The sequence below is a fragment of the Drosophila rhopaloa genome, unplaced genomic scaffold (genome assembly GCF_018152115.1).
Source record: "Drosophila rhopaloa isolate 14029-0021.01 unplaced genomic scaffold, ASM1815211v1 contig_178, whole genome shotgun sequence".
Lineage (NCBI taxonomy): Eukaryota > Metazoa > Arthropoda > Insecta > Diptera > Drosophilidae > Drosophila > Drosophila rhopaloa.
In genome coordinates, this window is record NW_025335059.1 from 4,132,220 (window position 1) to 5,248,576 (window position 1,116,357).

The 1,116,357-nt window shown below is 41.1% G+C and overlaps 133 protein-coding genes, 1 long non-coding RNA gene, 2 other non-coding genes and 1 pseudogene across 220 annotated transcripts; 73 read left to right on the top strand and 64 right to left on the bottom strand.

Annotated features, from left to right (window-relative positions):
* Positions 1–19,480: 19,480 nt before the first annotated feature.
* LOC108043518 (NADH dehydrogenase [ubiquinone] 1 beta subcomplex subunit 9-like) lies at positions 19,481–20,133 on the bottom strand. The gene has a single exon (XM_017122266.2). It carries the CDS (start codon positions 20,049–20,051, stop codon positions 19,626–19,628), a length of 426 nt encoding a protein of 141 aa, XP_016977755.1. The 5' UTR covers positions 20,052–20,133; the 3' UTR covers positions 19,481–19,625.
* Positions 20,134–36,563: 16,430 nt separating this feature from the next.
* On the top strand, positions 36,564–39,431 carry LOC123037573 (annotated as a pseudogene).
* A 21,488-nt stretch (positions 39,432–60,919) lies between these two features.
* On the bottom strand, positions 60,920–62,733 carry LOC108043639 (aminoacylase-1B). Its single transcript, XM_017122424.2, has 6 exons — positions 62,545–62,733; positions 62,036–62,380; positions 61,833–61,979; positions 61,496–61,779; positions 61,303–61,442; positions 60,920–61,246 (listed from the first exon to the last, which is right to left on the bottom strand). Exons 1-6 carry the CDS (start codon positions 62,633–62,635, stop codon positions 61,042–61,044), a joined length of 1,212 nt encoding a protein of 403 aa, XP_016977913.1. The 5' UTR covers positions 62,636–62,733; the 3' UTR covers positions 60,920–61,041.
* A 76-nt stretch (positions 62,734–62,809) lies between these two features.
* On the bottom strand, positions 62,810–64,818 carry LOC108043640 (aminoacylase-1B-like). The gene is made up of 6 exons (XM_017122425.2): positions 64,447–64,818; positions 63,902–64,246; positions 63,689–63,835; positions 63,325–63,608; positions 63,135–63,268; positions 62,810–63,077 (listed from the first exon to the last, which is right to left on the bottom strand). The coding sequence occupies exons 1-6, from the start codon at positions 64,535–64,537 to the stop codon at positions 62,873–62,875; spliced, it is 1,206 nt and encodes a 401-aa protein (XP_016977914.1). The 5' UTR covers positions 64,538–64,818; the 3' UTR covers positions 62,810–62,872.
* A 475-nt stretch (positions 64,819–65,293) lies between these two features.
* On the bottom strand, positions 65,294–69,031 carry LOC108043641 (phytanoyl-CoA dioxygenase domain-containing protein 1). The gene is made up of 3 exons (XM_017122426.2): positions 68,852–69,031; positions 65,993–66,650; positions 65,294–65,605 (listed from the first exon to the last, which is right to left on the bottom strand). Exons 1-3 carry the CDS (start codon positions 68,873–68,875, stop codon positions 65,421–65,423), a joined length of 867 nt encoding a protein of 288 aa, XP_016977915.1. The 5' UTR covers positions 68,876–69,031; the 3' UTR covers positions 65,294–65,420.
* A 6,551-nt stretch (positions 69,032–75,582) lies between these two features.
* LOC108044150 (protein Skeletor, isoforms B/C) lies at positions 75,583–86,710 on the top strand. Of its 2 annotated transcripts, XM_017123038.2 has the most exons (8): positions 75,583–75,937; positions 78,511–79,014; positions 79,616–79,875; positions 80,668–80,767; positions 82,288–83,064; positions 83,400–83,593; positions 83,852–84,259; positions 84,390–84,544. In XM_017123038.2, exons 1-8 carry the CDS (start codon positions 75,877–75,879, stop codon positions 84,429–84,431), a joined length of 2,346 nt encoding a protein of 781 aa, XP_016978527.1. In that variant the 5' UTR covers positions 75,583–75,876; the 3' UTR covers positions 84,432–84,544. The 2 variants fall into 2 exon arrangements, with proteins under 2 accessions (XP_016978527.1, XP_016978526.1); XM_017123037.2 differs by having other exon boundaries at positions 83,852–86,710.
* Positions 86,711–86,801: 91 nt separating this feature from the next.
* On the bottom strand, positions 86,802–87,443 carry LOC108044151 (transcription initiation factor IIA subunit 2). Its single transcript, XM_017123041.2, has 2 exons — positions 87,262–87,443; positions 86,802–87,188 (listed from the first exon to the last, which is right to left on the bottom strand). Exons 1-2 carry the CDS (start codon positions 87,331–87,333, stop codon positions 86,943–86,945), a joined length of 318 nt encoding a protein of 105 aa, XP_016978530.1. The 5' UTR covers positions 87,334–87,443; the 3' UTR covers positions 86,802–86,942.
* A 463-nt stretch (positions 87,444–87,906) lies between these two features.
* LOC108044116 (bromodomain-containing protein 2) lies at positions 87,907–89,631 on the bottom strand. The gene is made up of 2 exons (XM_017122989.2): positions 89,592–89,631; positions 87,907–89,531 (listed from the first exon to the last, which is right to left on the bottom strand). The coding sequence occupies exon 2, from the start codon at positions 89,492–89,494 to the stop codon at positions 87,914–87,916; it is 1,581 nt and encodes a 526-aa protein (XP_016978478.2). The 5' UTR covers positions 89,495–89,531; positions 89,592–89,631; the 3' UTR covers positions 87,907–87,913.
* Positions 89,632–90,525: 894 nt separating this feature from the next.
* LOC108044115 (serine protease snake-like) lies at positions 90,526–91,732 on the top strand. The gene is made up of 3 exons (XM_017122988.1): positions 90,526–90,624; positions 90,692–90,860; positions 90,927–91,732. The coding sequence occupies exons 1-3, from the start codon at positions 90,555–90,557 to the stop codon at positions 91,513–91,515; spliced, it is 828 nt and encodes a 275-aa protein (XP_016978477.1). The 5' UTR covers positions 90,526–90,554; the 3' UTR covers positions 91,516–91,732.
* Positions 91,733–91,872: 140 nt separating this feature from the next.
* LOC108044113 (serine protease snake-like) lies at positions 91,873–93,014 on the top strand. Its single transcript, XM_044458975.1, has 3 exons — positions 91,873–91,942; positions 92,001–92,157; positions 92,213–93,014. Exons 1-3 carry the CDS (start codon positions 91,873–91,875, stop codon positions 92,799–92,801), a joined length of 816 nt encoding a protein of 271 aa, XP_044314910.1. The 3' UTR covers positions 92,802–93,014.
* Positions 93,015–93,977: 963 nt separating this feature from the next.
* Positions 93,978–94,993, top strand: LOC123037564 (phenoloxidase-activating factor 1-like). Its single transcript, XM_044458833.1, has 2 exons — positions 93,978–94,231; positions 94,296–94,993. Exons 1-2 carry the CDS (start codon positions 93,987–93,989, stop codon positions 94,882–94,884), a joined length of 834 nt encoding a protein of 277 aa, XP_044314768.1. The 5' UTR covers positions 93,978–93,986; the 3' UTR covers positions 94,885–94,993.
* Positions 94,975–124,753, bottom strand: LOC108044137 (chromatin modification-related protein eaf-1). Of its 5 annotated transcripts, none has more exons than XM_044458829.1 (11): positions 124,619–124,753; positions 123,043–123,221; positions 121,564–122,356; positions 114,971–115,094; positions 104,170–104,584; positions 100,421–100,933; positions 98,287–100,217; positions 98,134–98,227; positions 97,933–98,061; positions 97,052–97,466; positions 94,975–96,287 (listed from the first exon to the last, which is right to left on the bottom strand). In XM_044458829.1, the coding sequence occupies exons 3-11, from the start codon at positions 122,310–122,312 to the stop codon at positions 95,822–95,824; spliced, it is 4,836 nt and encodes a 1,611-aa protein (XP_044314764.1). In that variant the 5' UTR covers positions 122,313–122,356; positions 123,043–123,221; positions 124,619–124,753; the 3' UTR covers positions 94,975–95,821. The 5 variants fall into 5 exon arrangements, with proteins under 5 accessions (XP_044314764.1, XP_044314763.1, XP_044314765.1 ...); XM_044458828.1 differs by having other exon boundaries at positions 123,043–123,280; XM_044458830.1 differs by having other exon boundaries at positions 121,564–122,374; positions 123,043–123,280.
* Positions 124,754–125,101: 348 nt separating this feature from the next.
* LOC108044149 (elongation of very long chain fatty acids protein F) lies at positions 125,102–125,977 on the top strand. The gene is made up of 2 exons (XM_017123036.2): positions 125,102–125,367; positions 125,421–125,977. The coding sequence occupies exons 1-2, from the start codon at positions 125,152–125,154 to the stop codon at positions 125,964–125,966; spliced, it is 762 nt and encodes a 253-aa protein (XP_016978525.1). The 5' UTR covers positions 125,102–125,151; the 3' UTR covers positions 125,967–125,977.
* A 109-nt stretch (positions 125,978–126,086) lies between these two features.
* On the top strand, positions 126,087–128,191 carry LOC108044146 (nucleoporin Ndc1). The gene is made up of 2 exons (XM_017123034.2): positions 126,087–126,635; positions 126,747–128,191. The coding sequence occupies exons 1-2, from the start codon at positions 126,238–126,240 to the stop codon at positions 128,083–128,085; spliced, it is 1,737 nt and encodes a 578-aa protein (XP_016978523.1). The 5' UTR covers positions 126,087–126,237; the 3' UTR covers positions 128,086–128,191.
* Positions 128,117–129,399, bottom strand: LOC108044147 (putative OPA3-like protein CG13603). Its single transcript, XM_017123035.2, has 4 exons — positions 129,170–129,399; positions 128,946–129,114; positions 128,747–128,889; positions 128,117–128,687 (listed from the first exon to the last, which is right to left on the bottom strand). The coding sequence occupies exons 1-4, from the start codon at positions 129,309–129,311 to the stop codon at positions 128,377–128,379; spliced, it is 765 nt and encodes a 254-aa protein (XP_016978524.1). The 5' UTR covers positions 129,312–129,399; the 3' UTR covers positions 128,117–128,376.
* Positions 129,400–129,598: 199 nt separating this feature from the next.
* LOC108044145 (putative OPA3-like protein CG43998) lies at positions 129,599–130,277 on the bottom strand. Its single transcript, XM_017123033.2, has 2 exons — positions 129,967–130,277; positions 129,599–129,905 (listed from the first exon to the last, which is right to left on the bottom strand). The coding sequence occupies exons 1-2, from the start codon at positions 130,275–130,277 to the stop codon at positions 129,764–129,766; spliced, it is 453 nt and encodes a 150-aa protein (XP_016978522.2). The 3' UTR covers positions 129,599–129,763.
* Positions 130,278–130,330: 53 nt separating this feature from the next.
* Positions 130,331–131,125, bottom strand: LOC108044143 (optic atrophy 3 protein homolog). Its single transcript, XM_017123031.2, has 3 exons — positions 130,791–131,125; positions 130,572–130,740; positions 130,331–130,520 (listed from the first exon to the last, which is right to left on the bottom strand). The coding sequence occupies exons 1-3, from the start codon at positions 130,930–130,932 to the stop codon at positions 130,331–130,333; spliced, it is 501 nt and encodes a 166-aa protein (XP_016978520.2). The 5' UTR covers positions 130,933–131,125.
* A 91-nt stretch (positions 131,126–131,216) lies between these two features.
* Positions 131,217–131,971, top strand: LOC108044144 (putative tRNA 2'-phosphotransferase). The gene is made up of 2 exons (XM_017123032.2): positions 131,217–131,399; positions 131,503–131,971. Exons 1-2 carry the CDS (start codon positions 131,310–131,312, stop codon positions 131,875–131,877), a joined length of 465 nt encoding a protein of 154 aa, XP_016978521.2. The 5' UTR covers positions 131,217–131,309; the 3' UTR covers positions 131,878–131,971.
* Positions 131,857–133,441, bottom strand: LOC108044142 (26S proteasome regulatory subunit 4). The gene is made up of 2 exons (XM_017123030.1): positions 133,308–133,441; positions 131,857–133,246 (listed from the first exon to the last, which is right to left on the bottom strand). Exons 1-2 carry the CDS (start codon positions 133,308–133,310, stop codon positions 131,930–131,932), a joined length of 1,320 nt encoding a protein of 439 aa, XP_016978519.1. The 5' UTR covers positions 133,311–133,441; the 3' UTR covers positions 131,857–131,929.
* Positions 133,442–133,657: 216 nt separating this feature from the next.
* Positions 133,658–134,761, top strand: LOC108044155. Its single transcript, XM_017123048.2, has 2 exons — positions 133,658–134,019; positions 134,081–134,761. Exons 1-2 carry the CDS (start codon positions 133,738–133,740, stop codon positions 134,675–134,677), a joined length of 879 nt encoding a protein of 292 aa, XP_016978537.1. The 5' UTR covers positions 133,658–133,737; the 3' UTR covers positions 134,678–134,761.
* LOC108044157 (40S ribosomal protein S19b) lies at positions 134,761–135,820 on the bottom strand. Its single transcript, XM_017123049.2, has 3 exons — positions 135,731–135,820; positions 135,355–135,668; positions 134,761–135,298 (listed from the first exon to the last, which is right to left on the bottom strand). Exons 2-3 carry the CDS (start codon positions 135,658–135,660, stop codon positions 135,137–135,139), a joined length of 468 nt encoding a protein of 155 aa, XP_016978538.1. The 5' UTR covers positions 135,661–135,668; positions 135,731–135,820; the 3' UTR covers positions 134,761–135,136.
* A 412-nt stretch (positions 135,821–136,232) lies between these two features.
* LOC108044141 lies at positions 136,233–138,699 on the top strand. The gene is made up of 5 exons (XM_017123029.2): positions 136,233–136,371; positions 136,461–136,634; positions 136,955–137,323; positions 137,417–137,685; positions 138,049–138,699. The coding sequence occupies exons 1-5, from the start codon at positions 136,338–136,340 to the stop codon at positions 138,316–138,318; spliced, it is 1,116 nt and encodes a 371-aa protein (XP_016978518.1). The 5' UTR covers positions 136,233–136,337; the 3' UTR covers positions 138,319–138,699.
* On the bottom strand, positions 138,689–146,311 carry LOC108044139 (glutamate dehydrogenase, mitochondrial). Of its 2 annotated transcripts, XM_017123025.2 has the most exons (6): positions 145,788–146,311; positions 141,106–141,540; positions 140,720–141,039; positions 140,226–140,430; positions 139,794–139,832; positions 138,689–139,386 (listed from the first exon to the last, which is right to left on the bottom strand). In XM_017123025.2, the coding sequence occupies exons 1-6, from the start codon at positions 146,203–146,205 to the stop codon at positions 139,115–139,117; spliced, it is 1,689 nt and encodes a 562-aa protein (XP_016978514.1). In that variant the 5' UTR covers positions 146,206–146,311; the 3' UTR covers positions 138,689–139,114. The 2 variants fall into 2 exon arrangements, with proteins under 2 accessions (XP_016978514.1, XP_016978515.1); XM_017123026.2 differs by lacking the exon at positions 139,794–139,832.
* Positions 146,312–147,077: 766 nt separating this feature from the next.
* LOC108044140 (putative fatty acyl-CoA reductase CG5065) lies at positions 147,078–152,962 on the bottom strand. Its single transcript, XM_017123027.2, has 6 exons — positions 152,878–152,962; positions 150,765–151,000; positions 149,021–149,415; positions 148,465–148,574; positions 147,948–148,398; positions 147,078–147,556 (listed from the first exon to the last, which is right to left on the bottom strand). Exons 2-6 carry the CDS (start codon positions 150,984–150,986, stop codon positions 147,139–147,141), a joined length of 1,596 nt encoding a protein of 531 aa, XP_016978516.1. The 5' UTR covers positions 150,987–151,000; positions 152,878–152,962; the 3' UTR covers positions 147,078–147,138.
* Positions 152,963–156,962: 4,000 nt separating this feature from the next.
* Positions 156,963–164,084, bottom strand: LOC108044134 (bifunctional glutamate/proline--tRNA ligase). Of its 2 annotated transcripts, XM_017123014.2 has the most exons (6): positions 163,920–164,084; positions 162,832–163,749; positions 162,364–162,535; positions 161,245–162,307; positions 158,294–160,147; positions 156,963–158,221 (listed from the first exon to the last, which is right to left on the bottom strand). In XM_017123014.2, exons 1-6 carry the CDS (start codon positions 163,960–163,962, stop codon positions 157,133–157,135), a joined length of 5,139 nt encoding a protein of 1,712 aa, XP_016978503.2. In that variant the 5' UTR covers positions 163,963–164,084; the 3' UTR covers positions 156,963–157,132. The 2 variants fall into 2 exon arrangements, with proteins under 2 accessions (XP_016978503.2, XP_044315088.1); XM_044459153.1 differs by lacking the exons at positions 161,245–162,307; positions 162,364–162,535; positions 162,832–163,749; positions 163,920–164,084 and adding an exon at positions 160,291–160,350.
* Positions 164,085–164,460: 376 nt separating this feature from the next.
* LOC108044135 (AP-1 complex subunit sigma-2) lies at positions 164,461–168,550 on the top strand. 3 transcript variants are annotated; one of them, XM_017123017.2, is made up of 5 exons: positions 164,461–164,605; positions 164,843–165,021; positions 165,241–165,349; positions 165,418–165,555; positions 168,056–168,550. In XM_017123017.2, the coding sequence occupies exons 1-5, from the start codon at positions 164,603–164,605 to the stop codon at positions 168,098–168,100; spliced, it is 474 nt and encodes a 157-aa protein (XP_016978506.1). In that variant the 5' UTR covers positions 164,461–164,602; the 3' UTR covers positions 168,101–168,550. The 3 variants fall into 3 exon arrangements, with proteins under 3 accessions (XP_016978506.1, XP_016978507.1, XP_016978504.1); XM_017123018.2 differs by lacking the exon at positions 168,056–168,550 and adding an exon at positions 166,468–167,659; XM_017123015.2 differs by lacking the exon at positions 168,056–168,550 and adding an exon at positions 166,884–167,659.
* A 1,114-nt stretch (positions 168,551–169,664) lies between these two features.
* Positions 169,665–190,453, top strand: LOC108044136 (diacylglycerol kinase theta). The gene is given in 19 exon segments (XM_044459199.1): positions 169,665–169,995; positions 172,173–173,044; positions 179,453–179,532; positions 179,605–179,707; positions 180,168–180,274; positions 180,334–180,418; positions 180,499–180,699; positions 181,570–182,745; positions 182,748–183,101; positions 183,760–184,029; positions 184,101–184,530; positions 184,587–184,908; positions 184,978–185,260; positions 185,263–185,415; positions 185,498–185,773; positions 186,636–186,921; positions 187,022–187,178; positions 187,240–187,347; positions 189,614–190,453. Coding segments are annotated over 18 exon segments (4,683 nt in total). The 5' UTR covers positions 169,665–169,995; positions 172,173–172,932; the 3' UTR covers positions 189,794–190,453.
* A 3,420-nt stretch (positions 190,454–193,873) lies between these two features.
* On the bottom strand, positions 193,874–195,179 carry LOC108044128 (transmembrane protein 179). The gene is made up of 4 exons (XM_017123008.2): positions 194,980–195,179; positions 194,772–194,915; positions 194,460–194,703; positions 193,874–194,336 (listed from the first exon to the last, which is right to left on the bottom strand). The coding sequence occupies exons 1-4, from the start codon at positions 195,087–195,089 to the stop codon at positions 194,133–194,135; spliced, it is 702 nt and encodes a 233-aa protein (XP_016978497.1). The 5' UTR covers positions 195,090–195,179; the 3' UTR covers positions 193,874–194,132.
* A 9-nt stretch (positions 195,180–195,188) lies between these two features.
* On the top strand, positions 195,189–197,325 carry LOC108044130 (uncharacterized protein CG5902). Of its 2 annotated transcripts, none has more exons than XM_017123010.2 (3): positions 195,189–195,314; positions 195,636–195,808; positions 195,866–197,325. In XM_017123010.2, exon 3 carries the CDS (start codon positions 196,022–196,024, stop codon positions 196,748–196,750), a length of 729 nt encoding a protein of 242 aa, XP_016978499.1. In that variant the 5' UTR covers positions 195,189–195,314; positions 195,636–195,808; positions 195,866–196,021; the 3' UTR covers positions 196,751–197,325. The 2 variants fall into 2 exon arrangements, with proteins under 2 accessions (XP_016978499.1, XP_016978500.1); XM_017123011.2 differs by lacking the exon at positions 195,189–195,314 and adding an exon at positions 195,356–195,551.
* Positions 197,326–197,911: 586 nt separating this feature from the next.
* LOC108044127 (protein UBASH3A homolog) lies at positions 197,912–201,865 on the bottom strand. 2 transcript variants are annotated; one of them, XM_017123006.2, is made up of 8 exons: positions 201,607–201,865; positions 201,220–201,460; positions 200,969–201,164; positions 200,683–200,784; positions 199,954–200,123; positions 199,582–199,894; positions 198,330–199,211; positions 197,912–198,268 (listed from the first exon to the last, which is right to left on the bottom strand). In XM_017123006.2, exons 1-8 carry the CDS (start codon positions 201,717–201,719, stop codon positions 198,030–198,032), a joined length of 2,256 nt encoding a protein of 751 aa, XP_016978495.1. In that variant the 5' UTR covers positions 201,720–201,865; the 3' UTR covers positions 197,912–198,029. The 2 variants fall into 2 exon arrangements, with proteins under 2 accessions (XP_016978495.1, XP_016978496.1); XM_017123007.2 differs by lacking the exon at positions 200,683–200,784 and having other exon boundaries at positions 201,607–201,864.
* Positions 201,866–201,931: 66 nt separating this feature from the next.
* On the top strand, positions 201,932–204,633 carry LOC108044131 (ras-related protein Rab-7a). The gene is made up of 4 exons (XM_017123012.2): positions 201,932–202,062; positions 203,034–203,269; positions 203,334–203,690; positions 203,752–204,633. The coding sequence occupies exons 2-4, from the start codon at positions 203,090–203,092 to the stop codon at positions 203,836–203,838; spliced, it is 624 nt and encodes a 207-aa protein (XP_016978501.1). The 5' UTR covers positions 201,932–202,062; positions 203,034–203,089; the 3' UTR covers positions 203,839–204,633.
* Positions 204,634–204,721: 88 nt separating this feature from the next.
* On the top strand, positions 204,722–206,672 carry LOC108044129 (UPF0692 protein CG33108). The gene is made up of 4 exons (XM_017123009.2): positions 204,722–205,049; positions 205,109–205,356; positions 206,247–206,343; positions 206,400–206,672. The coding sequence occupies exons 1-4, from the start codon at positions 204,816–204,818 to the stop codon at positions 206,622–206,624; spliced, it is 804 nt and encodes a 267-aa protein (XP_016978498.2). The 5' UTR covers positions 204,722–204,815; the 3' UTR covers positions 206,625–206,672.
* Positions 205,447–206,114, top strand: LOC108044133 (U6 snRNA-associated Sm-like protein LSm3). Its single transcript, XM_017123013.2, has 3 exons — positions 205,447–205,625; positions 205,679–205,792; positions 205,850–206,114. The coding sequence occupies exons 1-3, from the start codon at positions 205,605–205,607 to the stop codon at positions 206,024–206,026; spliced, it is 312 nt and encodes a 103-aa protein (XP_016978502.1). The 5' UTR covers positions 205,447–205,604; the 3' UTR covers positions 206,027–206,114.
* Positions 206,673–207,586: 914 nt separating the features above from the next.
* LOC108044126 (phosphofurin acidic cluster sorting protein 2) lies at positions 207,587–243,136 on the bottom strand. The gene is given in 12 exon segments (XM_017123000.2): positions 207,587–207,834; positions 207,896–208,012; positions 208,073–208,628; positions 208,691–209,174; positions 209,237–209,837; positions 211,655–211,780; positions 212,772–213,120; positions 215,274–215,581; positions 223,218–223,465; positions 223,527–223,847; positions 242,130–242,158; positions 242,160–243,136. Coding segments are annotated over 12 exon segments (3,486 nt in total). The 5' UTR covers positions 242,376–243,136; the 3' UTR covers positions 207,587–207,703.
* Positions 243,137–244,155: 1,019 nt separating this feature from the next.
* Positions 244,156–246,281, top strand: LOC108044154 (N6-adenosine-methyltransferase MT-A70-like protein). The gene is made up of 3 exons (XM_017123047.2): positions 244,156–244,375; positions 244,440–244,733; positions 244,797–246,281. The coding sequence occupies exons 1-3, from the start codon at positions 244,237–244,239 to the stop codon at positions 246,191–246,193; spliced, it is 1,830 nt and encodes a 609-aa protein (XP_016978536.1). The 5' UTR covers positions 244,156–244,236; the 3' UTR covers positions 246,194–246,281.
* Positions 246,282–247,308: 1,027 nt separating this feature from the next.
* Positions 247,309–250,884, bottom strand: LOC108044153 (mitochondrial Rho GTPase). 3 transcript variants are annotated; one of them, XM_017123044.2, is made up of 4 exons: positions 249,992–250,884; positions 248,650–249,854; positions 248,246–248,308; positions 247,309–248,004 (listed from the first exon to the last, which is right to left on the bottom strand). In XM_017123044.2, exons 1-4 carry the CDS (start codon positions 250,607–250,609, stop codon positions 247,869–247,871), a joined length of 2,022 nt encoding a protein of 673 aa, XP_016978533.1. In that variant the 5' UTR covers positions 250,610–250,884; the 3' UTR covers positions 247,309–247,868. The 3 variants fall into 3 exon arrangements, with proteins under 3 accessions (XP_016978533.1, XP_016978534.1, XP_016978535.1); XM_017123045.2 differs by having other exon boundaries at positions 248,270–248,308; positions 249,992–250,883; XM_017123046.2 differs by lacking the exon at positions 248,246–248,308 and having other exon boundaries at positions 249,992–250,869.
* A 515-nt stretch (positions 250,885–251,399) lies between these two features.
* Positions 251,400–256,242, top strand: LOC108044152 (spastin). 2 transcript variants are annotated; one of them, XM_017123042.2, is made up of 6 exons: positions 251,400–252,442; positions 253,053–253,223; positions 253,369–253,554; positions 253,771–253,937; positions 254,406–254,658; positions 254,720–256,242. In XM_017123042.2, the coding sequence occupies exons 1-6, from the start codon at positions 251,695–251,697 to the stop codon at positions 255,463–255,465; spliced, it is 2,271 nt and encodes a 756-aa protein (XP_016978531.1). In that variant the 5' UTR covers positions 251,400–251,694; the 3' UTR covers positions 255,466–256,242. The 2 variants fall into 2 exon arrangements, with proteins under 2 accessions (XP_016978531.1, XP_016978532.1); XM_017123043.2 differs by lacking the exon at positions 253,369–253,554.
* Positions 256,243–257,426: 1,184 nt separating this feature from the next.
* Positions 257,427–262,519, bottom strand: LOC108044119 (nucleolysin TIAR). Its single transcript, XM_017122994.2, has 5 exons — positions 262,410–262,519; positions 259,992–261,038; positions 258,754–259,665; positions 258,553–258,646; positions 257,427–258,489 (listed from the first exon to the last, which is right to left on the bottom strand). Exons 2-5 carry the CDS (start codon positions 260,217–260,219, stop codon positions 258,326–258,328), a joined length of 1,398 nt encoding a protein of 465 aa, XP_016978483.1. The 5' UTR covers positions 260,220–261,038; positions 262,410–262,519; the 3' UTR covers positions 257,427–258,325.
* A 191-nt stretch (positions 262,520–262,710) lies between these two features.
* On the top strand, positions 262,711–263,737 carry LOC108044122 (replication stress response regulator SDE2). Its single transcript, XM_017122997.2, has 2 exons — positions 262,711–262,881; positions 262,941–263,737. The coding sequence occupies exons 1-2, from the start codon at positions 262,786–262,788 to the stop codon at positions 263,547–263,549; spliced, it is 705 nt and encodes a 234-aa protein (XP_016978486.1). The 5' UTR covers positions 262,711–262,785; the 3' UTR covers positions 263,550–263,737.
* Positions 263,738–265,211, bottom strand: LOC108044121 (beclin-1-like protein). Its single transcript, XM_017122996.2, has 3 exons — positions 265,086–265,211; positions 263,985–265,032; positions 263,738–263,930 (listed from the first exon to the last, which is right to left on the bottom strand). Exons 1-3 carry the CDS (start codon positions 265,198–265,200, stop codon positions 263,825–263,827), a joined length of 1,269 nt encoding a protein of 422 aa, XP_016978485.2. The 5' UTR covers positions 265,201–265,211; the 3' UTR covers positions 263,738–263,824.
* A 214-nt stretch (positions 265,212–265,425) lies between these two features.
* On the top strand, positions 265,426–268,248 carry LOC108044120 (phosphatidylserine decarboxylase proenzyme, mitochondrial). Its single transcript, XM_017122995.2, has 2 exons — positions 265,426–265,535; positions 266,355–268,248. Exon 2 carries the CDS (start codon positions 266,700–266,702, stop codon positions 268,041–268,043), a length of 1,344 nt encoding a protein of 447 aa, XP_016978484.1. The 5' UTR covers positions 265,426–265,535; positions 266,355–266,699; the 3' UTR covers positions 268,044–268,248.
* Positions 268,249–269,338: 1,090 nt separating this feature from the next.
* On the top strand, positions 269,339–269,937 carry LOC108044123 (rhodanese domain-containing protein CG4456). Its single transcript, XM_017122998.2, has one exon. The coding sequence runs from the start codon at positions 269,439–269,441 to the stop codon at positions 269,904–269,906; it is 468 nt and encodes a 155-aa protein (XP_016978487.1). The 5' UTR covers positions 269,339–269,438; the 3' UTR covers positions 269,907–269,937.
* Positions 269,938–269,993: 56 nt separating this feature from the next.
* On the bottom strand, positions 269,994–272,249 carry LOC108044118 (heat shock protein 68). Its single transcript, XM_017122993.2, has one exon. The coding sequence runs from the start codon at positions 272,041–272,043 to the stop codon at positions 270,136–270,138; it is 1,908 nt and encodes a 635-aa protein (XP_016978482.1). The 5' UTR covers positions 272,044–272,249; the 3' UTR covers positions 269,994–270,135.
* An 899-nt stretch (positions 272,250–273,148) lies between these two features.
* LOC108044117 (structural maintenance of chromosomes protein 1A) lies at positions 273,149–277,676 on the top strand. The gene is made up of 11 exons (XM_017122990.2): positions 273,149–273,659; positions 273,717–273,865; positions 273,926–274,094; positions 274,151–275,173; positions 275,244–275,813; positions 275,879–276,134; positions 276,189–276,493; positions 276,553–276,653; positions 276,719–277,222; positions 277,286–277,463; positions 277,526–277,676. Exons 1-11 carry the CDS (start codon positions 273,261–273,263, stop codon positions 277,586–277,588), a joined length of 3,717 nt encoding a protein of 1,238 aa, XP_016978479.1. The 5' UTR covers positions 273,149–273,260; the 3' UTR covers positions 277,589–277,676.
* A 5,615-nt stretch (positions 277,677–283,291) lies between these two features.
* On the bottom strand, positions 283,292–332,622 carry LOC108046340 (eukaryotic translation initiation factor 4E type 2). Of its 2 annotated transcripts, none has more exons than XM_044458970.1 (4): positions 332,096–332,616; positions 330,436–330,895; positions 284,630–284,778; positions 283,292–284,202 (listed from the first exon to the last, which is right to left on the bottom strand). In XM_044458970.1, exons 1-4 carry the CDS (start codon positions 332,131–332,133, stop codon positions 284,178–284,180), a joined length of 672 nt encoding a protein of 223 aa, XP_044314905.1. In that variant the 5' UTR covers positions 332,134–332,616; the 3' UTR covers positions 283,292–284,177. The 2 variants fall into 2 exon arrangements, with proteins under 2 accessions (XP_044314905.1, XP_044314906.1); XM_044458971.1 differs by lacking the exon at positions 283,292–284,202 and adding an exon at positions 284,260–284,416 and having other exon boundaries at positions 332,096–332,622.
* On the bottom strand, positions 324,613–328,882 carry LOC108046338 (syntaxin-1A). The gene is made up of 2 exons (XM_017125968.2): positions 326,726–328,882; positions 324,613–325,284 (listed from the first exon to the last, which is right to left on the bottom strand). Exons 1-2 carry the CDS (start codon positions 327,595–327,597, stop codon positions 325,266–325,268), a joined length of 891 nt encoding a protein of 296 aa, XP_016981457.1. The 5' UTR covers positions 327,598–328,882; the 3' UTR covers positions 324,613–325,265.
* On the top strand, positions 330,930–332,073 carry LOC108046339 (UV excision repair protein RAD23 homolog A). The gene has a single exon (XM_017125970.2). It carries the CDS (start codon positions 331,066–331,068, stop codon positions 331,936–331,938), a length of 873 nt encoding a protein of 290 aa, XP_016981459.2. The 5' UTR covers positions 330,930–331,065; the 3' UTR covers positions 331,939–332,073.
* A 424-nt stretch (positions 332,623–333,046) lies between the features above and the next one.
* Positions 333,047–333,736, top strand: LOC108046341 (ADP-ribosylation factor-like protein 6-interacting protein 4). Its single transcript, XM_017125973.2, has 2 exons — positions 333,047–333,311; positions 333,385–333,736. The coding sequence occupies exons 1-2, from the start codon at positions 333,125–333,127 to the stop codon at positions 333,624–333,626; spliced, it is 429 nt and encodes a 142-aa protein (XP_016981462.1). The 5' UTR covers positions 333,047–333,124; the 3' UTR covers positions 333,627–333,736.
* Positions 333,656–336,477, bottom strand: LOC108046337 (RING finger and transmembrane domain-containing protein 2). The gene is made up of 3 exons (XM_017125967.2): positions 334,879–336,477; positions 334,058–334,273; positions 333,656–333,997 (listed from the first exon to the last, which is right to left on the bottom strand). Exons 1-3 carry the CDS (start codon positions 336,463–336,465, stop codon positions 333,764–333,766), a joined length of 2,037 nt encoding a protein of 678 aa, XP_016981456.1. The 5' UTR covers positions 336,466–336,477; the 3' UTR covers positions 333,656–333,763.
* Positions 336,478–337,051: 574 nt separating this feature from the next.
* Trnal-uaa lies at positions 337,052–337,135 on the top strand. Its single transcript has one exon. It is a non-coding gene; the product is annotated as a tRNA-Leu (tRNA).
* Positions 337,136–337,782: 647 nt separating this feature from the next.
* LOC108046326 (rootletin) lies at positions 337,783–353,878 on the top strand. 2 transcript variants are annotated; one of them, XM_017125956.2, is made up of 10 exons: positions 337,783–337,801; positions 345,083–345,580; positions 346,215–347,489; positions 348,282–348,433; positions 348,491–349,867; positions 350,114–350,289; positions 350,356–352,343; positions 352,574–353,002; positions 353,063–353,238; positions 353,299–353,878. In XM_017125956.2, the coding sequence occupies exons 2-10, from the start codon at positions 345,083–345,085 to the stop codon at positions 353,360–353,362; spliced, it is 6,135 nt and encodes a 2,044-aa protein (XP_016981445.1). In that variant the 5' UTR covers positions 337,783–337,801; the 3' UTR covers positions 353,363–353,878. The 2 variants fall into 2 exon arrangements, with proteins under 2 accessions (XP_016981445.1, XP_016981444.1); XM_017125955.2 differs by lacking the exon at positions 337,783–337,801 and adding an exon at positions 342,850–343,244.
* Positions 338,403–340,484, bottom strand: LOC108046329. The gene has a single exon (XM_017125958.2). It carries the CDS (start codon positions 340,373–340,375, stop codon positions 338,735–338,737), a length of 1,641 nt encoding a protein of 546 aa, XP_016981447.1. The 5' UTR covers positions 340,376–340,484; the 3' UTR covers positions 338,403–338,734.
* Positions 353,742–356,342, bottom strand: LOC108046330 (glutamyl-tRNA(Gln) amidotransferase subunit B, mitochondrial). Its single transcript, XM_017125959.2, has 9 exons — positions 356,333–356,342; positions 355,779–355,986; positions 355,582–355,726; positions 355,411–355,524; positions 355,039–355,354; positions 354,562–354,986; positions 354,368–354,504; positions 354,178–354,301; positions 353,742–354,114 (listed from the first exon to the last, which is right to left on the bottom strand). Exons 1-9 carry the CDS (start codon positions 356,340–356,342, stop codon positions 353,887–353,889), a joined length of 1,707 nt encoding a protein of 568 aa, XP_016981448.2. The 3' UTR covers positions 353,742–353,886.
* LOC108046327 (hamartin) lies at positions 355,984–360,288 on the top strand. The gene is made up of 7 exons (XM_017125957.2): positions 355,984–356,074; positions 356,164–356,434; positions 356,496–356,752; positions 356,817–359,124; positions 359,186–359,343; positions 359,543–359,672; positions 359,730–360,288. Exons 2-7 carry the CDS (start codon positions 356,341–356,343, stop codon positions 360,113–360,115), a joined length of 3,333 nt encoding a protein of 1,110 aa, XP_016981446.2. The 5' UTR covers positions 355,984–356,074; positions 356,164–356,340; the 3' UTR covers positions 360,116–360,288.
* Positions 360,289–360,571: 283 nt separating this feature from the next.
* LOC108046362 (exocyst complex component 5) lies at positions 360,572–363,285 on the top strand. The gene is made up of 6 exons (XM_017126011.2): positions 360,572–360,679; positions 360,741–361,645; positions 361,723–362,310; positions 362,369–362,558; positions 362,622–362,939; positions 363,014–363,285. Exons 1-6 carry the CDS (start codon positions 360,647–360,649, stop codon positions 363,110–363,112), a joined length of 2,133 nt encoding a protein of 710 aa, XP_016981500.1. The 5' UTR covers positions 360,572–360,646; the 3' UTR covers positions 363,113–363,285.
* A 105-nt stretch (positions 363,286–363,390) lies between these two features.
* LOC108046363 (NPC intracellular cholesterol transporter 2) lies at positions 363,391–366,686 on the top strand. Of its 3 annotated transcripts, none has more exons than XM_017126012.2 (5): positions 363,817–363,964; positions 364,248–364,259; positions 365,362–365,469; positions 366,241–366,410; positions 366,515–366,686. In XM_017126012.2, the coding sequence occupies exons 1-5, from the start codon at positions 363,817–363,819 to the stop codon at positions 366,599–366,601; spliced, it is 525 nt and encodes a 174-aa protein (XP_016981501.1). In that variant the 3' UTR covers positions 366,602–366,686. The 3 variants fall into 3 exon arrangements, with proteins under 3 accessions (XP_016981502.1, XP_016981501.1, XP_016981503.1); XM_017126014.2 differs by having other exon boundaries at positions 363,914–363,964; positions 364,212–364,259; XM_017126013.2 differs by lacking the exon at positions 364,248–364,259 and having other exon boundaries at positions 363,391–363,964.
* A 554-nt stretch (positions 366,687–367,240) lies between these two features.
* Positions 367,241–374,224, top strand: LOC108046369 (anosmin-1). The gene is made up of 7 exons (XM_017126020.2): positions 367,241–367,510; positions 371,755–372,426; positions 372,488–372,606; positions 372,968–373,161; positions 373,222–373,592; positions 373,659–373,725; positions 374,042–374,224. The coding sequence occupies exons 2-7, from the start codon at positions 371,786–371,788 to the stop codon at positions 374,216–374,218; spliced, it is 1,569 nt and encodes a 522-aa protein (XP_016981509.1). The 5' UTR covers positions 367,241–367,510; positions 371,755–371,785; the 3' UTR covers positions 374,219–374,224.
* A 58-nt stretch (positions 374,225–374,282) lies between these two features.
* LOC108046370 (serine--tRNA synthetase-like protein Slimp) lies at positions 374,283–375,795 on the bottom strand. Its single transcript, XM_017126021.2, has one exon. It carries the CDS (start codon positions 375,743–375,745, stop codon positions 374,351–374,353), a length of 1,395 nt encoding a protein of 464 aa, XP_016981510.1. The 5' UTR covers positions 375,746–375,795; the 3' UTR covers positions 374,283–374,350.
* Positions 375,796–375,950: 155 nt separating this feature from the next.
* LOC108046334 (putative mitogen-activated protein kinase 14C) lies at positions 375,951–377,257 on the bottom strand. The gene has a single exon (XM_017125964.2). The coding sequence runs from the start codon at positions 377,111–377,113 to the stop codon at positions 376,016–376,018; it is 1,098 nt and encodes a 365-aa protein (XP_016981453.1). The 5' UTR covers positions 377,114–377,257; the 3' UTR covers positions 375,951–376,015.
* A 168-nt stretch (positions 377,258–377,425) lies between these two features.
* LOC108046333 (mitogen-activated protein kinase p38a) lies at positions 377,426–379,105 on the bottom strand. Its single transcript, XM_017125963.2, has 2 exons — positions 378,815–379,105; positions 377,426–378,755 (listed from the first exon to the last, which is right to left on the bottom strand). Exon 2 carries the CDS (start codon positions 378,709–378,711, stop codon positions 377,611–377,613), a length of 1,101 nt encoding a protein of 366 aa, XP_016981452.1. The 5' UTR covers positions 378,712–378,755; positions 378,815–379,105; the 3' UTR covers positions 377,426–377,610.
* A 343-nt stretch (positions 379,106–379,448) lies between these two features.
* Positions 379,449–382,017, top strand: LOC108046332 (4-coumarate--CoA ligase 1). The gene is made up of 3 exons (XM_017125962.2): positions 379,449–379,678; positions 380,206–380,883; positions 380,943–382,017. Exons 2-3 carry the CDS (start codon positions 380,213–380,215, stop codon positions 381,904–381,906), a joined length of 1,635 nt encoding a protein of 544 aa, XP_016981451.1. The 5' UTR covers positions 379,449–379,678; positions 380,206–380,212; the 3' UTR covers positions 381,907–382,017.
* Positions 381,943–388,864, bottom strand: LOC108046331 (unconventional myosin-Ia). Of its 3 annotated transcripts, XM_017125960.2 has the most exons (18): positions 388,559–388,856; positions 388,051–388,253; positions 387,881–387,996; positions 386,779–387,817; positions 386,598–386,661; positions 386,510–386,523; positions 386,360–386,444; positions 386,211–386,305; positions 385,991–386,138; positions 385,614–385,936; positions 385,275–385,522; positions 384,521–385,217; positions 384,392–384,451; positions 383,980–384,311; positions 383,776–383,911; positions 383,564–383,716; positions 383,382–383,509; positions 381,943–383,267 (listed from the first exon to the last, which is right to left on the bottom strand). In XM_017125960.2, exons 2-18 carry the CDS (start codon positions 388,153–388,155, stop codon positions 383,144–383,146), a joined length of 3,867 nt encoding a protein of 1,288 aa, XP_016981449.2. In that variant the 5' UTR covers positions 388,156–388,253; positions 388,559–388,856; the 3' UTR covers positions 381,943–383,143. The 3 variants fall into 3 exon arrangements, with proteins under 3 accessions (XP_016981449.2, XP_044315135.1, XP_044315136.1); XM_044459200.1 differs by lacking the exon at positions 384,392–384,451 and having other exon boundaries at positions 388,051–388,855; XM_044459201.1 differs by lacking the exons at positions 381,943–383,267; positions 383,382–383,509; positions 383,564–383,716; ... (6 more) ...; positions 385,991–386,138; positions 386,510–386,523 and having other exon boundaries at positions 388,051–388,864.
* Positions 388,865–388,909: 45 nt separating this feature from the next.
* LOC108046335 (TBC1 domain family member 7) lies at positions 388,910–390,077 on the top strand. Its single transcript, XM_017125965.1, has 3 exons — positions 388,910–389,590; positions 389,650–389,881; positions 389,938–390,077. The coding sequence occupies exons 1-3, from the start codon at positions 389,028–389,030 to the stop codon at positions 390,019–390,021; spliced, it is 879 nt and encodes a 292-aa protein (XP_016981454.1). The 5' UTR covers positions 388,910–389,027; the 3' UTR covers positions 390,022–390,077.
* On the bottom strand, positions 390,023–390,761 carry LOC108046336 (28S ribosomal protein S24, mitochondrial). The gene is made up of 3 exons (XM_017125966.1): positions 390,663–390,761; positions 390,415–390,604; positions 390,023–390,358 (listed from the first exon to the last, which is right to left on the bottom strand). The coding sequence occupies exons 1-3, from the start codon at positions 390,678–390,680 to the stop codon at positions 390,069–390,071; spliced, it is 498 nt and encodes a 165-aa protein (XP_016981455.1). The 5' UTR covers positions 390,681–390,761; the 3' UTR covers positions 390,023–390,068.
* Positions 390,762–391,338: 577 nt separating this feature from the next.
* On the top strand, positions 391,339–395,886 carry LOC108046355 (adenomatous polyposis coli protein). The gene is made up of 3 exons (XM_017125996.2): positions 391,339–392,293; positions 392,426–394,645; positions 395,408–395,886. The coding sequence occupies exons 1-3, from the start codon at positions 391,655–391,657 to the stop codon at positions 395,756–395,758; spliced, it is 3,210 nt and encodes a 1,069-aa protein (XP_016981485.2). The 5' UTR covers positions 391,339–391,654; the 3' UTR covers positions 395,759–395,886.
* On the bottom strand, positions 395,793–397,689 carry LOC108046356 (vesicular integral-membrane protein VIP36). The gene is made up of 5 exons (XM_017125997.1): positions 397,449–397,689; positions 397,271–397,386; positions 397,010–397,207; positions 396,630–396,959; positions 395,793–396,278 (listed from the first exon to the last, which is right to left on the bottom strand). The coding sequence occupies exons 1-5, from the start codon at positions 397,588–397,590 to the stop codon at positions 396,072–396,074; spliced, it is 993 nt and encodes a 330-aa protein (XP_016981486.1). The 5' UTR covers positions 397,591–397,689; the 3' UTR covers positions 395,793–396,071.
* Positions 397,690–401,106: 3,417 nt separating this feature from the next.
* On the top strand, positions 401,107–414,030 carry LOC108046306. Of its 3 annotated transcripts, none has more exons than XM_017125916.2 (5): positions 401,107–401,183; positions 401,497–401,549; positions 409,681–409,840; positions 410,247–410,345; positions 413,817–414,023. In XM_017125916.2, exons 2-5 carry the CDS (start codon positions 401,541–401,543, stop codon positions 413,951–413,953), a joined length of 405 nt encoding a protein of 134 aa, XP_016981405.1. In that variant the 5' UTR covers positions 401,107–401,183; positions 401,497–401,540; the 3' UTR covers positions 413,954–414,023. The 3 variants fall into 3 exon arrangements, with proteins under 3 accessions (XP_016981405.1, XP_016981407.1, XP_016981406.1); XM_017125918.2 differs by lacking the exon at positions 413,817–414,023 and adding an exon at positions 410,574–410,879; XM_017125917.2 differs by lacking the exon at positions 401,107–401,183 and adding an exon at positions 401,206–401,434 and having other exon boundaries at positions 413,817–414,030.
* A 2,751-nt stretch (positions 414,031–416,781) lies between these two features.
* LOC108046374 (cysteine and histidine-rich domain-containing protein) lies at positions 416,782–418,167 on the top strand. Its single transcript, XM_017126026.2, has 4 exons — positions 416,782–416,937; positions 417,006–417,556; positions 417,617–417,811; positions 417,871–418,167. The coding sequence occupies exons 1-4, from the start codon at positions 416,877–416,879 to the stop codon at positions 418,126–418,128; spliced, it is 1,065 nt and encodes a 354-aa protein (XP_016981515.2). The 5' UTR covers positions 416,782–416,876; the 3' UTR covers positions 418,129–418,167.
* Positions 418,125–419,089, bottom strand: LOC108046376 (RWD domain-containing protein 1). Its single transcript, XM_017126027.2, is given in 3 exon segments — positions 418,125–418,531; positions 418,533–418,870; positions 418,923–419,089. Coding segments are annotated over 3 exon segments (735 nt in total). The 5' UTR covers positions 418,999–419,089; the 3' UTR covers positions 418,125–418,210.
* Positions 419,090–419,394: 305 nt separating this feature from the next.
* On the bottom strand, positions 419,395–423,944 carry LOC108046368 (structural maintenance of chromosomes protein 6). Its single transcript, XM_017126018.2, has 14 exons — positions 423,803–423,944; positions 423,448–423,736; positions 423,171–423,390; positions 422,838–423,111; positions 422,650–422,776; positions 422,505–422,582; positions 422,271–422,443; positions 421,800–422,197; positions 421,346–421,745; positions 420,816–421,278; positions 420,141–420,752; positions 419,857–420,075; positions 419,666–419,796; positions 419,395–419,607 (listed from the first exon to the last, which is right to left on the bottom strand). Exons 2-14 carry the CDS (start codon positions 423,721–423,723, stop codon positions 419,586–419,588), a joined length of 3,393 nt encoding a protein of 1,130 aa, XP_016981507.2. The 5' UTR covers positions 423,724–423,736; positions 423,803–423,944; the 3' UTR covers positions 419,395–419,585.
* Positions 423,945–424,210: 266 nt separating this feature from the next.
* On the top strand, positions 424,211–427,193 carry LOC108046317 (NFX1-type zinc finger-containing protein 1). Its single transcript, XM_017125939.2, has 5 exons — positions 424,211–424,338; positions 424,403–425,379; positions 425,445–425,612; positions 425,674–426,837; positions 426,897–427,193. Exons 1-5 carry the CDS (start codon positions 424,212–424,214, stop codon positions 427,191–427,193), a joined length of 2,733 nt encoding a protein of 910 aa, XP_016981428.2. The 5' UTR covers position 424,211.
* A 10-nt stretch (positions 427,194–427,203) lies between these two features.
* LOC108046319 (CCR4-NOT transcription complex subunit 6-like) lies at positions 427,204–447,619 on the bottom strand. 2 transcript variants are annotated; one of them, XM_017125942.2, is made up of 7 exons: positions 447,588–447,619; positions 447,272–447,400; positions 447,024–447,210; positions 446,357–446,532; positions 430,438–430,506; positions 429,685–429,997; positions 427,204–429,629 (listed from the first exon to the last, which is right to left on the bottom strand). In XM_017125942.2, the coding sequence occupies exons 1-7, from the start codon at positions 447,592–447,594 to the stop codon at positions 428,852–428,854; spliced, it is 1,659 nt and encodes a 552-aa protein (XP_016981431.1). In that variant the 5' UTR covers positions 447,595–447,619; the 3' UTR covers positions 427,204–428,851. The 2 variants fall into 2 exon arrangements, with proteins under 2 accessions (XP_016981431.1, XP_016981432.1); XM_017125943.2 differs by lacking the exons at positions 446,357–446,532; positions 447,024–447,210; positions 447,272–447,400; positions 447,588–447,619 and adding an exon at positions 431,260–432,110.
* On the top strand, positions 437,562–440,255 carry LOC108046321. 2 transcript variants are annotated; one of them, XR_001769380.2, is made up of 5 exons: positions 437,562–437,985; positions 438,644–439,075; positions 439,145–439,241; positions 439,440–439,724; positions 439,849–440,255. It is a non-coding gene; the product is annotated as an uncharacterized LOC108046321 (long non-coding RNA). The 2 variants fall into 2 exon arrangements; XR_001769379.2 differs by having other exon boundaries at positions 437,565–437,985; positions 439,162–439,241.
* LOC108046318 lies at positions 441,275–445,885 on the bottom strand. Its single transcript, XM_017125940.2, has one exon. It carries the CDS (start codon positions 445,093–445,095, stop codon positions 443,377–443,379), a length of 1,719 nt encoding a protein of 572 aa, XP_016981429.1. The 5' UTR covers positions 445,096–445,885; the 3' UTR covers positions 441,275–443,376.
* A 564-nt stretch (positions 447,620–448,183) lies between the features above and the next one.
* Positions 448,184–450,655, top strand: LOC108046320 (telomere-binding protein cav). Of its 2 annotated transcripts, none has more exons than XM_017125945.2 (3): positions 448,184–448,333; positions 449,247–449,520; positions 449,576–450,655. In XM_017125945.2, the coding sequence occupies exons 2-3, from the start codon at positions 449,398–449,400 to the stop codon at positions 450,488–450,490; spliced, it is 1,038 nt and encodes a 345-aa protein (XP_016981434.1). In that variant the 5' UTR covers positions 448,184–448,333; positions 449,247–449,397; the 3' UTR covers positions 450,491–450,655. The 2 variants fall into 2 exon arrangements, with proteins under 2 accessions (XP_016981434.1, XP_016981435.1); XM_017125946.2 differs by lacking the exon at positions 448,184–448,333 and adding an exon at positions 448,834–449,145.
* Positions 450,509–454,023, bottom strand: LOC108046316 (transcription factor Sp4). The gene has a single exon (XM_017125938.2). It carries the CDS (start codon positions 453,741–453,743, stop codon positions 450,870–450,872), a length of 2,874 nt encoding a protein of 957 aa, XP_016981427.1. The 5' UTR covers positions 453,744–454,023; the 3' UTR covers positions 450,509–450,869.
* A 2,728-nt stretch (positions 454,024–456,751) lies between these two features.
* On the bottom strand, positions 456,752–457,550 carry LOC108046303 (signal peptidase complex subunit 3). The gene has a single exon (XM_017125912.1). It carries the CDS (start codon positions 457,462–457,464, stop codon positions 456,925–456,927), a length of 540 nt encoding a protein of 179 aa, XP_016981401.1. The 5' UTR covers positions 457,465–457,550; the 3' UTR covers positions 456,752–456,924.
* A 521-nt stretch (positions 457,551–458,071) lies between these two features.
* On the top strand, positions 458,072–477,582 carry LOC108046311 (ankyrin repeat and KH domain-containing protein mask). Of its 6 annotated transcripts, XM_017125928.2 has the most exons (19): positions 458,072–458,189; positions 459,168–460,410; positions 462,827–462,865; positions 463,282–463,417; positions 463,486–463,729; positions 463,800–463,971; positions 464,311–464,610; positions 465,157–467,077; positions 467,166–467,230; positions 467,291–467,518; positions 467,600–468,827; positions 468,895–468,980; positions 469,075–469,350; positions 469,416–470,015; positions 470,081–470,366; positions 470,475–471,403; positions 471,509–475,486; positions 475,551–475,712; positions 475,838–477,582. In XM_017125928.2, the coding sequence occupies exons 2-19, from the start codon at positions 459,232–459,234 to the stop codon at positions 475,874–475,876; spliced, it is 11,868 nt and encodes a 3,955-aa protein (XP_016981417.2). In that variant the 5' UTR covers positions 458,072–458,189; positions 459,168–459,231; the 3' UTR covers positions 475,877–477,582. The 6 variants fall into 6 exon arrangements, with proteins under 6 accessions (XP_016981417.2, XP_016981413.2, XP_016981415.2 ...); XM_017125924.2 differs by having other exon boundaries at positions 470,475–475,486; XM_017125926.2 differs by having other exon boundaries at positions 463,803–463,971; positions 470,475–475,486.
* Positions 477,583–478,290: 708 nt separating this feature from the next.
* Positions 478,291–480,679, bottom strand: LOC108046314 (phenylalanine--tRNA ligase beta subunit). The gene is made up of 5 exons (XM_017125936.2): positions 480,333–480,679; positions 480,203–480,258; positions 479,981–480,138; positions 478,578–479,923; positions 478,291–478,521 (listed from the first exon to the last, which is right to left on the bottom strand). Exons 1-5 carry the CDS (start codon positions 480,388–480,390, stop codon positions 478,370–478,372), a joined length of 1,770 nt encoding a protein of 589 aa, XP_016981425.1. The 5' UTR covers positions 480,391–480,679; the 3' UTR covers positions 478,291–478,369.
* Positions 480,680–480,934: 255 nt separating this feature from the next.
* LOC108046312 (myosin heavy chain 95F) lies at positions 480,935–500,560 on the bottom strand. 5 transcript variants are annotated; one of them, XM_017125932.2, is made up of 18 exons: positions 500,142–500,560; positions 487,505–487,699; positions 486,610–486,683; positions 486,425–486,554; positions 486,200–486,361; positions 485,810–486,072; positions 485,344–485,750; positions 484,537–485,281; positions 484,044–484,476; positions 483,738–483,979; positions 483,462–483,682; positions 483,173–483,403; positions 482,778–482,822; positions 482,570–482,614; positions 482,185–482,305; positions 481,875–481,992; positions 481,715–481,816; positions 480,935–481,652 (listed from the first exon to the last, which is right to left on the bottom strand). In XM_017125932.2, the coding sequence occupies exons 2-18, from the start codon at positions 487,689–487,691 to the stop codon at positions 481,375–481,377; spliced, it is 3,804 nt and encodes a 1,267-aa protein (XP_016981421.1). In that variant the 5' UTR covers positions 487,692–487,699; positions 500,142–500,560; the 3' UTR covers positions 480,935–481,374. The 5 variants fall into 5 exon arrangements, with proteins under 5 accessions (XP_016981421.1, XP_016981419.1, XP_016981423.1 ...); XM_017125930.2 differs by lacking the exon at positions 500,142–500,560 and adding an exon at positions 491,794–492,493; XM_017125934.2 differs by lacking the exon at positions 500,142–500,560 and adding an exon at positions 487,824–487,947.
* Trnal-uaa lies at positions 494,010–494,093 on the top strand. The gene has a single exon. It is a non-coding gene; the product is annotated as a tRNA-Leu (tRNA).
* Positions 500,561–503,437: 2,877 nt separating the features above from the next.
* On the top strand, positions 503,438–506,000 carry LOC108046372 (organic cation transporter-like protein). The gene has a single exon (XM_017126023.2). It carries the CDS (start codon positions 503,859–503,861, stop codon positions 505,569–505,571), a length of 1,713 nt encoding a protein of 570 aa, XP_016981512.2. The 5' UTR covers positions 503,438–503,858; the 3' UTR covers positions 505,572–506,000.
* A 1,261-nt stretch (positions 506,001–507,261) lies between these two features.
* On the top strand, positions 507,262–509,345 carry LOC108046371 (organic cation transporter protein). The gene has a single exon (XM_017126022.2). The coding sequence runs from the start codon at positions 507,520–507,522 to the stop codon at positions 509,146–509,148; it is 1,629 nt and encodes a 542-aa protein (XP_016981511.2). The 5' UTR covers positions 507,262–507,519; the 3' UTR covers positions 509,149–509,345.
* Positions 509,346–510,368: 1,023 nt separating this feature from the next.
* LOC108046305 (putative flavin-containing monoamine oxidase AofH) lies at positions 510,369–513,344 on the top strand. Of its 2 annotated transcripts, XM_017125914.2 has the most exons (3): positions 510,369–510,777; positions 510,831–511,013; positions 512,389–513,344. In XM_017125914.2, exons 1-3 carry the CDS (start codon positions 510,398–510,400, stop codon positions 513,266–513,268), a joined length of 1,443 nt encoding a protein of 480 aa, XP_016981403.2. In that variant the 5' UTR covers positions 510,369–510,397; the 3' UTR covers positions 513,269–513,344. The 2 variants fall into 2 exon arrangements, with proteins under 2 accessions (XP_016981403.2, XP_016981404.2); XM_017125915.2 differs by lacking the exon at positions 510,369–510,777 and having other exon boundaries at positions 510,924–511,020.
* Positions 513,345–516,150: 2,806 nt separating this feature from the next.
* LOC108046298 (organic cation transporter protein) lies at positions 516,151–521,522 on the top strand. Its single transcript, XM_044459151.1, has 7 exons — positions 516,151–516,951; positions 518,703–519,149; positions 519,204–519,358; positions 519,535–519,703; positions 519,764–519,905; positions 519,994–520,147; positions 520,499–521,522. The coding sequence occupies exons 1-7, from the start codon at positions 516,836–516,838 to the stop codon at positions 521,026–521,028; spliced, it is 1,713 nt and encodes a 570-aa protein (XP_044315086.1). The 5' UTR covers positions 516,151–516,835; the 3' UTR covers positions 521,029–521,522.
* LOC108046365 (elastase-1) lies at positions 521,450–523,475 on the bottom strand. Its single transcript, XM_017126015.2, has 6 exons — positions 523,343–523,475; positions 523,134–523,281; positions 522,974–523,078; positions 522,678–522,796; positions 521,746–521,941; positions 521,450–521,683 (listed from the first exon to the last, which is right to left on the bottom strand). Exons 1-6 carry the CDS (start codon positions 523,473–523,475, stop codon positions 521,536–521,538), a joined length of 849 nt encoding a protein of 282 aa, XP_016981504.1. The 3' UTR covers positions 521,450–521,535.
* Positions 523,476–524,109: 634 nt separating this feature from the next.
* LOC108046367 (uridine-cytidine kinase) lies at positions 524,110–527,681 on the top strand. Of its 2 annotated transcripts, XM_017126016.2 has the most exons (6): positions 524,110–524,543; positions 524,927–525,072; positions 525,127–525,224; positions 525,286–525,334; positions 527,164–527,295; positions 527,443–527,681. In XM_017126016.2, exons 1-6 carry the CDS (start codon positions 524,170–524,172, stop codon positions 527,544–527,546), a joined length of 903 nt encoding a protein of 300 aa, XP_016981505.1. In that variant the 5' UTR covers positions 524,110–524,169; the 3' UTR covers positions 527,547–527,681. The 2 variants fall into 2 exon arrangements, with proteins under 2 accessions (XP_016981505.1, XP_016981506.1); XM_017126017.2 differs by lacking the exons at positions 527,164–527,295; positions 527,443–527,681 and adding an exon at positions 525,678–526,867.
* A 73-nt stretch (positions 527,682–527,754) lies between these two features.
* LOC108046315 (astacin-like) lies at positions 527,755–528,870 on the bottom strand. The gene is made up of 2 exons (XM_017125937.1): positions 528,478–528,870; positions 527,755–528,295 (listed from the first exon to the last, which is right to left on the bottom strand). The coding sequence occupies exons 1-2, from the start codon at positions 528,868–528,870 to the stop codon at positions 527,789–527,791; spliced, it is 900 nt and encodes a 299-aa protein (XP_016981426.1). The 3' UTR covers positions 527,755–527,788.
* A 535-nt stretch (positions 528,871–529,405) lies between these two features.
* On the bottom strand, positions 529,406–530,488 carry LOC108046300 (hatching enzyme 1.2-like). The gene is made up of 2 exons (XM_017125908.2): positions 530,096–530,488; positions 529,406–529,900 (listed from the first exon to the last, which is right to left on the bottom strand). The coding sequence occupies exons 1-2, from the start codon at positions 530,486–530,488 to the stop codon at positions 529,406–529,408; spliced, it is 888 nt and encodes a 295-aa protein (XP_016981397.1).
* A 1,052-nt stretch (positions 530,489–531,540) lies between these two features.
* On the bottom strand, positions 531,541–533,681 carry LOC108046301. The gene is made up of 3 exons (XM_017125909.2): positions 533,221–533,681; positions 532,858–533,152; positions 531,541–532,806 (listed from the first exon to the last, which is right to left on the bottom strand). Exons 1-3 carry the CDS (start codon positions 533,676–533,678, stop codon positions 531,541–531,543), a joined length of 2,019 nt encoding a protein of 672 aa, XP_016981398.2. The 5' UTR covers positions 533,679–533,681.
* A 3,158-nt stretch (positions 533,682–536,839) lies between these two features.
* LOC108046324 (protein crumbs) lies at positions 536,840–558,009 on the top strand. Its single transcript, XM_017125952.2, is given in 15 exon segments — positions 536,840–537,574; positions 547,734–548,078; positions 548,647–549,611; positions 549,613–549,640; positions 549,787–549,915; positions 551,112–551,644; positions 551,993–552,537; positions 552,597–552,702; positions 552,818–553,012; positions 553,084–553,855; positions 553,921–554,103; positions 554,184–555,947; positions 556,085–556,209; positions 556,274–556,687; positions 557,075–558,009. Coding segments are annotated over 15 exon segments (6,552 nt in total). The 5' UTR covers positions 536,840–537,357; the 3' UTR covers positions 557,306–558,009.
* Positions 558,010–558,085: 76 nt separating this feature from the next.
* LOC108046325 (zinc finger CCCH domain-containing protein 14) lies at positions 558,086–561,948 on the bottom strand. The gene is made up of 5 exons (XM_017125954.2): positions 561,731–561,948; positions 561,419–561,644; positions 559,082–561,364; positions 558,751–559,020; positions 558,086–558,682 (listed from the first exon to the last, which is right to left on the bottom strand). The coding sequence occupies exons 1-5, from the start codon at positions 561,770–561,772 to the stop codon at positions 558,456–558,458; spliced, it is 3,048 nt and encodes a 1,015-aa protein (XP_016981443.1). The 5' UTR covers positions 561,773–561,948; the 3' UTR covers positions 558,086–558,455.
* A 464-nt stretch (positions 561,949–562,412) lies between these two features.
* Positions 562,413–572,310, top strand: LOC108046322 (bromodomain and WD repeat-containing protein 3). 2 transcript variants are annotated; one of them, XM_017125947.2, is made up of 16 exons: positions 562,413–562,820; positions 563,072–563,130; positions 563,260–563,289; positions 563,638–563,697; positions 564,266–564,512; positions 564,599–565,406; positions 565,481–565,577; positions 565,644–565,958; positions 566,012–568,024; positions 568,100–568,359; positions 568,421–568,591; positions 568,678–568,951; positions 569,286–569,297; positions 569,401–570,537; positions 570,594–570,771; positions 570,829–572,310. In XM_017125947.2, the coding sequence occupies exons 1-16, from the start codon at positions 562,778–562,780 to the stop codon at positions 571,830–571,832; spliced, it is 6,708 nt and encodes a 2,235-aa protein (XP_016981436.1). In that variant the 5' UTR covers positions 562,413–562,777; the 3' UTR covers positions 571,833–572,310. The 2 variants fall into 2 exon arrangements, with proteins under 2 accessions (XP_016981436.1, XP_016981437.1); XM_017125948.2 differs by lacking the exon at positions 569,286–569,297.
* Positions 572,115–577,026, bottom strand: LOC108046323 (protein RRP5 homolog). Its single transcript, XM_017125950.2, has 5 exons — positions 576,842–577,026; positions 574,507–576,785; positions 572,880–574,441; positions 572,654–572,819; positions 572,115–572,536 (listed from the first exon to the last, which is right to left on the bottom strand). Exons 1-5 carry the CDS (start codon positions 576,920–576,922, stop codon positions 572,368–572,370), a joined length of 4,257 nt encoding a protein of 1,418 aa, XP_016981439.1. The 5' UTR covers positions 576,923–577,026; the 3' UTR covers positions 572,115–572,367.
* Positions 577,027–577,345: 319 nt separating this feature from the next.
* On the top strand, positions 577,346–580,703 carry LOC108046353 (exosome complex exonuclease RRP44). Its single transcript, XM_017125994.2, has 5 exons — positions 577,346–577,818; positions 577,874–578,318; positions 578,372–579,450; positions 579,509–580,177; positions 580,235–580,703. The coding sequence occupies exons 1-5, from the start codon at positions 577,439–577,441 to the stop codon at positions 580,608–580,610; spliced, it is 2,949 nt and encodes a 982-aa protein (XP_016981483.2). The 5' UTR covers positions 577,346–577,438; the 3' UTR covers positions 580,611–580,703.
* Positions 580,704–580,806: 103 nt separating this feature from the next.
* Positions 580,807–584,862, top strand: LOC108046354 (acyl-CoA synthetase short-chain family member 3, mitochondrial). The gene is made up of 5 exons (XM_017125995.2): positions 580,807–580,975; positions 581,684–582,701; positions 582,756–583,066; positions 583,133–583,278; positions 583,807–584,862. The coding sequence occupies exons 1-5, from the start codon at positions 580,930–580,932 to the stop codon at positions 584,317–584,319; spliced, it is 2,034 nt and encodes a 677-aa protein (XP_016981484.2). The 5' UTR covers positions 580,807–580,929; the 3' UTR covers positions 584,320–584,862.
* A 2,907-nt stretch (positions 584,863–587,769) lies between these two features.
* LOC108046307 (dromyosuppressin) lies at positions 587,770–590,284 on the top strand. The gene is made up of 3 exons (XM_017125919.2): positions 587,770–587,878; positions 589,240–589,451; positions 589,685–590,284. The coding sequence occupies exons 2-3, from the start codon at positions 589,241–589,243 to the stop codon at positions 589,774–589,776; spliced, it is 303 nt and encodes a 100-aa protein (XP_016981408.1). The 5' UTR covers positions 587,770–587,878; position 589,240; the 3' UTR covers positions 589,777–590,284.
* A 3,201-nt stretch (positions 590,285–593,485) lies between these two features.
* On the bottom strand, positions 593,486–596,602 carry LOC108046357 (glycine-rich cell wall structural protein). Of its 7 annotated transcripts, none has more exons than XM_017126004.2 (6): positions 595,947–596,602; positions 595,464–595,862; positions 595,205–595,394; positions 594,807–595,025; positions 594,555–594,724; positions 593,486–594,498 (listed from the first exon to the last, which is right to left on the bottom strand). In XM_017126004.2, the coding sequence occupies exons 1-6, from the start codon at positions 596,272–596,274 to the stop codon at positions 594,449–594,451; spliced, it is 1,356 nt and encodes a 451-aa protein (XP_016981493.1). In that variant the 5' UTR covers positions 596,275–596,602; the 3' UTR covers positions 593,486–594,448. The 7 variants fall into 7 exon arrangements, with proteins under 7 accessions (XP_016981493.1, XP_016981492.1, XP_016981491.1 ...); XM_017126003.2 differs by having other exon boundaries at positions 595,464–595,880; positions 595,947–596,601; XM_017126002.2 differs by having other exon boundaries at positions 594,555–594,727; positions 595,464–595,880; positions 595,947–596,601.
* A 513-nt stretch (positions 596,603–597,115) lies between these two features.
* LOC108046302 (protein HEXIM1) lies at positions 597,116–599,027 on the top strand. The gene is made up of 3 exons (XM_017125910.2): positions 597,116–597,284; positions 597,452–598,006; positions 598,237–599,027. Exons 1-3 carry the CDS (start codon positions 597,263–597,265, stop codon positions 598,698–598,700), a joined length of 1,041 nt encoding a protein of 346 aa, XP_016981399.1. The 5' UTR covers positions 597,116–597,262; the 3' UTR covers positions 598,701–599,027.
* A 115-nt stretch (positions 599,028–599,142) lies between these two features.
* LOC108046304 (cell cycle checkpoint protein RAD17) lies at positions 599,143–601,101 on the bottom strand. The gene is made up of 4 exons (XM_017125913.2): positions 601,023–601,101; positions 600,297–600,964; positions 599,774–600,234; positions 599,143–599,720 (listed from the first exon to the last, which is right to left on the bottom strand). Exons 1-4 carry the CDS (start codon positions 601,035–601,037, stop codon positions 599,269–599,271), a joined length of 1,596 nt encoding a protein of 531 aa, XP_016981402.2. The 5' UTR covers positions 601,038–601,101; the 3' UTR covers positions 599,143–599,268.
* A 156-nt stretch (positions 601,102–601,257) lies between these two features.
* Positions 601,258–603,463, top strand: LOC108046347 (septin-2). Its single transcript, XM_017125986.2, has 2 exons — positions 601,258–601,473; positions 602,135–603,463. Exons 1-2 carry the CDS (start codon positions 601,326–601,328, stop codon positions 603,244–603,246), a joined length of 1,260 nt encoding a protein of 419 aa, XP_016981475.1. The 5' UTR covers positions 601,258–601,325; the 3' UTR covers positions 603,247–603,463.
* Positions 603,464–603,628: 165 nt separating this feature from the next.
* Positions 603,629–607,879, top strand: LOC108046346. Its single transcript, XM_017125985.2, has 7 exons — positions 603,629–603,998; positions 604,071–604,219; positions 605,276–606,140; positions 606,200–606,319; positions 606,445–606,609; positions 606,679–606,787; positions 606,850–607,879. The coding sequence occupies exons 1-7, from the start codon at positions 603,953–603,955 to the stop codon at positions 607,082–607,084; spliced, it is 1,689 nt and encodes a 562-aa protein (XP_016981474.1). The 5' UTR covers positions 603,629–603,952; the 3' UTR covers positions 607,085–607,879.
* A 90-nt stretch (positions 607,880–607,969) lies between these two features.
* Positions 607,970–608,987, top strand: LOC108046348. Of its 3 annotated transcripts, none has more exons than XM_017125988.2 (3): positions 607,970–608,309; positions 608,364–608,637; positions 608,695–608,987. In XM_017125988.2, exons 1-3 carry the CDS (start codon positions 608,241–608,243, stop codon positions 608,985–608,987), a joined length of 636 nt encoding a protein of 211 aa, XP_016981477.1. In that variant the 5' UTR covers positions 607,970–608,240. The 3 variants fall into 3 exon arrangements, with proteins under 3 accessions (XP_016981477.1, XP_016981478.1, XP_016981476.1); XM_017125989.1 differs by having other exon boundaries at positions 608,364–608,641; positions 608,695–608,804; XM_017125987.2 differs by having other exon boundaries at positions 608,364–608,987.
* LOC108046349 (signal recognition particle 14 kDa protein) lies at positions 608,978–609,662 on the bottom strand. The gene is made up of 4 exons (XM_017125990.1): positions 609,548–609,662; positions 609,419–609,491; positions 609,249–609,349; positions 608,978–609,190 (listed from the first exon to the last, which is right to left on the bottom strand). Exons 1-4 carry the CDS (start codon positions 609,569–609,571, stop codon positions 609,059–609,061), a joined length of 330 nt encoding a protein of 109 aa, XP_016981479.1. The 5' UTR covers positions 609,572–609,662; the 3' UTR covers positions 608,978–609,058.
* A 351-nt stretch (positions 609,663–610,013) lies between these two features.
* Positions 610,014–611,573, top strand: LOC108046361 (elongin-B). The gene is made up of 4 exons (XM_017126010.2): positions 610,014–610,401; positions 610,607–610,700; positions 610,765–610,909; positions 611,018–611,573. Exons 1-4 carry the CDS (start codon positions 610,399–610,401, stop codon positions 611,130–611,132), a joined length of 357 nt encoding a protein of 118 aa, XP_016981499.1. The 5' UTR covers positions 610,014–610,398; the 3' UTR covers positions 611,133–611,573.
* Positions 611,574–611,643: 70 nt separating this feature from the next.
* LOC108046360 (esterase CG5412) lies at positions 611,644–612,760 on the bottom strand. Its single transcript, XM_017126009.2, has 2 exons — positions 612,207–612,760; positions 611,644–612,147 (listed from the first exon to the last, which is right to left on the bottom strand). Exons 1-2 carry the CDS (start codon positions 612,652–612,654, stop codon positions 611,756–611,758), a joined length of 840 nt encoding a protein of 279 aa, XP_016981498.1. The 5' UTR covers positions 612,655–612,760; the 3' UTR covers positions 611,644–611,755.
* Positions 612,761–612,807: 47 nt separating this feature from the next.
* On the top strand, positions 612,808–614,747 carry LOC108046359 (transcription factor A, mitochondrial). 3 transcript variants are annotated; one of them, XM_017126006.1, is made up of 3 exons: positions 612,810–613,026; positions 613,090–613,686; positions 614,378–614,747. In XM_017126006.1, exons 1-3 carry the CDS (start codon positions 612,959–612,961, stop codon positions 614,502–614,504), a joined length of 792 nt encoding a protein of 263 aa, XP_016981495.1. In that variant the 5' UTR covers positions 612,810–612,958; the 3' UTR covers positions 614,505–614,747. The 3 variants fall into 3 exon arrangements, with proteins under 3 accessions (XP_016981494.1, XP_016981495.1, XP_016981496.1); XM_017126007.1 differs by having other exon boundaries at positions 613,108–613,686; XM_017126005.1 differs by having other exon boundaries at positions 612,808–613,686.
* Positions 614,748–617,044: 2,297 nt separating this feature from the next.
* On the bottom strand, positions 617,045–628,737 carry LOC108046350 (fatty-acid amide hydrolase 2). 2 transcript variants are annotated; one of them, XM_017125991.2, is made up of 5 exons: positions 628,417–628,737; positions 628,297–628,351; positions 623,447–623,627; positions 619,413–619,460; positions 617,045–618,942 (listed from the first exon to the last, which is right to left on the bottom strand). In XM_017125991.2, coding segments are annotated over exons 1-5 (1,659 nt in total). In that variant the 5' UTR covers positions 628,418–628,737; the 3' UTR covers positions 617,045–617,568. The 2 variants fall into 2 exon arrangements, with proteins under 2 accessions (XP_016981480.1, XP_016981481.1); XM_017125992.1 differs by lacking the exons at positions 623,447–623,627; positions 628,417–628,737 and having other exon boundaries at positions 628,297–628,315.
* On the top strand, positions 624,761–628,279 carry LOC108046352 (succinate--hydroxymethylglutarate CoA-transferase). The gene is made up of 2 exons (XM_017125993.2): positions 624,761–628,035; positions 628,084–628,279. The coding sequence occupies exon 1, from the start codon at positions 625,828–625,830 to the stop codon at positions 627,148–627,150; it is 1,323 nt and encodes a 440-aa protein (XP_016981482.2). The 5' UTR covers positions 624,761–625,827; the 3' UTR covers positions 627,151–628,035; positions 628,084–628,279.
* A 534-nt stretch (positions 628,738–629,271) lies between the features above and the next one.
* LOC108046378 lies at positions 629,272–629,691 on the top strand. Its single transcript, XM_017126029.2, has 2 exons — positions 629,272–629,504; positions 629,562–629,691. Exons 1-2 carry the CDS (start codon positions 629,355–629,357, stop codon positions 629,613–629,615), a joined length of 204 nt encoding a protein of 67 aa, XP_016981518.1. The 5' UTR covers positions 629,272–629,354; the 3' UTR covers positions 629,616–629,691.
* LOC108046377 lies at positions 629,630–631,090 on the bottom strand. Its single transcript, XM_017126028.2, has 3 exons — positions 630,807–631,090; positions 630,200–630,749; positions 629,630–630,135 (listed from the first exon to the last, which is right to left on the bottom strand). The coding sequence occupies exons 1-3, from the start codon at positions 630,998–631,000 to the stop codon at positions 629,809–629,811; spliced, it is 1,071 nt and encodes a 356-aa protein (XP_016981517.1). The 5' UTR covers positions 631,001–631,090; the 3' UTR covers positions 629,630–629,808.
* Positions 631,091–631,481: 391 nt separating this feature from the next.
* LOC108046373 (mitochondrial coenzyme A transporter SLC25A42) lies at positions 631,482–638,871 on the top strand. Of its 2 annotated transcripts, XM_017126024.2 has the most exons (6): positions 631,482–631,721; positions 636,081–636,320; positions 636,985–637,288; positions 637,348–637,613; positions 637,927–638,113; positions 638,180–638,871. In XM_017126024.2, exons 2-6 carry the CDS (start codon positions 636,101–636,103, stop codon positions 638,331–638,333), a joined length of 1,131 nt encoding a protein of 376 aa, XP_016981513.1. In that variant the 5' UTR covers positions 631,482–631,721; positions 636,081–636,100; the 3' UTR covers positions 638,334–638,871. The 2 variants fall into 2 exon arrangements, with proteins under 2 accessions (XP_016981513.1, XP_016981514.1); XM_017126025.2 differs by lacking the exons at positions 631,482–631,721; positions 636,081–636,320 and adding an exon at positions 636,646–636,836.
* A 105-nt stretch (positions 638,872–638,976) lies between these two features.
* LOC108046342 (signal transducer and transcription activator) lies at positions 638,977–654,932 on the top strand. Of its 7 annotated transcripts, none has more exons than XM_017125978.2 (10): positions 638,977–639,196; positions 648,604–649,009; positions 649,131–650,152; positions 650,219–650,695; positions 650,756–651,013; positions 651,074–651,274; positions 651,317–651,458; positions 651,969–652,209; positions 653,194–653,469; positions 654,049–654,932. In XM_017125978.2, the coding sequence occupies exons 2-8, from the start codon at positions 648,885–648,887 to the stop codon at positions 652,162–652,164; spliced, it is 2,421 nt and encodes an 806-aa protein (XP_016981467.2). In that variant the 5' UTR covers positions 638,977–639,196; positions 648,604–648,884; the 3' UTR covers positions 652,165–652,209; positions 653,194–653,469; positions 654,049–654,932. The 7 variants fall into 7 exon arrangements, with proteins under 7 accessions (XP_016981467.2, XP_016981464.2, XP_016981466.2 ...); XM_017125975.2 differs by having other exon boundaries at positions 651,969–652,145; XM_017125977.2 differs by having other exon boundaries at positions 651,338–651,458; positions 651,969–652,145.
* A 370-nt stretch (positions 654,933–655,302) lies between these two features.
* Positions 655,303–655,691, bottom strand: LOC108046344 (metallothionein-4). Its single transcript, XM_017125982.2, has 2 exons — positions 655,560–655,691; positions 655,303–655,499 (listed from the first exon to the last, which is right to left on the bottom strand). Exons 1-2 carry the CDS (start codon positions 655,582–655,584, stop codon positions 655,390–655,392), a joined length of 135 nt encoding a protein of 44 aa, XP_016981471.1. The 5' UTR covers positions 655,585–655,691; the 3' UTR covers positions 655,303–655,389.
* A 178-nt stretch (positions 655,692–655,869) lies between these two features.
* LOC108046345 (metallothionein-2) lies at positions 655,870–656,274 on the top strand. Its single transcript, XM_017125984.1, has 2 exons — positions 655,870–656,004; positions 656,082–656,274. Exons 1-2 carry the CDS (start codon positions 655,980–655,982, stop codon positions 656,180–656,182), a joined length of 126 nt encoding a protein of 41 aa, XP_016981473.1. The 5' UTR covers positions 655,870–655,979; the 3' UTR covers positions 656,183–656,274.
* Positions 656,275–675,774: 19,500 nt separating this feature from the next.
* Positions 675,775–681,265, top strand: LOC108046379 (vesicular glutamate transporter 1). Its single transcript, XM_017126031.2, has 6 exons — positions 675,775–675,920; positions 677,886–677,967; positions 678,737–679,040; positions 679,491–680,031; positions 680,419–680,695; positions 680,755–681,265. Exons 2-6 carry the CDS (start codon positions 677,909–677,911, stop codon positions 681,080–681,082), a joined length of 1,509 nt encoding a protein of 502 aa, XP_016981520.1. The 5' UTR covers positions 675,775–675,920; positions 677,886–677,908; the 3' UTR covers positions 681,083–681,265.
* A 1,020-nt stretch (positions 681,266–682,285) lies between these two features.
* LOC108040012 (metallothionein-2) lies at positions 682,286–682,673 on the top strand. The gene is made up of 2 exons (XM_017117244.2): positions 682,286–682,410; positions 682,471–682,673. The coding sequence occupies exons 1-2, from the start codon at positions 682,386–682,388 to the stop codon at positions 682,575–682,577; spliced, it is 132 nt and encodes a 43-aa protein (XP_016972733.1). The 5' UTR covers positions 682,286–682,385; the 3' UTR covers positions 682,578–682,673.
* Positions 682,674–683,782: 1,109 nt separating this feature from the next.
* Positions 683,783–684,453, top strand: LOC108046309. Its single transcript, XM_044459028.1, has 3 exons — positions 683,783–683,903; positions 683,957–684,150; positions 684,208–684,453. Exons 1-3 carry the CDS (start codon positions 683,846–683,848, stop codon positions 684,244–684,246), a joined length of 291 nt encoding a protein of 96 aa, XP_044314963.1. The 5' UTR covers positions 683,783–683,845; the 3' UTR covers positions 684,247–684,453.
* Positions 684,253–689,994, top strand: LOC108038091 (mitochondrial dicarboxylate carrier). The gene is made up of 2 exons (XM_044459027.1): positions 684,253–684,898; positions 689,426–689,994. Exons 1-2 carry the CDS (start codon positions 684,471–684,473, stop codon positions 689,829–689,831), a joined length of 834 nt encoding a protein of 277 aa, XP_044314962.1. The 5' UTR covers positions 684,253–684,470; the 3' UTR covers positions 689,832–689,994.
* A 15,769-nt stretch (positions 689,995–705,763) lies between these two features.
* Positions 705,764–821,732, top strand: LOC108048164. Of its 6 annotated transcripts, none has more exons than XM_044458818.1 (20): positions 705,764–706,334; positions 709,141–710,027; positions 727,223–727,326; positions 786,890–787,012; positions 795,409–795,579; positions 795,634–795,781; positions 797,688–797,815; positions 799,072–799,666; positions 800,399–800,499; positions 808,425–808,480; positions 809,085–809,269; positions 809,344–809,535; positions 812,241–812,446; positions 812,752–812,975; positions 814,024–814,390; positions 816,199–816,263; positions 816,718–816,940; positions 817,741–817,868; positions 817,960–818,070; positions 818,740–821,732. In XM_044458818.1, the coding sequence occupies exons 3-20, from the start codon at positions 727,284–727,286 to the stop codon at positions 819,004–819,006; spliced, it is 3,333 nt and encodes a 1,110-aa protein (XP_044314753.1). In that variant the 5' UTR covers positions 705,764–706,334; positions 709,141–710,027; positions 727,223–727,283; the 3' UTR covers positions 819,007–821,732. The 6 variants fall into 6 exon arrangements, with proteins under 6 accessions (XP_044314753.1, XP_044314754.1, XP_016984161.2 ...); XM_017128672.2 differs by lacking the exons at positions 705,764–706,334; positions 709,141–710,027; positions 727,223–727,326 and adding exons at positions 745,132–745,181; positions 756,615–757,057; positions 805,266–805,601; XM_017128668.2 differs by lacking the exons at positions 705,764–706,334; positions 709,141–710,027; positions 727,223–727,326 and adding exons at positions 745,132–745,181; positions 756,615–757,057.
* LOC108048166 (serine/threonine-protein phosphatase 2A regulatory subunit B'' subunit gamma-like) lies at positions 784,759–786,513 on the bottom strand. Of its 3 annotated transcripts, XM_017128675.2 has the most exons (4): positions 786,435–786,513; positions 785,469–786,404; positions 785,196–785,413; positions 784,759–785,140 (listed from the first exon to the last, which is right to left on the bottom strand). In XM_017128675.2, exons 1-4 carry the CDS (start codon positions 786,438–786,440, stop codon positions 785,050–785,052), a joined length of 1,251 nt encoding a protein of 416 aa, XP_016984164.2. In that variant the 5' UTR covers positions 786,441–786,513; the 3' UTR covers positions 784,759–785,049. The 3 variants fall into 3 exon arrangements, with proteins under 3 accessions (XP_016984164.2, XP_016984162.2, XP_044314755.1); XM_017128673.2 differs by having other exon boundaries at positions 785,469–786,496; XM_044458820.1 differs by lacking the exon at positions 784,759–785,140 and having other exon boundaries at positions 785,265–785,376; positions 785,469–786,496.
* LOC108048168 (eukaryotic translation initiation factor 3 subunit G-2) lies at positions 789,350–790,388 on the bottom strand. Its single transcript, XM_017128677.2, is given in 2 exon segments — positions 789,350–789,722; positions 789,724–790,388. Coding segments are annotated over 2 exon segments (822 nt in total). The 5' UTR covers positions 790,273–790,388; the 3' UTR covers positions 789,350–789,449.
* Positions 790,683–792,228, top strand: LOC108048167 (trimethyllysine dioxygenase, mitochondrial). The gene is given in 4 exon segments (XM_017128676.2): positions 790,683–790,709; positions 790,711–790,873; positions 790,929–791,222; positions 791,225–792,228. Coding segments are annotated over 4 exon segments (1,092 nt in total). The 3' UTR covers positions 791,833–792,228.
* Positions 821,733–841,134: 19,402 nt separating the features above from the next.
* LOC108048163 (metallothionein-3) lies at positions 841,135–841,477 on the bottom strand. The gene is made up of 2 exons (XM_017128667.2): positions 841,367–841,477; positions 841,135–841,299 (listed from the first exon to the last, which is right to left on the bottom strand). Exons 1-2 carry the CDS (start codon positions 841,458–841,460, stop codon positions 841,193–841,195), a joined length of 201 nt encoding a protein of 66 aa, XP_016984156.1. The 5' UTR covers positions 841,461–841,477; the 3' UTR covers positions 841,135–841,192.
* Positions 841,478–859,878: 18,401 nt separating this feature from the next.
* LOC108037123 lies at positions 859,879–865,086 on the bottom strand. The gene is made up of 10 exons (XM_017113605.2): positions 865,035–865,086; positions 864,764–864,981; positions 864,536–864,689; positions 863,524–863,897; positions 861,786–861,918; positions 861,147–861,327; positions 860,858–861,085; positions 860,359–860,731; positions 860,168–860,299; positions 859,879–860,079 (listed from the first exon to the last, which is right to left on the bottom strand). Exons 1-10 carry the CDS (start codon positions 865,084–865,086, stop codon positions 859,879–859,881), a joined length of 2,046 nt encoding a protein of 681 aa, XP_016969094.2.
* An 8,820-nt stretch (positions 865,087–873,906) lies between these two features.
* Positions 873,907–875,496, bottom strand: LOC108037129 (NAD-dependent protein deacetylase Sirt2). Its single transcript, XM_017113631.2, has 4 exons — positions 875,285–875,496; positions 875,132–875,229; positions 874,967–875,063; positions 873,907–874,913 (listed from the first exon to the last, which is right to left on the bottom strand). The coding sequence occupies exons 1-4, from the start codon at positions 875,361–875,363 to the stop codon at positions 874,024–874,026; spliced, it is 1,164 nt and encodes a 387-aa protein (XP_016969120.1). The 5' UTR covers positions 875,364–875,496; the 3' UTR covers positions 873,907–874,023.
* A 542-nt stretch (positions 875,497–876,038) lies between these two features.
* LOC108037128 (zinc finger protein 501) lies at positions 876,039–879,696 on the top strand. Of its 2 annotated transcripts, none has more exons than XM_017113628.2 (3): positions 876,039–877,124; positions 877,198–877,677; positions 877,843–879,696. In XM_017113628.2, exons 1-3 carry the CDS (start codon positions 876,494–876,496, stop codon positions 878,364–878,366), a joined length of 1,635 nt encoding a protein of 544 aa, XP_016969117.1. In that variant the 5' UTR covers positions 876,039–876,493; the 3' UTR covers positions 878,367–879,696. The 2 variants fall into 2 exon arrangements, with proteins under 2 accessions (XP_016969117.1, XP_016969119.1); XM_017113630.2 differs by having other exon boundaries at positions 877,765–877,880.
* Positions 879,697–879,853: 157 nt separating this feature from the next.
* Positions 879,854–895,973, bottom strand: LOC108037127 (oxysterol-binding protein-related protein 8). Of its 8 annotated transcripts, none has more exons than XM_017113623.2 (11): positions 894,701–895,973; positions 888,208–888,309; positions 885,098–885,147; positions 884,440–884,586; positions 884,152–884,383; positions 883,571–883,807; positions 882,340–882,500; positions 882,270–882,281; positions 882,103–882,215; positions 880,858–882,039; positions 879,854–880,786 (listed from the first exon to the last, which is right to left on the bottom strand). In XM_017113623.2, the coding sequence occupies exons 1-11, from the start codon at positions 895,131–895,133 to the stop codon at positions 880,552–880,554; spliced, it is 2,904 nt and encodes a 967-aa protein (XP_016969112.2). In that variant the 5' UTR covers positions 895,134–895,973; the 3' UTR covers positions 879,854–880,551. The 8 variants fall into 8 exon arrangements, with proteins under 8 accessions (XP_016969112.2, XP_016969110.2, XP_016969111.2 ...); XM_017113621.2 differs by having other exon boundaries at positions 882,103–882,281; positions 894,701–895,405; positions 895,751–895,970; XM_017113622.2 differs by having other exon boundaries at positions 882,103–882,281; positions 894,701–895,405; positions 895,694–895,970.
* Positions 895,974–897,128: 1,155 nt separating this feature from the next.
* LOC108037125 lies at positions 897,129–898,377 on the top strand. Its single transcript, XM_017113607.2, has 3 exons — positions 897,129–897,293; positions 897,774–898,146; positions 898,214–898,377. Exons 1-3 carry the CDS (start codon positions 897,129–897,131, stop codon positions 898,375–898,377), a joined length of 702 nt encoding a protein of 233 aa, XP_016969096.2.
* A 1,644-nt stretch (positions 898,378–900,021) lies between these two features.
* Positions 900,022–900,897, top strand: LOC108037124. The gene is made up of 2 exons (XM_017113606.2): positions 900,022–900,280; positions 900,343–900,897. Exons 1-2 carry the CDS (start codon positions 900,107–900,109, stop codon positions 900,859–900,861), a joined length of 693 nt encoding a protein of 230 aa, XP_016969095.2. The 5' UTR covers positions 900,022–900,106; the 3' UTR covers positions 900,862–900,897.
* A 1,744-nt stretch (positions 900,898–902,641) lies between these two features.
* Positions 902,642–947,129, bottom strand: LOC108037126 (putative transcription factor capicua). Of its 14 annotated transcripts, none has more exons than XM_044459032.1 (19): positions 947,095–947,129; positions 946,075–946,295; positions 916,492–917,647; positions 916,281–916,421; positions 915,320–916,017; positions 914,836–915,060; positions 914,484–914,608; positions 911,080–911,853; positions 909,315–910,606; positions 909,029–909,245; positions 908,654–908,953; positions 906,562–906,707; positions 906,088–906,502; positions 905,693–906,014; positions 905,469–905,635; positions 905,310–905,402; positions 905,013–905,212; positions 904,768–904,954; positions 902,642–904,491 (listed from the first exon to the last, which is right to left on the bottom strand). In XM_044459032.1, exons 3-19 carry the CDS (start codon positions 917,524–917,526, stop codon positions 904,412–904,414), a joined length of 6,417 nt encoding a protein of 2,138 aa, XP_044314967.1. In that variant the 5' UTR covers positions 917,527–917,647; positions 946,075–946,295; positions 947,095–947,129; the 3' UTR covers positions 902,642–904,411. The 14 variants fall into 14 exon arrangements, with proteins under 14 accessions (XP_044314967.1, XP_044314970.1, XP_044314969.1 ...); XM_044459035.1 differs by having other exon boundaries at positions 914,836–915,048; positions 947,007–947,128; XM_044459034.1 differs by having other exon boundaries at positions 905,469–905,632; positions 947,007–947,128.
* Positions 947,130–951,228: 4,099 nt separating this feature from the next.
* Positions 951,229–996,918, bottom strand: LOC108046762 (neuroligin 4-like). Its single transcript, XM_044458990.1, is given in 15 exon segments — positions 951,229–952,827; positions 959,270–959,712; positions 971,842–972,196; positions 972,198–972,454; positions 973,078–973,587; positions 980,132–980,446; positions 983,490–983,608; positions 984,113–984,546; positions 987,064–987,444; positions 987,935–988,368; positions 988,540–988,689; positions 989,174–989,391; positions 989,993–990,417; positions 994,963–995,365; positions 996,847–996,918. Coding segments are annotated over 13 exon segments (4,359 nt in total). The 5' UTR covers positions 990,244–990,417; positions 994,963–995,365; positions 996,847–996,918; the 3' UTR covers positions 951,229–952,335.
* Positions 958,017–959,255, top strand: LOC108040999. Its single transcript, XM_017118748.2, has 2 exons — positions 958,017–958,588; positions 959,084–959,255. The coding sequence occupies exon 1, from the start codon at positions 958,062–958,064 to the stop codon at positions 958,440–958,442; it is 381 nt and encodes a 126-aa protein (XP_016974237.2). The 5' UTR covers positions 958,017–958,061; the 3' UTR covers positions 958,443–958,588; positions 959,084–959,255.
* LOC108046765 (uncharacterized oxidoreductase YjmC) lies at positions 991,700–993,328 on the top strand. The gene has a single exon (XM_017126643.2). The coding sequence runs from the start codon at positions 991,766–991,768 to the stop codon at positions 993,200–993,202; it is 1,437 nt and encodes a 478-aa protein (XP_016982132.1). The 5' UTR covers positions 991,700–991,765; the 3' UTR covers positions 993,203–993,328.
* Positions 996,919–1,028,563: 31,645 nt separating the features above from the next.
* On the bottom strand, positions 1,028,564–1,034,894 carry LOC108046766 (myophilin). The gene is made up of 3 exons (XM_017126644.1): positions 1,034,821–1,034,894; positions 1,029,453–1,029,773; positions 1,028,564–1,028,952 (listed from the first exon to the last, which is right to left on the bottom strand). Exons 1-3 carry the CDS (start codon positions 1,034,824–1,034,826, stop codon positions 1,028,770–1,028,772), a joined length of 510 nt encoding a protein of 169 aa, XP_016982133.1. The 5' UTR covers positions 1,034,827–1,034,894; the 3' UTR covers positions 1,028,564–1,028,769.
* A 50,043-nt stretch (positions 1,034,895–1,084,937) lies between these two features.
* Positions 1,084,938–1,088,643, bottom strand: LOC108046764. The gene is made up of 4 exons (XM_044459073.1): positions 1,088,532–1,088,643; positions 1,088,312–1,088,445; positions 1,088,211–1,088,253; positions 1,084,938–1,088,158 (listed from the first exon to the last, which is right to left on the bottom strand). The coding sequence occupies exons 2-4, from the start codon at positions 1,088,352–1,088,354 to the stop codon at positions 1,085,404–1,085,406; spliced, it is 2,841 nt and encodes a 946-aa protein (XP_044315008.1). The 5' UTR covers positions 1,088,355–1,088,445; positions 1,088,532–1,088,643; the 3' UTR covers positions 1,084,938–1,085,403.
* A 1,417-nt stretch (positions 1,088,644–1,090,060) lies between these two features.
* LOC108043936 lies at positions 1,090,061–1,090,886 on the top strand. Of its 2 annotated transcripts, none has more exons than XM_044459141.1 (3): positions 1,090,061–1,090,225; positions 1,090,281–1,090,504; positions 1,090,558–1,090,886. In XM_044459141.1, exons 1-3 carry the CDS (start codon positions 1,090,181–1,090,183, stop codon positions 1,090,712–1,090,714), a joined length of 426 nt encoding a protein of 141 aa, XP_044315076.1. In that variant the 5' UTR covers positions 1,090,061–1,090,180; the 3' UTR covers positions 1,090,715–1,090,886. The 2 variants fall into 2 exon arrangements, with proteins under 2 accessions (XP_044315076.1, XP_044315075.1); XM_044459140.1 differs by having other exon boundaries at positions 1,090,067–1,090,225; positions 1,090,552–1,090,886.
* The last annotated feature ends 25,471 nt before the right edge of the window (positions 1,090,887–1,116,357 follow it).

Below are 1,116,357 nucleotides of genomic sequence, written 5' to 3' on the forward strand. Positions count from 1 at the left end.
GACTATTTTGAAATATAAATGAATTTGCTTTCTAAGGTTTCTTAAGTTCAGAATGAAGTTCTTTGCCTTCCGGAATGTTAAAACCATTCGAAGGACACCCTTTTTTGAACAGTGTCTCTTGGACTCCAGGTCAAAGTGCGTTGGGTAAGGTGTCGTCTTACATGTGCAGCCAAGAATGGCAGGCAGGGGAATAAAATACAACGGAATGGAGTGCAGAGGAGTGGTTGGAATGGCAGGATCCCGAGATCCCGACATCCACATATCTCTCAAAGAAAGCGAAAGTGAGTTTTCAGGGTAAATGAAATTAACAACGCATCCTTTGCTGCGCATCGCTGATTGTTTTGTTTCAATTTCTGGTTGCGCCCCTCGATCCAGAAACAGAAAGGGACAAGAAAACAGAAAGCAGAGGGAGAGGGACAGGGACAGGGAGAGGTAAGGTAACCTTTAACCTCCGGATCGGTAAGTGTTGCTGTTATTTCCCCGAAGTCTCAGGCTGCATTTTTCGGGGGAAACAACGAATATGCTATTGCTGAAGTCCTTCTACCTGAACCACCGCTCGGTGGTTGTTTCGTTTGCCTACTTTGACGACAAGAAGTCAAACTCTCGATTTACGACCATTTTGTTTGAGTAATTTCGTCCTTCGTCCTTAGTCCTTTGCCACATGCTCGGCTGCTTTGTAAATTGTACAGTTTTACTTTCAGCTGTCGATCTTCGGCTGGGAGTGTATAACAAGATCAGATCCCATCGAGTGACTCAATCCCGAATAATAATAATTGAGTAACTCCGTTTTTGATTTTAATGCTCGCCCTTAACGAGTCGTCGATGTAAATATTTAATGCTCTGAAGCGATCGTAACCATATTTCATAGGCTCATTTGCCTGCTCCAATCGAATAGTTAAATAAAAACACAGAAAAAAACAAAATAAAAACATCATAGAGGAAATCAAAGCGAAAGATATGTTCACGATTCAATTAAATGGTCGTAAAAGTTCCTCTGAATGGCGGAAAATAAAAGTAGAAACAGAGTTGTTTGCCCCTAAAGTTATATTGTCGTAAAATTTCCTCAAATTGTTGTTAGAACATAAAAACCACCTAAAAATCGGTAATAAAATCAATCGAAACATAACTGGAATGGGACTAGCTGCTCAATCCCCCACCACTTCTCCCCCGCATTTTGGGGAATTCCCCTGACAGTCATAAAAATAACAACAATAATGAGGAAGGAATGTCAAGGTGATAACAGCTATATTTAAGGTATTTCGGAAGGTAGAAATTGGTGACTATGAAGTGGAAAATTACGAAGGCACTGTAATTATACAATTATTTTTGGCTTGAAAATTGAATTACTAACGAAAATATATAATTATGTTAATTGCTTTTTTTAGCAAGTATTTAATTTGTATTGAATACTTTTTGACCTTTACAAACAAAGTTAAAAAGTTAAACACAGTAAAAATAACTCACCAATTTTAAAACTAAAACATTTCTTAACTGAGTGCCTACAAGCGGATTTTTAAAGTAATATTAAATATATAATTGAGTGATTTCATTAGTTTTTTAAAAGCTATGGAAGACCTTATTTACGAAACATTAATATAAGCAGTTTAATTAAACAGTTTAATTTGAATTTCTTGAACTTAAGGTAACTGGTTTGATAAAGTTAAACTTGATATAGGCCGTCTCATAACATTCCATGTGACTTTCAGTATTTCACAGACATCGAAACCTGGTCCAATCCCCCTCTAATCAATTACCATCCAGACAAGATTCAATTAGAGGAATAACCCAAATCGGATGTGAAACCCGATGGAAATTGAAAACAGCGGCGCATGCAACAGTTGGGCACATTTCGCAGACGGGCAAATCAACATCAAAATCAAATTCATTGCATTGGCCATGGTTCAGGACCAGGCCCGAACCCACACACTGGCAAATTGGCAACGTACACAGACGCAGACAGATAGAAACCGTCAACACGGAGTGCCTCTAAATGCGGCGAGAACGCGAAAAACCGTTAAGCATCAATTTTGACGCATCATAAAACTGCAATGAAGTGATAAGTGCCGCTGCTGCAACGCAAATATGCAACAGGAATGTGCAGTTGATAGATTTGGTGGGATGGTGGGGCACATGAAGGATGTGGGGGTTGTGCAACCAGAATCTGTAAATGGATATTGACGAACTTTCCACTGAAAATGGGACGACCCGTATCTGGGCGATAACAATGCAAATGCAATGGAACCCACTTCACATGAACGTACGAGTATCTATGGATGGCTTTTGGGTCTGGGTATCTGTGAGTTCGTTCGTCTATCTGCGGAGCTCCAAACAAAACAAGTCTTTTATGAACACCGCGGGAAGTTGACAGCTTGCATCATTGTCGTGATATGCGAAAAACTGTGACACTCCCCTCCATTTTCCACTATTTTTCGTGGTTGGCCAATTTTATTGCCTCGCGTGCGCAATTATGTTTATGGCTATTGGTAACGTATAAATGACAGAACAAAAACTTTTCGCTCGGATGGAAATTGCTTTATTTCGCAGATTGAAAAGTGATTTGGTGTAGTGAAATTTAATCAAAGTTGTACAAGTTTTTAGTTTCAATTTGAATTTTCCATTTAGCAGTCTGTTTAGTTCTTTAAAATGAATAATAAATTATACAAATAACAAACACATTGTTTTTATATTTTCGTATGTTGTTTCAAGGAATGAACATTTTGTTTTCAATTTAAAAACCAATTGCAGATTAGTGACAAATCTTATTTAGATCGAATTTAAAATGTAAGTACCTACAATGTACTTTCTAACAACTGCTAATAAAATATTGTTGCTTGATAATTGAATCAATTTATTAGCTTAATTAAAAGAGGCATATGTGAATAATGTTGCTCTAAAAAAGGCATACACTTGTTTATACATAAATCTAAATTATTATTGCAAATAAAATGAAGACGTTTTCTAGTCTGTGTGAGCTGCAGCCTAAAAGTGATTGGACCAAAATCAATTGCATCTCATTTGCCAATCTTATCGCCCAAAAGCCGACTAATTGACTTATAGCCACAGATGGCAGAGCCCTGAACTAATCAGTCCGGCCAGAACGAGGAAACCAGCAATCCGGCAATCCAGCTAACCAGCCACACACACCCATCACACTTTTGAACACACATAAATTATATTTATTGGCAGGTGGAAGGAGCTGCGTCTTCGGTCTGTGGCAGGCAACACCTAAAATGGGGCTCGTTAATTGTTACTGGTCCGCTGGAGACCAAAGGCGACTGGCTGCCGCATCGTAAATCATGGGGAATCCATCAAAATGCGATCATTGTATTGAGATTGCAACTAAGCCCCCCGTAATTTCAATATTTTTGCACTCGCATCGTGGCGAAGTGCGGGGTGCACTATGTATGCCAGTGCCAATTGACAACTTAATCCTGCGACATGTCAGTGGAGGCTCAAATGAGATTTACGTGGCTCGCAGTCAGTTAGCCTGGCCCATTTGTGTTGACTCAATGAAATGTTGTACCGATTTTTCAACATGTTGTCTGACTCTGCCGTCTGCCGCCTGCCTCTGCCGTCTGGGTCGTGTTCACTTTGATTGACAAAGTACAAAGGTGTAATTATTTTTCATAAAAATTGTTGCATGTCGCTCCGAAAAAGTTTTTCGTTTTTTCTCTCCCGTTTTTATTTTTGTTTTTATTTTGATTTTTTACGTACGAACGTAGCTCCGTTGATTTTTGTTGTAGGTTTTCAATCAATTTGCTTATGTGGCGTGGAAAGCCCCTCCCCATCCAATTATGTCAACGATCTGAGCGCATAAATTACGAAAGCAAGCGCTCATGCCCGGAGCAAAGCGCTGAGCGGCTAAGATCTTTCGGACATCAGCAGTGTCGCCATCGCAGGGAGGCCAATATAGAAGGCCAAATGCAAAGGATGCACTCGAAAAAATTCCATTTAAAATTTAAGAAATTTAGACTGTATCCAAAACTAAACTGAGCTCGATTTTTAGCCCAGATCCAGGTGACTTGGATGGGTTTTTGTTTTCAATATTTAAAAGTTATAAAATCTCTTGCCCATATAACATATTTAAACACTTGAAAAGGTGACTAAAATATGAAATAGTACACATATCTGATTTTGGAATACGTCAGGCTTACGCCGGCATACAATGCATCTTAAAAATTTTGGAAAATATTGTGTGAGCATTGCAAGGTAATATAGTTTTTGGAAAATGTACCCATTCGTTTTATTTTTCCTAGTGTGCTCCAACTACAGCTGCTGCCCTGGGCCAATTTCAGACCCCTTTCCCAGTTGGATACCCATTCCACAATTCCCCCAGAGCGTCAGCCCATAAATCTTGAGTCGGCGGCGCGTTACTCATGCGCAGTGTCCTCCACGAACGGGAGACTCCTCGCCCAGTGTCCCAGACTCCAAGCTCCAGACTCCAGACTCAAGACTCAACTCCTGCTCCGGTCTGGGAAATGTTTTATAATCGCATTGCGACTAATTATCGTATCGGAGGAATTATTATGGCGCGATCATGAAGGCGATTTGCAAATTGCGTGCCCGCGATTCATCCGCTAAGTGATTAGATTTGATTCGGGACGCGGTACACTATATAGTACCCTGCTCTTTGGATTACGATTTATTCACGACTCTTGGAAAATGACTTAATTGTGTTCAAAATAAATACTACAATTTTGAAAAGATCATCGATGATTGTAAAACAATTTAAGCTATTTAGATTCGCTAAATTAATTACCAAATAACTAATTATGTGATTATCATTGAATTATTACTATTATAAAAAGATATATTGACATAATAATTAAATTTTCATTAATTGAAATTCATAAATAGATACAAGGTAATTGTAAACCCATCAAACTGCTAAAAACATAATTAAATTTGTGAAACTTTATATATTTTACGACTTTCATTAAAAGAAAGTATAATTTATTTAATCGGTTGTCCATCATTTTAAACTTTCCCATGATCCTCGTGGAATGATAAAATATGGGTGTACAAACGCAGGCAATTTGATTGAGTCGAAACTAATATGCCCGCCAGTTTATGGATCGGCATTATGGCCGCATATCGTCAATGATCGTGTTTTACTGCACTCTTCTCGCATTTACTATTTGATTAACCAGCTGGCCCGGCAGCCAAAAGCCCCCCACCAAACTCCTGTTTCCCAGCCGAAAACCACCGAAAGAAAAATAAATACCCATAACCAAAACCAAAACCAAAACCGAAGCGAACTGCGTTGAGCTGAGCCTGGTGATTTGGCTGGTTGTCTTGAGGCATTTTATTTGGCGCCATAAATCTATCAGCGCCGGCTAACTCGAACTCCAGCTCGAACCCAAACGCAAACCCAAACCCATACCCAAATCCCAATCCGAATCCGAATGCGAACGCGTGCGCATGCGCAAACACTGGACCGCTCGGAAATCTCCCTGCCTCTCTGGAGATGCTGATAGGCCCGAAGATTTACGGCTGGCACAAAGCCAATGTTCCGATATCTTGGCGGTTGGCCGATTCGGAGGGCTCGACGGCTAGGAGAGATCAATTTAAGTTTATGATACGAAAATCAGATTGCTTTATTGTATGCGAAATGCGATCGATTCGATTGCTCCTCCGCACGAAATTCATTTATATTTATGATTTGTGAATTGCTTTTTATGATGATGTTACTCGTATTTTTACTCCCCCCCACACAATTACATTTTTACTGCCTTTCGTTCGCAAAGGGGCGAGTGGTTTTCCAAAAGTGTGAATTTGCCACTTCATTTGAGAGCTGGTAAAGACATAAATTATGTTGTGAAGCGGGAGCTATTTAGGCGCAGTTTTTATGGCCATGTGAATTGGAACAAACGAAAGTGTCGGGGCCCCAAAAGTCAAATGTCGGAATCGAGAAATACAAACACTCGTAGATGAGGAAGGTATGAACGGAGGTTGAGGAGGAGGAGGAGGAGGAGTTGGCCAGGGGTAGCCACTCCTGGCAAAAGAACTAACAAAATATATTAATGACTTATCAAGGATAATTTGACAACGGGCCATAAATCAAATCGCGTAGCTCGCTCGTTGGCCCAAAACAAGGCGAGTGGTGGGCTCACCCCTCCAGCTCCCCTCGTCCTTTTTTGCCTCGCACAGAAAAAAATGTTATCTCTGGCTATCCAATAAATTGGCTTTTAACTTTAGAAATAACATATGTTAATTTATTTTTTATATAAAACAAATATTTTTGTGAAAAAAGACTATTGGAGAATATTAAATATTGGAGGAGATTCGATTATTTCCCAAGTTGTTATTATTAAGAACTTATTATCCAAAGTTATAATTAAAATTAATTTAGTTAAAAAATGTAAAAGTTGTTATATTCAGAAACCAGACCATTGCAAAAAACTAATAACTAACTAATGTGGAAAATACTGAGTTGACTTTTAAACATGAAGAAGAATAAGAAGTATATTCTTCGAATTATATCTGATAACTTTAATGTTGGTTTTCCCTCTTTTTTTCTGTGCATAGTGTGACAGCAGTGGAAACCACCCAGAGCCATTGGAATGTTCCAACAAACACGCCAAATGGCAAATGCGAAATGCGATGCTGATGCTTAATTTCTGTCCAAGGAGTTGGAGGTGTACACCAGTGGAGGAGGAGGAGGAGGAGGAGCAGCCTGTGGTGGGCCAAATTGGATGCCCAGCTGTGTGGTTGCAGACTGTGCCATAACTTAACACCTTCGCTGTTGTCTTCGTCGGAGTGGCCATGGCCATTGCAATCGCCAGGCAAATGCGTTCCCAAAAGGCGCCCACAAATCCTTTAACAGGGTGACTCAGGCTACCAAAGTTCGTAATTGTCTCAAATATGTTCATAAAAAAAGTTAGATTTTTTCAACTTGGTTTGCAAAATCTATTTATACTACCAGTATTACTCTTGTTTGTTTTTGACTGGATCTCTTTAATATCGCAATTAAATGACCTTTAATCTAATAGTTTTTTTCTGGTATTTAAGAAATATTTTCTAAAGAGGTATTTTGTTTTTATTTATTTTTAGAATAATATAAAATATAATGTTACGGTTTGAAAATAAAAACACATTTAGGGATCGAATTGATTTATTGTAATACTTAAAGTTCAAAAAATTATCTAATGATTAGTGATTTATTAAATTATCTTTAAGAAACTCTTCCGGGAATAATCAAATAACTACTAGTCCAGAATTAATATCCTTTTAGGAAAAGTCCTATACTTCAGGCTGCGAACTAAGCCCAAATTTCAAGTATATCTTTGGTTGTCCTGATAGAAGACATTAGCTCCCAACCACACAGAAGTTGGAAGACTCATTTGAAGTTCAATCTGCCTGCTGCGACTGCTTGGAGTTACATTATGACATCAGCTGGTAATTGTGATTAATGCTCTTGGCCCTCACACTTCGCATCGAGACACCCTCTGCGAAATGGCCAAAACATCTGCGACCAGCACAATCCAATCTTTAGCCACATGTGAGGCGACTCAAGTTTATTGTATTTCGCATGTTATTCGCGCTGATTTTCCTTTTATTTGCTTTTTTTTTTTGTCAGGCTCATACATAAAATATGATTGCGTTTTCATTTGCATCTACCAGATTGAGTTTCTTTTGAGGCGCGAGCCCGTGAGTTTATGAGCTTGTCAATTGCCTTTTCCCGGTTTCTTATTTATTTATTTGCATATCATGGCCAGAGTGGAGTGACCAATAATAATAATAATAGCAATGGGAGGACTGGCTCCTCTCAGTACTGCCATTCAGATCAAAGCCAAACCGAATTGCGAGGTTCACCTGGCCTCACCTTCGGCGTTTCGTTGTAATTAAGAACATGTTAGTTGTAAAGAGGAGGTTGTCCCTGCTGCTGTTGGCCCCACCTTATATGGCTGTCGATGTTGTGTCCTTAAGGCCTCTCCCCCCCATCACCGCCCCCCTCGTTTAACTCCTCCTTAAAATCGGACTCGTGTCTCGTTGCATTTGCAAATTTGTGGCGGCCGTGTGAAGTCAAGAGGGCGAGCCAAAGTCAATTGCATTCTTAACCCTTTTGAAGCTGATCAGCCTGGCAGACAACAACAACAACAAATAACAGTACAACTCTAATTAAAAATTAACACACTTCCATGTCGAGAGGAGGAGGTTGAAGTGGAGCCACCACCACCACAAACATTCGTTTAATCAGACGAAAATCAAGTCTATTATATGGCGAGGCCTTTTGGCCAAACGCAGCAGATTGGCTGTATCTGCATGAAAAACGTATAAACAGCGTCTCATTTGAAGTCATCATTAACAAGAAAGGAAAGCTAACTTCGGGCGGAGCCGAAGTTGATATACCCTTGCAGAATACTCTGTAAATTATATTCTCCAAAATTATTCATATGATGCATTCTTAATACTCATCAAAAATCCCAACTTCCTAACTTTAAAAACACCAAAGTTATGGCATTTCCAATCGTTCAGTTATATGGCAGCTATAGAATATAGTCGGCCGATCCTTATGAAATTTAATAGGTTGGATTGATTGGCTAAAAATAAAACCCATAGAAAATCCCAACTTCCTAACTTAACAAACACCAAAGTTATGGCATTTCCGATCGTTCAGTTATATGGCAGCTATAAGATATAGTCGGCCGATTCTCATGAAATTCGGTAGGCCAGATTGATTGGCCAAATATAAAACCTATAGAAAATCTCAACTTCCTAACTTTACAAACACCAAAGTTATGGCATTAACGATCGTTCAGTTATATGACAGCTATAGGATATAGTCGTCCGATCCCGGCCGTTCCGACTTATATACTGCGGCAAAGGAAAGAAGGGTGTGTGCAAAGTTTCAATTCGATATCTTTAAAACTGAGAGACTAGTTCGCGTAGAAACAGACAGACGGACAGACAGACGGACAGACGGACAGACGGACAGACGGACGGACGGACAGACGGACAGACGGACAGACGGACATGGCTATATCAACTCAGGAGGTGATCCTGATCAAGAATATATATACTTTATAGGGTCGGAGATGTCTCCTTCACTGCGTTGCACACTTTTGACCAAAATTATAATACCCTCTGCAAGGGTATAAAAACGACGACGACGACGAGGACTGCGGTGTTTGGTCCCTGGATCCTCGAGCCCCCGATCTTTCGATCCCCAATCCACAGTCCCCAATCCCCAATCCACAATCCCCAATCCGCTCTTGGAGGCGCACACTTGAGGCCATGTAATCAACGTTTGCTTACTTCATTTAGCGCGCGGCGAAAAGAAAAGCGAAACATGCATACAATCAGCGAGGCTTGCAACTCTGGAAACTGAAAACTGGCACTGGACATCGGACATCGGACTTCGGACGGGGAATGCAGATGGAGCTGCTTAAGCTGGACTTCAGCTCGAAGGCGATTGCACAGGGAAAAAAACCCATCACTCAAGGCAATTCCAAATGCTAATCACACAAATACAATAATATTTCCAAGAAGTACAGCAAAATTAAACACCTATTATTAAATTTATGTTTATAAATACTTAATCTTTCATGTTACAGAGTTTATATAGCTGGTTTGAGTAATTAAGAAAGCAAACAGTAGATACATTTTTATGTTAATTTCAAAATGTTGGTTCTAATATTTTTTTTATGTTTTCAGTTTCTAATTATATTGGAAAAGAAATACAAAAAAATAATTTTAATTGTTAATTTCTGCTCTTGGCAAATAAATAAAAGATTAATTAAAGCTCCAATTTATATTTTGTATTTAAATAGGAAAACTGTCCTCAAATAATTTAATTTTGTTCAGAATTTTGTCTTGATTCTTAATCTTATTATGAATATTAAAACAATTTTTCGCAGTGTGCCGATTCTTTTGGAAACTATGGCTGTAGCCTCTGCAGCCTTTGCTTGTTGGCAATGATGTATTTTTGATTTCGTATCTTATATTACCAACAACAAGCTGCTGGTGGAACAACAACAGCAACATCACGGCAAATGCCAAGTGTGAGGCTCCAACTGCAGAATAAAGCCGAGGAGACCACGACCAAATCCAAATCCCATCCAGGTCCAAGTCCATTTCTGTGGTGCGGGGTGGTCCAGGGGGAAAAAGTTGATTTCAGAATTTTTATTTTTTGATTGTGATGATTGTGCATTGAAATTTGATACATTTCGGCCTGGTCGGGGGGATGTTGCCGTTGTTGTTGCTGTTGCATGCAAAAATGTTGGCTAGTCGACAAGGCATTGGCATGGCCAGAAACTACTAACAACATTAATAAGATTGGCATCTGCTGCTCGCAGTTCAAATGTAATTTCTCATCAACAAAAGTGGGCTGACTCGCTGGGAATCCGCAACGGGGTGTGGTCGCATCTCCTCTGCTCTTGCCAACGATTGCATTCTGGCCATAAAGATAACTTTTGGGCGCGGTGGTGGTGGTGATGCTGGTGCTGGTGTCGTGTTTTGTGGTAGCTGGTTAGGCTTGTTAGTTGCCATTGATAAGCCAGAGATTGGGGGAAACTCGAAGAAGTCAAATGAGCACTGGATTTGATGCTGAAGTTGATCGAAGCCATACAATTGGTTGGCATTTAACCCATCTAGATGCCAAAATAACATCCCAAGACTCTTTGATTCTTCAAATTTATTTAGATCCTAACTATCAAAAAAACTTTATGATCAAATATTAATGATCCTATTTAATCATGTACAAACAACCTGATTTAGAGCTTAACTGTATTTAAATAAATTATAACGTGTTAAATTTGTAATTACAAGAGAACTAAAATTTAACGATCTTACTTACTACCTAGCTACTTGATATGGTAACAAACCATCCGTTCAATTTTATATCAACATTATTTAAATCCTAAACATTTATTAAGGTAATTTTAAAGATAATATGGCTGCAAATATTAATAGCCTCGAAGCTGATTTGCAAAAGTTTATGTATCCATTATAAATGAAATAGTTTCAATAAACAAACAAGTAACAAAAATGTTTATTTTTTTTTCGAAAAGATATAATTAAATTTAATATTTATTTTTATTGGTGCTGCAAGAAAATGCAATTTATTTAATTGTAATTTAATAAAACACCTTATGATATATGTGCAACTTTAATCGCATAGTTATAAAATATTTTTCTGAATGACGAGTGTTAAGTTTCCTTTTTCTTGTAACTACGACCTCTTTCGGTATCTCCAATTACTTTTATTTTTCCATGTCAGCAGCAAAGAAGCTCCAACAAAACATAAATCTTGCCTTGAAGAAATGCAATCTTTTTGGGATGTAGAAAACCCAGGTCTTTTCAAAAATGTCGTCTATCTCTTAAAGGTTTTGACTTAGAAAATATTTAAGCCCTCAGCTGCTTATGTTAATGTCTCCCTCCGTTCCCCTCGGGGAATCTCATCCCCCTTTTTCCACAAAAATAAAACACGTGTAGAATGCCATGCGATATGGGTTATTTGGAATATGGATGGGGCGAATGGAGACAATGCGTTTGAACAATATTTTCAACACAATATGAAAGAGGAAAATAAATCAAATTGATTAAATTTCAACAACGAACAATCTGAGGCTCGAGGGCGAACAAAAGGCAAAAGCCAGGCCGAAAAAGAACCCCGAGGCTTATTTAAATAATAAACCACTAAAATCGTAGAGAAGACAACGAATTTAAATAAAAAACCGTTCACAGCCTCCGCGAACAAAACCGAAAAGTAAACCATTAAAAATTACTACTAATGTGCACCTTACACAAAACCGAAAGAAAGATCCCATTGGGGATCACCGGCTCTTTCAGCGGAGACAAAGGCCACAAAAGTCACGAATCTCGGTTCCCCAGCTAATGCCCAATATCGGAATCGGAATCGGTTCGACCCACTGCGGCGACAGTGGATTCCAAACAAACGAGCACCGATTCATCTTCGGAAAAGCCTCTTTGGTGAGCCGACTTGGACTTCCACACTCGGAGAAAAATTTCATTTGTTTCAACACAGTATATTCTTTTTTAATACATACAAATTAATTTGTTATAGTTATATTTTATGAAAAATCAACCTAATAGTCGTAGTTATTTAGGGGATTTCATTATTTCTCAAGCTATTATTTAAATATATATTAAATATATTTTTGATGTTTGGAAAGGTTTTTAGTTAACTAGATAATATTAAGATAAACCTCATAAGCAAATATCTTTTAATTTTAAAGACCTGTTATTGTTTTTTAAGGATCGGCTTATGCAAATTCGTTTGCGAAAGTAGAACAGAAATATTTACAGTGCACGCACTCCCCAATCCAATCCTCAAGGTAAATGGAGGAAAACTACGAAACATAAATTGCACGGGGAGAACGATGGTGCTGGGGAAAAACTAAAACCACTTAACTTAATGAGCATCAAATATCTGACTTGCCTGTATATGCAGCCATATCGTTTTGGCCGCAATTCTCGATACAAATCTATTATTTAAGACAACTCTGCTGCTGCTTCTGTGGCCGCACTAACATTTCAATTAATAAACTGCCCGCAGAACTCCCAGCGAACTCCCGGCGAACTCCCAGCTCACCTTTCCGAGCAGTCGGAACAATGGCTAAGTATAATCACTTTGTTTGCACCTTTGGGAATAGCCAGTGACAGACGTTGTGTCCATGGATGTGGATGTGGTGGGGTGAGGATGTGGGTGTGGGTGCGGGTTCTGGAATGGGGTGGCTGAAATAGTTGCCAGATAATGGCGACGGATCGGGCAGATCGGGGAGCACTGGGGATGGTGGCCACGTGCAGCAAGTTGGTCGTCGCCACTGGCGTTGCATTTATGAAAATGAGCTCTGTTCTGGGCGGCGGGGCAATTTGTAAACGAGACAATTGACCAAATGCACGTTGCGACTCTTTTTCCCCACCGATGTGTGCCCACTGCGACTTGATTGCCGGGGCGGAGTTGGACAAAGAACAAAGTGTAACAGGTGACACATTGCCATCATTGTGGCCATAAAGGAAATAACTTTTATGCAGATTTGATGGTCACAGAAAAGGCTTTTCCGGTTAATTAAATGTATTCATTTTTTTAAACTGGAAAACAGTTTTTAAATGTAATAATTTATTCGGTTTTAATCAGTGTTATTTTGATTCAAAAAATAAATTAAACTTTTGAGGAAAAATAATATCTTATAAGAATACTTTACAGGCCAAAACATGATAAAGATCTAACTAATCTAACTGTTAAGTTTTTAAATGTACTACTATTAAATTAAACGAAATTCTTAATAAACTTGGAAAACCTATTGAAAAGTTAAATTTCTTTGTAAAAACAATTTAACTTTACATATTACAAAATTTGTATAATATTGTCTTTATAAGTAGTAAAAGTATCAACTATTTTCCAGCAATCTTTCCATTGGGATCTCAGTGTTTCACCACCTGCTTTCCATTTCGCCATTTCTGTGAAACGAGATCTCCCATTTCGGGCTGTAATCCATTTCGATTATCACCCACCAGGGTGGCCCACTCGAATGGCTGAAACAATGGCAAAATGCCCGGCTAAACCTGCCAATCTGTGGCCAAAAGGCCCCCGGGCACCAAAACTGCAACTGAAAGTCATCCCGGCAGCGACTAACAACCGAACTGTATGCCCATTTAGAGCGACTTTGGGCGACCTGCCACCGGAGGTCCTTCCACGGGGCTCAAAAGCGGCGACAAAAGACAAAGCCACCGACAATTGGCCAATGGCGATGCACAACGATGGTGGTAACAGCAACCACATCTACGGCGAGTGGTAATAAAAGTGAAATTAACAATCAACGAACGCTTTACGGTTGACATTTCACATGACAGGCTAGTAATGCGATTTAGCGGGATAAAGGACAGCGGAATGGTTTTTGTTTTTGCTGGCCAAGAAGTGCAACGAAATGGCAAAAACAAAAATAAATGAAAAGCAAAACAATTATTGGCTTTGCGTTGTCTGCACACGAAGTGGTCTGATTTTTTTTCGGTTGGTGAAGAGAAAGTTAATTAAAATAATGAAAAATTCCGTTGACAAATGTCTCGCCTGTCAGAAGATCCCCACCTCATCACCGTGCTACTGTCACATTGCATACTTAATAGATGGTAATAATAGAGTTTTAATTAAATAGATTATGTGTGTGCGTTGCAGTTGCAGTTCGACATTTGGCATTCTGCACTTTGGCTTTCTGCAGCATTTGCATATTTGCGTGTTTGCCCTCGGCGCCTTGGGATCTCTCCATGGCATTTTGTAATAAGCAAATTGATTTAAAATAGTCAGTATGGCCCAGTCGTGGTCAGGCTAAATTAGATTCTGCCGTGCGGAGGCGTTTGGTTTGGATAAATATTAGATAATGTGGGTGGTCCAGTCGGACTTGGACTCTGGCTTTTGGGCCATTATGCAGGATGGTGGCTCAAATCCGTAATGGCATTTGAATACTTAGTCAATAATGAAATGCCAATGATTTGTTGAACACAAGGCAAGTTCAGTTGTGTTTGATTTGAATTTGATATTCTACATCTTGAATGAAATCTTTAAATAGAAATTGCATTCCGTAAAATTAGGCTGTCCATATATTAAATAAAAGTATATTAAAAAATTAAATAAAGTATATTAATGCTGATTATTGATATAACCAATGAAATTGATTATAAATAAAATTATTTCGTTATTTAAACTTTCATTTTTGTGCTAACTTCTTTAACATTAACCACCTACAATGATAATAAAACATTGATTATTCTGATTAGCTAATCATTGTAATTATGGAGAAATACATTTAAGTAATACGCTATCATTATATTTAATAATATATTTTTATTTTTGAAAGAAAATATAAAATAAAATATCTTGCAACTTTTTGTTTACTAAAGATAGAAATATGTATATATTATTCAAAATTTCAAAGTAGTACATTTCGTAAGAGGGTAACGGAATGAAGTAAATTGTGGGAGCTTGGTGGAACTTAATTTAATTTTATGTGTACTTACCAATCAGTTTTTCAATCCACCGCCTGTGTCCCAGAGATATCCACTGTTGTCATGCGTCCTTTGTATCAGTTTAGTATCAACTAGGAACCATTAAGTGATTTAATCGAGTCTTATTTTTGTCATTTCACTGCATCTTCACATGCTGTTTGTCAACAAGGTTTTTGCGGAGGATTTTCCCGATTTTCGCCACTGTACACTGACAGTTTCGGCTGTCAAAATTGGCAACTGAGAGCGCCGTTGGTGGCCAAAACATAAACATGTCACGCCAGAGAGAGCGGAGAGAGTGCGGAGAGAGTGACAGTGCGAGAGAGAGAAAGTCACACACAAACACACACACGCGCGAGGGAGAGAGCGAGCGGGCGAGCGAGCAACTAAAACACTGTGGGAATTTCTGGGGGATACGGGGATTTTCCGGGGGGTCTACGGGATAACGTCTACGTCTAACGGTGCTCCCGCTATCCTCCGCTGGCGGGTATTCCCTCTAGCACTTTCTGGTGGAGATTACGGAGCTAGTGCCAGTTCCTGCGCCATTGTCCAATCCTCCGGGCCGAGGATGGATTATAGTTATCCTGGTTCTAGGAGCATCCAGGACCTAACTTCACCGACAACGTGGCGGCGACAACGACAACAAACACGTCTAACATGGCGACGCGATGTCCTTTCTCCATGTCCCATACACACGAACACACACTATCGCACACAAAATTTCTAATCTCGCGACTATTTCGATTTTTCTAACTTCGAGGCTCTGGCTTTCGCCACATGTAGTTGTTTGAAAAACTTATAGATTAACCGTGGGTGAGTTCACATCTTTTATTTTTATATATTTTTTTGTATTATTATTTTTTTTGTTTTATTGGGAACAACAAAAGCCTGGCCAAGAGCCCACTCGCGTCGCGTCGCGTTGCGTTGCGTTGAGTTTGTCAAAGAGAGCGACAAAAGCCAAAATCTCACAGCGTCTCCCAGCGAAACCCAAACCAAAATCAAGGACCAAAAACGTTGCCGCCATCGAACCACGCACACACACACTCGCACAGCGAAAGCATTTCTAAAAGTTCGGCCAAAGAAAATGGGTGAAAAAAAGTACGTGGAACGTGGAAAAGTGAAGTGAGCATCAAAGCGCACGGGACAGAATAGTTTTCAACCCGACCAGCGGTGCACGGTGGGCTGTGGGTCGTACTGTGCTGTGCCGTGCTGTGCTGCGCTGCGCCCCACCCGGCACCACCCCCCAAAGGCCACCCAAAACACCAAATCCCCACCCCCCGGACCCAAAACCCATTGAGCCACTGAACCACACGGCCAAAACATTCTCTCCTTTGGCAGCGGCTGCTGCGTCTAAACCGAAAACAATAAAAAGCTCTATGTGAGAGCTTGCCAATCTCGAAGACGACCTTGGAAATGCTCTTTAATTTATGGTATATTGATAAACAATATTAATTTTTAAAAAATCTACAAGTATATAACGTATATAGTCTATATTATTTAAAAATTAATAAAAAGACATTTGATAAGTTTCTACTAGTTCATTATCATAGAATTCCTTAGAAATTTGCAAAACATATTTGAAAATAAAAGTTTCATATTTCAAACAATCTTAACATGTTACTTTCTAATATTTTATAAGAATCGTATAGTAAGTATTAGGATAAAAATTTATGATCAAAAATATGTTTTTTCTTGGTATAAAATGTTAGAGTAAAAATGGGTTTTATTTTATTTAAGTTCCGCAAAAAGGTAAAAAGTCTAGGCTACACTAGAACTGTAACACATTTCCGGATACCCTTAAAATATTAATAGAATTTCCCCCTCACCTATACGACGCACAATAAAATGTAATGCTAAAATTGCAACCCCTGGCCGATAAGAACACCCACGCACATTGGAACCCTTCGATGATAAGAAACCCCCTGGCTTAAGGTACGCGTACAACAGATGGGATTTTTGCATAAATAAAATATTTATACAACTGAGCGTTGCCAATGCGCCCATCGATTGCCATATGCCCGGTTCGACTTGGAACTCTGGTGAAACCGGGAGGGGGGCCTTGGGGGAAAAAAAGCCGTAGAAGAATGCCAAAGCACGCGTTGACACTTTGCGCTCAACACTCGCACACACACACACACACACATGCTACATGCAGGACTCTCCTCTCCGGAGATTTTGCTCCGGGCCGTCATCAACGTAGGTCCTGCAGCCCCAGAGCAGCAGCATCCTCCCAAAATTGCTGGAGTTGTTCATTGTAAACAAAGGATGTGCGAACTCTCTTTTTGCCGTTTTTTAAATCGGTGAGATGGAGATGCTGAGCGGAAGCTCAGGCATCTCACTGCGCAGATTTTGGCAATCGAGAGGAAAGCTCGCGGAAAAGCCAGTGGCAACTGGTAGTCCGCCAATCGATTTTGCTCACAGCGCCAGCGCCGCAATTTTGACAGCTGTCAACGCGGCGGATGACACTTTGGGCACACTCCTGCTGCAAGGTAAACAAATTGAAACGCAAACTGCAGGCGCAATCATTTATCAAATGTCCATCGGCCGATAAGCAGGGTTCCCCAGAGCCAAAACCGAGCTGGAACTGGCATAAGTCGAGACCAGGAGCCAACAGGCAACCGTCGAGCTGGCCATGGCAATTAAACAATGTCAGAAAGCATTTAGCCGGCAAATGAATGTCACCAGGCGGCCCAAGGATGAGCTAAACTACATGCGAATTAATGAGCTGGTCGAGTGGGTGCACTAAGAGAAATCAGGGATTCCTACATTAGAAAAATTTTATCGGTTTTTAAAAACAAATAAAACATACAAATTATTTTGGTCTTTTGTAAATGTGGTTAGAAAAAAAAGAAGAAAATAAAATTAAATAACACTACTCCTATATTTATAATATCAAACGAATTATAGATTGGCTATTATTATATCTTGGCAAAGTAAGTCGAATTAACTTATTTTATCATTCAATAAGGATTGAAATTATCTGAATTAGATGTGTGCTAACAGAATTTCCAAAGGGTTTCAAGATTATATTTTAAGATTACCTTGTTAGCTTAGACATTTGGTTCATTGCAACTAAGCAAATTATTATTTTTATTAATTATTATAGCGTAGTGTATTTTAGGCTTAGCCATTTACCATGGATCTTGAATTTTGAGAAGCAATCGTTTTAAGTTGTTGGTGAAAATTTAATTCTCAGTGTAACGAGGTCAATATGGGGAATCCGTCGTTGGCGCGATCCCTTGCCCGCTGTCAGTATGAATTTTTGATAATTTAATTAGAGTGCCGCTGCGCGGACGGATGGAAGGATGGACAGATGGTTGATGGTTGATGGTTCGTTCGGACCACTGGCAATTGCTTGTAAAAATGCGGCTGACCACGGCCCAGCCCCTTTTTCCGGCCCTCACGCACACCAGGCGTTACAAAGGGAATTTTCATAATTAAGCAATTACCCATTTTTCGGTAACGGAGTCGGAATTTGTTGGGTCCTTCGAGCTGCGTGGGCGTTGCGGTCACTTAGCTGACCGCTTCTCCATTTGTTCTCGACTTCCCCTCCGCCGGCCAAATGTCATAACTGTTTTTCTCTTTTTTCTAGGCCTTCGGTCTCCGACGGATCGGTGGCCCAGCTAACGAAGACGAATTGGTTTTTTATTCAAATTTAATTTATGCCCTGCCTTTTTCCTATTTTCGGTCCCATTAAAATCGCCAAAAACAATTGAGACACGTGATTTTTGTGGCCTCCAATGTGTCTCCATGAGCAGTGCGTGCCTGTCTGTCATAACCAAGGCCAGAAAGGCCGGAGGGCGGTGGGTGGCTGGGGGCGTGGCAATGTGGCAGAGTGGCAGGCTGATGTCAACTAAATATCATCACCTAAGCAGATGGCCCAGAGCTGATGGCCATGTTGGCGACACGGACACACGGCGTTGGGGATATTTGTTAGGTGCAAAAAATTATGTTTGAGTTGCGGCGGGGACATGGCCACTTCGTCATAACGACATTGGACATTCATATCTGTTAACTGATAAGGATCTAAAATAGCTCAGTTGGGTGGGAGGAACGAGACAGGAAATTAAGGCTGGGGCTCAGGAGGATAAGGGGTTGGGGAAATGCTTTTGCTGGGATATTTTTATCGCTAGATTTGATCAAGAAATTTTATTAAATATATTCAGGAGTAAGTCATTTATTTAGTTCAATAAAAAGGTATCTAATAGTTTAGTTAAGGAATATTATTGCAACTTAATATTGAAACTATACGCATTTGGCATATGTACCTACACAAACAGCAGACAAAATGTAGACCATATCTGATGTTTTAGCTTAATATTTTCATATTCATTTAAATTTAAAAAGGATTAACTTTAAAGGAAACGTTTTATAAAAAGAAATATTGTATTAATATCCTATTTTTTCTCAAAGACAACTATTTGATTTATTTAATTTCCTACAAATAATTTCTTTTGTGAATCTTTTTTTCCCCGGGGTTTATTTTTATATAAGGAAATAATAATAACAAATCGCGATATTGGTTAAATAAGTATATTTCGAGAAAATATGTTCAACTGAATCCTGTTACATATCATGGCCATTATATAGCACATACTTTGAGCTCCAACAGATTTATATTTAAAAACAAAGATGGCATGTGACTTGATTAGGATACTCTTGGATTAGTGATCCTGTAGATTCGGCTTGCAGTACTGCTTCTCCCACCAGGTGACGTACTCCTTCTTGCGCTGCTCCCGCTTGGCGAAGTACTCGGGGTACTGGGCCTTCTCCAGGGGATGCCAGTAGTCCAGCATCCAGTCAGGCGGGACAACTTCCCGTTCGAAGGCGATGCCACCGATGCTATTGGTGAAGCATCGTGGCTGGTAGTGCTTCGTCTCGAAGAGCTCCTTCTCTCCACAGGCCACCAGACTGACGCCCTCGCCAATGTCCTTGCAGCGATTCTGGTCGAAACGGGCACGCAGCAGGACAGCTTGGTAGCGGTACTCGGGGCGTCGATCGTACCAGGCCTCCAAATTGCGAAGAGCCCTCTTGTACAGACTGCACACCTGGCGCTTGTGCGAGCAAGCTGCCAAAGGAACTTGAGCCATTGTTAGAGTTTAGTTAGTAATTTAATAGATTCTTTAAAATTGCTACTTCAGCCTCGGCAACGACAACAGCTGTCAAAAGTTTGAAAGTATAAGAATATATAAGCTGTATTTTATGTCATTTAAGGCTTTTTACACTTCAAGTTTCCTATCGATAACTGAGTTTACTCGCTTACTCCGAATTGGTTTCTGCACCTGACAATTTCCATAGCTTTAATTATGCATGTAATATTTTGTGATATTGATATGGATGGAAAACAGTTAATAAAAATTAAATGGAACTTGTAAAAAAAGGAAGAATAATATATGTTTTGGCTAAATGCAAGATATAAAGATACAGATAACATGGTTAAACCATAACTCATCCACAAATTTTCTGTAAACTGGGCCTTAGTTAAAGTCAAAAATATTTTTTGTTGTTAAAATTTTAAGTTGCATGAGACGATTTATCACGCATAAGATACCACTGTCTTACACTACCAACTTATTTGCCATCGATAAACGATTCGTTAGTTTTAAGTCGATTTGAACCGTTTTACAAATGTTAAACTTTAGGTAGATTTACAAAGAGAAACTCACTTATCATTATATATCCCTAGATCAATTAAATGCATTAAAAAACTAGTTTATCTTAGAATAAATATTAATTTTATTCGATTGTAAGCTTATGCAACATTCTAGTAAATCCTAAGCCGAGCTGCATAAATGGAATTCATTCAGGCTGTCTGTCCCACCCACAGCTAATCTGAGCGTCTTATCACGTTCCCACGCCACGAGATCCACCTTTCGCCAGGTAGACAGCCACTTGTCCCTGTGATTTCATCATTTGCGACGGAACTGGGGCTCCCGGAGTTGGGAATATGGAACAGGGGTACTGCGAGTGGGTGGCTCCATTGTATAATTACCAAACTAAACAATCACTGCACATTCATGGCGCTGCTGTCGTCATTGACATAATGCGACAAGGCGACCCAACGTCATGGCTAGCTCGGTGATATCTCATAGATAGCAACTACCGATTTTGGTACCCGACTCCCAGTACAGTCCACCCCCTTCTGGGTAGATATTGTACAAATAGGTGGACGTGTCGTACACTGGCCTGACAAGATAACAAAATTACTGCTGCCTTCTAAACGTTCCCGCTCAGATATTGTGATAAAAACGAATAGTATGAAGTGAGTGGGAGAGAATATAGTAAACCGACCGAGATTTATTGCCCCGCAAATCTGTCAACGCACAGAGCCGTGTGGCAAACACGAAAATATTTGAGTTTGACTCAGCCACAGGGACTGGTAATGGTACTGGTGCTCTTGTCATTATATCTGGGGATCTGTTTTTGGGAGCACATATTTGCATAGTGCCAGAACAGTAGCGATAAAATGTTAACTCGCCGATTAGCGTTACAGCCATGGGTAGCAGCAATGTATCTGTATCTGTATCGGAGTAACCGAGTATCTGTATCTGGGCAAACAATTGCAGTCAGTCTGCTGACGCTGCCGCTGCTGCTTCTGCTGCTTTTTCTGCTGCTGTTTTGGTGATAAGATAGCCTTTGGCTGGAGCCGAAAATCATAAATAACAAATCATTACGCAGACGGCGAACAGGAATCTCAGTCCGAATGCGTCGGCATCTTCAGTTATAACTTATAAGTAGCTCGACAACTCGGCTCTCATAATGCAATACGATTTTTGACATGTACATGAATTAGACGAGAGGATCCCAAATGAGTTGGGCAGACCAAAAACCATAATAATACAAAAAATAAAAAAAACCCGGGGGGAAACCATAAAAAGGGTAGTATAACGATTAATTTTTTCCACGTTGACATTTTAGCTTAATTGCACTTCAATAATCCCGAAAAAATACGAAAAAAGAGAGGGCTTAAACAAGAACAGATACAAGGCTAAAGCAAAATGGCAAAAATGCGTAAAAGGGCATGAAAAGCGGCAGCCGACAGCGCAGATACAATTTTAATCCCACGGACTTTTATGCTGCATAAGCACTGCCCGAGAAAAAATGGACAGAAAAAAACGGAAAAAAAAAATAAAGAAGTATCTGGAGGGTTTATCAGGCAGGGGGAGGGGGCATCCAGCGGATCCGAGGCACGTTGTCAGCAGAATCAAGCCGAGTTGCAAGTGGGCTGCGACCCCAAAAGCGGCCAGCAGTACCAGTACCGCTAACAAAGTTGACAAGAAGTAAAATGTCCGACGGACTAATTGGCTTAAACGCTGGCAAAATTTATTTAAGCACATTAGTGGGATTTGGTTTTTGCCATCGCCAACGTTTGTGTATCTGTATCCGTACATGTCGTGTATCTGTGTATCTTTCGCCGTGCAGAAGTGTTGTCCCCACGTCGATTCACTTGACCAGCTGGCCAAACTTAAACCCAAACCCGAGGTCTCTGGTTCTGGCTCTGGCTCTTCCCACATGTCGATGTTGAGCTGATATTGATTTAAACACTTTCTGCTTTCCGCGGGCTTCATTAGCAGAGGTTTAAGACAATCAGGAAATCATTTTTATTGAGACTTAAAAGAGTATTCTGCAGGTATACCAACACCACCCTTTACTAAGTGACATGAATTGCACTTAAACATCTTTCAAGATTTATATTTCTTTACAAAATAGTTTCAAATAATAATTTAAGCTTTGGTTCAAATAATGTATCTAAAAAGGTATTTTTCATATTACCAACATTATTTATTTATTATTTATTTATTATTTAAAACTAATTCTTTAACATATCAACAATTACTTTCTGAAATATAAATAAGATAAATACAAATATGATTTTACTGTTGATTCAACATTTGATAAGATAATTATGGACTATTTTCGTTTTGAACTATTAAAAATGGTGTTTGTCACAGCTAAATTACAGACTTATTTATATATATTTGTCACTCAAAAATGTCTTTTGCCATAACCCCTATTTTGAATACAAAGAAAATGCTTACAAATGAAATTCCAACAAAATATCTTAGCAGAAAAAGTACTCCCCTTGCATCTTTAAGTCCCTTGACTTAGAAGCCTCCCCGAAAAATCTAAGCCCAATGAATCCCCGTCCAATCCATTTTAATTAACCCCAACGCAATTGTCACTTCTGCAATGAATCTGGGCAAGGCATAAATCATTCAGCCCAAGAATCCCCAACATATTTTGAACCCATTAGACCCCAAATCTCAGACCCTTAACCCTCAGATCCCAGCTCCCCTTTAGCCCCATTTATATCCCCACCTTACGCAATTTTTTGTCACACTCACAAAATTTCAGGACTTTACCTTTTTATTTAATTAGCTAATTTCGAGTGACCTCAGTAATTGGTGAAGATATAAATAATTGAATAGGCTGATGGAGAGTGCAAAGTGCAAATGTATCTCACGGATACGCAGCTTAGCTCGATACATTTTTAATAAAGCAGAGAGGACAGGGCATTCTTAAATTATTCAAAGTGAATCGGTGGTACCTACACATCCCACCAAGTTCTGACTTTTGCAAGTTGCTTTTCCAATTTCTCTCCACCCCCACAAATGGATCTCCCCCTGACCCAAACATGTTTTGATCTATTACAAGGAAACCAAACCGTCGCATCCATACAAAAGAAATTAAAAATAAAAACAGCAACAAATTTCTCACGCTGCTCGGATGCAGAGATTTAAAGATTCGAGTTTCGATTCCGACTTCGAATCCATCTTAGGGTCTATCTATATCGGCCGACCCCAAAGTCACTTTCCCCGTTGTCTCTGTGTGTATACATTTCACACCCTCAAAAATAGAAATTATCTTTGTGCATTTACGCAAGTTTTTAATGCTATTAGTTCCATCTTAACATCTCGGGCCTTTCAGATACCATCCTCCATCCCTGCGGCCTCCTGCCCTTCCTGCCTGCCATCCGAAGTGAACCAAATTGTCTGTTTCTCTTACTGTTACTGTATCTGTATCTGTATCTGTATCTGATGCTGTAGCTGTAGCTGTATCTTTGTGTGTCCTGCTGCCTTTTATTTCAATTCTATTTTCTATACACTCACTCGCTGCGTTGCACTCAACAAGAGCGCTGGTCTGGACGCAATTTTGTTGGCAATAAATCACCCAAAGTCGACATTAAATCTTTTTTCCCTTCTTTCATTCTTTTCTTCTCGGTTTTCCTCCTTGGCATTTGCTTTCCCTACTTTGCGTTTGACTTTCACACAAACAGAGCGCATTGCACATGTCTCGGGGATTACGATTGGACCAAATCAGGGTAGCGATGTCCTTTCGATTTGTTCCTTTTTTTATGTTACACTGAGGGAGAAATACGGCTTAAAACATTTGTATAACAAAATTCCTTTCTTATAAGTAAAGATAATGATTTGTTTATTGGTTAGTTTAATTTATTTTTATTAATTACATTTAGGATACTTTTCTTTTGCAGTACCTAAGCAAATGTTTAATTTAAATGTATAGTTTGTAGGGAGTCACATATTCAGTTATCAATCAGTTTTTGAATCAGTTTTGGTATAATCAGAAATACATTTTGTTTATCTGGGGCTTACTTTTATCATAAATCGGTTGCCAATTGTATTTACATAATGTTAAATACCATTTTTTTCTGTTGAAAGTGATTTCTCTGACTAATTAGTTGTTAATAATTATATTGTTGAACGTTGATGCACTATAAAAAGTACTAACAAATGGTTCAACTAAACTAAGCTTTAGCTTGTTAGGCAATATCAACATATAAATAAATAATTTTGAAAAAATAAAATGACAAAAATTAATAATATTTTATTCCGATTAGGTTAGTATTAAGTTTTTAAACATACGAATTTCAAAAGTATTTCGGTAAATATATTAACAGTTTCCTCAGTGTCGGTAATAGAAAAAAAAGGAAACCGAAATCAAATTGAAATTGGAAAATTTCAAAATTTGAATTTGAAAAGACGCTGTGGCATTCGGCTGATTAACAATTTGGAAAAGGCCACAGAATCCGTTTGGCCTGGCCAGGCAGAAAATGAAACATTTCCGCAGCGCGGGCAGCACATTAGCACTTGCCGAACAATGGCCCAAGTGGCATCCATCAGATACGCGCTCCAGAACCAGAGCTCTGGGTTCGGGGGCTGTCACAGATCTGTCAGCCGGCGAGACTGTGAACAATCGCAGGAAGTTCGAACAAAAACAGCCTCAGAAAACAGCTTTCCAGGCGACCCGCTCTTCCTGCATTTCAATTGACGAACAAACAACAAACAATTTCGCGCTTGGAAAAACAAATGGAAGGCAGCCAAAAGAGCAAACTCAACATGCGTTCAACTAATAATTGTCAAAAAGTCAAAGTCAATTTTGTATTCAATGGCTGCAACAGCAGGATCGCGATAGTGTTGGCTAAATGGCTATTTCCTAGCCGTTTTTAAAGGTCGGAAACTGAAAACTTGCACATTTGGAACTAAGACATAAAAGAAAATTTATCAAAGTTTCCTTTTAATTAAAGGATAGTTAAAAGACAGGTTGATAATCAAATATGGACAGATTGATTTATGTTTTGATTGACATTTTTCTTCTTTTATATATACATCCTACCCACTATATTAAAAAACTGGAATGACCATTACCATACTGTATTTTAATGGAAATCTACCACTTTTTAAACTTACCAATACTTCTTATCCGTATAATATTAATGATTATTATATTATTTATTATTGACTATTTATCTATATTTAAATACCATTTTAATTCGCATTTTTCACGAATTATATTTAGCTTTTTAAAGAAACTTCAATCAAACAACTCTATAGCATTAAAATTCAGGACCTGAGTGGAAGGGTGAGCAAAGGATAAACCTGAAATTTGTGACGAGTTAGGCGGCTCAATGTCAACCACCAACTGCTGGGTATCCCTTTCATATATCCTTGTACTTTTTTGGTCCCGGCCAGCGATCTCAATCAAATGTGTTTTGTTGTACATTGACATTCATGCGCTTTGCCGCTTGTCTGTCAACAATTAGCACGCTATTCATCACGTCACTTGGTTGCATTTGGCTTTTCGACTTTTTTGGAGGGAGGGGGGGAGGCTCGGCTCGAGGAGGGTCAAAGATCCGCTGCAAATATCCGCCATCCGCAGCTGCAGCAGCGGATGATGTGGTTTCACAATTGCCAATCACACACGGGGTGCTCGCCTTTGTAAATACTAGTAATCTCTATCTAGATGGACGATTTACATAATTAATGTGAATACCAATACCACTTTCAGGATCTTGACTAATTTGTCTGTCAATGTCTCCGAGTGATCTTCTTGTTTCGTATGCATACTTAATAACGAACTGGAGGAGGGGTTAAAGTCAATAACCCAAATCGAAATCGACCCAATCCAGACTAAATTTAAAACATTAGCTCATTTGACCGCATCGGCCTGGAAACTTCATTGGCATTTAAAAGTCAAATTCGTTGATCTAACTTTCCTACAGCAACCGAGAATCCCATGAACTTGATTTGATTATTCAGAGGGAATTCGTTACGGATAATTATGCTGACCTTTGTTTAGCAAAAAGCTCAGGGAGTCGCATTACTTAAACAGTGCGTTTCGAAACTGCAAAACGTATCCAGGACGGCTGCATACTTAAATTGTAATAAATCTTGTTGAAGGTTTTTTACATAACGTTGTAAAAGATTAACTTTATTTATTTTCTAATCTCTTTAAAAGTGATCTGATTATTTTTAAATTTAAATATTTATTTTCCTGTTTATAACCTTACAAAATTTATAAAATATTCAACTGGCCTTACGCTATAAGTCCGAAAGACACTGTTTAGAAAATAGGTTACCTAGATATCAGTCCCAAGTGTTTGCCTTTCTGCCAGTTTCTTAATTTAAATTAAAATATTTAATTTTTGACTATTTTGCAAATAGAGTTTTTGCACAAATGTTTTTAAGCATATGCGTCAGCTCACAGAAATAGCTCAGTTCGGAATTTTTTTTGTTTCGGATTAATTTAACAGAATCGACAAAAAAAATGCTAGCTGAGTTTTTGAACTGTGCAGCTTCATTTAAATTTTTGATTGGCTTCCCTGCCGCCAAAAAAAAAAAATAAACAGAAACCAATATTATAAGGCGCCGAGCTCGTTTTGCCCAGAAGTTCCGAGAGATCCGCGTGGACCTGGCTAATGAGCAAATGGCGTTCATTGATCGCTTTAAATTAATCTTTTTTTAATTTTTTGGGGGTTACAGATTAGACGCTGTCGAAGCAAAAGTTCAGCGCAGTTCAGTCGGCCGCAGCAACGTAATTAATATGCAAATTATAATCCAGCCGACTCAATTCCCATTCGGCTTCTCACACAAACAAAGGGGCCATCGAAAAAGTTCAAGATGAAGATGGACATGGACGGACATGGTCCATCCAAATTCGGTTAAGATACTAAAGCCCCCGGCCCCTTGCCCCGCCACTCCACGACTTTGCACGTGTTATCGGCCGCGGTCCAAAAATGTTTGGAATAACTAATTGCCAACTCTCAGGTAGCCAAAAGCCAGGCGATGTTCCATGTTCGATGCTCGATATGTGCAATCAAATTTGATTTAGCCGCCTCGACCAATATTTATTTATGGACACATACTTGGCTTTGATTTTTAGCTGGCGCAGCAGTGTGGCGCATAAATCTGTTTGGTTACTGCACTGAGAAAATGAGTATCGCAAATGGTTTTTAAACTAAGTAAATCTTTGGGATACCACTGGTTCTTCGAATTTGGAAATTATCTGTTTAAAGAATAAAAAGCTTGAAAAACAAATAAAAATACTATGTATCTCAACACAAGTTAATGCTCTAAGACATTTAAGTTTTGATTACTAATTTATTTCCCATAATTTATTTATCGTTCACACTAAAACATTTTATACATAATATGAAAAATATGGAATAATATAGTATGGAATATATTATATATGAAAACAAATTAGATTAATAAATATCTATCTAAAGTTTAGTTTGGTTTTATTTCTTTAAGTATTAATATGAAAGTATCAAGTTAGCAGTACATACTTTTATTACTCCGCTAGTCACATTGGCTAGGGAAATTGTGAAAAATTAAAGCGGCTTTATTATTGACATGACGTTTTTCTCTCTGTTTGGATAAGTTTTTGGGAGGTGGATCCGCCGCCATCGGTGCCGTAAATAAGTCTGATGGCTGCACTTTTTGGCATGTCGGCAGACCCATTGCGGAACGCCCCGCATTTGCGCTAATGAAAATGGATCTGCTTGCATGGGCCGCCGCTCAATTGAGTGTGCCTGGATTTATGCCGTGGCGACAGGTGCCCCCGATGCCCAATATCCTGCACCTCAGGTCGTGTGCGTAAGCAGCTCCAAATATTTATGGGGATTTATTGGGGGGAGGCTGGAGCCGAAGATAAATGTGATATATGTTGGGGTAGGCTTTTAGTGGAAGTCGGGCCAAGAAATTCAACTTTACCCTCTTAATTATTTTGCAAGTCACAGTTATTCATTATTATTTTTATCTACATGTTTTTGGTAGGTATTTGTTAACTATTTGAGACTTCTCAAATATAAATCTTGCTTATAACAGCGGTATTTTCATATCTTATCATTACACTAGAAATTTCGTGGTAATAGCGCCTTGTTGTTGAAGTATGTACCTAAGAAGAAAAATAATTAATTTTATATTTATTTTGTGTTGTGGTATACATATATATTATTGCCATTTTAAATCAATATGTCAACGTACTAATTTATTCGTTTATAAAGAGATCCCTTCTCTTAACAAACAGTTAAATACGTATTTTAATAAGCTTAGACTAACAAACCAATCAGGCAACTATTTTGGCCTACTCAAATGACTAGGAATTCCTCAAAAAAGCCTACAAAATCTCGTAACACCCACTTCAATTGTTGGGGTCAGTGTGGATTGCAGATTTATAATCCCCGGGCAAGTTTGTTGATTTTTCTCTTACACCAAAAGCTGTCAGTTTTGTATGCGCATACTTTTCATGAAAATTGTTTTTCAAATAAATTTTCATCCAACCAACACATGCTCCGCATTTTACCATCGATCGAACAACAAATTCTGTTTTGGGATGGATTTGGATCGATCGAAGTTTCGTTTGGATCACTATTTGTTTATTTAGACATAACGCGCGAATAGTTTCACTCACTGGGATCGGGAATGGGATTGGAGCAGCGATGATGATGATGATGATCTGCTCTTTGATCTCTCGACCAGAGTGTGTGAAGCATTTCGTTGGCCCGCGATTAATCAAATGCTTAGAAGCCGAGTGGAAGGAGGAGTGCTGCCAGTGCCGAGGGATGGAAATAAAAAGCGGATTGGATGCGAAAATGGCTACGGCAATGGCTACAAAAATATAATTAAATATTTATCAAAATGTGTACGGTAACGGCAATCCGAACACTTGTCGGCCCGCTCCTCCTCCCGTCGAGCTGTCAAAAAGTGACATTTCCCACATCAACGGCCAGAGTCCGATCCGGGCGGAATCCTCATTTTCGCTACAACAATTTAACATTAATTCGCAGTCAAATAATGTTGCATTTTTTATGCGCAAATGTCGTCGTTGTCAAGTGCCAGCGGAAGGATGTGAGTTTTGAAGGGGGGCGAAAACAGCGAACTCTCTGGCAAACAAAATGGAACTCTAACGGATGTATTAACGCATTGAGTGCCCGAACCATGCCCTCCCGTCATCCCTGCTGGTACGTACCATAGTACATACAAACATACACATGATATGGTATATTAAAAAAACAAACAGGCCTGCACTCAAGCTGCTGGTGGTGGGATGGCAGCCAGTGCCAGTTGCTCATCCAACCAAAAGAGCCTGAGTCTGAGCCTCGGTCTGAACCTGGCAAACGGCGAAGCGTCGGCGGGCCTGGCAAAATGTCAAATGTCAGAATTTGACATGCGTGTGACATATCAGTGGCAGCTTTTACATTAATCAAACTCCCCTTTTCTTCGGGCCCACGGAGAACGGCAACTGAAACTGAAACATACCCAGAACCCGGGTCACACTGCGAGAAATCCTGCAATGCTCTTGCATATCTGTATCAATAAATAAATATGGTAAAATCACAAAAAGAAAGGCAAAAAATGTGGGAAATAAATACCTTAAAACGTAAGATTTAATTGAAAACATTCACAAAATAAAAACAACATAAATTATATTTAAATAATAGCAGTTCGACTTTGTCCTTTATTATTTTACGTTTCATAAAAATTCTTTATTTATTGTATTTAAACTATTATTTATACATTTTTATTGCCTGTTTCATTACCTCTAACACATTTTTATTATAATTACATTTTAATTTAGCTTTAATATACAAAGGGTTATTTCATTAACTTTATTTTATCTTTCAAGAAGAAATGACATTTTGTATTTTGAGTTAGAAACAAAAAAGAAATATATAGTGGCCTTTAATGTTTAAATGTTTTTAACAATTAAGTTGATTTTATATATTTCCTAAATTTCCATACCAAGTATTGAAACATTTTTTCCAGTGTTGCACCAGAGCTAGTGCCAGAAACCACCGCCAACGATGATGATGACGGGGTTCTCTGGGTATCTAGAGCCACTGAGACCCAGAACGGGAACTCGGGACCGCTGACGAAGATGCTACACAATTGACACATTGAATTAGGGACATGACGCCTTCTGTTGCTAAAACACACAAACCCTCCAATCATCCAAAAGCAACCAACCACTCACTACTCACAACTCACAACTCCCGCTTCCATATTCATTTACTCTCCGGCGTTTGAGTTCTTCATGCTTTTCACAGTTATAATCGAATAATCGAATCATGTGAAACTTATTTTTGGAAATGCGGTTTTCGCCCGTTACGCTCTATTATGGATTACGATTGGGTCATGGGGAAATTGAAGACCGTGAAAATGCATATGCCCTTGCAGTGGTGCAATTCAAATCGAAAGGATTACAATACAGTCGATGGGTGCGAAACGTAAGAGGGGCATTGGGATGATGAATTTCGATTATTTGGGAAATTAGATATATCATTTGTATCCCTTTTATTGTGTTAAGCTATTAAGCTTATAGCGTAGAACTTAGCACTTTTCTTAGCACTTAATGTTCATTGATTGCAAACTTATAAATGTCCGTGAGAATTTATTACATTAATATCAGTAATTGTCATGATCAAGGAACTTAAAGAAAAATCGTTTATTGTTCTACACATATTTTATAGTGTTTTGCGGTACTTATTTAATGGATTAATCTATAGTTGAATTAAATTGAATGCATGTTAATGTAAATTAATTGCAACAATATATTTTGCTCAACTACTGATGTCAACGCGGATGGACTGCGTGAGAAAACCCAGTAAATAATCTTTCTGTTACAAAAACAATTTTTAGTTGTTGTCTGTCTTAATCCACTTAATTTAACTTAGCAATTCAATTTGTGAGTTAGCTCTTCATTAGAGCTGCGCTTTGTCTTCATCAGTCGCCCGGTGGCAATTGTTGTCAATCTATGGTTCATCAAACGTCATTATAGCCGCTACTTATCTCAAATATTAAATTTGGTGGAATTTCTCGGGGCTGCCCGCATGCGCTGTCAACAGGAGCGTTGTGGGAACAAATCCTGAGTGGATCGCTGGAACCACGTCCATGAAAGCGAAAACGTTTTGCCCATTTGCCCAAATGGGAATGTCAAATCATTTGTCAAACGTTTTATAACCCGATGGCATGGCGCATGCGTGTGTTCCCCGAAACTCTAATGAGGGCTGGGCCACCTCCAAGGGGGGTTCTGGATTGGATCTCGTTTTGTTGGACTCCAAGCGGAACGATCCATCTTGAACTCGTCAGTTTGCGAGACGCCATGTATCTCGATGCCCCATCATGCGTAACGAAATGGCGCGCACAGTGGAATGCGCAACGAATTTCACAAAACAAATCTGTGCCATACGATACACTGGGGGAAATATCAATAGATCAAAATTTACTAGATTTTTTTAAAAGAATACATTTAAAAAATAAACAATTTTAAAGTGTAAGATTCATTTTTAAGTAACTTACGTTTTAAATAATTTAAAATTCAAAATAATAGGTAGTTGTCATTGTCATTTCAGTTACGTTATTTCTTTTCAAATTAAAATATTTTTAGCTCAATTTTTTTAAGGATGCAACGAATAATAGGGAGGATACTTGTAATAAAAATTTGCGCATATGAGAAGAAAATTAAACCATTTAAACATTTGACAGATAAAACCTAAAACAATATCGATTATCATTGCCAATTTAAACATATTACTTTATTCATTTTCATTTTAATCAATAAAATATTTTAATTTAATTTATAACCCTTTTCTTTGGGTGTAAACTCAATAATAGGGAGGGAAATTAGTGGAAAATTTGCGCACATGCGTGAAAAGCAACAGGGAGGCGCCACACAAAAAGCTGAGACAAAAGCCGGGCCCACAAGCCAAATCAATAAGAAATAATAAATAATCAGGCGGACGAGCATACTATTGGTGCTCGCTGGCTTCTTGGGCAGCCGAACAAACGAAACTCCCAATAGACATAAATCATGGCCCAGTCTCGGTTTCCTCATCTTTTCGGGCCGGCGGCAACCTTCAAATGCTGCTCGCCAACATGTAGAACATGACGTGGGACAACAACGGCGCACCATCACCAAAATCATCCACATCAACCTGAGCAACTTCATCTCGAGACTTCATCTTCTACTCGAGATTCGGATGAAGATTCAAGATGCGGGATGCGAGATGCGAGATGCGCGGCTTGATCAGGTTGCGTTGCGAGTTACGATGAAATTGAAAACGCTCTTAATGCGCCTTGATTTATTATCATCGCTGGAGTGTTGCCGTGCGTCTGCGGTTTCTTTGCCATCATCTACCATCTACCATTTACCATTTTGGCGCACAAGTGTTATGAATCAACATTTATGTGAAGGATCTTTCAAAGGAAATTCTTATTTTTATGCGATTTTGTGTCCCGTCATCGTCGTTGTCGTCTTCGTTTTCGATCGCCGTGGCGCGTGTGATCATGAGAATTGTAAATTTTGACATATTCATTTTGAGACGACACCCGAAAGGTGTTACATATCCATCCGAACAGAACGGCCCTCCGTTCCGAATGCAATGACATGCATTTATGCAACATCCATCCATCTACCCATCATCCATCGATCGATCGCGAGAATCCCCGGGCTAATTTGCTATGCCAACGGCCATCAAAATATTGTTAAACATTTGTCTGGCCGCGCGCTTGTCCTAACCAAATATCGAAATAAAATAAATTTCAAGGCGGAAATATTTAGTTTATTGCCAAGTCGGACTTGGAATTGGATCAGGTGCAAGGCGAGCCAGCCAGCTGCAGTTGAAAATTATAAAACAATTCGCTTGAAATGCGCATTGGCGGGTGCATTTAATTATAATAATTTTCGTCGGCCTCCTGTCTTTCGCTGCCGTTCGCTGGTGCATTTAATTATAACGAAAATTGCTCGGAACATTGCCATTTATTCAGCCATTCCCAGTATCTGTATCTGTATCTGGATCCTTTTGTTGCCGCCCCAGTGGCTCATCTCATCTGATGGTCACATCTGTGCCGGTTGCAGCTCTCCATGGGGTCCTCCGTTTGGATCTCGCATCTCGGCTCTTTGCTCAAGTTCCAATTGGCCTGCCTTATAATTTTCAAGCGATTTACATGGCAGAAAATTATACCAGGTCTTTAAGAAACTTCTTTTGAGCACTGAGCAACAGAAATGGTTTGAGAAATAGTTTTGCAAATTACTCCGTTTGGAAAGGCCTTTTTCTTGAATTATTTTACTTAAAAGCATTCTAAAATAAGCCTTATTTATTCTCCCAGATTTTTTCTTTTACGATAGAAACAATATATCTTTGTCAAACCTTAAAAATAGTTTGTTATGCAATACAACTGCCGTTACAAAATTTCAAAATTTACGAAATTTATACATACAACTATATAATACAACTGATCCAAAACTTTTGATGAAAAATTGTACAATAAATAAGATATTTTACAGACTTACGTAAAACTTAAATTTTTAATTCAATGCAATTCAATGTAGCTGAGTGTAATTGGCCTGACGTTTGATCTTATCTGAGCCACTGGCCAATAAAATTTCTTACGAAAACTGATTTGTAATTTAGCATACAAAACATACTACTGGCATCCTCTTCCGCCAGTGATCCCCCTTCTCCTTTCAACCAACAAATACGATTTTCAGCCAACATAAACTTAATGCAAAAAGTTTTCAATTTTGCAAACGCCTAGAATTCATGCTGAGTCTAGTTCGGAGACCAAAGTGACCAGTTGGCCAATTTTTGTAGTCACAGAGGAAAATCTTTTAAAGAAAACATTTTATTTCTTGTTTAATCCTTTAATTAATGAAATATTTTTTTTCTTAACTCGCAGCTTAAATTTGTATGTATTTTCTAATAAAAAAGAAGGTTTATTATTATTTTTATATAAAATCGTAACTATCCATGTTAATTTAAATGAGCTGAATTCCCTTTTATAATATAATTTTAAGGAACTATTTTGTGGGAGAAACAAAAATATATGGTAATGAAATATGCATTATACTAGTCTTAAAACTCTTATGACAAAAGGATGTAGCTGGCTTAAAAAACTATACAGAACAACAGTATAAGATAATTAAAATACTTTTTCAAAAGTTCCTAAGTAAAATTTCCCTTAGTTCAGAGAAACTTATAAATAGTATTTTATATGCCACGATGGCAAGTAGTTTATTGGCGAAATAAATATGCATTATTGCAACACGTTTCAGTAATATTTTTCTCCGTGTTCTAGGCCAAGTATCTGACTCGTTGCCAGTCCCAGTAGCCATGTATAGTGGTTGGCAGTAGTGGATGAGCTACTGGCTACTGGCCTGCCGCCGCCGTTCGGCTGATAAATCACGAATGCATTTGAGCGCGTATCAATGTGCAACGGGGGCCTGTGTTTAGTTTGTAATTATTTCTACGCTCTTTGCGCGAAATTTGAAATTCATTTCATAACTCAATGTAATGGCGACCGCAAAAGCTCAGCCAAACGCGGCTCAGCTCAGCTGGCCATGAGTGATGGGCCAATAAACTAAGCGACTTTATGTCCCCGACTCCGGCGACGCGACAGGCCGAGTAATGAAAAATAATTAGAAAAGCGTTTGGACGGGCTGCGGCCAGTGAAAGATCTCTCCCCGCCCAAAACCGAACTGGGAGTGAAACCTCAGGTTGGGTTTTCAAATCAGCATTACCCGCTAATTGCTTGTTAAATGCTGTCGGTAGTGTGCAAGTCTGAATGGGAATAAGGTCCGCAAATTGAATGTAAGTGCCTGTTTGTGCTGGTTTTACGCTGCGATGTGATGTGCAAATGTCAATGCAAAAATGCAAATCAAAGTATATAACCCGCTGGAATTTTCAGTCACACAGCTTCGATCTTGAGGTATGCTCAAATGACAAATATCAATTGCATGCGATTTAATTCATGGAATTTGTCGGAAGGTGAAGCTAAAGTGGAAATATTACTGGACAATTTGCATCTCTAAAAAACAAGATTAATCGTACAAATTAATCCACACAAGTTTAAGCTATTCCTTGTAAAATAGTTCTGGCATTCCTAAAAAGTCTAAAAACATCAAAAGCGCAACAAATTGAATAAAACGTTTTCATTTTTTGCCGGCACTCGCGGCCAAAACGAAACTAAACATCTATTAGAGTTAAAGCCAAACAAAAAGGTTCAAAGACAATGGACGGATAAGAGATGCCAGTAATAATGGGGCACGGCGGGGCAAGATACAAACAACAAAATCAATTACAAAGCGATTTCTCTTTTGATAACATCCAATACAGCATATGCAAAAGGCCAAAGTTGGTAATTGAATATTTTATACACTCACAAAAAGGGGTTGTATAAAACTATGGCACTATTTTAAAATCAATGATCTTATACCTAAGATAGAATCTTAAATCACAATTTGTTGATGTGTGTTTTAATAAGTTTGATAATAAAATATTAACTTAACTATGAAGATCACTCTATTTAGGTTTCACACTTAAACGTAATTAACGATTGTGTTAACAATAAATTTAGCGAAATTAAAATATTATTATTAAATCTAATTAAAAATACGATATATAATGTTCCCCAAAGATTCATTATAATCCCCAATAAGCTATGAAATTATATGAAGATGTAACCAAAATCGACTCGGGCTTTTAAATTTTTATCAAAACCAGATACCGCAAACCATCTTTATTGAGATATACAAATCGTTAAAACGACCATTTCTTTCCGTTTCTTTGTGTCTTACAGAAAGATTTCCATCGCAGTGTACAAATTCATTTGAATAAGGAGTACTTCTCGTCAAGTTGCGGCCAGATTACGGCGGATTCTGCACACTCACGCCGCAGACGCGACCACAAAGCCACCAAAGGCACCAAAAGCACCGCCACTGACACGCTGTCTGCCCCTCGCGCCTGACAAAAGTTACATCGAACATTAAACATCAAGCCAACTAATTGAGTGCCGATCACAATGAGCCATAGAGATCGCCGTGCCACCTCGGGACATGGACCTGCTCTGCGATCGGGGATCTCAGTGCTCGGTGCTCGGATCTCAAATCTCCAATCTCGATTCTCGGATCGATGGCCCACGGGCTGGGGCTGGGGCTGGGCCGCCTTTAATGTGAGCACCTATGACGCTTTTACGAATCGGAGACCCAACTTCCATACCAGAAAGTATCTGCAGCCCAAATCAATCTTATCAGGTTCTAAACAATCCAACCGCACATACAACACTGGCGGCTGTCACCTAAGCTATTAACCTGATTTTCTAGATTTTCAATCAAGTCCCAAAAGAAAGAGACAAAACCTATCGAAACCGAGGAAAAAAACAAAAAAAAAAGGCGGAAAAAACGAAAAGAGACACGCACACAAAAGGGTTGGAAGGAGGGGAAAGAATGCCACAAAGAGTCACAGAGCTTCGAGCCGCCACAGCCACAGCCATATCTACATACCAAAGGCAACAAAAAGCAACAAAAGGCCATAATCCGGTATTGTATCTCGTGGATCGACGCTCTCCGCCGACTGGATCTGGATATGCTATGTGCTATATGCCATATGCTATATGCTGGCTTAGACATCGACATCCCCAGCCATTATTATAAAGTCAAATTTTGTTTCGTTTAAATGCGATCTTTACGCTGAAAGCGTGTGTCCCTTTTTTTTCCCGAAAACCAAAAACCAAAAACCGAAAACCCAAAACCGACAAATCCAAAAAAACGTTTGAAGACAGAGCCATCCAGCAAGTGGCAGGGAGAAAGAGGGACACACCGAGCCCGAAAATTGAAAACACAAATCCCGAAAACAAAAAGGCATTTTTTGATTGAAATCAATTTAAATTGTTTTCTAGAAAAGACGGCCAAACCGACAAAAGGCAACGGGGTAAAGGCAACACAGCGCAGATAGATAGTATCCATCGGATAAATGTGCGGGTCCGCACAGGTACAACCAACCAACATTCGGATGGCGATGGTGGCAGATCAATCCCGAACACATCGGGCAAATATAGTCGTGCATGTGTCCAAACTGTTGGCAGCTATTTAGATGGATTAACATAAATCCAAATGCACGAAAAGCCATGTGAGAATTATTGGAAAGGAGATATGGCCTGGGGAAAATGTGTGGGAGATATCACAGGGCGACTGGAAAAGGGGGAACACTTTGTGGGCACAGATCATGACTTATGGCCATGAAAGAAAGTGATTATGTTCGCTGTTGGGAACTTAAGTTCTCATCTCGGTGGGTTTAGGTCACCTAGCTGAGGGTTAATTCCACTTGTATTTTAAGTAAAGGATTAGAATGTATTGTTTCATTTTAATGGAAAAATAAAACAAATGTACCCAAGATAAACAGTTTGTTGGCCAAAACAATTAAAACTATAACTTGGATAATGTGGATTGTTTTTTTTGCTCATAAAGAAATTCATTATTTCATTGGTTTTTATTTTGTTTAAAAAATATAAGACAACTTGAACAAATAAACTTGTAATAATATCTTAACAAATGTAGTTTCCTTTATAAACATATTTCTTCTGTTACAAAAGTATATTTACAATTTAGATCATTTATTATTCAGAGTAGTATTCAATATTAATATCTTTCATATTTAATTGATAACGTTTTCCCTACTTCTTAGCTTTACGAACAGGCAAGTATTTGCATTATCATTTTACCTTGGGACTTAAATAAGCAACTTTTAATTTCTTCTTATAAGGGTATGATAGCCAATGTTGGCAATTTTTTTCAAATATAGGTAATCTAACCAATTCTATACAAATGTTAAACTTACCCATGTGTCACTAGTTCTCTATCTGCCCAAAACTGCCCACACTAGCAGCTTGGTATCTTTGAAATCTATCAAAGCTCACATCCATCTGTCTAATTATGAATGCCAGCTCCCACAGTAAATTCAATCAAATTCTTTTAAAATCTAATAAAAGCCAGTGAACAAGAAACGACAGCCGAGACAATGGTTATATGGCTTTTGGCCAAAAGCGACGCCCTCGTGTCTCCGGTTTGCTGGGTGCTGGGTGACCGTTATGGCCATAACCCGGCCGATTAGTATCTTTGTTGAGAAGTACTGCCATTATGATGCCAATTCGAAAGAGCTTTCTGTGGAAGCAGTCCATAAAACGGGCATAAATGTCGCCATGACTCAGATCGCACGGGATGGCCACACACGCACACACTGAGAACGAACTTTCCGGTCGCGTTTGCCGGAAACGCAACTTAAATGGCAATTAAAACTATAACTATTAGATAATGCCCGAGGCGGAAACAAGGCGTAATGATGCTTGTAAACCCATCCCGCCTGAACTTTTAACCCGAACCACTGGCCACAGGTGCAGGGGGCCATAAACTGGACAACTTTCTGGACAAGTGTCAGGGCGTGTGATTTATGCGCGCGCTTCCCCAGAATTCGAGCGACTTCGGTAGGAGGCAATGGCAATGGCAATGCCAATGTTAATGCCCATGGAAAAGGCAGTGTCTCAGGTGAGGCCTTTGAGAAAAGAAAAGGAGGAAGGCGCATGCGCAACGACCTGCAGGTCGCAAAGTGGACAAATGGAGAGGGGACCTCGGACATGGGACATCAGACATTGGACACTGGACAGTGGACAGTGGACACTGGACAGTCGAAACTGGATTGTGGAGTGGGAACTGCGGACAGGGAACAAATGTTAATCGCTTTAATCTCTCAAGTGCGCCGAAAACATGCTGCCAAATGTCCCATCGCAAAGACACGAATACGTTTCCGTCACATTGACGCTCTTGTCCACTGGAAACAAATGTTCGAAGTCCCGTCAAGACAGGAAGTATATCTCAACTTAAAGCAGACCAATTAATATATTCTGAAATATTCATAGAATTTACAGCTTTTAAAAGATAAAAATGCCATTATTAAAACTTTTAAATATTATAATTTTAAAGTAGGGCTATATATAACATGCAAATGTCGTTGTTGAAAGTTGTAGTTGTGTTATACGCAAAGAATATTGAAGAATTAAAGAATATAAGAAAATACAACTGTAACAATAAACATTGTTAGTTTTTGAAATTTGACATAAAAAAGTTTGATGCCTTAGTAGATAGCCAGGCTACACATAAAAACATGAAAATATTAAAACAAGGAATCCTAGTATTTTTATTTTTTTTAAATAATAATATCCACTATATCCATAAATATTAAAAAAGGAGTTAAAATTTTTACACATTCTATAAGAGTAGATAACTACTCTTTTGGTGTGTGGTGTTAAACTATTTTTGAAGCCCAATTATATAGATATATAAAGGCGCTGTTTTCCTGATATTATACATTTTTTTCAGTGTCCAAGTGCCCGTTGCGCAATTTTCCTGCCGGCCAATGGCAATGGCCATGTGTATTAGGGTTGTTTAAACATCGATGGTGGACACTATCGATGTTTTCGGCTATCGATGGTGGCCACTATCGATACTATCGATAGTATCGAACATTTTGAAAGCTAAAAAAAATAAAACTAAATATTAATAGTAACAAATTCAGAATCGTATTTTATTTCACTGGACGCATTTACGATTATACATAACAAACGAAAAAATAAAGACTTCATATTAATAACAACTTAAAAAAATATATATTTGCGATACAAGTTTGTAATTATATTTAAAAAATAAGAAATTCATAATTCAACAAATCTGAACTAATAATATAATGTAAATATAGTCAAAAGTTTATAATATACTCGCTTACATTGATCCTTCTTTAATTTCGTGGAATTGCAGTGTGACCTCAAAGTGGAAAATTCTAGCAAGCTTCCAGAAATATACTACAATATACTAATTTTTTTGTTCAAATATACCACAAATACTTAGAAAAATATTTTTTTCTGAAACGATAGTATCGATGGTGGCCCAAACCATATGTTTGTAATTTTCGACCATCATACTTCGATAGTACCATCGTTTTAAAACCTAATGTGTATGTCACCCGAAGTCAGCGGGGAACGCAAAAGAATTGCCGAAAAGCAGCCAAGAACAGCAGCAGGTTGTCAGATTGCCCCGGAATGCCGACATTCCCGGCCCGATAAGCATAAGCCCAATCGAGAAATGCATTATCCAAATTTTCAGGGCCAACAGATGTTGTGGGTGGTTGTCAGTGGCAGTGGTGTGGTGTTGGTGTTGGTGGTGGAGTGGGTTCGTGTTGGCGGTGGTCATGGGGAACCCATAACTTATCCTTGGGTATGTTTGAAATATTAATGACCTCCTGGCCAGGGGCAATCAAAAGTCATCGACAGCCAACACTTAAAATGAAAACAGAACAGAACAGAACAGAGCAGAACCGAACAGAAGGGAAATGTATTAACATTCTGGGTGAGGAAAAGCCGAACTCAGCGCGATCGAAGAGTTATGGAGGGGCTGAAAGGCAGATTGGGCCATTGCCATTGCACGGCAGTATCTGAATCTGATTTAGATGCAAATCAAATCAAGAGCTGGCCGAGCTGGCCCGCCAGTGAGAACAAACTATGAATGTGGTATTGAATGGCTTATGGATTTCAGATTTCAGTTTTCAGTTTTAAATTTAAGACCTTACACATTGAGTATTTTAATGTGGCGGCCCCAAACGAATCAAATACAAAAATGCGGCTATCGACGATCCAAAGAAGTCTGATCGCATTTGGCTTGACCCATTGCCGACCCCTTTTTTGGGGGACAGACATACAGACAGACGGACGGGGAAAGAGAAACGCGGACGGACTCTTCAGATACGCATCTGAATCGTGTATAAGACTATCAACGGACACATTTATTTCATGTTTATGTTGATATTTTCAAATTTGATAAAAACAAAAAAACAAAAAACACAATACAAGACACAAGATTTTTCGTTTCGTTTTTCTTTTATTTATGTTAATGCCGCGGCAGCAGAAAGATTGTGGCTCATTATCATCATTCTTCTGGTAGTTTGAATAGTTTGCTCCACTGCAAAGGCACGACTTTGAGTCATTCCAAGTCACTTTGTGCACTTTATTGGCAGGAGTGGCGCTTTGCCCGGCGATAACTTGCGATTGATGGATGGTCGTTGATAAGGAGTTGGTTACTAGTATCTTTAATAGTCGCTACGCAAATGGAGCAGAGAAATGGGAATGGCCAAGAGAGTTTTAGATACTTAAGCTGATAAGTGGAGCGGAAAGTAAGATAAGTAGTTTGTGATTTTAAGTTGAAATAATATGATAAACGAACTCTTAGTTATAAGGAATTTGTTATGTATTTTGTATATTTGTATTACATCATATAGTAATCCTTAGGGGTGTAAACTTTTGAGGTTCTCAACACTTTTGCGACTCTTTCTTTTAAAGCTTATAAAGATTTCATGAACTTGAGTCTCACGTCAAGTTTCTTAACGTAGCTTTGTGCCAGGTATTTATACTCTCTTTTAAGGAAGTTTTGCAATCATTTTCCAAGCCCATTGAAGAGTTTTTCAAGCGAATCCCCTCAGGGCTCACAAGCTCCATCCAACTGATCCGATCCCATCAGATCCATTCGAGTGGTGCGGCCAATCAACTCTGTAAGGTGGGGCGCGAAATAAAAGAAACTTATTTAAATCGAAAAGCGCATATGCATAAATATTATTTAAGTTGATTTTTTGCGCACAATTAAAAAGGGGAAAAAAGGCGAAAAACGAGCAGAGGAGCAGGGTAAATCCCAGGGATCGGGGGACGCACTATTCAAATTAAAAATCGAACGTAAATGCGGTTCACAGCAGGATGCGCGATTTTTAGAGAGAGAGAGCCTCCAAAGCCGGAGGAGCTGGAATGGAAATGGGGATTGGGGATTGGGGATGGGAGGGGCAAGGGCAGGGGCATGGGGCATGGCGACTGATTGTTGTTGGACGGACCGAAAGACCGACGGAGGGACGGACGGACGGCGACTGCTGGGGCATATGATAATTTAAGGCTGCACAACGTCATGCTGTTGCTCCATTGCCATTTATACAAAAGATGGACTGCGGGGAGGGACGGAACTGAACGATTGGAGCCGCGGGATTGCGTGTTTGTATCTTACGGGTATGACTGACTGCTGCCCGCGCCGCATGGGATGGATGCGATCCGAGTGCCCGGCCTCCATTTGGGGGCCGCCGACTGTGCCGAGCATCCTTTGATGTGGCCAGCCCGAGATGCTCCCAGAAGGTGCAGGAACACTCGGAGAAATCTATACACAAGTGAGGAACAATTTTCCGGCCACATTACTCCTGCATCAAAATAGTGTTTTTCACTAGACTTGAAATCATTTTAATTTCAGCGTTTCTAATTATATCCTTTTTGAAATGAAATCATTTTAATTTTAGCGTTTCTAATGTAATAATTTGGCTTTATGCCAAACATGTATTTTAATAATGTCTAATTAAACAGATTTTTAAAGACTTACAAATAGAACAACAAAAATATTCGTTAGAGCGGCGAACATTTCTATAAAATAATTAATTTATAAGGATCTGTCTGTCCTTAGAACAGTTTACCTATTTCAATTAAGGAGTAATAAAATGTATAAAGTTTTTTAATGTTGGTATAATTGCATTTAAATTGTACTTCTCTTATTTGTATCTCAAGAGTTTTCAAATAATAAAGTGTTTCATATTTTTACAGAAGATATACACAATCTAATATAGGTAGGGAGATATGTAGTAAAGATTTAATAATAATGTAATAAATGTAATAAAGATAAAATAAATTCAAAATGTAAACAAAAGTAATTTAAATTATATTCCTAAAATAGTTACATTTATAAATATGAAAAATACTGGAGATAAAAGTAAAAACGGAATGAAATACTTAAAATTGGTTAATAAAATCGTTTCTTTTATCTCAAAAATCTATGACAAGGAGCTTACCATTGAGGGCTTAACTTAAATTGAACACAGGACTTTCGCTCAGTGCATCGCAGACACTGCTGCTCTGCTCATCCCTCCCTGTGCCTTTGATGCGATAAAAAATTAAGGCGATAATGGAATTGAAGCAAATGAGCTGGCCAACATTTGTAAGATTGCCCTTGTCCCGCTGTCTGCCCCTCCCCCTCCCTGGATCAGGCCCTCCTGCGATCCCCTTAACCCCCTCCGCCCCCTCCGCCCCATCATCCCCTCGATTGGCCAGCAACTATGCAGCTGTGCGACAAGCAAAAATTGGACAAGCGACACGCAATTTATGTCAATGTGCGCACCCAGCGCCGGCCCACACGGAAAATTCGTTGTAATTAATAAAGAAAACGGATCGCGGCGACTAAACCATAAATGCGGCAAAAAATTATGGGAAGAGAAACAAAAAAAAAATAACGAAAAAAATAAAGAACGGACGGTGGGGGAAAAACTTTCGACATGTCGCTGTGTGTTCAATTTACAAGCCACCTACGTTGCGCTTGACAAACGGTCGGCCATAAAAATTAAAGAAAAATAAAATCGTATATTATACGTCCCCTCGGCCCCCCTGCCCCCACGATGCCATCATGCCACAGCGTTATCCAGTGGTTATGGAAATGGCAATGGAATGATGTTGGCCCGGCTAACAACTTCATTTCGAGCGACGCAAGGCGACACTCATAAGGCATAAATTTGCTAGACTTAAGCCTAATTTATGCCGCGTTTCGAGCCTGGCCAGAAAGGGTCGCCAAGTGTATATATGCACATGTACGCAACAAGTATCCCTCGGATACGACTGCATCTGCATTCACAATTAAACAATTTCCACTAAATCTCGTTACTTCCTTGGCAATTTGTTACGCGCGGCAGCAAAGTTATGTGACGCTGTGCCATAAATTCATGCGCCAACCGAGGCAACCCCTGTTTGCCCCGCCCCTGGTTCCCCCTTCCCGCCCCCCACTTCAAGCCCCCCTTTTAGGCTGGCCATCCAGTGGCTGTGAAATCTCCTGCAAGCGGCACTTAAATCGATGGATTTATGTAGCCCGGCACGCCTGCGCAGAAGGAACCGCATCTGCGCCGAAACTGAAGGAATCCGAGTTAATCTCTGGGTAAGTCGACTGGCCAGCGAGCTGCAGGCGAGCATAAACTCCGATTAGGCGACACTCGGCAACGGGTCATATCCTGGAATGAAATATTCACCCACCTCCTGGATCCTCCGAATCCCCTCCCGGCATAACTGACCCAATGCCCAAGGCACTGGGAAATGTAGAAAATAAATACCGAGTGGGTGGAGCATGACAGTCATTCGAGCTGATGCAGTTGCAGCTAATTCAAGTTCAATTGCCAGATCAACTGGGGAATTAACTTGCATAAGGCTTATTAGTTGTGAACCCTGTTCGATGAGCGGAATAATGTCGACCTCGAGTGAGCAAGTCACATTTAAGACGTAGAAGAAAATATATATTTAAGATAACACACATTTCTCCATTCTTTTTAAAAGAAGATAAGATTTCCTAAAAATACAATTCCACTTAAATGCGATAAATAAAAAATGCAAACGTAATTTAATACTAATAAATTTACCCTCAATTACTGGAAAATAAAATGGCTTGGGGCAGAGTATTATATTCCTGTTTCCAACATTTTTTTTTACTTCTGTAAGTGCATATAAATTCTCATTATTTTGAGTTCCATATTTAGTGAGCTTGTTAGATGAATGACTAACAAATTTGTTATGAAATTTAATTTCAAAAGTAATCTAATCATATTATAATGTAATGAATTAACAAAAACTGTCTACAACAAAAGGAAATTTAACAATTTAAAGTTTCTTATTATCTGCAGAGTAAAGAAAGTATAACAAATTAAATCCCATTCCTTCATTTTCGTAAGCCTTTACTACTACATGCAAATCAGTTTCATTGTAAGTGGGATTTAATTAATTCAAATTAAAAACAATTCCCCATCGCAGTTTTCCGGCTAGTGTTATCCAGCCGATATCTCTAGACGTGAAATTGTTTCGCAAAATTTGCGTACTCTGTTTCCAGCACAACAGTTTCCAAATTCCGAAATTTCAGGGCAAAGTTTGTGCACTGCGCCCAAAAGCGGAAGGCGGGGAAATCGGGTGGAAAAACAAAAAGGAAAACAATGTTCCATTGGTCAAGCCGGCATGTCTGTGCGACAGTGCATAAAAATATTTCAGAAATGTTGCATGCAACACACGCAAGAAACAGTTTGGGGGGGCGAAAAAGGAAAAACGGGGTAAGAAAAACAGCGGCAAGAAACACTGGCATTTCATTCTGTTATCAAATCAAAGCGTCTTGAATACTTTTTGCAGCCATCGAAACGTGGGCAAAAAACGTTGCCTTTTGATTGGGGGAAAATCTTGCGAAAAATAATTTTAATTTATCACTTCCGCCGGCCATTGTGTCGTTTCGTTCCCCGTTCATTCATTGCCCTTCCCCTCCGTCCCCCCTTTTTGGGCCAGATCGCAATCTTGCATTTCCTATATGCATGCATGCATGCTACCATTACCATTACCACTGCCATTAGGCCCCGGCATTGCCTCCGCCATTGCTCCCCTCCCCTCCCCTGCATTGCCATTACCATTACCATTATGGCACTAGCAAACTGCCGATTGCTGTAAACTGGGCGCAGTTGCACCGGGTTCCGCCCCCCGACTTCTCTATTTTTTGTGCCACATTTACTATTCGTCTGTCTATGCTTTGTTTGCACCCATATGCAAATGCAATTTTCGCAGCTAACGGTGTGCGCGCTCTTTTGAGTTATGCCAGTGGGGTGCTGGACCCCCCTTGGAAAACCCCCCTCCCCTATTTTGGGCCAAATAGCAGGGCTTGGTTTTGGGCCTGACTTGGGCCAATGAGCCTTCGCCATGCAACAATGGCCACAAGTCTGGGCCACAGGAGCGGAGTGGCTAAGGCAAAGATCGCCAAATCTTTAAAAGTTGTAAAGAAGTGGAGTTCTAAAAATAAATTTAAGTACACAGAACATCGACTGAAATTATTTTTTTTAAGTTCACAATTTGTACTTATAAAGTTTAGCTTGTAAATTCTCCTGAGTTTTTAATTGGAAAATTAAGTTTACCTATTTTCCTTATTAATGAACACCTAGAAGTACTAAAAGTGTTATTTAAAACACATCGAGTATTTGAAATATAAGATTTTTAATTTATTAGTTCGTTAATAAAGACATTTTTTACATTTACTATGGTGTGAAGAATTGTTAAACTATTTTAAAGAAAATAAAAATTGGGAAATTTACGTTAAATTTCATGAACATGAATGTGAATATTATTTAATTTATTTATTACTTAGAGAAGTTATAGAACTCAAGTTAAATAAATGTGTAAATGTGTTGGGAAGATCGCAGTTATTTATTTTCATCAACCATTCCAGATTTACTTTAGCAATCTAATATTTACTCTTCATTTTATTATACCTATTTTTGTGTAAACAGATTTGTTTGGACATTATTCCGGTCCTGTTGGCGTCAACTGTCCGACTTGAACGGCAAGTGTTGACCCTATTTTTTCGGGGTAGTTACGGCCCAAGGGCCCTTCGCTAAATGGCGTAACATTTTTTGCATGTTTCGAGGGCCGCTGCCCCGCTCCTCCCCCCAGAACCCCATAGGTCTTCAGACGGTCATCGGTGGGCCCTTAACGTTGTCGTCATGTTGCCACAGACATTTGCTGCATTGCACTGCACTCGCTGCTTTTTCGCTCCTCGCTGTTGGCTAGCAAGTTAATTTAGACGGGGCAAAAAGACGAAGACAAAGGCAGCAAAAAACCAGCTGCCTGCCATATTCTTTTGGCCCGCAGTGCTGGTTTTTGTTGCTGCTAGTTGGTAATTAATCATCGGGCTGGTAAGCATTCGTGTAAGCGCTCTTATCGCTCAAAACACATCTCGAGTAGTTAATTTTAAAATGCCCCACGTAACGGCCTGCAAATTCATTTGGTAACATTTTGTGGGGGGGAGGAGGCCACTTGTCAACGCTTTTGATTGACAGCACTTTAAAAATTTTCGCCAGGCATTTCTTTTCGGGCCACACCCCCGATGGAAAAAAAAAGTAAATCGTAATCTACACCCACGTGGGTTAGGATTGTTTTTTTCACTTTGCCATTTGTTTCTCGGGGTTAATTGTAGAGTGGCGCCCCCAAGCGGTAGGCGGCTGTACCCCAGTGATTACCACTAGGGAAAAACGGAAAAGGAAAAAAAAACGAAATGTTCACCCACTGCATTTGGTGGTGGCTATGCTGCCTCTCCCTCTAACTTGCTCTATAGCCGTCTCTTTTCAAATATGGCGATGGACGCCATTGGCTGTTGCCTCGCCAAGGGGGCGTGGCCGTGCGGCCACTTTGCTTTTGGCCAACCAATGGCAGGCAATCAAATCGGAACTTTTTAGTTAAGTAAAACAAAATAATAGACGCAAGCAACAAGTGCAGATCAATATTGGCAACAAATCGAATTAAATCAAATCAAACAGTGCCAGTTTTGAGTCGATTTGAATCGACTCTGACAGTTGTGGGGCAAGTGGAGAAGGGGGTTACTTAACTTGGCCCAAAAACCCCCGCGGCCAAATGCAATGCGATATGGCAATTTAGCTGTCAGTTAGCCAGTCTTTGGGCCAATTAACCGGTCCGCTCTCATTGTTATTGCAATTTCGAGGCCCCAAGTGACCAAACAACCACTGATGATTTTGCGGTTTTCTCCACGGCCTTTTGTTTGTGTGCAAACAGCAATTATCTGATAAATGCCCTGGCGCTGAAAAATTGATAAATTGCTCATATAAACGTTACGCTATGATTATGGCATTTCGCCAGCGAATCGAGTGGAATTTTTTTCATGTTCTTCTCTAGTATCAAGTACACGGCTGACAGTTAATTGCTGTCAAAAAAAGAGTTGGCTGAAATTCAAGTGGCGATGAGTGCGGATGAAGAGGTCTGCAAAGGAGAAGTGCTTATATCTACGAAATGATAGTCTTTAGAAGGGAGCACAGAGTATAGAGACATGATTTATACATCAAGTGCTTATTAATTGGGTTATCTGAGTTGGATTCCATTCATGCATTCTTAGTAATTATTCTGCAATGCCTTCGATTCCTCCCCAATTTATAGAACAATTTGATTGGAAATTTGTTTATTTTTATATATTTTCCCCTAACCCAATTCTTACAACACCTGTTGCTGATTTGACTTTATAATTTATTAATTTTTAATCTTATTATTTATTACGGCCATATTTTTGCATTTTGCCATCTTAATTCCATAAATATTATTGTCAGGTCGAATTAAAAATGTTGTAATACGTGAAACTTAACAAAACACGTTTTATTTAGTTCCCATTTATTAGATGATGATACATATAAGTCATGGTTAGATGATAAATTTGAATTTACATAAATGAATATTTGAATTTGTCTACAGGCTATAATAGTACGCTTAGGTAAAATTGATGACAGTATTTTAATTTTTGGTGTATTTACATATTATTTACATATAATGTTTATCAAAATTATTTATATCGAACTGATAAGCGTTATTTATAGGCAATATTTTACAAGAAATATTTTTTATTTGAAAGCAAAAAAAATTATGTCGTGTATAAGTCGATAAATATTTTAAATTGGTCTTAAAATTCAAGTAACTAATATTGTTGACATGGCATTTTAAAATCTATTTAAGGTGTTTAAAATTCTTCCAGAAATCGAATCAATTAATTTTATAAATAGTTACAACTGCAAAATGAATAAATTAATAAAAGAAGCATGTCGTCTGCCTTTTGGCACATTTCTTAGACAATATTAGATCTTAATCATTACACCCCTGTTTTCTAATCGATTTATGGTTGGCCCCATGACAAATAGCCCATTGACAACCATAAACTAAACACCCTGCGAAACCCAACTCTTTGGAAGACATATGCCATGGCATTAAACATTTTGGAGATGCCAGACAAAGAAGCAGTCATCTCATCAGTTGATCAGCAAATCCATCATTTCGAAGGGCTGTGGATTGTTTTCCCCTGGATGTTGGCTGTTCTTGCCTCTGGCTAATTTGTAGCAGTTGGGTGTTTATGTTTGCCACAAGACCAAGAAGTCTGGCGCGGATGATGGCCACCAAACGAGGAGCGACGATGACGAGCATCGATATGCGGGAATGGGAATGGAATCGTTCGGTTTGTTTATTTATTTAATTCCAGTCAAGCTCAATTAGAAACCCAAATACACAGCCAGTCGGGGAGAGTGGTATAAATATATTCCTGCCGGGTCTCGTGGCGTTGTTTTTCTCGGGCTCTGGCGCTTTTAGCTTTATTGATTTAAAAAAATGAAAAATTTATGTTTAAACAAAGCGTATGCGCCATGCATCCAGTGCAGGGCGTTCGATCTGAATCCGAATCGGAATCGGATCCCCAGCCCCATTCGATTCGATTTTGGCCATTGGCGCCACCACTTAAAATCAACATGAGCAAGAAGCTTGGCGGACTTTCAAATGTAAATAAATAAACAAACAACGGGCAACCGGCAAATCGAAATGCTCTCGTAATTTGGCCGCAGCTTCCTCCTCTATGGGATATTGAAATATATATTTTGGTTCGGGGGGCCCAAAAAGGGAAGTGTGTGTTTTGCATTGTCGGCAAAACGCCTTTTGATGCCATTGGGTCGGCGGAAATAAGTTCACATAATCAAAAATGCAATTGGCGATGAATGTCAGCAATGCAACAATACAAATAAATTGCAATCATTCATCAAAAACAAAAGACTTGCCGGCAGTCGCTGCTCCAGCTTCAGTTGCAATTTCTGTTGTTGCCGCAGTTGCAACTTGCAACTTGCAACGGTGGCAACAGCAGCAACTGCTGCAATTGTTGCACCTTATTTGGGCAATTGGACGATGAAGATTGGAGGGGAGCATATAGTACCTATGCATAAACAGTGGTCGCGGGCAAACATATTTCCGAATTTTAATATAAAATGTTAATACTGTGGCGAAAATTATTAAAAGATATGAATCTTAATTTCATTAAGAAATATTTTTAATAAGTTCAAAGCTAATTTATGTGGTTTTGTACAATGCAAGCAATTAAAGTAGCTGTTTTTGAATATTTAAATATTGCTAATTTTATAAATCATTATTTATTTGCTTCCTTAAACCAATGTCTAAAGCGTTCATCATATTTTTACTAACTGAATACAACCATCGTCTAAGTAGAGACAAAATTGTTTTAATTAAATAAATAATTTTTCTGTTTAAATCTTAACAATAATTTATTTGGCATTGACTTGAACAAACTTATTAAAATACTGGTAGCCCAAGTATCTTAAATATTAATTTATACAATTATACAATTGTTTATATCTAATAAAGCTAATAAAGACTCTTATTCATTTTAAATATTAAAAATGACCTTTAAAAATTTTGACTGGAAAAGTTGTAAATAGCTTAAAATCGGGATTAATTTTTGGGACTTTTGCTTCAGATCTTTGTAGAAAATACTGAAAAATATAAGAAGTATACAAACCACAAAGTACAGCCCAAAAAGTGAGCTAGATTACAATGCAAATTCGCACTCTCAGCTGCGACATCTCAATCTTTTGTTTTTCCGGGATAATGGGTAATGCCGCTGTGTAATCGGCTAATAACACCCGGCTGACCTGATCTCGTTTTAGTTTTTGGCAACCACTGTGCGGCGATACAATGTGTCTTGTGGCGTTTTCTACGAATTTCAGGAGCCGAACCTCGCCAGAGATCAGCTCATAAAAGGAGGCACTCAACAATCAAGCATGACGAAATGGCCAAGCGGCTTTTCGCCTTTTTGCCTTTTTGCCTTTTGGATTTTGTTTTTGGTTTCTGCCGCGCTTTGCTGTTTGCCGTTTGCCGTTTGCCACAAAGCCGTATGCAAATGCAGAACGCCGGAGTGAAATAATGCGCTAAAGGCCCGCAAGACGTCTGTCATTGTCGATGTCGCAGTTGTCGCAGTTGTTGCCGCTGCTGCAGCGGAGGATTTGCCATTGTGCCACAGCCACAGCCGCAAAGTCAATTGTAAGGATATGGCTGCGTATCTGAGTATCTGAGTATCCGAGTATCTGAGTATCTCGAGCACCCAACTCGGATTAGTTAGCTCCTGCTGGGCAGCCATAAAAATTTGACTACCGCTTTCACTTCGGCCTGCGACCCTGACAATCTCTCTTCGCCTTTCTCTAAATATTTTGATAGTCTGTGTTTATCGGAGTGTGCGTGTGTGTGTGTGTGTGTGTGTGTGTGTGTGTGTGTCGACACATAACACGAGTGCCCATGTGTGTGGTCCAAATCCGAATCCATATCCAAATCACATTCCAAATCCGTATAGCAATCCAAAAGTGAAAGCATTTTCCTGGCCACTTGAGCCAGCCATTAACTTTAACCTACCGCAGTTTGTATATAGAACAGACAAAAAAAGAGTACACAGCAAGCAGACACAAATTAATACTAATAAAATGGGGAAAGGGGCGAGCTGAACTGTTAGGCGATTTACGACTTCCTCAACATCCTGCCCACCAAATCCCAGATCACAGATCACGGATCCCAGATCCCCAATCCCCGATCCCCAAGGAAACTCCCTAGACAGATAGACATCTTGAGTAGGGTTCGCTGGCTTGAAGGCTTTCAGTCAAATGCTTTTAATTGATGTTGGCCAATGGCCAGCAACAAATTAGTTCCAGCCAGGCCAAAAGTCGCCAAATAATTTAGTCGCGATTTCAGCAAAAGAAGCAAATGAAGAAAAAAGCAAATACCGAAAAGAAGCAAGGAAGAGGATCGCCTGGCGGAGAAACAAAGGCCTCTCCAGTCGAGGGCTGATCAGATTAAGTGCTTATAACATGGACATGACTCCATTGACCAGCCAGTCCAGCCAGTCCAGCATCCACTCCGTCGCATCCTGGTAGCCACCGCGGTTGCCCAGATCGAGGGACACATATAGATGGCCGCCGATGATGGCCAAAGTGCCCCCTGCACTTTTGTCGGCAATTGCTGGATGCACTCTACTTTTTTGGGGAAAGGCCATAGGAGAACTGAATTTTATGTATGAGTATCATAAATAAATGGGAAAGCATTAATATGTTAGTTACTAATAGTCAAAATAAATGCCATTATCATCTTAAAAATCTATAAGTATATTTTCACAATTCATTTGTTATAATAATCATAATCGTAGATGCTTATATTGCTTGCTTTTTTAAAATTTTTTAAAATATTTAATAAATTTATTTGCAAAATGTGAATAATTCTAAGCCAATACATTATTATAATTTTCGATGCTTTTTAAATATATTTTATATAAAATATGTTTGTTCAACAATATTGAAGTTAAAAGTGTTTTGTGAGAAGGTCCAAGTCACATTTATAAAAGTCATATTTTAAAGCTATTTTAGCTGTGTAAAGTTTCAAAATAGTATTTTGGAAAAAAGCTGTTGCTCTTTTTTTTCGATAAGCTCTTTCTTAATTTATTTAGTTTTGGATGATATCAATCCGCTGAATTTATAGTAATATATTTCAATCCACTTCTGAAATTATATAAATTTGAAATCGAAATCTCTCTCAAAAACTTTACCACCTTGTCAACTACTAAAAGTAGCTCATTCCGCGAGTCTTGCCAACCTAACCACCTGGCAGAACATCGAAACCTCGAACCCACACACCTGATGGGGACACTTTCAGGAGCAGAAGGAACACAGATCTCGCCAGTTCCATCTCTGTCGCTCCCCCAATTGTGGCCAAGAAGCTTCCCTCAATTGGCGGCATTAAACGAGGCCGAAAGCGGAACCAAAAGCCAAGTGCCCCGATCCCGATGCAATAATGCTACCCGATCCAGGGGCTATAGACTGGTGCTTGGAGCTGGGAGCTTGGAGCTTGGAGATCGACTGGAGGCTGGGGGCTGATGCGATTGTCGTCGCCACATGATGCCTGCCCACTCTGGCACATCTTGGCCATTGTTCTCGCTCCTCTGGCCAAGAAGCGATCCCAGTCGAGCCGAAAACACTGGGAGCCAGCGAAATGTAGCAAATGTTCGCCCCGCTGTTGTTGTCGCCGTTGAAAAAATGTCAATATTCTGATTCCACGAATAAAAAGAGCCGAACGGGCAGCTCCCAATCCGCAGTCCCCAGCCCAAATCGCAGGCTGATGTCGCAGTGCCCCTGACGGTCAGTCCATCTTGGTGAGCCGCTTAGTTGCATCCACCTTCTCAAGAGCACTGAAAAACTATTACTCCAAAGTCAGTTAGCCGAACATAAAGTGGTCGAATTTTAGTAACGTTTTATAAATTGGTGTATATCTATTTGAAAAGGGATGCCTTTCCTACTTAAAAATTGATTTATTATTTTGTATTGATTGTTCATGGCTTTTAAACTATATTTTTATTTTATTACTTAAATAAAATATTTAACACTTTTATTAAAAAAAAACACAAAGGGTTTTTTACACATTGTGGATTTTAACACACTTTGTAGAATAGAGTAAAAGGAATTTTATTTGTGACGTTTATAAGTGATAATAATCAATCATAGTCCCTCCCTTAAAATAAACAACGTTTCAACAATGTGATGTGTATACATATTTCTAAAATATGTTCCTTAATAACAATTTGTTTCTTTTTTAAGCCAAAAATTAATTAAGTTTCCTTTTACGTTTAATTGAACTACCGTTTAACATTGAAGGTGCTATAAAACTTAGCTTGCCATACAATATAGTTTTTATGTGATTTGAATGTTTTAAAATGTTTTAAAATGTTTTAACATTTCGTAAAATGATTGAAATGTGATATTTTTCCACAGTGCACTGATGCCCCCTCTCCAGGCAGGATCCATTCTGCGTAATTCAGTTGCAGTTGAGATTGAGTCGAGCGGCAAGTTGGCAAAATGGCGGGCATCAGGACACAAAGGCGGCCGACTGAGGCCAAAGCTGGCTAAAGGCTAAAACTGGCGGCACATCAAAAGCCGAAATGGCCCACAGTTCAATAGGCTTTGTGCTGATGCCGAGACTGAGACTCAGGCTGAAACTCAGGCTGAGACTGAAGCCCCGGCTTTGCTCGCTGGGAAGTAAGTTGGCAAGCGGCTATAATGCGCTTGGATATGCAAAATTGCATTGAAATTTGAATTCAATTCGCAGAGGCCATTGGCCGAAGAGGGGCCATCGCTTGGCCTTTCAGCTTTCTGCCCGCCTGATTGTGCGACGCTTGCCAATTGCCAATTGCCAATTTGAAGGAAATCAAAAACTCCGCCGCTCTTGAGCAAATTACGCAACCTTCTCCTTGGGGTTACATGCCCACAGCTGCCGCTGCCGCAGCTGGATCTGAATCTGAATCCGAATCTGCATCCGAATCCCGATCGGTAGCCAGTGGGACATTGGGACTTGCATTTGCATGCCCACATAGTGCAACTCGGCGAAAAATGAGTCGCTTAATAGCCGCCGACAGTTACAAAGTGCCAGGCAATTGTGGCAAATACCAAGTTCCCAGCTCTCCACACAGAAAGAAACCTAATTTTGGAATTAATTAATATGATGTGAGCATTAACATTTGAAACATTTGATAATTTAAAGCAATCTAAGCCGGAAATATACCCCTTTATAAGTGTTTTTTTTTATCAATTGATCATATCCATTGAAGAGCATCTTGCGAATATTAAATACAATTTTTTTTGTGTGGTATAATAAACAATAAATGAAATACAAAAATATGAGTACTTAAATATGTAATTTGCAATCATCAAGCTAAAAAAGGATTCTTAACTAAAAGTTAGGCTGAACATTATGTACATTTCACATCTATTGAAAATCAATTGTCTTAAGTTTATAGTTTTATATCCCAAAAGACAAGCAAAACAACTGCCGAAACTATTGTAAATGTACGAAATAATATCTAATGAAATCCAGTATTTTACTGATTTCTTTCAGTGCAGCTTGCATCTCGGAGCCATTGCATGGGCGTGTTGCTTGGGGGCGTCTTTGCAGTTGCATTTGGCTTTCAATTTGCATGGAGCTGGCTACACCTCTGGGCGTTCCGAGATCGGCAACTCCGAGGCAGCTGGCCACCGAAAGTCTGGCGCAATCATAATTGCAACAAGTAGTCAGGCGTTTTGCATTATCTAAATCAAGGCTGCAATATGAAACGAGGTTTTTCGGGGCTACAAGGATGGGCTCGGCTGATCTTGATATGTTAATTCATTCATGCTGGCATTTAAGTGGGCAACAGCGAAAAACTACAGCAGAAAATCTAGGATTATCGAAGGAAAAAAGGGTTTCCAATATTTAAATACCACCAACATTAAAAATAGCTAATTTTATTTGTCAAAAAAAAAGAATTAGAAAATTTATATTATTTACCTTAATATATTAGATTTAACAAAGTATTTGTTGAACTTTTAATTCTACAAAGAGCAAAAACAAGTGTTTGTATTCATATTTAATTAATACTAAATATCTTTATAACAATCTTATTCTTTAGAAATCCTATTTCAAATATCTAAACATTAAATGCAACTGCACCCTAATTTATTTTTTTAAAAGTTAAGACCATTTTACCACCACAATTCTTGGCTCTAAGCAATCGTGAATGATGCAGCGGAACAATGCGATCTCGGGCAGTGGCTGCAATTGCAGCCTTTCGGTTAATAATTGCACTTGGCCGGCGGGCAAAGGCGGCTCCTGCTTTGAACACTTTTGGGGCAGTGCTTCTGCGGCAAACAATTATTAATGGCCGTGTTAACAGCGGCAGGAGGAGCGTAATCAGTGGAATCAGATACGGGGCGGGTATCCGAGGATCGGGGATAAAAGTTTGCGGCTGTCAGGCGGATTGAAGGACATGCCAATGGAGGCCCGCTTCAATCAGACGTGTGCTATTATCCGTGTGATGTGGAACCCTTTTGGGTTAGGACTAGCCAATCTGGCTGGGCAAACAAACAAATCTTGGCTGTCACGGGGCCCTCACTTGCGGCATTCAATTCCAGAGTGAATGTGAATGGACATGGCCATTGGTAATGGTAATCCGAGTGCGAATGTGGAATTCTCGCACGTTAGTTGGCCAGCGTGTTGCGGATATGAAACATATCTCCGGTTAGCAGGCAGGACATTTCCTCCACCGGATGGCCACTCCATTCAGCTGTCATAAATCCCATGTTCGAGAGTTGGTCCTGCTCGGCGGCGGCAGGATATTGCCCAAAAGGATACGCATACGCATCCAAAGGGATGCCCGCTCGACTGTGTAACAACTTGATGGGCATTTGAATGCAGCAGCCTCGTGTCATTTAGTTGCCACAAAGAACGGCTCCCTCGTCCTCGAATTATCCGCCAGAACATTTCAATTGAGTGGCCCAAAGTGAGACACCTGACACTTAAGCGCCAGGATCGAAGGAGCAGGAGGATGAGGAGGAGGAGGTCTGGATGATGAGCATCCATCGGTTTGGTCGAAGGCGTTCGTCTGACAAATGAGACAAAGTGACACAAGTCAATCAAAGGCCACGAAAATGCGCCGCATATAAATTCCATTCGATTGGCCCTGACGCGGCCCAATTTACTGCCCATTCCACTGAAAGAAAAGTGGGTTATGTCTTTGTAAACCATTACTATAGCTCCTGTATTCGAAATAAATAAATAAGGTTTGTAATTCTAAGAATAGTAGGAGGCTTGTAGGTTATATTAATAATTTAAATGATCATAATAGGATAAGATCACAATCAAAATAAGTCTTTATTTAATAATGATTCCCCTTCAATTAAGATAAAAGCATTCTAAATAATATATATAAATTGTGTGTTATAAACTAGTGGTGGTGTAATTAATAATTTCATAATAGTCCTGATTTTAAACTTTACCCCTTCGATTTCCAGTAGATTTCTGATTCCTTTTCGATTTGCAGTAGATTTGTGTACAGTCTTACAGCTACATTTTGTTCAGTGCCCTAAACCTCTTGGGTAACAATGCGAACGGCCCTGTCTGGCCCCTTGGGGCCGAAATGTATTTAAATGAATTCCGTCAGCCTCGGCCGGGTTCAGGCCAAGTGATGGACGCATTTAAGCTGTCAATACGCATCCAGCTCGGGCTCTCCAGAAGGCCAAGACGAGGAAGGCGCGTAAGCTTGAAGTCACTGAAGTGGCGGAGACAATGAATCCTGTCAAATCAAGGCAACGCAGCGGAGTCGGCCTGGCGTGGCGTGGCGAAAACGTGCGAACCGGCCACCAAATATCCAGAATTCAGATCCAATGCCCACCATCCATCCATCCAGTCGCCAGAGTCCAAAATCCAGCACCCAGAATCCAAAATCCAGCAGATACCAGATAAGAAGGACCGACCAACTTGCCTTTTTGGGGGCGGGGCATCCACTCAGGTTGCCAAATCCATTAGAGTTAAATAAATTTTGATTTTGAATTCAATTTGCGAGTTAACTAGGTGGAGATGAGCTTCGGTGTGCTTGGGACCAAAGCTGCCCAGTGGGTGGTTTAAAAAGTTATAATAAATATGAAAAACATTAGGGGTGAGGTTTTCAAAATAAATTCATGAAAGCTAAGAAATAAGCAATTCAATTGTGGTACTTACTCTAGCTGTCAAAAATGGGATAGGTACATTAAATTTAACTTACTTATATAAACATTTAAGAAATGCACTAAGGTATCTTCTTATTTATTTGTTTAACAAAGCAAGGCTAAAATAAGCCTAAATTGCATTCACAATTATTTAATTATTTTGCCCTATTTGCTGATGATTAAATTGGATAACAAATTTCCATTCTTGGATACACTTTTCTAACATTGTAGTAGAAGTTTCTTATATGCTGATTTTTTCCAAACACCCTTCGTCAGGTATTTCGTTTCCCATTATTTTGCAGCTCAGCGATTTATAAGTTCAAAGCATTCGACGTTTTACAGGGGCGTTGTCAACAGTCAAGATCGAAGGGTGCGCTGATTAGTTTCCAAAAACCAATACCTCCCTTTTACTACTAGAATAATTTGTTAACCGATTTATGGTGAAAATATCCACTCAAAAGATCTTTACAGAACTAAATAAAAGTTGACATTATGAATCAAGCTTGTTAAAAATAACAAGCAAATATATTGCAAGTGTACTTATTATTTTAATTTTAATATTTGATAGCTGATCTTTGATTCTTAACAGTTTAAAACTTAAATCGATCCTTAAAAACCCTTTTCCGCAAATCTCGACCTTAGGCTCTCAAACCATACTAGTAGTAACTTAATTCTATACCAAGATTCTACTAAGGACTATTTGCTTTAACTTTAGATGGACGTGGACGTTGATCCCCTGAAAAGTACACCCCTGGCGAATGTCTCATGAGCGGCGAGGACAGACGGCTCGCCGGCGACAAGTGATGAGTGAATGCAAAGAATTTGAATATTGTGCCGCGGCGGCAGTTGACATAAATCGTCAATGACAGCAACATCGCCTCTCCGTTTGGCCTTAAACACGCAACCGGGCTGGAAGGGAAGGGGAGGGGTGTGGGGATATCGGCGGGACTGCCGATGGGTCCTGGCCCGGGGGAATGGGAATGGCTTTCGGAGGGAATGGGAGTGGCAAGTCCATAGAACACGACAGACAACTGTAATCCGCGCCATTGTATTGAGGATGATTGCTCGCGGGTCCGTTTGCGCCTGTCAGCGGCCCTTTCAAAATCAATTCTAATCGATTTAGGACACTTTGACAGCGCTTATTGGCAGCAAGCGCGTGGCCGCGATACCAACAACACCTTGCCGAATTTCCGAGTCCGTCCACGCCGCTGATGCCAGCGAAATGTCAACAGCATTTTGGCTTAAACGGCCACAAGGTAGTACCAAAAAAAAATATACAAAATAAATATATGAACGGGGGCCAAAAGAGAGGGAGTTGCGGAGGGGGGGGAACCCAAACAAGAACCAGGCTGCGGCAGCATTATCATTATCTCAATGGAAGCTGATTGAAAACAGATAATTAAAATCTTCTAATTAGGCGGCATGTTCACGCAGACACACACAGGCGCACAGATTGCCGTGTGTGTTACCTTAACCACTGTCGGCTGTCAGTGGGAACAAGTTCATAAATCTTGCCCCCAACAAATCGTTTTGCAACATGAGAGAACATTACACGTAAGAGCCAGCAGCAGCCAACAAAAGACCAGCGGAAAAAGTCGCAACAAAAAATTGGCCAACTAAAGAGGCTGCCGTGTGTGACAAAGTTGGCCAGATTCGGTGGCCGAATTATGGCTTGAGTTTTTATTTGTAGTCTGACCCTTGGAAGAAAATATATATCGTTTGGTAGAGCTTTGGCTGAGGAAGATTATGTACGTAATAGTGTTCTTAAAATACCTATTGGAAAAATCTGATTATCCAAATAATTGGGAAATTTAAAATTTTAGGACATTAAAGTATTTAAAGGGAAGCCTGAAAGTTTAAATTTAATTTAAGTACTTTAGTATTCAACATCAAAATACAAATAGTTAAATGGCAAATAAAGAAACGAACAATTTAGATCAATAAATATATAAAATTTACAAAAATTTTCTCGATTCTCTATACTTTAAAGTAAATTTCCAAAAATGTCTGGAAAAATAATTATTTTATTGAGTCCGAAAAGTCAGTTAGCCAATTTCAAGAAATCAAACCGTCAAAACTCAAATAAAAATGTACTAAAAAAAAGGTGTGTGTCTTTGCTGAGTTGATATCCAAATTAAACGTCGGTTTCGCGTCCACGCTGGAAGATGTAAGCAAGTGGTTCGAAAACTGGTAGTATAATTGGTGTATGTAATATGTATTATAAGTAATGTAAAATTATACGTATAATCGATTTTAGATCGGGTCAGTGTGACCAATGCAGACTATTAGAGAGTCAAACCACAAATTAGATCTAATCGGTTGGTGATGCTGATTAGGAATATATACTTATATACTTAAGAATATATATACTTATAAGTTTCAAACTTCTGACCATATATTATGACCATACAATGCACTCTGCAATGAGGATAGTCATTATAAGCGAAATTTATTTTAATATATAATATATATATATTTATATATATATTAATATATTAAAGAGAAAGCGATGCACCACTTAATGTTGCCGCGAGAGCAACGTGAAAAGAGCCTAAGAGTATGCAACACTTTAAAATCCCAATTATTAAAAGTCATTTTGTGAGCGTATACTCCGCAACCTCTTCGAAGGCTGAAGAGATTTCACCCCAGTGACCTCGCTTCCCGGGTCATCCAGTAATCCAAAAAAATTTTGTAAATTTTGTAAATAATTGTAAATAATTGTATTTAGTTTAAATAGTATAATATATACTATATATGTATATATGTCCTCATACGTCCGGTTATGTTCAAATGGCATTGAACGATTCCGGCGCAAATAAATAATTTAAAAAAAAAGTGAGCGTATACACGGAAAATTGGTACTTCAAATATTCGGGTGCATTTAACAATCTCTCAAAATTACTTTATTTCAGGGACGACGCTATCAAACGTTGGCTAAGTTGATAATGATTTTCTGATATATTTCCACACCTTTCAAGTACTTTATTTCAGGGACGATGCTATCAAACGTTGGCTAAGTTGACAATGATTTTCTGGTATATTTCCACACCTCTCAAGTAGGTATCTGCATGGAGGAATTCATCGTGATCGTGCAGCAAAACTGGCGTATTATTCATTGGAGAGAAGCCCAATGCTGGAATTCCCGCATGGCGAATGTAGCGACTATCAGTGCCTCCGGGAAATACCTGGAGTTTGGTTAGCAGACCTCTGAAAAATAAACATTAAAGACTCCGACCATCGGGTATATATAATTCAATACTGACAACTCATCCGTGGCCCTCTTGAAAGCCACCCAGAAAAGATTCGACTCGTTCGTGACAGTGGGTGGAATGTGTCCTTTCCTTAAAGATGCATTGAACCCAAGCTCAATACCGCCGCCTGCCTCCTCGCACCATTTGGCCAGCTAGAAAGGATTGCCATTAATACATCTAAAGATTATTGAATTTAAAGACCCACATTGGCTTCGAACTCCTCGACATCAATATCCAAAGACAATCGAATGTCGAAGCAGACGGTGAGAAGAGGAGGCACCACATTGCTCTGCACTCCGCCATTCACAGTGGTCAAGTTAATGGTGGTCACATCGCCGATCTGCAATTCCGGATTATCTCTCAAACGTTTAACTTGCCCCGCTCGGAACTCCATCATCTTGTTGGTTAAATAACTCAACTTCTCACCCGCCGTATTTGGCATCAAGAGCAAACCATGTCCGGCTGAACCACTGATTTTAAATATTACACCTGGAAAAATATTTGAATAAGGCAAATCTGCAAAAGATATTCATTCCACTTACGTTTCACAGTACGCTCCGCATAGAAAACTGGAAACTCTGAAGTGGGCGAAGCAATTCCTTCATCCAAGGAAAACCCAATGTTTAGGGATTTAAACTCCTTTGAGGTTACAAAATAAGCCATTCCCTTAAAGCCACCCAATTCTTCATCTGTGATATTTACATTGTTTTATTATAAAAGTACTTGGGATAAAATATGTACTCACCTGGCACGAATGAAATGTGAATGGTTCTCTTGCATCGCAATCCACTTTTTTTTAAAGCCCTGATGGCTGCCAAATACTGCATTCCCACACATTTCATATCCTGTGATCCCCTGGCAAAAATACGACCCTCCTCATCGATCTCAGCTCCGAATGGTGAATGAGTCCAGTTTTCGGGGAATACGGGAACCACATCCATGTGGGAGTTCAGTAGAACGCTGGGCAATGTTTTTTCAAGACCCTCCCAGGTCAGAACCACCACAGGATTTTCCACATTCAGTGGATGGTACACCTTAATAGGTAGATCCAAATCTTTAGCCTGACGCTTCAGAAACTCAACGCAAGGCTCTAATGAAAGAAATATTAATCACATAAGTTATATACAAAAATATATATGTTGCAATTTTTTTTATCTATTTAATTTAGTAAAATTTCAAATTTAAATTATGGTGATAAACTGACTTTTTTTTAAACACATATCCTTAATAAAAAAAGAGCTTTTAAATACCCACCATAATTCGGATTGGGATGCACACTTGGAATGCGCAGATATTCACGGAAATATTGTATCTCCTTGTTGGACTCCCAATTTGCGGTGGACATTGTGTTTCTATCAAAAGCTCAGATATAACTAAGACCAAAACTAGAAATAGGTCTGGAGCTATTCTTTCTTTTACTACTTGCGTTAATCTCTAGACATTGTCTTTATCTTTAAGATAAACGCAAGCGATAGATGCCAAAGGCTTGTTAAAACCTTTTCTTTAAGAACAAGTCATATATGAGTTTATTTATATTTAAGCCGTTATCAAGTACAACATCACACTAGATAATGGGTATTTACTAAACATTTGCAACGCTGCTTATAATTTTCTTAAATATTTCGACACCTCTTAGATAGGTGTCCGCTTGAAGAAACTCATCGTGATCATGGAGAAGTACGGGGGTATTATTCATGGGAGAGAAGCCCAAAGCTGGTATGCCAACCTGACGAATGTACCTGCTGTCAGTTCCACCAGTAAAAATTTGGGGCTTAATGGAGAGTTTCCTGAAAGGTTAATAATAATATAAGATAAAGGTCGTTTAAATTAGTAGTAATACTTACAACTCATCGGTTGCTTTCTTAAAAGCCAGCCAAAAAGGATTACTATCGTCGATGGCGGTGGGCGGAACTTTAGGTTGTTTTTGCTCATAGGTTATTTCGATGCCACCACCCACGTCGTCACACCATTTGTGAAGCTTTAAGAATGCATATAGATTAATTAAGGAAAACCAAAGTCTAGAAGATTATCTACTTTTTCTTCGAACTCCTGATGATCCAAATCCAGAGCCAATCGACAATCGAAACACACCATCAGCAAAGGAGGCACCACATTACTTTGAACTCCGCCACTAACTTTGGTCAAATTAATGGTCGTCACATCGCCAATGACCAACTCTGGATTATTCTGCAATCTCTGGACCTGAACCTTACGGAACTCCATCATCTTTCCAACTATGTAGTTTAGCTTTTCGCCCGCAGTATTCGGCAGCAGAAGGGATCCATGACCAGCTGTGCCACTGATGTGGAAATATACACCTTTTTGTGGAGGAGTAAAAGATATACACAAACTTAGAACATTTATAAATATTTATAAAATTATTTAAATAATAACTTACGCCACACTGCCCGCTCTGCATAAAATAGAGGAATATCTTCGCCGGGTGAAGCCAAACCCTCATCCATTCCGAATCCCACATTTAGGGCACGGAAATCGTCGGTGGTCACAAAGGGTCGCATTCCATAGCGACCGCCCATCTCTTCATCTGATTATATAGAATTGCAACCTGAGAATTTTAACCAAATATATCACGCTATGTATATATACTAACCCGCGACAAAGGAGATGTGGATAGTTCGCTTGAATCTAGCTCCACTTCTTTTCAGCGCTCTAATTGCTGCCAGATACTGCATTCCCACGCACTTCATATCTTGTGTGCCTCTGGCGAAAATGCGACCCTCCTCATCGATATCTGCCCCAAATGGTGGGTGAGTCCAATTTTCTGGGAATACGGGAACCACATCCATGTGGGAGTTGAGCAGAATGCTGGGCAGCTCGGGTTCAAGACCTTCCCATGTCAGAATAGCCACGGGATTCAGATCATTTGCTGGATAGTACACTGCTATGGGCAGATTCAACTGCTTTGCTTGCCCCCTGAGAAATGCGAGGCATGGTTCTATAGAAGTAAATAAAAATAATTATTTAATATAAATCTAATAAATGCATTATTAAAACCATTTACCGCATTACACAAAACTGATGTACACATGAATTGTTTGTCAAATAAGTCCTATTGCATATAGTATATTAGATTATAAATTGTGGTAAGCTTGTTATGTACCGTTATTTACAAGCTTTCATCTCGGAGATACTAACCGTAATCCGGATCGGGATGTACACTCGGAATGCGTAGATACTCTCGGAAATACTGGATCTCCTCATCAGATTCCCATTTGCTAGCCGACATTTTAGTGGCTTTAGAATTAGTATATGCGATCCGCTTCGCCCAAGAGCTGGCAGACTACTGACTTGTGTTAGCCAGTGTCCGCGTCGAGTTTCAGTGGTTTAGCACTAATAGACTTATCTACGATCGTAACGCCAACGCGCGACCCGGGAGGTGGCGGACACAGATAATTTTATCAAATTGAGAACGAGAATTTTGGATGGTGGAAAACTCGTTTACGTCAATGCCCCTGGGGGTATTACTTGTTTAACTCTATGACAAGAGTGGGGGACTTACAGTCGAACTCATTGATTGAACTTCATTGTGTCAAGTGTTCATATTTAACTAGCAATCTTCCATTGTTAAGGTGACTTTGATTATAAATAAATGCTATATACTACAATAACAGTTTTTATATTTTGACATTTTTATTATTTTTAATCAACATGATACGCCAGATATCTGGTCCAAAATAATATCTTGGGGATGATTAATATCCCATACATTTGGTCAAGTCAATATACATTTCTCATCTATGGTGTGTTTACTGTTGTACACTTGACTGCTCTTCTTGTGTCTCTTTTCCTCTCTGTTATCGTTTAAATTTGATAAGTAAATGTATTTTAAGGTCGGTCATTAGCTTTCTACAATCTATGCCGATCAACTGCTTGCATACTGCTTCAGCACAACCTCAGCTCAGAGAACTGCTTCCCCAGAGTTTTAAAACTGCCTTACCGCTGCTTTTGCCCTGCTTAAGTCGAGTTTAAATTCAAATCCAAATTAAATAGGAAATTCATTTATTACATTTACAATTACTGCATACATCTTGGCGGCGTGTACAAGGAAACTTAAAGATTCACTAGAAACTTATGTGCGAAAATACCGAATTGCGATCCCGATGAGATCATTAGGCCTTGCGCTCGAAAAGGACGGGGAATGGTTTGTCCTTTGGCGCCTGCAGCCAATTGTCCTCCGAATACTTGACGTTATTCTCAGTCTCGATTACGTGGAAAGTGTAGGCGTGGCGACTCTTTTGCGATCGGTTTGGCTCACTTTTGTGCACCACGTTTCCATGGATGAGGATGCAAGTTCCTGAAAAGGTAAAGAGCGGTTCATGATATGAAGTTCAGCAATATATATTTATGTATACAAAATCTAATAAGAATTTTTGAACTTCTATAAATATGGTAATTAAATAAATATTATATTTTCAATTAGTTGTTTCTTACATTTTATATCTTGCGTATTTTTGTTTGATCAATTGGTTAATTATTGACACAAGAAATTTTTAAGAGGTAAACCAGGTTAAAAATAGAAATGAAAAAAGTTGTGATGATAAAGCGCAGCTAATTAAATATTTGTGCTTAAAAAAATATTAGGTTAATAAGCCTTTAATTTAAAGACAAAACATTTAAAGAAATTGTATACTATTCATTTGTACGGGTATATTGAGAGGCAATTAAGACCTAGTGAACTCACCCTTGGAGACTTGCATCGGCGTGAAGCTGGACTGCGGATAGATGGGAGCTGCCCGGTCGTAGACCATCAGTTCACTGGCGTCCTTGTCGGGATTGCGGAGGTACCGCCTGTGGACGCCGCTCTTGTGCGATCCCTTGATGAACTGCAGGCAGCCGTTCTGCAGGGTGCAGTCCTCGAGGGCAATCCAAAAGCCCACCGCCGAGTTGGGGTCCGTGTGCAGGAACCACGAGTCCTGATGGGGCGTGACTTCGCCGCCCACTCCGGGATTCTTGTAGATGTACATACTCTGGCAGACGGCGGGACGATTGTAGTTCAACTGCCAGCAGATCTCGCGAACCCGGTTGCTAAATGTGATCGCATTGAAGGCCGGATGTTCCACATGCAGGGCGTGGCCCACTTTATTCAAGGCGATCATGGGATCCACCAGCAGCTGGCCCTCCTCGCCCACCGCCCCCTTTTCGAAGAAGTAGCGCACCTTGTCCCCGGACTCCATGAAGTACAGCTCCTTGCCCTGGGCATCCTCCTGCTTTATGGTGCTGAAAATCTTCCGGTTGTTCTGCGGAGCATCCAGGCACAGGGCTCTTCCCGCCTGGAACAGGGAGTCCACTTCCTCGGGCGTGAGGAAATCCTCGATGACAATGTAGCCATTTTCATTCAGCTGAAAAGAATGGAAGCGGGTGAAGGTCTCCGTTAAATCACGAACGTAATCTCCGAGCACAACTAATCGCCTGCGCCGTCTCGTCTGGCGGATCCGGCAATCTCCGACCGGACTCTACGGGGGCTGGCGGTCTTATCGCACCAACTGACCGATTGACCGACTGCATAATGGGCACGCGCTTTGCAATTACGAACCCTATGGTGTTCTACTATTATCGCAACTAAATTTGACCAAAAAAAATATAAAATAAATAAAAAAGCATAAAGAAGGTTTCAAAATGGATCTTCAAGATATACAAATCTCACCCTTTATTCGAAATAATAATAACATCTTTTGTATATCTTTACCAGAGAAGTAAACCTTTCCAGACTTTCGTTCTAATCTAAGGAATGTGTCTTGTGTGGACTAAATAAGTAATTACAATATGTGTATTAGTGCTCTTTGTTCACCTTTTTAACGTTTGCTAATTAACAAATTCCCGTGCTCGTCAAAGTGTTAATTCTGCCTGACATAAACCCACGGACCGAAATCCGTGCTCATTCATTGAAATCAGTCAACCTAAAATTGAAAATTCACACATTCTCTTGTTTCTACATACATTTCAAAAGGGGTATAATGGGTTGGCAATGGCGAAGGAAATCAAAACACTGAGAAATGACATCCAAACAAATAATGATTAATGTTCAATTTGTAGTAAAATCAATATATCTTAGGCGTTTACCAAGCATTTCATTTTCTGACAGAAGGGCAATAGAATATCGGCTTGGTAAACAAAAGATAAATATATCATTTTTGTTGTGGGTGCTCTCTTTCTTTTTTTTTTCTTTTCTCTGTTCCTGGTAGGATGAGTGTGGTTAAATTAAATAAATTTAAATTGCTTGAGCGAGCATTTTGAAAATGAAAAACGAGAGTAAAAATAGTCGCCGTGACTCAAAGGCAACCGAAGAAAAATCGCCGAACGAGCACACCTGAAGTGATCGAAAAGAGGGAAAAGATCGGGTCAGCTGTCGATCCGCGAAAATAAATCATTAGAAAAAGGGGGACGGACAAGTGTTCTATTTTCCGGAGAGCTCTATGCATATGGTTCCATTACAAAAGGCGTGTGCATGGAAAATTACTTCAGAGGGTCAACAATCAGTAGTTGCATTCATCACGTATGCTGCCCGTATGTCATAATAGCCTAGCCAGCTTTTTCTGTAATCGGTTGGAATTTGATAATGACAAGTGCAGTGAAGCTTGCATGCGCTGAGTGTATAGCATTAACTTCGTAATCCACATGTTAAGTAATAGCTGGTTGAACTAGAACTTGGGTGTAGTCTACACAGAAAAAACAAAGTCGTTCTTATTTAAAAAAAAAGGATCTAGAAATTAACGACAATTACATTAATTATGTCTGATTTAGACTTAATCTAAAATTTTAAATTCCATAACTATTACTTTGACAAAAAAATTTTATTTTTAGTTTATTTTAGTTTTAGGTCAATATTATATTTAGTTTATAAATATTGCTATAAATAGAAATTAATAATATGTATATTGACTTATATTTATATTTGTATTAGTTTTAAAAACGTACTTAAAACAAAGTTTTAATTTCATATTAAAAAGATTAAGTTTCAAATTTAGCTAGGAATTTTAAAGCAATATTTATTCAAGTGCATAGATTATAATCACCAACTCGTGCGCAACACTGTTAGTTTTTAAATGAGATAAGAAAACTAAATCAATTTTATGCTGACTTGAATATTCGATTTAATCGAAATTCTGCTAATTTGCAAACTAGTTTGTCAACAAACTATTCTTAACCATAATTAAGCCCAGACTGGGTGGTATATAATTATTACGAGCCCCACACTCCATTTGAAAACTAGTTGTCATGCTGTTTTTTGTTTGACCACATTTGGTATAATGTCCACAATATTAAAACGTTTCCTTAACCGGCAAATATGGCTTTGTCTTTTCTTTATTCTGCAGGAACAAAAGAATGCTTTTCCGCGATTTAATTTTCCTAGCCAACGAAATGTTTATGATTCTGATGGTTGTAAATAACACGATGACTCTGTGGGAACAAGTCATCCCAGAACGAGGATGACTAACTAAGAGTGCTTCCAATAAATAATACGATGCGTTCCAAAATAGATTTACGAAAATGGGGAAAATCGATCGATCGATCGATTGATTGATTGTATTTGATTACCCACCTCGTCCAACAATTTGCTGTGCATTTTGTGTGTGGCTGTGTTGTTTGTTTGAAAATTAATTAACAATTTTACTTTTGTTTTCGAGTCAAAAAACGCGAACTCCTTAACTTTTGTTTGTGTTCTGTATTATTTTTGCTATTTTCTCAGCGCTCGAGAACGTTTCGCACTGTTTGGCGTGTCTTTTAAAACTGATCGGTAGAGAAATTTTCGAAAACTCTTGAAAATATCAGACTGAAATCGTGGGAGAGAGAAAGAGAGGGAGAGTGGCGGCAGCTCCCACGCGGCGCTTAACCGTTACATATTCTAAACATAGAGAGCGGGCTGTTAGATAACAGCGAGCGCCTCTGTTAACGTTCAGCGCGTGTCGTCGCTTCTGTTCTTATACCCTTACGTATGAATAGGTATAATTGTTTTAATCAGACGTTCATAACTATTTATTTGATAACCATATTAAATTGTATAACACCACCCGGTAAGCAGAAATGTCGAAGTCAATGAGTTAAGAAGTAATATGCACTCAACAAAATAAAATTTTACAGTCATCTTAAATTGTTAATAATCATAATAACTTGTGATCTTGAATTTAGGGCCATGTGTGCCATGATTACTTAACAACAAGGAAATCGAAATAGAGTCAATCAGACCGAAAAACAATTTTGGTTATAAGTGCAAGAGTATTCAAACTTCGACTTGCCATGTCTACATCGCTTTCTTAAATATTATTCATATTTCTCTTTTCAGTTGGTTTCTTTATCAGCCTTAATGTGTGCCAGTCTAGCCATTGACTTTGATAAATAAATATCACTTTAGATTGTCCACTATAGTTCTGAGCTATTGCTATGGCGCAATCTTCTAGTTAATTCTGGTGTCCATCAGGGTGCATTATTAAATAGATCTTTTCCTCTTGCCCTATTGAAACCCAAGTCTTTTTTCTAGACACACGTGTGCCGGCAGTGTTCATCAGTCGGAGGTCTGGGTCTCCCACATGACTGCGTTGTCTATATGCATGTGTTTATAAGGCATCCTCAAGTCATATTCACATTTTAACTTTGGTACATTTGGTACTCGAGTTAGTACACGAAAAAAAAAGATATTGTAATCATGAGAAATGGTTTTAAACAATTATAATATGTACTCCAAATGTAATGGATTTTAATTTTGTATTTTCTAAAATTCGAATCCTCTTATTATTATATACACTATATTAATATATTATTTTTATCACAGTAGTGAAAGGTTAAGGTTCAGATTAAGGTAGAAAACCAAAAAATCTGAACAAAACCCATCTAGAAATATATACTTTATATATATTTCCAAGTGCATTTTTGTGTGTCTACATACAAATGTGCCAGTTAATTGCCGTCTGTGCGTGGGCCGTTATTCGTTTGTTTCTTCGTCTGACTTTGGTGTTGTAACTACGATTGCCTCATCGTCATTTCACGGCGTGCAAGAAATGTATGCAAAACTATTGTTGCTCTGTGGCTAATTGCAGATGCTTCAACAGTCGTTAACAAAGCTGAGAGAGTTGGGCTTTTCATAGTTACAAGTAATTACAAAGTTGTTGTAAACTGGCATCCTAATTTGGTTCATTCGCTTCATAAAATATGCTGTTTTAATTATTTTAACAAATTTAAAAACAAACAAATATACAGCTATAGCAAAACTAATGTGTTCAAAAATTTCATAAAACCTGCAGTTAGCTAAAACTCGAACTTTATTTCAACAACGATCACTAACGATTTAAATGACTCTAAAGGCAATGAAGCTATAATAGTTTTTAAATTTTTATTTAAATTTATTTATTTTAATTTTGTTCTAAGCTTAAATAATGGAGTTTTCTTTTTCTAGCTCCCACTATAATGATATTTTCTTATTTGCAAATACTTAAACAACACAAATATGCTTCCATATTGGTTCAACTCATTTCAATCAAGCTTGCCGCGTATTTATTATTATGTTTCCTTGACAACTTAATTTCTGACTGGTCTGCCGCACTTGTCTGTAAATACTCAAATATTTGCACCTCTTCAATGCTGTGTTGAGCAGTATGAACAAACAAAGGCCGCAAGTGCCACTTTTTGACTGCACCTCGACCCAACCAACATTCGGCATTCAATCGGCCTCACACACCCACTAACTAAGCAACTAGCCAACTAACCAACTGACTAACTTGCACATAAAATGCCATAAAGAGTCGCCAAATGAAAATGGCAAGATGATAAATAAGCAGGCAGGAAATTTATGCCAGCCAGCAAAAACGAATGGCTAACGTATGTATGTATTTATTCATCTGTGGCTGTGACTTAGTACTCGTTCTTCTGATGCTGCATTCGCATTTCGCATCTATTGCGGCTCCGCGGAAGATTAATTACACGAGCTGCGGCCATAAATAAGGCAGGCAAATGCAAACAGCATTATATTCGCAATGCAAAGCATAAAAGTAAGTGCATGTTGTAAAATTCAAATTAGAAGCGGTGACCTTGACTCGCCGAAGAAGCGGCAGGTGGGTGGAAAGGGGGCGGGCAAGGTGTTCGCAGCTGAACAATCAAGTCGTAAACAATGTGCACCCAAGGGGGTCCATCACCCATCACCCATCACCCACCGACCCAAGGTCATCTCTTGGTTCTTCTTGGCTGTGTGCGCGACTAATTAAATTAATTAACATCTGAGGCACGCGAATGGCCTGGCCAAACAAACAAGCTGATAACAAATTCAACTTTGCTTTGCTCACATTGTTTTTTACTACATTTTTTACTTTTTGGCCATAGAAGGTGAATGTTATTTTCGCTTCTGCTGACGACTCTCGCGTTTGATTAGAATGTGCCTTGTCATCGGGGCCGTAAATTAAGCTAAGCTGCCTTTCCAATTTGCATACCCTGTTAGTGGTCAGCGGTGGATCTGCTTAATATTAAAAACTGGTCAGCACCATTTATATTAATATATTTATATTGCAGCGAAGCTATTATAAATGTTTTTATAATCAAATTATTTGCAACCATATTTAATTAAAATATTCGGAACTGTCTTACCAAAAAAAACAGACAATTTAAATTTATATCAATATAAACATCATAATTAAGTACAAAGAAGAGTTGTTAATCCTACTTTGTAAACATTTAATGAGTATTAGATTCATTAGAAAATATTCTACTAAATCAGAAAATGTTTGAAGAAAGAATATTAATAATATAATATTTTACTGGAAACCGAAGTCAAGACATTGAGTTAACATCTATTTATAAGTTTAAGTCTAGATCTTAGGGTAATTTCATCTTCGATTCCCCCAGACAACCTTTCTTTCCGTGATTATTTTTTCAAATAGGATGTTAGATTTAATGCCTAATGATTAGACTACCTATATTTTTATTATTTCATTTTATTTATTTGGGACAGGCCCCCCATGCCGATCTGAACGACTTGAGCTTGACCTTAGCCCGTGTTGCTCGACAGCAGTTTTGAAAGCCTGCACCTTGATACCCGACGATATTTAAAATGCATGATGCAAGTGAGAGGAAATGCTGATGGCGAGCCAGGAAAGGGAAACGATCGCAGACGCATAGATAATGCACTAGATGCGGATCCCCGAAGCGGGCAACTTTCTCCGCACCAGAAAGATGATGAACTGCCAAGGTTTTCTTGAAGCCCTGTTCCCAGAGACGATATTCCACCTCCAACTGTCGGATATAAATCACCGATAAAAGCCACCCATAGAAATTGGCATAACAAAGGCTAATTACGCGACACGCTCGGACCTCATCGTGGATGGATATGGATGGTCGGATTTGTTTGGATCTCCTGGCTTTATCGTGCTCATGCATAATTTTCGGATCAATCAACTCGCCGAAAGAGCAAGACGGCGTCGACTTAGAGCCATAAATCTAATGGGCCCCAGCCGAGTTGGCCATGCAAATGCGAAAGTGGCCAGAAGAAGACCAGCTGGGCAGCCAAAAGTGGTAGCTAAATTAATAAAGTCTTTTCGTGTTTTTTTTTTGTGTGGCTAGTGGCTTAACCGGGGTTCGCTTTATTCCCAATGTCAGTTGGGAAATTAAAAACGAATTTGATGGCAATTCAAATTACGCACATTGAGGCAGTCCCACACTTGGCAAAAGAAGGCTTTAAAAACACTTTTCTTTTTCACTTCACACAGGAAAACCTGGACAAAAGCGTTGCAAAAATAATGTATTATTGCTCAAATGTTTTCTTTTTTACAGGACAAATATAACTACACATTGTCTTTCGTAATGTTGTATTTATAAGCTCTTAAGCACATATGAATTTCTTTAGTCTTAAAAGAGTTTTTTTCTAAGTGTGTATCAGGGCGAAACTCAATTTTGTTGGTATATTTAAGGGGATTGGAGGAGTGGAAAAGGCGGCTGGAAAAAGAGGTTCCCCAATGGCTCCACCTTCGCAACGAGTTGATTATGAAAGCGTTTTACAACAGCAACATGACTTTTTGTTCGTCTGCCGGTCTCCGAAGTGAAAGAAGCATTAAAAGCGACCTGAAACATGATGACTGTCGGTAATTTATACGAAATGTGCGTTTTTGCCTCATTTCAGTATTTCCAGCATTTCCCTGATAATTACATGCTCCCCATGTATAATCGCCAATCACGTCGCCAGCTGCTCCACCAAACACCAAGTTGCAAAAATAAAAACAGTTTTTGGCACCACTTAGGCAAATCTGTTGAAATCTAATTTGAATTTGCAAAAATCATAACGCCATTTGGGATACACAAAAATCATCATCGGCTAGAGGTTATTGATTCGCCGTTGGCTTTGTTGTTACCACAAAAGGGAGATTATAAGCCAAGCGGTATATGGCAAACAAAGCCCGAATGCAGGCACAAAGCCCACAAAAGATTCAGGGCCTTGGCCAAGAACAAAAGGATGCCCAAACCTAGACCTGATGTTCGCCTTGACTTCGTCCAATGTCGCCGCTTTGTTTGGCCACCAGAAATTATCTTCATTTCGGCCGAGGCCCTAATTGAATTATGTAAGCGGGAAGCAAACGGTTAACAAGCGCTGGTAACCGCACACTTATAGTCTGAGTTTGACCTTTTACGATCTTTCCCTTTTTTTCGGAGCCGCCGGCCAAATCGAGCGATTCCAAAATTGTGAACTTGGCAACGGATCACGAATTGCCAATTTGCTTTCTTTCACCTTCGAACCGGCGATTTAATCCAACACGAAAAATTAAAAGAGACAGCGGATTATCTAATCCGGTAATCCAGTAATCACGGGAACAATCGAAAGTGCAATCAAAAGAAATACATAAGTAAAAATAAATTGTTTTTAGGTGTTATTTAATCGAATAAATGAGATAATATCAACATTCGCCAAAATAAACTAATCTGCACTCGCCCCACATACAAAATCCAATTGCATTTAACTTATTTATGCTGAAAAAAGTAAATGTAACTGAATAATAAGCTTCTGTTTGAATAAATTTGTTATTTGCGATATTTTGTTTGTGTAATAAGCAGTTTGTTTATATTTTATTCTGTTTACAATATTTTCTTTTATTATTTTTACTAAATTCAACGACTTTTTGAATTATTTCACAGTCATCTTATAAATGGCTACAAAGTGAATCCAAAAATCAATCGGTTTAAAAGTGGTAACTACCAACTGTCGCGGAAATAGCGCCAAAAGGGAATACACAAATTAAACGTGCAGGAAGTAAAAACTGCATGTAATGCCAAACAAAAGTGGGTATCGAGCATTCGAGATTTCCGAATCACTCTGGACCGTAATTTGACAAAAATAAATTGCATTAGCAGAGAAACAAGTTCAACACGCAGAATAACATTTAAATTCACCAGCAACAAACAGTCAAATGAGCAACGAAAAAAAAAGAAAAATGATAGAGGGTGTGCAAAAAATGTATTTAACTTGGCCGAAAAGGCGCCGCGGCAGAAAGACTTTTGAAGTTCGTTTTTTTTAGAGCTGGCTACGACAGCAACAGCGCAATAATTATTGCCGACGCTGATGAGACAGGCAGCAATAACAACACCACAACAACAGTGGGTCACTGGTGAGCCGGGTGATCACAACAAAAAGGCAGTAACAGTGACGGCACAGCGGCAACAGCAACACTAAGAGACAAAAGAAGCAGCAGCATGAAGTGTAGTAGTAACAGCAGCAACATCAGCCATATTCATATCAGCAAAAGCAACACCAAGAGTACAGAGAAAAGCAGCAATATCAACAGTAACAGCAGTAACATTAAGTCGGAATATTAATTGTAATGGCTCAACAGCAACATCTACATCTAAGGATTAAAGACGCAGCAACATTAACAGCTGGAACAGTAACATCTCCTGCAGATATTTTACATTGGCCTAACAGTAACCCCGAAGCTTAAAAGTAACAACAGCTACATTAGCTGCAGGAAAGGCAATTGCAATGGCAACCGATATTGCAGCAACAGCAAAAGCTAAAGGCACAGCAGCAACATCAACAGTGCCAACAGCAACATCAACAGTCCTAGCAGCAACATCAGCAGTCCCAGCAGCAACATCAGAGCAGATATAGCAATATCAGTGGCACAGCAGCAGCAGCAACACCAGACGTTTAAACCGCAGCAGCAACAACATTGCCAGTAAAACCAGACCCCGAACAGTTCTGCCGGCGTCGGCAGAGAGAGCGGGAGCGGAGAGAAGGCGGTGGAGGCAGCGGGTCCAAGTTTTTCAACTCTTCGCTGACAGCGCAGACGCAGCGTCGTTGGCGATCAGTGCGGTTTTGGAGTTCGTTGCGTCCGGTCGCGAGATTCCAGGCTCAGTGGAACCCCCAAAAGATCCGTGGATTGAACCGATATCGTTTTCGATTCGCGAGTGCAGATCTTGTCCCAGAGTTTAACCAGTGTGTGTGTGTGTGATTGCCTGTGCCAGGATAAGCACATCCTGCTGAAATAAAGCCAAATAAAATCGGGGCTCCAGCCCAAGCAGCCACACTGTCTTGCCAAAATCCCCAGACACACACTAGCACAACCACAAGCACATCCACGAGCAAAGCAACCGTTAGCCATGCTGGCAATGAAGGATAAACCTTGGCTGCTGCTATTTGGCCTATTGGCCGCATTAAGCTGTAAGTACCCCGGGCAATGATTTATAAGTGCCATTGTGATGCAAATTGAACGGATAGCGATGCAGACACAGCTGCAGATAAAGATACATTTTCAGATACAGATACAAATACAGAAACTAGATTAGTGGCCTGTATTTATGGCCCAGACAATGAGCCCACACACCTCAATGACATGCCGAATACGAATCCAATGTATTTATCATCTTTTGTGAGTGCGGTGCCAGCCAGCCAGATGAATATTCATCAGTTTTTATGATCGCGCTGACCGTTGAACCGCTGACCAACTCCACAATTGTCCCACTGACGGACTGCATTAGCATTTCCACCCGAGATTTGCATAAATTGCTGGCTTGTTTCCTTGATACCATTTCGAAGACCTCCTAGCGACTGGAAAAGCCGCTGGGAAAGTAGGTCTCTGGGTTGCTTAGTCAGTGCGAGTAATAAACAGGGTTCACCAAATCGGTTAGTTGATAGCTTAGCTAATTAAATAGGCGTTGTGAATATGTACATAAATAATATTTAACAGTACGTGGAAATATCAGTTGAATAAGCTTTTTTATTTGCTATATAAAGCAATACAATTACAGAATGCAATAATTTATATGGTATTTTTTAGATGCTTTAAAATATTGTTTTAGTATTTGATACAGCCTAAATTAATTACAAATTCAAATATCATTTTTATTTAAGCTTAGAATTTATTATCCAATTTTAAAAGTTATTAGAAGTATTTTATAAGTATTATAGCTTATTGATTTGGATTTTTATTACAAACAGTACAAGAATATTTTACAATAAATATTTTATAGCCTCGCAATCTAAACGTTTATCAACATGAAATAAATACCAGTTCGATCATTTGATTAATTTAAATTTCGGAAGATCAAACGAAAGCATTACATGCGTTGGAATTTATGTGTTCTCGTTAATTATTTTGTTTTGATCATTTAAAAAAATCGAGCATTTAAAAATTTGGGTATACAAATATTTTCAATTGAATTATGTCTTTTTGTGTGCGATTTTATGCTTTTGGAGTCCATTGATTTTGCAATACGAGTCGCTTCAGATGATTGGCAATTGCCCCCAACCAGTTCGATGGGTTTGCTTGGCCAATAGCTGAGTGCCTAATGGCTCCGTCTGACTTTAGCCCGATCATCATTAATAAGCCTGCGATTGCTCCGCGTTTGTTGTTGCCGTGCGGTGCTTTTAATTACACCTTTGGCATTTTGCATACGATCGCGCAAGTGCCCCCGTGAGCTTTAAATCAATGATGGATTCTGGGACAGTCAGGCGGAAATCGGCTAGGCAGAACACCGTGGCCGACAAACTGGCTAGATTCTGGCGAACTGGAAACGAGAAAGACTCGTCCGCGTCTGCGCAAAATTTGGAGCAGTCGAAGCCATGGCCACGGAAAAGTGAACCGGCCAGCGGGTAAAAAAACCAATCGGGTTGTGTCAAAAATAAAAAATAACTGCAGGCCATGGCGACCATGTCGCCCCGACAAACCATTTGATGGCAGTTAAAAAAGCAAACGTGTTTATGGCCCATGCAAAAAACAAAGCACACACAACAGCAACAAAAAGATTGTAATAAAACACAGATAAATTGAATTTGAGCAACAACAAGAGGCAAACCAAACTCAACGGCCAAGTTTGTGAAGGTGAAGTGGGAATTTTTTAAATCGAAATTTTCCAGCCCACAAAGCAAACAAAGTTGGCCCATTAAAATCGGCTTAGAACCATTCATCTCCTAACGAGAATTAGTTCCCATTAAGACCTGGTTTTTTCGCTTTTGTTTTGGTGTTACACGCCTCACGAATTCTCGGATTGTACTCAAAATTTATTTGCCGTAAATCCGTAAATCCGAAACTTCCTGTGGTCCAAAGAACAAAGACTGCGATCGAGTTTAAGCTACGACACAACGCTTGCCTATATTTTTGTTTTGGTTTATTTGTTTGCCAGAACCCGTTGATATGGAAATTAAAAGCACTGAAAAAATAAAACGATGCTTAATATCGGTTCAAGAAATCGAAGACTGGTAAATTTAAAAATTGCCAATAAATTCACATAATTAAACATACTTAACCTCTCTAAACAATTATTTTTATTAAAGTTTATAACCAAGTGAGAATATTCTGATAGAAACAATAATGTTATATTATTAATAGTGACTAACAGATTATAATTTGCATAAAAATGAAATTAAAATTTTAAGGTTTTAGAGATATAGATCTAAAGTTATCTTTTGTTCTTTAGATACAAAGCAAGGTCTTGTTTAATTTGATATTATCAATGTAAATTAATAAAACTAAATTAATGCAAAGTGTTTTCAAGAATCGCCACGAAAGAGTTTTCAATATTTTTTTCCCATGTAAAATGATTTTGAAACAAACTTAAGCTTAAATTATGGATTTTCTTTCGGTGTACGACTAATTAAGTGGTCGCTAAGTGGCTGCGGAGATTTCGTGTGTGTATTCATTACCCAGTGACTCAGCTAGTGCCAAGTTTGTTGCCTAAGTCTTTTGTTTTGGCTGTTTGCCCCACCAATTCTTACTTCTGCCTTTGTGTTTGCAGGCTTAGCCAGCTTCGGTGACGCGGCTTACCCGTACTATGGCACCAAGATCGGAGCCCTGACCCGCCTGCACCACGGTGTCTCCGGCGATGTGTACGCCGTGGACTCGCGCACCATCTTCATCAAGAAGTTCAACTACGACGGCGAGGCGCCGGCGGCCTACTTCTATGTGGGCAACACGGCGCGGCCCAGTAACGAGGGTGCCGCCCGGCTGAGGGACGAAAGGGGCGGTACCGCCTCCCTGACCCGTCGCTACCGGAACAAGGACGTTACCTTGTCGCTGCCCGAGGGCAAAACGCTGCGCGATATCAAGTGGTTCTCGGTGTGGTGCGATGAGTTTGCCGTTAATTTCGGCGACGTCGCTATTCCGGCCAACTTGGACTTCCCGCGCCCGCAGAAGATCAACGCCCTGAGGGGAGTCCATGGGGTATCCTCCGACAACATTGTCATCGTGGACGCCCAGACACTGCTCGTGCCCAACTTCAGCTATGACGGCGAGGCGCCAGGTGAGTACTACTCCAAAACTCCAGGAACTCTAGGAATAAGTTATAGAAGTAGTAATGAGTTATATGAAATAGTGCAACTTTCTAAGAACTTTAGAACAAGATGTCACATAAGCTAATTATTGGGCTTACATAAGTATGATGAAGTTTTTTTTTGGAAAAAAGTCAACCGGTTTTTTACCCACAAAGAATCGTTTTAATACCAATTACTTACTTCAATATATGTATAATAATAAATAAGTAAACAAATATTCAGAAGTACCTTGGAACTCATTTGCAAAACAATACTTTCATAGACTACAGCAAATTTAAAACCTAATAATGATATGCATTATTTATATCGAAATGTTTTTCACTTAGGGGAATTCACACTGAAGTTCTTTCATTGAGTTGATAGCAACAAAAACTATATATACTGGATCAATAAAATGCTTCAGTCAAAAGTGTGGGTAAACAAAACTTGAAAGTAGATTTAAATTTTGATTTGCTGATTTCGGGTTCTAGAAGTCTGAAAAGTTAATTAGCTGATACAGAAGTACTTTTTTTTGCTACTAGTTAGCTGTTTTGTGCTGATCTAAGAGTTTCTCCCGAATATTACTTGCAGATGCCAAATTCTGGGTGGGTCGTGGCCAGCGGCCCACGTCCGAGGGTCTGAGGATTCCGGACGAGAATGGCAAGGAGAACCCGCTGCGCCGCTACGAGCGCAAGACGATCGTATTAACCCTGCCCGAGGATCTGACCATCTTCGATATCGGTCACTTTGGCGTGTGGTGTGAGGCCTTCACCGTCGATTTCGGCCATGTCCGCCTGCCGGAGGGCCTAAATGTGCCGCCCTCGCTGAAGATGCTCGGAATCAGTCCACAGGTAAAGAAGAACGCCAGACAGATCCTAAGCGAGCTGCAGCTCTGATTGCTGATCGCTGATCGCTGACCGCGGTAGATGGGTGTAACTGTGTGTTGTAACTCTATTTATGCAAGCGTATTTATTGTTGTGTAATTGCAAATATTTATCAATCAAATCGAATCGGATCCGGCATCACGAGTCGTGACCGGAAATTCCTAGACTGTAAGCTGGATGGACGGCGGAGGAGAGATCCAAAATATATATACTTATATACATACATATGTGCAACACATTCTATAATATATGTGTCTATGTAATACTCACCTGCTTGTTATTTGTGTTTTGTTGTCTTGATCAGCTTTTGCTTGAGCTCCGGGAGCGTCTTATACAAAATGAAATCTGTGTGGAGCCGAATCCTATTTGTTCCTCGAAACCCACACCTCGAAAAAAACCCACAACACACACAAAAACCAAAACCACACACACACACATACACATAAACAGAACTTCCCACACAACGACAAACATATATTCCTGTGATCTACTAACCCCCAAGCGAAATCAAAAACATTTTTCATTTTGTATAATAAAACCATTCAAAAAGCAAAAATCTTTCGATAACAGCAAAACAAAAATACAAACATTTCGGGTACGATCAAAATTCTGATTTTGGCAACGCTTTCTCCTCCTCCTCCTCCTCCAACCCCTCACCCACACCCACCCACACGCACACACATCCAACTCCAAATCCAACTCCAACTCCACTTCCGTTTCCGATCCAATCGAACCTTCCCTTAAACCAATCTCTTCCAGTCGAAGCTCAACTGCGAGGTGCTCTACGACGATCTAGCCTTCGAGGTTCGCTGGGCGGTGGCCGGCGAGAGCATCGTGGTCCAGTTGGTGGCCAAATTGGGTAAGTCCGGGGCGATCTTTGGGTGCTAATTGCTCGCAAAATGCGGATACTGTTCCGCCCTTGTAAACCATAAGAATTGTGTTAATTAAAGGTTAATTAGAGTAGTTAAACATACATTTAAGATTTTTAAAAAATTTTTTTAATGATTTCAAAGTCTTTAAGTTAAGATTGGAAAGTACCCTAAAGAAATAGTTCCAGTTTTTTTTAGGTTTTTTAAGATAAGCAATCAAACAATATTTTATTAACAAAAGCATCAGAAATTGAGGAAGTTTTATTATAGGTATTTCCGATTAGGGGTCATATTAAATTATTCAGCTTTCTGCTTTATCATTTTTTGTTGGTAAAACTAGATTACAAAATTAGAATCACTTTAAATTAAAGTTTTAATTAAATGTCCAACTTAAAATATCAAATCAATCATAAAACCGATTCTGTTTATCGGGAGTTTAATTTTGTTAAACTAAAACACAACTTCAGTAAATAAATCCAAAGGTTTTACGGCAGCCAAGCAGCATATTTGGAATTTACCGAGATTTCTTTTGGAGCCCAATCCCTTTGCCTGACCTATCCCACTTGGTGACAAGCCTTCGGCGGAGAGTCCATGGCAAGTTGGCTTCTGCATCTGCTGCTGGTGATTTATGATGCTTTGACATTTTATCGAGTACAGTTAGCAGGGAGGGGGGGGGGGGGGGGCGACGAGATGGCAACAATAAAATCCAGTTGGCATCCAAATTGACCGATCAGCAGCAGCATCGTCGTTGGCAGAATAACAAGTTGCGAATTATGACGACTGGTTTTATTGCGCAACTCGAGTGCTGGCTGGGATGGGGTGGACAAATGGATGGATGGCTGGTTTTATTTGTTGGCTGCATCTGCCATCACGAGCACCGTGGGCATACTTTGGCCATATCCATCCGCCACTGGTCTTACTCCAAGCTGGGCAATTTGCAACCGCTAAGAATGCCGCCAGGAATTTTCACCGGAAAACTGCCGGTCGACCGGTTAGCCTGGCCAGAATTGGGGCATGCAACTTTCATTGATTGCGAGGCTCCGGACACTTCCCGCAGAATTTGATTGTACTCGAAAAAGGCTTGAAAGATTGTTAATGGTTGTCAAATAGATATAAAATCACCATAATTACCGTACAAAAGGAAACATTTTTTTTCCTAAATCATTTTGTAATATTCTTCTTCTGACAAACAACATAAATGAATAATATTGATAGATCACTTTTTGATTCGAATTTTGACATAATTTTAATTGATTAGTCCAGTCTTTTCCGAGTTTGAAATTAAAGAAAGAAATACCCTTAAACAATATTGTTTTTGGTAATTGATTTGTTGATTGATTATTTTTAAAAGACCTTGTAGTTTGTCATTATCACAAGTCACACGAGCGCTTATAAAATAATTCTGATTTTCGTAGTTAGTTTCTCTGTTTCTTACTTTTTCTGAGCGTGGCTTTAAGTTGGCCACCAAACTTTTGTAAAGAATCCTCTCAATATCCCTATATTACCACAGAACCGAACCACTACATGTCCTTCGGCATCTCGCCGAGCAAGAACATCAGCCAGATGATCGGGGCAGATGCCGTGGTGGCTTGGGTGGATCCCCAAACCGGAAACGGATTCGCGACCGACTACTTCCTGGAGGGCAAGGCGCAGTGTTCAGGTGGACGTGGCGCCTGTCCGGACACCAAGATCTCGGAGAAGACCAACTCCATCCGACTGCTCAATGCTGCCATGGTGAATGGCTATTCGATTGTGACCTACCAAAGATCGCTGGCTGCCACGGATCGTTTGGATTTGCCCATCTCGATTACGGACGCAGAATCGGTAGTGTGGGCAATTGGACCGCTTAATGATTTCCGAGAAGTCTCCTTCCACACGTTCTACAATAAGCACCTGCACCAGATCGAGTTTGGTCGCCAGCCCAAGTGGAATTGTCCTTTGCCCGAGGGCGCTCGTCCTGGCAGCAACTCATCCGAGCAGGAAGACTCCTCTCCCGCAGCCCAGAGTTCGACGGGTGGAGCGGGTTATCCGCCAGCAGGAAGACCCAATGTCGAGCCTGATGAGGAGTTCTACGAGAATAGGGCGGAGGCACTGCATCGACAGCCCCCGCAGAGGCGCCAGGAAACCGCCATTCTCACCCAGCGGAGACCCGTTCCCACTCCAAAACCAGTGAACAGCAATGGTGCCTGGGACATCCCCGCAATCCAGTGCCACGAGCCAGAGGACGGAGTGTTCTACGCCCAGATGGGTCCCACGGGAGGAAAACACGGTTATCCAGCAATTACAGGTGAGCCCCTTTAAGGAACAACATAGTGATCCATGACACCGAATATAAATATAGCTTTGCCAAAATGAGAGCTAGATCTTTTCCTCCCAGACTTATTTTATGAATTTTCCATATATGAAATATGGTTTTTAATTATAAATATATTTGTTTGCTTTTTAACGTTATTTATCACTAAAAATTAATGGTTTAATATATTACAACAGCTTTATTTAGGCATAATATTTAGTTTTTTTTATTTAGTTGTAATATTGTGAATATAGCGATTTCTATCCCCTAAATAATATTTTATAGCTACTTTCTTGTACATAACTTAATTATATTTTGTCATACCTTAGGCCACGTCGGCTGGGGCATTTCCTGGTACATCAACGGACTACTTATCCCCGAGATCCATGTGGTGCGCGGCAGGACCTACACCTTTGTGGTGGAGGGCGGCAACAACCCCGATATTCCGGCCAAGTACCATCCGTTCTACATCAGTGATGATCCTGTGGGAGGATACGAACACAAACGCGAGGAGGAAAAGAAGGTGAGATTTATATTTTTCATAAATCGTTTAAAAACAACTTCTTTAAAATACACAGGGTAAATTGAACTATAAAGAGTTAAAGAGTAGAACATAAATAGTAAAAGTATACAAAATTTATTTAAAGCGGTTTAGTTTTTAATATGTTTTGACAAAGTTTTTGCACATCAAACTTTAGGTGGTTTTCTCTGTGTTGTATACCTAATAAAATAAATTACTTTTATAATTCACTATTATATTATGACCCTTCTTCTTTTTTAGGCCGTTCGCATCTACGCCGGAGTGCATCGCTCCCGATCTGGCCAGGTCACGCCTACCGGCGTGGGTCGTCTCTGCAACTGGACGCCCGACGTGGAGGGTCCTCCGGCCGACGACTACCAGTCCTTCGGCGCCTACCAGCGCACCCTGACCCTCAAGTGCGACGCCGGAGAGCCAGGCGTGATCAGCTGGAAGCCGGACAGGAACACGCCGGACACGGTGTACTACCACTGCTTCACGCACCGCTACCTGGGATGGAAGATCCACGTCCACGACGCCTGCGACTCGGAGGCGGGCGGCCTGAAGGGAGCGCCCTCCGAGCGCCACGAGATCCGGCTGCCGGCGGAACCGGAACCGGCGCCCGTGCACGAGGACTACGCCGGAGAGGCGTCCGTTCGGCACGAAACCAAGGTCAGCGCCAACGATAATTTTTTATTGAAGCACCAAACCGATTTGATTAAGAACCACAATATGAACGGAACACCGCCCAAACTGAGTTTTGAAATAACGAAATCTTCGGAAATAACCAAACTGATTTCAGATGGCATCCGCGCTGCTGAGGCTCTCGAGGAGAGCCTACTGAGGAACCCGAATCTGAACCCCCATCCCAACCAGAACCCGATTCCGCATCCGCATCCGCACCAGAAACCGAACGTGACCCCGACCGAGATCAGCTCGCGACCCGAGATTCTGCTGGGCGAGACCCATGCCCACAAGCTGAACACATCTCCATCCGCATTCCCATCCCCATCCCCATCAGCATCACCCTCCCCCGGCAACCTGAAGCTGCCCATCTTCGCGGCCGGTCCCCATCTCATCCACCATCCCCCGCACTTGCATCGCCTGCAACACCACCACCTCCAGCAGCATGCCCCCCACCCGCATCTCCATTTGCATCACCACAACCTAACCGCTAATCTTCCAGCGCTGGCCCAGAAAACCATCGGCCTGTCCGAGTTCCTGCGTCCGCCGCAGAACGCCCCGCTCTTCCATCCGGTGAAGCTGCCCGGCCGTCGCCCCTTTCCCGCGCCCATCAAGAAGGTCCCGGCCTCCAGGCCCATCCTCCCGCAGCAGCATCCGCATCTGCATCCGCATCCGCATCCCGGCCTTCTGCAGCAGCCCTCCTTGATTGTGAGTCACTACAGGAAGCCGGTGCCCGGATTGCTGAAGCCCTTCGTCAAAGAGAAACCCTTCCCGCTGCAGCCGCTGGCTGCCTCGGTTCTGCTCCTGGGACAGCCCACTGAACTGGGCGGAGGACTGGGGCTGGGCAACAAGGGCGAGCGACTGAAGGCCAAGGGTAAGCCGAAAATTCCAGTGCCCTATGTGGATCTGGAACCGCAGGGCTCGCTGCAAAACACGGCCTTCTTTAATCAGCCGGGAAAGGGGGATCAGAAGCCCATAGCTACTCCCGCCTCCAGCACCACACCCAGCTCAACCACGACCACGCCGCTGGTGAAACGTCCTCCCGTGAAGGAACCTTCCCTGGAAGAAATCGCCAGTATGCGACCAGCCGTAAATCAGGGCTTCAAGCCCGACACCGTGATCGTGGAAAGTGGCTTCCGACCCATCATGCGAACAGATGGCAGTGGGGTCCAGTTGCCCAAGGAAATCATTGAGCAAGTGGCCCATCGCCGGGAGGATCCGGGAACCGAAATCGATGAGGTGATGGAAACGGATACGCTATTCCTGACAGCTCAACAAGGAGGCAGTGAAACGCAGAGCTTTGAGCCCATGTTTATACCCTCTCCTTTGGACAGTACCAATGCCTCAAAGATATTGAAGGTTAAAATAAAGGAGGTGAGTCCCACGGCCTCGGCCTTAAGATTGCCCTCTGCGGCTCTGGAGCACGCCCTGCCCTCCGCCTCGGAGTTGAGGAAGCCCACCTTGGACGAACTCTTTGAAGACGAGATAAACGAAGAGGAGCTGGAACTAGAGGCAGTTCCCGAAGGAGATGATGAAGAGGTACTTGAAGAGACCACCAAGAAGGCAGCGCCGACCACTCCAAAAGAGATTCCAAGCAGTACCACCAAGAAACCGGAATCCGAACTCCTAGAGGACCTCTTCGGTCCCGAGGAAGAGGATATATATGCGGATGAGATGGAACTGGAAATGGATGACCGAGTGGCGGCTGCTGCGGAGCGGATTGACACCTACTACCTGCCGCCGGACAACCGCAAGGTTCCCCATTCGAGTCTACCAAGTGGAGCCCTCTACACCTTCGATGGCAAGTCCGTGGTGGACAGTAGCCTGGTGCTGCCACCCAAATTGGATGCGGCCGAGAGTGTAGGAGTCCACCAGCGTCATGCCCAGTATGGGCTTACGCCTTTGGAGCAGCTCGTACGAACCACTCCGCAGTTTGGAGCTTACAGAGGGGAGTTGCCACAGGAGTTCCGGGGAACTGAGCCCCAACCCGTGTCGGAGTACTCACATCCGGCGCCCTTCATTCGAACAAGCACCACTGCGGGATTTTCCACCAGCAGTGGCAACACAGTCTATCCGTACTCCCCATCGCCAGGAGCATCCACATCCACATTATCATCATCATCATCGTCGCCATTGTCCTCATCATCGCTGAGACCCATCTCCACCAAGTTGCAGCTACTGAAGCCAGTGGGCCGAAGGGCGTAGGAGCTGCAATAGCGAAATTATAAACAAAAGCTAGCATTTAACCGAACCGTTTTGGGGTGTACTCTCATAACCACGTTACATTTACTCGTAAACCTGTATTAGTCCGTAGTTTTCTTTTAACAATTATGATGCTCTTAATTTTAAACGAACGCATGAATTTTATTAGCTAAGCTAACCGATTGTGTTTAAGCCGCATTTTAGTCGTTGTGAAATAAAAACCAAGAATTAATCTGACTTCATTGTTTTACTAAACTTATGTAGAGGGTATACCAACCTTACAAGGGTCTTGAAAAATAATCCTCCAGGAATAAGGGATAGTATCCACTTGTTGAACTATGAATTAACAGTGTATTTCATGTAATGCCTGCAGCATCACACGGTCGGGTTTTAGCTTAACGTCTACGAATCTTACAACTATTTGTAATGGTTATAATGGTGTATGGTGTTCAGATCGGATCGGTAGTATTTAGAACTCGCTCTTGCCGTCGCAAGCCACGATTTTGACCTTGTCCACCTTGACGAACTCATGCACCTCGCGGAACTCGACATCGTTGAGCATGAGGGTCCAGACATTGTCGCAGAAGCGGTAGGTGTTCAGTTTCCCAGCCTTGAAGGTCACGCGGGCCTTGACCCGCTGGTTGAGTGCGTTGTTGATGCTCTTGTCGAACTGCAGCAGCACCTTGAACGCCAATCCGGGCGTGATCTGGCCGTACTGCAATATGGAGTCCCAAAAATTAAATTGCGCTCTGCCTAGCTGCGGTCACTTTCAAGGGCCCAATACCCACCTGAATCAGCTCATCCAGGCTCTCCTGCAAGGTGTTCCCCAGCGTGGTGTTGCGGTAAAGTTGGTACGACATGGTGGTTCCGTTAAATTCCACTTATCTTCGCTTTTTTTCCTGAAAATTTCCGCAGTCTCCACAATAGAGGTGGAGGACCATCGATGGCAACTTCGATGTCACCGATGTATTCAGAGCATCGGTATTATCGATACTTGTCCGGGCGTCATCGATGTTTTTCTATCTTAACGACTGTCAGAAGTCTCATTCCAGTTCTAGCATGCTCTGTTATTTTCCACTTCAGTTATAAATTACCGATGAAAAATGCACTTTTTATTATTTAACTAAAGGAAATGTTCGATATGACGTGCTGAGAGGGCGCCTGGCTCACGGTGTAGAGTTGCCAGATCTCGGTCTCAGCTCCATCTGATAGAAGTAACAAAATGTACCACTAGGGGGCGCTGCGTGTGCTCGAGCGTTATAGCTTAAAATTATTATATTCTTTTGCTAAATTTAATTTTTAAGTGTTAGGACGGTCAATTAAAATGATTTTACAAATGTTGTATGTTTATAAGTAATTAAGTCTTAAAATCAATCTTATTTAAGATATTTTTAAACTAATTAGAGCCTAGCATATATTTTCATGATAGGACACAGGGTTTTAAACTGCCTTAATATCGCTGTTGATTTCTTCCTTTACAATTGTATCACTCTTATCGATTTTCTCAACCACAGGCTCCGATTTAATGGGATCTCCTGAACTGGGCTCCGATTTGATAAGATCTCTCGAACTGGGCTCCGAACTCTTTTCAGTGCTCTGGTCATCACTTGCCTCCTGATCACGGGGCTTTTCTAGTCCTTCCATGTCCTTTTCCTTGGTGGCCACCATTTCCCGTGCTCTTTCTTTGGCCTTGGTTATCAGTTCCTTGTACTTGGGCAGCCTCTTCTCAAAGATCTCATTCGACTTCTTCACGGAGGTCTTGACCAATCCGTCGTCAGGAAAGCAGCGTAATGCATTCTGGAACATCTTTCGCACGGAGGCCACAAAGCCATCCAAGTTCACAAAGATGTCCGAATCCAAGCGCTCCTGCAGCACCTTCCAATCCAGTTTCTCCTCCCGATCGTGGTCGTACTCTGGATTCTGTGAGTATCTGCGCCAGTGATCCGCACGATTGAAGGCCCAAGTGAACTGGCGACGCTTTCGCTTCACCATGGACTTCAATAGATGATCGCAGTGGCTCTTCTCGATCAATCGGTCCAGAGATTTATAGCAGATGACTGGTGGCTTGGGCTTTGGGGGAGGTTGTGTCGGAGGAGGAGGAGGAGGAGGAGGTGGCGTTTTTGGCAGTGGCAAGAGCACGGGTTCAATGGGAGCAGAAGTCAAAGGGGGTGGCAGGACAATTGGTGGGAAGATAGTTGGTGGAGCAGCCTGCTTCCCCGACTGCAATTTTAAAGTATTCCCTATAGTATCGCTTCTTAATTGGGGCAACTCCCAGGGATTTCTCAAAGGATTCATCATTGAAGGAATGGACAGCATTGAAGTTAAAGGATTGACCAAGGAATTGGGCATGAAATTGGGTATCAGTGAAGGCGGCAGCATATTGCGAAAGGGGATTTGCAGCGGAGTCACACCAGGAATAGGTGTGGGGCAGTTTCTGGTAGGTCGACATAGGTGCCAGTCCGCAGGAGGATGAAGACTTGGAGCCAGAGATGGGGCCACTGTGGAAGCCGGAGCAGCGTCCAGAGTGTCGGCAGCCTTTCGCTTGCGCTTGTCCTGCTTGGGCTTCAGTTCCTCCTCCTTGCTCATGTCTATCGAGGCCAGTCGCGTGTAGAAGGCGCTCCTCAGCTCCTTGCCCGCCTGATGGACCGGGGTGCCCTCCAGATTATACAGCATGCAGTTCTCGAAGATCAGCTCGAAGTCATCCAGGGCCTCGTCCGCCTGCCAGTAGTAGTTGTTGTGCAATCGCTTCTTGATCGTACTCAGGTCCATCGGGTGCTTGATCAACGTGTGATAATCGGGCACACCCAAGGTCACCGAATCCACTGGGTTGCGGAAGTGATACGAGCAGCGACTCCGCCAGATGCAGTTCAGCACGGACTTGAGGTCCTCCAGCACATTGGTCCTGCGGCCTGGACGATTTGGCGGCGGAATGACCGGCGGCTGGACGATCCCATTCACCGGTTGGAGATCCGGCTCATTGCGCGGTGGAGGCTGCGGCTTCTCCAACTTCGGTTCATCCATAAACGTTTGGTTAGCTCAGCTAAGCAGATCTGAATATCTGCTCAAAACATTTCGTTAGCTGTTCGCGTAATTAATGTAAAAAAACCCGAATTCTTACATTTTGTATAACCGATTAGTCTCCGCTCCTTTCAGCTTGGAGTCCCGGAATATACTAAATATTTTAGTTAAGATTATCCAGTAATTCTATTTGACGTAAAGGTCCAAGGTATTGAGCATTACATTTTTGTTAATTTTTATACCCTTGCAGAGGGTATTATAATTTCAGTCAAAAGTTTGCAACGCAGTGAAGGAGACATTTCCGACCCTATAAAGTATATATATTCTTGATCAGCATCACCAGGAGAGTCGATCTAGCCATGTCCGTCTGTCCGTCTGTCCGTCCGTCTGTCCGTCTGTCCGTCTGTCCGTCCGTCCGTTTCTACGCAAACTAGTCCCTCAGTTTTAAAGCTATCTGCTTAAAAATTTCCCAAAAGTTGTCTTTCTATTGCAGGTAGTATATAAGTCGGAACGAGCCGGATCGGGCGACTATATCATATAGCTGCCATATAACTGAACGATCGGAAAAGCCATAACGTTGATGTTTTTAAAGTTAGGAAGTTGGGATTTTCTATGGGTTTTATTTTTGGCCAATCAATCCGACCTACCAAATTTCATAAGGATCGGACGACTATATCCTATAGCCGCCATATAACTGAACGATTGGAAATGCCATAACTTTGGTGTTTTTAAAGTTAGGAAGTTGGATCTTTTATGAGTATTAAGAATACATCATATGAATAATTTTGAAGAATATAATTTACAGAATATTCTGCAAGGGTATATCAACTTCGGCTCCGTCCGAAGTTAGCTTTCCTTTCTTGTTTTATAAAGAATCCTAATCATAATCATCGTTAATCTTCCACCTTGCATTCTATATTTACTTGTTCTCCTTTCAGAATCTCATACATGAAATGTGTGTAGAGGCTTTAACTGATAAGAAAACTGGTATTAGAATGAAATTATTTATTAAATTTAGTCTTTATGAAGCCTTTATTCGGTGCAGTTTCACTTTGGAAAGAAAATGTATATACGGATTTTTTCACTGCTTCTCCTATGGGTCTCTTGCTTTACTGAAATATCTGCCACTAATGGTAAGCGTTCTGCTTATAAATACCACTATATATTATATTTAGATAATTATCCATTTATTTAAGTAAGACTTAACTGTGATAGTTGGTGGCACTGGAGCCCATCCACAAAAATACCGCATGGCAGCTCGTCTCGGACATCACTATTCTACTCGCAACCAAACCAAGTGGTTTTGCGGAGGCACGTTGATTAGTAATCAGGTGGTTTTGACGGCTGCTCACTGCTTTTATTCTTATATGTGGGTACTATTTCTAATTCGAACTTTAAACTCGTATAAAATATCTTAATAATTATATTTCGACAGCGGAGCAGTGAATATTGTGCGACTGGGAGAACTTGTTTTCGATAGCAACAAGGACGATGCCGAGCCAGAGGACATTGAAGTTCTCGAATTGAAAGCCCATCCAGAGTTCCGGTATCCCGCTCTCTACAACGATATTGGGATTGTCCGTTTGCGTAGGAAAGTAACCTTTAGTCGTTACAAGCTGCCCGCCTGCTTGCCTTTGAATAATGGAGATCAGTTCGATGCCTTCACTGCCATCGGATGGGGTCAAAAGAGACCCGACGAGTTCGAGCCATCCAAGGAACTGAGGGAGGTGCTTCTCCGAAACTATGGTCAGACTTGTCAGGGAACAATAGAACCGAACGAGGACTTGCCTGAAGGATTTCACGCACAGTCCCAGCTTTGTGTTGGATCCCCGGAACATAAGGACACATGTAATGGGGACTCGGGAGGTCCTCTGCTCGTTAGTTATTCCGGAGATGGTTGCCAATATCAAGTAATGGGTATCACGTCAGTTGGAATCGCCTGTGATACTCCGGACTTTCCCAGTTTGTACACGAAGGTGCACTTCTTCCGGGATTGGATCAAAGGAGAGTTGACTGGCAGTTAAAAAAACCAAGACGCTGCTGTTAACAACAGTTTTAATACTTTATAGAATAGTTATTTTTTTACTCCATTGGCATTTAGAACATTGCTACGCATTAACATTTAGCAAGAAAAATGCAATTAACAATTATCGTTCTTATCATGATTTCAATAAATTTCTATTCTATATTTAGGAAATGTAAATTCCGACTTATCAATAAATCCGATTAGTGAATCCCAAAGAAATGTAATTTCCATTTGCAAAAAGCTTACGCATATAAAGAAACCGGTATTTAAATGAAATCATTGATTCCAATTATTAAGTTGATTTTAGTCTTCGAGAAATCTTCTTCCGATGCAGTTGAAGTCTGAAAAATACAAAATGGGAAGATTTATTTTGATACTGCTTTTCCTTTGTGGCTTTAGCTTTGCTCAAATATCTGTTAATCAAGGTAATTGTAATTTTATTATACAGTTATAGTTTTTGGAAATATTTTATTTTTTTATTAGATATTGGCGGGGTTCCTGCTGCCCCGAAGGAGTATACCCCGGCAGCTCGCCTTGGCCATCGTAGCTCTGCCAAAAACCAAACCAAGTGGTTCTGTGGTGGCACATTGATCAGTGATCGCGTGGTTTTGACAGCTGCTCACTGCTTTTATTCGGATGTGTAAGTTTAATATCACAATTGATTTCTAAACCAAACAATAATTATAATACTGCAGTGGTTCAGTAAATATTGTGCGCCTCGGAGAACTTGTTTTCGACAGCGACAAGGACGATGCCGAACCAGAGGACTTTGAAGTTCTCGAAAGGAAGGCCCATCCAGATTTTCGGTATCCAGTTCTCTACAATGACATTGGGATTATCCGCCTGAGTGGGGAAGTCAGATATAACCGGTACAAGCTGCCCGCTTGTCTGCCCTTAAGTGGTGGAGATCAGTTGGCTTCCTTTACGGCCATCGGATGGGGTCAAAAAGGATTCACCCAATACGAACAGTCCAAGGAACTGAGAAAGGTGGTTCTCCAAAACTACGGTCAGTCTTGTCGGAGGACAACAGAACCGAGCGAGGACTTGCCCGAAGGATACAAAGCAGATTCCCAGCTCTGTGTCGGATCGCCGGGACATAAGGACACCTGTAATGGGGACTCAGGAGGTCCACTGCTTATTAGTTATACAGGAGATGGGTGCCAACATCAAGTCATGGGGATCACGTCAATTGGAATCGCATGTGATACTCCGGAATTTCCCAGTTTGTACACAAGGGTGCACTTCTTCCGGGATTGGATCAAAAAAGAGTTGGCAAACATTTAAAGAAAATAAGCAACTACTGCTAGCATCGGGTCCAATAACTGTTTACTATATACAATAGGGGATTTTTTGTTGAAAATTTAAATACTTTTTTGCCAGATTCGCATTAGCAACAATTCTCTCTTTTCAGAGATAACTAGTTTCAGCATTATCGATGATTCAAGTCGAGCTGTAATAAACTTTTTACGTTTTAATCAATAAAATTCTATTCTATAATCGGTGAGTGTAAGTTCCTTCTTATCAAAAAATCGGATTATTGAACCCAGATAGAGAAATCGGTGTTTAATTTAAGTCAATATCGACATAGCTTCATTGTTTTCAGTAATATAGGCGTAGGAATCGAAATGTAGTCGATTTGTAATTTATGCTGAAGAGGAAATGCCAATTAAATGGAAGTTTCAGCAGGATAATGACCCGAACCATTCTTCAAAGCTGGCCAAAAAATGGTTTGTGGACAACGAAGTTCCCTTGATGGAATAGCCTTCGCAGTCCCCAGACTTAAATCCTATAGAGCACCTTTGGGGGATAATAAAGAAGAGGATTGGTGGGTTTAAGACCAAAACTAGGGAAGATTTGTGGAAGAAAGTGAATTATATTAAAATTACCATCAAAACTAATAGGCTTTGAAGCTACAAAACTGTTTTAAATAAAATTAACTCAGTCGTTTCTATTATTTTTTCCAGGCCTAAAAATTAAAAAAATTATTTTTTAGTTCATAACGTTTTTTGAAAATTATTGTTTTGGCATATTTTGACACATAATTGTATCGACCATAAATCAAAATTATTAAACTTAAAAAAAAAAAAATTTACTGAAGAAAAGTTTGAAAAATACGAAAAAAAATTGTCGTTTCTATTATTTTTTCCATGACTGAATATATTTTATAGGGTCGGAAATGTCTTCTTCACTGCGTTGCAAACATTTGTCTCAAATTATAAGGGTATAAAAAAACTACTTTGAAATTATCACAATAATAAAAAGGTAGCAATACAGCGGTAAAGTTGAAAGGCGTGGAGACAAATTATTTTAGTGATAATTTTTGAACTATGACTTCAAATTGACACAGTGCAAAGCTAAGCAAATTTCCTCTTATCAGTAATGACAATATATGGGGGTTCACAATTAGAATTAAACTATATATGACTGAAATTATTTACCATATTTCAGTCTGTGCAAAAACACCTTTCAATGCAGTCTAAAAAATATAAAATTACCCTGTGGATTTTTTCACTGCTTATTCTACAAGTTTGCAGTTTTTCTTCTTTAAAATGGACGTTAATTGGTGCCGAATTAGCACTAACGGAAGAGTTCCCAGCAGCAGCCCACCTTTGTTTTCGTCGTTCTTCCCTGGGAAAAATTAAATGCTTTTGTGGTGGCACATTGATAAGTCGTCGGGCGGTTCTAACGGCAGCCCACTGTTTTTATTCCGATGTGTAAGTATCACAAAAAGCTAAATAAATGTAAGCTACATTATATATTTACATTATATTTCCGCAGGGGAGTAGTTAATGTTGTGCAATTTGGAGAAACTTTTTTCGATGGCGTCAAGGGAAGTCCGGATCCACTGAATTTTGAAGTTCTTGAAACAAAGAAACATCCAAACTTCCGGTACCCTGTTCTTTACAACGACATTGGGATTGTGAAATTGCGCCGATCAGTAATATATACCCCATACATATATCCCGCTTGTCTGCCATATAATAATGGAGACGCGTATAATTCCTTCACTGCCGTTGGATGGGGTCAGACGGATGTTGGCCGATTGGACCAGTCCAGGAAACTAAGGAAAGTGGAGCTTCATAATTTTAAAAATAGATGTCGGAACACAATTGACCCTAACGATGAACTACCGGAAGGATACAGGAACAAATCTCAGCTGTGTGTTGGATCTACGAAGCACAAGGACACATGCAATGGTGACTCAGGAGGTCCTCTGCTTATTTCCTATTACGGGAAAAATTGCCGCTATCAAGTTATGGGAATCATATCATTGGGACTCAGTTGTGATACTCCGAACATTCCCAGTATCTTCACGAGGGTGCACTTTTATCGACATTGGATCAAAAAGGAAATGGGCAAAGTTTAATATCGTTTGGCATGACAAAATACAATTGGTAGTTATTGTCAAATAAATACGTTAGTTTCCTTTTTATACTTCCAGCAAAAATCAAATAAATTTTCTTTTTTAATTTTTATTTCTTTTGTGTGGTTCCGCTAAGTGTGATCTCGTTTCTTGTATTTTGTTTTACAATTATAATTTTACAATAGTTTCAACTAAATAAATAATAACAATTTATAAATATAATTTCTCTCATTTTTTCCTTCATCGCTTCTCAGGGTTTGTTTGTTTTTGACATAAATAATTTGTTCTTCTAGAGCTTAAAAACATTTTCGGCATACACAATAAATTAAAATCAGTAGCTGCTTTTGATTTGATGTTAAGTGCTTAAACAAGCAAATGAATGGTTAAACGCATTTTCGCGTAGATCTGTTTTCTTGATGATTAATCCGTTTTTAACTTAGTGGCTAAAGCTTAAGCTACCTATTTATAAAAATAATGGGTAAGTCTAAAAATTGCAACGAAAACAAAATCTATAGAAACCAAGGATCTATATGCAATAAATAAATACTTAATACTAACATCTGTAGCTTGGGGTGTTTACTATATACAAAACAACGCAAAACTTGCGCCGAAGCGCTTTCTAAGAAGCAAAACCTATCGCTTATGGTTAGAATTCTTCTTTGTAACTTGATTTCCATTAACATCATCTTGTTGTTTTATTGTCTATTTCGAAAGTGTGGCGCGCGCCGCCCAGCGACGCAACTAAGCGGGGAGTCGTGTGAGAGTCTGGTAAAGAACACAAAACAACAACAAACTCCGAGGCTGAGGCCTGACATCTAACACTAAACTCTATACTCGTATCGTATATGGATAGCTATATGTATGGCCCGCACTACTTGTGCCCGATGACGAGCGTGTAGTTGGCTGTGCTTACTGTCGACGACATCGCCGACAGTGTTGGTCATTTGGCCAGTTTGAGGATCTCGGAACGGGCCAGGTTGTTCCCTGTCCCTGTTCCAGCCGAGGCTACGGTCGCTCCAGCTCCTTGTATCGCTACCATGCTTCCTGGGCCCGTTGTGGTCACGGGTGGAGCCGGAGCAATCCGTATGGGTTTGGCTCGCTGCTGATTGAAGAGGCCACTCAATGTGGCCGCCGTGCTGGTGGTCAGCACCATGCTGGCCCCACTTGTGTTGGCCTGGCGTTTGCTCCGCGCGAGTCCATTTATTTTGTTGTTCGTTGAAGAGGGCGACTGCTGCTGCTGATATTGCTGTTGTCCGCCAATTACAGCTGGCCCTGATGGTGGAACAGCAGCTGTGGTGGCTGAGGATAAGGATGTGGCTGCGGGAGTCGAGGAGGCTGAAATGTTATCCAACTCAGTCATTGCTTCTTGTATGGCCCGCTCGAGTTGCGAGTTCAGTTTGCGGCTCCTTTGTGGTCGCAAGGTGGGTGTGTGTATGTGGTTGCGTTTTTGGTTGTTTTCAGGTTGGGTTCGGGTTCGGGTTTGTTTTTTTTTTCATTTTCGAGTGGGGTTGTTGGTCATGATGATGATGATGATTATGCATACACACACAGAGTTATTCACGTTGGGGTTGGCAGGTCAGGGTTTAATTTTTGGATTTGGTTCAGCGCATTTAAAAAAAGAAACAAGAACATTAATTAGCAAATTAAAAGTCAAAATAAAAACAATGATTAAATTAATTAATAATGCATTTAAATGCCGATTAAACGCTAAATTGCACAGCTATAAATATTAAATGTCCAATTGTCAAGATATAGCTACAAATACTGCAAAAATAAACTAACCAATTATATAAAAAGATGTAGCTTCTAGAGCTAAATAAAGACTGCAAAAGTAAACTACAACTAAAATAAATAATAACACAAAATAAACTACAAAATTTTAAAATTTACTTAAAATGTTAGGTATAAAGTCTTCAAAATAAACTACAAATGAAACAAAAATATCTATAAAAAATATTACTTCAATATTTAACCAATTTAGAGAAAAAGTTATTTAAAAAAATCGCACAGAAAACTAAGAGATACGTATTATATCTCTAGCTACAGTGCTGGTCTGGTGTTCACCTATAGCCGAAAGTTCCCTCATATTGTGCTGTTGGATTAATTCAGATTTATTATAAGCCTCCCCCTGATTTTTTCCTAGACATTCCCACCCTTAACCGATGCTCACTTTCTCGTATCCTTCTGGGCCTTGTGATGTGCTTCCAGACCCTCGGAGAGACTCTGCAACGAGTTGACCGGAATCAGTTCGGAGGTGGAGCGCCCGCCGCCGCCGAACCACTGAACCCACACGTGGTCGAACTGCTGCGACGGCGTGCACACTCCGTCGGGCATCTTGACGATCTTCCCGGGCCAGGCGGGATGGCCCCGGGCCGGACCCCAGATCAGTTCCCCAATGGCGAAGGAGCGCGGTGGCAACAGGAAGCGGCTACCGGCCGCCGAGGGCGTAGCACGGACTGCCCCTCGCTGCGGTCGACGCGTACGTTTCGTGGGCGTCCGGATTACCGCCTTCTCGACCGTTGGTGGTGCATCCTGGATCGGAGTGGTTGGACCCGAGGAAAGCTGCTGCGTTGTTGTGGGCGACTCTACGAAAGGCACACACACACACATAGAGACTAGGACTTTGGCTTTGGTTACTCGGGGGCATGGGTGTTCGGTATTCGGAGTTCGGTGTTCCCAGCACCAGCAGAGTACAAACGGAGGGCATAGATTACAAACTAAACAAAGGTGCAGGTGCCGTAGATGGTGCAGGCGATCATGCAGTGGCCAAATGGGTGGTGTTGTGGTGGTGTGTTAGCGTGTGGATGCAGTTAGTGCTGGTCAGCGATGGGGCCTTACCCTGGTAGTCAATGTTAACTACTTTGTGGCTTTGGAGGAAGGTGTTGGAATGGCTGTTGGAGATGCTTGGATTGTGATGCTGCATGGCTTGCTGGCGCTGAACAAGCTGACGGTGACCCGCCATCACAGTGGTGGTTAGTGGTGCCGATGATGACGATGTTATGGTCATGGAAGCGGATGTGGAGTTTGTGTTAGATGTGGCCAGTCGCATACCTTGACCCTGCATCAGACTAATCCCGTTCTCGGCCGTCGCCTGCGAGGTGATGTGAATACGCCTGATCTTGGGCTCCGAGTGCTTGTATATTCCGCTGGGCTGGGTAAACAGATTGTTGTTGCATATGCCTGTATGGTAAAGACATAATATAATTAGCAAGGTCTTTAAAACGTCGCATCCCAAGAGGGAGATGCACTTACTTCTCTCACAGTCCGTTGAAGATGGTGACTGCCTACTCTCCACGCTTTGGGGTGAAACAGCCGCATCAGGTTCCGAACTAGATACACATTGAACCTATAAAAATATATATTTTAGAAGAATATTCATAAATGGTAACTATGCCAAGCAATTACCATATCGCTTCCACTGCTACGATGACTAGGAGGTCGCTCCGGGCTCCGTGGACTGCAGGTGGTGGTGTCCGGCGGGCTGGACGCCGTTCCCTGGCGACTCATCGACGTCTCCGTCAGGTAGGTAGCCTGTGCCGGCTGCAAACTAATCTGCGTGGCCTGAGGGGCTGGCTGCTGCTGGATTTGGATGGTGGTAGTTGTGGGACTAGCCTGCACAAACGAGGCACCTCCCTGCTGCCCAGTCGGCATCACCAGACCCATGGGCGTGGAGTAGATCTGCCCGATGGGGCTCAGCTGCCCATTGGCACCCACTAAGTACTGCTGACCACCGGCGCCCGGGGAGATGAACGAGGGCTTGCTCTGCGGCGATGGCGTACGCAGCATCACAGGGCCCTGCGGCGTCATCAGACTGGTGGTGGGCATGTTCTGGATCTGTAGCAGAGTAGCATCCGGTCCCATCACCAACCCGGCCGGCATGAGAAGCTGCTGTCCAATGAGATTAACTTGCTGAAGGATCTGACCGTTCTGCAGCAAGAGTTGCTGCGTTTGCTGGGCCTGCGGAGGATTGGGCTTGTTCACCACGATTCCCTGGATGCCAGGACTCAACTGGAACTGCTGTTGGAACTGAGGATTAGCTGCAGCCGCCTGCTGGTGGAGCATAGCTGGTGCCTGGCTCGGGATGCTGGGCGAGATCTGGGGCGATATAGTTTTGGCGGGCGAGCCACTCGGCGGCGGTGTATGGCAAATAGAGCTCTTGCGCTTTCGCGCCCTTCGCTTGGTATCCGGCGAACTGATGATAAGGGTTTGCGCTGGAGGTGGCTGGGGCATGGCCAAGGTCTGTTCAGCCTGCTGAAGCGTCTGCGATTGCTGTTGCTGCTGGACGATGTAACCTCCGTTGGGCAGCGTATTTAGCAACACTGTCTGCGGTTGATTTCCTGGCCCTCCTCCAGTCGCCTGATTTATCTGACCGGCCTGCGAAGTAATAATTTGATGGTGCAGCAGCTTGGCACCACCAGAGTTCAAGATCACAGTACTGCTGCTACTGCTGGAACTGGCTGCCGCCACTGGAGCGGGTTGGCTGACAATATAACCTCCTCCTGGCTGTGGATGCAACTCCGCAGGCTGCTGCTGCTGGATGATGACTCCTTGTCCGGGCTGACCAGGACGGTGATGCTGCGCAGTTTGTTTATTGGGCGTGGGTATGACCAGTAGTTGGCCCGAGGATGTCATTATTAACTGCCCACCACCTCCTGCTCCACTCATTGCATTTGCCATCGATTGCAGCTGCGCCACAGTGGGATTTGAGCTGGTCAACGTGGTGGTTACTGGCCGGCCTGTAATCGTAGTTGGGCCCGCTGATGATGTAACTATGCTTCTGGTCATAGTGGCCATTGCTGCACTGCTGCTGGCCACTGGTATCCGCTGGCCGGGAATAATCTGGGCCTGCTGCTGGCGCATCACACGGACGTGGGCAGGCACGGAAACGGGCGATGGAGCTGGAAGATTCGCCTGGGTATGTGTGCGCATCTGCAGCAGCTGTGGCTGCAGCTGAACATGCATCTGGGGCTTGGGCGAAGCAGATGGCGTGCTCTTGGCCGAATCAACTGAATCCGAGGGCGAGGACAGGCTCTGTCGCGGACTCTCGTGACTGGTGGATATGGCTCCCACTTGCTCGGGTCGCTTCTCCAGCGGCTCGGTTGCACTACTCGATACTGGGGACTCCTGGGGAGCTGGCACCATTGTTACGCTGGTAATCTGCGGTTTCTGGGGTCGGGCAAAGGCGGCGGTGTCCACCTGCAAGGAGCGGGCACCAGTGGCCCGTTGAGAATTAACAGCAGGTGCTGAATCCATTTCCCATTTGCCAAAGACCGACAGGCGACGGATCTTCTGCTGCAGGAGGATTTCCTGAGTCGGTTCTTGCTGTGAACTCATTCCTGCAAGAAAAATAATATTAGAAGAAATATCAAATGTACAATTATTTCAAATAATACATACAAAATAAACTAAGAAATGTTTAGAATATAATTAACTTAAAAATAACGCAGTAAAACACTGATAAAATTAAATACCATTATTGAAATAATCGCCAATAATAAAGTAAAGCAATAATTAATTAGTTCTTGTCAATAATATTCACCAATCATATGCTGCTGCTGCAGTTGATGCTGCTGTTGATGCTGCTGATGTTGCTGCTGCTGTTGTTGATGTTGCTGCTGTTGATGTTGCTGCTGCTGGGAGCTGTGTACGACGGGCTCTTGCGGCAGAGCTCTCGCAGCGGAAGTTGGTGCCACCGTTTTAGCCCCATCCAAGCCAACTCCCAGGCTGCTATGCAGCAGAGCTGTTTGCTGCTGCAGATAGCCTGCAGGGTCGTCCTTGAAGTTAGGCTGTTGCTGGATGACGGTGGTGGAGCCTCCGGAAGCGGGTGGTGGCGTTGCCGGAGGAGCTAGAGCGCCGGTTGGCTGCTTTATCACATGTCCCGCAGCAAGACGCTTGGGGACGCCGCCAACTGGTACTCCGCCTAATGTTAATGCTTGACTAGTTGGCATCGCACTTGGAAGCGGGGGCGTAGGCGTTGGGGCCGGCGTGGGCGTGGTCGTGGTCCGGACCGAGGCAGGTAATTTGTTATTGCCGTATTTGTGGCAATCAGCGTCTGCAAATGGAGCAACAAATTGAAAAGGCAAAGTCAGTGAAAGGTCAAGATATCCTTGGTTTGCTTATGCAAAGCGCGTCGCGTCCTTAAAGTGCCCGCAACGTGTCCACCCGAAGAAACACCACCCACAAAAGGTCCTGCAAACTGTGAGTGGGGTGGTGTAAAAAAGGGGAGCAACCGGAATCCCAAAATCAGAACACACAAACGTGCGGCAAGAGATCCGAATGAAAAAAAAGCAGTTTAGGTGGAGCAACGTCAGTGGCTGGTTTTCCAGCGTAAGCATATAATGGCAGACATATAATTAAAAAGCTTTACCCAAAAAAAAGGGATGCATCCCTCGAAAAATAAAATTAAATACCTACACAAAAAAGCGAACAAAACCAGCCACAGAAAATTTAAATTCATTTAGCCGGGGTAAAGATTTTTTGATTTTTTGTTATTTATTTTTGCAAATACTTGCCACACCCACACAAACCGCAGTCTGACCAACTTTTGCACCACCTCCAAGGCACCACCTTCTACTCCCCCAATTATCTGCGATGGCCCGCGAAAATTTCTAAATCGTGGAAAACTTTTGCTTTGTGTGGGGTTTTTAATGCGACGCTGATTGGACTCTCCACCCGCCGGAGGATTGCAAGTGGTTGCCCCTGTCCTTCTGTGAGCCCGGTGGTGCGAAATGGCAGTGGGCGTGGCTGGTAGGCGGTACGCATTGGACGCGCTCGGTTAAACTTTTGCCATCAAGTCCCTTTTGTTTCAATTAACCTTTTCATTTTAAAGTTTTTAACAATGTTTGCCAAATGTTTGCCCAACTGCTGAGCTGTCTCCCTTGTGCACCTCGCCCCTTCTCCTGCCTCTGCCCCTGCCACGCCTACTCCATCTCCATCTTCGTCTCCACGAATAAATGAATGAATAAATGTGCGATAAATGTGCAAAAACTCCGCCAGCCTGCGGCGATGGCAGACAAGAGGGGACAGGTGGGAAGGGTGGAAATGCGGAGGCTGAATTGGTGCGGTGTCAATAGAATAAAAGTTTTTGCGAGTGCTTCCTGAATGATTGCAGAGGGAATCCAATACAAACAATCATCAAGCAACAGCGCAAAATATTTATACTCTTACACAAATTCATAACAAAATATTTAGAGATTGTTAAAGGTCTGGATAAAGGTGTTTTAAATCTGGCATAAACCAAACTCAGAATAAGAATGATCCATTATTTTATGCATTTCCATTTTCCAATTATTTCTCTTATTACTGTCTTTAAAAAGCTGCTTACAGCTGACAGATTCTAAAAATCAATAATTTCTTAAAGTCAAAAATGATTCATTGGGTTTATGTAAGCTAAACAAACAACATTTTTAATATACCCCACCAAAAAGTAAAGACACCTCGGATGCAATATTACATTTCCAGTATGAAAAGTTTTGTATTTCTTGCTAATTGGCTTCCTGAGTCACAGAAATCAACGCTGAACTTTTGCAGTTTTCCCTTTTCGTGTCACCTTCAAGAAGCTGCGGCTAAACTCAAATCTCAACCCAGTGAAATCCCCATCGAAATCCCATTCCCAGATGCGAGCTGTCCAAACTTCTCGGGGCGTTCTCAAGTGTAAATGTTTCCCAGCAGTCGGGGGTCTTTAATAAACATAACATTTATTTATCATGCTGCTCTGGTCGACTTAAAGCGCCTGCAGCTGCTGGTTGGGAAAATCCAGAAGGGGGGAAACCGAGTTGTGTGTGGGTGGGATATGTCTTTGACTAACGCTTTGGTTTTTGTTGGAACGCGTTAACTTCCTTTGACTGGTCACACAAAAGACAAAATCAAAACAAGCTAAAGAATCGGAGGAGTCGGATGGGTGGAGTTGGATGGGGGCAAACAGACGACAAACTGGGGGAAAGCATCCGAAATGCACTTCCTGCCAATGCTCAAATAACCCATCTCCCACCACCCGAACCACCCACAGTATGCTGTTTTAAGCTTGTTGAACTCGTTGCTTTCGCTGTGTTTGTTTGCTCGCTCAGTTTGCTCAGCTCGCCTTGCGATTTTATCCTGTTCTTTCCTTGAACTCCCCATCTCTACATCCTTGTGTATAGTGTATATCCATCTGTATCCCTCACTCTGCAGCAGCCTCAGTGTGTGCAGTTTCACTTTATCATTGTCTAGGCATCGTTTTTCACTTGGCAGCAGCCATAGTCAACATCGAGCACCTTTTCCATTGCATCTGTTTGTGCAACCACACACGTTCGCGTGTGCGTACAGGTGAGGTCAAAATACTAGCGAAACCATTCCAAATAGATTAGTTTTAGATTAAGCTAATTAAATTAGAAGATTTGTATGAAGTAGCTAAGAATTTAAAGTTAATATTGTAAATCCTTTTAAAATTTGTTGTATACCAAGTAATGGACAAGATTTCTGTATAAAAGATTTAAAGCCATTTATATGACCCCAGCTGTATGTGGAGAAATGTGAATGAGAGTGTGTTTGGGTGATTGTGTGCAGTTCCTGCTGTGCTCCATTTTGGTATGGCTTTGCTTTCGCTTTGCTTAGGATTTTCCTTGGCCCAGCCTGCACTTTTCGCACGTATCTACACTAGTTTTCCTTTGGCCTGACCTCACCTCCGTCTATATCCTGCCCCCAACTTCACCCTCATTTCCCCAGCCAGTGCATCCTTCGTCGTCTTCGACTTGTTCGGCGTCAGTCGTTGTCGTCGTTTTTCTATTTTTGCAGTTGCGCAAAAATGCAGGCATCACATTTTTCCATAGCATACTTTTGAGCGCTGCAAATGTACACCCGCAGGGGAGCTTTGACAGCCAGGGTTGCCTTGGCACCGATAAATAAGGAAAATGTCCGTCATTGCTACAGCTCTCAAATGAAATGGCAACTTATTAAAAAAAAGAATTTTCTTTGTGTGGCTCATTATTTGCAAATTTGCACATCTTTCAGAACTGATTGCTTTGCATTCTTCAAATTTTAAACAAAAACATTTTGTGTTTTACTCTCTATTAAGTTTCATGGTCATCTGGTTGGTAATTTTAAATTTATTTGATTGCCGAAATCTAGTTTGATTTTAAGAGGTAGGTCAGTTACTCTGTTTCCGCACTGGGAATCCTTAAAACCAAAACCAATATGTGTGTTGGCATGCTTACAGCCCCCGACTAAAATGGTTTCCGCTTATCTTTGACTTTAAGGGTCTTAGAAATTGTCCCCGTGCTCAAATAGATTTGTATATGTTTTACCACTCACCTTTGTTGGCCAATTCATGTGTTGTGGTGGTGGTTGCCACTTGGGCCGGTGATGTTGCTGCTGGCGTGGATGTTGCTGCTGTTGGTGTTGCCGTTGTCGCCGTTCTCGCCGTCGATGTCATCAGCGAGGAGAACACATCGCTGACAGGTGCTGGCCCAGATACGGATACGGCTACAGATACATCTTTGACAGCACTTTGCTGTTGCTGTTGTTGTTGTTGCTGCTGCGGATGCTGTAGATGTTGCTGTTGCAGTTGCGATTGAGGTTGCAGTTGGGATTGCTGCTGCTGCTGCTGCTGCTGCGGTTGTTGTGGCAACTGGAGCTGCTGAGATTCAAGAAATCGCCGCTGATGCAGGCAAGGTGTTGGCATTGACGTTGGCGCCTCCGTTGGCAACTTAAGCGGCATGTTGGGCACCTGCAATTAGCATAACGCAGCAAATTGGCATAATTAGTGTAAATGGTATGCAACAATCAAATTAGGCGCCGCCACTTGACAGAATCGTCGATAACGACAACCGCAGAACACCCATAAAACCCCACAACTCACAAAACCACCACAAACGCCGACCACGCTCGCTGTCAAATGTGAAATCGAAAATTTAATCAGCGCGTTTAGAATGCCAAACAGCACACCGAATGGTCCACTCTAAACAGATACATATGTATGTATTAGTGCAAATGCATTGTACACACACTCATTCACGATGGGTGTGCGCCATTAATTTGCATGGGAAACGTGAGTCGCATTCGTTAAAAATTAGATAAGCGCCCAAGGCGCAGATTGGCGTTAACTTTGCTACACCCTTTAATTAGGCGGTGAATACTTAAAATGTTTTCTAATTTTTATTTCCTTAAATAAATGTACTTTGTATCTTTCAAAACAACTTATAAAATTATCTCTGCTTAAGACAACTAAATGTATGTACAATATCAAGAACCCCTGATTTTAAATCACTACAGATGTTAAATCAATCCAAGACATTTAATAATTTAATGACTATTCATAGAAAATTTAATCAGATAAGTACGCTTGAATGGATTCCGTGCACTCAGTAGAACGAAATCAAATTTCGGTAATTGTATCCAAATTATTACCACCGCATTCAGCCTCCCTTCTTTTGTGCAAATTGATGAGATGCGTCAAAACATCGGGTTGATTAGAATACGACCTTGGCCTGAGGCTTAGGCACCGTTCAATTAGCATTTTGTAAATGAATATCTAACGAACGAAGCCCGGCCGCGTACATATGTAATCCAATCAAATGCATCACATTCATCATTATCGAGTTGAGCAGATCAAAAGACTGGCAAAAGTTGCCATGACGACCGCAGGGTGCCCTCCTCCTCTCCTTTCAGCAGCAGGTGCGCATGGAATTTATGCAAATGAATCGCCGGCAAAGGTTTCGATTTGCAGGCCTCCCCCGCAACAGACCCATCCCCCGCCTTTATGAACCATGACGATTTTATAAAGGAGAAGGAGGCACAGGGGGAATGGACTGTTGAACAGACGGATGGACGGACGACGGATGATGATGATGGACGACCCTTTTGGGACCGTGCACTTTTTGCCATTTCAATCAGTGGATGGCAATTGCTTCATTGGCCAGCCAAGCGCTGGAAACGTGTCGCAACCATTTTGGGTCAGCAATTTGTACAAAACACTCGGAACGGACCTTTTATGATCCGCCACTGGATTGCTTTAAGTGAACATTCCACAGACCAAAGTTGGTTATTAAACATTAAAATGTTTCACTGCCCCGCTGGTTCATCCGCTCCTCGGCTTTTTATAGCACTGACCGACAGACCGTGGAAAAGGAGCAATTGGAGAAGGCAATAAAGTGGCCCAAGTAACCTGACGAAGGCAAAAGCCCGGGGGATCTGGTGTGGGTAAGTGTATACTCTGTAAGTTAAAGTGCTGAAATTAAACGAATCATTGGCAAATAAGCAGGGGATAATGAAACGTGAAACTGGAGGCCATCTCTGGGGTAGCAACCTGATTGGAGTGCAAGATTTACTACTCTTAAAGCCTCTTTAAATGGTAATTAACGCGCGACGTAAAATAGAGCGAAAGTTTATTAATTCAATAAGCCAAAGTCAATTTATTCATGGTGTAAGTACAAGCAAAGTTTATTAATTGACCACGCCCAGCTAGACGAAATAAATCCATTAGAGGACACCCAACCCATTCCCCCAATACCATTTTCCTCCAGCAATGTCTGGGCTTTGGAGTGCAACTTGTGATTCTGGTGGCTCAAAGGCAACTTCAAGTGCTGTTTTGTTGCAGCTTTGCTTGCCACTTAGTCAAAAGGCAGTCAGTGTCCGCCTTGCCGCAGAAGGCAAACATAATTTCAACTTTTGAAATGCAATAAAACCACAGCTCATCCCCCTGACAACCCGAGCTCATCCGCTCCACTCTTGGCATAGAGAAAGCAAACAAACAAACAAATGGATGTAGAACATTTTGCAATTGCCAACTGGGTCGTCTGCCACGTTGGCCACCACCCATTTCGGTAGCTCGCTCCTCCCCCCCGTAGCCCCCATCCCATCGTTGTCTGCCTGGCAAATTATATACACATAATAAAATGGGGGAAAAAAAATTATACGCAAATCCAACTGCAATCAAACGTTGCCCTGGCAATGGCATAAGCCCATCCTCTTCACTGGCTGCACACGAAATTCAATGCGAGTTTCAAACATAATATCCAAATTTAATTGGCATTTAATGGAAAAATAATTAAGCAAAGGCTGTTCTGATGTTGCTTCTGTTGATGACAGCAACAGCAACTGCAACAGCAACTTCAGATGCAACACAATATGATAAACGACTATTGAAATACTCGTCACTTGCAATTAATCAATTTTCTAGGAATTTTTATGGTTAAATAGAGCCAGTTAAATAATAGAACTTGTTTCTCCCTCTGACATATTTATCTTGCTAAACCTAATTGTATTTCGAAATAACTCTTTGATTACTGTGGTAAGTAATTTATCATTCCTAATGAAATTTTATTTTATTTCAGGCCCCCTTAACGACACCAAACATTTATCCCATTTCCTTTCCCGTCACTCAAAGGTCTTTTCTCGGCATCTGTCTGCCCAAACCGAGCATATCCCATTGGCCCAGCATAATGGCCACCAAAATGGTTATTAGCACCAGCAGGAGCGCATCCAGCGAAGCGTTGAGACGACGCGTTGACACTCCATTCCACTCCACCAAAGCGTGCGGCTAATGAATACAGGGCATTACATACATGACCGGAGCGTCGTACGGATACATAATTGAAAATACGTATACGCGATGCATAGTATGTATTTGCATTATTTACATAAACCGAAAAGTGTCCAATCCATGTTGGTAAACATGCATTTTGCATTTTTGACGTATTAACTGAGCTTATTCCGGGCTGAGAAAGGGGCGTGTGTGTAACACGCAACAAAATGCCAAACGAAAATGCCAGTGAAATACCAACAAACATTGCACTTTTGCATGCATAATTGTGAAAATTAAAACGAACTTGTGTGCCAGACAGCCGTAACGTTTTTGGAGGGCGGAGGGGGTTGGTTCCTCCGGAAGGGGTGGCTCATATCCAGTGGGTGTCGGAGTGTCCAGGCCTGGCCAATATGCAAACGAGCTGGGCGAGACTTATGCTGGCGGCGGCGAAGGGCAGGTGCGAAGCATGCACAGGTGCACCGTCGGTGTTGGTTTTCATTAACGTCATAATGACTGTCGAGCGGCTGCCGGCCGACAGCTTTAATCCTTTGTGGTGTGGGTGGGCTCTGTCTCGGGTTCTCGGTCTCCAAGCTCGGACTTGTACATGGACATGGACATGGACACACGGACCTCCTTCGGGCAATTGTGCGCGCACTCACAACAGGAACTTGCGGCGCTGCCGGATATGAGTAATCGCTCAGTCACGTCGCCATCGCCAGCGCCACTGCAAAGTCCTGCAGGACTGCAGCAAGATTTTCCTGTTAGTCCCACCTCCCCAGCCCCCTCTTCCGCCCCCCGCAGGACAGCGAGTGCAGTGCATGACGTAACCCACAACGGAAATCGCTCAACGGTCGCCGGGCGCGCGTGCAATTCTCTGGGTAATGCTCGATTCTCTGGTTAGTTTCAGACGTGGGGGCCGTGGAGTAGGAAGTGGACGGGCAGCCAGCAGGATGCACATTTAAACTAAATTGAAAAGCAGAAACCCTGCAAGAACCCACAGAAAATGTGTAAGTTTCCCTACTTCGTTTGCAGTATTCGCCTTAAGCGGAAATTAAATCAAATCGAAGCGACACTGCACTTCAGTGCGCACGATTTTTAGTCCAAATTATATTACTTCTGTTCGTCCAAAACAAATTATAGAGGACACTCAGACTTTATATGTACCCAACGCACACTAAGTGATAGATTTATTGATTCCAGACTTTTCTTTCCGTATTTTCTACCATCCATAAAATTTAAAATCAATTGAATGGCTTAAAAAAATTTAAGTTTGCTTTAAAGGTCTTTGGACGCCATAAAATAGGCTATGTTTTTTAAAAAAGAATTAACTGATTATATTATGAATATACAATTTTATAGAACCTGTATAAATTCCACAAATTGTATATCAAGACTATTTAATACAATTTTTGCTGCGCGCAACTGCATTAAACCGATTGGGGAAACCCGAAAAATGCTGCTGTTGATATCGATTTATAGAGCACCTTTTTTTCGGGGCAGTTAAAGGATTAAACTTTCAACTCGATTTTCTCCGTTCGTGAGATGAACAACTTTTCCCATCCCGCTGTGACTCATTCAATTGCTGCGGTCCGAAAACTTTTCGCAGTCAACATTGGTTACCTGGATGTATCTGCACTTCAGCTTGACTGGCTGGCAACCACTCTTCAGCGGTTCAGTGAGGCAAAGCCCTCGACATGTCTGCTGGATGGGTCCTGTTGCACCCGGGGTCCTGGCAATGCCACGCTATCTGCTCACAACGCGTACAACATTTAATTTGGACTAATGAAGTTTCTATAAAAACGCCAGGCCAAATGACTGGGCAAGAACAGAGAGAGAGAGATCGCGACTGGAATTCAATTTTCGCCACCAAAACTGCTAAAATGCCCAGACATCTAGAAGTGGGGTGAAGTCGAGTCAAGTCAAGACAAGTCAAGTCTTCCTGCTCACATTCGAGTGACGTGCAAATTACCCCCGAAAAAAAAAACACAAAAAAACAAGAGCAAGTTGCGGATGAAGATGCGGCGCGAATCGGTGGAAACAACTGCCCCATCCCACCTGCCACCTGCCGCCTAATTGTTTTAGTTGTTGTTCCATGAATATGCTAAATTGTCTGCTACAGTTTGCCCTCGCCCGGCGTATCCGTATCCGTGGCCTCGCTCAGCAAATGTTTATAAATGCAAATTGGCCGAAAAGTGCAGCGGCAGTTGTCGAGAAGGAAAAGGTGGACGAGGATGAGGAGGAGGGAGGAGGTTGGAGTGCTCCGAATGACGGACGTGCTTGGTTGCATTTCAGTGTGCGTCAGAAACAGGCGAGAACTGGAAACGATTTTCAAGATTGGGGCCTGAGTTCGGGGCACTGTTTTCTGAGGACTTGCCCCGGGTCCGGGGATAGCCCTGAATGAATGAGTGACACCGAAACAAAGCGCCGCGATAGCCGACGTTCGCGGCTCACTTTCGATTTCTGGCCCTGACACCGCGTTACGCCATATATAGTACATACAGCCCGGAGCTCCCAGTTCGTTGCCGCGAATTGCTGCGGATTGCCGCTGATTGAAAAGCAACCTTCACGCACATTCAGCTCAAGTCAGCTGGCCGTAATCGAGCCACAAGTCATTCTCAGGCATGTTTGTGGATTCAGGGGCGAAGTCGTGTAGGCATTTTGGAGCTTACAACATTTTGTAATCTTTGGAATAATGTAAATGGAAGTCATCCAGTAGGTCAGACAAAATTATATTTATGTCTCCATAGTTTAAAATCCCCAAATAGAGACCACAAATTATTGAATTCACAATGTTAATACCAAGAAGGGATTTATAATTGTCATGACCTTCGAAATAAACTTTATTTTAAGCTATTTAATCATCATCGAGAGAACAAAATATACAACGTTTTCAGATTTTTAAAGCTATTAAGCTCAATCTTTTCGCAAAACTTATAGTAGATAATCAATATTGGTGCAAAGTTCGTGAAAACTTTAAAATTGTAGTGTTTAAATCCAAAAGCCTGCCTTCTTTAAATATTCAGGTAAGTGTGGCAATCAAGAAAAAGGTCAATAAACATTTTTTTTTTTAAAGAGCCCCTGGATAGAATATTTTATGCATGCGCCTCTGACATTCTGGCTGCGTGTGTTTGTGTATCGTAAACAACGACAACAACAATTAATATTGCCTTTATTTTTATTGTAAGCTGTAAATTTTTGAAACAACGTTGCCGACGCTGCTGACATCGTTCGGCGCTGACCTTCTCAAGTTTGTTTGTTTGCCTTGCTGGCACTGCTTCAGCTTCAGATTTTGATTTGATTTGCTTTTGCTTTTGCCTTTGCTGCATGCATGCCAGTGAATGGAAAACGAACTGGGGCCAAAGTTTTATTTGTTTGCTCAATTTGCCTGGGACCTGCCCTTGTCCCCTTCCCATCGACCCCTCGATATGCTGCGTGCAATGCTCTCGAAATAGAAATCCATTGGGGACGCCTTGTGGAAAATCAATTTCAATTGTCTCGCACTTATCGAAAAAAAATGAAAAACAAAAAAAGATAGCAAGCGGAACGTATGAATCGAGTCAATCGCCATTGCTTTGTTTTCGGTTTTTCATTTGCACTTAGCAATTGAAAATTTCAATTGTAAATAATTGTTTAATTATCGACAATTGCAGCTGACTGACTGAGAACCGCTCAATCGACAGACAACAAAGCGTTCGTTTAGCCTGCCTGCGTCATGGTTACCTACCCCACCTCTTTTCCGCCGCCCACTACCACTGCCACCCATTTAAAAGGCCATAAACCAAAATCTGAGTCATGGACTGCGGTTATGGACAAATATGTGCACGGTTTTATATATGGCATAATTAAAGACCCGCAGCTGAATGCCAAATGCGATGTAATTACCATGTATTTCACTCGATGCGTATGTCTAATTAACCACACGGCGTATACGCAATCCATATTACTTACACGCCGTGGTGTCTACGAGCCTAATATGTACATAAATTATACATCAATCAGTATGGCATGGTCTAATCCGATTGCATCTGCTTCCCTCGAAAGCATTTCTTTTCTTTTTTCTCTGTCCACTCGATGGTATCGAATGACTGGAATCTAGCCTGCTATTCAGCCGTGAAACTGCACTGAAAAATATCTTTTTGTATATATTGTTGAAAATTGAAATGTTCAATTTTTATTTGAATAAAGGAGGCGTCGAGGAGAGGAATAATGGAAACTCTCTCTTATATCATACACATTTTTTGTCTTTTATTTATATTTTTAATATAGTAAAAATATAAGTAGATGTTATAATACTATAACGTTTTATAAAACCCCTTTGTTTTAAGCAGAACATTATTTGTTGCATAAAAGGTTCAATTTTTTGATTTGATCGTAACCAAAATATTATATTATTACTTTGTGTGTACCTCAAAGACTTGGGCAATCTCTGCCGGGGCACTCAAAACTAGTTATGTCTGCAACTGCAATTGTCTTCCGTCCGTCAGCTTCTCTGCTCCACTTAGCATTATTTTGCAGCTCCAACTTTCCAATCGCAGCCACTAAAACACTCAAAGTTTGTCGGTTTGTGCCGCTTGTCCTCCTCGCTTCACCGTACCATTTCATGAATATACCAAGACGACATCATAATTTGCTGGCCCAACCTCGAGCGCATGACAAGTTGCGCCTGCCAGGCTATACGATGGCCATGTTCAATCCAACTCCATTGACTGACAGCCGCTTTGTCTAGCTCTGGCCAAGACTTTCACCAAACTTGCAATGGTTTGGGGCACAGGGGGCCAAAAAAGCCAAAGAAAAGAGAGAAAGACAAACAGATACCAAAAGAAATCCCTAACCTACCACACCTCGAAGCTCAGATCTCGAAAGAAAGGCAGTTAAGGCGACAGCAGAAAATGGTCGTAATCAAAACAAATCAGCGAACGTAGACTTCATCATGCTGGCCCATCAATCATGGCCAAAACGAAACGCGATGGTCGGGTTGAATGTGCCAGGCGCGTCGCAGACAAGACACACAAATAAAGAAATCCAAAACAGTTGCCACCAAATCCCCCAATACCTATACCCGACCCAAAGTAATGGCCAACACAGAAACCATACATACACTAACACACAGTCGTCGACTTGTGGTCAGAAAATGTGGGATCGGTCGAGAGAAAAAGAGACGGCGGAGAAAGAGGAAAAGAGTGGGGACTATCGGTGGCACAATGAAGTGTTTAGTAAACAAATTGCGGTTGCCTTTTGATAATACGCAGCTCAGCTTAGCACTCAAATGGAAGCTGTGCGGAGTTCTTTATGTGGGGAGTTAAACGATGCACAGCAAAGTAGGCGTGGCAGGACGGGAAGGGGGAGGTGATGGGGCAGGGATGAGCTAAGTTATAAGTGCATTGCACCGAAATATCGATTGACGGAGCAGCTGGAGCAGCAGCAAGACGACAATCAACGCTGGCGGGTTCAGACATTCAACTTAAAATGCGTGTGTGTGCACTGAGATGAATTTAAATAATAAAACTGATAAACCAATAAAGTGTAATTATTTGCAATTACCCATAAAAAAAATAACCCTAATAGTACGTGTTCAACAACTTTCATCTAACTATAGTAATAATAATAACTCAGTAAATTATATCTTTCAATAACATTTATCTAATTATTGTTATTGAAGAAGTGCTATTAAGGCTATGAAAATATATTTTTGCTTTTAATAAATCATAAATTAGCCAACATTTCTGTCAATTTCAAAGCACCTTGGAAATTCTTGGCTGAGGTCGAAAACATATTATAAATAGAACACACTAAAAAGACCTGCATCTGCACCTCTACAATTTATGGGTCACTTAAACCAGACACGAACGAAAATAAAACATTTTAAATATGTAATCTCGAGATATTTTGAAAGCTTTTTTATTGAAATTCTAAATTCAACATTTCATATCAATTAATTATAATTATAATTTATAACCTAACATTTTAGCATTTAATTATAAAAGTATTGTATAAAAAATAAAGAGATTTCAATTATTGCTGATTTTGTTTTAAATGTGTAGACAACGGTTTATTTTTATTTTGTAACTAAAGTTCTTTATTAAAATACAACACAGATATTTAAAGCAATACCAAGAAAAAATACATTAAACTCAGGTCACCTTTTTCCCTCCGTGCACTGCTCAAAGTTTGTTGGAGCATATTAAAAGGATATTGAATGTGCGCTGGTGGGACGGTGGCCTAAGGGGAGGGGTTCCAGTTCGGTCGGTTTGTCGGGCGTTGGCGTTGGCGCTTGACGGCATCAACGTCACGCAAAAAACCAAAGGGAAACCATAAACTCAAATTAATGACCTCAGCAGGGGGAGTCAGGGATTTGGGGAAAGGGGAAGGGGAAAGGGGACTCGGAGACAACGGACAAATGCTGAAAGGCGAGACAGAAGCCAATAAGACCTGCAAGAACAACAATGCCAGGGAGCGAACCAAAAAATAATAATAATAATGAGAGGAAGACCAAGACAAGACGAAAAAGAGCTAACAGAAGTCGATGTCTGGGCGTGATTTACCGTTAACAGTTTTTTGTTGTCGAAAATTAATCTTATTGCAAGCGATTTCACTGCGATTTTCACTGCACTGCAATGCACTGCACACACAGTGCCCGAAAACATATAGATGGTAGATATATACAAATTGGAGCTGCTCCAGAGCAAAAGCGGCAGATGGTCATGGAGAATCAACTCAGTTGGCTCCGTGATTATGCAGTCGACGTCGCTGCCATCGTCGTCACAGTCGATTTGTTGTCAAACTGGTTTTACAAATATTTTGCGTTAATCTGGAAGCCCCAGCGATGGGGAGGCTATTGAAGGGGGCGCCGCAGCAGTTACATTGCAGTCGAGTAAAGCTCAGTGAAAGTCGGCAATGTAGTCCCCTCGCTGTCACCCCAGTCCCCAAGTCGATCCACCAGTTTCCCCTTAGCCAGCTAGTTAGCTCGCAGCACATTCAATTAGATTTAGTATAGGTAAAGCTAAAGCTATAGCCATAGCTTTGGCGTTGGCTTCCCCCGTCTGTTGGATCAGCTCATTCATGGCTCGGTATTTACAGCCAATTATGAGACAAACAAGTCCAACTCGCTGTCTGGCGATGTCACCGTGACACGAACAATAAATGTGGGCTTCAGAACAGCTAATATGAACATAACTAATGGAAATGTGTTCTATAGATTTAGTTACCAGGTATAATCATTTGAAATTGAATTAACCAGTCCCCTAATACATTTTAATATCAACACAGTCAATCCTTAATATTAATGGACTTTATCAGTTTCAGTTATACCGCTTTAGGCCTAAGTAGTGTCGTTCTAAACAGATTTGATTTGGGTTTTTGCAATTTCTATTACAAAAAGGGGAATGTATACAGGAAGTTGAAAATCTAATAAATCAAATTAGAAATTGTTAAAAAATTAATTTTATCAAATTTATTTTTCCCAGTTTTTTTAAAAGTAAAAATCTATGTCAGAATTCTGTGTCACTTGGCTTCCAGATTTCCTAGCTATACTCAGTTTCTTGGGCCCAGAAAGTGTCAATGGCTAAGATTCAGCTGTTTTACTAGACTCACCTGGGCATTGAAGTCGAATAGGTATTCGGGGCGCAGCGGACACGGCAGGCCGCACTTGCAGGTACCCTGAGTGAGCAGATAGTCCTTGATCTGGAACTGTGTACGCATCGTTTTGCCCGAGGGGCTGAAAAAAAGGGTTAAAAAGATAAATGTATTAGTTGGCTGGCCGAGATTAATTAGGTGAAGGCAGTCATGCCGCTAAACGCCCAATTTGTTTTATGGAAATTATACAATTACCCAAGACCAGTGCTTTGAACGACCATCCTCCCACTAAAGCCCACTATTACGGCAATTAGCCGCAGTTAAGTGACTACAGAGGCCAACTGATAATGGACGAGTGCTTGATTAACAACTCATTAGCATAATGGGCATTAACATGACAATGTAAAACGACTCACATATAAATTAATCCCAATCAGAACCGATCGCATGGCAAATAAGTGCGCGTCGATCTGCGCATAATTCAAACTGGTTTGCCTTTTGCGTTATATAGTTATTTACTGCGAACCATTTGGGAAACTACGTAATGATACAGTTGGCATTCTTTGAGGGATTCTTATTCTGCGACTGGCATTGGCATTTCAGGGTTAATATGTCTTGAGAAAATACGCAACAGATATGCGACAAAAGCGAATTTCATGGGGAAACTCAACATGTGCGAGAACAAAAGGCGATCTCATACATATGCACATATTTACCGATCAAAAAAAAAAAAAACGCGCCTATGCGCCATAAAATTATGAAAAGGCAAAAAATTGATTTAAATTTCGGGCACTTAATGCCTAAAAAGGAAAAAAGAAACCCGTCGAATCCAGTTTTAATAATGCCAAGCCCCTTTGCGAAATGGATCGGGCGGTTTTTCCCTTCTCAACACACGTTAACCCTTTAAAACCCTCTCACCGCCGCCGCCCCTCCCTTCAATCAGGCCACGCATGACCGCAAATCTGCCGACACAAATGTGTTGTCGCATGAGCTGGGGTTACTTCGGTATATGTATAAAAAAAACATACGAGTGTACGCAAAATAAAGAACGCAAAAAACAAGAGGGGAAAAATCGGAGCTGCTTATTAATTGTAAAGTGTGAGCACGTTGAAGGAATCAAGGGCGCTGATGATGACGCCGTCCAAGGAAAGCGGTAGCTGGAGGTGAAGCAGTCGCAGTTCGGCGCAGTTCCTCACTTCCCCTAACCTTGGAGTATTGTCCAAGATTACACAGAGAACAAATACTAACAAATTATTTGGGAGTGAAACTCATTCTGTATCTGAAATGTGTTCGTAAAAAAGCTCATCTAAATGTACTTTGAATCAACAAGTAAACTCCATAGATTTTAAGATTGCAAGCTGTTTAAAAAACAACATTTTTTCCTTTAATTTATTTTACTCTTTTTGCGTCAGAATAAAATAAAAACCAACAGAGGAGAAATAATCGCGTTATAATTTTTTCAAAAAGTTATTAAAAGTGTACAAAGAAATTATTCCTTCCAATACAATGTTCAGTATCCATAACTGCATAAAATAATATTAGAGTGTAAACTGGAACATAAAAACCCCGTTTTTTGTAACTAAGTAAGATTATTAAATAAATTTGCTCAAACAGAAAATTAAGAGTTATATATCTGCCATTTTTCTCTGCGTGTTGATGTTTCAAGTCCGTATGGGAAATCTGAATAATGCATGAAGTGTGAAAGCGGCGAGGGCATTAAATGAAACGACGACGACAGCTACAGGAGCTGTGAGCTGTAGCTGGAGGAACAGAACAGAACAGCAGAGACAACAATATAATTGAGCGACAGCAACATCCAACAGCAACAGCAGCAACACAGGGACGACAGCAACAGCAACGAGAATCGTGTTACGGGTTAAACGAGTATACGAATTGTCAATTGAGTAGCCCTTTAAGCTGGCCAAACAGGAGATGCCTCCACATCGCATCTCATCTCATCCCATTCCATCCCAAGTGCAAGTCCCAGTTCCAAGTCCCAGCATCATCATCAATGGGGAAAAAGGAAACTGGTTCTGGTTTGTTTTATTAATTATTTTTAACTACTTACGAGACCCAGAGCTTTATGAGCAACTGAGCCACGTTCGAGATTGGAAAAATCGATGGCAAGTCGATTGCCAGACATCACGAAGGACTCCGAGAGAGAGACAGAGAGAGAAGGAATCGATTGAGCGGGACGGAGAATCATCAACGCCAAAAGCTTATGGCTCAATTTGTATGCAGCTGGCGTGGCGAGAGGCTTAAGAGCCCACCGCTTACCACCGCAGTTGAGGCAGCAGCAGCGGCAGCATTGCAAACACGCAGCAGGCATCGTGCACAGAGAAAAAATTAATACGCTGCAAAAGGTAGTTAAACACACCTCGGTGCAGATAATTGGAATCCCTTTAGCCCAGTTTATGCCATTAACTTTGTGAAGGCAAACACTTTCGTTAACTTTTAAGACTGTGATGGGTCCATTAAAAGAATTAATTATTATTTTTCTGTATTACTTACAATTTTAAGTTAATTTTCTTATATTAAGCAACTAAATTTATGTAAATATGTTTCTAAAGGTTTTTTGCATTGCAGATTTAATTTGTTAAGACTATTAAGTTCCAATCAAAGCCTTACAGTAATAAATTTCAGCTTTTTATTCTCTCTGTGGCAGCGAAAGATGTCGGTAGCTCATTAAATTTTTTCTTTGCCTTGTATTTTTTGTTTGTGGTATTTGCACAAAATGCGCTAATAACGTGAGTGCCTGCAGGGACTCCTTGCCCTCCAATCCCCGCCTATCCACCCTGTTTCCCACTCTGTGGCCACATGAAAGGCGTTGTGCTAACGAGTTAAAATAATTTAATAAATTACACACAAAACGCCGAGTGCCAAAGAGTTGCTGTCGAGTGGCCATCGCCCATTGCCCATCAGCCGCCATCAAACATCAACCATCGTCTTGCCAGGCCCTACAACACCCCCACCCACTGGTGACTGTGTGAAAAGGTGGAAAAGTTTTACGCCTCTGTGACCTTGAGTGCACCCTCGAGCACAGAAAAGAGTTGGGAGTGCAGACAGCTGAGACCGGGATTGCGATTGGAATTGGGATTTGGTGTGGGCCTCCAGCAGCGACTGAGCCTATTACTAAATTAATAATCCCAAACAGCGCAAACACAAAACCGACAGCAACAGCAACTTGGCCCAAAGGCATTGGCATCAGCAGTGGGCCAGCTACGCTGTGGCGCATGAAACTGTAAAAAATTATCGCACAAAGCCAGACAGGCCAGACGGAGGCCACTGCCCGAGGAGGGGTCCCAGCAGTCGGGGACAGACAGGCGGGCCGTCCTTTTGGCCGGGACTCTATCCGTTGTCCTTGTGCGTCATGTCCTTGACAACGCGAAAAGAAAGCGAAGAGCGAGCAGCCCACAAAAACGGACGAATGCGGCCAATCGCAAAATGAATCATGCCCACGCATAAAAAAATATAAACCAAAAGGGCGTTTCTGTTAAAGAATCGGGGGCCCTTAATACCCATTATACCCTTTAGTCATTTTGACATGTGATATTTAATTATAAATATTAATCTAGTGAAATCCTGCAATCCATATTATTACACACAGGTTTTATAAAAGTATTTAATCATTGAAATTTATTAATCATTTATTGAAATCGCAAATAAATAGATTTTCCAAATAGCAAATTAAGAATGCATAGAACAAAGAAATTTCTTAAAAAGTTGATTGAAGTATTAAAAAATAGTAACATTTTAAATTTTTATAAAAATACAATTAGAAAAAGAAAACCTAAGCAAAAAACATTGTTTGCTTTGTTAGATCCTTAGATTTCACATTGTTAATACTAAGTTTGAATTACAGAGTACAATTTTAAGGCATTATTTAAAGATCTTTAAGGAATTCACTCGGGAATTAATTTCACAACTCTGTCCCTCATTATCGCAAACTCCTATGAGTCAAACAAGGCTTTTGAGACAAAACTCTCTGGGGTTTTCCCACGATATCAGCAACGACAAATTCGCATGGTGGGCGTTGACCAAAGTCAACAAGTCAGAGAGCCAGAGCTAAGCTGGCGGATTCGCAACAAATGCCTAAAAGTGAGTAAAATAAACACATTTCAAAGGTCTGTCCGTCTCTTTATCTGTCTGCCACTCCGGCTGAATGACTGCCTGGATGGCTGGCTGACTGCCTGGCTGACTGACAATGGAGCCGAGCAGAGCCGAGCCGAGCGGTGCGAAGGTGGCCTAGGCAAACAGAGGAGGGACCGGACCAACTGCTGATGCAACCTACGCGCCCGCTGAAAGGTTCATCCCGAGGCAGGAGGGACAGAGAAGAGGCCTCGTGGCAGGGTGCACACACGTTAGGAAAATTGAAAACTGCTTGAATCGCCGGCCAAACTATTCCGCATTCTTTGCAGGCTAGCGGGGCGCTTCGGCCCGTTTACGTTTGCGTTTCCACTCGATTCGATCGGCGATCTCCAGCTGCCGTTTTGGATTTATGATTTATGCGCCCGATGCCGCACAGTGGGCGGCCTCCCCTGACTTCGTTGGCTTTGACCCGGTCACAGTCTTTATTTCGCCCTCTGCCGATGTCACGTTGCGCCACAGCATTTAGCACTTGAGCAAACAACTACGGCAACAGCCACGGCAGCAAGATTTAATGCTTGCGCAACAATTATTGATTTAGTACACAATTTGTGCAACATTCTTACCGAGAAATAGCCGAAACGAAGCCAACGAGCGAACTACTTGCGGCAAGGACGGAAGCTAAACAAAAAGCGGTATTCATGATGCCAGAGCTGTCGGTTTAGCTGGTTAAATAAGGGGTCTAGGCAAATAGGAAATGGGATACTCAACCAAATTAATTTCTACTATATCATTAGTACTAGTCAATTTCATTCATTGCTTATCTATAGCCTTACACAAATTTATTTCAAACTACCTCCTGCTCTCTATTAAATAATATAAAACAATTATTCAAAATGAATTTAGATAATTTCTAGTTAGCTGTAATACTTTATCACAAATATTTTATAATTAGGTATGATCACGCAGGCAATGTAATCTAGTTTAACTGCAATAAAAAGGTACTGTTTACTGCTACCCTTGTTTCGGACTTTTTCACCCTTTTTTATGGTTTCTTCTAACACATATTTTTGTCACCCAAATTCTGACAACACCGCTGGCAACCGACGGGTTATCTTGCTTACCGAAACACGAAAAAGAACGCTCGACTCGAAAATTTGCAAGGGGGCCATGGCGACCATCCGCTTGGGCAAACAGCAAATAGCAACCAGCAACCCGACAAAACCCGGCAGCAACACGCAACGTGGAAATGAGCAGCAGCTGCTGCTGTTGTTGCTGTTGTTGCTGTTGCTTTTGCTGCCGTTTGCGGACAATGACAACGCTTGACACACGATGTCATGTCGTCGCCGGGCACAAGTAAATACCATTGGGCACGGGCTCTGGCTCTGGCCAGCGGGTCGTGAAGCAAAGGACGTGGACGTGAACGTGGACGTGGTAGCCAGCGGTGCCCTCAAAGTGTGTCCTGGAAGGGTAATGGCCCAGAGAGTGACTGGCTGAGTGAAATGCGACATTGCCGGTAAATGGACTGCGTCGGATAAGCTGCAACTTCTTGGCACTCCGACTACGTGAGTCGAGTTCTAAAGCCCAATAATCATAATGATGCCTGTCATAATGAGAATCACGGCTTGGTGCTCAAAAACAAACAGGGATATATCCCTTGGAAGCTTTCAATCTGGCAATCGAGCAGGGTATTCGCAGCCATAATCTGCACAAGTGGTTCGAAAAGCAGTTATCCAAGAGCCAAAGAGACACAGAGCCAACCCTTTTTGCTGGGCAAATGAGCCCGGGGCAACAGCTGCGAGGTAAACTATCCCAACGAGACGAGTCAAGCACTCAGAAGTGCCAGCCACTTATAAAATCAACAATTACCCAACATCGGCAACAACGGCAACAGCCACAAACTCGCAAACTGTTTGCGCTGAGCCCGAAAAAACCACTGAAACACTGAGACACTGAGCCCCCCTTTTTGGCCCTGAGGCGATTGGACAGGGAGAACAATTACAAGTACCCAGGCCAGCAGATATATCCACATACTCGATGCCTTTCAACATATCTGAGTAAACATTTTATTTGAGTTTGTAATTATGTGTGCTTGATGATAACTCGCAGATAATGCCAGGTAAATATTTGCCCCCGCTTCGTTGATGGTTGCTAGTTATTGCTTGTGCCTCGTTGCAAAAACATTTCTGACACGACTACCACTGGCCGCAACCCCCCTAGACGCCCACTAAACAACCAAGAGCCGCCCCCCTCCACCTCAAACCCCTCGGACAGTGGCATTTCCTGTACCGAGAGGGGATCGCTGAACATTTTTATGGCTTCTCGAATGCGTTTGCGTTTGCCAGACAATAACCAGATTGACTTTTAGCCCGGGCCCCCAAAGTGCTGTAAATGTCATGTCCGTACAACAGCCCAGCGACAGAATCAACAAGCTCTTTCTCTGTGGAGAGTGCTCAACCAGGAGATATCCTGTAACCATAGATGTTCCCCGATATTCCCTTTTGGCCAAATGGGCAACTACTCACCTGATGTAGGCCACCTCATTGTTGTTGGTTAAGCGACGCCAGCCAGGGGCCAAATTTCCATTGTAGCTAGTCGTCTTCTTGTTGCTACTACTATTGCTACTGGCATTGTTGGCTTTGGCAACATTCTTCGCATAGAGCTGATTGTTCTGACTCATTTGACGCGATGCAATGGTTGTCGGCATGCAATGCGTTGCCGCAGCAGCAGCAACAGTTGCTGCCGTTACTCCTGGTGCCACCGTTGACTTTATTGGCAACTTTATTTGCGCCTGGCGCTGTTTGGTTTGTTGCTGTTGTTGTTGTTGCTGCTGCTGCTGTTGTTGATGTTGCAGCAGGAGTTGCTGGTTGCTAGTGGGGCAGACAAATATGTGCTGCTGACTGGTGCGCTGCTGTTGTTGTTGCATCGTGTTGCCGTTGCCATTGCCATTTACCAAGCCAGCTGGTAATATCTGTTGCGAATGCTGCTGATGTTGCTGCTGCTGCTGTTGCATCGATGCGCTTGTAACGACCCGCGATACAAATTTTGTCTGCTGCTGCTGGAAAAACTGATGATGTTGCTGCTGTTGCTGTATCTGCTGTTGATGCATCGGCAACATTTGCTGCTGCTGCTTGAACATGTTGATCTGTTGATGCTGCTGCTGCTGCTGCTGGTGATGCATTTCGCTGGCCACAGTCTCAGCACTCCCAGCAATATTGAGTTTATGCTGGTGCTGATGTTGCTGCTGTTGCTGACCAGCAGAAGCGGCGGCCATGGCGATAACAGCAGCCGTTTAGTAGCTCCTCCGCGATTCAGGGCCTGCAAAAATTCAAGATACTTCGCCTATTAGTCACACCGTATCACAATATTTAATTATTTACATTTTATTTACTTTTTCGTATTATTAAAGTAAAACGGGCCTGTTTTAAAACAAAATAATTAAGCTGCTTATTGGGATAAAATTAAATTAAAAGCATTTCTCTGAAATTTAAATATAGGCATATATAGTGTTTATTTCTAAAAAAAAGTTAAATCGAAAAAGTTGAGTTTTTTTTAAAATTAGAAGAAACGGTTTTCAAATATTTAAGATGTAAGAATATGTACATAGTTGATAATTTTACATTCCTATTTGTTATCATCCCAGATCTTCGAGGGCTTTGTCTCCGGGTTTTAGGTTGACTCAGACCTCGAAATAAATCGAATGGAATTGCGTTGTGGCCTTTGTTTTTTTCTGGTTGCTGACCGACTACTTACAAAAACAGAAGAATTGGAAGCCCAATCAGCGTTTATGCGTTGAGCGTGTAATGAACATGGAAGTGGCCTAAATCTGGTTTATTCGCCATCTCACGCACATCCAGCGCACAGACAAGGTCATAAACCCGTACTAGCACTTAAATAGATACTGCTAACTGGGCGATCGTATAAACGACAAATCGTAGGCCGCACCTTTCGTTATTTATGCGTTGTTAAGTTTTTGCCCCCCCCTTATTCTCCTATCCGCTTACCTTTTAGCGTGCTTTTCGCTTTGCTCATTTGCCAGCATATTAAATTAATTTTGAGTTATTGTGTAAACGAGACGCGGCCATGTCATGTTCATGTTTTTATGGTTTCTTTTTTTAAAACACTTAATTTCACTTTTTTTTCTGTATTATTATTATTTTATATGCCACACTGCTTCTATTTGCTGTAATAGTGCGACAACGACTTTTCTACTTGAGCTGCGTGTTGTGTTGTTGTTTTTTGCTGCACAGAAAAAAACGAGTTGGACGATTACTCATTTTAAGTGATTTGGAAATGTGGAACGAAATTATTTTAATATTTTGTCATTGGCATACGAATCATACCCAAAAATTAAGTTAGATGAAGAATATTTGGTTAATTTAGAAGCTTTTGGGTAAAATTAAAATATTATATATATTTAAAACAGATATCCCTATATTTTTCTTGTAAGCAAGAAGCCAAATCATATGTTGTTATTAATTTTTGTTTCTGTGCACAGTCTGCTCATGACTTCATTTAAAATTCAGAAAACGAACGTCAGCAGTGGCGAATGGAGAGTGGAGAGCAGAGAGCGCGTAAAAGTAGGTGAATGGAGCATGAAGACACCAAAGCAGAGAGAAAGGAAAGAGAGCGAGGGGGAGGTTGTGGGAGGCGGGGGTTGGGCATCACCCACACCACTCTCTCCCTTCTTTTTACTTTAGCACAATTTGCAGACTGTTTTTTAAGTAGTATAATTAATGCGTGCTTGTTTGTTTGTGTGGACACCACCTGCCCTGCGGTTCTGCTCCGGCGATCATCGCCCAAACAACACAAACAACACTCGCGGAGAGCAGCTGTTTGCCTTGGGCTGTGCACTATGGTCAAAACACCAATTTTCCTGGCATTAATTAGTAACTTTAAAAAAATGCGTTTATAATAACAAAAAGGAAATTATTTTGATAAATAACCGAGTCATATTTCTTTTTTAGGAGGGAATTTTTTGTTTCCTATTCTGTGCTAATAATGTTTATTATTTAATAACATTTTTACTTGATGTAACAGAGTTTCTAACTTAACAATGAAGCGGTAGATTGATTTTTTGGCAAACACAAAAACTAAGCGCCGTTAAAAAATCTTGTTTAATCGACTTTTTAAAGTTTGTAATTGGCCCACCGTGCAGTGGGATGAAAACGAATATTGGTGGCTATCTCGGTGCACTGGTATGGGTATTGGGCAATCGCACACACACGCGTGCCTATGCTGCGGTTTACTGCTGCTATAATATGTACAAAGTGACCTCAATACGCATTACGCTACAACACAACACACACATTTTGTCACTGACAACTGCACTTCGTCTTTGGCTTTATTATGCACAGACTCGGATTACGCCAAATGCCAATTAAATATGAATTAATTACAACAATTTTGTGTCGCTCGTTCGATTCACGCAATATTATGGCCCTCTCTCGCTCTCTGAACCTTTCTCTCGCTCCCACTTGCACTCGCATTGGCAAACGCGCACACGAAAATTTTCTTTTCTACTGCCCGAATTTCGACTTTTGTCCACTTTCTTTGCGGCCAATTGGCCCTTTTACACACCTAATTACGGAGCTTTTTTTGCTGCGGAGAGTGCGCGCATTTGTTTTGGAATTTTTATGCTGTATTTAACGGAAAATCGACGGGCGCTGACCGTACCTCCGTGCACTTTTCCGACCGCGACAACAACAATTGTGATGTGACCAGAGGTGGGACATTGGAGCTGAGACAAAAATCGATGCTATCGATTTGACTCAAATCGATATTTCCTTGCGATTATTTTCCCGCATCTTGCGAATATCGATATATACAGACGTTTCACCACACTGCTTGGTAACGAAAACGCATCCCTAACACTCAACGAAATAATTTAAAAAGGTTGGCGGGATCGATTTTATATTTTTTAAAATGTATATTTTTAGCCAATCCTAACGGCTGTTTAAAATTAATGAAATAAAACAATTAAAATCCTTCAGTTACCTTGTTACTTGACAACTATTGAATTTTCAGCCAATCAAACAACATGAAAGGCTAAGTTTTCAAATATTTGGCTATTAAATAAAATAAAAAAAATCAAAAATCAAAAAGCGATAATAATGTTAGAAATATTTAGGACACCCTATGCAGACTCCAAACAACTGCCATTGGCCAGTGGGCCGGGACCTATCCTGATTATCATTACCGGCTATCTGTTGGTCGTTTTTAAGGCGGGCCGGAAGTTCATGGAGCACCGCGAGCCATATAATTTGCGAGGTGTGCTCAAGTGCTACAACATGTTTCAGATATGCTACAATATGATGATGCTATTGCCCGTGAGTCCGTAATCAAAGGGTTTAGACATTAAATTGAAGAGGTTCTCCCTTAGGGTTACTACTTTCTCTTCGTGTTTAAGCCATACAACATGCGCTGCATGACTGTCCTGCCGCAGGATCATCCGTTGAAGGATTGGGAACGCAGCATCAGCTACGCGTACTACATAAACAAGATCGTGGACCTGCTGGACTCCGTCTTCTGTGTGCTGCGCAAGAAGTACGCTCAAATTACTTTCCTGCACGTATTTCACCACGTCTTGATGCCCACTGCGGGATACCTGATAATCCGCTTCCAGGGGTACGGAGGTCATCTCTTTTTCCTGTGCTCCTTCAATGTCATCGTGCACGTGTTCATGTATGGCTACTACTACTCGGCGATCGAGAGCAAGACGGTGTGTTGGAAGCGGTACATGACCCTCCTGCAAATGATGCAGTTCGTCCTTATGTTTGGCCACTGTGCCTTCACCGCCATGCAGCGCGAGTGCAAGGCCTCGCAGGGCACCCTCTACCTGGTCAGCTGCTCCGCCGCGGTCATGTTCATGATGTTTGCCAACTTTTACGCTCAGTGCTATATGAGACCGAAGGACAAGGAGAATTAATTGCATGATTGTCAGTTTTCAATTTAAAAAACACTTTTTAAATATTAACCGTTCTGATCGCGAGGGCACATTGGGGGTACTCAATTGAGCTATCGAATTTATGGCCAGCTCTAATTTCCGCATACGGTCACACTCTCAAAGAGCAACAAAACGCGCGCGTTGCCGGCAACCGTCGAAAACTCCAATTATTTGCGAAATTGCTATTAAAATTTGTAGAATTAATTTAAATTATTGGTAACCGGTCGATGGTTCGACAACTTTAACTGGAAACATGTCCGCCAGCTCCTCCAGCAACGCTTGCAAGCTTTTGCTGCTCGGTCGTTGTCTGCGCGCCGTGCTCCTCAGCGTGGCCATCCAGTTCCTTCTGCTCACGGTGTTCCTGCTGTCGGTGAACTTCCAGCTGCTGCATCCGCTCTCCTGGGTGACGGGAACATTGCGCCTGGTGGCCAGCTGGTACACCTGGTTCGCCAGCATCCCGCTGGTTGCCTCCGTTGTCCTGTACGGCGTCTCCCTGTGCCAACAACACCTGTCGGAGCGGCCCTACTGCCCCACCCGCTATCGCTGGCTGCTCCACTACGGTCCCCGTAAGCTGCTCCTCCTAGGAGCCCATCTCCTGGTCGGATTCCTCACCGCGTGGCTCTACACGGGCTATCTACACACGGACTACCAGTAAGAGTTCTGAAAATGGGTAGATTTTGGAAGCAGAAAAGACCATCTTTTAAACTCCAACCCCAATAAGATTTTATTATTTCTTGACTAATGATTATCCCTTTACCCTAGACATTTGCGGTACAAGTGCTATGGCCAGGAGTGCATAAGTGCCTACCATGTCTATCTGCTGGGCATGGGCATTACGGCCGGCTGCTACTACTTCGTCTCCGTCCACATGCGTCAGGAGGTCTCCATTGAATTCCCCATTGTAGAGCAAACCCGGGGCGAGAAGCTGCGTGAACTACTTTACGCCAGTTTGGCCCGATCTCTGGTCAGATCCCTGCTACCCACGCTCAGCTACACCCTCGTCTTTTGGCTCTTTGGACCCCTGATTTGCCACAGACTCAGCCACATCCTCTCTGTGGACTTGGACGAACGGCTGGAGGGTTTCTTCGGAGTCGCCACTAATGTACGTCTGCTTTTCTATGGCTATTTGCTTACTGTCCAGATTCTGAGTAATATGCACCTCATGCGCTGCTTCTACGGCATGGTACTCTCCGAAGATCTGCCTTTGGTGGTGTCCAAACAGCGAGCGGCCTTTGCCCACGAACAAGAGGTGACTATGGTCGCTGGGCTCGGAGTCTTCAACGTTTATGTTGTACAGTGCCTGGCTGCTAACTACTTCTACAAGTTGGCCCTGCGAAAGGATTCGCCGCAGCGGGCGGAGATATTCCAGCTTACGGAGCCGGGGAACCGCCCAGCGAATTGGCGCACCCTCTGCGACCAGTGCCTGAGTATTCTGGGCAGCTTCACCGAGGAACTTACCGAGTCCATGCAAAAGATCAGTGTGCTTAATGGTGCCCAGAGCCTACCAATGCCAAAGATTAGCGAATCGATTACAACCAGTTTTATGGCCGAAAAGCTACTGATGCGACAGTACAACCAGATGCACGGCATCCGACCCATTGTGTCGCCCAGACGCGAGGATGCAGTGGATAGACCGGCGGATGGCATTCGTCATGTGCCAAATTGGTGCGAGCGCGTCTCCAAGCAGTTGGAGCAGTCCCTGCAGCGTCTGGCTCAGCGAGTGCCCGGAATTGTGTACCTCTTTGAAGAACCCGAAGGCGCCAAAACGACGTTCCTCCTGGCAAACTCCCTGCCCGTGGTGTACTTGACTCAAGCCCTGGCCCAGATTTGCGTGGCCTCGCTCAAAGAGGATCCATATGGGGTGGTGCAGAACGATCTGCCAGCCATTATCAAGGCGATAAACAAGCTACGAAATGAGCTGGAAAAGCTGAGCAGTGTGATAGGCAACATCAAAGTACCTAGCTCCAACTTTAATGTCCTCCGATGTGCTGTGCGGCGCAGTTTGTACGCTATCTGCAATTCCTTCTGTGACTACCTCGGCGATATTCTGCCGCCCGGCGAGGAGTTGCGCCAGTTGCAGGCCCTCGTCTGCCAGGAGTAGAACCCATCCATCACATTTAAAACTTATCTTGTACACTGTTTTTCATCTCTTTCATTAGTTGTTGTCTGCGGTAACAATAAAATTAATAAATATAACTACAAACGTACAATAGTTATACAAAACTATTGACTTTTTTACTTAGAGTACGAAATGGTAACACGCGATTTGATCATAACTACTACAGGTGAAATAGTTTGCAGGGTGAATGTGAACGAGCGGACAGCTTCACTGCTCCTCCATGGCCACTGCCATCATGAGCAGCGCCACATCCTGCTCCAGTCGGCGATTGGGTCATAGCTCTGTTTTCGCTGGCAGTGAGCTGACGACGGTGACGTTGGCTGCCTCTCCTAGGGACTGCTCCAGCTGCTCGGCCACCTCATCCAGGTGCCTCAGTGCCTCCTTGCCCTTGCGGTTGCGTCCGTCCACGAAGATCTGCGTGTCCAGGAAGTGCAGGGCACGGAAGGCCATGCCGCCAAGGGGGTCATATAAGCTCTCGGCGTTCTTGGGGTTTCTGGCATTGGCGCTCTGGTCAGGCGTACTGGGATCGAAGGGCACGTACTCCTGAATGGGCTCCTTGTGCCAGCGGAAGATGTTGCGCGAATCTGAAAGGAGGCGTTGTTTGATCATCTTATACATTTGAATACTTTAGTAGCCATAGAACCTAGATCAGCTAGCACTCGCGTCATTTCGCGAATCTGGGCATCCTGTCGCTCCAGCCGGAAGCTCATCTCCGTCAGCGTGTTGGTCAGGTCCATCTTCTCCGACTGCGCCAACTCGTTCTTCTTGTTCTCCTTGATGGTTTGACTGGAAGGTGAAAATTGTCATAGCTTGGAGATGACCAGAAAAGCTTGAGCACTAACCGTGAATATTCGAAGATCAAAAGACCGGCTCCGATCGAAAAGATGATGAACTCGCCCAGCAAATTGGCTCCCAGTTCAATGGCCATCGCCTCGTTCAGTGGCGGAACATTCACCCGGCCGCCCATGTTCAGCGCCCACATCTTGGTCTTCACCTCCACCCAGTTGTAGACTGAAAAAGTGGGAAAACAGTCGTAATCTCATCTTATCGAATCGGATTTACTTACACTGCGCCGGCGGCATGCAGATGTACTTTCTGAAAAAGGGACTGGACTTGGCATTTGACTTGAGCACGTTGGCTATCGGTTTGCTGATCTGCTTGATGGCCAAGACGCCGAGCTTGGCCGCCGGGAAGACGCCGATAACCATTATGTTAGTTGTTACTAATAGCTATTACAAAATATTCATGCAAAATTAGAGATGGGTGCAAGATAGCGGTGTGCGTAGTGAGGAACGATATGCTCCCCTTTAGTGATGGCAAATTTAAAGACTTTTTAAGGCCGTTATAATTATGAGGCCCCATCGATAGTGTATTTTCGAAAGTCAAAAATGTAAGCTGTAAATTTAAAGTTTGTTTGATAATCAAAAAAAAATGTATCATCTTCAAGTGTTTTAAAAAATTTACCACGAAATGCTTTATTGTTCTATACATTGGATTTCTGTGTATAAAATACAATTATTTTTTATTTTGTTAATATAATGAATCTTATTAAATTAATAAAGAGATAAATAAACTTTTCAAATTTTCACTAACAAACGAATTATCCATAGAGATTTCGGGCTATTTACAGTGGTTACAAAACATTAAAAAACGTCACTTTTCAGTTTTTCACGGCTGCCTTAATACAGTTAATGTCATGTTCCTGCCGCTCAATATTGTCACTTATACGATCCACACGTTCATCCAAAGCTCTTCTTTCCTCCTCAACCTGCTGTTGTTTTTTCTGATCATTTTTATAAGATCTAATACAAATACAAAAATGATATTAAAACTGGTTTTAAAATATCATGGTTTTAGTCCCACTTTGAAACCTCATAGTATATTAGTCCTAGTCCAATGGCAACTACAATGGCCTCACTCAGCATATCTGCGCCCAATCTCGTGGCGATCGGAGGTGTAAGGCGTGGAATCCTCCTGGGCTGTTTCAGGCGAAGCATTCGCATTTTGGAACGGACCTCAAAGACGTTGTAAAGTTGAGCCGGCGGCATAATGACATAGTGCCGAATAAATGGGTGATGTTTGCCCATCCACATCAGAAGATCGCCAACTGGCTTGCTTACCCGCTTCAGGCCAAACATGAATAGTTTTCCCACTGGAAAACTGCCGATCACCATTGTAACTTTAAATTTCCCACGAAGTTAAATGTGACTGGCTTCTCAAAGCCAGTTTAGTTACATTCCGGATCCCTCGTATCACTATATCCTCGATCGCTATCTCTACGCCTCACCATCGTTCTAAGCTGATTGATAACCATCTCCTGTCGGGATACCTTGTTGACTAGGTCACCAATTCTTTCCTCCAGTTGCTCCCGATGCGCCTTTTGCTTTTGCTGCTTTATTCTGTCATTCTTTGCCTGCCTAAAACACAAAAAATAATCAGTTAAAATCAATATAATACAGAAACTAAACCTGGAGAACTCTGCTATTATGAGCGTAGCACCAATCAAAAAGATGCACATCTCGCCTAGGATATCGCTGCCCATTTCAATTTTCATTGCATCATTTAATGGGGGAATAAACCGAGGTTGTCCCAGTCCCAGCATCCACATCTTTGAGCGCACATCGATTACGTGATATACTAAACACGATTTTCTTAGAATCAATATTTAATTTCAAAGAAATACTTACATCTTGCTGGTGGGGAGACAACCAGGGATTTAAATGACTCATTCTTTTTTGCCGTTCGCTTAATCAGATTGCTAATGGGTTTACTTATATGCTTAATGCCTAGCAAAGCGAGTTTCCCAAGTGGAAAAACACCCACAACCATTTTGCAATCCCTTCTCTCACAATAAGTGAAAATTTCAGAATTCAAAATGCATCAGTGCTGTAAAGCATTATTGGAAATGCCAATTCGACGGTCTGGCAGCTCTGAAGGGGCGGGAAATTCGAAATACTATTACCCGTGATAGTTTACAAAATCGACTTAATACGATTTCTGATTTCTTTTTATTTGTTTTTGGTTGTTTTATAATCTTTTAAAATTCTTTAAATATATTCTGTAATTATTGTGTAGTTTTGCCTGTTTCAATGTAAACATTGTATTATTTGGCATTTAAGACCCGGTCACACCTGTTGTCCAGAAACTCTCATTTCATTTGTTATTAATTGTAATATAATTTAATACTATTATTTTGGCTACAAACAATGTCGTATATATCAAGTTCTGATGAGGAAACCGACTTTAAAGAGATAAGCTCTACAAATTACCAACGTGTGCAAGAAAAAGTCGCAAAAGTAGGTTTAAAAACACACTTGCCGTGGCCAGCCTTCATGAACAACCAGCTGTTTACTATTTATTTTAAAATCTATAGGACTTAAAAATGCCCTTTTTTTTAAGATTAGCTACGCAGATGGCATTGCCGATGGAAGGGAAAAAGTCTTCCAAGAGAGCTTCGACGAGGGCTTTGAGGATGGATTCAAAACTGGCTTCGAACTGGCCAAATTCAGTGGCTTTTATGAAACCCTGAAAAATGCGGAGGCGGGAAGTCTAGAACTGACTACAGAACAAGAACTTTACCAACTACTGAAACTAGCAGATGCCACGGATAAGACGCACTTCAAATATCTGGAACATCAAGGAGAACCTCTCAACGTTATTTCGGAAAAACAAAGGACATACGTAGATGACCTTTTGGTGAAATTTGATCAGCAACTCCCAGCAACTACAAATTTATTCTCATCGGGCAGCGACTCTAGTGTTAATGTGGTTTAATGCATTTGTTTGGGAATTATCAAAATTAACTGAAAATATATCTGCTTGCGACTTATAAATAAAGGCCCTCGGGCGTGCCCTCCTTCTTCCGGTACAGGACGCTCTCCTTTGACTTCTTGAAGTCCTCGTTGGTCACCTTCATGCGGCGTTCACGCAGCGCCATCAAACCGGCCTCCGTGCAGATAGCCTTGATGTCAGCGCCGGAGAGATCATCCTTGGCCATGATCAGCTCACTGAGGTTCACATCCTCGGCCAGCGTCATGCGCGATGTGTGGATGGTGAAAATGCGGCGCTTGGTCTTCTCATCCGGCAGCGGAAACTCGATCTTACGGTCAATACGACCGGGACGAATTAGCGCCGGGTCCAGGGTCTCTATGCGATTGGTGGCCATAATCACCTTGACATCACCACGCGAATCGAAACCGTCCAGCTGGTTGAGCAGCTCCAACATGGTACGCTGAATCTCGCGCTCTCCACCAGAGTTCGAGTCGTAGCGCTTGGTGCCTACAGCATCGATTTCGTCGATGAACACAATGGAGGGAGCATGCTCTTCGGCCACTCGGAACAGTTCGCGCACCAACTTTGGTCCGTCACCCAGGTATTTCTGGATGAGCTCTGAGCCTACCACACGCAGGAACGTGGCCGAGGTCTGGTTGGCCACCGCCTTGGCCAGAAGGGTCTTGCCCGTGCCCGGCGGACCGTACAGAATGACGCCCTTTGGCGGCTTGATGCCCATCTCCTCGTAGTACTCGGGATGGGTCAGCGGCAGCTCGACGGACTCCTTGATCTCCTGGATCTGAGTGTCCAAGCCACCGATGTCCGCGTACGTTTCCTGTGGAGCCTTCTCCAGCTTCATCACCGTGACCATGGGATCGGTGTCGTCACTAAGGACTCCCACAACGGCATGGACCTTGTGGTTAAGTAGGACAGAGCAGCCGGGCTCCAGCTGGTCCTTGTCCACGAAGGACAGGATGCTCACATAGTGCTCGGAGCCTACCGATGTGGACACGATGGCATGGTTGTCATCGATTATCTCCTCCAGGTTGCCCACGGACATGGGTGTACCCCGCAGGTCGTCCACCTTGGAACGCTCCTCCTCGTTTTTCTCGTCTTGGGGCTTCAGACGCTCCTGATTGCGGATGAACTCGTCCTCCATCATCAGGTAATCCTTGATCCGCTCCAGCTTGAGCAGCTTCAGGCGGCAGCGCGTGTGGGGCGTGACCTGGGGCAGCTTCATGGCCGCATCCGGACCCTTTGCGCGCCGCTTCTTCTTGCCAACGCGCGTCGGGATTGGGGGCTCGTACTTCTTCTTTTTGTCCTTGTCATCCTTCTTGTCTCCAGCTCCCCCTTGGGCTGATTGGTTTTGTCCCTACAAAGAGATACATCCCGATCATAAATAAGTTGCTGGTGATTTGCGGGGCATGGTTTACCATTTTACTGAGGTGCTGTTCGTTTACTAAACCTTTGATTAACTTTTTGACTCTTTATTGTCGGCAACAAAACAGAATTTCTACTAGTCATAAGCAACGCGAAGTTGGCTGCGGCTGAGATACCGTACTCACGAAATACGAAAGTCTGGCAGCTTTGTGCGTGAATCGGTGAACCAAATATTTAAAATAAATTTTGAAATAGATTAGAAAGGCAAACCATACCTGGATTTTCGGTTTTTAATACTAACAACTTAAATACCTTTTAATTTAGTGGAAATCGTTATTTTAAATAATCACGACTTATGTATATAACTCGATAACAGTGAACAGTCACTCCCTAACAGTCTGGCAACACTTGAAAATTGTTTATTGTTTGGTTTCTACCGCGAATTCTCTTAAATTTTTAAATTTGCTTTATTGCACCATATTAATGGATCAAAACGTCAAGAATATCGACCTCAATCTCGACAATATTGAGGTTCTGACCACCGGAACAGCGGCCGAGTTTGTGAACGGCATACTAGACTTTCTGCTTTTCCAACGCCGCCAAATTCCCTTCGTGTACAAAACATACAAATATTATGTGGATAAATGGTCTGATGCGGATGAGACAAGGGAATCGACGGATAGGGAGTCGTTTGCCCACTATCAGCTTAACCAGCAGCGCTCCAAGGCAAAGGCCACCAAGAAATCCATCAGTGACATGAGAGAGGTGGGGTTCCTGTTGCAGTCCTGCATAAGATTACTAATTGTTTCCCTATCTTTACTTGCAGCTCATTCGACAGGCCTTTAGGACCTCTGAAGTAAAGAGTCTACGATTTCTGTTCGGAAACAATACGTTTTTGCCCTCGGAGTCTTATACCCTGCACATACCACATGATTCCATATCCAGGGATCACTATTGCGAGCACCATGCTCTACCAGAAGGTCGCATAAATCAGGCGCTGCTCCGCCTCCTCACTTGCGAGGAGTTGCACACCCTCTTCTCCACGGAACTGAATGCTACCAATGTGTTCCTGGAAATGGAACTTCTAACAGGAAATGAGATTGCTCAAGGATCCCGAAAGGACCCGGCCAATCTGATCCCCAAGGATGTCTTGAGTCAATTGCCACGCAGTTGCAAGAACATACACATGCACCTCTTGCATTGCAGCGAGAATACATCGACTGAAATGCGCTGCTGCAAGGAAATGACCATTTTCGAGGACTTTGGCCTGCTGAATCTGAATAAATCTGAAAAAGAAGGTAGCAGGGCTAACGACTGTTCGGAGAGCACCAAGGAAACCAGCGGCTGGTGGCAGGCGGATGTCATAGTTCGAGGTTTCAGGGCTCCTGCCAACCAAAAGTCCGGAGAATTGTGGTCCAGCTAAAATTGTTGGTAGTTAAGACATACATCTAAACTAGTACGTTTGTGCAAATCCCAAGAATAAATGTGTCAAATTAATCATACTTATTATAAATCTGAACCTTTTTATTTGTGTAGGTTAGTAAGTGAAATATTGGTAAGTTTAAGGGTTTTAGAAAGTGTAATACAAATTAGCATATTATTATTTGATAATGTAAGAGTTTATGGAAGTGTGGTTAAATGGGGTATTTTTGAAAAAACGGTTTGCTTGGAGGGTTAAAAAAAAGTGTAACAATTATGATTTTGTTTCGTTGTATATAGTATTATATATATATTATATAACTCGTTTAGAGTTAAAACAAAAAAAGACTATGCATGTGAAGTCAAGTCTGATTTTTGCATGGTTCAAAAATGTTCTCGAAATTGTTAAATGAAGTATGTTGTTTTAAGTGTAGTTAAAATAGCAGATGATTTTGTTTACTAATTAAGTAGTGATAATTATGGGCTGTGGGTTGTTGACCTCTCGCTGCTTGGCCACAATCCGGTTGGCTATGCGGTCCATGTCACGTTGGCCTAAAGGAGTCAGCTTGCGACCCCCATCCGGATGCTTCTCCACCATGCGAGCAGCTTCCAAGGCTTGAAGAGCCTGTAGAAGATAGTTTTTAATAACTATACCATATTTTCGGATACCTTTCCAATCACCTTGCGAATGCAGCCATCCGAGGAGGTGCAGAACTGCGAAGGACGCGCTCCGTTTCGCTTGCGTCCTCCGTAAACCTTGGTAAGGGCCGAAACTCCTGATGGACTGCGCAAATACAGGTGCCTCATAATTGAGGCGCAACGAATATAAAACCAGTCTCCGTCGGTGGGCCCCGTCTCCTTAAACTTGGCCGTCTTTATGTAGTCCGCTTGCTCGGGCACGACAACTTTTCCGGATTTTTGGAGAAAAGTTGCTAAAGTTTTTGTCAGAACGTGCTGGTCTACGTCTTTAACTGTGACACCCGGCATCTTGCTGACTATGATTTTTAGTATTTTTCTTAAGGATGTTCTAGGTAATTCTGTATTAAAATTGTCTTACTTGTTAGGGAATAAAAAAGTTAGTTTTACTTCCTTGTGGACTTTTGCCAAAATGGACGTTTAAAAAATGGCACTTGCCAATGTGACCAAGTCTCTGAACAGGAAGAACTGCTTACCGATAGTTCTGCAGGTTACGACAAGTGTCTTGGCAACTCTATTATTAATTTTCGTTAAAAAATGGTTTCCTTTGATTTTCCGCTGAATCCTGTTCTAGAAAGGAGGTACAAAATATATAAATATAGCCTTTTTCTCTTAAAAATTAAAAGGCAAATATTAAAAAAAAGGCTCTCAGCATATTTTGTATTTGGAAATAAAAGAATTTAAAGTCGGCTTAAGTGTTTTTTCCTTTCTTTTAACTTAGAGGTGTTACATGTAAAATATAATAATCGTGTTTTGCTTATCAAAACAGCCAAATACGTTTAAATCCAAGCGCTTCAGTATGACCAGTAGTGGGTATGTTTGGCGCACTTAATTTTGGTATTTCGGTAGTCGTGCCCTTCGGTCACACTAACAAAACACCAGCCAAACAAAAACGAAACGACCGCCAGCAAATATATCTCTCAACTTGACTCACTTCCCATTCCCGTTGATTGTGTCGCGCCTGCAGCATGTCTGAGAAGCCGACTGTTCTGATTTTGGGTGGTAAGTACCGCTAAGTAGCGCAGCCTCCACTCGCGACCACATCCCCATTCCGCTTATCACTAAATGCATCGTTTTTGCGTGCCCCGCAGGCTGCGGCTTCATCGGACGCAACTTGGCCACTTATCTGCTGGACAATGAACTGGCGCAGGAAATACGGCTGGCCGATAAGACCCCTCCCCAAATGGCCTGGCTGAACGAGGAGCAGGAGCGAGTCTTTGATAGCGATCGGGTGGAGTTCTGCAGCGCCAACCTTATAAACGCCGGTAGGTAATCACATTAGGGTGGTTCGCTCTGTGGGAGTGGACAAAATGTGGTGAAATCATAGGTCCACTAAAACCCTTTCTTGGAACTAGATCTAGTCGAAGGTAAAAAAAATCGCCTTGAAGTTTAATTTGAATACTTCTTTTATCACAGAATCTAAAGGAATTCCTTAGAAACGAATCTAAAGATATTCCCTAAAAACAGCATATCCTGTAAGAAATATTTAGAATAAACGATCACCTCACTAACTGTTCCCGAAACGAACCACCCTAATGCAGTTGCACCTAAACTGGTTTTGAAACCCACCTCTTTGTGTTTACAGCCTCTTGCAAGGCGGCCTTTGCGCCACACCCCACGACCGGAAGGGCCTGGGACATCGTCATCAACTGTGCGGCCGAGACGCGCGCCAACCAGGATGATGCCGTCTACAAGGAGGGCATCCTGAAGCTGAGCCTGAACTGCGCCAATGAGGCGGCTGCCCAGCGGGTAAGGCGCTATGTGGAACTAAGCTCCGGATGTGTGAACAGCAGCGAGAAGACGCCACTGAAGGAGGACTGCAAGCTGGACCCCTGGACGGGCGTGGCCCGGCAGAAACTGAAGGTGGAGAAGGAGCTGGCCAACATCGACGATCTCAGCTACACGGTCGTCCGCTTGCCCGTGGTCTATGGCATTGGCGATAAGCGCTATTTGAGTGAGTCTCTCCCTTCGCTAATGCCCAATAATTGTTGTAATTGACAAACGGTGGCCAAACCCGGCCCCACCACCCATTGCCTCCCGTTCACAGTGCCTCGCATTATAATCGCTGCCATTTACAAATACCTCAACGAGACAATGAAGCTGCTGTGGAACGATGCCATGCGTCTGAATACAGTGCACGTATCGGATGTATGCGCTGCCGTTTGGCAACTGGCTCAGAGTCCCAAGACTGCCGGTCACATCTACAATATCGTCGATGATTCAGCGTCGACGCAGGGCAGCATTAGTAATCTGTTGGTGGATATTTTCGACATTAATGTGGACTATTTCGGATTGGTCATGTCGAATTTGGCAAAAGTAAGTAGCACAAAGAAACATTTGACATTTTTGAGATATCTGGTTGTGATTTGCATAAGCTTTACGTAATTTTATTAATTCCCAAGAAGATTAACCAGTTTTAAGCAAAGGGTATTCATCGAAAACATTTGTGGAATGATGATTTCTTGTCCAAACTGATTGCTGTAAAAATTTCAATTCACTATATGAACAGAACTAGTAACCCAGCTTCAATAGTAAACATCTACAAAAATTTATTTAAGTAGCCTATTAAATTAATTTTGAGCGTAGCCTATTATTTTATTAAATATGTAATTAGATCATTACCATAAGCCTCATTACATGTAAGCTATAGTTTATTAATCATTCATCACTTGCTTTCAGCTTTATCCCACGGACACCGTTGGGGAAATCAACGACAAGCACATGGCACCCTGGGCCGAGATTTGCCAGCGCAATGGCATTGACAACACCCCGCTGACTCCGTACCTCGATGAGGAGCAGCTCCAGCACAAGCATCTCTACTTGGACAACACGAAACTGAAAGACTTTGGCTACGTGCTGCAGCATCCGAAACTCAATCGTGAGCTGCTCATGGAGATGGTGAACGACTACGTGAAGCAGCAATTGTTTCCCAAATCTTTGGTTCTTTGATTCGCCATTCCTACCGAAAGATTGCACCACGTTGACATGCACTCAAATCCGGATACATTTATACCCTGTAGTTAGTAAGCCAAAAGTTTTATTATTGAAATTGGCATGAGTTTATTAACGATTATGACTCCTCTTCCATTCTGTATACTGACTCCGATACTCCCACATGTACGCTGTGCTGTATCTCAGCTCTTTTTCCCACAAAAGTGTACTTATAGTATTATAGAACCCATATATTTTTGATACATTCCAATCGATCCAACGATGTATACGTTTTTACGTACGAGTAATTATATCATTGAGACTTAAATTTGTATTCCATTGTGATTAGCTAAGTGGCCAACTCCAGTTGACAATTAAAACGCACTTGTTTAGAGTTTAGTTTTGTGTATATTTGATTATTTTAATGTTACGGCAACGGAGCGATCGTACGATAAACGTGACTTGACGGGTACGAGACGTTGCGATACATAATTGAAAATGCAATTGCTTCACTTTGACGCTCATTAACTTAAAATTACAGAAAATCAACAATAATAAGCTCGCAACTTGTTCAACTTAATACGAAACACGGGCGAAAGTTGGCTTTTGTTTTGCTTGGTTTTGTTTGTTAAAAGGAGTAATTCCGGCCAGCTCCAATTGCCGTAGATATAAATTACGATTCTTGCATATCAGTTTTGTGACATTTTCATCTAAGACGGCGGTGCATGGAGCAATAGCAATAGTTATGCTCTTGAGTTCGATTGCTTAATAAACTAGTTAAGAGTCTGGGGGCTAATCAGCACACTCAGCGGGCTTAGAAGGCCAGGCCGGCATCGCGGTATGTGGTGAAGATCTTCTCGATGGAGTTGACGTAGGCAGCGGTTCTGAGGTCCAGGCCCAGGTTGTACTTCATGGCCGTCTTCATGATGGCGCGGGCGGAGCGCTCCATGGTGTAGTCCAGGCCGGAGTGTACGATGTCCTTCTCGGAGGCGCCGGAGATGCGCTTCTGGAACGACTCGGAGGGGGTCACGGGGATGCGACCGCCGACGCGGCCGAAACGGCGCTCCAATGACTCTTGCACGGATTCTGCAGTAAGACAGCGAGTGGGGATACAAAGAGGAATAAAGCAATTAGTTGAGAGTGCCACATGCTCTTGGGGAAACATTTATGACAAGATTTAAAGCCAGGGAACAACTACAGATAATGGATTAGAAGAAGTTTCGAATACACGTTTTAAACACTGGATTTGATGGTTGCAAATATTAGTGTGATTATGGGATAGAAATGATTTTTGAATGCTTGAGGATTATGCAGATAACAAATAAAAGAGGTACAGGTAAAACTAACTACAGAAAGGTTTACAGAACAAAAACAAGTAAAATTTACATGAGGTAAAAATGTGTTTTAAATAGGACGTGTTAACATAAAGAATCTTTTTATTGGGTTTAAGGATGGATAGGTGGAAACGAAAAGAATTAATAAGTTGAATGTACCGTCATTAATGATTCTTTCAATTGACTGTTGGACTGAGGCTACATTGTTGATAGAGAAACGGAAAAAGAAGAAGAATAAACAACGAATTACTTAGATGATAGTTCAAAATTAAATTACGATCTTAGAGACTCTTGGTGGTGGTTTGATTTTTGGTGTTGGTGGATAGGATCGAAAGTAAAGTAAGGAGAAACGAAATTTTGAAGAAGGAGAACCAAGTTTAATTCAAAACCAATCTGGGAAGAGCAAGTGCTGACAGAGCAAGCGCTATTCTGTACGGGTTTGGTATTTCATAAATTATAGCATAAGTAATCCATAAACCGATCAATGATATGGTATGATCAATGAGCCAAAATAGATAGATAGATAGAGAGATGAGGAGCAAAGTGCTTCAAGAGCTTATTGTTTCAAAGAGTAATAGTGATATAACTTACCGAGCAGATGGTAGTTGGACTCGCGCTCATACTTGAAAGTCAGACGACCGTACGAGACGTGGTTCAGGTTCTTCAGCCACTCGAAGAAGGAGACGGTGACACCACCGGCGTTGATGTACAGATCGGGGATAACCAGGATGTTGCGATCGATCAGGATCTTGTCGGCAGCGGGGGTGGTGGGGCCGTTGGCAGCCTCGGCAATGATCTGAAATAAATTAAAATCAATTATGTATACAAATTTAAGGAAATATGTCTAAATTTAAATAGTGTCGATTTGTTAAACCTAGGGATCTAGGGATCTTGTTTTAAATTAATGCTTCAATTGTCAGGATTCACTTTCCTACAAATATTTTATGTCTACTGTAGTAAAAAACTTAATGAAAGAAGAAATTTCACATTTTTAAAAATAACCACTTCAAATTTAAATATTATTTTACAGAAGGTCCGAAACTCGTTTGATTGTTATGAAATAATCACTTATTCTATATGTATACCTTAGCTTGGATTCGGTTGGCATTCTCGCTGGTGATGACCTTCTCGACGGCAGCCGGAATGAAGATGTCGCACTTCTCGAACATGAGGTTCTCACCCTCGTAGGGCTTGGCGTTCTGGTAGCCCACAATGGTGCCGTGTTCGTTCTTGTAGTCCTCCAGCAGCTTGGGGTCGATGCCCTCCGGGTTGAACAGAGTGCCGTCGTGCTCGATGACACCGATGCAGGTGGCGCCGGCGCGGGTCAGGTAGCGGGTGGTGTGCAGGCCCACGTTGCCGAAGCCCTGGACGATGAAGGTCTTGCCGCCCCAGCCGGGAGTGGTGCCTAGAAATGAAAACATAACCTTTTAGATACGCCTATAATCATTATAAATCCGTACAAGACACCCACCGATCTGGCTCATGTAGTTGGCCTCGTTGATGAAGTTCTCCAGGCCGTGGAAGACACCGCGACCGGTGGCCGAGACGCGTCCGTGGATGCCGCCCTGGTTGATGGGCTTGCCAGTGACACAGGCATGGGCATTGATGTCCAGGTGGCCGATGGTCTTGGCATAGGTATCGGCAATCCAGGACATCTCGCGCTCGCCAGTTCCCATGTCGGGGGCTGGCACATCGACACCGGGTCCGATGAAGCCCTTCTTGGCCAACTCCAGCGTGAAGCGGCGCGTGATCTTCTCCAGCTCGTGCTCGGAGTACTCCTTGGGGTTGATCTTCAGACCGGCCTTGGCACCACCGAATGGCACATCCACGCAGGCGCACTTGAAGGTCATCAGGGCGGACAGGGCTTTGACCTCATCGCGTGACACATCCAACGAGAAGCGGATACCTGCAAAGGGAAAACAATTGCATAAGAACATTACGTATACGACAGGTGTACTCAGAACATGGCGACCTTGATGCAGCTTTCATTTTTGGCCTAAATCCAACAGACAGATCCAAAAATAGCCGGCAAACTACACGAATTCCACACGGAAAGCAAAAGTTTTTCTCGTCTCGATGATACAATTTAACATTTCTTGGCTGGCTTTTTTAAGCACGTGCCCTAAAGAAAATCATTGCATCTGGCAGTCTTGGGGAAACCTTTCGCTGATGGCGCAACAGTCTCAAGAACAGAAACCATAAAACCCCTTGGCTCTTATCTTTATTTGCTTGGCACATTTAATTTTGATATCTTTAAGAAAGCACCGATTAGATAAGCCAGAATTTCCTGCTTGTAATTCGAATTTAATAAGCGTGTTAAACTGTAAAAACTTGAAAGAGCAAAGTGCTTGCTTTTATGGATCGATAAATGGTACTTTATTGGCTTGACCAAGTTCCATTTAATGGCCTCTATACATAAGTATGTAGAGCTAGCTGAATTAATGACTTCCCCATTTGAACCGCGCGACGAGCCCCCAAAAAACAAGACTATAAAATCCAAAATTAGCTTAGTTCTTTGGACTAAATTCTATGCGGTGTTGCCATGCTGATAATGACCATGAATCAAGCGAACTTTAGGTTTCTCCAAAACAAAAGAAACAAAATCATGATTCGCTCTTCGCACTCGAAATCAGCTTTTGCCATTATCAGCTGTGTGAATTCGTTGGGGCCCGGCAACTGGAACTTATAAACAAAAATACGATGAGTAAACAAATTTGCAAATTACAAATCATTATGTACTGACTGGAACTTATTTATGTATCATGGTTTTTGAAGGGTCAGTCTGGACTTTTGGTACTTTTCCATGTCTCGACTAGCAGAGAGTAACGTGCTCTTATACTTGTAAACAATTTAAAAATAGAATTCAAGAGTCTGGCTGAATTCCTAATCTTTGCAGACAAACCATCTTTCCTACTGTTTATTTTTGTAAGATTTAAGAGAAACACATAAAGTAATATGTTTATATCTACAGTATTGCATCTATTGTATGATATGGAAGTCTAACGCGTAGCTGTCATATTGATATAACCATTGTTTAGGTTGAAAATTAAACATTTCTGTTTGTATTTCATAGTCAGTAGACCCTTACTTTCTGGTATTCTCTTTGGCTTTCTGCTGAGTGAGTTAAGTCTACATATCGAATCGAATCGCGAGTCGAGCTGAGAATGGTGCTGACTGTACCGACAGTAATATCCACAGCCCTCTCTATTTTCGACGAAGCCTCATTCTTCGCCTTTCTTTTCGCTTATGTATGTTTACCATAAAAACAAAAAACAGCAACGGCAGAAATTTAAAATGCCAAAAGACCAGCGGCAACCGGCTTTATCAGGCAACTTGTTTTCGTTTTTTTTTGTCAAAAAGTAGGTATGTATTTGAAAAACAATAAATACAAAAAATGAATCTATTATTGAACCGACAGCTAGCCTTGCCTAGCTGGTAGGGACATATGTATGCTTATACAATCGGTGCGATAAACCAAGGCATTTGGGGGCTCGATCGTGTGTGGCTGTGTGTGCCATATAACCACGTCCACATATATGTATCTCCCATTGGCAACAGGCGGGATCTTTCGGATAGACCAGAGACCGGTTGCCTCGGCCGGTCAGCTGACCAGAACTCAGTGCCATATGATTAAAACGCTGAGTGCAAAATCTACGCGGGCGTGGGCTACCTTCTCCGAAATCTTTTTGTTTCGGGGCCTTGGGGGCTGCCAAGATCTCTATGTTGGATAAGATACGGGACCAAAGATAGGGCCGGAAGTGACACATATATCTCGTATATATAAGCACCCCCAGCAGTGTTAGCGACAAGAAAAACATGCCATTTCGATTTCGATTCATTCGTGATCAACTACTTAGCTATGAACTAGATTTTGGGAGGGTTTGTTTGTTTGTCAGGGGGCAAGTCCTCACCCACTTATGTGAAACACGATTAACACCGATTTGCATACGACATTTCGAGTGCAACTCTCGAGGGGAGTAAATAAAATCGAAACTCGTTTGTCAATAAGATAACTGACAAGTACTTGTGGGAAATGCTATTTACTTTAACTAATGTGTGCAATGTGCATGTGAGCACATACTTGCTGTACACATAGTGCTGATAGGGCGGCTTTACATTATCAGTCTTGTTGAACTGCTCACAAGTTTTTTTATAAGAGTTCCATTCAGTGTTTTTGTTTGACTGCATCACTTGTAGTTGTTTGGTAATTACAGGGCAGACCCCTTAATTGTCTAGACTCTAGACAATTTAGATCAGTTCATCGACATGTGTAAAAAGTGCCATAGACCAGATCAAATCAGTTTTGAATGGACCCCCATACGTCGAAATTCTCGTCGAAAAGCACATTGGTACAGAATATGACGCATTCGTCATGTTCACCCTGTTTTTTGTTCAACTTTTTTTTGGCACAACGTGACTATCACGTGAACCCTGAGCAAATTGAAACCAGTTTTTCAAACACACACACAAAACAACATTCAGCAGACGCGGGAATAAAATGAAACGAAACTCACAAGCCGGCTTTTAAAAGGCAATTTCGCCGAAATTCGAGACCGGACTCGATGGACGCAGAACATATTAAACAATTAACAGCTAAATGGCAGATGCCTCATCAGGAATTAGCATTAATTAGAGCACGGCCAGCCCAAAATGGTTGCCATTAAACACTGTCCATTGATCTAGTACTAAGTAAATAAACAAACTAGCAACTTTTAGCACCTCTGACTGAAATAGCAGAACCATATTTAAATGAATCATTAACGAGACATAAGGTGGATTCGCTTGGTAACAGCCTGCTTACAATATTTTGTACCCAAACCAGACCACATGATCGATCTGGAATCGAAAACAAGATCATAAAGTGCTAAGAAGCGTGGCAATAATCGTAAACAACAAATTGTAGGGGCATAGAATTTTCGGCTGTTTTTGTTTTCTATTTTTGCGCATAGCCAAGGTCAGATAAGAGCCCCTTGTCGAGTATTTTTCACTATTTTTTTGGCATTTGATAAGCGCTGAACTGATTCTAAAATTAATTATGCGAGACAAAAAACAAGCACAGAACTCGGAACAAACAATTTGCATGGCCTGACAACAAGAGGGTTTTTTTTTTTGGGGGTGTGGGGGGCGTACTTATGTAGTTATTTTTTACCCAGCACTTGACACACTGTGCAGTCGACGCTGCGTTCTCATTTCAATTAGAAAGCAAAACAAAAAGACCAAGCAAAAGTTCATTAAAAATAGCACCCAGCCAAAGGAAAAACAAACACCAGAGGGAGAGAGCAAACATCGAAAGAATCGAAATACATTTTGCCAGCTCGAAAATAATAAAATGTGCGAAAAACAGGGGGGCAGAAAATTCACCGTACATCTGTTTTTGACTGGTGGCACACTTGAAGGGTTTGCAAATCTAATGAAAAAACACGTGTACAAACGTCTGAGCCTTATGCAATTTGGTCTAAAAACCCTAAAAAAAAGGGGGCGGGGTGGTGTCGGCTAAAACGTAAACAAAACAGGCGGCAGAACATGCGCAGAGCCAGGGAAAAGGGGGCATTATGGCTCATACAGAGTTACATAACTCGAAAAAGGCAAGACATAATGCCAGAAATGCCTTAGGAAAAATCGATTTTGCAGCCAGCAACAATTGCGGTTATAGGGGGTCCTAATCTAACATATTTTGGCTTTAAATATGCAAATAGATTCTCTTTATTTAATTGCGGTTTATATGGGAAATTAAATATCTTTAAAAACACCACTTAATTTGCTTTAAATGTTGAGTAAAGGGAGTGCACTGGTAATATTATGTGGTAATATTCGTGCCTATATTATTTGTATTAGGTCATACAAAAGACCTATGTACTTCTTGTGTTAAAAATAGGTCGTTATGAAGGGAACTTTCTAAAGAACTTTTGCTTGTTAATATTCTTTGCTCTCCTGTTTTCTTTATAATGTAAGCCTTTAAAATTCATACATTCCCTGCCTTCTTTGTGGGTACTTATTTCTTTTGGCGAAGCAACTCCCATACCATTGAAAACCTTTTACGGAAATAAGCATTAAGAGTTGGGAACTCCTTCGCCAATCTACGACTTCAAAAAATGAGAGACCGTACGGGACTTCCCCAGCGGGTTTTGGGTAATAAATCTTGGGTTAACTTGCCTCCCTTGGTGGGCGTCTTGTGGGTGCTGTGCTGGGCGCGGTAGCCGGTGATCATCTCGTAGTTGCCGGCATCGCGGCGCAGGGGGAAGGCGATCTCGATGATGTGGTCGCAGGGCTGCATCAGCATGAGGATGCCCTTCACCTTCTGCTTCTTCTCGTCGCGGGTCAGCTTGCCCTTCATGTCGTCGACGAGGGACTCCTCGGCGATTTGGCAGCCGCGGTGGAAGAAGTACTCGACCATGTCGAAGAAGCGGGGATCCTTGGCGGTGGGCACATCCTTAAGGCGGTCGGGGATCTGGTGCTCGGTGGCGTAGCCACGGGAGGAGTGCATCACGGCCGTGGGCAGGGCCTTGGCCAGCGTGGTCAGCTCATTCTGGCGCAGGGCACCCTGGCGGGCCAGACTCTTCAGGTGATACATGCTGCTGCTGGGTTGGATTAGGTTCCTCCTGTTCTTTGCTTTCTGCTCTGCTCTACACTGCTGTTGGCTCCGCTCAACAACCGCTCGCTTTTCGACGCCGCTCCAAACTGACCGAGGAACTTGTGTAGATATATATATATATATTCTCTTGAAACTGAACGATGTTAGCTTTTTACTCGCCATTTCGTTCACTCAACCGGCAGAGCTTTCGGCTCTCTCGGGAGCTCCAAAAGCTCTGCGAGTGCCCCCTTGGAACGCCTGGTGGTGGGTATATTCGTTGCCAGGGCGAGATTAGTGGCTATGTGTTATCGGTTTCACGTTCACGTTTTTCTTTGACGCTAAGATTAAGCTATGATTTATTATTGTGGGCAGAGTGTCGATTTCAGTTGGGGATATGATGTGCTGAATTTTGGTATAAACACTTTCAATAACAACACAAAATTAGAAAATATATATATTAATTTTAAACAGCAAACAAATTTGGAAAAATCTAATAACCTGTAGTACTAGTCATCTTGATTTCATCGATAAGACATCAACCTTTTAGTCATCAGAGTTACGTATGATAAATTTAAAATAATGATGTCCTACGAAAAGTCTTCACCATTATTTGTTTATATACAAATCTGTGATCCTCTATAGAATCACTAATTAAAATATTTTATTCAAATAAAAACAAAACGGACGGCCATACCACATTTGAATCTACAGATATCTTAATTTATTTTGGCTATAGCTAGGCCCTCTAGTGTTGATTAAGCCAACGAACAGAGCTTTAACTCTGTACTATCCAATGTAGGTTATAAGCTCAAGTTAAGTTCCCAAGCGGAACCAGTTTACAACCCCAAATTTAAATAAAAACGAAATATGTGTTGACTTAAAAACAAACAAAATCTTGCGGACTATATTTGAAACTCTTAATTATAAAAGAACTTATGCGTGTATGGTGCTGTTTCGCTCGTGGTAAATGTTGCTGAGTGAGGATCGGATGAAGGCATCGCCCCTCTCCACAAGGCCATCCAAGTGGGTCCACAGGAACCAGAAGGTCAGGGACCAGAACAGCACCTTGCTGACCCAGTCAAGGATGTACAGGCGACGCAGGACCTTGCGGGCCTGGGGCAGAGTATCCTCGCTTTCGCCCAGGATGTAGGTGCGCATGCCCACGATGTAGTTGCTGATGTACGTCTCCCAGTTCACCTGGCCCACCGAGGTGTCGAAGAGGTCCTGGTCGAGGGCGTTCAGTTGGCTACTCATCTCCTGGAACCGCTCGTTTCGGAACTCCCACTCTTTCGTTGTGTAGTACTGCAGCAGTTTCAGACCCATAGATACTTTGCGTTGAACGTTCACTAAGCTGGAAGAATATAAATAGTGGTTATTAAAGACATCTTATAACTCATACAGAAAATACAAAAATATTATAATAATTTAGATACCGACTGTTTACTTTTTAAAAATACATTTCATATAAACGTTTTTGATGATCTATTATTTTCATCATCTATAATTTCTTGGTGTTTAGATATTTTTATGCATTTTGACAATGTATAATTTTCATTAAAATGTATTTCTAGTTAAATAATAAGTCTGTTCTATTTATAGACAAATTTAGATTGACTAAGACATTTTCGTCTACCTAAAAAAGGTTCTTTCAAGTTTTTCTACAAAAAATAATACAAATGTGTCTGCACTTTAAAACTGGTAAAATCAGCTATGATTAATAACTTAGCAATGTTTAAACTTACAAGGGCTTCTGGCCGAAGATGAGCAGCCAAAAGTCGATGAAGTAGGCGGGCAGATAGTGGAAGAAGATGACGCAGAAGAGGTGGTGGTAGTAGTTCTTCTTGATGGACCCACCCGGATACCAGAGCGCGAAGCTGAGGGGCGTTTCGTAGAAGAAGCGGCGACCCGTCTCGATGCTGTCGCCCCAGGACATGAGGGCCTTGCTGGAAATGCACAGGTTGCAGAACTCCACGCCCGTCTGGCGGTCTCCCTTCTCCTGGCTGGCCTTGCCGCGCTGATAGCCGCACAGGATCATCCCGTTGATGGCCTTGTCCACGGGAATAACCGTGGAGGCGTAGTCCGGGTTGCAGTGCATCGATCGGATAACTCCGCGGGCGGCGCCGATCATGAGGCCAGTGGGTCCGTTGACGCCCTCAATCCAGCCGGGCAATGGCTCGTGAATGGCCGCCGTCACTGCAACGGGTTTAATAAAGCAATTAGCTAGGAGGTACTGATATATATGGGCACTCCAATACCCACCAATCGAGGGTCTTGTGATGATTATGGGCAGCTTATTGTTGTATCTGCAAATTAAATCTTCAGACAGCGCCTTGCTGTAAGCGTACGTGTTCGGCAAGCCGTTTAACAATCTGGAAATAAGTCAACGAAACTAGTTATTGGGTGCCAGGGTATAAAGGAGTCTAAAAACAATGGTTAAATCATTATTAACCTTTGTTTGCAAATAATAATTGGAAAGAAAACGACTGAAAATGTTTCATATTTACTTTATGAACAATAAAATGTAAGAAAATAATATTATTGTAACATTAAGCTTTAGTTTTTTTTTAAAATTGTTATGCTTAGGCATTTAAGATAAAGAAAGTAGTTTATAAGAAACTTATATCAGTTGTTGTTTTAACACTGCTATCTATTACAATTACTAGAGGACCTATTTGAGAAGAAGTACTTAAAGCAAATTAGAAATTATTTCAGCCTATACGAAAGAGTTTTTGATTAACTAAATTATTGTTATTGGCTTTCAAATGTATCTAATTGATTTTGTTTACCAAGATATTGGTAAGAAAGCAAAACCTACTTGGGTGTGATCTCCGCGAGGGCTGCGTCGTCCATCGTGTCCACCATCTCCATGATGGAGTAGGGGTTCTGTGGGGCCGGGTAGGCGCGCTCCTCCAGGACGCTCTCGTTGCACTGGCAGTAGGATGTGGACACGTGCACCAGCGCCTGCAAGTGGCTCATCTTCTCCGCCAGACGGAGGACCTTCAGGGTGCCGACCACGTTCATCATGACCATGGGACGCAGCGGCTGGTCGAAGCGCACATTGGCCGCACAGTGGAACACCACCTCGACGTTGGAGGCGAGTGTGTTGGTGTCATTGGCGTTCAGGCCAAGGTCCGGCTCCAGCAGGTCGCCCTTTACCACGCGCACCTTGTCCACGATGCCGGGATTCTTCTCCAGCAGCTTGCTAAAGATCTGAATGCAAAATAAGAGGCGGTCGGTCATTAGTTAAGTGTCATGGCGTTGGAATTGCAATTCGGATCCGATGTCTGCTGCTGCTGTTGTTTTCTGTTTGCTGTTTGGCTAGAATCGCCTAATGGGCCATGTCGCTGGTTTTAGCGCCGGCTTAACGTCCAACAATTAAGAGTCATTGTAATTTTTGGATTTTTTCAACCAATAATGATCACCTTGACTTATAAACGCCGTGGATGTGTTTGAGTGGGTCGCTTTGTCGGGCCCACCATACCAACGGATTTCTGTGTCTTTGAGCAGTGCGATAATTTGGTAATTTGCGGGAGTCTCACTGGAGGTTTTCCCTCCGACGGAGGGCAAACGGAATATTAGTTCAGGTGCGGTGGCACCAGTTATGGCATGTAATTATATAGAATTTATATCTGACTTCACGTGCGAATGCGTTGCGATTAGGAGTTGTCAGGCGGCCTGAAGTGGAAATTATGGCTATCGTCTGGTGGGCAAGGTCGGCATTTGTAATTGCTTTGGATTTTGTAAGACTTTTATTGACGTTTGTCTGACTCCAAATAGAGAGTCTTAATCTATGACTCAGTCAGACATCACACATTATTTTTGGCAACAGTATAAAACAAGACATTATCTAACATGCTTTAAAGTTCTAAGTAGTTTGTCAATTTGAGAGAATTGCTTGTTATAAATATTTTCAAAAATAACTAATAAATAAATGAAGATGAAGATCAGAATACATATATATTATTTCTAGTCAATCCTAAGGTGTAAAATCTTTGACCACTGAAGTCCCAGATAAGCTCCAACTATAATCAGCTGACGAAATACAATAAGTAATATTAGTTGGCTAACTGTAGAATTAAGCAATATCCACTGGTTTCTAAAATTGATTGAGGGAATTATGAAATAAAGTTGAGTCAAACCGCACACACTCGATGTGATTCATCCCTACTGTCATTTATAATGATATTCTTAGTGGTTTCCCTAAATTTCCAGCTTAGTTTGTTTAATTTGAGACGTGTAGCAATTATTACATTTTTAAAATTTCTCAGAAATGTATTGCCTTACAAAATTCCGAATCCCCACACATTAGATTTAATAAGCAACATGACACTTTAAAGTTTCCATAGATATTTTATGCATTGCGTTGCTGTTCGTATTGCCATCAAGTATACGTCACGTGGTACAGCGGAGAGTGGCTCTCTAAGTAAACGCTTATTAAGCTGCTTAAAGCTCGAGGGCTTGGCTTAATTTACGAGCCATAAATTATCTAATTTACAGCATTTAATAATGGAATGTTTTGATTTCCGGTAAGTAAATGATAGGTGATTGGATTGACTTACCACACACTTGAAGTACTGCTCCTTGCGAACGCTGGGATCGACACCTTTTTTGGTGCGTATCAATAGATAGATGACATTAAGATCTCCGCAGCTACGTAGTAGTTTCTCCACCAGAACCTTGCCCATAAATCCGGTGGCGCCGGTAATCAGAATCGTTTTGTTGGCATAGAACTTGGCAATATCGGACTCGCCGCATTCGGCATCACTTTTCAGTATGTCCATGGTTAAGCAGCTATCTACAATCGGAAATAAAGAGTTTATTGTATTCAAATATATATATTTACTGACACGATTTCCAATGCTTTAATTGGATTATCATTATTTATGACATCCAAAATTTTTAACATTAGAATATTTGATCTTGACAATAATTAATTTTTATGGATTTTTTAAAATGTATTTCTTAAGTTTCTACACATTCTGAGATTATAGCCAAAAATACTAAAGGGTATTGGCATTTTAAACGCTTTAATTTAAATAGAAGTTTGAGCAAAGGAAGTGACAAAGAGGTGGTTTACAGCCATTTATTTCAAGTTCGAGTTGTTGGCCGTTTGTTTGTCTAACCTACTCCGGCCAAGATTCTTGTTCAATGTCAGCAGCGGATACTGATGAAATACGATCATGCAGAGACAACTACGGTGTTGACCAACTGCGTGTAATTGCCGTGGCCAATTGGGACTTTCGGGGTCCGTTCCCCGAAAGCCTCCGAATTGCCGCTTCCCATCACACCTCGCACATCATCTGTTTATGTTGGTAAATAGCGACAAGTTTAAAGACCTGTTAGCGGCCACCGCTTGTTTGTTTATCACGTTTGGAAAGTGTCCGTCCCGCAGTGGGTTAATGCTTGGTCCATTGCTTTATTTTCAGTTTTTATTTTTATGTTTTTACTTTTTAGTGTCTGCATTACGGTCTTGGGCAACCCAAGTGCGGGTGGAAGTCCAAACAATTAGCCAACTGTGTACTGCTTCGTGCAGGGCTAAACTTTAGCGTTTTTTATGAGTTACAAACCTCTGCATTTCACTCTCGGTTTATGGCCGCACTAATTCATATTTTATTTAAAAAGCTAAGCACTCATCTAATATGGAATAGTGTTACAACATTTTAAATCTATCGTTTAAAAAGCATAAACAGAAAAAAGTGGTATTTTGTTAAGAAAATATTTTTCTTTCCTTAGAAAAGAAAATATAAGTTTAATTGAATACACTATAAGCTTTTCAATGTTCTTTTCAATATTTAGCAACTGCCCACTATGTATATTGATTGATTGCAAAATTATAAAATACAGCACTTGTTAATTCTGAAAATTATTCAATCGCCATTGTTCATGTTTTCTAGAAGCTTACAAATCATTTTATAAGGTGCATTTATATTATAATTATTGTTTTGCTTTGCAATCTTTTCCTTCGCTTTAAATTATTTAAGTAAATTATCCAAAACAAAATCGTTAAGTCTTGAATATATGGTCCCCAGCAAAACAACACACATTTTTCTAAAACTTAAAAAAACAACTTAAGAACAAATAGGTTCAAAGGTTTTTAAAGCATTTAAGCTTAAAACTTTTAAAATAGTTTGTTAACTAAAATTTACAAATTTGTATTTTTTACAAAATGGTTAAAGTCTTGGGAAATAATTTAACTAAGTATTCATTATTTTGCAATCGCTTTGAGTTATTCATGATCCAAATAATAAATGTTTCCTCTGTCGTCCATTCCTTTTCTGCGCGTTTCCTTTCGCGAGCCAAACAAAAGACTTAAGACACAAACTCGAATGCATTTGCTCTTTGCCATTCTGACTGCATTTATTTCCATTGAATTTCAATCCCATTGTTAACTCTGCTCTGGTCTTATTTTTTTCCTGAACTAACACACACTGAACACAACATTTCACGCCTCCTTTTTGCCGGACGGACGGATTCACGTAACTCGGATCACGCAAATTATGACATTCGCACACTTTTCGCTGACAATTGTCGGGTTGACTTTTATTTTCTTTAAGGCTTTTCGTGTCAATTTTAAGGGCAAACACACACGGAGCCAAAGTTCATGGGGGGATTAGGATGGCCCCCCGCTTATTGGGCCAAGTTATTAGCACCTCGATTTTATCTAAAACTCACTTCTCAGGCGTTGACGACGACGGTGACTGGCGAATCTTTGAGTGATGTTTTTGCGGTCTCGAATTGAATCGGTTGAAAACTCAGCGGCAACTGAATTGAAAGCGAGCAATTGGCTTGAAGTTATACTCGGCTCAAAGGAAACTCGGCTCTGCCGGCGTCGCTGCCACGCCAACGCCACACAAATACTGGCTCAGTGAACGTGTGCTCGGACAGGTGTGGAAGCCCAGGTGAGTCGTGCTGCTTTCCGGGTTGCACTAGCCGTAAGATGAGCTTGCCCTCAGCCAGGCTATAAACATAACCGAAAAACACACACCGAATCGAAACACTCGAATTAAAGCCAATTAAACGGCACTTAAAGCTTTCCAAGTCGAGCAAGGGCAATGCTAATGGATCTCCCTACTTCTGTCTTGGCCATCCGAGTTCGCGACTGCAACTCGGCAACACGGCAGCCTGGAAACCTGGCAACCCTAGCCCGAGTCCAAAACAAAATTCCCCTCGACCGCAAAAAAAAGGAGCCGCACCAAACCAAGGCCAGCCACTTGAGGTGGCCCTAAAAACCGCATGTCATCCACGGCAGCCAAACAGATGCATATATACAGTTCGACTTCTAAAAGGTGAACTTTTTGCTTGTACCAAATTCTAGACACACACTAGATCTTTAACAAATAATTAAAATGTCGCAATTTCTTTTATATATAACTCAACGTTTAAGCAAACATTTCAATTAAAATAGTTCAATGACTACAATTGTGAAATCATTTTGTTGACACCTGTTCGTCCAAAGAAATTAATAAATCAGCAACCAATTTGTTTGTTTTAAAATGATGATAAATGTGAGTCAGCAGTAAATACTGTTCATTTAAGTGTAGGCGAAAAATCACATCGAACTTTCAATAAAATCATAAACAATTAAAGGGTAATTAAAAATATCACAAATCAATCTAGATTAGTAAATACTTTGATGATAAGTAAACCACTTTTAGTTCTTAAAGCTTTCAGCTCTGTAAATTATTACAAAAAGAAGACAAATACATTTTTTAAGAGCATTACTACTTTTGAATCTCCACTGTGTTTGTATATGCAGAAATTCAGAAACTCATACAGGCACATTTCCGCGCTAAAATGCATTCATGCAATTTTTGGCTGTAGAAGAGATTTTTTTCATCTTGGGGAACCTGATCCACGGCTGCAAGTTGTGATAATGGCCAGTTAAAAAAGTTGCCCCGTCAGGTGAGTTGGCTAGTGAGACAAAAGGTGCGGGGAAGACACAAGGTATTGGACAGCCACAGGATCGCTGGGGGATTTCACAATCTGGTAACAACGGAGCAGAAGATGTCGTGATGCGACGACCTTGAAATTCTGATTCAGCAACGTCTCCGTTACGTTTTCGCTTTTTCCGCCTGGTTTGTTGGCCTACGGACCTTGCGGTTAATAACAGGCTTCGCAGCTCATCAGTTGTATTCCATTTCCATTTCCCTTTCCTTTGATGACATAATTTGTTTTGGCAGCCCAAGTCGTTGGACGCCCCTGGGGCAGCCCAATTCGTAGTTCCACTCTAATTGGTTCTGTAAACGCTAGAGAACCGAGGAAACTGTCTCGTCGCCGGTCAGCGAATTGCACGACTAAGCCAAATTTCAACTTCCCAGTTCCCAGCGTGGTTTCGTCTCTATTCAAGCGGAAGAGATTTTATCACTCGTGCCAGGCCAGAGAACTCCTTGGATACGGCTTTTGAACTTTGATTTTTAGGTTATCCACTACCCATGTGGAAATTTTTATAATCTTAGATCTCAGCTGGATCCTGTTTGATTTCATTCAGGTTACTAACTAGCCAATATTTGCCTTTCACACTTCTGTTGTTTATAGGCTAAAAGTTACTTATAATGTTAGTAAATTGAAATCTTAGTTTATAAGCTACTATAGTTTCTTATGATCTTATAAAAAACCTGCCTTAGCTTACAATTTGTATTTTCCATCATATTAAATTCCTTTAATATGTTTACTCTTGTCATTGCTTTGAAAACTGCGGAGTTTGGCTAAAAGATTCCATACATTGACGCAAATTATTAATTATAGACGCAACATGTTTTTGTTTTCATTTAAGAAATCTAAAAGTAACGTGAGAATTAATTAAAATATTTGTCAAATCTCGTGAGTCATCGAAATTATGAATTTGATTAGGATACATTTGCTATTTTATACAACACAAGATTTTTCCGTAGTTTGATTCCTTCCACATTCCTCTTCTTTTTAAAAAACCGCTTAATTAACACATCTAATTTTGTTTTCAGAAATTTTTGTATTGGATAGCTAACCATATTTTAATTCTCCACTCAATACTTTAGAATTGCCCTATTTGATTCTTTAGTCACTTCCCTGAATCTCTTTAATTCGCAATCATATTTTTTGATTGTACATTACCGATGAATAATCCGGCAATTATAAACAGGTTGTCGGAGTAGATACATGCACAAGCATCATTATGCAATTTTTTGCAATTGATTACTCCAAGTGGGCTGGAGTTAAGAGGTAAAGCTGGAGCCACGGTTGGAATAAATGGGGTTTCCAAGAGGTAACCTTCTCTGCCACCGCCCGACGCCATAAATCAAACATAATTGAATATCTCGGTTGCTTTCGCGGCTACTGAATACCGACTAACACTAAATATTTGCTATTTGTTCGAGATTCGATTAACGGCTAAGTAGAACACATTAAGGCTTAACCTGAGTCTACAAAGCATCTGTATACTGTGCTTCTATACTCTATTTTTTATTAAAACTTCGCAACTATATGTTGTTCTGAATACTTCAGAAAAAAGATTTATTGTTACGATAAATAAAACTTATAAATTGTATTTTAATTTTAATTTAATAAAATCCTAGACAAGCGGAATGCTATAGTGGGTAATGCTCTCACTTACTAGTTAGTTTAAAACCAGATAGCTTTATATAAATAAATAAATAAATTTATATAAAATACTGATTACTGACAAGAGATATCTACAATTGCATCACTTAAACCCAGGGGAAACCAGTTGTCAATGGTAGTATATTGCCATAACAATGCTCATATTTGCTTATCACAGTTTGACTTGGGCTGCTTGTCATTTGTCGTTCTGTGGTTGTTGATGTTTACGCATATCGGCACGCAATATTGTCCAGGTCTGGGCCTGGTCCGATGCCTTTCTACATTCCCCATCCGCAGCGTGGGCTCGGCCATTATTTTTCCATTTAAAACAAGTCGACACCGGCTGCTGACACAAAGTGGCAAGTTATACATTTAATTAGCTGGACTCACTCTCACCTAGCTTAGGGTACATTCCTAAACCACTTTTAGCCTCCCCATCTAGCCATATGTACGCCATTTATATTATTTATCTCTAATTACAATGTTAATAAATGTAAAAGGCGGAGGAAATCGAATAGGTTAACTGTGTAGCAGAACCCCAGATATTTAAATGCCTTGGGCTCTTGAGATCGGTTGTGGTAATATTGGGATCAATTCCTATATCTGGTCATACGCTCAACCCACCTCCAAACAGTTTAAGATGGAATCCACTGATTGCGGCTGATGAAAAATTATCCATTTATTGAAATGGAGCTGCTAAGTTAATTATAATTGGTGTTATTAACAGCAAAAAGGGGTATAGGGGATATGATCGGTTTGTTGTGGGTCAAGTGTATTACATTGAATAATACAAACATGTATCCATGTTTCTTATATGAGGGTTTAGTAAGTATTAAACAAGTCTATCAAATATATGTACAACCAATCTATCAATTTGATATAGGGTGGTTAACAAGTAATTGTGAACTTAATTGGCTGGCGACGATATTAATACCTTTTTAAAAAGTCTAGTGTTCCATATTAAAAAGAAGTTTATAAATAATTTATGTTCAGTACACGGAACTAAACAAATTATTGAAATAACTGAAATGTAAAATAAGTTTAATTGTTCCCATAGTAGAAATCTTCTTAACTTGTTTATTAGTTTAACAACCAATTTAAAATTCCCAATTAAAATTAGTCTTGGTAGTTATTCAGCTGAAAGACAAATCAACATCAAATTTTACATTAATAGAAACCAGTTTTTTTTTTTAATTTAAACTTTTGCATTTAATCAATTTGAAATGAATATTAAGGTCCTTGCAAAATCAGAGTACATATAGGTCCATCGATCTTAGCTAATCGAGTTTTTTTATTTAAAATATGATTTGGAGAAACAACGAAGCCTTGCTTCCTTCCAGCTCCCATTTATTTAGTAGCTACGCCCGAAGAGCGTGTAGAACTTGGGCGTGTTGGTGCAGCCGGGGTTTATGCACTTATCGCTGGCCGAGATGGGGGCCGGCTGATCGAAGGGGATGCACAGTGACTTGGCGCCCATGGCGGGAGCCCCAGGCTCGGCTTCTTCGCCGCGGGCGCTGTCCGCCTTGATCTTATCCTCGCAGCTGATCTCGCCACAGAAGGGAGCCAGCAGGATGTTCTTCTGCTCTAGGAAGCCGCAGAAGTCGGTCCAGTTGTTGACCTTTTTGGTGTGACTGGTCATATCCTCTTGCGCCTTGCCGAGCATGGTTTCGTGAATCGTCTCGAGCAGCGCAGGAATCTTCTTCTCAACATCGGCCAGCGGGATGGTGATCTTCTCGCCAGTGTCGCGACGCACGGCCACCAGTTGCTGGGCCTTCAGGTCCTTGGGACCCACCTCCAGGCGCAGCGGAACTCCCTTCAGTTCCCAGTGGTTGAACTTCCAGCCGGGCGAGTAGTTGTCTCGGTAGTCACCCTCGCAACGCACTCCACCTCCGACCAGACGCTTCTCCAGCTCCTTGCACGCGTCCAGCAGCTGAGCCCGCTCGTCATCCTTGGTGTTCACGGTAATGCCGCAGGGCACCACAATGGCTTGAATGCAGGCCACATGTGGGGGTAGCACCAGGCCCTGGTTGTCAGCATGCACCATGATCATCACGCCAATAGTCCGCGTAGTAATGCCCCAGGAGTTCTGGTACGCGTACTTCTTCTGCTGCGTCTCAGGGTCCTCGTACACGATCTCGAACATCTTCGAGAAGTTCTGCCCCAAATGGTGACTGGTTGCTCCCTGAATGGCACGTCCAGAGGCGGAGATGAATGCCTCCACGGTGGTGGTGTAGTCACCGCCCGCGAACTTCTCCTTTTCGGTCTTGCGGCCCTTTACCACGGGAATGGCCAGCAGATGGGTGTAGACCAAGGCGTACAGGTCGAGGATTTCCAACACTTCCTTGTCGGCCTCCTCTTTGCCGGCGAATGCGGTGTGACCCTCCTGCCACAGAAATTCGCGGGTGCGCAGGAACGGCGTTGGCTGTTTAAATTCCCAGCGCTGTAGAAAAGAGAAAACAAAGTGTTAGTTAATAAGAAATAAAACCGAAATGCACTGCATTAAAGTACTCACCACAACGTTATTCCATTGATTGAGACGGATGGGCAGATCCCTGTAGGACTGTACCCACTTGGCGTAGGCGGGATACATGACGGTCTCGGAGGTGGGGCGCACGGCGATGGGTTCGGCGAGGTCGGAGTCACCGGATTTGGTTACCCAAGCTACCTCCGGAGCGAAGTCCGCGATGTGCGTCTTCTCCTTCTCCAGCACCGCCTTGGATACGAAGATGGGGAAGTAGCACTCCTTGACACCCATGCGCGTAATCTCAGCATCAAACCAAGCCTTTATGGCTTTCCAGATGGCGAAGGACCAGTGGCGCAGGATGTAGCATCCGGACACGTCGTAGTACTCGATCATCTCACCCTTGGTGATCACCTGCGAGTACCAGTCGGGCAAGTTATCCTCCTTTGTGGCCTCCAGACCCAGACGGGTCTGCTTCTTCACAGCGCCAGAGGCCTCGGGTGCAGGTTCCTTCTTTGCTGGCTTGGCTGGCTTCGGTTGAGCCTCCTTGGGTGCCTTCTTCGCTGATCCCCCACCACCGCCGCCTCCGCGTCCGGCTACAGGGAAATCGGTGCCCGTGACCTCCTTGTACTTCGCCTTGAGAGCCAGCAACTTGGCCACCTCAGCATCGATCACCTCCTTGGCTGCCTTGTTGCCCTTAGCCGCACGCACCTTCTCGCCTTGAGCATTGATCTCCTGGGTGAGCTCATCCTTAGCTGGCGATGCCATCTCGGCGGGGCTGACTTCCTTTTTGACTACTGCGGGTTCAACTTTCGTGTCTGGCGTCCAATCCTTACCGCTCAGTGTCTTATATTGCGCTTTAAGGGCCAACAGATTCTTAACCTCTGGTTCGATTACGTTCTTTGCTGCCTTCTCGGACTTCAGTTGCCTGATCTTGTCGCCCTGTGCCTGAATCTTGCCTAAGACACTGGCTACGTCGCTGCCTGAATCCTCACCAGTGAGATCCACAACGGCCACGGTGGCTGGGGTGGGTGCAACTGTACCTGGTTTCCACTCCTGACCAGTCAGGGATTTGTAATCCGTCTTAAGTGCCAGCAATAGTTTTACCTCGGCCTCCACCAGGGATTTCTCCGATTTGGCAGACTTGAGTTGACGGATTTTGTCACCTTGTTGGGTAATCTTGTTTAACAAAGTGTTGACAGCAAGGCCAGATGCAGGTTCCGGATTCTTCTCCTGCTTGACTTTCACTGTAGCTGCTGCTGGCGCTGGAGCTGTGGTGCCTGGCTTCCAGTCACTTCCGGTAGCTGTTTTGTAGTCTGCCTTTAAGCTGAGCAGCTTCTTCACTGCGGCATCAACGGTGGGCTTATCGGCTTTAGCTGACTTCAGCTCACGCACTTTGTCTCCCTGGGCAGTTATTTGGCTTAAAATCTGGGCCACCGAATCGTTGGCAGTAGCAGAAGGGGCAGGAGATGCCACTGGAGCAGCAGGTTGAGGTACAGTGCCCGGTTTCCAATCTTGACCGGTGAGAGATTTGTACTGAGCCTTCAGTTCCAGAAGCGTTTTCACAGCAGCGTCGATCTCTGGTTTGGCAGCCTTCTTTCCCTTCAAATCTCTAACCAAATCGCCCTGCTTCGCAATGCTGGCATTAATCAAAACGGCGTCGTTGGCAGTGGAAGAAGAAGCGGCGGAAGCAGTAGGTGCAGGCGCTTGTCCTGGTTTCCAATCTTTTCCAGTTGCTGTCTTGTAATCCGCCTTCAGGGCAAGCAGCTTTTTTACTGCAGCATCGATTTGATCCTTGGCTGCTTTCTTGGATTTAAGATCACGCACTAAATCGCCTTGCTGTGTAATTTGACTGTCCAATTCAGAAGCTTGGTTCGAGGATTTCGCAGGTGAGGATGCCTTTTTCTATAATAAATAAAATTTTTATTAATATTTTTAAGAGCTAAACAGGTGCAAGTCTTCTTATTTTTTTAAAAAACATTTGTGCAACGTCAGCAAGGGCGACATGCATAAATCAGCGAGCCCCTCTCTTTAATTTGTTGTCTTACTGGTGAAACAGAGGTAGACGATAACGATCCACACGCTTCGTGGTTCAGCATACAACTAGTTTTAGCCGAAGAAGAAGACTTCGGCGAACCAACGCGGCACAAAATTAAGAGTACGTGGAAGAGCTACAGGGCTCACAGTGGAAGAGAGTGAGAAGCTTGTGGAGATCCAAACAGCTGTTTATGTACATATGGAGTAATCGATAAGAAGTACTGCCAAGTCGGAATTTGTATACCCTTTTATATTTTTATTAAACAATAAAAAATACAGGAAAGCAAACTTCGGCAAGATATGGCTAGATCGACCTGCCTGGTAATGCTGATTAAGAATATATGTATACTCTAGATCGACCTGCCTGGTAATGCTGATTAAGAATATATGTATACTCTTTACAGGTTTGGAAATCTGCCATTAAAATACTTTGTGCAAGCAAATTACAATAAATCTACGCAAAAATAAAAAAGATTTACATAAGTGTGCCACTTTGAAATCGGACTTCTGTAAAAAAAAAGTTATGGTATTAGAAATTGAGTTTTTTGCCACTTTTCATAAAGTAATTTTTGGAAAAATTATAAAAATGACCAGAAATTGAACCCAAATTTCAAATTAAGTTTTAAACGCATATTTTTTGAGAACTAACCTCAATCATTTAGCAGTATGGGCTTATGGGCTTAGAAGTGCAGTTTTTGGACACTTTTCTGCAAAGGCATATTTCCAAAATTTGGAATTGTCATTTACATTGTAAAAATTAAAATATGAAAAATCGTCCCAAAAATAAAAACCTAGATTTTAACGTAGATATATAATCAGCCCACAATCATTTAGAAGTGTGTGTCGTTTTGAAATCGGATGTCTGTAAGGAAAGTTATGCTGACAAATTTTATTTTAACCCAATTTATCCTTAAGGGCTTATTATTTCTGATTTGATCACAAATAAATGGTTTAATAGAACTCACCGTAGCCTTGGCATCCGGCGCATTGATTTTCAGGCCCGAGGTGGGCACATCCTTCGTATGGCCGTCCGGAATAGAGAACAACACAATGGGCGATGGTACGCTCGTGAACCCGCTGGGGTGAGCATAGGCGTTGTCTACTTTGAAGAAACCACGTCTCTGCAACTGGATGATATCACCCTTCTTGCATTTCTTCAGCTCTGGATCGCCGAGCATGGCAACCTCATCACGGGTTTTGTGCCCAATAAACTGCTTAAAGTCCTCGTCCTTGCCCAAAACCGCTTTACTAATAATGTTGTCAAAGTAAACGCAGAATGTGGGTGGATAGGCACTGGCATCATCTTCGACAGCCAACCAGGTTAACTTGAGGGTCTTCTTAAAGTCCTTGTTGTCCAAGTTGAGTGCAGCATCAACAGAGGTGATGGTTCCAGATGCATCCTTATTCACCTTATTGATAAGGAGGTTGCCCCAGTTAATGAAGGTGGCGTTTTCACCAACCTTCAGTGCTTCGGCATCCACGTAGTCGATGTAAATACGGGGACCCAGTAAGACTGTCTTCTTGCCCAGTGATTCATCCTTGGGATGCACGGATACCTGGATCTTTTCTACCTTGGCGCCGGCCACATTAACAATAACGCGCTTTTCTTTCTCCAAGGCAGTGTAACGTGGAGCAATCGGATCAATTACCTTCTTGTTAAAGGCCCATATCTTGTCCCAGTTCATAAAGACCACAGATTTGCTGCTTCCCTGAGCGATGATGAACTCCTTCAGACCCTCCACGGTCATGCCGCGACGTATAATTCCACGCACTGTTGGGAAACGAGGATCATCCCAGCCATCAACTAGCCCTGAGTCCACAAACCAGGTAAGCTTTCTCTTGGAAAGAACAGTGTTGGTCATGTTTAACCGACTGTATTCCCAGATGTACGGCTTTCTTAACTTCAGAGCATCAATAAACCAGTAGAACTGATCATCACGATCATGGTACTCAGTGGTGCGCAGGGTGTGTGTCACATTCTCGATGGCGTCCACAATGGGACAGGCAAAGTCGTAAGTAGGATAGACTCTGTAAAGGTTAAGCATTAAATACTTGGTTCCAATTAAGTTTTAAGGAAAACCTACTTGTATTTGGTTCCTGTGCGAGGGTGTGGCTCGTTCTTGCAGCGATAGATGGTGGGATCGCGCATACAACCGTTGGCCGAGGTCATGTCGATCTTGGCGCGCACGCAGTACTTTTGACCCTTCTCAGAGCCCTTAACCATCTCCTGCCATAGGGAAAGATTCTTCTCGACGGCTGCAAATAAAAACGAGGATTAATAAAAATAAAAATGAAAGAATTGTTGCATGTGGTGAAATTAATTTTTTTTTGAAATCAAGTACTTAAGGCTTGTACATAAAAAAAATTTCTATGAATTTCATCATTTATTTCTTTGATTACTATAGAATAAATCCTTTTTAATGACGAAATGTTCACATCTTTCAGCTGACGAATTACTAAATGGAATTTCTTTCTAAAACTAATAAATAATTGTTCATCATGAATTGATAAATAGTGTAGTTTACCTAAATCAAAATTAAGGAAGAACTTACAGTTAGAGCGATTGGCCGACTCCACGCGCTGTTCGCGCTCCAGCTTCATCTGCTCCGGCGGCGTGTCGTCCACGTAAGCCTTGCTCTCCTTGATCAGCTGGACGCAGTAGTCCAGCATCAGGTCAAAGTAGTTTGAGGTGTGCGTAAACAGGTCCGGCTTGATCTGCAGCTGCTCCAGATCGCCGAGAATGACGTTCTCAAACTCAACGGTCTCCTTGGCCGGATTCGTGTCATCAAATCGCATTATAAGCGTGCCTTGGAAGGCCAAGGCGTAGTACTGATTCAGCAGCGCCGCCTTGGCATGGCCGATGTGCAGGTAGCCGGAGGCCTCTGGCGGAAAACGAACCACCACCTTGCCCATCTCGGCCCCTGGCAAGTCCACGAACTTGCCCTCCTGCTTGCGCTCGCCCGTTTTGGCGGGCGTCTGCTCCTTGGAGGCCTGCGGGCTCCTCTTGACCCTCGCTCCTTCTGGCAGAGATTGCAGGACCTTCTGGATCAGCGGCTGGGCAGTGATGAGATCATACCAACGCTGCACATGCTGCGGAATGCCCTTAGCGGCGAGGAACTCATAGCGCGAATGCATCTCGTTAAACAGCGCAAAGTCGGCAATGGTCAGCTTGTTGGCCACCAGATACGTCACAGGGGCAATGGACTTGTCCAGGAAGGACAGCGCCCATGAGATGTCGTCCTCGCAGGTCAGCGAAAAGGACAGCCAGTGGTCGATCTGTGTCCGTTCGATGGCCGTCTCTCCGTACAGCTTGTAATCCGGAGCCGCGCGGGCCAGGGCACGGAGCACATCGTTGTTGGAGTGGCACACCAGCAGGCGGTTATCGGGAAACTGCAGCGAGGTCTCCTCCTTGCTCCACACAATCTCCACGGGCACCGTGCCATTGATTAGGTGCGCCGTCGCCAGGCCACCTAAGCGAATGAGTCAATTAATATCACACGATACGAAACTGATGCAATAAAAGAGGGATCGGATGTGTATATTGTGTACATAAATAGACCCTGATCCAGATATAACCTCACTAACTGCACATCTTCCGGGCGGGGAAGGTCATTGCAGCCGGCATCCTTTGGGCACTTACTTATCGGCGGATTGTTGAGGTTTGCTTTGAGCTTTATTGTCATCGTCGCTGGTTGTTCGCTTGTTTTCTAAATGGAAATGACGAAATTTCTCGGCTTATTAAACGGCACGAGTACGGCCAGCTGCTGCTAACGTCTACACAGTCAAATAGGGATGGCCCAAAAGAGCTGCAGTTGCCTTGCGATAATTTACTGTGAATGGCTAATATCGCGCGTTAAAGAATACAGTGCAGCCCCGTCATACGAATTCATAAAGCTTAATAATATGTTTGTATTTCATTTTTAATATCTTTAAAGTCATTGCTTTACTATTCCTTTCCAAAATTAGAATGATGTTGTTTCTATATACGCAAACATTTGTTTTCCGATTTGCTTACAAACGAACTAGTTTATATAAATATATTATAATAGTTTTATAAAAAGTTCTTAAAGTATTAAAAGAGCATATTGTTTACAAGAGTTAAAAGTTTAGTTAAATTCCTACACAATGTTGACTGAAGCTCTAATTGTTATAGTCACCCTGTATTTGCTATTCGCTTACAAACGCTTACAAACGTTGCACTGCGAATAGCAGCTGTGAATGAACAATAATTTTCTATGTGCTGCGTGAAAAATAGTTTTTCCTATATATTTTAAGCACCCAGCACACGGAAATACTCAATCACAAGGAGGAAAAGCAATATTAATGGTGAGGCATAAGGAAATAAAAGTTAAACAGTGATTTCTTTGGTAATCGGTAAGGGTACGATTTTGATGTTGACGATGCGGTGGCTCTAGGTGAAAATGTGGGTGCGTTGGTGTGTGTGACAGATGACTGTGTCAGTGGGAGCTTCGCTGGCCTAAAAAGATATGAAAACTTAATGATTTGTGAAAACACAAAAATCAATAGAGGTTCTATAGTAACAATTGTGCTATTCAATTCTAGATGCTTTTCATGCTGCTGTTCAGTCGGCAGGGCAAACTGCGGTTACAGAAGTGGTACATGGCCTATCCGGACAAGGTGAAAAAGAAGATTACCCGGGAACTGGTCACCACGATACTGGCACGGAAACCCAAGATGTGCTCATTTCTGGAGTGGAAGGACTGCAAAATTGTCTATAAGAGGTAGGTTGTTCGTATTTTATTATTTAAAGAATTTAGTTAAGAAAGCCTTGTAAAATGATAACTGATAAGATATGTATGCCTCAAAATCTACAAAGAGAAAATGTTCCTTAAAGTTTATATTTTGTATTTATTTATTAATAATTATGTAAAACCTTTTATGTAGTTATTCAATTAAAGGAATTATAACTATATTTTTTATTGTACCATTGTACTTTAAAGGTATGCCAGCTTGTATTTCTGTTGCGCCATCGAGCAGAACGACAACGAGTTGCTGACATTGGAGATCATTCATCGTTATGTGGAGCTCTTGGATAAGTACTTTGGAAGCGTAAGTTATTATCAGCACATTGCCACAAACGACTCTAAAAAGTTGTTTATCTCCCATTCTCTAAACAGGTCTGCGAGCTCGATATTATCTTCAACTTTGAGAAAGCATACTTTATCCTGGACGAGCTGCTAATAGGCGGCGAGATCCAGGAAACGTCCAAAAAGAACGTACTTAAGGCGATCGCCTCGCAGGATCTGCTCCAAGAGGTCAGTACACCCGAGACATATGATCTGTAATGCCTAAAACGGTTGTGTCACTCTACCTATGCCGGATATTGTTAATTGTTTTACATATTTATTCAACTTACTGGTTTTTAGTTTCGTTACCTCGTTAGTGTTTGTTTGCATCTATATTTATATGCCTATCTATAACGTTTACAATGTCATACATACCTCATACATATCACGGTTTTCTCTTTATACTCTACTCTTACCTACTTCTCGTTCTTGTTTCTCTTATTTTTGCAATCGAAACTAATTACTATACTACTCGTACTATACTGAACACCTCTAACCACTCGAAGCAAGAAGAGTTCTTTTACTCGCTGCAATAGATCCTAAGAGAAGTGTGCGTGTGTGTTTTGGCAGCAACATTGTCATTAACTTTAAGTTCCGAATCTGATGTAATCCACCTTACCTGACACACACGCACCGAATCGATATGTTTATTTGTCGCTGCATGCCGTCTTGTGTTTCGAAACTTGCCTACTCGAAAGCGAATTGTGAATTGTGAGAACTTACCAGGAATTATTTGATCGCCACAGTATTGAACTTGCCATAGATGTTGCTGTGCAGTAAATCTAAAACCTTTGTTTGCCATTTGTAGTACAATTTTTGCTTGCGTTTATTTTGTGACCGTAACTCCTTAAGTCTCCTAACCCGATTCGTAGTAAGACCTCTATCTTAGTTGGCTTGATTATTTTGCATGACCTTTGTAGCTGAATTACTAACTAGAACCGATGTTAAACTATACATATTCTTGCCATACCATATACCATATATAAATGTGTAACCCATGTACCCTCTCTCTTGTTATTATTAACGCTTACCCTACCCGCCACTGCATAAATCGATGTTAACACAACTACTACCACCACCAACCACCAACAACAACCTCAGGACTTCAATGAGTATCTCAACTAATCGATAAAAAAATAAACATAGAAGAAAAGAAAACCTAACCCAAAGAACCTGTGTAAAGAACATAAAGTTATATTCCCGAACTGCGAAGAGTTTTAGTGGAGTGTCGATAGGTCAGATCAGTCAAACCTTCGCCCAGCTGTACATATGTGTATATTGCCCAGCTTCAATTCCCCCGCCTTCCCCGCGCTGCGCTGTGATGTTCATCCATATAATATGCATTTCGTGTTTCCAAGTTGTGCCGTCAACGAAAGAAAAGCAAAACCAAATTGAAATTGGTTTCTTTTTTGGACACATTCTACTCACACTTACACTTGCTACTCGTACTACCACTACTACTACTTTCTTTCCTTCTACTCTTCTCGTTCTTATTGTTCTTATTTTCTGTACTCCAGGACGAAGCCGTTGAGGGCACTTTAAGAGACATTGGACTCCTCTAAAGAACTAGAACACCCTAGAACTTATGTAGTTGATATTACACGCACACCCAGACACAACGAGCACACAATAACACACAGATACACCCCAGCGATATTGTGTGCTGCACTTGGCACTTTCCAACACTGCTCCATCCACTTCTCAACACTAATGTGTTCTGGCTGTTGTACAGCACTGAAGCGCTGAAAAAAACAAATCAAAGAAGAAGCCAAGCAGCGTGAGGCTCCAAAAAGCAATAAAAACCCACAAAGCTAAATAATAGATAGTAACATCAGAGTATTTGGCATGCGGTTTTCCATACACCCTCTCTCGCAAACACAAACACATATATAATAGGTACAGCTAAGTTCATGCAAAACAAGCCAACCTTACGTAGTTCCATCTGGGGTTTTCTCAACTGAATTAATATGCTTCTTCCTATCTACATTATATAATCGAAAGATCATTCCAATCAATCACCAAATGGGCAATAACTAATTTAGTGGGGAAATATATGCAATACTATTCTTACAATAGAAACAAGTAAGCTTTAATGTTGAAAAAATGAGAACGACATATAATTAAAAATTGTAATAATCATCCCTTAGTGGTAACCGAATAAAGTCTAGTTTATGTATATCTACAAATATATATGTTTATGTATGTGTGTTGTACGTTTTAGCCAAATTTTCTGTGTCTTGTAATTAAAAAAAAAAGTTATAATAAAAATCAAGTATTTTTCCAAAAAAAAAAAGCTAAATGTACTCGTATGCTATATGATAATGGTAAGAACTGGTGATCCTCATTTTTTTTTGTAATTGTTTACTTTTACTTTTGATTGTTGTCTTTGCTGTTGTGACTGACCCATTTGACTGTTCTGACCTTTTGACGCCCGCTTTGATCTACTCTTCACTGATCTGATCTCTGAACTCCACTCTCCCCAAACTGTCTATCTCCCTTTCTGTCTGAATTAGTGCACCCAATTGGTGTCTTTTTGTTGTTTTTAGTTGATATTACTTCTTCCACCCTTTTTCCATAGCCTATTTATGAGGGGTATCCCCCAGTATAGAAGCTTTATTTGGTTGCCTTTAATCTCGAGCGATGTTAAGTTTAGATTACGTAACTGAAGCTAAGCATTCTCCCATTCCAGGACGAGACCCCGCAGAGTTTCTTCGACGATCATGGCCTGGGCTAAGTTGGCTCTATGACAAAGAAACCCAAGAAAAAACGTATATATATCAATCCCATTTAAAGTCGCCTTAAATGTATGCGTGTATCTGTATTCAACGTAACCCAAAAGTATATCGGTTCTATTATTATTTAACCATCCTGTGTCAGCATAAAACATTGTGTATAAAAGTGCTGTTAAACTTACTCCTAATTTCGCTTGGCAAATACAATTTGCAACACATTTTACTCTACAAAAGCAGCAATATCGGTTGCTCATACACATTCATACTTGTAAAGATTAACTTAGAGATAAGCAAAGTAAAGCGAAGCGATTAATCGACGGTGTGCTCAACTCTATAGTTGTAAGTTAAAGCCCTATGAATATATAAAATTGCTGTATCCAAAGTAACCAATCAAAGCTCTGTTTACTTTATACATTCTTTGCTACAAAAATAAAAATCGTATTGAGTGTGAACGTTTGTGAACTTCAGCTGTTTTCAGTCCAGTGTTTTTTGTTGGAATTGAAATATCGACAAATTTCAATCCTTAACCTTTAAAATTGGGAAAGTAACTTTCAGAAACATTTCATACCATTTTTTTAAATTAAAACTGAAAAGTTTAAAAAGCTTTCAATTTATCACAGCTCAAATTAAAACTCGGCCGTGACAGACACGGTCGTCTATTGTAATAACACATCTTGATTAACTTTTGACCGGCTATAACCACACCTGATTTGCTCAAGAATGGAGCACACGTTTTTTTTGGGATCTTTAGAAATAATTCGTCAATACACGAAAACAAGGTCCATCCTTGTGTAACGTGTTCAACAAACTAAAAAAAAAAAAAAAAAAAATTAAAACTGTGATTCTAGAAAACGGTATTATTTAATTATTATTAATTATTATTATTTATTATTATTATTTATTATTTTATTATTATTAAAAGAGACCATCGTTTTTCTATGCCATGCTATGAAATTGGTTAGTTTATTAAGATTAAGTGGTGCAAATTATTATAATGTTTTGAGAGGATCATGCAGACCGTTTGGCAATCCATCAAACTTTTAAAGCACACATTCTGGGTAAGTTTTTAATACTAATTTAATATTATTAGGGACCAATAAATGATGTATATTCAGCAAAAACTAAAGCAATAAATATTTTTTATTTTGTTTGACTACAATAACGGTGTTTCTTTTGTACTATTTTCGTCCCCCAGCGTTTTGGCCACATTTATTAGAGGCTAAGTTGGCAGCTCTTCGACCAACAAATTGTTGATTTCATTTTTATTTGGGGGCGGGCGAGAGAGCCAGAAATTTAGAGAGAAAAAGAGAGAGAGAGCGACGGCACAAGCGCTGGCATCCTGCTCTCTCGCGCTCTCTGGCTAATGGGAGCTCCCCAAAATTTCCCCCTGTTTGTTGTTGGGCTCTTACGCACACAGGAACTCGAACCCACCACACTGCCGAGCGAGACGGAGCGAGTGGCCCCCCGTCGAGTGGGAGCAGGACGGAGCGTGAGCGCCAGGCGGAGCAGCGATAAAGGCGCTGCGCTGCGAGAAAGTTGCGGACCCGTCCGCAGAGCGCCATCGTCTTCAGCGGAGCACACACAGCAGCTAGGTGTGCTCTTCCGTACGTAACGGTTGCGGATTTTCACTAGATTTCCAATTCCACAGCCCAGCACACAGGAAAATTTTCACACATACGCAGCAGGCGGCGAAAGTGTGCAAGAAAGTGCACAAAAAAACACGTTAAAAGCTCGCGAAACTCGCGAACTCGGTTAAACTCTCCTTGTGCGGTGAATAATTTTCCATCCGGAGATGGAAAAGTTTGAAGTGCGGGGAAATCTAATGAAAAAGTAGAATCAGCGGCAGCAGCAGTGTGAAAATCGACTGTGCAAAGTTTTGCAGCTTCAAAAATGTATGGTACATAAAATTTCTCTCTCCAAAATCGCGAGTGTGTGTGTGAAAATTACGTTGTCATATGTGCCAAGTGCTGAATTTTCCAGGCCTGACTTTCCCTGCCAAAACGGTCTCCAAAACGAAATTAACTCCTTTGAGTGATTAACAATGAAAAAAAGACAAGGCCACTCGCTCACTAACCAACCAGATACATTTGTACATAATATATGATATACCTATATGTATCATTTATGGTGGCAAGGAATCAAGCCGCGCCAGCAAAAGAAAGAAAGAAAAAAATTCTCTATCTATTGCGATTTGCTCATGCGGCCCGAAAAGAGCGAAGCGCGCAGCACTGGGTGGGAAAGTGGGCGGCAAGTCCAGGGGAGCGGTGGGCGGCGAGGTCGGGGTGGGCGCCACCACGGCCCCAGTGGGTGCGAAGTACGGCCGCCGTGTCTACAGTTGTAGAGTGTGTGTGTACACAGCCTCTGAAATCTATATATCTCGCTTTTTTGGGCCCCCCATTAGCATCCATAATTTTCAGAATTTTTTTCCTCAGCCCAAAACAAAACAATAATTTCCCGAATAAAAGCAAAGCCGCAAAGTTTTCCATCACTCCCACCCCTCTCCTCCCGTTCATCGCATTTGTTGCAAAAATATTGCTCGTTGTGATTTATCCTTAAACTTGGCGACTTTCGTTAAACCGCTTCACCGTGGTGGAGTTGAGTTCGAGCGGCTGTGTGGTGGATTGGGAAGTGCGCATGACGCCAGGACATCGCCTGGTGGCCAGGATATATATATATATATATGGACACGGGAAACGGGTCCTGGACATTCCACGTCGTCAGGCTGGCTCCACACTCACAGTTGCGTCCCGAATAATAGTACTGCCAGGTCCAAGTTCAAAACACTTTGCACAAGTTTTCACTTAGCTAAAGTAAAAGGGCTAATTATACTATGTTTCTTCTGTGTTCAATTTTATATCTCGGGTATTTCGTTTTCAGGGATAAAATGATCCATCATAATTTTTTTATCCTTTATGGCATATTTCAGTTGTGAACAAATTTACGTTAAGAGTTCACAACCACAAACCTTAAATGCAAAAGAAAAATATAATTACAGCCTTATTCCAATCTTTCTATTTGTTTTCAAATATTTCCTTTAGTTCTTAAAAACTTGTATATCTTTTAGTAGTTTTTTTAAAATATCCGTCCGCTAATAACAGAAATTAAAGGTTTAATTTACTCAACAAATTCAGAAAAATGTTACACACATTATTAAGGAAAAGATTCTTACTCTCAAGGGCTATTATGCCGACCCTAACTGTTCGCATACACACACTGTGGATTTGTGTGCTTTCCGTTAGCTATCGTTTATTGTCATCAAGTTGAAAACTTCAAGTGTCGTTACCTTTGTTTCCGTCTATTATTAGGACCTGTATGATATAATATTTGACTGGATTGTCCTTGGCCATCTCCTCTCGCAGTGGGCGGTTTGGTGATGGGGGCTGATAAAGTGGATGGCGGTGGTAATTGGTTCATCACAGAACATGTTGCATACTTAAGGGCGCCGCGGCTATGGAAATTAAATGAATAGCGCTGGGAAAAATTAAGCAATGCAGTTCGGGCTTTCTCTCTGTCGCCTCCTCTCTTTCTTTCTCCCAGCAGTACACGCTGTTGATATCATATTTTTGCCACTTCTATTATTATATTGATGTCTACTACTTTTTTATGGTGCTGGTGCTCCAAGAATACTGGGAACTTTTTTAGCCAACTCACCACGCCTGACGCGTGCTTTCTCTCTCGCGCAGCCTGTTCCCTCTCTTTCTTTCACTCGCTTTTCCCTGTGGAAACTCCCGCTCTTGTGGATTTTATTATCGGGAAACATTTTCCTTTTTTTTTGGCTGTGCTGTTTTTTTTTTGTTGGGGGGTGCGGCGACCACGTATCAGCGCAGGAAAACGGAAAGTGGAAAGGCAAGGAAAGAGCGAAGTCGAAGAAAAACATTTTCCGAGCTGCTGCTGCTGCGGCCGTTCGTTTTTGGTAGTAGTAAAGTGAAGACCGCCCGCCGAGTGAAGTGTGCCTACGTGTGTGTTTGCGCCTGTGTCCAGTGCTATATCCAAAATACAAATAATAAATATATCCAAAATGGCACACACAAATGATGAAAATTTATAAATACCAATTATCCATTTTTTGTTTAGTGCAGCGCCAGATATTGTAAATAATTAACAGTAAAAACTCACCACCAAAGAAAGTTATAACCGAAAACGCTTAACCAAACCAAAGATGCATATATCTAAACCAAAATGATACATAGCCAATATGTATATAGAAACTAGTAACGATTATTAAAGTCAAATCGAGGAATTACACCGAACCCGGCAAGCAAATGTCCGGATAGGTTAGCCGCCACCTGACCAATGGATGAAAATGCAGCCTTCGTCGCCGTCACTTTCGCCGTCGTCACTTTCGCATCGCTTTTGTCAGCAGCAGCAGCAGCAACCACAGGAGAAGTTAGAAAAGCACCAGCAGCAGGATCAGAAGGAGCAGTCCAAGCTGGTCGGATTCTCGCCCTGCCACGCCCACGCCAATCGAACGCCCTCGGCCGGTACGGCAGCGCTGCCTCAGCTGGCGTCGACGCCCGCACCGGCAGCAGCGGCCTAAGTTGCCAAACGGAAAGAAGCCCACTTCGAAATAGCCCATCAAGACCGCAGCAACAGATATTGCAAGTGCAACACATATTGCAATTGCAGCAGCCACAAATATTGCAGCTCTAACTGCAACAGCGAGAGATATTGCAGCTGCAACAGCAACAGCAACTGAAATTGCAGCTGTAACAGCAACCTCAAGAAGGCCAACGCACAAAGCAACAGCTACGCATAAGGCAGCACAAAAAGGAGCAGGATAGACCGGAAGCGGAAGGACAGGAAGAGGGGCGGGCAGCGGACACAGGCAAACAAAATGGCGGATGGTGGGCATTCATTCGTGAAGAAGACATTTCATAAGCCAACATACTGTCACCATTGCTCGGATCTGCTCTGGGGCCTCATCCAGCAGGGATATATCTGCGAAGGTGAGTAGCAAAAACCATTCAATAATGCATATAAGTGTGGGGATCATTATTATTTGAAACCAGATAAGCTCTTTGACTTTGAATTTAATGTCACCTGAACCTATAAGCCTGTTTTGGTTGCCTGTAAAAACATACATATCTCTCTTAAAAAATTATCCAAAGCGTTCATAGATTCTTCCGAATCGGCATTTGTTTTTAATATGTCGGTTTCCTGTGCCTGTCTATCAGTTCTCGGTTTAGTTTCGACGGCCGCAATTGAAATAAGTTGTAATTATTGGGCACTAAACAGAACCGAGAAAAGGTAACACGCAAATCATCGAACGTCTTCAACGGCAGTGGCAGATGTAAAAATACATTTCGTCTAGTTTTGAAAATACTTTTTAAATTGCCATAAACTTGGAATGGAAATGCGGCCGCTGGTGATGGCGATGGGGAGGTTGTAAAAACAAAGACGTGCACAGGCATTACAATAAAACAGAAATGCAGGAAGAAAATGTCTAATAAACTTAAGACAAGAAAAGATTAGTTATTATTATGGGCGGGATTTTAGACAGTATTAATTACTTGGGTGTCTTTAAACATAATTAATCGTAGAGCATTTTAAAGGTTAATGATCTTGGGCGGAATTTTCATATACACTTAACACAATAATAATGATCTGTCAAAATTGTACAACAAATAGTGATAACGGTTGAACTATTAAACATCAAAAACAATAAATAACTAAAATTATATTAAGATCAATAGCTATTGCATTTGATGTAGTTTCTGGCTATCTAATTTGCGGTTTCCCAATAGAATTAAATAAGTTTTTCCCTGGCAGACTCAACGTCATCACCACATGACCAATGGGTCATCTATAGCTTGTGTAGATTGTATAGATTCTATAGATTGCACGGTCCGACAGGGGCACCATCTACATCCAACTTGTAGTATAGTATATGCTATAGTATGGTATAGGGGCAGCATCATCAGGCTATTTGCGGCCGAGAAGTGTGCGCGTTTGAACTTTTCCAAATTGTGCGGCTGTTGGCCGTGTCTGTCGTGACGTGAGCGGAGCGCCAACGACGTCATAGTCAGCTCCGATTCGTTGTGTATATATATGTATGCTCGGCTATATGTTTGTACCACTGCCATGGAAATCTATAAAACAGAGCACATCACTCGCCCAGCGCAATTTAAGCCAAAGCCATTGCGAATCGAATAGAATCGAAACGAAGTAGGGACAAAATCAGACTCGCAATCCACAAAATTGAGGCATCTGACTCTCCCAATGGGAAGCGTGTTAGGCGCCTCGCATCATGATGAATCTTCTCCGCTTTTCTTCTGTTTATTTATGCAATTTTGTTCATGGGATTTGTGGCTCTGGTTTTTGCTATTATTATAATTATCGCAAATCACGATTGCCATTTTATGCGGCCTTTGTGTTTACAGTTTCGACGAGAGTGCGCTTCTTTTGCCACTTCATAGCCACCCACGTTCTTCTCAAACTTTTCTAATTGGCAACATTAGCACTATTAACACTATGATAAAAGAACAAGAGTAGAGATTTTAAAAATATAATGTACTTGTAAGGCATATTAAAAGTGTATACCCATAATCAAAGTTTGAACAAAGTTTCTTGTTTTGATAGCAATGAGAAAGAAAGAAACCGATATAGTATATGAAATTGAATATACTTAAAGTATACATGTTGCAATTCTTTTAATGTAATGAATTCCTTTTAATAAGAAGAAAAGCAGTTGTATGTAAATGCTTATTTAGTACCAAAGCTGTTTACATCTTTTTGGTCTTTTTCAGCGAACCATGGTTTGTTGCTCTATTCACTTTAATGGCTAATGCGAGAGATCATAAAAGATAAAGACATGAATGAAAAAAAAAACCGAATTCCAAAAATGCACTCATTCGTTGATTCCACCATTTCGACAGAAATTTTATTGCCCTCGGCAGACAAACATCTCGAAATTTCGATATATTTTTTTTGCACTTGCCTATGACATTTTCAGTGCATTTTGGCACAGTGTTAATGGCGGTGAAAACATCCGATTTTTATATTAAGAAGTCATATACATATGTATGTTAATACCATATAGTATTGAGTGCGAAAAATATGTCAAATTTGCGTTGCATACCCTCGGGGGCGTAGCTCCTTTGCTGCACATCACGCATACGACGCGTAGGACGAATGGAAATGGCGCAGAGGCGTTTTAAAAGTGGGCGAATGATTCAAAACGCCTTCATAATTAAGTTTGAACCCTGGATAAAGCTGGAACTGCAGCTGCAGCTCTGCACCCCACGCAATTACCCAGAAAAAGACCAGAAATAGAGCTCAGGCTCTCTGACTCTAGAAACTAGGTCAAATGCGAAATGCACTCTCGTACACTGTGCAAAACACACACACACATTTGCAGCGCAGGCCGCAGGCGAATTTTGAATTGGTTTTTCAGGGGAAGCGGCGGCAGTGTGCAACAAGAGCAGCAGGTGCGCAACCAAATCAAATTGGATGCATGACCTGCGGGTGTGGGGGTGGTGCTTGAGATATCTACAAGCCGGTAGAAGCGCCCCTGAACCATCCACCTCAATGCAGCAACAACCCCAGCCCCACACCCCACCGATCCGGATCCGAATCTGAATCCGAGCGAGGTGCCCCTGCCGATAGCAGCGAAGGGCTAAAAGTGCGTCATCAATGGCCGCCATGGAATATGACGACGATGCCAGCGGAACCGAAAACCGAGTGGAGTGGGGGATTGATGTTTTTTGGAATGGGGGTGATGAATGGAAGGGGGACTTGCCTTGTTAATTGCCTCGTTGTCGACGCTGTTCATTCATAACCAAAGCGAATGGCGAACAACGAGAGCACCAACAGAGGCTAACCTTTAAAAGCGATCAATTAATACACTATTGCTTAATATTTGTATTGCGTAGGTGTAATAAAATAAGTAAATAATAATATAACGATAAGTTTTACAAATATCTGGCTTCTCTGGCTCTTAGAAAGCCATTGGCTTATTTGTATTATACATGGTAAAAACAATTACTTTTATAGGAAAGTTTTTTCTAGTTAATAATTAAATTGAATTTAAATTCGTATATGCTGTCTTCAATAAGGGTATTAAGAAAAGACTTTCGGGGTCGTCAGTTTGGCTGGCAAACCGAACAGACCGACTGGGAGGTGAGGAATTCGAAAGAATGATAAAGTGGGAGGGCACTGCTGACGTTGCAGGCCAGCCGGAAAAAATCTCCAGTCAAAAGTGCTTCCGACCATAATGAAATCAAGCCAAGTCCGATTAAATGTCAATTAAGCAGTGCAGAAGCCTATGCGTCTTAATGGGTGAAACTTATACTGCATAACTAATTTTACACAGAATTATGCTGTATTCTATAAATCTTAACCCCTCCCATTTTAAAAGTATCTAAAAATATTTTGCAATTTGCAGCTGAAATAGAAACTACATTTACTTCCATTTCAATCAGGAAAAAAGATTGCTCTGAAATTAAATTTATGATTCTGAAATTGCCTGACGTTGAGGTACAAAACGGAAAAGAAATGCGCGGCTGAAGTTCTTAGATATTAAATGTATACCTAAATAAGATAGTAATTTCGGTGATAGTTTTTAGACGTGAAGAAAGGATAAAAATCAGTCCTTTATTTATCAAAAATCATGGCCTACTTTCTGACAGATCGAATTTCAGGGAATTGAAATAAAATATTAAATTTAATTTTATCATTTTATTATTATTTTAGATTTAAAAATATGTTTGATAGTTTATTTTTATATATTGGGTACTCTTTTCTGACATTAGGGGAATATAATTTATGCGTTTTTGATATGCGCAATATAACTGAAACGTTGTAAATGTGTTTATGTGTGCATTTCCAGATATTTTTAATTCTTGGGAGTTCTTCTTCTTTAGCTTCCTGCTTTTGCCATGTACATATGTATGTACATACAATACATACATAGGTATGTTTCGGCTACACCTCAATCGAATTGTATAACTCTGCTCTGAGCAAATATCAATTTTAATTGTGCTTCCTCTTCACGCACTACGCATGTCAACTTCTGCGTATTCAATTGTCCCTAACTCCCTCTGCTTCTTCTTTTTCCTTTGTCCTTTTCCTCCGTTTATGTATTGGTGTGTGCTTTAAATTTGGCTTTGTGCTGCTGGTTCTTGTTCTTCTTCTTGATTCTCTTTTGTTATTCTTGGTTTTATTGCCTTTGGCCAAAAGGGAAAGAAAATGAAGCGAGGGAAAAGTAAAAGTGTGTTGAGTTTCCAACCCAAAATTTCCCCACACACACACACAGACAGCCATACAAAAGGAAAGCATAAAGAAAATCATTTCGAAAATTTCCCCATGCGTTGGCGTCGCTGTTTGTCTGCTTATGCTTATCTACACAAAAAAAAACGAAGAGAAGGAGGAAAAGAGAGCGAGAGCAAGCAGACAATTTTTGCTAGTATACATAATGCAGGAATGCAACAAAGTGGAGAATACCTACAAAAAAACACACTCCGATTTCAACCGCTGACCCACAGGGCGTATACATGCTCAGCTGTTGCTTCTGCACTTCCACCCATCCAATCACCCATCGCACGTGCAACAAAACAACAACAGACCGACAAAAAACTTGGAAAAAACTTAGGCCAGAGCGAGACGGATTGCTGGCTGAACGAAACTACAGTTATGTTTTGCATTTCCATTGCAGCGAGCATCACGTTTGTCCTTCTCCATCTCTCTTCATTTCACCCTGCTTGCACTGCTTGACGACGACTGCCCGCTGTTTTATTTATAAAACGGGCCAAAAACTAAAACACATTCACGAGTTCATTCATGACGTCAGCACTGCGCCTCAGGTCAGCGGCCTAGTTTTCAGCTTTCTTCCTCTCGCCACCCCCTGCTCTTTACTCCCCCTTTCCCCTTCCCCTGCGCACCACCACACGCAAAGATAATTATGCATTTATAGTACATACATACGAACGCAGCAAGTGTTTGTTTTTGTGTGCCGCCCCGACTTTTGTCTATGTGTAAATACAACTTTTACGGCGGGCTAAAAATAGAACTATGATATCTATGTTAAGTTTGGTGCACAAAAAACGCAAGCATACATATATATACATATAAGTATACATATATTTTTATAGAGAAGAGAGTGCTGTTTTTTTCCCAGTTTTCGGCTTTCTTTTCAAAAGTGCACTAAGAAAAAACACTGTAAGAACTTAGCGAACAGTTAGAAACTTTGCCAAATCAATCCATATTTCATTGTTAAGGAATCTTATCTATTTAAAAAATTTTTATTGATTTCTAGAAGGGATAAGAATATGGAAAATTTTAAACAATTAGTAGAATCAGAATCTGGTTGGTCTATTTAATGTCTTGCGAAATACTATTATAAAAATTTACATTTATTGATATAAGGTTGTTATCAAAAAACCATGGTTATTAATTATAGTTCTTATGTTACAAGATATTATTTTCCGTGCAGCAGGGATTCACTTGTCGCTCAGGTGGCAAACAAAAGGGACGGCCAGAGAGTGAATGAGGAAGATGAGTACACACCCGGGCTTTGTGCGTGCAGTTATCCTTGTGCCTTAGTTCAGTCCTCGTCCTCGTCCTCCCACACCCCTCTGTTCCATTGCCTTGGCCACTTAGCTCAGAGCTTGCCACTTGCGTCCCCTTTCCCCTCGACCCCCTTAGGTTGCCCTGCGGGGAACTTCAATGAATGTGCCGTCGTCCGTGAACTCGGCAACTATGAATGGCTTGCAGGCTGCCAATGACGCGGTGACTTTGCGGTTGCACGCAGGGGCGGAGTGGGGTGTGGCTTGCCAGGAGATCCATTTATAAAACGGTACTCTCAGGGGACATCAAACTTTTATACAGAAATCAGCCTTTTTAGATTTTAAAATGCAATAGTTGCTCTTCAAATCAAGGGGTTGAAACTATGCTTTTATCACTCTAATAGATAACCGATTTTATAATTTTCAAAAGATTATGTATATCAACTCGACTATCTTTAAAGGATTTTCTAGTGTCCTTAAATTTTTATTTTTATAGATATTTATATAGACTATAAACTATTTAAAACGATTAATTGAAGTGATTCCATTTGTTGTCGAGGTATATTACGTATACGTAATCCATTTTCGTTTATTCTTTCTTAATGTAAACAATTGTATTATTACATAGCTATAATACACAAGCCACTCGAGTACAAGCCGTATAGTTTTTAAAATATTTTTTCATCTGGCTCCCTTTTTTTCAATTGTTGGGGGATATTACGTATACGCAATGGCACATTTGCCTGGTCCATTTAGATAACAACTAGACATTGTAATCTCATTGAAATAACTTCTGAACTTCTACCGACACGTTGCATAACCACACCTCTTTCCCTGCTCCTCCACTTACAGTTTGCAACTTTATCATTCACGAACGATGTGTCAGCAGCGTGGTAACGCCCTGTTCCGGCATCGCTCCATGCATTATAAAGGTACGTAGCCAGCAGAGGCACTCGCATTCACAATTCAGAACGAATATAGCTGTCATGTGTCATCCCCCACAGAATCCCGTTGCCCATTGTTGGTCCGAGCCAACTCATCACAAGAGAAAATTCTGCACAGTCTGCCGTAAGCGATTGGATGAAACGCCAGCGGTGCATTGTTTAGGTAAGTGACAGTATATATGTATCGGTCCTCAGTTCCTCTATCCCCCGATGCCCCGATAATGGGTTTCGCAGCAGTCATGTTTCGTGTCAGTCACTTCTGTCCACTTATCGATCTGCGATCCATTGTTCGATGCTTCCATTGTTGCTATATAGATGTGTAGAACCAATATCTTGCCCATTTATATTTAACACTAAGTGTGAAAGTGCAAGCTTCAAATATATAATAATACATAACTTAAAATTGTCGTGTTTAAACATATACCTACCAATGCCTAAATCCTATTGTATAAGATTCCCATATTACGTTTATTACCACATAAGTATGCTAAGTTTTGGGCTACATGCGTTTATGTTAGCATAAGCCCCAAATAAGTGGTGCCTTTAAGTTTTCTTGACCATTTTGAGTTATTTATTCACACTTTCTTCATGATCGACTTATCTAATAATATAATTATCCACAGTCTGCGAATATTTCGCGCATATTGAGTGCCAAGATTTTGCCGTGCCCGATTGCACCGAGAATGCCACGTATGTGCCGGGCAAGGAGCTGCTTAATGTGAAGCATCAGGTGAGTGCATTTGCCAGTCTAGCCAGGATGAGTAATAATGACATATTTAATTCGAACAGCATCACTGGCGAGAGGGCAATCTTCCATCAACGTCCAAATGCGCCTACTGCAAGAAAACCTGTTGGTCCTCGGAATGTCTCACTGGTGAGTTGGCCACACGCTCACCCAAGCCACATTTAGAATATGTTTATGTGTTTTTACAACCACTCTTGTTTTACAACCAGGCTATCGCTGCGAGTGGTGTGGCATGACGACCCATGCCGGATGTCGCGTGTACCTGCCAACCGAATGTAATTTTGGTATTCTACAACCTATCTACTTACCTCCGCACTCAGTCTCGATTCCGCGCACCGAGGTGCCCATCGAGGCCATTATCGGCGTCCAGGTCAAATCGAAGACTTCGCTCGTGCGCGACTACTCGTGTCGTAAGTACATTTAGCCACCCTCATAGAGATACTCCGAGGATCTTAGCTATCCCAGGTCCTATCAAAATCAACTTCTTAATCGGCCAGATCCTGCACTGAGAAAAAGGAGGCAGCTGCAATATAGAATAGTACAATTTTTTGACTATAAATGTTCATCCATCGAGGTCAAGCCATTCAACCTTTTGTCAGTTAGGTTTAATTGAATGATAACTATTGGATCGAAATTGACAAGCAAAATAAATATAGTTTTAGAAAACTGGTAGTAAATATTTAAAGAAGCACACCTTAATATTCATATTTTTTTTTATTTTATTCAACATGTTCTTGAAAAAAGTTAAATTCCATTTTACTACAAAGGTTGAGATCAGATATTTATATGTAAAGAATTCTTCTTGTTTGTTAAGAATTAACAATTTTTTTAAATATAAAAAGCCCAGATTAAGGAATATGTTAAAATATTATCAAATTTGCATTCTAGATGACTCAATTTCTCAGTGCAGGCTGGCGCACTCACCTTCTATAGCGATGTAGCGATACTCACCCACCCCCAAAAAAGTTGCTATCGATGTTGTGTTGTGTGCACACTCCGATCACTGAAAAAAAACCGAAAACAATAACTCCAATGATCAGATACCACATCGCTCCAGCTCATCCAGCTCATTCAGATCATAGCAGACCACCACTCTCTCTCACTCCACCAATCCCACCGATGATTTTCTTCGATTTTCCCTATACTTTTTTGATTTTTGATTTATTTTTCGTTACGTTTTTTCTTTTCTTTTCTCTCTTTTGGGTTTTATGCAAAATATTTACGTTTTCGGTTGATTGATGATGTGTCTCTCTATGTGTGTGTTTGGGCGCCATCGGCAGCCAGTCCGGATTTGAGCTGCCCGATTCCGGGTGCGGGATCGGGGTCACTGGCGGGTCTCGGCCTGAAGGAGCTGCTCGAGCTCCACAGGCAAAGACGCGAACAATCGAAACAACATTTTCTCTTTTCCACACCGCCCACGCCCACCTCCTGTGGCTCCATCTCGCTCTGCCACTCGCCCACGCCCTCCTCCCTCACAGTCGGCGAGACGAGCAACGAGGCGGAACAGGATCGGGATCAAGATCGGGATCAGCCGGAGGAGGAGCTCGAGGAGGAGAACACGGAGCAGGACAGCGCCCTGCAGCTGACCACGTCCACGTCGAATGTGGTCGGCAATCTGCAGAAGTCGCCCTCGGCCAACTCATCGCTGCACCTGCTCTACACGAATCTCTTCCGGAAACTGGGTCAGGGCAAGCGGAGGCGGAAACGGGGCTCCTCCGGTGGGGCGATCTCGCCCAGCGAGGACGAGGACGATGTGGACGGCGGTGTCTGTGATATAAGCGGTGGCGATCTCAGCGACGACTACGACCACTGCGACGTGGCGCTGCGCCGGCGATCCCTGCGCAGCCGGCAGCCACGGGACGTCAGTGAGACGGACTACCACGGGGATGCCGAGGCAGAGGCCGAGGGCGAGGCGGAGACGGTGCCGCGGGAGAGCTGCTACGAGACCTCGGACACGGGCGGCGAGCTGACCAACACCGACGACCTCGACAGTAGCCTTAACCTGATCAGCAACCTTAGCTATAATAGTAGTAACAACAGCAACGCCTCCAATGCCCCGGGAGGAGGAGCTGCACCCGCCACCAAGCCAACTATCACCTCCACCACCACCACCACTGCCCCGGGAAAGTCCGGACACGCCTTGAGCGTCCAGGGCGGACGCCAGCAACCCAAGACTGGGGCTCTGGCCCAGGCCAGGCCCAAGCCCATACTCATGCCCAAGCACAAGGCGCAGGGCAAGGGTGGCTCCCTCAGCTCGCCGCTGTCCAACTCCAACTCCAGTGATTGCTCTTCGGCCTCGCCCTCGGCTCCGGCGACCCTGCTCCAGCTGTCGCCGGTGGGCAGAAGCAAGTCCTTCCAGGAGTCGGCGGCCATTGCGGCCGTGTCGCGGTACAAGAAGTACGGACGCGGCCTGTTCCAGCGCCGACGCTCGAAGAGATCGCCCAAGAATGCGGCCGGAGCGGGGGCAAGAGCAACTACAGCCTGGACAGGCTGTCGCAGAACATCGAGATCACCATCCAGGACGAGGATGGCAACTACCAGCCGTACGACGACAACTTTCACATGCTGGCACGTCGACTGGACGCCACCGATGTGGACGACGATGTGGGCTTCGAGGATCTCTACCTGGACGACCGGCCGAGCGGGGCCAGCGATGATCTGGCCTTCGCCGGCGACATCAGCGACGGCGGGGCCAGTAGTCGGTCCAGGGCCAGCGATGCCAGCGATGGTCATGTCCTGGGTCGGCTGCTCCGCCAGGTGCGGCATGGCCTCTCCGTCGGCTGGCGCAAGCCGCGCTACCAGAAGCGCAGAGGTGACTAGCCAACCGTACTCCTTTCACTTCTCTTTGTCTCTCTGTCTCAGTCCCTGCTAACAGAAGGATCCGGGTCTGGGTTTCGACTGGTCCTTAGTTTGCGCTAACCACTGCGTTTTGGTTTTGGTTTTGGTTACCCCGTTCCTTTTTCGTTGAGCCACCAAGCCACTTCCCACTAATCGCTAACCATCGAACCACTTATCATCCGCACCATTCCGCCCCACATTGCAATGCCACTAATCATTAACACCCGCATAACCGCATGATAAACACTCGGAAAAATATGTATTTTATAATTCATAACTAAAGAACAACATTTAAGAATAGGTTTTTTTTTATTGCCACTTTCTTATAACTTTAGACCGGTAAAAGTTTTCTGTAACATTTTGCTTATGTTTTCACCATGAAAAAGAAAAATATTATATTGTGTCATTTAAAACTGTTTAACTTAAAGATAAATTTATTAAGATGATACCTTTTCAAATTTGTATCACTATGCAAAAACAATGCTTGTTGTTAAAATAGTTGTATAGTGCACATTTTTCCGAGCATCACTAAGTATCTAAAACTAGGCCGAGTCCGCTTTTGTTGCTACTAAAAAATGCCTGTCCCAGTGAGGATCTGGCCAGTTACTGACCCCCATTCCTGTGACCCCCAGCACGCAGCATATCCGAGGAGTTCAGCAGCGGCGACACGCCCCGTTTCAAGGACGAGGAGTCGGCCAGCAAGACCGAATCGGGCCATGGACCTAGTAGCAGTGGAGCAGGTGGCGGCGGAGCAGGAGGCTCCTCCGCAGCTGGTGCATCGTCATCGGCTGCCGGTGGTTCCTCTGGACACTATAGACCCGACTCCGGCTCCGGTCACAAGTCGGATAAGTCGGAGAAGGATCGCGAAAAGAAGGAGAAGGAGCGCGAGGAAAAGGATATAGGTAAGACGTGAATATGGAATACATTTAATGGGGAAGCCCCTCTTCAACATCATCTTAAATGGTATCCACAGAGATGATCAAGGTGTTCGATGGCAACAACTCATTCCGACGCCAGCAGTACCGGGTGATCATCGTGCAGCGCACTTATACGCTGGAGCAGCTGCTGACCACCGCGCTGCGGGCATTCCACATCACGCGCGACCCGCAGGCCTTCTACCTGACCGACCTGTACGCACCGGCGGGCATGGAGGACACCCCGATGCTGGACCCCACGCCCGTGCTGAACCTGACGCACCTGGAGGGCAAGCGGCCGGCCATTTACCTTCGGTTCCACGACCGCGACCGCGGCCACGTGCGCGTCTACCCCGGCAAGCTGCAGTGCTCGATGCTGGAGGATCCCTATGTCAGTGTTCCTGTAGATAATAGCACAGTTATTAAGGATTTGATACGCGACGCCCTGGACAAGTTTGGGCTGCAGGATAACCAAATACAGGACTACAGGTGCGTTTCCAACCCTGCAGTCCTAAAAGCTCTTTAACTTATCTTTTTTTCTACAGGTGCTCGGAAGTGCTGCTCGATCGTGGTGTGACCGAACGCATCTTGTCGTGGAACGAAAGGCCCTGGGATATTATGAAGCAGCTGGGCAAGGACTCCATTCGCCAGATGGAACTGATGCGGTTCTACATGCAGCACAAGCAGGATCCGCACGGTCCCAATATCGCGCTGTTCGTGGGCAACCTGCCCACTGGTCTCTCGCAGCGCAACTACGAGCAGATCCTCAACAAGTACGTAACAGACGAGAATAAGTTCATCAGCATCGGACCCATCTACTATGAATACGGCTCCGTGGTTCTCACCTTCGAGGACTCCATGAAAGCGGTGGGTCATTCAAAAGTAGCCCCAAAAAGGGAGCCCTATTCATGTGTTGAATGCGTATGTATCTTGCAGGTTCGCGCCTTCTACAATCTCCGCGAGACCATAATCGAGGACAAGAAGCTGCTGGTGCTGCTCCTGCCAAACATTGAGCCCAGCATGGTGCCCTCCGATGTGAGGCCCCTGCTGGTCTTCGTCAACGTGAAGTCCGGCGGTTGCCAGGGATTGGAGCTGATCTCGAGCTTTAGGAAACTGCTGAATCCCTACCAGGTCTTTGACCTCGACAATGGCGGTCCTCTGCCTGGGTAAGTCCAATTCGTGTAGTTCCTTTTATTAACCACTAATCTTCTTGATATACTTTCAGATTGTATGTATTCCGGCAAATAACCAACTACAAGATTCTGGTTTGCGGTGGCGACGGCACCATAGGATGGGTGCTGCAGTGCCTGGATAACGTGGGCCAGGACTCAGAGTGTTCCAGCCCACCTTGCGCCATAGTGCCCCTGGGAACTGGTAAGTGTAGAAGTATATTTTTGTGTAGTTGTAATACAAAATATAACTAATCGTTCACTATCAACCATTCAAACTCGTGCAGGCAACGATTTGGCTCGCGTTTTGTGCTGGGGCTCCGGCTACACCGGCGGTGAGGATCCACTGAATCTGCTGCGCGACGTCATCGAGGCGGAGGAGATCCGGCTGGACCGCTGGACGGTTGTCTTCCATCCGGAGGACAAGCCCGAAGAGCCGGCCATGAAGGCGCCCTCGCAAACAACCGGTAAGAAGAAGAAGGCACACCAAGCACACCTATCGCAATCGCAACAAACCAATCAGCATCATCAATTACCGGCTCTGACATCGAGTGATATATCAGGTCATTTGGTGTTTTCAAAACTTCGTTCGTGTGTTCTTTCTTTACGTAACATCCTCGTAAATCCGTCCAGTGTCTAACCCCACAGATTCCAACCCGATTGTCCTGTCCCAGTCCTTCACCTTGACCCAACACTTTTCTTTTGTGTTGTAATTGAATACGTGCCTTTACTGAATTCCAATTCGGCTGTAATATATCGCTGGTTTCCCACAAAACCACTATACGATATTAAAGTCTGTACAAATATTAAGCAATAAATAAGTGTCGAAAGTATATTCGAAACATTTTTGTAAAACTTATGAACAACCAAGTAATTAATATATTCAAAGTAAACCTAATAATTCTAGTTAGAACTATAAATATTCTATAACTCGAACTATTTGTAATTTCAAAAGATAGTTTAATAATTTGATTAAAATCTTTAACTAATACATTTTTATAGCAGATAGATACTAGTTCAAGTTATAGAAGTTGTATAATAAGTAATACATACTAATTTAATAGAACTGTTACTACGGTTCTATGTACAAAAAAATCGCCTCACTTTACCCTAAGATCCCCATTTAAGCCCATTTTGGTACCTGATGATAAATGCTGTTTAGTTTTGATGTGTACAGATAAATACCTAAGTAGATTTGCATGTCTAAAATCCCATAAGTGTTTCATAAAAGGTAAGAAAAACGCAAAAAAGTCAAAATTCAAGACACTAAGCGGTCCTACCAAAAACTTGGGTAAATTAATTATGTATATTTAGTGGGTATCATCCACCTCGATGTTGTGAGTTAAATGTTCGGTGTCCCGTCTCAATGTGTTATTTCAAAATGGCGAGACTAAAGAAACTAACCCATCTTCGTAATCTATCCAGGCGGTGCCCAGAACGAGGACAACTCACAGATCTTCGTGATGAACAACTACTTCGGCATTGGAATAGATGCGGATCTCTGCCTGGACTTCCACAATGCGCGAGAGGAGAATCCCAATCAGTTCAATTCGCGGCTACGCAACAAGGGCTACTATGTGAAGATGGGCCTGCGGAAGATCGTGGGTCGCAAGGCCGTTAAGGATCTGCACAAGGAGTTGAAACTGGAGGTCGATGGCAAGGTCGTGGAATTACCACCCGTCGATGGGATTATCATCTTGAACATTTTAAGGTAAGCTAAGAAGAAATTGATTGCTATTTTGTTTGTTACATTATTTTGTATTACTTTATGATTATGAATAAACATTAAAAACATTATTACCCTTTTCCAGCTGGGGCAGCGGTGCCAATCCCTGGGGTCCCGACAAGGACGATCAGTTCTCCACGCCCAACCATTACGATGGCATGCTGGAGGTGGTGGGCGTCACTGGTGTGGTCCACTTGGGTCAAATCCAATCCGGAATACGTACGGCTATGCGCATAGCTCAGGTAAATTCGAACTAGATTGCAACTAGATTTCACATAACTAAATCACAAATCTCAACCGCAGGGTGGTCATATCAAGATACACTTGAATACTGACATGCCCGTTCAGGTGGATGGAGAGCCCTGGATCCAGAGTCCTGGCGATGTGGTCGTCCTCAAGTCGGCCCTTAAGGTAAGTGGGTCCATTCGGACTTGGATTTCGCCTTTGCCGTTTCCCTGCATGTATCTGCTAATCCTTTGTTCCATCGCATGCCTGCTTCTTAAAATTACCCTCATTTCCTGCTTAAATTTACACATAAACATAACAAATTTAACTCATGCCAAAATATGCGCTTTTCTTACCTTTATTGTTTTTGAATTTCAGACCACACTTTTAATTTACCTATCAAATGATTTGATTTTTATTGATACACCCTCTAACGAAAAATAATTGAATCAAAATCCACAGAGCATACTTGACAGTTTAAATTTAGATTTAAGTCATATTTAGGCGCAACACAAAGAGCCACAATTAGGACATAAAATAAGGAATGCCTGTCGTTTTATTTCCTTAGTCTCACAATGACGAAAACTAATTGTTGATTATTAAAAAAATATGGCAATCGGTAGATGTTTCTAAGAAATATGTCAAGGATCGGGCGAATATTGGAAATTACGAGTATAATAAGAATATACTATATAATTCAAATTTTAAATGTTCTGAATTTTAATTTATAAAGTTACCATAAAAGTTAGAAATAAAAATTATATTGATAGACTGAAAACATAAGCCCGAATACAAAGCTCAACAACATAAAAAAAATGGATTATCAATTTTTGGAACTTACGAAAATTCAACCGATTGTCATCGAATTAAAAAACAAAATAAAATTTTTTTACGTGTGCGTTGGATATGCGTGTTCTGTATGTTAAACTTGTAATTTGTCCCCTGGTAAATCCCGCCCGATGTGTCGTAATTAAATAATAGAGCACACAACACCCGAAACACCTCGAGCCACCCCTAACCATGTAAAATAGCCACGTTTTTTCTGCATTTTTCATTTGTTGATGGCAGTCCAAAAAAAAAAATTAAAAACTAATGAAATCGGCAAAAAAAAAAATAACTATGTAGCGTTATAAAATGTTTCTCTGTTTGATGTGCGTGTGCCTGTGTGTATGTCGGATTTGACAATGTGTGTGTTTTACGCTATATATCTAGGCCACCATGCTGAAGAAAACGAAGAGTAAGCGCCGTCTCACCGAGCCGCATATCTCGCCGGCGGTACTGAGTCTTTCAGTGGCTCAGCAGGGATCGGGATCGGGATCCGGATCGGTATCGGGATCCCCGCAGTCCCAGTCGCAGCAGCAACTGCAGCAGCAGCAGCAACAGCAGCTGGCCGAAAATGGGGAAAAGGAGGCTTCGATGGCCCTACCTGCCGGCTTTGGCAGCACATAGAGCTTGGCTACTGGGCTGCGATATTGGTTCTCCTGTTTCAACCCATAAAACCAGATAGCCAGATAACTCAATAACCCTCGAAAAGTATAACCACCCATAACAGATCAGCAGAAATAATGGCCAAATTGTAACCGCAAATCGAATATTTAAACAAGAGCAAAACTCCAATGCGAAAGCCAATAAAACTTTATCTTCCACAAGCGAGAAATAGCGTTAACAAGCCAAAAATGAAAAAATAGAAAAAAAAAGAAATTTAAAGTAAAAACTAAAAAATAGTTGTAAATAAAATTTGGTGCTGTCGAGCTCTAAATACTTTGAACCACCACCCAGAAACACACACCACCCACCAAACCAACCACCCACTGCACAAGAAGAACTGTGACCACCGCTATTGAACTTGAACTTAGCTTACTGAAGCCACCACAATCCACCTCAGTACACACCATACGAGAACACACCACACACACACAAAGCAAGCCACTGCGTCTAGAAGTTGTCCACAATATTTTTTTTTATTTTTATGCGATACTTTTCTTTAATTTTTGTTTTAAGGAACTTGGTCAAATTTGTTTAAATTTCCATTTCCGCTTCCGTTCCGTTTCTCAAATGCAAGCTTTCGTAATCCATCATTCAATATCGAAATATGTATAACCGAAACCATTTAGTTGATTGAGTTCCGTTGCATTTTGCCTGATTTCTCAGCTAGCTTTTGAAGCACTTATAACGAACCTAAGCTAAGGCAAACGAAATTTATTTCCTTTACGTTAACGCTCTATTTTCTTACTCTCTTTTTCTCTCTAACCAAATGAAAATACACAAAATCACACGATTACCAAACCAATGCGAACCAATTAATTCTGTGAAAACAAATATTTTAACTATAATTAATGCACCGGACGCTTTGCCTTTCAAATTTCCCCCTCTTTATAACTGTTAAAACAACATATAATTTAACGACGATAACATTTAAAAACAAAATGAAAATGATTACCGTTGACCGCAGGCCACCATGTTGAAAAAGAACAAGCTTAAAATGAAACGGAGGAACACGGAACCCACCATGATGGTGGCCGGCTCGGCCGCCCCTCCCTTGTCCTTGGCTCTGCCGCCCAGTGTGGGCGAGGTGGGCGTGGCCGGGGAGGGGGCCGAGGGCGACGGCAGTACGAACAACACGGATTTCTGAATATGGTACAGCGAGCGTCTGATTTAACGTGCTAATTCCAGCGCAGAACCAAACTGCACCCTACACCCCACAGACACCCCCACCCACGATAAGCCCACCCGATCCCCCACCCAACCAGCAGCAGCAACAGAAGCAAAAGGAGCAGGAGCAGAAGCCACTAGCCATTTCAGCAGTCCATAGTCCATAGTCCACACTAAACCAAACAGCAGGCAACTCGAAAATCAAAAGCTGTAATCAAAATTACATTGTATAAAGGAGTCCAGTCCAAATAATTAGATCGGATTAGATTTAGCAGCTCTGCAAACCCGACCGCCTTTCCACGTCTGAAATAAGTACGTTAAACTCAAACAGCTCGAACCAACACTGTCCGCAGGCCACGCCAAAGCTAAAAATAGAGCTGCGGGCAGGCAGAAACGAAACTAATTCAAATGTAAAACACAAACAATAGAGGGTATAGTGTAAAGAAAAGATATTTAATTCCAAAACACTCAGCAATAGTCTGGCCAAAGTTGTATCAAATTCAAGTTCAATTATGTTCCTTCTCGTTTTGTTCCTATGTAAGCAACAGCAGAAACCGATTAGTGATACCGTTAAACAGAGAGAAGCGCAAGCAGTAGTAAAAAAACAGGGAAAATGAAATACACAAAAAAAGAAAAGAAACAAAGAAGAGTAAAGCTAAGGCTAGAGAAACCCAAGAAACAAAACAAAAAGTACAAAATTGTTGAAAATTGTTTGTTATAACTAAATGAAATCGCGTAAAAACCAAGTGAAAACCCCCCAATTATGAAAAACAAAGAAGAATGCTATCACCAACTAGGTAAATATTGTTGTGTTCCAGCGAACCCAGCGGTTCCGAAACCAACGGATAAAAAAAACACCCAGCCAGGTCAAGATTCAAACGTACAGCAGATGCGGGAAAATTTATACGAAACTTTTTTTTTGTTGTGGTTCGATTTGATATTGAAAATTTGGAGAAGGGAAAAAGCTGCAAATTGCATAGTTGGCTAACTACTAATTGGGACGAAAAAATTGGAAACCACAGGCGGGCCTAGCTTGCCCTGTTTGCCATTGAATTAAATGGAACACCTTTGGATTGTGCAATTGGTATGAATTTTCTCCGCTGCTGTGCGCCAAAAAACAAAAATAAGTGAAACCACGCGAAATAGAAAAATGCATTTTCGAGAGTAGGCAACGGCATCGCAAGTATTTCACCTGCATTTGTCTAAAAACAAAAAGAAAGAAAACCAACTTATTTTGGATGTGAACTCCGCCTAGAGGAATGGGGAGACACAAAATCCGAAAACTACAATTTCAACTTTAAAGCGCTTATAAAGAAAAAAATTTTTGAAAGTTTTATAACTAATTTTACATTACGTCTTATGTGAACGACACACACACACATATACACGCCACAAACGATGTGAGGGATGGAGGCCAGGGCGGGGTCGAGTGCGGATCCCCCGCCCAAGCGACTATTCGCCTGCGCACTCGGCTCATCCCTGGCACACTACACAAAGTGACGACGTGGTCCAGTTGGGTGCGGGAATAGCCGGATCACACAGGGAGCGGGACGCACCCGGCTGCCGGCCCGCCGCCCACACAAGGTCACACCGCGGACACACGCCCACAAACAGACAAGAGTTTTTCCCCCCAAGCCTTCATACACGCACTGCCATGGAAAGGTCACGGAAATCGCATGGCAGTGTTCACCAAAAACCAAATCCAGGCCCATTCTGCTGGCTCCGCCCTCAGGTCCGGATTCTAAGTCGGATGGGGGGGTGGGGTGGCGGCAGGGCGGGAGTTTGAGCTTAACACACCAAAAACAAAAAAAGAAGAAAAACACCACCCTTTGCGTTCTGCTTATCACCTCCGGCTGCGATTAAGGGGCTCAGTGCCTGGGGTTAATCGGAGCACACTCGACCGATTTCCGTGACATACGTCTCTGCTCTTCTGGCAGAGATCGGAGGACACGCCCGGGGCCGCCAGTCGTCGGCTATGCAATGGATTGAACGAAACATGCGCCAGAGCCAATTTTTATATTTGACCATTAAAAACCTATGATTTTGCTTTACAATTCGACCCACAATCATCCCAGATTGCGTTGCCTTCGACGCTTTAGGCTCCGCGGCGTCGTCATCCGGCCCATCCTCCAGGATGCCTTCCAAAATTGGCATCTACTGGATCGATTAGCCCCCAGCAAATTGAATCGCAGCCCGCAGGAGATTTGGTTTATATCGCCTCATTTCGTACAAAGAGAAACCGCAACAAGAACACACTGCACATCGTTTTTTACACCCTTGCGTTATGTTTTTTAAATGTATTTAAAAGAAAAAAAAAGAAAGATATAAAACAAAATATGAAAAACACAGAAAAACCAAAAATAGAATGTAAGTTTAAATAATATGCTATTCAAAGAAATCCAAAACATGATTACCCATAAAACAAAAAAAAACGCAAAAACTAAAAATACTAATTATAGTACATACATTGATGTAGTGTTAATTGTAAGAACCCAGAAATTGTTTCATGAATGCCAGAAAACAGGAAAAGATAACAGAAAACAGAAAACCAAACTCCAAGCAGTCGTAGATGCAGATACAGTATCGAGAAGATTCAGCTGCGCAAAGCCCGTAAATGTACAAGTAACTATTTTTCTCTATAACAAAAGTAAATCTCCACCATTTTTGCTCCACATTTAAGAAACAAACTCGGTGCAGGCAATGATTGAATTTAGATGCAAAAATACAGCGATCAGGGGCTATAAATGCCATGCGATCAAGAAATTTTTAATTGAATTGTAACAGACTACGCAAGCAAATACGGAATTTAATATTAAATGTACAATAGCGTCGCTTTAATGTCTATAAGAACATTATGTTGCAATGCAAACGTGAAATCCAAACCTAAAACCGTTTGACATTGAGACAGATTCGAATGACATCAACAACAAAAAAACACACACAACACAAAAGATAACTGCAAAATAAATGTAACTGACATAACATATTGTTTTGATTGTATTATTACTGAATTGTGCTTTACACGCTTTGGATTTGTTGGGGAGGTTCCCGATAAGTAAGTATTTACCCGGACATATTTATCAGCAATAGTATTTGAAGCAAAAACGGACTAGCTATCGCAAGCCGAAGTTTTAATACCGTTGCGCAATTATACATATTGGATATAATCAACTTAGGGGATGGATCTGAAATGATATAAAACCATCGTATTAGGCAAAAACGGCGAGATACAACCCAATTTAACCCGAGCGTTTCTATGGCAGCCAAAGGATATAAAAGCCCGATCGGTTATTTTTATCAAGATCAGAATACGCAATAAAAATACAAGAACCGTACTGCCATATTGCATACATCTAGCAGTTAGAGGGTATATTCAAAATTGCGATAAAACATTATATGTATAAGACAGAAACAGCGAGAACCAAACAATTTCTTTCAGCTATTTTATTAAATTAGACCAGGTGGTCGCTATAGCATCTAAAGGATATAGATTTTTTGCAAAAATATTACATTTTTAAAGTGTTTCTTGGCCAAACGAAGACCCAGTCCTCAGCCACAGAATTTGTTGTGCATCTTACAACATTTATTATAAGGGGTTACATCATTATTTTTGACGAATATCGGTCAGAAATAAACAATCTTTCCAATTTGATAACGAGTCTAAAGAGGTACGACATTCCTAGCTTAGACAATTTTATCCCAAAAAAACTAATTTTTAGCGTTAATAATAATACTTAAAATTATATCCACATTAATTATTAACTTTTAACCTTTTATTCACTTGAGTCTTTTGCTTTACACATTGGTGTTTAAATAAATTATTTTTATTATTTTATTTGATAGGGGTGTATGGAACTTTTAAACTCATACAAATAGCTGATTAATGCTATTTAAAAAAATTTTTTTGTTTTAATTTATCTAAAGTTGCAAGTTGTCGTTAAGCGGATATTTATCATGGATGACCCCTGAAATTAAGAAGCCGAATTCAAATGTGAAATCTAAACTTTCTAAGCAGTCCCCAATTATCAGCTGGTCTACGGCTTAAAAATTTGACACTTAATTAATAATAATTGTATTTTTACTATATTTGTAACGTGGAATAATCAATTAAATATATATACAATACATATCACGTAAATTGCATTTAATCTAGGGCTAATATCGTAAGTTAGTTTCGAGCTTCACTACATATATAGGGTGTGCTGCCGTGTTTCTGCCTCGATGATAAAGACGAGAGCCAAATGACAAAAAATGATTACAACGCACATGATGAGAAATACATAGAGAATTACAAACTGCTGGCTGGTCACAAACGTCAACTATTTGTTCTGCTCCGAATCGGATGAGGCGTTCGAGACGATTGGGGGGGTTGACCTGCCATCGTACTGCTGCTGATTCACCAACCGCTGGCGCTCCAAGTACATGGAAACCTTGATGTTGCGCACCTGGTGGTTGTCGATAAGTTTCAGCAGGGCGATGACGCCGATTCCCACGGAAATAGCGAATGAGCCCCAGGCTCCAAACTAGAAATGATTAAGAAAATCAATTAGAAGTATGTCAAAAGGTCAACTGCATTGGACAACTAAGTAAGCAGTGGTTCCTGCAATCTATACAAAGTTGAATTCTGTTGTCTTGTGTAATCTTACCTGTGTGGTGCCCATTTCGATGTAGAATCCCGAGGTGTTAATCTTCTCCGTGTCGCCGCGGATAATGTTCTGGCCCGCAGAAATAGCGCAGGACGGGAATCTCTGGGTCATGCCATCGCACCAAACAATGAAACCCAGGGTAATAAATATAGCCGACAGGATAGACATGGCCAGCATCCAGATGCCCAAGACGACATCAACGAAGAGGGCTATGAACGAGGCCTCCTCCTTCATGCGGGCATATCTACAAAATAATAAATCGTAAAGCTTGATAGAGTACTGTGTACTCATTAATCGTTCTAAGGTACACACCTGTATATCTGCACCACCGAAATGATGAGTAGGAAGAATCCGGTAATCAGAGGGAAGTTGCAGAAGCCACTAGAGGCCCACTGGACATCGAACATGCCATCCTCCTCCCGCCATTTGCCAGTCGTGAAGAGGAGACAGTGTCCACTGTGGAAAATGAAGGTGTTCAATTATTTACTAGGGGCGAAGAGAAAACTGCGCACTTCCGTACCAGAATTGGTCGAGGTTGATAAACAATGGCACAATGATGCACAGCGACAGGATGAACAGGATGACATGGCCAGCGATCTGGCTCAGCTGCAGCACATTGGCCAAGGCCATTTTGTCTTTTAAACAAAAACTTAAATTTAACAATACAATTTGCACGGAAGCAATAATGCACTTCTCGCTGTTATCGATAAGTAGTGTTGAACAGCGCGCAGTAACCGCTTGCATCGGAATGCGAGTTCATCGAAATATACGCAGGAGGCCCTGGCTCTCGAAAGTCCATCTCTAGTTCGCCCTGAACTCGTAAAAAAGTGTAAAATTTGTTTACATTAAAAAAAGGTAAAATAGAGTACTTGCGGGGTACTTCTGGAGCTCTTTGGTTGCCAGATAAGCCAGCCAGAACAAAGGGCCGCGCGCATGTGTTGGGCGTGGGTCGTAGACAGCGCGGGGGTGGGGGAACAGCCAGGGCGAACAAAGAGCAATTAATGCGATAGGCTGGGAAAGGGAAGGGGGCTTTCTCCTCCGACTTTCCCCACTTCCCGGACTTTCCTATAGAGGCTGTTGTGAAACGAAAAGGTGACGATCGCTTGCTTGAGTGTGCAAGGAAAACCCCGAGGAGCACCCTACCCCATTCTCTATTCTCGGTCTGATCCTTTGCAGACGCAGAACCAGCGGACGCAGATCAATGAGGTGCTTATGAGCTAACTAGCAGCAGGACGGCAGCCAAGGAACACGGGAACGAGGTCCGGATCAAGAGCAAGGTGCCAGGATTCACAGGCTAGAAGTTAGCGTAGACTGGAGGGCAGCGGGTGACCTAGTTTACCCAGTACAAGGTAAGCCAAGGCCAAAAGTTAAGACTAAACTTTACTAACAGCCCCACCGATTTTCAGAAGATTAGAGGACTGGCGGCGTTTCTGTGGCAACTCCTACTGGGGCTGTTCTGTTGTATTAATTGAACTTAGAGCATCAACGTGCACTGCCATTAGCTGTTAACCTTAATATACCTACCTAACGTAATTAGTGTACTTGACCTCCTGAGGAGCAGAATGTCCAACTCCCACTACAACAACTACCAGCAGCAGCCGCACTCCAGCAACGGAGATGCGGAGTACCAGCATCAGCAGATGGTTCACCAGCCGCAGCGGTTCTCCAATGGCCACGGAATGAAGAGCGTGGCGGTGCCGGACATGTGCCTCTTCTGCTTCGAGGTGCTCGACTGCGAGCTGAACAACGTAGATGGACCGTCGGTGCCCGTCTTCAGCAACGATGCCTACCCGCTGTTTGTGACCTGGAAGATTGGGCGCGACAAGAGGCTGCGCGGCTGCATTGGCACGTTCAGTGCCATGGAACTCCATCACGGACTGCGCGAGTACGCCTTGACCAGCGCTTTTAAGGACTCTCGATTCGCCCCAATCTCCAGGGACGAGTTGCCGCGTCTTACTGTCTCGGTCTCGATTCTACAGAACTTCGAGGAGGCCCAGGGCCACCTGGACTGGCAGCTAGGTGTCCATGGCATCCGCATCGAGTTCCTTACGGAGCGTGGCTGCAAGCGCACGGCCACTTATTTGCCGCAGGTGGCCACCGAACAAGGCTGGGATCAGCTACAGACCATTGACTCACTTTTACGCAAAGGTGGCTATCGGGCTGCCATTACCCAGGAGCTTAGAAAGTCCATCAAGCTCACGCGCTACCGCTCGCAGGAGATCCAGATGCACTACAAAGAGTACCGCGAGCACCAGGAGCGACGCGCCCAGTTCGGCAAGGTGCAGTGCTAACAATTGGACAGGCCGGCGGTGAGGCGATGATCCTGGCTGAGGGCAGGCTTGCTAGCCGTCGTCCTCCTGCTGTTGCTAGCCTTTGAGTTTGGGCCAGCTTGGCGGCCGGTCGCTTGATCCGAGTTTTGAGTTTTTACACCTTTAACTACCATTTAAAGCCCTTACAAGTTCTCCAAAACGGGCGCGAGATGAACGCCTTTTATTAAATATACCAATTAATGCTTGATATACTTAAGCGGCAAATCCGTAAAAAATTTCGAACAAAAAAATCGAAAAGTTAATAATCAATAGGTTGAATCCCCTTTTAATCGGATTACTTTGATCAATGTTGTAGCCGCGGCCTTGCTGGTTTCTCTTTTAAATCAAACACACACAAACTAAACAAAACAAGCATATATATAGGGATATATATTACCGAATCAATACAATACAAAAACGCAGATATGTAATTCAAGTAAAATGTTCAGCAATTATATTAATAGATTTAACAACTAAACCAATTACATTACTAATTCTAATTCTATGCGCATTAAATAAAGGTCGACCCCATCCGAGTCGCACATGACAATGCAAAATATTATCCGTCCTTACTCTTGGGGGTCGTGGAAGCAAATGGAGTTTACACCTTAATGTTTTGGCTTACACGTATTCAATGTGTATTGTTTATTGTTCCATTATGCTGTGCGTTGTTACATGGGTTTGTACTTCTAAATCTAGTCGATAATATCGATATATGTTTGGGCTTTACGTATGGAGTAATCTCAACAGGTTGCCAAGACAAGTCTGCCTCTTGGATATATTGCTAAAAAAAAAGCTGCGCTACGCAGCAAGGCTAATCAAGTGGTTTAACAACTAAGCTAGTAACAGAGCAAGTTAATCTATGGCTAAAGCGATGAGCAAGCGCTCAATTAATATAATTACTGGCGTATGGTATAAATGTATATATTCAATATATAGTCAATAGATCGCGTTGATTGCAATAAAGTATGAGTCCATTCAGCTAGCTTTTCAACAAGCAGGGCAATTGTAATAGATGGATTTGTCTATATATAGCAACAAAATCGCATTCCATCGCATTGTAGTCTAAATAACTTTCAATGTATATGGCAGTACAATCAACTTAATGCAGTGCCAAATTCCGAGCAGTAAAACATAGAAGTCTCAGATAGCTAAACAAAAAATTTACTTATAGTTCCGTCCGTGTGTGATTCACCTCCTGGTCCATCCCAATCGAGTCTCAGTCTCAATGCTTGCACAGAAACTGCTCTAAGCACTGGCACTAGGTGGTCGACAAGGCGTTCCACTCGAAGCGCGGGTTCTTCGAGTGCGTCACCGGCAGGCACTCGGGCTCCACTAGCTTCCAGACCCCGTCCACCTGCTCCACCGTGGCCAGGCTGCAGTAAGGGATTTTATGGATCACCTGGCGCAGTTCGTTAGAGCTTCGTGGAACTCCACCGGTCAGCTGCCGGGAGCAGGTGTCCAGTGTGGTAGCATGGGCCACAACCAAAATGTTACCAGCTGGAAAAGAATGAATTACACATTAAGGGTATACAGCTTAAGAGGAAATGGGGCTTATTACTCGTCTGTTCCAGCAGCTGCAGGATAACATCATGATTGCGCTCATAAAACTGTTCCGTGGACTCCTTGAGGCGAGCGGTCAGATCTGACGATGGCTGCAATGGCTCGTAGTCCAAATCCACGTCGTACTTAGCCTCGGTCAGCTCGTTCTTGGTCAGCCAATCGGGAACTCCGCTGGGGTACCAGGCCATCCATTCGAACAGCCCCGGCTCCAGCTTGATCTTGTGCTTGCCCGTGAGCTTTAGCCCCTCCAGAGCACTAGTGCAGGTCTGGATGCAGCGATACGACGGCGAACAGTAGACATGGTCAATCTGGACCTGGGCCTCAAACAAAGCCTGTCCAATAAGATTTGCCTGATAGACACCGACGTTGGTCAGCGGTGAGTCATTTTGCCAGCCCTCGGGACTATTCTTCCGGCGCGGCAGCGTCTTCGGCATGTTCAGATCCTTCCTCATATAGTTTCCAAACTCATCGAAGCAGTATGGAATCCATGTGCCAAAAGTGAAGTCGACGCGCTCTCCATGCCGCATGATGTATATCTTTCGATTCTTGGCATGCGAGGCATCCAGTGAACCAGGATGTAGCGAGTGATCTGAGTGGACGCTGAGCGTGTCATCCGGACGCGGCGGTTGGGGTGCCGGTGGTTCCACCAAAATCTCGTCCACAGGCTGCTTGGACGCGGAGGTGGAGCAGGAAGACATATTGGTCGTAATTTCGATCGTGGGAGTATTCGGGTTGTGCTGATGGGCCAAGTTGTGGTTATTGAGCAGTTGCACGGAGGGCAGTTCCAGGCAAGGCTTTAGGGTTTGTCGCAAATACTTTTCTACGCTCTGCTCGGATTCCTCAAACGAAGAGCCTTCAATTATCTCGGGATGTGCTGTATCTGTAGAGGAATGAAAAAGGTGACACTTAAGTAAGATACTACTTCACATATTTAAGTTTTTTGTGTACAAAATGGGGGTAAATCCCCCACCATTTAATTGAATATTAATTGGATATTAATGAGACCCTTTAAAGCTTAACTAAAACGAATTTCTTCGTGCCGCCGAGCTGGAATTTAGCTTAAATTATTAACATTATGATAATTATGTATTAAGTGACGCTGCAGAAATGGTGTATAATTCGCCAACACTCATTATAGCGTTTATTTATAAAACATACTTTTTCGAAAACTTAAAAATGAATCTTCGACAGGCCCTCTTAACTTATCCAGAAAGGTTCACATTTTATTAATCAATTATAATGCAACTCACGCTGACGTTCCTCGGGCTCGGTCGAAATGCTACGTCCGTCCACAATGTCCAGATCCTCGGCAGAAGTCAGGGAGGAGGCGACGCTTTTGGACAGTTGAACCACTCGGTGCAAGGTCCAGGCGTCCGATTCGGCAGTGCGTTCTGTGTAGTTGACGGGCAGGTGTCCCGTGCTTCCAGTCAACCAGGATATTCCCTCAGCCCAACCGTCGCTGGAACTGTCCACCACCTCGGTGTTTAAGTAGATGTAGTCGCCGATGCGCAGCTCCAGTTCATCCGTCTCGTGCGGGTTGTGTGGATAGACGACTTTCTGGACCTACAAAATTACAATAAGGGATTAGAACGCATCCTGGATGAACAGCATAGAGTTCTAACTTGTTTGGTGGCGAGCCGCGGATCGCGTGAATATAGACGAAGTTCCCAATTGGAGGCGCAGCCGGCGTCTAGTGTCTCCACAAGTGCTTTCAGTGCATTGAACTGTGCCTGCGGGAACTGGTAGGCAAGCGTCAGGTGCAGGCTCTTTACGTGTGGCTCGAGTGAAATGGCTACGGGAGTCAGAAGCAATTAGTGGCCGATCGGAAAGCGGGGCAAACGATTACTGAATGGCAACGAAAGCGGTGCTGCTTATAAGCGTTTGTATCTAGCAGGGTGAGTCGATTTTTTGATAAGGAATCGTAGTTACGAAAAGTAATCTGCTTTTATAAAATGAGAATATCACCAGATCACTTTATATGAGATGAAACCTATCGTTATTTAGGAGTCTCAAATAATGAATTATGGTAAATTTAATATATTTATTAAAAGATAAATACGTATATAATCACAAATAATTATGAAAAATCAAAAGGCGTAAGACTAACTTATCAGCTTAACAAACAAAAAAATAGCTTTGAAACTTAAAAGAAAAAAAATCGACCCACCTTGTTATCTTCAGATTTTACTGCTAATAACAATACACTACAATTAGCAGTGTCATGTCGAATTTTACCATAGGGTGTATAGATTAGTAAGCTTGTGCTAGTGCGAGTGGGACATGCATCGAGTGATAAGAAAGTGTGGACAGTGGTGAGTCAGATATGAATTTAATGCAAACTAATGGCTTACATCGACTGCTGCGCGGAATGCAGCGGGTGCCCGAGGACACAGCTCCGCACCAGGGAAAGCAGGCCACAATTGCGTCCAACTGCTCATAGGTATCGCTTATAACTGCGCAGCATTACCCATTATCCAGGTATCCAGAGATTAGTGTGCAGGGAGAGAGGAGAACAACATAACCGTGTAAGCCACTCCGAAAAATGGGAAACCATCAACCGAATTGAATCAAACAGAACGTGAAAGGTAAACCAAAACAACCCAAAGAGAGTGCAACCAACAGAAGGAAAGTTCGTACTTGAGTTGGACACCTCCTTGACGTACTGCAAGGCCAGACGCTTGAGATAATTGGCATCCTCCTCGGCCACAAAGAAACCCATAAAGTTCTGGCTCATGTAGGGCTCGAGCTTTAGGGGCCGATCCAACAAAGCGCCCGTCATGTCCACCACTTGCTTAAGAGCCTTGGACAACTGCAGCGAGCACTCATCGGGGGCCTGTAATAGATATCGTTGCAGTAAATATAGCCAGAAAGATCCTGCCTAAGCTCACCTTAAAAAAGGACACCAGGGTTATGTGGGGGACGTAGTTGTGAGCTCCATTCCAGCCGCACATTTGGCGCGATTTGGCCCAGAATTCCTCCAGCTGCTGCAGAAACGGACCCGTGGGACATGCATATATGATGTACTCCCTGGGGGCACACTCGTCCAAGGTGGCATCGTTGACATGGGCCAGCAGCCAATCGGACGCAATCTGGACTCCTCGATTGCCCGTGGAAGCCAGTGCTTTCTCCCTGTGTAGTTGCAAACAAAAAAATCAATACTCTGATTCTCTGGAGCTGCAGCCGATTGGAGGTCGCACTCCAAGCTCCAAAGCCTCTTTATGTGGGAGGTACTTCGAGGAAGTGGTGACATTCAACTGGCTATATAGAAAACTCACGCCCTATGTCTTGGAAAGCCCATTTGAAGCAATGTTTGGAGCGGCGTCAGATGCTGCTTGGAAATGCAGATTCTCGTAGGCGTCTGACTCTTGCGCGGCGGAAGCGTGGCCATGTCGATGATAGCTTCCTTTTTAAGCGCGGAAGACCAGCGTTTGGCAGCTTTTTGTTTTTGGTGGTTCTTCAATATTTTTCAGTGATAAATTCAACAAAAATAGGATACAATTCGTTAATTGGACACACAAAAAAGTGTTAGCTAACGGCAGCGGGAAGATATGGCAATGCCTATCGATAGTTAAATCGATTACGCCATCGATTGCCCGTACTGACCAGTAGAGATGAGAGCGATTCTCCTAGCGAGACAACAACAAAATTCACTGCGTAATTAATTAAACATTTTAGTAAAATCGAGGCGCACCACAAAGAAATAGCTCGTCGAGTGTTCAATAGTGTTCAAAGTAAGTGCCAGTGCCAAAGAAATAAAGTGAAAAGCGAAAGCGCAGCCACCAAAATAGTGTTACGCAGCAGACTAAAAGTGCATGGAAAATGCCATTGGAGCCCCACATCAAAAATACACACAAACGAAAAACGTACACACAAAGGCCCACGTACACCAACGCAAATGGTGGTGTGATGGTGGTGGTGGAGCACAAAAACAAGTTGTTCATGGACTCCAAAGAGGGGGCGGAGAGAATGTGGAAGGTTATCTGTCCACTGAGAACCCAATTTCGCACTATTTTCGATTGACCCATGTTACTCCCCCTCTAGGGTCAGAAAATCGAGGAAATGGGCGTTTTCCCTGCTGTGTTTCCTGGTATTTCAGGCTGAGTGGCGCTGTCTTTGTCTGTGCTCTGCGCACTTTCTCCGCTGCGCCAGCAAATAGTAGTGATCCCGTTTAATCGCCCCGATGCGGTTGCTTCCTTCCGCCCCCACCTCCTATTATCACAGTCCAGCGATCACTCACTGAGAATGACTCATGGTTTTGTGTTTATCACCCAGCTCAATGGATCATGGCACCAACCTGCGTCATGTTGTCTGGTTTTACAAACATGTTACAGCTGTCACCGAACTTCGAAATCTGTAAATTCTGCCTTTTTAAAGGGTATAAGCGAGGATTGAATTTGTATCAAAAATTCTAATTCTTGTCTTATACATAAAGAAAAAAGATTTTTAAATAAACTTCACTTGCTAATCTCATTAGTCTTTAATGGCTTCGAGTTATCGGCAGATGGACTCTGCCCAGGTTGATCAACAATTCAAATACCTTATAGACTTAGATTTGGAAAAGCTTCAATCTCTTTGCTAAAAAGATTATAAAGAATATATATTCTCCGAACTCCACGTCTAATTCAGTTACCTGCTTAATTGAATTAAAGAAAATACCAAAAGTATTTTTAACATGCAATCAATATCTTTCTGTGACTTACAGCCCCAAAAGCCAAAAGAGAAACCCTCAAGTAAGCCAACCCCACAAAATACATCGAAATGTCTGGTCGTAAGAAATCCCTGCTGAAAGTCATTATTCTCGGCGACAGCAGTGTGGGCAAGACTTCGCTCATGAATCAGTATGTAAACAAACGCTTCTCCAACCAATACAAAGCCACAATCGGAGCGGACTTCTGCACGAAAGAGGTGGTGGTCAACGACCGCGTTGTCACAATGCAGGTGAGCCATTAGATTTGGGAAACTGTCTAAATCAGTGACTTAAACCCTACAATTTTTATACCAGATCTGGGACACTGCTGGTCAGGAACGTTTCCAGTCGCTTGGAGTGGCATTCTACCGCGGCGCCGACTGCTGCGTGTTGGTCTACGATGTGACGGCGCCCAACTCCTTCAAGAATCTCGACTCGTGGCGCGACGAGTTCCTCATACAGGCCAGTCCACGCGATCCCGAGCACTTCCCCTTTGTGGTATTGGGCAACAAAGTGGACCTCGACAACCGCCAGGTGTCTACTCGTCGGGCGCAGCAGTGGTGCCAATCGAAGAACGACATACCCTATTACGAGACGTCCGCCAAGGAGGGCTTCAACGTGGAGATGGCGTTTCAGGTCATAGCCAAGAATGCGCTGGAGTTGGAGGCGGAGGTGAGTAGCCCTTTTTAACCTGGCTGTCCTGCAACAAAACTAACGTCTCAATCTTGCACAGGCTGAGGTTATCAACGATTTCCCCGATCAGATCACCTTGGGCTCGCAAAACAATCGTCCTGGAAACCCTGACAACTGTCAGTGCTAATGTAACAACGCAGCCTGGAGAATTACACAATCTATATTATTAAATAATATTTCCAACATAATAATGAACATGAGAAGCAAGTAACACAAAGGACGACAGAGGAAAGTGTTCTATAATTAAGTAAAACAATTTCAGCAAAACAGCATAGTAATTAATTAATTGATAGGATGCAAAGTTCAGATTCAGATCAACATCAGCAGACTCTAAACGGGCCTCTGGCAAAGGCTTTACCAATATACCCAACTTCCTAAGACCTAAGTAACCGTTCTATGAATATGTATGCTCTGTGTACTTGTATTTAATAACTCATGTTTCTGACCGCCCGCCTATCTCCCTAGTACTATTTTTGCCATTGTATTAGTCAAATTTTGCACGCAACCGCTGCTGGCTTTTGCAACAGAACAGCAACATAAAGAATACAACATCAGAGTATCTTCGAAACAAACAAAAAAATCTTGTGATTGTAAATTTAATAAAAAGAAAACTTTTTTAATGTAATTAAGGACATAATTTCCTGCACCATCTAATTGGCTATTCAATCGTAACTGGCTCAGCTTCACATAACTCTCTTTTGCAAAACAGAGTGTAAATTTGGTTTAGTTATAATGTTACTTGATAATTATGAATAGTATTCCATGTAAAATTGCTCCTTGTTTTTGGTAATACATATATGTAAATTGAGAATATTTGGCATGTACCTTATTCCACTGAATTATATTATAAATTGTCATGCTTTTTGGTTTAGTTTAAACAATAAACAATGAAAAATTACCAATAAAACATAATTAAGCTATATACGGGTGTTTTCATGCGGGTTTCCATCATTTTCTACCACCGTAATACAGTTGCAAACTAGAGATGGAAGTAAATGAGTATTAATTATCGATAATACTGCACTGTTACTTAACATTCTTCTGGAAAATCAGCTGCTCCTGTTGCCTGTTAACTAGTGAAGATTATTTATTTTATCATCTTGAATGTCGCATATTTCACCTGAGTCCCCGCCTCCTCCGCCACCACCACCCATGGTGATCAGCCCTAGAGCACCTGCTGCAGCAAGTGAACCATCTGTTGTGGTCAATATAACCACCGATAAGTGCAGTTGGGCCTTGGAATACCCGGACGTCCAAAAGGCATGTTTCTTCAGTCGGGTGTTTGAGGATGCTCCTCCAAAACACTGCCAATATTACTCCGTGAAGAGTATACTTCAGGTGAGTTTAAAAATGAGCTATTTCTTAGTTTAAAAAATTAAATAATTATATTACTTAAGGTTGGCCCCACCTGCGGATTGACGGCCTTGAGCATGTTGCTCGGTGGTCATCCCCCTGCAGAGGATCTTCTTAAGGATGCCATTGCACATGAGTACACCTTAAATGGAGAATTGTTCAGTGCTCAGTATTTGTTTAAACTTACCCGGAAGCACTTGCCAGGACCTGCCGCATGTCAGCTACACGTGGGCCCTCTCTACTGCAAAAAAGTCAAGGAGCTACTAAAAGCCGGGGGCTGCCTACTAGTGCCGTATCCTTTCACAAATTATTCCTTTTAACCAATTTTAAACATAGTTAAATTTCGGTTAATTCCCGCATTTTAAAAGCTGTTAGCGTCTAACAGCACATATTAACGTGCAACAGCACACTGTAACCTACTAGTGTTGCAAAAACCGCGCATACTTTCTGCTAAAAAATATAAACAGGCGTTTTGAGTTTTGCAAAATATTGTAAAATTTGCAGTCAATTAGTAAAAAAAAGTGAAAATTGTTTTAACAAATGGCCGACGAATCAGAGCAGGTATGGTAAAATTTTACAACAAAAAAGAACAACCCTAATTCTCGTATTTGCAGCTCAGTCAGGTAATTTTGCCGGTGAAGGAGCCCCTGGATCTCATCCGATTAAGTTTGGATGAGAAGGTGTACGTCAAAATGCGCAACGAACGGGAACTGCGAGGGCGTCTTCATGTAAGTTACTTTACCTTATAATACTTCAGTAATCCCCAAGGAAAAACCTTTTCCCAGGCTTTTGATCAGCATCTGAACATGGTGTTGGGCGACGCAGAGGAGACGGTGACCACTGTGGAGATCGACGAGGAGACCTACGAGGAGGTGTACAAGACTGCTAAACGCACCATTCCCATGCTTTTCGTTAGAGGCGATGGAGTCATTCTAGTCTCACCACCAATGCGGGTGGGCTAGCAAGTCCCCAACGTTCAGCTATAAATCAAATCACCTGCATTTATACAAGCTGTATCTATATAGGTTAATAAAAGTCTTTTAAACACAATCACAACTTATTTTTAAATACAAAAGATTATTCCGAAATCTGTTACAACTCATACCTCAAAGTTATGATACTTTCCATATGTATTTATTCCTATGGGTTATCCTTAAATCAATGGTAACTTTCTACTCAAAGATACGATGCTGATGTCAACCATGCGCCTTGCCTGAAATCCGGTCACCGAGCTCATTGGGCTTTGATTGTGGGCTATCTGGTGGACACACAGGATCAGGTAAGTATTTAATGACACGTGCTTATATCCAATACTAATGTGTAATCTTTCCGCAGTACTATGTCTTGGCTCGTCACGGCAAGACCAGAAACCTGGCAGTTTGGTCACTGGACACGCTCAGCCAGAGCAATGCCAATCTTCTGGAGTTTGCCCAGCCAAAGGGCTATCCGGATAATGACTTTCTGCTGCCACCGGGTGGAGTTAGTGGTCCTCTGGGCCTCAACGAGCGCTCCATTCTAGTTAACGGTTTGCTCCCACAACCGGTGCTTCATGTGCGCTGATCCTACTTACATTTGTTCAATAAAGAGTCTTGATCATTTCGTATTTAACTTTAATATTTTTAATAGTACAATTATAAATTACACGCCTTACAGTATTTCACTTCGCAACGCAATCAACGCACCACCTCGAAAGCCCTTTCCATCTTTCAGTTCAAACGGGAGAAAACACGCAGTTTTCGTATTAAATCGGTTCGCAACAACTACGGGGACACGATTGGGATTTTAAGGGAAATAGAATATAATATACATTAATGATATATCGAACTGTCTCCTGCTAGTGCCTGCTGTATATAGATTTATGTATACATGTATAAATTTACGCTTTTTCTGCCTTTGAAATTTCAAAAATCACAACAATAAGAGTAGTACACATGGTTTGTATATGGTTGATTAGATAGATATACTATATATAGTATGTATTGTATATAATTTCACACACAGATATTTTTCTGATTTAGGTAGTATATAGACGACGGGTTTGGTTAAATATGTCAAGTTTTTAGCATGCTTCCTAACACTTAGATACTTTTGATAGTTGGCCAGACGGGAGCAACGATTTTGAGATCATGGGGCCTAATGCTCCCGATTGCTTGGGTACTGTCGGTCTAGAGAGTATACATATATGCTAGGACATGCCAACAGGCAGGAGCAACGTGTCCATGGAAATTTTTGAAACGGTAACTACAAAGTTTGTTTTTAGTTCTAGACCTTCTTGTACAGGATATTTTGATACGCGTTGTTCATCTTTGACGAGTTTATAATTACGTTAAGCATATCGTTAAGCTAGTAGTGTCTGTTTGTCTGTCTGTGTCTGATTGCGGGTCGAAAGTATCTGATAAATTCACAAGATGCGTGTGGAAATTAACTTAAATAATCGTTACAGGCTAACGGTTTATTAACTAAAAATTTACAAATACTAATTATAAATAAATTATCATTCTTTTCAGTTTTATAATATTTATTGCCGCGCAAGTGATTGGCTCCCTTGCTCCAAGCACATTTCAGTTTGTGTGTGTCTGTTTATCTGTGTGTTGTTTTTGGGAGTTGGGGTGTCCCATGTGAGCTTGGGGTTAAAATGACTAGGATAATTCAGCACAGGACATGGGAGTGCAGCCAATAAGCGCAATGGGAAAGTTCTTGACGTGCGTTTGCCATTGCGACGATACTTGGAAGAACTTGACTCCCGTCCATTCGGTGCCATCGATGTACACTGAAAAATATTAGCGGAAATTAGAGGAACTCCGCTATTGCTGCGAATATGAATCACTCACCTCTTAGTGGCACTGGATGCGATTGCTTGGGTGAGCAAATCAAACGGGCAACGCCCTCAACACATTGCTCCTTCTCGAGATCACGCTCCTTATCCTTTTTCTTGCCCAAGCGCATAACTGAAAGCCAAGAAGAGTGAGTGAGTGGGCCATCTTAATCTTGAAAAAAGATCAACTTACTCTGCTTTTGCTTCTTCTCCTTGGTGGCAAAACTAACAGTCAGTCCATTGAACATATCACCCAATTGCTGTGCATGCTGTGGCAGTCGCCACACCTGCAGGTTCCTAAACGTACTCTTAATGCTATTCTTGCCGCCGGCGTCACTGCCCTTAGACATGCCGCCCTTCGAATCCTTGGCGTGCCCCTCGCCCGGCCTCACCAGTGGCCAGTAGTCCACCTGCAACTCCACGGCCTCCGCTGCCGCAAGAGCTCCACTGAAGGTTTGCTGCTGCAGCGAGGATGGCGTACTCAGCGATTCGCTGGTGTTGCGCTCCCTATGCGAGGATGCGGATGACGGTGGCGTCTGCAGGGGCGGTGAGATGCGTCCCAAGCTTTGCTGCTGCGGCGGTGAACCGGACACCACGCCGTGCACATTCGGCGAACTCTGGCTGCCAATGGGGATGGCTGAGCTGGAGGCGGATCCAGAGCCAAGTCCAGTGCCGGCCGCGCTGGAACCAGCTGCAATCTCCTCAAGATCCAGCGAAGCCTGGGTGTCCAGATAGCCAATTCGCACATCCTGTAAGTTGAAACGAGTATTGGTTACTCATTCAAACACAATTAATATGAATCTTTGCTTACACTAACAAACGGCACAAATATCTGGCACGAGTCCTCGTCCTTGTAGTTGACCATTGCCTCGGCAATGGGTATCTGGGTGCAGGGACCTGCCGCAAGTAGATAGCGCTGGATGCGCTGCACCAACTCCGCGATATCCGACTTGGCAACGCCAGCAGCATCCGCCAGATTAGTTGTCAAGGCGGTGGCATTAACTGTGGTGACGGCACTAACCGCTGCCGCTGTGGCCGCCGACCTCTCGCACAACTGCGTCCAGTTGTCTGACCCGAACATAGCCGCATATGCCTGATCCATCTGGCTGAGGTGTCGCGCCACACTGCCGCTGCTGCCGCCCACGGGCACCAGGTAGAAGCGCAGGTGATTCAGCCAATCTGGGGGCCGTACTCCCATCAGTTCCACGTAGTGCCGCAGGGTGGCTCCCTGCAGCCAATCTCCACCAATCAGCAGTACCTTGACCGTGTGCGGTGGCTTGGCGTTTGAGTTACAACTGAGCGAGGCAACAAAACTCGTTAGCTATTTCAATCGGATGGTAGAATGCAAAATACTTACTACTTCTGGATCTTGGCCATGAGCGCCTGCAGCACCGCCTTAACCTCGGCGGTGTTCTGCGGCACGAAGGCCGGTTTGAAGGAGTTGGCAAAGAGCGTGACCAGCTTAGCCAGCAACGCACTGCCGCCCAGCGCCTCCGGCGGACTGATGATGGTCACCACCTCTGGAATGCCGCTGTCCTCGCCGGCGAACACGCGACTCAACTGGTCGAGCAGCAGCTTGCGTGGCTCCACGTTGGTGGGCGAGAGGCAAGTCTCCAGCATGGATCTCGGCTCGGCGCTGAGGCTCAAGGTGTGCTTCCTTTTTCCGCCTCCTGAAGCGCTAATGGCACTGGCACTGTTGCCTCCACTTCCTGTGATTCCTGGAGTATTGCTGGAGGTTCGGAACAATCTCGAACGCTTCTCTGTCTGAGCGGGCGTTACCACGCTGCCACTTCCCAAACTTGCTGCCACCGAGCTCACTGGGGTCAACTGCTGCTGCTGCATCTGCTGCAGGCGCATATAGTCCTTGTCCCTGGGCGGACTGTTCTGCGGATCGGAGTTCTGTCCATCCGTATAGCCAGCATTCCCCTCATTGCCGGAACTATCGTTACCCCCACGATCTGTGAGAAGCATAAAAGAGATAAGACGATGGTTAAAGCGGTAAAGTCAGGTTATGAAAGGTTTAGGGTATGGGTCTACATAGTGGTGGTTTTTTCGAAAAATTACGAATAATGCTCAAGCCCAAAAAGTATTTTCTTATTTAAATTTCTTTGGTAATTCATTTTATCAGCAGAGTGAAAAATTAAAGGTTATTATTTCAAGGCATTGATTAAGTTAATGATCTTTTAAGCCATTCGATTAAAAACAATAGATATAGTTATAAAGTAAACATGTTTGTTATTTGAAAAACAGATTAATATTGTCTTTCTTTTAAAAATGTGGTATTTGAGTTAGTCTGGAAAGCCTTTTATAAACACTTTTGTTTTAATTGCTTGAGTATGTTCTTCCTCATTTTTCCAAAGATCCAACCATTACGATATGACCCCAGGTGAGGGAATGGGTCTGATGACGGGGGTGTAAACTGGGGGCACAAGACATGCGGAGACCAAACAAGACAAGATAAACAGAATCGTGAGACTGAATGGCGGCCACAAATAGTGGGTCCCGAAATAGAACGCCCCTGCGAAGAGTTTCCCAGTCCAAGGAGCACCGTGTAAATAAATAATAAAAACGCGGACCGAAAAAATAATTAAAGCTTTCTTTATTTTATGACCATGATGGGGTGGGATAAAGGTGGGGGAAGTGGCCATATTTTTCTGAGGCAGAAATTTCCGGCTCGTCGTGCTTGAATTTTCAAAGCCATGTGCCGATTAATCAAAAAACGCACGACACGAAAAAAAAGTGAAAGTGAAGGTAAAGTAAAAAAGGGGAACTAGTCGGGGGAACAAATAAATCCAAGAATTCACCAAGTGGATGGGTCGGGACTGGTGGCATAGCACTGTGATTAAGGGTGTTGTTCTCAGGGGTCTGACGTCTATGTCGGGGCTAATTGGAAAACCGCTTCAAGTGCGTCGAAGGTTCAATTGTCATGCCACATACTCACACACAATTTTACACATGTAAGGACATTGGCTTCTTTTGGGGGAAAGGCGGAAATGTTTATTTTAAGACCCCACAAACATGCACCTCAACTATGTATACTGTACACAATCGATCAATGAAATTGACGCACATATCAAAGATTTCCCTTAATTCAAACCGACATTTTGAAGCATGCAAAGGTGCAGAGCGGTGTGGTGCAATAACTAAGTTAGAAACAAAGTATACATTTACATTTCCAGTGTATTTGTGGCATTGTGTGGCTTTGTAACTGTATGCGTGTGTGGGCTGTGCGTGAGTGTGGAGAAAGTAAGGGATTTGGGTATACGCTTCCTTGAAATATTAAAAAAGCTACTTCTAATCCTGAGAATTGCTATCTTCATATTACTACATAATTTTCTTAGAACCGGTAGTCAAAGGGAAATAAGGTAAATTGATTATATGTATTTAGCAAAGGAGGAAGCTTACGAAATTTTGTATATTTATAACATCACAATAAACTGGAAAATGTATGTATTTTGTACAATAAAGTTATAACTTAAAGTAAAACCTTTTAATGTTTGGATATTTTTTTTTAATATTTTAGGAAGGCGTACACCCTTTTAAGATCAAGAGGTGGACAAAAATTTGGGAATGTTTCTGATTGGACGATGCATCTGATTGAGATTATTTAAAAACAAACTGGACAACGGATTGCAGTCAATGGAATTCGCACAACTGTTTGTGGTCTCATTTTGGTGTTATCAAGTGGTATGCAAGTAATGTGTAGTATTTCTATAAATTTTGATTCGGGGGTATTTGGGGTATTTTTTTCGATTTTGCTGTAATGTACACAGACCTGGTGTTGTTGCCGAATTGTTATTGTTTGTTAAATGAATGCATTTTTGGTTTTTGTTATTTTCAAGATTGTAAGATGAATTGGTCAATTGGTCGCTTTTATCCGATGATCGGCGCTCAGAGTTGCCTGCAAGAGAGATTTGTTCAAGCCATGCAAAATGTATCTTCTGTTTGTTTGTTGTTTGTTTTGGAGTTGTTGTTTAAGTATAGTTTTAAGTATTATAATTAAGGTAAGCCTTTCGGGTCGAAAATACTTGACTTACAACTACGAAACACAGTTGAAAGTTAGTTCAGCAAAAGCTACAAAAGTTATGGTTGCGCTGCTGTTTCGTCTGGAAAAAAGTGCAAGGCCGCGCCCACTTTATTCAGTGGGCGGCAATGACACTAACGGTCAACAGAACAATTAACTGTCTCCATCTCTGTCCCACCACCCTGCCTCCAATTTCCAGGCGAAACAATTTGTCCTGCTCAACTGTGTGTGTGTGCGGATATGCTGTTTTGTGTATGCATTTGTGTGTGTGACATTCCTTTCCGCAACTTTTCTTTATTTTTTTTGTGTTTTTCAACCTTGACCCAAACTGTTGACAATGGAAAATAGCCGACAAACGGACAAACAGGCAGCCGTAAATAGTGTACAAAAACACAACCGGCGCACTTGAAAAATATATAAAAAATATTTCAGGAAAATTTGTAAGTTTAAAATTAATTTATCATTTCCATTGACAGGAACTTACTAGAAAAGTTTTTTTGTTATTTTTTTTTGTGAAAGCTATTTCTTAAAGAGCGTCAGTTCATAGCAATTTCATTTCTACCGAAAACTGTATAATTGAAACAAAAGTTAATTTTAGTAGTAAATATTGTAATGTGTTAAATTAAAAAAAACAGCGGACAAGCGGAATTTCTGAGGAATTCTGTGTGTGTCAGTATAAAGCAATGTAATTACGTAAGGCAAACGCAACGTAACGCAACGCCCACAAACTCATATGCAACGCAATGCATTAGGAAGCCAAATATAATTCATAGAGCAAAAGTTGTTAAGTTAAACTTCAGTTAATAACACATCAACAAAAATGCAAATCCCATCAACCCGCCATTAAATGCTCTGTCTCCGTACTCACCAGCAGTTGCGATTCCGGTTCCGGAACCGCCGCCCAACAATTGATTCAGATCTCCACCGTTGCCAGTGATGTTATCGTGGAGCATTATCCGGGAGTTGGTGAAGAAGGGCCGCAGTGATGGCTTCGGCGTGGAGCCCACCGATATGCTATCCATGTCCGGCCCGGAGTCGTCACCCTCGCAGCAGGAGAGCGACTCTAGTTCCTGGAAGAGCGCATCCAGGTCACGTTCTCCCCGCAGCGCCGCCGTTCCCCGATGGCCGGACTCCCCCTCCAGCTCCTCGCTCACCTTGAACCGCTTGAGCAGCGCCACGATCTTCTGCTTGAAGTTGCGCTGCTGCAGCGAAATCGTCTGAATAGGAAAAGGTGTATAAAAATGATTATTAACACTAATTTTTATTGCATAAATATTTTAACTATATAAGAGAGAGAGTTATTGCACAGCAAAAATCTACCAATGAACATAACTTATTCTCCATTCATAAACAAAACAAACTTTAAGCTGTTTGTATAGATGTAAATTAATGCATACCTTAAATTTGAATTTGAAATTCTTTACTAAAAGTAAGTTTTAAAACCAGTAATTTTAAATAGTCTAGGAGCAAATAATTAGTTCAATATTTAACCTATCTATTTAGGAAACATCGCAATTCAATAAATACCACTGCTTTGTTTCTTGAATAATAAATGTTTATATCAATAAAGGATACATTTCCTTGACATTAAGTTCAATATTGAAACCGAATAACTAGTTTAACTGGAATATAAAGCTGTAGGATGGAGTTTTTATATGAAAACCAGATCTTTTAAAACACATATCAGCGCTATTCCCCTTTCCCTATTAATAGCGCTTAATTGCCTCTGGCCAAATCTAAAGTTGCTTATAGGCCATTAAACAAAATCTCAAGGACTGCGACAGCGATGATGACTGGAGAGCAGTTAAAATTTATGCATCGTTCTTTTTTAATTGCCCAGCTCTCATCGGTTTCCTTTTGTTTGTTTTATTTTTGTGTGCTGGGGCTGTCATTAGTCGTGTTTTTATCTACGGCAGGCATTCACAATGATCCTGCGATAAAAAGGCAGCAACAACAAAAACGCAAGAGCTATGACAATAAAAGCCGCAGGCTAATTTTACACCTGTGCTACGGATGTTTCCAGGTGCGTGGAAATGAAAGAAGAGGACGAGGACAAGAAAAATGTCCATAATTGGCCCAAACAGCTGAGCCGAGTCAAAGCCTGACGCTATTTAAATAATTAAGCGGCAGCTCAAGAAAATTGTCTCGTTGTGATTAGTACCCATACTTCTACGAAAAACTCATAAATAACGCATTGGATTTTTCTAATTATACTAAGAAAAAAAAACAATTGAGAAGAACAAACAATTTAAATATATTCACTTGAGATATTATAATTATTATAATTATAACTATTGAAATCATTTCTAGACCTTTTAATGTCATACAACTTCGATCTATTGTCATGCGGAAATTCTTTAACTTTTCTGCTTGGATCGCTACCCAAACACATATTGTCAATCCACGGGCCCGATATAGCCCTGAGATATAGTCATAGCATCAAAAGTATGCCAATGGGCGAATCTAAGCAAATCGAGTCGAGTAAGCGACACGCCAAGGCCGCCGCCCCAACAATTGTCAACTATTTGCTACAGAAATTCTTGGCCACCTTGTTTGGGGCAAACCCGAATATAAGTATATATACATCCACTCTAATCCTATACTATAGGGATACATTTTTGATACATATTTCATTTGATTTGCCCGCCGTTTGTGGGTCTTTGTTTGGGTCGGTTTGTGTATCTTGTATCTGCCTGCGAATCTGGGTTAGCAGCAAGGAACTGACAATATTTCGCAATTGGCAAATGCCTTACCAAGAATGAGGAGGTAGCAACAAGGTACTAACAATGTAAGACAAGGCTAAGCATAGTTTCGATGACTAGAGTGGGCTAAATGTGATTAATATGGAAATGCCTTATGGATTAGCGTATGCTAAATTCTGGGAAATTACTCAAAAGGCAATGGCAGAGGATTAATAAGGAAGTTAGTTATTGGCAGGAAACTAATACCGAGTTTCTAGCAAAGTTTATATTGTTTGATTTTTTAACTATATATCGAAAAGCGAATATTTAAATGCTTATGCCAACCCATTTAATCTCTGCATTCTTTACCCTCTGATTAAAAAGTTCAAAAACAAAACAACAATTCTCCCCGTTTCTTGTCTTTATTTCTAGCTCGTTTAATGAATGGTTCTGCCCCTTATTTTGTTATATGTGCGAATGTGTGCTTGTAATCTATATAGATAGCTACTAAATGATATTTATTCACTTTGCATAATGAATTTTAGAGCCCGCAAACCGAATACCCCGCCTGCTGACGTGTTGTCGCGCAATTATATCGGCCCATAATGAAAATATTATGGGTAAGAGAGACAGTTTTTCGGGTGCCACGCGGAACAACTGGCCGGGATTACACGATTCGATTGACTCACCCGGCTAAACTTGGCCCGTGACGAGTTTTTGTCCTTCATCTCGAACTCACTATCGCTGTCGACGACCACGCCGGGATGATGGTGCTGGATGCTGCCGGGATGGTGACCCACTAAAGCGCAGTCCTCGATTCCAGAGCGTTGCAGCTTATTGCGATACTTTCGCATATCATGCTTGGCCGGATGGTTGTAGTCCCGCGGATCCTTGGGATCGTAGCCCCGGATCAGGCCCAGTTCGTTGGCCTCGTCGTTGAATTCGCCTGAGCTGAACTCGGCCTCTTCGTCCTCGTCGGAGTACTCAGCAACGCGATCTGCGGAACGAGATTAACATTTAATTTTTTTTTGGGTAAGTAATGGTAAACTCGTATCGCTGCCTAAAACTAAGATAAACGCTTTAAGCAAGCTGCTTTTTGCGTTGTTATAAACTGTCTCAGTTCGTGACAGGTTTGTTTTGTACAATAAAAATGGGTTAAGTGCCTAAACCGTTAAGAATCTATTTTGTTTTTAAATATTCAAATACAAATGTACATATATTGCCATTGACATTGGTATATTCAATTCAGCGATATTTATAAACCGATAAAAAAGATTAAGTAGTTATAACTATGTAATAGCGGAAGCCGAATTTAATTTTTCTATAAGCCGTAATCACAGATTAAGAACTCTTTTTCTTCCGGAAATAAAATTATTTTCACATTATCAGATCTTTGTTCATTTATTTAAGTAAAACCACGGATACAAAATTTCAGATACTTGTAGGATTGTTCACAATGAACTTCCCAATAAAACGGTAAACATTTCACTACCTTTTAACAGTTAACTGCGTTTTTCGTGAACTCTATAAGATTAAACCAAATGCATACCGTTTTTCGTTGTTTTGTTTCATAAATTAATCACGATAGCACGGTTGACTGTCCTTTTAGCTTTTGCTGTTGTTTTGGTTTTAACTACGCCCGATTTATCTGTTCATCTGCCGTATTATTATTTTGCTTTTTGTTTTGCCGCTTCTTTCTCTTCTTCGAGTACCGAGTGTGTGAGCCGTCGAGCGCTTTTCAGTGAAATGAATGAATTGCTTGAAGCTCCGCACGTTTTGTGCACTTGCGGTGAGTGAAAGAGAGCGCGGGAGAGTGGGGCCAGTGGGAGAGTAGAGTGAAAGGCTGCCCTTTTAGCTTGTTTAAGGCTAGATATAGCATTTTTTTACTCGATCACCCGAGAAAATCATTATTTTATATTTTGTACATATCAGATAGAATTTCTGACCATAAAACTTATTGATTCGGCCAAATAAAAAAGGTTAACACCATTTTGTTTAGTTTTTTCGCTTACTTAATAAAATAACCTTAATTTTTAGCCTTTTTACAGCTTATTCTTATTTTGAAATTCTGGCTGCACCAGTGCAATGAGAGTGGGAGAGAGCGGGCGCCAACAACAATACCTTCAAGCAAGGAGAAATGAGCTACTTGCGCACCAATCGAAAATACTCAAATCAATATGGAGCAATTGAGGGACAAACAAGAGCGCGGTTGGATATATTCCTTTATATCTAAACACACGTCGACACACACGTGGGCTTATCTATATATGACTCGCTGTTCGACATTACTAAACAAGTGTCAAGAGCTCACTGCATGGGAAATGCTCATTAAAGCTATTTTTACGCTTCGATTCGGGCAATTGAACTAAAACTATAGTATAAGAAGTGGGTGTAAAGTGGAAATCAAGGGGAAGGTAGAGAATTACTTAGGGGAACCGAGATGCCACCCACTCAATCAGCTCATCGATTACAGAGTCGAATGTATAAAGAATATTGGAATTTGAATCGAATTATTTCTCTTTATGGAGCAGTTCTTCTTTTTGATCGTGTTAACTAGTTTTCCAATATGCATTTTTTACCGAACGTGAAATGAATCATAAGTGCTTGAGTTATTATATTACATATATGTATATATCTGGTACTTGGAGCTATACAGTGTACGCAGCAGTTCCTGTTGATCTAGAATTATGGAGCGTGTTTTTGATCGTGTGAACTAGTTTATATAGAGAATATAGAGAGCTCTTCACACACTTGCTTATATCGGACAAGTACATTGTTTGCGATAAGATTTGTGTCATCGCCTTTCTGATGTCACTTGTTGCACTCCGATTCCCACTCCCATTCTCGTTCCCACTCCCAATTCATACCGTTTCCACTTCATTTTCAAAAACCGGCTACCAGTTCCACTCCCATTTGCAGTCCGTTTCAATTATGATTATCATCTGTTTTTTGTACCCAGTATTCGATGATTACAAGAATATGCGGATTTAACGGCATTTGTTAAATTACATATGTGTGTGTATTGTTTTTAAAATGATGCACTAAAATTGAATGAAAATATTTCTTAGATACCAACCCTTATCAATATTTTCTTGGTAATCGATAAAATGGGCTTAGCATTTTTTGTTTTAAAAATATACCATTTTTATTAGTCAACTTTATCTATAATTTATATAAACATTTATTATATATATTATTGGGTTGCAAGGATAAGGTGCAGGCAGGTTTACAATCTGACAAAGTCCGAGTGGGTATTTTTACAATTTTGTATATATTTGTAAAAAAAAATCATTGAATTGTTTTCGTTCTTAAGAGGCAAAACTGATATTTTGTTCTATAATACTTATATTTTAAAGACTCATTTATGTACCATAGGTATTTTAATATTCGAGGTTATTAACTACAACGCTGCTACTTGTTTTGTTTGTTTATTTGCTCGCATGTTTTGCCGTCGTTATCATTTAGCCAAAGCTATTTACCGGCCGGTTTCTGTAGTCTGTTGTCTGCCGTGAGAATTGAAAGAGAAAGACGGTAAGTGGGTGGGTTGGTTGGTGGGTGTTGGTGGCGGTACGTCTCCCGGTCTCTCGCTCCTCAACTGCTATCTGAGTATCTATCGCGTGCTGGGCGGTGCTAGTGGATGTGGCTGAGTTATGGTTCCCATTCTGGTTGTGTGGGTGCAGAGCAAACTCCGGTTAAGTGTAACTTTTGTCAGCCTCAAAGCCGTTAAGTGATAAGTACAAGAATGATTAAAAAGCGGGCAGAAAGGTAAACGGAGAGGTAGACAGGGATAGAGTGGCTGAGAAAAACTGCTGGCGGTGATGATTAATTGGGGCCAAAGCAGAAGCTGCATTCCAGCTTATTGACTATTACTCCGGCCCCCATATTTATCTTTGCCCCCTCGCGTGTTGGTAAAGGAAAAAAAAGAAAATAGAAGTTTCCTACTTGAGGGCAATTATTTTGTTGGTCTTCGTTGTTGCAATTACGCAGACAAGTTAATGACGTCGCCCTGGCATTGTTTTCCTGTTTTCCATTCTTTCAGTTGCTATTCCTTTATAATTGCATGCAATTCTTAAACACTTTAATGACCTTTTCTCTGTCTGGGGACTCTAGCTTCAACATACGTTTCCACGAAGGCGAGTGAATAGAACACACACACACACTTCGGACCAAGGAATTTCCACGAAAAGTGTTTTTCACATGGGAGCAAGGCAAAACAAGTAAACAAAGGCGAAGAGAGAGACAATAATGGCAGACAAAGTGTTGCCGAAAGCTATGGAAGATGTGTCATGGGCAAAGCCCTCGATTCAGCACAGTTCACCTCAGCCTCTCTATCACCCCACCCCGCAAACCATTCGGATGCCCATTTCCACCTCACCACAACGCACATTCATCCCACGCTCTGGTGGTGCCACGCTGCGTATGAGTAATGAAAACCGTATTGAAAAGCGACGAGCGACATTGATTTAGTGTCTGTGCTCTCTATATCCATGCGGGAGTCGGATTAACCACAACAACAGCTACGGAGACTAGCCACCAAAAAATGTAATTCAATTTTTTTTTCGGCACTTAGATTCATGATATTTTAGTTAACAATATGGACCAACACAAGTTGGGAAATATTTCCATTTAAAATAATTTATAGTATATTAAAACACAGAGACAATAGTGAACACAACATTTCTAACTGCGGAGATAGAGTTTTATATTGATTGCTGATTATAAAATTGGGAATATTTCACAATGTAAGTATTCTGACTGACACACGACCTACATACATATTGTATACAACTAATAAACATAAGCTAGGCAAACAAAAAGTATTAAAATAAATGTGTTATTGCAAAAACACAATACATCCTTGAACCAAGAATCAAGAGCCGGGTAAACAAGCCAAGAGGAATACAAAACTGGCACAAGAAGGCAATACATTGGTTTGACCTTGGCCAGCACACGAATCTTGTCATTAGATGACAGCCAATGTGGCGGGTGTGTGGGTGGAGGTTGGAGGCTGCAGCAGATAATAACAAGAGGGGAGGGGAAAAGCAACAGCAGCAGCGTGGAAGTGAACAATGCGGAAACTCTCGACATAATTTACGCATTTCGCCATTAACCACTCAATGGTTGGGTGCGCAAAAAACAGTGAGTGGGGGTGGTGAGAACACTATATATAGGGGTGGCTGTACGGTCATTAGAGGCCCCGAACAGCCTGCCGATCACCCTACTTTTCAGCCCTCCCATTCTCTTGTTCCATGTCACTTCTGCACAGCGTTTATCTCTGGCACTCAAGGACAAATGACTTAATTCCTGTCGTTGTGGCAACAGCAAAAACAAAAAAAAAGCTGTCAGAGCTGTCATCAGCAGAAGCATCAGCAGAACAAGAATACGACGAAGAAGAGGATGCAGGAGCCGGAGGCTAGGCAGGACGTAGGCGTGGCTTTATCCTCTACATAAATTATAAGACCTTAATCGAAGGGATATGGCACAGATGGGCCAGGCATTACAAGTTTTTTGATTGATTTGTTTGCTCTTCAAAGTTATTTATGGACTTCATTAATTTACCAAAGAATCAAGAGCAATCTAAGGATTAACAGAGATCGAAAAATAATTAAAAATACAATTTCGATTTAATATAAGGTTAATTTGTTTACTACATTTCCTTGAAAATATATATTCACTTTGAAAAAATTGAAAATATTTAATTTAAGCAGAGTTTTTTAAAAATGAGTACTAGAACGACACATTGCTATAATCTCTTTGAGTTTTTAATGGTTTTCAAGAGGCACTAAAACTGTTTAAGTTCGCTCGAAGTGTTACTGCCATGCAAAATAAATAAGCAAAACACTTTGATTAAGACCGTCATAAAACATTTATGGGTACTTAACCAGGCAGTACGTATACATATTCATTAAAACAATTCCTTTTAAGTCCATTCAAATTCGAGAAAACTAGGGTACTGTGTTACCAATTTACACAGGGGTCTTGTTTTTTTGGTTGCCGCCCCCAGCTTATGCCCGTTATGGGCCATGGAAAATTCATAATACCAACACCCCGCTTTAAAATCCACCCACAAACAAGTTCCGCCGCTTTTGCTGTTCGCTGAAGGAGCGTCCGACTGCTAATGGTGCCTGACTCGGCCTGGCACCTGCGGGCATGGATGCGAACGGGTGCGGAGTGGGTGGTGCTGCCTGGACGGGGTTGACTAAGTGGGCGGATCGGTGCGAGGTGCGCCGGGCGAGGCATATTCAACAAGCAGCGACGGCAACAGCAAACAGCCCTGCGGCAATCAGGCTCACACCCACCCCACACGGAAAAAATATGCTATCAGTTCCATATTGTCATCCAGATTGTTCCAAATTTGGTTATTTACTCAACTCAGTTATGGTAGAAATGATAAAAGAAAAAAAAGCAAGCAAAATCTTCTTGGATTACAAATAAAAGGTTGTTTAAACGGTAGTACGCAGTTCAAGTTTTGCAAACAAGATGAGAAGTAAGTTCTCAATGAAAAAAAACAAATAATTCAAAAACATAGGTATTAATTTGAAAACAATAATTAGTTATTCAATAGACATTTTCCCCAGTGCATTTTGGAATTTCCTCCCGAGCGTTTTCCGAAAACAAGAACAGAATGCCATCAGCAGCGTTTTTGGAGGCCGGACCGCATAAAGAGAAAATCAATACACCAAATTGAGGTTGAGGCAAAAAGGTTTTCCTCGCATTGCCCATGCTCTCTGTTCTGCTTTTGAATTCCATTTTTGCAAATTAGAAAGCGAGACCCAAAGTAATTCAACAGAGCTGTCTGTGTCTATATGTCCTCCCCTTCACCCCCTTGGCCATAACTAAGTTCATTTAGCTCGGGTTCAAGTGCTGACCCTCACTATATGGGGCTGACTGTCACTGCCAACGAATGGATTGAACACGGGAGCCAAACTCTCGTGCCTTGGCCCACTGCCAAGTGGCCAACTTCTGATGGCCACCAGTCCATTGTACCCAGCCCCCGAGCAGGGATATCCCCAGCCAATACTCGGGTGCGCCAAAAGTGTCCGAAACGAATAGTGACAACGGCATGATTTATGCCTAATGGAGTTGATTTACGGTAGTCGTTTTGGAAGTGAGAGCAATTTGGGGTTATGAAACCGAAAGTGGGAGTATCCTGATATATAATCAACACGGTTCGTGTACTAAATGTTATTCACTATTATTATAATAATTCATAAATCATTGTAAGTTTTTCTAAAGCTGTTTAAATAAGTATTTTTCCCGAATGTAATGTAAAAATCGAAATAATAAACTGGCCATTTATATAGCAAATTTATAAATGAGTTTCAAATTTGCAAGAATAGTAAACTGATGGAATAGAAACATTTTCTTCCACATAAGGTTCAATGGAGGAACAATATAATATTACCCTTCGCAAGGGTATGCTAATTTAATGCTTTTACCTTCTAGTTTTGCAGCCCCCATGCCTGCGATCCGTTTGCCATTAGAAACTGCGAGAGTTTGCACCGAAAAATCACGTTGCAAAGATTCAATTTTGCATGTCATACATATTTCATCAGCCCGGACTGGTTAGAGGTGAGCTCCGGGGTTGACCTTTACCTTGGCCCTGACCGAATGACGTGAGAACACTGAAAATCCCTCTATTCCATCCCCTCAAGAAGGGCTCAAAAGCTTAACTACTTCCACAGGAGCACTCGGTGCCCTTTTCCATCTCATCTTAAATGGCCACTCCTTTTCCCATTCCCTACTATTTTTTTTTTAGAACCACCAGATGTTGCCGATGGGAAACCGCATGGTAAATGAGTTTTCCACTCGCTCAGCGCTATTTTCATAATTGAATTTCCTCTCGACGGAGCGCGCTCTTTTCGGTTCGCACGCCATTCTCTTGTCAAACAGAAATAGCTGAAAAATAATTTCAATTAGATTGCCATGGATGAGGCTTCTGTTGCCATGTGGGGGCCTTTACACAACCGTGGGGAAATTCATGGCATAAATTCTGAAATGCGTGCGCTGACGTCACTCTTAGCCACATCACTCTGATTCGTCCCCCTTGAATTGTTTCACAAGCAATTACCATAAACATCAGCTCAAATTGGGAGCATCATCTGATCATCTCGGGACAGACACTCATCCGTCATGGAGTGGAGCAGTCGGTGCTCCAATCTCCTGCCTCCTCAGCATCCCCCACTTGGGTCATTAATTGCCCAGTTTGCGTCATTAGCACTTCTCTAATCTTGACTGGGCCTGGGACTCGTGGGTCCATTTATTTGTGCTTTATGGATTTGGCAATAAAGTCTTTAGCACTGTTCGGTTCAGGGAATGCTCATCGATGTGGTTAGTCCATCAGACACGGGACCTGTGTCATGGGACAGTAAAACAAAAACTTTGAACCCAATCTGACTTAGTTCGGAAGTGTTAAGATAATCAACAAAAATTTATGATATCTTATTTTTAATTAGTAATCTGCTTCTACAGGATTAAAAACAAGTTTCTGCAATCACTTAAGAATAATTTAGTATATTTTCTTTGACTGTAATTTTAGCTCTGTTTAAAACAATTAAATCGTTCTCACAATCCTAATCCCTGTTTTAAGATAGTCTGGCAGTTATTTATGCATTTCAAGTGGGGAAGCTCACCTGCCAGCAGGACGCTGTTGTTGTTCTTATTGTCATGGTCAACTGGAATGGAAGAGACGCGTTCGGCGCGCAGACATGCGACCACGGTGCCCGGCCGACCATTTTTCCCGGAAGCGGTCAGCTCAATGATCATGTCCATCGACTTTTGGAGCACCGCGTCCATACGGATGATGCCCTCGGCCAGCGTTTTGTAGCCCAGAATAGTGCGTGATTTGTATTTCTTGCGGCGTTGCAGCAAAATAACCAGTCTACTAAGAAACATGGTACTTAAATATATGTCAAACACATTTAGTATAATCCAACACCTACCTATTGCCATCTCTCTTGATAAAGTGCGGATACTGCAGACTGAAGTGCAAGTCCAGCTCGGTTTCCGTCAAGGGCACAGCCACGCCCAGTCCGCCTCCAGTGCCACCACTTCCCGGGGTGCCACCAGCTCCTCCAACCACCGACATCGGGGAGTTGCCCTGCAGGGATGCGGAGGAGGTCAGTGCAGACCCATTGATGGGAATCTCATGGCTGCGCAGCGTCCGCTTGGAACTCTGCATCTTCACCGCCAGCGACAGCGAGGTGGTGTCACCCGGCAGAGGGGTCAGGATGGACAGGCGTGTTATTGTCAGCGAGCAGAGTCTGCAATGTGGAGGAGAAAACATCCGGGATTAGCACAAAATCGATAAAGTAAGAAGGGGATTATATTACGGCGTAATAACACATTGAATTTGCTGTGATACTGATAAAGGGATTGCATCTACGTTATATTATATTTAAACTGAATCATCTTTGTAAAAGAAAAAGGAACAAGTGTAAACAAAATGATAACCCTTTGCAATCAATAGATGAGTAACGGATTGCAATACAAATTGAAACCAGGAATAATACAAAGAAGTACGTAACTAAGATAAAACACAAAGAAGTAATTCTAGTAACAAAATCAAAAAAATTGATATATTTTAGCAATTATATATATAATAGTGGAAATACTAGTAAATAATTATTAAAGTAATTATTTAAAATGTTAAGCAAAAAATTATGAAGCACCCGAAAACAATAAATAATAACCATAAAAAATACAATCTTATAAATATAAAATGAGCAATTTATAAGCACAATTTTAGTTTCCTCTTAACTTTGGCCAAAAAATGAAAAAACTCGAAACTGAATGCATTTCCAATGCACTGAACAATCGATCATCGAAATCTAAGCGAGAAAACAATTTCACGCCAAGAGATTTTCTTTGCAAGGCCTGGAAAGCGAAGCAGAAAAATCAAAAGTAAAATGCAATCAAGTAGAAAACAAAAGTTGTATAATGGAAAATGAAATAAAAGCAAATGAAAATGGGAGAAAATACATGCATGGGCCAAATGTCCGATGAAAAGTGGAAAGGAAAGACATCAAAATTAAAGTTTTCTCTTGTGCGATTTTCAAAGGAAATTCTCTGTATCTCCCTCATTTTGAGCAAAGTCAGATGTAATGACCATTATAATCGAGTTAAACTAAGCCATAAAGGAAATTGGATTTCAGTTTTCGTTTTACTTTTTTTGCACTGTCACAAAACAGTCAGGCAACCCGAGAAATACAATTTTTTTTAACGTTTTTGGCAGCACAAGACAAAGTCCAGAGTGTATATGGGAGTATGAGTATAAATAATTTATTTCCTGATTAATTTCTGCTCGGTAATGCCCCGTGCGGAGAAAGAGATTACGCACTCCGAACATCTTTTGTTGGCACTGCTCACTCATCTGGTCAAATCAGCGAGGCTGGGCAGAGTTGGGTGGAGTTGGGTGATCTTGGAGCACGGGTGCATCATCAACAATATATGGAGTGTATGATATCCGGCTTGGTGGGGTGTGAATAGATATGCAAATGTGGCTGACTAAGCAGACAACCGGATGACTTGACTCTACGGGTCGGAGCTGCACAATGGACAAAGACTTGGGATGCGGTGGACAGATGCACCAAAACTTTGCCCAGCCACTGATTACCAGACAATGGCACCCGCTGATTAAAATCCTTGACCACTAATAAGCAAAAGCCAATATATAAATTTGAATATACATTACATTAAAGCATTTAAGAGTAATATTTCGAAAAGCATTCATATAATATTTAATTTAATGTATAGCCTTTCTTTAAGGTTCACATTATATTAAACAAAATTGTATTTTAATGGTAAAACGGAAACTTAAAAAAAAAAATGCACATACAAATGTACAATTTTTATCATTTGCTAATAAAGTTAGAAGTCAATTTGTTTTTAAAGCGCCTCTAGTATAACAATATTTAATGTGATAAACTCTACAATTGAAAAATGAAAGCGCATGGCCTGGAATGTCTGAGAGGCCAAGTTCGGATTCATAGTCGTCGGCAACGCGCGATTAATTTCTTAATTAATAATTCAAAACATTCGTTTTGTTGCTTAATGCAAATTTCATTACATGTGAAATTGAAGGAGGGGGTTTACTGGGTGACAAGACGAGGGCAGCTTTTATCAGGCAAGTCGAACAGACAGTTAACGCAATTCAAGACCTTTTTAATGACTTGGTTATGGGTTAACATAAATAAAACGCAAATGAATTACAAAGGAAACTCAAGCTTATCAAATAAATGGTAAGGGAAAAGAATTACATATTGTGTTTCATTAAAAATTTAACTATATCAAGTTTTAAAAGTCATTCTTTTAAGAATTTATTTATACGTCATGCATCCACAATTTTAATGACAATTTTAATAAAACAAAAGTGATATTGGTTCTACGTCATTTCTTGCCGTAATTTGTATAGCCTCTCGTGAAATAATCTTCCACTTAACACAAAATATAATATCCCATAAAAATTCCATTAATAATAGGTACATAAGTTCCGAGAACATTTCCGAATTTATTTCCGTATTTGGTCAGCGCTTCCCAAGTGCCATAAATAAATCATCAACCTCATCACGTAGATCATCCGGAATATTACTTATATTTACCAAAGGTGATCAGCATTAGAAATGAGTCTTTGAGTGACTAACGATGTCATGACTGTCGATTTACCAGTCAAATTGATCTGATCAGAACCTCCGCATTACCCTTAGAAACCCGCATCTTTTCAATTTGATTTGCATGCACTTGACATCTTGCATGGCATGTTCGCATTGTTTGTTAAAAATAAGTTGACATTTTATTGTTGTTCTCGTGTTGAAGGTATTTTTAAATGTTTATAAGCAATCGAGGGGCGCGTTTCGCTTGTATTTTATGTCTTTACATTATTCGATTTTTGTTTTTACTTGGGTTTATTTGGCTTTATTTCATTTGATATTTGTTTTCGTCTGGGCAATGTCATTGACTGTTCGAGATTTTAAAGCAAACAAAGCTTCGATTTCAGGTTTAAAGTTGTGGGTTCTGTGAATTGTACTTTTTGCCCGTCTACCATTTTGGCATTACGTTTTCGCCTATTATTTTCATTTGGTTTATATTGTCATGGTTTTTTCTTTTGGCTTTTTTGTATTGTGCTCATGAATGACACACGTCGAATGCTGCCGGAAAGCATTTTCTTACTTTTTTGCTTTTATTCGCGTCTTTATCTCCCTGAGTGCCTCCCCGACCCGCTACCCACGACAATCCAATCTTTTCTTTCCAGTTCATCGTACCCAAGTCGCGAACAATGTTTTCTTTGTTGAGAAGAAGCTTTGATAAATGACCAATTGAGGTACCGGACAACGGACAACGGACACTCGACTGGCGTATGAATTATGGCCTACGGGATTGATTGGCTGATCCATGGGATAAAGACAATCTCCTGCAGAGTAAACTACAGATCACAATCTCTCAGAAACACAAAGAGCAACACCTGAATAAGTTGTCTTAATTGTGAATCAGACCAATTACCCGGTTAAGCATTCGACAAGCGGCACGGCATTAATTACTTAATCAACAACTATGGGGTATAAATAGCAGCGCGATAGCGAACGTGTACTTGATAAGTTTTACCACCCCTGCACCCACATTTAATGGCAAGAATAAAAGCAGCAAAAAAAATAAAAATTGAAACTGATTAGTGCGAAAAAGTAGAGGAAAATGAGCGAAATGAAAATGCTACATAAAAACAAATTGAGTCCGCAAATCGCCTCAATCAAAATGAAGTGCGAGAGCAAGATAGATATAGACAGCAGATAGAGAGAGGGAAACTGTGTCACTGGTGCAAGATTCCAGATGAAGAAAGAGAGGTTCCAGCATCCCGCTGATCTCCGCCGGTCCAGAGCCTCAATAAACGCTAAATATTTTGCTTGACATTTTCGAGCGCGGCAGCAGAAATTTGAATTTATGTTGATGAATGACTTGTCATTGTCTCCGCAATTTAAAAAAAATAAGGCCTAATAAATTCACACAAAATTCAATCTAACAATTTAAGTAGATTTTTGAATACAAAAAATTGAGAACAATATTTTAAGAAAAGTTTTTGAAAAGAAGCCAGGTTCAATTTATCCTTTATATGTTTATTTCAATATATATTTACCAGATTTCTAGAAATACTTTTTATTTTAATCTTTTTGAAATCCTTAAAACCATATTCATATCACAAATGAAACAAATGTGTAGACAAATATTACTAAAAAAAATTACACCATATTTACAAATATCATTTATATTTTGGTTTTATGAGCTGGTACAATAATAAAAAAAACTTAACATCAAAATAACAAAGAAAATCATTGCAAATGCTATTGCATTCTGTATACAGAATGATGTGACGTTATGTGGGAATTTGCCTTAACCGAAATTCTACGATGTGATCAGCAAGCAGCACCTTTGACATCAATTCCGGCAATAAAACGACACTGGCCGCAAAAACTTTGCTCCAGATTGCGTGATCGCGTCCATCACCCTCGCTCATCCTCCGTTTTGCTCAGTGAGATATTTCCCATTTCCATTAGCTTTCTCGTTGATTAGCTGGTGTAAGTTGTGAGTTTGCCGTGGGGCGGCTGTTAACACCCCGGACAAATGGACACACAGTCAGACAGACCGGCAGTAACTGGCTATTTTGTTAACATGCTAATTTGCAGTTTAGTTTCCGCTGCTAAGTTATCCGTGGATTCGCGTGTAACAGTTACTGTCGGTGTGAATGGGCCCGGGATGACGGGATGATGTGCGCTATGATTCACTACAATATTCACTCGGCGGGGGCGACTCGTGGATGGTTTAACTGCCGCCAGAGAGCTCTATGCAAATATGCACTTTACATTTCCTGCAGCGACGCGACAAGTGTCTGTCTTTCGTAGACAACAAAGACTTGACCACATTACGGATCGGAACGATGACAAAGAAATTTGCCACCCAAGGACGGCAATTCCCTCCAGTCGCAGTCATATTCAAGATGTCAAGTTGCTAAAGAGCTAGAGAAATCAGCAAATCGCTGACATACGATCATTACCACAAGTGGGCAAACCAGTATGGGGCCACTGGTCGAATGAGTTATATCTATGACTGATAGCCGACATGTGAGTGATACACGGCGTATGAGTGATGCAAGTAAAGAATAACGTGATAAAACTGCATAGAAACAACTAAATATTTCTTAAAAGAAAATAACGGCAAAGGGGTAAAAGAAATAACAAAAATAACATCAAAGCTTAGAAAAGGGTGACTATAAACTTGGCACGAATTATTACCGATGATAAAAAATTTGGTTTAAAATAGAATTTTTATAATCCCACAAATTGTGGCACCATGCGCATATTAGTCATTTGAGCGTGTAAACTAACCAAACACTCTTTTATAAAAGAAAACAAAATTTTCATTTGTTAAATATTATATTAATAAAGCCTTTTTGCAAATTAATTCTGGACCTGACCTATGAATAAGCACTAAAATTTGTTGGGGGTTCCCTAGAAAAACACACCCAAAACAAGACCTCCAGGGTATTGCCAAAACTAAAACCCAGACACACATCAACTGCTGCCATCATCTAAGCTAGTTTATGTCATTTTGTCGCGACTTATGGGCAACTTTTACGGTTTCATTTAAGCGTGTTTTATTTGGTGTCCTTTATATTATTTTTTTTCTTGGTTTTTCATTTCCATTTCTCTTGGGAGTCGTTTGGTTGAGTTTTAGCAAGGATTGTGAAGCATGAGTCACGGACGCAGGGTCTGGTTTTTAGCCACTGGTTAAATGAATTTAAGGCACGATACTAGAGAACCGGTTACAACCGACGTGTGTGGGTGGTGTTGCCAGAGAGTGGCCCGAAGTGGGCGCAAAGTGGGAGGCGGGGCACTGGCTCCTTGGGGGCGTTTAATTGGAGGGTTCCGAAAGTTTCCAGGCTAGGCATTACTTGGCGCCCGTCTGTCGCTGGCTTGGGTCATTGCATTATTGATCAACTGCAAGCGGAATGCGTTGCTATCCGATGTTTTCCGGAGAGTGAGTCTTACTTATGCATGCCAACTACTTGCCACGACACCGGGGCACTGGAGGCGGCAGATCGGGGTGCTTAGTTAATTTATGCGAGAATTACGCAGGCCCTGACTGACTATGTGACTGACTGGCGGACTGACAGTCAGACCAACGAGACAATGCCCGGAAACGGACAGAGCCCTAACAATAGCAACCGAAGGCGAGCTGCAATTGAATTCGGAATGCTAAATGGGAATGTTTTCGGGGACAAAACCAGAGAAGCAGCTACAGAAATTGCCACAGCACTAAACGTTGTCCATTCAAATTCTAATAACCGAGTGTGTGGAATTCGGGCAGTCAGTTTGACAAGCACACAATCAATACCCTGCTCAAAATATAGTTATTCAGTCACACAGAACAAAATAATATCATGTTGTTTAGTAATTCATTAAAAAATCGTTTCATATTTCATAAATGAATAATGAATATTTATTAAATGAATAAAGAAAACATTTCAAAACTAATATAATAATTAAATTATCGAACTCATTTAATATGCAATCAAGATGGTAAACAAATATTTATAAAGATAACCGATCAATATTTTCTTTCATATTATATTGCCAGGTGATCTCAATTTAACAGTAAGATATAGAAAAATTACAAAAGAAATTATAAAGTTTGCACTAGAATAGTTTCAAGATAAATATTATTAACTAAAAAAAAACATTTTGCGGGTAATTTAAGGAACCACAATGTATTCAATGATTGGATAGCTCGTTAGAAGCTAGAGTTCAGTAACCCTTCCGGCGTTAACCGACCAGGGAGAGGGTATGAAAATCGATGTAACTACCGTTGGTAATTTGCCACAATTATCAACTAAATGGCACTTTACGTTTGCGTTTTCCAAAGTCAAAACAACAAAGGCGACGACATATGGATAAAGTGGGTGTGGCTCCTGAGCGTAATCCCCGCCACCCCAAACCTTAACCCATGTGAGCGACTGCTGCAGGCCAGCTGGAGAGGTTACTCCGGTTCATTCACTCCACAACCATATCGAATATGACACGAAACTTATGGTCTATCAATTATTGAGGTGCTCCATAAAAAATAGAAAAACAGAAATAGTTTAAGTGGCCACAGCCACAAGCGCTCTACTCTTTCGTATTTTTTTTTCGTTCTTATTATAAATATTGTAAACATCGATTGAATTCCAGCGGTGAGGAATGTAGTCGATGTGGCTAAAAGCGGTTCGTAATTATTTTCACACCTTTTTCGCTTTCCCACTTTGAGCACCTGAATCATTCATGAGTTTTACCCTAGGGTGGCGATGGGGTGTGGATAACACTTAGCCGGCGGCTTTAAACCGATGGAGAATAGCGGAAAATGGACAGCACAACCCGAATGTAAGTGACCTAGGAGAGGTCAGCACTGGTGGAATTATTACTACACGTCATGTACACTAATCAATGATCATTAATTAAGAGCTAATGTTGATTCTGAAGTTAAGGTAACCGGTTAAGCAAATGATTTATGGTTAAAGCTTGGTGAGATACAATCAAGATAGCAATGCAATTCAAAAGTAGTTAAAACCATTTTTAAAAACAAAACTAACCCAATGACTATTTAAAATAAATGAAAGGCTAATAAAGTGTTATAGTTAAGTTAAAGTCATAAATATTTAGATATTTATTAAACCCATTTTTATTCACACCCAATTAATGTAACAATGCATTTAAAATTTACATCATTTAATAGGAGCTTTTAAATTCCCTTTACTTAATAAAAATGTACAAGTTGTGCTTGAGATACTTCCAATTCACAGACTCTTTCCCGCACTTAATTGAAAACAACAATTTGTGCAATAAACAATTTTTAGCCTGACTAAGTTTGCTGCTTTCTGTTGCATTTCTGCTTTTAGTATAGCCATAAGGAAGTTCATAATAAACTCCAGATTTCCTGCAGTTTTTTCAGCTTTATGGCAACATAAAATGCTCATACTATAATTTGCTCAGCTGGTAATTTCACAAATCCATTGTATCTTTTTTTTGGGTGTTTGCACTTGAGGCTTAATTGGTGAGGGTATATGACGTGGCCTTTATGAGGTAATTAGCTGACATATAACACCATCCATATAAGCTTATATGCTTTGTGTGTGGGTTGATGAGCTCCCACTTCGCCACATGTGTGACTACCGATCGCGAGATGACTCAGTGCTCCATTGCTTATTTATCATATATGTTTTTTATTTATTTTAAATTTGTATTTAATATTTTTGCGAGTTGTCGTTCCAATTGAGCGAACGCCGCCCTCTAAACTTTTATTTAGCGAGCAATCGTGTGACATATACCTATTATTATTTATTGTCTTTATTATTTGAACATATTCCAAGTCGTCGCACAATTCGTTAATGACCCATATATCATATGACCCTCTCAGTCTCAGCCACAACTCGATTTTTCTCGATTCCCTTTTTTTTTCTCCGCTTTGAGCATTGCTGCGGCTTCGGATTGGCTTCGACTTCATGGTTAGAATAGCTTTTTGCCATTGCCATTCGATTGATTGCATAAGGTATTGATGCCATAAGCCGATCGAATCCATCAAAAGCACTCGCTCTGGTTTTGGGAGGATGGGTGTCTATGTCCCTAAGAGGGTTAAATATATTTACGAAACAAAAATAAACTGAAATACTTCTCCTCTACTTTTAGTTCTTTCGTCAAAAGAAGCTTTTATCAAAATAATCTTAGCTGTCAAAGTGAGTCAAGGGAGTTCATAAATATTCAAGACAAATTTTAAATAAACCTAAATGTATAATAAATTAAACTATGCTAGCCAGACGCAAAATGTTTTATTTTTAAATCGCCAATTTAAAGTGTTATAAATAAATTTAAAGTGTTCTCTACCTCTCACATCCTCTAAATATATAACCAAACACAAAAAACTGACAATAATCCAAAAGAAAATTTACAAGCTGGAAGGTAAACACAAGAGCAAACGGCCAAAAGCGATTTAAAGTGACATTTTCCAAGTGTCAACAAAAAAGTGAACGACACCACGTTGAGTTAATGGCCGGCCGCACCCAGAATCGAGAATCTTAAAGTGTTCGCTGCTGGAGAGTGTAAGGCAATCCAATAAAATTAACCGGCGACTGACACTATCTGAGTGGACTATAGGAAAAACCCTCTGGGAGGACCACTCCTCTCTACCGCAATAAATCCAAATTGGACGCTGCGTGTGGTCCGAAAACCCAGCAGGACGTGGAAGCCAACACAACACCTCCCAACTTGTTTGGCCGCCCATTTCTCATTTTAATTGCATTTTTCTGGCCAATATTTAAGTTTACAGTGCGTTGTGCAAGTGATACAACAAATTTCTTTTTGGAACATTTCGTAATCAAATTATTTAAATGTTTCGGTTATTTTTTTTTTTCTATATTTAAAAATATATTCGTTTTGTTAAATTTTAAGTTTTATCTTTTGTTCTTTCCACATATATAGATTTTAACAAATAATAACAACAAGAGTAAAATAATGTTTTTTTAAATTTAAGCACTATAAAACCAATTTATTTAAAGACAAACTAAACTTCTACGACATAAATATTTATTCCTCAATGGAAAATTGTTCGTTTCCTGGGAAACCCACTGTATAACCGTAAAATGAAAATTATGATCTGTTAGAGCGTGCTCGGACTTATGAATACTTTGGTTTTGTTTACAGTCGAGTATAAATACAAGATAGATACACAGACACGGATCTATATGTAGGCATAATGCCACAAGATATAAACAATGAAAGCCTTTTGTTTATAAGACACAGCCACAAAATGAAGAATTCCTCAGATATATTCAATTTTTTAATTGCCAAAGGCCAAAATAAGTATAAGTAGATTGGAATTCTCCGACATTCTTTTGGGGCTAAGTCAGTGGAAATCAGACGCAGTGCTACGGGAATTACCCAATTGATGAGTCAGTTGAATTGGGAATATGGGCCGTTTTTATCAATAACACGGCAAAACCCTAGGAGGGCACTTTTAAACCAATCGATTTTTTTTTATATCAAATATTAAATAAAGTTAGTAAATATTTTTCAATATCGAGAAAATGACAGTGATGAGCTAGGGATGTTTAATCATTTTCAAGAAAATACTTAAGCAGTCGAAGACTAACATGGTTATAAACATTCAGACGATAAACTTCTCACTTGAACGTGATTAACAATTTTGTGAAAACATTCTTGACAACAAAGAAGTCTCAAAGTATTTGGACTTTTAATTATAATTTCTCGTTAACGGAAGAAGATTACACAAATCGGTTTAAATACTTTGTTGCCAAGTAAGAGCCAAGCCAAAAGCCAAAGTTGCTTAACTCCTACGTAGAAATAAAGCTCGAGCAGAAGTCAAAACCGCAACCACGACCTCCCAAACCCCTAAAAACACCCGCAAAGCTGGGGCTGAACCACGAACTGTGTCAAGTGACTCGCAGAGATGCTGCCACTCGGCTACTTGCTACTCTTAAACCGCTACCCCGGGCTCATTTTAGCCAAAGTTCAACATTGGCAAAGTTTTTATGTTAATACTCAAACTATAAACTACTTTTCTCGTATTTATTAATGAGAATCATCTGCCGGAATTCGTGTCAAGCGGGCTCTTTTCAGTGAGAGTTGACTGAAACACTCGGGCACTTTAATTCCCAACCACTCGGCCGCTCCAATTTCATAATTGTCGCAAAAGCGGCTGCAAATCGTTGAAAACTTTTTCAACATCTTTTTTGGCAACGAATTTGGCCAAAGAAAACCGAAACTAGATATAACGAAACCTTTCACTTTCAAATTGTGGCTTTCTTCCAATGACTCATTTGAAAACCAATTTTGCAGTTTGCCGGCACGAGACCGAAAAACTAGTTAAATCCAATTTGAGCAGAGATTGGCCAGAGATTTTTGAATGACCGACCCTCACCGCGATCGATTCACACTTTTGGCTTAATCAATATGTTTTGTATTTGCATTTTTCCTTATTCCCCTTTGGGCTAACAACGTTGGCCAACATCCGATCATACGCACACGTAATATATAGATGGCTGTGAATAGGATTACCTCACAATGGGAATCGTTAATGGATTAATTGAAGATCGATTGTAGCCGGGGTCTGATAAGCCGCTACATAAATTATTTTAGAGAGGTGGACGTGATGACTTTATCAGCCATTTTATTCATTTTGATGTGTCAGTTATTATCGGATAGTAACTGAAAGGGTGTATTATCACAAACACTTTATTATATATTTGTTGCCTTTACTCTTTTACATTAGTATTTACAAATTAGCGACTTATTATTATGGATCTCAAAATTATTCGTTTTAAATTAACACAATCTTGGAGATGTTGTTTAAAAAAATTTGAATTGATAAAAATCGATTTGCGGTAGCATTTTTAATGCAAATTGGAAACTAAAAATAAGGCAATAAATTAACCATTTTCCCATACATTTGAATATATACATTCACTTCAAGTCTTTCTATTTGTTAAGGGTTTTGTTTAATAATTAAATGACCCCGACTTTATCTAATCGATTACTCTATCACATCCCATCAATTGTATTACATATAGGGGAAAGTAATTGTGCGATTAGATTAGTTACTGTTTCCGTGTATCGTTCTATCATATTAGATCCATTGTATTCCGCCTTTGAATAACCCTTGTATCCTTACTTTAGTGGCATATCTTTGTATGTATCTGCTGGCCCGCTTTCTGCCAAAATGAAATGCTGGGTCAACAGCTTATAATGCATGGGAACAAAGGCTAGGAGCTGCACACAAATCTCCCCAACTTAACCATTTCATGGCCAGCGGCGGAAACCACTCCAGGTTTAACAACTTTCAATGTTTCATTCTCTCAGTGCCGAAAACCTGCCCCGCCAACGCCTTGTTCTGCTCTTTTCCTTTCTGCTTTTCTAGACGACGTACTTTGTATGCTAATAAATTGCACTTTTATGAACAGCTTTCGATGGGAGGCACTATCTACAGCTGGGTGCTGGTGTATACAGTAGAGCTTCTCTGACTCGAACTGTTTTTATGTTTAAAATTCTTATTATAGTGAGTAGTAGGTATTTAAACTAAGTTTCCATGTAATTAACTTTTATACTGAATTCAAAGTAAGTACACTTTTAAGGTTTCTGTGATAATAATTGTTAAACAGCAAATATATAAAAATTGTAGTGGATAATCTTCTTAGGTGAACATCCTGTACCCTGTACATGCAGATCGAAGAGTCAAAGTCGGGGTGCAGGTGCTGGGGGTCTGAGGCGAACGATTTATGCAGCTGACATCCGTAGCTCGTTTGGCCTGTCTGCTTTTGGCCAACATGGAACTTGGAACTTGGGGGAGCGGAAGTTTTCGCCAACTTGCTCGTTGTTTGCGGCTGTTATTGCAGTTGCTGCCGTTGTTGTTGCTCCCGTTCGTGTGTGTGTTGCCGCCGTTTGCACCGTTGTTGTTGCAACTCCACTTGGGCGCAGGTTGCCGGGCGAGTCAACAAACTTGACGTTGACATGCCTGGACAATGTCGTGGTACTCCACGTTTCTATGCTTCCACGCCTGCACCATCGCCTTCGCCTTCGCCACCTTGGACGCGCGTGCAAACAAAACTGGGGGAAAATGGAAAATCCAGTGCAGGCAGAAGCAGTTTGACCAACACTAGATGAGTCAACGCTCGGGAAAAGCTGGACAGGATGGGAGCAACAACAGCAAAAACAACAGACAGTCTTTGTTGTCGCGGAAATGAGTTTTGCTTTGTTTGGGTTCGGGCTTCCATCCGATTAAGGTTGGATATAAAATACATTGATTGACGGCAAGGCTTCTAAGTTCTAGATCTTTAAATGCAATAAAATGCAGCTTAAAGTTGGAAAATTTGGATGTAGTAATTTTAGGTAAATGGTTAAAACAAAAAACCGATGTTTAAACCAATCCTTAGATATAGTATAAGTATCTAAATTTAATTGGGTTACAAATAAATAATTTAAATCTATTTCTAACATTCTTTAAAGAGAAACTAGCCTTTATGGGCCACGACGTGCCTAATCCCCACCTGACTTGGTCAAACACATTCCCATGGCTTGGCTACTGATGCTGCCATATATTGAATTTAATTGACTTTCTGGTGCACTTTTCCGCCGACTTTCCCCTCACCGCCTTCACCTCCCGACGACCCTAATGACCAGGAGATTTGCCAGCCGTGGGCATTAACACGCCACCAGCTCAACTCAACTCGACTTGGCTCGGGATCGCGACTAATGCGCTTAGAGGCGATGCCACCAAATGAAGGGGAGGGCATCGCACATCTCCCCACCTCAAAGTGCAGTCGAGAATTTAGGTCGAGGCTCGGCTTCTGGTCTCTGAAGGGGGCTCTCCATCACCCAAGGGGAAAATTCGTTTGGAGGAATTTGGGTCAGCGCGCGGCGAACGCAACAGGAAATCAATTGGTTTGGGTTTCGGTTTAGGTTTTCGGTTCAATTTCGAATCTAGCCGCAGCCAAACAGTTAACAAACTCGAGTGCTTGACCACTTTCCATTCCCTATCTTTATCTGTGTTTCTTGTATTCCAGCTTTCCAGTAACGAACCGATTGCTTAGGTTTTTCCCCCACCTAAAAGGCACTAAACTCCCACACTGGCACACCTCCACACCCTCGTCCCTCACCTGAATGCCTGAATCATCGGTCATGGCCAAAAGCACAGCTGCTGACTCGTCGGCGGTAATCTCGATGATACACAGATGGCGTTGGGACAACGAAAAAGCAACACCAACACCAACAGCAGCACTGGCAGCAGAAAAAAGTAAATCCCATTAAAAGTGCACCCAGAATCAATTTGAAAAGCTATCAGCATAAATTGGTATACCCCCGAATGGCAGCAGCAAGTTGGGTATATACGATGGAAGTTTTATAAAGAAAATAAAAAAATGGAACACTAGCAATGCACTAAAACCTAACTAATTCACATTTTATAAGTATCATTATTAAATAAATAAAATAGTGAGTGGAATTTAGTTTTCCCACAAACTGTATGCATAATTGGGTTTCCGGGTTTTTAAAAGCAAATCTTTCCAAACGAATATTTTAAATATTCATAACTGAATTTGAACTTTCGGTAACTGCGTGATTTGTTGTTAATAAATCAATTTTTACTTTAATATTTTGTTATTTATTTATAATTACTTCATTGCCCATTATTGACTCTTTTAATAACAATAGCATATTTAAAGGTTATCCACTAGCTGAGAATTTGAATTCCATTCAAACAAAGACCGAAAAATTCAGGTGACATAACACGTTGTGGCATAAACAATAAAGATGAAAAATATTGCCGCCGAATGCAGTGAAATAGACGAGGAAAAGATTTCAATTTGTCAAACACATAGACTGACGTAGTTGCAAATGCAGGTACAGCATCAGATACGGATACAGATACACACAAAAAGATACATGTGATGCTGTGATGATGGTCTAGATATTGTTTGGGTTTGTGCAAAATAAAAGAACGCCAGAGCTGATGAAAAAAAAGTTCAAGGCTAACTTTTCGTGGGCAACACGCGCTACAGCGAAAAAACAAAAATTCAGCCAACTGCTGTCGCTTGTCGCCTTATAAATTCTACTTATAGATACAGATACAAGGCCCCCGAAACCCCTCATCTTCAGCAGCTGGCACGATCGGCAGGCACAAATACAAATTGGATCTGGGAAATATGTCACAGACAATTTTTGCAGCATCTTATTGGCTATTTTGGTTGGCTTTAAATTAATTTATAGTAAAACATTGGCACAGTTTATAAATTACACGAAAAAGCATGAGGAAAACATTGCAGAATGTTTATCAGAAATACCGCAAGGCATTTCACATTTATTTATAAACAAAGAGCTCAACACTTAAAATACAATCACCCCTTTGCAAAAAAAAATTAGAAAAAAAAGAGAAAAAGTCGCATAATGGAGCCGTATCATCGGTCAATCCATCACTCGACGTGTTCCACTTCCTTGGGAACATGAAAAACATGAAATTTCCTGCTGTAAAAATAAATCGTGGCGAACCGCAAATAACAAACAGCACAAATAACAAATTAACCGAACCTATCCCAAGTGCACTTTTATTGCGTACGCTGGCCGTAACCAAATAAATTATTTGTAAATGTCTGAAAATGCAATTCAATTTTCAGGTAACCACTGAAATTAACAACTGCGCAAACGAAAAGAAATCGTAGATAACCAGCGTGGCAGGTGAAGGGGGAGGATTAGTGCCACTCAACTTTATGATTTATTTTCTGTCCCGATAAGCCAAGCAAACAGTTTGGAAAATGTTTTAGAAAATGACTGGGGAAACGCGCTGTTTAATGTCCTTCTTCTGATAAAGGCACCCCAAATAATAAAGCCGGTCGTGCAGGGTACTTCAAACAATGATAAAGAAAGATGAAAGGGGTTCTCAGATAAATAAGTTTTTTATGAACCGTAAAATAAGTCACATCTTAAGAAAATTAAATTTCAAATTTTCACACTTTTGTAGAAAAAGTATAATTTATCTTAGAATTTCTTTTTTGGGGTTTTATGCCAAAGATAATAACACTTTGACTTATCTCAGTATATAAAAATGTATATGGCTTTTTCATTTACACATATTGATTTTACGAGTTTCGTGTATCATTGCGTTTCTCTAACAATCATGCTTACTTTCATGCGAATAACAGAAGATAAGGATAATTCGATTCACCTTCCTTAAGTTTAATCATCATGGAAAAGTTTCATTTACTCGTATCTTCCATGAAAGTTAATGAACAGCGAATCAGCTCAGTCCTGACAGACAACTTTCCGCAACCCTCAGACAAATCAGCAAATTAAAACGAGTTACACAGCCAACTTTGCCAAGGATAATTTGCTACGCCTCGAACTTGAATGCATTTCAGACCCTGACATTGCCACCGAGTCGAGAAGAGGGGAATCTTATATCTGATTTGATTTGAATTTGATTGCTTCGAAGGGTCAAGCAGAGTCGGATGAATCAGCCGGGTCAGACGAATGCGCCAGATCAGACGGGTCACGTACGGCTGGCGACCGCAAGGAAAACTTGCGCTAATGCCGCGTGAGCCCTAATCAAAGTCTGGATATGCTCTACGTGCCGCATTCGGAGACAGATAAAATCAACATAAAGATACAATTTGCGCAGCCAGAGGGAAACAAGGAAATAGGCCAAAAAATGACGACACATGCTGCTGGCATAACTATAAATTAAATGTACTTTCAGCTGCAATTAGCCAAAATTACATTTTTTAATTAGCCAAGGGGGAAATATTGTCTTTACTGGCTTTTAAGCCCTGGTGAAAGTTTTTGGCTTCTTCTTTTCGGTCGAAGAGTTCAAAGTTGGTGACTGAAAAATTCCCAATTTGCTTGCTTAGCTTCAGTTTCTAATTATAAGCCAGCCAAGCGAGCGCATAATTATAAACAAACAAAGCAAAACAAAGACGGAAAACTCAAACCCAAACTCAAAATGTATCCCAAAGATAAAACGCAGGCGGCAGCAGCGGTTTATGACCTTTCAACAAACAAAAAAGAGCCACCAAAATAAGTGTCAGGAGCAAAACGACGGCAAGAGGAGCGAATTTGGCCTTGGCCATCAAATATTTAGTAAATACTTTCCAGGCAACTGCTGGTATTTATACACAGTAAAAAAAACATATTAATAAAAATATCAAATCAGATATCCTATCCAATACGTGGGCGTGGATACGGCCTTCGACTATTTAGATTTTAATGCCTTCTGCCCCTTCTACTTGACCAGCTTATCGCCTTGAGAGGTCTTAAAATATACAAAAGCGATTAAAATCGCTTAAAAAGTGCTTCTTGCCTTGCCTAATTTGTAATTTCTCCGTCGCAGCGGGTGTCCATTCCAATTTTAGATTAATCTTTGTCAAGAGTCAACATTTTAGCCAAATTACATATACAAAGTCTGAGTCATCCTCCATGCAAATAAGCCGCTAATTCTTATCAGCCAGACCAGAAGAAGCTCAAAGAATAGCAGCCAAAGATGGGGCATTACTCATTTCGGGGTTACTGGGACAAAGGCATGGCACAAGACGTGTGGAATGAAAGAAAGCAAGCAAAAACAAACCAACAAAAAAAACGGGTTTATTTGCAAGATCGCTATTCAAAGATAATAGCATGTATACAAAGATTGCGAAAATAAAATTTCTATAATTTATGAATGATTATTGGTAAGGGTTATCATATTTCCACTTGATTAGCTTTGTTTCAAATATATTTCAAGGTAAATTATACTCTGAATAACGATCTAGTTTCGTAACTATGTAATATATAAAATATTAAAAAGAACGAAGTAAAACAATTGTTTTCCAGGCTGACAACTGTGAAGTTTTGTAACATTTTACATTCATTGAAAAATCCCCTTTGATCTTAAGTTGCATTCTGAGTTAACAAGCTGCCCCAGGGAAATACTTATTCCAAGAAAAAAACATTCATAGTTTTGTACGCGCCACACAATTGTTTTAAACTAGCTACCCTATCTCTAACACAATATTGGGTTAGGTTGGGATTTTATTGCGGTCAGATTTACTAATCATGGACGAATTTTCGACATTGCTTTAAAAAAAAATTCGTCAGAGGGGTCAAGAGCGTACACCTTTAATAATCTATTAATTACACAAAATTAAGATTATAGATCTTATATTTTCCATTCGGGGTCTTTAAATATTTCGTTACAAAAGCTCAAATCAATATTTGTAAGCAGGGCCAGGTTCGCAAAGGCGTAAAATCGATTTATTCTTGGGCCAGAATGGTAATATATTTCATTATGCACTTTAAACTTTTTCGATTTCTTGGGCAGAGGCAAATAAATAAATGTCAGCTTTGCCAGCGAACAACAAAACAAAGCCTGTTAAATAACAGTTAGCGCGCTTGCTCACAGTTTTTGCTTTTGTTAACTAAAAATAGGAACAAAACAAAACCCAATCGAACGGAAACCCAGCACGAAAGCAAATTGGCACAAAATCAACAATATGCTGTAAACAAACTGCTGATTTGTACTATCTATTCAAAAGTATCAAAATTGTATGACCTTTAACTCAGTCACTTTTAGCCAATACAAATAAAACTTACAAAGATTTCATTTTTGTATTGAATAAGCATTTCTAAGTATTTTTATTTATATTTTTATCACTTTTTCAGGGCTGTTTATTTTCTTTTTAATAATTTGGCTTGTAATCTCTACCAGTGAAAAGCTATTATTTATTTTTTTATTAGTAACTTTTAAAGAGTATACATCTATCAGCTTGTAAGCTATTAAGTTTGAAGGCTTATACATAAAAGTTAGCTATACCGTCGACTAGTTTAATAATAATAACCACTCTTGGTAATGCCGCAGTTGGCGTTTTTCCTTTTGTGTTTTTTTTTTTTTTACTCTTTAAATTCCTATGGCAAATAAACAAAAAACAAATTGGCAAGGCGCTGCTTTTCTTTTACTGTCTCTCGTCGCACTATGTGAAATTTGTTGACACTCACCTTGGGATGCAGTTGGGCGGCGTTCGGTCCAACCTCCCAGGCGGCAAATAGCTTCATGGGCACCGGCTTCTGGCCATTGGCTCCTCCGCTGGTCATGCCACCACCTATCAATCCACCGGCCAATCCAGCAGTGCTGGAGATCCCGACGGGCATATTGAGTGGGCCGCCTCCGGTTCCGCTGCCGCCGGTGCCGCTGATAACGGCAAATTTATCCACCAACTTGGATGACTTATCTACCATCTTCATGTTGTTTATGTGCTGGTTTTCGAATTAAATTTCGTGTTCGCGAGGTGTTTTCTTGATTGCTGTTTATGTACTATTGTTGCACATTATTCCTATGCACACTGGGGAATATATCTCGAGCAGGCACATATTTTTCTGATAGTTTTCACAATTCCAATTTTTCAAAAGTTTACAATTTGTATATTTTTTTTTGGGTTAGCCCGCCAATACATATACACAAACACGCACACGCACGCACGTTGGGAAAGGGCGTGCCGCCGCCTTAAAAAAAGGAGCAAAAAGCTATAGTATACACAGAGAAAAACGAGGGGTGGTTAAAGTGAGGTGGGGGTTTGGATTTTCTGAGGGGTGCGCGCTGCAACTGCACTCGCACTGAATCAATATATACGCGTTGCGAATCTGTTGCGGATTAGACAGCTCCTCGGCTGCTGGGGATTCGGATGCGGTTGTGGATTCGGAGCGGACTCGGAAGCTGCTGCTGCTTTGGCTGCAGCTTTAAATCGCGTCGAAAGTGCCGCGAAAGAACCGTCATGCTCCAGAGTAAAAGTGCGAATGTCGCCGTTATAAAAATCTGGCCCTAGTTTCGGCTCTCTCTCTACCGCCCCAACAATAACAATGTGTGCAAATGCTATGCGCACTCACACACATCCACTCGATTTTCGCAAATCCCCACTCGTGTGGGTGCGCACTTATGCTTCGCGCTCTCTCTTGCTCGCATAAACAAAAAGAAAACGCCACAAATTTCGGGGAGCAAGCAAAAGGCTGCACTCACTCTCTTTCTCTCCGACACTCACGCGCCTGTATTTCGCGATTTTTTCACTTGTTTGTCTGAATTGATTAATATTTACGTTTGGAACGGTTTTCATCAATTATTTATGAGTTTCAGCACGTTTTATTGGTCAAATTGTTGCGGAGCAGCGACGTCGCAGCTTCCGCTTGGTGCAATGGGGAGCGGAGCAGTGTGACCGGAGTGGGAGCCCTGAAAAATACCAACTGGGCGGACCTGAAACAATAAAATATACCATTATGCAATAAACGTTAAAATAACGGTAATTGGCATTAAATCCTTAATAATAATTAAAATGAATTAATTAATTGTTAATCAAGTTGAACAAAAAGCCAATAAAATGTTATATATCAATTTAAATTTTGTCCAACACTGTTTCGAAATAAGCGGACTTTATTGCTACTGTCAGACACTAGAAACTTGATTGTGAAGCAATGTGCAATATTCAAACTGTGTTTAAGGACTCAATCTTACATTTATTTGACAGATATTAATATATTTAATTAGAAATAGCTATATCAAAGAATAAGAAACAGAATATTGCAAAACAAGATATCATTCATATCCAATTTTTTTGTTTCGAAAATGGGCGGACTTCATTTGTAGTGTTGGACACTTGAAACATGATTGTGAAGCAATGTTCAATATTCAAATTTTAAACTGAGATTTAAAGTTAATCGTACATTTATTTGAAAGATAAAAAATCTTTAATAAGTATTAGCAAAAGCAAAGAATAAGGAACAAAATGTGGCGAACCTGGATTTTAATTACTTAATATCTGAATTAATAAGTAAAAAATTCGTAAACAACATTTATAAAAAAAATGAATACTTTTACAAATTACAATTTTTATTTAATTAAAAGATTACTTAAGCCTAGTATCCAGATCGACGAAAACCGTACGCCAGTCATGAGAGAGAGCGAGATGCAAACAGCTGGCGTTCACTTTTAAAAGTTTTAAAAGAATTTTTTTATTGGGTATATTTTCTACGCAGGTATACGGCCACACTTTTCGGCAATCTTTGTAAAAAAAATTACTTTGTTTACCATCCGCCGCCGGCGACTTGTGTATAAACAATGGCAGACGCGTGGGACATAAAATCATTGAAGACGAAAAGAAACACTCTCCGCGAGAAGCTGGAGAAGCGCAAAAAGGAGCGCATCGAGATCCTATCGGACATACAAGAGGATCTGACGAATCCCAAAAAGGAACTCGGTAAGAGCTAGCAATGGCAAAAAGTTGAAACCTCTAAAAAACACATATGTTCTTTCCCTTCCAGTTGAGGCCGACCTGGAGGTGCAGAAGGAGGTGCTGCAGACGCTCAGTTCCTTGTCCCTAGCCCTGCCCATCGTGTCCACGCAGGTGGTGGAGAAGATTGCGGGCAGCAGCCTGGAAATGGTCAACTTCATACTCGGCAAACTGGCCAACCAGGGAGCCATTGTGATCCGGAACGTGACCATCGGCACCGAGGCCGGCTGCGAGATAATATCAGTGCAGCCCAAGGAGCTAAAAGAGATCTTGGAGGACACCAATGACACATGTCAACAAAAGGAAGAGGAAGCCAAAAGGAAATGTGAGTCTCTCACATCAAGGTCAATAAGCAGTGTAGATTAGAAATTTCGTTTTACGCTTACAGTGGAAGTCGAAGATGGAGATCAGCCGCAGGAAAAAAGTCTGAAACTAGACTCCAGTGCCGCGCGTAAGGAATCCACGAGCCTGGACGCCTCCGACGACATCATGATGCTGCTCTCCATGCCCTCCACCCGCGAGAAGCAGAGCAAGCAGGTGGGCGAGGAGATCCTGGAGCTCCTTACCAAGCCCACGGCCAAGGAGCGCTCTGTGGCGGAGAAATTCAAATCCCACGGCGGAGCGCAAGTCATGGAGTTCTGCTCCCATGGTACCAAGGTGGAGTGCCTAAAAGCCCAGCAAGCCACTGCTGAGATGGCAGCCAAAAAGAAGCAGGAACGAAGGGATGAAAAAGAACTACGCACTGATGGGGAGGCGGTCGAAAGCAGCAGCGGAAAGCTTTCAAAGACAGTAGACTCCACAGCCGAAGATGGCGAGATCATCGCGGAGAGCCTAAACAACTGCGAGGCCGAGTCCCAGGAGTCTACCGATGGCAGCGACACCTGCGGGAGCGAGACAACGGACAAATGCACTAAACTGCACTTCAAGAAGATCATTCAGGCGCACACTGACGAGTCGCTGGGGGACTGCAGCTTCCTGAACACCTGCTTTCACATGGCCACCTGCAAATACGTGCACTACGAGGTGGACACACTGCCGCATATCAACACCAACAAACCTACGGATGTAAAGACCAAGTTGAGCCTCAAACGCAGTGTCGATTCCAGTTGCACGCTCTATCCGCCACAGTGGATTCAGTGCGATCTGCGGTTCCTGGACATGACGGTGCTGGGCAAGTTTGCGGTGGTGATGGCCGATCCTCCCTGGGATATCCACATGGAGCTGCCCTACGGAACGATGTCGGACGATGAAATGAGAGCTTTGGGTGTGCCGGCTTTACAAGACGATGGCCTCATCTTCCTGTGGGTCACAGGGCGGGCTATGGAACTGGGCCGCGACTGCCTCAAGCTGTGGGGCTACGAACGCGTAGACGAGCTTATCTGGGTGAAGACTAACCAGCTCCAACGGATCATTCGTACCGGACGCACGGGTCACTGGCTGAACCACGGCAAAGAGCACTGCCTGGTGGGCATGAAGGGCAATCCCACCAATCTCAACCGAGGACTGGACTGCGACGTTATCGTGGCAGAGGTGCGGGCCACCTCGCACAAGCCGGACGAGATCTACGGCATCATCGAGCGCCTCAGTCCGGGTACCCGCAAAATCGAGCTTTTCGGGCGGCCCCACAACATCCAGCCCAACTGGATAACCCTGGGAAACCAGCTGGATGGTATTCGGCTGGTAGATCCAGAGCTCATCACGCAGTTCCAAAAGCGCTATCCTGATGGCAATTGCATGTCGCCAGCAGCTGCCAATGCAGCAGCCATCAATGGCATACAAAAGTAGGATTAAAATAGTATTTTCTATATGTATTTGAGACCTCGACAAGCATGAGTTCTCTACAGACTCGTTTATAATAAGATAAATTATTATTAAAGCTTTTTAAAAAAAAAAATGTCGTTGCTGGTATCTTTTTAAAATGAATGACTCAGTTTAATTTACTAACTAGTTGCTAATGAATTATACAAAACAAGAAAGGCAAGCTAACTTCGGGCGGAGCCGAAGTTGATATACCCTTGCAGAATACTCTGTAAATTATATTCTCCAAAATTATTCATATGATGCATTCTTAATACTCATAAAAAATCCCAACATCCTAACTTTAAAAACACCAAAGTTATAGCATTTCCAATCGTTCAGTTATATGGCAGCTATAAGATATAGTCGGCCGATCCTTATGAACTTTGGTAGGTCGGATTGATTGGCCAAAAATAAAACCCATAGAAAATCCCAACTTCCTAACTTAACAAACACCTAAGTTATGGCATTTCAGATCAATCAGTTATATGGCGGCTATAGGATATAGTCGGCCGATCCTTATGAAATTTGGTAGGTCGGATTGATTGACCAAATATAAAACCGATGAAATCCCAACTTCCTAACTTTACAAACACCAAAATTATGGCATTTCCTAATCGTTTATGCGTTAGATATAGTCGGCCATCCTTATGAATTTGGTAAATCGGATTGTTGCCAAATATAAAGCCCATAGAAAATTCTTCCTAACTTTACAAACACCAAAGTTATGGCATTTCCGATCAATCAGTTATATGGCAGCTATAGGATATAGTCGGCCGATCCCGGCCGTTCCGACTTATATACTGCGTGCAAAGGAAAGAAGGCTGTGTGCAAAGTTTCAACTCGATAGCTTTAAAACTGAGAGACTAGTTTGCGTAGAAACAGACAGACGGACAGACGGACATGGCTATATCAACTCAGGAGGTGATCCTGATCAAGAATATATATACTTTATATGGTCGGAGATGTCTCCTTCACTGCGTTGCACACTTTTGACCAAAATTATAATACCCTCTGCAAGGGTATAAAAATAAAATCGGGCATAAGGAGGCCGATTCCGACATTTTCAATAAAATAGTATTCCAAATAAAAACACAAGAATATCCTGTAAAGTTCGCTATATGAAAATCCACAATTATAGATAGATTTATTGCTCATACTAGGGGCTTTGCGCGTATTTACAAAAGTGCGATATCACCGAATCGGGCGATTTTCTAGGTGTAGTATATATGGTTTATATAGAACCCAGTACGTGTACATATCACTATCAACTATGTACGATATCGGTTGTTTGGTTACTCGATTATGATGGTAACAATAACTTATTTGACTTATCAGAGAGTACATGATTTAAGTTAGGGTTATATACGATAGAAATGCAACATACACAATGTGCTCGACTGGCCTGCCGCTATTCATTGTCTACTGGCCACTGCTTCCGTCAGATTCCTGCTAGTGTACTTGGCAAGTGTATTTACATGTCAGGAATGAGAACATCGGCGTGTGTCCTTTTCATCATTTGGTTTGGTTTTCGTAACAATAAATTTGGATTTACAGTAGCAAGCAAAGAAGTAATTAATAAGTTACATGAATTTCTTGAACATTAACGTGTCTGTGGTAATCGTGTGTTTGTAAGTCCCTCTCCCAATTCCAATGACTTCCTTTAGCGGGAGTGCGCTCCGGCGGCACTGATGGTCTTCAGCACTATAAATCCCAGCATGGTAGCCGCTGCCACGCCCAGACCTGCCTTCCACCAAAGCTTGGGATCCTCCGTCATCAAGCCGAATTGCCGCAAGTGGCTGCATGTGGAAGGAAAGGTGCGGATTAGAACAATTGAAACAGTCGAAAGATTTTAAAAGGTGGTGTTAGGGTAAAACTAAATAACTATAAAATGCTGCCGCACACCACGTTAATTAAGCGGTTATGGATAGGGGATCTGTGCGCCTCCCATGGAAGTAATACGGGGACCGTGGCAGATGGAACAACAACAGATAGAAGACTGACATTAGTAACGAGTTCAGTTTGAATGGTAACACTTACGCCGACTCCCACAGCTGTACCAACCTGTGCTTGTAGAACAGTATCCAGGCGGCCTGGAAGCGCCTGCAAATCCGCGAAGCCATCGACGTGCACAAACATCAAACAACACAGAAAAACAGACACCAACCATCACACAAAAAAGGGGAAAAGAGAAGATAAGAAGATAAGTAGCCATTAATCCAAGATGTGTCCCAAATGTTAAATGCAATCTAAAACTACTGTGAGGAGTGAAATACTTTGTCCATCTTTTAAAAAGTTTGATAAACTTCAGAAAAGTATTTCACTGCTTTAAGCCATGTGTATTAGCTCACAGAACAAGCACCACACTGTGGACCCCGATTAGAGTTCACTTAGCTGCTACCAGCTGAATTATAACACCGAGAACTCCCAAAAGGTCTACTCACGGAAAAGCTGCCATGGTTGCCAACTTGGTGTACAGTTCTTTCTTGTTGGTCTTAAGGCTGAAGAGGTGCGGGGGCAGCAATTTGTACTTCTCGCAAAACTCCGCCGGCTGCATCAAATAGTCCTGGCGGCGCTCGTCCATGTCGCACTTGGTGCCCACTATCATGACTGGGATCTTGCTCTCCGCATAATACTTTATGTAGATACGTGCCACGTACTCAAAGGAGCGGGGATTCGAGGAGTCAAATACCAAGCAGGCCACATCGCAGTTGACTTCCTGCGGCTGGAGGGGATCGAGGGCGTGTCTCACATCGATATCTCGAAGAATGAGGTGTTTTTCCTGGCCATACACCTGAACAGAGTTAATGCAATGCACCACATTCGTTTTAAACTCCTTGCCGATTAGCTTGTGCATGTCCTCCACCAGAAAGCCGCGGCACATTCCCGTCTTCCCGGATCCCTTGGGCCCAATCACATGACACTTGTACACGGATCTGCTGCTTTGGCGCTTGGCCAAATCGATGCGGCGCTCTCGGGTTACGTGAATTGCCGCAAGCTGACTGTCGTTTTCATGTACATTGAAACCCAGGTAGGCCAGGTATTCCGTGGTTTTTACCACATCGATCAGGGTCATAAGGGTCCAGCGGCAAAGCCATCCGTGCAGAGTCACCCAGCCCGTTGTTTCGTTAATCGGGCAGGACTTGCGAATATCAGTGGAGTATGACCACGGTGCAGCCGGGCACGTGCTAAACAGCATTTTGTGCTCTTCAGGCGACAACGCTCCATCACCATCACGATCATAGCGCTCGAACACTGCGATAAGAAACTGCTGACCACGGTGCGAGAGTTCTGTGCTGCTGCCAGGTGGTATTTTCAGGGGGGGCCTCAGATACTCCTGGCACATTTCCAACTGGTCGTTGTAGCCAAATCTCCGCAGCACCGCCCAAGTGGTTTCGTTCCTCCCCCTCTGGATAAACAGGCAGTGTAGGAAGAGGAAGCCCTTCAGGGTGACCGCATCGTTGTATATGCCATCGGGCACGTTTTTTTGTATCACAACTTTCACCTCGTCAAGGATCTGGGGCTGTAAAGGCGTGTTGAAGCAGCGCCGCTGGAACAGGTTCAGCTCGTAGTCGTTCAGCAGATTGTCCCCGTCGATGTCGCAGATCTTGAATATTCGCACCAGCGACTTCTTGCAGGCAGATGTGAGCTGAAAAAGAAATTTGAAACTTTTGAAAGGGTCCAAGCTAATTTTAGGTCTATTATCGCTAGACCATATAGCTTATAATATTTCCAAAGATTACGTCCCGACCTATGAAACACTCTGGTGAAGGCGGGTCCACTTACCTCCTGCTCTTCCATCATGTACAGCGGTGAAGTGGGGTGCAGCACCGCTTTCTGGGCGTAGTAGAACATCTCGGATATATTGTGCAGCGTCTTAGCCGAGCACTCCACACAGCTCTCAATCTCAGGGTAGTCCTCCATGATGGCCAGCACGCTGTCCATGGTGGAGTAATCGATCAGGTCGATCTTGTTGCCCACCAGGACTATTGGTTTCCGCACGGACTCGCACTGTGTATCGCCCTCCGCCTCCGCTTCGGCATCTCCTTCGCCGTCCAGCGAGGGGTTGCACTTGGCCCGGACGAGCGGCAGCCAGTGGGAGGTGATCCGGTCCAAGGAGTCGTCGTCATCCACGGCATACACAATGCACACCACGTGCGCCTTGTTAATCTCGGCAGCCAGGGCCTCCTCTGTCTGCTCCACGGCCGAGAAGTCAACGATGCTGGTGGGCACCTGCTCAGGCGTCACGTTCGCCGGAATGGTGATCTCTTCGGCACGCGGAGGCACCTCCTCTGGGTACTCCTCGCTGACCAGCGACAGAATCAGCGACGTCTTGCCCACCCCGGCGTCGCCCACGAGCAGGATCCTCACATTCTTGCGCTGCGTCGCCGTGTACTGACCCATTCCGTTTCCTCTGCAAGGGCGATGTGCCGCACTTGGTCTCCTAATCTCCGTATCCGTGATCGCTTGCGTTTTGGGCGAATTTTTTTAGATTTTGTTATGCAAAAACGCAAAAAAAACAACCGAGAGAGAGATGGGATGGCAGTTAGTGTACCAGATTGTGTTAACGATGTATCGCTATCGCAAACCCAGCTACCAGAGCTACCACACCGGGCAGTAGTTTTTTTTTTTTTGAAAATTTCCACCAAAAATTGTATTTAAATTATGCTAATCTAAACGATCTGAATAATGTCGTTCCTGGTTGTTTTAATTTATCCCAGATATCTAATTTTGAACTGCCAAAACAGTGTGGCAGCTCTGTCCGCAGCTGATTTTGAAGCAGATATGCCAGCCTAGAAGTTTTCCGTTAAAATTAGTTCTTTCAAAGGTCAAAATTATGGACACTGTCATTTTTAACAATAATTAAATAACTATTACAAAAGTACAATAACTTAAAAACTCAACTGTAAGACTTACAGTCGTATCCCAAGTTCCTTCTGATCCAAAATATCAGGAACTGCAATTTGTATTTAGACAAAATAACTCATTTAAAAATATGTATATAAATAGTTTATGATTGAGTATTGAGTAATATTAAAGATAACATTTCGACCTTGAAAACCACCAAAAAAGAAACGTGCGAAGCTAAGTAGCAATATAGTCCGTTATATACCACGATTCAAATTTTGAACTAGCTATTTTTCTAGCTATGTAACGAACACCACAGATTTGGTAATCGATAGTTGGGCAGCACTGGCTGGGGGCTCCAGAGCTTAGCTTCAGTTTTCAACGTCGGAGAGTTTTAAGTGCGGAGAAAAATCAGTACTCTCGGATAGCAGCAAAATGAGCACTTGCTCCAACATCGGACAACAATAAAGTGCGTCCGTGGTTATTTGATTTTGTGTGTCGACGTTACCGACGCGTGCCACTGCCAACCGTTTAAGCTTAAAGGAACACTTCCCCGTGCAACTTCTGCGGGGCTGAGGACAAGGGCAAGGAGAGCGGGGGGCCGGAGTGCTGGACGCGCAGACAGCGCGGAATCGATATCGATGGTACGCACCAAAAACCAGTCATCCTCCTCCAGCGCCAGCAGTAGCAGTACCAAGTCACCCATAAAGTCCAGCGGTGGAGCAGGATCCTCGGGCGGCGTCATCAGTGGTCGCCAGTCTACGCACCGCTCGTCGAGCGCCTCCAACGTTGCCGCCGTTGTCGCCGGTTCCTCATCCGTCGGTGGCGGCTCCTCCTCGAATCGACGTAGTCCGGGCAGTTCGCCGGACGGCGACGACGACACCACCACCACAGATGACCTGACCCCTACCTCGTGCTCCCCGCGCAGCGGCCACCATCATCCGTACGGCGCCTCCTCCTCCTCCGTGCACAAACAGAACCTCTACGTCGTCTCTTTCCCCATCATATTTCTCTTTAACGTTCTGCGCTCGCTGATTTATCAGCTGTTTTGTATTTTTCGCTACTTGTACGGGGCGAGCACAAAGGTTATTTACCGTCCGCACCGCCGCGACTGTAACATAGAGATTGTGGTGCAGAATTCCTCCAAGGAGCAGCAGCAGTTAAACCATCCCCTCGAGCTGAATAGTGAGGGTGCTGGGCAGGAGCAGCAGTTGTCCAATCAGCCGCAGCGTTACAGGGCAGTTCAACCCTTGGAAATGGCCGCCAATCGTCCAGGCGGAGGCTATTCACCTGGTCCCGGTGATCCGTTGCTGGCCAAGCAGAAGCATCACCATCGCCGCGCCTTCGAGTACATCTCCAAGGCGCTCAAGATTGACGAGGAGAACGAAGGTGAGTGACGCTGTCGGGGGTGGGAGATCCAGTTCGAGTTCGAGTACTCGATGCTCAATGAGTCATCGCCCGCTGGCCGCTTTTGTTGTCTGTCGAGTGTGTGAATCAATAAGCCGAATCGCGCTCACAAAAGATGCCCCACATGTCAAGCGGAGGAGGAAATGGGGGAGTGGTCTGCCTTGATGGACACTTATTGACTAGGAGTCATTCAATTCTATGCTTTTTTATACTGGTTTTCCATAGTGCACAAGGGTATATTCAAAGTACTTTAATCGTGCAAAATTGATTTGAAAGGAGAACTACAACTTTTTAGATCGTTTAAAATATATTCTTAAGAAAACATGGATCAGGGAAAATTGTTTACCATTTCATTTTCTACATTTTTTATTCTTGGCTGACTGGGCTAAAAAGGTTTTAAGAAGGCAATATATTAATATTAAAACTTCGTTTAAGTACATAGATCTCTGAAAGAGTTTTCTTAATTTAATATTTAATAGGGCATCAAGTACTTTAAAGTCTATAGACTATTAATAATTTTCAGCACGATTTAGTTTAAAGGATATTGCAAAGTCGAATTCTACTAAACCTCTCTTTCGTTTTATTTTTCCAGGTCACAAAGAGCTGGCAATTGAGCTCTACCGAAAGGGCATCAAGGAGCTGGAGGATGGCATCGCTGTCGACTGCTGGAGTGGACGTGGGGATGTGTGGGATCGGGCCCAGCGGCTGCATGACAAGATGCAGACAAACCTCTCGATGGCAAGGGACCGTCTCCACTTTCTGGGTGAGTGGCTGGCCGTATTCCCTCTACCCCGGAAACATAGTTTTTGTTTACCTCATTTTTTGTTTATTTCATTTTGCACGTTTACCCTGCTTTTTTGTTGTCTACCTTGGTTTTGTCCATATTGTCGTGTTCATCAAACGCGCAGCGCTGCGTGAGGAGGATCTGCAAATGCAGCGGCTCTCCTTGAAGGAGAAGCAGAAGGAGCAGGCTCAAAGCAAGCCCCAGAAGTCCAGGGAGCCCATGCTGGCGGGCATGACGAGCGAACCCATGAAACTCAAAGTGCGCAGCAGTGGCTACGGGCCCAAGGCCACCACCAGTGCCCAGCCCACCGGTAAGTTCCCCACCAGCTCACCAGCACCCAACAAGATCCTCACCCGGCAGCGCAACAGCGACCTAAAGCAGATCTATCAGTCAATCCCTATCACTCCTCACTTGGCACTTTATTTTATTAACATTTTTATTTTGCTTGCCTAAATTGTAGCTTGAAAAAAAGTATCTTCTTTTCGATTATCCTTCTCTGATCATATTTATTTTGTTTCTTACACAGCATCTGGTCGCAAGCTAACTATTGGAACCAAGCGGCCCGGCAATTTGGCCGTGGCCAACAAGTCGCAAACGCTGCCGCGCAACCTTGGCTCCAAAACATCCGTGGGCGCAGTCCAAAGGCAGCCAGCCAAGACGGCTGCCACTCCGCCCGCCGTTCGTCGCCAGTTTGTGAGTATATGGGATACCTAAACAAAATGTATCTGTTTATATTTTTGGAGAGTTTGCAACGCAGCGAAAGATGATAAAAAATGGGCTCAGCTTACAAAAATTTGGCACTGCCAATCTATTTCCACATACTACTCGAGATAGTTTTAATATATTTATTAATTGCTCATAGATCATTCTATACTAAAAACAAAGTTTTAATATATTTATTAATTGCTCATAGATCATTCTATACTAAAAACATATTTGTTTTAGGTCAGAGCAGTAAACAAAGACTTGCATTCTCAGGGTACTCAAATTTTGTTTATTGGCAAAGTGAATGTTTATTACTCAACACAATACTATTTAACACGCTTACTTTCGTATTACAATTATGATTTCAATTTGATGGCTTGGTGATTTTGAAGCTTAGTATTTTTTTTTTTGTATGTATATATATATTTTTTTTTAAATATTTCATTTTATCTGCAGTCATCGGGTCGGAATACGCCGCCTCAGCGTTCACGAACTCCCATAAACAACAACGGACCTAGTGGCAGTGGCGCCAGCACTCCGGTGGTGAGCGTGAAAGGAGTGGAGCAGAAGCTGGTGCAGCTTATACTTGATGAAATTGTCGAGGGCGGGGCCAAAGTGGAGTGGACGGACATCGCGGGTCAGGACGTAGCCAAGCAGGCTCTTCAGGAGATGGTCATACTGCCCTCCGTCCGGCCGGAGCTCTTTACGGGTATGTTTGCTATTAGGGAGTTGCTTTAAGTTTGTCTATAGGTACTCTTCTATCTTCTCAGGTCTTCGTGCCCCGGCCAAAGGTTTGCTACTATTTGGTCCACCCGGAAATGGTAAAACTCTCCTGGCCCGGGCCGTGGCTACCGAGTGCAGTGCCACCTTCCTGAACATTTCGGCTGCCTCGCTAACCAGCAAGTATGTGGGCGATGGCGAGAAATTGGTTAGGGCCCTTTTTGCAGTGGCTCGACACATGCAGCCCTCGATTATTTTCATTGATGAGGTGGACTCGCTGCTCTCGGAGCGAAGCAGCAGCGAACATGAGGCATCGCGCCGGCTGAAGACCGAGTTCCTGGTGGAGTTTGATGGACTGCCAGGTAATCCAGACGGCGATAGAATCGTGGTGCTGGCCGCCACCAATCGGCCGCAGGAATTGGACGAGGCTGCCCTACGACGGTTCACGAAACGCGTTTACGTCTCACTGCCCGACGAGCAGACGCGCGAGCTGCTCCTGAACCGACTGCTGCAGAAGCAGGGCAGTCCGCTGGATACGGAGGCGTTGCGTCGTCTGGCTAAGATCACCGACGGCTACTCGGGCTCCGACTTAACTGCGCTGGCCAAGGACGCAGCCTTGGAGCCCATCCGAGAGCTAAACGTGGAGCAGGTGAAGTGCCTGGACATAAGTGCGATGCGTGCGATTACGGAGCAGGACTTTCACAGCTCCCTGAAGCGCATCCGACGTTCCGTGGCTCCGCAGAGTCTAAACTCGTACGAGAAGTGGTCACAGGACTACGGCGACATAACCATCTAGGCTGTCCTTGCCAGCGAACCTGCCCGCCTCCATCCCTCCAGTGTGGAGCAGCTGTGATGTGAGTGTCAGAATGTAACCCTTTGCCGTTACACTAGTTTTGATCATGTGACCCATGGTTCTCCTCTTTTACTTACGGTTCCATTTAATTTGTAGACTTATCGTTTCACAAACATTGTTAGATTTGTATTAACCAGTGAATTACTCAATATGATTTGTTTCGATGCTATTTCTGTGTATTTTAGCCTAAGGTTATTGTATTTTTTTCGTCGATTTAGCGCCATGTCCATGTGGTGCGACATCTGTCATGCAGCTCCATTATCGTTGTACTCATTTAACCTAGTGTATTACTAAGAATAGCTATCTTATCCAATGGAGTTGCTAGAGTAACATTTTTGCCCTGTTTCTGTTTCCGAAGTTTATTTAAGGGCACTTTGCTTTGTAAACTAAGTTAAGTTTTTGGAACATTCCATGTAGTGGCGTTTTTTCCTTTAACAGGCGGCCCAAGAAGTTCACAACTACTTCCATTGTATCCTTGAACCAATAGAGCATATTTTTGTTGTACATTGAGTGCCCATCCACAAGCTACATGTAATCTAGAAGTAAGCGTAGTTCTAAGATGAAGAAAGAGATATACTTATACAAACCCACAAAAATACATTTACCAGTGCAGAGTTGGATTTTAATAGTTATCACTATCTGTATCGTTAGTCTAGTTTAGTTCCTTTGTTTCAATCTATGTACCTACGGCCATAAATACAATCGTCTCCGAATCACCTATATTATTAGTAACTCTCTCAAAATGTTGTACCTAGCAGTTGCGTATGGATCTGGTGTTATCAGATCGATCAGATACATCTACCACCCACACACACGCTCGTCGCTTATCGCGGTACTTTGAACCAGCTTCTACGCAGCTCGCCCACCCGGAATTTATGTTCGATGACTAATTACTAAACACAGATCAAAACTACATGCAAATAAAAATATATATATATAAAAATAAATCTATAGATTACGCTAAATAAAATCGATTTAAACAAACATTAATTGCATCTTTATCAGCTAACTTAAAGGTGCAAATTATGATATTGGAAAGCATTGGTAGTGCTTATGCATTTTTAATTAAACTGTAACTGGAAATAAGCAGCTGACATCACTTGGTGCATTTTAAATAAGCGAAAGTCCATTGAAAAGTAAGCATTCACGAAAACTAGTTTTGTATTTAAATTCCGCTTCATCAGAGAAAAGATGATAAAACTTTGAATTTTGTATATTGAAGAAATCTATTAATAGCATGTTTTGAAATATTAGCAACATTTTTTAATGCAGTCGACACATTTATTTTTTATTAGCCAGGCGAGAATAAATTCACATGTTTGGAGCATGTTAGAAACGATCTGTTGTTGGCTCCCAATCATATTCATCCGTCAGAATGTAGTAAGCGAGCAGAATCTGTTTTTATCTTTGAAATCTATTCGGATAACATAATCAATAATGTCACAACCATTTCCATTTTACAATTCTAAACAAATACTAATTCTTCATCTATGAGGACAACCTGGAGAAGTGCCTGTGACTGTGCCAACACGTGCTGGGATCATTCCAAGTAAAAAACGGGCAACTGGTGGTGTTCCACATCACCTGCTCACCAGATTTGACAGTCTGTTAAACGAGAGCAGCAGGATGACAGACATGAGATTGGGGTAAATAAGGAGCCCAAATTCTTCTGAATATTACAAGCACAAGCAATAGAAGTGAATTTAGTTTATCGTCATCATGACTAAGATGGATGCTAAAATACAAATTTAAATTTAAAGATTGGTAAACAAACCGTTTCCATATGAACGTATGTTTCTAAGTTTCTGTAAATGTTTAGGGAAACTGCATTCGAAAGCTTTCATGGGCAAATATGGAATAATTTTTCTTTTTTATTATTTATCCTTATTAAAAAACACCATCCGTTTGTTTTCTCACTTGTTTTATATATTTTTTTGTTTCTTTATTTTACATTTTACATATTTATATCGCATTTCGTTTTCCTCATTGGAAATATACAATATGTATGCTCGAATTTACATTCTCTTAGTGTCTAAATTTGTTTTTCCTCTTTTTTTTGCGTTCGGCTTGCTTGTGGCTTTCCTTTGATCCTACTGACGCCTCCGTCTTCAATTTTCGTTGACACATGTTCCACATAGTTACAATTACAATTCGCTTTGTCACGTTTTTGTTTCGGTTGTGTTTTTTTTTATTTTCTGCTCTGTTGTCGCGCGTAATTTGCCTTTTCTCTGTTCGGTTTGTTTTTGTTGAATTTCTCATTCGGTTTATTTTGTTTCCGTTTCGTTTTATACGCCTATATCTGCTTAAATTACAAATCATTAAATTATTTTAACACGTACTTAGATTGGATTAGATTGTTACAGCTACCCGCCCATCGCCCGGAGCTTTTCAGTTGATGTTGTTTCAGTTGCCGCCCACGTGGTTCACTTGAAGTTGAGTTCCACGCACCGCCTCGACCTTTGACTGGAGGGGTTGAAAGAATGACCATCCCTCCATCGAATCCGCTTTCGCCCATCGCAATCAGCCGCAACCGTAGCCACAACTCCAAACTAGACATTCGTTGGCCTCTCTAATCTCCCGCTGCCTCGCCGCCGTCGATGTTGCTGCTGCTGCTGACCGGCAGGGCCAGGAGTGGTTCCGCCTTGGCTGGGACTACTCGGTATTGTACGTAACCTAAACGTGCGTAATGCGCTTGCAGCTGCTGCAGATGCGTCAGCTGGGGCAGCATGGGTGGTTGTGGCTGCGGCTGGGGGCGACTGCCCGGATGCTGCAGACGGCGTCGAAGCTGGCGTCACATCTCAGCTCATTGGGTCTGGTATTGTGGCATCGCAGCACTGTACATCATTTGGGGGGCAAGTGAACCGTTCGCTGCTGCGGCCGCGGAGGCTGCGGCGGCCGTTACGCCGGGCACCACAGTTCCGGGCACGCCCCATGCCACATTCGGCGGCACCATGCGGTATCCGGCAGCTAAAAGTGGTAAAATTATTCATGAAACAAAACCCAAATTGGGAGAAAGAAAGAGGTACGTACGAACACCTCCCGCTTGCTGAGCACTGGTGGTGTAGGCGTAGGGGTAGTAGCCCTGCTGCATGTACTGCGTCTGCATTTGGGTCGTGGGATAAGCCTGAAACATAACGAGATATATAAGTTGGCGACAAATTTTAAAAGCAGTTAAATTGTAGTAAAAATCTTTGGGTTAGTTTTTGATTTTCTCATAAAATCATAACTCACCGCTGGGGGATACCAGTAGCCCATCTGCTGGTAGGCGTACGGGTACTGCGCTGCTGCCATCTGCTGGGGCGTCATGATTTGTCCGGGTATCGCCGCTCCAGTAGCGGCGGCAATCTGTTGCTGCGTCATCATTTGGCCGGGCATTCCTGCTCCAGCGGCGACCGCCGCATTTGCCGCTGCCACGGCTGCAACATTGGCCGAGGCTGCTGCCGCTGCGGCTGCGGCATTGAGGTTATTGGCAGAGTTGTCGCCGCCGTTCTCCTTGCCCCAGAAGCACTTGACCAGGTTGCCGTGAACCTCGCTGTTGTGCGTGTGCTCGATGGCGCGGGCTGCTGCCTCCTTCGTTACAAACTTAATAAACGAGAAGCCCTTGTCCTTAAAGACCCGCACGTCCTGGATGGGACCAAATTGGACGAAGTGCTTGTGCATCAGGTCGTCGCTTATTACATTCGGCGGGAAGCCGCCGCAGTAGACGGTGGTGTTGGTGGGGCTCGACTGGTTGTACACCTCCTCGAAGGTGTGCCGTTGGCTGCCCTTTATGCCGGACCCGTTGCCTGGTCCGCCGCCCATGCCGCCGCCCTGGCCACCACCCTTCGACGGCTCGCGCGGAGGGGGAAGCTTGCGCGTGGACCAGTTGGTGCGTATCGACCGCGAACCAATCCACTGGCCGTTCATCGCCTGGATGGCGTTCTCCGCCTCCGCCTTCTTCACGAATGACACAAAGGCGTAACCCTTGGACTTCATGGTATGCGGGTCGCGCACGATCCGACAGTTGGAGATCTCTCCAAAGGGGGCGAACGCCTCGCGCAGCGTCTCTGTCTCAATCTCGGGACTGAGGTCGCCCACAAATATGTGGTGGTGCGAGCTGATATCTGTTTTGGGCTGATTGCCGGGACTGGTGGCCCAGTTTACCTAAGAATAAGGAATACAATCGGTTAATATGTGCTAATCAATTAATGTTAACTTTAATAAAAACAATTTATAAAGGAAACAAAATATAGAAAAATTATAAAACAAAAAACTTAGATTTATAAAGATTTAATTCGGTACGAATATAAACGGAATCCTTTAAGAAATTAATACTTAATTTAATATTGCTGAATGTAAAAAATTATATTTCAAGGCTTGAAAAAAAAATGTGACAGATTTTCAAATCAATTTGCATACATTTGGCATTTGGATATAGTGAATTAATTTGAATAAAATTGGGAAACTTAAAGGGCTGGTGGTTAGCTTACCTTGATTTCCTTTTCGAGGAAGAGACGTTTATTCATAGCGGTCAGGGCTGTAGTGGCTGCCTGATAGTTGGAATATTCGATGAAGGCATACGGATCGTTGCCTGGCTCCCGGATGATCTTGCAGCTCTTGACGGGGCCCATGGTGCTGAAGAGGGCGATGAGCAGGTCTTCGGACACGGAGCTGTCCAGGTTGCCCACGTAGAGGGTCTTGGGCTGCGACTCGTCCATTGTTGGCGGATTACCTGGATCTGTGGCTTCGATCGGGATCTATACTTGGCTACTGCGACAATCTACACTCGGACCGGGATTACAACTGCAACTGGCCGCATCAATCGGAAGGGATAGTATCAAAAATTTACTGATGTTCCTAGCTACGTACAAAATCTAAGTATCTGCTGAATAAACAGGTGTCTTTGCGGTGATCTAAAAGGTGCTAGCTGATAACAGAGAACTCAGCTAGAAATTTGAATACATTGATATTCTACTACTTTTCAACTCACTCTCGTCTTGGCTGGGCTGGATTTGTATTTGTTTTCGTTTTGGGATATTATAAACTATATATGCTGTATCTAGGTAGGTAGATCTCTATGCTTAACGTTGAGGTTCGTCGTTTATTGCTTTTCTTCGTTCCTAATCTGGCGCCTAATTGAAAATTTTGTTAAACATCTATATGTATATGTATAAATATATCTGTCCTAACTAAACGCTAATGGAGTGTTTTGGAATATACGATTTGTCGCAATGTGTATATGATCGGGCAACTCCACTTCTTGGGGGCCTGGGATTCGGATTTGGATACGGGGTTCCTTGGGGATAGTACGGTACTGGTACTGTTAAACCGCTCGATCCTTCGATTATTTCAGGGGTTTTTTTTATAAATAGTCCGGTCCAATATACAGGATTGTATAAATGTATATATGAATACTTGGTTTCGGCTGCTTGTTCTTGTACAAAAATTAGTTGGCTATGTTGAACAGTGTGAAAGTTCGCAGGTTAAGTGTTGTTTTTGGGTTTCGAAGCTGACCCCTGGAATCGCTGCTACTGCTGCTGCAAAAAAGGTGAGAGAGAGAGAGAGAATTTGGGTTAGTTGAGGGCTGATAACCGGAAGAGTGGGACAAGGTCTAACAGCACATGATCGGTGGGCTTTAGCCAGGCAAATGATATGTATGGATATAAATCGACTACCCCGCCCCGCCCCTTTCGCATGAGGGGAACAAAGAAGGCGGCAAAGCAGTGCAGGGACACGCACACAAAGACGCATGCTCCCGCACACACAGAAAGACAGCTAGAGAGAGAGGGTGGGAGAGGAAAAGAGATTGCCTGCTTTTATAACAAAGCGAATGGCTACCAATTGACAATAGCCATTCATTCGCAACGAATTTGCGGGCCTGGCAAAATGATTTAGTTTGTAATTATTAAATTTCTTCTTTATTCTGTGCACTTTAGCCGAATTCTTTTTGGGCCACTCACGCACAAATCACACACACTACAGGGCAGCAATGAAAAGAGGGTGAAAAAGAAAAACGAAAATCGACTAGAAGATGAATGACCGTCGATAACAAAATGAAGAGAAAGAAAACAGGGAGAAAAGAGCGGAGGAGGGAAATTTGCGAAACCGGCGGGCGCACACACGGTTGCATTAGATTTGTTTTTTACTCTTTGCGAAATCAAATTTTAATTTGCATAGCACTAAACTTGATTTTGATTATTTCTGCGGCGGCGGCGGCGCTAGAAAATGTCAGTCAAAGTCACATAAATGAAGAGACGGCGAAAAGGGAATGGCGGGGTGGTTTTTGTTGCTCATTTGCTTCTTATTTTCTTCGTCTCTTTTCGCACACACACACACGCGCAGAGAGGCGTCTTGCGCTGGTCTTTTTGTTTGCGTTTTGCTCACATGAGTCGCCACTTTTCTTTTGCTTTTGCAAATTTTTCGGTTTTGGTTATTGAGTGTATTTAAACTAATGCCAATATACCAATACCAAGGCCTTTTGAATGCGGGACTTTTCATTTGCCTGCTTAGCTTGCCGCTACATGTATGTACATATGTATGTACATATCTTGTTCGCTTTTGTGCTGCCATCTTTTAATGCCGCTCCCCCGCCTCCCTCAGCCGCCACGCCCCCGCCCCGATGCCGAAAACTGGGTTTAACTTTTGTCGCCGCGCGATAGTGCAATATTTTATTCTTCCCATTGTTCAGATTCGGATTTCGCTGCCAAAATCCGCACTCTCTTTTGTTAATGCGCTCTCTGTGACGTGGCTGCGGTTGTAAATTTACCGCATTTTACTTGATCAGCACTCGTTTCGAAAACTTCACTCATCGAATAGGTTTAGCCGCTACCGGTTTATATTCAATTTGCACAACTTTCGCTGTTTTTTAGTGGTGCAAATGTACGTTAAACGCGTCGCTAAAATTTTACCTTCGTCGTCCAAAATGCGAACTAATTAATGAGATTTTTGTGTGCGAGAACCAGAGCTGCCAACTAGCTGGAAAATAAAAACGCAATGGCGGCAATCTGGGAAATTTAATGAAAACTAAGGAAATTCGTCCGAAGGTTTTGAAATAATTTTACCTGAGGATATAATAAGGTGTTTCAATGGATTATTAGCCAAGATCAATTCTTAATTTACAGATTTAATTATTTTAACACAAAATAATCGAAAAGGTGGCAGCCCTAGGGCCATCGATAACGCTTGCATCACCGCTTTCTCTTTCTAACACACGCGACTCGGCAGTAAATACAGAACAAAGAGGAATAACAATTACAATCGCTATCGAAAAGGGAGAACGTCGAAATGGACATCAATATTTTTATAAACAACCAACCTTTTATAAGTTGTGCGAGTCCCGTTAATTATGATGAGCTATGTAACCAGATTGAGAAGAAAGCAGTAAGTATAATATTGTGTTGACTTTCAAAGGTTTGCCTGATGGAGTGTTAATTTTCCAGAACTTGCAACATGAAGATTATTATTTGGTAGAAAATGGCAAACGATTGTCTGGAGAACTCCCTCATGGTGATGTCCACTGCATCCTGCGCCAGCTGGGCGGCAAGGGAGGATTCGGATCCATGCTGCGAGCCATTGGCGCCCAAATCGAGAAGACCACAAATCGCGAAGCTTGCCGGGATCTGAGTGGCCGTCGTCTAAGGGACATCAACGAAGAGAAGCGGGTGCGCGCCTGGCTGGACAAGCAGGGGGAGCGGGAACGGGAGGCGGAGGAGCGGAAGAAGCGAAAAATCGAGAAACTGTTGGCTGTGCCAAAGCACGACTTTAAAGACGACAAGTACGAGGAAGCCAGGGCCAATCTCACTGAGAAGGTAAACGACGCATTCGAGGAGGGTCTTAAGCAGGCGGAGGAGACCAAGGAGAAGGAAGCGCTAGCCCAGGAGGCATCCACTAGTGGTACCAAGAGGAAATCACCTGCCGAGGACAAGACTAAGGCCAAAAAGAAGAAAAAGGGGACTCTCTGGATAGGCGATGACATCTCAGGATCCGACTCAGACTCTGAGACTAGCGAAGAGGAACTTGAGGTGAAGAAAAAGGCCATTCAAAATTAGAAAATAAGGCTTACAATTAAGTAGCACAGACTGTGTTTACCTTATCTTTTTGAACTCCAATTTAATTGGTCTTTGCCACTACATTTACTAAACTTACAAAATAATTTTAAAAAAACGTCAATAATCTACAACGTATATGCAGGCCGAATATTTATGGGAATATTCGGAATAAACTGATTCGACACTAATTCAATTTCGAAAGATCTTGATTTAATAGTAAGCACTAAAGGATTAATAAGTAATTATATAAATAAACATTTATATGACCAAAAACATCACGGCGACACAAACTGAGACGAAACCCAGGCTAATCCCCATTTCAGATTTGTCAGCATAAACTTCAGGGCTTTCGTCCACTGCTCCTCAGAGTTGAACTGGATCCTGCAAAAAATCGGTTATGAATATTAGCAAAATCTTATAAATTTTAAAACCCACTTAATAGAATAAGAATTGCCAGTGGAGGGATCGATGATCTTGCCCTTCTCCATCTTGTAGGGCAGCAGGAACTCTGTATCGCGCTTCTCCACCTCTTTTTGGAATTGGGTAAGGCAGTCAAGGAAAGCTACCATTGCAGCATCAAACTTAGTGTCCCAAAAGAACTTGAATCCGCCGCTGCCGTAGAGCGGCAGCTCCCGGTTCTCGCCGAGCACTTCTACGTACGAATGATTGCCAAAGGGCACCACGCGATACCGCTCAAAGGTAAGCCCGATCTTGCGGGCCAGGGCTGAGAGCAGGAGCACGGTCTGGCCCCAGGCCGCGTTTATCTCCGACCAATCCACGGAAACAGAGGGCAGCCTGCCCAGCCTAAAGTTATTGATGGTACCGAAATGCCCGGCGTGCCAGATGTGAAAAGTGATGTTAAAGATGTTGGTATCTCGCAGTTTGTCCAGCTGCTGTCGGGAGTAGGCAATCTGGCTTTCCAGACTACGCTTGTCATCCTCGGTTAACATCAGCTCACGCCGGTGTTTGGTATATTCGCGCCAGTAGCTCTCCTCCTGCTCGTGAAGCTCCTCCCGCTCCACTTCCTCCTGGCCAATGGCCGCGTTAAGCGATTGCTCTTCCTCTTTGAGCTGCGCCAGCTCGGTCAAAAGCTGCTGCTCGCTGCGCTTCAGTTCGTCCAACTCCTTGTCCAAGGCCTCCACATTAGGCGCCTCACGTTGCTGCTCCAGCTCGTCCAGATACGCCTTGTACACATCCCACTCGTCCTCGGCAATTCGCAGCTCCCGGTCCATGATCTCCAACATGGAGTCGGCGCACTCCTCGCACAGCGGATGATCAATCTCAGAGTTGGAGGATAGGCAGTCGAATAGCTCCGCTTTTAGCTTAAAGGCAACACTCATTTTCTTGTTGTCTCGGCCATCGGATACCAGCATAAATCCCGTGCCATTGATTGAGTCTGTGAGCCTGTAGGGCGGCACAAAGTGGTCGAAACTGCTGGCGTCCTGTGGGTCCAAAGTGTTTCCATTGTCCCCGTATATGGGCACTTCAAATAGAGAATCATAAGTCAGTTTTCCACATCATTTTACCATTTCATACGCGATAACTCCGCCATGGCGTGCACGCTGATCTTGTCCAGCTGCTCGTCCAGGAGGATGGGCTGTAAGCAGCGTTGGCAGGCGAAGGACACCGCCTGTTTCTCCGCCTCGCTCATGGTAGATAGTTTTTGTCCTTCAATTTGTGCAAACAATTAAATTTTCCACCGAGTGAGAAAAAAACAAATAATTCATCAGCTGTTTTCTGCTGCTGCCAGAGTTGCCACTCCTCCCAAAAAGAGTGTCGAAAAATGGCGCAGTTATTCGGAAAGCAAATTGTCAACCAACAACAAGCATTAAAAAAGAAAGAAAAAAGAAAAAAACCAGTTTTAAACAAAAACATTGCCCAATTGTGTCCGCGGAAGAAGCTAAAGCACGCCGCGGAGCTTAGGCCTTGACCACTATTCCCGCTGATAAGAGAGAACTTGAGCGGTTTCGCTTTTTGTTTGTTTTGGTGAGCAACAGAACATTAGACGCAGTGCCGTCGCCAGTGCTGACAAACTATTTTGGCGACGCAAGTCAAATCTATCTTTTTTAAAGCTACTCTTAATTAAAATATGCGGACGACCAAGAAATTCAAATGTATTAAAACATTTAGACATTTTAATTTAATTAAAACATCTTGAGCCTTATTTTTTACGGACAGAAAGTATTGAGTTACTAGGAAAATATTAAAATTAATTAAAAAAGTATTGCATACCGCCAGTAAAAAGTAATACAAACCTTAACAGTTATATTTTCCATTTCAGTGAGAAAATACATACCGAATTGGCATACATTCTCTCCTAATTTGTTATTAAACATACATACATAACTTAAAGCAAACTAGTTTTTAAAAAATTACGTCAATTGAATTATATTTGCACTTTGAATATGTGAAATGACGTATTTAGTACCCCACATATAGTCAAAGAATTAAAGGTTAAGGACATTGACTCTGCAATCTATTGTCGTACGCCACAGCGATGATAAGCAAAGAATTTGCAAGAAAAAATAATAAAAAACATAAAATATAAATAAAAGAGTAGAGAAACTGATAAAGGTTTGCCCTCAAGACAAAAACCAATTTTTAAGCACCAAAGCTATTACTAGGGAAACTTTGTTTTTGTGATAATTATGTTATTATATGTAGATTTAAATATTCCATCAATTGGGCAGCCCAGATTTTAACATTTACAAACTAGCTTTTAAATGCTAAATTCGTCAGCCGGCAGCACTGGCAGTGGTCACATTGTAGGCTCTTCGGTTCCGACAACCCATGGAAAACTTTCAGTCTCTTGCAGGCAGCACAGCGATACGGAAGCCACAATTAAAACGTCCAGAAATCTTCCCCCGAACATTTGAATTCCGAAACAAGTGCCGCCCGAACCAGAATCCCCCCAACCGCATGATAGTGTTGTTGTTTTGCATCTGTTCCCAGGCCCTTGCCGGATTTTTAGATTTGCGGGTTTGCGCCGCCCAGTCACTTAAAAGCCAGACGAATTAAACGCGCCAGATTAAAAAAACAAAAACAGAAGCCGAGACCAGTTCCACATCGTGCCATTTTTATCTGGGCATACGTACGTGATTACGTGATTAGCGTGGCGGGGGCTGCGGTTTATCAATAGCAAGAGCAACAATGGTTTCCTATTTCGTACCTCGTGGCCGCTTCCTGCTGAAGGCCGGCAATCTCAGACAGGTGGTGCAGCAACAGCACCAGCCGGCCCAGTTACAGTTACAGCCGATCAAAGGACCCCAGCCGCAGCCTCAGAACGGCAGCCTCCCGGTGGTGCGTCACTTCCGGCAATTCTCCTCGAATCCCGCCTCCAAGGAGGCACCACTCCACCACCGGCGTCCGCACCAAAAACAGCAGCCCAATCCCAGCCAGGAGTTGGCCCAGCTCCGGCGCAATATCCTATCACGCTGGACGGGCTTCCTGCTGCGCTGGGCGCCCATGGGCATATGCGTCTTTGGCGCCATCGAATGGCAGCTGCAGAAGCAGCGCTGCGAGCGGGATGGTCAGCCCAGGACAGCCTCTGAGTTGCAGTCGCGCATTTACTGCTCTTTGCCGCTGCGTATCCTCAGCCGCTGCTGGGGCTGGCTGGCCGCTTGCTACTTACCACCCAGTCTGCGACCCTATGTCTACGGCTGGTATTCCAACACGTTCAACGTCAATCTGAGCGAGGCCCAGTATCCGGAGTACGAGCACTACAACAGCCTGGCCGAGTTCTTCACCAGGCCACTGAGAGAAGGTGTGCGCACCATCAATCAGGAAGCTCCACTGGTCTCCCCCGCCGACGGCAAGGTTCTGCACTTTGGCAGCGCCTCGGACTCGCTGATCGAGCAGGTCAAGGGAGTAAACTACAGCATCGAAGACTTCCTTGGCCCGCTGCAGACTCTGGAGCAGGCCAATTCCGGCGCCTCCTACGCGCAGGCACTAAAGAAGCAAAACGATGGCTCCACGGAGCTGTACCAGTGCGTGATATACCTTGCCCCCGGAGATTACCACAGATTCCACTCACCCGCCGCCTGGACGCCCACTATCCGTCGTCATTTCTCCGGCGAACTGCTGTCTGTAAGCCCAAAAGTAGCTGGCTGGCTGCCTGGTCTATTCTGCCTTAACGAACGTGTCCTGTACATGGGCCAGTGGAAGCATGGTTTCTTCTCCTACACCGCCGTAGGTGCCACGAACGTGGGATCCGTCGAAATCTACATGGATGCCGAGCTGAAGACGAACCGTTGGACTGGCTTCAATGTCGGCAAGCATCCGCCCAGCACCTACGAGTATGATGAACTGGCCCTGGACAAAGAACCCACTGGACCGCCCAAAGAGTTTGGTAAGGGTGACCTGGTGGGTCAGTTCAACATGGGCAGCACCATTGTCCTGCTCTTCGAGGCGCCCAAAAACTTCAAGTTCGACATTGTCGCCGGCCAGAAGATCCGAGTGGGCGAGTCGCTCGGCCACATTGCGGGCACCAAATGAAAGGAATATCCCGAATCCTGTACCGAATCAGTGCAAAGTCCTGTCACCCGTCTGTTCACATCACTCGTTGTATTAGCATTAGACGCTCGTGTCCTAGGCAAATGTATTTTGTGAACATCCTGCGAAGCTAACACTGTGTATTGTTGCCATTTCTGTAGTCTTAAGCTATATTTTATACAATAAAACGTCGAAATATCTTTGAGAACAACAACGGCACGTCAATTAACTCATTCCGGCACGCGCTTCTTAAGTAGAACACCGATTGTTGAGGTGGGCTAGGCGTTATCAGACGACGTTTTGATAAGCGTTACCAGCCCGATCAGCAGTCGTTGAACCCCCAGTCGTTGAAAACCCAAGAAGACTACGTCTGTGGCAAGCTTATCGGGCCGAATAACCCTCCGGGGGACCACAATTGTCTTCTTTTCCGGATGTCAATCGAGCCACCGGGCTATCTGTGAACCTGAACCTGAACCAAATCCATTCTGGCTAGACGAGCGCGTGCCGCTGGCGGTGGCGAGATGCCCAGTCGTCTATGCCTTACCCCACCCAATGTTTACTTGAGCACCGAATCCGGGATCGCAAACCATTCCGTTTAATTGATTCAATCAAGCCCAGCGGATGGGAACGGGAATCTTGTCGTTGAACTTATCAGGCGGTGACGGGTGATTTGGTCCCAGGCCTTGACACACACACACTTCACGAATTCCGCGAGTGTTGGTTAGGCGGCCTGGCAACAGATTTGATTGCGAACCGAGCATCTGCGTCAGCCGGCATTAGGGTAATCAATACAAAATTTTTGAAATTGGCGCCATTCCGTGTAGTGCTGGAAATGCTTTAATAGTTAGAGTTTGAACCCTATTTCCCCTGAAAAAAACCTACATTAATGAAGGATTAATTTTCTAAAAGTTTTGGTGCCCTAAATTTCAATCTGGATACGAAAAGTTCTTGCACGTTACCGATTTCAAACAATCGACGTCGTTGTTGGAAAGCTCTTTGGTTTTTTAATATATATATTTTATATAGTCACCATATTCATTTCCGGTAATAAACAAAATGGAAAAATATCTCCTTAAAATGTAAGATCTCATTTCATTAACATTTAAATCGGTTATTTTTAAAGAACTTTCATTGTCACGAAAATTCGACCTAAAATTTAATGAATGTAGCTGTACTTCATACCGCATCTCTATTTCTCCTTATTACACAACTAACATAAGTAATTTCAAAGACGGCGCCAAATCGGAATTCACCTTTTAGTTAAATTCACCTCACGTATGGTGAATTGGTATGAACAGCTGAGAGCCGGCATTAATTTGTTGTTATTACTTGAGATTTTACATAATAACTGATACAATATATTTGTTGTGGATTTAAGTATTTTATAATCAACTTAAAATGCTGATGCGACATTGCATGATGGCATTAAGGGCCGCCAGATCCCAGACCTCGATGAATATTACCAGGAATCCGCAGAACAATTTCCTGCACCGTTTTCACAGCAGCAAAGCACCTGCCATTGGAATCGTGGACTACGACGTGGTAAAGAAGTTGCACAGCGAGCCAGAGAAGCTCCTGATCGATGTCAGGGAGCCGGAGGAGCTTAAGGAGACCGGACAAATCCCCGCCAGCATCAACATTCCGCTGGGTGTGGTAAGCCAGGAATTGGCCGCCAGTGAGCAGCTATTCAAGTCGAAATACGGTAGGGAGAAGCCTAAGGCGGATACGGAAATTATATTCCACTGCAAGATCGGCAAGAGGAGTCTCAAAGCCGCAGAAGCCGCCACTGCCTTGGGTTTCAGAAACGTAAAGAATTACGAGGGATCCTGGCTAGATTGGGCCAAAAGAGAGGGTCTTCCCAAGTAAATTATATATATGAAATATAATTGGCATATTATTATTTGTTTTCTCATTTCTTAAAGGTAAAAGCTCATCTAAAGTAAACACATCGTATAGGTTTTGGCAAATCATAAATAATATTTATTAAATACAACTTAGTAGCATACGGAAACTAAAATAATCTTAGTATCTGGCCAGGAGGACTTTTGGTTATGAGATCTACATAAGCGGCTTTCTAGTTTGATAACTGGGTTACTTAGTCGACTTCCTCGACGGTGGGGCCCTTGAAGCCGCCCGCCTGTTGTCCACAATTCCGGGCCTGTCCGTCCCCAGCTCCCTGCTGGTGCATCTTGGTCATGATGGGGCTGCAGAACTGGGTCAGCTCCTTTAGCTTGTGCTCGAATTCCTCCTTCTCGGCTGTGGTGTTGCTGTCCAGCCATTTCACCGTCTCACTGCACCGCTCCAGGACACTACTCTTGTCCGCCGAACTGATGCGATCGCCTCCTTGTTCGGCCGCTTCCTTTACACCGAACACGTAGCTCTCCAGTTGATTGCGGGCGGCAATCCGCTGACGGTGCCGCTCGTCCTCCTCAGCGTACTTCTCAGCCTCACTTAGCATGCGATCTATATCCGCCTGCGAGAGACGACCCTTGTCGTTTTTGATGGTGATGTTCTTGGCGTTGCCAGTGCCCTGTTCCTTGGCGGTCACATTCAGAATACCATTAGCGTCAAGGTCGAAGGTGACGTCGATCTTCGGCACTCCCCTGGGAGCGGGTGGAATTCCCGTCAGGTTGAAGTTGCCCAACACGTTGTTGTCCTTGGTCAAAGCACGCTCGCCCTCAAATACTTGGATGGTTACCGCCGGTTGGTTGTCAGCGTACGTGGTGAAAGTCTTGGACTGCTTGCACGGTATGCGGCTGTTACGCTCGATCAGCTTGGTCATCACTCCGCCAGCGGTCTCGATTCCGAGCGAAAGGGGAGCGACGTCCACCAGCAGCACGTCTTTGATCTGGCTGCTCTCGTCACCCGACAGAATAGCTGCCTGAATTGCAGCTCCGTAGGCCACCGCCTCGTCCGGATTGATGGACAAATTTAGGCTCTTGCCGCCGAAGAAGCTCTGGAGCAGGTTCTGCACCTTGGGAATGCGCGTCGAGCCTCCGACCAGGACTATATCGTGGATCTGGCTTTTGTCCATCTTAGCGTCTTTCAAGGCCTTCTCCACGGGTTCCAGCGTGTTGCGGAAGAGATCGCCGCACAGTTCCTCGAATCTGGCGCGACTCACCTTGGAATAGAAGTCGTGTCCTTCGAACAGGGCGTCAATCTCGAGAGAAGCCTCAGTGCTAGACGATAGGGTGCGCTTGGCTCGTTCAGCCGCCGTGCGGAGACGACGAAGAGCGCGCGGGTTGGAACGCAGGTCCTTCTTGTACTTGCGCTTGAACTCCTCGGCCAGGTGGTTGACCAGACGGTTATCAAAGTCTTCGCCACCCAGATGGGTGTCTCCGGCCGTTGAGCGCACCTCGAACAGGGAACCCTCGTCAATGGTCAGGATGGAGACGTCAAAGGTTCCGCCGCCCAGGTCAAAGATAAGCACGTTGCGCTCCCCCTTAAGATTCTTGTCCAGCCCATAGGCCAATGCTGCGGCAGTGGGCTCGTTGATGATGCGGAGCACATTCAGACCGGCGATGGCACCAGCATCCTTGGTGGCCTGGCGCTGGGAGTCGTTGAAGTAGGCGGGCACTGTGATGACTGCGTCCCTGACCGGGTTTCCTAGGTAGGCCTCGGCCGTCTCCTTCATCTTTGTAAGCACCATAGAGCTGATCTCCTCCGGGGCGAAACACTTCTCCTCGCCCTTAAATTCGACGCTCATCTTGGGCTTGCCGTTGTCGTTGGCGACGCGGAAAGGCCAGTGCTTCATGTCCTCCTGGATTTTAGGGTCGTCAAAGCGGCGTCCAATCAGCCGCTTGGCGTCGAACACCGAGTTCCTCGGGTTCATGGCCACCTGGTTCTTGGCGGCATCTCCAATCAGGCGCTCCGAGTCCGTGAAAGCCACGTACGATGGTGTGGTGCGGTTGCCCTGGTCGTTGGCTATGATCTCCACCTTGCCGTGCTGGAAGACACCCACACAGGAGTAAGTGGTGCCCAGATCGATTCCAATGGCTGGCATCTTTGCTGTTGTATTGCTTTTAAATTAAAGATTGGCCGTTGATACGCTTCTCTTAACTTCTAATAAATTTAATTTGATTCACACTTTTAATATAGCTTTCTATTCACTTCTAATAAAATTTTTAACTGTCACTTTAGATCTTTTTCCTCTTGCTTGGAGTGCTTATACTTTGGCTGCTTGATTTCAAATGTGGCGGCTGGGAAATTTGGCACGCTATTTATACGCAAAAGCAATGAGGGGAAAATTCGAGATTTCCCTGCTAGAAGAGAGCAGAATATTCGAGTCGTTTTGTGTGAGTGCGAGCGAGACCACCACTGTGCCCTTCGCAGGGGAAAATGGAAAATGAAAGGAGTAGAAAGTTCGGGAACAATCTAGGGATATAATTTGCAGTATCGTAGGTCAGCATTCAATTCGGCCCATAAAAATAAATTCGTCTGCAAATCTATTTCTGGCAAATTTTCTTATTAATACATTAAACAATTCATATTTTTAGATTCTGTTTATTTGCTTTATTGACGTCTGTATACAAGTAGGTATGTACATATGCATGCAATATATTTGGATTTCGTTGTCGATATTCTGTTTTTATAGGATTTCTCTCTTTATTTTAAAGCTTTAGACATGCGACTTTTTAAAACAATTTTTTGCAGAACTGTATAATTGCCAAAGGATAAATTGGTTCAATTTTGGCATATGTAACTTTGTTGTTTAAAAGCATATTACATATGAATGTATAGTGCTAGCCCAATAGCATTTCATTAATATTATAAATATATCCCATAATTCTATTGCCAAAATTGAGCTAAAATTCATATTTTTTAAAGATCATGAATATTTTTATTTAAACATACATAAATAATTTTTGCTAGTCATAGGAATGACCTAGCCACATTAGTAAAAACTCTGTTGATTTTGGTTTGAAATCGAAAAATGTTTGACTATGCTCTAAGATAATTAAATTGGGGTTTAATTATCCCAGATAAGTTAATTTTTATTTACATTTATTGTAAACAAAAACTGCTATAATTTTCCAACAGGTATTAATAGATAATCAATCGATATTAATAAATCTAATCGATTGTAGCATCATATTGTGGTATCGATATTTTAACTCTCACACCCTATCATCTCTAGCGTTACTTTCTAGCGAAAAAAATAATTTCATTTCGCGCTCTTATTGTTATTTCTCGTGGATTTTTCGGCAACTGACCGCGCGAATGGCCGACGAGGACGATGAGGTGGCCCACCGGATGGCGGCGGCGCCAGTCCGCAAGCCGGACGACGAGACCGCCTTTTTGGAGTACATCGAGATGGAGAACTTTAAGTCCTACCGCGGCCACATAGTTGTGGGTCCTCTAAAGCAATTTAATGCGGTCATCGGGCCCAACGGATCCGGAAAGTCCAACTTTATGGACGCCATCAGCTTCGTGATGGGAGAAAAGACCAGCAGTTTGCGTGTGAAGCGCCTGAATGATCTGATCCACGGTTCTTCTATTGGCAAGCCCATTTCGCGCAGCTGCTATGTGACGGCCAAGTTCGTGCTCAACCAGGAGCGGAACATGGACTTCCAGAGGGCCGTGATCAGCGGATCCTCGGAGTACCGTATTAACGGAGAGGTTCATTTTGCGATTATAGTACCTCTAGCATCCCAACTAATCTAATGCCCATTTTAGAGCGTTTCGAGCAGCACTTACCTGAACAAGCTGGAAAAGATTGGCATCAATGTAAAGGCCAAAAACTTTTTGGTGTTCCAAGGAGCTGTGGAAAACATAGCCATGAAGACGCCCAAAGAACGCACGGCTTTGTTTGAGGAAATCAGCGGGTAACTTCCATCATGAATTTTATAAAAAATTGATGACCCAACCTTTGTTTACATTGTCAGCTCTGGCTTGCTCAAGGATGACTACAATCGCCTGAAGCAGGAAATGATTGTGGCAGAGGAGGAGACGCAGTTCACCTACCAGAAGAAGAAGGGCATTGCGGCAGAAAGAAAGGAGGCCAAGCACGAAAAAATGGAAGCCGATCGGTACACTCGCCTGCAAAACGAATATGTATGCCACGCTACTATCCTATTTCTATACAATTTGAATGACCCTATTTCCTATAGAACGAGAAACAAGTGGAGTATCAACTGTTTAGACTCTTCCACGTGGAAAGGGACATCCGGAAATATACTGGCGATTTGGAGGTGAGACAGCAGGAGGTAAAAGCAGTGGAGCAGCGAAAGAAAGCCGCCGATGAAATCTTGAGCGAGAAGAAGAAGGACGCCGGGAAGATAACCCGAGATCTGGCCAAAATCGATCAGGAAATACGGGAGTTTGAGACCCAAATGAACAAACGCCGGCCTCTGTACATCAAAGCCAAGGAAAAGGTTACCCACTGCAAAAAGAAGCTCGTCTCGCTGCAGAAGACCTTGGAGACGGCCCGCGAGGCGGACAATGCCCATCAGTCTGACATTCGAAAGCTTGAGAAGCAGCTAGCCGATGTGGAGGCCCTCAAGAAGCGCTTCGAGGACGAGATCGAAAACGAATCGCAGCGCCGTGGCAAGAGCGTGAACATGGAGGAGGGACTCGTGCAGGAGTACGATCGCCTAAAGCAAGAGGCGGAGGCCACAGCCACCCAGTACCGTTCCGAGCTGGACTCAGTGAACCGGGAGCAGAAGTCTGAACAGGACACGCTCGATGGCGAAACCAATCGCCGTGCCTCCGTGGAGGAGTCATTCAAGAAGCTCACTCTGCAGCGCGAGGAAGCTGTAAAGCGTCGGGACAAACTGATGGACCACATTAAATCCTCGCAGGCGGCGCTGGAGGAGCAGAATCGCATCAAGGATGAGCTCCGGCGAGATGTTGGTAGCTCCAAGGAAAAGATTGCCGAAAAGCAACGTGAACTGGAGAACGTGCGCGACCAACTGGGCGATGCCAAGAGCGACAAACACGAGGATGCGCGGCGCAAAAAGAAGCAGGAGGTGGTGGAGCTGTTCAAAAAGCAGGTTCCAGGTGTGTACGACCGCATGATCAATATGTGTCAGCCCACGCACAAGCGCTACAACGTGGCTGTCACGAAAGTGCTGGGCAAGTTCATGGAAGCCATCATCGTTGACACTGAGAAGACGGCCCGCCATTGTATTCAGGTGGGTTCTGTTTGATTTGGTAGCTGTCAGCACGGAATTGAGTGCATCAATCATTATCTTTTCCCGACAGATATTAAAGGAGCAAATGCTGGAGGTGGAAACCTTCCTACCTTTGGACTATCTGCAAGTGAAGCCCCTAAAGGAGCGACTTCGTAACATCAGCGATCCCCGCAACGTGAGACTGGTCTTTGATGTGCTAAAATTTGAGCCGCAGGAGATCGAGCGTGCCGTCCTCTTCGCAACGGGCAACGCTTTAGTCTGCGAAACTCCAGAAGACGCAATGAAGGTGGCCTACGAGATTGATCGATCGCGTTTTGATGCTCTGGCTTTGGACGGAACTTTCTACCAGAAGTCGGGTCTCATATCTGGAGGCAGTCACGATTTGGCGCGCAAAGCCAAGCGCTGGGACGAGAAGCATATGGCTCAGCTAAAGATGCAGAAGGAGCGTCTACAAGAAGAGCTCAAGGAGCTTGTGAAAAAGTCGCGCAAACAGAGTGAGCTCGCAACTGTGGAGTCGCAGATTAAGGGCCTGGAGAATCGACTAAAATATAGTATGGTAGATTTAGAGTCCTCCAAAAAGTCAATTGGCCAGTATGACAACCAATTAAAGCAAGTGCAGACCCAGCTGGACGATTTCGGAGTGAGTTAATTTGAAATTGAATACATAAACATTTAATGATCATTTTCTCTTTATTCAATTTGCAGCCGAAGATCAACGAGATCGAACGTCGTATGCAGAACCGCGAGGAGCACATACAGGAAATCAAGGAGAACATGAACAATGTGGAGGACAAAGTATACGCGTCCTTCTGCCGACGCTTGGGCGTAAAGAACATCCGCCAGTATGAGGAGAGGGAGCTGGTCATGCAGCAGGAGCGGGCTCGCAAACGCGCAGAGTTCGAGCAGCAGATAGATTCCATAAACTCGCAGCTGGACTTCGAGAAACAAAAGGACACGAAAAGTTAGTACTTTAAAATAATATAAAATTAAACCAATTGAATGCCTTGGCTTGCAGAGAACGTTGAGCGTTGGGAGCGCAGCGTCCAGGATGAGGAAGATGCCCTGGAGGGACTAAAAACGGCTGAGGCACGTTATTTGAAGGAAATTGAGGAGGACAAGGAGAAAATGGAAAAGTTTAAGCAGGAGAAGCAGTCCAAGAAGCAAACCGTGGACGACATGGAGGAGGACATATCCAAAGCGCGAAGGGATGTGGCTAACCTTGCCAAGGAGATACATAACGTGGGCAGTCATTTGTCTTCGGTGGAGTCAAAGATTGAGGCCAAGAAAAACGATCGCCAGAACATACTTTTACAAGCTAAAGTAAGTTTTGATTATTTCGCTTAAAACTTATGGCTTACTAATGTTATTTTTCGACATAGACGGATTGTATAGTGGTGCCTCTGTTGCGCGGCTCGCTGGACGATGCAGTGCGACAGAGCGATGCGGACGTCGCTTCTACCTCCACGGCAATAGATAATCTGTAAGTTCTCTAATCTTCATACCAGATATTTCCGATAAAAAAAATATATTTTTATACACTCTTAGTATTGAGGTGGATTACGGATCTCTACCACGAGAGTATACCAAACTAAAAAGTGACTCCGATTTCAAAAAGACCCATGAAATCTTGCATAAGGATCTGCAAAGTAAACTGGATGTGCTGGAGCGCATACAGACGCCAAACATGAAAGCTATGCAAAAACTTGATGCTGTCACGGAGAAGGTGCAGTCCACAAACGAAGAGTTCGAGAATGCGCGAAAAAAAGCCAAGAAGGCCAAGGCGGCATTCGAGAGGGTAAAAAACGAACGCTCCTCTCGCTTCGTCGCCTGCTGTCAGCACATTTCGGATGCCATTGATGGCATCTACAAGAAATTGGCTCGCAATGAAGCGGCCCAGGCTTACATCGGCCCCGATAATCCCGAAGAACCGTACCTGGACGGTATAAACTACAATTGTGTGGCGCCCGGCAAAAGATTTCAGCCCATGAACAACTTAAGTGGCGGTGAGAAAACAATCGCGGCCTTGGCCCTGCTCTTCTCCACCCACAGGTAGGGTAGACATATAATTTAGAGTATCAAAAAGCTGAACAAATAATTTGTTTTCTCACTCAGCTATCAACCAGCGCCGTTTTTTGTGCTTGACGAGATCGATGCTGCCTTAGACAACACGAATATTGGCAAGGTCGCTTCATACATAAGGGATCACACCACCAACTTGCAGACCATTGTTATCTCCTTAAAAGAAGAGTTCTATGGTCATGCCGACGCACTTGTGGGCATTACGCCGGGGGTACGTATTTAAATGTTATAAGCCTAAACAGTTTTTTAATTTTGTTAAATCTGGTTTTTCAGGAAGGTGACTGCCTAGTATCAAATGTTTATATAATGGACTTGACCTCGTTTGAGGACACGTAAAGCGCATATTTCGGATTATTACTAAGCATTAGATGTTACTTTAAAGTAAAGCTCACGATTTCCAATTAATAAAGCCAGTAAATGTGTAGCTTTTCTTCATTTCGTATTTTGAATCCTTTGATTTAAACATATCAAAGGCCTGATTACACCATACTTGGCTAAATGAAGTTGGAATTAATCCGACAAGGACTAGATACATCTAAAGTTGAAAGCAAAAATATATAATTTAGTTTAATACATTTGGGAACGTTTAAAATTAGATTTTTGATAAAAGTCAGGCTATCAACAAGAAAGAAAAAAAATTTTCTATTGTTCCAATTGGAGCTATATGATTTGATATACCTGCAGAAGAACCAAAATCGTTTTTGACAAATGCCACTTGGAAATCTGTAAGAAAAGCTTAGAAGTGCAGTTTTCGCACACTTTTCTGCAAAGACATTTTTTTTTTTTAAAATTAAGAAAAATCTACCAAAAAATAAAAACAAAGATTTTTAGAGAATTAAACCACAATTAATTAGATGTATGCCACTTCAAAATGTGACGTCTTTCAGAAAAGTTAGCGGATAGAGAAGTGTGGTTTTTTGGAATATTTCTGCAGTGTCATTTTTCGAAAATTCGTAAAGGGTTACTTTGTTAAAATGCTGAAAAATCGAACAAAAAATAAAAACCAAGATTTAAACACAGATTTTTAGAGAATTAAACCACAATCATTTAAGTATGCACTTAAATATGTATAGAAATGGTTAATGGTATTATTTTAATTATAAGTTTTTAGAGAATTAAACCACAATCATTTATAAGTATGCCACTTTGAAATCGGATGTCGGTAACAAGAGTTATGGGCTTAGATGTGCAGTTTTTGGACACTTTTCTGCAAAGCCATTTTTCCTAAATTCGAAAAAAGGTAACACTATAAAAATGATGAAAAATCGACCCAAAACTACAAATCAAATTGAGTATACAGTTTTTTAGAGAATTAAGCCACAATTATTTTGAAGAATGCCACTTTGAAATCGGATGTCGGTAACAAGAGTTATGGGCTTAGATGTGCAGTTTTTGGACACTTTTCTGCAAAGCCATTTTTCCTAAATTCGAAAAGGGGTAACACTATAAAAATGATGAAAAATCGACCCAAAATTACAAATCAAACTGAGTATACAGTTTTAGAAAATTAGCCACAATCATTTTGAAGTATGCCACCTTGAAATCATATGTCGGTAACAAAGTTATGAGCTTAGAAGTGCAGTTTTGTACACTTTTCTGCAAAGCCATTTTCCAAAATTCGAAAAGGGATAACACTATAAAAATGATGAAAAGTCGACCCAAAATTACAAATCAAACTGAGTATACAGTTTTTAGAGAATTCAACCACAATCATTTTGAAGTATGCCACTTTGAAATCGGATGTCGGTAACAAAAGTTATGGGCTTAGAAGTGCAGTTTTGGACACTTTTCTGCAAAGCCATTTTTCCAAAATTCGAGCGGTAAGCTATAAAAATGATGAAAATCGACCAAAATTACAAATCAAACTGAGTATACAGTTTTTAGAAATTAAACCACAATCATTTTGAAGAATGCCACTTTGAAATCGGATGTCGGTAACAAAAGTTATGGGCTAGAGTTTTTGGACTTTTCTGAAAGCCATTTTTCCTAAATTCGAAAAGGGGTAACACTATAAAATGATGAAAATCGACCCAATTCAATAAACTGAGTATAATTTTTAGAATTAAACCACAATCATTTTGAAGTATTTTGAAATCGGATGTCGGTAATATAAGTTATGGGCTTAGAAGTGCAGTTTTTGGACACTTTTCTGCAAAGCCATTTTTCCTAAATTCGAAAAGGGATAACACTATAAAAATGATGAAAATCGACCCAAAATTACAAATCAAACTGAGTATACAGTTTTTAGAGAATTCAACCACAATCATTTAGAAGAACGCCACTTTAAAATCCGATGTCTGTAAGAAAAGTTATAGACTTAAAAGTGTAGTTTTTGGACACTTTTCTGCAAAGTCATTTTTCCAAAATTAAAGCGTAAGCTATAAAAATATAAAATCACCAACTTAAAAAACTGAGTATAAGTTAAAATTAAACCAAATCATTAGTATGACTTGAATCGAGTCGTACTAAGTTATGGCTAAGAGTTTGTCCATTTTCCAAGAAAAGGGGTAACACTATAAAAATGATGGAAAGTCGACCCAAAATTACAAATCAAACTGAGTATACAGTTTTTTAGAGAATTAAACCACAATCATTTTGAAGTATGCCACTTTGAAATCGGATGTCGGTAACAAAAGTTATTGGCTTAGAAGTGCAGTTTTTGGACACTTTTCTGCAAAGCCATTTTTCCAAAATTCGAAAAGGGGTAACACTATAAAAATGATGAAAAATCGACCCAAAATTACAAATCAAACTGAGTATACAGTTTTTTAGAAAATTCAACCACAATCATTTTGAAGTATGCCACTTTGAAATCGGATGTCGGTAACAAAAGTTATGGGCTTAGAAGTGCAGTTTTTGGACACTTTTCTGAAAAGCCATTTTTCCTAAATTCGAAAAGGGGTAACACTATAAAATGATGAAAAATCTACCCAAATTACAAATCAAACTGAGTATACAGTTTTTAGCAAATTAAACCACAATCATTTTGAAGTATGCCACTTTGAAATCGGATGTCGGTAATAAAAGTTATGGGCTTAAAGTGCAGTTTTGGACACTTTTCTGCAAATCGATTTTCCCAAAATTCAAAAAGGGTAACACTATAAAAATGATGAAAAATCGACCCAAAATTACAAATCAAACTGAGTATACAGTTTTTGAAAATTCAGCCACAATCATTTTGAAGTATGCACCTTGAATCATATGTCGGTAACAAAAGTTATGAGCTTAGAAGTGAGTTTTGACATTTTCTGCAAAGCCATTTTTCCAAAATTCGAAAAGGGATAACACTATAAAAATGATGAAAAGTCGACACAAAATTACAAATCAAACTGAGTATACAGTTTTTAGAGAATTCAACCACAATCATTTTGAAGTATGCCACTTTGAAATCGGATGTCGGTAACAAAAGTTATTTTGAACTTTTCTAAAGCCATTTTTCTACACTATAAATATAAAATCACCAAATTACAAATCAAACTGAGTATACAGTTTTTGATTTTTTTGAACCCTTTAAATCATGTCGTAATAAGTTGTTTTATTTAAGCATTTTCTAAATTGAAAGGATAAACTAAAAATGATACCAAATTACAATAACTGAGTATACAGTTTTTAGAATTAAACCACAATTATTTTGAAGAATGCCACTTTGAAATCGGATGTCGGTAACAAAAGTTATGGGCTTAGAAGTGCAGTTTTTGGACACTTTTCTGCAAAGCCATTTTTCCTAAATTCGAAAAGGGGTAACACTATAAAAATGATGAAAAATCGACCCAAAATTACAAATCAAACTGAGTATACAGTTTTTTAGAGAATTAAACCACAATCATTTTGAAGTATGCCACTTTGAAATCGGATGTCGGTAACAAAAGTTATGGGCTTAGAAGTGCAGTTTTTGGACACTTTTCTGCAAAGCCATTTTTCCTAAATTCGAAAAGGGATAACACTATAAAAATGATGAAAAATCGACCCAAAATTACAAATCAAACTGAGTATACAGTTTTTTAGAGAATTCAACCACAATCATTTTGAAGTATGCCACTTTGAAATCGGATGTCGGTAACAAAAGTTATGGGCTTAGAAGTGCAGTTTTGGACACTTTTCTGCAAAGCCATTTTTCCAAAATTCGAAAAGGGTAACGCTATAAAAATGATGAAAAATCGACCCAACTTACAATAACTGAGTATACTTTTAAAATTAAACCACAATCATTTTGAAGTTGCACTTTGAATCATTCGGTTACTAGTTATGGCTTAGTTTTGTCACTTTCTCAAAGCCATTTTCCCAAAATTCAAAGGGTAACACTATAAAATGATGAAAAATCGACCCAAAATTACAAATCAAACTGAGTATACAGTTTTTTAGAAAATTCAACCACAATCATTTTAAAGTGTGCCACTTTGAAATCGAATGTCGATAACAAAAGTTTTGGGTTTAGAAGTGTAGTTTTTGGAAACTTTTCTGCCAAGCCATTTTTCCAGAATTCGAAAAGGCGTAAAACTATAAAAATGATGAAAAATCGATTACAAATCAAACTGAGTATACAGTTTTTTAGAAAATTCAACCACAATCATTTTGAAGTATGCCACTTTGAAATCTAATGTCGGTAACAAGAGTTATGGGCTTAGAAGTGCAGTTTTTGGACACTTTTCTGCAAAGCCATTTTTCGAAAATTCGAAAAGGGGTAACACTATAAAAATGATGAAAATCGCAATTACAAATCAAACTGAGTATACAGTTTTTAGAGAATTCAACCACAATCATTTTGAAGTGTTTTGCAACTTTTTAATTGAAAAGGTAACGTATAAAAATGATGAAAATCGACCAAATACAAATCAAACTGAGTAAATTAAACCCAAATTTGAATGCTTTGAAATCGGATGTCGGTTACATAGTTTTTACACTTTTCTGAAGCCATTTTCCCAAAATTCGAAAAGGGGTAACACTATAAAAATGATGAAAAATGACCAAATTACAAATCAAACTGAGTATACAGTTTTTAGAAATTCAACCACAATCATTTTGAAGTATGCCACTTTGAAATCATATTGAAAAGTTTGGGCTTTTATTTTCTCAAGCCATTTTTCCAAAATTCGAAAAATAACACTATAAAAATGATGAAAAGTCGACCCAAAATTACAAATCAAACTGAGTATACAGTTTTTTGAGAATTCAACCACAATCATTTTAAAGTGTGCCACTTTGAAATCGAATGTCGATAACAAAAGTTATGGGCTTAAAAGTGTAGTTTTTGGACACTTTTCTGCAAAGCCATTTTTCCAAAATTCGAAAAGGGGTAACACTATAAAAATGATGAAAAATCGACCCAAAATTACAAATCAAACTGAGTATACAGTTTTTAGAAATTCAACCAAAATCATTTTGAAGTATGCCACTTTGAAATCATATGTCGGTAAAAAAGTTATGGGCTTAGAAGTGCAGTTTTTGGAACTTTTCTGCATAGCCATTTTTCCAAAATTCGAAAGGGATAACACTATAAAAATGATGAAAAATCGACCCAAAATTACAAATCAAACTGAGTATACAGTTTTTTTAAAAATTCAACCACAATCATTTTGAAGTATGCCACTTGGAAAGCGGATGTCTGTAAGAAAAGTTATGGGCTTAGAAGTGCATTTTTGTACTTTTCTCAAAGCCCCAAAATTCGAAAGGTAACACTATAAAAATGTAAAATCGACCCAAATTACAATCAAACTGAATATATTTTAAAATTAACCACAATCATTTTGAAGTATATAGCGTATGGCTGTATGGTGCCTTTTTTCGTACGTCAAATTAATCTCCAGGCTTAACGCTTGCTAAGCAACCCCATTTATCAAACCCCTGAGTTGTTTCTCATTATATTTCGCTTGATAATTTCATCTCATTTCGAAACATTTGTATTAATGAATAATATGGGTATATCTTCGATGTCGTTTCTATGTATCATTTCTTCGTCCGTAATACTTACGTTAAAAATGATAATACCACCAAGCTGTTTTGAAAATATTTTCTGCAACTTTAATAGTATCCTTTATTTGGGCTTGCGTTGGTTGTACTGTACCGGAGAAAGTTTACGGGAGGAATAAAATTCGGATGTGTGAGTAGGTTTCAACTGTTTTTGGTATATGTAAAACAACTGGGTTTTTTCAATTTTTAGTTTTTCTCTTTTTTTCTTCACGTAAAAAACTTTTTGTATTTCTTCAAGAACAAAAACAAACAATTTGATTATTCAGTTTCGGTGTGTATCATTAATTTAAAATAATCATTTCAAACAGATAAATACAGTATCGGCTAGTAAGTGTGTCAGTTTCATTGATTCATTATCTTGTGTGTTGGCTGCCTGCCGGCTATGGCGATAATCGATAAGGCTACAATACAAGGGCACGATTGTGGGAGAGGTGGTCCAATCGTTTTGGGGAGATTAAGATAAGGTTTGGTAAATGAATACAAAATAAACTATAATAGCCAGACTAGAGGCTTTAGTATCAGGCAGTTAGGGACTTTGATTTTCTTGGGAATGCCTAATGTAAACTTTATACATACAAACTAAAATATTTATGGCGTTTCATATATACACACACTTTGTAAACTCGTTTAAAATACAAAGATTTGTCTCATTAGCGCTTAAATATTAATTTGCCTTGCTATGGGTTTAATGATTGGGTTCTAGGGCGGCTGAGGCTGAGCTCGGAGCCCATCCTGCCCTCGTTGTTGATGCGGCTGGCTGTCGAGGCTGTGGGTTCGGTTCCGATGAGGCTGAAGTTCTAGTGTGTCCACGATGGTTCCTTGTGCTAACTGTTGGTGTAACTCTTGTCTGTGCTGTCGATGAACTTGTGACTGTTGCTGCTTTCACTAGCGACTTATATTATCTGTTTGTGTAATTATTGTTTTTGTTTTTCTTTTGTTTATAGTTATTCACTGAATTTCAGCTTTTCAATGGGCCTTTATTACTGCAAAATAAGAGAAGAATATTGGATATTTTATTAGTAAATTACGACCTGGCCGTAGCGATACCCATTTCCCTTTTCAAACCATAAACTCTTTCCAAAATCACAAATGACTTGATCATCGAAGACTTTTAATCATGATCTTCCATTTTTTGTATTGAACGAGTATCGATTTCGATTAAAAAGATTCCCCAGCTTTCGATTTCGACGCCTGGGCCTACGTATGGTACAGGTAGTGTTCGGATTATTAGTTTCGTTATAATTCAGGTGTGACTTTTAGGAAGATTGAAAATCTCAACAGTTTGAACAAACAAATTTGTCGCAATATTTTTTTTGAAAGATATTGACTTTAGTTTTAGTTTTCAAATATTTATATATAAATTATTTACTGCCTTAAGGATTGTAAATTGGGCTTTGGTTTCATACTTACATTGAAACATATTTAAGGCTATCACAGTGTATCTTATACTCCATTGCCGTTGTTAGAGGTATATTTAATATCCTGCGTAACGTATCACGGATACGTGTTGTACTGGTCATATCAGTGGCAGTCCGGTTCCATACTGATAAGCTATCCTCCTGTAGGTGAAACGAATTATGAGTAAGGTCCAAAGGGAATATACGTATTATTCTGGGAAACCATGCGAAATCGGGGGACAGCCCTTGGGAATTTGTTTTAAATAAAACACATTTTATTGCTTTTTTGTTTAATAATTTTTATTTCTCAATCAATATGTAAGGAAATCATTTCACACGTCTGACCAATTGGAAATGAAAAAATAATAATAATAATGGTAGTAAGAAACACACTTGATATTAACACAAAGGCAAATCTAATTTCTTAGTTTAAGTTTTGTTTTTCTCATTTCGATTTTGTTTCTTTACTGGTTTTTATTTTCACTTGTTTGCTGTTACTGTGCTCTTCACATTTCTTTCGTCGGCTGCTGTTCCGTGATTTTCTTTTACTGCATTTATCATTTTTATTTTTATTAATCATATATTTATTTATATATAAGACTAACACTTAAGTATAATGTTTGTTTTTCATTACTTTTCATAATTAACTAAATTGTCTAAGGAGAGAGAAAATATATGGTAATATGCAATTTGTTTTTGTTAAGGATTTTTGTTTGTTTTTAATTTAATTTTTTTTTTTTACTTTTGTTATTATATTATTTAAACATTTTTAACAATTATGAGTATTTGCTCAAAAACTTGACTTGAACCGCTTTTTGTAGCATTTAGCACGGTTTCGTTTCGTGTGGTTTTGTTAGTTGAATTTTGATTTCCTTTTAAGTAGGGTTTACTGTGGTGTTTGTGTGTGCACACAAAACTAAGTTGTTTTTTTTTGCCACTAAACTTTGTCGCTCGCCTTTTCTCGTTTATAAATGGATCGTTTTTTCGTATCGACTTGTTATATACGCATATATAATGTTTATAATCGGTTTACATATGTGTGTGTATATATAGGTGTAGCATTAATTTTGTGTGGCTGTGTCAGTGTGGTGTTTTAAACGCTTGTTAAATTGCACATTGATATTTTAATATTTTGTAAATATTAAACATTACTTCGTTTGGTTTTCATTTTTTTGCTAAATTATTTGGACTATCTTCGGTATATATATTTGTATGTATGTATAATTTATATATATGCTAATTTGTAACTATAATTAAAATATATGTATAAATATTTATTCATGTTAGTTCTTGACTTTCTTGGTTGTTTTCCCATACTTGGAAATATACTTTCATTATTGCTTCTTGAATATACATATGTGAATCCCGTTAAGTTTTTACTTTTTCGCGTTCGTCCTTTATTGTGGTTGTGTTTGTGTGTCTCTGTGTGTGGTTTCATCGTCTTCCTGTTTGTCATCGCTTTCTGATCCCGAATTGGTATTTTTGCTTGTTATTGCCATCAGTTTTGGTTGCCGATTTCGCTGATTGCTGTCGTCTGAATGCTGAGTAAAAATGCTTCGATATGCCTGGAATTATTGTTGCAATTGATGCTCCCAATGCACGACACATCCACCAATAATAATCACCAATCAATCAACTCTACTATTTTGCATGCGCAAGCTACTTCTATCTATCCCTTTTGCTCTGTTGATCTGAAGCCTTTTGTGTGAGTGAGTCTGCTTGTGTTTCGACTGTTGTTGTCCTCTTCTAAAGGCTGCATGCAAGTTGGCGATGGCAGCCCTATGCCAACAGAGTTGCATGTGAAGCCTAATTCCATTCCACTCGTTCCACCTTCACTTTTTCTTTTTTTTTCTTATTGAATTTTATTCAATTTTAAAGTACAATTGCACGAGTATTTCTTGCACTCGTCACTAAGTATATATATATTTTTGTCTGGCGGTTGTTATGGAAATTGATTTGATTTGTTACTAATTATTCATATATAGAGTTGTATATATATGCGTATGTATATATAAATATTCCAAATTATGTTAATATTAAAATTCTAATTTTTATTAATTGAACTTTTGCGCTTAAATTTAGCAATTCATTTGTTATCGATTTTTTTTAGCTTTTATTTTCATAATCTTTTGTTCACGAATTAAAAATGAAACAAATTATAGAACAAATATATATAATTGTCTGTATTTATTGCGGAGCCAAAACTTATAAATAAATTAGACAAAAACTAAAGCTAAACATATAAATAACAAGACAACTAAATAATAGAACCTAAAAACTTCATTATTATTAGTTTGTTTTTATTTTGTTTTGGGTTTGTTTTGAGCTTGAGGATTGAAGAGACTCAAAATTCCATTCTTCGTATTAAATTTCTCATTTAAATTTGATTGGTGAAAAGTGGAAGAAATGCGATTCAAGTAGAAAAACTAAAATGTCTTCTTCCTTTACTCCCGGAAATATTATTTATATTATAGTTTAATTTCGTTTTCTCTGTGAATATTTTACAAACAGTTCGTGTCTGAGCGGAGAGGGGTGCGTGCTTTTATACAAGTTTAGAAACGAACACATTCACGTAGATATAGAATAACCATTAGTGTGTGGGTTGCCCCCCTCCCCAGGGGTATATAGATATATTGATCTAAAGAATGCTGGGTAATAAGAAGTACACCGAGGACCCGGCTTGAGTAGGTTGGTTTAAGGCCCAAAATGTTTGCTAGACGAAGCCAAGCGCTCTTTTAATGTATACATAGAAGAAGATATAGCACACACATAACAAATAACTAAAAGATCTCGAAATGTGGGATTCTACGCTTTTGCTTTTATATACGCACAACATTTACATAGAATTTGTAATTTATATCTGTATAATTTGTTTTGTTATATAATTAGGTATATGGGGTAATCTAGATTTGAAAAATCATTTTACATATTCAGTTTTAGTAGAAAAACGCTTTTTATCTCGTGTATACAGCAAAATTATTTTGTTTTTTCTGAATTTTTGCTATACTTTTAATCATTATTATTTAAATTTAATTCGAAAAATCTACTTAGTGAAATTTGTTACGTTGGTTAAACATTTTTGTATATTTCATTTTTTTTTATGTTTCATTTTCTTTAGTTTTCTCGTTATCGATTGATTTATATATATAACATCACATTATAATAATTACTAATTAATAGATTTGCCCTCTTCTCGACCGTCTAATTTTTTAATTTTATAATCATAGCATTTGCGAGATGCATAAACATGAAATTTTATAATAAATATTAGATTTATGTTTACAATTTCGTGTTTCCCAAGGTTTGCCGCTGACCTTGCTCAAGGCATAGATCAACGTAGACCACAATAATAATTATAATGACTATTTACATGGAAAATCGAACCAATTTGATTTAGCATCTGTGTGTTTAAGTGTATATGTTTCAGGCCTATTCCTTCGCTTCTAAATGGTAAATGGTAACATGGCAACACGTGCTAAGGGCCACAAAGGGTTAAGGGTGGGGAAATTAAATTAAGGCCAGCACTTCCACTCCTTCAGCCACTGCCTCATTTACAGCAAATAAACTTGATGGAATTTAATTTGTGTGAACACCGAAAACGCTCCGCCACTCGTGGGTTCCATTTATTTTGGCCCAGACCAGGCCTGTCTTAATTAGAGCCACCGCTCTTCGCCGCTTCGTTGGATGGGGTCCTTGCTGGCTACGTGACTCCCGGGCTCCTCCGCTCATTTGTATGCATTGGGCGGCTACGTTTGGTTTTTATCTAGAGCGAGAAATATACGAAAAAGTGTTAAATGATTATCAAAATGGAGATGCGGCAAATAGTTGTACTCTCTCACTGCGCGTTTCCCAATGCAACCTCGCCAATGCAACGCGTTGCAAACATGTCCTGGCAATGGCAATGCGACAGGAAGCGGAAATGAAATTTTAGTGCATGTGTGACAGTATTCGGGGTTAGGCAGTACACTCAGGGAAAATTAAAGAGGATATCCGCAGAGTATATACATGAAAAATAAATCCAGTTGAAAATATATAAAACTTTTTAGGAATTAACAATACAATCGGACTTTTGTACTTTAACGCCATTTAAGTTAAAGCTTTTTACTGCCCTTTTTATTAGCTTAAACTTTTTAGTACAAATCGCATTTGTTTTGAATCATTACGAGATCTCAACAAGTGAGATTTTCAACCTACTTCGGTAAACTAAAAATGTATTACATAAGAATTAAATGGTGACTAGAGCGTAGTAACCTAGCGATATTTCCCCCTGTGCATGCGGGTGCAGGTCCAGCAACAGGAAGTTGCCCACATGCCAAACACCCACCCAATCGCACAGAATCCTGGCCTTGTCCAAACCTCTCCCCGCACCTTGGCATTGTCCCTAGTCGAAGGTCAGATGATGTTGGAATCACCGAACAACCGAACCACCGAACGACCGACCACAGAACGACTTTAGCCTCGAATGCTTTTTGCATGCGTGTGCGCCACTCAAGTGGCTCATTATGACCAGCTGCTCTTAGATACCCAGGCACACACCACACCATACACCATACACTAACACCACACATCTACACACACACCCACCAGGATACACATTCATCGCCTACTTGAAGTGTGGCGCGTGTTAGAATTTCATTAGAGGGGAGCGATGGCCAGCAACAAAAAACATTTTCTATTTATTTAATTTGGCTTTAGGCAACCAAGACGAAATCGTTAGAGAAACAGAAGCCATGGGTCCTTGTCGTCTGGCTGATGACATCAGCTGGAATCGCGATATCCTGCCACCAAACATCCCAAACACTATGAGAAAAAATCTACTGAAATAATTATCCTAAATCTTAATAAATCTTTTTGTTCAGCTTTCACCAAAAAAAGCAACGAATTCTTTTTATATTTCTAATCAACTAGTATATAAATGCTTATAAGTTCCGACGTTTTAAACCATTTTGTGATAAACTAACATTTAAGCCTTTTATACTTTTTCCAAGCTATCGAAAATAATATTAATTGAAAGGCTTTAACTAAGTTCGTAAGTTTCTTTTCTCAGTGTGGGAATCGCGTAATTTGCGTCACTGCATTGACTCGCTGTTTTTCCATTTCTTTTTTTTTGGCCTGACCCACGCCATGTTTAAAAATAGCCGCCTTCCAATTGATCTCTCTTTATGAAAAGGAAAGGTCAAATGTAGGAAGAGCATATAAGTCGGGTCAATCAATTATCACTATTGCATAGCACTGAAGGCAGAGACTTGTTCTTATTTTTTATAGTTGTGGAACAGGTTTGTTCATTCGTTTTACAGAGGATTTAAATCTCATTTATAACTGCTTCCAGTTTTAGTCTTTTAGTTTGTGCATATGGTTGGCAAAATATCAAAATTCTGTTTCCTTGAAACTCCGGCAAGAGTGGTTTGCATTTAAGTTTAAGTATGCTGCTAATGGCTCATTAAGGAAGTTTTCAGGTTTAATGGGCCTTGGCTTTATATTCTTTTAAGGTAGTACTTTACCGCAAAATAAATTATTTAAGTTAAACGTTCAATAATATTTTCATTAATCGCACTTTATCAGCTCTAGTCCATTTCCCAATTATAAATATTTATCTGCTCAAAGGCAGCTTAAATCAACATTATTGAATTTCAAAAAACCCAGCAAAAACAGGATAATTTGCTGCTGTTTGCATAGCCCACAAACCGGAGGACACAACCACATATTATGCCCTGGTGAGGATGTGTGGGTCGAAATGATATACATAAATCGCACAGAATCAATTTGAAATGTCAAAAGGCAAACGGCTGGTGTGCCTGCCATTTGGAGACTAGGCCTGAAATAGCAACAGCCAGAGCAGCAAATTGAATTCAACCAGAGCCAAAAGGGAGGTGGTAACATCTATGAGGAGGTGGTGGCCGGGGGATGGCACTTAAAATCCGAGTGACGTGCCGGGCCCGAATGGGCCGTAAAAGCTAACGCAGCGACAGACAAGACCGAGGAAGATGGAACCTATACACGACAGATCCCGATTCCCCGATCCCCCGATTTCCCGATAACCCCGATGGCCATCGTCAATCTTCAATGCCGCCACTGACGCGACTGACTTTGACATGACAGTTTAATTGAGGGACAGCTCTTACCAACCCAAAACCCCCCCACACCCCAACCCTACTATAACCCTCCGTGCCTCTTCTTTCCTATCGAAACAAAGGAAACACAACGCGCTCGAAAAGTATGCAAATTAGTTCGTCTCCCAGGAAGACAACCACCGATTGGAGATTTAAGTGGAGTGGAGTGGAGTCGAGTCGAGCGAAACTGTTTGCCTTTCTGCCCACTTCCTTTTGGAGGGAGCTCCGCCCTTGACTAAATTTAAAATTTATGATTTCAGTTGGGTGAAAGTGAACGAACAGAGCCCGAGTTGACTCTTGAACTCAGCAAATTAATTCTCTTAGGAATCTATTTCAAAAAATGATTAAATATTTTTTAAATAATTTTTCAGTCCAAGCTTTGAACCTTAATTAGCTACGATTTTACTATTTAACGGCAATATTTTATTTAAAGCCAAAGTACCTTCAGGGATATAACTTTATTATACCATAAAAAGTCCAACAAGTCGTCAGAAGTTCTTAGGATGCACAGTACCAATGAATTCATTTTCAGAAAGAGTTGTGTAAACTTTCAACTTTCAATCCCTAGAGAATTCTAATCGTCATCGCTTTTACCTCTTTTCCGCTTAATCTCTAAATTGAACTAAAATTTGTTCATGGAATTGTAAACAAAAAGCCAAACGAAAATCAGGCAAAAGACATGGCTTTTGTGTCGCCAGGGGAGGTTAATCGGTCAACTTCAGGCGTCCAATCGAGCAGCAAAAACAAAGGGTGCACAAAAGGCTGAGCGGGCGATAATGGTGGGAATTTTGATGGTCATTCATCAGCAAAACGAGACAGGCTCGGATGGGCAGAGGGCAAAGCATTAGGACCCACCGCAGGAGCAAATTGCCTGGGCGAGAAATGTTGGCAAAGCCGCCGTCACAGGACACGTGCTGTAGCCCATAACCCATTGTGCCGCTCACCTCCGAACTCGGCGCATGCTGGGGATTTGTGGTCTCCGCTCGTCACCGACCTTTCAGGTGGGTGACTGGGTGGACTTCTGTTGCGGCCCACCCACTGGCTGGTGGGAGACTATATACTGCAGGCAGGTGGCATTGGGATTCCATCACTATTTATGTGGCTCGCTTACGCAAATCCTCTGCACGAATGCTGACCAGCCGGGATTGCGGGGGCGGCTGCATGGGTAATGCAGCATGTAACTCAATCAGGGGCGTGGCAGGACACACCCTCACGGCCGCACATTGATTTCAGAAGCGGGGGTGGTTGCCTGGCTGCAAATTGAACCATCAAGGACCCTGACCCTGCTCTTTTTTTTAGAAAAAAAACTTATCTATGCTATAGAAACAAAGTAAAAACAATAGAAAATCTTAAAATAAAATGTATAGATTTTTCAAGAGCAAATTTGTTCCGCATCTCTTAACTTTTTAATGCATGCAGCATGACAAATGATTCCGTATGTTTATGTATAGGCACACACACATTGTGTGGGATGCAGATGCACTCTGTCGCTCACATATGCAAATTAGAGCAGGCAGGTACGTTGTCCTCATCAACATCATCATCCAGATTATCGTCATCATTACACATTTCGGAATTGCAAAGAGAATGCAGATGGATTTACATACATTTCTTTGGGCCTGCCATGCAGCGACAATCACATAATGGCCATAAGTGATGAGTAACCCAACATGCCCATGCCCACGTCCACATACTCCCACTTGGTCCTTCTGCAGGAAGTCCTGCTACATCCTCGATTTTCCCGTTCTCCATTACCGTTGAAATGTATTGCCTGCTTATAGGCGCGTGCGATTAAGTGACAGCAAAGGAGTGAGGGCTGAAAGGTGGCTGGATGAGCTGATGGCTGGCTGGCTCTTGACTGGGCCCCCAGTACAAACAAACCAGAGAACCAGAGAACCACTCCCCTTTGAAGGCCACATAGAGTAGGTATTGGCAAGGAGTGGAAACATAATATTTCTTGATTTGAAACGTTTTATCTTCCCAGAGTACCAGTTTTGTTTTGCATCATACTCATTTATGAATTTGTATTAATATCATTATTTGATTTCATGATCCAATTCGCTCGCCAACCACCCACATATTTGAGCTGCAAACTTGGATCTCGGATTACCACTGTACTTGGATGTGGCTCGAGTACTTGGCCAACTTCTTGTGCGCTGGCAAAGTGGCAGAGGAGCCACACACAGAACAGGACAGCGATGCAGATAAGGTGGCCGGAACAACAACAGCGGGGATGAAAACTATCTGACAACAATGGTTTCTCCTGTCAGTGGCACACTCCACACACCCTTCAGTGCCCCACCACCTTTCCCCATTTGCTTCCTCCATATAGTCAGGAATCTCAACCCCCCTTCCCATACAGAGACACACACACACACACACACAGGTCTGTGTAAACCAATTTTAACGGTTTAGCTTACAGCTTATGCTGGGGTCCTTCGTGTGTTTCGGAGTGTTTGTGTGTTGGCATTAAGCGTTTGGCCATGTTTGTTTACATTGCTTTTATGTTTGCACAAATGACGTCGTCGCCCTGGCCAAGTTTGCAGTTCCCAAGTTCGGACACACAGTCTGGATCTGGGAACTCAGAACTGTTGCCAAGTCAAACGTTTCCTCTGGCTCTCCTAAATTTATGCATGAAATCGAGACAGGGGAGGAAAAAAAAAAGGAACGGGAGCAAGCCAGCAGTAGGACCAGTGTGTGTGTTTCTGACTTATTGTTATGCTGCCACTGTGCCCAATTTATGACTCGAGGTCGGAGAGACAAGCGACATTCTCGAAGCCACCACCCACAAGTTAAACACTCCCCGCCCAAACACGCCCTTCGCTCCCAGTTTCCTGCCCCCAAGTTGCCCCTTAAAAATGTACAACCCGTGCGGGGTTGGAATTCCCTCCTTGCCCTTCTGATTCCAGTGCCTTGAATTGGACAGATTCTATGCTAAATGGAATTCACACAGACAGAAAAAGCATTGTTATGTTAAAATCCTAGAAAAGTATTCAACTCTTCAACAAGTTTTAATAAATATTTTGAATTAAAACGGTATTGAGAATACATAGGAAAAGCTTTGTTATATTGAACCTCAATAAAGGTTTAAATTTTGCTGTTTTGAGAAAATTGAAATTAAAGAGGTAAAAGAAAAAAGGTTGAGGGTCATACCCACATGTTTTTTCTTTCCGTGCGAGGGCTGAAAAGTTTTCTGGCTCCCTAAAACCGACGGTACACATAAATACATGGACTTAGGTCCTGGGACTTGCTCGTTTCATCAACTCGAGCAGAACGACAAACGCAGAGGGAGAGTTGTCTAATGGATGGGAGATAGGGGAGATTGGAAACGCAAGGACGAAGGCACTTGGGATTAAACTGGAAGCGACTTAACTCTGCTGCTAAAGTTGAGGATTTTGAATGCCTGATGAAGTGGCGGAGGCCGATGGAGGCGTCTCCAAAGCCTGAGCCTGAGCTCATCTTTCTCCTCTGGCCCCGCATCGTTTTCCTTCATTAAAAGCTGCCAACTTATGCGATTTGATTTAAGCTCCTACGCTGTGCTTTTTATACATTGTATATATTTATATATATATAAATTTAAGCCAGGGGGTGTGCTTTACCAGCTCGTTGAGTCTAGTAGAAGTGCTTGGCTCTTCTAAATTTAACCAAGTTAAATTTAATTGCAACCTCTGTTTGGAATTTATCAGCTATTTTAAGAACTTTTTACGATACTCAGAGTTAGCGATTGACGTACTATCTTTAGAACATTAAAAATAGCTTCGAAAATAGTATAATTATTCAAATTTCATTAAATAATGCCTCACAGTTTTCAAAAATATTAAAGACAGGATACCCAACAGTTTTGCTTTAACTTAATTGAATACTGAATCCTATTAGTCTTCATAAATAACCTGGCAAAGAATGCAAATGACATAAATCGATTTTAGAGATTTTGCAGTTTTTATTAGGGATACAGCGAAGGACGACTAAGGAACCCCCTAAAATATGCAGCACTAAATGTAAATTTGCTTTTTGCTCGCATTAGCACATACCACAAAGGGCGAGGGATGTGTATTTTGTGGGTGGGCGAGTGTACGTGCGTGTTGGCAAGTGTTTGTTTGTTTTGCTTGCGACAATAAACAAGAACAACAGCAACTACATCGAACAGCCAAATGAGCAGGCACAACAAAAACGCCACAGCAACCACAGGAGCTGGAAAAGCAACAGCAGTGAAGCTCCTTGTTGTCAAGTGGAGTTTAATTTATGTTCAGCCCTGAACGAAAACCCACCCAGTCACCCACCACCCCCTACTCCCCGCTGAGCAACAGCAGCACCACCCCCACCCCCTGCCCGCTGGCCACCACCTGACGCCATATTGGAGGCGCCTGCTCCAAGTTTCGCCTGTGTGCCCCGCCTTGCCTTTGGCGTTAACTTAATTTCCATTTCCAAATTTAGCACGTCTCGCTCTCTGGCTCCCTTCCATTTTCCAATTCGTCCCCTGATATTCTCCTGCTTCCCAGGGCAGACAGAAAAACTTTGGTATTCAATCATGCTATATCATCCTACTCCATCTATTCACTATCCAAATCTTCAACTGCTGTCTAAGTATTCTTTAAAAATGTATAACATAATATTAAATTAAAGTTAAAGGTTTAAATCTGTTCTTCGTTTAATGTTTGGTAAATAAAAAACAAGACATTTTAGTTACATTTGCATGGTGAATGTTAATTTTTACACAGGTTAATAAAGTCTACGCTTTTATTAATGTTCCATGTTTTAGCGATAGAGTAAATATTTTTTTCAGTATGTAGTCTTTGCCAAGTTGCGTGTGAAATGCAAGTTTTCGATAAAAACAAAGGCCAAGATGGCGACCTATCCTATAACAAAAAAAAAAAAAAAACAAAAAGGCAATGAGTAACAAAATCCATCTCATCAAAATAAAACCAAAGGCGAAAAGAGCGCAACATGGAGAATGTTAATTCGGAAAAGTTTTTGCCGAAAAACTTTCATTAGACACTTGGTAAGACGGAAATTCTCAAGTTGTTTTGCTCACGAAAACAAAAGCAACGTTGAACCATAAAAACCAAAGTGACGTAATCAATGTTCATGGAAGATCGTAAATAAGGTAATTCAAGTGCTGCCAACACCAATCTGAATTTTTGTGTATCCAGTCAATGTTGTGACTGGTTTAATTCACTACTTAAGAAAATGCATAGAAAATAGCCGAAAATAAAACCACACCTACAATCTTTTAATTGAAATCTTTCATTACCACTTTACATAAATGTCAAATGTCAAAGTTGTTCAAACTGCTTGCCTCAGATTGATGTATTTGTGGTTAAATAATAAAATAGACCGATTAGCATAAAACTTCACCCAAAAGCCACTGTCAAATTGTCGGGAATTGACGTGGTTCATTGTCCTTTTGTTGTGCCATTACACACCCACCCACCGATCCTTTACAAAAGCTGAAGGGGAGCATTTCAAGAGCCACTGCGACCCATTCTAAACACAAAGGCCAATTATTTGGCTTGCAAACTGGAAAGGTGGAAATGCAGTGGGAAATTCAGCAGCAGCTATGGCTCAATTACCTAGGGACAATGTGCTCAACTGCTTAGAACTAAGACGAGAATTTGCACAGAAAATAAAATTTCTAGTGAAAGTATTAAATTGTATTGTTTAAAGTATTTTTCTACCTTTTCAATGATTTATATCCCATTTCCATCTAAAATGTTTTTTTTTATTAAAAGAAAATATTTTACTACCAATAACTTTCTTTTGCAACATGAACCTGTCATTTTTAATAAACAAAAGGCAACGCAAGTTCGCCACTTCGTTGTACCGTATATGTTTTATTCTCCCTTTTATTTAGCCCTCCTTTGATGGTTTGACAAGCAATTTTTCAGTTTCAGTTCGGTTTTACGATGTGTACACAGCCCACAATCTGTGCCCCGAATTGGGGCCAATCCCTATAAGGGATCCATGGGTAAAGAGGAGCCCCGCCCTATTTGGCCGACTAGTCAAGTACACATGTTAGACGCACGTATTTACAACATATTTTTTAGCTTCTGCAACGCCTTCTTTTTATTTCAGGCCAAGCTGTTGCTATTTGCGTTTCGGCGACTGTGTGTGCCTGCCATGCAGACATCGTCACGTATTATATAAGCATAAAACTATACACATTTAGGTATATGTACCATACATACGGCACAATTCCCTACTAGCCAACGGACAAAAGAGGGAATCTTTACAACGGCGTTGGGAAATAAAGTCTGCCCAACTGAAATCCACAGGGAGTTGGCCTGACCGCTCTTGGGGTGTGCGAATGTCGGCCCATCGCATTTTGCATGCAACCCGCCGATCGGGGCTAATGCAATCAAGTGGGCGTGGTCAGCAAACAGCTAGAACAAAAAAATCGATGCCCTATCACGCAGGAGCCCTTTTTTTTGTTCGCAGTCACCGCAAACAAATTGAAATCCAAACTATACAAATTGTCGCTGAAAGGTCTGCAGCGGGGTAAAAAGAGGTCAGGTGATGGCTTAGTCCGATCCAGATAGAGAATTTCCAAAACGACTGTCAAAGCCAGGCTAAAATTTAACAATTAACAGATAGTCGGATATTCAACAGGAGGCAGGAAAATACATTTGAATGACAAATGTGCAGCGAGGCTTATGGCAATATTATCTACATTTAGCTATCCCAGTGCTAAATTCATTAACATATAATATATACTAATATTATATAATTTTAATCGTTCTTAATCGGCGGTGTCAATGAAATTCGGTTTAATGTTATTTGAATGTATATAGAAAATCAAAAAGGAGATTGTTTGCGGAAGATTTACCCAACACCTCCGAATAAATGGAAACCTAAGATTTTCTACCTCTTTTCTATTTAATTCATCGAATAAAATTACCGTTAAAAAAGAATTTTCCATTCTGTGTGGTTGAAACAAAAAAGTAATCAACAAAAAAGAAAAGTGTAGAATCAAATAGACGATATCTACTGAAAAACTCATCTATACGTGACGGATTCAGTGTTTGCACTGCACTTTAATTAAATCGTTTTGTGGTCAGAAGCAGAAAGTTACGCACAGAGGCTTAAAAAACACTATTTAGTGAAAGATTATAAGTGACAAACAAATGCTAAAGGGCATAAAAATATTCACATTTTTTGTTTGAACTATGTAATCATGTATTTTAAAAAAATATTCGGATGAAGCATTAACATGAGAGTTTTAAATAAATTTATGACATACTCAAATTGTTTTACCAGAGCTTTTTTTCCGAGTCTACGGACAGGCTGAGTTCAACAATTTAAAACCCCGTCTCCGAGTTTGTAAATTATTCAACGCAAAAATTTGTCACTCAGTAAATATTCAGCAAGAGTCAAAATAGAGGAAGTAGAAACAAAAAAAAAGAGAACTGACACCAGAAACAGAGTAAACAAATCGTTACGAACGGTACAGAGATAAAAACATTTTATATTTGTAGGTCTGCTGCAATACTTGGTTATTTAAGTGTATTTACGGTTAATTTATTTAAAACTATAACAATTATTATTTAATTCAAAAGAGTTGCCGGTTATATTACTTTATAAAATTATACTTTTAATTGTAATAAAATTGGTAATATGTGTTACAATGAGATTACTAGCACTCTATATGTCAATAGTCTTAGTTCCGAAGTAACATTTTTTTCTTAAGAAGTGGAAAAGAGCAACTACTAGGAACAATCAGACAGAACTATAGTTGAGGAAATACTTTAAAACAATGACAAGGTCGGCAGTCGCTAGTTGTCATCATTCATGAATACATCACGCGCGCCCTCATTTATGCAGCGTTTATTTGCACGCCCAAACACAGACACTGGCACAAATGGGGGGCGGTAAATATTTCATGGCAACATTGCTCTGCTTTAGCTCATTTTTCGCATTGTTTGCAGATGCCACAACGGGTGCAAAGGACCGACCGCGGGGATTATTAAAATGAGACTGCGAATATGCCCGCCGCGCTGCCGTTGAATTGCACGGGGCAAAAACAAAAAAGCCAACACAGAAGTTGCCATTAAAAAGCGAAAACTACCACAAATTGCAATCAACTGACGCCAAATTGTCCGCTTCACAAAGGAATTCGAGTGAGTCAGACAAATGCCAAGGGGATTACGCAGAAAAAAAAACGACAATTCCGAGGGCATATACAAAAAATATTTTAATAAAGCCAGACGCATTTTAATTGACTTTAATAACACGTTTTTCTGAATAAATATGAAATATATTTAAGCCGTTAATAGCTTAAGGGTACGAGGAATCATCAAAGTTTATTATTTATATTTTATTTACATTTTCAACTACACTTTTTTAAAGCTACACTGAGAAACTTTAAATTAGCAAGTTACATTGTTGTGTTTTTAAACAAATGCGCTTGCTAAGATATATTCTATTGGTAACTGCCTAAAAAGGTTTTAATGCAAAATAGCTTTTTAAAGTTTCTCCGTTGAAAAAAAATTAATTTTAAATATACCCACAGCTTAAATCCGTATTGTGATAATTATTTAGGACCTAAATGACTGTTTTTCTCCAGTGCATTTGGATAGCGTGACTTGCAACTAAAGTAGAGACAAAAAAAAACCACATCTAGTTAAATATAATTACAATGACTAGAGTCAATTGGCGGCGGTCACCAAAGCTTGGGAATGAGTGAAAATGATTCACCGGAAAGCGGCAATTAACAGAGAAGGGTGTGAATATTTAAAAACAGTCTGTCACACCAAAAAAAAACCTAAACATGAAAAATATCAATTTATTATCTGCCGACACCGTTTGACGTCATCGAAAGTTTTCCTTAATTAAGCCAAAATCCAAACATATTTCCATGTATTTCTATCGTTGGAGGAACAGATGCATTCGCAATCGATAAAGTGCGAAAACGCACTAGCTAACAAAACCAAAGTACACTTTTAATTAATAATGGCCTGCAACTCTGATAAAATATTCATGTGCCATGGTGAACAAAACAATGCAACTGCAAATATACATTTGTTTGCTATTTCAGCTAATCTCTCGCTTTAAGCTATACGATGATTTCGGTTTCCATTTGATATGCCATGGACAAAAGAAAATAATATAAAAATAATCACGAAGTGCAAATTGCCTTGCAATTTGCCTGCTTTACCGATGCGAATAAAAATAGGTTTACGGTTTTTAGAACAAAAATAGTTGTGGTTGAAAAGTTTTCATTCGTTCATTTAAATCGATAAATGGTGGTACAAAAAGTTATGCTGAACTAAATTTTGGTAACCAAAGCATGCTTGTTTTTCACAAAGTTTTTATACCCGTTACTCGTAGAGTAAAAGGGTATATTGTATTCGTGCAAAAGTATGTAACAGCTAAAAGGAAGCGTTTCCGACCCTATAAAGTATATATATTCTTCATCAGGGTCACTAGCCGAGTCGATATAGCCATGTCCGTCTGTCCGTCTGTCTGTCCGTATGAACGCTGAGATCTCGGAAACTATAAAAGCTAGAAGATGGCATTTTGCATGCAGATTCCAGGAGTTCCTACGCAGCGCAAGTTTGTTTCAAAATGGTGCCACGCCCCCTTTAACGCCCACAATCGCTTATATACGATTTTAAAAATTTAAATATTTCGGAAAAGTAAAAATGAAGTTTTATTGTGTTTATATATACCTATCGAAATGTAGAAGAAATTTTTCAAATCGGACCATTCGTTAAAAAGTTATGCGTGATCAAAGTTTCTATCTCCATCTCCCTCGCACTCCCTTTACTTGAGTAACGGGTATCTGATAGTCGGGGCACCCGACTATAGCGTTCTCTCTTGTTTTTAATTGGAATTGATTGTTGTAGAATTCGGTGAAATATATATATATGGTTATATATATTGGATAAAAACACCTTATTGCAAATAAAGCTTTGGGGTATGTTAGTGATTTTTATATTGATAATATATGTATCTTGTGATTTATTGTTAGATGGATTTATACACCGGCATATGTGCATTTCTCTGTTTATATGCAGTGTGTTCCAAATGTTTAGGAATTGTTTAACAAGCACAATCATTTCACGCTTTTTGCCACAAGGCGCATCAATAGGTATGTTTGCGAGGGGATTGTTGGGTGGATAGTGGGTGGCATGGGAGAGTTCGGTTTGCGGATGAGGTCACGTCTGGTTGCGTTGCCATCACGCACATTTGACATGCACATATAGTGACGCGCTTAACATTCCGCTCTATATACATATCCGATGCAAGTGCATCTATATCCATATATGTATATATTTATCGCATTTCTGCATGCCTTACATAACGAGTGTTGTTCGAATCGCACTGGCTCTACCAACACGCTTCTGTTAATAACTTTAATGAATTACCATCGATTTTTTTTCAACATTTGAATGTGTTTTTTGTATGCAAATCGTTGTTATTAATTTCAATTATGGTAAATAATAAATACTGGTTAAGCTTCTTGGCTTTCGGGATTGCTTTTTTGGTGTCCCCCAAATCCTTTACGAGTCCTTGACACACAGTTGCATGAGCATGTGCGTGTAATGTTGCTGCTGTTGCAAAATCTTGTGGCCAGGATGGCTGCCATGCGGCTGACATGTATGTGTCAACAGTTGGAGTTGCAAGATGCCCAACATAATACCTCCGAAATCCCCAGAACCCAATGTGGTCTGAAACAAAACCAACTGGGAAAATAACATTTTGCTGTGCTGACAGTTTGACAAAAATGCTGATTGTTCAAATGTTCAATTGTTTTATTGATTGGAGTTAAAAGAGGCCAGCAAATGATTTAAAATCACAGCCCGTGTGGGAAAATATACGTCTGTTTTTATGCCTATATTGACTTTTAATTGTATGCAAAACAGTAGACAGCCAAGGAAAGAATATTCCCACTGCTTGCTCGAAAATCAAGTATACGCTGTGTGGTTCAGAGAAAGAAATTCTCTAAACTGTCAGTTAAAAAATTATCTTGATTACATTTTATTAATGAAAGTACAGTAAAGGCAACCAAAATCATTATTAAGATAGATAGAAAAAAAGCTAACAGGCTGTGAAAATAGAATCTAATGGTTTTATTATTGTTATTTTGATGGCAATCTCTGTTGACAATTAAAAAAGCAGAAAATCATACTTTGAAATTAACAATTGTTAAAGCTTTAGTCCAATTAAAACTAATCATATTAAATAATGTGGAATTGCATAACTAGTTTAGAGACTTAACAAAATGTGGTTATAAACCAATTTATCTTGTGAATTAATTGTGTGAACTTACAGTGAGTATGACAAATACGTAATATAATGACATATTTAAGCCATATATTATTGATTATGCGGGAATACACAGCGCCTTTGATTACTGTCATTGCACGTATATGTCTACATACGTTTGAGCTAAATTGGCCTGGGAAATAATTGACTAGACTGAGAGTAAGACATATAGTTTGATTAAATGTTAAGTTACGTTCCGGTATTGATTTTTTGGCAAGCAAATTTCCAACAGCGAATACCCATCAAGGGAAAAACTCACACTCACACTCAGAAGGCAGCCAGAAATCAGTAAAATAAATGACATAAAAATCGCATTAACCCATATTTGCACTAAAAATGACGGCGGGAAAAGCGAATCAAATTACATGAGCGGCACAGGGCAGACAAAGGCGGGCGGCGACCTCCCTGCTCGCAACCACGATATCCGTGATATCTTATCAACACACAAGTCGTGCACAGAATGTAACGGAAACGGAAAGTAAATGGCAGCCATTTAAAAGGAATGGCGGCGAGGCGGAAAAAGCAAAAGAGAGAGAGAGAGAGAGAGGCGAAATTGAAAACTGCCTGTGCGTGAGGCCCGAAAAATCATTGAAAATATATGAAATGTGTTGCCTACTTATGGGCGCTCATTTAATTTGCAACCTCTCACAGGACATGTGTGGAGGCGAGCATGTGTGTGAGTGTGTGTGTGTGTGCCAGGAGCAACAGACAGGATGAGCGCAAAACGTGCGGAAATTTGCAGCTGTCCCATAAATATAAATAATTACACAAATTAGCGAAAGTTGTTTATTTAATGAATTTTACATTGCCAACAGGAAAATGGCGTGTCAGGCATTTCCCGGCGAATTTCACCTGCAGGGGCGATAAAAACATGGTTTAGATTATGAATCATTTCATTGTTGCAGAACTGGTTGAACATAAGGTTTTTATTATTATGTCATTTTGTGGTTACTGTCGTGGTATCATTAATTTTAAAAGCCTATTATATAAACTATTAAAATTTAAAGGATGTGGTTTGATTTAAAGTCATCTTTCCAAAATGGATTGGCTTTATCCGCTGTGCGGATAAACATTCGTTTTCCATTTGACACTGCAACACAAGGGAATCCAATTTTCAGCTTGAAACTTGTGTGTAAATTAAATGAAAACTATGCAAATTCCACAGCACAGAAAGCAAACGCAGTGATGGTAGTGAGATCGGGTACTGCGGAAAGTTGAACCAACAAGGACATTCAATAGCAGTCAGGGAGGCAATATTTTTCAACCATCTCCTGTCAATGATGCAGAAATGCAGAAAAGGCAAGCAAGTCAGCCAAGCGATCAAACATTGTTCGGCGATATAAAAGGAACATCGAAAATTACAACCAGACAAGCAGAAAATCCATCGATTGATTCACCACCCACACAACCTTCCGTCATCCGAATGTTTGTCAACCACCGAAGTTCCTTATTTGCAGTGGTTATGTGCTGAAATTTATTAAGGTTCTGTCTGCTGCAGTTTCCGCTGCTGTAACTGGGGGATCTGGAGAGGATTTTATGGACACGCCAAGTGATTTTTAACGCTGTTGCAACAAGGACATCGCCCACAGATCCAATGGCAGCTGCTGTTGCCATTTGACAGGATGCGACAGCACCAGCGGTTGCTATCGGATAACGGATACCCAAAGATACCCCACACAAAGTTGTTCGAAAATGGCATGCTTTTCTTTCTGGCTTTTTCTTTAATGTTGTCAAGCAAATGCTATGTGTAAGGCAAGCGGATTTTAGCAATTTAACTTTCAGCTAAATGCAGTTTGTGTATAAAAATCTATAAAGGAAATTTTTTAAAAACATTAAAACAAAAATATACTTAACCCATTGATAAAAGCACTCAACAGCCTGACATGCAGCTTTATCTTCTTGTGCAACTCTTTGCAAAAGCAAAATCGAGTCATCTTTTTGTCACATGTTGCTTACTCTAGTTCAACGGAAATCTGAACGGAAATTAATTGATTTTAGAGCTCATCACCAGAACGACGATCTAAGATTCTCTGAAATTAATGGAAAACCACTCACAAAATTAATTACCGACAAATGGGCAAAGTGACGCCAAAGGAGACGGGGAAAAGTGGAGCAGAACTGACTGGCTTTTCATATTGAAATTCAAAATTGTTTCACACAGCCAGCAGGAGCGAGGGAGACGGCGAACGATAGATAGAAAGAGAGAGAGTAGTGCACCCAGGCCACAATGCCAAACTTTTTGCGGCCAAATGAGAGATGTTTATCCCCCAAACCCCCTTTCAATTCCCTCCAATCTTCTATATCCGCCCCTATCTGTTGCAAAATGGTTTTTGCTTCTCATCGTCTTTTTCTCCGGTTTATGGCGCTTGCTTTTAGGTGCTCTTTCTGCTTTATATATGAAAAATGCAACAGACCGACCAGCAAACTTTTCGTTTCTGTTCATTTTTGGTGTTTTAAGTTGGTTGAAAAATAACATTTCTTGGCTGGATAGAACAGCACGTGGCAGCCGCATGGATATATAATAATCTGCTCGGTCTGTTTTCCCTCACTTTTTAGTTGTTTTCATATGGCACGTGCTCTGTCAAAAATAATTTCGCAATGCAATCCCACTCCATGTAATATATATATACAACCCACAAAAGCGCATTAACATAATGCAAATCGATGCAGACACGCCCAAAAATATACACCCGCAGGCGGAACATTTCTGTGTACAAGACAAAGAAAAATTGCCAGCACAAAAAAAGAGTGCATGATAAATGCTTGAACAGAATATGGATAGCAAAATGACAATGGTGGGCATTTAGAGAGTATTCACTTATTTTATATAAGTGAAACCACTACATTTAATCTGTTTTTCATTTTTCTGAAACGGTTATTTTTAATTCTAGACTGACTTCTATCGGACCACTTGAAATTCTTATCTAAGTTAACTCTGTATACTGATAGCCACATCAAAGAATTTGGAGCTACAAACAAGGCCTTTTTTCTTATCCACAACTAGTGACCTTCATCTTTTCCGAATTTAATATACACCCATTCACAATTCTAAAGAACATACGTAAAGATAGACTCGCAATCCTAGAGCAACAATTATTCATGAACAAAGTATTTCCTGCTTGTGTTTCCATTTCGATTTCATTAAGCTGCAAACCTTATCGGGGTGCTATTATCATTATTGGTGGACTGACAGACAGGCCCAACAAATTCACTTGTTCAGGCTCCAAATTGCCTGATAACTCACCCGAGTGATTTGGCCATCGTGTGCACTTGATATAAACAAAATCGGTAAAAAATAAACCCAAATAACGAATATAAATCAATGTTGGGACCCAAAGGAAAATGGCTGATATGAGAAATGTCAAATTTAGGCAGAGAAACCGAAAAAGTGGGAGATTGAGAGACAATTTATGCTAGGGCGTGGCTCCGGCATCAGGTGATGGCAAAGAAATTGCCAATAAATTGGCCAGACATTAGGCCAAACACCTCCAACCGCAAAGAAAATGGCGAAAACTGCGGGAAAAGTTTAACAAATTTATGACTATTCATTAGGATGCTTTTTGAAAGGAAAGTGCAAGAAACGAAGAACATTTTTCATAATGAACTTCGGCGTTGAGCCTTCATTATGTCTTGTGTGCGAGACGCAAATTGTTGCTAATTAGCAAACATCTTGAAACACTCGCTGGGATATATCAGAACATGCCACGCCCACACCCACAACTAATTAAATAGTCAAAAGCGATTGCAAGGCGAGGTCAACGTCATGGATATAAACCCAAGAAAACTGGCTCACACTATCCACCTTGGAAGGATGTGCATATATGTTACGATACATATATCTGGATAAATACAGACACTGGGTAGGACTAAGCACACACACATGCTTGTGCCAAGGCAAACACTGTTGCCTTGGCTAAACTCCTAAATAAATCAAAATGTTTTATCGACGCAAAAACACAGCAGAGACAAAAGGAAAGCTGGAAAAACTGCGACTATCTTCGCACGCATTAGGGAAAAGCAAGACCAGCCAAAACTTGACAAATTTCCCATTTGACTTGACTAATTTGAAGATTTATTTATGCATCAGCAAACAAAGGAAAAGAAAATCCAGAGAAACGCAAATAGATTTGGCCTTGTCGCAGTCAAAATGGAGCTTAAATTGTTACTGCGCGTAAGTAAAACAGGACAGGTATCCTTAGCACATATCCTAGTCATATATTATGCACATACATATGTATAACTTATGACAGGCCACGGGAATATCATTATTGTTATGCCAGTATATTATTTTCCATTATACTTTGTTTACCTAATTTATTCATTACATTTGTAAATGTTTTTTATCGTTAGAATATAAATTCGTTATGATCACCGTAAATTGGCTTATATTAAATATTGATTTCATTGGCCAGACCTCACATAAATTTGAATTTATGAAAATTAATCGGATTAATTCCAATCGATTGATACAGACTTGTGTACACATGTCGTATGCACAATAAGTGTAAACTCAATTTGTGTTAACTTTCCCATGCAATTTAAGTTAACTTTACGCTTAAGGAAATTAAATATTTGTTTCCCATAATTATATTGTTTTGCAATAATTTGTTTAAAATAGAATATGGGCTTAAATTCCATCATGTATAATCGCATTAATTACAATGGATTGCCAAAATAACATTGAACTAAGACACATGAACAAGTTACGTATGCGCAATATGCGTATACTCTATTTTCGTTCTTCACTTTAACTCAATTAAAGTTGAAATATTTTTATTTGTTTTTCAAGTTTTTGATTAATTATGATTGTTATTAGACTGAAAAGCCGAGGCAGTGGCAAAAACAGAAACAACAACTGGCAAATGTAATTACAAGACAAATTTACAAGGAAATTCCTGGGCGGCAGGATGTTTTCTCCCTCTACGGATGCTGCCCTTTTTGACAGTTAATTTATGTGGAAAGTTACAAGTGCGCCTCGAGCGGTGAACTTTGAGTTTTTCCTTTTCCTCGGCCTGGGTCACCTTAAAAACGAGCTCACGCACACCCAAGTACACACGCCGTGGCAAAAACAACAACCAAGTCAAAGGTCAGGCTTCTGTTTTCCGGGCAATATCTAAACGAGCCCGAAAAGGAAGTGAGTAGTCCCACAAATGTAGGCAACACTTTTTCGGCCGTCTCGCTTTTGTTCTTTTATCCGCTGAAGCGAAGAAAAAACCAAAAGTAAGGCAATGGGTTCTCAAAAATTATACACATCTCACAGTTTCAGTCCCGCTGCGAGATTTACGATGGGTCAGTGGGAAGTTTTATTGTTTTCTCTGCTAACCCCAATCAAAGAGGTTCGTGGAAGCGAGCGGCAGGATTGATTGCTTCATTAAACTGGCGCCAAGTGTGTATCGACAATGGCATCAGCTAATCAAATTTTATATATGGTCCTATTAAACATATCCGACAACATTGTAGAAAGAAAACATAGCAGAAATAAACATTGTTTTGCCAAACAAAAATCCATAATATTTTATGGTGTTATAAAGAAGTAGGAAAAGGTGCTATTAAAAAACTATAAAGTTTTTTCTTAAAAAACTCAGCACCCAGTACTTATTCCAACACAATATTTTTCAATTTATGTTTGCGTTCATTTAAAATATCTTTATTTAATTAACTTCTTTAAAAGCTGCAAGTATTTTATATTTAATTTTCCGTATTCAACAACACCTACAAATTAAATACCCTGCAAACTCCCTTTGCATAACCCACAACTCCTTCATAAGTCATAAAATCTTCAATTTGTATGTACATATCTGGCTTGTGTGCACGCTTAAATGTACATCTATAAAATATTATGCGAGCAAAGTAAATGTAATGCAAATTGAGTTCCATTCCTCTTGACTCCTTTTGGCGGATACTCGCTAGTCAAAATATCAGGCCAGGAATCGTCGTACCCACTCCATAAAAAAATATATATATCCCCCGCATTTGGTGGTATTCTGTTGCCAAGGCAAGGTTGTCTTACTTGGCTGGAATTTTATGGCATGCACACGTCAGCAGTAAACAACAACAACAGGGCTCGACTGGCGCCTTAGGATATTTTCCTGGCCAAAAGAAAATGTATATATATATATATATGTATTTATTATTAGCTATGACTTTTGTGCGTGTATGCGTCGTGAGTCACAACAATTTTCGTAGGTCTAGGCGCAGTTATAAAAACCCAATGCGATAATTGTTCAGGAAAATTCTTTCTCTCTTTTCCTTCGGCTGTTATCGTTGTTGTTTTTGTGGTCGGTGCGTGTGGCAGGACTAGCATAAAATGGCCAAAAAGAAGGAGAGAAAAAAGGGAGCCGGGATCTACAGGGGTAAACAATTTTTATTGCCTTCCTTGAATAACCGAAAGTGGCGTTGTCAGCAGCACCAGTAGAAAAAGGCATAAGCAAAAGATTTGGTTTTGGACCCGAAAACCAAATTAAAGACTCGTGGCCACTCGAATTGGTAGAATAAGTCGGAAGGGGAAAAGTGTATGGGATGAGAAGAGACCTAAGAGTGAAAAAGAGCTATGAAAACCAACGTGAAACAGATAAGAAAAATAAAATAAATAGAAGATGATGCTTAAGTCAAAGTGGAAAGGCTTGATTAAAAGAAAAAGCTAAAACTTAGAGTACTTTAGAGAAAACAAAACAAAAAATAACTATGGTTGACCATAAAGTACTTGACCTTCGAAACCATTTTGAAGGCTAGTTAAAATTTTTAATTTTAAAATTTTTATATTAGGAATAAAGAGTTCAGTTTCAGAAAACGTGTAAGAAAAAAACTGCCAAAAAACAAAACTTGAAGATATAAGTTATATATATATAATACATAGCAAAATTTGTTCTTTTCTAAGATTTATCATTCTCTCTTTAAATTAAAACAAATTGTGAAAGTCAAAGTCAAGGAAATAAATGAAAAAAAAAGAAACCACGATAATCATGATTGACATGGTAACAAGACATCACCCCGGACCCATCCAATCCACCATTTATAACGAATGCAAATGCAATAAAAAGCGCCGAGAGATCCAGAAAATTGTTTGCACGCCAATTTAATTTATTAATTTAGCCAAGGAACCCAAAAGCAGCCACAACAACAAGAAACAATGAGGGGTAAAAGCTACAAATAATACGAATAAATAGATAAGCAAATAAAGTGAGATGGGACCGAATCTCTTTGCATTCCATTTATCTTTGTGGGCGTGGGGTTTTTATTTTTTTTGTTTTAAGCCTGAAAATTTGATTAAATGGCGCGTAGGAAAACCCACAGGAATTTAGCCATGTAAGCTTGTTTGTATTTAATACACAAGATGCATCTTAAGAAAAAATTATATTTTTAGAAAATTTCGCTGAAAATTATCAACAAAAATTCCCTGAAACTGAAGTAGTCTTCAGACGATTATCCGGTCTTAAGTGTAACTCATAATATCATCGTCTTTTCCTTCGTCTTCTCATTCCCACCAACCTTCAAAGGACATAAGCGCCTCGGAATTGTGCTTTTTAATGATGGCGTTGACGGCCCACACCAACGCTCATTGTAAATGATGTGCATCAAATGCCGCTTAAGGGGAATGGCCGACGCCATCATCATCATCATCATCATCGTCCTTCTGCAATCCCTCCTCTTGGCCTTACTCCAAAAATTTGCGCTGCACTTGGAAGCAACTTTATAGCACTCTTCAAGCTTTGGATTTCATTTGGCCCAAATTAACGTTAAGCATAAATTTTGAGCCAACAAACGGAACAAGTAAACTACGAGCAACAAACAATAAAGAAAGAAAATAAAGCTTATTTCGTTCTGCAGCTGCAGCAAGTGAGATTAGCATTAACAATTCCATTAAGAGCAGAAACAGCCAAAAGAAAAACAGAGTTCTCATCTCGGGACGCTCCAAAGGACTTCCTTGACAACAAAAAGTCTGCTCCCAAAATAAAAAAAAAAAGCTGTACAAAATATATATATAAAATAAAGTATTCGCTCAATGCCTAAGGGGTTGACAACTGGGGATAAGTCCACGCAAAATCTCATCTGAAGTCCATTAAGTTTTAAAGAACATTATTCAACTTTTTGAAGCCATTTAGGTAAAGTTTTAGTTTTCAATTTAACTATAAAGTTGTCTTCAACATTTTTTTAGTATATATATCCATAATCTAAGAGCATTTTTGCCAAATTTTCTTCCAAAACCCCCTTAACAAAATGAATATAAATCGTTTTTATATCACTCTTCTACAATTCAGATTAAGGACTCACTGCATTCCAAAATCAAGGGGGCTTTGCAAACCATTTATAACGAGCAAAATGGGTAAGGCCATTTTTGACGGTATATTTCTGGTGGTTGGCGCTTCATATCAGGCCATTTGTAAATTTACATTTGCTGACAACTGAAAGTCATTTGGCTGCGAGAAAGCTCATAAAAATCAGGCAACGCAACAACACCGTTTCAATGCCGTCATCGCCATTATCAAAAGTGGAGACAAAAAAAAAAAACAAACAAACAAAAAGCAAACTAAGTCTAAGGTGACAGACAATAAAGAAAAAGTCGTTAAACAATTTGATATGCCCTGGCCTTGAAGAGCTGGAACATTAACGAAATGAAGGTGGATTGGTAGAAGCACGAGAAATGAGAGACGCCAACTTTTGGCCAACAATAGAGGCAGTTGCGAGCGGGTCTAAACCGGGTCTATGACATAAAATTTCTCGCTTTACTGTTTGCTTTTTGAATTTTCTGCTGTGTGCTTTCTCAGCCTGAAATAAATGCAAATTAAGAAGCACAACAAAAATGGTAAAAAGATAAGCAATGACAATGGCTGCGACTGTTTTAACCGCTCGGGGCTCACCCAAAAATGAACTTCCAATTTCGAGTGAAATTCCATTATGTAATGAGCAAGGGCCTGGGGTGGAATGGGCAGGTGGTGGCCAATAAACCGTAGCCAGGTGGGCAAGCTACACCTAAAACACAGGCCAGGCATTGGAACTTCCTCAGCCGAAAGGAGAGTTCAACAAACTGGGGCGGGCAAAATTATTTTTATACCCTTGCAGAGGGTATTATAATTTCAGTCAAAAGTTTGCAACGCAGTGAAGGAGACATTTCCGACCCTATAAAGTATATATATTCTTGATCAGCATCACCAGGAGAGTCGATCTAGCCATGTCCGTCTGTCCGTCTGTCCGTCCGTCTGTCCGTCCGTCTGTCCGTCTGTCCGTCTGTCCGTCTGTCCGTCTGTCCGTCCGTTTCTACGCAAACTAGTCCCTCAGTTTTAAAGCTATCTGCTTGAAACTTTCCCAAAAGTTGTATTTCTATTGCAGGTAGTATATAAGTCGGAACGAGCCGGATCGGGCCACTATATCATATAGCTGCCATATAACTGAACGATCGGAAAAGCCATAACTTTGGTGTTTTTAAAGTTAGGAAGTTGGGATTTTCTATGGGTTTTATTTTTGGCTAATCAATCCGACCTACCAAATTTCATAAGGATCGGACGACTATATCCTATAGCCGCCATATAACTGATTGATCGGAAAAGCCATAACTTTGGTGTTTTTAAAGTTAGGAAGTTGGGATTTTCTATGGGTTTTATTTTTGGCTAATCAATCCGACCTACCAAATTTCATAAGGATCGGCCGACTATATCTTATAGCTGCCATATAACTGAACGATTGGAAATGACATAACTTTGGTGTTTTTAAAGTTAGGAAGTTGGGACATTTTATGATTATTAAGAATACATCATATGAATAATTTTGGACAATATAATTTATAAAATATTCTGCAAGGGTATATCAACTTCGGCTCCGCCCGAAGTTAGCTTTCCTTTCTTGTTTGATTAGAGGTTTGTGGTGGTAGTTCACTTGCTAGAGCGTTTGCAACTTGTCGGCCACAAGTTACAATTTAATTAGATTTTTTTGTTTATTTAATTGATATCAAACTTTTGTAGACCGAAGTTTTTAAAAAAAGTGTTTTTTTATTAGAAATGAAGAACATTTGATTCTGTAACTCGTTCTTTATACCTATAACATTCTTTGTGGCATTTGAAGTATTTAAGTCCCAATTAGTATAAACCATTTTAAAATGACGCAACCAAATGCAATAAATTGAACCAAAACCCACCCAACATATGTATGCTTATTTAATCGACGTCATAACTAAAGGAAACTTAATACCCCTGGCCGACTTTATTCAGGATTGTGTGGGCGGGGATGTTTAACCCAACGTAGACTTAACAGGTCAATCATCCCTGGACTCCGCCACACAACCTCACTCAACCATGTGCCAGCCATCAATCAATCAACTGCAGTTTAAACATTGACATGCAATCCACAATGCGGCATCTGCTCCAATCGAACGGGGCGTGATCTATGGGTATCATACAGCCGACTCGACATTATGTTGCACACAACATGGCGCTCTGGGTTTGATTAATTCCAATGGCACAGAGCAGCCCCCAGGCAAATAAAAATAAATTTAGTGCCAAAAGTAATTGTGCCCAAAGGACACGAAAAAAGGCAAAAGGCAGAAATGGCAGCAGGAACAACAAAAGCAGAGAGCGCAGCAAAAATAATTACAAGTCATGAACACAGATAGCTAAAATGACGCGACGGAAAAGGCTACAAAAATTTCCGACAACGTTCACAGTGGAGATCCTGCGGCGGGGCAAAGGGAGCTCTTCCATCGCACTTGTGGGTTCAACTTTTGTGTTAGCAGAGTAAAAGTTTCAGAGTGTGTAGCCACTGAGAAAAATTGTATTCTGTATAATTTCATTTATTCCAATCCTTAACACTTCGTTTAGAAAAATCTTAACATTGCTTATTTGTAATACTTCAACTAATTAACTAACTGATTGTAATCTTTAAATATTTCTTTATATTTTAAAGCATGACAAACTTGTCTATTTTTTTTCCATGTATATTTGTGTGTGGAAATTTATCTATCCTAAGGCTTTTTGGCAGCCAGAGATGTTAGGAAAACTAATTAATAGCGCATTTTATTTGGTGCCTGGCCAAAAGGCAAGGAAGCTTTGGTGCCAGCTTGCTCCACATACATCCTATCTTCTCTCACTCATTGTGTATGACAAATAATGTTGAAATTAAATGATATGCCTGCAGCGATAAGTGAGTGTTGTGTTCTATCCGCTTTTATGGGATAATGCCGGGGAGTTGTAATCTCCAGTCAAATCCGAAGCCACATTAGTGCCGAAAGACCAGAGCAACTCAGGAAACTGGCAGCAAAAGGGGGTCGCATCGATCTGGCTGACCAGTAATGCGATTTTCTGCTCGGAAAGGGAGTGAGCTGGTAACCAGTTTGGGGATACACCCACCCATGTATTATAACGCCCATTTAAGTGCGGGGCGATTCAAATAAATTGAAACAACTTAACTAGACCACCGCAGTGTGGAATAAATCCAATGACTTCAAAAGGGCAATCAAATGTATTGTTGAATAACGTTTATAAAGATTATAGCATCAGGGAACATTTATTTGACAGTATTTGATAGTATCAATAGTATTATATAGTTGACAATACCAATTAAAACGAGGACGGAAGCTAACTTCGGCAAGCCGAAGTTTTAATACCCTTGCAGACTTTGACGAAATTGCTAAAAGTGAAAAAGTAGCGAAAGGAATAAGGTATACATAAGTAAACTAGATTTGCATCGTTTCAAGTCAATTGCTTTTATACTGCACAAATGTCATATACAAATAGAAAAAAAGGGATACTTTCGCAGCCTTTAACAATTTTTCCTATCTCCTTCAAGATATAGACTTCCGAGCGGAAAGCGCTTTTACCCTAATCAAGATATGCGTAAATAAATAAGAATTGAAAAAGTAGTAGCTTACACACTGCGCGAAATATTCTGATAATCATCAAATTTGGACCGATTTCACCCTATTGTTCCTATGGGAGCTATAGGATATAGACGTCCGATCGGCACGCGCTTTCACCTTGATCAATGTATGCATAAAACAAGAAAGGAAAGCTAACTTCGGGCGGAGCCGAAGTTGAAATACCCTTGCAGAATATTCTGCAAATTATATTCTCCAAAATTATTCATATGATGCATTCTTAATACTCATAAAAAATCCCACCTTCCTAACTTTAAAAACACCAAAGTTATGGCATTTCCAATCGTTCAGTTATGTATATGGCAGCTACAGGATATAGTCGGCCGATCCATATGAAATTTGGTAGGTCGGATTAATTGGCCAAAAATAAAACCCATAGGAAATTCCAACTTTCTAACTTTACAAACACCAAAGTTATTTAATTTCCGATCAATCAGTTATATGGCAGCTATAGGATATAGTCGGCCGATCCTAATGAAATTTGATATGTCGGATTGATTGGGCAAAAATAAAACCCATAGAAAATCCCAACTTTCTAACTTAACAAACACCAAAGTAATGGCATTTCGGATCAATCAGTTATATGGCAGCTATAAGATATAGTCGGCCGATCCTTATGAAATTTGGTAGGTCGGATTAATTGGCCAAATTTAAAGCCCATAGAAAATCCCAACTTCCTAACTTTACAAACACCAAAGTTATGGCATTTTCGATCAATCAGTTATATAGCAGCTATATGATATAGTCGGCCGATCCTTATGAAATTTGGTACGTCGGATTCATTGGCCAAATATAATACCCATAGAGAGTCCCATTTTCCTAACTTAACAAACAGCAGAGTTATGGCATTTCCGATCAATCAGTTATATGGCAGCTATAGGATATAGTCGGCCGATCCCGGCCGTTCCGACTTATATACTGCGTGCAAAGAAAAGAAGGGTGTGTGCAAAGTTTGAATTCGATATCTTTAAAACTGAGAGACTAGTTCGCGTAGAAACAGACAGACGGACAGACAGACGGACAGACAGACGGACAGACAGACGGACAGACAGACGGACAGACGGACAGACGGACAGACGGACATGGCTATATCAACTCAGGAGGTGATCCTGATCAAGAATATATATACTTTATAGGGTCGGAGATGTCTCCTTCACTGCGTTGCACACTTTTGACCAAAATTATAATACCCTCTGCAAGGGTATAAAAATAGGATTTGGAAAGATTCATGTCAATAGCTTGTATACTGCGTGAAATATCCTAAAAATTATTAAATTTTAACCGATTTTACCCTTTTGTTCCTATGGGAGCTATAGGATATAGACGTCCGATCGTCACGCGCTTTTACTCTGATCAAGGTACGCATAAAAAAATAAGATTTGGAAAGATTTATGTCAATAGCTTTTACACTGCGCGAAAAATCTTCCATTCTTGCAAGTTATATCCGATTGTTCCTATGGGAGCTATAGGATATAGACATCCGATCGGGGCGGTTTTCAAACTTGATCTGCGTACACTTGTTTTAGGACGACTGTGAAAGTTTCAGATCGCTAGCTTTTAAACTGAGCTCGCAAACGGTATTGAAACAGACGGACAGACGGACGGACGGACAGACGGACAGACGGACATGGCTATATCGACTCCCCTATTGATCCTGATCAAGAATATATATACTTTATAGGGTCGGAAACGTCTCCTTCACTGCGTTACAAACTTCTGACCAAAATTATAATACCCTCTGCAAGGGTATAAAAATTATTATTTTCTAAACAAACAGTTATACATGACGTATGAGTTAAATTTTGAAAAAAAAATCAAGTTTTCTTTAATTCGTGATTAAATATTAAAATTCAAGAAGTGTATTAAATATTATTAATTGCACTTTTTGTGCAATTTTGATCAAGTGGAAATTTAATAATTACTTCACACATGAAGTGGAAAAATCGGAGAGTGCCTGACGGAACAAATAAACTGTAACTGAAACACTCGAAAGCTGAATTCTAAGGGCAATGGTGTAAGAAAAGGCATATTAGAGGATTGCGGGTTAAGCCGAGATGAGTTTGAGGAGAGGGGAATTGTGGACAGTGATAAAAGGTACCAGCGTTTATTTCTATTTTTTCTAGCGTCTGTTGTTTTCTTTTAGTGTGTATGTGGATATAGTTGTATGCCGTGTGGAAATTAACACAGTGCCACATAAAATGACAATTCAAAGGCGAAAAAGAGAGTGGGAATTCTCTCAGGCCAAAAGAGCGAGTGAGCCGAAGAGAGCACCCTGCGCAGCGAGCGCCAAAATAAGGTAGCCTAACCCAAGGGGTGCGTGTGCGATTGTTTCAGTGTGTGTGTGTGTGCGGCTTTTGATTTGCCACAGCTGCGACGCAGGCAGCGCTGCCTGGATCCTTGGATCCTGCGACCCTTGGGAGCTCTGCCACTGCGCTGCTTGTCGCCTCCTCGCTGTTAAAAATAGCAAGCGAAATGGATTAGTTGCCTAAGCCCCAAAGCAAAAGGAAGGAAGAGCAGTACAAAAAGGAAACGAAAAACGGCAAAACGGAAAGAGCGGAGAGCGGTGCATGAGTGTGTGCGTGCGCTCTTGTGTGTGTGGGACTTGTTTTTGCCATTTTTGTTTCACTCATTTGGGTTACTTTCTTCTTTTTTTTCTGTCGACTCCCATGTTTGTGTGTTTGTTGTGTACAGTTCTGTTTGACATTGTGACCGACTGAAAATGACGACGATGATGATGCTGTTGCTGCTGTCTCCCTCTTAACCTCTCTCCCTTCTTCCTTCCGCCACCCCTCGCACATGTGTGCCATGTGAATGAATTTTACAACATGGTAACGGCATTTCACCAGGCCCAAATCCTTTAAGGCTGCCTTCGAAATATAAGTATGCAAAGCAACAGTAAAATATGACGTAAGCCACAAAACCAAAAGCTACTCTCTTATTAGTGCACCGGAAAAAAATCTTTCCGAATAAAAAAACTGAAGTTTTCATCGAAATTTGATTAAATTGTTTCAATGGATAAGTTTTAGATCAAAAAGAAACAAATGTAGTAACTGTTGTAGATTATGTAGTAAATTGTAAATCAAGGTAATGCCTAATATAATCTCTTTAGACTTAATTTTTGTACAACACAATTTGACGATTCACAAGATTTGTTTCCTTTAGTGTACACACGCCCATAACTCCGTGTTTCTAAAAGACGCTGACACACACATCATGTTTTGACCACCCAACCCACTCCATTTGGCCACCTTGTTGTTCACTTTTTTGTATTTTACGCACAAAGAAGTCGAAGGAAAGGCAGGAAGGAAGTCGACACAGGCATGTCCCTGCTGCTGCCACGCACCCAGGAAGGAAACGCCTTGGACAAATTGTCCCACAAGTCGGCAGAGGACTAAAACCACAAATGCGCCAGGAGCAGAGTAAAAATTACTTAAAAGATAACTTTTATATAAAACGAGGAAGGTACGAGCACAAAAAATGTTGCTGTAAAAAATGTATGTCTTTTATGGGAATCCTTGCGGTTACAAGGATAATGAGGCGTATACGCAATGCGGGATAAAATGGGATTTAAAGCGAAGTTGTAGGGTAGCAGAATGGTAGTTTGATCAGCCTTCACTTGAATGCTCATCTAAACTATTTCATCATAATGTTCCTTATTACTAAATTAGTTAATTGTTTTAAATTTAAATAAAAGCATAATCAAAATGGACATTGTTTTTATTCTAATTATTGGCGGGGTTCTCATTCGGTGATAGCTTGACCATAGATACCCACCGCAATATCCTGGAAAACCGTTCATTAATAACATGGACGCATAAAAGCATTTCATGGTCAGTCCAAAATTGCTCGAGGGCGGTTCGTAAAAGCCTTCCCCACAAGGCTGCACAGCAGGACGAACTTGTGGTCGAGAGGACGGTGAAACGGATATGGCTTATTGCCTGAGGATAACCACAGTCCAAAGAGAACAGCTCAGCAATTAATTAATTCTCAAGAGGAGCTTATCATATCATCGAATGCGATTTAATATTCAAATGAAATCTAATTAGGTGTCTCAATCGGCCAGGAATTGCTCCTGACATTTCAAGGCCATTGGCAAACGCAGCGCGACATTCACGTTTAATTGCGGGCACAGAGAGAGGTACAACAATGTAGACATTAACACCCGTCGCCTGAATGCAATCCGCAATTTAATTTTATTATACAATCGAAGTGGCAGCTCCCACGACCCACAACTCTTAAGGCAGTATCCCCCAAAGTGCACGGGCAAAATGTTCGCAATTCTCCAAGCGGATGAATGGATGGTTCGAGGGCGTGGGAGGTGATGGTGTTGCATATCCAAAAGATACCAGAAAGAAATTTCCTTCGCTTCGTGTCGAGGGTGGTGAGCTGTTGAAGCTTTTGTGGCGCAATCAAAAGATGTTAAGGGAATATAGGGGCGTATAAAGTGCAGAATAATGTTTCTGTGATACCTTGGAAACAGTTATTGGTCAGAAGATGCTAGAAATCTCTATAGATTTATAGCTTGAAAGGGTGTTAACAACTATGCCATAATTTTAAGTGAAACTAGCAGCATAGTGTAATAAATTAATTTCTACTTTATTAGCATAATGAATACTATCTACCGACTTATGATTTTAATTCCTTTCACTTTAAGTTGGATATTTCACCCCGATGCCCTCCTGAAATCCTCACAAATCCCTTAGTAGCTCCATTTTAACCCAGTAACATAATCAAAAGCGAACATTGCAGTTTTCCATTCATTCAAGAGAAAGACGTTTCCCGCAGCCAGCTCCGACTACCAGAGGAAAATGGAATATGGCAGCCGGGAAAAGCACGTTGAATATAACAAGGAAAAGCGGAAAAGGGAGTAAGGGGTATGGGGGCGGCATAAGCAACTGGCGACTGCACACTGAGAGGTTATGTCAGCAATTGAATCAGCCAAAGAACCGTAAGAAATTCGCTCCTTCCCTGTCGCTCCTGCTTAGTCTCTCCTTCTGATTGCCGTTATGCGGTTTAGTTAATGTTGTCTTATTTTTGTTGCTGTCTCCTGCACTGATGTCGCTGCTCCTTATTACCCGCTGTGAAAAAGCAAAGGCAGCAACAGGAATAGCAGGATAGTCGCCTTCGGGATGGGGAGGCAAAAAGCAAAGAGCAAAAGTTAAAATTACGTCAATTGAAATTATTCGCACGCCTTGAAGTATGCAACGGAATTTTTCAGGGTTTTACGTTCACTGTGCAGTTTATTTTAAGCCAGAGAATCAAAGGGATTAAGTCAGGGATCTGCGCTACAGTTACAACTAACTTCTAAATATATTTTGATTAACTTGCAAATAGTTCAAATTTTTCGAGCTCGTTCAACTGAATACTGAAAGCTGATTGTATACTGTAGTATTAATTTAATCATAATAATAATTAGATATATTTTAAACTTTATCGAAGAAGGAGTGTTTATACATTGTTAGTACGAAGATCATTTCTTTTACTTTGTTAGTGGAAGGAGAATTTCTCTTTGCAATTCTTATTTGGTTAGAGCTAACAATGTCAAACCCATTCCTTAGTGCCGGAGTTTATGATGCCTTCGGGATGGGTTTTTCATTTTTCTTGCCACTTTGCCAACCACCGACTGAGTGCCCTGAGGAGGTTGGGAGTCTCGAAGCTTGGGATTCTGGCCGGCTGTCCTAGGCCACTGTTGCTCTTCCACCCGGATGGACAGTTATACTATATTTTTTTTAGTCCTAGTTTGCTACGCTTCCGTTCTTGTCTATGTATCCTTCTGCAATTCCTTCTCTTTGACAACAGTAATTACTCGGTGCCTTTTCGTTGATTGCAGTTCCTTTGCCTCTTAGATTGCCTTTTTTCACTTTTTGTTCAGATGCCAACTGCAAAGATGCAAATTTTTGCACTTGCGCGAAGAATTTCGTGACAAAGTTAATTAGAGGAGCCAGAAAGTAGAAGAAGGTGAAGTGGGTGCTTCGAGAAGGTGGCAAAGAGGGCCAATCAGCGTCAAATAAAATTACGCAAAACTCACTTTCCGTTCAGGTTTCTTTTTGAAGAAGTTTAAATGCAACAAAAAGTTTATACGTCATTAAATTTTGAACCTCGGTGATAAGTCTTTATTTATTCATACCATTTATAACTTTCATAAAAAACTATTTGAGCCACGTTAAAATTAAAGCAAACAAAAAGGAGAAACCAGATTGCACAATTAATGATTTTAAACATCTGAACGAATACGTAACCAAGTTCTAGAAGTTTATTTAATTAAAGGTAAAGCCGTTCGACGTAACCATTAATATTTATGGTCTCAACCTTTTCACTCTTTCTTTTTAACTCACGCTTGGTTAACTGGCATTTCTTCGTCTTTGTGAGCCAACTTAAAAAAGGAAATTGGAGATGAAACGAAGCGCATGGAATTTAAATGTGAGAATTTCAGTTTTCTTTTTATTTTTTTTCGCATTTTTCTGTCGAAGGAAAAACAACAAAGGGGGGAAATATGAAAATTTGCCAGAAGCCGGGCTCAGCCTTGGAAAAGGGAATAAGTTTCAACCCTTTCGGTGGTTAAGGAAACAACAGACCCCCAAACAAACCACCCACATCGTATTACTGGGTCAGGTTTTCTTCGGGCTGCCCTTTTTTTATTTTTTCCTACCGCTCGTTAACTGCCCAGCAGAACTCATTTTGTGTTGTTGTTTTTCGTGCCAGTGCAGCAGCATTAAATACACATATAATTTGGACAAAAAAAAAAGGGGGCAGGTGGGTGTGGTCATGAGCCGGGCGTATCTGATGTTGCTTTGGGAGTACATAAAAGTAGGCGAATGAACTCTTTCCGCAAAGCGAAGAAGACCCCACAAAAAAAAAGGGTAAAGCCTCATGTATTAAAGGTCTTTATGACTGAATACCCTTCAGGCTAAAACCAAAGCATAGTAAAGTTGATCCAAATAAATTTGGATTTCAACTTAATTCTATAACAAGTTCTAACAACAAATTTTATATAAATATAAGGTTTATATCTTTATTTTAATCTATTAATATTCCACGGAATCATTTTAACACCACTAAACATTTCCCAGGTTTTTTAAGCATATTTAAAACTTTTGTTTCAATTTAATTATGTTTTGAGGACTACACATACTTTTTATAGCCCATGAAAATTTGTTGTACGACAAAACTCTAAATTAATTTTGCAGGCTTAACAAAATCTACGCCCACATTCGTGTATGTGTGCTTTTTGTCCAGTTGGATGGCCCCCATGGGTCATATTGAAATCCACCCTGAACCCGCCCCCACTTTTCAGCACACCTCTGAGCTAGAACTCATCTGACGTGCCATGAAATTTGTTTTCAATTAACAAATTGTTTCGGAGCGAAGGCTAAAATCGATATCTAAGCCTTTTTTCCTGCTCCTCCCCTTTTATTTTCTTCCGATTTTGGCTTGCCCATAAAAATCTATGGTTTTTGGGAAAATGTATTCTTTGCCAAAATTATTTCGTTTTTACACAAAGAGAAACAAATACATTTAAGAAAGATTTGCTTTAATCTTGCCCTTTGAATATAGCAATTTAAGTTGCATTAAAATGTTCCACAGCAGCTTTACTTAAAGTTTTTTTTTCGAAAAAGAATTTCAAGCATTTTGTTTGCTTCGGATGTGGAAAATGCAGGAAAAGAGCTGCAGGATGCAGGCTTCCTTTTCCTTTGTGCATAGCAAATTCTTACATGGTCAGAGCATCAAGAAAAGCGAAACTTTAGCCCTGCAAATCAAAAAGTTTTCAAGTTGTCGAGAGCATCTTGGCAGACAAGTTTCAACAGATAACATGACAATGACGATTCTAAAAAAGTTCTCACATCCGAGATGAGATAAAGTGCCCCAACTCACTCAAGTTCACATAGATATTACACGTACTGGATATTCATTAGCTTCGTAAAAATGACTTCTCCTTGTGAATCAATAAATCAAAGCGTAGGCTGACAGCTAACAACAACAAAAAATGTAGTCATAAGCCAGTAAGATTTGTGACTCACCAGACAAAGTTAAGATACAAAAAAGAAAAGAAGAGGCCAGCAAAAAAAAATTACAAAAACTCCCACATCGCAATCGAGGAAAAAGTCTGTATGGATTTGGCAAGCCATCAAAATAATAGATAGACAGACAAATAAATAAATATAAATAAATGTAGAGAACAAGTAAAAAATATATAAATGTATAAATTGAATTCATGACTTGCTTATATATGTAAACGACAAAGGGGCGTGGCACTGCAGTGGTGTCATCAAACTCTGGTGGTAGAAAAGAACAGAAGGCCGACAAAGGTCCAAAACAAATGGGAAAAAACTTGGAGTCGCACCAAGAACACTGTGTACTGTTTTTACCCTTTTTTCTGTTAGGAAAGTTTATTGAATGTAACTGCTTTTCCTTATATTTAGTTACGATATTTTAAAATCAGCTACTCCCAAATTAGAAACAAAGGATTTTCCTATTTAAAAGTGTAAATTATTCAACAGATGTCCAAATGTAATCCACAACCCAATATACTTCTTGCAGAAGGGTACACAATGCTGCGGGCATTTTTACCACATGGGGGTTTAAGAAAAAAAGGCAAACAAAAGCCATGTGACGAAGCACAAGGTAAAAAGGCAAAGACATTGAAAAAATTGTTACATGAGAATGCGGCGATGGGGGGACGTCACTCAAGGGCTAAACTTTTAATTGCATTCGTTAGAGTGCATGTGGTATCGGTCGAATTCTCTCTATTTATAGGGGTATAAAGAGAGCCACGAATAAAGGCACGCACTGCCCACACCTTTGTTATCTATGCCAACTGATAGACCACTATCAAATGATAACACTGATGATTCATTAGTTTGTTCGAACACCTCATCGTCTACGTCTAGTATATTTGTACAACTCAAATAAACCTTTTAATTACTAATTGGGGTAGAATGTAAATAAATTTTATCGGCCTAGCGTCATTGTTCGCATAGTTAGAGTGGGTGGAATGCGGATATGTTAGTAATTTTGTAATATATATTTTTCAAGATAATGTATCTTTTAAATACATAAATCGCCATTCATTTTTTTAAAAATATATCATAGCGATATAATAATAGTTTTATACGAAGATGATAAACGAATCAGTAAATCTAATAATGAAACCTATATATCAACTTGAAGTCAATATACTTGAGTTACTAGTGTTTAAATAAATGAATCCAACTTTTTAACAGTGCATGCGCCTGGGTTTTGATAAATTGGAGAACCATTAGGGAGGTGAAGGGAACAAAAGTATAAGGTCGCTGGGTGACGGCGATGACTCAATTCAGCCTACATTTCGAATCGGGGGAGGCGCGAACTCTCTGCATGTTCGACTCACATTAGAGGGGCGATACTCGTATACTCGTAGACTCGTTCAGCTCATTCAGAATACGCTGACAGGAAGCGATGGGGAAAATGAAATGAAATGATACATGATAAACGGCGTTTAGTATATGAAACTTTCACAGATGGATAATGCTTTCAAATTAAACACGCAACTGGCATCGTATAAAAAAGTTACACAAAAGATTAATAAATAGATGAGTACAGTGCCAGAAAAACTGCGGAAGATCCATTTTTGTTTGGAACATAATAACAAGACACGATAAACACTTAAATTAGCTTTGAAAACGTACTCAAATCTGGGCTTTCAAGTACATCCAAAAACATTTGGTCAACCCACAAAAGTGAGTCGATACGAATTGTGTGAGATCATCAACGGCAAAATTCTCTTTTTATAAGTAACAAATAAAAACACAAAGAGAGAAAATAAGTGCCATAACTTTGTTTGAATTCATTTAGATGACAAAAGCTGCACAAATATAGAAATGAGAAATACAAAATAGGGCTTTCTGCAGCATCCGTAATTGATGACAAATCTAGTTCATTTACTTGAATCCACATACTAAATCAACTAGTTAATTAACGGGCTAATAATGTAATTTAGGAAATATATAACTTTTATTAGAAGCATTAATAATTATTGTACTATAAATATTCTTTATCTCGCCAATTGTCCATATCCCATTTAGTTCAAGAGAGTGTGAATTAATTAAACATTTTTTTAATGGCAGTAAGATGAAAAGAGCCGAACGATAGATAGACAGCAATGAAAGCGACAAGAAAAAACAAATGGAGCACAACATACATATATTATATGGCATATATGACTATCTGATACTTAATAATTTTCATATTTCTTAAAGATGGTATTTATTAATATAAAAGCACTAGCCAAATCCCAATCTTCTTATGAAGTAAGCGTTCAAAGAATCGAGATTTTTGGAGAAAATTCTGAGCCCTATATATTTGGATGATTTCATGAAGTAATGTAATAAGTCTTGTTTGGATTAAACGACCTCTTCAAACACAATATACCCAAGTACCCCTAGGGTATGGGGTATAATTAGCTTTACTTTGTTTTGCTTCATTCATTTGCCAAGATCTGGTTTAGCCGCTTCTTTATCCCTCTGTTTCGCACTCTTGAAACTCGAAATGTCACAACACAAAGGGCACGATTTCATTAATAGAAATGGGTGCAATTTCAAGGGGCTGAGGGTGAGTAAGGGGGGCAAGGGGACTTCGAGGACATGAAACGCGACCTTCGGCGATTTTTCAATGCTGGACGCGACAAGTCACGAGGGAAACCTTGGCGTAGAGAGAGAGTAATTGCGGGAATTGCCGATAAAAATAATGCTAAATGTTGAATAATTATTGCGTATTACTCACCTCAAAGCGGGGGAATGAAGCATTGCAGCTGTTTTTTTTGCTGGAAGCTGGATGACTGGAAATCTGGAGCCCGGACTGGAAATTCCAAAAGACGAGGGCGTGGCAGGGCGGAGTCGCGTTTTTTTATTTTGATTATTTTTCGGGCATTTGATTGCATTTTTGTGGTTTAAATAAAATTGCAGTTTGATTGATTGACATAATACGAAGTTGGCGTCGAAATTCGTTTTGTTTTGTGCAAGTTTTTCTCGCTCTTCTTTTCACTAACCGCGGTGTTTTACTGGGTGTTTTTGCTGTTGTGGTGGAAACGTGCTGATTGTTGCTGTTGTCGTTGCAGTTTTCGGTTTTCTTTTTCTTACGTTCAAAAGATCAAAAGGTGAGTTTAAAATTAAAAAAACGTGCACATATTGCAGGTCTGACATTTGCAAGTGGTGTAATCAACAGAAATTCACCAATTCGCGTAAGTTCATTTGGTGCATTTACAATTTTGCATTTCCTACTTAAAAGCGAAAGCATTTTTCCGAGTTTCTTAATCACAATAATTTTGAAAAAACTCATACACATTACGTTTTTTTTTTTATTAATTTGTGATTTTGCATTGGATTGTACTACAAAATATGTATAGATTATGCAGAATATAGGCCTTGATGAGCATGCTACTTGCTTGCTTGGATTCTATATGGATTTATATTGTGAGTGCAGATAAGTTGATTGGTTTGATTTATTTGTTAAGTTGTTTCAACAGCCGCATGCCATAGAAAATTTGGGTTATGTATTGGAAATATATTTAAATTTGCATTCCGATTGTTAGTTTTTGGGATGAGAGGGCGGTGGAGAAAAGAAAGGAAATATAAATTAGGTTAATCAAGAAAGAAAAAGTATTTAAAAGTGTTTGTAGCGTGTTAGGTGAGTGTGAGAAATGAAATCATAGCTAAAACCAAAATCCATTAACTTTTCTGACGATTACAAAACGGAAAACGACCAAAAACTAGTTTGAAGGGAAGTAAAACAACAAAAAAAAAACTTGTCCAATTGTTTGCGCAACAAAAAAAAACTGAATAATCAACTTGAAATTTAACAGTTTACCGATTAATTTGAAGCTGGGTATATGTGAGTGTGATTGAATTGTTTACCCTTTTAAAGTCAGCATTCCATCAACTTCCTCAACTTTTAGAGCCACGGTTTTCGTGTATTTTGTTTGTTTTTGTTTTCGCTTTATCATCTTCATTGAGAATGTCCGAGTTAGCCTTTTATCTAGTTTTTTATTTGTATATATATGCTGTGTGTTTTGTATAATTTATATATATTATATGCATTCAATAAATATGAACATGTTAAGTAAATAGCATTATAGTAAATAGTCAATATAGTTATTATCTCGCATAATAAACAATCTTTTTATAATAAATATTCAAAAGTTAACTAGAGATTTGTTGCATCATTTTCCTCCTTTTCAGTGTGAGTGTGGTGGTGATGAGGCTACTTTAAGTGTGAGTTTTTAACAGGAGAACTAAACTAGTTAAACAAACAAAAACTAAATGCATTTTCAAAGTTGGAAAAACGAGGAAATCAACAAGATTTTCTTTCTCTTTTTTCCTGCAAAGCATTTGCAGTGAGTGTGAGTTTTGTGTGTGAGTGAAGTGTTCCTTTCTTTTATTATACTTCTCGTTTTTTGCTTCGCATTATAACAATAATCAATAAAATTTCATGTTTTCTTTGTTTGCAATTACTTGTCTTGTAGTTTTGTGTTTTCAATTATTTTTTTTCATTTAGTTCTAGTTTTATAAATTTTCAATTAGCAATTTGTTTACAAGTACTAAATATTCTGGTAGCTATTACTTGAGTTTCATGTGTATATAAGGGGACTTGAGACTCTTTATATTTATATTAGCTATAATTGGTGTAATCGAGCCCTAATTTCATGTGCTTCTTTATCGGGGGTTCACTGGTTGCGATCTCTTACAGTTTAAGTTTCGATTTTGTCTTCTGCAATTTCTCTGGGTGGGTTGCGCAACATACTATGTATATAGATCGGGTCTTGATGAGATTGAGTGTGTGGGGTGTGTTTAGTGTGAGGTGTAAATGTGGCGTGTAAGTAATTGCATTCGAGATTTACATGAAATAACTGCTAACATATGAGGCCGCTAAGATGCCCAGCACAGTGAGGCAGATCAGTATCATGATCTTCTTTCGTCGGGCTTTACTCTGGTACTTGAGCGCCTTCTTGGTGTCCTGAGTTGCCGTCTGCACATAGTCCATAGCGTGCTCCACATGGTACTCAATGCGATCGATCATCTCGCCCTGCGACTCCACCAACATGGCCATGTCCATGAACATGTCGTGCAGCTCCTTGATCGATGTCTCCAGCTTCATGATGTCCTGGTGCCGAGCCTCGATGTCCGCCAACGTCTGTTTGGCCTGCTGTGTCTCCATGATGATGCCCTGCGTAAACACCGACGAGTTGCCCTCCTCCAGCATCTTCTCCAGCTCATCGTCGTTGGTCGGCCGTCCGGTGATCTCCAGCTGACGCTGTATCCTTCCCTTGCAGCGCTCTCGGTAGTCGGTCTGGGTGCGATTGTACTCGGTCATCACTTCGACGAATTTCCGCGACAACGTCGAGTGCTGTGTCTTCCGGATCCTCAGATCCGCCGACGACTTGTTCTGCTGCTCCTCCTGCTCGATATTCTGCTCGATGCCCTTAAGCTTTCCCCGCACTCGATTGGCATTCTTCTTGATGTCGGCCATCAGATCCTCCAGCTCCTGCTTGGTTTTCTCGTCCGTCTGAGGGGCGGACAGAATGGCCGAGTGCTTCTTCTTCACCTCCTCGACGTTGTCCTGCACCTTGTCGATCATCCCACGGATTTCCTCCACCTGGGCGAAGAAATCGTCCATGTAGGAATCATGGCCATCCACATTGACGGCCACCTCCGTCTCCTCCTCATCATCGGATTGGGCGGCATGGAGAGCGGCTAATCTGTCTTTAGTCATCTTTGTGTCGGGGTTTTATCCTTGTTGATTTGGTTAAGGGTTTTATTGGGAAATTATCGTGATTTTTTCGATTCTCTGGCGTTTTTAATTTTGGGGTCTTTTAAAGTTGTACAGCGTTTGATAGTTAGTTTTAGTATCTCTTTTGTTTTTTCAAATATTTATGCTTCGTTGTTATTGGTGTTTTTTCCCAAGCTTTACGTAAGCTTTTGTTACGCGGTTTTTGCAGATTGCGTTTTTGTGATTAGCAGTTAAACGTTAAACACGCACACACATAAACTACACGTGTAAACGCGCGCGGAGTTTTCCTTTTGCTTTTTTGCAGGTTTGCTTTTTAACTTGTTTGCACGTTTTTCCCACTTTTGCGAGAGAGAGACCTTTTATTGATTTTCCGCTTTTGGCTTGGCAGCTCTCTCTTTTCGGTTTACTTTTAGTATATAATTTTATCTTAACTGGCACTTTTGCTGGCGTTTTGGTTAATATTATTATAATATTATATGTTTTTTGTGTGTGGTGTTATTTCGCTTTCAGAGAGAGAGAGTGTGAGAGAGAGGCAAACAGAGCGGCGGCAGCGACGTCGACTGCGGCAGATCGCCTCTTCAATGCCAGCAGCTAAAAAAGCCAAAGCTGCTGCTGAATTAATTTTTCTTTCTTGTTATTTCTGACTCACTCACTACTTTTTATTTAAAACCACGCACCCTGGGTCTATATAATTTTAATCTTTTTTCACTTTCACACTGGCACACACGCACGCACACACATGCAGGCAGGGGCGATAAACGATTTTCGGCAGTGGGAGAGGCTACCGAAAATCTCTTAAAATGGGCAAAAAAATCGATTTCTGCGCAAAGCTCCAATTCTGCCGTCTGCTTTTGCTGCTGCTTCTTCGTCTTTATCTGCTTCTTCTTCGCGGGGGGTGTTACGGTGGGCGTTATTTGTTCTTTCTCTCTCCTTTTCGTTTGCGTTTTATTTTCGTTTGTTGCGTACGCGTCGTCGGCGGTGTATGTTGTGTGTGTGTTTGAGAGGGACGCACGACCACCTCTCACGCTCTCGCACACTGGCTGTCTGGGGTGGCACAATTTGTTGTTGTCGCCTATTGTTCAGTCGCACATTACTTGGAAATTGTATTGGTAATATTTTTGTAATTTTTTTTTACAAAAAACCCAAGATTATTTCGCGAATTTTCCCGGCGGCTGTGAGTTTTTTTTTGTTTTTTCGATGCGAACCGAAACGAAACGCAGCACCTCGCGCGGGGCAAAACAATTTTCGAGTGTGACCGCAGCAAAACAGTTCTGAAATATCTTCCGGCTTGCGAAAATATCTCGAAATAAAAATACTACTACTACAAAAATACCAATAAAAAAAATTGAAACAAAATCCCGGAGTTAGCTAAGACTCTCTCCCAGATAATTTAGCATGGGAGTTGCTAATAAACCCGCTGAATTGGTTTCATACTATCATACTATTTACTATTTAATATTTAAGTAAGAGATAGCTGAAAAAGCAAATGTTAATTTTTCAAATTGCTTAATTACGTTTCAGACAGCAAAGTGTTATTTATTTGTAAATTTGGCCTAAAGCAACATTTTTAAAGTGTTTAATGGTTCTAATCAAAATTAAGCAAAGTCTCAAACCAATTCAGCACTGACAATTGGAAATGTTCTGCTCTCTCATTTTCCTTTGCAAAACAAGTGTTTATGAGGCGTGTATGTGTGTGTGGAATGTGGGAAGAGTGCGCTGACGTTCTCTCCACTACATTTTTGGTATATTATTAATTTTGTATTTCATTATTTCAGGCCGGCTCAGTTTTACAATTTAGTTTCTTGCCTTGAAAATAAATTATCTTTTTTGGTTTCAAGGTGTATAAGTTTACATATTTTTATATGATCGTTTTTATTAATAATTTAATTAGGTTTTTGTAAGAGGCCTTTAATTTTTGTTTTGTTCGCCTGGCGTATTACAATTTTGTAAGTAATTCCAAGTGGATTTGTTTATTACTTTTGCGGTCAATTACCGCAGAAATACCCCGAAAACGCCTGGTGAAATGTGCTAAAAATGCCGGCACATTACGTCAACCCAGAGAACAACAACAATCAGCACGGGTTTGTTTGTGGATCCTATTCGATTTGAGAAACGTCATGCGCGTGAATTTTTATGAATGAAACGCGACCGGCACTTTTGTTTAAACGAATTGCGAGCTGAAAAGGAACTAGGCAACAAGCCGTAAAATGCAAATATACATATATATATGCCAAATTTATAAATAAATTTAAAAATTAAGTAATACACAGGGTTGTTAGACACCGCGATCATTTCGAAACGTTTCACAGCACTGGTTAATTTAGGAGCGAAATTTAAAAACTAAATTTATTAAGAGGAATTTTAAAGCTTTTTTGGAAATTCTTAATTATAAAATCACTTTTGAAAATGATGAATTTAAAAGTCGACTTATTCGTAAAGACAATTAAAATACATTTTCTATTTATCTCAAATTTAAAAAAATTACTGAAGATTTTAATAGTGCAAATTTGTATATTAATAGCAATGTAATTAATTGTATTGAAGTTATAAAATATTTATTGTAAGAGTACAATTTAAATACAAAAAAATACTATCTCCATATTCAAATTCCAATATAAAATAAAGTTCGATTGAGCTGTCAACATAACATTATAGGGTTCGTTGAGAATATAAATATCTAACTTTAATTAAAAGCATTTACTAAAACGACTTTTAGTTGGTAATGGTAATAATCGGTGGAAATCCTAATTGTTAATTATTCTACAGATATCCCGGCATGGTTTCCCCATTAAAGGCATATTGAATGATCTTAGGACTCACCGGATATTTCGTCTGTAGTACGATGCCGCATATCTCGTCGCCGACGAGGAACTGCTCTCCGAGCATCGCCATGCAGACGTTCTCCCAGGCGCGCTCGATCTTGTTCTTGCGCAGCCGTATCACCCACTGGCCGCCCTTGCTATTCGCGGGGTCCTCCCACATCGGCTTGATGCCCTGCTTGAACAGGCTGAGCTCCCGGTAGGGTTTCAGGGCGGTAGGCCGGATGAGGTGCGAGTAGAGCGACCACCACTGCTGCACGCTGGCGCACCGGCCGACCACGTGCAGCGACTTGCTGTAGTCGGAGGCCGCCCGCTGCGTCCCCTTGCGGGAGAACCACAGGCAGTATGTGTGCTGCAGACGGTTCTCGCCGGGACCCACTTCCAGTGGCGGCAGCTTGTCCACATCTATCTCGTTCTCCACATCGCTGTCGTCGCTGTCGACGAGATCTGGCCAGATTTTCCTGAAACGGGCGTGCATGGCACACGGGAAAATCGGCTTTTGATTAGTATGTCAAGGCTTAGAATTCAAAATTAACTTAGGTTCACCAGATCACCACATCACCGCACAGCCACATCTCTCTCTCTAAATCACTACCGCTTAAATTAATTTATATTCCACAAAGGAGCCACTATGAAGCTGTCTATCCGTATGTTGGACCAGCGCACCATCAGTCTGGAGATGAGCGACACGCAAGACGTTCGATCTCTGAAACAGCGCCTGGGCAGCCTGCCCGAGGTATCTTTGCCCGTGGAGAGCCTGCAGCTAATATACGGTGGCCGCATCATGGAGGATGTCCTTCCTCTTAGCGAATACCACATAGCCGAGGACAAGTTCATCGTACTCATGCGCAAAAAGAGCGAGCAGATGAAGCCGACGGAGGAACAGGTGCCGCTCACACCGCCGCCAACTGCTTCTCCTAGTGAGGTGGTCACACAGGTGGTGGCGCCTTCAGTAGCTGCCGATGAGCAGCGAGTCCGCGACCTCATGGCCATGGGCTATGGCGAGCAAGAGGTCCGCTCTGCCCTCCGGGCCAGTTTCAATCATCCGGAACGTGCCATAGAGTATCTGATTAATGGTTTTCCTCAGGAAACTCCTTTGGCTACTAGTCCTAGTGGCGAGGCAGCAGAGGGGCTGGAACAACTGGTGGGGGATCCTCGCTTTGACCGGGTGCGTGACATGATTCGAGAGAATCCGGAATTGCTGCAGCTGATCCTGGCCAGACTGGCTGAAACCGATCCGGCCGCCTTTGATGTTGTTCAGAGCCACCAGGAGGAGTTCACAGCTATGCTTACGGGTGGTGACAATGCTGCCAGTGAGGACTCTGAGACGGGAGCCACCGTGCAGGTCAGCCTGACCGCCGAAGACGACGCCGCCGTGGAGCGCCTGGAGGCATTGGGCTTCCATCGCTTGATGGCCGTGCAGGCTTACCTTGCCTGCGACAAGGACGAGCAGTTGGCCGCCGAGATACTGTTCCGCCAGTCGGAGGAGGACCAGGCTGAATAAAGCGATTGGGCGCACGTAAATGCAGCCAGAACATAACCTAACACTTGGCCAAGAGCGAAGGGTGATGCTGGCCCAGTTTTGTTGCTAGCACGGGAGTGATTGAGGAGCGGGTGGGTGGGTGTTGCGCGTTGGTGGAGAAGGTGCGTGCCCCACTTACGACTCGTACTGCTTGCTCGCTACTTTCTCCATGCTCATCCTGGCAATGATCCTGAATGTGCTGCTTGCCTGGTGATCTTCTGCTGGTGGTCTTCTGGTGACTCCTTGGCTGTTCCTGTGGCACTGCTCCAAACCGCTGGAACAAGAACCTGTGGATCCGGGGTGGTTGCACTACTAGATTCTAGTTGCTGCTGCTTCTTCTTCTGGCGCAACTCTTCTTTTGCTCCTTGGCTGCGCGTGTGTTCGTGTGTGAGTGTGTGTGCGAGTGGGTTTTTTTTGGTGGATTCTCTTGTGGGCGAGTTTTTTGGGGCCGCCGCTTCTTAGGGTAGCGGTTCGCTACGAGTGCGCCACTCTCTCTGCTGAGCAATCGTATGTCCTGTGCTTGATCCTTGTGGGTTTCCAGTGGATTTGATTATTTCTTGGCCGTATCGTTTGGTTCGCTCGACTTTAGTTTGACGTTTCTTTTTGTACACAACACAACATGCGTCTGATTAGGTTCCACTTGCGGTCCACATTCCACGCGGCGCTGTCAAAGTGGGCCAGTGCTGCAAGACGCTGAGCGAATTGGACGTTGGCCAACACTATTTACTGTGCAGCTGCATACCGTGTAGTGGAGGGTATACCTTTCCAAAAACAATTTCTAAATATATCTAAACTTATGAGAGACTCGTTCCGTTACAAAAAAACAAGTCAGATGTCTTTGAATTTATTTTTAAATGGTAAAAATTATAGCTATATCTCTTTCAGTCGTTAAAATGCATTACCTCCATTATATTGTAAATATAGTTACTAAAAAGGCTCACCAGTCAAAAGTGATTTTATTAGTTGTTCGAAAGTTGTAAGAATAATGTACCCATTTTAATAACATTAACATAATAAACATTTTATAAAATGGTGCCAAACCTTCTTTAACAAGAACTCACCCCAAACCTGTGTCCAAAATATTTACAGGGTATCTGCTTATCGACTTTTTGGCTGTCACTCTCCTAAAATCGGTTTGTTTACGTTCGTTTGCAAGCCGCTAAAAAAAATGGGTAAAAGTGAGAAAAAATCAAAGAAAAGGCACAAGGAAAAGCGCAGGGAACACAAGGAGAAGCACAAGTCGCGGAAATCCAAAAAGCACAGCCGGAAAAAGGAGGAATCTCCTCCGCCAGCTCCACCACCACAAAAACAACCCGAAAGTGGGAGCGATGAGGAGGACTTTGCCATACCAATAGGTCCGTAAGACCCCCACTAAATATAAATACTGAGTATGTGGTTTGCTGAACACTCTGCCCCCCAAAACTCAAGCACTGATGAACAGCAAATCGCACGCACCGGAAACTCCAGAGGAGTACCAGCGCCGCCAGAGCCAGATCCGAAGGGAGGTGGACCCGGTCACTGGACGCGTCCGCCTCATCAAGGGCGACAGCGAAGTGCTGGAGGAGATTGTGACCAAGGAGCGCCACGTAGAGATCAACAAGAAGGCCACCCGCGGCGACGGCGAGTTCTATGAGGCCAGATCTCTAGACGCCGCCAGGCGTCGCAAATAGCAGAAAACCAAAGGACAACACTTTAGCCATTTCATGTCTTGTAGTAATAATTAATAACTGTCAGTTTTATTAAACAAAAGGCTAGCTAGCGACTATATGTACACGCGAAATCCGTGGAAATTTCTTTGGTGGCGCTGCTAGTACAACTGATGGAAGAAGGTGGTGCTGCCGTCCTGCCAGGCTGGATCGTCACTGACTTTCGCCCGGCACATCGGGCAGGTCTGTTCGCGCTTAAACCAGGTCTGGACGCACTCATCACAGAAAATGTGGCCGCACTCCAGCACAGTGGGGGTGTTGAAGGCGTCATGGCAAATGGGACACAGGGCGCCCGCGGCATCCAGCTCGTCTTTGGTCGGCGCTCGCTCAGAGTCCTTAAAGAAAGTAGTATTATAAATAGGCGCTCGCAAGATCTAAAACAGTTCCAGCCTTACAATATTTTTTCTAAAGGTCACAATAGCTTTCTTAAGCGACTTGCCGCGCTCGACCAGCTCGAATATCTTGGCACCCAGGTACAGGGCGGAAAAAAGTCCGCCGGACACTACCTCCAGGCCCGAATAGGACTCGTACAGAAACAGGAACCACTGGGAAATGGGTGTCATCGCCCGATAGAACTGAGAGATGTATTCCACCAGGACGTAAAGACGGGCCTGTACGCAAAAACAATATGATTATTTGAGGAATCCCGCGATTCATACAGAGATGACTCAGAAATGTCTTCGGTTGAATGTACTAAAGATAGTCATACAAATTTCAACAGTAGATATTTATGTTTCATCTCTGATATAAACAATATATTTATGTAATTATTGCCTAGGAGACGCCTTAATTTTTATTTAAACATTACGTTTCGCGGTCCCTGAATTTTGTCTTAAATTACAAAAAATACTTTGAAGCTATATTTTTTTTAATATCTACGAGTGTCATTTTCCTATCTGTAATAATTGTTTTTGTTGCTTCTAAAAATGCTTTTAATCTTCACTCTATTAAAATATGGCAAAGAAAAAGGCATATACATAAGTAGATGCTGTTAGAATTAAATGTATTTTATTTGTTTTGGGGTAACTAAAAAATCAGTGAAATATTATGGGCTAGTGATAAGGCACCCCATAATTCTTAAACAAATAAAGCTACTGGCTTACTTCCTAATTTTAGCACTGTGCATTCAAGTGGATTATTATCTTTCTCTATTTCATCAATATATAAGTATTTTACGTTTATCGGGCATCGATCCCTCTGTAAAAGTATTACTCACCCGCACTTTGGTTCTCATTATATGGTGCGGCATCATGGTAATTATAAGTTTGACCAGCATTGTCAACAGCTTTAAAATGAGATCGCTCACAGCAATGTAATAAAGCAACATGCCCAGCGGGATCACCCTTAGGGCATCGTACGTGTCCGTCGAAATGGAGCCCTTGAGGGTCTCCGATGAAGTTGTGGGATGGCCAGTCAGCAACTTGTCTCCTTCGGAGCTCGTGTGATAAGGCAGCGCTGTGATCTCCATCGTAAAGTATTTCCGGGGCGGCGGAACAATCAGCCCCAACGGATCCGGTGGGGCAGTGGCCAGAAACAAACGCACTGCGACAACCACCCCAATAAGGCAGGAATCCCTCACCATCACGGCGTAGTTCTTCTGGGCCAGTCGGGCCACCTGATTACGCACCGATCGGTTCACATTGTACATTACCGTCTGCAGCACCAGGAGATCAACAATTCCCAACAGATGGTCGTGTATGAACTTGATGAACAGTATAAAGATCAGCGGCAGGTAGCGTACAAAATGGCTTAAAATCTGCACCACCATGTCGTCTGAGATGAGGTGTTCGTCCTCTGGATGATTCTCTGGGGCCTCTATTTGGGGATTGGCAGCTGCTCCTCCGCCTCCGTTTTCCCCGTTCCCACCGCCATCGCCCAGATCATCGCTCTCATTCAGTTCGTGCTCCTCGAAGGCCACCGGATTGCTGTGTAGTCCTATCATACTGGCATTGTGCCGTCCTCCGTTAAGGCCATGATTGTGCCGCATCTCGCCCTCGCGAAGAGAGATGCTTCTGCCCATGGGACCAGCTCCACTGGGCCCAGCTCCTCCGGTCACGCGGCTGAAACGCAGAGGGCTGACTGGCTCTGGAAGCGTTTGCTGCTGCTGGCTGAGCAGTATGTGCGAATTGTCTACAGGATTGGCGGCTGGCTGAGGTCCTGGTGCCGCTGAAGCAGCCGCTGCAGCTGGTGGATACCTAAAATTGGAATGTGTAATAAAGGAGCGCAGCGCCTCCGTCGAAGGGGCCGTGGAAAGGGAGAAGACATCGTTGAGATTGACGCGCCAGAAGCCCATTTGCCGCACACCTGCCGCCGTTCCCGGCGATGGTCCTGGGCCACCGGTTGCACCGGAACTGGGAGGCTCCTCCAGACTGCCACCGGTGTTGGCGCCCATGCTGCGGGACTGCTGGAGCCGGCGGTTCATCTGTGTGGTCACCCGCACCGGGGAACTGCTGTTGCTGGCCGGCGTATAGGATCGCTGTCGGGCCAAAAAGGTGGACAGGATGTTGCCGTGTCTGTTGTTCCCACCGCTCAGGCTGCTGCTTCGGGCCGTGGGTACATGGCCGTGCTCCAGGTTGATGCTGGTGTTAGCTGATCCCCCAAGGGCAACGCCTCCTCCTCCTCCACCGCCGCCCCCTCCAGTTGTGGGCAGCAGGTAGTCGTTTTCCGCCGTGGTCGAGTCATTGTCGTCACTCTCGATGCTGATGGACACGCCCGCCGATGCACCGCCGTCCTGGGGGCCACCGCCTCCGCCTCCTCCTTGGGGATCCTTGGGGCTGTTCATTGTTCCACATCCAATCACCATTTGTATACTGGCTCTCTTCTTTTCCCGTCAAGAATACCAAAATGCCACGCAAAAGTGCTTGCATTTTGGAAACGCCGTCAGCTGGGCACACTATTGTGACTAATTTAGAAACAGTTTTTAAAAGATTAATAAAACATTTTTTGAATTTAAGATAAACAATTGTTTAATCATTTATATTTAAATCTATTAAATCTTCCTTTCATTTCAAAAAGAACGACTAAATAAGATAATGTGCGTATGGGCACACTTTGAGGTGGAACATGAGTGGAATGTAGGATTATTACTCATGAAAGTAAAGAAAATGCTGTTTACTTTTTAAATATTTTTTTCCAGGGGCGTTACGAAGATTTGGCGAAGGGGTCCCGGAATTTTTGTAACAATTTTGTTGGAGCTTTTTTAAATAGCAGTTCTGCTCTGGAATTGTGAGAGCATCAAAAGGATTTCCCATTTTGTGCACTTAGTACACCCATATTCACTCTTAAATACCAATGGGTATTTTAAAACTTAATGTTAATTATTGATAACGCAGTCCGTACAAATCTTTCCCAGTATACATACATGCTACTTTGGCCAAGGTGTTTCCTCAGCCAGGTTGGCCGAGCGGTCTAAGGCGCCAGATTTAAGCTCTGGTTCTCGTGAGAGAGCGTGGGTTCGAACCCCACACCTGGCAAAAGGATGTTATTGTTTTTTTTAAATTTTTTTTTTTTTTTTTTAGCATGCTGATATAAATTTTATTGATGCTTTAGTTACACTTTATTAATAAAAGCTCTAATTGTATGAGAAAAAATAAAAGCTTTCAAAGAATAAGAATTTTTGCTGGCAAAGCAAACTAAAGAGTAAAATAACACAGAACGCTATTCAATTTTGAGATTCAACTGAAAGTTGTTTTTCGTTTTTATATATTTTAGTTTCTGTTTAATTAATTGTGACCCGAAAATTTAAAAATATGTATATTTAATTTTTAGTTTATATATCTGCTTAAATATACAGTTTAAATCAATTTATTTAACGATACCTCAATTTAATTGACACGCTTGAAAAAGAAAAGAGTTTTATTCTACTCCATAAATTAATTTTTTAATTTCTTCTTTGGCCTTGTGGTGCATTGTTTTGACCACCCTTATATGGACTTTGCTAGTGGATTGATAAGGATAATGCAAATGGCTCAGTTACCGCCAACCAACCGCAATTAAACTGACCCAAAGCCGTTGCCTGGTAACCCCGAGCGTCCACAACAACGGGCTGGGTTCAGGACCAAGAAACGTGGACAAAACCACCACCGCCACCAGTTTAGGCACCAACGAAGGACCAAGGACAAACCCTTGCAACCCGTCAGGTCAGTTAGGTTTGTGTATGTAAACAAAGAACACCTAAAAAGTGATCAAAAGGTCGAAAATATTAACAAGATGCAGCCTACAAATGTTGAAATAAATTTATTGGGTAAATGAAAAAGTTTTATTACTATACATAAAAATCTAATATATACCCGTGTTTGGTTGATAACGTAAACAATAAAAATGATTAAAAAGGATTCACAATTACCAAAACTGACAACTTAAATTGTTTAGTGAAACATAATTCTATAATTAACAAAGAGAATTAATCAATAATTCTTAAATATAATATAAGTTTATATATAACTCAGACCAATAAATATAATTAACTCAAAGCCCCCAATTAGTCACTTTGTAAAACATTTCGGTTTCGAAAACTACCCTCTTATAAGAAATAGGTTAGTGAATTATTTCCAAACATTACCTGATGAAATTGTCACTAAAATATATTTAATAGAACAACTTGATTAAAATGGCATATTTCTATCCTAACGCCAAGGACAATCGACCAGGTCAGTTGAGTTTTGTTGACCTAAACAAAGACGTGCGCCGCCAATACAGAAACCCAAAACGCGCAAATAAAAAATTAAGTCAAATGTGCAATTAAAATATAAATATTATTTATTATACAGTATAGTATGGTGTATATTCTATATTCGTGCATGTGCATGTGCATGGGTGGTGTGTGTGTGTACATGTTTTTTTAACGTGCCTAATCTTCTTAGATGGATGTTGAACCCCATTGGCGTAAACAAAAAAAAGAAATAGTATAGAATGCGAAAATATAATCTATATGTGTTTCTATATATTCCATTATTGATCAGTCTGTGTAATCTCTCTCGCTGGCCCGCCTGATGCTAAATGCTAGATGCTGACTGCTGACTGCCAATGCTGATGCTGATGCAGTGGCTCCGGCTGGCTGTGGCTCCACCCGTTCAATGAACCGGCACCGTGATGCGGGGCGATAAACTTTTGGTCGTGGTGCGATTCCGGCGTTGCAAAAACAGCTTCACGTTCTCAAGTGGCAGCTGGAAGTGATAGTAGGCGCAATAAGGCAGCGGATCCCAGTAGGCGAACAGTGCCTCCCTCTTGTCCAGGGCCGTTGTCGAGGTGCTCCTCTCTAGCGCCGACCAGCTCCAGTTGGGCAGCTCGTCCTCCGGCAGTCCCCTCCTATGGATGCACTTCATCGCGCGACACAATAGCTGGGCATGCGATCTATTGTGACATATGTAGGGCAGGGCCACGCCCAGTCGCGTGCCCAGTGGCACGAATTGACCCCCGTGGGCGGGGCTCTTGACCAGCCGGAAGCTGATGTGTCCATTGATGGGTCTCTGGAAGCGCACCTTGGCGAAGAAGGAGCGCAACCAGAGTTCTATCTGCGCCTCGTCATCCCGGGGCACTGGTATCAGGTTCTTGGTGTGGTGCTCCACCCTGCAACTTACATTGGCCACCACCCGCGAATCCTTGACGGTGGTGCAGGTCACATAGTGATGATAGCCCGGCTGATCCCGCACCACCAACCATGGTTGTCTCTCGCTGATTTCATGCTGGTTCAGCTTCAGTTCCGCTCTCCTATTGGGCAATATGTACTTGTGCCGCTCCAGCACTCCTTGCATTCCGGCGGCCATCAGGATGTTCCTGTAGCTGCCCACGAAACCACTCTCGTATATCTGTTGCAACTGTCGGGGAGCAGTCAGGACCACATGGGCGGGCAGAGCCATCTGTTGCTGCTCGCATCTCTGGAAGAGCTGCAGGCAGTCATCCAGTTGCTGGGTCTCCTGCACGCCCGGTATGAAACTGGCACAGCCCAGTACCTCCAGGTGGGGTCGGGCCAGGGCATCGTAGTAGGCCGGACTGGTGGCGCACACCGGTACATAGACCGAGGGTCGCTCCTTCTTCACTATGTGGCACAGGGCGGCTATGTACTGATCTGGATTGTTGGCCGTGGGTCTGGGCACCACATAGAACTTATCCACCGCCGTGGAGAAACGGGCCAGTCCAAACAATCCCTCAAACTCGAAGACCACCACTCGAGCGCCGGATCCGTAGAAGTTCCTGGCCAAGTGGAGGGTCTGTATGGTGCTGCCGCAACTCAGGAGAATGGTCTTTTGGCGCTGCACTGCACCCAGTTCCTCCTCGCCGCTCAGTAGCCACTTGACCAGGGCAATGGGCACCCGCAGGAGTTTCCAGAAGATCCAGAGCAGAGCCGACAGCCAGAAGCTGGGCGCCGCAATGGAGAGGGGTATGTAGAGCACATATCTCAGGATGGTCAGGACCAGTCTCATCAGCAACTGGGGGCCAAAGAGCAGGACTCGAGTGCCCAAATTGGGTTGCGGCGGCGACTGCGTCTGGAACTGACTCCTCAGGAGACTGCCATCCGCAGTTCGCTGGCGTCGCAGGGTGACAAAATGCCTGTGCGGCGTCTGCGAATCCTTGTCCTCCTCCTCCTCCGACTGACTGGGGTGCTCCGGGATCAGATCCAGCGAGTTGATGCGCCGAAACTTTGAGCGCGAGGCCTGGCGCAGTTGCCGGGCGTGCTCCTGGCGCAACAGCAGATCGTCCAGGGTCTGGGACATCTTCACTCTCTCACTCGCGTATTCCGTATTATCTCTATCTCTGCCGTGTAATCTTCGATTATCGCTGCCGTGCTGCTGCTGGCAAAATCCGAACTGTGACTAAAGCGCGTATTAAATAGGAGCTATACTTTAAACCTATGGGATGCAGCGGTGGCAATTGATAACCCACCCCAGACACATGTCCATCGGTTGGGATCGGCCAATCCCTGTCTATACCTGCACTGCTAGAAAACTTTACACACTAATCTTCCAGCGTTTGAATTGTTTCTGATATGAGCCCGAATGAATAGGTCTAATGGCTCTTTATCGCACTGATTAGTTAATTGCACTATTTTTATTGGAGCTTGAAATTTACTTCGGCAACACGTATTTTCTAAGAGCTTATAAATAGCACTATCAGACTCAGACACTACAAAAACCTTTAAAGTTTAAAGTACATATTTCAAAATAGTGACCTTAGGAGTAGTGACTTGCTTTCAATTCTGGTAGGTCAGTAATCTTAATGACTATGCTGGTGGGCTTATCATAAAATATATTGATGGTTGCTATGCTAGAGCTTTGCTTCATAAAGAAAATTCAATTCAAAGAAGGTACCAAGATTATAAAATCAGAATATTTAATATTAAAGTTCACATTGTTTTAAAACTAATTGGAAACTAATTGACTATTAGTCATTTTTGAGGAATCCATTAAAGCATTCGTTGAAAATATATTTTATTGCACTACAAATGCTTTATTACACCGCTTGCAACCTTTTTGTGATGTTAGTCTTAAACATAATCTCTACAAATAATAGTAATACTGAATATTATTTTCCGACTATGCCAGATCAAGATGATGAAATGGCTGTGCTTATATATAGACGATGACAGTCTTTGGAAGATTCTCAGTGTAGCAGTAATTAGCTACCGCACATATAGACTTGTGTGGATGATCAGCCGAACAGTGTGTGTAAACGTGATGTTTATTGTCGCCAACTCTCCGGCAGATTCGCTCGCCTCTGGCCGTCTGTGATCTTTTGCAATCGGCTTATAAATCATCGCCGCAGATTGAAGGTTCCAGCGAAGTGGCGCCCGTTGTCAAGAGAGAAGGCGGTGGTGTCCGAGAATTCGGAGAGTTCGATCGATGCAGCGCAGGTCCCCAAGCAGATCCAGATTATTGCTCAGTGGGACTTTGGTCCGGCACACACACTCGCAAGGTATTCAATCCCATTTCTGCTGATAAGGGGTCTACTGTGAACCCGAGAACCCGAGAAAGAGAAACGCGACAGGCAAACTTATGCTTGGAATAATCTCACACCTACACATAGTATAGACCTTATGGCATCGGGCCGAGATTAAAAACTGAAAGTGAAGCAAACAAACACCTTAGTGGCGAATGCATAACCAATCTTCGGACTTTGAGAGTCTACTCGTACACATAGTTGTTTCCACATCTGCACACGAGTTATATAGAAATAAATCTGTGTACCTGCCACTTTGATATTTTCTCAAGGTCGCTTCTCAGGTTAAAAGCGGACACTGATAAGCATACTTATTTTATTTTAATATATTTAAATTAAAACGTTTAGTCTATTTTTTCTGACATTTTTTCGTTGTTCAGCCATAGAAATAGCTGTCTCACCTATGTACCTACTATATGGTATAGCCGTGTGGCTTGCACGAGTATGCAGTTCTCTGATATGAACGATGGCGATAACCTAAAGGTCCTCCACCGCAATAGAATTCGCAACCTGTGCCAGGAAACATTTTGACATTTGCTTTCAGCGAAGGCTAACTCAGTATTCGCGGCGATCGGTACATTACGTGAACGAAGATAATGCTAAGCTGATCTGAACCTTTTGTAAAGTCAGAAAAAAATTATGAAATAATAAAATAAAATATTTGTCATTAAAAATTTTTTTTAAGAAATGACTTAATAATTTTTTTGTGCTCAAGACAGACATTTTTGTTAGATGTATACCCAAACCTATTTATTTTCTTTAACTATTTGTCGTCGACTTAATAATACATATACATATGTACACAAGGGTTCGACTATTCATAGAAGCTCATTTATATTCACCGCAAATAAATCATGAAAAGGGTTAATAGCATTGACAGAGCCTCCTGTACACTCCCAATTTATGGCCCCGCTAGTTGACTTATTAAAAGCAGTTAGGCATGAACGATGTGACCAGGAGAGGAAGCACCCACCACCAGCTATACCGCTGCCTATGGGTTATACCCCATCGATATCGCCCGATTTGACCGACCGCATTCGGAATATGCTTCGAGACACGATTTGCATTTGTTGCTCGCTCGCACGCCAAACATAATTGTGAGCTCCAGCTCCTCTTTCCGTAATCAATTGCGGTTGCCGGTGGTAACCAGGAATTTGTTAATTCAATGTTTATTCTGCCCCAGTCCTATGCACCCGGGAAAGTTGCAGTCCCCAGACGGAACAGGCCCTAATGGCGGTTAGTTTGAAAGGGGAATCCTTTCTTCCTCCTTGCGAAAAGTTGGCTGGGCGCTCAGTTGGCTTAGTTCCGCGGGCCCAGACAGTTCGATTCCTAGTCAACCCAGCACAGCCCAGTTAGGCCCTGATTAACTTTCCCTCCCGAAAAGCGTTTGTTGCGTTAGTACTTCCGCATTCCGCGAATTTGTGTCAATTGCCACCAGGCAGAACACGTTAGCGGAGGAGCCGCAGTCCTCGAGCCCCAGGATTCCGTGATAACTTGATGAGTATTCAATTGGAGCTCAATCAGTTAACAACAGTGTCTAGTGCGCGGTCTTAATTCGGACGGAAAATAAAACGATACAAAAGGAAGTGCCTGAAAACTCAACTCAAGGTATAAAGTGGTATATCAGCCACATATTGCCAGTGAGAAGTAAGTTACAGATTGTTGTTCGAAAAGTGCATCCTGTTTGATAAAAAAAATTTTAATTAAAATCAGATAAAAGCTTTAGAAGTGTAAATCAAATATATGTTGAGTAAGAATGATTGAAAATTATAAAATGTTATTGGTTCCTGGTTTATTTTTTTAGGGCTCAATTCTTAATTAAAGTTTAACAAACCTTAATGCATACAATTATAAATATGATTTAACAAAAGAATTCCTAACATTTCACTTGCATTTTTTGGTTTTACATTAATTAATTTTTCTTTGCCTTATTAAATACAAATAAGTTTTGCTTTAAATATCGTTCAGTATACAAAACGTTAAATGTGATGATAGTTTTTTTGGCAATTTGATTCATTTGTTACTGAAAGTATCTGAAAAGGTATTTAATTTTAATAACACAATGCTTCCTAAGATGGTTGACTAGTTCAACTTAAGCAAAATAAACACTTCATAGCTAATTTATTCTATAAATATTACCAATATGTTAGGTAATAGCTTTCCAATATATATATTGAATCGATGTCCTTTTCAACCGAAGACATCGTTGATATTTTCTCGATTGGCCCACTCTGCACATAAACAAGAATTACGACCACCATTTGGCTGAGCCCTCGGTGATAGTAAATTGTGAACCAAAATAGAAAGTTCAAGCGACCAGACGCAGATTGCATGCCAAATCATAGTCGCACTATCAAGGATATTATTATTATATTTTTATTGTTTGCATAAACACAAATGGCAGTGGGTTGGGAAGGGGGAGGGGTTTGGTTGCATGAGGAGGACAGCATAAGGAGCTCCAAATTAGAAGACGCATTCGTGTCAAAGGAAGTTTCAACAGCGGCGGAAATGTTGTTTATTAAAATAAATACGAGGACAAGGAAAATATTATTACTTTTGGGGGTGGAGTTGGGAGTCGGATTGGAGGAGCATGGGGGTGGTAAACACAAACACTTGCTGTCCTGGTGACAGACTGTGCAATGCGTGCCGTCCCAGGCCCAAAAACTATTTACTCAAGTGGGCCCCCAAAAATATCATTCGAAAGTATGGACGTACCGGAAAGAAATCCTGCCTTTGGCTGGGATCCTTAAACGATAATGAAGGGGGGCGCTGAGCTTGTTTATTTGCGAGGGAACATCACCTCGGTGCAGCTGTCATGACGACTGGCTCCAGTCCCGGAACAAGTTAATAAATCAATTTGGACTAACTTATCGAGTCGTTCTGGAGCGTAGGCGAGGCGCCAAACTTTTAGCCAGAAAGTTTCCGATTCATATAGCCCATACCCTTTGCCTGTAAGCTGAAAGGGTTGCCTGGATTAAAATGAATGGAAGGGTCGGTTTCTATATCATACTTATTTCCATTTAATTTCTATGCATTGAGTTAAATGTTATTAACATTTATTTCTGATAAACATATTTAAGCCAAAATAACATTAGGGTAAAAGCAGGAATTAATGATTTATAATAATACATATATAATTTAAAGTATCTTTATTAAATTTAAATCATAGTATGAATAAGAAATGAAAAATCGTTTTAACCTAGTTGTCTTTTTTAAAATACTCTGGCATACATACAAAATAAAAATATTTGATTTTATTTAATAAATATTAATATTATATTATTAACATTTTAAACGTATATTTTATATGATACACATATATTAATTTGGTTAAAAAAAGCCAGGGTAAGGTATAGTTTTGATAATCCAAAATACATAACTTTTATTTGATTTCCTGCTGTTGCACGCAATGGTAACCGCAACACAGCAATTTCACTGGAGAAAGCAAATCAAACTCACTCTACTTTCCCCAACTCCACCCACAGATGCAGGCGTATCGCGATAACTTCAAGCAAACGCCCTGCCCATCGGCCGTCGACCTTCAGGCGGCGCCACCACCCCACCCACCGGCGACCGCCTCGCGCCTCCCCTTCTCGCGCAGCCAGCGTGGGCGTGACCCCTCGGCCAGTGCCGCCTCCGTTTGCGCCTCTGCCGCCGGCGCCCTCACGCCCAGGATGATGAGTCCGGGTCCGCCGGGCGGAGGAGGAGGCGGTGGGAGCGGGGGTGATCCCTCGGCCCTGCTGCGCCAGAATCAGGAGCTGCGCCAGCGGCTGGCGGACGAGTCGCATAGCTATCGACGCCGCCTGGACACCTACAAGCAGGCGCAGCACAACCAGGCCAACTTGGTCAGCCGGCTGCAGTCGAAGATCCAGCAGTACCGTCAGCGGTGCAGTGATCTGGAGGATCGCATGCACGAGACCATCAAGCCCACGGCGGGGACAGGACCCAAGTTGACCACGGGTCCCACCACCAGTCAAGTGCTGGTAAGTAAGCGGATAGGTAACATTTCTTACGTTTTCAAGTTGGACAATTAAGTTTTCGAAAAGTGTACAAAAACACTACTTTTAGGATATATAAACTTCGGTTTGCGGAAGCTTGCTTCTTGAGCTATGAGTTTTAAAATACAAAATATATGTTCGATTTTGTATTTAATAGTTCTATAGGTTGTTAGAAATATAAAAAAATATTTTTGAAGTGTTAATAAAAAGTTAAAAGGAACATTGTGTATGAGTATTGAAATATCATTGCTAAGATGTATTTTCTAGCATGCTTGAAAAATATTATTAAGTTTCAAAATTGTATAAATTATTAAATAAAATATTAAATATTAAATATTAAATAATTCAAATTCAAAGAATTATACAGACGACCGATTTTAATAAACGTTTTAATCAATAAGAAACAGCAACGTTATGTATGAGTAATACGTTTTTCGTTTATTTTAATCTAATGTGTTTTTTTGTAGTATTTTATATAATTTGGAAGTCATAGGCTAATTTGATTGCAATTATCATTAAAATTCGAATGTGTATATGTAAATATAAAAAGCGATATCATTATGTAGCGGTTTCAAGATGATTTATGATGTTTAAATATATGTACCTTGTTTTTCCCCAGTGCTCCACTTCCCTGACCCTGGGCCAGAGCAGTTTGCCCTGCAGTTCCTCTCTGGACTCGCCACCGCCCAGCTGCAGCCGGGACTATGTCCACGACGATGTCCTGGTCACCGGCGGCGGAACAGCGGATCTGTGTCGCAAGCTGGAGGAGGAGCACCAGCGCTGCGAGCAGATCCTGGCCCAGAACAGTGCTCTGCGCCAGCAACTGGAGGAGTCGAATCGCACCAACGAGGCTCTGACCAACGACCTGCAGAAGCTGACCAACGACTGGGCGGGCCTACGAGATGAGCTGCTGATCAAGGAGGATGAGTTCAAGGAGGAGGAGCAGGCCTTCAAGGACTACTACAACAGCGAGCACAATCGCCTGCTGAAGATGTGGCGAGAAGTGGTGGCCGTCAAGAGATCCTTCAAGGAAATGCAGACGGCCATGAAGGCGGAGGTGGCCAAGATGGGTCAGGAGATCAGCTGCGTGGGCAAGGACATCAGTGGCTCCAATGCGACGGTGGCCTTTGCCCATCAGCAGGCCAAACGGGCGGCAGATGAGGAACTGAAGCAATCGCAGCGTAGCAACGATGAACTGCAGAACCAATTGGCTACATTGAAAGTCCAATACGAGAGCGCCCGCCACGAGATCATGGAGCGGGATCAGCGGCTCCTCGAGCTGATGAATCAGTTGAAGAAGCTGGAGGATCGCTGTGCCCAGGCGGAATCGCAGGCGGCCCTGGCCAGTCGCTATAGCGATGAGATCGAGCGTCTGAACAATTCCATGCGCGAAATTGCCCAGGCCGTCGTTCAAGATGCAGAGAATGCGGATCGCGAGGCAGACGCCGAGGTCACCGGTGGGGTCATGCAGCACATGCACCTGACGCGTGACGCCGCCTCCGTGGCAGGTGGACCGGGAAGCACCAGCGGCGGTGGTGGTGGAGGTAAATCCCCACGTCGGAACTCTACACGCGCATCTCAGGCCTTCGCCGAGGGCACCATCTCAGCCGTCCAGGCGGCGCTCCACAAATACCAACTGGCCCTCCACGACATGCAGGTTAAGTTCCAGCACTCCAGCGAAACACTGCGCACCACCAAGTCGCAGTTGGAAACCAGCGAGGGCACCAAGCAGCTCCTGACCACCAAGATGCAGCAGCTCACCGAGAAACTGGACAGCAGCAACTCCAAGCTATCCGAACTGCTCCAGGAGCGAGAGAGTCTGCAGCGGGGACTGGACGAAGTCCGCACCCAGAAACAGCAGTCCGAAATGGGACGAGCCGATATCAATAGTGCGGTAAGTGGGCAAAGAACAAAACTACAAAGTTCGTTCATGATATTAATAAAACTATTAAATCAAAAGCGACGTTCACTTGAAGATAATATTGCCAATAGAATCAATTCGTCATTCGAAAAACTTTAAAAAGTAATTTAGCTATAATTTATTATAAATATTATCGCTTGATTCCATTCTGAAATTTTTTAATTAATGATTAAAGAGGAATTTCTGGTTTTTTTCAAAGTGTGGATGTCAAGGCAGATTGGGGGCGGATCGGCGATAACTCGATTAGTCTGCGTCTGAGTCTGATTACGCCGTAGATTATATATTAATGATTTTTCCAATTCAAATCCGGGGTGATGCCATGTCTGCGATGAGTTACAAATTATGGCTGCGAAGATTGCACTTGCAGACGGCGTGAGTAGAAATGACAAGGGGCTGAGTTCATCAGCACTGGGATTTCGTATCTCTAAATGGGTTGCTCAGGATCAGGAATAATGTTTAAAATAGAGTAGAAAAATTTCTTATACAATAATGGCGTTAAGGAAGAAAACGAAATCTAAACTGATTTTTAGATTATAAATATTGTCTTTCAAGTAAACTTGTCAACTAAATCAAGCTTAGTCAATACCAACGAGAGAATTAAAAACAATATATATTTTAGGAACTTTTTAAATATTTAGAAGGTACAAATGAGCAAATCGAATTGTGTATAGCAGTTAAAATTTAAAATATTATAACTTTTGATGATTAAACAAAAACACCTCCCTTTATATTTAAGTTATAACCACATTATATCCATTCATTTAGTTTGAAAACCTGAGCGGTGACTATGAGAAGCTTCAGCTGAGCTATGGAAAACTGCAGAAGCGCATCGATTCCATGGAGGAGGACAAGAAGGCCGTGGAGCTGGAAATCCAGCGTATTCTTAAGGACAAGAACATCACCGAGTTGAACCTAAGGTAGGTGATCTAAGTACTATATGAAAGACAGCTAGTAAACCCCTCAAATCCCAACAGATCCGAGGAGGATCGCAGCAGTCGGTTGAGGGAGGAGACCATTTCGCTCCGCGAGGAACTCAACCGGGTGAGCCTGAACCGGGATCTTTTGGAACAGCAGCGCATCGAGTCGGACAACCTGATCAACCTGCTCGAGAAGCAGAAGTCCGACTTGGAATACGATCTGGACAAACTGCTACTGGAAAAGTGCGATCTGCAGGAGAAGCACGAGAAGCTTTCCAACAATAGCTGCTCTACTACCGATGAACTGAAGAGCGTCCAGAGCTGCCTGCAGGAAACACAGGAGGAGCGCAAGAAGCTGCGACTCCAGTCCGTCGATCAATCCAACGAGATTGGAGAGCTCAAGAAGGAGCTGGCTGTACTGGACAAGGCACGACTCGAACTGGAGACGGACAACCTGTCCGCTGGCGAGAAGCTCAAGTGCCTGCAGTTGGAGAAGGAGAAGATCCTTCAGGATCTGGCCTGCGTCACCCGGGATCGTGGTGACATCCACAATCAGCTCACAGCCATGTGCCGTAAAAAGGAGGCTTTGAACGAGGAACTCATGCGGACGCGTCAGCGTTTGGAACAAACCACCGAAACAAACAGTCGCCTCAATCGGAATCTGGAGGAGATGGTCAAGGATGTGGAGGAAAAGCAGGTGGTCATCGATCTGCATGAGAAGGACACACATCGCTTGAACGAACTCCTGGCAGCACTGCGTTCTGAGAAGGAGTCTCTGGAGTCGGTGCTGTTCGATACCAACACCTCACTGGAGGCCACCGAAGAGCGACGCAGCCAGCTGGAGCGGGATCTCCAGGAGGCTTTGGTAAGGGAGGAATCCCTGAAGAATCACGTGGCTCGCCTGCAGAAGGATCTGGAGCAATGCCAGCGCAAGGCGCAGGAGACTAAGACGCAGTTGCTCAATGCAGCCCGGGCGGCGGAGAGTGACTTCAACCAGAAGATCGCCAATCTTCAGGCCTGTGCAGAGGATGCGGCCAAACGACATGGAGAGGAGATTCTGCAGTTGCGAAATGCCCTGGAAAAGCGGATGCAACAGGCTTTACAGGCCTTGCAAACGGCCAAGGATGATGAGATCGAGAAGTTGCAGGAGCGACTGGCCACCTTGCAGGCCCATCTCGAGAGCCTTGTCCAGCAGCACGAGGAGGCACTGATCCGGGCCGAGAGCGAGAAGCAGCAGGCCTTGTTGATTGCCCACCGGGACAAGCAGGCGGTGGGCGAACGCCTGGAGGCCGTGTCCCGGGATCTCAAGACCGAACAGGAGTCCCTCGATCGCAGCAGGCGTGAGGCTAATGCGCGGGATGAGAAGCAGAGGGCTGCGATCGCTCAGCTCAAGGACGAAATGGTGCACATGCGCACTAAGGAGGAGGAGCACAAGTGAGTAATTCGATTTCTGTGAATTAAAAAAGTAGCAAGTGCCCTGTTCCCTTACTAAAGCACATTTTTATTGGTCCACTTTGTAGAAAACATTCAAGAAAATGCTTTCCCCATTAAAAAAAGACAATTATTGATAAGAACCACCCGACTAAGCGCACTTAGCTCAACTAAACGCGTTCAATATTATATATCAAGGACTTTTAGTTATATTAAGAACTTTGGTTAATAATTTATTGTATCCCACAGGATTAAGCTAGAGGAGTGCATCCGCAGGCAGGAGCTTCAGTTGAGTAGCATACGGGAGGAGCGCGAAACTCTCAGCCGTGTGAGTGAGGAGTTAAAGATGGAGATCCGGCTGAAGGAGGACAAAATGGAGGGCACCAACAACGAACTGCAGGATGCACTGCGCAAGTCCAAGGAAGGTGAGTACTAATGCACCTAATCCTCACTTGAGATCCCTAAAATCAAGCCCATAACTTATATTCCAGGCGAGGGCTTCATTGACAGTTTGCGGAAGGAGTTAACCGACTGTCGTCGGCAGTTGGCCGATAGCAACATCGAACGGGACAAGTATTCCGGCAGCAACAAGGAGTTGCGCGACCATGTGAAACGCGTGGAAAGCGCAAAGCGGGAACAGGCTCGCGCCATCGAGGAAGCTCTGCAGAAGATCAGCAATCTGGAGGACACCAAGAACTCTTTGGAGAATGAGCGCACCCGATTGAGCACCATTCTCAAAGAGACGGAGAATCACTTTACGAAGACCACACAGGATCTGAATGCCACCAAGGCGCAGCTGCAGAAGGCCCAGGTGGAGTTTGCCCAAAAGGACGAGGGTGGCAAGGAGCTTCAGAGCAAGCTGGTCGCTGAAGTGGAACTGAAGGAACGGGCCCAACAGGAACTGTGCCAGATCAAGAAGCAGTTGTCCGACTTGGAGGCCAATCTGTGTGCCACTCGCCAGGAATTGGGCAGAGCTCGTTGCCAGAACAACCAGGAGGAGCACCGATTCCATGCCAGGGAGCAGGAGTTGGCCCAGCGGTTGGAGGAGGGTCGGGGCAGGGAGAAGCGACTGGAGGATCAGAAGCACAACCTGGAAGTCTGTCTAGCGGATGCCACCCAGCAGATTCAGGAGTTGAAGGCCCGTCTGGGCGGAGCCGAAGGTCGCATTCGAGCCTTGGATGAGCAGTTATCCTGCGTGGAGCTGCACAAACGGGACACCGAGCAGAAGCTCTCCTCAGTGGTTCACACACTGCGCAGGATCGCCGGCATCCAAGTGGACGGCAGTGTGAATCTCTCGCATCGCTTGCTAAGTCCATCGAGGAGATTCAGTCCATCTCGCAGTTGCGGAGATTATGATAACAGAAGCACTTCACAGTGTCCGGATGGACCCATCGATGTGGACCCTGATCTGGTGAGAAAGGGAGTTCGCAACCTCATGCACCAGGTGGCCCAGCTGGAGCGCGAGAAGGATGACTACAAGTCCCAACTGGGAGCAGCCAAGAAACAGCTCCAAGATGCCGCCGAGCAGCAATTGAAATGCGATGCCAAACTGAGCAAGCTGCAGGCCATGTTGAGGAACCTCCAGGAGGAGAAGAGCAACCTGGAAACGGATCGAAAGATGAAGATCTCCGCCATCCAGGCGTTGGAGGAGAAGCTCAAGCACCGCAGCGACGAGTGTCAGTTGCTGCGGGAACGCTTGGCCCAAACTGAGATGCAACTGGCGGCCACCTCTGAGGAAAATGGCCAGAACGAGGAACGCCTGGAGAAGAGCCGACAGCAGTGCTCCAAGCTGGACAACGAGAAGCGTCAGTTGCAGGAGGAACTGGCCAAGGTGGAGGGCAGGGCCAGCAAGCTCGATCTCCAGCGGGTTGCCATGGAGGGGGATCTCACCCGGCTGCAGATGGCTCTGCAGGAGAAGGACTGCAGCATTCGCCAGATGGCCGAACGACTGGAGAACCAAAATCGCGCTCTTACCCAATTGGAAGATCGCTGCACCGCCCTCAAGTCCACTGTGGATCAATTGAAGGAACGCCTTCAGAAGTCCGCCGTGAGTGAAACCCAGCTGAGGGGTGAGCTAAAAACCTTGCAGAAGGAGCTCTCCGAGCAAGGTCACTGCTCGCAGGCCAACGAGGACAAACTGAAGCTGGTGCAGAAGTCCCTGCAGACGGCCGAGAACGAAAAGCGAATCCTCACCGAGCGCCTGGACAGCGCCCAGACCAATCTCAACGAGCTGCGTCGCAGTCAGCAGGCCCAACTGGATGGCAACCAGCGGCTGCAGGAGCAAGTCACCGATCTGGAGGTGCAGCGCTCGGCTCTGGAGTCGCAGTTGCGCATTGCCAAGTGGAACCAGGAGAGCGGCGGCGACAAGGCAATGACCAATGGCAATGGCGGAGGCAATGGTGAGGAGGAACTAAGCAGACAACTGAAATCCTCGCAGCGGGAAAAGTCAGAGCTACGCAGCAAACTACAGACACTACAGGTGGGTCAATTGGACTAATTTCTAACTTTATGATTATTTAGAATTAAAGAGTTTTATAACCATCTCGCTTTCATTGCAAGTCATTATTGGCTTAACTGCGTATGAGTGATATGCTACTAAACTATTACCCATACGCAGCGTTGCCATTGAAAATGTATATTGTTGATGTATCATTTTTCTTTGCTACTTATTCATTTTAAAACGAAAACAATACCTCAAAATATTCACAGGACAAAGTCAAGCAGTTGGAGTGCGAGCGGAAGAGCAAGTTCTCCGGCGGAAACGCATACGATCGGGCCGAGAAGTCCAATTCCTATTATGGTGGAGCGGCTGATTCCGGGGAGTTTGATTCCAATCGTTACGATGGGGGCGCAGGCAACGCTGGCCCTGGAGGTGGCGGCTCCTTCAATTGTGGATTGGATCACAGTGTGATCGAGCAGGAGACGCGTGATCTGCGACTCAAGGTGCGCCGCCTGGAAACGCTGCTGGCGGAGAAAGAGTCCGAGTTGGCGCGATGCAAGGCGCGGATGCACGACAGCGCCAAGTGCCATGATGGCATGGACGGGGATCGCTATCGCAGTGCCCAGATGCACGCCGAGAAGCTACTTGACGCTAGGGAACAGTCCCACCGCCAGCAGGTTTTGCGCCTAGAGAACCAGGTGGGTACTTTTAAACATTTCTAAGATAATCCAAGGTAATGGGCTATACCTATTTGACAGATCTCCATGTTGCGCGAGCAGTTGGCCCAAGAGGCTAAGCGACGGCAACAGTATATTTTACGCAGCTCAAAGGCCAATCGGGAGATGCAGCACCTGAGGAGCACACTGGGAGACTCCCTACGCAACGTGTCTCAGCACCCGGTGGATGCCCACCTCCTGGAAAGCGAAAGTAGACGGTGAGTCTGTGACCTCATTTATTAAAAAAATGATAACTTACACCATACTTTTTTTTACAGTCTCGATTCGGCCGTTTCTATGAGTTTGCCGCCGTCAACCTGTCGGGACTATGATCGCGATTAGTGCGATGTAAAGAAATTTGGATAAACTGTATCCCGCCAAGAAGACGAAACGCTCACTGCCACTTGCATTTATTTAGAAAAGGCTTCCTGGACTGCTCCAGTCGCAACTGAGTTAATCATCGCATGCATTTCAACTCGTTTGCCTTAGTACAATTCTAGCTGTTCATTGTCTGCCCTGATAGACAATCGAATATAGTGCGTTCCATCCAGTCGCATTCGGGCATCCGGTAGCGATGATGCCATCCTTTCATCTCCACACAAATAACTATGCATTAAAGGGTCACGAGTTCCGATTCTCCCTGAGCGAGGGAGAACACCGAACTATATATCACACGACAATTTACATCATTTGCATTTACATATTGGCCAGAACACCGAACTAGTCAGCACGAAATCAAGCAACTATATTTAATCCTTAGCATATCTATCCTATATACAGTGCGGTTCATCGACTGCATATTTTATAAAGTATATATATACAAAAGAAACACACTTCTAATGAACACAACTATCTGAACTGAGCTATTATTTTTTGGAGGGTTTTAGCAGCTTCTCAAGGCATTGTACTACCAATTTCATATTGGCTTTTTGGGCCGAAAGCTTGGCCACTTCGCCTACGATGGCGAACAAAGCCTTGGACTTGCCCTTTTGGTACTGTTGAACTGCCTTTGACTGGTTGGCAATGGCTTGCTGGCAAAGGTTCTCGATCTTCTCTGGACTGCAAATTTGCTGAAGGTTGTGCAGCTCAATGAGCTGGGATGGAAAATTTAAATAAACATTTAAGCTCAACATGTTTAATGGATTTAAGGGACTAACCTCGTTGACTTTGATTTTGGGGTTGTTGTGCAGCAATTCAATAAGCTGTCGCGCAGCCTGGAGATTAATCTGCTCGCTGTTCAGGTATTTTAATATATCTTTCAAATCGTCAGCACTTATGGAGCTAATTTAAAGTGAAATATGCATATATTAAATAACGGTTTAACATTGATTTGTCCTGGTACCTTACCATTTCTCCACATCCAAGTTCACCTTGTTGCAGTATGTCAGCAAATCGTTAATAAGGAAATTGTAAATGACTTTGTTGGGCAATTCGTTTAAACTGCGGCTTATGTTCAGAAAATGATCTAAAAGAATGGGCTCATTCTAGAATAAAATAACGGATAAATTAATGCGTTCAGAAACAAAGATTCTAGCACCAACCACTAAAATGATGGCAGTTTCCGCATTAAGGTTGTACTGCTCAAGCAGACGTTGCCTTGTGTCCTCTGGTAATTCTGGAATTTCCTCGCTCAGAGCTGCCACAGAAAGCAAATCCTCACTTGACTTTGATCCCGGTTTAAGGTTTACATGAAGAGGTGGCAGATTTGGCTCTGGCATGAATCTGTAATCCTGCAGGACTTCCTTGTCACGCATGGCCACTGTTCGCCTATTTTCGGCATCCCAGTTTCTTGTCTCATTTGTGATTACACCGCCGTTAGCCACAGTTTCGAGCTGCCGATTTATTTCATAAGTAATGGCCTGCGAAATGCTGCGAACCGAGCCAATGTTTTTAACTTCGGTGCGAACGCCCAAGGGATCGCCTTCCTGGTGAATGGATATATTTGCATCTACACGCAGTGCCCCCTCTGTAAGCAAAGGTAAATGCCTTACAAGCCAACTAGTAAAATCTTAATTTACCCTCCATTTTGCAGCTGCAAGTTTGGAGACGCCTTAGTATCAACATGAGTTCCTTGACTAGTGAGGCTGCTTCTTCACCCGTCTCCAAATCTGGAGCAAATACGAGCTCCATGAGGGGCAACCCGGCGCGATTGAGATCAACCAGGCTTCTTTTGAGATAATCATCGTGCAGGGATTTACCACTGTCCTGCTCCAATTGTAGCTGGAGTAGTGTAACCGTCTTGTAGTAAACTTTTTTGCCTGGCGTTATTACTGGGAAGGTCATTTTTCCATCATTGGCCAGGGCAGCTCGTTGCTGGGTGATTTGGTATCCATTCTATGTATGGGAAGAGTATTTTTAAGCAGTTTGATATGGCTAGAAGTTGTAGTTACTGGCAAATCCGCATAAAAGTAATGCTTGCGATCAAACATAGACACCTCATTCACCCGACAGCCAAGAGCCAGTGATGTCTTGATGCCGGATTCCACACACTTTCTGTTGAGCACCTGAAAACAGGTAATAAATGTAATAAGGATACTTTATTTATATGTTTCTATACTGACTGGCAAAGTGCCCGGTATTGAGGCATCGAAATAAGCCACCGACGAGTTAAGGGGTGCTCCAAAGGATGTACCACCTCCGGAAAAAAGTTTGGATGCACTGGCGATCTGTGCATGGACCTCCAAACCCACAACGCTCTTCCATTTTCTGAAAAACTAAGATTTAAAATAAATCCTACAGTATTATTCCACCTTCTTACCTCTTCGGAACGTTGGCCAACTTGGGTTGCGTAGCAAGCCGTCGGATTATTGTAATAATGCATTGTGTTATTCTAATTCTGTAATGATTATAACGTATCCGCACAAGAATCTGCGAAAAGTTGCGCCAAAACAGCTGATGTTGTTTTGATTGCAGCCAAAGCTGCCAGACTGTCGACCGCTGGGTTGCCAGACAAAACCATCGATTGGCTGGCGATAACAGCAAAAGAGAAATATCACAAAAAAAAACCTTTTCATTTTCAAGACAAACATGTAAAAAAATATGAGTTTGGCAGAGGTAAGCATAGTATTTGATGCACCGCAACAGTCACAATTGTGTGCAGAATCGAAATCAGCAGTACTTTAATGCCAACGCTTGTTCTCCAGTTGATAGTGACCAAGACAAGAAAAAGCACACGCAGCTCTGCAAAAGACAACCACGACGACGAGTGAGTGGAGTAGAAAAGGACCAGGAGTGGAGTAGTGGAGTAGGAGCAGGAGCAGTAGACCGAGGGCGGGCGGAAAAATCAATCGCAGCGACAGGGAGCCAAGAAACCCGCCACCATGGTGATAGAGAAGATCATCGGCGACCTGGAGTCAAACATGACGCTGGAGAATGAGGAGGCCAAGCGGAAACTGGTGGAGCTGCTGACCCAGAGTGAGTCATGTCCAGATCGGCCCTAGATGCTTACTTTCCAATCATCTATTTCACTCCACAGACAAGGAGCAGTGGTTGGTGCAATTCATGCTGGACTACTTCTTTAAAACCGGATCTCAGCGCATCCTGGAGGTACTGGTCAAGGCTCAGGCGCCGCACGATGGCTACATTTTCGACCGGCTAGACGATTGCCTAAAGCAAGCTCAGCACCGGGTGCAAAGCCTCCAGGTATTCTGCTTCATAGTGCGTCACCACCCCACTTGGCTGTACAAGATCGAAAAACACCGGCTGATCAAGAGCGTTTTCAAGCTGTTGACGGTGAGTTCGGGGAGTAATTTCAATTCCTGTCCAGATTCAGAATGGCTTTCTTTCCCTCTTGCAGCACGAGAAGGAGATAGTGCCGCTTATGAGCGCTCTGTTGTGCATCATCACCCTACTACCGATCATCCCGAATTCCGTGCCCAACTTCCTCAACGACCTGTTCGAGGTATTTGGGCATTTGGCCTCGTGGAAGCTGCAGAACAAAAATATGCCGGACGAGAAGCTCGTTCACCTACAGTTGGGGCTGCAGATGCTGTTTCACCGCTTGTATGGCATGTATCCGTGCAGCTTCATGGCCTATTTAGGGGAGTTCATCAAGCGGGGCAACGGCGGCGGTATCTTTCAGCACACGATCAAGCCGCTGTTGGACACGGTGCGAGTGCATCCCATGCTGCTGACGGCCACGCCAGAGACGGAGGTGAACAACACGCGCTGGAAGGAGATGGAGCCGCATGACGTAGTCATGGAGTGCGCCAACCTCTCGCTGCCTGTCCTTTTGCCCGAGGCAAGCAACGAAGACGGCAGCTATGCGTATCCCATAACCCCGGGCTACAGCCGCATGACGTCGAACACCTCAAATACAGACTACAGCTATCAACTGAGGGAGTTCCAACATTCAAAGAACGTCTACGCTCGCTTCGATTTATCTGCTTCGGGTGGAGATCTGGGACCGATCTGGAGTCCGCACAATGAGATCACGACAGCTAGTAGCGCCATACCTCTGACGCCCACCACATCGTTTATTTTGCCACTTCAGCCGACGATGAATTCGCAGCTAATGGTGGGCATGACGGGCTCCTCGCCGCCCGAAGCTGCTGTGGAGGCCACCCCGGAAACAACACCCCTTAAGGATGTCAGGGAGATCAAGCAGCCAGGTCGAGCTGTTAACTCTCATGCGGCGAGAGCTATCTTTACCACGAGCCAGCCCTCTTCGCCCATGCGCAAGGACCAGCAAAGTCTGTTCAGTTTTCCGGATGTGAGTCGAGAGGCCGCGGAGGGAAGTACCACATTTCTGGAAGTCACCAGCTTTACCTCTTTTGATCGACGCCTGCAAAAAGTCATCCAAGATAGGCACAACGTAGAGCGATTTGTTAACACATCCCATCCCAGCAGCCTGCCGGAAATTAACTCGGATTTATCCCTCGTTGGAGCTTCCGCCTATTCTGCTGCCACTCAGGAGGACGCTGCCGTATGCGGCGAGTGCAACGAGACTGACGGCAACCGGTGCAGCGTGGGAGGGCTACACATGCCCACCAGCCGATCCATGCACCAGTTGGCCAAGAGGCGCCGCAACCGCATGGCCAGCTACAGTGGCAATGATACCTGTGCGGACAGCAGAAGTTCGGCAGCCAAGAAGGCCAGTTGGAGTGCGGAGGCAGAGAACCCAATGCGGCGGACTAAATCCTGCTCAGCCCTTGCCGGATTGCAACAGCAGCATCTGGAGGAGAACGATGACGAGGCCGATTGTTCTGGTCAGAGACAGAAAACGGAGAATGGAACTACGCAAAAGACTGGGAGCCGCCTGCAGAGGAGCGGCCGAATCCTGGCCATGTCGGCGCCCAAGGAGCCGGCTAGAAGCTACGCCCACGCCTTCACCCAGACGGTGGAAGGAGTGGATAGTGCTCCGCCGCAGTACGAGAATTGGCTGATTGAACTTCTGCTCGAGTGCAAGGAGCAGCGGAATAACTATGAGAGAAGCCTTCTCTATCCGCAGGATATCCTGGACGAGTACATCAAGCATGCGATCAAGGCCAATGAGACCTTTGATGCCGAACAAGGTCAGCTAATGTGCCTGCAGCTAGAGTACGAGAGCTACCGGCGCTCCATTCACGCTGAGCGCAATCGGCGACTCATGGGTCGGAGTAGAGACAAGCGCAGCCTAGAAATGGAGCGGGATCGACTTAGGGAGCAGCTTAAGAACTTCGATACGAAGAACAAGGATCTGGCCAGTAAGATGGATAATGCCATGCGGATAGCCAACGAGCGCCAGAAAACCCACCAGGAGGAGCTAAGCGAGATGAGGTCGAAGTACCAACATGAGCTGGAGGAGAAGAAGTGCCTGCGAGAGGCCAATGATGACCTGCAGACGCGCCTCACAAGTGAGGTGGCGCGCCACAAGGAGATGAACTACGAACTGGAGTCGCTGCGAGGACAGGTTTTCAGTCTGGGCACCGAATTACAGCACACCCAGCACCAGGCCGACTTGGGGCAGCAGTGCAAACAGGAGTTGGCGCGCTTGGAGGCCGAGTTCATCATTATGGGCGAGGTGCAGGTGCGTTGCCGCGACCGTCTGGCCGAGATCGATAATTTCAGGGCCCGTGACGAGGAACTGCAGATGCTGCAAGAAAGCAGCCAGCTAGAACTGAAGGGTGCGTATTTGTTGTGGTTTTATTATACGAATGTTTACTCATTCCGTTTTTATTTATTTAGAGCTGAGGCACAGCCTGGACGAAAAGACATCACAGCTGGAGAGCATGAAGCACAAGATCAGCGACTTGCAGGCCCAGCTTTCCAACAGCGAGAAGGCCATGACGGAGCAAAAGCGACTCCTCAGCACGGTCAAAGATGAGTATGAGGAAAAGTTCAAGGTGGGTTTATTTATTTTCTGCTTTAGCAATTCTGGCAAAAATAATGTAATACACTTATTAACTAAGTTTGACTACTATTTATCAAAAAGATAAAGCTAAGGTCCGGTTCGTCAAACTTAAAATTCCAATTAAAGCTATGCTGTATTTTGAGGAATGTTTTATTTATCATTCAAAGCTAATTAACTTTGTATACTTGCAGTCGGTGAACAAAAAATACGAAGTGCAGAAGAAGATTATCATGCAGATGGAAGAAAAGCTAATGATGATGATGATGCAGCCGCAGGGAATAGCAGGTCACAACACCTGCTCTCCGGACACGGACAGAACTGGTGAGTGCGGCCGCTCCCCCTGAGTTATGGAGCCCTTCTTAATGGTTCCTCCCACAGACATTGCCTCATCCATTGAGCGCAACTCCCCGCTGTCCACCTCGCTGGCATCCAGCGAGAGCCTGTCGGCCAGCCTGCGCTCCACGGAGCTAAAGAACCTGCAACAACTGGTGGACACGCCCTCGATACCGGAGGTGCTGAGCAGCTTAGCCGCTGGCGCCCAGTTTGAAGACGGGGTGCGTTTGCCTGCCGTGGATCTAGCCTCATCGGCCAGCACCGCCAGTGCCATTAACATCGTGCCGCACGCCTTGGACCTGCCGTCGACCTCCGGCGGCATTGGTCACACGCTCACCCACCCACATCCGCATCCGCATCTCCACTTGCAGCAGCAGCAACACGATCAGATGCAGCTGGAGCAGCAGGCGCTGTTTGTAAAAAAGAACTAGCTTTCCTTCACTAAAGAATTGTGAATTGGGAAATCCCACACAGGAAATATACAAAAAAAAAGTTATTGGTTCTTCATATTTTCATATTCAGTTTAAAACTGTAACTAAGGTTTAATAAATCGCTGACTCCACGCAATAATTATAAAAGTTATACAAAATATTAATGTTTGAAATTTTAACTTGTTTAGCACATTGCAATTTGTTGTAAAAAAAAAATGGTTTTGATACGAGGCAATAAGTAAGGCGCGCATTCATATTATAATAAACATTTAATTAAGATCGGCAAGTAAAAAAATTTGTTTTATTTAAACTAGTTGAAAAAAATAACTGTAGTTATATAACAAGCGCCAAAACATTTAAATTATAGCAAAATAGCCAAAACAAACTGAGAGGCATTGCCAGCTGAAAAATGCAGGACGGAGTGGCAACGCCAAAAAACAACAGCTGTGCGGAAGCAACAATAATAATAGAAAGAAGAAGCAAGAAAAAAACGCCTACAAATCAGATCATCAAGAAGTATTAATCATTATAATGCTGTCCCAATACATGGAAGAGTTTGAACAGGTGGGTCCTGGGGTTATTGAACTTATATTCAGGTGCTAAACCTATAACCCATTAACAACAGGAGCCATTTGAGGTGGGCGAGTTCATAGAACGTCTCACCTGGCGCACCAATAATGAGCTTCAAAACAGCGAGGACTTTCATCCTGTGGCCCTGCACGACACCTTCATCCAGACTATCAAGGACCTCAAGATCCTGCAGGAGAAGCAGCAGAGCAAATGCGAACGCCTTGAGGAGTCGCTGCGACAGGAGAAGGAGTCTCACGCCAAAAAGATCGCCAAACTGCAGGAACGCCACCAGACGGCTATCGATGTGTTTGGCCAGCTGGACGAGAAGATAAACTCGGTGGCCGGGAAGATCATGCATCTGGGAGAGCAACTGGAAAACGTAAACACTCCGCGTAGTCGGTCCGTGGAGGCCCAAAAGCTGCTCAACTTCATGGCTGAGTTTCTGGCCGCCGGGCCCGTGATTGTCAACGATATTTTCGCGGATGCCGCTCGATTAAGTGAGGCCGCCGATGTGATCCAGAAACTATATGCAATCTCGCAGGATCTACCGCCCGGGAACTTCGCCGAGTCCAAGCGGAAAATCGAAAAAAAATACGACGAAGTCGAACGGCGGCTGATAGAAGAGTTTGCCACCGCCCAGAAAAGCGAAGATATCGAGCGCATGAAGACATTAGCCCAAATCCTCTCCCAGTTCAAGGGCTACACTCAGTGTGTGGACGCGTATATCGAGCAGAGCCAAATGCAGCCGTACAGCGGCAAAGACATTTTCATAGGCATTGTGCCGTTGTGCAAGCACCACTACGAGATCATCCAAAAGGTGTTTGCCAATCCGCAACAGGTCATGTCCAAGTTCATACTCAACATCTACCAGCTGAAGCTGCATCAGTACGCAATGACCAAGCTGGAAGACAAAAAGGACGAGGAGAAATATTTGCGGACCTTATACGAATTATACTCACGGTCAGTTCATACCAATAATTATAATATAATATAATTTAATTTTTCATATAATTATGTTTATTTATTTCTCTCTTCAGCACACTGAAGCTGTCTACTGATCTGCAAGTCTACATGTCCACCATCGACGACGACTTGCTTCATAAGTTGACGCAGCAGATCTTCATGAAGCATCTGGCGGGATATGCCGAAATGGAGAGCAAGTGCCTTACAGCGAAATGTTCCACGGAACTGGAGAAGTTCTATGCCAGCAAGAAGCACCAAAAGACTGCGACCACCAAGGGCTTTCGACGCAATATGGAAGTGCTGATAGCCACGCGAGCCAACATAAACATTGCCGCCATCGAGGACTATGGCGGGGAGACCTTCTTATCCGAGGAACTGGCTATCAACATGTTGCAGGAGGCAAAGGCCTCGCTCAAGCGTTGCCGTCTTCTGTCAAACGAGGCAGAGCTACCAGGCAATGCCATCAAGCTCAACGATATCCTGCTGCGTTTCCTGATGCACGAGCACGTGGACTACGCACTTGAATTGGGTTTACAGGCAGTACCGCTGGCCGAGGGCCGAGTGTTTCCCCAGCTATACTTTTTCGATGTTGTGCAAAAGACGAACATCATCGTCCACCTGTTGGACAAACTGTGCCACACATCGGTAATACCCTGTGTGAGGTAACTTTAGATGTACATTGTTAAATTAAATTCATCATTTGTGGACACTCCATTTCAGTAATACTCCAAAATACTCGGACTACGTATTTAAGAAGCGTATTCTGATGGAGCAGATCGAGACAAAGCTAGATCAGGGTTTGGACCGCTCCATCAGCGCTGTCATTGGCTGGGTCAAGGTCTATTTGCAGTATGAACAAAAGAAAACCGATTATAAACCGGAGACTGATGTGGATACAATTTCCTCTGCGGTAAGATATTTTTGTTTAATGAAAGATGTTCATATCAAAGACAGTACATTTGTTTCTCGCTAGGCCTGCCTGCAAGTTGTGCAGAATCTACAACCTGTGATTGTGCAAATTAAAAAGTGTGTTGATGGAGAGAATCTGCAGAATGTTCTTACGGAATTCGGAACTCGTCTGCACAGGGTCATCTATGATCACTTACAGACTATGCAATTCAACACGGCTGGAGCTATGTGCGCCATTTGCGATGTCAACGAGTATCGCAAGTGCATTCGAGAGCTGGATAGTACCCTAGTGACGCAGCTCTTTGACATTCTCCATGCATTGTGCAATCTATTACTTGTTAAGCCGCAAAACCTCCAAGAGGTTTGCACGGGCGACACTTTGGTAAGTGTGCGGTGTCTTTGATTTTGACTGCCAGTCTTACGTTGCCATCTTTATCCACCCCCACCATACTTTAGAACTATCTGGACAAGTCCGTTGTGCGACAATTCATTCAGCTACGCACTGATTTCCGAATCATCAAGAACACCAATTATCTAAAGGGTATTATCGAGTAAGGAGTTGAGCAGCCCGAATGAGTCACATTCCGAAATTTTCCACATCGCAAGTTGCTGTCTGTGGATTAAATTGATATATTGAAGGGGACATTATCTAATAATTAATTATGGTTCGCTATGTTCTTTAACTTTCAATTAAAGTCAAGTGGCTGGTTACTTTTATCTACACATCAGAGGTACTTGATTTATTTACTATATTTATAGGCGCTACTCAAACGCGTGCCCGCCACCCAACCACCCACTCCCAGACCCATACAAGCCCCCACGACGTCACGGACGACCCCCTTACCAAATCTTCAAAGTGAATTGTTGGCGTTATCAGTCAGAGCAGGAGCAGAAAGTCAGTGTTATTTGCTCCAATCGGCTCCCAGTCAATAAATCAAAGTTTATTGCTTAGGCGACCGCGAAGTATTTATTTATTTACGTTTCTACAGAGAGGACAAGAACTCTCTCACTGCAGAGCCGCCAGGTTATATGGTCGGCTACTTTTGGTTGGGACCCACTATTCTTGGTGTCAGTCACCTATTAGCCACCAAGCAAATCGTATCGCCAAAAGAAACACTGCCCGCTCGTGATCCTCATTATCGATCGCCTTTTGTTATTGTTTTTGTCAATTTAAAGCTGTTTGCACACTTACGCGAATCGGGTTTGTCCGATATTCTAATCAAATCGCGAATCTAAATCTTAAAGAGTTGATTATCATCATGCGCGGTGCGTACATGGATTACTACCTTAAAATATTCTTGGTTATTTGCGCTGTCCATCAAATAACAAGTGGAGTGATCAAGTCCACCACAGACGCCGCCTACAAAAAATATCTTTCCCTAAGATCTCTGCCATTCGAAGATTGCGGTGAGTATATCTCAGAATCTGTGCTTTTCGGTGGTCGATATGGAAAACACTTCAAATTACAATGAAAATGTAATATTCGAAATGTAAAATATACATGCTTTAGAATATTATTTCCAAACAAAAATCTCGTAAGATCTCTTTATAATGCATACATCACATTTATGTTTTTTTATTCAAACTAAAAAAATACTTACTTAGTTTCTATATTTTCATGATCGTCTCCTCACCCGACCATCTTCGATAAAAGAGATCAACCCAATTTCCATGAATTAAAATTTTCTAGCGTCATCGACTAGTAAGTATATTGATTCGACTATCAGGACCATTGTAAATACCATAAGGCTAATCACACCTAATTTTAACTGCTGCTTCCGCAAACACATTAGAGTCTTTAAATAAAATACAACTGTCATTATAAAAGGTATTTCCCCGATTATGCCTCATAAATTGTTAATGCCTTAATGGAAAATATCGTTGATATGTCACCTATAATTATGATATATTACAATAATTTATCAATCGAAAAATAGTATCAGTAGGAAATACCAGTAATTAAATGACATCAACCAAATTTATGTGTATTCATTATAAATTATTTCAAATTATGGCATGCTTTATATAATTTATTCCATTGACTCAGACTCTTATCAAGTATATCACAAAACCTAATTTACGGCCAATAAAACAAGAGTATTAAACTATTTCGAAGCCATTTAAAAACATATTTTTAACCTTTTCCAATTAAGTGCTTTAGTTTATTTCAAACTTCTTCATTTCGGTTAGTTTCCCAGAGTACAAGCTATTTATTTGTATTCCGGTTTTTACGATTTTTGATTAAACGAAGTAAAGGAGTGGGCAAATCAATGATTTACGCTATAGATTAAAACAATTATATGAGACACTGATAGACAGGTAAACAACCCTCGAGAGGATAGTAATCAAATAAAGAACTTAATTACCAGAATAGTGAAATCTACTACGGCTAATTTTAAACACAGAAACTGTTTGAAGTCCTTGAGAATTGCACTTTGTCATAAATTATAAAATATGGGAGTACGAGTATATAGGAATGTGTCTGTGTCGCAGATAACTCGACTTAGTTGCTGGGAAAGCTTTTTATTAAAGATAGATTCCTTTATTGTTGTCAGGTAGTAGGGCCATGTTTAATGTCACGTAACCAATGATTTCAATCTAACTTGGAAACATCAAAAACACAACATTTCAGTTTACCCCATTAACTTACTTAACTACTTATACGAAAAAAAGTTTAAGCAAATCATAAATTATCAAACCATTTTGTTAATTAAAAAAATATACAACATATATTTATTCTATCCACTACATACATTATCTTTAACCCTAGACTAACATTTATATATTTTCTACGATTATTACAGGCTCATTGTACCAGGTCAGCTACCTGGACATCGAGAGCTGTACGACACTACCTTGCTCCATGGCCCGAAACGCGACCATTAAGGTTACCGTTCGCTTCGATGATAATGGTAAATACACAAGTATTATCAAAGCACTGATAACACAAGATCCGTGCTTTCGCATTTCCCCAGAGAAAGGGACCCATTCATCGCTTTCTGGGCAAAAGTCACTCAAAATCAAAAATAGAACTAGTGCGGGCGAACAATTTCTATCAGGTGGATGGCGGATGTTTGACAGGGTAGGAGTATAGAGCCCGCAGAGTATTCGGTTTCTGCGTGATCAAATGATGGTGGCAATAATGATTAAACTCTGCCGTAAATATAATTGATCAAAGATTGTAAGTCTACGAAATTTCACGAAATTTGCTGCTGCTACTACTGTTTACTCCGATGCAGTCATTGAGATATTGACATCGATTGCAGCCCGGGGCCCAGCCCCATAAATAAAATAATGAATGTTTAATGATATTTTGATGAGTCAGCATAAAAGGAGTCGAAATCGAAACAATTGATCTCAGCTCGAATTGAACATTTATGGCACCCTATAGGGGGCTGTAGCAAAGACTGGCCAAAAATTAAGATTAAAGAGAGCATGCAAAACAGATTCATTTAATTGAAGTGGAGTTCAGATTTTGATAAACAAATTTACACTTGGGATCATTAAAATAGTACACATAAATCAACTATAATTTTGTTTAATATGCGTTATCTTTAATAATTTATTGTTAAACCTGTACTTTTATTTATTTTTGTTTTGTCAATTTTTAAAAAATCGTTTCATTATAATCAATTTTGGATCTCTCCCCCTTTTTAAAACTGACTAATAATTTGCATTTATAGGCAACGGGGTGTCCTTTTTAAAGCACGAAGTCCGATGGGTGTTCAACTACATCAAGACTCAGGCGGCCATAACTCCCGATCCGTGCGACGGGGATCATGGTTGTATAATGAGTGCGACTGATGGAAAAGCCTACTGGGCCAACGTATTTGTGAATAACACTCTTCCGGTGGTAAGTTAGATTCATGATTATATTTTGTTCATAAACAATATATGTATGTTTATTTTCCATTAAGCAAATTTAAGAAAACATACCTTTTTCTCTCTGTGTTGCAGATGAAAGGGAGCATGCTGTGGGAATCCAAGGATGCGAACGATCAGAACCTAATATGTTTCCAGGTTCCCGTTGTAATCACAGTGTAAATGTGTAATCACGAAAATAAAGTAATTGGTGCATGCAAATCAACAGACCAGTGTGTGGGTGTGCGTGCGTGTGTGCATCCTTTAATGAAATTTTGAATGAAAACAAGGGAGGCGCGGCATCTTACGAGTAGTAGTAGAAAGGGAGAAAGAGTGAAATGCAGAGGTGGGATCTCTGTTTTGGCACACACACTGACTGAGGAGAGATGCTGAGAGGTGCGAGAACAAGTGGAGCACTGCACAGTGGTAGTAACCCAACAAAACACACATTAAAATTAGTTTCTTGAACATTAAACAACGTCCTCTTTATTTATACTTGTAAAATAAAAATTATCAAAATATTTTGAAAAATACAACAGAATTAGTTTTATTATAAAATAAAGAATGCCAGAAGGTATCGCATTTTCTGGTTAATAAAAAAATAATAACAAAAGGATTTCAGATATATACAAACTATGTTTTGTTTTGGAATTTAATGAAATGTGCCAAAATATATTTAAAAGACAAATAAATAAGCCCACTTGACGTTGCACCTTGCCCACTGTGCGCGAGAGAGCGTCCGGAGAACGGTAGAATTGGAGCCCGAGCCCTGCAGGCCGTGGCCGTTCAGTGTGTCATTCTCTCTTGGCGGCTGCAGCGCAACGGTCGCACGAAAAGAGCTCCCCCTTGAGATTCACATTCAGATTCGGTTTCGGTTTGGTTTGGTTTTCGGATCGAGCTCCAAGTTCCCAGTTCCCAGGAGCGGAAATCGGAACAGTGCGGCGAATTAAATAATAAAGTGGCAGCAGGCGATCAAAGAAGGCGCTCCGGCTGCGTAGGTGTACTTGCTCGCAGATCGCTAAACGCAAAACGTAGAAAGCGAAGTGGAGCCAGTGCATCCGAAAGTGTTTCCCCGAAAGTGTTTCCATTATTGTGAGTACCTAAAAATGTTTTGCACTGCTCGCCATTTGTGCAATTCCGTCGGCGTGAATAAGATTGCCTTCGCGCTAATTGCGGATGAGTAAGGATGGTGGTGGCGGTTTCGGGGGGCCAAAGGGGTTGGATCCCATCGAATGGTGCACGGGTGACATGTGGTCACACGGTAAAGCTCTTTTAGACGAACTTCAGGTGCCGGCGTTTTTACCCGCAATTTAAGCACTGACAAAAAAAAGAAAAAAACGATATAGATTATCCTTGAAATTCGTTTCAAAACTAAAGATGTTTTTTAAAAAACTTCGCTGTATCTCCCCAAATAAAGTATATTTTCCTATTAAAACAACTGTCACAATTGTTTTTGCAATCGATCTAACTTATAGACTTCTGGTATTTATTCTTTTCATCCTGATTACAGTACCCTACAAATTAAATTGACTCTTGTTTTCTAATAAATTTATAAATCATTTTTAATAATGTTAGAAAATCAATCTGCAATCCAACTGGGGGTTTTAATAAATAAATGAATACATCTCACAATGTACCATAATCGGAAGTACAAGTATGACATATCGAATCGCTGAACCTTGAGCACGGCTTCGGGTTCAGAACCTGACGTAGAACCCGACACCGCCATGAACAAACATCCTACTCCGTTTCGCTCCGGTTGAGCTTGAGCTTGCGCACATGCCCAGCTAGGTACTTGAACCCCTTAAATGGGCTTCCAATGGGGCTGCTTGGATTTCCTCGCGGGCTTAAATGGCACAATGTGATCCGGGAATACCGCACTTGACAACAAAGGGCATGATACCAAGTTTCCAGCATTAAATAGCTAGGTCATCTCAAATAATCAATATGGAAGTATGTCGTTAAATAGAAAATGTTATCTCGAATTGTATTTCTCCAGTTTCTAAGAATTTTCAAAGTATTTTAAACTTAAAAGTTATATTATTAAATTGTTTAGCCAAAAACAAGTTTTTCAATTTATCGGTGATGAATTATTTAGGGTATAAATTTGCATGCATTCAGAACGTTGTCTTCTGACTCATAATGATATGGGATCACACTTTATTTTCATGATATTTGAGAAGTTTTTCTTCACGATTTCATAAAATCCATAATAATAGTAAACAATCAGTTGATATTTACATTAGGGATAACTGTGATTCAGCCATGATTGTTGAAAATATGGAGCTCCTCTGACCAGTCACACCATCGAAATTCTTAATTTGATCTTGCCGTTCTGGCCTGGGCCCCAAAATTGATGATTGCTCCCCTCCCCTTTTCTGTGGTGTTTTATTACTTGCCCTCTTTGAGTGCTAACCTTTATTTTTTGTACCACCGATGCACTTCGGCTGAAACAGAGGCAACAATGCGATGACGTTGCTGCTGTTGGTCAAAGTGTTAAACGATTTGCATCATATTACACCCAGTTGCTGCTGCTGCCCTGCCTGGAGGTTGCTGGCCATTGTCGATTGCTATTGTACTAAGCCCCGAACGGAGGAGCACGATTGGGGATGGGGTGGGGTGTATATGGAGACGGAGCTGCAACTGGGGGCAAAACAAAAGCAACACTCCAGCAACAGCAGCAACCACCAACGATTTATCACAGCAACGACGTCAACGAAATCGATCCGGATCTTAGTGCCCCCCATCATCCCCACCCCCATTTCCATCTGCTGCCCTCCTTAACAACTCCCCTGTATGTACACTGACAGGAAATATGAGTCTTCTCCAAATTTGCTCAGGACCAAAACAGTTTTTTTTCACCATTTTTAAAGCTTCAAAAAGAGGTTTACGTTAATATCCATTTACAATTTTTTCTTCTCATTATAATCGCAATAGTTTTGTAAATGACAACTTTACTAAGTCTTCTGTTATCATTACAAATTATTGAAGTAAATTTTAGATTGTTGAATTATTTAACGGCTAAGCAAAAATTTGATGGTAACGTCAAACGATCTTAAAAGGGAAGCAAATAAATATATAACTTTTATTTATGCCATTCAAAAAGTAACGTATATGACAAAAACAACCTTTTTTTAAAAAAATCCTTTTGAAGCGAATATTTTCAGCATTTTCTTCAAGTGCACCGTATGTGTGCTGTGCTATGCTCGCCAAGTGCCTTTTCGCCTTGGTGTGCGTGAAGCATAAAAAGTAATTTTGAATTTTTGAATCGTTAAAAGCAATTAATCGCCTCTACGCAACGGCAGCCAGCCTGGCTGCGACGTCCGCGCTCCTCGACTCGACTGTCTCATCAGCGTCAGCCGCAGAACCCATTCATCTGGAAGAGTCGTGGCCGCGATCCCCATCCTCGTCCTCATTCCCGTTCCCCGATCCCCAAGTCCCACACCCAATCCCCCACCCCAACACAATCCCCGCATTGACGACGCTTTACTGCCCAATTTTGTTGCAAATTTTTCGTTCCGCGGAACTTGGTGCATTTCATCTCGTCTGCTCTTGGTGATCGTCGTCGTCGCCGTCGCCGCTTCATCTTCTTGCGTCGATCGTCGCGCACATTCATTTGTCGCTTAATGTCCCTCAGTTAGGCCGTCCCGGTCCTGCTCCCCCCGCAGCCATCCCAAACTCCTTGCCACCAAATCCATCGCATCTCAGTCCGAATCGCAGTCCCCACAGTTGCGGTCAGCACAAAAGTATCTACCAATTATTTAATACTCATTTATCTTTGGGGAGATTTACAAATAGCTTAAGTCATATTATACTTTGCTTTACTCTTCGGGTCAGAAACGTCTATCTGTCAATATACATATTTGATTTAAAATTAATTAAGAACTATTGATGGTTAGGCCTAAGAAAGCACAAATAAGCATATTAGGTGGAAAATTATGCGAAATTATGTGAAATGTGATGAGTTTAAACAATTAGCAGTCAGGAAAGCCCCCTTTCATTTCCAGTATTACACAAATAACCATTTTAGCAGGAAAAGTTTTGACCACTTTGAAAAGGGGAAACTTGAAGAGCTTTCACAATTAGCAGTCAAAAAAGGCCCTTTGAATACGATTACCCTTGATCAGTTCTAAGGCGCTGACTTCAACTGTGCCGCGCTATGGCATCTCCTAGCAGCCCCACCGCTAACCACCAACCACCGCATCGCTGCACCACTTCTCCACTCGAATGCTCCCAGAGTGTCTGTATCGCCTTGGTATGTGCGGCATCTGCTGGCTAGGCTTCTGATCTGATGAAGCTGCTGCTGGTGGTGCTTCTGCTGCCCCTGCGACTGCGGATGGTGCCCATGGCTATGGATGTGCCTTTGGATGTGACTATGGATGTGGATGTGGTGACATCCACTTGCAGCTCTCGCACATTCGTCGTAGTCGTATTTTTCTCGATTTTGTTTTCGCTGCCTGCACATTCACACGCAGTCGAACGCAACAAAAACCGAAAACAACAACATAAACCGACGACCATCGACCATACCATAAAACATTAGTTTCCCATTTGCGTGCTAAATACCCTACATGGAATCGACGCGAGCACATTGATGGCTATGGCAAACAGGTGAAGAATTTTTAGGAGTCTGTGCCAGACTTCCCAGAATCGAAGATGCAAAATTAAGATGAAAAGAGCTGTCAGTATCTGTAAAGGTGCGAATATTACTACACTTATGTAAAAAAAACTAAACTGGTAAGCTTTCAAGTACTTGTATCGTGCCTAAGACAAAGGTTGATTTTTTTCACTTTAAAGATCTTATTAATTATAGATCTTTCAGCCATCAGGAGGAAATGTCTTTTTTAAGTATACTAAAAACGATTTTAAGGTTTGGTTAAGTTGGGATCTTATAGTTTTAAAGTAAGGGTAAACAGTATAACCATATATACTTTCACCCAGTAAGATGTACCCGCCCAAATTGTGGAGTGCAGGGCAACTAGGAGTCATCTTAGAGCTCAGATCGCTGGCATCGTCTGGCCGTCCGTCCGATGCTCTCGTGGCACGCACACGCACTATGATGCGCGCTTTGAAGTCCTGTCAAGCACTTGAGATACATTTATGTATTTTTTGCATTTTCATTGCCTTGACTTCGGGGCCGGGCGGCATATATGCGAGGAATGATTAGTTAGTTGGTCATGCAAAATGGGTGAAACCGGTTCTCGAGATCGAAGAGCAGCAGAGCGGGTGATCCTTCATCATAATCAGCGTGCTGCTGCTGATGATCGGCACAAATTACGAACGCACGGAATGTCCAGAAACAGAGAGCTGATCACCTGACGCATGATCATTTGCAGATTGCAATCACCGAGGATCGGATCGGTTCGAATGGGCAGCATGCAAGTGGCGCTGCTGGCGCTGATCGTTCTCGGCCAGCTATCCTTCGGCGTCGTGGCCAATGGTTCCTCCATCTCCTCCTCCACATCCTTCTCCAATCAACTGCAGCGTCAGAAGTTGGCGCACTGGTTCCGGGACAGTAACGACGTCAAGGATAAGATTTTGGAGCTGCAGTGCTTGGCTAAGTGTGGCAGCAATCCCTCGACGAAAGCTCAGCGGGAGCAGTGCCTGGACAAGTGCATCCATGAGCTGTTGTTGGGACCCAGAGCCGGCAGTTGTCCCAAAATTGGAAGACAGTTGCGCGCTCGGCTTTCCTGCCTGGACAACTGCCAATACGATCACGAGTGCCCCGAGGTGCAGAAGTGTTGTCCCTCCAGCTGCGGACCCATGTGCGTGGAACCTCTGGGCGTGAGGAACAACACGCAGCTGCCTCCTATACCAAAGATCCTGTACTATAGGAGGTCACGGGGTCATGGGGTCGATCTGAAGATCGAATCCTCGCTTCTGGTCTACTACTTCCACGTGGAGGTCCGCTCGCACATTGGACGACACTTTGCACCCAGGAAGTTTGGGCCCTGGCAGTGGCAGAAGGTGGAGAAGACCATGGAGGAGAACATCGGACACAGCAAGCAGTAGGTTGAACTCGGCCTTAATCTCGAATATTTACTTCAGCAGTGTTTTTCTTTTCCGCAGCACTTATATCTTCTTTCATATGCGACCAGGGCGATGGTACCAGGTGAGGGTGGCTGCCGTAAACGCTTACGGGTTCCGGGGATATTCAGAGCCCAGCGATCCATTTCCCTCAACGGGCAGTAAGTAACTTAACACTAAAAACATACGATTAAAATGTAAGACAAGTACGTTCGAAAAATCTTGGAACTTCATTATCTATTTCTATGAAACTCTATCTCTAAAACTTATTTAAAAGACGTTCAGTATTTTAAAAAGATTAGGGGAATGCTATACTAATAAGTAAAAAAAACCATAATTTCAATTTAATCTGAGACCATCTAACATCCGTAAAAAAACAATAAAGTATATTGGTGTTTTTAATATTAAAGGTTTTTAGTTATTGAGTTTAAATTAAGGATTCGAAAGCTTTCATTTAAACTCAGAAATATTATTATTAGCTAGTCTTACCAACCAAATTTTGTGCTACATTATACCCCTTAGATCCCAAGCCACCGAAGGCTCCCAACGATTCAAAGATCATCGCTAAGCAGTTCGATGGACACTACATGAACGTGAAACTGGTGTGGTGTCCCTCCAAATCCAATTTACCCGTCGAGAAATACAAGATCAGTTGGTCCTTGTACGTAAACAGTGCGGAGGCCTCGATGATCACCCTGGACACCTATGTAAAGGATGTAAGTGGCTCCCGCTTTGTGGACCGAGACACCAAATCAATTGGCTTCCGATGCTTTCAGACCCACCAGCTCGAGATCAAGAAATTGCTGCCAAATTCCTCGTACTACATACAGGTGCAGGCCATATCCTACATAGGATCGCGTCGCCTCAAATCTGAAAAATTGTCGATGCTGTTCAACACGACACTGCAGCCCCTGGAGCCAATCACCCCACTCCAGTGCTCGGGGAACGGCAATAGGCGCAGGCACCATCACGTCAGCAGCTCCAGCAGCTCTGAATGGGCCGCGACCCCGTCGCCAGAGGGCCCCAATGAAGTTTCGCTCACTATTTCGAACCGGACAACGGCCGCCACGTATGAAGTGGGTTTCCGGCTGAACCGGAAGTTTGGCATGATTGTGCAGATTCTGGGCTTTCAGCCACACAAGGAGAAGTAATTATTTGTAAACAAGTTGCCAAAATGCAGAAATTTCACGCTTTTACCCCAATTCAATTGCAGAGTCTATGAACTGTGTCCCCAGGAGACGAACTGCGAGCAGCGAGAGTTCCGCGCTATTCGCGCCAAAGTAAGTAATACCCTTGATGATGTTTTGATGGGAGCCACGAGCCACATGTCGGAATACTTCGTGCCGATTGGCCGGACCACCGGGCAAGGGAAAATCAATGGAACATCGTTGACCATGGGGTATTGTTTAACAAGGCGCACTCGTGTTTCCTTCTTTTGACACGGAAGACACGTTTTAACAAAAGTCAGTACGTGGCAACATGACAATCAACATTTTCGAAATTATAATGCATGGAAATGGGTCATGGCATAGGTGTACGCCAAAAATACAAAGATCAAACAAATAATCAAGATCATTACCACCCCTTTAATTGCAGAGGGATCCGTTGGAGTTTAGCAAACTGAAGTACAACACCACCTACGTGCTGAAGGTTCCCCAATCCAGCCCCAATTCGGTGCTGGACGACTCTAGGAACGTCTTCACCTTCACCACGCCCAAGTGCGAAAACTTTCGCAAGAGATTTCCCAAGCTGCAGATCAAGTGCAGTGATTAGCCTTCGGCGGATGGGCTCAACCCGCTGCTGACCATGAGATTACATTAGATTGTACATAATTGTATGTAATACTTAACTTTTACTTATTGTTAGACTAAGTACACACAACAACAAACTGAACCAAATCGCTTTCTACTTGAAGAGGTCCTTGAACTGCTGCAGATCCTGCTGCTGAGTGGTTTTCGCGCTGGCCGTACCCAACATTTTGCAGTCTTCAAGGTGGAAACCGTGCTCCAGGAGCGCTGCTATCAGTCGTGAGGTATAGAGCACTGGTCCACCCACCAAATGTAGGAAATCGTAGTGTTTCTCTCGTCGTGTGCTGAAGAGTATTCGCTTGGAGACAAAGTCTCCGTAGTTGCTGATCCGCCCCACGCAAACGTAGCGTTGCAATGATGGGGCATATACCTCGATCACGGCTCGGAGACTCTCCGCCGGAGTAAGCTGTTTTGCTGGTGCATAAACTATCCGAAATGGTATGTCCAAAGTTTTGTAAAAGTCGATGGCCAGATTTAGGATATGCTCCTGTTCGCATTCCGCTTCGTCGGCCCTTTGAGTGGCCACAAAACTTTGAACTGCATTTGTTTGGGTCGCCGTATAAAGACTGGGAATGGGCCCATTCAGATCCGTTTCCGCACGATTGTAACTCCGACCACAGCAGATATATCGCAGGGGCAAAACGGAAGGATACACACACAGCTTGGTCATGGCGCCCAAGTAGCTCTCGAAGGCGGCTCCTCCAGTTAGGTAGGCTGTATTAATCTTATTTTGCAGATGTTCCTCCTGCACCAGATGATAGTCGGTCAAAGGCGTAGCGTTTGCCTCCAGGAGAACGCAGCGCACGAAGTCAGGGTTGGCGGTTTGGATGAAGTCACCCTGTTTGACGAAATAGCGGGCTAGGGATTGCATGGCATTGACATCGAAGTGAGCTGCCTGGTCCATCATGTAATATCGGTTGTTGTCCACAAAGTGTATAAGATCATGCCGGGACAAGTGGGAGAATGACTCCCTTTCCGATTTGGGCAGGCCGTGGCGGTAGAGGAGCTTTTCCTGTCCGCCAGTGGGACACTGCAAATGCAAGTTGTTAGGTAAGTGCAAGTAGTCGTGTATAAAGTCATCTTCGATGGGATAAAGTTTTTGTTTTAGGGTCTTTAAATCGTTGCGCAACGATTTACCACGCTCTTTGAGATCGTCGAGTTGCTCCGCACTGCCTCCAGCTTTCGTGAGCTCTTTTAGCCGCTTGGTCACCACCTCTCGCTCCTCCGCCACCTTGGCCAGTTGAGCGTGGTGCATCTCATATTTTTGATACTTGCTGAGCACACTTTCCAATCCGATGTCCAATCCTCGACTAGCGATACTCTGCTCCAAAGATTGGCGGTCGCTGAAGGTTCCCTTGAAGTCAAGATACGGTTGCAGAGTAACATAGTTCTCGTTGGCTTTGTCGCCGGTTATGTACAGGGCGGAGATGTTCCTGCTGCAAGTCTTCCAGGCCGAGAGACCTTTTTTAAATACATTTCGCAGGCTAAACATTATTGTTTTTATCAAATGCAGCAACAAAATAAACCGGCAAAATCAGCTGCTGCCAGCGCTGCCAGATATATTCGATTTAATAGGGGTCTTCAAACCGGAAGACTGTCATTTTTGCACAAAAGCTTATCTGGTATTTCCCCATATTTAAATGCTCGTTAACAATATTTATTTGGATACTTTTTTATTCGGATATTTGTTAAAAAATATATATGATAAAAGTAATCAGTGTTTGATTTTAATTTAAAAAAATACATAACTTAAAAATCGTTCTTATTGCATGTGGTGAATATACGCCCTTTTAAGATCCTCAGCATAAAATGGATGCGGTTTGAAATTGGCAATTTCATTGAAAATAAGTTCCTTATAGCAATTCACAGGTAGTACCATGTTTTCAAAGTTTTGATCATACTTTGGTGCGATGTCCTCGTCATGATGATGGGGATCAATAAAATCGCTAAGGAACGGATGGTGCATGGCCTCCGCGGCTGTAATTCGTCTTTCGGGTATCATTTCGAGCATTTTCTCCAACAAATCCAGAGCCAAGGGATTGGCATACGAAAACATCTGCTGGAAATCACGTCTTTCCCGATATGGGTTCCTCTCCAAGTATTTCCGAGGTTGCCTTTCAGTTATTCGGCTCATAAACTCAGTTGACGGTGTTCCCATTATGTCAAGCAGGCGGTCTAGTTGTTTCATATAGCATTTACCAGGAAAAAGGGGACTACCCGATAAGAGTTCGGCCAAGATACAACCCACAGACCACATGTCGACGGCCTTAGTGTAGTTTTTGCAGAGGAAGAGCTGCTCGGGGGCTAGATACCACAGGGTACCCGCTAACTCCGTCATGTTATTGGCGGAAAGGCGGGATAAACCGAAATCAAGTATGCGGACCTCCAGATTTTCATTTACTGCTATATTACCAGGCTTCAAATCACGATGGATTACGCCGGCGCTGTGAATGTACTTCAGACCTCGCAGTATTTGGTAGAGGATATACCCAATATGGTACTCGGAGATCCTGTTTGCACGCGAGAAACTTATTAGGTCCTCGTCCATCAGGTGGGTCACCAGATAAACCTGTTGAAAATCGTTACACACCAAAGGTGGGTGGAAAACGTCCAGCAGACAAAGGACGTTCCTGTGATTCATGTGCTTCAGCAGACGGATTTCGCGATAAGCTCCCTTGGCGTCTTCTTCTTTCTCGAAAGGATGCGACAGCTTTTTCATAGCCACGTAATTTTGGCTACCACTTAGCCTCACCTTGGCCACCTGACCGAAAGAACCGCGGCCAAGATGGCTGACCATTTCGTAAATGCTTGGAATCTCCCAACTGCTTTCGTTTACTATCACTCTTGTGAATCCCGCCATTTTCGTTGACTAAAAATGCAAAAGATCTTTTAAGTTCGACGATACAAAGCATACTAAATTCGCAATATCCCACTTATACCTTAAATGTTTATCTTATCAAAGTGTTTTTAAAATCTAATCAGTAATACATGATTCAGTTCTCTTTATGAGCGAACACAAATATAATTGACTCACTTAGAAAGTTTAATCGGAAATAAACAATACATCTAGGGTATTTTCGCCTGACAATGCTGCCATCTCGGTGAAATTCCAAAAGATCATAAGACTTTATATTTATTTTTAAACCAATTTATTGTAAAATATACAATACAATATTAGTGGCAAGCCGTAACAAAATAATAAAATGTGGTACAAAACAAAAAAACTAGTTAACGCTAGGAATTGCTACATTTGGGTACAAAAGGCACAATTAAAAAAATGTTCGTGTTTAATATAAATCGGTATAAAAATAAGTTGCCCTGTGTAATACTTTAATTCCTTGATAAGTGGATTCCGTTTCACTTTACACCCTTAAGAACTTGAGCAAACGACGGCGGAGGCTTAAAATTGGTGACCTCCTTGTAGATCAGCTCCTTCCACTTGTCCACCGGCAGATCCATGTCCTCGAAGCTGTGATCGTACGGCGGGGAAGTCTGCTCATCGCTGGGTTCGGCGTACTTTTCCAGATACGGATGTGCCAGAGCCTCCTCGGCCGTGATCCGCTTCTCGGCGTCTAGCTCCAGCATTTTCTCCAGCAAATCGATGGCCAGCGGATTGGCGTTCTCGAACACCTTCTTGAAGCTGCGCCTCTTCATGGGCGGCAGTGACTGTATGTAAGAGCGAGCACTCTCTGAGGAGATCTTCTTCATAAAGTCTGCCGGCGGCGTGCCTAGCATCTCCATGATCAGGTTAAGTTGGTGGATGTGATCGGTTCCCGGGAAAAGAGTACGTCTAGTAATGAGTTCGGCCATAATGCAGCCCACCGACCAGATGTCCACCGTCTGGTTATAGTGCATCCAGTTGAGCATGATTTCAGGGGCGCGGTACCACCGCGTGGCCACATAACCGGTCATTTCGTTCTCCGTGGGACGCGCCAGCCCAAAGTCCAGGATGCGCAGCTCGCAATCCTCATTGACGGCAATGTTCGAGGGCTTCAGATCACGGTGGATGACTCCGGCACTGTGGATGTACTTCAGTCCCCGGAGTATTTGGTAGACCAAAAACTGAACATGGTCGTCGGACAGGTGCTGCATCCGTATGATGTTGTTTAGATCCGCGTCCATTAAGTGGGTGACCAGGTAAACCTGCTGGAAGTTCTCCAGCGAGGCGTTCGACGGATGTGGATGAAAAATGTCGAGCAGACCGATCACGTTCTCATGATCCATGTGTTTTAGAAGTCGGAGCTCTCTGTAAGTCCTTTTAGCGTGAACGGCGGATTGGAAGGGTCTTGCTAGCTTTTTGATGGCCACATGCATATTGGTGCCCCGAACCAGTGCCTTCGATACCTGTCCATAGGCCCCCGATCCCACAGGCAGTAGGTCCTGATAAATTTCCGGGATCTCCCATTCCGTCCGGTTTATGTCCAACTTGTAGAATTTCTGCGTTATGGATGCAGACATAGTTTCGTTGGCGGAAGGGTGTCGTCACAGTAAATTATTAAAACCTATAAACGAGATATTTAACCATTAAAGCGGTGCGCGATCGAAATACCACGCTGATTACGTTTATCTTGAGGCAGTTCTGCGGCAACGTTGCGGGCCTCTGCTCCACGCCCAAGAATATCAACCACTAAGCACTGGCCGCTGGCATTATTTCCTATATTTGCGCTATTACTCCACTCCGACGCGTGTTGGGAATCCGTGAATCAGAATCGGATAAGTGGATCGATCGGCGGCGACTCGCGTATGCGCTATACTTAAATAATGGTATGTGCTGAGGATCATTTAAATACGGAGCCTTACCCACGCTTACGTAATGTTTGACTACATAAAATTATACTTAGGAATTGCTTAAAATTGTAGAGAAACTTGTACAGAAGCCTATTCGTTTTCGTGTAAACTAACCATAAATAAATATTTTACCAAATCTCATAAGAATTTAAATCTTTCAAATTCAATTTTCTGACCAGTTTTTTTCTAAAACAATTTATCAAAAAATATTATATTATTTTTAATAAAACGAGTATTTCAAGCTTACACAACCCAAAAAGTCCAAATTAAAAGCTGTACCGCACATAAATAAAAATAAACAAATGGCGTTGCCGGACCGTCAGTTGTCAAGTTCTTGATAGTGCGATGAATATCTATCGAATGAAGATTCAAAACAGCTGTCTGATGTTTTTTCTGCGAATTCTTCCACCCACCACCCCTTGACCCATTTTTTGCTGCATTTTTCGTTTACTTTGAATGTTTTCATTCAATCACAGCTACCACTCGCGCCTGCGCACTCGCACCGCCGCACTTATCAATACGTTAATCTAATCGTGCCATAAACACAGGCTGACATTCCGCCTCGCCATCCTCCGTCGAACGTTTAGTTTCCTACCGAAGCCGCTCCCGCTCGCATCGTAACCTAGAAAAAGTGACTGTAAGTGGGATCGACAGGGGTATCTAAATGAAAATGAATAAATTACAGGTGTATATCATATACATTACAAAGTTTAACTAAACATTACAAGGTTTAAGTTGTGTTTACCAAGTTAATGAAGTAGCAAAATGTGCTGGGGAACAGGAAGATGTCACTCCATCGGCGGCGAACTACGACCTTTGGAACCTGGACTAGCAAACATGCAGATTTTCTTTAATCCATTATCTCAGATAACACGGAACATTGTTAACATCGATGGCAAGTTCGGTTATAATAAAAGATCTGCGGCCCGAATACGATTAGATAGCCCCTGGGGTTCAAAGTGTGGCAATTAGAGTGCAAGAAGCACGGCCGTTTCAAGGGTTGGTCTAACTTCAACCCCTATATCCGCTTCGGGGAATAAGTTTCAATTACCATTTTTCACATTGTGTATTGGAATTACTTTTGGTAGATAAAGAGCTGTTATCTAGCAATAAAACAAACTATAAAACGCAAAACCTTAACTATCATGTTTTCCGTCTTTGCAGTCACAAAATGACTTCGACTCTACTGCCCGGTAACATCGTGTATGGTGGTCCTGTGACCGAACGGGAGGCCCAGGACTACAGATCCCTGGGCCAGTACGTCCTGGATAAGTACAAGAGCTTCGGGGACCAGACGGTGCTGGTGGATGCGGTCAATGGAGTGGAGTACTCGGCCAGCTTCATGCACAAGTCCATTGTCCGGCTGGCCTACATCCTCCAGAAACTGGGAGTCAAGCAGAACGACGTCGTCGGCTTGTCCAGTGAGAACAGCGTTAACTTTGCCCTGGCCATGTTCGCCGGCTTCGCAGTTGGAGCCACGGTGGCTCCTCTCAACGTGACATATTCTGACCGCGAAGTGGACCATGCTATCAACCTCTCCAAGCCCAAGATCATATTCGCTTCCAAGATTACAATTGACCGGGTCGCCAAGGCCGCAGGTAAGAATAAGTTCGTCAAAGGCATCATCTCCTTCGGCGGAAGTTCCAAGAAGTTCAAGAACATCTACGACTTCAATGAGTTGATGGACAATGATAAGTTCACGAATCAGCCGGAGTTCACGAGCCCGGCGGCCAATAAGGATAACGATGTGTCTCTAATTGTGTGCTCCTCGGGCACCACCGGACTGCCAAAGGGCGTGCAGCTAACCCAGATGAATCTGCTGGCTACCCTTGACTCTCAAATGTAAGTATAAAAGGTCAATTATCAAAAGAATTTCATACGAAAAGCTCTCTCCTTTTCAGCCAGCCCACCATCATTCCCATGGAGGAGGTCACACTGCTCACCGTCATTCCCTGGTTTCACGCCTTCGGCTGCCTCACGCTCATAACCACAGCCTGCCGGGGAGCCCGCCTAGTGTATCTGCCCAAGTTCGAGGAGAACCTCTTCCTCTCGGCTATTGAAAAGTATCGTGTGATGATGGCCTTCATGGTGCCACCATTGATGGTCTTCCTGGCCAAGCACCCAATAGTGGATAAGTACGATCTATCCTCTCTGATGGTCCTGCTGTGTGGAGCAGCCCCACTGAGCCGCGAGACCGAGGATCAGATTAAGGAACGCATCGGAGTCCCTTTCATCCGGCAGGGCTATGGCCTCAGCGAATCCACTCTGAGTGTGTTGGTCCAAAATGACGAGTTCTGCAAGCCCGGCAGTGTGGGCGTGCTCAAGGTAGGAATCTACGCCAAAGTGATCGATCCCGACACCGGTAAGCTGCTGGGAGCCAACGAGCGGGGTGAGCTGTGCTTTAAGGGCGACGGCATCATGAAGGGCTACATCGGGGACACCAAGTCCACGCAAACGGCCATTAAGGACGGCTGGTTACACACGGGTGACATTGGCTACTATGATGATGAATTCGAGTTCTTCATCGTGGACCGTATCAAGGAGCTGATCAAGTACAAGGGCTTCCAGGTGCCGCCAGCCGAAATCGAGGCACTGCTGCTTACCAACGACAAGATAAAAGATGCTGCGGTCATTGGTAAACCCGACGAAGCGGCTGGCGAGCTGCCGCTGGCGTTCGTAGTGAAACAGGCCAATGTGCAGCTGACCGAAAGCGATGTGATCCAGTTTGTCAATGACAACGCCTCGCCCGCCAAGCGACTAAGGGGAGGTGTGATCTTCGTGGACGAAATTCCAAAGAACCCCAGTGGAAAGATCCTGCGTCGTGTTCTCCGCGAAATGCTCAAGAAGCCAAAGTCCAAGTTGTAAGGGGATCGCTCCCCTTTTGGGTGTGTGTACAAACAATTTACTATGTGTATGATTTATTATTGCTAAACTTTGTTTTATAAACTACCAACTGGTTGGGTTTCGATTTACTCATATTTGGCTTTTCTTTCGAAGTATTCGCTTAAAACTTAAATACAAATAAAAACTGCTGGAATTCGAGTGTCGCAGTGACATCGCTGGAGCTTGGAAAACGCAGCTCCAGGTCGAAATACGTTAGATGTCCGAACTATCAATAACAAGTTATATATAAACAACTACATACATTCGTTCTCAACTTCTAACAAACTTGTCTTCTGTTTTCCCCATATTGTTGTCGCTTTTATATAGACTCATTATTAATTTCGTATGGTGTATACATATATATATATATATTTATTTGAAATATTTAACTACTCTTCTGCTCTGCTTTGTAAATAGTTGTTTAACATTTTTGGTATTTTGTTTGGGAAAAGTTGTCTTTTTCGCTAAGTCGCAGCAAATTGCATATATTGGTTTCATTTGTGTTTCCGGTATATAAAGAGGTTTATATGTCTGTTCTCTAGCATTAGTTCACTAATTATTGTGTATGAAACCTTAAATGTAAGAGAAATGCTTCGGTTTCTATAACGGAAATATCATAGTTTGTGTAAAATCCCAAACACTGCTCATCCAGCACCTGCACACGCTTCTACTCCAGTTTTCGATCCTCCTGAGCGCCGCCGCTTCCTGTGCCTTTTTACAGTACGTACTTATTGTTGCAATGCTAATCGACTTGGTGCATAACTTACACTTAAAACTAGCTTGACAAATTAGATGCGTAAATTCAGTTGTTCACTTCGTTAGTTTCTTTCGCTTTAAGTTATATAGTTAAATAAAACGGTGCAGTTTAAAATTAGCTCGCACTTTCTTCATCTAATCCTTGGGACAATACTAGTTTCTTTCTTTTGGCACAATCTTGACAACAAATTGGTTACTCTGATTGTCACTTGTGAACAAAACTAATTTGTGTTTATATGTAAGTTTGAGTGTGAGTGTGTTAATATATTGCTAAAATTGTATTTTGATCCCTGGGACCAAATAAAAGTCGAGAGACCCCAACCACAGCAAAGGGCAATGGTAATTGCAATTGCATGATGACTAGTGAGAATGTTGGATACGGACCGCCAAACTCAAAATCTGCCTAAGGCGAAGATGATGATAACAGCAGACTGCCACGATTAGATTCCGATTCTGCCGTAGATCACACAATTATCTCCATGCGATTCGCCTTACGCGTGACCTTGGGTGGGCCTTGTGCTAACTCCGACATACCGCCGTATTTGAAGGAAAAGATGACAGTTTGTTGGCCGAAATTCGCTTCAAATCTGAAAGGTAAAAACCATTAGAAGTGTTAAGTAATAGTTTATGATCTATGACTTGGAATAGCAGATATAATTAGGTTGTAAGTCATGACACCTATGTATTTTATTAGTCCTTACTCAGTACTTATATGTATCTCTGGCGGTTTGCCTGTGGCGTTTTGTATAACTAGAAACATTTTGGTCACAATTTCAATTACATGTCCCGTTTGGAAAACGAAATCTCCCTTCTTCCTCCCAAATTCAGACTAAAAAATAAACACTTGTTAGACAATTTTAACAATGAATTGACCAATGCATACCGCCTTAACGTGAAACACAGCAATGTCGTCCAGGTAGGGGCTCAGAGACATTCGGTAAATCTCTGATGCAGGCACTCTGTACTTAATTTGAAGCGTTCTCTGATCCAACAGTAGCAGAGATGAGGTGGACAGCACCAGCAAAATGGGCACAAACTAATATAAAGTAACTCGTTTTCAAAAAATAATTTTTTTAATTAAATTTATGAGCATACTTTTCCACTGGAGCGGGCTATCTTGTTGATTATATCTGCAAAGACCACATACTGATCGTTAGTCTCGGCGCAGATCTTCTTCCACTGCTGGTTGTGTCGCAGTCGCACATAGTCGCCCACAAATGGATGTCCCACACTGTATAAAAATAAATGAAAATGTCATTTAAATGGAAAATCAGCTAAATACAAACAAAGTAAGGTTACCTTCGTGCATAGGAGGCCTTCCTATCCTTGAAAATTATGCTGGCGGTGACCTTCTCTCTCATTCGATTACGCGCCGTTTGGTCGAAAGAGTTTCGGTAAATATAGCACTTCCAGCGATGGTAGATGGAACGCAACTGACGCGAGGCATCTGCCAGAAAAACCGGAGCCGCTGGCCATTCTGTGGAAAGCGGACTCAACGTGTTGGGGGGCAGACGTAGGGGAATAGTCAGCAGGAACTGCTGGATCTTCCACTGGCGGTAGTAACGACCTATCACTTCGATGGCCCATTTAACCTGGCGTTTGTACTTCAAGGACCGATACTCCTCGCGGGCCTAAATGAAAATAAATAGGTAACAATTATAAATAAGAAGCAATTATTTTAAAAGAGTTAAAATAAGTCATGCATGCTTACAACACGATATAAACTCCACAAATGCCTACGACCAGTGAAGGGAATGCCAAATCGGCACTCCTTACATGCGGAAAAGCAAAAAAGTAAATACGTCATGCATGTAAAAAATCCCCCTAAAAAACAGCTCACCCGCCACGTGCGCCAGGCGCTCGAGATGATCATCTGACTGTGCCGCATGCGCTGAAAACGCTTCCTTGCATGGTACATACGGAACATCTTCTGAATAAGGACGGCCAACTCACTGATCCGCAGGCGGCGGAACTGCTCCAGCTCGAAAACGGTGCGCGGACTGCGCACGAACACATTCTTGGTGCCGATCGTGAACTCCGCCGAAGGCAGCGGCAAGTTGCGGATTATCAGAGCGATGCCCTCAACCTGGCTGCCGCCATGGAAATGGGGCCAAGTGAGGCTGTTGAGCAGCTTGTAGCGGTGAAAGAACTTGACGTGCAGAAGGTGGTAGCAGTGGCCGGTGCGGCACAGATGGACCAGCGGCATCAGAGACATGTAGCGCACCTGGTGCTGCACTAGCGCCATGTCAAATTGGTGTGGCTGTTTGCCCTCGTTGGGCTTGATGCAGAACACATAGTGGGAGCGACGGTGCTTTACAATGGCCAGCAGCGTCTGCAGCTGGGTTCGGATATTCGAGCTCAGCGTGCTGGGCTTTTTGGTGACCTGTCGGCGGGGATTTCCCTCGGGAAATAGGCTCTGCACCAGAGACAGTTTGCTCTGATAAAAGGCAGCACTTATGTATTTCGGCAGTATGTCCGAGTTCTTTTCAAGGAATCGATGTATAGAGTAGTTCACCACACTCGCAAAATGACGAATTCTGCAAAAACAAAACCGTGAATTTCATTAAGAACAGACACTACGCTTAGAAACCCACTGAAAGCACATGGAGTTACTGCCGGTGGTCATAAAGTTTGGATGCCCTGCACAACATTGCTGAACTCGCAAGAGCAGCGCCTCGTTGCTATTTAGATGGGATTCGTTAATCAAACTCAGGATGCCGTAGCTGGGCTTGTCTATCAGCTCGCAAATAGATTCGTTGTCGAAATAGTCAATCCGCGACCACTCCAATCCCTCCCGGATATACAGTTCTTGCTCGGAGCGCAGTATATGAAAAACAAAATTCTAAAATGAAAAACGTATTAAAATCTTCCGAACTGATACCGATTACATTTATGTATATTTGAAATATTCTGGATATAAAATGTATACTTGCCTGATGGATCTTCTCCGCACTGTAGTTTATGGCAAATTGCTCAAAAGAGTTATGCTCCAGCACTTCGAATCCATAAAAATCCAGCAATGCCAAGTTCTTTTCGCGTTGTGTCGATTTAAGGGACTCATTAATTTTGTTAACCAGCCAGGTGAAGAGGCGACTGTAGAGAGTGCGACAGAGTGTGTTCCGGTTGGTAGCCGCTTGCCTTGCATCCATTTCACAGCCCACATCCTCTTGAGCGCTGTTCGAGCTATTCGCTCTGGTCAAACAGTTGATCAGAATTTGGGCTTCTATATTGAGAAGCTGTGCTGTCTCTTGAACCTCTGCAAATTAATATTCATTAAAATAAGCTCCTTTGTGACTTAATTAATACTTACCGTATACGTTGGACACTTGACAACCCTCTGTTCCATCAATGTTAGTAATAGGTACGAAAATAAAGTTTCCCAACTTTAGCACCACAGCGATGACTCGAAAAATAGAGTTGCTTTCCTCACAGCCTAGGCCCAGTACATCCAAAGATCGCTGTAATTTAAGAGTAGCCAAAATGTTATAAAATGTAAGCTTAAAAATGTAATATTTCAGTGAACAGATCACCTTGGTATAATGAAAGTTCATTCTATCCTCCTCCATGGCAGTTGTATTGCGCAGAAGCTCATACTTCTCTACATTCCGATACAGCTTGAGCGATTCTGTTTAAATCGAATTGTTAGCATAGATTACAAAAGTTGTTAACTGGATATTACTTAGCAACTGAAGATCAGCCCCTAATAGTAACTGGTAAAATATGTGAAAATTTCGCTCGCCGATTATAGTGTCTGTTATGCGGGTCTGTGGGCAGAAAAAATGTAATGAATAATAATTCTCAAAGCGAACTGATTAAATTTAAAGCAAACCTTTTCCAACATATCTTAAGGGTAAGCACGAATTGAATAAAATACATTATCACAGGTATTTATTTTATTTGCAATAGGTTTTACTTACAGTGTGTTATGTGCACTCCCATTGGATCGCCCTTGAAGTCAATTTCGATATCGAATAATTTTCCCTGAAAAACCAAAAGGGAAATAAACAAATGTAATCAAATAACAAACCAGGTTTTCTTATCATATGTTATGATTGGTATTTATGTTTGGTAACCCATTTAAGTTTGTATTACACTCACATATCGGCTGGAGTTGTTATTCTTCAACGTGCAGGCGTTTCCCATAGCCTCCAGGAACACATCCGCACAGGTGACACATTCGCGCATCCTTTGCGTTGGCGACTTGTGGCGCCTGTGCAGCGACGAGCTGGCCGAGGGCGTGGGTGAAACGGAACTGGGCGGCGGGGGCGGCAAATCACCCAGAACCTTGCTTAGCTTGTGTGCATCGTACAGCGATATACGTTGCGTGGACCCCATGAGGGAGCTTCGATCCCGTTCCCGCTCGGGCTGGCTCTCGGTTGAGTGCTGGCGCATCAAGTTTGAACAGCTGCCGCGATGTGGATGCGCCGGATGGGCGGTGGTGGTGGCTATTGTAGACAAGCGACAGGTGCTACCTCGCAACTCATCTCGCTCCTCCTTTTCCAGGCTTTGGGCACGAACGCACTTGCTGTGGCCACATTGGCGACAGCCGCCGTAAACGGAGGGCACAGCATACTTCGGCGAACCCTTGGCGGCCGGGGGCATGGCAGTGCAGGCGCTGACTTGGGTCTGCTGGTGCTTGAAGCACGACTTGGTCGGATGCAAGTGGTGGGCATGCGATTCGAGCAGGCTGCTGATGTTCTCGTTGCTCTTGTGGTGTGAGAAGTCAAAGTCGACGATCTTTTCGCGCATGTGGCGCCTGCTCTGGCGTTCAATGCTCTCAGCGCGAGTCCGCGAACGCTGAGACGGTCCTGGCGAAGGACTCTGTCTCCGCGAAATAGTGGCCGGCGGATTTTCCGCCCGGTTCTTGCATATAATAAAGTTGGCAGTTCCTGAGCAGCTGCTGGAGGCGCGCCTGTGGGCGTGAGTCACCAGCCCGCTGGCCGAGCTGGTGGAGGATTGCTTGCGCAGGACATTTGGCGTGGTGGGGCAGTGCGAGCGATCCTGTATGTGGGTCAGAAAGTTCACAATCATTTTGAAGGTCTCCGTCTTGCCTGACCCGCTCTCGCCGGTGAGGAGCACGCACTGGTCCTCGCTCTGGTCCTTGAGTGACTGGTAGGCCAGATTGGTGAGACCATAGCTAGCGTTAAAAATAAACATATTTAAATTTTGAAATTAAGCAATCTGGTTAAGGAGAACTTACATGTGGGGCGGCAGCTGGAAGATGCCCTTGTCGCCATAGTTGCGGACATTGTCCAGCGAGTGCTCGGATATGTGATGATATGGATTCAGAGCCACAACAGAAGTTCCAATGTAGGTCTGCCAAGGGAATGTATAGGAATGTGGGTAGACTAAAGGTATTATGGCACTTACATATATGTGATCGCGCTTGTAGCGTTGGTGGATGTTGTTTATGAAGCTATCCTCGGACAGGTTCTCCAGCAGCACCGAGTCCCATGTGCCGATTTCCTGCTCCATCGCGATTTCCTGCTCCAATTACAACAACATGTACGGCGGTAGTGACAACAACGGCAGCAGCCAAAATCGAGCTCAACATTTGAATTTGAATCCATTAACTGCAAACGGGGCCAAAACGAGAACGATGGGAAGGGTGATGGGGGTTTTTAATGACTCCAAGAATTGCATAATTTATTGCGGGCCTGCATGCATCTGGGCGAATCCGTGTTTTGATTTTGTGATTCAATTATTGATTTTCATGTGCTGGCGAGCAACAGCCTCGAACTCGTGCTCACGCAAATATATACCGCGGTTGCAGTCCGGCTTTTTATATCCTTGATTGCACGTCTCTTAACTGTCTTCCTGGGCTTCCGTTTATGCGAATTATTGTCTTTACTCGCCACGATTTGCACATTTTGTTTACCTTTTCAGAAAATACATTCTGCATCCAATGAATACTAGTGGTGGCCTAGCCATCGATTGCAAAATCGATGTGGTTCCTTGGGAAGTAATCGATTCGTATACTCTATTGGAGATATTTATATTTTTAATATCAGTTCTGAAAAGTTTTGAATAAATTGGTTCAAATTTTGCACATAAGTATGTACTAATAGTTGAACTCCCTTTAAAAATATGATTAAATATGTTAAATGTGTGTTTCCATTCTACATTAAAATTCATTCTGCGTTAAAATTTAATGAATTTTAGATATCCGTAAATTCGTGTTATTTCTGTATTCAAAATAAAATAACATTTTTTAAACTTTTCCGTAATTGTGGCTGTCCGTATTCACTAACAAACTAAGGGTATTAACAGTTTCGGTATTGGCAATAAGCGACTGTTTGGTGCCATCGACGGGGCTTCCATCGCTATTATATACCACAGACCAGACCATGAACACTGACGAACGAAACTTTCGATTCAGCTACTATGAAAAGTGCCTGATCAACAGCGTGGAGGAGAAGAAGTCGCTAAACAAACTTCTCCAGGATGACATCCGCAACCTGAGCAAGCTAAAGCAATTCTGTATGAACTACACGGTGCCCAACATCCACAGAAGCTATCTGTGGGCTCTGGTCATGGGAATTCTGCCGCTCCACAAGGCGTCGACGGCGTACATACGGGACCAAAGACGCGAGATGTACGAGGATCTGCTGCGAGCCGTGACTGTGCTCCGGTGTGCCGAGCATAAGGAGAAGGAGCAGGTCATGCACACCATGTGGTTGCTGGAGTCTAATCGACTGTGGCACGGCAATGCTGGTCCCAGTCTCCATGCTGACGATACACACTTCATCGAAATCATGCGCACCCTACTCCAGATATTCAACGATGATGTGGAAACGTATTGGATAGCCAAGGGATTCTATAAGTACACCCGCGAGCTGAAGAAGGAGTGCGCCAAGCTGAAGGAACAGACGCATATTATGCTCAAGCGCGAGGACCAGTCCTTGTTCAAGTGTGTGTTCCAATTGGTTAATCTTATACCCCAAGTTAATGATTTTTTCTTTCTTATAGCCACCTGGAGGAGCTCGGCCTGTTTGATAGCAACTCAACGCTACTGGACAACTGGTACATTACCTGCTTTGCTGGCGTCATCTGCGAGACTGTTTTGGTCAAGATCTGGGACAAAGTCTGTGGTGGCTCCCGCAAGATTGTGGTTTTCCTATTTGTAGAACTAGCCAAGGACATCAAGTCCCTCATACTTAAGCAAAAATCCCTGGCAGACGTCAAAAGACTGATAGAAACGGTAGGTGAATTCTTAATCCACGTAACTACTCTTGGGTTAACAGAACTCATCCTCAGGTGAAGGATGTCGACGGCGTCATCGTAAACAAGGCCATCAAATCTCTGCAAAACAACAGCAGCGAAGTCGAGTACACTCACTAAGTAATTCTATAACATTTTTATATCGGACATATAAAGAGCGAAAGCAACTAAATGTATTTGAAGACCACGTCCTTCTTGTCACCCACCGTCTGCAGTTCCAGCGTCACTGGGCATTGCATCCAGTAGGATAGCAGCTCCTCCGTATATCCGATAAGGAAGTACATTTTGCGCGGGGTGATCGCCTGTCTTATAAGGGCCGCAATCCTAATGGTATTGTGCTGCCGCTTGATGATGATCTCGGAGCAGACGAGGGCGTGCCATGTGCCAGTGACGAACTTGCGGATGAACACATCCTCAATGGCGGTCTGGGACGGTCGGAGGGCATCCTTCAGCGTGGCTAAAAAGAAGGGCGTTATAAATATGAATCATCAATAAAAAGTTCCTCCAACTCACATGTGTTCCACGAGTTCCAGGACTTGCGGTGGCCAATAAAATGCGGCGGATTGGCCATCTCATAGGTGAGCGCCCTGTTTCGCTTTGTGGTTATGCGGTATCGCCCGGACTGCACGCGACAACACACAACGCTGGTGTGGATGCTTGACCGGCTGAGCTGCTGCACCTCGGCAGCCGCCTGGGGCACCAACTGCAGCAGGAAGGGGTATTTAAAATTAAGAATTCAAGTTTTTTATTAAATAACTCACCTTTTTTAAGAAGTTCATTATTTTCCGGCACGAAACAAACTTGCGTCCAGCAACAGCTGTTTAACGTGACGTAACGGTTTCCTAGAGATGGAAAAATATTGAAGTGTACGCTCGATGTTAATTTGTGTTAACAAATCCATTTAAAATTATTTAAAAAAGCTTTTAGAGGTACATTTTTTAAAATTTTAACACGCAAATTACATGACAAAAATTAAATAAAAATATGTATAGTTAAATAAAGAACATGTAGTTCTCTCTGCTGAATTAAGAAACCTAGACGCAATTGAACTGCCTTCTATTTTAATGTTGATTCTTATATAAATTTTGAATAATAATATTTATACATATCCGTTCTTTGTTATTTTTATTAAACAAATATAATACGTATTTAAATCTCCGCGTCTATCGACTGTTTGGATCTCTATATAATCGAGTAAATATCGATTTTTCAGCTCTGCGGCGATGCTATGTTCCCAAATCCTATTTTTGAAATATAGCTCAATCTATGTTAACATTATCATGTCGGATTTATACAAATATATATTACATTTTATTATATATCTACATATTTTGGTCACGATAAATAACATTTTGAGTTTTGTTCGATATTATTCGCAGTGTTGACTTAATGAAGTTTACTTGTGTAATTACATCCAAGTTTTACTTTTGCACTTAACCACGATAGCCAAAATTTAAAGCACTTGCAATTTTTCGGCTGACAAAACACCATCTAAAAATTGCTACAAATGGCTACAAAATTGCTACATTGGCATTACTAGAGCGCTGGGCCTGCGCGCTTGGAAAATGGCTTAAACGCAGGCCATCTCAAACAAAGATCGAGGATCTCAGATCAACAGGAACTACCTGTTGGAGTCACACTGAAAAAGGACCCTTTCCAGAGCGGTACTGAAACAGGAATCTTTTTGGAACTCCTTCTACCTGAATGCACTAAATGCTGAGGAAGCAAAACCAGAGCGAATACATTTGAAGCCATGACGCTTAACGAAAGCGACGCCACCCGCTTAGAGCTGACGCGCAACTTCCTGGAGCTGTCCCGGAATCCTGAAACATGTACCGCCCTGCGCAGCTCGGACTGCATCCAACTACTTGTGCAGATATTGCATGCCAACGACGAAGGACTTTCCACGGCGAGGAAGTACGCCAGCCAAGCGCTGCACAACATCGTCCACAGCCACCCGGAGGAGAAGGAGCGCCAGCGGGAGGTGAAGATGCTGCGACTGCTGGACCAGATCCTCGACTACTGCAACTTCCTGCGCACCCAGCTGCAGAGCGGGGGCGAGGCCATCGCGGATGATGAGGATCGGCATCCACTGGCGGCCATGAAGCTCCTAATGAAAGCCAGCTTCGACGAAGATCACCGCCAAACCATGTGCGAACTGGGGGCCCTTAAGGCGATTCCCAACCTGGTTCATCTCGATCATGCAGTCCATGGACCTGCGGCTGTGGGCAGGGAACAGTGCAACGCTTTAAGGAGCTACGGCCTCATGGCCCTCACGAATCTCACCTTCGGAGATGAGAATGTACACAACAAGTCATACCTGTGCGGCCAGCGCCAGTTCATGGAGGTGGTCATCGCCCAGCTAAATACAGCTCCGGATGAACTGCTACAGGTGTGTTTAGTCTAGGTCATAATTCAGAATACACAATTTATCCATCATCTATTATTGATTTATGAATACTAACGTGTAATTTAATTTTTATGAAAATTTATGTTCTTGATTGATTACTCTTGCCTTTTATAGGTTCTTGCTGGCGTGCTTCGCAATCTGTCTTGGCGGGCAGACAAACATATGAAGACTATTTTCAACGAGCTGGGAACAGTGACATCCTTAGCTCGAGCAGCAATGCAAAACAAGAGCGAGAATACCTTGAAAGCCATACTCTCTGCCCTCTGGAATCTCTCAGCGCATTGCAGCACGAACAAGGCGGAGTTTTGTGCTGTGGACGGAGCACTGGCATTTCTGGTGGGAATGCTTAGCTACGAGGGTCCAAGTAAAACCCTCAAGATCATTGAAAATGCGGGTGGTATTCTTCGGAATGTTTCTAGCCACATTGCTGTGTGTGAACCCTACCGCCAGATACTGCGGCGGCACAATTGCCTGGCCATTCTGTTGCAGCAATTGAAGTCGGAGAGCTTAACAGTGGTCAGCAACTCCTGCGGTACTTTATGGAACCTCTCGGCGCGCTGTCCCGAGGATCAGCAGTACCTTATCGACCACAATGCTATTCCTCTACTGCGCGTCTTGATCAGCTCCAAAAACTCCATGATTGCCGAAGGCAGTGCTTCGGCTTTAAAGAATCTAGTTAACTTTAGGGCTACCCTGGAGCTGATGCCCAATGGAGATGGTGGCTCCCTGCCGCTGGACAAGGAGTCTGGCCATGGTGGCACCCTACCGCGGAGGTTCAGCTCTCTGCGTCTAAGCTCCAATCCCACTGGATCGTTAAAAAAGGTACGCCCATCCACGGTGAGCACAACTGGCTTCCTCAACAGAAAGTGTGAGAGTCGGGAATCCATTTACTCGGGCAAATCTGACTCTACTAAATACTCAACCAAGTCGGAGGGAGCCAAGAACCCTTTTGAGATTGTCACACCCACTGAGGAACAACCCATTGACTACTCCATGAAGTATATGGAGCACAAACCCAGTAGCAGTAAGACCTTTGAGATTGACTTGGACCAGCCCACAGATTTTAGTGCTAGATATAAGGAACGACGATCCGCTCAGTCGGCACAGCCAGAGCTGAAGTCGGAGACCAGTGAGATTACGACCAATGAGTTGCAACTGGCGAAGTCCTCCTCGGCCACGGAGCTGCGAAATGGTCCAGGAATGGTAACAATTTCGGCAGCCAAGCAGAAACTCGCTACCGAAGTAGAAACGGAATCAGCAGAGCGACCGATCAACTATTGTGAAGAGGGAACTCCCGGCAGCTTCAGTCGGTTTGATTCCCTTAACAGCCTGACCGAAAAGCCGGAAAAATGTATGGCACTGAAGACTCCAACAAAGCCTATAGTTCAATCAGGACAACTCGACCGAAACATTCCCCAAAATATCGATTCAGCGCTGGAAACTCCACTAATGTTCTCTCGACGCAGCTCGATGGACTCACTGGTGGGTGACGACGAGACCATTGCCTGCGACGATAATGGCTCCGTGATAAGCGAGTACAGCCGGATGCAGAGTGGTGTCATCTCCCCTTCAGAGCTGCCCGATTCGCCCACCCAGAGTATGCCGCAGTCGCCAAGAAGGGATCGCAAGATGCCCATTGAAAATGACGCTGAGACTCCTGACCGAAAGCCTGGCAATGTGTTCGAGGACAAGCTGAATAGATTTCACGTAGAGCACACGCCTGCCGCCTTTTCCTGTGCCACCAGCCTAAGTAATCTTAGCATGTTGGATGACTCCAATGCAAACGCTACTCGAGGACAGCGTACAAATGACATCAACGGCAATGGGGATGCTCCCCGTAGTTATTGTACAGAGGACACTCCGGCTCTGCTTTCTAAGGCGCCAAGCAATAGCGATTTGTCCATCCTGTCCATACCGAACGATTTGAATGCCAACGAAGAGCAGCCAGTGCCAGCGCCACGAGCGGATGTCCCTGGCCTAGACACTCGGATTCCGGCTGAAGATGCCATCTCCAAAATGCGCTGCGGCGGCGGCGCATTACCCAGTTATCTGCCAGTGTCGGATGAAATGAGCAAGTACTATGTGGAGGATAGTCCATGCACCTTTTCGGTGATTTCTGGACTCTCTCACCTCACAGTGGGCTCGACTAAAGCAGGACCGGTTTCGAAACTTCCCATAAGGACTTTGGAGTCACAGGCAGAGGCACCAAAGTTGCCTCCCAGACGGAGTGCAGTTCAGGGAGAAGGCGCAGAACCCTGCCTACCGCCGAAAAGAAGCGACTCGCTGAGCTCACTATCCATGGACTCGGATGATGACTGCAATCTTCTCAGTCAGGTAAGGAAATTAAGCAACTTGATTAGGGGATATATCGCTTAAATGAACTGTTCTCGTATGACAACCCAAATAAGAACAAGGGAATGTAAAGGGATCGTAGTATTATCTAACTCAAATTAGTTTATAACTAACGAAAACGGCATCTAACTTTGTCAACCGAAAATTGATGACAGAGTGCAATGCGCTTATATTATAAAAATTATGAAAAAGCGACCCAAAATTACAAATCAAACTGAGTATACAGTTTTTTAGAGAATTTAAACCACAATCATTATGAAGTATGCCACTTTGAAATCGGATGTCGGTAACAAAAGTTATGGGGTTAGAAGTACGATTTTTTGACACATTTCTGCATTGCCATTTTTGTTACGAAAAATCGACCCAAAAAATACAAACCAAGATAGATTTTTTAAAAAAATTAAATCACAATCCTACTTAATGATTGTGATTTAATTTTTTCTGTTCTGTTACTTTGAAATAGGATGTCTGTACGAAAAGTGTTTTTTCCGATTGTTCCTTTGGGATCCGACTTATATACCACCTTCATCTGAAAAAAAACTTTTTAGAAAGATTCATCTGAATAGCTTTAAAACTTAGGGAATAGTTTGCTCAGAATAAGACAGAGTACGAATATATCTTATGGAGTCGGAAATATGGCCTTCACTGCGATGCAAAATTATTGACTGGATTTAAAACGAGATGTAGTCAAAGCTTTAGAATTTAATCCCACTACCCCCGAATTATAAAATGTTCTATTTTTAGGCTATCGCGGCGGGAAGCTGTCGACCTCAACCAAGTGGTGCTAGCACTAGTTCCAGCCTGGCCAACGCCAGCACCAGTACTCTAACCAGGACAAATGGGCAAAAGAAGGAACCTGAGGATTCCGATAAACCAAACTACAGCTCGGATGACTCGCTGGAAGACGAAGACGACGATGCACGATCCAAGACGCTTTTTGAGCAGTGCATCCTCAGCGGCATGCATAAGTCCAATGACGCCCTGGAATTGGAGGGAGAACCCCCGGGGCAGCGGCAGGAAACGAGTGCACGGGATCGGTTTGTCAGCAATCAGGTGCGCCAAATAGAGTCCATGCTAGCCGGGCGCCAGCACTAGCAGCGGATATGTGGTTAAGTGAAAAGACCATGCGTTTGTTTGGTGGCTTTTAGTCTTGTCTATGCAATAATATTTTCACGGTCTCAATTTTCCTATAGTTCAGATTAAAAATTTGCACTTAAATTTAACTCTTTAACCCGTGTAATATTATGTCTACCCTCTCAAGAAAAACTGCACACGTAAACATTAAGGAAACTAAAAGGATCATAAGGAATGGGGTACAGTCGTTGTATAAATAAAAGTTGGGATAAACTGAGGTCCGGGATACTCCTAACATGATGCTTTGACGAACTAGCACCAGACGCTAGAGCGCTCAGTAGAAACGTTTTCGAGAATTGCGATCCTTGAAATAGGAGATAGCAAAGATGGCCACTGCTGCCGCCACGACTACCACGAACAGGAGGATGAAGAAGATTTTGGCGTTAGACATGCCCGGCTTGGGATCCTCCTTGTGCTCACGAGGTGGCTCGAAAGTCTTGGCATTCGGTATGATATTGGTGCGTCGGATAATCTCATCGTGCTGCGAATGAAAGAAAATTGTGGTTTAATAAACAAGTGAAGTAAAGCTGGTTTCGAGTAATATGATATTCATATAATAACACTCATCTTTATCAGGCCTGCTTGACAAACATTTTTTAGCTTTTAAAAGATTAATTCGATTTGAATTTTAATTTGAAATCGTACAATGTGTTTGACGCCTCCTGCTAAATTATAGCAAGTTGGTGCAATTAAAAACGAGTTCATTCTTTTTTTAGAATCTTGTTCCTACCTATAGATATAATGACTTAACCCGGCTTTCGGGTTCCTTGCACTCTTTAGCCGATAACCAGACAGCTGAGTATAGCGTATTCGCCTGCTGGGGTTAACTTACATTTGGGTTGGAGTCCAGGTCGTAGAACTTGAAGCTGTGGATGTCGTGATTGTCGGACAGATCACCCGTCGTAGCCGACATGCCAAAGTGGTAGCCCGTGGGCAGCTCCACGTTAGCGACGACAAAGCAGCTCTTCCATTCGTTGCGGTTCTCCAGATCTGTAGACACCGACAGAATGTCGTTCTCGTATCGAATGCTAACTAACGTCTCATAGTCCACATTACGGAAGCGAACTTCGCAGCCGGCTAACTGAGTGTGAGTTCCGTCGCGGTCGTGGTCGTAGCTCCAGCTGCCATTGTTAACCATGGCACTGAGATATGGATGTTGGTGCTGCAAATGAAAGATTAATAAAGGCTCTCCTATAGCTAAGGCTTTCCTACATTGTGTGGGCCATTGTGGTTGCTGTAGGTGTCTAAGATGATGGCCAGCCCGGAGAAGTGATCTTTGCTGCCAAAGACCGGGCCTGTCTTCATCCGCTCCTTGGTGTACCAAATGGCAAAGCCGTCGCCGAAGAGTTCAGTACCCTTGCCGTGCACCTTGAAACCAACATGCAACTCCCAATTGCGCGTCATCACGGGCTTCGCATGAAATAGTGTTAAGATTACTCATAAGGTCAGCTAGAGATCAACCCTCCTGCTTACCGAGTAGTTCCAAAGGGCGCCGCTCTTGGACTGCAAGTCGGGCGTCAGTCTTATATAGTTGCTGGTCACCATCGTGTTGCCCAGAAAGTCCCAGTGGGGCAGTATCACGCCAACGCCTGGAAGGTCAAGCCACGTTAGAGGTACACGTACTCCATCTTATCAGAGCCCGGAAACCCACCTTGGAATGGACGCACTAGACTGTGCTCCCGTTTCATGTAGTCCGGCTCCCTGGGATTATCCTCTTGGGCAAGAACTGCAAAAGGGGCGACAAGCAGCGCCAGTAGCGCCAGGGAACAAGGTGCGCGCGACGGCTTGGTCATGGCTGCATTCGGTGTCCCCGTTGGATGAAGCTACACGGAAAATAATATTTGCAGACAATTTTTTTCGCCGGCCTATTAGTGGTGAGCAACTGTGATTCATTAACGGTGGTTGGCAACTATCGGAAACTTATCGATAGCTGGTCCCACGACATTGTTGTGTTGTTATCGAAACCTGTCTATCAACCATTGGCACAAATATTTATCAAATTTAAATAGTCGAAAATGCTTGGTAAAGTATGTTAATAAGTTATAAACTATGTTAATACTTTAAATAATTTTGAGATCAAAGTGCCTTTTTTACACTTATACTAATATTTTCAAAGAAATAAATTTAGGTAATTATTAACTAAATGGAAACTGGATTTCTACCAAAGCTTTTTTATTTATTATATTAACCTATTTCAGTTCAAAGTCGCTTTCAGCTAGACTTAAATTTTACTTTCAAGCCATTTTTGATATAATAAATTTTAGCTTATAACTATTAAAAGTGTTTCAGAAGGTTACAAAAATGTCCAAGCTATTGTAACTATTTTGCGAAGAGAACTACCAAAATAATTACATAATATTAATAAGAAAAACGTTGTAAAGCACTATCCACGATTCTTGGGAAGTCTTCGTGATTAAGCGGTAGTTTTTGTAGTTTATTTTTACAATTTTTACTAACAAATGTGGGACAATTTACAGACAGTAAATATGTTACGGAAGTACAGCTCAGACCACTCAACTGATGAATGCAAATTATGGCTTTGGACAGCTTCCCCTCTTTTGGCGCTTAATTCACGCGTCCAACCAGTTTGCATTTTAATCTGTTTGACTCGGATTACAACGCCAACAACGCACAGCCCGTTTGTCATGGTGCGAGTCATTTTTATGGCTTATTGCACACGCACATTGGCGCCTTCACGCCTCGGGTCTTGCGGCACATGGATCTGGTGGTGATCTGGTGGAAATCGGGCGGGAAAACCTGTTAGTCAAGAGTTTTCCTCCTCGGCGTGCGTTAGCCGTCGACTTTGGGGGTCACTGTCAAGGTCGGAGTCGTGAGAACAAGCGACATATAATGCAAATGCGGCAGGAACCTCAGAATGCAGCAATAATTCCGATACAAATGCACATTTGCTGATTCTGATTTGGGCACAATTAGCAGTGCGGCTAACGGTGCAAGATGTGTCACCTGTGAAAGGCGGCTTGCTGCTTCCTCAAAACGCCGCTAATTGGCATATAACGTGCCTAATTATATCAGTCATTTATGAAATCATTTCACTTTTCACCTCCCCAAAACAACTACAGGTGCATTATCTGAGCCAGCTTCCGCTGAGCTGCGATGTATTTTCGCGTCATTTGTTCTTGTCGCCCCGCGATTTGATTTTGACTCACCTGTGCGACTTCGACTCCGACTTCGACTTCCTCATGGGTTCGAGTGAGATATGGCGGTTATTTCGGGCCCGGCATTCTCGATTTCGGGGAGTGGCGGCCCGAAAGCTCCCTAATGAAAGTTAGGGTATGATTAATGGCCCGTGGGGGCACAGAGTTTCCCACCCGATCAGCAGCAGGATGTGGCAATTAGCATGGCTGGACCATCGCGTCAGCGGCTATTTATAGTCATAGTCCGATAGAATCTGGTAATTAGTAGCACGCTTAAAAGCTCATTTATAAACTACAGCTATCGGCTGTCATGTGCGGACAAGTTCAGGCCCAAACAAGCAGCACTTTTCAATTCCTCAAAGTGGCAATAACCTGGGGCCAGGCCAAGACAGGCCAAATCTGAGGCCGCTCAGCATTTCATTGGCCCGGCCAGCCAATGAATGATTGATAACCCGCTGCCGAATCAAGCAAAGAAAGCCAGAGTACGCGCAAGGCAATTGGCTAATTGATTCAGCATAAATCAATGGCAATCAACAATTAGCCGCATTAATTGCCTGGCTTACAGCAATTGAAACTGAACTTGACCCTCTCGCCGTCGACTGAAGACAATGCAAAAACCGAAGAGAACAGAACGGAAGGCCAGTTAGACAATACCCTGGCAAAAAGTTCGATCATAGATCTGACTGCAGGGGATTACCCTAAATAGTGTTATGAAATAGATCCCAGCTACTCACATTAGCTTAAAGAAATAATAAATTACTAAAAGCATGTCAAACATTTTATGAAAATGGTTAATATTCTGCGTCACTAATAAAAAAAACAAGGAAAAAGGGCAACAATTTTAAATTTATGGGTCCATTTAAATCAAGCTATTGTCAATATGTATACAAAAATGTTTAGCAACTTCTTTTTAATTTCGTATGTATACTTATTGGTAACATAATATGTATATATTATATTTCAGCGTTATGAAGAAATATTTATCGCTTAATTTTTGAAATAAACGCGGACTTTAAAATGGCTTATAACAATAATAACAATAGCATTTTCCTCTTAGATTTCATGACCCACATGTTCATAACACTCTTAATCTGAAAAAGAAAGATCTTTAGCTGATATAACTCCTCGAGAAGAGTATCAATTATTAGCCAATCGTTTTGACTTTGGCGGTTGCAGCCAGCCAAGGAGCTTTTGTGGCCAGCTGTGATTTGAACTTGAACTTGCTGCCGGTCCCGCTCTTGCGCCCCCTCCTCTCAGTCGCATAAAACAACTAACATAAAAACTTCAAACCGAACGCATTGCTCGCATAGCAGAAAACAAGTGTGCGAATCGTATAAGATTAAAGCTAATCAAGCATGACAAGCATTCCTCATGAATTTCACATTTATCGTTTTTTTTAAGGGCCACACAGCAGCAAACAGTCGGCCACATAAATGTCAATCGTTAAACGATACACTTAAGAGGGGGAAAAAAGATGCCGCCGGATTCTATGGGGCATGGAATCCTACGCTTCCGGCCGAGAACGATCGTATTGTGAACATATAATTATGATTCAGATTATGCATATTGCCATTCTTAATCACACAAGCGAGCATAACGTAAATTGTCATTTAAATCAAACGAATCTCCAGCGAATTTCACGGTCAAGTGGAAGTGACAGAGGCGGAAGAAATTGCCATTTGGCGACGCAGGCCATGTTGTTGTTTTGTTTTCACCTGCAATCAAGTCAAGGTGTTGCCCGTAGCTTTCCAATTACATATGCTAGATAGGCGGATTTGCATAAGCATCGACATCGCCAGCTGATCGACCCGTTTGTGCACCCAAAACTGGTTACCGGAACCAAGACGCTGAATATTGATTCGCTAGAAAGTTGAATTTTCTGCTAGTGCCACTGCAGTTTGCCATTAACATCAACATTAACATTAACTTTAACCGATTCCCTTGCAGAGAACAAACATCACGTGGCCGGGGGTGAATGCAAAAGCCAAAAGCACGTAGACCCACCGACCAGAAAAAAACTCACTCAAAGCCCGGGTAACGAAAACCCACTCAAAACAAACGCACGGCAGCGGCGCAGTCGGCGCTGGCAGAGATCGGGCCATGCTTTATATAAAATCAACTGAGCATATCTGTTGGAATTCATTAAACGTTTTACTGCCACAGGCCGACGTACAGCGGTTCGAGATCCGACATCCAAAACCCGAGAGCTCCGCACACGAAATATCCACCGTGTAAGGCCCCAGCTTTTTGGAGTACTACTCCGCGGCAGTTAACAGCCATTGGATTCAGTTTTTCCTGGCTTCGCGTGCTCGTCGGTTGTCATCCATAAATAACAAACGCAAAACAGCAAAGAAAAAAAATCCATCGAAATAACGCATTACTGCATTTGTTTATGTAACTAAAGAATTTACCAAAAGAAACGTCAAAAATTAATGAAATACCAGTCGATTATAAATTCAAAGCTAAAACGTTTTCGTGTCAAGTAACTGAAAAGTGCCAGTGTTTAAGGCTGATATAATTCAAATATTTGTTAACTAATTGCAGCTTCTCACACGCACATCAAACAGCAGCTCAATCAACCAGCAAATATGAAATTCGTAAGTATTTATATTTGGTTTTTCCTCGTTAGCTGCATTTTGTGTTGCAAGTTCGTTGCCTAAGTCTTTCGTTTTTCGCGACAATTGTCACAGCTTTTGCATGGGCCGCTAATGCCCCGTAATTGTTAACACGCTCAAGCCTCGTTTAAGCCGCAAATGAAGTCAACTATTTCGGTTTGACAGTTGTCAAATGATCGCAGCGGTCGACAAGAGCATTGTTTGGTCCCCAAGAATTTTTATTGGGCCCTGGCACTCTAATTTATGGTCCACGGCGTCATGTGTCAGCGGGCCATGAAAGCCAGGCCACCGCCTCGATATGTCTATATCCATATAAGCCATATAACTTTATATGCATTATTTTCGGTGACCATCCATATCCATCCACGTTCAAGGCGCTGAAAATTTGATGGAAATTTGAATGCGTTTGACCAAAATATGCATATTTCGAACAAGGTTTTTTAGCATAATTTTATCTTGATAGCGACTGGAATGCTGCTCAATCATATCAGACTGCCTCAATATTTTATGGTTAAAATTTATTTTAAGAGCACATAAAAGTTTGTATTTCGTAATTTTGTATTTTCACTTTCGTTTGATTTTGATTAAACCAGTTGTTTTTTAATGATCAAATTAAAATGTTTTTGCTTCACAATGAATTTTAAATTAAATGTTTGCTTAAAAAAGGTTTTATTTGGTTCAACAACGATTCTCACATATAAACCATTTTAATTTTTAAACATTTAATTTTTTTCTGAATAAGACTTGTTTATTTGATAACGATATTAAAATTGAAATACTTCCGTAAGATAAATATTTTTTTATAGCTATTGCATTTTACTGTATTTATTTTATTATCATGCAAAGTTTATTAAACTGTTTAAAGGTTCAAAAAGTTACAGATTAAAAGTAAGCAAAGTAAAATATTTTATTAATATTATTAAACCCATTCAAAAGTCAAATTGCATCAACTGCTAATCAATTGATTTGTCTTAACATTTGAAACGCACGATTAGTCACCGAAAGCCCAAATAAAATGTCTTTACGTAGTCTGTGCAAATGGGTAAAGCCAAGCGGTTACTTTAACTAATTTTCATAAACGCTGCCTTATTTTCCCATCAAATTCTGAATCATGTCATAATTTATAGGTCAATGAAACAAGAAATTATACGCCTCAAACCAGATTTAATTAAAGTCTAAAGAGTTTCCGCCCCGCAGTTGGCAATCAAGTCGAGTAGCCCGCAATTACATGGGAAAACGCACGCAAAATCGCAGGCGTACGCGCAAAAAAAATAATAAAAAAAACTCTCAAGTTCACGATGAAGGCCATAAAGATCTGTGGTCCGGAGATCGGTGATCGGGGATCGGGGATCGGAGTTCGCAGACGGCAGGCAGACAGATCGGACAAGAAAACGAGCCGAAAACGTGCTTGGGCATGCGTTTTGTAACTTAATTGAAAAGTGCGATACACACGCGCCAATGGCCGGTGGCCAATGGACAAGAGCCAAGAGCCGAAATGCCAAAGCCAAGACCAATTGCCAGTGGCCGGCTGACCAACTCTCCGACTTCTCGTGTCCAATTGCGTGTCCCAAGCCGGCTCCCAGCAAAAGCCAAAACCGAAACCAATAGCTAACCAAACCCCAGATGCAGTCATGAATGAATCAAATGAACCGAAGCTGTGCGTGAAAAATAGCGAGGGAAAAAGACACACTGAGATCAAACTTAAACATTATAAAAATGCAAGCTTGCATTGCATTGGAAAATGGTTTATCTCAGAGTTGGGTGCTGAAATTTTGGTGGGGGGGGGTCTATCCCGGGAAAACTGGCACCCTGGGAAACCGCCATCAACGTCGCTCTCGATTAGGATTCGACCATGCACACGAACAAGATTTATTAATTGCTCTCAGCCAACTCAGTTAATCGCTCCAGCAGATGTCCGTCCGTCGAAAAGTAAAAACGTTTCTGCCTTTTGCACGCTTTGCGTGTGGAAATTCAAATTAATTGCCATACGTACTCGTACAATTTGATGTCGTATTTTGTATTTTGTATTTCGGATCTGGGGCTTTGGCTTCGGTTGCGGTTGGCTTGCAACTCTAATGAAGATGTCACGCCGGAAAGTGCCGATTGCTCAATGCCCAAGTACGGGGACGACAACAAGTCCACTCCATGCATAATTACTACTAGCACAGTTTCACTTTTTTGCTTTGCTAGTGGGCTCTGGGTCAGACTGAGTTATCCACACACTTTGTTGCAGATGTCTTTTAAAGTGTTGGGGAAATGGGTCCAAGAAATAGAAATTCGCTTCATATTTTCAAGATCTTCAAATAGGTATTTTAAGCAGATACAATAGAGTTCATTTAAACCAGATATAAAATATATATATATATAAATATATTTTATAAATAATGCAACTATAATTTATGAAATTCCACAGTTTTACTTAAACTTCCAAATTAAAAGTAATCTTTATTTTCTGCTCTAAACAATAATTTAATTTAAATTTCATTGTAAGTTCATTGGGTTCAATTTTAATTGTATAGCATTCACTATTTATTTGTCAAAGGATTTCTTCACAATTGATCCTCTAGTATAAGGGGTTTTATAGAATTCAGGTAATAATCCTTGAATTGGTAAAGTGATGTTTTGGTATTATGGATCCAAATCTTACTCCATTTCCAAAGGAGTGACTTCAGCCTCTGCAGGAGTGGGACATTCCGAGCCGGAGACACCGTCATCTGCGGCTCCAGGCCATGTCATTCGATATCGTCCCATCGAACGAAGCGGGCACAACAGTTTTTATTATGCTTTTCTGTGCCTGAACGGCGATTAGCGTTGGAGTTGGAGTTGGCATGGGATTTGGGGCTCTCGAGCTGCGTTGCTTTGGCTGTCGCAATCGCACGACTCCAGTGCGGGATTCGGATAGCCAGATACCCAGATAGCCGGAGCAGGGAGTCCATGTGTCCATGTAGTCAGTCACTCAGCTGGCCAGTCGTCAGGTCAGTGCGGTTGCGGTGGTGCTGTGCTCATGGCAAGTGCATGGCATGGCGGACACATGTCCAGTTGGGGCCCAAAACTGAACTGCCCACATGCGCCAGTTGCGAAAAGTATGGCATTTCTGCTAGATATTCGCGGTCCATTACCATATTTATGAGGCATGTGCGTCGTCGTCTGGCGCTGTGTTTGGCATTTTGTCAGACTCTAAACGATACAAATTTGCCCCGACTTGCAGCTTGGAAACCAGTTTGAACTTGAACCCATTTCACTGGGTCTTTTTGTCTTTTATGGCTTTGTTGCAGGAAAAAGGAAAATCTCGATTCTCACGCTGCACGACCGATGGGCAATTTGCACTTCCTAGCCAAATTGATGTTTAATAATTCAATTACAATTGACAATAGATTGGGCAACAATCAGCGGGGCAGCTGGCCACGAAGTCGCCAACTGACTCCATTTCCCACCTATTAAACACAATTCAAAGTAATTTGAAGCGGCAGTCGTCGGTTGTTGCTGTTCATGTTGATTTTGATTTGGTTGCTTTTGCCGTAGCCGTTGCCGTTTTCGAGGCTGTTGGTTGCACCTACTACATCCAACACTTTGCGTCGATCCAGCTTCGGACAAGCGGCGCTATTTGCGTTTATCCAAGCTCCCGAGCTCCCAGCTCTTAGCTCTTAACTCCAAACTCTTAACTTAAGCTTCCGTGTTGAAAGTCAGCCAAAGCCAAAGCCAAATCGTTGCTCAATCGAGCATTGACCCCTCTGCCGAAAAAGAAACCGCCAACACTGGGCGTTGCTATCGTTAACAAAAGATAACAATAATAACTCGTGTTCGGGGCGAGCTCAATTGTCTCGCTCCAATCACATTCACTTTTCCATCTGCGTGTAGTTTTCACATAAAATTAATTACGACCGACTTGCCAAATGACAAATCGCATAAACACAAGCAAGATTAATTAGCAGCTGTTTGGCTGCCACCAGGATATCCATCAGCTTTTCAGTTGTTGCCAGGCTCCCTCTGAGTCATGTAAATTTTATACTGGCAGTTAAAAACTTCTGGAGCAAATCGATCTCATTGAAAGTGCGGTTTCCATTACCTGTTAAGCTGGCCAAGCAATAAATATAGTTCACTTTAAACCGCCCATTGGAAGCAAATAAAAATCTAAACGCCAATAAACGCCAGCGCATAAATGAAAAATCAAATTGAAAATATGAAGGGAGTAACATAGCTAAACGGAGTTTGCTTGTGAGTGGACTGAATACCCCGTTGAAAGTGGCTGAAATGGAGCACTTCAGGTCTCTCGGACAGCCAAACTATAACAATCGAGAGTCAAGATTTTCAAATTATTATAGCTGATAAGCAATAAGCAATTAAATAAGTGTAAAATTGAAGGGGAAACTGGACTTGTGCAGTGCTGGCCTTTAAATACACTTAGTCTCATTAGCTAAAGTTTGAGGCATAAATTTAGTTCATCATAAGCACGAGAAAATCATATCTTGGTGGATAACAACCCCAAAGATAATACCACTTTTCCTATAGAAGAGTTTTTTTAAGATATAGAGCTAAAAACAGAACTTAATCGTAAATAAAACAAATGATCTACTTTCTAAATTTTTCTCTGTGGCTTATGATCTGAACGACATTAATACAAAAGCGTAGATCAATTACCGTAAAAGAGTCCCATTATTCAATTTCAAGGTAGGATCCCAGAATTATAGTTTATTAAGTTACAAATCAAGCGCATTTGCAGGTTAAAAGTGCACTAAACATGTATATTACAAGTCAAGAGCAGCCAGACTTATGAATCAATTCCAATTCAATTTCGAGTGCCACAAAAGTCGGCTTGCATGGGAGTTGCAGTTACTGCGGTATATCTGCGGCATGACAGAGCTATTATACCCCGAATCCAGAGGCTATCAGCCTTTCGGGCTAACGAGACAATGTAGCTATCGTCGTCCGTCCATGGCCGGTGCTCCAAGTCGCCGTCGTTGCTTAGTGATTTTATGCCTGGCTTTTTATTTGGCTCTGCCAGTGGAGCAGTACTATATGTGCGCTGGCACGCTCACATGTTGCTGCACTTAATCATTGTTTTGTGGGTGGGTGGGTATGTTTTCGCATGGGCCGCCGTTGGCCAACAGCAGCAGCCGCCGAGATCCGAGGTGCCTGTCTGCGTGCCTCGATTTTTGAGTTGTGTACTGTGGTTTCTCTAGTGGTTGGGGTGTTTTATGGCACAGCCCAAGTCGACCAATTACGAAATCATATCTAAGGTCATTTGTTTGGCTAATTTGTCGGAATGTGAGGGAGGTGCTGGGTGCAGGGGGAAGGGGGGGTTGCAGGCCAGGAAGACCGCAGGCATTGTTCCCAATCCCACCATCACCACCACCACTACCACCACCCGCTAATTAGCCCCAATTAAAAGCCACTAAATTAGCCAAAACGATTACTTTCGAATTCGCCATCTGTCTGTGGAGCTACTCTCGCGGCATTTGCAGCATTCGCGGAATTCCAGATGCAAACAGCCGGCTGACGACATTTTGACGGCTACATGTGTTTTTGCCAGATACTAGAGTACGTTGACTGGCGGTGGCTGGGTTTTCTGGCCAAGATTGACCGGCAGTGGCACAGATCAAGGGGAGAGCCGAAACCGAACCCAATCTAGTGCAAGCCATTCAAGCCACTGGTCAAGACAGATGGATCTAATTTGTTTAGCTCTGTTTTGTGTTTAATTTCAGTTTAAGGCATTTATGTAGGATGTTTGATAGATTTTTACAAGTGAATAACATGTCGTAAGATTTTATAGATGATGATTTAATAGCACTCAAATAAAAAGCCCATTAAGAGAAATGTTTTCACATTGCTTTTTATGTTATAGACATTTTTTGACTTTAGCTTATGTGTTTGTTAGTATTAAACAACGAATTTATTAAGGAAATAATATTGCCCAATTTTTAAACTTTTATTTACTGTAAGCAACAATAAGCGGATTAAAGTTATTGTCTAAACAATACTTTATAAATACTATTGGTTTAAATAAATGACACATTTTTAAACATAAGTTATTACTTATGGAACTTTATGACTATGTCCCCCAATAAATGTCTTTGATTTGAGAAAATGACAGAGGCAGTTTGTAATGCAACTGCTATGGATTAATGCCATTTCCGCAGTTAGCAGTCAAAATTTGTGGAGTAATCGTCGCAAATGAATTGCAAACCGTCGGCAGCTTAATCCCCAGATCAGATCATTAGTCACTGCTCAAGTGAGTCGAAATGACAGACCTGTGGCACTCTTGTATTCTGTCAGTTTTCCCTTAACGATCACATGTTCGCCGCTCTTGAGAACTCTGATGCCTACAACCGATTCCTGCGCCACTGTTTCCACTCTTTGGATGTGGATGTGGATGTGGATGTGGATGTGGCAATATGGTCGCAGTCTCTGCCTGGCCAACAACTAGGGGCACAACAACAACGGCAACAGCGGCGGCAAACACGAATTAATTAAAACTATTTTTTCACAAGTCGCGTTGGCTGCTTGTTGGCAACTTTGCGACCGCCTTGTTTGCATATTTTATGATTATTTTGGAGCATATTTTGGCTAATAGCAATTAGCGTTATTGTTGCAACTTGGACCCACAGGGTTCGTTTCTGAACCCTCGTAAAAATCATGGAAGCCAAGGCGCGGCCCATTAAGCAATTAATGAGGCCCGAAACACATTGGCAACATTTGCATTAGCAGCAGGTTGCATACACAGTGCATGCTGCATTTGGTAGCATTTGGGCCGATTGTCCAATCTATTGGGGCAGAAACAAAACCCGTTCTATTAAGTCAAATCTGCCCTATGATTAAAGTCAGTCTGCCAGCCAAGTGACGGCCTTAACTAAGACGTTCGACACAGGTCCAGCGACAGACAGCCGGAGTGGATTTATGAACCAGTCAGCCGGACAATTTGCACAGCATGTGGCCCCCATTCCCATTCCCATTACCAACCACCCCCACCCCCACCTCCATCTCCATTTTCATCCCAGACGATGGCGATCGAGGGGATTGGGGTCAGCGGGAAAGTAATCGCAGCCGTGATTGCCATTTAACAAATTTATCACACTTCGGCGCAGTTGTGGCGGCTTAACGTGATGTGCATTCAATAAACTGAATATAGTGAATAAAGCGCACCAATTTCTATGGCTTTGCTTTGTGAGGCTTTCAAAATGTTTAAAAAATGTGCCTTGGGAGACACAAATCAGCTGAAAACTTCCTGACGCCACACTGTAATTAAGATTTTATTTTTCTAAAGCACTTGCAATCAAAAATCATACTGGGTTGTTAAATGAACAATTAAATTTAAAACGCTCACACTTTTTAAGCCACTTCCATGTCCAATTAAAGATTGGAGAACGCAAGTCCAGCTGATATTTAAATGTTTCACAAGAAGGATCAGTTAAAGTAATGTTTTAATTATGTGGATAATTAACATTTTTAGATTGTCAAATCTTAGTATTTGAGAATGGCAATATGACATGGTGCAATGTCAAAACATAAAATACAAAAAAATCAATAACAATTTTCTAAGAAATACGTTACTTAAATCGCTCCATCTGACAATGTATTATATGTTGACAAACATACTTATTATGTTAAATGTTCAACAATTAGATGGCCATTGTTCGGGTGAATATGCAACCAGGCAACTCCCTTATTACGAACAAGATATGTACAATTGGGTCATATTTGTCATGAATTCGTCTTGGGCTATTGCACTTGTTGACGTGGCAAATTGCTTTGGTCTTTTGGCCATCGACCACAACCGAAATCGAATCGGTGGCGAACTGGAACTGTTAATGGTACTCAGGCTTTCTTGGCTTCTGGCCTGGCTCTCTGGCTTTCTGGCTCGTGCTCAAGGCGACTGCACTTGACCGGGCCGAAAGCGAGCCATGTGGCATTCTGCGTCTTGCGTTTGGTATTTAATTGTCGGCTTATGGCATTGGCACACATTTCCGAGGCTTAATTGCTTTGGCCAGCGTGTAACCAGTGCAATTGGCCCATGCATGCCTTCGGTCATACTCGTACATATGCTAACAATCCGCTCGTAATATCCAAATACCCAAATACCCCTAACCACATGTGCATTGTCCACTTCCACTTGCAGTTAGTCACCATCGCCGCCCTCTGCCTCTTCGTGGCCTTCGCCGCGGGTCAGCAATACTTTCTGGGCCAGTTCCCCAGCCGGGCTCGCTTTGGATTCGATCCCGTGGCGCTGGCAGGACCCTCATCCGCCACTCAGGTCCGGGATCCCCGACAGAACAGAGGTGAGTATGTGGGTGAAGGGGTTTCATTTTTTGCATTTCATAGAACTATGAAAAATGAGGTCTGTTTATTAAGATTCGTTTTTAATTTCAAGCCTTACCCCTATATTACTGTCAAGTTTAATTACTGTTTAATTATAGTTCATTTAAGGTAAAGCATTACCGTGATTATAAGAACACAATTTACTCCCTATATATTAATCTTGTACCTGGTTAGATAACTACAGACTTAAGTTGCATTTAGATTGTCCAAAATGACACACAAAGTTTTGTGTATGTATTATTATACAGTTCTATAAAATATTTGAATAAAATTGTTTTCAATAGATTAAAATGAAACCAAAATTTCAATTCAATCTGTGCTCCAATAGTTTGTATTTTCACACTTTTAAACCAAATTTTCTTGTAGGACCCGTGGTGTTCCCCCCATCCCCGCCAGATGCAGTGGACGAGTCCAGCGGCGTGGTCGTAGGCGCCTCCGGATACGGTTTTGTGCCGCCCCAGCAAAGTAATGCGAACCTCTTTAAACGCACTGTTTGAACAAAAATAGAGATAGCTGCTCCTCCATCTCAATTATCCACTCACACACACCCAGACACCCACACCCACACACACACACACTCCTAGAAGAGAAAAGCTTTATTAGTGCAATATGTAGCCGTGTTTTTGTTATTTCTTTGTTATTGTTAATTAGTTGCCCAGTAATTTACAATCCACACAAATGTCTTATTCGCAGGAAAACTCTCTGGTTAAAGTAACAAATCTTCCCCACACCGAATACCAAATCTTCCCCACACCACACTACACTATACCGATTACCAGTAATTAACCCAAAGCACACGAAAGCACACACACACTTTGCACACCAACAGCACCAGCACCGGAAACGGAAATGCGTCCCTCTTAGCTAATTGCAGCCGCCCACAAAAACACCCACTAACTCGGCACCTCTTCCCCCTTCCCCTTCCCGCTCCCCTCCCCTTAAAATAAACTTAACATTACTTAGTTTAATTAGCTTGAAAAACCCAATGTTAATTTCCACTTTATTGTTTCGTTTTGTATTTTTATTTCTCTTATGATTTCTGCTTCTTTATAATTTATATTTCAAATTGGAATTGTATTATGATTTTACTTTTTATTTTACCTTATTTTATTTGTAACAAGAAGCTAAATTTAAATTATGAATAAACCGAAAAATATTATTAAACAAAACAAAAAAGAAAACACCAACCATTTCTGTTCGCAGCATTTCGACTTGCATTTTTCGTTTGTCAATGCACCATTTGATTTGTATTTATGTTTTGTATATGGATAAGCACTCGATTGGCTGATCAGTGATCACCATGGTGGCAATTATTTTAAGCGCACATAAAACTAGCGCCTAATTAACAGCTCCGATCCGGCTTTGAAGTGCGGCGGCACCGCGATTGGATGGCGGGAAATAGAGATTGGGACGCAGACGCAGACGCCGACGAAGACGGAACCGGGGAAACCATTGACTGTGACCGCTTCCAATTCGACCAGGCCATGCTCTCCCCTCCAGTGCAGCTTCACACTTGGCGGAGCAGGCCGCAGACGAGCACATGTACTCCGGGTGGCAGACTTGTGGCGACAAAACGATGCGAATGCAAATCTCTAGATAAGCCGCTTTAGGTGTTGTATCCCTTGGCTATCTAGGTGTGATCTTTCCAGAGAACAAAACCAATTTCAAAAGGGACTACAGAAATGGGTTTAAGCCTTTAATCAATCCAGAAGTTTAGGAGAGTTTGAGAAGTATGAGAATAAGTTTGAAAACCAACTCACCATCTTTTGACTTTAAACAAAATTTTTAAGCCATTTCAAAATCAACATAATACTTTAAGATTCGAACAAAATACTGGGTACAAACAAGAAAGCTAATTTCGGGCTAAATATTTTATTAATTTTTTAATATAAACTTAAAAATCTACTTGTTAAACAAAAGACTTAGGAAACAAACTTAAAAACTTCAATTCAATTTTTAAAAATACAAAATTTTATTTGATTCTTAGGATAAATTTCCTTATAAATTGATCAAAAATAAGATTTTGGATTTCATACTTAACTTCTTAGCGTACAAAAAAAGTTTAGGTTTTTTAGCCATTCATTTTACACCAAGTGTTTAAATTGCCTTTATTTATTTGCTTGCTTGCCGTTATTTGTTTTGGATAATGTGTGGATAATTATGATAGTACCAATATCACAGACAAATCGAAATACCCTTAGCTGGTAGAGAATATAAACAGATTCCTTAACGACCCGAGCAGAAGCAGGTGCTGAAGCAACAATTGCTGTCTGCGATTCGCGACTCTAAGCCAGACCGCAAACGGTCCCGTGCCGGATTCAAAGTGAACTAAGAGAGGAATCTGGTCTGGCGAGGAATGGAGCATTGGAATGGGGGGACGGAGCAGACGGTGGCCAGACGGAGTCAATGATATGCGCGACTAATGCGACTTTGCTCGCTTTGCATTTGCCGCATGCAAAATATGTTGGCAGTTGATTTTTTTTCGCTTTTTGCGAGTGGAGCTTGCTCTGTTTTTGCATATCGATTTTGAGCATGCAGAAATGGAGCAACTTTTTCTGTGCGAGCTGGAGGACTCCAATGTAGACTCCGACTCCAAACTCATTGTACAAATGAATGGAAAGACATTTCACAATGGACTGGAACAAAAAGCGTAAAAAGCGATCGAAGCAACGACGCTAAGTTGAGATAATTTTTACAATTTGACAATTTATGCACGATTGCTGAAAAGCTCGAAAAGTCGACAAGGACCAGCCATTGTGTAATTAACTTTGCATGGCAAAAGTTCTCTCTCCCCCAATCCGCAAAACCATAAAGCCAAATGGTTACGCAGTGGGACTCGGCTTCCTGATGAGGACTGCCTGCGGCTAGGAGGCCCACTGGCCCCCAGGCCGTGGTAATGGTTATAGCAGCGCCAATCTATAACTGAAGCCGCAGCGTAACAATTGCCCAAGACTGGCGTAGATTAATGGCAGCTCCCCCGCCCCAACAGCCCCCCATTTGCCCTCCCCGATCCCCTCCGGATTTAGTTCCAGGCATGAATTCGAGCGGCGATTGGCCTGCCGCATTGGGCAATCCCCAGCCACAGCCACCCACCACAATTACACAAAGAAAAGTTGTTTTGAAACAAAAGCTTCCTCAAAATCTCAGATTTTAGTTCTTCAAATAGCTGTAATATTATTACTAATTATTGAAATGCATTAAAAAATGCACAAGCATAAAAGTTCGAGTTTGTTTGTTGCAATGGGAAAACAAAAGACTTTAAAAACAAACCTTACTGTTCTATTGATAAAATTTCTTTCATTTTTTGTTGTTGCACGTAATTATTATTAATTTGATTTTGTTACTCACAAAATTACTTATTATTTTGTACTCGATTTACAATTAAAGTATGATGTTTAGTAAATCGAACTCTTTACTCTTTGCTCATTTTTAATCTTCATTAAAACGGCACTATTTTGTCGAACAATTGATTTCACATTTTATGGTTGAAAGCAGTTGTTGATTTTGGAATGTTAGTTAGGATATCCCCAAAATATATCTATATCTTTGGACCATAAATGTTGTTAGTGTACATTCCGATTGGCAGGGGTACCCAATGTGGTCAAATGTGACCGACATTCTAATCAAAGTGGCTGGGCGTTGTCAGACGGACGGACGACTCGGTGGACAATCAAAGGCGATCGGCCAACGACTGTGACGTCGACTCCGTGATTGCAGCGGCGATTGTGATTGACGACGGAGTGAGCTTTGAGCACGGCGCAACCTTCGAGCTGTGTCATTGGGTGACGCCCACGCTTGGAATTCACCACTTGGCACTCGCAGCAACCACAATTAATACCCCCTCCAAGAGCACTTGCCCAATATCCAATAATCCAATATTAATCACGCCGCGTCGAGTGAGAAACCCAATTAAAATGCTTTTGTTTGTTCGAACAGCAGCGGCACTTGTGGCGGCGGCGGCGGCGGGAGATCCGAATACGTTCTTTAGCACCACATTCCAGACCCCCGACACCGCCTATGCGACATACAACTTCTTCGGAAGTCCGTACACCACGCGGTTTAGATACTTCTGAGCCCGACGGAGGAGCTGTGGCCAAAGTCGAACCCCGAGTCATGTTGAGTGGTCAGTGGCGCAGGCACTGATTGCTGCCGGAGCACTAGGAGCAAGAGCTGGAGACTAGAAACAATTTTCTTGTAAATAAATGTGTTAACTCTTATTAACAAATAAATAGGAAGAGCGTTTTTATATTGAATAAGGATAAAGCGACTTCAACCATGCCAAGATCATGTTCTTCTTTAAATCGAATAACTCATATCAAGAATAGTTTTGTAATTAAAATACACCTGGATCTCTAACTAGGATGTTGTACAATTTTTGCACTGAAATATATTAATTTATGAAAGTAAGTATACGCATTAATTGATTTTATTTTATTCTAGTTAAAGAATTAAAAATAAACAAAAGTTAAGTATAAATTCTTAATACATAAATTGGTTGCATTTAATAACCAAGCACATGCCAAAATGGAATAAACTTGATACAAATTTATACTTAAGATCATAAAAAAACACCAAACTCAAATTGAAACATTTTATCACTTTTTATCGTTTTATTAATTATTTATATATAGTTTTTTAGAAGTCAGCCAGGGGTCGCATCTTGTTTTGAAGGTCTACAATTTTCAAATAAATAAGATAATTCATTTTTGGCTTTTAAAATGTGATTACCCTCAATTATAATTTACCGTCCAATCATAACATTATTAAATTATGTTGAAAACTAACGAGAAGTCAGCTTACGTCCGAGCTTTTTTTGAACTCCAATTTGAATTGGCAAACAAAAGACTTGGGAAACGAACTTGAGAGCGTGCAGATCATTTGCATTGCTGTGGCCTAATTGCAACATCCCTCCTGTCTTCAGTTGGGAAATTGGCAGGCAATCGACAATTGGCGATAAGGATTAGTAGGGTGAGTATTGGCAATAGAAGCCGGGCAATCGGAGCACGCACGTCTGGGGCATCGTCAGTGGCTCTGGAATGCTGCGAATATGGCCATTGCGGGAAATCTGTGCAACATGACATGACAGCAGCGCCACAATTGCATGTTGCTGCTGTTGCCTGGCAGTTGCTGTTGCCATTGTATGGTAAATTACGTATACGCCCGGGCGGCCGGGGCAAAAGACAAAAGCTGGAGCCAAAGTCAAACCGGGCGGTGTTAATTTCCAGTGACACTGGCGATGTTGCGACCAGAGTGTCCGCCACCGCCGCCGCCCGTTATATTTATTTATTTATTTGTATTTCTGCGACTGTCAAAAGCCAAAAGCCGAGCTGCACCGCACTAGAAAAAGTCAACAATTCTCGGTCGGTTTCACAACAATGGGCAACGGATCATTAGCAATGGCATGATTCACAGCCACAGTTAAAATCCGAATGTGCCCGTGGAGCTGCGGAAAATGCCGACTTTGTCATAATTTTATTTTTATTTGAAGTGCGGCACAGGAACAGCGCCAGGGCAGGCGTGTTGATAACCTTGTCGACCACAAGAATTTCCAGCGAAACGACAGTTTGCCCGACTGCACCGGAAAAAAATGAATTCAATGTCTAAAATATTAAGAGATTTACATATATTTTCATTTTAAAACCTTTTACATTTCAAACTTGTCAATTTGTCTTACTGTTCAGGTTTATGGAAAAATGTTGATTTTCCTAGTATTTTCATACTTCGAAATTTTTTGAACTTAAAATTAAATCGATTCTGTTTATTTAGGAGTTCAACCAGAAATGACATTCCACTTTTTTTCCACAATTTTTCAAAAAAGGGAAATAATATTTTCAATAAAAATCAGTCATGAAAAGTTATCTATTATTTAATATCAACTTTTCTCGCTGTGAACAAGTAAATTTTATGCTCCTACACCGCAGGCAATAAATGAAAATGAAACCAATGAAACCGTGAAAACGTGTGTATATGACTGAGTGTGACAAATAAACAATCATGCAAGGGGGCCCCGGGAACCAGTTACCAATCACTCCCGGTTCCCGCCCATTCTTTGATCTAATTTTAAAGTGTCGCCTTGCCAGTTCCGTGCAAAAATCACGTAGCCCAAACGCTGCCAACGGCTGACCTTCAGTTGATTTGCAAATAATGCTTTTTAGTTCAATTCCGACTTGCAATTAGCAAATTCTATTAAGACGGCAATGGCCGGACAAACAGTGGCAGTAATTAACATAATTCCAAATTTACTATCACTTTTAATTGCTCTGCATTTGCGATTGTTGGCCTTTCCAAACCCACCAGCGATGAACGGTGCTTGCAAAGCTGCTATTTGTCACATATTCCAAGGCACTGGCAGTCACAGGTTGCGGTTATATCACGTGTATTACGTTTTCAGGCGGAATTAAGGTTCTCACAGTCACAGCTAGAGCCATGACATGGTTCAGATAATTGCCAAAATGAAATATTATCAATGCTGATTGTAAAGTTATTGACTTAACAATGATGCAAAATAGGTAACGTTAAGTGTAGAGTACTGCCGGTTAAAGGACTGATAATATTTTGTCAAGTAATAATTCCTAATTAAATTATAAGTAACTTAATTCACTTAAGTTTGTTATGGGGGAATGATAAGAGTGTTTATGCTAAAGATAATGGCTCAGAGAAAAGTGACCAAATCCTAGTTTACTAAGACCAACTAAAAACCTATTTCGAAGGGTTACACCTCTAAAAGATTAATCAAAATGTAGTAAATTATAAGAAATAATATTACAAGTCAAACAGTGAATTTATTTATTTAATTAAATTAATTTGAATTATTGCGGTTGTCTCTAACGTGTGACCATCGAGCACCATTGCCGAAATACCGATAACTAATCAGCAAAAACAAAGAGTGATTCGACTCGGTCACGGAGTCCGGTCCCACTAGTTGCCATACACTGCGAATATTCCAGATTTTAAGCGAATTTTTCATACATAAACCGATACCAAAACAAAGTAATAATGGAACAATGCTACAACAGAGGCTGTGGCCAGCTCTTCGATCCGGCGACCAACAACGATGGTAAGCCGGTTGATGGTTATATTCAAGCACATGTGTGCTGAGAACTTTACCCCCCGAATCCCGCCCAGAATCTTGCCGACACCATCCGGGCGATCCGTTCTTCCACGACGCCTACAAAGGTTGGTCCTGCTGCAACAAGAAGTCTGTGGACTTCACCGAGTTCCTCAACATCAAGGGCTGCACTCTGGCCAAGCACTCCAATGTCAAGCCGCCGGAGCCAGAGAAGCCGGTTAAGGAGGAGTCGGACAAGGACGAGGTCATCGAAGTGCGCGCTCCCATCCGGGAAGCCCTGCCCCGACCGCCCATAGAATCACCGCTAACCGTTCTGCAGCCGACGGTGGCTCCTGCCTTGAAAGAAATCGTTTTTACGGCGAATACCCCTGTGGCAGAGAAATCCAGCGACTCCATCGATGTGGGCACCAGTTGCAAGAACAACGGATGCTCGTACTCCTTTGCGGGCACCAGCAGCGACTACGGCGAGTGCACCTACCATCCCGGAGTGCCCATCTTCCACGAGGGCCTCAAATTCTGGTCCTGTTGCCAGAAACGGACCTCGGATTTTGCCCAGTTCATGGCGCAGAAGGGTTGCGCCTATGGACAGCACAAGTGGGTAAAGGAGGTGAGTCTAAAGCGAGTATCCTAGTAATAACCAGACTAATTTATTGTACGCCCCTTCCAGAACGAGGATAAAAAGGTAGTGCAGTGTCGCTACGATTGGCACCAGACGGCCATCGATGTGGTCGTGGCCATTTATGCCAAAAAATATGATTACACCCAGAGTTTGGTCGAGCTGAATCCCATCAGGCTGCATGTCAACCTGGTTTTTCCCGAGCAGGAAAACGCCAGGTTTGATCTGGACCTGGAACTGCGCGGCGTAAGTCCCCAATAGACCATTTTTCCCACGACATTCAATTTTATCTTGCTTCCTTTTAGATTGTCAATGTGAGCAAGGCCAGTGCGCAAATGTACGGCACAAAAGTGGAGATTACTCTGCCCAAACTGGAGCCCGGCTCGTGGTCTAACCTGAATTTCCCGAACAAGAAACTGCCAGCAGCCAAGAAGATCCAGGAAGAAGAAAAGCCAAAACAGGAGGAGAGTGACGAGGAGTTCTTCGACCTGGACGACATCAAGTCGGTGACCAGCTACCAGCTCTCAGAGTTGAGTCTGCAAAACCAAAACAACTTAGATTAATAAAGAGTTGGCATTTAATGTTTATTTACAATACACGAATATGCCTTGGAGAAACATTATTTTACTCTAAAATCATCGTAGCTTAATCATCGTCGTCATCGGCTCCGGGCACCCAATCCTCGTCGTCATCATCATCCAAATCCAGTTCGCCAAGATCTTGGAACAAAGCTTCATCGATTTTGACATTTTCAATGCTTTCACCCGCCTCCAGGAGGAACTTGATGTCCGAATCGTTGAGCGTGTTGTCGCACATGAAGAGTTCGCGTCCGGTCTGCTTCTTGGACACATTGTTCTTCTCCCGCTTGGCCGCAATGCCAGTGCTCTCCTCGAAATCGAGTTTCCACGTCAGGAAAGATTCCACAGTGACCCGGGTGCCTTCGAATTTCTTGCGCTCCTCCTCCTCCGACTTCTCGCAGCTTTTGCTCTCGCAGCTCGTCCTGGTGGAATTTGTGCTCATCCCATCGCTCGTTTAGCCACTCTTGGGCGCTGCTCACCAGCGAGAAGACCATTTCCATGCCCAGGTTCTCCTCGATTGTCTTTTGCAGGTGTTCCAGCAGAAGGGGTTCGAAGGCGTCCTCAAAGTTCTCCGCTTCCTCGATTTCTACAATGGGCGCACCATCTGGATAAGTAGGTGTGTATGTGAAGACCAGTTTGCAAGACAGTCCATTCTCGGGCTCATCCGAATTGTATTCCTCGGTGGCAATGGGAATCTGGAATTTGTGGTGTGGTTCCGTGGCGAGAACTGGGAAAGAGTTTTTAGAGCTTGGATTCGAAGGAAATTCTTTGTTTCTTACTCTCCATTTCGCCGCAGTATATGGAGTCTAGCGCCTCAACCTCATTGGTCTGGTCTTCCTTGTAGTTGCGGCTCATTGTATTGTGCGAATTTAACAATAAATAAAAGCAGCAAATCAGTCGCCGCCGCTTTGAGGTTACTTGCTACTGGTGATTAATGCACGGTCAGACTGCATGATCGAATCTTAAGTCAAGATAATTAGATGTCAAAAAGCAACAAAATTAAATAGTACTCCGCGAAAATGTGAGTTACAATTAGACTTTATTAATTGTAAATAAATAAAATAAATAAGCATCATATCCCATCATGCTGCTTGAACGTGCCAGAAAAGATGAATGTGCTGCCACTCTGAATTTACCAAGGTTGCCACATCAAAGTCAGTTATTTTTTGATAAAATAAATTTTATTTACAAAAAACTGTTTAAACAAGAAAAATAAATTTAACGTTGCCACATAAAAATTTCGTTTTTATATTTAATATTTAATTAATAACTTGTTAAAGAAAACAAACATCATTGAACTTAAAATTTAACCACAAATTGTCATTAAAAATTCTGCTTAAAGTAAATTGAACAGTTATTCATTCATAAACTCCTATAAATAGTTGATACTGATGCTTTGTCGGCCTGCAACTTTTGAGTTTTAACGATTTATTTTATTACATTTACCGATCCGGAGCCTCCAATCTGGAAAAGAAGAAATGTAATTTAGAAATTGATTCAATGTTTTAAAAAATATTCCCACTTGTGCACTGTAATATGGTTGCTGGCTTCGACCGCAGTGTCCTGGGGCGTAAGGAAACAATACTGACGCGACATCCACTCCAGGCCCTCACCGATCAGGATTTCCGTAATAAACTTACGGTTTACTTCGTCCTGAAAATAATCACGTTCTTTGGGATACTAAAAAAAACACCGACAATTAAAACAACTCACAGTAAACACGTCGTATTCGTCTAGAAAATAAAAGGGATGGTCTGAAGTGCTCCAAAGTCCTTTTAGCAAGGAAACTGTGGTAAACGAGCGTTCACCGCCTGATAAGCTTCTGGTGTTGGAAGTTTCGTTTCCACTGGGTGGGAATACATTGATCTTCCACGTTTTCTCTTTGTCACTGGACTCAAAACTAACTTTAAATTGTCGCATGGCTAGGGCTTGCTGTAGATAATAAAAATAATTATTTGTTTAAGGCAAATTTACAGGTTCAAAAACTAAAATTATACCTCAAACTGAAACTGAACCATGGTAAAATAGTGATGGCGACATCTCTGGAAAAGTTGCGCACGCTGATGATATGCCATGCGTAGCTTCTTGATGACGGAATCGACCACGGCCAAGTGCCTGGCTTGAAGGCCCAGATCGTCTCGCAACATACTCAATTCTCGCTCCACATCTTCGGTATTGTAGTTTAGCTGCTCCACCTGCTTAATCTTAGATTTATAGCGACTAATTATTTCGCGTATTTTCTCCTCCGATTGCGTCGTGGCTATAAACTCTCCCAATTTCTCAGCCTCACCGCGAGCCTTCTCCAACTCATTTAGCACGGTCTCCTTCTCGTCGATCATTTTCCTTTCGAGCTGCAATGTTTTCTGAAAATTTCGAGTATTTTCCTCATAGTGAAGGTCTAGACTACGAATCTTAGACTCTATTTCGCGAGCTTCTGTGTCGAGTGTGGAAAGCTTTTCATTTATTCCATTAAGAGCCATATTTTCTTCAGCTGCGGTCGCATCTAATTCCGCCTTGCGTTCTTGAATTTCATTTAATTTTTGGTGCAGCATTTGGCGTTCTTCTTTGCATTTTTCAATTTTCTCACCGCTATCGGCCAAATGGGATTTCTATAAGAGCAAAGTAATAAATTATAATAACTTGGTTGTGGCCTTATCTGGATTTGGACTTACCAGACGATCATATTCGGGCAGCTCTTGGTAGTCGAAGTTTTGCAATTCCATTATCTGCTGCATGGCCCGCTGATTCCTCGATTGATGCTGGCCAATCATGGAACCTCTCTTGGTAATTTCAAGTTGGGTGTTCTCTGCTTTCTTCTTATGTTGCATATAGTCTATTTCAAGAGACGCATCTTTTTCATCAAGCTCACTTTTCTCCATTTCGAGCTGACGGATGCGATCATCGACGTTTATGTGTATATAACGCGCTGGATTTATTCTTGAAGAGTACACGGCATAGTTGGGGGAGGGAATGTACTCCAGTCCTAGGTTCGGTACCAGCACCCTCGTCAGATGGGGAGGCACATTCTCAGTGTCGGATGTCAGGAATTCTGCGATCTCTTTGGACTCCGTCACCAGGACCGTCTCGATGCGCAGCATATCGATGAGATAGTTCATTACCACCGGATCGTCACAGCTGAAAATAAGATATTATTAACCAATAAATGTGTTACGATATATACGTATTTTTCAATCGCACTTACCTGATCTCATCTATCAGCACGGTGGTATTTGGCGTGGTGGGTCGCACCTTGTTCCTGGACACGTCGTAAACGCGATCAGTAAAAGGACTGGTGATGATGGTGGGAATATTCCCACCATGAAACTTATTTTGTAGCAAATCTCGCAGAGATTTGCGCTCCTTGTCAGAGCTAACTATGTAGGAGCGCAGACAGGACATGAGCTGGTTTTCTACCAGATCCCGATACTTGGGATTAGGCGCACTGATGTACTGGCCCAGAGGCCCACGGGGCATCCAATGCATATTAGGGCCAGCGTACTGAGTGCGCAACGTACGAACGACCTGTATTGCCTGCTCGCCGTACACAGAGAGTTCATTGGACTTATTCCGGGACAACGACTCGATATTCCCCTTGATGTTCTCTGTAAAAAATAGAGATGTAACAAAATAACTTAATAAGATAGGTATTTACCCACGTTTTGATTTGTGCAGCTGAATTCTCTCGTTCTTAACCGACTCCACCCTTTCCTGAACCGACGTAATGTCTTTCTTTATCTGCTGCTGCTCTTCCCGCAATCGAGCTATGACCTCTTCTCCATCAGCAACAAGCTTTTTCAGCGCTTCCATCTTTTTGGCGTGCTCCTCCCGTTGTTCCTTAACCCGGTTGAAGTCGGCATGGTAGTTTCCAATAAGCTTCTCACATTCATCGTATGCGTGTTGATCCTCTCGCATGCGTCGTTCGGCGTTTCCGATTTGGGCTTTTATAGCACTGGTTTTTAAAAGCAGTTCCTGGACCGCTCGTTTTGCTGTTCTTAACTTTTCATCCTGGATCTTGTAGGTCGCCAAAATTTGATTTTTAGTCGCCTCAAACTCCCTGATAAGGAACAAAAATAGATGAAATATTAAATTCACAAATTAACTGTAATTATCTTTAGATCTTAGCTTACCTGAGTTGTTGGGTCATTGTGGCTTGAGTACTCTCTTTTTTGGATGTGGTATGCTCCAGCTTGGCCTTCTTGCTTTCAATCAGTTTAATCGAATGTTCCAGATTGTTAAGCTCTTCCTGGTGTCGCGTCACAGCCATCCAGGCTAACTTTACCTTGCACTGTTCTAGTTTTTCCTAAATATGTATAGTTGTTATTAACAATCCAATATTACTATATTCAGAATGCCTTCTATACCTTTACAATTTCCTTATTTTTCAGAATCGACAACTTTTCTTCTTCAGCTTCAACCTGCTTGGCCACGACATCTCTTTTCTGTTCAATTTAAACAATACACTAAAATTAAGAGACAGGAATTATTATAAACTAAAGCACATCCAACCTTTTCTAATTGATCTAGGTCTTGGGTAAAGTGACGTCGCTGTGCATGACATTCGGTGAGACTGCTAGTGCAAACGTCCAGTTGAGTTGCCTTCATCAGCAGTCTGTAATTCGAAGCCGGCTCCAACCTGCAAACAATAATATTAGCCTAAGTCGCGATTCTTACTGGGTTTCGGTAGCTCTATTTACTCTTTCAGAAACTCCCGCGCCGCTTCCTGATTCAGCACAAAAATGGGATTCTCTACATTAATGCCGAAGCAGAGCAGCACGCGTCGGATTTCAGCTACTTTCTTGGAGACGCTTTTGCCGCGTGCATCTTGTAAGTCGTAGGTCGAGGACGAATGGCGAATTTGACGCACCACCGTGAGATGGGGCCCAAAGATGTCCGCCTTATAGGGCCGCAATCCCGAATTAGACAAGGTAATGGCAATGCTAGCACTGGCCTCGCCGTTTTTGATTAGCTCTGGAAACGAAGAAAATAGTGTGACTATTGGATGACTGATTTCCCTTTTGGTAACCTACTCTGTATACTGCTGGCCCTGCTGGTGGCCCTAGCACTGCTGGTCAGACCTAAAGCCAAAGCTGTGATCACGGCGCTCTTTCCACTACCATTGTTGCCCACGAGGAAGTTGATATTGGGACCAAACTCCATGAATAGATTGGAATGGCACATGAAGTTGGTGAGTCGCATAGAAATCACTTTGCCGCAGCGATCGAAGGCGTTTGGAATGGACAGCTCAGACTATGGACGACAGAAGATAAATACGCATGGCGTAGATGGCACGTCTGCATTACCTACCGATAGAGTAAAGCTGCACGCACTCTGCGACATGTTTGCTCGTGTCTGGCGCGCTTTAGTGCTTTGTGACCTTGGTGCCTGCGAAGTAGACGCTTCCTGAATACTCTCCATCTCTTCCTCTTCAAGATATTCGACATTTTCCGCTTCCTCCTCGGCCTCGGATTCGGTTTGGGCGAACCGCTTACTTCTCTTGCAGCTGGGAGCTGCCGTGGAGCTATCGTTCTCCGAATCGGACGATGGCTTCCGACGAATCCTGCCCCTTCGACTCCGCTCCATTGGGTTTGGATCTCTACGGATAAAAAGCGCGGGCCGATTTGAAAGTAAACAATTCAATGTTAACCAACTCCAGACATACTTGGCTTGCTTGCTTAAAAAAGCTTAAGTTATTTATGGCGTCCCTGTGTAGATAATTCCGATGCAGCATAAGCCGAAACGCAGTTTGTAAAGCAATTTTGATAAATTTCGCCACAAAAATCAGCTTGATTCAGTGGCAGTGTGCCCAGATGAATAAAACAAAATGACGTCGAAAAAAAATTACAGTATAAGCAAGTACAGTAGATATTCGATTCCTTCGTTTTAAGAAATTTAATTTATAATAATTACAATTTATAATTTATAACTTGAATTATTAGTATAGTAGTGCTCTATATTATCTATGAAATATTTTTCTTAATTTGCGCGAGCAATGCGCTTCACATGTTTCACACTCAACTGATGCATACTTTTTTCTCTTTTTGGGATTTCTAAACAATCTCAATAACGCTATGTCAGGATCTGATGAAGATTGGTTTAACCAGGATGAGGAGGAACTGGTGCAAAGCTTGGAGCAAAAGGTGAAGTTCCAGGAGCGGGAGAATAAAGAGGAGCACATAGAATGCCGAGCGCCCGAGGGCAAGTTTTTCATCAGTCTATAAGCCTACTGTAAAAATTGTAATATCAACCCTTCTGATTTCAGTGGGGGATTACTTAAAGCAACTGAACTTGGAGGCCTTTTCTACAGATGGGAAAAAGGATGAAAAATCCTCCGGGCGGTTCTCCCTGACCGAGTTAACCAAGGCTATGAAAATGCCGCCCGTCGACATGTTCCTTTACTTCCTATCCGAGGAACGAGATCTATTCGTCAATCAACTGGGGGCCAATGATAGCGTGAAGCGTGTCAGCCTGTTTGTGGATGTCGTGAAATCGCTCTGTCAACTCGAGTTGGGCGGATTTGACGAAAAGTTCCTGTCCGCATTTAGCCGACAGTCGGTGCTCCTAGACAAGATCCGGAATCTTCTCATGGCCAAGGCTTCTGTGGGTAAATGCGACGAGGATTCGGCTCTGATATTAAGGAACATAAAGTGGCTGCTGCTACGTGCCCATAAGCTTGGAGTTTTGGACAAGCAGGGCTACGAATTGGTAGAATTGTACAAAAAGCTGGCACGTTCCTTTAAATCGGACTTTATTGAAGGTCTGGAAGCATTTAGCGGCAAACATTCCCATAATGTCAAAGGGCAAATCTACCCATCGCTAAACCAGTTCCTGGGAAAAGAAGGGGTTATGGAAATTCCTGACCAAGAACCTCCTCAGTCTAACGAAGTAGTCCAATATTTGAACAGACAGCGGCATTTACTGGTCGAAGATTTTTCTACCCCATTAATCGAGTTTGTACAGCAGCTGCGCGCTGAAAAAGATCTACAGGATCTGGAGCAGCAGAATCTGTTGTGGTCCAGTGCCTATCTGACCTTAAATCCCCAGTTTGCCGAGGCTCAGCGACACAGCCTGGTTTTCCTTAAAATCGAATCTACCGAAAGTTCAAGGAATGGTACTAAGAATGGACTGGACAACATAAAATCAGGGGCATTACTCTGTTTAACAACAACTCTGGCTTTCAATGATATTATTCTGGCTTCCGTTGGCTACACAGAGCCCGAAAAACTAAAAGAGGGCTGTGTAAGTGATTTACTGATCTACTGATACCAAGGTTATTTTTCTAATACTTTCCTATATTTCCATAGCTAAGTGTCCAGATTGTCAAGCAGTATAACATTGGCAACATTTACGATCGACAACTGTTTATGTTTCAGACGCCCGTATTTTTCGAACCATATCTAAGGGTTCACAATTATCTGAGCACCTGCAGCACGGAGCAGTTTCCCATGCGTCGCTATATTGTAGATGGAGAGGTAAGAACATATTAACAGACTAATTAAAGTGTATGTACTAAAAACCTAAACGATTACATAGTTTGAAATACGACCACCTTCGTATATTAAACCAGGACTCAAGCTGAGTCTTAATGGCAAACCCTTTACGCTGGACAAACCGCCAACAAATCTTTCTTTCAATGAAAGCCAGAGCACAGCTTTTAAGGAAGCCCTTAGCAGAGAATTCAGCATCATACAGGGACCTCCAGGCACGGGCAAAACGTATCTCTCAGTCGAGTTGGTTAACAGTTTGATACAGAACGCCAAAGTTTTGGGCACGGGTCCCATCATTGTGCTGACCTATACCAACGATTCGCTGGACAAATTCCTGGTAAAGGTGTCGCAATACACCAAGGAAATACTTCGTTTTGGCTGGCAGGCGCGAGACCCGCAAATAGCCAAGTTTAATGCGCATGCCATGATCAATCCGGATTTGGTGCCGCCTCGCTTGAAGCGAATTTGGTGGCTGGTAAACTGCGAATACAAGGAGAAGTTCCAGTTACTGCAAAGCCTGTACTCCAACTTCGATGGCAGCGAGGACAGCTACCAGCAGACACTGTTGGCCCAGGAGCAGTTGCACCAGGTGGCCGAGAGGATCGACACATTGCGCATGATTTTCCAGTTCTTTCTGGCAAAGGACAAGGATCTGCTGGCCATGACCACCACGTGTGCTGCTCGCTTAAACTTTCTCTTCCGGCTGCTAAAATCAAAGTGCGTAGTCTTCGAGGAGGCGGCCGAAATTCAGGAGGCACACATCCTGGCCTGTCTTACGCCGCACACGGAGCACGTTATCTTCGTCGGCGATCACAAGCAACTGCAACCCTTTACCGGAAGTAGTCAGGTGCCACAAATCTCCCTCTTTGAACGCCTCATCGTGGCGGGTATGCCGTACTCCCTGCTCAATTACCAGTATCGCATGCGTCCCTGCATTTTAGAGCTCCTGGTACCAAGCATTTATGCCGAACTGATTTGTTCAGAGTCAGTGAAGGAATACGAAGACATCCGTCGCATGGAACATAATTTATTCTTAGTGCAGCACAACCAACCGGAGAAGCGGTCCACGGACATGTCCTTTCAAAATCCCTACGAAGCAGAAATACTGGTAAAATTAGTGGAATTCCTTATCGAGAAGGCTAAATATCAGCATGGTGATATTGTGATACTATCACCGTACAATGCGCAAATAGAGTGCATTAAGAAATCGGTAAGTAAATATAACTGGATATAAATGTTTTAATTTCATTGACTTTCCTTTCTGTACAGCTTCCCCGCAAATATCGGTCAAGTGTCCAGGTGGCCAGTGTAGATAGTTTTCAGGGTTTGGAGGCCAACATAGTGCTTCTCTCTCTGGTCCGCAGCAATCCGTCCGGCCAAATTGGCTTTTTGAGACTTCCGAATCGAGTCTGTGTGGCTCTTTCTCGGGCCCGATGGGCTCTTTATATTATCGGTAATATAGAGAATTTGCAGAAATCCTACCCAAAGCTTTGGGGTCCCATTGCCAAACGTTTGAAGGATAATAATGCCATTGGAGAGGCTTTCCCCATGTTACTGAATAATTAATATGTATATATACGTTTGATTCTCTCTTGACTTTATTTATATTGATGAAGGGATTCGGTGAATAAAGATCGCCGCTGATGATGTGCGCCTCTTTTATGTCATCAGTTTACATATTTATCTTGTTACACCACGACATTGAATGGAGTTTACAATGAGGGCCGGACATGGAATTGTGTGTGCTGAAACGTTTCCATGGCGGATGGTTATTGGACCATTCGATACTTATAAATATTTCTTTACCGACATTTATTTTGTATTTTTTGCTGCACGCCAGTATGTACACATAGTTAGTAGTTATATAAGATCTCTTTAGGTCTAAATATGCACAGTAGGGTGGGTATATTTGTTTATCTTACTATAGAATCTGAGAGGCGAAGAGCAATCCATTGAATTATTTTAAAAGATTCGCATTCATTGCAGGTGCAAAAGAATTTAAATCTAACGAAATAAAATAATTCTTTCGGAAGAAAGAAATATCCTTCAGAGCTAAAGTTAATTTCATTTAAGTATCAATGTATTACTTTCCGCCCCAAAGAATTTTGAGTTGATGTTTTAACATACACACTGCACACTTTAACATCCAATGCACTCAAAAATAAGAGTTGATCGATCCATTTTCTTTCCAATGTTATACATTTCATGAATCTGTGCTGCATTATCAACTAGTTAAAGGATCTATTTTAGTTTGCACAATTTACTTGACTGTCCAAGAAGTAGCTATACACATAAGTGGTATCTTGTAACTTTGACACGGTCAAAGGACACAAATTAGAAACGGATTCATCAGATAAATTTGCATAGTTTTTTTTTACTTAGATAGCTCTTTTTGTTTAATTTTTACACGATGTAATTTTACTTTTTACTTAATGCATAATTGGTTTCGGGTACTTTTTACGAACTGCTGCGAATAATTTTCTTTAACGAAATTGGCTTAGATTTACTGTTTGCTATGTGATTGTAAGGGTTTCAAGAACTTAACAGTTGACACTTGCATATTGTATATAATGGATTTATTCGATGGTGAAAACGTGAAGTTGATAAAATCAAAACGAAAAGCGCGGAAGAGGAGTGCAGCAATTAAATTATATTCCTTTCTATTACGATTACGATCTTAGTTAATGGGTTGCATCGGTGAGCGCACTTTGCGATCCAGCGCACAAAGCGGCGAGACCTCCACAACGTCGTCAGCTTATAACTTAGGGTTCTTGGGGGATGTTTGGGGTTGGGTTGGTCCAAGAGCAGGGAGGGACCGAGGCTAGAAATCAAGGTTTTTGTCGTATCTAACTAAAACTGAATCTTGATGCGAGCAGATCGCCACGTCAGTTGGGAGCGGGATGCGAAGTGGAGGCCTGCTTGTCCACCGGTGGCGGGGGATTGGCTGCTTTTCTGGTCGCTCCAAGAGCTGCAGTCAGTCGATGACATCCGCTATTGCTGCAGCTTCGTCCCCTGTAGCCGCCGGGAATCATCAGGGCGCCGCCTCCAGTTCCACTTACTCCACCTACTCCGCCACCGACACTTCCGCTCCCAGTCCCACTCCCGCTTCCTCCCCCGCTGGCAGCCGGCGTGCGCGTGGCCGCCGGCGCCGTCGTCGTCGTCATCAGGGTGGTGTTGGTGGTGGTGCTGTTGCTGGTGGTGGGTCTGCCGCGTCGATTCTATTGCTACCGGCGATTGATAAGCCCGTTGGGAGGCGCCTGTTGGCTAGCCGTGTGCATCAGCTCCAGTTCCACGAGCAGAGGGAAGTGATCGGAGGGTATGTGCGGATGAGGGCAGCCCACCACCTTGTTCTCGCGCAGCCAGTCGTTGGAGACGGGACCCAAAAGGCCCAGCGGCACCATGCCCGTCTTCGTGTAGAAGATATAGTCGATGATGCCCTTGAAGTCGAACGTATAGTTGGTGTGCGGCATAATGTCCTCGCTGTAGGCGGAGGCCAGCTTGAACGAGTGCGTGAACTCGTTGGTGTCGTTCGAGAGCAACCGCTGCAGACAGGACTTGTAGCCCATGTCCTTGAAGTCCAGATGGTCCATTGAGACGCGCCCCTTGCCCAGGAACTCCACCACGCCCGAGTCGGGCAGCGAGTTGAAGTCGCCGCACAACAACAGCTGGACGGCATTCGAGTCGTTCTTGTGACCCGGCCTGAAGCTGTGGCTCGCCTCGTCAATGATCGTCTTTAGCTCATTGCTCAGCATCATCGTCTGGATGAGCTTGACGTCACAGAACTCCGGGTCCCAGTGAATGTGCGCCGTGCAGACGAGCAGCGGCTGCGAGATCTGCGTCACCTCGGACATCGGCTCCCAGGCGTTCTCCTTCACCTTGAGCAGGGCGGCCAGGCCAATGTTGTCCTTGGGCATCACGCGGTTCAGCATGTTGTCGGAGCCCTCGGCATTAGCCATCGCCAGCTGGTTGAACTCGATCAGGGATTCCTTGATCAGCGTAAACCTTTGGAAGACATTAGATTGGTATCTTATAAAATGGATCTTAGCTTTGTACTCACTTGGACGCCCTGAAGAATATCGCACAGCCATCCACATACTTCCGCTCCAGCTCGGACATGGTCTTAGCTCGCGACTTGGGCGAAAAGATGCCCTCGTAGCCGTCGTTCTTGAGCTCTGGCAGGAAGAAGTGGTAAAACTGTTCCGTCTCAATCTCCTGCAGACTGATGATATCCGCCGCGTAGTGCCGGATCTCGTCGATTATCGACTTTTTCCGGTACTCCCAGCAGAGCGCCCACGACGGACAGTATCCGTACATTTGCCTCGTCGCGTACTTATCGCAGAGAACATTATAGCACATAACCGTAAAAATGCCTGAAAATAAAATGAATCAATAAACAGAACATTCGGGAAATGTAAACTATTTAGTAAAGTTGCCAGTGCCTATTTACTGAACTGCAAAAAACTAGGCAGATATTAACAATGTGTACAGTATACAAATAAGGTTATTTAAAAGTTCTATAAATGGCTAAAGTATTAGATTTAGTTGCAAAATCGGATAAGGAGAGGAATTGAATGGTAGGTATAGCTTCTTTGTAGTGCTGCTGTAGAAAGCCAAGCGAGCTTAGCGTTAAGTTAATGCAATCTTTTTAAAAATACATTTATCTTTTAAGTACATATTCCTGCTTAACGACTTATTGAAGAATTTGAAGCAAAACCAGGTTATTTAGCTATCTAGGGCAACTGCCAATAGCTTGGTAATAGAAAATTCTTGTTGGCCGACTAACAACTATTAAGCTTTAATTACAACTTACAGGCTGGTCGCGTTTTGTTGGGCTTGGCCAGTGGCAGCCAGGGCCTTTGGGGCGGTGGATTGACGGTAACTGAAAATAAAAAGACACACGGATGTACGGTTAGTTGGGCGAGTGAAAATGCAAAGTTGCAAGAGATTATGAAATTAACACCCGCACATTAAGTCCCCAGCACACGAGCACTCCGTATCTGCGCTACCCCACTGACACACTGCTGCGGTTCCATCCACGTTCTCCCATAACCACTTTTCCTCCAACTCCCCTGCCCTCTGGGTGCAGAGATTGCAAGCGGTGAAAGTGACATGCACAAGCAACCAAATTGCTTCCGCCTTTGGGTTGCCCCACCGCAAAAGCGGCACCACCAGTCAAGTCAGGTGGTGCTTCGGTTTCTGCACAAACCACTGAGGTAGTGCAGTGTAGTGATGGGTGCCCAGATAGTAGTACTGGTTGAAGTATCTAGGTACATACGCAAAAACGTATTTAAATCACCTCTTTTGCTACCATATAATTATAAATAATAGTAAACTTTGGAAATCAGTTTCATTAGACGCTCTAACGTTCAATAAAGATCAGTTCGGTTAACACTTGCACAATTTAGCTTTTCAAGGTACATACCAAAGGTACATCAAGGTACATACCCAACTGCAAATTGGGATTCAACAATATTTTTAAATGTAACGATTAAATAAAATAAAATAACCTGCTATTAAGTGGTACTAAAGGAATTGCATTCCGTTTGTTATATAACTTTCTACTAGGATAAATAATCAACTGGACATCAAAATTAGTACCCCTCCCATCACTGATGCTGCGGGAACCACTTACTGCGTGACGGGGGAGCACTGGGAGACCGCTTACTGGTACATGGGTTTCTCCAGCTGACGGGAATGGGTGGTGGTGGGGCAAAAGCGACCTGCGACATCTGGTGCGGATAGCCGTAAAACGTGCGAAATGGCTGCGGATAGTGCGCTTGGTGTGGGTGGGACGGTTGGTGCGGGTGGAACATCTTGCGAGCCACACCCGCGCCGCCGTTCCTCGAATTGGTAGCCGTGACTGGGCCGTTGCTTACAACATCTTGCCGCATCGATGGGAGCCACGGCTTGGAATCGAACTTGGTACCGCTCTGCGGCGATTCTATGGCAATGGGATTGTGGAACCTAATCGCTCCGCTGGTCAGCGGTTCGCTCGCTCTCCTCTCTCTCTTGCTCTCTCGCTCTCACAACGAAGCGGTAGCGGGGCTTTTGGCGATTTGTTTTGCTTTGTTTCGCAGACTTGTTGATTGTTTTTGCATTTCTTTTTTCCCTCCGGTAATTTTGTGCAAACGGCGACGTTGACTAAAAACTTTCACTTTTTAATAAATTTGGTGATTTTTTTTTTCATAATTTTGTTGCTGTCTGCGCCTTGTTTTGTTTTCGGTTGTGCTTATCTTTTTTTTTTTGTATTTTTGCTGACAGCCTTTAATGACTACATTAACACAGCTTTGATTGCATTTTAATTGTACAATTCGTTTTTAGGATCCAGCACTCTCGTTGCTCTTTAATTATGCAAATGGTTATTTAATTGAAACGGCGCAACAAAAATTACAGAAGACGCAATGAGTCACCGAAACGAGAAAGGGATAAAAAAATAAAGGCAACGTAACGTGTGTGAATGATCGTTGTGTTTGAAGCGTAAGCACTAACTAAAATGGTTGAATTACAAAATGCCAAACAAAAGGGTTCGACAGCAAACTCTGTGCCAACTGTTGTGAGAAAATAGCACCCTCCAGTGGGGTTCCTCACCATCATCATCAACAACATCATCCTCGGTGGACTGAAGGTGTTCGGTTCGGGGGCTAGAGTTACGAAACTTTTACCCACAGCGTATACCCACGCACCCACTCGAAACTCCCATCCGCTGAGTGGGACGCATGGTAAATAATTTCACCGAATTTGTGAGTGATTACCCCATGGACAGGTGTAACAAAAGGCACACACATCGGAAACACTTTGGAAAACAAAGCGATCAACGAAATTTTAAAACAAATTTGTTCAGCCAGCGAAGCGTGCCATATTTTTTGGGGGGCTCTGGGGAAGATGGTTTGGAGTTCGTGGATTTGGCGGTGGACTTTTAAAGTGTAAGTGGAAAGTTGGACTACTTAAATTATTGCTATAATATTTGAGCTACATTATCCTTACGCTGTTTCAATCATCAGACTAAACAAGGATATATTACTTTTGCTTAGGCTATATTTACTTATTTAATTTAATTTGTAGAATTGTAAAATTACAACCGAAAAGTTTTTTTCATTGATTATTTAATTTGTATTCATACAAATTGCAATCCCCTATGGTAAAGATAAACTTTTCGGAGTAGACAAAAACATAAAATTCTCATTACCAAAATAAAAGTGAAAACGAGAACAGGTTTCGATACTTCAGTGGTAATTGGGAGATGTTTTGTTGGTGGCCCACTTTTTTCATGATCTTTGGTGGATTTACTGCTGTTAAATAGTTCGAATACTTTTTGTATTTAAAGTAAGTTCATGAAAAAATACTACGATGATCTTTTGAGTTCTTGGGGGGAATATTATGCCTTGAGAATTTGAATTTTAACTTAATAGAGTTCGAATGAATCGCTTCTATTACTCGACTATAGTTCTATGATTTCAAAATCCTTTCTCTATTTCACAAGCTCCATCACTCATAAATTTCCACCGCCACACAATCAAGATAATTTACTACTTAATGGATGCATATCAATTATGTTTACTCTCTCTTGACACGGTAAACTCAAAGTTGGCATTCGATGGTTCAATATTCGCCTCGCAGCCTGATGTCACGCCATGTCGTGTCGGCCTATATAATATATAAATGCCTCCCCGTAGCTCCTCTCACCCCCTTTCCGGCGTACCTCCTCGGGCGCCACTAGAAAGCCCTTTCTATCCAAAGTTTTCATGGTCGCTGCTTGCTGCATTTGAAAACAAAAAGAAACGAAATAAAATACAATAGCAAACTTCAAAAAAAACTCTCAGAGGCAAAGACAACAAACAAAAGTTCGAAAGGCAAAAACCCAAGTGAGCGTATCGAAAAAGAAAGTGAAATTCAAATTGAAATTTGGTGCGATTAAAAACGCCAAGGGGCCAATGCAGAGCCTGTTTTGTGTGAGTGTGTATTGGCCAACAATTTCGTATGCACAACACGTTGCTAGATGGAGGCGGCTTTGGAGGGCAACGGGGTGGTACAGCGGAGCGGAGGCCTGCTCCGAATAGAAAACAAAAGTCAACTCGCCACTTGCCACACTTCTTCGAGCACTGCAATTAGATAACTTGTTTCATTTGCACCAGTTTTTCCTCGCTCGATGCGATCGGAGCAGCAATTGACTGCCAATGTTCAATGGCGTTCAGCAATCGCAAGTTGCAAGTTGCAGGTTGCTGCTTGCCAGTTTTGTGACTGGTATTGGTTGTCAGTCCACTTTAACCGCCGTCGATGCGATGCTTCCACTTAAGACAATCTGGCATTAAAATCATAATAATGAAACACAATTTAAGGTGCACTTCAGGCTCTCCATACATAGAGTGTATTAAAAACACAGATGTGGCCAGAATAATAGCACACAAATTGGTACGCTCACAAAATAAGATGCAACGATGTAGTACATAGTAAGCCTGAATGGCAAGAGTCTCAAACATTCAGTGATTATCAGTATTATTGGATGATTTTATAGAGAGATCCCAAATGTTGACTCCAAGTCTTCTATAAAAACTATGTTATAAATTCCATGGGAAAGTCCCCTTTGAATCGCTATTCTTTTGGCCACAACTGTGCGTCTCCTTGTTTATGTGCGTGTGGGAAACCAGTTGGACAGCATTTGCCGCTGCATTGCTTGCCGGGTTCCATAGATCGCGCCTGATCGTGAGCGCCATATTCAAAAGACTCCAATTGTGCTGCGTCACATGGAAAATCAATTGGAAATGTGCGCGCACAGTGATTATGCACAGGCAAGCGGATGACGAGTGGCAACAGCCGATGCAGAGGTAGCTCCAACATCGGCGGAGCACCCCATCTCCACCAGCAGCACCACCGGCAACTCCATCAGCAGTTGGAGTCACAGACTGGCGTGGGCTTTCTTTCCATCGAGCAACCATTCACACAATGAAAAAAACTTAAATATTCAATTCCATTTCTTATAACTTTTGGCAAACATATTGGTATTGGTATTTTTATTTGTTTAAAATTACACGAGTTTTATTCATTTTGTGGGCAAAAGTAAATGGACTTATATTGGTTTTTCAATTTTGATTTTTTGATTTTGGTTTAATTTGTATTTTTATTTTCGACTTTCATAAAAACAAAAACCTCAAATAAGGATTATTTTTAATACCTGCTTTTAACTTTAAATTAAACTGTACTATATTAAAGTCATTACAGATACTCATTCACTCGTACGGATTTATTAGTTTGTACTCAAAAACATGACTGTTTCTTTAAAAAATAAACGGTTTAAAATCTGATGATGAAGTATAGAAATACTTTCACTTCTTAATGGAAACAATTTTTTCAATAGGTCAAAAAGTTTTTTAGTTTCATACAAATTTTAACTTCATGATTTCGATGTTTCTGAAATTGGCATAAAAATGTATAGAAAAGTCACACTTTTTAAAAGAATTGCATTTATTTTTGAATTGCATTACTTTCGCTGTGATAAAGAATAACATTTTTTTCGAGTGCAGTCAGGCAGTGGCAGCATCTTCGTAGGAGGCAGGGGCTGCCTCACGCGATCGGCCAACAATGCCGCACGCTGCTTGGTTACGTTTATTTTTCTTTCGCTGATCCACTTTTAAATCTTTGCGCGCACTCACAGTCGTTGAAGTTGGGTACTTTCTCTCTCCCGCAGTTGGAAAGCGGCGACGAGACAACTGCCTACTGCCTTCTGCCTGCCGCCTGCTGACATTGACACAGCCTGTAATGGGCCATCCAATCCAGCCAACAAGCACCCGACCATCCAGCAGCCCAGCCCCAAAAAAAAACCACCTGGGGGCAGGTGCAACACTCACAAATGGGAAATAAACTCTAAACATAAACATAGTACACAAAACTCCGAACTATAATTATAAAACTTACAGTAAATTAAAACGTGTAAACTCTAAAATCTGCTCCAAATGTATGATACAAATTTATAGCCTCAATAACAATAAACTCAAATCAAATATATTTATTAAGCACTTGTGCTTTACATGTTTAGTACTATGAAATTAAACCATTCATAAAACCATTTTTTTTTAATTTAAAAAAATCTTTAAGATGACTTTTATTTTTGGATGTAGTTTTAATCAATTGGACATGATTTAAAATTAAATAAATTAGTAAATTTAATCCATTTTACGCAAATGGTTAATAGTAACAAATACAGGAATGTGCTAATTCTTTGTAAATTTCGTTTTTATCAAATCGACATTTTTGGTTTAAGCTGCCATATATTTCTTAAAAGGCGAAACTTTAGCATTCGAATAACTCATAAATTAACCACTTTCAAACTTTTTACCTTACGCTCAAAGATATACTAGGTCAGACCAGTCTTGTTAAACTAATATATTGGATAAGTAAGTTTCTTTTAAAGACATGAAGTGCTAAAATTCGTGAGGGGTTTCATTAAGAATGGCTTCTTAAATACTAACAAGAGAGAACGCTATAGTCGGGTGCCCCGACTATCACATACCCGTTACTCAGGTAAAGGGAGTGCGAGGGAGATGGAGATAGAAACTTTGATCACGCATAACTTTTTAACGAATGGTCCGATTTGAAAAATTTCTTCTACATTTCGATAGGTATTGATAAACACAATAAAACTGCATTTTTACTTTTCCGAAATATTTAAATTTTTAAAATCGTATATAAGCGATTGTGGGCGTTAAAGGGGCGTGGCACCTTTTTGAAACAAACTTGCGCTGCGTAGGAACTCCTAGAATCTGCATGCAAAATGCCAATCTTCTAGCTTTTATAGTTTCCGAGATCTCAGCGTTCATACGGACAGACAGACAGACAGACAGACAGACGGACAGACAGACGGACAGACGGACAGACGGACAGACGGACAGACGGACATGGCTATATCGACTCGGCTAGTGACCCTGATCAGAATATATATACTTTATAGGGTCGGAAACGCTTCCTTCTAGCTGTTACATACTTTTGCACGAATACAATATACCCTTTTACTCTACGAGTAACGGGTATAAAAATGACTATAGAGAAATCGCCGTAAACATGCATGGTTTTTGCTGGCTCGACAGCTCATTGACAGGTCTTAAGCAGGAAATACTTGATTTTTTTTTCCCAGTGCAGTTCGGCCCATTCCCTGGCCATAAAACTTTCTAACCATTTGCACTTCCTTTTACGCAACAACAACCTTGATAAGCCCAAAAAGTCAGGCTAAGATATGAAACAACCGGCAAGCGAAAATGAAACGAAAACGAAACGAAAACAGGCTGTAAGCTCACTTCCGCATTTAAAACAATAATAAAGGCGAGACGACCAGACGAAAACATTTCCGATTTCTGTTGCATATTTATAAGAAATATGGGCCAATTATGCGAATTACTCCACAAAAAAAAAACAAAAAGAAAAAAAAACGAATCAGCCCAACAAGCAATGAAAATAAAAACGGAAAAAGCTTTGCCATGACAAAGCACAAAATAATATAAAAAGCAACCAAAAAAGTGAACATTTCGTAACCGAAATAACGGTTAACATTCACAAAGGCGGACAAAGAGGCGGGGCTTGGCGGAGGGGGCGCGGTCCGGCACCGGCCCCAAATCATCAGTTGCTTTGTTATTGCCCTCGCCACACTATTATAATTTTTGGCACTAATATCATCATCGCCAAGCGGCTGCTTCTTCACTCCCAATTGCAGTTATAAATACCGGTTTCGCTATATAAATAAACCATTTCAGTTGTTTGGCGTCGTTTTGTCATACTTAACGATACTTAAATGGAGCGAAAGTCGGGGTATATTGGCCGAAAAGGTTAACAATATTTAGATCACCAAGAAAACGGGCAAAAAGTAATATTCGGGAAACGAAGACAGTATTTAAAGGTAATAAATAAATACCAATATATTTTTTTACAGATAAGAAAGGGTTTCGTTACTTAAAGGCCTTTTTTTTGGAAATCATTGGCAGTATTTAGAAGGTTACAGATATTTAAGCTATATTAAAATGTTTTTATTTCAAACGTTATTTAACCAAATATATCATACATATTTAAAATGTTTTTTCAACTAAAAATAATATTAACATTATTTGGTGCTTCCAAGGGTATTACAGGGTAACTAAAAAGTCGAAGACCGTATATTTTCGCTCCACTTCCTCTTCCCACATTACAATTCGGCATGCTCCACTAAATCGGCAAACGCGTTGTGGGAATCGATGACTCCACGATGCGTTTAAAATGCATTACAAAGCACAAAGTTGTCATAAAAATTAAATTAAATAAAAGCCGAAAACAAGAAAACGTATAATAAAGCGACGAGAGGAGAAAAAGATCAACTGACTTAAGCCAATTAAACGATTAGGTAACAGTTACAACAATAATGGCAGTCACAGCAGCAGCATCGTATGCAGCACACACAAAAACGTCGTCATCGGCCAGAAAAGCAGCAATAACAATAAAGCTTAGACGAGTCGAGTTATAAACCTACATAGAGCGGCAAAATTTGTACAGCCAACGGTGGGCCACTGCGAGTGGCAAACGGAAAAAAGCCAGAAACAGAAAAAATTAATTCATGTTGTGCCCATTTCGTGAGCGGACACAAAAAAAAGATGAAGAATAAGTTACAACAAGAAGTTAAAGAAGGCTTTTAAGTCCGAACATCGTTATACACTAGCAGATGGTTGGAAAACAAAAGACCCTTCCGATTTCAACCGAAATACAATAGATTAAAACTTTAAATTATTTAAATAAGTTTGCTTCTAATCGCTATTTGGTTTTTTTTTTTTTTATTGATTGAAACAATGTGCCTATGATGAAAAATAAGAAGAATATATAATAAAAGAAAACTAGCATAGAATACAAATTTGCAACATGATGTTAAGTAATAATGGCGTTTATTAAATGGAACTATCGGAGTTGTAATAAGTTTTAGAAAAAATATTTAATAGGTGTTTTTAATTAAAGAAGATACAAATTTTCATGATTCAAAATTTTCTAAACTCTACAATGTACTTTTATAGGGCATTATAGGTTACAAATACGGCAGCAGTAAAGCACAAGCCGCTCACAAATGGCAGAAAGACTTAAAAGTTAACAGCGGCCCTTCGGCTGCCCTCCGTCGACTTGATTTATGGGGTTCGAGCCTCGGTGGTGCATCTTCTTTCTTTCCGCTGAAGTTTACGTCACAGGCGACACTAGACCCCATCCCCTGGCAAATGATTTCATCATTTGAAGCTGCAGCTACGCATTGCGAGATCTTGGCTATATAAATGTTAATGTAAATACCCGGCATAATGACAATGAGATGGATGAATGGTCAGATGCCAATCGCTTACTCTTTGTTCTAATGACCATTTTCTGCTTCTGGGCTCACAGTCTTAACTTGTGACCTAATCAAGCATGATAATCTTCTATAGGAATTGGAAAAAAGCAACCCAATTAACTTTTGTTAGGTAATATTGACATACTTTCCGTTCTGTAACTCTGCAACTTTCTTACAATCTATACTTTACTTTACAAAGTTTTTTTGTACTTATAGCGTTACCTAGTAAGAAAACCATCATGTAAGAACCATTTTCACGGAGCATTTCATTGTCTACGAGCCATTTTAAACTGTGGGTAAGTTCATCTTACAATAGTTTTTTATCTAATTATAATGTATTTAACATTCATTTTGCATGCCAATTTGTATTTTATTAGATTTTCCCATGCTAATATACCTAATATCTGTATTACTTGGGGACCCCTAGGTTCGACCGAAATCGGAAAGGGGAACATGACTTTTAATGAATTCTTCTGTATCTGCTATCTTCACAGACAATCAAATTTACACATTGCTCAACATGAATACAAATTTTACACCACCAAATTATTCAAAAAGTGGAGCCCTTCATCTTTCTTCGAGTGGCTCATGAATAGTGTGGTATAGTTTGGCTAATGTGCCAGACAAGTAGCAACCAGCAATTGTCTGTGAAAATCCAAAGCCAAGTCAACACGAGAATTGCTGAAAAGAAAATCAACAGCAGTGCCAACAAAAAGCAAGACAACCACTTTAAGACGACCCAGCGAACGAGCAGACGGCATTAAAAGTGGAGAATAAATGTAATAATGACATTTGTGGCCGTTAGGATTGGGATTCTTAACTGTTTGACATTTTGCGTAACCTTTTTCGTAGTCATTTGGCCTTTATTCGGATTAACCGCTTTTTTTTTGTGGCTCTTTGCAGAGGAAGTCGAGATAGGAACTTGGGCAACGCCAGACAATGATGATGAACTACTGGTGTGGTGTGTGTGGCCCACTGAACTGGCCAAGTTAATTGGAAAATAAAACTTTCAATTTCATGGCGAAATGCTAATTTCTAGCCAAAGAAAAGTCAACTGGAAAAGCGGCAAGTCCAATTGGCGTTTCCTTTGCCGGGGGTGAAGCAAAAGAAACACAGCAAAACTAACTGAAAAATCACGGAAATAGCAAAAAGAAGCAGAAACATGGAAGAAAAATCTTTCATTACAAAGTAATACCCTAACTTTAGTAATATTGTTCTTTATTCACATGTTAAAATATTTTATTTTCACACTTATTAGCAAAACTGTCTGACTAAAAACACATTTAAATAAATGTTTTTAGAAATTCTAATCCTTTATGAAACAATCTTATATGAAGATTGTTCTTGAACCCGATTTTTCTCTTGCAATATAACTTTAAACTCTTCGGTTTCAAAAAGGTTAACATCTCAAAACCTCGGCAAATAGAACGACAAATTTAAAGTATCCGCAGCAAGTGAAGGTGAGGAAAAACAATTAAATTTCAGAGGCTAGAAGGAAAAGAGAAAAACTAGCATGTTGGAAGACGCTAAGAAAGATGGCCCCGCTTTGTTGGCCAGCGGCTATATCATCTATGGCCAAGAACAACAACAGCAAAGCGACGCGACGCGACGCGACGCATTTATTGACGTAGCCAAAACACATTAGCCACCGCTGCTGGCCGGTGGTGCGGTGCTTCGTAGCTTCGGTGGTGCTAGATGGTGGCTGATGGCGCAAACAGTGTTGCAAATGACCCAATTATCCACTGACCCACTCAACGCTCGACCGTTGTCCGGGTCCGGAGTGTGGAGCATGGAGCATGGAGCACGGACCTCCAGAGCTTTGCCGGCTGTTGCGAAAGAAGAGCTACCAGAAATCAGAGCCCTAATAGACGATGGGTAGTCGGGCGTCTTTAGAAGCTGACTTAACAAGCAGTTAGAACTCCAAATGAGGCCCTAAAATGGAGACATTAATTAGCCTAATGACGGGCACAAAATGCCCAGAAATTAATTTGCCGGTTACGGTTATGACAGCGGTTAATCTTTTTTGCGAAAGCCGGCACACCACAAGCAGATTCATCCAGGTGAAAGGTTCCCACTCTGCTTTCGGTAATTGAAATCTGTGCAGCGGCTCTAAGAGCTTCAGCTAATGTTTGGAAAGTTCATTTTCGAGTGGTGCATCAGGGATTTCTTAGTGTAGGCCCAGAAAACGCAGACTTCTGTTTGTTTTTCCGGCTCCAAAGTCGGCTCAAACGTGCCTCATTAGATGATGGAGTTTGCTTTTTTTTTTTTTTTTTTTTTTTTCGTTATTTCAACACCTATTTTTGGGGCTATCAAAACAGCAATCAAGTTCTTTTTGTTTGACATTTTTGTTTACACTTTTTATTGAGTTCTCGTTCGGGCTTAATCAAAATAAATATTGTGTTCTTTTGTGTGGGTTACAAATGTAGTGTAGTGTGGTATTGATGGGTTAACTATAGGATTGTTATTTGTGCAAAAACGATGCTTACGAACAAACAAACACTACAATAATACGAGGGAGCACAATACGAACTAGTGAAAATATTAATTAAATAAATTAGCTTCGAGTGGTAATTTCTATCTGGGGAATGGTAACACAAACTGTCTGCCGGAACCTGCCAATGGAAAATCTGTGACATTTTCCAACGGCGCGATGCTGAGACCGACGGCGACTCTCAGCCAACACGATTCGAGCCAAGTTAATTCAAGCCAAGTCGGGCCGGAGTCGAGCAGAGCGGAAAACTTCAAGCAATTTCTGAGGCGCGCTGCGCGTTCGTGAGTTTCTTTTAATTAAAAAAAGGCGAAAACTTTTACTCGCCAACTACAACAGCTAAGCAGGTAACTAGGGCTGCTCTCGATTTTCAGATTTAGATTTTATGCTTGGTGATCTCAGTCGGAATTAATTGTGCACCAGAAATTCTTTCGGCTGTTTTATGTGCCTCAACTTGCAGAGAAGTCGGAAATGTGAATCTTAATTTGAACATATAACATGATATGATACCGATCGCCCATGAATAATTGCCTCAAAGAATTAAACTCTCGCTTTAAATTTATGAATATTCAATCGAATGAGTTCACAATTCAGGGGTACACAATGCTTTTCAAAACTGTAAGGCAATTGTTTGTTACATTTGTTCAAACGAAAATGATTCTTGTGCTTATTAATCACTAAGGATTTTCAGAAAATTTTAATTGGAGTTTTTAAAAACTGCATAAATCGAATACTACTTTTTTTTTTAATTTTTAAAATTGAATAAAAACTATATTTTTTTTGTATGCCTTCGATGCTTAGCTCAAATACCTTATCTTTTTGAAACGCATTGTGCATAGATTTGAAAATAGCATTGCGAAATCATTTAAGACTTTAATGAAACCTTTAGAGATCCTTTCTATTCCCCCAATCTAAGGATAACTTAGGCCTTAGCCAAACTTATCAACTATAAAAGTTCACGTTGTAGCGCATCGATTACGGACTATATAAAAACCAAACCAACTAATCAAATAACATTAAATAGAACCCAAAAACGATAGAGATACACAACTAATATGTAGGAACGTTGCTTAAGCTCAAAGATAAAAGTTAACACACGGCCCTCCCTAAAAAAAAAATTCCAGATCTCGGGGAGTAAGATTGGACTGATTTTTGACCCTATGGGGTAACGTTAATGCACAAATAACAACAACAATTAAATGTATGTAAAAAGTAGATATAGATATGGGTATGATTAAAGTATCTTTAGGGTTCACATCGTATCTCTATACGATTTCTACAGTTTCTTCTTCTTTTTGCGCCACAAAATCTGCATAAGAGTCGCACCCTTCCCGTAACCCCCACCCGCAGCTCCGTCATCTGTGGATCTGTGGTCTTGGCAAAAAGAAAAAGAAAAGAAAAATGTCTTAAAAAATAAAGATATACAAAACGCCGTCGCCGTCGCCGCCGCAGTGAAAGTGAAAGTTGAAGTGGAAGTCGGATTCGGATTTGGATTCGTAGTCAGAGTGTGTATGTGGTATGTACAAGGTTTCCAGTCCCGGCCTGTCTTCATAAGTTTCCATTTAGCCGGGGATCGTATCCAACTGCCTGCCAGGGCCCATTTGGTCAACTCGTTGGCCTTTTGTTTTTCGCTCTGATCGCGATGTCGATGATGATGGTGATGATGATGTGATGATCGTCTCACATGTGCGTTATATCCATTTAATGGGTTTTCTTCTTTCTTCGCTGTGATCGTTGGAGTTGCGCAACTTGGGTTGGGTAGAAATTTAAAAATGCTTTCAGGAGATTTACATTTCCCAATCCCAAACCGCCCACGCATCGTTATCTCGTCTCACGTTTCTCCAAATCGTCGCAAAATGAGCCACTTTCTGGGCTGCGATATCTCGTCGTTTCTCATTTTTCTTGCCTATGGATTTTTGATTAGTTTTCCACTGGCGTCGTCGTCACGAGATGGTGGAAAACGCTGGCTTCAGCTTACCCACCGTGCCCAGTATCAGCCTGGTGGGTGTGGCCCGGCTGTCTGGGCCCAGTTTGGCAGCTGCCACTTGGCTGTCATCGTGGCTGCCACCTCCACTTGGCTGCCTTCCCCCGCGCCACATTAAGCCCAAACTGTTGCCGTTGCCGTTGCTGCTATTGTTGTTGTTGCAGTCCACAAGAAAATCCAAGGCTGTGGGCGTCACATCCGTCAGATTCAAATGCTCAAAGTTAAAGACGAGGCCCGATTCGCAGTTGTGGCTGCCAGCGCTATCCAATCCGCTGTCACTGGCTGCTCCCGATCCCGATCCGGCCTGATCGGCCGCATTGCATGTCTCGATCAGCTTGCGCGATATCTCATTGAGGCTCTCATCCAGCAGCGTCTCCGCCTGGGCGGAAATCGACGGGGAGGCGTGGCCCAGTTTACCGCCTCTGAAGCAATTGCCAAACAGATCGTTGGCTATGTTAATACCACTCAGGATGTCGCCGTAGCCGGAGTCATCGCTCATGCACTGAGAGGGCGTGGTCACAGCACTCGGATGACTGCGCTGGGATCCGATAACACCCACAATTTCCGCCCGACTGCTGTCGCCGGTGATGGGAGCAAACTCCTCTGTGGTCTCCTCCCGCAAAGCCGATGAGCTGGGCAGGCTCTGGCTGCAAATGGAGCTATCGCAGGAGCTGTCCGAGTGCGTGGATGAGGTGGAGGAAGAGGACTCCCTACTGCCGCCTCCTTGTTCGCTGGATGAGGCATCGGAAAGCGATCGCCGGAGTGGATAATCCCACAGGGAACGCAGTGGGTCACACTCTCGACAAAAGCACACTCCGTGCGTGTGATCATGCTGCAGTATTCCAGGTGGCAGGTGGTAAGATCCGCCTCCTCCTCCCGAGGGATAACCTTCTCGTGGGCTGGTAATCTTGGGCTGCATATCGGATTCCATTTTAAGTAGCACGCCATTGCCCGGCTTGCGATCCTTTTTGCGCCGCTTTCTCGGTTTGATAATCCTGGGCAGACAAGTCTCTGCAGGAGAAGGGGCCTGATCCTGGCTGGAAGCATTATTTGCCGGCTTCTCCTGACTGCTGAGAACGGGTGGTGCAGAGTTCTGGTACCGAAGGGCTCGGGATTTGTCCGCCAACTTAAATCCTGCCTGACTGCTCATCGTCTGATAGGCACTCCAGTTGGTCGGAACAGGATGATGGTGATGATGTGGTTGATGGTGCTGCAGCTGCTGCTGTTGGAGATGTTGCTTGCCATTCTGCTGGAGCAGCGGCATGCCCTGGGCATGCACAGCCAGCTGGGACATGGTGGCCCCACCAGGTGGCCATGATGGACATGTTTTCGTAGTGGATTTCCTCAGCAATCTCTGGCGCTGGGCAGGCGACAAATGACTGGAAGCATTTGAGATGAGTGGTATGCCGGCGCACTCATTGATCCGCTGCTGGTTGACCACTCCATAGCCACCAGGTTGAGGTGGTGGGCCAGACGATTGCGCTGCCCAATTGGGTGGTGGCGCAGCCGGCGGGCCATGATGCAGTCGGTAGGCAGGAGCTGGAGCAGGCTGCTGCTGCTGTTGCTGTTGCTGGCTTCCCGGCCAATGGTTCAACTGATGCTGATGGTATCGCAGCGGAGCGTAGTTGGGTGGTGGTGCTGTTTCTGGCGCCCTGTAAACGGCCACATGCGATCTCATGCTGTTGTTGTCTTAATCCCAAACTAAATCCTGGCGGCGGGTCGAGTCGATTGCACATCACTTGGCCGCTTGCTTTGGTTTGTCGGCTTGGGCCACAACTCAATGAGGCATTTCGGTTGGCCAACACAACAGTCGAGCGATTCCACCGCAACGAAATGAAAAGCGAACGCCAAGAAACTGGGACACGGCGCGATCGCAATTACGAAACACACGGGGCATGCGCGACGGTCGCGAACGGGTTTCCAGCTGGGGAGACTGGAGAGCAGTGTGGAGCAAGTGCGTCCGCCTCGTAGCCAAGCGAGCGGCAGACTGAAGTCAGCTGCTAGCGCGATCGCTAGCGAGGGCCGGCTAACAGTAAAAGCCGCTAAGACCAGTCTCTCTTACGTTCCACTTGGCTTACACAAGCTCTCAGCCGGCTCTCTTTCGGGGCAACGTCCACCGGAGAGCGGCTGGCTTTCGGCTTTTGCATGTCGAGGTCGTGCAGTTCTTTCGGCCGACTCCGCCAATTGTAATTGTTGCATTCAATTATACATTTTTAATTGATGCCCGGGCATTATGTTTTTGGCATTAATGGGCAGCCGTGAGTTTGAACTTTAATTATGGCTGAGGCAACAGGTTTTATGGCCTATCCTGGTCTGTGAAAATGCTGGTTCACTATATGTAACACCTTAACTTCAACAGTACCATAGATTTAACATTTTATTTAATTTCTTTGTTTAGCTGCAAAATTCCTCAAAATCTAACAGCATTTTAACTTTAACAACGTTACTAAAAGGGTTTCAGTGAATTTTCCATTTTAATATAATGTTATTTTTTTCTAATAATTTAAAGATTTAAGAAGAAGTTCTTTCGTTGGGGAATTTATTTAAAAAAAGGAACCAAATATAAAGTTCTTCTTGGCTGACCGTGCCATGGGTTAAATCATTGACCATGTTGGTGAACGCAGATTAAAGATGATTTAAAAAAAAAATGATTTAGGTATGCATTCTATTTGTACCATCGATTTGAATTTTTTTTATTCATTGTTTCCAAGGGCAAACTTTAGAAAAGGCGTTTATAGGGAATTTTAGTCCCATCACATAGTTAAAATACCCTTAATTCCGCAGTTCAACCAAAAACTTTCTCTTTTCGGAAGCCTTTTTTCGCGTGCTTTCCTTTTTACCCCCACACAAGCACACACAGACGCACACCTGGACAGGAGCTGCTCACGCACCTGGCACACACACACACACACAAACATATAGGTAAACGGCGGACTCACATGACAAGTTGTCCAGCATGTAGGTGAGCAGTTTCTGCGTGCCATTCGGCTCGTTGTAGATGTTCATAAACTCCTTTTGCAGCGGATTGCCCATGAGGCCGAGTATGACGAGGTGGAACAGCTTGCCAATCTCGTAAGGCAGCACTCGCAGAAAGTTGTTGTTCAGCAGTAGTTCCCTAAAAAGGAGAGAAGGTGGAGTGGGTGAGTGAAATGTACGGAAGAGTGATAACTAGGGCTTACGTTTAGACAGCGGCTTCCAAAACTTTTTAAACTAAATACGTAAATCGTAAAGGTTTCTGCTTTGGTTATGTACAAAAATTATGTTAAAATCAAATCTTAAATTTATTTTAATTTAAAGGCCAAATAATTACAAGTTGAAGAAAATCAAAGCATCAATTTAATTTAATTAATCGCGTTTCAAAACGTGGTTTAAAGAAAAACGCGTATAAAGCTTCAGCAGTTAGATAGTTTGGCCGAACCCCGTATATCTCAAGAAGTCTTACGAATGGAAAGTTATACATTTTAATTACTAGGAGAAGTATTCCAGAAAAGGTTTACTACAAAACTGTAGGATAGTGAAATACAAGATATTCCGGAACCATAGGGTGGCATGTTTTTAGCTACTTTATGAACTTTCACTAGACGCTGCCCCTCAACAGGCACTTACCGCAGCTGGATGAGCTCGCCGAGCTCGGCGGGAAGACTCCTTAGTTTGTTGCTGGATAAGTCCAGGGTCCGCAGGCTGATCAGCATCCCGACGTCTGCGGGCAATCGCAGAAGTTGGTTGTCGTTCAGGTAAAGGGCGGTTAGGTGCTCGAACTCCCACAGCGACGGACTTATATTGCGGACGCAACCTGTACCAAATAAAAGGGATATATTATTCGAGCATTTATGGAAACACAAAGGACCACTTACCCGTAATCTCCAGACCACTCCAATTCGTCTTCTTGCCGGCGGCTATATCCTCCTGCGACAGAAAGATCTGCTGCCTCCGATTAGCACTGTCGTATTTGTCTTTGTTACGAGACATTTTATAGTGATTGCCTATTCAGGATATATTTAAGGGTGTAATATTAGTAACTATAGGTAACAGATTGGACAAGTAAAAATCTGGAATTGTTTTAAGGAAGTTAGGGCTCATGTTAGGAGACAAAACCTCGCTTAGCAACAAAAATGAATGTTTTAAGTTTTAGCTTAAATGTATTTAGGAAAATTGGAATTAAATCATAACCTTTCATAATAACCGCCTGATGATAAGCGTCTCTGCAAAATATTAATAAAGTGGTTTCAATTATTATTTTTTATTAGTTAACTAAGGGAGGGGTTTGAGGTTTGGGGGTTTTGGGTTTACATATCAGGGGTAAAGCTGCGATAAAAATAATAGCAGTGTTATAAAAAAAAACTCTAAAATATTAATTCGAGAAAAAGACAAAACATAAATATTTCAAAAAGAGTTTTACTAAGCTTAACACGAATCGGAAAGTAACATTACATTACAATTCCCATCATACGAATGAAAGAAAATTCTCTGCACATATGCATTTTACGTTGAAAATATGTAAAAATACGGCTTTTGGATGAACTGCTATTAATTTTTGCACAGTTGGAGATGGTAAATTATAAATCATAATTAAATGCAAATGAAAAGGACTTTTGCAAGCGCGCGCAAAGTGCAAGAACACGCACACATAAATACACAGGCACACACGAACACACTAAACAGTTAGAAAGCGAATGGCGTGGGCGGGCAAAACAAGAAGAAGAGCCGTGTGGCGAATGTCGCATTTTGGAAATCGGGGATACTTGGAATCTAGAACCTGGGTTTACCTGGATAAGTTCACTTTTCCTAGGAAGTCACCTCTCTCGGATCGGGATTCAAATTTACTTGCCGCCTCTTCTCGTTTCACGCGCTCTCTACGCTTTCCGCCCGCAAATTACTCAATAATTTTGTAGGAAATGTTAAGCCGCAATCTCAGGGTAAGTATTTAGTTTCTTCTCACTGTGAATTTTTTTTTGGAGTTTCTAACGTTTAAAGCTACCCTTTTTTTTTTTTTTTGCTGATTTCTGTGTCTGTTTGTCGAAACAGAAGCGACGATTCTGCTATTCCCCTACTCGTTTTGGGTCGCTCTTTCTCTGCTTGCGCCTCCGCTGTCCATTTATTTATCGCGGGACTCGTTTTCATCGTCGTTTCTTGTTTTTGTATACATGGTAGCCACTCGGGGTTGCCACTCGGTTTTATCAGCGGGCGATATCACGGAAAATTCGGGACAAAATGCGTGCTTTTTTGGCTAACTCAAGTCTGGCCTAGTTTCGAAATAAACTGCTATTTAACGTTTGTTTGTGCATAGAACTATGTACATAAATGGGATTTTAGTCAAAACAAAACAAGCGTACAAACACACGCACATATACACACACACACACAGACGGTCACAGAGGTGCAGGGTTGAAATAAAAACACGTAGAGATTTCGTACTGTTTGCTTTGTTAGCCACTATTTTTGGTCAACGCTCTTTGTGATGTTAACTCGACTTCGATCACAATGTATTTAATATATTTTCGGACTCTGGTTAGGCGGTTTAATTGTGGTTTTGGTCTGCTGCTGCTATGTGTAAACTCTCGTTCTTCGCTTTCCTCCGTTTTCCATTTCTCTTTTGTGCGCTTGTTCGGCGTACGCGGAAATGTCCACTCGCTGTCTATCGGCTAATTTCACAATCGGTGCTGCCTACTATCGTAAACGCAAAACACATTAAAAATCTACTAAATAATTTTAAGTTCAAAAATATACAGTTAAGCAAGCCTTCCATCTTTTTATGAGATTTAACCTTTGTTTCTTATAATTTTTTATTTGCATCCAATATTAAATTATTTATATATTTTTGATGAATAGTTAACGCAGAAAAACCTGTCATCTATAGCTGACATTCGTTCGATAACCAGACGGCGTTGCGATAGACAGTGGCATAGGCTTGAGCGCGAAAGGCACCAAAAGTAATTGTGCCTTAATATATATATATGTGAAAAATTTTTTTGTTCATAAAATGTCCGGAATGAGAATGTCAACGTTCCTCAGGAAATTCTTGAAAAACGAGGAGGAATTGGTACTGAACGGTTGCGATGATTCCGATGATAAGGAAATGCTTTTATGGATGTATAATAAAACGGTAAGTAAACTGAAATTTGTTTAGCCTGCCTTTTGTTTAACAATTGTGTTTCTAGAGAATAACCGAGGAGGATCTGGCCCGAACGTATAGTGAGGACGAAGTGAGGGAGCTGTGCCTGCGAACCAAAGTCCGGGTGAGAATGAACTCCATGAATTGTTTGTATGACGCCCAAAAGCGGTTTGCGAAAAAGAAACGCCTGGAAAATCGCTCCCAAGGCTTCGTCAACGCCATGCTTAAGAAGGCGGTGCGTCGCAGGATGGTAGAACCTTATTCGGATGAGTATGTGGCGAACCAAATTGAAGTTAGGAGAGCGGAGACCAAGAAGGAGAACAACAGGCGGCTAGATCGATGGCATCCCCACTCTTTGTTAATTAGCTCATCTTCGGAAGATGAAGAAGGTGAACAACTTTATGACTACGATGAACAGCTGGAGGAGGAATTGCAGCAAGAGGAGGAATCGCAGCAAGAGGAGGAATTGCAGCAAGAGGAGGAATCGCAGCAAGAGGAGGAATTGCAGCAAGAGGAGGAATCGCAGCAAGAGGAGGAATTGCAGCAAGAGGAGGAATTGCAGCAAGAGGAGGAATTGCAGCAAGAGGAGGAATTGCAGCAAGAGGACGAATTGCAGCAAGAGGAGGAATTGCAGCCAGAGGAGGAAAGGGAGCAGCAGCAAGAGCAGCAACAACAACTTGATGGCATTGGTACCGAGGAGGAGGATCAGCAGCAGGAGCAACAAAAACTACCTTTTAGAATTGTGAACCAGCAGCAAGAATCCCAAGTACAGGCTATCAACCAATGTCCAGAAACCCAGATGCCGGATAGCTGGATGGCAGTTGGCTGTGATGTCAACTCTGAAAGCATGTCAATAGGAGGATATGTTGGGAACACGCCAAACACGCAAAATACGGAGCCGGACTACGAAGTGTTTGACACCCAAGTACCGGCCGCTTCTACACAGGGTAACGAGTGTTAGCCACCCTTTCGTCTGAGATTGTAAAATCGAAGTTTGCTTTTATTGAGTTTTGTTATCTTTCTATGTGTCTATGTGAAGGGTGTGTAAAAAATGGGTTAAAAACATTGAGTCCCTAAAAAATTTATAAAATTAATAATAAAACCTTAACTACAATACGAGGCTTGATTTATACTATGTACACTAATCTAGGGTGATCCGCAACCGGAACTGTACACGGAGTTAAACATTTAAAATGCTCGCTTTTACATAGTAACGCTATGTACAATTTACAATTTAGTTAGAACTAATTTACATGGTCCCACGGGGCGTGGCAAGGGGGCGGTGGGTGCTACGGGAAATGGTCAAACAAGAACTGTTCCATGAACAGCGACTCCGAATGCTAGTTGGACGAGTTGTCACCCGGCTCGCTGACGGCAATGGTCATTTTTGCCTCATCTCCGCTGTCCAGTTCCAGTTCGTCGTCGTCCTCATCATCCTCGTTATCATCCAGTTCGTCCTCGTCCAACTCCTCTTCATCGTCGTCACCGTCTTCGGTCATCTCTTCATCCTCATCGTCGTCTTCATCTTCGCCGAAACTGTCGCCTCCGCCTGTGGCCTCCACAGTCGGCAGCTGAACGATCGTGGCCCCGCCAGGCGTCACAGTTGAGCCCGCAACCGTGGCCGCCACACTGGAGGCTCCACTGCCCGCCGCCGTCGCTCCGCCACCCGGAATCTCTATCGTCACAATGCCGCTCATGGTGCTGATGCTCTTGGCCGTATTGGGGCTCTTGTTCTCTTGTTTGATGTTTAGCTCGATAAGCTCCACGCCGGAGCGGCTCTTGAAGTGTGTCTTGATGTGTTTCGATAGATGATCGCTGCGCATAAACTTCTTGTTGCACTCGCGGCACTGGAACCTTTTTTCACCCGTATGCGTTCGCCGGTGACGCTGCAGCTCATCGGAACGCGTGAAGCGCTTGCCGCAGAATACCCAGGAGCAGACGAACGGCCGTTCGCCGGTGTGCCAACGCAGGTGAGCCCGCAGATGGGAGGTCTTCCCGTACACCTTCTGGCAGCCGGGGATGTGGCAGATGTGCTGGCGCTTCTTGTCGGAGTGCTTCTCGCCGTCAGTGCAGTTTGGACAGGTGCATGCAACTCGCTTTAAGCGGGGTTTTGGCTCTCCTGCGGCCGCTACACCGCCGCCTCCCGATGCACCACCTCCGGCACTCGCCACACTGATGCTTACATTCAGATTGCTCTGTGCTGGAGTAGTTATCGTCGTCGTGCCACTGTTTGTGCTCCTTATACTGGCTGCCGCTCCCCTAGCCTGCGTGGTCACAGAAACCACTTGGCCGCCGGTTGGAGCGATCGTTATTTGTGTGCTGGAGGTGCTAACCAAGTTAGATTTGCTTCTCGCCGGATGTGACACAGGAATTGATTGCGGTAGTGGAGCTGGGGTGTTCGGTGGATTTGCCGTTGGCTGTGGCAGTGCTGTGATCTGAATTGAGGCTGGTATGCTAAGGCTGGACAGGGAGCTTCCCTCCGTCTGCAGGAACTTGATCTGCTGCTGTTGCGGCGACGATGTGCTGGTCGTGGGAGCGGGTGCCGGCGGATTGCCGGTGGAGCTGATGGGTCCAAAGGTATCCGGCGGCTCCTGCTTGATGCTGGTGATTATCTGGGTGGGACTCTGCGGCTCCTGCTTGGGCATCACTTGCACCTGGCCCTGGCTCTGAACATGGGCCTGTGACATGGGCAGTTGGGTCAGCACCTGCTGAAAGTTGCCCGGCAGATTTGGGGGTAACTGGTTGGCATGGATGATTTGCACTTGGCCCAGCCCAGGTATGTTCTGGATGGGCAGCGCCTGCAGATTGGGCAACTGCATAGGCGTGGGCACTGCAGTTGGAGCGGGCGCAGGAGCGGGAGGCGCACTTTGGCGCAGCTGGGTGGGAATAACCGTCAGCTGTTGGCCCTGGGCATTGGTGATGGTGATGGGCTGGTTGGGCGGCAGTTGTCCCCCGGCCGAGGCCTCGCTGAAGGCCTGGAGTAGCTGCTGGTGCTGCGCCTGAACTTGTTGTTGCTGCTGTGCCTGTTGCTGCTGCGCCTGCTGTTGCTGTTGAGCCTGCTGTTGTTGCTGTTGCTGCTGATGAGGGTTCTGGATATGTATGATGTTTGCATTTGGTGGCAGCTGAGGATATGGCATGGCCAGTTGCACCTGCTGAATTTGCCCGTTGGGCGTCACAATCTGGGCAATCTGCGAAAACTGCGGGATGATTTGCATCTGCGAGGGGGCGGGCATCTGCAAGGATTGCGCCTGCATCAGGTTTTGTAGACCTCCGCCCGACGTTGCCGCTGCCTGGACAGGCACATGAACCGTCTGGTATATGGTCTGACCGCCGGCAGTCTGCACGGGTATTTGCACGGCCACAGTTTGCTGCTGCTGGGGCACGGCCTGCGCCGGAAACTGCACCAGTTGGGGGCGTAGTTGCAGCTGGCCATTCTCCAGTTTGATGGATTGACCGCCGCCCAAAAGGTTGGAGATGTTTCCCAGCAATCCGTTGGCCGCCGCCACAGAAGTGGGTATCTGTAGGTTTGTGCCCGGGATGGTGATGCTCCCTGGTAGCTGGCTGACTCCACCGCCCGCTGCTCCGCCAGAGCCGGTGCCTCCGGAAGCATTCGACCCCTGTGCTTGCTGCTGAACTGTGCCCTGGTGCACTTGCTGCACCTGCTGCTGCTGCTGGATGAGATTGGCGACGGGTATTTGAATGTTCGTTCCGGGTATGCTGATCAACTGTGTTTGCTCCTGGGCCATGCCATTGAGCTGCTGCAGCTGGATGCAGTTGGAGGGTGGTGGATTAGGCGCCACCTGGGGAGCCCTCAGGATCTGACCGCTGGGCGTGATGAAGGCCTGCTGCCCATTGATGTTCACCGCCTGCGCGGTAGCGAGTTGGGCATTCAGGTTGGGTATGAAGATGGCCTCCTGGCCATCGATGTTCACCGTTTGCATGGGCATGGGCTGGACGATCTGGAACATGTTCTGCGACATTCCAGCGGCCTGGCCGCCACCAGGTACCGCTCCGCCAGCGAACTGGGGTGGCATTTGGTGGATGTTGATGATCTGCTGCATGGTGGGTGCCCCGGAAGCTCCCGGTGCCTGGGGTTGTGCGACTGTGGCACTTGACCCGCTTGGAGGCGCCACTTTTGCGGACCCGCCGGCCACCGAGGGCGTTGCTGGGGGCGCATTGTTCGACGCACTGGCGGCACTCTTGTACTGCAGCATAGCAGCGCTTTTAAATGAGATTTCGGCAGTCACAAGTGCTTCGTGCTAAACATATCCAGTTTTTTTTTCGCTCAAACGCGCAACACTGCCAGCCGATTTGGTGGCATTTAAACGCAGATGGCACACATGGGGTCATGAACACTGCAGCGCGGAGGACCGTCGCTTACATTCAAACACATAAAAAACACGAATTTCAATGGCGATTTCGCGAGTTTTTAGTTTTTAATTTAATTTTGTTTTGACAAACACAAACGCAGAAGAAGAAGAAGTGTGGTGGGAGAGAACAGGGTTGCACAGTACCGTCTATCGATAGCCCATGGAACAACCGATAGCGTCAATGCGATAGCCGCATTAAGAGTAAGAAGAAGAGCACCGATTCACAAAACAAAATATTGCCCTCAAAATTCAGCAACAAGTTTCCCCTTTGACCCCCAATATGAAACCAATTACGTGTCTTTTCAATTTTAAACAGAAATCTCTTCAGCTAGGATGAGCACAGAAGCGGATGCTGTAGGTGTGCCACACCGCAGCAGAATCATACAACAATGTGGGAAGATATTTGGACAGGAGAGCTAGAGTGGTCGGATAATACAATCTTGTTTCAAACCGGGCTTCCACACAAACTCCACTGCACTGTGAGATGCAGAAGTATAGATGGTCAGCCCGAGGTCATACCGGCGAACTGGCCAAGCACGACCCCAACGCAGTTAATGCCCAAATTTTTGCTTGGAAAGATTGACAGAGGACTGCTTAAAGATTCCAAGATGTTGATTTTTAGTCCCATCCCCGGAGAAGCCCTAGATGCGCTGACCAGAATAATGAGCTCCGGTTACGCTGCCTGCGTTCACTTTTCTCCCAGTTTAAAGTGCACTATTAAGATTATTATTCTGGTGTACGAACTCGAACGCCAAGCTTTTCTGGGATTTATTCCTAATAATCAGCAGATGTTCATCAATGAACTACGGGAAGTTATCCTGGAGTGTAAACTACGCCAGGGTAACCATTAGTAAGCTGGTTGTAAATCCAATCCGAAACTACTAAAATATATGACAAGTATTTTGCAAATTCTTGGTTTTTATCTTCTATTTCCACATTCCCCTATAACTAATTTGTTCGGGCCTGAACTGTTGAAATTTAAAAAAAGTTAATTATTAGCTTTTTAAAAATGATATGTTCTCTAAAAAAAATATATTTCAGATATCTTTATGTCATATATCATTATGTTAAATAATAAAGTAAATATTGCAAATATTTGTTGTTTTTGTAAATATTTTTTTTATGTAATTTTTTCTCATGAAATACTTATTACAGCTGGGAGGTTGATGTAAGTTCTTTAATAACTAAAGCACAGCAAAATAAAAAATCGGAATATTTTATGTATACATATTTCGCAAACACATGTCAAATGGGGCTACATCATAAAACCAATTTATTGTTACAACTTTTAATTTTGATAGATGGGTGCACAAAATTGGGAACACCAAAACTAATTTATGCTAATTTAAAGATAAGTTAGTAAATATTAAATATTGAATCAATCTTATGAATAAACATTTTTGAATGTATCTTTTTTAAGGCTTACGTCCAAAATATAAGTCAAGGTCAACTATATAATCGGCATGACAAATTAAATACTAGTTTCACCCAAATATAAAAAATGCAAAACACTTAATATGAGCTATTTAACCGAACTTGTTTCTGTATTACTTAACAAATTACAATCTGTACATATAAATTCCAAATTAAACAAAAAATAATCATATCTTTAACACTACTTGCAAACTAACCTAATTAACTGACCGGTTGTGACTAAAAAAAGGAAGTTGGTTATAAGGTCGAAAGATTTTTAATGCCAATGGACCTGGGCAGTATTAAAAAATTGAGGGTGCTAGCCTCGATTGCTTCAGTTTACTTTTAAAATCAATAATATGTTAAACATGACAAGATTATTTAATGTAATAAATGTTTTGCTTTTTTATGGCTGCCAAATGCCAAAATCGACAGGAATGGTAGATTAAGTCATCTTAGCCCCTTCGATCAAGAAGGAATACCGGCTCAAGTACGAGAAATTTGGTAGCAACGGATTGTACATCGTTTACAACTTTAAGATGACCAAAATATGAGCACACGAGAGTCACCCAATATGATTTAATGCTGCCTAATTGTTAATTAAACTACATGCAATATAACATTTTTAAGTCCTAGAAATCTAAGGAACGTGGCTATACAAATTTATAACCAATTTGTTTTGGTTACATCTTTGAGACTAACCGAATAAAAATGGCCTTGAATAGTTAATATATATTGGGTTGTTTCGCTTCATTGCAAAGCAGTATTGTTCGGATTTCCTCAGCGATATGAACATGGCTTCAATAAAATTGGTGAGAAGTTGGATTAAAAAAAAAATGTTTGATAACCTTTATCACCATCTTTCAGATTTTCTTCGCTGCCCTCATTACCGCTTTGGCGTCCAATTCCTTTGCGGGTCTCCTGGGTAAAGTAGTTTCCCCCCTATTAGAAAAAGCCTCGAAGATCATGGGTCCGGGCCCCGAATCACCCCAAGTTATTTCCCCTGGCGACAATAATGTCCAGCCGCCTCGCTACAATAAAAACTTAACACTGTCTGCAGCTGCTCTGAAAGGTGCTGCTGGATAAAAAACTAAGGAGTAAAATGGTACCAAATCTAGTTAATTCTGAATAATAGTAGCAATCTTAGCTACATAGCAATTTTAAAGGTGACACTACACATTACTGAATATGGTTTTCATAACCTGTAATCATTATTTAAGACATAATTAAATTCATAATACGAACTATTCCAGAATTAGTTAACATATTTTTTACTTTTTAAACGTGTTACTGCTGAAATCTAAAAACAATTACATGCGTGTATTAATTAATTAAAATAATTGATTCTTAAATAACCGTTAAGAGTTCATTGTTAATTCTCCCTTTTAAAATTACACTAAATTATATACCTTCATGTACAAATAAGAAAAAACAAGACATAACATAACTGATTTCGAAGGAGATATTCCCGAATTCTTCTGGCAGGGAGATCCTCAACGGGAATCAGTCCGAAATCTTTACGAAGAGATTTTATTTGGGGTTTTTATCAGATATAAACTACAAGCTACGGCACACGAGCGGAGCCAGCTTCAAATTAGCATTCGCACTAGCTCTAAATGGACGAGGTGGCGTAGTCGGTCGGGAACTTGAAAAGGTGCTTTCCGGTGGCCTGAACAGAGGGCAGGAGTCCGGCATTGGGGACGATGTTCCACGAGAGGTAGAGCGAAACGTTGCGGTTGTCCTTCAGGCCGTTGCCGTCGTCCCAAAAGTAGTATTTGGTGTTCATGTTCTTGAAGTCGAGCACGGCGTTCTCGCCGCGCAAGATGATCTTGTCCCAGAGGACCACCTGGTTGAGTTGGTTGGCCGGAGTCTGGTACTCAGCGGTTAGATAGAGGAACAGCTGCTTCACATTCCAGTTGAAGATGCCGGTGAGGTTCGTCTGCAGGTCGAAGGTGACGTAGCCCAGGTCGTGCTTCTCCCGCGAGGCACCGTAATCCGGCACATTCTTCACCAGCACTCGGACCGTATTGATGTTCGCCTCGGTACTGTAGTCCAGGAAGACGGTGGACAGGAAGCAACTGAAGGTGAGGCAGGCCAGGACGCTCAGCGTATATGCCACCGTGGCGTTTCCTCTGGTTAATACCGTGTGCATCTTTAAATCGTTAAATCCCTGCGAATCCGGCGAATGACACGTAGTGTTGTTAGTATGGAGAAAAAATCCTAATCAGTGCGACCGTCGCTAGACGATTAAAATATTCCTTTTTGCATAAAATAAACTAAAATAGCCCTGTGGTTCAGGGCCCGGCTTTGAGTAAACGATGATTAACCTTGTTTATTAGCTCTGAATTAGAATTCAAAATTTCTTTTATAATCAAATTGCACTGACACATTTACTTTACAAAGAGGCTTTGCTTCCAAAAAAATAATATATATTTTTGTTTGTCTAATTAAATAATTAATAATAACTTTAGGAAGTTGTCATTGAATATACATACAGTGTAATAGTGAATTTGTTTCAAATAAAAATATTTTTTTCATTGACTCCAAAAGAAGGTTAACCAAATAAATTTTAAAATGTTTACGTTATTAGCATGTATATTTACAAAATTAATATTATTTTGTAAGCATTAGTTATGTACTAATTAATCCCGCAATGCTGATAATGCAATCATACCAAACGAAATTCGCTGTTATCACCCGTTATCGATATACGATTGCAACGGGAATGGCATCGCCAGGTGGCAGCACCGGCTGGGAACTAGTTCCACTTTCCAGTTCAATTCAATATCCGGGAATAATATGGCGATCCGAAACTCTGAATAGACAGAGAATTTAACACTGCTGAAAAATTGATTAATTTGCTATAAATTTTAAACGGTAATACGCGCAAATATCTCCAAACTGTTAACGACCGTGTGGGGCACACAATGTGATAGTTTTCCGATATAAAAACGCCAGTTAATTGGTGAAAATAGCCATCGGAATAGTGGCAAAAAAATTTTCCCTTGTCGCTCTGCTATTTTTTGCCTTCGTCTGCGCGTGCGAGCGAGATGGCGGCAGCGGCACGACTGGTCGCGTCGGAGCATCGCGTGTGAGCAAGCGAGATGAGGCTATCGACCAAGCGAAAACGCATACGCCAAAGTCGAAAAGTGATTTTTTCTTCGTCCGTTCGGGCGAAGTCGAAACTGCTGCGAAAGGTTTTATAAATAAAGTATTGCAATTGCATATGCGCAAGAGTTTTTAAACGCACAAAGTGCGGCCTTCGATTGGCCGTTTTGGCGGCGTCTCTGCTCTCTGATTATATAAATACTAAAGCACGTTGCCCAAGTCCTAATTGCGCATCGATTGTCTTGTGTGTCCGCAAATACAAGAAATTAGCGAAATAAAACGAAGAGAAATTAAGTGATTAAGAGTGTTTTTTGTTTCGCACCTGAACAATTTTCGGTGTAAAAATGTGAATCAGTGGACAGGGAAAATGGAATGGGAGAATTAAATGCGAACGAACGAGTGTGCAAAGGCAAAGTGAAAGAATGCGTGGCGTTGCCACCCCGCGGCCAGTGAGTGTGCGTGTGTGTGCGAGGTGCCTGTGTGTGTATGTGTGGTAGTTTCTTTGCCCACCGCTTATATATATATAAGCCAATTTCTAACAATATCCAAAAATCAATATAACCGAAGAACCTCTTTTGTTGATGTGTTTTTGTGATACCACCCAACCTACCCCCTCTTTGAAAAACACATCAACAATATTTTAAAATTCACTTGAAGTGAGATTTCCTTGGGAGTAATTTTTGTTTACCCACTCAAAAAAAAGAAAAAACCAAAAAATCTATAATTTTAATACTCTCTCCCCGAAAGGACGCGCGAATTGAAAATAAATCAAGAAGAAAACCAATAACATAACCTCCAGCGAGAGAGTAAAATGAATAATGATGCGAAAACCCATGAATGCGATGACTTGAATGTGCGCTCTACGGCGTATTTTAACCAACAAACCACAACCAACCAACCGAAAGCAACCAGCAAGACTAACGCAGGCTCCAATAATAACTCCAATCAAAAGCCCAACAGACAGTTTAATCATAATTTACCTCGTATTGCCGCCGCAAGACATTCGATAGCCGCCGCTCTACTGGCTAGTAATAGTCTAAAAACCAGCGGACGGAAGATCCTGTCGGCCAAGAATGAGCCACTGACGACGACGGAGTCATCATCAGGCGCATTAACCACTACACCCATTAATAAAGCTGCCGCCTCCCCAGCCAGCCGATTGAAAGTTAACAATAACACCAATAACACTGCCAAGATGTCTGGAACCAGTAGCAGTCAGACCTCGGCCACGCCTACACCTCCCACGGCCACCAGCAACAGCAGCACAGCAACAACAACGAATAACAACAGTGGTGGAAATGGCAGCGGTAGCGGTATCGGTACCACGGTCATAGCCAATCCCGCTTCGGTAACTAACACCGGAGCAGGAAGTGCCGCAAAGTTCCGTGCCGCTGTGGCCTCGGCGCCTAGCCCAGCACTGCCTGCAAACGCTCCTGCAACAGCAACTGCTCCTGCCCCCAGTAGTAGCTCCTCCAGCTCCTCGTCCTCGAAGAAGACCCGAGCAGCAGTGGCTGCCCTGAAGCGACAGGTTGCCTTGCAGCAGCAGCAACAGCCCGTTGCCGGGAATAGCCCCAACTTGGCCAGCAAGGATTCGGCGCATTTGAAATTCGCCGCAACCACTCTGCTGATGGGCGCCGCAGCCGCTGCCGCCGATAGCAACGCTGGCGCTGCTACCGGTGGATCAGGAGCAGGAGGATCATCAGGGCCAAGAATGGCCCTCAACCCCGCCGTGGATGTGGCCAATGCCGCCGCCGTGCTTAAGCAGAAGCTGAAGGACGCGGCTGCCGCTGCTTCGGCCTCCGCCACCAATCGGTCCACCACCTCGTCTATGTCATCAACCGCCTCCTCGCTATCCTCGTCGGCGGGCCTCGTGAATGCCATCTCGGCGCTGCAGAACATTATCACGCCGGACACGGACACCGACACCGAGCCCTACCCCCAGCCAGTCACCACAGACCTGTCCGAATCGGAGGAGGAGTCTGTCTCAGAGGTGAGTGGTCCCGATGCCTGACCTCCTGATTTTAAGCCTATACGTAATGCTCTCTCCCATACAAAATATATCCGATTTGCAGTCCCATCAAATTCTGTGTATAATCCTAAATGATATGTTCCGTTTCTCTTAAAGAATTAGTTCAAATTTTATCCTGCATGTTCTTCACACTTTAAAGAGCTCTATGTAACATTTTAAAACCTTTCGTCCATTGAAGTAAAATTAGTTTTATTGGTTGTAGATAAGAACGTTTCTTTGGTTATTTGATTTATAGCTCGACTTCGTTATAGCAGGAACTCGACTAAATAAGGTTTCTAAAGAAAGTGTAAAAGACAAGTATTTATTTTACTTTTCGGTAAAAGCCATTTAAAAATTTTTGTAATTTGTTGGCCGAATACATTTTAGTGAATGTGTTTTTTATGTTATTCTTTCTAGACGACGTATTAAATGTAAAATATTCAAGTTAAATTGAAAACTAAGTTTCTAGATTTAACCTTTTTCCAAACGAATCAGAGTCAGATTGAAAGGGCAAACATTTAAGATAAGTCGGGTGATCAAAAGCGTTGTTTTATCTTTGGCTTGCACCCCCTACCAAAATATCCAACGTTTTGTTACCGTAGCTGTGCAAGTGTTTATATTTCCTAGTAAATCCATGCTTGCCGCCTCACAGATTTCCATTATCTCTGCTGGTAATTTTATACCTACGTGGGGAAATACCTAGAATCGAATTGTTCGCACATTTTTGTGCTATAGACGCATTTGTTGTTGCAAAAAATTGTCTCATTTCTCTTTCCCTTATCCCTTCCCTGTGTGTGTGTGTGTCCAAGCCCTTCACTCCTGGTAGTGTGGGTGTATGATTTATCAGCTGTTCGAACGCTTGCTGGTTTGATTGTGTGCATAAATACCTATTTCTTTGTCTAGCACACTACGACATGCACGAATGCGAAATGCTAAATGTGAACTGCGAAAAACGTAAAAGCTTTTTTATGCTGTAGCTAATCAATCAAAGGTCAATGCATGGATAGCGGTTGTAATTGACCCCGCCTCTCCCACGCAAATCAGCAGTTTAATTTCTTCGTTGCTTGCACATGTACATATTTTTTTCGGCTGCTTTCGCGAATTCTCTTTTGGGCAGCGTGACAAAGATGTCAGATGGCGATCTGGCAACGCCGCTGCCTCTGCTGCTTCTTTCTAGCTGCTGATTTTGTTGTTGCAGCAGTAAAACACTTCAAAAATAATAATAAATAAGAGCCATAATAATAATAACGCACTTTGAGTGTAATGAACTTTGTCGATTTTTTTTTTGGTCAAGGAAGACAATTGCTGATTATATTTTGCAGTAGCGTGCAAACATTTTACGGTTGATTATATTTTTCACAAATTTACCAGCGCACACCCATACCAATACACAGCAACGAGAACAAACCATCGGCTGCTGTTGAACTCGTTCATGATGAATTTTAGTTGTAGGTTCTCTTCTCTTCGCTTTTCTTACCGCCGCCGTTTTTGTTTCTCCGCTTGGTTATGTTCTTTTATTTTTTGTTTCTGTTCATTCATCAAAGGTTAAGCAGACAGCACTTGGCCTCGTGTTGAAAATGTATTTCGACAAATTTTTCGGCATTTTCTTTTTTGGTTCAATAATTTAAGGCGTGGGCGTAAACACACACACACACCAACACGCACACATGCAGACTATGTTGAGGTGTGTGCGTGCAGTATTTAAATCGATGTACAAACTGCACTCTCTGAGTCATGCGGTTCTTTAAATGCTCAAGGCAGGGAAAACTATTTGGTTTACGGGATAAAATAATGCTAAACAATGTTTTACAGTAAAAAATATTTATTTAAGTTAATAAGTTTTTAATAACTTGGAATTCAAAAAATATCGAATTAATACCATTTTTGTTATTGCTGGTTTTTGCTGTCCTCTTTTCTCCCTTCCTTCTGTTATCGATAATTACATTTTTGGCCAACCTGCCACCACTTTTTTGGCACATTGGCAACGCCGTCCAAACGTTACTTATTTTGTTGATTTATTTAAAATTTTTTATGGTTCGCCATGCAGTTGCTGTCACATTTCAAACTCCTCAATGTTAAACTTCCCCAAAAAGAAAATAGACTCTTTTAAATTTTTGGTTATAAACGAATTTGAAGGCGTCTGACAAGCATATAAGAACAAGGCAGAGATGGTCGACCGGCCATCTATTTGCACGCTTTTACAAAACTTGACCAAAACGATGATAAGAAGTCTCCGATCCAGCGTGGATTTTCTCTTGCAGTCCTTCGTCCATGTAAATCGGCCGTAGACCCACCATGTAGTTGAACTTTCCCCTACAAACTCCAATTTCAACTCTCTCTGCTTGCGTTAATTTTTATTATTTATGTACACGTTTCTTTCGTTTCTCTTTATTTGTAGATCCTATTGGCATTCTTGTGTTTAAGGCCAGATCTCCTGGTAAGTTTCAGTTTCGCGTTATATACCCGCTACCCAAACCGCTCCAAAAACAAAAACAACAAAAACGAACATTAACCGAAGGCAAACGAAAGTATTTAAAGCTTCAAGTCCACCAGTTCTACTAAACTATTAATTTTCGCCAAACTATTGATCGGTTATTAACCCAACTACTGCGCTTCCTCCTCGCACAAATAAAACCACACCACTTTGTTGCTGGCCTTAGACAACAAGAATGTGCTCTACTGATCAACTGTTATATAGCTTCTCTAATTTGTAACTTCCAGCTTAATAATTATATTTGTAGGCAACTTCTTACTACTCACCCCAGTAAAAGATTTTAGTTTGTTAGTAGAAAAAAGTTTGATTTGACAAGTGCCAGAAGCTAACAAATAGAAATGAATAATTTTCTCTTACAGGACGATATTCCCGAATCGGATCCGGATAGCTGCCCGCATGAGGGCGAGGTGCGCGAGGATGAGGACGAAACGGAGGAGGAGTCGGAGGATTCTGATGAGTCTGAAGGCGATGACGAAGAGGATGAGGAGGAGATAGGTGAGTAATGAGCCATTTAACAACGTAATACAGATTACTAATCAATTGACTATCCATTTTCCTATAAGATGTGATGCAGGACAATGATGCCGACGACGAGGAGATCGACGATGAGGACGAGGAAGAGGATGCGCCCGAAGTGAGTTCCTTCCTGCTGGACGCCAACAACAAGCGTCCTAGTAACCTCACCGCCCTGCTCCAGGCCGCGGCCAATGAGAAGGCTCCCGTCCTGCGCCACGCCACCCACGCCATCGACGAGACGAAGCAGGCGCTCACCAAGATGCGCTGTGCCAACAGTCCCCGAGACAAGAAGTAAGCTCCACCCTTCTGTTCTATGGTTGTCCCCTATAATAATCCGAAATGGTATCTCCTTTTGCTACAGCAGTGGTTTCTCCCGATCCCTTGTCGCCGCCTGCACAGACAACGATGTCAATACGGTGAAGCGGCTACTCTGCAAGGGAAACGTCAACCTCAACGATGCGGCCGCCTCCACGGACGATGGCGAATCCCTTCTCTCGATGGCCTGCTCCGCGGGATACTTCGAGCTCGCTCAGGTATGGTTATTGCTTTGTATAGTAAATTATAGTAGGTTCTACGATTGATTTCACATCTTCAGCAAGTTTAATTCCTAAAGATGGTTAAAAAATGAACACGGGATTTGCGTTTGCTCGGCGGAAAGAAAATGTAATTTACTTTATTTTCGCGACATAAATCTTGCAATGTTGACTTGATGTGGCAACGCCACCCATGCACCTTTGCAATATCAATTTTATCTATCGATAAATACCTGGAGTTCAAATCGGCAGACAAACAAAATCTGCAGGAGTCGCGAGAAGAAAATACAAATTTAGACGTGAAGATTTATCATGCAACTATCCGTTTATTTGCCACAGGTTCTGCTGGCCATGTCTGCCGCCCAGGTGGAGGACAAGGGTCAAAAGGACTCGACGCCGCTGATGGAGGCCGCCTCCGCCGGTCACCTGGACATTGTCAATCTGCTGCTCAGCCACAACGCCGATGTGAACGCCCACTGCGCCACCGGTAACACCCCGCTCATGTTTGCCTGCGCCGGTGGCCAGGTGGATGTGGTCAAGGTGCTTCTCAAGCACGGAGCCAACGTCGAGGAGCAGAACGAGAACGGACACACGCCCCTGATGGAGGCCGCCTCCGCCGGCCATGTGGAAGTAGCAAAGGTAAGTGAAAATAATAAAACTAAGACCTCGAAAGTGCAGAAAAAAAGAGCAAATCATGACAATAATGTCCCCGTGACATGACGCAGTACTCGTACTAAGAATACACTTCGCAAGAGTTTTTTTTAGTAATCCAAAACCCGTTTTAAACCTTCAACAAATAACTATTAAAGTATAAAGTCAAAAAATATATAACAATAAAATGATCTTTTGAAGATTTAAAGAAACGAATAGTAATTATAATAAATGTTAGTTTTAATAGTAAGTTAAAAATACCCTTTGAAACGGCAACTCACCATATGGTTTCTTAGAAAAAAAGTGTTTAATTATATTTTGAGCCTTTCGAGCGCTTGCTGTACACCGCACAAATGATTATAATCCGAGATTTGAGAGTGGTGGTATCTCCTGTGACCTGAATCGAGTTAATGATTGGTCTGGGCATGATGCCAACTCTGTGATTTAGTTTGATCTTATCTGATGTATTCTGCAGAAATGTTTCTTTATAATTGCCTTGTTAATTGCTAATCGGTTATCCTTGTCACATTTTAGGTTCTGCTCGAGCATGGAGCCGGCATCAACACCCACTCAAATGAGTTCAAGGAGAGCGCCCTCACACTGGCCTGCTACAAGGGTCACTTGGACATGGTCCGATTTCTGCTTCAAGCCGGAGCCGATCAGGAGCATAAAACCGACGAAATGCATACAGCCCTGATGGAGGCTTCGATGGACGGCCATGTGGAGGTGGCACGCCTGCTTCTGGACTCCGGTGCCCAAGTAAACATGCCCACGGACTCGTTCGAGTCACCTCTTACGTTGGCCGCCTGCGGAGGCCATGTGGAACTGGCTACTCTGCTGATCGAGCGGGGTGCCAACATTGAGGAGGTGAATGACGAAGGCTACACACCGCTCATGGAGGCCGCTCGTGAGGGTCACGAAGAGATGGTGGCCCTGTTGCTCAGCAAGGGTGCAAACATCAATGCCACGACCGAGGAAACCCAGGAGACGGCCCTTACGTTGGCCTGCTGTGGAGGCTTCAGCGAGGTGGCCGCCTTTCTTATCAAAGAGGGAGCCAACCTTGAGCTTGGCGCCTCCACGCCGCTCATGGAGGCCTCGCAAGAGGGACACACCGATCTGGTGCGCTTTCTGTTGAAGAACAAGGCCAATGTCCATGCGGAGACGCAGACGGGCGATACTGCTTTGACTCATGCCTGCGAGAACGGTCACACGGATGCCGCCGGCGTGCTTCTATCCTATGGAGCCGAGCTGGAGCACGAGTCCGAGGGCGGACGAACGCCGCTGATGAAGGCCTGCCGAGCCGGACACCTGTGCACCGTCAAGTTCCTCATCCAGAAGGGCGCCAATGTCAATAAACAGACCACTAGTAATGACCACACTGCCCTGTCGCTAGCCTGTGCCGGGGGCCACCAGTCCGTTGTGGAGCTCCTGCTGAAGAACAACGCCGACCCGTTCCACAAACTGAAGGACAACAGCACCATGCTGATCGAGGCTTCCAAGGGTGGACACACTCGTGTGGTCGAGCTGCTGTTCCGCTACCCGAACATTTCGCCCACAGAGATGGCAGCAGCTGCGAACGCGAACCAGGCAGCGGCAGCCACCGCAGCCCCAGCTGGGCAGCATCAGATGCGTCTGCAGACCCATAAGATCATCCATCAGCAGCTCCAGCATCAGCTTAACGCTCCCCCTGGATTGCACGAGTTGTCGGAGGCGGCACGCGCATCAAACCAACAGCATTTCCACCAGCAGCAGTTCAGTAGTGCCGGCAACGGATCCTCCAACATTGTGGCACTAGGCACTGGCGATTTCTTAGACGCCGGCGAGCTGCAACTCACGGCGACAGCGGGCATGGGCGCGGGAGCAGGAGCCAGCACCACAGGCAGTGAAGCTGGTATGGAGGAGTATGGAGAAGTCGGAGGAATCGACCTGACCACTCTCGGTGCTCAGCAGCAGGAAGGCCTCATTGCCAAGTCTCGACTGTTTCACCTGCAGCCTGGCTTCGAACAGCAGCAACAACAGCAGCAGCAGCCACCTGCAGCCGGTCAGCATCAGTTGGTCCCGTGCAAGCACTTCGACCTGGACATGGAGCACATTAACTCACTCCAGCCGCCGCAAAAGGCGCCGCCAGCGCCTCCGGTTCTCTTCCACACCGTTTGTCAGCAGCCTGTAATCCAACAGCAAAGTCAGAGCACGCTGAAGGGCTTGCTTCCGAACCGGAATCGCGCTCAGAAAACCGGTGAATTGGTGGAGTTTATCGACTGTCCACTGGATCAGCAGCAGCATGGTGAGCAGGTCCGTACGCAGCCATTGGGAGAGGATGGAAAGGCCACGCAGTTCGCCTGCGTTGGAGAGGATCCACGGCTGCAGCGACGACGCGGTTTCATGCCGGAGCTGAAAAAGGGCGAACTGCCGCCGAAGTGCAGTAGTGGTGAACTTAACGAGCTAGCCCTGAAAGGTAAGTTTTTGGCCTTGAATGCTAGTCCAAATTTCGGGGAAATTTGTATATCTACCTAATTTATATTTCAATTTATTACATGCAATAGGAGCCGAAAACAATCAGTCCGTACCGACAGCACAGGACAACAGTACCTGCGCCCAAATCCCAGCGGTAAGTCATTTATTCCCATTAGAAGAATATAATCTATAAGTTTTTAATCGATACTTACAGCGAAACTCTGGCGGAGCCATTATACACTCTTCGGAAGTTCTCCAGAGCACAGCCATCAGCGACAGGCCCAAGGTTAAGGCCACCAACAAGAGCAACCGCAAACAGGCAGCCGCAGCAGCAGCAGCTGCAGCAGCAGCGGCGGCGGCGGCAGCAGCAGCAGCCCAGCATGCCCAGCAGGTGTTGCCAAACCTGCAGCAAAACCCAATGGTGTCCATTTATAATAACCTGGTAAGTGTAACATCAATTTCATTAGGATATTGCGCTTAAATCAAATATTATTATTATTATATTATATTATTATTTTCGCAGCATATGCAGCAGACGCATCTGCAACTTCAGCAGCATTTGCAACTGCACCACCAGCGAGTAGCACTGGACAATGCAGCGGCTGCAGCCGCAGCAGCGGTTTCATCCGCGAACGTGGCTTACTCTAATTCCCCGGCCTCTCCTCTCGCCTCCCCCACTGGCAGTGGCAACTATGTCGACCAGCAGCAGCAACAGTCCTTGGATGTAGCCCTGCAGCAGCAGCAGTCCTTGGATGTGGCCCTGCAGCGCAAGACGGCCATGGACGATTTTCGTGGAATGCTGGAGACAGCGGTGAACGGGTCGAGGGGCAGAAAAGACCTTGCCCTTAACACACCCCAGTTGAACTTCTTTAAGGACGGCTGGCATATGGTGGGAGTGCACAATTTCTTCGGCGATCAGCCCAAATCGCCAACTGAGACTCCGCCGGAGATGGAGGAGACCACTATGTCTTCGCCAACTGAAGCAGATCGTCTTGGATCGGAACCTCGAGCCGAGATGAAGAATCTGGCCACGCTTTGTTCGGCGGCGGCAGCAGCTGCTGCTGTGGCTGCAGCAAATAAGGATCAGGACGAAATCAGCTCGGAGCTTGAAAGCGATTGCGATGATGACGCCGAGGGCGTTGCTGGGGCAGATGGCGAGGAAAATACATTGCCACCCGAGCCTATTGAGTTGGGTGCCGATGCTAGCATTGTGGAGGAAGTGGAGGTTGATGAGGACGAGGAAGATGATGACGAAGAGGATACAAACAGCGGAGATATCGATAAACTCAACTACGAGGATGATGATGCTGAGGTGGACAACGATGGTGAGGTAGACTACATCGATGAGGACGAAGGTGGTGGCGACGGCGAGGATGAGGAGGACGACGGGGACGATGACGAGTTCTTCTTAGACGAGCCCGACAGTGATCAAGGTGCCGGCAACAATAATAACAACAAGAGTGGCGCCAGTTCGCTGCCCATGAAGCACCGAAAAATGACTACTCGGCTGGAGAACCTTATACTCACCTCGCAGACGCTGTGCGACTTCCCGCCCGAACTCACTAACTCTGAGCTGGTTCACGTCCTGCCCCAGATTAGCAATCTCAAGGCGGCAGCCAGCAGCAACGCGGCGCTGAACAGCGTGCTCCAACAACAGCTAGCTGCTGCCACCGCGGCAGCTGCACACGCCAAAGCAGCTGCGGTCCACCAGAAGCTGCAGCTCCATCACCAAGAGGGAGATCAACAATGCGGTAAGCTTACAGATAATGAATTGCTAGTAATTTGTTTATTAATTGAATTGTCTCTTCATCTTTGCAGAAGACGATGGTGGCGCCAGCGCGAGTGAACTTTATTCCGGCTTGGAGCATTTTGCCAATGATGGCGAAATGGAGGACATATTTCAGGCAAGATACCTTCAACTAAAAGAATATTAATATTAATTGATCTCCAGTCTATGAAAATATTTAAAATAACCAAACTTTTCACTTTGTTTTAAAGGAATTGGCAAGTAGCCTGAACTACCCAGAGCTGGCCGAGTTTAGCCTGAACCAGATGTGTAAGGGCAGGTTCGCAGGCAACTGGGCGCAGTCATCGGCCAAGTGGACTGGACAGGAGCAGTTGGTGGGCGTGGTAAGGTCGCCGGGTCTGATTAACCCAGGCGATGTTCCACAGGATGCCCAGCGACAGGCGAATCTTGTTCTCCTGGACTATCCCATGCAGCAAAACATCCCTCTCGACCAGCGACTAATGGAGGCTGAGGAAATGCACCAGCAGGTTAGCAATCTTTTCTCCCAGTTCGTGCATATGGAATTTTAATATCAATATCATTTTTATTTCAGCAACACCAACAGGCACCGCTTTCTTTGCTGCCCTTTACGGACGATCAGCAGCAGCAGCTTCACCATCAAGCATTGCCCATTGCCGCCGAATTTCATCAGCACCAGCAGCTCGCGTTAGAATCGGATCCAGACCTAAAGCAGCAGCTCCAGCATTACTCTAACGCGCGCACCATCAAGGCGTTGGCAGCCCAGCACCAACATCAGCAGCAGCCTGCCACCAACTTTGTTTACAACGTCGAGAGCGGCGACAAGAATGCTCCGCCGGTGCAGTTGCTCTTTCAGTTGCCTCCGAACATGACCCAGCATCAGGCGCAACAACAGGCATTTGCAGAGCCACTCTCCGAACAGCAGCAGCAGCAGTTGCACGCTGAGCAGGCCCATCTCTTCCAGCATCGAACTGGCGGTCAGCGTCCGCCCACCCAGAGTGAACTAGAGCAGGTGGCCCAAGAGTTGTTGCTCCAGCGCACTGGTCAGGTGCCAGGAGCTCCTGTCGTGGGTGTCCAAGCTTTGCCGCTCAAGCAAAAGCACTTTAACCTGCAGGAACAGTTGCTCCTTCACCCTCCGCCGCATATGCAGGCGCCCACTTGTGTCCAGCACCAGGTAAATCGGCACGAGTCAAAAGGAGCAGCTAGAGACTTATGTGAAATCTTTAATTTATCCTCCAGGTGGCCACGCAGACGCATCCTGCTTCTGTGGTAGTGCCGCAGCCAGCAGTTGGACAGTACACGCAATTCGCCCTGCAGCCTTCCCAGCAACAACAATTGCAGCAACAGCCGGGCCAGCCGCCGAACGAGCTATCCATTTGGCCGATGGGCACGCCTACTCCCACCCCCAGCAGCGGTGTTAGCGCCACCAAGTCAATGCCCGGTGGCATTGCCAAGAAGGCCATCGACAAGCAGTCGCGCAAGGATCGCCGCTGCGTGATGCGCCAGACACCAGCCGGCAGCCAAGGTGAGTTTTCCTTGCAAACCATTTTACCGTTTACATTTGTAATGTTCATTTAGCCATTAAATCTTTAACATTACACATTTAATCATTTTTACACCATTCCATCCACAGTGAATACCAACCAGCATCAACAGCCCCAGGTCGCAACTGCCCAGCAACAGGCCCAACTCCAGAACCAATTGGCCGTTGCGACCACCGTTAGTGTGGACAAGACCATTGAGATTGATTCGGAGACGGAGTCGAACCACGATACCGCCCTAACATTGGCTTGTGCCGGCGGTCACGAGGAGCTGGTGGAGCTGCTCATCAATCGAGGGGCGAACATCGAGCACCGCGACAAGAAGGGATTCACGCCGCTTATCCTGGCCGCCACCGCTGGCCACGACAAGGTGGTGGACATTCTGCTCAAGCACAGCGCTGAGCTCGAAGCTCAATCAGAGCGCACCAAGGACACGCCCCTGTCGCTGGCCTGCTCCGGCGGCCGCTACGAGGTGGTGGAACTTCTGCTCAGCGTTGGTGCCAACAAAGAACACCGCAATGTATCCGACTACACGCCATTGAGCTTGGCGGCCAGCGGAGGCTATGTCAACATCATTAAGCTGCTGCTCAGTCACGGAGCGGAGATCAATTCGCGCACGGGCAGTAAGCTAGGAATCTCCCCGCTGATGTTAGCCGCTATGAATGGCCACACGCCGGCAGTGAAGCTGCTTCTGGACCAGGGATCCGACATAAATGCTCAGATCGAAACGAATCGCAACACGGCCTTGACTTTGGCCTGCTTCCAGGGCAGGCATGAGGTCGTAAGTCTTTTGCTTGACCGACGGGCCAATGTGGAGCATCGGGCTAAGACGGGTCTGACGCCGCTTATGGAGGCCGCCTCGGGTGGTTACATAGAGGTGGGTCGCGTGCTGCTGGACAAGGGGGCGGATGTCAATGCTGCGCCGGTGCCAACGTCCAGGGACACGGCTCTCACCATCGCCGCTGACAAGGGGCACCAGAAGTTTGTGGAGCTGCTCCTGTCCCGTAATGCTAGTGTAGAGGTAAAAAATAAGAAGGGTAACTCCCCACTCTGGTTGGCCGCCCACGGTGGTCATCTCAGTGTGGTGGAGCTTCTTTACGACCACAATGCTGATATTGACTCACAGGATAATAGACGCGTATCCTGTCTGATGGCTGCTTTCCGCAAGGGTCACACTAAGATTGTCAAGTGGATGGTGCAGTATGTGTCGCAGTTCCCCTCCGACCAGGAGATGATCCGCTTCATTGGCACGATCAGTGACAAAGATCTGATCGACAAGTGTTATGACTGCATGAAAATCCTGCGTAGCGCAAAAGAGGCTCAGGCCGTTAAGGCCAACAAGAACGCCTCGATCCTGCTGGAGGAGCTTGACCTGGAGCGGACACGCGAGGAGAGTCGCAAGGCAGCCGCCGCCCGGCGTCGTGAGCGCAAAAAGAAGAAGAAGATGGAGAAGAAGGAGGAGAAGCGCCGCCAGCAGCAGGGCAATGGAGTTGGCGGAGACGATATGCAGGGCGATGACGATGATGCCAGTGACAAGGATGATGATTCCGACAAGGACGACGAAGACGAAGAGGTGGCGCCGGCCGCAGCCCGTGAAGAGGGCGACTCGGGCATCGATCAGGGTTCATGCTCCAGCGGCGACACTAAGGGAGCGCGCATAGGTGGTGGCCAATCCGTTCAGGCTGCGGAAACGGCAGCCAACTCGGGGTCAAACAACAATCAGGGAAAGAAGAGCAAGAAGCAGCCGAAAAACAAGCCGGTAACGGTGGAACCGGTTGCAGCTCCCACTACGCCTCCCGTTATCTCATCCGCTTCGAGCACAGTCCTTAAGGGCATCTCTGTGAAGAAGCAACCGGCAGTCGAAGTTGTTAGGCAGCCTCCTGTCATACAGCAGGCTGCTCCTCTCAAGCGACAACTGGAGGTAAAGAAAGAGGAGCCATCTATCAAAAAGAAGGAAGAGAAGAACAGCTCGACCAGTAGTAGCAGCAACAACAAGCGTGAGAAGGAGAACCTTGCGCCCAAGGAGGTTGCACTGCCAGCGAAGCAGCAACCCAGTGGCTCCAGCAAACTGCAGATCAGCGAATCCGCCAACAATATTAGCAGCAGCACTGCTACCAACGCCAGTAGCGCCAATACTACCACCCGCAAAGAAGTGTCCAAACCAGTGTCACAAGCCACCAGCAGTGCCAGTCTGAATCCTGCCAAACGCAGCGAAGTCGATGGCTGGAAGGAAGTGGTGCGGAAGAGCAGCACACAGCAGACAACAGCGGTGGGAGTGAGTGGAGTTCCCGCGCCTGTGACAGCAACCAGTTCAGCCACCAGCGTGCAACACCATCCGCATCACCCGCACCATCACCTGGCCAACAGCTCGAGCAACAGTTCCAGCTCTCTTGCCACAGGCGCAACTTCATCGGCGTCCTCAGTTTCTGAGATGACTTGCAAGAAGGTGCAGGTGCCGGTAAATGCCATCTCCAGGGTTATTGGACGAGGCGGAAGTAACATAAACGCCATTCGTGCCACTACCGGTGCCCACATCGAGGTGGAGAAGCAGGGCAAGAACCAGTCGGAGCGCTGCATCACGATCAAAGGTCTGACGGATGCCACCAAGCAGGCTCATATGCTTATATTGGCACTCATCAAAGATCCCGATGTGGACATCTTGCAAATGTTGCCCAGGATCAACAGCAGCATTAAGCAATCGTCCAATAGCGGGTCAAACGCTCCGATGGCCGTGGGTACTTGGGATAATCGCACCGCTGCCGGTGTCAATGTGTACACATTTTCTTCGGCTGCATCCACCACCTCTACATCGTCCAGTTCGTCTGCCAGTTCCACAACAGCGGCGGGAGCTGCCTACAGCAATGCGCACAAGCAGCAGCAGCAGCTGCAGCCCATGAAGACCACAAGTGGGCGTTCATCTGCGTCTGCCAAATCCAACGGCAGCAGCAGCTCCAAGGTGTCATCGGGTGGATCTAGTTCACGCAATGGCAGGGGTGGCGGTGGCTACGTCAGCCAGCAACAGACTGGTCGTAGCTCCGGAAGTGGCTCTTCAAATGGTGTGGCCAAGAGCAAGACGGAGGGCTCATCCAAATCCCTACCAGCTGCACAGAAAAGTACCAGTTCTCTGGGTAAATCCTCGACAGTGGCTACCGGAGCACAAAACTTTGCGAAGGCGGCGGCCATTTCCCAGTCCTCGCCCAAAAAGGCAGAGGGAGGAGTATCCGCTGCTGTGATTACCTCTGCAGGCGGACGCAGCAGTGGCGTGGTGGCTCCATTTGGAAGAGGAAAGCCAGTCGCTGGACAGGGAGGAACTGCAACTACTATTGGTAGCAATGTTGCCCAGCTTGGAAGCGGCAGCAGCAGCAGCAACAACAACATCAGCAACATATTGGCTGGACCAATTGGCACCTTCAACGTGGCGGATGTGGCCGCCGTAAATGCCGCCGCCGCAGCAGGAGCCGCTGCCGCCGCGGCTAACAGCAATATTAAACCCATTGCACCTATTGCACCGCCTAATAAGCGAGTGGGCTCACCCACCCAAACCCAACAGCCACAGCAGCAGCAGCAACAACACCCACCCCAGCCAGCACCTGGACCGCAGCCACAACAGCAACCCCAGCAACAGCAGCAGATACAACAGCCACCCCAGCAACAACAACCACAGACGTCCCAGCAGAATCTGGTGATCAACACAAACGTGAATGACCTAATCGCCGCCGGTGCAGCAAACAGTGGCAGCGATAGCTTCAGTGCTCAGCTGGCCGCCAAGTTGTCAAGCGCCTACTGCCTGTTCAGTGACTACCAGCAATCGCAGTGGGGAAAGTTGGGGGATCCCGGAATTGGAGGAGGAGCAGGAGCTGTGGGCGATGGGCTGCCGCAGGCGGATGCGTCCAAGGCACCGGGATATAATCGGAATATCCTTAGCTCGCCCGTGGGCAGTTCCAAGGCCTCGTCGAATCACTCCACCTCGCCACCAGTGGGAAATGTGATCCAGCAACAACAACAGCAGCAGCAGCAACCACCTCAATCGAGCCAGCAGAGCGTGCAGCAGGCCTTAAACATCATCACCAGTGGAGGAGTTTCTGCCGCGCCAGCCAGATCACCGATGATGTCCTCAAACGAGGGCAATCCCACGGGAGGCCAACCCTCTATGAATGGAATCCAGTCACTGGGTGAGTCGGCTCCTGCCCATTCACCGGGCGTTATCAAACCGCCCACCGCCACAGTTCCCATCCAGCGGCATGTTCCTATGCCGATCTCTGCACCAGAAGCCGGAGTCCCACCCACGTTCGGGGCGATTGGGTCCAATCCAGCCAGCGGTGGCAATTCAGTGGCAGCTCAAGCGGCTGCTGCTGCCGCCGCCGCCGCCATGATCGATCGCCAGCAACAACAGAATTTGCAGCGAATGATCTACGACAAGGTGGGAGCCTCCCAGCAGCAGCAACAACAGCAGCAGCAGCTTAACTATGCCATGGATCCCTCATCCTCGCCGTACATTGTGGATGGCAATAACTTGTTGCGTCTGAATCCACGCGCCTCGCTCTTTGCTCAGGGTAACAAGCAGCCACCGCAGCCTCCGCCGCAGGGTGGAGCCCAGTCGAACATGTTCGGAGGCAACCAAGGGAGACAGCCCCCAGGAGCTGGAGCCAGGCAGCCGGGAGGAGCAGCCGCACAACGCTGGTATGGTGGTGCTCTAGAGTATCCCTCATACACGGGGCGCGACATGCTGCACCTGGAGAACGGAGCTGGCGGAATGGCGGGCCTGGGCTCGCCATCTGCCATGTCGCCCAATCACGACGACATCCGCAAGATGCCTCGCCCAATTGGCACAGAACGTGCCGCCGCTTCGTGGAAATTTAACAACTTCAACGTGGCTGCCTCGGCGCTTAGCATGGACGATGCCCTGGCCAGCGTCCTACCGCCTTGGGCGCACGAGCCGAAGGCGCAGCCTCCAGGTCTGCAGCAGCCACCGCCTCCGCCGCAGTCGCAGCAGCAGCAACAGTCGCTTAATTGGCTGAAGCAGCAGCAGCAGCCGCAGCAACAGCAGTATAGGCCCTACAACAACGGACCCTATCCGCAGCAGCAGCAGCATGAGCCAATGAATGTGAGTTTGCCCTCGATCGTTTTATTTTCCAAATCATGCTTAATGGTGTTTTCGCGAATTTTAGATGCCAATGGACTACCACAACATGCAGGCGCAACAGCAGCAGCAGCACGTCAACTTGATGCCCTCTTACGGCTATCAGCATTTTGTGGGCGCCCCTGGAGCGGCTGACATCGCCGCACACATGCCGGACAAGATGGAGGTGTGGGATCACCATGATAAGCACGTAAGTATTGAATTTTTAAATAATGTAATACTTAAATGCTTCACTTAGACTTCGCTAACTTTAATTTAACATCAATCCTATTTCAATGTAAACAACGTTAACGCTAGCTTTCTATTTTTCGACAGATGCCTTGGACAAACTACACCACCAACTGGTCCAACTGATGTCCCAGCGACACTCAGCGGGAAGATCTTTTTGATACCTGTCGTTCAAGCAACTGAATCGAGCAGTTATGGATGAGCATTCTTCCAAATTACCAGGAACCAGCAGCAAAAGCAACAGCAACATCTCACTGATTTAAATATGCAAAGCGAAATAATATTTATTGAATTTCTACGTTTTCTATTCGGATTCTCGGCTTCTTCCCCCCACTACTTAATCTTCTAACTACCTGCCAACCATCGTGAAACCAACTAAAAGCAAAAAGAACTCATGTGAAAATAGCAACATGGCTTTGTTCTTTAGTTTATCGATTTAAAATCTGTTGAATTTGGGTGACTATTTAAATTCGCAGGTTGACTTGAAATTTTAACCCAGAAAGAAATCTAAAAAGCAAACGGAATGCAAAATGATAAAAGCGAAAGGAAAGAAGAAAAAAATGTTCGAAACTGGCGCTCAGGCAACTGGGCGCAATATATATTATTTATTTTTAAATGTATTGATATTTTTTGAAGAAGCATGAAGTTAGTGGTAGCTTATTGTTTTGTGTGATGAGCGAGAGGGAAAACGAAACGAAAATTAACTTTCATATACACACACACATGCACTAACATCTCCCCCGCACACAAAAACACACATACATAAACACAAATACATTTATTTTAAGATAGAAGTCAGTCTTATGAATGAAACATTAAATTGAAATGTTTAGCGCCAGCTAAAGTTCACACACAAACTTTTAATACAACACTTATACATAAATACATCTATATATATATTTAATAACATTAATAAAGGCAACAAATGAATGTCGAAACTGTAAATTCTAGGCGCGCACTTTTCTCTAAACCCCCTTTTCCCCCAAATATCCACCCACAACAAGAAGCTAACGAAACCGGAAACTAGAACAAAGCTATGAAAACGCATGCTTACGCTATAAATCGAAAACCAAGAGTACGAAATGAAGAACTACAACCGACAAGAAATTACTTAATTCAACTTACAACATATACATACCATTAACTACTCCCATACTTAAAGATATGCCTGGGAAAGATACCAAACAAACACGAACGAAACAACCAAAGGGGAGCAGCTACATAGTTTGGTGTTCTTTGGTCTGTGAAACCCCTTTAACGGTCCCCCGAAAATTGTAGCTAGTAGAAATTGAAATTGCTTAAATAACTAAGTAAAAACAACAAGAAATCAACGGTCGAGAAACGTTTTAATATTCCATTTACGAGAAATAAACGATATATGATAAAGATGATGAGACGACGAAGCGGCGCTTGCTTGCCATCTTTGATGCTTTTCCGACACTGCTCATAGACGTACATAAAATATATACCTACCTATATAGTAGCGAATAGCATATATGAGATACACAAATTTTTATTTCAAAGAAAGCAAAAGTAAACTAAACAAAGATATGTAAAAACACTTGACTAACCCCTTCTTGCCTGATCTAGGATCGCACTACCAATATGCGAGTGAGATCCGGAAACGGGAAAGAGGTCAAAGGTGTGGGTCGTCAGGCGATTGCTTTGTAAAATTCTAGAGGAATAAACGATGCTTGAGATATAATGCTTAGAGAACGGTTAAATAAGCAATTCACGCATAATTACACTACACGAAAACCCGATTAAAAGATATACTTTATCGATGATAATGATGGATATGAAAATACGAAATAAAAGATAATATAAGTGAGCATGAAACTACTTTTTTTCTATTTTTCAATGTTTTAGCTGCAAGCAAATAATGTAATGAAAATGTGGAGTTGTTCGTTTAAGTTATTTGATACAACAAATTACGAGAAATATATATACCACATACACATACACACGCCTACATATATGCCCGACAGGACCTTTATTCGAAAAACAAACGTTTTTGTTGACAAACAAAAAATATACAACCGAATAGTAGCTGAGGACATACAGCCGTTATAAGATGATGCATCCTTGATTGAGAAACAGTAAACAAAACGATGAAAAGAAAAAACAAAAAGCATACTGAATAAATGTAGAATTTTTTTCAAGCGAAAGAAATTAAATTCACATAGATTTATTAATTTAAAAATTAATATAATTATACTTCAAATATGAAAAGTATGAAAACAAAAAAACAACAGAAAAACAAAAAAATTACATATATTAAATACACACATACTATATGAGTATACTACGGATTATTATTACTCTTATAATTATTATTATTGTATTGAAGGAAAAATATAAAAAAGAACATTAAACAGCATAAATAAAAAAATTAAAAAAACTTGCCTTATTTTTAAAATTATGGAAAAACATTAAAGAATAGATTTAATATTCGAACCAACCTTTTACTACAAAGTAAAAAGAAAATAAAATTCAGACTTTAAGAGGTATACCACAAACATTAAAAGACTTTAAGAACATTTTTATTTATAGAATTTGTGATAATTTATTTGTGAACCTTTAGAAAATGTTGAACATTTTATTGATCGATTAAATCTGTCAGACGAAGGGCTCAATGGTGAACTCTACCACTGAACAGGGCGTGGTTAGTTCAAAGGCTTGCAGCACTGTAGGATGCAGGACACCAATTTTGCCAATAACGACGTTGTCGTACATGACATTAGCGCAGCGACCAGGGAAATAGCTGGGGTCTAAAAAAGAGAACACTCTGAAATCTTGGGATCACAAAAACACTTGGATAACTCACCCTCAGCTGCTTGAAGGTAATATCCCTTGGTAACGTTGGCCGTTTTCCAGGGCACAGAGAGCAGTTGCATCACGCGATCCAGCAGGCCATGGACAACCTCGAAGCCAGCGGTCTTGTTGCAGTTCACGGCACACACCCTACGTTCATTGCGTGCCCCAACTTCCGTGTTCTCATCGGCCACCACCACGTCGCTGATCTCGAAAAGCTTCAGGGGCAGCGGCATCTTCCTATTGGCCACCAGAGTCTTGAGTAGACCAGGCAACAAGGTCGTTCGCACCACCTGAAACTCCAGGGTCTTTGGATTGCCGATATGCACGGCCGGCAGGGCCTCAATGCTCTTGTTCAGCTTGCGTCCAATGTCATCCCGGGAGCAGAGCGTGAAGGTCAAGGCCTCGGTGAATCCTGCCTGGGCCACCTGTTCGCGCAGCTGTTCGGTCAGCTTGTTAAGAGGGAATTGTTTTGCTATCTGCATAAAGGCAGGCAATGACTTCTTAATGTTATTATAACCATAGGCAATGGCCACGTCCTCGTAGATGTCACAGGCGTGGATCACGTCGTGCCGAGTGGGTGGGATCTTCACTACCAGCGAGTCGCCATCGACCTTTGCCTCCAGATACATGCGTGTCAGCATATCGGCCAGTTTTTCCGCCGGCTCCTCGATGCCAATGTAGGCATTGGCTCGCTTCACCGAGATCCGCTCCTCACGCACCTCCAACTCCGGATAAGAGAGCACGCTGCCGTCAGGCTGCACCACATCACATGGCTCGACGGTGAACTTCTGGGCGCAGTGCTCGGAGAACAAACACACAATGGTGTCCAGCACCACCTTAGCCTTCGTTCGATCCGTGGCCGTGCACTCTATGAACACGTTCTTGGTCTTCAGCGAGATCTTGGAATGGTCGCCGTTAATAATGGGCGGCAGTGACAGCACCACGCGGTTCGCATCGTATATCACCGGATAGACCGGAGAATCCCGAATGATGGGTAAATATTGCTTCAGTTGGGCATGTGTGGCATAAAAGTCCATCAGCTGGCTACCAGTCATCTCCTTCGCTTGGTTAAGCGGCTTGAATTTAATCTGATCCGGCGCCAGAGCCTCGTAGCTAAAGGGGCCTTGAATGGTGTCAAGATCGTGGGTGCCAATGGCCACCAGTGTCCGCTTCCGGCAGATGTTCTGGTGCAACTTGTCCTGCAGATCGATGAAGCTGTTATAGGAGGCCTGCGTGAAGGTCACGTTCCTGAGCACAGCGGCCACTGCATAAGGACGAATTTGGGCCGTCGAAGGGGCAATATTTAAGACTTGCCTCTTAGCTGGCTCCACAAACTGGAACTTCGGGGGTTTCACCCTGATAGGAATTCATTTTAGAGAGTTATGTGAAAAAATAGTGATGTTATTAACTCACTTTCCCTGGAACACAAGCAGACCCGTGACCAGACCCTCCAGACAGAGCAGATCGTACCGGTTGGCTGGTATATCTATTCTGTAGATGATCTCCTCGCTAGCATTCGCCGCTGCTGCCACATCTCCCTGCTCCTTAGTGAGCATCTGCTTCTCCGTGGTCTGTTCGGATTATTTAAGGGGTTTTAATTTATGTTTTTAATCTCGTTTAACGGGATGCACCTACCACTTCATCCAGTTCAAGCCCAAAGGCAAAGCACAAGTCCTGGAACTCGTCATCGGCTGCGGAAAAGGGGTAAACATTAAACTATTCCACTCTGCGAAAACGTGATTACACGTGGACTTTTCAAACTTACTGTACGTCTTGCCGAGCGCTTCGAAGAGCAGATCCCTTTTAACTCCAATGGTAGGCATGATGACTCTTTCACTAGTTAATCCTGCGGGGCTTTTAACACAGAATATTTTTTAAAGTAAAATCGGCTTATTTTATTTTAATTGCGAGGAGACACAAACGTTGGCGGTGTTGCCAGACTGCACTCCCCAGCGGCTTTCAGCGGCTTTAAAATAGCATAAGTTAATTGGCTAGACTTTTATTTGGAATTAATATCATTATATTTCACTAAAAGTTAAAGCTATATATATAAATTGTTATTTAACTTGCAATTGAATACTTTGAACGAAATTGGGTACCAAACGGAAATGTTGCCGATAGTTTTATGGCCACCCTAGTGTAAATATGGCAAGACTGCGGCAAAGTTACACTGCTTGCACTGCTTTTCCTAACATTCGAATTAACAGATCCTGTTACTCAAAAAAAACTTAACTTTTACTGCTTTAACCAAAAATTTAAATTCACATCTATCCGTTACTTAAAAACTGTTTAATTTTCTTCAAAATATATAAATTCAATAGTGCAAATAACACTATTTTAACAGCACTTTGTCAAAAACAAAATTGGTTCGTGTACTTCAAATATTTATTTTTAAAATACTGTAAAATATATATTCAATTATGTAAATACATCGCAGTGAACTAAATACACAATTTAAATATTACTTCGTTAAATACTAAATACAACTTGCCGTTTCCTTTTACATCATAAGATTCACTTAATCAAAGATATATATTTGTATAGCTAATTTTATAAGGCCCCCCACAACAGTCCGGGCGCACAAAATGAGCGGGTAAAGAAACATGGGACTAAAACCCAAAATCAAATGTCGTCATTAATAATATAATATAGTTATATTTACTAAAAATGTTTTGATGGACGTGGTCGCTTTCAATAAAAATTTGACTGGCAAAAAGTAATTTTGGAATTTCGTTAGCTACTAATTTTAACCGGTTGACCACCGAAACGGCAACGTTTGATTAATGCAGTGCCTGTTTGTTGGGTGTCTACTGTTGTTTCTGCATGGCGGCAGCTGGCCCGTTTGGCTTGGCTCCCAGATTCTTGTAGGCCTTGCCCCCGTTGCGCTCCCACTCGCGGTTGAACTCGTGCTCCAGGATCTCGGCGCCGCGCTTGCGCGTCAAACCCGTCTCCTCCAGGCTCAGTTCACACATCTGCATGTCGTCCGTTCCAGCCACTAGTAGAATAGGTGGTTTGTCGGCATGCAGTTCCATCTGGCGAGCGATCCACTGACCATCAAAGTGGGCATACCACAGACCGCGCTTGGCTGTAATGCATTTATCGTATTAACATTCAATTTGATTACATTTCAGAGCATAGGACACTCACTGTTGTCCGGCGCATTGGCTCGCATGAAGGGAATCCGGAAGTAGCGATGCTGGGCCGTCACAATCTCCTGAATTGGCTGAACAAGTGGCGGCTGCTTAAAGGCTGCAAAAGGGATTTTTATATTGTTATTTATGTTTGCCATGTGACTAGCCTCACTAACCAGCTTCCATGACGCTGCGAGGGGCACGCTCATTCTCATCCATGGTGGTGCGCTTGCGGTTCTTTGCCTTCCAGGCGTGGTACACCTTCAAGCGGCGATGGAACTCCTGACGGCAGGCCTACAAAAAGTAAAGAGGGATAAGTAAAATGATTGTGGGGATTGTCTCTTTAACAAATAATCGTTCAAAAATTTAACAAACTTGCTATTTAAGTTGTGGGAATTCAAATGTTATCAAATTGACCAAAAGATTTGCAAGTTTAAATACTCCCGAAATACATATCCATAAAAATAAAGCCCTCTACAAACATACCTCTAGCAGCTCAATATCACAGGACGTGTTGATAGCATCACGCAGCTCCGAGTACTTCCACTTGGACAAGTCGTACTTCTGCTTGCCCAGAGCCTGTTGTTGGGCCCGAACATTCTCCGATCTGCCACAGGGAAAAAATGATCAGTTAGTACTGGTATTTAAATAAGTAAAATATCAGCGCAAGCAAACAAAGTGAGTCATTGATGGCATTAAATGTTCATAGTGACAGGATACAAGGATATTGAAAGTCAAAAACTAAAAGCCAATGGGAGTTTTATAGTAGTAGTATATTACAGATGCTTTGGATTAGTGGGCATGAGTTTTTTATTTTAGATGTTAGTAATTTAGTTAGTATGAAATGATTTCAAAACCAGCACCAACTCACTTATTTAAGTACCGCGAAGCAATGTTTGACACAACTTGTGAAAAACTTTTTCAAAAATATACAGAAAGTAAAGAAGTTAAAGTAGTAAAGAATTGTTTGTTGTATTTTTTTGTGATTCATTGTCCAATTAGTGTTTTGGGAAAGCAAGAGAAGATTGACAAAATTTACAAGAGTTGGAGATAAAGGTAATTCATAAAGCGTGCTATACCTGATCAGTTTGTTGGAACCCATGGGAGACGCGTCATTGACACCACTGTGTTGTTGGGTTGGATTGTGTGTTGGGTTGTGGTGGATTGTTGTGGATAGTGTGGAGTAGATTCCGTGTAAGGGGAAAGGAAAAATTCGGTGAGTTTTATAATATATATAAAATATATTTAAGGCATTTATTAACATATGTACAAACTAACAGCCCTGATTTGATAGTCCCTTAAATTGTTTATAAGAATCATATGTATTAAAAAAATTATTTTTATCAAAACCTTTCGAAATATTTTCAATAAATAATAAATATACCCCTTTTAAAATCTAAAAAAAAAAACAAACAAAATATTTTGCCCAAGTATTTCGAATAATCTATTGTTTTTAGACGAAATATTGACATACTTGCGTATAACTGGTGGGCTATCCTCCACCTGGCCATTGGACTCGTTGGCCAAGCGCAGGGCCAACTCGTGATCGCGACGTTCCTGTTCCAGCTGCTGTCGGTATTTAGCATCGTCCTTGGCCTCCTTCTCCAGCTGCTCCTGAAGGGCCAAGGCGGCACGGCGATCCTCCTCCTCCTGACGTAGACGCTGAGCTTCCGCAGCCTTGCGGCGTGTTTCCATCTCCGCTTTGCTGTTATTTAGATTGGAGGTTAGTTAGCAGAAAATATTCCAAAACAACATGTACTCACAGTCGCTTGTTTTCGACTTCCTCGCGCTGGCGCTGCTCCTCTGCTTCTTTGGCAGCCCGCTCGGCCTCGAGCGCCTCTTGGATTTTTCGGAGACGCTCCTGTTCTTCGGCCTGCTGTTGCTCCTTGAGCTTCGAGTTTAGATCCACGGTGAGCTTGTTCATATTGGCCATCACCACGGTGTACATAGAGTCCATTTCGCGTTGAGTGATGCGCGGATTCAGCTGTGAGAGATTAAGGATCAGAAAGGAACTATAGCTTACATTTATCAAGCCTCACCTTGATCTTCTTGATGGCATCGTCGATCTGCCTGTATATATCGTTCACTCCACTGACGATTTCATCGCGTCCCATTTTCAGGCCGCTGGCAATTTCTATTGTCTTGAGCGTATTCGTCCGGATCTTGTTGATCTTGCCGATTCCTTGATAGCGAGGGCGATGCTGCTTGCGGGCCAGGAAACCGCGGGCAATGCGCTGGGCCACCAGAACACACTTGTTGCGATAGATGATTCGATTGCGCACTAAGGGAGTGAAACGGGACACATTTAAAAGCTTATAAATTAAATTAAAAACATTTTAACTCACGCTTAATTACGCAGAGGGCTCCCAAAGCGGACTTGACCCAACGTGATCGAATCAGCCACTTCTTGACCTTGGCCACAATGGCCAGCATGTTCTCGGGATCGGAACGCATGATGCGGTCAAACTCCACGAACTTTCCCGGCCGGAAGAAGACCTTGGTGATGCCGAACTTGAAGTCCTTGGCGCTCAGGTTGAGCGACTGGAACATGGCTTCGCAGAAGGTGCGAGCCGGCAGTGAAACCAGTTCCGGCGGCAGCACCGATTTGTACATGCTGTACAGATCCGCGAAAAGGACACGCGATGGAAAACCGTGCTCCATGAGCTCCAGAACCGAAATGGTGCCCGAACACTTCAGCTGGGCCAGCGCCAGGCTGCCCTCGAATTGGCGGTCGATCATCTTGCTGTTGGGCTTGATGCAGCGGATGAAGTTGGTGCCCTAAATACAAATGTCTATTAGTTTGAAGTTTCTGTCAACAAACTTTTACTCAAGACTCACATTCTGCTCCAGTTTCTCCATTAGCTCGCCCAGTTGCGTCTTGAATTTAGAGCCGACGGATATGAAGTTGAGTTTGCCGCGAACGGAGGTGCTGCTGCCCGAGGGGAAGAGGGTCTGCAGCAGGGGATTGTCGCACTCCTGAACTAAACCTTCCAAAGAGGCGTGCAGGGCGTCGTTGTTCTTCTCGATGAACTGCTCTGTATTGTAGCACACAGCTCCGGCAAAGTGGCGCACTAGGAAGCCCTCCTCATCCCGCAGAGTGCGGTGAGCCTTTAGCCGCGAGGATCTCGGCAAACCCAGACGGTAGTGGTTTGACCACGACTTGTGCACCTCTGAGGTGAAGTGCGAGTACGAGGGCTTCGGCAGCTTGGACTCCTCGTCAAGTAAAGTGAAGATGCCATTCGACTTGGCCTCGATCAGCTCGATAATGTCCTGGTTGTCGGTGAATGTGATCTCCGGCACATTGAGACCCTCCCGTTTGTAAAGCTCCTGCTCGTTCTTCAGTATATTATCGTTAAAGAATTTCTGCAGCTTCTCATTGCAGTAGTTGATGCAGAACTGCTCGAATGAGTTCACCGTGAAGTACTCAAATCCAGCGATATCGAGCACGCCGATGTAGAAGTTGGAGGCCTGGAAGGGAATGCTCTGGTTGATCAGGCCCACAATGCGGTCGAAGAGGCGACTGTATATGGCCTTGGCCAAGGCATCCCGAGCATTGCTCGCCTCGTAGATCTTCAGAGGAACCCTGTAAGTATGATTATTTAGTTATTATGGGATAACCACATTTTTATTAATCCCGATCCTTACATGATCACCGTGCCCTTGAAACCGCCTCCTTTGCTCTGCATCACGCGCGACACCAGAGCCGTGCGCAACTCCGTTTGATCCACGCCCAGCAGACCGCTGGTGATGGTCAGCGACTGCTCCGAAGACTCCGACACTTGGCAGCCACCGCGCACATCGTCGGGAATCTCCTCGAAGGCAATGTTGCCCAGGTGAAGCACAGCTGCCACCAGCGAATAGATGCCCAGCTTTTCCGTATCCGACAATCCAAGACGACCCAAGGCCTTGTCCAGGTTGTGGAAGTGCTGGTAATCATCGATTATCGGATCCTTGAGTGGTCCCTTCTGCTGGTGATTCTTGGACTTCTGTGAGCCCGGTATTAGCTGTTCCGTCTTGGTGTTGGCAAAGTACTGAGTGCAGCCGGAGAGATACTGTCAAGAAAGATTTAACCATTAAATGGAGAATTTGTTTAGGACTTATGTGTATTTACTCTGTAGTCATCTGGTTTGCCCAAGTTCAGTTTATCGCGTAGCTGCTGTGGAGCTCCTGCCAGGAGCATGTAAAACACATGGTAGTTCCGCTCCTCAGCGCTCTGCGTGCAGATTCGACTCTTCTCCAGCAGGTAATGCGATATGTAACCACCGACCACCTGGCACTTAGCATCATAGTGCACCTCGATGAACTTTCCAAAACGCGAGGAGTTGTTATTACGCGTGGTTTTCGCATTACCAAAGGCCTCCAGAACGGGATTGGCTAAGGGATAACATAAGGTTATCAGTTAGGGGTATTTAATTTATGGATGTGGAGATTCTTAATAGAGATATTTTAGTTTAAACTTTCCATAAACTTTAACAAAGGGAGTAACTAATATGAGACGTACCATCTAATATCTTTGTCTCAATGGGACCGGCACTGTCGTGCGAGTAGCACAGGTATTTGAGAAGGTATTTGGTGGACTCCGTTTTGCCAGCACCCGACTCCCCAGACACGATGATCGACTGCGACAACTTGTAGACCCGCATATCCCGTATGGCTTTGTCCGCTGTTGGTTCATAAACAAATTATTGATAACCCTCTAGAGTGCGCAAAGAATAGTCAAACTCACCCACGGCAAAGACATGAGGAGGCAGTTCACCCAAAGAACGGCCATTGTACTTCTTAATGGTATCGGGTGCGTAGAGCTCCTTGATCTCACGATAGGGATTCACGGCGATTAATATGTTGGCCACATATGTCTGCAATTTAAGGGGTTAACTTAGTTCCATTTTCGTTCTTATTTAAAGTACTCACGTAGATCTTGTCTTTGTAGTAACGTGTTTTCAAATTGTCCAGAAATGTGGCCTCGTTGAGCAGCATGAGCTCACCTGGAACATAAAATCATCTGGGTTAGTAAAACGTCTGAAATTATATGGGTTTTATGGCCCAAACCCCCCAACCACTTTCTCCCGTCCGAAATGCTCGGGGGTCAGGTAAGCAAGCATAGCTAACGATTTCCTCATGCCAGGGTTAAGAGTAAAAGGGTTAAGAAATGTAGCATTTCGCCAGATCTGCCGCATTGCTCTCTATGTGGGTTTCGCTCGCTCAATTTGAAGTTAATGCACTGAAAAATGTTGCTCTACATTTCTGGTATCATTTACGTCAAAGCGATCTTATCGGGTTAATAGATAAGATCGCTACCTACTGCTGCAATATATGTGCTTTTTATCGTCGATATGGATTCAAGATCACGAACGTTTTATATCCTTATCTTTACCCTAGTGAACTCTTTGAGTTGTTTATCTTTCTTGACATAATTAACCAATTTAGAAACTCTCTTAATGATTTTGTATAAATGTGGAAAAGATTTGCGCTTCTTAGTTAAGAATATTTTTGTTAAAATATTTCGTATGCATGCTAAGGAGCAAGGATACTATAAATAAGTAGAAGTTCGATACTCGCGTTATAAAATAATATGATTGGATTTGGTTTGGTTTGGTAAATGCCTTACAAAGCATAAGTTCAACAACTTTCGTTGAACTTATGCTTAAAGATCAAAAGCACTTAATTTTTAATGTTCTTTCACTTTCTTGCCACAGTTATATAATACTACCGGAAAGATAAGACCCAAAACGGAAGCTCCGCCTTATCTCTTTTCTTTTACGAGCATTTCTTTGGGGCATTGGTATCCTCAGAGCATAATACTTACAGTTATCATCGTGATCCTGGGGTCCATCGCACGATGAGTGGATGTCATCAAAGTGACACGTGCGCTTCGGATACTTCCGATCGGTGGGCGTAACCTCGAACTCCTTAGTGCCGATCTCCGTGATGCGGCCCTGTATATAGCCCTCGGCGGCATCTCGCACCCACACCAGTTGGGTGTCCTCCAACATTTTGCGCACTGCAAAGGAAAACGTAAAAATACAACATTAATATGTAAAATTTAAAAAGTATAGTTTTACATTTATTTGTCGGGTATCACCGTGTGGCGGCGGGGCAATATCAATGCGAAAAATCTTATCTACCTCGTACAACCAACACTGAGAGAACAGAGAACGGAGAACCGAGAACCCGACCAGGAACGCTCCTCGCTGTTCGAGTGTGGAAAGACAAGTGAGTGAGTGGAGCGATCGGCTGGAATGGTCTGTGACTCTTGCCGAGTCATTAAGGTTACCGGTGCCGGTGTTTTATGGCCATTTTACCAGTGAATCCCTCTCTCTGGGCTCTCTTTCTCTCCGTGGAACTGGTAGTACTTCGCTCTCCCTGGAGTTGGTGCCCATTGTTCTCTAACTGCTGTCGCTGTGGCAGTTTCTGTTTTTCGTCTGTTTCTGCTTCTTTCGCCTTTCGTTTATGTCTATTCGCTGGTTACCTTTCTTGGTCATGCACTGCCTTCTGACTCATGGGCGTAGTGTGTGTAGAGCAAGTGATAAGCCCCACATCTACAGTCACGGTGAACAAAGTAGTATCTAATACATCATTTGTTTTGCCCTTTTATTTTTTTTGATATTATACTAGATTTAACTAGCTTAAAAGCAATGATCGAAAAAATTCACCATTTTTTATTTAAAATATACTCATAGCCTAATGTATTCTTTGACTCTTAAGTACATATGTAGGTTGAAGTATGGATTCTGTGACAGAGAATCTCTGGTGCTATCAATTTGACCGAAGCTGTAAATATACATCTCCTCGTAGGTGTGCGGCCTTGTTGTTTGATTTGCCAAACACCTAGCATCATTCGGATATATACATATGTAGAAAACCGCAAGCTCTCATTTACAGCTAGCTCTAGAGCTATATGTATCCATATATCTCTGCACCTTCCCCGCCCGATATCTGATTTCGGCAAGCGAGACAGTGACGTTGGAATTATTGTTTTAGCGAGCGCGTCAAGGTGAAATCCATTTATTCCAACTCTCGCTAGGTTAATGGTGCCTGCCCTTTTTCCCGCGCTCTTTCCACAGTGCAGTGCATCCAGATTTTCATGTTTTCGTAGTACTCGTGTGTTATTGCGACAAAATGCTCTCGAGTTTTAGGGGAACTGTAGGGGAACAATGGCTTTTTTGTTGGGTCTCAGTTCGTACAGCACCATCTCCCTCTCGCATTCATCAAGATAAATTTGCCGTAAAGTGCTAAATTATTAAATGATTGTTAAGCTTTATTTTGTTTCGTCAAATGAGTCAGTTTGGTCTGAGTGACTTTGCTTTGACGGATGAGAACCAAATAGAAGAATAGAGAGCGAAACTCAAATGACTTTAATTCTGATGACGCTGAGATACAGGTTTTGATGTGTGGGTGTTTCTCAATAGATCTGCAGATATGGATGTCATTTAGAAAACGTTTAGCGATGACAAATGTGTACAAAACAGCTGAGCATTATTGTTTTTGTTTGGAAAACAATCGTCTTAAATATATCTTTATCTTCCTTTCACTATTTAACTGCTCTTGACATATAATTTAATTTTTATTTCTTAAGAATCATTCGTTAACGATTTCGGAGATAACGGTCTTAATCGAACGATTCATTTCGAAAGCCAAGCAAAGATTTGGTGTTGGTGTATGTATATACTTAATGGTCTTGTATTTTCTATCATTTGATATTATGTTTTTAAATTTTCAATGTTTAATATTTAAAGGAAAATTGTAAGAATATTTATCAAAAGAATGTCGCTTTTGTTAATTTGTATATTAAAAATCTTACAAGAATTTTTCTACATAGATTACCTTCCATCTACGAACTCAATTAAGTGTTGACTCATGATACTTGTAATTCAAATTCTAATCTAAATAAACGCATTCGTGGCACGACAGACACTTTACATTAGGAATTAAGTCAAGTCTTATCGATTGAGTAATATTGTATGCAGTTACCAAAATGACTCACAATGATCGTTTTTTCCCCTCAACTATTTGGCTTAAGGAGCATTAGGGTGGATATTTAATGAAACTTCAATCTCATGCTGATATTGAAGTGTTGTGAACAATTTACGGGCTGCAATGTATCCATCATAATTAGCCCAGATTGTGAAAAGAAAGCGGAGCTTAACCCCAACCATATGGTTGAAATCGCTTTATAATGTGCCCAGGAAAATTAACAACAATTACTCAGACAATTTAACATAATCTTGATTATGCAGAGAGCAAAAAATAATGATTGGCAAGGCGATAGAGGGGGCTTGTTCCATATGCAAGACAGCCACAATCACGGCCACGTTGTCGCCTTCTCCTGGGACTTCAGTCTTCGCTTTTTTACTCTTCTCCTTTCGCATATGTCTGGGCCACTTGAATCTGCTGCGAGCATGAGATAGCGGCATAAATTACAAATTGTGGAAAAAACAAGCACACACAGAGCATGCAAAAAAAGAAGAGTTGCCTAGGAACAGAGAGCTGGAGGTCTAAAAAAGAAGCCAGCGTTTGATGGCCGTTTATGGGGGGCAGAAGAACTGGCCCGGCAGCATTCTTGGCGACGGCCAGGCATGGAAATGCAAGCCCCAAGTCTCCCAGATTCCCACTCTTTTTTTCCTCTCAAGGCGACACTATGAAAAATATTCTTTCCGGTTTCTAGATATATCTAGAATCGTATACGATTTCAAGGAAACAAGTTTATTTTGTTTATGTTTGAATTGACATGATCTTTAATCAATTAAAATTAAGACTTTAAGAAAAGAAATGTTAAACGTCGGTCTTTGATTCGCAGTAGTAAAAAGTTTAACTATATGTTAAGAACAACAAAATGTTAAATCTTTAGTTTTAGTTTTGTCTTGATGAATAATTTTTTTGAGTGAAGACGAGGCAACCAAGTGTGGAAGCAGCAAATGACTTGGCGGCGGAGGAAATGCTTCAAGGCGACATTGACAATGGACAAGAGCTGAAGCGAAGGTGTGGAAAAAATCAAGAACACACTGAGACTGAGGCCTCCAAAAGGCAGGGAAGTGAAGGGGCAAGTGCAAAGGCAAAGAGTATCCGAGGAACAGCCAAGTCATTTTCAAGAAGCTTATGAAATGTGAAGCCGGACCGAACCTTTTGTGCTCCCTAAATGATGAAGTGCAGCCTGAAAGAAGCATTCGAATGGGCGGCACCTGCTGCACCTAACAGGCTTATTTAGTTTTGGACAGGGCCCACCGTGCGTATACGTAATCCGAGCACATGCAATGACCCCACGACCCGCGACCCAAACCCTAAGCCAGGTCCGAATAGCAATTAGCCAGAAGCTAAGCCCGCAAAACAGACGCCTCTGCGTGATTTTCTTGAAAGGAATGGAGTAGACAATGTTTACTTGCAAAAATTGCTAAGAGTGGGTGCTGTTGGGTGTGATATCATCGTTTACTCTGTTTACAGTCTCTCTTCCGCCCGAACAAAAAAAAACATTGTTGCGTGCCAGCGTTTTATTATTGTAATTTTCTGCGCTTTCGGAAAACTTGCGCAATGTTTTCATGTTTGTTTTCATTAATTTTTGGTGGGCATTCGTCATTGTCTATTTTAGAATTAATCAGAAGTTCCAAAGTGGCAAGTCACTGAACTGCAAACGCATTTTCTTCGTTGTTGCAGGTTTCATTATCGAAGTTTAACCTTCTTAGCAACAATATATATTAGACAATCTTTCTAAAATGTATATCAAGCCACAAGTCACTGAACTGAATGTGTACTTTTTAAAGATTAAAAGCCTTAGGCGTTTAATACCTTTTGTCTCGGATTGTGACTGATATCAGTATCAAAGTTTAGCCATAAAGAATAATTAAGAAATAAATATTGATATCAGCAATAAGAAATTAACATAACATAAATGTAGAAAGAATTACTTGGTCACCAGATTTAATTTACAATCAGAACCTAGCACTAAATGCATTTTAATTGCGTTTCTCACACGAATGATCTATTTATTAGGACACCCAATAAATCTCAGCTCACAAAATTAAAAGGTTAAAAAAAGCCATTGCTTTAATATTGTCTGGCGATAAGAATGTCAGACAATTAAGCCAAGTTAATTGAACTCACCCGTGCTGGCTGAGTGCACCGCGTTGTTATTGGCATAGAAATCCATTTCGGGGAGCCCAACTGCAGACTAGAAGCCTCAATAGGTTAATTGCAGTGCAATGCACTGGAGCGAAGACTTTGGCACTGTGGCACTCAAAAAAAAGGGAGGAGTACGAATAAGGGTGCCGGGTGAGTCACCAAGGGGGTTGACTGTATGTGAAACCGTTCGGGATGCGACTGGTTGTTTGTTGACTACCACAAATGCTGCAGGCAGTGACAATTGATTTTCACTTTGGCGCTTTTCACTATCGATTAAACACTTTCCACTGGCTGGCACCTTTGGCCCATCCGCTGGATTACCCAAGAGATGCAGTTTTCACTTTTAATTGAGTTTTCTCGTTTAACTTGTGGCCATAGCGAAATTTATGGCAATTTCTGACCTACATTAAAAGGTAAATACAATTAGAGATCGAAAGCAGACGCGTGCGGAGATATATGGTACATATATCTAGGAAATCAGTTGCGATGCTGAACTTTTGACTCCAAATGCATCGCTCGATGTATCTGTTATTGTTGCTGTTTACGACGATGATGATGTTTCTACAGCTGCTGTTGCCGTGCAGTTTTCACCCAGTAACCGACTTCTACGATTCGGGCAAACGCCCCGAAAAAAATACGATTGGGAATTATAATGCGGCGACACGTGGCGTGACGACTGCAGCAAACTCGCGACATGCACTGCGGATTGCCGGATTCTGGGCAGGATGCCCCTCTGCGAAACTCGGGGTTGCTCCGCTCATCGTGTTTCCGGATTATCGTATACGGTATTCGGGTTCGTTAACTGCGCCGAATCCGCAATTACCGATGTCGGAGAGTGGGTGGCACAGTAATAATTCCAGCTGCGTGCCAGGCGCTTATTTTTTCAAAATGTTTTATTTGTTGGTGCCCCAATTCGGGAGCGGGACCAAACAATGGCATCCGTGGCACTTGCGTCAAGTGAGTCGGAGTCATCGAAGATGGTGCACCAGGAAGACTCGCGGCGCTGCAGCAGCGTGAATAACAACTTCCGGATTTATTTACACGCACAGCTCGGGTCAAAGACGTAGTGCCAAAGTAATTTTAAGTTGGGGAAGTTCGACAGTATAGATTTAAATTATATTTTAGAAAGTTAATATATAAGACGTTTACTTAAAATGGAAAGTTAATGATCATTATTTATTTTGTATTCGAAATGATATTTTCTTTTATACTACAAGAATTGAGTGCTACTATGCTAACCTTAAATGTACGAATAGCTGGTATTTGCATGCAATAAAATATTCCAACACTCTTTAGTTATCCCGCGGTGCTTATGTTTCACTCCAATTGGCAAATTGAGTTATTCATACGCCATTGACGCAACAGCTGCTTAACGGGCATTCAACAAGGGGTGTTATACCACAATGGGGGGCATGGGTTAGGGTGAGCTTTAGAGCTTCTCGGGTTCTAGTAAACAAAGCGATTAAGATGGGGACAACAAATCAGCGGAGGATAAGCGATTCGGTTCCGTACAGATGCATCTGATAGCGGCATCACAAAAGCTTTTGCAGGAGCTTTCGAAAAACCGACGGAGAGAGCAGTTCGCTGGGCTGTGACTGACAGGCATTTGCGTACCTCAAAAACAAAGGGGTTGGGTTGCGGTCGGGGGAGGAATTCGCGGCCATTGTATGCCTATCTGCTGTACTGTAATCGCTTGATCAATACCACCAAACGAAACGAAACAAAGCGAAATAAACAAAATAAAAGGGAAATTAGCGGAAAAAAATTGCCATCTCTGTCTTTGCACGAGTGCAGCAAAGCGTTCTATAAATAAACATACGAGTAGGAAACATACGAAACATACGAGTAGGAACGTTTGGGCGTAGAAAATTTTGCTTTATCTAGAAATCGGAATGTCCTGGGATCGATTGCCAGTCAAGGATAAAACAAGTTTATTTTATTTTTCATCCCTAAATCACAAAAGATTAAAAATAACTATAATTTAGTAGGAAAATCTCTCATTATCTCTACCTTCTGTTGAAAGTATCTTTTCCTTAATCAAACAAGATACACATATGTAGATATAATACCAAGAGATATAATCGAGGAGAAAAACACCCCCAGTCAGAATAGCATATCATATCCGACAATCGCAAATGGCACTGGCTGCCGGGCAGCTGTTTGCTTTTGTAGCACGTTTGTCGTCGACGCTCAACGGAGTCAGGTTGGCCGAGCGGTCTAAGGCGCCAGATTTAAGCTCTGGTTCTCGAGAGAGAGCGTGGGTTCGAACCCCACACCTGACAAATAAGTTTGTTATTATTTTTGTTACCCTTTTTTTTCTGAATTATAATATTTATTTTTACACACCCCTTACTTAAATCTTACGAAATTGAGGCCTTGTAAATACTTTATTTAAAAGATAATGTAAGTTTACCTGGAAAAGTTCTAAATGGAAATAAGTTTGCCTGCTTAAAATATTCTTTAATTATAAAAATAAATTACAAATTGTGGTCTCTGTCCCCAATGTAAAAAGTTTTCTAATGGCATGTAATCTTCTGATAAGCTTTACGTTAAGATAAGGAAGTGTTGTAAAATGTAGTCCATGGCACCGTGTAGAAAAAGGTAGTATTCTTTCATAGGAATTTTAGTTATGGGTATATATATTTTTATTAGTTTAAAATAAAAAATATTTGTTAGTTATTTGTATTAAATTTTACCAGCTGATAAAAAAAACGATTGCGAGTGCAAGCATTTGCAATTATGAATTGCAGAGTTACCATATTTTGAACATTGACTAAGTCAAATTTCTAAAAAGAAAAAGAGCTTTAAATATTTTTAAGAATTACCCACATAGATTTTTTGTTCTCCCCTTGAATGATTAATATTTTAAACAACACATTCAAGTGAAATGGGGTTTTTGAAAAAAACGTGTAATTCTGGATGTCATGGAAAACTGTTCTACCGTTGCAAGCGACGAGGTTCAGTTTCCGGTTTGGCCAAAATAGCCGCTGGGCGATGTCCAAAACCAAAACAATACACAATAAGTGACCGTTGTTGCTGTTGCCTTTGCTGAATAATTAATAATCATGTTGTTCGTTATGAGCCTATTGTTTTGGCATGCGCTTTGTTATGCATTCTGTTGCATTGCGCAATGCTCGTTGGAAATAGAAAAATGAAAAACAGTTAAAGAAATGCACACGACGGCTAAGGGCAAACGGTTGACCATAAGGGGTATACCTATCGGGCTTGAATTGGAAAAGGTTATAATTAATGGTGCCAACACATTTTAAGCGGCTCTGTATATTTGATTTGTCTCGCGGGGAAACTTTGACTGATGTGAGAAGATGATCTTTTGAAAGATACAGGCTCCTGAAAATCAATTGAATTTAGATGGGGATATTTGTAACAAAAATTATAAATAATTGGATGAAACTGAAGCAGAGATGTGGCAATTAAATATTATGAGAAGACTTGTGTTTGTTACCCAATAGGATTCAATTTTATTATATCCGCATCAATTTAAATCATCATAGTTTATGGATTTTCCCCCAGTTGGTAAACAAAATTGATTTCCTATAGCTTGAGAAATCTTTTGGTTGTCCAACTCATTGTCATATCTTCTGGTTTACTCCACTTGATGACCCATTTCTTTTGGGGTCTTTGGAATATCATAATTGTGCCACTTCCCTGTATAAACATAACCCGAAGCAAAGAAATAAGGAAAACGAGAAGACGAAAAATGTATCGCAAGCAAAACAATTGCCATTATTTCATAACGAAAACACAGCTCGTGTGCCATTCTATCACTGTGGAAAACCGAAACATTTCAAATTGCTTGTGGCTCACACAAAAGAAAATTAAAACAAAGTCGAAACGAGACAGCGAGCCACGAAAATTGTGTAATAATTGCGACACTTTCCTGGGTTACAACCCATGAAGAACTGGAGGCAATTTGAGGCCAAAAGCGCTGAGAAAGAAGCTCAGCTCGAACCGTTAGCGATTCGTTTGTGCGGCGCATTTCATCGGAATCCAATGAGCATTGTTGGCCAGATTGGCATTGTTTGGGCCGTGCTAACCAGCGAGAACAGCTCTCCTATGATGCCAAAAACCAGTTGCGGTCTCCATTCCGGTCAGTTCCTTGACCATGTTCCGATATCAATATCAAGTTCAACCAGTCAAGACGGGCTCACGTGATCCAGGAGCCGGAAAGCGGGTCCGCGAGGATGGAGGGACGCGCTAACGGTGCGACAGGTTCGCACTGCGATTTTTCAGCAGCCCCCGCGCTCAAAACCTCACAATGCACTGATCAAAACGGTTTAATATGACCAGATTACTTTTTTTTGAAAGAAATTTCGGAAATAAAAAATCTTTCGATTGTAATAAGTTGATTTTGTGGAATATACTGTAAATATAAAGTTACCGAACAAATCGATTGAAAATCAATATTAATTTTCCCGACTGTAGCGCTTGCATGGATTTACAAGGCATCGCTGGGCAACCAGTTGAACTCGTTTTGGCCGCAGATTTTGCAGCTGCCAGTAGCCAGTGGCCAGTGGCCACCAATTGGGAGCAGAGTGATGAGTCACTCCGGCTAACTGGCCCAACTTGGCCCATCCAAATAACCAAAGGGGAGAAAAATGGTCTAAAAAAGTCGAAAAGTAATTACACTTGCAACAATAGAGGCTGCAGCTGTAAAATTTATGGCCCAAACGTCACAGGAACATGATTTTGGTCCGCACACCAAAAAGCGGGAACGGTGTCGGGGCCAGAGTTCACTGTACCGTAAAGCGTTGGCAAGCAAAACGCTGAGCATGCGCAAAAGTCACAACCGAAACAAGTTTTCGTAGCGTTTTGTTGTTAATCTTTTTCTGTTATTTTCCCTCTCTGTCTGTTTTTGTTTTATTTTTTTTTAGTTTAGTTTTAAGTTTTTGTGAGGGGCTGCCCCACAAATGCAGAGTCGAGTGCTTTTAGTTGCAGCGCGGGTTCAATGACTCGGCATCGAAAAAAATGCACGGAGGAGAGGCGATTTAAGGCGAAGAAATGACTGTCGATAGTTAAACGTCGCGCAAGTGGAACCAATTAATGCGGACCAGTCAAAAGAAATCCGAAAAAACCGGAAAACTACCGACAATTGAAAAGCGTTTTTTGTGAGCCAAACGGCAATTAACGCTGCCCGCTTCCTACAATTTGGAGATGTAATTAAAATGCAAATGCTAACCGCCGACAACCCAGACCCAGATCCAGTCTCGGATTTAGTCCCATTCCGATTCCGATTCCCATTGCCATTACCCAAGCCATTCCCAGACGTTGATGGATTTGTGTGACGGCACCATAACTCATTTTCCCCAACACATGCTCACAGATTTTCCATATGGCGGGAACCTGCAAGTCGTTACTTTGCACTTGCCGGATACATATACGTATGAAAGGGGAAAAAATAGGGGGATCTTTGTTTATTTTGGGTCAACATTTTGGGCTTTGTCTCCGGGCCATGTTAGGCAGCCTTTGTTTTTGTTTGGCGGCTTGTATGTGAGTTACCAAATGTGTGTTATCGTATCACATTTAATCTTATCTCCCTTCTCAGCGCAATTACTTGTTTGACGGCCGCCAACAAAAATTCAGGAGAAATAATATTAATTTTGTTAGCTTTCTTTGTAAATGAACACAATAAAGGCATATTTATTGGTCAGGCAAACTCGAACTAAAAAACTACGAAAATATTAACTAATCTCAGAAAGTCGTGCCTCTTTCCCATCGAAAGGTTAAAATATGCAAATCTATTTTTGTAAAACGTATTTTTAATGATTTCCAATTTATAAATAGACGTGTTGTCATTAATCAAATAAAATTAACAGTTACTGACAAATAAAAGGTTGGATACGACGGAAGTATGTTTTTTTTATTGAATAAGATAATAAATAATAGGGAGCAGCTTGCAAAACAGTATTTATAGTAATGGTAAAATCATTTTTGTTTAAAAATATTATTAGATTATTATATAAAGTTAAATTATCCATGTCCAGAGCCCCTTTTTTAAAGAGCTTAATCACTGTTTAACGACAAATCCATTGATACAAATTTAAGTTGCCTCTTATCATAAACCAGCCGCATTCCAAACCATAGACCCCTTTGCAATGAGCCAGCTAAATAGATTGAATCACCGTTTCTGTTTGTGACATAGTCTTATCACAATATATGTATTTTTTTAACAGGAAACTGAAACGGCACTTCCTTTACGATCCCGACCGCCTTCTTCATAAGTATTAATCCAACATGTTATAAGCACGTATTGCGTTAGCCAAATATAAAAAAAGTAATACATTAAACAACAGAAACATAAAAAAAAAACAATCAGCAAAACCATGATAGGAGTAAAAATACAACTTGAATTATGCTAATCGACTATCAAAACAAAAGCTGCAATTAAACCACACACTCGGCTGACTTTCACTGCGAATCTTTGAACAATCGTCGGCCGTTTTCAGTGTTTCTCTTTTTGTATTATATGCAAATTGATCTAACGCATCTCGAGACCAACTGGTGGCCACTGCGAAGTGGGTTCGCGTCCGACGCTTTTGTTCGGCAGGCAGCTCCGAACATTTGCTTTCGATATAAGCAGCTGTCGGCGGTGACAATGGTGACGGGCGGCCATCAGGATATCAGGATCGTGATCCTGAGTTCCTGTCAGCTGTGTGGCGCGTGTTAGGCCTTGTTCGCCCGATCGGCGAGGGGGTGGTCCTGCCGGGGAAGAGGGGGCTGAGTGACAGCTAGCACGGCTACCTTCAGCGGACCGCGAAGGGTATGGAATTAAGTCGAATCAAACACACCCTTAGGTGATTATTTGTAGGTGCCATGATACACAGATACCTATAAAAATGACTAAAATGAGTCTATCTATGCATAAGTTTTCACGAATTCCGTTGTGAATTAAAAGATAGGAAATATAAAAAAAATTCTTTAAAAACAAATGATAGAGTGAGGTGGTATAAAAATCTGAGATACATATTATTACCAAGACTTGCGGCTTATTTGGAATCTTTATGGTTAAATTTATTAAAAAGTAGTAAACAACATTTGATAGTGTCTTTTAAATAAATGTAGCACCCATATTAACATTGTTTTTTTTTTTACAGCCGATCCTTTTGAAAAGAGGTACCCTTTCTCACTCCCGAGAATAGCAAATACCCTCGCCACATGAAAGGGTATTGTCGAACCCGTTTAATTATGGATCTGCCAACATGGACACGCATGCGCAAAGGAGCGGCGTCGACGCCAAGAGACCTTATCCCGCCCTCCTCCTTCTCCTTCTCTTCTCCCCTGGTTTTCCACATAAATAAACGAAATGTGCTTCGAATGGAGAATCAGACTGTCGATCGGCGAGAACGACGACACTTGTGTCCCTGGACGGGGGCTCCAAGAAATGTTTGCTCATTTCCGCACTCAATTAAAATGGTCGGGACACAAATCTATCTTTGAGTTTGCTTTAAAAACTCAACAACAACGACAACCACGAAGGCGACGTTGACATGGGGCAACATTTTGCTTGTCTCTGCCTATAAATAGAATCATTTCTCTGTTTTCAGGGTGCATGTATGTATGTATTCCATATGGAGTGGATGGGTGTGGGTGCGGGATGTGGTAGGACAGCTGTGGGAATTGTAAGAATTGGTGGTGACATTTCCAGTTGCGACTGCGCTCTCTTTTTGTTTGATTCAGGGTCACGTTTGCCCTCGAACCTTCTCTTCCTTCAAAACAATTAATATTGTAAAGCCAACTATAATACATAAATATAGTTACGTTATGAGTGATGGTAAGGCCTAGAATACTAGACTTTAAATTAATATCGAGTTTTATTTAAAAAAACCTTAAACTTGGTTAGGATATAAGAGCCTAACTTTACCCAAAAGGTTTCTTCTAAAAGCTTATTCAACAGGAAATAACATACCAACAACAATCAAGTTTTATATTCATACATACGTAGATAAAACAAAAATAAGAGGTATCAAAAAATTCAAATAAGTATTATGTTTAAAACGTACTAGTCTATCCGGATTACGATTATGCTTAGTATTAAGATCTCTCTGTAATGACTACCCAAATTCGTACTACTCTTAGCTAGGGTATAATCATTTCCGTCTTCGCTAATCGATTGCCCAGTTGCACCACCGACGGATAGGTAATCGATTTTAATGGATAAGAATTCGCCAATGTCAGACAAACAAGTGCAAGTCAAATAAAAGAAAGGGAGGCATGAAATCCGCCTTCACAGGTGAGCACTCACAATCTAGCTTCGCAATGGGTTTCCCAATGGGTTTTCCCAAACCCAATACTCTGGCATGGTGGACACTCACCTTAGGATTGCTGCAGATCGCGCAGGGCGAGTGTTATTGGTAACTGAGGATTCGATATTCGGGGACGCACACAGACATTGAGGAAGGAGCCACCCACTTGGAATCGATCTACTCCGTGGCCTTTGGTTGGGTTTTTCTTGAATAACCGCCTTGCGTGGGGGCGCAGAGGGCCCAGTAATTTGAAACTTGAAATTTGCTAACCCGCGCGACACGTGACTCCCGAAAAATTGTAAAACTCTTGAAGTATTTTCAGCTGGGTGTTGTGTTTGTCAGAGTTTCAACTGCTCGGATTTGAAATTATAGCGACGATCATCCGCCGACGGAATGATCTCTGTGTTTGGTATCGCGAACCGTCGGGTTGTGTATTTTGAGACGAACTAAAACCGACTTTCGACAAACAAACCACTTTTGTTTGAATTTCAAAAAGCGAAGTACGGAACTAAGAGAGCGCCGTCAGAGCATTTGTCTCTTTCACGCGCGCAACAGCTGACCGATAGAGGTGCAAGAAATTGCGAAGTATCGATATAATCCTGGATATAAGTCGATGAAAACTTCGACTTAATTTTATAGCAATCGGTATTTGAAAATAAATTTTACATTCTTAAATTTTATTTAATTAATAGTTTATTCCATATGTATTTTATGAGGATTAAGATTACCAGCATTTTATTTTGAAAATAAAAACTTAAGAGTATATTTTATTTTTACAAAGTAGTTTTTATATAAATACATTTTTTTCATTATGTTTCCATGGGGCAAACTAAAACTATCTAGAAGCTGTGACCCTAATCCGTTCGGTTTTTCTTCTCTACTCCAAATTTAGGAATGCTACAGTTAAAAAAAAACAATTTAAATTAAATCAAGAATACCCAATTTTATATTTTGTTTGTATACTTTTTTTATAAACCACATTTTTTATTTTAAATCATGTTTGAACTTCTGGCCTTAAGCCGCTTTGGCAGGCGATCGACTGCAGCGGTTGGGTCCTGGTTGGGATAAGCCTGCTAGACAGGATGGTCATTACAGAACATTTGACGTGGCCCGCACTGATATCATTCTATCTGAGCGTTCTGGCCATCACTGCCTTTTACGGAATCCTATTGATTTTCTCCGCTGAATAGTTTCCCACTGTATTTACAAATTCGGCTCTGGGCACCTCCTTGCCGGTGGGTTTCTGTGAAACAGGAGCTATTGCACCCTACCTCGATGACCCTACAAGGGGCTTCCACTGGCTGGAAGAGAGCAACCAAAGGCCCAAACAGTGACTTGAGGCGAAACCCATCAAGGACTTCGGAACTGTAACTATTATGGAGGAATCATCATTTAAATAAAACAAGTAGTCTTCCAAAGAGGACCGCCTCTGGTCAGCACATTTCACTCTAAAATGTCTTTCATATCATTATAAAATGTACTCTTAAAGGCAACACTCTTCAAAGGAAAGAATAACTCTAGAAAGGTGCAAACTTAAAAAGAGGTAGTCTACTTTTGGCCCATAAAGTATATTCAAACCTTTGGAAGTAATGAACTTTAACTTTTCCCACTCTTGGCAGGTTTAGGCTTGGAACCTTTTTAAATCACAGTAAGTCTCTTTACTCATTATCATGCATGGTGTTTTAAAAAAATATTACAAAGTATTTTATTTTTTTTTAGATATAAAGTTCGCTGCCTAAAAATCCTAATTGAAACTCTGATTAGTTAAATATATTCTAGGTAAAATCAATGATACCCAATAAAGTTTAAACCCATGTGTAGTTAATCTAAATTCGATATAAAACGCAATTTTGTTTGCAATTGAATGACGTAAAAAAAGGTTGCCTGACTGTATTTCCCCGTCTTTGGATCGGCCACGCTCTCTGGAAACAGCTTAAGTGTTCTACAAACTGAACTCTAGAACTCTAAATTAGGAAATAGCGCCTGCCCTGTTCTATTGGAGTCCAAGTGGGGTTGGTTACACAACTAAATAGTGAACTTACTGCCATTACTCTTTTAGTTACCAAAACTTGGATCTATTCGGCTGAGCAAATGTTCCGCTCACCCTGCACTTTGCAAGATGATGTCTCATCTAAAAATTTTAATGAATATGGTCGTATGGTACGATTTTCGCCTTTGATTTTGCGCTCTATAAATGGGACTGCGCTACGCTTACCAATTTAGCTCAATTGAGAGCGTTTTTTATAGTTGGTACTCGTAGAGTGTTTGGGTATCTTTAATTTCCATTAAACATATTCAGAAGAACTGTAAAACGAGAACTCGATGTTTGTTTAATACACTTTTAGAGAGTAAGGAAAGCCTTAAATTCCCAAAGCCGAGAACATCTAAAAGTTTAGGCAATAATGATATAATGACCCTAGGGGTTATGACCTAAAGTGCAGTATTGCCATGGCATATTTTTAAGTTCTCTGTCAAATATTTTGTAAGTATTTTTGTTATCCCCAATATGAGTCATGGATTATTATCGTTGAGGGGTTTTAACTACTATATATATGGTAAATGTGATATTAGTCACAATTAAATATTTCTTTTAAAAATTAATAATAATTCTTACAGTTAATATTTTAGAACTGTTTCTTAGAAAGGAATTTTTGAAAAAGAAATAATGTGATCGTCCAGCTAGAGAATTTTTATTAAAGTTGTTTAAATTTTAAGGGTATTGGATCCTTGTCATTGTTTTTAGATTCCTACAAAAATGTACCCCCTTTTTTGTTTAATGCAATTACTGAGTATATTCAAGTCGTGACCCTCGAGCTCAGCGCTTTTCTTGCTTTTTGTGAGATTCGCTTAATTGTCTTTCGGAGCGCGACTCAATTGGAAGAGGAGAGAGCGCCAGACCTTTTGAGTGATCGCCTGATTGACGTATGGCCATACAATGTGGCGTTCGAATTTCCACTTACCTGCCTTCAAACGGCTGTGCAAATGGTAGATGAAATTGGTAGATGGTTTTCCTGCAAATGGTTGGGATCGCCGTGTAATTTGCTACCAACACGCCTAGGGGTGGCTCAGTCCCAGTCGCAGTTAAAGTCCCTCATCCCCCTTCTCCACCTCCTCCTGTCCCAGAAGCGAACTGGAGTGACTGGCGGTATTATCGTGGTATTAGAGAACCGCTCTCCCGGCTCTCTCTCTTTGCGGAGAGTGCGCATGCAGCCGACATTTGTTTGCCTTTCTTCTGTTTCGCCAGCATAAACACTCGGATATATATCCGAGTACCAGAGCGGGTCGGGTATACACAGCCCATAAGCGTTTGTTGGCCCTGTCGGTCTGAGTGAGGCATTGCATTGGGTATATTGGGCTTTGGTGCCTAGTGTTTAGTTCGGTTTCGTTGGCCAAAGGTGACGCATTGTTAACGGAGTGCCACTGCCACTGCCACTGCCGCTGTCCAGTTCCGCACCGGCTTCACTTCCTCTCTGACCAAGAAATTTTGGCAACACGTGTTGGCCGATAATTGCCGGGACGGAGAATTGTACGCCGGCTCTCTCTCTTGGTCGCAGATTCTCCACCGCCGGGAGCAAAGTACACGTCAACGCAGCAAAGAGTCTCGATTTCGGCAGTCTAGTTCTCGGGAACTGCTGAGTGTTTTTCGGTGTTTCGACATCACGAGATAGTGCCAAAAAGCATAGCTGTTCCGATTTAGTGATTCATTGTACCGGCAGCGCTCGACGAAGACAGCTGCGCGAAAGGCATTTGCAATTCGGATTCGGAATCTAAGGAAGGGCCTCCACCATGGGCTACGATGAGGCAATCGTCCATCTGGGCGAATTCGGACGCTACCAGAAGATCATCTACTTCCTCATCTGTCTGACCTCCATTCCAGTGGCCTTTCACAAGATGGCCGGGGTGTTCCTCCTGGCCAAGCCCGACTTTCGGTGTGCTCTGCCCTTCGAGAACGGCAGTAGCTACGAGTTGCCGCCCCACCTGTGGAACCTCTCGTATCCCCAAGGAGTATCCGGGGTGTGCGCCTACTACGATGTGGAGTACTCGGAGGAGTACCTCAATGGCAGCCTGCCCCGGACCACAAACGAAACCAAGAGCTGTTCCAGCTACGTGTACGACCGGAGCAAGTACTTGAACAGTGCCCTCACCGAATGGGATTTGGTCTGTGGCCGGGCCTTCATGACCTCCATCAGTGAAAACGTCTTCATGTTTGGCGTGTTCCTGGGCAGCATTGTGTTCGGACAACTGAGTGACAAGTACGGGCGCAAGCCTATCCTCTTCGCCTCGCTGGTCATCCAGGTGCTGTTCGGAGTTGTGGCAGGAGTGGCGCCGGAGTATTTCACCTACACGCTGGCGCGTCTGATGGTGGGGGCCACCACGTCCGGAGTGTTCCTGGTGGCCTACGTGATCGCCATGGAGATGGTGGGACCCGACAAGCGCCTCTATGCCGGAATCTTCGTGATGATGTTCTTCTCCGTGGGCTACATGCTGTCGACGTTATTCGCCTATTTGGTCCACGACTGGCGTAACCTGCAGATTGCCCTCACCCTGCCGGGACTCATCTTCCTGTCCTACTACTGGATCATTCCGGAATCCGTCCGCTGGCTGCTCTCGAAGGGCCGAAAAGATTGCGCCATAGCCAATATGCAGAGGGCGGCGCGTTTCAACAAATTGGAAATCAGCAACGAGACCTTGAGCGACCTGCTGGATGAGGGCGAAGCTGCTGTGGAGAAGGCCAAGCAGAAGCTGGAGGATCCGGACCGAGATGAGGGGCCACCACCCTCCGTGTGGGATCTCTTCTGCTACCCCAATCTCCGCAGGAAGACGCTGCTCATTTTCTTTGACTGGCTGGTGACCAGTGGCGTGTACTACGGTATCTCGTGGAACACCAGCACCCTGGGTGGCAATGAGCTGTTGAATTTCGTGATCTCCGGAGCCGTGGAAATACCAGCCTATATCTTCCTGCTCCTGACCCTAGATCGCTGGGGCAGGCGATCGATCCTGTGCGGCTCCTTAGTGCTGGCAGGACTCAGTCTCCTGGCCACGGGCATCATTCCGGTGAGTATGCACAGCCTCATTGTGGCATGCGCCATGCTGGGCAAACTGGCCATCACCGCCTCGTACGGAACCGTATACCTATTCTCCGCCGAACAGTTTCCAACTGTGGTGCGGGCTGTGGGCATGGGCGCCGCCTCGATGGTGGCCCGTATCAGCGGAATGGCGGTGCCCTACCTCAAGGATTTGGCCGTCATTTGGGCACCGCTGCCGCTGTTGATCTGCGGATCTTTCTCGCTGACTGCGGGATTGCTGACCCTCTTGCTGCCGGAGACGCACAACAAGCCCATGTTGGAGACCATTGCGGATGGAGAAAGCTTTGGAAAGAAGACCAAGGGTGATGTCTACCTGGAAACGGGCCACCAACAGCTACAGACACCGGAGTCGCAGCCGCTCAAGGGATTGGTTGACACAAAGGGAATCAAGAGCAACGGCCACAAGTTCTAGGTACAATCTCACCTAACTCAATATAACGTTTATAGAAATGTAACGAAATTAGAAACTAAAGGTTACAGGGCATCTAGAATTCGGCCAGGCCAAATGCTGGGCATTTAACGTAAAATAGTAGACCAAGTATTATATCATTTCTGAAATCTCAAACGCAACCAAAAAAGAGAAGACAACAAGACAAAAAAAAAGAATCAATCAATTAGATCATGTCCACGTTAGCATTTAGCCAGGGAGCAGTGAACTTATCAAGGGGTAAAAATTGCAAGGATTAGGGGTGGTTTTCCCTGGGAAATCACCTGAAAAATACAGAAAAATTCCTACTACCCCGAGTCGCTGCAAAATATATTCCTAAATCTATTTAATTTTAATTTAGCAATTACATATATAAGTGTATTCTACGGAGATGATTTTGAAATAAAATGTCGTATTCCCTCAGAGATTAAATGTATTTCCTATTGCCCCTCAATTGACTTCGCGTAAACCCGGACCAATTGTCTGACTTTCCACACGAGGCACTTGGAACGTGTTTCCGCTGTTTATTTTTGTAGCCGCTTCTTATCAGCCCAAAAAACACGAGACTGTCATTAAAAAGTGGACCCGCTTTGAATTTTTAATCACGAGATGGCAATGTGCTCTGCTACAATAGCAAAATAAACTTTAAATGCGAATCATAATCATCCGATTCTGGGGGCAAATGCATATGATTTGCATAATTTACATCTCGCCGAGCACTTTGCACTTGATAATATTACGTGGCTGACCGAAAAGTGGGTCGTCTATTTGCGGTGGTCTATTATTGAGTGCATTGCAATATGTTTTTAAAATATTTCAATTAATGTTGAAACAGGCTTGCAAATATTTGAGATAGAAAACGCAAATACAGTAAAGAGAAGTAGACAAAAAGACAGTTAAACATTGATAAATGTTTGAAAGAGCGTTTATTAAATATATTCAAAGCAAGGAACGCATATATGTGTATACTGGCGCGGTAAAAATATTATCTACGTTTTATTTGTATATTTGAACAATATTAAATTAATTTGATGAATTAAATGTGACTATTTTTTTTAACAGTATTTTAAAATGGAATATTAATTTGTATGTTTACAAACAGTTTGTTTAATACATGTGATGAGTCCGAAAGTTCAAAGAATGCATTACAAAATACTCAGTTCTGTTTATCGCTGCAAACTTTCTATGATACTTTATTAATAATGTTAATGTTAGAAAAGATATCTAAGCTTATTTTAGAACATAGCAATTATTATTATTTAGACCTTGACTGTGATCTGTTCTGGGCGATAAAAGAATTTATGTTTTGCCGGCAGACAGTTTGGAATTCAAAATCAGGCCAGAATCGGATCGGCGGAGATGTTCATGGTGTCTCTAATTGCTCGATATCGTACGATGCCCAAGTGATTGGGCTTCAGCACCCTGACCCCCTTTCATCCCTGTTTCCAAATGGAAACTATTGATACCGCGCCGATCGCTGATCACTAAATTGGTCACAGGGTTGAACGGCTAACGGCAATAAAGAGCAGAACTACCCACACACACGCACACTGGCAGAATGGGACCGCTCACACAGGCAGAGATAGGCGGGCGTTTTTGGTTCTTCGGAACGCTTAACGCTCAACGTTCAACGCTCAACGCTCTTTGTGTTTTCAGTTCGAGACTGATGCAGCTGGCGAGCGGTTGATCGCGCGCTCCTAGATCGATTCAGTCCGAGATTGGCTGGCTGGAGGCTGCTGCAGCTGCAACCGGGTTCCGTTTCCAACTAGATTGTTGCACAATCGAACGGGTTCACGTTCACCGGGCGTATACGCAACGCGTCGCATTAACAAATCGCGCATACGCCTACGGAGCCGCGACCATTGAACCGCTGGCCAGTTATCGTACGATTCTCGGCCGTTGACAACGCCAAATCACAGGTGTTGCTACTAAAATGGGCTACGACGACGTCATCACCCACCTGGGTGAATTTGGTCCGTATCAGAAGCGGATCTACTACCTCCTCTGCCTGCCAGCCATTGTCTGCGCCTTCCACAAACTGGCTGGGGTATTCCTCCTGGCCAAGCCCGACTTTCGATGTGCCCTGCCCTACGAGAATGGCAGTAGCTATCAGTTATCGCCCCACCTGTGGAACCTCTCGTATCCGCAGGGCGAGGTGTGCGCCTACTACGATGTGGAGTTCTCGGAGGAGTACCTCAATGGCAGTCTGCCCCGGAGCACAAACAAAACCAAGAGCTGCACCAGCTACGTTTACGACCAGAGCAAGTACCTCAACAGTGCCGTCACCGAATGGGACATGGTGTGCAGCAGGAGTCTGCTGAGTGCCACCAGTGATTCGCTCTTCATGGTCGGCGTGCTCCTCGGCAGCTTCATCTTTGGCCAGATGTCCGATAAGCTGGGACGCAAGCCCACCTTCTTCGCCTCCCTGGTGCTCCAGGTGATCTTTGGCGTGCTGGCTGCGGTGGCTCCCGAGTATGTTAGCTACACCATTTCCCGCATTATTGTGGGTGCCACCACATCCGGAGTCTTCCTGGTGGCCTATGTCATTGCCCTGGAGATGGTGGGCTCCTCGTATCGCCTCTTCGCCGGCGTGGCCATGCAGATGTTCTTCTCCGTGGGCTTCATGCTCACCGCTGGCTTTGCCTACTTCATCCACGACTGGCGCTGGCTGCAGATTTCCCTGACGCTGCCGGGACTCCTCTTCATTTGCTACTACTGGATCATTCCGGAGTCTGCCCGGTGGCTCTTGCTCAAGGGTCGCAAGGATGAGGCCTTTGTGATCATCGAGAAGGCGGCCAAGGAGAACCGGGTGGAGATACCCAATGAGATCTATGAGCAGCTGGTGGACGAGGTGGCCGAAAAGAAGAAACAGGATGAGCTGACGGCTTCCCAGCCGGCGGCCACCGTATTCGATCTCCTCCGGTTTCCCAATCTTCGCCGGAAAACCCTGTTGATCTTCTTCGATTGGTTTGTGAACAGTGGCGTGTACTATGGACTGTCCTGGAACACAAACAACCTCGGCGGTAATCAACTGGTTAACTTTGTGATCTCAGGAGGCGTTGAGATTCCCGGCTATGTGCTGCTCCTCTTCACCCTCAACCGCTGGGGTCGTCGCTCCATCTTGTGCGGCACCATGGTGGTTGCTGGGGTCAGCCTGTTGGCCACCATCTTCGTTCCTGGTGACATGAACTGGCTGATCATCGCCTGCGCCATGATAGGAAAGATGGCCATCACCGCCTCCTACGGCACAATATACATCTTCTCGGCGGAACAATTCCCGACGGTGGTGAGGAACGTGGGTCTGGGTGCCTCCTCTATGGTGGCTCGAGTTGGTGGCATCCTGGCGCCGTACCTCAAGTTGCTGGGCGAGATCTGGCGACCACTGCCGCTGATCATCTGCGGTGCCCTGTCCCTCACCGCCGGATTGCTGTCGCTCCTTCTGCCGGAGACTCTGAACAAACCCATGCCGGAGACCATCGAAGATGGGGAGAACTTCGGCAAGAAGAAGGCGCCTCAAGATTCCGCTGAGCTGGCCGGGATGCTCAACGGAAAGTCCAGCTAATTGGAGCCCGGATTGCGAGCAAGCCATTCGACTCGATCCAAACTGATGTTCTCAATTGGCTCGCGTCCAGATCACTTAAACGAATTTAAGCATTCTGCCCATTTTCATTCCTCTAGACAGATTTCAATTCATTCCAATTTCTCAATTCTGTTTGTTTACCTTTACAAGCGATTTAATAAAAGACAAGACAATGTAAATTGCGACTTGTGTGTTTTCAGAGTGTTCAACGAACTTTATGACAACTTTGTTTATTGGGGCGCGTCTCGCTCGCTGAGGCGATAATAATTCGATCATTATAAAAAACTGTCCAATCTCATTGAGTGCAAGCTCCTAATGCACTTGCTTGGTGTAGAAAGACTCGCCACCAGATGTTTCTATTTTCATTTTGTACTAATTATAGCAAATGAAGGTCCCACATATCAGTGGCAAAGATAAAACTGATTACTGTCAACGTTGTCATTGATAAGAAATTCAAAGCCACGAACGCATATGGAAACAACCTCGTTTGGGTCACATTCAAGGGACTGCTCAAGTATGTAATATCATTTTTGTTTTCATAGAGAAAGATCTGAATGCCTTTCACATATGGTTCAATGAACTTGAAGAAACTATCAGATAACTGGAATCGGAAATGGCATTATCGGATATATATTTAAATAAGACTATTAAAATAATTTAAATTAAATATTGAATTATAGATTGTAGATGTTAAGTGGAAAGTTATTCATAAAGAAATAAGAAATAAAAAAATATAGCTAAACCTTTATTTAAGCCTAAGGGACAGCTTTGAAAGTTTAGGCATAATATTTTAATATATATTTTTTTGTAATATTTATAAAATCATTCTTAAATATAATGTTATAGCTATCATGGTTATCAAGCTTAGACTGATTTGCAGATAAAGATTTTTAGTTTTGATTAAACTTATCTTGAGTAGCAGAAGTGGCGTGTTCTTGTTTGCAGAATATGTCATGTCAAGCCAACAGAATAGATATAAATAGATACCCACAAACGTAAACAAACAGAGAGCAATAAAAATTAAATTAGAGTTAATTTATCTACTCCTGAACGACATAAGAATGTTCAAGGTATTGAAAGTGGAGCCCAAAAGTATACTCTCACATTCGCGTTTAATCCTCTCAAACTGTGCCGAGCATGTCAAACTATCTGGGCGGGAGCTTTCACATTTTTCAAATAAAATGTCAGTTAAAATTGGTTATCAGCTTTACAGCGTGAAAACGATGCTTTAATGGATCTGCCCTTCGGCACACAGACTCCGGAACTAGACGTACTAATTGTGGGAGCAGGTCTTTCGGGTCTGGCATCTGCCCTGAAAATCCAGACCAAGGAAAGCACCCTGAAGGTGAGGATCATCGAGGCGAGTGATAGATTGGGAGGCCAACTGGGTCAGAATGCGATCCGATTTGTGGATGGCGAGCAGAAGGACATGCTGGACTTCTTAACCCTCATCCAATTGTCACCCCGGCGGAGAAGGAGCGACAATGACAGGTTGCGAAGGTGCTGGGATCTGGATCGAGGACTCACCGCTCTGCCGGCCAAATTCGAACTGGGACGATACATCGAAATGTTGGACTTACGGATGCCAAAGTTTCGCTCGAAGCGGTTCAAGTAGGTTAAGGTTACTTTATTCCCTGTACTTCCACTTAAGTTTATTTTTAAAGCCTTCGAGAACGAGTGTCCAACATGGATCAGCATATCTGCCACCATTTGTTCTTTAACAAGTCGAGGAACTTTATGCTCAACCTGGTGGAACTAGTATGTGGTCTTCCTGCCAATGAAGTGGACTACGATGTCTTCATGTCCGTTTGCAGTTCTTGTGGAGGCCTCAAAATGCTGATTGACTTGTAAGGGGTAATATCACTCAAATTATAATGGGCTTGCCTATTCAGTTAAAACAAAATAATAGAAACATGCTTAATTGAAGCAAATGAAATTAAGACTATTTTAAGACTAAAAGATTAGTTTAAATTTAAATACCAGTTTTCCTCCACTTCCGGATTTTTATAATATACACTAATTTATCTATTTATTGGGTTTCACATATAATTTAATTTTATTTTGGAGTAATCTGTTTAGCAAGTTTAGATTCAGCACGTCTATCAGAACAATTAATTAGAACTATCAACAAGTTTGAATTTCGTATTCAGAGAAGCACTTTATTATCTGTTCTGATCGGTCTCATTAATTGAAAGCCATAAAATCTACCACGCAAGTTAAACTAAGATACACAGAAACACCTTAAAAATACAAATTAAACAATTAAAAGAAAAAATAAAATATGGATAATAAGAGTAAAATCTTAGATAAATAAAATCTAGATTGTAACAAGTGTTGTTCTAACCAGAGTATTTTTATTTAAAGCCTTCGAGATGTCCATTAATGTAACACATTGTGTATAGCGAACTAAATAATTAGTATTTTTTGAATTTGTAGCGTTAGGAAAAGAACAACAAATAAATACAAAAATTGTTGACAGTTTGCTTCCACTTCCAATTTTTTTTATAATTAAAACACTTTATTCTTTTTTAACTTTATTGCTTATAAGAACTGAGTGTCCAACATTAACATAAGTTAAGATTCAGCGCGTCAAACAGAATAAACAATTTAATTTGGCAAAAAGTGAAGCCTTTGCATTCAGATAAGCACTTTATTATCTGTGCTATTTGGCCTTGAGACGAATTACCTCGTCAAATACACACTCTAAATTCTGCCATGCAATTTATAGAAAAAACCCAAACACTCCCAAAACTCAAATTTAAAAAGTAAAAGAGTATGACAATTAAAAATCTAGCTATAAAATATCCTGTACAGTTTTTAGATTTTGTGAAAAGTAAAAAAAAAAGTATTTTTAAGCTGAAAGCAGCTTTAACCCAGCCCTGACTAAGAATATGTATGAGATTATTTGCTTAAAGTTACCCTAATTGAGCATCTACCTCTGAAAAAATGATTGATTTGCTTACTGGAAATAGTTATATTTAATAGGTCACGTATGTGTCAGCCTTGCAATTACTGCACCTCAGCGTTTTCCCATTATTTGTTTACGTATTACTGTTAACTGATTTTGATTGATTAGTTCGCAACGATCTGTACGGTTTTATCTGCCCATCACTGCACTTAATGTACCCCTTCAAATACTAATTTATTTCTCACCCTTAGCTATTTTTTCACTAATAGAATTAATTGACCCTATTAAATATTAATTACTCCCCTTATCCCTAGCTATTTCACCCACCCGAGCAGCTTTTATGAGGTCTCCACGCAGCAACTGATCGAGAACATTTTGGAGCAGATGCAGTTCACCACCGTAACCCTGAACTGTAGAGCCGTGAAAGTGGAACACTTCAAGAACTATGTCCAGGTGACGGATGAGCGGGAGCAAAAGCACACGGCCCAGGCTGTGATCCTGGCCATACCCTGGAACAAGGTGCAGCAGCTGGAGTTCGATCCCCGCATTCCGAAGGCTTTTCTGCCACCTTTGGCCACCAAATCTGGGCACAATCCCCGCCGCCTGATCACCCAGTTCCACCTGCGATATGGCAAATCCGTTTGGGCGGAACTCGGGTACTCCGGAAACTTTCTCAGCTCGCAACCGATGGTCAGCGGACACGAGTGTCGAATGTCCACCTTTTGTGGCTACATGCTGCACTCGCCGGAGGAGCAGGACGATGTCCTGGAGGACCTGATGGATGCGCTGGCCGAGCAGTTCGGGGAGGAGATGCGACAGCCCCTGGAGTGCCAGTGCTCCACCGACGAGCTGAGTGTGGCCATGCACAAGCCGCAAACGAAGCCCTGGCATCGGGTGATCTGGTCCAGTTCCTCGGCCGTGGGCACCAGCTATCGCAGCCTGATGGGTGGTGCGGTGCAGAGTGGTGTCCGGGCGGCGGTGAATGCCCTCTTTGTGGTCCGTCCCCAGGTGGTCAGCTGGAAGGACATGCTCGACGAGCGGCAGAACAGGACTACCCCGGATGGGGTTCGCACTGGGAGACTCAGGGGTCTCCTCAGTCGCCTCAATCTCTACAACGTGACCTTCTACAGCTTCTTTGTTCTCGGTCTCATCTGGCTGCTGAATCTTGGCTACGGCCGGGCATCCGCGTCCTAGAGGATTACATGTGTGCCCATTGAAATTAAAGTGTTGGTTTTTTGAATGCGACCTTGTCGTCGTCACCCACGCCTTAGACTGGGCTTTTGTCTGGGACTAAGTCGCGGTTCATGAGGTCGAGTTGCAAGCGTGCTTTAAACGCGCTCATTGAATTTAGTGTGCGTTGAGTTTAGCAACGCCTGGATTTTGTACGAATTCGTGCACAATTCCCGGCTCGTTTCGTCGGCAATCATTCACTTAAGCTTCGCCAACGCCTGGCTGGCTAAATTGTGCTGTCTTTGTAAGTAGGAATTATCATCTCTAAGGTTTCCACAACATGTCTGGGCTAAGCTATCGAGAGGAATTTACCGGCACAATTAAATAGTTTAGATTGCTTTATAATATAGATAATTATAATTTAGTTGACCTCTGAATTTGGAGAGGATACTTTTTTAAGATTTGAAAAAATATACAAATTAAATTTATAAACATTAAAAATAAAATACATTTATACCTAGTTTTATTTAATTTTGATTTATTACTTTTAAGAGTCACACCCTTATAAACGCTGAGCTGTTTTGAGAGCACGTAGAGTTTAAACACATTAACTTTTATGTTTAATAACTGTCAAAACCTAAACAAATTTTGTTTTCTTAAAAGAGTTCACAAAAATTAATAATTAAAATAATAAAATGTTACTTCCAGTCGACCTATATATGCACATTAAAAAAGTAACACAACAGAAAAAGGCCTTTTGGGAAAACCAATAAACTATAAGTAAAATCTAAACGTATGATAAGAAAATATTTACTTTACAATGTTTACAGAATTTTTTTTGCTGTGCCATTTATAAATTAGGCTTGACGTCTCCTTAAATTGCCATGTATCTTTTTATGACAAAGCTTATTACATTATAAAGAATTCTGGGTGATTATGTAGATGAGCTGACTATTATTAGATTAGCACTCCATGAATTGACCGATGGCCCCAAAGCGTAGGCTTGGATAAAATGATATAGAAAAGCAAGTATCTGTAAGTCTCGAAGGCACCACCCCGTTGACGAATAATACGTATCCGTAATAAACTGCACGTGGGTTCGGAAAACAATGAAAGCCGAATCAAAATAATACTGGGGTCCAGCCCAATCGAATTGTTAATGGAGGCACGCCCATGTGCATCACAACATGCGAACAGGCTAGAACATAAAGCTCTAATTACGGCTAGAATGCCTGTAGATAGAACCGTTAGTACGGCTAACTCTCGAGCGAATTTCACAGATGAATAGAATGCGCCTGGGAACCGAATAAAGCCGAACAAGTGAACAACAATTGCGGCAAGGCTAAAATTAGAATGCGATAACAAAGAAATCCATAATTGGAATATGAGGAATGTGTGCCACAATCCCATCCCATCACATACCATCACCCTTCAATGTCAATCTCTATCTTTTCCCGCAGGGTTAGTAGTTAAGATACTGACGTCGATCGATTCATTGAGTTCAATTGATCTTGGCCAGAGTTGAGGACTCTCGATGTTCACCGATAACGCAGGTTAACCTTAATCGAATTACTTTGTAAGGTCACTGCGCAGAAATCTGGTTCGGTTTTAATCATCCCGATTCAGAGTTCTGGTTTATGTTGGTTTAAATACAAACTCTATTACTATTCATTCACAAGCCAGCCCAGAGAATATCAAAATATGAGAAGGCAATTTTTCTACATTGTATACAACAATCCCATTCAGAAATGGGCTCTTTTCCAAGCAAATGCTCTTTGGGAATTTCGAATAGCGCAACTCGAAAACAAAAATGTAAACAATACCCAACTCTCGAATATCACCAAAGCAAATGGGAAAATTGTAATGAAATTCAGAGACACCAGAATTAAACGGCCTGTTAATGTAAATATATCATGAGGTTCGGGTAGCGCGAGTTTAATGGAATGTAAGGGATTTGCTAAAGAGAGGGTAGAACCATATGTTCAAGTGTTCGGGAGTGTATTTAAATGTTTTCTTGTTGTTTGACGCATTTATAATGGGGAGTCTCAAGCAAGAGACGTTCTTTGTCGGTACTTTTTATCGCTTGGTTCCGAAATTTTAGGAAATAATGACTAATTTATCAAATAAATTCTTGATTTTTAATCTTGTTAAATTTTTACTAATTTGGAAATGACTTGATTTAATAATAAAAGTTTTAAAAAAGAAGGCAATGCTAGGATAAACAATTTTTTATTGGTTTTTAATGCTGGTGCACCCAGTTCATAAAATTATAGTGTAATAGAATAAATAAATTATAATTGAATATAACTCTAAACACATATAATTCCAATAGATGGGCCACCCAAAAAACCAAATTCGACTACGGTTCGTTGAAAAATGCAATTAAATATCAAATATTTGGTGCAAAAAGATAATACGCTTTAAATCTAATAATACGTTTATACTAATTCTGGAAATTTGACAACAGCAGCTGCCACAAATACACACATATTCGGTAATTGTTCTGTATTCAAATGATTCAATTAGTCCCAAGCAAACTCAAAAAATCAGAGCTTTCCTTGGTTATTTGTAGAGTGCGCACTTTTTGACAGTCTGCTAGGAATCTCTCTTCAGACGCTCTATGTCAGTGATTAATTTTTTTATTATATTTTTTGTTAATGCCTGCACTCGAATCCGAAAAAGAAACAGCATAAATATGCCCCTAAGTATTTGGATCGGGAAGAGCCGAGCGATCCCGAGTGAATCACAGACGGCAGGGGCGGCGGTACTGAGGCGCTGACCGAGTGCGATGTTAGTACCGCCCCAGCTACCCTCCCCCCCCTCCCCCCTTGTCGTGGCTCCCCCAGCAAAGCGGCATACAAAACGCGGCGATCGGCCTCCCGTGGGCTTAGTTTGTGAGACGCTTCCGAAGCGACAAGTAGTTGATAGCAACATCGGCGAAAACATCGGCAGGAAAACGCAACTGCACGCGTTGCAGCACCAAAAAAAAAAGAAAGAAAGAAGAATACCCCCCGAAAATATTTTTCATTTTTATGTTTATTTTAACTTGAGGGAAATTTTTGTTTTCGAAAACAACAACCGAATACTGAAAACAGACAATAAAAACGTGTCGCCGTCCGTCAAAGCGAAGCGCTCCCATGTGCTGCATTACCAATTGAAAAAACATAAACAGCGAGCCCGAGGAGAAATGGGAAAATAGAACTGGCCGATAGATAAACAGCCACTGCAGGAACGACATCGAAACCCAAAAAAAAATTAAATATTACGGTCTGCAGTCGAGGGCGAAAGTGAAAGTGAATATATCAGACGAAGGCGGAACGTCTTATCTGCACCTCTCGGAGTGAATGCACTCCAACGGATCCTCGATTAGGTGCCTAAGCCAGATCCGAATCTTAATAAACAATCCAAATCCATAGCGCTGTTTTTGCACGAAATCAAAAATAGATTGCACAGCTAAGGAATTCAAGTTCAGTGTCACAGACGAAACCTCACTGCAATCTGCAAGATTCGTGTGCGTGGGGTCACCATCATCACCAGCGTTTTCGAAGGCGTGAATTCGAATTTTGATACTGTGATATTGCATTGGCCAACATGACTCAATCGAAGGAGAATCCGGAGAAGAGTCGCGAGCTCATCAGCGAGGAGGGGATGAAGGATCTGCTCACCAAACAGCTGGATATCGTGGGCAGCGGTGGAGCATTTGTTTGGTAAGTGGATACACTGGGGGAAATACTAAATTAAAACTCCAATAGGAAAACATTAATATTGACTCCAAGCCGTTTTCATCTGCTAAATGCTCTTTAAAACTTTAATTATCTTTCTGTTATTGCTCAAATTGTTTTATAATTAGTTTACAATTTATTTTAATACAAATTTAAAACAACAATATTTTAGAGATAAATTCTTAATAAATCGAGGATTAATGGGAATTCGGATTCTTAAATTTATATAGACTAAAAAAAATAAAGGGTTAGAAACTTTAAGCATTTTTTAATAGGGAAACTTGTTCTTTAATTAATTGCCAACTTTTGTGGTATTTATCTGGTGATTGTCTTCTAAAAAGTTTTTCGTTAAAAATAACAGAAATCAATTGCCATGATATGATTCAATCTTTACTGCCTTGAAAAATAGTTGTAAATCTAAATTTTTATATAAATATAAACAAAAAAATTAATAACATATAAAAATGGAAAAAAGCTAGGATTTTGTAACCATTCAACATTAGTTCAGAATTAACAAGAATCTTGCAATCTAGGCTTAAGCGATTTTATTCAGATCATTGACTCAGTGCGGAAAGTAGGAATCATATTTCTGACATAATTCGCTCAAAGTTGAGGAAGCAGTTTTTTAGCTCAACTCGAATCACGTTCCACTTGACCCACTTCATAATGAATGTAGTGCGCTAGCTTTTAAAGGTTGAGTTTTTAGAAATGGTTGACATTAGTCAGGGTAGTGCACTTTTCTACCCGCGGTATTGTTTAAACAGATTTAATTAGTTTTTCCGCTTGATCGGGCGCAATAAAATCAGAATCGTGAGTATGAGTTAGAGCACCATCCAAACCACAAGCTACTCACCACAATTAAACCTAAAATCAATTAAGTTTTTGCCACAGTTTGTTAGGGTATGTTTTCGGAGTGTGTTAATTGTAGGTAGCCCCTTCCTGGTGTTGATGTTAGACATGAATCGAAGAATCGCCCAGCTGGGTTTCAAACGTGGGGCAACGGTCGTGTGAGCGATCGCCCGGTATAAGATTTAAATATAGACTGGAAATCTGGCATATCAGCGCACATATACATATGTGTAGTAATAAGTAAGTGATAAGGCACTTGTGAATTGGAATCGGGCGATGTGGGATCGTGACGGGCGAGTACCGGTTTCATTACCCAGATCGGGAATGGGCCATGTAATGAATCCTATCTGCTGAGATCTCCGGCTGGAGGACACGAGCACTTAAAGTCATTCAACTGAGTCATTGGAGGAAGTCCTATATAGTCTTTACCCCCCAAAAATACTGGGAGTGACTTGAATTTTGACGATCTTCGCGGAACTCTACGTGCTGGCAGGTGGGGGAGTCACGTGAAAAAGTCGGATATGTAAATGTTGCGCACAGCGTTCCGGTTGCCCGATTTGTTTAATGATTAACGACAACACTGCCGTTCGCAAAATATGCTCTGGCGAATCTTTAAATGCCATTAAGTGATTATGTGAGCGGCATACATAACCAGGCCGATTGAATCGCCCAAAAACCTTCACAGCTTTGTTTTTACTCGGATGCTTTGATCGGTGTTATTATTTGCATTCCAACGAGCAGTTAGCCAAGCGGTGTCAATGTGCGACCGATTGGAGTTGCGTGTTGTAAACAATTTGTCCGGATACTAGATGTCGTATCTGCGAAAACAAAATCCCAATTAGCAGTACCTAATTGGTAAATAAGTTATTGTTTCATTTCTCCCCCAGGGCCATTTTCTTCCTCTGTGTAACGCCCAATATACTAAACGGCTTCCATGTGTCCTCCTACACACTGCTGGGCCACCTGCCCGATGATCAGTGGTGCGGCATCTCGGACCTGCAGGATACCAACTGGACACTCACCCAGAAGCGGGAGATTGCCGAGAAGGGCTTAAAGACCGGAGGATGCACGGTGTGGGACTGGAACTATGGCCACCTGGCCAAGATGTCCTTTGAGGCGGCACTCAATTACACCAACCACCTGTCGGAGATCGCTCAGCCGGCTGAGGTGTCCTGCAAGGTGAAGGGTCAACACGTGTTCGCCAATCCGGAAAGCACCTTCGTCGCGGACTGGGATCTCACCTGTGACAGGAGCATCCAGAGAACTTCCGCACAGGTTTCCATTTCGCTGGGAAAGTTCTGTGGCTCCTTTTCCTTTGGCATTCTGGCGGACAAGTAAGTGGGATAAGGGTTCCTTTCTTTGAAGGCTGATAACTGGTATATTTGCAGATTTGGTCGCAAAACTTCGTTTACCCTGGGAGCTGCCTTTTTCATTGTCGGCAGCTTCTTCTGCACCTTCTCGCCCTGGTACAGTCTCTTCCTGGCAGGACGATTTGCCCTGGGAGCGGCCTCATCCGGACTGTTCTATCCTGCCTTCACCATGAGTGAGTCCTTTACCTCATAATAAGCTTAAATCTAAGTAAAAAACACAGCAAAACCATTATTACAATTACTTAAAATTGACAGAAAAAGTTGGTTTTAAGTGATCTGTAATATTTTTTAATCACTAGTTCTGATTCATTAGTAACAATCTATTCTGATTTGCATACTTATTTTTTAGTTGTCGAGAATATCTGCTTGAAGCATCGCTCCTGGATGTCGATAGCCTTCTCAGCCTCCTATCCGGTGGGCATGATCATCCTGGCGGTGGTTGGCTACATCATCCAACCGTGGAGGCATCTGCAATTGGCCCTGACTATTCCCTCGCTGTTGCTCATACTTAACTGCTAGTAAGCTCACTTTGTATACTTTCAAGTTTTCTAATCTAAAGATAATAACTTCACCACTAGCTTGATGAATGAGTCACCACGCTGGCTGATCACGAACCAACGATACGATCGCGTCTACAAGATTCTGTTCAGACAACCGAGCCACTACCAAATTCAGCCCTCAACTGCAGCCTGTGCTCCAGTCGTCACCGATAAGAAGTCGGTGAGTGCAAAGTTCCACAAGACATGCATATATTTCCATCATGTCTGGTTGCCAAGCTGAGACCACATTAAATCGTTTACCATTGCAGCTGGAGCCGGAAGTGGGCTCCTCTCTGGGTCAGAGGCTCCGGAATGGTCCTCTAAAGTCCATCATTGAGTTGTACGCTACCTCCAGTGTGCGCAAGATGATCTTCGCCTCGTATTTCATGTTCTGCGTAACTTCACTGAGTTACTATGTGACGGGTGAGTGGACTATGAGGAATGTTTAATCTTACATAACGAATCTTACACCTGGTTTGATTTAAATTTGGTTTGATATAACCGCGTATTCTTAAGCTTTAGATATTCTGAAAATTTCATTTCTCAGATCTTAATCAAACCAAAAATTCTTTTATAACTCTGAAATAATACAAATGTTGATTTCATATTGCTTTGATATACACCTTCTATTAGAGAGTGCAATCACCATTTCGGATCATAAGCGTTATATATTTTAACAAAATCAAAGTTGATTTGCGTAATAAGGCTTGTTAGGATATTAAAAGAAAGACTGAAAGACTTTAATCAGCATTTTTTTATAATTTTTTCTTTTAGCTCTGAATGCCGCCAATTTGTCTGTGTCAAGGTATCTCTACATCATTGCAACCGGGCTGGTGGACATACCCTCCTACCTGGTGCCGGTGATAATGCTCAGGTTTACGGGTCGTAGGCTCACCACCATGTTCCTATTCCTGTGGACGGGAGTGTCCTTGCTGCTGGTCCTCTCTGTGCCCGGCGGCAGTACCACCTGGATCGTGGCCTTCGCCATGCTGGGTCGCTTTGGCATCAGCGCCACCTACTCGGTGGTGACCCTCTACACGGCCGAGCTGTATCCCACCCAGATCCGCAACTCCGCCCTGGGAACCTGCTCGACCTTCGCCCACGTGGGCTCCATTTCGGCACCATATGTGGTCGATTGCCTGGGAGCCCTGGGCTGGTACATTCCGACAACGATCTGCGGCATCTGCGTTCTAGTAGCTGGCCTGCTGACCCTGACACTTCCGGAAACGGCCACGGGGAAGCTGTCCGACAAAGTGGATAGCACTCCGGCCTCCGCTCCGGCGGAGCAGCCCGAGAAGCAGTGATGACAGCAGACTGTCCCGCATCTAGGCTAAATCCCATTTTCACGACTTGATTTGTCAGAAATTTAGACAAGGCCTTTTTAAATTAAATAGGTGTACGAAATAACCTATTTCATTTTTTTTCTAAAAGACTTTTAAAAATGTAATTTTTAAAATCAAAAAACTACTTTACCTCAGGCTGTTTTTCTCCATTTGAAGTTTTCAGAAATGGATGAAACATAATAATACATTTAAGTACCTGACTTTGGACAAAACAATTTTAAGTGAAAAGTTAAGATCAGTTTTTTAAGTTAAAATTCTAAGAAATACAGAAAGACATGCTGATAAATCAAATGGTGAAAATGGTTATGTTAGTTAGTCTAGTACAAAATTCTAGATATATATCAAAACGTAGCCTAAGTTCGTTATTAGTCCGTGCTATTCCTGCATTGTTTAAGTATACATATATTCATAACTGTTCTGTTTGACATCGCATAATAAATATACTATTTATACGAGATCACCAGAGATCTAGGACTGCACCAGCAGCTGGACCCAATCGTAGTAGGGTCTGGTCACCGTATAGATGCTGGGCATACCTTCGATGCCGCAAGTCAGTCCATGGGACACAAGGCCGTAGATGTAGTCCTTGCCTCCATAAGGACATATCAGGGGGCCGCTAATGAATCCAAATAGTAAATTGAGTATTAAGTTGTTTGTGGATCGTAACCTAAGGATTACCCCGAATCTCCCTGACAAGAGTCCTGATTGTTGCCCAGGGCGCACACCGTATTCGCTCCATTCTGTGGCGCCCAGATGTGTCCTATTATATTCCGGCACTTCTGATTATCAATCACTCGCACTTCAGCCTCAAACAGTTTCTTCTGACAGGGTCCAGCATGTTGGGTAGCTCCATAGCCAATTATCCGACAGGATTCTATGGAATTTAAGAATAAACAAGAAAACAATAAAAAAAAAGGTAAGTTTTTGAAAATCTTTCTTTCGAAAATTTTTAAATGACTAAAAATTGACTACAACATATAAATTTAGATTTGAACGCAGATTTTTAGAGAATCGACCCACAATCATATAAAAGTACGCCCCTTTAAAATCGGATGTCTGTAAGAAAAGTTATAGGCAGGTTTTTGGTCATTTTTTTGAACAGCCATTTTTCGAACATTTGAAAAGGGGTAAGTAACACTATAAAAATGACGAAAAATCGACCCAAAAATACGAACCAAGTTGAAAACACAGATTTTTAGAGGGTTAAACCACAATCATTTAGAAGTATGCCACTTTGAAATCGGATGTCTATGAGAAAAGTTATGGGGTGAGAAGTGCAGGTTTTAGGTCACTCTTCTGCAAAGCCAATTTTCGAAGGGAAGGGGTAACACTATAAAAATTACGAAAAATCGACCCCAACCGACCGAATTACTGCAATTACTAAAAATACTATATTTTCGAGTATATGAATATGTGTTAAAAAACAACGAAGTCATAATTTTATTTCCCTTGTTTTCCTGATTATTTCTATGGTAGAATGGTAGGCTAATTTTCCTACGTTCCGACTGGTCGAAAATGTGCCTTTTACTGCGTTGCTGACTTTTAACTCAAATTATAACACCCTGCAAGGCTAGTATGATATAGTCAATATGGGAAATAATGATATTTACCGTTTTGGTCTGGTTTCATGCCCTGTGGAGGGAGTTGGGCGAATTGTAGGGTATTACTTAGGGCACTCCAGTAGCGACGTTTCATATACAGCAACGCTATATCATTCCGAAAGTTTGAGCTGCATATAAAAAAACACCATTTAAAATTATTAAGCGTATAATCAAACAATATTTAAATCATACTGAAATTTTAGCCAAATACCCCAACATTTGACATTGAACTTGCTGAGCAAGTTTTTTAGTTTCCAAATCTCTCTTAGAGAGGAGTATTAAACTTGACTCAACTGTTTACTCACGGTTGGAAGTAAATATACTCGGCGCTTTCCAGACCATATGGTTCCAGCTGCCCAATGTTTTCTATATTTTCATAGCCAATAAAGGCAGCAATTTTGTGAATGTTTCTAAATATAGAATATATTAGTAAAATAGTAAATCCTTCACTGACCCCAAACTTACTTCCTCCAAACGCAGTGAGCTGCAGACAGAATCCAACGATCATTTAATAGGCTGCCACCGCAAAAGTGCTGATAGGAAACACCGATTGTTACATTTCCCGTAACTACATCTTGCAATGAGACCATGAACGGATATTTACTAGTCCCGCCTTTAAATGGAATTCGAGGCCTTTCAGTTAGTGGTCAAAGTAAGGGTATTTAGAAATATACTGCCCACGGTTGACACGATCCGACCTCCGACAATGGGTACTGCCTGGCAGGAATTAAGTCCAGTATTTATAAAGCCAATTTGGAATAGCCAGTAAATCCATCTCCTGGGGCTGAGATCTGAAGCACCCTTCATGGTTGGGCTTTGAAAAGACACTGACATATGACCGTCAGCAGGTTGCTAATAGAGAAACAGTTACTGGGCAAATACACGTATAAAAAAGTATTCTCAGGCACTGAAACAAGAGGCCAAGCTGTGCAAATATTTCCAATTTAAATGCGTTGGTAATTGTTTTCAAATCTCAACGCGTAGGCGTCAGCAATATGTATGTATGTATGGGATTTTGCAATGCTTGTAAATTGTAATTTCATTGCTTAAGGTTTCTACTCACAACTTATTTTAAACTTTTGAAAGTATCATGAATTAATAAAAAGTAACGTTCATTTCGTTTTTTTTCTGGCGGGAGGGCAACTCTGCACTTCCGGTATATCGATGATTTATTGTTTTGGTTTTATTTATTTGGTATTTATAATTCCATAAATTTAAAAAATATTTTTGGTATCGACCCAAATTTATTTAATATATTAAAGCTTGTTAAGCTTTTTTGTTTTAAAATATCAACTAAAACTAGAACGTATCCTAACTTTAGATTATAAAATAGTAATAAATAGTATATTTAACGAACAAAATACTACTGTATACTATCGCAACTATCGCACCAAGAACTTTTCGACATACCAATACTTCTGAAGTGTTTACCCATCACTAACGCATCAGCTGTTGCGTGGGTGAAAAGAGGCATTTTTTATACGGTGCGGTTCCCAGAAAAATGCAGGACTTGAGGAAAGCGGACTCGCTGCGACTTCCGAACGGCGACGGACCAGCCAACGATGAGGTCAAGTCTCCGTTTCTGATTGGCGTTGCCGGCGGAACGGCCAGCGGCAAATCCACGGTCTGCAAGAAGATAATGGAGCAGCTGGGCCAGGCGGAAATGGATCACACGCAGCGCCAGGTGGTGTCTATCAGCCAGGACAGCTTCTACCGCGAACTGACGGCCGCTGAAAAGGCCAAGGCGCAGAAGGGTCTCTTCAACTTTGACCATCCGGATGCCTTTAACGAGGAGCTCATGTTCAGCACTCTGCAGAACATCCTGCAGGGCCACAAGGTGGAGATTCCCAGCTACGACTACCGCACCAATTCGCTGTGAGTAGTTATTGGGGAATGTGGAACATCACTTCGATTCCAACTTTTTGGGGTATCAGCTTGTTGGAATGTCCATTAGTCTTTGAGGGAAGCTAGTACACACTTAGTTAAAGAACTTAAAAACATTAAGGTAAGGCTTCAGTACATATGAGCACGTTTTTTGTAGTCCGTTTATAAACTTTAAAAGATTCTCAGTCACTCTAATCAAAGCTGATAGCCGCTTATAAAGATTAATAGAAACTATCTAAATACGTATGTTTGTAGAAAACCAAACATTGTAGACCCTCTAAAAAAAAAACCCTATGTGAAAAGTCAAGGTGCAAGAAATTGGTTTCACAGCTTGTTTAATCTAACTTAATTATAATGTTTACTTTAATCATTAGGGACTTTGAAAACATGCTGGTTATCTACCCGGCCGATGTGGTCTTATTTGAAGGCATCCTGGTCTTCTACTTTCCCAAAATTCGCGACCTGTTCCACATGAAGCTATTCGTGGACACAGACTCCGATACCAGATTGGCCAGAAGAGGTAAGTCGTGACTTCACTTAATTCAAAGTAAATGTATTCTAAACCTTTTGTTAGTGCCACGTGATATCAACGAACGTGGCCGAGACTTGGACGCGGTGCTTACCCAGTATATGACTTTCGTGAAACCCGCCTTTGAGGAATTCTGCTCGCCCGTAAGTTGAGCCTTTATTCGATGTGCCATAAACTATTATTAATAAACCCATCCCTTTTCAGACGAAAAAGTTTGCTGACGTTATTATACCGCGAGGCGCTGACAACACAGGTGAGGCAGCAGCACCCAGACACCTGTCCACTTCTTTTTACTTTCTATGCCCACATAAAACACTCTTTACACACTAAGCGTTTGTAGTGTTTCGTTGAGTTGGTTCCCAATAACCATAGCTTTAGTAATGGTTCTTTTGTTTCTTGTTCTATTAACCCGTCTGAAAGACAGAAAATTCTTATCACATAGACTGCTTGATGTTTACATACATATAAGTACTATATGCCTATCAACATTTTTACCCTCTCTTTGTTTTTCCTTCATCTATGTTAATTGTAACTCTTGCGTTATGATTTTCCGTTCTTTTCGTTTTGTTCCTGTTGTTTTATTGTATTTCTTACAGTTGCCATTGATCTTATTGTACACCATATCGGGGAGATTCTCGCCACCACCAACAGCGCACAGCACAGCAACACAGTCAGGGTGGCGGCGTCCAGCATGAAGCGAGATCACTAAATGCAAATATAAACTCGCTTCTGGGGTGGCCACTTCCCCGTCCTAACGCCGCGACTTGAGCTTGTACTAATTGCCAAAAACTAAAGCCCAAAAGATAATGCAAGATAAAGAAAACCAAGGCTCCAGCACAATAAGACAAATGTCCATTAATGAGCGCCGGCATCGCTTCTCATTTGGTCTTCTCATCCTAACCGATTATCGTAGCCTTAAGATTAAAAAGTATCTTAGTATATACTTGCATATGTTCAACCATACATGGTAGTGTATTTGTAAGCTCTTTTCGGTTCATTAAGTTAACCCAACCTGCGATTGCGTTCCCAGACTAACTCTGGTCTTATTTTATACCGAAATGTTAAAGTTAATATTTATCCCTGGGTCTAACCTGGTGCCTAGCCCCGATCCGGCTACATCACAAGGTTTTAAGCACTCTACTCACCAAACCACACCATGTTACACATCTAACTATTGTATCTATGTTTTGATGCCCGATACTTTTTAACTACTCTAATCAAATGTATGTTTGTGGATGCTATGGTATTAGGGATACCTCTATTAATTTTATAAGCTCAATTTCCGTTACAGTTTAACATTTAGTAAGACTAATAGTTGTTGACTGTTTTTTTTCAAAGCGTTTTGCATAGTTTTCAAATATTGACAACTATAATTATCGCCCAACGGATAAATAATAAACTCTTTTCTAGAGTTTAAATATGAAAAACATTTTCAGCCCAATTATTTAAAACACACTTTTTAAACTTATTTTAATTCAAAACCTATTCGCCAGAAAATATAACAATTTATATAAATGTCATACCTCTAGAGTTAGCATGTTAAATCGTCAGAATTACTTCTAGCAGTATATCGTGTTAATGTAAGCAATTGTTCCAAAAGCAATACGGATTTCCATAAAAAGTAACATGGAGGGTTATCTGATTCCATTTCCTAAGTACCGGGCATCTAAAAAGTCGGCTCTTGCGACTTTAGCTTTCTCAAATCGTGGGTACTATAAAAACTTAAATGCAGTCTCAAATATACAAATGCAAGACAGACAACTGCCTAGCAAGACGTGAAGATAAATCGTTGTTTCATTTAGTAAGTACACAAGCAGCAGATTGTAAAGCACAAGACACAATAGAGTAAAAATTAACAGAATATGCCGCCCAGCTTAGATGCGACTAGGTAATAGATCCTACTAACTAGAGCTAGATTAAGTCTTTGGCTTAGACAAGACCGCTTGGATCGGTGGAGCTCTGGAGGAGCAGCAAGGTAAGTGGCTAGTTCCACGTTGAGTTGCAATGCTTACGAAGGTGCAGCATTACGATTTGATATTAATTAATTGACTGTTAACTAATTGCAATTTCTCTTCTTTTCAGTGGCCATCGATCTGATCGTTCAGCACATCCGAGATTTTTTGAACAATCGCTCTCGCCACGGATCCACCGGGAATATGGCACTCTACATGAATCTGGATTTAAATGCGACAAGTGCCGGTTTCGCGGGCCCAGGTAAGGCCACCATCCAAAAGGCGCGTCCCCACTAACCATCCGCTAACTGGAGCGGATCACCAGGATTACTAATCACCCCATGCATGCAATCGGGCCTTTGCTGTAAATATAGTATTTTCTGTTGTGCTTTGTATTTCTCCGTGAAAGATGGCACTTACAACGCCATCCGGCGATTCTCCACACTTTGCAAGGAGCTCAACATGCAGGGCAACTTCTTCTTCGAGACAAACAAAAACCTGCCGCACCACTAGGACAGGATGGCGCTCGTTTCCCCGGAGCAGTGCAACGCACGGCGCACATAGGCGAATATTTAATATGTAACAAAACATTGTATCCATAGATATATTTTTTTCAGTAAATCAGAGTTGAATTGTAAACTACCGTGATCTAGAAGTTTTAACTAAAAATGAAACATGATTTAAGCACCCAAAAAAGGAATAAGTATTAAAAAAGGTCTCATTAATGTTAAAATATTTATATTTATTTCGATAGTTTACTTTTTATTATTTATCATATTGCACTCGTACATTTTGTTAATCTTGATCACATCACCTTTGGATAAATCGTCACGACTACCAATCTTGTCGACTTTGGAAGTGTCGCGTAAAGGCACCATCGTGGGCTCATTATTTCGGGAGAAGGCATATAACGAGTAGTGCATCACACTGCTGTAGTCATACTCCACGCCGAAACTGGAATGCTTCTTGGAATCGGCCTTAGCAAAGTTATGTTCCTTCTTAGGCTCAATATTGTCGTTCACCACCAGGATATAGGAATCTCGGTCATGGCGATTATGCTCGTGATCAAAGCCCAAAACGTGCATCAGCTCGTGGATCGTAGTGCCGTTATTTAACAGACATTCCGACTGCAGATTCACCTTCTGGCAGCCACCAATACGTCCGAGGCAACTCCAACATCCAGATCCGCTATTTATAATCGAGATGTAATCATTTTCGGTTGTCCTGGGCCTAAAACGCACGCAAGTTCGGGTGTGGTATTGCTGAAAGAGGTTTAAGGTATTTTGTATAATAATAATTTAAATAGTTCAATCTTAAATGATTACAGATGGGGTCTGATGTAATTGTGTTTTTATTCCAAAACACAATCGCATTTTTAGAGGACATTTGATTATAATAATACCTTAAACAATAATTGATGTAATGAACATTTTTTTAAATTTACCTCAAAAGCATGATTGATAATTTTTAACTGCTCCGGTGTGAAGTTCCCATTGATCTTGTAGGGCACCACTCCGCCCTTCCATCGGTAACTGGTAATACGCATGCCATTGCGGGTTCCATTGAATCGGGCACTTTTATAACTCAATGGAACCAATATATCACCCTCGAAGTAGGTACCCAATTCCTCAGGGTTCTGAGGCCACGTCTCGTTGTAAGCTTCTACCAAAGCTCCTGTGATTTTATAATCCGGGTAACCAAACACAGCATCGGCCAGTTCTGTCAGGACAATTAATTCCGGAGAGTCAAGATCCTCCATGGGCCTGGAAACTCCCACAGAAATGAACAGAAGAACTAGGAGCCAGAAAAACCGGGTATTATTTTGCGACTTCTCCATGTTTGCAAGTTATTCTACTGCTGTGATTACAAGCCCAGTTTACTGACATTATATAGTCTTAACTAGACTTCCAAAAATAGATGGTTTGTGTTTTTTATTTATTTGTGTCTATTTATACTAAAAAATTTTTGAAACGATAAGACAACGCTTGGCAGGTATTTTAATTTAAAAAGTAAGCACTTGCCTATCTCATGCAGCTTGATTTATTTCCGTAGTTGTTTCTCGATTTGAAGGTAGAATGCAGAATGTTTGCATTTAAAATTATTATTCTTGTAACTAGTTTTTTTTTGTTTATTCCAATTTGGTTATGTTGCTAAACATTATTGTCTAATTCATTTGAAATAAACATGAATTTCAAAAATAAAATTAGTATACTCCAGAAAACTCCGGAAGTCTATTCCAAACAAATTTCTATCTTTCAATTAGCGTAGGATTGGCAGATACAATATAACAAAAAGCAACAATTTTTGTATGCATTATAATTTATTTTATTTAAATACTGTTAGTTTGAATCGGATTGCCATTAAGATTTCATTTACTTCTTGCACTTGTACATGGCGTTGATCTTGCGCACATCTCCGGCGGAGAAGCCGCGTCGTTGGCCCATTTGGCTGGCATCAGAAGTAGCCTTCAACGCCTTCAACGTGGGTTGGCCATTCCGGGTGAAACTGGTGGCCGAGTAGTGCATCACACTGCCGTAGTCGTACTCCACGCCGAATCCGGACTCTGTCCTGGAGCTGGACTTCTCGAAATTGACCATCATCTCCGGCTTAATGTTGTCGCTCATCACCCGGACATAGGAATCCCGCTCGTGGCGATTCTGCTCGTGGAAGAAGCCCAAGGCGTGCATCAGCTCGTGGATCGGAGTCCCGTATGTTCGCAGACAGGTGGGCGACTGCAGATTCACCTCCTGGCGGCCACCCAAGCGTCCGATGCTGCTCCAACATCCAGACTTTCCACTTCCAATCGATATGTAATCCTTTTCTGTTGTCCTGGGCTTAAAGCGCACGCAAGTCCTGGTGTGGTATTCCTAAGGGAGTTTATATAATTTAAAATAAATCTTTATTTTGATGTTTATCATAATTCATAAATATTTAAATTAAGGTCTGAAGGACTACCAAAAATTCAAATACAAATCCAGCAATTTGTAGGATACCACTAAACAAAATGGTATCTTGAAAAAAAGTATATTTGCTTATTGATATATTTATGTTTTAAAACTTACCTTAAAAGCATTATTGATATTTCCCAATTCCTGAGTTGTAAAAGGACCTTTGATCTCGTAGGGCACCACGCCGCCCGGCCAGCGGGAACTCAGCGCCAAGATGCCATTACGCGTGCCATTGGATCGGGCATTTCTGTAACTCAGTGGGATCAATATATCACCTTCGTAATAGGTGCCAAGTTCCTCAGGGTTCTGTGATGATTCCTCATTGTGAGCCTCGACCAAAGCTCCTGTGGTTTCCTCATCCGGATTTCCAAACACGGTATCCCCTAGATCTGTCAGGTCAATCATTTCCTGAGAGTCCATATCTTCCAGGGGCATGGAATCTCCCAGAGAAAGGCCCAAAATAACTAGGAGCAAGAACAACTGCGGTTTACTTTGCGACTTTTCCATTTTGGCAAGTTCTCCTACTGCTGTGACTACTAGCCTGCCTTAGTGGCATTATATAGGGTCACCTAGACCTCAAAAAATATACGACTTGTGGTGTAGGCGTTTTTGTTTCACCTATTTGGTGCTGTTTATGCTGAGTTCGTTTTGCAACGATAAGTCGGCGCTTTGTAGGCGTTTACATTTACATTAAGTACGCACTTGGCTATCCGCTTGCTTCTTGATTTATGGATACTTTATGCATTCCGCCAGTTTGTAAGTAGAGTGTGGAATTTCGGACTGTTAAGATTTGGGGTTTTTCTACCCTTGCAGAGGGTATTATAATTTCAGTCAAAAGTTTCCAACGCTGTGAGGAAGACATTTCCGACCCAACAAAATATATGTATTATTGATCAGCATCACCAGGAGAGTCGATTTAGCCATGTTGGTCTGTCCGTCCGTCAGTAAGTTTCTACGCAAACTACTCCTTCAGTTTTAAAGCTATTTGGTTGAAACTTTCCCAAAAGTTGTCTTTCTATTGCAGGTAGTATACAAGTCGGAACGAGCCGGATCGGGCGACTATATAATATAGCTTACATAGGAACGATAGGGACAAAACCATTAAAAAAGTATAACTTTGTTGTTTTTAACTTTCTTTTTTGTTCTTTGGGATTTGGTAATATTTAAAAAATATGGAATTACGGTTTTAATTAATTAAAATTGGATATGTATATCATGTATTAACATATGAAAAGATAACTTCGGGCGGAGCCGAAGTTTATATACCCTTGCAAAATAGTCTGTAAATTATATTCTCCAAAATTATTCATATGTTGCATTCTTAATACTCATAAAAAATCCCAACTTCCCAACTTTAAAAACACCAAAGTTATGGCATTTCCGATCAATCAATTATATGGCGGCTATAGGATATAGTCGACCGATCCTTATGAAAGTTCAAACCATTCAAATATTCACCCAAGTAAAATGTTTGTTCTCCATAATATTTTCGCAAGCGAACGTATAACGAATTTAATTTCTAAAGCAATACCCTACGAAGAATTCAAATATAATCAGTCTCAGCCCTTACTAGCCATTTTTTTAAGATCACTTTTGCAAATGCAATACATCTTATCGATTTTGTCGTCGACACACGTTGAAACATATTTGTAACGATCGAGCCGACTTATGGTGGGCACCGAGACCTCCACAGACTCCGTAACATTATTGTACTGAACGGTGGCTTGGAATACGGCAGTGTTCTGGTTCACCTTGAACTTAATACGATAGGTATTCACATCTGCCATGGGCAGGTCACCGTTAAAATTGTGTTCCAGTCCAATTTTCATCTCTATCCTGTGAATGTGCTTCAGAGTGAGCTCCGAGCAAATGCCGCTGAGATTCCTGCCGGCCAGATATTCGTTTATCCGACCGATCACCCGGGGCGGAATGCGCCGTGCCCAATCCGCCGTGAGTCTCTTGTAGGGCACGCAGGTGCAGTAGTGCTCCGGTATTCCGGCGTCTTCACACGTTCTCGACTCGCCGACGGGATAGAATAGGGACTGGCACTTGGGACAGTCGACCGATCCGGGCAGCTTGGGGCTGTCGGCAGCGTTGCCCAGTTCGATGATGTGCTTCAGGGTGTTGTGCAGATCGTAGTTGGAGGTGAGGCGGTTCCGATTTCCCTGCAAGGCACTCGCATATTCCGGGTATTGAGCCCGGAACCAGGGTGGCAAGTAGATGAACATCGAGGGCAGACGCTCCTCCAGAAAACCAGTGGGCAAGGACATGAGCTTTCCCCACCGAGCTCCATGATCGGAGAGGAACACCATAATACTCTGTTCGAACACTCCATCCGCCTGGAAATCCAGCAGGTACTGCAGCACATAGTCCTCCATTTTGGCGGGCATCTGATAGCAGTCGTGGCTGAAACTATTCGACCAGAACAGACCCCAGATGGGACGCTCGTCCAGGTATCGCCTGGCAAACTCCCTGGCCATGTCGTAGACGTAGCTACTCGTGATCCGCCGGCCGATGCAGTACCTCATCGAGCAGTTTTCGCATTTCCAGGTATTTAGGTCCGATTCGAAGGCCTTCTGGAAGGGCCTGAGGTAATAGTCGGTGGGGGATTCTACAAAACCGGGTTTTGCGTAATTGAATGTGCTCATGCCCGTCTGATCCTCGGCATAGGCTGTCAGATAGCTGGCATTCCGGAGATACTTCCAAATAAAGGGGATCTGGTCCATGCACCCTCTCTCGTGCCAGTTGCACACCTTTTCCAAGGCTGAATCCGGATTATAGCCAGTCAAGATGGCCAATAGATTGGGAAATGTGTTGTCGCCTATCTACCATTCAGGTTAAAATATAAACCCTTGATAATAAGTCCTTTCACTTACCTTATTGTAACCCTGCAGCTCGTACCAACCGCTGCCCGTTAGGAAGTTATAAACCTTTGGCATGGTTCGACGTAGGTTTATCCGAGACAGGGTGTCTATGCCGAACATTAGGACGCTGGGCTTCCGTCTAGCCGGCTCCTTCGAGAGTCCTTTGGGGAGTGGCTTATATTGGATGAGGGAGTATGCATCGCTCTGCAGGATGTCCGTATCGTTCCCCACACGATGGCAGGCCAAAATCAAGCCCTGCACATGCAGCGGCACCTCGTAGTTCTGCGAAAAATACTTTCGATCCACCCTACAAAAGCACAATTAACAATAATGATGCTCAATAAAGAAGATCTGAAGGCGGCAATTGACACTTACTTGGAGTAGTTGTCGCGGCTCGTATTGCGCATGATCTCCTGATAATAGCAGTTGAACTCCACCTCGCTGGAGTTGGAAGAAAGTGAGGCCATCGTATTATTGATGAACAGCACATATCGCTTTCGACTGATGTCATAAATCGGGGTCACCAAAGCAGATTCGTTGGAACAGACCTCGAAATGGTCGGGAGGGAACATAGCCTCCGGATCGAGGGGGTTCACATAAGGAATCTTGCACTTGGCGGTCTCCACAAAGAAACGGGGCAGAGGTGTGCTCGAAATTTTAATGAAAGGAGGTGACATAGTGGAAGGATCGTCTGATATACTCGCTTTAACTTCCCAAACTCTGAACTTCCGGTACCTAGTATAGGTACCTTGATTTATGAGATTAAAAATCACAATTACGACTATAACGAAAAAGCAAAGCCATTTCAGAATCGGATGGAATATGTTAAACATGGCTAGTTAGCCTTCGAAGTTTGTTAAAAGACTGACTAAGCACCGCACTGTATTTATACATTTATCGTTACGCGTGTGCTTGTTTATCAAATTTCTTTAAAGACCTACAAATCCAAAAAATTAACAAAGTCGCTTTTCAACATATTAAAATCTGTTCGTATACAAATACACGTGTTATAACTGGAACTAGCTATTTATTTTTGGCACTAATTTGTTTAAACAGTTTGTCCCCAGTCAAACCTACGCACTTTTGTCAGACACTATTCTTAGAAATATACAAAAGAAAAGTTAAATATAGGAATAAACCACTGGGTCTAAGTACGACTATGAGCAAAAGTAGAGCAAGAATCGGATAGAATAAGTTGAACAGGACTTCTAACCCATCGGAGTTCGTTAACAGACTGACTTAAACCGCACAATCCGGAATCAATCCCACCTACCAAATTTCATAAGGATCGGCCGACTATATCCTATAGCTGCCATATAACTGAACGATTGGAAATGCCATAACTTTGGTGTTTTTAAAGTTAGGAAGTTTTATGAGTATTATGATTATCATATGAATAATTTTGGAGAATATAATATACAGAATATTCTGCAAGGGTACATCAACTTCGGCTCCGCCCGAAGTTAGCTTTCCTTTCTTGTTTTTAATTTTTTTTTATTATTATGCTTTGTCAACGCTAATATCCATGTAAGAATAATTCATGTAGCGACAATGGTCAACAGTGATATTAAATAGGAATGGTTGGTAGCCGGACAGTTTTTTCCATAGAATATAGAATTTTTAATTGTACGACACACAAGGACATGTCACGAATTTCACTCTTAATATTTGTGTGACGAGTAACAAATCTGCTCTTGCCAAACCACTTAATGCCTACATCACTATAACGATAAATGCGAACTTCATGTCTTGAAAGTATATAATATACTAATTACTAAATTTATATAATATTATACATAAGTAGTTGACAATTAAAATTTTTAATCCAATGAATGAAAGAGCTTAAGTTATATTTTAAAATTATATATACATATTCTTGACTGGTGCATCACGAAATAATGAAACAAATCCTTAAAGTTGGCTTAAAAACTACAATATTGTTTTTAGAATGAACAAGCGGCAGAGTGTTTAGATTAACAATTGCTTGCCTCCTATCTACTTATTTTTACTTCACTAATTCTCTTAAAAACAAGAAAAAACTTAAAAAAACGGCGCCAAAACTGTATGACCTTTTTGGAGAAAACGGAGAAAGCTCCGTAACGCCTTGCGAAAGTGGCCAGAAAGCGCCTATATTTGCGTTAAACCCAAAGGTGGTCACACTGCCTGGACCTGAAATCTGTGTGTCGCGAAATTCTCCGTTCCGCCGCATTTTCCGCGAAAAAAAAGTGCTGTCGAGTGGAGCCGTGGGTGGGGGGCAGGTCGCAGCGATCAGTTTTCCGTGGAAAGTGATCAAATACAGCGCGTGTTACCCTTGTGCAAAATACAGTGCTGCCAGACCGTCAAGTTGAACTTTCGCAGTTTTTCCCCAATTTCTCAGTTTTACGACCTCGCCCACCGGCTTTAGACCCCTCAGAAGTTTCGCCCCGATCCCCCGCATACGCCAAAATGCGTAGGAGGCGGTCCCAGGCCTTACCGAATCAGACCCCCACGACTGCCGACGTTGCCAGCCTTTATTTTTACTTATATTCTCCACTATACTTATAATATTAAATATACGTACTATCAGTTTCCAAGACTACCACCATGTATTTCAAATCGAATGTGGATCGAGTCATTGCTAAATTTAAATCATAGATTACCTCAGTCAAAAGTTTGCAACGCAGTGCAGACATTTCCGTCCCTATAAAGTACATATATTCTTGATCAGCATCACCAGGAGGGTCGATCTAGCCATGTCCGTATGTCTGTCCGTCTGTCCGTCCGTTCGTTTCTACGCAAACTAGTCCCTCAGTTTTAAAGCTATCTGCTTGAAACTTTCCCAAAAGTTGTCTTTCTATTGCAGGTAGTATATAAGTAGGAACGAGCCGGATCGGCCGACTATATCATATAGCTGCCATAGGAACAATTGGAAAAAAAATTAGAAAATTATATCTTTGTTTTTTTTTTAATTTTAATTTGTTCTGTGGTATATTAAAATATTACGGAATTACGGTTTTTTGTTAAATTAAAATCGGCCAGCTATATCATATAGCTCCCATAGAAAAAACAAAATATGAAAAAAAAATTATTTTGCTGTGTTTCTTATTTATCAAAATATTTTTTTGAGATATTGTAATTATTTACTATCAGAGTTACGTTCTTAGTTTTGTCAAAATCGGACAACAATAGTATGTATCGCGGCCATAGAACCAATAGCAAAATGAAGCGGAAAATCAACATGGCTTTATTGTTTGTAACTGCAAGGGTATATAAATTTCGGCTTGCAGAAGTTTGCTTCCTTTTTTGTTTTGAAAATATTTTCTAAATATATTGCCCATGCTTCAATGTTTACACTTCAAAATTCACCTCTGTTTGTGTCACCACTTAATGAATATAAACTGACAGGCTTAGGTCCCCACTAAACTAGATCGTTTAAAGCACAATGGTAGACTAAAATTATCTTTTAGAAAATATAAATAAATTACCATACAAAATGTTTGCTTAAATAACCGATCATTCATTTGATTTAAATTACAACTTTTTGGAAACGATTTTTAAAAATGTTCCCCTATTGGAAGAATCTGTTGATATCGACGTTCAAAGAATATAACTACATTTTTCAATAATATATATTTCTTTGAAAATTGGCTTAGCTGCAGCCGGTGTAGAAGCAATACGATTTTTCAATACCTTATTGTTGTTTTGAAAAAAATCGTCTGATTTTATTTCAGGAAATAATGGTATCTTTATTCGTATTTGATTTTGACCCCAAATAAATGAAAATTATTCCACTGTGCGGTTTTAGGAGAGAGACATTACGAGAGCGGTAGCTCTTACGACTCCCACATTATATGTGTATACCTGCACTGCTCAGTTGCACTGAGTTGTATGTAGAGAACCTATTGCTTTTGCCTCGCTCATTTATTCTCAGCAGAGCTCTCTCTATTTTTCTCTCTCTCAGCATGTTACTTTGGGCCGCTAAAAATTTTCTTACCACGATTTCGAAAATCTATCTTGCTGGTGTCGGACGTGTTTTTTGGTCGCTCCGCTCGAAACGTTTTTTTCCCCGTTTACGGCCAATGTGTGTGCGCGCGCGAGTGTGTGTGCTGCTTGCAGTTCAAAAGGGCAGCAACAACAACACACCTCTCTTTTAAGCCAACTCTTCGGTGTGCGCGTGTGTGTGTAGGCTAGAATTGTGGCCTGGGAAGAATTGGCAAATTAGTTGGCTCAAACGAAATCTCTGTGCTCAATATTCAAATTCAGGCTAGAAAGTGTCGCGTGCGAAAGTGTGCAAATAATAAACTAGCGAAAAAAGAAATAAAACTTAAATAAAACCTGTTCTAAACCAAGTGCCGAGTCCGTGTGTGTGTGTGCGTGGAGCAGAAAGAAAAGGAGAGAGAGAAAAGGGAGAATGCAATTAACAACAAAAATAAGCTCAATGAGTATCATCTGAATAAAAAAAATAGCCAAAAGCAAGCCAAACGAAACCCTTTCCAATACGAAAACACGATTTAAGCCAACAAATCAGCGATCATGGCTATAATCGCGAATGCGTCACCGCCGACACAACAAAAACAACGGCCAGCTACAACGACAACAGCGGCATCAGCAGAAACAACAACAACAGCGAGAAGTCGAGACCGCACGAAAAGCGCAGCTCAAATTACGTCGCATTTGCTCAAGCGCGCCATTTCAGTTTATTCGTCGCCTCAATGGATACCGCTCTTCATACTTATTTATTTAGCAACAGGTGAGAGAACGAAGAGAGAGCCGAGGACATTTTGCTCCTTAAACACAGACAAAGATGATGGGGAGAGAGCAATAGCCAGGGATATTCAGAGGCTACATTGTTCTGCAAACAGTAAAACTTCTGGCGTTAAACATTAATTTCAAATTCCATTTTTCCAAGTTAATATTTTATTTAAAATTTAATTTTTTTAACTAAAATATTAAAAAAATAAACAATTTTTCTCCTAATTTTAATATTATATAAAAAAAAAATTTCCCATAACAACTTTAATTTTTAAAATCAATTTTGGCTAATTAAAAATAAGTATTTTGGCTCTAAGAAATTTAAAGATCGATTTAGAGAAATCTTTTCTTTCTTTGTCCCAAAAAACAAAAAATAAAATCCCAACAAAAGTAGTTCGATTTTTAGAAGTAAGACTGTAAATTTGTTATTTGCTGAACAACATGCATTCTTCAGACTAAAGATTTGCTGATGTTTCAAAAGCTCACATTCCGAAACAAGAGCAACAGGTCACGTAAGTGTGTGTTGGGAAATTTGTTTATTTTGGATGTGGTCAAAGGAAAAGTCATGTTGGTCTAAAGAAAAGTCCATTGATTTCGGGCATAAAAAAACTCGTTGAACGGGTTTTCCTTCAAGAAGTGACTCATGAAGCTGGTATACCTGAAGTTTGATTGTGTTAATTATCCACTCATTTCTAATTTTGATGGTTGTGCGTTGTTCATTCTTATCTCACAGGCAAAAGGAATGCATAAACATTATACGTGAAATGTATTAGCTTCGATTACGTATAAATTTATTGTTGATAAAATTGTATTCTTTTATTAGAATATGTATATATATTTTAATACTATTGACTAAGTATCAAATAATAGTTAAGCCTATACCCATGTAGGACACCCTAAAAATATGAATAATTAGTAATGGATTTGATACTTTAAAAATCTCATTAAATTGAATATAACATAATATATAACGTAACAAATTAGTATCCACGCATTTTTTAATAGATTTATGCTTTTTGGTAATAATAGCTTACTTGCCTGTGATTTCAGTGTGTTTTTAAAAAGATCATAACTTTGCTCGTAGCTTGCAATCGATCGCATAGTGATCATCATAATTGATTCACAACTCTTGCTGACTCATTATGTGTAATTATCTGTTACATGTTGTCCGAGTCCCAACTGTGTTGCTGCCTTAGCATTGTTGGCCCTCTTTTTGTATCGTATTGTGCAAAAACGACCTCAAAAATTTGGTTTATTTATTTACAATCCAAGCACCAACATATCAACCGGCCAACCATCCGCCTGTTGTGACTGGCAATCTTATCTTTTGGCCGGAAAGTGAAGTACAACAGTTGCAAAAGCGCGGCCAGCTCAACGTCAGCAATACCGCAATTCCGTTGATATGTTGATAAAGAAAACACACACAAAAGGGGAACACAGATAGAGACAGAATTTTTCAATTCCATGTTTGGAGGGCTCTAAAATGCACCATGAAACAAGTTTTTCAAGATGCTTTCACCTTAATGTGAAACATTATACGCACTTTAATTATTAATAGGTAAAAGTGTAGAAATATTTGGATACACTTTTAGAAGCATCTAATTATATGAAAAACCCATAACAGACAAGTAAATAAAAGGAATTTCCATATGAGTGACAGGGAAATCCCTGAAATGCATTTGAGAAACTGGTTTATACAACAGCTTCCATCATAAAACACGGGAATCTCATATTTATATTTCAAGGCATGGGGATTTTCCTTACATATATAAACGTAGAAAATAAATATATAATATAATTACAACATATTTTAATGCAACCTTAATATCATAACTGTTATTTTAATACCAATTTGTTTTGCTATGACATTATAAGTATTATTATATTAAAATTAAATATATATGTTCGTTTGTAAGCAGTTAGTAAAAATATTAGGCTTTCTAAGAAATAATAAACTGTGGGTGCCCTTTTTATCGTTGAATTTATGAAATGACTTTCTTTTATGGTTGCCAATGAAAAGAGACAAAGAAAAGTTTTCCATCTCTGGGTTGGGAAATCCCTGAAATGCATCACACCAACTGGTTTATAGCAGCTTCCATCATAAAATCCAAACACCGACAACGACGATCATCAGCGTCATCTTCATTTCGAGAGTGGTTTCTGTCTGCTTCTCCTTTGAATTTCCGCCCTAAGCAGATATAATCCATCACTTTCTGGGGAAAAATCGCGGCGCAGGTACACTACACGCAGGAAAAGTGGAGGGAATACACAAATGAACCAAAACTACCTGCATTGCGTTAACGATAACAACACGTGACCCCGCGGGTTTTTGTGGAAATACACTCGCTTGTAAATGGAAATCGAGAATGGAAATTGTGTGCGGGACACACCCGCGTTCTCCGGTGTCCGGTCTTTTGGCCTGGTCAAGTGTTAAAGTGCAATCGGCCGTGACACGGCCTCCGTGGGCCTACGCAACCGACCGCGACCATTGCCTGACGCTGCCCATTAGTGCAAGTCGTTAGCCAGCTCTATAAAAATAGCCAGAGTATAACTAAAAAAGAACTGATTTGCCCCAGTCCCTAAAGGTTAGGAGGTTTTTATTACTCAGTAATAGCTGACTGAGGGCGGTGTGGTATTCTCAAAAACAAATGTAACATGGGAAGGAGGCGTCAGGATATCAGAAACTGTATTAGCCATAGAACAAATATACAGGTTATATATTGTGATGGGATACCATAAACGATTCTTTTTACATATCTCCGCCTTTAACTCGCCCGAAAACCTTTAATGGACTGAAACACCCATCGAACGGACAAAAGAAACTTTAAATAGAATGTTGGAGAATTAATGGGTGGCATTCGAGTCGGCTCGTTCGAATACCTATATTGTTCTTTCTTGTTTCTAGCTGCAACGTTGCCAGTCTTCAGCGACTGCATCGATTAGCCAGCTACCTTGGGAATTTACCACTGCAGAAAAATCCGCAACTATGAGAAAATCAGGTAGAAACAAAATATCAAACTGAAAAGAAACAGCCGCTTTCGCTTTTACTTGATATTATTTCAAAAAATTTCGATGCAAACAAATTTTCAAAATTTGTGGGCGTTGTTCAATGCTGTCTGTTGGATTGTCTTTATCGCGCTGATCACGTAGTGCTGTTTTATCTGTCGCTATTTGCATACGCAGCGTACTGCTAGCAACAACACAATCCATTGTTAGCATTGAGTCACACCAACACCGATACGATGGGCATAACGCACTGAAATCGGACACAAATTGTCTAATAATTAAGGTGGGAAATTACGGAACAGTTGCGTTCTGAATGCAATTACTGGAGTCAGAATGCGTGGTTTTAATATTTACTTGTGACAATACTAAATAACAAGTTGTTGGTCGCAACAAATAAACAAAAATATATATGAACAAAATGGCACATTCGAAAAAAAAGAGTTAGCTTTTTTTATACTAGAAAACGCCAATTACTATATATTTTAATTTATATGTTTATTCCTATTAAAAAAAATAAAAGAAGGTATGTTTAATAAAGTGCTGAAGAAAACATTCAACATACTGTACATTAACTGCCTAGCTTAAAGCCATCCTGAAAGTGTAAAGTCACTTCCTGATACGGTTTCATAAAAATTTTCATAATTACTCATAGCCCTTACCTTATTTTGAAAGCCTTTCCATTGTGAAACGCCCTCAGACTGCGTTTATTCTCCCAAAGTCTGTGTTTGCTCAGATTGTGGGATCTGGTGGTTAAGGCAGTACTAGTGGTTCTGAACGTTCTGATGGTTCTGGTGTTGCTGATGTTTGAGGACGCACCGGAAAAGATTCTCAGGCGTGTTTTCGGTTTTGTTTTATTCAACAGTTCATTGCTTTGTGCCAGTTTGTGAACGGGTCTGGCTGCCCCTTTTTCCAGGCCCACAGAATGTACAAGGGCCGCCTTGTTGGCAACACACACAAAGTGCTGGAACCACAAAACTGGTTCCCAGGCGCGCCTGCGCAGAAGCTGCTTAAAAAAAGCAAAGGCGCCAAAAGAGCGCGGGAGAGAGCAAGCGGCTCTATTTTTGAGTGTGCTCCATTCTAAGCATTAATTTTGGGAGTCTTCTCGTTTTAGAGTAATTCGGCTGTTCCCAGAACCAAGAAATAAATGAATAATCTTTAACTGTTTATACGGGAAGGTATATTCACATAGAGAAAAATAGTTAGGTTAGTAAAGCTTTACATAAAATATAGTTATACCGGTAATGTTTCAAAGGTAGTGATTATATCTTGTTATTCTAACACTTATGTTAATAGCAATATCACTTATAAATACTTCTGTCATATCTTTGTAAAAATCTGGAGCATGAAAGAGAAAACGCAAGCAGTCCTTCGGTTAGCAATGATTTAAATAATTTAAATCAAGTACCCATTCTAACCTCTTCCTATTGTTGTTATCTTCTAAGTTTTCACACTCATGTTGATATCAAAGCTTGATATGCTTTTTTAACTTTCTCATTACTTATGTATAGTTCGTGCCAATTTGTTTTTGTGCACAATTTCATGAGAGTAACCTAAGCAAAACCGTTGTATGTTGACGCACTCGAAATATTTAGTGGGTGCGGGTTTTTTGTTGTGCCTGTTAATCTGCAGCTTTCATGGGAAACGTTTATTTATGAACACTAATTAGCTTCTGACCGCTTGAATGTATTGTTACCATATTGTTATAATGGAAGCGGTTTTATTTAAATATTTAAAAATATTTCCTCACCACATTTCTTGGAACCCAGAGCGGAAATTTGTGTGGGAACGCATTTATATCTCAGTTTCGTTTGGTTCTTTCTTCTCGACAACAAGGTGTTCGAACAAATGATCGCTCAGAGCCAAGTATTCTTCGGGACTAAAGTGCAGTCAGACATGAAAGAGCTGAAAGTGTGTAGGGTTTAGAATGGAGCGATGGACATGGGAACTAACTAATCTTGGGAAGAAATTCATTGCCATCAGAGAACGCAACAAATCTATTAAAAATTATTCTTATCTTTTTTCTATGACATATTTTTGGCTATATTGATGGCGGTGCTGAATAAATATAAATACTAAGTTATTTAATTATAATATGGTAAATATTAAAAAAGCTTGAAAATATTTATATTTCATTTACTTAATTAAATTTTATTCCTACATAATAATTGTCTCTTAATATGAATATTCATAGCAGAAATCAATTAACTAACAGCCATATTAGGTGCTCTGTAATTTAATATGTCTTCCTGCTTTAAATTAGTTCAAACCTTTTTTAACTTAAGTAATTATTTCTGTAAATTGGTTCCAACTTCGGAAATAGAAAATTTCCTCTTGCTTCAAGGTCTCCTATATGATCGTTTACCCATATACCATATATCTCCACCTCTCTCATTGAACATCATCTGCAATTAAGGGTCTTTGATAATCGTATTATCAACAAGCTATAATTAAATTTTAATCGCGACACGTTTTCACTTTTCCATTAATATAGAAAAACTGACTGAGACCGAAAACTGAAAACGAAAACGCAACAATTAAAGTGCAATTAAAAAATTTCGAATTTCATTAGACAACAAAAATATTGTTATTGTTGTCAGCCAACAAATTAAATTCAGAAACGGAAAAAAGTAAAATCGGTCAAAAATAATTTATGCAACTTTTAAACATCCGATAAGCGAAAAGAAAATAAAAAAAATAGACTGAAAAATAAAATTTTCGTGGGCGTTTTGTTACACAAAAGCAAGGAAAAATATAAAAATTATTTAGAGCAAAAATTAAAGCAACAGCACGAAAGAAAAACATTGCTTTTGAGTGGGTTGGCAAGTGAGGCAACACAAACATACACACTTTAAACTGAGTTAAAACAATTGAAGTATGACCAAATGCAGAGTCTTGCTCGCATAAACAAAAAAAGAATAGTTGCACAGAAAAAAAAGTCGGACATTACAAGCTAAATTGTTTAAAATCTTAAATGGATCCTAATTTGCTGTGTTATTCACACTGCGTTTATTTATATCATTATAAATTAATGTTGTTTAATGAATATTTTATTTAAATTTTTGTTTTGTGTGGGATATAAAACAATCCCCGGCAACCATTCGAGTTAGCCCAGTTAGCAACCTGCAACCTTTTTTGTTGTGGCCAAACATTGGACCCACGACTTGGGAAAAGGGTTGGACATTAGTGGAAAGGGTAAGAGGTGGAACATAAAATTTAAATTGCAGTAAACCATCAAAGTTCTGCGAAAGTTTAGGATGAGTACGGTCCTTTGAAGAACTATATAGAAATAAAAATAAAAAAACTGCCAAGAAAAGGCTTCTTCATTTAGTTTTAGTTTCTAAACAACGATGTAAACGTTTACTGTGTATTCAGCTGCCAGTAAAAGAGTAACACGTTAATACACATAATTTCTATATCGAGAACTCACTTCATTAAAAAGAGGAAAAAGTACATGGGGTTTTAAAAATACCAATTAACAAATAAAACACCAACCAAATATATTTAGAATATTTTAAAATTTGCCATCCTTAATTAATTAATTAATTTCTTTGTGGTATTATAGAAATAAATTCAAATAATATTAAAGTATATATTATTTTCTTGTGTCACATGCATCTTTAAATATCGCTGCTAATATTCTGACCGCAGATGTGCGTAGACACTCCACGTTGGTATTGCATTGTACCTGGTGTTGTTTTGCATATGCTGACTCTGATTAGTCATACCAAACAGAATGCAGTGCAAAATGCACAGGCAAAGCCAGAGGCAACACCAAAACCAAAACAAAGCGAGCTGAGCTAATTTACATACATCTACTTATGTTGTGTTTTACGCTGCAGGCGAGTGTTGCAACGAGTTGAATGTTTTTGTTAACTGGGTCTGCCGGAGAGAGCCTCTCCATTTGGCCAACTTGATGTGTGAGTGTGGGCGGGACAGGAATTTGCAGTAGTAAAGTTGCACTTACTGTTTCCTCTTTTAAAGCATTTGCGTGTAATTCACACACTCCTTTTTTTTTTGCATAAATCACTTTTTTCTTACCAGTGGTAAATAACATGGAAAATCTAAAATGGGGAATTGAAAATGAGTGATTATCTCGGCTGGTATAGAGATCTCGAGCGTTTTCTCTTTTAAATTGGAAGATTTGCTAAAGTATAGGGGCTTAACATTTTTCAGGAAACTCAAAAAAAGGTAATTATCTTTCTATTTCAGTTAGCAAAACATAAAAGAAAACAATGACGGAAACTAAAATCAATTAGTTAATTTAATCAGCGTTATTTAGTAAACGAAAATTTGCAAACAAAATGTTTCATGCTTCACTAAAATACTCTTAGCCTTAACAATCCGATCTTTTCAAAAGTTTTTTTCTTTTTTCGAGTAATAAGAAAGTATTAAAAATTTTAATTGCATTTAATCAAAAAAGTATACAAATACATAGATTAGTCTTTAAGCTGTAACAGTAATTCATTCAAGTTTATTTAAATATTTTATGTCAAGAAAAGTTCAATAGAAACAGCGATTTCCAAAAATAGTTTAGAAACTCTAAGCTGTCACAATACTGCTTTAAACACATTTAAATTTCTTAGGTCTTACCCATTGACCGCGCCCCTGCTTAAGAGCCGGCAAAAAACAATCTTTGTCCCCGAAAAACTCCAAGCGAGACATCATTAAAAGCTTAAAAAGCATTTTTAGCAGAACACTAACGCTCACTTTTGACAAAAGACGAATGAAACTATTAAACTGTTTCTTTTATGGCACCGCTAAAAAGAATTCGTCCGCTCTCTGGAGCAGAATAAAACCAGAGTTTTGCAGTTCCAGTTCGAAGCCGTAGTCGAGTCATTCATGACTGAAATAAAAATAAAAATAATAATCACCACACGAACGAACGGCAAAAGAATATAAAAGAGAGAAATATACTTTTTGCCGGTGGATATGATTATGAAATTTCCGTTCCGTTTGTTTACGGCTAAGCTAACAAGTCAATGCTAAGCTATAAAATAAATTTATAATTCAGGCTCTCTATAGTCAAAGAAAAAGAATGTCAGTACAAAAATTCTAAAAATGTTTGTCATAAAAATGTATTTATTATCTGGCAATATTAAGAAATACACATATGTATTTTCATCTTTCCTGAGAAAATTTAATTTTTTCACCGAGTACGTGGCTAATTTTGTATAGCATTTTTGCTGTTTAACTTTTGAATAGTTTTCTGCATAGTTTCGTACGTGAGTATAATATAATTATGAGCTACTTTACTGGCGACTTATTTACTTGTTCACTGACTACACCTTGGCTGCCCCCGGCCACTCCCCTTTCTCACCTGGCACACATAATCACAGAAATAAGAAATGACAACAAAACCGTACTGTCAATGCAAATAGCAAATCGCCTTTAAATACGAAATAAAATGTTTGGGAAGACCGCGCAAAAAGAGGCGGCAAAATCGATGGCCTCATAAAGTATTGTATTTTGTTGTCCGTTGTTTTAACATCGTTCAGGTTCTGTCGAGGTCTTCCAAGCGCTTTCTAAGCTCGTGGCAGCCATGGGTCAGGGCAGCCCAAAGGGCACAGCGGACCACAGACGGGTTCACCCAAGCCAGAAGGTGCTAAAATGATCTCTTCTCTATATGGGGAAGTGCAAAAATAAGTACAGCTTTATTGACGCGAAAAGCCGCAACACACATTTTGTTTTTGGTAATAAACCTTAACTTGGACGGTGCCATTGAAATAACAATAGAGTTTTTGAACGACGAAAATATGTTAACAGTTTGGTAAATGGGGATTACCAATAATACAAAAGGCCAATTCAATTTATAAAAAAATGCATTTTAAGTGCTAAAAATATACCATTAGAAGCGAATATTATTGTGAAGAAAAGCTAATTAGTTTCCTTGCTTTTTATAACCAAAACTTATCAACAATTGTTTAGAATTTAAAAAAAAACGTTGTTCTTAAAATTAAACACGCTTCCACTAAAATTCGCTGTAAGCCTTATACATACATAAGTACTTTAATCAAGTTAAATATATGATAAAATTCAAAGTGTGCTTCCTGACTCCTAATTAATAGCAATACTGTATATAAATAGGAATTTTGTAAAATACGAAAGGTTTCCCTGGTTTTTGTTCCGATTTCCTTTCATTAATAACTTTTCCTGTGCCGCTTTCTTTCCGTTTTAAGATTTTTGTTTGGTCTTTTCGTGTGATCTGTAGACTATTGATGAAAACCAGCTTATGAACATGCAAGTCTGTTTATTTTTATGTGCATATGGTACATTCATAGTTGGTTGTTTTTGCAAGTCTTAACGCTTTGTGCTTTCAGCTTGTTAATTTCGCTTTGCTTTATTTTCGTTTTTGTTTTGAAAATTTAAAAAAACTTGGAGTCAGTTATGGAGTCTTCTGGTCTGCGGCTGCTGATTTTTTATACTTTTGCTGCTTTTTTCTGCCACTGTTGCGGGAATTGATTCTGCGCTTTGGTGATCAGCGCAAATGAAAGTTGAAAAGAGGGGGTTTTTAACTGATTACCATTTAAGTGGCATGTGCCAGGCCATGGCAACTCGTCTAATTTGGTCAATGCTACTTGAAAGACAAAACACTTTCTTAGCCGGAGAGTAATGGACAAAGACGCGGCGAAAATGCTGAACTAAACAGCACTGGGAAAATGTAAGCCAAAGTAAACCAATTGGCCATTTGCCGTGTGCCAAATACGCGAAACGAGGAAGTCTACGGTTACAAATGCGTTGGCCAAATGCGAATGAAATGCGATTAGTTAAATGAGCGCCCGACTTGGCCCGAACCGACCTGGCCTTGTCATGCTTTTATTTAATTCATTTCACCTATCAGTCTGTTGCATTCAGCGAAAAATTACACTGAATTACTTCAAGTTTCAACTTAGTTTAAATTAACAAGTTTAAAGGTTTGTTTTAGAAGTTGGGTTGGGTAAACAAGGAGTTGGTGCATATAGGAAACTCGCTGTTATTGTAATGAATTTTGTGAAGACAATTATATTTGATTTCTATATTGCTCTAGAAAAAGCTACTAAAATACTTTTTGTAATTATTATTAGTTTTAATATCACTTAAGTTTTTAGAAAACCTTTTTTTTAAGTGCAAGTCTTAATCTCACTAACCCTGACAATCTTGATCTTCTCTTGCAGATGTCGCCTCAGTGGCGGTGCCAACGAGGGAGGCATACTTTAATGGCTCCACTTACCTCCGCCTGACCACGCCGATGCCCATTTGGGACCACTCGGCGATTAGTTTCCGTTCGTGCCGCGGCGGCGAGATCCTCGCCCAGCAGTACAACAAGAACTCCATCGTAATCTCAGTGCTCAACGACTTTCTGCAAATATCACTGGCGGGACCTGCAGTCCATGGGCCCAACAATCGCCTGGACGTCAAGTTACCCTACCAACTGCTGGACAACCGCTGGCATACGCTGCAGTTCAAGTACGAGTATGGAAATCTCTACCTGCATGTGGATCGTGCGGCAAGCATATTTGGTGAGTGATCATCCCCCTTACTGTCCCAAATTGGATTTCTAGCGGAATGAGCTCCATAGCCCACTCAGTCGGGGCAAACAGTTACAAACGTGCCATGTGGCAAAGAACATAGGAGTGAATCACGTCACGAGGGTTAAGTAATGCAATTGTGTCCGCTGAATGCGACGGGGGAGTGGGTAATGATGAACTAATTGGAAAAATCAATTAAACAATTGTAAAGCATAAGTGCGAAGAGCTAGCACATTGAGGAAAGGGGCCAGAAAAAGAGGAACCGTTTTAATTATAAATGGTCAAAATAAAATAGTAATTTAAGTGAATTAAATGGGTACCAGAAGATAAAGAATTAAGTTAAAGATGGAAATAAAAGAAATTGCACAATCAAATGACAAAGATTTTATGAATGGGATTTAGGTGTCTTATCAGTATATATCTAGCGGGAATTAAAAAGACAGTCGCAAAAGAAGAAATTAAAAATGAATTAAGAGCTAAAAGCACGAAAGAAATTGGAGAGAAATACATCTCAAATTAAAAGAAACTCTAAAGATTTTAATTTATTTGTTTTCCTCAGCCAACTCCACTTACAACAGCCAGTTTCTGACAAACCAGGACATTGGCTACAAGGATGCCATCTTGATACTAGGAAACTCTTTTTCCGGCTGTCTCCTGGATGGACCAGGTTTGCAGTTTGTGAACAACTCCACCGTCCAGAATGTGGTCTTTGGAGTGTGCCCACTGACTCCGGGTCCCTGCAGCGATCACGATCTCTTCACCCGGGTGCCGGACAATTTCTGTCTCACTGACCCATGCATGGGCCATGGAACCTGCTCGTCCAGTCCCGAGGGATACGAGTGTCGGTGCACGACCCGCTACTCGGGTAAGAATTGCCAGAAGGACAATGGTTCCCCGTGCGCCAAGAATCCCTGTGAGAATGGTGGATCCTGCCTGGAGAACTCCCGCGGCGACTACCAGTGCTTCTGTGATCCCAACCACAGTGGCAAGCACTGCGAGACGGAGGTGAACATCCATCCCCTCTGCCAGACGAATCCCTGCCTGAACAATGGGGCGTGCGTCGTGCTCGGAGGAAGTGGTGCGATTGCGTGCGAGTGTCCCAAAGGATATGCGGGTGCCAGGTGCGAGGTGGACACGGATGAGTGTGCCTCTCAGCCCTGCCAGAACAACGGGAGCTGCATCGATCGGATCAATGGATTCAGCTGCGATTGCAGCGGAACCGGATACTCGGGCGCCTTTTGCCAGTCCAACGTGGATGAGTGCGACAAGAATCCGTGCCTGAATGGCGGAAGATGCTTCGATACCTACGGATGGTACACCTGCCAGTGTCTGGACGGTTGGGGCGGTGAGATATGCGATCGGCCCATGACCTGCCAAACGCAGCAGTGTTTGAACGGTGGCACCTGCTTGGACAAAGCCATCGGGTTCCAGTGCCTCTGTCCGCCAGAGTACACTGGTGAACTGTGCCAAATCGCTCCCAGCTGCGTCCAGCAGTGTCCCATCGATTCGGAGTGCGTGGGCGGCAAAGTGCGTGTGTAAGCCAGGCTCTTCGGGTGAGTTCCACGTTTCATTCTTTATTTCGGTTAAGGGGATCATTGGGCATTGCATGACTTTTACAATTGATTTTCTATTCGCTTATTTTGGGCTTAACGGTCATTGGTTTTCTCTACTTAATATTTAACAAAATATGAAACACAAGCTTCCGACTTGGGGCCGCTGACTCCGCTCGAACTGGACATTCTTGACTCCACACTGTGTCCCAGCGAAAAGAAGAAACGCTACATATCGCCCGAGTGGCTCAAACGCAAGCGTTGTGAACTAAAACTGAGTACGTCGGCAGGGTGACGGAGTAGCTTGCTAAAAGGGTTTTCTAAGCTATGTTCATGGGGTTCAAAATAATATTATTTTAAGCCCGGACACACATTATACGTAGACATCTGCTTATTCGATAATCCCCCACAATCACCTACACTAACTGTATATACTGCCAGATTTAATCGCTATAACTTAATACCTTAATCTTATATTGTACAAAACCACGTGGCGTTCGATGGGTAATAATCGTAGGCCCCATTGGTCACTGCCTGCCAACAACAACCACACCGACACCAGAACAAGAGACAACAACAACGACAAGAACCACAGCCATCCCAATCCCAGCTAGTCCAAAAACCCTAACAACAACCAAGATACCACCAATAACAACAGCCAGAACAACGGTGGCAACAACCACAGCTAGCAAAAAACCACAACAACAGCCACTGCAATCGGCGAACCAACGCTCGGCCTCCTTGAATGCATGTCCCCAAGAAAACTGCTTGAACGGTGGCACCTGCCTGGGCTATAGTGGCAATTATACCTGTATTTGTGCTAGTGGATACACAGGTTTGGCATACATATGTCCGGGGTTGTCCTAAAAGTGTGCATGTCGATGATGGTCCACTTAAAATGAGTTTAATTTGCATGCGGATAATGGCCCTTGTTATTGTTGGATTTTAGTTTATATTGATTTCGACTAGAGTCCTTCCGGAATCCAGCTGAAGAAATTTTATTTAAAGTTATAGAACTTCTTTATTATTTGTTCTGCAGCTATCTTAATTGTATGTATCCAGAATCATGAAAACAAAAATACATGATAATATGAAATAATTATAAACAACAAAGAAGCTCAAAGATAACGTTCATACCATATTAGAAAGGTGGTAAACTGTACCACTATCTATATTTGCAACTTAAGGATAACACATGAGAAACAAGATTTTTCATATTTATATTTATTTAATCATAGATTGTAGGATTCTCTCCAGACTCTAGTCTAAATCTAATATATCTTTTAAACTTTTAGTGCAACCCCAGATAAACTAACTGTAAATACGTAGCAAAGTATATATAGTCAAACAATTGATATTTGGTAAACACTTGAAAAGAACTAAACATGAATAAATTAGATTTGCTTAATCAAAAAAAAAGCACTGTTAATAAGCCAAGGTTCGATTACATACTAATCTTCAGCAATATTTCCAGGTTACAACTGTCAAACGAGCACGGGCGATGGTGCGGCTGCTTTGGCCCTGACTCCCATCAACTGTAACGCCACCAATGGCAAGTGTCTGAATGGAGGCACCTGCTCCATGAACGGAACCCATTGCTACTGTGCCCTGGGCTTTTCTGGGGACCGTTGCGAGAAGGCCGAGAACTGCTCACCGCTCAACTGCCAGGAGCCGATGGTTTGTGTCCAGAACCAGTGCCTCTGTCCGGAGAACAAGGTGTGCAACCAGTGCGCCACCCAACCCTGCCAGAATGGAGGCGAATGTGTGGACCTTCCAAACGGAGACTACGAATGCAAGTGCACGCGGGGATGGACGGGACGGACTTGTGGCAACGACGTGGACGAGTGCACCGTGCATCCGAAGATCTGCGGGAATGGCATCTGCAAGAACGAGAAGGGATCGTACAAGTGCTACTGCACGCCTGGATTCACTGGCATCCACTGCGATTCCGATGTGGACGAGTGCCTCAGTTTTCCCTGCCTCAATGGAGCCAAGTGCAACAACAAGGTAGGTAGCTGGCAGTCGGATTTGGATCCGGTTCTGCCTCTGGTGACTGAACATTTGTCTGTTACTAAAGTGTAATTAGTTGTTTTTCTTTAAATTCGGAAAGCATCGGATATTGAGACAAGTGAGTGACAGTACTCGTTGGGCTAGCGTATCAAATTCTTCCCTAATTGTTGATCTTATATTGTTCTATATATCTATGGTTAAATGTCATTAGACGTAGGCTAGTTTTGAAACCATCCCTCCCATTTGTTGGGAAGTATTATGAAATCTTTAAGTTTTATTAAATTAAATCTATTAGTTCTTCTTAACAAACCATTTTAACCTACTTACCTGATTACTTTCATCTAGATCAATGCCTACGAATGCGTTTGCCAGCCAGGATATCACGGCGAGAATTGCGAAGTGGACATCGACGAATGCATTAGTAATCCCTGCTCAAATGGATCCACCTGCAACGACGGGATCAACAACTTCACCTGCGACTGCATCCCGGGAATGACGGGACGCATCTGTGACATCGACATTGACGACTGCGTGGGAGATCCCTGCCTCAATGGAGGCCAGTGTATCGATCAATTGGGTGGCTTCCGCTGTGATTGCAGTGGCACCGGCTACGAGGGCGAGAACTGTGAGCTGAACATCGACGAGTGCATCTCGAATCCGTGCACGAATGGGGCCAAGTGCTTGGATAAGGTGAAGGACTACACCTGCGAGTGTCATACGGGCTACAAGGGCAAGAACTGCGAGCAGGACATCAATGAGTGCGAGAGCAATCCCTGCCAGTACAACGGCAATTGTCTAGAACGGTCCAACACGACGCTCTACCAACTGAGCCGGGTCACCGATCTGCCCAAAGTGTTCAGTCAGCCCTTCAGCTTCGAGAATGCCAGCGGGTATGTCATCTGGTGTTTATTTCAACTCGAATCCCAAACTAATCCAATCTACTTTTCAGATACGAGTGCGTCTGTGTACAGGGCATCATTGGCAAAAACTGTGAGACCAACATAAACGAGTGCGAGAGCAATCCCTGCAGCAAGCATGGAACATGCAACGATGGGGTAAGTGAAATTATAAATAAATAAAATTGTGTGTCGAAGAAATAAACTAAAACTTCAGAAAACCGTTTCCACAGATTTTGTGTGAGATTTAACATAAGCTTCTTTACCTTTTCAGATTGGCACCTACACCTGCGAATGCGAACCAGGCTTCGAGGGCACCCACTGCGAGATCAACATAGATGAATGCGATCGATATAATCCCTGTCAGAGAGGCACTTGTTATGACCAGATCGACGACTACGATTGCGACTGTGATGCGAACTATGGAGGCAAAAACTGTTCCGTGCTTCTTAAGGGTTGTGACGAAAATGTAAGTGTTTAACACGAGAAGTCAGTGATCTTGATTAAATTAAATTTATATTTTTGTTCTTCCTAATCCAGCCTTGTTTAAATGGCGGCGCCTGTCTGCCGTACTTGGTCAATGAGATAAACCATCTCTATAACTGCACCTGTGAGAACGGATTCCAAGGCGATAAATGCGAGAAGACCACAACCTTGTCCATGGTGGCAACCAGCTTGATTTCGGTGACAACGGAACGCGAGGAGGGCTACGACATCAATCTCCAGTTCAGGACGACTCTTCCAAACGGAGTACTGGCATTTGGAACCACCGGCGAAAAGAATGAGCCTGTTAGCTATATTCTAGAGCTAATCAATGGACGCTTGAATCTGCATTCCTCACTACTAAACAAGTGGGAAGGCGTGTTCATCGGCTCCAAACTGAACGACAGCAACTGGCACAAGGTGTTTGTGGCCATAAACACTTCTCATTTAGTGCTTTCAGCCAATGATGAGCAGGCCATATTCCCGGTGGGCTCCTATGAAACGGCCAACAACAGCCAGCCCTCGTTCCCGCGAACTTATCTCGGCGGTACCATTCCCAATCTGAAGTCCTATTTGCGCCACCTCACTCACCAGCCGTCGGCCTTTGTGGGCTGCATGCAGGACATCATGGTCAACGGAAAATGGATCTTTCCCGACGAACAGAGTGCGAACGTCTCTTATACCAAGCTGGAGAATGTCCAGAGCGGATGTCCGCGCACGGAACAATGCAAACCGAATCCCTGTCATTCGAATGGCGAGTGCACGGATCTGTGGCACACCTTCGCGTGCCACTGTCCCAGGCCCTTCTTTGGACACACTTGTCAGCACAGTAAGTAGTCTTGGGTTAATAGAAGTTTTTGGTGACCCTACAAGCTACTTTCCCCAATTTTATAGATATGACTGCGGCCACTTTTGGACACGAGAACACCACCCATTCGGCTGTGATTGTGGAGACCACGGACGTGGCCAGACGCGCAATCCGCTCCATTCTGGATATTTCCATGTTCATCCGAACACGTGAGCCAACCGGTCAAGTCTTCTATTTGGGCACAGATCCGCGCAAGGCGCCCACCAAAAGTGAGTTTGAGCAGAAATGTCTTAAATATGCAAATATATTATATATAAAAAAATTAAACATTATTATTATTTTCCCACAGATATTGGCGACTCGTATGTGGCGGCCAAACTGCACGGCGGTGAGCTGTTGGTGAAGATGCAGTTCAGCGGTACTCCGGAGGCCTACACCGTCGGTGGCCAGAAGTTAGACAATGGCTACAACCACCTGATCGAGGTGGTGCGCAACCAGACGCTCGTGCAGGTCAAGCTCAACGGCACCGAGTACTTCCGCAAGACGCTGTCGACGACGGGTCTGCTGGACGCACAGGTGCTCTACTTGGGCGGACCTGCACCCACACGCGAGTCACTTTTGGGAGCGACCACGGAACCGGGTGTAGTGCCTGTTCCGGGGGCAGGACTACCCATCGAGGATACCACAGTGCCCAAGGAGGCGGACGACAGCAGGGACTACTTCAAGGGCATCATCCAGGACGTAAAGGTGAGCAACGGCTCGCTCAACCTGATTGTGGAGATGTATTCGCTGAACGTGACGGACGTCCAGGTGAATGCAAAGCCACTGGGCGCCGTGACCATCGATCGCGCCTCGGTGTTGCCTGGTGAGGTCTCCGACGATCTATGCCGGAAGAATCCGTGCCGGCACAACGCAGAGTGCAGGAACACATGGAACGACTACAGTTGCAAATGTCCCAACGGCTACAAGGGCAAGGATTGTCAGGAGATCGAGTTCTGCCAGCTGGTAACCTGTCCTGGCCAGAGCGTGTGCCAAAATCTGGACGACGGCTACGAGTGTCTGACCAACACCACGTTTACTGGTCAAGAACGGTCTCCCCTGGCCTTCTTCTACTTCCAGGAGCCACCATCCGAGGAGATTGTAGGTGAAGCTGCTCCCAAGCAGACCCTCAAACCAGTGATCGATATAGCCTTTCGCACTCGTGCTGGTGGAACTCTTCTGTACATCGACAATGTGGACGGCTTCTTTGAGATTGGCGTGAACGGAGGACGAGTGACCATCACCTGGAAGCTTAGCGCCCTGCATTTTGGCGAGTCTGCACGCTTCGAGAAGGAGAACATGGACGGAGAGTGGAGTCGCATTTACCTTAGGGCACACAATGGCAAACTGGAGGGCGGCTGGAAAGGCTGGGAATCGATGGTGGATCCGGCGCCAGCCTTCTCCACGGACATTGACCAAGCGGCCTTCCAGTCCCTGATCGCGTCCAGTACTCAGGTTTACTTGGGCGGCATGCCAGAATCTCGCCAGGCACGGGGATCCACTCTGTCCGCCCAGCAGGGCTCCCAGTTTAAGGGCTGTGTGGGTGAGGCGAGGGTAGGCGATCTTCTGCTGCCGTACTTCTCCAATGCGGAACTATATCCTCGTACAGAAAACGTTTCCGTACAGCTAAAGGCCCAGTTCCGACTGAACACCACGCGTCCGGAGGAAGGCTGCATTCTGTGCTTCCAGTCGGACTGCAAGAACGCCGGCTTCTGCCAGGCTCCATCGGATGAGTATGCCTGCACCTGCCAGGCTGGATTTGAGGGCGACGATTGCGGCACAGATATCGACGAGTGCCTAAACACGGAGTGCATGAACAACGGCACTTGCATCAACCAGGTGGCGGCATTCTATTGCCAGTGCGAGCCAGGATTTGAGGGTCAGCACTGCGAGCAAAACATCGACGAATGTGCGGATCAGCCATGCCACAATGGTGGCAACTGCACGGATCTGATCGCCGCGTATTTGTGCGACTGCCCGGAGGACTATACTGGTCCCCAGTGCGACGTGCTCAAGCAGATGACCTGCGAGAACGAGCCATGCCGGAACGGATCCTCTTGCCAGAATGGATTCAGTGAGTATAATGTGCCATAACTTAGTCATGTCTCCCTAAACATATCTGAATTTTCGGGGAGCTCATCCACAAGCTGCACCGTTTGCAAAAGGAGTTTGTTTTTTTATTAACTAAACTTTTACTTTCTCTCCTTAAAGATGCATCGACTGGCAATAATTTCACATGCACCTGCGTGCCCGGCTTCGAAGGTCCGCTATGTGACATACCCTTCTGTGAACTAACGCCCTGTGACAATGGTGGTCTCTGCCTGACTACTGGCGTGGTAAGTATCCCAAACGAGGAATTTCCTCATTAAACACTTAGGTTACTAAAACATTTTCCTTCAGTCCCCCATGTGCAAGTGCAGCCTGGGCTACACGGGTCGCCTGTGCGAGCAGGACATCAACGAATGCGTGTCAAATCCCTGCCAGAACGAAGGACGGTGCAGGGATCTTGTGGGCAAGTACGAGTGCGACTGCCAGGGCACCGGATATGAGGGCATCCGTTGCGAGACCGACATCGACGAGTGCAGTGTGGAGGGCGAGTACTGCGGCGGATTGGGCAGGTGCTTCAACAAGCGCGGCTCCTTCCAGTGCATCTGCCAGAAACCCTATTGCGGCGCCTACTGCAACTTCACGGATCCCTGCAACGCTTCGGACATCTGCTCCAATGGCGGTCGCTGCGTGGAGTCCTGCGGGGCCAAGCCAGACTACATCTGCGAGTGCCTGGAGGGATTCACGGGCAAGAACTGCACAGCACCGGTAAGTTGGAAATCACAATTTAAAAATCATGTGATAAAATGTTTGGTCAGGAATTTGGTCGGGTTTTCCATTCATAGATTTTTGAAACAATTAGTACTTACCAGTTAATGCCATCAACCTTAAATTGATTATCAATTGTTTGTTAAATATAAACCATTGTGGCTAATATGAATTTAAAATTCAAAATGAGTGAGTTAATTAGTAACATTTAAAAAATTTTAAAGAGTGAAATGTTTTGTTCTCGAAAATGTTAATACATTTTTCATTTGCATTTTTAAGCAAAACAATGTCTATAACTTGCAAATAACCGGACAGACATAAATTACAATTATTAAAATTTGCCATTACAACTGATCTAAAATCTAAAAATTCCGTTTTAATTTGTAGATAACAGCCAAGGAGGATGGGCCTTCGACGACGGACATTGCCATCATTGTCATACCCGTTGTGGTGGTTTTGCTGCTGATCGCGGGAGCTCTGTTGGGCACCTTCCTGGTGATGGCCAGGAACAAGCGAGCCACCAGGGGCACCTATAGCCCCAGCGCCCAAGAGTACTGCAATCCGAGGCTGGAAATGGACAACGTGCTGAAGCCACCGCCTGAGGAGCGACTTATTTAGTTTTGAGCATGAGGACGATTAGCAAAGCAAACAAAAGATATTTTTAAATCCGCCCATATACACCTAGCCCTAGGAGAAACGCAATGTCTTGTTCTAAGTTCGCCCCTAATTACGGTTTACATCTTAAGGTGCTCAAAGCAACAGCAGCAGCAGCCAGGCTTCCACCTCGACTCGCCCCCGATCCCCTGCCTACGCTTTAGTTAGTTAATAATGCCGTTGTCTATTTATTCTAGTAGTTTAGATGACAGACGTACCCCCTATAGTCGTTATGTAGTTACGTTCCGATAGTTTAGATTCAGTATTCGATTTCTCGTATATGTAAATCCTAAAGCTGCGAACAAAGTTGAGCTCTGACACCGATTCCCCGCCACCTCCACATTCCGCACGGAAGCCTTTCAAATGTATTGTACGAGTATTCTTGTAAATAGATTTGTTTGTCCATTCTTAAACTAAATTAGCTGAGCTAAAACCGAATTCAAAAAAACTTAAAATCCTATATGCCTATATATACGAAAGTATATATATCAGAAAATGTGGCCTTATAACAAAAAAAATAGTAACGAAAAGCAATGACAACCAGAAAGATCATAAGAAACTATTGGTTAAGTAAATCAAATAAAAGACATTTTGCTCTAGAATTTCTAAGCGTAAACTTAAGAGACTGTACTATATAATAAATATTAAATATTTCGACTTTTTTCCAACTGCCCTGTCTATTTCATTGCATTTGCATAACATGTATACTAACATTAATTTATGTCCCCCGGCAAACAAGTAAAATTTAATTTTTCCAATTTATAGCAACTATTGCTAAATTTATTCGTCAACCTTAGCATGACGTGTACTTTATGGTTTGAATGCAAACAAATCCGCATGAACAACAAACTTTAGTTTTGTTTATCATTTCAGTGAGAGAGCTGCTAATGACTAATATAAAAGTTATTAAATATAAGCAATAGGATGAATGCAAATATAAATCAAGTTTAAATAAGATACAACTCCGTGTATAAAGAAAGAAAAAAAGACTCCAAGCTCGCCTAATCATACAATTGAAAGAGAGTGGTATCGAATAGTTGTCGTTAACCGGGAGTCCAGAGTACATTTGCTAAATATCGTTTGAACGCAGAGTCCGTTTTTGTGGGCGGCCCTATCAGCCCAAAGATGCCACCCACTTGAATTTGCTCTGCATCTCCGGATGGTAGAAGATGCACTCCAGTTTGTTTACGCAGTTCTTTCCAAAACGACAGGGTTTCGGGTGATAGAAAGTGCATCCCAGCTTTGAGCAGTTTGGGTAGTACTTGCACATCGTAGTAGCCGTCGTGGAGGTTACAGGTGCCGATATTGACTTGTAGTTCTGCACTGGTATGACGTGGGAGGCTGTTAAATGAAAAGCCAAGGGGAAAATTAATATCTACCAAAAAGATACAATTTCATAGTGCTCTTACATAGTGGTGGCGCCGCAAGCTGCACATGGCTGAGTTCCCTTTGGCCGCCGTGGGCGTAGTTGCAGTCGATGCTCATGCAGGCCATGTCGAACTTGCATTTGGGATGCGAGTACATGCACTTGTCTGCAAATTTGCAGTTGGGGAAGGACTTGCAAGGCGCCGTCGGATGGTAATACTCGCAAAACTGCTTCGTGCAATTTGGATGGTATTTGCAACGCTCCTTGGGCTTGTTCACTTTCAGCACGGTGGAATCCACGCTAACGGCGCTTACTATAACATTTAGACATTACTTTTCCTGTTTATTTGATTATCAAAAAAAATCTGTACTTACATGCCGGCAGATTGTCGTACTTCCTGTCCTCCGCATTGCGAATGGGTACCCTGCGTTTCTCCGGGCCCACTACATCGCGCTCTGGGCTGCCAGAGCGGCGCTTCCTATGCGAACTCGGCTCGTCCTCGTTTTTGAGTGTAAAGCGAATGGGCGTGTGCTTGGCTTTGGTAGCAGTAGAAGTGCTAGTGGATACGCCGGCGGATGCAGCTGCCGATGTCTCCTCTACTGAATTGGATCTATTGGTTTTCTCCTTGCTGGATGCTCTCCTCTCCGCCCGTGGCTTTGGTTTGGCCGGCAGTGGGGGAGTGGTTGAGCGGTCCTCCATCGGCGCTTTAGCCTTATTGTCCTTATGGCCATTGGCCGAGGTTGTGGCTGCAGCCGCTTGTTGGCGCTTATTGGGCGAACGTTTCTTCGGTGAACCGTGCATTTCGTCATCCTCATCCGTGTCGTTTTTTATTATGATTTTCTTGATCTCCTGCGGCTGCCGGAGCACCTCGTTGCGATTGAGGCTGCGTGTCGTCTGGAGGGAAGGCGAACCGCTGCTCTGTGTGGGCGAGCGCGAGAAGCTTCTGTCCCGATTTGATCGGCGTCGCTTGTCGGCGGTCGTGGACGTGGGCTCGGCGCTGGAAGAGGACACTTGTGCTGTAGACACCGGGGAGGAGGAGCGCCTGCGCGAGGTGCTCGAGCGTTTCCGAAAGGAGCCTCCCTTGCCATTGTTCCCGCCTAACGCTTTATCCCCGTTCAATGTGACCACAAACTGGGTCTTGAGAGCTCCGGAGCTGGGAGTGGGCTCATCGAGGGAGCTGATGTGCAAATCCAGCTCATCCACATTGGCCAGCAGCTGCGGCACATACGATTCGACTTCCTCAGTAATCAGACTAGGCGTATACTCCTCCTCCACCACCTTGATCTCGGCGCGACTTTCGTTGGATCGCCGCGCACGCTTGCCATCCCGTTGTGTAACATTCACCACCAACTCCCGAGTGGTGCGCCGGAAAAGTTCGTTGCCGGGAGCACTCCGCTTGCCCCGCTCTCTCTCGCGATCCCGATCATTATTTTCCAACGATTTGCGCTTGCTCAGCGAACTGCTGGTAATCTTAACCACCTCCTCGCTCTCCTTCTTCGAGGAAGTTTTTGCCAAAATTGTTGAACGTTGAGCATCGGCCACGGCTCGCAGCAGTAGGTTCTTGCAGGCCTGCCGCCTAGGAGAAACTTGCGGCCGGGGCTTGATCTTGATCACGGAGTTAACCGGCTTATCGGCCATATCCTCATCGTCCGACGGCTCTGGCGGCTTGTTCACAGCCACAATTACGCGGGAACCAATCCGTTGCTTGGTAACCGGAACCTCTGGACTGGGCGTGCGACGCTGGCGGTGATTACGGTTGGTGTCCCTGGAGTTATCACGGCTGGAGCGTCGTTCCCGGGAGCGTTCTCGTTGATTCCGTTCCTTGCTGGCCTCGGGTTCACTGCGTCGCCTATGGGCCGGCACATATAGTTCCTTTTTGCTACGCTGCGAGCGCTCTGGCGGCAGCTGAGCCTTGGAACCGAGCCGATCGTGTACGGATCGACGCTCTGAACGATCTTCCTTCGGCTTTTCGGAAGTTCCCTCGGGTTGAGTGGTCTTCTCCTCCTCTTTTGCCTCCACCTGGCGAGTGTCAATTTCCGGCTCAGCCTGTTGACGCTTATCTGGTGTCTTTTCCCGTCTGTTGAAAATAATAGGACTTTTGGCCTTTCGGGGAGGAGCCTCCGATTGCGGTGTTTCCTCCTCGGGTTCCTGATCCACAGACTCTTCTTGGACACTCAAGTTCAAGAGGTCATCGTCGTCTTCATCGCTCTCTTCTCCGATTTCGCCAATCTGGCGTAAATGCTTTTTGGCTGCCTGGATTTTCTTCTGGATCTCGGCCAGCTCGGCAAGATCCTTCTGTCGATTGACACCGCTAGTGGTTGAGCTGATCTCGGATATGGCGGGCAAGTCCAGGTCCCTGCTGGCCAACGCCTCCTCGTCCTCGATTGATTTGCGCTTCTTTTTTTTGTGCAGGATCTCGTCCTTGGCATTGAGATCGATGTCGAGAGTTTTCTTGGCCTTTTCGAGGAGCTCTTCGGCGAAGACATCGGTGATTGAGCTAATAACGGGCATGGCATCCGCGGAACTGGACTGCGGCTCCGACAGCTCATCACCGGACTTGCGATGTGGCTTTTTGTCCTTTCTGGAGCCCTTTTTGTCCTTGTCTTTGGCTTTGGCAGCTTCTCCTTGGCCGCGCGACTTGCGCTTCTTACTGGAAGCTGAAACAAAAAATAGTTAATCGATGTATTGACAAGAAGAGGTTTTCCTTTTACCACTGGATGTGGGCAGTGTGACCTCCTGCAACTTCTGCAGCACCTCGTGCAGCCAGGTAACGAAAAGATCCGTCTGATCGCCCAGGAAGAGATTTAGTTCCGCGTTCATCTGCTGTTTGGTGCGTTTGTTGGCTACCATGACCATCACGTAGTCCGGCAGTTCGTCATCTATAAAACCGGCTGATCCCCCGGTTCCCAGCTCCAAAAGCTTTGCCTTGACGGCACTCTATTAGTGGGAAATAAAAACATTAATTTATTAGGTGTTATTTTCGAAAGGCATTACGAGTTCATTGATTTTCCGCAGTCACTTACGCGCATCTTCTGGCCAATCTCGCTGCCCAGATTGCACTCCATGTTCGCTTGATTTTCTAAACCGTTCCAAATGTCGATTTACGGGGGCATTTATTTATTGACGTCCGATTCGTGGCTAGATCTACTTTTTATTACATGAGAAAATGGGAAAATCTCCCCAAAAATAATTATCGCAGCTGCTCCGATATCCAAAACTAGTGGTGGGCGGTCCGCATTAGGGGAATTCTTAAGAAGTTTTTACTGTTCTAAATTATTGTTTTAAAAGCATTATTAAGATTGCTTTGGTATAATAAATTAAATTTGACGATCCTAAATTTAGTAAAAACATATTTGCGGAAGTGTGGGCTCTGTAGAATAAAAAAAATTACTCAATTTAAAAATATGTCATGCTATTCGCCCCGAATGATGTATTCAAGAAACAATCGATACTGCTGCGAATTTAAAAATTTCAAATATTAATACATATGTAAATTCAAATTTCACTGTTGCATGACATTATTTGTGATAATATAATTATATTTTATCAATAACATAAGCCAACCAATTTAAGATATTTAGATTTGGGTTACATTTTCCCTTAAAATTGTATTTATGTGAACTCGATATCGACATATAGCGCTACGGACTTATTAAATGTTAAATAAAAACCATACATTCTGTTTTTTTAAATATATTTTATTTAAGCAGTCCTTAATAATTAACATACAAATTAACGCTTCTACATTATTAAACCCTCCCTGAGATTGCATCTATAGCATTTCCATAATTGTCAAATTCTGATAGATTTTAGCTTACATATCAGATGTTACTTTGAAACATCACGTTGTGAAGGTTTGTTCCCCCCTTTAAAAATTCAAATACGAAGATTTTCCGACTGCCTAGGCGACCTACAATCGATAGTAGCCTCGCACAAGCTATCGATACGCCTGCGCGAAGCTTCTGGGTGAATGGCATTTGAGTGTCAGGGAAAGAAGAAGCTGCGAAAAGAATTTTAGAAGAAAGCAACTGCAATTTTGTCAAAATCGGAGCTGCAATTCGCAATGAATAATGGAAACTAGACGGCCCAGTTCCGGTGATGAGATAAAGCCAGGTGCGTACCGCCCGGGGGGATAGCGAGTGTGTGAAAATGGGCCCCGGATCGCAGCCCCTTTGCTTTCTGCTCGAAGTGTGTGTCTGTGTTTCTCGCCCTTCGAATAGAATGGCTGCGTTTTTGGCTGCGTTCGGCCGAGTGAATTGCACGGGGCCCCTTTGGCCTGATAAATTTTCCATATTGGCGACTCCTTGTGAGTCCGTTTACAACAACTTGTTGCACTAAAACCCGTGAAATTCCCTATATTGCAGAGCTGTACTTCCTCATCTCCAAGTTCCTGGCTGCGGGGCCGCTGGAGGAGACGGCAAAGGTGGGTTGAAAACCAACGCTCTCGGGATCGAGATCCGAAAAAGAGCGCAATTTCGCGACCCGCTTTGTTTACAAACATTTTACTAATTTTGGTTTAATTCTGGTCCATTCCCCCACATCCATTTCTTAGGTTTTGATCCGGGAACTCGAGGAGAAGAAGGTGAGTTTTGATGGGGTTTTGCGGTGGATTTATATATTTCCGACCCGACTCGAATAAAAAGAAAACCGCGTTTGTTTATACGCTTTGTTTTGGTTTTGTTGTTGTTTCTGCTGCCGGCAGCGAGTGACGACAAAGCCCACAAATACGTCCGCTTGTCTCAGAGTTGGAAATCAGACTGAATTGTGGGTTGGCTGGGGCCACGGGATATAGTCTGTAGTCCGTCCAAAAAGAGAAAAAACAACAACAAAAAAGGGATACCCCCGCAACGTCATCGACGACGTCACGGAGTGCAAGTGATAACAAGGCAGTCTGTATATACATACATATATATTCCCATTCCATTTCCAGGTCTTGCCGCGTCGCCTCGACTGGCAGGGAAATGAGCATGAACAGACCTTTGCCGAATTGGTGAGTGTTTCTATAATTTGATTAATTAACGTTTTAAAGGTATCGTTTAATCCCCTTTCTGATCGGGGTAAGTCTTGCGTAAGTGTGTGTCTGCTAGCATTTTCCGTCTCTTTCGTGCGTGCGCCCCTGACGTCATTGGGGGATAGAGAAAAAAAAGTTGACCATAAAAATTAGTTACTAGCTTTAAAAAAAAGCATTAAAACTACAGACATCAATCATTTGCCTGTTAAATTAACAAATGACTAAAATTTTATTAACTTATAAGGCAAAAAAAATTAAAATTTAAAAAAAAGCTAAAAGGCGATAGAAAAAATTCCCAAACCAACAAAAAACTATAAATTTTTGAATAACTATTATTTTTTAACAAATGCGTTGTAATTTTAGACAACAATTAGTTGCAGCTATCCGACATTTTGCTTTCGCACACATACAAATGCCCATGCGCACACACATACGCCAGCAGCTACGACTTTAGGCGCGATAGAGCGAGACAACCATACACTGCTGTGTTTATCGCTCTAGTTATCGATATATTGATAGCCGTTAATTTTTAAATTTAAATCCGCAGGAACGAAAATACAAGCACATTGGCGCCAATCATCTGCTCGAAATATGCGGACGCCTGGGACCACTGGTCGATCGTGATCTGCCGCCGAGTGTGCCCGGCATCAGCTCGCTGCTGGGCACCGGGCGCCAGAATCTGCTGCGCACCAAGGACACCGTCTACTGCCACCGCTCCCTGAAGGATTACTGCACCCGCCTCCATGGAGTCTCGCTGCCGGATTCGCGCTTGACCAAGCCCACACACAACTTAGGTAAATAGTTAATATTGGACCCTTAATTAATAGACAATTTCATTTTTACTGAATCAAAATGGACTAACCCACCTCTATTCCTCTAGACCGCGTTCTTACTGGCCGAGAGCATGGCGGAGATGTGCGTCGCAAGCTGCTTGTTCCCACGGACCTCTACCGCCGGACGAAACTGCTCCGTCGCACTGTTGGCCACCTGTCCTCGGTTTACTGTGTGCTCTTCGACCGAACAGGCCGTTACATCATTACCGGGGCCGATGATTTGCTCATCAAGATCTGGTCCGCGGCAGATGGCCGTCTGCTGGCCACTCTGCGAGGCGCCTCCTCCGAAATCACGGACATCGCTATCAACTTGGACAATACCATGCTAGCCGCCGGGTCGCTGGACCACATCCTGAGGGTGTGGGATCTGCAGACCACCTCGCCCATCGCCGTCCTGTCCGCTCATACGGGCATGATAACGTCGGTGAACTTTTGTCCGTCGCCGCGCAGCGATCCCAAGTATCTGGTGACCACCAGCACGGACGGATCCATTGCCTTCTGGCAGTACTCGACGAAGCGTGGCCAAAAAATTACTTTTGACCCGAGGCCATTTCAGTACCACGAGAAGCTGCGGCCCGGACAAGCTCAGATGATGTGCACCACCTTTTCGCCGGGGGGCATTTTCTTGGCAGCCGGCTCCGCCGATCACCATGTGCGCGTCTACATGATGGGCGAGGATCCGCCGAAACGAATCTTGGAGACGGAGGCCTGCACGGATGCCGTAGACTCGGTGCAGTGGTCTCACCGCGGGCTGAGATTTATCTCGGGTAGCAAGGATGGCACCGCTCACATCTGGTCCTTCGAGTCGCAGCAGTGGAAAAGCGTCAAGCTGTGCATGACGGAACGTCTGCCCAGGTAAGATTCAGTATTGTAGCTAGTTTAAAATAGATTCAAATCAAAATACTAATTAATCTATATATAACTTACAGCTGCCCGGAACCAGAGGAGGGCAAAAGGCTTAAGGTCACCATGGTAGCCTGGGATGCCTCGGACCGTTATGTTATCACCGCCGTCAATGATTTTAGCGTAAGTTAGGATGTAGTACCTGCCCTTAAACATTCACTAACAATTGATAATCTCACCTGAGAACAGATAAAAATCTGGGACTCGAAGTCAGCCAAGCTGCATCGTGTTCTGCGAGGCCACAAGGATGAGCTGTATGTGCTTGAGTCGAACCCAAGAGATGAGCACGTACTGCTCTCCGCCGGCCACGACGGCCAGGTGTTCTTGTGGGACATAGAGCAGGGCGTCTGCGTGGCAAACTTCCTGAACGACATCGACGGCCAAGGCCATGGCAGTGTGTTTGACGCAAAGTGGTCACCGGATGGTACGATGATAGCTGCCACCGATTCCCATGGACACATCCTAATCTTCGGTTTGGGTGTGTGCATTGAAAAATACAAAATGGTGAGTTAAACGGCTTAAGATTAAAATGACATTAATTTATATGAATTTATTAGCTGCCCACGGAGCTGTTCTTTCATACGGATTTCCGGCCTTTAATTCGGGATGCTCAGCAACATGTTGTGGACGAGCAGACACAGATAATGCCCCACCTAATGCCGCCACCTTTCCTGGTTGATGCGGACGGTAACCCACATCCCACCAGGTACCAACGCTTTGTACCAGGCCGAGAAAGCTGTAGCATGGACCAATTGATTCCGAATCTTACGGTTGGCGTGGACGGCGTAGTAATCGAAGATGGAGGTGCAGGTGGGGACGGTGATGTTGCTGTGGCCGCTGCACCTGTCGAACCCCCACCCGTAGTAGTTGCCCCAGCTGTTCTTGGCGGAGCAGCTGGAGCTAACTATTCCCACATAGACCGCATGATCGCAGCTCTGGCCAATCGGCAGTCGGTTAATGTCAATGCCAACGAGGCTAATCCGAGCAATGGCAACCAATCGTTCGAACGTTTGACCAATCGTCAACTGCCTGACTCTAATGGCAGGCAATCTTCACGAGGAAATGTTCTGGGTAGTCGCCTGAGTACGCCTCGCCAAGGATGGGGAGCGCCAGCAGCTCTGCCAGCTGAGGAGCAACCAGGACCATCTCAACACCCGCCAGAGGCTGCAGCAGAGCCAGAGCAGGCCCAAGCCCAGCAGGCGCTCCCAATTAAGTTCATCCGCCGCACTTATGTGCGACCCATGAAATACCCCCAGTTGCAGAACCTCAAGCAGACCATTTACTCTGCTGGCCAATTTGAGAAACAAGAGTACAAACGCGAGATGCGTCGCCGACCCATCATGATCAATACTGCCAGTGCAGCATCTTCGCAGCAGCCTGGCAGCGTGGGCAGGCCGCGAAATACTCGTGCCAATGGAGGTGGCGCAAGAGCAGGAAGAAGACGCGCAGACCAGTCTGGAGCCGGCCAGCAGCAGCCGGCTTACCGCACACGCGCAGTGAGGGATCAGGAGCCGGAGCGCTACGACGAGGTGGCGCCTCCTCCCGAAGAAGAGGAGGAAGATGTATCCAGCAACTCATCCGGTGACACCAGCTACTCGAATGTGGAGGAAAACCTAGAAGATAGCAGTGACGAGTCGGAAACGGACAGTTCCGATTACTCGGACTGGGTTGCAGATACCCCTGGTCCAAATCTGGAGCCGCCCAAGCGCTCGAAACGTAAGCCGCTTTCTCGGAGACCACGGAGTAGCGATGACAGTAGCGATGATGAAAGGGCGGCAGGCAGAGCCAGAGGACAGGTTACAGCCCGGAAGGTGGGACGCAAGACCGTTTGGTTCCCGCCCACAGATGCTAATGGCGAGATACCGGAGCTGTATCGTCCAGCTGAATGGCTATCGGAGGTGATTCCTCGCAAGGCGCCCTACTACCCTCAAATGGGTGACGAAGTGGTCTACTTCCGGCAGGGACATGCCAAGTATTTGGATGCAGTGCGCCTGAAGAAGGTCTACAAGCTGTCGCATAGCTCGGAGCCTTGGAACTTTCATACCCTGCGTGACCACGAGCTGGTCCGTGTGATTGGTATCAAGTACGAGATACGGCCACCACGACTGTGCTGCCTAAAGCTGGCGATAATCGATGAGGAGGGCAATATGACGGGGACGTCGTTCAAGATCAAGTACCATGACATGCCCGACGTCCTGGACTTTCTTGTGCTGCGCCAAACTTTTGATCTTGCCGTACAGCGCAACTGGAGCATTGGAGATCGGTTCCGCTGCATGATCGTTGACGGCTGGTGGATGGGTCAGATTGAATCGCGCCACGCCCTCTCTGCCGACTTTCCAGACTCGTCCTTCATGTGTTTCCGCGTGCGTTGGGACAACGGCGAGTACGAGTTCATGAGTCCCTGGGACATGGAGCCCATCGATCAACAGCGAGCGCCGGAAGAGGTGGGCGGAGCGGTTCCGGTGCTGCCGGAGGAGATACGCGCCACCCTGTACCAACCCAAGGGAGAGGAGTGGCATCGCGGAGATCGCGATGGCACATGCAGGCGCATAATCAATGGATTGGAGCAGGTACGGATTGAATTTAGTTATTCTACATCACCCATCTGATTTCATTATTTATCTATTATTTCTTTCTTTGTGTAGGTGATGCGACTGTCCATTGCGGAACATTTCCTGGCCCCCGTCGACCTCAACATTTATCCGGACTACGCCTATTTGATCGAGTATCCCATCGACCTTACTACGGTCAAGTCGCGCTTTGAGAATCATTTCTACCGCCGCATCACTTCAGCCCAGTTCGATGTACGCTACCTGGCCACCAACGCGGAGCAGTACAACCGCAGGCACGCGATCATCGTCAAGCATTCGCGTATTGTCACAGACCTATGTTTGAGGATAATCAGGTGAGCTGAGGATTGGGAGTTCCACATGAGTGCTTGCTAACATAAGTTCGTCATCTTGCAGAGAAGCGGATGAGATAGATGTGGCTGCTGTTTATCACCAGTTGGCGGATGTGTACCACTCGTCTGAGTCGGAGAACGAGGCGGACTCCGATGTAGTCCCATCGACCAGCACAGGGCCAACGACCTCGGCAGCCGCAGCAGCAGCAAGGCAAAGAGTATCATCCGCCCGACGGTAAGAAGAGTTAACTCACTTTTAAAACCCTTTTAATATTGTCTTATGTCTGCTGAAAATTATAACTTATCAATACAATATTTTAGCTCCACTCGAATTCATTCGGAAGGAGACTGGCGCGCCGATTGCAGACAACTACTGGATCTGATGTGGGCACGGACGGACTCGGTGCCATTCCGTGAGCCCGTGGACACCATCGACTTTCCCGACTACCTGGAGATCATTGCAACGCCCATGGATCTGCGCACAGTGAAGGAAGATCTGCTGGGCGGCAACTACAACGATCCATTGGACTTTGCCAAAGATGTGCGACTGATCTTCCAAAACTCGAAGAACTACAACACCAACAAGCGCTCACAGGTGAGGGGAAAGCAGATTGGCAGATCGGTTACAGATCGTCATTTATTGCATTTCCAAACTGAGATCGATCCCGCTCTCAGCTGTTGCCTTTTTGTTTAAGTTGTGACCCCATCCCACACTCACTCACGTAGACACATATGCAAGCTCATCCATCTATTCTTTACGTTTCTTTTGCCTTCCGTGAACATGCCTTCAATCTCGATCTTCAAATTAACCACCCTAACTCATGACCATCAAAAAAAAAACCAATCGAATAAAAATATAACCCATCAAACATTTTGATATAATGTCTAACCAAATGAATGACGATCTCCGTGACTATCAACTAATATAGGATAATATAGCGGTAAGGTTTTCCATCTCCCAGCGCAGGCTACTAACATACTTTACTGAAAAAATAATTAACTTTACAACCAATACTGATGGCTTATACGTTCGATTTTTTTCAGATTTATGCTATGACATTGCGATTAAATGCGCTTTTTGAGTCGCATATCAAGACCGTGGTTACCAGCTGGAAGGCGGCCTGCAGGCGCGCTAATAAAAACAAGTCGGGTAGCAGTGGAGGCGGGGGACGCGGTGGCAGCAGTAGTCCCAGCAAGCGGACCAACAAAGAGCGTTCAACGCGTCGTAATCAGAAACCGACGGCAGCCGCCAGAAGATTGCCACTGGCTAACTCCAGTGAGGATGAGGACGAGGATGATGATGATGACGATGATGATGACGAGGGGGCGGCCGCTACGAGGGTTCGCTCTCGTCGTCGGAACGGCGTGGCAGTAAGTGCTAGTTCCTCTGGCTCTAATCGCGTGACATCTTCATCCGCCGCCCAGCAGCGTTTACTCAAGATCACCAGCAGCGAGGAGGAAGAGGAGGAGGAAACAAGCGGGCAGGCCACCTCCGATGCCAGCAGCGATGAGGAGGAAAGAGCCCAGTCCAATGATAGTTCACCCCAGCAGACACGAACACGCAGGGGCAGGCAGAGGCAACGACTGAGTGATGACTCCAATGCTAACGATTCCGAGGACAGCTACAATCCCAGCGGTCGCCGAAAGCCTGGAGTAAAGCGCCCGTCCAGCAACCGACAGAAAAACGGCCACTCCAGCAAGCGGCGTCGGTTGAACAAGAGCCCAGCCACTTCTGCCGCTGTTGCTGCCGCAGGTTCTCCACGCCGGTCGCGTCGTGTGATCGGCAGTTCCGCAGAGGAGGGGGCCTCCCACTCGCAGAACGACGAAAGCACCCAGGATAGCCAGGTGGGACGCCGTAAGGGCCGCTCGGCGACCAGCAGGTCCCAGCCCATCGGCAATGGTCCCAGTACAAGTGCCGCAGCGGCTGCCAGTGCCAACTCCAGCCAAGAAAGCCGTTCGCGAAACACACGGGCCAACGGGAGCAGAACAACGACTCATCTTGCCGCCGAAAATGATCACAGCTACCACCTGCCTGTGCGCAACGGACGCATAATCGAATCAGACACGGATTCTCCCGTGATTAGGCCAACTCGACAGAGTGCTAAGCGGGCGCTTATGGATTGGGGACGCGGGAGCGACATTGAAGAAGAGGAGGAGGAGGATAGCGAAGAAGCGGAAGAGGTAAGTTGTTTAATTTTCATATTCAAACTTGTATCTATAATATTTGTATCTTACAGATCCTGCCCACGCCCACGAAGGACGATGTGCCTTCTACCAGCCGAGCTGCCCTGGCTCAGGCCGCTGCTGGTCCTGCCCGTCAGCTCCGTACGAACCGCAACACCGTCGTCCTACCAACCCAGAGTGACGACGACGATGATGACAGTGACAACGAACCGCTGGCCAATAATCAGCAAAGTGAGTAGAATTATTTCATTATTTTAAAAAGTCACCAACATGCCCCATTCTCTGTAGAAAATTACCAATCACCTGCAAAATCAAGCTCAACGGCAACAACAGCTCCTCATCCGTTGTCCCTGCGTCGCCGTTTGGCCTCGCCGCCAGAACGAAACACACATATGACCCGTTCACATGCCATCTCCACCACGACGTCCTCTGCAGCGGGCTCCCGCGCAGAACAGCAGCCTGCGGTATCCACCCACGACCACAACTACCTGGGCAACGTTAATTCATCGAGGGCACCGCGACGAATTCTGTCGCGCCATCAACGAAATGCCGATGAGCTGGACACTAGTCTAGATGTTTTAGAGAACTCGCGTCTGCTCTCAGCCATAGCAAATCACCGACGACCCACCTCCACCACAAATAGCACTAGCAACAGTACCAGCAATGTAGTCACAAGACGTCTGCGTGGACGTGCAAGTCAACCGAACTCTCATGACGAGGACCACGAGGAAGAGGAACCGGCCGCCTCTGACGAGGGAACGGACGGCGGTTCCAGCTCGCAGAGCTACGAGGATGAGGAAGACTCCGACTCGGAAGACAATCAGCCACTGACAAGCTACGTCTCGCCCAGCAACGGACGCACCCGGCGCAAGGCGAAAACTTCCTCCTCCTCAGCGACCACGCAGGATCGCCCGCTGCGACGCACCCGCCGTCCGCCATCCAATAACTCTTTCGTCAACGACGATGATGACGACTATGTGGAACCTCGAAGTCGTCGGAGCAATCGGAGCGGGAATCAGCGAGCCGGTAGAAATCAAAAAAGACCGCGTTATAATGAGCAGTCCGAGGAGGAAGAGGCGGCGGCAGGCTACTCACACCGAAGCAAAAGAATCCGTAATGGGGAAGCCCATGCCAGCTCCCAGGAGCGATCACAGGCTTCCGCCGAGCGGGAGCCGGCTGATGACGAGGAAGAGGGTAGCTCGGCGGATTCAGATGACCAACGGGTTACCGTGAGCAGCAGGGGCAGGGTGCGCAAACCTTCTGCCAAGGCGCGAGGCATCTTCAAGGAGTGACCGCAGACTGTTTTATGTATAAATTAAATCTAATTGCTAATCCAACAAACCATTGTAAAACATTTCTAGCATCTTATTTCTTATTATTGATTAATATGTAAGGGTACACCACGTCAGTTGTCAGTGTCACTGTCGGTATCACCGTCAAGATCATTGTCCAGTCCAAGTCACCACTCCAAAACCCAAACCAACCCATCCCAATCCGCCACATCCCTAGGCCTAAACGTCGAATGTTTAACCCATATCCATTATCCATATTATACAGTGGCAGAATATGTTCGATTATTGTTCAAGTCTTAAGTTCATAAATGGCGTCATTCCCTACATTCTATGTGTAGGGAGCAAGGCCAAATCAAGGTTTTATATGTATTTCTATAATATATAGGTACTATCATACATATATATTTAAAAGGTAGCACTCGGAATCACACTTCATTTAAAATAGTTTTAGAATAAAGTATCATGAAAACACACTGTATGTAACTTTTTGACGTTAATCCTATCTTATGATATATTAAATGTGGAAGGGATGACACTACTTCACCGCCTTGGCGTAGTTCTTTACCCACTGTTCCGCCTGCTGCTTGACCTTGGCCACGGTTGCATCCGAGCCGTGGTTCTCCTCCAGTTGCAGATACTTCTTGTAGATGACTTGCATCTTGTTGGGCTTCAGTTTCTGCAAAACGGCTCGCTCTAAAACGTTTCTAAAATAATATAAGACATAAAATTAGACATTTTTGTTACCATGGACTCTAGTAGAACGTAAGTTCTAAACTATTTCATTCTTAGTGGTGTAATCAAAAAAGCAACAGCAGACTAACCTCGCAGAATCGATTAATCCCGCCTTGATCAGCATGTCTACATATACCGACCAAATGTCGATTCGCTTGGGATAAGAAGTAACCACATCATCGAGCAAAGTCTGAGCCATTTCATTGTTTTCGTTCTTCGCATACAGCTTGGCGAAAGACACAATGCAGTTGATGTCTGTAAAGGTAATTAAAAAATTCAATACAACTGAGGATCGATCAGTATCAATAAACTTACGATCTTGATTTGGCAGCCCTCTCAGAGCACGCTGGAGAAGATTGTGGACCTGGTCGGACTTGCCCAGCCAGAAGTAGGCTTCGGCGGCCAAGGGCCACACCCTAAGCTCCGCCTTAAACTTATTAAGGAGTGTGGTCAGCACGGAGGTGAGCCGTTCCTTTTTCTTATTCTTCTTAAGGATGTCGACGACACTTATGTAGGTTTCCAAAGGATCGTTGCAATTCAATGCTTCCTTAAGCACCTCGTCGAAATTGTTGCTGTAGACAAGCTCCATGTTGAGCAAGGCGCTCCACATGTTTCTCAGCTCCTGGGTTTCCCGGAAGGAAATCGTTGAAATGGCTCTTCGGGCCAGATCACGAGCCTTTTCAATCTCTGTGTTGGACAGCAGGAACGCAATGTACTTCAGCCAGGAAATGCTGTTGTTTGGCTGGGCAATCACCAGCCGCTCGTATTGATCGATTGTCTCGAGACGTGCCTTGGGATCGGCATTGCGCTCCTCAATCTCTCTCAGTCGCTGTTCCTCCTTGACCTCTGCCTTGGCCTTTTCCTTGGCACTCAGTCGTTTCTTTTTGGCTGAATTTTGCTGGGTTTCCGCTGCGTCCTTTTCCTCATCTTCGTCGCTGGAAGCTTCCTTTGACTGGCTTAGATCGTTCTCCCAAAAACTAGACACACCGGGTAAGCGGGTCTTGGTTTCGGTTGCGTTTTGTTTTGGTGTTTCGGACTTTGCATTCTTAGCTGGAGTTTTATCCTCAAAGAAAAGCTTGCCATTTTGCTTCGACTTTTCCTTTACTACGCCATTAGTCAAGGGCTGAGGCTTCTTTAGCCCATTTGTGATTTTTTCTGCCCCTTCAGCCTTTCGCTTGGTGGTTGTGACCTCCGCCTTGGCTTTCTTCTTCGTTGAAGCATCTTCAATACTAGATTTCTTCTGCTTGGGCGGTTCTTCAATTTTGGACTTCTTTGCTTTCACTTGGGTTTCCTCTGCTGTTGCTGATCTTTTTACTCCCCGCCAGAGACGCCACACATTCTCGGGCACAGCGATCGGAACTTTGTCATGAATAAAAGCCAAGTTACAGAAATCTCCCTGCCGAAGCTCCGCGCTTCCAGAGTTCTCCACATCGTTGGGATGCAAGCGAATCGGACAGATTACCAACGGGTTTGTGCCCTTCTTTAGTGAGCATACCACTACAGACTCCAGTTTCAACAGCACCTTGGCTTTCATGCCAGCCTTCCCGATTAGATTCGTGGGAAGTTCTCCGCTAGGTGAAATATGCGCAATGTCCAGTTTTTTGTTGCTAATGAGCAGCACTTCGCTGGAATAATCGACCCACAGAATGATCGCCTGGTGCTTGGTGCCCGCTTCGGGAGCTTTTGCAGTTCCTGCCAGACTGGAGAGCAGCAGAGCGGAAACTTTGGTACTGCCTTCCACAGTGTACACCCAATCATGGGAAGCCGCATCAATGCCCTTGAACACCACACTGATTTTGTCGCCAACGGAGTATTTTGCAATTGGGGCAGCGGTTTCTTGCAGTGCTGTCTTTATCTGAGCAACTTCGTCCAGATAGCTGTGATGGAATTTAAAGATATATTATGATTTTTAAGGGTTCAATAAGATCGACACTGGACCTACCTCTCGACCAATTTGGCAGAATCACTAAGATCCCCGCTCCATACATCGGTGAGCTTAGCGGACACAGTAAGAGTCTTGGTTTCCGCCTCCTTACTGAGCACCTTTACCAACAGCAGCTGCTCCGGAACCAGCTCTACAGGTGCATTTTTAACGGCATTCAGACGCAGCATCTTCACATGAACCTTAACTGGCTTGTTGTAGTTTCGAACGGACACCATTAGATCAACCACCTGTTCGGTGGCGTGCTTCACGTAAGAACGAATTATGTCTCCCACTTGGACCGACTGCCAGTCCTTGGTAAGTTGGCCACTGAAGTAGGGAACATCGCGTAAGCTGAAGATGTTCTGCATAATGCAGGCTGCCTCGGTGTGGGAACCCACGGGATGCACACGCATTTGGGCGTGCAGCAGCTCTAGGTGATCCGAAAGCAGTCGCAGCGGGATTAGGCCTACGTATTCCTCCACATTCGAGTTTCCCTCCTCATCCTCATCGTCATCCTCGGCGGCAAAGGTGATTTTAATTTCCAGTCCGGCGTCCAAGGCATTGGTTATCTCAACGGGACAGATCTCGCCCAGCTGGAACTTGTCCTCCGGCAGGGTCAAAGTGATTTGGTCTTTATTGCGACTCAGAATGCGAAACTTTGCAGTCTGTCCCTCGAAAAAGGAGCTCTGTTCCTTTAAGTTCTGCCTGTGCAGGACTCCCTTGATGCCACTGCCGAACTTAACGAGTACATAATTGTCTTCACATCGAACCACAGTGCCTGTATAGACGTTGCCCACGTGGGCGGCCGAATAATCGTTAAGCAGTTTCAATCCCTTGGCCAAATACTCGTTGCGATTGCTTAAATAGCAGACCTTCCGATCGGAGTTCACCTCGAGAACTCGGCACCTCAGCGATTGACCCACATCGTAGCGCACATTGGGTGCCAGGTAAAACTGTTCCAGAATGCCATTGACTTTTCCGATTTTCACCGACCAGCCTTTGATCTTGTCGTCCTTCTTGAAAATCTTCGCTGTGACCAAGTCACCGGGATTTATGTCCTCCAGGCAGTAGAGCTTCTCATTGACCACGTTGGGGTCGTCAGAGCAGTAGTACATTGATTCGATTACGTCGTAGCCCAGGATGCGCACCTTGTGCTTAGTCTTGCGTCCGTATTTGGACAACACTTCGTCCTTGTCGTAGTTGCCCTTGAAGTTGGCCCTGATGGAACCGTAGGAAATGATGCCCTTCAGCTTCTTGTTGAGCAGCAGCACCACTCCACCGCTGCCCAGTCGTAAAACCTTGGCCTTTTCCACCACGGAGCCTACTTTGAGGGGCTCTTCCTCCTGTTCGTCTTCATCCTTTGCCACTTCTTCTCCCGCTTTGATATCCAGATTAAGTGTTAAGTACACCAGTTTGGTGAGAGGCATCACATAAAGCACCCTAGCATTGTAATCCTCATTCAGCTCGTAGGCATCCAAGGTGTCCAGGGCGTTTGCAAGATGATGCTCGTTGATATAGGCGCTGAATGATTCGTTCATGATGCTGCCCTTGAGGCCATCCTTCAGTAGCTTGGCCACCTTGAACCTGACGATGCTGCCCGGCAAGATATAGTCGAGATTTGTCTCGTTCTGACTCTTGATGCGTAGCTGGTCCTGCTCCACCTGGACACATGTGCAGGTGCTCTGGTGGGCATCGTGCTGAACCTTTTTGACCTTCAAGAAAGCCAGTTGGCCAACGTTGAGGGTCTGCACCGGCTCCTCGCAGGCCACAAAGGCCTGCAGTCCCTGCACGCCCGTCTCAATGACATAGCCGTGCTCCTGGATCTCCGCCACGGCACCGGAGAAGATGAATCCCTTCTTGATGCTCTTGTGATGCAGACCGCCATGGACGTCGGCCGGCTTGAGGGAGAGCAACAGGCTAACCCGGCTGCTGCCCAGCTTCTCTGTTTTAATAGCTTTGCCGTAGACGATTCGGCCCACCTGAAAGAGCTCGGTGAGATCGTGGTATTCGCTGGTGTCCCCGGACATGGCCGCCTTGGCCACGCGTGTGTATGCCTCGGATATGTCCGCCACCAGGGTGCGGGCGAACATCCGACCGGGCAGGGCGACGTGCAGCGCGGTGGCGCTTGTCTCCTTGACGACTCCCATGACCAGCATGTCCTCCTGCAGCGTGTCCAGGTTAAGCGTTTCCGCGGAGAAGGCCTCCAGCTGGTCATTCTGTTCCTCGGTAAGGTCATTCAGGAAGTTTTCTTTTATTTTCGGAGCCTTTTTCGTCTTCTTCTGCGACGCACCAAAAACCTGTAGGACAGAAGAATATGTAAAGAGATCTCGGAGATTTTCCTCGGTAAACCCACGATATTTGAGCTGATGTCGGCGGTTTTGGCTTCGGCGTGGATTGTCCCACCTCGGGGGAAACTTTTTTCATTCGGAACCATAGGTGAGCTGTGCAATTTAACGTTTTAAATAACAAAATTCCAGCAACGTGCCTACTACACGTGCTAAGCGCCGATATAGAAAATCAGTTTACAAAATGATACTAATTATGGCCTGAAGCAATGGTGGTACCTAGCGAATATTCAAGCCTAGCAAATACTCAAACCTATCGAAGACACAAGCTGCCCGCTTCACACCCAAATCACAACAGCTGTTCCAGAAAAACAACTTATGACAACAAAAAATACATAAATAAAAAATATAGTTCCGAAAATTAGTCTTATTTTACTTCTAATGCATCAAACTTTAATTAAAAGCAACTACAAATTTAATGCAAAATTAGAAAATAACTTTTTTTTAGCACCTAGTACACGTTTTTTGTAATATTTTGTAATGTTGCTGTAGCTGGACCAGTGTGAATGCTCTTTAAGTATATTGTACCTCAGATGGAACGTGCAAAGGCCTCTTGATTCCGGCTCACATGTGGAGTGCATTCTATTCGAACGCGACTCTACAAAATGCAAACTTTACGTGAGTTTACGCGTAAAACCAAGCGCGGCAATATCCTGAAAATCGTGCGGGAGCACTATTTGCGAGACGACATCGGCTGTGGCTCCGATCTTTGCCGGCAATGCTTCCAGAACGAGGTATACCAGCTGACTTCGCAGCACGAGATTCGGAGCACCCTCTTCAAGTGCCCGCACTACCTTGTTTTGGACACCAATGTGGTTCTGGATCAGATTGACGTTCTCGAGGAGGATGTAATACGCAACGTGGTCGTCCTGACCACGGTGCTCAACGAGGTGAAACACAAGAGCTCCTCCATCTACAAACGCTTCAATGAGCTAATCCATGATCGCACCAGGAACTTCTATGTTTTCGTCAACGAGCACCACAAGTAGGTTAATGGACTTAAAAGGGAACATCTATTACAATAAACCTTTATCTCCCAGGGAGACTTATGCAGATCGCGAGCCGGATGAGACCGCCAACGATCGAAATGATCGCGCCATCCGTCTGGCCACCAAATGGTATGATGACCATTTGCAGGCCTCGCAATCCCCTAAAGACTTGGAGCGCTCTGGCCGAGCTGCAACGCGGGTTATCCTGCTTACCGATGATGCTGGGAATCGCGCCAAGGCCGAAGCCGAAAGCATTCTGGTTGCCTCCGCCGGGGACTACGTAAAATCCCTGGAGGAGTTTCCACTATTGGTGGACAAGCTATCGCACAAGACGTTTGAGAACGAGAAGAAGGGCCTACCGCAGTATCCGCCGCATCTAAGCATGAAGGAGCTGCTAGAGGGACTACGCCAGAAAAAGCTACTGCAGGGCGCTTTCCAGGCCTCCAGGGAAAATTATCTCGAGGGCAGTGTCAACGTAGAGCAGTACGAAAAGGGCGTAAGTTAAAAGATCTATTTAAAAATACAATTAATAACCTTTGTTCTTCACAGATCCTTATCCAAGGCCGCGAATCTCTCAACCGAGCTGTGGATGGCGACCTAGTGGCCGTGGAGCTGCTGCCCGAAAATGAGTGGTCGGCGCCCAGTGAAATCGTGCTGGAGGAAAAGAACGTCTACGCGGATGAAGTCCCCAGCGAAGAACGCGCCGAGGATGAAAAGGACATGCTAAAGCAGGTGCGTGCCGCTGCCTCATTCGCTGAGCGCACGCCCACTGGACGGATTGTGGGTATTGTGCGCCGCAAGTGGCGGCAGTACTGCGGAATTCTGCAGCCCAGCTTGATAGAGGACACCAATCGGCATATCTTTGTCCCCGCCGACCGTAAGATCCCTCGCATTCGAATCGAAACTAGGCAGGCGGCCAAGCTACAGAATCAACGTATTATCGTGACCATTGATACCTGGCCGCGAAACTCGCGTTACCCGCACGGACACTTTGTGCGCTCCTTGGGGCCACTCGGTGACACGGCCACCGAGAACGAGGTAATTCTTTTGGAGCACGACGTGCCGCACTGTAAGTTCTCAGACGAGGTTCTGAGCTTCCTGCCGCAGATGCCCTGGACAATCACCGAGGAGGACTACGCCAAGCGTGTGGATCTGAGGGACCTCTACATCTGCTCTGTGGATCCGCCGGGCTGCACGGATATCGATGATGCACTGCACTGCAGGGAGCTGCCCAATGGCAACCTGGAAGTGGGTGTTCACATCGCTGATGTAAGTCACTTCATTCGGCCAGGAAACGCGCTGGATAAGGAGGCAGGTTCAAGGGGAACCACCGTTTACCTGGTTGGCAAGCGTATCGACATGGTTCCTGAGCTTCTCAGCTCGAATCTGTGCTCTCTAGTTGGAGGCGTCGAGCGCTTTGCATTCTCCTGCGTGTGGGAGGTCGATAAAGAAGCAAATGTGTTGAGCAAGCGCTTCCACAAGAGCGTCATCAAGTCAAAGCGAGCCATGACGTACGAAGAGGCGCAGGTGATAATCGACGACCCCACGCAGCAGAATGAAATTGCAAAGTCCTTGAGAAATCTTAATCGACTGGCCAAGATCCTTAAGAAACGGCGCATGGACAACGGGTGAGTTTATCTTTTTCTGCTTTTGATCAAAGATATTCATGTAATCCGTAAATTACAGAGCCCTGGTCCTGGCTTCTCCGGAAATTCGATTCCAGGTGGACAGCGAGACACACGAACCTCTCGAAGTGGAAGTCAAGCAGATGCGCGAGACCAACTCCATGGTGGAGGAGTTCATGTTGCTGGCAAACATAACAGTGGCCGAGCACATTGCGACGGAGTTCTCCGAGTGTGCGGTTCTGCGTCGCCACCCTCGGCCCCCACCCACCAATTTCGATCCGCTGGTAAAGGCAGCCCGCTATCAGGGTTTCCAGGTAGACATCGAGTCGGGACTGGAGCTGTCGTATTCACTGGACAAGTGCGTCAAGGCGGACAATCCGTACTTCAACACCATGATCCGCATTCTAACCACCCGCTGCATGATGCAGGCGGTGTACTTTATCAGCGGCAGTCTGCAGAAGGAAGAGTTCTTCCACTACGGCCTGGCCGCGCCCATCTACACGCACTTCACCTCGCCTATCCGTCGTTACTCCGACATAATGGTTCACCGCCTGCTGGCCGCCTCGATTGGCGCGGATAGTACATATGCGCAGTTGCTGGAGAGGAAATCCAACGAGGAGCTGTGCCACAATCTGAACTACCGCCACAAGATGGCTCAGTATGCAGGCCGCGCTTCGGTGGCCCTCAACACGCATCTCTTTTTCAGGGGCAAGGAGGAGGACGAGGAAGGGTAAGTCAGGGAAACCAATAGTCGGTAACTTTTTTATGAACTGCAAACCATCCCTAGGTATGTGCTATTTGTCCGGAAGAACGCTTTGCAAGTGCTGATCCCCAAGTACGGCCTGGAGGGCACCCTATATCTGAAGTCCGACAAGGATGGCAAAGACGGACTGGAACGCGTAAAGAGCGAGTTTGTCTTCACCTTTAATGAAGAGGATTACACCCAGCGATGCGGAGACGTAGTGTTTCACTCCTTCGACCCGGTCACTGTTCGGCTTAGCCTAGACTCCAGTAACGTGCAGCACGAGAAGCTAATCTTCCGACTAGTTAAACCGTACATAAAGGGCTTTAGCGTGGAAACGACCAGTGATGTAACGAATGCCCAGGTGATTGCCACGCCCCCGCCCTCGAAGAAGACCAAGAAGGATAAGAAAAAGAAATAATCCTTTGCATTTAAAACTAAGTTGAAATAGATTAAGCTGAAAAAAACATGTAGCTACAATCATTTGTACAAATGAAAAATTTTTATAATTCCACTCTCTCTTATACCATTTTCCATCGTTCCGGCTCTCCCAATACCTGAGAATTTCGAAAGTAAACCTTTGATCGGGTGTTTCTTAAAGGTTTTGGTTTTCTACTTGCGTTCTACATTCTCCAAACCCATTGCAAAGTTTCGACCGCAGTGCGTCGGTTGTGCTCAGCTCATTTGATCAATAGACTTATTAGGAGACCAACATATTCGTATATAACTAAAATATAAACATGGAACCCGGTTCAGATGCAGTGAATAATATAAATTGTGAAGCCAGTAAGTTAAAAAAGGTTTAGGCATATAGAAATTAAAGTATGTGTCACTCTTTAATGTATAATCACATGATTTTAACGGAATACAAGAAATGTATATATAGAAAACTAAAAGCAAAATCGGTTTTAAATAACTGAGAAATCATAACAAGTGGTTTTACCTGAGAAAGAAATTGCTAAATTTCAATATTCGGAATATATTTTGTTATAAAATATAACTTAAACGGTATAAATGGTGATTCTAATAAATACGACATTTTGTGAAACAAAAGATTTAAACACCCAGAAGTAAATTTACAGAAATTCTAATGTTTACCAATTATAATAATGAACTTTCGATGCGACTTTGATGTGATTAATTAGAGTTTAGTTTAGTTCGGCCCCCAAACTGTTGGCACTAAATATTAATGATTTCGATTAGCTTATGCAAATCGAAGGCTTTAATGTCCAAGGGCCATTGGCAATGACGCCTGGATTATGCTCGTCGTCTGGTAAATCCGAATATAAGTACATGGGTGTTAAGCCTGGGTATATGTACATACATATATAGTAATCAGTTGAGTGACCGCGACATTTAGAAAATTTTAAATTCAATGCGTCTGGTTTGTGAGCTTGGAGTGTAGTGATATTAAGTGTTAGTTAGAATAACTTAAAATAAATATCAATGAACCCGCCCAACTAAGGGTTACCTGCTCCTCCACTTTATCCTTAGGCGAAACCGTCTGCGGCATGCCCGTAGAGGCGCACGATCCGCTGTATTTGGAGGCATATCGCCAGAGCGTCAGGGATCCGGCAGCCTTTTGGGAGAAGCAGGCTCACCTGCTCGACTGGGATCGACCATGGCAACAGGTGCTGGACAACAGCAATCCGCCTTTCACCAAGTGGTATGTGGGTGGCTATCTGAACGCCTGCTACAATTCCATCGATCGACACATTCTGGCCGGAAGGGGGGATAAGGTGGCCCTCATCCACGACAGTCCTCTGACCGAAACGGTACGCCGGGTTACCTACCAGGAGCTGTACGATCAGATAGTCCTGCTGGCCGGTGGACTTGCCAAAATGGGCGTGGTCAAAGGCGATCGAGTGGTGATCTACATGCCCCTCATTCCGGAGACCATAATTGCCATGCTGGCGATTGTTCGTCTGGGTGCCATCCACTCGGTGGTCTTTGGAGGCTTCGCCGCGCGGGAACTCTGCTCACGGATCGAGCACGTGGAACCGAAGCTGGTGATCGCCTCCAATGTGGGCGTGGAGCCGGGCAAGGTGGTGCCCTACCTGGACATCCTGCACTCGGCCATCAACATGTCGCGCTGGCGGCCACCGCAGCGGAACATCATTTTCCGACGGGAAAATATCTCGCCGGACACTACAAAGCTTGATCCGCTGGGGGATGTCCTCTGGTCGGATGTGCTGAAGATGGCCGAGGGCGAGCAGGCGGTGGCTTGTGTTCCCATTGAAGCCAACGATCCGCTGTACATCCTCTATACATCGGGAACAACGGACAAGCCGAAGGGTGTACTGCGCACCATTGGAGGACACCTGGTTGCCCTAATGTACACGTTGCGCACACTCTACGGCATCAAACCCGGCGACACCTGGTGGGCGGCCTCGGACATGGGTTGGGTGGTAGGTCACTCGTACATCTGCTATGGTCCCCTCTGCCTGGGAGCCACCAGCGTAATGTATGAGGGCAAACCGGATCGTACCCCGGACCCGGGTCAGTACTTCAGGTGAGTGAATCCGCCTTATTCGTGAAATATAGTAACTCACCCATTCCCTTCCAGGATCATCGACCAGTACCAGGTTCGCTCGATCTTCTCGGTGCCCACCTCCTTTCGGGTGATCCGACGCGCCGATCCGGAAATCAGCTACGGACGACAGTACTCCATGAAGTCGCTGCGCGCCATATTTATTGCCGGCGAGCACTGCGACTATGAGACCAAGTCCTGGATCGAGAAGACCTTCAAGGTGCCGGTGCTCAACCACTGGTGGCAGACGGAGACGGGTTCCGCGGTGACCGCCACCTGCCTGGGCTTCCAGCAGAACCTCAGTCCCCCCACCTACTCCACGGGCCTGCCCCTCATGGGATACGACGGTGAGTGATGCTCCAGATAGCTTGGCTAAGTGAGGATTAATAAGCCCTGGGACATCTCTCTTGCAGTGAAGGTCCTGAAGCCGGACGGCAGCGAGGCACATACCTCGGAGCTGGGCAGGATTGCGCTAAAGCTGCCATTACCACCCGGAAACATGGCCACCCTCTACAAGAACGAAGACCTCTTTCGCAAGCTGTACTTCCAAAAGTTTCCGGTGAGCTATATTTTCAATACTTAGACTTCAATTTAAATTCGATAAAATCGTATTAAAATCTATGTTTAGTAGAAATTATTTGTAATAGATATAGTTATTTATATGAAATATTCATATATAATAATATATAAAGAAAACTCGATATTCAGTTCTATAATTCTCAAACAGCTATCTACTGAAATCCTTAAACCACGTTGTTCGTTACTATACTAAAAGCTTCTTATAGTTTCTAGGGCCACTTTCAGGGAATTTTTCATATTTTCTGTATGCAATTTAAAGTTTCAAGCTTAAATGATAAAATGATTATGTAGAAAAAGGTTGTAACATAGTATTTATATATTTCGGTCGGCGGTTTATTAATATTAATATAATTAAAATTATATACTGGATCAGCCTCCAATATAAAATTGTAATTAAAATGCAAAATAAAATGCAACCAAATAAAATGTCCAAAGTTCTATAGGAATTATAAATATATTAAAGATCCACTACAAATTGGTTTTTAAAAAATTTATAAAATATATCTAGGGTTACTACGATACCATGGATGCCGGCTATAAAGACGACCGCGGCTATATCTTTGTGACAGCCCGCGACGATGACGTGATCAATGTGGCTGGACATCGATTGTCCACCTCGAGCCTGGAAGACGCAGTGCTTCGGCATCCGGACGTGGTGGATGTGGCTGTTTTCGGAGTTCCCGAGGCCACCAAGGGCCAAGTGCCGCTGTGCCTGTACATTCCGGTGGATAACTGCCAGAAGACCGATGCCAAGCTGTCGACGGAGATCATCAAGCTGATCCGGGACGTGGTGGGACCCATCGCCGCCTTCCGGCTGATCACGTCCGTGAACAACCTGCCACGCACGCGATCCGGCAAGACGATGCGCAAGGCCATGGCGGACTTTGCCCGGAATGAGCGAGTTATCCTGCCGGCCACCATCGACGATGCCAGCGTTTTCATCGAAATCCGGCGGGCTCTGCAGCAACTGGGCTATGCCATGTCCGCTCCGGATCCGATTGTGGCCAAGTTACTCGACTGAAGGGTCTTCCCAGCCCACCACTTACTCCTTAGCTTGTACGATTCCCAAGAAGAAAATAAAATTTAAGCAAGTTTGGCTGGGGTGTTTCCTCCATTTGTTTGCGTAGGCCGCAAAATGGCAAAAATAATTTAAATGTTAATCGTTGATGTGACCTATACTTCCTGCACTGACGCACTATTTACAAACAACTGAAAAACTGAAACTCAATCAGTTTATTCAAATTTTGTGCAAATTTCGCGATACATTGTTGGGCCAACGGCGCGTTGGTTCATGTGTGACCCATACTTATACCTATCCTCCCCTTATTTTCTGTTAACATATGGCACTGGCATTGCATTATTTGGCCGGATTCGAGGACATCAAAGATGACAGCAAATGGCAGCGTAACCCAATTACTGGGCCCGTGCATCCGGGGTCACAGTGGGTAGTGGTTGACCAAAACTACTAAGAATGGCAATATGGAGCTAATTGAACATAAAGGAGACCTTAGATCTTATGTAACACATTTATAAATTTGTTGTAATAAATTACATTAAATAAGGATATAATTAGAGGCCATATTTCCCTAAATGCTATTCATTTAAAACAAACATGTAAAACATATTAGAATAAAAACAAGAAAGGAAAGCTAACTTCTGGCGGAGCCGAAGTTGATATACCCTTGCAGAATACTCTGTAAATTATATTCTCCAAAATTATTCATATGATGCATTCTTAATACTCATAAAAAATCCGAACTTCCTAACTTTAACAACAACAAAGTTATGGCATTTCCAATCGTTCAGTTATATGGCAGCTATAGGATATAGTCGGCCGATCCTTATGAAATTTGATAGGTCGGATTGATTGGCCAAAAATAAAATCCATAGAAAATCCCAACTTCCTAACTTTAACAACAACAAAGTTATGGCATTTCCAATCGTTCAGTTATATGGCAGCTATAGGATATAGTCGGCCGATCCTTATGAAATTTGGTAGGTCGGATTGATTGGCCAAAAATAAAATCCATAGAAAATCCCAACTTCCTAACTTTACAAACACCAAAGTTATGGCATTTCCGATCAATCAGTTATATGGCAGCTATAGGATATAGTCGGCCGATCCTTATGAAATTTGGTGGGTCGGATTGATTGGCCAAATATAAAACCCATAGAAAATCCCAACTTTCTAACTTTACAAACACCAAAGTTATGGCATTTCCGATCAATCAGTTGTATGGCAGCTATAGGATATAGTCGGCCGATCCTTATGAAATTTGGTAGGTCGGATTGATTGGCCAAATATAAAACCCATAGAAAATCCCAACTTTCTAACTTTACAAACACCAAAGTTATGGCATTTCCGATCAATCAGTTATATGGCAGCTATAGGATATAGTCGGCCGATCCTTATGAAATTTGGTAGGTCGGATTGATTGGCCAAATATAAAACCCATAGAAAATCCCAACTTCCTAACTTCACAAACACGAAAGTTATGGCATTTCCGATCAATCAGTTATATGGCAGCTATAGGATATAGTCGGCCGATCCCGGCCGTTCCGACTTATATACTGCGTGCAAAGGAAAGAAGGGTGTGTGCAAAGTTTCAATCCGATAGCTTTAAAACTGAGAGACTAGTTTGCGTAGAAACAGACAGACGGACAGACGGACAGACGGACAGACGGACAGACGGACATGGCTATATCAACTCAGGAGGTGATCCTGATCAAGAATATATATACTTTATAGGGTCGGAGATGTCTCCTTCACTGCGTTGCACACTTTTGACCAAAATTATAATACCCTCTGCAAGGGTATAACAAGAGAGAACGCTATAGTCGAGTGCCCCGACTATCAGATACCCGTTACTCAGGTAAAGGGAGTGCGAGGGAGATGGAGACAGAAACTTTGATCACGCATAACTTTTTAACGAATGGTCCGATTTGAAAAATTTCTTCTACATTTCGATAGGTATTGATAAACACAATAAAACTGCATTTTTACTTTTCCGAAATATTTAAATTTTTAAAATCGTATATAAGCTATTGTGGGCGTTAAAGAGGGCGTGGCACCTTTTTGAAACAAACTTGCGCTGCGTAGGAACTCCTAGAATCTGCATGCAAATGCCAATCTTCTAGCTTTTATAGTTTCCGAGATCTCAGCGTTCATACGGACAGACAGACAGACAGACAGACAGACAGACGGACAGACAGACGGACAGACAGACGGACAGACGGACAGACGGACATGGCTATATCGACTCGGCTAGTGACCCTGATCAAGAATATATATACTTTATAGGGTCGGAAACGCTTCCTTCTAGCTGTTACATACTTTTGCACGAATACAATATACCCTTTTACTCTACGAGTAACGGGTATAATAATATATACAAACGTAAAAACAAGACCCATTATACAGCATTTTTAATTTAAAGAAGTTAATTTATAATATATATCACAGTAATAAGTAGTAGTAAGAAACTTGTCAATGATTATTTATTGCTTTATCAGATCTAGTGGGCTTCAAAAATATTTAAAATATGCTAAGATTTTATTTGAAGGTTTTTATAAAAGCTAATTATTTATTTCTTTTCACAGCTGCATAAAATGTTATGTAATGTTAGATTTTGTTAAATATTGAATCTTTTATTAAATAAAATAATATTAAATACGGTTTTAGTGGTTTCCACAACAAATGACTGCCTTTTTCCTTTTTCTTCTTTCATTTCGCCATTAGTCACGCTAACGACATAAAAGGCAAACGAATTAGATTTTCTTCTTGGTTAATTCGAATTTTCACCGACTCAACTGTGGTTACATCTGCATTTGAGTTATGCCCCACCAAGATGGCCAAGATGAGTGCCTGACGTCACAGTCGAAATTCTTATCAAGGGATTTTGCATGCGAAACACGCACAAATTCAAATTAATTGCAACGCTTCGCCTGCAAATCCCAGTCTCATAAAGGGAAGATTACTCTGCTTACGCATCGGTGGAGCAAACTGCAGTGGCTTTAAAGTTGGGGCTTAAAGCAGATCCGTGGGACGGACAGTAAACGTTCGATGGGCCATAAATGATTATAACTACCTATAAATAGGTGATGGTTGCCGGCCACTGATCATAAAAGCGGCAACTTTTACAACATAATTAAGAGCTGATAAACTTATATAATAGATAAACATATTGGGCAACTCGGTGGGTTTCCGGCGAAAGTTTGCCAAGTGCACACATTGAGCGGCGCATCGTGCTCTGGTCGGTGTCGGTGGCGTATGAGTGATGTTTGAGCACGCCCACCAAGTGTCCTGGCAGGAGCGCAACATGTGGTCCCCCGACTCCTGTTCGCGAACCCCCGTGTGCCTGTGTGTCCCAGTCAGCCAATCACAGGCCACGGCGCCATCTGCGCTCGTCCTCGGCGGAAGTAAATAAAAGCGGATGTCCTGGCTGGACAGGACATCATTCGAGTGCTTGCGTTCAACAAGTCTAGCAAACGGAGCAGCAGCTGAATTCCGGTGACAAAAACTACCAAGTTTATATCTAAATTTCTTTGTGAAAGCATCTAAATCTCAAAGCATCTATAAGGTTGGTACTTGTTTCTTAAGACGTGCAAAGTGTTGGATACTTAAAAAGTATATTTACTGATTGGACTTCAAGTTAATCTATGGACTTAAATACAAAATAGGATAGAACGCTTAAAATTCCGACACATTAAATTATTTTACGCAGTAGTTGTCTTAAAAAAAGGATACCTTTAGTTTTTAAATATCTCTTTTAAACTGAAATGTCGATTTATCAGATCTAAATTTAAAATGTACCTTGGTTTTTATTATTTTTTTGAGCCCCAAAATGTTTTTTAAAAATTGGTAATAAAATTGGGAATTTGATCTACAGTTATGTTTTTTTAATCATGCTTGACCAATAATTTTACAATGAAAACTTTTTCATAATAAAAATAACCAGATGTTAAAACCTCTTCCGAAAACCGATAGCAAGTATTCAAACAGAAATACGGATAATTCATTTTTATAATTTTTTTATTATATAAAATACAACAAACTTTTTTTTTCAATTCTTAAATATGTTCTTGTATTAAAAAATAAAAAATTCTAGAAACTAGTAGATAGAATCCATATTTTTCAATAAGTTTTCCAAGTAAAACCATATTGACTGGGAATTTAATTAAATAATAACAGTCAAAAAGCTTTGGATTTCATTCAATAAATTTTGCCATCAAACTGTTGCGCAATAAATTGTCTGTTTAGTGAGCAAACAAATGCAATTGATTTGCATGTGTGCACCTTAGTTGATCCCTTAACAAGCAACAGCAGTTCGGATCCTTGGAACGTGCCCTACGCACATTCCCCATTTGGCACCGCCCTCCTCATTCCTCCTCCCGAGTTTCGGTGTTGGTTTTCTAAGCTAAACAGTCGAAGGAGCAACACGTTCGCATATGTCACACCTTGCACAGGTGTTTGCATGCCAAATGCAACGGGTCGTATGAGTGATACCTCCACTTTCATCATCGTAATCATCATCAGAGGAGGTCACGCTGAACAGATTGACGCTACCTTCCTCAGCTAATAGAAACAAATTGTCTGCCACGTAAACATATTAGGGTAGCATTAAGCTCGTCTGCTTGGATGGGATATAAAATGGAAACTCCGTCGCGAGCCTGCATCTAAGTACAACTCCATTTATGCATAATACTTTGCCATGGCAACGCCACCATCAGCGAGTGGCAATCAGGCACGTAGCATTAAGATCATTACACTTAATCAAAATCAGTGGGGTCGGATGGGATATGGGATAAGGCGCCCTCCAGCCAAGATGAATTTGTAGATGGTGTCCTTGCTGGGCAACCTTTGCTGCCGATAATCTAATAAGAGCGAGACCAGCTAACAATGTCAATCATGCTACCCGCTCATTTGTGAACCCACTTGCAGCATGTCCTTCGCACAGTTCTTTGTCGCCTGCTGTCTGGCCATCGTCCTGCTGGCCGTGGCCACCACTGGGGCTGCAACCCAGGGTCCTCCTCTTTGCCAGGCCGGCATCATCGAGGAGATGCCCCCGCACATCCGGAAGGTTTGCCAGGCTCTGGAGAACTCTGATCAACTCACAACGGCCCTTAAGTCCTACATCAACAACGAGGCATCCGGTAAGTACCATTCTACTGAATAGATTTCTTAAATGTCATAAGAAAACTTATTAAAAAATTAAAATACGAATTTTTTAGTAAGGATTAACCTTGTAGCGCATTAAAAATTAAAATGAAATTAAAAAATGAAAACATAAAAAAATTAAATGATTACTTAAAGAAAAAACAGTCTTCACACACTAAATGTAAAAAATAACTTTAATGTTTAAAAAAATATTTTTGATTAATTGCAGCTCTGGTGGCCAACTCCGACGACCTTCTGAAGAACTACAACAAACGTACGGATGTCGATCACGTCTTCCTGCGCTTTGGCAAACGTCGTTAAGGACATGACTCGAAGGATTCCATTGCAGACCATACTTAAATTGCGACAACGACATTGGACCTTGACCACAAGCGGCGACATCGTTTCTGTTCACCCAAAGCACAAAACTATTTTGACGTCTTCAACATAATTATGTAAATGTTATCTATGGAAACTCAGAACTTTAATCAATTGGAAGCTCTCTAGTTCATTAAATAGAATTGATGTGTCAAATGTTTATATAAAAACTCGAATACCTATTTGTACATACTCAATGACCCCCGAAACGTTATGAAAGTTGATCCCTTGGTTTTAATTTTTTGTATTTCCCTTTGTGGATTTCATTAATGTTATATAAACAAATAATACATATTTGATACAGTCTAAATATCTCACACATATTTCCCTAGCATGAAGCACTATTATTAAATAACCAACAATTGTTTTAAAATCCAATCCATAATTCTGTTAACTTTTTAAATAAAGACAAACTTTTCCTCTCAACGTGTCAATGCATGACAAAATGCAATTTAAATTGGCTTATATTTAATATTGGTTTGTTAGGAATATGGTGGATGTGTGGAAACTTAAAAAATTGGGATAATTCTGATGTCTTTACAAATGCTAAAAATATTAAAATATATTTTATATAACAAAATAATACATATAATAAAATACAATACATTAAATAAATGACTTAAATAATTTTCAAAGTAACAAAATAAATTCATTCAAAACTATTATTTTAACGTTTTGAATGAATTTATTTTGTTACTTTTAAAAATTATACCCTTGCTGAGGGTTTTATAATTTCAGACAAAAGTTAGCATCGTAGCAAAGGATACACATTGGACCCCACAAAGTATATATTCTTGACCAGCATCACCAGAAGAGTTGATCTAGCCATGTCCGTCTGTCCGTTTCGATGCAACTGGTGTCTCAGTTTCAAAAGTTTTTTCAGTGAAAGTTTTTCAAAAGTCTTCTGCAATGGAAAGACAACTTTTGGGAAAGTTTCAAGCAGATATCTTTAAAACTGAGGGACTAGTTTGCGTAGAAACGGACAGACGGACGGACAGACGAACGGACAGACGGACAGGCGGACATGGCTAGATCGACTCTCCTGGTGATGCTGATCAAGAATATATATACTTTATAGGGTCGGAAATGTCTCCTTCACTGCGTTGCAAACTTTTGACTGAAATTCTAATACCCTCTGCAAGGGTATACAAATTTCAAAGGAAATCAACAAAAGTTTTTAAGCATGTACGTATCAAAATCAAAATATAGTCGTTTTAAAGAATATTTAATTTTTTTATAGTTATAGGGTTCTTCTTTATTGATTTTTTTCAATGAAGGAATAAAAGACATTCTAAAGATTTTTTAACAGATTTGTTTATTAATGGTTTTTTGGAATTTATTTTAAATCGACCATTAAAATTAATATTGGCAAGTAAATTTTTCACTACATTCTATTTATTCTGTATTCAACTAAATTATAAAAAATATTTAATAGAAATTTATCTCTGAATTATAAGTTGGTTCAAGAATTATTACCGAATTTGCATAAATTTGAATAGGTATTCGACCTATTATACATTAAACAAGTGAAAATACAATATATATTTCAACTTTTAAGTTTCGACAGTTTCCCTAATCCTTTACATAAGTTTAATTTATTTTTTAAATAGAAAATAACTGAATAACAAGTTCTTTTACGTCATTACCGAATATTAAAAATGATAATAGTCAAGAGATTCCTAATAGCTGGTTTTTATTTATCAACTTTTAATTGAATTTTAAAATTTAATTATAATATATAGTGCAATTCTATGAGGTTTATATCCTATAGTTACGGAAGGAACTTATGTATTTCTGAAAGTTTATAAGAACTTCATCAAACGTTTATTCCTTTGTATGCTCTTGATAACCAGATGAAATATATTTTGTAAAAACATATTTGGTCAATGGGTCCCACAGTGCGCAGATACTTTCGCTCCATTGGGTTATATTTTGATTTTCAATATTTTTCTTGCTCTGAAAAAGTTAAAAGTTTCCATTTAATTGCATGTTTGGATTAAATTATATTTGCCATTTTTAACTCTTTTATTAAATCAATAAAAAACTAAACAAATAATAGAATATTTTAAATCAAATTGACACAAAAACGTGAAATAATGCGGTTTTCTGATTTCTATGCATATGCATAAAATGCAAAAGCTTGTAAATAAAAAAAAATGACAACCGCAAATGATTTTCTTTGTCTGTTCGCTTATTTTCTGATTTTTTGATAATTTATTGTATTTCCAAATATATTGGACTCTCTTTTAAGCCTTTTTCCACTGTGGGAATATTTTGTTAGGTATTCATCTTGAGGGGTTTCTGTATGTTTTTTTGGAGAATGTTAGTTAAATTTTGATTAAATAAATTATTGAGAAATTCAAACTAAAAGTATTGTTATGTATTTAACTATCATTTAGAACGGATTCTAATATATATATATATATATATATTTTGTATAAATTTATTGATTTCATTTTTGTTTCTATTGAGATTTTATCTCTTTGAAATATCATTCAGTCTTTTCAATCAATATTCATTTTTATATTCTCTTAACTCGGTCTTTATAAGACTGGAATTATGGTATTCGATTTGTCTTAACTATAACAAATAAAATCATTTTAAACATAAACAAAAATATATAAATAACATAAAAGTGCAACATTTAAAACAAAATACTTTATAGATTCATAATCTCTTTGGTTTCTTTGTTTTTTTTACTTGGTCTTTTAAGTTGTTTGTTTTGAGATTACCATCACTGACATATCCATTTTTGTTCGTTTCCTTCAGATTTGATAAACGTTTTAACGCTCTTATTTTGTTAATAATGATTTTTCATTCCTGTAAAAAAACAACTAAATGCTACAGTTCAAATGGGAAACGCGGCAAACGGGCCGCATTTTCATGTATGAAGGACTCAGCAGCTACTATTTAAACATTTATAGAAAAGATTTTACATCAAAAAAAGTTCGAGCTTTACAAAACTCTGATTTGTATAATTTATTAGTTGTATTTTTATAATATATATAATCACTAAAACGACTTCGACTTGAAAAATTTGTTGTAATTAAAAAATACAGACAAATGTTATTACTTTTGTTATTTAAAAATGATTGCATGCTGAGTTCTACATATGCTAAAAGCTTTTTAAAATTTTTTTTTGGCTTCAACCTTAACTTACCAAAATATGTTTGAAAATTTCATATTTTTATGTTTGTACTTTCAGTGCTTTTGTTTTAATTTAATTATTGGCTCAATCGTTTGGAACATTCTCGATATTTTCGCGAATTCCTTATATTGATTATTGATTGACTGATTTCGTAGAAATTTCGAAACGCATTTCATCATATGTATTTTTTAGAGATTTATCCTGAATGTTTTTGTTCATACTTGGCACTTTAATATTGGCTTGGGGTTTATTTGTTCTTTGCATGTAGTACTTTGTAATTGTTTCGTAAATACTTAATACTTTTTTTGTTGTTTCATTCTTTTATCTCTGATATTTTATGAATTGTATGCTTGCAGTGCTGGCTCGGTTCGTAAATATATTCAGTCTTTCGATTTTTATATTTTTCACTCTGTTTTCGACTTTTAATTGTTGCTTAATTATTTGCATTCTTACTGATTGATATTTTTTAAACAAAATATTTAAATAATAATATATACGCTTAAATAAGTTTAATGCATTAAACACATTTTTTAACATTATTTTATTGACTTTGATAATGGTTATGATTTTTGCATCTTTTGCTAATATATTTAGTGTATTTCGTACTTGTTTTTCTCAGCTTAGTTTTTAAAGAGTTACATAATTACGAAATTTAGTTGCTTAAATTGTGGCTATAAGAAATAAATTTGTATAAACAAAATGAAAATAATAAGTTTGGCTTCTGTCATTCACGTCAAGATGGTAAAGAAAAGAAAAACAAATTCTTGCAAAATCATAAACGCTTTTCAAGAGTATGTGGGATTGGAAATCATCTTTTTGTGTGTCGAGAGTCGTTTGCGGTTCTGAGCTTAACAACTAAAATATACATTGCATTCATTTGTATACAATTTGACATGATTCACACAATTTTTAAATTTAGTTTAGTTCATCAAAAAGATCATGTATGTACTCGTGCTTTCCAGTCATATAAAAAATATGATTTTTGCATACTTTGGTCACAGTTGAATTGTAATTGTACATGAATCTAAGGAGCACATAAAGGGTTTTTTATACTGGAGCTCAGTGCAGGCTAGCTCCGGTTGTCTATTAAAAAACGTTAAACAACAGGTAATGCAGATATTTTCAATATTTTCGATCAGGATTTATGGGGAGACAAAACGAAAACAAATGGAAAAAATAATTTGGGCAGGGGGTTTATATAGAAAGACGTCGCAACACGAGTTGGCTTAAATGCTAAGAAAAAGAGAACTGTATCCTTACAACTAAAATTGTATGTTCTGAGTGTCCGCGTTTGTGTTGTGTATTATGTATAGCAAGTTATTTGCTGCATTAAACATAGATTCCCTTCCTGTTACTCGATTTCTGTCTGCCCTAATCCATTTTTAATTTGGTTTCTTGGCCTATCGGAGCACGCGCAGCGTTCTGATCTCTAGTGTGCCGTCAGGGGTGGGGGTGGATTGCGGTTGTCTAGTAGTAGGCGGCTGCATTTGAATAGTTCTGCGAATAGGCCTGCGAATCTGCAAGGAGACACCGATGACGGATGACGCAACTGGAGTGCACTGAAATCACTTACCATAACCCGCATAAGCGCGCTCATCATAGCCAGCGCTTTGCTGTCCGTGCTGGCTGTAGTCCGCTTGTCCGGTGGCATTGTAGTCCACGGCAGTCGAACCGTACTGCTGGCTGTAATCCTGGCTATACGACTGATAGCGCGTATCCTGCGGGGCGGCATAAGCTGTCGAACTGCTGAGAGACACAAATCGGTACATTAGCATCGGCTGAGCTCATTTGGAGGCGAAATGAGAGTCAAAAACAGGTAACCCACTTGTAGTTCTGATACTGGCTCTGATCGTACTCAGTGCCGTGGTGGGCCGCATAGCTGCTGCTGGCCGGAGCACTTGTCTGAGAGGTGTGAGCTGCATAGCTGCTGCCGCCGCTCTGACCATAACCATTGTATCCCTGCTGAGTGGTTTGGGTGCTGTAGCCGCTCTGCGCGTACGGATCCACTTGTTGAGTCTGCTCGTGGGTCTGGTAGCTGTGGTGGCTGTATGAAAAAGGGTTTATTTATTTATAAGCTGGCAATCTAACTAGGTTTGTTTATGTATACCCAAAATGCAGCTAATGTAAACTAGAAATTTAAAAACTTAGACCCCTTTCATAGAATTTAATTGAAAACAAAAAGAGGAGTGCAATAATAAAACCCTGTAAAATTTCATAACTTACCTCTGAGTTGGCGCATGATGACTTGGCGGCGAGCCATATGAGGATTGCGAGGACATGCCGCCGCCTCCGCCTCCGCCCATGTGCTGCTGGGTGGAGTGGTACTTGGGCGTCATGGGCCGTTGGCCGTAGGGACCGCCCTCGTAGCGACCTCTCTTGGGACCAGGACCACCGGGAGCGCCGCGTTTGAGAGCTGGTACCGGTGCGAGTTGTGTATTGGGATTATGTGCCTGATGGTGATGCAAGGGTGACCGACTCATACCTTGATTGTAGCCGCCCCTGCCGCGCGGGGCTCCGCGCCTGGGCATCGAGCCGTGCTCTCCGCCCGGACCACCGCCCAGGGAGTTGCTGTGGTGGCTGTGGGAGCCGCCGTACATACTGCTGCCTCCGCTGCCGTTCATGTGAGAATTGTAGCCTCCACCGCCGCGTCCGCGTCCACTGAAGGGACCGCCACGTCCACGACCACGGCCCAGATATGGAGGAGGTCCTCCACCATTGCTTCCACCTCCTGAGGAACCGCCGCCATGCGAGTTGCTCGAGGGGGCAACGCCGGATGATGTCTGGCCATCGGAGACCTCATCCCCGGCTGCCTCAACCGATGGCTGTTCTCCACTGATTGCCGAAGTGGGCACTGGTGAGACAGTCTTGTTGTTGTCGGCACCTGTGTGTTGTTTGGGAGCTAGATTGGATTGGATTGGATTTACAAGGTGCGGTTGGGAGTCAAGGGGCCGGATAATGAACTTACGCTGCGAGTACAAGGGAGGGCGTCCGCCGCGCATGCCCATGGGAGCTCCACCGCGCGGCTGATAGCCACCACCGCGTCCCTGGTATCCCATCCCGCCGCGAGAACCACGCATGCCCCGTGGAGGACCAGACATCATTCCTTGCATAGGCGGTCCCCCGCCCATTCCGCTGCCACCGCCTCCGCGCATGCCACCCATGTAGTGGCCGCGTCCGCCACGACCACGACCACGATCGAAGCTACCTCGCATGGGCGCTCCACCTCCGCGGCCGCGGAAACCTCCTCCACGTGGGCCGCCCATCGAAGGGGAGGAAACTGAGGATCCTTCCATCTTCCTGGCTGGATTATATAGCACGCTGGAACACGCGCACTAGCACTGGCACTGAGAGCCTTTGGAATCAAACTTTGATTTTAAGACTGCAGGAGCCGGAGGAAGAGTGCTCGGATGCCGGAGACTGGCAATTAAGCGGTTTTATGCTAGCGACAGGGGATTGCTTCTACCGATGGGTCACTTGGTCACTGCTCTGCAACGTACTTGATGCACTTTCAACTTTGGCTAATCTTAATTATCTTATTTAACTAAACATTATTCGGGTGTCCGTAGCGCGTTGGTCTGTGAGTCGAGTGAAAAAATATGGCGGCGACTATTGATTTTTGTTGCAGCGCTGTCCACTCGTCACCGCTCGCGCTCTTTGGCAGGGTTGTCACCTTGGGTAAGAAAATTTGGCTATAAATATGTATCTATCGTGTAAACGTATCCTTTTTGTAAAACCAAGTGTATTACACTGAATTTGTATATTTAACACCCTTACCCTTTTCACCAGATTAAAGAATTATAAAGGATTTTAAAAACATTACTTAAATAATACATTTCAGATTGGGAAAAAATAGCTAAGCTTATAAAACAGGACTGCACAAATATTTTAAAAACATATTAAAATGGTAGAACTCAAACAAGAAAACACAATACTAGTTTCCCACAATAAATATAGGCTTAAGTGCTTTACAGGACTGACTTAAAAAGTAACGAAAAAATAAAAAAAATGAAGTTAAATTAAAAAAATTGCATTTATAGTTCACTGAATGATTTGATTTTAAGTTTAGCGCCCAGATTCAATGTGGTCGCAAACCGGAGATTTCGGCAAGCGTTAAGCGGAGAACGTTTGGTGCAATTCAGCTGGCAGCACCTGGCCAAACTGCATCCGAGTTTTAGTCGCTAAGAATAAATTTCGCAAGCTTATAGATTCGCGAAAAAAAATTCAAAATAGCGCTGAAAGTGTTAACTTAGTGATTGAAAAACTTATAATTGTGTTGGCATCATGGCAGAAGCTGTGAAAAAAGGTAAAAATTGGCACTCTGGTAGTGCTTCAAAAGGCAAGCGACAAATGGCGACTGTCTTATTATATTGTTTTTTTTTTCTTATTTGCCACTGCGCTTGACAGGGTTGCATTTCCCATTTTTTGGCGGCTACAATTTAAATTTGTTTTCCATATTTTTTTTTTTTTTAGAAAGTGGTGCCCAGCAGCGACCCTTGGATGGTGGGGGAGGAGGTGGCAGCGGAGGCGGAAGTGGCGGAGGAGGTGGCACAGGAATGCCCAAAAGGAAGCATCGCCGGGGCAAAAAGTCCAAGATGTTGCCCAAGAAAACCAAAAATCAGTATCCACAGTGGAAACTCGATATGACAACGGGTGCGGGAACAGAGGGAAATATCCGCCAGAACAGTCGCACCAAGCTGGTCCGCTCGCGATCCTTGCTCGTTCCATACAACACCAATCGCTTTCTGATGGAGGAGCACATGTCGGAGGTGCCCAAGGACGACTCCGACGACAACTGCTTTGGTTCGCAGGCTGAGGACCAAGTGCTTTTTCTGTCCAAGGAGTTTTCCAATGTCTACGAACGAGCGCGACTCGAACGCCTGGAAACTATGAGCAAGCAAGAGCTTATCCAGGAGTGCCTGCAGATCGAGGATCGGTATTCCAAGGCTCAGAATATCTCCAAGGAATTTAGCGCTAAAATACGAACGCAGGAAGAAAAAATGCGCCAGCTGACTAGGGAGAATCAATGTGAGTGGTGTCACATATTAATTTAAGCAATTAAATTTTATATTATATAGTAAAACTTGCATAGAACTTTCTTCAGAAATTTTAAACTATTTTTAGTAAAACTCTGCATCAGGTCGCACATTTCTTTGAATTCTTCTTTTGTTTTTAAGATGATATTATGAACTCAATGGAGAGCACATTTTTTTTTAATACCTTCACATACTTAAAACAATTCTGGTTACTTCTTGCAGTTCTGCGCTCCCACTTCTTGCGCTCGTCGTCGACGACAGCAGGACCGGGGGCAGCAGCAGCGGCCGCTGCCTCCCCGCCCTCGGCGGTGGCGCCCACGCCAAGCTCCGCCTGCGAACTGCAAGCCAGACAACAGCCTGCGCAGCAGCCCCAACCCACACCAATGGACTCCTCCAGTGAGGACAGCGAGAGCGACAGCAGCAGCACCACGTCGAGCACAACTTCCAGCACTTCCTCGAGCAGCAGTGATGGCCACGAGATGGGCGTTGCCGGGCTGAATATTGCCAACGGGCATGCCGAGCGGCACGAGCGGAGCCGTACACGCTCCAGATCCAGATCGCCGATCCATCTGAATAATGGCCACGCCAACGAGGAAGAGCGACAGCGTCTGCTTGACGGCAATCAAATGGACGAAGACGACAACTCCAGCGATATCCCGAAGCCAGGCGATGCAGCCGTCAAATAGGCTGGAGTGGATCACTCCGCCCTGTGTAAATAGAAGACTCAATTGTGGTAGAATGTGGCAACATATGGACAGAAACCTTGTTTATTTTTTAAGTCATCTGTGGGCGCCCCAAGCAAGTAGACTTCATTTGAATCATCAGTTCATCATTCATTAAAGGCATTAGCATTATTTTATTATCTGCATACAATGTCTCCAACTATAATTTGTTGTACAGCGTTGTATACAATTCTTCAAGATGTTGGCTCGACGCGTTAATGATTTTAATGACATTTTATATAATGAAAACTCGATTTGTAGGTAAATAAAAAGTTAAATCGTGAATTCGAATAATTTTGGTTATTAATTCTTATTTCCGAGGCAAGTAATGCATATAAACTTAACAAAACATTATTTTTTTCGGTTTTAGTATGTAAACACGGTTTGAAATTTGGTTTCTTCTGAATTCTTTTTTAATATATCCCAAGGATGTCTTTTCAAAAATTTATTTCTGCAAATTCTGGTTTTAGATTTAACAATAGATAAATAAACTTATTCAAATGTATTCTTAAATTTCACTAAAATGCTAAGCTTAAATAGAGTCTGTACTTTGGCTTGAGTGGGAGTCCGAAAGTTTGCCAGCTATGCACTTCACAAAGGAGCTGTATTCGGTGGCATAAAGCGATTTAGAAATGCCCGAGTAACCCACACCCACTAGTCTTTGTTCCGCCAATGTGGCCTGTGATTGTATATTAATTCGCTTAGGTCCTCGAACTGGCATCCAACCGCTGACAGGGGAACTATTGGCCAGCATAACACCCCTTATAGCAATGTTAAGACCCATTGTGGGCAAAGAATTGTCACGATACTCATCAAGCATAGCATCTGACAGACCCAAGTCATTTATGGCGGCCACGACATCCTCTATGTTTTTAAAATGTGGCAGATAATTGGCATGTATGAAGTTTACAAAATTCCTTGGTTCTGTGTTAAAAGCTTCAGTTATTTCCTCAGGGCTGTGCAGCACGCGTTTGTCCTCGTTAACTGAAAAATTCAATGGTTAATGATTTAAACAGATGTTGCATTATGTGACTTACACTTAGGATTCAACACTCTTCCCAATGCGTGCATCAAAGTTATAGATTCATCTCTACCAATAGACTTTAGAGTGCTTTGCGTTTTCTTTTTGCGTCCCTTGGTAACTACACTGACATTTAACTGCTTGGTGGGCATGCTGGCAACTCCCTTTAAGGAGCTGAGATGCAAATTGATCAGTGCATTTCTAATATCGCCCTGGGCGCCCACAACAATAGAGTCAACAACAGAGGACGAGGGTATCTTGTAAGTAGACTTATTTTGCGGCTGTTGCATCACGGAGCAAAAGGCTTTCATCGCCTTTTGCATAATTGTAGATGCAATACAATTGAAGCTGATGTGCTCGATGCGATGTTTGGCCTTAAGTTGATCCGGAAAAAGGCGGTAGCTAATGTTCAAGCCCCGAGATTTCGCATCAGCCACGATGAATACCAGTGGGGATTTGCCGTAGTTGGAGTATTCACTAAATAGGGAAGAAGTTGTTATTAGAAAAGTGCTTTCATAAATTAAAGTAATTTGACCTACTCTAGTAACTCCTCAAAGTTGGCCTCCTTATCGCTAAGCAAAACATTAGGAAAGTCTTCGACGAGGAGCAGTCTCTTGTTGTGCGAGTCCAGCAGAGATTTGTATCGCGAGGCGCGCAGTAGGAAGCTCTTGAAAGCCTCAAGGTGGGAGCCCACGTAGGAACATCCACTCGGCTGATCGCCCAAGGCATTGACCACCTCGCAGTCAACAGGATTGATCCACTCCTGCACCTGGAAGCCGAACTCATTGGCTAGGACACGCAACGTTGCTGTTTTGCCAGCTCCAGTGGGTCCCGTAAGTAGACACATTTGAGCGGGGAACTTTTTTTGCACCGCCTCACAGTGACGCAGCCAATCGCGAAGTTCTCCAATCTTCTTGGGATGCACGGCTAACTCTTCGCTGGTGGCAGGCGCAAATCTCTCCATCCAGTTTGCCTTGACTTCCGGTGGCGGGCCTGTGCTATCCGCATCCTGGTCATCTTCTAAGGCGGTAAGGTCCACGGATTCTACTTCCTGAATTTGTGTTGGCGTTGATTTTCCGCTTTGGGACCTAGAAATTCTGGTGCTCACATTGCCTGAACTTCTTGTGCGCTTGGCCGGAGTGGCTTCCAAAGGAACTGGACTTGCTGTCATATTCATCTCGCTGAAGGCGCATCTCACCCAGGTTTTCTAAAGCATTAATTTTATTTTATTTACTTTTTAAATCCAAAAAATTCAAATTTTTTACCTTCCGTGCGCTCATATTTTGATTTTAATTCTTCTTCGTTTTTTGCAGTGTTACCAGCTGATTGAAACGAAAATACGTCAACTTTGTAAAGTTTCTTCATGTTTTTTAGAGGTAGTTTTAATTTGAAATATATAATAAATAATATATTATTTATATATTGGCTCAAATTATTTCATCTCCAGGGGTAAATTGAGTTTACCCATATTTCTGAGCCTCTGGTATTTTGCTATACCAGGCATCCGGTCATACTTCTCGAGACTCGCTGGCGACGCCTTTGCGCGATACTTTTGATTATTGGAAAATATGTCCGCCGAAGTGGATTTCGTCAACAAAAAGGAGGTGCACCTCCGTAATCTGAAGCAGTCTGGCCATGTGGGATTCGACAGCCTCCCGGACCAATTGGTCAACAAGAGTGTCCAGAACGGATTCGTCTTTAACGTCATGTGTATAGGTGTGTATATGCGGGTGCAGTTTCCATGTGTGTGTATGCGGCACAGTGAATCAACCGAAGTTTTACTTGCATGTAAAAACAGTAACGGCCAAAGAAGTAGCACTGATTTTAGAAAATCATTAACCGTAATAGTATATTTTTCTTTTTAATTATTTCTCAGTCTTTTTGGAAATCGAAATCAAGTTTGTAACAATCGAATTATAAAAATGCATCAACGTTTCTTGAAATAGAGATTACTAAAGATCAATGGCAGTTATAGAATTACAACAGCAATTGCAAAAATTATGGAAGTATAAGTTGCCTTTAAAGTCGTGGCAAGATCTTTAATTTTAACTTTTCATTAATGAAAAATCTTCGACTCCCTTAGTGCTATTACTTTGACCTCTGCTGCGTTGTGTACTTAAGTGCCTGATATTGGAGTGCATTGCTCAGATAAAGTGAATCACCTAAATATATGTGGGTAAACAATTGAAATGCCTTAACCAGACGCCCAGCCACGATTAGTATGCGGAGTGGCCGGCAATCGATTTCCCCCGCTGCTTTCTACAATTTCACCCTGACACCAATGCCGCAGTGCTTCTGCGGCCAATTGAGCCCACTTGGGCTATGGTTCCCCCGAATCTGACACCAATCTGACCTCCCATCTTCCCCCTTTCCGCAGGCGAGACGGGACTGGGCAAGTCGACGCTTATGGACACGCTGTTTAATACGAGCTTCGAGTCCACGCCAAGTCCCCACACGCTGCCCAGCGTAAAGTTGAAGGCACACACCTATGAGCTACAGGAGAGCAATGTGCGGCTCAAGCTGACCATTTGCGACACAGTGGGCTATGGCGACCAGATCAACAAGGACGACTCGTTCAAGGCGGTGGTGGACTACATCGATGCCCAATTCGAGAACTATCTGCAGGAAGAGCTGAAGATCAAGCGATCGCTGGTTTCGTGCCACGACAGCCGCATCCACATCTGCCTGTACTTCATCTGCCCCACCGGGCACGGCCTCAAGTCGCTGGATCTAGTGTGCATGAAGAAGTTGGACAGCAAGGTTAACATCATTCCGGTGATTGCCAAGGCCGATACCATTTCCAAGGTGGAGCTGCAGCGCTTCAAGGCCAAGATCATACAGGAGCTGAACAGCAATGGAGTGCACATCTATCAGTTCCCCACTGACGACGAGACGGTGGCCGAGACAAATACCAGCATGAATTCGCACATTCCCTTCGCCGTGGTCGGCAGCACGGAGTTCATTAAGGTGGGCAATAAGTTGATCCGCGCTCGCCAGTATCCCTGGGGTACGGTCCAGGTGGAGAACGAAACGCACTGTGACTTTGTGAAGCTGCGCGAAATGCTTATTCGCACCAACATGGAGGACATGCGCGAGAAGACTCACACGCGGCACTACGAGCTGTATCGTCAGAAACGACTGGAGCAGATGGGCTTCAGCGACGTGGACAGCGACAATAAGCCGATCTCGTTCCAGCAGACGTTCGAGGCCAAGCGCTCCAACCACCTGGCCGAACTGCAGTCCAAAGAGGAGGAGGTGCGCCAGATGTTCGTGCAACGGGTCAAGGAAAAGGAGGCTGAGCTGAAGGAGAGCGAGAAGGACCTGCACGCCAAGTTCGAGAAACTGAAGCGGGACCACGCCGAGGAGAAGCGCAAGCTGGAGGAGTCGCGCAAGGCGCTCGAGGAGGACTACCTTGACTTCCAACGACGCAAACAGCAGTTGGCCACCGCCCACCACACTCTCACCCTTGGAAAAAGCAAGAAGAAGTAGGATCCGGCGCCGCCGCCGAGCAATGTATTGAGAATTCTGTGCGGTTCGCTTATCCCAAAGTAATTATTGCTTTCTCATCTCGTTGTCTTTCATTTGTACTATTAAGTTTACTTAAAATATTAACATATACACAACTACACGCATATGTACGCCGACATATATGATTATGTATTTACAACTAACGAATAAATCGAAATTAGTATTTTAACAAGGTAAACCCCAGAAGTGTAAAAGTGCAGAGGAAAAAAATAGTTTTTCATTCGTTAAAAAACATTTAGAACATTTTTTTGAATCTAACGGAATTCTGGATTTTTTAGTGATATCCCGCATCGTGGTAAGTTTAAGCACGTTTTATATTTGCCAACTGGCCACACTATTTTACTACTCATTCACTGCTGGTTGCAAAAAATTGTAGAACAAATTAAAAACGCAATAACAGAATCGCTGCAGCAAATGCAGTAGAACTAGTGGAGAGCAGCGCTTAGAAACCCAAAACAAAAGCAATTAACCGTGTTCAACGTAGAAAATAGATTGTGAAAGTGGGTGTAGCATTTGGGCAAAGTGTTTGTGTTTGTTTTTTTTCATTGTAAATTTTGTTTGTTGCTTGGATTTTCCGATTTGATGGTAAAAGGGAGGCATCGAGGCAGGGGCGAACCCAAGTGATTTTCCATTATAATCATCGAGTGGAAGGGGAATTCCAATCGACATGTCGCTAATAGCGGCACTGGCTTTCTACGCTCTCCTGCAGACAGGTAATGGATATATGGCGGTGAAATCAATAAACCTCTAAACGGGGCCAAAACTAACGATTCTCCCCATTGCAGTCACCTGTTACACGGTCTCAATTACGGCCCCCGATCAGGCCCTCATCGGATCCTCTATCAATGTATCCGCCCAGCTCTACGATAATGGCAGACCGGCTGGAAAGGGCTCCTACAAGTTCACCTGGAGCGACAGTGCTGGCAATCGAGAGGTAACGATTCCATATTCCCTAGAACGTGATAAACAAAGAAAGAAAGCTCCGAGCCCAATAGCATGACTAATTGCCTGCCAATGCAAATGCAAGCGAGTCTATCGGGCTAGAGTTTACAGTCTACGCCCATTAACTGGCTCATAAAACTTGTCAGGAAAGCTGGTTTCAGGTTGTTCACCCACCCAAATGCAGTAGAAACACAGATAATGTTTTATACCAAACAAATAATAGCAGCTATCTAAACATGTGTTTTATCGGTCAATTGCTTTATTCCCTTTACACAGTACTTTTTAAAGTTTATAAACTCAATTATTTAGGAAAGCTAAATCCCCACTCAAACATAATATAAAGTTTTGCTCTAGACTATCTGAAGAATTCTTCTTAAATCATTAAATATTTAAGAAGAATTCTTCAGATAGTTCAATCAACTTAATATAACGCAAAAGGCTTTTTTTAAAGATCCGTCATAATAAGAACTTATATTTTTGAGAATATTTAAAGTACTGACAAATTTAATTATTGGTTTGTGATACATTTGTTTAGTTTAATGTAAATGTTTTTTTTTATAACAAGGAATATATTCTATATGGCTGGAAAAGGCACATTGTGTCACTTATCTAAAACATGAGTTGAATTACTCAGATTGTTGGTTTGGATTATACAATCTTTTCCAAGTCGCAATATTTCGTAGAACTTTTAGATAGCACTTAATTCTCTCGATATCAGACGGGCAAAAAATTTAGTTCATTACCAATAGGGTAATTTTATTTAAATATATGTATATATATTTTTAATTTCCAAGCCAGAATACAGATGTTCAAATAGACGCGCACTTCAAGTTCTAATCTGAGCCATGCTTCTTCTATTGTTATGGCGTCACTGGATTTGAATGCTAATTTTAAACAATTACTATTCAGCGACAGTTTTTTTTCCTGTTGTGCCTGGTACGTGGTCATATCAGAGGCGTTTGGTGGCTACTATTGTAGTTGAATTTGCATGTAAAGCGAGCCCAAAACCACTACCAATTATACTAATCAATTGCCTTTGTGCCTGCAGGTGATAGAGACTACCAATGCCACCAGCCATTGGACTGTGATCTACAATCAGGAGCAAGCAGCTACGCATGTCCTTAAAGTCGAAGTGGATAAGTACTTCATTATTTGGGTAAATGAGGCCGTGGCCCGAAGGGAAATAAAGCTTGATAACTTGCTGGGCGGCAGATTGGAACTGATTCAGAACAATGTGACGCGGCCGCATGAGTTTGTGTCCACGCAGGAGGCGGTGAATCATAGCATACTGCTTTCCGATGTGGATCTTGCATTTCTGCGGGCGAAGGGATATCACATTCAGACGTATTGGTTTCAAAACTGCACATATCTGGGCATGTCCAGTGCCCTGGACTATCAGGCCACATATCCGAAAGCTGAGCAATACTACGACGTGGAGGCTTTAGTGGTGGCCACACTGGAGCTGCCGCCTGAGCCAACGCCCTCAACCACGACGACAACAACCACTACCACTACAACTACCACGACAACAACAACCACAACTACAACTCCCGCCACAACAACAACTTCAACAACACCTGCCACAACCACCACTCCAAAAACTACAACAACATCAACAACTACGACAACCACTACTCCAAAGCCAGCAGCTCGAGCCAAACGTGATTTAATCCAGGCCATGCACGCCAACGCCGCTCTACTTGGTCTAAACCTAACCAGCGCCTTGAAGCAGCAAAAGAATTCCGATGGGAATGTGTCCGTGGCACTTGTCAATCCCCTGGGAGTTCGCCGGCTGTCCAAGCTCACTGTGGTGCCCGGTATTCAACCGCCATTCGATTGCGTGAGCAAAAAGTTTGTAGCCCAGGATCCAAAACAGATATACGGCTACTTCCAGCACCGCATTGTATCCAAAGGTGGGTTTGGTTAAATTGTTGTATATATCTGACTATTAATTGTTTCGTATTCCATTCAGATCCCGTTACTGGTTTCGGCACCACGGGCAAGAATTGGCTGCAGCACTGGGAGATGCTTCAGCTCAATGTCAACTGCAAGGGATCGCCACCATTTGAGCTTTGTACGCAAGTTTTTACTGGTGAGTAGACATTGTAATCATAAAAGCACATATATTTTTTTCTTGTTTTTAAATTGTATACTAATTTAAGATAAATATATATATATTTAAATAATATAATTATAACTAATGTCTTTTCTATTCAGCGCCCTACAATTCCACGGGTAATGAGACATGCGACCGATATGAACTACTCGAGAATTGTTCATATGAATACATGCGTTACTTTAGCGAAAGCAAGACCATTCTTTTCTTCATACGCAATGAGGTTTCCCAGACACTCAATCAGGTTACCATAAACATGTATGAAGGTAGGTAGAAACCAAATCCAAGCTTTTTATATGTTCCTTTATCATTTAAATATTTATGTCACCTTGTAGCCCAACGTCAATCTCAGCTTTCAGTCGTAGTTGTGCCCGTAACCTGCACATTGGTGGCTGTAATTCTAGTTGTTTTCGGCGTGGCCTATTATATTCAGCGGGGAAATCGGTGAGAACTTGGAGCGTAACTATGTCGAATTCTTTCTATAACATATGTTTATTTCCCCACAGCTTCAATGTTGAAGTGGCCGATTTCAATTTCGGTGATACTCAGTCGGTCGACATGGAGTACAAGACATTCCCGCAGCGCCTGGTCGACAGCATCCGTGATGCTTGGACGTGGCCGGGTCAGCGGCGTCACTCGCAGTCCAGCGCAGATCTCATGGCGGACCAGCCGCCCAGTCCGGGCTTTGGCGGCAATGTGGGCGATGTCGATAGCAACTTGCGCTATAACACTTTCAACTAGGTCCTTGAGGCTTTCTGTTGGAATATTGTTACCTATGCAAATTAACCGTTTTAATTTAATTTCGGCGCCTAAGTTACGAAGCCCTGCTCGCAATTTTTTTCAAATTTGGTAAAATCGCAATCGATTTGTGAAACTTGCTTGTTCTAAACCCAAATCATGGTTTGAAATCCCAGGCAGCTTTTCCATAAAATTTGATCGAACTCGAAAGCGGGATCAGGTGTGATAGTTATTTGTTATTATTTGTACGTGCACTTTTATGTGCTTTAGTCATTTTCTCGTTGTACATTAGCACCTTGGGGTTACCACCCCATATGTACACGAACAGAGATGATAGAATCTTTTATATTTTTCCAATACTTTATCTCTCCTTACGTTATCATTTAAATCATCTCTGTCCAACATTTACGCACATACTTGCTCATCAATGGCCAAATGTCAAGTAACAAGCAAACATTTAAATCGAAATATCGGGTTTGCAGCAGGGTTCGGGAACCCAACTGCAGATCCGTTCGGATATTGTTAAAGACTGTCTTTGTTCTAAAAGCAAAAAATAAATCTGGTAAAAATTACACTTAACTTATGCGTGACGAGGTCTTAGTGACGAGTTAAATGTTAGCATAAGTCAATTTGATTATTTCCATTGTATCGTGATCAAAATTTTTTGACAAAGACAAACTCATCCTCACTAAAACTCATGCGACACAAATATTCATTGTGATAGATATAGAACAAACAGTATGTACGTTTAGCTAAAACGAAAAGTTTAAAGAAAAACAATACAATTATAAAGCTAAATTCTGTTGGTTTTTAATTGATCGCTATTCAAAACAGGGGGAGAAAAATTACGATTTTATAAAGGCTTTAATCAATTTTATATATTTTCTTTGCATTTTAATACTAAGACCTTTTAAAATTCGATTAGTTCCAATTATAATATAGTCTGATTTATTTTAAAAATACAATTTTGATATTTATAGAATAGAAATATGACCTTATTTTATAACCTTCTAAAATTCGCGCTTAAATTTAAACGTAAAACACAGCGAAGAATTTTTGTCGCGGCGAATATATTTCGAATATTTGGTATTGTTTTGACATAGCGCACTGGTCACACCAGATTAAGGCTATTTGCAAAACACTTGGCGGATAATTAAAAATGTTTCTTAATGACATTGGCCAGCCCTTAATACTAGAAACAGGAAAGAAATATGGCTTGTTCGAAGAGGTACGCAATATAAACTCTGTTATGAAACCTTTGTAACATCCTATGGCATTTCAGCACCGTGGACCTTTGCTCCTATCGTCTGCCGCCTTCACAGAACACATTGTTCCCGAAAATTGGTCCAAATCCGTTGTTGGATCTGAGCAGGATATCATTCGGTTTCGATCCCAAGCTAAGTCCAGCGTCTTCAACTCAGAGAATTCCTTCTATAAAACCATTAGGCCGAACAAGCCTACCCAAATAGAGTATGATGGCAACCAGATTACAATCACGTTAATACCAGCAGGAAAAAGCGAAAATGGCTTGGAAACGACGTTGTACTATATAGAGAGTTGGTATATGTTTCGATCGTATATTTTCGTTGTAAACCAATCAAATCCATTTATAGATGGCCACGTAAGATATCTGATTGTGGATCGCCTATCCGGCTTCCTGGACTTTTTGCCCAAGGCCCATAGTTCATTTCATCATGGCCTTAGTGAAGGAATTGATGTAGCCTACATAGACGAAGATATCCTGGGTGAGATAGATCTAAATGAGGATCTATATAGTTTCATGGACCTCATAAAACCAAAGTTCATTTACGGATTGAGGCTTAGGGAGTTGCCCAAGTGGCTGCTCAAGCTGCGTCGGATGGTCGATTTATACTCAATAAACAAAAACTCAATAAATTTACAGTAGAAAATGATGCATTTAAAACAAAAGACCTGGTAACAGTCAAATAAAATCTATCTAAGTGCTACTTCCCCTAGTTAACCCTTTGTCGCCTTGGCCTTGCTTTTGACCTTCTTAACGCGTTTGAGGCCATCCATTTTGCTCTTCATAAACTGCGAGTACATGCCCATCATGGTGGGCACATCCTCCTGTCGGACGACGGTGGAAATCTGTCGTAAATGTGAGGTTTCTTAATAGAGTTTTAGCGAAAAACTCGGGCGGCATTACCTTCTGGGATTTTGACTGGGCTCGTATCAGGCACATGTAGGTTTCCGGTTTGGGTAACGGAGGACGACCTGCTCTCGGTACAGGTTTATCATGGCCATCATCTTGGGGAATATAATTAAAGAGAAATTTTTAGTACCTAAATATCATGTTTTTCAGGCGGTACCACTCACAGCGCTTGAATGTCAGCGTAAAGGAAGAGTCTTTCTTGGCCGCATTGGCGATCTTCTCCAGGCGCAGGATGAACTGTAATTAAATATAGTTATTCAACAACTTTTTTCCATAGTTTTTGATTTATTTACGTTCGAATTGTCGAGCAAAACCATTTCGTGGCAAATAAAACAGGCGAAACGAGATAAGTGACACTGACAGTTGTCGTGGGATTTTTTAGGGCGTTTCTGTCATCTCGTCAGGGCTACACAAGCTCGTATCTGTTTTATAAAAAAATATTAAGAAAAATGTACACTGAAAAAATTAAAGACAAAACTTAAATGTATTTCAATTGAATATTTAATAAGGAAAATGTTCTTTGCTTGCAAAACTAAATTAATTAAAGTATACATATATCTATATTTAAAAAACCATATGCAAAAATATTCTAAGAGAATTGTTTTGTAATTCCTAAAATTAAATAACTGCAGGATATTTAAATAACAAAGCATAAATAAAGAATTATAAATAGAATGTATAGTTGTTCCGATATTAACGCGAGTAACTTTCTGGTGGTGGCTGGACCTCAAATATCGATACTATCGATAGTGCCATCGATGGTTTGACAGCTCTAATTGGTTGAGAAAGCAGCAGCAAAGGGAAAAAGGCCAGAAAAAATCGTAAAACTACGAAAACCTACAAGTGCGGGGCAACCGAGGAAGCTGTTGCACAAACACAAACACACACTGTACCGCGAACCGCACGCCACGCCCACTCGCGCCGCCCCCAACCCCGGAGAAGCGGCACAGGAAAAAAAGAAGCGCCCAGCAGCGGTGGTGCAAGCGAAGTAGGAAAATTCCAGCCGATCGAAACGAACGCCCGCGACCGCCAAAGGAAGTGCCGCCCACGCCGCAAGCTCCCAATTCGACACTGCTTGCCATCGCCACCTGGTTGAGCCGCATTCAATTAGCCGCCGTAGCGCCAGCTCCACAAACTCCGCAACATGGTAAGTGGTTCACCACCAGCCGATGGGCAGCTAGGATGCAGTGCGTCTAAGGTTTTTATGCCAGAGATCTCTACATACCCAAGGCAAATGTAGGCAGCCTATGTGTTTACTGCGTGGGCGGCAGGCATGACACATTAAAAAACCACCGCTGAACTTTGACCGAAACGAACAGAAACCCTCAAACACTTCTCCCTCTTTATTTCAGGACGTGTTCCTTATGATCAGGCGGCAGAAGACCACCATCTTCACGGACGCCAAGGAGAACACAACGGTGGCCGAGCTGAAGCGAATGATTGAGGGTGAGTGTTGTTTTCTATTTATAGGGCATTATTAAGTAACTCCATGATTGAATACTCCGCTTAGGTATACTGAAAGTACAGCCCGTGGATCAGCGGTTATACAATCAGGACAACGACGTCATGGAGGACGAAAGCACGTTGCAGGACTACGGCGTGACGGTGTCCACGGCCAAGGCGCAGGCTCCGGCGCAGCTGGGTTTGACATTCAGGTGAGAGTCGCTGATAAGCCGGTTGCGGGTTATCTAGGGGACAAGGCGGGCGAGCGGCACGTGTTCCGCTTACAGACTTACAGCAACTTCTTTGCCTTCTTTTTATAGGAACGAGGTGGGCGATTTTGAGACACTGGACATGACACCCTACTCGGCACCACCAGACTTACCCGAAGTGATGAAAAACCAAGAGGCCTCAAACGGACAGGAGCAGGTTGCATAAAAAGCAGCAGTCAGTCAGTCAATCACCCCTACGAGAACAACTAACAGCAGCAAACACATCAACAAAAGCAACAGCAGCAGCAAACGAGACAAACTAAATCCGCTAAATCCAGAGACCCTAAACTTCTGTCGCTCGCTTGTCCCCCGCAAACGAAATGTACGAAAACCCGGATGAAAGAGGGAGATCTGTCTGCGATTTCCAACCTCCCTGCCTGGTCAAAAAAGCAACAACTGCAGCCGCAGTCCCAATAGCTAAATATGCATTTTTCGTTGTTTATATTGCAAGGAACAATTCACTAAAGTTCCAAAACAAAATTGTACTTTGGAATGGGATTTATAATATTCGGCTTTAACTTTACACCCTACCCCCACTTGTTTGTTTCTTTTTAATGGAATTTATACGAATTTGTTGAGAAAATACACAAAGTCATAAAAAGTAAAAGTGCGAACTGAGCGAACGTGCAGCAATTTCAATACCCCATCCGCTTGATCCTTCGTAAGCAGAGTGAATATTTAAACAATATTGGGATCTAATTATATTATAATTTATAATCAAATCATTATTTTTGTAATAATAAGATTTAATTATTATTAAAAACGAACGAAAAAACCCCTGTGCTTTAGCTAATCACTCTCGTCCAGTTCGGCCGTCATGGCGGCCACCTCGGCATCGTTGTCATCCTCCGCTCCGCTGTCCACAAAGGAGGCATTGCCGCTCTGCTGCAGCTCCTGGTGCTCCAGAAACTCCTGCAACCGGTCTTGGAAAAAGTTGATGAACGTCTGCTTCTGCTGCGCCGTGGCCGGAAAGTAGTGGCCACCACTGTGCTCCAGCACCTCAGCGTTCTTGAAATGCGCGGCCAGGGATTCGCTCATATCCTTGGGTATAATTTCGTCCGTCTGACCGTATATGTGCAGAGTGGGTATGCTGATAGCCTCCTCGTAGGCGCTCATGTGCACTAGACTGCCGGATAAGAAGCCCGAGGAAAGCACTGCAAACTCCGGGCGGATGGAGGTCACTGTGGAAAATAGGTGTTGGTATACTAAACATCTTATTTTCTGATATTTTAAGGCCTACACTTCTTTTTGGCAAGGCCACATATTATTCCCACGAAACATGCGCCCTGTGAGAAACCCAGGAGTCCTTGGAATGGGCCCTGCGTGCTCCACGCCTCTTCCACGCATCGCAGGCTCTCCTGGAAGCCAAAGGCAGGTCCACCTTTGTTCGTTCCCTTAAAGGATCCATCGTCCTTATTTGCCCACCAGCTCCTCTGCTCCGGTACAGGTTCCGCTGACGACTCTAAAGCAGCAGCCACTTGCGGCGCCGTAATAAACACAAACTCCGCATACTTGGAGGCGAACTTCCGGAAGGATCCCAGCTTGTTTTTGAAGGCATCTCCATTCTGGCGGTAGCCGTGCAGACAAAGGACACGCACTTTCTCGGTGATTTCTAGCTTAGGCTGCTGTTTGCTGCCGCCAGCTCGACTGGATCCGGCTGTCTCCGCCAGCGCATCATTGTTAGTCATTTTGTCGAAGGTGTTTTAAACAATTTTATCTAATGTTTTAGCTCAGGAAACAAATAAAAATAATAAACAAGGTTATGGGCTTAATAGAGATGGTCAACAATCGATAACAAATGCCCAAGACTATCTGGCAGCTCAAAGGTAAATAAACGAACCAGGTGGCAACTTTTGGCAAAGAATGCCGCATTTTTTACGTAAAACTTATTTGCCGTAAATGCAACAAGTTCCCATGCTGTACTACTCGACAACTTGAATCTTTGGACCAGAAAAACTTACTATATAAAGAAGCAGGATCACCAGCAGGAGCATGATCTACACCACCACGCTGCTGTCCTCGCGAGGCGGCCTCATCGGCTCGCTGATCAACAAAGTCAGGCAAGTTGTAGCCAAAGATTGGCCACCCAGTGATCCATCTCGTGCCAATGACACCGACCACAGACCCCTCACACCCCCTAGGCCCCTAGCCGCCGCCAGCATCAGTAACAGTCCAGTGGTCCAGTCGAAAACGCTGGAGGAGCAGGTGGGCCTGCCACCGCGTCCCAAGAAACCGCTGACCCCCTACTTCCGTTTCATGCGCGAGCAGCGGCCCAAGCTGGTAGCCGCCAATCCCAAGATCACCACCATCGAGGTTGTGCGTCAGTTATCCAAGGACTGGTCTGACGCTGATGTCCAGTTGAAGGATCGCCTGCAGGCCGCGTTCAAGAAGGACCAGCAGATCTACATGGAGCAGCGCACCAAGTACGATGCAACCCTCACGGACGAACAGCGAGCGGAGATCAAGCAGCTCAAGCAGGACGTCGTGGACGCCAAGGAGCGGCGACAGCTGCGCAAGCGCGTCAAGGAACTCGGGCGGCCCAAGAAGCCGGCTTCCGCCTTCCTGCGTTTCATCGCCAGCGAGCGCACCAATACCCCGCAAGATCCCAAGCAAACCTACCGCGAATGGCACCAAAAGACCACGGCCAAGTGGACCCGCCTTCCCGACTCCGAGAAGGAGGTCTATATGCAGGAGTCGCGCAAGGAGATGGAGTTATACAAGTGAGTACATGTTGTGGGACATGTTTTGTAAGGGCGATTTGTTTTTCTTTTATCGAGTTATCGCCAAAGAGCTGCTTGGCAGTCGAATGTTTCTGAAATTAAATTATGAATACTTTTCTAGAAATCCTTTATCAGTTACAAAAAAAATTACTATAGCTTGATCTTACTGAAACAAGCTCAATGGAGAACTAGAAAGACTTGGATATTATCGCATTCTGAAATATGTAACATAAATCACTGCTTTATAAACTTAAAATCAAGGTTTTGCAACATGTAATAATTAATGCTTTAAAGACTTTATATATTCTATTTTAAAAAAAAGACGTTTAAGGTATACATTAAGATAAGATTTTAAAATAAGTAACTCTTTGGATGGAGTTTTTCTTGAAATCTTTAAAAATATTTGCGTTTAACACCCTTTAAGTATACTTCTTAAATTTTTCCTACAAAGTACACGTGATTTTCTTTCATATTTTTTTCAAGAGGCAAGATAATTAGCGCGGAAAAACTTCCAAGTTGTAAAATTTGGAAATGAAAAAAACGGATTTCATAATGCAATATAGAGATTAATAAGTTAGTTGTCGTTAAGAATGCCTTTCCAGATCTTAATTTGTGCCCTCACATATACATTTTTCTAACCGTTCTACGAGACATTGTCATTTATAACCTTAATATATTTTTATGTTTGTAGAAAAGCGATTACTGTTTGGGAGGAGAAAATGATCCGTCTTGGCCACATCGACGTGGTGCGTCACGGCAATCTGATCGACCCGCCAGAGCCAAAAACTCGCAAAACGCAGGCCGCCAAAGAGAAATAGTGCTAGCTGCTTGACCCGCCTTCCGCCATCACAAATTTCATAGATCACACTTCATTCTGTTTATTCGTTTTTCTTCTTTCATCGAAAATTGTTAGGGTTAAGGCATTAAAAATTAAATGCTAGCCCGCATAAGTTTAACTTAGAATTCTTTGTTCCTGCTGTTAGTTTTACGAATGGTACATTTAGTAATTTTTCTGAACTATGTAAATAGTTTCAGCATTAAATACAGAGTTTTTGACAAAATGCTGTACATGTTTTAACTAATGAAAGAACAAGAGCTTGTGTTTCTTCGCAGCCAGTTTTAAATTTAGTACATATAACCTTTGAAATTTTTATGTGTGCTTCAGCCAACACGTTGCGTATGGGGCAAACACGTGGCATCAGCAACTATACGTTTCAAAGCGTGCTGACCAAAGAATGGGATCTTTGGCAACACGTGTCTGAGTCTTACGGGGTTAATATCACACTGGATTTCTAGTTGATTTAACACGGTAATCGACACAGTTTTAATCTCTCTGCTTAGATCACGGTAAACAAATATGCGTTAGATTTGTCACCTCAAATGAGCAGATTACAAAGGTTATAATTGGTACAGTCAAACTTTGACTGGAACTACGGCAAGGCCTTGGCTAGGAGACGGACACAACCGCTCGCTTCTCGGTTCAATTTCCAAGTGAACGCACAGTTCCAAAGCCGGAATACGGCTTGTCTGGTCTGGTCAGGCTGGAATGCCGACGACTGGAACTATATTTCCGCTCTCCCTCTCTATGTATGTATATCTCTCTGATCCGACTTAATGCTGAGGTCGGGGAATTCGGAACAAGGCAGGCAGCAACAATTGATAACCGTTCGAGTGTTTAATCAGGGACGGATTATATATGTACACACATTTGTGGCCCCTATAATGTTCAAAATGTTTGTTTTGGATACAAAGCAGATTAAAGTACTTTTTTATCTACAACGACTATTCCTTTGTATTAAGATTTTCCTAGCTTATAAATTATTTACTAATTTTTTTGGAAGTGTCTCTTGTATGGAAAAAGTTGTTAAATCCATTTTAATATTCTTAAAAAATTCTGGTAAATTAACGTATTCAGTTACAAATAAAAAATAATTTTATTTGTCTGCTATATCTTCTATATTTATCACTAAATCTTAAGAATATACTTTGTAAAGTTAAAGTTATATGTACCTTTGTACACAATTATGCACATACATATGTATATTCTTTCTAAACCCGTATCTCTTTTTTGCTCGTATCGTCTTCCAACGCCTCTCACTCCAGTTTAGCTCGATTTCGAAACAGTTTCGGCTCTCTGGAGTGCGCAGGTGTCTCAGGTAAACAGCCTTCCAGCGGGAGAAGATAGCTGCCGCTGTGGAGAGAGCGGCTTTGCCTTCCAGTGATTCCCTGACAGGTAGTCGAATCATGACACGAGATTTCCATAGTTTTTGTCACGCCGCATAGGTTTTCCGCTCTAGACAATTGAAAATGTTTTCACCTAAATTCGGGGCACTGCAGTCTGATCACCCCGCCAACTTTTTTCGCCTGGCATTGGACAGAGCTCTTTGAAACGCCAACGACCGCCACATTCTTGGGCAAGAATCTGAGTTACCTCCGAGTTTTCTGGCCAAATACCACGTTCGGGCCGCCACCGCCAGCAGCGGAATTGCGCAAGCCATATTGGCGCAACCTTGGGCTACTCCAAAAGCCGAAAACTAACCACTTACACACGCACACGAAAATATATTTTTGCAATAGAAAAATAACAAACAACTAGCGAACACCAAATCCAACTCTAAATTCGCCTTAGCCAGGCCAATAAACAGTGCACAAAATTCGGCATTTCGAATGACAAAAATGCATTAGACACTTAACTGGCAGCTGGGAAACGGCTGCGCATGCGCACGATTAAGGCTATTAGATTAGCGATTTCCCAGTCGACGGAACTTCTAAGTTAGTTAGTCAGTGACTACTACATTCGAAATTCTATAAGAGCAACTCTCATCTGATAGATGGTATAAGCTAGTCATTAATATGCAGTATTTCATTACTAAGCAAATTAAATAGTCGTAGGTAATTTCTATTTGAACTTTCAAATTTGAAAAACATACTGCTTACTTTTAGAGAAAAACTCTACTTGTAAAAATAGTCGACTAATTTTCGAAATAGATCTATTGAGGTTTAGCAATGAAATAGATTTGTAGGGCTTTGTATTTTAGTATTTAAACTATATCAAGCTCAGCCCCTATTAAGTTTAGGTAAGTTGAAAATTTTCTCAAAAATGGGCTAGACTGTAGTAAGATTCTCTATGCCGGGGCAACGAAGTGGAACCATTTATTAAGTGGTACATGTATCCGAGCGTGTATTGTCTCTAGTAGCCGTCTAATACTTGTTTTATTTTGTCTTCGGGTCCGTTGCTCAGGTGAGCCCAATTTCAAAGCGCTCGTGGATTCGGACTCGGACCTCCCTCGACGGCAGCAAGTGGAGGCCAACTGCTTTTCGGAGGCAGTTGCGCCACAGAAGTGAAAATTTCGGTTAATATTTTTTCTGTTACGTATTTATTCAACGAATTTGGTTCTTTGCAAAAGTCGTAAAGTTGTAAAGTTGTTTTAACGAGACGCTACAAAATGTACATACACATACTGGATATATTTATCGATCTTTGCCGGACGCGACATAAACCTAACACTTAGATGCTAGACGAATATTTACATATAGGTAAAGATAATACAAATACGAATACGAATTTCAAACTCAGAGAAGTTTTTGACAATAATTTAATACAATGGGTAATGAAGCGAGAGGGATTATTAATTTTAAGGGTCCCGAATGTTTTGTGGTGTGATGTGTGGTCGAATATAATGCTGATAAAATAAAGAGGTTGCTCTAGGGATTCCTTTCTACCATTCAACCAGTTGCGGCTGATAACAGGGATTAGTCTAAATCCGTTTGAAGTCTCTCTGAAATTCCCTAACTGCTCGACAGTGTACAATTAGCTAAAAACAAAACAAAGTTCAAGTGAATCACGCACAGGATTAAGGCCGATCTTCCAGCTAAAGCTTCCTAGCCACGCTGCTTGCTGCTCCCATTGCTGCTGTGGCTGTCCTCGGACGGAGGACGTACCCATCCGCCGTAGCGGCGCTCCATTTCACGCGCCACCGCCAGGCAGAGGTGATCCTGGCCCGGATTGGCCACCACCTGGATACCCATGGGCAGGTTGCGCCGATCCAAGCCGATCATGCAGTTGGTCACCGGCAGGCCAAGCGTATTGAAGATGGCCATGTACATCGGCTCCAGCAGCTTGTGGTAGATCTGGTAGTGCTGGTGCGCCGTGTTGGGGAAGGTCGGGTAGAGGAAGACGCCGTCGTTGCCCAGCATCTCCTTGAATTCAGTCTTGAGCGCCTCGATGATGCTGGCCAAATGCTTGTGGCGCGAGTTCGGTATGATCTTCATGAAGTTCTGCAGGTGGCCGAAGATCACCGACGGCAGGATGCTGTCCGAGCAGCCAAAGAAGTACTTGACCGTCTCCTTGCACACGGTCTTGGGCTGCTCGCCCTCCTCCGTCTTGTGGTAGATGGTCTCGATGTTCTTCATGGTCAGCATTGCCGACAGCGAAATATCCAACGACCACTTCATCTTGCGGATATTCACCCGCTTGGCATTGAAGTCGGTGGCCACGCGGTTAATGGCCGCATGCAGATCCCTGCTGAGCGGTCGCATCATGCCCGACGGTCCATCATTGTCCATGAAGAAGAACCGGATCCCGTTTACACTGATCGCCCTGTCCAGCGTCAGCTTGGGACCCGTGGGATCGCTCATGCACTTGAGCAGCAGCGGCAGATCCTTGGCGTAGCGAGTCATCGGGGCGATGGTGAAGAAGTCGCCCCACTTGGGGAAGTCACTCGTCGGATGATGACCCCGGAAGGATACCGCATACGGCGTGGGCTTGTGGCCCCAAATGCCACTGAACATGGCCGGCAGGCGTGAGGAGCCACCTATGTCCGAGGTGAGGCCCAGCAGGGAGGCACCGCTGGCCAGGAGGGCCGCCTCGCCACCCGAGGATCCGCCCGGCGTGCGTTTCAGATCGTACGGATTCTTCGTCTGACCCGTGACATTGTTGTATGTCTCCCAGAGCAGGCACAACTCCGGTGTGTTGGACACCAGCAGGATGATGCCGCCGGAGCGCTTTATCTGCTCCACCACGGGCGCATCCGACTTGGCAATCTGCGGAGTCTTGAAGACACGACCGGCCTGGTTGGTCATCCCCTTAACGGCGATGCTCTCCTTGACGGTCACCGGAATGCCCAGCAGTGGCGTGAGCTCCTCCATCGAGTCCACGCTGTTGATGCCCATGGCTATCACGTTGTCTATCTCGCGGGCCTCCTCCAGCGCCTCCTCGAAACGATCCTGAACGATGGCATTTATCAGGGGATTCACCTGCAAGAATTTCAATAAAAATCGCCTGTTTAGTAAGGTTCACTATACAAATTACTCTCAACATTTTTATTCCCATTTCTCATTATTATGCATAAATGAAAATTATTATATTTGTATCATATTTAATTATCAGCTTGGTTACACATTAACTTATTAAAGTATCATTTACTTACAACATTTCAATTTTAATTACAAAATATACTTCAGAATGCCGTCTTTAATATAATCATTCACTTAAAATGAATAATATATTATTATTTTGCTACTAATAGGTGAGAATATGTCACAATCGTTGAACTCTAAGGGCCAAACCATTAGGGGTAAACGTTTCAGGAGAATTGAACACTTTGTAGGAATTATATAATAAAGTTAGTTATAGGTGCCAATTAAATTAGTTAATTATAATTGAAATGAATAAACTAATTTGATTTAGATTGTGAGTAGTATTATGTGCAAATTAAGTTACTAACCTGTCGACATCGTTCGATATAGGCTTCCACGACCTCTTCGCTTTTAATCTGCAAGTGAAAAGTAAAGAATGTTTAAGTATTTCCGCTCTTTTCCCTGCATTCCTACTCGCTTACATTCCACCCGGATTCCGATTCCCATACCCATAACCATTCTCATTCCCAGCAATCAATTCAGAGTCTATTGAGCCGCGGCCAGTGCCACAGCAAAGGCAATTTGTGTTAAATTAAAATCAATAAAAAGACAAAGTTAGCGGCGAACTGAAACACAACTTGCATTCGTGACGTTCAATTTACGAAGCATGCACTTTCGATCGACTATCAGCGGCCCCATGACGTATGAGTAATTTGAATGAATGGGGGGTACAGAACTCCTCAGACCCCGGTTCAAAGTGAGCTTCTCTTGAAGTTGATTCATTTATGAACAGGTCAAAGAATACTTAAATACATAAGCCAGTTTCATGAATCGATTGAGATATCAATCAAGAGACTTCGGGTTAATTTCCGCGTCGATTTTCAATACAGAATCTGTTCAGAAGTTATTTATAGATTGGATAATAAACAATGTAGCAATCAAATACTTATTTATTAAGGAAATACAAAATATGCTAACAAATAAACAGAGATCATAATAAGTGTATTTTGGTTTATGATTATTTAGTAACTTGAATGGTTGAACAAAGTAAAGTAGGAATGAAAACTAGCAAACAAGTTATCACTTGAATGGGTGAATAAAAACAAAATCAAAAAAACAATGGTTTGATGGATTATAAAAACGGAAGAAATAGCTGATCCAAAAGCTATAGCACGTTTTGATCAATTAATTGCTTTCCATATTCATGTGTCACAATTAAGGCACAAAGAAAGAATTTCCAGCAGTAAAACCAAATAGGCTGCCAAGCAAAATAATATAATACAAAAAAAATAATATACAAGGAACACAATAAAACAAACTTATTTGAATAATCGCCAATAATAAAGCGATCAATAGATCAAAACACGTAGTTATCAAATAGATCTCTTATGAGTCACATATCACCCATACAATTAGCAGTCTATAAATATACCGAGAAACGCAATAATTAAAGTCGCCTATAAACAATATTTTGAGTCGGAACTAAGCCTCGCAAACTGTATCTGATATTATAATTAATCACATTCTCACTCGGTTGTCAAAGGCAGTGATAACAAAAAGATCTGATTAGTTAATTAATGGGGGAAGCACATATCAATCAAACAGTCATTTTGTAAAAAGCAATACGAAATCAAACTTGGGTGCATTTAGGTATCAATTCAACGAAACCATTTTAACCATTTTCCGTTACCGAATACCGAACCACAAGTGGCAATCGAGACTAACCTCTGAACTTGATTTTAGACTTAATCTTGGTAATCGGAGGCAGAAGACCTTCCATTTAGTTTGCACTTCAGTGACTTTACACTGGCAAATTGCCTCTGGATTGAGACATAAGTTGCTTTACTGCACCTTAATGCAGGCATATGCAACGCACAGATGATGCACCAACGTATATAAAACTCATTCGTACTTATGTACTAGTATAGTTAAAATTAAGGCTACTTGTCTTTTTCAATGACTTCCAGTGTAATAATAAATCAGTGACAGCAAAAGGGGGGTTCCGACCAGGTAAACACAGTGCAAGACAACATGCAACGGATAATGGGGATTTGAGGGCTTTGAGGGGCATACGAAATCAGCGACCGAAAAGCTTACGACTCCGATACCATCCAGCGTTCGATGTGTTTACAAAGTGGAAAAGATCTTGTGGCACAGAGAGGCTTGGAGCACATAGCATAAAGAAATCGCGACACACAGACACAGTTTGGCCGAGTATATATGCTCGGATATATGGTGTATATGAAGTACGTGCTAAAAAGAGTAGAGTCGAGGCAGAGCAAAACAAACCAACGAAAACGAAACACGAATTATGCGATTCAAGTACGAACAAATTTCACATGAGCAGGTTTTAGTTTGCTCATCTATCTAGTACCGGTCTATAACCCACCGAATTATTTTTAAGACCTTCCACTTATTTTTCACTCAAAAACAAAGACTTAATCCAATTGAAAGACAGCGGTCAAAGGCAATTAGCAACATCGCTTTCTTAAACTTAGTTTCTGGTTGTTAAGACTGCGATTATTATTTAATAAAAGCAATTTAAAGACAACTGACTCAGGCAATTAGCAATATCACTTTCTTAAACGCAGTTTGTGGTCGTTAGGACCGCGATTATTATTTAATATGCCAGCTGATCAACAAGAGGCGGGTTCTGATATAATGCCAATTACAAAATCATTACGCTTGGCTCGCCGTGAAGCAATGCTTAACCTATGACAATGAAACAGCCGGCAATTAAGAGGGGAAAAAACATATAAAAATGCATAATTAAAATAATAATATTTAGCAGTCATACGCACCATATGTATGAGTGTGTCTGGCCGAAAGAAGACAAAAGCAGTTAAAAAGCGCTACTAAAAAAATTAATAATAAAACTTTTGTACTTCAGACGGACGTGCACTAAAAACTCAACTACCCAAGTGCATGCAGCAAATGCGATTAAACAAAGGCAGCTATGGAGTATATATGGTAACTGGAGGGCGGGTGGTGGCGCGATAAGGTCTCTCAAGTGGTGACCTCACACGACGTGGACCAACGAACACCGAAATCTTGCACATCCCGTGGATACATATGCACAAAGAGACGCAGACACAAAGACTCATGTGGCATGTAATTGATGGCAACAGCAGCCCAAATCTGAGCCCAGTTTGTATCTCACGGACTTTAATGTGGATTTGGATGTGAATATAAAATGGATATGGATACACTTTGCGATTAAGCTCCGATAAAAGAGGCCGAGAGTCAGACGTCTAGGCCGCCGTGATGGGCTTGTGTGGATAATGTTTTGCGAAATTTCTGCTCGCATCATAAAAGTGCTCGGTTGATACTTTAGATGACTAACCAGCTGGTTTCTTCAATGCCTTGTGTCTATATCCCTCCGTTTCGGGCCAATTGCCTTAAGTGCTTGTGACGACAGTAGAAATGGGTAAAAAAAAAACCCAAATTGATTTCGATTTCATCTGGCTAGAGTCGTTATGTCGAACAGACGTATTAAAAACTGGAATATGATTAAAAGTTTCCATAAGACGTCGGCAAATTTTGCTGTAGGAATTGTTTTGGAAACCTAACAATGACAACGCAAAATAATAAATATTCTACCTCAATTAATAACCAAATCTTCAAAGTTGGTTTTTTTTTTCGTCATCTTTTGGCTGATAAATTGTAAATGTTGTGAACTTTGAACTATGCTTATTAACCCCAAAAAGTTTCGTTATTTCTGGTTATGCCTAAAATGTACATTAATGTGAAGCAATTGTAACCTAATTAAGGCCTAAAAACACTAACCTTTTATTACGCTTTTAATTCAGTAAGCCCTTAATAGCAATGTTTATGATTAAAAAAAAATCTAATATCATCGAAATTTTAGTTAATGTTACCAAATCCAAAAATCGTCAGAGTCTTAAATAGTTTCGACTTTGAACTTCACCCTGATATGGTTCTTCATTTCTGTTTATAGCAATTTCAAACACTTGTAATGGTATTTACCCATAGTCTTTCCCCTCGACCTTCTTAATGGCTTGCTTGTCTAATTGAAATGTTAGGGGCCAGTGCTCCGCGTTTTTTACAGTGAAAAAATGAAAACTTAGGTCTTTAAGATTTATACGTTTTTACTTTCTGGCGAACTGGCGTCAAAGTTTCTGTTTTTTTTACGACTCCGGAGTTGGAGATGTCTGCAATCAATAGTAATGGGCAGCTTTGCACACGAACTATCTAATAAATGTGGCAACAGAAACAGCTACTGTGGCAACAATCTTTCCATTGATTTGGCAAGATTTCGGCCAGCCCATTTACCAGGTTTCTTTGCGTAAGTGACCCAATTCGGAACATGGAGAACTGGGCTGGGAATACATATTTTCTTTTTGTCCATATGTTACAGTGAGGGTGCTGCCCATTTACTCACCTTTCTGGTGCGAATCAGCTTGGCCAGGTCGACGGCGGGAATCTCGAGCAGGTGGCTCCGGATGGGCGGCAGTTTGCGCCGCAGCACCTTGATGTTGGTGTAGCGGCTGTAGGGGACCACGAACCAGCTGAAGACGATCATGGCCGAGCGCAGGAAGCGGCGCATGATGTACCCCAGGATCCTGGAACAGAGTAGCACAGCAATTTTGACGGTTTTCTCTACACACTCCACTTGATGGGTGAAAATGGATCTCTTCTCTGCGTATCGCACGGATACGCCCCACGTCGAAATTCTGCACCGTAAACAACACAACTGCACAGCAGCCAAGCAACAGGTTGCCAGGATTGTGCAATCCGCAATCGGCAATCCGCAGCTGACGACTGCAATCGACTTTTTGGCTTGCACAATTTTTTTGGGTACCGAGAGCTTGACGACGACGACTACGAACACAGCTCAGATGCGAGAGATGCCTTTTGGTCAGTTGGCTAATAGTCGAGTGGCTTTCTTGGCTGCATTGGCAACTACTTATTGGCTATCTGCGGGATGCACTCGCGAAACACTCAAGTTGGGGCGCTGCCGACGCATGCGCAGCCTTTGGCCGGCTTTCATTTTGTTGCACTGTTGCACTCAAAAAACACCGTCCATCTGTATCTTCTCAATCTTCATCTGCATCTGCATCTGGATCCGAATCGGTATCGCTTTCAGTTTCTGTATCTATATATATCTGACGGATGCACGAGCCGAACCGACGCGAACGAGGCGAGCTGAGTAAATAAACGCTGGCCCAACATGCCGCAGAGTATTTAAAGCCCGACTCTCCGATCTCTCACAAGTTCGAGGTGCTCCAAGCTCGCACTCTCAAGCTCTCTTAAGGCCCTCCCCGCATTACAATCATTGTGATTCCCATTTGGCCGAAAGGAAATGACCACAATGCGAGCAAGTGCGTCATGCCACAGATCGACAATTACAAGGCCTGATCTCTTGATCCCCAGTGATTAACAGGCTATCGCCTTGTTTACCGCCGCGAATAAAGGGAGGACTTCTATCGTTAATTGCCCACATCGGCGGTTATATGTGGGCTATATGGCTACAGCTTTGGATCGTATCGGGCAGTTAAAGCTATGTATGCTGACCAACTGAACCTGAGATAATCGCACACAGAAACTACAGCGTCATTCAGAAAATAAATATTGATTCCACGAGGCGAGGTTTCCGGGGGAAAAGCCACCGCTTGAAAAACACTTCCAAGGAACTAGAACCTTGAACTTATTTTTAAACCTTGGTAACAGGTTAGTTGTTGTATTGAGATTGGTATGTGTAATCTAAAATTAGCTAGAATTATACACAAGAGAAAATTATTTCGTGGCAATGGGGTGTAAAAATTCAAATGAACTTTAACTGATAGGGAATTAAGATAATAACACTATTTTGTATACAATTATGTATATCAAACAGAACAAAATAAATGAAGAGGGGATAAATACTATCTTGCTATTGTAGCTACTTTAATTATGATTAAGCATTTGTTATTAGGGGTTAAGTTTTTGTCAGTTCATTTATTATCATTCTTATTTCAGACTAAGGATCTGTGAATATACTTTTTCTGTGCATAAATATTAATTGATCGCCGGCGCGTGGATGAACCAGTTGTATCCATCAATTAAGATCACTAAACTTAGTATTTACAGATCACTGATCCGTCTGACACTTATGGTGAGCATTCAGGCGTATGTTATCATCCAGCCCCGACATTCAAATTACTTTATAATTGTGCTGGTCATTAGGGAATAATTGCCTCACATTGGGCTCTTAGTTGGTCAATTTTCAAGAAAAACAAAATGCCTGTCTTAGTTAGTTTAAATGCCTTTCAGCTGCCTCTCAGCCCGATCGTTTAGGCCAAGATCACGCTATCCAAGATGTCAGCAAAGTGATATAATCGGAGTACAGAACAAAACAAGTCAGTACAATAATAGCTTGTCTCGATCTGTACTTAATGATATGGCATCTGGGTTGACTAGCCTCACATTATCTTGTGGTCAGCACTGGCGATTCCCCACATCGCCACATGAATCCGAAAGGATTCGAGACATTCTATTCTAGGTGGAAACTCCCCAAGGTGATTCGTGAAAAAAGAGAGTTTATTTTAGGGGGTCCAAAGTACTGTATATCTCAGAGTTAAGATAGTTAAAAAGCTCCCACTCTTTGAGCTCTTTAAGAGAACCTCAAAAGAGATAAGACGTGGAGCTTCTGGCGGCTTTTGGATGGAGGGCCACATTTAGTGACGATAAAAGTGAACGCGGATCAAGTTGGGCCGCAAAACTTTCCACACAAGCACAGCCGTCAGATTAGTTGACCCACAAGCAACAACAAAAAAAAGTAACATGTTGTCACAGAATTTGCGGCTCGGTCGGGGATTTGTTAATTACGGAGTTTGCCGACAGAGCTTGAGAAACTTTGCAGCCGCTGGCAATAAAAACAAAAGCCCTGATAACAATGCCAACGATGTGGATGAGCGACACCCGCTGCATGGTATCCGGATTTTGGACTTATCGCGCATCATCGCCGGCCCCTACTGCACCATGGTTCTGGCGGATCTCGGGGCGGAGGTCATCAAGGTCGAACGTCCGCACTTTGGCGACGAGGCCAGGAAATGGGGGCCTCCCTTCCTGGAGAACAGCAAAGATGCCGCCTATTTTCTGGCCCCCAATCGCAATAAGCGGAGCATCTGCATCGACATTAAGCGCGGCACACGGCTCCTTCATCGGCTGGCCGAGATTAGCGATGTGCTGGTGGAGAACTATGTGCCCGGTACCTTGGATCGCTACGGTTTGGGCTACGAGCAGTTGCGCAAGGTGAATCCCAAGCTCATCTATTGTTCTATGACGGGCTACGGTTCTGTGGGACCGTATGCAAAGCGACCCGGCTACGATGTGATTGCCTCATCCGTGGGCGGACTGATGCACATCACCGGCGAGCGGGATGGACCGCCCAGCAAGGTGGGCGTGGCCGTGACGGACATGTCCACCGGGCTCTATGCCCATGGAGCTATTTTGGCAGCTCTCTATCAAAGGACGCGCACTCAGCGTGGCCAGAAGATCGAAGTGGACCTGCTGTCCACCTGCTGCTCCCTGTTGCTCAACGTGGGCAGCAACTATTTGAATTCAGGAGTCGAAGCCGGGAGATTAGGCACTGCCCACTCGAGCATAGTTCCTTATCAGAGCTTTAAGACGAAGGATGGCTATCTCACACTGGGCACCGGCAGTGATGAGCAGTTTTCGGACCTGTGTCGCCGCTTGAAAGTGGAGGAGTTGCCTCGGGATCCGAAGTTCCAAGCCAACAAAGATCGAGTCAAGCATCGTGATGAGCTGATCAAGATCTTGGAGGCAATGCTAGCTGAGAACACCTCCCGCAACTGGATGAAGCTGTTTGAGGGCGCCTCCTTTCCCGTGGGACCTGTGAACTCTATTCCCGAAGTTTTCGAGGACGAACACGTTCAGGCCATTGGCCTGGTCAAAACCCTGTCGCATCCCAAAGATGGATCCGTCAAGGTAGTAGGTCCTCCCGTGGTCTTTAGCGAAGCGCGGAACGATGCCCGAACAGCTCCTCCTATTTTGGGACAGCATACGGATGAAGTGCTGGGTGAACTATTGGGCTATGGGCAGGAAGAGCTGGCCGAGCTGAAGAAGGATAATATTATTCAGTAAGCCGACTAGGTTTTGCATGGAGTCAAAAAAAAATATATAAAAATATGTATCACAGCTCACTCTCAGAATTGTATGACCAAATGTTTTTTTTAAAAAATAAGCATTTACAATTAAAAAAGATCTTTAGATTAAGATAAAAATGATTAAATACAAAAAAAGTGTACCGAAAATATTCATATTCAAAAATATATGCCAAATATATAAATATTCTGCAAAGCACATTCAAAGCTTCGGGTTGAATATGAATTTCTAAAAGATCAGAAGTTAATGAGAAAATCATTAGCAATATTTCAAAATAATTTGCTTTGCTAGAAATGTGTTAAGACTTTTGAATAGTATGTCGGGTCAGAAGACTAGTGGAAAAGGCCAAAGATTACTTTCCGCACAATCAGTTCTGTGTCGTAAACATCGAACCCTCCCTAATGTTGAATTTAGCAGTGTTTTGAAAGATACTGATTTGTACTCAGCTAGAGTACAAGCTATAAATAAGCAAAACAATATAGAAAAATGATTTCTTAGTAAAAAATTTAAACATAGTATTTAGGAAAATAATATGTCTACATTTTTAAAAATCCTTGCCTGTTTTTCACAACGATTGTTTTTTTATTTAAATTTACGTCGTCGTAAAAGATGAGTATACGGGTCAATAATCCTGTGAGTTCTGAAGTTCAAACTTTTGATTAACTATGGCAGGTCTCTAATGTCTACATATGTATATCAACGTGTCTAGCAATGCTGATCATTAATTATAATATATGAATACTATCTCAACATCTGACCATTATTGTAAATACCCTCCGCAGGGATACAATAAAATGATTGAAATCAGTAGACATCGTCTTTGTTGTTAACCAAAAACCCCAATCCTGTTTCAGCGGGATGCCGGTAAGCAATTTTCTGGACGCTGATCCTCTGATTCTTAGATCCCCACAGTTCGGCAGTCGTCACATCCCCTGGCGCCAGCGAACGCGGCGACAGAAGGTAATAATCGTGGCCTTCTATGGCCTGATTTTGGCCCTGATCCTTAACTTGGCCGGTTGGCTGTCGTTTCTGTGTGTGTTCCAGCAGGCAGAGAAGTATCGCAGCAGGACAAGACTCGACTAGGAGGGTGAGGATGAGGACAAGGTCACTCGCGAATTGGCTTACCTGGAAAACAGCTCTTCCAGGTGCAAACGGGCCACGGCCAATATTGATTTTAGCACTGCCAAAAGGAGGAGAGGATGAGGATTGAAGGCAGGTGGCAAAACAATGGGAGGGAAAACTCACTCGCACAGTTCAACCAAAAATATATAATATTTTGAGGCGCGTCCGTTCGCCAAGAACCCAAAACTAAAACTAAAACTAAATTCGAAATTGCAGGTGATGTCCAAAACAGAAATAACAACAATGCGACGGCGACGTCGACGTCAACGTCGGCGTCAATAACAGATTGTTTGCCTTTGTAGTGTTGTTGTGTGCGCAAAGTGCATAGACCGCATCCGAGTCTTAGCCTCCAGTTTAGCCCCAAAGTAATCCCCCGCCCCCTTCCGATCCGGGTGTGGATTTCGCACTTAATGGGTTGGGAATATAGGAAAAATACAAGTTGGATTGGAGACACAGTGGGCCGGCAATTCACAGTTATGTTGTTAGACATAGAGGGAGGGGGTTAGTGTGACCAGATCCGCTCAAAAATAATTTATATTTTTAGTTATTCACTTATAGTTTTTAATTTTAATTTTGCACCCTAATCTTTCAAGTGTAAATTAATTATTTTCATGTTATATTTTTATTTTTTACTTACTCAACCAGAATAAATATTTTTTAAATTTAGCTTAACTAATATACTCCATTAAACTACCATACCCCACATTGTCATGTCATTGATCTATTCTAACCACCTCCACCACATTTGTTATCAAAGCCAGCAACCGCAACGAGCTAATGACAGATGCTTATCCGCTCAAACAAGACGAATCTGTAAGTCCCAGACAAAGAATTAAAAGCCCTTCAGTTTCCCATTATTGTCTCCCAAAGATTTGGACTTTGAACTAAGCTCGTAGAGATAAAAACTTAATTCAAACGAAGGGGGCGGTTTGGCGCCCCATTTTAAATGTAGTATTTTCAGTACACAAGATTAAGCGCTTTTCCCAATTCGGTCACATCATCCATATTGTTTTTGATAGCCTGTTAAATAATAATAATTTCGTTTTACGCACTTTATAGAGATGTCCAAGCAGCCCTCTTTTGTGTCGCGCAACCTGGTGGCCATCGTGATGATCCCCAGTCTGGTGGGGATCCATCTAGGCTGGAGTTACATGCAGAACAACCGGAAACTGGTCACAGAGGCGGAACAGATCGACATGCCGCCGGTGACGGTACGTTAATCTCAATCCTTATGTGATCCTTTCAAGACAGCAGTTTCTCTTCTTTAGTTTGGCAAGTTCATGTGGAACAAGCTTACGGGCGGAGGAACCCCGGCGGAATGACAATGGCACCTGTAATGAGCTTAAGACATACAATCTATTTATTGTATAGTATAATTAAAACTACATACAAACGGTATGGTACATTCAGTTGCTGGCCGGGCAACAAATGCTGGCCAGACTGTAAAATGGGACACAGACAGAATGGAGTGACAAATACAGAGACTACATAAACTAATGCTAGGGGCGAGGGAGATTACTGCGTTAGGGCCGAGTTCACGGTGAGGTTATCCAGCTGGGCATTGAACAGAACATCGCTGATCAGCTTCTCGGCCACGATCCGCTGTGTGGGATTAATGGAGCGCAGCTTGCTAGCCACATTCACGCCAATAGCATCGTACTCATCGTCGTGTCGATGCGAAGTGCTCGGAGCTGCAGTGGTGGTATAGGCAGTGGTGCCGGCATTGCCAAACAAAGGCTGGTAGTGATCGCGCCCTATCTGGATGGTGGGCACGCCCTGGTTGTGTCCATTGGCTTGCTGCAAATGGAGCTGCTGCTGGTGATGCTCCAGTGAATTGACCGCCTGTTGGGAATTGGATGCTCAAAGGTAACTTCTTTATTTTTCTGGGATTACTGAAGTTACCCACCTGTTGTATCTCTCGCTGGGAGTTGGAGTCCAGGGAGGTGATCTCTAGGACCTTCACGGCATGACCCTGAGCCGCCGCTGCCGCTATTGACGTCTGGGCCGCAGCATGGGCCACTAGTTGGTGCTGATGGTGCGCTTGAGCTGCTGCCGCCGCCTCGGCTGCCTGATGCTCCTCGCTCTTTACCAGGGCCACGCAATCCGCGGGCGTCACCGAAATCGTGCTCAAGGTAGCGCCCTGGCTGCTTACTACAACATTGCTGGCAGTGGCCGCCGCCTCCTCCACTTCGTCCGAGGATGTGGGCAGTATGGAATCCATGTGCTGCGACTGGGTGCCTGTGTGATGTGATTCGTCCTCGAACTCCATGGACTCCTCGTCGTCGAAGCTTATTTGCAGTTCCCGTTTGGGTTTCGTTCCCAGCTCGTGGCGTTTGGGCTTGTGATCGGCGATGAAGAGCAGCTTATCGTAGTACCACAAACGCGTTTCGTAGTCGTTTTTGCTGGTCGTTTTGCGGAATTCCCTCCGAAAAGCGGAGCGTAGGGAGTTGATTTTCCTGTCGGGTGTAAATTGGTGTTACGGGATATTAAGGAACTTCTGAGCAAGGACCCACCTAACCACCATTGCCCTGTCCGGATTGGGCTCCACTTCTTTAAGCTTCTCCACCAGGCGGTCGTAGGACTTGTTTCTCGCTGCGTGGTTGCTGTAGTCGTTGTGCTTCGGCTGCCACAGGCACTCCTCCTCCTGATACTGCTCGATGAACTCCGTGAGCCAGTGGCGCGAATAGGATCGCAGGTCTACGTTCATGGTCCTCTTTTAATCGCTTTTTATTTGGATTCCCTCAATTATTTCTGGTTTTGTTTTCGCTGCGTCTCGCGTGAAGTTGGCTGCGTTAGGGTGTTGCCACACCGCCACCTATCGTCGAGCCTGATGGTTATCGATATATTCGAATTTAAAATATGTGTATGAGCCTATTTCAAACTTCTTATCTTAGGCATCATATTTGTATGGTTATTTATTGATTAACCAGTATATTACAAATTTTTAAGGTTTTTTAGCTTTAGGAAAGTGCCGACACCCGCATAGTATACGAGAAGGGATTTGTGTTTTTCCTACTAAGTGAACCACTGTGCAACCGTAAGGATCAATCGTAAATGGTTCCTTACTTGATTTGCTGTTTAGTACGGACTCAACCCCAAATCAGTCTGGCCGGGTTGGCTACAAAAGTTCCTTACTATGTGGCATCCCTTTCGAAGATATCTTCCGTCTGGCAGCCCCCCCACGATGTTTTTGTCAATTGCTCTTTGGAGCTTTCCCAAGACAGGCGGAGTCGCGCGAAAAATGTTTTTAAAGAAATAAGAAACAGCCGAAACTAGAAAATAAGCCAACCCGCGATACAGTGAATAAAATTCCAGTGTCTTATAAAGTGAAAATCAGTGCGGGAGCGCCAGTGGTGTTGTTATTGTTGCCAAGGCCGAAACAACGAAAAAGAGGCCGAAAAAAAGAATCTGTGCTAACAAAAACAAAGGTGCGTGTGAGGCCTACATACATACATAGTCATACAAATATGTATATAATTTGTTGTTCTCGTTTTGCCAAATTATATAAGGTGCCTGTGTATGAGTGTGTTTCGTATGTTGCAACTGTTTAATCGGTAGTAAACAAGAGAGATAATTGATAAATTGCAAAGAGATTTATCACAAGGATCAAATTTAAGAGAAGTAAAGGCAACCACACTAAGCGAGCAGCAACAGCTGTTTCACGCTCCCACTAGCCAATTCCAATCAGAATTAAGTCACGTAGTATTCCTAAAAGACTTCCAACTCAGTTTTGTAAACAACAAACAAAAGCATTGCGAGTCGAATCATTTTCCAAGCGAATGAGTGCGGAAATAACATATGCACAGGTGTAAGTGCAAATGAAATATATGTATTATTTACATACATTTTCATTCATCCAGTTGTTTTTCAAGGGGTTCAAAGTCCAATCTGAAATGATGTTGGAACTTTACTATCTGCCCTCCCCCTCCCCCTCAACCAACAAGAATCTATTTATAGCAAACAAATTTGAAACCCAGAACCGAAATGGAAAACACTAGCTGGATAAACTGGATTCGTAGTAAACCTCAGCCTTGACTGAGTGCAAAAGCAGAGAAAAAAGTGCACAAACACCGCCTAACGAGCTTGTTTACGTTTATTAAGAGCCGGCAACAACAGCATCCAGTGCACAGTGGTTTTCATTGGCCACATTTCTTATCAAAAAATAGTTTATGGGGGGCAGGTATCAAAGAGCTTAGCGACAAACCCAGCAAATCATAGTTAAGCCGCACACCAAAGCGTGTAATATTTGTAGGTACAGTAATTACTGCAATAAACTTTAAACCAGGGAAAATTAAAATGCTTAGATATTTTTTTGACATGCGGAAATGGTAAAAGCTAAAAAAATATAACACACCTGTTTTTGAACTTTTCTAATGTTCAGGAAAATGATTTTAAAACGCAAAATTTTTAATTATTACTTCTTGGCAAATGAAATGTGTCCTTTGTTCAGACAATTTAAAATTAAAAGTGTAGTTAAAGTGCACTCTCAAAAATGTGAAAAGATAATTTACGACTTAATTTAATTGCAAGACAAAAACAAGACAAAAAATAAATAGTTGACTCTTTGGGTTAACTGTATTGAATTTTTTTTTTAATAAACTTGAATAGATTACTCTATTTGGTCAACTGAATCGCGGCTTCGTATACTACTTAAACATTTAAGCTTAATCTTAGATTAGTTTATTGGTTATTATTTAATTGAATAATATAATTAAATTAGATTGGCTTAATAAAATTGTAAAGTAATATAATTTTAGCTTTAAACGGTTGCCGTGTCATTAACCTTTCAATTTTAAAATAACCGTAGTAAACTCTTGGGATAAATGTTTAGTTGTGGTCCGCTTTAAAAGTTGCCCCTTGACCAATGACTACTGTACCATTCAGAATCTGTCTATGAACGTAATCACGTTCAAGGCTGCAGTTTTCTATTCATTTTCTATTGCGTTGATGAACGCTCTCGCTCTCAACGGTTTTCTGCACCGGCTGCTCAATGAAAAGCGTTTAATTTTAGCCGCGCTCAGCTGTTAAACTTGGAAAAGTGCCCAACCCCCAGAACACCCACCACCCCGAACCAACACCCCCCGCAAAATGCACGTGTTGTTACGCCTAAGCATTTCGCGACCTGAGTTCCCTTTTTTAATATTCGGCATGATAATTGATTTGGAGGTGTGTGCCACACATAGACAGGTTGCCCCTATATACTCATTCTGCTGATAATTCGGTGCTGTTTGCTTTTTATAAAAAGCAAACGAGGCAACCGGTTTGCGGGCTCGTTTAGCATTTGGTGAGTACAATCTACGAAGCGGGTCGATCGATGTTTTCTGGAACCCTCCTTCTATCTATTGAAAGACGCAATTAGCAGCTGGGCAAACTCTTATCAATTCCGGCTGATTAACCCAGAGGGATAACTTCATAAGCGCTGGCCAAGTTTCGCACTCCAGTGGCAGAATGACTCGACTGAAGACCAAAACAAAGTTCAATTGCCAAGTTCTAGAGGGCTAGAGATAGCTCGATATTGGTAAATATTATTGGTTCTTAAAAGCAATTTGAGTGCCTATTTTTGAACCTATGCCAAGGGAGAAATGCTTCTGTCAATTACGAAACAATTGTGAGAGCTGAAAATTTGCATGGACTTGTGAAATGTTTTTTGCCATTAACAACCAGACATATTATTTACTGAGGTCCATAAAAACAACTGCACTAAAAAAAGGAGCACTGAAAATATATACTTTACACTTTTAATATCAGTAAAGTGTTTTTATACCCTTGCAGAGGGTATTATAATTTTGGTCAAAAGTGTGCAACGCAGTGAAGGAGACATCTCCGACCATATAAAGTATATATATTCTTGATCAGGATCACCTCCTGAGTTGATATAAGCATGTCCGTCTGTCCGTCTGTCCGTCTGTCCGTCCGTCCGTCTGTCCGTCTGTCTGTTTCTACGCGAACTAGTCTCTCAGTTTTAAAGATATCGAATTGAAACTTTGCACACACCCTTCTTTCCTTTGCACGCAGTATATAAGTCGGAACGGCCGGGATCGGCCGACTATATCCTATAGCTGCCATATAACTGAACGATCGGAAATGCCATAACTTTGGTGTTTTTAAAGTTGGAAGTTGGTTTTTCTATGGGTTTTATTTGGCCAATCAATTTGACGTACCAATTTTATAGGATCGGCCGACTATATCCTATAGCTGCCATATAACTGAACGATCGGAAATGCCACAACTTTGGTGTTTGTAAAGTTGGAAGTTGGGATTTTCTATGTGTTTTGTATTTGGCCAATCAATTTGACGTACCAAATTTTATAAGGATCGGCCGACTATATCCTATAGCTGCCATATAACTGATTGATCGGAAATGCCATAACTTTGGTGTTTGTAAGTTAGGAAGTTGGGATTTTTATGGGTTTTTTTTTATACCCTTGCAGAGGGTATTATAATTTTGGTCAAAGTGTGCAACGCAGTGAAGGAGACATCTCCGACCCTATAAAGTATATATATTCTTGATCAGGATCACCTCCTGAGTTGATATAGCATGTCCGTCTGTCCGTCTGTCCGTTGTCTGTCCGTTGTCTGTTTCTACGCGAACTAGTCTCTCGTTTTAAAGATATCGAATTGAAACTTTCCACACCCTTCTTTCCTTTGCCGCAGTATATAGTCGGAACGGCCGGGATCGGCCGACTTATCCTATAGCTGCCATATAACTGATTGATCGGAAATGCCATAACTCTGTGTTTGTTAAGTTAGGAAGTTGGGACTCTCTATGGGTATTATATTTGGCCAATCAATCCGACGTACCAATTTCTAGGATCGGCCGACTATATCCTTAGCTGCTATATAACTGATTGATCGGAATGCCATACTTTGGTGTTTGTTAAGTTAGGAAGTTGGTATTTTCTATGGGTTTTATTTTTGCCCAATCAATCCGACATATATTTCTAGGATCGGCCGACTATATTCTATAGCTGCCTATACATAACTGAACGATTGGAAATGCCTACTTTGGTGTTTTTAAGTTGGAAGTTGGGTTTTTTGAGTATTAAGAATGCATCATATGAATAATTTTGAGAATATAATTTGCGAATATTCTGGGTTTCACTGGCTTGTTTTTCTTGTTGTTTACTGTAATTGTTAATCAATGATTACCCGAATCACTTTCTACGAATTCCAAACTTGTGGTTTGTAGTTGATTTGATAACAAGCTGCACAACTTTTCAGTGAATTGCAACCAAACTATTGTTTATTGTTTATAAGTCTCATGGGTGCAAAGTAACACAAGTGCTTATAATTTACAATGGCTAAGACAGTTATTTGCTGACTTTTAGTAATCAAAAATTCAGAGATAAATAATTTGGTTTACTGCTAATTGAAAATTCTAAGTGCTAGGTGTTAAATAAAATTACATAATTCAAAGTTTGTAGTCAACGATATTTTACAGAGACTTTTAAATAAATCACTAAACAATTTCTGGTAATTATTTCTTGATGTAAATTATTGCCAGTTTTGTATTTTTATGTCCATTGACAATTAAAATTATAATTAAATTTTAACTAGTCAATGAGTTATCCTTTTTTATATATTATTATTTTGACCGCAGCTGTTCATTTTCGCCCACATACGTATGATTATGATGTCTCTGCTGGGAAGTCTTATAAAAGCAAAGCAACATTCGGATAGTTTAGATTAGTTTTTGGCCATATTGAGGTCTTATCAGCGGTCGCGATAAGCCCACGCTTTGCTGGGGTAATTTACTCGGCTCGGATTGATATTAAAATTAATTTCAGGTCCCTAGCCAGAGTCTGCCATGAGCCGTCTCCTGGAGAAGCCCAACATCGCCATGTCCATCAAGTCAACGGGAAGTCAGCTCTCGAGCACGGTGGCCACGTCCGCGACGACGTTGCCCTCGGACGTGGAGGATGCGGACACATCCCGCACCCAGCTGGCCCCATCCGAAATATCAGCGGTAGCGGCCGTTAAAGTAGCCACCACACCCGCCATCACAGTCAATCCCAGCGCAACACCCAGTAAGTAAATCCATTTATGCCATCTCTCTTTGAACATTTTGAAACATTAAACATTTATTTTTGGGCTATTTAACGTTAAAGTAGCAAAAAAAAAAATCAATAGGCTAATAAAAATGTCGAATTCAGAATTTTTCACAGTCATTATGAAAATTAATGAAAAATTTATTTACAGAGTTTTAAATTAAATTAAATGCATTGCAGTCTCTTTGAGTTAAACTAGTTTTATTGGCAAAATATTAAAAAAAAAACAATTTTTTTCTTGGCATAGTAGGCAGTTTAATATCAATGTTAGCCTGAAATAGGATAGCACTGAAAATAATTTAGACTTCAATAAAAATTTTGTGTGTTATTAGTACAAAATATGGTCAATTGTGGATTGTAAAGTAATATAAATTCTTAAAAGCCTTAATGCAGGCTTAACCAGTTGAAAGAACAAATGAATCAATGTTATATATGATATTTTATTTGTTTGATTGATGTCTCTCCCTTTATTGGTCTATGAAATAGACGCAACTGGTATGGAATGATGACAATACCTAGCTGTGATTTAAGCAATTAAAAAAAAATGACCCTACTTAAGAATTTGCTAATATTTTAAATTGAATTATAATTGGTTTTTAATTGGTAACATCTTGTTTTAAAATCTCTTCTTGTGTTCTTTCAGTGCGTCAAAAAATCGACCAGGTGGTTATCAGCCTGATATCCGGAGCGGCGGCGGGGGCGCTGGCCAAGACGGTCATCGCCCCGCTGGACCGCACCAAGATCAACTTCCAGATCCGCAACGATATTCCTTTCTCGTTCCGCGCCTCGTTGCGCTACCTGCAAAACACCTATGCCAACGAGGGCGTTTTGGCCCTGTGGCGGGGGAACTCGGCCACGATGGCCAGGATAGTGCCCTACGCAGCCATACAGTTCACGGCCCACGAGCAGTGGCGACGCATCCTGCATGTGGACAAGGACGGCTCCAAGTGAGTTTTACATCTCTCTGCCATTGATCAATGTACTTACTAAATTAATTTTCTTATAGCACCAAGGGGCGTCGGTTTTTGGCTGGTTCCCTGGCAGGAATCACCTCCCAGTCGCTAACGTATCCCCTGGACCTGGCCCGCGCCCGCATGGCAGTCACAGATCGATATACAGGCTATCGCACCCTGCGACAGGTCTTCACCAAGATCTGGGTGGAGGAGGGTCCGCGGACACTGTTCCGTGGCTACTGGGCGACGGTTCTCGGTGTGATTCCCTATGCGGGCACTTCCTTTTTCACCTACGAGACCCTTAAGCGGGAGTACTATGGTGAGAAACTTTTTCTTGAGAGAAATTTATGTACCGTTTTGTAACTTGAGATGTGTCCCTCATAGCGTAGATTTTCTCTTTTAAGGGACAGTTTTCTTTAGCCGACTTTGTAGGATAGATCATTTTTTAGTTAGTAAAAATTATTACCACCGTTTTCACTGGACAAATGTCCTCAAAAGTCTAAAACCAGTTGAGCAAGCAAAATGCATCTTCTTTATTTAACTATTAGAAATATTCCAAAGAATACAACCAAAGATAATTGTAAAGTGTTATGTGAGATTATGAATTTATTTACTAATTTTTTTGTTTGCAGAAATGGTTGGCAGCAACAAACACAATACTCTGGTCTCGCTGGCTTTCGGGGCTGCGGCAGGTGCCGCTGGACAAACGGCCAGTTATCCATTGGACATTGTGCGGCGAAGAATGCAGACGATGCGGGTGAACACGGCCAGCGGAGATCGCTATCCAACCATCCTGGAGACGCTCGCGAAGATCTACCGGTTCGTAAACATATTTGCAATTACAAGACTAAACTTGTTCTTAATGGTTTCTTAATCATATTACAGCGAGGAGGGCATCAAGAACGGCTTCTACAAGGGTCTTAGCATGAACTGGATAAAGGGCCCCATTGCCGTGGGCATCAGCTTCTCCACCTACGATATGATCAAGGCGTGGCTCACAGAGCTGAGCCACCTGAAGCGAGGGGGGCCCGAAAAGTAGCCCCTGGCCACCGTCACCCATAAACACCACACCAAAAACGCACTGCTTTGTTCTTAAGTCTCGTGATCGATGGATAAGTTGAGGAGATAGAAGTGCAGCACCGACATGCTCTAATTGTTAGATATTTTTAGCTGTTAGTTGTGAGAAATAAGCGATAAAGAGATCACATCCGAATGCGCTTAACTTTGTTATTAACCGTAATTGATTTATTATCGCCGTAAGCCGAAAGTATATCAGCCAATAAACCGTCTGAATAATGACTCGCCTCCCGAGGCCCTTGCTCTAGGGTCCAGCTCGTATTCAATGGTGTTGCTTGGACAATAACTTAATCTTACACGCCACTCGTTTACTCCTAGACTAATGATTTACTTTGAACATTTTGTATATTGTGTATTTCCACCTCGATGTCAATAAGCTGCTATTGTAAAAATTGCCATGAATTTAAGGGTGTTCGCCAGCGAAATCATCTTATGCATATACTATGTAATTCTTGTATGTTAGTGTGTTTTTTATTATTAAAATTTACAAACTTGTTTAATCAATGGGTTTACTTCATGGTTTTGAAAACGCGCGCAAACTTTTGTGGGGGGTGGCAACACCACGGACTAATCGATAACATTTGTTGCGGGGGTGCGGTCTATCGAAATCTCTATTCGCCAGTCGCGTTCGCAAAATTTCAAGTACGCAAAAACGAAAACAACTTTTAATTGTGTTTAAAAAGTGATATTAAAGTCTAGTTGCATTGGCATTGGAGTGCTAATCAGCCGCGTGCTGCAGGCGGTGTTTTCGTTAGCTAAAAAAGGGCTTTTCCCTTGCCACCTGCAATTCGTGAAAAGACCATAACCAAAAAGGCAAACTAATAGGTGAGTGATAGGCCGAAAGTGGAGAAAATAAATTATTTAAAGCCTATTGATTTGACGGGGCCCATCCTTAAAGTCCCCTCTCCGAATTCCACCCCTCGCGCAGAAGTGGGCGGCATGTTCGCCTGTTGCTGCGCACAACAGGTGAAATTAAAGGAACTTCTGTTTATGTACGGAATACACAAAAGTTGACAAAAGAAATGAAACTAATTGTGTTTTGATTAACCTTGACTTTTGGTGGACAAATCAATTGAATGCAATTAATTACACCGCCACTAGGTTGCATGTGTGTGTGTGCAAACGACCTGCGCACTTTCAGCAGCGGCGCCACAGCAATATAAACAAATCACGTGTATTTCCCCCATTTGTTAAATATTTGTTTATTGCCATTAGCTTAATAAATTGTTTATTTTTTTGCATTATTAACTTCTATTGCTGTTAAATTGGCAGTGCTAAGGTTTGAGTCCCAGCTATTATATTTCTCATACCTGCTAAGATTTCTGGTATTTTTGTGTCGTTGAATACTTAAAAAGTACGGAACTGATCATTACCAACAATAGTTTTTTTTTAATTTTAACGGTTGACGCAAATAGTCCACACCACGAAAATCATCTATATTCGCAAACAAATGCTGATTCCCAACCTCTTATTACACTCAATTTTGCATAGGGTTAACGGAAATCGTTAACAGTTCGCAAGAAATGGTTCAACACTCGTTAGAGATGGAAGATCATCGATAATGCCCTGCCAAACAGGCCGATGATTTGAAAACATCGATTACACTTATGTTAACATCGATGTTTTTCCACCTCTACCCCAACCTATTCGTTATTATTAATTTACTATTCAGAGTTTGAAGTAAACGGTTCTGTCTGCGGAAAAGTGTAAAAAGCACAGTTCAGGGCCTGCCGCGCGTGAAGAAACAGAGGAACACTAGCTAATCAGTTTTTAATAATGCTACAATCTTAACCATTTTCAAAAGGAATTGCTAAAAACCGGAGCAATTTTCAAGTGCGCAACTAGTTGAATTCCTTTACAAGGGCACTTTGCTTCCGAAGAGTCGTCCTCTAGATGAATTTTGTTTTTGCCAGGACACCGACGTTTATGATTCTGAGTGTGTGTGCGGGTGTGCCCCGTCTCTCTCGCACTGTGTGTGTGCGTGAAGCGAACGCGATTTAAAAATAAAACGGCAAATACATAACAAAAAAAACGAACAAATATTGAAGAGCAACAGCGGCAGGCGTACTAATACAAACAACCCGATACCAGCCAGCCGTGTGTGATTACACAGTGTTGTGTGCTGGTGTTTGTGTGACCAAGGTAAATAGAAAATAGGAAGAAAAGAGCAAAAAGGGGGTTTTGCATGTGTGGGTGGGAGGACTCGGCTGCATTTGTGGGTGGGTGGTCGTTAGACCTTCGCGAAGGTTCTTTGCAATTTAAGCACGAAACCAATGCACCATCATCATGTGTTTCCACTTGAGGCGTTATTAATACACAAACACAGTCGCATTCACACATGTGTGTGCAACGCGCTCCTGTTTCTTATTTTGCTTCTTCTTTCTCGTTCATTGTTGTTTCCTGGAAAGCCCATAAAAACAAAGGCAACAAGAATTTCGAGTGCAATAGCACAAATGGCAGCAACAACAACACCGCTATCGAGTATATTAGCTGTTCCCTATCTACCCATCCCACTCGCACTCCTGCACAGGGAAAAAAAGGAGCTCGTTATCAAATCGAAATGCAAAGGTCAAATTTTAAAAAATTGTCTTCAGAAAATGATCGGAGTCAGTTCTTTTCTGAAGTATACACGACTATTTTTCACGAGAAAAATGTATTAGTATATGTATTTATATTACACCTTTCTTATCAAAAAAAACACATAAGATGACCCCAAAGGCTAGAGCCCTGCGCAGTTACCTTTCGTAACGAAAGTCCCAAAGCTGTTCAATGAAATATATGTATTATCAATAATTCCAATTGACTAATTTTAATTATGTTTGAATAGTCCCCATATAAAAATGATAAACTTAAAATGATTTTTTTTTTGTCTGTACCAGGCGTTCGGGGCCCTATCATTCTCATATTCACATGCTACTCTTGCTTTCATACGTCGCCGACTTCTGCGCGCTCAACACTTTTATCTTGTTCGTTGTCGTCGGTCGTTCCTTGCCCCCTCTCTCTCTTTACACCCCGACTTCTTGGCCTGGCTATAACCCGGCTGGCTCTTACCACTTCGGACAAATTACGACTGTCAGCGACGCCAACGTTAACCCCTTGTCGGTTAACTTTTGATAAACCTAATAGTTGCGGACATAGTAGATTAATATTGGTCATAGTTTGGCGTCTAATCGATAGCTAAATGGACAGGGAATTTATGGTAGTTGGCAAAAGATTTTCGTTTCTGACATGGAGAATACCACTCTAACTTTCTTTATCAAAATCGGAGTGCTCCAAATATGCTTTTTCTATTAAAATAAATATAAGTATTCAATAATATCTACCATTTGATAGAAAATTGCATCTACAATTTGATATATATTGCATGCTTTAAGGTGTTTTTACAAAAAAGTAAAAAAAAAAGTGGCTTTTAGAGTAGTGAAAATTATGTCATTTAATTTTTCTCTAGCTGATCAGTTTGATTCCTAGGGTATTCGAGTTTCAATTCCCCATGTTCATATGAGAGATGTGAAAATATGCAGAATAAATTATCGGCACTAATCCTTATTTTTGGACCTTAGATATGGGCATTGCCAATTAATACGTATTTATGCGAATTATTATCCTCAACCGCAAATGAAGCTCTGTTCCTGATCGGCGACTCCCTCTATTTACATTGAAACAACGACACCTCGTTATCAAAGTCGCTTATTGCGTTGCATTTAATCGATGGTGCAGCAGACGTAAGTGGAGCAGACTTCTATTCGTCTCCTTAGCTTGGGTGCCTACTGTACTTACACTTATTGCGGCCGCTTATCGATCGCTTTATGCTTCTGTATTAATAACTGGCCCCTGGCTCTGGCGATAAAAAACGAAGCGAAAATATAGCACTTGAAAATCATTAGATTCCCAGTGTTTGTGGTGTCTTACTAAAGTGTCAAATTGTGATTAGACTTCTTTTTAATTTTAAATAATCGTATACTAAATACAATACAAAGTAAATTTCACCAAAAAATAATAAATCTAATAAAATTAAATTAAATTAAAAAAACAGTTCATGGGAAATTACCATGCTGATAGTTACATTTTTAATATTTAATTGTTACTTATTATATTTTGGCTCAACCTCGGTTTTAATCACCTGATAAGAAAACCCATTAAATGATATTTCGCAGAAATTCCAATGTTAAGCAATAAAAATTGCACGATAACCTGTCTGATTTCAGACCTATTTAAAATACGGATTTTAAATCAAAAAAAAACCCAAAGTGTCAGCATCAAAATATTCAACGTCTTGGCTTTTGCTGACAAATATTTTTTAGGCTTTAATTATTTTTCAACAAATATGCTTTACACTTAAAACATTAATATTTGAAGTCATTGGTCATATAATAATTTATATTAGCAGCCTCATAAATAGGTGATGAGCTCAAAAAATTTCGACAAATATGTCATTGAGCGTTAATCTGAATTTGTGGAGAAACCATACGTTGATGCGGGCTGGCCACTAGTCCAATATACTCAAAACGACCCGGCGTCTCAGTACGGGAAACGAAAGCCGACAAACATCGTGCAAAATGTCAGGCGAGCAACAACGATAAATGATTACTTAAATAACACTTGGCGGGGTAAAGAAGGCAGCTTGAGGGGGAGGTTGGGGTGGTGCAACGACGGTGGGGGATTGTGGCTTTCATTGTCATTGTACGAGTTACACCCACACATCCACAGGCCAAAAGGCATGCTTATTAAACTTTTATGAGTGCAAAAACAAATATCACAAACGGCACTCGTCACACAGAAATCGAGTGTGTGTGCGTTGTTTATAAAAAATTGAATAAGAAAAATACAAAATGTTCGGCTGGCTGGCACAAATGTCGAAGCAGCAGAAATCAAAAAGCGAAAAGAACAGCCAGAAACAAAGAAGGTACAACCCTCGCTCTTGGGGATTCAAAACGAAGGGTTTTGGAATGGTCAGGATTTAGAAGGCACCAAGGGCTGAGGAAAATGTACTGGCCTGAAACACAACATATTTGGTAATACAGCCCAACATTTAACAGCTTTTAACCGTTAAAAAGAAAGGCTGGATTGTCGCTTTGAGAACGCATATTTTAAAAAATAAATATTAGATTTGATATATCAACTTAATTTGCGTATACCATATTTATGTACTCAAAATGTAAAAGTTTATTGTCTATAAAGATTTTAGTTATAAGTTTAAAGTGGTGCTCCATAGTTTTTCAAAACCGGCCTCCCATTTAAATATTATAATAATCAAATGAATAAATGCAAGCCACTTATAGATGGTGAGTTTCTTTATACCGAGGTATCACTGCGCCTTCTAGTTGTCTATCGTTTTATGATACGTACTTTCAAGCTAAGTTATCAGCAGCCTGGGCTGCTGCCATAAAACTTTCCGTTAGCGGCTTTTGGATTTCTAAAAGCTTTTCAGTTCGCAAGAAAATGGGGATCTTTTCTATCTGGCCCATATCTTGTTTATACGCCCACTTGCAGATAAGACGTTTTCCAGAATTTTCGCTGTGGCAATACGCCAAAATGTGTGTGCATACTACTTTTGGGGATTATTCTCAATCTGTATCTGCAGATTGTTTACCCCAGAGATTTCGCAGCGCAGATATACATATATGTACAAAGATAAACAAAATGGAGTAACGTTTGCTTAATTTTCAGTGCCGATGAGTCATAGCAAAATGCTTATCTAAAATGTGCGCCTATTTGGCTTTTCTAGCTCAGCATTAATCACACGGCTAAAAGTGCAATCGGGCTTTTTTTGTTATTCTTCCTCTTTCTCTCTATCTTTCGCTGTATTTCTCTGTTTGTTTGCGATTCGGTTTTGTGTTTGCCGCTGTCAGCCGAACAACAGCAAAAATACCATTTTTGTGTGGGCAGCTGGTCTCGGCGAGTGATTGTTGAGATACAGATACTCGTACGGATACATACTAACAAACAATCCGTTGGTCAAGAATGTATGTATGCCATAACAATTGGCACCCAATTGTAAATGCAGATAACTATGAGCTGCGGGTTTTCCCCCGGCGAACGCTGAATTGACTTATATTTTTCTTGGATCCGCTGCTTTACATACCCCTCAAACGGAATAAAAAAGTCGCCCAACCAGTTCGGTTTTCGCTGCAACTGCCAAACCACTTTCTTTGCATGCACAGGTTTTTCATTGTGCAAAATTCAAGGCCCCAAGGTCGCTGGAGACACTGGAAGATTAGACATAGTCTAATAAAATTGACATCCGTGAACCGTTACTGATTAAATGAAATTATAAATTAATTTTGATCAATACTGAGAAGCTAGGACTTGAATATTAAATGATTAAGTACTTCATAAGGTGCATAACAACTGCCCTGTTTTCGGGCAAAGAAAACGACGTGTGATTAGCTTTGGTTTTTGGGAATATAGTATATGCATTGGATAAACGGCGATTCTCGGAACGCTCGCTGAAAAGATAGACGTCAATGCAAATTCAAGTTTTGCAACTGAAAACATTTTCGCCGTCGAGAGATCGAAATGAATTTATACATACACTTAAAAAATGAAAAAAGCTTCGTTACACATTTGTTGTGGTTGTGGTTTGAATATACCTCTGTTTGCGTGTGTGACGCGCTTTTGAGGTCCGTTGTGGTATACACGTTTTTAACCCCCTGAAGCCGGCCAGCTGCGGAGCTCTCTTTCACCTCGTCATTTGGCCCAGAAGCCCCCGTGGACATGTGTGAACATTTACAACCAGCCGCGTACAAATAACGCCGACTAACGTGTGCGGCTGCAACTAAGTAAATATATTTCCCACTCCACCTCTGCCCCTCCGACTAACACACATTCTATATGGCGCTATAAATCGCTAATGTCGGCTGTGCGGGGGAGCGGTAGGGTCGCCAGGTAACTACCGGTTATCGCGGCTTTTGCGGTGAACTGAATGCCGACTGATGTTGTAGCTCTAAAGCAAAGCAAAAACACGCAATAAAAGATGATTTTCTATAAAGTTTCATTATATTTCGATGTTCGAAATTATTTAGTTTCTCTTGTGCACCTATACTTACTGACTAGTTCCGAGAATAAAGGCTGCAGTGATGTATTTGTACACGAACTGTTGAACCTATTGAAATTTACATGAACATATGTAATTCCGATTCAAATTTATAAAAAAATTAAGACATCACAACATCACCATTCTAAGTCCGTGAATTTATGCAAGATCGGTAAAGAATTAGGATTTTGGATGTCTGAAGTTTGAAGTCTTTATCGCTAATGTTAAAAAACCAGTGAAAACATTCAAAAATAAGTCTTTATCAAAACTGAAAAATTCTCAGAAATCTTTTTTTATCGCGTCTGCGTTAGTTCCTTAGATTTTTTTGCCTTTTTTTTGCATAGTTGTGCATAGTTACTCGTGCGGAATGTGCGAATCCAACTGTGCATTTCGTTGGCGCAGCACCACAAAGCCAAGATAAACTTTGGGCTTTATCATAAATAAGGAAATATTTGGAATGAAATATGTAGGTTTTGAATGAGGAATGACGTCGATAAGGCAGTCGTACAAACCTACCGTCCATCTGACCCTGGTTCCCTATGATGCCACTCCCCAAAAACTACTGCGATGGGATTTCCTCAGCCCCGAGGAGGGCGTTTGCCACCCAGGCATCCATCCATGCATTTCCGACTTTAATTATGGCCTTCGGTTGGTTATTTACGTTGATAATATACGCCAGCTCTACCAAATTGTGCCGCTCGCAGAGGCTCTGTGCGTAAATTAACATAATAATTCCATTAGCCGAATATCATAATAATATGTTTATTGGCATACAAATTTTTGCCATTCGGTTACTAGTTTTGCAGTTCCTAATAAACGAGGACTCCAGTCGCTTTTCCTCGAAGCAGTAGAGGGCTATTTAAAGTTGGCAAATTGACCTGATAAGTGACTTGTTCGATTGCTCGACAAGTTTTCCACCTAATCCATACGCAATCTTTCACGGCAATTGATTCATCGATGCCTTTTGGCCATCGCGTTATCAGAGCATGGTAATATATGGAATAAGGCAAATTTCCAGCAAACACTGATTATTCTCACTACTTCGGCTTAATTTTCATATCATTCTTAATGGTTCCCTATTTCGACATTGTCAATCTTGTTTCGGCCTTATCAATTGAAAAGTTTGAGGTATAAAAGTAGGAAGTTAAATTAGGGAAGACTTCAGTTTAGTTTCTTCGATCGATCGGTAAAGACCTGCTCAAATCTCATCATATTTAAATATCACTTTTATTTGTTAGTTTTTCTGTGATTTGTTGTTTGTTTTGCTGGGAAAGTGATCCCCCGATGTGACATATAAATAACCACGACTGGGTATCGCTTACTGATTGTTTGTAAACAGTCTGTCAAATGCTTAGCAGCCACCTGACAGCCTCTGCTGCTCTCAGATATCCCAAGTGGGATCAGGGAGAATTCTCTATAAAGCTGGTCAATCGATCCGCGAAATAAAAACATCCGGGTGACCGAAGTTTTCCTTTTGTTCTGCCTAAAGGTTTTCCATAGATCATTTTTTCGGAGTGGGTGACTCACCCTAAATACAGCTGTTTTGCATTTTCCAAGTTGATAACAAGCGGAAAAGTACTTCGGAGCTCCTAATAAGAGAAAACAAAAACTTTTGCCGACTTGACTGAGTTGCGTCCAACTGACTTGGCACATTAGAGACAACCAATCCAGAACCTTGAACTACTTTGCTTTGGACTAAAAAGCGTCGAAGGGCAGAAAGAGCAGCAAAATCAGCAGCAGCAGTAACTTATGAATAGAAAGAAACCTGCCTTTGAGTTTCGAGTATACCTTTCCACACAATCACCACATTGGTTCAATCTACCTAAGCTGACTCCCTGACTCTCATACCTAGTGAGCCGCACATCCGAATTCGGTTCCTGGGGCAGGTATCGCGACCTGTTTTGATCATCCACCTCTCCTTTGGGCTGATCCCTTTGCTTGGGCTGCATTTTCGGGCCTGTTTCGGTCATTAGATCCTTATCTAATTTCGTTGCCTGGACTGGAAATGGACTGGTTTGCCTTGTTTACACCACTCTTTCAACTTCTTCGTTTTCTTCTGCCATTCATATTTGCTACGTGAGCGTCGCGCTGGCCTTTTTTCCGGGTAACTACAGAAATTAGCGTATCGACCACAAAAGCAAACACGCTTCGGTTCAGGTTTTGGGTTTGGTTCTTGAGTCTGGACCTGCGTCTGGGCTACCACTCATTTACGGTCACGTTTCGACGACAAGAAACTGTCGCCGTTGGTGCGGACAGGGACAAAAAAGAAGCAGGAGAAGGGCTTGGCCTGTGGCCACCAGGCTCAGGCTGCCTTATCAGCACTATTTAGCATGGCCATAAAGAGTCATATTCCCCACGGATCGGACTCGCCCGGCGGTGCAATTAATTTTCACACCTGTTGTTCGGAGCGTCTCGAATTCACCTCACGCGTTGTTGTGCTTCGTTTTGTTTATTTTCTCACTTGCGTGCGAGCTGGTTTTTCTCGCTGTGTTTGCCATTTGCAATAATTTTTTGTTATGGTAATTAAAGGCTAAAGCCGGCCTGGTCGCATTCATTCAGCTCTTTACCTTGCTCATAAAGCGATGTTCTATGACCTCACGATATGGCTGGGGGATCTGCTTCCTCCTCTAATACTCCTAGCTAATTATAATTCTATTACCTAAATTGAACACATTTCTTTGACCAGCTGAATATTTTAATGAAACTACTCAATACAAAGTAAACCAATTAAACATAGTTATAAAGCTATATTATGCATACAAATCTTTAAAGTATCATATAATGTGTGCATATCTTGAAAACTTTTAGTTTTGAATAATGTAAAAAAGGTCTTAGTGTAAACAGTCACACATACATATGATGTGATATAGTTCTTGAAGGCGTAACAATGATGTCTTACTGAATAGCTATTACTTTACCTTTCGTTGTGACACTAAAATCATTCTGTTTGTGTGCATTTTGTTATTTGACCAAGGGGGACCCCAAACCTTGATAGATAAGTCAACAATTGGCTGTCATTATGGTAGATGACTTAAAGCTGCAACGAAAAAATTGTTGAAATATGATTGGGGTGTACATATTACTTCGGATCCCTTAAAACCATAACGTCATCACATCACATTTTAATCCAATATTAGGAGTCGTTATTTGTCCAAAACCTCGCACTTACCCTCATGTACATATGCTTGTGTATTTATAGTTTCCTTCTAACCACACTAAAATCCAAACCAAATAAGAAAAACTCATCTCGTTCGCATGTATGCGAATGCATTTTATGGACAACTCCGACTCAATTGCCTGTCGAAGCCAGCCGGACCTTGATCGGGCCAAGAGCCTCGTCAAAAAGTTCCACAAGAGAAACTGAATCCGAGCCAGTAACCAAATCCTAAACGTTGCACTGATCACCATATCCATTCAGCTATCACAGCTAAGCATACAAATCACAAAACCATCATCATATCCATTGGGTAGAGCAAGAGCATGAGCCTGTGGAAGCGCGTATCCAGTCATTCCGACTGCGAGCAGCGAATGGCGGCCTTCTACGAAGAGAAGGGTCTGCTCGACCTGCGCCTCTGCTTGGCGCCCTGGATCGAAGACAGGATAATGTGAGTAGAGCTGGAAGTTGGGGATAACGGGGTTTTTAAGGCCAGCAGCAGGATACGATTAAGTCCGCTTAACTCTATGAACAGGGCATGATTTAATAGTCGACTATCTTATAATCCACAGGTCGGAGCAAATTACACCAAACTCTCCCGAGCAACTGGAGCGCGTAGCCCTAAAGTTCAACGAGGATCTGCAGCAGAAGCTTCTGTCTACGCGCACCGCCACTGACCAAGCGCTCAAGTTCCGAGTGGTGGAGCTCTGCGCCCTCATCCAACGAACATCCGCCGTCGAGCTGTACACTAACCTGCGCACAGGTCTACAGAAAGAGCTGCAGCTGGTCACCGAGAAGAGCGTGGCTTCCACAGCAGGCCAATCAATGCCGCTTAGTTCTTACAATATGAACAATACGCCAATGGTTACCGGCTACATGGACGCCGGTGATCTGCTGGCGGTGTCGAATAGCTGCAATCCGTCAGTCGTTCAGGGCGTCCACAATGTGCAACATTCAGGCGGAATCGCCTCTCCAGCCCTCGGAATGGCGACACCCAAAGTGGAGTTGTACGAGGTGCAGCACCAGATCATGCAGTCCCTCAATGAATTCGGAAACTGCGCCAACGCTTTGAAGCTGTTGGTCCAGAACTACAGCTACATGCTGAGCTCTACAGCCTCGCCAAACGCAGACGTGGCCTATAGAAATCTGATCGATGAGAAGGCGGCCATCGTGATCGCAATGCGTCGCAGCTTTATGTACTACGAGTCACTTTACGAGATGGTCATGCACGAGATGAATGAATGGTGTCACCAACAAAGGCAAGCCGGAAACGGAGCGCCATTCAATGAAGGCTCCCTGGAAGACATCCAGCGCTGCTTCGAGATACTTGAGACTTTCATCGCACACATGATGGCTGCCGTTAAGGAGACGATGCGAGTGCGTCTGACCAACGAAGAACCGGAGCTAACACAATTGCTCGATCAGGTGCAAAACGCCCGAAAACACCTGGTCTGTTCCGCCTTCATCGTTGATAAGCAGCCGCCACAAGTGATGAAGACCAACACACGCTTCGCGGCCTCTGTTCGCTGGCTCTTGGGATCCCAGCTGGGCCTCCACAATAATCCGCCAACAGTCGAGTGCATCATCATGTCAGGTGACATCAAAAGTGGCTTTTGCTGGTTAATATATGTGACCTTAACTTTTCATAATTTATCCACAGAAAACCAAGCGCAGCGGTTCTCCGCGCGCAACCACCAGATAGACAGCAGCGTGGCCGGACAAACCTCGGGAGAGATACAGAACTGCTCCAGCACAATGGAGTACCAACAGAATAACCATGTGTTCTCCGCCAGCTTCCGCAACATGCAGCTGAAGAAGATTAAGCGGGCAGAGAAGAAGGGCACAGAGAGCGTAATGGACGAGAAGTTCAGCTTGCTCTTCTACACCACCACCACTGTGAGCGATTTCCAAATGCGGGTGTGGACTCTGTCACTTCCCGTGGTGGTGATTGTTCACGGCAACCAGGAGCCACAGTCTTGGGCGACCATTACATGGGACAATGCGTTCGCGGAGAGGGTACGCGATCCTTTCATAATCACCGACCGTGTCACCTGGGCCCAGCTGTCCGTGGCGCTTAATATTAAATTCGCATCGTGCACTGGGCGCTCTTTGACTATGGATAACCTGGACTTTCTATGTAAGTTGGATCTGCAGTTTTTGGTACTGATTGAACCTAATTTTTTTGTTGTGCTTATAGACGAAAAGCTTCAGCGTGAGGAGCGCTCCGAATACATTACTTGGAACCAGTTCTGCAAGGAACCCTTGCCCGATCGGTCGTTCACCTTCTGGGAATGGTTCTTTGCCATCATGAAACTCACCAAAGATCACATGTTGGGCATGTGGAAGGCTGGCTGTATCATGGGCTTCATCAACAAGGCCAAAGCACAGGATGACCTGCTGCGCTCAGTCTGTGGAATTGGTACCTTCCTGCTTCGCTTCTCCGACAGCGAGCTAGGTGAGTGTAGATTCGTTTGAAGGTTTCACGGATTTGTTAAAATTTGCTTTTGAACTTCAGGTGGAGTCAGTATCGCATATGTAAACGAAAATGGGCACGTCACCATGCTGGTGCCCTGGACAGCACGTGACTTCCAGGTGTTGAGCCTGGCCGATCGTATCCGAGATCTCGATGTTCTCTGTTGGCTGCATCCCAGCGATCGTAATTCGTCTCCCGTAAAGAGGGACGCCGCGTTCGGCGAGTTCTATTCAAAGCGTCAAGGTAAGAATGAAATTCTAGAGGATACGGTCTACGCCTAATTAGAACCTGAACCCATCGATATAGATCCCGTGACAGGATATGTGAAGAGCCAATTGCACGTCCACGTTTGTAGCAACGGAGACAACGGATCCACTAGTGGAACACCGCACCACGTGTCGCAGCAGGATGCCATGCAATTGGGAAAGTAAGTTTTGCATGTCGACGCCACTGCTACTACACCAATCCGACTGCCAACAGCAACAGCAAAAACAATAATCCATTTGTTATCTATAGAGCTTATATTTGGCTTGAGTGCCTGAATGGAGGGCTAATCATTGGCCCGAGATGATCGATACAGCCTCTATGTCATGGCCGATCTGCCTTTAATGCTTCTGCTTTTTTGCTTTACTTTGCCTTGTTTTGTTTATGATTTTGACACAAAGTTTAACAAGATTGCAATACTTTGAATTCGATAAAAGAGACATGAAAGGGTGCAATGTGATGAAATTGAAAGCGTTTGTTCCTGACTAATCCAAATTTGAGGCTTTATTGTTATTCGAACTAATAAAATTAATTGAAGATTCTGGCTGAGCACTTTGATGAGCTCTTCATGTCACTTGACTCTACTTATTTGTACTTACACTTACATACCCTACTCTTTGTTTATTTTCATTTTCAACCTATTGCGGCTATTGATTTTTGGGTGCCGGTATAGTATCTCGCCAGAGAGCGCCTTCAGTTACCATAGCCCTAGCCCAACACGACATGAGGAATCAGATTCCGATGCTAGTCAAACGGCCGATGCCCTAGAGAAAATCGTTCAATTTGCTTCACCCAACGATCCATTGATAAGTGAGATCAATGATGCCCTAATGATGAGCCCCTATAGACAGTACGTTTATAATTGTTGAGCATAAGCTGTGCCATCGTCTTTTATTCAGACCACTTACCGAGAGGTATAACTATTTAATTTAATTACGTTTAGCATCCAAAACACGCAATGCAGATCACTTCACGCGTTTGCTGGTTGATATTTCCCGAGCTGTTCGTCCGCATACACTCATGCCTTAATAGCGCTCTCATCCGATCGATCCGTCCTGACCACCATCTCCTCTTTTCCCTAATCGAATAGTCGCTGGTCATCTCATTCCATTGCATCGCCTCATCAGCAACACATGCCAAAAATCACTCCTCCCGATTCATAAACTTCAGATGGGCTCTGCACGGCGATTACTAACTCAAGTCGATTGCAAACTAAATTTATAAAATATGAACAATTAATTACGTTAAGTTTAAGTGAGTTATTTTATTGTTGAACGTAATGTTTCAAAGTATTGCCATCTTTTTAAACTTTTCAGCTGACACTCTATGAACTTAAAAAAACCAAATCAAGGGACTTTTTAAAATATTAAATGATATACCGTCTAACAGCTTATATTTACCCTCTTCTATATTTCACTTTGAACGCAGCTTGCAGAATAGCACCATCATGCACCTTTAAATCTGACCTAGGCAGATATGAGTTGGCCAAGCCTCCGATTTAGACAGTTTCAGATTGAAAAGAAACTAAAATAGTTGACAAATGTTTCAAACCGATTACCGTGTTAGATTTTAAATATACTGCATGCCCTTTTCAAGGCTTGCATGCTCGTTACTGTTGTAATTTTTCATTGTGATTTTTAAATCGATTTGATGTTATTGTTATTATATATTATTATATATCTTAAGGGACTGGATTCCATAAAACGAAAAGTCATACAATGCAACATTTCCTTAAAAAGCTAATCTTCATTTCGTTTCGCACTTCTCTGCCATTTCATTCTTATAATCCTGCCCTAAAAGTAATGCCTGCATGATTTTAATTTATTCCATCTTGATTTTTAATTATTTATTAATTTAATTTCTTATTTTTACCCAAACTTGTTCGTGACTTTTTTTAGTGGGGACTTTGGAATTGCGGACTTCGATTCGATGACAAACTTTGAGGATTATAACTAAACTTACTGTGAAAAATGTAGAAGTCTATGTATAAACGAAATTAGATAAACACCTGAACGTGTACCGCTAACTTGGAAGTCCGACGATGATGTTTTCGCCACCTCAGCGATTGCAACGATATGGCGCATGACTCAATATGCTATTCGAAAATTTTATTTAATGTTATCTATATGTAATTATTAGACTTGGGAATGCATCGTAGTGGAAGGTTTTGTTTGGTATGTATTTAATCTCTTTATACTGTTTCAATTTAACAATCACCCAAAAGCACTAAACTTATGTTTGCACATAAGGACAGATCGTCAACGAAAGAAATAAGTTGTAGCTAAATGTTTCTTCCTAAGATGGTAAATATTATATTGTAATTGAGATGTTTATTAAGCTACGTATTTAATGTTCTCGATTGTTTTACAATTGTTAAACGTATTTTAAACGTTAATCGTAATTTTGAGCTTCTTACATACGTAATAAACAATCAAGATAATAATCTTGAGGAAGTTTAGGGAAATCAGCCTGATTCACTGGTCAGGGATCCGATAGCTATTTAAGATTATTTAGAAGAGTTTACGCTCCACACAAGGAATGAAATAAAATTACGAATTTACATCCAGATTATCTATATATTTATATACGTATATATGTTTACAAGCGCTTTCATGCCGCAGTTGGTGAATAAATATTTTTAAAAAACAAGATAGTTTCAGATTTAACATGTTACTCGCGTACCTAATACTTACTACTTAGAACATGTTTTTTGATAATTTTTTTAAACTCAAATCTTACCTTTATCCTTGCAGCTTTTGTGAAACGCCAAACCACAAGAACAACATGAACCACAATAAGATCTACCAGAGCAATGCATGCAAATTGCGACACCTCAACACAAACTCCTTCAGCACACAAACAGAACATTTTTATACCATGATTATGAATGTGTCTGACTTATGCAGAATTTAGCATATATGTTTTTTATAAAACTTTGAAATGTGTCTGCATGTTATTCGTTTTATATTTTTATATATACCTTTATATATACTTATATAGAAATAATTTTATTTTTGTACGATGACGTGTTCGTCTGTGACAAAACATTATGTTTAAATGATAATGACGAGAGAATTGGTTTAGTTAGTGAGTAACTATTTGTTGAATCTAAATTTTTGATTTTGATTTTAATTTTAATCACCTAATTTTAAAATTTTGAAATACAAAAACATTTCTTGCTAAGCCTAAGTTAAACGAAACGATGAAAACAAATCAACTAGTGCAGCAACGCCAAGAATGTTTTCGTTATTTTTAGTTTAGTTCTAAGTAACATTGTGAATTGCTTTATGTGAACCCCTTTTTTTATTGGCTTCCAATGCTGAAAATGCGCAAAAATTTAATTAATCCATGTATATTTTTTTAAAACTTTTTTGTTTGAGTCAGGGCAGAGTTTGCAATGCATTTCAAATGCGACAAATGCGATTGCCTTTTTAGTCAGTTATCAGAGACACGAGGAGCACTCGACGTTTGTATGAGAGATCATAAACATAATCATTTATGTAAAGAACAACAATAATAACATAACACTACACTACACTTAGCTTATTATGTGAACCTTAAGAATTTTATAAGGCTTAAGTACACCCCCCCAAATAAATAAACAATTTAATAAACATTTCAAACAGTTAAATGCGAATGGAAACGGAATTCCTTTTGAGAAATCACAATTTGAGAAACAAAATGTTATATTGTGTACGTAATGTTTTTGATGTTTAATTGTGAAAACTAGCGCACACACACATTCCCCAAAAACTATACACAAGCACCCACATTCACACACAGAATCACATGAGAAAGGCTCGCCAAAAACAATGTTGATATTTGGATACTACTTGAATGTCCTGTACTCTCGCTGTGTACTTGAATTAATTGTGTACATTGTGTAAGTGTTTTAAATGTAATTTTAAACACTAATTGGGTGTTCAATTTTAAAAACTAAAGTGGGAAATAACTAAAGAACTATTCTTGTCAAAATGGCCAATAAAGATTTGATTTTAAACATTAAATTGAGTTGATTCAATATTTATTATGACTTAATGCTGTAGGCGTATATATCACACAAGTCCAGAGGAGCTTAACAAGAGTCTAAGGACCTAGTTCTTCGTGGAGCAGCACTTGTCCTTGGGTCCGTTCTTGCAGGAGCACTGGCACTGCTGACTACAGGCACAGTTGTCGCCGCATTTGGTGGCCGAGCACTGGCAGTCTAAGGATTAAATCGAAATATAAGTTTCTGTTTTCGGTGACCCAAAATTTGTTTACTCACTGGTTCCACAAGCCTTGCAACCCATGTTGTTAATTTTTTGATTTTTCTTTGAAGATTTAATATGAATTTAACTGACTTTGCTGCTAGCAAGCACTGTTTGATGATTGCAGCTGAGTGGCCAGGGCTACTTATAGTACTAACAGCGCTTTGCACACCACCAAATCCATCCCCCTCTTATCAGGGCGTGCGCAAATTATCATCTTATCATCGCTGGGCCCAAAATCATTATGTTTTTTTGCGCACGCCGATCGCGAGGAACTGCACACGGCTTTCTAATCTTATCAGTCAGCACGGCCCATAGTTTCGATTGGACTGGATCGGGTATAAAGAGCAGAGTTTTGCAACCAGAAGTCATCACAAAGTTTAAACGCTTCAACGTTTCGTTAACAGCACAGTCCAACAAACCACATAACCAACAAGATGCCTTGCAAGGGATGCGGAAACAGTAAGTACAAGACCATCGGAATAAGGAAATCAGATCAAAACGATTGAATACTAATCAAATAAACATTTTAACCTTAGACTGCCAGTGCTCAGCCGGCAAGTGCGGAGGAAATTGCGCCGGAAACAGCCAATGTCAGTGCGCCGCCAAGACAGGAGCCAAGTGCTGCCAGGCCAAGTGATTGCCATCACACATTTATCCTAATTAGTTTTTAATAGTTGTTACAAATCTCCGACTGAAGCTGAATAAAACCCATTATAATGTAAAAGAAAATTTATTTTCATATTACTTAAATACCTGAGAGCTGGATATCTTGGGCCTAATTATTAAACATTGACAATCCTATGGCCCTAAAATAATAAGTTCACGATGGGCCGAATTATTTGCTCCTGCTAGCCACTTTGCCTTGATTGAAATAATATTAATATTAATATTAATATTGGTCACTGTAAATCTGTAGATAAAACCAAACCCTTTAAACTTGGCTTGTAACTTTTAAATTTGTTAAACTTTTAAATAATAATTAAATGATTAACAGTAGACTAAAATAAAGGTCGTTGCCCTAAACTTAAATTCTTAACGTTCAAGCGAAACCTTTTATAATTTAAACAGGGAAATATGTAATTTTAACCTGACAAAGGACCTATTTAATCTCCATGAATTGATATGAAAAACGACTTAAATAATTTTAAGAGGATTTGCTGCGGAAGTTTTCATTCGAGGCACCACTTTGGTCATAAGTTTATAATCTTCGGGGTTTATTTAATTTGCAGCCAAGCAAAACAGCTCGTAACCATTTGTGTGGCCCATTTATCCAAGTGTGGTTGGCTGTAGAGGTGCGTTAGTTGAAGGGCCATCAGGCTGTGGAAGGGCTCTCGAGTCGCCGCAGTCTTTAAATGTGCAACTTGGAGGGGCCAGTACTGAGTAGTAGTGAGCAGCGAATGCATGTCTGAGTGCCGTGTCCTTGCCACAGTCCTTCAGGATGCGTGCCGTAAACAGCGTGACAGGATGGCAGGCAAGTGGTTAAGTATCTGGCAGATTGACAGCCAAGAAGGACGCGCTGCCTGGAAGTCAAATCGCATCCGAAAGGTACATTGAGCGCGCTAATTGCAGTTGACAATCTCATTTCATAGCCAGCCAATTGAAGAATTTACGGATCCGGTAGCGGCAAAATGATTTTTCTATTTTTCAGCCTTGGAGTCTAGCTGTTGGCCGAAATTTCAATTTCAGCGCTTTTAATGACGTTAAGCGGCGGAAATGGAATCGCGCCTGGTAACTACTTTTAGCGCCAAGTCATCAAAGTTAATTCGTATGGGTGGAAGTCGGTGCTATGATGTTTTTACAGCCATTTCCTGTTTGGGGCCAGCCAGTCGAAATGCCAGTCAGCCGTTTCGCTTCCATCATCGTACCTTGTTTTGCTCTATTTGTTTTGTTTCGCTGCTGGCAGGAAATTCGTGTCACACCATTTGCCAGATTGTGCCTGATAAAGTGACAAGTTGCCATTGAAAGTTGCAGGCTGCAAGTGGGTCACGCGATGCGTTTAAATCTCGGCTCAAGGCACAAGGGGCGCATACGCGATTTAAGGAGCAACGAGACGTATACGCGACCAAACTCTCGACCGTTTTTGGGGGCATTCTTAAAGCGCAAACGCAAACAGTTAATTACGACATTAAGTTTTCATGTCGCACCAAAGTGAAACGAAGCAAAGCGGAAACAACTGCAATGCGGGCACTTCGTGAGGATTTTGTCGCCAGTTGAAAAGCGAAAAAGAACGAGAGGCGCCAGCGCATCATTTATGCATAAGAACATTTTAACTTTTCGTTGGCCACTTTCGACCCTCGACGGGATAAGGGATGAGGGATAAGGGACAAAGAGCAGGAGGACTCTTCTCGTGTTTATCTTGGCGTGTGAATCTCGCCTCCTGGCAGTGTAAAGTTGTTCTACGGCGAAATCAAATTATCCACACAAGTGGCGAGAAGTTTTGGCAGGCAACGAAACATAAATTAATGAAATGCACAAAAACGGTGCTACAACAGCCCCGTCACACAGCCCCTGTTGTGTGCAAATATTCTTAATAATTTATTGCAATTTGTTTGCTAAGCGCTTCGAAACTTCCTTGAACTTTTCAACATAAATTAACAGATTAGTCGGCAGCCGTCTACTATGCGGGTGAGACCCCCGCCCCTGCGTTTTAGCCAGGTGCCCGTTGGCCCGAAAAAGGGCCGAAAACCCCAGGCAGACTGTGGCCAGACAGGTCCTGTTTTGGTTTCAGCTCAGCTGTTCCGGTTGTCCCTGCGTTAATTTCCATCTCCCAGCGAGCTGGGAAAACTTTAGACCAGCACGCACGGAGGTGCGCTTGTGATTCAACCGCTGTGGCCAACACTATAAATCTTGGCCAATTTGCAAATCTCGCCAGCCACCTTTTGCGGTCTGTGGTGGGGGCAAGTCCGTCGGGAACGGGCAGCTCTTTGGGGTTCACACGTTCACCAGAAAATATTAATTTTTAATTTGTTTTATTAGCTGACCTCTGAAGGAAAGGCCTGCATGTGTTTGACTAACAGGAATTAAATTTAAAAGCTAAACTAAAATAATTTCTTATCGTATATATTCGATACATGAGGGGCACAAAATTAAGGTCCTGTAAGATAATAAATTGGGGGGGTTGAATAAAAGATGCTGGCAAACTGAATACATCCTTCTCTCATTATATTCACAAATGTATTCCTGTTCTTCATGGTAGATTTGCTTGCTAGAAAAATAAATAACAATATTGTCTCTTATACTTTTTTTTACATTTTAAAAGAACCAAAAATGGTAATATAACACAACAATCACACGCTGGAAAAAAGCTAATAACGCAGCTGAACTGGAAATAGTATATCGAATCCATTGTCGCTAAGGTGAAAAAAATGCTTATGTTCTTTAGATATAAAAACATTAAACCTCTCATCAAATTGAACATTGCTGCACGCAGGAAAATTAAAGCTGTCAACATCGAAATTGATTTAATCCAATGGCACACATTCGCGAGCGGGTAGATCGGTCCCAGGTGTGTAATCAAACACGCACACCCGCAACCCACCACCCACTCGCCACCAGATGGGTGGCCTTGGGGGCCGCCTGTCTGTCTGGGCGCTTATCAATCGCTTTTTTGGCACTCTTCGCACCGGGCTCATTTTTATTTTTCATTTTGTTTTCAGTCGATTTGCCACTGATTTCCCCAAGCACTTTGGGGACATGGCTACGGGTTTCGGGGAGCAAGTAAGTGTGTCACCTCATGATTGCCATAACTAAGGCCAAGCAAACCCATTAGGGCAGCACATCCTGCGGTTGCAGGAAGTCCTGCCCCTTTGACCCCGCCGGCAGTGGGTGCTGCCCTTTGTTGACAGCAATTTCATATGCACGAATGCACCGTTAGACGATGTGTCAGCCATTGCAAAGACAAAGGCGGGCCGGGACACGCCCCCTCCTGTCAGACGAACCAACAAACAAAATTACAGTTTTGTCCTTGTTGACCATTAGATTTATTATAAAACTTTAATGCAACTTTCACAGCATATGTGTGTGTGGCTCTGGGTGTGTGTTAATGCCGTAATGTTGTTAATTAAGTGAACATGGCAAACGCCCTGACCTGGCAGCTGTCCAGCTTGTATACATCCTGCCAGCCGCATCCTCAACCCCATCCTCGCAGCCTGTCAGTTGCAATCGGAGAATTGCAGGGGAAGAGCTTCGGGGGATACAGAATGTCAGCGGTGACTCCAAAGCATTTCCGAATGCCATCCGGCAAGGCAATGGGTTGGTCCGTACCTCATTAGCTAACCGTGCACGTGCACAAATCAATTTGGCTCTGCCGGGCTTGCCCTTCTGCAGCCAAGCTAAAAACAATCATACGACGCGTTGTCCAAACGGCAATCAAAGTCAACTGCTTTCACTGAAAAACGAAATCCCACACTGTGGGAAAATAATGATGCTGTTCTAGTTGAATCTACTGTTTAGTGATTTTTTCATTATTTAAAATTAGTTAATACATTTGGGTTCTCCTTAAAAAATGCATACTATTCTTCAAAATTGTATCCTGAATTATAATGAAAAAGGAAAACATTTTGATGTTGTGTAATCGATCTTTTTTTAATGTTTCTCAAATGACTCAAGTTTGGAGAAATGTATTAAAAATAGCTTGATAGTTAATATTAGCATATAAAATCTAACAAACTGGTTTTTTCGAGTGCAAGCATAGCCAAACCACGAGGATGTCGTGGTACGTTTTAATAAGCAATGGCTTAGGAGGATGCCACAATGGGAGCTTGAGTTGCCCAGCCAACCAGCAGGTTCCAAGATTGCTTCAGTTTCGGTAAGTATAATGCAGTTTTTACCCACACACTCAGTCAGCTGATGCTTATCTATTGCAGTGCTTGCCAACCGTCCTGATAAGTGCACTTCATGATGTTCAAATTATATGGCTGTCTGGGAACGAGCGCCATCAGCATTACGCCCTCCAAACTCCATTCTCCAAACACACACACCCGCACACACACACATTCACATTGTTGCATAGACTATTAAACACACTGCAAGGAGCAGGGGGGAAATGCATTTTTAATGCAGCGCAAATGTGGCAAGTGCTTGGCCAGGCTTAGAGGATGCTTGCTTTTAGTTAACCAGAATTTGTGGCGGCTCCATGCACATATTCCAAGCTCACTGGCAAACTTTCGACTGCTGCTGCACTCTTGCCCGGACCCAATTAAACACCAATTAGTGGGGGCTTCAACTTTGGGTTAGCCAAACTTTTGATTTTTTCGGCATTGATTTTTGAACTCTCGCTCTGCGCCTATTTAACGACCCTCGATTGGGCCCAAGTAGTGGGCTCGTTTTCACGTAATCCCCGCTCTAATTGTAAGTGGCCCTTGACGACAGCCGGGGCGGAAATTAAATCAGTGCGAACTACTCTAATGTGGTTGGAAACAATCACGTGACTTGGCTGCCCAATGCCGGATGATAATGTCATAAATTAATCAAACCAAGTATACGCCCCGGCATCCGCACACTCAAGCTGTTGATTGGGTGGGTAAATAGAGAAGTCAAGCACCGAGAATAACACTTTATCCTAAGTCACGAATTTATCTACTAATAGAGAACCCAATTTTATAAAAATTATTAGTAGAATTGGAAGAATACCTTATTATTGGATAAGCTAGTTTTTTGAATTGAAGATTATTTGTTAATCGGACCACAAGTCTTAACAGGTATATCACTTTGAAATCGGCTTAAGTTGTGGGCTCTAGTAGTCTAATTGAGGGTTACAAGCTTGTTCGGAAACTTAAAAATAACCAACATGTAAATGGGTTTACTAATTTATGAACTTTAAATTAACAAATTTAAATGCATATTATTAGAGAGTCAAACCACAAGTCTTAAAGTGTCTTAGTGTGTCGACCAAATTGAGTTTAACCATATCCACCTATTTTTCCGCAGTCTACAGAAGCGATAGCATTAGTCACTTGTGACGTTTCTTTTGGGAATGGTTATGTGGCTGTGTGTATTTATTTAATTGCCAGCCAAACAGCCAGCACGTTGAGTCAACACAGTGGTAATCTGAATCCTTCAACCTCCGTGCTGCATACAAATCCCGGCCACAAAGTCCATTTGCATACACCGAGATGTGGCCGCAATTGGGTTGACTCGATTCTCCTGCTCGACGATGGCAAATTGAACTCTTCAGTGCCGCCGACTCCTCACTCTAATCAGTGGCTGGAAAGCAGCATGCATCACGTACTCGAGCCATTTCCACGGGACCCGTCAGGGGGCAGGATGCAATTTGGCCCGTATCAACAACAATGGCGGCGGCCAAAAACAAACCAAATGCTCGGCAGTAAAAGGCGAATCAGCCATGGCAAAAGTAGATCAACCAAATAGAAAGGCACTTGTGAGACCAAATCAAACGGAGAGACAAAAGTACAATGTCCATGCCAAATGAGCAGGAAGCCGGAAAAGTGTCCTAGAAAGAAACGAGCTGTCTTCGTTGTCCTCCCAAGACCTGCTTGATATGTACGGCAAGTTCATTCGACAATTCCTGGATGTTCACCTAATTTTCAGGAGGTAAACTCCTACCACCTCTGGACTCCAGTCCATTAAGAATTCCAATAAACTTTACACGAAAGAGCAAACAAACACCGGCATCGCTGAGTAACCACAATTTCTTTTTAGAGCCCTACCTTTACAGGGATATTTGTTTCGGCGCAGGGCACATTTTTCGTCTACTTTCATGTGCCCTTCGGGCTTTTTCCCCAGATGATTTATAAAGTGCAATATCCGCGCGACAAGCGAAGCGTAAATACAAACTTATGCTCCACTCCCGCCGGCGGCTTTATGTGCCAACTCTTCCAGAAGTCACTGAAGTATTTCAAAATCCATACGGAAAATGCAAATCGCAGAGTCACTTTGTTTGATGGGCCATCCTTCGAGCGACTTTATTTCGTGGCCGTCGAGAGCGAATGATGTTCATTCATTTGCCAGCCACTAAATAATGCAGCAAGTGCAAACTTTATTTTTGGTCTTTATGTGCCGCTTAAAATAGCCTCCCTGCGGCTTCCGTCTAATAAAAAATGCAAGTACCGCCGCCTGCAATTGATGATGTCGCCATCTCATGTGCGTACATGAAAAGGCTTTTTGGGATGCGAGCGGACTTAGAAACAAACATGTTGGTTAACTCCTTAATTCAGAAACAATTACAGATCGACCAAAACACCTTAAACACATTTTTGATTAAAAGTTTGATTTTTTTTTGATCCTGTATAACAACACTTTTTTATTTATAAAGTAAATGTTTATTCAAAAAAAATAATTGCAATCAAGCTTCACTGCATTATATAAATGAAATCTAATTTTTTTAATTTGTTCATTGCCATAAAAATAAAAAAAAATGACAATTTGTCAACATATGCTAAGCAGAAAAATTGAATTGTAAAAAAAACTGATATGTTTGATTTTTCAAACGACTTAGTCGATAAAAAAAGGTCATAAAATATCGCATCTAGAAACCTAATTAAATTGGATTTTTAGTTAAATTTAATTTTATGGAATTCCTAGAAAGCTGGACCAACGTTCTACGTGCCGGTTTCAATGAAATGAAAATATAAAATATGCATTTACAACTTCTCGTGGCTGCTGGCGATGCCCGGATAAGTATGCTACGGGCCACGTGATGGGGAATTGCGCCAAAATCGCTCTCGCCCTGCATTTAAATGGGGCGCTAGTGCCAAAAAGGGGGATCGGGATCGGAGCCCCAGTGAAACATAATCCCGGCAGTGGGTGCATCGTTCGCCTGTCTGCCAGGCGACAAAGCCACTCAATAATAAATGCAACGAGCGCATTTCAAACACTTATGGCAAGTTTAAAGTGGCGCCGCCATCGTTGCATGAGAAATATGGAATGTGGCAGCCAGCAACTATATGTAGCCATATGCTCGTGCCAACTGAACTATGTGGCATAAGCACTGACTGCCGCATAAATAATTGCACAGTTGCTGCAAATAAAATGGACATCAAGACACCAACTTAGTCAACTAGTCTGTGTCGCCGTGGGTTTCTCTCCGTGTGCCAAGTGAAAACTTGCACAACTTTTGTATTGTCCCGGAAAAGTGGTGGGCGGATGGGTGGTTCACAGTGCCCTGACGGGTCGCTTGCACTTGAAGTGGAAAAACTTTCCTGCATTGCGTTAGGAAAAACTTTCGGCGCTAGTTGTAGTATATAAAAAGCAAAAGTTTGCCGACAAAGCGAAAGTTAAAGTCGGAGCGAAATAATTTGAATATGGCAAAATAAAATATTTCTCGTCATTTACTTCACCAGACAAAGCTGAAATCCCAAAGTCTCAATTAACAAAATTAAGATAAATAGTTGGCATGTTGCTGACTATTAAATGGGTGTGAATGCATTAAAGACGGGTAAAAAAAATGGGTAGTTAAAATATTTGTTTGGCACTTACTTGGGCACACATAGCAACCCCACCAAAGGTCTCAATTAAAGCAAATTAAAAGAATTACTTTTAAATTATTTTGCATGTTCCACAGCCCTTAATGGTTGGCGAAAGGGGGCAAGAAATCGAGAGCGAAATGGACACGACCACACGTATCCAAATGGCACAGAAACTTTCTCGTATTCCCCCAGCAAGTTGCAGGGAAAAAATCCTCCACAATTGGCAATCGAAAATTGGAAAACTTTTCCCTATATTTGTTTTGGCTTCATTGACTTGATTCCCCCACATCGAGCCACATGGCTTAGGTACAGACCCCCAGCATACATATATGTATGCCCACATATAGACAATCAACTCCCGCTCAGTTGCTGTGCTATTATCAAAAGTTTTGCCCCAGCAGCGACTTCTCAGCTAACCGAAAGCTAAGCGACGTCAAAAACTTTAATGGAGTCGCGAGCAGTGCGAAGGGGGATCGCACATAGCCCTGTAGTTGCGACTATAATTGCAAACGGGCAGTTTTCAATTCGTTTGCCAACGCCAACGTCAACTTAAAGCCTCGAACAAAATGACGCGATTGCATAGTAAAATGGTCCGCAATTAAAGTGCAAATATGTGACGTTTGACATAGTTATCTTTATTTTTGGTCTTCTCCATGCATTTTTATGAGGCAGTTCTAGGCAAACAGCCGAAAAACTGTGTGTATTCCGTCAACTTCTTCCCAGAGTCCTGCTACACGCTGCGTATACGTAATAAATGGAAAGCCAAAGGGTGAATAACAACTTTGCCGCTCGAAATAATTTAAAGCTGCTGAAAACATTTAATTAAAGTTTTGAATTGTTTGACAATCTCGGCATTTGCTATTAGACAAGTGATTGCTTTTTGATAAGTGTGTGTGTCTAACACACAACTAAAATCACATAATATATTAATTGTTAAAATTTGGAAAAAAATGTTTAAATGTTTTATTAAAATTTAAAAATTTTTAAATTTTCTTATATTATAAAGCTGTAAGAGCATTAAAATGGGAATAGATACAAATAAAGCTATTGCTATACATAATTTAGACGAGAAATAGCAATGATAATGTTTAGTGTTTAAATTTTTGTTGTTTAAAATGCTCAAAATTTAAGTTTTTAAAAGTATGGAGTAAAAACAGACATTAAGACACCTTTGTAAGTGATTTCAATAAGCAAGTGACTTCTGTAAACAATTTAAGGCAATATGGAATTTTTTTGTGAGTGTGCCGCAGCGGCAAAATCCACCAAGGAACCAATAGACACGTTTTAGTTCAAAGCATGTTATAACCATATATGGAATATGTGTGGATATCTGTGCGCTGCGTGTGCCCGATTCACTTTGTCGCAGGCGCTGATTTCCCCAAAGCAGCCACCCACTGCACCACCCACCCAGCAACACCCACCCAGCACCACCTCTTTAACCACCCACGTCGAGCGGATATATGGAGCTATCGCAGCGAATGCGAGTCTGTCAATATGTTCGGGGTTTATGGCAAAAGCTTTTCGCTCGACTATGATTTAGGTAAGCGTCTCCCAGGACACCATCGATGTGGATGAGGATATGGTTGTGGCTGCAGATCCCGATGGTGACACTTGCGACTTGGACATGGCCAAACCAGTTAGTGATTTTATTATTTATTGTTCTGCGTCACACCGCAAAAGGATTTAACACATAAATATTTCATTCCCCTGGCTCCTTTTTTTTTTTTTTGCATTTTGTGGGGGAAAACATTTTTGAGAGCTGTCAAAATGTTTGGGCATTTGCATTATAATCGTCGCATACAATATAAATCTATGCCCCATGCATATTTTATAAATGGTCGTCGGACCTAACCCATTTTGCCCCAATCCAATCCAATTCCCATTTTCTATTTCCCTGAAATATGAAAACGTTTTACTTGAACGAATTATATTTCATGTGATAAATTCTAATGCCCTGGCAGGAAAATGAGTGGACGAATGTGTGAGTACTGGTTGTGTGGCTTTGACAAATTGAAATTAAATTTCGTTTGTTTGCAGATCACATTCCGAATTTCATGTCAGTCCTGCGAGGCTTTTATTTAATTAGAAAAATGTTGAAATACCCTTTGAATGGGAATTGGTTCTGCAAACTGTGCATGCCCTTCGACTCGATTAGTTGGATTAATTGCCTTTGACAGCATACACAATGGTTTAGACCGACTCACGACCTTTTGCCAGGCCAAATATAGATACAATACAAATAACTACACGTTCGGGGGTTTGGCACTCTGCGAACTCGTGACATAATTAAAATACCAATAATTGTTAATTAGTTAATCATTGCGGTAACCGCAGCTGAATAATCTAAATAGTGAAATCAAACTAATTATAATTAAAGGTAACTAATTGTAATTAGAGCAGACCGCAATGGCAATTAATTAGGCGAAAACATCGACCCATGCTGAGGTCACCCCATCGAGCTGAGTGCTCTTCCACATTTCGCTGGCAACTCTATTTTATTATAATTCTATTTGTGGACTGGTTTTTTATTTCATTGCCCCCCTGTTCAGTCCCGCTCGACTTGTAATTAGAATGCCACAAAGCGACGAGGCTTGAGCCCCAAGAGAGCTCATCTCTTCGCACAGTCGACTGCGGATTGTGGACGCGCCCACGCATTTTCCTATTAAAAATTTCAATTGCCGCGTAAAAACGCGCGTGTCGAAAATAAACTCGCCCGAAATGGAATAATTAAGCAGGTTCAGGTTTATTCATTAAATTCTCGGAGCCAAAAGTTAAATGCAGATCGCCTCCAAGCTTCAATTTGGTTTTGAATATTTTTTGGCATATTTTTTTTTTTACCGTTTTCTATGCGGAGGAAAATTAATGGAGTTGCGGCAAAATCGACTGACCGCCTCTGTAATTACAGGCCAGAGAGTCCGGCCCTAAAATTGTGTCAACAGAAGGGTAACGAAACCCCAGGAACCACAACGGGAACAAGGAAAAACAAGCGGGCAAATTGCATAGGATGAAAATGAATTTTCCACATGAGACAGCCGCTGCAAAGGATACAGTTTCTTCAGCACCAGGTGCGGATTATGCATAAACATAAACCAACTGGCCAACTTCCAGCACAAAACTGCAGAACTCGAGCCGAGAACACAGCAGACAGCAAATGCAAAAATGGGAGGGCATAATGCATGCAAACTTGCAATAATTTTCCCCGGCTGAAATCGTTTTCGTTTTCGTTTTCATTTTATTTTTCCTCTTTGTAAATTTCACAACCAATAAATTTTATGCTTTCTGTGCAAGCGCCAAAGGCGGCACATATAAGAGCCCCTGAAATTGGGGGCGGGACAGTAAAAACATTTATGGTCGTTGGTAGATAATTAAGTTTTCAGTGAGTTTTCTTTCTAACCCATTCCAAGGCGAAGCAGCTGTCCTTATGCCAGCTCGAATAAGCGGGAAAATTTTTAATGTCTTTTGTAATATAGGAAATAACAAAGTGACTTACGCAGCCTGCTTTAAAAGTTATTTAATACATTCTCTGGCATTTATTTTTAATGGGAAAGTTTAAAAACTTAGTCAAGAGCAAATGAGATGTCCTTGAAGCTATCTGAAAGTGAAATAAAGCCCAAGAATACGACTCAAAGTAACTCATAGGAAACCAAAATTAAAAATTACCCATCCCACTTAAAGTAGGTAGTTTTGTTTCTTACATTAGTTGTTTAAAGTCTACGTCTTACATTTTTTCCTATAAAATAATAAAATAGTTTTATTTATAAAAGTTGTTTCCTGATAGTTTCTGAATAATAATAATTGGACTTTGTGTAACCTTGGGATATATCTTAGAGATCTCTTTCCGTAGTCCAAAATAAACTGCATTTGTCAGCAGTTGCTAGAAGTTGGGTCAGCGAACAAATCTAAAGTGAATTATGCAAATCCATTTCTCCACGTCGTGCGATGCGGATGCATTATTTACCCAAATTTTGCCCACTTGGCTGCCCCCGAGCATCGGAGGACCAGAGTGCAGGTGTCGGTGTGTTTGGATGGGCTTGTGGATGTGCGACTGACAGAGGGATTGGAGTTCCCGGACAAGAGCTGCAACTGCTCAAGGGTGCTCAGCACAAATGTGCAATGCGAACTTCACAATCGTGGGTGGGATGGGATGAGCACCATTGAAGTTCACCGCAAGCAACCAAAACACCAACAGGATGACGAGGAGCAGGACGAGCCACTTGAGCTGCAGATTCTGCGGTGCAGGTCCACGCACAAAACTGGGTTACTCTAACAAGAAAAAACGCACTCTAACGGCGGTGGCAAGTCAATGACGTTCATGCGGAAGCGCTGGGCACAACAATGCAGAAGGTAAACAAAAACACGTGCTGCAAAATTATCCGCAGTGGAGGAATATTCCCCGTGGCGCATGTGCGGATACTGCGGAACTCATCACCAAAGAGAATGTAAGGAAGAGCTGCTAAGCCAGTGGATAAAAGAGAGCTCGGAAGGACACTGCGGCGTATACGCAATGTTTATGTTACCTTACCCGCATTAAAAACATGTTGTCGGCTTAAGCTCTATAGCTATACTGTAATCCAGGTTTTCTCTATTTTTGGAAAATCAAAACTAATCCAATGGATAGAAAGTTTAATTCGAAAACCTTTGGAAGACAGGAATAAATTCTTAACTTTTCTAAGCCTCATAGAAAATCAGCTTGACATTAGATTACTTTAAAAATGTATCTGGAAACCTATAAGATATTTGGATAAATTGGCTTTGCTTACTTAAATTCTATTTATTTTCAATTAAACTCAAGCGAGATTTCTTGTTACAAATTCCAATTTTTTAATTAATAAAGTTTGTGGCTGTCCTAAGTTCAAATAGTATTATTTTCCATACTTTTGAATAACCCTAAACGGTAACAAATTGTATAAATAAATTTGCCCTTGAAATATTATATGTGCTTACTTTTGGCCAGCCTTTTTGTATTTCCGAAGCTTTAAGCCTGAGGCAAACATAGATCATGCAGACTCTTACTTAAACAGCCGCATAAATTGGAGCTTGTGAATCAGCCACATTGATTTGCATAGGTGTAAACGTTAAACGCTATAAAAATAGTTTCAAAGTGTTCATTGAAAACTTATTGAGGCGTAACGCCAGATGCGATATATTCGCTTTAAATAGCACACGAGCACCTGGGAAGTGTTTACGTGTGTTCGTGCACCTGTTCGAGGGTGGGTGTGTGTATGCAAACAGGATGCCTGCTGTGTGATGGCGAAGTCTGGCTTGCTTCCATTTATAGCTCACCTTTCCTGGGCGGCAGGAGGCTGTCCATAAATTAGATATTGGTGTGGCAGGCTGGGGCAGGAGGTCACCTGTAAATAAGGCCTGACAGTGGGTAACGTGTGCATAAATTGGAAGCATTGAATTGGGATTCATTTACTCTGAAAATTCAATTTCGATTTAGTGACAAATGCAATTTAATTAAGCGTTTAGTGCCGCACTTTGAATTGAGTCGTTTGGTGTTTATTCTCTTCGATGTTTGACATACAGCTGATGTATTCGTTTCAAATGCACCATAAAGCCCAGTAATGCTCTCGTAAAGGCATGCCATATACTGTGGCAGGCAGTCCATTAAATTTTCGTTGATGGCCCCATGTGCTCATGCGATAAATTGACGCGGTCCCCTTGGTGGCTCAGCTTTTTTGGGAGCACTTTAATTAGCCTTCAGGCATGTGCCCCATATTTATTTTTAATTAAATGAGTAAGGACAGTCGGGGCTGATTTAAGACTCTACTTATAGCCCTGTATTATATATATTTAAGAGACCACAGGGCGTATGATTGATTCATGCACTGACTTAGAGGCATAACTGAAATCTGCTACCACTTTCCACATTCGGAATGCATCATACATTCATGGACTTCAGTTGGATACATTCTGTCTAATTGTCAAGTTTGTTGACCCCTTTCAGGAACCGACAATTGTCCAGTGTGCTCCCTTTCGTCCCAGAAGCGATGTCCTGAATGTTTAATGAATTTGTTGCCAACCACTTTTGTGTCGAGTTTTGCATTTTTTTTTTGCCCCCTCTATATGCTGTTGCCTTTTGTTACTCCTCTCAGTGCCTGTTATAAGCCTTTCTCATCGCTTCTTAGCCCGGATCATCCGCTTTTCATTGGTGCTCTCGCCTCAGTTAGTCTGGTGGTAAAACGCATTAATTCATTTTAGCAGAACATTATTAAAACTTTGCCACACAAAGCTGCAGCGAAAGTTCAGCCTGGCTCACCTTGCCTTTGTGGTCGAGTCGAGTATCTGGGTGATGGCAAAAGTTGTGCACTAATTAAGCGCTAATAACATTTTAGCACAGTTTGCAGCTTGCCGGCGGGAACTTCTGCCCGCAGCATGCAAATATGTACGAGCAATGATCGACCGCAGAAAGCTGGAAAAAAAGTGCTGCTACAAGCACATGGCGGCAGCTCGGAGGGCGTGGCACTTGGGCCAGCTCCGCAATCAATTTCACACAGTCGGGGTTAAAAACATTTTAATTTCCATTTGGCCAGAATGGCAGGCTGGCCAAATTGCTGCGATTGCCATCAAATCCCAGGGCACTGGAAATTTCTCGGCCAGTTTTTAGGCAGCTGCCAACTGTCACACAGGTGGGCGGGAGACGGGGAGGTGGGGAGGCGGGGAGGGTGGCGTCGTCGGGCAACAGCAGGCCAGGACAGGTTGTGGCCCCCGGCGGTCTCAGTGGCTACACTGACACAAAAAAGTTTCAAGAATTTCCAACTATGTATTTAAAATAATAGTGCCATATTTCAATGAGCTTACATTCCCTCATATGAGATGTATAATTTGTAGTTTATTAGGAAAATTTTATTGGGCTTACTATCAAAAAATTAAATCTTAATATTTAAGTTTTTAAATCTTTATTATAATTAATAATTCAACCTCTGGTTAAGAATACAGGCATTCCACGAATTTTTGTTAAATGTTTCTATAAATGTGTTTTCATATATTTTAAGTCTAAGAGACTGGGGGAATACTTTTAGACACCTTTGTCAAATAATTTAGATATACCTTGGACTTGTATGATGGCCCCTTAGACAAGACTAAAATCTGGAAATTTTAAACAAGATCTCATTATTCAGGATGCCTTAGTAATCTCTTTCAACTGTATTTGGTTAACGGTTTGATTTCAAATCAATTTGGTTTTAGACCTAGTGCTTGCTATGGCATTAAGCATTGGTGAATAATTTTTTCCGGTGTAAGAGAAGAGGGACAACGAGGCAGGCAAAAGAGGTACAGAGAGAATAAAAACGTTGTTGCCATCTCGCAGTCAATTGAGTCTGCTCCTGAGAGCCGTATGTGTGTGTTGGTGGGTGTGTGAGTGGATGGTGTACGAGTGTCAGTGCACTTTGCATGCGGGCAAATAGCAGGTCCCCAACTGGTCAGGGTTTAGTTTTCTTGTTTGTCCTGCCTCGTGTGGCATGTGTGTTAGATGTTGCATGTCCTCGTGCCCTCGGCGCCTTGAGTAATGTTGTTTAGCCGCCCCTGAGTGAGCTGAGTTGCTGCTTTTGCCATTGCTTTTGCTTTGGCTGCAATTGCATCAGTAGCTGCAATGGATGCTGCATGCAACGAATGTTGCTTGTTGTTCGGTTGTAAGCGTTGCTTGATTTATGGGCCAGCAAATTTCACTTGACATAATCTTGGGCTATTTTTTTGAATATGGCTCCCCGGTGACAATGCTGCTTGAACTGAATTGAATTCTAATTTCGCCGGGGGGTGCAAACGAGGTCAGTTATATAAGCCCCCAGCGGTCTTTTTCCCAGTCTCGACTGTCCTGTCTGTCTCTGGGAAGGCAAATAAACGCTTATTTGCACACTAATTGCACCTGCTACGTGCTTTGTTATTATAAAATTCTATATTTACAGAAGCGGGCTCTGTACTGCCGGCTTCCCCTCCTCTTTTTTGTTTTCGCTATTGTCACAATATTTGCCGTTGTCGTTGTGCCTGCTTGTTAGTGCTGAAAGGCTTTTCGGCTTCTGCTGAATAAATTTTTCAAAGACTTCGGAGCCAACGTGGCGTATGATTAACCATGCGGATGTCTCTGACGCTGCTGCTGTTGCGGTTGCTGCGTGCTCCTAGCTTAATTATGCGCAAGGTTACCCCATCTTTGCCCCGGCTATATACAGTGGATATATAGCCGGCACATGTGCATCCTTGACCCAGGATGCGTGTTCTCTGTACAGCAGCAACAGTAGCTGATGCAGCTAAATTATGGTCATTAAAAAGCTTTCAGCTCGTGGACATATCAAATGACATTAAAACATGGATGCAAATGTACGATTCTAAATGAGTTTAACCTCTGGTGTTTGGCGTCTCTTGAGCCCTCTCTAAGTAGGTGTCAAATACGAGGGATTTTTTAACAAAATCTCACCCGTTTATTACATATGTTAAATTTGTTGTATAGCTAATATGATTATTTTTGAGACCAAGTGAGTACCTTGATAATTGCATATCTGGCTCTGAAAGTTTTTTTTAATATTCACATTACTTAAAAATATAATTCATTTTTTATTCATCAACATATCTTTAAATATTTGAGCTGTGAGCGTTACTTAAATGGTAGATTTGAATTTATAAAATGTATGAAAATTCTTGCCAAAGTATAAAAAACGACTGTACCAATCTTTCCAATCAGTACGCTTTAAGTTGGTCAATTGAAGCTTTGGCTTGTGACCTCTTTTCGGTGTAGCCCATTTCACGGCGCTATCTAGTTGGCAATTAGGCAAAGTTTGGCTATGCAGCCAGCTGAAATATTTAAACAGCTTCCGAAGAGAGTGGAGTTGCGTTAACCTTTGGGGAATTACGTGTGCCCAAATGAAATGGAAATGAAATGTCCAACTGCCGGCGACTGGGAATCGAAGAGGTTTAAGACTTGTGCTTTTAGTTCGCTCAATGCTACAGCAGCTGCTGCATTTCAAGTAGGAAAAAGCGCAACGGCACAAGACGCCCCAGATCCTGGCTCCGGGAATACGAGCAACGGAGAACACCATCCACTGCCTCCGTGTCCGAGAACGGAACCTTTGTAATATGCGCTCAACTCTGTGCGAACTTTTGTCAACTCGAAATCAAAGGGGACGGCCCAGGAAGTTGAAAAGTTTCGAGTTTTCTGCTAAAGTTACTAGCAGAAAAACCATTAAAGGCTCACGTAGCCAAAGTCAAAAGACAAATTTGCATTGGAACGTTGTTCGCTTTGCCCAATTCTTTTCGACTTGAAGGTGTAGCGAATTCAAAATGCGAAAGAAAATCTGCATCTCGCTTTAAGCATGGCGAGCAATTTTCTGGTTTTGTTTGTCGCGCATTCATCTGAAATTGTTTGCACTTAGCTGCGTTTGCTTTGAGCGCACAATTAAAATGCAATTTGGCAGAGCAGCGAGCACACAAAGGCGCAAACAATGGAGTCGCCGAATGCCAAGCTTTCGCCGAGCAGCAAATTCGACACCTGGTCCGAGGAGCAGTGGAAAATAAGCGAAAATCCCTTGCAAATGGTGCATTTAATAGGGATTTTAGCTGCGAGTCCAATTTGTTACCTTTTTTGGCTATGCTTAGTGCCTGCCTTGATTCCGGAACGGGTTTTGGCCCCCTTTTTGCGACAAACAACCCGGCCCCCGTTTTAAAGCGAGTGAGTCGTGACAAGACGGAATGGATTCGATTTGCATCGAGGTGTGAAATTATCGCCCTGGGCGTTCACTTAACCCGCATATGGAATTTGGGTCCGAGCAGACCCCAAAAATCAATTAAGTGCAGTACACACATATCCTTGGGCTCTTGGCGCCGACAGATATTGGCAGTTGTCATTCGAGCAATCAATTCTGGTTATTTTCTTCCCGTTTTTAATTCAACATGTCCACATGTTGCTGTTATAGTTGTGTTTGCTTTTGTTTTGCCAATATTCGGGGCCGGGATGTTGCAGTGTTTTTGTCACGTGCTGCTGCCGCTCGCAGCATGTAAATTGAGCTGCAACACTTTGTTTATTTGTTCTGCAGCACGTGTGACTGCGGCAATTGTTTATGATATGTCCGTGCCCGAAAAAACGCATAGCAGAAGGCTTAACTCCAATTCGCAACTTTTTCATATTTCGATTGGTGCACAGAGAACGATTTAAACGACTTCATGTTCAATCGTTTTATATTGCATATTTATATTATCAATTTACCTTATAATTAATAAAATCTTTTTTTTTTGGATAATTTCATTATTTAGAAATCTTTTTTAAGGGATAAACGTTGACTTTAATGTTTGATAAGGCGTTTAAAAATTAATTTTGTGAGGACCAATTTTCTGTAAAATATCTGTATTTCATATTTTTCCTTGTGTAGCACGTTTTTGTTCCTATATATATCGTCGCAATTTTTTCCCAAAAATATGGAAAGCAAATAATAACAATTATTTCGATCCAACGAGGCGTATACGTTATGTATACTTTATGGGTCAAGCAGAGCCGATAAAGCTACCTGCTTACCTCTGTTAATCGCACTGCTTGCCGCTGTTAGCCATCAACAACGCCCCCGTGGTCTATAATACCCCATTAATACCTATAGGTCCCTATAAAATCAACTCTTTGACAATTAGTGGCTTCATAAAAATCATATCTTAGGATTATTTAATAAACCACTTTGAACTGGATATTTATGCAACTTCTTTGTTTACGGGCAATTCACAAACAATTTGCACTTGCCAATGAAAATAGATGACATTAGTTAAGGCGTAGGCCACAGAATAGTCGTGCCCGATCCCTAACTGTTAATTTCTGTGGTGAGCTGCATGCTAATTTGCTTTTGGCACCGACTTGTTTACTGCACCGTTGTTACTTACAATGTTATATAGAGAAAAATTAAAATTAAACCAAGAAATTTCTTTTGAGGTAATAACGGAATGCTATTTATAGTATCTAATAAATGACTTAATTAATTTAACCCTTCTACACGATGCGAAAATAAAATCAATTATGTTTGCTAATTTATTGGCAGCGGCAAAACCAGATAATAAATTCAATTAAATGTGTTAATTAAATTAAGGAAACATTTTTGTAAAAATAACTTTTTTTTAAACATGATAAACTTATTAGCAGAAAATAATTATTATTAGAACAAAAATGTTAAGTTTTAGATAAATAAGCCCTTTTCTGCACAGAATAAACACTACATAGTTTAATGGGTAAGTTCAGTTTATATAAAAACTCACTTGATAAAACCCACTTATGAATTTTACTTTTAAACGAGTTCTTAACCTGTTATTAGTTATATGTAAGATTAAGTCCTGAACTCAGAACTTATTACCTTAATTAAGCTGATTGCAAACAATTTTTCCAATTTATGTAAGATTAAGTAACCTTCCGAAGACCACATTTTTCACTTATTTTCTTTGTGCTAAATGTAGCTACCGAAATTGTCCAAAAATCTCGCAGATTCAATTAAGCAACAGAACGCTTGCTGGTCGCTGAAATTGTCGAAACAATTTATCTTTACAAGCGCCACATATTCCGCCTAATCAAACGATAAGCTTTATGCCGATCACTATCAGTGCTGGCGGCCTAATCACGTCAAGGTTCCTGCCTCTTTCTCTCTTTTTAGCTCTGGCTTTATTACCTGGCAGTGCCAGTGTTTCAATTGAAGTTAACTGAACTGATGAGCGATGAGGAGTGGGATGGAAATCCCAGCTCTCGCTCCCACCGCCGAGCTCCCGAAAAACTCAGCTGATTTGATCGAGCTGCCGCTGCTGCTGAGTTAAGCTGTTAAAGCGAAAGCCGCTGGATGGTTCAGTCCACTGCCAGCTACCGGCGACTTCACACCTGATCGAGCCCCTTTCCCAAATTGCGGCAAGCAGTGCAGTCGTACGGATCGATCGACAACAGAGCAAGCAGTTTGGGTTCCAGTTCCCAGAGGTGCCCTAAAATATCAACTTTAATCGGTGCGTTTTAGCCTCGCAAAAGTTTGTCTCGCAGTCTAAAAGTTTCTTGAATTTCTACAAAGTGTTTTCGTGCATATGTGCTGGTGTTTATTGAACTTTCTATTTGCTCACCTGCCTTCGATAAAGTTTTAATTAAAGACATTTTACCGTCATTTTTATAAGATGCAGCTGTTACAAACTTGTTTCTTGAAAATCGCATGTGTTTTCAGTTGCGTTTGTATCAAAATATGGAATATATTTGTATTAGACTTTTAGGGCAATTTGAGTTAATTGTTGATAAACAAGTGTGATAATATTTTTATTGACGTTATTTTAATGATTAAATGCAGCAGTTACACATCTGGTTCTTGCAAAACACAAGTGCTTGGGGAGCGTTTTTCTGCAACAATAACTCCATATTTTCGTTAGATTTATATGACAATTTAGATTAATGGCTGCTTATCACGTGTAATTCATTTTTCATGACTATTTTTTGGTAGGAACTTTTTAAAGGCAAAAAGGTAAATATTTTTTACTTATCAGAGGCAAAATGTTTCTTATGGAGCTGTTGAAAAGGTTTGCTCCAGGCAAACCCATCAGCCGAGGCAGGAATTTATTATACCCAAAATGGCACTCCATAAAACCAAAATCTCAGCAGGTTTTCTTGTTATTCTGCGCCCGAAAAATGAAATTTGCAGTCACTGAAGATAACCATGTCGTAATAAAAGACCAAACCAAGCTATATATATCATTTTATGATCACTAATCTAGAAGCATAAACAAAGGTTGAAGGTGTAGCCATCAAAAATAAGTCCATTAAATATCAATTAGGGTTTTAACCCGGCGAACGAGTTGTTTTATGATACTACTTGTGGAAATATTTGATAGTATGGAAAACTTTCGGGAAGCACTTTCCTTTGGTTTATAACAGTCGATTGCACGGTAGTTGTCATAAACTTATATTGATAGGCAGCTTGTAAGCTTACTATCTCTGACCAACAAGTAATTATACACCTAACAAAAAAATGTTTCTAAGTTCCAATGCCGGTTTATCAGCAAGACATGATTTTAATTAATATATTTTTGCTTTTAATATTTTTTTGTTTTTAATAATGTGAGGATGCCTACAGAAGTTTTAATCCTTTTCGTGTTTTTAACCATAACTATTGGTTTAATTTTTTGATTTGAATTTCTTTTTTTACCTTCCAGATACTTGTTAGTCTGTATTGTTCATGCTTTAATGTTCATTAAAAGCGTGTAAGATTAGATTTTATTAAGCATAATTTGACATCTTGTTCGTCATAATTAAAGTTTTTTTTTGTGTGTAGAAGCGAGTACTTTCACTGATTGCAGAGTGACCAGTTTCCAACACGTGCGTGCTGTGCAATTGCTTCAATTTGGATTGACATTCAAAAGCAGCGCGTGTTGGCATTGCCGAAAATTCCTGCAATTTGCAAATCAAAGCGAATCAACTCGGCCAGACTTGGCTCACTTACGCCGCAATTATTTGATTATGACATCCATAGTGAGAGTGAGGTTCTGTGCGAGATTTCGCGTGCCACAATTGGCGAACCATTTGCTTAATAGGCTAAATGAATAATTGAGTTAAGATGCGTTCCTGTGGCGGATGACCAGCTCAGTCTTCTATTCTCATCTCGAATCTTTGTCGTATTATGTTTCCGCATTAGTGGGCCACAAATTGCTTACGAAAATGTTTGCTCTTCGTTCAGTGTCAATTGTAATTGAGCGACCGGCACGCAACAGATCGCCCGGCTATTTATAGTGGGGGTGCTACCCGAGATCTAACAAATCGCTAAATTATAACACGCTTTTGTGTGGATGAGACCTCATCATCGGCTTTACTGCAGTTGTGTTGGGTCACTCAGCTTAAATTCGAGTTTAATGAATCGCCAGCACGCACACGAGTTGCCAGGCCCCGCAATTGTACATATAAGCTATTATATAAACAAATTAAGTGTATTGCAGGCTCACGTTGATCGGCTGGCAGAATGACTGACTTGGAGTCTCCAAAGAACGGAAAGCACCTGGCCCATGTTCACCACAATAAGTGAGTACTTTCCGCAAGGCAATCTACTTACATATTTATAATTGGTTCCGCATAACTTAAGTGTCCAAGAAATGCAATCAAAAATAATGTGTTTATGTAATAGTTAAGTAAAAAACCTTTCAAGAATCTGTTCGGATAAGAATTTTAAACAGAACAAAGGTTTAATAATTATTTTGTTTATTTATATTTTCTTTGTGATAAATAATGCTAAAACTTTAATTCATAAAATTATTCCCTTTTTCTGTTAAATTATTTAGATTTGTGTATAAAAAGTTAAAATAAAACTTTATTTTGATAAAAATATCATAACTTTTCACTATATGTTTTTGTTTTATTTGACAAAAAAGTATATAATACAATTTAACTTAAAGACAAAACAAAATGTTTTTCAAGTGGAAAACAATATTAATAGAGTCTTAAGTCAAATAATGCTCTTGCTTGCCACTTAATATTTTAAAATATAATAAATATAGATTTTGGCATAACTTACAATGTATGCATATATACAATACTTTTCGAAATAAAAAAACTCCTCGGGGCCCTGGGGCGATATGGGTTGAATAAACCAGTCGATAACTCAAGTTGAAAACTGGTTACGGGCTAGACGCAAAAAAAAAGCAATACCAACCAAACCGAAACCGTCTGCAGCAAATGTTGGCTAACCGAAAGGGAAAGTAACACATGCCGGGTCCCCATTTGCATGACTATCCTCCCCCCCCCCCCGCCGAAGAACCCTGCTGACCATACCAATTATTAATCAATTTTGCAGCAATGAAATCACGGAAAGCGAACCACTCACCTGGCGCTTCTGGCGCAAACAGCGCTACATTGTGGTGCTACTGGCCTTCTTTGGATTCTTCAATGTCTACTCATTGCGGGTGAACCTTTCGGTGGCCATTGTGGCCATGACCGAGAACCGAACAGTGCTGGACGGCGATGGAAACGTGTCCTACGAGCAGGACTTCCCCTGGGACTCCAAGCAGAAGGGCTTGATCCTCAGCTCCTTCTTCTATGGCTACATCCTGACGCAGTTCCTGGGCGGCTACATTGGCACCAAGATCGGTGGCAACATTGTGAGTAAACAAACTCAATTTTAAAGTAATTAAGTTTCTATTTAAAAAAAAATAAAAGTGGGAATCCCTAAATAGTAAAGTAATAGTAAATACAATTAATACAATGTATACAATACATATATGAAATTAATTGTAGTGTAATAACATTTAAAAGTACAAATTAGTTTGTATCGTGTGATAAATGCGTTTTAATAGGTAGTAATTATCAAAGTTAATTGCTTTCAAATTACAGTGATAATTAAGCAGTTTAAAATCAAATTTGTTAAAACAAATTAAATATTTTTTGATTCTATGTTTAAGAAAATTCAAGTAATTGAGGGCCTTTAAAAAAAAAGGAGCTATATAAAACTATGTTTAAATATTTAAAATTGTATATGTACTAAATTCTATTTGATCTTTTAAATTTTAATAATATACAGTAAAATATAAATTTTCCTTTTCATTTCATAGGTATTCGGTACTGGAATTGGCAGCACTGCCATTCTGACGCTGGTCACTCCGCTGGCCGCCAAGCATAGTTTGGAGATGTTCCTGGCTGTCCGCATCATCGAGGGATTCTTCGAGGGCGTCACCTTCCCCGGAATCCATGCGGTGTGGGCCCGCTGGTCGCCGCCCTTGGAACGATCTCGAATGGCATCGATAGCCTTTGCTGGCAACTATGCGGGAACTGTGGTGGCGATGCCGTGCTCCGGATTTCTGGCCACCAAATACGGCTGGGAAAGCGTGTTCTACGTATTCGGCTCTATCGGCGTGGCCTGGTATATCATTTGGCTCATTTTCGTCAAAGCCGGTCCCGAACTGGATCGCTTCTGCTCGAAGGAGGAGTGCGATTACATACAAAAGACCATTGGCTATGTGGGATCCAAGAACATCAAGCACCCCTGGAAGTCCATCTTCACGTCGATGGCCTTCTATGCCATCATGGCCTCGCACTTCTCGGAGAACTGGGGCTTCTACACCCTGCTTACACAACTGCCCAGCTTCCTCAGGGGTGAGTTTCCACGAAAAATAGTATAGCCAACAGATTTTGGTGTATTTAATCATTTACTTTTACATGAATTTTTTTTTTAAATATTCTTCTCAACATTTTTAATGAAATTTGAATTTATGTTAAAACTTATAATTTGTAACAAGCATAAAGTATTTAAGCAAAAAAGGCTTCCAATAGATCCTAGACTATATGGATTTCCCTTTCCTGACATTTTTATTATTTTTCCATTTCCTTAGCTATATATTATATATGTATATATTTGGCTATTACAGGATATTTTTTGAGATAACTCAATTAAAATTTTTTTTAATCTTATATTAACTTCCAAATTAGTAATTGAATAACTTTTGGACAGTGTACTCATGACTTTCAACCTTGCCATTTTAGATACGCTCAACTTCGACCTGGGCAAAACGGGCATCCTGTCGGCGGTGCCCTACTTGGCCATGGGCATCCTGCTGGCCGTGTCTGGCTATTTGGCTGATTGGCTGCAGGTGAAGGGCATTTGGACGACCACTCAGGTGAGGCGCAACTTCAACTGCGGAGCGTTCTTGGCCCAGACGGTGTTCATGATGCTGACGGCCTATCTGCTGGATCCCACGTGGTCGGTGGTGAGTCTGACCATTGCCGTGGGCCTGGGTGCGTTTGCCTGGTCTGGATTTGCGTGAGTTTCTGGTCGAGGGTAATCCATACGAGATTTGGTATACACAACTTCATTTGCAGGGTTAATCACCTGGATATTGCGCCGCAGCACGCCAGTGTGCTGATGGGAATTGGCAACACGTTCGCCACCATTCCGGGCATCGTCAGTCCACTGCTCACGGGCTATGTGGTCACCAACCAGACGAGTGACGAGTGGCGCATCATCTTCTTCATTTCGGCGGGCATTTACCTGATAGGCTGCGTCATTTACTGGTTCTACTGCTCCGGCGAACTGCAGGAATGGGCCAAAACGCCCGAGCAGAAGGCCCAGGAGGCCGAGGAGAAGGCCCAACTGCAGTTGACCCAAACTACCGGGTTTGTCAACACAGCCGCCGAGTTGAAGGACTAAGCTATTTAGTTTGGCTTCATCACATCATGAATTTGTGCTCTAGTATTTGTCGTTGTTACGTTTTTGTGATGCTAGCGATATGCGCACCATTGTGTCTATATTTATGTATGTTAATCCATTTAGTTTTTCTCGACACTCGCTATGGGTGTGGATGCGAATAAACAAAGCATTTAATTCCAAGTATTTCTTACTCTTTTTTATGACTGATCCGAAAAGTATGCAAACTGTTATTCAATGGAATCGTTAGTGGTTTTTGGTCGAAGGATTTTATTTGAATGTCCGAAAGTATGCTAAATTCCACTGAATTTTTTTTCATTTAACATTTTCTGTTACGTTTTAATGTTTTAATGACGTAATGTGAAATATTAATATAAATACAAATTTAAGGGGCTTGTATGGATATTTATCGCTCAACCAGTAATTACTACGTATAATAGTTTAAACTTATAGTTTTTAAGATTGTGAAGTTGTAAAGTTTTAATGCAATGGATTTTTTGTTTGTTAATATTTATTAACACGTGTTCACATGTTCCAAAAGAACAAAAAAGAACTATTTAGATTCCAAAATATTTAAAATATTTTGTTGCATTTATGTTTGTACTCAACATTTTTCGTAGTTTAGCTAACTAGCTAACTAAACTTCGCAATATCAAGTAGAAATGTAGTAAAAAGCAGCTAATCTTTAGTGTGGAACGTTAAACTTTTCACCCAGTTTTCCATAATTCAAGGGTTTTGTTCAGCGACTAATTTTTAGCCCCATAAAAATGTTTCAACTTTAATCTTTCCCATAAATGCCTATACGTTTTACTTTTTCATTTTTTTTTCGCCGTTAAGCGGGCTTGTAGCTATTTTAGGTGTTGAAGTTTGGTTTATTATATTTTCTTGTTAAAAATAGCCACTGGTTAATCATTCAGCGCTTTTCATACTTTCAGTTGTGTTCTTCTGGGATAACGATTGCGTCATGACGGGGGCGTATACGCAACGTATACGCAGTGTGGTCAGCTGATAAGGCGATGGAAGGAAGGTCGTGTGCAGCGAGTAGGCGAGCAATCGCGTGCGCAAAAAATTGCCTATCGTGTGATAAATTGCGAACCACTCGCCGGCGGCTTGCACACGACTTGATAAGACGGGTCATACTAACAAATTTGTTTTGGATTTGTGTAATTTTGCACTCGCTCGAGTTCGGCCATTTAAATGGGTATAAAAAGAGGAGGAGTCACCGGATTGGGTCAATAACAGCTAACAAGCAAGCAAGTGAAGTTCAGTTCATCTTAACCAACTCAGAATCAAAGATACCTACAAAATGGTTTGCAAGGGTTGTGGAACAAGTAAGTGATTCAAAGCAGCAGCAAGCCGTTTAATTGACATGCGTTCTCCAATTCTCACAGACTGCCAGTGCTCGGCTCAGAAGTGCGGGGACAATTGCGCCTGCAACAAGGATTGCCAATGCGTCTGCAAGAACGGACCCAAGGACCAGTGCTGCAGCAACAAATGAAGGAGCCAACTAACCAAATAACTTCTAAGCTAACTCTCAACTCCCTCCGAGTTGGCCGTAATAAATAAAGTTTATGAAGATTTTGGGCATTTAAAAGTTTCCGTTGCTAACTTTCATTTGGGACTGTCGGTCATTTAACAATTCGATAATTATATTTTCAGCATTTAGCTTAAACCAATTATGGGGAAATAATAAACGTGAGCTGGCATTTCAGTTAAGCAAACCACAAAATAAAATTACATGAAAAATAAACAAGCCCATCGCAATGCGACAATTTGGCTGGGATTGCAAATATTTGTGCACCCGCTGACATCTGCACCGGAATTAAAATCCAATCCATCAGCGTTGATTTGGATGGAAAGTGAATTGAGAGTTTGTTGAATGGTTGCATAATCGGGACATATAGTAAAGAGAAATAACATTCAATTTGCCAGGCCACGAAACCGAAACCAAATCTATCTGCGACCGAACTCTGCCAATATGCCAATGGCAGTGGTATGCATTTTATTCGTAGAAATATAACCAGTTTTGTTTTGGACATAAAATGTATTTTGCCTTTGAGGTAATATTTCGAAAATTTGTTGGCAATTTTATTTCGCTCCAAAAATATCTAAATCTCCTGCCAGCAAATTCCTCCAGCGTTAGCTCGAATTTAATGGCCTGCCAACGGAATTGATGTGTATCTGTATCGGCTAAATAATAACTTTCCGGCCTAGGCTTATTTATTTAGTAGCCATTCAAAAGAGCGGTTGAGTTTTTCATTCGAGTGGCTTGGCCTGGTTTTCCAGCTGTCAAAACGAAATGACCAATTAAAACACAGGCACTTGTGGACAATTTCAAGCGTCCGTTTCCGGTGCTTGAGCTGTCAAAATATTTATGAAACAACAGTGGTTCAGATCCATTAGCATAATCAGAGGTGCGTGATTGAGGCGTTTCGAGTGGGGCTTTGTTGCGTGCCGAGTTCGCTTTGTTTCGTTTTGCTTTGTTCCTGGGCGAAAGTGAGTCGCAGTCCTTTGGCTAATCAGGTGTAAATAATGTGACAAGGAAACGTTCTTAAGCTTGGACAAGTTGGAATTTGTATATTGAGCCGTAAAGTCTTTTATGATGCATTAAAAAACATTAAACTTATATAAATAATATGTAATTTGTCGCTATTCTATTTAATGTTTTTCTTTTTCACTAACAAAGTTGCCTTGCATTACAAGTCACAGCCAAAAATAATCTTTTTAATTTACTTATACAAGCCACGAATTGAAACAGACTTCGAAATGGAACTAGGGATAATCGAAGATGCTCTACCGCAGTCTAATAATATAATTGAGTCCGGTAAGATGAGAGGCTTACTAACACATTGCATAATTTTATATTCCTTATTTTAGATATTGAGAACAAGCCTTTCAGAGGCGTTAGAGCCATAATATTGGTGATATTATTAAATTGTTTCTTCGTTGCGGGGATAACTCTCTTTTATTTATATTTGAATACGGTAAACGAAGTGACCAAAAAACGTATTTTAGACTATATAATTGTTAGCGGAGCCCTTATTGCAATTCCGATGTTATACAGGTTGGGGGTAAGTTATACAAAAATATATATGCATTCTCGTTTTTAATTGATGGGATTTTTGCAGGACTTGTCCAAGGGCGGACCCAATTTCTACTACATTTAACATTCACATTTAACAATGATTTCGCTTCAAATTCTAAAATCTCTTGACGCTTAAAACTCCATAATCATACTATCCATGCCTCTAAGCTCGTGCCTTTTAGATCAACCTGCTCCATTTGAAAAAACACAATTTACATATCCGCACATACACAACAAATAAGTAGATATCGCGTTCAGTAGCTGACCAAAATTTAGTGTAAAAAGTGAACTTTCAAAACCGACAAGATGTCGATCAGGAAAGGTGGATTGATGTCCTATAACCAGCGGCGCATTGCTCGCTGGTACTTTGGAGGAGTGGCTAGTTCTATGGCCGCCATGGTGACGCATCCACTCGATCTGATGAAGGTGCTCATCCAGACGCAGGCGGAGAAATTATCATTGGGTCAGACTACGCGCAAGATTATCCGGGAACAAGGCGTTTTGGCCATGTACAATGGCATCTCGGCCTCGATGCTTCGTCAATACACTTATACTCTATCCCGTTTTGGCATTTACTCGGTGGGATCGGGCATGATGGACACCAGCACCATGGGCCGTAAAACACTCCTGGCGGCTGTGGCCGGAGGAATTGGGGGCTATGTGGGCGCTCCTGCGGATCTTATCAACGTCCGCCTACAAAACGATGTCAAGCTTCCGCCGGAGAAGAGACGCAAGTGAGTGATTCTTATTTTGATAAGAAAAATAAACAAAAGTTTGAATTTAATTAATTGAACTTATTGAAGAACCAAACAAATTTTAAATACATCGATTTGGTCAAAATCGATTTAGCGTCGCTTGTGAACAGTTGTGTTTACCTTTGTGCTCTGAGTTTTTGTATTTTTTCAGTGATTTTGTGCGAGTGTTTTGTGTTAATTTATTTACAAAGCTTAACTTAATACATATCTGTGTTAGAAATTTTAAATAGATCTCCCAGTAAACGGGTATGTGTTTAGAATTGTTTTAACATTTCTATTAGATTTGTTTAATCTCATAGCTTTGTTAGTGTAATTTACGCTCTCTATACTTGCTAAAACTCTTTTACTCCCTCTCAATCTCTCCCGCTCTATTTTATAACTGTAATTTTACTCTCTATGAACTTCTGGTAGACTTGTTCGTTTATTTCTTAACTCTCTCTCTCTCTCTCTCTTGCATGCTTTACATTGCATTTGTTTATTGATTAAGGTTGTTGTGTTGTACAAGCCACGCTCAGTCGATAAAAGATTTATTCTCTCGTGCTCTCTTTATTCGACTTAATTTCGTGATCTCGCGCTCTTACTTTTTTCGTGTTTTGTGGTTTTTGACAATTTTGATTTGATCCCAGTGCCAAATTTACTTTGAGGTATTTTTCATATTCGTATTTTTTATTTTGCTTTAAACTTACAATGGCTCTTGTCTGTTCTAAGAAAATTGTACACTTGCGTCTTCAACTAAAGACCCTTTTATTTTTTGCTGGCTCTGCGATTCGATGATGCACGTTAAATGTGCAGGATTTACTGGCAGAGTCAAAGATTTTATTGATCTTAATTCTGGTCTCATGTGGTCATGTGGGTCCTGCAAGGAAATGGTTGTTGAAATGAGTGGCTTTATGAGGCAGACTCGAGACAGCTTATTGAATATCTCAGGAGCTTTTAAACAACTCAATGAGGGGTTCAATTCCGTCTGTGCCCAGTTTAATAATAAAAAATTATTAACCGAGTCGCCTAAACGTAAAAAAGCCAGTTTAACCGCCGTTAATATGATTGTGGAATCCACCCCAAATCCGAACTTGGTTGCAGCAGTTTCTGTTGACACAGGGGTAAATGAACCAACTGTGCCTATGGATACAGCTAGTTCGGGTAGTACCTCTGTTTCCAGAATAAAAGCTACAGTACTGGCTAAGTCAAAGAATTCGTTGCCGACCGTACCTACAGGTACAGTAGACATCGTCCCTGGTTCTCAGCCCAGTGTGGTTCAGACTGCTGGTGGGGGCCGTAAGAAACTTTCAGTTGTTCCACAAAGGAAGCAATTATTTGTTTCTAGATTCACCCCAGATACCACATCTGAGGATGTTTTGGAATTCATACGTGAAAAATTCCCATCCGAGGATATTGCAGTTGAACAATTTCGATTTTCTTACGCTCGTAGGATATCGTCTTTTAAAATATTTGCTCCGCCTGATGTGTTTAATGTGCTACTTTCTGAAAGTTTTTGGCTTAATGATGATTTAGTAATTAAAGAATTTGTTCCAAATAAACCGAGAACAAATAACAGGCCTTCCACTGTGCCAAAAAACTAAATAGTTTATTCTTGGCGTATCAAAATGTTAGGGGACTAAATATGAAGCTACACAAGCTTTATGCCGACTCCTCTGCATTCACCGAAGATATTTTGGCTTTTACGGAAACTTGGTTAAAACCAGAGATATCTGACTCGGAAGTTCTGTCAAATAACTTTAATACTTATAGGACCGATCGCTCCTCACGTAGGGGGCGGTGTACTGATTGCTGTTACCTCTAGCCTAACATCCGAAAGAATTCTCACTCATATCCCAAACGAAATTGAATTTGTAAGTGTGAAAGTTTCTTTACAATCTTTATCTATTTTTGTTACATGTTCCTATATTCCACCTGGCTCTGATCTAGTAATTTATGAGCACCATCTGTCCGCAATAAAATCCGTACTATCCCTGCTTTCTAACAGAGACCTTTTGATTGTTTTGGGTGACTTTAATCTACCTGATATTTCTTGGTCTCCTCCCACTGACTCACTTGTCGCTATACCTTTATCCGCCCATGATTTTGTAGATGGCCTTTTAGAATTATCGTTACAGCAAGTAAGCTTTATACGAAATTCTTTAAATAGACAATTAGATCTTGTGTTTGTTTCAGACCCGTCCGAGGTCACGGTATGTAGAATTGACGCTCTTGTTGTACCTGAAGACCGATATCATCCAACAATGGAATTGACAATTTGCCTCCCTGCTCTGATACCCTCTCTCCTTTAGTGCCCCCAACTAAAACGAGATGTTTTCGTAAATGTGACTATAATAAACTTAACGATATGATTTCTCATTATAATTGGACAGACTTGTACAATTGTACAGACATTGAAAGTGCCACTGAACTATTCTATATAGTGTTAAATACTTTTTTTAATGAATGCGTTCCTGATAGGTTTCCTTTAAACTAAACAGGCCTCCTTGGTTTACCAATGCGCTTCAAAGACTTAAAAACCTTAAAACAAATACTTATAAAAAGTATAAAAAATCGGGTAAGCCATCAGATTTTTCGAAATATGTAGTGGCTCGATCGGATTTTAATGTTCTCAACAGTCATTGCTATTCTATGTATCTAAATCGATGTAAATTTGAATTTTCAAATGATCCGAAACAGTTTTTCAGCTTTGTTAATGCCAAGCGTAATTTGAACGTATTATCACTTCTCATTTGCAACATTTATGTTCCTCGCTTATATCACCGTGTCAGCATGGTTTTGTTAAGCGAAGATCGACCACCACCAACCTTCTTGAATTGTCATCTATTGTAATAAATGGATTTCAGAAAAAAATGCAGACTGACGTTATATATACAGATTTTAGTAAGGCCTTTGACTCCGTCAACCACTCTCTTCTCTTATTCAAATTAGATCTGCTTGGGTTTCCTGGTAATCTATTAACTTGGATTTCAAGTTACTTGAATGGTAGGACTCAGAGGGTTATATTCAAGAATTCTGTTTCAAAATTGATCTACGTGACATCTGGAGTCCCTCAGGGAAGTCATCTGGGCCCTTTGCTGTTTACTTTGTTTATCAACGATCTTCCCTCTATCATAACACATTCTCGTGTTCTAATGTATGCTGATGATGTTAAGCTTTGTTTATCATATAATGATATAGCGTCGGGATTTAACTTACAGTCAGATATTGATTGTTTTCATGAATGGTGTGAGTACAACCTTTTAAAGTTGAACTACCTTAAATGCAACGTCATGACTTTTTATAGGGGTACTCCTACGTTTATTAGTTATTTTCTTGAAAATACGTCACTCGACCGTATATATTCAGTTAACGATTTAGGTGTTCTTCTTGACCCTAAACTTAAATTTGACTGCCACATAATGTCCACTGTTAATAAAGCCATGAGTGTTCTTGGCTTTATAAAGCGTTGGTCAAAAGAATTTAATGACCCTTATACGACCAAATTATTATTTACCTCACTTGTCCGTCCTATTTTGGAATATTGTTCGTCGGTTTGGAGTCCACAATATCAAGTGCACATTGACCGTATTGAGTCGGTACAAAAAAATTTCTTCTTTTTGCCCTTCGTAGTTTGAACTGGGATCAAAACGTAAGGCTACCTTCCTACCAGAGTAGATTACTGTTGCTTAATTTACCTACACTTGTAAATCGTAGAAAAATGCTTGGTACTATTTTTATGCATAATCTTATAAGAGGTGATATTGATTCTGCAGAACTTGTAAACCGCCTAACTTTCAATGTTCCTGTTAGACTAACACGAAATTATATCCCTCTAAATTTGCCACGATGTTCATCAAATTTTTGTCTGCACGAGCCCTTTCGCGTTCTATGTAATACTTATAACAACCTTTATCATCTAATCTGCATTTCCACTTCTATCCCATTACTAAAAACTAATATTTTAACTCATTTGCTTTTCTCTTAATTGTGCCTTTTATTTTCACTTGTGTCTTGTCTCTATTTAATTTATGTATTTTCCTCGCGAACTCGCATTTTTTGCCCAAATTGATAATAGGGCCCGCGCGTAACAAGCACGTGCTTGGTGTCGTTGGGCCACTTGTTTGTACTGCTCGTAGTGCATCAACGTCCATCAGAATAAAAAAAAGTAAAGAAGTTGTCGACAAAAATGTTGTTAAAATCTGAAAAATATAATTTATATATTCAACAAAACTAGATTATCATTTCTTTTCTAAAAAATAGAAATTATATTTTACAACAATTTTTTACAAATTTCATATACACTTTTTTTTTAATTCCAAAGAATTTTCTTAATAATAAAGCCATTTTTTTGGGTATTTGTTTAGGAATTTATGAGGAAATTATTTAGGAAATAGTAAATTAAAATTTTTACTGAATTTTACTGATTGTTTGAATTGTGGGGAAATTTATGGGGAATACTAAACATAATTTTAAAGTTAATTTTGCAATTTGGATTGGTTTAATCGAATCTTTACCCCTGCTTTGCAGCTACAAGCACGCCATCGATGGACTGGTGCGTATCACCCGCGAGGAGGGCTGGCGAAGTCTCTTCAACGGCGCCTCGATGACCGCCCTGCGCGGGATGTTCATGACCGTGGGGCAGATCGCCTTCTACGAGCAGAGCAAGGCCAATCTGGTGAAAGTGGGCATGCCGGAGAATATGGGCACCTATATCCTTGCATCGATCATCTCGGCCACGGTGGCCACCACTCTCACGCAGCCGATTGATGTTGTGAAGACCCGGCAGATGAACGCTTCGCCCGGAGAATATTCCGGACTGACGGATGTATTCATGAAGACCTCAAAGGAGGGTCCGCTAGCCTTCTTCAAGGGATATACGCCCGCTTTGACGCGACTAATGCCCGCACACGGTGTTACTGTTTCTGGGCCTTGAGTATCTGAGGACCCATTTTGGCTATCTGCCAGAGCCAAAACTGACGGGCCCCTATTATCGCTACAGCGACGAGGATTAATCATTTTATATTATATTTTAAATCTCCAGTGTCGTTTTTAGATGTTCTTCAAAGTGTGAAAATAAATTATATTTTAGTTGAAAATATATGTCTTAAAATTAATTTAGCTAAGAGTCATTTTTCTCATTCATCAAGAATTCTTCGTCAAAAATACGTAATGTATTCTTAATTTTATAAAATTTTTAACAATAAGATTCTTTAATCTCTTGTGTAGATTATAATCACTATAATAATGTCGGAATTATATTTTAATTAATCAATACGTCATGCTTCTCTAAAATGAAAAATATTTACATATTTTCAACGTTTGAAAACCTTTTTGGCTGCATTAATTTCCCTAAACTTTTTACCTTTGCGATGATTGGAAACTAAGAACCTCCTGGACTTAATGTGTAAATACAATAGCATGTTCTTTGTTTGCCAACGAAGTTAAATCTCGAATTTGCAATTTTCTTTTTCTTTGGCCGATCTTATTCACGGCTTTTATTTCTCTTTCACGATTCACTTCCTTTTATTTTGGCCCCGTTTTGTTTGGGCTGGTATGAATGCTTTATAAGGGGAGGACCTCCATTACCCAGATGAATGCTTTAATGGCCTTTAAAGCTAATGAAGTTGCCATGTGAAAGTGAAACTCACATTTCAGCAAGGAAGTCATAATGCGAGCGCAGAGGGCTGATGTCGTGTAATCGCATTAAAGCCATTAACAGGGAACACGAGAAATGGGGAAATAGAAGAGAGCGAAAGGAGAAAAGCGAAAGGAAAGCCAGTGTAGACACACGTTGTCTTGACACGAGAAAACAATCATACGCCCTGTGTGCCGGACAAGACTCAAGGTGAGTGTTATTCCGGCTCTTATCGATGCCATCGTCCATGCAATATTGATGCCAGCCAACGAGCTTTCAATGTCCTAAACAGTGTTTAAGGTCGGCCAAAATGTAAAGTTTCTTTTCAGCTCTTTTTAAGCCACATGCCCCAGGCAGTTGCCGTTCAAAAGTTAATTACATTTCGGTAACATTAAAAATTCAATGCGTCCCGAAGCCTCTCAGAATCAACTTGCTCATGTGAGTGGCTGCGGAAATTATAATAAATAATAATTATGGCGAAAAATTTAATTTCTCCGGCCAATACATATGCAGTGTTCAATAGCCGTTAATACATATATGTGCGCAGATTAAAGCTGAATGTTGATGGCGAAATTAAATTTAATCGCGTTGCAAAACAATGGTGGTGGCATCGTTTGGTGAAAATCATTTCAAAGTTAAAAAACGATTTTATGCCACGCCTTTTGGTAGTTAATAAACATTTAAACGGTGCCTGCGGTGGATAAATTGTTTTGACAGATAAAGCAGTTATTAAATCAATTGTCATCAACACTAATGGTAATTTCATGGCATACAAAATAATAAAGAAAATAATCTTTGTTGTATTCGACAGGGCAACAACTGTTTAATATTGTACAATATTGTATTAAATAATTATTTGCATTGAATAAGTTTTTAATATATCTTTTCTTTTGTGTCAATCTTTTTGAATTTAGTCTGCTATCTATTTTAAATAAAATAAAAAAATTTTGAAAAGCTTTTTAAAGTTAATACTAAAATATATTCTTGGCTTATTAATTGTTGATGAGGATGATGGAATTGTTGGAAGGCAGCTGTTGTTTTTTGTTCTTCTTCCCGAAATACAACCCTGAAACTTTATGACACCGTTTTGGTGCCCACCAAAAGTACATCATAAAACTGCCATTTGGTTGCGCAAAATTTATGCAAATTTCCTATGTGTTTGCGCAGCATCAGTCGGCAGGACTAGCAACCCGAAACAAGAGTCACAACAGCGGCAATAACGACCACAACGACAAATGCATAAATCAGTTTTAATGCAAATTTCGTTACATTCCATGTTGTCGTCTCAATAAGCAGCCATTAATATGCTGCGCCTGCTGCATAAATTGTGTGATTTTTGCGGCTTTGCTTAATTGTACGCATTGTCGCAAGGACAACAGCCAATCCGAGTCCTGCGCAATTATTCATGCGATGGTCAAGGACAACGGCTACCAGTTGCCGCACATTTGTGGTTTTCATTTTGCGTGGCACTTTGCGTGGATATTTCTTAAATGCAGTCAAAAGAAAATATATCATTATTATTAACTTAAGTCTATATATATTTTTTAAAAAAATGTATCGGTGATACACTAAGATTAAAATTGTATTTAAGTTATTTTGTTCTCTTATAAAAAGTTAATAAATTAAAAAGATATTTTTTCGATCTTAATTTATCAAAATTTAAATGTTTTTGTAGAGATTGATTTTCATAGTGTGTTTATTTTTTTCTATAAAATTTAGCTTTAATTAGCTGCTTAAATAACTTGTTTGATAATTTTTATTATTTTTACTATTAATGGTTTAGTTAAGGTGTTTTTAGTTACCTAGTAATTTTCCTGATTCTCATTCATTCTTGATGCAGTTAACTTAAAATGGTTGTTATATGGGCACCATTCTATTTTAAAAGGGATATATGTTTTCGCAGTGCATTTATGACAGAATGGAGTCGCAGCAAGGCGTTCGCAATTGTCGGCCATTTAAATGCAGGCCAATAAATTCAAGCACAATTTGAAGTGGCGCTTTGTCTGGCCGCTTGTCCCGGCATTATCCGCTTTATGCACGGAAGTCCATTTATATTGCCAACCGGCGACGGCCGAGACACAAATGAAGTGGAGTTCCCGGCACGGCACACGCAGAGGAGCCTTTAAATACCTTCGTGGCCGCCTCCATTTCCCCAAGATGCCAGAATGCAATAAACTTCTAAATCAGTCGATTTAGCTGCGAACTGCAAATGCCCCTAAAAGCATACGAAACATACGCGAATGAGTGTGCGTGCCGTTGTGAGCGAGCAAAAAGTTTCTGAAAAATGTCGGGCAATTAAAATAAGTACCGTGAATCTCGAGGGAGTGAGTTGCCATTGGAAGTTGCCTTTGCTTCGGTTCGCTTTGTTATCTCTCGTGTGGATTTGGCTGTCAGCAAAGTGCGCTTTGAGCCCGGTGGTTAAATTAGCTGCGGGGAAAAGCGGGGCACTCGGTGGATTAAGCAGCACATTCTGGACCATTTAATTGTGCTTTAATTTAATTTTAGGGAAGCAGACTCGGATTGAGCTCACAAGTGCTAAAGGGAACTCTCAGGTGATTTAAAAATAGAGAATGTAAAAAAATACATAATTGTATACATAATTTTTCTCTACAACATCAAAGTGTTACCAGTACAAATTAAGGATTGGGGCTATCAAGAGTTAATAATAATAAATTGTGAGATAAATTTTAATAAATTTATTATGTTCCTTAAACGGAAATGGAAGTATAATTTTTATTTAAGCTTTAAAACAAAGTTTATGAATGTAACCAACGAGTAAACTGAAATGTGCAGAACCAATTTAAAGTTTAAGATAAATTGACAACATTTTTCCTGAAATCATTTTGCAAAATGGTCTTTGCATTTTACAAAATAAACACCAATGTACGATTAGAAATTCCTGGCACATCGAAAGGTATTTGGCATCTGTCTGCCGGAGATTTGTTAGCCATTTAAATGCTCGCCACATACACGGAAGCAGGAAGCATAACAGTTTATCTTTATAATTAGATCTCATCGTTTCTATCTTGGCCAAAGTAGTGCACAATGGCGAAAGCCACTTCCAGAGCCATTTGGCCCGTCACGGGGTCATGATGTCTGGTTACACGTACTCCACTCCGGAGGCCATAACCGAACCCAAGCCCAGAGGCACGGCCAAACCCAACGAGAACCGATCCGAACCGCGAATCGCGAAACTTGGCTCATTAAAGATTAAGACGCATTAACACAAATGGTGTGGGGGGCTAGCAATTTAAGCGCCATCAGCATAAATATTTATGCAAATTGGGATTACAAGTATTTTGTACGTATTTTGTAGGGCTGCCTTGTGGAAACTTTCTGTCCTTTGCGACTGAGATAACTTTGGATAATGCCCAAAATTGAAATTTAATTAGAATTAAAGTCATGGGTTTCTATTGCTAAAAACAGAAAGGTTTCTTAAAGCTCTCCCTTTTTTTTTGGTAACCAGTGACCTTGTTTCTTTCTGCAGATGCATCTTTAAGTTTTCAACCATTTTCCCACCCCATTTCGATTTTCTCGCTGGCTGGTTTGCTGCAGCTGCTTTTTGTTTCGACATGGTAGTTTGCATTTCCCGCACTCAAGGCCATCGCTTCAGCGAATAAAAAAATCCGAAAACTCTCGCCAAACAAATGTATGCGGTATAATTTATGCTGCCACGGAGCGAAACCAACTTCCAGCTCATAAAATGTCGAGGTAAGTTGAGTTGAACGGCCAAGGCTGGCAGGATTTAGATAAATGAAATGCATAAAGATCCCGTTGCCGGCATCTGAGGTCAACTGCCATGCATTCCATTTCCCAATGGATGGTCATAAAAGGTCGCAGCTTTCACCGCTTTCTGTCACACACAAAAAAATATCAATTTCAAGTGGGTATTCGCTGGTAAAATTTAAGTATCGTCATGAAAAATAATTAAACGTTTGAAATATAAAAGTGGAGCGCTATACAATAAAGTTCGTCAAAGATTGAAAGCCATATTTATGTGCAGAATTTTATTAATTTATTTATATGAAAATTTAATTCACTTCCAGAGTGTTAACATGAGAAATTTATTGATTGATTGTTTGCTGCTACTGCGATATTTTAAAGCATATTGTATTCATAACGATAGAATAAGCTTTTACTATAAAAAAACGCGACATAAGGTTCAGTTCTATCCAATTCTACTACAAGGTTTTTCAAAGTAAGCTACAGTCGAAAAATAAATAAATAACGCAAATACTTAAATTGAAAACTCTTTTTTGGGTGTGCATAACTTCCCACTAGCAGATTAGCTCGCTTTTTGCTTTTCGCTCCAAGCTGAGCTCATCAATATGCATTGAATTTGAATTGAGTGGGAAAACTTGTCGGGTGCTTTGATGTCTGTCAAATGCTTATTGGCAACATTGTTTCCTAATGCAATTAGCCGCATTTATGCGCAATTTCGGTTGGCCCACTCACAGCACCGCCACCCACTCACCCATTCTGCCATCGTAGACATGGCAATTTCCCAGCTGCTTGTTTGTTGAAATTTCATTACTTTGTGTAAACAAAGTGCACGTGCTCGATGCGCCTCCTCCGCCCCCACAATCCTGAAGGATTCTCTCCATGGGAGTGGCGCATGCGCGGATAAACCAGAAAGAGTTCTCAGTCCGCTGGCAGACGGCATGAGATATGGCATTAAATCATTCTACGTTTTCCTGTGTTTCATTCAATTATCAAAAATAATTTAAAATAATTTTATGTGCCGCAGCCGCACACACACACTCACTCACACTCACTCAGACAGTCGACGTATAGAGATAGACTCACTTACTTACTTCTCCTGGCTGGTCACGTCGTAATCAGCAAAAGGTTTCGCCTAGTTGCGGCTGTAAACTCGCCTACGTGACTTTCATGTCCGATGAGCTCGAAAGCGTTCGCATAAATACAAAAATTCCTAATTTATGTAGTTTACGTTTTGGATTTATTGCGTCTACTATTTGGCTGTTGTATATCATTTATCTGTGCCTTGGAAATGGATATGGATGGCGCTTTAAGCGTTTTACGCTCCACGTGCTTAAATCCTTTTCGCCCCACAGGGCGTATGAGCAATGTGCTTGAGGCGCATTTATTGCGTGTGCCAATTTTAGCGGCCTGAAGTGACGCTTCACTCAAGTGCAACTGCTTGACATTTGAAGGGGGCTTCTGGCCAAAAAGGAATCAGCCTGCTGCACGCTGTTAATCAACTAATTAAGCAAAATTACCACGGCTAATGGCTAATGGAAGAGAAGTAAGTCGGAGGCCTTGACACGTTTTGGCACTGGGACTGGAATCGATCTTTGGGGAGCCCTAAAGCTGCGACATGTCGAGGCGTATCCCCAAAACAGGAGTCACACCTTCTTTTTCGCCCCCGCATGAACAATCTCATAATCAGCATAATTTTCATGTAAATACAGGACAACAAGCAAAAGTCAGAGCCACTTGACTCGCCGAGATTCTTGGCCAAAGGCAAGAAAGCAGAAGATTTGGCCCAAATGCTGATGCTGGTGCTGGCCCAGATTATGCACTGAGATAATTATCTGGCCACTTGCCGCTCATCCTGCCAATGCCAATTCCATTTCCACTCTCGTTCGTGAAAGTGAGACTTTCGCCGCTTTATGCCCCTCGACTGCTGTTGGCAAGTTGGACCCCGGAGACCAGTTGGCCAAGAATAATGTTTCACCGTGTTATTATCTCTTGCTGGTGGGCGTGGCATGTGGCGAGTGTCATAAATAAAATGGTAACTATATGGCGGGCCGACTTGCCTCCTTTTCTCCACTTAAACACCATTATTAGGCAAATATATGTGGGGGGGATATGGTGGCCTTTGCTTGGACCGCCCGTTGCCCAGTTTGGCTTTATTACCGCTGCTCAAATTTGATTTCGTTTGCACTAATTGCTGGCAGTGTAGAAATATGGCCAACCATTAATCACAGATACAACTCCTGACATGCCACCAACAAAAGGCAGTGGTGTATAAGCCAATTGCCGAAGGGCGGTGAATTTTATTGGTTGTACTCCGTGTAAACAATTATAGTTACACACAATAATATTTACCCGGCTCGAGGCTGTTTAATCAAGGTGAGTTGAGGTGTGGGTAAAACTGCTACGTGTGGGTGATAGTCGGATAGCCGGAACATATATCAGATCACTTACCAATTCGCTGTCTATATGCATAACCCATTTAATCCGCTCGGGCTGCCACGTCACTCTTATTTGAGAAGACAAATGAATCGCAGGAATGTCAAAAAATTCATTAGTCCTGCGATACATAATAAATGTTTTCCTATTTGAGTGCCTTAATGGCTAATCAGCGCTTTATTTGCTTATTAAAAAGTCAAGCACATTTCGGGGAAATAGAGAAGCAATTTTCATGGGCTCGTGTGATATAAGTTGTTTAAAGGTTGTATACTCTAACAAAAATAGCATGGCATAACATTAGAATCCAAACCTTAAATTCTTATCCAAAAATTAAATCGCTATTTTACAAGCTACTTGTAAACAAATAATATGTTTATGTATTTATTTGCCTTTAACGCTTTACATATAATATAAATAAAATATTTAAATGCTTTAAATTACAGCAATTAACTATTTGAGGTATATTAGATTTTTATTTTTATGGATTAATGACCAAAAGCATGTAATTTAACCGATTACCTTATGTTTCTCTTCACACGGACTCGACTTAATGTGAGCTCATAAATTGCCCATAAAGCAACTGACACGAGAAGAGGGCCACAAAATACGGGGCTTACAGGTGAACTTACATTATTTTCTTTTGTTGGAAAGGATAGTACAAGTCATGCGGCCAAACGTTTTCATGCTCGAGTTTTTATCCGCGCTTGTGGATTCCAGGAACTGTTTGTCATGCCAGAGTCAATTTACTCCATTCAAAGACACTTTATTGGTAACTCGACAAATGCAAACGGCGCAAAAGGATGTGCATGTCCTGCGGGCGAGGGAGAGTTAAAAGTTTGCATGTCATTCGAGCCGCACTTCATTTCATCGCCCGGCAGCCTTTCTTCTTTTTTTTTTTTTGGCCATTTTCCCCCATTTGTGGGCCACCAAGGTGTGAAACAATGTGTCAGGCTGTCGGGCAAAAGTGGAAAAGGAGAAAATTATTTGCACTCTCAGGACTCGGAACACGGTTTCTGCTGCTATTTTGGTGAAGAGAAATTTTAATGCACTCATACTGTTGTTGGGTGGCCGCCCTTTCCAGCAGATTTGTTTTGCTTATCCCAAAATGTAATGTGCTTTACAACATGTTGAAAAGTTTCAGCAGAAAGTGTGCTTCACTACAACATATTTCGGTGCGAGTCTGGCTGTGTTATGAGCTAATGCACCAAGGAATTCACTCAGCTACATTTTCATACGCTCAATTATTTAATACACCAGACGAACAACAGCTTCACTTGCAGGCCCTGCTCTCAACTTTATCTGTTCTTGTTTATTCGAGGGAAACAAAGTTAAATTGTTTGCTCATGAATGGCTTTAACGTGAAGATGGTTGGTGGGGGAGTGGTTGGTAAGTTGGGTGGTTGGTGGTTCTCGGTGGAGTACTAGCAATTATAATGCCGACTATATCGCCTTTGAACAGCTCGTTGTCTGTCATAGACACGCCATCGATTGCAGCCGTTCTGCCCGGGCCAACTTTCTGCCCCATTTGCCTCCTATTGCCCCTTAGCACTTAGAAAATAAATTGCCTATAACGAACTCCAAATAAAAATAATAATATATATTAACTGCTAGTAGAGTTTTAGTTATAAAAGCTTTATTAATTCTCTATGAAGTTGAATTAGAACTTCTATATTTAGTCACAGCCAAGTCTGGTTCTGTTTTTCCAAAAAAAACTATAATATTAATTATAGAAAATGTTGTAGTTTAAACAAACCCAAGTTTAAGGCTACCATAAATAAATTTTTAGACTTTAAACGCTAACTTTTTATTTTATTTAATGTGGTTATTTCGAAAAAAAATAACAAAAGATTATTTCACCGGTTGAAATCCTTTCGACTGTATTTAATTTGTTTTTTTTTTAAATAGTAGTAATAATATTTGTTTAGTGTAACGGTAGGAGCCACAAAGAAACAGTGGCCAGAAGAACAACAGCAGCAGCAGCAGCAGCAGCGGCAGTGGCAGTGGCAACAACAAAGAATAAAGGCCGACAGCTGCACAGCTTAAGTAACATAAGGTGCCCCATCGCCTCATACTTTGCTTTATTTATGGCCTGGTCCGGCTTACTTATTGTTGGCTTTTAAAGCCAGCTCCGCTATTGGCCATTGTTTGCCTGAATTATTGATTTTCATTAGTGTCTTGCCCGTCTTCGATTACGGCGACAGTTTGGGTTTGTTTTGTTGGTTTGTTGTTGAGCTCGAGACACCCCATCCACATTTGGCAGCCAGCTGGTACATTTTGTATTTGATTTCCTTTGAAATCAGTTCTCAATGGCTTCGCCAGTTCGTCCAGTGATTTCATTTTGGGCCGCCAACGCCGCCACAATTGAAATGTTGTGCTGGCTTTAACCTGGCCCAGCTAGTCTGCGAATCTTGAGACTGCCAGACCGGCAACTGGGAATTTTTTAATTAAATTAAAATGTCCACGGTTGTCGGTTGACGGCGAACGGCAGACGGTAGACGACGCCCTGCCTACCGTCCCAACGGCCACAATGCAATTGGAAGGTTTCCATTTTAATTAAAGTTTTTACGCGCATTTCACTTACTCGAAATCGCAGCGAAGGCACAGCCACAAACAGCGGCCAACATCCGCCGTAGACTGGCAACCAAAAGTGGCAAATTTCATATTCCGTTAGAGTCCTGGCAACCTGAAATCTGGCTGGATTCGGAATGAGTCAGAGAGGGACAGACGAGGACAGCGAGAGGACTATTTAAATAGGGAAAGCGTAAAAACGGGGACTTTTCTTGCTGCACTCAGAAAAAATTAATTATTAAATGGTTAAAAACATAATTATATTATAAAGCTAACAAAATTAAATTTGTAATTTAACAAAAGCTTCCAATTTGCAAAGTTGGTCTTAGCAGATATCAATCTTTTTTCAGTGTTGTATTTTGATAATTTAAGCTAATTTCGCCGGCATATCCAAACATATATAAAAATAGTAATTTTAACAAGCTATATTAAAATATTTCGTTTATAACATTGCATATACTGATTTAAAAAAAAAAAACTTAGTTTCAAAGTTTCTTTATACATGCTAAATAAATAAAGAACTTTGTGTTATTTACTTGCCAAACTTTTTCTTTTTGGTTAATTTCAGCTGTAGAAACCAAACACGTTGAGTGTATTCATAGCATTGATTTCCCAATTTCAGTCCAGGAGCTTCCCCACACTGAGATTTAGTTACCCGCTGCTCGCAACTGAAAGCCAATTCCTAGGGCACCAGCTACTTTTCACTGTCTTTCTTTCTAGAGTTTAAACTTGAAATTGATTAAAGGCGACTTGTACTGGCAGGTGTTTAATTCGTTATTGATGTGTTGTGCTGACATTGCGCATACGCCGTGTGGAATGCTTGGACCGCCTAAGAAGCGAATAAACCAGGGATAAGATGGCTGAGGGCACAGTTAGGGCTTCGCCGGCTCCTCTCGCGTAACTTTTAAAGCTTCCCAAGCTAATGGAGAGACTGCCCCAACCTAAATGCAATTTACCCGTCATTGTTGTGCATAATCGAGGCAATTATGCGGCGCAATGATCTGGCAAGGTCTGTACAGGCCGACTTGAACTTGTCATTAAGGGTCTGCTATCTGCGATGCCGGGTTATTAATTGGCAAGCCGGCTCTTGTGCAACCGATTCCCCATGGGAGTCCGTCAACCCACCGTGGCAATTACCCCTTTGTCTTTTCCAATTAGACCAGTCAATGACCTCACCTCGCAGTCAGCCGGCTGTTGATGGCAAATAATTGGCGCGGATAAGCCGGCATTAAGCCACATTAAATTATGCACTGAGGGATCCCCTTTTGGCCCGGCGAGGGAAGTGGCTCTGCAGCGGATGGAGTTCAAACTGGAGCGCTCCTGGAGTTTCGAGTGTGTCAGCAAGGAGCGGCAGGCGTCGCTGGTTGTGCGGCGATGACGGCAATGCAACGGCGGTGAGTAGCAATTAAAATGTCAATTGAAACGCCCCCTCGTCCAAGACCAAAGCAGGGGGACGGGGGGTGGGATAGGCACGGAAAAAAACACACAGTGGAGCAAGACCCGTTTTTTTCTTGTTCAAATGGTTTTGTGCACAGCATGGAAGTGTAGGAATGATTGCGATAAAGAAAAAAATTTATTTATTTAAAGTAGGAAGTTTATATACCCTTGCTGCTGTTATATAATTTATATGTTCTATATTTCGATGTTGATCAAGGACAAATAGGAATAAAAAACGATAAAAAATCGACCAAAAATTACAAATCATATTTTTAATGCAGGTTTTTAATATAGTAGGTTTTAGGTCACTTTTCTTTCTTACAGTCGTCCCACTGTGACGCGCTGATATTGCAAACGGCGGAGCAGGATGGTCCTTGTCCGTATCCGGGAATCGTTTCTGGTTGCGAACTAAGCAGAGAAGAGGAGAGTGGCAGAGGCAGAGGCAAGCCCGAGCCAAAGGCAAACATTCCAATTTCATTTGGCTTGCTTTGGGGACCGGGTGGCTTGTTTTAGCCCCTGTTTTAGCTGCCAACTCCAGGCCTTCCATTGTCAACTAATTTCGGAGCGGTCGGAATCAAAGTTGCATTCGCCGTGCCCAAGCCAAGTCCATTATAAACTTTCGCTTTTGGCAGTGCCGTCAAGCTGGAGCAAAACAATGGGATCAGGTGGATTGCACCCGGCCAAAGGAAGTCCCGGGCACACGAGGTGGTTCGAAATGGGGCCAAGTATGGGGCTATTATGGCATTGTTGGCCTGACAAACAGCCAACACGCTGAAGGCCCAAATCCGTGCCGTGATGAGGATCTCGTGCCCTTGGTTTGAGTGTAATTAAATTCCGATTTAAAGTGCAACACCGCTCCGCGGTAAAAATAGTAACTAATGTGCCAAACGAGCCAGCCGTTTCCCATTTTCGTAGTTCACTGGCTCGGCTTAATTTCATTTGGAATCGTTAACGTCCCAAAAATACCGCCTGATAGAAACCAAAATGCGAAAGGTTAAGCTTGCCATAGGTCAAGCGTTGACCCCTTTTTTCCACCGCAGTAGCAGGTGGAAAATCACATTACATATACGTGGGATTTATTTTTTTCGCCCTGCACATTTTGAGTTTACAATTAAATTAGAAACTTTGACTGTGTTTCGTAAAGTTTCGGCGACAGCGTCAGAGCTCCGCCAGTTGGACAAACAGTTTTAGTCCGGGATTCCCGGTCACCCTCCACTGAACAGCCCGACATCTGACGAAATAAAATACGTGACACAATTCCATATGAGAACAAGCACACGAGGGGCAACAACAAGTGCAGCAACTTCTGGCCTGTACGATATAATCCCTGGACTTCAGTGGAGTTCAATGAGCTTTCAAGTCCTGCAAGAGCTAAGCCAGCTGAGAGTTGGCAGCAAGAAATTCATATATCCATCGGCATACAGGGGTTCAAATAAGCAGGCAGTTGTAATTTAATTTGATAGTGCCTTCGATGCAATGTGCAGTTTAATAAGTGAAATGTAATATTGTGATAATGAACTAAGATCGGAATTCGGGCGAATTGCAAATTTAATTGATTTTACTCGAGGTTCAAATTAATTTTAGCTACTGGTTACTGATAATAAATGATTGGGTTTTTCCTGAAGTAGCTAATACCTTATATTTATTTACAATTACAATTACAAACATATACAATTTTTGTACACAAAAAATATGAAGTAAAACACACCAACAATCGATTTTTCAGAAATACGTTCTTAAATTCACATAAAATAATAAGTAAATCTATTAAATCACACAAATATTTAATGGGATATATTTTTTTAATAGCTTACTTTAAAATGATACTTTTCAATATCACGCACAGTCCCCATTTAATCCTTGCTATTTTTTATATTTTGTATACAGTGCACGGTCTACCAAAGAGTTCACTGAACTATAAATGCATGGGATTTTATCTTGCACACACACATATGCACGTTTAAGTGTGGCAGGTGGCAGATGGGGCAGACACTTGGCCCCATTCTTTTTCAATTCGTTTTCGTAGTCTTAGCTGGATTTTATTTATTTATATGGCCAAATGTTGTCTTTCGATTCGGCTGCTTTCATTTCCTAGCCAGCAGCCGACTTCCCTGTTTGCCTTGCCCCCCAGCCCGCTTCTTCCCGCCCAGCTATCTATCTATGGATTTCCCTCTGGCTCGCTGCACTTGCGCTCATTAAACATTTAGCTACATTGTCTGGCGTATCTTGGATGTACAAAATGGGGGAAGATTCTGGCTTAGGCGGGCTGCAGACAAAAGATATGAGGCAAAAGCGCAACGTCAAAAAGGAAATTGTACGCCTAATGGTCATTGCCGGGCCAAATGAAGCTGCCATTGGGTGCCGAGCCGGCTCCTTCTGTCTATTGAAATATTTAAAAGGATTTCTTTTGCTGCCCGGCTGCCTCTTTTAGCCATATCTCTCCATTTTTCCCGGCCGGCAAACGATCTGGGATTAAGCAAATCAAAAAGTCAGTGCCCCAGCACCACTTTTGAACCACCGACATCGACAACTGTGCCCGTTCTTTACACTGAAAACTATATGGATTAAGTTTGTTCCTATTAAGAAAACAATTGTTTTTACGTATTTTGTAAATGGGTCTTCCATGGAATGACCAAACATTATGTGAATATTTTAAAGCGAAATGCCGCCAAATTTTAGATTCGTTTCCAGTTTACTTTTAGGCCATTATCTGTTGAAATGGATTTGGCTTTTAATGATCTTTAAACAGGAAAAAACATTTTTTTTAAGATTTAACATTTTAAAGTACCCAAGAATTAGTGTAGTGCAACTTTGTCTATAAAAAACCTTTAAACTCAAGATAAAATTTACATTCTTTTTTGAGTGATCCAGGGTTTGGGTTCTTGCCCTGGAACGGTTCGCTGTCTCTGCCATCGACGTCCTAGTAACAGTCACAGTTGCAGCTGGACTCGCAGCCTTGTCCGAATGCAATTAAAATGTCAGCGATGCAGAAATGGAGCTGCCCAGGGCGGAAAAATGGACGGCTAACATGCGAGGGCAAAGAGCTCGAATTGGAGTGCGAGTTCCACCTCCGCCCGCAGGACTCCGGTCAAACACGCATTTGCCATGCCAAAAAGACTGGACACTCGACTCCCAACGGTTTTGCAGGACCCACTCAGCTGGATTCGCAAAAACCAAAGGGGAGCGACTGCCACGCCCATACACGCCATTAAGCGCACTTGTGATGTACGTAAATTAATTTACTGTCGGCCATTTATGTTCGCCGGCAACCAATAAAGGAGCAACAACATCCACGTCAACATCAGCCATCAGCAGCAAACAAAGATGAAGAACCAAGCGCGTTGTTAGCGGCTTTATTGACAGACAGAAATTTGTAGCCGACCGGCAAAAAGTTGCACATGCCGCAAAAGTTTGCTAATAAATAACATTTAGCACCAGGAGTTTGCCATAAAAACACGACCCAAAAGTGAAAGACACATCCCACATAATTATTGATTCGACAGGCGGGATATATGTAAGCAGAATTTATGATTCAGGTTGATATATGTTTGGGGATTTTGATTCTTCACTGCTAATCTATAAGAGGGCTAAAAAAACAGCAAATGTAGGTACACAACATGAAAGCTGCAATAAACAAAAATAAATTGTATTACAAATTTACCTGCCTTGGTTAGGTTTTATTTTTTATATTTTTAGGTACTTTAATTTAAAAAAAGGTGATCTACAAAATGTGGTTGTTTGTTATTAAGTTGAAAACCCTCTTGAAAATATTGGAAACCTCTAAAGGTACTACACTGATTTTATTGCACTTAATTTTACGACTACTTCATTTAGCAATTATTAACTTTTTAAATCAGTTCATTTTTTCATTAATACCAATAAAGTTAAAAAATTGCCATTCATTTTTAAATTGTCAGTCTTAGGGGATGATCAAAGGTAAAAAAAGCGGTAAAAATAATATTTTAAGCAAAATTCTTCTGATTCTGATTCTGATTTTCTATTCAATCCTGATTTATTAAGAGGTTAATAATTTTCTAAAAGTAGCCACAAAAATAAATAAATAAATTTTAGTAATCGAATAAATAATAAAGAATATAAATATATATTTCTGAGATATTGATAAATTTGAGAAAGGTATCTAGGGGCTTTAAAGCCCTGTGGCTCAGTATTTGTAATGTCCTAAATTACTGTCAGCACTGAAAGTAGTTATTATCAATGCCGTTATTCAGGGGGAGGCACGCGCGTTATGAACGCGAGTGTGTGTCGCAAATGGCGACCGCAAGTTGCGGATATTATCTGGAGGGTGTCACTTTGTCGGCAACAGATACTTAAGTGCTGTCCGGCAGCCCCAAGCGCCGCATTCCGCCACATTCCGCCGTAGTCCGGAGCGGAAGCACGCGACTACGGCGGAAATTGCTGCACATGCAAGGCACGCAGCCAGTCACTTGGTGGACCCACAAGGACTCCCTTTTTGCCCCAACACTCCTAGCATCGGGATGCCATCAGCAGCGGAATGGATCGGGAGTTTTTCGAGTTAACAAATTAAAGTAAAAATTACAATGCATGGCATGCCATAAATACGAAAGTTTAAGACCTTGACAGCCATGACCAATTGACCCAATTGTTTGCCCGTTTTTCCCGCACTTTGCATGTGCCGAGCTCGGCGTAGGTGTTTGTGTGTGCTTGTGTGGGCGGTGGTTTGCTTTTCGAAAGGGGTTCGAGGGGTTCAAGGGGTTTTTGGGCTTTCGAGTGCCCGAGCAATTGCAGCAGCCAACGTGAGAGTGGCCAAATTGAATTTGAAGCGCTCAGAACCAAAACGAAATAGGGCCATTCCCAAAGGCCTTAATCGCAGAGCCAACATTGACTTTAATTTCGCTTTGAAGCGAAGAGAGTCACTCTCTTAGAGGAACAAACTGGCTGCCTTGCTCTTTTGGCCCGTTTTTATCCGGCCAAGAGTTCGGGCCTTTTGGCTTCGGCTTGTGGACACGACCTAGGCGAACGGAAAATGGAAAAGCGGCGGGCTTTCCTCGACTGTCAGTTTGCCGCAGTCGAGCAATGAACACGCAGCGCGCGGTTTCTTCCCATTCAATCGCGAGGATAGCTCAGCCAGGATAACTCAACAATATCGTGCTCGATCCTTCGAGGGTCGGTCAAAGGTGGCCACCACAAAAGGCAAAGCACCATACAATTGCCCCGTTCAAAAAGTGATAGTGAGTGTGTGTGTATGTGTGTGTGTGTGAGAGAGGGGCACCATGAGCACCAGTGGCAAAGCGGGGTCACCACCTCCCCTTTGAACCGGTCCACGTAGATTGAGATTGTGGCCAAGCCGCAAATGCAGCGGCTAGTTGCGAATTCACAACGTGCCACGGGCAAAACACTGACACCTCCATCGCGTTCGGTCCCCCAAAAATCCAGTGTCCATCGAGCAGCAACTCGCAACCCGCAACTCGCAACCCGTAACCCGTAACCCCTAACCCGTATTCCGTATCCGTATTCCGTGTCGCGTCGCGGTTCGTTGAGCTGACAGCCAAAAATGTCGGTTTAGTTGCGCCATTATCTATATGCACACGAGTCCTGGGCTTGCAGATTGCATCCTATATCCGCGGAACGTGTCGCCATCGCCATCGTCACCGCTGGCCATGTAAGTGATATCAGAATGGGTTTTGAGTTGCCGCAGGAACTGTGTGCGCTGTGCTACCACAATAAATTACCTGGCAACTGACATGTTTTCGAATCGAAATGCAGTTGCCCCAGCCGCCTCCGGATAGGCCCTGGCGTAATTAAATTTCTGTAAATTTTATCAAAATTTACGACACACTTGCAACAGCGACAGCAGCAGCAGCAGTAACAGCAGCAGCCACTACAGCCATCAGTCTTTTTCTTTATCCTTTCGGGGTCCTCTGTTCGGTAACAATGGAGCCATGTCGAAATCGAGCCGCGGGCCATTTTGCGATGCTCCTCTGATACACGTTTTTGTGTCGAAAAATTTCAGAAAAACTAAAGCCAAACTCCATTAGGACGTAGCAAAGGCCGCATGATTTATACAAGGGTCATGCATCATATTCCTAAGCACGCCAACATATGTACGGCCTTGTGTATTTTCGGTCACCTATATAGATAATGGTATTGATCTTTTTTAACACACTTTTTGCTCAGGGGCCAGCGGAGATTTGAGCGAAAATAATAGATTTAGCCTTAATTTAAGTAATGGAAAATGTGGAGCATTTCATTAGTTATGTATTATTATTTTTCAAAGAAAACTAGTTTCAATGATGTAGGCCCCAATGTCTGAGATACTTAACATATTAATATACTTTTACTCTTTAAGGCTTAAGATATCTGTATTGCTGATTTAGTTTATTTCGCTTACCTGCCATAAATGTAGGCCATTACGTCGGTACAACCCCGAACAAATCGTAATAAATCAAAGTTCTGCTTGCTCAAAATTAGTAAAATGCAAATAACATGACAATATTAATGATTTTCCTTAGAGACATGCACACACTGCACATAATAATAAAATATGAAACAAGGCAAATACAATTCGCCTGTATATGTGGAATGTCTTAACGATGACTGGCTGCCTGCGCAGTGACGGTAAATATCGGATACCCGGTGTTTTATCAATTGCCATATCGCGTGCTCAAGCGCGCAAAAAAAATAATATCAAAAGGAGAAAAAAAAGCAAAAATTTGGTAAATGAATGTAACGAAAACGAAATTGTTGCGAGTGGCAGCCATCGAGTGGAACAATGGACTCCCGTTCCCGGAAAGTGTGTGAACCGTTTTGGCCAACAAGAAACCTGATAGCGACCCGCACAAAAGAGCACTTTCGGTTGCGAATGGCACGGGCCTTTTGCCATTTGATGGCGGCCATTAGCTATTTGCTGCCGCTAATCGAAGTTTATGTTTTGCATTCATGTAACTCCCCCAAAAAAATATTTTGTTTGAGGAGGAGGGGATTGGTGGTGGGCAAGGCCACGCCCTCGATCGACTTACTATCAACTAACATCCAGGCAAGTTCTCATGTTGCGACTGTCAGTTTAATACAAATGAACTGTTTATGTTAATAAATGAGCTCACCGGTTTATGCCACATCTTGGTGTGGGGCACGTCTCCCAAAGGGGGGTATTACATCATTAAAGCAACACCTGCTGTGAGAGAGTGTGTGTGTAGGGGGGTGGGGGTGGGGTGGTGTGTGTGTCAATGTCAAGAGGCGCCTAGCTATATCCCTAGTAATGTGGCAAGCAAATTACAGCTAATTAACATTTATTTTTTTTTCAATTTGTGCCACAGATATTTGGCCAGGATTCTCTAAAAGAATACACTCAAGCATAAGAAAGTGGATTCTTTTCTTAAAAATTATATTTTCATTAAAGACTTCCTTAAATTATATGCTTTTAATAATTTAAGAAATGTCAAAAATTTAAATATAAGTAAAGTTCTCTGGCAGAAACTGTAATTTTTATTTGTTGCTTGTGGCACGCAACCTTGTTCTCTTTTAAAACTATGCAAAACAAAATGTAATATAATACTTTTTGTCCTGAAAATTTGTATTGTACAAAATAAGCTTATAGAAAGCTGGCAAAAACAAGTTTACCTTAAAGCCTTTTATTCGAAATAGCCTGTTGAGTATGTGAGTCCCTTAATTCAATGCGTTTTTTAATGGTTAATAGTAAAATAAAATTGTTTTTGTGTATTTCCATTAAACAATTTCAAATCCCTCTAAGCAATCGAATATAAGTTGTAAAGTTTAAGGAGTTTGATTGATCAAATTTGGTTTAACCATTAGTTCGAAAGAGAGACATTCTAATATAAAAGAAAATGTAAAACAGGATATCTAACAGGATTAAATGCTAAGAGCTACTGGTTATCTCACAGTGCTGCCAGCTGAAAGCCGACCGTGAGAGTCTTTGCCGCTCTGTTGGGCGTTTAATAGCCGGAAATCTGTCTATTTCCGCTTGCCGTGGCGTTGATTATACTTAATAGATGACCGGCTGGAGCTCCCTCTCCTCGGATGCCTGCTAATTTTTCTTTTCTGCTGCTTTTTGCCTGATACTCGAGTATTAGTCGAGCTGTAATTATGCTCTAATTATATGCCAGTGTGTGTGTGTGTGTTCGTATGTGGGCCTGTGGCGAAAGGAAAAATCTCTGCTGCGATGTAATTACAACCCAAGTGGTGCCTCCTCCGCCCGATTGCGACTTTAATCCTCGTTTCTTTTTTCCTTCTTTTCCTTTTTTTTCTGTTCAGCTGCTCGCCAGGGAATCTGGCGGCAGGTGAGGCCATCCAGATAGTGGTGGCCCAATTGAAGGTCCTTCGGAATGGCCGAGTGGCCTTGCATGTGTTTAATTGGGCTGTCACTTGTGGGAAATTATCATTGTTAACCACAAATAATTGTCTATATTTATACAAAAAGTTGCAATTATGATTCTTCTCTCTCTTTTCAGGTGAACTGTAAAACAAACAATTAAAAGCTACAAATCCAATTAATAACCAATAAAGTTTAAGGTTCAAAACCAATTAATGTAAAAGAAAAAATTTAATTAAAGTTATAACTTTAACGATACATATCAATGTTAGTCTGATTTTCCTTTAATACTATTAGAGCCACAAATATTTATTAAATGCCAATAAACATATCACGATATTTAAAGTGCTAAGATTGATTACAAATAATAGAGTTAAAAGGATATCCTAGAGCAATTAAATCGATTTAAGATTCCGAGATTGAAGTGAAGTGATTAAAGCAAAAACAAGGTGGCAAAATAAATCTTTAATTAAATCGACTGTGTAGAAGGATGCATTTTAATTGAATGGAAATAAGGAATCACGCGAGTTTTCCTCTATAACACGCACATCGGTGTCGCGCAAAATCGCTTTGTCATGTAATGTCTTTATGCCTCTCAGCGGATCAAGTGCTTAGGCGATAAGGAAAAGCAGCTGCCAGGCTCCTATCCGGATTTATATGAATAAATGAAGGCACGCATGCTACGGCCGTAAGCCAAAGTTGAAGGAGGCCTAGAATTCCATCGCACAGCGGATTAGCTGCAACATAAAGGCACAATACACAAAGGCCCTGAAATAGAGAGAAAAATAAACCGGGGAAAAGCAGCAGGAAGGCGGGATTTGGTGCCCTCCATGACGTCGACAGTGTGTAAATGGGCAAGCAATTAAGCCGTTAACGATGTGCCCGCTCTCAAAGGCGCCACCCAGGACCAGGACCTCCCCAATCCAGATCGCCATAGAAAGCCAGATAGAGTCCTTTACGAGCAAAAGCAAACCTATGAAAAATGCATTCAGCTGCGCTGTGTCCAATGTCGCTGATTAATTCCAAGTAAGTTGATGAGTTTGTGCTTTTACGCTCCTTTTTAACGAGTTCCACTCGGGCACTTTACGAGACTGACGGAGATCCAGACAACGCGTTAATTTCTGGTAATCATCACGGGTTTAAAACGAGAAGATAGGGTTGAAAGAAGTGCAGGAAATATAGTCGCCGATTCTCGGAAAAATTACTCATTCGCAGAATTAAGGGAACAAGCTTGGAATAAACATTTATAAACTATGATGTAAACGAACAAAAACAATGGCAACCTTTGTGGAATTTTCATATATATTTTAGTTGATCCTTTATAGGTTTTATCTCATTTAAGATATACAAAAAACAAAAATATTAAAGCCACTAATAATCAAGTATTTGCTTACTTATTTAAGCTTTCCTTTTTCATTGAAAGAAAACCTGTTACATTTTAATTAGCTCACGTAAAGTAAAATAAATTTTGTTTGTGCAAATTGTGTATAACCCCCCATTTTTACCGATTTTTTATTCTTCATGGTCAACATTGTAACATTGCATTCAACTCGTATACAAACACAGCACCATGTTAAACTCATAATAAATTCGTATCCTTTATGCTCTTGCAACCAGCAATCAAACAATTTTCTGGAAAATGTTCCTCATTTTATATATGTAATTTCGTTTTTAAAATTAGATTACAGACATTCGCCTGTGGGTAAAGTACAAAATGGCAGCATACTCTTCAGCTCTCATCAAAAATGCGAACAAATTTGTAAAGAGATAGCAACGAGCCGGCAGCGGGAAGTTTTTTGGTAGCTAGCGTTGCTATTATTATTAGCATGGTTGGTTGTACTAAAAACACAACACTGAAAATACGAGTTATTTTAGAGCGCAGGCTACCGAAAGGATTCGAATGGCAGGAAGCCCCAAGGTCTGTGTTTTCATAGAGCATCGGCGTGAATTGTGTGTGTTGTGAGTGGAACTGGCATGTCGTTTGCCAAAAATCGGACAGCCAGACAAATACATGCAAAACTTGAAAGCGAAATCTTGGCAGCACGGCCTCTGAAAGTCATCTAATTCTCTCAATTCAAACACTTTTACCTAAGCCGCACTCACAAACAAGACCAAACATCGGATCTTGTTTGTTGGCAGCCATTGAAAAGTTAGTAAACTGAATGCGAAAGCCAAGCCCAGTGATATCTGCACTGGGAAAAATATTATGAAAACTATTTAGAGTGTAAACAAGAATTAGTTTTCTAAAACCCATTTACTTTTGATAACTCTTCTTGGCGGATAATGTTTTATTCGCTTGTTTTATAGTTATACTCCAAAAAATCAAATAAGTACATTTTACCTAACTCTTTATATTATTTTGGGGATGATATCATAATAAATCGATGGAGTAAATAATGTTTATATTTATATGATCTTTAAAATCTCCATTTTATAGTTTTTAAACATATGAACATATAACATTTTTTCCTGATTAGGTTGTTACTAGTCGTATACTTGATTTGGGATTCTTGTTCAGCTTGCATATAAAGTAAGCCGAAAAGTCTGATAAACAATTCGTGTAAATGATTTTGGTATGAAATATAACTTTTTGTGTACGCAACACTACACTTTGTATTAGTGCTTAAATATTGAAGACCTTCAATTGAAAATTTCTAATAAATCGTCTAATCAAACTGGAAAAAACTTCTTTCCTTTTGAACTGCAATCATTTTGAGTTGACTGTAACACTCTGAATTATTACTTTTAAGTAAGGGATACTTGACTTTTTTACTCTGTATGGCAACATGGAGAGGCCAGAAGTAAGAAGCCCGGCCTAAAACAGGCAATTCATAGGCAGCTCGGATTCAATGGCGCTCATTCACCGGCTTAGACTTTCCCACTTTGGTATGAGGAAAGTGTGGCACACATATGTATATGTGTGTGCAGGCAGGCGAGAGGGAGGGGGTGGTGTATAAATCAAGCACACACACATGCATGCACACGGGTGGGCGGTCTCCTTGGCCCACCCACCAATGCTGCAGCCGATGGCGCTTAAAGGCATTTTCGCAAAAGTTTTTGACTTGAGCATTTCAATCGCCTGTTTTATTGCTCACATATTTTATGCCGTTTATGCTCAAAATTCAGCTCAACATACGCGACTTTGGCTTTACACAAAAACAGCAGCAAGGAGCTGCCTGTCTGTATATCTGAGTGTGTGTGTGTGAGTGTGTGTGTGTCTTTTGTATCGGTGTGTGTCCTGCGGCGTTGAGCAAGTAAAAGCAACTCTTGCCAGCGCTGAGGAAAAACCGCAATGCGGCACATTATGCGCGCTGGAATTCCCTCAAGTCCCTTTCATTCCCCGAAAGAAAGAGGGAAAACGCAGTCGCGAAAGAAATGCGCAAATGTTTGTCGCTCCCGCCCCCGCCTTCGTCTTTTGCCCATTTTTTGGGGGCGTGGCCAGCGGTCGGACATGGCTATTTGACTGCATTTTCCCGCCAACTGATAAACTGGGTGCTTGCTCCGTGTATTTGCCTTGTGGTTTTCCGTTTGCTTTGCCCAGCTTTGCTTTCAAAAAAAAAACATTTACAACTAATTAATGTTTTTGTGCGTGAAAATGTATTTTAATTGTGCAACTGCTGCCGTCGACATTGCGGTTAGGTAAATATTAATGTTGCCTTCGGTGCGTTGACATTGCTTTAAATTCCCATCTGCCGACGACAGTTGAGCCTTTAGCCTTTTCCTGAGCTGGAGGTTTGCGGACTGGGGATTGGGGTTTTCCACTTTTGATTGAAATGTTTGTCAAGTTTATTTGCCCCGGGCTGCCTGAAATGATTTGCCAGCCAGGCCGGCAACAATGTAAACACTTTTATGTCCTCAGCAGAGATGAGATGAAACAGGGCCCAACGACCATGAGAAAGGACTCAAAGGCATTTCGGCCTTAGCTTGGTTCAATTAAGACAAAGCTCCTTTGGCCGACTCACTTATTGATTTTCATTCACTAATGAAAAGTGAACATAAAAAGCAAAAGACACTTAACCCTTTTATTGAATCGGCCACGCAATCTGCCGATGACGTCAGATAGTGCCTGACTAAAGGACAGACTAGCCGATCGACTGACTGCCTGACTAACTGACAGAATGACGGAGTGACAGACTGGCGACTGACTTCACCAACAGCACCGGCAACAGCTTGGTTCAGAGCCTCCCAAGTGGTGGCCCTCTCCCACTGAAATAACACTTTAAAAACCAGGCACTGACACACTGAGGGAACGTGCCTACACTGAGCGAAAATATTTACCTTAGATCTACATATAAATGTTTAAATCTGAGACACAGATAGTAATGGGTAAAGGAAAAGAGGCAAATAACATCTATGAAATGTAGTTTGAATCGATTTTAAGGATTGCATTGTTTCGGATGTAAGAAACCGTAAATAAAATGAATTTATCTTTATTTAAAATAAATATTTTATTTAAATTTAATAAAACTAAATTATCATTAACTGAAATAAGTTCATATTGGATCTTTCTTAATATTTTAACATTATATACAAATATGATTATCACTTGATAAAAATTCCTTAATAATTTAGGGTAAATAGTTTTTATTCACTATTAATTAAATTTTAGTAAATTTTTAAACTTATTTTCTATAATAATGATATATAATAATTACTAGACTTAAATTAAATACAATTATACTACATTTTCTTATTTGAAAAATAAATTAAAGAAAAAAATTAGTTTGTGATAAGTAATAACCAACGGTATCCTAAATTTAAGTCGAATTTTTATAAAAGTTTAGGTTTCAAATAAATTTATTTCTTTTAGCTTTGTCATTTATTCGTTTTGTACAGAATCTATTCAGTTAATAGGAAAGTATTGAGTGTGAAGGGAAATGTTTTTCGCCCAGTGCCTGTGGGTGTCAGTGTTTGAGGACGTGTTCGTGTCTGACTGCCTCTCGAAGCGCACACAGCACGCCTTTGGTCGGGAAGGGGCTTTTAACCCACATAATAATTACTGTACTGAAAGGTTACCACGGTCGAATGCGAAAAGTTCGAGTCGATAATTGCAGCGGCTGTTTGGGCCGTGGTAAGCGATTGTTAAATATGTGTATTTGCCGAGGGGTGTCTTATAATCGGCACTACTAATTGCTCCCGGCTGTTTCCCCCATGTAAAGACCGGCCGCCTTGATTGTCGAGCTACGCATCGATGGCTTTGAATTCGGTTTGCTTTCGTTTTTGGAATTTCAACGGGAGTTTGGTATTTCGCATTCGCGATTGAGTGAGTAAGCAATGCGCGGTCGGCTGCATGTGCCACTTCCGCTTGATAGCGTCATGGTTCCGGCTCCGTATCCGTATCCGCAGCGAGTGGGTGGTGCTTGGAAGGACCTAACGGTTTTTTTTCGCATTCCAGGACATACCCGCTGCACTGGAATAGAACAACGTTTGCGTGACATTTGCACGTTAGTGGCGAAATGCGTTTGTTTTGTGGGGAAATGCCACATCGGGACCGCTTTTGGCATTCCTCACTGTGTTCGCAGGACTTTATTAGTTGTTTGTCTGTGGGACAGGCATACGCCAACTTTTATGATAGGCCAGCTATTAATAGCCAGCCAGCGAATGCGGGCCAACTTTGCACAGCAATTTGTATAATTTAAACAATTTGGTTTAATTTTTGAATGGTACTTCAGCTGCAATTGTTTAAAACTCGCCTTCGCAGGACTGCTGACCACTTGGCGCTGAAATGTAGGCAACACTTTAATCTCGAGATCCCGAAGGAACCGCTCTGCGGTTGTATTTACTATGTGTGTGTGTGTGTGTGGGGGTATGTGCGTGTGTGCGGTAGTGTGTGTGTGTGTTTGAAAGCAGAAAATGCATTTAGTATGCAAACAAAATGGGCACAAAACTGTCGTTATTTATGCAAACCTAACTTCTGCTCTTTAGAAATTATTATTTCGCTCCTTTTACATTCGCCTCTTCTGTTTTTTTTTTATTTTTTGTTTATTTCAACCAGCCCGTTGTTTCTCTTGCTGTTGCCAGTTGGTTTGCATTTCCGTCTTTATGTTTGCTCACTCGCACACAGAGACACTCCCACTAACACACACACACACACGCAGACCACACGGAAGTGGAGACGCATAATGAGCAGAGCATTTGGCCCGCTTCCTTCCGTCTTTTGCGATGCCATTTAACTTGTGCACGATGCAGCCCTTCGTCCGAATGGCTTTAACCCTTGCTGCGTCGTTAAGCACGATTATTGCATTGCAAAATACGAATAAAAACATGCTAATAATTTTAATTTGAGTTTTTATTACCTCTTTACAATGCTCAGAGTGTATTCATTTTTTGGATGATTTTTAAGTCTGAAAACAGAGCGACATTTTGGTGACATAGTTTGACACAATAATTAAGAAACATAACTTTTTACAGATGAAAAAAGTTTTTTGAAATAAAATGTATATAAAATAAAATATATTCTAGTGCGTTTTGGTTTATATAAGTGCCTAAAAATCCGTTGGAAAATTTTGTGATCTTACCTTTATTTTTTCGTATTCAACTGTGAAATCGTTTGGACTCCTTCTATTTTAACCCTACTTTTAGTATAACATGAAAAATAGAAATCTAGTCTTGCTGACACTTTTACAATTTAAAATTTTAACACAATTTAACATTTCGTCAATACTTGGTGTTTATTTGAGAAGAATTTTTATAGAACCAGTTTTAGTTAATCGAAAGAGCCTAAAACGGTCCAAATCTTAGTATAACATTTAAATAAATTATTTTATCAAACGCTTTGCCCAACTGAGGGTTAAGCCAGAATTAGGTTAAATTTCGAAGGGCAGTCTTAAAGTGCGCGCCCTCATCGTCGCCTGGTGCCATCAATTAAAGCCAAATACTTTGTGCCGTGTGCCGGGGAAATAAAGAGCAAACAAGAGAGAACGCTATAGTCGGGTGCCCCGACTATCAGATACCCGTTACTCAGCTAAAGGGAGTGCGAGGGAGATGGAGATAGAAACTTTGATCACGCATAACTTTTTAACGAATGGTCCGATTTGAAAAATTTCTTCTACATTTCGATAGGTATTGATAAACACAATAAAACTGCATTTTACTTTTCCGAAATATTTAAATTTTTAAAATCGTATATAAGCGATTGTGGGCGTTAAAGGGGCGTGCACCATTTTGAAACAAACTTGCGCTGCGTAGGAACTTCTTAAATCTACATGCAAAATGCCAATCTTCTAGCTTTTATAGTTTCCGAGATCTCAGCGTTCATACGGACAGACAGACAGACGGACAGACAGACGGACAGACGGACAGACGGACAGACGGACATGGCTAAATCGACTCGGCTAGTGATCCTGATCAAGAATATATATACTTTATAGGGTCGGAAACGCTTCCTTCTAGCTGTTACATACTTTTGCACGAATACAATATACCCTTTTACTCTACGAGTAACGGGTATAAAAATGTATAACGCCCATTCAGGTGGCCCGGGATTCAGGGACAAAGCATGGCGCGCCGTCACCAAATGAATGGCCACCTGGCAGGCATCTATTTAGCCGCCCTGAAGTGGGTCCGATGGTGTGGTGTTGATGGGAGGAATGGGGCTGGCTAATTTGCCGCAGGACAGTGGCAAGCCATCCACTGGCCGCCTGCGGGTTGTCCGCAACTGTCCATGAGGGGTGGAGTCGTAGCTGGAAATTATATGGCGCGGGCATCATCAACGAGTCGCCATCTCAACAATCACTTTCCAAATATGTCAACATAATTAATTTTCAATTATCCCAGTGACATTTCCCGCACACATTGGCACTCTCACTCACACACACACACACATACCCATGGAATCGAGCTAATTGGGAGGGGCAAGGGGGCGGGATGGGCGTAGTCCATTATTATTAATGACAGAGCTCGCTTTGCTGGCGACCCTCTGGTGTCACTTAGTATAATTGAGCAGCGTTTGATGGAAATAATTCACAATCCCGCTGGCTCACAATAGAGTAAGTAAATTATTTTTGATGGTCCTGCTGATGTTGATCGATTAATCACGAAAGCAAATGCCGATGCATAGTTTTTGAGCTGATTCAGAGACCAGCATGATGGCATAATGTGCTACCTGACCCCACAATGACCCTGACCCCAAGGAAAACCGCAGAAAGGTGACAAGTCTGTGGTTCTCCCCAGCTGTGTGTGTGTGTGTGTGTGCGTTTTAATGGCAGACCATCAATTTGACGCCTTTGGAATTGGGCCACAAGCAGAACCAGGCAACCATATAGACAGAGTCAACAATCGTTTCGTGCGGCATCTTCATTCCGTGTTGAAAACGTGTCAGGCGGTTGGGAGACAAGGCATTTACCCAAATTAAATTGGAGCTTCAAAGACCTTTTTATCACCTGGCGTTAATCAAAATTCAAAACCCGGCAAATGTAGCGGAAGTAATGAGAAACGCTCGAGGAGCCGGATCGAATCGGATTGTATTCATTCCGGCCTGCTGCCTCGTTTTTCGTGCCCGGTTTGAGGTAGTTGCTTTAATCATCGCCCCCGGCCTGGTGTTAAACCGCAAATGTATCGCAGAGTCGAAGGCAGAGCTTCCTTCCCGGCTTTGGTGCACTGAACAAAAATCAACAGAGTCCTTAAATATTAAAGATTTCTTGTTGGGAGTGTGTATGCTATCTTAGCTCAAGAAGTAAATAACAAGGGATACGTTTGAATGTCGCCTACTGATATTGTTTTATGACTTTTAAAAGCCTGATGAGAATACATTACAACAATACAACAAGTGTATTAAAAACATTATATTTTAATGTTGAATTAAGTTATAAATTACATCATGTTTTATTAGAATAGTACCTATTTCTGCAAAGAAAAAAATATAATTTTTCTATCCCATTGAAGGATAGGTCCTAAATAAATTGAATATTATATTAAATTAGACAAAAACTATTTTATTGATACTACCAAAGAAGTCTATTAAACGAGAGGAAATAAGCAGTAATAGGATCATTTTGTGTAGTGTAATTACCGAATGCCCAAGCTGCTTGTCTGCCGCTTTGCTTTCCGGTTTGCATAATAAATGTCACAGCTCACGACTGGGAAGGAGAATGGCACCGGGAATGAACTACAATGGCTTTGAGGACGAGAATGGGAATGGGAATGAGAATGAGCAGTAGCTATAGCAGCAGTAGGAGCAAAACAAGTCGCTCAACAAGCAGCAGCAACTACTTATGCTCAGGTGGAGGGCCTCACAAAGGCTCACAATGGGTAGGAAAAAATGGCAAATGGCAGAAAAGGAATCTTAACCGGAATTATTCATAATGTTCAGGAGGCACGCATACATTTGCATTTCACGGATGCGAGTGTCACTATCGAGACGAGGGGCGGGACATTAACATGCCGCTTGAAATGGAGCCACGGTGGGATCGCTGGAGATATGGAGATATACGGGGGAAGGACGAAGGGCTAACCCCGATACGAACTCAGCCAAGCAAGTCATTCAATTTAGCTACCACACACACACACACACACACACACACACACACGCGTAGCCAAAACAAGGACACCAACAGATATACACTAATAAAAGTGAAAAAGGACGTGAGCAACGCTTTCGGAATTTCAAACATGTTGCATCTCCGTCAGCTCGCAATCAGACGAAACTAAACGCGAGTGTTTGGAAGGAAATGGAAATGCTGAAAAATGCTGAAAGCGACAGGAACAGCAGCAGAAACAGGAAGCCAAACATTCAGCGGAATCAGCAAGACAAACACAAGGACAGCCAGAAAAAATAAAATCAACATTAAATTCAAGCGCAACACAAAAGGAGACAAAATAATTAAAGTAAAAGTTTCCGTCGTCAGTTTGCTTGTTTTGAATTCATTTTTTTAAAGTACACTTTCTGAAGATACTTTTCGCTTTATCTTTTAAGGTGGTATTGCTTAGAATTGTTCTTAGATTATACTGAAATAAAAAGACAATGCTGTTAAAGATTTTAAACAATTTTTTACTATCGGAGTATGTATTTATGTATATATAAAAAGTTTATACGTGATTAGAATATTAATATATTTAAAAAACTGTTATTTTTTAATTAGTAATTAATTAATTGAAATTGTTTGTACTTTGAAGTACAATATTTAAAGGGAAATTCCACTTTTATCTCCATTTCAGTTTTCAAGGGATTAGTAGATAATTCCCTATTAAACTTTAAAGCTAAAACATTTCTGCTTGCCTCAGAGATTCCATTTCACTTAATTAGTATACATACATATATATTTATTTACATACATATATATTTATACTAATTACGTGAAATGGAATCTCTGAGGTAGCATATGCTACTAAAGAAAACTGACATAATTCAACGTAATCCGAATGCTTAAAAACATTTCGTAATAAGGTTTACATGAACTTAAATTCAGCTTAGTTATACTATCACTTATTTCTTGGCATTTATTTAAGACATCAATAAAAGATTATACCTAAGAGTATTTAATATTCGCCGTGTTGTGTTCAACATTCGGCCCCTGTTCTTATTTATTTCACGTTGATTTTGTGGCTGGGTCAGAAGCTCTTATCAGTCAGGCCAGGAAGAATTCATCAAGGTCAAAACGTTGATGGCCTCTGATTCCCTGCGCCTTCCTCTGTGCCCCATCGTCATGGATTCGGTGGTTAGGTCAGGTTCCGGAACTTTTCCTTTCCTCTTTTCTGATGCCTTGTGGCTTGTCTGCCTCGCCTGACTGCCTTTGACAACGGCTCCAATGACTCGATGGCAGATGGCTGTCGGAAGGGGGCGAGAGGAATGGGCTCTAAACGCGTCTTGTTTTTTTTCGGGTTAATTTTTTTTAGGGGGGCCAAAAAAGTTTTCTTAAAGTTCAATGGCTGGGGCAAAGGTCAGTGTAAGTGTTATTGACGATTTGTTTGATGTGGCAAATAGCAAAACTAAGCAAAAGGTATGCGAATGAAAATCGAAGGGTCCACCTTTGTAGTAACTTATACCGTCAAACGCGTTGTCTATCCTGGCTCATTTTTCCCGTTTTGGCATTTCCATTGCATATGCTTAGCTCACAAAGGAAATTTTTCATCTTCTGTCATTCGGCACATTCTTCGTTCGAATGGTTTATACCAAGAAATAAGATTGAGGTATGTCTAGGACTTGCTTCGCTGTCTTGAAGGTAAAAGTATGGCAAAATTATAGAGTCTGCTTAAACGAATAGGACACACCCTGCAGTTATGCATCAATTTTACATACTTTAATATTTTTTATTTATTATACATTTTAGTTAGCAAAATAATTAATTTTTTAAAATACAGTAAGTATATACTAACAATTTAAATTATTTTAAATTTAATTGGTTCAACATACATATTTTATTGATTGATAAATAATTTAGAGTATAAAAGTGAAAAGTTTTAAAAAGTCTCTAAGTTCTTTGTCTAAAATTTAAAAGAAAATAATGGGGATTGGATCCTTCTAAGAAGTCAAAGCGTTATAGATCCAGAAACCCAAAGTAAGTTTGCTAATTCGTGAGGACCCTCTTCTGGCTGTCACAAACATGTAAAGGAATACCATATACCCAATATGGGATAGAAAAAAAACAGCAACGAAAGCAATGTCCAAGGTAAACACGCAGAGCACGAAACATCTTTTCAGTGCGATAACAAAAAATATCCGTCCATTCAGGCAGACACGAGGCACGTAACAGTTTTATCTCTTATTCAAAGTGCTGGCCTGGCCTCGCAGTGGGTGTAAGTAAACTTCTGGCGGGCAGAAAAGCCGCCGCCCGAAAACTTTTCAAGTGTTGAGCAATAATCAGAAAGGCTGGACGAACCTACGCCTTCCCTTTCAACGCAAATGCCCTCTGTCCTGGTGGAAAAGTTTTCGTGTTCCGGGCATTGCTTAAATGGGTTTATGGGTTCATTTGCAGTTGTAATAGGCGTTGAAATGCTGGGAATTGTGGCCCTTTCAGCCGCCACGTCTTTGTTTCTTTTCCTTTCTGTGGCATTTCTTATTCCGCACCTCTAATTCGCTCCTTCATCTCCTTGATGGGCTGCAAATGAGGGCGAGCTTCAAAGTTAATTACGTACTGACCCCAACAATTTTTTAATTTTTTTTTTCTTAACGGCTCAACCATTTTTAGATGTCCTTCGCGGAGTTTAGAGCATAATAAACAGCTTGGTATTTCAATTAAGCGAATGAACAGGCCACGAAATCAATCGAAACCGAATAATGGGCTGCCAACAACGACGGCAGGACAAGAAACGAGAGACCCGACGAAATGAATCAAATCAAATATTTATTGTTTTCGATCCAATAAATTTTTATCACTCACCGGGGTAGCTGGCGAATGGCCAGCAAATCGTGGGCGTGGTAGGTGCGAAATATCCAAGTGACAACGCCGCCAGCGACAGCGCACATTCGCTTTCACTTACAGAAGGCACACGATAAAAACAAAAATAAGGAAAACATTGGGCGAAAAAATAATAATCATAAAATGGCGGATGAAATTCACAAATAAATGCGAAAACGAATACAAATCAAGCCGTCCTTCTGCATATGAGTTTGGGTTTTTGTGGGGTGTTTATGCGTGAGCCGAAAATGCGAGCATAAAGAATTTGCAATTTAAAAGGGATTTACTGCGCCTCGTAAAACAAACACAATAAAAGATCAAACGACATGACAGGCTAAGGCCTGTGACCCCTGACCCCTGAGCCCAGCCCTGGGGCGAAATGTCAAAGGATGAGGCCCAAACAGACAACAGCCACGAGTCGAGAAAGATGACAAAATAAAAGTAAAGCCGAATTTGGTGTGACAACTTTGCAGGCAACGAGATCGAGGTGGATATGTCAGGGCCAAAACACACACACACGCACTTGGCTCACACACACACCCACACACACACACACACACACACATGGAGTTGGCGAATTGTTTTTCCTTGGCTTCGGCTGCCTGCCACTGTTGACGTTTTAATCGAATCAATCCGGGAGCCGAGCGTGCCGAAAAAAAGTTATAAACTTGTTGGCAGTTGGATTGAGAGTTCATGTTCTCGTTACCCCTGCTGTTGCCAATGTGGTTTTGGCCCGAATTAGGGCAAAAGCAGCGTGGCTGACACACACATGATACACACAGGCTGATGCCTCTCTATTTCTATCTGGCAAGCTAATTTGCGAAACAATATAAAAGTTGTTTGCTTGCTTTTCCCATTTGAGCAGCCAGCCAGTTTTGGACGGTATTCGGTGCAAAATCAAATGATTTTCGCCTGTCTGTGCAAATGAAAGTTAGTGGCCGAACTATGATTTGATTTTTCTACTCTTGTTGGTTTTCTGTGAAGTGGATCTAGGCAAAGTAAATACAAATAATTTCGAAAAGCAAACTAATGCATAGTATACACTGCGTATAAGTGCTTTCTTTTTTAAATTGGTTGTGGTCTTTAATTTTCTTTTCTAAAAATATCCAAGGTCCAACGCTGCTACTCACTAACTTCGATATTGATTTTATCATAAGATTCCAAAAATAAATTTAGATATCCTGTTAGGCAGCTCACCTTAAATAGCAGAAGCAAATAAGTCTGGTTTTGGAATGAACAGACGATGCCTTACCTATCAGGTCATCAAAATTAAATTTAATTGACATCTCATTGAACCCGGCTTGCTTTTCAATTATTTCTGCTGTCTACCGCAGAAGCGTCCAAACAAATGTCAAACGATAAACATCGTTCGTGCATTGCCGACAGATCGAGTTGGCTGGAAATTTAATTTGTAATTTAATAAGCTTGCCTGCAATTATGCAAAATAAATAAATTAGAAATCATGCGACGAATGGACAACTTCGTCGACGTGGGGGCATGAGTGCGATGAGTGGGGCGCTCGAGTAAACAAACTGCAGACTTAATCCAATTAATGTCGAATTTAAATGCTCGAGACGATTTGGCGCACAGTGACAGGCTGCAAAGTAGGAGCTCATCTCAACTCGATTGGCCGATTGAGGGGCCTGCGGGGACAGGGGCTAAAGGCGGCAGGACATCGGGGAAGCTGGAGCCGGCGATTCACATTTCAGCTTGCAGCCACAACCGCATCGTGTACAAGTTACTCCTGGGAACGTGGTGGAAAAAGGAAACTTTTTCTGCGACGTAGATAGTTTTTGCTAACAGCTCATGTGTGTGTGGGCGGAGCAAGGGGCGTGCCGGCATAGAGACTCTATACTCTACTCGGCACGTAGACAGCCTCTCACTCAGGTCATGCACTGAGAAAAATATAAAAATAAAGAAAACTCTTGAATATCATTTGGTTGCACTGGGCATTTTAGTTCTATAATGATGTTGAAAGCATTCTTTAATGCAATTAACAAATACTAGAGAAATTTTATTGTGGAAATATTATATTTTAAAAGGCCATGCATAACTATTTAAAAAGATAAAAATCTTCTTGGGATTATAAAAATAATTGTATAGTTTTGGGGACACAAGATAGGATTTCAAGAACGAAACAGGTAATTTTAAAATCTAAATTTTGTTATTAACAAATCCCCATAAAAGCCACATAGCTTAAAGCATTTTGTTAAGCCTTTTTTTTGTTATCCGAAACAAATACAACTTATCTTGATCTTAAAGGCCATTGTCGAATAAGGTTTTATGCCAAAACTTTTACCAAATGTCTTCAACACGTGATTAGGAATTAGTTTCTCAGTGTGCGTGTGTGAGGGGTGGGAGGATACGTAATGCGTCATGTTCGAGTTTATCGCTTGGGCCCCGAAATTGCCATACTGGGTGGAAAAGAGCAGCCAGATAGCCTCTATCCGAGTGCTGGGTTGACGGGACGTGAGTCGAACCTGGTCGTCTGACGGCCGGGCTGTGGCCAGAGCGGAGCTCACGGGGATTGGGGATCGGGGATCGGGCCGTGGCCAATGTCGGTGGCAACTTCTCTCAAACTGACAGCCCGGCGAAAGGGGACTTGGCTGAGCATGTGCCAATATGCTGTTAGTAATGGAACCGCAAATTGAACCAACCAGGGTGGGCGAAAGCGGAAACGGAAGCAGCCAGCTGGCCGCCTGCAATTTGCAACCAGAGACCTTTTGAGGTACGAACAACTGGAATGCCTCCTCATCGCTTTGATTCACCGATTGGTGGTCGCCAAAAACATATTTAATGCATTTGGCTGGCGATCGTAATTAGATTTTCCTTTCATTCAATTCAAATTTTACGATTGAGTGCACAAAATCCAACGCAAAAGCGCAACGATTTAAATTCTAGTTTGGTAGGAAACTAAATGCCGGAAAAGCGTTCGTGGCTTTTGGTTTTTGGGCAAAAGAAAATCGACACAGCTATATTGTTTGTTATAACAACATACATATTTAATTTTAACATATAGAAAGTAGCATATAGAAAGTAGCATACATTTTTAATTTTAACATATGGATACATAACAAATAGATTTTCCCAAACGCAAACTTTTCGCTTTAAGAAACACTAAAATGGGACTTCATAAAAAGTGAAGGCTTTAAGTTTCAAATTATGCTTACCCGGACTACTCTAAGCATACTTGCATGCTTGGTTTTCGTTTTTATTTTATTCCTACTTGTGATTTCATGCGTTGAAAAATATTTTTACAATATTAAATTCATTTTATTTTCTTTATATTTCAAATAAAATTGTATGCAAGTTTTAATAGACATTTTCACCTCTATTCCCAAAGTTATAAGTTTGTGAGATCTTAAAATATACAATACGTCTTTGAGTGCCTCTTTAATTTTATTATTAAAACAGTTTTGTTACTTTGTGCCAGTGAGTGGCAAAGAAAATGCAATCGACTTGATAACTATTTAGATTTCATTTCAATTCGATTCAAATCAATCGAACGTATGCACAGAATCCATCACATGTGCTCACGCATTTGATTTTGGGCGGAAACTAAATGGCGGAAAAGCGTCAGCGAGGCGTGCTAATTCACCGGGTCGAACGCGTCCCGTTAGTCGGAAATGCGCCCGTTCACATGCTCGGCTGCCCCTGAGTTTCCTTTTGTATCCGCCTGTCTCAGTGGTTGCGGCCAGTTTGGCTCACCTGACGCACCTTCCTCAACCGACTCACCTTCAATTCCTCCGGCATACTGCACACGGACGCACCCTTACGCACACAAACGCACCCGGGTCACAGCAATTGTCGTCCTGTGGCTGCTTTGTTTTCGTCCTTGCCACTTGACTTTTGCTTTGCTTTTTACTTGTGGCATCCTACTGTTGCGGTTGCCCTACACTTTGAAAAAAATATTTCGAATTAAATTAATTATGTTTACATTGAGAATAATGAGTTCATTTCATAGTTATACTTGAAACTTAATTAAAAAAAAACTTAAAATATTAATAAACCCGCATTGTGGTTCACTTCATTCAGTTTTTTCATGAAAGCTTAAAAAAACGTTGTTTTTAATTGTGTTTTTTCATTCATTTATAAATGCGATATTTATACATTAAATGTTAAAGAAAACCGCTTATATTTAAAACAATTAAAATTGTTTTTTTTTGCATTAATATAAATAGCTTTTTTTTCTGGCTCATTAAATCGTTAGTGAATTATTTTAATGCTCTAGTCATCGAGGGCATTCAATTTGTATTTACCAAAAAAATTTATAATTAAAAAAAAGCATTATTCCAATTAAAATGTGCCAATCTTTTAAGTATCGTTAATATTAATAATTATAAAATGTTTTCTCTGCAATTGCTGGTAAGTCGTTAGTTGGCCACATATTATTTTTGTGTGTAGCAAAGGGATTGACCATTCTTTGCTGTTGTCCCGGCAACAGGATTTATGCAAAACGATTTTATTTTTATCTCCGGTATCCAACTTGAGTCCTTGTCGTTCTTTTGTCGATTGTTAGCTTAGTGGGTTCGCGTGGCTTAAAATGTTGGTCCAGCTGCTCGGCCACTTTAATCACTCAAATGCTCGTGGCTCATAAAATTAAATGCTCTGCTAATGCCGGGGTCTCAAAAAAGCTGTCAGTAGGCTTGGCCGAAAGTAAGCCATCGACACGAAAAACAGGGCCTGGAAGTTGTAAATGTGCTGAAAAGCAAGATGAATTGCCGGTTATTATTGCCAACTTCATTTGCTATGCACTCAAAACGAGGGGCTAACTGGGCCAAGAGTCTCTAAATGAGGGCCATCTTCAAGATGCAAAACGAAATGAAGGGGGGCTCTAAATTAAACCCACCTCCCCTGATGGTCGGCTGCGTTACAAATGAATATTAATTATGTATGGCATGCTAATTCAGCGAATCCATTAATCACAATTATAATTTATGCTGTTGTTTTCACCTTTTTACCTGCATTCATTTTCACATTTTTATCGAACTATTTCCACAGCCACTTGGCTGCCCGTTTGCCTCATTAGCATTCGCATGGATAATAGAAATTTAAGTTGTAAAATCAATAAAGTGCCACATTAATTATTACAGCAACAAAAATAATAGCAAGGACAATGCAATCACGCGACACTAATAAATCCCCGGGGTTATGTACAAATCTGCGAATAATTAATGTGTGAACTCGAAATGGCATTTGGAATGGCTCATACCATTATGGTTATTATAATTGCATGAGGGGCTGCTGAGAGGGTCTTATTTGTATTACGATTAGATTTAGCCAAAGGTTATCATAATCTCAGCTCATTAATAAAACAAATTCCAAAATTATTATGCTAAAATAATAAATTTCTGGGAGTTATACGAATTTGATTAAAATAATAAATTGCTATGGTTACTCCTCCCTAAAAATTTGTTCAGCTATTTATGTTAGCCAGAAATAAATAAAACAAAATAGAAAAAGGGCATTCACCTTTCAGTATTTGCCTTATTACACACCATCAGGAGCTGTTTTTAAACAGCATCATAATTTTATTTATGCTAGAGTAGTTTGACAAATGAATTTTAAGAACTTCCTGCTGACTTTTGCCCAATCAAAATGTGCATAATTTGCATTTTGCAATTTACATTTGCATTTGCAAAGATACAGACGGCTACTTGTACGCCTTGACACTGGCAGCATAATTGTTCAGTTTACTTTTCATATTTATTATTTGATTTTCTGCCATTTTATTATCCTACCGAACACAGATTTCCGTTTAAAAAAGGGAAATTGTAAATATTTTCCCGTGTCACAGTTTACTTTATTTTCGTTTGGCAATTATTCAGCTGTTCGCTTCAATTTCAATAATTAATTGAACAAATTGTACTTCTCTCTCGATTGCAGTTGAACAGTAGACAACGTCCTCCGATATCTGGATTTTATTTGTGCTGCAACCAATGACAACATGCTGAAACCGTTGGCCGTGATTATTGGAATTTTTTATTTAGGTGAGTCCTTCGGAAGTCCTATCTCCACCAATCGGTCGGCGTGTATTATTAATTACACTCGTTAAATTGAATCTCGACATGCGAAATATGCGAGCGAACGAAAGTTAATTAATCACATTTGCCGGCAAACGATTTGTGTTCAAAGTGTTTTTGCTCATTAAGTCGATTTAATACGACTCGAATCGCGGCGAGTGGCATATACATTTTTGATGGAATTTAAGTTTTTTAATCTCTCGAAATAATACTATTAATTCTGTTCGTGGCATTTAAATACTTACGGAAATTTAATTTAAGCTTGCATTTCATGTTTTACAGTTTGGGGAGGGCTGTAAAGGTGGTTGGTAAATGGGAGTTCACTTATATGCACTGCTTACTCTATCAGTTCATGTCAAACTATTAGTTAAAGCAGTGCAAAATAATGTTTACTCCCCAGCAGTGTGTCCTTTAAGAAGCTTTCAAAACGTATTCAATAAAGCTTTTACCACAACAGTCCTGTGCTTTAAGCTTTTGGGTTTCAACAACGTTTGTGTGTACCTTAATAAAGCTTTGGCATTTATTTTCTGTGTCTAAATAGAAAGCTGTAAAGCTGTACTAAAATGTAAGTCTTAGCTAATGGTTGTTTTAAATTTAAAACGCTGTTCTAAAGTAGATTTGAGCTTTTGAGCTTTTTTACAAAGCCCCTTGTCTTATATAGACAGCAACCATTGAATAAAACAATGTATATTAGGTGTATACTCGTATTATATAATTTTACATAAGATCCTGTAAATGGATTGTCAATTTAATTTATTTAGAAGTTCATAAATACCAGGTACTTTTATCAAACAAATCGCAGCTACGCATAACTTTAATCGCACTTCAATCGTCGGTCCTTTGCGATTAGAAAGCCACAAAGGCAGCAGTAAAAACCAACACATAACGGCGAACTATAATTATGTTTATCTTAATTATATTGCGTGACGTAAGTTTCTTATTAACCGGCAACAAAGTCACAAAGTCAGCAACAATTTACCATGTTTATGGGCGGCGGGGCCAAAGCCCCAAGGAATTATTATTATATGCAGGTGGCCCAAGGGTCCACCCACAGCCTTTTGGTTCGCGTGAGCAATCAGCGCACGGGTGGGCAAATCACCAGAAAGCCAGGCCACCAAGTGGTCACCACCGAGTGGCGCCTTTGTTCACCTGCTCCTCCTTCTCCACTCTATTTGCATATAAAGAGTGTGATGAGCGCCGGGGGGGCAGGGAAACGCGTTTCTAATGGAGCCACAACAATTGCCAGGACTTCGCTGTTGTTCTTGATTTCTTGCGCCTTGCAGCGCCGAAAAGTATGCTAAGAAATTAAGCACATTGGTCATTTTCATTTGCGTGCCTTTGAGCCGTTTTGAGGCCACATGGCGTATGCGCAATGCAAAGTAAATGCCTCGAGTCCAGCGACACACGCAAAAAAATAAAACTGCACGTCATTACCTTGATTTGTGGCGACTTTTGAACTCCACCCCTTTTGGTTTTTCTGCCCTTACCTTAGCAATACAAATTTCGCGCTTAACGTTAGGCGGTCTCATCATTTATGTTAATCAAAGGCACTCTAAAATTACCCATCGATAGTTCAAGTGTCTTTGCTGGCGATAAATCAAAATAATTAAGTCGCTTTAAATTGACTTGAGTCGCAGTGCTGGGGTCCATAAAGTGACTGGCATTAACCAAACTCCCAAGTGGGGCTAATAAGCTTGAGACAGCGCTAATTTTACCCTCATTAAACAAGCTGACATGCCAGGCCCAGGAGAAGGACCAGATTGGTGGCACACAGGACGATGCCAGCTAACGGTTTAGAGAGCTCAATAAACTCAAAGGGCTGGCCGACGTCCTCCCTTCGCCCTTCGCCCCACTCCCTTCTCCCTTCTCCCTTAACCCACAAAACCCCTGCCACCCTCTATTTCCAGCCCCCCAATTGCCAAGCCGGCAAGCGTCGCCATTTTGGCAGTCATTAACGGCAAACTGCTTCATCATTTAATAACCCAAAAGTGAGCTGGTTAAATGCCGAGCGATGCGATGGGGCTCTTTTGGCCCAAATACTCCCCCACAAAAACGGCGCACAGACATACACAGACAGCAGCTTGGGCTGGCAAGAAAAAAACCCAGAGTGGCACCGAACATGCCACACTTATTTTTATAGATTTCATTTTAACACCGAAAAAGGCAAACGCATGGTAACTTAACCGATGCCGTTCCAGACCCTTTGCCCCTGTCTGTGGCACGCCCCCTCTTTCGCTTGGCAGGCCCGAGACTACATAAAATTGGCAAGGCGTCAAAACGGGCGGCAAAGCAAGAAGGAAAAAAAAAGGGTTCATTATGGCAATTTGCTTAAACTCATGGCGGATGCTCCTCAGTTCTATGGAAATTTCAGCTATTCTTTTTTTCGTAGTGAGTATCTTAAAGCCCACAATGATTTTGGGGGTTAACTGAAAAATGGCGGCATCATTTGTCGCTCTGGCTTTCGTTTCACATTCGCCACACTTGGCGTGTCGACCCGGTTTCATAAAATATAATGAAAAGCAACATTTCCGGGCCCGGCTAATTCCCAACTCCTGTCACCTCGAAGCGGGAAAAGTTCAATGCACTCCCTTTGCATTTCCCTCTCTCCGGAGTTTTTCCAATATGTTTGCTTAGTGTCGCTTGGTTTGGACATTTCTAAAGGGGTTGTCAAGTCCGACGACTTGGATTTATAACATGGTTTCACTGCAGCAGGCAGTACAAAATTTTTAATTGAGCCCCGATGGCAGTGGCACAGCCGACACGCAACTCTTGACCAGCACTCGAGCCTCAATTGGCATTAGTAAAATATTTCAAAAAGCACTCAAGCTACGTTCAGGTTAAATCCTAGGCACCCACTACAAAGAGCCTACACCAGGAAAAACTTGAAAGATAAAAAAGTTGGAAAAAATAATCGAAATACTCACTGACGCTCACGATTTTTAGGACAACAAATTTTTGGTACCTTTGCTTTATATCCAACATTAAAAAATAATTTAAATAAATTAATTATTATCTTTTAATTCATGGTTTTCCATGGTTAAAAATCTCATCTTTAGTCATTTATTGTATTGTGCTATGTACTACAATATATAACTTCAATACAACATTCCTGTCACATATTGAAACAAGGGTTGATAATCTGGGCCTAAGTTTTTCAGTGGAGCACCAATACGTTGTTCGAGTACACAAGTCTCGATGACTATCAATTGGGCGTTCAAAAGCAATCCAATTTGGATCTTTATTCTATTATTTAAAACTTGAACTTTAGAAGACAAAAGAAAATTAAGAATTTAGTCTCGATTTTCGATTGTGATATTTTTCTCCGTTTAGAGCTGTCGTTGCCGTTTGCCCAGTTGTCGTCGCTGTGGCCGGAAGTCCTTGCGGTGGCAAAATGGATGGAGAAAGCCGCCTGGCGTGTTGAGTTTTCATTTTTCGTGCGTGCCTAATTATATTTGCGTGAGCATGACCAATTGCAAAGGCCTTGGTCTCTGGCCGACTTTAAAGCCATTTAAATGGATATTAGCATAGACGCATCATCGGCGGGTGACAAGTGACATGTGTAGGCGTCGCTCGATCTGGTCGCCATCACCGTGTCCTTGGGTCCGCCATGTTGACTTTATTGTCGGCAATATGATTTGTCACCTCGCAGGACATGGCAAACAGACAGCGGGAAAACCTCCTGCCTGACAGATGGGTGTCCGCCAGCGAGTGGAGTCCACTTCACAGGACATGGCGTGTCGGCTTTGTGGTCTCACCCAGCTCGTGGCCGGTGCCTTGATCGATTACCATTACATCCCAAAGCCAACGAAGAGGGACCTTAATGGGTAATAAGTAGATTGCGTGATTGTTCCCAAAACTCGTCGCATTTTGCAGTGATTGCTCACTTTTCGACACTTTCGTCCGATGGCAGACAAAGGTGAAAGGTTAGGGGGATTAGACCCCAAAACCTTCGGACTTCTAGGGGGCGTCGATTAATCAAGTCGGACCAGAGATGTGGATGTGTATGCTTTGGATGGGCGTGCTCCGTTGCGGAACTATTCGTTTGCATTTTCTATTATTATGAAGACATTTCGTGTCGTGTGGCCCAGGTTTTTTGTTTATTTCTGTTTTAGTTATCCCCGTGTTTGCCAAGTAATTAGTGGCATAAGGCAAAAGTTTTTGGAGGCAAATGTGTTAGCATTTGATTTGGAGGCGCTTCCTGAACGGCAGAGATAAACTTCCGCTTAATTTGCATTCAAATTAAGGTCAAAGGCCACACACATTGCCAGAATTTATTCCTCCATTGGCATTTAATCAGTCGAGCGGCCGGGAAATTTACACATTTATCGCTGCACCGAAATCGCTTTCAGTATCCCTTCAATTCGATCTAAATTGTTTTATGCGAGGGACGACCCTGCCGAATATGTTTAACAGATAAAAAGTGGATTCCATTCGATTTCCCTTTTATTTGCTGTGTGTGCTTTGGGGATTTTGAAATTTATTTCCAGACATTCCACGCCGGCAATTATATCACGCTTGAATTTACAATTGTTACGGCTCGTGTTTCTTTGGTTTGCCATAAATTTAAGGCCAGAATGTTTGAGCGTAGCAGGGGTTGAGTGTTTTGGCCAACTTGTTTTGCATGAAAAAGTGTCAACAACAAGCGGCGGGTCCTGCCTCAGGCTGTGACACCAAAGCTGACAACACTAATGAACGAGCGATGGGTGGCACTTGCCACGCCCCCGCGCCCTTTGACCCCCGCCCACCGAATTGCTCTAGCAACTTTACGGCATTTGTTCTATGCAGTTTTCACCTTTCCTTCCCTTGGCATCTTTCTTTTTTTTTTTTTTAGTTTAGTTTTGGTTTTGTTTCTGCCGCCCGCAACTTTGACATAATTCAGGGCAGGGCTGCCAGGCTGGCCAAAAAATATGAAAGTTTGCGGGTGTCGCTGCAATATTCTCTCTCATTTTTTGCCATTTTCCCGTAGTTGTTGTTGCCGGCAAAAGTTGATAACGAGCAGGTGTTAAAATGTGACCAAGTGCTGGCTGGCTTCTGGCACGCCTACTCCCGCTCCCGCCCCCGCCATTCCCACTCGGCTGCCTTGGTGATTACAAGTTGTTGACACTTTTGCAGTTTGCGGCAACAACTCAACTCAGCCCAGCTCACATCGACTCAAAGCGAGAGCCAAAGTTGGCTGGCTGGCTGTGACCATGGCCAAAATGCCGACCCATCAGCACTCAACCCCATGCCGCTGCTGCGTTTCTGGAGATGGCAACTTGGGCGCCACTCAATGCTGCATCATAGCCGGATAAGCTCGATGGATGTTAAGCCAAATATTATATATAACATTATATACAAAAATATAATTTAAAAACAATTCATTAAAAATAACATTGCTTATTGTCCTTATTTGTAGGCTAATATGTTCTATCGATTTGATATAATACATTGTTTTTAAAAGTGCCCATTTAATGACTACTGGTTTAGTGAATTAAGCTAACGTTTTGTTTGCAAACAATTCATTAAATTAATTAATTTCCATCTAAAGTCAATCATAATAGCTGAAGAACAAGGCCTACAAAATGTTAGAATCAATATTTATCAAAATTACCAAGGTTTTTCCCTTTAAACACATTTTACTTAATAATCTATTATTGTATAATTGCAATATTACTATTTAAAGAATATATTTTAATCGAATTAGTATACAGCCAAAGCTCAAACTGATACAAAACGATTTTGACTTACAGAAAAAAAAACAAATGCATGTATTCAAAATGTTGTGCCATTTGGTAATATAGTTCTCTTTTCTTTATGATGTTTTAGATATATTTTGAGGTTTATTTTCCACTTTGATTGTAAATTAAATTTTAAGTGTATATGCTTATTGCCCATGCCCCTGCTAGCCTCTATTTTCCTATTTCCCGGTCATATAAGATTTTACGACGCTGGCGTTGACTTTTTAATGAACACGGCAATTTGCCGTAAGGTGAGGAAAAACACTGGGGCGCACAGACTTAGGCAGGTGGGAGGGGGGCGTGGCATGGCCTGGCATTTTTGATCAGCCTCGAATATCATTTCACATATCGTTAAAATTCGTTTAGGCGCAGCATACAAATTGCTACATTTCCGCCAAACTTCAAGGCGTTACCCGGGACTTTCAACCTGAACCTTCAGTTCGACCCTACCCCCCACCACCCACCGCCCACTCTGCTTTTCCTGCAGAACGTTTCGCTGGTGGAGTACTTTCAAAAATTTCCTGCGTGCGTCTGCGGTGGGCCTCGTGTAAATTGAATGAAATTGAAAAATTTAACGCAACAGCAATTCCATTACGTTTGCCAGGCTCATTTTCACCGTGTTTGGTCTTGGCCCTTGCCCCTCCCATTTCGACACCTTCCACCCACCACCCACTCCGCCCCCTTGGCCTTGCCACGAAATTTATTCATTACATGCAATTTTTTGCGCCGTCTTCACTTTCGTTTATCTGGGTTGCCTCAACATTTTCGAGCGCATTAGGCTTGGCAATCAGAAATCATGTGTGAAATGGGAAAAAATGTGCGAAATAAAATGAAAATCGCGCTGCCAACAGGAAAAACACTGGGAAAACATCAGCAAACACCGTCAACTTGGGTCCCAATGGCCTTCAGGCATTTGTCTTCATACGTGTGTGTTTTCAATTACAATAGCAATTGTTGTGGTTACACCCATTACCTTCGGGGCCAGAGGGAAAAAAGCGAATCAATGTAAATAAATAAACGCTTACAAACAGAAATGCACAAATAGATTGTCATCAGGCTTCCACAGATTACCGCATTAGACAGGGCACAAACAAAAAGCGATCGGATATTTGAATTGAGATACAGATAGACGGATGAATGGACGAATTGATGGGGCTGGGCTGCATATTGTATTTATGCAATCTGCATTTTATAAATATTTTTATAAGCAATCAACAATGACAGCAGACGAAGCCAGGGCCATCAGCTCCGGGCCAACATGTTGAGCATGCCAAGTGCGTTGTCTTCGCATTTCGCATTTCCCGTGTGTTATGTTAATGTTTAATATAAATGCCCGCTGCCATGTATTGGCTCCTTCTGCTCCCGGCTAAGGAGCTTTTGAAAGCCAAGAAGGAGGAAGTGCTTTGCTGCACTGGAAGAAAAAGGGACGAGCTGAGCTAGTCATTAAATTCATCATCCACTACTGAAAATAAGGAAACACCAAAATACAATTATGAAATTAAAAAACTATATTAGAAGCAGAAATTTTATTTGGAGGAATGGCAATTTCATTACACAAATTTCTTATTTTACAATAAATGTGTAGCTATATTTAAGTAATTCTATTAATGTATTTTACTGTCTATAAAATCTGTGTAACTTTAGATTGAAATATACCCAATAATTGTGATGGCAAATTTGGGTTGAAATATATAAATAAATTTAGCACATCCTTATGTCATTCCCTTGAGCCATTTTTTTTTTAAGTGCACGCTCATATCCTTTCGGAATGCCTGGCGCATAAGCAAATAGATATTGCAGTCATCTGACTTGACCAAATCCCATCATTTCGATGTTTATTCTGTAAGCTGCTGCAGTAACATTTAAATTGACAACGGGAAGCGAAACGCAAGATAGCCCTGGGAATAGACCATGAAAACGGCTGGGTTATTAAATTTTTAAAGGACGCACATTTAAGTTTTTTTCGTCTGATGAGAGTGCATGTGTGTGCAATTTTGGTTAGTTGATGTCGCCAACAAACTTGCATACTAAATAAGCCGCTGGCTGCCACTATCTCTCTATCCGCATCTCTGGCCTCCTTTCTTTTTCACCCAATTTTTCTCCCACTTCTCAGCCCACTTTTCCACACACTTTTTCACCCACTTTTTCACCCACTTTTCCTCCCCTTTTTCCCACCGCCTTTTTCACATATTTCCCCTCCCTTCCACAAGACTCATGCATTTTACATTTGCAGTCGTCAGCCGCTACTCATTTGTTTTCCTTGCGCCCAAAGGCAAACGAAAAGGAGGAAGAAGCCTCCCACAAACACACTCTTATACAAGCACACACATCACCACGTGTTCATGCAATTACATAGACCACACACACAGGCAAACACACGCATTGTTGCAATTGCACGGGAAATAGACTTTCTGAATGCGAATGCGTTGCACATGTCAGATGGTATGCGCTTAGAAAAAAGCTGGAAAAACGTGGCAAAAAATAAAAGAAAGGAAGAGAAGAAAGAAGACAAAATCTCGCAGCAATTGGATGTTTCCTTTTTCGCCTGCTTTTCTTTTACTTTGCAATTGCAAGTATGGCTTTCCTTCTTTTTTTGTGTTCCAGGAAGGACAACAACTTGCTTGCCATTCCAAATGCACCCCTTGCACATTGGGGAAAAATAAATGTTGAATTTAAAATAATTAAAAACAAAAAAAATGTACAATTAATTTACCTAATTTTAACAGAATTGTCAAAGATAATTTACAACGATTACCAACTTATTCTCCTTATTGCTCTTTTACTTAGAAATAAAACTTTGCTTATTCAAAAACGACATAAATAGTATGGTAATAGTGGTTCAGTTAAAGAAACAATTTTCGAAAAAAAATTTAAAAATTAAAATTTTAATAAAAAAATCTAAATCTAAAATTTGTCATGACTATTTTGTAATTTTTTTCTGATCAAGTTTTGATAATGTAGACTAATTATCCAAACTCTTCTTATGCAAAAACATTCGAAGTATACAGATTATTGGCTTTGAACTTTATTAAATTGTTTCATGCGATTTAGTTTCCGTTTTACTTATTTTCGTAATCTTTAAGTAATATTCTTTGTACAAGTTAAGTCACTGTGCAGTGGCAACATATTGTTGTAGGTACTGTTGAATTGGTTCTTGCAGTTATTGTTGTAGCTGTTGGCATTGTTGTTGTACTGTTTGGGGGCCCGTCTTCATGTTTCTCCATGTTCTCAGCAGAGTAGTGGCAGAAGCAGCGGCAGAAGGCATCTGCTGTTCCGCTCACTAAATCCGTGCTACTTAAATCGTCCCTAAAATCCTCGTGGCAATTCTTTCGCCATGGAGCACATGCAGCTTTTGTGTGCTGTATGAGAATTTAATGACATTCTTAAGTTGTCATCAGTGGCTGACTGGCTGACTGGGTGCCGGTGCCTGGCTGGCTGGCTGGCTTAAATGCAGGGCGAGTCTAGTCGCCGGGGACAGCGATTGGGCCAACTATCTTGGCAGGCTGACTGCCTTCAGCACTGAGCTCCGACTTGGTGGCATCTTATCCTGTCGCCGTCGCGGTTCCTTTCGCCCCCACTCCATTGCTTCCCATTGTCGTTGTTGCCCCTGCCGGCATGGCAGGAATATCAAATTGAGTAAGACCAACAAAATGAGTTGAATCATTAGCGTACACAACCCACACAAACAGAGTCGTTGGGGGATAAACAGGAGAGGTCAGAGTTATAGAGCAGCCATTAAGAGATTTCTTAATACATTACACTATTCAAATAAGTAGCAAGTTCAATTCGTATTAAATATATGAAAGAGGTGCCAGAAAAACATATCATTTTATTACTTTATTTAGAAAATTATAAATGAATATTTTTAAAAAATTAGCTAGTTAATTTTAACCAGTAAAATAGAGTGGAAAGATTGAAGTGCTGAAAAAGAGGTTAATTAAATAAGAATTCGTGTTTTATTATTAATCAGTTAACGGCATTTTAATAAATAAAACTTTGATTATATATGACATAAATTACGATGTTTACGATATAGTTGGTATTTAAAATCATTTTAGCTAACAAATATGTGTCTAATACTCCTATTATTTCAATCGCAACTGTTTGTAGGAGGCAGAGTATGATCCTGGAATCACTTTGCCCCCACCCACATCCCACATATTGCGCAATCGCTGACGTTGTCGGGAACCCCCGCGGCTGGATGCACTTTGCCTTTTCGGAGGATGAGGCCATATCAGCATTAGCGTCTGATGTCTCTTGTCTGCTGTCATGGCTGCATCTTTTTGGGGACATTTCTTTGGGGCAAAATCTCACAAGGCAGTTCTCGTTTTTCCAGGTCAGGTCGGGTCAGATATGAGGTATGTGCAGGCCGATTGTGCAACTCTTTTTTCCGTAGGATTGTACTCAAGGGGGGGGGCGAATTTAATTTTCAATTTTGGGCCAAAATATTTGCGCCTTTCATTTCACGCTGTCTGCCAGTCAAATACGAAGGACTCTATATACCATACTCCATAGTCAGGCAGTTATTTTTGCGCTGCATGAGCAAATCTTTAGTATTTGTACAAGCGACAGCCGCAGACTGGAAAAAGCCGCCGCATTTGAATATGCAATTTGCAATTTGACTTGGCTCTGTCGCTGAAAGGAAGGAGGCCAAAAACCGCGCGATTCTGTTGCCTGTCGACAGCTAGGACCTACCGCCCCCCAAAGCTCCTCCTTCCCGTCGCCTTGAGTTAATCTGCGGGCTTAAGAAACCCCAGACTGTAACGAGAGAACCCGTTTCCAGTAACTGCCACACTAGCTAAGCACTTAGAAAAACCAGAAAGTCCAGAAAGCGTATCTTAACAAATAATGTGTTCTAAATTAAAAAAAGGTATTTTAAAAACCAACTGTGGATTATTAAGTTTTTATACCCTTGCAGAGGGTATTATAATTTCAGTCAAAAGTTTGCAACGCAGTGAAGGAGACATTCCCGACCCTATAAAGTATATATATTCTTGATCAGCATCACCAGGACAGTCGATCTAGCCATGTCCGTCTGTCCGACCGTCCGTCCGTCTGTCCGTCCGTCTGTCCGTCCGTCTGTCCGTTTCTACGCAAACTAGTCCCTCAAAGATAACTGCTTAAAACTTTCCCAAAAGTTGTCTTTCTATTGCAGGTAGTATATAAGTCGGAACGAGCCGGATCAGCCGACTATATCCTATAGCTGCCATATAACTGAACGATTGGAAATGCCATAACTTTGGTGTTTGTAAAGGCAACGCTAAAATGACAATTTTGAATGCAGATTTTTATAGAATCCAACCACAAGTCTTTAGATGTATGCCACTTTGAAATCGGATTATATTTGGTAAAGTTATGGAATCTAGGAGTCCAATTGTGGGTCACCTTTGGGCAACTCATCGGAAACTTAGAAATAACCAACATGAAAATGGGTCAAAAACTCGGTCAACGCTAAAATGAAAATTTTGAATGCAGATTTTTAGAGAATCCAACCACAAGTCCTTAGAGGTATGTCACTTGGAAATCGGATTATATTATATTTGGTAAAGTTATGACCGACTATATCCTATACATAACTGAACAATTGGGATTTTTTATGGGTTTTATGGTCAACCAATATAATTTACACAATATTCTGCAAGGGTATATTGAGCCGAAGTTGGGTTCTGCCCGAAGTGAGCTTTTCTTTCTTGTTTTTGTTGTAATTGTATAGTTACTCTAGATTGATAAATGCATTCTATTTAAAACGCCCAATCGGTTTTTCGCAAACACACGATTTATATTTTAATAAAATATATCAAATTTATTGATCATAGAACTCGGTTTTATTGAATATTTTGGATCGGTTCAAGCTGTTTTATAAAGAGACAGGGTTTTCTTAGTTTGAAAGGAGCAAGGATTTTTCTATTTACAAACTGTTTAGGGATTGTTATGTAAATCTGACTTAATGTTCTATAAACGCTTGAAAATCTACCAAAGCTATGAGCCTTAAAGACTTGAAAATATTTATTTTATTCCGATTGGTTTTTCCTTTTTTTTTGAGTGTCAGCAGCAGTAGTGTCATATAAAAGCTGCACGCCGGCCATTTTATCACAGTGCTGGGCGCGTTTTTGTCGTTCGTCCTACGCTGACATTTCCGCGCAAGATTTATGCACTCGGGCTGCAGTTGAAGACAGCTGTCGTTTGCCCGGCTGTCTTTTGTCGTTTTTCCCAGCTCCACGCCTAGCCCTAATAGCTTTTTATTCTCGTGCATGAAATATGCCGCCGAAATGTGGAATGAAACAGAGCGCAGAGTTCAGTTCGGAATATGGAAAGTGTCAATCCGGATTTGCTTATTTTTTTAGGCTCTTGCTTTTCTAGCACATCGCTGTGCTCCACTTTCAAGTTCATCAATTGTCAGCCGCAAGTAAATAGGATTGTGAGAAAAAGGCCGGAAAGAGGGGGCACAGAGACAACTTGAGAGTACAACAAACTAAAGCTAAATTCACCTGACACACCAATGACAAGTACACACGCCTGCACACCCACCCACACACACACACAATTAGGACTTGATAAATTGCTTTTGTATGCTGTTTCAGTCATAAACGAACGCGGCAGCAAAATGAAACAATAAGCCACGTCCGTCAAGTCAGCTCTTGAGGTGGCTAAAAGTCGAGTCGAGTTATAAGCGGAAGTCGGGAGACCCTCGCACACACACACACACACGCACACTCATACACCATAAAACAACCAGGAGCCACGCACACATTCACAGACAGCACTTCGTCACACTTGCCAAGACAATGGGACTAGACAGCCAGACAGACAGACACTCCTAACAACGCGTCGAAATCTAAAAGCGTTTGGCTAGGGGAAGTGCAATGTTGTTGGACTGCAGAGGAATACTCATCGAAAAACATAGTCTAAAATTAGATTTATTTAATGGGAAGACAGGAGATTTGGATGAAATCAAAATCTTTAAAGAATATTTAAGCCCTGTCTAGTTAATGTCCATAATCTTTTTATATATTTGTACTTGCATAAGAATCGAATTCAATTTAAGTTATCATTTTCTTCATTTAGGAATATACCTAATAACTTATTTGTTACTATTATTTCTTATCTTTTTAGAATGTCAAAATTCCAAACTTTAATTGTTTAATTTTCTTATTTAAATTTATATTCTATATTTGTTCTTCTTGTTGCATTAATTTGCAGTATTGCAATCCTTTCACAATATATAAGTCATGTTATGTTGCCTGGGACACCATTCATTAAATAAACTCTTTCAGTCGCTTCTATTTTGTTTTGTTGGATAATGTGGAGCTCAGTGAGCGGCAATTTTGGCTAATTGAAAACGCGTGTTAACACTTGAATGAACTTGGAGAGAGAGGGAAATGAGTCAGGATAACTGCTTTCCGGCATGCCCAGCAGCAGTTCATTTTCCCCAGCTATTTAAATTTTCCCAGCTTTTTTTCAATAGCTTTTGCTAGCAACACCTTTGGTGTCTAAGGGCTGATAACTTTTCGGCTTATTTGCAGCCTGAATTCGAGTGTGTGTAACCCTTTTTGAGGCAACTAACTGGCAATCCATTATACGTATCCTTTGACCGTAACCAAGGCACACACACACAGGGTAGTCTACATATATTTACACAGCAGAATGGGACAATGTTACCTTTCGGCTGGCTGCCTTGTGCGGGCCTTTATTGAAAATTGTTCAATTTGGAAGGACATTTTGGAACCCCAACCCTGCTCAGGTCCTGGCTAATGCACACAATTTACTTTGTATATCCGTTTCACAGAGCTCGTCCTGCTTTGGGCCATGAAAACATTAACAATTTCTCAATGAGAGTTTTATGAAGCAAAAGGCTTGAGTTGTTCAACAAAAAAAAAAGGAACGAGAGCAAGGCGACAATTACTTTGAGGAGCTCAACTTTAACTTTCACTCCAATCAACTGGCTGAGTGACAGCGGCAATTGTCCTGGCTGACATGGATGCGACAAGAGTCCTGGTGGCACCGCTTCCGTGTTGCGGTTTCGAGTGCCTGGCTAGCTGGCTCCTGCAATTTCTACTAATTATGCACGGACTGCAGGGCAACAAACCACGCTGATGTTGACACACAGCCAGAAAGGGTTCTGTTCTGTTCTGAATTCGAATCTAGAGAAGGGATGGCGACTGAAACCGAGATGGAGACGTAGCCAAGGAGCCGCTGAAGTAGCTCGCAACTGTCACACAGTCGACTGGAGATTTCTGCTCGTGCTTCAAGATACCACTGCGTGTAGCCATGTGTGTCATTGCGCTGAGAGAAAATATAGCCCTTGAAATCGGCATTTGCAAAAGTTCCTAAAAAAGAAAAGTAGAAATAAGTTTCAGCCTTAGTTAATACTCTTTATTAAGTCCCATTCAAAAGGTTTTATTTATTATTGTCATCGTTTAAACCACATGTATATTGGGAGAAAACATTTGATTCGATTTTTAAAAATAAATATAAGAGCTTTTGAACACTTCTTTCTATGTAAATTCTAAATTGCTTTCAAAATTCGTTAATTTTTGATTTAATTAAATATTTTTCTTCTTCTGTAAAAATATAAAGTCACTATGAAATTAAATATATTTAAATAGAAAGCACAAAAGAGGTTTTATTTAAACATTCTTATCAAAGATTATAATAACATAATAACATATTTTTATTTGGTTAACATGGTTTTCAGTGTATGTATGAGTGTTTTTGTGCGTTCTGTGATATTTTCTAATTTTCACAAAATAAGCAATTCTCACGTCTTTGTCCTTCTGCCTCCTTCGCGCTTGTGGTGTGGTGCGCCGCTGGCCTGTGGTGTATCCTCCACTGTGGATTCATTTCCAACCTGGGCATGTTGTTGTTTAGCCAACGGGCTGCAGATGGCAACACCAAATGCTTTGTACTTCAAAAGCAAGTCAATTTGCAACTGGCAGCGTGTGTGTAGGTATTCCACCTCGGGAGCCTTCGCCACCGATTGTCTCTGTGCCCTCTACATTGTTCCTCTGCCACATTGGTTTATGTTTTCTCTTTTTTGTTTGAAAGGAAAGTAAATTTGTTTTATTTCTGCTGGCAATCGATTCAAGTTTAGTTATTTCGCTGGCTTTGATGTTGGGCGGAAAACGCCCGCTTACATTTTCCGCCAGCAGCTGTAATTCACTCACTCACCACATAAATAACATTTCCTTCGTCTTTTTTACTTTGCAGGTAAGTCACACCAACATCCTGTACTCCACATTGATCACAGTGAGTAAAAACTTCATGTTAAATTGGGTTTCTCTTTTTGGTCGTATTAATTTCTTTGATAAGTAAAAAAATAGTTAGGGTTGCTGAGTTAGTGTCTTAATTACACCAGGGCATAAAACTTAAAAATAAAATCGAAATTAAATTATATACTTCAAAATGATTGTGTGCAGTGTAACAGGTACAAATACTGGCTCCGCCATAAGTATAAATTAGCAATGGCAATGTAATTACACTTTCATTAGATTAAAATATCATAAGTGCCATAAAAATTAAGTTATGGCGGGGGCGAGCACAATGGAAATGAAATAATCAGCTTAGCTCGAAGGCGGGCAAACATAAAAGTCCGAGCACAGAGGAGCCTCGCAGTGAAAGGCAGCGTTGCCAGGCCACCAGGCAGGACTCATTGTTTTGGCAGGGCATTGGGACCCCGGCATCGCTTTGATTTCACGCGATAATTACAACGTGCTCTACGAAGAAATACTTCGGCTTGTGTTCGTGCAGCTATTCAGGAGCAGAATTGGGAACCCCCGTTCATGATTCCGCCCGCCGGTTCACTAGAGCGTTCTCTGAAGTCCATCGGAAGGTCTGTACAGATTTATAGCCTCGGCGACATGCTGACATGCCGCCGATGTTGAGGCCAATTTCTTTAGGCACAGCCAATCCGATGTGCAATTTGGAACCATTGTTTTATTGCTGGCGACCACTTACACAAAAGAGAAAAGTTTTTTTTGAAACTATATTTTAAGTAATCATATTTACATTTTTAAATTTTGAAAACTTTTAAGCTTATGATTTTTTTATGATTCCTATTTTGTACTCTAAATTCAATGAAGTTCCGTAATGAAAGTATTTCTTAAAGTTTTTATAAATTTCCATGTCTTAGAAACCGACTTTTTAATATTTGACTAAAATAAAATAATATTATTAGTTTATGTATGTTCATAAATATTGTTCATAAGGGGCAGTATTTAACAGAATGTAGAATTTATATTCTTTTTATGTTTAGGAATATTTTTTAAAATATTTTACTGATTTTTCGAATACTTAAAGTTTATAAACAATTATAAGTTAAACCTTATTTTAGGAGCCCTTTGAGATCCTTAATTATTTTTGGGAACATAATTTGTCTTCTTTTATTACAACCAGCATCCAAAAATGCTGGAAGGCGTGGGTGAGGTGTCGAAGGGGTATCCCCATTTTTTGTGTGTTTTTCTTGTTGCCAATTACCGCACGCTTCGTGGCACAGAGCCGCTGCTTCGGGCACTCGCTGCGTATACGTAATTTTTATTGGACACTTCCACGCGTCGTCATCCATCGTCTGTCGTCGTTTCCAGCCGCCGTCCATCCGTTTGTGTGTCAAGTCGTGAGCTTTTGGCTCGTACGCAGAGTCCTAGGCCAACACGGCGAGCTTTGCTCGGCGAATGTGCAACCAAAACAAAAACGGATAATTGCACGGCCACCTGAAACTCCAACTATCTGTGTGCGTGTCGTCCTCTTTCTCTCTCTCTCTCTCTCCTCCTCTCAGCTGGCAATCTCTCCACTTGGCCACCTGTGTGTGTTCGCCTGAGTGTGTGTGTGTCTGTGAGCAGTGGATGCTGCTTTTACCGCTACTTCAGACCCACACAACTGCTATTTGATTCAGCCATAAAGTATCCTTCAAATTATTTACATAATATTAATCGTTAAATAAATAAATAAAATATAATAGCTTTTAGTCCGATGCACTTCGATATGCGCTTTGTAAGAAATTAAACTTTATTTTTATTATTGGAGTGTATAAATAATGATAACAGTATTTAAACCGTGCCATTTTTAAATTAAGAATCTTGGCTTAACCAAAGGTAGGCAATCATAAGAGAGATACTTAGTAATTAAAATCAGGCTACGATCGTTAAAAGAATAATTTTATTGATTAAAAAGGACCAATTTACTTCTTACATTTAATTTATTTCCGCTACTATTTATATAAGTACATAAAGGTTGACTAATAGAGCAAGTGAATACCTTAAAGAATACCTAAAGTGTTAATACGAACAGCCTGCACTTTTAGATACTTAAATAAATAAATACCGTTTAAATACTTAGACAGTATTAAAAACTAAAACAGCACTAATTTTGAAATAGTGAAAAGCAACTATAAAATGATTGAGTGTGCATTTAGAGTAATTACTTACAACTATTGATGCGAGTCCTTGCGGCTTACAGTTTGAGAGTCACAATCTCCAAGGGAGCCCAAAAATTGGCGCCAAATGTTTTCTCTACACACTTTATGGCTCTCTCTCATTTCCCCCGACGAACCAGGCAAGCCGATGGCCCAAAGACGAGCACTCCGAGCCGAGTCCTTTGGGCCAGCTTCGTGCGTTGAAAGGACCCGAGGGCTGGGGATTTCTGCGGGCCAAACAGTTTGCGACTGAGACTCGTGACGAACGGACGCGCGGCCAATGGCAAGCGGGCATCGCGACTCAATCGGACCGCATTTTAGGCTTCAATTCGATGCGACTCGAGCGGAAGCGGAAATACGAATGCCAACGAGTTGCCAATGGCACGGCTCAAATGTGTGCGTGCCGCGTGCGAGGATCGTCGAGTAAATAAAATAATCAGAAACGTGATAAGGGCAAGTGAAATCGGAGCTAAGCTGTAAATCATAAAGTGTCAGCAAACCCAGAGAAAAAAATCAGTCGAGTGTGCTTTCTTCGCCCGAGATTTGTGCCACTGCATACTATAGTATATAATTTAATTTGGCAAATGTGTTGGAAAATTGTATGGCCCGGCGAAAGGGAAAGGAAAACTGCGAGCAGCAGCTGCCACTGCCACTGCCACTTCCACTGCCGCACGGCTTGCTGCTTACTGCTTATGCTGGTAATGGGTTAATGCGGTTGAGCACTCGCATGCCTCCACATTTAACCCCCCCCCCACCCCCACCCACTCCACTCCACTCCGCTCCGAAAAAGCAAATATTTCATGTTATTTACCTAGGTGCGCCACTTTCGTTAATTGTATGCAAAAAAGTTGCCAACATTCGCCCCGCTGTGTGGCTGTGTGAGTGAAGTTTTTGGCTCAGGTTTATTCGCTACAACAATTTCTGGGTGGCGGGTTCAATTACAACCCCATCGCCCCATGCCCCATCGCCTGCCGCACTATTTCCGCTCTAAAATTTGAGCCAACTTGCCAACGTTGCCAGCTGGGCTCCCAAAGTCCTGATTCCAACCTGCGACGTTGCTGCGCCTCAGTGGCGTTCACTTAGTAAATAAATTGGCAATCGCATTTAATGTGAGTTTATGTGCGTCGCTACCTTGGCTCCTCTGCCGGTGCCGCCATTTGGTAGTTATTTTTTCGGTTTCGGGTTTGCTGCCTTTTCTTGGCTCGTGCTCATGTGCAAATCGTAAATTCACGTTAATGCCGAAATTTCACGTGATAATGACGTGATTACCTGGCGCACACAGGCCCAGAATGTTGCGATCCCTGCACATGTCTCGGTGTCTCCGCTGTTGTCCCCAGTCCCAGCCTATCCTTGTCTGCCAGGACTTGGGCATAAACTACGTCTAAATACATACGTAACATCCAAACATCCAACGGGGAACTCACTCCGCTGGTAACTCAACTGAAAAATGAGTGCCCCTAAAATAGTTGCAATGCATTCAACTGAATCGGAGTGGTAGTCCTGGTGAGGAATTTCTGGTTAGGCCCAAGCGTAAAATTGTTGGCGTAGTTTCCAAGTGCTGTTCAATGAGTTGGAGTTGAAATTGCAGCAATTGTTTGCTGCCAGCTCTCCATTCGTAATCCGAAATTTAAAAGGGTTTTTAAAGCGTTAGGGCGAACTGTCTCAAAGTTCTTTGCAATCGCGTAATTTGGCCCTATTCTTTGCGTTTTATTTGCAACTTTTTAATTACTTTTGAGCAGCGATTTGAACTTTGCGCCTGTCGCCCGTTTACACTCTAATTAAGCGGCCCATTCAAGGGCCCTGTTTTTTTTTTTTTACCCTTCGTTCTGCTGCTCCCGCTTCTTATCGGGCCAAGACGAAGAAGTTCCCGGCTTCTTTTAAATGCAGCTGTCCGAAGTTGGTGGCGCTTTAAACGTTCGCTGGCATTTCCGTTTCCGTTAAATCGCTCCAAAGCCAGTTTGTTAGTTTTACCTTGACATTTTATGCAGTTTTTCTCGGTGTTATATGTATTTTTTTCCAGCTACCTCTTGTGCGCTTTGTTTTCCTTGTTACCAGCGCGCAATTTTTTCTTGTTACACTTGGCAAAATAATCTTAGAAAATTAACGATTGTCTAGAATTATAATTTTCAATTTCATTAGATCGTTTTTTTCATTTTTTTATACAAGTCAAATAATAATGCGATGTTTTTAAGAAATATTTATATTCTTAAGCTCAATAACAAATTTTCAAACTCCATTTTTAAGAACTGCATTACCAGTTTTTTATATAACAGAATCTATAATTCAATGAATTGTGAATAAACTTTTTGTACAGATGCTATCATGGTTTTTATTTAACACACAACACATTTTGAATAACAAATAAGATTTGATTTTTTGTATTTCTGTACATAATTTCCCATCCTGCAGATATCAAAAAAACATTTTGGTTGTGACTTGGTAAATATCTGCGAATTTGAAACAATATCATAAGTTTTTAGTTTACAAGCAGTGTGATTAGTGAATAAGGGGACAAAACAGATATTTTTCTCTGTGTGTAGTGGCAATAGCAGCTGCTTGTGGAACAACTTTAACAATATTTGTTTTGCTGCAACACTCCTCCGCCTTCTGTTCAGCGATCCGTTGCCTTTGTTCGTCGCCGGGCTCCTTTCACTTTGAATTCCCCGCTGTCCGCACCCGAATCATGAATCATTTCCACTGCTGCACCCACTCGCCACTCCTGCCGTCCTTTTTGCCACATCTAAGTGTTGTTTAATGCAGCTTTTCAACTCATTCGCTTTGACATACACGTGTGCCGAGTGCTGGCCTCCACTTTCTACTTTCTATTTTTTATTTGCCTTTTCTACCTTCCTGCTTTAGCATGTAGCAACAGATTTGCTTATGCAAATGTGTCGCTGTGAAGGGGATTTGCCATTTGCACCGTTCGTCCTCGATCGAATTGTTTACGTTTTCTATTCGTGGTGGGCTGATGTCATGGCTTGTCGATGGTCGGTTTAAATAATTGCCACCGCAATAAATTATTAAATCAACAACAATTACTCACTGACTGGCCAAAGGGAATCAATCAATGTTTTTGGAGTGGTCAAAAATCGGGTGAAATGAAGTGAAATAGAGTGGGTTCATAAGCTGACAAAATGCCAGCTCACCCCACGCACATTAGGTGTACTATAACGAGTTTCAGGACAGCAATTATGCGATGTCGGGCCCACACACACCTGACACACACATGTACCTATTAATACGCATACGCAGTGTTGCCCGCGCAGGCTAATATGTAGTTTGGGCGTTGCTTTCGAGGGCTTTGTAATCGATATTACAATGGCATTGTGTTAGGCCCCCGATATGCTGGCTTTTTTGCCTTTTTTTTTATCGCCCTCTGCATCGCTTACAATGGAGCTGGGCATATAATCGAGGGGTCGTGTTTGCTCGGGGGAGTTGACAATGCATGTTTAATGTGCTTTGCCCGTAATTTGCAATTAATAATACATGAGCTGCAGGATGCCGCCAGTCGCCTGAGATTGTACCATATGCCAATGCAATCGCCTTTGCGTCCCACATGCGATCTACTGTACGATTTGCAATCGTTGCCTACTTTCCTGCGTTCCCCTATTCTCACTTCCATTTTGGTTGAGTTCAATTCGATTTGATTCCGTGTTACATGTCGGCAGTTTGCCATGTGCCAGCTGCCTGACAGCCAGATCAGCAGCCAGCTGCTGTTGGTACACTTTATGTCATTTTTTGATTTATGTGTGATTAGTATTGGCCGTCCTTCGTCTGGCTCTGTCACTCGGAATGCCCAGAATGGAGCAAGTAGGATTTTCCATTTGTCTGGCTCTCTCTTGTCAGTTGTCATTTCATATGAATACATTACGATAACCGAAGTCTGCCTCGGTTCCAGCCACTTTCAACAGCTTTCTGTTGCTTTCGGTTGACTTTTTGCCAGCAGTGCAGTCGAAGTCGAAGTCGGAGTCGACGTCAACCCTTGAATTACACGCCCCGATGTTTCTGTAAAATGTGCAAATGAAGTCGCCGTAAGAAATTCCCAAGCTGACACACATGGGGCGAGAGATTTGAACAATATAAACAATGACAGGCCATAAAATATGCAAGCACCCTAAATACCTGCAAGGCCCTAGGTGGTTTCTGATTCAGTTGCTGCCTGTGCCCCAAGATCCTGCGACTGGGAGTCCTGTTTGCTCGCCTGATTCCGATTGTTGATGTAAATGTCAGAATAAATAATAAATACAAATTTCAGGCGCCACACGTCGCCTTAAATTCCATAACGTACGTACCGTCATTTCGTGACTTTAATGAGGCTTTAATTTCAGAGATTATGGATTTAATCCGCTTTTAATTACAGGCAACGTTCCTGCTGCTACCGACGGTCGTGTATAATTAAAGTATCAAATGTGTTAATTGATTATGCAATTAGCGGACCAACCATGTTAGTTAATTAAACGTCGATGAATAAATTTATGGAATTTATATATCCATCCATGGGTACCGCTTACAATCGCGGTGGAGGTGGAGGTTTATTAAATTATGAAAGCCCGCAATTGAAAGCACTTGAACTATTAGTTTATTTGCCGTAAGCATTCATTCATTCCCATTCAGATGGGAAACTTCTTCAGTTCCTCTTCCTGCTTTCTGCCTTCTGCTTTCTCCTTTCTCCTTTTGCCAGGCTCCCCTCTCTCCCTTCTCCAACCGCCTTTTCTTTTCGTTTTGCTGCTCTGCTCCGCTGTGCTCTCATTTATTCATACGTGCGCTTATTGCAATGTTCATTGCTTCATATTCATTATGGCAATGGAGCAATGTGCGTTCCGTTCTCCAGACTGTCTGTGTGTGTGTGTGTGTGTCCGATACGTTCGATAATCCAATAAATATTTATGAAGCACTTTATTGGAACAACACTGAATTACTTTATGGCAGATGTATGTATGCACACGTGTCTACTGCTGCCATATGCAGCAGATCCAGGAGCAGAGTCGGCAGCAGGACCAAAAAACTAACAGCCGAGTAGCATCGTATGATGCGGGCAAGGAAAACACTCGGGTAGAATCAAAAAAGGAACTATATTTGGCATTTGGTGAAGTGCTGCTCGAGCTCTACCATATTGCTCATACGCACCGGGGTACGCTTTGATGCGGTCACTTTGGTCAGACGTGGCTTGTTGGTATTTTGGTTTTTAATATTTTTAAGAGCCCTGTCTGTGAGCTCAAGTGCCGTCCAGCACTAATTGCCTCTCGTTCACTCTGTGTACATGAGTGTGCGTGTGTGGGCGGGACACTCATGTTTAAATTATAGACTGTCGACTCAAGTGATTTGGAGGTAAACTACTGCAGTTTGTTGACCCAATTAATCTGTCAAAGGCCAAGACGGCAGTCCACTGGCTATATCTATGCACAGTTTGCATTGTTAACTCCCCACCAAGGGTGTGATTGTGTTGAAATGACGTTTGCCTTGCGATCCCATAAGTCCTGCGATATATCCTGGCGATGGCTGTGGTTGAAGGATTTCCGTTCCGTAACTCGCTGATAATTAAATTGTGAATTCATAAGCTATGCAAATTAATTTAAAATGAACGAGGTGACAAAACTAACAAATAGGTGTTTACACCCGATGTCAAACAAATGGCTCTAGAATACAAATTTTTGAATGTATTTGGTTATTAAAAATATAAAAATCAATTGGATTTTATAATATAGTTCTTTTGTTTTTTGTTTTCTTTTGGGCTATTGTTTTAGGATTTATTGTAGGATTTTATAAACCTTTGCTGTGAATAAATAATTGCGTTAAGTTGATTGCGAGTGTATATCCTTTTTGAAGTTTCCCATGGCTGCACATGCTTTTATTGGGCTTTTATGTATATATGAGAACTTTATTAGTGAGAGTAAGTAACTACATTATTTTGACCGCAACTGTGACTGTAATTTTTGTGTTTTCTCGCTGCTAAACAAATTTAAATGCAAACACAAGTGAATGCACAAATGAATACGACAAAATCAATGCAAGTGCAAACATTAAATGGCAACACGACAATGACAAACAACAATAGCAGCAAATATGAGTGATGTGATGGGGCTCGACAGGGGGCGTGGCGAATGGCGGTTTACCACCCACCACCGCCCCAACACCCTTGGCAGCGAGTTTAAAATTATTGACCAAATTTTCGGGCAAACATACCGCAAAAAACGAGCACAAGAGCAAACTATGGAAACAATGCATAACTGGGTCAGTTTGACATGTCGTTGTCGCAGCAAGCCCTGACGGCTTCTCGCCCCCTCTCTTTCACTCCATTGGCGGCCTCTCTTTCTTTCTTTTGCCATCCATCTCCCTCGCACGCCTTCTGCAATATTTGGCAATGCATGTGGGCCAGGGGAGGGAGGGGTAGCGGCCAACGGAATGGGGACGAATGTCAATGCATAAAATTCATTCAATGACTTTTGCAGCTATTTTTCTTCTACTTTCATGACGGTGGGATTGCGGGGGGGCTAAGCCAAGGGTGGGGGCAGGGATGAAGGCAGAGGGGGCGGGGACGGGGGCGGTCCTGGAAGGGCAGACAAATAAATTGCAAGACATGCAATAAGACGAGGACGAGCCAAATGTGTGTCTATGTATGTCTCTGGCTTGTCTAGCTGCCCTCCAAGTCTCCTTCTTGTATGCAAATAAAATTGTACACGAAATTGACTTTATGCAGGGGCCCATCTGTACACAAACGCATATGTTAGTGTGCGTTAGGGTGAACCTGTATTGGAAGTAGAATTTCAGAAAATTTTATTAGGCTTTCGCCTAAAATTATAGGTAACTTTTATTTTGACAGTCGATAGGAAAATGAGGAGCATTATCAATAAAAATGGTTTCGCTAGTTCCTTTTGTGATCGAAAGAATTATGATCATATATTTGTTTATATATATATATTTATTTATTTTATAAAAGTTATACTTTTAACCAGAATAGGCTTCTTGATTAATTTTGTATTTTGAAACATTGGAATTTTTTAACATAAATTTAAAAAAAACTGGAATTGAAACCAAGTGTTATATTGAAGTGGTATATATTGCTTTAATATTTTTAACGTCTTTATTTTAAGAGATACTTTAAAAAGACATTTCAAATCGTCGAAACAATTAAATTATCGGGCTTGCTTAAAACAAACTAAATACTAGTTTTGCTCAAAAGCGTAAATTTAACAAGACTTTCCTAACTCGAAGCCATTGATTGAAAGAACGTAGAATATTGAATAGTTTTGACTCCTAAATATAAATACACCACGTATACAGATTCTAGAGGTCCACCTTCTGAATGTCGGTATGCGCATATTGTGTGAAACCTTAGTGCGAGACATGACTTTGACTAACGTTGCAGCTGCATGTAAATGGCACCATGCCGCACGCCAAGCCAGCCGAAGCCCAGAACAGGACTAAGACTAGACCCCGGACCCAATCCCGAACCCAGGCCACATCGGAGGCGACCATGCCACACGTTTCCCCGTAATCATCCATTATCCTAATGCCAGGTCCATGCCCAGGTCCCACGAGTCTGAGCCATGTGTGTGTGTGCACTGGTCGATTGGATTATGCCTTTAACCTGCGTACACTGCTCGACTTTTCGTAGCCTCCGAAGCGACATTTATTAAATGCGACAGGAATTTTATTTTGGCCCACTTCCGTGCAGTGGGGCTTAGGTGCCCCAAACGATTGGTGTAATCGTTTTAATTGGCCCATTAAAGGGGGGCAATCAATCGATATTTGAAAAACTGTAAAATCGGAAAGGGTAAAGGTCTATTCACGTCCTTTGTGCGTCACTTCAACTGCGGGCAATTAGGGGGAACCACACTCCTCCCCCATTCACCACGTATAATTTAAATGTTTGATTCATTTTCTAACCCATCCTACCTGTCCGTGCAGTAATATTCGTGTACCTCCGACGACATCTGCTGCGATTCTCAGATAGTCCCACGTACACACAGGGGGACCTGAAATCAATACTCATAAATTAAAGTCATAAAATGGCAACATACCATACAGTAAATATAAATAGAAGCCAGACACGAATTTTCAAGTGCCACCATCGGTCGGTGAGGTAGAATCAATCGATTCACCTGTTTTACTGGCTGTCACTTTATGGCTGAACTTTGATGAGGGATATGGACTGAAAGGGTAAAGTTTAAAGCCAAAGTATGTAATCAAGCAATGGTAAGCTTTTAAATCAATTTAGAGTTCAAAGTGCGCTTTGTAATTATCATGTGTGTGTGCCGCATTAAATTGAAGTGAGATGAGGTGGCTGCGAAATCCGGAGCAGGACAGGTCGGACAAGTTTACGATGGCTGGGCACTTGACAGCATCCGCAGACGCGAACTCTAGGCCCATTTAAACTTTCACAAACAATAAAATCGCCCTAAATATTACATGAGACCGAGCTGCGACCCCGTGACAGACAGACAGGCAGAAAGGCAGACAGGCCAAATAAGCTCACTGGATTCGTGGCTGATTTCCAAACAAGTCAGCGCAGACTAAAATGGGAAAACAAGTTTTGCATTTGAAGCGGCAAACATTTGCGCACTCATTACGTAACTGATTGTTAACCAACCGACTTTCCAACTTTCGTCCCATTAAAATTTCATTAGAGTTTCGCTCTAGCCCGTAATTATGAATGGAGTCAAGCAGACAGTTGACCAAAAACTCGGAGAAACTTTACATATAAAATAGTTAGCTGATTTCGACAAAAATTCGCAAACAAGTTTTCCAAAAAAATTGATTCGGTGAAGTTAAAAGTCAATTAGAATTGGACTTCGTTTAGTGCATTAACCAATAATAATGACTATTTGGAGGATATATTTCTATCGGTTTTGAAAAAATTTAATTTTATATATTTTACTTACAAATGAATTCGATAGATTTTAGTCACCGTTTTTTTTCCAAAAAAGGTTTACAGAATACATATGTACTTTTCTGAATTCTTTAATTTATTATAACAATTTAATAATTATAGCAACTATAAAATACAATTATTCGGTTTGTTGTTTATTTAATTGAAATGGCCTCTTATCGATTGTAGAGATTTCTGAAAGCTCAAAAACTCTTTAAATCATGAAAATAATTTAGTTGAAACTCGTGACGCCTCATTAACTTTAAGATAGTTAATTACACTGGATCACAATTAACTTTGCCGGCAACTCCAATTGCATTTGTCATGCATAGAAGACGTTTTGGAGAACATCAACTGTCACTCGAAACTGCAACTGTGTGCTGACGTCGAGGTGCAACCGCATAAGGAGGAGCTCTCAAAGGATCCAGAGAGGTGGTTGGGTATCATGTTGTTATGTTGCACATAATTATATCAGAGCCGCGAAAGTTTCCCGGCAATTTCGTTTACTGCCACTCAGCCAGACGGGCGGAGGAGGAGTAACTTTTATGAGATCCTGACACTGGCAGGCGGCTAATTAGATATTCCATCGTTCTATTTAATGCACTTGACTCGGCCCGCATTCTTGGGATTCTTCGCCAAGTGTTGTGTCACTCTCTGCCCGACTCAACTACCACTTTGTCCGCAATTGGCCGGACTTAAGACCTAAAGAATTCCAATTTAAATCGAATTTTCGGCATGGCATGTGAAAGGCATGTGGCATTCTCTCTATTTTCCAGGCCGACGACTGGCCAAGTGTGTCGATGCAGTGACTCAGAGAGCTTGACATACAAATTTGTGGTACATTTATTGGCTTGTTTGGTCAGTCCACACACATGTGTATAGGGAAGCGAGGAGAAGGGGCCAAAGGGAAAAAGCGAAAGATATTTAAATGTTAAGCTGACTCTCAAAGTCGGGGGCCATTGGCACACATATTTGCACAGCTGGCGAGCTGAGACCGGACTTTCGGTTCCGCCCCTGAATCCAGGATCCTGGTTCCTGAATCCTGAATCCTACATCCTGCCCCCGTGCGGTCGAGTCGGTGCGCTTTAATTTGCTTTATTTATTACACATTACCAGCCCAATTGCAGGGCACAGCTGGCCGCCTTTTGGCCTCAACGATAACTTATGCTGAAAGTTGAAACTTTAAACAAATAAACTTTGGGGCAAGGGCGATGGCAGAGAAGGAGTCTGTGCTCCTGTGCCGCTCACACGTAACAATTTGCGAGGTAAACATGGCTTTATTTTAGTTTCAATTTTCGCTTCGTTATTTTTCCACACACTCTCACAAAGGGGCCGCTGTTTGTTTTTAGATTGCAGCACGGCGTTGCATGTTGTCTTTGCCCGTCGTCTTTTTGCCGCCATTTTACGCTCGTTATGGCAACACTTTGGCTCAAAAGCAAACGACAGCCCTGAACACATCTCAAACGACGGCCGCGTTTGCACAGCGAGAAAAGGAAAAACGCATCTCCATCTCGGGGGCAACTACGGGCTGGATGGCTGGATGGCTGGCTGGTTGGAAAAAATCATTTCAAGCAGAAACAACAAGGGAAATGCGGAAAACGCCTTCGCGCCTTCCCTTCTCTTCCCCCGCCCTTTTATCCTCCCAGTTTTCCACTGCCGTTTGTCGTCTGTGTTTGCCTGCATTCGCTCCGTTGACTGGCAACTTTCGTCGCCTCGGCCTTGGTCCTTCAACCCCTTGCCACCCACACGACGCCCACGTGATTGACTGCAGTGCGACGTGTCTCTTTCACAGAGAAAAACAGGTGAAGAGTATATAATTCTTCACTTCAAAATGGTATCTCCTTGAAATACAACCCTTTAAAACCACTAAAGACGCCAGAAGTTGCAATATTTATTCCTGGCATGGGAAACTTTAAATTGCAATATTTATATCAAAAGTTTATAGCCATAAATTTCAAATTTATGTGCAAATACAGGTCAACCATTTAAAACTACAAATTAAATTTTGATTTTATAGAATACAAGACTTAACCGAAGATAAAACCAAAAATTTCTTTTGTAAAAATCATAGCTGAGCAATTACGAACAACTGAAACTAAATGTAGGCCATTTTCCCCACATTTTTACATATAGATGATGGTGATGAATGAATTTTTATAAAACAATAAATAATAAATAGCACGCATGAATTACAATAGAAAGGAATTCAAAATAGGAAGGAGACGATCCTGAATGATATTAAATGTTGGTTGTAAATCAATATCATTTTAATGCCTTATTTATTTTATGAATGTGCGTTTTATGTTTTTTTTTCTCTGTGTTGTTTATTCTTTTTTTTATCTTGTCTGGTAATAATTTTCTCGAGTCACTTTTTCTGCGCCAAAAGATGCGTGTTGCATTTGCCTGTCTGCCGTCTCGTCTGTCGCCGGGGTTTGTTTACATGATTGTGCACGGGAGAAGTGTTTGCCCCTCCACATTTCCCTTATCCTGCTGCATTAGCACTCGAGTGTTTGCATTTCCTTTGAGCCAAATCGCAGCAAATTATATTTTTATTGATTCGGGAAACATTTGAACAGCGCGATTTGCCCGATAAAGGCGCTGCTAAAGTGGCAAAGTGAATTAATTTTTCCGCCTGGGATTTTACAGTTTGCCTTGGCAATGTGCATACTGCATATTGCGCATACGCCACCGACATGGCGGATTTAGATAGCGGAGCGGTACAAGGCAAAAACCGCAGAAAGAATAACAACAACAGGAAGAGCGGCGGTAGCCACAACTTTTCGCATTTACCAAAAAACTTTCCAACATTTTCTTGTTACCCGCTTGTCTTTTTCGTTTTGCTACATGGCCATAGACCCACTGAGCAAATTGTAAATGAAAAAGTTTTTATGTTATTCAGTGTTTGCAGGGGGCGGAACCGTCGTCTAGCTTTCTCTCTCTCTCTCTCTCTCTTTCTTTCCCTCCTCTTCTGTCTTTGTTATTCCTGTCGTTATTGCTGCATTATGTCTATTGTTGTCTATATACATTTTTTGTCGAAAGTAATTGTAAATGCTGTTCATAGTTTGACTGTCGACGAGATGTCCCCTTCCCTCTTATTCCCCTTAGTACTTTCGTCTGTGGCACTCAATTCGAGAGTTTTCCATTGCCCAGTTTCCCAGCTTTTTCCACGCTAACACAGACTGGTTTAAAAGTCAACATTTTGGCATTCGGCGAAGGGAGTTTGTTTTTAAATGCTTGGCTTTAATACCTGAATTTATTTTAGAGCAAACCAAATGGATGCAGTCGCATAAGTAAAGTAAACACATTTCAAAGCTCAAAGCATGTGTGAACTACGAAACACGAAAATAATGCCGTACAGTGCTCAAAGCGTAAATTAAGCCAGCGAGAGTGGTGTAAGCAAATAGAAAAAATCGACTTTAACCAACATTTGAAGTGGCGGAAGAGGAGGATAAAACCACAACATGACCCGCTTTCGCATAAAAAACCTAAAAATCCTCTCCAGCTGCCTCAGCCTGTGGGTGGTGCTCTTCGGTGGTGCACTGCACCTGGCGCAGGGCAGCGAGTTCCCCGAGCGCGAGTGCTGCGACCTTACCACCACCTCCACGGTGGGGCCACTGCCCATGCCGCCCGCCGCGCTGCCCACCGACAAATCGCTCTCCTCGGCCACAACGGCCTTGGAGACGGATCTGGCCATCGGACGATCGGGTAAGTGGTTAATGGATGCACTCGAAAAAAATAGTCACAACTTTAGAAGATATTAATGATAAAATCCGAAAAATACTTAAATTAACGAATAAGCTAGCAGTAATGATTAATAGTTAAATTATAAAAAAGCAACCAATAATTATAATTTATAATTATTTGGTTTATTTTAAACAACAATCCCAAGAGAAAATTCTATTGAATTATATACACAATATTATAACTATAACTACCTTACGAAAAATGTGCCAAATTATTTTAATAGCGAAGAAAAATTCATTTATTATATTTTAAAAATTTGTAACTTCAATATTAACAAATACTACATAAATATTTTGTTTTTTCCCCAAAAGAAAAATCGATTTAACCAACTAATTCATAACTTCTTTAAATTGAACACAAAACATTTTTCTACAAATTTTTTAAAAAATGACTCTAAAATCTAATATACAAATTTTAAAAAGTTTTCCTAAAACAGGAATAGGGCTTCTAAGCAATACAATGAATATGCGGTGGCTTTATCTTTACATAATTTATTGCACAAAACAAAACCACATTTCTTCGACTGCATCAGGCTGCGGCCTGTGGGCCATAGTCTATTCATAGTGCCACTAAAAATGGCCAAGTCTAATTGCCAAACGATATTTAATGGCTCAATGAGCAGCAGGAATTCACCCAAGGGTTTGGCAATAGAGAGATAGTGGAGGACATCATCATCAACACTTACGCTCCAATTAACACAATGACCTTTCGCCAGCCAGCCATCGATGCAGCTGAGTGGTCCCACAGACCCCACGGGGGCATCAGGGGGTTAACCAGGGGGTTTGCCATGCTGACGGTGTGGGAACAATTTGAAATTCAAAGCAAACGTCAGCTGTAAAACAATTTATATTCACTTTGAATTGAGGTTTTGTTTCGCATTTTATTGTGTGGCAAGACGGGAGACAGAATGAGGGGATATAGAGGGTTATGGTACGTGCGTTTCTCAGTTTCTTGCTGCCAACTTGACTCGTATTAAATGTTTGCTGAGCGCTGCTACGTGCCGTAAACAGTAGCAACAAAAATTGGCTGCAGCATACTAAGTAAATATAGAATTCGATTAAGTTTTTTCACAGGTTATGGAACATTTTTCGGGCTGTAAGCTGCATTGTTTTCTGATTTCTGGCAAAGATTTCTGTATGTGATTGCAGTTCACAGAAAAAAATAGTCGAATCCATTAAAATATGCGTACAAAATAAATATGGATTTAATAGTATTTCTGCCCAGGGCAAATGTTTACTAGTCATTTAATGGCAAATTATTCCTTACCTGAAAAAAGTTTGTCAGCCTGAGAGCATAAAACTTTTTCATCCCACAAATTGGCAAGCTTTGTATGCATCCTTAAATGTCAAATTAGCCACGAATTAAAAAAATGCCAGTTAAAAAAGTTGAGTGCTCCACTCCACTCTGCAGGAGCTGCCCGCCTCCTTCCTGCAGTAAACTTTAACTATGACGGACATTCGATTCGATCGAGGAACAAGTTAAAGTGCATTAACCCCTCGATTCGAGTGGGCTGATTGGGGATCAATACACGCACTTAGTGGGTTGTTCATGTCCAGGTAATTGAGTTTATTAAATAATCACAAATATCGATTGGGTTCAAACCATTTTACTTGCCGCCCGACTTCAAAGGGCCGGGTCATTCGCATGAAAAGGGCCAATTGAACAGCACAAATGCGAAATGTTAAAAAAAAAAGTTTATTATGCAACAAACTTGATTGACTGACTGACTGTCAGACAGGGCAAGACACAAACAAACATAGGTTGGCAGGACAAATTAGTCATTAAACGATGCTCTCAATCTGCCAGACGCATTGAGTGCTATGCAGGTCGAGAGAACACTAAAGAATCGATGGGGCTGGGATGTTAAGAAATTGCTTACATAGAGAAAAATACAATACTCTTTGAGCTGTACTATAAAGCTGTTAAAAAAACTTGGCAGTTAATACAATCATTACAAATAACAACTTTGTAGTGCCTATTCACATTAAGTATCTCTAAATTTGTATAGGATTTAATAATTACTTTATAATTGTATAATTTTTGTATTTCTGTAATCATATGTATAAAATCTTTGACGGTTTTGCTATCAATTCCATTTTTATATAAAAACCATCAAATTAATCTGATAATAAGAAGATACTTCTCGCCGTGCAGTTCAAAGGGGTGAAAGACAGGAGCAACTGGCAAAAAGGACATCGTCCTTACTGCAATAGGTTTGACGTTGAGGGACATAAAAATTTCCGTTCCATGTAAGCGGCTTGCCTTTTTTCCTACTGCTCCTAACAATGTTACTTGGACGTATGCTGGGTGGCGGTGGTTGGGCGGAAATGTAGGTGAGACGTGTGGAACGTTGAGAACATCTTGCAGTTTATGTATATAGCCTTTAGATTGAGTTTGCACGAATGTACACAAGTTGTTCGAATTCGCATTTGAATGGGGAATTTCTTTTAGTGGCCAACGAGGACGACGGATGTGCCTCCTTGAGCTGTGGACCTCCGGATCTCTGTCTGCATGTCCATCTGTCTGCACGGCATTCTGCATGCCTGTCTGTCTGTCGTTGGGCTTAGCCATGACATAAGATTTTAATCAGCATAAAATTTTCGTTATTCCGTTATTTCTTCGATTGCTTTTCCCCCTTTGACATAAGCAAGAAAACGAATGTGAGTTGGTCAATGGAAAATGGAATTTCATATTTAATGTTTATTCGAGTCCCTGCTGTTTAACCTATTTGCTTTCGATTTTTTTTGTTGATGTAGAAGTGGTTGGTTGAGGCATAAGCTGCTCAACAACTTTTACATATTAAATTTACCTAGGTTTTACCTGAAAAGCAATTTTGAAATACTCAACTGAGGTGAAAAGTTTTAATTAAGAGGCAGCTTTGTATTTAAGAAGTGTTGACCATTAGTAAACATAACTAGGAAAGATTAAAGCTTTTAATGTGAATTCAAGTTTGCAACTGCATTAAAGTGCTCATTAAACATGGAAAAAAGGTGCTTAAATCTGAAAAGAGTGTTAGCCTTAAAGGGATAAAGCAATGTTTTGTCTACAATATTGTTGCAACCGCATTTCCTCGCTAACACGCTTACCCTTAAATCGCATCAATTTTAAACGCAACAGACACTTCACTCCGCACACACACAGACACACGAGCACGGACACAAACACTCGTAAGTTATTCCACCTTAATTATATTGCAACACCCCGACTCGACCCTCAACTCCCCCCTTAGCCCTCTTCCGCCGTTCCGATCCGAGCAGAGCCGAACCGAACCGTTTCGACCCATTGCAACCCAGTCCAACAACCCATTCCGACCCAATTCGAGGCACACATCGCGCCCAGGTGCCTGAAGGTCCATGTAACACAATGTTTTATGTACTGGCCATGTGTGTGTCCCGATGTGAGTGTGTGTGTGTGTGTGAGTGAGTGTGAGCCGGTGTGTGCGTGAATTAGTTATGAAGCCAAAGTCAAAGTGGGTCAGCAGCAGTTCTTCTTTTCCCGCTGCAACTCTGCCTCGAGTTGCCGCTGCTGCATTCGAGTGTGGCCATATTTTTAGAGCACCGCCAATGCCAATTTAATGTTATTACGTATACGTGCCGTTGGCCGGCATTATCAATAGTCAGTGCGTATTGTGTGCACAGCGAAAAAGCATAACAATATCTTCTTTTTATGGAGGCCTTGTGGTTTCCATATACATTTTATGCACATCAAAATATTCTTCGTCATGGAATGGTTTCCAACATTAACAAAAATAAACAAAAAGTTTTTTTTTAACTCTTACGATTTTGTCTTGTTCTAATTAAGTAGGAATATATCAAACAAAAAACCAGGATCTAGCAAATACAAATAGTTAATTGGATTACATAGTAATGGTTTATTGTGATACAGAAAAGTTTGTAAATTAAATTTAATTGTTCTATTTTGTAGCCAGTAGATGCGATTTGAATCTGGAAAATACAGATAGGAACAATTTTAATGAAATGAAAATCCAAATCGAAGACGTCCTTTGTTGTTTTTATTCTCAGTGCGTTCTTGCATCAATGTGCATTTTCAGCAGTTGAAATTGTAATTAAATTCAACACCCGCACATGTGTAATGTAAATTATGTATGCATGTCACAGCCGGCTTGTCACAATAAAATGCAACACGAGATGGTGAAACAACTGCAGCCAACATACATTTCAATTTGTAGGACACTCGACCAAAAACCAGAACCCAAGAAGTACAAGCTCTCGGCACTTAACCTTCTGCCCGAAACAGAACAACTTGAGATGGCGATGGCGATGGTGATGGTGATGGCATCCCGCTGCCACGAGTGTGACCTTCATCAAATCAACGAAAGGTAGCTGCTCTTGCCCTGGCTTTCTGCTCCTCTCTGTTTGCCTGGCAAATTAAAAATTCAGCACAAGACTGAGGGCGGCGACGACCTCAGTGCGATGCCAAAGGTTGTTCGCGGCTGGGCTGTTGGTCCATCTCGACCTGTCTCGATTTCACTTGAAATGAGGAAAAATGTTCACAGTCGGAGAACTCCAAGGGCGCAGTGCACAGAAAGCAGAAAAAAGTAAATTAAAATTGTGTGTTTATTTGTACAAAATTCCGGCAAAGCAAAAAGTCGAATATGCTGACTTGGCGGCAGTCCTTTAAAGTCAGCTGTGTGTGCTTGTTTCAGTGGCGGATTTGAGTGGTTTTTAAAGGGTTAACATGGTATTTCTTTGGAAAAATTCACTGCTTAATTTTAAAATTTTATTAAAGCTGAAATAACCAACAATGTTTATTAAGATTCTTAAATAAAAATTATTTTCTAGTAGTACATTGCTAAAATAAAGTCATAAATTTAAGTTTTTAGTAAGCAAATAATGTTTCAGATTTGTATAAAAATAAACATTAAGCGTGAATATAAAAAACACTATATCATATTACTTTTAATTGTTATCAAACCTGAATCTAATAAAAGGTTTTCTTCCATTAACATCAAGCTGTCTATAGAAATCTTGATAACTTTTAATACAACTTACAAGAAATTAGTTTATGATCTTATTACTAAATTGCAGACTCGTATTAATGTAATAAAGAATCGACTTTTAATTTCCTTTGCTTATAAAAATAAAAATACTCCATAAAATGGACGGAATACGCCCCTGGTGACTGTGACTCTGCTGAAAGTCAAGGCTGCTAATTAAGTGCTTTTTTGGGGTTAAATACATATGTATAAGCGGCTTCCGTCACAGTTACAGCTCGGGCTAAAGCTGGGGCTTATCCAGCCGATTCCGACTGCGCTGGGCCGCAGCTATTAAGAGTCCTTTTCTTTTTGGCTCTGTGTGTGTGCTGGATGGATCATGTTTTAAGCTGCAGAGCTTAACATCAATTTTTGTGAGCTTACTCTTTGTGTGCCTGTGTGTGTGTATGTGTGGATAAGGGACCTCGACAAACGAAGAGAACTTATATTGTTGCACCGCCTTGTATCTGGCGGATTTTCTCATTATTAAACTGGCATTCCATCTAATTAGGATGCGGCATTCAGGCACATATATATTCATCTCGCGTGTGGCATTTCGTTAATGACACTTTAATGTGCTACAAAATCAACTGACGCAGCTGGAAGAATAAATCACATTTTTTAGCAGCACCATTTTGAAATAGAACCTCGGCAGGGAGCGCACATATATCACTGGCACCCCCAACCACACTCGTCGTCTATCAAAATTCACTTTTCATATAGACCCAACACGGCTCTGTCTATATGTCTGAATGTCGGTCCGTTTGGCTGACTGGATGGCACACATTTAACCCGCACGTAGTCGCAATTTTAATATAATGGCGGGCTGAAGCGAGGAAGAGTCGAGTTGAAGGCATATCAACGACCTAGTAAGCATCTTTATACAATTTCATAAGGCTGTCAGCACACCCACACACAGACAGCGGTATACGCACTCACTTACACACACACACACACACACACCAATACTGCGGAGGACACCTGGCGGTGCGACCGCGCACTCTGCATAAATTTGTTATGCATATAAAATTAAAAGCATATTTTTAGGCGCCCGCCACACACTCGTGCCGGCAGTCGGCAGTGTTGATATTTTTATGGCAAATACTCGTAATTTGTAACTCTTACACAACTCGAAGACTTCAAAGATACACAGATATCCAGCGGAGTCGGGGATCGGGATGAATGAGATACAGATACGCGCACGCACCGTGAAATTCATCGGCCTACAAATGAGCAAAGTTTTACTTTTATTTGATTTGCACAAAAACCCAAAGCAAAAGTAACAAAATTGCTGCTGTTTGACTTCGTTTCGTATTTCTTTTGGTTTTCTTATTTCAGCCCAAAACAAATGGTAGAAAGTTAAGTTCAAATGAGAACGAAAACACAACGAAAAGTCATACAAATTTGCCAAGCAAATGGTGGAAATATTAACACGCGTGTCTGTTTGCCACTCGCATGTCTGTGAAATTAAAAATGAACTCACACAGACACTGGGGGAAAAATTGGCACAAGCATAGAGTGTTTTAGAATACGATTAACTTTGCGTTTTTAAAGAGTATTAATATATTAACTTATAAAGACTTTATTTAGGCAAATAAAATCTGTAATTAAAATTAAAAATACATGTGAATAATATGTTTAATTACACTATTCATATATTTACCTGTTTGAAAACAGGCGGTTTAATAAATAAGTCAAAGTTTTTGAGAGAAATTAATCCTTGATTTTAGCAGTGCTGTGAAAAAAGGAAGGCAGGCCTAATGTTTGGTGCTGTGGGGCCTGAAATCAAAATACATTAACGCGTTGCGTGCCTGAGACTGTGAGTGTTCGTGTGTGTGTGTGTGTGTGTGTGTGTGTGTGGGGCAGGACGAGTGGGTGAGCCACTTCATCACCGTGGCAGGACGAACGGCATATGCAAATATTTCAGGCTAACCAAAGCGACACTCAACATTCGTTCCGACCCCACCACTCCGCCGCCATTGCCAGCGGCTTTAGTTTGCGTTTTTATTTAATTGCGGAAATTGTGGCTTCGCCCCGCCCCGCCACACACACACCCGCACATACACTCGCATACACACACACTCAAGCCCTCACTCACACTGACACAGCTCACGAAGATTCTTGAGAAAGCGTTGCCTTTATAATTTCTTTCATAACGCAACCAAGCATTGTAACATATTTTTATGGCCTCACATTTTTCTGCTTTCATACAGTTTCGTGTCGGTTTCTTCAGCACCGTTTTCCCCCTCGTTCCCCGCAGGTCGTCAGCGGTTCTCCGAAACATTCTCGGAATTCCAAAGCAGATATGAGTTTTGATACCGTCGAAGTGGTTGCAGCCTCTCCTCCTTCCTCCTTTGACTTCCCTTTTTTCCTCGCCACCACCACCAAAAAAAAAAGAAACAAATTGAGTCAAGTGCGTCTTCCTCGATTGCAAAATGGGGAAAATGAGTGGTAGAAAGCTGGCATTGGGGCTGGAGAATACATCCCGCCTCGCTCGACAAGCCAAACTAATTAGAAAGTCACTTTAGACGCCGTTTCACCGCTCCCACAGGTCGAAAGTCGTTGAGCATAAAATTAAAACCGACGTGTGAATCTTATGAATGTTAATATATAGAAATGCCTAATCATAACCCAATTACTTTCTGAGCTAATGCAATTGAACTAATTATTTTTCCATTTGTGTTTTTGTTTCCTTTCAGGTATGTTTTTCCAATATTTGCTGACATATTAAGTCCAAAATTAATTCTCAGGTATTTTGGTATGAAGAGGAATTATTTTGAGTGATCATACACAAAATATTAATCCTGATACCTGAATAATCTTATATCTAAGTTCTTAGTTTGATGATATACAAAATATTGGTATAAATCTCTAGCTAATCACATTTGTAAACTGCTTTATAAAACAAATTTGTCCTATTTTTTAAAACAGAATTTCTTTTCTAAGTCTCACAATTAACTATTTTATAATCGAAAAGTTTCCGACAATCTGCGACTAATAAAGTCTGCCATAAAAGTATGCTTTTCCAAATAATTGCTGAATCATTATGAGCCACGCGCCGTATACGCAATATGCCATAACTTGACTTTATTGATTTCAATTAATGGCCAGTGGAGTTCGGCGGTGCTGGCATTTACGAAAACTGCTAATAAATGAATTGGAAACGCGTCGAACGAAACAAGGCACCAACAAATGGCGGCAATCAGTTCGGTAAGTGGCTTACGCTTACGCCAGGCGGCTCAGACCGAATATCGATGTTGGCCCCTTTCCCCCAGCAGCTGGTAATGTGCTCGAGCGCGGGCCCATATCAAAGCATTACGATCTAAATGACACTTTGACAGGAGCAGGACCTGGCACGGAGTTCGGGGTGCGGAGGTCCTGGGCGGAGGTTGTAGGTGACTCCTGCTCGGTTGCCTGGCGTTCAGTTGCACGCAGTCGATGGCAGCGGCGATAAGGGGAAGAAAAATCGAGGCAGCACGCTCACATGCCAGCGACACACGCTACTTAACTGTTAATATTTAAAGTTGCAACCGAGGAAAGCAATACACTGAGAAAAAACCAGGCTGTAAGTCGAATAAGTTGACTAAGAAAGTATTTCGAAAAACTAGATCTCAATTTAAAATTATAATAGGATTTTTAAGGGTTTAATTTTGACAATTCAAAATTTACCTTTGTTACATTCAAAAATCTAGAGTAAGCTAAACGTAAATGAATATGATTTGTAAAAATCGTTTTTAAGGATTCAAAAAACCCATTTACATTTTTCGATTAAATGCCAGTCAAATCTATAAGAAGCTATAATATTCGCATCTTAAAGAATTAAATTTCGATATAAATAATTCAAAATATTTTCTTACTTAAGCAATACAGTCATAAGTCTTTTTCTAAGCTATGGGGAACATTTTACCTCCAGTGCATTAGCAATCGCAGCAGCAGCAAAACAGCGAACCGGAAGCGGAAAGCTTTTCGCCTGCGGAAGTGTTCCGTGCGCACCAAGTTTATATAAGCGATGGCGATACGTTCGAACATGTGTGTGTGTGTGGAAAGTGTATGATCTGTCTGTGTGTGCAGCTTCGTGTGGGTGTTAGTGCAAATTGCAAGGAGTTTAATGACAAACACAGCAACAACAGCCGAGCACAATGCGTTTAGGCAGCCAGCACTTTGTTGTTTCCAAAGGTGTTGGTGCTGTTGCTGCTGATGTTTCCATTGGTGTTGCCACTGCCATTGTTGCTCTGTTCACCCGGGACTCTAACGAACCGAGGACAGACCAGGATTTCACGCCTTTCCCACCTCGCGGCTGCGAAAACACTTTCACTGGCTCCCGGCTGCTGGCTGTGTGCCCCTCAGCTCGAGGTAATCGCGAATCACCGTCTGCGATTTTCCTGGCTACTCCATCACACTGAAAAAAATAGACTTAAATTGCCACACTAAGCAATATAATTATTTGATACATGGTTTAATACTAATTTTTTCAAAAAGAGCAGCATTTACCAAACGCCTTTGACTCACACTTTTTTATGTTTCAATAAAACAATTTTAATATAGATACATTTTTCCATTTTTTTTTTTTTAACAAATCTAACATCTTAAAAAACAAAAGAATTTGAAAATTAAAAAATTGTAAGGATTTTTTAAACCATTGTTTTAAAAACTTTTATTAATTCCCTTTTTGCCAGATAATTCAAAAATTAATTTGAGCATTCACATTTATCAAGTTTGATCTTAAAAATGTTTATTAAAAATTCCAATATCTTGGTTTATACTATAGTTTTTCCGATCTGCACATCTCAGTGTGCTCTATTTATGCCAGCACCACTGCACTCTGCGATTGCTTCTCATTTCGCCTCGTTTCTAGCTCCATTTCCGTGGCAGTGGCAGTCGATGATTTTAGTCGACATCTTGTTCGCCCGCTTCCGTTTGGCTTAGCTGGCCGTATTTGCAGCATTTGTTGTGTTTGTTGTGCTTGTTGTCGCTCGTAAGCGCTGCACAATCACCGCAGCTGCTTTGCATTTTTCAATGGCTTTTCTTTCGCCTCCCCAGGGCGACCTGGGCGACTGTCGCGTGTCTTTGTAGATTGAAAAACATTTTTCCGTGATTTTATGCTATCCGCGACTGCAGCTGCTGTAGTTTTTCCTGTTCTTCTCTTGGCATTTTCACATTTTGCATGTATTTTGTTGACAGGCCGAAAATAATCTAGGTGGCTCCCATTCATTTATTTCTATTCCATGCAGGATCTCTATTCACGATGGCATTAAAATGGCTTGACTACGTGACGGTTGAACGCCATGATATGGGAGGATCTAAAATATGATTTTGGAGGAAATAATGTATTTTCGAATTACTCTTAAATTTAATGGTGTTTATCAAAAACTGATATTGAATGATGTGTAAAATTAAATTCAATTAAAATAGTGGATTTGGGGAAATTTAATATTGAACAGAAACCATGTGCAACTTAATATTCTTCAAAGTAAGCCTTTGGAATTCAAGAGTATATCATGTTTTAACTTGTCTTAAAAGCTTTGTTTAAGGGATACAATAGGAGATATCGATTTACAGGCGAGTATAATGAAACCTATTCCCATTGACCAGACTCAGTGCTTGAAATTGTTCCGTTCATCGCCTTAACCCATTGTTATGGCCCCTTTTCGACTGACATATGCTAATTTGTAATTGCTCGTTTGTGTGCACCTACTCAACCCCTTTAAATTAGGGAGTATGTGTGTTTGGAAACACACAATTAGATGCAGCAACAACACCGGCGACCAAATAACAACGATGTGTAACAACAATTGTGGATATAATATGCATAATTTATAATACGTGCGGTCACTTTTATGCGCGCTGTTAATTGAAGCATACTTTTGAGAGCCGAATGAATTTATTGACATTTATATGATTTAATTAAAATGCAACGTATAAACACACCGATAGGCAGCCAAATCAAAAGCGGCCGCATTATATAAATATGCATAAATTAATGGCACTGCACAAGTTAAACAATTTAAGCATTAAAACTGTCCATCTCTCTGTCAATTGGCCAAATTGAAATATAACTATATATAAATAATAGAGGAAGTTTGCATTGCCGCTACTGCTGCTGTTGATATTGCGACAATTATGCGACTGCAAAGTCCTGAAAATCTTTCGGTAAGCTTCATAAAAGCTTCCGCATTATGTTTACAAGCTAATAAATGTCAGCAGCAAACTGGAAACGGCAAATGGAAACTGCTAACTGAAACTGCAAACTGCAAACTGAAACTCGAACTCCGGCGATGCCCGAAATGCAAAGCCAACAAATGGCCGGCAAGGACAAACAAATTAAGCTCCTGAATTTTGCATGAAGCCAATTGCATTTTGGGCAGCCGGCCAAAGGACATCCACTGGTCTGTTGGCCGGCTTTTTGGCCAGATCAAGTTGTAGCAAAGTTAGAGAACTGCTAACGCACACACACAGATTATATGCAGCTCATTGGAGTTGGCCTAATTGATTAATGATCCCCCACCAATCGCCCCTTGGTATGATGAGTCAGCTATTCGCTAAAACCTACTGCTGACCTTTAATCCGCTGACCCAAAGGAACCAAATTTTGTAACCAGTCTGGTGGAAATTGACTGGCACACAAAGAAAAAAATACAATCAAGTAAATCATAAAAACAAAAACTTTACCTAGGGAGATCTAATCATTTTTAATTAATATCTATATTATTGAGAGCAAATAGGATTTGATAATATTGATTTAATATCCACACGAAATCTATAGACTTTTGGTATAGTTTGACTTAAAAAAGATTAAATCGATAAAAATAGAATTTAGGAAGGAAAAACAGGTTAGCATTTCGAAAGAAATGTTGACAAATGAATAAGTTGATATGTAAAATAAAAGAATTTTAAACTATGCCTTTATTTTATTTCTAAGCAAATGGTTGTTTAATGGTTGTGCGATTTCTGGAGATTTCATGGATACAATTTCATCAGAGTTTAAATGGACGTTTTCTTGGTGTGTATGTGAGCGCTTATAAATAATAACGATTCGGCTAAACCGGAAGCCAGAGTAACAACTTCCTTTTGTACAAATGTTAACCCGTTTGGTCACATGCCACTCACACGGCTTCTGCACGTGTGTGCGTGCATTCATTTATGATTGAGTGCGCTTTGGGGGTGAGTGTGTGAGTGGCTGCCGTTGTATGGTGTACGGTGTATGGGTAATGAGCCTGTGTGCCTCACACTCACGAAAAAAGGTCAAAAAACGCAGAATGTTCAAAATGAAACGTCAAAAACAACAACAAAATTGCGTGTATGCTCCTTTTTTGTTGGTGTTTTTTTGTTTTTTTCTTGTTGTTTTTTTGTTGCTGCCTATATAGGCCTGCACATCATCATCAACGTGTGGTTGTTTTTGTTGGCCATTCTGGCAACCCTTTTTGAGTCACTTTTTGCTGCTCGCTTTTTGAATTTCCGTCTGGCATGAAATATATAGCTGACTTTCTTTTTGTGTGTGTCGCAAAGTCATGCAGTAAAAATTACACATGTATACATTTGTCTGCCCGTGTATGCTTCAGTGTGTGTGTGTGTGTTGTTTCGACACACGCAACAACACCAGCAAAAATTTAATTTGAATTTGCACATCAAATTCGCATATAAATTTTTAAAGCCACCGACAGGAGAAGCAAAAACCTGTGTGTGTGGTGTAGTAAAAAATTTAATTTATTAAGCACAAGAACGACGCGAGTTGGGAAAAAAAGTGTGCGCGATTTAATCATTCATATGACCATTTATGTGCGGCACGAAATGCCACAATATCGCCGTCTCTATGACATAATAAACGTCATGATTTGACAGCATTTTCTTTGGGTATGTGAAAATCACGGCGACATATTAATTGGCACGACCAACTAACCCCACACTCAGTCAACCCGAAATTTGTTTGGACCCGAGAGATAACCGGCGAATAAGGAACAAGTTTTTTGGCCCGCAGTTTGGCTTTTACCAGATTTGAACGTTTGTGCGACTTTCGGTTAGTGGCGTCACAGAAAATTCGTTAACTGCAATGGTTTTGGCCAAGGCAGAACTTTTACAAAGTGATTATTATTGTATGGAAACTTTTGCGGCCTGGTCGAAAAGTCTGTCTAGTTCTAGTTCTATTTCTCCCTCCGTTCTTGTTGCTGTTGTAGTTACATATGTAAAACCAAAAAGTAGAAATAGACAAGCCCGAAACGAGGGAAAACTTATGGGCACAAAGTTTTGGTAGCATTTTCATACCCCCGCTAAAGGAATATCGCCTGACACCACCAACAACAAGCCGGCAGTGCTGAAGACAACGTGAGCTAACACCAATTAAAAGTCATTTAACGTCTACCCTCATAGAGAGCACACTCACCCACGTCAGCGGTTAAAATAATAGTGCTGGATATGTCTCTGAATAAAATGTAAATATGAATTATCTTTCTGAAAATGAGCGCTGTTGTACATATATATTTTAGAGCTTAAATTTAGGATTTATTATGAAAGATTATTTCATAACATAGACAATTTAGGAACTAAAGAACTAAAGAATATCCTTTGACTATAAGATTGTATCTTTTTAAAATCAAAACTAATGAAAATAAAGCATTAATAAAGATGAGGATGATAATATATAATTTTGAAATTCTAATAGTAAACATAACCAGTTTATGTTGTGTTACAATAAAATAGTAAACATAACCAGTTTATGTTGTGTTACAATAAACAAAACACAATTAATGTTGTATTTATAACTTTCATTTTTGAAAAAATCATAGAATTTTCAAAAATGTTGTTCTGATTGCTATCCTTTTAACCACAGTTGTCTGTGACTATAAAAAGGGCGGGGCCAATAACGGACGGCTTCTGACAGCCTCTGGTCATACAAAGTAAATGGGTTCAAGTGTTTAATATTTCAAAAGTGTTTTCGCCAAACTACGTGGTGCGATGTGGTGTGATGTGGTGCGAGATGCTGCCCCATGGAGTGGTGCCCCTTAGAGTGGTGCGAAATGCTATTGGTAATGGCCGGAGTTGTGGAGCACGTGTCGGTTTAGTTGTCGACAAGTTTACTATCACAGTTGGGCACACAAAACTTTGCCTGGCCCTTCATTGGATTGGAGTGGGGGTCATAAATAAATTAACTACTTAAATTTGCTTGCGGTGCAAAGGGAGTGGGATGACGGGGACTTGAGTACTAGCGATTGTATAAGAAAATGTCCTTCATACAAAGAATAATGGGTCATCAAAGCAAGCTACTAATAATAATAATATTTCTGATAAATTACATTTAATTATTTAGAGTCCTGAAGTCAGTTGGCCTGTTTTTTCTCAGTGATCGAAGACTATTTGCATAGGCACTTTCACCAAGTGATGTCAATCCAGCCTTGGCCAAAAGGGAAACATATTTTGCTCGGCCTTTCAGCTAGAGTCTGAGCCAAAGCGGCAAAGTGGCCATTACTCTAATTAACCTTATTTCATTCTCAATTATAAACGGCCAGAACAAACAGTAGAAAAAAAACAACACTAATTGTAACAAGCAGAAAAACAAGAAAAGTTGGGGCGGCAGGCAAAAGGAAAACCGAAAAGAAAAACCAAAACAATTGCCTTAAAACATAATTGTTATTTTGCGCCTTTTCCTCTTTGATTTTCCTTTCAGTTGCCGTTTGCCGACTTTTTGGTTCAACCAAAAAAAAAAAGAGGCAGAAAAAAAGGCAAATTAAGTTTTTTGCTCTAATTTAGTCTGACGCGCGTTGGCAAAACAACAACAGCGGCAGCAGGAACAACAATAATAACAAGCCGCCTTGGCTTTTGCTTTGCTTAATTTACCATTTTTCACTCTTATCGCCCCTCGAGAGCGAGGGTGGCCATAAAAATAAGGCCAAAAGCAGCGCAGTTGGACTGGCTGTCTTAAAGTTTAAGCTGCGAGCGTAACAATAATTTAATGCGGCTCTTAAATTGTTTGTAAAATGTTCAACAACCGCGCGCTGCTCAGCGGCAAAGTTAAGAAGTGGAAAAGTTTTTCTTTTCTATTTAACGTAATTTTCCCTTATTTGCTGTGTCTGATCCCACCTCCCCTCGCCGTCAGCTAGCTCATTTCCCCACGCAGATTTTCCGGACGGTTGTCGAGCATATGTTGCCCTTGCCTCATAATGTGGCATATTTGGCAGCTCGACAGCCACGATTGAGTCCCGTGCCATGTGCTGTTGTCTTCATTTGGAGTCCTTCCTTCCGCCTTGGCTTTTCTTTTTCCCTCTCGTCATTTTCTTGGGTGGAAATTACATGACGGGCGACACTTGAGGCTTTCTCTTTCGTTTTCGTGGTTAAGCAAATGTTTAACAAACCAAATCTGCGATTTGCATTTTATGCTTTTTCTCCCCCTCTCCGATGCTTTCGTTCATGGTCGGATAAGCTCGGCTTTAATGCTTCTAATCGGGCTTAAAATCGAGGATGTTCGGTAAAGGAGCCGAGTAAAAAAATCAAATAATTTAAAAGAACTTTTTGTCACATCAATCGCTGCTGACGTGACATGGGAAAACTTTGCGGTCTTGGCTGCAAAGCTTCTTAAGTGCTGAAGTCCTTTTTGGGGCGGGGAAATCCTTTACTTATTTGCTCATTTCTAATTCCATTTCCACTGGGCGCTTATTCACACTTCAGTCAAGCTAGAGAGCTCGGGACAAATTATTGACACGCTCAAAGCATCCAGAAGGACCTCTCCTCAGCTGGCCAAATCCATTGCTCAAAGGCATGAAAATGAAAACATTTTCACTTATTTGCCCAGAAATTGGATAAGAATCGAAATGAAATTGGATCTCACTCATTGTCGATACACTTGCCACAGCCTCCGTTCAGCGTTGGCTTTTTGTTTTGCTTTTAACTGCCTTCCACTGGTGTTGTTGCTTTTCCAGCCACATCAAGCATTTTCCGGCTATTTTCTCACCCCCCGCCGAGCTGTTTGCCGAAGTCCCCCTCCCCGCAATCTTATTATCGTAATAGAATTTGCCAAATTGAGGTTGAAATACCATGGCTTGGCTTGCCTTCATGCACTCAAAAAAATATTTAGTTCCTAGGCTCTTATCTATCGTGGATTTGCAGTCCATAGCAGTTAAATGTCAAGAACTTATTTAATCTCTATAGATTTAAAAAAACATAAAACTAATCCTGTAGCCAACAATAGAATACAACATATAAAATTTTAAAAATTATCAAGGGCCGGTTAAATTAAATATTAGTTCCGCACTAATTTTCTAAATATACTTAGGATTTTAAGGCATTTTATATATTATTAACGACTAAATATTTAATAGATTTTTGAAAAAAATATATGAGTTGATTAATACATTTATTTTAATGACAGTCAATTCTTTCTTATATTGACATTTATACTTGTTTACCTCCAGAATTGGTTGTAAATAAGTGATTTTCTTTAAGTGCATGTGCCTGCCATTCTCCTTTTTTTGGCAACCGTTTATCGTTTGATTGTTTGTCTGCCTCGCCCTTCATTTTGGCTGTGTTTGGTGTGTTTGCTTGCTTGTTTGCTTATTTGGCGGGACTGCTGCTGGTTCGCTTATCAATTGCTGTTTTATTGCCATTTCAGCCGCCCCGTTGTCGCAGCCTTCCTCCGTTGGTTTCCTTTATTGAGTACGACAAAAATTCATTGCCCGGCCCAAGGGCGCGTGCCAGTAAACAGCCTCAGTGGAGGATTGTCGAAGGCAGTGGCATTCGGCCCGACATTGACTAGCCTGCGGTTTGGGCCACTTTGGCCCCAATTTAATTGTTTACTTTGTGGCAATTGACCTTTTGTGGCATTGCGGTGATTGAATGCCAGATATCACATTTCGCCGCGGCTATTAGGGAATTATGATATTCTGTTGGCCCTTGGGAGTGAAATTGTTCATTGTTCACTGCTCATTGCTCATATTGATTTGTCAGCAATTCCGTTTGCGATGTCAGAGTGCCAGCAAAAAAAAAAAGGGTGGATAAGCCCCAGCTGGGTGAAGCTCATTGGGAATATGTCAAGTGGACCAACCTGGCTAGAAGCTCATCTGGGCCCACGCTGCGTATGAGTAACGCGCCCGTCACGGCATGTCATCAACTTTGTTGCCGGCATTGTGCGAATTTCGCATTCCCCTTCCGTCACACGAGGCCTTTTTTTTAGCCACTATGTTTCGCTTCTGGTCTTTTGTTCTTTTGGCCTGTACCGCAATGTGGCTGTGGTTAGCAACAAAAGCCGCAAGCCCAAAAGGGGGGAAGTTGCTAAAGCATTCTTTGTTTCTAGGCAATTTCAGTCACTTACCCCGGCCGTTGTTATTGCGACTTTGCCTTTGCCATTGCGTTGTCGCTGGCGATAAAACTGTTACTGCTACTCGTTCAGCTACTGCCACAAAAACCGACCAATGTCGTTACCGCCGTTCGGTTAGTTGATGCTGCACCGCGCGGAAATTTGGGTTTTAAGTTCCGGTACGTTGCCCTTAACTCAAGATTGATTAACTCTTTCAAAGTTCTTTTTAAGATACGAAATACGAAGAAACTTCATCGTAACTCTAATTGTAACACGGGTATAATGCTCTTTTCAGATGATTAGTTACTGTGTCTATTTTGCTTTTACCAACTTCAAATCAAAACCACTTAATTTTAAAATTAAATGTTCATAAAAACCTTTAAAAATTATGACTTAGTTATATTGATTAAGATACAATTGTGATAAATTGTGTTAATTAAATAAGTTCTTTAGATAGGTGTTCAAAAAGGATATATTTTTTAAGTTTCTTCATGCAAATGCATTTTTAGTTAAGAATTAGCAAAACATTTTTTTTTTCAGTAAACTATGTATATAAAATATTTTCCATAAACTAAAATATATTTGGTTTTTTCTCAAATCAAATTAGAAAACTTTATCTAAAGAAATAATGTAACGCCGTAATTCAAAGGCAAACTTGTCAGTTAAAGAATTTCTTCTATTTCTATTCGCTTGCAAAACCATTTTTTAATCCATATTTTTAAGCAATTTTTTTTTTGAGTGTCCCGCCGTTCCGTGTTCCTTTGGAGCTTAACCCGGACCCCACCTTGTATCGGTGTCGTGTGTGTTGTCTGTCTCCGCTTGCCATAACAGCAAACTTTGCTGCAAAACTGCTGCCAAAAGCCCCAGCCGACACTCGTGTCCTTGCTAACTAACACAAGGACCCCACACGTGGATACCATGGCAGCTTCACCTTGGGCATATTGATGAGCCCAACACTTTAATTAGAGCGTCAATAAAATGGATAAATGCAGTCCGAGGTCCTGATGTCGACAGCAGTCTCCTCGTTGGCAGAAATTTAATTTGCCATTCAGTTACACGCCACTTGGTTCTGCGGCATGTTTGCACCAATTAACCTGGGCTGAATCCTCACTGAAAATTACAATTAATAGTCCCAGTATTTTTCACTCCCTTTGTAGTCGATGGCTGAAAGGCCATGCACGTCTGAGCCAAGTCATTGGGCTGGACAGGCGTGCAAATCGCTATAAATTATGGTGTCAACTCAGGCCTAAATTAGTCTCGACACGCAGACAGTGCCCAACACCTACCACACATACAGTCGAGGGCAATTTAATAATAAAGAGTTAAAAGTGTTGTTTTTTCTTATACTTTTTTTCCTAAATTAAGTATATTATTTGTTACCTGTTTTTCTCCAATACTCAAATTAATTTTCCAATGAGAAGGTGTAGTAATAAAACAATATTTTTAGTTGATTGCGCCTAACTAAACCAAGAACTCAACATTAAATATGGATTATGCTTAAAATCAAAATTAAGAGACCTATCATAAATCTTTAACTTCTTACAGAGCCTTTTAACTAAAGCAGAAGTTGGCTCAGTAAAATCCCAACTTACATGTTAATCTGACCTCAGCTGTGAGTTGTGTGTCAGGGTCCTTCAAGTGAATCGATCTATAATTAAGATAACTCCGATACTGTACTGTATATCTGGTGTGTCGGCCTGCATGGAATGGCTTCATTATGGCCGCTCAACCATAGGCTGGAATCGCACTCTCAATGGGATCCAGATAATGCCGCCTTATTTGTTTATGAAATTGACCCGTGATTATCGCTGCAGTGGAAACAGAGAATCAGACAGGAACGAGGACAGACTTATTGCGTGTGTGCCGCCTCATGAATAATACATATGCTCGATGTGGGCGTGGCAGTCTGGCTGTCTGTCTGCCCATATGGTCACACAATAAAAGTTTTCCAACAGCGAAATCGTTTTGTTAACTTGTTCAGAAGTGTCGGTATGTGTGGGCCAACAACTCGAAAGTCTCTGTAAAGTCATTCTCCACTCTCTTAGCGATCCCGCAATCTCAGCCTCAAGGATCTGCCATGAAAATCCGTTTACACAATTTAACGCTCAAGTTCGACAAAAAAATAAAGTTTTCCGCAAATGCATAAAACTTTTGTATTGACAATAAACGCCGACAGAAGACTTTCCGAATATGGAAAATGCCAAGGAACTGCGCTAGCCAAAGGGACAAAGAATAAAAGTGCATATTCACATTCAGTTTAACTCTACATACTCAGGAAGATAAAACCCGCAGGCTGCGATGATGCTCTCAAATAGGTTTAGTTTGTTGCGAAGTTGCTTTAAGCCAGAAAGAAAATACACTAAATGCAAAAAGTATACATTTTAGAATAGAAAAGTAACATTTTTAGAGCAAATAAATTGTTTCGTTTTCTTTCTAAAAATTTAAAACTTAATTTGTTTGTTTTTAAAAGCTTTAAATGTAGCTAATATCACATATATATATTTTTTGGTATCTTATTTAAGCCTCTCTCTCAGCTGAAACAGAGTTTTAAATAATAATATCTACACAAAAAATTAAATTAACTTTAAAGAAATATTTTAAAATTTTTATAGAAATATAAAATTTTGTCGTGTAGAGCCAGAGGGAAAAAGTGCAACCACTCTTATGGCATTGGCATTGCCAGACAAAAGCGTACGAAATTCAATGAGCTGCAAAAAGCAGCTAAAGTCGCTGCTGCTGCCAGATTTACGCCAAGAAAAATGTCAGAACGGCAGCTGCGGGCAGCCAACCTGCATTTCGCCCACACTTTCAACCTGTTTGGAGTTTTCTCGACCCAAAAAAAATATTTTAAAAAAAGAACCGCAAAGTTTGGAATCCAACTGGAAGTGGAGTTGACTGAGGTCTGAGCAGGCGGCAGACAAATTGCGCTCGTAAATGCTTTAAATTGTGCACTCCGCCCGCTTCAAATTGAAGTTGGCCAAGAAAAAGTGAAGCCCCGACGAGAACAAAACAGAGCAAAACAAAAGTTGGCAGAGGAGCGTGCAAAAAATTGAGGAGCGTGTTAAGAAAAATGTTTTCGTAAGCTGCGAACAAATGCGCGACAATATTTCTGTGTGCGGCCAATGTGGAAATCTTCGCTTAAAGTTGCCGAACACCTTTACCTTCGAGTGGGTGGTGAAGTGGCCGGAGTTTTCCCACACTTCTTGACTGCAAAGAGGAAACGAGAAATGCCACCAGCAACACTTGCCGTTTCCGGCTTCTTCTGGCGGCTTTGCCCGGGTTGATAACCCAAAACCGAGTGCCACTTAAGACCAAAGCCAAAGGGCTGGCCACAGAGAAAAAACATTTTTGAGACTCTTTAAAATCAATTTAATATTTTTCATTTCAAGTTAAGGCAACTAAAAAAAGAGAAAAAATGTGGATTAAGTTTTTAACTACAAAATGCAGAAGAAACCATTTATTTATTATAATATTATTAGCGCTATTGATATACAATTTATGGATACTTTTGAAAAATATTGTTAACAAATTTACCCATTTTTTTAAACAGCCAAATTAATGAAAATGAACGGACAGTTTAATATACATTTTAACATAATTTATCGTAATTATTGAAAGAATTTTTTTGAGTGCTGCAAGGCACACTTGAGTTTTCAGCGGCTGCAACAGTTGCAAGGTGTTAGATGTCAGAGTGTTAAGTTAATACAGCTACCTCGACTTTTCAACTCCTGAACTCAGCTCAGTTGCTCATGGTGTTGGATTTTTCAATTTACAGTCTATGGTTGCTTGCTCTAATGACCTGTTTTTGAACCGATATTAAGTGGCATTAGGACACTGGTCCTGCTCGCGAACTTATTTAAGACTTTTGAGCGCTTTAAGGCCACGACAAGGTCAGGTTGGACTGACAGTCTGATAAGGGCGGCGTAAATTCAATGAAATCGCTGACGTAATTCCTAATTGGCCCGGTGAAAATAAACCAAGCGAAGCACTTAAATTAATTAAAATATCGTTTCGGAACTTGGTGGAAAGTAAACAAAGTGAAATCACCGCCTCCAAGAATCCTTTTTTTCGTGTTGCTGTTGCTGGTCGGCAAAGTGAAATCGAAATGGCAAACAAAGCACGAAATTAGATGTTTCCCGGCATTATTGTCAAAATAACATTTTCCTTTCGGTTGCTGTTTTTATTTTATTTTTTTGTGTGCTCCTGCTGAAGGTCGTAAATAATTTATGTAAACTTGAAGGTTTGCTGCAGGAGTGGGCGGTGGTGGGTGTCGGAAAATGGCAGTGGGAATTGTCGCAAACTCCTTTACACTTTGATGCTGCGCTGCTGTGTTATGAATAATAACTTGGACCGTCCGCCACCCGCCTCCTTTTTCTTTATTGTGCGTTCGAATTTCACGTCACTTTCGCCCCATCCCGCCCTTCCGCCGTCTCTGTTCTGCATTTGGCAAAGCTTTGAATATTTTACGCAGGCATAAATAATTTAAAACAATGGAACACACGTAAAAAGGGAAAAGGATAATGCAGCAGCAAGGCTGGCAAAAAAAAGCACACAGACGGGACAAAAGTGAGAGCGGAAAAGCAAAAAAAAATGGGGCAAAAGAACAGGAAGATAAGAATAAAAATGTATACCTATATATATATATATTTTTTTAGCATGGCCCAGAGATGCTGGCCCAAAGACCCACACACAGAGAGTGCTGCAGCTCACACTGCCACTGAACAACCCCCCCCCACCCCCACCTCCAGTTTCGACCCGAGCGCAACACTTGACATATGTGCCGCCCTTTGACCTCTTTCCCCAGCTGCGGGGCCATGCGATGGAATTCCTTGTAAATGAGACGGCAAGGCGGCCAAAACATTTGACGAACGACAAAAAATGAAATGTAAATGCTGAAAACGTTGTCTTTGCCTCGTATGAGCCCTCTTTTTCCCTGTAAGCCAGTGAGTGATGGCGGCTCAAAGAAATGTCAACACACACAAGCCTCACGCACAGTCGCCCGCCCTTAGACAATTTCACTTTGACTTAACAAATAGAAAATCATTTATTCTGCATGCGCGAGCGTGGACGCACTGCCAGCCAGGGATTCGATTTCCCACAGAAAAGGAAAGCACTTAAAAAATGTTTATACAAATATTTTATGCAATTTTAAACTATTTCTAAAATATTGTTTCTCTATTCAATTTTATTCTAAAGTAACAATTGGTATAATATGACTAGGGTTTCATTGTTTAATACATTTTATAATATTTAAAACGTAAATTATATAAAGGCTTTTCAAAATACCAATTTAAGATATTGATAATCCAAACTAATTCGCAAATGAAAGGGTGTTATAAATTATTCTAAGTCCATTTTTTCCATATTTAATTAAATTTAAAGCTAAGATTTTGTTTCCTATAATTACAACATCTAATTTTATTTACTAGAACGTTTTCTTTCAGTCCAATTCAGAGGCAGATGGGAACTCATCCGGAGCCTGCCTCCGCCGTGATTTCCGTCCCGTGTCGAGCCTTTAGATTTATGCGCATTTTGCATATTTCTTTTCCTCCTCATTTCAAAAGCAACAAAAGTGACTTTGCCTCCGCTCCTGATTCAGCAGCTTTTTTTCCTTTTTTTGTTGAGGGATGGTGCTCCAATTTTCATTGCGCGACTTTTATGACTTTGCCTGCCGCTGCTTTTGACTTTTATCGAATGCAAATTGTTTTATAATAATGCAATCAAATCTTTGTCAACTCTGTTTATTGATGTGTTTATTTTGTTTTGGTTTTTCCTGATAATGCCGGCAGCTGAATAACATTTAACAAGTGGAATAAATTTCGAGGGCAGCCCTCTTGAGTGTCGAAGTTAACAAGCTTATGATGTTTACTAATAGGTTTTCCACCTGGAGTCATTGGGGGTTCGGAATAATATTGCTTGTCAGGATAACTGAATTCTTTTTTTAAGTCAATAACTTTTTGGGACCTTATAAAAAGGTGGATTATTTAAAAATCTAGACAATTACAAAGAAAGACAAGCGTACATTGTCTTTATAGGCTTATTATGTGGACTCTATTTAAATTGAAATATTTAATTAGGCCTGTTGTTTAAATAACCTTGCTTTTATCAGCCTACTGAAAGTACCAAAATAAATTTGACTGAAAACTTAATTACTCTTGCACTATTTCCCCAGGGAATACAAACGTTTTCAATTTATTTGAAAATGTATTTCCCTCAACATGACATGCTGCCTTGAACGCCAACTCTTGGCATATTCCATGTTATACAAAATACAATACAAATTTAATACTTGAAGCTGAACAAACACCATGTAACTCCTTTAAATTCCCAATCTTGGCAAGAGCTGCACTGGTGACGTGACTAAGCTAGAATAGAGAAGACCATCCAGAGTTACCAAAGCATTTACTGCAGCGTCTCTGGAAATGCTCCTTTACTTGTACTTACACTTCTTTTATTGTTTCCTGATTTCATTCGTCTTTTTGCTGGAAATGTACTTAAATCACGGGAAACGTGCCAAGCAACCAAACAAGGACAATATAAGGAGGAGCGACATTTACAAGGCAGAGAAGGTCACTAGCTGGTGTTTTAAACTGGCGCATTTTAATGAATTGATCATCAGCCTGGCGTGCGGTAAAAATAACAAATTTTATGCATCGCACAGCGGTAACTACAATTATGGAAAAACATCAATGACAACGGCAATAACAACTACAACATCAACACCGGCAACAACAAGAACCATTCCATGGAACGGCGACAACAATAACAATAATTGTATTTACACATAATTGACCATAATCCCCAGCAGCATTCTCGTTATTCTGCCCCTGTCCCCTCGAAAGACAGATTTTTATACCCGCTATTTGTACGTTTTCAGGGGTATATTGTATTCATGGAACGCTATAGACTCGAAGATTATGTATTTTATATTAAATAACATATGATATCCTATCAGTCCTTAATAATTCTGATAGATGTTTGATCTCCTTTAAAGAAAGGATCGACAACTTTCAATATAACTATTTTAAGTCTTAGAAGATAACATTAAATTACTTTTTTCTACAGCGATTAGATTCACTTTAACATTATACATGTATGGTATATATTTGATACATTTGAATACATTTACAAGTAATCATAAACTAACAGTTTTAAGTATTAAATTTTTACTATATTTAGCGTTTAAAACTAAAAGGTTTTGATGCCAGTGAAGCTAATGCTTTGAGTTATGCAACATACATTTTAAAGTACATCGGGTACAGGGTATTCCGCTGTCCTATAATTCCCCTCGATTGTGCTCCTTCCTGTTTTCTCTTTGGATTGTTGTTTTCGTTGTTTTGGTTAAGGCCCAACACCAACTTCAACACCCAATTCGGTTGGTTGCCCATGAAAATGGCCGCAGGCGACATTTTATGTTGCTGCTGTTGGTAATGTTGTTTTTCGCCGAGCTCTGTTCACATTGTCCGACTGTAGTTAAATTTAAATGCCAGTAGGCGAGGCGACAAGGACTTCCACTCGGGGCAGGACCATAAATTAAATAAAATGAAATGAAATAATTTGGTCACGCACTTTCAACTGTTGACATTTGCCTTAACAGCTCCGCCCAGAAAGAGTATTATTACGGATAATCCACGCCCGTTCGCTTAAAGTCGCCACATTGATCCCACGACTGGACTGAAATCAATGTTTTATACGCCGGCAAATACATGCAAATTGTGTGAGCTCCGTGCTGTTGGCAGTGCTGCATATTTATGGGCCGCCGAATGTCGGCAACATGCACACTGCGAAATCCACTTCATGACCGAAAATTAGTTTTTAACCCACAAAATAATCCCGAATGACATAGGGATGGCCTCCGAGCAACAGTAGCGCGAATATAAAAAAGCCCGGCAGCCACAGCGAACATATTACAGGGACGGACCCTTCGTCCTGTGTTGTCCGTGGTACGTTGTCCGTAGTCCTTGCTTGCCGGAAGTTGTAAAGCTGCCATTTCTCGGCCATGTTGTTGATGTTGCCACTGCCACCGACTTGGCTTTTCGAGCAACCATTCGCGGCCTCGTAATGCGGTCATTGTTATTGCAATTGTTGTTGCTGCCGGGTAGTTGGGTAGCGCATTTGTTGTATTAACTTTTTCCAAGTGGCATGCAGGGCCGGCAGCAGCAGCAACACCAACAATACCCTCTCGAACACCACCCCCGACGTGGGCCATAATTTATTAAAGCCTGCACCAGAGTGCTCCAGCGTCGGGCCAGCGCCCCCGGCACACAATTGAAATTTAAGCAGCAGCAGAAGCAGTGGCAGTGGCAAGAGGGCAGGAGGGGAGGGGGGAAGGAGGGCAGAGGGCAAAGGGCAGCGCTTCGAAGAAGTTGCAGAAAATGCGAAACACTGGAGGAATCCCCCGCCTGCAACGCGCCACCAGGGAAAATGGTAATCGAAATGTTCGCCGCACGAATCAACGCAAACAAGGCACACAGAAAAAAATATAATAAATATATTTATTATTATATTTAACTAATTCACAAGCCATATACACAAAAACAATAAATTAATATTTAATATTTCTAAAAATATTCAATTTGTTTGGGAACTTAATTAGGTGATTCTAGATTTGTATAGAATTGCTTAGGTTTAGCCATAGGATTACTTTTAACAATGGGAGAAGATGAACAAGAGAATTTATAGCTTCACTATATATTGGGTATATTATATCTATGAAATAAATTGAATGAATTATGAACTAGTTTCTGTTAAAAATTGATATCAATTTACGATTGAATTAGCATTATTTTTATCTAATTAAAAATAAAATTATCACACCAAATACAGTATGTTTAACTGTTAGTTGTAGTTGATGTTTAATAATGGGAGATGTTGTCAAATTCTTTTAAAACCATAGCTAATTTTTGAAATAGGGAAAATACTTTCCCCAGTGGAGCCCTGAGCAGCGGTGGGAGTTGGCCTGCAACACTGGCCAGTTCCCAGTTCCCAGTCAATGTCTTGCCTCCTTCGCCTTTTTTCTGGCCTCTTTCTGCAGTCAAAGTTTTTGGTCGAAAACTTTTTGGGGTTCGGGGAAATAATTCATGAAACATGGCGAGCGCGAAACGCGAAAAGCGAACATTTTTGTGCCTGTGCCGAATCTGATTGTGACACAAACGAATTGTTCTGGTTGTCGTCGACGGAGTTTTGTAGGTGGTGGAGGTGGAGGAGGTGGGGGAGGTGCTCTGAAACAGGACCGCCGGTCGGTCGCATATTTATGTGCCTATTTCGCTTTTTTCTATGTGCCTGGGAGCATTACTCTTCTTGGCATGCAAATTTATGGTGTGTCCCAAAACAATTGTTATTGTGTTTTCAACTTTTGCTTGATTTGTGTGTTTTAAGTGATTCCAAATGGGTCGCCGGGGGATTGAGCGGGGTGTCCTCCGGTTTTGTTGGCAATTTGCGGGTAGCCATTCCCCAATCCACCTCCAGTCGCTGATAATTTCTTGGCTGTCATCGAGCCAGACGCGCACTGCATATCTCAATGCAATTCTAAGCACCCAATAACCATAAAACACTTTAAAGTCCCAGCCAAACTTGCTATTTCGTCCGCTGGATTCCCCATAGACTTTTGTTTATTTGTATTTCCGCAAACAATTCGACTGGCAGTCGGCGAAACTTCTGCGGCCATGCAATTGTTGCCACTATTCTGGTAACTTCTCGGTCCGGCAGTAGGCCACTTCCTGCAGTCGTCGCGGAGTAAGTTCAGCTGCGTCCGCATGCAATTCGTGAATTTTTGAAGGCACTTCTTTTGTTATTCCGGCTCCGGAATATACCCCACCCGCCTATCCCCCTTACCCTCCACCATCCACCGTGTTTTCCCGACCCAACTTGCAATATGCAAACGGTCATTTCGTTAATGAGCGTGGGGCAGCTAAGGAAGGTTGAGGGGGTAAAAAAAAAAAGAAAAGTCAGGAGCAGCAGTGAACTACAACTTTTACAGGGCATCCGGCGGATGAAGAGGGTTTGGAGGAGGAGCAGGAGGAGGAGGAGGAGGAGGAGGAGGAGGTGGCTATGGCGGAAGGACCATGACCAGGAGGCAGTGGCTATAAAGCCGACTGCTTAGATAGACAGCAGCCCCTGTTCCCAGTCTGCTGTCCGGATGACTTGGTTTATTTTACGTAATGAAATGAAATTGAAATGAATGTTTTATAAACCGGCAGAACTGTTGCCCCATCCACTCACTGGAAGAACATAAAATTATGATAAAAACTAAGAGCTTACATATAAACATAATTGCAATGCTTGTTTTTATTCACCTCCCCCTTTTTTTTTGTGTCTGATTTTCAATACAAATCATTGTAAATGCTTTAAGCTGTTCACTCTGAATTAACATAATTAAAACACAAGCATAAATATTTATGAGCAATTTGCAATTACGTGTTTAATGACAAATACTTATGAGTCGAAATATTTGAGGAACTTTACACATCGAATTTGCATACAATTGTCTGACATAAAAGTACAAATAAAAATCCTTCGTATAAAAGAATTGCAGTGAACGGAGTCCGGGGATTTAATTAAATTTGGCTTAATGTTGTCACCGCACGAGAAATGCTGCAGCAGTTGCTGCTGCTGTTGCTGCTGCTTGTTGCTTGTTGCATGTTGCTGCTGTGGCTGTCGGCAGGCGACTGGAATTCGGTTATTAAACATTCTGCAAATTCTGCTCACGGTTCTCGTAGGCCAAGAATTTATCGAATTCAATTAGTATGGAGAATACAGTCTCGCCTTGCCCACTGCAGAGAATAATCAGCATGGAATCACCCACAAAAGGTTATTGAACATACATACCTGTTGATCAAATCTCTGAGAGTTATTTTCATCGGATCCTTGGGCCTAACCATGTCAAAGATCTCATCCTTCAGGTCCTGAAAGTTTACCTTCACCGTCTTTACAGCTTTAATGCCCTCTTCTATGCCATCGAAGAAATACCGCAGAGTTTGGGCTGTCAAATATCCTTGCTGATTTATGTCTAGGATGCGGAAAATGTAGTGCATGGCTGAAAGAGTCTTTAGGGCTTTTGGTTGGAAAGCTATTTATGAAGTGCTTTAATGAAGATCTCACTTTTCGATATTCCATGGCAAAGTAAAAGTCCAGAAAGGTTTTGTAGTCCATTTCTCCATTATAAGTACGGCACACCTCAAATGCTCGATCCAGGAAAATGGGTGATAAACTACCGGAACCGTATTGAGACAACTCCTTTTTGCTCAGCATGCCATCGTGATCCCTATCCAAATCAAGGTAGTTTTCATACACCTCCAAAACGGCTGGCATTGAAAACCAGTTCCCCGTCTCATTAACCACCAAATCCCTGGATTTCGCAGAATCACGAAGCTCCAATAACTGCGATAGCAACCCCGAGGATACTATATCCTTTATTCGAATACGTCTCGTATGAAGATGGTCCAGGAAGAAAAATACCTTCTTAACCACCGTACAGACATAAAATCTTTCGAAAGAGGGATGCAAATGATTACTGACTTGAGCCAGCGTGGGGATAATGTCCGTAATATAGCATTCCAGATCGATTTCATTTAAATATCCCTGCCCGATTTCATCGTAAAGGGAAAGGCCAATGAGTCCTTGGATGAGCAAAATTCTACGCATCACGTAGTTATAAATGGAAATTATCTCCACCATGTCGGCACAATTAGACGTTGCCAGCAGTTTGAAGAAAAGTTCCACTGTCATAATTTTTTTACACTTGTCGTTCACTTCCGAAACTACTTTTAAGAAATCATCAAAACCGATGAGCTGTTGGTTTGATTTCGTAGTTTCAGTTGCATATTTCTCCAGTATTTTCCACATTTCATTCAGTTCATCGGTATTGAGTAGCTGGTCCGCCTTACTCTGCAGATAAATCGAATGGGCATTCTTACAGAGAGGCTGTCGAATTTTATCGTCTGGTTTTGGTGGAGGATCAAAGAACTTCGGTATTTGTTTATAAGAAGGATGGTCCTTGGCGTTGCATTGTTTCAGCGAGACATTCTCATCAAAAGCCTCCGAGGAAACCTGCAGATTCGATTCTAACTCCATTGTTTGTACGGTAAAGAAATAAACTCAGCAAAACAAAATATGTAAATAAATTTTGTTTTGATATATGACAAAAGTGTGACAGATAAATAATAAAAATAGAAAAATAAAATTGAGACATATATCATGACCGAATACTTGAATAAATCAATTGATTCATTTCGTTATATCTTGAAAACTAAATATACCATTTAAATTATATTTTACCGAGACTAGCAGTAAAAGTATTTTCTTAAAGGCGTCTCGTTTTTATGGTAGGTAAAAGTAGGTTTTATGCTGAAAAAACTTATTACATTTAGCGGTTTAACAGCTATTAGCTTGTCACTATAACAAAAGCTTGAGCCCTTACCTTATTATTTTCTATAATCGATAATAAATTGGTAGTACATTTCCTAATTTAATGTGTAACACCCTCCGAGCTGCATTTAATTTCCCATGCTTTCTATTTTCAGGTTCCACCATTAAGGGCGTCGTGGCCATATTGAATTGTATCCTGGCACGTCAGCTATGTTTCGAGGATCCCTCATGTTCGGCCATACTGGAAATAATACCGCGTGTCTGTGGGCCCATACCAGGTAAATAAACAAACTAGCCAGCACAACATCATTCAAATCGAATTGATATTTTTGCCGCCCATTGATGAAGTGTTTACACAAAATCCATCGGTTTTTGTGTCAAGTATTTGCAGAGCTCTTGAGCTCAACGCTGATTATGCGCAAGTTTTGGTCATTTGAGAATTCATTTCCGCGGCCAGTGCGAGTCGGTTGAATATATATTATTTTATTTTTACTTTGTTTTTTATTTGCCCGTGGGGGTAGAGGGGGTGTTGTGTGGCTGCTTCGACAACAGTGTAATTATTTCAGCGATTTTTGTGTGTTCCGTGAGCAGGAGCGCGTGCAATAAAACAGTAAATAACGGTGTACACTTAAAGCGCAACTGAATGCCAGGAGGAGGATCGGCCACGAAACGCCAGCAAAAGGCATTTGAATATTCAAATGCCCCAGAGAACTGCGACGCCCGTCGAGTCGATGGCCTGCTTCTGCAATACCCTGTTCAAAAAATATTGTTGGATATGCTGCACTTCAACGCATTGCACCCCTGAGTTATACTTTTAAACTCCAAATAATCTATATAATTTTAAAAATTTGTTTTTAATTCTACTATAAGCTGCTAACTATTAAAAATATATCTTAGGAATACCAGAACGCTGTAATGTAATTATTAGGCCATATTTTTTAGTTATATAGTTATTCAATTTTCACGTTGTTTCTGGCGCAGATTTTATAGCCTAATTAAATAATGAAAGCTTTTAGAAAAATACCACTTAATCCATATTTTATATTATTTAATTTAAACTTTAGTTTGGCAATCTTTGTTAGTATGGTGAAAGCAACAATATATTGCTACAACTCTAAAAGCTTTTAAAAATTTCAAAAACCCTCTAATTGAAGCTTAAAAAACATAGCAAAAAATATTAAATATTTTTTTCTGGTTGGATATCGGTATTATTTCTTTAATTAAAATACCAATCACTTTAATGGGTATTCGCCTGCTTTAACATTTGACATTTAATCTCCTGTTTGTTTTTCTCTTGAAAAGTATGTGTGGTAAGCGCACATGACCTGAAGGCGCAAAAGTGAAAAATAAATGCGTGGATGACGGGGTCCTTCTTATCCGGGTACCATGCCCACTGCCCACCCACTTCTCACCCACTTCGTTCACCTTCCCATTCAGTCTGCAGCTCAAACAAAGGCGGGAGAAAAAGTTAATTTATAAATTATTCAGTAATTTGTTTTAGACTCCGCTTTAGCCGGTGCCTCACCCACCGCAAGAGCAACAACAATGGAAATAAATTTCTTTTGTGCCTCGCTTTGATCCGCCCCTCATTCAAAATGTGTATCTAAGCCGGGACTTTTCCGCGAACACTATCCACATCCACCGACCACTCATTCCCGGTTCATCGTCATGGTCGCGTAGTTTGTGCCCTGTTCTTCGAGGCTTCGCCCGCGTATCCTGCGCATAAGTCCGCTCTTATATTTAATTATTAATGTTCATTCAGTCCGGCCAGCGTCTTGTGGCATTTCTCAGCTTTTCCGCCCGCCACGAAGTGGCTTTCACCTTTGTTCGTTTTGTGAGAAAACCTGGCCAAAAAATCGCATTTAAAGCGAAGCATTATCGGCTTTGGTTTGCTCGAGGCGGACTTTCTCTTTTGGTTTTGCACTCGGAAAAATCTTGTTGCTGAATTTCCTAAAAATCGGCTTTCGAAACTTGGTTTGTAATTTTTAATAATTTCGAAATTTCGACCTAAAGCCTAAATTTTAAAATCCATAACTTTTCTCACATAAATCCGATTGGAAAGTTTTGGTCGATTTTTTTGTTATTTTCATTTCGTATGTCCTTTCCTAATTTTTAAAAAAAGGCTTTGTTTAAAAGTGTCCAAAAACTCCACATTTAAGGCCATAACTTTTCTTAAAGACTTCCGATTCAAAGTGACATACTTCTAAATGATTGTGGTTTAATTCTCTTACAATTTGTGTTTAAATCTTGGTTTTTATTATTTTTTCGATTTTTCGTGATTTTGACAGTGTTACCCCTTTCCAAATTTTCCAAAAAATGGCTTTGCAGATAAGTGACCGAAAACTGCACTTCTAAGCTCTAACTTCCAACTTTTCTTACAGACATCCGATTGTGGTTAATTCTAAATCATGGATTTTTTTTTTTGGTATTTCTCATTTTTATGACGTATTCCCTTTCCAAATTTTCAAAAAATGGCTTTGCCATAACCTTTCTCAGAATAATCCGATTTGGATGTGTATACCTCTAAAAACGCGTTGTTTAATGCTCTAAAAACCTTCGTTTTATATTTTAAGACATTTTGTATTAAACATATATTGGAAAGACAAATTATCAAATTTTTCTCTAAGTGCTCATGTATTTTATTTTGATTTCTCTACGTCAAGGGCTCATTTCCGTTCATAAATTAAAGCAGAGAATCGAGCAAGGCTAGAATCTTTAGGGCTGGGGCTTGGACCACTCGACGCACAGAATCAAGTGGTCGTAGCCATGGCCATTGAGGATTTCAATGGCAGCGGCTGCATCCTGGCGGAACTTGAAGTGCACATAGGCGAATCCCTTGCAGAGACCGGTGTTCTTTTCACGGGCCAAGTACATCTTGGTGTGTGGACCGATTTTCTTAACCAGCTCCTCGAGATCAGCCTCGGTCATGGACTCGGATAAGTTTGAAATGCGAACCGCCGACGAATCGTCCCGCTCGCGACCCCACCCCTTGCCACTGACCCCGCCCCCGCCCCCCGCCATCCTTCATGAATGGCGGTACGTATTTGCCGGTCTTCCCAGGATCGCTTATGGCAGCGGCGGCTGCGGCATTGGCCTTGCTCTCCATCAGGGTCTTGCTGTCCATGGAGGTGCCCTTGTAGGGACAGTTGACACTCCAGTGCTCGCCATTGCAAATGCGGCACTTGGCGATGTTCTTGCCGGCATCCAACTGAGTTTCGTGACTTTGGTCGAACTCCTTGGAACCGATGAACTGCATAAATATCTCCTCCGAGGCCATGGTCGTATGGGAATTGGGCCCGGGCTTGTCCAAGCGGGAATCCCCGAACTTCACCCAGCTGCGACGACGGGCCACCGCCTTCGGGACAATTTGCTTCTCGATCTTAAAGGTGCGCACCACCTTCACCTTCTTCCCGTCCTCGTTGAACTTGTACTCCGTCACGTACTTATAGTCGCCCTCGATGTACTCATTGGAAGGCGGCAGTCCTCCCACATAGTCCGCCTCCACCTCATCGGCCCAGGAGGTGTTGAAGGGTTTCATTTTTTTTGATATATTTTTCACTTTGGCTTTGCCTTACAACTGCTACGAAATTGATCAAAAATCACTGAGATACTGTGTTGTCCTACTCGAAAGCCATTGGAATTTTACAAGGCAGCCTGTTTTGATGGAACTTATCTTGCAAATCCCACGAGAGGATGAAAAACTCTGATTATTCATTAGATTTAGAGTTTTCAATGTATTGAAATGTATAGCTTAAAATGTGCTCAAATAGAATGCCTTAAAATTAAGAGAATCAAACTGAGTACATAGTTTCTTATCTGCAGCTTAACTGAGAATGAGAGATAAGCGCTTCAGCACAGATAAGAGTCTGTTTGAGTCCGAGCTCTAGTCTAATCACCATGGGCCTTATTAGTTTACTTTCACTGTTCTAACCTTTCGGTCGCTCTAAAATGTTGCTCTTGAAGCACCCAAAAACCGAAACAAAGCCTGGAAATCAATGAGTTCTGGCTCCGTGATCACTGTCGCTGTGGGGAGTGCCTAAATTTGGATACAAATCAAAGGCGTTACGATCTCTTGGACCTGCCAGATAATGTAATATCGACAGAGGTTAAGTACGAGGGCTTACAACTAAATGTGCTGTGTAAGTGAAAATGTAATGGCTTCTATTATCAGTTTAATTTTTCCTCCAATCCTAGGGAGTGACGGTCATAGGTCCACCTATGACCTGGACTTTATCTTTGATTCCCAGCTGGATCAGTTGATAAGCCGGCGATCAAAGTCCACCAATCTGACGCCCTGGAATCGTTGTATTATTTTGCAGAATGAAAGCCACTTGAGATTCTCTCTGCCTCAGCTCTATTCCAGTGATGAAGTACTCAAATCTTTGGTTCAATCTCTGGTTCGCTATGGCATTGTTTTCATCGATGATGTGGCTCCTACTCCAAGTATGACCGAGTCGGCATTGCGACGAGTTTTCCCCTTAATGAAAACCTTTTTGGTGAAATGTGGACTTTTAGTGATAAGCCCGATCACGCGGATACCGCTTACACCAAACTCTATTTGGGTTCACATACGGATAATACGTATTTCTGCGATGCAGCTGGACTACAGGCCCTACATTGCATCGAACACTCGGGTTCCGGTGGTGAAAATTTCTTTGTGGATGGTCTGCATGTGGTGCACGAACTGAAAAGTCGCTTTCCCGCCGCCTATGATGTGCTGTGCAAGGTGCAGGTTCCTGGAGAGTATGTGGAAAAGGGGGAGCACCATCGCCACACCGCCCCCATTATCCAGCTGGACCCCCTGACTCAGGAGTTCGTCCAACTCAGGCTCAATGTCTACGATCGGGCTGTGTTCGATACAATTCCTCAATCGGAGATGCCCGATTTCTATAAAAGTCTGCGGCAGCTGTTGCAGATTGTTAAAGATGAAGAGCAGCAGTGGAGTCTGAAGCTTCTTCCCGGCAGCATTGTGCTCTTCGATAACTGGCGGGTGCTCCATGGAAGACAGGCCTATACAGGAAGTCGCACCATGTCCGGTGCTTACGTGCAGCGAACGGATTTCCTGAGCAAGGCTCGAGTCTTGGGAATTATTGAATAAGCGTTTCGAATAATAAAGAAGATTTTATAAAAATAAAAATAGAGATACATTTTGTTTATCTATAAGCTCCTCTTAATATTTTCTATACCAAAATATGGAAAACAAATCAATCAATGTTCAGTCTTAAAACTCTTGGGAAACCTTTTCATTTGTTTATCCATAGTTCCTTAAAGATTAAGCTATTTTAAGCTGAATAGCTTTTCAAATTTATTACATTTTATGAGGCGAGACTTTTTCATAAAAATAAGCACATACAAAGAATTAATAAATAAAATTTTTTGTTTAAATCTAAAGAGCAATGCTCTGAGTCGCAACATCTACCAAGTATTTTATATTGTTCAAACATATTTTTCTCTGTCAGAACTGAGCTCTTCCCCAATTCAATTTCGATTGCAAATGCCAACGCATCATAATAAAAAGTTACGATTACAATTGCTGGCCAGCGTCTAATTTTTGTCATTGCGGAGGTGGAGCAAATACAGAAAACCGGCAACAAAAATCATTTGGCATTTGTTTTTATGGCCAGCGTCTCATGTGGGTTTGTGTATATGTGTTTTGTGTGTGGCATAAACAAACGCACTTTGAACTTTTTCATTTAAAAGTGAAATTACTTTTTGTTGGCCGTGCAGGTTAATGGCTGTCGCGTTGCTGTTCTTTAAATGCCCTCCAAATATGGATGTGCCTTAAAGAGGGCGGGCGAGCGAACAGTGTCTGAATATTTATGATAATTGCATTTCATGCAGGTTTTCCCGCCCGCTTTTCCCGTTTTCCCGCTTTTCCGCTTTCCCGCATTTCACCCAGCTCTCATATGCGCCGGCACGACCCGGGAAAGCCTTTAAAAGCAGCTTCGATGCCCCAGCTGGGCGATAAATATATTTTTGCTCGCTTTTTCTTCGCCGGAAGTTGCAGCGCAGCAGTCGTGCCTTTGCATGGCATACTTTTCGGCATTCCACTTCCGTTTTAAAACGCGGCACTCACTTTGAGCCGCCGTGGCACTTGTCGATGGTTCAATAAAATCAACAAGCGCACACATTGCAACATGGACTCAAAGGACACACATGTTTCCTCGCAGGAAACAGGACATTCCGGCCGAAATAGTTCAAACACAAAGTCCCCGCTTAACTCACTCGTAATTAATATGCTCGATAATAATTTATGTGCCCTTGAATGGCTAGCTAAACTTAATAAATGACTCATAAATTTCACCTACAGACGACCATAAAAAGCCGAAAAATAATAAAAACAATGGCCTGAGTAGGGGGAAAACAAATATCAAACTAAAATCAAATAAAGCACGGCAAAAAAAAGAGGGAGAACACACACAGCGGGACAGCAACAACAAACAAACAAAGAAATCATTGAACCAATTCAGCGACCAACTCAACAACCGGAAACGCGTTTCGAATAAAAACGAATTGAGGACTTAACAATAACAGTAAAAGGCAAGGGCAATGGCGGCGCCAGTGAAAAAAAAGCAACACAAACAGCAAATGGCGTCGCTTGATGGCGACGAAGCATAAAAACCACTCGCCTTGGCTTTATTTTTTACGACCGCCCAGCATGCAATGACGAAACCAAAGCCAGGTGAAACTAGCCAAGAGGAACCGGTGGCCAGGAGCTGCGGGCCAAGAGCAAGACATAGTTAGGTGGCCAGCCATCAAATGCACTCACCACACGGAGAGAAAGAACTTAGTTTCGAGCCTTTATTTTAAGGGGTAAATGATAAATACGCCAAAAAGATCAGGGTTTTCTGTTTTAAACTATTATTGTTTTATTTTCGAAAAATAGGCAGTTATTTGACTTTGTAGTTCCTTGAGCTGGTGGCACTTACAGAATAAATAACGGATGAATTACTTTCTGTGTATAAAAGATCTAACAATTTGTGCTTTAAAAATAAAGCAAGTTCAAATCAAAGTAAACCTTTAATTTTTAAATGTTCATATCGTAACCAAAAGTAAGAAAAATCTGTTAGACATAAATTTATATTTTGTTCATTAAAAGAACATATATTTTCATATTATTAGAAGAGAATTATTAAAGAGCGGGCTCTTTTGACATGCGACCTCTAAATTAGTGGTTCCTATTCATCATTTTGGTATATTTGTATGCTTTCAAAACAGCATATTAAACCTCTTTTTGTGAGAACATAAGTACTCTGCGTTTCGCCTCTGATCTGCAGCCAACGAGTTTTAATTGACACCACGAAGGGTCCCCGAAAAATCCCCAAATCCAAGAACCCGAAAGGAAAGCAAAAAAAAAGTAAAACTGTGCGGAACCAAGGGGCATAAAAATGATGGATGCCTGTGAAAAATGTCACTTGTTGCGCAGTCGATGTGTGTTACCCCGGTTACCCCGAACTGTCCTTCGCCTCCCCCGCAAAAAACCCCATCGGAAGCAACTTTATGTTCAACTAGCAAATAATCATGTCCGGTCTGCATGGGACAAGGGCGTTATTGGAGGGGTCGTGGGGCAATCACAGGGGTTACCAAACGCAGGAGGAGGTTGTTGGTTTGGGATCGGGTCAGTTGAGTGACGTGAACCACATGGCGTGGTTCCATTATACTGGGCTCCCATTGTCCGGCAGTTTGCTTGTTTTGCTTTTTGGCGATTTTACGGCTTATGACGAGCCAAACGAGTAGAGTTCCTATGTGTGCGTCTCCGACTCTGCTGGCTGTGTTTGTGAAGTGTTGGCGTAGCCGGGTTTATTAGTAGGGCTTATGTTTTATGGCCAAAAGGACAATAGATGGCCAACAGATGTTTGCCTTTTGTTTGCCGTAGTAGTTGTCATATGCTCGAATAAGCTGTCACACACCCACGTATATGCGCTGGCTTGTGTGTGTTTCTATGTGTAACATAATTTATTATGTTATAAAATATTATCCGGGCCACGTTCCCTGCGCAGAGCTTCATTGGCCGCTTAAATCGACCGTTTTGTTTGGAGACTCAATTATTCATATTGTAGTTGTTGTAACCTCTCTCTCGGCTCTTATTATGACATGTGTCTGGTTTGTAGTTGTCGGGCTGCCATTTATAACAACTGCCATTGGCCACACCTGCACTGGAAACAATTCTGTGTAATGTGTAATATGTGTAATTTTAAAGCTTGTGCTCTATTTAAGTTTGCATATTTACCTTTCTTAATAGTAAATACAAATATTTATCAATTTAATATCATATAAACCCACTTTTAGCAATCGTTATCAAAATGTAAACAAAGAATAAATAGTTTCTTAAAGAACTATCAGCTGGGAGTTATATGAATCGTAATGATCAGATACAAAATTTACTGAAAGGAAATCAAAATTGTATAATATAAATGTTAATTTGTTTAACTTTTGTTTTTATTTTATAAGGGATTTCAATTAAGCTTTTTTCTTAGTGTACCCACTCGTACAGTGTATAATCGATGTGCAGCCCCCGAAATGAGCCAGCACGACATTGAATGTCAAAGTTTAAGCACTGCTGCCATATATAGATCATTAAGCAAACCCGTCCAATCCCCCAAATGGATCCAACTGTCACTCACTTGCCACAACATGCTGTACTCAATACCGCTGGTCCTTCTCCCATTTGCAGTGTCCTGCAGCACGGTGACGGTGACCAAGTGCCAGGCTGCCCTGCGCACCCTGCAGGCCTTCCAGTTCTTCCGGCCCACCTGCCTGTGCAAGGAACCCGGCATGGATCCCGACTGTAATCACTTTCGGGACTTTCTCTTTGATCATCCATGCGGATTTGTCCTCAAGAAAGGTACACGCTTCTATATGGCTTTTATAAATCACTTTCTAACTGACCTTTTTGCAGCCGAGAAGGATCCCTACCCCATTGATGCACTGCCAACTTGCAACCATGCCCTGTCTGTCTGCCAACAGGAACGCAAATGCCTGAAGCTCTTCGAGGACTTCAAAACGCATTGCAAAGTGCGCGACAACAAGTGCAAAATGGAAAACAGGTAAGTCAAGGACAAATAAATTATCACGATTTTGAGTTTATAAATTCCTAGCTAAATTAATAAAGTTTTGCTCGACTAAGAGGTCTTTAAAAATCCTTTGGTTAAGAAGCCTGTACAAATTTTGTTGTTGATACAATTTAAAATTATTAGGTTTATGAAAGGTACCTAAATCAGTCAGAGAGATAAAATATACATAAGTAAAACCTAACAATATATTATATGACACAATATTGCAAAAAATACAGAGGCTTAACTGTAGGTTTAGCTCGCAGAAGGGATTGTATTACCCGTGTATTTAGACATTTGAAAATCTATATTAATAAAAAATTCATATACCTTTTTCATACCTTTTTTGACTATCGCAACCAGGAAAGATAATTAGTTAGTGACCCAATTCCAGATAAATGACCCAAAACAAATGCGTTTCAAAGTAGCGATAACATCGCCTTTATTATTCTGAAAGTCAATCTAGTCAATTCGATCATTAATGGCTCAATTTGGGGGATGAAGAGAGCGTTACGTTTAAAGTGTCAAGTAAATTATGAAAATGGAAAATCGAAGTCCACTACCAAGAGCCAATTCCGATAATGAAAATTAAATTAAAGCGTGTTTGACTTAATAAGAAAATTGATTTACTCCTTGCCGCAGCGTGGCCATGCCGCTTAATGGTTAACGGCAAATGCAAATTGCATTGGCAGTCGGCAAAAAGCGACGTGGAGTGTACCCACCTGTTTGTCCCCCTTATCCGGGGTTAAAAAGAAAGGGGGAGTGCCACCTTGCAACATTCAATTTCGATATTCGATTTTATTGGCAAAAAAACACAACGCACACAGCAGACAGCAGCGTAAACAGGAGTCAAGTTGAGCGAACAGAAGGCGAAATGAAACTTCCTGCTTGCCGGCATCTTGCTGCTTCCTTTAGCCATCACATATCCTTACTGACGCGATTTCCTCCCTGCCAGGACTCGTCTGGCTCATTGCCCGGATGGCTCGTTGGCTCGTTGCCTCGATACACTTGAATACAAACGTTCTGAATGTTTTAATAACTCGAAATGACTTTTTGCGGCGGCAGTTGGGAGTTGGGCGGTCTGCGCTGGGAGTTGACTTCGGTGCAGAGTTTCAAAACTTGGTCTTAAACTTCTCAACATCCCCTACTACTGCCTGCCATCCTCTTGATCCCCTCAGCCCGGCCTAAAACTTTCCACACGCATGCCAGGCATTCTGGTTGCGGGTTTTTGGTTCGGGTTCAGATCCACCTATGCGATAAAATATTAATTGCAGTGCCGTGTGGGTACACTCCCAAAAATGTAGGTGCTTTGAATTTTCATTAAATTAGAAAAAATGTATGTAGGTTATTTTTTCCTAAAGATGGGTATAGATTTGTTAAAGACCTTCTTTATAATTTTTATTGGAAAATTAAAAAAAAATATTAATAAATATTTACCTCTAGATTCAATATTGTTAAAATCATTCTAAAAGAATCTAGACTCTTACGAAACCAATAATAATAAGTAAGGAAAACATATCTAAAAAAATATATGCATAATAATCAAAAGGCACCTACAAATATTATATTTCTTAAACAAATTTAAAATATTTAATTGGGCTATAAAATTACAAAAAAAAATTAATTAATTTCAAAATTGAAAAGCTACTCATATATTTTGCAAATAAGAGAAACCAATTTCTCATGGTGCACATGCATTTTTGATGTAATTGGCAATTTTAAAGTTTGCATGCCCCGCGAACGGAAGTCGCTGGCAATGCGGCTTCGGTTGCGGCGGTTGGGGACCCGAAATGAATTCAATTAGCTGGGGTCTGGAAGCCCGTAACAGCTCAGACCCGATTGGGATCGAATGAATATGAGTGTTTAACCGGGACCATCTTAATCTTTGCTCTTCTTCCAGGGACGCCTGTCATGATTCCTGGACCAACCTCCGGCTGTCGCCCATGTTCGGATGCATCTGCCCGAACAACCATATGAAAAAGCGCTGTGATCGTATCTTTAATATTGTTAATCACAATCCGTGTGTGGGTAAGTTTCGTCTGGCGAGGCTGAACTGTTGACCGTGACTTCAAAAAACAACTATAACAACCACCAATAACAACTACAACAAGCAACCACACAAACAGCTGAGAGAAAAAAAAAAATGAAGTGCAAGCGAAAGCGAATGCTTTGAAAATCGTGGATAAACTATATAGCTTTTGTTTTCATTGTCCTCTGTTCTTATGTGTCTCTCTTTCTCTGTCAACCTCTGGTATCAAGTTCTTGTTTTCCTTCTTATGGTAAATGATGATCACCATTACCTGCCTAAACCAAAAATCATTTGATTCGTTCTTAACTGACTTTTGGGTTCATTTTCCGTTTCCGTTTCTGTTTCTGTTTCCTTTGGTTATTGTAATTTTGTGAAACGCTGAAAAACCGAAACTAGCCTAACCATTTAAGTAACCTAAACAAAAACCAGAAACTAAACTATCGCACGCTTCTGCATCAAAAACCAACTAGAGAAAACCCAAAATGAAACCCATGTTCTGCGATCAGTAAACAGTAATCAATATGCCTATTCCAATATATATCATACTGTACGAATATTAGCTATGCTCAGTAATCCTAAGTATCACGTATACGAATGTATATCCATGTAAACCAAAGCTGTCGTGCTATCTCTCTCTCTCTATCTCTCTATCTCTCTCTCTCTACCTCTCTCTCGCTCTGTCACTATCCAAGTTTATTGTAGCAGTAAGCTATCAGCCCATAACTACATACAGTCACTCGCTAAAGTTAACTGCCACCCAGCGAACTGAGTCTGTGCTTTAGATTGATTGCACCCGATAAACACTTCTAGATCTAACTCTGTCTAACCCTAGTTGTAAGTCCAATGCTAGACCAAGCTATACTAACACTCTGACTCTGGAAAAGCCACGCCATTTGGCCATTCAATGTGCAGGAGTAGGGCTAGAATAATCCCAGTCGGTTGGAAGCTTTGATTTACCCACGCCAGACCACGAAAACTCTTTAAAGCATAATTTCATTTTCCACTTCACCCACCGGCCACCTCACCTGCACTAATGGATTAACAGCACCCCAGAGCAGAATGATCCCTTTCTCTCGTTTCGCTGAATTTTATTACACAAGTATACACTAATTGCACTAATTAAATACCCGCGCACACACTGTTGCACACTTGCTTTAATAGCAACAATTTGCACCGCACCGGCACTAAATGTTTTTCTCTATTTTTCCGCACGCATGCCCCACCTCAAACCCCCTCTCCCCCTCCCCCCTTCCAGATAGAATAATATTTTTCCCCAACGGACTGCCAAAATTGAAACAACCGAGGACAAAGGCAAAGCCGCGGCCAAAACCAAAAGCGAAACCCAAGCCGAGGCAAAGGCACCACGGCATCAATGGCACCGAGCTCATGTCCAACAATATCGAGTACCACGATGAGCCCAACGGAGTGAACGATCCCGAGGATGGGGGCAATGCAACGGAGGACGAGGATCCCGGTGGCGATGGGGAGGATGACGAGGAGGAGGACGACGATTATGATGACCGCATACGAGCCGAGATTTATTCGAATTACCCGCACTACCTGCATCCGCCGTCGTGGGGCATTAACAATCCTCTGGTCCTGGCCTCGCACAGTCCGCACACATTGGACGACGACGACGACGTGGTGGTGGAGGTGGTGGTGGCCAAGAAGAAGCCACTGCCGCCGCCGCCGCCGCCGGACCTGGAGCATGACGTGGTGGTGGTGGTGGATGCGGGGCCGCACTCCCACACCCACCCACACTCGCACACCTTCTATAGCCACGGCGATCAGGGCTCCACGCCGGGATCTGGACCTCCGGGCGCAGCACCCACTTTACCCAGCCCACCTAAGTATGCGGCTGGCCAAAGTTCCCAACGAAAGTTCCTAGCTCCTATAGTTTCTACCCCCTGACTTGAGTTGGCATCTTCGACTGGGAACTTTTTCACAAAGTTTTGAGCCCGCACACATATGTGTGTGATTGCTATGTCCGCAATCCCCCCGCCCGAACAGACAGCCTTTCATTAACTCCACTCTTAACCACCGAGGAGCTGAAAACTTTATGCAAAAAGCTTTTAAAATAATTGACTCACTGGGGTATGCCACAATTTCCGGTTAAAAAGCCAACTAATGAATAAGTCCAGCTGCTGGCGAATAAACAAGCAAACTACGAGCACTCGAACTAATCGGCTCCCTGGGCACTTGTCAAGCATTTATGTAATCCGATTTTAATGCGTTGCATCTTCGTAAATATCCCGGTGAGTGGATATTCAGCAGTCTGAGCTGGAGACACAATTTATTTATAATGCCTGCGAGGAGCAGTGAGATGCTGCATTGAATATGAGTCATAACCTTCGGCTCCTCTGCTTGGTAATTGGCAATTGTATTCGTAATGCCCTAAGCCGATTAATGACCAACTTAAGTCAGTTTCTTTCTGCTGTAACAAACAAGATTTATGTAATTTGCTAAATCTACTTATGCATTTGGTTGTTTATTTAGCCCCACACCCACACCAACACCCACACCCAAGCACTCTGTTTTGTAATTTGCACTTAATTATCTGTACAACTCTGCAATTTATTCAGCACTGGCACCAAAATGCACAAAACAGCACCACTCGGCGATTTAGTTGCCGGCAGCGATATAACCCACCGCACCTACACTGGACCCACGATGGATGAACGAGGTGAGTTCACTAATTGCACTTAGCCAGGCTGCCCTGTAATTTAATCCGCACGCCCACGGCAATTTGAAATAGATATGGAAATGATTGCTGCTAAATTATGGGAGCATATGTTCAAAGATATTTACGAGGATATATCAATGTCAGGAACATGATAATACCAATTTAAAAGACCGTTTAAAACAAAAAAAAAAAAATTATTAGAAAACACTAAATTATGATCGGTTAATTCTGGTAAATGATTTTGTAAAAACTTTTGGGTTTTTTGGGGTTAAAGAAAGTTTTATTTTTCCCTTTGCATTATTAATTTACTTTAGAAGCTTCATTCTATATTTTTGTTGCATGCTGGAAAAGGGTGATAATTGTTCGGAGTTTCCCAAATGCTCTAAACTCTTCATTAATTGGGTCACATTTAATTCAAATTAAATATTTATGCACAGCGAATGGGAAATGAAGCAAAGGGTCTGGTCATAAATTAGACAATTGGCGTGTAAGTAAGTATTCCACAAGGAGCAAGCTGAATTGAAGCGCACCAAGAAGCACTCGAATGTCCCTTTTTCTCTCTTTCTGGCACACATTGCACCATTGCATTCACCATCTCTCTCGCACATCCTGCCCTCTCGCTCGCTCGCAATTCAAAAGCTTATTAGGCAAACAAAGCTGGCAAACTCGAGCGTTTTGGCCAGGCCAACAGGCATCCTTTGTTGTTTGCAGCTCGCTCTATGGTATTAGCTATCTGCAGGGGCAATCAGTTGCAGTTTCATAGATGCACAAATACTCACTCACACACACAAGAGCACACACACACACAGTCTCACAAATACCCCGATGCAATGCACACAAGTGCCATAAATAAGCATTTCGACCCCTTAACGCGTCATCAAAAAGCGAAGCCCTAGAACTTTAACATTGCACTGTGGCTTTTGGTTTATTGGTATTCTATTATAATTAATACACTGAGAAAACAGAATTCAAGGAAAAGTTTGGATTTAAAAACATATGTAGCAGGCTTTGACATAGAAAAATAATTTCCTACCTAATTTATTTGTACAAAAAAATAAGAAAATCAATTATTTAAAAGTTAAAACCTAATCATATTTCAATTTTCTGGATGTAAACATATTAACATATTTAAACAACTTAAGGTCATAATTTATCATATTTTTTAAAACCAAAACACTTTGAATATAAACAATAATTTAGACGGCTTCATAGCATAAAACTAGTGTTTTCTTTCAATTTGATTTAGAATACCTGATTTGTGAGTCAAGCATGAAAAATATTAATCAAACGAAATTCAAATCCAGATTGTGTCCACTTGACTTTGTTTTCTCTGCCTAGTTATATTGTTTTCCTTTTTCGTTTGCTGCCTATTTACAGACTCAACAGTTTCACCAAACACAATAAAACTGGCTGCCTGCATTTGTTAATGGCCTAATCAATGCATCCCCTGTTGTTTGGTCCTTTGATTGTCCTTTGCGCATCCCTGTTTTTATTTATTGCCACAGATTTCACTTGCCATTTGACGATGGCCATCCATCATAAGCGATGGTGTTTTTGTTTCCGACTCGTTGCTCTCGGCAATCTGTTCGACAAAGTTATAAATTCCCCAGCCTGCATGGTGCATTGTGCACTTCTGCATACAGCTTTGTCTATTGTTGCAGCTGCCGACCTATGGGATTGCTGTAAATATTAGCGAACTATTTATGCACGTCAGGCGCACACACACTCGCCGATTTGCATACATTTTCACCGACACTTGCCTTATTTACGTTTATGGCGACCAGTAAATTAACAACACAAGCAGCCACATCAATAATCCCAACTATGGCCATGTTATCAGATTTTTGGGCGAATTTAGAGTCCAACGCAGTGAGAGATATGCATAAATATCAAAGCTAAAGGCAGTTCAGCGACTCTTTTTATTTAAGCTGCGATATTTAAATTGAATTGTTATTGTTGCTGATTGGATTCTCAAATGCAAAGCATAAACATTGTCAATGGCCTCGAGGGCTTAAAATTTTCCAAATAGCATCAACAATGTCACAATACAATGGTAGATGAAAACAAATAAGCAATGAAATTTTATTTAGGTGTCGTCGTAACTTGTACCTTGTAAACTAGAGAAAGTTTGATAAGTTCACTGCCTAAATCGAATTGAATCTACATTTTTAATGGTATTGAGTTTCAATTTGTAGTATTAACACAATTAAAAGCTAATTATGCTTCAATCCGCAAATCACATTCTATACTAACTTCCATGATATCATCTAAACAGATTAATAAAGTTAACCAATTTTTAATGAAATAAGAAACTAAGCCAAATAATTCAATTAGCTTAAATGCAACAAACAAAGTAATCCATGTCAGTAAAAGTTCACACACACTTCATAGATAATGGGTATCTCGTGTATAAAAATTTAGCTAAGCGTTCAATTTGAAAATTTAATTAAGCACAACTAAAAAGCAAATAAAGCGATTTGTCAGCATTGCGCCAGCAACAAAACGAGGCAAACACGCTTGCCGAGCACCCTTACAGCCCAACCACCCACAATTAACACCCCCTCCCCGCCGCAGCACCACCCATCGCACTTATGCCACCCACTAAAGCACCCACATTGCTATGTATTTGTATGGGATATATCCGCACGATGTTTGCGTGCAATAAATATTTTCATAATATTGTACAATCCACTTAGAAGTAGCAGCGGGCAATGTTGATGCCACAAACCGTTCCAAGCACCTCTGCTCGTGTGTGTGTGTGTGTGTGTGTGTAAGTGTGTATGTGCGCTTGCATGTGTGTGTGGGTACGTATCCTTGTGATGCAGCTGCTCACGGCTTTCCCAATTAGGGCATGAAAACCACGGCTATTTGAAATGGCATGGCAGTCGTAGAGCCAACACATTCGCGTTTCTAGCATCACAGAATGTAATTTTCAAATTATTGCACATTCTCCAAATTTATTTCCATTGTTTATGAGTTTGTTTAAATTTCGCGCACCGTATCTGCACATTCAGTTACATTCAGTCCTTACATTCATGTTTATGTGTGTGTCTGCCGGTTTCTGCACACTCAACTTTATAGGAACTTTGCGCTTTGGTTAAATGTTAAATGGCATGCAATGACCCGAGTGCAGCTGAAACGTTTTGTATTGGAGCCAACGCTGCGTATACGCAACAATTAGATGACACAGATCCACTCAACGACAGGAGCTTACAAGCGCGATAACAGTTAACAAACGGAGCTAATCCCATTCAAGGCACCCTCCCAAGACATTCCACTTCTCCTCCACTGCCGTCATTTCTGTTTGTTGTGCAAATATTTGCGATGGCAATGGGAGCGACAAACATAAGTACGTCGCACGTATCCTGGCAAATCCTTGGCCATTTAGCGCCAGCAGTGGACCCCCCCTGTCCGCCTCCCTCCAGGCATTAGGGGGGAGGGGTGGTTGGCTCGGCGGTGGCCCTGGGATTGGCATCCTTTTGAGCTTTGCCAGACGCCGCAAATGAAGCGCACTTCGGCGTGCTCTCGCCGAGATAAGCTATTCTGGCACTGACACAAAAAGAAGTTACCATTAAAAAAATCACAAGCAAAATATTTTTTACATTTTATTGTAAGCATTAATATCAGCAAAAACATTTTTTAACGATTGCCTCAAACAACGCTTTTAAATGATGTTTATAATTTTTTTCGGTTTAAAGAATATTTTAAATCAACGCAATGTAATGTGAGTAATCACATTTTTTTTCTTAAAAATATAGTACATTTAAATATGATATATGATATAACAGTGTACATTTTAATAATTAAAATCAATTTAGTTACCCGTTTAAAGGAATATTTTTAAAATAAATATCAAGCATATCATTTCATTTTTAAACCCATTGGTATTGGCTTCATAAGTAAAATGTGTTTAATAATTGAATATTTCGAGTGTTAAATTTCCATAACTGCCTTCCGTTAACCGAAGATTCTGTGCAATTTACGTGTTTGGAAAATATGTACGATTTTTCCCCGAGTGTGAGCGGTGATAGCGAAGCTTCTGCTGCGGTTGGAAACCGATTTGAGACAGACCCGTTTGCCATTTGCCCGCTCTATCAGCGCATGACATTTGACAGACACGGAGGCAGGCGCTTCTGTTTGTCTTCTGTTTATGTTTCGCCATTGATAGCAAGTGGCAATCGGAGCGTGGCGAGTGGCAAAAACCTGTAATGGAAATCGGTTGGGGAGCTGAGAAAAATTCCGAATCGGTTTCTCTTTCTTTTTCAATGCAAAACGTTTTACTCGTCTGCCCTGCACTAATTTTAAACGATAATTGTTGGCACACTTACTCACACTCTCCTCTGTATGTTTGTTCAACTTTTTCTCTCCTTTCGTTGACACTATCTGTATACGTTATCTTTTCGAATAGAAATTCTTTCGTTTTGTGCCAAGTAACTTCGGCATTAGAACCATATCATTTTCTTTACAAGTGTTTTTTTTTCCAATACGTACTATAAAAAGTAATCTAATAGCAATAACATTGATTGTAAGAAAGCCAAATGCTACAACAAAATATATACAGAAATTTATGCGATCTGATTGGATAACTCAAATGCTGCGTAGCTGTAACTACAGTCACAACAATAACTCCAACTACAACAACCAATTAAAACAACTATATAGATGGCACTGAACAAGAACAACAACAACAACCAATCAATCTACCAAGCAACCACAACAACTACAACCATTCTACCCTCTCTCTTCTTGCTAACCTCAAATTGCAGTAAGAATATTGGGCATGGACGAGAAACTGCATCAGAGAATCTTCAATGATAATTTGGCCCTAATTGATACGCCACTTATAGCCATGGGCACCGGCTCCGGTTCCGGCACGGTCACCTCATCCGGATCCGGTTCCGGATACGGCCTGGGAATGGGAATGGGCATGGGCAGCTTTAACTATCCGGGCTCGATGCACGGCGTGCCCAGCTATCCGTTCAATATAAGCGGCTTCCATCAGCGGCACATGGCAGCGGCGGCTGCCGATAATGAACCATTCGATATCATTGATACGGGCTTGGGCTACGGCGGAAACGGAAATGCCGGTGTTTACTACCAAAGTATGTGTACACGTATTAGCATGAACGTAATCCATAAATAACAAAATCCACGACCAACTACAAACCAACCAAGCAAAAAATCAAAATAAATTAATACGCAGCAGTCCACACACAGCCAACCAAATCCAGATATATATATAATATATATATATATATACGTGTGTGTGTGTGTGTGTGCAAACTCCTAAAACTAATTAACAGGCAAAAAAGTTCGTTCGTTTTTGTTCGTTCGTTCGTTCACCATTTTAGATAGATTTTTGTGAATTTATTTATGATTTCCGTTCTGTGTCGTCCCCCTGTAACCAAAAAACACCCCCGAGTTGCAGGTAAATTTTTTGAAAAAAACATCGAGTTCGATTTTTGCTTTTGTGTTGAAGGTGAATATATATATATATACAACTTGGCGCAGTCCGTGCGCCTCTTGGCTTTGTGCATAATTTTTGGCAATCGCTCAAACTTTACATCAAAAGAAAAAAAACAAAAGAAACCTTAATATAGTTACTACTACAAACAATTTATACTTTACAATTTATATACATATATAAATATTTACATATTTCGATCTCTTTCAACTGCTTTTGTGTTCAATTCTTTTTATGTAGCTTGCCATTTGTTTTAACAGTTTTTTGAAATTTTCCTACAAGAAATATACCAAAAACAAATTTAAAACAAACCATTTGCTTCCAATGCGTTAAAAACCAATTCTTTTCTATGAATTTTGTTTGACATTTTGTTTATCTAACAGAAAATTCTAGACAAAACATATGAAATTAGAAAATGTGTAAAAGTTGTGAATATTTTCTATACTAACTTTTTCGTATGATAAGTGAGCAAAATGAAAACCCTAAACAAAACCAAAACCTAAACAAAATTCATTTAATTTTTTCCTTAAATATATATTAAATCTTAAACCAAAAAAAAAAAGAAAGAAAACCAATCCAATTTTGTTACATTCAATTCCGGCACACTTTTTCAAATTTTTTCCAACGCACCCAGTTTTTGAATCCAAAACAATAACAGTTATTACAATCAAACATAACAATTAAAGCGTTTTTGATCAATATTTTTGAGATCCAACCCATCGTTCAATCCCCTTCAAATGCAAACTTCTGTGTCATACATTTAACATTCAAGCTCACAAGACATCGAGTTCATTGTTTCATACAACAAAGCCACCGAAACATCAAAAACTTCCTGCCCCAGGACTTCTATTCAACCCAATTCTTGAAACCAACTGAGGTTGAATTCTCTAAAAGCAGTCGCGAAATTCAACTCAAAAAGAAATCACACAAATTGATTTTGTTAAGACATTTTCGTTCGCTTTTTTGCCGCTCGTCTTTTTTTTTTTTGCTTATTCCTTGTTCCTTGTGAAATCTTATTATTTGCGTTTATACATTCGTGTACTTCTTTATTTGAAACATAAATTCATTTCATTTCTGCTGAGTCTGCAGCAACGCGTTTATGTTTTCCATTCAAAGACCACACACACAGAGTACAGAAAACCAATAAAGTATGCCAAAGAAACACATTCTCACAGTCGTCAGAACATTAGCATAGAATCATGAATCCCGGGCTGGGAACCCAGAAAACCCGATAAATAAATCATAACCCCATTTAAATACACAGCCACAAAGGAGTACAGTCTAATGCTAGAATATCGTTGCCGATTCCCCCAAAAAAAAAACAGAACATTTTTATCAGTAGGTTTGGTAGTTTTTAAAGTCGAAACCAATAAATAAAATATTAAACTTATACCTCTCATATACATATAATAGAACTTAGTTGTGTTTTGCCAGCCCTGCAGACCCTGCGACCACGCCCCCAAAATGTTGAAAGTAATATCCCCGAACTCCCCAATTGATTCTCACTCTCAATATCTCTGCCTACCCCGGATTCCAGTAATAGGCAATAAACAAATTTGTGGAATATTTGCATTTCATTTACGTTATTTATGTGCATTTTTGTTATTTTGATTTAATAATTTCGATCATTTTTTGTGCTGGTGCAAAGGGGCTGGGATGCCGGGGGCATTTGAACGTTTTGCGATTACCAATTGAAATTGAAGAGCGAACAAAAAGTTGGTTAATTAAAATGCAATCGATAACTGTCGAGCTGCTCGAACCAACCAGCGACCGTGATTGATATTCCGATTGAAAACAGTTTTGTAATTGAGTTGTGATTAGGCCTATAAACTCTCACAATATTAACACCACTTATCTGGCCTTCAGTTAGGCATTCAATTCAGATTCATGTGTGAATTACACCTGAATCCCATGAATAAATAAGCCAATTGAGAGTGAGTAAGCAAATAAAAGGCTAAGCACGGATATACATAAATGAAATTAATTATGACCGTGCCGCGGCCAATATGCACAAACAAAAGCTGCCAATGAGTTCAACATTTTAATTAGTTATAAATGCCATCCACTCTCGATTGGCGTAATCAGCGATTTTACAATTCATTTTAACAAAAAGCTGGATGATTGAGCTTAAACCAAACCCAATTGTATTAAATCGGCTAATGCAGCTCACCAAGTTGGTTGGGGACAGGCGGCGCGGGATATTTTTGGGTGTGCGATTGCCGATAGAAAGTGCCAAATCCGTATCCGAATCGTATATGCTGGAAAAGGGTTGCGCAAATCGAAAACTAATGAACTATTTCAAACATTTTCTCTACGCATCTCACCTGCGGTCACCAACTCCACCCAACGACAAATCCCCAATCGAACGTCTCCCCCGGGCAACATTTACTCGATGCAAATGCAAATGCTAATGCAAATACAAATGCGACTGACACACTTGGGCACGTTTGACCGGTTGCAGGTGGTCAGGATGTCGAAGTTGACCTCTCAACGGAAATAATCAAGCAACACTTTCAGGTGAGTGCAAAGAAAATCCCCCAAAACGAGACATGGAAAATGCAAAAGTGCAGCTCACACAATTTGTAGCTTTTATTACAGAGCACTGTGAGAAATATGCCGCTTATTTCAATGAAATGTAGAATTAATTGGTCTTGAAATTCAATTCGTTAAGTTTAAAATATACACTTTTAATCAAACTATTGTAATCACTTGAATATTTATGAACAAAGTGCGATTTACATTTCAGAATATTTTTTTTTTTTTTACTAGACCAGTCCACTAATTTAGTTTTTCTATAATTTTCTGTTGTTTTTAGTTATTTTATTTATTGAAAAGCTTTATTAAATAAGTAATATTTAATGGTAATCAACAAATTATTTTTGAAGATTTAAAAAAATAATTTTTATAAATAATTATTAATTGAAATTTTTATTAAGCTTTGTTTTCAAATCAATTAAAATTATTCAGATTTTAAGGTCGTTTTTATAAAATTTGTTTGACACTTCTGTATAACCCTTATATTTGCTTATCGAATGGGTTTCTGTGCCTTACAAATTCAAAATAAAATTGAAAATTTACTGATGTCATCCCGGTTTTTTTCGCGGTGTGGTCCTCCCCGCAGAGTACCTGTCACACGGCATTGGACACTTGCCGGGAAGATCCGTCCTGCTCATCGTCCTTGCAGCCCATGCTGACGCACTGCGAGCTGCACCGGTGCAATCGCAACGCGTGCATGTCCTCGTTGCAGGCCTTCTACAAGGGACCCCACGAGGACCTCAATCTGGACATTGCCTTTTGTCTATGCAAGTAAGTGGCTGGGCAACCGAGTGGGCAAGCGGGGAGAAAACCAACAAGCCCATTGTTCTGCTTCCCATTTTCAGAAAAACAAGTAGCAGCCAGCAGAACGGCAATCGGCACGACATGTGCATGATTGCACAGGAAAAACTGCATCCAGTGTGCGCGCAGCGACCGCCCGATAACAGTAATCCGGCCAGCTCCAATGGCATTTACTACCATCCACCGCCCGCCTGTCACGTGGTCGCCGACAGCTGCAAGGAGGACCGCGAGTGCAGGTGGGTCACGGGTCAGGGGTCACGGGTCGGGGGCCAGGGATCAGGGGTCATAATTCAAAAATCGGGCGTTAAGCGTTAAGCGGAACCGGAAATATGCGCGATGCAATGTATATTTCCCGACCATGGTGCTGGTCATGTGCAAGCTATAATAATGCAATGCTAAATTTTAAATTGCATTACCTTGGGTAGCCATTTAGTGCTGTGTAAAATTATTTTAAAGCATTTTTTAACTATCATTTTTATGATTGCAAAAAGTTTCCCATAAACTAAACCATACTATTGCGGTGTTACGAAAATATGATGAACATTTAAATATCAAAAATATAAAAGCAAACTAATAATAAGTCTTTATACAACTTGTAAGCCTCTTTTTTTTGATTACGAGTACGATTTCCATTGTTTGTACTATTGCGAAATTTGTATAAAATTAAATTACTCCGCTTTTCTACATTTAAGCTGAAAAAATGATACAACAAATATTTAAAAAATCTTTTGCTTTTTCCTTTACAAAACAACCATATATGAAACTGCCGACGAGGTGTTTATAATTTTGTCTCCAATTCAATTACGCCAAATTGAATTTCAGAGACTTAGACTGAGGCGCAGCCTGAAATTGAATTAGAGGCGTTTAGCCACGGCAAAGTCAGCGCAAGCCGCAACTTTGATGGCACTCAGCCGAACTTGTTAAATCGACACCATGGCACGGTGGCTGCCGGAGCTTTGCCACTCCGAAATTCCGTAGTTGCCGACAAGCGGGGCATAAAATTACCAGTTTGCTGAAGGCAGCTCCTCAATCTGCTCGGAACGGCTCTTCATTAGGCGGCGGCAGCTGAAACTTGCAGGCCAGACCGCGTGAATGTGTCAAACACAAAGTTAAGTTATAAATACGATGCAGCACCCTCCAGCAGTTTCCATCTGGGATGCACATGCTTAGAAGTGGGTGGGATGTTGTGGTGTGGTGTTTGTTTGTTTGTTGTCATGTTACGGCTGAACGACCGCAAAGTACGTGGTCGTAGCTGTGGCTGTGGAAATTAATTGCCTTTTAAGTGAATCGCACTTGCTTTGGTAAACAACTAAATTGGACTAATGACGCTCATTTTGTATGCTGCAGCCTGAAAGGGGATGAAAGGACCTTCGAGAAGGAGTGCTTATGTTGACTTATTACGTATACGCCGCGCTGTACGCCAACACGTGCCTTTTGCAAACGTGTTCGGGGCTGGGAATGCTCATTTGTTTGGCTGCCATCGAAGCTGCAGCCCCAACGCCTTAAACTGCACTTCGGCGTCTGCGTGCGTCAGCTTTTGGTTGCACAACACGTTGCAGGCATTACGCAACCAAGAAAGCGAAAGAAAATCTCAGCTTTTGTGTCAGTCGTAGATTGAGATAAGAGGGTGGAAATATAGCAATATGCACTTTTTAGGTCGCAAAAGTTATGCTGGCGAACAGCAAACGGAAAAGTTTTTTAAACATGAGACTCCATAAAAACATCATGCCAGTTTTAAAGTGTTTTTCTAAGGACATCATGTAACCTTAGAAAAAGAGTAGGGCTAAAGATTTTTGTGTCGCCGAGAAGTCAACTGAAGGAATAAATTATTTTCTGATTTCTCTGTCAAATGAAGCTTGAAGTTTCGTCCATTAGTAAATTTAAATGAATAAAGGGTCAGGCAACATTATTTGTATTAAAAGTTATTTATTAGTAACATAAGCCACTTAATTAATTAAAAGTAAAACGTAATGTTTGCAATTATTTTTTTGTAAGAGTTGTTTATTTGGTCAACAAACAATTAAATTAAAATATAACAAAAATTAGTGACCACTAATATAGAAACGATTTTAGGTAATTAATATAATAATATCCCCTGGCAAATTTCACGAACACCTAAAATTGTTCATTGATTTAAAATTTAAAAACCCTGAAATTATAGACTTATTGGTAGGAAAGCAATATTATCGGTGTGTAATGCAGACACTATTACCATGATCTGCAACCACAATTGGGCGACATCCAATCCGTTTGGAATGTCCAAGTCGTCGCCCTGAGTCGATAATCTCCAATTGAAATATTACGCATTCGTCGCATGGCACTTGACCAAAAATCACCACCCGAATGCCTGAGATTGGGGCCTCATAAATTCAGTCGCTGTGATGCGGCGTCAGAATGGGAATTCGCCCCAAGACGATGAAATGCCATAGAATGCCGAGAGTAATGCCGGCACAAATTGGTCGACATCAATCTCAGGTGAGAGAGAAGCTGCAGTGCAGGTAACAGCCCACTTATCACCGGAATCTCCGGCGGAGTGTGGGGCCTGCAACTGGGAGAACTGCATCTGCAGCTAACTGGCACATGACAGCCACGAAGACATCGACAGAGGCACTGCCTCCTGACGGAAATGGGGCTGGCAGCTTCTTTGAGGAGCTTACTTGGGTTTTACGAGGCTGCTTATTATTGCACCCGGCGAAAAATTACGCTTTTATACTCGAATTTTTTAGTGTTGCTCGCTAAAGCGGATTGCAAAATGGATGGATAATAAAAAGTTAAGAAAATATATGTTCCAGAAAAATAGAATCACTCAATTATAAAAAGGTAAATTTAGTAGATTATTATTTTTAACAAGAATATGGGAGAGAAAGAATTTAATACTTTAAGTTTATTCACGTGTATATTTCTAACCATCCTAATATGTATATTTTTCTTCATGTAACAGACTAAAATTGGAGTATTACGAGCAGGCCTGTGCCGTGGACAGCGTGACCAAAAAGTGCGCCGGCAGACCAAGTGGTTGTCGAACGGCCATGATTGGCATTTTGGGCACCATGTTGAGGACGACCTGTGCCTGTCAGGGAACGGATCCCCAGCACCTGTACCAGTGCGTCGGATGGCGACGCCTCCTCTGGATGAACCCCTGTGTGGGTAAGTCGCACGAGCACAGTTATAGAGTGATACATAAAGAAAAGTACAATTTTATAACCCCTTAAAGAGTGTTTTTTAAGACCAAAAGCCCGAAAGAAACAACTTGAGTGTCGATTTTTTGGTTCAAACCCTGAAAAAAATGGTGAACAATTGGAATTGTCATACCTCGTTGAATTCGTTATAAAATTTCCAATATTATTGGCATTTATTTACTTCTTTGTTTTAATACACGAAGATGTGTCTTTATTTAAATATTATTAATTATTTTCTTTGTACGTCTGTATCCGCTTATTAACTCTTGACAGTTGAGGCTCAAAAGGATTTCCACATGAAGCGATTGGCTGAGCTCGGTTTCCTTACAACCACAACAACGACGACCACCACGACGACAACAACAACGACGACGACAACCACGCGTGCACCACCGCCCCCACCTCCGCCCACCACAACAACAACAACGACGACCAGCCTGCAGCCAAAGCAGACGCCAAGGAAGCCGGCGACGCACATCTTCAAGGACGTCACTGCGGTGAGTGCCTACTTAGGCGTCTGCTGCTCCCATTTGAGTCCTAATTGCCCCGCTGTGGTCAACCAGTGGTCGATCCCATCGAATCGCCATGCTCCGTTCGATATTAACCGACATCAACAACAGTTACCTGTGGGAAATTCCCCCAGCAGTTGTCCGTCCGTCCATCAGTCCCTCCGTCCACCCAACGGTTCGTTTTCTGTTTTCCAATCAGCACTCAATCAGTGCCTCAAATGGGGCGGCGGGGGCGTGGCTGGGTGAACGGCAAAGCGGACAATATGCCACACAACATGCCAGGTCAAACCAGAGTCCACACTCTGAATTCAGCAGCGGATTCTGCTTTGGCTCTGGCCAGAGCACTCGAAAAAAGGTTTTTATATCCATACCACATCGAACAGGAATACATTAAAATTAAATTTACATTGTAACTAAAACTAAAAAAAATCAAATATAAATGGAAGCAAAGAAATTAGTTGATGCTAAATATTTCATACAAATGTAAAGTGAAAATGGTTTTTTCTAGGTATTAAAAGATTTAAAGGATTTTCTTACTAATGTTCAAGAATAAAAGTTGATTATACATTTTTATTTAAAAATAAGAAAATAAATTATTTTAATATATCGATCCCTTTTTCGAGTGTGGGTCCGCGTTCTGGTGAATTTCTGTTTCAGTTGCTGCTTGTGGCCCAGTTCCTCGGGCTGGCAAACCGACAAAGCAATCAATTCCTGACCTGCAGCCAATGCTGCTGCCTTTGCAGCCGGAGCGGCAAAAAGATTAAGCCCCCCCCCGTACACAAATATATATATATATCCGCATTCGTTTTCAAACTCTTTAACATCTTTTCTCTTCCTCCCCAAACAACAACTATGACGGCGAACAATTGCAACAATGAACCGCAAAAACCACGAAAAATGCAAATAAATAAATAAAAATGCGAAACAACAAATATGAAACAAAAAAAAAAAAACATACAACAAAATTGAAAAACCACGAAACGCAAAACCGAACCGAACAAAAAAATGACAACAAAAATGTGGGTGAATACGGCAGCCAAAGGAGAAATCAGAGCCAACATCGGTGGAACACAATTATCTCGATCCGCCCGATTCAATACCGCTGCCCAGCGTAAATGTCGAGAGCGGCGGAAATGGCGGAAATGACGATTATCACAACGGCAACGGCAATGGACACGGAAATGAAAATGGCAATGGTAACGGGAATGGCAACGGCAACGGCAACGGCAATGGCGGCAGACGCAAAAATGGCGGAAAGGGACGCGGCGGCAGTGTAGATTTCGATGATCCAGTAATTTTCGTGGACCCACGGGAAACAACGGAATTTGTGGGCATCAGCATCACGGAGCCGGTAACCACAACAACCACAACAATGGCCACCACGACAACAACACAGCCGCCAAGTAAGTAAATGCAAGTGGGTAATAAATTGGACCGCCCAGTGAGTTGGAATTGGGCATCCAATTGAGGTCGGATCTGTCAGGAAAATGTTATTCCTTTGCCCCTCAATTGTAAGGCAAATATTGGCACGGTCTCTGGTGCTCCATCTAAACTTTTCACCAGATTCATAATAACCATAACGATGTCATAATGAGAAAAAATGGGTTTAAAACTTTTCCATTTCTAAGAAATTATTTTAACATATACATTTATATAAATATTCTTTTTGAAAATCTTTTATGAGTAATTTTTTATATATAAATACAACACGCTTTCCTGCTTAACCGAATACTCTATACTTTTATCAAATCTTAATAGCAATAATTAAATATTAAAAAAAAACATAACCATCATACCTTTATTGTTATTTTATATTTTATACTATAAACATTTTTGTCTTATAAATTCAAAACAATAATTCATTTAAGAAGTCATTTTTGTTCTCTGTGTACACACATCACTCATAATTTTTGTACTTTTGGGTATCGTTTCCGTTTTGAAATTTTCAACATAATTTATGTGGTGACTGCGGTTGTTTGGCTAATTGAAAGCATAACTCAGCGCCGGCCGTGATTATTATTTTAATATTTTGTGCGCCAATCATTTAAAATTCAGTATCCGCAATGGTTTCCGCACCCACACACCCATACGCATAACCGGAAATGAGTTTGCTTTCGGCCGATGTGGCAATTACACTAGTACATATCTGCGCCAAATCGCATGAAAGGACCTCCGAAATGCCAGAGAGCCTTGTGAACCTAGGACATTGGCAAATCCGATTACGTTTTGAATGCCAAACGCACACATATCACTTGACTGCATTGTGATAATACTTCCGTTATTTAAAACCTCCTGCCGAGGACATCGTTTATTGTCCATTCATTTATCAGAGGGACCCCGGAGGTTGAAACGTGTTTACAAACATCATTAAAAATGTAAATGAGTTTGTTTGTTTGCCCACCAGTCCATCAGTCCATCCGTTTGTCAGTTAGTCAGTCCGTCAGTCTGTCATCCCGTGTGGTCAGCTCGTCCGTTGTAATTATTTAGACACTTGGGACATTCGGCTTTGAATTTTGCATGACATGTTTCTGGCCCGCAGCTGAACCCGTTTGTGTCTCATCTATAATTGATTTCGCTCGTGCAGTGAGGCGGAGATTTTAAAACTATATTTAACCATTGTAAACTGTTAACCCCCGTGCAGTTAGTTTCAATTATTTATGAGCATGCTATGGCGGCTTTATTGGCAAAGTTGGACCGAAATAGGGATTTTGATTAGACGCCAAAGCCCCAGGTGCCAGTTAAGTCACATCTTGGCAGTTTAAAATGCCCGTTGGTAGTAATTAAGTGGCACAGTCTTCCACTCCGGTCTCAAGTGTGTATGCATGTGCAAATTTGTGCTACATAAACACCCTTTTGCCGGGAAAACTTTTTGGCCAGGAAAAACTCGTAATGGCGTTGATGACATGATGAATGCTCCACGTGAGTGGCGGACATCCGTTATTTGGGCATGAGTGGCAGGGTCGCATTGTGTGCGTTGACTGCCACCAAAAAAAGGGATGTCTGTCCGTTTGGGGTTGGTGTGAAGTCAAGACCATGCCCCCAACAAACAGCTCAGCAGCCGCATTTAAAGCCAAACAATGCGGAGCACATAGAGTGAAAATTAAGTTCCATTATAGGCGTTCAACTAATTTATGAATGAGAGCTCTCTGTCGTTTAATTAGTTTAATGAATTATTCCATCAATTAAGCTCTCGATATGAATTTATTTGCAGGAAACTGTGTAGTCCAGCGACCACGTCAGTCGGATCAACTTATTCGAGAAGGCAGCAGCAAACGGGTAAGTAAATATAAACCAACTCAAAAACAATTACAATTATAATTCAAAATCCCAACTCAAGTTCTTAATTGTGTCTTATTTATAAACGCATTTAAGTGAAAGTGGTAAGTCCGAAGTGCTAATTAATATTTCATTTTCGGGCCGGATTTGTTGAGAAAGTGCTTTCTAGCGCATTTACATAACTAAAAGTTAAGCCAGAGAAAAATGGCCAGCCAGCTGAAAGTTGAAAATATTTTCGTATGAAAAATGGGAATCGTGTGTTGCACGTGTCGGCACGTACTAAGGGAATCATGAAATATAAATAGAAATTCAGGTGGAAATAAAGTTTTGCTTTTGTTTGTGCCATCATTTAATTATGACTACACCCGGCGTATACGTAATGTAGCCGGATAACAATGCCATTTTATTCCTCCACTTATCGTCTTTCGCCTTCGGGGGAATTCTTCCGTTTCAGATCTACTCCTTGGACGACGTCGAGTGCAGTGAGCTGTGCAGCTGCGGCGAGTCGCTCATCCTCACCTGCCACGCCCTCTGCGTGCCGTTCGCCCCCTGCCGCACCGCCCTGGCCTTCTACAGCCACGCCTCCCCCGCCTACCAGGCGTTCCGCGGACGCTGTCTGTGCTACTCGGGCCGCTTCATCTGCATGAAGCCGCCGCTCGGGGAGTACATTCTGCCAGGTGAGTTGCCACTTCCTTGTAGAAAGAATATATGTACCTAGCTGCATTATTGCGGTGGCGTGTCGGTGAGTTCGCTGTGCGTTAAGCACTTAGCGATTATCGCCGGCGACAGGCAATGACGAGGCACTGCTGTCAGGAGGAATGCAGCAGCATTTTTGCGTGCTCCGCATGAGGTCTACACTAAAAAATATGTTATACAGTAGAGTACCATATCCAAAAAAAAATATCTACTTACGTTAATACAAAATTCGAAAATATTTCGTTATTACACCCCCTCAGTTGAAAGAATTTTATTGAGAAAAGAGTTAAGCTCAAGTAAACTTTAATATCAACTCGAAGTCTTCATTTATATATTTGTATGCTTTTACTTGGCTTCTCAAATTTAATAAACAAAAATTAATTTAAAATTGTCATAATATTCATAATTAAATACGATTTAAAATACTTTTATTTTATACAAACTCCTACATATATTTTAGTTAAAGACAATATTTTATTTAACGTGGAATATAAACAATATTTTTTCTTCAAATGTTTTCCGTAACTTACATTTAAAACAGATTTCTTTCGAAGTGCATCCCGCACACCTTTCTTTAAAGCCTTTGTCAGGGCACCTTATTCGCAGAGGAGCCACTTTAGACCGCATTTGACACAAAAAAAAGGGTCCCAAGGTTGCGTGGTCCTTGTCCACTTGCCACACGGCACTTGCGTGCGTTTTTGTGCGCGGATACCGGCAGTAAATTACGTTTGCTGCAATTGATGTTGCACTCGCTACATATTCCGTTCTCTTCTGCTTCCAGGTGGGATATTCCTGCTGCTGGGCTACAGTGCCGCCGACGAGGCGCTGCTGAGGCCCCACACCAACCTGGGGGTGCAGGATGCCGTGCGAGCCCTGCAGCAGTACGTAACCGCATACATCGATAATCAGGTAAGCCGCCGGTCGAGCGAGCGCATAATAAAGTATGGCCAGCAATATATTAATTGCATTCCGTTGCCGGCTTACTCCACCCCCGTTGCAGACCCAGTGCACCCTCACCTTGTTCAATATGACCGAGGAGAACATCATCATTGCTGCGCGTCTGCCGCACGACGGCAAACTGAAGGATATTGAGCTGCTTCGCAAGGAGAAGGTTCGTAGAGATGCCACGGGCAGAAACACAGAGAAAATATCAATAATAACAGAGTTTGTTTAAACATTATCAAAAATAACCATAGTTAAAAACCACAACCAAACAATTTTATATTAATCACTCGAAAAAGTGTCTTAAATAAGACAATTATATTTCGAAAATCGTATGCGTTAATTTCAGCAATAAATGTTTTTTTAATTAGAAAGGATTTTTAAAGGACTCTTAAATAGTTCATGATGCCCTAGCCGATAAATTCCATTTCAAATTAATGAAAAACTTTTAGAAATAATTGTTATTCTGTTACAAAAACAAAGAACCAGTTTTAAAAAATCTAAAATCAAGAAATAAAATATTGTAAGTTCGTTAGATCTCACTTTCAAATTACTAAGCTTTCGTGTATATTTTAAAAATGCATTATTACTTACATCAAAGTCCAGTTTTCAGTCAAAAAAATATTACCAGTATTTTTTAAAAAAATAATAATGATTAAAAATAAGTATAAATATTAATGATTAAAATAAATTTTATTAATAAAATCCAACTAATACTATTTGCGATGAAGTTCAGTTGGCTAGACCACTACATTTTTTCTGTGTGCCTAACATCCGCAAATCAATTTTCTCAACTAATCCAATCGACGACTATTACTGCTTATCTGGCTGTTTGCAGGACGAGTGCACCGCGATACTGAAGACCATCAGTCATCAAATCAATAGCGAGCACAGTGAGCTCCAATCCCACCGACTGCTGAGCATTTTCAAAATGTCCGAGGTCGAGGTCGTTTGGCCGGAGAGCACCAGTGCGGCGGCCCGGAGTGGACATGGTCCGGGCCAGTTTGCCGGATGCCAATGCCACCGGCTGCTGTACGCGGCGATGCTCGCGCTGGCGTATCTTTCCAGCTGGACAACACTGCGTATGAGCGATGTGGCGACATGACAGCCGCATAGCTGAAGGATTAGAGCAAGGACAATTGCATAACTGTACGTAGTAGATATTTGTAGGGGGATCATCGGTGGGAAACAGCGCCAGGCGAGTTACGATATGTGGAGCGATAGCGATAACTATAAACTATAATGATATGGTGCATACTCTTAGGCGCCGCACATGGCATATAGCATAATCATAATGTGTTGTATACATCTAGGGGCAGGTTCTGTGTTTAGCTGCAATTTTTGTGAAGCTTTGTTGTTAACCCTTGACGATGTTGCTGTCTCTTTTGATACGTACATATGTAAAGCATTATGGGATATATAAAACTTGTAGAACATACGGCTAGAAAACTTATCTAGATTAATCTATAATTTAAAGTGAAAGGAAACTGCTGTCTACATAATAATATTGTTAGCAAATAACAGAGACAAACTCGATAGTTGGATTTGATGTGGCGTGTATATAGAAGGCATACGTATTAAGTACTATCCGTAGCTAGTGGTTTATACGGCAAATAATACACACAATTCCTATCCGTCTGTCCGTTCATCATTATCGCACCCAAACACATACAACATTCAATAATTACCGCCAATTTCATCGCTGTTATTGTTTGCTTTTTAAGCTCTATAAAGTTCTTGGCTGCCCCAATTAAAAGGAATTATTAACCGCCTTAACAGTGTTTACTTTGTTAAAGGATGTGAGTGCCTCTTCTGGATATGCCGGCTTCCTTTTGATTTTTAATTACATTTTAATGTGCCCTGGCCTCACCATTTTTCCTTCTGCCGGGCAAACAAATAATAGTCAGGCGTGCGAATGAACTCATTTAACACTCGCATTCACGGTTGAGCGTGCATAACGTTATTGTTAATTTATTTCATAGTTTCCGTTTCGTCTGGAGGCGCGAAACAATTACGGTTTCATTATCAATTATGCGTTCTGCATTTCGATTGTTGCCACAATTTCACCGGGCCGAAGGCCGTGACCTCGCCTCGTTTCAACAGGTTTCATTGCTTCCTCCAAAATCCTGATTACCTTTTCAGTTCGCTGTACATACTCTTACCACTTTGAACTCAATTTACGTAAATAAATACTAACAGTACATATCAATATGAACACCTAAACGAGTTTTACACAGTAACAAAATTCTTACAATGTCCCTCGATTGCTCGAATCTTTTGTACATAGTTCTTTATATGAAAACTATACATAGTATTTACAACGATATACAACAAGTAAAAACACGCCTAAGTCAACCTTATGAACTATTTTATGAATACTTGATTCTCTTAACAAAAAAGATAGCATGAACTGTATATGGAAAGAAACTTCAGTTGAGCCTTATATAAAGTATGTAAAAAGGAGGAAAGTAGCTATTGTAAATAAAAGAAGAAAAAACACCTGAGTGAATGGAGCCTCTATGAATATTAATGGAGTGTTTGACATATAGACACATGCACTACACACTTTAAGTCTAAGCTTGACCATTTGAAAGTAAACTTGTAAAAGTTTGAAGTATGCGCATATTGAAAATGGTCACAATCATGAAAAAATGTCTTCCTTAATGCATATACTCGGCGATATGTATTATGTTTATACACATAAATATATATACACATTCTAACCTATACGATATCTGGCAAGTACCCAGCCTGCGCTTCAGTTAGACGAAAGATAATGTAATATAGACACCAAGGGCTAAAACATAACTCTATCGAATATCCTTGCAAATTATAACACTGTTGACACAAATTAATACTAACCGCAGCATATCAAAGTCAAATATACCCCTAAATATATATAATTATAATGAAATATACATATGCGTAAAGTTATAAACGTTAGAAAGCATTGAAAACTACTTTAATAGTCTCTAGAGAAAGCAACGCTTTAACCTAAAACAACAAGCAGCAAAAACAGAAATGTGTAAAGTTTATTGGAAACCTGCTTAAAAAATCTTCTAGCTAAATATTAGACGAATTTAAGGCTATTAACTTATTAAAGGAATAGGGCAAATTAGTAGAATTGTTGGGGCATTGGATTTCAGTTCATTTGCTATCCTATCCATATCGTTTAATGGCCAACGAAAGCAGTAACTAAGTCGTTATAGTTTTGGAGCATATCAGTGGCAGGTCGAGCGTATTGTTTCATCTCATTCCCTCACTTTCAGGGTGCGGACAAAGCGTAGCTACAATGTAAAGTACCGTTAAAGTAAAAAGATAAATAAAAATGAAAAACGAAAAACGAAAAATGAAAAACAAGAAGTAAATGAAGAATATTACAAAATAGTCGCATTAATGTAAAAAGCAAGCAAAATGCAAAAGGAAAACTAGCACTCAAAAAGCAATCTGTAGCATGGCGGATAGCGAATCAGAAAGGCATCGCAATAAACGTAAAACAGAGGAAATACTTTGAAAATTATGCATGAGGAATACGAGAGCCATACTTCATGTTTAAAGCTGTAAGTTGAAACCTACAAAGTAAATGATATATATACGATATGTTAGGAATGCATACGAGTGTGTGTTTGTAAGTAAGCGGGCTTTATGTTAGCGTATACAACCCAGTTGAGGTGCATGGATAAAGATAAATTTAAATATAAATTATGGAATAATGCAAAGCGAATGAAAACCAAGCGATACGTCGTGGCATATTTGTAATAAAAACAATGTAAGTGAAACAACATGAACAAGAGCAAAAAATAAAGAAAACCAAAAAATATAGAAAGTAAATGATGGAGTTTGATTACATTTTCTCAGCTGGAATTAACCGTGGTGTAAGTATAAACCTGGTATTCAAGTTTTAATTTTCTGATTTTACTAGTATTTATCAGATATCTTTTTATACAAAATATTTCTCACTTGAAAATATGACATTCTATTTTAAAAACTTATTGATGAAATATAATTGGTAAATATAAACTTTAAGTTATTTCTTATGGCCAAGATATAATTGTTTGTTGTGCGTTCTAAAACATGGCAAAATGTATTCAAAATGAAATAAGGTCGAATCAAATCGGTCTTTATCTGTTAAAGGCTTTAGTGTTTGACTTCTCCGTGCTAAAAGTTTTTCTGGAACACATGACTCTCGATGTGCACTTCATTATTGACCCCCAAAAAGCCTCCCAGCGATCGGCAACTAAGTATGTGACACTATCGAAGCGAACAAAGCCAGGCAGACAATAGCGGGCCATGGAGTGCTGGCACTGGAAGAAACAGGGGCGGTAAACAACAAAGACAGCGCAATATGAAGAAGACCTGCACACTCACCAACAAACCAGGGTAAACAAGGCCAAAAAGGCGGCACCAGAAAAGCATGAGCAAAACGAACTGGCTAAAGAATGAAAAGAAAAGCCAACCACACAATGCTTTTGTATGTGGGGGCATGGAACAAAAGATGAGCCGAAGACAAAGACACTTGCTCAAGGCAACGCCGTTTCATGGCTTAAACTCAAGTTCCCTGGGAACCACTCGACTGCACTCCACACACCCACAAGCACGAGCACATCCACAAACACATCCACAAACACACCCATACTCGAACAACAAAGAGTAAGGTCAATCATTGGAATTTTGCCAGTTAATTCGCATACAAAAGGCGGTGGCCCAGAAGAGAACGAAAATAACACGACCTCCTTCCTTCCTTCCTTCTTGTTTGCCCCTCTGCCTCCCTGCCTGCCCCCTTTTGACCCGCCACGCCCATTGGCATGCTGAGTTTGGCATTTATACTTCCACTTAATTAGGTAATAAATGATTGAAGAAATTATGTCTAGACGTGAGGACAATTCCGATGCCTTGGCTTAAACTCACACACACTCAGCAAATTCATTCTCGGCACGTGAGGGGTTGAAATGTTGCGAATTTCCACACAATCACACATGCTACTCTGTGACATCCATTTGAATAGGATTCGTATTTTATTCTCGCCGCCCTGCCCGTGATTTGAAAGCAAGCATAAATTGTAAACAATTTCTTTTTGATTCAATTTGTATAACCTGCTGCCGCTAAGTGGCAATGCTTTTATACAAAGCACCTGCACAGGCATATGTATTTATTTCGCATTTGATAAAGCGTTCACAGGACGAACGATGCCTGAATAGCAAAACTGGGAATGGTACATAATGAAAGCGGGGACGGGGCGGATACGCGATGCGGGTTGCCAGTTCATTAATATGGTGCACATGCTGAAGGTCGATGATGTGAGCAATGTTCATATAAACAAATAAACATATACTACGAAAAATTGGTTACAAGTTCGGTATTTTATAATAGACTAACCAATACAAAAATTGTATGGTAATTATCGGAACATAAGAAAGCTTTCTTAGTTGTAAAGCGTAGACTATAGAAGAATAAATAAATAGGACATATTCAATTAGGGTCTGTATATTTTCTTTAACTATATACATTAATTTCTGTAATTCGTAATTAAATTCAAAATATTTGTTAACAAGTTTTTAATTTTTGAAAAAAAACACTGTGAACCACTCAAATATCTGCAAAATGTTCGAATATTGTTTTAATATTTTTAAGAAAAAAAACAATTTTTATAAGGAAATCATGAATGTGTTCAGTTTTAATTTCTCTGTAAAGGAGAAGTCATGGCTGTTGTTGCACGCACATTTATCAGGCGGCTATGATTACGTGTTTGCCATTTTATTGCTAAAACTGTTGCGCCTCTTTGTGTGCTTCAGTAGCGCCCTCTCTTTCGCTCCACTTCGCCCCGTCTCTTTCTCCGGGGGAAAGTGGGCCTCTGTCTGTTTGTGACTTTGTTGCCGCTGCTGGCTTTGTTCTACTTGGAATTGCCTTTTATTTTGTGCTAATTGAAGCTGCTGCCATCATATTTTTTCCCCCCAGCACATCTCCCACACACTCACACACACACATGTTTGCCGTTTGGCTTTATTGCCGCATCTATGTTTTGCCTGTTTTTGCAATTTTAATTAAAAACGTGTTTATAACAGCGCAAAATGCTTATGAGTGAGCAGAATAATTTATTTCGAATACACACATTATAGAAATAGAAGTAAGTGCACTGCGTCGTTTGTTTTGAAACAGTCTAATTAGTGGCAATTTTCTATTTGGTTTTCTATTTCTCTCAAAGGACTAGATTAATTAAACGTAAAGAACATGGTTACATTTTGATTACCTTCCTTAAAATAGTTTTTCCCTGTAAAAAATAATATAACCTTATTATTAAGTCTAAGAATCTTATATATAAAGTATTTTTTACGTTTATGATAGAAAATGTTCATGAAACTGATGTTTTTTATTTTAATTTTTACAAACAAATCATAAACTTTTCCTTTTGAAATTTATATATTGAATATTGTTAGGGTAACTTGTATCGGTATTAAAACTATTTTTAACGAAGGAACTATTTCATTAATTACCCGATATCGACAAGCCAAAAAAAGGGGTTTAGTTAAAGTTAAGTTAAAATTCCTGTCGACATGGCCTGAAAGTATGCAACATTTTCCGCTGCAATTTATTGCACATAAGGTGGCGAACACACACTACCGCACACACACCCCTTGCCACATTTCGAATTCCTTTGCATAACGCTGTGGGGAATGTATATTGCCAGGATGCCGAAAGAAGAGCCACGGCCACAAGGAAATATGCATTGCAGCATCCTCAGCTGGAGACGCCTCAACTTCAGAATCAGCCTCAGCCACAGCACAAAGAATTCAATTGAATTGATATTCAAATGCGCTTTGCCAGCAGAGGCATCCATTATTTGTCGATTTTACACATGGCACATGGCAAATGTAAGCGAAAAATGTACGGGTCGGAGAAAAAGGAAAGAAGCCATGCATATAGAGGTATTCCAGGAAAGTGCGAAATCCCAGTTCTAGTTTTCATTAGTGCATTTTTACCCACTCCCCCACGCCAATGATCAGTGAGCCCTTTTTGATGGCTTCGATTGCTCCGGCGGACTGTGAACTATTTTTACGCCATTTGCCAAAAAGCCAGCGAACCAGCACCTTTGGCCCAGGCAAATGCAACAAAACATGGCCAGGACGCCGAGGAGCTGCATTTGCATAACGCTCTTCCCCAAGGAACAAAAAGAAGGGCTGCAGGAATGGAAAAAGGCTCCACCGAAGAAAAAACCTTACCGGAAAAGTAATATTGCAATATTTTGTAATTTTTTCACAGAGTCGAAAGCAATAATAAAATCAACGAGAATGGCAAACTATTTAATGGAAAACATACAACATATTAATTGTTGAAAACATAGATGCCAAAAAAATAATAACGGTTTTTTTTAAAAAACTTTTTTAGGTGATAATTCGAAAAATTGATCAATTTATTTTCTTCGAAGATATATAGACATCTTAGACTTTATTATCGGGTACTATATTAAATGTCATCCAAAAACTTTTCAATAATAAAATCTAATAATAAGCTAACATAGGATTATCATTACTTACATTAAAATGGATGTCTTCTGATGTCCAAAGTATTATGAACAACTTTCAAAACGATGAATTATTTATTTTTCCGTGTACAATCGAAGACAGATAGACAGGCTCAGGCTCAGCGTTCGATGCGCGCCAGACAAGCAGCCAAGTGCAGAAATAACACAAAATAGATGGCAATGCGATGGGGGAAAATAATAGAGGCGGAATGGGAACAAAAAAAGTATATGCATGCTCCTTTGTACGTATGAACGTAAGAAAAACTGCTAAGGAGCCAAATACTCAAGCATTTGCAAACGCGGCAAAGTAGCGAAAATTTGCAAATTGATTGCATTCCTGTGCCTGGGCTCCGGATCGAGCTAGAGCTCAAATATGAAATCTTGGAGGAGTGCAAATTTTGCACATTTTTTCTGGCAACTTTGGGAATGTGTTTTTCAGCTTGATTTTTTGGCCGAAATCGAAGGAGAAACAGAATCGGAAAAACAAAAGCCAAGTAACTAGGCTGGTGCCCAACATGCAAGTTTATTACATTCCTCACTCCATTTGAATGGTCCTGCTGCTTATTCGGCGCAAATCGAATTATGCAAATCTCCAGTTTAATTACGGCCAGCAGAGCTCAACTTTAAATCAATTTTTTTATTCGTATATTCTGTCCTGCTACTGTTCTTATTTCTTATTTTATTCGTGTGCATCATTTGAGCGGCAAGCCTTATAAAATATTCAAACACTTTGACACACTTTGTCTGCCGGAAAGAGCAGAGTGTTTGAGGAGCAGACACAAAACCCAAACGGAACAAGGCAAATTCTGTTGGCCAACAAAATGACACTTAGTGCAAAAACAGGAGAACACATGCCTAATAAATAATTCAGTGCGCAACAAGCGGACAACAAGCGCACTTGTGGCACCACTGGAACACCACTGACCCACCATTGCCACCTCCGTTTGCCCGGCCATCCCCATTGCCAGCTGTTCGGACTGAGCCCATCCAAATTCACACAAGATTGAAATCCAGTCGGATGTGTCCGCTCAAGTGTTGCGTGTTATGCGATGTCCTTCAAGACGGACGTTATGCCAAAGTCCGGCGGTCCGGAGATACGTATGCGGGTCATTTGCCGGGCGAATGAACCAAGATGAGGAGTCGCAATATATTTGAGGGATGCTGCCACGACAGAGAAATCTCGTTGTGTTCAAAAGAAGCAAACAATTCAATAAAATAACACGAAAATCTAATACAGAGACACGGAAATGCTTTTAGTCTGGCCGAAACTCGTCAAAATATAAACCGGTCATCGTTTTACCCCCCATACCACTAAATACCATCGCCATTCGCATTGTATCTGTCTCTTTGAGTGAGTTTCTACTTGATTCACCTTTGTTTTCTCCAGTTTTCCATGGTAATAAGCCGCTTCCGTTATGATTTATTAGTGCGTGAGTTTTATTGATATTACAAACCTGGGAATATACAAGAAAATAATTTTGTCAGAGGTCATAAAAGTGAAAGATGAGCCCCGAAAAAAAATCATTTAGCATCATGATTAAAATAAATCATAATGTATAGGCCGAATGAGCGCGAAAGAGGGGCATAAAGTGGGCCAGAATAAAACTGAGCGAGCATATGCAAGTGGCGGCATTACGTATACGCCACGTTGCCGGCCACGTCCAAGCCCAAGCACACAGACGGCAGCAAACAGGCTAAATGCAAACAGACAAACAAAAATGATTTATAAATTGGCAAGACGTGCATAAAATGCTGAGCAGCGGCAGGAGAAGCAACAAAAAAAAATTTCCACTGCATACGTAATGAGCCTCAGAGCGGATACGATGATTCCCAGACCAGGCCAAAACCCAGAACCAGGCTGGACCGGGCCAGGAAGGGGCATTTAAATGCGCGCATTTATTCACTTATAAATGCTACAAATAAAAATATGCTAAGGGAAATATGCTAAAAAGTCAGACCAGTAAAAAGTTGGACTAAAAAGCACACGAAAAGCAAACCGGGCCAAGTGTGTGGCCAGAACTTAGTGCCGAAAGTGCCATAATTGTGTGTGTCTCTCAGCCTTATCCCATCTTTAAATCTCATTTGGCCTGCAGCGGCAGAGGAATTCCTAAAAAATGTTTAGCTAAAAAAAAAACGATAGAGACAGGGGATGAGGGGGAGGGAAGCCCGAAGGGAAACCACTTTCTGGCACGGTGGCTTGGTTACTGCCAGGCAAAAGTAGCTGTTGGCTGTTAGAGAAGGAAGCTGGCCAGAGATACTATCACCATGCCATGCATGTCGCTTCACACCAGCACAGTGAACACACACACATACTCACACGCATGGAACGCACGCACATATGCCATGAATTTCATTTAGTCCGTACGTGTGTGCGTTAGTTAATATTGCCCACGTTGTACTCCCGTCCATGTGTCTGTGTGCCTTTAAATTACCTCAACCATAAAGTAAACTTGCTCTGAACAACACACACGCATGGCAATATGTTGTTGATGGCATTTTAAAGATGCTGCCTCTTTGGCTTTGTGGAATATTTTAATTAGTTTAAATCACCCAGGCAATGACACTAAAGAGCCACCCACCGAGATAACTGCAAATAATGAACCAATCACAAAACAATCAAAGTTAAGACCAGCTCCAGATAAAGTTTAAGTCCTGATGGAGTGAGCTCTGAACTTAACTTTCACTGCACCAAAACAAATTTCTATTTTTAAATTGGAACTCAAAATAATCCTTAATTGAAACTCTTCTTTTTAAAACTAAGAATTTCTTCAGTATTTTGCTTCCCACTGGGTTGATTTGAATACACCAAGTAAGTAAGAGTGAATTTTGTAATTTTTATAAACAAAACAAAATAGGGTCAATGAAGCTTATAAAGTAACAATCACAAATTGTTTTCAGTCCTTGGTTTACAATTTTGTACTGCAAGCTGAGATTTTATAATTTCAGATCAAACTTTATTACTTTCAGTGTGGCATAGCTCAAAGTGCATAAAATGCAGCATTTCCCCTTGCACTTTTTAACAGCTGGCATGTGTCTTAGAGGGCGAAAATCTCAGCCAGCTCAACTGTCCGGGTCTGGGGAATTTCGTTGCATATTAAAAGCATGCCCGACACTCCTCGGCCGGGCTCTCTTGGCCAGGCCAATGATGATAATGCGGCACACGTGCACTAAAATGCAAGCACTTGAAATATTTATAAGCTGACTGGCAGATAAATCAGAGGCGCCTGCACTCAAGCTGTTGTGCCAGGGCCACCAGCACTAAATGAAGAAAAATGAAGCGCGGCGTGTTGCAGGTTTTAGGCAAGAAACTGTCAAACTGCCAGCAGCTCAGCCAATCCTTCGGGCTGATCCGGAGTGGCAATGGAGGTGGTAGCGGTAGCGTTGGCTGTGTGCACTTTGCCGATGGCTTTTCCTCGCAGATTGATGCTGTCAAAGAATGTCGGGCCAAAACCGAGCAAAGGTCAAAATTTATGCGCGGCAAGGGCGGCGAAAGTGTTGACAGAGTGCATGGTGATGATGTGTTTAAATATTTTATGACGCCAAAGATGCGCATAAATATTTGAGTGCCAAAACGTGTTGCGGTCTCCCAGAGAGCCTCATTAGACGGTCTGTCAAGCTATTGACTAACCAAAATAGGAAATAGTTTAATAACAAGCAATGTATTAAATATTTAAATAAGAATTGACTTGTTTATTTTGCACAGAAAAGTTAAATCAATGTTTTCTGTTCATTTAGTCTTAATATTTTCATTTAATTAAGACATCTCTACTTTCGTTTTCTCTGACTTCTATTTAATGTTGCCCTAAGCCTTAATGACTTATAAAAAATGCAACAAAAATGTTCTTGAACAAAATGGGTATTAAATTCGGATTAACATTATAACTTTTTCTGACTTAAGTTACTTGATTAAAATATAGGATGTTTAAAAAAGCACTCGTAATTAAAGCAATACATTCCTCAGATTGCTCAAAAGTAATTATTTCCATTTATTCGGTTAATCTTGTGCATCTGTGAATTGTTGCTTTTTAAATAAGATTATTTTTGGTTTTTATTTAATTATGCTTTCGGATTTACAAAGCATTCGTTTGTAAAATATTGCGTTCATTTCATTTTAATAATGTATTATATGGTGGACAAGATGTAAGGCACCTGCAGAAAACTTCAATCAATAAATTAGCCGCCAGGTAAATACAAATAAAGGTAAAGAAAACAATGATAAACCAAACTTAGGTGCCAGCTGCGTTGCCATGCAACTTACTTCTAAACTCCTCAGATCCTTCAATCCCGCCTTGCCCAACGCTTATTTACATGTCAATTGTAAATTGTTTTTCATGTTATCGTTTTTTCGCCCGCACTTTTGTGAACACTTTTCACTTTAGTGATTTGTTGTGCTCTTTGTTTATCTGAAAAATCGAAAACATGTCAAGCACTTGCCGTATATTGAGGCATGTGTGTCGGCGCCTGTTCGGATAAGTATGCATATTCCCCCAGGTGGCTCTCACTGACAGACTACCAGGGATTTAAAGTGACAGGGATCTGGGGATGGGGCCATAGGCAAATCTCTCCTGCTAGGCATACAAAAAAATAAGGAAATGTATCAAATGTCAATCTAATTTCATTTTTACGCTCGACCAAATCTGCAGGAAGCCGCTGCTGCCTCGCATTTATATATAGATTTCTCAACAATTTGACAAATCGCATGTTGACATTTGTTGACGTCTACCCCACACACACTCACACACCCTCTCACACACATTTACCCAACACACACACACACACACACCAACGTACGTGACAAAGAGTACAACTCGGGATCCCATTGATATTTCGCAAAATGGCAGAAGGGGCGACAACAATCCCAAATCACTGATGACGCCAATGGATGGCAACTGTAAAACCCAATGAATTGGAAAATGTTTTGTTAGCTTTCACATCATCACTCAAACAGGTGAAAAGGGAAGAATCCAGGTGAGCACAAAAGCGTTTCCTAAATGGCCAAATGAAATTGATTCGCTGGCCAAACGAACGACTGCCTCGAATTGAATAATTAGGTACAACAAAAAGTAAGCAAAATGATTTGCAAAAAAATCTGCGGGCAATCTCTAATTTAGAATTCAAATTTACATCGCGCAGAAGGTGAATTAGAGGACAAAAGATTTAGAAAATCATTTTAAAATTTGAGGATGCCGGCTACATACATATACTCATGCTCGTACTCAACCAATTTTATGCATACAAATAAAATGAAAGTAAATTGATTTATCTGCGGCCCAAGAAGACTTCCAGGGGTGTACAAAAAGAAGGAGGGAGGTGAGGCCAGTGGCATGAAGGGTCCGCTTCACTCACTGGGGACACATTAGCTGCGACTCCCGCACACACACATGCAAATGCAAATGACTACACAGGAACAAATTACAATATACTTTAAAAGTATTTAAATAAGCTAAGATGTAACCCTTTTTTAAGTAAATCAGTCTATAACATCCAATAATAGTTTAGTGATAAAAAAAATCGTCTCTTAAATGTTCTAAAAATTTAAAATTTGGTGAACATTTTTTAACGGCATATTTTTTTCTTTGACAAATCTTAAGTTATTAACGGCATATTTTTAAGATTCAAAAAGCAAATCTTAATTATATGGATTCCTCAACACAACACGCACAGCGGAAACGGAAAAGGGCCTCATATTTCACAAGTATTTTTTCAGTGCACACGCGACTCCCACACGCATGCTAATATGCTCGTAAAAAGGCAATTTCCACAAATTCAACGCACCTCAGCCACCTCACGCATTTGTTTATACGATGTTTATTTTTTCTTTTTATGAGGGGGTCTTTGGAAGGACGAGAGCCGCTAACTCAATTTTCTATTTGCAAAAATTTCTGGATCCATTGTGGCCGGGCCTGAGGTCAGAAGGGTGCGAAATGTGGGTGGAGGGAGAGTGGGTGCCGTGTCCATTTGGCCACCAGCCAGGCATAACTTATGCCACAGATACACACGCACACGCCGCGTTTTGCATACAATATGTCGGTGTGGGTCCCAGCATACATTTATTTCAATTTTTACAACTCGGATGCCATTCCCCGCGCACTCCCCTCCACAATTTTTCCACTCCCCACTCTTTTCCCCGATCTGCCGGAGGCACTCTTAATGCGCTTTAAGGCTTCGACATTGGCTTTCGTATCGTTGGCGGTTCTTCGTCCGCTTTACGATTACGTTTTACAAGATTTGCATAAACACTTTTATCGAAATATAAATGACTTAAAGTGCTTTGAATATATAAGCATGTAGTATGCCCTTCTGTATGAATATGTCAGCTAACTGATGAATGCTGAAGAATGTGACAATAAGTGTGTAAGATTAGATAAACTTTTGCAACACTTGCTTGAAGAATATTTAGAAAATGGAATTTTAAGACAAATAAAGAATAAAACCTTTTCAAACATATATTATACTCTAGTAGGGTACTCATTTTTCTGCATCCTTAGTTGGGCTATCTCTCAACCTGAATTTTCCTTGCATTGCCTTCATGAATTTTGCAATTCTCGGGCGTCACATTACACGCTCCTTTTATGGCGTCACTTTAACGAGCTATCAGTCCCGAGCTTTGTTTGGCCAAAGGTATATTAAAAAGGATACGGGTATTGGCCGACGGATATTGGCTAGAACGAGGTGGGAGGGCTTCCTTACCAGCTGAGTAAATTTAAAAGTCACGTTCGATAACTCCAGGTATCTCAAAAAGATCTAGCATTCTTTATAGAACTAGTAAAACATGATGTAATAAAAATGGTTTAAGAACTACCTCAAAAATTGGAGCTAATTTTGTCAGAGCTAAAAACTAGTTGAATACGGAATTCAGCTTAACAACTGTTTTTATACCCTTGCAGAGGGTATTATAATTTTGGTCAAAAGTGTGCAACGCAGTGAAGGAGACATCTCCGACCCTATAAAGTATATATATTCTTGATCAGGATCACCTCCTGAGTTGATATAGCCATGTCCGTCTGTCCGTCTGTCCGTCTGTCCGTCTGTCCGTCTGTCTGTCCGTCTGTCTGTCCGTCTGTCTGTTTCTACGCGAACTAGTCTCTCAGTTTTAAAGATATCGAATTGAAACTTTGCACACACCCTTCTTTCCTTTGCACGCAGTATATAAGTCGGAACGGCCGGGATCGGCCGACTATATCCTATAGCTGCCATATAACTGATTGATCGGAAATGCCATAACTCTGCTGTTTGTTAAGTTAGGAAGTTGGAATTTTATATGGGTTTTATATTTGGCCAATCAATCCGACCTACCAAATTTCATAAAGATCGGACGACTATATCCTATAGCTGCCATATAACTGATTGATCGGAAATGCCATGCCACTTTGGTGTTTGTGAAGCTAGGAAGTTGGGATTTTCTATGGGTGTTATATTTGGCCTATCAATCCGAACTACCAAATTTCATAAGGATCGGCCGACTATATCTTATAGCCACCATATAACTGATTGATCGGAAATGCCACAACTTTGGTTTTTGTTAAGTTAGGAAGTTGGGATTTTCTATGGGTTCTATTTTTAACCAATCAATCCAACCTATCAAATTTCATAAGGATCGGCCGACTACATCCTATAGCTGCCATATAACTGAACGATTGGAAATGTCATAACTTTGGTGTTTTTAAAGTTAGGAAGTTGGGATTTTTTATGAGTATTAAGATTGCATCATATGAATAATTTTGGAGAATATAATTTACAGAATATTCTGCAAGGGTATATCAACTTCGGCTCCGCTCGAAGTTAGCTTTTCTTTCTTGTTTTAATTTAGATTCAATAAATCAAACATCAAACATAAATCAAAAAATAATAAAGTTAATTTTAATTGCCTTCTAAAGTATACAATTTATTTTTAAAACTATTTAGGAAAACAACAAATAATAATATGATTAAAGTCAAGTACAAGTATCCTAAAAGGTATTTCGTTTTGATCAGGATACGATAGTTTGGGAAGAACACGGCCAGTTTATCATATGTGGATTCTTCCATTGTCGACCATTCCTAGTAAATATATTTCTTTCAGCCTACGTTTAGTGTAATATTACTATTATCGCTTTCAGCACTGAAATAAATAAGGTTTGGAAATCCAGAAACTGATTACAAGTCCGCAAGTTCCACTTTTAGAGCCAGCCACTCCCCAGAGATTCGGGATATCCGGCAATGAGATGCATAATAAAAAACGCCAACGACAACAAACTAACAAAAGTCAAAGCAATTGTAATAAATGACAGTCAGACATCTGCCAAGTGGCCAAAGGACGAGGACGTGGGCGGTGTCCTGGCAAATGCCAGCTCGGCAAATCCTCCTCCTTCAGCCACCCGAGCACTGATATCCACTCCGAATGGCATCCCCGGATGGGTAGGAAATTTTCTAGCATTTTAGCATCATTAGCATTGATTTATGATTAAGTTCAACCTCAATTTTCAGTTAAATCGTTTTCCCTGCCAGCCTCGTTTTGCGCTTGTGCGTCCTTTCCCCCCTTTTTTTGCCAGGGATTTCGGTGAAAACTTGCGAACTGCTTGGGTTTGGGGAATTTCTGAATTCGCAGAGGCCGCGGGGTAGTGAATTCGGCTAAAGAGGCTGGCAAAACGTCGAAAACAAGAAATCAGAAAATCAGAAGTAGCTGCGATTCTCACAATCGGACGCACTGATGTGTATAATGATCTTTAGCTGGGATTTAAAACGGATAATAAATAATAAAAATACATGGCGATAGGGAGGGCCAGTCGTGAAAGGAATCCGAGCTTACTGTAAGTCGGCGCGTTCTCTTATAAAAAATGAATCGTTAAAAGGCCGCACAACGAAACGAGAAGGAATATAAATGTTCGTTGCCACAACAAATCAAAAAAACGTAAGGCCAGAAACGGAAAAATAACGTAATATTCGAGAAATGTAAGTCGCAAATGGAAGACAAAGCTTGACAATGGCAATGATATATGATGAGCCACCGTGTACAGATAGTTCCCCTCCGCATGGTAGGCCTCCAGATTGAAATTGAAATAGCAATAGAAATTGAAATTGAAATAGATAGAAACTTTAATGATGAGTCCTGTTTGCAGAGAGAAACTGATATGAATGATGTTTTGCTCTGCGCTGAGTTAAACAAATCGAGCCAACAAAACGACTTCATAATCTCCGCTGGGCAACAACTCCATTTGAATAATGTTGTTCAATAAACAGAATTGCTTTCATTCAGCCAGTATTCCCATTGATTCCAAACGCTAAAGGAAGCTCTCATCGTGGGCTGGCATTTTTTCTCGATTTAAACGGCTGAAAAAAGGAAAAGGCAGCCGCCACAGAAGCGGCATTGAAATATGGAATAAGTTAAAAGGATTTATTAACTTTTAAAAGCACCACACACAACAATGGCAAAGGACCAGCCAACGAGAAACGACAAATATTGCATGTTGACTTCGAAAAAGCCAAAGGTATTCGCCATCGGAATGTCAGCAGGGTCCCTTTAAAGCGATTCCTGGGATTTACAGCAGGAAATTGCTCATATGCAGAGTGTAAATAGGAGTGATTATTTTTCAGTGTATAGGGTATCCTACAAAAGACTGATGGAATGAAAGCAAAACAATAATTCTTTAAAATGAAATTACAAATATAATACACAAACTTGTATTATTTTATTAACAAAAAATATACTTCTACTTTCTGTTTTGTAAAACAGAATAAAGCAAATAAAATAGATTTTGATGTAATAAAAATAACCTAAAAGACACGATTTTATTGGTTAAATAAAATATACTTTGAAAGGGCAAAACCTTATTTATACCGATAATAGCAGCCATTTATTTATAAACACGTGTATTGTGACATATTCACAAACTTCCTTTTAAACAACTAAAAATATTCATAATTTAGCCAACTCCGACATTCACTCTGAAAAAAATTAAATTTGGCTTCCACCAAACCCCTGCATATATCAAATCTCAAAAAATGCACATAAAATATGCACTTCTTTTTAGCTCCAGCAATACCATATATCCTTATACAATAAACATCACCCGCACTCGTGTAGAGTGAGGCCTTTGGCTGGTGCAACCATATTCGTGAATAAATTGTGCTGCCAATAAAAAATATAGCAAACTCAAACAAAAACGAACACAAAGCACATAAATTTGCTTCCTGTCGCCAAGGCAGCGACTTAGTCGATGCGCAAATCCCAGGCAGAAACCCACTGGCTGTGGGAATAAATAAACTGACTGCGACTGTGTCTGCTGCTACTGGTGCACTTGACTCAACCAAACAGGAAACAACCAAACAGCAGCTACTTTTCCGGCCACGGTCAGAAACAGCCACACTCGGAACAAAAAGGTGTTAGTGACAAGCTTGTAAAATGGCTTTCAATCGGAATATTTAATGAATGTTCTAAGGAATATCCTTAGTACCGAACAATAGTGTTGCAATACAAAACTATATATATCTTAAGTCAGGAAAAGTACTTTAAAACACTATTTATTTTATTTTATATAATTAGGCAAGGCTAAAATGTATTTAATACTATATTCATAGTAATTTAAATGCTTAGATATAATAATATTAATATTGAAAAAAGCTCATATACTTATAATAGGAAGCATTTTTAATTTTTAAGTTCAAAAGTATCTACTATTCTTAATGATAAATTTAAATTCCCTGACTGAATATAAAACTAGATAGAAAAAATGATTGGAAACGTTAAGTTTTAAATAACTTTCAAATTTAATTAAGTATTTAAAACTATCCACATTGTGGCACTAATTTCCCTCGCTTCTCGCAGTGCACAATTTGTATTAAACACTTTTCTGGCGCTGCCTTTGTGATGCTGCTACTCCAGTGCAGCTCTCAATGGAAATTAGCACACTTTTCACATTTTCTCTTTGAGTGTCTGGCGCTGGCGATTGCAGTTTTTAATCCATTTTCGCTCCCTTTTTAACCCGCTTCGTAAATTCAAAAGTTCGGAAGCTGTTAATAATGTCGACAGGCGCACGACACAAGTATTTCATTAGAGAAAAGGCATTCCCATCCTGCTCCTGCCACTGCTGCCGATCCTGCCCCATCGCATCCTGTCGCCACTCGTTTTCGGTGCAGCGTTTCCTCTAATTTTCAATTTGGCTTTTGCCCGAGTTTCCTGCACGAAATGTTCTCGCGTGTCGTGATATCTGTTCGAAAGCAATTACACCAGCGCTCCCATGGCAAATGAAAGAAAAACTAATTAAATCCTTTGTCCACCATTTCATCATACAAAGCAAGGGAAAAAGCAGCGACGGAACTCGGTACATAAATAGATCGCTGGGTCAACTATTTAGCAGAGTTATTCCAACCGGGCATTTGCATTTCTTAACAATCTAGCGCTCTCTATGCAAATCAAATCTGCAATGCGCCAAAGCGACGTAACGAAATCCGCCCAAGTCCTTATACTTTATTCTTTATTCTATGTTAATGTGATCGATATGCTTTCGATTTCAGCATAAATGGCGCATCAGCGGCATTCATCTTGATGTAAGTGGGATTACGGATGAGCCCGCAGCGGAACAATGTCATCGACAAGGACCTTCGCGGGATGGGCAGACGGATGGCAGTCATAAATATCGCACTGGCTTCAAGCCCATTAGGCTAAGAGAGTGGCCAGTGAGTTGGTAAAGTGTCTACGGCAGGTGCATTCCCTGCATCCCCCGCTGCATTGATTTATGCCAATCACGATTCGCTAATAACTCAACGGGTCTGCTGATGCCGCTCCTCGACTCCACGACTCCTCGCCTCTTGATGCTGTCATAATGGCAGCAATTTGAGGGTTAAATTGGATATGCCTCAAGCGTTGACAAAGTTGGTCACGTGCTCATTTTTATACCCGGTATTCGTAGGGTTCGAGGGCTATATTGATGTTGAGTAAATGGTGTAGATAAGATCCCTTTATCCCAGATCCGCATCTCAAAAATATGCTTTTTGTAAGGACAAAATTTCAAACCAATTTGATTGGAAAATAAACCATAATATTGATATTATCTCTGTGCTTAGATTATAGCTTCGTTTATTAAAAATATAAAAAAAATAGTTTTCTACATTTCCTGTTAAAGTGTTCTTATATTTAACCCAAATATTTTTGCAAATATTGTTATCTTTAATTATCTCTGCTTGAACTAAATTAAAAATATATAATGTACAATTAAATATTTAGTTTAAAACGTAGATACCAAGCTTAGATCTTTAGTGAACTTTCCCATTAAAGGATGTTGGGTCTCTCATTAAAAAAAAAATAAGCACTACATATCAAACTCGGTATCTCTTAGTCGTTACGTTTTATTCATGCTTCTGCCATCTTCAGCTACTTGTAAACGGTCGCACATAATTGACGTTTCATTAGCATCATCTCTTTGTCTGCTTAAAGGACATTTTCCATGCAAATTTCCATTTCTTACGCCCTCATCGAACACTTTAAACTTGATACCTTGGCAATTAGAAAGGTCAATCGAATAATGATGATGATGGTAATAATGACGCTGATGCTGATGCTGATGGCACTCATAAAAACTTAAATTCGTGCACACCCACACACTCAGTTTCCCGCCCCCGCAGCACTTGGAAAAATCGAACTTGTGAACTTTATAAGCGCTCCCACACAGACACACAATAAAATGGGAAAATTTCATAAATGAACAAGGATTCAACATCAATTTATGACATAATGATATTTGAGTGGGGCAAATTGCGTTAGTCCAATGTTTGTGTGTGTGTGTGGGAGAATCCAAGGATGTTATTTTTTGAGTTTTTTTTCCCCCCGTTTTGTGTGTGGGTCACAACCTTCTTTGTATGCTTGTCCCAGCGATTTGGCTTCATTTTATGTAAATTATGGGATTATGTTGTGATTTAGAATGGGTTACAATTGGAGCTTAAGGAGCGCATTAGAGGCTATTTTCCCTTATGCATTGATAGGGTGTTGAGGTTAATTTGAGGCTTAGTGAGCGGTGGCAAGAATTCACTGCAATTAAACTGAACCACAGACTACTTCACGATATTCTCTAAAATCCCCTTCCCTTGCGCACTTCGAGTGATTAATTGCTGAAAAACTTGTTTTCTAATTATTTAACACCCGAAAACTACGACAATTAATTATGTGGCTGAACAATGAAGCCCATGACGGACATTGTGGGTGACAAACACACACACAAAACAACAATTGCTGCTACAACAATAAATTTTATTTTGAAACCCACCCACATTCAACATTGCTGTTGCGAATTTTGTATAGGACATTTTTTGTTTCTGTTTTTTGGGCAGCAAAATTAAATTGTAGAGACATGCACATGCAGAAAAGCAGTCACACACATTCGCAATTGCATACATTGGATGAAAACAAACTAATTCGCAAAAACTCCTTAAGCATTCTATCTTATTAAATTGTTGAAATTGCGAATTTAAGAAATAATGTTTATTGTTTCATGCTTCAATCAAATGTTTAACAAATATAGATATTTAATAAAACTACCTACGAAGTGAATCCATTTGGAAATTTAGATTAGGCTGAAAAAATAATCTTTAAGTATCTACGACATTTATATTTCAATATTTATCAACATTTGAATTCCTTCACAATAACAGCCAATATAAAAACAAAAATAAATATATCATAATAATCAAATTTTACCATAATCATTCGATCATCGTACAATTATACTTACTTATTTATTATTTTACTGAAACATATATAAATTTAAATGTTTTTGTCTTTCAAATAATTTATTTCAATTTAACCTTTATTGAATGAATTAATTGTGTAAATAATTAAACTAAATTGAGCATGATAATGTCTCCCCGACCTGTTTTTAATCAGAGTTAATAGGCTTAAACATCAGAATATCAGATGTAAACCAATGTTAAAATGTTGTTTAATTTTTTTCCTCGATGCCATTTTTTCCAAGCTTTTCCCCTCTACGGAAAATTCGAGTATTCTATACAAATTCGGCCACATACAGACACACATACAGTGCATGGCAGTGCAGTTGGGTTAATTGTTTTTTAGGCATGCAGAATAATACAGAAACGAGGGAGAGAGAAGCTGGAAAGAATCATTAAATGGCAACGCACATTCATTTGCAACTTTTTAATTAAACAGAATACTGTGACAAATTATTTTAACGAGCTTTTGCATTGCAAATTGAAAATGCGAATTGCTTTAAAGACTCAAAAACTCAAATGTCAACCCCAAAAAGCCAGAAAAGGCCTATAAGCGCCAAAAAAACAAGACATTAGGGATCACAATTCCAACCAACAACCAAAAAAATGAAATAAAAAAACCAAAATAAAACAACAAAGGACCGCCCAAGAAATCTGCTTAAAACAATTATTTCAGAATAATTGGCTTTAATTGCTGCCAGCAGCTTCAGCCTCGACAACGTCGTCGCCCAAGAGGGAAAACTTATGCCCAAGTGTAGGTCATAATGGCATCTATCAGTGGGCGACGGCCGTGGGCAGAGGGATAAGGGGGCGGAGGCGGAAGCGGAAACAAGCAATTTTGCGGCAAAGTTACGAGTGCCGCAGACAAGAAAAACAAAAACGTGGCGATAAGAAAGCCAGGATGACTCCAAAGTGTGCAAGTTTTCCTTCTCTTGCCAAAGTAACTCAACAAGTTTTTGCCCTAGATACGGCCAATTTTATAATTAACCGACTTTGTTTAAGATTTTGTCTGCTTTGTATTGCAAAAAACTTAAAAGTTTAGTGCCGAATAAAAACCGGATGTCATGTTAGGTCAAAACGAATGAGACGATTCAGTTGATATAACCATTTAAAAAGAGTAAAACCATTAAGGCCGCAAACAACAAACCACTGAGGGTAAACAAAGTTGTGCGTTGGAAGGAAAAGTGGCAACTGTTTGTTGTGTTTAAGTCGAAAGTCTAAAACTCGCCCTAATTGCCGCCTCCAACTGCTCGAGTTCACCTCGCAATAGCTCGGCAAGATTAATGGTGGAATTAAAAACCAAGCCATGTTCTGGTGTGTGCGTCGAGCATTGCACTTAATTAAAAATGTTTGCTTAAATTATGTACAGACAATTAGAGAGGCAGACGGGCCAGACAGGCATTTCCGCAATTTGCGGTTAGAATTTTTCCCAGACCACCGAAGTTCATTGTTGGGAGTGAAACATGAGTTTTCCCCCGCGCCAACTTCACTTTTCCGGAGGTTATTATGAAGGAAATCTGAGTGGAAGAAGTCCTTAAGTGGCAGCCGCTTTATTATTTTTTCTGTTGTGGTTATTTTTTCCCCGAACAATGCTAATTAATTGCTTAAACAATTGCATTCCTAATGCCAGCCGCATTGTTGTGGGCCCCCGTTGCGTATACTTAATGCGCGAAATTATTTCACGCTCACTTACAAGTGTCACAATTTCGAGTTGTGTCCTCGTCGCCGGTCCAAATGAGACCGCATAAATTTTGCAGCCATCCTGCCAGCCACGCGCCACAAATGCAATAATTGCGCATTTTGCAATGCGACCCTGGCCAAATGTGTGACACTTGGCCAGAAGAGGACTTGGCCCTTGGGCCACATACGCCATACGCCATACGCCATAATGCCATGGTAAATATTTGTCCTCGACATGCGTTTGTGTTTTGTCATTTGTAGCATGGCACACCAAATTGTAATTAAGCGAATATCATTTCTGGCAGACATTCAGTGAACAGTGATATTTGTTTGGGCTTGAGGTTTAGGGACTGATATTTTTATTGGTTTCAATTCAATCGATCGATGGGCTTATCTACTTGGTCTTGCAGCACTGGTCCTTGGGTCCTTTCTTGCACACGCACTTGCAATCCTGACTGCAGGCGCAATTGTCGCCGCACCTAGTGTCCGTGCACTTGCAGTCTGAAAAAATGGTTTAATTAACTTCGTTGCCTATTTTAAAATAATTTATATTTTATTTTTAACTTACTAGCTCCGCAACCTTTGCAAACCATTGTGAAGAAATATCTTTTTCTATTTGTTTGACTTCCCTGAATACTTTTTAGCTTGTTTGTGGTCAGCATTGTGGGTACCTTGGGTATTTATAGGCTCGACCACCCACAAAGTGCCGCGTGAATATTTTGCACTCTGTTTTGATTGATAAGCAAAAACGTGCGCAAAATCAACAGAAATTACACGACTGCACACAACTTAAAGCGAGTTAAGACCACACGGCACTATCAGTTAAATTAGCTATATAAGAAATTCTGATAAGATATCGAATGAAACCTTCACATCATTTTCGCTGTGGTAAAAATAGGTGACCTATTTCCATTCCACTTTAGACTCAAAAATTAAATTAAGATTAAATATGTTTATTTTAATAGTATTAATTATAAAGTAACGCTAATTTTTATTATATTGTAATTATTATAAATATTTTGACACATTGATGCAATTTTAGAATTAAAAGAATGTATTAAGATTTTATAATCAAGCTTAACAAGTTACTCTAAGCAATTCAACTTAGTACTGTGTCGTGAAATAGTTTCATATCCAACAAACAATTTTTTTATACTGGGTTAATGGCAATAAATATAATTAACTATCTACTTTGTGATCGCTTTCGTATCAGCGAACATATGTTTGGTCTCAGCGCGGTTTTGTTTCTGTGTTAACTATCCCCAATCCTGCGCTTCTACCATTTGCTATGCGCACTTGGCGTCCAAGGGGTTAAGAGTGGAATTACCGCAAATTGCAAAAGTTTTTAATTGTTTATCTCTCGGTTTCTGGGTGTCGGGGAAGAGTTCTGAATCTGGGGTCCCCGGTCTCGGGTGAAACATTAGCGCAACATGGCCCCCGCACCCATGTTGTCCTTGTCGCAATCAGCAAACAAAAATCTCGTCGGGCGGATGCAGAAATTAGCCCAGTCCCTTGCTCGAGTTTGCTAGCTTGTGGCACTCACAGGATGAGGTCAAATTATTAATTTAATATGCATCCGTGCCGCCTCGGACTTTGGACTTTGGCCTCTGCCCGACTCTTTGACTTCCGTTTGCCGCAGTCGGCAATTTTGTGTCTTTTTCTCTGTTTTTGTGGCCCACTGGCCAATTGAGGTGGCCGGCGAAATGGCCACCATTTCCGAATCCTCCCGCGCTTTTTCGGTGACTTTGCTTTGCCTGATTAACGTTTAAACTCATTAAGATAACGCAATTTTTGGCGCTTCGCTGGATTTTACTTTCGAGCAGCTGCGCCCGAAGGGCCAATGTAGAAGTTGAGCTCGGGGTTCAAAGGTCAGCAAGCTGGAAATCTGTTGCCATTGTCTGAGGCTCGCAGTTTTGTAATTGGTTTGTAAACAATTTCACCGGCTCTTTGACAATTTGCCTGCCCATTTTATTTTGGGGGGCTAATTGCGTATTTCGCAGTTCCAGCTTGGAGCTTCTTATCAAAATTGAAGTCCGCTTTTTCTGCCGCGCATTATGCTCTCTATGTTCACGCTCAATTAGTGCTTGTGGCTGGTCTTGGCCATGGCCCCGATTCTGGTTAGAGATTCTGGCTATGGTCTGTTTTGCGGATCTGTTTACTCGCCTTTTTTGGGCGTGGCATCCGGGTCGGCGCTTGTTTACCCGCCAATCAATTCAATTTGCGACTTGTTTGCGCGCGGCATCATTCCAGTTTCAGCATCATTTTTGGCTGGGGCATGGATTTACTTTTGGATTTGGGTTGGGAGTCGTTGCGAATCGACTCCAGTCAAAGGCCGCCACAGGCCCTTATTAAATGAGCAAATATTTCCTCTGCATATTAGATAAATGCTATGATTATGCTTATGGCCTGTTCAATGGCATAATAAAATGGGTGAGCCAAAGTCCCGAAAACGAGCGGAATAATCAAGCAGATTAGGTTGGCAGGGAGGAAATATTAACCATTCTTATTTTATTTATTATGTGTCAGTTATAACACTACTTATTGGTTTTATACTGATCTGCTAGTTTTTCTCAATTAGTTCGAAAAATGGCTTGTCAGAAAAGTTTCAAAAAACTAAACTTTTAAGCCTTTGCCGGCTTTTCAAATAATGCCTTCCGCGCAATTTATACAAAAAAGTCACTTCTAGGCCAAAACTTCTTTAACAGGCATCCGATTTTAAAGTGATTTACCACTAAATTAGTTTTGGCTTAATTAACCTGCAATCAAAACTTTTTTTTTAGTTTGTAATTTCTTTTGATTTTTATACCCTTGCAGAGGGTATTATAATTTTGGTCAAAAGTGTGCAACGCAGTGAAGGAAACATCTCCGACCCTATAAAGTACATAACTATTCTTGATCAGGATAACCTCCTGAGTTGATATAGCCATGTCCGTCTGTCCTGTCTTCAGTCTGTCCGTTTGTCCGACTTTTTGTCCGTCTGTCTGTCAGAATTCTTTTCGACGTAAACTAGTCTCTCAGTTTTAAAGCAATCGAACTGAAACTTTGCACAACCCTTCTTTTCCTTTACAGAATATATGAGTCGGAACGGATGGGATCGGCCGACTAATATCCTAATAGCTGCCATATAACTGATTGATCGGTAATGCCAGTAACTTTGGTGTTTGTCATAGAAAGGAAGCTAGGACTTCCTATGGGTTTTATATTTGGTCAATCAATCTGACCTACCAAATTTCCTATAAGGTAGTTCAAGTCCGACTATATCCTATTTTGCTGACATATTTGAATCTGAACGATTGAAAGAATAATATAACTTTAGGAATTGTTAGAAAGCTCGAAAGGTTTCAAAAGCTGGGCTTTGTTATTTTTTCTATGGGTTTTATATTTGACCAAATCATTCCGACCTACCAAATTACACCAGTGCATAATTCCGGTGCCGAAACGTCTCTATTCCTTTAGCTGCCATATAACTGATTGATCGGAAATGTCATAACTTTGGTGTTTGTTAAGTTAGGAAGGTGGGGATTTTCTATGGGCTTTATTTTTGGCCAATCAATCCGACCTATCAAATTTCATAAGGATCGGCCGACTATATCCTATAGCTGCCATATAACTGAACGATTGGAAATGCCATAACTTTGGGGGTTTTTAAAGTAAGAAAGTTGTGATTTTTTATGAGTATTAAGAATGCATCATATGAATAATTTTGGAGAATATAATTTACAGAGTATTTCTGCAGGGATATCAACTTCGGTTCTTCGCCCAGTTAGTAGTTATCTTTCCTTTTTGTTTATGATACCCTTTGGAAAATTTCGAGAAATAGGTTTCCCGAAAAATGACATAAAACCTGCAGCTTAAAGGACAAAACTTTTCTTACAGAAGTCCAAATTCGAAATGGTATACATCTAAAACCTTATTGTTTAATTCCCTAAAAACCTGTATTCAAAACTTGGTTTGTAATTTTTTGTCGATTTTTTTTTTTAATAATTTTCGATAAATGGCTTTACCGAAAAATTACCTAAAACGTGCACTTTAAAGGCCATAACTGTTCTTACAGAAATCTGATCTCCAGGTGGTATACCTCTAAAGTTAAATCTAAAAACCTAAAAACCTGCACTAAAACTTGTTCGTAATAAGGAACATATTAGCTTGTACATGTTCATAGAATGTAAATTAAAACTCTCAACCAACTTTAAAAAAAGAAACCATTCAATTGAAGTGCAAATATATCCTATAAGGTCCAGTTCAAAGTTCATCGGATACAACAACACTATTTTGCTTACTTATATTTTGAAATTCATTATGTATCGTAATGAAAGAATAATATATATTTTACAGGAAATTCATAGAAAAAGCATCGAAAAGGTCATTACAAAAAAAACTGTGCTTTTGTTAATTTTTTTTGATATTAAAACCACTATACTATTCAGAATGCCAAAAGATTTTACGAAACTAAATTACACCAGTGCATAATTCCGGTGCGAAACGGTTTCTCTATTTCATTCTAACAGAATTTGTTAGCGACAGTCACGCCGTTGGCCTTTCCGGACTCACAGCTTTATACATGTCGAATCGCATTCGAAATTTTCCAACAGCACTAAAACAATTTCAAAGTACGCACCCCTGTGCAACTTCTGGATTCAGGACGGCGGACTCGGGATGCAGGACGGCTACGTCATGTGGCTGAACAACCAGCCAAAGCTGGGAGGACTGGGGATTGGGTTGGATTCAGTTAAAAGCAAAAAAAAAAACGAGAGCCCAGAACAAGCCATGGACCAAATGCCGCCCTGGTTCTGGATATGGTTCTGGATCTGCCTGCGTTGCGGCTGCTGTGGTTGCAGTTCATGGCAGAAAGGCCCGAAAAGCGGGGAGCTTGAATCAGGCCTAGGCCAAACGGACCCAAAAATGTTCTGCAATATGCGTCGAGTTGGAAAATTCATCATAAATTCCATGCGACAACATGGGAGCCAAACTTTTCATATGCTCCTCAAAATGCCGCACTGCACTACCCATGTCCCATGTCCCAAGCAGCCATCCATCCATATCCATTCCATCCCATCCGAACCCAACCCAATCCGACCGACCAACAGCTGCTGGCGATTTTTATTTATACATACGTACGTCGGGCAGACTGTTGCCGCATCTCGACACGCCGAAGTGTGTTAAATGCATATTTGCAAAGCTTAAATTCCATAACCGACGGAATGACGACAATCGGCAACAGCTGGGATAGTAAATTTTATATATATAACATTACACCCCTTGACTGCTGACGTTGTTAACCCGAATTTCGATTTGCATAAATGTCAGTTGGATAGCCCTCTAAAACAGTGCTGCCAATGTTTGTCTCTTTTTGAGACATATCTGTCCTTTTTTTTGAAAAGGTCTTAGCCCGAAAAGTTGTCAAAAACCATCTTGCTGAAAATCTGGTTATGTTAGCCGTGGACATTGTTTATTTTAAGATATTGTTAATAATGGTATATAATGTTGATCTTTTTAAGGATGTAAATGTAATCTTTATGAATAAAATAAGAATTAATAATGTAAACAACGATTAAACATTGATAGCTGTAAGTATCAAAAATTAAATATTTTTCATAAATAATATTTAACATTTTACAATTGTCAAATTAGCTATTTAACATAGTTGTTAAAAAAATGTTTCAACATAAACCAAATCTTTTGTAAAATGTTGCCTTTCCAATGCTTTTTTATGTTCTAAGACTAAGTTCCACGGAATTTCTTCTCGTCATCCTTTTTTTTTTCCTATTTTGTGGTCTGACATTTTTTATTGACATCAAGCTTAACAACTCCCACCCTGCAATTATAACTATCTTCGCTGAGGGTTAAGGTTTTACGACTGCCGCGATGCCAAAGAGTTTTTATGACAATTTCAGCCACCCTTATGTTCCATCATTATGTCGCCATATCCCTTTAAAGCCGGCAATTGCCGTCGTTCGTGTCATCAATTGAAATTGCTTGGCATCAGTAGTGCAAGTTGCAAGTTGACATTATACGCTGACGGTCCCCATATTCATCACACACCCATCCCCCCGAAGAACGCACCAAAGTTTGTCAATCTGCCAGCAAATGACATGCATCGACGCCGGCGATGAGTCCTTGAAGGGGGCGGTGGTGTTTGGGCGTGGGTGGTGATGGGGAGGGGGTGTACTTAAAAGTATGCAACACTCGGCGCACGATGCTGACGTGCCAATGTCACAATTATTTAGGCAAACCCCCTCGCTCCACTCAACCTTATACCACGGCTTATGAAACAGTCTTCGAACAGGAAGTCCAGAAGGGCAGGAAGGGGGATCCTGCACTCAAAAATATAAATTTACATTTTTGATACAATAATCTTGGCAGATATTTGGATCGGCCACTTTTAAATTAGATAAAAACTCAATTTATTATTATTTAAAAGTAAAAGTTACGTTTTGATTTAATATAAAATTTTAATATATACTTATTTTTCTGTTTATAAAAAAAATACAATATAGAAATATAAAATAATAGTTTCTAAACGTTTTGCCTGAATGCAATTTTTGGTTCGATGATTTTATGGTTTCACATTGTAAACGGAAATAACTTTTTTTGAAGTGATGTCGTATCCGTTGCAACGGCTGCCAACTTCACATGCGGCGCGATGAGAGGTGAGAACTTGACGGAAATCACTAGAGGAACTTTTTTAATGGAATCAAATCAAATTGTTCGGAAGCTGTAAAAAGCGATTGCACGGAAGCATTTTGAGTTGTTGACAGCGGGCGGCGCCACACCGCCAACAACTACAAGAACGACAACGACAACGACATCGACAGCCGCCAACAGTCATCGAGGTGCAAAAAGCGACACCGGAAAACTTGCCAAAGTAACGCAAACTAAAAATTTCTACAAAAAAAAAGGAAAAAAGAGGGGCGTTCGGGAGGTATCATAAGTACCCACTTGAGGAAGCTCCCCTTCCCCTGAATCGTCAATAGAGCGTCAAGTGTGCGCTCGTCCACGCCCATTTAAAGCTCAGCCAAAGGAAGCTATAGGAAGCTGTCCAACCAAAGTCAAGGTAAAAAAAAAATTCTTTAAAATTTAGCGTTAGACATTAATCTCTGTTAACTTCAATGTAAATCAAATTTTAAGAAAAAATTCAATAATGATAAGACCTTAAAAATAACATCAGACAATTAGTAAGAAAACTAAAATCCTAAGTATAAAAATATCAAAAGGAATGTTACAATTAAATCTTTAATAAAGCGTAAAAATATTTTGATTAAATTTTTAAACAAAAATACAAATTTTTAAACCTATTTCTCTCAGTGTGGGTACGAGAAGCCACCATGTAATTGGCCATATGACAATGTGCACAAGGTGCAAGAAGTTACCATCGAAGAACCAAAAAAAATCCAGAAACTACGAGCGGTAGGAAGCTGAACAGAGCAAAGTTCAAAGTGCAATCGTTCGTTTTTCGGTTATATGGCGCATAAGTTTCCGTTGCTGCACTTGCAAAGTTGCAAAGGCCATAAAAATCGGCCATAAAGCGTCAGGCTTCAAGCTTCGAGCGCCGGGCTTCAAGCTCGGTGGCCACAAAACGTCTCGTAAATCAACTTAACACGCCGCAGGCCGACAGTCCAGACAAGCTAATAATTCTTGTTGACACCCAACGTCTCCAAGTTATGCACAATGAACTGGCTCCCCCGCCCGTTCGGATTAAGATAATCAATTCATTAGCGTGACCGGTCCTGCAACCTGCTCCACTGAGAAAAGAAACAGAGCCTGGTCAGCTAATTTGTATTGCAATAAAGTATATACGAGTACAAATAAATTTAATAAGTTAAACTAAAAATCCTAAATAACTCACACTTAAACAGATTTTGATTTAGCAATTGATACATTTTAAAACATACTTTAATAATAAATATAAGTTTTTGATATAGTTAAAAAAAATCTAACAAATTTCTATAAGCCAATACAATTGTAAAAAAATGTAACTCGTAATTTCTTATTAATTGAAAAACATAAAAATTGTTTACACCAAGGAAAATCATTTTTTAAAAACAATACATTTGAAAAATGCTGTAATAAACTTAAGTACGGAAACTTCGTTTCTTTTGTTGATCATAATTAATATTGGCTTTTGTTTAAGGTACTGACTGTTAAGTTTTTTTTATTAACCTTCTTATTGAATACCAGATTTGGCACCATTATTTTTCTGTGTAATAGCTGGGGTACAACCGAATTACCGAGATGCCAGGACCAACTAAAATCCTTTTCAAAGTGCACAAGTGGAATTGCAATGGCAGTCGCTGAGGGAACAAATGTTCACTCCACATTACATTTGTCTTAGCTGGCGAGCAGATTAATTGCCAATGAGTGTGTACAAGTTCGAGATGAAAGTTTTTCAGAACTCTTCGCCCCCGCCCCCGCCTCCGGCCACGCCCCCTTTTCCGTGCTCCATTGCGTTGCCGTTGCGCTCCGTGTGACAACCTAAAACGGGGCCACGTACATTTTATCTGCTGCTCCTCCGGCTGCTCCACACAATTCGAGGTTTTTGAGGTGAAACAAATTTCCGGTGACATAAACTTAATTAGCTTTTGTTCGGGCTTTTGTTTTATGGTTTTGTGGGTGCAAGTGCCTGTGGGTGGGAGTGGTTGCGTGGTTCCGTGGTTTGCAAACTGGGCGGTTCGGTGGTTCGCTAAAGGAGACCCGGTCTCCTTATCGCCTTTTGTCTGCTCGTTTTTATAAATGGCTTTGGCATGTTGAAAGGCGGCATTTAGTTTTGATTTAATTGCCCCCACTTAACAGATTTATCTCCAAGATGCTTTTACTCTTTTTCAATATTTAATTAGTGCACACACAGCACGCCGACAAAACAAAGCAATGATAAAACAAGTTAAAGCTTAAACAAAACTATATTACTTTCATGCACAAAAGTCGGGCAAAACTTTGCCAACCACTTTCGACATTTGACTTCCTCCGACTCCTCATGCTTGAGTTTAATAAAATGAGAAAATATTTACTGATGATATCACAAAATAATACATAAATGTTTACCGCAAACAAAGGAAGCACTGCCAAGAACAATAACAACAACAATCGGAACCAGCATGAGCAAAAATAATGAAATTGAAAACCGAGCTTACGCCGAACGTGGGTCTTGGAAAGGTGAAGGAAAACTCAAATAAAAGTCGGGCTAAAGTTGTCTGGTCTGGGATTGGCCCTTGAAAGGGGGCGGGGCAGATGGGAAAACTGCGGGGGAAAAACAGGCGGCTGAAACCCGAAGGATTTGAAGAGACTAGAACAATGAGTGCAAAGTTTATAAGCACTTTTCAACATAGCTAAACGAATTCCCATATATGCGTATTCCAAATAAGTTTCTTAGTGGTTGTTTTCTGCTGATCAGGAGGCCAAAGTGACCGTTTGCACACATCCTGAAGAAGTTCTTAAAGGATTATTAAACAACAAAATTAGGGCTGCAGAAAGAAAAACACATTGTGTTATAAAATAAAATTATTAAATCTAGTATGGGCTTGCAAATTATAAAAACTAAAATAGGTAAAAAAATATATATTTTTCATACTCCAGAGGAAATTAAAATTACAATCAAAAGTTGCAAGTCACGAGCTAAACGACTCATTTAAAATTTTTTGTTTAACATTTGCATATTATTTATTGGATCTTTTCTGAATTGAGACTAACAATACGTATATAGAATCTTAAATTAAAAAACTATCTGACAGTCAAGGTGACTGGCGGGAGATTTAACTATTGCTGAGCTGGAAGGTCATTGCGTTGCAATCTAAAGTTTGTATTCTTAAAAATTCAATTCAAATTTATCAAACATTTTGTTTATATTTTGTTTTATTTTCACTCAAACTAAAAGGACGAATCGTTCAGTGTTTGCCGCCTGCACATTCGAAGGTTCAACTGCCTACATGTGAGTGGCTCATAAATACTTTATCAGCCGTCCAGGACTAAGAAGTCGAGAGGTAAGAAAACTTTGCACTGGGACTAAACCGACGATATAATGATCTCCCCAGGGTGTTAAGCAGGACACCCAAGCCCAAGCTCGCTGGTTGATAAGCCCCCCCATTCAGGCAGACAGAGCTGATTAGGTCCTGAATTGTGATTCAGCTTGCATTGCTTGGCATCTCACCTTAATCGGCTGCCAAAGTTACTTATGCTTGTGGATTGTGCCTCAGAAATCTCCGCAATGAAAGCCCAGTGATGAGGAGATATTTTAAACCAGGTTAAGGTACTGAAAATATTAAAAATTACACATTTTAAGGTAGGTGGCATTAACTTGTTTACAATTTTTGAATATGTACATATATATAAGCAAATTTATAGTTAGTAAAATCATAACACACTTTGGGTATTTAATTAATCCTTAACAGATATAAGTTCCATTGAATAGAATTAAATAGTTGTCAACCAAACTATTTGGCATTTGAAAAGTAGATATATATAGTAGTATTTACTCTTGATCTGAAGATATTTTGGTTAACTATAAAGTACCTGGCTTTTTATCAGGTACTGTTACTCAGACACTTCCCATCACTGCTCTTTTCACGTCTGCAGCTTCTTTACGGATAATATTAACAGGAAGTGAAATCAAAAGGTTGGCTTTTACTTGATTTTCCCAATTCGAAGTCAGCCCGAGCCACAATGTTCGTGTGGCTTGTAGTTTAACTTTATCATCTTCACTTGGCGGTCGGGAAGTTCCTTAGCCAGCCTCCGGATTCGACCATGACTGGGACTTCGCCCGGCTCCTCCCCTTTGGGCCCACTCGTCGGCCGACTGCCAGACCTCATCTCCGTTTCCGTTCGCTTTATTCTCCTGGTTTGTCCGGCTCCGTCTCCATCTCCGGATCCGCCTGCTGTTATTGTATAAGCAGCTCATCTGCGGCTGAGCGCATTTTATTTGCTTCAAATTGAGTTATGCCTAATGAAAATCAAATAAGCCGCAATCGAGCCGGAAATGTTGGCTGAGTTGTTCTCGGCAGGACGTGTCCTTGCCTTCGTTTTTCCTTTCCCCGCCGACTTGAGCCTGCCACTTCTCGTTTGGCTGCTTTCCGACTTTACATTAGCTTTATTCCAGTCTTATTCACGCCCTTTTGTTCAAGCGGTTTCGACATCTGAATAGCTCTGGTCCTATTGACAAGCAAATTACTAAATGGCAAGCGATTCAATTAAAATTATTTGAAAAGCACATATTGATTGAATAACACGGAAAAACAAATAAAAACTTATTGGAATTAAAAGCACAAACAATTCAAATGCTATGTCATGTTTATCATTATACCCTTGCAGAGGGTATTATAATTTTGGTCAAAAGTGTGCAACGCAGTGAAGGAGACATCTCCGACCCTAATAAAGTATATATATTCTTGATCAGGATCACCTCCTGAGTTGATATAGCCATGTCCGTCTGTCCGTCTGTCTGTTTCTACGCAAACTAGTCTCTCAGTTTTAAAGCTATCGAGTTCAAACTTTGCACACACCCTTCTTTCCTTTGCACGCAGTATATATGTCAGAACGGCCGGGATCGGCCGACTATATCCTATAGCTGCCATATAACTGATTGATCGGAAATGCCATAATTTTGGTGTTTGTAAAGTTAGGAAGCTGGGATTTTCTATGGCTTTTATATTTGGCCAATCAGTCCGACCTACCAAATTTCATAAGGATCGGCCGACTATATCCTATAGCTGTCATATAACTGATTGATCGGATATGCCATAACTTTGGTGTTTGTAAAGTTAGGAAGCTGGAATTTCCTATGGGTTTTATATTTGGCCAATCAATCCGACCTACCAAATTTCATAAGGATCGGCCGACTATATCCTATAGCTGCCATATAACTGAACGATCGGAAATGCCATAACTTTGGTGTTCTTAAAGTTAGGAATTTGGGATATTTTATAAGTATTAAGAATGCATCATATGAATAATTTTGGAGAATATAATATACAGAGTATTCTGAAAACAAGGATATCAACTTTTGGCTCCGCCCGAACAGTTATGCTTTCTCTTTTCGTTTTTTCCTTTCTTACTCCAAAGCAAATATATTTAAAAATTCATTTTATTTAAAAACTCTTCAGAAAGTGTCGGTCAGATGATAAAAAATGTAACAACGATTTGTAAAGTTTGATTTTAATGCAATTAATATTAATATATTTATGATTTGCATTTCATAAATTCTTAAATGCGTTAAGTTAAAATAGACTCCTACTAAAGAACAAATTTTTATTATTTATTCAATAAACTTAGCAATAATTTTAACAACTTTGTTTATTTCATTATTACAGCACTATTTATTGGACTAAACTCAGGAGGGAGAAAATAGTTCGCGGGAGAGAGTTAGAAAAGGAATGGATAAAAATGTTTTTTTTACGATACAAAAATGTATATTGTAAAATGTATTAATATTACACTAATTATAAAAAACATTTAGAAATATGTGTAAAGGGCAATCCAACTATTTATTAAGATTTAATATTTGAGTATGTAGTTGTTTTTGTTTATCCTTGGTACACCTTATAATAGTATGAAGTATTCTCAAACATTTTGTTTTCTCCGTGTAAATATCTCAAGAACGCCTTGTTGGCACACTTAGCAGAAACATTCCTACACATTAATTCTGGCATTCAGACAAACAAATTTCATATTTTAGTTGCCGTCTGTGGCAAGTGCAGAGGGAAATGCAGGAAAAGCCCGTCAGAATTTTGTTTATACATCAAATTGCCCTGGCAGAGTCATTATCCACATGCATGAGACCAGGACAAGTATCTCCGACCCGTCACGCCCCCTTTTTTCCACCCGCCTAGGCAGGCGTTAAGTGCAAGTGTGGAAAATTATTTAATGACTTTTCTGAATTTGAAACGGAATTTGTAAGTGCGTTGCGGCGGCGAGCGGAGAGGTTAGGTGGAAAGGGGGCAAATATTTGCATAGGCAAACACTCAGATCGGGCGGAGGATTGGAGGCACTGAGATCCTTTGGCAGCTACCAAGTGGCCAAGTAGTAACCTGAGCCAAGTAATTCGCCAGGCCGGCAGTTTTTTGCCCCGGCTACAATCTTATTAATTATTAATGCGTCTTTGAAGTGCAGCGGCGGCTTCATCATCGCTAACGAAGCCGCCACTCAACTGCGGAATCTGAAGACCTACACAGAGGAAATTATTTGAGTTTTTTAATATAACCTTAATGCTAATGAATTTTCAACATTCGAAAACGTTTTTAGCAAGGTCATGACCCTTCATAAATATTAAAACAATTCCAAATCGAGGGTATCTCCGAAAAAACATATTTTAAATTTGATTTATAAATAATGGAAACCATGAAAAAATAACGATGCATTTTTAAAAAGGCTGCCAAAATATGTTGAAAATTGTTCCTTAATTCTTTAATATAATAGATGTTTGAAATTTATAAATGCATTTAAAATTACTTATAATGTAAATGCATAATTAGCAAATAAATGAAGTGATACTTTCTCGCAGTGCTTAGGACCTGGTGACGGTGTCAACATTAATTTGTGTTTCGGGCGACACTCGCAAGACAGCTGACAGCCCAGAAGGATTTTGTTCCTGCCGCCTGGAGTGGCATATAATTTGTAATTAATGACCAGTTAAAGAGAGCAGCCTTCAGAGTCGAAGACTATGGGCTGGGAAAAGGGGGAGAAGGAATCCTGCGATTTACACTGGCAAAACGGCAAAATGGGTGACAGCCAAACGCTGATTTATGGCCGCCGACCGCAAAATTTATATGCCAACCAGTGCGACTAGCTTTTCCACAATCCCAGCCGTCTGCTTGTCCTTACAATCCATATTCAGTTGTAATTTACCTATCCATGGGGTACATTTATTGGTTATTTCACGAAATTAACAAGTAATACACACAAACTTAACAAGGACATTCATTGCTTACCCATAGAACATATTTTTATAAGCTTGTTAAGTGCTCATTAACACTTTAAACACCAAGCCATTATGTTACACAATCGCTTAGTTAAAATTTTGTGCTTAGCTTAGGGTAATAAAACCACACGACCGAGGCAACTAAAGTTGTTTAGTCTAAACATCAATTTTTAATGGAAAAGTTAAGAATAACTATAATTAAAAGTCAGTTTTTGTCGAGTAAGTCCACTTTTTTTAAACAAGCCTTTTGAATCGCAAACTTGGAAAATATAAAAAACAAAGTATGTTGCATTTTATTATCAAGAAAAGTTTAAAAATTTATTTAAAGAGTACATATATTTTTAGAGCAAACAAAATTCGTTGTATTGCCGATTTGAAGTATTTTTTCTATTCCTCCTGCATTTGAATGTGAAACGTCAGCAGCATTTCGACACGGCTTGCCTTTATGCCCTGGTCCTGGTAACTCTCTTTGACTCGCTCTCCTCCAGGACTCCATCTCCTGCCTTTATCCTTATTCCTATCCCGAATCCTTTACGGACAGGAAAAAATGGAAGACTTTGAGCGGCGGCTCTGTTTCATTTGGTAGCCATAGATCCCGGCTGGAGTGCAATTTGTCTTGTTTCAGGCAGATTCCGATAGGATAGTCAATGGATTGAGCCCACTTACATTTCTGTTATTCCAGCAACGTTGTTGTTGTTCCTGCTTTGCCCGCTTTGACTTTGCTGTTGTCACTCGTCATTCCAACTGGTGGAGAGCTTGGTGAGGAGAGAGAAGATTACCGTTAAAAGCCGGGAGAGAGTGAAAGAACCTGCCAGTCAAATTCTTACTCCTCAATTACACTGGGACAGTGGTGGGTATTACAAATAAATAAAGGGGGTTGAGAATTGCAATTTTGATAAAACATATTTTATTTTGTGTTGAAATTAGCAATAAAACTATTTTCTATTTTAATAAATTTATTAATTTTACAGTCCAATTCTCAAAAAATTTACAAATAAAATAAACAATGTGTAGAAAAGTGTAACTTATTTTATGAAAATACAAGTAAAAGTTACAAGAAATTTTAAGGTGCATAACTAAGAGATACTTTTTTTGTGGTTTGAGATGACTGTATGTAAATTGTAATTGATATCTTCAAATGCTTGATTAAGGTTACATCTTTTACAAGTTCTTATAAGTAAAAGCCCCTCTTTTATCCGCCTCTGACCTGGAACATCACTATTGCAATACTCTCTTTATACATACCATCCTCTTCTAAGCCTCCGCTTGTGATTAATGACCCACAATCCCGATCCGGATCCAGATCCGCACCAAAAACGCAGCTAAGTGAAACAGCACGGGAGATAACAGCTTAAGCCGATTTCGTGCCCTGTATTTATTTGGCACGCCAACTTTTTAGCTAAGTGCAAAACAATTTACCTAAATTCCCACAACACACAAACGCACCCACAGACACACTCACTCACTATCCCCACAGCATTTGCACAAATACATACATGTTTGCTTAATTGTTCCCCCGACTCCTTTGTTGTTGTATTCCTTTTTTTTGTTGTTGCTACTCTTATTGTTTTTGTTACCGTTGCATCACTTGAAAAGCCTGCCAGAGCAGCTCTGCACTTTTGCGGTCTCTGGGTTTTGTGCATGTAATACCCTGTAGTTCATGGAAATTGGAATGGACAAGCAAACAACAGGCATCTTCTCGTTTTTTTGGCATATAAAAATGTTGTCTTTGGCCCCCGGCTATTATCCAAAAAATTATATAATTTTGAAATTAAAAAAAAGTATGACAATTTATAACTAAACTAAAGGCATTGGGAAATTTTTAAATATAAAGTTAAATAGAGTCCTAATGGACAGACTATATTCTAAATTATTAAGCCTCTACCACATCTACATAGAATTAACTAGATGCTTAATTTAAACAATTTTAAGAACTTTTTTGAAATTTTATTTTGGTTTAATACCGATTTAATCGTAAAATTTTAACTTTACATACTATTCAAAATATGAGGTATTTTTGAATAACGGTTATACAAATTTTGGATACTGTAAAAACCTTTGACATTTTACAGGGTACTCGGTCCTCTGCAATTGAATGCTGAAGCACTGGCTTAAACTTTCCCCCAGTTGTTTTATTATGCTAATGCAGCAAGCGCTGAGGCAACTCCCACCTGCCGCGTAGTCATGTGTGTTGATTGGCGCCATCCACCTCGTACACCTCGTGCACCCACTAGCACACACTTTCCGAAGGGGGAACTTTTGGGTTTATGTTTGCTGGGCGGTTGAGACGTAGTACAATAGCGACTTGTAGCAAAACTGGAAACTGTGCCAGCGAGTGCATTTGTGTAATGCCTTCTAAGCGGCATTAGACTAAGCCAAAAGTTTGATGGAGGGAAGCCAATAGCAAACACCTTGTGAAATATTAAAAGGCCACTGGTAGAAAGCAAACAAATGCTGAGAAAATTTAAAAGCACGTCAAAGACGAGGTCGTTTGCCTGGGAACTTCAGCAGACTGTAAAATGAAATAATTATGAGCGATAAATTTGCCGGCGTCTTGGAAAAATTGTCGCCAAAGGCGGGAGATGGTGGCACATCCGTCTGCGTTGATAATGAGCCGTGGAATGGACGGCGTTGTTTAGGCAACGTCGTCGTCCCAGCGAAAAACACTGGCAATTATGCAGGGCAAAAAACATTCAGAATTTCTAATTGGATCGATTCGAATGGTGGGTCCATTAAAAATTCACAAGATTCACGCTTTGTGCCGAGGCTAATTCAATTTAAAGGCCAGGCCTCAACCTCTCGCTCTCCGGCGCCGAAAAACTCCGGATCGAGCTCATATTTTATCGGGGCTGTCGTCTGGCTGCAGTTGCACGTGCCAATCCACTCCGGAGTCAAGAGCCCCCGCCCTCCCCGTCCGGATAGCACTTTTATCGGAGCGCGTAAATTTCAACACGGACGACAACGCCTCGCACAGATTTATTTTATTTACAGCGGCCAAAGGAAAAGCAGTTTGCCGGCTGGCTCCCCCTTTCATATAATTTCAATTATCGCCTGTTGGCTGCTGGCCATAAATTAAGTTAAAATCTGAGACGCTGCAGGTTGCGCTGATTGCATGTGAAAAATATTCCATTTTCCGTGGTACTTTTAATTAAGTGCAAATACAGAAGTTATGAACTCAAGTTTCAGCTTCGAAGAACTTTTCTATCTCTCCTTACGCATATTAAACCCTTTGACGGCGATTATCAGCATACCCGGATTCATTCGATCCGAGAACTTTTGGACAACCCCCAGAAAAAAAGAGAAAATGGTCATATTGCTGACTGAGCTAAAGTCCAAACTTTGGCAGCAACAACAAGTGACTGCTAACAAACGGAAACAAACAGCTGCATTAGCAGCCGCAAATCAGCAGCAATCACAGCAACAGCAGTAGCAGCAAACAGCAACAAACAAAGTTGAGCGCACTCACTTAAAAATTCCAAACACAAAAGCGGAAATATGCTAAAGCTTGGACTAGAAATGAACAAAACAAAAAACAGGACGAAACGGGAAATACAGTGACCGAGAAATAAAATACTCTTGGGAATTCACTTTTGAAAGGCCATAATATCAGGTATATGTTATTATTATTATATCACCTAAAGTGTTTTTAGCTTTTGTATTACAGTAAATAAGCGGTTAGAAAAAGTCGACAGTGCGTATGAGTGATAAGTTCAAAATATCCCTAAAAGTAGGCAATGATAAATTAAGTTTTATTAAGGTATTCCGGATTCAAATCATCTTGTGAATTGCTTTTAAATATCTTTATAAGTGTTTTTCTTTATAAATACATACTTAGAAATACATAATCATTTTAGATAAAATTTAACAAACCTTCAGTAAGGGTATGTAAACTCATGGATCGAGAGAAACGACAACGGAAATGACACAGCCGCCATGTTGGCCAACTTGTTGTTACCGCTGTCTGTGACTGCAATAGTTGTCGTTGTTACTGTTGGTTCCTTGGTTGGTTTGCTTGTTTGTCGCTTTGAAACGAGCTGTTAACGAGCATCGCCAGCCGTATTTCCAGATCCAGGTGAGAGATGGTGGAAATTGGAGCAAGGAGCGGAGTGGCAGGATAAGAAGGCCAAGAGAAATCGCTTAGCTAAAGACTTTCTTCCACCAGCAACTCCTCGAGTGGGCAGGCGCATGCGAGTGGCCTGTAAGCTACCGCAAATTAGTGATAATGAATAATTTCCCACAGCGATAATTAAGGGCATCATTAAAAATGTTGCCGGCGACAAAATTGCGTTCGTCTAGCACTAAACGCTTTTCCAATTACCGCAGCATACAGGGCAGAAGTCATTTTCCGCTTGCATGTCCACAATCCCCCAATCCACCCTCATTTCCGTGGCAAGTGCAGCAGATAGTGCCGCAAAACGAGCCCCACAGCTCAGTGCCCAGAGTTCCCTGCATCCTGCAGAGATGGGACCACTTTTCACTTTTCAGTTGGCCACTCGGCCGTGTCGCTTATCCATCCCAGGCCAACAATGCCAGTGGTCGATTTCAGGCTGCAAACTGTCGTCATATTTCTGCCCTGGGAACACCCACTATGCACTGAGAAAAAACCCATCTTCAAACCCTTTATTAGACGTTTGTATTTATTGTATTGCAACTAACATACAAATTCTAGCTCCGATTTAATTTAGTTACTTCTAAAAACTAGTTTTAATATCATCTAAAATGAGTGTATTTTCTATTATTATGTGTATTAATAATAATCATAACGACTAAGAAATAAAAATATAAATGTGCAACTTAAAAAATGTAACATAAGTGTAATTAAATATTTTATATTGAAAATTTAACTCTAGTGAGTTGTTAACACAATTGATTCTATAATTTAGACTAAGTGGAATTTTTGGTTTTTTCAATAACTATTAATTTGTACCCAAATACTTTAGTACAGATACAAATACAATAATACTACAGAATATTATTTTTTAAAATCTCTAAGATGCAAATTTCTTATTCTTTATCGCGATTTTTGCGCTAGTGTACCCCTCCCCTTAACAACGCATCCATGCTGGGTTTTTGTGGCTTTTGCGTGTCGTGCAGCATGCGATTTTGATGTTTGCTGCGACACGTGCGCTTAAAACCCAAGGATGAAGTGCACAAACGGGCATCATTTTAATAGTCAAATTATTTGCCTTTTTCCATTCTGTGGATTAGACACTCTGTCACCAGGGCACAGGCAGCGAAGGTGAACCCAAAGGCCAGGACGAATAGAGCACCGCCAATGTTGTTCACATCCAATGCCTGGGGAGCCCCCTTGACCTTAAGCCCATTGGCTAGATCCATAAGCACTTCCTGTTTTTTCTTGTCCATATATTTATCAATAAACTGGGACAAAAAGGAGTTCCAAAGTGTATAAAATAAAAAATTGTTAATAAATATTGTTTCATATGATTTCAAACCATTTTCACATTACCTCCAGCTCCCAGTGGTAATATAAGCCCGTTTCTTGGCAAGTCCGAATGTGCTTGTTCAACTCAGGCATCAAGATCCAACCACGTATCGAAACAGCTCTCGTATAATCAAAATATAAATCGTCATGTAAGACCTTGCACAAGAAATTAGTTTTTTAAGTACAAAATAATTTAGTAACATAAAGTAATATACAATACGGTTTTCCAGTGCCTCCGTGGGCACATAGTCGCCCACGGATAGCGAACCCGAAGAGAGTCGTTCGATTCCAAATCCATAGTTGGGTGCAAAGCTGGCATTATATAAGTAGCTATAATCGTGCACCTCGAAGTTTTGGGCCAGAATCTGTTCCGTTTCCATATCGGAGCTTTGAACCGTGTGCACCCAGATAATGGAGGGAGCTGCCCACTTCCACTGCGACTGGGCCCATTTCTCGATCGTATCCACCGGGGCAGAGAAGAAGGGAAAAGTTAGCATCGACTTCAGCTGGCCACTGTATATATTTTCCAACGTGATTGTAGCACATAAAAGAGTAGCCAGGAAAAATCTCGGGGCAAATCGATCAAAGCTAATAGAGAAAATGTAAAATTGGATTTTTAAATTGTATCTAGTTTATTTATATAATATATTATATTTATAATACTTAATATCAACGGCACTGGTTATACTTACGAGGTGATAACGTTTAACTCACCTTAGAGTAGCAGATGGCTGTTGTATAAAAAGATCAAATATGTCCAGCATGGATTTTTCAAGCTTCCTACCATGATGAAATGTCCTTTGATTCCCACAAATCCCCAGACGATAACTGACGTATTTCATAAAATATAGAAAGGTCCCGCAAATCGAAAAGGTTGCGATCAGCATTAGCCAAGTGAGGTCATTGAATGGCATGATGTTGGTGCGCCAACTGGGTAGGGGTCTGAAAATTGTAGACTTTATTTTAGTATTTTGAACTTCAACGGAGCTTGACGGAAACTTACTCTGGGCCTGGACCCAGGATAGTCACCGATGAACGAGCGATGGTATGCGAGGTCTCCGTAATTCCATCGTACCAATTGTAGATACAGCCAATGGCCATCTCCACACGCTGCTCGTAGATGTCCCCTAGCATTCCATCGCTCGATTCGTTGTCGTAAATCCCGCCCCAGTTGTCAGCGCCATCTGCAAGAAAGTATTCTTATATTATCTTAACTTCTGATCCCAAAAAAAAACAAACTGTAACTTTAATTTAAACTTTTCCTTTATCTATGTATGTTATTTTTATCTTCTTTTTTTAATTTTAAAATAAAAATGTGCACTCATTTTAAGGATATCCTTATGACAAAAAAATTAGGAAAAAACTTATCCATATTGTTCACTTAATATTAAATATTATATTTAAAATATTTTCTAATAGGTATTTACTTAATATTGTCTTCATTTATCAAATTCAGTTTGCAATTTTTCAAATACTTAACTCTAAGCTAATTTTCCCAAAATTATACAACTTTATGCATTTTGATACTAGAAAAACAATTTACAAGGAAAAGTTCCTTGTATTAGAAGAGCAAAGTGAAAAACATAAAAGGCCAGGATAATAATTATTTAATTTTGAAATAAGCTACTCATGAGTGACTTACAGGCCTCGACTCTTAGATGACAGTTGTGCACCTCGCAGAAGGTCTTCATCACATTGGCCTCGGCTCCGTCAAAGTTAACCGATCGGTTGGCCTTCGCCGGATGGATGGGGTCCACGTCGCCCTGGCCGGCGGGCTGCAATGGGTTAATGCTTAATGGTTAACTATGGCCGGCCAATCAAGTGACTCTGCTAATTTCGTTAATGGTCTTGTTGGGGCCACGCCCACACCAGTACCATTACCCACTCACACAAAGTAACATTCAAATGGACATCGACACTTGGCTCGTCGGGCGGCAATTAAATGGAAACACGTAATTTAAATCAATGTTGGTGCTGTGCCGGATCCAAAGCCAAGCCCCAAACAAAACCACATGCACATGCTTGTGGCTGTTTGCCTGTCTGTGGGAGTGTGTTAGTGCTAGTGTGTGGCCGGGTGTGCGTGTGTTTACAAATGTGCAAATGTCCTTAAGGCACACAATTGAGTGCGAACAAAACTTTAGCCAAATGACAACAAAAGCACGTTTTTTTGCGTCTATTTTGTGGTTACAATGGGATAAGAAGCATTTTGATGGAGTCGAATAAATAACCGATTAAGTTTAGATTGAAAATATTGTTGCATAATATGTAATACTAAAACAGCTTAATTTATAATTAATCAAGAATAATAATGAATTCTAAAAATTATAGATAAAATGTTACCCAATAAGTTTTAAATAAGGAAATGTATTTATGTTTTGTGACTTTGCTTGACTTAGTTAAAAAAAAATTGGCAATTTATTATTCAAATATTTTATTGTCCATGGCATTACAAATTCTTAGAACGAAAAAAGGTTAAAGGTTCTGAAAATTTTTTCGTCCCACAGTTCCCATTTGTAGTCGGACAAATCATGGAGACGAGTCCTGACAACTCCCACTAGTGATTACCATGGACTGGGCACCGCAGCACAACATGTGCTTACATTTTAGTTGCCGAAATCGTTGCCCACAACGACAACAAAGCCAAATAACTAAGCACCCACACCACCAACACCACCGTCAAACACACACAAACACCAACAATTCCCGCACACACACACACATGTATGTATGTGGGGCAAAGGAGCAACCACTGGACATTTATTCATGATGAGTTCGCACACTGAGCCCGACTAATGCAAAGACAACGATGTGAATGAGCCTGATGAAGATGAGGAGTGCTCCACATTCTGAGGGGAAGGATGGGGTGTGGGACAGGGGAACAAGGACGACCAATTGGCTTTGCTTAATGTTGGGGTGCAAATCTCTGGCTTTTGGGTAAAGCTGGCTGGCCATCGGGAATCCACAGAGAAAAATAATTAAAAACCTCAAAATTTTGTTCAGTAGAATAATTAAGTTATTTTGAGTTTATTATATAATATGTGAATTTGGAAAGGCTCAAATATATCTATTGGGATTCCTCAAATTAAAATAGTTTTAGATTTAGTTTCTTTTACCTTTTTTTATTTTTTTTTTAAATATTTAAAACTGTGAAACATTTTATTAAGCATCATTTTAGATATGAAAAACATGAACAAAAAATTAGGGACAAAAAAAAACATCAAGAAATTGCCTATGGTTTTCAGGTGTATATGGCGCTCAAAACGTATTCTGATTATCATAATGAAACCATTCTCATATAATTATACCAACCAATTTGTTTGTATTTTCCTCAGTGCGACAACAACAAACGATAAATATAAACTTAACCGGCAATTACTTACCACATAATTAGTAATCGTATATGGGACATAAGTAATGGAGCCAACAAGCAGGCTGCGTCCCTGCAGATTGAGCAGCTTGTTTGGATAAAGTTCGACCCGCTTGGCAAAAGTTTCGTTCGGCAAGAATGCGTCCAGGAGCAGGGCATCCAAATTACTGAAGGCACCGACAAACTTTTGTGTCCACAGCTCGAAATTGATGTCGCGGTAGGGCGAAGTGGTTGTTGTCCCTGCCAATTCGCCTACTCCATCGTCCTTGTTTCCCATGTTTACCGATGCGCCTTCTTTGCTCCTGGTTTCTGGTGGTGGTCCTGTGTTCGGTCCTTGTCCTGCCTCCGTTTCGGTTCCAGGTCGCACCATCAGATGGTGGGGGTAGACTAAAGCGCATTACAGCGATTTCCCGTTGTTGGACAAGCAAAAACAAGGGATATAAAAAAGGGCAGGGACTTTGTTTAGAAATCGAGATATATCGACGAAAGTTTACTTAATGTTGCGGTTTTCCTATTGCAGACTAAAGTTACGACACTAAAATTAAATTACATCTCCAACTCCATTCTCCATTGCAATTTGAATGAACAAAGTAATAAATCTAGAGCCAATCTTCCAGCCTTAGTAACTACAGGGTATGTGACAACAGCAAGTGCACAAAAGTACAAAAAACAACAGAGAGGGAAAAAAGAGGAAGCCGAAAAAAGCCCAAGTTTACAATTGAACAAGACGCTGCCGAGCGTTGAAATTATTGGCAAGTGCTAAAGTTTGATCAACTGGCCACGAATGTCCTGCGGCTCTTTGCCGACCATGTTTACGCGGAAGTCCTCTCGTGTGGGGGCGGCAAAGGAAACTTTTCCAGTTCGACTTGTTTTGCCACGCCCCCAGGGAAGTGGCGAGAAGTCACCGCTTAAGCTAATAAATTGATGCTGACTGGGTTGGTTGAATACGATGGAATTGGACAGGAACACTCAATTTAAAGGGGTTATCTGAAGTGCCCATATTAAGATCCATATCATATACTCACACTGCAGTATATCCATGCTCAGCAATTCCGCAGGGTTTTCATCCTCGCACAGGAACAAATATCGCTTATCCTTGAGTCGCACATTAGCATTGCGGGTGGCATAATATCGAGCGTGAAGAAAGTGGTTAGTCTGCGACAAAATGGTTATAAATCCCTTCATAATTAACAAAAATAAAATACAAACATTTTATAATTAATTAAGTAAGAAATCGCTGGCAAATAACTCACCTCTGTGACACTGCTATTTAGAGCACCCATAACTTGATCCTCCAGGGCCGTTAGATCCTTAAATAGTGCCACATTTATCCATTGAAGCCTAATAGGCTGCCGCAAATCCCGGAGAACCAATTGCAAAGCACTTAAATAATCCAGTTGAAGAGGAGTTGTAGAGCCGGAATTGTTGTAGACAATCAGAATGGATGAAAATCCAGAAAAGTATTGACCAACTAGAATGGAATTAGCTTGAGTTGGCTATCAAGTCCAGAGAAGAATTAGTTACCTATAAGCCGAAGCAAGTGGCTTAAGTGCATCACCAACGGTTGCAACAACATCTTGACTGCCTTTTGAATTCATTTTACCGAAATGCGCCTTTTATAGGGCTGACATTTAATGACTCTGCTTCGATTGGCCTGCAAATTGATTTAACTCGAACTGTAATTGAAAACCTCCGGCTGGTCGTCTCTTTGCAAACTGGAAATGGCCATTGTTTGTCCAGACATTAGCCTAATGAAACGCACACATCACATTACGATATTTGCATAATTCAGTAAACAAACAAGAACATAACAAAAGGGTGCCTCGGGTAAGTCAGGCGGAAACCCTTAGTTAAGGTTAACTATCATATATTTGAGTCAGTCGCATGAAAGTCAGCGAACGCATCTTTCAGTTCGTAAATCAACTCAGAGCACTGCACAAAAGAGGAAGGATAAAGTTGTGAACAAGTCCTAGTAATATCACGCTGTAAATAGTAAAGCAATTATCTATTAATATTATTTTACTTTTGCAGTTTAAAGAAAAAAGACCCAAGATGACTATTTCATAAAAAACAAAATAATCTTTTTAAAATTTCCGATTTCCCTTCCATATTTCATAGTTCTGAGTTCTTTGTAATACCGTAAATACCCTTAAACTCGGCTATTAAGTTTAACAGTCCCCTATTTTTTACAGTGATCAGGCTTAACCCCTGGCACTGGGCCAATTAGCGGTCCCACAAATTAGCGACAACAATGCGGCCAAACGACTGACTTTCATTATGAATGCGAACAAAGCCCGAAACGAAACTAAAGGTCCACAGATGGTCGACAGAAACTGAGCCGGGACCAGGCCAAGTGTCAATTGAAACAATTCAATTGGTCTGCCAGCAAATTCTGTGGGCAGTGAGGGGTTAAGGACGCAGGACACAGGACGAAGTAGCATTCGCCATCGCCGTTGTGGGAACACAAATGGACAGTCGAGACAAGCAGACTCCGGGAGTGAATGTGCGAGTGTTGCGAGTGCTTAACCATTGGGTTATTTGAAATTGAAAGACAGATTAAAGGATTTGCTCCTGGCGAGCCAAAGCAGAGTCGGATCGGGACATAGGCATCCTGCCCACACGAGGGCGAATAGCCCGAAAGGGAGAAGCCAGGCAGTCGGTTCCTGGTCATTTAAGTGCACAGCAGGCGGCGATTTTATTGCCTCGACAACCTGCTGGGATCCACCCGAAAACCAGCAAAAAATCATAGCATCTACCCACACACACATGGCTCGGCCCTGAAGGGCAATTAAACACTCAAGCGGTGTGTTACCGCCCCAGTCCGAGTTCCCAGAAAGTCAATGGCATTAAAATTCCATGAAACGATATTTATCTTCCCAAACGCTTTGCTGGGAGTGGCCATAAAGCGAACGAGGTAATGACTTGATAAAGTGATGCTACTTTTTTTGGTAAATCACGTTATGAAATTAGCTCTGGCTTAAAAAATCCTTCCAAATATTACTTATTTATTTTTTAATGTGCAAGCTAACCTTATTATAGAAAATAAGTATAAAATATTGTTAATAATGTAAGTCCAATATCAGACTGATAGAAATGAGCTGCCCAACTATTTAAGTTTAACATGAATTAACAAATGAAATAAATTACTTATACATTTTCTTCGAAAAAATTGAGGGACTCCTCACTTATCTTAATTACTTCTTCAATTTAATCAACCAAATTTTAGGCTTTGGATTTTATGTTTGTTTTAACTCTCAATTTCGTTCGAAAGCATTGTCTTATCATAAAACTTATAGATGTGTACCGGTTTTTAAACGGATAAGCATTATTATTCGAACTTTTTCTAAAAAACCCAATTCGCAGCTCCTTGAAGTATGCAACACTAATCAAGACACAAATGCAGATTTGTGCGATTACGTGTTTGTCTGCGTGCGTGTCTGTCCGCAGAAATGGAATTTACACGCCTGGCACACGCACACACAAAGGCACATGCAACCATCAGTCGGTGGTGGAGAAAGGGGATAAGAACCGCAGGCGGGCTGACCGGCAAACCGACCGCAGTGTGGCCCACAAGTTGCAGAATTGGCCAACACAGTGGCAACATATGGCCAAAAACCGAAAAGGTTTACGGCTGGGTGTTTGAGTATGAGTGAGTGTGAGTGCGTGGCGCATTTTTAGCTAAAGTTTTTTTTTAAATTCTTTTCCTCTTTGCTGGCTGCGGCTTAGAGTTCTGTGTTATGCTTTCATCTGGTGCCTGCTGGCGGGCAATTTGCCTAGACCGAATTGCACTTGCATGCTAATGAAAAGTGCTCGCCGCAGAAAGAACTTTAAATTGCCTCCAATGTTAAAGCCAAATTACCCGCCAGTAAAACCCACATACAAGCATATTTGCCCATCCATTTGCATTTAAATAATAATAATAACAACAGCGAGTGGGGCGCGGCAATCAAGGCTCGCTGCTGCATTAATGAATAGCGAAACGAGGCAATGTCCTTGAAGTCCTTGGCAGCCAACTAAACAATGGCAACATGAAGGCTTCGGCGTAAATCGTGCCACTTCATTATGGCTGACGGCAGCTGGAACTGCGAAGGGAATAAGCCTTGCAAATGAGTTTTCCCTTTTCACGACTTTCACTAGCTCATTTTCCGCGGCAACTGACTAACAATGCGATGTGATCAATAATTGTCAAGGAGCCAGAAACGATTGAAGAGAAATTTAGTATGTAAAAGCCAAGCTCAAAGTCTGAAAATAAAATAATCAGTTGTGCATTTTGCACAGAGTTTTAATTTCAATTCAACTTGTAACATGTCTATAAAACTTACCCCCAATATTTGGCCAGTTATTTATCAAATTTTAAATTGATTTTTTATAAGACTTTATTTTACAAATTTTTATAAAATGCTTGGCTACATCAAGTTTCCAAAATTTTAAATAAAATTCCCAGAAAACTTATTTACTATCCATTTTAATTAAATAGTTGTATTCCTCAAAACCTTATTAGTAACTTAATTTAATTAATTAATTGTTTAATTTGCCTTATTGATTCCGTAATCAAATAGCTTGTTCTCTTGACTCCTAATTATTCGTATAGAAAGTGATACAATCACAATCTGTCACCTGCTACGTACTCAATGCCCGAGTCAGAAACAATTACGCCCAGCTCATCAAGTGCCCGGCACACATTGCGTATGCTTGATAACCATTTGTGACATCTGACGGTATCTGACAAGCATCCGACAAGCTCTGCAGGATTCCTCCGTCAGTTCATGGAAATGTGTAAATATTTGCATGGTAATTAGCCAGGACATCATTTTATATACAGTTTCAGTGAATTAGTCGTTGTCCTTGAATTCGTCGTTGTCCCATTTGCTTCTGCAACTGCCACTGCGTGTGCTAGGTGGAAAATGTTTTACCTATAACATTTGGTTGCCGCACAATTATGCAGATTGCCACTGCAGAAATGGGACGAGTGGGCGGGGACTCGAAAGTTTGTGCAAACATTTGCCATTTGGTCGAGGCCAGGCCCCCTGCAGCTCTGTGCTCATATTTGTGTTTGCCATTTTCGGGGTATTGAAAATTCCAATTTTTTCATGATTTGTATATACATTGAAGAGGCCGTTTGCGTTTTCTACTCTCTTTTTTTATTTACCAAAACCTCTCCTTCGAGTTTGAGGCAAACACTCGAGCGTGTAAATGCACACAAGAAAAAAAAAATAAAGCTTGTAAAAACTAAAATAGAAACACATTTCATTTCCGTAAGATCTGGCAGAGTGGAAAAGGAAAATGTGCAGCACTTGGGAGGGAGGGAAAGGCAGGGGGGAGAACAACTGGCAAACAACAAGAAAGTGGAAATAAACTTGGCGATAAACCAACGAAATCGATTGGAAATATTTTAACGAAATTGCAGCTTAAAGTGTCAAGGCAGCATGTAGGTTGCTGCCAAAGTGGGTGGCATTTTCGGGGGGCAGCAATCATTTCCACTGACGCTAAGATGAGTGCTCGCTGCGATGATTCGGCTGTCAATGATTATGAGGCTGCAGCTGCAAAATGTTGCTGCTGGGTATTTAGATAATACCGCCCATCCACTTACCGATTTCTCCCTTCCAACTACAGTAGAACTTCCATGGATCGAACATCAAATTTAAAATAGTCAAGAACTTGAGAATTTTACTCATTAAAAATTTCTGGCGATTTGCAGGACTTATTAATAAATATAAATCAGTAGAATAACTAATTAAAAATAAATATTAATTCTTAGGATATTCAGGGGCCATAAAAGAATGATCTTAGAGATGGATGTAAAACAAGTTATAGGGAAATTTGAAAGCCCAACCTTTAGGAAAAGGGTATTTCGAATGTCCAAATATTTGTTTAACAATAGAACATCTTTTATAGGAAAGCTCGACTGTCTTTGTATCTCTCGAGTGTGCAGTTCAAGTGAAGCGCAACGGCAAAGAAACAGTTTAAATGCTAACAATGCAACGGTTTCGGGTCAAGTATTTCCATCTTTCCTCGCTTTCCCCTGCCGTTTTCCCAGCAACGGAAACGAAGTGTAATGAAAGCGTGTAAAGTGCAAATCGAAAAGGCAATACAAGTAACGAGTACAAAATACTTGTACACCTCTGCCCCGCTCCTCCCCCTGGCCCAGAATTTTCTCTAAATTACCAATGTCGGACCCGGGCCAGGACGATAAGGATAAGGGGCTGGGAAAGTTGGTTGGGTGCACGGGCACATCCTGCGACCGAAACAGGTGAAATGAAGGAAACAGGCTGAGGAAATGTTTTGCAAAATGCAAGTTTCTTTTACGCTCCAAATGGCTTTTTTTCCACTGCTGCCATTTGGGCCCCCATTTTTTTTTGTGCGAAATTATAACTTTAATTAAATGAATTTAATTTGGCAACCTTTTCGTAGTCGAGCTGCATCCTAATGCCTATGCCTTGACTTGGCTGGGCGAGAATCGTTATTACTTTGAGCCTAAACAGATTTCCATATTTCATTTGCATTTGCCGACCACAAAAACCGCCAACAAATTAAATATTGATAATTGTTTTTTCCCAATCTATTCCTATCCCTATGAATTTAAAAATATATGAGAGTTTATGCAATTACATAATCCAGTGACAAAAAAGAGTTTTGTTGCCGTTGTGCTTTTGGAAATTTATTGCATATTTTGGCGCAGGCTGCGAACTCGTCCGGGAATTGCCCGGGGCTTAGAACTAACAATTCAAAATGAATTTAAAGCCGCTGAGGCGGCGACCAAAACGGGCCAAATGAAAAATTTCAATTAACCACAAAAACCGATGGCCAACGAAATCGAACCGGACCGAAAACAAAACGAGATGCAAACGAAAAAAGCGGCAAAAAAATAGATATTGTCCAGTGCCAACCATTTTGGCTAAATCATTTTCCTCTCTTTCTATCTGTTTGAGCAGTTTTTCCTGCCAATGCAGGGACCCTGGCAAAATCCTTTTGTCGGAGTACTCGATGCGTCCAGGGCCACAATTAAATGCACTCGACAATGCACCTGACGGACCCGAATCCGGATCCACACACACCGCATATATCCGCATCCGTTCATTTATTCATTGAAGATTGGCTTTGGCCAATCAATTGGCCATGGACCCGTTTTTGCCGCTGCGCCAAATCAATGCAACCTGCGGTTCGAAAACCAGCGAAATCAATGCGAATTATTTGGTTTTCCAATTCGTTACACTTCATTAATGACAATCCCTAAACTCGTTTTGTTTTACGCCCCTGGTAAGATATATTTTGGCTGCGATTTTGAGAATAATTCCATTTGGAAACCACTCAAATGCTGTTTATTGTTCATCATATCGACATCAATTGGGGATGTCGGAAACGGACCGCAGCTGAAATTTATTTTATACATGCGAGCACCACCGCAGCTCATTTGGAGCCACGAAAACCGCCAATTTGGCTCCGTGCGGCAAGCAGTATTTCAAATCGCACTTTAATTTTGCATACGTGTGGGTACTACACACCCTCTCAATCGTTTTCGGAGCATTGTGTTGACAAAGACGTGAATAAAAATTGATGGTTACAAAAGTATGCTATTCAACATTCTCATAAAATGATTATGACGATTAAGCTGAGGCTTCAACGGCTGCTACTGATTCGCCAAGGGAGATTATATGCGAAAAGGAACATGAACACCCATTACATACAGCACTGGGCACACTTTTGAATATTTCCCTTCATTTTCCTAAATTATTTTCATATGCTACACATTTTAGACTGAAATTTGTAGATACCACAATGCAACTTACCAGCAGGTACAGCAACAGACTCCTTAGTCATCGGATCCTGCTCATCAAGACATTATCTCCAAGAAAGTCTCTTTGCTGAAGGCATGAGGTTTGGTTCAAATTAATTATATTGTTAAGGTACTTATATATTGTACGGGTTCCATGTTTACAAATAAAATAATAAAAAAAACCACAAAGACATTAAATTTTGTTTATCATTTATTTTGCCTTTTACAAATTAAAATTGTTAGCACGGGACTTTTCCCGTTTTTTCGAAAAAAAAACATATATACGAATTATTAATCTAAAACAAGTTTCTTATAAAGACCTTTTTTTAAACGATCGAATTCAAAAACAAATATTTTTTTACTTGAGAGCCCAATTCAGGGATTACTATATATTTTTTTAGCTATCTTTAATTTTTTTTAAATTTAGTGGTTATAGTGAGTCTATTAAATTTATATTCTTACAACCTATTATTTTGAGCACTGCTGTGGCAATTCCCCCACATAAACGCACTCGTATGTTCCCATTTTTATTGGCACAAATTGCGTTTTGAAACCGGAATTTGACAGCCGTCGACGCAGCTACTTGTGTGTTTCTTTTTATTAAAGCCATAATAAAATATTCATAAAGATTTTGTTTATGCCACAATAATAACGAATATTTTAGAATAAACGCCCTATTTAATAGGTTTGTGGCCTGGAAGCCTACACAATCGATGGCGAACCCTGCTTTATTAGCCACGGCTGAGTTATTTGCGGTCGGGGTTTATGGTTCCTTTAAACTCTGTTTTGGGGCTCAATCAATTCCCGGGCAAGCTGTGCGCCACACAATCATGTCAAGAATTCAATATCAAAGCGCGAGCGCAGCTGTCGCTGATGACATCGGGGAATGTCCACGATTTCATCAATCCCGACCACGCCCCCCTTCGCCTTTCTTTCAATGCCATTGATGAACAGGCTTAGGGTGAGGGGGTGCGGTGGGTGGCGTTGTGGCTGGGAGGAAAGCATCGCATTTTGATTACAAATATGAAACATGTTCACACAAATATGACCTGCCCCTTCGGCTCCCTCACAAAGCTTCCTCAATGGCGTGTGTATGGAGTGCACTTAATGGCGTTCCGCATTTGTCGGAAGGGGGAGGGGGTGAAAGTCAAGTTAATATTGAGCCAACTTGAGTCAATTTTGACTGAGTGGGCCAAAGACACTGCAACAAAACGTGTATCCCATTTATTCCATAGAAACATTTTTTGGAAACCTTAAAAAAGAAGGATCATACATCATTAATTTTGCATTTTATGGCATTATGACATTAAAAAAGGTTTATTAGTTAAACAAGAAAAATATAATGGGGTTGGTAGAAGAAAAATACAATTCCATTAAATGTACTTAATGTTCTATAATTTTTTACCCGATTTCAACTACCAATCCAAAGCAGGCACTTATTTCGACTGTTCTCGTGATCAAAAATATATATAATTGTATAAAAAGAATCAATTTGGAGTTTATCTCTTTCCTTCTTATGACGTCCTTTTTATTCAAATAATACACGAATAATCATTTTTCGGAGACCCTTCAATATACTCAATTTTTTGAGAAAAACAAGTTTATTCCCATCGTCGTTATGCTCTAAACTTAAAGCTTTTTGAATAATTATTTATTTTAAATGTACATAAAAGATTATTTCAACTTTAAAAACTTGTAAAGCAAGCCTATATACATATGAGCTCAACTTTGTTGTATTGCATGCCATCAAAATGCATTAATCTTAATAAATTTATATTTAGTTGCAATTTTGATCAGTGCAGCCACACACATTCGTTGAGATGGCAACACTCGGGAAAATTGCAAATAGACAAGATCTTAGGCCATTAGCTTTAATTGCCAAAGTTCTAAGGCAACGGCAACTGGAATTGCAGCCGCAACTGCAACAAATTGCGTGGCTATCAATATTTCCGTGGCTGCATTTGATTTCCTAATGCATCCGCAGCGAGGCAGGTCCAAAGTTGACAGGGCAGGGCAGCCTTCATCTGCCACCCACTAAGCGCCCCTGTCAACGATTAACAATATCCACTTGCCTTCCCCTTCAGGAGGTCACCCGCTGGCCTGGTTGTGAGCTTGGTTTTAATTAGTGCAGCCCGTACGTATTTTCTATTGGCCAATTCACCGCAGAAGCTTCATTACCGGACTGCCGTGTGTGTCTCTTTCGCTTTGTGCGTGTGTATTTCTGCAGGACAGATTGCGAGTCATTAAGTTGATGCAGCAGCAGCAGCAGGAGCAACATCTGTGTAAGCCACACAAACAGGCAGTTAGAATTCCACATGCCACGCCCACAACAGCGGTCGAGCGTTGTGATGTCAAGGGGCTGGGCAGCTGTAACTGAATCGGAATCAGTATCAGCACCAGAATCCGAATCCGAAGCCGGATCAGAACAGAAAGCAAAACAGAAACATGTCGAGAGTTAACCTTTGTTGGCGGTTTCAGCTTTTTGTGCGCCGGAAACGGCAGAGAAACTCAATCAGTTTTTGCGGTTTATGGTGGCCCAGCCAAAAGGGACACGCTAATGGCTCACAAATGGCACTTGAATAATTGAATGCCGGAAACGGTCGAGAAATGAAGCGCGCGGTATTAGCCAGCGTTGCCTGCACATGGCATTGTCCATTTTATCCACGTAATCCGTGTAAACAAATTGCACACTTGAACAACTACAAATTAACTACGAATCGTACTAACTAATCTCTGAGTCTAGAGCGAAGCATCCTTCTTGGTCTGACTATTGGAAGCCGCATCATCTGGGTCGGAGTGCGGTTTATCTTTGTCCAGCTCCTCGTTCTTCTTTTGCGGCTGGCTGGCGTTCAGTTTCTCCCTTTCACTTGTAATGAGCTGCTGCAGCTCATCCTCCCAGCCCAGAGCTTTGGCCAAAGCCAGGACGCCGGAATCGCAGTCACCCAAGTAGGCCACATCCCTCGTGTTGTTGGGCCTGTCGTAGAGCAACGATCGCTCATGTGGATCCATCCAGGGCACAAAGCTGGCCTGCCCCACGGCATCGCGATTAATCAGCAGGCGTATGCAACGTGGTCCAGGCCTTTGGACCAGTGAAGCAAACGGCTGCACCTCCAGCGAAGTTCCCATGATGATGAGCAGGTCGCAGTCCTCGAAATCCTCATCGGGGCTGGTGTAAAACCTCTGCGGCAGATTCTCGCCAAAGAAGACAATGTCCGGCTTTACAACGCCGTTGCATTTCTCACATTTGGGCAAACGGTCGGCAAAGATCTCCGCCTTCATCCAGGCCATGTCGTACTCCCTGCGGCATTTCAGGCAATGGTTAGTGTGAAAGCTGCCGTGTGCCTCAATGATCTTCTTCTCGGGCAGACCCGTAAGTCGGTCCAACGTGTCAATGTTCTGGGTGTAATGACGCTGCAGCAGACCCTTGTCGCTCAGCAAACGGACAAAATAGTGGGCTGGAGTGGGAATAAAGGAACCCGGGTACAGCTCCTTGGCCAGGGCAAAAAACGGAGCCGGGTTCTTCTCAAAGTAGTCGAGATCAAATATGGCCGTTGGATGTGGGAGCTTGTACTTCTTCAGGTTGCTATATAGTCCAGAACCGGGCGATCGAAAGTCCGGAATGCCAGCAGCTAAAAAAGAGTCATATAATACAGATTCTTGGAGGATCTGAAGTAATACCCACAAGTGGAAATGCCGGCTCCCACCATGGTCACAATTTTCCGGAATCCATGCTCACGCCAATGGTCGGCGAAACCCTCGAACGACAGGTTGGGTATAACCTGTTAATATGATAATATATGGATGGCTTGATTAATGTGATAATTGAATTATAGGTAGCTTCTCTAACCTTCTCCACTTTGAAGTCTGGGTCTGCCTTCGCGTCCGTGGAGCCACCTAGATTAAGAGTGTGTGCAAAAAAGCGACGAATCATATCCATTGTGGCGTCTGAAATAGTAACTGGTTAATAGGTGACAGTAAAAACCTTAGTTGTTAGACAAACCCGAGCCCTCCTCTTCGTCACTAGATGATGAATTTGAGTGTGTCGTCGGTCTCTCCTCCTTTTTCTCACTGTCGCCCATGGCTGGTATAATCCTTGACCTTGGCTGGTGAAAGTATCTGAAACTACGTATTATTCTATAAACTCCCCCCGTTGTTTTGATTATTTGTTTTCCTTTCACGCAAGCAAAACACGCCGAGCAACCAGTGAAAACTATCGATAGAAAAAAGCTGGCAAAGTCGTCATTTCCAACAGCTATAAAATAGCAGGATTTGTATTTAAATTTGTTGTTGCTGGATAATTGCGTTAACGCATCACACAAAACATACCTGTAGACTGAAGGTAAAAGTAAGATTCATGACTACGAATGAAAAACCATATTGACCTTTATTGTTTCCAGACAAAAAAATAATATTGTTATATAAATGATTTGTTCTCTTAATGAATTACCATTGAGTAAAACTCTAAAAATTTAATTTTTCTTAAATAAATTAAGCTAAATATTTTTTAATAATCAAAAAAATCTTTTCAAAATTTACACTTGATTACAATCAATAAATTATAAAGAAAAACTAAACAAAATATTAAAAAAGAACTAAACTAATATTAAAATTTAAGTTTTTAATAGAAACTCCGCCTAGAAACCAAAAAATAGCTATACTGCCACCACCGAGTGCACAGGACTAATCGATAACTGCTATCGTCGAATCCACCGATATGTATTTTTCGCAGATTGCCCTGGTCCAACGTTGTTCGATTACTCGATGTGCGGCGGGGGTGCAGCTCTGGCCGTTCGCCCAGCCCTGGAAAACCACGCCAGTCATTTTTGTTTTGATAAGGATACGGATACAAAAAGAGCGTGGCCTGGAAAAATTGCAGAAACGGCGGAGAAAGCGCCCCAAAACTGAGCAAAAGCGGTGCAAACTGAACGTTGGGCGGTGCGGGACAAAGTGGGCGCGCATTCGAGCATCCCCAAAAGCTACGTGGAAGCGGAGCAACGTGTGGAAGAAGAGGAGAAGAAGAAGCAGCAGCAGCAAAAGTACACAGAAGTGCAACCAGACGGCTAAAATAACAAAAGTCGAAGAAGGCCCAAGGAGCACGGTGGCGGAGGAGGTGGCGGGGCGGGGAATGGCCGTGGGTCGTCGGTGGCTGCCATTGTATAACGCCGATGGGCAGACTATAGATCCGCGCTAGGATCCAATCTCGAATACGATGCATCTGAATCATGCGACCGCCGCCACGGCAGCCATGGCCAACTATCAGCACTACCAGCTGCCAGCCTCACATGGCGGCGGCGGAGGAGGAACCAATGGTGGATCGGGACCCGGACCCAATCCCGGCCAGCAGCAGTCCACCACCCTGGCTAGCCTGCAGCAGAGCCCCTTTGCCCTGCACCAACTGACTGCCGTGCAGGCCATCCAGCATCCCACCCACCAGGCCATGCTCCATCCACAACATCCGCTGGTCCACCTGCTGGACATATCCACCACCACTGCGAATAACGGCGGTGGCGGGAATCACACTCCCATTTCACCCATGAAACAGGAGGTGCAGAGCGTCATCAGCGAGGAGGAGGTGGTGGTGGACGATCCGCGAAAGAAGAAACAGTGCCACGTGTGCAAGAACAAGTTCCGGCAACTGACCACGTTACGCAACCACATGAAGATCCACACGGACGAGCGGCCCTACAAGTGCAAGCACTGCGACAAGGCTTTCCGGCAAATCTCGACGCTGACCAACCACGTGAAGATTCACACCGGCGAGAAGCCCTTCACCTGCAACATCTGCGCCAAGGACTTTCGCCAGCAGAGCACCTTGATCAATCACATCAAGACGCACAAGGGTGAGTGTGTGGGCGAGTCATTCAATTGGAGCTAACGATTTAACTGCTCTTTCGATTCGTTTCCGGGTAACAGCGGCGGAGTCCAGCACGCCGACGTCCCTGCTGAATTATCAGCCGCAGACGACCAGCGGCAAGCACAGGAAGTCGCAAATGCACCAGGCCTACCAGCAGCAGCATCAGCGCGTCCAAATCTCAAAGACCTTGTACTCCGGCAGCTACAGCTCGCCGGCGGCCGAGGAGCTGGTGAAGCCGTTCCAGTGCAGCGTCTGCAAACGCCGCTTCCCGCAGCTGAGCACGCTGCACAACCACGAGCGGACCCACATTGATCCCAAGCCGTACAAGTGCGAGACGTGCGACAAGTCCTTTAGTCAGCAGGCGACACTGGCCAACCACAAGAAGATCCACACGGGCGACAAGCCGTACACGTGTTCCTACTGCCACATGCAGTTCCGTCAGCAGAGCACCCTCACCAACCACCTCAAGACGCACTCGCACCAGATCGCGCCTGGTGGAGGCGGAGCAGGAGGCGGCGGAGGCGCCGTCACAGCCACAGGTGAGCCGCTTGTGTGTTCGCCCTACCAATGAGCCGCTTTCTGTTATCACTGTGTGCATTGATTATTAACGCTCTTCCCTAACGAAGCTTTTATTTAAATCTTGTACGCATGCCAACATCGACAAACCAACCAATCAACTCTATCTCCGTACCGCCAACCTGCAGTGGATCACTCAATGCCCGCTCCTCTGGCGCCCGGGACGCAGCAGCTGACGACTGGGCTGCTGCCGAACCACCTGCACGGCAGCACGCCGAACATCATCCAGCTGGACCACCATCCGCTACTGCATTTCCTCGATGGCAGCACTACGGTCAGCTCTGTGGTGGCCACGGCGGCGGCAAATACCAAGGTGGAGCACTTCCAGGCGGGCGGGTCACCGCCGGGCCGCATGACCGTGGTGGGAAACATCAACATGCTAAAGGGCGACAATCCGGACCGGCCGTTTGGCTGCAGCGTGTGCCAGCGGTTCTTCTCGCAGCAGAGTACCCTGGTCAATCACATCAAGACGCACACCGGCGAGAAGCCGTACAAGTGCAAGATCTGTGAGGTCAACTTCCGGCAGGTGGCCACGCTCAACAACCACATGAAGATCCACACCGGCGAAAAGCCCTACAACTGTTCCTACTGCCCCAAACAGTTCCGGCAAAAGAGCACGCTGCAGAACCACCTAAGGGTGCACACCTGCTAGACTCAATCCCGATCCAGGTCGCGACGCGATCCAGGTCCACAGCCAGCCAGCCAGTCAAGCAGCCATTGAGGAATAGTGCAATATGCATGCCACATAGCACATACACTTATAGATCGCATATACGGCATACGAATACGATTACATGAATACTATATTTGAATATATACTCGAAAGTGTTATTTACCTGCTGTGCAGAGCGCAATTGTATGTAACTATATCGTAGAGAGCTGATCCACATGCGTGTCCAATTGTAAATTAAAGCTAGCCGTATTCGCGTAAGCCACGAATGATATGATACAGGGTGTTTAAGCCTAAACTCTATTCTATCTTAGAATGGGTCGATTTGAATCGGTGCAAAAAGTTACCTTCTAAGTCAACAAGCCTAGAACTATATATATTTTATAATAGCTTTGATTCTTTCCTTTTCTAAAACTACAGAGTTTAAATTACGTTCATACAATTGGAATATTTTTTAGTTTTTACAATAAATTTAAACGGCACTTAGGTCTTTCATATTTTATACCTGTTTTGTTATAACCTATCACTTTAACAAAGCTGTTAAATATTCTAATTATTTTCTATTTTTTACCTTAGTGTTTTCTTTACTAGGAACTTGTTTTTTAAAAAAGATTTGTTATAATTTTATGTTTGTATGACTCAGGCGAATTGGCTTAAAAAAGTTTTGGAGATTTCTTCTGCACCAAAGCTTCTTTCTCAAACAAATCGATCCAAACTGAAGCTATCCCCCTTTGCAACTGTTGTCACCCATGCCCCAGTCCCCTCGATCCCTACCTATTAGTTCCGAGTATCGGCTTCTCTCAGCTTTTCTCGTCGTGTTAAATGTTAAGCCCGCCAGCAAAGTAAAGTAAATTAATTAAAAGTAAAACTAGTTATTGCTATACTGTGTGTAAACCCCGCCCGCTCTAAACTTACATAAGGCATCATCGGAACCGAACGAAACGGAAATCGAAAAAGCAACTATTTAAATAAGTGTACTCTTAGCGCATATTTAGCAGCATCTTCTACTCACATGACTACAAGCGGAGCAAAGGCGATCGCATAAATAATCAATAATACATTTAATGAACGAAGGATTGAAAACCGGGTTGCTTATAGAACAAAAACTAGAAAACGGAGAGACAAGAGTCCCTAAATTAAGTAAATCGATGATGAAAGAAAACGAGTAAAACCAGCTATAATTGAATTGACAGAGATCGATCGTAAATGTTGTAGAGAATATATAGTATATATAAAAATATATAATATATAAACTACTTGTAAATGTAAGCGAAGCGAAAAGCTAAAACAACAATAAAACATGCAAAACAAATTTTTCAATGTTAGTTTCTTTTCATTTTTAAATTGTGGAAGGAATCATTTATTTAAATGAGATGCAAAAGTTTTAAGTCTTTTAAATTTTGACCTTTAGTAAGTTAAATAAACGTCTTCCATGTTAAGCACCATCCTCAAAAGAAAACACAATTGCATTGACTTGAAAAAGGGGAATTTATTAATTTTTTAAGGTATGAAGTTTTTTTTGGGAAAGGGAAAAACAGGTCGTGTATAAGAGATACTAAAAGTAATTGCTACAAGCACTTTTACGCTAAATCTTTAAGGTATGTTGCATTGTCTATAAGTGCTGTTTTAAAGGGCAGAGCCTCTCAAGCATTTTTTATTTTTTCACTCCAAATCATGTCAGAATCGGAAAAGCAAAATATCTAAATAGTAGCATTGGTTAAACTGGAATTTATGCGAAATCTGGTGCATCTACTCGTACGTGTGTGTATATTTGTTTATATCCGACATCCTAACCTACCCAAAGGGTCTAACTTGAGTAAAGAGTTTCCAGGGATACATGGGAAAAAAACTTGCACATGGACGTTGTCTGCGGGAGACTCTTGGATTGTTGGGACTTACATACGAGAAACACTTAATCTTATACATAGTTCGTGATTAGACTGTCTCACAACGGATGTTCTGGCCACGCGCCTCGGCCTGGGTTTAAATCTCTGGCAGCGTGCAAAGGCATTTGAGTAGGACCAAATGTACAATTCAGTAAAGCATATACATACGTTGTCTGTACTTTAGGGTGAGTATGTATATATATATATATATAGTTATCTATAGGTTGACCAAAAGTTTGCTTAAGCCTAAACAAAATGACACCAACAGTGACTCCGCCATTCTATTTGAACAGCCAGCGCAGGATCAGGCTGAAGGTCAGCCCGATCAGAGCGTAGATTAGCGACTTGAATACCGTCGACTGCGACACGCCGCCGCCTAGTAAGTGATGCGACTGCACGCTTAAGCTGCTAGACGGAGGCGAGTACTGCATGCGCTCCAGGCGCTGGCTAATCTCGTTCAGCTGTCGGGTGTGCAGTTCCAGCACACGGTTCACCTGGTCCACGGCCAAGGCGAGTCTAAAATTAATAAAATTTTATTTATTAAAGATCTGATTCAGAAAAGTAAACATGACCAAAGGTCTACTCACTGCTTAATAGCGCTAGAGGAACTGCGCTTAACCGCTCCTTGTGGCGACTGACTAGAGTCCGAGTTAGTATCGCGCGGCGCCAGCACCAAGCTCTTGTTCTTGGCCTTGGACACTGCGGGTATGGCCTGTCCGGCCGGCGATTGTCTTTGGGTGCGGGAGAGCGTCTCGAGGGAGCTGCGCAGGGGATGGATCATTTCGGCGCCGTGGACAATGGGCACCGACTTGTGTCGCGTCTGAGTTAGCACCTTAAATTGGCACTCATACTGGCGGACATCGTTGCGGGAGTCCCAAGGCCGGAGATCGGCGTACTTGTACAGCCACTGGCCGTAGCTGTCGAGCTCGAAGAGTTCCGGCATATGGGTGGATTCGGTGCTGGCCCGCTCCTTTGCATCGGCTCGCTGGCGCTCTTCCAGCACGGTCTTCTCCTCGGTGGCGGCCACCTGATCCTCGCGGGCAATCGCATCGGAGACGTGCTGCCACAGGCGCTGCGATTCGTTGGGGTCCTGCGACTCCAGCGGCACCATATGGCGCGTAAGCCGCTTTGAGCGCGTCTCGGCATCCACCCTGAACAGCAGCGTTTCCTCTCCCGTCTTGGAGTCCTTAACGCGACACTCTTTGTCCCAGTGACCGTTAATGGTGGCCAGCGTCTCCTTGCCCAGCTTGATCTTGCCCACAACCACGTTGGTAGCATCGGCGCCGCCGAGGAACGGCTTCAGCTTGAATTCCAGCTCCGTCCTGTAACCGGTGTTCTCACACTCGATGTTTATCTTGCCGCCCAGCTCCATGGAGAGCGTGCCCATCAGGATGCCCTTGCAGTGTGCGTACGGCGATGTCGCCGTATAGCACTCACCGCGCGGCAGCAACGTCATCGTGGCAGCGCCCTCAAGCACCGCCGAGGTGCTGTTGCCGTAGAACTTCGATTTCGCCAGGATGGAGCAGGTGATGCTGAAGCCGTCCTCGCGGTTCGTCACATAAAAGGCCGACACGGGCGGATGGTGCGAAACCTGCTCCGCAATGTAGAATGTTCGGCTACCGCTGGGATGCTGCCAATAGCACCGGAATCGCTCGCCAAGAATCGGATTGTAGGGTTTCTTAAGGCCTTTAGGTTTCTTGTAGAAGCTGGACAGGTACCATTGCACAACTAGCTTCATGCGCGTGAAAGCGTCATCCTCCTGCACGGCCCTGATTTTTAGAAGAGATTACTAATATATTGCAAAGAGACATGGGTAATCAAGTAGAACCCACTTGGAGAGCAAGTCCGCATGGTAGTACGAGTCGGATAGCTTGTCCAGGAAGGAACGCGGCTCCAGGATAAACGTGGGCAGCACTACCTTGCTCAGATCCATCCCCGGTCGCACCTGCTTGACAATGCACCAAATTAGGCTCTTGTTCTCGTCTGCCAACTCCTCTACCTGCTCCCCTTGCTGCAAATAAATATAATGTTGTTAGTTCGTTGCCAATTAGAATATCCTTATAGCTTACCTCGCCAAACTCCTCCTCGGTGAAGGGCACATACGTGGTCTCCTCGCACTGCTGCTCAACGCCATCATCCTGCGCTGGCTCTGCCGGATCCGACTCGGATTCTGACTCCAGACCAGACATGACGGCATTGGGTGCTTCATTCTGGCTGTCTGCGTCCAGATCTGCAAAAATATTCAAGCCAATAAGATAACATTGTAAAACAGCATAGGAATCACAGACATTTCTCTAGCAGCCTGAGTCTGGCGAAGATCAGGGGATAATTTTCCACCTGACACTCGGGCTCAAAAGCAGAATACTGTGAAGGATCTGTAGCACTATGAGTAATCATATGTGTAGAGCGAATTATCGAAACATTGGGATATTGGCTCCCTATGCCAGGCGGTGAGTATAAAAAACACGAATTTTGAACCATTAATTCCACTGCTACTATGATGTCTGATGATGACTAGCTAACTTAGGGGGCACCAAATCGGAAGATTGATAAAAGCGTTATTTCTCGAAATCAAATTTAAGATTGTGATTTAAAATACGGAATAGGCAAACAAATTGATGTTTAAATATAATACCAAAATATTATTAGATTGTTATTCAATTTTTTATATATTATATATATGTTGTTTAAATTTTCGAACAGTGCATTACTCTAAATGGTCTCATTAAAATGACATTTTAATATTGTCAAAAACTCAAATAGGAATATTTTCGCATAAAAAAAGCAAAATAAAAATTGACTTCCGATGTGATCTCCAACTGAATGATAATCAACCAACTAAAACGACAGCAAAGAGGGGGCCATTTTCACCCTTGACATTCAGACGAAATCGTGGCATCATTAGACAATCGGGCGGAGCGCTGACGGGGCGTGTGCCCGTCTGGCTGTGATCGTAGTCATCGTCGTCCTCCTCACTGGAGCTGCTGTTGCGCAGGGTGGCTCCCAGGGACATGGACTTGCTCATGGGGCTCAAGTGACGCCGCTTACGCAGAACCATGCCCATTGTCATACCCCCGCCCATGCCCTGCTCTGCGCTGGAGGCATCGCTGTACGAGGTCTTCCGCTGCTCTGACTGATGACCGAAACGGGGCAGCCGCTTGGTGCGCTCCCAGTTGCTAACGGCGCTGGTGTAGAGCTGCTGCAGCAGTGGAGTGGGTGCCCGCGAGGCGGACAGGCTGGTCTCGGAGCGCGTGATCTCCGCTTCGGCCGAAGGCAGTGCCAGGAACTGCGCCCACTTACCTTGATCGTTGAAGTGCTTCTCGTAGTCCGCCTCCGACCATTGCGTCTCATGGGAGACGGGCAGCGGTTCACCCACAAAGCTGGACGATGGAGCCGTTCCCGTGCTGCTATTGGTACGCAACAGCAGGGCCGAACATCTCAGGGACAGCTCCAGGGCATCCATCCAACACTTGCCGGCCGCTTGACTGGGAGCCCGAAAGATCAGGTAAGCGGTTGGCAACGGTTGGACCACGGCACCTTAAGGAATTAGTTAAATTAGTAATTGCTTTCACCAGATTTGCTTTTATTTATACAGATTTGGTTAAATATGAATTATCACAGAGGTATTCAAGTTAAACACTTAATTATAGGTCAAATCAACGAAATAACTTTTATATTGAAATACTTTAGCAGGTATTTTATTTCGCTATTATAAAGATTATCTTAAAACCGGTTTACAGGCAACAATTAAATTTACATAACGTGTGGAACCAGAAAATCTTATAAAGTTTTTTGATATACCATATATAATGTTAGACAAGAACAAACCATTCATTCTGTGATTGCGTGAACCAAAAATGTATGATTTCAAATTAATTTACCAATGGTTTCCTTGTCGGGTCCTCGCGGCGCCCAAATGGACTGTTCCAGGGGATGGAAAAGCTTAAAGCAGAAGCCATCCTTTTTGCTGGGCCTCTCGATCACCTGGCAGGAGGTGAGCATCACCGTGCCCACCCAGTGGCTGCTCTTCGTCTTTTGACTTTTGTAAATAAGCAGCAGGCCAGGCTTCAGAACACACCAAAGTTTTGTCCAGGACTTGAGGGTTCCTCGAACCTAAAGGATATTTGAAATTAATAAAATGTAAGTAGTTGAGTATATTCCATGCACACCTTAAGCCAATCTGCTAGCACTATGACCGCAGGATCTTGCAGGGAATTCATCAGCTCACTGGCCACGCGCTTCTTCTCCCGTCTGTAGTTCTTCCTTTGGGCCTTGTATGACTCCTTTCTATTAAGTTTTGCGGCATCAGCAGCTGACTGTTGGCAACAGAAATATAATGAAATTAAAAAAAGTACAAATATTAAATACATGGCTGTATAATAAACCTTTTTCCCATTGCAGCATTGAAAAATATTTAAATACTTAAAATACATTGCTGTATTTCATAATAATTTTGTTGGGTGTTTTCGGATAATTTTTGCCTGCGGTTACGTCAAATGTTCGGCAACAATTGCCTAGTAAGCTTTTAATTTTCTAAGGCGAAATCCGAAACGCATTGTTAATCTAATTAGCATTTATAATTTGCTTAGCTGCCGGATAAAAGTGAAACATTTGTCACTTTTATGCCAGAATGTGACACGTGGCGTTTTCCGGACCCAGACCTATATTTATTAATATTTATCACACAGACAGCACATCGATTATAACTAAATTAGACAACAACGAACCGTAGCGGCTCTTATCTCTGCCCTCCCCATAAATAACCCAGATTTTATGTACGGTTTAACAACTCAAAGTTAAAGTTATGTTTGCGTATGGGTTACTTGCCTTATCTGCCAGATTGCCATCCCGATTGTCTGAGGCCCAATTGGCGATTCCTGAAATATGGAGAATCATAGTTTTGTTGTTTATGAACTGAGTATCATTGGAGTTGGGTGTGTTTTGTATATGGAAAACATGATGATTTGAATTCCGAGAAGTATCTAATCGATCTAGCAATGAAATAGTAGGTTTCTCTTTGTTTTTGGAAACTTTTCCATCGCCTATTTACGATCCCAAAAACGAGACCAAACAGAAACACAACAATGGGAGGAGCGCGAAAAATCCGAAACATAAAGAAGAACTCAGAGAAGAGAAGAAAAACTCGCCCCAACAATGTTTCAAGGTGCGATAATCTAGGTGGGCAGGGAGGACCGAGGGTCAGCGGTTTATTTATTTTACAAATATGTTTTATTTTATTTCGCAAGATACACAGGCACACACACGCACACACACAGCACAGACACATCGGGAGAAAGATTCTCTGGGTCTTGGGGTCTCGAGATCTCGATCTCTCGTACCGCCTGGCATTGTCAAGTGTCTCGCACTTGCACTTTAATCATCGCCAAACTGACGCTGCCCTCGGGTCTTTCGCATTCTTATTAATTATTTTTATTGCTCGGCTAAAAATAAAGGCCTCCCAAGAAGAGCCAGTCTCTTTAAATATGCAAATCCACACATAGACGCGAGGAAAAAAAAACGCGAAGAATTAATTCTAATTTCTCTGGAATTATGGGGTTTAATAATTGTCACTTGCTTTGTAGGAGATTCATGACCAGACACCGCTGCAAACTGCGTTTCGAATTTGTATTTCTATTTATTTTTGCATATTTTGTTGTGTTTCGCTCATTCACGTTTTACAGGGCGGCACTACATGGCGTATGCGTGATGCGAGAACCGATTCAGAGACGCCGACCTCTGCTTGGTTTAATTTATTTATTTATATTTTCTTTTCTTTATTTTCAACTTTCTGCCTGCCGCTCGTCCGCTGGCCGCTCGCCGACTGATTGAGATATATTGAGTCTGCCCGAAACGCGCGCACAAAGCACAAACACAACAAAAGCACCAGCGGCAAATGACAAAAGCACCAAGGCAGCGCAGCGGCAGAGAGCCAGCCGACCCCACTACAACAATTATCTGGCTTTCGTCATATTTTTGACAAAAAAAGAAAAAGATATACAAAATATTTGCAAAGCCAAAAAAAAATCTAAACTGAGAAGATCATCTCTGTGTGTTTTTTTCGCTCAGTCCCCAATTCTGCCAGCAAGTTCTTTATACTCATGCGTGGATATAGAGATACTTTGTGTGCTTTTTCTGCCCAGATAACGATATCAACGCTGACTGCGCTCTCTCAAAATTTGAAACACAAACGGGAGAGCGGCAAACCACTACCGGTAATATCTATGAGGCTATTAGCAAGTCTAACTGATATATGATCACACCTTAAAAATGTTTAAAAGTAAGTAATAGCCCCTTTGTATGGCGGAATTTGAACGTTTTCTCACGATAAGATCATATTAACCTATCCCAATAAAGACATTTTAGAATCGGATTGAAAGGTTTGGTAAATGAATAAACAATTATTTTTTTAACAGAAAAAATATCAATCTCCTAAACGACTAAGACTCAAAAAGCTCAAAAATTCCCAAAAATTATAAAACATTTATTGATCTAGTAAAGATAATAATTATCGAGCCTTTAATTAACCATTTTTGTTTGTGCTTTGATGTTTTGAAAGTTTTTTATTGACAACATACTCATACATATTGCAAAGTCCAAAGAAGCACCTGGGAAATATATCATAATTATGTCAGTCGGATAAGCCCCTTTGAATACAAGTTTTTAGGCCGACCATAGATAGAAAACATTAAACACCTGTTGATGTTATGTGGGCCATGAAAAAATAATATCCAAAAAAAAGCCAGGTGTGCAGAGTTGATATCTATATTTCCTCCATTACTCATCACTAAAATCAGAAGTCTGTGAATCTTATCAGCCATGTGGAGCACTATAGATAAAGGAAAATGTTATACCAGCTGATTTGTCATATTCATGGTTCCTCAGGTCCAATAAATCCAACACAACATGGATGAGTCATTCGACTTCTCTGCAACCCCTAGGGGAAATCCTTGAGCATTTCAATATTTACATACTGATTGATGTGTTTCTATGTATATGTATTAATTGGGTCTTATCAAAGTGCAAAACTTCCAGGCTGTAAAACGCTTATGAGTGTCATAAATGTTAATGATAAGATATGATTGCCATGGCAAGCATTTATCCAGGGTCCTCGGCCGCAACGGGCAGAAGTTGAGTGGCAGGGCACTTTAAGTATTATTAATAATACTCTCGTACCGAACAATCGCAAAATCGTTTGATAATAATGCGCCAAAAACAATAGCACAAAAAGCGCAACAAAAGCTCTACACAAAAATAAAAGGCGAAATGCGTCACACCAAAATTGGAACGCATGGCTGGGTTGTCAAGGGGGGTTTCTTGGGTGGGGCGGGTTGCCATATGGGAAATGCATACAAATGCGCCTTTAGCCAGGTTCTATTTGGTGTGCGGATCAGGTAATAATCATGAACATTAAGAACGTGCTGATTGTGTAACTGAAAGCATAGCAAATGCCAAAATTTCAAACGTCATGATTGTGTTCAGGATCGTGCCGATCGAGTAAGTCAAAATAATAATTATTTGCGATGATGAATGGAGAAGTGCTGCGGATGTTGTATAACCCAATAATTGTTCAAAAGTGGCAATCTATAATTTATATATTTTGTTTTGCTAAACGGGCGCTGGAAATAATTTCTAACATGTGGATCGAAATCAAAGAAAATCTAAATAAAAATTGAATAACCAGATGATCAATGAGGATTTTGGGAACGTGCTGATCGAAAAGATCAAAGCAACAACTTCATTTCAGCTTATCGATAACTGATGATCATAAGTCAATGCAAAACGCATTAGTTAATACTAATATAGAAATACAAAATATTAAGGAAAAATAAAAGCTTATAAAGTATGGGAATGATGGTGACATTGAATGATCGATACAGTGATGATCTACTGTTTGTTCAAATGTGCTAGAATTTTCATTTATTTTTTTGGAACTTCACCTGGCGATGATGGCGCCGGACTGTTGCTCAAACTGTCCGTGGACGGAAGTTTGGTCATGAGCACTTTTAGCGAAGGTCGCCGTTTGAATTTGAAATCGAATACTGAGGAGCAGTTAGCGGCACACATATACATATACGGGGGAGAAAGAGAAAGCGAGCAATATGTATTTTGATAAATATTATATAGGATTTTATAGATCTTAGGTCACTGGTACAGACAGTTTTAGAAATACGCACGACACATAGACATTTAAGTTCTTACCACATCAAAACAGACACATTGAACACACAGAATGTCATACTAATTCTCCGACAGATACAGATATCTACACAGCGAAAAATCTTGGGTAAATCAAGATAATAATCAAAACATTGAAACACATAAAATTAGTAAAGAGTTTGTGGAATATGTAAAATAAAGGGTCTTTTTAAAATATTACAAAGAACACCAAAAGATAGCTCACCAGATCAATTAAAAAGCTAGCGTAAAAGTCAAATATTGTTTAAATAATAAAGCTCTTGAAAATAAATTCTTCCTTAGTCCAGTTGATTACAGTTTAGAGTGGGGATTCATTGAGAGGACTGAGCCTTAAGCCACTTGATCCAATCAAGCGAGAGGAAGCCTCGAGACAACGCCCCCGAGCATATCCATTACCATTACGGCCTTAATTATGGCCGCTCATCAATTGTCTGCTATCGGACATGGGAGCTCAGCACGCAGCTGAAGCGCCATCGAGGAACGCGAGGAGCGCCAAGGAGGCGCCTGCCTGGCTGGTGGCAATTAAGATTGCGATGGCGATGGCGATGCTGATGTGGATAGGGGTTAGGCGATTGGCGATAGGATGGTCGAGACAATAGAGTGCCCTGATTGATTTTAAATAAAGCGCCATCGCCTTGCAGGCAATCAATTTACGCAATTAGAACACGCCTCCGTTGTTTCAATAGTTCAAAGTTCAGCTTGCCCACATGCTTGCCATGCACTAAAGGAAATAAAGTTAAATATTTTTTGGTACACGAGAGCTGCGAAAAACAATATGATCCAAAATCAATTCGATATAAAAGTTAAAATAGTACTTTATGTTTTAAATACTACTTGGACAATGTTATAAAATGTCTTTTAAAAGAGTATTATAGGAATTTGATATTGTATAAATAGCTATTTACACTTGGAACTATTAGAAAATCTATAGGTTTGCCTCTTTGGAACTAATACTTTTTAAATTAAATAAGATCGAGTTTATTTTTGGCAGTGTCCTGTCGTTCCGGGGAAAATTACGGCCATGGTATGCGAAATATTCCCCTTTGCGTGTGGTAGTTCACTAAATTCCCGGCCGAAGGATGCCAGCTGATGCAAGACAGTGCAGCACTGAAAGTGCAATTTTGAGTTGCCCGCTGGGCTTGGCCCAAAATGACGTCATATTTGGCCGCTAAAATGGCGCCACTCTAAATGACCCCCAACCTCTACGACCCCGCCACAAAGTATATTTTGTTGCTTCTTTTTTACGTAATCCAATTACAATATAGTTGGCTTTCTGTTCGAGCGTGTGGGATTTTGGGGTCATTGGAGAAACACTTTATGGTGTGAGGTCGGTCACTATATTTGATGGCCTATATAGAGACTTCAACTATAAACTTCACTCAAAATGTGTCAGAGATCAATGGGGGACCAACACAAAATAACACTCAACTTATACCCTTTGCGTCCTAGCCCTTGCTCTAATGTTTTATTTATTGGACGGTAATTTGCCCAAAAGCATGCTATAATATATTCATCGAAACACACACATACACACCCACCCTTATAAACTTTCTAAAAGGAAGGCACACAACCAAGTGACTCGTTGAGTATGCAAATGCAGTAAATCGCATATTTCGGCTGATTCCCTCTAGTACACAGAGAAAAAACATAACATCAGTTCTATACTCTAATCTTCATATTATATATAATTGATTGGGTGTCTATAAAAAATATTATTAAATATATGTTCGTAATCTTTTAAATGCATTTGTTAAATATATGAAAAAAAGCAATACCAAATTGAGCAATGTAGTTTTTCTATGTAAGCTACATATATAAATATTCTGCATTCTCTATCTCACTTTTGACCTTTTGGAGAGGAACACGAATTCAGCGAAAACAAAAATAGAATGCGACGAAACTGACCCACTACCCAACCTTTCTTCACCTCCTTCGCGAAGGGCCATTTAAAAAAAGGGGACTGTAAAACAGACATTCCAGATGTAAGCTTTAAAAAGGATTTGTTTTGTAAACTGCTTATATAATAAAAAATAACGTATTAACACGTAAACTACTTATTTTTATACCCTTGCAGAGGGTATTATAATTTTGGTCAAAAGTGTGCAACGCAGTGAAGGAGACATCTCCGACCCTATAAAGTATATATATTCTTGATCAGGATCACCTCCTGAGTCGATATAGCCATGTCCGTCTGTCCGTCTGTCCGTCTGTCCGTCTGTCCGTCTGTCCGTCTGTCCGTCTGTCTGTCCGTCTGTCTGTTTCTACGCGAACTAGTCTCTCAGTTTTAAAGCTATCGGATTGAAACTTTGACACACCCTTCTTTCCTTTGCACGCAGTATATAAGTCGGAACGGCCGGGATCGGCCGACTATATCCTATAGCTGCCATATAACTGATTGATCGGAAATGCCATAACTTTCGTGTTTGTAAAGTTAGGAAGTTGGGATTTTCTATGGGTTTTATATTTGGCCAATCAATCCGACCTACCAAATTTCATAAGGATCGGCCGACTATATCCTATAGCTGCCATATAACTGATTGATCGGAAATGCCATAACTTTGGTGTTTGTAAAGTTAGAAAGTTGGGATTTTCTATGGATTTTATTTTTGGCCAATCAATCCGACCTACCAAATTTCATAAGGATCGGCCGACTATATCCTATAGCTGCCATATAACTGATTGATCGGAAATGCCATAACTTTGGTGTTTGTAAAGTTAGGAAGCTGGGATTTTCTATGGCTTTTATATTTGGCCAATTAGTCCGACCTACCAAATTTCATAAGGATCGGCCGACTATATCTTATAGCTGCCATATAACTGAACGATTGGAAATGACATAACTTTGTTGTTGTTAAAGTTAGGAAGTTCGGATTTTTTATGAGTATTAAGAATGCATCATATGAATAATTTTGGAGAATATAATTTACAGAGTATTCTGCAAGGGTATATCAACTTCGGCTCCGCCCGAAGTTAGCTTTCCTTTCTTGTTTTTTCATTAAATTGTTTTTAATCTTTTAAATCTCATCCTAACAATTTATGAAATTTATGAAATAACTCGTTGCTTTTGAGTGTCTTGGGTTTAAAGCAAACACTCGAGGACATAAATAATTAATTGTTATACCACATTCTACATAGAAATCAATTCACTTAAGCCCTGACTAGCCCAGAAATGAAGCCATCATACAAAATGCAGTCATGCATCGATTTTTCTTCTATTTATTTTGTACGCAATTTCCCTTATTGCACATATTAACATTTCCATGTGCCACAGATACTGAGAGCGGGACAGTCGGATGGGGCGGTGGGGTGTTTACCTGTTTGGCAGGTGTGCGCTTTTCTAAACATTTATGACATGCAGTTTTCCTCACAGTTTTCCAATGCGGGTACTGTTTATTCGCACCCACTGTGCCAAACGCCTGGAGCCGCAAAATAAAAAGCAAAAGAGGAGGCGAATACAATGGTAATTATAAAGTCGCGTTGGGTAGGAAAGTAAGTAAGAGTGTGAGTGCTTGTGTCAGGTAATTGCGTATATATACGATATAGGCTACAGAAGAGTGGACCTTAGGTGTACTAATGTATTAATATATATCATATTTTTAAAATATATAATAATGGTTTAAAAAATAATAATGGCTAGACATATTACCTTTTCGCAAAGATTTTCCTTTAAATTATGTGTTAACAAAACCAAATTATTAAAACCTTAACCTTCAGTTGTTTTAGCCACAACACATAAAGGTCCACCCTAATTTACACCTTTTCATATATGTATTTTTGGAGATAGTGTTTAGCAATGGATATATATCTGGACTATAAAGTAATACAGCATGCGAATAAAAAATTAATGACAGTTGCACGCCATAAAGCAAACAATAAACAACAGCAACAAACCACAATGACATCGAAGCAAATGGTGCGTGTGCAAAATCCCGTAGACCGATATGGTTACCTGGTAACCCACCTGGCCATCCCAACCCCCAACTAACAACTCACCCACGCCCCAGGAAAATATAAAGCAAAAGTCATATGCTAATCGATAAAGCGCATAAAATATGAAATGGAAAACCCAAACAAAAGCTAGCTATCGACTAATAAACTTACTAATTGCTGTTCAACTTTACCGGCAAAAAAAGCTTTTTACTTCCATTCTTAAAATCTACCTGAATTACTGAAGCTTAGAAAATTTTCATATGCAAATCGATAAAAAGAATAAAGTACTCAGAAATAATTGATGTGTCACTTTATCTGACATTTGAATGGCAGTAAAATTTTCATTCCATATGCAAACATCCTTAATTGAGATTCGATGTGAAAATGTTGGTCTATTGTATTAACACTATAGGCAGTCATTTAACCGATGATACCGAAATAATTATCTTTCAATATTGTTTAGTTGAATTTTACTGAATCCATAAGATATTCTGGAAAAAATATAGTGTTCATTTTAACATCAGGAGAATGATCTCATCTCAAACTAGTAAATTCAATTAAGTCAACTTGAAAAACTTTATATATACTGACAGAACGTCGCAGATGGTCTTTTTGTGATTTATATACAAAAGGCAAAAATAAACAGAAAAAAACAGGCAATGGGAAAATGGTTTAATTGTATCTAACATGGATGAGCTAATATAATGTGATGTCATCCCTAGGAATGTATAATAAAAATACTATCAACATTGTCAAATAAATGACTTTTAAACAAAACAACTATAATATTTGTTATTAATTTTTATTTTGAATAAAATACTTTCTTATCCGCTTTCTGAGTTAAAGGAACATTTTGGGTTAAATATACATCATCTAATAGGATGTGATTCATTCCTATGAATGTATAATAAAATTACTTGGAATCGAGTTATGAAGTTTATTAAATAAATAACTTAAAAACAGAAAAACAAAAATATTTCAAAATTTACTCAATGCTTTCTGATCTGCCTTCCGAGTCAGAGGAAAAATGTCTGTTAAATTTCCTATAACTGGCAATGAATGCGGGTTAACCCAATTATATGAATAATCTACACAAAAAACTTAATTACGCTGTTACTTGATTATGAACCGGCAGATGAACATCGGCCGGGGGAACTAATGCCTAGAAACCAGCTGTAAAAATTGACAAACCTTGGCCGTGGGTTTCCGCACAGGTGCAAATGGCAAGCGCCAGTTAACCAAATTGACAGTCACCGAGCCTCCAATAGCCCCCAAAATATCCGGACTAACAAGTAGCCTAGCAACCAACCAGTCTGACAAAAGAGCCAGACAACTGGTATGTAAATCAATTAACACCAGCGACTAAATCTCGCATGGATGAATGGGCCCGCAGAGCGGAAGCGCGCTAAATGACGAACAAAAGCCGAGTGTTAAGCGATAACGTGGCCCCTGGGATCGAGTGGGATTACGGATGGATGGGGGTACGGATTAGCCGGCAAGCGGCTGATGAATGAGCAAGAATTTTGAAATGTGAGCAGCAGCAAAATCAAAACAAGCAAAGCACACAGCATACGGAAACGAAAATTAAAACTGAACAAAACCAGAAGCAGACAATCAGATCGAATGTACAAATGCGGTCAAAACATGAGCTTTAAAAGACTATCGAAATGTGTTCTAATCTTCTTATCTTCTAATTTTCCACTCAATGGTTTAAATGGTTTTTATAGCTTTATATAGTTCATACAAATTTATTTGTTGGTTTGTTTTTGCTTGTTTGCTGAAATTTAATTTGTTTATTGAACGGAGGAATGTGAGTCAATTCATTGATTAATATTTATCATTATTGATTGATACATAAGTTGATAAAAGTTTAGATTAGATAAGGTATAAAAAAGTGCACTATTGAGTGCTATATTGAGGATTTTATTGCGAATCAGTAAAAACCAACGTTTTGAAGACACTCTAATTAAAAAGTATAGACAATTTTAAATATTTTTGCTATGATAAAAATCTTATTGAAAAGGTAAAAAAAAGACCATCTGGGGTTAAAACTCTTTTGGTTGGTAAACAATAAAAATGTACTCGATCCACTTATAATGAATGGCTTCTTTTGTTCTATTTTTTTGACCGCAATTGTGTGAATGTGTGTTCTGTGACAGTCGTTTGCATTAGATTCGATTGCTAGTGATCGGATCGAAAAGAGTGGGGGAGCGGGACAAAAAGTGTAAATGACATTGAGAGAGGGAGAACAACAGAGAAATGGGCGGGTAAAAAATGGGCGTCGAAGGGGGACAGAAAACTCACCTGTCGATTGACGTAGTCCGGCGCTATTTGGCGGCGTGATGCTGATTCCGCTGACGCTGCTGGCGGCGCCAACACTAATGCCGAGCGATTGATTTGATGCGCCCATGGACAAGCCAGAGGGGGTCACGGACCCACCTCCACCACCCCCCGCTGAGGGCAGGGGCGCCTGCAGCTGCAGCAGGTGACTGCCCGTGGGCACACTACTCGATTGCTGTTGCTGTAACGGTGTTCCAGGGGTGGAGTGGGAGTGTGGGGTGGAGGGGGCCAGCGTGTCCCCACCCCCCGCATGCGATTTGGCACTGTTAATTCGTATGGGGGTGCTGCTAGCCCCTCCAGTGGCGCCAGGGGCGAGGGCAGGGGCAGCAGGGGTGTTCGATGAATTAATCATTAATGGAGAATTGTTAACGGGCGTACCGGGCGTTGCGGGTTGCATGGCTTTTGATCGCTCAATTATTGCACTAAATTAAAGTTATTTTCTATTGTGGTTCCTCTTTATTAGTTACCCCCTTTTATTCTTTCAATCAGCAGGCATTGCTCCAATTGTCGTTCTCAATACACGTACACTCTCCCCCACTCTCAAATACACACACACACACAGGGCCGGACGCAGGCCAATTATTGATTTTGTTTTAGCCGCTCAAGAGTTTTAGCTCCCTCCGTTTTTTTTTCACTACAATTTTGGGTTTATGTCGCTGTCTTTTTAGGCTATTTCATTTTAAAGAAAAATAAATTTAATTTAAATTTAGTATTCAACTCGAAACTGTGCGTGTGTGCGTGTGACTAGAAGAGTTTACAACAGCTCAGCTGGTCAGCATAAAATGTGAGTTTATCCAATTGGAAAGAAAGCCACGTAACACGCTCTTTAATGCCACCTTTTTTTATATTTTTTGGTACCAATTAGTGGCAAAGAAAGGCGCTGCTACTAGCAATAATACCAATACTAAGGCCAAAGCTAGTACAATTCTAACACACACACTCACACTTGTCACACACTTTTTCGATTTTCAATTTTCGTTTTTCGTTTCGCGGCTCTCTTTCTCTTTTTCTCACTCGCTTGTTCTCGCTCTCACGGTCCGGCGTCGCTGGCGATTCGCGTTCAACTGAAACTGAAGCTGCAGTCGTCCGTATTCCAAAAAGCTAAACTTGTTTCTTTTCGCTTTCGTATGAGCTCATCCACCACCGCTGCTGCCGACGTCACCATCCCCCCGAACCGCCCAGCCGCCCACCAAACAGGCGGCGAGTATTATTTTCATGACGCGGCAAAGACGCTGGAAGTGTAAAGGCGAAACAAGCTTTTTGTTTTTTTTACTACGTTTGTTTTTGGGGAGGATTTGTATAAGCGCGGTGTCAGCTGTTTCGTCGCCCAGCCCTGGCTGCGCCACGCAGCTTAACCAGGGCTGCAGAAAGTAACGGACACTGTTAACTCAAAGCTAAGCATAACAGCGCGGGCTGTTAAAAGTCAGTTTACTTTATGATATTTCTATAGGGTGAACCAAATTTAAAAATTGTTTAACTTAGGTTAATTTGGCTGTAATTTGCTTAAAAGAGCGCCGGGGTAGATATAGAAAATGAACTACATGTGGAGTAGGAGCTTTTATAACTTATGGATGAATTGTTTTTATTATCTTTTACAAAATATCAATCAAAATTTCAAGTTGATCGAAGCAACGAAGTTCAAGTTTTAATAAAATTTGCAACTGTACGTTTTTTTTGTTGCTAAAAACTAACATTTTTGTTGACAGCAAAAAAAATGTTGAAGTTAATAAATTTTAAATTAAGTTTTAATTTAAATTACTTTTCTATTTCCGTCTTTCCATGCCCAAATTACATACGAATTTAAATTTTAGTTCGATACATAAATGCAATAATTGGGATATAAATTCAAGCGGTGTTGATAAAATGGAAAAATATATTGAAAATGATTGGAATCAATATAATTTCGCTGTCTTACATCAGTTATATTTTCGCCAATTAAATGAATGCACGAACACGTACAAATCCATTTATAAAGGAAATCACCGACCGATAAAACGTAAACCCAAAACAAACAAATGACCCATACTTGAGATCTCTTAATCCAATCAATAAACTCCAGATTGCACGAATATGATTAAGGAATTAAAAATATCTATTCCAACCACTTGTATGTGGCATTCTGATCGATCGACACTTTTATGAATATTTCACAATGCCGATCGAAGATGGTTATCCGATGGCCTATCTAAAGTGTTGATTCTGCGGATTTTGCCGGGTACGAGGAACTTCAATTTTTATTATATATACTGAGTGTTATCACGCCTTGTTATCGCCATGAGAGCTACTGTAAAACTCTCGATTCAAATCGGATTGATAAGTCCCGCAGGAGCACATATAAAACGAGGTGCGTCCATGCGGGTGGCATTGTGAAAGTGAAAGCCAAATATACGCCATGAAGTACCTGCTCAGCGTGACCTTGCTGTTGGCCATTGGTCTTCAGCAGATCGATGCCCACGGAATGATGCTGTCCCCGCCCAGTCGCTCTTCCCGCTGGCGTTACGACGGATCCGCTCCCCAAAACTGGAACGACAACGAACTCTTCTGCGGCGGCTTGTATGTGAGTGAAGGATCTACAAAATGGGACACACCCTAAAGGGGTTTGATAAAGATTTCTAATGATCTATAAAAATCCACAAGAGTTGATGTTGATGGTAGAATGGACAATGGATTGACAAAAACCAATATAAGAAGTTGGAGCTCAGGTTTCGTTTGCAATAGGTATCTTTCTAACCATTTTTTAATTAAATCAAAACGTAGTTTTTTCTGACTTTTTAAAAGCACCGATATCTGCCATCTAGCACCCACAACTAACATCAGTAAAATATTCAACTAATATATTAGCAAACACTATTATAATTCCAAACAAAATCCAACTATATTTGGATGGACCTTTCGGTTAAAATTTGTTTGGAAGAGGTTTCGGGAACACCCCTGTATATAACACGTTGTTTTCCTGATTAACCTTCACGAAAATTTAGATCAATGAAGTTTAAACCATTTAAGATGATATATATTTTGTAAACCCATAAATCTATAGACCCAGTCCAGCAACGGAGGTCGCTGTGGTCTGTGCGGCGACAACTTCTCGAATGGCCAGCCCCGCGCCAACGAGATCGGAGGCAGTATCGGTGGAGAGGGCGTGGTGACCAGGAGCTACGTGGCTGGCAATGCCATCACCGTGGGCGTGAAGATCACCACCAACCACTTGGGTTACTTTGAGTTCCATCTGTGCAACCTGGATGCCTTCGGTGGCGAATCGGAGGAGTGTTTCGACCAGAACCGCCTGCGTTTCCCCGATGGCAGCGATAAGTTGCACATTGGAACCCAGTCTGGCGAATTCGATGTGACTGCTGTACTGCCAGTGGGAGTTACCTGCAATCACTGCGTTCTCCGATGGACCTATGTGGGTGGTATGTGTTGGACAAGACCCGTCTCCAAATTGATTCATAAGTAAACCAAGTTGCTTTCATATTTCAGCCAACAACTGGGGCATCTGCGACGATTCCGGCAACGGAGCCTTGGGCTGTGGCCCCCAGGAAACCTTCAAGAACTGCGCCGATGTGAGCATCAACTGGGGTCGCAACCTGGTCAAGGAGTTGGTCAGTGGTGGCCTACCCGTGGCTCCCATCGAGGTCCTCTAAAAACCCAGTCAGCAATACGAGGAACTGCCATTTAAGTCTGAAAGTACCAAAAGCCAAAAAGTCAGCCAAAGTTAAATAAAGATCTGAACATTACAAACATATTACCAGTTGTTTACTTTATATATCGATTAGGATCTCATAATGTTCGCCGTGGCCATGCAGGTTATCATGCATTTCAAAAGGCTGGCAGAGTCAGGGAATTCGATGTTCGACATAAACGCAGTACCAGTGGATCTGAAAGGGATCTAAGGAAGTTAGGATCGCTGATTGCATGCCTCGAAATAAAAGAGTTCTTTGGTCAAGAAAAAGTTATCTCATTTTGGTTATATCAAGGTCTCTTTCAGTTTTACAAGACTTTTTAACTTTACTTTTAAACGTTGTTAATTCCTCGCTGCTCGTCTGCAGTGTTGGGTTCCAGTTGACCATTGGCATTGGTTTTCAATATATCTGCCGGCAGATTTTACACATAATCTTGGCTCTTGTGGAAATATACTGCATCTGTTTTTCAGCCAGATGCTGGTCCATGCGTTATGTTAAGTAATTTTCAGACCAAAAGTGTACTTATCCTAGCAGATGTTTGCAGAGTAATAGCGTTAGCCTTGCTGCATATGATATGAATTGGACGGAGGCCGACCACCGATTCCGGAAAATGGTTATTTTGATGTGTGTATGACCCCAGAAGCCCACCTTTCCATATTCTTGGACGTGTCTATTGAGACAAGCATCTTAGCGATTTATCCCTTTGCAGTTCCTAGAGTGACTTATAAGTTCTTCTGCTCTATTCGAATGATGTATCAGTAAACGGATTCATGTATTATTAAACACATTTTGTTTATATGTTAACCTTCGTCATCCTAGTTGCTTCTCTACATGAGATTTACCATAAATGTTTCTTCAACTATATGCTGATTGATGCGGTTTGCTAAGAATTTGTTTCGCCTTTCACTTTTTTAATCAGCTTTTTGCTGTGCGGGAATGTGAGCTTTGCTGTTTGTGATTTGTTGGGCTTTAAACAAATTTTTGTGTAGCATACTTTTTTAACACAAGAGTATAAATTATTTTTCCCAGTCAGTAGAACCTTCACTGAGTAATAGTAATGCTTAGCCTAACCTGTAACCAAGCGTAGTATTATTAAATATATCAGAAAGATGTTAGTTCGTTATCAAGAAATTTGGCCTAATTATATTATCTTTATGATAATAATAAAAAATCCATACGCCTACCTTAAAGATAATTACAAAAATATCCTGATATAAAAGAAAAGGGTTCTCGGTATATTCTTTTCCAATCCCCCAAAAACTGTTTCTCTTTGACTCTGTACTTGGGGCACTTCAACCTTGGCTAACAAGTTGTAGTCTGATCGCAAAATAATTCCTAAGCAATGAACTCTTATCAAAATGGCATTGGTGCGTTAAACAACAAGAGTGCAATAAACAAGTCTTTGAAATTAGAATGATTCCATTACCAAAATTTGGGGTATTGCTTAAATGTGTCATAGATGTTTTGTCAGTTCCCTGGTTAGATACTAGAAATTCTCCCAAATTCGAATTACCAATAACCATAAACGAAATGAAGATTGTGAAGCGATAATAAATAGTAACGGTTATTTGGCGAAAAATCAAAAACAAGCATAAACTGCACGGTTACTGATAAGGATTGGGAATATGGAACTATATAAGCCGTCGATGGAGTCGCCTCAGACCAAATTGAAAGCGAAAGTGAAAGCGAAATGAAATTCTTCGAGGTGATCCTGATTATAAGTTTGCCCATTCTTTGCTTCTTGGGCGAACTGGAGGCCCACGGCATGATGTTGACTCCACCGGGAAGATCATCGCGCTGGCGCACCGATTCTTCGGCGCCAACAAATTACGATGATAATGCATTATATTGCGGTGGCTTATGGGTAAGATTCTTACATGGAAATGTTCTTAGGACTTCTACTAAATAATAATTCGTATCTATTAGAAACAAACCGAAAATGATGGTAATTGCGGCCTCTGCGGCGATGATTGGAGTTTAGAGCAGCCACGCCCTAATGAGTTGGGCGGAAAATATGGCAGCGGAGTGATTGTAAAGAGCTATACCGGTGTGACCGAGGCCGAAATTAGTGTTAAGATCACAGCCAATCATCTGGGCTACTTCCGTTTCCACATCTGCAATCTGGATGAAAATGGCAGCGAGTCGGAAGAGTGCTTTAATCAGTATCCTTTGAAGTTTGCCGATGGCAGCACGAAGTACGGCATCAGCACAACCACTGGAAATATCCCAGTAAACGTTACACTTCCCTCCGATCTCAATTGCATCCATTGCGTGCTGCGCTGGACTTACACTGCGGGAAATAATTGGGGGGTGTGCGAGGATGGGTCGGGGGCCATGGGCTGCGGTGCCCAGGAAACCTTTATAAATTGCGCCGATATCAGTGTTCTGTCCTCAGCGAGGAGTATCTTCCACGAGGTGCCAGTGGAGGTGGCGGAATCCTTGTAAATAGGTTTTCCTTTTCGGTGGCCAAGCGAACAACTATCCTAATCTCAATAAATTATTTATATGTTGCATTTAAAAGTAGCATTTTTTATAAAGTATTGAGGAAAATCTTTCTAAGACTGAGTTTTCCACTGAAATAACTTTTATTGACTTAGAGAAAAGAAGTAGATTCTAATTTCTAATCTAAATGACCATTAGAAAGAAACATTCCTATTAATTTAACAAAAAAGTAGTCCCAATAAATACTCCGAAAATTATGAATGTATATTCTTTTATTCAATAAATTTATCATCGTATATATTTATTTATACATATATATGTGTGTCTCGAGTGTTTGTGTAAGTGGATTGTTGGTGAGGATCGTTTTGTCTTCGAGATCAAAGGCTTCGCACAGAGTTTCTCCTCAGACGAGTCTGCTAATTAAATACGCTCTTTCAAAAGCCCCTGCCTCAGACTTAATGTTCTTAACGATCGGATGAGATTTGCACATTTCAATAATTAAATATTCTGTTCTTGTATTTATTTATGCTATCCTGTATATGTTCGTATTTGTATATTGTATTTTAATATTCGTAATTTGTCTTAAGTGTTCCGTTGCTTACAAAATACGTTTCACAATAACTGGCTTATTAGTTAACTTCACAAATAAGTTGTATATATATGTATTCTTTTGTTAATATTTTACAAAGCCTTCAAAAGTTAATTGCAAATCATAAGTCGGGAAATTTCACTACGAACTCAAGAATCGCGTTGTAACTTCAGAATTGTGCCATCAATCATTGACTTAAGAGTATTTTTTTTTGTTTTCCGGTTATCTTTTAACAATTAACTAAACAAACCGCAAACAACTGTGTGTAACCTCGATTGCCACTAGAGATGTCATTAATCAGACGTATGTAGATATATATTTAGCTCTATGTTTAGAGGAGAGTTCCGCTACGATTTAAAATGCCCTCCTCGATTAAAAACTATAAAAAACACACGCACTTTATCGTCAAAATGTGCGAATAGCTCACAACTGAATTACAAGAGTTTTGTACCCTTTTTGGGGTTTCGTTTCTAAATCTCCTCCATTTAAAAGCATTTTAAAATACAGTGGATGCCTTTTTTGACAAAAATAGATGTATATTTATATATTGATGTGGGGGAGGAGCCCTTCGCTGATCTTCGCTTTCTTTACCAAATATTGTGTTATAAAAGCACCTTATAAATTTTACATGTACTCGCAAAGTTTACTCACTTGTCTTGCTTGTATAAATAGCTAAATAGTTCATCTTTTATTTTTACTTTGTTCAAAAATTGTTTTAACATTATACAACACTATCTGTATTTTTGTTTTGTTTGTAATACCTGAATTTTAGAATTTTGTATCCGAAACGCCTTTTTTTGTTGTGTGTTTGCTGACTGAGTTTGTTTCCTTTTTGTTCTCATTCTTGTAATTGCCAAAGGTTATTTAGTATTTCCTGTTATTTTTCCTTTTTTTGTTGTTAAACTTTTGAGTCCGAAATGTTGGTGGCCAAAAAGGTTCTTTGTTGTATCAGTTATATATTTTGTATGAGTTTTCGAACTTGGTACAGGTCAAAAAGTTTGTGTTCTGTCTTCACTTGACCTAATTGACAAACATTTTTTACTTAGCTTCATTGGGGGTTCAATAATTGAATATTGTTAGTTAAGCTTTGTCATTGGCACAAGTTTGCTTGCTAAGGGGGGAGTTGAAGAGGAGGTGATGAAAATAAAAATGAATTTTCAATGTGTTCACACTACAATTAAGTTCACACATTGGTTCGAATTTTCTTATAAACTTGGTTTTATTTTAGTTTTTATTTGTATTTTTTAACATTAACACACTACAGCTTACACGCTCTTTCGCTTTTTATCATATAAAATTTCGTTTGTTCACTAATTAATACAAATAACTAATAGTTAATTATAACTAAACATCATAAAGAAAGTATAATTAAATTATTGTTAAACACGAAATTAAAACATTATAAACGACTACGTGAGTTTACATTTTACAAATTTGTTAATTTTGTTGTATTGCTCTTGTTGATTTATATAATTGCAGCGTCCAGCAAGAATGAAATTAAAATGAAGCGGCATTCAATTTAATGCACATGTTGTATATTGATGATTTTATTTATTTTAATGATTGTAATAACTACAATGTGAATATTGTTACTATAAATTTCCGCGTCACTAGCTTTTGTTTAATTTGAGTGTATATATCTGTAAGATTTTTTATAAATTTTACGAATTATTTGCAACTGTTGCTTTTTCGGGGAAAACACATGAAAATTACGTAAGATCTGTGACTGATATTAGAAGAAGAAGTACTTAAGTTAAAAAAAGCCACATTATTCAAAACATAGATCTGCGACCAACATTAAATAATTAACAATTCACAATGAACATAATTTTGCATATGAATAAAATGCAGTCACACACTTAAAACATAAATGTACAACTAAATGTAATTCAACCGAAATGGTAAACAATATTAAATAGTATATTGCAGCAACAGTGGAAGACAGTTAGTTCTCTCATTCTCTCTCTTTTTTCTTTTTCTTTTAATCGTCTGTAATAAATTTCTTTCAATTATTTTCTTTTTGAAGTTTATTTTTCGGTGTGTGTACAATTTAAAAACAGGCTAAGCTAAAATAATAATAATAAAAATATATATATAAATTATAATTCAATTAGACAACAGTGTAAAAAGCCAATTAATAGAAATGTACATACAATTTAAAAGGGTTTGTTTTCGCATAAACTTTGAAAACAAAAGCAAACAGTTTAAAAGCATTTAGATGTTGCAAATGGGTGTTTTGTGGGGATTTGTTCTCGTTAAAAATTTTAAGACTAAATATACAATACAACTACAGTGTTCATTTCAAGTTTCTTACTGTTTGATTTATACAATTCTTTGCTTGTGCTTAATACACTTCAAAATTAATGTGCAATTTAAGTTAAAGCTTAACCTCTATTTCCGTAGTTTTTCTTAGCTCTTCCAATTTGTTAGTTGCAGTTTCGCCTGTAAATTAAAACCTAAGCCGTTACGCGGGGATTATACAATGTATTCATTATGTATGTTTTTTTGTTTTTTATGTATGTACTTCATATGTGCTTCAAAAGTTCAAATTTTCATCAAAATTTCTACCTCTCCTCTGTTGGTTGCTCCTGATTTATTAAGCTGCTTAATAAATTCAATCGTAATCAGTTACTCATCTCTACTCACAAATTACGTTGCTTGTACATATTTTGTATGCCTATTGTAATTAAAAATTTGTAATATTTTCTATTTTCTTTGTGTAACTTCTCTCGCTATTTGCAGTTAATAATAAAAACTAGTTAACCATGCATCTCATGCATGAGCTGTAGCTATGTGTGAGCTTGTTTTGTATCTCCTTATCATTTTGTGAGTGTGCGTTGCTGCAATTGTTGTTGCTGTCGATTCGTTTACTATCCTTAAGTAATTTTGTCACTTGCAGCAAACAATCTGTTGTCCTGTCTTGTACCCGTTCCCACCAAACTCCTCGTCCATGTCCACTCCACTTTACTTGTACTTGGCATCGGATTCAGTGGCTTTGCTGGCGGGATGCGGTTGCTGCTCAGAATGCTGTTGCTGGTGACCACCTGTAGTTTAGTAATATTGAAAAACATCTATTCAATGTTTTCATGGAGAAATGGAAACTAAATTAAAATGTAACTCAAAATGTGAAACAGTAAAATTAGGCCGTGTTAGCACAGACTTTAATATTGTTTAAGAAGTATTAACAAAAATCTTTAAAAGTAGAAAAGTTGAATTCAAGAGAAATAATTTAATAGTCTCTTAATATTGAAAGGTTTTTTGAAATCACAAAATTAAAGGAAAATTTTTTTATAGGAGATATTTTGACAAATTCTATTTACCCGCTGCATTCGTGGCCTGCACATTCAAGCCGGCACTTAATGTGGTCGACGACGAGTTGGAGTCGGACGGCGTGTTGGGACCTGCCGAGTGTGGAGTGCAGGATGCCTGGCCCAGCAGCTTCTGGCGCACCTCGCGTATCTTCAGCTGCAGGTCTTGCTTGCGCGGAAAGACATCGATGTGCTTGGTCTGTGGATAGAAATTTGTATCATTAACTTGTGGACTGAAATAGCTGGCAAGTACTAACCTGAAAGGCTATGGTGGCCTGGGCAGTGGGGAAGTTGCCGTGCTCGGCAAACAGCTGCATGACCAGGTGGCGGCGCGTCTCCAGCACCTTGCGGTGCCCCTTCTCGCTGGCATCGGAGCGAGCGCTCTGCAGCGGTGTCTTTGGAGTTCTGGGCGAGCGGCCCGTTTGATCAGAGCTCTCCAGTTCTACAAACCGTTCGTCTTCATAAGGATTTTCAAAAATATTAGTATCCTCAATTTTATATTTTACAGATCTAAGCTTTAATAATAATTAAAAGCAGAAGTTAGATAAGCTTACCCTTAAGCTCATTGGTAAAGTCTGGACCAAAGAAACGCTGGGTAGTCGTGGGCGGTGCCGAAGCTGGTTCGTCAATGGAATCGTCCTCGCAAACTTGAACAAATAAATACAAAAATGTTTTTAACTCCTGTTAAATGACATTATTATTTCGTGACTCACTTAGCTTCTGCACCGGCGGCGGAGCTGTGTTCTTTTTCCGGTAATTTGTTCCATAGACGCGTGGCGAAGAGGGCACAGCGATGGCACTGGGCGACTGGCAGTCCTCCGGTTGAAATTGCGGCAGTGCCTTATACTTCTTCTCAAAGTCCACTTGCTTAAGCACACTGCTGTGGAAGGGATAAGAGTTAAATAAGGAAATCAACAGGAAACTCTGATCGTCTTACTTATTCATCTCATCGTTCTTCTTCTTGAGGGCCGCTGCCGCTGATCCCGGAGTTCCCTTCATCGGAGACTTGGGCGGTTGGTTGACCGTGCTGCCGCTGCTGGTAGTCGGCGTCAGAGGTAGTTGCTCATCGCTGTTCGGCGTAGTCGTCGAGGACGTGGGCGTGGGCAGGGCCGAGCTGAGGCTGCTGCTGTTCACATGGCCAATGATCGGCGAAGAGGAATCCATAAATGTGGGCGAGTGTAGTTTGCGGCTGATGTGCTGCCCATTGCTAGCCCCCAGATTAGCTCCAAAGGACACATTGTTCTCCGACTTGCTTTGAGCTGAAATGATGAAGAGGGTAATTTTAAGGTTCGAAATAAAGTGATTTCAGGAGATTTTCTTAGGTACACTCACATAGATTTTTCCTCCGCTGAAGTGGTGCCCGTCCCAGCTGCGCCGGCGTTGGTGCCAGAATAAACTGCTGACCATCGGCATCCATGTCGCTCTCATCGCCTCCACTCGCCGCTGAAGATGCACAGCCACCCATGCCACCCTCAGCACTTCGTTCCGGCGGCGCACTCATGAGATATGTTGCCGATTTGGGAGTGGATGGCATCGACTTGTACGAGGGTGAACTGGCCGGCGGTTCGGCACTATGGCTTGGCGTGTATCCATGGAGCAGCATCGTAGGCTGTGCACTCACAGGCGGCGGCAGCGAGGAGATACCATTGTGGTTCTTGAATATGTAGCTTCCTGGCGTAAAGGCGTCCAGCTGCAAGTGCTCCAGACTGGGTGTGCCCGGCTGGTGTGAACGCTGGTGAAAGGGGTACTGAAAAACAATACAAATATTATCCAAATGTGCTTCTCGTGCATTTCAAATTTACTTACCGGGTTGCTCATGGCGAAGAACATCTTCTGGCCTTGCGCTGGTCCGCCTCCCATGATCTGGGCGGGTGCCGATGCCGGAGGCGTGGCAATGGCTGCTCCCAGTCCCATGCCCGCCGGCGAAGATGGAACACACGCCTGGTGGGCAGCTGCGGAACAAGAGGTGGAATTGGAGGATGAGGAGGTGGTTGCATTTGAGTTGATCATGACTATGTTGGAGCCACTGCTGGCCACAGGAGCAGCAGAATTGGCTGCCGTGATGGTTAGTTCGTTGGCATTACTACTACTATGATTTGTTGCCGCCGCCTTTGTCAGCACGGTGAGAGTTGCTCCAGATTGACTAGTAGCTGCAGTCCCGGCCGCCGTGGATGTTGCTGTTGCCGCTGTCAGGATGCGGGCATTGGCTGGCAATGTGATCTTATTACAGGCATTGATGCTGATGAAGGACACTGGTCGCAGGGTGGCTGCTCCCGACACGGGTGTTGCTGAGCTGCCGCCCAGATGTTGCTGGTTGTATGAGTTGACGTCCGTGATCAGCAGCATAGTCGCCGGTTGGGATGTGGCAACCTGCTCTTTGCCTGCCACCTTTGGCTCACTCTCCCTTTCGCCATCCCCTTCATCGTCCTCGTTCTCTTCATCCTGACCGTGCAACGTATCCAGGACCAAGGCATCGTAAAGGATCGCCGCTCGTCCTGTGCCCTTATGGCTGCCGCTAAGTTCGCATCCTTCTTGAAGCGTCAGCAATTTTCGTATGATTGGCGTGGCATTGTTGTTAGTATTGCATGTTATTGTGGTTGTTGGTTGGTGTTGTGTTGGAAAATTGGAAAATTTATTAGGGGCTTCTTTACTGGCTGGGTTGGATGATGATGATGCTGATGAAGTGGATGTGACCGTAGCAATCACTGGTGACCCCTGAACCTTCTGCTTGAAAAACAACGGTGGCGGAGTGTTGTGTGGATGGGAATGTGGGTGTTGTTGCGTTCGTATGATGGTGAAATGATTGATTGTGGGCGTGGGCACGCGTGTGATGACCGTCGGCGGAGTTTCGCCGCGTCGCTGGTGCAGATGCTTCAGCTGCTGGTGCGGGGAAATCGAAGGTTGCAGCGGTGTCAAGGATCGCACTATGGTGAACTGTTTTCGCTTGATGGGGGTGACAATGTTGGCCACCGGCGGAGGCGTGGGAGTGGGCGTAATCACGGTCTTTGGCATCGTATAGGAAGCAAGGTCATCGAAACCAGCACTGGCATTCACACTGGCCAGTTCCTGCATAAACTGCTCATCGTCCTCGTCATCATCATCGTCGTCCTCTTCGTCTTCGTCTTCATCCTCATCCTCTTCTTCATCATGTTCTGCATCGACCAATTCCGCATTATCCTTATCGTTATCCTCCCCCGACTTGGCCCCCTTGGTATTATCTCCCCTATTTGTTTCTTCTTATACGATCAATTGATTTTTTTTATGGGTGAGGTGACGAAAATGACAGCGCGACAAAGGAAGATCAATAGTGGGGTGTGTTAATCGTGTGAGAGAGAGAAAGTGAAAGAAACAGAGAGAAAGATGTTATGTTATGCAAAAAGCTTTCGTTGGAAAAACTTTGCAGATGAACTTGCGAATGTTAAATGATAAGTGGGGATCCGGGCGTGAGGCGTTCGATGCAAGTGCAGGGAGGGTTTTAATTTTGTATCTCTCCAATTTGATTCTTGGCACAAATATAAAAGTCAAAACATTACGTAAAATCATACGACGTCAACAAATCATAGTAGAAATAATGTCAATTCTAGATTACACTAAATAAAGTGAAAATTATAAGTAAATATACAAACAATATGTGGAAAATATGATAAAAAAATAAGTAAAAAAAATTACATATCTAAACCAGGTCGTTTATGAGCATTAAGACGGTTTTCAATTCAACATCAAGCAACATGATTTGAAATGATAGAACCAATATTGTCAAATATTTATATCAAGTATCAAAGCTGGTGTTCTTTACTAGTAGTACCGCTTAATCTATCTTAATGCCCGAAAATTCCCTGCATATTCCTTCGTTTTTTTTTTTATCACCCAGTGCATTTCTCTGGCTCCAGTTTCTCACCTCTCAAATCAGTGGGACTGCGATGCGGATGGTGCATGGGGTAGTGGAACTGCTTCTGACTCAAAGCCGTCGCCGTTGGCACATTGAAGTTGAAGATGGCACCGACGCTGCCGCTACTGGGTGGCGGGGCACTGACCACGCTCCCTTGGGCAGCGGATCCCGAACCACCATTCAGCTTGTAGGGAGATGGCGGCTCCTGCTTGATGTCTTCCTGCTTGATATGTGGCTGCATGGACGCAACGTCCTCCAGTTTGCTCCCGCTGCCCTTTGGGCTAATGGGCATCGACTTAAAGGCGCCGCCTGTGGATCAAAGTTTTAAGGAATCCTTTGATTAGCATGGGATGGCGGGATGAAGATTAGCGGGGGTTTGCTCGCCTGTGGGTTGGAATGGTGTTACACCGATTGGATTCTTGGGACTAGTGTACTGCGTGTAGATGGACATCTGGGTGTATGGCAGCATGTTGCTCTCCAGCACCGGATGGGCCTTGATGGCCTTCGGTTTGAGTGTAATCTCGCGTTCTCCTCCGCTGAGCGGGGGTGCGGTCATGGCCTGGCCATTGGCACCGGACGTACTGTGCTCCTCCGCCGAACGCTGCAAAATAATTGGAAAACCAGTTAAGTTACGATGCTTAAGATGTGAAGGGACAACCAATTTATTCACCTGATTTGCTTCTGGCTGCTGCTTGCGGTAGTCAAAGGGTGCGTCGTCCATGTCTGAGTCATTTACCCGCTCGCGGCAGTGCAGGTCTATCTTCTTCACAGGCTGCTGTGGCTGCTCCTCCTCGACCACCAGCATCTGCTCATCTTCGTCGGAGGGCAGCTCGTTCTTCATCATTTTGCCGTTGCCGCTACCCTTCATTGAGATCGTGGTTGGCGCCTCATCGCAGGTGCTATTATAATTATCGATCGTCAGCGGTATTATGTCGCCCTGCAGATCAGAGGATATGCCCTGGCCACCGCAGCTGCCGCTGCCTCCTGGCGTCGAGGGGCACATGTCGTGCTCCAGGGAATCGGAGCCATCCACCGAGACCAGGCGCTGCTTGGCGTCACCCGTGCCGGCTGCTCCGCCTGCCTTGCCACCAGGCGTGGCCGTCGAAGTGGACGACTTTCGGCGATCCTTGGAGCACCATTTCCACTCCGGATGAAGCTTAAAGTGCGCATCCTTCACGGAACTGGCCAGCTCATGGTATTGCGCCTTCTGCTCTGGTTTCAGGGCGTACCACCACTCGCCCAGGATCTTGCTAACAGTACGGTTGTCCTGATTAGGATGCTTCTTGTGTACCATTTTGCGGTGCTTCTTGGAGAAGATCATAAAGGCATTCATGGGTCGCCGGATCTTCTTGTTTGCCGGCTGTCCAGCCGTTGCTCCGGCCGCTCCCGCTTGTTGTTGCTGCTGCTGTTGCTGCAGAGCGCTCAAAGATTGACTCCTCCGCTTGGCAGCCGAAGTGGCTGGGGCACCTGCTACTCCATCGCTGGCATCATGGCACTCCTCCAGCTTGCGTATGTTGCTGTTGTGGGCTTGCAGACGCATGGCTACCGTTTGTTTCTTACTGCTACTCGCGATCACAGGCGTAGTGGGCTCAAACACATCATCGTCCAGCTGATCTTCCGGCTCCTCCTGCTGCTGCTGATGTTGCCTCTGGTTTGCCACTGCAGCCGCTGCTGCTGCCGCTACCTTCGCATCGTTCATCGAGCAATTGAGCGGCTTTCCCGGCGAACAGAGTGGAGCGGGCACAATCAGATGGTTGTTGTTGTGGTTCAGCGGCATCTGCGGCGGCGACTGTTGCTGCTGCAATTGTTGCTGTTGTTGAAGTTGCTGATGCTGCTGTTGCTGCATCATCACCACGCTGTAGTTGCTGCCCGAAGTGGTCAAGGTTGGGGTGGCCGGAGCTGCCGGCGCTTTGCTCATAGGGGTCATTTGTGGAAGCAGCTTGTACCAGGGCGCATTGTAGCCTAAAAATAGCGAAGAGGACGGTATTTAATAATTTATATAGTATAATTATTTATATAGTTAAGGACTTATGACATTTTTATATCCTATCTAAGCAATTACAATTGTCATTATTGAACATATTATTCATATGATTTCATTTATCATATTTCATATCATATAATTTATTATATTTCATATGATACTTTATTTTTATTTTTATGAAAATTTAATATTTGATAAATTCAACATTTGTCAACAAAGGATTCCAAACTTACTACATCAAAATTATTTTTGTTTTTGAATCAGATAACTTGTGTGTTAAATTGATAAATTTAAATGTTTTTTATATGATTAAAGTTTCATTTAATTTCTATAATGACTATTGTGATATGATGCAAATGTTTATCAATTTGCCTCCTAATTTTGCCAATAACTTGATGATTTCGGTTTGAAACGTTTAGCCATTTGGAATGACCCCTTTACAATAACATACCGTTTTTTGGCAGCATTTTATCTTGCCCTAAGGACCCCACTGTTGCCGCTGTTGAGGTGGGCGTGCTTGGCTGATGAAATGAAACCGTTGTGGGCGGCAGGGGCACTGTCAGCTGTGTGGCGTCCACAATCACGGGATGAAAGGACTGACCGCCGGATACTACCACATGTGGATGTTGCTGGTGCTGCTGGTGTTGATGTTGCTGCTGGCTGCTAGAGATGCGTATAACGCTGGTGGCATGACCCACGTTGTTGTTGTTGCTGCTGCTGCTACCGCTGGTGGGTGGTACCGCTGGAGCTGGCAAACTGGCAGGTGGCGGCGGCGGAGGTTGGTGGTGCTGTTGCTGCAGTTGGTGGTGCGGCGGTGGGGCATGCATCACCAGCGAAACGGGTGTCGTTTGCGGCGGCAGTGGTTGTGTGCCAGCAACCAATGTTGCTGTCGTAGCTGCAACATGAGTATTGTTGCTGTTGCTGCTACTGCTGCTCGCCTCCCAGCCATTGTTGTTGTTATTGTTATTATTGTTGTTGTTGGCATTGTAGAGTACCGGACTGGGTGTTGTTTTCCACTTGGAGTCAAGCGGTACGGCCACAGGTTGCTGCTGTTGTTGTTGCTGTTGCTGCTGCGACTGGTTGGCGATGGGCGTGAAAAAGTTCTGCCTGTGACTGGCGGACACATTAACCGGCGAATGGGCAATGGCATTTAGCGGTGACACTCCGGCATGGTTCACAGGTGAGGTGTACGAGGGCGTGGCAGATCGAGAGCTGCTCAGCGATACTATAAAAAAATACGAAAAAAAATCACAAAATTAAATCCTGATTTTGTTAAATATAATCCTTGGGGGGTTAAAAAAACACTCTTTTGATCTCATGGCATTACATAAGCACTGCAGATATAGTTTGGCCCCCAGCTCAAAGTCCTGGAACGCATTCATGACGTCCTTTCGCTCCTCTTGTGCATTTCCACGGAAATATCTTCTTCGCTCGCCAACTGAAACCGCTTAAAATACACTTTTCTGCTTTCGTCGTCGTCGTGTGTTTGTCACATTCGCTTTGTCCGCTGCATTCGCATCGCTTTGCTTTTTCCGTTCTTGCTCTTGGTTCTTCAGTTTTTTGTGCTCTTGACAGTTCCCACTTTTCAGCATAAATGCGGCAATCGTCGATTCGATTCTTCAGAGACGTACGTTTCTTTCCAAGGGCGGCACGGCGACGTCGACGTCGGCAGCATAAGTCGAGCGCCGCTCTCTATCTCTCTTGGGCTCTCTCCTTTTCTCCTTGTCTCTGAGCCGCCGCTCGCCATGTTTGTTTACCTGCCGTAAAGGTGTGTGCGTGCCTGGCCGCTCTCAAGTGCATTTTTGTTTAGGTAAAAACGATTCAAAGGCAGGGCAAATAACAAGAAAAGAGCTGAATAAAAGAAAAGAATCTGTTGCGCTTCGCACGCAGCCTCTGCCTACGTCGACGTCGCTGCCGTCGCTTTGTTTCGTCTCAAGTGGCTCTGCCGCAGCGATCACGACGTCTTTTACCTTCTGCAGGTGCTCAGGAATGCGTGGACACAGTGGCACAAAGAGAGGGGTTAGAATGTTGTAGTAGACTTAGGGGGTCAAAAGACCTCCTATTAATTCTTCTAGGGTGTCGTTTGGTTGCTTCCAAAATATCTCATACCATTTTTAGAAATTTTTCGGTTGAAAAACCTTTAATTTTACCCATGCTTGACCGATATATAAAAAAAAATTACAAAAATAGAAAATAAAACTAAAGTCGAAATTGAATAAGTTTAAGAGAGATTAGAAAGGCTGCAAAAAGAAAATATACTATTTGCCTCTAATCTTAAAGTAACTCACAAAATAGATTTGTGGTTTGCTTAAATTGTTTCGAAGTACCTGAAATAAATCTATATTAACTTTTTTCACACCCACTATTATTTCCCATATTCCCCTGGTAAAAGTCCTGCGTACGCCTCTGCTTGATCATCTCCCTTCTCTGCTGCTGCTGAGCAGTCGCTGTCGCTGCCGACGTCGCTGCGTCTGACGTGTAAATCACGCTGCGGTCACACTCTCAAGTGGCCAAGCGGGTGGGAGTGGGAGTAAGAGAGGTTTCTTTCTCTCTTTCTTCGGCGGACAATGGAACCCTTGATGCGTTTTCGGGATCGAAATTGGAATCGGACACGACCTTTGCGCCGCAGCAGCGACACCTTTCATGAAAAGCGGCGGACGGACAAACGACCTTTGTTGAGGTGTGTGAAAAATGGACAGGGGTCGGGAGGTCGAGAAGGAGAGGAAAACAGAAAGTACGACGGCGCTGCCACAATAAAACTTTATGATATGCATTTTATGGTGAATTGGAAATACATCGAACCAGAAAACAAGAGATTTAAAAGGTCTCTGTCGTGTCGACTTGACCAAGTGCCCTAACCTTTTCAAGAAATTAGGCAGGGTATCTACTTAAGGTATAACAAATAACTAACTATTTAGAAGCCTATTTTCTCCACAATTTAGGAATAATTTCTGACCTTAAACATATTCATTTTAAGTAATTTTTAGAAACTAATTACAAAAAGGAATAATACATAATAAAGCAATAATCTGAAAATCGTAAATTGTATAAAATGTAGCTTGGTAAATAATAAATAAATCTTTTTTAGAAAACTGTTTTAGAAAAAAGTAGTACAAGTCTAACTAGACCTACATATGCAAAATATTTGAAACAAAATGGTAACGCCTATCAAATTTTGTAATTGTATCTTTAATATTTTTCAGTGATCCGTTTTAATATCCGATATTATACCCAAAGGCTTAAAATACCAGACTCAATCATAAAAATATTTATTTTTAATCATACAACCTTTATGTATAAAATAAACCTCTTTATTGACCCCATTTTTATGTTCCAAAGGAGCTCGACAATCCATTTATTTTAGGTCTGCTTTTTATGGTCTTTTAACGAACACTTTTTCCAGTGCTTTAGAAATCCGGTTCTGCTCTGAATGAAAGACGTTCGTTTCTTCTGCATTCCAAAGGAATTCTTAAAAGGGGGACCCCTGTATAAGGTATGAAAAAGAGGTTTTCTACGTTGTGTAGGGTGCACACATTTCTCCTGCCCCGAAGACGAAACCAAAGAACATTTTTCCAGAAGCGCCGTGAAGAATATCGTTTTCGGACCGCTATGCCTGCTGCCTTTTTCTATCTATGTAATTGCGTGAACAGAGATAGATTAACGGTTAAGCCGGCGCTGGTCAGGCTCGAAAGGGATGGCACGAGGGGCTGGGAAGGCCAGCCTTGGAATGAATTGCTACAAACTATGAATAAATAGTTCGGACCGGGTTCCAAAACGGAATTTTAAATGCTTTTATGATACCTTCTGCCCGGATCGTAAAGAGTCAAGAGGTGTGATGGCGGCGAAGAGACTTACCCAGCATGACGGCCGCATCGGTCTCCTCCTGATCGTAGCGACCTTTGACCCGATAGTTAGGCGACGTCTCCGAATCGCGAGAGGTGTCCTCATCGATCTGCGTTTTGCTGCTTGATCGGCTGTCACTAATAATGGAATACCAGATAGATAAATAATTGAAATAAACTAATAAATACTTTTGTATAGTTCCTTAAAATATATATTTTTTTGAACATTTTTTTTTTTAATAAAATCTTATTTCTTCGAAATTAATTATATAGTTTTAATCAATAATATTAAGGTTTAAAAAGAGTTTTTTTTAGGAAATCATAATTTTAAAGTTTCTTAAAGCAAGAATGAAAGTATAGCTCACCTTAGTAGACGTCCCGGGCCCGTGGACGAAGGCAGGGCGCTATTATTGCCCTTCTGGTTGAGATGCCGGGAGCAGAAGCCGCGCCGCTGAGATTCCTTGGTGCACAGCATGCACAGGCGGCGCCACTGCTTCCCGTTGTACTTCTTGCGCACGCCGGACTCCGACTCCACGATGTCTCCCTTCTTGAAGCGGTGCGGCGTGGTGGCCTGAGATCTGTGGATGGCACTGCCGGTTCATTAGCAAGCGGTAAAGGATAGGGGAGAAGTTATGAATAACAGGATACAAAATAGTGGATATGGTTAGTTAGTTGCAATCTTGTTAGGTTTAGATTTGCCTATGCATTCTTGAAATACATTTTCAGTAGATTGTGTTATGAGGTGTTAAGGAAGTAATTTTAAATTTATTACAGAATCGAAATTCATAACTTCACTAATTATTTAACTGCCTGTTGAAATTTCGTTCTCATCGAAAGTGTTGCACTCACCTTGGTGTTGCTGGATGAGATCGTGGTGTGAGCCTCTGGTCGAGTAGACTGGACGTGCTGCCGCGGCTCTGCATGCTGCTCCGCTTGCTGCAGGCGCTCATCTTCTCCGTGTCCAGCTCGCCGGCTGCTGGCGAGTATCCGATGCCGACCCGTTTGAGTTCGTCGTCCGAGTCGTAGTCGTCGTAGCCCCGCGACGACTGTGGCTGCTGCTGCTGCATCTTGGGGTGCTGCCCATTGCTGCCCGGGGAGATCACGAGGTCCGGCAGGCCGTTGGTCTGCGGGGGATGCGACTGCGCCGCCTGGGCCACTTGCTCCGATCCTTGGGAAGGGCCGGCGAATGGGGGTCGCGTCTGGAACGGCGACGTGGCCGTCGTCCGATAATACTCTTCTTGTTTTACGAGATGCTGCTGCGACTGTTGGTGGGTGGGCGTGGGAGGTGCCGTGGGCAGCTTGCCGTCATAGCGGGTGGCCACAAAGGTCAATGGCGCACCGGTGGCTGCTTTCGGGTAAACGATATTGCCACTGGGCACGGCCATCGCTTCGCCAGATGCTGCTCCTGCTCCTCCCGCCGACACCTTCCGCTTGCCACTGGGTGCGGGGACGGTGGCTCCACCCGTAGGCGTCAGTTCGTTGAGCTCATCCCACCACGGCGGCTGGAGCAGCCTCAAATCGGCGCGACGCACTACCTTAGTGGTGGCCTGAAAAAAGTTCATAATAGACTTAATTTTAGATATCACTTTTGTCGTACATCCCAATACTCTTAAAGATAACCTAACCATTTAAAAGGATGAAAATCTCTAATATTATTTAAGCTTTTTACATCGAAAATAAGAAACCAGCTGAAAAATTGATTTCAACTGTAATCGGACTTACTACTACATACATATTACGTTCTGAATACATATGTTTTAAAATATTTTCCAACTGCCGTTGAAACCTAACCAAACCCTTTTTGACTCACCATTTCATCGCCGATCAGTTGCACGCTATATTGCTTCGTAGCCTGGTTGATGTCCGTAATGATGCCCTCCACGTAGACGAAGCTGCCGGAGCCACGACCCTCCACCCGTTGCCGCACACAGACACGGGCATCCAGCGTAATCTAATCGTGGAAAAGAAATCTCCATTAGAATGTACGACTCCCAAAAAAAAGTTTCGTTCGGTCTACTTACATCCGCCATGGGCGGACTGGCATCGAGTATCACATGGTTGCGTCCCTGGTGCAACACATCCGGATATAACAGCAATCCCAATTCGGTGGAATCAAATTCCACGAGTATTGAGTCGGGAGACGTATCCAGCACTGGACGTATTATCCCGGGGGCATAGTGATTGTGGATTTTGGCTAGGACACGCGTGTTGTTCCACTCGCTGAGATCGAGCAGGGATTGCTGCTGCTGTTGCTGCTGCTGGTGTTGTTCCTGTACATGTTGCTGATTGTTTGAGTTAAAGCTAAAACGTTGTTGCTGTTGGTAGTAGACGGCGGTTGTGGGCGTGTGTGTGCGTTGCTGATGATTAATTGTGGCTGCGTGACTATTGTTGCCGCTGACAACATGTTGCTTGTAAGTACTACCGCTGGCATGTTGCAGCGGGGATGCAATGATAATACGTTGCTGCTGCTTGATATCGCTGCTATTGCTGTTGCTGCTGCTACTGTTGTTGCTGGCGCCTGCACCGCAACTCACGATCATGCGATGCAGCTGATTGCCGTTAGCCAGGCCATCGCTATTGCCATTTGTGTCGGCGGGTTTCTGCTGCTTCTGCAGATTCAGTTGCTGCTGTTGCTGGGGATGCTGCTGCTGGAGATGCTGCTCGGTTTTGTCCAGCTCTGCTGGATCGAACTTTCGCTTCTTGGGGTGTTGCCGCGGCTGAGGTGGTTGCTGTTGCTGCTGTTGCTGAGGTGTGCTGGTTGCTGCTGTTGTTGTCTGTAGGTGCGGCTGGAACAGCACATGTTGCTGGTGTTGCTGCTGATGTTGCTGTGTTGCTGTTGACTCGACGGCTGCTGTTGTTGTTGCTGTTGGTATACCGGCGATTGTTGCTCCCGTTGCTGGTATCACCATTTTGTTGGCGGCAACAACAAAGACTTGTTGCTGCTGCTGCTGCTGTTGCTGCTGTTTGTTTGTTATGACATAAGTCTCGGCTGCGGCAATCGCGGCTGCTCCTCCTCCATGTGTTGCTGTTGCAGTTGCATTGGCAGCGCTGAGCATCTTAGTTGTGGCAGCAACATGTGTGTGGCTTGTTGTTGGGAGGGGAAGTGGAGTGGGTAGGTTGTGTTTTACTTCGGCTGGTGTTGCTACTGCAACGGCGGTGACATCAGCAGCATCCTTCCTGCAATCGAGGCGAAAGGCGAGAAAATTTGTTAATTAAGTTGACAACAGAAAACCATTAAAATCAACGACGCCGTTGTCGATGTCATTTCATAATTAGTGTAATCCGCATCCGGACAACCCTGACATCCTGCCACGATCCACAGGACTCGCAGAAACTCTGGCGCCCGACGTCAGGCCATAAAATTCAATCTCGCCGAACTATGGGCCTCTCTGTCTGTGTGCGAATTTGCGACGACAACGGAAACATTTTAATTTGCACAGACGTCCAGTGGTCTGGGTTGGCTTGTGGGCGGTGGGCGTGGCCGTAGCCGGCATTAAAAAAAAGTGTAAAAATGAAATATAAATGACACTTGAAACATTTTATGCCAAAGCCATACAGACAGACGGACGTACAGTTGCACAAAAAGTCAAAATCATCCGGCAACCACAAATACACACACAGATTGAGGCGCAGAAATAGACCCACCGTAGTCAGCCTGGAATTTCAAAACGGGGGGCAAAGGTAGGTGAATGGAGGATATAGCGCTTAAGGGCTTACAAATTCACAGAGTAACGAGTATATCCGAAGAAACTTAATTAGCTTATTGCAATTGAGTGACGGATTAACGGTTTATTCAGTTTCTTCCAGCATTAATTATGTAATTCGGTGGTTAAGAACCTTTTTATAGTTGAAATATTAATGTAATCTTAAAGTGCACATCTTATATTTTACAGCTCTACTAAATGTGATTTAAGAAATGAGAAAACCACCTTAAATATTACAAAAGATCTCGGTATTAACATGCTATTAAGTTGGTCTCACCGAGGAGCATTTTTGGAAGGATAATCTGTGTAAGACATTATCGACATATATCCCTTTAAGGAGTTATTAAAATGAATAAATGGTTGAACTTATCGATACCTAAAACGCCATAACTTTATCCGCAACCAAACAGAACAACCTGCAAACTCAGTCCATCATGTTTTCCATTTATTTTCATCAAACTTTTACCAATCCTCGCCCATTTTGGCTTTTAATTCATCAGACTTTGAAGCTCAAAAAAGTGTAGCATACTTCTGGGCATGATACGTATACGACCGTTTGGCTTTGTAGTAGTCGGCCAGAGTTGCCACATCTCGCTGGCAGCTGCTGCAAATACGGCTTATCGCAGGACCAACTCCTGTCCGCCTGCATCTCCATCTCCATATCCTTTTCCATTTCCATCCACAATCCGCATCCATCTACATCGCTATATCCCCCCAACTCAGGTCGCTTGTGTGTAGGCGTAATTGCGGGAAATGACTGCCACGCCCATTGTGGGCGAGCTCTTAAACCCATACACCCTTACTACTATACACACACACACAGTGAAAACGAAGCTAAATTGAAGCAACGTAGCAACCAGGAATGAATAAAAAACCTGCAGCCTTGGCCATATTGTTGTTGCAGTTAGTTGTTGCTGCTGCGCGGGACAAGTGCAATGATTGCTTTATTTTTTCTCCCCAACCATTCTTTTTTTTAGCTCGCTTTTCACAACTTTGCTTTTCATTACTGCGGCCAGGGCTTTCGCGCTTTCGGTTGCTAGGCTGCCAGCAGCGAATTGCAATTGTTAGGAAAAGTCCACAAGGGCGGCGTTGCAGAGGCGAGAAGAAGACGCTGAAAGGTGGCAGACACGGTGTCTGGTACAGTTGTTAGGACAAGCGTGGTAAATGCCAAAGTAACACTGCGAAAAATAGCTTTGAAAATTCTGGAAATGTGGGCAAAGGTTCTTGCTAACATATTTGTGTCTCTTTGGTTAGGAAGCTATATTCTGCTTTTTTTTTATTTCAAGATCAATCGTATTTTAAGTGTTGTCGTACTTAAGACTTTCATGCAGCATGTGTTTCTGTTTTTAAAGAATTTAAAAACAATTTGATGTATTTTCGTTTCTGTGGTGCTCTTAATCAATAGCAACGATCTTATCAACAAACGTTTATGTATAATGTGATTTTATTTTTCTTTTCTGTTGCACACAAGTTTGTTTTCCTTGGGGAAGCTTTCGTCAACCCAGGCACAAGCGCAAACTTTTCTTCCAATTGACTTGACTTTTCGCAGAAGGAATAAAATGCTCCATCAGAGTCGACAGCAATCTGAATATGATGCCTCCGATGAAGGCTCAGCCTCAGGATCAGGCTTAAAACTCGACTCGTGGCGTCGGCAAGTTGAGCTTGCGATTAGTTTGACATATGCTCACATGTACACACCATTACCCTCTTCCCCTTCCCTACTACAGCACACACATCCATAGAGCACAGTGGCAAGCTTATGCACATATTTATAAAGCTTTTATGTAAATAACTGCATATCTTCTATATTTGTTCATGCGTTGCAGCATGGGGCGTGTGTGGGGCGACAGTAATGTGTGTGTGTGTGCCCAGACACAGAAAACGACATCAAAGTGGAGGTAAAGTCGGAGGTAAAATGGGGGTCAGAGGGAGGAAGGTTGCTACCGATGCGTGGCTAAGTAAATCTAACCATATCCACCTCTCCCCTTAACTTTACTTGGGATCGCTGGGAATCCGAATATCGTGTGCGATTCACAGCTTCTGGCAACCAGTGAAACGTAAGCCCAATCTGAAGATAGGTGTACTAATTACTGAATTACATTACATTTTCCAGTTATTTTCAGGCTTTTAAAATTGCTTTGAATGTCAAACCATTAGGAGTAGAAATATCATTTAAATAATGTACTGACTGTACCTTCCAGTTAATAAAATAGTCCCCAATAAATTCTGTGTTTCTCCAACCCAGTACTTCCAATCCTAATTTACACTAATAAATAATAAAAATGGTTACTGCTAGTTAATATAACAATGTTATAATAATGGCATTTTCTTTGTCTTGCAGAATAAAAAGAATTTAAGTTACTTTAACGATTATCCTTCATTGATGATTAACATTTCTTTTGACGTAAATCGGTTAATCTGCGAAACAATGGGATTTACTTGCAACTTAACTGGAAGCAAAAAAATCTTGCAATGCAATGTGAGCATTATTACAGTTATCTGTTGATTATTATAGTACCCATTGCCAAAATTTCAGCAATTTTCGGTTTACATTTGTGTTTAAGGGAACGTGTGTGTATGTTGGCGTAAGTGTGGCTGTTTCAATTGCCATCATTTCCATCTGCATTGTCTTTATTGTTGCCATTGTTGCTTTTTATGATGTGGTTCAGCAACTGCATTTGGCATGCATGTCAATTTCTTGTGCTCTCATTGCACTTGGTTTTTGCTGTTATTGTTTTAGTTAGTTATTGTTGGCTGCTGTTGTTAATTGGCATATTCAGTTTTATGATACGAATACACACATGTCATACAGACAAAATAACTAATACCTACGCGATCGATTTCAATGCAGTCGTGCTAAATTGAATGCAAAACATGCGTGCAAACGAGACGACGATGTGTGTGGGACATTAAAGTGCCTTTGTTACACAGAAAAAAAATTTTTTTTAAATACATATCGGTTTTAAATTATTAATTCAATGAACAAATAATTAACCTACGTTAGAATATTAAGGCTTAAGCGTAGGCCGTAGCAAAAAAAAATCTGGTTTGAATTTACATTCGAGCTTTCATATCATCTGACCAAAATATATGTATTCTATGTTTTCTATTAATCTTATATCATTTTTTTTTTCTGTATTATTTTAATATGGACATGAGTGCAGGAATAGTGCAGTGTAATTAGAAGAGAGTTCCTTGAACCCTTACGGTCATTTGTTTTGGCGCCAAATCGAAAACGAAACGAAAAGTGTAGAATATGCGAGCAAAGAAGAGAGCAAGCCGAAAGTCCATGCAGAAAGTTAATCTCTTCCACTTCCTCCCGTTCTCTCCCACTCACTGGGCAACTCCCCCACTCTTTCTTTCCCTCCCGCACTCATTGCACTTAGCAACGGTACAAACGCAGCTCTGCTGACGTCGCTGCCCGGCTGCTGCAATGTCAGTAACCCCACTCTAGTGAAAAAGAGGGAGTGAAAGATAGAGAGAGACCGAGAGAACGGGGGAGTGCAGTTAGCGCTGTGAATTTGTTTGCTGTGATTTTTCTGTGCATTTATTTCTGACATTTTTACGTTGTATTTTATGCTGTTGCCAACTCGTCAACAGCCCTTCGCCCATTCCCCAAATCAACCAAAAAAAAGTACGCTCTTAGTCATTCAAAGCAGGCAACAGCAAAATAATGCAGCATCAAGTGAGAGTGAGTTATGGGCACCCTTCCTCCTCTACCTTTCCCCACCCACTCTCATTTATGCCTCCTCTCATATCCTCGTCTTTTCTTCTCTTCCCTCTTCGTTTTCATCCTTTCTCTCCAGGAGAATCAGAGAATGAGTAACGTCGAATGCCGCTCATTTGCGTAGAGTAAATGCAAATAACTCGTGCATTCGAATACCCTTCCTCCTCTCGCTCTTGCCTACAACACGTACACACAGAGCTTGCGTACCCACACACGGGAACGCATGAATGCAATGTGCTGCAGTAGCAACAACAAAAACTACAGTAGCGGAGGATGATTTTACATTGGCGCGTGTAACAGAGCTGAACAGCAGCGGTCGCAAAAATATAAATTTTCATATATTATATGAAATAGAATTATTTCTTAATTGGAAATTATACATTTGATTCACAGCCTTCCGGTGCTATTATCTATCTATTATAAATATTTTGAAAGGATATTTAGACCTTTTTTGAAAGCAGCAGTAACGCACTAAAAAGTATGCAATGAAAATGTAAATTGCAATAGGGATCAGGAAATAAGGCCGTAACAATAAAATAATTTAACTTTAAAATTTCTTTGATTCCTAATTAACATGTTTTAAATTATTTTTTAATTTGGGTGAATTATTATTATACAGTCCTTTCTAATTAATAATCAAGATCTACATTTATAATTTTCTTTGTTTTATATGTGTTGTTCAATCCATTTTTTTGTCCCCACTTGTGCCCTTTACTCATAGTTTGTGTGTGTGTGTATTTGCAGCATTTACTCATTTTTAGCTTTTCGCTTTTGCATGGCGTAAATTATTTGTATGCGCTGTGCTTGAGCTTATGTGGTTGTCGTTGTAGTTGTTGTTGCAATTGCACTATGGGGAAAATAAGAATGCAGCGGAGAAGAATGAAAAAGGCTGCTGCGGGATGTTGAATGTTGACGAAGGCTTCCTTCTCCCGTTTGCTTTTGCTGTAAAGTTGTAAAGACAACGTGCCAGTGATGAGGTTGTGTGCGTTAGTGTATATGTGTGTTGGGGACACGAAGGGCCTAATACCAATACCAATTCAACAACACCAATACCAAAGCAGTCTGTCCCTGGCAACATGAAAAGCGCGAAAATGTTGAAGCAGAAGAAAACGGCAGAAGAGGCAACAATTTTTTTCTTCCTTTTTCCTCGTTCTCTCTATTTGGCGGAGTGAAATTGAAATGTGGAGCAGCGCGGGCGCCGACGACTGATTGCAGTGGCCAAACGATAAGATGACGGGGCGAAAATACAAAAAGGCAGGAAAAACGAATAGACAGCAAAACTTCAGCAAGTCGATCAAAAAATACTAAAGTTTGAATCGAGTTTCTAATATAATTTTAAAACCCGATTAAATAACTGCCTATGTATATTCTTTTTCTTTCAAATTTATTACTAATTTTTCGATTTTTGTTTTAATTAAATAATAGTAATGATACAAAAAATTTAAAAATAAAAAGTACTTGCAAAGGTGCCTTAAAAAAATTAAAAACATAAGTTTGTTTCTATTTTTAATATAAGAAATAATGTTAAATAGTGGGACTACTTTTATGTTTTGACCCATCCTCCCATGGCGTACCGTAAGAATTAAGATGTTTAAATGTTGATTTATTGTTGTTTATTAAAAAAAGGAAAATTGATATTGTGTTCATGTCAATGAATTTTCACTGTAAGGCCGAGGATGGTGTGAGCTCTTCTCCGACAACTCTTCGGCAGACAATTCTCAAGCTCGTTCAAAAATTAAGAAGAATACAACTTTAACGGTAGCCAGACGCTTTTACATCTTCTTGATTACAAAAAATGCAGCAAAGAACCCAACAACAAAAAAATGGGAAACTGCATTTTGGCGCCTTCTAGCAGCCACCGCATTTCCCCTGCACATTTAGTTGCAGTCTCTTAATTGGCTTTAATGCATTTCGATTAATTTGCCAATGTTGCGAAAAGTTTCTCCTTAGACCACAGACTAATTAAAATTGTTTGCTTTGTCTAGCGGCTAGAAGTCAGAGCAAGAATTTTTCCTGGCCATCATCATCATCAACATTGCCGTCATTGCAGCTGCTAGTGCTGTTGGTCTTTGTGTCGCCTGGTGTTTCCAGCTAATTGCAGTTAAGAAACAATTTAGTACTTAAATACATACATTGCACTTTAAAGAAATGTGAGTGTGTGTAGCGAAAGATCAGTGAACTTATCATTATCTGAAGTATATTAGCACTCGGAATAAGTACTGTGTGAGTTGCTATCTACATACTGCAAAATACATACATATACCAATTTCCTATGTATTTTAAAGTTCTTTATTCTTAGGGTATTGGAACCTTAGCAACACATTCCAGATAATGTAAACTAATAAATACAAAATGATTAATATTTTATATTATTAAAAATTGTTTTAGAAATGTGTGCAATGAGAAGGGGTTTTACAAAATGAAAAACTAATAATTGTATTTTATAATCATGGAATAAGTCATGTATTGCTACAATTTTTAGATATACATTTTCATTATATTTCCTTTCGTTTTGATGATATACAAAAAAAACTATTTATGCATTTGTATCTAAACCAAAACAAGAATCGATCTAATATATATTCCCAAATATTTTCATTGCAACCAAGTGTCAACTTCAATTACACAAAAGACAACTGCACTTCTGAATAAATAAGCAATGCAGGGGGAATTCGAAACTCCGTTGCAAAATGTATTAAAATGTTGCCATCGTTTTGGGATGACAGGCAATAACAACCGTCGACGATCTTGATCATGATCATGATTAAATATGATGATGCAGAACGGAGACGGCGATTCAGTAATGACAATAACAACAGCCAGCGGCAGCGAAAGGAGCAAAGGCTGTTGAAAAGTATGGCCGCATAAAATTTGCATTAAATCATTTCGTTTTTTTTTTCGACTTTTTTTTTCTTGTCTGCCTTCTTGGCATCCCCATTTCAGCTCCTTCCACCTTTTTATTTACCCCATCTCGACTCAAACGTCAAACGGTAGCCAAAGAACCAACAAAATGGAATGTGTTGCAAATTTCAATGCAATATGCCGCCGACATCGCTGACGATGCCGAATAGGGATGTACACTGGAAAATAACATCCGAGAAATCAGTCATTCATCTTTTTTAAGTTTTCCATTGATAATATGCTAAAATAGTCTAAGATTTGTAAACGTTTTTTTTTAAATTGAAGAATAATTCAAAAGAAAAGTTTTGGCAACAAAAAACTACGTTTGAAACTCATAAACCAATTATTATAAAAAAAAGAACAGTATATTTATATTTTAATTTTTTCTTCATGTGATAGAGCTAAGAACGTTGAAGAGGGCGATGAAGAGGCGCATGAGCAAAGCGTTAAGCTGAAAAAAGTATGAGAGTAAACAAAAAAAAAAGGGGAAAATGTTCAAAAGAATAAACAGCCAAAGCTCAGTTCCTTATGCCCCCGCTACGCTACTGTTTAAGGATAGATTGCGGATGAAAAATAAAAAAATATACAAAAAAATAAAAAACCTACGGGCGTCGGCATCTCTCGTTCGTGTCAATAGCTCTCGGTTGCCTACAAAGAAATTGGAACTGTGCCTAAGTCAGCCCCTGCTTCAAATACATTTTGTTTTTCCTACTTTTTTTGTTTATTTGTTTTTGCCTTCGAGTGGGTTAAAAACAAAATTCTATTTGGCTTAGAGCGGCAACATTTTGGCGTGCGTAAACAGAAATGTTGCTGGCCACATTGTTGCCTCAGCTTACCGACTTTGATGATTTTGAATCGCTGGGATTTCATTTGAAATATTAGCCAAAACGTTAATAATAAACAAAGTATGAGCATATCAGATTATTCTTCGAGATATTCTACCATAAACAACTATAAAATGTCAATAAATCACTGCCAAAATAAACACAGTTGCGGACTTATGATTTATGCGGGGCTTGGAGCTTTTCCGTCAATACAATTCGTGGAAGAGCCATTAGTTTCCAAGGCAGAAATAGAGAATCTTTAATTTAAAAAGACTAAAATATTTCTGAATTGAAATAACTGATATATTTCTGACATGTATTTCGTACTATCATTTCATAACTGAACACCTTCGATTAGTTTTTCTGTCCATTACTATACCAATTCTCAAGCACACCCAATTTAATGACTTGATTGCAAATTGAATTCAAAATGCAAATTAGACCAAAACCACAATGCGGCCAACAAAAACAGCACATGAGAACGTTCCCATGTATCCCGTGCCACTTTGCAAAACCTTTAATAATTGCTGTAATTCGAAATCGATGTCTATCAAAAATGTGCATAGCAATTCTTTTTTCAACAGTCTCACGCCTCTGATTGTTGAATTGTTTTGTCATCGCGTCAATATATAGATGGCAACCCTGTTCTTATTTTTTCCTTCGTTTAAACGTTGCTTTTTTGCTGTTCTTATGCAATTTTCACTATCAAATATTTATGAAAGCAGAAAAAAAGTGCGAATACATTGAAGAACTGCATAAAAAATGCGAATACATATAATTTGAAATGTGTGTGTGCATGGCAGTTTGGTTGTTTGTTCTATGAAAAATGCATTTGATTGAGCTCTAAATGCAAATTGTGCCGCTGTTTGAGTGCCTCGGAGTATTGTGATTTCATTGTTATAAATGCGTGAGATTGCAAATATATTTGGGATACGTGTATTTATATTGTTATATATATATTTGTTTTGGTTCTTTAGCCTACCAGGTTTCCTAACCATTAGTTTACGTTCACCAATATATTTTTTTGCCATGATGGTTTTAATTTATTAAATATATTTCAAAAATAGGTCGCAAGAACATACAATAAAGCTTATCAAAAATATTCAAGTCACAAACCATATACTATGATTGTTTTTTAAATATACATGACTAAGGGCAAATATATTTTACTTATGGTACAATATTCTAAGTAAAAAGAGAAATAAAATAAAAAGTTTTTTGATCGTTTCTTTTGTATGTATGTGCTTTTAAATACTATTTGGGAAAACATAAGTTTGGAATGCTTAAGTCACAATCACAGAGCACAGAATAGTCAAATTAAAGTTTTTATTTAACTTTTCTTTATAAAACTTTCTTCTTTAATATTACACTTACACTTTAGAAAGGTAATGGGGAAAATCAATAAAACACATTTTTAGACAAACTCGTGAAAAACAAGGTAACGCACACGTTCAACTTTATTATCAACTTTGGGCCAACTAACAACGCTAATGAGGCTAAAGCAAAACTTTGACTCGATAACTCTTTTCTGGGCCGGGAAAGCGGTGTAAGCTTAGTAAAGTGATAAAAGTTAGTTGGTAAAACTATTAGGAATTTGGCCATTGAGTGGGAAAATTGGACTGCTTATGGGCTTTGGATTATACGTAATAGATTTTAAATTTTGTTCTTTTAGGGCTCAGTAAGTTATAAATGAAAAGTCGTAATAACTAACAAAACTTTCACTGTTAAATTGTAAAATGTTTTAATCTATCAATAAGTAAATAACCTTTTTCTTTGTAACGTTCTTACACAGACTTCACCCTTAGTATCCCACCTGTTTTTAAAAATATTCTGACAACCGTAGAGAGTGCCTACCCTTTGCTACTAAACCCTTTTCCAAAACGAAAGTGCATAGAGAACTTTTCTCGACAAATGTATATCAAAAACCATAAAGGCAAAGAAAAGCAGCATAGGGGAGAAAAATCTTTAGAATTCAGTTTACTTTGCTTAAGTAAAGCCGAAGAAGGCAGTGCGGGCGTTGCGAGGAAAAATGATTAGGGGACCGGCTTTCAGAGCGAACTATTATGGCCAAAAGTGTCAAAGGCAGGCCAGGACTTCATCCTCATCAGCTTTATTGGATAGGGGAGGAATGAACTGTGAACAACACTTTTGTAGTCGTTCCTTAACATAACACGGGGCCTCAAATTGATTTACCCAAACCGAAGCTCAACACTAGCAGTAAGAAAAAGCGAGGGAAAAGGCTGGGAAAAGGAAAATTCATTTGCCTTCTGGCCGAGGATACGTTTCCCAGTTTGGAACGTGCGCTGGCATGGTGATGAGCATGGGCAATCTCAAGGATGCCACCGCCCAACGGACACCCACACGAGAGGGAGAGTTTTGTGTGCGTCAGCTGCTGGCTAAGTGGCTTTCCCCTCCCTTTTCCCCCACGAATTTCCCCGATTTCCCTGCAATCTTCGGCATCGTCCATTCTCTTTGCGCTTTGTGCCTCTCACCTTGAGAGGCATCGAAGGATGAGTGATGGTCAGCGTCAGCAGCTAATCTGGCCAAGTGTCCTAACCAAGTTAGCTCACTGTAATTGGCTTCAACAGGCGCCACCTCGAACACCTCAATTAACTATAAATAACCACCGATTCGTATACAAATAATGAACAACTAACGAGGGAAAACAAACGCCCTTGGTCAGCGATATCTCGGAAAGTAGAGCACTTGAAAGTGGAGATCCTGAACAAATACACATCAAACGCTATATAGGTCAGCAAAATATCTGGTATTTACAGTAAAATATGCATTATGATTAGGCTTTGTTTATTTTTAGCAGTTCAAATTTAATGATGGTACCATAACTAGAAACTAAAACCGGTTCAAAAACGACTTAAAATGTTGTAATGATTTTTATGTAACATTTAATTTAAAAAGGACTACGAGATATAGGTAAAAAGCAGTTAGAACACGTACTGTCCAATTGACTCCCAAAAGTTAACTTGTGTAAAAGGTAAATAGAAAATTGAAATATAATATCATGTAAATATTTGACACCACTTAGCAAAATGCGTGTGTGTCGCATCGTGTTTGGCCCTATTTCGTTTCCATTCCTATTTCCTTTCCCATTTCCATGCTATCTTCACGGGGTTTAGGGTCTGGGGGAAAATAAGACCCGGGTAGATCCTTCATATAGGCACGACAAGGAAATAGGTACATGGGTATAAATAAATAAACCCAAATTGAAGGCATTTGGCCGGATCGTAGTGGCGGGCTTGTCACTTTATTTACTTGACCACAATGTGGAGGTGATGTTCTTGTTGTTGCTGCTGCTGTTGTCTGTTTATATAGCCACTAATTGCTGGTGGCTTATCTCACATTTCAGATCAGAGCACGGGAAATTGAAAAAAGAGTCGCCGAGAAAATAATGAGTGAGGTAGACGATGCACCATGAACAGTTTATAGCAAGCAACAGTTGGAAATATGTAAGTAGATTACATAAAATAATGAGTGTGAAATCCAATATTTTTTTTTGATTTTAAATTTTAAATACATAGAAATAAGATATCTATTAGTTATAATTGCCTTTTAGCAACGCAAAATGTCAATTTCAAACTCCAATTTACTCTGTTCCTTCCCTAACCTACAGTTCTGATTAATTCAAATGTAATTTGATCGACAATTCCATTACAATAGCAGTTCAACTTAAACCCCAATTTCCATTCAGTTGAAATTCCCAAAATGCCCACAACGTCCACACACTTTGCCCGATCCCCCTGCCTCCGTGATAATTGGCTTACTGGCCTTTTGTGAGCTCTGGTGTGCCTGAGGGGATGGCCTAAAAATAAACCTTGAAAATTATTTATTTAAACATGGCCAGTTCATTTCTTCCCTCCTTTTTTTTTCGTTGATTGACCGAGAGACCTAAACAAATATGTGGACCTAAGCGCAAACCCAACCCAGTCTGTAACATTTTTGAGGTTTATTTTTTTTGGTTTGGTCCCTCTTGGTTCTGTTTATTCTTGGGCTGTGCTAACAGGAAAGTGCGAACCAAAAGGATAATGTCAGGGACCCGCCAGCTGAAAGGTCGTAGGTTGCTCATATCGCCAGATGAAAATGTTGTACACGTGTGGCGTGGCCCAACATTTGTTACCACGTTCCTGAAAGTACCGACTTGGCCTGACTCATGACACGCTTTGATTTTCATAAGCCCAACCGCGACAGCTACCAACTTGTTTAGCTGGTGGCTGAGTCAGTGGCTCAGGTGCGTAGCTCAAGGCGGGCAATTGCGACAGCTCTACACTCCCTGATTATCTGGCGAACTCGCACCCCCTTTGGCTACGCCTCTGGTCTGAAGCTTAGTCAATATCCAAGAAATCTCTCCGTCAGTTTCCTTTGTTTTATTTCGAATTTCACAATTAGTGGAAACTTAGGCGATTGAAAATCAATTAAGTTGCGTGGGTCGACATTGAGATAATGAAATAAATATGAGATTAGTAAAGGGTTATTTAGGAGAAATCTGTGAGTGGGTTGATCCATGAATAATTTGGATTAGTCTTAGTTGAAATTAACCAAAGAAATGGTATTGATGGATAATTCACTTTGGTTAACTGAAAAGTATTTATTCACTAGTTTTAAACATAAACACTATGAGTGTTCTAAGAAAACATTGTATCTCCCGCGTCAATAAAATGTATAAAATACACCACTTCTCACATTCTTTAAAGAAATTGCATTAATCAGAGTATTTATTACATAAATAAAAACGTTCTTTAAACAAACTAATTCTAAGAATTTTATGCTCAAGAAATCCCCTCGCTCTCCACCATTAAAATGTCTAAAAAATCAAAGTTTCGAAAAAATAATCTTTCACGTTTTGAAATCAATTTTATAATCGTGCCGGATCTTCGAGTTGATAGTTTTGACATGTTAAATTAGTTATATTTTACAATCAAAGCTTTTAAGACCCATTTCACGAGACGATAAGTGAAAACAATAAACTTGAGCCCGAAAAATATGCGCCTACGCGAAAATTCACTGAGCTTCTGCCGCCAGTAGGCGCCCGGCTCAGAAAAAAAATAAAACAACATAATAGTAGTAAACAAAGAAAAAAAAAAAAAAAAAAGAAACGACCCACGCTTTTGGGACAAGCCACTCATTAATTAATTTCATTGGATCTAAGCCCCAACCCCTCCGATCGCCCAATCAACCGTCGTCGTAGTCGGGAATCGTGTCAAAGCGGAGAACCAGTGGTTTCTGTGTAGGCCGTAGGATCCGGAGACTGAGGACTGGGGATTGGGGATTGGGGTCTGGGGATTGGAACTGAGGGGCCCCGTCTTGGCAACCCGATTCTGTGCCTGCGTGGGCCGGCCGGTTTGTGTTCATACTCGCATATTTGTTGTGTGTGCATTATAATACGAGTATATGCAACGTTTGAGCATACGATTTCGTACTACGACCGTAGTAAATTAAAAGTGCAATCACGACAAACCCAAGCACGTCGCTGCCGCTTGCTTTTGTAACTGATTAGGTTGGGCAAAAAAATAAAAAAAATATTTATAATACTATACACACAATAAAGCGAAGAAAGAAGCAAACAAAAAAAAAAAACGACACAAAAACTGCATACTGTTGATGCATGTGAAATAATGAAAAATGATGACAAGACCTTAAAAAAGGCGACAAAAAATGTGCTTGGAAAATCAAGGTTGCATATAAGAAACGTGCCCATGTAATGGCCGAAGTTCACCGAGAATCAACATATCATATCAGTTCGGTACCCGTATTAATTGCTTTTGTGTGGGTATATATGAACATTTTGCTTATATGGATGAACTTAGGGTCTAGACTCTAGACTCTAAATAAATAATCTTTAAGCACAAACAATCGCTCGAAAATGTTTACGAACAAACAGCTAATGTTTTTAATTGTATTTTAATCAAACTATAATAAATCGGAGAGTCAATTAAAATTTAAACGCAATACCATTATCTTTTTTAAAGATAATTATTACATTTTGTTTAATAAAATTTCTTTTGGACTATAATTTGCATTCCAAAAAATAATTAATGAGACGGGACAACAGTTAATATTTGAAATTTAAAAACCCCTAAATTTCTAATATTTTTGATTTATTTACCCAAAGGTCCTTTCAGACTCCGTTTAAAAAACCACCAAATTTGTTGCAGTTTGGATAACGTACCTGAAAAACAAACAAAAATTATACATTATTAATTTAGAAACACATATTTACATATACATTTGTTGTTCATTTAAATTGAATAAATAGCAGCTGCAATTCTATGTAATCTTTTGAATGGGCAAACAGACCCCAGGCAAGAATTATATCCGTTTTCTCCCCTTTCCATTTGGGTAAAAATTCAGGCGCCAGTTGGGGGAATGGTCAACGTAAAAGATACTTTTAAAGGTCGCTTTTTATTGATATGACTGTGTATTCAGTTTGGTTTGGCTGAATTTCCGAGAAATTTACTCAATAACATTTTTGCCTTTTGTGGCTTTTAATTACAGGCGAGTTGTATTTGGCTAACTTTATTTTTATTTTCTGTCGCCTTTTGCATATGAACCAGCTGTTGCTCGTATCGTTTATGTGTGAAACTTAACACAACTCAATTTAACCAAAAGGCGGCATTGGGGACAAACAACAAAATTCAGCTAGACAGATATGTGGCGAGCGATCGCATGAATGTTGGGATATTTGTTGTATAATTTATTCTGCACACTCAGGCAAGCCGATAAAGATAAACATGTAAATCAAACAAGAACTTTGACTGATGGCGACACCACGACGCCTTTGTTGTTGTTCTTGCCATTGGTGGCTGATTGAGTGGCGCCAACAAATTAATAACTTTCGAGACCAGCGATCTATCGTTTATGATGTGTGCAAATTTTTCGGTGATTTTTTTTATACTTTTCCAGCTATTTCTCTTGTTGGCCGAGAATTGGCTCCGCAAACTTTGGTCGAAAGCCCCTACGCAAATTAAAAGAAAACAAACATTGGAATAAGATTTATGGGCTTTAAATATTTTCATTTTATGTTTTTGGTAGTATAATACAGAAATAAAGCCATTCGGGAAAATCGTGCATTTTTAATGACCAGGTTATAGGCTATTAGTAGTTTTAAATATAATTATAACAAAAAACTTAATACTAATTAATCCCTTTTTTTATTTCCCCTTCCTAGACTACACATTTTCTATGTCTGCAGTTTTGTTTACGTCATAATTGTTTTTCCCCAACATATTTGCATCACTACAATTCCGTTTTGCTACCCACAATATTGCCAATTTAATCACGCAAAAATCAACCAGCAAAATGTGTACTCAACAAGAATCACACTTATTTCGACATGAGAAAATATTTGCAAAAATAATCCCCCAAATATATGCATACACATAGATTTATAATAAAATTATTCGTTTTCTTCATAAAAATAGTTGCTCAAAAACAAAAACAAAAAAATGCTTCAAAGGTGTGGTACGTTTGGGATTCGGGGCGGTGAAAGAAAGCACGTGGATGGTTCAGATTGTTTGCTTTATTTACGCAGCATTAAAATGTGTTTAAATCGGACAAAATACGTACATAAGTATGTTTATAGGTTCTCGGAGAGGTTCGGGCTGGCAGGTGCACGAGTGATGGGTGGTGTTTTTTTGGGTGGGTTGAAGGCGGCGGTGGGTGGTGGGCGGTAGGCGGTGGGAGGCCGTCGCATTGACGCGTGTGGAGCGTACGAAAGCGGGCAAAGTGTGTAAATATATATTTTTATCGGCCATATAAACCCGTACTACGTTCGAGTGTGTAGATACAACCAACACTGATACACACATCAAGTCTTATAAGAAAAGCAATGGGGTGTGTTTCTGTGTGATTCGAACGATTAGCGCATGAATGAAAAAATTATACGACGTTGGTAGCAAAATATTTGTACTTTTTCGGTTCATTTGCTTTCGTGTGGCACAGCACAAGCGGCCTTTATCGAGGCCTCCATACCGTTCCTCTTTTTCTTTTTTTATAAATTATTTGATTATTCGTTTCGGTGTTAGAATAAAAATCACACTAAATTGATTTTGGCTTTCTTTCCCAGAAATAGAGATAAAATTCGGTGCGCTGTTGGTATAGTCAGACCTATCAGCAGATATGGCCAATCCAATGTATGCGTGCAGAAAAATATAAATATATGGAAGCTATAGAAACAGAAGACAGACAAAACACAGACCAACTTGTACTGATATGTGCAGACAAAGGGAATATTAGGGTACTTAGATTATAGCATTAGCCTTTAAATAAAGAAACTTTTCCTGAAGTAAAATAGGCTTGAATATTTGATATTATAGTTTTTATTTCAAATGTAATCCACTATTGTCTGTATTTACTTATTGTATTTACGAGTACTCTGAATCAGTGAACTACTAAGTACGACATTAAACATAAATTTATTATTTCCTTAAATTACTCACTTTAATAACAATTGCATATGATGAAAGCTTGGTAATAATAATATTATGTAATACATAAAATCGTGAGCTTAAAAGGGTCATATTACTGGAAACTCCACCGTTCCTATAAAGATCTAACTGATTATTTGATAAAACCACAATCAATAATTGTACTGGGGATTTTTTAGCAAGTGCATAATGGGATTTGGTAAGTGAAACAGGTTACCTTTCTAAAGGTGTTGTAAATCGTCAGATCTTTCCCAGAATTAAGTATCTTGTAGCACTCTTACTTTTTCTAGTTTGAGAGATAGGGTATTTCACAGTCGATTATTTAATATCCTTCCACCTCTTTGTTTTTCTTTCCCTTAGTAAATTTTGTTATGTTTGTTTTTGATGCCTTATTTTTGTCTGTGTCTCGTCGGTCGCGGCTCGAAATAAGTTTCATTAATTAAAAATGAACAAAACGTGTTGTACGTTGGCGTTATATATTCATCTTCTACTTATAGATTGGCAATGTGCACACGTACTACGCGTCCACTGTACACTGTTCGAATATATACACATTTATGAATATAGTTATTTCTTTTGTGCCGTTTATCGGGCGATGTCGCATAATTGAAGTGGGTTGATTGGTATTTCAGTCAGGCGTTCATTTTCTTGGTGCTCCCTTGAGTTCCTGTCGGAGAATACTCCCTGGGGAGGGAGGATTTAGATAAGACCGGTGGAAAGAAACCAGAGTGGGTGCGATATCTTTATCACTAGTGCTCTCAGTCGAAAAACGTTTCAAACGAAATCGAACTTGGTATTTCTTTTAAACATATAACAAGAAGCAAAACGAACAAGGCAGGGCATGAAATGCAAACCAAGTTTTCTTAAGATAAAAATGGTTTATTAATAAGTCAACAAGAATGCAATGAATGCATTTATCTCAGTACAAACGTTGACTTATTAGTAAACTGATAATGGGGCCAATATCCATGAATGCAATTTCATAATGTTTGCTGAAATATATTGCAATCATTATGGTATTGATATTGATAAGCTACGTAATAAAACGGTCAATCTTCTGACCAATTCCTGTTGCTGCCCAGGCAAATACCAAACAAACCAAACCGTAAAAACAGAAAAAGTCCATCTGCAACCGGTTTAAAAACTCCTGCACACAAACAAATCAATTTAGTGAGAGAAAAGCACAAAATAAATAAAAGAAACCCGACAGCGAAACACATACAAAATTGCACATAAATGAATATAAAATCCAGACAAGAACTCCTCTGGTTCATCTCCATCTTTGAGATGCCTGTGGGGCCGAATAGCAACAAATTGTATTTTTTTTCTTCGTTTATGTATGTTTATATACATATATATAGAGGTGTACATATACTCGTATCGTACGAAAAGTGGAAAAAATATATTTTCTCAACTCATTCTCATTTTCTTTTTTACGTTTTACGCGCGCGCGAGACCAAAAGAATTTTTACGCATACGTGTGTGTTGTGGAGCGGTCCTTATATTACCGCACCGCCTCCCTTCCCCCTACATTACCGCCCCCTGTGCAGCCCAGCCCACCGCCACCCCCCCGACCGCACCCGCATATGTATCTCGATAGGCAACTGACAGCGGGGCTCGTTTCGGTTTGTTTTGGATTGGATTGGATAGGATCGGCCAGCGCGCTAACGATGTCTCCGACAGTTTGTGCCGTCGGTTTCATTATATTTCTCGTTCTTTTCACTACCAGTCCATTCTTTCGAGCCAATTTTTTCGCTTGCCCGCCGCTCTTACGTGTGCATGTTTTCCTTTTACGCGCAATTGTTTACTATAGATACACAACAAACTCTGAGATACAAATACAGCCGGACGGGCTCGCACACGCATGTGGTCACCGTATCTGTATCTCTGTCTCTCTTAGCCATTAAAGCTTGAATAATACCTAAGTAAAAAAAATAAACAAAAAAGAATAAATATTATTTTCAAGCGCTCAAAAAAAGTGGAAAGAAATGTAGGGAAAGGCATCTAACAAATGCTACACTTGTTCTTCATTCCACGCTTTTTTCTTTCCCTCTGGTTTTTTGTTTTGGTATTTACTGACGCTTTTACTTAAGTGAATTTCGTGAGTGAGCATTACATAAACAGGTGAGTCTGGTGATAATTGAACGGGGAGCGACTGGAAGTTACCCTTTTAGATGGGTAAAAATTAAATCCTTTTTTTCCAGGAATACAAATTTATTTGTTTCAAGGTACACCTTCGATTTTTTTAATAACGCATTTATAATATTATGGCTAGAAATATTATGAAGAGTATAGTGAAAAGATATTTTGAAAGAAAAACTAATTTAAATCAATTCAGTTAAGTTTAATTCAAACTATTTTTTCTCCGTAAACTACAAACCGAATTGTAACTTTACTAAGTAAGTAAGTATCCCCATCTATAAACTTTAAAGGGTAGTTCAGGGTCCAAAGTTAAAAGGCAGTTTCCGAAACGATTTTGAGGCTACCTTACATCGGCGGCAGCAACAACAAAAACTAAAACACGAACCACAGATACCACTAAAATCGAATTAAGTAGCGGGCGGAGGCACTCAGGTTTATTTGCTTTTTGAGTGGAACAGCGGGATAAAAGCGGCCGGGTGAAGGGTTGTGTGTAATTTGGTAGTTTACTCAAAAGTGTGCCTCATGTGGATTATTTACTTTACAACTTAACAGGTAGCCCAGTGAGGTATGTATCTGTTAAGGAGGGTTGGGGGGAAAGTGGAAGGGGAACCACATGGGATCAAATAAAAGATTTATCTACCTGAATATGCTTCAGAAAAAATTAAATTGTACTTTCCAATGAAATCTACTAATTAACCCAATAAGGCAAAAGCATTAGAGCTCGCTTAAAAAACCATCAAATTATTATTCAGATCTACACAAATAAAACTTGAACTTTTAATAAATATTAATTAACTAAAATGGGAAAACACTATTGAAGTTTACTTTAACTAGCTATAACTAAGTATAACTACCTTTTTCTTTAAAGTTAACATTTTATCTAGTTTTTTTTTTGAAATCTTCCTATCATTATTAATTTTTGAGTTTAAGTTGACATGACTTTGTCTTGATATCAGAAAATTTATTACTTGATTTATTGGCTACTTGATTGATGAAGCCCTTGCGAGTGCGAGTGTAGTGCGCGATCGCTTTCATGGCGACCAGCCTGGGATTTCAGCCTACCAAACCAACCCCAAACAATATCACACACCTGCTCCCACTTATGATTACGAATTCAAGATTAATTGAAATCAGCAGGCGGTTTACAAACGTAAACAAATATCTGGGATCGTGAATAGCCTGATTTTTGGCTGTTTAAAAATAAATTTATTTCAAGCCAAATAGGTTATGCAAGTAAATATGACAAGGGAAATGGAAAGTTACCCATAAATAACAAAAATACATATAAGTAGGTCTATTAAGAACCATTTCAAGATTCATTAAAAACGTAAGATTATATAATTTAAGGAATAGCACTTGAGGCGTCAGTTTGCTTTGGTTCTAATAATGGTATAAGCCATTTGCATAATGAAAATTAATAATGATATCCATTATAGTGCACATGTATCTATACTAGATCCGAACAATCGGTATATACAAAATGGATTGAGCATGACAACCGACAGTTGACAGCTAAACAACTCATTAATGAATAGCAAACGCTCCACCAGCAATAGCTACACTTTTAAGCTTATTACGGAACACACTCTTTAAATACATATACATACGAACATACCGACAACAGCCGGCATCCAGTGAACACAAAAACTACACTGAGCGTTTATATAGATATTCCCAGTTCGTATAACACAATCATGAGTGTGTATAGCACTTGAAATGGCAAATGAATGACATGACTGCGTACGAACTGACTGACTGTGTGACCGTGTGACTAACCGACTGACTGACTGAGCAACCAATCAACCAGCGAATAAGCGAATGATCGGCCGACAGAGCAACCGACCGCCAGTCGAGTTAAGATTAATCAGAGACCCCGACCATAAAACAGTACAGTGTTCAACGAAACCATAAATCAGCCAAAATAGATGAGAAATCGTTATGGTTTTTAAAATTTGGAGTTTAACAAAATGTCTGCACAAACTGAACAAATATTTATTTGACAATGGAAATAAACATGGTTTTTTATCAATAGTTCTAATAATTCTTTGTAGGATATCCTAATATCTTATTAAGACAATAGATAAAAGGTTGCTATCTTTAACATAAGTACATATAATTACTTAATTGATAATATTAAAAATATCATTGTAAAGAGAGATAAGAAATACTTTTTAAATTAAATTTAATCACATCGCCAAACACATTCCAAACGCACTGTACTGGCATGCATGTGTATATTTATAAGTTTGTATTTAATAGTGTGTGACATGGGTAAAGAGTCGACACAATATAATGGTTTAAATGCCATATCAGCAACAGTGAAAAAAGAGTAAAACGCTGAATACCAATTACAACCCCCACACCACACCCCTTCAGTTTGCTACCCCCATCCCACACCTACTGAAATATGTATACGTATATATGGAGATAAAATAACAGGCGATTCTCAAGCAGCAATAGCACCCAAAAAGAACTGCAAACACTTGCACAAAAGTTGTTGTCAACAAGTTTACGAGTCAAACTCGCTAACATATAGATATATGTACATTATACATACATACACCCCACACATCTGTAACTCTCATCACCGCCCAGCCCCCACAGCTATCAGTTATAATCAACCAAGTTTCTTTCGCCTTTTTAGCATATCTTAATTTCGAGTTTAGTTTTCGGTTCTTTTCGCTTTGTTTCGCACTTTTCGAGCTTTTCAGTTCTCTGTTTTTTTTTTTTTTTGTATTTTATTTGTATTTGTTGTGACGTGCCGTGAGTAATAACTATATAGATTATCTAGGCCCCCAACTTTACGCAGCTCAGTTTTATTTTCGTCGGTTTTTTTTCGGTCTGACAGCACGCACAAGTCTGTCAAGGAAACGGCTTAAAAGTTTTAACGTTAACGTGCAGAAAAAATGCATAAACTGACGATCTGTTGAACAGTAATAATGCAAATAAAAATAAAAACATTGAGTTGGCAACTGTGCGGTCTTGTTAAAATTTCGTATCTGAATTCAGAGGTTTTATATGGCGGCGAATGAATGTGTCAGTGATGAATATTGGAACCAGATTCAGTCAGGCTATCACCGGAAACATTTAAGAAATGAATGAGCAAGAGTAGAGAACGGAAGCCATATATCAAAGGAATATAGCCAAAAATCATTCTACAATACAATCTTTCCTAAAAAGTTTGTTTCAATACACTTTATTTATTATATTTGGTACTATTCATTTGCAACAGTGTAAATAAATTAAATATTTTATGACCAATTTACTTGCAAATGCATTATGTGCTCATAGCCCAATTAATTGATTCATATGGTTTTCTCTTTTCATTCACATAAACTAGACAAATAGAGTTCCTTAAGTATAATTTATTATTGCCTTGCTACATCTGTTTGATCATTTTCATTACACGCCAACAAAGCGAAGCTCTTTAAAATGTATTTAAGTAAAAACTACACAAAACATCCAGAAAGTAATAAATTTTATTGCAAAATTGCCTTTTCATTCATTTTGCCTCGAAAGCAGATAAAAATGTGTTTTTTTTGCTACTGTTGTTAACAAATACAGAGACAGATGCAGATGTATGTGTTTTTCATTAAGAATGAATTCATCGTTCGCCTGTTTTGTTTGCTTAGTTGGAGAATGTCTGTCTGTCGGTATATCTTTCTATCTCAATATATACGTATCTATGATGCATTGCTTTTAGATATTCTCACTCACTGAAAACGAGCGAGAAAAGTGTGAGAGAAATCGAATAAATAAACAAATTCTAGGAAATTTGAATGTTAGACAAAATGAAATAACACAATGTTATGGAAATATTATTTGACCGTACTCGTAATTGTATCTGAATCGTAACATCTGCGTTCGAAAGTACGGAACCAATACACTTTTGTACCCTCGTACTCGAGTATCTATGTATATCAGTATAAAAGTATTACTTGCTGATAGCGATTTCAGTTGGCAAGCAAAGTATTGACAAACTGACCGACTGATGAAAATCAAAAACAATGTGTGCGAACACAATCGCAATATATGTATGTTAGCGACTTTTCCGGCTTATCATTATTAAAAAGCAAAAATTTAAATTACATATTGACTTATCAGCTATACGAGTATGTGTGTGTTTCTTTTTTTTTTTTTTTGCTTCTTTTTACCTCTTCTGTTGCTTTCTGAGTGTGTGTGGATTGATAAGTGTGCCTTGTTTACCTCGTCAACGTTTTTGCATTTTTTTTAAATATTAAAATATTGTGCTACATTTTTTATAGACTTTTCTAACTAAAGTGGCAAATAATCTTGGGACAGCCTTTTCGATTGTTGGTTGGTTTAAATTGAATTCGAGCCATTAATATTTACTTATATTTTTCAAATTATTTTAATAAGTAATAACTTGCGCATATTTATTTTTTGAAAAGTAAAAGCCAAATATATCTGGTTTGATCTTGATTCGGCTTCATAGGCCGGTTCTGAAACTGAAACGGATACCGAGACTGGAACGGTAGCCCCCGAGACAGCAGCGTTTAGAGCGGTGCACATAATAAAAAACAACCGAAAACCAAAAATTTTTTCCGGTTTGTTTGGTGGTTTTTTATTACAGCATAGATTTGTGAACCGGTTTTGGGAATGTTTTCAATATAAATACCACAATTTATGTTGTTTTGCGCCATGTGTGCCATTGTTGGGGCCAACAAACAAACATTTGCCGGCTTATTTGGAACGTGTTTTATAATACAGGATAAGCGCTAAGCTATCACATTGAATTTGAATATAAATTGTCATACGTTTTCACAGAAACCGAAAGCTGTGCGCATAATTCTCGATAAGTAATTGAGAGGAGAGTCTGGATCTCGGAAAGGGGGAAACGCGATGAGTAATACCAGAAACACTAATGAGGCCAAGACGGCTTACTCATCGAAGATGTCGAAGGAGGTGGAGTCCACCGGACTCATTCCTACGAACAGGAGGTAGAGGAAAATGCAAATCCCAGCAGTATATCAAAGAAAAGGTATTATTTTTTATAGGTTTTAAAAACCAGTTCAAGCTGCCCCTTCTGCCGCCGCCCCTTGATTCATATTTATACCTATTATTATCACAGGCAGCTTCGAACAATAAAAAATTCTAATATGAAACATGAACGTTAGATGGATTCAACAAAGAAAAGAAGTCGAAGTTTAAAGCTTGATTCCGTGCGAGCGAACCAAAGCAAATACAAATCGGAGAGTTTCAAAGACAACTTCTTGTTTCCTTCTTGAATATTCCGGTTCTTTGGACTCTTTTGGGCCAAAAGCAGAGGGTGCAGGGAGAATCTGAGAGAGGCCGAGACCCAGCAGACGTAATTAATGATCCCGAAAACGTTGACGACGGCAACCAGCAGCAGCAGTAAACCCATGAAGGGGCAAACGCATGTTTTGGACCTTTTTTCAGTTGGGCCGGTTGGCAGTTGAAATACCAAAAGTGGAATACAGGTGCGGATTAAGGTCAGACGGTCGAATGGAGCCCAAGATTGAGTGAGTCAAAGGGAAATTGACTTCTTTACAGATTTATGAATTTTAATATATGTATATATATTTTGGTTAAAAATCAAAATATATTTTTATCTACGGAATTCGTTTTTTTTTCTAAAAAATTGTCAAGACTATAAGTCATCATTCTTTACAAAATTGTACGAAAGTAACAGAGATCATTTGAAAATATTAAAACAAATCGCTTCTGTGGTTAATGAATTAAAAACTTGTACTGACTAAGTAGCTTACTATGTGCTTTAAAAGTTGTATTGATATCTTAGCATAAATTAGTAATGGCATGACTTATATTATTTTTATTTTAAAAGAATTAAGAAACTTCAACAAAGGTTAAGATAAAAAAATCTTACGGTTCAATGTGCTGAAAAAGCCTCCATTAAATCATTTTTTAAATATCCTGGAGAAAAAGTTTTTTTATGAATCATTGTGGTTTTTAATACGATGATAATTTTCAGTAGGAATGTTTTAATCATAAAAAAAATATAATAATATAAAAGCGAAAATAAAAGAAGCAAGAAAACTCCAGCCAGAAATATTTCTTGCAGACTCCACAACTGGATGCCATAAGAAGTTGTACTACAACTCGATGTTTATAGTATTTGTAGAATGCTGAGGGGCGAGTCTGCAAGACGTACTACAAGATACACAACAACAACAACAACAGCTAACGCAACATGAAAACTGGTTTGAGGCAACAACAACAACAGCAAGTTACACATCAATGTGTGTTGCCATACACACAGATACAGAGCCACCTAAGGATGTGTTAGTGTCAAACAAGAAGACGAAGACTTTATAAAAACGACACTGGGCTGGAGGGGGGTGTGAGGTGTTGGGTTATAGAAAGAGAGCCAAGAAGCAGACGCAAAACGAGACTCTAAAATGCCCCACTCTCACACTCACAAAACTACCTCCTTCTTGCTTTCCATATTCTTGAACTTCAAAAAGTACAACGATGAAAATCGAACAAAAACCCAGCATAAAACAAATAAAAACGAAGAAACAAACAACAACGTCAAGCCGTCAGACAGCTACTGGTGTTAACCCGTAGTACATAGTAGTAAAAAGCAGCCAGCAGCAGCAGCAGCACAACCAACACACAGATACTACCCATACATGTATGTGTATATGTACAGGCGCGTACAACGCTGCGTATACGCCATGTCTGTCTGAGAACGTCTTCACCGTCTGCCTGCCTTATCGTTCGTCTTTTGACTTCTTTCCTTCCCATCTCAATTCCCCCACTCTTTAACGCTAATGCCCACAATATATACTCATACTCGTATATACATTCCCGATTCGCGGACGATCGTCATCTGTGCAGCCTGCTGCAGACCGAATGCCCGAAGAAGAAGCCCCCAAGTGCTAGTGATATTCCCCGCCCAACCCCCACAATTGGAATTCAGTAGCGAGTGATAAAGTGTGGAAGGCAGAAGGGAAGCCCCCAATACTCTGGCTCGGTAATAACATTTAGCATTTATCCAAGTTTCACTTTTTCAGTCACAGTCCATGTGTCCTTCAAGTATTGCACATTTTTTATACTTTATTATAAGAGGAATATTTATTTATTATTTATTTGCCAAAATTTATTAGCTATTATTTTTACAATTTAAATATTTGTTGGCTTATTAATATATTAAACTATAAATAGTCAAATATTTTGAATTATTTTAATTTCTTTATTATAAGTTCTATGTTGAACACTAAATATATTAAAAGATTAAAGTAATGTTCTTACAACATTATAAATTCCCAATTCTATAGACATCTACTGAATATTTAGACTTAAAACTAAACTATTTTTTTATAACCTTCACCCTACAAACGATATAGCCGTGCGCTACCCTACATCTATACTCCCTATTTCCTCTGTTTTTTATGTTCTATCTTCTCAACTCTACTTGGCACCGAACTTCGGCTGCAACCATATGCCGGAATAAAGACTTCGATTCATTGTAGGCACTGTAAGAGGCAAAATCGGCAGCAGACAGAACTTAAAGACCATCCATTACAAATGCTTTTCTTTTCATTTCGTGTTTATAATTCGATCTGGGCATGACTGCTGGGGATCTGCCTGCCTGCCATTATGTCTGTGCTTTTTTTAATGCTCTACATGATCTGGTTTCGTCTTGGATTTGGGCAATTTCAACTTTTTGATGGATTGTTATTGAAGTTTTGCTGTTTGTTGTTTGCAGCTTTTGTGGCTTATTTCAACTTTTTAATGGTTCTCTCGGTTTGTTGGTCATGTAAACAAAAGATCTTGAGATACATATATCATGTAAATGGGTTTTTTCCTAGTCGGAATTAAAGATGATTTTTTCAAGGTTTTTACAATATTTTCGGAGAAGTATGCTTAGGGCCACCAACTAATGGGAATTAAATGGGGGATTACGTTGAAAATAAATGTGTTTTGTTGGTAAATTCTATGAAATAACCTTTGATATATGCTCGGTTCAACTAAACATTTAATTCAAAATTATACCAACAAAATTTAATAATTTATATTTGGTTAAGTGTATCTAAATTTCGTTTAGCGCTTTGGCCTAATTGAGAAACTAGCTTCACTACCAAAATTGGCTCATTGTCCTGGCCATAAAAGGCACACACACTCGCAAACCATCAACACAATGTAATAAAATACGAAACAAAAAATAACTAGGTAAGAAATACGTGCCATGCCTCGAATAATGAAGTTAATAATAAAAATGAAAAAAGCAACATTTGCCGCTAACGATAAACCAAATTTGTACAAATAAAATATATTAATAAACAATCGGCGTGCGCGTTTTTTTCGCTGTGTGTATGCGTGTGAGTGAATTACTAAGTTTTTGCCACCAAAGTTGGATTGCCAATTTATACTATATTCAAGCCGAAGTCGTAGACATAGCAACGGGTTTATTTCTGTATCGGTGTTTGGATTAATTCACAGAACGGCTTGCCAATTAGCAACAAAAAGTTATTGTAGTTGATTAATTATTCTAAAAATTCAGTAACCCCACCTACCCGTACCAGCGAATGACAATAAAATAATTATAGAATAAATAAATTGTTGAGGCCAGCAATAGGAGTGAAATCTGCATTATAAATGTCATTTGAACACGCCTTTTGGTTGTATACGTATAAAAAAACTATTTTGAACAGTGGTCATTCGAAATTCGTTCTTTAGTAATTGGTTACACAGATTTTTTTAGTTTAAAAATATATTTTGCACCCTGAAGAAGGGTTAATTAACTGAAATTAACTTTCGCAACTTGTTTTTATACTTTACTTATTCTTATATTTTTTGTAAATATAAAACGAACACTTAAAATCAATTAAATTAATGTTAAGAATTACCACTGTATAAGCTTTTATTGTATGTATGCATTACTTTTCACATTGGTGTTGTTGTGCCGCTACTAAGTGCGTTTAGTAATTTGCTGATAATTATCAACAAATGCACGCTCACGCACATTCAAATGTAAATTAGACTGTGGATCCATGGAAAGGGTGAGAGAGAGCGTTACCAGAGAAAGAGAGAAATTAGGTCCGGGCAGCAGCAACAATAACAATAACAAATCTCTTGCGATGCAGTTGCCAGCGAGAGTTTTGTTGCTAATTACACCCATACATCGATGCCCCAGCCAGTCAGAGTGCAAGTGCGTCTGTGTGTGTGTGTGCGAGAGCAGGTGGGGCGGTTAACTTCAGTTGGTAACAGTGGGACCAATGCAAACAACAAAATAGCTTTGTAGTAGCCAACATATTTTTTCCCAGTGCACTCAGATTTTATTAAGCCAACAAATTCTCATCGTGATTTCCCTAATAAAACCAACCAAAAACCAGTAACTTTTATCGTTGGCTAATTTCAGTAGCTGATTCTCACTCCATTGTTTTTATTTACAAATGGCAGAGCTTAATTTGAATTTCAACATTTCACATTTAACATATCAATGATAAAGAATGTGCACTAACACACGCGTACCCAAGTTCTATGAGCCATTGTTAACCTTTTTTTTTTTGTTTTTTTATGAACAATATGATGTGCAAATGTTCAAAGCATTGTGTGGTTAGTTTTTTTTCTTAAACAAAAGGCGAATAGAAATTCTCGAATACAAATTTAGTGGCCTGACCAGCTACAACAAATACATACGGTCACACTAAACTCCATGGCTCTCCCAAAGAGAGCGGGGGTGTGCTGGTATGTGTGGCTGTTTGTGGAAATGAATGAAGATGAAGCGCTGCTTGCCAACAACGTAAAAGCAAGTGTAAGAGCGAGCAAGGGAGAGGGGGGTCACAAAAGAGCGGGAGGGGAAATAAGAAATTTTCCAATTGGCAAGCACACAACATGGGGTAAAAGAATTTGCGCTTACCGTTTTTCGCTTATTGACGTAGGCGTCCGTTTCTCTCTCTCTGTGTGTGTTAAGTGTGTCTGTGAGTATGGCTTTTTCACCACTTTTTTTTATTTGCTCGGTTTGTTTTTGTTATGCAAAAGGCATAGAATTTTCGGTTGTACACGTTAAAAACACAAACACTTTAAAAATTATTTAACAGCTCGCTGGGCTGGGTGTCGCTCTCCCGCGCTGCACATGCACTGCGAATAAATGTTGGCTATATTATGTATTTGTAGTTTGCTGGGCTTTACAACTTTTCCACGAGCAAAACAACGCACGACTGTGGAAAGCGCGAGCCGACGAATCGAAAACCGTGAAAAGTGTTCATTGAGGAAAATTGAAATGAGCGCCCCAGCATGTCACGTTCTCTCTCTCGCGCTTGCTCTCTCTCTATCTCTGGGGGCCAGTGTTGCCAACTCAGCAGCAGAGCTCCAATGCCAATAAGCCGAATTGGGAATAAGGAGTATGTAAATTGAAAGCCCTGCTTTAGATACTCCAATTCTGATTCGAACACATCAATTATTTAATTGGGATTTTCGGGCAGCCGTGTTGTGGGCTGGCAACACTGCTCCACAGAGCAGACAGAGCGACGACGTCAGCGTTTGAGTGTGTGTGTGTGTGTGAATGCTAATCTCCTCCCTCTCTTTTTCTCATCACTCGCCCTCTCTTCGTCACACGCGCATTTTCGATTGATTGTTTTTGTTGTTGTTATTATTTGGCTTTTTATTTTAGCTTAATCAAATATTTAGCAAGTAGCACATCCCAGTTTGTTTTCCTAGCTCTATTTCACTTGTTTCCACACCTACACTTGTGCGTGCACCCGCCTTGGCGTGGGTGTGCGTGAGTGCGTTGTTTTGCAAACGAATGCGCTTTACTTTTCCCTAAATATGGCAAAAAACCTAATCACGAACCGTTTTATTCACAAAAAGGCAGCAGCCTGTTTTCAGCTCTGATTGGCTTTTGTGCGCGGAGCACAAGAATAATTCACAAGAGATCCACCTTCATCCGCGACACGTCCGCCCGTTCGAGTTGGAGAAACATCGATTGGTGGTGGCAAAGCATCGATGGCCACACCAGTGTCATCGATGTTTCTAAAACATCGGTGATATCGATGTTTATTAGGGCACAATCGATGTTCTTCTATCTTATCGAAAATCGGAAACCTTAGCGGTTCTCCTCTAGTGCTAACGGACTTAGAAAATTTAAAAATAATTAAATATTTATTTGTTTATTTCTTCATTCTTTGAACAACACCGATTTGCCAAAGTTCTCAGCACTTATAGTCAATTATATTTTTTTGAAAAAGATTTAATTGCAAGAACGGTTTAAAAAACTCAAAAGATAATGTTATGATAACAGTTTGTTTTAACTCTACCTCTAACATCAATGGTAATATCACTTCTTGGCAGTTCATAATCGTTGTTTTTTCACCTTTAAAAGAAAATGAGTAACCTGCTAAGTACATTTCGACTACCTGCGAAGTAAGCCCCAGTCAACTATCGCTAACCGTTGGCGTCTGCATAATAATAGGGCTCTCCCACCTCTAGAATTGCGGAGTGTGTACCCGCTATTTGTGGAGTAAGTCCCCGCTATTTGTGGAGTAAGTCCCCGCTACTAGCACTGTTAACAGTACCTTTCCAGTTTCAAGCACTGTTAAGCCCATACAAAATGCCCTTAGCTCAAAGCACTTTAAGAAATGTTAGCTAATATAAATCCAAAATATGTAAGAATTTAAGACAATTAAAAAAAATATACATTTTTATTCTTTCATTAACTTAACAACAACCATTCTTAATTAGTATACATATATAGGCACCCCATGTTTGACTATTGTTTTCCAGGCCTTTAATCAAAAAATCCGAAACTCCTTTAACTTGACCATAATAAGTCGCCAAAATAAGATGAACAGCCATATAAATTACTTCTTTGTGAAGCTAAGAACCTAAGCCTTTGATTTAAGATTGATTTATAACGATTTTTGACTTTTGTATTGTATTAATAATGAGATAAAAGGGAGGAACATTAAATAAAATAATATAATTACAATTTAAGCTTTTAAAATATCTTTATATTAGCCAAACATCTAGCAATTCGGTTAGGAAAGTGCATCCGCTAAGATAAAAGGTTGCAAAGTTGACTGAGTGGTGAGCACGCTAAATTGAAAGCCAAAGATTAAAAATGTTTGATTATTATTTTATTATATAAATTATTATTATTTAAGTCAAAAAAGTGCAGTTCCCTTAAAAATATTTGATAGTTTTGAATTAAGACTTAAAAGGTGTTTGTAAGAAATTTTTAATTTAATGAACAGTTTGCTTTTTCTTAGGAAAATACATTAAAAATCTCATTAATATAAAATAAGATCTTAATTAGATTTTATGTTTGATACTTTGTTAACATTTTTAAAATTATTATTTGTAAACAATTTATAGCTTATTATTAACTATTAGTTACTCAAGAACAAAACATGATATTTTACCAAAAATTTAATAAGTTTTATGGAATTCAATATTTTTTATCCAAATTAAATATATTTGTAAACTTGACTCACCTATACAATTTTGGACAATAATATAAAAAATTCCAGTTAGTGGTAGCCCTAAATTTCAGTGTGGCACTGGCCATTTAAAATACCAACCTCAAAAAGAGCGCGCCAGTTTTGAAAAGAATTTTTAGCTTGATGATTTCTTGAGTGAATAATTTATGAACGCACTATCTGCGAGAGCAAAAGTCACAGCCAAATGGGGCTCGTATGGAATAGCCTTAAAAAAGTGCAAACATTCATCAAATTTGCGCCGGAACTTTAGAAATATGAAAACCGCGCTATGTGACCCGTACACCTGCTGCCGGCGAGCGACATAAATTACGCATACGTCGTGTTAACCGTGGAAAAACATATAAATGTGTGTTGCCTCCCACACGATGGCGGCAAAAACAAATTGTTGTACCTTCTGCTGTTGCTGCTATTATTGCCATAACTTTAGACTTTTATGAGCAGTCAAGTCTGAGTGGTAATCTGCCTCCTTCATTGAGTTTAGTCTTCGAAAATTTTAACACTTCAAGTTTAATGAGCCGGAATGAGTGCAAGTTGAGAGAGGAAGGCTCAAATATATTAGGTTCAATTAATTAATTGATGCGGTGGCTGGGAAAACACATAATCGAGCTCTGATTTTGAGCTAAATAATTAAAAGGTATATTCATCAAGATTGAGTTTAAATTGAATAGACTGTAAGCCATATTTTGTATTTCTTTATGGCTTTAAATTGTACAATTTTAATTAAAGAACTTGCGGAATTTTGTGAAAACTATAATTATTAAATCCGTAAGGGGAAACATTTTATGTATTCTAAACGATACATTTTTATTACACAAATATGTGCGTTAAAACTCCAATAAAAACCATGCTAAAATGCATCATAAAAGTTTCGCAGTTCGCTTGGCGCATTAATTAGCATTGGGAAAGCTGGAACGAGGGGCGTCGACATTGGTATTTAAAATAATAATCCTAATTTGCTACACCTGTCATCAAGTTTTTATGTCCGCATGTGTGTGACTGGAGCTGCACAAAAAGTAATTTGTAAAATTCTCCGCTATAAAACATTTATAATAAAAAGGTAGCAAGTGTCAAGCAACGACACCCCCTCCCCCCCCCCATCCAACCCCCTTTTCACATAACTCTCTTGGCCAACACATTTTTCGCATTTAGTTTGTAATAAAAAGCAAACATTAAAAGCGAATATTCACTTCAAAACCGACATTACGGCAAGTTGTGGTTGATGCTGGGAGAATTTGAAGGGCGTGGAGTTGGTTTTGTGGGTTGATGATAAAGTTTTTTCTCTGGGGCAGAAGGTGGCTAATGGTTTAGAGAATTTTAGTTCAGCTGCAGGATTTGCAGCACTTGGAGCTAGGGATTTTAATATCTGTGCGTTGAATTGCTGAATAAATTATTCCCGCAAGCCAAATATTTAAATTACATTTTACGAGAAATCGAACTGCTACATTTTTGACAAGTAATTAAAAGGCCCAATTACTATCTAAACAACTGCACATGAAATGACAAAAAACTTCCACTAACTTTTACTGTTCATCGAAATGGTTTAACGAATGTGAAGTGTGTTTAATTTTAAATTAATTATGCCTGCAAGCGGTTCTTTTTTACATGTTGCACACTCTTCACCCATTTCACTCATTTACCAACACATTTTGAATAATGAAATTTGCGCATAAAACTTTGACTTTTTGTGAACGAGTAAAAGAGAGGCAACCGAACCACTAAAAAAAAAAAAAACAATGTTGCATGCAACACACATCAAACAAAATAAACAAACTAGGGCGGGAAAATGGGCGGAAAAGTAAGTCCACAAAAGAGTTACAAAATGACCAGCGGGCATTTTGTTTTTTTTTTTTAGCTTTCATTTCCAATTTTTGCGCCATTCTTGTTTTCGTTTTTGGCAATGTTAATTGGAATAGTTTTCACCAAACATAAACAAGCTTCAAGACCAGATAAAGTGGCGGTTTTAGGGGCGGGGGGAGGCGTGGCATGGTTACATATTTGATGTGTTCGCTGCCAAGAACTCAACTCTACGAACCTTGAATATTCCGTCTGAACTGAACAAACTTTCTCCCTTCCGAAACATTTTGCTGCCTTATTGCTGGCCAGACATAAAATTTGATTTAATAACCGTTGCTGGGCGCCATAAAAATGTTAGCCATTAAAATTGCCAGAACGAAAATTCCGCTCATAAACGAAGGGCATTTAAAACGAAATGAATCCAGCAATCCTTCGGGTGAGATCGGGTTCACCAGGGTCTTAAGGTCTTTATTAGCTGTTAGCAGGCATTTCCAAAGTTCATAAATTGCGGTCCAGTTTTGGTTACGATGGTGCTATTTTTGAAAAAACATGTTTTTTTAATCAACAATCTTTATAAAAAAGGAGCTACACTTCATTTTGTTTAACATGGCCAGAACCTAAAATTCACTAGCAATAAAAACCAGTCAGTTCAAGAATCTTAAGGCAATATATACTCACTAAAGTAATAAACAAAAAGGTTCCAAACGGACAAAAACAAAGTTGTTTAGTATTTATTTAATTTATTTTTTATTTTTTTAGTTTAATGGTTTGTTTATATCTCATTTAGTTTAACTTTATTTTGTATTATTCACTTAATTTAATTTCTGCGTGTCCTGCATTCATTTTGGTTTTGTATTGTAAACTAGACGATTATAAATTTAGGCTTAAAAATACAAATATCATATTTAATTTTTTTGGCGACGCTTTTTATGGGTGTAATCAGAATGTTTTACAAAATAAATGGAAGAATACTTATAAATATGCAGACTTGTTTGAATAATCTAAAGGATAAAGTAAAAGATTTTTGTAATAAATGAAATGAAAGGTTGGCAGTTTTTGTTAGGCTCAAGAAATTTTAACTTTGGTAGAATTGAAAGCAAATATGGTTTAAGTTTTTAGTTTTGAAGTTTAAATTTAGTTCAAAGTTCTGAAATTCAATTGACTTGTTGCATTTTAGCAACAATGGCCTAGTGTGTTCTATAATTAATTAAATTGTCTGTGGAATTTTTCATTAAATTAAGCATTAATGTGTCTTATCCTGTTGTGCTTTAGTTGTCTTTGTACACAGTAAAAAAAAAGCGTCACTTGTTTGTTTCATCCTCAGAGCTTTAATTTAAGTAATTATCTAGTTATTTGTTTTCAATTATGCATCTCATTACTTTCATTGTTAATCTAATCTATTTTGAGCCATGTTTGTTTTTTTTCATGTTTAGTGTACTTTAATTTTATTTTCAAGTTTTTACTTTAAGTAAATAATACCACATTTTATGTTTATTTTGACTAGAATATTTACAATGCCGTCAACAGAGTTCCGTTATCAACAATTTCCATCAATATTTGTTTTCAATTTGCCGATGAGTGGAAAAAATGCATTTGTGCTACACTTACTTAATTACTTGATTATATTCATATATATCTAAATATATGCATATATGGTTCACAACAAATCTATCGAGCAACTAAACACAGATATTTAACTAACACTTTCAAACTATATTTACAGTTTCCTTAGTTGATTACCATTATCTACGGATTTTCCATATAATTTGTTGGGTTTTCAGATGATTTGTTTTTTTTTTGATTTAAGCTTCCCTTCAATTTTTAAAGGGAAACTATGTTAGCCTATGACTAAACAGAGATTAGGTGCAGTCTAGTAGTTGGTTTTTTCCTCAATCCGAGAAATTCTTCTCATCGGAGAAGCGCACATGATGCTGCTGCTTGAGCCGCCCACCCCGCTTTCCCGCCACCGCCATTTTCACAATACCGCTGCTGCCGCCCGAGTTTCCAGGCCCATTTCCGGTTGCGTAACGTCCGCTGCCGGCATTTCCGGCACCAGATGGCAGTGTCGGCGACATGGTGGCCGATGTGGTGGTGGACGTCGGCGAGGAGGAGTTCGTCCACTGCTCGTCGCAGGAGCAGTAGCCCCTGGCCACATCGCCCCCCTCCAACGCCAATGCGTGCATTTCGCGCTTGAAGCGCAGCTTCTTCAATTGCCGCTGCTTGTGGTCACTGGCGGAGATGGCCGACGGTGCTGCTCTGGCCTTTCCCGCTCCCGATCCCGCTCCAGATCCCGCTCCCATTCCCAATGCCACCGCATCGGCATCTGCTGGTGTCCCATTGAGTTGGCCGTCATCATCCGCATGCTTCGTTGCATAGAACTCCTCGGGCGTTTCCGCTCGCAGGGTTTCAATGGAGCTGCAACAGAAATGTTGAGGTTGCAAATTAAAGTGGATTCGTTGGTTTCATTACTCATATTTTCTGGTTTAAAGTCAAATCAAATAATTTAAAAAAAATGCTTAATCACATATTGAAATGTTTTTAAATATTCATGATTTGTGTGAAATCTAATGGGCCGTATATGCATGCTGCTCAAATAAAAAATCATAGATGTTAAATTTGAGTAGATTAAAATCTTTTTTTCTTTCATTTGTATAATTTGATAAAACCACGTAAATATTTATGGGATTGCCATTTATTACGTCTTAATATTTTAAGCGATATTTGCAATAATTGAAAGAAATCTACAAAGTTATCTGCTCGCTGACAAACCCCCACCCACATTGATAATTACGTAATAGACAGCTCCTAATTGATGGTTATTCATTAAAGTCGACTAAGTGGCGAATAGTAATCATACTATCTTCATATATTAGCTAATGACAAATTGTGCAGCCTTGCAAAACATAAAGTCTTTAATTCGTTGTTAAATTTATTTTTAATTCCAATATTGCTATTTATGGATTAATGTAAACCATTGTCAAAATGTACACATTCAGAATCTTTTTATAAGCGTGAAACATAACTCATCATAATTCGGAATTGAGTTGTAAGTAACTCAATGACCCTTATCTTATTATTGTTTAGCAGTTTGAAAGAACCTTCATAATCCGAATGAATGGTATATTGCTTCATGGGTGATTCTGAAAATCAGTGCACTTCATCTAAGACTTTCTTCAGAGGAGTCAGAGTTTCTCAAATTCGTCTGGCAGTTGCAGTCATGACTTTTCCCCTGTTTTTCTATTCACCCCCCCTCGACATCCAGCGTTAACGACACAGTGCCTGCCTGAAGTGCAGCCCCATCAGTGCCACTCAGTTGGCAGCGCTATATCGCCCTTTGCATATCTGTCCTATCGTGGAACTCGGCTCCATTTGGTCGCGGATCCGCTGATGTTACGCCGTTCTCATGGCCATACACTTCATTGCGCTCTGTTGGCGCTTTCCATTTTCCCATTTCTCCATTATGCTTTTGTGTTTAGTTTAAAATTCAGCGGGAAATCTTCTGCAGCAGCTGCATGCCATATTTATTCAGCTTCCCCTTTTTTTTTTCTTCGTTCTCTTCTTCAACTTTTTCTTCAACTACCGCTGTTTGTGTTTTTATACCGGGTACTAGGGAATTTGGAGGGTACTCTTTATCTTCAGATATTGCAAAGAAATGTCATGTTTACGAAGTAATTAATTTATAGTTCTGAAAAACAACATTTTAATTAAATTAACAAAAATCTAAATTTCAACATCATCTTAAATTGTGTCTAATTTAATTTATTTAACTGAAGGAAAGTCCATTCCTTTGATATTAAGCAATCTAAGACTGCAAAACAATTAATTTCAGATGTTTAATTTTTGTTCAATAAAATATTTTAAATACACTATAAATAGGAATAAATAAATGAATAAGTTTATTTTATATTTTTTTAATTTTATGACTTCTTTAACATTAATTTAAACGCCAAAACTGAAGGATATCTTCCGGTCTATTCGCGTGACACTTTTCTGCCAATTTGTTTTCTTTCTTTCTTTTTCGCTATGCGTTCCCATTTTTGCAGTACAGTAAACTCGGGTGGGCGAGAATTTATGCAAAGAAAGCGAAAAGTGCAAAGTAAAGTGCAGTTGTGAAAAATGCGCGGCTGCCTTTTGTTTTGCCAGCTCTTTGGCCATCGTGGGGTGTTCTGGGTGGTGTTTGGGGTTTGGGGTTAGGTGAATTCTTAGATTGGGGGTCTTGAGCAAGGGTTAAAGGGGGTGGTGGGGTGGTGGGGTGTTGGGCCGGCAAGGCAGCTGCACAGTTGAGCGCACAATTTGGCGCAGATTGTTGACTGGGGGGAAGCAGCGTGAGTGGTTTTAAGGGGGGGTGTAGCAGCCATGCAGCTTAGACTTTCTCCTTGCAAGATACCAAAACTAAGGGAAAAAGAAGCCCTGGCAAAATGAGTGAACTGAGTAATGCGCGTAATGCAAATCGCTGCTACAATGTGTGCAAGTTACGGGTGGTAAAAAAAGGGGGGGTGGAGGGGGAGTTTTAAGTGGGGGGGGGAAAAGGCAGAGACCATCATTAACGTATTACGCTCATGTTTGTGCAGCCACTTTGCATATCTTGCACTGCCAAAGAGGGGCAACTGGATCTGGAGGAGCAAAGCAGTGAGACTGAGTGGTCTATCGGGGGAACTGGTTGGTATTAAGTTCCCCAAGAAATAATAAACATCAGTCAAGTGTCAGAAATTCGCTCAGGTTCCTAGTCTCATTATCATACATTCAGAGGGGAGAATTAGTTGGTAATAATAAAAGATAATTTTTAATTAAAAGCACAATACCTTTCAAAGTTTGTGTGCTTTATATTAGACATATCAAATGTCAGGAAAAATATCTAAAATTATTAAAATAAAAGCCAAGAAGCTAATATTAAAGAATTATAAATGGAATGTATAAGTGGCTAGCTAAGTTATAAAAATATTTTTTCAATTTAAACCTAAAACGCTTTTAGGAAAATCGGCCTTTGTTTAATAAAAACAAGTGTTTTATACAAAAAACGAATTTCAAAACAAATTTTAAAAAAAAACATACAAATGATAGAAAATATGTTGAAATGGTAATTGGGTTTTAATAAATACAAATAAATACAACACACGTTAAGGTGGCTATAAAGGTAATCTATAAAAAGGAATATGTAATTAATATCAAATAAGTCTCTTAAATATCACACATGACTATTGATAGTTGATGTTTCCGGTGACGTTGCCATGAGCATCATATAAGCTCAGGTATTCATGACAAAATGCCACCCATATAATGTGCGGATCCTGTAGCTAATCCCTTATGCACTTAACCCTCAACTCTTGGGTGCTAGATGCAACTTGAAAGTTTCGGGCTAATTACACAACACATTTAGCCCACAAGCCTTTGTAAGAATTTGTGTGTGAACGGATTCCCATTTACACTGCTAGCTTATTCATGTAATTTTAGCTAAGAATTTTATAAAGTTCACGCCTGTTTCGCAAAGGCAAACTGGAGAAAATATTTTGGTTGCGTAATAATTTCCTAACTAAATACAACTAAGCCAAATTGATGAGAAATTAAGCTGTATTTTCTGTCATTTGTTGACTTAATTGGTTAGCAATGGGTTGGACTGTCTCAGCAATTTCGCCAAAATGTAAGCATATAAATTGAATTTATTTATGTTTGCTGCCCAAATTAAATGAAATTCGAAAATTTGCTTAGTGATTAAATGTGGGTCATTTGCATATTTGGAAATCTCCATAATAATTTGTTTAACTGTCAAATAACTCTCCTCAAGGTGAAGCCTCTAGTTATTTTTCTTTAGGCAATGCAATCAAAGAAATTGTCTGTTTTGTTATTCTTTCCCCCATTTTTTCACTCTTTTCTTAAAATTTAACGAGTCCAAAAAAATTGAGAAGCAGAAGTAACTTAAACAAAGTGTAAGGAGCTGAAAACCAGTGGAGTGGCTTAAGGAAAAAGAATGTGAAATTAATGTTTATTGCGCTTTTAACACATACACACATCGACACGCCCCCTTGTCCGGGTGTATGTGCGTATTTGTGGGTGTAAATTTACATAAAAGTTGCCCTTTGCCCCTTGCCCTGTGCCCCCGCCCCCTTTCACTTCAGTTGGATGGGAAAATTGCATTTTCCACCGCGCCAAGAGCACAGCTCAGAAATGTTAATCAGCTAAAAGTTAAGGAAACCAAGGCAGAGGCTTTGCAGGCAACGTGGGTTAAACAAAAAGGAAGGAAATGCAAATTTAATTGTACGCCAGGTGAAATAGTGTCCTGACCGACACACACCCACACACCCACACATTCACACACACCCACACACTCGAGCTCATGTAAAAGTGGCTGCAAGTGGGCAGCAAAGTAGGTGATAAAATGTTCTGTAAGTGGCTTGATCTTTTCGGGCTACTTTCGTAGCGAATTTATTTAATAAATGGTATACCCATCCATTAGTTTAAGTATTAAAAGCTTAAAGCAAAAACAAAACAATGCTTTTGATAGGTCCTTAAAATAGAGTGAATTAATATTCTATACTTTTGATTTATGTTTAATTTTAAAATTTATAAAGCTTTAATCTATTGGGATTTTAAATCGTTAACCCATTTACTTTACAATGACTGCTTCTAAAAAAGAATACGTGGTCATTTATAGAACCTTATCTTAAACACTCTACTCCTCTATTAAATTATGTTTGATAAAATAATAAATACCCTTAACACATTAGTAAAACCCAATTCACTTCCATTTCTGTGAGGCGTAACATAAATTCCAAGAAGTCCAGTGTTGTTTTTTGAAAAAGGCTTTCCCTTCAGTTCAGGTTTTCTGCAATATAATTGCTTGGTTTTTCGACTTTCCTTTGGGTTGACAGCAATGGAACTCTGGTTCAGTTATAGTTACACAGCTTGGCTATAGTTAATGCTATTTCTAAGTTTTTTTTCTGGGCCACTCTGCAGTTTTAATTTGGTTTAGCTCGAATTTCCAGGCTCATAAATTAGTTGGTTGCTCGGTTTCAAGTTGCATGCCGCAAATTGCCTTGCACCTTGCCACTTGTTACGGCTTGGTCTGGTGGTTCCATTTTTAATTTCGTTTTTAATTTCACTCCCCTCTGGTCTGGCATTATTACCTTCCCATATTTACTTGTAGTTATTTTTATTTTGTCCAGCGTAAAAGTTCCCATTAAAGCTCCCCCATCATTTTTTGGTTATTTCGCCCGCTCTTTGGCATTTTTTCATGCCAGTGGCTGCGACATTCGAATCCACCTTGAACCATGAACTCGGCTATGTTCCGTGCTTTTCATGCATATTTATGTTTTATTTGTCCTCTTTTTTATCAAATAAAGAGCCAGCATTTTTTGCTGCCGCATGTTTGACATGCCGATTGTTATTTTTGATCAGAGCCTGTGTGCGCAAATATTTTATTTTACCTTTTTTTTTTGGATGTCCCGACATGACCTTTCCTTTTTTCCGTCTCTCTAAAGGGTTCAGCATTTTTGTCATAAATAAATTTTCTTACTGAATCGACTTTAAGTTGGTGCAATTTGTTAACGATTTTTCTGTCAATTTCTTAGAATTTCCTAGTATTTGTTGCCTCTTTAGAAAGTTTAAAAAAAAATCTGAAATGGAAAAGCTCACTATATCCCACTACCTCACAGTTGCCTTGAAAAAGCTTGACCCACCGACCGATTGGAAGGACATCCTGGAGTTCGTCCTGACCACCTTGGACTCCACGTGGCGTCCCAAATATTACACCAATGAATTGAGAAAGGCTCTGGAAGTTGGACTACGTTTTGGAATAATACGCGAAATGAATAATAAATACTATCTGTATGAATATGCGAAAATGAATTCGTTTGGAGAAATTACATACGAGTTTACCGAAAATCCCCTGAGTTATCCTTCCGTAAAGAAAGAAGTGAAGGAGGATGACGATGATGATGAGGAAGAGGAGGAGGAGGAGGAAGAGGAGGATGAAGATGAGATGCTGTTCAAAGCAAAATGATATAGTGTTCAAATTACAGAAGGAATCAACGAATAAACGTGTGAGAAAAGCGCGGACTAACAAAGAGTAGAATTTAGCGACAATGACTAATAGAAATTACATAAATGGCAAATTACTTTCAATGGAAACGCAAACAAAATTCTTAAGTAATAATTTTATCGAATACTGTTTTTTTTAACCCATCTCTATCGACTCTTTATTTAAAATGTATCCATATAATTTTACAAAAAAATAAAAATTAAAAAATCCTTCATCATAAAGCAAAAATAATGATTTTGAAAGTTTATAAATTAAAATTTTTGCATTTCAAGCTCTAATTTTTACTATAGTAATTTCAAGAAAGCCAGTGGACTTAACTTTCATAAAATCAATCAATTACTAAAGAGGACAAAACCAAACAATCTCAACTTATTATTATTTAAACTCTAACTTTGGTGGTGTAATTGGAAATTAGCTGATTTTAAAAGTACTTTTAATTCTTAGTAAGCCTTTCTGAAATCCCGGAAAAAACTTACCGTTGCATCTTTTGACTACTTAACTCTACAAATTTTCTTCCACTTTTCTTTAATAAGCTTTATTGGTGTTCAAAAATTTAGAGCACTTTCTCTTGAGATTTTAGCTTATAAACTTTTCGATTTCAGATTTCAGATTATAGAAAATGGCCGAATGGGTCAAGAACAATGTGAATATGCTTCCCAAAAGTTGTGTACGATAAAAGTCAAGCAAAAATGATTATGCCAAATAAAATGGAAATAGGGTTAATATGTGGAGATTGCTTACCCCGTTGATGACTATAAGTCCAACTCAAAGACCGATACCTATCAGACGCGCATCTCGTCCATCGCCGCCTGCGGCACCTGCTGTTGCTGCTGCTGCTGCGGATGCTGATGCTGTTGCGGATGCTGCTGCTGGCCGCCCACAGGTGAGGCGGAGGTCAGGACAAGGCCGTCGCCGTGCGAGTGGACCAGGTGGGCGGCATGGGAGTGCGAGTGGGTGTGGTGACCCTTCGAGGAGCTGGGGGCGCTACTTACGCCGCTGCTGCTGCTGCCGCCTGATGGCGTTTGGTCCAGCAGCATGTTGCCACCGCCGCCGCCCCCGCCCACGGCCACGCCCATCGCCGCGTTATTGCTGCTGCTGTTCGTCGTCGTCGAGGAGGCGGTGCGGAGGGGTGGGCGTGGTCCGCGTATATGATGCGACTGGATGCCAGTGAGGACAGCTCCATTTGCCTGATGTTTGCTCGACTGCTGTTGCTGCTGATATTGCTGCAGCTCTGCTGCACAGACAAAAAAACAAAGCACGATTAGTTTTAGATTGCACGGCAAATCTTAAATTTTAAATTATTATATAAATGTATCTTCAATATTAATTAATTATAACCAAATGATTTTGATTAAAACATTATTTAAGTTTTAACGTTTTTCTTTCTTTTTTTTTGTTTCAGTTCATTAAGACAATTAAAACAATTAAAAAGTAATAAAAATGTAAATAAGCCCCACTAGGTTTTCTTAAAAATTTTTAAATCATTTTTTATTTTATTATCGTTTTTCTTTTAATTTAGGTTTTCATAAAACATGTAGCTTTAGATCTTTGTATTTATATAGTTTTGTTTCACATAATCAATTATAAGCTATAAAACTACATGATAAGATACGATTGATTTGGTGACTTTTTTTGCTGTGTTCAGTAGCAGAGATGGAATGGGAATATAAGCTACTTATGTACGTTATGCATATGTTGGCATATTATCAGGCAAATGTTTATTGACGAGCAGAGCGGCAGCAGCACCAACAAAAAGTCAATTTGTAAACAACAATGTCAACCATTAAACACACATTCCCATATCATCGACATCCTCATCGACGAAAGGAGAGTGCGCGTCATCAGAGTTGGTTGCACTTTTTGTTCCATTGAATTGGCATACTACCCCATGCCGTTTTCAGCATTTCCATACGATGTCGTTCAACTTTTCGCCACGATTGCCTTCGAAATGCAAAAGCGCAAAATGTGCACAGCTATTGACGCGTCTAATATTTTGATGCCCCCAAAACGCCCCCTTTTCGCTGCGGAGTGTGTGTCTGGGCAGAACTAATTTGTTTGCCTGGGTTCTATAGACACAATGCAGTTTTATTGGTGAGTCGGCACTAAAAGGGCAGACTGCTTCGAATGGAATGTCGTGTCATGTAATAAAAACTGAAGTTGGTAACGGGCTAGTGCTAACTGTCATGAAGCAAAAGGGAGGAATAAAGGGAAGAATTTTATGCAGTTGGTATTCCTAAGGTGAATTCTTTCGATATGAGTCTAATAACATTTTTGTGTTAGATTTATTTTTGTACTGCAAAAATGTTAAACGTATGGATGCTTGTTTGTAAGCCATAATGTTTCAATCTGAATAAATGTCCTAAATAGCCTTATATGGTTTTAAAAAATTTTAAAAAATGATTACTTAGCACTTTTGTAATTTCCGGTTCTGAATCCTTTTATAATTGCCCAAGAGTTTATTAACCTACTTGCTTTGCTTAGGGGTTTATGTACCCTTACAAATTTTCCAGATCCATAACTTCCTTCAGCTTAACCTGTAGAGTTAAGGAGCCTTCCTGCCTTTGCTTAAGCTACAAGCTTAATGAACATTTTTAATCAAGGAAGCTTTTCTGAGCCTCTTCTTACAAGCGAATCTTTAAAAAATTCAAAGAAATTTTCATTAGTCATTTAAGATGTCCCTGGGCAACATTTAATCCCGGCCAAAAACAGCTTTCACTAATTAGAGGTTTAATTCAACAAAGTACTCGATGGCCGAGCGGCCTAGTAGAGAGTTGTGCCCTTTTGGTTTTTATGTTTATGGCTTGGTCTTTCTGGGGATTTGATGGCCAGCTTCGTTTTCGGGCCAGTCAAGTGGCCAAATGGACTGGACCTAAGAGAGCATTCAGAGTCAAATGTACCGGATTATGTTGCCTGGCTTTGGCTAGTTGGAGTAGGCCAAAGCAGAGATTTGCCACAAAGCTTGGAGGGCGGAGATCAAAGACGACTGAAACGGGCATAATTTAACCATATTTTTTTTTGTTAACAAATAATATTCAAACACACACGCACAAACGGGACCTGTGGCATAAAGGACCGCAGAGCTGGAGTGCTTCATGCAATTTCCCCAAGGAGTGCGGCCATCATTTATGAATATGAAATTAACAACGGTGCGTATGCGTAATTTGTAATGAAAGCCAGAACCAACCAAAAGCACACACACACCCACACCATTAACCAAATGCCGGCCAGGGGGTATGCAATAAATTTTCAATTTCCATAGTTGGACTTTTTGCCCAACCGACAACCCGCAGCGAAGCAAATCTAATTTATATGCACATCACTTATACGCACTGTTGCAATTACAATGCAAATGCTGCAACAAATGCGTATAATGCGGGTCAGAAAATATTACCCCGAATATCGGGACTTGCCCGAATATATACATATCCGCGAAATAATGCAGTCCAAAGTGCTTGGCCAAAATTCCGCTCAACGGATGTTGATTAGTATGAAATGACAAGACCGGAAATGCGGCGCATAACTCAAAAAAGGCCAAAATAAAACATAACTGTAGAGCCGCACGGAGCTCACTTAACCACACCGACATGAAGAGCTACTGACCAGTGGGCATTTAGGGGGTTAAGGGGGTTCAGGGGTTGTGGGGTTGTGGGGTTGTGGGGTTAAGGGGCGGTGGGGGACGTCAGTGCAACCACTCGGCCATGTGGATATTGTGGGTTTTGTTCGCCCAACTAAGTGGACACACAAGTGCAGTCAATTGTGCTGGCTGTTTGTATGTGTGTGTGTGGGCTGAGCGGTAAGGGTTAAGGGGTCAGGGGGTCAGGGGGAGAAGGGTCACCCCCACGCTTGTCGCATTAATGAAGCATGCACCACTCAGGCTCACTCACGGCTATTTATTGCTGAATTTCAGCTGTTTCCCCTTCGCAGTTGACAGTTGTTGGACTTATTACAAAAAAAACTATATAGCATACTTAGCAGGGCATGCGACAGGAAATTGGTGGAATGGGATCCGCCGGAATTTATGGCCAAGAGATAGTTAAGTAACCGCGCCCAGCCAGCTGCACATAATGTCTGCAATCACATCAACTAGTGATGGCTCCTACGTGATTATGTGTTCTGCATTCGTGAAAAGGGCAGTGTATGTTTATAAGATCCAGACTACAAAAGGAAACACTTATAATTTTAAAATTCATTCTTTAAGTTATTATTTATGCCAAAGTTTAAGTATCAAAGTGAATAAAAGTCTTTAGAGGTATGCCACTTTGAAATCAATTTGAATTTGGCAAAGTTATGGACTCTGGAAGTCCAATTGTGAGTAACCTTTTTTACAAGTCATCGGAAACTTAGGAATAACTAACATGAAAACGGGTCAAAAATTTGACCAACGCTAAAATGAACAAGGGAGAACGCTATAGTCGGGTGCCCCGACTATCAGTACCTAGGTAAAGGGGTGCGGGGAGATGGAGATAGAAACTTTGTCGCATAACTTTTTAACGATGGTCCGTTTGAAAATTTCTTCTACATTTCGATAGGTATTGATAAACACAATAAAACTGCATTTTACTTTTCGAAATATTAAAATTTTTAAAATCGTATATAAGCGATTGTGGGCGTTAAAGGGGCGTGGCACCATTTTGAAACAAACTTGCGCTGCGTAGGAACTTCTAAAATCTACATGCAAATGCCAATCTTCTGTTTTATAGTTTCCGAGATCTCAGCGTTCATACGGCGACAGACAGACGGACAGACAGACGGACAGACGGACAGACGGACAGACGGACGACGGACAGACGGACATGGCTATATCAACTCGGAGGTGATCCTGATCAAGATATATATACTTTATAGGGTCGGAAACGCTTCCTTCTAGCTGTTACATACTTTTGCGAATACAATATATCCTTTTACTCTACGAGTAACGGGTATAAAAATTTGAATCAGATTTTTAGAGAATCAACCCAGAAGTCTTTAGAGGTATGCTACTTTGGGATCGGATTAAATTTGGTAAAGTTATGGACTGTAAAAGTCTAAATGAGGGTCACCTTTTTACAAGACATCGGAAAATTAAAAATAACTAACATGAAAATGGGGCAAAAATTTGACCAACGCTAAAATGAAAAATTTGAATGCAGATTTTTAGTGAATCGAATCACGAGTCTTTAGAGGTATGCCACTTTGAAATCGGATTAAATTTGGTAAAGTTATGGACTGTGAAGTCTAATTGAGGTCCCTTTACAGGACATCGGAAACTTAGAGATAACTAACATGAAAAAGGGTCAAAAATTTGACCAACGCTAAAATTAAAAAATTGAATACAGATTTTTAGTGAATCAATGTAGAAGTCTTTAGAGGTATGCCACTTTGAGATCGGATTAAATTTGGTAAAGTTATGGACTCTGGAAGTCCAATTGTGAGTAACCTTTTTTACAAGTCATCGGAAACTTACAAATAACTAACATGAAAATGGGTCAAAAATTTGACCAACGCTAAAATGAAAAATTTGAATGCAGATTTTTAGAGAATCAACCCAGAAGTCTTTAGAGGTATGCCACTTTGGGATCGGATTAAATTTGGTAAAGTTATGGACTGTAGAAGTCTAGTTGAGGGTCACCTTTTTACAAGACATCGGAAACTTAGAAATTACTAACATGAAAAAGGGTCAAAAATTTGACCAACGCTAAAATGAAAAATTTGAATGCAGATTTTTAGAGAATCAACCCAGAAGTCTTTAGAGGTATGCCACTTTGAGATCGGATTAAATTTGGTAAAGTTATGGACTCTGGAAGTCCAATTGTGGGACTAGTTTGACGGATGACCAGATACTAAACGGACTCGCCTGGTGATGCTATTTAATAATGTATTTATATTCTTTATAGGGTTGGAAATGTGCCCTTCACCACGTTGCAAGCTTTTTACTAAAGTTACAATATTCTCTACAAGGGTATACCCAAATATACTTGTATAATTTTGTGCCACAAGTTCTAAATTGACCCAAATATGTTTTATTAACAGAAAGCTAAAGTGAATTTAAATTACGAAAACAATTTAAGAAACATACCGTAATAATTGAACACAAATCTCAATACAGCTGCAAACCATAATAAAATTGTCATTACCAAATTTCTGCAAAATATTTCAATACCAAATTTCCTCTAAATATTTGAAGATCTCCGAAACATACCTCGGCAATTAACAGTTCATTTGCCCACAACACATTTCTATGGATTCTCCCCCAAGCGGGCCAAATTGTTTCGCAACGAAATCGAGAGCCCAAAAGCCTGACAAATGACTTGAGCATTCGAGGTAGCAACCCCTTGATAGCCGCTCGAAACCGAAATGGTTTTCAAATTAGCAAACGCTTAGGCAGGCTGCCAAAAGCCAAGCACAACATTTAAATGCGATTGCAATGGCAACAGCAGGGCGCGGGGGCAACAACAAATGAGCTTTGTGTCAAAGTCCAGATTAGCATACAATTTAGAGCATTTCAATCAAACATAAATCACAACAAGCGACTTGAACTGGACTGGACCTGAAGCTCGACCATTTTGTGCAAAAGGTACGAAATTGTGCGTTGTAAATCAATGGGGGACAGAGATAGACGCTGACGCAGACAGAGACAGAGACAGGTAGATAAAGGAGCCAAGGAGCAACAGTATAAAAAATCTATTTTTCAAAATGCAATCCGAAGAAATCAAACCGGATATCGAGGGGAAGGGGGTGGTAGAACGGAAATTTATGTGCTTCTATTTAGCATTGAGTTAGAAGTTGCGCGGAAGCGGAATTGAGCGCACGAACGAGCAAAAATTAAGTATACGCCGCCGTGCACTCAAGCAGCTCATGCGTGTGTTTTTGTATTTGTATCTGTGCACTATGGTTGTGTGTGTGAGTGTGAGTGAGCAGCACAATTAAATTGGATTTATGGCGCGCATGATTGCAAAATGAAGTTAATGCGCATACAAATACAATCGAGCTGAAAGAAAAATGATTCTCGAACTTCTTCCTCGGGCGCCGGGCGGAAATCGTACCTTGTTTGTCATGTCATCAATAATCGAGGAGCAGTCGGGAGCCGGCGCAAGTAAATTGAATGAGCATATTAAAAAAGGGAAAGTATTACATGGGAGTGTGCAAGGAAGTGCCAAGGAAATGAAACTCAGCAACGCTCATGCGGGAAATCGGAGCGAAGAGCACCAATGAAATATGTACGAGTTGCTGGCCAATGTAGATTTATGTTGGCCCAACGTTGGCCATTCTGCAAAATTTATTAGCCATCCAGTCGGTCATAGTTGTGTCTGGGTTAATGTTAGTTTAAGCAATAGTTTGACACATTTGACAGGGGAAGCGCTTCTAATTGATTGATGACAAATGGCCAGCGGAAAAAAGTTCTTCAACTTCCGGCAAAAATTAAATCATTTATCTCAGCATTGAAAGCTGGTTGAAATGGGTTCGTTGGAATTCTAAATTGACAAAAGGCATAATAATAAAATAATATCTAATAAATTTTGGTCTTACTCTACACTTAAAATTTTAAAATTTAATGCAGATTCAAATTAAAATAAAATGATTTTAAATGCTGTATAAATGAGATCTTTGTTTGTACTACATATATAAAGATTTTAAATTGAGAAAATGTATGGAACTTTACAGCTTAAAACCTTTTTTGAGTAGTCCCTAACTTAGTTTAAAAGCTATATTTGTATATACAAACAAACAAATATTATTTTTAATCTACCGATAAAAAATTGAGAAAATGCATTAGAAGATTTAATCAAAAATAATACCTAAGATAAATGTTTTGTACTACATTGTATAATAAAAACAAACAAACAAAATCCACAATTATCGTAAATTTTTGGTCGAACCCAAAGGTTAAGTAAAGTGGGTCTTTCTTTTAAGGCCCTCCTTTAATTTTACCAAAAATCGCCTGGACTTAAGTTATATTTTCCCCACCCATATCTCGCAGTACTGTCCTCATTTGCGACCCTTTGCCTGGGGCAAGCAACTAGGGCTAAAACCCAACTGACCACTAACAGAGTTGCTGGAACCCCTCCCGGAAACCTTCCACTACAGGGCAATAAAATAATATTGTCTTATCTAACTATGTGCGCAATGCACAACAACAAAAGGACAAATGGAAAAAAGTGCGCCAACTATTTTCGATGAGGGAATTTCCGGCTCTGTATGTGGGTATGTACAATTCGTTTGCCCGCAGTTGGCAAGCGTCTATCATTTTGGGTGAAATCGTCAATGCCTAGACGAAATAATAAAACCAAAGAAGGCAAATCGTAAACATAGAGGGAGATACATATATATATATATGGGGAGAATAACCGCACACAATGTGACGGCATCGATGGCTTCGAATAATGTTTGGTTTTGTCTGTTTCCCATCGAGGACCCCAGTTTCTGGTCGGGATTTCGGAACAAACGGCAAACATATGCTGATGGCATGGGGTAGAAATATGGTCAGAGTTGGCCGGGTTGGTTTGCAAATAGATTTTTCATCATTTTTTGTCATTTTCCGTTGCGTACACACGGCGTATGTGTGATGAGCACTTTTTGCACTCTCTTTTCGCTCGGGTTTTTCTGCTCCTCCTGTTTTTCCTGCTGAAATTTCAATAATAACATTTGTATGAAGCTGTTTATGTACCGGCGGCCAAGGGAACTGTTGTTCTGCGGTTGCCTGCCGTTGACAATGTGGATGACAATCATGTCACGTCACGGATAAGGTGCTTTTGGCTCCTCTCTATACTTTACCGCCCCATCATATATTATTTTGGCCGTGTTTTGGGTGCTTAACAGGCAACTCGCGTTTGCCTTTTGTTTGCTGCCTTATTTTTATTACATTTATGCTGCTGCACCCCCCCACACATGTCAGCAAAAATCGTTTACGCTTCATTGTTTTTACTCAATTTTGTTGATTTTTCCCCACTCACTTGCCTGCCTCTCCCTTTTATTTTTCTTTTGTCTGAGGTCGGCTCTTTTATTTTTGCCTCACAGATGCGCTCATCCGCCAAAAGTTCTCTATGCAAAGTATAAATCTGAATAAATTGAAAACTGCCACCAGGAAAAAAAACCAAATATGAAATAGCCTCACTTTGAGTGCTTAACGCTGGCTTCAAAGAGCTCAGAGCCGTTGCCCATTGCACAAAAACCAAAAAAAAAATATATTGAAAATGATTAAGGCCCCAAAAAAGGCTGAGTAAGGATTTTTACCGATTGAACGGGTCGAAGTTCCCAATTCCCAATCATATATGCATGAGGACAGCTTAGTTTTAAGTCTCTCTCTAATCAAATTTTTTCCCAAACAAAGTTTCCTTTTTACACCAACATAATACGGCGGCATTCCATTGCCCTAAAAGTTGGGAACACATTTTCCAATTCACTTTGCAAGTTCGTAAATTGAACGCCGCTTAGCGTTTGTGAGTGTGAGTGTGTTAACGGTTTTTATAAACAGTTTTCCGATGATTTACAAGTGGATGGAAAAAGGAAATACTTTAACACTCGTATTTTCATTTCATAGAACCGGATTATTCAAAAAACTAACCAAATTTCGTTTAAAAGTTACTATTAATCCTATTCCTACATTTTCTGTTAATATTTTGGTAATTTCAGTTTTAATACTTTTTATATTTCAGTTAAAAAGTTATTTTTCTTAAATAAGTTTTTAATGATGTATTGATTTCTATAAGTTTAGTATAAGTAAGTAGTAAGTTCGACCTTAAATAAATCTAAATTTGTTATTGGATTCAACAAACAACTTATATATAATAAACAAACTTTGCTTTCACTCTCTGCACAATCACTTCCTGCCACAGCATAAAATTTAATTCAAATCAGAGTTTAAATGGCTTGCAATTAAATTATGAAATATTTGCCGATATACCTACAAAAACCTGAGCCGGAATTAAATTTAAGTGAAAGCAACTTAAACTAATGAGGCATTTAACTGCCGTTTAACAATGTCAGCAAACTCACATAATCCACAGGCCTTCACAAACACAAAAGTAAGAGGAAGTAACGGCAACAACAAGGACTGCTGTAATGTGCCACTTGAGTGCCTTAAGCGAACGGCCAGCCAGCAAAAATCTCAGAACAAACATTAATTACACAAGGATTCTCGCCCAGACACAAACTACCGTTGACTTTAATATTTATAGTCTCTTCACTGCCGGCAAGAAAAATTTGCTGCTTAAATAAATAACTGGCAGAGAGCAAAAAAAAAAAAGGAACTCAAAATATATGCAGAAGGGACAGTCGGGAATGAAAATTGAGCAGCAGGGTGATGCTTAAAATATGCGCCCACGCATAATTATATGAAAATTCGCAATAATTATAAATAATGCAAAGAGCGCTCAAAATGCCAGCAGGGAAACACTCGCCACTTCCGACGACGTCGCCACCTGATGGCAGCGACATCATTATCATCCTCATCATCATCATAATCAGCACAAACATAACCAAGTGCCACGCCCACCAGCCCACTTAACCACTACGAATTTCCTCTTCCGTTAAGGCGCGAGCGTAAAATTAAATCAGCAACAAAATATTCTATGCAAATACGAAAAAGAACGCACTCTACTCTGCCAATCCTATGGAAAATGTGTATTTGGCTCTTGCTTTTCTTCTGTTATTCTTTGCATTTTCCAGCATTTCTTCGTTATCGACCAGCAATTAGAGAGCTGACAAAATAGAAGTGCACAAACCTGCTCAAGTAGCTAAAAATTGGATTCCCAGGAAAATTCTTCTATAAAAATTGGTTCTTGAATACAAGTTTTCGATTTGAGTGTGTTGAAAGTGGGAATGGAGTGATAATTTTTTATCAAATCAATTTTAGTTTTTATTTGTTTTTTATAACAAAACAAAAACAAAAACCAGAATTATCAAGGAAAAATATATAAATATATATATATGTACATTAGTTAATGTATTAACCCACAACAAAATAGCAAATAAGAAGACTGTTTGTAATAACAAATTTGTAGTTTAAATCATTATAAATATATATTTTTAGACCAATCTCATGTATTTTGAAAATACCTAATAAATACTATATAGTTCACATAAATCCCAAATGAAATTACATTTTTCGATGACTGAAATTTTTCGATTGACAGATTCAAAAAAAAATTTAATGCATTAGCAAAAGATAAATATTTTGTAATCAAAATGTATAAATACAATATACCTCGGAACATGGGTTTCAATTTGAAATTCCGCCTAAAAATGTTCGCCAATTTATTTATGTATAAATTATCTGTCAAACTCATGCTAAAATGTGTTTTGGTATTTTCAGCGCTCAACCCTAATTTATTTTGGGAAAAATTAAAACGAGTTTCCTCATCTGTCAGGTTCAGGGATAAATTGAATAGAAACAACAGTTTTGTTATTTGAAAAAACAATTGGAGTTTGCCGACCTGGTCGCCTCATCGCATTGCTGGTTTTTTTTGTTGTTTATTTTTTCATTTGCCATCGATGGCTAAATATGTATTTACGAACAAATATGAAAACGACATTGGCCAGGAGCAGAGATTGTTTGGGCTTAGCAGTGCGGGACCCGCAATAAAATACCCATAATTCCACATGCAGGCATTGTGGGGTTACCGCATTCCCCACTTATTCTGAGCCGCTGGCCTGGCTAATGTTTACATTTTATTATGCTAAACTAAAACCAACAGATTTATGCGATTTTTATTATTGGCTTAATGCGCTTCATGGAATCGTGGTTATACAGTGGTTTTACGGCTGCCGCTACCTTTATGGTAAAGCTGTAGATTTTTATTTATCGTTATCGTTACATTTGTCTGTCGATTGAAATTGAAAATCTTATCATAAAAATCATGTCGTGACTTGGTAAATGGTAATGGGGACGACTGCAGCGAAAGGATACAATCGCAAAACGAATCTTTATTTTATTTGCCATTTATATTGGAGATTTATTAGACGAGGGGGGCATATTTCTTGAAGTGGCCCATAACGACTATATTGCGTGATGGCTGGGCAAAACTGTCAATAGCTGGGCGATGGATGGAGTGCCCCTGCCCCAACCTCCCCTCGCATTTAACAGCTCATCAGGCAACAGAAGTCGGAGCAAGGAAACACACTAAAAAGCCTTGGCAATCAGCGGAGCATAATTTGTACAACAATTTCCGCTGCAGACCAAGTCCACAAACCGGGATTACGGTTCGATTTCTTCGGTGTCTGTGTTTCTGTGTGGTCAAAAGTCAAAAGTCCGTTGAACCCCAGCGAAGCGTAAATGTTTTTCCCCGGTTCTCTTCTTGTTTTTCCCCTTGGTGCTTCGTTTTTCCTTTCCAATGATTCAATAACACGTGTTAGCCGGCCCAGAAAAAAAATGAAACAAGAGCGAAACAACATCCTCGTCGGCTGATTAGAACAATTTCAATTTTCACGCGGACTTTCTCGTTTTTTGTTGCCTTCGGTTTTTTTTTTTTGCAACGTCAGACCTTTGGGCACGAAGGTCATTCAATTTGATTAAGCAATATTTTCGTTTGTTTGGGATGATTTAGCAGGAAATTTATGTGTATATGGGCGTACACCCCGTGACAGGTCCAACATTCCACTGTCATGCTCGTCTCTCTTTTTCTGACAACCAGTTTGGGGGAACCTTTAGCCATCCATCCATTAACCCATTGTTTGGGTTTAAGGACTTAAAGAGCAGTCACAGTCCTTTTTTTAAGTCGGATATACATTTTATTGATATAGTTTCCTCTGAATAAGCGTTTTTTTAAAAAGTATGTATGAAAGTTGAACCAAATTTAGGTTCCTTGTGGAATAAAATGGTTCACATTTTGCTACTTTTCTTTATCTTGAGTAAATCAATATAAGAAAAGAATTAGAATGAATATTTTATGACATGTTTTTTAAACTTTATCGTCATATATAAATATTTTTTTATTTCAATTTAAATCGATTGGTTTTCCCATTTGCGGCTTGCTGCCGTATATCTTATCCAACTTTTCCGAAACAAAATAAACTCTTTCTTCCAACCGCATTAAAGTTTCCGTCTGATTGTAATGCAAACTGTATTTTACAATTTGCAGCTTGCCGAGTGTGAGCTCTCACAAAAGCTTTTCAATCTCGAATTCATTTGCTTGAAATCGAATAAGCAGACTTGGAGAAATGCAGAAACAGAGAATCGAAAAGTGTGGAGGGGGAGAAACAAGCACTTCATAATGAAATGAAATCTTATCACATTTCAGCTTGATTGCTGCCTGCCCGCAATATTGTTGCCTTCCTGAAAAAGCAGGAGCGTGAAACAAACTTGCAGCTTTGGCAAGCTGAAAATCCAATTTCTTTGGCTGTTGCGACATCGAGTTACGCGTAGATACTTTTTTCCGGCACTCACCTGTCGTGGGATTGTGTCGTCCTGCGGCCGCCAGACTGAGATTGCGTGGCAGAGTCATGCAATCACCACCATTGGATACTCCTCCTCCTCCTCCTCCTCCACCTCCTCCGACGCCACCAGCACCACCACCGCCCAATCCTGGACCCACTGCGGTGCTGGTGAGCAGGACATTGCCGCGACTATCCACGAGGGCGGTGCCGCCACCCGCCAAATTCAAGGCGGCCGTGTTGCGCGCATAATTCAAAGTGGCTGCGTGATGGAGTCCGCCCGACTTGGGCAGCGTCATCATGCCGGGATTGTAGCTCACAGTGCTGCCGGACACCACCACGGAGGCGCCACCGGAAGCGGAACCCGCCTCCTCCTCCTCCACCTCCTCCTCCTCCTGACCCGCCCACTGATCCAGAGCCACCGCGGCCAAAGGTTTGCGTGCCGGTCATTCCCTTGATTTGCATGTGCTCACGTTGTTGCTGCTGCTGCTGCTGATGTTGCTGTTTGGAGCTGGTGCTGTAGGTGACGTTGCCCAGGTTGTCTGTGGTCACCTTTGACCCGTCCATGCCACCGTTATTAAGTGCCCCGCCACTGCCGCCACCCACATGCTGCTGCTGCTGCATACCTGTAGGAGATTTGAGGTAAATATTGTTATTAAAGTAGGTAATATTTATGTTATAATCGACAGAAGGTCTTAAACCAAGACGATTTAAATGTCAGATAAATTAAATTTTGTTTGTTCCTTTTTTATTATTTTCCAAGAAAATAGCATATATTTTAAAAGCAACACCTAAAACAATAAATAATAATATTACTACTTCTACTATTAAGTTAATTATTTTATAAATAGACTCAAATATATTGACCCTCAAGCTAAATACTTATTAAAGTATTTATTTTATTAAAATACAAGATAAAAACAAATTATTTAAAGTAATTGGGTTAACCCTTTACTTGTCTTGCTAAAAAAAACTTGTTGCTTAACAATGTTTACCTCTTGCATATTTAATCAGAGGGACTCGTCTTAAATCGTAATTAAATGGATGTTAATCTATGCAGATTAGCTTTGACATTCAACTTTTATTTTTTTAATTTTCCCAAAAGGGCCAGAAATTAACGTACAAAATAAATTATTTATATATGTTTCTTAAGACATACGACGTTTTCTAACGCTTATGATGTATGTCTTAACGTGGCTTATGGTTTTGAGTAGTGGTATTGTCTAATGGCCAAGCCATCCACACTCACCTGTATTCGAGCAGATGTGCGGTGGCGGTGGCTTCACATCGTTGGCCGCAGCTGCTGCCGCCGCCGCCGCAGCTTGGAGGAGCATGGCCGCCTGGCCGGCCTGGTCCTGATGGCTCTCCACATCCACGATGACGTTGGCGGTGCTCTGCGAGTGGCCCATGTGGTAGTGGGCGTGCTTGATGGGCTCCGGTGGGTAGGGCACCTGCTGGTGCAGACTCCGCTGCTGGTACTGCTTCTGCAGGGTCTTCACCTCCAGACGCGTCTTATCCCGCTGATAGTAGACGCCGGCGAAGATCAGCACATTGAGTATCAGCAGGCTGCAGCCAATGGCAATAGTCACACTGAGGGCCGTCGAATAGGCCGCATAGCCGGCCGCCTCGAAACCAGAGGCCAATGTGTCCGACGATGCGTTGGCCAGAGTAGTGGGTGCAAAAACACCTCCGCCGCCCGAGTAATTTCCACCAATCGGTATACAGGTCGTATACATGTTGTTCGGCTCAACGGTGGTCACTGCAAGTTGAAAAGGAACGAGAAGTGGGTTGCATATTAATCTCCGTGGGCCAAGTGAAGTTCATTTTGCTCTCTGGGGGGTCGACGGGCGGTTCACAGGGCGGATGAGTAATGCCCGCTGGCCAGCAAATTATTCATATGGAGCGAATGGGTGATCAGGGACAAAAGATTGTTTCTGTTTCGTATCTTGTGTCACACTTTAATGTTAAGCACATATTTCTTGAGGCAATTTGTATAGTTTCAATATTGATATTAATTTAAATACAAATAAGTTCCCTTAGCACCTAACAAACAGCAACATTAGCCTGCAGGTAACATGTAATTTTAATAAATGCCTGTGTCTTAATCGGCTTATACAAAATATTGGAAACAATGAAATTAGAGTTTTCTATTTCTACAACATTACAAAACAAAAGTCGCCATTAATTTCAATATGCATGCTCTTTAGTACACACGCCTTTTGTATTTGAGATAATTAATAAACAATAGACAACAATTTACGAATTTTGTAAGTATCTAATTAATTTTGACCTTAAATAACATTTATAGCTGATTGTATTCTGGTATCAGTAATAATTCAAAATATTTTAAGTTCCCTTGCTATGAATCAATTCTATAGTAGTTTATTAAAATAAAGTTTAACTCAAAGGTTGTTTAATATTTGGACAAGTAATGGGCAGGGTTTGCCTTCGGATTAGCCAGGCTTATGCTCTTTTGTGCCACAATCCTTCACGACTTTGGTTCCTTTGTCTCGAATGTCCAGAGGACAGAATTATCCCCATTTCCTATAAGAGCGCAGAAATATTTCGCGCTCCACTTGGCCGCCATTGTATTTGCTAAGGTATTTGAAAGCGACTGAAGGAGTTGGAAGCGCAAATGTCTGTGAAAACAAATGGGTTTCTAGCTGCCTTTGAAGCCCCGGCTGGTCTCCCCTTGAAAATGTATTTGTCATTGTCCTGAAAATGTCCCTGCATTGTATTCCACAGTCTCCTCAAGTGCTTCCTACACTTGGCATTGTTTTGTATCAAGTGTGGGTAAATGAATGCCGTGTGTCTGTGCTCTAGCTGTTTGCCTGCAAAGTTTTGTCTTTCAATTTTCTGCATTTCAAACAATTTTGCCAAAGTTGCTCTGCTCAAGATTAAAGACTTGTGCACGTATTTTGCATAAATATTTCCCAAATAAATCTCTAGTAATAATCGTGAGGGGAAGTTAAAATGGGGCCATATGCCACCCAAATCGGGTGTCAATAATCGTGTGAAGATTTGCAGCCGCCTTTCAGCCACTTACTGCTTTGTCTGAGGGGTTTTTCAATTTGCATTCAAGTGTGGCATTTAATTTACTCAAGATTGTTTGGTCGGAAGAGCATCAGGTGAGCTCTTACCCGAAGTTTCTGTGGGCGTGCAAGGGAATCCAATTTGGAATTAGCCCCTATCTATACATAATAATTTCTTGCCAACTTTGCCCATCAATCATGATGGCGAAGTCGGCCGCCCTCAGACTCAAAAACTCTCAACCTGTCACTTGAGTTCACTCAGGAAAATGCTTAAGACCCTTTTTTCCCTCTTTCTGTGTATGTGTATGTGTATGTGTGTTTTGTGTGTGAGGGTGGACAACCCTTTTGCTAAATTGCATAACCAGATAAATTGTGATCCCCCCATCAGCAGATTCGACCCCGGCCACTAAGCTCTTTATCATTCCGCCCCATTTTGCATTTAATTTTGCAAGTACAAATACTTTTCAGTTGGTGTGCAGCATTTGGAATTTGAACCATTCCCCCTCTTACTTTTAATTCCTTTTTATTTTTATTCCCATTTTAATTTCGCTTTTCCAAGGGCCGCATGCGTTCAAGGACCCCAGATAATTATGTTACGAGGACACATTGCCCCAACTTGAGGCAGACAGATAACCGAAAAGGCAGGGGGCAAAAGCAATGCTTAATGTGGCTTTAATTAGTGGAATCACAAAAAAAAAAAAAAGTATTAAGAACGTGGGGAAGAAGTAGAGCAACCCCAAGCCATAAAATCAAACCGAAAGCCCTTGCTGCTTTTTGTGCCACGAAAGCGAAAAATATTTGAGGCCGAAATGTCCTTGCATAAATTAGATATTAGCCGGGGCAACGGCATCAGCTGAGGCTGCCATCCTGCGAAGGACACTCTGGCATTTATTAAGTGAACCATTTCAATTTTCACTGATAGTTTGACATTTCCCAGCTTAATCAGCCTTGCTTCCCAGAAAAACGAATCGCTGGAATTATGCAAATGATCAGAGGGCGAAATGGCGAAGGATTTTCTCGGTAGGCTTTTGGCTAAGTCTGGTTCCACATGTTGCTTTATCTCCATCTCTTTGCCAAATAATTCAGGTGAGCCGACTACCCCTACTCCTACCAGTGTTTCTTTTCTATTTCCATTTTTGTCTGGAATCCAGGTCAGGCAAAGTAGCACAGAGTTGACTTTTGTGTGTGCCGTAGGATGTGGTTTGTTTGTTTTTTTCTTTCTGGAAAACTGGTAACCAAAGCTCAGACAAGACGCAGGCAACTTGATGATAGGATAAACGGCATTGAAAGCCTACTCAAGGGGATGGGAAATATGTTAGGGGGCATAGCTGGGCTGAGACTGCAAATCTCTTAAAGCAGAAGTAATTATTGAGTGGATTTTCAATAGATCCCAACTTAAATCAGACAATGTTTCGATTTGAATGTACTTTAAGTAGGTGAATATGTTAAGACATCAAACAATATGTTTTAAGTGATGAATTTGTAGGCCATATATAGTATTTAAATAGTATATATAGTATTTAAATTCGTTTACCAAAAAGTGTGGTGATACTAGGGTATTGCTTATTATTTTTGACAACTTTGAATTAGAAATTAAAATAATTCGTCTACAGAAACTGGATGGTAATGAATTTCTACGAATCTTGCATAATAATTTAATATAGATTTGATTGATTTCTTTTATATATTAAATTGATTTTATTTATTTTATAATATATATATTCCCTGGTCTATATAATACATATTTCATTTCGTAATTTAGAATTTGTCCTCCTTTGGCAAAAAGATACTTGACGATTCTATCAGAACCGAAGCAAAAAAAACAACGACGACGGAAAACAGAGACCCTAGTACTTCAACACTTTGCCGACTTAAACTTTTTGCGGAAAAGTTGTTTTCCATAGTTTTTGCCTCCGTTATTTTTTAGTTTTGCACGTCTTTCGATTTGTATTTGGTTGTGGTTGCCTTGTTTACGGCAAAGAGTCTTGTTTGGCTTGTAGATTTTTTGGCTTTTAGCTGCATATCTCTGTTTCCCCGTTCTGGCCAAGTTGTAAACCCAATGGCTGAGGTGATGACGACTGCGATGGCAGGGGAAAAAGTAGGGAAATCTGGGGAAAGGCAAGACAAGGCGGCACAGTTGGCAAAGTCAGCGCTTAAATGAAAAGCATGTCAAAGTATGTCGAGTCCATATGACACTGTGACTCGGCGAGTCTTCTGTGATTTCCCGCATTTCCCACCCAATTCCCCAAATTTCCCAGCTAGTGTCGGGTGTTTTTTGTGGCCTGGGTGCGTCGTCGTCGGCTGTCAACCTGACAGCTGTTTGTCGCATTTCAGGCATTTTATCATCTTCTATTTCCACTTTTTGCCCTCTCCAGTTCGCTTTTATCTACCGCACTTCGGTCCCATTTCCATCTGCGTTTTTGTTTTTTAGTCCTGGCCGGTTTGCAAGTTTGTTTTGATGGTCGAATTTAGTTTTGCAGCATTTCTGGCCCCTGCACTAATTGAAATGAACATTTGTTGTCTGTGGTTCAACACTCTACTCTCATCAGCATTCTACATTAGCCACCACAGGTCGCCCTTTGACCTCCATCCTTTCGCCAGTTTGTTTGTTTGGGTCACAGATTAGTTTTTTGTCTACAAAAACCGAACAGCGAGATTAAATTTAAATGCAGCTTTTTTGTATCACGATTTAAAGTATACAGAAACTACAAAAAAAAAACTAAAAAAATTATATTAATAAGGAACTGATTCATATTAAACTTCTTAGTTCAGTGGGTTATTCATTTACCATTAAAAATATTTATTAAAATCTAAGATTTTTGTTAAACGTAATGCAGTTAAATAATAAAGGTTAAAATGCAGTTTAAAGTTAAAGAGTTTTAGGACATATTGATATCTATATATACAATATAAAATTATTATTCAATGAATTAAACATTCGATTCCTTTTTTATTAAATATAACGAAAATGTTTTCTTAGTGAGAAACAGCTTGTTGATTTTCCATTTAATTTATTTTGTTTTGGAACATAAATAAAATTGTTCTTTAATAAGATACTTTAATTTTTTATCCAATAAATTTAATTGAAATTAGATTTTTACAGTAAAAAAAGAGTTTTAACCAAAGAATCTATAAAATAAAAGCGCTTTGTGATTACTCCATCTCTCGACCGGCCAAAGTCAACATTTCAATAATTTCCAATTTACCCGACTTTGCCACGCAAAAGCGTTCTCAAATGCCACGCCCACGTCCACGCCCCAGCCCCCATGAGCTAATGCATTTTGCATTGGCCAACTTAGCAGAAAGCGGGATATAGATGAGGGTTGAGGCATTTAGAAACTTGGCTAGGGGAAAGTAGAAAGTTTTTGCCTGAAATTGACTGTCTTAGTTTTGACTTTGAGATAAGCCAGCGTCGGTGGAAGTAAGTGGAAGCAGTTGCTATGGGTTGCAACAAGGCCACGCCCAAGAGGCACTGGCCCGCCCCCACGGCCGCCGCATATAAGCATTTGATGTTTGAGTTGGATTCCCCTTTCTCTCAGCCAAAGAAAAGCAGCTGCAGTTGCCCCAGCTGCGGGGACAGTTTATTAAAAATGGAAAAAAAACATAAAGGAAACGAGGAAAAAACAAGCAGCGAGCAAAGTTTGCTGTTAATTTAGAGTAAGTGTTGAAAAAGTTTCCGCCAACGAGTTTTACATAAACTGGTTTAATGACTTCCCATCTGAAAACGAGGGAAAAGCAAATCGGGAGGGGCAAGTGCATTAAAATTATGCGCTATTTACATTTGTGGCATCTTAGACAGAAGACCCTCTTTCATCCCAACCCTCCATCACAGACGGGCGAATGTAAACGAGAAATTTATGCCACAGACAGTGGGGATGGGGCATGAAAGGGGGATGATGTTGGAAAAAAGGTTACACACACTTAATGCTTATAGAGATTACAGTTGAGTGCATTTCCAAAAGTCAGCACTCGACACAATATAAATTCAAAAGCCAAACCGAAACGTATCTCGGGCCGGACGCAATTTCAATAACTGGAGCCCCAGCTGGAGGTCCAAGTTCGGGGCTGGGTCAAATGGAAATGTCATGCCTGGGACAGAATGGCTGGGATTGGGACTGAGTTGAGACCGGGGCCATGTCTTCACAAAAATGCCAACTTTGCAATTTCACTTGCTGCCAGACCACAAAGTGAAGTAAACACTGACTAGGCCGAGGCCAACGTCAAGAGTAAACAGAAATCTTTGCTTCCGAAAGTGTTGATTTTCAACTCACTCTCCAACAAACAAACCTTTCCAAAAAAAAAAAAGGGAGAGGAGCCAAATAAATAGAACGAGTTTTCTTCTTTGAATTTGGTTTTATTTGAGAGGGACCCCACATGGCGATGTGGAATATATTTCATTTGCCGTCGAGTTATTAAACAAATGCGCACATGTGCGAACGAATTTGTGGACGCATCTTAAATGTTTGACTTTGGATCTCACATAGCTACATAGATACGTGGCGTATGAGTAATATTGCAAAAACTAAATGGCTTTGCCAAAATTATGGAGGTCATCTATGAAAAGTAAAAATGATGTGCGTAAATAGAAAGAACTGATGGGATTAAAGAGGCGTTTTTATTGAGTTAGGAAACTAAAACCTTTTCAGAATGTACCATCCCTTTAAATGAATCCACATTTTATAAATAGGAGTGAAACATTTGCATACTAATGTGTAGCTTTTGATATAATAGTTTGATAGTTTCGTTGTATGCAATTAACAAATAAGAGTATATCAAGTTTTCAATAATTAACTTTTTGGACCCTGGACACAAAACATTAATGTTCAAAAAAGAGTGTATCAAGTTTTTAATAATTAACATTATGGATCCTTGTACACTACGCATTGCAGTTAAATTACCTAAACCTATCATACATATTAATCAAAATTAGAGAGTAACAAAGTGTCAAGGCACAAATCTAAAGGAGTTTTCGCTTACTTTAATTTGTCAGACCTACTCAGAATGTGCAATTAAATAAGTCAAGCCCAAGGGCCAGTCAAGTGTCCTTTTGGCCTGGCCTTTGTCAACCGTATTAAACGACAACTGCAGACTGTGCAAAGGCAAAAAGGGACGAGACCGAAATACAATCTACAAAGGCGATAGGCGTTATTCCTTTGGGCTCGGTTTGCCGTTTTGTGTCGCCTTATTTGTTGTTTTTTGGTATTTAAGTGACAGTGACAAGCCGCATCGACCGTATGTGTGTGTGTGTTTGTCTTGGAGAGGGCTACTTACCGCCCAATATGCCGTTCAAATAGGCGGTGGCATTCAGTCCGCGTCCCTTCTTCATCATCAATTGCTCATCGATGAGCAGGAGGCGCGATGACGACGAGGACGAGGATGAGGAGCCGGTCGCTCCGCCGGCTGAGGATATGCCAAACGGATCCGGTTTAACGGGTCCCTCGTACAGGTCCATATCGTCGTGATTGCGGAACAGATTGTGCCGGGCTATCACATCCTCCATCCCGGCGCGATGGAGCTCCGGTATCAGACGCAGCCAAATCGAGAGTTGATGGGCCCGAAAGTGATTCTTAATGCGCGGCTTCATTCCTGGAATTTAAAGAGTATTCCGGTGAGTGGATGTGTGAGTGCTGGTTGCTTCCGGCGGCAGGCCGGAAAAACAAATGGGCGGGCCAGTGTAAACATCTTCATTTTCATTTCCATGTGACAGATACCAAAACACACACTCATCCGCAACACGAAACATGCATGCAAATAGCTCTAATGCTAAACTATTCCATTTGCCCGTTGCCTCTGTTTTTGGGCCACTTTCGAGTCATTTGCATGCCAAAAAGGTGAGCGACAGACACTTGGCTCAATTGGGGCCAAACCTCCTCGGTCCTCGGGTTATAGAACTCCGCCCTCAGTTCTGAGACTTGATGTCTTGTTTACATTGGCGGGGTGAAAGCGACATAACTGTTTAATTTTTGATGCCCCCAGCTTGTTCTGCTAAGAGACAGCCTTCTCCACTACGAGAAAATCCTTTGCAGCTCAATAATATACATTTTTATAATTACCAAATACATGCTGGCATGTGTTATAAGCTAAAATAGATTCCAAGTTTGAATTGATTTTGACGTTAATTTGACACTATAACATTATCACATTTCACACAAGCGTAATTTACAAATAAAATTTTAATTTTTGATTCCTAAAACTTCAAAAAATAATATAAATATGCTGGTTCTATTACATTTCATTTTTTTGGGCAACATCAAATTAGTTTTAGTTTTTGTTCTGTAAGGCCTTATATTAAGTTCTTAAATTAATATTTTTATCAGCTTTAAAAAAATGCTTTAAAATATTTTTTAGTAATTTTGTAAGATATTATTATTATCTTAGTGTTTCCCTATAAAGACGATTCGGTGGGAAAGCAGAGCCACAAAAAATGAAGTCTCGTAGCCTACTTCTCTTTGAGAGTAAACGGGGGGAAGAGTATATCACTTCCTCACATCTGCACGTATGTATTTATAAATATCTGAAAAGTACCCCGAATGATTCTCAAATATTCAGAAAGCTTTCACACACCTTTGAACTCTAAGTCCTTGCCCACAGGGGGCATTCATAAGAAAATATGATTGCCGGGCGAGGAACCTTTCCACCTGCAATCATCAATCGCAAGTGCAATTCCGCAAAACCGAATAAATATTGCACACCCTGGGGGCGCTGCATAATTTACGCAACAGAACTTTCATTCAAACATACTTTTAGTTATGATATGCTTATAGTTCGATCCATATATATTTTTGGCGCATATGTGTGACAGCTGCCTTTGTGTGCCGGAGATCCTTTTGTACCAGCTCCCCAACAAACATTTTTTGATTTCGAATTCAGTTTCCTGGCGTATCGAATGAAAACTGTGTCCGCCACTCCACGGCGGAATCCTTTCAACTTGCTTATGTAAAGCACAGGTTGCGCGTTGAAGGGTGGGCGGTACTGTATAGAATGTCAGCTGTCGCTTTGTGTCGTTTCAATTAAAATCAAGGAAAAAAGAAAAAAATATTGAGTGAAGAAGGCGAACGATCTACATGCGCGCAGACATATCTTTTGATACGCATCGTCCTTCAATGCTTACATGTGCGTAAAGTGCGTGTTGGCAGGATTCTACCTCTTAGCTCACTAAAAATATAAAAAAAACCATTCTCGTGTGCACAATGTAAGGCAAATCCATTGCCATAACCTGTGCGTAATTTTTATAAAGCGTTAAGCGCACATATCTGTCGCTATCTTCGTCAAGGTGTGTGTGTGTGTGTTAACGGGTGTGTGGTAGCTCTTGGCTTATTTGTGTATCAAGTGGGTATATCGATTTTATAGGAGAGTAAACATTTTCCACCTATTAATTAAGGTTCTACACCCAACCAATATATTTACATTTTGATTAATTAACTTGAATTTCTAACAATCGAGCTAAGTTTTTCGATTAGAATTATTATATAACAAATATCGAACTGTAACAAAAATTTTTTTTTATTTATTTAATGATAGATTTAAATAAAATGCTATTTAATGTTTTATACATTTTGAGAGTATCAATAAGAAATTATTTTATAAAGAAAATCGAAACAATAATTCCATGAAAAATGTATTTCTTTACGATAAATTATTAAGAAACCGAAAAATAGAGTGGGTTCTTGTAGAAATTAAATATTTAGTTATCAGTTCCATATACTTAATTTTCACACATCTCAGAGTATTTGATAATCGTGGCATTATGCAAATGATATGTTCTTCACCCTCTATCGTCTTTGTATTTTGCCCCATTTTTCCCACTTGCAGGGGTACAAAAGGTGTGCAAAATTTGAAATTAATAACATTTTCGTACATTTGACATGAAGCAACGGTGCCATTTTAACGCACACATAAAGCTTTATGCGCTGCCGCCCCCTCAGTCCCCCTCGGCACTCCACCTCTCTCTTCAGGTAATGTTTCGACAATCTCTGGGCGTTTTGATTGCCCTTCATCTACCTGGTGGTTCTCCTGCTGCTTCAATATACGGACAGACGCCGGTGTGATGTTTTTTTTTTTCCACTCACATTTCGCTGAAGTACTTGTGTGTTAACTCCCTCGTTTTTTGAAACCTTTCCCCCCCAATTTGTTGTTGTTAGCAAGCAGAGCATGTTCGGGCGCTGCCTTCTTTAAAATTCAAATTAAATTTGATTCCACTTTTTTTCAGCTGGCTGTGTGTGCTTAGGTTATTCTTTTATATTTTTGAAAATTTGTAGCTTTTATTTGGCATGAATACCATGAATTCTCTTTTACTGCATGCCAAAGTAGCCATACAACATTTTGCAGGCCTTTTCCTGGGGGTGAGCGATTTATAAGAAATGGTTTTGTTACTAAAGCAACTTAAATATATGCAGGCAACGGAAATTCCTTAAAAAAATATTATCTTATTGCAAAAGGAAATAAAAGCAAAGTTTGGTCGAGGTATTTAACTTTGAAAATAGTTTTTCTTTCCACTTCCATTTCGAACAACAAACAAACAAAAATTTCGTGAAAAGCTTACGAAAAGATTTTTGTTTGAACCATTCACAGAAAAATAAGGAAAATGCACATGAAGCGTTTGGAGGGGGTAAAGTTTCTTTTGACTCACCTATTTCCAAATACTTTTGATGCAGCGGATCATAATTTTCCCAGGTGATGCTGCGAAAGCGGTTGCGCTCCTTTGAAACGGGCAGCGACGAGTCCTGCCGATGATGTTCATTTGGATTGCTGGAAATGGCAAAAGAAGTGTTGAAGTATACACTGTTAACAAGTCTTTGAGAAAATTATTAAACTGATTTATTATAGAAATTCGGTTATCAATAGCTTATCAATATTTAGATATGAAGATTTAATGTAAAATATATTATTTATCTGATCTTATATTTAGTTTTACTTTTTATTCCCAGTGCCTGAGCAAACATGAGGCTTAAAGTCTAGCAAGAAAATACAGCTACATAATATGTGTATTCACTAATAACATATATATAAATAGTATTCTTTATCTCAACTTATATTTAGTTTTACTTTTTAATCCCAGTGCCTGAGCAAAGCTTAAAGTCCTGCAAGAAAATACAGCGACTAAATTCTTAAGTGCTTTGTGTTTGATGACAGTTTTTCCCTCAGTGCATAAGTTAGAAAGACGTTTAAGTGGGGCTTAAAAGTGCCAAGCAGACAGCAGGTGTCCTAAGTCGACTCAGGGACACTTTCAGCGCCCAAAGCTCCCCAACTTACCCGGTGCGTGCAAAGTTGGTCCAGAAAATCATCACCGCCTCGGAAAGAGCCGTCTCCGATTTGGTGTAGTTCTGCGGAAAGTGACTAAAGCCATCGACCAGCGGTGCTCCGAATATGTAGGGCAAGTCCTCGCCGTGCACCGTTCCCATCCTTTGGGGATAGTCGCCGTCCTTCGTCTGGTAGTCGAACACATAGAAGTAGCACCGACCGGATGGCTGAGTGGAGCCCGCCGATGTGGAGGCGGCTGCATTTGCACCCGCTGAACCAGCAGGCGAGGATGAGCTCACTGGCGGCGGAGAATTGGCCGCCAGGATATCACCTGCACGGACAATGGGAGCCACGAATTGCGCATCCGACAAGGCGGCCACTGCCGTATCCCGAGTGTTGATCGGATGCTGCGAGGTGCGATCCCAATCCGTGTATTCGTTGACGATCTGAAAGCAGAAGTATTTTCCATTTAAGTTAAAGTTAAGAATCTTAAATATGCTCAAAATAAAATAATGATAATAATCTTTGTTGATTTCTTACAAATTAAAGTCATAATTAAATGGTAAAGTAATCATTTATACAGTTAAAATTCTGTTTAACAAAGTCTATTAATAAATGTTGTGGTATTGGCAATCATGATTATACAAATCAGGGCAAATCATTTGAGTAACTTGAAGGATCCATAACTATTTATTGAATAGTTTTATCAATAAACAGAGAGCTAGTTCCTTTTAATCATTTAAAACTATAATAATGAGTTATTTATTTCTTTAATCTTTTAATTGATTTAAAATATTAAAGCCTTTCTAAATCTTAAATTGATCACCTATTTTTCTTCTTCTTTTTTGTCCTTTTACCAAAAATTCAAAATGCAACAGAGATTGTTCTTTCTTTATTTTGTGAAACGTAAGGGAGCGAGGGGAATTTTAGATTTGCATTGGCTGCATGTGTGCCAAGTCAAATCCTGGCTGGATTACAAGCGGATTGCAACTGTTTGCTGTCCTTGTTTGCGGTGGCCATTCTCCACCGCAAAACGAGCAGGACGAGGACTTGTTCCCACCACTATGATTATTTCTACCCAGCTTGTGTGCGAAAAATAAACGACCGCAAAATGCATCTGTAAAATCGATGTCATGCATAATTTAGGAACCCTATCATATAGAAGGAAACAAAAACAAAAAATCGAACAGAAACCGATTCTAACAATTGTGTGTGGAATACATTTACAGGGTTATTCGATTTCCCAGGCTGTGCATTAATTTTTTGGAAAAACATTGATTTTTTTATGGAAAACTGTGATTCAACTTTTAAGTTTTTTTCTTTTACTTTATTAAAAGTATTTGATTTGTCATGATTAGCTTGTGATTTCGATTGAGGCCCCTTGACTGCCTACTAGTCATGCCTGAACTCTGACCTATATAAATTGAACTTTATGAAGTATAAGGAGAGGGATTGCGTTGCGGCTATACAAAAGTATAATGAAGTAAAATAAATACGGACTTAAGCGCTATAATCGTGATATATGCCCCGGCAATTTACGACTTCTTGATACATGTGTGTGTGTGTGTGTGAATATATCTGGCCATAAGCGCATTCACGGTGCGTCTGTGTTAATGCGGCGAATGGCGACCGGGGCTGAGGTACAGATACAGATACAGATACAGCTGCGGATTCAGATACAGATACAGATTCAGTTCCAGTTTCAGACGTCGACTGGTGACGGTTGTCGTTGGATGCTTCTCTGTTTTCTCCGCTGCTGTTTGCTGTGATTTGGGTTAAGTGCTGCTTGTTCGCTTTTAAGTAGGTACATGTGTGGGTGTATATGTGCACACGCGCTTGTGTGTCGGTGTGTGTATGTGGATGTGTGTGTGTGTGGGTGTGTATGTGGATGTGTGTGTGTGTGTGCCTATGTCCTTGCACACATTTGCCAAATAAAGCGTGTTAATGTTTTGGCAGCAATGGCGTGTTAACTGCCTTCCATTTCGCTCGCTTGCACAAAACAAAAATAAAAACAAAAAGCCAGCAAGAGAGCATAAAATAAATATATACAACAGCAAGCAGCAGCAACAGTCAAATGTAAAAAATGTTAAAAAAGTTGCAAATGCCCTGAAACATGAGACAGGCATTTATACAGTATGCATATGTATCTGTTTGAGTGGCGAAATGTTACCCGTACGCAATGTAAAATTATAATTACACTCGCACACACTCCAACAGAGTACCAACATTTTAATTGACTTTTTTCAGTTGCAGTCGTTGTTGCTGTTTGAGCTTTGGCTCTAGAAGTGTTTGCTTTCAGCCAATTACCCTAGAGAAAATATAAACTTTTCTACCACCCACTTAGGGGCGTTTTTAATCATTTTAATGGATTAGAATTGAAGGACACTTAAAGAGGGGATACCAAAATGATTTTAAAACTTTAAGTAAGAAATATTGCCAAGTTAAATAATTTACTTTGTTTTTAGAATAATCAGTCTTAGATATAATTGATTTTATATATATATATTTATTTTTTAGTTTTATTGACCAGTTTTATATACAATACTTTGAACACATGCATTATTTTAACAAAGACTTTAAAAGCTTTTTTTTGGAAGTGTGAAATAGCCAGTGGGATTAAATTTGCATAAGCATCCATAAGTCAACGCTCAATTTGCATACAAAATTGAAGGCAAAAAGAAACGACAAGAAAAATAGATGATTCACTATGGCGAAACATATTTCTTTCATCCGCCAACTGTCTGTAAAGTTTTCAAGCTAAAACTTTTCAAGTTAAAAAGCGAACTCCAAGATAAAGGCAATAATTAAGCTTTAACTGATGGCAGAAGACTATTCGACCACATAAAGTCATTTAGAGGGGAAGATAAATCTGATTGACAAGATTTATGGCTGGAAGCGCAGACATCTCCTCCCCTCAAAATATATACATAAATATCTAAAGATGGAAAAATAAATGTACTTACCGTATAGAATATCTCGTTGAGGTGATAATTGTAGGCATTGCGAACGTAGGTGCGGATAATTTTATCGCGTCTGTCGCCCTCAAAACCATTTTGTATATCGTGGGCACTGAAGCGCCAAATCGATTCGCCCGTAACGACGCCAAACAGGACGTCATAGTGACCGCCCATGTTTGCCGTTCCCGCTCCGCCGCCTCCAAAATATCCACCGCCGAACGCCGATCCGGAGCCACCGCCCCCGCCGCCGGCCCCGCCTCCTGAACCGCCTCCACCGCCGGCGGACGACTGGAAACCGGAGTCCGCTGACGAACGCCTCGAGTTGCGCGCCATTAAATCATCGATATCGAGATTGGAATGTCCGGGTCGTATGACAACGCCATCAACCTAAATTGAAATCGAGGATGGAAAAGGAATCGCAAGTAAATGACAGGAGTAGTGGTCCAGGCACAAGGAGAGGAGGGCTTAAGTAAGTAATAAAGTCCATTGAAGCGAGCACCGAACAAAAGGAGCAAGTGCCACAAAAAGCGAAATCAATGGCTTTAAATGAGTGTCCTTCGATGAGTAAATCTTTTCTCAAATGGCACTGATTTTTACTCGAGAACAAAAATGGTTTGCTTGGCAAAGAATCATTCTACTTTAAATTTGTTGAGTGTCTTAAATTTTATAGATTTTATAAGTCTTGAAGGCATTTAGGGTTTGGCTTTTAAGTATTAATTAGCAATGTAGCTTTTTATGACTATGATTTTAATATGAAATGATTACTGATACTTTTAAATATATGAATATTTGTATTTTTATAAATAAAAGGGGAAACATGCTAATAAAAATTGTACTTTTTAAGCTTTTCAACGATTAAAAATTATTTTTAACTGACCGAAGGCCCGAAGGACGTGAGAAAGTTGGGCGCCTGAATGTCGGCGCTGTATAGGTCGTCCAGCGGCACATCCCTTAAACAGTCGACAATTTGCTCGTGATGCCGATTGATGTCCTCGGGAATGGTGCAGTTTACCTCCTTGGCCAGCTTGATCGCGAACAGCACGGGATCTTCGACCAGGGCCCAGGATGAATAGGCAGAGCCGGACATTAGGATGGCCCGATGGAATAGACCGCGGACCATCGTGGGCGAGGTCATTAGGTAATTGATGCAGGCCGCCCCCGTTCCATGACCCGCCAAGGTTACTGAGTTTGGATCTCCTCCGAACTTTTGGATATTCTGCTGGATCCAATGGAGGGCGGCCATCTGATCCATTAGTCCATAGTTGGCCACCCTGGCATGGGCATGCGGATTGGGATTGGCATTGAGAAAACCTGTCAAAAAATTAAATTAACCATGATTATTTATTTTATTATTTTTATGATATGCATAAGTGTTGAATAATTGAATTCCTTGATATTTTAATAAGACTTATTTGACTTTTGTGAATAGTAATTGGAGTGTAGAATTTATTTTTTATCAGTAATCAATTTAACATTGCCTACCCAATATTCCCAAGCGATAGTTGAGGGTCACCACCACCACTTCTCCGTAGCTGGCCAGGACACTACCATCGTAGGGATTTCCGCTGCTCCACTCGAAGGACTCGCCGTGTATGAACACCATCACCGGCAATTTCTTCTCATTGGCTCCGGCTGACAGAACAGAAAAAAAAATAGGTGAAAAAACCCGTGTTAGTATATCAGCCGTTGAAATCATGATACAAATATATTAGTTGTATTTTTTGTTTAAACTTGTGATATCGCGTTTTTCCCTTTTCAACACACCGCCAAGTGCCCGAGAGCGCTCATGACCCATTAAACGTTTCCGTTTGCGTGCAAAGCGGATTTCGCCGGCACTCCGGCGAAGGAATCGCTTCAGATTAGCGATTCCCCCGGATCCGGCTTGCCATGGGATTGTGAGCTTAGTGGGGTGGCACTTGCGATAAGATTTGCGCAGTGGTTACGTGAGCTCTCGGTTTTCTTTTGCGTAGAAATTATTGGCATTACGTGGCGTACGATTAATCTTAATTAATTGAATTTAAATGAGATTTATGTGAAGCTTTTTGTGCTTAATTTGTGGATGGCCATTTTTCGTGGAATTCCTGCACGACGTCTTAAAGTTCATTTCAGTGCTTACCATTGACCGGCGAGAAGACATTTAGGTAGAGGCAGTCCTCGGACTGGTTCTCCAGAAAGGGAAGCAGTCGCTTCAAATACTCCAGGCGACCCTTGGGCATCTTCTCCAGCGCCGCAGTTTCGTTTTGAATGTTTGGCAATCGCTGCGGACAAACCGGACTGTATTTGTCCGATATTCGAATGCCGTCCCAAGGCGCTGGCGCTCTTGTGGGACTAAACCTAGATAAATGAAATTGAGCGACCGATAACTTAAAGATTTCCATTGAGAAATAGTAGGTGTAAGCTATTGGAAAATTACGGTCGACTCGAAAACAAATCTCCTAAACATATTACCCAGATTGAGGAAAAAATACATGCAACACAAGTATACAAAAAAAAACGCAAAAAAAAGTAAACAATCCTTTTATGAATGAATTTGATTAAATAGTATTTGAAATTTTAAAAGAGTTTCTCTATACAGAGATACGAAATAAATTGTAATGACATTAAAGAATATACTTTTATAACTCTAATATAAACAATGATAAAGCCTTCTGTATTGTCTTATTATGGTTAAAAGAAGTATATTTATAAAAACATATTTGTTTTTAAATTGAATTGTTTTTGATTTATAAAAGAGGTACTCTTGGTCAAAAACATTTTGCCTGTAGAGTTAACTATTAACTATTCATTATTAATTATTAAAAATACATAAAAAAAACATTTAATGAATCATTTTAAAAAAATCATTGCACATTGTTATAAATTTATTTTTTATAAAATAAAGGAAACTAGTTTTGGGAAAACCAATTTGTATATAGACCCTTTTTCATATACATACCGATTTTGTTTGGTGGGTGGCGTTGCATATGGCACTCCAAGGAAGACCTCCACGGACCGCAGGAAGCGAAAGCTGTCCAGTGGCAGGATGAGTCCGTGCAGTCGGCCGTATCGCGTCTGAACGATGCGGTGGCCCAGGCGGGCGCCCTTGTAGATGTCCGCCGTGGAGGCCTCTGCGCAGTCCATCCAGCCAAAAAGGACTGTCGGAAGCAGCAGGAGCCGCAGCAACAGCAGCAGCTGACTTTCCCCCATCGTGGCACAGTGGAGCTTCAAGTTGTGCAACCGGACCGAGCTATTGTCAAACTGTCTTCACCTATTTCGATGTGGCTCTCGATTGACGCGATTTCTTTCTGGTCATTTAGACTATCTGTGCTGATGGGCTGGGTTGACGAGACGACTTGCCAGCTGACTGGATTTCATCTTTATCTAAAAATTTTAGCAAAAGTAATTTATTATTATTCGGTCCTTTTAGTTAATCAAGGCATTACATCGAATTCGGTAAGGTTAAGGGAAAATTGTCTATATAATATTGTACATTATTGGGGCTGGTCTAACTTGCTAGAAATTTGCATTAATTAAGCTATACAATTTAATAGTAAATTTAAAATTCAAAAATGGAGAACAAAAGTAAATCCGATTTTTTTCTTATTAAAAGGATCTATTTTTGTAATTACCTAAAGTAAAACTTAAATATCATCGCATGTGATTCCATATAACTCATCGAGATAAACTTTATTTATTTATGAAGAACTACAAGCAAGATTGAAAAAACTAAGTGGATATTAAAATAACTTTATGTTTGTATTATAAGTTCATATTCCAACTGTTGACAGATAACTAATTCAATTATCTTTTTTACCGATAATAGTGAAAACTAATTGGTCGTTTATTATCATTATTTTGAAATGCAACCATAATATATTTGTTTTCCATATAAAGCCTGGCGCAGCATAACAAATTGAGAGAGTTAAATTTGAGTGCTGTTTTATTTTTATGTGAACCAAGCTGGGCGTCCACACAAATAAACAAGGTCACAGGCACATTTTCCACACCCCCTGAACACTGATGCAGTACCCTAAATATGTATCTGTATCTGTTCATTTATGTATCTGTGTGGTGTGTGCACGCCTCAAGGTTACTTTACACATCCTTAACTGTGCCAGTGCAATTTGTGTGCATTTTTTAAGCTTTTGCATTGCATTTGTTTTCGCTTTTTGGCATCACTCTGCTTATTTCTGTGCTGATATCTCGTTGTTTCTGCGCTGACAATTCAAGTACGCACAGCAAGGGGTGGCTGGCAAAGTAGCTCATTTGGATATGTACGCTTATTTGTGAAAAAATATGTCCTTTTATATTTACCAGCATATGCAAGTTGTTAGATAACCGTTGGGAAAACCACGCGATGAATATCAAAGAAAACTAGCTGCGGAGGAATTTGGTTTTAAAATGTCTTTGTTCGAATGTCATCGCAATAAATAGAGATTGTGTTTGCAAACTTTTACTTTAAAACGCGATAAACTGGGTTTATTAATAGAAATTAAATTATTAATACAAAATTAAGAGACTATCGCTTAGCCCGTTTATTATGTGCAAGTGACAAACTTATAAAAAAGCATTTTTATTAAATTTTTATGGGCAACAAATATTAATGGTTCGTTTTTGATTTTCGGGTTTCAATATACCTTAGACAAATACTACAAAGAAACACTATAGGAACATATGGTTTAAAAAGCAAATAACATTAGGAGACAGTGTTACTCTAACAACTTAGAAAATGAGGCTATTGGTCAACTTTTTAGACGCCCTGCGAAAGGTGCGACTCAAGTTGTCCATGGAAAACCTTGGCAACACCAACCAGGTGACAAAAAGCTTGGCTGCCTTCAAGTCAAATGATGAGAAAACCCAGGATATGAAAAGCGAGTTTCAGTGGATCAACAAGTCCAAGCTGGACCAAGCTAAGATAGACGATGAGAAGGACATTAACGAAGGATCAACAGCTGGATCCGAAATGCTGTGGCAGAACATCAAAAGGGTGCTGCTCATGTGTGGCGGCCAGACGAAACCAGGCGGCATTGAGGATGTGAAACGGATGAAGGACTCCTGTCGTTTGGTAGATGTCCTGGAGGCGCAGCGATTTGTTAGTCAGGTGTTTGCAGCCATGAAGGTGCCCAAACAGGCGGCCAGTGAAATGGCCGATGCTTTGATAGCCGCTGATTACATGGGCCAGCGTTCTATGGGCATCCATCGATTGCCTGCGATTGCAGCTGATCTCCTGAATTGCACCGTAGTGGGCAATGCCATCCCAGGAATCGTGTCCGAAAAAAAGGCCATGGCTTTGGTGGATGGCCATAATGCTCCTGGTCCAGTGGTGGCCAACTTTTGCATGGATCTGGCCCTGCAAAAGGCCAGAGAAGTGGGAATCGGTTGGGTTTCCGCCCGCAGCTCAAACTGCATTGGCTTCGCCTCTTGGTATGCCTGTCAGGCCTTGGAGCAACGAATGATTGGACTCTGCATGACCAACGGAGCCCCTACTCTGGTGCCCTTCGGAGGAGTTGAACCAATTCTGGGGGAAAATCCAATTGCCTGCGCCGCATCCGGTGTCCATGAACAGTTTTTGGCTGACTTTGGTATGGCCGCCTGCTCGCTGGAGGAACTGGAACTATCCTATTGCAATGGCTGGTCAAAGGAAGTGCCCAAATTAGTGGCTTTGGACAGGAATGGAAAGGAGACTACCTTAACAGAGGAGGCTTTGAGGGCCCAAAGAATACGAGCCTTTCAGCCGGAACACAAGGGTTTTGGTATGGCTGCCATGGTAGATATTTTGTGTGGTGTGATGACAGGTGCTCGATATGCAAATCAAATCCAGCGCCGTGGAGTCTATAGTACGGAAAATGCACCGGCAGATCTGGGCCAAGTTTATGTGGCCATCGATCCGATGCGTTTTTGTCCTTCTTTCGAAGACCGATTGGGCGATTTTCACCGGCTGTTAAGACAGGCGATGCCCAACAAGGTGGGGAAAACAGCGATGGTGCCGGGTGACAAGGAGATGCAGCACATGAAGATGGTCGACGAACAGGGCGGACTCACAATGTCACCCTGCACCCTGTGCGTTCTAGAGGAACTGGCCACAAAGTTCGGCATTGTGCCACTGAAGATGAAAGGCACCAAACCCAGTGATGCTAATATTTCCGAGGAATTGCAGGTGGCATAACATTTTGAACCCTTTTTAAATGTCATAAGCAGTTCTGCTTGCCTATGACAATGTTTGATGTAAATACCGAAGACCATTTTTAATATAAATGAAATATTAAGCCGTTATAAATAAAATGTACCAAATAAAAAAACATAAGTTTAAAACCAGATGTGGGACAGCACATGGTAAAAAATATCGTACTCATTGTTTTTTATTCTGTGCTGTCTCACACTTCTGGTTCAATCTGCAAACAATTTGTTTAATTTCACTAATAACGGAAGCAGATGACACACGGATCAAAATAAGTACACATTAAAGTTTTATAAAAAGTAGATTAAAACTATAAATCTGTACAATGGAAAAATATTCTATAAGCAAATATAAATCTGCCTTTAAATTAAAAACAAACAAAAGCAGATTATTTAATTAAAATAATATAATGCGAATTTATTTTAGAACACTTTTGTTTCTATTTTAAAATAGCTAGACAATTAGTATTAATTTAAAAGCCATTCAGCGATGTTATATGGAAAAGCAAATATATTTTAAATGTAGATTGGAAGTTTTCGTAGAGAAAATAAATATACCCATTTAATTAACCCATTTTAAATTTGATAAACATTTTTTCTGCGCTCGTTATTATCTGATAAAAGATTTAAAGGTAAACCGGTATTCAATAAATTTTTATTGGACTTCGAGCTGAGACTCGGATTTCCTTTGGGTAAAATATAATGAAGCGAATACATGGGCTAAGTTCGTTCAGCAAAAGTTCACCTTTAATATAGGAATGAAAGGGGGAAATTTTCAAGTGGATTCCTTGCCCGTCGACTAATTATGGAGCGTTAAAATATTCAAAAGTTCAAAACAAGCTCGTCTTTCTTCGTCAGCCGGTGTTTATTTGCACACGGCAATAAAAAGGGGAAAAAATCTACATAATTATTTGCGCTAATTTATGCACTCCCCGGAAACCTCAAATCGTACTTCCATTCACAAAATGTGGCAGCCCAACAGCTGGGGCCAACTAAAAATAGCAACTCAGGTATTTGTTGGGCGGCTCTGTGCGTGTCTGTCATAGTCAAGTATCCAAATCGATATGGAAGACGGCAAAAAACAGTCGAGAGCGGCGGAGAAATCATCCCAATCATTGGCAGAATGATTAATATGATTTCCTTGCTCATCAGAGTCTGGCCGTGGGGGCGTATGAGTAATAAGCCGAAACTTTTTATGACAGCCACAGGGTGGCGGTGTAAATTATGGCCACCACCCAGCTCTTATGATGTGCGTTGTCGTCGCTAGTCGATGGCCGTATTCTTATCCTTATTCCTGGTTTCCTTGGGACGCAACACCTGCGTCCTATTGAGGTCCTGCGGCTGCTTTTACCCAACGCACGTGACTGCGGCGTTCTTGCTGTGTCTTGGATTTAGATTCATGACATTGTAATCGCTTATTACCGCCGCCAATCGCTAGTGAAAGTGGAGACCGTGCTGGGATAAGGCACGGGGTTTTATATATAGACGACTTACGTCTCGGTTTTCACTTTGAACTCATTTATCTTCATTGAATTGGTTTTATTTTTGTTGATGCTGGGTAAATTAGGAAGCAATGTGATTGATCTGAGCAGCGAACAGACTTCACTGAACAAATTTTTGTGTTGGGTAAATCATTCGATGATCTCCCAGGGCAATAGGATACAATTATTTATTTTGGACATATCCTAGCTTTGTGAAATTGACAACTTAAGCTTATAGCAACGCTATTGTTTTTTCTGCACGACATACCTTGTGAAAGTCACTGATCTATATACACGCATCCATGTATATAGCTGCTGCTTTTATGACTACTGGCAGTTTTATTGTTTTCTCTGCTGGCGAAAATAATCCTCGACTTTCGTTTGTTCAGATGCGACAGTCGAAAGTCCTTTTGCTGGCGTATCCTTTTCCCCTTTATTTGATATTTCCGTTTTTATTTCGTTTGTAGGTGTTCACACAGTTGCGCAGGCACTCACTGGTATACACTATTGGGAAACCGTTTTATTGAAATTTTATATATCCTGCATCGAAATATATTGCATATCATGTTCAAAAGTGAATTTGAATTGCTTTTACTTTTTACGGAATTCAGCTTTTATATGCTTTTGTTCGCTGTCGTTGCTAGATCCTTTGTTGAAAATTGATTCTTTTGCTATAATTTGTTTAATTTATTTTGTGATTTTTGTATGAGGGGTTTATTTAATTTAATAACGATCACGTTTCCTTTATATTTTTGTTTAATGCTTTAATAAATAAGAGTACAATGTTTTTAATTTCGTTTCGGCAGATTTTGTGACCCACCAAACATGTTTATTAAAGATTCATCACACTCTTTTTCTTATTAATACATTGTACAATGATTTTTTCTCAGCTTATATTTTTTTTGGTACTGTTGTTTACACACATTTCTGTTGTTAAAGGCTTATTTATTTTAGAGATTGGCTGCCATTTTTTTCAGGTTTTAACTGACCTAGCTTTTTACCAATAACGTAACATGAAATAAACATGAAATGTCAACAAACATAAAAAAATCTTATTGGCTTTGTAAATCCATAATACAAATTTTTTACCAAATGGTACTCTACATCTATATAAATAATAACGAGTGTATAAGAAATGTAGTAATGTAAGAATGTAAGAATGTAAGAAATGTAAATAATTAAAAATAAATATATTAAAATATACCTATATATTACCACTTTACTTGTATGACAATTTGTTGTGAGTAAAAAAACTAAAACTTAGCCAATTGCTAGTTAAAAATGAAAAGTAAATCAGCGATTTTTTGCCTTTGCTATAATACAGTATATATATATACAGCTACATATTTAATCAAATAAGGAAATAGCATAATTCAATATAAAGTAAGTTTAAAAAAAAGCAGTGATACCCTAAAAAAAATTTGTTAAAGAACTATGAAGAATAAAATAATTATAAATAAAAAGCGCAAATTAAAATGGCAAAGTAAATTGTCAACCAAAAGTAGTTGGTAATTGGAGTCTTGGTCTTAGCTTTTGACGACTTGAACTGCCAGCAATGGAAACTTTTGTTTGCCTTCTTTTAGGGGTTACGGTGTCGTTGGCTTTTGCCTGGCTTAATTATTCCATCCACGACGATTAAACTTACAAGAGCCTAATTGCATGCAAGTAGTGCTGCGACGGTGCAAATAAAAGGCATGCAACGTTGCGCCCCCCAAAATAAAAAGCACTCGAGCGTCAATGACCGTTAAGTGGAATGTGAGCGATGTGGCTAACATTAAAATGCTATCGTAATTTTTTGCTCTTTTTAATTCAGTGAAAACTTCTTGGGCGCCTGCCCTACGCCACAAACAGTGTGCGAGACGAGAAAAAGCGTAAAATAAATAAAGATGAAGAAATGCCGCAGGGCGGCAGACAAAGAAGAAGATGACGCGGCTCCATAACGTATTCTTAAGCCTTGGCATACATTTACATTTCACGCACACACACAAAACGTAGATGTGTTTGTCGATTCGCTTTAATTTCGCATAGATAAAAGGAGAACTTCTGCCTGAAACACATTTTCAATTGCTCACATTTACAGCTTGCGGATGGTACACTCACACATCCGCAGTCCGGCACACTAACACACACAGACACACAGTTACACACGCACCGTGAGGAGATGAGAGAAAAGAACTAAGTACCGCTGCCCACGTGCAAATTTCCGGCGCCACAACGATTTCAGTTGTGTCCACGACGAACGAGTGTATTCCAACGACTGAAGATGCCCTTCGTTGGTGGCCAGGCTTCAGACCTCCTCGGCAATGTGGGTTAAGCTCCAAAAGTAATTCTCTCTTCTCTCTGGCTTTACAGTGATAGAGAGAGGGAGAGTGGGAGAGAGCCCCTGGAAGTGGAACGCATTGGAAGCTTTCTCTCTTAAATCAAATCAGCTGTTTGCTTCCCCCTTTGCAAATCGAATAGAAAAAACGGGAAAACCCAAAACAACAATAGGGAATTAAGTCAATTTGGTGGCGCTTCTCTTTTTGTTTTCTACTCCCGGCACACCCCCTCTCTCCATCATTCTCTCTGGTTTTTTGCGCTTTGATTTTCCTTTTCTACGAATTTTATGCCGTCGTTATTACCGCAGTCACATGGCGACAGGCCCACTCAGCTTTTATTGGGGCAGGTAATGGTTCCTCGATGCCACATCCTATTCGACGAATGACTGCGTTTTTATTCCATATTTTAATGGCAGATGGGGGTAGAAACATCGGCACTAACACCAGATACGCCCGATACAATAATTAAATAAGTCATAAAAAATGCGAGAGGCGAAATGGTTAAACTTATTGTTACGTCAGTTGAAGAACAAAACAAAATTATTATTTTGGTACAGGTAACATTTAGTGATAAATAATAAAAGTGTGCCCCAGTAGATTGTCGTTAAAGAAGTAAAGGTGCATTTCAATTTAAAAGTTGTTGGCTAATATTTCAATTAATGTTTATGTCGTTGACTTAAAAAAAATGTAATAGGTAATAATATTTTAAAAGAGTTTTGAATAGGTTTGAAGTTTAAATAAAAGACTGTAAGAATCAGTTATTTGTTTAATATTAAAACTTTAAATTGTAAATAAAAGAAATAAAAATACTAATTTGCTCCAATTTACAAGTGTAATACTATTATTTATTCTACAATGCCTTAAATTTAGTTTGATACATTAAATAAACAAATCAGCAAAGACTATAAGTTTTTGAAACAAAAGAAGTTTTCAAAAGAGTTTTCCTTTAAATGGTGTCTAACTTGAATACAAAAACTTTGTGATTTATCTTGGCCCATAAATTCTAGCGCCGGAAATCTCACACATGTCGACGGGCAGAACGCTAACAAGACAAACCAGCTTACCAGCAGAAAATTCCACAGCCACGAGCTCCTTTGTCATCATCAAAAATGCCGAGAAAACCGAAAAGCACCCCGAGAGCAACAATGACAACTTCAATGAATGGCGACAAATCAGTTAGCTAAATGTTGTCGAGCCAAGCGTGCGTGCGATTTGACCGCAGTTCGTGTGATTTCATCATCGAAAATCCATACACAAGGCACAAGGACAAAGAGCCAGGACATAATTGAAAGCGAAAGGCGGTGGGAAAACGTTCGACGGGGGGCGATGAAAAACAAGTGGAAATAATTTTCCAGCATAAATCATGGCACGCAAAGTTATTACAGTAATTTCATGATAAATGTCCGATAAATAAATGTATAAATAAAAGCTTCGTTTGAGGCAGCAGGAGCAGAGATGTCTAATGAAGTAGCAGCAGAAATCATGCTGTGTTGGAACGGTCCACACTGCGTATGCGTGATGCTAGATGTCTCATGTCTAATTGGATTAATGAGAGGTTATTGCACTCATTTCACATATTTCTCGGTCGATGTCTGTTTCACCCATTCCCATGGTCGTAAATATTCAAAAATAACAATGGCTAATCAGCCACTGGAATGGTCTGACACACACATAAATCAAATTATTTTCTATTTAATTTTGGGATTTCTTGCGTTGACAAAAACCAAAAGCCGCGAAGCTTAGTTCTCGACTCCTGAAATGTTGAGCCATGCCACCATGGACATCTGCCATGGTTACGAGCTGCGCGTGTTAGTATCATTGATATACATATTTATATATATTTACCAGAACGTAAAGGCATGTGTGCGTTGGCTTAATTTATAGGCTTTATATGCAAAGCTTGAAACGAGAAATTTCTGCCTGAAATGTTTTGATATTTTCGCAAATGCCTAAAAATGTACTTGGCATTGCGAAATGTCTTAAATATGAACAGGATATCAAATTATTTCATAAGCTATCATGGAATCTCAGACAGCATCTTAAACAATTTATGTAACGCAAAATTCCAGACAGAGTGACGTTGAACGGGCTTGTAACAAATTTAATTTTTAATTAATGCCATTAATAACAACAAGATCCGCAGAGCAGGGCTTGTTTTAATGGGTTGAGACGGGAAAATAGTCGCGGGGCAGCGGGGTGATTTTTAACGCGCAATTGAAGTTAACAGCGGTACGAAAATGCGGGGTCTTGTCTGTTTTTCCGCTCGTCTGTCTGTCCTGCCGAAATGGAAACAACCGCAAAACAAAACTTTGCAATTTGCTGCGAGTACAAATTGGAAAATCTCCCTTCAGGCGGACGGAGGCGGGCGTCCAGACAATGCTCACTTAATGCGCGGCCACGAGCCGATCCGCACTTTAATTGTTGATTATACAAATTGTTTGATGCCCATGTAGCCCATGGTCGGTGGTCCGTTTTCTGTTTTCCGCTTTCCGTGGGCCGTTGCAAGGCCATAAAATATTCAAGTTGAAGAGTTTTCCACGACGGGCACGCACTAAAAACCACAAATGGTACAGGATGATGGGATGTGAATGAGGGGGCAGATTCCCCCGTGGAGCCGACATTGGCTGCATGGTTGTTGTCATCCGAGCCGGCCACATAAAAGTGTAATTAAGTTCGCGTGTCGCACATTTAATTGTTTTTTAATGAATGAGGGAGCAAAAATCATTTTACACAGCAGCTGCATTTCATAGGCATCCATCGTGTTGGCCAAAGGAGCAAACAGCAGGGACAGCACTCTCGACAGGATGCATTTTTCCGATGGTTTCTGTTTTTTTGCTGGCCTTCCCTCCTGCATGGCAACCGTGCGAAAAATTGTATTTTTTCCAACGCCAAAAAATTTAATTATTTCCGTTTCTCTGATTTGTTGAGGCCGAAATTGAAAAAATGGTGGGCCCTTTAAATATGCCGTGAACCCGAACAATTCTTATGGCAAACATTCCACTTTCAGTCGGTTGTCGTTCTGTTCACAAGTGAATTGATTTCAGTGGCAAAAGGCTGCAAACATGAAAGATTTATTTCGAATAAAGTTCGGGTTACATTCGAGTAAAATAAAGCCGAATAAACATTAAGTTCTCTTCTATCCAGATAAATAAATAAAGAAAAAACAAGGGAAACTTCAAATCGGGTTAAATGGTCTTAGAGATACACATTTTATTCCATTTTTAAATGGAGTTAGCACTCTCATATATCATAAGACTTTGTGTGGCATTAAATTTATGATTCAAGAAATGCAATAATGCATAAATAGAATATATTTATCGATAACCATTTCCCAAACTATTAAAAATTCTGTCATAAATCAATAAAAATACAGAGCCAAATACGATTTATGCGATGCCAGCACTTGATGCTCGAATGTGTGTGTAATTCGCACAAAATATTTTATATGTAAATTGCGGAGAAAGACGACCGTCGATTTCTGGCGTCGCTAGGAAATATGCAAAGAGTGTTTCGCCAAGGAAAAATATTGCAAAAAGGGAGGCGAAACAAAAAAAATGAATTTTCAACCGTCGAAATGCCGACTGTCGAGCGTTGGTTTCTGCTTCTACTTATTGGCGCACTTTGCTCCTTTTACGGTTGCATGAATTTTTGAGCAGCTTCACTTCCGGTTATAGTAGCCGGAAATTGCAACAGAAATACTTGCCACACACAAACACACACACACCGTCAGCGAGGCATATGTATGACATTTGTATGCAAATACTCAGTCGATGATTTTGCATATGTTTGCCCACGAAGTGCCACGGTGCGTATGCGTGATGTGCACAAGCTATGTTACTCCACTTCCGCTTTATTTTTATTTCCCCAACAAGATTCACCTGCATCGTCGTGTTTCTTCTGCATATTTGCCTCCTTAACCCTGGACAGACAGCCTTTGCTCAGCCCTCGGGCCCATTGATGGCTGCCAGTATTTATGAGTCGCATAAAAATGGCAAATTTGTGGCAGCCATTGAGTTATTTTCAGGTGTGTCTCTCCGCCGTCTCACTGGGGAAGAATTCTCGCAGAGAAAATGCTGAAAACTACTATGGGGGGTAACATTTTGCAAGCTAAGTGAGTCGGATTTGCATATTTTATATGGCAAGGATTTGTAGAATTTCCTCCGAATGCTGAGAATTTCGTAGCATTTACATTTTTTTGACAGTTTACGATGCCAGCAAAAAGCAGCAACGCATTGAGTACACTTCTGGGTAAAGTAATTGAAATATTTATTAATGTTTCACAAACTTTTCAAGCTTGAGAATATATGAGAATATATATAAAAGTCAAACATTTATTAGAAAACTACTTTTGGATTCTTAATACATAATTAAACGTAATTCTTATAATTGTTTGTTTGACTTCTAAAATTATAAGTTGTAGTTGGTCAACTAATTTTAATCTAGTAAAACTGGGAAAACATTTAGTAAACAAAATGTTAATAGTAATTTTTAGGTCAATGTTCTTTATTCCACTAGAAACTAAACATATATTTTTGTTTTTAAAATCTACATTTTGGATTAACCCGGACCTTTGATATCTACATCTTCTTTATTAATCCAAGGTATAGAAAGGTTTTCAGCTCCGTCAACTTAATAATTATGGCAAAAGTTTTCTCAGAAAGCGACAGGCTATAATTAAACTTTGGCCTCTTTATGGCGTCGGCCGTCAAGTTAACCGCGATTAACACACAATCAGCTTAAACGTTCGACCCTTTGCAGGCGGCTCGACAACCCACAGTCCGCCGCCGCCAACTTCTCTTCCTAGGACATCCAGCTCCATGGGACAATGCGCTGAATATTCGCGCTTTATGCTCAAAAGAAATTGACATAATTTTAAAATATAAGACCGCGGCGAAAAGGGCGACAAAGATGCCCAAATAAAAAGACAGCACAGCACAGGACAGCAGTGGGCTAATAAGTGTCCTTCGCCAGCCACCAGGGACAGAGATTGGGGGCGAACAGAGAAGGAACAAAAAAATGGCAACACAAGTAATTGAAGTTGAGGAGGCGACATCGATGTCGGCGTTGGCATCGTCAGCATAAAAGTTTTATTAAATGATTAAGTTAAAGCATCGGCCGAGGACCCCAGAAAGTAGGCAACGAAATTTGTCAAATTTGAGCCGCCCGCTTTCGTTTCTGTGGGATGGCGGGACTTTTAAATTTTTGATAGTCATGCCCTTTGTGTCTGATTTCAGCTGCTGCCCAGTGCCCCTCCCGCAGCTTATTAAATATAACACTATACCCGGCTTGCGACGGCGACATTCATGAATTATTCAGTGCGTAGTCCTTCTGCTTCCTTCGCCCCTCCCCCCCAGCCTCCACCACCACACACATTTTGCCAGCCCCTCCTTTGTTTTATATACATTTTTTTTTCTCCTCTTGTTGCTGTTAATTTTCGTACAGAGCGGGCGAAAATAAAAAAAACTGCACTGTAATTTATTTTAATAGGCTCTCTGCTTAAAAGGAAAGCGCGAAGCTTTCCGGTTTGTTTTCCGTGAGCCTTTGTTTGGGCTCATAATCTTTGCATTACCTACCTGTCGCCCGGAAAGCGTGCCTTTAAAATGCATTAAAGAATGTTATGAATGCCTCCTGCATACACACACATGCATAAACATATATATATTTGGGCCCCACCTCCTCGTTGGCAAAGCCACACTTTATTTGAGCATTTGCTTTGTCTTCTCGCCGCGTCCTTGTTGGCGTGACAAATGTTTAATTACCTTGAAAGCTTTTCAGACTTTTGTTAATGCCAAACATAACTTTTATCATTAAATGAGTTTTGTATTTATTAAGGGTCTTAAAATTAATTAAATTATGCGGGCAATTTGAGAGGCAATTCTAATTTGAATAAATCGATTGCGTGGAGGTGGGAAAAATAACATTTTTAATTTCGGAAGGTAAATTTCTCCCTTGAAATTAATTACATTTACATTTTATACAGAATAGAAATAACGAAAAATGTTGTTTGCTAAATATTTGGATTCAAAAATAATTTAATGCAGGGTTATTTAAAGAGTTGCAATATAAGCTAATCAGAGTAAATGTATAAGGGGTGTAAATAGCCTTCTAAACTTTTTTAAATATTGTTAAATGAATTTATGTTACAGAGTTTAAAGTTGTAAATTTAGTATAATGAGACTTTAAAATAAATTTCATAAAATGTGATAACAAACATAAGTAAAGAAGTAACTTAAATTAAATATTCGTTGTAAAATGCAGACTGAAAACATTTTAGAAACTTATTTAATGCGAGCATAAATAAGCGGGTTACATAAACATTGTGCAACTATGCATTCTCAAGAATTTCAACTTTAAATTTGCCGTCTGCCAGGGCATGCGTAAAAATCTCTGTATTTTTCCATAAACTTCCCTAGCCAAAACTATTTTGAATGCAAAGCTATTGTCTGCATGTGAGTTGGGCCTGTGTTTTCTGTTATTTTATGGGCTTAGCATTGTCTAAGCATCGGGTGTGTGTGTGTGTGTGTTTGTGTTTGTGTGTGCTATTCCATTTGCACACACGCACTACTGGAGAGGCCAGACATTACGGACTATCCATAAATTTGGCGAGCATAAAACACGCCCAGCGAATTAGGACTGCTGAACGCAGCGGCCGTCGTTACCAAAAGCGATGACTGAACAGAAATAATTCGGCAAACAAATTTCTAAAGCAGTCTAAACAATAAAGCTAAACAATAATTTCCGCCTGCGCGTTGAAACTTCCGCTTCCTGTCAGGCGTTGCCCATAAAAAGCCAAAACCGGCAAACGGCAAAAACAACGAAAACAACAAGGCGAGGCGGGCTACTTAAGACAAAGAAAGGACCATGTGTGTGGGTGCTTTTGACACGGGGTGTGGATGTGTGTGTGTATGTGGGGGTGTACTTTTTCTTGACACTCAAACAAAGGATAATGCGAAGGAGAGCATGTGGAAATGCAGCAGATTGCATTTTCGGTTCACTTTGGCGATGCCTGTCCGATAATTTATCGCGTTTATCTGGCGGCCCTGCTCATAATTTATGCAAAGGCTTTGTGAACCTCGTTCACCCCACCTCCTCCAGCCAATCCTTTTGGCAGGCCATTTTACCCACAAACTGTTAATTGTATTCAGAAAGCCAACCGGAAACGGAAATAGGTTCAAGTTGTGTGTACGCGTGTGTTTGTGTGTGGATGTCTTTGGGCGTTTGAGTTCGTGCCTGTTTGTCGCGACCATTGCGGCTGTAATCTTGGCAAACGCAGCAGGAAGTGGAAGAGCAACACTAACAGGAGGCGGAGATGGCGACAGGGACCCAAGTGGAGGCTGGGAAGGCTGGGGAGGGGGAGGACGGAAGCCGAGAGTTGTCCCAGTTGCGTTTCCGTCTTGGTCAAAATCTTGGCAAAGTGTTCGCGCCTCTCTCTGTTGTTGGCAACTTGTTAATTTAATACCCCGGAGATTTCCATGCGTACCCTCATTAAAGACATATGTCTTCGGCCTGGAAACCTACAGAAGCTGACAGATTTTTGAGAAATTCACCTGAAAAAGTACTTCAAACCGAAGCCTTTGGTTTTCGGAATTTATACAACATAAATTAAACAAGGCTTAAAAAAGATGTGAGAAGCTCAACTTAAAACCTCTATATTGAGGTTGTCACATCTTTTTTAAGCCTTGTTTAATTTATGTTGTACAACATTTAAGTTAAATGATTTTTTTATTCTTTATAAAATAGTTTATCATTTGGAGAACATGCTGTGAAGTGGTTTGGAAATAAAATCTTCTTCCTTTTGAATTACCATTTTTTGTTCAAAACTGTATTTAATTTTTATGCCACCATTGCTTGACTATTTGCTTAAAAAAATCATGATAAACACTTAAATTTTAACCGTTTACATGTATATTCCCTCTTTACTTTAATTATTCTTCTTTAGTTATCGAAAAAATAATTATTTTAATGTAATAAAATAACAAGTAAAACTTTCGTTTGTATTTTATACTCGCAATATCGTCAGAGCTTTTAAGGTTTTAAGAAAAATAAAGTCAATCCAAATCCAATCACTGTAATTAAAAGTAACGTTGATTATCTTAAAGTGAAATACTGACACCGGCAATTCGATTGGCGCTCGATTGGAAAGCTCATTTGCACGGACTTTAACCCAAATTAAATGCAATCAAAACGAAAAGTGCAACTGGAGTTTCGATGTCACTTCCAGTTGGCAGTGGCAGTTGCAGTTGCAGGATCGGCAGGCAGGAACCGAAGTCTTCGAGGGCAAGTCAGAGTGGGTAAAAACCCAATGAACCGCACAGAGTATTCCGAATTGTCGAACGCTTTAATTTGATTGCCCGAGTGCTTGAGTGAAAGGCGAACAAATCGGGGAGGAAGCTGCAGCTGACTGAGTGACTGGCAGGGCAATGTGCATACAATTAATGAACTCGATGGGTCCTGCCTCGGCTCGGTCCTGCCGGGTGTCCTTTTTAGCTAGGAAAATTACTAAAATTCCACATTCACTCCGTTCGAAGAGTCCTCGGCACACTGCACTGGGCCAACGGGCCTGCACTTTGAGCCATTTAAGAATTTATCAAAATATTTAGAGAACACGAAATAGAGGCAAATAAATATAAGCAAGGCATTTCACTCTCTGGCATCACTCGGGGCATTTCGTTTTCAATTTCTGTCGCGCTTTTCATTCCCGTTTTTGTTGCTCCTAAGTGGACTTTGGACTGTGTCCTGGCCCCTAAATGTGACAGAATGTCTGTTTATGTCCCACCTCCCTCACTCCTTTCTGTCTGGGCAGTCCTGGAAATTGGCCCGTTTATTGTAGGGGACTTTTCCCAACTATTCACTTTTTAATACCCTTTAAATGGTTGAAATACCACTTTCCGGGCACTAGCTTACATATGAGCAGTACCAGGGAAGCTTTACTTAATTGCATATGTTTGAGTATAACAATATATTCTGAGTACCTATAAACTCTAAATTTATTGTCGTTCAACAGTATTAGGAATGGGTTTTTACATCATTCTGTTAAACTAAATTTGTTGTAGTTCAACAGGGAAATTTTAAATTAATTTTTTTAAATTTTATATTAAGCCATTTTATATTTATTAAAATTCTAACAACTATTTAATATAAATTTTTTTAATTTCTTCGTTAATGATACTCAAGGTATTCGACATATTTTTCATAAACATATTTGAACCAATCAGCTTTATAATTATAAGACTATTATTATTGATCATGATGAAAGATAAATAGCATTTAAAGACTCATATTTCATAAGACATTTTTGTTACAAAAGAAATAGTTCCTTTTTATAAAGTAACACATAATAACCATTTTCCGGGATCTTTTGGCCTTTAGGTACCATATTTTTAATTACTCTTTTCTGTGCTTTCCCACTATTTCGTAAGGGTACTTGTATTTCGTTTTAGGGTATGATTTCCTTTCCTTGGTTTCTTTTATAGCTACTTTTCAGTCAGACTCTGCTCTGCAGGCCGCGTTTCTTTATAGTCAGTCACTCAGTTTGGAAATGCACAACAGGCTGACAAAAAAGGAGACAACAAGATAAAGAAAGAATCTGGGAGCGAGATAGATGTGCGGAAGAAAGGACATAAATACAGAAGGGAAAAAAAGGGTAGACAAGCAATGTAATTTTATAGCACTTGACATTCGACTCTTTGAAGTTAGTTGTGTACTACTTTTTAAACTTTGCCCGAAATAGTTTTAAAAATGTCGGAAACCTTTAACTGTCATAAATTCGCCAAGGTTGCAAACTTAGTAGTAACAAGATGCATGCGGTTTTAATCGCCTTTTGCTGAGATCACGCCGCCACGCTCAAAATATATATCCCCGTATTATATATCAACAGCTTAGTCCACAAGCGATATATATAAATTAACCCAGTTACGTTGCCCGCTTATTCAATAGAACGAACAGCAGCGGCAACACAAACAGCAACAGCAGTAGCAACATCAGAGGAAGCAAAACACAAATAATGGCGTTGATATTTGATGCATATATATGTATAAGACCCCCCCCCCACCACAACCCTCCCTTACTAAAATACATATATCCATGTCCGCCTGTGTGCGTTGGCCATTTGTATGGTTGCAGCCCGGCGGTGTTTTGTTGTGCTGTGTGGAAACGCTTTACGGGATTTACCTGTGTTTTAGTGTTTTAGTGGGGGAGCGTAAATTAAACACAGCAGCTGCTGACATTACACGATAGATTGGCGTTGGGATTGAACCAGTGCAATGGTCTGGGAAGGTGGATACTGCTTTTTTATAGAGCTATACCGGCAACATATGCCATGGATAATTTATGCCAAAAACGCGTGACGACCTGCAGGTGGAACGATGAACAGTGCATCCGCATCGGTGTGTGTTGGTCAAAGACAAATGCAGCTTAAGGCCAATCATAGTGCCATCAGGTGGGAATTTGGGTGTCCAGCTAACCAGCAACCGGACCCTGATTTGTTGGCTACCAGCTTTCCACTGGAATATGTAAATATTTTACAAATTTATTTTCCCAGTGGCATTGAAGAAAAAAAAGGAATGAAATAAAGTAGATTTATTTTAAGCGAACTTGGGTGCATAAGCCCGAATTACCATTTATGTTTTAAATGGAACTGGTTTAATTTTAATGCCATTAAAAACTGAAATAAGGCATAGCTTTTCCAAAACGAATATTTACTTAATTTTTCAATTTCTCCGTGAAAATTAAGTAGTTAAATAAAAAGCATTTGTCATTTTTAAAATATTTTTTTGTTTTTGCAATCAATTTCTCTATGAAAGAATAAAAGCTAAAATAGTTTTTTTTTCCACTTGCTGTATGGTTTATGGATTACAAGATGAAACTATAAAACCTTTTTTGAGCTGATTTACAGCTTTTATTCTTATGTCTCTATGGACATAACCCACATTGATTTAAGTCCCCCCTTGTCTATTCTATTACGACCTATGCCAGTGGTCCTCTGACTCCGATTACAGAGCAGCTCAGTCCCGATTGCTGCTGCATATCAATGAGTTTGCCAGGACTTGTAATACATCAAAACCCACATTGATAATCCTTAGACCTCAACCCAGAAACGAGGACAGCTGCACTGCTACCGCACTGCTCCGAATTGATATGGGGATCCTGGCCATTCCACATGCTCGATAGACTTTATTCCAGTCGCAAAAATGTTGCAACGAAATTTATTGTGCATCGATTTTGTTGAACAGATTTACCCCCATTGAAAGTTTTGTGCAACAAAATGTTCGAGGCTGCTCAGCCTCTTACACATTGTTTCGAGATGTGAATAGCATTGTTCCCCACCGTGTGTGTGTATGCTGTGTGTGCGTATCTTTCATTATGGGGAAAACAAAACAAAACAAAACACGCTTAAACATTTATGTTTTGGTGCCGCATGCAAAAGCAGTTTGCTGCATGAGGAGCGGGCAAAATGATTTATGCATTTTGTACTTGCAATGTGCCACATTGTTGAAAGAGTTGAGTTGTGCATTGTCTGCGACGGCATTGCACAGAACCGAACCCATATCGATAAGGACTCGATTCGCACTCGAACACAGGAGTTTTGGCTGACCGAATACGTGACTGACATGGTATAAATGATTCCCTCATTCGATATGTAAATTCGGGAAGCGATTCTCGGAGAGATTTTTTCAAGATTCATCTTTAATGTCATTAGAAATCATAGCCGGAAAGCGCTAACAGAATTACCGGCTAGCAATTTGTAATTAAACTGCTGATTTCAAAAAGGATATCTTTTCCTCAAGGATGTGTGCGGTTATATCCCGCTATACACAAACAAAAAAACAGTTTAATGACAAATGTTTTTGATTGTGTATACTAATATAATATTTAAAACCTGTGAATAGTTCTTAATGACTTGAAAATTATTTATATTTAAGTTACATTTTACAGGTACTATTAAAATGACAGAAAACTTATTTTTTTTTATAAAAATGGGTTTTAAGAATGATAAACTTACCAAGTCAATAAAAAAGGTGAATTTTTCATAATCACTTAAAAAAAATAATATTTGTAGTGCTGATTTTTTCCTGTGTATTTGTGTCTGGGAATATTGGGTGTGCTCGAGCTGTCAGTGCAAAATGCATTCGCAACCGAGGCAATCAAACAAACTAAGCGAGCGAAAGCAACAGGAACAACAACGGAAAACGCTGGAAACTGTGGCAAATTAAACGCGAACCAGCGAATCGTTTGCCATTTTCCCCCACCGCCCCTGGATCGACCCCCTTGCATCTACCCCTTTTGGCCGTGTTTGTTTTCAGGGTGGCTTGGCTTAAGACCAAATGAAATTAAAAGCGAATGTCAGGACATAAGCACTAAATTCAATTTATTTTGCTCAAACTGTATCCTTTCCTTGCATTTTCCCGGCCAAGCCAAAGGCAAGAAGGAAAGTGGAGAGGAAGCAGAGAAAATGGATTTCTTGAAAATGTAACTACGAAAATCAAATGCTCTAGTGGAGTCCAGGGCATTGCTGGTGTGCTTTCCTTGTTGTCCTTAAATTAATCGATATTTCTAGTATAACTACCTCGGAAAACAACTGCTGCATTTTCCTAATGTCATTTAATAATGTTATTGTATTAAAAGTTCTTTAACGCAATTTTAATAAATTTAAACCATAGGTACACTAAACTTGACCATAAGCTCAATTTAATTTTTGAGGCTGGGCCTTAAGTTTTTGTTTGTTTTGAAATACATACATTTTGCATTCCCAAGTTGCTCTTTATCGAATTGAAATGGCCTTTTGCATAGCCTAAATTCTGATCCTAATATTTTTTTGGTTTATATTTTACTATTTAAGTGTGGTTTTAAGCTTCTCATTTCCATAGTATTTTGAGTAATAAATTTATTTTGGTATACTTTAATTTAATCAATGTAACACCGTTTTTAACATTTATTTACACACTTTCGATTCAAAGTTAATTTGAGCATTAAAAAGGGTATTATAAATTTGATCAAAAGTTTGGTCTGGTATATATGTTCTTTAACAGCATCACTAGGTGAGTTTAAAAAAAAAGTGAACTAATGATGGTTATTTTTGTAGTAAATGTAAATTTACCTAAATTGAAGTATAACATGTATACCTAATCACTTACCAAGAAGAGCACCATTCCAAAGGGATCAGAGTATAACTAAAGCGACCACAACAACAGCCGTTGGCTGAACTAAAGTTCCATTTGGTGTTTATGCTTTTGGCATACAGCAACATGGACTCCCTGGACCAGCTGTCCCTGCCCCATCACCCCCATCACCCCCCTCCCCCACTGCTGCTCCACGGTTTTGGCCGGAAGTTGCACTGCCAGACATTGGCCGCCATTTTGCACGAAGCGAAACGAAACGAAACGTAAAAACGTTTTCATCTACATAATGGGATCAATTCAATTATAAAACGAGTTTACTCCGCAGAGCTTCACGTCCGAAGCTGAGGGACCCCTATCCGCTCCGTTCCGTTCCGTTCCGTTCAGATGTATCCCCTGCTAAATCCACATCTACATACTGCTGTGTTGTTGTTGTTGTTGTTGCGACTGGATGCGGCTTTCGCCTGGTGCGCGGTTGGCCAGCGAAAGCGCTGACATTTGATGAATAGCTTTGAAATGGATTTGATTCATTTAACTGTTGCTGCTACCATAGCCCGCCTTCCGTTTTCTAGATTGCTCCTGCTGCTAGTGCACCCAATGTCGTACACAATTTGTATGGACTAAATCACATGGTGCATAGCGGCAACAGCAGAAATGGGCCACGAACAAAGTCGGTTGCCCAGGAAAAGCAGAGCCACGGCCAGGGCTTAAATGAAAAGTGACACAGATGCCGGGGGTTATACGATGGCAGCCGACGTAAATTTAGAAAATTCTACCACGTCTTGAAAGCTTGGCAACCCTTATTTTACATTTAATTTAATTTTACATTTATTTTTAGTTTTTTATACATTAATGAAGAAAACAATTTTTACATCTTTCCATTTTTAAAATATCCTAATACAATAATAATATAAGTTCATTTTTTCGTTTTACAAAAACATTGCATAACGAATAAATATATTTTTATTTGTATTTATAATAAATATATTTTTATTTGTTGTGGCTAAAAATATTTAAAATTTAAATATTATCATGTGTGATTATGGGGACTAGTCCCCTTTATTATCCATATAAGAGTCTTTCAACCATCGATCATAATTAACAAAGAGACACTTATGATAATTATAAATCATGAATCAGAACAATTTTTATATTGTGCAGTCGTACAAGCTTATCTCCTTGATTTAATGGAGTTTAAATATTCCGTTTTCTTGATTGACTTCCTAAAATTTGTGATTGATTTCACGTCGGGTCTACCAAAATGCTGTGCCTCATCGCTGAATCTGTTTTGCGCACATTTTAAAATTCAATTTAACTTATTGGCAATGCTTGCATGCGGTGCGTATGATTAATTAACTTAGCATCCGATTGCGCGTTGCGCATACGCCATGAAGCCGACGGCAGCAATTTGCTTTCAAACATGTTTGTACACAGTTGTGGTCAAATAATTAGTGGTCAATTTTTGAACAACACCAAATAACAATACAGTATATATAAAAGTTTTAATAAAATGGTAAGCAAGAAGAATAGAAAAGGTATTAAGAATCCTAAATGTATATTCAAAAATGGGTTCCCACTGATCATCCTCAAATACGGTCGAACTTCCAAGCACTATTTGCTATAAAAAGTATTTCAGGCTGTTAAGATTTTACTCAAGAAAATGTAATCGATTCAAAAAAAATCAATATGTTCAAATAATCATTTTCATGTTTTTAGTTTCATTTAATGATTATTTATGTTTTTAAATTTTGAGGAGCTCATACAATCTTATACCCAACTGTACGCAAACATATATGAGAATCTGGATTTATTGATAGTCATCTTCACGTCAGCCTGGAAAATACTTCAGCAGCAGGGGTTGCATTTTGAACTTTCTGCCCGAAATGCCATTCAACTTTGGCTGACTGATTGTGGAGCGGGGGAATTGGGAATGGGGCACTGGCACTGCCACTGCTGGCAACTATCAAAACTGTCTGCCGCAGCAGCAGCAACAACTTTAAGCTCGACTGGGTGAGGGGAGAATTGTTCCTTCAACTTTGCCCCCACACCATTCCTAATTCTTTCCCTCACTCTAAAGTTTCTTTCCGTGCGGTTGTTGAGTCAACAACTAGAACCAGGAATAACCACACCCGAAACAACTACAACGAAGCCTGCTTAGAAGCAGTTCTCAAGTCAAGCTGCCATTTTAATTGATATTTTTGTGCCTTTGTTGCTGCCCATGTCGAGGGGGGGGTTTCTAAAAGACCTGTCCTTACAGTCACACACATTGTCGCCAGAGTGTGCGTGCTTTTGATTGCCGACTTGTTTATTATATTTCCTTTTATTCTCTTCCTGCAGAATAAAGTTGAAAATTAATTTTGAAAGTTTCTGACCACTCTGTTGCATGGGCGTGGTCCAAGTCACACTCCCTTTGATCGTCTGGGCCTACCTTCTTCAGTGATTTGTTGCTTTTACTTCGTTTAGCATGTTTTCACTTTTCACTTTTCTCGTTCGGCTGCTAACTTTTCATTTTTTTCATACAAATTGCTTTCTTTTGGCTTTTGCCTTCTTTCTTTTGCATGTTTCGAATTGTGTTCCATTTTAATTAGAAAACATTTCGGGTTGTTTTGCTCGGTTCGTTTTATTTTGTATTCTGTTCTGTTCTTTTCTTTTTTTCCGCATTCGGTTTAATTAGAAAATTTTGCTCCTTGGGGCGTAATTTTTCGTTTTCGGAAAGAGGGCGATATTCTTATTCCGATGGCAAATAATAAATAATCGGCGAGCAGACTTTTATATTTGTCGCTTAATTAGAGTTTCATGTCCTCGCAATGCGTGCCAGCGACTTGAGCAGCTTCAGAGTCCTGGAAACCTGGCCATTCTCTTTGGCCCCATAAACAAGAAAGCCAACTATTAAATTGGCTAATTAAGCAAGCATGTGTCGGGCTTCTGTTTCTGCCTCAGCTCGTCACACACTCGCACTCGCATCCCCATTATGCAAACACGCATCCCCCGAAGATGATGAGTTGATGCGATGTCTGGTATGTCCTGGGGATCCACTCTGGTCATGCATATTTAATGCGGGGCACACCCTCGTGTACCCCCGAGAAATTTGGTATACAGCTTTCAAGTGCCTTAATGCAAAAGGGGACACTCTTAAAGGGCGCAAAAAAGAACACGGAAACAAAGTTTAGCTCTTGAATAACGCACTCTTGTTTGCTTTTTGTCGACGGTTTCGAGTTTCTTTTTCCAATTCGACTTTCCGCTGTTCGGTCGACACCACAACTGATGCCAACACTTAAGTCCCAAGCAGCTGCTACAAACACCAAAGCCAGCGGCCAAACTATCAAATCAACAGTCCTCAAACTGAAAAAATTGTAAAGGAGAAATAACCGATCAATACTCTTTCCTAGCATTTGTGGCCTCAACTACAAAATGGAATGGAAATGGAAATTATTTTTATTAGTAGAAATGTTTTTTAATAGCTTATGTTGGAAGAACTATTAGGATATACAATACAAAAAATGTATTAATAATATAATAATAATTGTAATACAATTTTATATCGCTATCAGTTCGTGAGTCGTAGTTTAAATAATTATCGAAATGCAATTTTTTTAAATACTAACCAACATATATTTAAAAATTAAGTGTATGTTATATATTTCTTTCTTTGATTAAATTTAATTTTTTTTGTATTTATTTTGTGTTACATTAAGTTAAGTTCTCCATAGTACCCCGTGGAAAGTGTATTAAAAACGCAAAGAGGATATAGGAAGGAGACTGGGCCAAAAATTGATTTCGTAGTAACAAGGAAGTTGGCCGCAGGTCACTTGTGTTCCCGGCTTCTGCTCCATTTGGTCTGTTGTAACGCCCAAAGGCCGACACACGACAACACAAAAATTGTTTCATACATGGCAATTAGCGTGCGTTGTCAGCGGCTCAGCCGGTTCACTAGGTCCCCCCTTCCCACTTCCCGCAAAACAATCGAAACGGCGGCAGTGACATGGCGGTAAATGCGAAAAATTGCCAGCGGGTATTATCAGGCTGGCACGCAGGTACGATTTACAAGGATGTTCCTGCGTGCTCTATTTCGCCCCCATCAAAAAAGGTTAAACGTCAGGCGGCGGCAGGGTAAAGTCAGTCGAGAGGACGAACCAATATGTCTGACCTCACCTGAACCCCCTCATTTTTTTCAGGCCATAGCTGCTTTCGGTTCGTTGTGCACAATTGTTGCACAATCAATACGGCCTCCCATTTCTGTGAAAAACTCCCACGCGGAAAACTGCGGGTCGTGTTGGCCCCTCTTATTACCCACATATTACCCGCCGGCCAGCTGCCTAAAATAAACCAATTGAAGGTGGGCCACGTAATTGCCTAGACTAATGTGGCAGGTTTTAAGGGGAATGGCTGCCCCAAACAACTCCCATTTCGGGGAAGGGATTGCTTTTGGTGGGGGAGTATTTATAAAGAAAACGGACAGTCCTTTCGGTTGCTAATGTGTTCAAACATATTAGGAATAAATTATAGGTGTAAGGTTATGACAACCAAGAGTGCTTATAATATAATTGGATTAATTGCGTATTTGATTTTTGTTATTTGAAACCAATCTTGCGTTTACTCCAATAACTATTCGATAAAAAATTTTATTCATAGTACGACTAAATAGATTAGCTATTTATATTTTATTACATATTTTTAGCAAGAAGTAACTAAACTTTTAAATGAGGACATGTTATAACTTTATGTTTTTTAACTAAAAGTAGAAAATAAGTTTACAATTTTATAAAATCTGTAAGTGTTTATGTACATATTTTTTGATTTTCATAACTCACACTTAGATCATGTTAAAACATTACATAAGTACTGTAAATTAACCTAGTCTTCCTCTTAATCAGTCTTATTTTTATCCAACTTTGGCAGGGAAACCTTTCCCTGAACTCAGTTTACCAGCTGCTCTGAATTTTCCCACCTGACCTTTCTCAACTTTAGTTGGCTTTTATATCTTGGCCAAAAGCAAAACGAAACTTTTCCCTTATGCACCAAAATGCAACCAAAAATATTGTAGCCAGGTAAGGTGGAGAAAGGCTCCTTCACACGCAACCTGAACGGCTTGTGGGTTAGGAAATGCCAATATGGGCGCCACTCGAAAACAAAGTGACCTCCGCAAACCTCAATTTTTCGGTTTGCCTAACGAAGCCAATCGTTGCGTTAGTTAACCCCATGCCAACAGCTCCCCAAGGACCTTTCACTCCCGCCCGCAAGCCCCTCAATCGGCTCCACCTGCAGCTGGCACTGGCCAAATAAGAGGGAAAACTCGAACGTGGGATGCAAACTGTGAGTCCCGGTCCCTGATGACTCCATCCACATCCACCTCCACACGGAGAAAACATCTACAAATTATTAAGGATAAATTCAGAGCGTGATATTAAATTCGGAATAAATACTTGTTTAAATTTATACTTTCTGGCCTCGGTAATATTGGAATCAATTTCGACTATACTTATTAAAGTGCTTATTGAAAATTGAATATGAAAATTATATAATGATAATTCTGCATCAATTTAAGCATTTCACTGAAAATATGCTGCTGCAGTTATAAGGATTAAATTTAGATATTATTTATTATGTACATTTTTATCTGATTGATATAATTGGCCTTACTTTGATTGTATTATTTAACTGAAAAGACGATGAAATGAATTGAATTGAAGTAAATTATTTATGAATTCATATATACAACGTGATATTTTTTACTTTAACTGGAAGTAGTTAATGAGCGGCGAGAACGTAACAAATTTTTTTAAAGCTTTTTTATCTTTAAACTATATATTTATTTAAAACAATAATTAAATAACTTATTGAAGCGGTATTTTTTAACAGAACTATTGACAGAAAATTTTCTCTTTCTGTATAAAAGTGGAAAAGGTGGCGACGGAGTGCATGGAACTGCAGCTTTTGTCGACATTGTTTGATTCCGGCTCTGTGGCACACCTTTCCAGTTGATTTTGATTAATTTGTTTGCTTTCACTAAGCAATTTGCGCACGGGAACATGCCGGCTCTGACCTGAGACCCCGAGACCATGAGACCATGAGACCCTGGGACGGAGATAGCCGAGATATCACAGATAGCCCAGATAGAGTTATAGCCAGGTGATGGCAATGGACCAGAAAACAACGTGGCACTGTGTGCTCAACACATTTGCCCAACTGCAATGCGTATGTTTGCATTTTGCGTGTCGAGGCGAGGAAAGTGGAGTCGAGCTGGTTTGAGTCGAGTTCAGTTTGCTCGACTGTGGAGTGGAGTGGAGTGGAGTTGAGTTGAGCTGGGCTGAGCTCGTGTTTGCTCCGAATCGGGGCGCTGGGATTGCAGGCGGGGTTTTAGTGGCCGGGATACGGATGTGCGCACATTTGTTAGCCGCCAGGGGATTATACAACAAACGCCCGAGTATTTACCACTGCTCCAGTTGCCGGCGCCACCAGCCCAATCCTTCAAACTCCCCCCCCCTACTGGTGTTTGCCATTCGGGGCAACTTTGCCATGGGGGATTTGGATTGGGGTCTGGCTCTGGCTATAAGAACCGTAAATTGCAATGCGTTGCTTGCATGTACTTGCTGCCCACTAACCCTCTTGTTTAACAATTGTTCACGAATTTCACAAACGAAACCGCCGAATTGTTGTCGCCGCCATTTCCATGGATTTGCCTTTTGTGCAATCTGTCAAACTGAAAGGCACAACTTTTTAACCAGCCAGCCAACAAACTAATTAATAATTCAAACAAATGCCAGCCAGTGCTCTGAAGTGGCCGGTAAACTTCCGTAAAACCCGAAATTTGTACAACTCATAGGTGGCCAGGAACTCGAGGCCAAGCGGAAAAAATGTTTATCGATAAAGTTAATTACAGCAAGAGTTGTAAATGGCAAAAAAAAAATGTAATTTCGGAAAAGTTTGTCAGTAACTTTCAAAGCGAATCTGCATGTAAAAAAAAGTTCTAAACAAATCTGGTTTACATGGAAAACAGAATCGGGCGAAAAAATAAGGGGGACTACAACATTTTCGGGGCGTGCCGCCCGACTGGCTCCAAAATGCCACTCAATTAATTTTCTGGCCATCAATTAGAGGCAAACACCTTTTCTATGTAAAGTTGGAATAAAAAAATGGGGACGGCTGAAAGTTTGACAAGAAACGAAAAACAATTTGCCTTGCGGCTTAATTTGATTCTGAAACTGGGTAAAATTTATATCTTGTTTATAGTTAATTAAATATAATGTTTTGGGTTTTATGGAGGGGTCGTAAAATTGATTAAATTAGCTGTGGTTAAGTGAAAAATAATTGCAACTGTATTGATTAATAATGGAGGGGATTCCAGCACAGAGTCAGTCCAATGAGGGCACTTTGAACAAACCGACAAACCGCTTGAAAAGTCTCTGGGGAGCGCAACAATATCGGTCGCTTGGAACGCAACAAATCGAGCACTAAAATCAATGCAATCAATAAAAATTGCTCCGCATTCGCATGACCAAAACCCCGCCCCTTCCCTTTCCTCCTTTTGCAGCTGCTTGGCTACACGTGCCATGTATGTTGTTTTGTTGTATGCGAGCAGCCGCCCCCTTTTCACCTGCCCCCCTTTTTCACCGCCCCTTTTTCCACCTTCCGCCGCCCCCCACTGCATCGCAATGCCAATCATGTGTGGCATATACAATTTCTACACAGCTAATTTTTGGGGAGTTGGGAGGGTTATACACTAAACTAAAGAAAAAATGCAAGTAGATACATATCAAATAATTTTAATGGGACTAGTGATTTGATTTAATTTTTCCTATTAATTATTTTTTTTATAGATTATGGCCACTAGCTCCCGCTGTAACTTTAGTTTATAACTTAAAGCTAACAGTTTATAAAAAAATAAAAATTATTAGAAATTAGAGAGTTGAAAGTTAATAATTGTCGGTTAATGTGCGAAGTGATTTCAAAATTTTTATAACGAGAACAACTCTAGGAAACTATTTTTCTTTCACTGTAGCATATGGCGCACATGGAAAGGCATCGACTTGCCTGCGGCTGACAAAGGCAACGAACTTTCTGCGGCTCCTTTCGTATTTCGTGCCCCAAGCCGCTCAAACTCTATTATAAATGCAGGTGAGACCTTAGGCCAGGTGGCGGGAAGTGGGGTGTGCGTGTAAAATACACACACGAGACAAATTTTTGGGGTAAATACACTCCAGTTTGGCCGACATAAAGGCCGTTAGCAGGGTCTGAGGCACATGCCAAGGACACGTGAAGGATTCGATGGCGAACGCCATTAGCAGTGTTGCCTATAAGCCTCAACTGGTTGCTCCACCCCCTTCACCCTTCACCCTTCACCCCCTTAGGAAACTCCCACCTGAACCTGCAGCGAGTCCTAAATTAAGATAAATGTATGTGGTGGCCCACAAAAAAAGCTAGCGTGAAATATTTGATGCCAATTTTTCTTGCCACCATCGTCGTAGTCATCCCATGGCCATAGCGATGTAAATGTTGTCTATTTGCAATGTAATTTGTTTTGCGGCCAAAGGACTACCTGGCAGCATCCTGTTCCAGGACTCAAGCATGCCCTTGTGCAATCCTGAAACCATCCAGTATCGCCATCCGGCAATGTCTGCTTAAATTTCATTCAATTTGCATTTTGCGGTCTACAGATTATTTAAATATTTCGGGTGCTGCAGGCGAAATTGCACAACGATATTGTGCGAAATTTTGTCCATACCTTACATACCAATACTGGAAAATATTTAAGAATTCAATATCATACTTTCAAAAAAATTTGGTTTCATCAGACATTTTGGTTATTTTGGCAGTATGAATTTTAATTATTCGCTTGTTTCTTTTTTGAAATGGGAAATTTTAAAAGGATGCCATACATTTTGTCTTTTAAAAACTCATATTGCGACTGGATGATTGTAGTTTTTTTTGTTTGGAAATCATTTTTAACATTCTATACTATGATTGCTTGTTTTCTGTGGCACATATACTCTATTAACAGTTGGATTTTCTTTGAAGAGTTCTCTGTTTTAGTCCTGAATAGAAAAGCAGTATTTTGTTTGTTTAAATACTTGATAAATTGGACACTCAAGCAGTCTTTCTGCTTTTACTTCTCAACGGCATTCTCAATCGCCGACATTGTTACCTTATGGAGATCCAAATTCATTTAATAGGTACTATCACTTACAGATCCACTTCAATCGCAATAACCCTCAAAGCTCTACACTCTGAAATCCCATTTAACGACAATGGACATTGTTCTGTATTTGGGAGAAAGGAACTGCACTTTCGTTTCCTGTTCGAGTATCTCCCCCTGGTCCTGTTTAAAAGTGAGACTTGCGGCAAACGTAGCATGTGTCCTGGCATCTCTCAAGGCGGAGACATTGAATTGACTTTTGCCAGAGCTCGGCACTTGGCATGCAGCTCGCCTGCGATCCCGAATCCGGATGCCAACCAGGACCTTGGCACGTGAGCTGGTCAGGCAATGGCTTCCAGGATGCCCGGACGTGCACATGCACATTCACATATATGTTTTGTTTGCGGAATGCAATTTTGAAATGTTTTGCATATTCTTAAGTAATTGCAAAATGGTTTTGTGTGCGAGCGTCTGATGGACACTGCGGGAATTTGCCATCAGAACAGATTGAACTGAGGGGGCAGTCTTTTGTGTTCCGTTTCGATTTCGGCTATATTCCCAAGTTCTACCACCGCCACCTCCCAAAAATGGCATCACCAATCAATGTCAGGCTTGTCTGCCACACCTCTCTGGACCGAAAAAAAAAACCGTTTCGCCTTGACAGTCAACATGCAAATTGGATATGGGTGTGAATACAAAACTAGAGACAATTCCCGTACAACACCTATGTATATACATATACATATGGCCACTTATTCATGCAGTTAGCAGCATACATAGGTGGTGGAATTTTCGGCATGCCAAACGACTTATTCCCAGCAATTTTGACAGCTGTCATTGCCCGAGACGTCTGCGTGGCGTGGCAAGTCCCCTGCTGATGTGTTGCTGCTGCCCCTGCTGATGTGTTGCTGCTGCCGCTGCGATGTGTTGCTGCTGCCCCTGCGATGTGTTGCTGCTGCCGCCGTGTTGTTGTCCTGTCTCAAGTCTCAGACAATTCATTTAAGGCCGTGTCCATTCATCTTCCACTCGGCGCGGCTTGAGTGTGTGTGAGGCTGTGATAAGGGCAATGTCTGTCAGGCCTGGAAAACTCCCAAGAGACTTTAAAATTTAACTTATCTAACGTACTTAGTAAGCCGGTACTAAGTGTCTGGAAAATTGTCCATAAGCTTAAGGAACTTAAAGCTAATTGGAACTTATTCTAGCCATTGGTTATGCTATGATTATGAGCTTCATAAAGTGCTTTCGTGAATCAGCTTCAATGATCCCCTTTTATGGGCTACCTTTAAGCCAGGCTATCAACTCAAACCGGCTATGAACACTGACAAAAATCTGTATATTCTCTTCATCCCAAAACGATAAGGTTGCGAAATACTTATTCGATTATGTTTTTAATTTATTTTGTTAATATTAAAATTTGTATAAACATTTAATGATTAGATTTGGTAGTGACCATTTAAATTCATTTTCCTAGTTTTTGACTATATGTTTATCAAACGTAACAAAACTGTCATATGTCACTTATCTTATAAAAAAAAAAACGGAAACAATTTTTTTATTTATTTATTAAAAAGCGTTTAATCTTCTGCTAAGTTGGGCTTTAACTTTTGTAGTGTGTTAGGAATGTCAGGGCGGAAAGGTGTTTTCAGCTAGGTCGGTTGCAATCTGCTTGCCCCGATGGCAACACCCGCCGCTCCATTGGCAACTCAATAATCGCGCTGCATCATCAACGCGCATCGCAATTATGATCAAAAGGTCGGAAAACGCGAGCGAAAGTGTTTTTCGCCTGAAGACCGCATAATGACAGCCACAACTCCCTTCAACTCGCTGGGGAAAAGCCATCGGAGGTGCGATTGGGAGTCGAGTGCTCGGGGAACTCATTTCATTTTCTGCTCGCGAATATTTTCGCTGATTTTGCGAGTTTGCACCTGGCAAAGTTTTGACCTCAGCACTGCAATCGACAGAAAAACACACAGACAGCCGCACAACCAGCTATATAAACCGTGGCAAACACATTAGAAAACATTCTCCTGGGCGAGAATATCTTTAACGGAATCATTATCGCCGCTTTTGGTATGCGCCTGGCGTTTGAAAATAGTTTCACAAGTAGTGGAAAAAAAAAAGAAAAGTGAAATCCAGTGGCAGAGGTTCTTGTGGAAACTTCAGCATAGTTTCCGATGCGATTTAAGGTGATTATTGTGCTCCCAACCAGATGGCACAAATAATCTAGAATGACTACACAGAAAAAATAATCCAAATCAATTTGTAATTTATAATAGCTGTGGTAATCAAGGCTGTAAGGCAAAGCAATATTTCTTGTGTCATATAGAGTCTTTGGTTATCAGGGCATTGTTGATGAGTGCAAAGTCAACAAAATTATGGTCGGCAATTTTATACATTTGCAAAGGTTTTAGTCATAGTCACCAGTTGAATAAGTTGAATAACTTAGACATTTATACTTAAAAAATAATAATTTGAAGCAGTTTCAGAATTACAGTTCCATTTTTATAAACGATGGAAAAATTAATCTAATAATCGATATAGCTTCATTGTCTTTAGGATATCCGCATATAAATCGAAATATACATATGTAGATTTGTGTAACAGTTTTCTTTCTTTCTTGTTTAATAATAATTTAAAAAAATATTATTTGAAATAAAAAATTCTCTTTAGAATTCATTCAATTAAATACAACAACTATTCGTAAAGTTGTCTACGTAGGTCGACAGTACACAGTAATCCATTTGGTATCAAAAGAATTCAGCAAAAATTTAAATAATGGCGAAAACGCTCGAGGGAGCGCTTTGGTATTCAAAGTTTGCATTTAGCATTTGATTAAATAAATAAACGACAATTCAATTAACAAAGCTACTCCATTCAGCATTTTCAGCTGCAGGATAGTGCAAACAAAGCGACGCTAAATAAATAGGCAGAGGAATGGAAATTTGATTATCCAGAATATAGTGAATCCAATAGAAAGAAAGAGAGCTGAAGCACGGAAATGCTCATTTCGATTTCGAGGGACTTGGCATGGAATTGCCATCAGTTTCCATGGCAAATGATGCTAAAATATTCATTAGCTGCAGCGATATATTTGAAAAGCTCTCTGCCTCACTCACTCACACATTTACGATTAATAAATACGAGCGACTAATACAGCTGCACCTTGCCACTTGGCGCTGTGTTGACAGGCGACGAAAGCCGTTGGCGCATTGACATTCAATGGGAGTCCCTTTCAAAAGCCCCACTTAAATCCACCCTCGCACACACAGTGCGACATCCTCGAATGTCGCAAATGCAATTACAATTAGAATATATGTATATCGGGAGTGCTGCCACGCCCACACAAATGGCGAGCCCGGCTGGAGCGCTAATTGCAAATTTATTGACTGCAATAAATGTCAGCGCAGTTTCAGGCTGCATTAAAATGATGCAGTTTCGAGGATTACCAGCTGTAAACGGCCGTCTGGTCGAGGATTCAATTTGAATGTGCTGGCCGGGTATGGTGTTAGCAATCCTCTTTGATTGATCAGTCATAATCTTGGCAGGCAATCCCAAAAGGTAGTTGCCACCTTAATCGCCTCAATTTCGAATTCAAACGGCACAAAAAAGCCGGAAGCAATTTGACATTTATTTCCTAAGCGATTAATGGAATAGTTTTTAAGAGCGTTATTTTAAATGCTCAATTGTTTGCTAAATAAATCATTTACCATTTTACCTTGAATTAATAACACTCATAAAAATAAATCAAATTACTCATTGAAATATCACCAAATCACACAATAGAAAACATAAATCTTTTAAATTTTATTGTTTTTATAAAATAAGTATTTCCTTATACAAAAAATCTGAGTTCCTCAAAAAAAAAAAAACAGCAATTAAAACGTAATTAATTTTTAGTAGCTTGTGGAAACATTTACATCCTGTTGGGGTAGGCAACTTATTAAAAACATCCCGCGTAACCCATATACAACCGACAACTATACAGCTACGCCAATATTTGTAAATGAAACAAGACGGAAAATGGAAATAAAAAACATTTTGCTAAGAGCATTTTTTCAATGGCCTTGCAAAATAAAATCCGAGTTAATTGGCATCAAATTTATGAACGTTTACGACAAACTCCAAATAATAACTCAACTAAAAAACGATGTTGCACCTATTGCTTTCCATTAAGTGCAATGAGAACAAGTCAATTGAAAATATTTATATAAGTGATACATTCGAGTGTACTGACTTTAAGATTCCTAGCAACACGTTTCTATTTCTTTAAACATTTTAAAATATTTTACAGTAAGGGTTTTATAATTTACACTTCCCAATTTTCTTCAGATTAATGATTCGGAGAAGTAGTTAATCTAAAGAATGATTTATTTTCAATAAAACAAGCTCTTTAAAACAAAATTAAAGGGCACAACCTATAGGCCATCACATTTTTGCGCTTACATGAAAGATTTTTTGGCTTGATATTTGAAAAATGTTGGCGCAGCGTTTTTTGATGGCTTTGGAAGGGTGATTTGCAGGGATTCCGAAAACTTTTCTGTAAGGATGGGGGTAAAAGGCATTGCCTGCCACAATTTTTGGTGCGCATAAATTTTAACACCAATTAAATCGATAACTTTTTGTGCAGGCAAGCGTCGCAAAATGCAGATTACGTATACGCCGCGTTGCGCCGGTTCAGCTGAACGGGCAAGGGGCTCGACGGGAAAATGCACCATAGTTCATAGTTGTGTTCGTTTTGGGTCTTCAAAATGTAATTAGTTGATTTGCCTCTCCAAATATATGTAAACTATTTTTGCGCAATTTTTGTGCAGAAGCCTAGTTTCTGGATGGTAATTAATTATAATTGGTATTTTAATTTTCCCATAAATAGCATCAGCAAGGCAAAGCCTCCAATAACCGATCGACTCCATATCAATTACTGCGTGGTCAATTTCATAATCCTTGGATTCTACTCTCGGAATAAAGAATAAATTCCCACCGAAACTGACACATGTGGGAGACAGAAAATGCCAACGATAAACGAGAAAAGCGGTAAGCATCTTAGCGTGAGGTTATTGAAAAAAAGCACCCATGCCGTGCATAAATCAAGCCAGCAACTGTCTTTCGGTTATTAATATGCCCAACCAAAAGTATTTCATGATTTATGGCCGTCGGCAGGCGGGACTGGGAAACCAAAGTCCCAAGCTCGAACTGGGATTAGCAGTGGCTAAGCATTGCAGGTGGAGGAGTCGGGGCCAAAAGCTGATTACAAACCCGCACAGGCACTGGCACTCCACTTCCATGCACAGGTATTCCCGCAGTGGCAGGTGAATTTTTGTGCGCTTTGTAACAAGTCAATTTGTACTGTGAATTCACGCAGTTTATGCCCGGCACAAATCATTTTCCACTGCAGCCAGGGGCGGTGCGCTCCACCGGGGAAAGGGGTGGCGGAAAACCTGCATCTTAATGACCCTCGCCCGGAAAAACTATCCGCATAAATATGAAGTAAGCCACCGAGCAGCGCGTGTGTGTGTTTAGCGCGAGCAATCGAGCAGCTGCACTAAGTCTGTTTGGTAAGCTTGTTTGTAACTCTGGACTTACATACCCTGTATATGGAACTTAAGTATGATGAATGGATGGTTTGCAATTATGAAGGGGATTTTTTCGGAATTCCTTATTTCAAAAAGTGTCTGGAAGTCTTAAATATGGGGACTTTAAACTTCACTAAACGCCAACCTCAACATTATTCACTTTAGTGTTTGTTTTGAGCACCATTAAGTTTAAGAGAGCTAGTTTATTGTCTAAGTTTAGTTGGAACATGTTTCTAAGAAACTTTCCAAATTAACTTTGACCGACAATCAGGAGGCATTTCAAAACTAATTAAACTTTTTTAGTGCTATTTTTAAACTTTTTTTACACACTTTTGATACCTTCGATTAAAACGCCTTGCCTTTACAAAATAACTTTGTGAAATCAAGATAATTTTTCTTAAACTTATTCACCTGCACAATATTAATAGTTAAATTTAAATTTAATCAGTGTACTAACAAATGTTAGGCAAAGCATTTGTAAATATGTAAACGTAATTTTTTGTTTTGCAGTTTAATAACTTCACTTATAACTTACCTTAACAAATTTGAGAAAATTGACTTATATGACTTAAAATATATAAATAGCTTGGAAAATATTGTAAAAATGTTTGTTTTCAAAATTTTGCTGAGAATCAAAAGGTCGTTGCACGCCTGACCACTTTTTATTCGGTTAGCTGTTGTCCGGTTTTGGGGCTTTGTTATTACGCCTCTCAACTGGCATTTGTCGGAGTCTGCTTTACCGAGCTCCGGTTCGTTTCGTTTGGTTTACGGATTCGGATTCGGAATCCGTTCTGTTGCTGCTTTGGCTTGTTTATGATTGCAGCAAGCGGTTTGGCAGCAATTATTGTGGGGAGGAAATAGAGAAGGCAGACCGGCACTCTGAAAGAGAAAGGACGACCTAATGCGCTTGGTTTCAGTGTCATTTGCCACGCTGCTTTGTTTACAGTCGTGCCCTGTGCAGCTGAGCATGAAATATACTTGAAGTGACCGAAAAGTTGGACTACAGATGGGCGAAACCCGCTCAAGAATGCCGACACACCTTGAATGTTCGGGCTCACCTACTGCCATTTGCGAAATTTATGCTCAATATCAACTCTTTCATTTAGTTACTTAACCGCAGTCGTTGAGGAGATGGGGGCCTGGGAAATCCAGCCACTGCAATGCAGCTATAAATTGTTGCAAAGTTTTAGCAATTAGGTAGAAATATGCTGTACCACTTGGCCTGCTGAAACCGAACCGAAACTTACCCAAACCATTACGCGCCGCAGTAAAAACAGGCAAGGAAACTTGGCCAGCAACAAAACAAATGCGCTTGCATGTTGAAGCCAAATAATAATAAACAAAATCGTAGTAAGCGCTGTTTGAAATGCTTCCTCTTTTCCCTTCTGTTTTAAATTGCAGGACTGCTTTTGTTAAATTTCTCGGTTTAATTCGGCTAGACTATACAGTTTACAACTAAAGTAAGAAATACAACAAATAACAACATTGGATATAACCCAATTGAATATATATATATTTAATGAATATAAATACAAGAAACATCGTGTATCAATAACGTAAAATTAAAAGCAAACTAAACAATATTTGAAAGAAGATACATTTATGAAAAATAAATCATTGCCAAGCAGCCAAGCCTCTTTTCATACAATGGATATTATAAGCTCCAAGAAAATATAACACAATTGACATTATGATATATAATCGCATTCCCTTTACGAGCAATTACACAAATTAGTGAGCAAAAAATGAGAGAAAACATAGAAATCAATTCCATTGAGCCGCAAAATAAATAATAATAATCCTAGTACCTATTCAGGAACAAATTTCGGATAAAAGAAAATATAAATGGAGAATTTCAGCAATGGAAAAGCATTCAGCCAGCTACAAATATAAATGACAATAAATTGTCATTTTGACCACAATAAATATAAATTAAATAAATTCAATGAAACAACAACTCAAAAAAGGCAACGCACACACCCAATGGAATGCAAAAGCTGCAGAAAAAAAGCCAAATGAAATAAAGAGACAAGAACGGCAAACGACTAAAAAGGGAAAGTCAACAATTGTCATTGTCAACTCTGCTTGTATGGTTGCCAATAAATTGCATTATTAGAGTATACTTTTCTGCTGAGGCGTGTGTGTGTGTGTGTGTGGGTGTTTGGTGTAATGGTGGAGGGGGTGCAAAAGTATTTGTAATACAATCAGCATTGCTGAATGGGAATGTCCCCTGGATCTATGACCATGGCCCCTAGTTCACTGTGGCCATGCTGACATGCGTGTTTGTTACAGCAATTGTCAACATAAATAAAATTAAATTAATGGAGTAGGGAACGCACACGCATAAACACCAAACACACCACACACACACACACACATACAGGCGTACATACACATACACAAGCTCAGTCTGGCTGTCAGTTGACTGTCAAAGTGACCATTTCATTTAATACAAACACTGGCACATTGCTTTGTCTGCCCTTTTGTGTTTTTGTTTTTGTACCCACGACAAGTGGAAATTAAACACGCACCCAATACCACCCCACAACCCACACACACACACCCCCTTACATTCCATTTCCGTTTTGGCTGATCATTGGCATAAGCAAACACACACGCAAATATTCACGCACACACTCAAAATCGCACAGAGAAATACAGAAAGCCATTCGCCATTTTGGCTGTCTGTCTGATAAGTTTTGCCTTTGCTTTCTTTCTTCGACTGTTTGTTCGGTCGCCATCATTATATTCGCAGTTCCTTGCTTGTGGTTTTCCCCTACATTATTTCTTCTTTATTTTGTGCTGCTCTTTTGTCCGAAGCATAGGCAAGAAAAAAGATAAACGTTCGCACTGGTTGCAGCTTAAAGTTGTTGAAGGTAACGTTTACACTTAAAGAATATTTTACAAGAATAATACTTCTTTTGAGAAAATTAAAACGGTATTACGGATTTAAACTGGATTTTATGACTAGATTAATTTTGCATGTATTGTTTTTAAAAGTTTTCAAAATTTCTCTTGGTTTATGCAACTATATATGTATTTTATTAGCATATTTCAATATTGATATAATAATGGTTTTAGTATTGCATTGAAAAGTATATAGATATTTTCCACTACCGCAAATTATGCGTTGCAATATCTTATTATTAATTTAATATTATATTTGGTTTTAATATTAAACTGAAAAGTTGTGACTTATGTTGTGAATTATTTTTTTTTATAAATGTCCTTAAATTAAATTGTATTTTTCATAAATCTCCAGCTAAAAATTAACTATAAAATTATATAGGTGATTGAAATTCCTTGGAGAATATCCCCCAATAAAGCTTAGTGTACAGAAAACCAAACAGACGTTCAAGGCTCTTTCTCCGCTCACCTGATTCTTTGTCTCTAGTCTCTATGGACACACACTCTGGCACAGATAGAAATACAAATGGCCTTGACATTTCTTATGCTTATCGCTGTCAGTGCAGGCGTTGAAATTGTAATTTGTGTAATCTCAGGTGGACCAGGCGACGGAGAAGCAACAGTCGAAGGAGCCACACAGCAGCTGACTGGGAAATAAAGGTGTCTCATGCGAGGTGAGCTGGAAATGGCTCCTTTTGGTCTTGTGATGCGGGGGAAAACCACTTAAACCGCTCGACTAACTGCCGACAGTCGCACAGCTCTGCCCGCTAATTAACAACAACATAGTGCTAATCCACGGAGGTGGGCGGGAAACAACAACTTGACATTTATATTAAAATTAATTAATTTATTTGTTTCATATTATATAAATTACATTTAGAGCTTGGCAATGCCTAAATCATACGCCAGAACGCACGAGATACAAAATCCATTTTTTGTTTGAACTAATTAGATTTCGGTGTTTGTGTGGATGAGAGTGTTGTGTTTTCTTTTGGGGTTTCAGTAGAGGGGGTGTTGGTGGTTGCTGCCGCCTTACATGTGACGGGTGTTGCTGAAGCCACCATGTCCGGCCTGGGAGGCGCCCTTGTTGAAGCCCATCTGCAGGTTCAGCTCACCCTCGTGGGCGCGCAACTGCTCCTCGGTGAAGGTGCGCTCGTTCTTGTCGGCCATCTTGGGACCCAAGGTGGGACCAGTGAACTCGGGGTGCTTTTGCGTCTGCATAGGGGTAAACAATTATTAGGGAGGTCGACACAAAAAGCAAACCTTAATCCTAATCTAGTGTTCGTAGAAATCTCTGCAGACTATTTGTAGATTTTAAATACTGTTTATAAATATCACAAAAACTACTAAATTGGTATACTACTAGCAATTAGGGCTTTAAAATATTTTAATTTTAAAATTGTTGAAATAGATAAATAAATTTAAGAAAAAGTTATTTAAAATAAATTAAATAAATTTTGTAAATGAATTTTTTACATAAACTAAGCGGCTTTTTTCCTGTTTGGTGTTTAAGTACAAGGAATGATAACAAAAGAAAATGTCATATTTTTTGTTCTTACAAAATAATATAACAAAGGAACTGTATGTAAATCGTTACCTAAGAGAATGTACCTTAAGCAAAAAAGTTCTGTACGAAATCTGACTTCAAATCAACCAAGTTTATTATTAAATGTAGTAATAACATTAATTAATGATCACCCCAATAAAAAACTTACGATGCGTCCAAGGGCGTAGAGGGAGAGGGTGACCTGGGGGATGTTGCGGCGCTCGAAGAGATCGGCCGTCTGGAAGATCTCCTCCTCGGGCACGCCGTACTTCTTGACCGCCGCCTGGAAGCGCTGGATGTTCTCCATCAGCTGGAAGTTGGTGCCACGCTCCTGGATCTTCTTCACCGAGCCGGGGGCCAGCTTGTTGGCCAGCTTGCACAGCCAGATGCCGTCCTTGAGGATGTCCTCGTACTGCCCGCTGGGCACCTTCTCGCCAATTACGGCGAACACCCAGTTGAGCACTTCCTGTTCCTGTTCCTTGTTGCGTGGCTACGGGGAAAGTGGGAGAGACAAGTGGTGAAATGATGTAGGCGATTGTAACAAAATAGCTGCTGCTAAGTGCCAGGCAAATCAATTTGCTGTAATCGTAGACAATTGCGGGACAAACAAGGCCAACCGAGGGTCATGAAATTGTCTCCAAGGCAAACAGGCAAAATCCCCGTCTCAGATTGTCTAGGGTTCAAAGGTCAGCATGGGGGCTTAGTATCCTGCGTGTGATTCCATTTGGAAAATGTCCAAATCAAAGCAAATACCAAGAAAGCAGAACTGAACTTCTGGAGGTGCCTGGCCCAGGAATAGACTCATTTTCCAATTAATTAATTTTGATTCCGACACCGCGAGTCCTGTCCGGGCAGTCGGCCATTTTATGGGACAGTTGACAGGGAAAGCCACTAACAGTTTAATTGGAATTTACGTGAAGGCAATAAATTCACTCTTGGGTCAATTGCCGTCGCGCCGTTCATTCATCCAAACTGAATTGTGGGCTTTAAATTTGATTAGTGCGAAAGAAATTTCGCCTAGCATCCAAATCATTGACCCCTCATTACGGCACACACAAATCTAATTTACCACATAACAAGTATTGCTAATTAAAAACAATGCTTTATCTGCGCATAAAATATTTATCTCGTGTTCAGAGCACTGCTTATACGCAACAATTACCCTACTGAAATATTTTCGTAATTGAAATTCGATGCTTATGTGCATCTAGGCTCATTAATATTTCGCGCATTTCTGCTAATTTATAGTGCATTGTTCATGGCGATTTTTATTTCATTTTTATTGCTTTGCCAGCCAATTGCGGCTTTTGTTTGTACATTTTAAGCTGTCATTTGATTTGTGGCCGGGCGTTCTGGATCGAATAAATTTTTTGGGCGAAAACCGAAATGTCCGCAAAATGTCAAATTGCACACAAAGTGCAAACATTAAAAAATAATAACGTTCAATGCCAACAACGTAAAGAAGGATTGGTTATATTTTGTATACGAACATATTATTTTTAACATTTTAATTTTGCGAACATTGTGTTTGCCTTTTTACCTCAACATTGCAAGGGTATATTGGCTTTTTTCTTAATAAAGTCAAAATAAGTTAAATAAAAATAATAAAATTAAATTAAATGGTAATATATTTATAATTTATTCGAGAGATATCTTTGTAAGTTTCGGGTTTTCATAAAAATGTTAAATAAATTAAATTACTTTCAAAAATGTCCACAAAAAGTTGCTTCGATTGTCAGCGTTATTTTTGAATTTGTGGCTTAGAAGTCACACTCATTTCCGAACTTACTATTTTTGTCACTTTTTCATTTTATGTGATGTTTATTTTTATACCCGTTACTCGTAGAGTAAAAGGGTATATTGTATTCGTGCAAAAGTATGTAACAGCTAGAAGGAAGCGTTTCCGACCCTATAAAGTATATATATTCTTCATCAGGGTCACTAGCCGAGTCGATATAGCCATGTCCGTCTGTCCGTCTGTCCGTCTGTCCGTCTGTCCGTCTGTCCGTCTGTCTGTCCGTCTGTCTGTCTGTCTGTCTGTCTGTCCGTATGAACGCTGAGATCTCGGAAACTATAAAAGCTGAAGATTGGCATTTTGCATGCAGATTCTAGGAGTTCCTACGCAGCGCAAGTTTGTTTCAAAAGGTGCCACGCCCTCTTTAACGCCCACAATAGCTTATATACGATTTTAAAAATTTAAATATTTCGGAAAAGTAAAAATGCAGTTTTATTGTGTTTATCAATACCTATCGAAATGTAGAAGAAATTTTTCAAATCGGACCATTCGTTAAAAAGTTATGCGTGATCAAAGTTTCTGTCTCCATCTCCCTCGCACTCCCTTTACCTGAGTAACGGGTATCTGATAGTCGGGGCACTCGACTATAGCGTTCTCTCTTGTTTGTTATTGTTTGAGGGCAACATGAGTATAACAGGCTGACTAATAAAAGGGATACGCACATTCATGGCGATTGCATGAAAGCCGCCGCATTTTCATATTTTCAGGAGGGAAATTATTTATTCATTTAAAGCATGTATTTATGCGTAAATATGTGTATATGCTTATGGGTAAAAATTGAGTTTGGAACTGCAATCGAGGCAACGGCACGCTTTAATGGCAACCAATGAGCCGAAGGGATTTTAATGAATTGTACGTCAATTTGCATTCGCAATTGCTTCAATTCCAATTCGATTCCGAAGCCGAGTTTATTTCGCTTTTTATTATTTTCAGGTGTTTTTTTAATTGAATGTACAAACAAACCAGGAATTGTTGTTGTTGATCTTCTGATAGAATTGCATTTCACGTTTGGCTCTTGGCTCTGTTTTCTCATTATTAATTGGTTTATCTGGTTGGCCGCCTGACAGTTGGTTTTCTCTCTGTATGCTGGCCGTTCCCAGTGTGCTGCATTAAAAAATCATTTTATAGGTGATGAACAGCTAAGTGATATCGAATGTGGTCAGCCAGTTCCAATACTGCCAGTTATTGAAGTTTTAAAGTACAGCCTGCAGATACTTCATGTTTTAATAAAAGGAAAATTAATAAAAAAGTACAATATCCAAATTTCAGAGGAAAATGTACTTTTAAAGTGTTCAAAAATGTTGAAAAAACTATCGTTTAAATTATCAATTATCTCTATCGAAGCAAGAATTTAGTTTGGCCAGGACCATTTTATGGTATTCTTTTGTTAAGTGCTGTTTTCTGCTGATTTAATGATCCCTTAAATTAATATTCATTATTCATTTAATCAGAAATATTTCCAAACATATTTTTCGTGTTTCCCTGACCTTCAAATAACCCTCAACTTTGGTAGTGATTTTTTTTTACAGTTTTTTGTTTGCTTGAATGGCGCCCTCTTTTTAGTTTGTTTTGCCTTTTTTCCGGCTGCTGGCATAAATAAAAATTTTCATTTGCACATAAAGATAAACGCTCATTTTTGCTGCTGTTATTTCAATTTGTCATTTGGCCGGCTGCCAATTGGCGGATGCTGGCCAACATTAACCAAAAAGCAAGTGAAACGACACATTGTGCCCAAACACAAGGGGGCTGACAATCAGTTGGTCTTTTTGCTTGGTGTTTTACATCATTTATATCTTATAAAAAGTTTATTTTTTACAGACGCCGAATCGTGGCCTTGAGTGGATTGTAAAAGGCAAGCTAAGCAATGCAGAAATGCATTAAAATTTTGCGTCTTTCCTTGGACTTTATGGTTATGGCCTTTGCATTGTTGCCAAGAAAACGGCAGACGCGCGTCAACAATTTGTTTGGGTTTTCGTCTGATTATTTGCGGCTATATTTTTGCTCAACATTTTGATTTTCCACAGCCATAAACATTAAAATGGTTTCAAATATTCCAAATTCTGTTTTAAACATGAAGTCATCCTTACAGAATTTTCCATTAAAAATGCAATAAATCCAAACCCGCTAATAGACATGCATTAATTAAAATGTGTCATACTGCTATTGACAAAAAAAAGGTCATGAGTCTTTTTATAATGACATACGAAAAGGATACATTGGCTTTTAAATATATTATAAACATATGGCGTTTATTTAAAAAAAGTTAACTTTTCATAATAAATTCAAAGTGCCATTAAGAGAATTTATCACATGTTAATTTGTATGCACAAATTGAAAAGTTTTTATGGTATACATTTTCACCAAGTCATCGAAAATTAATTATAAAAAAACCGAAGCGAACCAAAGTACATTGAAAAAAACAGACACCCCCAAAGACAAAGTTCAGCAAATGGTTTTTATGCACCTGCGCCATCACTCCCCATAATTCAACATATAATTCACTTCAATTAAGAGGAAAGTTATGCGCCGGCGGCTGTGACTGTCTGTCGCAAAAACTTGTCAGCATTATTGAGAGATAAGTGTCAACAGCGGAAAATTTGCAAATTAATTATGAATCGAAAGTGCAAAAGGAATTCCGAATGTGCAGATCCCGAATAACTTATGCATGAAAAGTGTAATTTGTTTGCATTGAATTGTAAAGACCTGTGCTGAGTGATTTGCAACCGAATTGGGGCCACTGTTTTACATCGATGCGGTGCAAATTTACGGCTGGTTAACTGGGCAGCAGGGCCCAAGGGCATTTTTTGTCATCCCTCGGCCGGACTGTCAACTAAGTGATTTTTTATTTTAATAAAGAGAAAACAACAGAGCGGGAAAATAAATGGCACAAATACGCGATATATGGGAATGAATTATGATCTGGCAGCTGCTGCGAGTGGGCGTAGCTGAAAACATTCGGCCAAAAAATTCTACTGAGGCCCTCGGGCAGGATCTGGTGATTATTCGAAAGTGTCCATCCAGTACTGGTCTCTACCAACTGTTAATTGACTATTTAAATATTTAATTAATTTAAGAAATGTTTAATTAAATCGCCCGCGCTGTTTACAATTAAATATTTTGTCTTTTAATTGCTTATTTAATTATAAATACATACAAACATTGATTTTATTTTTGTATTTATGGGTGTTGATTCGTGCACATACATAAATATGTACTGGCATATATCAACGGGTAATTTATTGTTTTAATAAGCAGTTTCACATTAAATGAATATGCTGCAATTTTCACACTTTTTCAAAAATGTATATTGTATTTGTCTTGGCACTTTTTTCGCTTCAATTTATTTTGTTGATTGTCTTTTTTATGTCATTTTATTTGATACCCCACTCAATGTATGAGTGTTCAAATTAATTGATTGAGTATATTCAGCAGTACGTGACTTTTACACTTCAAGGATTTAATAATATTATTTTATAAACAATTATAACTCGTATGTTCTTTTTGTGGAGCAACCACAATCGTGCTTTTCTCACTTAAAAATGTTATCGGAAACGAATCAATCAATTTGCGGAAATTGGCAATATTTAAAAGTGATACTCGTATATCCTAGGCGAAATGATGTTTACGAAAAACAATTAGTATTTTAAAAGCTATACAAGGAATATCAATAATGATTTTTTTTAATTCCTATTTAATTCACCCAGGATACTGGATTATCCTTTGCAAAGCTTGTGGGACTTACAGCCATTGTGATTTATTGGATTTGAATGTGAAATGCAAATTAGTGTGTGGCGCGTTTGAAACACAAATTTCAACTGACGCAGGTTTGTTGAAACAGTTTTCCATTTCGCCTAAGAGCCTCAAGATAATTTACGAAAACGCTGAAAATGTTTTTAGGTTAGGCTAATGCCGCTGTCGACGTCGACGTCGACGTCAGCGACCAGATATAGATTTGCCCGATGCCAAAATCGCCCGAAATAAAGCCAGTGTGGGAGCAGGATAGGGGGAGGCAAAAACAAATTTAGATGCCAACAGTGCCGGCGGAAACTCTCTGTGACGTCATCGCGTGAAAAGCGGGAAAAAAAACATCGAAAAGTATCTCAGACAGAAGTGTGCCAGATATCTGGTATTGAAGTCGTTTCACTTTCGCTTTCATAGTTGGCAGAACAAATTTCAAGCAAATTGCCAGCAATTATGCTAAGTCAAGAGCTCATAGTTGTATCTCAAAGATACATATTTTTGTGAACTGTGTGCCCACGTCCAACTAATTCCATTGAGTAATTAGTGCGGGTCAGATGCTATTTTTAGATATCTGATAAAGTTTTCAATATTTTTAGTCAGCTGAAAATGCCTGTAAACTAAAATCAATTTGTAATTTCATTAAAACTTCTGCTCATATGACAAAGTTTTGGCAGCAAATAATTTGGCTAACAGCAAACACAGCCAGAGCACAACAAAGTTGAGGCTTCCATTTGTTTTTTTAGCTGCACCATGCGAAAGAGTAATTAAATTATCTAGCCGAAAGTTCGTCCAAGTTCAAGTTTAAGTTTTTGGGCAAGGTGCCTCATAAAATCTCGTCCAACTAAACATAAACAAAATGCATGGGGGCCAAAATATATCTTTTCACACCTGAATCACATAAATCAGGGAATTTCTGACATTTGTTTCGGTGCGTGACCATCTCTGTTTATTTAGTTCTTGAGTTAAATAAGAGGCAGGTGTTGAGGTACATTTTATTGATCTCATAAATGCACAGTTTTCCAAATTATTCGCTTGAAATCCCAAATGGCCTCTGATTTAATTAATTGCATTTTGTCTAACGAGTGAATATGAGAATCTTTGATAAACCTCAGTCTTGTGGTATAATCACGGTTCATCTAAATACGCTCAATAAATTTTTCACACCCAACCGAATGAATAATTTTCTTATTTATTTATTTCACACACAACGAAAACAAAATGCTTGAATATGAAAATTTATGGATAAACGACTTCACCATGAACTGTGTCTATGGAAAATCCTCGATGAAAAGTGTGAAGGCGTCCGCACAAACAAAACACCTACGGCCAAAAAGCAAAAACAGCTGCCAAGGCTGCAATCGAAATTAATTGAGCAACTCGGAGCTCAGTGTCAGAACGTGCGTGTGATTGTTGGCTATCTATTTATTTGGGGCTGTGACTGTGAGTCTATGTCAAAGTGAAGGCGTTGGCGTGGGCGTTCGACCACCGAGCACAGCGACCTACAAAAAGTGGCCGAAAGTCCCCATGTTTGCTGCCAAGATCTGGCAATCCAAATCATTTTGTGTAAAAAGCATCTGAATTATGAGAACGCAATGAGGGGGAGGGCATCCTCCATTTGAAGCAAAGAACGAATTGTAAATGCTCTACAAACTAAGCTAGCTATCATGCAGTGAACAAATGTTTCCATTATTTTAAGTATATCTTTTATTTCTTGTCTTACTAGTTCGGCTATAATAATACAAATTTTATTTTATTACTTCAAATCATTTTCAGGGTAAATTTATCTCGGTTAGATGGTAAATATTTTAAAATTAAAAAATGATTGTTATTGTATTTGGTAAATTAAAAAATTTAAGAATCAACATACATATTTCATTTTATAATATTTATATACGCATTAAAATCACCACTGAAAAGTTAAGAAAAAAAACAGAATTTGTTTCCACTTTGAAAATATGATGTTTATGATTTTTGTTTGGATATTCCCAATCATCTCGTTGTTATTTTTTCTTTCATCGCGGTCCCAAGTCAATAAAATCAAATTCTAGCCACCGCAAAGAGCATCAAAGACAAGTAGGCTCACTTTTGTTTTTTAGCCAAGTCAACGGGCCAACTGTTGCGCATAAATAAGCAAAATAAAATGGGCTTTAAAGAACAACAGTCGAATTGGAAAGAGAAACAGAGCTAAGAACCTTGTGGCTGGAGGAACACTTGTCGATAATTATGTTCAAGGCAGACGGCACACAAATAGAAGTCAATTGTGTATATCCAGACACATCCGAAAAAATTAAAATAGCCAAAGATTGGATTTCAGTCCAGACTTTTCTCTTCTTTCCTTCCCTAACCACTTAACAGTGCTAATTAATTTTTTGTGCTTGGCTTGTTCTGCACTTCTCTATTTATCATGTTTTACAAAGCAAGGGAGTCCTTTAAATTAAGCAAAATATTAAATGGAAATTTAAGTACAGGGATATAAAGCTTTGCGGTTAATATATATCAGTGTTATAAAAACGAGCAATTTAATTAAATTGATTGGTATACTGTGAGGACTGACAGTAGTTGTTAGTCTGCCATTAGCTTTAGTTTCAGTTGAACAAAGTGAAAACAATTTTCCGTTAATTAGAAACAAACATGGAGTGCATTTAATGAAGTAATTAATTATGCATATTGCCATTTAGGGTGCAACGACGCTCAGTGGCAACACAATGGTATGAACACAATAAAGTTTCCACTTATCTGCATCCCCATCTAAAATATAGGGAATGCTTTTTCTTTGTCTCCGCAAAATGCTAACTGGAACCCCAAAGCTCAGCTTTTTCCATTCGCTTTATCTCCGAACAAGGTCGTAAATGAATTTTGTATGCAAAATAAGTTAAATGTACATTTGGTTTAGCAGTTTTTTTTTGGTTTACTCAGTTCGAGCTTTTGCTTCTTTCCGACTCCAGCTATCCTCATCCATTATACCACAACAATTGTTGTTTACTAAGAGTCAACAGACATGTTGAAGCGATTATTTTTGCTTTATGTGCCATAGAGGCCATTAAAAGATTGAAGTTTCAAGTCGAAGCCTCATGGTTGAGCCATAAATGAATTTCGCCGGCTCGTTGCTGTAAATTACGAATAAATTCGTTTGTCCAAAGGTTGAATATCCTAGTTGGTCTGGTGCAAACCTTATTCTTGTGCATTTTTGCTTATACTAAAACTAAATATTCCCCTCGTTGCCCATGCAGCTAGAAATTTATCTTTGGTCGGCGCCAACAAATGCTAAACAAACAATTTTCAATTTAAATAATTCTTTCTGCATATCTTGAACACTGTTTGCCACTTCATCTTCTGGAAAAGCTGAATAGATATTAAAAAAATAACAAAAGAGAAAATATGGTAACGGGCGAAAGGCAACGCGAAAAAATATTCTAGCCGCTGGCATTAAAAAGCAACACGCAAACAATTTGCGATATAAACTCATAAAAATGCACAAATTTATATACACAAAAATATCGGAGTTTATTTCCCCTGCATGTAGGGCTTGCCTAATATTATTTTTTGCCCTGGCTATCTTTACGTAGCATATTTTACCTCGGGCCTGTTTACTAATAAGCCAGCCCTCTGCCACCCACCAATTCCCTCGATTTGAATTGTAGATTCAGCTCACTCTTAGTGTGCAACGTGTGCAGCGTGTAAACAGTTTCTGGATATCTGTTTCTTCTATTAGTAAACATTTGTATTTCTCTATTCTCAGCTCGGTGTTTTCCCACTGAATTTGCCACTCATTTCCGGCAGTCGTTTTTGTGTGGGATCCGCAAAGTCTTCGTCAGCCTGGCTAGGACTTATTTTTTGGTGTTCTGGCGCAAAAATTTAATGACAGCCAGCATGTGTTGCGCATCGACTTTGGGCCCATTGAATGCCTTCTATTTCTGAGTAAAAGTGGGGGTGTAAACGATCTTCTATGAGATGTATTTTATATATGGCTAATTTTTGGGATTTTGTTTTCTATTTCTGACTTTTTTGACATTCATTGTGTTGAATTGTCTACATGATGTTTTTAGGGAGTGTTTTATTTAAAATTTTTATGGTATTTATCCAAATAAAGAAAGCTCATATGAAAATAAAACCAAACTTGTTTGTTAAAAATTGATTAAATATGTTCACACATTTGAAAGCTGTTAAATTTTGCGTATATCATAACTTAGTTTTATTTGACACTTTCAAATGGTTGCTGTGCTTAGATATACGAATCATTTATTTCATTTTGAAAACATTTAGGTTAGCATGAAATAAAGTTTTACTTGTGCTTATGCGTAAACAAAACTGACAACACATTGTCGGATAATAAAAAAATACATTAAATTAGCTGGTGTGGTAAATTTAATGCGTATTTTTTAAAGACTTTGGTTTCTGTGCAAATTTATTAAGACCGTAAAATATTAAAACATTTAAATGTTCATAGAGCAGCTGTATTTATGCCAAGGTTATTACGTTTCCCGTTAAGACTTATGCTCAAATGTTTTCCTAAATTCCGAAAACGTTTAATTTTGCATAAAATATATCGCTGATGCGATGTGAGCTTGTGTTTGAAGCAGAGTGTATAAATATTTGGTTGGAAAATCAACTAACACGAGAGCACACAAACAAATCGAAAAGGATGCTCACACATACTTCGGGTAGTAATGTGTTTGTTTGTATGTAAATGCAAATGAAATTTTCTTGTCTCCTCGCAAGCAAGTGCATTTAAACATGCATGAGCCATCTTTTCCACCTCCAACGTCTTCTATGTCTGAGTGTGTATCTTTGTAATCACTTTATTTTGCATATGTGAACTGAGTTAAGTGTATGAGGGAGCACATGTGTGCCTCGTGTGTGTGTTTACTAGTAAATAAATTGCAAAAATATTTTAAAGGTTGCCACAGCCACGTCGCTCTCAGATTCTCTGGGCAACACACTATACCTAGATAGAAAGGCTGTCAGTAAATGAAATAAAACTAAAGCAGAGCGCCGGGGAATTGAGGAAACTAGGAGGGACAAGACGTTGAGCGGCATAAACTTGCTCAAGGATTTGTAAAATTTATCGTAGACATCATTATGCGACAATTTCTCCAGCTTACACGCTCCTCGATGTCCTGCAGCTGATGTTGCTCCCGTATCCAGCAATATCCTGGCAACAGCAGCTGCAACATGCGAGCGCATCTTATGTGTTGGAACTGGCAGCTTTGCATTTCACGTTTTACATTGGCAAAATCGTTTTAAAAAATGCAAAAAGGTCCAACAAAATAGCATAAAAAACACAGGAAAATCCAACTAAATTATTCAAAACATAAGCAAGCCATGATGTATGGTGCATGAGGAGAAGCTAAAAGCGAAATTGCTGCAGGGCATGAGGAGTACGGAGTGTCCCTGGCAGATTACATTATTCCCCTAATTGATTGTGCAGGATTAAACTTTAGCCAGGAAGAAAATGATTGCAAATTGCAGTGAGCACTGCTTGCATGCTTCGGGCACTGCTTGCAAGGCAAATACGGCTTGATTGACTATCAAATTACTTGCATACTTTCAGGCACTTGAAACAATTTCAGCCTTTATGTGAGCAGGATTCAAAACTGTTTATCCGCCGAGTGCACTTTTCGACTTGTGTAATAGATAAAGAGAAAGACAGACTTTTAGATACTTTTTTATAATCTTAGATGTTTATAAAGAACACAAACTCTTAACGGTGATATCTTAAAATCGATAAACAAGTAATAATGTACAAGTGCTGTAAAAAGCTTTTAATGAACTTGTCAGTATGACTAACATAAAAACCTTGGACAAAAACAAGTTATCCAATTGCATTTAACGTTAAGCAACTATTAAAATAAAAGTAAACTAAGCGTAAACGAAGATATATAAGCTGTGTCAAATGTATCCATCCAGAATTGACATCATGCCACGAACTCTGACTTATTTACTTTCAAAATTTTTGAAGGGCCATTAAAGCAATTACGGAGATAATTTGAGAACATATCAATAATCATCCTGGGCTGACTGCGGAGTTCACCTACTTTGGGACAGAGAATGCCATTAAGCAAATAAACTTTCGCAGAGCGAATGCGGATGGCAAACAAACCACACAACATTATCTGCGAAGCCTTCGGTGGGATCCCTACACTCATACCAAAATTAACCCTAAAAACAAGAAATTCGCCCTATTTTTGACTTCAAAGGCATCGCACCTTAAATTTTAGGGTAAATTTTTCTAAAATTAAGGGCGTTCCTTTCTAAAATCTAAGGCAAAGAGCCCTAAATCCAAGAAAAACTTTTCTAAAAAATAGAAAAATATTTCTTAAATGTAGTGTATTTTTTCTAAAAATTAGAAAAAATGTGCCTACATTCAACATTCAGCATGATGTAATTTTTCATTCAGGATTATATGTACATATATATGATTTAAGCACTTCGCTTTTCATTCAGAAAAGTCACCAATTTTGTATTAGTATTGCACTAATGAATTTGCCAATATCGATTTCAACTGTAATTCTGTGGGGAAGAGAGAGAGAAATTAGTACAATTATGATTTATTTCAGTTCTTACAAGTAAAATCCGATAAGTATCTTATCCGAAAAAACTTTTAATTTTATTCGTCCCGTCGGTGGGATTCGAACCCAGGTCTCCCGCGCGTGAGTTCAAAGACATTGAATGGAGCCACGGTCGCGCGCGAAGAGCGCATGGCAAACCAAAGACTATATGATGGGACGTTTGCGAAGAATATTAGTTTAAAAAGTTTTTAGAACTCGTTAAGTCGCAACTGTAAAAGTCGAAATATTTAAAATAAATTTTCTAAGATGATATTTCATATGACAAAAAATATTTTAATTACTTTTCCATAAAGGGTAAAACCTTTAGTCGTTCTAAGCATTACTTCTCATCTGTGTTTATAACACAAGTAAAAAAAAAGAAAAAAGAAAGATGTCGGCAGCTGAATTTGAACTTGCGGTGCTTAGGTTTCTGGTCAGACGTTCTAACCCCTAGGCTACTCAGACAGGGTTAGAACAATTATATGGTCATTTTAGAAAATGTTTCCTATGTTATAGAAAATATTTCTATATTTTGGGATTAATTTCTATTTTTTAGAAAATATTTCTATATTTAAGAAAATATTTCTATATTTAAGAAAATATTTCTATATTTAAGAAAGCGTTTCTATTTTTTAGGGTTATCGAATTTTTACGGTTAATTTGAGAAAATTTTTCTATATTTTAGGGTAAATAATTTTGTAGGGCAGAATTTCTAATTTGAAGAAAAAAATTTTTAAGAATAAGTACCATTTTTACTAAAATATAGAAATTCTTTCTTGGATTTAGGGTGAGTTTAGTTTATGGCGACAATTTCTACTTTTGAGAAACACTTTCTTGATTTAAGAAAAGTTTTCTTGTTTTGAGAAAAAAATTTCTTGAAAATAGAAATCTTTTCTTGGATTTAGAAAAAATAAAGTTTTAGGGCTAATTTCTAAAATTTAGGGTTAATTTTGCTATGAGTGTACTCAGCCCATGACAGCCATAAAAACGTGCAAAATGAATCATTATAAATAACAATAAACGGGACGTAAGCCATATTTTAGGCATAATAGCTAATAAAACACACACCAAAGTGGCCAGCCGACCGAGGAGCAGTCCGAGTCCCCGAAATCATGCAAGCCTAACAGAACCAACGTGTTCATGTCCGACTACATTTAAAATGATAAAGGCAGGCCCAAGCAGACAGGCGGTGTGGGGAATAAATAAAAAAAGGTTGCCATGCTTTAACAATAAAGCCAAGAGTCCAAATGGAAAACAAAAGATGAGGAAAAGCAGCCGAAGCCGGCCTCATTCTCGGACTCATTCAGGCGGCGAATGCTGCACCTTTCACCTTTCATGGACAGATAGAAAAGGCTGGGGAAAAGCCAGAAAACAGAGAGGAAAAACAGAGAGGCGGTCAGCGGCTGTTTGCCCCGTATATTTCACGCTCGGACGTCTTTGGGGTCACACAAATCCGATTTACATGCAAATAAATAAAATTCATGTCGAACTTCGAGTTGCAGACAATAAATTTTTGAGTGCGCATCACTTGCGGAGGCAAAAAGCATGAAAAGAAGCACAAAAAGTAACCGAATGAAATGCTGAAATGGAGTGCAGACCAACCGCTTGAGAATCGCCTTTTAGTATTCCCACCCAGCCGATTCTCTTTTCCCTCAATTTTCATTTGGTTTCTGTATTCCGAGGGCTACGCGCTGTGAAATTGTATTTATAACGAATCCAATGTGATATGCCCATTTTCCACTTCTCTGGCTTACAAGCCGAGCACTTGACATTCGTGGAAATGAAACACAAAAACGTCGCTGGCATTCCAAGACTTCAATTTAAACTTTAGCCGTCGGCTGCAATTTATGCAAGCCATTTCAATAAACTCATCAAATTCCCTGGACGACGCAGAATTGATGCGTTTAACTTTGCGGTAATAAAATGCATAGCCCAAATGTAATTAAATCATAAAAATGTCAAATGAGAAACTACAGAAACTAATCATAAAAGCAAATACCGGAGCTTCCTATGAAAAGCGATTACTTTTTGCTACCCTATAGCTTATGTTATAGTGAGTTGTTTTTTTAAAATTTCTTGATAGAATCGGTTGGGTGCTGGTCTTTATTTAAGGTGTCAGAAATATGTTTAAGTCCATCCATCATCTCCGCTACAGGGCATCTCCTCGTCGTGGCCCATATACATTGACATACTTTATGCTTGTTTTATTATTTTAAAACCTTCTGAGTCACTGGGAGCAACGAAGGAGAAATTTCTCCGCTGACATTTGTTGTTGCTGCTGCTCTTGTATAGGTGAGCTGAGCTCCCCGCCCACCGCCCTTCCCCTCCCGCAATGTTGTGATGAGAATGTAAATTACCCGGAAAATGCGACATATATACGTTTAAAGCAACAGCAACAACATCAGCATCGGCAAGGACAACTAGCAAGGCTACACTTACAAAATAATAATCTCAGTAAATAACAGAAGAAAATGTAGTTGGTATATCTTATATTCATTCAGGCCAAATCTTTAATTTAAACCATTTAAATAGTTAGCTATCATAGCTAACATAAAATCATAGTATTTTGGATAGCTTTTAAGCCAATTAATTGTTTACTTTTTGTACTATTATATGCTACGAGCTTTCACAAAAAAAGTTGTTATTTGTCACATATTTGTCCTGATAAACATAATCATATTTTCATAATTTCAGTTACTTTTTTCCGTGTGTGTAGAAAAAAAGAGAAAGAATGGGTGACGTGGGGGCGAATTTGGGGCGTGGCTGTTGCCACAAATGGCTCCCGCTGTCAACTAAAGTGTAAAAAAATGGCAAGTTGAGCGTTGAAAGCAGCGGAAGCCGTCCCCACAATGCAAGTGGAGCAGATGCCAGGGGATGGAGGGGGGAGTGGGGGAGGAGGGCGTGGCTGAAAGTCGGCGGGGGTAGAAAGGAAGAAGGCGGAGGTCGAGGTCCTGGTCTTGGCTCCTGGTCGTTGCTCACCATCCTGACAGCAGACAACAATGTAACATAATGGCGGTAACATTGAGTGCCTACATAAGTCCTTTTAATTTGAATATTTTACGGTGGCAACTTAGGTGCCTCCCCCCTCTGCCCCTCTAACAACCCACTGCACACACACACACACACACATACACAAAGGCAGGTGTGTGTCAATTCATGCGCTTGTGTGTGATTAAAGACGCCATTGAAGAAAACTTGTCGACTGAATTGTGCCCAAAATGGGAGAGAGAAAAAGACAAGAATGGGCGGGGGGCAATCTGGAAAAAATCCCTCAGCACGTGTTGTAATTGTCGAGTGTCAACGCGGAAGTGTACGTGTGTCACCATCAGCCGGAAACGGAAATGGCAACAATGTGCCCTGGTGCCGAAATGAAAAATTAAAGTTATCGCCGTGCGTCATTAATGGCGATGTCAGGCAGGATTTTTCTTAGATCCTTCCTCTTTCGGTTCGGTTTTATCGCGGGTTCATCCGTGTGACCCTCGACACTTAGCCGTTAAGCCTCGTGTTGTCTATCCTGTTAACGCGATAGAAAGGCATGTCTATCTGGCTGTCGAAGCGGGCTTAACATTTCCAAAGGGGGTCAAAGCCAAGTTACAAGCCGCAATTCAGAAATTCAACACCACAACCTGGTGGCCATAAAGCTTCCACAGGCTTTATATATATGGCATGTGACTCTAGAGAATAATTGAGTATTTTGTTCAGGTTTTGAATTACATATACGTATAAACATACGTGGTAAATATCTTGGTGAAATTCGATTGAAATTAAGAAGTATTAAATTTAACTATTGTGAAGGAAAATTGGAAAGCAAAATACATTTACTGAAATACTATGTATTGGAGTATAATGGTATATGTTAAAAAACAGCGAAGTTATCATTTTATTTATTTTACCTCCCGGTTATTCCTAATGGTTATATACCAAACCAAATAAAACTTAAAATTAAAATGCTTTCGTGAAGAATTTTAATTGCACACCAGTAATAACAGAATAAGAAATAACATATATTATTTTCAGTATTATTAAGCCACCTCAAATTCCAAAGATTTCTGGCACGTGAAAGCTGGTCAAAAATGGTCCAGACTTATGGCGGAATTAGTTTCCATTTGTAACTATGCCGACAGGCGTTTCTGTTTTCGCAATTTCTGGCAGTGCCTTTGTGTGATTTAAAGCGGAGTCGAATATAACAAGCTATTCAAAAATAACAAGCGACCCACGCACACGTGTGTGCTTCGTTTTTTTGTGCGCTTTTCGCCTAACGAAACTCAATAAGCCAATACAGTCACTCACCTCCGGAGGTTAGGCAAACACTTTGGGTGGAAATGAAAGTGGGGAATACCTGGCAACCGATAGATGTGCTCATCATACGCCACGTAAACCGGATGTAATAATAAAGGCCATCCATGCTGAACAGAAAAACGAAAATACGCTATATAAAGAAAACATTAAAAAGTCAGGAAAACATGTAAACAAACGGCGTCTTTTGTCGCTTCGAGCTAAGAAGTTGCCGTCTTTTACTTTCTTATCCTCTGATGTTTATTTTCGACTACTGCGTCTCCAGCGAAATGCAAACGGTGTAATAAAACGTGTCGCACAAAGTCCTCGGCGTATTTCATTAGCTGAAATTTGTCGGGGAAATAATAAAGTTGATATTTAGCAGTTGATGGTGAAAGGCGTCTGTTTGCTCATCGATTGGGGGATATTCCGCTTAATAACTTTTAGCTGGCATCGATACATCAAGTGGTGACAGTGGCAGGTGGCGTCTTCCGCGGGAAGTCCAGGTAAATTAATCATTTCTGTGCGAATTCAATTAAGAATCGGTTGCCAGGAATGGCGCGTGTGTCAAAGTTTTTAAATCAGAACTCGGAGCTCAACTGTATTTTCCCAGCTGCCGTCTTTCTCCCACATCCTCACTTAGATTTACTCGTTCTTTCAAGTTTTACGCCTCAGTGGGGACCATTGAATGCTTTAAGTAATGGGGAAATCCAACAAAAAGGCATACCAATCGAATTTGAATGCCACTTCTGGTCTGACCTGCGTTCGATTTACCTCTGTTTTGGTACCTGAGGATAGTCTTTAGTTTCATTCCTGTTGGCTAAACAAAAGACACATTTCAGAACAAAAGATAGAAGTATAATAAGACCAACCGATTCAGATTTCACATTTGATTTCTACATTTTTGGTTATATTTTTGGTGAACACGCGGACTTATTTAAACCTGATTAATTTTATTTTAATATTAGCACATGGAAAAAATTCGTTGCAGGAGCCAAATATAATTTTGCATAATTTTCAGCATTAAAACTTCAAGAGAATACAAAGCCTATAAGTCAGAAATACTTTCCATATAATATTTTCATACACAACTTTTGCCCTTTCGGTAAACAAATATTTTAAAGTGCTATCATCTCAAATAAACCTCGAATTGACGGTTTTAAGAGATCATAGTTTATTTATTTAAATGTAAGTCAAACAAAAGAAATTTAATATCAAAATATGCTTTTTTAGAACAAGGCCAGGCAATTTTAACACTACCAGCTGTTTTCCGATTATGTGGCGTCATCTGGTCAATGAAGTTGCTTTTTTTTTTTAAAACAGCATTCACATATTTGCACATCAATGCATCGCTTTTATGGCCGGTTAGCTCAGCGTTTTATGATTGCACCTGCTGCTGCATTTCCGCCTGTCGCCGCATGCAACTCCGAGTGCATTGTGGTAGAAGGTTCGATTGTCAGTCGCTGCGTTTAAGAGTGATAGCCATACATGTAATTTACGGTTTAGAAATTTATTTTCCTGGCTAAGTACACACTTGACGACTGCAATTGAAAGAACCGGAAAGACAGCCGAAGTGAGATGTCCTGAATCCTAAACAACTTTGAAAAGTACAATTGAAAGGCAGCGCGAACGTGGTCCGGGCGAAATAAAAGCCGAATAAAAGCAGAGGAAAAGTGTAATTTAATGACCAGCAGAGGAATACTTTCACCTAGCCGAAGTAAAATGGGGAAAACAATGCCAAGTCAGCTGCAACATCTTTTTGCGAACCCCAAGCGTCTGCACAAAATTGCATTTTTCTCGTTATACCCCACTCTTCTGTTTTTTGGCCACGAAACAAAAACGAGCAAAGAGTAAGAAGTTTTCTTTACCAATTTGTTTTGTTTGCTTCTTGCTTCGCTCATTCTGTAAACAGCAAAGAAAATTGCACAAAACTTTGCCCAGCAAAAACACAAAGTTAAAGGTGCTCCCATGGATTGGATAAATCAGGGCAATGAGGAGCAACCCCAGGATGCGAGGCTCCAGACAACTAGCCTTGGCAACAGCTGCTGGCCGCCCGGATTGATAGACAAACAGACCGAATGACCGATGCAGCTGCTCTCCATTGGAACTGGCCAAGACAGACGGGCATTCTGCGCTGGTTGTTGATACACGAAAAACATTTCCGAGCTCAGATTCGAGGGTAAGAAATTGGATTTCTTAAATGGAAATTGACTTTTCTTTCTGGCTCAGAAATGGCAGCAAAAACAGCCGTGAAAACACAAACAAATGCAAGACGGGCTATGCTTAAGAACCATAATAAAATTTTACTTTTGCTTTTAATACTTTTTCAAGGACTTTAACTTTTTATATATTAAAAAAAGTTAAACTTTGTTCGACTAAAGTTTAATTTATTTTTAGCATTAGGAAATTAGGCGATCAATAAACAACCTGTTTCTCCTTTTATTGACAATGTAAAATAGTAGGATTATTTAAAGAGCCTTTATAAATCATTCAACGTTTTTAACAACTTATTACTTTAAAATATCATACAATTTAGAGTATTCAATTTTTCAGTACCCGAATTCCAATGGTATTATCCTATTCATATTACCTTTGTAGACTAACATTTGTTTTAGAGGAATGGGTTTAATGGTCTTTCTCTCCAGCTTTTCAATACAAATTCTTTCGCATTTATACATTAATCAGTCGAGTGCACAATCCTCCTTATTATCGGGCGACTTTGGTAGAAGGGGCGTGACACTTAAGCCTTTTCTGCCTACTGCCTCTTTTCGTGCCCCGCCCATTCCAGGAATCTTCTTTTTCTTTGTAATGGTTTCCTGAAACATAAAGAAGAACGCAAATTGTTCACCTTAAACACCCAATTATATCAAAAAGAAAAGAAAATGTTCCATTTAACGCAATCAAGCTGATAAGAAGGAAGGAGAATTTCCCAGCTGCCAGGAGGCATAGGTAAAATTACTGGTAAGGACAGGTAAGAGGCGCCCTTTATTACGCCACAATAATGAAGGCGCTTAAATGAGAAAAGGAAGAAGCGGCAGCAGATGGCAACAAGAAAAATCCCTCAATATGCAATTTACCATAAATTTGTAATTTACTGTCAAATTATTTTCATAAGCCATTTGCATTTATATGGCCCATACAAACGCACCGACTGGGGGAGAGCATATGTGGTGAAAATAAGTAACCAAAATCCCCTTTTTCCCTCTTCAGCAACTTAAGCACTTAGCTCAGCTTTCCCTTTCTCTGCAATTTCCTTTGCTGTCGTTACCCTCCTTTGTCTTTTTATGCGTGAAAATGTGACATCGGGAGAAAGTCGAGTCATAAAATATTAAAAATTGATTTTACATCGAGTCATTAACTTGTTTAGAGCAAATTTCCAGTCTTTTTCTTGAAGCGGAAACTTTTCTTTAAATCCATTCATTAGGTAATTGCTGGCAAAATTGTTCAATAGTCCGTAAAATTAAAATCGCTTTAAAAAAACAGCAAATGGATTCAATAAAACTAAAATCATAAAATGTTCATATTAGTTTTTTCAAATTTACTTTAATTTGAGTCTTATTTACAAACAATCAAATGCAAAACTGTTTATGATTTCCCCAGCGACAACAAAAACAGTTCATTATTGCCGTAAAAATACAAGCATTCCGGTAAATTAAATTTGCAAAAAATAAAAACCGAATAAATCGCAACACTCTGGTAAATAAAACGTAAATTTCTAGCCATACACAAAGGAATTGATAAACGAAAAATGTGCTAGGAAAATAAAATCAAACTAAATTCATGTGTTTGTATGTGATTCCCATGGGTTTGGTCAAAAAAGTCAACTTGAATATAATAGAAGGAGAAAAAAGCATTTAGCAAATGGAAATAAAAGTTACGCAAAAAGTTTATTTTTGGAGATGGCAGCACAAATGATAAAAATAGGGTAAACGATTCGTGTGACTTGCTGATTACCCAATCTCTCACATATCACATCTAATTATACTCCTTTGCCTGCACAAATTATGGCTTCATTTGTAACCCTACAAGGCCAGCTCGCACAGGAGTAGAAATTTCTCCAATTTTTTTCCTTTGGCCCACTAATTTAGCGACGTTTGCTAATTTGATGGCTATGGCTTCGCCGCCGTTGATTACACGACAGGATAGAGCGGGCAAGGGTAAATCAGCTGCTGCCTACGCCTTCATTAAGGCCATTTGCAAAAATCATTGCCATCCACAGTTGGGGGAAAGAAAAGTCCATTTGAAGAAATATGCAAGTTGGATTGGGTAAAAGGGAAACGGCGAAAAGGAAATGAAAATCATTGGAACGATAAATTTAAATTAACATACTTAATTTTACACAGCACACTCACCCACACAGCCCTTCAAAAAGGGAGTGCACACCAATGGGGCAACGGAAACCCGAGCTCAAAATGAATTGCGACAATTGATTTTCAAGTAATTAGCATCCCCGCACCTCAGGCACTGCCAATTGCAGACACCGGGCAACATTTCCAAGGAAGTGCGTTAAATTTCACGAAAATTGCCCTTAATGAAAATGCCAGAAAGTAAATAGTTTCAATTACAGCACAACTTCGGTGCGCACGCGGCGTATACGTGATTTCGGGCGACTGAAACAGCTGTCGCTCCAAAATCAAGACTTCTCTGGCATTTGGCTGCCTTTGAAGTTATTATATTTAGGCGTAGCCAGAAACACTTTACTTATAAATCTATTTTTCGCTCTGAACAAAGGAGGGAGATGGCATAGCCACTCAGACAACTTGAGATTGATTGTGCGGTTCCTGTGGTTTCGGGATTTGAGCGGCTCCTTAATTATATACGCTTATCTGTATGTGCACAGAAAAAAATGCCAGGTGCTTGACTTTGGTAAACTCGTTAAATGAATGTAAATAAATATGTAACTTAAATCTCTAATTAAAATATCTATAAGTTTTTGTTTGCATTACTTTGATATCTGATGTAGTATTAGCCTTAACGATATATCATAATATGATAGTGAATTTTTATTTATGTAAGAAAATTATGTATAGCTCAAAAAAAGATCATAAATTTGAATATTGTCAAAAATATCAGTGCGCCTTTATATGGCAACCCCCCTTATCATATTGTTTTTTTTTTGTGCATGATTTCGCGAATTTTTCTTTATTCCATTTGGCTGAGTCCTCGAAGCCGTATGATAATGACAATAATGTAGCGTGTTGAACAAGCGGATAGATATGGAATCGAGAAGTATGAAGCGTATGTATGTGTTTGTTGCCCAAATGAATGTCATGAGCAGACATTTGCACTCTCATCCCTCCATTAACATTATAATCCACTCCACTCACACACACAAACACCGTCGAAACAATTTCACGTACTGCGGGGAATGATGAGAGGGCGGGTGAACGTGAACGGGATACTTCAATGGCACTTGTTCACGCCACTGACAGTTGGCGTTAGCTAAACGCAACTCACATGTTGCCGCCACACACAGGTCAACCTGCCACGCCCCTCCGGCGCCCCTTTGCCGGAGTCCAAGTGCACTTGTCGGCCTCTGTTCCATAGGTGGTACTACTGCCAGTAGTTGTTGGTGTAGTTGTTTCCCCAGTTTCTGATATTAGCTGCTCTCATTTCGACAGCTGATGAGCTGAGCTGCGATTCCGGCTATTCGGAAACCAAATATTTGTTATGCATATTCGAATGAAGCCGAAACAAACATGTAATCGGTACCGTCTTGTTTACCCAGATCAAACACTCCTAATTGGGATATCCTAATCTTGACAGGAGCCAACTGAAAATGCTTCGATGGTCATTTGATTTGAACATGAGATAATGCAAGCCAAACTAATAAACAATAATTTGTATTAAAATAAATAAATTCATTACTGAAAACAATCAATTATTATAGTATAGTAACTTCGTTAGGTACAAAACCAATTAAAAATGCACCGATGGAACATGAGATATACTACAAAACTAGTAAAAAAAATAAATTCATTAGTTTAAAAAAAAAATCAACCATTATAGTATAGAATCTTAATAACAATACGTTATACAAGAAAACTTTAGGTACAAAGCCAATTGAGCATGCAACGATGGCCATTTGATTTGAATATGCAAGCCAAACTAATAAACAATAATTTTTATTAAAATAAATAAATTCATTAGTTTAAAAGAAAACAATCAACTATTATATTTCAGAATCTTAATAGCAATACTTTTACAAGAGAACTTTATGTACAAAGATATGAATATTCCCATTTAGGATTAGTATCTAACCCGAAGTAAAGTTCTGGAGGCAATTTAGAAAATCTTAATTGCACAATGCAAAGCTCCGGGCACAATCTGCAGCTCTCATCAAGCCAGCCCCTCGGTGCCGCAAGGTGTTAAAAAGTGCACATTTGTCAAAGGTCTTATCGGTCGCCATTCCGCCGGCAAAATCCGAGCCCACCTGTCCGGATCCCCAGAGCCATTGTTGCCGTTTCGTTACGGGTTATCTTCGGTGTCATCATTAACCGCAATCAGCGAGCATTTTATGCCAAATGACAGCAACAATATAAAATGCTTTATGCCTTGTGTGCATACCTAAATATTACCAGGGGAATTAACAGCAACCAGAACAGCAGCCACCGGAATGATAGGAAAAAAGAGGAAAAACTTTCATTTAATCTGTTGATCTGCTCGTGTGACAGCCCAGGACCAAAGGAGACCAGGAAGTTTTTTCCCACTTTCACACAACTTTGCTGGTGAAATTTTAAGACAGCTTTGAGATTTTTCCACACAAGCCTCTGAAACAAGCCAAAAAAAAAGAAGTCACAAGCACAAGCAAAGAAAGTTTTTAATTTTGAAGGGATAACGCAAAGCTTATGGACTTCACATAAGGTTTGGAACAAATTTCCGAAACTAAAATATGAAATTTAAAGCACATTTTGAAGAGTGGATACACGATTTTAAATAATATTTGAAATATTCATATTTAAATCTTCTTATTATTATGTCCTAAAAATTAAACCAAAATAAATACAGAAAATATGTTGCACATTAAAGCTTGTAAACTTTTAAAAAATATAGTATAAAGGTCAAACAACAAAATAAGTGACATGAGTAAAGCCAGGAAAGTCAATTTACAAGATATTAGGAAATGAATCAGTTTTATTGGTTTCCAATTTCCAGTTTTTATTCCTGATTACTCTTTTTAAAGGGTATTTGTTGGTGACACTCTCGGTTTCTGTTACGGGTTGCAAAGTGCGCCAAAGGCTTTAGACGGTTTCAGGACCCTGTCCTTCGCTCACCTTTCTGCCGGCGCCTTTCCACGCGCATTAGGACCCGGCTTGGAAAGTTGTCGGAGGAAAAACAGCCAGCGGCGGACGGGAAAACTTTTTCGGGCTTGTTGCGAGAAACCTACGCGGCGTGTTAAAATCTTATCAACAAATGCAGGCGGCTATGGTGAGGGTGGACCTGTAATGTGTGCCTGTGTCTGTGGGCTTGAGGGAAATTAAAAGGAAAATGCGTTAATCATGAGCAGCGAGGAGTGGAGTTTTCCTACACAACAGAAATTTAATTTGCGTTAAACGAGCGCACGCCGCTGATTAAAGACGATGAGGCAGCTGCTCTCAACCCAGGACCTTTTCATATCCCGCTGCCACGCCTAATTTTATGCAACAAAAACTTTTACACGCGTCGTCGCCTCACATGTGTGAAAAGCCGGCGCACAAAAGTGTGTGTGTGTGTGTGTGTGTTTTTCTGCGAGAAAGGTAACTTTTTTGGGGGCCAAAGTTCGCTGCCAACTTCCAGGCTCGGCGCCCAATGCCAAACAAAAGGCCAAATGAGCATTCGAGGATACGCACTTAATCCGGGATGACAGGCTCACGTAACGACAGGCAACAAGCGAGAGATAAGCAAACTGCAAGTTTCACTGCCGAACCTTTTCTCCAAACGGCTTACAGTGGAGTAAGTAATGATGAAAGATTGTAGCCACTGCGCGATGTGATTCGAATTTGAATGAATTAAGCCACGGGCTCTTAGGCACTTTAATCTAGACTTTGTCTTAATTCCTGGAATTTAAAATAAATGTAACGTCTGCAAATACTAGCTACTAAAGTGCGACTATCAATTATTTATTTATTTTTCTATTTTTTCTATTTTTTTAAATATAACATCAATCAATAGTCATAGTTAATTATGTGGTTGCAATATTATAATAATATTTACTAAAATCACAAATATTTTGGAACTAAAAAGGCAACTATAAATTTCATACACAATTGCAATTTAAATCATACATATATCTAAATAAATTTCAGCTGCCAACAATTGGTCTATAGTTACCCCTTGGCAATTGGTTTGCCATTTTAACCCTTCATATGCACACAGGGTTAACTGTGTGCGATATTCCTATTTACACTGCACTGCAATGGCTTAATGTCAGTGCATTTGAATGCAACTTCCTGTGCCGGAGGTTTTTATTTTGGTTTTAATTTGGTGACACCGTGTGACCCGCCATTTCGCTCGTCAACCCGCTCTGCCATTTTGCGGTATTTTTTGTTCATTTCCCTTATTTCAAATGTGATGAGGTTTTTTTTTAGGGCCGCAACTCGGGGTAACTTCAGTGCTTCACCTGCAGTTGCAGCCACTAAACCCTAAACCCTTTGGCCCCTCACATGGCTCTATGACTGGGCGACAAAGCAAGCTACGGGGCACATACATTTTGTTTACACTTTTAAACGCGCAACGTTGCGTCACGTTGAGTTTTTCAGTGTGCAACGCATTTGCGCCTCACATTTTATGAATTCATTTCCGTTCATTTACGCCTGATGTGTCGACTAGAACGGTGGAAAGCGTCAGTTGGCGGAGGCGGTAATTAAGTTAAACTGTCTGCTTAGCAGGGGGTTGCACCCTTCAAAAGGGTTCTGAAGTGGGGAGTCGAGTGCTGGATGCTCATAGGGACTTCAGGCTAGATCAGGCCCTCAAGTGGGATAGGTTGCACTTGAAGATAAGTGCTGCATACGTGGAAAAGTCAATTTCAAACTCCAAATGGCTTTAATTTCCACAAGGGGTGCGGCTAAGGATGAACAAAATAAAACACATTAGGCACACACACAAGTCACAGAGATTTCTCATCTTAATCTTCGCTGGAAATGATGCTCATTAAAAGAAAGCCATTTCAGGAATTGCTAATCCCTTCCCTGCCACCTTTGGGCCGCCGTTTAATTTGCTTCGAAAGAAAACGCAAGACAAAGTGCTTTTTTAATTTATAACTTAATTTGGAAGCCATGAGATATATAAAAATGGATTGCGGGCATGTCACGATTAAAACAAGCCGAACAGCACGAAAGCGCCTTTAACTGTAAGCACACACATGTCTGTTTATGTGCATTAGGGTGGTTAAATTGCTGGATATCTTTCGTTCTGGATTTGTTTCTTTATCTTTAAAAAAAATAGTAACCTTCCTGATCCATTATATTATTTTCTTGAAAGAAAGTAACAATATAATTTTATTTTATTTTATTTAAATAATTAAAAACGTTAAGCCTATAATTTGTAATTGATATTTTATATAAACAATTTGTTACTTTAAATTTGTACCCCAAAGAACTTTTTAACTGGGTAAAAATAATAAGTTTGGAACCCAAATTTAAGGAATGTTGTAAAAGCACAAGCTTTTAAAGGCCTCGGGGGTATGACCTTAAATTTTGACTCAACTAAGGTTCACCCTAGGCTGTGGGTCTGTCTCTGCTCCACATAGTGACAAACACAATGAGCGACGTCAGACTTGAGGCGCTATAACGAAAAATGGCAAGTAATCCGAAAAGGGGGCGCGGCAATGAAAACTCCGCGAACCGCACGAGATGAGGAAAATGGTGAGAGGAAATCGCGTCACACATGCGCCATTATTAAACCCGTTGTACGTGTGTGTGTGTGTGTGTGTGTGTGTGCGGGTAGGTGTGTGTGAGTGTGGTGAACGGAATATTAATTAATTTCTTTAACACGCTCTACGCGACATCCACACCACAACAATGAATGAGACAATGCGCTGGTGATGTAGCAGCTCCTAGAATTATGCTATAAATATTTAACTTGCCATATTAATGAGAAGTCGGCGACGAGGACGAAAAGGAAGCCATGTTAATGAATTTCAATATGGCGTCTTTCTGTGTGTGTGTGTGTGTGTTTCTGCCTTTGAGTGCGGTGGTTGATGCCTTGCACGGTCCTTGAAATCCTTGCACTTGATGGCTGTTAATTAAAAGACGCTTAGAAAAGTTGTCGCCGCGAGGAGTGACAAAATGCGTTACGAAACCGGCACTCGCCAACTTTTAAGTGGCATCAGGTTCTTATGCATTTCAAATGGAAATCTTATAGCCACCACTCGACAATCCCGAACGCATTGCCATTCAGACACCTACTGAAATTATGAGTGCTGGCTTATGTTGGCTCGCAGACATGGAATACAACTTACATGTTCGCTGCTGGCATGAAAGTTGGTAAAACAAAAAAGTATCAACCAGAAAAGTTGTGTCAGTCATTTCAATTGGGCCCTAGGGAATTTTCCGCCATTAAAGCAAAAGCATGCGAGTCGACACTTTCCTTTTGTGTATTTCGACCATAGGGATTATATATAATATATAGGCGCTTTTATTTATTCATGGTGTTTTCGAAACAGAAATCCTTTGCCAAGTGTCAAAGCTTTGATTCTGAACTTCTAAATTCCAACATTGGCCTCGCCTTTTGGCTCATAATTTTGAAAATTATTTCAGTATGGGCTTCCTAGCAAAGGTTCGCATTTACTGGAAGACTAAAATACGCAAATTTCGACCAAGGGAGCCACTACAATCAGCGAATCGAGGCTTGGAGCTGTCTAGATCGGAGATTTACTTTCATCCCGCTGATGCTTCTGAGTCGCTAAAACAGGATTTGAACACTGAATCGGATGAGCCCCATCAGCATTGCAGCTTATCCAAGCCTTAAGATTTCATTTTAATAATTTTTTATTGTGGGCAAACCTTATATTTACATATATTAAAATATAATTAATGATCTTAAAGTGTTATTCTACCATTTTTATTTTGTATCACAATAAATCAATAATAATTATGCCTGAAGCAAAAACACAAAACTTTTGTAAACTAGTAGACTAAGTACACTTGCAATAAATAAACCAATTTATTTTGATGTAAATTGTAAAATAGTAAACTCAGCTATCATTCGCATTTCACTGCTTTTCGTTATCCAATCCAAGAATTCACTAAGCAACCATAAACTTGCAATCAGATTGGAATAAGCCTAACCCTTGAGCCTACTTTAAAGAGAAATATCGGAGAACAGGCCTTAAGCCGTCGGATGGCCGCAGGAAATTCAAGCTCTCTGCATGGTGCCAAATAAAAAGAGCCACAAAATCCATTAAGACACAGCCAGGGGCAGTGGCAGTGCCCCTCTCGTCCTGCCACCCACTGCATCACGGCCCCGTGGACGAAAACCCTTTTTAAGGCCGCGCATAAAAGTTACTTCCGTTGGTTGGCGGCGTCCGAGAAAAAGGCTAACAAAACTATTAAAATGCCGGCGACACCATACATTATTTATTTCTTCTACCAACTCCAACTCCCTGCATCTCCTCTCTTATTTGTTTACGGCTTTTCTGTTATTTTCTTTTTTAGCAAGGGAGATGGTAGCCTGTCTGGCCGAGGGCCCAGCGGAAATAGAAATCCTTAAACAGAAAATTGCAAAATAAAATTTTCACTTTAGCCAAACAGTTTCATGTTTGTCCACATCCAAGGGGAAATGGGAAGTGGGCGGTGGGCGATGGGTGGCCCTCAGCTGGCCTTGCAACTCAGGCGTGCATGTTGCCCTAATGACGTGCAACGCCGGCTGTTCCTGTTCCTTCGCTTTGCCGAGAATTTTATTTCACTTCTGGTTTGTTTTGTTCTCTATATAGTTTTTGTTTCTTATTTTTTTGTCTGTGTTGTTTTTTTCCCCCTTTTGACCCTCCAACTAAATGAGCATGTGGCCAGGACGAGGTCCTGCCTGGCCCAAAGGCTTTCCCGGCTCTGTGACAACTTTATTTCAGTTCAGTTTCCACTGCGGCTGGTGGCATTAAGTCGCCTTTTTGTATTTATTTGTTGCATTTCCGCCCTTTGCCTTTGGCCGGGTTTAGTCATTAGCCCGCCGGCATTGTGAAGGGTATTTAAACGGCTCCTAAATTTGTAAAGGGGATTAGTGCGAAGTAGGGGAAATTTGGTTAGCACAAAACCCCAGATTAAGGCAATCAAACAGAGTTAATTGAGAGCCAGTTGCAAGGGAAAAATACCTGCTACCGTTTCTGCGTACTCATATTCCTTCATCACTGTAGGTAAATTTTTGAAATGTAATATTACATTTCTTTTTAGTTCGTTCCCCTGTTCTTTCTCTATTTGCACAGTAGACGGAGACCATCAAAGTATTTCATTTAAATTTTTGGCTTAATGAAAAAAATTACAGCGAGTGGGGAATGAAATGGAAGCAAAAGGCAAAGCAGCAAAGAATTCACAAGGACGCCCGACAATCACCTGGGAGGAGATGACAAGCGGCTGGCACTTAATTTAGCAGATTTACATAAAAGTGCCCAGCCAAGCAGCCGAAACCCGCCTATCGAGGCATGTGGCTGCAGGTGCAAGTCCCCATCACTGCGAGGCATGCCCCTGGCTGAAACTTTGCGCGGTGACAAAGTTCCCAACTTACGGGAAAAAAATTGTTGGGCATATGTTTTGGGTACGGTCTCTGTCTCGGTCTCGGTCTCATTTTAATAAAAACAGGAAATGCGCTTAAGCTATTAAAAAAGTATTTAGAAAGTATTTTCGCGGCAGCCGCCTGGGGGAGCAAAGTTTTTATTCCCGCCAGGTGGGAGTGGACCCGTAGCGAACTCATCAAGTCGGGGGAAAATAAAAAGCCAGTGCCAAGATAAATTACAAGTCCACATGATTAATGATCGCAAATGGTCCACTGTCCTTGTCCCCATGAACTTTGCTTTCGCTCACAGGTATTTATAGAACTTTTCTGGCTCAGCATTTTGGGGAATTGGGAAATAGTCTTGAAATTGCATGGAACTGGCCGTGACAATTAAATTTAATTGCTTTAATGCGCTTGCGGGAAAACATAAAAGTGAACTTTGATTGAGTACGCAAAGTACTTAGTCACAAGTAATTTTTCATAAAACGGTCTCAAGTTACCAGAATTTAGAAAACCAAATTATTGTTTAAGGCATAAAGTAGAAATGACCATTTAAAATTAAATGATTTCGGTCAGATCAAGGGTCATCATGTAACTTAACTGTATGCATGTAAATTTTACAGGTTCAAAAGTACTAGTCTAAGGGATATCATTTTAATTAATATAAAGGATTTAAATGTTCAGCTTTGATATCCTACATATCAAACATTTTTATATGTGTCGCTTGCAACATTAGCCGCCTTAAGCTAAGCGCGACTCTTAAATTTAACCATAAAAGCTAAGAGCCGGACTAATTATTGCTTTGAGTGCCAATATTTGCCAGCAGCAAGCGCAAATGTGTGCATATATATTTGAAACAGAGAAACAGACATCTATGCCAGACAAAATGGCTGTATTGCATTGACACAAAAATTGTACAATGAAAACAAATGCAAACAAAGCCAACGACACTGTCGCAAACTGAGAACTGAGAACTGAAAACGGTGCCAGTTACAAGGAGCGTAAACGAAACTCTACAGGGATGTGAAGCGAAGGGAAAGGCAAATGACAACAAAGGAATTTTTCAATATTGCAGTGCGTTGCGTATACGCGCCGTCGGCCAAAACAAATAAAATTAAACAAAAGTGACAGCGAAGCGAACGTGAGGGTCGGACCATGGGACTCCAAAGGGGGGGTGCTGTGGAAAGGGGACCGCTGGGTGGCGGAAAGTGGGTGGCAGGAGCCAAGGATGTGGGGCCAGAGACTATGGCAGAATTTGGCCATTTTCGGCAGGGAAACGGAAACAAAGCGCAGGCGGAAGTAATTCATTTGTGTATATGCGCCGTGTGTGTATATGTACTTGAAGCTAGTGCTATGTAAATTCGAAACAGATATTTGCACAACATATACACCAAATTTTTAGACGGCACGTACCCCCATGAAAATGGCACAACACCTTAAATTTTACCTAAAATTTGAAACAATGCAAGCTAAAACAAAATTTTGTAGAAAATTGGTTTTAAAATGTTTTAAGAGCGTAAAGATTGTTTTATTTTATTAAGAAAATCGTTTACTACAATATCTTATAAATAAAGTACTAACTAATAAATTATCCAACAATAACTTTCAGTAGTTATGTTATATGTACAAAACTTTTGATATAGATGAATTTCAATCCACGTGAAGTAAATTTAAACCAAGTGTAAAAAACATTTGCCCACTTCGGTTATATATATATATATAGGGAATAACAAATGTAACACTAGTGACCATTGAACTTAATTAACCAGCAATTATTTAGCCGCAATTATAATTAACCAAATATTGCCAACGAGGCACAGTTTGTTGTCGAATTTCATTTGATTTTATTAAGATAGAACCCGTGCACACTGAATGTTTGTGTATAGCTGCTAGAAACCAAAGTATTTTTAATTTTAAATTGCGCATTGTGGCATAAAATTGTTCGGTGCGTGCCAAATGAGCCCAAAATTGCGGTGCATATTCTCCAACCATTCGAAATATGATTTTTGCCAATTATAATTGTGAAAATGCCTGCTGTTGTGCTTGTACGTATGTATTTAAATTTGATTAGATTTTGTGTACTGCCGTTTAATTAGCCAAAAAATATTTGTCCAAAGAGCTCCACTCATTGAAAACCGTACTTGTGTTTAATTTCAGTTTTATGAAAATATTTTAGCTACCCTTTGGTTAAGTTAGCACCATAACATTTTAGCTTTCACACAGCTGCCAAAGTTCGCATTCTTATTATTCCACTAGCTGCGCACTTATTTTTTCAATTAGTTTTCCAGCTTGCACTCATGCTAAATGTGTGCAGGTAATTTGGACTTTAGTTTTGTTATCTTTTTTGTACAACCCAGCTGATGTCTTTTAAAATTGTAATATTAAACATTTCTAGCACCTGCGTTGGGGTTTAATGACTTTCGTTAACAGTCCGGAAAGTTTTCCTTTATGAGTGGAAAGTTATATTTTATTTTGAACCGTAGCACATGTCATTTATTCAAAGGGGTCAATTTTAATAGGCAAAATTTAAGCCAGCACTAACGGCCAACATCGCAGGGGAAAACTCAATCCTAACGGCCATAAACAACTTCACAGCTAATCAAGCAAACTGTGGAAAACGACCAGAAAAATGCCACAAAACTGCAATCCAGTATGAGCTACAGTTTCGCAAACAGCTAAAAGCAAACTAGAAACGAGACATGGTCAATTTATGGGGCGATACAGAAAAGGGGCTGGTAGAGCAGCCACGATGATTGATATCACTTGTCAATAATCCATAAAATGTTGATTTGTTCATTTTATTGTTTACATGCATCACAATTGTCGACCACACCCCCGATTTCACATAACATCGAAAAGTTTTCTGATTCCCATTTGCCGCTTTCTGTTTTTTCCTGTCAACGGCAAAGCACCAACACACAAACATTTCTTTGATTCAGAACTCCGCATAAAAACATAGACGCATTTTCACCGCCTCTGTGAATGGCGACGCATTCATCAATTTAACAGCAGGACATTGGCAGCAAAAACGAACTCACTTTATGTTCTCGCAGAGATTGTTCAACATAAGCTTTTGGTATGAGTGCTATGATTGAAGCGTTTTTTTATTTACATTAATATACAAATTTGTGTACCAGCCATAAATGCTTTTTTCTTAAATACGCTGCTTTGCAAGGTATTATTGAAACTTGATATGGTCACTTGCGCTGTGAACCACAGTAAATACTTATTTATTCGTTTCGAGATGTATTTTAAAATGACTTAAAAAATGGTTTCCCTTTAATACTTTTTAATTATTATTTTTAAGCCATTAAGAAACGCATTAAAACGAGAAACCAGCAGAGTGCTGACAATTAAAGCAGGAGACATTGTAATGTGAGTAAGGGAAATAAACGAAACTTTTCACTATCCCATTCTTCACTCTCCCCCGTTTTGTTACAACGCGGCTACGCCCACACTTAAAATGGTAGGGAAAACCCGCAGAGAAGAGAAAATCTCTCCGAGAAAAACGAAAAAAATGTGGCACAAAATTACGCATACGCCCCGTGGAGTGCAGCATCTGGCGCATATGGAGCTTGTACCCCCTTTTAGCTCCACGTACGACTCAAAGTTGCCAAAAGATAAATACAAATAGCAAAGTTTTGTAGGGCAATTACAGTAAACCAGAGAGAGGGAAAAAGAAGAAACCGTGGTCGGAAGAATTCGATTTAAGGAAGAAATGTTTTTGGGTTCCCAGTTTCATGCATAAAGCAAATGCTAATTGAATTCCTTGATAAGCGTAAAAAGAACTTTCGTCCGCTCCGGAAATGTGTTTTGAGGTAGAGTTTGATGGGAAATAACCCTATCCCAGTTGTCCTGGCCGCAAGCACATTTCTCGACCGCAGCCGCAAACATTAGAAGAGCTGGCAATACACATCATCGCATTGCCTTGCATGGCAGCTCCATTTGTTGCGCTTTTTGTGACCATTTATCCTGGCAGAACCCTGCTTCCAATGCTCCCAGAACACCGGACAAAAATCTGTGACTAAACAGATTTATTAAGTTTAATTAACATTATTTTTCTTAGATTACAATAAATAAAGCCTAGTTCTCTAAAAGATTTCGGTATTCTGAAACTGTTACCGATTATTCATGCATCACATGTATGTTTTATATATTTAATTTTCGGTGTATCTGTATGTTTGTGGATGTGTTGTGTCAACGCCAATTTCATTTTGGTGCCAGGCCCTTTGCCATTTCTCCAGCACCGTATCCACGTCCTCACTGGTATCTGGTATTGATGGTCAAGCATTTATACTTGTCGTTCAATGTCCAGGCAATGTATATCTTTGGTTCATCTGCTTCGGTTCGTCCTGGTTGGCTGTCCATGTCCTGCTCGGTTACATGCACTTGATGATGGCTTTTCAAACTCTGTTTGGCATTAAATCCTGCGTTGAATGCATCAACTTGGCGTTAAGTTATTTGAGTGTGGCCAAGCGGAGCGGAGTCTGCGACAAAGGACGGCCCGTGATTTATAATTATATCCATGGCCCGGTCCTTGAGCGGCGCATTAAGTGGTCGTCTGGTGAGTTATTCGCTAGCTTTGAATCTATCCGTTCCGCTCCAGTAACGGGCCATATAAATATTTCAAACCGCTGGCTGGAAAGGCTTAACTCTCGTTTTGTTTGTGTTCCAATGCCCTGTTTATTGTTGCATCGCTTGTTTTAGTGGTGACGGCCAAGCCGCTTATGTGTGTAATCCCGGCCAGCAGTTTATTTGAATTTCTCCACCTTCCTGCTTATTCGACGGCCTGGTCAAAAATAAAATACGTTTCAATTGTTATATGTTTTTCCCAAATTGTTTGCCTTTGCTCGAGTTTTTATTTTGTTTTTACATTTTATTTTATTGCGCTTATTTGCTTTGGTTTCACGTAGTGCGGCATAAATTATTCAACAGTTGTCAACTCTTCTTTATGTCCAAATGTCCATCCCACAATCAAACTAAATAACGGATTCCAGATATTAAACTTTAGCTAAACAACGTTTTATTGTAGCAAGGATAGACATTTTGAGATATTTTAAAAAATTATGTTAATAGGAAAAAGATAAAAGAAACGTTTTTTTTACAATTAGTTGAACCGCGAATAGGACTTCCTTTTATCATTTAAGAATTCACGTTTTCTTATTTTCAAAAAACTAACAATTCCAACTAACAATGGTTTTCTCAGCTTGAAAACTAACGTTGAATTGTAAGAAATACCTGGTTCATTGATCACTGCATTCCTTCAATCTGAATTTGCCAGCTCCTCTTTCCATTTTCCATGGATTTTCCTACTTTGATTAAAGTTACTTGTAGTTTGTGTGTTTTTTCTTGTTTGCCCTTTACCATCTTGCCGTCGCTGTGCATGTAGTATTGCTGCAGCTCCATTGCATTGTTCTAATGAAAAATGGCCAGTGGCAACAATGTTGCTCAGCGGGTCATAAAACTTGTGCAGCAACAACCGGAACAGCAGCAACAACAATGGATAAATGAACAGCCCGCAAAATGTGCTAGATTGCACTTGCTTATCTATGCGCCGTCTATTTTCTTAATTTTTCTTACCATCCCTCGGCGCCTGCAAAATATTCCTCATCCCGCACCCCTCATCGCTGGACTGCTGCGATTCTCGCATCTTAATTTTGCCGCTTTGGCCATAAACCAGAGCAGAATCAAGCCAACATCGTTATTTCGCTTACTTCCTCGTTTCTTTCTTGTTTTTGCAGTATTTCGTAATTAACGCGCGTAATAAGATCACGATTAAGATTTTCCCTCTCAGCTGGCAATGCAAAAGGACTGAAATCCTGGCCACTGTCTCGTCTGTTCTTGTTTGTGTGCCCATTGCTCGTATAGACCTAATATTTGCTATAGTTTTGGATTGTGTATGCCCTATATTTTTTAATAAAAAAAAAAACTTAAAATGCGAAATACTGCCAATCACATTTTTGGATGACTTCAATTATCAAAGTAATAAATTCTTTATAAAAACATGAAACATGCTTAATTAATACGCGTTTTTGAAAAAAATTGAATTAGACAATTGAGATATTAATTGCAGGGTATTTTTTTTTCGATCAGTGGACAATCACTTTTTTTCATTGTTGTTGCTATCTCAACTTCATTAATTTTAATGCCACTTCCTTTTGACCGTCTTTTTTGTATGTTGCATAAAGAAATGAAAACTGCCCGACAATTTCTTGGCCATAGAGAAGGCGAAAATTAGCATAGATTATGAACAGCTAGTGTCAGGTTCTTATTCTCATCTCTCCCTTACTGCATTCTGTTTTCCTTGTTTCCTGCTGGAGTCAAGTTGTTGACCAAGATGAAGAGCTTGTTATGGTTGCAGCTACTGTTTTTTTTTATTGCCAGCGAGGATTATTTCAGTTCAAGTTTATTGGCTTGATTAAGTCGAGTTGTAAAAGGATTATGAAATAAATTAAGAAAAAATTTACAGCTTTTCAAAAAAGAACCAGGTGTTCTTTCATTATTTCATGAATAAATAAATGAAATGAACACCATTCAGCAAAATTGAGAACTTAATAACTTAACTTAAATGATATACTAATATAAATACTAATCATAAATCATTCTCATTTATAATATTACCAACAAAAATTTATAATAGTATTAACTACCTTATGATAGTTTAAAAACAAATACGTACATTTACATTTCTTTCACATTTTTTTTGTTTTTGCTTAAAAATTTCAATTTATTATTTCAATAGTTTTCTGCGGTAATAGTATTAAATAAATACAAACATATATATCGTGTGTATATTTAAATTAATCCATACAAACACTATTTAGGCTTATTCCAAAATCTTACTGATAGTCAACATATGTGACAAGATACTTGAAATGCGCTAATGAAACACCAGCTCCGATTAATGAATCTGTATCTAAATACATGAAGTAGAAATGCTTGAATATTCATGACGCTGCATACACGTCGTATGCTTGATATCAACCGAAGCACGCACTCTCATGGAACTGCACTCAGAGGTTTCTCCTTTATGTGGTTTGGACAAATCTTACTCGGGTATCAAGTAATTCACATTAATCCCGCAGTCGGCATAATTTTTTTTCAATTAAGCCCTTCCATCTAACATCCTCCATCTCGGTTTGCGAGCTGCACTCCGTTTTGCACTCAGTTCTGCATCCGTTGGTGGTTTTTCGAACGTCTACAGCACGCAGAGCAGACAAGGAGATGAGATTGCCTTTTCATTAAGATCCGAGTTCGGCCGCGGAATGTCTGGTCCCAAGTGCTTCATCTTTTTGTGCGTCTGATACTCTGTCTCTTTTTCACTGGCTCTCTGCGTCTCTATCTATCTTGTTTGCTGGTTGGAAAAGTTTTTGCATGGCGTTGATGGAGTTGGTCTACGGTTTCTGCACTCGTCTTGCTGATTGCCTCAAGAGCAGGCGCATTATCATTTTTTTTTTCGTGTGCCCCGAGAAGACTCTAGGATTCCCCATCCTCCCTCTATACACACACTTGATTATGTGCATTTACAGTGAAATTAATTTCTACTTTACAGTTGCTGCCAAACACGACAAAAAAAAAGATGAAAGTAACTCGCAAAAAGAGGGAAAAGTTTTTATGCCGCTTGCGGCTTTGCACTGGCAATTAGCAAAACGAAAACAAAAGTTCGAAATGCACATGGAAAAGTTACTGCGCCACCAAAAAAAAAAAGAAAAGGGCGGGAAATTGTCACAAATGCCCGTTTGTGACATCAGCTAAGGGGGCGTGTCGTAAGCGGCTTATCAAAATACTTTTTTGCAACCCGGGACCGGTCTCCATTTTATCATATTAGCTGTGCGTTCGAGTGCATAAAATTTATTTTCGAAAACTTTTAACGAGATTTTTTACTGTCTTTAAATTTTTTTTTGGTCCAGTCCAGTGAGCGTTTTCAATGCATTTTCTTGTTTTTTCAGAGTGGCGGCAGGGATTAATTACAAGTGCGGCGGATAAGGCGAATGCGATTAATCCGATTTTAGTGAAACGCAATTGAGACATAAACAAAAAATGAAATCAAGCTAAATCGATTTAATTGATGACTGTTTTCCGCTAAAGTTTAACTCTCGTGACCTTTGAATGATAAATGTAGTATGAAGCGCAAATACAGTTAAATGGAATACAAATTTCGGTTTTTTCCGTTATTTACAACCTGTTACGGCGTCAATTCTAACACATACTTAAATGTAATTTTCCGTAAAACGGCCGAAAAACCGAGAGCCAAAAGCCAGAAATGGCCAGGCACTCACATGAAATATAACCCCAGAGCCTGGCCAAAAGGATAAAGCGCGGTAACAACAACAATGAGCCGGCGATAAACAGAGTCGAAAAAAGGAAATAATGGGGGTCGATGGGTGGGTGGAAAATAAACCAGCCCGAAACCTTTTTATTGATGCTTTTTACATGTCATAAAATATTTTTATAACATACTTTCGGGCGCAGGCCAAAAACATTTTGTAAATGCCGAGCGGCACAAGAAGAAGCATTAAACACACACACACACACACTAACACATCCATAGTGGCATTTGCATTTACATGATGAAAGGCAACCACGAATGAAATTTAAACAATTTAAGCTCTTTTTTTAGTTGTGTGAACCAAAAAAGAACTCCTGCCTCCGTCCATTAAATCAACTTGTCAATTTTCAAAGCATAATTTCCCTGTGGTTAGAGGAAAAAATAAATTTGTCTCAGCCCTTTCTGCCAACTTTTAGGACTGTTTTTAGGCCCTCATTTGTAGCATGTGTGCTGGAGATGTCAATGAATATGCTCTGCTGCGTCGGAAAATATGCAAAGGTTGGCAAAGACTAAAATGGTTGGCAAGATACATTTGTCGAATTCCAAATGCGGTGAAATGCAAATGTTTGTCAGACTTTGACTTTTTCAACTTTTTATCCCCACAAAATGCTACTTTCGTTTATTATTGAAATATGTTTAAATATTTGAGCATAGTTGGCATGCCAGAGATTTAAAAACTAATTCTTTGATGTGGAATACCTACAAAACGAAAAGCACGTATTTAAAGCTGGCTAATGAGGACCCAAAACCAAAGGTAAGCCTTTTGGTTTTACTTTGATTAAGATTTTGGTCTTTTTGTCTCTTATTTTCTGTAATGTTGCAATTTGCTTGCCCTCTTTGAGACAACTTTAATATTGGCATGGAGGATTTTTCAAACATATAAAGTGACTAACAGAAAACGTCATACAGGGCGTATGCTTAATACGCAAAATACGTGAGCCTGCTTCGAAATAAGCATAATAAATGTCAGAGTGGAAGGCTTCCGTCAAAGGAGCGCAAAAGCCAGGAAGAAGTTAAAGGGTTGCCATGCATCGTGCATCAAAATGCCATAAAGAACATGTTGGCCGGCCAATAAAGCGTAGACAGGAGGGAAAAAGTCCGAGGACTGTAGGAGAACATCTAAATGAACTTCGCCAGGGATGAAAAAGAATAGGGGTTTCGGCAGAGCAGGAGTCACGTTTTAGGAAGGACGACATGCGACATGCAAAAGGCCACAGGACGATCGAGCGATAGCACAACACACTCGCACACACACTCTTTTAGCTACGTGAGGTCATTTGGTAAATGTTTTAACAATTTAGATAAAGTTAACACATTTCGGTTTTTCTCTTTCGCCCCGAAATTGTAAAGGGCTTCTGTCGCAAGGCAGCGCTCTGCAAATGGGCATAAAATTAGTTGGGTCAGTCGAGGGATGTGACCAGAGGCGAAGTCGGATGCCCTTGACTCAGCCACGCACACACAGCGAACTTGGCCTTCAGCTGCCAGCGTTTATTATTCCGATAAGCAAAGTATAAAAAATCGGGAAAAAAGAGAAAAATACAATAGCAAAAAACACTCAACTCATTTGCCCCAAATTTACTGCCCAGAGCTGTGACTGATAACCGAAGGGAAGTGATTTCGGATAGAGATATACTTGAAGCTATAATTTAAGCAAATTTACACGAAATCCTTCACTTCTTCCAGCGGCCACTTAATGTCCGAAATCAGAGTAAATTCCAGCATTGAATGTTTGTAATTTGCAAATTTGCATAATTATGGCTTTGCTAAACATGATAGGGTTATATGCGGCGAAAGCAACTAATTGGGTTTGGATACCGAATTAAGAACTCCACTTAAAGAAACATTCCGTGCAAGTTCCCTTCAATTTGATAATTTTGCGTTTTTGCTATTGGGCTTGAAATTATTTCTTTATTTTTATGAGACTTTAAAACCTACAAGTAAACTATTAATTTTTATTGATGAACAATCTCTAATATTGCCGAGGTTCCACCAAACGTAAACTCTCTTGTAGATTTGCTTAAGCTTTTTTCCTTTTGCTTACTTTTTTTGCCTTTAAAATATATATTCAATGGAATTTCCTTTACAAACAAAAATATTCGCTTTTATCCTTCCTATCACGAAAGTGCCTTTCATGAGATGCTTCCGAATAATGCTCGCCCACAATATGCCCACAAATTGCGCTTTTATTTCGCATTGTAATCAACATGGCGAGGGCCAGAACAAGCAGTGTAAAACGCAGCTGAAAAGGAAAATTAAACTGCAAAAACAACCGCATTGAGTTTGCTGGGCGAAAAGGCTCTTAGACACATTCCCATTCATTATGCAGGCCATGTGCAAAGGGCAGAAGTCTTCGAGTGGGCCGGGCCAAGTGATTTCGGGCCAGAAGCGAGGATGCACAGCTCCGAAAATGAGAACGCCGATTCTGCCTTCTGCCTTTCTGCCTGATGCCTGATGCCCACAGACATTAGCATCCAAGCGATTTAGACAGACGGGATGGGAGCGAATCCGGCATTGCTGCTTGGAGAGTGCTTAAAATATAATTTTATGGTTTCCTTTTTTTATTTTGTCCATCTTTTGGCCCCTCACAGCCGCCTGTTAACATTTCGATTATACTTTTTAATTAAATTTCCAGACACTCTGAATGCCGCGCCATAACTGCATTCAATTATTAAACAGGCAAACATCTAGCAGCTAGCAGCTCGTTCAATGACCCAGCTCTATAGAAAGAACCCACTTCAAACGTTCAACTTCGATTGTTCGGGCTAACTCCACTTTTTTGTGTTTTATTTTTTTTCGGGAAAATGGGTTAAGTATTGAGCCACTCGATTGTTGTTGTTATTTTGCATCCCATGGTCTTTGCTATTTTTTTGGGGGCTATTCCTGCATCCGTCAGCAGGCTCCGGGGCCTCTGGTCTCTGACGTCCTGTCCGGTTTGGCTCCTCCTTAATTTTACATGAAGTGGCTGACTGTTTGGGGGATATAGAGATACAGAGGGTGGGACTGTCGGGGCCCGACTGGGAAAACTAACTGGCAAATCAGAACCAGAACGGAAGTTAGCTTCGGCAATCCAAAGTTGTAATACCCTTGTAGTCACACCGTCAACAAATTGAATAAGGTCGAAAATGTATACTTTCTGCCTTTCAAACTTCTGACCAAAATTACAATAACCTCTAGCTTGGATTTTTTAATCAAATGGGAAATAATAATCAAAAGTTTAAATGCCATACCTTTTTGAAATCGTTATAAAATTTCCAATCGATTGGCATTCACAGCTGACAAAGTAAAATTTTCTCAAATGGTATACATCAGCTATATCAACTTGCCCAGTGATATATACATTATAGGGTCGGATATATCTTCTTCACTGCGTTTCAAGCTTCAGAACAAAATTGTATACCCTCTGAAAGCGTATAAAACGGTGCAGAATTTCCAGCCGTCATTGCTCGTTCCGAATATTGGAACATTTTTCCTTAATTTTGTTTCGAATTGGACACAAGTCTAGAATTTCGAGCGTTCGTCAGTAAATCCAACGTATTTGAAAATGAATACGTTTAATAATCAACTTTTGATATCCGAAATGACGAACCCTTTTCGAATTCCATCAGTTGACTGGGCATAATTCAAATTCAGTTAACCTTACGAGTCTGTTTACCAAAAGGATTTCCTAGCCTTGGATACTTATCCAAAATTTACATAGGTGCCCCAGACTGGCCAACAATTTGGGGAAAAGGGGAGTATTCCGTTTGGACGGCATCAAATACAACCTAACAGCTTAATTATTCTTTCAACATCTGATTAGAAATTACTGCTATGAATGGATGGGAATTGACTGTAACGATGATGATGAGCAGCAAGTTCAGTCATCGGTAAATAATAAGCAAGGAGACTTTAAAGACACAAAGCTTTTACTTTGACGGTAATATCCTATTAGATGATCAGGATTCTGTTTGTTTTTGTACATAAAGTTTTGGTAGGTGTGGCTAGAAAATTATTTAAGAAGATGATGAACCTAGTTTTGTTGGATTCGGTGGTTTAAAATATATCTGCAGTTGTTTTTCCATTATTGAAAAAAAAATTTAATTAAAACATGGGCTCTTAAACTTTAAATTTAAGATTTTAGCCCTAATTTAAATCAAGTTTAAGCACCAATGAACAATATTTCTTTCATTTACTAAATAAAGAAAATATAAAAATAGTATGTCTTTCCGTTTATCAAAGTCCTATGGTAAACAAAATTATTTCTGTGAGAAACACGGACATTTGTTGCTCTTATTTTTAAATTTAACAACAGCTTTTTCCTGATGACTCGCTTGCAATTTGAAACTCGTGGCCCAGTGTCATTATTTGGATGCTGGATGAAAACGAAAACTCACCACGCGCCTTCAATTTTCGTTGTTTGACAAGCGACGGCTGAGTTTTTGGGCACGGCCTAGGGCCACAATTTTTGGATGCTAAATCACGGGACGGCAATTGGCGACGCGTGTTTCGGGCCTGTTGACATGGCAACATCGTCGTCATTGGGCTCCGGCTCCCATCATTGGACACCCGCATGCTGTAGCCGTTTTTCGTATTTCATAAGCCGCAGGTCAAGTCATTATGCATGCCCTTTGATTGGCGGGGGGTCGAAAAATGAAGCTAATTTTGTTAGCCTGCCCAGCCGGCCAATGTGGAATGGAGGGCGTTTGAATGGGCTTAGAGTCTGGCCAACTACTTGAATTAATTTATCTTATCGCCGGCTGCAGTGGAGTGATGTTAGGGGGGGGGAGGGGGTTTGGGAAAATAGGACCATGACGAGGGCCAGTCAGCATCATGCATTGTTGACGCTCAAGTTCCACTTATCAGCATCAACAGCAATAAAAGCAGCAGCAACAGCAACAATGACTGGCAGCCATCACGAGCTTCATTTGAGGGCATAAATTTTTATGCCATGCGCTTTTCACGCGACCCGTTTTTCTACGCCATTAGCCGCTGAAGTGGAGGGCCGGAAAAAAGTGTTGCATACTTAGGCGCGCAGTTTGTCCTTCGGTAGAAATTCAATTTGCTCTCTTTAAGAATGCTTTACATTGGTTCAGCGTACCAGGGTGTGTGTGTGTGTGTGTGTCTGTCTGTATGGCTAGCATGCCTCACATTGTGGCAAGTCAATTATTTTCTTGTTTAGCAAATTGCTACACATTCAGGTTTAGTGTAGACATTGTGGGCCCTTGCTTTGCTCAACTTTGTTTTACTCCGTGCGTGTGTGTCTGTGCAACATCCTTCTCATCACTATCACCATCATCATCATCGTGTCGGCTTTGTTGAAGTTATTTCTTCTTCGCATGATTTTTTGGTTAACAAACACGTTTGTTAGGCGAAAAAAGAAAAGAAACCGACCATTGCGAAACAACAACTAAACTTTTTTTAGGTCTCTATAGCTGAAGCAGTATGACATTTAACATGCTATTCTTATTCAGATGCAAATCTGTGAACTTCCAATTAAAAATGTTATCAACACATTTAGTTACTGGACATAAAAGTCTGGTACTAAAAAGGGATAACAAAAGACTAAATCCGACTAAAAGGCTTATAGAGTTTGTTGAAACTAGCTTGACTTTAATTTTTGGTTTTATTAAAAGACATAGACAAAGCTTAACCCGTACATCTCATCTGCACCAAGAAAAACATTTAAATATTATGGCTTATCATATAATCAAGGCTGGTAAAATAAAATAAATAATTAAATAAATAATATTTGAATAAACTAGTAAGCCCTTTATTAGCCAGCCCTTTAACTTTTCACAAGAAAACAAATACTAAACGTTTGTTTATATGAGTTTACAAATTAAAAAGATTCGTATATCATTTGATCATTTGAAACTTTAGTCTAAAAATGGGCTCCTGATTTAGCATATAACCCATTTCTTTGAGATTTTTTCTCTGTATTATGAAGCCCAAAACGTGCCTGGATTGAGCTAAAGGAGATTTTGGCGAAAGCCAAATGCTTGATAGATGGCCTTGGCAAGTGCTTTGCTTTCCACTAGAAAGACTGACAAAATGCAACCCGAACTCAACTCTGACAGCTGCAGCGCATTGATGGGCTACGGAGGGTTAAAGGTTGAGCATAAAAAACCCACAAGAATATTCCATTTTAGATCGTCAATGGGCTAGAAGAGGGCACCCAAATTGACCAATTAAAGGAGCTGGTTGGGGGTTAAAATAGTTTTAGGTTACTAAGCCTTGCATAATTTTTATGCAAGCATGCGTTGTTATTTGCCTTGTTAACAGCTGCGTCAGCAGGAGTCGGGTTCGGAGTCCTGGTCCTGCCCCTTGCATTCATGGCAACCTCAACGACAAAGTCAACGTCATTGTTCAAGTGCACCATGAAAAGGACACACACGCTGCGGGCAAAGGCAGGGGCAGAGGCAGAAGGAGGAGGACGAGGACGGGGACGAACGGGGTAGAAAGGCCAGGCCAGGCAGCAGAGTCATAATGCAAATATGCCATAAACTCAAAATGTCAGAGCAAAGTGCAACAAGAACAGTGGAGGACGAGCATGAACACAAGGACATAGGACGCAGAACGCAGGACGTGGGACAAGGGATAAGGACAGCGACGGCAACATCTCAACATGATGCGCCTTTGTTGCTATTACTACTCAGAAGACCAGGCTTGCAGGATGGCCAGGAAGCCAGAGTCCTGCGATTGATGGATGGAAGCAAAGGACGAGAATGAGACGGAAGAAACGACCAAGGAGATGCCACAATCAACGTCATTATCCGTTGGCATTGAGCGTGCTTAAATTGTCACCTCAAGGAAGGCAGACTGTCCAGGATAAGGCGAAGGAATTTCAATTAAACTGTGCAGCCGATGGAAATATTTGCACATTTATTTTAAGTGTTTAAGTAAATAACACCAAATCTGTTTAATGAAACACAAAGGCAGTTTCGTCTAAATTAATCTTGACAGCAAGGACAACCTGGTCGCAAGACAACGGTCAGTTTTACAGATTTTCGTGTGCGTGTCGGCCGTAATTGGCTTAATACATTAAAAATACGTATGTAAATTTAGAAAAGGCAAAAAGGATCAAAATGAAATTTAATAAATCAAAGTAAATTTTGCATGAAAATAAAGGTATGCTTGAGTTAAAATCTCTGTTTAAATTGCTGAGTTATTTTCACAATCAAAGCCGGAATACAACGTTTCCTGAAATGAAAATGAAACGTTGTATGATCCCTAATGAACCCAAAGCGAGTCAGGGGATTACTTTGCCAAGGAAAATGTTCTGCAAAGCAAAACACATATAAAAGTTAATTATGAAAAATTATCTATTGATGTGACTGGTCCCGAGGGTCCAACTTCTGGGCAAATCACGTGGCGAAAGTTCATTTCCACAGCCATTAAAATGAGCAATGTGCCCCCTGACAGCTGGACACACGGGCATATGGTGTGTTATTCCATCATTTTGTGGCTTTCTTATAATTGCAGTTTAGTAAGTGAGTTCATAGAATAATATTCTGTTAGTGTACGTTACAGCGTTTGAAGTCTGCTCATTTATTATAAGGATCAGTAAATACAGGCATCAAAACAATGTGTAATGTACTTAATTGGGAGTATGGCATTTGGATAAAAATGTAAGCAAGGGAAAATAGCATTTCCAACAGTATAATCTATAACTAACTTATAAGTCACAACTTTAACATCTACATCAAAAGAGATAATCTACTCTTACTCTTTATTTAAGCATTATTTTTTCAGTGCTGAAACAATAACTTGCAAAACTCATGCTTAAATTAATATAATATGACTTAAAAGTAATTTCTCGCAATTTAAGAAATTTAAAACAAAAAATATTTTTTTTTTTTAAATAGTTAAGCCACATAATAATCGTAAGAAATTAGCATACATTTTTTATTTGCATTTTATACTGAGCAATAAAAGCCAACCAGGAAATTAATGCAGATAAATACACTAAAAGCAGCTCGTTGGAAATATCGAAGAGGCCGAAAATGCTAACTTCGAACTCGCAAAGATTTAGATGGATGTAGAATCTGTCCAGCTGTAACAAAATACAATTAAAAGGATATAAATATTTTAACAAATATTGTAAAAAAAAATTGACTAACCGTAGTGTGAATTTCCTTTAGGTCAGCGATTGTGTCGATCTCCAAATTTTGCCGTCGAATGATCCTATACTGGGTTTTTGCACCGTGTACAGAAAAGGATAACAGAATTAAGTCCAACACGAGTTTGCCAATAAGTATCCAAAGAAAAAAGCTGTTAAACTTCAAATAGACAATCAAATCCACACTGATAATGGCGATTACCAGAATTTTATTTATCAGGGCCCAAAAAAGGGGCAGAACAAATAGTTTGTGAAACGAAGTGCTGATATAATATATTTCTTCATAAAGGTATATGCACTTTTCCAGTCGATTTTTAACTTTTCTCATTTGTTTTCGGCTAACTGTAGTATCCAGCTTAAGTAGTTGTGAGCGCAGATGGGTACGAACATATTTGTTGATATCCGAATAAAGAACACCTACACTGAGGTAGGCCATAACATAGATGTGCAGGAAAATATTGTTGCCGATGACAATGTAAATTTGGCACCACCAATCTTTTAATGTGGTCCTAAAAATCCCATTATTTTCCAAAAAAAACAGGAAGCTTATCTCGTGGGTCAAGCAAACCAAAATGAGCAGAATGAAAACCAGCTCACGTCTTCCGCCAAATCCAATTTTTTTCGGCTTAAACAAATGGTTTATTTGCCTGAAGATACACAAAAACTTATTGACTAGCTCAATTATTTCTGAGGCGCGTGAAAGTTGATATGTCAGGATAGTAAAAGTGTTGGAAATGCTCATTATAAGACGAATACCAAGAACAAATTTCTTTAAGGAACGATCCATTAGAAGTATATACCATATATAGGCATAGAAAAACATAATGAAGACCACAACTCGATGCGTAATAACAAGCCACTTGATCCAGTTTTGAATTTTAACTTTTTTCTCTTTACTACCATTGTTTATGTAAAAAAAAATGATTCCCAGAATTTGTGCATAGCGAAAGAAGCATCGTAAGATTCCGGCGTTGAGTTTGGGAACACTCATCTGGCGAAGGACCCCGAACATGACCGATGTGGTTTTAAGTTCGATTCGGATTGAGAAATAGTTCCTTTAAGTGATGCAACTCGCAGTGCATTTGGTTAATGAAAACTTAAGGTCAAGCGCGATGAGATAGAACCCTGACAGGTGACAAAAGTGGACAGTTCCCCACTAAAATTATTGCCTTAAAATATTAAAGCCGAAGTTCATTTTGTTAATGACAATTTATGTAATATATGGATGAAATTGTGGGCTGTTTTTTAACACCTAATTATACTATGCACAGGGAAAATGTCCGAGTACATTGCATAACTTTACCGAATTAAATCCAATTTCAAAGAGACTTACCTCTTAAGAATTGTTGTTTGATTTTCCAATAACCTATCAAGTTAATTTCCACAGCCCTTAAAATGATCAATGTGCCCCCTGATAGCCGGACACACGGGCATATGGTGTGTTCTTCCATCATTTTGTGGCTTTTTTATAATTGCAGGTTATTAAGTGAGTTCATAGAACAATATTCTGCTCATTTATTATAAGGATTAGTTATTACAAGCATCAAAACAATGTTCATGTTCATTTATCGAAACAATAAAAATATAAGCAAGGGAAACCAGCGTTTCCAACCTAAAACGTACTTATAAGTCGCAACTTAATATATCATCTATATCAACGTGGACGAAAGCTAACTTCGGCAAGCCGAAAAAAATTCATTAAATTTTAACCGATTTCACCCTAATGTTCCTATAGGAGCTATAGGATATAGACGTCCGATCGTCACGCGCTTTTACCCTAATCAAGGTATGCACAAAAAAAAACGATTTGGAAAGATTAATGTTAATAGCTTTTACACTGCGCGAAATATCTTCCAAGTTATATCCGATTGTTCCTATGGGAGCTATAGGATATAGACAGCCGATCGGTTTTCAAACTTCATCTGCGTACGCATGTTTTAGGACGACTGTGAAAGTTTCAGATCGCTAGCTTTTAAACTGAGCTCGCAAACGGTATTGAAACAGACAGACGGACGGACAGACGGACATGGCTATATCGAATCCCCTATTGATCCTGATCAAGAATATATATACATTATGTGGTCGGAAACGTCTCCTTCACTGCATTTCAAACTTCTGGCCAATATTATAATACCCTTTGCAAGGGTATAAAAAAGGTAATTTACACTTACTCTTTATGTAAGCATTATTTTTTTAGTGCTTGGACAAAAACCTACAAAATGTGTGCTTAAATTGATATTAAATTGATATAAAAGTACTTTTCGCAATTTATGATATTTAAAACAAAAAATAATTTTTTTTTTAAATAGTTAAGCCATATGATAATAGTAAGAAATTAACTTAAATTTTGTTTCTGCATTTTATACTGAGCAATAAAAGCCAACCAGGAAATTAATGAAGATAAAAACATTAAAAACAGCTCGTTGGAAATATCGCAGAGGCCGAAAATGTTAACTCCGAACTCGCAAAGATTTAGGTAGATGTAAAATCTGTCCAGCTGTAATAAAATACAATTTAAACGTGATAAATATTTTAACAAATATTGTAAATAAAATTGTCTGACCGTAGTATGGAATTCCTTTAGATCATCGTCAATCTCCAAATTTGGCCGTCGAATGATCCTATACTGGCTATCCTATCGATAACCAAATCCACACTGACCATGGCGACTACCAGAATTTTATGTAGCAGTGCCAAAAGAAGTGGCAGAACAAATAGTTTGTGAAACGAAGTGCTGATATAAAATATCTCTCTATAAAAGTATATGCACTTTTCCAGACGGTTTTTAACTTTTTTTATTTGCTTTCTGCTAACTCTAGAATTAAGTCTATGTAGTTGTGAACATAGATCGGTACGAACATATTTGTTAATTTCACAGTAAAGAACACCTACACTGAGGTAGGCTATAAAATAGATGTGCAGGAACATATTGGCGCCGATAACCACGTAAATGTGGCTCCAACGATGTATTAATGCGGGGCCAAAAAGAACTTTCGTTTCCAAAAACCACACGAAGGTTATCTCATGGGTCAGGCAGGCCAAGGTGAGAAGAATCAAGAGCAGCTCTCGTCTGCCGCCAAATCCAATTTTTGTCGGTTTAAACAAATGGTTTATTTGCCTGAAGATACACAAAAACTTATTGACTAGCTCCATTATTTCTGAGGCGCGTGAAAGTTGGTATGCCAAGATAATACAAGTGGAGGTAGTGCTCAGTATAAGTCGAATACCATGAACAAATATTTTTAAGCGAATATCCATTGCCAGTATATGCGATATATAGGTAATTATAAACCTACTCAAGGTCACACTTCGATGCGTAATACCAAGCCACTTGACCCAGTTTCGATTTGCAGCTATTTCCTCTCCACTCCTTTTCTTTATGTAAAAAAAAATTATTCCCAGAAATTGTGCATAGCGGTAAAAGCAGCGTAAGACTACGGCGTTAAGTTTTGGAACACTCATCTGACGAAAGACCCCGAACATGACCGATGTGGTTTTAAGTTCGACGCGGATTGAGGAATAGTTCCTTCAAGTGATGCAACTTGCAGTGCATTTGGTTAATGAAAACTTAAGGTCAAGCGCGATGAGATAGAACCCTGACAGGTGACAAAAGTGGACAGTTCCCCACTAAAATTATTGCTTTAAAGTATTAGAGTCAAAGTTAATTTTGTTGATGACAATTTATGTAATATGTGAATGAAATTGTGGACTGTTTTTAAACACCTAAATATATTACGCACAGAGAAAATTATCCAAGTACATTGCATACCTTTACCGAATTAAAGCTCTATCTATCAATTTTTTGACCCATTTTTATACCCTTGCAGAGGGTATTATAATTTCAGTCAAAAGTTTGCAACGCAGTGAAGGAGACATTTCCGACCCTATAAAGTATATATATTCTTGATCAGCATCACCAGGAGAGTCGATCAAGCCATGTCCGCCTGTCCGTCCGTCTGTCCGTCCGTCCGTTTCTACGCAAACTAGTCCCTCAATTTTAAAGCTATCTGCTTGAAACTTTCCCAAAAGTTGTCTTTCTATTGCAGGTAGTATATAGGTCGGACCGAGCCGGATCGGGCTACTATATCATATAGCTGCCATATAATTGAACGATCGGAAATGCCATAACTTTGGTGTTTTTCAAGTTAGCAAGTTAGGAAGTTCTATGGGTTTTATTTTTGGCTAATCAGTCTGACTTACCAAATTTCATAAGGATCGGACGACTATATCCTATAGCTGCCATATAACTGATTGATCGCAAATGCCATAACTTTGGTGTTTGTAAAGTTAGGAAGTTGGGATTATCTATGGGTTTTATTTTTGCTCAATCAATCCGTCCTGCCAAATTTCATAAGGATCGGCCGACTATATCCTATAGATGCCATATAACTGAACGATTGGAAATGACATAACTTTGGTGTTTTTAAAGTTAGGAAGTTGGGATTTTTTATGAGTATTAAGAATGCATCATATAAATAATTTTGGAGAATATAATTTACAGAATATTCTGCAAGGGTATATCAACTTTGGCTCCGCCCGAAGTTAGCTTTCCTTTCTTGTTGTTAGTTATTTTTAATTTTTCGATGACTTGTCTAAAAGTTGACCCTCAATTGAATCTCTAGAGTCCATAACATGATTCAAATTAATGCGATTTCAAAGTTCACATTCATTTGTCTATTGGTCGTTGATGGAACGTCGACAGATAGTAGAGAATAAATGTTTCGGTTTTATCTTCGTGATTCAACATTTATTATTTGCGAAAGAATATTACACCTATGTAGTAAGATTTTTGGGCTTAAGTCGAAAAAATAATCTAACCTTTGGGTAAAGATCAACGCCGTACTTTGAATTAAAACACGATTTAATGCGATGCTGTGTCTTTATTATTTGAAGATTGGCTTAAGACGAAATCGAATGGTGCGAAGAAATCAGAACTGTGCTAAGTATTCATAGTTTGTTGAGCGCCAAGATTCACTTATTGCTACTTTCGATTGTTTACATTCAGGTCGCTGGAACCGCTGGTTTTGGTTTATTTATAACGTAGAATTACATTTAAAATTCGATACAAATTAACAAATATATAATATAAATAATATCGATTTCCTAAAAATGAATGGAAACTTAATGTTTAAAGGGGTTCTACATTTGAAGGTTTGGTTTAAGGTGCTGATAGGTACTACTACAATTATATAGTGGAGTGTATTTCTTATTTCAGCTGCAAACGATATTGTAAGATGAAGATAAAATAGCTGACCAAGGAGGACAGGAATACCAAGAACAGTTCGTTAGATACATCAAACATGCCAAGCGGTCGCACCCGAAACTCGTATACATTCTGACGAAAGTAGAACATCTCCATCTATGGATAATATTGAGTGCGATGAGTTTTCATTATTAGGTATTTGTCTGATTACTTACCATTCTGTGCCAATTTAAGCTTTCGCCAAGATTGCTGTGCTCAAGCATTAGATGACGAATTTCACCAAATTGAACTTTTGCCCTATGGACCAAAATGGTCAAAAGAAACATGTCCAAAACCTCATTTAGAGTCTTTGACAATAAGAGGAACAAATTATTTTGGTTCTTGATCATGACTGTGTATGCGAGAGCCAGAACACTGATTGCACATTGGCTCAGTCCAAAAAAGAGGGGAATATCATCAACTTTTTGGAACAGGGATGTCAAGGAATGGAGTTCCTCGTAGATGGCCAAAATTCTTTTAAAACTCCTTCGGAATTTTCTTAATTTTCTTTTTGTGGGGTGAACCTTTAGGCCCTCTAGTTGGCATCGAAGAAAGTCATTAATATCGCAGTACAGAAGGCCCAGGCTCAAATACCATAATAAGCTTATGTTCACGAGCAGTTTAATGCCGAGAGAGATAATAAAATCGGTAAAAAAAATGAAAAATGCAATTGCCTTCCAATTTTCACTGATTAATCCGAGTAGAAAGATTTCCTCTATTATGAAGCAGACCAAAGTGAGAAGTAAAATAACCAGCTCATATTTTCCCCCAAAGCCAACTTGATTTCGGTTGCAAGTATCTCGAACATTTTGAAAAAGTTGCAGTAGTTTTCTTACCACCTGATTGATCTCAGGTCCTTGAAATAGCTGCAATCTCAGGATAATCATAAATAAGGTAATGTTAAGCAACACGCGCATAAAGTGCAAAAACGCTAGAAGCAAATCATTCGATTTGAGAATCCATGAAACGTAGATATAGACACATGTTATTAGACATCCTATGTGGAATATTGCAGAAGTCCATCTCCATCTGGGACCACTTTCCTCTATGACCAATTGGCCCGCAGTTCCGCTTTTAAGTCTGAGGCTAACAATGCCCATTAATCGGGCAATGTGGAATAACCAGTGCAGAATTCCGGCGGAGAGTTTCGAAATGTTTAACTGGCGACGCACTCCGAACATTTTCAAAAACGGTCTAGCCACGATTGAGCTAAGGGAAAATATGAAACTCAAATTGATCCACCTGTAAGTTCATTTCGCTAATGAAAACTTGACACTGATGTCCGACGATATCTGTAGTGCCAAGCTGCCAAATATCTTTATCCTTGTGACTCTAAAACCAAACTTGCTTGAATCTTTTAATACACTTCACAAAGAACAAAACTTTGAATAATTCCAATAACTTTTAACCTGATAAAAAATGTAAGTCTTCAACTTAATAATTAAAATTCAAAATTGTATATATCTTCAACTTAATATTTATAAGACTAATAAATTTAAATTCAAAATTGTATATATACTTTAAAAATTTTTCTAATTATATTCAAAATTCGAAAGCCTCAAGGCAATTTCCCTTTATCTAAACACAAACTGTGCGCAAACCTATCCATTATTGCTATCAATTTCAACAATTAGTCAAATCAAGCAGATTTGCAATTTACAGTTATGCATGTTTGTGTGAATTATTTATTCAATGAATGCGGCTTTAATGACAAATGTGATCAACGAAAACCGCTTAAATGCATTGCGGGTGTTTGTGTTTAAGTGTTTGGGAGGTGGCTAGTTCGCCTGTTTCACATTAAGTGTAAAGTTATTTATGAACGTAAATGCATATTCAACTAATGACCCTAAATACATACTCGTTCTCTCACTTTACTGTGTGCAAACATTGGTATGGAAATGCCATTAAAACCATCTCGCCTGTTAAATAGAATAAAATTAAATGGAATAGTTTCGCTGCCTAAGCTTTCATTGATTTAAGCAAATATTAGCTCAATACAGGAGCACATATGCATGGAAATTTCAAGAACTGTCATAAACAGAAAGTGGACCAGGGAACCGAATTGGTTTGAAGTCGCCCAGGGGATCAGATAGCCATTACCCTTCGCTATTCGATCTATACTACCCAATATTCTCATTCCACCAGCTCGTCATTTGCCACATTGGAGTATGTCACTAATTTTATAATGCCATCCGCAAGACATAAAACCTACAAAGCCAAATTACATGAGGATACAAGTCAAGTTTCTTAAGTCAGACATATTTACAGATAAATACAGTGTGTTTCATAAAGGCTCAATAAAGTTTGGTTTAATCCTTTGATGTTCTTTAAAAAAAATAATGATGCAACGGCATAAAAATGTGAATGCTATAAAATAGAAATACAAAAATAATTTAAATAATTTTTATAATTCTGAAAAACTGAGATTTTCCTTTGCTAAGTATTGAAAAGGATTATTTTCTAATTTTTAAATTGAATTAAAGCTAAACAACTTTAAGGGAAATTTTTTGATAAATCGTTAATTTGGGTGGTGAATTTGATTTAAGGACCAATTGATATTTTTTTTTAATTTCTGGACTTGTATTTACTTTTAAACTTTTATGATTATGCTTGAATATATTTAATTCAATTTAAACAAAAGTTGTGTCTGGGACTGTACCATAGTTGTCCTACCCTAATGGTTTGTTTCGGTCAGCATTTAGCTTCGCTTTTGTGGTTTCTCCTTTCTTGTGTTTGTGGGAATGGTTATATCTGGCCATTTCAGTGCGGGTCCTGTCAAATTGCTGCGTTGACAACTGACATGTGCCTACTGCCCCCTCGTCCCTCCATCTTCGTCCTGGAGAAACGTTAGCTATATTATAGCCTCTAATTACTGTTGGCCAGTTAGCCAGTTTGCCAGTTGTCACGGCCAGCAAACTTAACACCGCTTTCACTTGCTTGAATTTCAAAACCTTTCGTGTTTACGGCATTTGCTTGTAATTTTATTACATTCCTTTCTCGCTCTCTTCGGTCTATCCCCGTCTCTGTCTTCCTCGCTGTGGGCTTCTATTACAGCCTGTCTCTTCATAAATAATTAATGCCTTTGAGGTATGTAAACTAACAGGATACGGTTGTTCAACGGCTTGTCCTTGCGCGTGTGTGTGTGTGTATGTGTGTGTGTGAAAACGAGTGTCTACTTTATGTGCTGTAAATAAATTTGAGTGCGTAAGTGTAATTGTGTTTGCTTTAGCTAACAAGTATTACCTCCCTGCGTATGTATAATGGCTATAAAAGCAAGACTTTCGGGTTAATGAGTGTATCGAGTTAACGGCTTTTAGTGGCCGAAATACCTACAGGTTCATCAGACATAGTTAAAATTTTGGAATGGATATGAGTTGATCATAAAAAGTTTGTTGCCCATAATTTTATTAGATTATAATACATGTTGTTTATTGGAGCATACCCTTTGAGTTAATTAATTTTGAGTTAATTCATTTAAGTTTAAACAATTTAATAAGCTTGAAATAAGTTTTATTTAATGGAGCACAAAACCCTTAGTTCATTGAAGCATTGCCATTAATTCATGATTAATTTCAGAACCATTGTAAATGTGTTAAGCCCATTGTCTCTCAATTAACAGACACTTAATCGCATTTCTAATTAATGGATGGAGTAGATAAGTGTACTTGTATGGTTTCTTCGATCAGACTTATCAAAATAATTGATTTTTGATTTGGCTTCTCAAAACAATGGATTTTGGAAACTGCTCCTGCATAAATGGATTTGCTTATGACAATGGCATAGAATTTAAATGTGCCAGCCAGCCGGCTTAAATGAAAAGCAGCAGGCATAGAAGAGGCCACAACGCAACATTGCAGCAGGCGTAAATTGGTGTCTAATAAACACATAACCAAGGTTCATTTGCTGCAGGAGGCACTAAATTGCATTAGCACAAAGGCTGACATGCCACCGCCCACTTGCCACCTTTTGCCCGCACAGTTTGCCAACTTGTCGACAAATATGTGTGCAAGATATTTGGCCTACAGGCGTGTCGTGTGGCTGCTCGATTCTCCGCCCAACCCGAAAATCCGTGACAGTTTTGTTTATGGCCCATGGCAAGCTAAGGCGTATCTCAGTTACATTCGAATGCATTGCTCCGGCAAAGGCAACAACAAAGCAGAAGCATTGTAATGAGCTTATATACCTTTGCAGCAGGAACCACGATGCTCCCCTCGGCATGCAAGCTCTTAAGCTCCATTAGCTCCAGATCAAGTTTCACCGGTTAAATGAGCAAGCACAAATAACACCATTCACTTAATTAATAACTGAATGCATCATTATAATCGATAATGCTTGGCTTTTTGGTAATTAATCTTATGAAGAATAACCTCATTAAAAATTCGGAAAATTAACTAAATGGAAATAGGGAAAAAAGCAATGGAGCACCAATTCTAAAACAATTTCTGCCATCTTAACTAAAAAATCAGATACTTATGTAAAATTTTACTGCAACCCAAAGTATGCATTTAGTTTTTGAGCTTGAACAGCTTCGATGCTGACAGCATTTAGGCCTTGAGAAATATAAAGTTGCAATCGGGGACAATATCCGACGGAGATGGTAACGGCAGGTGCCTCCCAAACCACCCACTTGCAACCGCACCCAACCAATAGCCACCAACCACCCACCCACCAACCCAATTTTCCAAAAACACCAGGCAACAATCTAGTGCACCTACCCACTAATTGCTTTGGGCGTTGGAATGCCGGTCAGTTTGGCAGTCGGACAATGGCATTCGGTTTAGAGTGCTCGAGCTGCTCGCTGCAATCACGACCCCATTGCGACCTTAAGCAATGGCAGTGCCGGCTACTAATATGTGCTACTGTTGCCACGCCCACTAATTACGGCAATGGCCGTTCGCCCAGCGAGGGGGCGAGAAATTGTTAATTAATTATCAGTTGGAGCTACTCTTTGTTGTGGGCTAGCTAATGCATTATGTTTATTAAAGTTTCGTGTACAGCGAATACTAAGTGTACAACGAATACTTAATGCACATCGCATACCAAGCGTACATAAAATTCTTAGTCGGAATCGGTATGGGTATAGACCAACTGCTTGGGCTTGATCCTGATCTTGGGACCCTTATCGCAATCCAATTTTCTGGCCTTTGAAGCGGTGCAACAGGGCTTGTCGAACAATTCTTCCTCGTAGTCCATAACGTTGTCATTTTCATCCTCTTCGTTTGACTCATCAATATCCCCATCGTTAGCCTGCTCATCGAATTCGCCAGGCTTAATGGCCGCATTGCGATTAATGCGTGTGCCCTGGGTGATATTTGCTTTGACAACGCGCTTTGGATTGCTAAGTTGTTGCTCTGCATTCGAATCGTCTGCAATGTAGTGGTGCATCGGTGGAATACGAGGCTTCTTGCGATTCATCTGATCCTCGCGACGCCGGTCAGGTTCCCCCTCCCCCGTTTGGCCAGTTGCTCCTCGACGCGCCGCTCACGATCCTGTCCAGGATCAGCGACCACATCTAATGGATCCTTGACGCAGCGCATTGGCGGTTTATTTATCGCTCGATTCTGCATGCCCTGGACATGACTCTGTCCGATGTTGGAGTGCAGCTTGGGACGCAGTGTCATATTGTCCTTGATCGGTCCCTGACCTTGGTAGCAGGTCCCCAGGCGAGCATACAAGCTATTGGGTTCATTCAAAGGATGGTGAATCACATCGAAAACCTCGGCGCCCACATGGAATGTCTCGCTGCCATCGGACCAGCGAATAATCCTCGAATTCGACTCCTTGACCTTGTCTTGGTTCTCTCGCCATCTGATTGTTGTCTGTAGGCGATTTATGAAATCCCCGCGAGCCTGCTCGTCTTTGAAGTCCTCTGAAGTCATGCGATTCGCAAAGCTCAGAGCCTCATAAGCCCTGGACTCTACGGGTATGAAATGGGGAAGCCTTATGAACTGCCCTGGACCGCCAAGAAGTCCACAACTATCAGCTGGTAGAGTGACATGGAACTTTGCCGTCAGCTTGTCTCCCAACATTTTTCGATACTTATCTTCAGAGGGCATTGGATTTTCTTTGGGTTGGACAGTTTCGTCCTCGCTAAAAGCTGGGATCTCCATCTCACTCGTTTCGTTGTAAGTGCACTCCAAATTGACTTTCTCATTTGGCTGCTCGTTCTCAGGACTCTCATCGAAATCGGTATTAATACTAAGTCTGTCAGGGGAAACATTTAGCTCATGCATAATATCATATTTGAGATTATCTTTAATCGGTTCATCTTCTGAGCTTGGACTTATGTAGTACATGAATCTGCCTGGAGATGATTTGTCCTTAGAGTTTGACCCTGGATTAATTTTCAAGGATGGTTTATTCTTGGAGATTGAGGGTGATGAAACATATGGCAATATTTTTTTCTTCTGAATATTTCCTCTCTTCACTTCTCCCTCCGAACTTGGGGTCGAGCTGAAAGTAACATTTTCTGGTTTTGAATTGTCCTTAAATATCGGAAGTGTGGTCGCATATTGCACCGTGGGCAATATTTTTTCCTTGTCATTATTTCCTCTCTTCAGTTCTCCTTCCGAGCTTGGAGGCAAACTGTATCTCATATTACCACAACTATCAGCTGGTAGAGTGACATGGAACTTTGCCGTCAGCTTGTCTCCCAACATTTTTCGGTACTTATCATCATGGAATATTGGATTTTCTTTGGGTTGAACAGTTTCGCCCTCGCTAATAGCTGGGATCTCCATCTCATTCGTTTCGTTGTAAGTGCACTCCAAATTTACTTTCTCATTTGGCTGCTGGTTCTCAGGACTCTCACCGAAATCGGTATTAATACTAAGTCTGTCAGGGGAAACATTTAGCTCATGCATAACATCATATTTGAGATTATCTTTAATCGGTTCATCTTCTGAGCTTGAACTTATGTAGTACATGAATCTGCCTGGAGATGATTTGTCCTTAGAGTTTGACCCTGGATTATTTTTCAAGGATGATTTATTCTTGGAGATCGAGGGTGATGAAACATATGGCAACATTTTTTTCTTGTCAATATTTCCTTTCTTTACTTCTCCTTTCGAACTTGGGGACGAGTTATAAGTAACATTTTCTGGTTTTGGATTGTCCTTAGATATCGGAAGTGATGTCGCATATTGCACCGTGGGCAATATTTTTTCCTTGTCATTATTTCCTTTCTTCAGTTCTCCTTCCGAGCTTGGAGGCAAACTGCATCTCATATTTTCTGGATATGTGGTATCCTTAGAGATCGGATGAGATAAATCATATTGCACCGGTGACAATATTTTTCCCTGGTCATTATTTCCTCTCTTCAGTTCTCCTTGCGAGATTGGAGACAAACTGTATGTCACATTTCCTGGATATGAGTTATCCTTTGAGATCGAAAGTGATAAAGCATATTGCTCCGTGGGAATAATTTGATCGTCGTCATTATTTCCTCTCTTGAGTTCACCTTCCGAGCTTGGAGGCAAGCTGTATCTCACATTTTCTGGACATAGTTTATCCTTGGGGATCGTAAGTAATGAATAATATTGCTCAGTGGGCAATATTTTTTCCTTTTCGTTCCTGGCACTTGAGTTTGAGCGAGACCTAGATATGTAACTTGAAATTGGAGAGTATTGCATTGAAGGCAATAATTGATTTTGGTTTATTGCCTCCAGTTCTTCCTCTGAGCTACCTTTGTCTTCTGTTGGATTGGTATTTCCTTGAACAGTCGACGATAATGAGGGCTCACATAAATCGGGAACAGCTCCTGAAAAACTTGGCTCACAGAGCATTAATTGATCCCCATCAGATTGTTCTTGATTTAGATGCTCTTCTGGGATCAAGATTGTAGTGCATTGGACTTCTCCTGGAGTTTTTTTGGAGTTCGATGAAGATGCAGAGGAAGAGGATCCTGACTCGGAGCCAGTGCTTGAGCCAGAGCTTGATCCAGAGCTGGAGCTGGAATCAGAACTGGAGGACGTCGTGGAACATTCACCCTCGGAACGCTCTCTAACTGGTTTTGAAATGTTTGCAGTCCAATCGGGCCCGGAATTTATTTTCCTTACAGCACTATTGGTCGTTATTCGCCGAGAACGTGAGCGGCTTATATGCATCCGACAACGGCCTGGATAACCTTGATCGTCAACGCTAGAAGACGAGTATTTTCTTGGTGACCTGGAATATTAGCTTACTTAAACCTGTCTTTTTTTACTCTGCCACAACTCACCCATCATAGAGGCTACTCGAACTTTCCTCTCTTTCATCGATGCCTTTTAATAAATAAAAATAGTGATCCGATTTACAACTATTCTATTTGTATATACAAACCTCGTAAATCCAGGTGGTCCCGATTGACATTTGGGTCAACCATACTTTTTTAATTTTTAATTAATTTAAATTTTTTACAAACTGAAAATTATATGATTTTTCCTATGACAGAAGTGTCAAAAAATTACTCAAATCTGAAAAAAATTATGAAAATACTCATTATTAAAGCCCTTATGTGGTTGGTTCTGGTTATTAAAAAAAATATAGTAATCACATTTACATTAATTCTATTGATATATACACAATTCAGGTGTCGCCGATTCACAATAGGATTACACTTCTCAAGCAGTTAAATGAAAATAAATTTTAAAGACTTTCCTTGCTTTCCTGCAATTTATGTGTATTTTCTTATGACACAAGTATCAAAAGAACTATTTAATCGATTATGAACAGAGTTATCACCTTTAATGTTGTGTGTTGTTGAACAAGTTAAACATTGCAGCCCTGATTAAAATTCATTTACCTATATGGTGGTATTCTCAAAATCTACTAGATAAATACCGAAAAAAGTAGAACTGACAGTCAGTGGGAAACTCACTTTTAATTTGAATAAGTTTAGAACAGGTTATTAAACTTTAATTACTCAACTCTGAATAAAATGATTAAAATACTCATAATTGAAGCCCTATGTGGTTGGTTCGAGAATGAAGAATTTGAGTCATGCCATAATTTCCACCAATTAAAAAAGCAAAAAATATAAAGCTTTACTTATTTAATATATTGCACACGGGAAGGACTTGTATGCCTTTTGCCCCCCGTCACATTCACTCATCTGGCATGCCAGGGCAATAAAACATGCATCGCCATTTCCCACTCGTCATCGACTCTTGACGATATGGCCCGGCCCTTTGCCGTATGGGCATAAGCTCTGTGCTTTTTTGCATTTTAATATTTTTATGAGTTCTCGATTAATTAAAACTCAACAACAAGCACCTGCCCTGCGAATCGGCAGAGCCACGGAAATGCATATTGGATATTATCCGGCGAGAGGTCATCAACTCGAAAGCAGGACAGCCACTGGCGAATGCGGATCAAATGATTTATTCATAAATTCCGCATACGCTAAGGGCACAAAAAATGCTTGTAAGCCGCAAATAATTATTTACAATAAGTCGCAGGTAATGAGGTTGCCGTGGCAGCCATACAAAAATGAACCCGTCGTTAAGGATTTTCAGCGTAAATGAATAAACGCAGAATTAAACGAATGTGCCGAGTAGTTGATGGCCTTATAGGGGTCCAATAATGGCCTGTCAACTGCTTAACGCGAAACTTGACCCGGAGCACTCACAGCTCAGCTCAATGTAAATCAATTTAAACAAGAAAGGAAAGCTAACTTCGGGCGGAGCCGAAGCTTGATATACCCTTGCAGAATACTCTGTAAATTATATTCTCCAAAATTATTCATATGAATTACAAACACCAAAGTTATGGCATTTCCAATCGTTCAGTTATATGGCAGCTATCGGATATAGTCTACTTTATAGGGTCGGAAATGTCTCCTTAACTTCACATTTGACTGAAATTATAATACCCTCTGCAAGGGTATAAAAAGGTGTGATATATACGATGGATGTAAAATTATTTCACTGAAGTTCACTTCAAATTGCAAATGAAAATATTCATTTAAATTTAAAGAATGTTTGCATTTAATTTGGTATTTTTAAATAAATACAAGAATTATATTATGGAATTTATGAAGCCAAGAGAAATACGTCAAAAATGATTTCAATTTTATATACTCAAAATCGACATTTATCATTTTTTATTCGGCATCCGTCTCCTTCACAACAAGCCAATTCTGCTCCAAAATTTCTGCTTTTATATTTTCAAAATTAACAAAAAATTTACAAATAATTCTTAAATTAAAACATGGCGTTCAGCGGCGTGCCGCTACCCGGTATTTTTTGTCCGGATGTAAGACTAATTAATTTAAGAATTACATACAGACTAAGTCCAATTTCGTTTCCAGGAAAGCGTCGAGCAGTTTGTAAAACTTTACGGAAATGATAATTTTAACAATATGATAATGGCCTCGACCGTTAATCATGCGTATGGTCCTCCTAGAAACATGCAGTCCCCACCAGCTCATCCACCGCCAACGGGAATGATGGAGGTCACCCCGTCCAGGTTTAATGGGGGTCCACCAAGATTTGACGAGAGAAATATTAAATTTAATCCTCAATATGGAGCACAGTAAGTATTGAAATATCAGTTTATCTTATCTTATTATCTTCCCCTAGGTACAGGCAAACCGTGCATGGTGGCTTTGGTGACCACTATAACCCCCCGTCAAGTTTTAAGAATTATAAGCACGAATATCCTTCGAGACACGCCCAGCCAGGAATCCATCCTACGTGTTTTATGCATCCACTTCCACCCGAACACAGATTTCCCTGGCTTTAAGCCATAAATATTTGGCCAAATCCAGTAAGCCGATCAAGTTAGCTTTGTTTGTAAGTTTTCATAGCGTAACAGTTTAACTAATGTGCATATCTGTGTCAAAAATATTATTCTGTATCATAATTCGACTATAGGCGACTTTCTAAATTATGAATAAAACAATTTAATTACAGTATTTATTTAATTCCGAGTGGCTAGCGTTATCATTGAATCAAATAATAAAACTTTTATTATTTTTTCTAAATGAGATAAAATTACAAGCAGAAAAACGAATATAATGCAGAAAAAACCGCTTTAGCAGTTTAAAATAATTTCCTCAAAAGTTTTCAAACGAAAACAAACAAGGCAAGGAGTGAAAAAGCGAAAAAGAGCTGAAATCGTTTGTATTTTCTTTTTGTTTGTTTGGGATCTCTTCACTGCACCATTCAAGTTTGTTAAACATTAAAATGGAGCTGCAATAGAAAAACGCTAACTAAACGCGAGTAGACAGCAAACAAAGCATCTCGCTTTTGGAAGTGTGTGTATGTGTGGCTACAGCCAACACAAACACACTTCAACTCGCATACTAGCCATGCCTTCCAGGCATAGTGCAAAATAAACCAACAGCAAAAATAAATATTAAAATTTGTGCAATAAAATGCCGAACAATAAAACTAAAATAAGTGAGAGAGAAAAACCGAAAATAAAAAAAATAAATGGAAAGCAGTAGAAAAGTTGTATCCCCATAGCGAGTGTGTTTTCTTATAGACCGCCAGCGGAAGTGGAAAGCGCCTCAAGTTGCGAAATACATACACATGCCAATCCAACCACCACCCACCACTCACCACCCACTGCACCACTTACTGTCTGTCTGCCAGTGTTGAAAAGCGCCCGATGGGAGGGGCTGCCAGGCAGTTAGTTTATCACGCTCACCAAATCTGAGGAACAGGCGGATGCGGATGCGGATGGCACAGGGGCGGGAGCACAAGTATTACAAAGTATATGAAAATAAAGAATCCAGATTGGGGAGGAGGCCAAGAAATCGCCGAGAGAAATGCTGTAAAAATAAGTTTAATATATCCGCATTAAGATTGCCCAAGATTACAGCCCTCCGAGTTAACACACATGAAGTGTTGGCAAGTTTTTGGCTTGAAAAAATGCATCCAGAGTGCAACAAAATCTAGCAAGCAACTATATAAATTTTAAAACCCAAATTAAAATTTTTTTTCTCGCTGTTTTCATTAAACAATGTTTTTCTTTTAAGATAGTTTATTTTTAAATATTCAAATTATACCTGAACAAATTAATTTTACTGTTTTGTGATATATTGCCTCCAAAAACAGTTTAGTATGCTAGATTTAAGCACAAATTAAAAAAAATGAAATTGTTTGATAAGAGTTATTTCAAATAATTCAGCCTAGGAAAAAAACTAACCTGGGCACACTGGCTACTGCAAGATGGCGCCTGTCGATGGCGGAATTCACTTTGCGGTTGACTTTCGCCTTAAAGTATGCAACGTTTTCCTGCATTTTTTGGCCGGGCAAAGCAAAGCAAACAGCACGAAGGAAAAGCAAAAAGCTAAAGCAAGCATGTGATGTGTGTGAAGGAATAGCAAGAGCAAAAATCGAAGCGGAAAAATGCCAAGCAAAGGGGAGAGAGGAAGGAGGGTAAAGCCAACACCTGCCGGCGAATGGCGGAAGTGGGCGGGGCTTGTTGTGCGGGCTGTTTTCGGTTGCCGCTACCGCTTGGAATTCAATAAAGTGCCGCAAATGATTACTGCATAAAAGAAATGTGCAATCCTGTTTGCCGGTGTTTTTGCAGCTTGTGCATCCGGCAGCATTTAGCCGATGAGAAATGGTGGAAGAAGATAAAAGTTATGTGTACACAACTGCGGGTAAAACAATAGCCCTAAAAAAATTGTTTTTTTTAGTAATAGACCCACTTACATATAAAAATGGTTGGAATATATCAGACATATTAAATAAATAAGCAATCTGCAAGGTAAAATCAAAGTTTAAGTATAGTCTTTTATTATTGATAGAGAAATATCAGCTATTCGACTATTTATAAAGTTTTTAGTTGTTTTTTATTGCAAAGATTTGCCCGGGCTATTTTGTCTATGTTTGTGGTAAATAAATGAACACTATATCTATAACAATTATATTTAACTTAACTGCTACTATTTTAGCCCCATCTGTGGCTGTGTATGCAAAGGAATAAGCAAGTGACGAATTGGTATGCGGCGGTAATAAAAATTAGATTATTCCATCGGGACTGAAATTGATTTTCCTCCTTCATCCTGGGAAAGCAGAGAAATCGATTTAAGGTGCACATTCCCGCCCGCTCACCTTGAAGGTGGCCGTAGATAACCAAGCGGAACTGTGGCCTTTTTCCACTTTGCTTGGCGGCTGCTCGCCCAGTTAGATGGCTATCAACGCCCCCGACAGACAGACCGGAGTGCATCCCGATGGCATGGGGACGAATGTCGCGGCAAATGCAACGGAAAAACGTCAACTTAATGGTCCACAACAGTTGTAATGTTCGCCACGTTGCTGATGTTGCTGCTGGGTGTTCGTGTTGCCGGGGTGTCAGCATTAGTCAATGCTCGAGGGCGGGGTGGCAAAAATGATTTTATGTATTGCTTGAAGCATTGCAGCAGCAGCCGCGACAGCAGTGACGACAGCAACACCAACAACGGCAGCAATGGCGCAAAACAACAAACATGGAACAATAAAGTTTTATGAAACAACAGCAACTACTGGAAAAGAGCTCTTAGCATGTTGTTATTGCTAGTGTTGCGCGCTGATACTAGTTGCTGCTGCTGTTGTTGTTGCTGCTGCTGCTGTTGTTGCTGCTGCTGCTGCTGTTGTTGCTGCTGCTGTTCCTGCTGTTGTTGTTGTTGCTGCTGCTGCTGTTGTTGCTGCTGCTGGTGCTCTTGTTGCTGCTGCACCTGACGCTGCGTTGAACTCATCTCCGACGTCGTTGTCGCCGTTGTTGCTTTCGGCCATTTCCGTCAGCCAGCGCACTTTGTGCGACGCAGCGATACAGACATGAATACCTAAATGCACTTAACGAATTAATGCTCATTCTTTAAAAAAACACATCCCAGATAATTTACTGATTTCAAAGATTATAAGTCAAATAAAAAAGGCATTGTAAATCAAAAACAAAACCAAGATGCAACAAATATTCATTAATTTTTGATACGGCAATAAAAATTAGATTATTCCATCGGGAATGAAATTTATCGAAGACATAAAAAATTAAACGGCTATTTCAATGATATGAATAATTATTAAAAAAGAGTTTATTTTGAACATAATTAAATAAATTGCATAATATTAATATTTTGTTCTAAAATAAAACTACATTTCTTACTTATGCCAAAATAGCTTAACATATTTTAGCGAACAAATGCGTTGACACTTTTTGGCATGTCAGAGCTAGATTAAAACCTATTTATTTCAAACTAGCTAACTCCTCTGTATTTATTGCCAATCCACCTAGCCCACAGTGTAACATTTCAGTGTACGGACTGAAAACTGCAGACGAGACGCGCATGCAAACTTCCCAGTTAATGACGCAACTGTGGCGTGTTTGTAAAGTGTTGAAATTGAAATTATACCTTTGGGGGCTTTTGGAGTTGTTTCCATTGTTATTGTTGTTGCTGGCGGTGTGTTTGTAGCTATTGCACAAAATGCATTCAAGTGTAGTTGCGTCAATGTTTGTTGTTGTTGGTGTTGCTGGCCGCACAACAATAGCAACAATAATGTTAATGAAAACAAACATTACCGAGAACAGCAAAAGCAACGGCAGCAGGAACACAGAAAGGATCGCAGCCTCGAACAACAAAACAGCAAAACACCCTTAGCCAAATTGCCAAAGCAAAGACATTAGACCTCACAGACTCAGCAAAGTTTTAGCCTAGGTCCCAGCAACGCCAACTAATGCATATATGAAGGCAATTCCAGTTTGGCTGTTGCTTAATTAAGTTATGAAAAGTTCAATATTGAGTGAATAAAATATATACCCCGGGTGCACTTGGGAAAGCTTAATGTGCAAAACTAAACTGCTGATTTTAAGATGGTTTAAGATTACATGTAATCCTTGGGCAATTGGATGAAGATATGCAATCATGTAAATAATGAGTTTCAATTAAGGTTATGGTGCATGAAATGGAGACCTCTTAACCTAAAAACAACTATAGATCTTTCTTAAATCAAACATTTTGCATTTTAAAATAAAAGCTTAAAGTTTCAGTTTAGAATGGCCAGCCTAACATTCGTGCTATTTTCATCTAGGGTAATTATTGCGACAACAGCTGCTGGGAACTTTATTTTACAAGCTTATTTTTTTTGTTTTCCAAAAAGTTTCAGCCATTTAATTAAGTTCAAATGAAATTGGCATTCAATTTGCTTTCGCCTCGCGATTCGTATTCATTGTCTGTGCAATGCCGTGGACATCATTTAGGGACACTAATACCGATTTACGAGCCCCCATCTATGTAGAACGCCCCAGCCATAAACACGCTCCACCTCATCTCTCAGCTGGCATTCTCATTTGCCATTGCCAACCAATAAACTAAAATAAAATGCCAACGCAGGACACTTAAAAGTCTGTAACTTTTTATGGCCAACGGACGAGCGCTGATGATGGCTGGCCACATCATTATCAACGTCAACGTTGCTTCTGGCCTCATCCTTTGTCCTTTTTTCCCGCCGATTTTCCCACCATCACATCACTCCAATCCTCCTCTATCCTCGCTTCACCGCTCGCATCTCATCTGCTGATGAACCGAAGCCGGAAAGACAAAGGCGACACAAAAAAAAAACCTACTCAAAGTTAATCAAATTAAGTTTCGGCTGCTTTTGTAAATCTGCGCAAACAATGAGCTCGAGTCCCATTGAAAGCGGGAGTCCCCAGAAAGGACAACGGATAGACCAATGGACGCGTAAATTAATCATCTTTTTTTGTCGCTCTCCTTGTTCTCCTACGTTTTTGTCTAGCCTAGAACTTTGGCTTCGGATGGAGGTTTTGTGGTTTGGCGACAGTTGAATGATATCTCCTCTTACAGCTGCTTAAAAAGGGCGAATTTATCAAGCGCCGTTCGCAGTTGCAAGATAGGTAAAAAGATACTACGTTTTCTATAAAGTATATTTTTTAATTAAATTTGTATGCCCTGTGTTGAATGGGAAACAATCGCTAGTTCGTTGACCAAAACTCAGGTCATTTTAAATTAGGTCATCCGAGAAGAGGAAACATTTCAAAACAAATCAACTCCTTTTCAAGGGTATTCTCTTAACCTACACTAATCAGTCTCCTTAAATTCCATTTGCACCACACTTTTTTAGCCGCTTTCTTGGGTTATTAATGCCCTTGCGGTTTGTTTATATCCTTGGACATCCTTTAGCCCTGGCCGGCAACTTATTACGAAACTTATTAACAAAGTCAACACGCTTTGAACGCAACAACAAAAGCGGCGAAGCCAAAGAAACGAACAGTTTATTATGCCAAGCAACGTTTCCCATTTGAAATAACCCCGCATCAACCCTTTCTGATAATCCCCGTTACTTGAGCGGAAATGTAATGGCGGACAGCGGAGAAATGCTCTTTGCCCGACTTCCGCTCACTTCCGGTGCGACATTTATTCATTATGATTTGCTCATTTTTCGGTGGGTACTTTTCGGTTCTTAATTGCAAGATTTCGGACGCCTTTTATTTACAAATAATTAAAAATGATTTTCCCTGTCCACCGTTGGACTGTAATTTATTTACCCAAAGAATTGTACAAAGTTTTGTGGCACGAATCTGAATGGAAATCTTGGGTCCGACCGTTCGTTACCCCAAAAAATGTTGACCCGCATTTGCAATTGGTCCGCTGATGTGGGTTTGGTGTACTCTGAGTTATGTGTGCCTAATTGAATGGGAAGTTCGGTCCAAATCGGGTGAGTGAGGTCCCAGCTAACTTTGCTGTCCTGGCAAGAATATATCTATCCACATCTAACTAACTGCCCTGCTGCAGCCTTTCCAATTCAATCTTCTGGTCCCTAACAAAATTGTAATAAATATTTATAGACACAGACAAACACACACAGAAAAAAATGGTAAAATAATAGCCAAAGCCATAAAATTGCTTGCTAACACTCACGCAGCAACAAAGCTGGTCGATGTGTTTGTGCGGTTTCCATACACACTGCACTTTGCGTGAGAAGCCCACTCATTTTTAATAGAAAACCACAATTGCCCATTCAATTTGCTTTAAGTGTGTGTGTGTATATGGGCCAGGATTTGAACGGACTGCGCAACAATATTGTATATATTTGTAGTTATTGCTTGTTCGGTTACAGTTAATATGTAATACAAATATCTGGACAGAGCTAATAGTGTTTGCATTGCATAATGAAATAATTGAATCAAATCAATCATAACAAATATTTGATAAATATATAAGTAGTCAGGCGACTTGTTTGGAACAAAATTTTTGTTGGTCTATTTTGATGGAATAGTTGTGGAAAACATACTGCGTTAAATAGTTTGACATTTGAAATTTCAAAACTCTTAAAATACCGCAAATACATATATGCTATCAAAATAAAAATATAAATTTTAATTAATTCAGCCTACTTGAATTAACATTTTATATATTATTTATTATTTAAATTAATCAAGCACTAAATAAATAAACAAATTTTATTTTCTTAAATATTTGGAATTGCAACAAGGGTTTTCCAAATGCTTTTAATTTTTTTTTCAAGCCAGACAAGTAAAATATTTATATGAAAATCCTTTTAATTACGGCAGCTTCGTTAAGACCCTTTGCCAATCCCTTTTCACACGCAACGTGTGTTCAAGCCAAGTCAAATTAAATTTTACATTAATTGTAAAAAGAATGCAAACGGAAAGGGCCGAAAACAAAAGGCGGGCAGAGAGAGTTACTTAAAATTCATGACTCGACACAGGATGGCATTGGAAAGTCTTTTCGGCTCTAACACTTAAGTGGAGGAACAATCTGTGTTTCTGCATGTGTATTGTTGTAGGTCATAAATTAACTCTACGCGGGCAGCAGAAGAAAAAAGAATGGGTATAGAGTCGCTGAGGGGATTTTATTTATAGGGGGAGACCCTAGAACTCTTTCGCTGAGTGTGTGAAACGAGGGCAAGCTGTAAGTGTATCTTTGCTGGTGTTGCTATTCCTTTTCCGCTGCTGCCTTTTTCTGTGTCGGTTTTGGTTTCTGTTCTGTTGCCACTTCCTGGCCTTTTTTACGGCCTTGCACATCGCTTACAGCTTCACTTTATGCTCCAATTATAATCGGAGCACGAGCATATCCTGTTCAAACACAAGCACATGCCAAGTACTGAGATTCGAGCCTGTTTCTCATTCCCCATTTTCCCCCGCTCTCCTGCCTTCTCCGTTTGCGGTTTACTGTTTCCCCGTTGATTTTGTTTGTTTATTTCCGCTAAATTAATGGCGTCCACTACTGACACTTCCGGCTCACTCACACAGGCACACAAGTGTGCTGAGAGAGCTTAAATGAAGTTGTGGCTTGCCTTCCTTGTTAATCAGCCCCTCGCCATTATCCTTTTACATGCCACTCCGATTATGAACATCATTAGTTACCGCTCGCTGATTCTCCAGGCTAGCACATGGAAGATTTATGGCCCGCCCGCAGAGTTCCTTCCCTGTCTTTTATTACCCACAGCAGATTCTATTACTTGGGCGTAGTTACACTTAATTTGACATGCATAATTGTGCGTGTGCTTGGCGATACACTTCTAAGTAGCTGGCAAACAACTCAAATGAAGTTCCAAAGTGGGACCTATTTAGGCTTGAGATAAACAAATTAATAAAGCCATACAATAACTTTAACAAATTTAATACCATTTTATACAAGGTATCAATACTAAATGTTTTTTGTAAACATAATAAAAATTTAACTTAAAATAAAATACTTTTTTAGAGAAAGTTTTTGTTCTTAGATGAGAGTATCAAATATATCACTTGAACTATAATTTACTAATAATTTAATTTACCAGTTAGGTCCACTCTATGGAGCATATAAAGGCTAGGCTTACCATCCTCATTATATAAACCATTATTAGGGATTTTCTTCCATTACTTCTAGTTGAGTCATCGCTGGGTAACGGGTGATATTTCGCTCAAACACATCCAACAGCCATTAGGAGGACAATAACTCAATGGGAGAGAAGGAAGAGGCTTGTCCATGTTTACTGCAACTTGTTTTTATGTGTCCTTGGTACAATTGACCCTGCAAAATTCAACAACTTCTGGGCCACTCCCCTCCCCTTCTTTAACCCCTCCCCAACAATGCTCCATTGCCCATTTTGTTCAGTCAATTGACGCCAACTGTGGCCTGGCTACTACGCAACGTGTCGCTTAATTGATAACGACGTCAACAAAATGGATGCCATGGTCGCAATTGGGTCGAAAACAACAATAACAGCAGCGGCAGCAGGAGCTGGAACTGGAACTAAGGCTTAAACCGAAACGGTCTGAATTCGAACAATCAAAAGGACGACAACAGAAATGCGTTGGCAGAAGCGCAAAAAGTCCCAAACTCGCACACACACACACACAGGCAGAGAAAATTGTTTTCAAGTAGACGGCCACTTGACATCAAAAACATGCACATGTCGAAAACAATATGGCGACCAATACGCCATATATTTGTGTTTGTGTGAGTGGTCAAGCCGGAAGTTGCAAACACGAACGCACACACGAAGGCCTTTATTTCTCCCCCGAGACAAAAAAAGGAGAGTGAATGTATTTTTAAGAGCTACAATTTTCCAAACAATTATTACAATTTGTATTGACCAAATAGCGTAGACTGGCCGAAAGGGCAGTTTCATATAAATGTTACATACGTATATAGATATATTAAAGTGGTGGTAAATGTTGGAAGTGGGCTATCTCCAAAGGTTAAAGGTCACATTTTTATGGCAAAAAACATACGCTTCAATATCTACCATTAGGTTTAACAAATGTCATAAGAATAATTTAGCTTCCTTCACTTTTTTTTATAAAATAATAATAAATAAATAATAATAATGTCACACAAATTGTTAATCAGTACATTCAGCTTATATATTACCGTTAGCTGCGAAGCACTTCAACCGACTTCGAATGGTTACATATGAAAAAATTTAACTTTTAAATCCATTTAAAGCACATATACAAAAGAGGCAAAAAAACGTCCTTATCACCAAAACTCTTGTTAGAAACAACAACCGTCGGCAATATTATTGTTTCATCAACTGACTAGAAAAAGGATTATTAAATTACAACAAAAAAGAAAGAAAAACCATATACAAAAATTATATTTCAGCAGTTAGTTTTTCATTTACATTTAGAAATATTGATAATCTTATTTTATTACTCTGTTATTTATTTTTATTGTATATCAACCAAATTCTTTTTAAATCAACTCAAGTTACGATTTATATTCGTACTTTTGCTTATATATTGCAACCAACCGAAAAGTTTATGTATCGGTTTTTAAGTCATATTTGCCTTTTGAATTTTTGCCATTTTTTCACGTTTTCGTGTGAAATTTTTAAATGCCTTTTGTATACCCACAGGCTCTCACTAGCCCAACGGAATGGAAAAATATTAAACGCAAATATATCCATGGCTCCTGTTAAAGCGCTCACTTGCTGCCCCCAGAATTTATCTGCATATATTGCAAAATCGTAAAAAAGAGATAAAGTGTACAAAAAGACTTGTTATATTTGAATGAAATTTCACCACGGGCGCTGAAAATTTATGATTTTAATTGGTTTGGTCAAGTGGAAATTTCAAAAAGCGTTTTTAATATGTTGGCCCAAAAGGCCGGAGACTTTTTGGCTTTTGTAATATGCTTTTCAGCAGCCAGCCCTCCATTTCCCTTCCCTGCAGCCACATTTCCGCTGTTGTTCTTTATAATAATTTCTCGTGGCCATGCATTTCTATTGATTGCCTTGTTCAACTGGAAAATGCGTTACAAAGCAAATAAAAGAAAAAGTTTTTCCCCCAATTTTTTTCCATTTTCCTGTTTGGCCAATTGGGTAGACAAATTTGCTCTCAGAGCAATGAAAAAGTTTATTTGGAAAAACAATATTAAAAATGCATAAATACATTTGCATATGGATATAAAATGCGATATCTGCATAAGACTGGGAGATGGTGAGCTCTGGTTGGCGCTGAATTGAGTTTACTTCGTTTTTGCTTTACTCTTATTAAATAATTTACATTTTTATTTCATTATTCCAGCGAGTCACGACTCTCTGAAATGGATTCCGGATTTTTGAGCTCTTGTCACAGCAATAACTTGATAAATTGATCAGTCATTTTAAATACTTTGGGGTCGTTTTAAAGGGTTACTCCTGGGAAACCCCTTGAAATTTAAATCAACAGAAATATGCAGTGCTCATGCTTATAACAATACAGAAACACGTCTCATTTGGGAATTTTGGTTTTCCATTTTTAGCCACATAAACATCAGAGGTCTGTTGTTTCCAAATGGAAATGGAGCTGTAACAAGAATACCTGACGTAGACAAAAGGCATACAATTCACATAAACCCAAAAGAGAGCTCTCTTATAGAAGTAGATATATAAAAAAAAAGGAAGGAGTAGAATAAAACTATAAGATCTGCAACACTAATTTATTTTCAGTAGTATCAGCATACTATTGCATTTGTAAGTACGCTGTATTTCAAAGGGCAATGCTTCGTATTCTTGCAGTTATTCCTAATTTAGTTCACAAATTGTTAAAACTTAAAAAAACGATTCCAAATGAGTGTTATTGAAAGTTATGTTTGTTTTAACTGATGGCCCACCACAATTTTAGTATCCTTGAAAAAGGTATTTAAAACAAAAAAAAAACATTTGACACACATTGTCACAGAACATTTGCATATACAAAAACTTGATGAAACTTTAAACAAAAACTCTTCCCGCTTCTATTTTGGTGCTGATTTTCCATTCCAACCAAAAAAAAGTTTTTCGTTATTTTTCGATTTTTATATTTGACCAACATAAAAATGAAATTATGGTTTTAATCCTTTTTTAATAGCAGGGTGGTTACATCGGCGCAATCCATATTTTATTTGTTTTATTGGCTTTTGTATTCCTTTGGCTTCTGTGGGTGGAAAAGCCTTTTATTTTATTTCTACAACCGCTGAACACGAAGCAATTGTTGGGAATAACAATGCCATATAACTGACCATTAACAACAACAGTAAATGCAATAAAAGTCTTGCTGCGAACGAATATATGTGGAAAGTCTGAAGGAGGGGACTGGTTATGGGTGGAGAAAATGGCCTTGGGTTTCCGCCATTTTTCAGAGCATTCAATTTTGTTCTTTTCGCTTGCTTTAATTTCGAGTATGGGTGTCTGTCCCTGAGTCCTTGAAAAGCGATTAATACGCCTTAACATGTTAGCACACCCAATGCCCCAGGCATTTCACGTTTGCTTGGACAAGGTCCTCAAATTAAATTACCCCTCAAGAAAATACAAAAAAAATGAAATAAAAATTGCTAGCAGATCAATTGATTTCCAGTCAAGCCAGTGGCAAATTCATTCAACTGGAATTAGTTATTCGGCTGAGCCGTGGGAATCCTGTGTCCCAGGACAACTCCCCCAAATCATACCACACCGCCTCGCATTACCGGGCGCAATTAATCAAGCGAGCTGCGTGTCCTCGGACGGATTGCGAATTGCGCCTCGGGTCGCTCCAACGGAAGCAGCCCAGGCATTAGGTTTCCTTCCTATCCGCCAGCGAATCGTGCAACATTTTGCGGTTCCGTTGACAACCAATTTGATGACGGCAATTCTGCCCACATTCCATTTGATGTGTGTGTGTCTGCAACGCTTCAGTAACAATCTCCGCTGACCCTGCTCTGATTTGCGATACAATTGGAATAATTATGTGTTTACAGCATTTATATGTCGCCATTCAAGTATGCTGAAAATCGGTTTGTGACAGCAATTATCGCGGGTTTACAACTTAAAGGATATGGTATACAATGTTTGTTAAAGGATTATATGTTATAAATACAAATTCGGAATTATGATTGGCTTCACAAAGCCTTAATAAGTAATTAAGTATTAACCGAGAAACTTAATCAGTTATATATTTTCTGTCTTGGGTTATATAGCATACTTTTCTGAAGAGATTTTAAAAAGTTCTATCTAAAATGAACTACATTTCAATTTAAATCAGATTCTCTGGAAATGTGTGAACTTTCCATTAATTTTTGTACCATTCTATCACACCCACGAAAATAAATGAACTAAATTTTTTTTATATATGCCTTAAAAATGAGCATATCCCAAAAAGGTTAGATAATATTTCCACTTCATAATTATTTTTTCAAGTTGTATATATGCTTAATTAATAAGAACATCGAAATGTCTATGTCTATGTATACATTAATGATAAAAACAAAGCGTTTCTGGCCTTTATATAATATTCTCAACTATTTCCATTTCAACTATATTAATTTGGGAATATTTAATCTTTACTCAGCTTGAAACTAAAATCTTCCTCTAATTTGAAGACCCTTTGACACTTCATCCGACCAGGTCGAAACCCCCACTGTTTGTTAAATTGTCAAAGACAATTACAGTTCTATCGATGTAAACTAAGCTCTGCTCGGCATTTGGCTCTTTTGCAATGAAGACGCTGATTGATTGTGAGGCAGCGATTCGTATATCAAATCATCATGTAAATGCGTTGATACCAAAAAAAAAAGGGGGAGTGGGCTACGCAGGAGAAGCCAGACAGCCAAGACATCCAAGACAGACAGCTGGCTACACGCAAGCAATTTAAAAGCCCATTTGTCTGCATAAAGCGAGAGGAACAGGCTGGGGAATGGAGAAACGTCCAGTCAAGCGAGCGGACTACGAACCCTTTTTTCAACGATTTCATTTTTAAACACTCTTTCAGAGAGCTTAACAATTTGGATCAGAGGTCTGCAATTCAAAAATATATATTTTTGTAGGTTTTCTAGACACATTTATCCTATAGTTATAGGATAACGCATTTATGGAAACCTTCACTGCCATTAACTTATAATTTATATAAACAGATAAGCTCAATCCGTTTAAAATCCTTTGTGTTACTTAATCAAAACTCTACTAAGATAAGCATATAACTACCGGCAGAATCATCAATTGTCTGAATTTTTAAAGCAGTGTGCTCCCCGAATCGGAAGTTTCTTCTCAATTTTTATCCGTACTCGGACATGACCGTCACATGCTGGCGCGGAACGTGCTGGAGTTAAAGATAGTGGATTGTTTGCCCGCGAGCGGGCTTAAAACATGGCGGACGACACACCACATAACAAGTTGGCCAACGGAATCCCGTCCAGACTCTGTCCCCGGTTGATTCAATGGCCATGGAAATGGCTGTGGCTCTGATTCAGAATCTGAATCTGCTGCTGACGAAGTCGCTCCTGTGGCATTTTGACTGGCTGCGTGTGAAACAACTTAATTTCCGCTTAGCCCCGCCCTTGGCATTACGCCGGAGTTGGGAATTGGGTGTCCAGAGTCGAGAGTCCGGAGTCGGGAGTCCGGAAAACCAGCACTCCTGCCCTCGCCGTGTTCACATGCGTGTAACTATGCATGTCTGCCCGAAAAGAGGAGTGACTTGGTGTTAAAAATTCAATTTACACTATTTGGAACGCAATTAAATTGGAGCTGTTACCACGTTCTTCGTCTGCGGCCGACATCCTTTGGGCCCTCCGTTTAAGCCATGATGCACGCAACTTGCCTGCGGTTTTATTTTGCTATATGGCATTTTTTCGCGGAATGTTGTGGTTTTTGGGTGCGCGGTGCTTGGTAACTTTTTATGCTCATATTTTTTGCATTAAGTGCTCTATTAAAATTTTTGTTGTTCTCCTGCTCCTTGTGACCAATTCGTAGGATGTGGACTTGTATGTATGACATAGCCAGTCCTTTCATTTCTGACCCTTGTCTGAGACTTGTTTATTGGACGAATAAATGACAAAATTATATGGTGCTTGGCATGTCTGATGTCCACGCGAAGTAAGTGTAATATTTATTTGAATTTTTATGATCCGCATTAGGATTGGGATCCAACAAACATTTAAAAAAATTATTTAACTTACGCTATTAGTAATTTGGAATTTAATTGCATAATTGTAAAACCTGTACCACTTGTAGTTTTTGCGATAATTTATATAGCTATTTATTATTAATTATAGTAAAATTTTACTAAGCTTACTTCTTCTAATTTACATTTTTATACTCTTGCAGAGCGAATTATAAATTATTTTAATTATAATTTCATTCAACAGTTTTCAAAGCAGTGAAATTTAACGTTGATCAAATTGTTGACCCATTTTCATGTTAGTTATTTCTAATTTTCCGGTGTTTTGTCAAAAAGTGACATACAATTGGACTTCGAGACTCCATAACTTTTCCAAATTTAATCCGATTTCAAAGTGGCATACCTTTAAAAAAAAATTATCTTAAAATCTGCATTTTTAATTTAAATTTTTTTGACCCATTTTCATGTTAGTTATTCCTAATTTTTCGATGTTTTGTAAAATAGTGACATAAAATTGGACTTCGAGAGTCCATAACTTTACCAAATTTAATCCGATTCCAAAGTGGCATACCTCTAAAGACTCATGATTCGATTCTCTAAAAATCTGCATTTAAATTTTTCAATTTAACGTTGATCAAATTTTTGACCCATTTTCATGTTAGTTATTCCTAATTTTCCGATGACTTGTTTAATGTTGACCCAAAATTGGACTTCGAGAGTCCATAACTTTACCAAATTTAAGCCGATTCCTAAGTGGCATACCTCTAAAGACTCGTGATTGGATTCTCTAAAAATCTGCATTCAAATTTTTCAATTTAACGTTGATCAAATTTTTGACCCATTTTCATGTTAGTTATTTCTAATTTTTCGATGTCTCGTAAAACAGTGACATAACTTTACCAAATTTAAGACGATAATGCAGCGCAAAATCAATAGTAATATAGGCATACAAATGAAATGTAGTCGTTTTGTAATAACTGCAAGGGTACATAAACATCGGCTTGCCGAATTTTGCTTCCTTTCTTGTTTAGGGTGTCTAGAATATTTTCAGAACTTATTTCTGGTAATATTTAGCAGGGTTGTTAATGATTCTATACTCAGTACTCAGTTGCTGAATTCTTTTTCGATCTCTTTTCATCACGAGCCCTGCCAATATTTTATAGAAACCAGAACTCTTCGATATCCTACCATTCTCAACTATAAACTTTGGCCCCATAAACTTTGGCAACGGGGTCACGATATCTCTTTATTTGTTTGCCTCGTTATTGTAAACTTTATGACCGCAATGGCGTTGATGGCCAACATGCGACACACTGATACAAACATATGAGTGTATGGCTTTCGGCCATATAGCGGAAATCGGCTTAAAATTTACTCCATCACACACAAGTGCAGACTACCACCAAAGGCAGCGCGTGCATGATTTATGGTCTACTTGCAAACGAAAAAGCGAGCAGAAAGCTGGTGAGAAAAAGAGGGAAAATAGAGAGTTTTGGCCAACACTTTTGTAAGGTCTAAGCCTGGTCTTGGTTTATGCAACTAATGCAACTGAGCGCCATTGTTGCTGGCCCACTCCAAGTGGCAAAAGAAAAAAGTTATTTACGGCAAACTTCCGCCAAGAGTCGATGCGATGGTGGGGTCATTGTTGACTTGAGGCCTTACACTCGTACCTAGGCAAGTTTTTAAATCATTGCTCTTTTGCATTTGCAACTTTTTTCGAGCCCAACTTGGCCGCCATTTTGCCCTTTTGCCACTTCTGCCACTTTGCAACTGCACAATGGCGGCGGCCATTTCGTTTTGCGTTCGCGCTCGCGTTCCCGTTATTTGCAAATTATGTTACTTTGGCCAACTCGAATAAATCTTTGGGGAAAGTGTGCAAGGAGCTGCCTCCCACACAAATCACAGGCAAATTAGTTACCCTCCATCTCGCTCACTCCTTGTCGCCGTCCCTCTCGCTCGTGCTAACTTGTTGAGCTGCAAGTTGGCGCTCTTCTAAAATATATATGACCGAAAACTTGCTGCTAATGAGTAAATGTGGGAAAAGTTTAAATTAATTTTTGAAATGTGTTCCACTCTAAAGATTTTCAATTTCCTCTGTGCCCAAGCTGGCAATCTCTGTTTCGGTATTATGGTAATTCCAGTTTATAATTATCTCTTCGATACTTTCAGTTGACCCCATACATTTTTATGTCCCTACTTTAAGCCCCAGGAGCTCCATTCTTTTCTCTTGGGCCGGTGCGTTCCCGGAAGTCCATTGAGATTGCCGAAAAATGAAGTGATAATACAGGATGACAAACAAAGAACATCAGGGCTGGCATTTTTATATTTAACCATAAAAACAAATTGCTTAAAAAATGGTTTATACATGCCAACCATTTTTCGTCAAGTGCATAGGTGTATTTTAAATGCCTTTTTAAATCACATTTATTTCTACTGATAAAACTATTCATTGAATTAAGTTTGTAAGTTCCAATCAGCAAAAAAATATTTAAGTAGTGTACTAAAAACATCTTTCCCGTCACTTTTAATCAAAGTATGAAACTTTATATATATATTTTTTTGAATCGTTCATTTTTTTAACCACAAAGAATTTATATTCAACCTGTTTTTCTTTAAGCGAATAAAATATGTTTTTCGCATAACATTTTCATGAATTTTGATAAGAAACAATATTTTAACTGTTTTAAATAATTGTGGAATTTCCCACTCTTGACCCTTGCCAAAGGTGCATTTGAATAATCAAGTGTAATATATTAAATCAACCAATTTATTTTACAAATTCTATATGTACCAGACATTTCATCTATTTAGGCTACTACCTAAGATGGAGTCTCAAAATAGCTTTCATAGTAGGTTGAATTTATTGACTGGGAAAATACAGCAAGGTAATAACAATTGCCTGGAATTAATTTGTGCATTATTGAATATTAATTGTGTACGCTTCAATTCGCTAACTTTTGCATTGAGGCCACATCAATCGAATTAAGATGTCGGGGACAGGGGAAATGGATTCTCTCAAATTCTCCGATCTGGCTGTCTTGACTCCTGACAAGCCCGCTGGGCATTTCGGCTCATGTGTCACTATTTTGTTTATGCTGCGAATTTCCGGCTTTTCCTCCTAGGTGCCTGTGTGTGAGTGTGGGCGAGTGTCTGTCTGTGTGGCCAGCTCTTTGTGTGTGTGTTTGTGGCTCACTGCCTCGCTTTAGCTGCCAATCACAACTGGTTGACAAATTGCTTTTGGACACGACTGACATGTTGACAGGCTTACTCAACTGTTCCGCTCCCACCCCGTCCACCACCGATTTCTTATCTCACGAGTATCGTTCTTTATTTAAAGCTTCACAACAAATAGTTCCGGGAAATAGTTCGAATAAAGAGTCAATTAATACATATTGATACATATTGATTTTTCGTTGAAAAGATTTAAGGTTTGAACGGACCTGCACGTCTATTTTTTATTATTAAGCTCAAAAAGTACATAGTGTTTGATTGGTTTCTAACCAACACTTACATTGAAGCGATTAATTCAACTTTTTCATTTTATTAAACTTTTCCGGAGTTATTTTAATAACCTTCAAAATGATAACATATTTTTCTTCTCCTCTATCATTATTAAGCTCAAAAAAGTCATTCAGTGTTTCACTTTTATACAGTACTAACCAACACTGGCGTTGAAACGACCCACGTAATTCGGTTTCCCCTTTCAGAAAACTTATCCAAGCGCCAGCGGGCAACATTTTCAGTTTTCCAGCTCAGAAAACACAGACAAACGCGCAGCCGGCCCAAGGTGCAAAAAAATACTCGTAGAAGATGAAGCAATTCACGTAAAATTTAATGTCACACGAACCCAAAAGTGAAAGTTGCATTTGGCCAAGGAAAAACAGAGCCAAAGATAGACAGAAAATGGGAAAAAGAGAGGTTAGGCAACGAAAAAAATAAAAATGGTGCAGTTAGAAAATTACTTTTACTTAATGCCATTGAAGGGTTCCCCAAGGATATTCGAGAGTTTTAAGTGCGACGTTTGCATTTCCTTCTCTACTCCAACAATGTGAAATAGTTTCGCCTCGCCATTGTTTCGCTGTGAATACGAATAGGAATACGAGTTCAAGGACCACTCGTCCGAAAAAGGACTGTGTGCGATGGGAAATATATTCCCATGTCATGCGAAAGTTTTTCTTTCGTGTAAGTTTGTCATATGTGTCAGTGTCGGACGAGTGCACATGGGGAATTTAAGGAATTTCAAATTCCCGAAATAAAGCAAAGCCTGATCTTCCAAAAAAGCATTAGTAGATAGCTTAGGTGAAAAAGATTTAAAACGTTGATCAAGAGGCAACTTAAATTATTATCAATGTATTATCAATCATTTAAAGATTAGTGAAGGTAGTAGGGCTGTTAAATTGAATTATATATTTCCAGGACTTGTATGAAAATGTCAGGCCATGTGCCTAGGCTATCTTGTCATATATCAAAAGACGTCATTATTTCTTGAACACTCTGGGTTCAGGGCGAGTTCAGTCTGGGTCAGGGCCTAGAACGTCTCCTCGGACTGTTGCCAGCGAGAGGGAGAGTGACATAATGTGATAAATGATGATTTTATAATCGTTTGCATGACAAACACCAGCGGCGGACCAGCAGTACCTCCCTCCATCACCATCCGCCCCAAAGAGTGTCCGTTTTCCTTAGTCAACTATCCTTTGCAGACATGTTTGTGTCAGCCTCAGCTCAAGTGACTAGCCCCGAGGCTGAGCCACTTTGCATGTAACGAGAATTTTCGGCTTTGGCCGGGGCTCTCGGGCTCAGGACATGTCCTACACTTCCTACACCTGCTGGGCAAAGCCTTTTTGCACATTTTCATTTGCGCTTCCAATTTCAAAATCCCGAAACCCGAAGCCCCGGCCGTCCGGCCTTCCCAGCAATTGTATTTCCTGGTCCTGAAAATGATAAATTATCGTTTGTCTACGTTTTCTGATGCAATATGATGTCGTCTGCTGTGCACGAAGCTTCCTTTCAGCCCATCCAATTCACATTTTTGATTAATTGGATTTCACTTTGAGACAAATAGAAATTTTCATTTCATTTTATATTTGCTTTGCTGGCCGACTGTTTGTTGTGACAACTTTGTCGCTCTCTTTTTGGTGAGAAGTATCAAATTGAATTATGGGCAGAGAAAAATTCATATTTAATGTTCGAGATCAGATTGCCCATGAATATATCTTTAACTTGATGGTGGGAGTTAACTGCACATAAAGTGAATGTCTCCATTCGATGCCATTATCGTTGTCCTCGAGCTACGTCGTCAATGCATTAAAGTGCATTTTAAAATTGAGCAATAAATATTTACTCAGGGGAGGGGGCGGGGGGTGGTGTGCAGACAGGAGGCGTGGCTGATTGCCAACCCATATCGTAATTGCAGATAAACTTTATGCCATTAACCTTAGCGTTGTCTAGGCACCACCACGTCCCCCTCAGTGCGATGTAAAGTGCTTTAGAAACATTTCATGATAAGCATTTGCTATTCGCCGTCCCCCTTTTTGCCCTTTTGCTTTTTGCGCCGTCAACAACTTTACATTTGCGCTCCTTTCCCGGGAGGATAACGAAGAAATATGCAGAAAGTGGGAGATGGGCCACCCGTGCGCTTGCCATCATTAAACTTGTGGGCAAACATCGGCAAAATGCATTAAACTTGGCAAATATCGTAAAAATTAACGACAACATTATGTGGCAGCCGGCAAACTCAGACTCTCGTTTTTCCCACTCCTCTCGGACAAGTTTAAACTATAAATTTCGACAGTAACCAAGTCAAAACATGTTCCAAATAGTTCTACTTGGCCCAGGCATGCAGTTGATTGGTAAGAGTAATTGGAAATGCGATTAGTTTTGTGGCAAAATGGTTTTCTAAATGGACTATTATGCAAATCAAAGGAATCATCTTCTAAGCTGTGCCAGCCCGTCAAGATAGCCCGGCTTTTCGCACTTTTCCCGACTTATCCGTGGAAAATCTGCACAAGACCAACACAATCCGTAGCAAACTGAAAACAGTCCCGCAGGAAGTGACTGCGATTCCATGGCAGAGAACTCCTTCACTGAAATGCATTTGTGCACTTGCCTGTTGACATTCTCGCATGTGTAGTAGGCGCAAATTAAAGGAAATCCAACCAGGACAACAACAGACAACAACTGTCTGCACGCAGAGAAAATACAAGTAAAATGTTTTGAAATCAGAATATTACATTTTCATTTTGCAGATTTCCACTTAGAAACAAAATTTTAATTTTAAGTAACCCAGTGTGAAGTTTCTTTGAAAGGTGTGGACATTAAATTAGGTAAGGAAGCTATTCAACGATTAAACAAAAATAGATTTATCAGAAAATTAATACATAGAGTTTTTAAACAAAATTGTTAAATTAAATTCAGTAATATTTCAACATTATTTTAAGCCCTCTCTGTGCGAAGTGACATGTTGTAGTCTCGCAAATTTAAACTTTATCACAATTTAAAACGAACTTTTCAGTGCTCCTGTCACATTGTCGCTCTGTGTCCTTGGCCATGTGTGTGGGCGGGTATCTGGGCTGTTTGTTTAGCGCCAGCATAAACAGTAGTAACAGTTGGCCGTACAAGCCCGCCTGGTTGGGATCAGCCTCCGAATCAGAGTCCGAATCCAGCGTTCGTCCACAACGGTAATTACATAACAAAAGTGCACACAAACAAACTGGCAGTCGACTAGTAAAACAGCAGCAGCCTAACCATGGTCATCTGCATCTGGGCCAGCACTTAAATGAGTTATACAAATAATTGTGCCATGATTATTCCACTGACCACGTCCACACGGGCACAAACAACACGGTCACAATGGTCGTTTGATGAGTTGGCTAAGGGCAGATAAACAAGCTGCAAAGAGGATAGCAAAAACATATTAAAGTTACTTTGTGTAAACACAAACATGTAGAGATATGCGAACGGAACAAAGTTTAAGTTAATCATGTATTGACTTTTGCTAATAGGGAAAAAAAGTCTTACTTCAAGGATCTTCATAAATTGTCCAATTTGTAACGGATAAACGAAAGTTATCTTCCCAAATAACGCATACGCAACATGGGCCCGCACACAATTGTCTGTAAACATTGCAATTTGTCACAACCCATCTTAACTCTAAGGGTACAGTGCTGGCAAAACTATATGGGACTCAAACGTATATAATAATAGTTTATTAGACAATAACGCGCTAATTATAGTTTATTTTCAACATAAAGGGAAATGTTTGTCCAAAATTTGTATACATTTGCTTATATTTTGTTATCGAAATAACTTTTCTACTGATAGCAAAATGCTTTATTATTTAAGAATATCATACAAACTTAATCTATAATTGCATATAAATAAATTAAATGAATACTTGACTAGACCAATAGTTTCGCTGCACACTGTACCTGCGAAATCAACTGTGGTGGAATTTCAATTTCAGCCCTCGAAGGGACCACTTGTCCGAGTCGAAAGCCAAAACCAAAGGCGTGTGATTTATAACTAATTGATGAACACAATCATGCAGTTGATGGCCACATGGCCAAGTGCGGGGCGTGTCCTTGTGGCCGCGTACAGTTGTGCGCAAGGTCACGAGTTGAAGTTGCCTCAAGGACTCGAGTGCTCGGTTGGAAAACTGATTCAGTCGAGCGTTTCGCCTGAATAATTTGCGGCATAACCAAGTTTATTATGCTTAGGACCAAAAAAGGGAGCTTTGGGCCAGGGGAATGTTTTGGCTGGGGGCTCGACTAAATGGCGTGCTCGCATTTCCGTTTCCGCTTTAGGTAATCAATTCGAAATTTGCTTTTTATGTTGCCCCCTTTGTTGCCATTGACGTTGCTAAGCTTTTATTTTTAATTGATGAATAAATTTAATTGAACTAAATGGATTTCGTTCTGCGTCGTGTAAATGTTGGTGTTCTGCCTAATGGCTTCCGAAAACACACACATATACACTCGAGTTACCCCCATCACTCACTTAAGCCTTAACCCTTTGGCATTTGAATTTGTGGGCTTTCTACAATAGCTTTAGCCAGATGGCAACGTATTTTAATTGAATTTCAATTGATTGCAAAAATGTTCAATTTGGTGCCGCAGCCAAATTTCATTTTAATTAATTAGAATTGATAACAATAACGGGTTTCCATGCACTTTTTTTTGTTTCGCTTTCGCTAAATAATAGATGCCTTAATGGCTTTATTTTCGTAATATTCAGCGGTGAAGGGTGGTGTTGTTTTATAAACTCACCATCGAGATCCAACCGGAAAAGTTATTATTGGAAAATCGGGGCAAGGGTCAGAAATACATAACAACGCACAGCCAGGACAATTATTGATTGAAAGTGTCGAGATATCAAACTAATCGAATTGGCATTGCAGCTATATTAAATGCTGACATAACAGTAATTGTATCAAAGCCTGTGGGCAACTAAATAATTAACCGTAAATTGCGTTAGCATGTCCTTGATTTTCACATGGCAAATAAACGGAATTTTAAATGGCTTCAATACTTACTTAAATTGATAAAGTTATGCAAAACATGATGATAAATTGCTTAAGCAATTTAAATAGCTTCGTTTGATTTATAGCTGGAATTGGTTTTGCTACTTTTTAAATGTGTTTAAATTGGAGATAAACTGTATTATCCAATCGTTGTTTTTCAATTGGAAAAAAATTAGAAGTTTCATAAACCTTAACATATATTTTTCAGTTGATGGATATAAAAATATGCTATTGATTAATGGTTTATTAGTTTCGACAATTGAAATTTTGTGATCAAATTGAAATAAATATTAGCATTCAAAATATTAAACATTGAATACGGCTGTCTAGTTTATTGCTTTTCCACAGCGGAAAATAGTTTTAAAAGGTTGTTCCCATTTGGCGAGCATAAGCTTTTGCAAAGTGAATTCACATCTTTCGCTTTAGTGCAGGACACACCAAACACACACGCACAATAAAATATGTTCACCAAACTGCAATCAAAGCGACATAGCGCAAATTTCACAGATTTTTGCACATTAAAAATATGTTCGCTACTCCAGCAGCCACACACACATAAAGCCACGCCTCCCATGAGCCCATTTTTAGCATGCCAAAAAAAAAAGAGGAGGAGAGCAAAGTTTTTATGCCAACGAGGAGAAAAAAAATGTGAATGTGGAAAAGTAATCGAGAAGCGGGAACCAGAAGAAGCTGCCGGGCGCTGCTGCAGTGCAATCCCTTCTCAACCCAAGCTTTTATGGACCGGAGCCATGGCAAAATGCAACGCTGAATTTGATAATCAATTACCGTGCCATAGCCCAAAGGATGGGGCCGAGGTCCTGGAGCCACATATGGGCCACATTTAGTACTGACTGCAGACAGCCGCAAACACAAGTAAATGCCCTCGATATACACTCGACTTTGTACAACGCCACGTATGAGTAATATGCGGCATTGTCTATGCAAAAGGCCAGGTATGGAAGTTGCAGGTGGTAATGCATATAAATATTCAAATTCTCTTAGATTTGCCGAAATTTTTCATTACAAACTGCAAATTGGTTTGTGTCTGCTCAACAGCTGCTGCCCGCTGGCCATGTCCATGTATTATAACAATGTCGTTGCATGTCTTAAACCAATTAATGGATTGCCAACCATAAATGCTAAAAATTCCACAAATCTTTTTCGCATTCGGAAGGCAGGGATTTATGGCTGGCAGCAGTTTAAGCCAACAACTGAACTCTTTGTAAATCTGATATGCTGGAATACATTTATTTCACTTAAAATGTACATGATAAAAACGCAAATCTTATTTAAAAATTCGTTTTTCTTATTTGCTAGAGGAGTGAATTTATTTCTAAAGGCTAAACTTTTAGTCTCTTAAGGTGATTTTAGCTCAAAAAGATTAAAATTAATGGTGTAGCTTATTGTCAATTCGCAAGGATTGACTGGAATCATGGATAAAGATAGTTAAAACTCTTTTGGCTGTTCTTTCTTCGCTTCGCTATGCAATTACATTTTGTCGCGCTTTTTTTTCAACTGCAACTTCTATTTCCGCTTGTCATTAATTGACGCTGTCAGCTTTGGCAGCAATCACTTAATGAAATCATTTAATCAGTGCCGGCGACAATCGACAAAGTGGAAGTGGCGGCTCCACCTTCCTAGAAACACATGTTCCATTTGTGCCCCACATTGCGAGTTTGGTTCGCCTCTTTCGTCGGCTGCTCCAATGACACTAGGGAATTGTGGCCCGCCGACAGCTGTCCTTAATTACATGGAAATCCACACTAGATTCTTACCCCACACACATCACTCGCAACAATATTCCCCACAGAGTCATTCACCTTGCCACCAAAAAAGAAACCCAAGCGAATAAAAACAAAGTTCAATTGGATGTCTGGGAGATACCCTTAAAGACTTATATTCAAGCGAAGTAAATAGTTTTATACTTTTATTTACAAAACTTTAAGAGAACTATTCAGAGAAAGGTTTTGAAAATAAGGAGTAATTTTTATGAATTTAAAATAAATTAATAAAAGGTCTAATAAAAAAGGCTTTTCTTATTGGTTTCCAAAAAAAACAAATACTTGCTACAAAACAAAACAGTAGCTCTTTTAAGAATGAAAAATTAAATAAATATATGAAATATAGTGCTGTCGCTGGATAAAGTATGTGTTATTTATGGCTACTTCCTTAACTGAGTTGGCAGCAAAAAAGCTTCTACTCTTTTCTAGGGAATGTAGCGGAACGCAAAAGGCGAAGGCAAAAATCGAAATCAAGTGAATATAACATATTATTTCAACAGGCAACTCATTCAGCATATAATATTACCACCCGGGGCGATGTATGTGGTTGATGTACGTAGTCCAGGAGGTGGGGCTCACGGTGGGGCACCTGGGGATGGGGTTCGGAGTTGGGGGGGGGGGGGTGGTAAATTGGGGGCTTGGGGGATTGAGGGCTGTGCTATAGCATGGCATCGCGTAGGCCTGCGGAATTGAGGTGAATAAGCGAAGAACACATTCACACACTAAAAGGCAAACAAAGGGAAATCAATCTTTGTACATACTTTTAGCATATGCACACGTATGATCCCCTTTCCCCCCTCCGCCTTTCTATTCCACACACACACACACAAACACCCACAAACCTGTATGTGTGTGTGTGTGGTTTTCGGTTTGGCGGGGAATTGGGGAATATTTGCATGCCTTTGTGTACTTTTTCCATATGATTTATGACCTAAATTGTTGCTGCTCGCTCACATATAATTACACACACATCGCTGTGGCTGTGTGTGTGAGTTTGTCGTCTTGGGACGCGCGCCAAAGTATGCTACACTTTTTGTTTTATGAGTTAATAAGTAGGCGTGGCCCCTGCCCAATTGCTACACCCTGATTATGGCGCCGGATACCCAGATACCCAACACCACCCCACTGTCAGATGGGGAATATTCAAAGCCGTATATGTTTTGATCAGATAAGATAGCACAAAACTTGTTCAAGTATACTTTCGGGACAAGCAATTTGGAAAATGTACCTCGGCGGCAGCGGAATTATTTTAACGCTCGACTAAACGGCACTCGCTCATGGGATCGAACGTTCCATAT

Excerpts from the sequence above, each read along its gene's own strand:
- LOC108043518 (XM_017122266.2), bottom strand. The coding sequence starts at position 20,051 with ATGGCTCAAGTTCCTTTGGCAGCTTGCTCGCACAAGCGCCAGGTGTGC.
- LOC108043639 (XM_017122424.2), bottom strand. The coding sequence starts at position 62,635 with ATGTCCACCGCAAATTGGGAGTCCAACAAGGAGATACAATATTTCCGT. Across the intron at positions 62,381-62,544 it reads GCATCCCAATCCGAATTATG|AGCCTTGCGTTGAGTTTCTG; the intron begins GTGGGTATTTAA and ends TTCTTTCATTAG. Across the intron at positions 61,247-61,302 it reads AAGAGGGCCACGGATGAGTT|AGGTCTGCTAACCAAACTCC; the intron begins GTCAGTATTGAA and ends TTTATTTTTCAG.
- LOC108043640 (XM_017122425.2), bottom strand. The coding sequence starts at position 64,537 with ATGTCGGCTAGCAAATGGGAATCTGATGAGGAGATCCAGTATTTCCGA. Across the intron at positions 63,836-63,901 it reads CCACATCTCCTTTGTCGCGG|ATGAAGAGATGGGCGGTCGC; the intron begins GTTAGTATATAT and ends CTATATAATCAG. Across the intron at positions 63,609-63,688 it reads TGCAGAGCGGGCAGTGTGGC|GTGTATATTTCCACATCAGT; the intron begins GTAAGTTATTAT and ends CTCCACAAAAAG.
- LOC108043641 (XM_017122426.2), bottom strand. The coding sequence starts at position 68,875 with ATGCACAGCAAATTGTTGGACGAG. Across the intron at positions 66,651-68,851 it reads ACAGCAAATTGTTGGACGAG|CTGAATGAAAATGGCTACAT; the intron begins GTGGGTAATCAA and ends CATTCTTTTCAG. Across the intron at positions 65,606-65,992 it reads GCCGATGCAAGTCTCCAAGG|GAACTTGCATCCTCATCCAT; the intron begins GTGAGTTCACTA and ends TTACCTTTTCAG.
- LOC108044150 (XM_017123037.2), top strand. The coding sequence starts at position 75,877 with ATGCTGGCAATGAAGGATAAACCTTGGCTGCTGCTATTTGGCCTATTG. Across the intron at positions 80,768-82,287 it reads CCAGTTGGTGGCCAAATTGG|AACCGAACCACTACATGTCC; the intron begins GTAAGTCCGGGG and ends ATATTACCACAG. Across the intron at positions 83,594-83,851 it reads AACGCGAGGAGGAAAAGAAG|GCCGTTCGCATCTACGCCGG; the intron begins GTGAGATTTATA and ends CTTCTTTTTTAG.
- LOC108044151 (XM_017123041.2), bottom strand. The coding sequence starts at position 87,333 with ATGTCGTACCAACTTTACCGCAACACCACGCTGGGGAACACCTTGCAG. Across the intron at positions 87,189-87,261 it reads GCCTGGATGAGCTGATTCAG|TACGGCCAGATCACGCCCGG; the intron begins GTGGGTATTGGG and ends TCCATATTGCAG.
- LOC108044116 (XM_017122989.2), bottom strand. The coding sequence starts at position 89,494 with ATGGATGAACCGAAGTTGGAGAAGCCGCAGCCTCCACCGCGCAATGAG.
- LOC108044115 (XM_017122988.1), top strand. The coding sequence starts at position 90,555 with ATGTATATACGGATTTTTTCACTGCTTCTCCTATGGGTCTCTTGCTTT. Across the intron at positions 90,625-90,691 it reads TGAAATATCTGCCACTAATG|ACTTAACTGTGATAGTTGGT; the intron begins GTAAGCGTTCTG and ends TATTTAAGTAAG. Across the intron at positions 90,861-90,926 it reads CACTGCTTTTATTCTTATAT|CGGAGCAGTGAATATTGTGC; the intron begins GTGGGTACTATT and ends ATATTTCGACAG.
- LOC108044113 (XM_044458975.1), top strand. The coding sequence starts at position 91,873 with ATGGGAAGATTTATTTTGATACTGCTTTTCCTTTGTGGCTTTAGCTTT. Across the intron at positions 91,943-92,000 it reads TCAAATATCTGTTAATCAAG|ATATTGGCGGGGTTCCTGCT; the intron begins GTAATTGTAATT and ends TTTTTTTATTAG. Across the intron at positions 92,158-92,212 it reads CACTGCTTTTATTCGGATGT|TGGTTCAGTAAATATTGTGC; the intron begins GTAAGTTTAATA and ends ATAATACTGCAG.
- LOC123037564 (XM_044458833.1), top strand. The coding sequence starts at position 93,987 with ATGCAGTCTAAAAAATATAAAATTACCCTGTGGATTTTTTCACTGCTT. Across the intron at positions 94,232-94,295 it reads CACTGTTTTTATTCCGATGT|GGGAGTAGTTAATGTTGTGC; the intron begins GTAAGTATCACA and ends ATATTTCCGCAG.
- LOC108044137 (XM_044458829.1), bottom strand. The coding sequence starts at position 122,312 with ATGGCCGCCGCTTCTGCTGGTCAGCAACAGCAGCAACATCAGCACCAG. Across the intron at positions 104,585-114,970 it reads TATTCGACTTCAATGCCCAG|GTGCCCAACATGCCGCTTAA; the intron begins GTGAGTCTAGTA and ends TGCTAATTGCAG. Across the intron at positions 96,288-97,051 it reads GCCCAGAAGGATACGAGAAA|GAGCCGCAAACTGAACTCGC; the intron begins GTGAGCATCGGT and ends GCGACCACAAAG.
- LOC108044149 (XM_017123036.2), top strand. The coding sequence starts at position 125,152 with ATGTTAGAAATATTTAGGACACCCTATGCAGACTCCAAACAACTGCCA. Across the intron at positions 125,368-125,420 it reads ATATGATGATGCTATTGCCC|GGTTACTACTTTCTCTTCGT; the intron begins GTGAGTCCGTAA and ends GTTCTCCCTTAG.
- LOC108044146 (XM_017123034.2), top strand. The coding sequence starts at position 126,238 with ATGTCCGCCAGCTCCTCCAGCAACGCTTGCAAGCTTTTGCTGCTCGGT. Across the intron at positions 126,636-126,746 it reads TATCTACACACGGACTACCA|ACATTTGCGGTACAAGTGCT; the intron begins GTAAGAGTTCTG and ends CCTTTACCCTAG.
- LOC108044147 (XM_017123035.2), bottom strand. The coding sequence starts at position 129,311 with ATGGTTATCGGCGTCTTCCCGGCGGCCAAGCTCGGCGTCTTGGCCATC. Across the intron at positions 128,890-128,945 it reads TTGATCTTCGAATATTCACG|TCAAACCATCAAGGAGAACA; the intron begins GTTAGTGCTCAA and ends TTCACCTTCCAG. Across the intron at positions 128,688-128,746 it reads GCGAGTGCTAGCTGATCTAG|ATTCGCGCAACATCTTCCGC; the intron begins GTTCTATGGCTA and ends GCCTCCTTTCAG.
- LOC108044145 (XM_017123033.2), bottom strand. The coding sequence starts at position 130,277 with ATGGTGATCGGCAGTTTTCCAGTGGGAAAACTATTCATGTTTGGCCTG. Across the intron at positions 129,906-129,966 it reads ATATACTATGAGGTTTCAAA|ATCTTATAAAAATGATCAGA; the intron begins GTGGGACTAAAA and ends TATTTGTATTAG.
- LOC108044143 (XM_017123031.2), bottom strand. The coding sequence starts at position 130,932 with ATGGTTGTGGGTGTTTTTCCACTTGGGAAACTCGCTTTGCTAGGCATT. Across the intron at positions 130,741-130,790 it reads TGTCTCCCCACCAGCAAGAT|TATATCACGTAATCGATGTG; the intron begins GTAAGTATTTCT and ends AATCGTGTTTAG. Across the intron at positions 130,521-130,571 it reads ATAATAGCAGAGTTCTCCAG|GCAGGCAAAGAATGACAGAA; the intron begins GTTTAGTTTCTG and ends TTTGTGTTTTAG.
- LOC108044144 (XM_017123032.2), top strand. The coding sequence starts at position 131,310 with ATGTCGTATATATCAAGTTCTGATGAGGAAACCGACTTTAAAGAGATA. Across the intron at positions 131,400-131,502 it reads TGCAAGAAAAAGTCGCAAAA|ATTAGCTACGCAGATGGCAT; the intron begins GTAGGTTTAAAA and ends CTTTTTTTTAAG.
- LOC108044155 (XM_017123048.2), top strand. The coding sequence starts at position 133,738 with ATGGATCAAAACGTCAAGAATATCGACCTCAATCTCGACAATATTGAG. Across the intron at positions 134,020-134,080 it reads CCATCAGTGACATGAGAGAG|CTCATTCGACAGGCCTTTAG; the intron begins GTGGGGTTCCTG and ends CTTTACTTGCAG.
- LOC108044157 (XM_017123049.2), bottom strand. The coding sequence starts at position 135,660 with ATGCCGGGTGTCACAGTTAAAGACGTAGACCAGCACGTTCTGACAAAA. Across the intron at positions 135,299-135,354 it reads CGGATGGCTGCATTCGCAAG|GCTCTTCAAGCCTTGGAAGC; the intron begins GTGATTGGAAAG and ends TATCTTCTACAG.
- LOC108044141 (XM_017123029.2), top strand. The coding sequence starts at position 136,338 with ATGTCTGAGAAGCCGACTGTTCTGATTTTGGGTG. Across the intron at positions 137,324-137,416 it reads TGGCGATAAGCGCTATTTGA|TGCCTCGCATTATAATCGCT; the intron begins GTGAGTCTCTCC and ends TCCCGTTCACAG. Across the intron at positions 137,686-138,048 it reads TCATGTCGAATTTGGCAAAA|CTTTATCCCACGGACACCGT; the intron begins GTAAGTAGCACA and ends ACTTGCTTTCAG.
- LOC108044139 (XM_017123025.2), bottom strand. The coding sequence starts at position 146,205 with ATGTATCACCTGAAGAGTCTGGCCCGCCAGGGTGCCCTGCGCCAGAAT. Across the intron at positions 141,541-145,787 it reads CAAGACGCCCACCAAGGGAG|GTATCCGCTTCTCGTTGGAT; the intron begins GCAAGTTAACCC and ends TTCCCTTTGCAG. Across the intron at positions 141,040-141,105 it reads CAACTACATGAGCCAGATCG|GCACCACTCCCGGCTGGGGC; the intron begins GTGGGTGTCTTG and ends TTTCATTTCTAG.
- LOC108044140 (XM_017123027.2), bottom strand. The coding sequence starts at position 150,986 with ATGGACATACTGAAAAGTGATGCCGAATGCGGCGAGTCCGATATTGCC. Across the intron at positions 148,399-148,464 it reads CATCACAAGACCCTCGATTG|TGACGGCGGCCATTCACGAG; the intron begins GTGGGTATTGGA and ends AACCCGTTGCAG. Across the intron at positions 147,557-147,947 it reads ATCTTCGGCCAGAAGCCCTT|CTTAGTGAACGTTCAACGCA; the intron begins GTAAGTTTAAAC and ends ATATTCTTCCAG.
- LOC108044134 (XM_017123014.2), bottom strand. The coding sequence starts at position 163,962 with ATGACAATAAAGCTCAAAGCAAACCTCAACAATCCGCCGATAA. Across the intron at positions 162,536-162,831 it reads GTCGGCCAATCGCTCTAACT|CCGTCGAGAAGAATCTTTCC; the intron begins GTAAGTTCTTCC and ends TTTTATTTGCAG. Across the intron at positions 162,308-162,363 it reads CGCACAGGAACCAAATACAA|AGTCTATCCTACTTACGACT; the intron begins GTAGGTTTTCCT and ends TAACCTTTACAG.
- LOC108044135 (XM_017123017.2), top strand. Across the intron at positions 165,022-165,240 it reads TGCAAAATTGTCTATAAGAG|GTATGCCAGCTTGTATTTCT; the intron begins GTAGGTTGTTCG and ends TGTACTTTAAAG. Across the intron at positions 165,350-165,417 it reads TGGATAAGTACTTTGGAAGC|GTCTGCGAGCTCGATATTAT; the intron begins GTAAGTTATTAT and ends TTCTCTAAACAG.
- LOC108044128 (XM_017123008.2), bottom strand. The coding sequence starts at position 195,089 with ATGGCCTTGGCCAATGTGCTGCAGCTGAGCCAGATCGCTGGCCATGTC. Across the intron at positions 194,916-194,979 it reads ATCAACCTCGACCAATTCTG|TGGACACTGTCTCCTCTTCA; the intron begins GTACGGAAGTGC and ends CATTTTCCACAG. Across the intron at positions 194,337-194,459 it reads TCGAAATGGGCACCACACAG|TTTGGAGCCTGGGGCTCATT; the intron begins GTAAGATTACAC and ends AATCATTTCTAG.
- LOC108044130 (XM_017123010.2), top strand. The coding sequence starts at position 196,022 with ATGTCCAACTCCCACTACAACAACTACCAGCAGCAGCCGCACTCCAGC.
- LOC108044127 (XM_017123006.2), bottom strand. The coding sequence starts at position 201,719 with ATGGCCACGCTTCCGCCGCGCAAGAGTCAGACGCCTACGAGAATCTGC. Across the intron at positions 201,165-201,219 it reads CCCTGGTGTCCTTTTTTAAG|GCCCCCGATGAGTGCTCGCT; the intron begins GTGAGCTTAGGC and ends TATCTATTACAG. Across the intron at positions 199,895-199,953 it reads CGCGGCTCGCCACCAAACAA|GTCCAGAAAGTCGTCTATCC; the intron begins GTTAGAACTCTA and ends GTAATTTTGTAG.
- LOC108044131 (XM_017123012.2), top strand. The coding sequence starts at position 203,090 with ATGTCTGGTCGTAAGAAATCCCTGCTGAAAGTCATTATTCTCGGCGAC. Across the intron at positions 203,270-203,333 it reads ACCGCGTTGTCACAATGCAG|ATCTGGGACACTGCTGGTCA; the intron begins GTGAGCCATTAG and ends TTTTTATACCAG. Across the intron at positions 203,691-203,751 it reads CGCTGGAGTTGGAGGCGGAG|GCTGAGGTTATCAACGATTT; the intron begins GTGAGTAGCCCT and ends AATCTTGCACAG.
- LOC108044129 (XM_017123009.2), top strand. The coding sequence starts at position 204,816 with ATGTCGCATATTTCACCTGAGTCCCCGCCTCCTCCGCCACCACCACCC. Across the intron at positions 205,050-205,108 it reads CCGTGAAGAGTATACTTCAG|GTTGGCCCCACCTGCGGATT; the intron begins GTGAGTTTAAAA and ends ATATTACTTAAG. Across the intron at positions 205,357-206,246 it reads GGGGGCTGCCTACTAGTGCC|ATACGATGCTGATGTCAACC; the intron begins GTATCCTTTCAC and ends TTCTACTCAAAG.
- LOC108044133 (XM_017123013.2), top strand. The coding sequence starts at position 205,605 with ATGGCCGACGAATCAGAGCAG. Across the intron at positions 205,626-205,678 it reads TGGCCGACGAATCAGAGCAG|CTCAGTCAGGTAATTTTGCC; the intron begins GTATGGTAAAAT and ends TCGTATTTGCAG. Across the intron at positions 205,793-205,849 it reads AACTGCGAGGGCGTCTTCAT|GCTTTTGATCAGCATCTGAA; the intron begins GTAAGTTACTTT and ends ACCTTTTCCCAG.
- LOC108044154 (XM_017123047.2), top strand. The coding sequence starts at position 244,237 with ATGGCAGACGCGTGGGACATAAAATCATTGAAGACGAAAAGAAACACT. Across the intron at positions 244,376-244,439 it reads GAATCCCAAAAAGGAACTCG|TTGAGGCCGACCTGGAGGTG; the intron begins GTAAGAGCTAGC and ends TTTCCCTTCCAG. Across the intron at positions 244,734-244,796 it reads AGAGGAAGCCAAAAGGAAAT|TGGAAGTCGAAGATGGAGAT; the intron begins GTGAGTCTCTCA and ends TTACGCTTACAG.
- LOC108044153 (XM_017123044.2), bottom strand. The coding sequence starts at position 250,609 with ATGGGTCAGTACACGGCGACGCAGCGCAAGAATGTGAGGATCCTGCTC. Across the intron at positions 249,855-249,991 it reads ACATGATGGAAGAGCAGGAG|CTCACATCTGCCTGCAAGAA; the intron begins GTAAGTGGACCC and ends TTTCTTTTTCAG. Across the intron at positions 248,309-248,649 it reads GCAACCATGGCAGCTTTTCC|GCGCTTCCAGGCCGCCTGGA; the intron begins GTGAGTAGACCT and ends GCGGATTTGCAG.
- LOC108044152 (XM_017123042.2), top strand. The coding sequence starts at position 251,695 with ATGGTACGCACCAAAAACCAGTCATCCTCCTCCAGCGCCAGCAGTAGC. Across the intron at positions 253,224-253,368 it reads GGACCGTCTCCACTTTCTGG|CGCTGCGTGAGGAGGATCTG; the intron begins GTGAGTGGCTGG and ends TCAAACGCGCAG. Across the intron at positions 254,659-254,719 it reads CCGGCCGGAGCTCTTTACGG|GTCTTCGTGCCCCGGCCAAA; the intron begins GTATGTTTGCTA and ends CTATCTTCTCAG.
- LOC108044119 (XM_017122994.2), bottom strand. The coding sequence starts at position 260,219 with ATGGACGAGTCGCAGCCCAAGACCCTCTACGTGGGCAACCTGGACAGC. Across the intron at positions 259,666-259,991 it reads TCCTCGAAAAGGAAATCAAG|GTAAACTGGGCCACCAGTCC; the intron begins GTAAGCTAACCA and ends CCTTATTCTTAG. Across the intron at positions 258,490-258,552 it reads TCAGCAAGCGGGAGGTGTTC|CTGCCGGATACCGCATGGTG; the intron begins GTACGTACCTCT and ends TACCACTTTTAG.
- LOC108044122 (XM_017122997.2), top strand. The coding sequence starts at position 262,786 with ATGGACATCAATATTTTTATAAACAACCAACCTTTTATAAGTTGTGCG. Across the intron at positions 262,882-262,940 it reads ACCAGATTGAGAAGAAAGCA|AACTTGCAACATGAAGATTA; the intron begins GTAAGTATAATA and ends TTAATTTTCCAG.
- LOC108044121 (XM_017122996.2), bottom strand. The coding sequence starts at position 265,200 with ATGAGCGAGGCGGAGAAACAGGCGGTGTCCTTCGCCTGCCAACGCTGC. Across the intron at positions 265,033-265,085 it reads CGCCATGGCGGAGTTATCGC|TGCCCATATACGGGGACAAT; the intron begins GTATGAAATGGT and ends CTCTATTTGAAG. Across the intron at positions 263,931-263,984 it reads GGCAATTCTTATTCTATTAA|GATCCAGTTCAACTCTGAGG; the intron begins GTGGGTTTTAAA and ends GATTTTTTGCAG.
- LOC108044120 (XM_017122995.2), top strand. The coding sequence starts at position 266,700 with ATGGTTTCCTATTTCGTACCTCGTGGCCGCTTCCTGCTGAAGGCCGGC.
- LOC108044123 (XM_017122998.2), top strand. The coding sequence starts at position 269,439 with ATGCTGATGCGACATTGCATGATGGCATTAAGGGCCGCCAGATCCCAG.
- LOC108044118 (XM_017122993.2), bottom strand. The coding sequence starts at position 272,043 with ATGCCAGCCATTGGAATCGATCTGGGCACCACTTACTCCTGTGTGGGT.
- LOC108044117 (XM_017122990.2), top strand. The coding sequence starts at position 273,261 with ATGGCCGACGAGGACGATGAGGTGGCCCACCGGATGGCGGCGGCGCCA. Across the intron at positions 273,866-273,925 it reads TTGTTTGAGGAAATCAGCGG|CTCTGGCTTGCTCAAGGATG; the intron begins GTAACTTCCATC and ends TTACATTGTCAG. Across the intron at positions 274,095-274,150 it reads CTCGCCTGCAAAACGAATAT|AACGAGAAACAAGTGGAGTA; the intron begins GTATGCCACGCT and ends TATTTCCTATAG.
- LOC108046338 (XM_017125968.2), bottom strand. The coding sequence starts at position 327,597 with ATGACTAAAGACAGATTAGCCGCTCTCCATGCCGCCCAATCCGATGAT.
- LOC108046339 (XM_017125970.2), top strand. The coding sequence starts at position 331,066 with ATGAAGCTGTCTATCCGTATGTTGGACCAGCGCACCATCAGTCTGGAG.
- LOC108046340 (XM_044458971.1), bottom strand. The coding sequence starts at position 332,133 with ATGAGCATGGAGAAAGTAGCGAGCAAGCAGTACGAGTC. Across the intron at positions 284,779-330,435 it reads TACTACAGACGAAATATCCG|GAGGATAGCTTATCAGTATG; the intron begins GTGAGTCCTAAG and ends TTTCACCTACAG. Across the intron at positions 284,417-284,629 it reads AGCCTTAAATATGTTTCAAT|GCCCAGGCGTCGAAATCGAA; the intron begins GTAAGTATGAAA and ends TACCATACGTAG.
- LOC108046341 (XM_017125973.2), top strand. The coding sequence starts at position 333,125 with ATGGGTAAAAGTGAGAAAAAATCAAAGAAAAGGCACAAGGAAAAGCGC. Across the intron at positions 333,312-333,384 it reads GGACTTTGCCATACCAATAG|CACTGATGAACAGCAAATCG; the intron begins GTCCGTAAGACC and ends CCAAAACTCAAG.
- LOC108046337 (XM_017125967.2), bottom strand. The coding sequence starts at position 336,465 with ATGGTGATTGGATGTGGAACAATGAACAGCCCCAAGGATCCCCAAGGA. Across the intron at positions 334,274-334,878 it reads TAATGAGAACCAAAGTGCGG|GCCCGTCTTTACGTCCTGGT; the intron begins GTGAGTAATACT and ends TTTTGCGTACAG. Across the intron at positions 333,998-334,057 it reads TGACCTTTAGAAAAAATATT|GACTCTGAGCGAGCGCCGAC; the intron begins GTAAGGCTGGAA and ends ACTTTCTTTAAG.
- LOC108046329 (XM_017125958.2), bottom strand. The coding sequence starts at position 340,375 with ATGTCCCAGACCCTGGACGATCTGCTGTTGCGCCAGGAGCACGCCCGG.
- LOC108046326 (XM_017125956.2), top strand. The coding sequence starts at position 345,083 with ATGCAGGCGTATCGCGATAACTTCAAGCAAACGCCCTGCCCATCGGCC. Across the intron at positions 347,490-348,281 it reads GAGCCGATATCAATAGTGCG|TTTGAAAACCTGAGCGGTGA; the intron begins GTAAGTGGGCAA and ends CCATTCATTTAG. Across the intron at positions 349,868-350,113 it reads ACTAAGGAGGAGGAGCACAA|GATTAAGCTAGAGGAGTGCA; the intron begins GTGAGTAATTCG and ends TGTATCCCACAG.
- LOC108046327 (XM_017125957.2), top strand. The coding sequence starts at position 356,341 with ATGGTGATAGAGAAGATCATCGGCGACCTGGAGTCAAACATGACGCTG. Across the intron at positions 356,435-356,495 it reads GGTGGAGCTGCTGACCCAGA|ACAAGGAGCAGTGGTTGGTG; the intron begins GTGAGTCATGTC and ends TTCACTCCACAG. Across the intron at positions 359,125-359,185 it reads CAGCCAGCTAGAACTGAAGG|AGCTGAGGCACAGCCTGGAC; the intron begins GTGCGTATTTGT and ends TTATTTATTTAG.
- LOC108046330 (XM_017125959.2), bottom strand. Across the intron at positions 355,355-355,410 it reads ACTTTTATGCGGATTTGCCA|AATGGATACCAAATCACCCA; the intron begins GTAACTACAACT and ends TCCCATACATAG. Across the intron at positions 354,505-354,561 it reads AAACTGCCATCATTTTAGTG|AATGAGCCCATTCTTTTAGA; the intron begins GTTGGTGCTAGA and ends ATTTTATTCTAG.
- LOC108046362 (XM_017126011.2), top strand. The coding sequence starts at position 360,647 with ATGCTGTCCCAATACATGGAAGAGTTTGAACAG. Across the intron at positions 360,680-360,740 it reads ACATGGAAGAGTTTGAACAG|GAGCCATTTGAGGTGGGCGA; the intron begins GTGGGTCCTGGG and ends CATTAACAACAG. Across the intron at positions 362,311-362,368 it reads TCGGTAATACCCTGTGTGAG|TAATACTCCAAAATACTCGG; the intron begins GTAACTTTAGAT and ends ACTCCATTTCAG.
- LOC108046363 (XM_017126012.2), top strand. The coding sequence starts at position 363,817 with ATGCGCGGTGCGTACATGGATTACTACCTTAAAATATTCTTGGTTATT. Across the intron at positions 365,470-366,240 it reads CGTTCGCTTCGATGATAATG|GCAACGGGGTGTCCTTTTTA; the intron begins GTAAATACACAA and ends TTGCATTTATAG. Across the intron at positions 366,411-366,514 it reads TGAATAACACTCTTCCGGTG|ATGAAAGGGAGCATGCTGTG; the intron begins GTAAGTTAGATT and ends TCTGTGTTGCAG.
- LOC108046369 (XM_017126020.2), top strand. The coding sequence starts at position 371,786 with ATGGGCAGCATGCAAGTGGCGCTGCTGGCGCTGATCGTTCTCGGCCAG. Across the intron at positions 373,162-373,221 it reads TGGACACCTATGTAAAGGAT|ACCCACCAGCTCGAGATCAA; the intron begins GTAAGTGGCTCC and ends CGATGCTTTCAG. Across the intron at positions 373,593-373,658 it reads TTTCAGCCACACAAGGAGAA|AGTCTATGAACTGTGTCCCC; the intron begins GTAATTATTTGT and ends ATTCAATTGCAG.
- LOC108046370 (XM_017126021.2), bottom strand. The coding sequence starts at position 375,745 with ATGTTTAGCCTGCGAAATGTATTTAAAAAAGGTCTCTCGGCCTGGAAG.
- LOC108046334 (XM_017125964.2), bottom strand. The coding sequence starts at position 377,113 with ATGGCGGGATTCACAAGAGTGATAGTAAACGAAAGCAGTTGGGAGATT.
- LOC108046333 (XM_017125963.2), bottom strand. The coding sequence starts at position 378,711 with ATGTCTGCATCCATAACGCAGAAATTCTACAAGTTGGACATAAACCGG.
- LOC108046332 (XM_017125962.2), top strand. The coding sequence starts at position 380,213 with ATGACTTCGACTCTACTGCCCGGTAACATCGTGTATGGTGGTCCTGTG. Across the intron at positions 380,884-380,942 it reads GCTACCCTTGACTCTCAAAT|CCAGCCCACCATCATTCCCA; the intron begins GTAAGTATAAAA and ends TCTCCTTTTCAG.
- LOC108046331 (XM_017125960.2), bottom strand. The coding sequence starts at position 388,155 with ATGGAGCAGGAAATCGGCACATGGGACTCGGTGCTGCTGGAGAACCTG. Across the intron at positions 384,452-384,520 it reads GCGCCTGGCGCACGTGGCGG|GAGTGCCGATTTGGCATTCC; the intron begins GTGAGCTGTTTT and ends TCCGCATGTAAG. Across the intron at positions 383,717-383,775 it reads TAGCCCGCTCCAGTGGAAAA|TTTGTGCCCATTTTGCTGGT; the intron begins GTATGCTCATAA and ends ACTTTATATTAG.
- LOC108046335 (XM_017125965.1), top strand. The coding sequence starts at position 389,028 with ATGAACACTGACGAACGAAACTTTCGATTCAGCTACTATGAAAAGTGC. Across the intron at positions 389,591-389,649 it reads GAGGACCAGTCCTTGTTCAA|CCACCTGGAGGAGCTCGGCC; the intron begins GTGTGTGTTCCA and ends TCTTTCTTATAG. Across the intron at positions 389,882-389,937 it reads TCAAAAGACTGATAGAAACG|GTGAAGGATGTCGACGGCGT; the intron begins GTAGGTGAATTC and ends ACTCATCCTCAG.
- LOC108046336 (XM_017125966.1), bottom strand. Across the intron at positions 390,359-390,414 it reads CTGGAACTCGTGGAACACAT|CCACGCTGAAGGATGCCCTC; the intron begins GTGAGTTGGAGG and ends CCTTCTTTTTAG.
- LOC108046355 (XM_017125996.2), top strand. The coding sequence starts at position 391,655 with ATGACGCTTAACGAAAGCGACGCCACCCGCTTAGAGCTGACGCGCAAC. Across the intron at positions 392,294-392,425 it reads CTCCGGATGAACTGCTACAG|GTTCTTGCTGGCGTGCTTCG; the intron begins GTGTGTTTAGTC and ends TGCCTTTTATAG. Across the intron at positions 394,646-395,407 it reads ACTGCAATCTTCTCAGTCAG|GCTATCGCGGCGGGAAGCTG; the intron begins GTAAGGAAATTA and ends TTCTATTTTTAG.
- LOC108046356 (XM_017125997.1), bottom strand. The coding sequence starts at position 397,590 with ATGACCAAGCCGTCGCGCGCACCTTGTTCCCTGGCGCTACTGGCGCTG. Across the intron at positions 397,387-397,448 it reads TCTAGTGCGTCCATTCCAAG|GCGTTGGCGTGATACTGCCC; the intron begins GTGGGTTTCCGG and ends TTGACCTTCCAG. Across the intron at positions 396,960-397,009 it reads ACCACAATGGCCCACACAAT|CACCAACATCCATATCTCAG; the intron begins GTAGGAAAGCCT and ends TTTCATTTGCAG.
- LOC108046306 (XM_017125916.2), top strand. Across the intron at positions 409,841-410,246 it reads GGATCCCCGACAGAACAGAG|GACCCGTGGTGTTCCCCCCA; the intron begins GTGAGTATGTGG and ends ATTTTCTTGTAG. Across the intron at positions 410,346-413,816 it reads TTTTGTGCCGCCCCAGCAAA|CAGCGGCACTTGTGGCGGCG; the intron begins GTAATGCGAACC and ends TTGTTCGAACAG.
- LOC108046374 (XM_017126026.2), top strand. The coding sequence starts at position 416,877 with ATGGAACAATGCTACAACAGAGGCTGTGGCCAGCTCTTCGATCCGGCG. Across the intron at positions 416,938-417,005 it reads TCCGGCGACCAACAACGATG|AATCTTGCCGACACCATCCG; the intron begins GTAAGCCGGTTG and ends AATCCCGCCCAG. Across the intron at positions 417,812-417,870 it reads TGGACCTGGAACTGCGCGGC|ATTGTCAATGTGAGCAAGGC; the intron begins GTAAGTCCCCAA and ends GCTTCCTTTTAG.
- LOC108046368 (XM_017126018.2), bottom strand. The coding sequence starts at position 423,723 with ATGGAGCGGAGTCGAAGGGGCAGGATTCGTCGGAAGCCATCGTCCGAT. Across the intron at positions 422,583-422,649 it reads ACCTAGATCAATTAGAAAAG|AAAAGAGATGTCGTGGCCAA; the intron begins GTTGGATGTGCT and ends TAAATTGAACAG. Across the intron at positions 420,076-420,140 it reads TGGTTCAGTTTCAGTTTGAG|CAAGCCCTAGCCATGCGACA; the intron begins GTATAATTTTAG and ends TATTATCTACAG.
- LOC108046317 (XM_017125939.2), top strand. The coding sequence starts at position 424,212 with ATGTCAGGATCTGATGAAGATTGGTTTAACCAGGATGAGGAGGAACTG. Across the intron at positions 424,339-424,402 it reads AGAATGCCGAGCGCCCGAGG|TGGGGGATTACTTAAAGCAA; the intron begins GCAAGTTTTTCA and ends TTCTGATTTCAG. Across the intron at positions 425,613-425,673 it reads GCTATATTGTAGATGGAGAG|TTTGAAATACGACCACCTTC; the intron begins GTAAGAACATAT and ends ACGATTACATAG.
- LOC108046318 (XM_017125940.2), bottom strand. The coding sequence starts at position 445,095 with ATGAGATCGCATGTGGCCGTTTACAGGGCGCCAGAAACAGCACCACCA.
- LOC108046319 (XM_017125942.2), bottom strand. Across the intron at positions 446,533-447,023 it reads GGCGAGCTCATCCAGCTGCG|GGAACTACTGCTGAACAACA; the intron begins GTAAGTGCCTGT and ends TCTCCTTTTTAG. Across the intron at positions 429,630-429,684 it reads ATATTCTTCAGGGCGTCCAA|GTTTACGCTGATCAAGGAAT; the intron begins GTGAGTACAAAG and ends TGTCTTCCAAAG.
- LOC108046320 (XM_017125945.2), top strand. The coding sequence starts at position 449,398 with ATGTCCGGAATGAGAATGTCAACGTTCCTCAGGAAATTCTTGAAAAAC. Across the intron at positions 449,521-449,575 it reads TATGGATGTATAATAAAACG|AGAATAACCGAGGAGGATCT; the intron begins GTAAGTAAACTG and ends TTGTGTTTCTAG.
- LOC108046316 (XM_017125938.2), bottom strand. The coding sequence starts at position 453,743 with ATGCTGCAGTACAAGAGTGCCGCCAGTGCGTCGAACAATGCGCCCCCA.
- LOC108046303 (XM_017125912.1), bottom strand. The coding sequence starts at position 457,464 with ATGCACACGGTATTAACCAGAGGAAACGCCACGGTGGCATATACGCTG.
- LOC108046311 (XM_017125924.2), top strand. The coding sequence starts at position 459,232 with ATGAATAATGATGCGAAAACCCATGAATGCGATGACTTGAATGTGCGC. Across the intron at positions 460,411-462,826 it reads AGGAGGAGTCTGTCTCAGAG|ATCCTATTGGCATTCTTGTG; the intron begins GTGAGTGGTCCC and ends CTTTATTTGTAG. Across the intron at positions 463,730-463,799 it reads AACAGTCCCCGAGACAAGAA|CAGTGGTTTCTCCCGATCCC; the intron begins GTAAGCTCCACC and ends CTTTTGCTACAG.
- LOC108046314 (XM_017125936.2), bottom strand. The coding sequence starts at position 480,390 with ATGCCTACCATTGGAGTTAAAAGGGATCTGCTCTTCGAAGCGCTCGGC. Across the intron at positions 480,259-480,332 it reads AGCGCTCGGCAAGACGTACA|CCGATGACGAGTTCCAGGAC; the intron begins GTAAGTTTGAAA and ends CCTTTTCCGCAG. Across the intron at positions 480,139-480,202 it reads GGCTTGAACTGGATGAAGTG|ACCACGGAGAAGCAGATGCT; the intron begins GTAGGTGCATCC and ends TAATCCGAACAG.
- LOC108046312 (XM_017125930.2), bottom strand. The coding sequence starts at position 491,839 with ATGGATTTCTATGCCAATAACAACGCGGTGCACTCAGCCAGCACGG. Across the intron at positions 483,980-484,043 it reads AGCCCTCTGCGTAATTAAGC|TGCGCAATCGAATCATCTAT; the intron begins GTGAGTTAAAAT and ends TCACTCCCTTAG. Across the intron at positions 481,993-482,184 it reads GTGATATTGAGCTGCTAGAG|GCCTGCCGTCAGGAGTTCCA; the intron begins GTATGTTTGTAG and ends TACTTTTTGTAG.
- LOC108046372 (XM_017126023.2), top strand. The coding sequence starts at position 503,859 with ATGGGCTACGATGAGGCAATCGTCCATCTGGGCGAATTCGGACGCTAC.
- LOC108046371 (XM_017126022.2), top strand. The coding sequence starts at position 507,520 with ATGGGCTACGACGACGTCATCACCCACCTGGGTGAATTTGGTCCGTAT.
- LOC108046305 (XM_017125914.2), top strand. The coding sequence starts at position 510,398 with ATGGATCTGCCCTTCGGCACACAGACTCCGGAACTAGACGTACTAATT. Across the intron at positions 510,778-510,830 it reads TTTCGCTCGAAGCGGTTCAA|CCTTCGAGAACGAGTGTCCA; the intron begins GTAGGTTAAGGT and ends TTATTTTTAAAG. Across the intron at positions 511,014-512,388 it reads CTCAAAATGCTGATTGACTT|CTATTTCACCCACCCGAGCA; the intron begins GTAAGGGGTAAT and ends CCTTATCCCTAG.
- LOC108046298 (XM_044459151.1), top strand. The coding sequence starts at position 516,836 with ATGACTCAATCGAAGGAGAATCCGGAGAAGAGTCGCGAGCTCATCAGC. Across the intron at positions 519,150-519,203 it reads TTTGGCATTCTGGCGGACAA|ATTTGGTCGCAAAACTTCGT; the intron begins GTAAGTGGGATA and ends GTATATTTGCAG. Across the intron at positions 520,148-520,498 it reads ACTGAGTTACTATGTGACGG|CTCTGAATGCCGCCAATTTG; the intron begins GTGAGTGGACTA and ends TTTTTCTTTTAG.
- LOC108046365 (XM_017126015.2), bottom strand. The coding sequence starts at position 523,475 with ATGAAGGGTGCTTCAGATCTCAGCCCCAGGAGATGGATTTACTGGCTA. Across the intron at positions 523,282-523,342 it reads GATCGTGTCAACCGTGGGCA|GCGGGACTAGTAAATATCCG; the intron begins GTATATTTCTAA and ends TTCCATTTAAAG. Across the intron at positions 521,684-521,745 it reads TCTTGTCAGGGAGATTCGGG|CGGCCCCCTGATATGTCCTT; the intron begins GTAATCCTTAGG and ends TGGATTCATTAG.
- LOC108046367 (XM_017126016.2), top strand. The coding sequence starts at position 524,170 with ATGCAGGACTTGAGGAAAGCGGACTCGCTGCGACTTCCGAACGGCGAC. Across the intron at positions 525,073-525,126 it reads TACCAGATTGGCCAGAAGAG|TGCCACGTGATATCAACGAA; the intron begins GTAAGTCGTGAC and ends ACCTTTTGTTAG. Across the intron at positions 525,225-525,285 it reads TTGAGGAATTCTGCTCGCCC|ACGAAAAAGTTTGCTGACGT; the intron begins GTAAGTTGAGCC and ends ATCCCTTTTCAG.
- LOC108046315 (XM_017125937.1), bottom strand. The coding sequence starts at position 528,870 with ATGGAGAAGTCGCAAAATAATACCCGGTTTTTCTGGCTCCTAGTTCTT. Across the intron at positions 528,296-528,477 it reads TTATCAATCATGCTTTTGAG|CAATACCACACCCGAACTTG; the intron begins GTAAATTTAAAA and ends AACCTCTTTCAG.
- LOC108046300 (XM_017125908.2), bottom strand. The coding sequence starts at position 530,488 with ATGGAAAAGTCGCAAAGTAAACCGCAGTTGTTCTTGCTCCTAGTTATT. Across the intron at positions 529,901-530,095 it reads ATATCAATAATGCTTTTAAG|GAATACCACACCAGGACTTG; the intron begins GTAAGTTTTAAA and ends AAACTCCCTTAG.
- LOC108046301 (XM_017125909.2), bottom strand. The coding sequence starts at position 533,678 with ATGTTTAACATATTCCATCCGATTCTGAAATGGCTTTGCTTTTTCGTT. Across the intron at positions 533,153-533,220 it reads AGCCGCGACAACTACTCCAA|GGTGGATCGAAAGTATTTTT; the intron begins GTAAGTGTCAAT and ends GTGCTTTTGTAG. Across the intron at positions 532,807-532,857 it reads AGCTGCAGGGTTACAATAAG|ATAGGCGACAACACATTTCC; the intron begins GTAAGTGAAAGG and ends CCTGAATGGTAG.
- LOC108046325 (XM_017125954.2), bottom strand. The coding sequence starts at position 561,772 with ATGGAGTGCAATCTGGGCAGCGAGATTGGCCAGAAGATGCGC. Across the intron at positions 561,645-561,730 it reads AGATTGGCCAGAAGATGCGC|AGTGCCGTCAAGGCAAAGCT; the intron begins GTAAGTGACTGC and ends TCCCACTAATAG. Across the intron at positions 559,021-559,081 it reads GTACGACAATCTGCCGGCAT|TAAGCGCCGTTAGCGTGGAT; the intron begins GTAAGTACAGAT and ends TAAATGTTATAG.
- LOC108046322 (XM_017125947.2), top strand. The coding sequence starts at position 562,778 with ATGGAAACTAGACGGCCCAGTTCCGGTGATGAGATAAAGCCAG. Across the intron at positions 568,025-568,099 it reads TAATCAATGGATTGGAGCAG|GTGATGCGACTGTCCATTGC; the intron begins GTACGGATTGAA and ends TTCTTTGTGTAG. Across the intron at positions 568,592-568,677 it reads AGAGTATCATCCGCCCGACG|CTCCACTCGAATTCATTCGG; the intron begins GTAAGAAGAGTT and ends ACAATATTTTAG.
- LOC108046323 (XM_017125950.2), bottom strand. The coding sequence starts at position 576,922 with ATGGTTCCGAATGAAAAAAGTTTCCCCCGAGGTGGGACAATCCACGCC. Across the intron at positions 574,442-574,506 it reads TCTGCCAAATTGGTCGAGAG|CTATCTGGACGAAGTTGCTC; the intron begins GTAGGTCCAGTG and ends ATTCCATCACAG. Across the intron at positions 572,537-572,653 it reads GGATTAATCGATTCTGCGAG|AAACGTTTTAGAGCGAGCCG; the intron begins GTTAGTCTGCTG and ends ATATTATTTTAG.
- LOC108046353 (XM_017125994.2), top strand. The coding sequence starts at position 577,439 with ATGCAAACTTTACGTGAGTTTACGCGTAAAACCAAGCGCGGCAATATC. Across the intron at positions 577,819-577,873 it reads TTCGTCAACGAGCACCACAA|GGAGACTTATGCAGATCGCG; the intron begins GTAGGTTAATGG and ends TTTATCTCCCAG. Across the intron at positions 580,178-580,234 it reads AAGGAGGAGGACGAGGAAGG|GTATGTGCTATTTGTCCGGA; the intron begins GTAAGTCAGGGA and ends AACCATCCCTAG.
- LOC108046354 (XM_017125995.2), top strand. The coding sequence starts at position 580,930 with ATGGAACCCGGTTCAGATGCAGTGAATAATATAAATTGTGAAGCCA. Across the intron at positions 580,976-581,683 it reads TAATATAAATTGTGAAGCCA|GCGAAACCGTCTGCGGCATG; the intron begins GTAAGTTAAAAA and ends CTTTATCCTTAG. Across the intron at positions 582,702-582,755 it reads GACCCGGGTCAGTACTTCAG|GATCATCGACCAGTACCAGG; the intron begins GTGAGTGAATCC and ends ATTCCCTTCCAG.
- LOC108046307 (XM_017125919.2), top strand. The coding sequence starts at position 589,241 with ATGTCCTTCGCACAGTTCTTTGTCGCCTGCTGTCTGGCCATCGTCCTG. Across the intron at positions 589,452-589,684 it reads CATCAACAACGAGGCATCCG|CTCTGGTGGCCAACTCCGAC; the intron begins GTAAGTACCATT and ends GATTAATTGCAG.
- LOC108046357 (XM_017125998.2), bottom strand. The coding sequence starts at position 596,274 with ATGGAAGGATCCTCAGTTTCCTCCCCTTCGATGGGCGGCCCACGTGGA. Across the intron at positions 595,026-595,204 it reads CATCATGCGCCAACTCAGAG|CCACCACAGCTACCAGACCC; the intron begins GTAAGTTATGAA and ends TTTTTCATACAG. Across the intron at positions 594,728-594,806 it reads AGCCAGTATCAGAACTACAA|CAGTTCGACAGCTTATGCCG; the intron begins GTGGGTTACCTG and ends TGTGTCTCTCAG.
- LOC108046302 (XM_017125910.2), top strand. The coding sequence starts at position 597,263 with ATGGCAGAAGCTGTGAAAAAAG. Across the intron at positions 597,285-597,451 it reads GGCAGAAGCTGTGAAAAAAG|AAAGTGGTGCCCAGCAGCGA; the intron begins GTAAAAATTGGC and ends TTTTTTTTTTAG. Across the intron at positions 598,007-598,236 it reads GCTGACTAGGGAGAATCAAT|TTCTGCGCTCCCACTTCTTG; the intron begins GTGAGTGGTGTC and ends TACTTCTTGCAG.
- LOC108046304 (XM_017125913.2), bottom strand. Across the intron at positions 600,235-600,296 it reads AACTTTGAGGAGTTACTAGA|TGAATACTCCAACTACGGCA; the intron begins GTAGGTCAAATT and ends TTCCCTATTTAG. Across the intron at positions 599,721-599,773 it reads AAGAGTGTTGAATCCTAAGT|TTAACGAGGACAAACGCGTG; the intron begins GTAAGTCACATA and ends TGAATTTTTCAG.
- LOC108046347 (XM_017125986.2), top strand. The coding sequence starts at position 601,326 with ATGTCCGCCGAAGTGGATTTCGTCAACAAAAAGGAGGTGCACCTCCGT. Across the intron at positions 601,474-602,134 it reads CTTTAACGTCATGTGTATAG|GCGAGACGGGACTGGGCAAG; the intron begins GTGTGTATATGC and ends CCCTTTCCGCAG.
- LOC108046346 (XM_017125985.2), top strand. The coding sequence starts at position 603,953 with ATGTCGCTAATAGCGGCACTGGCTTTCTACGCTCTCCTGCAGACAG. Across the intron at positions 604,220-605,275 it reads ACAGTGCTGGCAATCGAGAG|GTGATAGAGACTACCAATGC; the intron begins GTAACGATTCCA and ends TTGTGCCTGCAG. Across the intron at positions 606,141-606,199 it reads GCACCGCATTGTATCCAAAG|ATCCCGTTACTGGTTTCGGC; the intron begins GTGGGTTTGGTT and ends TATTCCATTCAG.
- LOC108046348 (XM_017125987.2), top strand. The coding sequence starts at position 608,241 with ATGTTTCTTAATGACATTGGCCAGCCCTTAATACTAGAAACAGGAAAG. Across the intron at positions 608,310-608,363 it reads AATATGGCTTGTTCGAAGAG|CACCGTGGACCTTTGCTCCT; the intron begins GTACGCAATATA and ends ATGGCATTTCAG.
- LOC108046349 (XM_017125990.1), bottom strand. The coding sequence starts at position 609,571 with ATGGTTTTGCTCGACAATTCGAAC. Across the intron at positions 609,492-609,547 it reads TTTTGCTCGACAATTCGAAC|TTCATCCTGCGCCTGGAGAA; the intron begins GTAAATAAATCA and ends ATTTAATTACAG. Across the intron at positions 609,350-609,418 it reads TACGCTGACATTCAAGCGCT|ATGATGGCCATGATAAACCT; the intron begins GTGAGTGGTACC and ends ATATTCCCCAAG.
- LOC108046361 (XM_017126010.2), top strand. Across the intron at positions 610,701-610,764 it reads GCTGAAGCGAATGATTGAGG|GTATACTGAAAGTACAGCCC; the intron begins GTGAGTGTTGTT and ends TACTCCGCTTAG. Across the intron at positions 610,910-611,017 it reads CAGCTGGGTTTGACATTCAG|GAACGAGGTGGGCGATTTTG; the intron begins GTGAGAGTCGCT and ends TTCTTTTTATAG.
- LOC108046360 (XM_017126009.2), bottom strand. The coding sequence starts at position 612,654 with ATGACTAACAATGATGCGCTGGCGGAGACAGCCGGATCCAGTCGAGCT. Across the intron at positions 612,148-612,206 it reads TGGCCTTGCCAAAAAGAAGT|TGACCTCCATCCGCCCGGAG; the intron begins GTAGGCCTTAAA and ends TATTTTCCACAG.
- LOC108046359 (XM_017126005.1), top strand. The coding sequence starts at position 612,959 with ATGATCTACACCACCACGCTGCTGTCCTCGCGAGGCGGCCTCATCGGC. Across the intron at positions 613,687-614,377 it reads AAGGAGATGGAGTTATACAA|AAAAGCGATTACTGTTTGGG; the intron begins GTGAGTACATGT and ends TTATGTTTGTAG.
- LOC108046352 (XM_017125993.2), top strand. The coding sequence starts at position 625,828 with ATGTTGTCACAGAATTTGCGGCTCGGTCGGGGATTTGTTAATTACGGA.
- LOC108046350 (XM_017125991.2), bottom strand. Across the intron at positions 623,628-628,296 it reads CTGGAAGAGCTGTTTTCCAG|GATCCTGGGGTACATCATGC; the intron begins GTAAGCCAATTC and ends ACTCTGTTCCAG. Across the intron at positions 618,943-619,412 it reads ATATCGAACGATGTCGACAG|GTGAATCCCCTGATAAATGC; the intron begins GTTAGTAACTTA and ends AAATTCTTGCAG.
- LOC108046378 (XM_017126029.2), top strand. The coding sequence starts at position 629,355 with ATGTCCAAGCAGCCCTCTTTTGTGTCGCGCAACCTGGTGGCCATCGTG. Across the intron at positions 629,505-629,561 it reads TCGACATGCCGCCGGTGACG|TTTGGCAAGTTCATGTGGAA; the intron begins GTACGTTAATCT and ends TCTCTTCTTTAG.
- LOC108046377 (XM_017126028.2), bottom strand. The coding sequence starts at position 631,000 with ATGAACGTAGACCTGCGATCCTATTCGCGCCACTGGCTCACGGAGTTC. Across the intron at positions 630,750-630,806 it reads GACAGGGCAATGGTGGTTAG|GAAAATCAACTCCCTACGCT; the intron begins GTGGGTCCTTGC and ends TACACCCGACAG. Across the intron at positions 630,136-630,199 it reads CCCAGCGAGAGATACAACAG|GCGGTCAATTCACTGGAGCA; the intron begins GTGGGTAACTTC and ends AATTCCCAACAG.
- LOC108046373 (XM_017126024.2), top strand. The coding sequence starts at position 636,101 with ATGAGCCGTCTCCTGGAGAAGCCCAACATCGCCATGTCCATCAAGTCA. Across the intron at positions 637,289-637,347 it reads GTGGACAAGGACGGCTCCAA|CACCAAGGGGCGTCGGTTTT; the intron begins GTGAGTTTTACA and ends ATTTTCTTATAG. Across the intron at positions 637,614-637,926 it reads CCTTAAGCGGGAGTACTATG|AAATGGTTGGCAGCAACAAA; the intron begins GTGAGAAACTTT and ends TTTTGTTTGCAG.
- LOC108046342 (XM_017125975.2), top strand. The coding sequence starts at position 648,885 with ATGAGCCTGTGGAAGCGCGTATCCAGTCATTCCGACTGCGAGCAGCGA. Across the intron at positions 650,696-650,755 it reads GGATAACCTGGACTTTCTAT|ACGAAAAGCTTCAGCGTGAG; the intron begins GTAAGTTGGATC and ends TTGTGCTTATAG. Across the intron at positions 651,014-651,073 it reads CTTCTCCGACAGCGAGCTAG|GTGGAGTCAGTATCGCATAT; the intron begins GTGAGTGTAGAT and ends TTTGAACTTCAG.
- LOC108046344 (XM_017125982.2), bottom strand. The coding sequence starts at position 655,584 with ATGGGTTGCAAGGCTTGTGGAACCA. Across the intron at positions 655,500-655,559 it reads TTGCAAGGCTTGTGGAACCA|ACTGCCAGTGCTCGGCCACC; the intron begins GTGAGTAAACAA and ends TTTAATCCTTAG.
- LOC108046345 (XM_017125984.1), top strand. The coding sequence starts at position 655,980 with ATGCCTTGCAAGGGATGCGGAAACA. Across the intron at positions 656,005-656,081 it reads TTGCAAGGGATGCGGAAACA|ACTGCCAGTGCTCAGCCGGC; the intron begins GTAAGTACAAGA and ends TTTTAACCTTAG.
- LOC108046379 (XM_017126031.2), top strand. The coding sequence starts at position 677,909 with ATGACTGACTTGGAGTCTCCAAAGAACGGAAAGCACCTGGCCCATGTT. Across the intron at positions 679,041-679,490 it reads CCAAGATCGGTGGCAACATT|GTATTCGGTACTGGAATTGG; the intron begins GTGAGTAAACAA and ends TTCATTTCATAG. Across the intron at positions 680,696-680,754 it reads TTTGCCTGGTCTGGATTTGC|GGTTAATCACCTGGATATTG; the intron begins GTGAGTTTCTGG and ends CTTCATTTGCAG.
- LOC108040012 (XM_017117244.2), top strand. The coding sequence starts at position 682,386 with ATGGTTTGCAAGGGTTGTGGAACAA. Across the intron at positions 682,411-682,470 it reads TTGCAAGGGTTGTGGAACAA|ACTGCCAGTGCTCGGCTCAG; the intron begins GTAAGTGATTCA and ends CAATTCTCACAG.
- LOC108046309 (XM_044459028.1), top strand. The coding sequence starts at position 683,846 with ATGGAACTAGGGATAATCGAAGATGCTCTACCGCAGTCTAATAATATA. Across the intron at positions 683,904-683,956 it reads TAATAATATAATTGAGTCCG|ATATTGAGAACAAGCCTTTC; the intron begins GTAAGATGAGAG and ends TCCTTATTTTAG. Across the intron at positions 684,151-684,207 it reads CGATGTTATACAGGTTGGGG|GACTTGTCCAAGGGCGGACC; the intron begins GTAAGTTATACA and ends GGATTTTTGCAG.
- LOC108038091 (XM_044459027.1), top strand. The coding sequence starts at position 684,471 with ATGTCGATCAGGAAAGGTGGATTGATGTCCTATAACCAGCGGCGCATT. Across the intron at positions 684,899-689,425 it reads CCGCCGGAGAAGAGACGCAA|CTACAAGCACGCCATCGATG; the intron begins GTGAGTGATTCT and ends CCTGCTTTGCAG.
- LOC108048164 (XM_017128672.2), top strand. The coding sequence starts at position 756,814 with ATGACCCGCTTTCGCATAAAAAACCTAAAAATCCTCTCCAGCTGCCTC. Across the intron at positions 805,602-808,424 it reads TGCCGGTGTTTACTACCAAA|GTGGTCAGGATGTCGAAGTT; the intron begins GTATGTGTACAC and ends GACCGGTTGCAG. Across the intron at positions 816,264-816,717 it reads GAGAAGGCAGCAGCAAACGG|ATCTACTCCTTGGACGACGT; the intron begins GTAAGTAAATAT and ends CTTCCGTTTCAG.
- LOC108048166 (XM_017128673.2), bottom strand. The coding sequence starts at position 786,440 with ATGGAGTTAGAATCGAATCTGCAGGTTTCCTCGGAGGCTTTTGATGAG. Across the intron at positions 785,414-785,468 it reads TTGCCATGGAATATCGAAAA|ACTCTTTCAGCCATGCACTA; the intron begins GTGAGATCTTCA and ends AAAGCCCTAAAG. Across the intron at positions 785,141-785,195 it reads CTCAGAGATTTGATCAACAG|TGGGCAAGGCGAGACTGTAT; the intron begins GTATGTATGTTC and ends TATTCTCTGCAG.
- LOC108048163 (XM_017128667.2), bottom strand. The coding sequence starts at position 841,460 with ATGCTGACCACAAACAAGCTAAAAAGTATTCAGGGAAGTCAAACAAAT. Across the intron at positions 841,300-841,366 it reads TTGCAAAGGTTGCGGAGCTA|ACTGCAAGTGCACGGACACT; the intron begins GTAAGTTAAAAA and ends CCATTTTTTCAG.
- LOC108037123 (XM_017113605.2), bottom strand. The coding sequence starts at position 865,086 with ATGTTGTTGCAACCGTTGGTGATGCACTTAAGCCACTTGCTTCGGCTT. Across the intron at positions 861,086-861,146 it reads ATCCTGGGTCCAGGCCCAGA|ACCCCTACCCAGTTGGCGCA; the intron begins GTAAGTTTCCGT and ends TACAATTTTCAG. Across the intron at positions 860,080-860,167 it reads ATTACCACTGGGAGCTGGAG|TTTATTGATAAATATATGGA; the intron begins GTAATGTGAAAA and ends TTTTTGTCCCAG.
- LOC108037129 (XM_017113631.2), bottom strand. The coding sequence starts at position 875,363 with ATGGGCGACAGTGAGAAAAAGGAGGAGAGACCGACGACACACTCAAAT. Across the intron at positions 875,230-875,284 it reads TGACGAAGAGGAGGGCTCGG|ACGCCACAATGGATATGATT; the intron begins GTTTGTCTAACA and ends TTACTATTTCAG. Across the intron at positions 874,914-874,966 it reads GGGAGCCGGCATTTCCACTT|CTGCTGGCATTCCGGACTTT; the intron begins GTGGGTATTACT and ends ACTCTTTTTTAG.
- LOC108037128 (XM_017113628.2), top strand. The coding sequence starts at position 876,494 with ATGCATCTGAATCATGCGACCGCCGCCACGGCAGCCATGGCCAACTAT. Across the intron at positions 877,125-877,197 it reads TCACATCAAGACGCACAAGG|CGGCGGAGTCCAGCACGCCG; the intron begins GTGAGTGTGTGG and ends TCCGGGTAACAG. Across the intron at positions 877,678-877,842 it reads AGGCGCCGTCACAGCCACAG|TGGATCACTCAATGCCCGCT; the intron begins GTGAGCCGCTTG and ends GCCAACCTGCAG.
- LOC108037127 (XM_017113621.2), bottom strand. The coding sequence starts at position 895,133 with ATGCAACCCGCAACGCCCGGTACGCCCGTTAACAATTCTCCATTAATG. Across the intron at positions 882,501-883,570 it reads GAAGCACTTCAACGATCAAG|ATCTGGACGCAGACAGCCAG; the intron begins GTAAGTGGGCGC and ends ATATTTTTGCAG. Across the intron at positions 882,040-882,102 it reads CATGCGGACTTGCTCTCCAA|GGCCGTGCAGGAGGATGACG; the intron begins GTGGGTTCTACT and ends TCTAAAAATCAG.
- LOC108037125 (XM_017113607.2), top strand. The coding sequence starts at position 897,129 with ATGAAGTACCTGCTCAGCGTGACCTTGCTGTTGGCCATTGGTCTTCAG. Across the intron at positions 897,294-897,773 it reads TCTTCTGCGGCGGCTTGTAT|ACCCAGTCCAGCAACGGAGG; the intron begins GTGAGTGAAGGA and ends ATAAATCTATAG. Across the intron at positions 898,147-898,213 it reads CCGATGGACCTATGTGGGTG|CCAACAACTGGGGCATCTGC; the intron begins GTATGTGTTGGA and ends TTCATATTTCAG.
- LOC108037124 (XM_017113606.2), top strand. The coding sequence starts at position 900,107 with ATGAAATTCTTCGAGGTGATCCTGATTATAAGTTTGCCCATTCTTTGC. Across the intron at positions 900,281-900,342 it reads TATATTGCGGTGGCTTATGG|AAACAAACCGAAAATGATGG; the intron begins GTAAGATTCTTA and ends CGTATCTATTAG.
- LOC108037126 (XM_044459032.1), bottom strand. The coding sequence starts at position 917,526 with ATGCTCAGCGCTGCCAATGCAACTGCAACAGCAACACATGGAGGAGGA. Across the intron at positions 910,607-911,079 it reads TAAAATGCTGCCAAAAAACG|GCTACAATGCGCCCTGGTAC; the intron begins GTATGTTATTGT and ends CGCTATTTTTAG. Across the intron at positions 905,636-905,692 it reads AAGAACGATGAGATGAATAA|CAGTGTGCTTAAGCAAGTGG; the intron begins GTAAGACGATCA and ends TCCCTTCCACAG.
- LOC108040999 (XM_017118748.2), top strand. The coding sequence starts at position 958,062 with ATGGAAAAGCTCACTATATCCCACTACCTCACAGTTGCCTTGAAAAAG.
- LOC108046765 (XM_017126643.2), top strand. The coding sequence starts at position 991,766 with ATGAGGCTATTGGTCAACTTTTTAGACGCCCTGCGAAAGGTGCGACTC.
- LOC108046766 (XM_017126644.1), bottom strand. Across the intron at positions 1,028,953-1,029,452 it reads TCTACGCCCTTGGACGCATC|ACGCAAAAGCACCCCGAGTT; the intron begins GTAAGTTTTTTA and ends ACCCCTATGCAG.
- LOC108046764 (XM_044459073.1), bottom strand. The coding sequence starts at position 1,088,354 with ATGGTTGACCCAAATGTCAATCGGGACCACCTGGATTTACGAG. Across the intron at positions 1,088,254-1,088,311 it reads GGACCACCTGGATTTACGAG|GCATCGATGAAAGAGAGGAA; the intron begins GTTTGTATATAC and ends ATTTATTAAAAG. Across the intron at positions 1,088,159-1,088,210 it reads TCGAGTAGCCTCTATGATGG|GTCACCAAGAAAATACTCGT; the intron begins GTGAGTTGTGGC and ends CTAATATTCCAG.
- LOC108043936 (XM_044459140.1), top strand. The coding sequence starts at position 1,090,181 with ATGGCGTTCAGCGGCGTGCCGCTACCCGGTATTTTTTGTCCGGAT. Across the intron at positions 1,090,226-1,090,280 it reads CCGGTATTTTTTGTCCGGAT|GAAAGCGTCGAGCAGTTTGT; the intron begins GTAAGACTAATT and ends TTTCGTTTCCAG. Across the intron at positions 1,090,505-1,090,551 it reads AATCCTCAATATGGAGCACA|GTACAGGCAAACCGTGCATG; the intron begins GTAAGTATTGAA and ends ATCTTCCCCTAG.